At 40.0% G+C, this 1,047,156-nt stretch overlaps 45 protein-coding genes and 7 long non-coding RNA genes across 98 annotated transcripts; 29 read left to right on the plus strand and 23 right to left on the minus strand.

Moving 5' to 3' along the window:
- Positions 1-1,842: 1,842 nt before the first annotated feature.
- On the plus strand, positions 1,843-30,128 carry kmt2bb (lysine (K)-specific methyltransferase 2Bb). Of its 3 annotated transcripts, none has more exons than XM_042490498.2 (36): positions 1,843-2,228; positions 3,735-3,813; positions 3,982-7,581; positions 7,692-7,873; positions 8,057-8,176; positions 8,440-8,626; positions 9,170-9,401; positions 9,496-9,563; positions 9,650-9,907; positions 10,118-10,224; positions 11,786-11,911; positions 12,451-12,564; positions 12,784-12,930; positions 13,512-13,604; positions 13,701-13,818; positions 13,921-14,034; positions 14,404-14,588; positions 14,709-14,810; positions 15,247-15,357; positions 15,529-15,605; positions 15,819-16,042; positions 16,138-16,241; positions 16,384-16,521; positions 16,736-16,894; positions 16,995-17,112; positions 17,211-17,289; positions 17,390-17,550; positions 18,423-18,575; positions 18,707-21,854; positions 22,576-22,676; positions 22,791-22,928; positions 23,037-23,289; positions 23,497-23,604; positions 23,881-23,964; positions 27,129-27,258; positions 27,373-30,128. In XM_042490498.2, exons 1-36 carry the CDS (start codon positions 1,899-1,901, stop codon positions 27,646-27,648), a joined length of 11,724 nt encoding a protein of 3,907 aa, XP_042346432.1. In that variant the 5' UTR covers positions 1,843-1,898; the 3' UTR covers positions 27,649-30,128. The 3 variants fall into 3 exon arrangements, with proteins under 3 accessions (XP_042346432.1, XP_042346433.1, XP_087940224.1); XM_042490499.2 differs by having other exon boundaries at positions 1,843-2,204; XM_088084098.1 differs by lacking the exon at positions 1,843-2,228 and adding an exon at positions 2,878-3,000.
- Positions 30,120-35,745, minus strand: igflr1 (IGF-like family receptor 1). Of its 2 annotated transcripts, XM_042490547.2 has the most exons (8): positions 35,587-35,745; positions 35,178-35,373; positions 34,961-34,988; positions 34,827-34,874; positions 33,259-33,289; positions 33,098-33,187; positions 32,799-32,915; positions 30,120-32,275 (listed from the first exon to the last, which is right to left on the minus strand). In XM_042490547.2, the coding sequence occupies exons 1-8, from the start codon at positions 35,669-35,671 to the stop codon at positions 31,947-31,949; spliced, it is 924 nt and encodes a 307-aa protein (XP_042346481.1). In that variant the 5' UTR covers positions 35,672-35,745; the 3' UTR covers positions 30,120-31,946. The 2 variants fall into 2 exon arrangements, with proteins under 2 accessions (XP_042346481.1, XP_087940245.1); XM_088084119.1 differs by lacking the exon at positions 32,799-32,915.
- LOC121946121 (uncharacterized) lies at positions 32,435-55,090 on the plus strand. Its single transcript, XR_006105992.2, has 5 exons — positions 32,435-32,481; positions 42,717-42,844; positions 43,577-43,948; positions 44,963-45,099; positions 51,954-55,090. It is a non-coding gene; the product is annotated as an uncharacterized LOC121946121 (long non-coding RNA).
- zbtb32 (zinc finger and BTB domain containing 32) lies at positions 47,885-59,942 on the minus strand. The gene is made up of 5 exons (XM_042490529.2): positions 59,852-59,942; positions 55,961-57,019; positions 54,798-54,901; positions 51,851-52,018; positions 47,885-50,204 (listed from the first exon to the last, which is right to left on the minus strand). The coding sequence occupies exons 2-5, from the start codon at positions 56,986-56,988 to the stop codon at positions 49,975-49,977; spliced, it is 1,530 nt and encodes a 509-aa protein (XP_042346463.1). The 5' UTR covers positions 56,989-57,019; positions 59,852-59,942; the 3' UTR covers positions 47,885-49,974.
- A 7,477-nt stretch (positions 59,943-67,419) lies between these two features.
- Positions 67,420-107,991, minus strand: aplp1 (amyloid beta precursor like protein 1). Of its 2 annotated transcripts, none has more exons than XM_042490513.2 (17): positions 107,724-107,991; positions 82,503-82,682; positions 81,339-81,468; positions 79,326-79,438; positions 78,148-78,341; positions 77,745-78,052; positions 75,721-75,848; positions 74,351-74,425; positions 74,082-74,240; positions 73,823-73,951; positions 73,301-73,400; positions 73,030-73,197; positions 72,894-72,914; positions 72,703-72,761; positions 72,496-72,561; positions 72,235-72,378; positions 67,420-70,464 (listed from the first exon to the last, which is right to left on the minus strand). In XM_042490513.2, exons 1-17 carry the CDS (start codon positions 107,787-107,789, stop codon positions 70,366-70,368), a joined length of 2,139 nt encoding a protein of 712 aa, XP_042346447.1. In that variant the 5' UTR covers positions 107,790-107,991; the 3' UTR covers positions 67,420-70,365. The 2 variants fall into 2 exon arrangements, with proteins under 2 accessions (XP_042346447.1, XP_042346445.1); XM_042490511.2 differs by having other exon boundaries at positions 67,420-70,467.
- A 2,387-nt stretch (positions 107,992-110,378) lies between these two features.
- Positions 110,379-136,811, plus strand: st14 (ST14 transmembrane serine protease matriptase). The gene is made up of 19 exons (XM_042490507.2): positions 110,379-110,646; positions 119,846-119,993; positions 120,638-120,798; positions 122,000-122,070; positions 122,486-122,658; positions 123,364-123,399; positions 123,962-124,190; positions 125,867-126,006; positions 126,756-126,859; positions 127,318-127,427; positions 127,765-127,895; positions 128,383-128,487; positions 130,262-130,369; positions 130,702-130,815; positions 131,364-131,483; positions 131,978-132,158; positions 132,981-133,249; positions 133,813-133,949; positions 134,090-136,811. Exons 1-19 carry the CDS (start codon positions 110,620-110,622, stop codon positions 134,249-134,251), a joined length of 2,526 nt encoding a protein of 841 aa, XP_042346441.2. The 5' UTR covers positions 110,379-110,619; the 3' UTR covers positions 134,252-136,811.
- Positions 136,812-137,283: 472 nt separating this feature from the next.
- Positions 137,284-173,186, minus strand: kirrel2 (kirre like nephrin family adhesion molecule 2). 2 transcript variants are annotated; one of them, XM_042490510.2, is made up of 15 exons: positions 172,552-173,186; positions 151,353-151,508; positions 150,578-150,727; positions 148,482-148,639; positions 146,960-147,110; positions 146,689-146,794; positions 146,215-146,363; positions 145,980-146,107; positions 144,643-144,769; positions 144,375-144,475; positions 143,467-143,665; positions 140,276-140,383; positions 139,946-140,055; positions 139,700-139,789; positions 137,284-139,572 (listed from the first exon to the last, which is right to left on the minus strand). In XM_042490510.2, exons 1-15 carry the CDS (start codon positions 172,589-172,591, stop codon positions 139,081-139,083), a joined length of 2,265 nt encoding a protein of 754 aa, XP_042346444.1. In that variant the 5' UTR covers positions 172,592-173,186; the 3' UTR covers positions 137,284-139,080. The 2 variants fall into 2 exon arrangements, with proteins under 2 accessions (XP_042346444.1, XP_042346442.1); XM_042490508.2 differs by having other exon boundaries at positions 140,264-140,383.
- Positions 173,187-210,679: 37,493 nt separating this feature from the next.
- nphs1 (NPHS1 adhesion molecule, nephrin) lies at positions 210,680-292,056 on the plus strand. Its single transcript, XM_088084130.1, has 32 exons — positions 210,680-211,145; positions 213,580-213,684; positions 239,064-239,193; positions 243,527-243,620; positions 247,715-247,909; positions 253,824-253,946; positions 259,278-259,400; positions 261,658-261,739; positions 264,615-264,718; positions 266,484-266,605; positions 266,811-266,982; positions 268,233-268,390; positions 269,347-269,488; positions 272,035-272,159; positions 272,246-272,414; positions 272,603-272,732; positions 272,931-273,103; positions 273,811-273,951; positions 274,511-274,651; positions 276,643-276,764; positions 277,352-277,511; positions 278,165-278,321; positions 278,711-278,862; positions 282,146-282,257; positions 282,331-282,512; positions 282,628-282,678; positions 282,999-283,121; positions 283,698-283,746; positions 284,057-284,189; positions 286,106-286,184; positions 286,405-286,571; positions 286,736-292,056. Exons 4-32 carry the CDS (start codon positions 243,557-243,559, stop codon positions 286,826-286,828), a joined length of 3,744 nt encoding a protein of 1,247 aa, XP_087940256.1. The 5' UTR covers positions 210,680-211,145; positions 213,580-213,684; positions 239,064-239,193; positions 243,527-243,556; the 3' UTR covers positions 286,829-292,056.
- Positions 292,057-294,405: 2,349 nt separating this feature from the next.
- Positions 294,406-302,983, plus strand: fxyd5 (FXYD domain containing ion transport regulator 5). Its single transcript, XM_042489424.2, has 10 exons — positions 294,406-294,614; positions 295,827-295,872; positions 298,680-298,778; positions 299,065-299,193; positions 299,281-299,331; positions 299,913-299,975; positions 300,398-300,427; positions 302,063-302,137; positions 302,234-302,279; positions 302,796-302,983. The coding sequence occupies exons 1-10, from the start codon at positions 294,558-294,560 to the stop codon at positions 302,818-302,820; spliced, it is 621 nt and encodes a 206-aa protein (XP_042345358.2). The 5' UTR covers positions 294,406-294,557; the 3' UTR covers positions 302,821-302,983.
- Positions 302,984-303,543: 560 nt separating this feature from the next.
- LOC121945765 (uncharacterized) lies at positions 303,544-319,947 on the minus strand. 3 transcript variants are annotated; one of them, XM_042490098.2, is made up of 8 exons: positions 319,808-319,947; positions 311,404-311,464; positions 310,922-310,957; positions 309,961-309,999; positions 308,912-308,971; positions 308,732-308,800; positions 308,478-308,520; positions 303,544-307,302 (listed from the first exon to the last, which is right to left on the minus strand). In XM_042490098.2, the coding sequence occupies exons 2-8, from the start codon at positions 311,453-311,455 to the stop codon at positions 307,257-307,259; spliced, it is 345 nt and encodes a 114-aa protein (XP_042346032.1). In that variant the 5' UTR covers positions 311,456-311,464; positions 319,808-319,947; the 3' UTR covers positions 303,544-307,256. The 3 variants fall into 3 exon arrangements, with proteins under 3 accessions (XP_042346032.1, XP_042346031.1, XP_042346029.1); XM_042490097.2 differs by lacking the exon at positions 319,808-319,947 and adding an exon at positions 316,467-316,631; XM_042490095.2 differs by lacking the exon at positions 319,808-319,947 and adding an exon at positions 314,647-314,805.
- On the plus strand, positions 318,971-344,405 carry LOC121945399 (IgGFc-binding protein). 2 transcript variants are annotated; one of them, XM_088084128.1, is made up of 28 exons: positions 318,971-319,206; positions 321,356-322,516; positions 322,600-322,934; positions 323,021-323,615; positions 324,100-324,695; positions 324,779-325,325; positions 325,408-325,958; positions 326,035-326,590; positions 326,797-326,993; positions 327,438-327,576; positions 328,170-328,477; positions 329,246-329,822; positions 330,521-331,104; positions 331,282-331,849; positions 332,306-332,874; positions 333,010-333,571; positions 333,684-333,883; positions 334,072-334,207; positions 334,315-334,640; positions 334,725-335,277; positions 335,369-335,967; positions 336,669-337,236; positions 338,012-338,562; positions 338,647-339,205; positions 340,603-340,802; positions 340,932-341,309; positions 342,271-342,542; positions 344,387-344,405. In XM_088084128.1, coding segments are annotated over exons 1-28 (12,231 nt in total). In that variant the 5' UTR covers positions 318,971-319,163; the 3' UTR covers positions 344,388-344,405. The 2 variants fall into 2 exon arrangements, with proteins under 2 accessions (XP_087940254.1, XP_087940253.1); XM_088084127.1 differs by lacking the exon at positions 344,387-344,405 and adding an exon at positions 342,628-342,709.
- fcgbp (Fc gamma binding protein) lies at positions 342,473-361,116 on the plus strand. The gene is made up of 24 exons (XM_088084129.1): positions 342,473-342,542; positions 344,387-344,439; positions 344,557-344,604; positions 345,693-346,934; positions 347,804-348,171; positions 348,346-348,925; positions 349,022-349,620; positions 349,707-350,274; positions 351,042-351,307; positions 351,418-351,759; positions 351,932-352,505; positions 352,643-352,842; positions 353,521-353,662; positions 353,799-354,127; positions 354,216-354,807; positions 354,907-355,505; positions 355,902-356,469; positions 356,560-357,158; positions 357,415-357,982; positions 358,086-358,285; positions 358,456-358,836; positions 359,460-359,746; positions 360,618-360,668; positions 360,773-361,116. Exons 2-23 carry the CDS (start codon positions 344,400-344,402, stop codon positions 360,625-360,627), a joined length of 9,102 nt encoding a protein of 3,033 aa, XP_087940255.1. The 5' UTR covers positions 342,473-342,542; positions 344,387-344,399; the 3' UTR covers positions 360,628-360,668; positions 360,773-361,116.
- Positions 361,117-362,766: 1,650 nt separating this feature from the next.
- Positions 362,767-375,827, plus strand: fxyd6l (FXYD domain containing ion transport regulator 6 like). 2 transcript variants are annotated; one of them, XM_042489632.2, is made up of 10 exons: positions 362,767-363,012; positions 366,764-366,820; positions 366,983-367,009; positions 369,804-369,827; positions 370,054-370,077; positions 371,804-371,878; positions 374,687-374,723; positions 374,868-374,905; positions 375,026-375,059; positions 375,581-375,827. In XM_042489632.2, exons 2-9 carry the CDS (start codon positions 366,769-366,771, stop codon positions 375,028-375,030), a joined length of 282 nt encoding a protein of 93 aa, XP_042345566.2. In that variant the 5' UTR covers positions 362,767-363,012; positions 366,764-366,768; the 3' UTR covers positions 375,031-375,059; positions 375,581-375,827. The 2 variants fall into 2 exon arrangements, with proteins under 2 accessions (XP_042345566.2, XP_042345567.2); XM_042489633.2 differs by lacking the exon at positions 366,983-367,009 and having other exon boundaries at positions 362,772-363,012.
- A 3,267-nt stretch (positions 375,828-379,094) lies between these two features.
- nfkbid (nuclear factor of kappa light polypeptide gene enhancer in B-cells inhibitor, delta) lies at positions 379,095-393,595 on the minus strand. 2 transcript variants are annotated; one of them, XM_042489629.2, is made up of 12 exons: positions 393,489-393,595; positions 387,078-387,214; positions 386,941-386,974; positions 385,526-385,713; positions 385,242-385,423; positions 384,654-384,759; positions 384,393-384,539; positions 384,231-384,282; positions 383,919-384,076; positions 382,418-382,534; positions 382,126-382,290; positions 379,095-382,012 (listed from the first exon to the last, which is right to left on the minus strand). In XM_042489629.2, exons 1-12 carry the CDS (start codon positions 393,502-393,504, stop codon positions 381,941-381,943), a joined length of 1,374 nt encoding a protein of 457 aa, XP_042345563.1. In that variant the 5' UTR covers positions 393,505-393,595; the 3' UTR covers positions 379,095-381,940. The 2 variants fall into 2 exon arrangements, with proteins under 2 accessions (XP_042345563.1, XP_042345562.1); XM_042489628.2 differs by having other exon boundaries at positions 385,242-385,426.
- On the plus strand, positions 390,134-402,020 carry hcst (hematopoietic cell signal transducer). Of its 2 annotated transcripts, XM_088084137.1 has the most exons (7): positions 390,134-390,273; positions 397,729-397,834; positions 398,341-398,417; positions 398,609-398,629; positions 398,828-398,962; positions 399,668-399,721; positions 401,881-402,020. In XM_088084137.1, exons 3-6 carry the CDS (start codon positions 398,372-398,374, stop codon positions 399,709-399,711), a joined length of 246 nt encoding a protein of 81 aa, XP_087940263.1. In that variant the 5' UTR covers positions 390,134-390,273; positions 397,729-397,834; positions 398,341-398,371; the 3' UTR covers positions 399,712-399,721; positions 401,881-402,020. The 2 variants fall into 2 exon arrangements, with proteins under 2 accessions (XP_087940263.1, XP_087940262.1); XM_088084136.1 differs by lacking the exon at positions 401,881-402,020 and having other exon boundaries at positions 399,668-399,835.
- On the plus strand, positions 402,000-403,060 carry tyrobp (transmembrane immune signaling adaptor TYROBP). The gene is made up of 5 exons (XM_088084135.1): positions 402,000-402,126; positions 402,214-402,234; positions 402,330-402,473; positions 402,555-402,622; positions 402,734-403,060. Exons 1-5 carry the CDS (start codon positions 402,000-402,002, stop codon positions 402,788-402,790), a joined length of 417 nt encoding a protein of 138 aa, XP_087940261.1. The 3' UTR covers positions 402,791-403,060.
- A 232-nt stretch (positions 403,061-403,292) lies between these two features.
- On the minus strand, positions 403,293-407,042 carry LOC121945400 (uncharacterized). 5 transcript variants are annotated; one of them, XM_042489553.2, is made up of 12 exons: positions 406,915-407,042; positions 406,529-406,564; positions 406,322-406,380; positions 406,161-406,193; positions 406,005-406,052; positions 405,682-405,729; positions 405,441-405,491; positions 405,318-405,356; positions 404,782-405,219; positions 403,879-403,917; positions 403,700-403,772; positions 403,293-403,482 (listed from the first exon to the last, which is right to left on the minus strand). In XM_042489553.2, exons 2-11 carry the CDS (start codon positions 406,534-406,536, stop codon positions 403,714-403,716), a joined length of 822 nt encoding a protein of 273 aa, XP_042345487.2. In that variant the 5' UTR covers positions 406,537-406,564; positions 406,915-407,042; the 3' UTR covers positions 403,293-403,482; positions 403,700-403,713. The 5 variants fall into 5 exon arrangements, with proteins under 5 accessions (XP_042345487.2, XP_087940258.1, XP_087940257.1 ...); XM_088084132.1 differs by having other exon boundaries at positions 405,441-405,506; XM_088084131.1 differs by having other exon boundaries at positions 405,441-405,509.
- A 3,215-nt stretch (positions 407,043-410,257) lies between these two features.
- LOC121945993 (casein kinase II subunit alpha-like) lies at positions 410,258-416,655 on the plus strand. The gene is made up of 12 exons (XM_042490384.2): positions 410,258-410,373; positions 410,473-410,584; positions 410,719-410,820; positions 410,929-410,979; positions 411,068-411,127; positions 411,287-411,370; positions 411,477-411,587; positions 411,778-411,879; positions 413,061-413,161; positions 413,848-413,996; positions 414,156-414,245; positions 415,809-416,655. The coding sequence occupies exons 1-12, from the start codon at positions 410,273-410,275 to the stop codon at positions 415,922-415,924; spliced, it is 1,179 nt and encodes a 392-aa protein (XP_042346318.1). The 5' UTR covers positions 410,258-410,272; the 3' UTR covers positions 415,925-416,655.
- A 1,899-nt stretch (positions 416,656-418,554) lies between these two features.
- LOC121945606 (serum paraoxonase/arylesterase 2-like) lies at positions 418,555-424,712 on the plus strand. The gene is made up of 9 exons (XM_042489872.2): positions 418,555-418,741; positions 418,914-418,984; positions 419,072-419,127; positions 420,150-420,312; positions 420,994-421,120; positions 422,616-422,816; positions 422,906-422,987; positions 423,720-423,848; positions 424,012-424,712. The coding sequence occupies exons 1-9, from the start codon at positions 418,665-418,667 to the stop codon at positions 424,171-424,173; spliced, it is 1,068 nt and encodes a 355-aa protein (XP_042345806.2). The 5' UTR covers positions 418,555-418,664; the 3' UTR covers positions 424,174-424,712.
- Positions 424,713-424,861: 149 nt separating this feature from the next.
- LOC121946211 (serum paraoxonase/arylesterase 2-like) lies at positions 424,862-432,616 on the plus strand. 2 transcript variants are annotated; one of them, XM_042490695.2, is made up of 9 exons: positions 424,862-426,377; positions 426,621-426,688; positions 426,926-426,981; positions 427,162-427,327; positions 429,247-429,370; positions 429,462-429,662; positions 429,769-429,850; positions 430,794-430,922; positions 432,357-432,616. In XM_042490695.2, the coding sequence occupies exons 1-9, from the start codon at positions 426,259-426,261 to the stop codon at positions 432,516-432,518; spliced, it is 1,107 nt and encodes a 368-aa protein (XP_042346629.2). In that variant the 5' UTR covers positions 424,862-426,258; the 3' UTR covers positions 432,519-432,616. The 2 variants fall into 2 exon arrangements, with proteins under 2 accessions (XP_042346629.2, XP_042346630.1); XM_042490696.2 differs by lacking the exon at positions 424,862-426,377 and adding an exon at positions 426,481-426,521.
- Positions 431,023-437,586, minus strand: kcnk5b (potassium channel, subfamily K, member 5b). Its single transcript, XM_042490694.2, has 5 exons — positions 437,196-437,586; positions 436,418-436,529; positions 434,880-435,046; positions 434,598-434,766; positions 431,023-433,602 (listed from the first exon to the last, which is right to left on the minus strand). The coding sequence occupies exons 1-5, from the start codon at positions 437,379-437,381 to the stop codon at positions 432,824-432,826; spliced, it is 1,413 nt and encodes a 470-aa protein (XP_042346628.1). The 5' UTR covers positions 437,382-437,586; the 3' UTR covers positions 431,023-432,823.
- A 4,431-nt stretch (positions 437,587-442,017) lies between these two features.
- LOC121945189 (uncharacterized) lies at positions 442,018-481,805 on the plus strand. Of its 16 annotated transcripts, none has more exons than XM_088084141.1 (33): positions 442,018-442,416; positions 452,846-454,131; positions 456,272-456,613; positions 456,739-456,843; positions 456,951-457,069; positions 457,905-458,123; positions 458,741-458,828; positions 459,201-459,353; positions 460,000-460,097; positions 461,408-461,580; positions 461,662-461,778; positions 462,375-462,626; positions 462,922-463,053; positions 463,193-464,068; positions 464,202-464,435; positions 464,577-464,801; positions 464,917-465,126; positions 465,261-465,497; positions 465,591-465,809; positions 466,186-466,419; positions 466,559-466,729; positions 466,884-467,090; positions 467,325-467,516; positions 468,167-468,372; positions 468,669-468,737; positions 468,855-468,899; positions 469,608-469,670; positions 472,030-472,209; positions 477,411-477,800; positions 478,320-478,442; positions 478,642-478,761; positions 478,851-478,931; positions 480,083-481,805. In XM_088084141.1, the coding sequence occupies exons 2-33, from the start codon at positions 452,854-452,856 to the stop codon at positions 480,110-480,112; spliced, it is 7,188 nt and encodes a 2,395-aa protein (XP_087940267.1). In that variant the 5' UTR covers positions 442,018-442,416; positions 452,846-452,853; the 3' UTR covers positions 480,113-481,805. The 16 variants fall into 16 exon arrangements, with proteins under 16 accessions (XP_087940267.1, XP_087940266.1, XP_042345171.2 ...); XM_088084140.1 differs by lacking the exon at positions 442,018-442,416 and adding an exon at positions 444,883-444,995; XM_042489237.2 differs by lacking the exon at positions 442,018-442,416 and adding an exon at positions 445,838-445,994.
- A 48-nt stretch (positions 481,806-481,853) lies between these two features.
- LOC121945190 (casein kinase II subunit beta) lies at positions 481,854-486,359 on the minus strand. Its single transcript, XM_042489243.2, has 7 exons — positions 486,224-486,359; positions 485,720-485,795; positions 484,376-484,478; positions 484,172-484,287; positions 484,011-484,086; positions 483,060-483,249; positions 481,854-482,793 (listed from the first exon to the last, which is right to left on the minus strand). Exons 2-7 carry the CDS (start codon positions 485,789-485,791, stop codon positions 482,703-482,705), a joined length of 648 nt encoding a protein of 215 aa, XP_042345177.1. The 5' UTR covers positions 485,792-485,795; positions 486,224-486,359; the 3' UTR covers positions 481,854-482,702.
- A 142-nt stretch (positions 486,360-486,501) lies between these two features.
- LOC121946369 (allograft inflammatory factor 1-like) lies at positions 486,502-488,344 on the minus strand. Its single transcript, XM_042490934.2, has 6 exons — positions 488,260-488,344; positions 488,116-488,177; positions 487,917-487,983; positions 487,773-487,814; positions 487,471-487,636; positions 486,502-487,075 (listed from the first exon to the last, which is right to left on the minus strand). The coding sequence occupies exons 1-6, from the start codon at positions 488,276-488,278 to the stop codon at positions 486,988-486,990; spliced, it is 444 nt and encodes a 147-aa protein (XP_042346868.2). The 5' UTR covers positions 488,279-488,344; the 3' UTR covers positions 486,502-486,987.
- Positions 488,345-489,424: 1,080 nt separating this feature from the next.
- LOC121946368 (uncharacterized) lies at positions 489,425-492,165 on the plus strand. Of its 3 annotated transcripts, XM_042490932.2 has the most exons (8): positions 489,431-489,862; positions 490,147-490,479; positions 490,565-490,840; positions 490,928-490,963; positions 491,075-491,254; positions 491,348-491,392; positions 491,500-491,559; positions 491,646-492,165. In XM_042490932.2, the coding sequence occupies exons 1-8, from the start codon at positions 489,796-489,798 to the stop codon at positions 491,654-491,656; spliced, it is 1,008 nt and encodes a 335-aa protein (XP_042346866.2). In that variant the 5' UTR covers positions 489,431-489,795; the 3' UTR covers positions 491,657-492,165. The 3 variants fall into 3 exon arrangements, 2 of the variants coding, with proteins under 2 accessions (XP_087940274.1, XP_042346866.2); XR_015777892.1 differs by lacking the exon at positions 491,348-491,392 and having other exon boundaries at positions 489,425-489,862; positions 491,499-491,559; XM_088084148.1 differs by lacking the exon at positions 491,348-491,392 and having other exon boundaries at positions 489,425-489,862; positions 491,499-492,165.
- Positions 492,012-497,140, minus strand: LOC148188239 (uncharacterized). The gene is made up of 8 exons (XM_088084147.1): positions 497,023-497,140; positions 494,794-495,075; positions 494,438-494,722; positions 494,068-494,352; positions 493,720-493,977; positions 492,489-492,593; positions 492,340-492,365; positions 492,012-492,252 (listed from the first exon to the last, which is right to left on the minus strand). Exons 1-8 carry the CDS (start codon positions 497,093-497,095, stop codon positions 492,130-492,132), a joined length of 1,437 nt encoding a protein of 478 aa, XP_087940273.1. The 5' UTR covers positions 497,096-497,140; the 3' UTR covers positions 492,012-492,129.
- LOC148188240 (uncharacterized) lies at positions 495,670-518,475 on the plus strand. The gene is made up of 4 exons (XR_015777893.1): positions 495,670-496,056; positions 501,724-501,888; positions 502,506-502,707; positions 516,908-518,475. It is a non-coding gene; the product is annotated as an uncharacterized LOC148188240 (long non-coding RNA).
- Positions 498,316-503,247, minus strand: cyp21a2 (cytochrome P450, family 21, subfamily A, polypeptide 2). The gene is made up of 12 exons (XM_042490788.2): positions 502,873-503,247; positions 502,487-502,675; positions 501,957-502,046; positions 501,715-501,869; positions 501,461-501,556; positions 501,085-501,195; positions 500,908-500,994; positions 500,537-500,620; positions 500,275-500,388; positions 500,017-500,183; positions 499,063-499,166; positions 498,316-498,971 (listed from the first exon to the last, which is right to left on the minus strand). The coding sequence occupies exons 1-12, from the start codon at positions 502,994-502,996 to the stop codon at positions 498,718-498,720; spliced, it is 1,575 nt and encodes a 524-aa protein (XP_042346722.1). The 5' UTR covers positions 502,997-503,247; the 3' UTR covers positions 498,316-498,717.
- tnxba (tenascin XBa) lies at positions 503,373-512,842 on the minus strand. Its single transcript, XM_088084146.1, has 15 exons — positions 512,707-512,842; positions 510,557-511,416; positions 510,337-510,468; positions 508,321-509,475; positions 508,082-508,204; positions 507,835-507,978; positions 507,612-507,731; positions 506,492-506,647; positions 506,270-506,382; positions 506,040-506,172; positions 505,790-505,941; positions 504,809-504,905; positions 504,550-504,711; positions 504,301-504,464; positions 503,373-503,876 (listed from the first exon to the last, which is right to left on the minus strand). Exons 2-15 carry the CDS (start codon positions 511,284-511,286, stop codon positions 503,778-503,780), a joined length of 3,480 nt encoding a protein of 1,159 aa, XP_087940272.1. The 5' UTR covers positions 511,287-511,416; positions 512,707-512,842; the 3' UTR covers positions 503,373-503,777.
- Positions 518,476-519,653: 1,178 nt separating the features above from the next.
- On the minus strand, positions 519,654-535,386 carry c4b (complement C4B (Chido/Rodgers blood group)). The gene is made up of 41 exons (XM_042489209.2): positions 535,233-535,386; positions 534,742-534,931; positions 534,485-534,659; positions 534,309-534,379; positions 534,118-534,206; positions 533,948-534,030; positions 533,776-533,863; positions 533,275-533,398; positions 533,016-533,145; positions 532,387-532,499; positions 532,144-532,302; positions 531,873-532,040; positions 531,587-531,778; positions 531,151-531,294; positions 530,918-531,041; positions 530,475-530,546; positions 530,168-530,380; positions 529,948-530,062; positions 529,651-529,721; positions 529,420-529,559; positions 529,113-529,328; positions 528,319-528,370; positions 528,137-528,226; positions 527,846-528,052; positions 527,382-527,457; positions 527,073-527,265; positions 526,888-526,983; positions 526,064-526,226; positions 524,752-524,945; positions 524,509-524,667; positions 524,358-524,417; positions 524,184-524,274; positions 523,919-524,099; positions 523,726-523,816; positions 522,210-522,284; positions 522,033-522,135; positions 521,849-521,938; positions 521,656-521,760; positions 521,475-521,558; positions 521,252-521,384; positions 519,654-521,154 (listed from the first exon to the last, which is right to left on the minus strand). The coding sequence occupies exons 1-41, from the start codon at positions 535,301-535,303 to the stop codon at positions 521,016-521,018; spliced, it is 5,130 nt and encodes a 1,709-aa protein (XP_042345143.2). The 5' UTR covers positions 535,304-535,386; the 3' UTR covers positions 519,654-521,015.
- Positions 535,387-538,846: 3,460 nt separating this feature from the next.
- On the minus strand, positions 538,847-542,892 carry LOC121945956 (uncharacterized). The gene is made up of 5 exons (XM_042490343.2): positions 542,635-542,892; positions 542,126-542,485; positions 541,675-542,013; positions 540,822-541,253; positions 538,847-540,741 (listed from the first exon to the last, which is right to left on the minus strand). Exons 1-5 carry the CDS (start codon positions 542,696-542,698, stop codon positions 540,380-540,382), a joined length of 1,557 nt encoding a protein of 518 aa, XP_042346277.2. The 5' UTR covers positions 542,699-542,892; the 3' UTR covers positions 538,847-540,379.
- Positions 542,893-544,300: 1,408 nt separating this feature from the next.
- Positions 544,301-554,017, plus strand: LOC121945389 (retinoic acid receptor RXR-beta-A). 2 transcript variants are annotated; one of them, XM_042489539.2, is made up of 12 exons: positions 544,301-544,472; positions 545,790-545,981; positions 546,233-546,386; positions 546,646-546,825; positions 547,236-547,289; positions 548,661-548,821; positions 549,013-549,142; positions 551,498-551,624; positions 551,739-551,780; positions 551,910-552,001; positions 552,101-552,206; positions 552,343-554,017. In XM_042489539.2, exons 2-12 carry the CDS (start codon positions 545,841-545,843, stop codon positions 552,488-552,490), a joined length of 1,335 nt encoding a protein of 444 aa, XP_042345473.1. In that variant the 5' UTR covers positions 544,301-544,472; positions 545,790-545,840; the 3' UTR covers positions 552,491-554,017. The 2 variants fall into 2 exon arrangements, with proteins under 2 accessions (XP_042345473.1, XP_042345476.1); XM_042489542.2 differs by lacking the exon at positions 547,236-547,289 and having other exon boundaries at positions 544,302-544,472.
- A 108-nt stretch (positions 554,018-554,125) lies between these two features.
- Positions 554,126-693,958, minus strand: fhod3b (formin homology 2 domain containing 3b). Of its 6 annotated transcripts, XM_088084150.1 has the most exons (29): positions 693,420-693,958; positions 685,930-686,036; positions 677,333-677,397; positions 632,152-632,219; positions 630,747-630,852; positions 615,929-616,023; positions 614,699-614,810; positions 613,720-613,814; positions 612,903-613,046; positions 612,481-612,728; positions 610,842-611,006; positions 610,539-610,709; positions 609,389-609,451; positions 608,015-608,125; positions 607,664-607,798; positions 607,231-607,281; positions 606,404-606,594; positions 604,632-605,186; positions 603,618-604,543; positions 602,997-603,155; positions 601,564-601,746; positions 595,294-595,413; positions 594,281-594,442; positions 592,982-593,172; positions 592,581-592,773; positions 590,685-590,708; positions 589,904-590,090; positions 556,833-556,994; positions 554,126-556,717 (listed from the first exon to the last, which is right to left on the minus strand). In XM_088084150.1, the coding sequence occupies exons 1-29, from the start codon at positions 693,582-693,584 to the stop codon at positions 556,635-556,637; spliced, it is 5,037 nt and encodes a 1,678-aa protein (XP_087940276.1). In that variant the 5' UTR covers positions 693,585-693,958; the 3' UTR covers positions 554,126-556,634. The 6 variants fall into 6 exon arrangements, with proteins under 6 accessions (XP_087940276.1, XP_087940278.1, XP_087940277.1 ...); XM_088084152.1 differs by lacking the exon at positions 610,539-610,709 and having other exon boundaries at positions 693,420-693,957; XM_088084151.1 differs by lacking the exon at positions 590,685-590,708 and having other exon boundaries at positions 693,420-693,957.
- Positions 693,959-695,972: 2,014 nt separating this feature from the next.
- slc6a19b (solute carrier family 6 member 19b) lies at positions 695,973-703,186 on the plus strand. Of its 2 annotated transcripts, XM_042489538.2 has the most exons (12): positions 695,978-696,254; positions 697,147-697,287; positions 698,202-698,339; positions 698,439-698,620; positions 698,699-698,809; positions 699,413-699,525; positions 699,724-699,852; positions 699,961-700,117; positions 700,265-700,469; positions 700,549-700,708; positions 701,392-701,554; positions 701,673-703,186. In XM_042489538.2, the coding sequence occupies exons 1-12, from the start codon at positions 696,056-696,058 to the stop codon at positions 701,874-701,876; spliced, it is 1,902 nt and encodes a 633-aa protein (XP_042345472.2). In that variant the 5' UTR covers positions 695,978-696,055; the 3' UTR covers positions 701,877-703,186. The 2 variants fall into 2 exon arrangements, with proteins under 2 accessions (XP_087940281.1, XP_042345472.2); XM_088084155.1 differs by lacking the exons at positions 701,392-701,554; positions 701,673-703,186 and having other exon boundaries at positions 695,973-696,254; positions 700,549-700,712.
- Positions 703,187-703,404: 218 nt separating this feature from the next.
- Positions 703,405-710,110, plus strand: LOC121945402 (sodium-dependent neutral amino acid transporter B(0)AT3-like). Its single transcript, XM_042489555.2, has 12 exons — positions 703,405-703,668; positions 704,806-704,946; positions 705,059-705,196; positions 705,300-705,481; positions 706,732-706,842; positions 706,939-707,051; positions 707,144-707,272; positions 707,620-707,776; positions 707,885-708,089; positions 708,945-709,104; positions 709,191-709,353; positions 709,452-710,110. The coding sequence occupies exons 1-12, from the start codon at positions 703,500-703,502 to the stop codon at positions 709,644-709,646; spliced, it is 1,863 nt and encodes a 620-aa protein (XP_042345489.1). The 5' UTR covers positions 703,405-703,499; the 3' UTR covers positions 709,647-710,110.
- Positions 710,111-711,341: 1,231 nt separating this feature from the next.
- LOC121946245 (ferroportin) lies at positions 711,342-718,573 on the plus strand. Its single transcript, XM_042490742.2, has 9 exons — positions 711,342-711,378; positions 711,998-712,103; positions 712,195-712,262; positions 712,410-712,569; positions 712,858-712,973; positions 713,189-713,315; positions 713,474-713,728; positions 715,187-715,867; positions 716,983-718,573. Exons 2-9 carry the CDS (start codon positions 712,001-712,003, stop codon positions 717,240-717,242), a joined length of 1,770 nt encoding a protein of 589 aa, XP_042346676.1. The 5' UTR covers positions 711,342-711,378; positions 711,998-712,000; the 3' UTR covers positions 717,243-718,573.
- On the minus strand, positions 713,211-722,620 carry LOC148188241 (uncharacterized). Its single transcript, XR_015777894.1, has 3 exons — positions 722,485-722,620; positions 720,994-721,118; positions 713,211-713,697 (listed from the first exon to the last, which is right to left on the minus strand). It is a non-coding gene; the product is annotated as an uncharacterized LOC148188241 (long non-coding RNA).
- A 3,354-nt stretch (positions 722,621-725,974) lies between these two features.
- Positions 725,975-754,786, plus strand: rapgef5b (Rap guanine nucleotide exchange factor (GEF) 5b). Its single transcript, XM_042489892.2, has 18 exons — positions 725,975-726,432; positions 732,203-732,342; positions 733,032-733,129; positions 738,381-738,459; positions 738,773-738,917; positions 739,008-739,105; positions 743,819-743,849; positions 744,564-744,642; positions 746,165-746,314; positions 747,082-747,179; positions 748,649-748,771; positions 749,024-749,202; positions 749,454-749,544; positions 749,644-749,694; positions 749,991-750,078; positions 750,229-750,293; positions 750,390-750,444; positions 751,586-754,786. Exons 1-18 carry the CDS (start codon positions 726,253-726,255, stop codon positions 751,702-751,704), a joined length of 1,869 nt encoding a protein of 622 aa, XP_042345826.2. The 5' UTR covers positions 725,975-726,252; the 3' UTR covers positions 751,705-754,786.
- A 124-nt stretch (positions 754,787-754,910) lies between these two features.
- Positions 754,911-810,059, minus strand: si:dkey-233k19.3 (dynein axonemal heavy chain 11). Its single transcript, XM_042489723.2, has 82 exons — positions 809,683-810,059; positions 809,322-809,465; positions 808,989-809,182; positions 808,706-808,895; positions 808,515-808,614; positions 808,150-808,361; positions 807,722-807,943; positions 807,466-807,633; positions 807,216-807,332; positions 806,985-807,122; positions 806,777-806,892; positions 806,421-806,616; positions 805,894-805,998; positions 804,661-805,056; positions 802,882-803,214; positions 802,492-802,746; positions 802,239-802,408; positions 801,933-802,155; positions 801,726-801,842; positions 801,552-801,638; positions 801,271-801,429; positions 800,972-801,055; positions 800,685-800,843; positions 800,459-800,581; positions 799,149-799,271; positions 798,353-798,577; positions 798,187-798,278; positions 797,977-798,103; positions 797,713-797,865; positions 797,391-797,624; positions 795,758-795,889; positions 794,576-794,736; positions 794,296-794,452; positions 794,047-794,192; positions 793,853-793,969; positions 793,629-793,767; positions 792,178-792,270; positions 791,898-792,092; positions 791,742-791,819; positions 791,516-791,648; positions 791,254-791,381; positions 790,794-790,942; positions 789,733-789,883; positions 789,509-789,640; positions 788,821-788,994; positions 788,041-788,245; positions 787,586-787,751; positions 787,344-787,446; positions 785,824-786,063; positions 785,577-785,738; positions 785,269-785,462; positions 784,775-784,937; positions 784,194-784,317; positions 783,893-784,035; positions 781,539-781,700; positions 779,050-779,283; positions 778,768-778,914; positions 778,182-778,295; positions 777,941-778,084; positions 776,259-776,441; positions 776,030-776,131; positions 775,790-775,924; positions 774,330-774,503; positions 773,943-774,178; positions 772,466-772,588; positions 768,561-768,765; positions 768,277-768,441; positions 767,928-768,068; positions 767,503-767,673; positions 766,954-767,076; positions 765,897-766,090; positions 765,672-765,820; positions 765,464-765,591; positions 764,857-765,084; positions 764,034-764,225; positions 762,897-763,025; positions 761,237-761,479; positions 760,969-761,151; positions 760,757-760,872; positions 759,689-759,801; positions 759,449-759,589; positions 754,911-759,297 (listed from the first exon to the last, which is right to left on the minus strand). Exons 1-82 carry the CDS (start codon positions 809,896-809,898, stop codon positions 759,050-759,052), a joined length of 13,386 nt encoding a protein of 4,461 aa, XP_042345657.2. The 5' UTR covers positions 809,899-810,059; the 3' UTR covers positions 754,911-759,049.
- Positions 810,060-823,476: 13,417 nt separating this feature from the next.
- LOC148188242 (uncharacterized) lies at positions 823,477-824,668 on the minus strand. Its single transcript, XR_015778043.1, has 3 exons — positions 824,555-824,668; positions 823,861-823,929; positions 823,477-823,623 (listed from the first exon to the last, which is right to left on the minus strand). It is a non-coding gene; the product is annotated as an uncharacterized LOC148188242 (long non-coding RNA).
- A 1,635-nt stretch (positions 824,669-826,303) lies between these two features.
- Positions 826,304-899,976, minus strand: LOC148188243 (uncharacterized). 4 transcript variants are annotated; one of them, XR_015777898.1, is made up of 9 exons: positions 899,914-899,976; positions 894,727-894,880; positions 882,268-882,341; positions 876,920-877,076; positions 876,607-876,787; positions 875,575-875,679; positions 875,401-875,483; positions 875,229-875,286; positions 866,508-867,192 (listed from the first exon to the last, which is right to left on the minus strand). It is a non-coding gene; the product is annotated as an uncharacterized LOC148188243 (long non-coding RNA). The 4 variants fall into 4 exon arrangements; XR_015777896.1 differs by lacking the exons at positions 866,508-867,192; positions 876,920-877,076 and adding an exon at positions 826,304-826,451; XR_015777895.1 differs by lacking the exon at positions 876,920-877,076.
- sp8b (sp8 transcription factor b) lies at positions 870,607-873,568 on the plus strand. Its single transcript, XM_042490295.2, has 2 exons — positions 870,607-870,742; positions 871,183-873,568. Exons 1-2 carry the CDS (start codon positions 870,722-870,724, stop codon positions 872,518-872,520), a joined length of 1,359 nt encoding a protein of 452 aa, XP_042346229.1. The 5' UTR covers positions 870,607-870,721; the 3' UTR covers positions 872,521-873,568.
- On the plus strand, positions 881,045-889,447 carry macc1 (MET transcriptional regulator MACC1). Of its 2 annotated transcripts, none has more exons than XM_042490843.2 (5): positions 881,045-881,183; positions 883,062-883,181; positions 883,275-885,310; positions 887,019-887,207; positions 887,345-889,447. In XM_042490843.2, the coding sequence occupies exons 2-5, from the start codon at positions 883,070-883,072 to the stop codon at positions 887,546-887,548; spliced, it is 2,541 nt and encodes an 846-aa protein (XP_042346777.2). In that variant the 5' UTR covers positions 881,045-881,183; positions 883,062-883,069; the 3' UTR covers positions 887,549-889,447. The 2 variants fall into 2 exon arrangements, with proteins under 2 accessions (XP_042346777.2, XP_042346775.2); XM_042490841.2 differs by having other exon boundaries at positions 881,111-881,248.
- Positions 899,977-910,316: 10,340 nt separating the features above from the next.
- twist1b (twist family bHLH transcription factor 1b) lies at positions 910,317-911,681 on the plus strand. Its single transcript, XM_042490587.2, has 2 exons — positions 910,317-911,008; positions 911,165-911,681. The coding sequence occupies exon 1, from the start codon at positions 910,476-910,478 to the stop codon at positions 910,980-910,982; it is 507 nt and encodes a 168-aa protein (XP_042346521.1). The 5' UTR covers positions 910,317-910,475; the 3' UTR covers positions 910,983-911,008; positions 911,165-911,681.
- Positions 911,682-913,066: 1,385 nt separating this feature from the next.
- On the plus strand, positions 913,067-920,349 carry LOC121945128 (uncharacterized). The gene is made up of 3 exons (XR_006105945.2): positions 913,067-913,259; positions 918,685-918,762; positions 919,327-920,349. It is a non-coding gene; the product is annotated as an uncharacterized LOC121945128 (long non-coding RNA).
- A 5,604-nt stretch (positions 920,350-925,953) lies between these two features.
- Positions 925,954-935,711, minus strand: LOC148188244 (uncharacterized). Its single transcript, XR_015777899.1, has 3 exons — positions 935,608-935,711; positions 931,736-931,870; positions 925,954-926,930 (listed from the first exon to the last, which is right to left on the minus strand). It is a non-coding gene; the product is annotated as an uncharacterized LOC148188244 (long non-coding RNA).
- A 2,471-nt stretch (positions 935,712-938,182) lies between these two features.
- On the minus strand, positions 938,183-967,776 carry hdac9b (histone deacetylase 9b). The gene is made up of 11 exons (XM_042490277.2): positions 967,230-967,776; positions 959,661-959,902; positions 959,133-959,298; positions 956,294-956,417; positions 956,050-956,171; positions 948,434-948,565; positions 947,980-948,095; positions 946,377-946,499; positions 944,262-944,439; positions 943,906-944,120; positions 938,183-940,184 (listed from the first exon to the last, which is right to left on the minus strand). The coding sequence occupies exons 1-11, from the start codon at positions 967,336-967,338 to the stop codon at positions 939,849-939,851; spliced, it is 1,863 nt and encodes a 620-aa protein (XP_042346211.1). The 5' UTR covers positions 967,339-967,776; the 3' UTR covers positions 938,183-939,848.
- A 21,900-nt stretch (positions 967,777-989,676) lies between these two features.
- ankrd28b (ankyrin repeat domain 28b) lies at positions 989,677-1,008,850 on the plus strand. 2 transcript variants are annotated; one of them, XM_042489780.2, is made up of 28 exons: positions 989,677-989,911; positions 994,850-994,933; positions 995,446-995,524; positions 996,478-996,548; positions 996,656-996,856; positions 998,019-998,106; positions 998,762-998,904; positions 999,105-999,317; positions 999,742-999,820; positions 999,939-1,000,053; positions 1,000,263-1,000,345; positions 1,001,414-1,001,477; positions 1,001,596-1,001,664; positions 1,001,763-1,001,903; positions 1,002,085-1,002,196; positions 1,002,309-1,002,335; positions 1,003,082-1,003,156; positions 1,003,253-1,003,454; positions 1,003,651-1,003,738; positions 1,003,825-1,003,942; positions 1,004,244-1,004,463; positions 1,004,777-1,004,864; positions 1,004,956-1,005,039; positions 1,005,943-1,006,088; positions 1,006,169-1,006,251; positions 1,006,418-1,006,500; positions 1,006,669-1,006,760; positions 1,007,246-1,008,850. In XM_042489780.2, exons 1-28 carry the CDS (start codon positions 989,885-989,887, stop codon positions 1,007,527-1,007,529), a joined length of 3,159 nt encoding a protein of 1,052 aa, XP_042345714.2. In that variant the 5' UTR covers positions 989,677-989,884; the 3' UTR covers positions 1,007,530-1,008,850. The 2 variants fall into 2 exon arrangements, with proteins under 2 accessions (XP_042345714.2, XP_087940284.1); XM_088084158.1 differs by lacking the exon at positions 989,677-989,911 and adding an exon at positions 994,076-994,672.
- Positions 1,008,851-1,009,844: 994 nt separating this feature from the next.
- hacl1 (2-hydroxyacyl-CoA lyase 1) lies at positions 1,009,845-1,018,118 on the plus strand. The gene is made up of 17 exons (XM_042490089.2): positions 1,009,845-1,010,086; positions 1,010,354-1,010,458; positions 1,010,573-1,010,613; positions 1,011,159-1,011,239; positions 1,011,327-1,011,399; positions 1,011,475-1,011,552; positions 1,011,675-1,011,769; positions 1,011,851-1,011,963; positions 1,012,076-1,012,211; positions 1,012,571-1,012,676; positions 1,012,882-1,012,965; positions 1,014,916-1,015,017; positions 1,015,257-1,015,411; positions 1,015,928-1,016,086; positions 1,016,184-1,016,291; positions 1,016,393-1,016,579; positions 1,017,859-1,018,118. Exons 1-17 carry the CDS (start codon positions 1,010,036-1,010,038, stop codon positions 1,017,889-1,017,891), a joined length of 1,707 nt encoding a protein of 568 aa, XP_042346023.1. The 5' UTR covers positions 1,009,845-1,010,035; the 3' UTR covers positions 1,017,892-1,018,118.
- A 995-nt stretch (positions 1,018,119-1,019,113) lies between these two features.
- colq (collagen-like tail subunit (single strand of homotrimer) of asymmetric acetylcholinesterase) lies at positions 1,019,114-1,031,561 on the plus strand. Of its 2 annotated transcripts, none has more exons than XM_042489158.2 (17): positions 1,019,114-1,019,692; positions 1,020,303-1,020,412; positions 1,020,716-1,020,823; positions 1,021,626-1,021,670; positions 1,021,840-1,021,866; positions 1,022,699-1,022,770; positions 1,023,076-1,023,138; positions 1,023,231-1,023,257; positions 1,023,373-1,023,417; positions 1,023,508-1,023,543; positions 1,023,630-1,023,710; positions 1,024,586-1,024,682; positions 1,025,214-1,025,344; positions 1,025,754-1,025,873; positions 1,026,373-1,026,514; positions 1,026,625-1,026,727; positions 1,027,529-1,031,561. In XM_042489158.2, the coding sequence occupies exons 1-17, from the start codon at positions 1,019,596-1,019,598 to the stop codon at positions 1,027,596-1,027,598; spliced, it is 1,374 nt and encodes a 457-aa protein (XP_042345092.1). In that variant the 5' UTR covers positions 1,019,114-1,019,595; the 3' UTR covers positions 1,027,599-1,031,561. The 2 variants fall into 2 exon arrangements, with proteins under 2 accessions (XP_042345092.1, XP_087940286.1); XM_088084160.1 differs by having other exon boundaries at positions 1,026,388-1,026,514.
- Positions 1,031,562-1,031,685: 124 nt separating this feature from the next.
- plekha8 (pleckstrin homology domain containing A8) lies at positions 1,031,686-1,042,829 on the minus strand. The gene is made up of 13 exons (XM_042490609.2): positions 1,042,613-1,042,829; positions 1,041,490-1,041,606; positions 1,041,210-1,041,365; positions 1,040,980-1,041,101; positions 1,040,533-1,040,691; positions 1,040,373-1,040,413; positions 1,039,993-1,040,111; positions 1,037,857-1,038,208; positions 1,036,948-1,037,033; positions 1,034,438-1,034,496; positions 1,033,837-1,034,038; positions 1,033,692-1,033,753; positions 1,031,686-1,033,599 (listed from the first exon to the last, which is right to left on the minus strand). The coding sequence occupies exons 1-13, from the start codon at positions 1,042,650-1,042,652 to the stop codon at positions 1,033,402-1,033,404; spliced, it is 1,713 nt and encodes a 570-aa protein (XP_042346543.2). The 5' UTR covers positions 1,042,653-1,042,829; the 3' UTR covers positions 1,031,686-1,033,401.
- Positions 1,042,830-1,042,991: 162 nt separating this feature from the next.
- Positions 1,042,992-1,045,957, plus strand: fkbp14 (FKBP prolyl isomerase 14). Its single transcript, XM_042490388.2, has 4 exons — positions 1,042,992-1,043,349; positions 1,044,412-1,044,563; positions 1,044,659-1,044,786; positions 1,044,891-1,045,957. The coding sequence occupies exons 1-4, from the start codon at positions 1,043,153-1,043,155 to the stop codon at positions 1,045,047-1,045,049; spliced, it is 636 nt and encodes a 211-aa protein (XP_042346322.1). The 5' UTR covers positions 1,042,992-1,043,152; the 3' UTR covers positions 1,045,050-1,045,957.
- Positions 1,045,958-1,047,156: the final 1,199 nt, after the last annotated feature.

Consider the following 1,047,156-nt stretch of genomic DNA (forward strand, 5'->3'; position numbering starts at 1 on the left):
TTGTAAACTCTGTTTTTAAAGGTGCTATATAAGTAATGTTATTATTATTAATATAAGTAGTAGTAGTAGTAGTAGTATCATTATTAGTATTATTACTATTATATCCAGTGTGGAAAATCATCTCTCTTAAAATGTTCACCTAATAGTGTTTTTCTTTTTCTTTTCTTTTTTTTTTTTTTGTTTGTTTTGTTTCTGAAAGCTTTAGATAAATTTGATTTAGAAATAGATTTAGAGATAAGAGTTTAGAGATTATTTTGTCACATATTCTGTTCCCACTCACTTGGTTTCTTACACTTAAAAGGAATTATGTTCTGTCAATTAATAATATCTTCCTCTTTTTCATCATCAGCTTCCTCTGGTGTCATTAAGGAGGCATACTGCCATCTACTGTACTGCAGTCTGTATAGCCAAGGCACTAATCAAAACAGACAGCTGAAACTGTTTTTTCTTTATTTTTGCTCCATGTTCTATAATCACTATAACTGTGTTGATTCATGATTGAGACTTTCTCACCATAGGCTTGTTCACTTGTATTATTAAAATAGCATTTAATTTCAGAGCCATCTTAGTTTTCAAGTTTATTATCATGGGAAAGGTTTTAAATAATTAGGACAAATTTCCAACTCCTTTCCCATTATCCTGTATGGTTTAATTCTCCACTCATAGAAACTGGTTTGATGCTTAGGCTAACGTAGCCTATCTGATCGTCATTAGGTGGTTATGTAGGCTACTGTATGTTGTTTACAGGAATCTGCAAGATATAGCAACTCTCCTATTCCCAGTTCTGACTGTTGAACAGGATAATAAAGGCCTGCACTCAGTTGCCGAGTCTGTGATGAATCTTACAAGCCTACTTTCATGAAGGTTAAAATGATCATCTTTGTCTGTGATTTAACATTCTTGCAAGCACATGTTGGACTCGTATCTATTAAGCATTTATAGTGTTTGGCAGAAGTTTGCCTGGAGGACTTTTTGCAGAAAGGGATTTCTCAGTTCAAGTTACAGGAGGAAAAAATTGTGGTTTGAGTGAAAATGAATAGAACTGATAAAAGACATAGGTGTTGATTTAAGAGGGGACACAGGGAACAAGCCCCCCTCAATATTTTGAAGATGTGTATTTGTCTCCCCAAATTAAAAAATATTTTCCCCCCCCCCCCCAAGTAATTAAAGTAAAAAACAAAAGGTAACATAAATAATAAAAAGTCATACAAATTCAAAATATTGCCTCTTCAGTTCATGCGAATTTTAAATTTTATTTTATTTTTTTAAGTTCGTCTTGACTAACTTTTTACTTTTAAGACCTCTTAATGGTGCTGAAATATTGTCTAAACTCTTGTTTTAAAAAAAAAAAAACACAAAGATCAAAGTCTGATCTGGAGTCTGCCCATCTGTTATTGTGGATATGAATTTTTCCATAAAATAAAAGCAATTGCAAAAAAAAGTAATATCTCTAAAGACATTAAAAAAATGTCTTTATTCTGCATTTGAGTTGTTTGTCCAGTTTTCCTAATCATATAAAGATGAACATCCACCCAAAATATACAGTTATAAAACAAATGGCAAACTGTGTCTTCTTCTAATTCACAGAAAGTGCAAGAAAAGTCTAAATCTAAATCTCTCCAATGTCTTTTTGCTGGATATATTTGATGCAATATTGTTAGGGAAACCTCTTTAACTTTATTATTAGACAATGATATATAGTAGTAGTCATACATTTTTAAAAGGAGATATGAGGTACATTCACCACCAGAGGTCGACCCACTTTCTCCTCCCATTGTAGCCTTATCGAAAAAAACTCACTTTCCCTGGCTGCATTGCGTCTCCCCCCTCCCATCTCGCGCCTTCCCTCTTGTCTCTCCTCGAAGTGCTAGCCGTCGGTGTGTGTTGTTGTTGAAGCAATGATGGCGGCAGCGGGATGCGGATCAGCAACCGCGGCTGCCGTAGGAGGCCAAGGTGGAACCGCTACGGCCAGAGGTCGTTTCCCCGGTCGGCCTTGGTCGTCCCGCAGTCGTTTGCGCTCCGAGAAGCGATGGCAACTCGGACGATCAGGCTTAGAAGCTGATGATGTGACTAACGGAGGGCCAAGGCCCGCAAACCTGGTCCTATCGTTAAACGAAGACCAGTCTCACTTGCGCTTACTCGGGATAGAGGCGAGCCACCAGACCCTTGGCCAGGCTGGATACAGCTCTAGTGGGAGTGAAGAGGTGAGGTCCCAAACCGACCCAGGAGTTAGTATCTTTATTTCATCTCTTCACATTTTGTGTGATTGTTCAGTGTGCGAGAATGAGTGCTGTCCAGAGCAGTGTGACTGGCTAGTACCATGGAGAAATGTCAACATCCCTTCGCTAGGCTAACTTTAGCTTCATTTGTAGCAACATTTCATGCTAACTACTGTTAGCATAGTGTAGCTTCCCATGACATTTAACGAACAGCCGCAACACAAAACACCACTTCAACATAGCAGCAGGGAAGTAACGTTAGCACTGCTCCCTCAATTGAGTTTGTGTAACGTCTGGTTAAAAGAATGGAGTTTAAAAATATCACTAATGTATTTTTTGAAATGCTAGTGAGTGACTTCGCCAATTTGTAAACAGGGATCGTAATTATTTCATCTATGGCCCGCTCGTTATCGGGCCAGAGTAGCAACTCGCTAATAGTAGCGAACACAAAGAACGGGAGGGCTAGCGCCTCGGCTAACGGCTAACTGCTCTGTTTTCATACGCTGTCCAGATGCGGGCAGAGTAGTCTGCTTAACTTGTTTAGATAAGACAGCACACACAAACCTCATAGGACTTTCCCTGTCGGTCTAAGTTTTAATTCTGCCCGCTTTTTTTGCAGACGGAACAGACGATAATTTAAATGCTTTCGAGTGGAGGAGGTTGCTAACTGCTAGCTAATGTTACTAAACACGACATGTTTAAATGGTGGTGCAGAAGTGTACCAAAGCTAGTTGCACCCCTGTTGTTAGATCTGAATTCTCCCAACTATTACATTACACATGTAAGTTCACATCGCCCGTTACTATGCACATGAGATGTTAATGTGTAACCCTGATTCATAAGAGTGGAGCGGTTTGCAGGCGTTCAGGTCACATCTGCAGACATGTGGGAGATGTACAGTAGTTGGAGGGAATCGTAATTACAAACCTAACTTCTCCTGCAGTGTTTTGTAGGTAGTGTAGGTGTCCTAACTGTTCGAGTGTGATTCATATTAAGGTTACAAATTTCTGAACTTGCATGAGGTGGTATGTGATCTAGTAATTGCATGTAACTGCATCACGAAAAGTTCAGGAAGAGTCCCCCCCAGCAGTCAGGCCCTGCTCATGTTTAATGCATTGTAGCTGAGATGTATGAAAAGATTTAGTTTGAATGTAAAGAAACTGTCCATTGTCTGTCATTGCTATTATTGCTGTGAAGTTTTAACCAAACAAGTAATTTATTATTATTTGACATAGCTGTTGGTCCACCATGCTAAGATGAATGTGTGTGTGTGTTTTGATAAAATCATTGTGCTTGACATTTGTCAATTCTTCATAATGAACTTTCAGAGGCATTTTCAGTGTTCCTCCATCTTTATTGTTGTGGATACAGTTAATGCTGTGCTCTGCAATACAAAATTGATACTGTAAACTAAAACATTTTAGTGTTTTGATTTTTTTTTTAGAATGGTTTGGTGGCCTCCAGCAGAGGTGTGACTTTACCTCAAGTGTTAAATATCTGTTTTTATTTTTCAAGGGAGATGACTTCAGAGGATTTGAAGCTGAGAGAAAAGGCTCCAAAGGTTCTGTATGGTCACGACAAAACCCTTCCAAAGGTAAAGAAAAATGTATCACTGCACCATATATTGTAATTCTAAACAATACACACATTTGGACTAAGCACGTAACATGACATAAAAGAGGGTATTTTTCTATTCCCATTTTTGCACTCATTAGAGGAGCTGTGGATTTTTTGTAATATTTAAAATCTTTTTGTTTTGTAGGTGAAGCTGTCAACACAAAATCTAAACGACAAATTGAGAAGCTACCGTTTAAAACGCCAGCAGTGGATCCAGATATTACTCCACCCGATCCTGTAAAGGATGTAAAATCTTTGGAGGAAACACATGGCTTATATCCTGAAGCAGAGCCCGCAAAGGACAGCAGAAAAGGTTCAAAACGAAAAAACACTATGGATCGACAGTCCACCAAAAGCGGAGCCTCATCAGCAGCACCAAGGATTACCATAAAGTTGGTGGCCAAAAAGAAAGTGAAAACTGTAAAGGAGCCTCATAAAAAATCTGCAAAGAAGTTGAAGGTAAAAGGAATTCAGGATCAGCCCAAAGCCAAGGACATTCAGGGTGACCAGATTTCCAGTGCTCATGTCAAATTAAAAACTGAACCTCATGAGGATAAACATGGCACAGAAGATAAGGGAGGGGGGGCTGCACCTGCAAGGAGGCGTGGGAGATCTGCTTCAAAGACAACAGAGCCAGTTGGCCAGACTGGCGCCAAAATTGTGGTTGATGACCAAAAATCAAAAGAGACAAAATCAGCCGACAGACTTAACACTGTAAAAGAGAGCGAGACTGTGGAGCCGAAAACGAGTGCAAAGAAATTAAAGCATAAGGAAGTTGTAACAGAGCAATGTTCTGAAGTTAAACAACAAGTCATTCGTAGGAGCAATAGAGTTACTAACCCACTCACTAAAAAAGTCTCAGGCAGTGCAGCTGAACCAGAAAGTCTGAGTAAAAGTGACGCCAATCTGGTGACGTCAAAGCCAGAAGTTTCTCAAACGGTGGAGACCAAGCCATCAGTGAGAAAGGACAGACGAAGGCAAAGCAGGAGGCTGAATAAAGATGCTACAGTGCCAGAGAACCATGGTCCATCACCCACAGAGACTGATCATTTAGCTGTGCAATCCAAGGACAGTTTGCCTTTGATAAATGAGGAAATGCGAGTCCCAAGTTTAAAGTTGATAAAGATCAGAAACCCAAAATATGATGCACAGGCCAGTGGGAAGAACTCAACACGGAAGAAAAAACATCGAAAAAAATTTATCTGGACTTTAACATTAGTGAAAGGAGAAAGCCAGAAGCAGGGTGCTGAAAACACTGTCAAAGTAACAGAGATGAATGTGAGTGAAGCGGACCGGTCCACTTTGTGTGACACCAGTGCCAACAAGAATTTAGAGGCAATGGATAAAACATCTAAACCCGATAACTCAGCCCCACAAGAGAGTAAAAGCTTGGACAATAATGAGAAGGGTTTCCAAAACACGGATGACGTGTCAGTTGAGGACAAGTCCACGTCACAGGTTGAAGTTGAACAGGAACAAGAAAATGAGACACCTCCTCAAGAAACGACAAAAACGGATTGTGGCAAAGTTCCACCTCTTCAGATCAAGAAGGTCTCCTCTCCTGGGAAACACAAAAGCTCAAAGCCGTCCTTTTTAATTCAGCAAGTTAGTCCTCTGTCTGAAAAGAAAGAGGATGTTTTGAAAGAGCTTAGTGAAGTTAATGAGGATAAATCATCATGTGTGGATACTGAAGTCACACCAACAAGGAGACTAAGGAGGAGGACATTAAGCTGTGATTCCCCACAACCAAAATCTGTTGGTCATAAGCCTGTAACCACTCCGAAACGGAGGCTTAGAACGAGTCCACAGGATGAAGATACGCCGCAGGTGCACGTTGAAGAGTCTGTTCAGGTTTCAACTGAAGATTCCCACTCACATGGTCTTCCTGAAAATCCCATTCAGGATTTGGCTGAGGAGCCCTCACAAGTGACCAGTGTAATCTCCACTGAAGTTTCTGTTGAGGATTCCTCAAAAATTGCTGACGACCCCTCAACGGTGCCAGTTGAAGTTTCTCCACAGAAGGTGGACAATGAGGTAGAACCACAGATTGAAGAGGTCCAACCGTTGCCTGTGCCTTCCAAACCTAAAAGATGTAGAAATAATAAGCTCGGGAAAAAGAGGTCTGTTCAGAGGAAGAAGGCTGGTGTCGCTCCAGAAACTGCTGTCATCACAGAGTTGGCTACAGTCAACACAGAGTTGGCTACAGTCAACACAGAGTTGGCTACAGTCAACACAGAGTTGGCTATGGTTGAAGCTACAATTGCAGATGTGCTAAAGGAAAATACGCAGCCTTTAGTAACAGAAGTCGGTCAATCAGAAACAAAAGATTGCACCCTGCCTGAGGCAAAGCAGGACAATGTGTCAGTGGAACAGGAGCTGATACAGCCACCGGTAAAAGAGGAAGCTGAAATTCAGTTAATAGATAGTCAACCTCCTTTGGTAGAAGAAAATCAAGCAAGCGATCCAAAACCATTGTGCCTACAAAAGAAATCCCTCAAGAAAGTAAAAAAGAGGCGTAAAAGTTTGATTGGGCAGCGTCAGAAACACAGGCACAGGGGCAGAGATGGGAAGTTTGCTCCACTTAAATCATCCGAAAGTCAGAAAATTGTTGAGGAAGAAAGTGACATTTCCACCCCATTGGCAGCTATTACACCAACCCCAAAACTTATTGGAGTACAAAAAAAGTGCAAAAAAAGACCTCCAGGCTTGCATTTTATTGGGTCGAAAAGGCCAAAACCACAGTCTAAAATAATTTCTAAGCTGATGGAAATAGGGCTTGACAGTGATAGTTTGAAGCAGGAAGAAACAGACACATTAGTGGATGGGGGACGAGCAGATGTTGTAGATGCCCAGCCCGGTAAATCAAAGTTTGTGAAAAACATCAAGCACTTCATTATGCCTGTTGTAAGTGCCAGATCCTCACGAGTGATCAAGACCCCGCAAAGGTTTATGGATGATGTTGGAATGTCGGTATTGCCTCGAAGAAACTCACCAAAGAAGGGTTTACAAATGGGCTTGCAAATGCGCCCTGGAAAGAGGCGAGATGATGGGATGGGCAGAGCAATATCCCCTATCCTGCCGGTTGATGAGGAGGATATATTAAGTGAAGCTCAATTGGATGTTGATCTGTTTTCAGCTCAGGACCTAAATGATGACATTGATATAGCTGACAGCCTGTTTTGTGAGAAAAAAGGTGGCAAAATTGAAAAGAAGAAATCTGTTAAGAATTCTGCTTTCAAGTGGCCGTTGCCAGAAGAGTCAAGCGAGGAAATGTATACACTGGACAAAACTTCAGAGGACAAATATGAGGATCAGTTTTTAACTTCACCAGTTGATAAGCCCACAGAAGTATCTACTGACCTCCCAGATGCCCAGAAAAAGAAAAGTTCCCCGAAGTTTAATAAACAAGCAGCTCACCTCAAGATTTATCAAAGGTTAAAAAAGGCGCAGATGGGACTTCCCAAAAGTAAAAACACAACAGAGACAGACTGTGTGAGCAAACCTCCTCAGCCTCCTGTCGATTTAGCAGAAGGACTCGATGATGAGGCCATGAGCATCAGTCTCAGGCAACGGAATACAAATGCAGAGAAGAGCAAGTCCAAGCTCAAGATAGAGGACCTTGATTCTCCTGGAGTAGTGAGAAAAGTGTCTGTGTGTGTTCGAACTATGAACTCCAAGTCCCATACATTTCAGCACGGGAAAGAAGAGGGTTTAACAGGGGAAGACACTGCCCAACTTCACTCAGGTAAGCAACATTTTTTAAAAAGCATTAAATTGTTTGATGATCAGCAAACAGTATTAGCTTCATCACTTAAAACGGACCACATTTTGGCATATACTGCTTTATATCCACAGGAGAGCTGCAGTCACAACAGAACTCAGGCACAGGTGAAAGCGATTATCCTGGAGCCGTGGAGAAGGGAGCTTCACAAAGAGCGCGCCTCACTGGTGCAAATAAAAGAATGTTCAATCTCCTCAGGAAAGCCAAGGTCCAGCTCATTAAGATTGACCAGCAGAAACAGCTCAAGTCATCTGGGGTAAATCATGATCACCACAAGCACATGATCTCAGTCACTGTACGCCTTAACTGTTCATTATTAGATAAAGTCTATGTAATAGTACCTGTCATAGACGGAGCAAAGCTCCTGAAGTCTTTTGAATGACTTGAAATGAGTTTTCTGAGGCTTGGATTGATGCCTTGTTTTTTTTTAACCCTATAGCTGTTGTCTGGCTCGACTGGTGCCAGGTCCCGGGACATGACCTCTAAGAGACAAAGGAGGAAGCAGAGGGTTAAGCTTGATGCTGAAGTTCCAGTGAAGACAGAGCCACCTCAAGGACAAGTAAGTGTTTAAATCAATAGACCCGAGGCAGAAGTCGATCTAATTACAAATCTTGTTTCCGTCTGGTTTTACTGGTTTATTGTTATTAATTAACCCTTTGCTATAATTGCAAACCTAGCAAGAGCAAACATGTTCTGTTCAGTATACTTAAGTGAAACGTATGGCCAATGATTCAGATTTTTAAAAGATATGTGAATTCTTGGTCAATGCCAGCCTATTAAGATCATTGCCTCCATCTTGATCTGATGTTTATTTTTCTCCAGCCGCAGCTCATCTCTCCGCTGTGCCAGGAGTTTCGAAGAGCAGGAGGTCCACGTATCAAGCATGTGTGCCGTGCTGCATCGGTGGTGTTGGGGCAGCCTCGAGCCTTGGTACCAGATGACATTCCCAGACTGAGCGCTTTGCCTCTGCATGAGAGAACTGGCATTTCCCCTTCAGCTATCCCTAAAGGTAAGTGTAAACCGATTGGCAGACTGATTTGTTTTCATTAGTAGTATTAGACATTGTGGTAGTACTAGTTTCAGCTTCTCAGTCCTGGCAGAAAACACAGTTGTAGAGAGATTTATTTCTTTAGCAGACAGATGCGCTGAAAAATAATAATTTATGATACATGTGTCTGTATAATATATGAGTCATTACAATCCTATGCTTGTTCATTATTTTTATTGTTTTCAATTTCCATTTTGACCCATTTATCTGTAGAGTGCAAACAAATGCACAGTAAATCAAGCCCTATATCACTGATGGTGATATGAAAAAAATGGCTTATTCCTAAAATATTCTTCCTTTAAATGCTACTATTGTAGAGATTTGATTATCATTAGCTATTGTGATTCTGTTTGATTTGTATACATACAGGAACACTTTTGGTTAATAAGATGTTAATTACTATGTGTGAGACAATATCCAAACCCAAAGTAGTGCAACCAAATGATCAGAAACCAAAGATACCAAGATACTTAAGTGACTGATGAATGTCCATTTTTGTTGCAGACATTGGGTCCCCTTCTGAATCAGACAGTCCAGGGCTGTCAGATCCAAAGGTCACCAAGGTCAAGAAGCCGACAAATTTTGTGAAGCGGAAAGGACTAGGGCCGTTTGGGTATCGTTCACGGAGGTGTGGAGTATGCAAAGGCTGCAACCACGAGGACGACTGTGGCAGGTGCATGAACTGCCTTGACAAACCAAAGTTCGGTGGTCCCAATACCAAGCGGCAGTGTTGTGTGTAAGTTGGCCTTTATTTAATTTTTTTGTAGTTTATCTGACTGGTGTTTCATAATCATTAAGAATCTGTTTTTTGTTTCTTTTTTCACCACAAGTTATAAGAGGTGTGATCAAATAGAGGAGAGAAAAGCACGCAGACTAAGCGGAAGAACAGCGCCCAAAGGTAATTTTGCACTTGAGCATGGAAGCTTCATGTTGCTGTAATACTGTCATTCAGTGTGTCAGCTATATGCCACCTCTTTTTTTAAGGTGCCTCCAAGCGACGGCGATCCTCTCTCAGTGGGGGTCATTCAAGTAATGACGAAGGGAATGAGGGTGCTGCAGACTCGCCATCTGGTCTCCAGGGTGACAGTCATAGTCCAACAGTAAGGAAGCAGCCAAAGCGCGTTGTGAAACCTCGCGTTTACTTTGACCTGGTGGACTACGACTCCGATCTAGACGACAAAGCTTTTTCAAGCTCTGCCTCACCAGCCAGGAGAAGGGGCACTGGATCCCGTTTCAGTCAAGGTGATTAACACTCAGAAACAAGGCAACATAAGTAGATGTTTACTAAATGTTTTAGTTGATTATTTTTTATTCTTAAAACCACAGATAGAATCCGCTTACATATGAGTCTTTGCAAACATTTCTATAAACTAAAATATTTTTGCTTGTAAGAGTATCAATCTTTTTGACGTGCCTCTTACTAATAGATTTTGTTTTTCTTGCCCCCTAAAGACTTTGTGTCACTGGATGGATTTCTTGGAGACATTTCAGATGAAGAAGTCAGACATCGAAAGTCCAGTTCACACCGTGTACCGCCCGTTCGACGTAAACCTGAGAAGGTGGGTAATTCTGAGTTTAATCAGTGCGTATACCCTGGTTGGCCAACACAACTTGCATCTGTTGCAGTTTATGTAGGATTTGCTCTATCACTTAATGTGTGTCAACACTGTGCAAAAAGGTGTGCTGGCCAGTAGGGGCACACTGATTTGTCATTGAATAACATATTTTCACATTATTATGACATCAAGCTGCCATATTTGTCTCTGAGAACATGCCAGACACTGTTTGTTAACTGCCAGCTTTTGGCATGGTGTAGCTGAGAAACCCTCTTATTCCGCATTTAAATTTGCCGCCCCTTTTACTTGGAATAACTAACAGAAGGACCTAAAACTGTCTGAGCTGATCATTATGAGGGAATGTAAGTCACTTTTAAAAGGTAGAGAAAATAGCACATGGTCAGTGTGACTGCTATTCCAATGTTAACTGAAATTGATGAGTGCACATTCAGTAGTTAGCTAAACGTACACTTGTCAGGCTTTGATTTTGGAACAGGGCTGAAACGTATATCTCCTTCCAACCTCTCCAGGTAATCAGTACCACTATTACACTTGCCCCAGGCACGTTTAACCATGACTAGCTAAAAATCCACAATACCAGCCTGAAAATGAAGGAAATCTGAACAACTGCACGAGAGTCAATAGAGCATAGCTCTATGGTTGTCAGATGCTGGTTGAGTGTAGGCACCAGCTAATATTGTTTTAAGGTTTGTTGCCATGGTTACATACAGGGTGGTGGGTCACGTGGTGGTGCATCAGCTGAGTATTGAAATCACCTATTCACCTGGTGAATGTGGGAACTGAGAGGGTGAAGGGGGAAGTCGTACTTTTGCTGACCGCATGATCTTAGGACATTTTGGCTGTTTTTATGGACTATGGGAACATTCACCGATTGTTTTTTAGCAGCAATAAATACACATAAATCAGCACCCGAGAGATGTTTTTATTGGACAGCCAGCGCGTCCGGCAGGTAAAGTTTTCCCCTGTTTAGCCTCTCACCGACTATTGTTTGTTTGTTTGATAGTCGCCTAATATTGAGGTTGGCCAACGCAATGCTCATTCGAGGGGCCAGACTTAGCGAAGGGTCAGAGGGTCAGCATGGGCAGTTTGTATTTCCTCCTATAAATTTCTGATGCCTGTGGAGATTATTGATAGTGAAGACAACATCCAAAGACTCAGTTGTTGTCGTCTTCTTGTAACAGACATCTAGTAAAGCAGTCTCCACTGTACCACAAACCCCATCATGACTCAATAAAAACAATGTGATTGAACATAAACACAGAAATTGCACTGCAGTTATCACCAGTTCAGTAATGAAATAAGGCATTTACTGCATGTAAATACAGTTCTGTACGTACGCCATAGCCCAAGGTTTCTGTGTATCACAAAGTGCATGAAAGAATGTAAAAACAGTTACTGTGGGTGATCTTATTAATCCCAATGTGGCCTAATCATATACTGAGGGTATATATGGTGTCCATTAGGATGCATTGTGAAAAGCAAGTATGTTAGAGCTTTAAGTGTGCCCATTTATGCCCACATTCATGTTATGGTTGTCTCTCAGGGTCTCTCATCTCAGGGTCCTTTGGAGCAGACTCCTCCCAGTGTCCTGGCTGCCCTGGCCCATGGGTTTGAGCAGAGAGAGGCTGAGTCTTCAAAACCTACTCACAAAATCAGGGTTGACTTCAAGGTAGGTCACTTTTTGTAACACAAGACAAGCATTATGATGTGATTACATTTCTGAAATGAAGCTGTTAAGTGGTTACAAAACTATAGATTTCTTATTTGGTGCCACAGCTATGCAATGCACAATAATTCTGTTAGCATATAACAATATTTTAACATATTTGATGTGTTCATTATTTTTCATTCCACAGAAAGTTAATGCATGTCAGTGTTTAATAGAAAGTCACACATAGAGCCATTGTGATTTACTTGTTCACGTAATGTGATTGTTTTGTCCACTAGAGGTCACTGTTTAATTGTTATTTATGTGTTTCAAGCGATCTCTTCAATGAGGCTTTATGACATGAGAACAGCATTTTAACACACACAACCATGTATAAAAAAACAGTTTACACAGTTTACCTCACCACTTCCTCCAGAACTTAACATGTAAAGTCACTCATAATATATTGGTCAGCAGACAAAGTATTATCCTGGTAACTACTTTGAGCAGTCTTTTGTCAGCTGTAAATCATGTTGTCTTCCCAATTTCGTCATTTTCAGGAGGACTGTACTTTGGAAAACGTCTGGAATATGGGTGGTTTAAGTATACTGACCTCTGCACCGCTCATGCCACCCTATGTCTGTTTTCTCTGTGCCAGTAAAGGGCAACATGAGGTAACTACTTCAAACAATTTGCTCTATTATGATAGAAATCTTTCTTTCTTAAATGTGTATTAAGCTAGAGACTGACAAGGTTCTTACAGTTGTCATTTAGTAAAACATAACACAAAATAATGCAGATTTAAAAAAAGCACGAATCTCATCAGAGCAGAGGATTTTTATAATTTTAGGGCAATTTTGAACTGAAATGTTTTCATGAATTGTTTTTTACAGATGCTGTATTGCCAAGTATGCTGTGAGCCCTTCCACCAGTTTTGCCTTGAATTAGCAGACCGCCCCTCTGAGGAGAACAAGGAAAACTGGTGCTGTCGTCGCTGCAAGTTTTGCCACGTGTGCGGCAGGAAAAACAAGCACTCAAAGGTACGGCCTGTTATTTTAACTTTTTTTGCTATATTTTACATCCCAGTGTTAATTTCATTCGGACATTAAGCATGACTTTGAGTTCGATCTGGATGTGGAAGCGCACCGATTTTCTGTGGAGTGTTTCCCGCTTCCTTTCGGTGTCCATGTTAAGCAATTGGACGTGCCATGGCCCAGAGCTTTGCAGTTGGCTTTCAATCTATAGCAATAGGTTTCAGCATCTGGTCTATTTTTTCCGCAACACGCAAGCAAATCTGGCTAGAAAGCACTCTGATAATCTATTATGAAGGATATAAATGATATATTATAAGTAATGAATGATCTGACTATTATAAATGAAATATGCATCCCATGCTGACTTATTCCACATATGTATCAGTTGTGAATAGACAAGCAGACACACACACAAACACACACACAAGTAGACATACGTGTGATTAGAAAAGAGCAGAGGAGTAGAGTCGCTTGCTGACCAGTACAGAGAAACGCTCTTCCAGTATGAAAGGCCAGATAACTGCTGGTCCCCCATACTTGCTGCGCCCAGTTTGAACATGGCGTTAAAATTTTCTTGTCTCCCTCAGACATTGTTGGAGTGTGAACGATGTCAGAACTGTTATCATCCTTCCTGTCTGGGACCCAACTATCCAAAGCAAAACAAGAAGAGGAAAGCTTGGGTAGGCTCATGTTTCAAGTTCATGGATGTTTACTTCAAGCCTGCAGAGGTTGAAATGCACTTGGTGCTGGTCCATAATATGCTGGTTTCTGTGCAGGTTTGTATGACATGCATCAGGTGTAAAAGTTGTGGCGTCACACCGGGAAAGAGTTGGGACACTGACTGGAACCATGACAAAGGACTTTGTCCAGACTGTTCAAAACTCTATGAGCTAGGTGAGGGGAGAAGTAATGATCGATCTGTCAGCTAATTTTTTACCTTCCAACATTGCCACGCTTTATTGACACTAATCTTTTCTTAATGCCTCTTTCTCCAAGGTAACTACTGTCCAATCTGCTTCAAGTGCTATGAGGACAATGACTATGACAGTCAGATGATGCAGTGTGGCACATGTAACCACTGGGTACATGCCAAGTGTGAAGATCTAACAGGTGATTTTGATTATTTATCTTCATGAGAATAAAAAATACCCTAAGTGATGGCATCAAAGCTTTGTGCTCATTAACACTGTTGAAGACATGTCAAACCTCATTACATTATGAATTTTTTGTTCCTAGGTGTTTTGGTGTTTTTTGTTAGGTTTTAATAACAAAGGGCATCAGAATATCAGAGTGTAGTGAGCAGGGAGAAGAAAAAGGGGAATATCTGAAACCTATTATTACTTATTACTTAGTATTGCTGACCATGCTTCACACATGCAGCAGCTGCACAAGATCTGCTGAAAAATGTCATAGATGTGTTAACATAGTTAGGTTAGAAATGCATGAGCTAAATTACTTTCTTCTTTAAATTAATTTCAGATGAGCTATATGAGATCCTGTCCAGCTTGCCAGAGAGTGTCGTGTATTCATGTCGGCCATGCAGTGTGACCCAGCCCAGTGCTTGGAGAGAGCTGCTCTACATAGAGCTCAGGGCTGGGGTGGAAAAGGTGCTGGCTTGCTTGCTCTCCTCCACCCTCACTCAGCACCTGGTTACCTGCTCACAGGTAAGAGATTCAGAAAAAGAAGTTGGTCACATGATGTGTTTATGTGGGAGTACTTGTATTTATGCAACACTGACTCTTGTAAAATGCAATGTGTCAAATATGCTCTGGTTTCTGCTGCAGTGTGAAAAGCTGGTTGATCCGGACAGTGGGATTGAAGGACAGCCAGCCTGCGACCTCCGAGCTGTAGGCAAGAAGTTTGACAAAGGTCTTTATACCACGCTGGTGAGTACACAGCTGCTTAGTCAGTGTTTGAGCCACACTTCAGTTAAAAGGAAAAACGGTCAGCCTTAGTTTTATGAGGCTTCCAGAACTTATAAATGTCAGTAAGAACTGAAAGGCATTGTTGAGGCAAGAAGGCCTCAGCAAAAACATCGTCAAAGTCAGAAACTTTTGACACTATGCATCTAACAGTAGGTGCGTTTCCATCCACGTCTTTGCAATTTGTGCATAAAACAGAGTGTAAATACCAAAAAGGGTAAGGTTCCACTGTAGCTCCTCTCCTGACATAACAGTAGTGGATGGGGAATTAAATAAATACATTTTAATTGTCTTTTTCTTATTTCTGAAAATTCTGTTATGATTTGTGCTACATTAGGATAGAAACCCAACTAATCAGACTTACTTAATAAATACCAATGAAATGTTTGTTTGTTTTCAGAAAATGTTCCATGAAGATGTGGTTCAAGTGGTGCGAAAGAGGCTTGAGCAAGAGGAGGATCTTCCAGAGGAGCAGCGACCCACTGCCTTAGCACGCTCTTACTACCTAAAGGTGCTGAATGATCAGAAAAAAAATTGTGCAGAAATTACTGAATTGTTTATAAACGTATTTATTTTGAAATGGGAGTGTGAAAAACTGCAAAGTGAAGCTAGTGAAGTCATAGTTTTATAAATGCTGGTGAGTTAGTATTTATAATTTACTTGATTCGATATTTGTCTTTAGCTCCTTGAGGAGGTATTTAACTGGTTCAACAGCCAAGACCCAAAGGTGTGGAACCCATGTACCAAAGACTTGCCAATGTGAGTAATATTTTTTTTTACTTGTTTCGATGATAATAATATTTGTTTTTCTTTTTTTGTGATTTTTTTAAAAGTAATTTTGGGAGATAGTCCATCATTACTATGTATTTGATGTTCTTGTATACACATGAAAGCCACAAGCACTGCTTTCTTTTCTATGGCATGAAAAGAAATATTCATCATCTTTTGAACTATCTCTCTCTTTTTTTTTAGGGGGATGCTGTCCCATGCTGTTCATCCTCCAACAACAGAGCATGTTTATGCCCAGTGGCAGGAGAGGGAGAGGCTCTCTTCCAGGGCCCCACTGGGGCTCCTGCAGGAGGACAATGGACAAAGCTTAGAAGTAAAGGAGGAAGAGGCAGTTTCTCCATTGTCTGGGGAGCCAATAAGCCGAAACCATTTCAAAACCAGCAGGGCTGTCAGGCTCAAATTCAAGGGTAATGCTGTCAGATCATGAGAACCAATAATAGAATTGGCAACTTGTAATTTCTTAAAATCGTGTGAAGTGTTAACCTCTGTATATTTTATATAGGGAAAAGGGGCCGCCTTTCAAAAGCTGATTTGGACACCGGATGGTCTAAGGATGATGAGAGACAGTGCTCTTTGTGCCAAAAATATGGAGACCTCAAGCCTAATGTAAGTGATGCATTAACCACAAAAATGTATAGAGTATTTTAAAAAAACAAACTTGTAGAATAAACTGCTTGTAAATACTATACATATTGTGTTGACTGGTTAGTCAAGGGGTTTAACCACTTGTTTCTGTGTTGTTCCACAGGAAGCTGGCAGGTTGCTGTACCTGGGCCAGAATGAGTGGGCTCACGTCAACTGCTGTCTGTGGTCAGCTGAGGTGTTTGAAGAGGACAACGGCTCGCTACTACATGTACACAGTGCTGTCACAAGGGGCCGCCTGATGGTTGGTTATTAATCTGACTCATAAATCAATTTATCTGTTAGTTTACAAATGTGTATTCCTACAGAATATTAATCTGAGTTTGATTACTTGTAAATTGTAATGTTTGAGAATTTATAGAAGTCTAATAACAATAGAGTAATCTGCTCATGAACAAATATGCATTCTTTTAAGTAATGATTGTTTCTTTATTCCATCAATCCTCACCCCCTCTTAGCGATGTGAACGCTGCAACCAGACCGGTGCGACTGTAGGCTGCTGTCTGACATCGTGTCAAAGCAACTATCACTTCATGTGCGCTCGCTCTCGTCACTGTGTGTTCCAGGACGATAAGAAGGTCTACTGCTACAAACACCGACATCTCATCAGTGGCAGGGTAAAATCTGCTCCTCCGACTTGTCCCTGAATGTATCACTTGGAAGGTTTTTAATTTGATTCTAGGTTGTATTATCACTTGTTTTTCTTTTTTTGTGCAGATGATAACTGGTCAAGAATTTGAAGTGAACCGCAGAGTATATGTGGACTTTGAGGGTATCAGCCCCCGCAGAAAGTTCTTGACTGGTCTGGAACCAGAATTAATAAACTTGATGATTGGTAAGTACTCATATTTTAGTTTCCTTTTTACTCCTTGGCATTTACTGAGATGTTGATATGTTTAACTAATACTTGTTATTCACATTGTCACTGCACAGGTTCCTTACAGATTGACCAACTGGGTGTGCTGACAGAACTTTCAGCTAGCAAAGGAAAACTGTTTCCTGTGGGTTTTCAGTAAGTTGCAGTTTTTCTTTTGAAGCGTAAATACATAAATAACTCATAGTTACAACATGGAATGAATAGCGCTGTTAAAACTGTGTTCTTCCTTCCTAAGATGTACTCGTTGGTACTGGAGCACAGTTAATCCCATGCGCCGGTGCAAGTACACATGCACAGTGCGGGAGGTACGGCCCGTTGTCCTTGAGAAGCCTGTTGAGGAGATGCCTGACCAGGGAGACAATCACACCATTGCTCACAGCCCCTGCCCACTACCTGGTGTGTAATTTGCTACTGAAAAACTGCTGTGCTGTAGGAAGTGATTAACTAAATTAAGGGCTCTTGCCTTTGAACAAAATGATAACATATGCGACCAATTTTTTTTGTGAGTGCAAGTTAAAATTTCATGTGGTTGCATAAATGTGAGTGCATGATTTAGTCTGAAGTCTCAAAGGTGACAAATAGTGACAGCTGACTCATAAATGGATCTAACAAAGGTTAAATGCGCATCAGCAGGTCCATGTTACATACATCTATTGTGTGAGATTTTTATAAACTGTGGTTATTGAGTCACATCTCTTCTAGGCACTATCTCCCTCCTTCTCTCATCACAGTTCTTGTATTCATACAACAGAAGTTACAGATATTAACTGCTCTTACTAATGAGAGAACACTGCAGCAAAATTGTGTGTTTTTGCAACCTGAGTGTAGAGGATTGTAATATTTATTACAACCTCAGTAATATCTTGTGACTTATTTTTGACACACAGCTCTGCTCATTGACTAGAGTAGCAACTCCAATCTTTTGGCCTGTCTGTGGCATGACAGCCTTCAGTGTTGACAGGCTAATACTTGTGATGTATAACCAATCAGATAGTGCTGTCAGTGGGGAACATGGAGCAAGGCTAAAGGGTGGTGACTGTGGACAGAGAGAGGCAGCTACTTTTTTAAGTACTTTAGTTTTGGTAAATATTGGATTTATATGATTGAGATAACAATAATGAAGAAAGGGAAGAAAGGGTGTGATCAAACACCCTTTCTTCATTATGCTGGTGTTTGTTAGTAATAGTGCCACCACTGAAAAGGTTTGTCTGGATCGCTGATAAATGAGAGTATCTATCTAAACTGTATCTGTCTCTATGAATCCTCAGAATCTGAAGCCCAAGAGACTGATATAACAGAATCCATACCCCCAACGGAAGAAGCCTTTATCCCAGGACCTACCCCCAAGTCAGACCACGGTGCAAGGCCAAAGATTCCCAGGAGACCAGCTGGAGGACTGTCCCGACCTCTGCCATCCCCAGGTAAAATATAAATTTTCTTCATTTTTATTTATTTTTCTCATAATTATTTAAGCTCACTAACAAATAACTCAGTTGATCTGATCAAAAGCAGTCAAGTCACATGCTGTTGTTTCATTTTTATTTCTTCTCAGGAGCCCTCCAGTTGAAACCCCACCACATATTGACCATAAGTGATCTGGAGGATACTCGAAGGGTTCGTCGCCACAGCCCACACCCACAGACAACAGGCCTCCGCAATCACATGCCGCCCCCTCCTCTGGGCCCTCTGACAGGACCTATCACCCTCCGTGCCGGAAAGTCTTCCCTTTCCCCTTCCCCACTCTTTCCACTTGGTGCTTCAGACAACTTGATAAATTCTCCATCACCCCGCTCAGTCGGAGGTAGAAGTGCTTCCTCAGCCCGGTGTCCTGGAAACACAATGACCCATTGTACCTCATCTTTCTTTCCCCAGTCTCCCTGGCAGGAAAGTGCAGCAAACTTTCCCTCTCCAAGTCTTTCGTTCTCTCCATCCATACCACATCTACCCAGAAATCGATTTTCATTTGATCTGAACCAGTCAGACTCAGTTGAGGTACCACACAACTTCTTAGCTTCACCAGAACCTGAAGATGTCTCTCCAGCAAATGGTGCGTCACCCCAGGGAGATTTAGACCAGCAGAAGGATGAAGAGGAATTTCCCTACAGTTCATTTCACAAGGATCCCAACGTGAGTCTGGGCCAAGAAATGAGAACTGAACTGGAGATTGAAGAGACACTCCTGAATGAAGGCGTGGCAATGAACTGTGGGGGACAAATAGTGGTGGAAGGCGATGATCAGGAGGAATTTTGGGGAAGAGCCCAAGAGGTACACAAGAGGAAGACCCTTGTTGCCAACCTGCCACTGTCTGCAGCCTCAGCCAGGGATGACTTGGGGAACACTTCCTCAGATGATGATATGGAGCACTATTTTGACTTCTCACGGACAATAGTCAGCTGTCCTGCTTCAAAAGATCATTCCAAGTCTCCCTCCTCCCCTTCCTCCCGGCCCCTGGCTCAGCTGGATGGTGTTGATGATGGTACAGAGAGTGATGCAAGTATAGTGACCAATGATGATGCCCAGAAAGTTGAGGGTTCTAGTCAAGCTCAGTTGCAAGCCAAAAGCTTAAATAATAAAAGTACCCCTCAATCAGAAACTGCAAACTGCACACAGGCTGTTCAGAGCCTGTTTCCCAAAGCGTCATCCAATGAAAAGCACAGCAATCCTTCATCCGTCACCATCTCAGTTGCCAGCAAAAGTCCTACAGAGAGTTCACATCAAGAATCAACAAAATCCCACAATCCCAGTCATTCGAAGGAGGACAACATGATATTTGTTTCTCAACAAATTGCAGGAAACTCTCCCCTCAAAGAGCAAAGCTCTGGCACTCCTTTAGTAAATCAGGAGACTGTGCTTCCTACTCCAGTTTGTGATTCTCTGCCTAACTTACTCACAAAGGTGCCTGAGACCTCCTTTCCTGAGGAGTTATTCCAGGGTTCCACTTTAGGATTTGCCTCTGGAACACCTCTTGTGCTTGAGAGATGTGAAACTAGTGCACATTTAACTGAGATGGTTCCTTTGCTAGAAGGCACAGCGCTCGAGGCCCAACAGTCTGAGGCTTGTAAACCCCTGAACTCCGAGCCCGACAGCAACCACTCTGCCGTGTTGAACAACTTATCAACAAATTCAATGGCACAGTCATTAGCAAACTCTGCTGATAACAGTCAGGGCGCCTTGCTGGATCTTCTTCAGCCTCCGCCTGTAATGTCTGCAGATGTACAAACCCCCTCTCAAGGCCTTGTAGACTCTCTACAGATGTATTCCTGTTTGCCAAGTTTCAACCAGCCTCCTCTAACAAGTATTACACTTCAGCCGGTAACATCTTCACAAGAAGCAACAACCTTCCAATCCATGGGACCTTTGTCCAGTAAACTAACCACCCTCAGTACTGTTGGAGACATGACACAAACACTGCTAAACGTTGCCCCTCAAAATGATCCAGTGCTGTCAGCTACATCAGGCATTTGTCCCCCAGCAGGAACATGTGCAACTGTCTCTCTTCCTATCTACTCCACACAAACACAGCCATTGGGTTCCACAGCTGTCACCATCGTTTCTTCTTCTGCGTCAATATCATCTCTTTCTGGACTGTCAACACAGTGTTCAGCAGCTCCAACACTGGCCCAAACCACCTCAGCCCCTGTGATCTTGAACGGTTACAGTTCTTCATCTGTGCAGAAGGAAGCTACATCAGGTCACACAATCTCCATCAACTTTTCCACACCCAGGCCAGCTTTAGAGCCTCAGCAGCCAGTGGTTCCCCAGGCTTTACCTGGACATGCTATTCTTACTGTGAAGGAGGTGGGAGGTCCAAATGTGGATCCGACACCACATGTCCTGCTGGTAAACCGCCTAGGGCAGATCTTCGTCAAGAACCCAGAAAGCAACACGTTCCAGCTGCCCACTCCCAGCTCGCCCTCCTTTAACTGTGTCACACAGATTGCCAGCCTTTTGCAAAGCAATGCACTGTCAGCCACACTAGCAGCAGCTGGTAATATGACTGCTCCACCCCCCGGGGCTACTATTGCAACAGCAGTTCCTGCATCAGTTACACCCGCAGTTCAGAATCCAACCACAATCACACAGCTGCTCACTCACAATAGCAACGGTGCAGTGGCATCAGTTAATGCAAAGAAGCCCAGGAAGAGTGCAAAAACACCAAAAGATGAAACCAATCCAGAGAAAAAATCAAAGAAGAAGAAGGATTCTAGTGCAACCAAAAAATCGAAGTCATCCAAGGCCTCCGGGCAGCCTGCTCCGTCTACCGAAAATCCTCCCATGACTCCTGCTGAAAGTGCTCAAGCAATTATTAATCAAGCGATGGCGAGTAACTACACCCCCAAGTGGAGTGGGCTCCGAAACCTAAGCCCCTCCTCACTGGTTTTGCCACCTGGCTTATTAATTGAACCGGAACCTCCAGAGCCTCCACCAGTAACACCAGCACCAGCTCCCGCAGCCCGGCCTCGCACCCACGTCCGCATGAAGAGAGTGTCTTCACTTTCAGACCGTATTGTCACAAAGAAATCTAAAGTTGACTTCCTAAAACCAGAGCCCCTCAGTGAGGAGGAGGAGCGCCGCAGACCTGCTTTCCCAAGCATCTCCAGCAGAGCCTCAGGAGTCCGCATCAAGACCCCAACAGTGAAAGGAGTGCTGAACCTAGACCAGTTAAAGGAGGAGCATATAAGTGATTCTGACAGCTCAGGGTAAGATTTTATTCATCTAAAATAGGGCTGCAAATAATGCAAATTTTCAGTGTGAATTTAAGGTCCAGTGTGTAGGATTAAAAGGGATATATTGGCAGAAATAAAATATAATATGCCTAACTATGTTTTCATTTGGCGGAGTTCGCCATGTTGTTTATTACCAAACACTGGCTCTAGATACCATTCATGTGTTTGTGCCAGCCACTGTAGTTCTCTCACTGGCTTGGCACACTGGTCAGTTTAATTTTGTTGCAATGTTGCAACCTTACCACTAGATGTCACTAAATCCTACACACTAGACCTTTGATGGATAAAGACAAGCTGAAAATTCTCACAATGTACAAGCTCAATCCAGCAAATGGTTGGCACTGTTTAATGGCAATGTTCTTCTTTGAAATGGAGCAAAGACAAGAAATGGGGAAAAAAAAGACCCACTTGATATATAACACAAGTAAAAGCTGAGGTTGTGCAAGAAGAGCCTATCATAGTTCGCCAAGAATTGATAAACAATGCTGTTTTTTTTTCAGTAATGTCAGTTAAGCTTCCATATTCAACTTGCATTTATTTGCTTTCTGAATGGCATGTTTTTGGATTTGCTAGAACAATATAGCATCAATGTTCCATTGCAGGATCTGGAACCAGTATATTACAGTATATTGACTATATTGCATTGAGTGCATTTGTTACAGTTTTGTGTTTGAGAATCTTGTATCTTTCGCAGATCGGAGCCGTTGGATTACATGTCTCGGGGCGAACAAGGCAAACAGCATGCATGGGAACCAGTGGGACACAGCACCCTGACTGACTGGAAAAAATACTCTGGTACTGTTTAGTTTTGATCATGTCCAACGTCCACTAATGGACTTTGCCAAAATTGTGGCCACAACATTCAAAACCAGTTTGAAATACAGACTGTATTTATTTATACTTTTTTAGGCGCTGCTTGTACCTCAGATGATGAATCACCACTGTCTGGTGAGGATGAGGAATTTCCCGTTAACAAAGACCAGCCACACTTAAGATTTGAGATAACCAGTGATGATGGTTTCAGTGCAGAGGCAGACAGTATTGAAGGTGAGGCCAATGCTGTGAAAGAAATAATTCCTTAAACACTGTTTAGATTATCTGATGTAATAACTCTATAGTATTTGCTTTACACATAATTCTCAACTCTCATTACAGTGGCTTGGAAAGCAGTGATAGATGGGGTGCAGGAGGCGCGAGCTATTGCAAGGTTGAGACCTCTGACCTTTCAGAGGATTACCGGTGCCCGTATGCTCGGTCTGGTTCATGATGCAGTGGTGTTCTTGCTGGAGCAACTTCAAGGAGCCCACCGCTGTCAACGCCATGCCTTCCGCTTCTTCAAACAGTGCACGCAGGATGATGACCTCCCTGTTAATCCCAGTGGTTGCGCACGCTCTGAGCTGTACCTTAGGTATGTGTACCATTATAGCTCAGATCACTCCTGTTTATTGATCTTGTGTCTTTATTGAATCCACTATCTTGTCCTTTTGTTTAAATGTAGGTGGAAAAAGCCCAGGTGGTATAGCATTACAAGTGATGAAAAAAGTGCGATGTTTTGTGGTATTTTACTTTATTTACTCATCTAAACCTGATATCATTTTCTCTTTTCTGTCAACAGGAAGTCCACATTTGACATGTTTAACTTCCTGGCTTCTCAGCATAGACAACTTCCTGACATTGGGCCTTACGATGATGAGGAAGATGAGGTTCTTTTGAAGTCCACAAGGTCAGAATTCATTTTTTTAGTTGTATATTTTTCCTTGTTTTACATGCAATAAAACTTGAAGTAGCATTTTGCTTTTTCATTCATTAAAAAGAGAAGAGTGTCTCAAACATTTTGCTTTTGACTAATATGTCTTCAGTGTGGTATTGAAACTGGAATGGTAATCATTGAGATAGAAGGGTAACTACTGTGTATTTTTAAGAGACAATTTTACCTTAAAAATGTCAAAATAATCTTTTTGGATGTTTCATGTGAGTTATTATCTGGTCTTTCTCTTAGACGGGCTACTAGTTTGGAGTTGCCCATGGCCATGCGCTTCAGACACCTGGAAAGGACGTCCAAGGAGGCTGTAGGCGTGTACAGGTCAGCACAGAACTACTTTTGCAAAATAATCAGAATTATATGTAATTCTCAAAAAATATTTTAATTAAGGTAATGAGGAGGGCCAGCTGGCAACAACAAAGTCTGTTGGGTTTTAACATTTTGGGTGGGAACAATGAAATCGTAAAGCAAAATCTGAATTTTCTAAACATCCCCAAGTGCTAAAGGGTGACTCAAAAAAGAAGTTGCAGTCACTGTCAGTCACAGATACTGTAAAATGTTTAGGGTCACTATTAAGTCAGTGTATAAAAAAATTAATATACACAATATCAGTATCTACAAGACTAAATTACAAATGAATAAAATAGAAATAACAAGTTAAGTGCAGTGTTGCAGCATACAGGTCACTTTCATGAATTTCACATTTTTAGGACCAAGTTACAATAAGTTTTGTCACTTTGTATTCTGGGTAAATGTACAAAAGAAACTGAACATCATAACAGGCCATGCCATCAATGTGTCTGAACCAGAAGAGAGCCAAAACATTACAAACATGGTCCAAGAAAATGCTGAGTTATAATCAGCATCCAACAGCACAAGACAATATTCATGCTGATGAGAAGCAAGATTTTTGAAGACTACCTAACTCCTTTCAAGGAAAATGAGAGTTTTGTGGTAGGATGACTACTAGATTACAGAGAGTTATGCCAATTGAAATGTGTAAGGTTGCTTGTGGTGCTTTTAACTTCTACAGGATCGACTGCATCATGGAAATTGAATTGCAATTGCAGTTCTTTCAAAATTTACTGCTGTTCATGCCAAATAAGCAACTTCTGCAATAATTCATGAAGAACATTTTGGGAGGATATCCACAAGTGTTACAAAATAACTGTGGGCAGGATTGGAAAACATTTGTAGGTGGAGTGGCAGAGGAAACTGAGTCAGTTAAAGATGAATCGCTGTGTAATGTTTTTTGTGAAAGCACCAAAAGTCAACCTTACATTATTGTCGCAATTCTTTCTCCATATTGCCCAGCCCTATTACAATGCTAGCATTTTCTGATAAGCACAGAGCACAAACTACAGCTGAGGGTGATGGGAATGTGATTAGTATTGCAGGTATTTGGTCAGAAACCAAAGTATTGTACAAATAAAATTTCTGACATGAACTCAGATTTTTGACCAGAGTCAAAAACTAATTGTTGCATGTCACTTTTATTTTTCCACCCTGGTGTGCTCAAAAGTCACAACTTCATACTCATATTGTATTAGATCCCATTTATACCTTAATTAGAAAAAAATACACAGGCTTCTCACAGTCATGGAAAAAACTTGAAAAGTCTGGGAAATTCACAGTCACATTTTCAAGGCCTGAAAAGATGTTGGGTTTAATTAAAATCACTGAAAGTTTTGGAAGTCAGGGAATGTTTTGTGTATAATGAAACTGTGACAGTAGTCCTCTGTAGATAGCCTACCACAGAAGGCAGGGGTTGGCAAGTAAGTTTTTCTAAACAATTAAATGGAGGGCCAGAACATAATCAAAAGCTAATTTAAGAACTGATTAAAAAAAAATGCAACTGATCTGTGCGACAGACCAACACAGGCCACGCATGTGTAGGATATGCAGAGAATGGATGAAAATAACTCAAGAAATAACAGAGGACAAGGATAGGCCCGTTATGAAATCCAATCATGGATTTCGTATATAGAATTAAGTCATGAAATGCTCTAAATGAGCTTGGTTTTATTTCCCCTTATCATAATAGAATACTAAACATGTAGCCTATCATTTTAATTTTGAAAATGCTTCTTTTTTACACACAAAACATCACCACTTGGACTGACCATGTAGCAGAGCCTAATTTATTCCAATAACTATCTGATAAGGTTTACTCTCAGAATTATTTCTTGGTATTGGTGACCCCACTCCGCATGTAGAACGTAGCGTTTTTTAAAAATTGTTTGCATGCTGGAGGTACGATATTACGTTGTGTGCAGAGGGAAGTTAGCTAAACATTTAACATGCTACCTAGCAAGACAAAATGTCACTATCAAAAAGTCTAAAGAGGAAAGTTGACAGCGAAAAGAGGGCATTCACTGAAGAATGGAAAGACAAGAATGCGTTCATCTTACCTGGTTTCATGAAAGGAAAGACTGTGTCTTATCTGCAGTGCAGCGGTCGGTACGTGCAAAGATTATAATATTAGACGGAAGTCAATGGATGCTATCATTACCGCCGAGTAGCAGACCTTTCTGCAAGGTCTGCTACTTGCAGAAAGGAAATGCTGTGCATGGAGTTTGTATCAGTGGTCTCCGTCAGGCATATGGATTTTCCATAGCTGGTGCATAACTCAGGGTAATCTGTGCAGTCTGTGTTTGAACAATAATGAGCTGTCCGTCAGATAGTTGCATCACTGCGTCATTTATGTCACATTCTGCTTTTTTGCGCTGATTTTGGTGTCAGTGTTTTTCATAAAATGAAACTAAATGACCTTTGTTCCTGTTCACACGTGTGTGGCCCACAGTCACAGTCAGTAAAGTAACGTTTGAACGATTTACTGAACTGGTGTGACTTTTTTCATACCACACATTGCATGTCGCTAATTCAGCACCAGGCGCTGTTCACTACAGTGCAGCCCGCCGTGTCCGCCTCGGTCATTCACACTCACTTTCAACATGGATAAAAGTATAATCAGCATTCTTCAGACGGGGGTAGATTCTCTATTTGGACATTATAGCCTATTTGTGGGACTGTCTATAAAAATCAGATAATCAAAATAATCTGGCGGGCCAGATACTATTGCTGGAGGGCCAATGTTGGCCCGCGGGCCGGACATTGCCGACCACTGACATAAGGTAGCTGTCAACATAATGTCGCTCCAATATATGTGGACGTGTGATGCTTTGTTTACTATCATATACGTTTCTTTATTTTCTTCCTGCGCTCTATTTCTCCTTCCATGTATGCCAGCTGAAATTATAAATAGAGTTTGAATCCTAGTATGTCTGAACAATGTCGGGCGAGTAGGTAGCTTTAAAAAAAAACTATTATGGGTTGTTGAAAAGTCATGGAAAAGCTTTTGATGACAAAAAATCTGATTCAGAAATTGGTTTGAGTCTGCACCCTGACAGACTCCATGGCACAGTTTACACATCATAACAGCTGGCGTCAGAGCAAATGAATTTTTCTGACCCAAACTGTCGCAGGTCTGCTATCCATGGCCGTGGTCTTTTCTGCAAGAGGAACATCGAGGCAGGGGAGATGGTTATTGAATACGCAGGCATCGTCATCCGCTCAGTGCTCACTGACAAAAGGGAGAAGTACTACGATGGCAAGGTGGGTTTCCATTTCTTTGATCATTTTGATTGTAATGGAGTCTACAAAAACAGAGGATAAAAGTTAAAGAAAGGTAAGAAAATGAATCAACAGGTCACATTTTTGCCTTTGCAGGGTATCGGCTGTTACATGTTCCGCATCGATGACTTTGATGTGGTGGATGCAACCATGCACGGCAACGCAGCGAGATTCATCAACCACTCCTGTGAACCTAACTGCTACTCTCGAGTGATCAATGTGGAAGGCCGGAAGCATATCGTCATCTTTGCTCTTCGGAAGATCTACAGGGGGGAGGAGCTCACCTATGACTACAAGTTCCCCATTGAAGACGCCAGCAGCAAACTCAACTGTAACTGTGGGGCCCGGCGATGTCGGCGTTTCCTCAACTGAGACATCTCTCGTATGAAAAGGGGAGGATCCTGTTTACTTGTAAGCCTTAAATTAAGGTGGATTGGGCTCGGGGAGGCAGCAGGCTGTCTGCACAGAAGGGGAATTAGCCACTATGAGACCGGTCGGGAATATTCGGCCGGTGAGAAGTGATATGTGGACATTTTTATAGATTGTAGAAGAGGAGCCTTGGATCTGCGCAGGAAGGTCAAATCTGGCAAGTTTCTGCTTTTGCCTGTGAAAGAGTTCAGACGTGCAGCTAACACAGCACCAGAACAGTAAATACTGCGGAGGAAGTGTTTTTGGTTTCCATTGCTGCAAAACATTTACCCAGATGTTATCTGAAAGGGGGGTTCCTGGATCAGTATGGACGACACCAACAGAATTTCTTTGAAACACACATCAAGCCTTATCTGTTTGAATCATTGCTGAAAACCTATAGCTAGGCTCTGAGAGATTCCTTATACGTTTTATTCATTTCTTGGGGGGGGAGGGTACGTCTGTCTGTTGTACACTTGTAATCATGATCGCTCCATCCTCCAGTGATGGGAATATTATAGCCCCATCCATGCAGTGGTGAAGTCAGTTCTTGAGCCATACATTCACCCAAACCTTTGTCTGTTTTACCTGACATTGAACATGTTAATACTTTTTCTTTTTAGATTCGTTTTTCCTGGGAATAACAAAACAACCATGGTGCTAAGCTTTGTAAGGTCTTTAACGTCTTTAGTTGGACAAAGATGTCCCGCAAATCAGGAATAGTTTTGCTGTTTATTCACCCTGCTGAGACCATTAATCTTAAATTTATGCACTCAAGCAGTACTCTTATCTTTATTGGAGTGTTAAGTGTCTGCTACGTTTCACACTTTAGATCATCGGTGTATGTGTGTCACATGTTGTCTTCCTGTGTTGACTTAAAAATAGATGTTTTCAGTGTCATATCCATAATGTGTCATTAAGACGTGTTTTTCTCTCTTGATGTACAGTGTATGTAGCAAACACTACCCAAGCCAAAAGTGAAGAGTTGTGGTGAATATCAGTTTTTTAATATATATTTTTATTACTCTCATGGCAGATGCTCATTACCTATTGCAATAAGACGTTGCTGCCCTACAGTTGCACATAAATAACCATCAAACGTAAAAAAAACTATTTTCATCTTTGTGACACCTGCTACAGTTTATCTCTTAATCAGGGAGATTGTGGTATAAAGCATTGCCACTGCGTGTGTGTGCATTCAGTTCCTGCACCAGGCCAAGAACAAGATGCACAGACTTTGCAGAAGAAGTTGCAGAAAACAGAGAGTCTGAAATGGAGCTGAGGGAACGCACTCAGCACCTTAAAATGATGTTTAATGTTGTTCTTAGTCGATGATCAGTGCCGTCACTGATGAGGGTAATCTAATTCACACACTGTTCAAATTGGTAGTTCTATTTATTCATGTTTTGATTTATATTTTTATTGGTAAAAGGTTGTGCTTTGTGTAAACGGTGGCGGTCTAGTGTATTAGGAGATCTCCCCCATTTGTATCTTTTGTTGTGTTTACAGCTGATGTCCTTTGTTTCACTAATTTACTTGAATTTTCTTTTGGGGCAGTTGTGTCATGCATTTAAGCCTTCATGACAGAAATTGTTCTAAAGCAGGTATTTTTAAAGAATCATTTTTATTTTATCTTTTTGTTATGGTAGATTACTGACGGTCTTAGAATCAGCCACAAGAGTAAAATGAGCACTGTTTGCCTCCCTAAGTCCATGATCATCTTTTTTTTTCTTTTACCCCTCACCCTTTTCAAACTTCTTAGAGCAAATGTCCATTATGTTTTTGACTTTTTATCTTAAATCCCCTTTCCCTCTTGCATGTCCAATCACTGGGATGGAGCCCAGATTAACTTGTGTCAATCACCTAGCTGACAACAAGAGCAGAGTCACTCCCAACTCCTTGCAAGGATTCTACCTCAGCTGTTTACACAGATGTTTGGGAATACTGATGCAAAAAGAGAGGATGATAATTTAAAGAGAAGCTTGGTTTTAATGTCCTGCGGAGCTGGTGAGTGTGAGTGTGTCTGCGTGTGTGTATGTGGGTGCGTCTGTGTCGTTTTGTGTGTGTGTGTGTGTGTGTGTGTGTCTGTCTGTGTGTGTGTCTGTGTGTGTGTTTGCAATGAAGGATGGAAAGCACTAGTCAAAACCTGAAGTTATCATGACCATCTCTCCCAGAATCTGTTAAGAAAGCTGTATGTTATATATACACACATATATAAAATATATATATATATAGTATATATAGTAGGGTTATTTTAAAGTAAGTGTAAAAGACAAAAATGAGAAAATATGTGATCTTTAAATTTACGTCTTTGTTACCATGTACAAATAAACCCTGGGTTTGTAAATATTTGTATACATATTTCTAAACCTGTTTAATTTTTCTATGCACTTTTTTATTTATAATGTTATTTGCTTAATAAAGATGTTAAGATGTTTGAACAATTCCATCTTTTATTATAAAAAGTCAAAGTAGAAAAAGAATAATGCCGCTGCAAGAATTGAGCCACAATAGTATGAGTATAAAGTCATGACATGCAGAGATTTAAATCATAATAAATTAGGTTGATTTGGTTCATATGTCATGCTGACATGATATGGGTTAATTGCATTACATGTGCATGTTTTAGCATTTCCCAACGGTCCATTGGCTCCTGTAGCGTCCGGTTATTTCAGCTTGTGAAAAAGCATGTGTTTGGACTACAGTGTAATGTCTCCCCTATTTAAATTTTGATTTCCCAGCTCTTTTGAAAAGCAGCACAAATAAGCTTCCTTAAATATCTTTCTCAGAGACAATCCCAGGCAGGGCTACGTGTCTGTCAGACAGTCTGAGGGGGATGCTGTCATTTCACAGTGCAGTATTATCATGCACAGCCGACCATAGCACAGATCATTTCTGTTTTTTTATTTCATTCACATAAAGCCCACTGAGCTTTAATCATCTTGCAATGCCCTGACTGTGCTCGTCTCTGCATGGGTCTAATTAATCCCCAGATGAACTCCAGCTGCTGCTTCAAAGCACATCTTGGTATTTACTCAGTGGTCAGTGGGTGAAGATAATGCAAATAACATGTTCAAGCTGTCTGGATTTGGTTGCACAAAGAAAAAATAAGAACGAGGAGCAGTTCAGGGCAGACAAATTAGAACATCATCAATTCAATTTGTGCAAAAATGCAGGTACGAGAAGGCACAAAAAGGGTTATACTGGCAGCCAGTCTTGTCCTGTAGAGACATGCTTGTCTGAACATCTTGATTCTTACCGGAGAATTGAGCATCAAGCTTGCAAGGGGTCGTAATACAAAGTAGTTGCCAGTTTAAATATTTTTTCGTGTGTTTCTCTAGTTATTTTGCGTAACATTTGGTTACTCACAAAAGGCAAATTAACCTTTTAAAAACCCCAGCAAACTGGCTTGACTTCTTTTTAAAAAACATGGGAAGAAGACAATGAGCAACAAAAGAAGAAACAATTCAAATATTACAAGAAAATTACATAAAAATTAGTTTTAATAGTTTTTTTTAAGAAAATGACCTGAAAAAAAAACCAAAAGTAATAATTTTGTAACATAATTTTAGATATGTAATTATGATAATTATTAGATACAGTATAGGTTTCCCTCGCCCTTTAAAAAGCTATTTTCTATTTTCTATTATCTTATTATTTCTTGCAATTTGTTAAATATTTCTTTTCTACAAAGCTTTTAAAAGAAAAATGCAACAATTTGCTCCGGGCTTAAATGGTTAAGTACTCGTGAAAGGCATCTGAAAGCAGCACAAGGAAAGTGATGTGACTCCAGGTTTCAAATAGTTAAGAAAAGAATGGTCAAAACTGAAGCAGTGGAGGCTGAGACAACCTGACATTAAGTCTCAAGGATGTCTCAAGCACCAAGAATACTGGGACTGCACATCCCATAATGCAGCAGGATGATATCTTTCATAAGACCACTGTCTTGAATACATGCTCTATATGGTGCCATGAAAATTCCTAAAATGTAACCAAATATCGAGCCACAGATTATATTCTAAAGCTGTTTTTATAAACTGAGTTCTTAACTGAAAACGATGTTAACAATTGATAGGGTATCCCTTTAATTTTTTTTTCTCATCTGCATCAAACTACTCTGCCCATATTTTTTGTTGATGTTAACATTGATATGTTCAATACTGATTTTCCATCAATTCTTTATGGAACTGGCTGAACATCTATGATTTAAATATCACAGCAATGATCAGAAATACAAACATCTGTCACAGGTTGAAGGAATGTTACACCTGCAGCATCACATTCACTTCTAGTTTGGCGAGAGCAGCGATGGCGTCGTTGCGCTCCATGTGTCGGAGCAGCTTCACCAGGTGTCCTACTGTCCAATCAGGTTGCCTGCTGGTGACCCCCTCCAGCACGGCTTTCAAAGGACTCTTACTGTCTTTCATGGAGTAGGCGTAGGTAATCCAGGTGGCAGGGAAGGAGCAAAGAGACGCCAGGTGTTTGGTGTTCTTGACTCCATGAATTTCTGGATCCAGCAAAATTACAAGCTCTTCCAAAACATCCAGGTTGTCCAACACTGACTGCAAAGGTGATGACAGGATGTTGGGACCTACAGAGGAAAATTGAGGGGGATTAAAACGTAATATTTTACCAATTTATCACATCAGTGTGTTTATATAAACACACTGATGCACTCGGACCCAGGGGAGGAGCCTATTCTGTAAAAGGGCAGGAGGCTCACCTGGACCTTATTACCACACTGAGACACCTGGAAGCGAGCAGCAGAGGCCAGCCTTTGTTTGATCTATGATTTTGGTAGGTTCCTTTTTTAAAAATACATTTTTTACCACATCATTTTAAGTTAAATTGTGAAGCCAAAGTATTTCTTTTAGCAGATAGTGTTAAAGATACATTGTTAAAAATGTGTTAGGTAGATTCTTCATGTTTGGTGACTGACTAAACCTTGGAGTGATTGCTCACACATATCAGCCAAGAAACAAGGTATGCCCACACATATCTTATTGGTTTTATTATTGATACAAAGCTGGTTAAAAATTGGTAAAGTATCCCTTTAATGTTACAGAATGACTCAGCTACAGTACAATTAAAACAGCAATAAAATTTCCACTCACTCAAAATTTCCACCAGTTCATTGTTAGCAGATGGAGCAGGCAGAGAGGAGAACCCTGCACTGATGTATGAAGCTCTTCTGCAGTAACTCAACACTGTGTGCTGACCTCTGTTAAACACTAGAATGAAAAATAAACCGTTATAATTAAGACCAGAACCACCCCAGTATAATTATATAACAGGAGGGTGATAGGCAGCTATTTTGCAGTTTCCCAGTCTGTGATTTGACCAAAGAAGACTATCTTTTCTACTTTAGTGCTTATTTATCTGTGTTTAAAACTTAAAGTTTCAATGTACAAACCTCTTTTCCGCTTCATGTAGATTACACAAGCAAACATCACAATGAGTATGACAGAAATCAGGATCACCAATGGTACTACCCCTGTAACAACTGAAAAAGATCAAGGTTAAATTTAAAGTTTGAATAAATCTGCTCCGTTGTCAAGTGTGTTTTTAACTTACATGTTGCACTTGGACCAGATACTGGGACTGTCTGAAATGAAAACAGAGTGAACCGTCCTGACTGTGTGCTTTTAAAGCCAGCTCAAACAATGAAACCATCTGTCATGTTCGGCCAAAAACAATGTTTGTGTTTGGGTTAAAACTGGCATTAGAAGAAAACTTAGAAGAAATACTTTAGAAATCTCTGACAGAGTATTTAATTTTTTCACTTAGTTAGTACATGTAACATAAACACAGGCCCGAAATACACACACGCACAGGACCTCTACACATGCATTAAACAGCGAGATGTCAGAGTTAGGGGGGTTCCCATCGACAGCTGCCCTGAGCAGTTGGAGGTTAGGTACCTTGCTCAAAAGCACCTTGGCAGTGCCCAGGAGGTTCACTTGCACCTCTCCAACTACCAGTCCTCCCTTCATAAGAGGTGCGAACAGGGACTTGAAGTGGCGACCCTCTTGTTCCCAAGTCAAGTCCCTATCAGCTGCTGCTACTGACTTAAAAAAATACTAGAATAATTTAGATTCTGTTTTTTTCTTTGACTTTTATACACCAAACAATAAATGCACAACAGTTTCTAAGATAGTAAAAAAAAGAAAAAACACTGGTGCCAATACAGTCAAATAGTCTTGTAGATTTGTATGATCATATCTTAAAGTGAGTGTCAAGTGTGAGTCCTAAACCTAGATTCACATACAACTGGGGCTTTTTAAAAAACACAAAAAAACACAAACACAATTGTGAATCTGTTTTTTGAAACTGTAAAGCTTTTGTGCAAAAACCTCCTTCGTGCACTCACTAATCCTCTGGTAATTAAATCACACACAGCAACAGATGTCTTCCAGATTTAAAAGTTAAAGCTATTTGTTCTGCTATTTTGTACACATGGAAAAAATTTGATTAATCCTATGACACCTGGATTGACATCTCTTTTCTTGTGCAGCATTCAGAGGGCTTTCACAAGAACTTCAACCTTTGGACCCTGGGCAAACTGGTTTGATTTGTCTATACACACACAGACACATACAGACAGACAGACAGACAGACACACACACACACACACCCACACACACACACATATATAGTTACATAACTATAATTCTTTTTGAATTACTTCTTCCAGGAAATTTTCTTGTATTTTTAACTCAAATTCTTGCAAGTTGGGTAATTTGGGTAGTTTGGGTAATTTCTCCAGTTGCACATTGCATTCTTCCAGTGTTTTTGAAATCAACCCAAATCGCTCAGGTTTCAAAGGGTTAATTTGATTCAAACGTTTTAACATATTTGAATGTTTCCAGATGTTCTCACACATTACTATATTGCCACATACAGCCATAGTTTAACCCTCGTGTGACTCCACATAGGCTCGACTAAATACCACACACCGGGGCTTTAAATGATTCAAACCATGAAACCGGGGGGTTTCTTCATGTGGGTTCATTTCCATCTAAAAAGTATGCCATGACGTTGTCTAATAGGCAAATTTCCTGCGTTAATCACTAACAGCACACAGCTCTGCTAATAGACTTGTTCTGCTGGCTATAAAAGGTTAGTAAGGCTATATGAATTACCTTTGCTATAGGGCTGGAGAAAGTAGAAACATGCTGCGATGTTGGTTCCTGCAGACAAAGACAATGACATCATGCACTGAAAACAACATAAATATACATCATGTCTACCTGATGTTTGCGGTCAGCACACTCACTGTGGTAAAAGCTCCTGACGTCCCGCTTCTATAGAAATTCAGAGTAAATTGTAGTAGTATTTACTTGGAAATGAAAAAAAAAAATGGAAAATTTACATGACTTTTCTATAGACTAACGGAGGTAAGTACATGCAAACTAAGGGCTTTTGTGGGCTATAACTTAAACTTTTTTTTCATCTGACATATCGACGGCTGCAGTTTACTTTTGTTTGCTTACCGTGGTTCCTGGCACCGGGTGTCAGTAGTGACATTGCACGTGTGTGTGATAATGTACCCGGGCGAACAAGACGAACAGGTTTGACAAAAGGCACTGCTGCCATCGTTAAAGGTAACATTGGCAATGCACTCTGTGTGGGGGAGGTCGTGCAACCCTCCGTCGTCATCTCTGCCACAGTTTGGCGTGATCTCATACCCTGAAAACAGCAATACAATATTAATGTAGTAAGATGTTAATTGCCCATTAGAATAGGACAGAGATCGAATAATAATAATGGTCTATTTGTTTTAACAACACAGGGTATACGGGCTACATGTATGCTGTATTGTTAAAAAATAATATTAAACCGACTTATTCTAATATCATTAATAGAATAGAACAGAACAAAATAATAATTATGATGACCTACCTGGCTGTACAGGACACAACACACATTTTGATTTTTCCCTGTCCCAGTAGGTTTTCAGATCATGGCAGTTCTCAGAGTAACCCATGGTCAGTTTCTTGAAAGTGCATGAGCGCAAGAGAAAAGCATTCAATAGACTAAGCTAGACTAAGCTACCGCCCACTGTGTCAGAGCAGGGACAGCATACAGGGGAACAAGGATTACTTAGTCAGACCGTTTGATATTTATTGCGGGGGACTTCAAATAATTTTCCAAGTACTGGTGGGGAGTTTTGCTATTTTAACTTTAGCAACTTCACACTTTGAATAATAATTCACAATTTTAAATGTCCTCAGAACCCTAAACCATCAAGCTGGATTGAAAAGCACGTTTTCTTTATAAATGTCCAAAACTGCATAATTTATCATAACCAGAAATTGAGAAATATGGTTATTAATATGGTTATTCATGGTGGATGGATGGTAACATAAATCCATAAAGTAATTTGTAACTAAATCTGTCAAATAAATGCAGCAGCATTTTAAAAAACAAACAAACACTAAATTATTGTACAAGTACCTTAAAACTCTACTTCAGTACAGTAAAAAGTAAATGTTTTTCATTGCTTTCCACCACTGGAGATGAGTAGGTCTGGCTGCAGCTGCAGACACTTGATAGTTCCAGACAGGTTCCATAAATTTGACACTAAAAATTTGACATGCATTGTTTTTGATTGGCTCTCATTTGAATTTGCACTGCTTTTATCTCATCAGGAACACAGCACATGTCAGGAGATCACTGATGTCAGGAGATGCAGCTGTGCGCTCGTCCTCCCTATTTCTCTGTTTCTGTCACCCAAATAGAGCCGCCTATTTTGTTGGAGAGTTGCAGCATGTAGCGTTTGTCTCTGCTTGCTCAAAGTAGTACACTTTAAATCTTGTTCCCTCAGCGTGTCAGGCAATGACACTGCTGTGTTGCTGCTGTGCTGTGCCACTGGGGCACATCTGCGGCATTATGTGATGCGGCATTGTGCAGCAGATGGGCATGGAACATTATTATTTGGTCCCTTAAAGTGGGTATAAACCCACAAACATAGGAAAGGTCTTGAAAAAAAAAAGAAAAGAAAAAAAGAAAGTAAATATAACTATCAATCTAAATTTCATAAAAACTTTATATCTAATTGTTAGGTTTACTTAAAATTTAGCTGTATGTACTTTATTTTGTAAAGTTGTTGCAAGTTATAAATTACAAGTGAAATTGGAATAAATAGAATAAACAGTTTATTTATGACAGTAAGAGATTCACGGTTTAAGTAATACTAGAAATTTGGTCTATTGTCCATCCTCCCTGAGCTACCACTTATCGTGGTGGAGGGGTTTGCGTGTCCCAGTGATCCTAGGAGCTCAGTTGTCGGGGGCTTCATGGCCCTGGTAGGGTCACCCATGGCAAACAGGTCCTAGGGGAGGGACCAGACAAAGTGTAGCTCACAAGACCCTTATGATGATGACAACCAATGGTCCGGAGTTCCCCTCACCCAGACGCGGGTCACCGGGGCCCCCCCCCTGGAGCCAGGCCTGGGGGAGGGGCTCGATGGCGAGCACCTGGTGGCCGGGCCTTTACCCATGGGGCCCGACGCATGGCTTGGGCTCTGGAACCAGTCTTCTCGAGAGGGGATGGACTCTCTTCCACTCTGGAGTTGCCACTGGTGAGAGGCGCCGGGCAGGGGTGGCAATACTTATTGCCCCCTGGTTTGGTGCCTGTACGTTGGAGTTTACCCCAGTGAATGAGAGGGTAGCCTCCCTCTGCCTTCGGGTTGGGGGACGGATCCTGACTGTTGTTTGTACCTATGGTCCAAACAGCAGTTCAGAGTATCCACCCTTTTTGGAGTCCTTAGAGGAGGTGCTGGAGAGTGCTCCTTCTGGGGACTCCCTCGTTCTGCTGGGGGACTTCAATGCTCACATTGGCAACGACAGTGAGACCTGGAGGGGCGTGATCGGGAGGAATGGCCCCCCCGATCTGAACCCGAGTGGTGTTTTGTTATTGGACTTCTGTGCTCACCACAGATTGTCCATAATGAACACCATGTTCAAGCATAAGGGTGTCCACATGTGCACTTGGCAGCAGGACACCCTAGGCCACAGTTCAATGATCGACTTTGTAGTCGTATCGTTGGACTTGCAGCCGTATGTCTTCGACACTCGGGTGAAGAGAGGGGCGGAGCTGTCAACCGATCACCACCTGGTGGTGAGTTGGCTCCGATGGTGGGGGAGGACGCCGGTCAGACCTGGCAGACCCAAACGCATTGTGAGGGTCTGCTGGGAACGTCTGGCAGAGTCTCCCGTCAGAAGGAGCTTCAACTCCCACCTCCGGGAGAGCTTCGACCATGTCCCGGGGGAGGACGGGGACATTGAGTGGGCCGTGTTCCGTGTCTCCATTGCTGAGGCGGCCGACCAGTGCTGTGGCCGTAAGGTGGTCGGTGCCTGTCGGGGCGGCAACAGCCGAACCCGCTGGTGGACACCGGCGGTAAGGGGTGCCGTCAAGCTGAAGAAGGAGTCCTATCGGGCCTTCCAGATGGCTTCGAAGAGGTTCTGGACCACCATCCGGCGTCTCAGGACCTCGACTCGGGACGTTGTGGATCGGTGGAAGGAATACTTCGAAGACCTCCTCAATCCCACCGACACGCCTTCCGTTGGGGAAGCAGGGCCTGGTGACTCGGGGGTGGGCTCCTCTATCTCTGGGGCTGAGATTACCGAGGTGGTCAAAAAGCTCCTCGGTGGCAGGGCCCCGGGGGGGGAAAAGGTCCGCCCGGAGTTCCTCAAGGCCCTGGATGTTGTGGGGCTGTCGTGGCTGACGCGACTCTGCAACATTGCGTGGACATCGGGGGCAGTGCCCTTGGACTGGCAGACTGGGGTGGTGGTCCCTCTTTTTAAGAAGGGGGACCGGAGGGTGTGTTCCAACTACAAGGGGGATCACACTCCTCAGCCTCCCTGGTAAGGTCTATTCGGGGGTACTAGAGAGGAGGGTCCGCCGGATAGTCGAACCCCGGATTCAGGAGGAGCAATGCGGTTTTCGCCCCAGTCGTGGAACTGTGGACCAGCTCTGGACCCTTGGCAGGATCCTTGAGGGTGCGTGGGAGTTTGCCCAACCGGTCCACATGTGCTTTGTGGACTTGGAGAAGGCATTCGACCGTGTCCCTCGGGGAGTCCTGTGGGGGGTTCTCCGGGAATATGGGGTTTCGGACTCCCTGATACAGGCTGTCCGTTCCCTGTATGACCGGTGCCAGAGCTTGGTCCGCATTCCGAGAGCATAGTTCTCAGCCGGAAAAGGGTGGCGTGCCCCCTCCGAATCGGGGACAAAGTCCTGCCCCAAGTGGAGGAGTTTAAGTACCTCGGGGTCTTGTTCACGAGTGAGGGAAGGACGGAACGGGAGATCGACAGGCGGATCGGTGCGGGGTCTGCAGTAATGCGGACTCTGCATTACTGACCGGTCTGTCGTGGTGAAGAGGGAGCTGAGCCGAAAGGCGAAGCTCTCGATTTACCAGTCGATCTTCGTTCCTACCCTCACCTATGGTCACGAGCTTTGGGTAGTGACCGAAAGAACAAGATCGCGGGTACAAGCAGCCAAAATGAGCTTCCTCTGTAGGGTGGCTGGGCTCTCCCTTAGAGATAGGGTGAGAAGCTCGGTCATCCGGGAGGAGCTCGGAGTAGAGCCACTGCTCCTCCGTGTTGAGAAGAGCCAGATGAGGTGGCTCAGGCATCTAATTAGGATGCCTCCAGGACGCCTCCCTGGTGAGGTGTTCAGGGCACGTCCCACCGGTAGGAGGCCCCGGGGAAGACCCAGGACACGCTGGAGACTATGTCTCACAGCTGGCCTGGGAACGCCTCGGGGTTCCCCGGGAAGAGCTGGATGAAGTGGCAGGGGAGAGGGAAGTCTGGGTTTCCCTGCTTAGGCTGCTGCCCCCGCGACCCGACCCCGGGTAAGCGGAAGAAAATGGATGGATGGATGGATGGATGGATGTCCATCCTTACTTTAACCCTCCACCTGACAAATGATGCATATAAACCAGCTAGACTTGTTACATTGTTTGTGGGCTATACACGGAGCCAAAAAGTGATAATAAGACTGCTTTAAGCGCAGAAGTACTGTAAGTGCTTTGCCCCTTGCAACACTTAAAGCACTGAATTTTCCGTCTTCCCTTTTTAAGTTACCTCATTCTGTCCCTGTTGTCAGTGTGTCCTAGTAACTGGTTTAAATGTTACCAAATGCACTTACTGTGAGCAAAAATCCTAGAGTATGTAGTCCAAATATCAAAGTTAGTTTAAAAAAAAAAGAGAAGTGAATCATATTTTTCTGATACAGATCTAAACAAACATGACCAACCAAAGTGTCTTAATACCAATTTGGAAATGAAAGCAGAGATGCAGTCACAAGGATTTAGTCTGATATTGTCATTTTGCTGTTGCAGCATGACTATTGAATGTCAGTGTGTCAGATATCTGCTTAGGAACCAATTTTTTTAATACTGCTCGATATGGATAATAGTAACTCTAAAACTAAAAATGAATGATGCAAATGATAGCTTTGTCCCGAAGGATCATTGGGAAGTTGAATTTCTGGTATTTATGATACTAAGAGGATATGTGAATCATGTTGCAAAGACTGCAAGACAATTACTGTAAATGGTGATTACGTTTTTTAAGCATTTGTTATCCACAGACCTTTTTTTAAGGCATCTAACCAAAAATTTAATTAATCATTTAAGGACGAGGGAACTGGGATTGCTAATATGCTAACTCATTTCTGGGTTTTAGGACCTGCACTACTCTACAACTCTGCACATTCAGTTTATAGGCCTAAAACAGCCTTTATTCAAAAAACAAAAACAGTGTAAAAAGATCTGATGACATCATCAGTTTAATCTTAGCCAAGCTACAGCAGCATGGGACTGGGGATGGCGATGCTGGTCAGTGAGTGAATGCACCACTTGGGTCTGGACTGAAATATCTATATAACTATCAAATGAACAGTCACATAATTTTCTATGAACAATCATATTTCCCAGAGGATGAATCCCGCTGACTTTTGTGATCCTCTGACGTTTCTTCTAGCATCATCAGCAGCTCAAAGTTGTAATTTGTCCATCAGCTTCTACTCTACTCTGTGTTTATTTATGATTTGCAAATGTTAGCGTACTAATGTGTACCAAGATGGTGCACATGGCATAAACATCATACCTGCATTACCACCACCTTACCACCTCACTGTGCAGCTAGCATGGCTTAGTCTTGTTTAACCTTTGGAAAGCTCTTGCAAGAGGACAGCTGTTGTAACAGGCTGATTCATACACCCCATAATAAGTAAACTGACCTTCTCTTAACATAAATTTACTCCCACTTGTCTGCTCACATAGTGAATTATCTACAAACATTCCTTTTAATAATGTGTAAATGTATTCCCACATGCTTACAGTATTTCCTTTTTTCAGGGTGTAGTGATTATCCTAGCCATGTTCAGGTGCTTTCTTTGACATGTTATTTGTAAAATCAGGAGGAATTACAATATTGTGTGAGTAACTTATTAATCAAAATGTTATTGGATAGGCCAATTGGAAAAAAAAGTCTGGAATATGCTATTGGAATTATTATAGACTTATAAATAAATCTGGTGTTGTGAACTAAATGCACTCAGATTGAAACTGTGAGAGAGGGGAAAGTAATTGTCACTCTATTTGTTTGTTTTTCCTTTTTTTAAAAAATGAACTGTTGTTTGTGTTGTCTGTTGTTTACACAGCTAACCGGAACATGGCAGTTTCTGGTGCTACACTGGTTGTATAAGTTGGCTGATAGACACAATTGTCAACTTGTTACACTGGGTGAAGTGGGCAGATTCCAAGATCTGGACCTCAGGCGACTGTGTTTGACCAGTAATGTACGCTTGTATGTCAGAACCAATCGCTGTACACTTTTGTCACTCACAGTTCCCATTATGCTGGGAGAGTACACTCTACAGTAGGAGCTTATAAAGTCGCATAAAACGGCCTTCTAATAAATTTTATTGTTCCTGGTTGTTGTGGCGCAGACACCACAAAAAAAGCTGTTCTTTAAACTATGAGAAAGTTCCTCCAGTTTGATCAGTTCTCTGGCCAGATGCTCCCACAACTTGTATTTGTTTTTATTTTATTGCAGAGAACACAGCATTGAAATGATGAGTCAGTCATTTTAAGTTTAATTTTCTTTAGTGTTTAGCTTAACTGAACACTGGTCACTGAGAAGCCTTTTTGTATGTAATTTTATGGCCTTGGAGCACCATGGCTTCGGAGTCAAATCCAGTCACTCTCATTGGTTTGACTAGAGACAGGAATCTCAAACAGTCTGGCTAAAAATCACAAGGGTAAAGTGGAAAAAATATGACCTTTTTGTAATTTATTGTGAAAGTACCACTTTAAAGTTCGTATTTACTTTTGTTAATTATTAATTTTATAATAATTGACAGGGTCGTGGTCAACATCCAATCATATGCCACCTATGCTGCTCATCTATTGCCTATTTGCATATACCCAACATTTGAAGATACATTGATATTTTGTACAGTCAAGATAGTTTGTATTGTGTTGGGGCATGTTATATTCGTAGCATTATTCCTTGAAGTAACTATGATCAAGGCTGAAGGCAGAAATCTCGCCAAAAAAGCAGGGATTTTTTTTTTTTTGAAAAGCAGGAAATTAAATATCTTTCACTCAGTTGTCAGGAAAAGCCCTTTTCCTGTTATGTTACTGACTGTTCTAGACAGTCCATGAATGATAGTAACCCTGAGGAGCATCTTTGGTAAAATAGTTTCACATATAAAGTGTGGCCATTCAGTGGCATCATTTCTCTGAGATAAACAAGTTAAGAAGAAGAGGCACCGATCAGACCAGGTTTGTCAATGCTGAAATAGGTTGTTTTTAGTACTAGCTACTAGCATCTTGTTTTTGTTTCATTATTTGGTTGCATATTCTTTCACCAATTATTTTCGCCTCCAGCTGGCTTTGTTTTCAGAGTATGATGCTTGTGCTCTGTCTCTATTTCTTTTAAAGGTCTAGTGAGTAGGATTTAACAGCATCTAGTGATTAAGTTGCAGATTGCAACTTACTGATACTTTTCCCATGTGCTAAGTGTGCAGGAGAATGGTGGCCGATGCGATAATGCGAATGGACCTATCTAGAGCCAGTTTTTGGGTTTGTCTGTTCTGGGCTACAGTACAACAATATGGTGGACTCCAAGAAAGAGGATTTGCTCCAAATGTAGGTATAAACAGTTCACTCTGAGATTACAAGAATACAACAATTCTTATTTTCAGGTTATTATACTAATGAACACAGTTATGAATATTATATATCATTTCTGTCAACAGATGCCATGGAGCAGTGACTTTATGTAGTGACTGCTCCTGGTCAAGAAAAAGTTTGGCACATAATTCACCTGCAGGGAATTTTTGTTTACAGTTGCAGTTTTCATCAATTATTTACATGTTTTCTAAGCAAACACTTCGATGAAACACATCAAACTGTCAGCTGACAATTTTGTTAATAAACTGCTGCAAAAAGAGCTGGCATTTATGTTTTACATAAAGCTGTTCAGTCCCAAATTGAAATAAGCTGTGTGTTGTCATGGAATCGACAATTTACTTGATATGGCTGGTATTGCTGACATAGTAGTATAGTAGTATTACACACCATTACTGTGCCTAGTTTGTCATGTCAAAATTTGGAAAAGTGAAACCATTTGTCATTTTGAAACTCACTTTGAGTCAAACATTCACAAGATTTTTTTTTCTCAAAATTTTCCACAAGTGGTGGACTTATTAGACCGTGGGAGCACAGCCTTCCCTTTTTCATTCTTTCATCCATCCATTACTGTTTCGACGATGGAGATCACACAGTGACATCTTGTGGCAAATAATGTGTACTTCAACTTTAAAACAGATTAGGCATTTCACATTTTTGGCAGAAAACTAACAGCCACTTCCGTCTCAGTTTTACACACAGGAATGATGTGCCAAGCCAAAACGTCCTACATTGACACTGAGATTGAGTGGGGCGCTCGCTTTGAGTCCCGCATGAGTCCGGAGAAAGGCTCCTTCAGAGCGGACCTGCGCCGGTTTCACACCGCCCACCAGGTCCCACTGACCCGCTGCAGCGCCAGCCAGGCCCACCGGTTAATGACTCTGGCACAAGACTCCAGAGCCACTAAAGACTGGGGGACCTGGACTAAGACAAGCAACCGTCTCACGGTGGATTCAGTTTTGATAATATCCCGGAGGAGAGAGCGTCTGAGGACAATGAAAGTGAAGGGAGTTCAGGAAAACACGCACCGCTGTCTTAATTAGTTGCACCTCACCTGCATCGGTAAGCTAGCTCTCAGTTGTTTTGCTAGATTTGATTAGCAACGAAGTTACCTTTAGTTAGCTTTATGTAAAGCCCATTCCTGCATTTTACAGCAGTTGGTCAATATCAAGTGTCAAACATTTCTCAAAATTCATAGTCATTTTAACCAGTTAGCTGAAAGAAAACTGTGGGAATTTCTTCTAATGTCCAGTTCGTAATCAATTTCTCCTCATGCTGCTAATTTTCGAGCTATTCTTTTAACATTGAAAACTTGAAATTTGTGTTCACAGTTAATGAGCATTTGGCCAAATGTGTTTACGCAATTGATAAAACTGGTATTAGGGACTGTGCTTTATTTATCAGAGTGGTGGTGTGACTTGTTTTTTTGTATCTTTACTCTCCCAGGTAATATAAATATTCAAAAAGCCACCATAAATAACACTATTTAACAGTTTCTGGCCATAATAAATGCTGTGATTTTAAAGATTAAAAGAAAATGTGGCTTTCAAAACTTTAAACACTTGAGGGTTTGGGGGATCTAATTATATCTAATATGGCCTGCTACCCTTTGAAGTTGAATGTCCTTACCCTAGGCCAAATAAAAACACACAACCCCCTACCCAAGGCTTAAAAAGTATTTGGATTCCCCTCCAAGTTTTCCACACACCCCTCTCCTCTTTTAAATAATGAACTACAGGAAACACAAGTTTGCTTCACTGAAAAAGTTTTGTAGCTTCATTTTTAGATATATTGTGTTTTATTACTTACTCAAATGTTGGCTAAGCTGAAAATGTGAAACTAATAATTTCATGCCTGATATTCTTTATTTTGTTAGAGCAAAAATAATTATAATATAATTTGAGAATTTGGAAATTAGACTAAAAAAAATAGTTTTCAACCTGATAAGTATTTGTATTCAGTCAGAGCTTACTTTTATGTTTGTTACGATCTGGTATGATGTACAATATAAAAGAAACCCAAGGTGTAAAATAAAGTAAATCAGAATAAAGACTATAAGTCTGTTTGTAAATGCAGGTCAGATATTTTATTGAGCGAGGAGATCCAGTGAAGAAGATCCAATGAGTCCAGTAAACGGTGAACTTCCCAGCTTGAATCCCAGGAATCTGGATCTGCAGCGCCACTGGAATACCCGGATGAACTATCTGCTTTTGGTAGGATCGTGTCAGTCACCTTGATTTGAACACATATTTTATTTAAAGAGTGCACTCTGACATTAGGTTGACTCTCACCACTTCTTCTCCAACCTAGCTACCAAAATAAATGTTGGTATTTTACATTTCTGCATACCATGGATATATAACATATAACTGGTATTAAGTTGGGGATATATTTAAGCCTTATGTTTCAACAATGCTGTGGTAATCAGTGGTTAGATTTTGGAAGAAAAATATAAAATCCACGTAGTTATGGTAAGGAAAATATATGTTTTGGCAAAAAATGCCCACAAATTGGGTGGCACAATCCCAATTGGAAATGCAACCATGTCTTGATAAAGAACCATTTTTTTGTGTAACTGTCCTCAGTGGAAACAGTGATGGGGAGCTGAAAAACAGCTACATTTGGTGGCTTTTCATTTGGCGTTTTATTGTTTGTTGGTCTTGTGCAGTGGTCTTTAGGTTGACAGGCTTCTCGCCTCAGGATCACACCATCCACCATCCCTTCCACCTTCCAGTGACAAAATCAGCTCGTATACTATGTCACTTTAGAAACTTTAGAAATTGCTATGATTTGTATGAAATGTACAAATGTATTAGTGGATTGCAGAAATGTATAATGCCATCAATTTCTTCTGGCAAAAGAACTGTTTTCCTCTTTGGTCATCAAATACTTAATTGGTTGTTACTTAAAACTGAAATCCCACATAAGGAAAACTGATACAACTAAAGAGAATTTTCTTTGGTTTAAAGTTGGGATGCACGATAATATCAGCACATCATCAATTTCAGCAGATATTGGCTTTAAATGAAATATTGAATTAGGCCAATGTGCTGATTATTGCAGTTATCACAAACTGATACGTAAATGTTTTTAAATTGACAAAGTCAACATGTGCAAAACATAAACCCTAACTTGAAGTATTTTCCATATTTTCCACAATGAAAGAGTATGACATACACAGCAAAGCATTGTGTTTTATGTCTCCATCTGCTGGTGGCCCATTTGGATAACAGCTTGTATAATATGACGTTAATTCCACTACAAATGAGACTTGCTGATCACTGAAATTGGGTGGGCAAAAGTGGATATGTCTATCTGCATATCTTGTATCAACAAAAAATCAATATTGTGCATCCCTTTTATTTTTCATATTTCTGTAAATGTGATGCACTTTGCCTTGGCTTGCTATTCATGAGCAAACTAGAGCTGTGGTTTAATGAATTCACTGCCGTTTTGTTGTTGTTTGTTGTACCCAAAACGTATCTTTTCTGAACCTAGGAGTTGTACTGACCCGGGAATGGGTTGCACTAACAAAAGTAAGAGGATAGATGTTCTTTTAGACTGCATTCTTGGTCTGCCACAAAATATAACCCCTCTCCATAATGCAGTGTCTCTCTGCCCCGCTATCCAGTATTTTATGTTGGGTAGGCTACACACTCCCTTCCTTACGCTTTTGCTCTTGTGATTTTGGTCGTGGAAAGGCTAAAAACAGACACACATCTTAAAACTTTCTAGATGCTTGGTATAGCTCTCACTAAAGCCCTGTATGAGCACTGTGGTAGTATGTAGTATCCCATGAAGCGCTCATTGGATTTCAAATGAGAAAGTGCTGTTTCATGTCATGATGCCAGACCAACTACTCAGCAGATTAAAAAGGCCTGGACCAAGGCAAGCCTAAACTTAGAAAACATCTGCTATGCCTAGTAAGGGGTTGCTAAACTATGATTGGACAACTTCTGTTCAGAGTAGGAGTTAAGCTAAGGGCTGATTCCATTTTATCTGTGCCAGTTTCAGGTTCCAGGTATTTGTGCAGTTTCATTGACTAAAGTGGGGCACTTAAATATAACAGAGTCTGAGTTATTGTTATTAGTGACACCTGTGCTTTTCCTACAATGACAAGGTGAAATGGCTGCTGCAAAATGGGCTCTTTAAATCATCAAATGTGCTGCATTAATGCCTAAATGTATTCTCAGTTAAAGTGGATTATCAGTCTCCGCGATTTCACGTGCTGTACATGTCATGTGTAGACACAGGGACCCCAACACAGACTGCTGAACAACAAACACTGATCACAGTATTGCATTTGCTACTGGACCAATGCAATGATAAAAAGCAGTTTTGGGGGGAAATCAGTACCTTAATCTGCATGAGAAAAAAAAAAGTTTTTTTATATAAATTTCAAAATGTAAAACACCCTTTATCTTGTCATAAGTAAGGTATACAGTTTCTTTGCATAGTTTAATGATCATTAATCGTATCCTGTAAAGACAGGAACATTTGGAGTATGAAAATTAGTTAGAAATTGTTTAAAGCATGTACTTGACATGTATATGTATGTGTACGATATAGAGCCCCCCACTGCAAACTCAGTTGTTTTAAAACCTCTTTTGTTCCTTCCTCTGTAAAACCTTTAAACAATGCTGCCTGAGAAATTGTGTGTTATATAGTCTCATGGTGTTTTTATTTGTGGGTGAGTGCAGTAGGTGTCGTGTGCAATGTGTGCACAATTTGTATTAAGTGAAACTGGGACTATGTGCAGTTGCGTATCTGGTGTTGTTTTTGTTCAGGCCATTGGGTTTGACTGTTGTTTTTGTTGTAAGTGTGAAGGCATTATCTGTGCAGCACTGAGTCCAAGTCAAATTTCCGCTATGGGGACAATAACGTGTATTGTATGGTATCATATCATATCTTATCTTATCGTATCTTATCATAAACTTTAACTTCTACATGTATTTTTTGTTCATTTGTACAAACTACAAGTAATTTCCAAAAAAGCTCTTGCATGTAAGCTTTTTTATTCAATGCATTAGTAGTTTAAAATAAGGCATATGATCATTAAAGCCTACTAATGAAAAACATGTTAAAGTTTTCTCTAAACTATCATACACATTAAGATAATACTGAACAAATTAACAAATAGCTTTCAGTGGAAACAGGCTTGAAAGCTTTATTGAAAGCTCCCTCCGGGAAGCACTGTGCGTGGTTACATACTGTTGCATATGATATGAGGATTCTGGCATAGCTTTGCAGTCATATAACTTGTGGCCTGGTATTGCAGGTAAACACCACTTGACATTTACTTAGTATATCTATGCATTTGAGCTGCAACTAGTGAGTTAGGCAGCTCTGCATCAGTGACTGACAATGTAAAAGATCTACTAATGAAAGAAGAAAGAAATGCTGGACTGTTTGTCACTGTGTGGAGAGACATAGCTGCCTGCAGTCAGTTAAATGAATCAGAGCACTTAAACTATCCACGACATTCCAGATTGTCAATGTTACATAAATACAATCTCGCTAACGTTTTAATGATGCCACGATTGGGACTCGGGTGAGTTTTGTCACATAAGCAGTGCCAAGCCTCAAGGTCCATGCACTGGAAAAACTCTCCAAACCTTCTCTTCCTGCTTTTCTCTGAGTATCATAACACAGGGTCATAACAAAGTAAATATTTTAAAGGTTCAGTGTGTAGGATTTAGGGGCACAAATGAAATATTTTGAAAGTGTTTTTTCTGTGTATAATCACCTTGAAATAAGAATAGTTGTTTCTTGAATACCTTAGAATGAACCTCTTATATCTACATAGGGAGCAGGTCCTTATCCATGGAGATAGCCATGTTGTACTGCCATGTTACTACAGTAACCAAGAGCAGACAAATCAAACACTCGCTCTAAATAGGGCCTATCACGTTTGGCGTTGACACCATCAAAGAGTAGCAACTGTGTGATGAGCTAAAAAACGTCAATATAACACTAATTTTTGATGAGAAACTGATTTATGCTGTGTTTTTGGGGTATTTTAAATCAACATTTTCATTTGTTTTTGAGAAGAAGAGACCTCTACGGATAATTCGGCTCTCGTTAAAAATCTGCTAAACTTTGGATCTTTCGCAGGTGCTAGTCTTGCAACCTGTCTGTGACAAGCTGTACAACATCAGAGAAACACTCATTTGAAACTCTTTTTCTCTGTGTTTCTACTGGTTTTATTCACCTGTTTGGTGTGCTTTGGAGAAGAAAACAGCTTCCCTTAGGCTCCTGGTAAAAACCTCTTGAACAATTAACACTGACACTATGCACATGGGAGAAGTTTTAGCTGGTTGCAATCTGCAATCCTCACTGCAAGATGCCAAAAAATCCCACACACTGCTTCTTTAAAATGGTATAGATACAATTGAATTTTAATGAGAGAAGTAAAGCATACCGACAGAAACAGCTAAATCTGGATCAGTGAATGTAGACCTGTTTGTATCTAACAGGACTTAAAAAAAAACATTCCTTTTTCCAACTGCAAACATTACACCTTAGTCCTGTTTTAACATGGTGATACATTTTTGAGCTTTTCTACAGAAAGACAAAGTGATTGTTACAGTGGTTGCCCTCATGAGGGTGCTATAAACCTAAGTCAAACTTACAAAGTTTACAAAAGTGGTCCAATAATTATGAAAGTAAGAGGGAAGGTGTCTGCGTCATTTGACGAGGAGGAGCTGCTTATGTGGCTTTAATGCGCGTACATGACCTAATGTGAAATGATAAACACTTTCAGTACCTTTTCTGACATGTCATTGGAAATAAGTGCCACATTTTTCTTTTCTAGAGCAGTGTGTTGTGTCGTGAATAAGAATAGATCAGTTTCAGTTTGTATAGAGGTTAATGTGACACCTGCGTCGGCTCTAGTTTGTGCCTCTCATATATTGTTATAGCTTTAAAACAGTGGTAATTGTGAAAGGACCATCTTGGTATTTTCTCCTTCTCCTTCAGAAAAACAAATGCTCTGCTCTGTGTGTCAAATGTAATGATAGTACATGAGAGGCACAAACTAAAGCTACATTTATGAGAACTTTGTGTAGACAGCAGTGTCTGTGTGCGGCTCAGATGTGTGAGATGTACAGATAGGTGCTGTTGATGCTCCAGTCAGGAGGGAAGTCCTGCACTGAGTGGCTCTTCAAATGCCTCTGCATGGCGACCAGGCTGTTGCAGAACTCCAGGCACACTGTGCACTGGTAGGGTGTCGCTCCGCCGTGAGTCCGCAAGTGCTTGATCATGGCCGAGTAGTCCCGTGAGCGCTGACCACAGAGACGGCACTCGAAGGGTTTCTCTCCTTAAAACAAAGAGAGAATAGGAAGGAAGTCAATATAGGATGAAGAGACGTGTGCTCACATGAGAGAGGGCCTCGTGACTTCAGGATGTGTAGACGTGTATTCCTCGCCAGTTTTCAACCATCTTTTCATCATCATCATTTTTACATCCTGCTATATAACCCAACTACAATTTATGCAGTATATTTTTTCCTATTGCTTGATTTGGAGTGAAATCAACTAAACTTGGTCACTTTTAAACAAATCATCTCAGATCCCCATCGAAACAGTTATGCACCACTTACGTGTTGGTATATCCATGACTGCATGTTGATGTAGCAAAAACTAAAATCAATAATTATGTATCAGCTGTAATTCTGTACAAAAAGTACAAGTAACATTTAAAACTCAACAGAAAATCCTATTACAGCAGATTTTGAAAATTGTGCATGAGAGAAAGTCTTAAAAATGTTGTATAAGATACAATATATGTGCTGTTTTCATTTTTCAGCTTCAGGACAAATTAATATATGTTTTAAATGACATGTTACATTAAATGTTTTAGGATGACATTTCAACTTGAATGCTGGCCCTTTTACTCTGAAAAAAGTGACCTATTTTAATGTCGAGCACCATTCCTGTGGTTTGATAGCATGTTTCAACCAATTTACAACCAGTTATCTCCTAGAATTTAAGTTGTTGCTAATTATTTCTTTTTCATTTTGTATAAGCGCATGCTGTTTGGCAAGTGCTTCATTACTTAAACTTTGCACACTGTCCAATTTACAGAGAAAATTGCCTAACACAGGTAATGTATCACATGGAATATTCTGCCTGTCTGATGTCAAAGCTATCATTGCATGATAATACAGTTGTAAGTGCACACTTTGAATTGCATTACACTACAGAAATAGTCATAATAGCCTCTAAAGCACTTAAAGCAGACATGAAATTTTTCATTGATTGAAGGATTTTCTATCTCACGCAAGTTTCAAGTCTGTGAGTTTCAAGTTCCTGTAAAGTGTGTTTCATAGTACTAAAATGAGTGGAAACCAGCACACGCCTGCAGTTTGTCAAAAAATCTAAAACACAACAATCTGCTTCGGAAGATGTTAATCGGTAATGCCTTGTAGTAAATTGTCTAAAACATGCAGAAGTACTGGCATGGTCGTGTAAGCTCAAAAACATGCTATGCTAACAACAAACTTTAGGGACTTTAGAGAATCCCACTGACTTAAGCAGCCTCAGCCTTACTCTACTGTTGTTGCTTTTCAGTTGTTTCATGCCATTGGCTTTTTAAAATCAAAGTATACAAATACTTTTGTATTTATTTGGCTCCTCTGACCTGATGACCCAGTTTATCTGTATTCACTTTGTCTCTAGATTTTGGACAAGAACAAATATGTTGAATAATAAAATTCCCCTGGTGATTATTTGTAGTTTTTGCTCGATTGTGCCACAAAATATACAAAGATTATTATCTATCATTGTAGGTAGGCATAATCTCAGATCTTAACATTTAAGTATACTCAGCTGAATGGTAACTGAGACGGAGTTTAAAAGTTCCCTTCAGAAAAAGAATCTCCTTATAAACCTTAAAAGTTATTTTTGCCAAGCTATCAGAAAAAGCACTTTTGGCTTTGCACTGCCGATTAAATAGTTTGCTTACCGGTGTGAACTCGGTGGTGTGTGTCCAGTTGGTGTTTCAGACTGAACTTTTTAGGACAGTGTTGGCACTGATAGGGTTTTTCTCCTCTGTTCTCTTGTCGAAGGGACTGCGGTTCACGCTGCACCTCATCTCCTCTTCCACAGAACCGACACCCTGCACAGGCGTCACCTTTGCAAACAACAAAATGAGGGAAAATAGGTGTGAATATTTCGGTGGACAGTAAGGGGCCCTGTTCACAAAAACATGTTGCAATTTAGAGGTACTGTGGTTCAGTTCCAGCTCCAGCTAACAGTCCCGTGAAAGTGTTTTGGAGTATGATGTGGAACTTCCATGTGTACATCTATTAAACACTGTAACAAATGTGAGCTTATCAAAACTGCATTGTTTTCTGAATATATGCCTTTTCTTTAGCACTTATTTCTTAATTGTTACTTTTATGTATAATTTAGTGCTTAACGGAGAAGGACATTAAAGCTGTAATTGAAAACTTTTATCAAAATAATTGTCATGTTCACTGAAACTGTACATGTACATGACACAGATCGTCTGTGAAAAAAAAAACCCCTCTGCCTCCTCGTAGGACTTCTAATGGCATTTGTAAGAATGCATGAATGAAAATAACCAGCAGCCTGTAACGCAGCTGTAAATCATTGCTCATGAACTGAGGTCAAACCGTAAAACTATCAGCCCTGATCAAATATGAATCGAGGTTCTTTTACTGGATTGCCTGTTTCTCGCCTCAGATGTTTTCGAGTCATATTTTTGTGTACTTTTTAGCTCTTGAGCATTGATTGACAGCTGCGTTATAAACTGCGTCGACATGTGGTAATGTCATTAGAAGAACTATGAGTAACTGCCTGAGAAGGGGGAACTTTTTTTTCATAGCTTATCAGTCTCATGTACTACTATGTGGATAAAGAGGCAGTTTTAGTGAAACTGACAAAAGGTATTTTTTAAAATAGAAGTTCCCAGCTGAGAGCAAAGGGACATGCAAGTAAACAATGTAACTGACTACTTTTAAAAAGATTAACTCATTTCATTTTAGAGCTGCATGAATAGAGGACTAATGGAGAAAATTCATTATTTGATTAATTATTGGATTTATTTGAATAATCATGAATTCCCAGTAGTTCCAGCTTTTTTTTTTTTTTTTTAAAGCACATTTTATCTTTGGGGGTTGGACTGTTAGTTGAAGAAAACAAAATATCTGATGATGTCACCTTGAACTTGGCTTTTCACTATTGCTGCCTTCCAAATTTACTTTGAGTAGGTACAGCAGCTGCCCTTAAAAAGTCCACCATTGCAGCTTCTAACAACTGTCAATGACCTGTCAAGCTGTCATCTGTCTATGGCTCAGTCAATGTGACGAATCTTCTGCTGTGCAGAGAATTGTGGGTCAAGAGAGCCAGAAAAGCATGCTGGCTTGCATACTGCAAAATATGACCAGATGTAGTAGGACATCCTGGTATTTTTCCAACTTACTGCATTTGACAAACTATGCACTGGGACATACTAAATATGTTTCTGCCATAGTAAATAGTATGGTAGTAACACATTATAAATCAAACCATTAATGGATTTATTGAATAAAAAACATTCATCAGATCAATCGACAATACAGCACCACTTTATAAAGAAAATCCTGCTTGAATTAACAGTAGCAGTCAAAGTCTGGATTATAAGATTCCCTGACTTAATTGACATAATAATAATTAATCTTAATGGTAATCAATAAATATTTATTGCACAAGCATTAGAACACCATATCAGTCGATACACAGTATTTTTTTATCATCTTTTAGAGGCACAAGTCTATTTTTGATCAGCATCCTGTTGCAAGACAATATATTCAGTTTGTATGAGCTTACTTTCCTGTCTCTGTGCACACGTCTCTTCTGCAGTCACGTATGTCAGTGAGTCTTTTAAGGTTAGAAAGGTGTGATTTTGAGGTTAAAGGAGCAACTCTGAAGCATTTCAGTCCCTTATATTTTTTCAGGTTACTCAAGTGAAAACTTGGGCCTCATAGTATAGACAGGATGCTGAAATAAGCAGGGGGTGTACTGTAGTAGGGGAAATCAAGAGACTAAACCACAACAATTGAACACTCACCACTCTAAACAAAAGCTACTGAGACCTGCTGTCATTAGCATGTTTCCTGTCCAATATGTCTTTGTAGTTCTCACTTTTAAATATCTTACATCTTATATAGATAATTTTTTAATTTACACTGCAGTAATATAATTTTGAAAATTAAAAAAAGGACAGTGAGACATAACATAAAAACACTAAACACAGGTGCTTAAATGCTTCATTTTTCCCACACATTTTATATATTAGACTGATTTTCAATAAGTGCCGAGTAGTATTATCTTTAGCACTTTTGCTCAGTTATGACACTGCAGACACTACAGCACAGTTTTAACGTCGCCTGATCTCTTCAAGTATGAACATAATGTTCCATCAGATAAAACATGTTAATCAGCTTGATTGTACAAGACAAACTATCAAACTCGCGCATGTACACACACTCACTCACACTTTAATTTTTTTGTGGTATTGCAGAGACTTACATTCCTATTACAGTAATAATTATAATGAATTAATAGGTTTGATTTTTGTTTGGTATAGGAAAAACCACTGTTGCGATGCAGTGCATACTGTACTGCATATATCTAGCTGTATCTAGTAACCACACTCCTGCTCCTGCTGCACCATGCTCTCAAAACCACAACTCTCTTTATCACTTTCCATTGCGTAGCTATGTAGCTGGAGTCTGCCGAGGTTAGGGGTCATGGCAAGAACTGTCTTACTGTCGCGTTAAATTTATTGGTTCTACACTAGATAAGCACCGGTACAGCTTTGATCGTATTGTGCAGTCATACTAGTACGTTTTTTGTGCTGTAATTATTCAAAAACAGTATGTTCTCTGTTATAATGATGCCATTACCTGGTGGTGTTGAGTCCCGCAGCACTGGATCACCACGGGCGCTTGTGTTACAGTGTTGGCAGTCTTTGATTCTCTCTCTGCTGGCTTTGGGCCCCTCATGGTAACTGCGAAAAATACATTTTCTGATGCAAGGCTTGAAAATACCATTGTAAAGACACTGCTTGTATTTGCACTCCAAAGAGATACTGTACTGTAATATACTGCAAGTAAAAGTCTTGTGTGGAAAAAACTGTCAGTATGCAAATATTTTTTAACATTATGCGTTATCACAGATTACATCCTTTAACACCCTTTCCTTCCTCTCCATGTACAACCACAAGATATTTATAGTGCTCATTCTGGGTAGAAGTGCATATAACTTTAGTATAATGTGACAGTAGAAAGAACGGGATAATGAGGAGATGCTGGAAAAATACCCCCCACAAAAAAAACCAAAAAAAAAACCCAAAAAAAAAACCCAAACAAAACACACACACACACACACACACACACACACACACACACACACACACACATACATTAATGTTTTGAACAATTTCTTGTGGTATAGACACAGCCAGTCTAAACACTGAAACCTTGTTTCAGTGGGTGGAAAATCTTGAATTCTGCAAAGCAGGGGAGAAATTTAGGGGGCTCCCCTTTACACACTGTGTGATTAGACTGTGTGGAACACTGTACATGATCACAAAAGGAGGAAAATTACCCAAAAACAAAGTCAAGTCAGTTTCACTCTGTCTAGTAGTACCACAAAACGGCAGTGGTAAATTCATTCAGAATTAGAACAAGTATTGTTTGTTTTAATCCAACAAAAAAAACCCAAAACTTAAATGTGTCTTTTTTTGGAAAAATCACTCGTGTGTCTCTTTGCTCTTTTGTGATGTAGTTAGTCTGAAAATTAGAATTATGATTTATCAAAAAAAAAAAACAAAAAAAAAAAACGGACTGACTAGGTCTGGCAGGGAAGGGTTAACAGGTGAAACTGCTCTAGTTGGAAAGTGCAGGAGGCTTGATCTCAGACAAACAGCAGTGAGTCAGGTACCAAAGCTGTCGTAAGGGAACAATTGAGCAAATAAGGGGATTCGAGATGACTGTGAGAGGAAAAATAAGGAGACTGACAGAAAATAAAAAAAAGTTTCCGAATTCATGTCCGAGTGCTGACTTACCTCGGCTCACTGGTTTGTGCGGCCCCAGTAAACGCTCTCTGGCTGACTTTTTTTCTTTTTAACAGGCCTTGCTTGATTAGGCTCCCCATCCCTGTCGACCCAGTGTAAAGGTTTTGTGTATAACGTGGATAAAAGCCAGAGTAGCCCATTACGGAGCTGTGAACAGGGGTTTGAAAACGAGAGCCTAGCAGGGGGAACATGTGGGGGGTGGAGAGGGAGAATGGGTATGCTACAGAGGACTGGTTTGGAGACTGTAGGGGGTGAGTTGCAATTAAGCTTGAATAGTTCTCTGCTATCCGCTGCAGGGTGCTCACAGAGCTCCACATGTTTGGAGGGAAAGTCCAGGGAGAGGAGAAAGAGTTACTGCTGCTGGCCGGCCTCACGGTAACACTGTCTCTGTTATAGGATGGTGCTGACACAGGGGGCAGTTTGGGCTTCTTTCTTGGGAATGGTGGACTGTCGGGGTTCTTAGCAGGATCAGAGGGTGAAAGGTTTTCCATGATAATGCAGTCGCTTGCCTGCTCTACTGGGGACAAAGTCTCTTGGAGCTTCTCCTCTTGAAGTGGACTTCCTTTTTGCTTTTGATCATTCTCCTCTGCACTTCCCTCCTCTTCTTTGACACTTGTGATGTCCCTTTTTTCGTCATCATCTCTGGCTCTGTAGTCGAGATTGTCCAGCTGCTTTCGGCACTGGTGCTCCAGCAGCTGCATTTCCAGCAGCTGAGCAGCTCTCAGCAGCAAGTGCAGGTCATCTTCAGACACCTCAAGAGTCTGTGCGTAGGTGAAGTCCAGAACTTGCTGGAAGGTGCGGGGTGAGAAATACTCCAGAGTGCAGTGGACTGGGCTGTCTGTGTCTCCCTGGGCTAGCTGCTGCGCTAGTCTTTTACTAGCACAAGCCAATACTAGCCGATGAGCCCTGAAAGTTTTACTCTTTACCGAGATGATGGCATCACAGAGCGTCCCCGAGCGACGTAAGACATCTGCCTGCTGCAGAAAGTGGAAGTATTGGGTGTTGTCGATTCTGATCATTTCTGAAGTTTGTAGAAATATTATCAAAAGTCTGAAAAGAAAAAGTCAAAGGAACAAAAATAATCTGAGATCAGATAGTGCCCACACTGTGTCAGAATTAGTTCCACCTGTTTGTCAGGTCGTTATCAGGTATGCGGCATTTCTAGAAATGCTAAATTGTAAGTTGGAAAATCACTTTGCAAATCAACGGCAGGGATTGGTTATTGATTCACAGATAATAGGTTTCTCTGTGGTTTGGACAGTTTTTTTTTCCATCCTCTCCAGAAAGCATTACTTGCAGTGAGAGTTGAGGGGGCAGAATGTAGGTGATTTCATTACTTGTTTATATTGCAACGAGTGCAACAGTGAATTTGATTTTCAACTAGTTTGTAGAAGAGTCTGTAAGTTGTTACGGTTTTTTATTTTACTGCAAGTAACCCACATATGTATTTACATGTTTACAATCAGTAGAATTCACACAAAGACTATGAAATATGGAGAAAAACTTTCATCAATCACAACTGTGTCTCATATCATGTCTGAAATATATGGTTGATGTGTGGAAAAGTACTGTGTTTAGTGAAAGCTTTGATATTTGGTGCTCACATACACACTCTAAAGCCACAAAGCCCTAACAGTATATGAAACCATGACTAATGACTGTACACATGAGTAAACATGAGTAAAGTTTAAGCATCAAGAACAATAACTATATTTGGCTGACTGTATTTGGATGTGATAAACATCAAATGCAAAGGGTGCGGAGGGTTGGAATATGCAAATATGTTAGTATGACTGAAATATTTGGAATTTTACACCTGCAATTGAGAATGCATGGATGAAAACACTGTGGCTGTATGTTGAAACTACCGGATGCCCGAGAGGTTGTCATCTTCACACACTCTGAAGTCTATAATGAACTTTTATGATTATACAGTGTGTGGTTGGTTTCTGCAGCAGAGGTCACAAGTACTGTGAGCTATTACAGACTTTTTTTTTTGCACAATTGCAACCCCAATCGGTCCTGCAATCTGATGTTGACTGTAAATGGAAAGTAGATGTGAAACGAAATGACATTTAGTTTTCTAGTTACTGGAATTGTATGCATTTTTGCATGCACGCTCTCCAAAACTTGCTCTCTCTGCTCTTAATCACATAAATTAATGAATATTATTGGAAAATGTTAAACCAAAAATTTAAAAATTTAAAATTCAACTTTATTTCATTTATAATTTAATCACAACAACACATAGCGCTGAGAGTGAAACTGACAGTGACGCAGCTCCAGTATCAGAAGTAGAAAGTCAGTTTGATTACTGTATTTGATAAGAATCGGCCAGTATTTTTTTAATTAAAAAAAAAAAATCTCTTAGATACTCAGTTTGAAAATTTTGAGTGCAGAGCACGCAGGGAAATTATCATGCAAATCAAGCATGCATCAGTTCAGTGCAGCCGATTGTATCGTCTGCGTACATGGATATAAAGCAGTACACAATTTATGGCCGTCAAAGTCATGTGCTGCCTGATCAGAATTGTACCATATTGCTTATATATGACATCATACAACTTTGTTTACAGTCACAAATGTATTAAATAAATTATATTATTATATTAATTTATAACATAAATTATAGGGGTGGCTCAGTGGATAGAGCGGCACCCAATATACAGAGGTTGTATCCTTGCCGCAGCGTCCGCGCGTTCAGTTCCGGCCTCGACCCTTTGCTGCATGTCGCCCCCTCTCTCTCTCCCCCTTTCACACTTAAACTGTCCTGTCCATTAAAGGCAATAAAAGCCCCAAAAAATGATCTTTAAAATAAATAAATAAATAAATAGTGGCATAGATTATTTATTTCATGCTCAATGAAAATTTCCTTTTTACAATGTGCAGTCATGCATTTTTTATAGTAGTCATTTTTATTCATATAAATGTCCTCGCAAATAATAATTAAAAAAAAAAATAATGATGATAATGATAATAATATATAATACATAGTGGGATAATTGTATCACTGTTGTTGTCATAGTAGCGGCACTGTGACAATAGTTATTTTGTGAGAGGATTCATACGGTGTTTAACAATGTATTTTCGGATAAATTACTTGAAAGCAACGTCAGTAAACATGTTTTATGCGCAAGGAGATTTTGCACAAACTTTAAAAGCAATCCCTATGTTGTATAAGATGCAAACCTTTAATTCTTATAGCAACGTTCTCTGTGCCAGTCCATAAACTTCAGTGTCAACAGTTTGTTATATTGTACTTTCAGATATTGTGGCTTTCCTCCTCCTCACATCAATTTGATATAGCTGATGCATAATTTTCAATTATGCGTTGAAGTAGTACATGCAGTTGTGTTCTTTCGAGGCCGCTTGGTATTAAATCAATTATTTTACTGTATTGTATTCTGTTTTACTTTTGCTTCAAGTCCTTGTAATCCTTGCCTCAGTCTTTAATATTTCCAGAATATACTTGATTTTGTAATAAACTGGCTTGTGCAATAATTAAATTCCCCCAATGCGGCTCAAATCTGCAATGCACTTTTGCAGAGTTGTGACATAGTTAGCAGGTCTTTGAGCTCTTTGCAGTCAAAGTACTATCTCAATGCTTACACGGGGGAAAACCTCAGATTTACACATCCTTTGACAGGACATGAAGTTAACAGCAGCCTCCCCACAGCTCACATGTAAAGGTCTGGAGTTACAAAAGTGAAGCTAGAACTTAAAGCCTGTACGGCCAATAGGATCAATAGCGGCACACAAGGTTGTGTTTACAGTAGAGCATAGAAAACATCAGACCAAAGATGAGCAGCGCTAAAGTTTTCTGTTGTGGTTTTGTGTCTTGGAAACTTAAGAAGCAGCAAGCTGTGTGAATGAGCCACTTACCCGGCGTTTAGTAAATGTTCTCGCTGGAGAATGATGAGCTACCTCGCATCATGACTGTGAAGTGACTTGCAAAGTGACATGTCTGTCTGGGTACAGGTTTTGGTGAGGGACAGGGTGGTTTCCTCCTTTGTCTTTACAGTCCCTCCTCTTCAACTTGTCTCTTTCCCTTATTGGTTCATTGATTATGGTGCTAAATGTTTTTTTTTGTAATATAAGAGCTTGACTTATTTTAAAGTAAACACGTTCTTTTAATAATTTTGTTATAGTAGTTTGCTTCAAGTATGGAGGCAGTTTTACTATTTAATGCTCTTTAATTGTTGTAGATTGTAGACAACATATATTGATATATATGTATATAGATGTAATAAAGGTAACACATTTTCAGAAACTGAGAAAAGACTGTGTGTGTGTGTGTGTGTGTGTGTGTGTGTGTGTGTGTGAGAGAGAGAGAGAGAGAGAGAGAGATTGAGAAAGAGGGAGAGAAACAGGGTCAGTGGTTCAAAGGATAGTTGCGTGCCTTACTGATGGCCTACTGATGTATGCTGTACACAATTTTCTTTCACTCCAGCCTCACTTGTTGGTCACTACATTAATAGGCTGTTCTGTGCTGAGACAAAAACCACTTGAAAGGCACTGATCTGTGACAGGAAACATACAGACAAAAGCCCGATGGTACCACTACACAGGGCTGTAGGCCTGACTGAACCCTGCACCCTCTAAATAGAAATATCTGCTTTGTCCTTCCGATATGTCAGATGTCAGTGTGAAAACCTGTAAATAGGTCAACTGTAGAGAACTGGTCAGTTAAGCAGACCTCGGTGGTCATGTACATTGTGACTTCTTTGTTTGCCTTTAATAATCGTTAATAATCAAGCAGTGAGAACTTTATACAGTATTTGAAATTAGCTTTGATTAGCAGCCTAGGTTCATACACATTTTAGAGGCACTTCCTTTTTTGTTAATTATATCATATTTCATCTACTTTTGCTATGTTAAATGCAAAAACATATATATTATTTGATATAATATGTGGATATTTATGTAATTATATCAAAACTTGCAAGATGCTTTTGTTTAATCCAGCTGACATACAAAGTAAGCACATAACTGATGAACACAGTGGAGTATTAAGGAGAGACCAAAACAGAGCTGAAAGAGAGTAAATGTTGGCTGTGGTGTTTGTTAGAGTCTGTGTTATGCAGGTAGTTGTGAAGTTCTTGCACCCTAAGAGGTAAAAATGTCAACCCACAGTAAATGAAAGGAGTAGCAGACTGAACTTTTGAGCAACTGAGAAACTCGGAAGACCTCATAATAGGAGATCCAGGTATTGTAGCACCATCAGACATGCTGTAAGTGCAAACATTAAAATGTTGATTACAAACTGAAACAAAAACCTAAATAACAAGCACAGTTAGTGCTCTCCAATCTTTCCTTTAACAGCTGCAGGAGATTGTTGCCTGTAAATTGCATTTGGGGAGCAGATGGCAGTTTTTCTGATGCAATGAAATCTGATTAATAGGAGTGTAAGCCCATGTAATATCACATGGCAAACGCCCTTTGAAGTCACATCTGGTATGAACCGGGGAGCAGCAGAAGGATGATAGTATGGTGTGAAGTGCTTAAATTGTATTGTTCATGGCAGGGATGTCAAGGGTTACTGACTCTGAGAGTATTATTGACCAGTTATGCATGTTGGTGAATAGGTTTATTTGCATACACATGTACGTGTACACACACACACTCACACACATACACACACTATGCTAACAGCTTAAGAGAGACCTGCTGCCGCAGTGAGAGGGGACTTCCACAACCCAGCACATCCTTGCCACTCGCCTGTCACTTGCCAATAGCCAAACTCACCATTTTGCCCTTTTCCATTGTGCACTTTATTACTTGGCACACAGTCAGAAACTCATCCTCTGTCAACAAGTGAGGAATACTGCCCCTGATTGGTTTACAGACTAAACAAGGCAATTTGGACAGCTAGTAGATGGTTAACCAACACCAACTGTTTTTATTTGTGTCGGATTGATCATTATGGATTTTTGTTGCAAAGCTTCCAAAAAGCTTTAAGGGTGGATTATAACGCTTCTGAGAGGACAACGATCGCACTGTCTGGACAGCTAACTTCTAACCGAAAAAAAAGAAAGTCTCTCGCATGCAGTTCAATATTTAATATTATCAATGCTATGTTGGACATGAGTTAACCTTTATAGTGTCTAGAATGTCAGGTTTTTCTCATCAGTCCTGTTCAATGCTTGTTGGTGAAACAGACTCGTGCACGTAGCTCAGCTGGAAAAGCTCTGCTTTAGGGATGTAGAACTTAGTTTATGCTGGTAAAATTACTTTGAACTTAACATTTATTTTTCACTTGCACAATTGGACAACTGCATCAGGTATTGCACTTGACGCAACACAGTTTAATGTCCCCTGGAAGAGACCTTTGATAAACTGAGATGGCCCACTTTATATTAATTTCCTGTATTTGTGTGACATGGGTTTCACTGTTACCCTGCCCCTTTAGGAGACTAGCGGCAGCCCTGAGTCTATTCATTTCAATGAAAAACGCGAACAAGAGTTCAGGTTATGACCTTTCCCTAAGTCCCATAGTCACTCAAGTAAATATTGGATCCATTTGTCCCAAGCCCCGACCCTTCTAAACATTCTGACACTGAAACGGCATTTTTTCACACACAAATCAGGAGAAAATAAACTTAGTTTGAGACATGTCTCTGTTTTTGCAACAGACTCATTGTGAGATTTGGCAACAACTGATGTCGGTTGGTATCAGAAATTAACAAGTAAAAGCTGCAAAATTATGAAAAAACTTTAAATTTGTACTGTATATAGTGTGATGTTGTTTTAAATAATATTTTTTACATCCACACAATGTTAACTAGACCTCAAATTGTAGTTTGGGTATGTGAGGGAGAGAGGAAACAGTTGGTGAATACTATTTAATTTCATTGGCGCAGCTTCTATCGAGGTATCATGAGTAATCGAGTATCTTCGCCCCGGGTAAATGTTAATGTGGAGCCAAGGCACCTTGTATAATTCACATAATTTTGCATTTTCTTCTTAAATTTAACTTGTTAGTTACTGGTTGATTGTTGTCAGGCTATTGGAAGAAAAAATAGTCAAAGCTAGTTCACAGACAAGATTCTGAAAGTAGCTTTTCCAGCTGAATAATCACTCAATTTGCAAAAAAACAAAGCAAAATCTCAGTTTTGTGATTTGGTGATGGGACATTTTTTTTGATGCCTATTGTTTAATTTTAAGTGCTTAATCATTCAGGTAAAGAATGCGTAGAGATGTGTATCATCAGCACAACACAAAATAATTCTAATCAAGTTGGTATTTAATCATCAAAATTCAGACATTACAGTTAAATACAGTCAACACAGCTAGCTTATAACATACTTAGACAGCAATGCCCTTATGACAGAATTTATCAGGAGGCTCTAATATTTTAAGATTCACAGTTCTCACCAACTGTATGCTTATCAGCTCAACATTATGCTCTTTAATCAGGCCACTAAGTAGTAGTTGTAGTTGTAGTATTTTGTCATTGTAAATAGTTAGCTAATATTGAGAGGGGTCATCCTTTAAAGCGGTCTGAGTTATGTTCTAGTTCTATAGCATTATGTGTAGGTCTCACTATAGTTACTCTTGTTTTTTTTTTTTACAATGACTAGATGTATGTGAGTGAGCTGCGGAAGAGGCAGCCGTAAGTCAGTTTGATTTTATCTAACACCACACACACACGAGCACTCAGTAAAGAAGTTTGCTGGTGAGGTGAACGAAAGCTCTTGGAGGCTGACAGTATCCATGACAATACGCTGTCCCTTGGACCTTCATTTTAAAGCAAATGCACATCTTTATCACTTAGTTATAATAAGTGCCTAAAAATCTAAGGGAACAATGTTGTGTGCCTATTTGTTGATAATAAGATCATTTTGAAATGAAACTACATCAGATTTATGAAGTGAAGCAGAAGTCGTCCCTCCATCTTCCCTTAAATGTCCAGATTTTTGCCCTGTTTATGGTCATATTTTACCAGTAGTTATGGAAAAGGTACCCAGCAGTTCTGTAAAATTTACAGGATAAATTCTCTACAGATTCCCTTCAGGCTTTCGTATGCTTGTTCTGTAGGTCATACATACCTTTAGAAAAAGTATTTATAAAACTAGGTAGCCTATCAAGTAGTTAAAATATAACTACAGCTTAAGTGCTTTGTAATATCCAGAATTTCATAACTTCATATCCTGTTTACCAGTACCTACATATATACGTACGTATTGGTATGTACTGTACAGGTACAGATCATAGCATAGCTGCGGAGATATTGCGCAGTACATTGTGGCTTCTATTCTAAAGCATTACTGCCTAATGTTACTTATAGTAGCTTTTTTTTTTTACAATTTCACATTTGTGGATTAAATTTGATATACTCTCCTCCATTTTTCCTGTGCAGTGATGTTTCTGCATCTTGAGTAAAGTGAGCAAAGATACTGATTAGTTTGACATTTGTCTTGTGTGCTGAACCTTACACAAACGGATGGGAAAATATTTAACAGCCACAAACTTCCCCCCCAAGTTGCATCTCCCCCAACTGAGAACTAAATTCCAAAATATGTTGCAGTTAAACACACTTTGCATCACTTGTCACTTATGTGGTCATGGAACATGCATGAAGTGTTAAACACAAGGCAGTTTCCTTGTAATTGTTGTGATCACAGGTTTGACCTGTTGACATTAGGTGCCATTTGTTGCACTTTCTTTATTTCCTCTGAAGTTATAATTCCATTTTCAGTTAGTATTCTGTTTTTTAATAGCTATATGTTACTTAAACATCCATGATAACTTAATCTCTCTCTGTGTGTGTGTGTGTGTGTGTGTGTGTGTGTGTGTGTGTGTGTATTAGATTGTATATCAACATGTTCCCACTGTTATGAACTGTTTTGTTAACTTTTTGATAACGCCCTCAATCTCAAGACTTTTTTAATTAAAAAAAATTAATAATTTGAGAAATATGGCTAGATTTACAGTACATATATGAATAATCTGAATAATCTAGGATTATTAAATCTGTCATTACATTGTAATATCCTTTTTCCATGCCTTAAGGCCCTGGCACACCATACTGACAATTATTTGTCGGTCCATGTCGGGCAGTCAGTCCGTTATCCTTGCCTCTGTGGTGTGTTGCGCACCACTGGCCCTCGTCAGTCCTTGTCTGCTTTTTAACAGCCAATGCAACATGCGATAAACAAACGATAACATTTAAGCACTTTATACCATACTATCATGCATGCATGCATACTGCGCTGGCAGTGAGTGAAATCACTCTGATGGAGAAGGGAGAAGAGAAACAGAAGCAAGGAAGTGAACAAAAAGCTCAGGCTTGCTGTATGTTTTTTTTCTTAATTTTTTCTGTACTTATTCCATTTGTTCATTCCTCGTCATCTGTTCTTTTATGTGTTTATGTTGTTAATATCTGCTGTCTGTGAATTTGTATTTGATAGTTTCCTGCTTTCTTTTATTTGTCCTTGTGTGCGAGGCAGTTAGTAACCGTTAGTGCATGCTGACATTTGGGGGGCTGTTATGCATACCTTTGTCTGTGTTAACAGTTACCATCAAGTATTGCTCAAACCGCCGGACAGTCTGATCTCATCTATTCCGCTCAGAGAAATAAGCATTATACCAACACGTAAATGTCATCTTATGCTATATGGGCAGGAGATAGTTACGGCTGATGCAAAGGGCTTCACCTTCCAGTAATATGAAGACTGTTAGTCCCCCACACCACACTCCTTGACACCTGCTATCCCCCCACTGTCAGTTTAACAATCACCATCAGACCCGGCATCAATGCTGAGTCACTGAGGTGTCTAACTGTGTGGGGTATTTGAGGTAAGAGCTCATCTACACAGGCTCTGAATTCATGCGTTCCCCAGGGCCAACACATCTCATATGATGTTCATAAATGTTATCTTTTAATTCAATTAAGCAACCTCACCTTTGATCTACCTACCAAGCTTTTTAATCTCCGCATACTAAGGGGTTTCATATTGTTGTTTTGTTGAATGAATCAAAGTGTTACTGAACTAAACAAAACGCACACTCAGACTGCGATGTGATAAAAGACAGGGTTAATATGAGTCGTCTTACATTACCACAGTGGCGGTATGCAAGCAGTCGACTTCAGAGGAACCACTACCAAGATGACTGATGTGCACTGGAGGCATCAATGGCAAACTGTCACTGTACAGCCACAGAGCCTTTTCACAGTAATCTGGGTAAGCAGGACTACCCGTCAATGTTGTGGTTTGGAAGAACTGAACCTGTGCAGGGCGAGGGGCTGGGGCTTTGACGCTTCTTAGTAATTTGTGGGTGAAGGAAGTGTGAGGCCTGCCCACGCTAGTGACTGTCAGGTGAATCTGTGCTTGGGAACTGTGTCAAGGCAGCTAATCAGTGACTTTTTACCAAGGGTCTGATGTTTATTGATGCTTATCACAGGATACAGTACAAGAATGTATTTGATTAAAGCAGTCATTTGCTTAGAAATGGCAGGAAATTAACCCCCACAGCTACAGTATATCATTACTCATTGCACTACATCGAAAGCAAATGCTCATCAGTTACTAACAATGTTACAACAATTTGGAGATTACCATGAATAATTAGAAGGGCTGTAATTTATCTGGTTGTTGATAATGAGTGTATGTTAATGACAGGATATGCATCACATGTAGCTTTTCCTGTGGAAATGAGCTGCAATTTTGGGCTCACAGAAAAAAGACGCTGTGGCTTAAGGAGTCACTGAAACTCCATACTGAGAACTGAGAAAATAAATTATTTTACACCTGATAATAATCTTAAGATTTTTATCTCTCAAGTTTTAGTATCAAATGTTTTTGACATTGCGTCAACATCTGACACCTGACTGAGAAACTCTTGAGACTTCAACATCATTATTGCCGTCAAATTACACCTCGTGCACTGAAGTGAACTCATTTGGAAATTTAGTATTGAAAACAAGTGCAATTTATGAAAATCCATCTCTGCTCATAGTATTTTTCGATACTAACTTGTATTTTTAGATACTAACTCATTATTTTGAGGTACACACTTTTGAGTTATTTTGAGATAAACTCATTCATCTGAGAAAGTTTCTCATTATTTTTTTTAGATTTTCTCATTATATTGGGAAAGTGTTTCATTATAAGGACTTTTTTTTAATAGGCTTTCATACTGTAATGTATAAAAAACAGGCATCTTCAAAGTGTGCTTTAGGTTTCTTTTTCTGAAGAATTCAACTGAGGAGATGTAAGAAAAAAACAGCTAATTTTCCAGTATGAGTTAGTCAGACAGTTTTCCCCCTCTTGATTGTGGCTTTGACATCACAGGGTTCATTATACAGGTTACATCATAATCAAAATTTTCTAGCATGTTGCCACTGTGGGATAGATGACTGAATTAAGCTTCTCTGTCAGATGACCACAGTGTCAGTCTTCTTAAAATCAAGCACATCTGCATGTTATTGAATAAGCACACGCACAGTATTTTATGGGTCATTCATTTTTTATTACACTATTAGTTAGCTTGATCAGTTTTAATTTCTCAGATTGCTTGCAAATACAGTTACACAACAGAGAACATTTTGCCAAATAGGAATATCTGTCTGCTTATTTGTGGAGCATGTCTTTGGTTAAAGGTCTGAATGAAAATGAAGAACAGCTCTCTCAATGATGCTTTGAACATCCCTAAAATCAATGCAGTATTATTGAAATCAGACAGACAGAATCAATGTCTAACATTTAGCAACCTGTACACAAATTGAGCAATTTGATTCTACTTGTGCTTAGTGCCACACCTTGTCAATTAGGCAGCGGCAATATGTCTGTCTACATTTCACATTTCTGAACGTTGTAAACCTGTCAATGTTTTCTCATACAAGCTTCTAAATTTACCTTACAGGTGAAAAGCATGACCCTTGATCCAACTGATTATTACATAGAAATAAAAAATACAGAATAATTACATCCAAAACACAGCATTGTAAAAGGCAATAATGCAGCAATTAAAATCTCAATAACATTGTTTATATTTTGTTGGGAAGTAAGGGGACAGACCAACAAAGAAGTCTAGAATTTGACAGAGGACGTACGTACAAATGTGATTTGAGTAACTACAGTATACACCATTCTAAGTCTGCTAAATGCTGGTAAGAAACCTTCAGTGGTTTGGGAAACACAGGCAAGCTTATTCTCATCTATGGTTTCAGAAGTATCATTACAAGATCAACTGACTTAAACTGTGAACATACAACGTTTTCATTCACTAACGTAGCTGTACAAATTATACAAGGGCTATGACTTCTCTTCACCTGTCATAACACAACCGCAACCTGCAATAAACCTGCCTAACGAGAGAAACTGAAGATTAATGCTAAGTCATACCTCTGATAGTCAAACTCTTTACAGACACGAAAACAACAAATTATAAGTAAACAACTTCTCCACCGAATGGACAAATGCAGGTTTTTTTTTTAAAAAAAAAAAAAAAAAAAAAAAAAAACTTCCACCATAAAGAAATCAAATATGAACAGATTTTGGTATGGATTATCTCCACTATAGCATCTAGTTAAAGACTGATGAACAAAAAAGCAACATCCCACAACGTGACCTTCCTAACCAAGATGGTCTGATGGAATTAAGTGGCTAAAGGAAATTCAACCTGACGCACAAAGCATTTAACAATCAGCCAGAAAAAAAAGGGGCAATCCCTTTTTACTTACCTATACAGGGTACTATGTTGATCATAAATATGACAAACTACAATGAGTCATTAAGTGAAAAGCTATTTAACAGGAGATTAACTTAAATATAGCATCTATAGAGTACTAACATTCAAAGTGTTTTGAGTCCAAATTTGTCAAACTGGGAGATTTTAAAGACATACAGTATGTTTTACTGCTATCATGCCTGAGTGTGTTCTGTTTTTACTGCACACACTGACACTTCACATTACGCTGTAGCCTCTTTACCCTCCGCTGCTCTGTACGGTACAACACACCTAAGCTTTAAGTTCCTCTGCTCTGTTACACACCTGCCAAATGTGAAAATGAACAGGCTGCTACAGGAAGTGATGACAAGGGCACCAGGCATGTTAGTCTGTCTGTTGAACTTCACTACTCTTATTAAGGTCTACTAGGGGGATGATGCATTACTGAAAAGAAGATGGAATCTCAACGTCTACCTTAAATACATTCAGAAAGAAGTTACTGTGTCGTTGTCTTGTGCTGGTTTTTACAACAGTCCGTTTTCAATCAGCCATGTTAGGAAAATGTTTTTCCCTCTCGTAACAGCACAATGTACTATTTTTATGTATTATTCCATTACATCGATGCAAATTAATCATAGAAATGTCTACACCTATTAGTATGTATTTCTTACGTTATTTACAGTGTCCATTTTGAACAGTGACATTTCCAACTTTTCAAAAGCAATGACAAGAACAACACAAATAAATACAGCAGTATCATACACCAAGTTGTCATGCTTTCATTAAAATAACGGACTTCGGATTATTCTGTTGTACAGTTCTTTAGGTAGCAGTACGGATAAAGTAAACTCATTCACTGACTAGATTAGCTAAGTGGAATATTTGGTATATTTTGCCAAATAATCAATAATAATATTGAGGGTAGATCCTCAGAATTAAAAAAACATGACGTTCTTTTTTTGTACCACCAGCACACAGTTCTGTATCGACTAGTGTGGTCTTTTTGGCCTTCTATGTTTTGAAATTAAAGCCTTAATGTCTCACACATTTAAAGAAAACACCCCCACATCCTCACGTGATGTTCATGTCTTAAAATTAGAGGTATTGTCCAATGTTACTGTAGCTCATGGAGGTAACAATAGATTGAGCTTAGTAATTGCCCTTCTGTCACTGAGTAGGTTTCAATTTGAGAATTACACCATAATTGAATTAACTAGGCTGTCACTCACACTCATCTACACAGATACATCATACCTAACTGTGGTACAATTTGAACAAAAGAGACCACCACTGAAAAATAAATACTATAAAGCATTATGCACCATTCAACTTCAGTTTCTAGTGAGGAGCAAAAGGTCAAGTCATGCCACTGGGATGGTTGTCCTGTCTATGAGGTGAATGTTTTCAGGATTATGAAACGCTGTGGCACCGCTAATGGAAAGAACAACCCTCAGACTCTAACCCAGAGGAGTATTAGATTACAGTAGGTGATGTGAGTTTGTATCATATTTCATTATTCACATTCTGGTAATGATGATAGGTTGTTGTCGATCATTTACAATGGGTTTGGGACGTACCCCATACTTATTCAGTTACAGTATGTTTGCAACACATAAATCCGTCAAAGGGAGTGTAGCTTGGACACCACTGTAAGGAAGAATGGGGGGAGGGGGGAGGGGGGACAAACAAGTGGTCAGGCATGACTTGTTGGCAGCACAAGTACCTCAGTTCATCTGTTCAAAGAATTTGTAGGTCGGGTTTTCATAGCCGTGGTTTTGCATTTTGTTGAGCTGTCGTTCTTCTGGTGTCAACATGGGGTCAACCTGCTGTGAGACACACAAAAGCTCTAATTATTACACACTAAAGACAAATGTACACGCAAGGACCACAGTGTCAGCTGAGATGTGAATGTATATAGTATATTTATATCATTTTGAATAGAAGAGTTAGATGGAAGCAAAAATCAATACCGCTCTCATATTTGTACAGTAAGCATGAAGCTGGAGCCAACTTAAGCTACCTACCACCCGAAAGGATCATACCAATGTTTTTTACATGTTTAAGCACATTTAATCTTTGATACCTGAGCATATTAGCTTGATTTTTCAAAAACATGGGAAGGGGGCAAGCAACTTGACAAGAAATGGCCCAAAAAATAGTAAGAAATTAGTAAAAAGTTACAAGAAAAATGGGGCAATTTTTTTTTAAATTTAAGAGAATTACAAATATAGTTTTCAAGTTCTCCCTGTTTTTTTCTAAATATTCCCCCTAGCTAATTTTCAGATCATTTCCATGTTACTATTTTTTTGCAGTTTGCAGGACATGTCTTGCCAAGTTGCTCAGTATGTTTTTTCCTGTGTTTTTGGAAGACATCAAACCAATTTTCTCATGTTTTAGAGGTTAGAATTCTAGTGAAAGGCATCTAAATGCAATACAAGAAAACTAATGGCAATCCAGTTGTTAAAGGCTTTATATACTTTAGTATCATACTTCAATAATAGCCAATAAACTTCATATTTTTACTGATAATAAAGCATAGCACAAGTCTGTTTTTCAGGCCAAGGGCCCCTTAGCTGGAAGAGAGATGGAGCAGAAACTCACTACTACATATATCGTTTAAAACTGAGTTGCATATTAAACTGGGCCCACAATAAGTGTAAGGTGGCTCAAAGTATAAACATACCCTTTTATGGTGCATAAAGTACTCAGCTGTTAAATAATTCTTAACAGATTTAGATATCTATGCATCATGGTTTTAATGTTAAAATTACATGTGGAAGACATACTGAAACCCTAAGTTTGTATTTGCAGACGGCTACCTCAGTCAGTCGTCTGGCCCAAGTGAGTGGGGTTAGGCTGCTCTCATCTCTTTTTCTTGCATGTAGCTGCTAAGTCAGCAGCAGTTGCAGCATAGCCAGATCTGTTAGCCTCACTCCTCTGTGTTTTTTTTTTTTTTGGTTTCTGAGGTGGATGGTTTGTCAGAGTCTCTTGCTTTAAAAGTTGCAAAACAATCCATTGTGTCACTTGTAATAATAATAGCCTACAGCTAATCTGCCAACACACTTCAATAGTAGCTTAGCTAACTATTTTGCCTTGCTGTTGTGGAGTGATACAGTGTTCGCCTGCTTACATGATCGCACAAGGATTCATATGTAACAGCTAGCCTATCATCAAGGTTGTGTGCTGTAAACTCTTTTTTTTTTTTAAATTGATCAATCAGTTTTTCTTTGCTCATGATATTTTGGATTTATATTCATGAATATATAAACTTAAATTAATAAACAATAATTTGGCAGTACCCCTGCAGTAACTGAGGATCCCCTGAGGGTCATGGACTGATATCCATCCATCTAACAAGCTACTGTTTTTTTTTATTTTTTACTTCAACACAATATGAAATAAATGGAAGCCGATGGATACCTTAAGGGCAGGAAATAACTCTAAAAAACCATGCTATGCTTTAGATAGTGTGACTGCAGACAATAATGTGATATATACATCATTTTTTAGTTAAACTATGAGAAGTGTGAGATCACAGGTTGGTCCTCAAAGACTGCATTTGACTTAATTTAAAGGCCTATCATGGATCGTACCTCTACGATGCCATGACTGATTGTGCCGTATGGCTTCCTGCGCACCAGCAGCAGGCTGATAACCATCACCATGGCAATCGCCACGGCCACCACAAGCAACCCCACCATGGCGCCACGGTTAAATGTCTCCAAGGCATCAGGTTGCTAAAGAAAGAGAGAAATGTGCAGTGAGATGTCAAACAAGGGAGACATGTAGGGACAAAATGAAATAGGTTATTTAAATTTGAACACAAGAACATTATGATGCTTATTCTCCCTTACCAGTTCATCTCTCTCGATCTCTGGAGGCTTGTTTACGACCTGCTTGAGCTCCACAGAGGTGTTAATCTAAGAGGAGAGGGAATGTGTGAGAATTAGGGAAATATTGAGACATTGAAAATATAGCATACATGTGTCTAAGCATACTGCTTACTGAACTGCGATGGAGTCTATTTGAAACATTGCCACCCTCTTAGATGATCATCTTACCTTTTCTTCATATTCATAAGTAGGACCTCTCTCAGATGTGGTATAATCATACTCATCAACTGCAGATACAGAGGACGGAGACAAAAATGGAGTAAGACATTTTGCAGTGAGCAAAAGTAAGAAATACAAAACACTGCAATTATGTAAACATAAAGAAATCCATGCTTTAATGATACTGAATATCAGCTTACCTTTCTTATTAGACTGCAGTTCTTTAGAGAAAATCAGAGAAAAATTATAATTAACAAGCAGCCTGTGAGAAGTAGATGATCGTTACAGATGTTGAATTTGTGGGTGTCTGTATGAGTGATATGTGGATGTATATACCAATGCGGGGAGGATAAGGCCTGTTCTGGAAGGCTCTCTCCTCTTCCTCCTCATCATCCTTTTCCTCCTCGCTCTCAGCTGGCAGAAGCTCCTCAGTGGTGCGGGTCTCCGAGAAGGAGGTGGTCATGAGCTCACTGATGTCTCCTCTTTCTGCCTTGATCAGCTCCTCTACAGGAGACACATAAAGAAAAGACACATAAGTCATCAAGACGTTTTCCCATGGGGGTCTGCAGATATAAAAACTGATTAAATGATGGTAGTTAAAGCTTACGGATGTCGTTGTGCAGCTCCTCAGCCAAGGTAGAATCTTTGTACAGCAATGCTAGACTCTGGTTCATCCTCTCCTCAATGACATGTAGATGTGTGTACACCTGCAAAATATAAAAACCCACTCTTCTTAGGCTTTTTACAAAAAAAATAAATAAAAAAGCCAACAGTGCTCAAACAATGAGTCTTTGCTGTGAAAAGAGAAGCAGTGAATTGCTTCCTTAAATGAATTAAAAAATGAAATCCCAGATAGATTTTCTACGCAGTCGTGTGTCTGAATCTGCGATTGAAGTCAGCAAAGACCGGCTTTGATCTAAGATTAATCAAAAGAAGATTTGGAGCTGGTTCACTTCTTTGAGTTCAGTATTTATTAACTCCTCTGCGTCATGCACTTACTCGTGGGCACACAATTTTCTGTACGTTTCATGGTCAGCAGAAAGAAACCTTGCATCTCAAAAGCACAGCTGTGTGCGAGGGCTCCCTGAGTTAACACCTCACACACTCTGAAACATACACACACACACACCTGGAATTTCATTTGCTCAGCTTTTTGGGGGTCGACTGCCACAATATGCTGGTAATGCCTGAGTGTGTGTCTGCGGTCCTTCTGCTCTGCAGCCATGTATCTCTTCAGCGCCTGCAGGACACGCTCCGGCTGGAGTTGAAGAGAGGACAAAGTCGGGAAGTTCCAGGCAGTGACAAAAGTGAACCACAGAGAAAGAATCTAATACAGATCTGTGACTGCTGCTTTTTCCCCCCTACAATGCGCTCCACATTGGACTCACCTGAGGGGGTTCAGACTCTACGGCATTAAGGTAGTTCTCCAGGGCCAGGCGGCGGTTGTTGTTGAGGATGGCCTCCACTCTGGCAAGATGAGTCTCCACCAGCCTCTGTCTCTCTCCAGCGACCTGTTCCTCCAGTGTTTGTAGCACGGATTGGAAGTGCTGGTAGAGCAAAGAAGAGGGAGTGGATACAAGGATGAGTAAAGCTGCTGCTGCATTGTCACAAGAGGATGTCGGCTATGGAATAAAGCCGATATAGAGGGTTGACAAACCTCATTCAGGGCCTGTCGCTCTGACTTTGGAAGATTCTTTGACTGGTTGTCGGCCTCTGCCCATTCCTTCATGATCTGAGGAATTTCAAGAGACATATCAGTTTATTTTCAAGTTTCACATACATGAAATTGGGAATAACCTGTATAAACAGCAGCACACTGACAGAGGCACACAACATTAATTTGGCCGCACCATTTGTTTAACCTTTAATAGTCTTAAGTTTTCACATGTTAATTAAATTCACCAGGAGCCACAGTGCAACTCTGTTAACTGGTGCACTTGATAACACAGTGTCACCAATCTTCTAAGACATGGTTCGATTTTAAAAACCTTGGACGTCTAGCTTAAAAGCAAAGTTCGACATTTGGGGAAGACACTTATTATGTTGTGTAAGGTTAGATAAGAACATTTATACTGCTGTATCTCACACAGCTCATATCAACACCCGCCTGGCACACTTGAAGGATATAACATGTTGTATCTATATCACGTATATTTAATCTGTACAAAATGTGAAGAGTCAAAATGACATATTAAGTGTTTCACAGATATGATCTCTTCACTGGGAAAAGTCAAAGTCACAGAACAAAATCAGCAAGAAAAAAACAAGGATATTTCCAAAAATGTTGAACTGTTCCTTTAGACAAGAGTTATTATGATAACATATTTTATCATCTGAAAAAGATGCTGGAAGTTAAAAGAAACATTTGACTTAAAAAGAAAAACCATCACTGACTGACTAAGAAGGCTAGTTACGGAAGAACAGTAAACACATCCTAACTGTGCATCTAAAGACATGGTGATTATCGAAACTGTTGAGCGAGATGGCTTGACTGCAGCCATGAAAACATGGTATTTGTGGTAAAACCACAAATCAAAAAGACGATCTTGAAGTTGTACAGCTGCTGTCTTGTGTAACATACACACACATGCATGCAAACTCCGATGTGCAGTGTGATAAGTTGTTAACTTCCATCACATGCTGTATGAAACTTTGCAAGTATATGAATAGTTTGTCAATAATAACTTGAACTAAATTTTTTGTATTTCAGAGTCCTGTGCTGCACAGATATAACATTAAAGGGGTTAATTATACATGGGAATATATACTGTCCATGATATCAATTCAAGGCCATACAACCCAGCTCCTTTTTGTAGGGGCATATGTGAAATTTATATATATATATATATTTTTTTTTATCTGCTTCCCTAAATGCACAAAATACATTATAATACATAATACATGTGCAAACTGGTGGCCTGTTGTTTGGCGTATTAGATTAGAAAATGAAAGCAATGTAACAGCAGGTCTCAGGGCGACTGCCCAGCCAACAAACTATTAGCCTGTTTTTAGCCCTGTGACAGTCACCTCATTGATGCGCTTCATTCTGCGCTCCTCCAGGTCTGTTTTGGCACGCAGGAAGTTGGCATGCTCAGTGTCATCCACTGGCTTCTCAAAGTAAACATCAACGCCATCTGTGGGCCGAGGTGTAATCACTGGATTGGAGGGACAGAAAACAGAGGTTATTACTGTAACGCAGACTACTGGAGCCAGAGAGCAATCATCCTGTAATTAAAAGAACAGCCCAGGTCAAAATGTGACACGGAGGAAGCAGAGCGAGGGATGGACGGCAATTTTACACTGCAGTTTGAGGAAGGGTCAAAATTAAGCCACCAACAATGGAGAAATAGCTTTTTTTTCTGAACAGAATTTAGATAGAGGATCTTATATTTTCCATAATCCCTGCAGAATACCAGGCAAATATAAAACACTTCGCGCAACCTACAAGATTAATCATTACTATGGAGTCTCCGGCTTTCAACTAATCCCAAATTTGGTGATAAAAGTAGAAACGTTTTTAAAAAGTGCTGAAATCACAGTCCCATTTTGATGTACGAAGTATCTGAGTTTTTAAAATAAGCATGTGTTAAATATTATTCTAAATGTAAGTACAAGTCGTATTACCAATACAAGATCAAATCAAAGATTCCAGTGGTTGAGCGTTAGTTCAGTGGACTCCTTATATACTCATTATATTTTTGTGATCAAGAAACATTTGTTTTCATACTTAGGACGAGTAAATAAAGTAAGTAGTAAAGTAAAGTTGCTGGAAGGCCTGGACTGTGACACCATTTTAATCTGACTTCAAGTTAAACGAATTAGTTATAGTACATACATTGAAATAAATTATATTATCTGTTATGTGACATTATTACTCAATAAGTGGATATGTGTGTGCAGCAGTCTTTCCTTATCGCATTACTTTTTTGTGTGTAGGATTTAGGGGAATATACTTCATAAATAGCATATGTTAGATATGACTATGTTTTCATTAGTTTTTAATCACCTGAAAATAAAAATCAATGTGTTTTTGTTATCTTACAGTGAGCGGTTTATATCTAGATACAAAGCAGGTCCTCTTCCTTCCAACATATTGTACCTACAGAAGCTTACAATGGAAAATCCAAACACTGAGTCAATATGGGGCCATTTGTTTATTCACATCGGCCACCGTGGTTTTCCTACTCGCTTGGCAAGCTTGAGAAGTTTCAGTTTGTTGCAATATGCAACCTTGCCACTAGATGCTACAAGTTCGTACACACTCGACCTTTAATTGAAGTGAAAATATGTAAAGTGATTTAAATAAAAATTACCTGCTGTATTACATGTGTACATTTAATAATTGTCCAAACAAAAAAGAAATTAGCTAAAAACAGAAAGTTGAAGAGGGTTTTGATGTATACCATTCAAATTAATTATACCTCATAAACCTCATAAAACACCCCACGACCCAAAAATTATTGACAGGCACTGGCTTTTCTTTTAAATGCTTACACAGTTTCCTACACAAACAGTGAGCACTGTCTCGGTTTACAATTCTGAGTTTGTTATTAGTCAAGTTCATGACTAAAGTGGTCAGCTGCTCCATTTACCGTGCACACTTGCACGGGGCCTGCTGCTTAAGCATGGGGGTTGCTGTGGGTGAGGAGGTGTGATATGCACCACGTCTTAATTACACATATACAGGTCATGATGTCTGCGGACAGTTGAGCCTGATGAGAGACTGAGGCTGGAAATGAAAAGAGCAGTGAATACAGCTTCCAAAAATACTTACATAGGGAGACCTATTTGTCTGTCTGTGGCATGCAACACTACATGAGGCGCTTGGGTGAATATGGGCATATGTGTTAGAGGAAAATTAAGCTTACAGGCTGATACAGTGCAAGAGATGTGCACTGAACATTATATTTATACCTAAGACATGACACTGTCAGCACGTAGTTAGTCCTTTGACTTTTTGTGTTGTTAACCACAGCTAGTACACACTAACTGCAGGCCAACACACTTTACAAACAATGCAAGGATTAGTAGAACAAATTAGGGACACTCACAGCTGTCTTCCTTCATCAGAGGTGCAGAGGTGGTGGGTTTGTGGCTTTTCTCATAGTAAAATGAGTCCAGATAGTCTGATGTCTGGTATGGACCTGAGTCAATAGGGTATTCATACTCCTCTGGATCTTTCACTGCAATGGCCTCTTCTTCCTCCTCCTCTTCCGCCTCCTCCTCATCAACTTCCTCCTCCTCCTCTTCTTCCTCCTCTTCTTCTTCCTCTACCACTTCGTCATCCTCCTCTTCCATGTCGGCCTCGTCCACATCTGTGTCAGGAGAGGGGCTCGGAGTCGGGGCTGTCACTTTGGTGCTGTGGAGAAGCGGAACAGTCATTACTCTGATGACCACTAACATACACGCTCTCATCCTCCGACATCTCTGTGTTGTCAAGCTGAATCATCTTACAAAGTGTTGAGTTTTCCACTGGGTTGGGTTGAGATTGTCTGAGGACCAGCGGGAATTTCCCTTTCCTCCGTCTCTCCTTTCCCGCTGGAACTCCCTCGGCCTGGGCAGCACACATACTCGACCCCCCGGAAATGGTCTCCACATGGCAACAGCATCCCGTAGCTGTGGAGCTCCAGATTGTCTGCAGTGCATTCCTGAGGGAGAGGCAATTGATTCCAAACAGTAAAAAACACAATGCATAGTGGTAAAATGTTAAAAGTTGCATAAAATACTGCAAAGTCTGAATATAACAACACCTAATTCTGAGTTTCTTCTCACTGAACATAAAAAGTTGGCAAGAGGTGATAAGAGGGAGTATTACTGCTTGAAGTCATTCTGCTCTTTAAAAAACACCTCAGGTAGGCGTATTGATAAAGTATGACGTTATACACACACCACTGTGTAGACTTGTCTGGTCTTGTCTGCTGTTGCTGTTAAGGTTGGCTACAGGAGAGGTTGTGAATCTCAAATGGAAAGTTCATTGTTTACACAAAAATGCCCCCAGTGGAAAGTCTCATAAAAATCACCCTCCAGCTTTAACGTGGCTTGAAAACCTTCCTTCTCCTTATTTAAGAACTTTAATGGAGCCAAAAAAATTGGGCCTGACCCTACATAAACCCATGAGTCTGAACCACAGAAGCAGTTTTGGACCGAGCCTGAATAAAAAGAACGATTTTCCCATGCAAAAGAATCTTTTTGAAAATAAAAAAGCCTTTATGATATGCCAAAGTCAACTGAAGTCTTTTAGGTGTTGTAACAGACATTTGTGACACAAGCTACGTTAATAAATAGGCACCCATAGTGCCATAGTGGCACTAACTAGACCATTCATAAATTTGTGGCACTGTTGGCTTACAGCATTTGCTTCAGAGTATACTCTGGAGATGTAGCCGGAAGGCTGTGCAGTGAAAGTGAAACTTAACTGTTCATTATTTCACATGTGAAAAAAAAGCTCTAACACTGGTAAGTTGGCAAGACGAAATACAGGCTTGGGGGTATTTTGAGAAATTGTGGCCCAGCCTGGCCTGAGCCCAGCAGGTCCAGTTAGACCCAATTGAGTTCGGGCAGATAAACAAAGCTCTGGTCGGTCTTCAACTATCTAAAATTGCAAAAAACTGACATTTATCTGCCCCTCTCACCTCCTTAGCGATGTTGTGCCAGTAAACGTAACTCTCACAAACATCCATCTGCTCCTGGTGGAGGAAGCGGCATCGGTCAGGCACCAGCAGGGCTTCGCTCACATATTCACCCTCTGCCGCAGGAATGAGGAAAAGGTCAGTGTGAGATGAGTTCAGGAAGTAGGAGAGTATAGAGAGGACAGAAAATGAGTGTATGAATGAACACAAGCTGAGTGATACAAAGAATACGTGAAACAAGTATATGATAGTGAAGTAGAATAGTTAAATGGGGATGGGGTGCATAAATTATGACTGGCAGAAAGTGTAAATGTGTAATGCTCTAGCACTTTGAGCAGAAAAACTGCAGCTACTGTAGCAAGTCAAGGACATAAAGTAAAAATGTGCTTTGCTTAGAAAGAATATAAAACATTTATTATGGAGAACATAAATGCAAACAACTACTTTGTTTTCTACAATGAGCCATACAGAAATAAAGAAGAGGTTTTAGTCTATATTTTATATGCATTTTAAACCTGAAGTGCTGGTCTTTGGGGCTCGTGCATAAAGGGGAGTATTCACCCAAACATCAGGCAGTACAGCGGGACTCAAACAAGCTACAGCCAGTTCTACAGCGCTTGCATATGACTCAAAAGGCTTGAGGGTGACTCACTGTTTATTACTCACTCATTCATTCACTCATCCATTGTTAGCCTATCTGCCCCCCTAGTGGCTAATAGCAGGTGTTAAACTACACATCCTACTTTGTTTCACTGCCTATCTATCATTCTTACAGTAACACAATTAGAAAGCTGTGGCACTGAGAGAGACGTAAAAGAATTTTTTCAAATGAATGAAAATTTGTATCTGGTGCTAAAACTATGCTTATTGCATAGACATGAACAAGTACAGGTTGAGGACTGTGAAGTGCTTAAAAAGAATCTCAAACATCTCAAAACGATGTGTTGATGATACACATAAAATGGATCCTGTAGTTCAAATGTAAATGTGTGGCCTGGCCTTCTCTATATCATGCAGTAAACCAAGAAAAAGAACAGCTCAGCATCTTGTGAAATATGATCATTGACTTTTTTTTTTCAAAGAGTTAAATAAAAATATCAATACCTCAAAACAGAAGCTGTCATATGTTATTGTTTATAGGTTTGACTTGAAGTCTTCAAATCTTTGCCATGGTAATCGACAATAAAATCAGAATTCGAATGCTCCATTTTTAAAAACATACCCAAAAAATCCCATACATTAAGAAAAAGTTATCCAACAGTTCTAATAATACATAAATGTTAATGATTCTTAATTATTCTCATACAAGGACAAACTTAATGATACTTTTGTGACTCACTGTCATTTGACGCCAGTCATTAACAGTCCAGCACTACTGAAGCTGAGACGGGTTGAACATACTTGACAGGTTTAACGGTACGCTAGCAGGATATCAAAAAGGTCAAATGTCTGGAATTCAAATTTTTCAAGGATGATCCCCAAAAGTCAAGGGCCAGATACGCCAGAGAAAAGTTTTATAAGTCACCTAAAGAACGGAAAGTAACAGCTAAGTCATCTTGAAAAGTATTCTTTTTTTCATGCTATTACAGCTAATATGACGGCTAATACGACTAGTGGGCAAACAAAGTAACTAAGTGTCATGTTATTTTAGGTGCATGGGAGGCAATCCTCCCCGCAGCATTGACATTTTTCATCGAACTCTCAGCAAGAAAGTGAATATGTGTCTTTTCCAAAATATTTAGCTATTCCAAAGGTGTGTCCTGTAGGTCTGGTGGTAACTGCAATGTTCTTAGTTTGTCTGGTTAGGGATCTTTGTTGTGCTTCATCCCCCTATTTCTCCTCCCATTTTTCTCTTCTGTTTCCACAATCAAATAAAGGCCAAACACTCAAAAAGAAAAAAACAAAGAAAAAAGCAACTTAATCTCACAAAACAGATGGCATGACCTCAAGCACACAGTCAAATCTATGTATTCTTGTCAGTGTAGCTATTTAATGGCAGTGTGTTGTTGTGCTTACCTAGACAGCGGTAGGGCAGGACTATGAAGGGGTGTGTCTGGCAATGGCCCCAACCTTTCTTACACCAGGCAGGGATGGTGACGGGTCTTATTGACTCCTCTATATGGGAGATTGGAAGTGCTGGGTACATCTGGGACGTACAGGTACGTGCAGAGACAACGAGAGACACAGAAACAGGTAGATGGATGGACAGAACACAGGGATTGAAGACAAGAGGAACAGTGGACAGGGGAAAAATTGGTTAGAGATGAGGGTCGGGATTGGTTTGGAGGGAGAGGTAGAATATAAGTTGCAGGATCCGGGGAGAGGAGATGGGAGAGCACAGTCAGTGGGGAGGACACTAACAGGGACGAGAGTCATGCAACATATTCCACTAACTAGCTGTGTAAGGCCTTTGTCTGAAGCCACATTAGGCATGGCATACTGAAATGATCATTTCACTGAATATTCTTGTCTTTCAGTTTTTCCAATTTCACATCTGACTACTTTCACTTAAAATTGAGGCCAAACATTTGAAACTCATAATGGGGGTTAATAGTGAGAGAAATGTAGCTGGCGCAGAGTCTGAATGCGCAATAAAATGCTTTCATCACAAATGTCAAGGAAAACAGGGAGGCCTTTGTGTAAAAGCCATCACAGATGCATAATGTGTCTGCTAATCGCATTACAGGCCATTCAGACTCATGGCTGCTGCTGTCTGTAACTGCTATGTCTATTCTGGCCTCCAGATGGCGCTTGGTTGCCGTTTCTGTTGCACTTTAAATGAGTATTTCTGAAGAGGAGTGTTTGGACAGCATGTATACCATTGATTACCTTACAGGTGATGGTAAAGAGTACACATATCAGGTAACAAGAGGAGGAGAAGCGGATGGTGCTACAAGTGAAATATTGAAATATTCCAACTGGTGACCATCACTCTACTATATATGATTAAATATATAGATTTAAAGGACAGGTGTCAGACAGACCAGATTAGATAATAAGAATATGCAGTTTCGTAAGTGCTACATTGCTACATGCTACATTCTTTCAAAACCAGCTCTTTGCCATAAAGTCTGATTCTGGTTTTGATAATGCTGCTGTAAGAAGTATTGATTCATACTGGTGTTCATTACAGTGTTGTTTAGGTTCATGTTATTTCCCTTGAAAGATTCAGAGCCCTACCTCCTGACAGTAGGACAGGATTTCGCCTGGCTCTTTGAAGCAGCCCTGGCGGCCCTGAGGATCCGGCTCCCACTGGCCAGTCTGTAGGTTCATGTGCAGGAGCTGACGGCCACAGAACATGGCAATCTGCGGCTCCGCCACCTGGGGGCCTGGCCCGTTCACCTCGGTCATGGCCAGAGCCTAGAGAGCACAGAGAGAAAGACAGATAGAAGGGAGGTGAGGAGGAGTGCATACAAACAAACTGACAGATAATATTGTGTTTGAAGCCCATCCAGGGCGGGTAGACCACAGATAATTCCTAGATGCACTCCAGCACTACCCCACATTAGACCAAGACTGTAAGCAAGGGTGAAGACTTGAGTGAGTGAAAGATCGAAGCGGAGAGACTAGAATGTAGAGGAAGGAAGGGGAAGCTAATGCACATGAGAATTGAGTGCACGCTGCATGCTTCAAGAGAATATCGGGAAAACTAAAAATTGAGCAAGATCCATAGAAGACTCCCTGTTGAAATAACCATGAAATGAGCAACAAGGAGAGCCAATGAAAGGCCGCTGTTATCGGCTGATGGCCAATGCTCCTTGTTGGCTGACTGCAGTTGACAGCTGAGAATAGACAGAACGGGTGGTGGATAAAAAGGAAGGTGCAGAGTGAAAAAATATACAAGAGTATGTAAAAGACTGTCTCCTTCCCCTCCTCCAGCGGCCTTCTAGGATGTTGTTATTGATCGTGGGATATGTTGCCTCCGCCTGGTGGAGGGCCCAGGGGACCCCACGTAGAGGAAGAAACAGCAGCTAGGGCTTGGAGTCAGGTGTTAATACAAGCTCATTGACCGATGGGCCACTTCACTACATTAACACACAGCACAGAGACAGAGAGAGTCCAGGGAGGAATAAAAGAGGAGAGGGGGTTAGATAGGTAGGGGGAGGAAAAAGCTCTATAAACAGCACAAACAAGGACTTCCTCTCACTGAACAGACAAAAAAGACTTTTCAGAAAATCTGACGGCAGCGAGGCCTCAAAGAATCATGAGAAATAGCAAAAGCATATCATGTTCCACTGAATGTCTGAGTCATCTCTGGTGCAAAAATGAGTTGTTTACAGAGCACATGCACACAGTCTCCTGCAGGTCACTTAGCTGAAGTAACAGACGTGGGTTTCTCGGTGCATCATTTGACAGTAACACTCATGTTCGAGGACGTGCGATAATGTTTACTGTCCAACCCTGAAACTCCTCAAACAAGCATCCCACACCCCGCAGCCTATGTATAGCTCATATTCTTTCATCTGCGCTGACAGACAGAGAGATAGACCTACTGATGACAGACAAGACGAGCGACGCTGAGCCAATTAGAAGGAAGTTGCCCAAAGGGAAGAAATGGAGGAGATAAAATATGGGAGAGTGACGCCTGATCAAAGGGAAGCCCTGCTTTGGCCGACCGAAGCTCAAGTGTTTGAAGTCCTAATTAAAATTCATACAGAATAAAATAAATATATAAAACCCTTTGAGTAAATGTACAATAAATATAAAAGGCCCTCAGCAGCCTATGCATTATAATTATGCTAAAAGGAGTTTGTGTTTCTGCATGTCCTAGCAGATTTCTTACAAATTACGGATCTACTTTTCATTACTGCTGACCATTTCCCAAAGCATGGCAGGGTATTTTAGATTTATGAATGCATTTTGCTACCTTATAGGCCATAGTTTTTTCAATTAATTTCAGTATTGTTTGAATATAATTTACCAGAGGATTACAAAGTTGCTTAAGACGTGTAATCCTATCACAGTCATTATGCTACAGAATTTCATTGTGGCATTTTTTTCTGCTTTTTACACAACTTTTTTTTTCTCTACTGACTTTTTCTTTCTACTGACTAAAACTGACTTTTTCCTTTTCTTGCTTTGCACATCTTTCCATTGTTTGTCTTGTGGATTTTCTTGACAATATTCCTCTCTAAAATGATGCTGTTCGCAGCCAATTCTAAAGCTCTGGCTGTCAGCACTTGCTGCCAATGTCAGAGTGATGGATTAACCATCGTAAGCAAGTTTCAAGTCCTTGCAAGTAAATGAATCACCTCACAGTTAAATGAATGGAACAAGCAGCGCAGAAGTGCCCAAAACTGCAGTTCCTTAAATGGCCACTTGAGGCTGGCTTCAGAGGCCAGTCAAGCTCTATAAACCCCTCTGTTTCTGCTTTACAGCGGAAATAAAGATGTTTACAACCTGGTACAAAAAAATGCTTTTGGTATTCATAGCTAATTTCATAATACATTATAACTGTGCATAGGGTGTCATTTTACATAATGCACTGTTTACATTTTAGTACGGCTGAAAGCTATGCTTATTTGCTTATTTATAGTATATATATATATAGTTATATTGATAGTGACCATGGGCTCTTAGTCAGATCCACCCCTCGCTGTTCCACTGCTCCACTGCTCCACCCTCTTTTCCAAATATGGGCACCTCAGGCTCCAAAAAGCCAAAATACCAAAAACCAATGAATTAACAAACCACTGGGAGACATCACAGTAGCTACGTTCATGATATTTTTACAGTCTATACAATGAAAACAAAGGGAGCTTGAGGTATGAAAAACATTAAAAATCTAATATAACTTTAGCGTGCTTTGTAAAGTTGTTTATTTGTAGCAAGTCAACACCCATGTGGAATTTCATATTCTCCTATAAAACTGAATGACTGTTTGTTATTGACAGTGCTGAATTGGAGCTTCTTATTGGTTAAGTGTATTGTTGGATGAGTGCAACGGCACACTGCTGAAGCTGCTGAAACAGTCCGTCTAGTGTAGCTGCTGAGCTAATGTCTAAATAGATATATCTCTTTGACTCAGGGAAGGTCAGTGCCACAAAGAAAAAAAAATACTTCCGGATATTTGAGAAGATAACCTGGCAGCTCCCCCTGGTCCAGCTCTCTCATTCTGCCTGCTCTTCACTACTGCACTTGCAGAAAATCAATGCTGAGCGACTGCAACTGTATCGCCACGTTCCCCCCAATCAATAGCAGTCCATCAGGAGCCTGAGGCCCTGACCTCCAGCACGGCAAGGCCGCACACCCAGCCTCCAGCCTGATCTGGGACCAGATTAGATCTCTCTCTTGTGATAACCCTTAATAAGAAATACATTTCAAAGATGTACACTGCTATGATCTCCACACACCGCATCACATAAACATCACTGAGGGGTTGACGTCACACAGACCCACTCTGCTCTGCTGTGTGAATGCCACACAGCCTCTGTAGCTGCTTCATTATGCTCTCACACAGCAGTGACAGAAACTGTCAACCACGTGCGTCAGTCCTTTTTATTCTTGCCAAAAAATGGTGAGAATACTTTTAAGGAAGCACCAAATGCTGGATGTATTTGACATATTTGGTGCTTCACAAAGATTGGTTAGATTGTGGATCTCTTTTTCAGAAAAAATAAACACTGGCTTGGGAAATCAGTCAAGTGCTTTACTAAGGAGTCCGGGAAACATCTGGCAAGACTGTGCCTTAACCAGGGCATGACGATAGAAGCCCAATTTCATTCCAGTGAATGTTGACTTTACTTGTTACAAGAATGTACTGTTTTCATTCACTTTTTTATTTTATTACGTTTAATCACATGGAAACCTAATTACTGTATTATACTAAAAAATATAGCCTCATTTCAACTCCCAGTTCATTTAATTGCTTAAATGTCTATCATATCATATATTAGTACAGGGTGGGACAGTGGTGCAGTGCACTGTGGCCTCACAGCCAGGGTTCAAACTCACGGGCCAGCTGAGGCCCATCTGTGTGCATGTTCTCCCTTTGTCAGTGTAGGTTTTTCACTTGGTACTCCCGCTTCCTATCATAGTCCAAAGACATGCAGGTTAGGTTAGGTTATCTGGTGACTCGAAATTGTCCATAGGTGTGAATGTGAGGATGAATGGTTGTCTGTCTCTACATGTCAGCCCTGTGATAGTCTGGTGACCTGTCCAGGGCGTGTTTTGCCCAGTGTCAGCTGTGATAGGCCCCGCGACCATGAATAGGATAATCAGTTACAGATAATGGATATTGTTAAGCCCCAAATCACATATAATTGGTCTTTCTGTAAAATCAACTCTAATATTCAACTTGCGGACAGAGCACCACAAACATTTATGTGCCAGAGTGCAGCTGTCTGTGCAACAGGATAGTGGAGAGGATCTGCCAAGTTGCTAATCTTGTTAAAATGGCAAATTGGTCGGTCGACCAAGAGCAGAGTCAAATTGATAACAGGCAATTTGAGAACAAGGTCCAGAGAGGTTGTGGAAGAGAGAGGAGAGCAGGGATGTTAGTGTGTATCGAGGTATGGCCCTGTTTATAATAGCAAAAAAATCTAATTGTTTCACCCACTTTTTTTTTTGCACACACCTACTTTATTTTTGACGCTATAGATCAAACAAACCAAATGACAAATTGTCTTCCATATAATTTACTAATTAGTGTCAGTAGTTGAAATGTAATGACTTTATTGATGTAATGACTTTTCCTTTAGCCTATATAATTATCCTTTATCTTTCTTTGGTCCTGTCCTTTGGTTGATTGCCAAATATCTGCAAAATATATGACATTTCCATCACCTCCAGCTGCCCTTTGTGGTAGGGCTGGGCGATTATACCTCAAAACAATATCATGATTAATTGAACAGTTTACCTGGATTATGATTAATGAACAATTATTTAGTTTTTTTTGCTTTTTCTTGTTTGTTTAATTTTTGCCCTCATAGCTCACTGACACTGTTTCATTTGACCATGGTGTGTTGGAGTGTAATAAACATATGATGCATTATTATTCATCAAACTATCCAGCATTATATAAAAATTAAAAGCTCCATCTTAACTTCAGGCAAATTTAAGTACATTGTCATGGTAATAGGCCAACCTCTCCTGACTGCAAGACTGTGACTTAAACTTCTGCTGTGCTTGATCATTTTTCTAGGGAAAAAAAAACAAAAAACATTTTGAGTAGGCCTACTTATTCTATAGTTGCCAACAACCTTCCAACATTCCTAGTTAGAGAAAGGTTGAAAATAAGGCAATTTGCTTGTGGCCCCAGGCCCCCAAATCACTACATCTGGTAATAACAATGAGAGCTCAGCATGAGCGGCTGGATGAGACACAGAGCGATGCGTCCTGGTGTTTCAAAATAATTCCATCCAAAATCTGACTAAACTTGAAACTAAAACAAAGTAGTCTGTAGAAATCTAAAGAAGTCACTTTCCACTGCTGAACATTTGGCTTTTTGTTCATTCAGACACTTTGATGCTGTGAGGAGAAGCTCCGCTCTACTTGTCTGACTCCCTCACTGCACATCTGTCGGACAATAAGCTATTTTATCCGCCATAATGAAATGCTGTGAAAGCACATATGACACAGACGTCAAACACGCAGCTGTATTCTAGAGTCAAAGTCGCTCACTGCATTACAAGATTGTTCGATACCTCTGTAGTGGCAGTGTTTTGGTATGAGATTTTCCTTGGTGTCGTAAGAGTGTAAAACAGAGCCCACAACTGTGAGACTCACGTCAGATGTGTGAAAGTTGGAAACCCAGTGGTGAAAGGTCTAACAGAATTTTTAAATAACCGAAATAACCGACATGGGCAAAATTACGTCGGGTAGAAGTTCTGAATGTCAGTTTCGATTACTTTTCAATTAATTGCCCAGCCCTACTTTTTGTTTTGTATTAATTAGTAAATGTTGGCATGCTAACATGCTAAATTAAGATGTTGGACATGGTAAACATTGAACCTCTAAGATCAGCATTAGGAATTAGCTTAAAGCAATGCTGTGCCTAAGGACAGTCTCACAGACCTGCTAGCATCGTTTCAGTGTAGATGATTAACATCATATATTCAGTATTACTGAGCATTATTTGATGAAATGCTTTATAAAAGTTTTTAATTGAACCAAATCAGGAAGGTTATGTTTACAAAAATTTAAAGAGTAAAACATGCTTTTCTCACAATGCTTTGAGATCTTTAGTAGACACACTGCTGTATTCACTAGATTAAACAGACACAGTCATCCTCTGTGGTGACAGATTAAGCTTTCATTCACAGCTAAAAATAGCTTTGGGTACAGTGAATGAAACACATTCTCATTCCTTGATTTGGCTGTTTCTTCCATACTCCATCTGTAATTGCTTTTGGAATGACAAACAAGCAGACAAAGATTTTCACTTTCTTGGTGGTACACAATTTCCATTTTGTTGCCAACTTGACTTTAGTGTTAAGACTACTGTGGTATGAGCACGGCAGTGAAACTCTGCCTGAACATCCCCAGTTTCCATCAGGAGCAGAGGCACACTGATCCAGTTGGCTTCACAATAATGCTTCACAATCTGTCAACAATTATACTTCTCTAGTTAAAGGCAGGCTGCGGAGCCGCTCTCCATGTCTCAGTGAGAAAATACTGTAGTGTACTGAAGCATCTCTGTGTGGTACAAGCATGAAAGGAGGTGGGAGGGGGGTTCAGAGGTTGGTAAGGCAGCACTGTTCAACCAGTCCCACATATCATGTCCTGGTGCTGATGAGGCTGAACAGGCAGACAGCCCAGAAGCCTGACAGCTCTGCACTGCAGAGAATGCTGCATCATTAATAACGACCTGGTGATATAAAGCATCGATTGGCTTGCTGCCTTTCCACCAGGTTCCCCGTTCACTCCATTGAAATTCTATTTTTCTCTGATCTGCTTCTCCATATCTGCTGCATACTGACTGTGCTGCTTCACTTTGTAATCACACGTGTACCTCCACAAAGAAAGCATCACAAGGAAACTAAGTGATCCCACAGAGACGAGGACACAATGTGCCAGTAGTTGTGCAAACGCTAGTCAGTGTAATAATGGTTAATTATATTTCCATAGAGACATCTCACTAGTAAACGATGCTGCAGTATTGAGCAGCCAAGAAAAAGAGCTTAAAACAGATATGATCTCGCAACATAAATTCTTCTGTCAGTCAGGGCTGGGTTTGGGCCAGGGCAGTACATTTACATGTTCCTCCAGCATCTACCACCCTGTTCTAATTAAATTTTCAGCACCTGTTCCACCCTTATGTTGTAGGATGACTTCATCCTTTGTAATGATGCAATCTCCTGGGCCTGGCAGGCAAGCCAGAGCAGTAGAGGCAGAGGGGAGGAGCCCACCCGTCATTTGTCACCTTTTATAAGTCGCTTCCAGACTGTACACTGGAGAACCATGCCATAAATGCATCAGAGGCTTCAAGTAGATGCAGAGTTGTTTAGCTCTCGGAGCATGAGGCTGTAAAACCACAGTCATTTTGACAATAGATCTATAATTCATTTGTGCTATACTTCCTTTGTGATCTTACATGCTGTAAACTGTCTGACACATGTTTCCGGTGTGTATACTTTTCTTTTAATACAAGGTACGTGTGTGTATCAGTGTAAAACACTTTGTTCCTAAACTTCGAACTACAGTAGCTGCTATATAAATACATACTCTCCGGTCAGAGATATTTTGTAGGGAGCTTGCTTGACACCTGATAATTAACTAGAGACATCAGACCCCTGAGGAGCTAATCCCTATTTAGCAACAGGGATCTGGGATATCCCATCCAACTGAAAAACACCATGTAGTGACAACGTAATCAAACAGCCATACATCACAAAGACAAAATAACTGATCTGTTTGTTTATCTAATCTACCTGTGCCTTGAACATAGAGAAGAAATTATACCAGGCACCATCTGGATGGTTAAGAAATTACAATAGGGGTTATGGTGCACCTTCACCTACTTGCAAGGTGCATGAGGAAGCAAAGTGGTCTTAAAGATACTTGTATATGGGGTTGCACAATATGAAGAAAATATCCCATATGCGATAACGTCATTGAATATTACAATAATGCTATTACTTGTGGTATATAAACATACATATTGTATACTCTAGGCTTGGGCAGTATCTATTTTTCACACCATCACACCTTCCTAAATTCTCACCAGTGTATACAGTATATGACGGTATTTTTGAGGAGCGCGACCCCTCCCAAACGATTAATTCGCTGCATTCCACAAGCTCTAGCTTTTTTAGTCTGACAAATAAACAATATGCTCTCACAAAATGTCAACAAAGGTAATGTTCTTACTCCTATTTCACTTATTAAACAGAGAAATGCAACTGCACTGCTTTTGAATACAAGTTTCTCTATTTCACCAAACTAATTTAAAAAATTTTATATTGTGCGGCCCCTCCTTTACAGTATACATTTGCTCTCAATACAACACGTGTTGCAGTACATAATTCCAAGTCATTTTATATATCCAAAGAAATACCATTATGTTTTTGCTAGTGATATGTACACTTAAAAACAATTGAGTCACTATTAAATCTATCTGCTGCACAAATTATAAGCTTCGTCATCCCTGGTAAGAAAAGCCTGGATTGCTCCTGAACAGTATAACATTGTGCACTGGCCACCTTCCATTGCTCATGTAGAGAACACACCCACGTACAAATAGGCCTCATCAATGCATAACCCATGCATCTATGAAACACAAACACACACACACACAGACACACACACACACACACACACACACACACACACACACACACAAAAAGGCCTTCCTGTGCACGTCTCAATGCTTCTCTGCAGCACAGATGGCTGAATAGTGGGTGTCTTCCTGCTCTCCGGGCCCCTCCTTCACTCTTTTTATATATTCTCCTCCTCTCAAGGCTGAGCTCGATCCACCCCGGCCACCCTATCCTTCATATCTCTCTTGTCTCCCTTCTCCCTCCCCAACAGCTTTCACACAATGCCTGACACTCTGCTGTTTGGCCTCCCTCCCTAGGCCAGTGCTAAATGGCCAGAGAGATTTGGGAGCATTCATCATTGTAATCATGTTGGTTAATTATTCATAGGCTCCATCAGGCCTCTTCCTGGTGTGGCATGTAGTTATTAGGGAATAGCAACATTAGTCTGCCAGACTCTCATGGTGCAGAGGGGACAAAGGAGGTTAGAGCAGGTTAGCTCAGCACATTGACACTCATTATTATACATCTCTGACTAATGGCTAATTGAAGCCATTAATTTTCTATTCAGAAGACACTGATGGGCAGAGTGGAAAATATTGCATTGTGTTTTATGTCTTCCTACTATAAACCACATATAGTATGGCTGTAAAATTAGTTACTGAATACTAAACTGAATACCTAATTTCAATACTTGGTTACCAACCATGACGACAGAGGCTTTTTGGTTGCAGGGATATGCATACATCATGGCCCTCTCTAAGTCAGGCATCATCAGTCCAGATTACAGTGGTCCAGCCTCCAGCTGGGCACACTGGGAGCAGATGGCCCCATAATCACTAGGGTTCATCTAGGTCTGAAACAGCAGCCAAAAGCAGCTCCCAATATTTGATTTAATTTCAAATATAGCTTAAAGTACAGTGTATGTCAGATGGCATCACTGCAAGAGACTCCATAGATCTGGAGGGTGGCAGTGCCAACCATTTCATAAAGACCATGTTTACTCAGAGCTGTGCCTGCTGGGGCCTCTAGATATATTCTTTCTCAAGGTTTCAGCCTGTATCTTTTCAACTAGGCTGCTGCAGCTGAAGGTAAGAGACTGATTTCTCTCCTCTGTAAAGGTTGCTAACTCCTCCTAGAATCACATGACCTTAGTTCGATACAGATTTCCCTGAGGTATGATAGCAACATGGGACTCAACAGAGGCTCCATACCAACAGGAACAGACACTTCACCTTTCCCAGCTGGGACTCGCATGACTCATGATAAATATCATGTTCACACTAGGGTTGAGCGGTGTGACTGTATACCCCGGTATTTAGAAATCCTGATGGCATGATTTTCAATGCCGTCAAAAACACAGATGCTGCTCTTTCATTAAAAGTGACACGGAGATGCTGTACTGAGGCGATGTAGTGCACGCTATGAACCACCAGAGGTCAGTGTACTGGTGGAGCAGGCGGCTGCGCCAACAGACATGGTGACTGCAGGTGGCGGGAAAATGGTTACAGGACTGTAAACGGCCGAGAGAGACCGCGGGAAGTACAGCATATTTTCATATCTACCTTGCTGAATTAAGAGTTTATTGTGACCATGCCAGAGGTGATGATTGTTGGAACAGTGGATTTTCTATTTAGATGACTAACAAGACTTCTGAAGATGGTTTCGGTGATTTTATTTTATGTTGAGTTTGAATGAAGTGGGTTTTACAAGAGTTGTCAGGTAATTAAGTTAGTCTTAGTTTGTTGAAAGCAAGAAACTTGAATAAGGTGTTTAATAAGGAAAATATATTAAATACTGCCTTTTTTGACATTTTGTACGGGAGGTGGGGGTAGCACACGCACAAATACAGTCATATACCGCACACTGGTGAAATTTCAGGAAGGTACGAAATAGCAGATTCTGCTCGAGCCTAGTTCACATGCATCCTGCTTCTCTCTTAACCTTTTTCTCTTTATAACACACTCCATAATACACACACCTGGATTTATTATTGTGCTGGCAGTATTGTTACAGATATGTGTCCTGTGAGCTCTGTCTTTTTAATATCCTGCCTTTCAGAAGCGTCCGTGGCAAAACTTGTCAGAAATGTCCAGTGCAATCAGAAGAACTAAACAGGAAACTCCCACAGATTCATTTCATGCGTGATGTTCCCAGTTCTGTGGAAAGGCTGTAATCAACAATATTCCAGTGAAACGAGTGATTGTGAAACTTGTGCTGCTTAGAGTTGGCTGAACTTGTACGTAGTGTCTTCCTCTCCGTTCCACCCACATTTCAGCAAATGCCTCTTCTGAGTCACACCACATAATGACGCCACACTGTGCATGTTTTCACTCCAGAAAGGACAAAGACACAAAGCGTAGTTTGTCTTTTTACCGATCCTGTCTTTGCCGTCACCTTCTGCAGAAATGTGGGAGACAAACAATTTCGTAACTTTCATGTTTCATAAATAAATCACGCCAGAAAAACACCAATTCCAGAAAGCTTCTTCCACACAGCCGAACTGAAGTGATTTTGTCTTCTGGTAGTATTGTTGATGAATTTCTGCTGTTACATAACACTGCTGAACCTCCTTCACAGTTAAGCAACACAACATGGGGATGCCAACATGTTAATGCCAAACACTGTGAGCCTGCAGATATGATTTCAAGCTGAAGAGCTACCTCAGGGGATTGAAGGAATCAAAGGCTTAGCGGAGATTTGAGCACTGCAGGTCCATCGGAAACATCCTAATGTCAACACAATTGCCACTGAATCAGGGATTTTCTGCAAGGCAGATTTGAGATTGACACAATGCAAACAAGCTCTCCAAATCTGTATTTATATGGTAAATACATTCAAAAGGCTTTAGTCATATCTGAGATTCAAAGGTTCAAATTTCTATTAGCAAGTCCATGTCATATTAAACATGATTATTTTCTCAAAACTATTATTGCCTTTTCTCCCACATAATTCAAAACCTCTCCTTTGAATCAAAACAGCATTTTTAATAATAAAAATGCATTATATATCAAATCATCATTATCCTAAAACAGAAAAAGGGCTGCATTTCATTTTAGCTTCCTTTGAATGTTATAAAAAAGCGCCCCTTCATTTAAACAAATGACAGCCTGGCTTTGAGCTGGATCTCTGGAAATGCTAATCCACCCTAGAACCTAATCCTGAATTTAGCAGGTTAATGGAGATTGGGATGTTTCATGTTTTTTCAGTGTCAGACCATGGACATATATGCAGATGATAGCTTCATTCATACTAGAACAAGGTGTTTGACATGTGTGTGTTTTGTGAGGGGGGAGAGGAGACTGGAGCTCTTAAAGCAATAACATAATGCCCTTGAGCATGTTTTAAGTAGATTAAGGGAATCTCAAAGCCTAACTGAGGGCATGTTTAGGTTAAAAGACGGTAATAATTGATCCACTTTAAGACAGACTGCCTTTCTACGGTGTCTCTGACAAACAGCAGGCGGCCAGCATCAATAAGATCTGATGTTTCTTCTTGCTTCCTTCTTATCTCACACTCTGGGCCTTTGCTGCCTATCAAGCCGCTCACTCTGCCTTTGACTGTCTCTGCAGCCCGTTTCTACCTAAGTCTGTCTTCTCGGGTATTCTCCTTTGGATCGGCTCATCTCACCCCCAGTTTTACTTTCCCGTCCCTTCATGCACTTTGTGAGTTTTGTACATAGATGGTAAGATCGAGTGAAAAGTTGACTGATCAGTTTTAACAGTTTGGAGTGCATCTTGCAGTATGGCAAATTACTTGAAAAACAATAAATTGCTTTGGAACTTGAATCTCTTGGTACAAGTTTACATAAAGGCTGTGAGGTTCATAAATTATGAGCTCTTTTGGATATGGCAACATGGTCTCACTCGCATCTCGTTAAATACCTACGTGGTCCTACACATCAAACTATGACCCGTTACTCTTTTTTGGACACTCTGGGACGGCATGTCAATTTATGCTCCAGACATGCATTGTGTCTTTTCAAAATAAACTTAGAACGTAGGTAAAAAAAAACCTACTGTGGTTTGGCTTAAAATAGTACATTCGTTACTATCGTAATGTACATCACCTATGTAACGTAACATGCACCACTAGCTTAGTGTGCTACACATTCTAGCATACTACTATGTTGTTATTTAAATAACCCAATTGACTTTTGGTTTCACACAGGAAATGAAAAGACAGTCTCCTGAGAGTTAGTCTGGAGTTTGTCTGAAGTATAAATTAGTTAGTGCTGCCCCAATGTGATGATTCAAATAAGCAATGAGATTCTTCACGTTTAGCAATTATCTTTTTTGTTTTCTGGTTGTTTGTTTTTTTTTACTGTCAATTAGTGCAGAGTACTTCTGGGAATTTTTCAGTCCCCAGAATTAGCTGCAGAGTGAGGGTTTAATTTACAGCTTACAGCAGCTTAATACAGTGCAGTCTCTGGCTTTTGTTGGATATCTAGTGTCAGCAAAAATGTTTGGACATTTCTGATGCATTGTTACTGCAGTTGGCGTGCGTTAGCTCAGAGGGTTAACTTGTTTACTGTGTTATGTGCGTCACTTTCATCACTGTCACCCTGAACGTCCCGTAGAACCCAGTTCAAACTCTAAAACTATATATATATATAAAAAGTAACAGTTAATTATTTGTATTAAACAGCCAAATCCAATTCAATGGACACAATTCTGAATCAGGTACAGCCCCAACATTTTAGGCATTAATCAGTCTTGTTTCTGTGGTATGAGTATTCTGTATCTTATTTTTAATGGCTGAGTCTTTTATATGGAAATAAAATAAAACTATGCTGAATGGAATATACATATTAAAACAAACAGACTTTCGGAAGATGTAGTAACTGTAGAGGGGGAGAGGTGGCAACAGTAAGGGGAGAATGGAGAGGGGGTTAAAACATTCATATGTCTCTTTCCTTCTGTCTCTGATTTATGCACATACATAATTCTGATCACATCGTGCCAACTCCCCTGGGAGCCTGTCTAGCAGATGTATCTTATGGAAATGAGGCTCTGAGGTTATATATATACTATAGGCTGTGTGAGGCTTGTGAAGCAAATGTGAATTAGAGGCAGAGTGGTGTGTGTGGCTGTGTGTATTTATCATCATTATTATATGTATTTGTTGAAGTGGGGGAGTGACCAGACAGCTAAAAGCAATAGTTGATCTTTTTAGTAATGGTAGAGACCCCAGATCCATAGCACATACAGTACATTATACACCGCATCAAGTCTAATGAAATATATGTGACATGTTACTCATTTCATAACATGTTGGTTCATGGCTTTATTTCAGAGGCATGTTGTGTCGCCACAGTGGGAACAAACTGGTCTTTAATTCCCAGTGAGAGGTCAGAGTATACAGCATTGCTGATAAAAGAGCCCAGCATGGCCAGCCCAACAAACTGCAAAGACATATTGAGTGGATAACCTCTTCCCAGGTCTCTCAGAGAGTGTGTCTCGCTGCTCAGGGTCTCTGGCCTACTGTTCACGTTAATGAGGTTCTCTGTTATTGAGCAACAGGAAATGCCGGGGCCCACTGGGACCAGCTTGTGCAAAGCAAAGAAAGAATCAAGTTTCTGCCAAAGACAAACTTGATGGACATGCGCGCGGCATGGAGCGGCTGGCGTCTCCCACAACAAACATCAGCTACTGCTCACTCGCCGTCCTCTTCTTCTGTCTCTCTTGTTCCCATTGAACCCGTAAACACTTTTTTTTTATTTTAGCCCTCTCCTCTACGTTCTCCCTCTCAGCATCACTTGGCCACTGAGGGTGGTTGCCATGGTAACACCACCCACAGGAGCCGGCTACCTTCCCTGTTACCGTAGCAACTGGTTCCCTACAGAATTTCAAGCATGTCACTCAGTCTCTCTCTCTCTCTCTTGCTTGTTATCAGTCTGCCTCGCTCTCTCTTTCTTCCTCACATGAAAGAGTCCCCATATGTTTGCCTTGACTTTCTATCCTCGGCAGGTCGCTGATCATTGCTTTAACGGTTGGTTAGCTTTCCTTATCACTGTCTGTTGGTTGTTTACATGCCACTTAAATTACTTACGCAATACTGGGCCCTACTGAGTTGGGCTTATTGACTCTCTTAAGAGCGAGCAAAAATATAAATCTTTCCCCTGTTATATTGTAGAAATGTTTCAACTAAGCTTATAATATGTAATTGTATAGCAGTGCAAATGACAATAATTTCATCCAAACAACAATGGCAACAACAATACTCTGGTGCCATCTTTGGTCAGACAACATGACTTTAATGAATGAATGCAATGCATAGTATGTTTCTGTAATAATCAAAGTAGTCACTTTTTTTCTCTAATGGATTTATTATTTATTATTCATACATTAAATGAAATCACCAGAAGTGTCCTGATTGCCATTTTGGGGGTTTTGAAGCTTCAGTGAGAATTATCTGTGAATATTTGAAGCTTTGCCGCAAAAGACAACACAAGGTATCGTCCTTTTCCTAAAACTTATTGTCATAATTTATATTGGCAACTTTGCTGTTATTGCTACTATAAAATCAAAACTTCAAGAATTTTCTTTTTTATATTGAAGCAAAAACAGCAACCAAATGTGCAATAATCATATCAAATTACAGCTATACCCCATTAAACAAATTAAGAAATAAACAGACATGCCAGCCCATGCCAGTGTTAAATAGTGTTGGATAACTATTCAGTAATAGTGTGATACGATATAATATAATGCATCAATGTATACCATATTTATCATTCTAATCTTGCCCACTACAACAGTACTATCAGGGACAGCATGATATTGTACTGTTTTTGATCATCCCCGTCTTGGTAAATCTCAGTGTGGTGACTCAGTAGCTGACTAAACGATTCGTCACATGTTCCGCTGTTTTTTCCGCTTCAGGGCCGCACAGCCTGCATGTTGCAACACAGCTGATTATCTTTCCATTTTGCTCAATCAACTTCACCAACTGTTTCTCCTTCTGAGACCTCCTTAAAGTATGCTAACATGCACTATTACAAAAGATGGGATGTTTGAATTGGAATCATCTGATTATCATCAGTCAATGGAGACACGCATGTCTGTATGCCTCAAATTGAAAACAGGCATTTTACCATTTCAGTAGCACTAGAAAGCGTAGTTTGACAAATCCACCAAAACTAATAATGATAACTGAGATCATGTCAAGCTGACATGTCCTGTCTTGCTTTAGCCCTCTCAGTGTTATTCTAGACCGGGCCACTCTGGTGAGATAATGCGTGCTGGCTGTGCAGTCTGCCAGTCTGTGCTGCAGAATCACTCAGTAGATTAAATATTAGTGTTATCTCATTTCCTCAGGCCATAAAGTCTCCACAGAGTGTCCAACTGAAGGGAAAATGGTTTAATCATTGAGACAATCTGCACAAAAGACCCCTCACCGGGGCCTGGAACCTCCGTTTGTGCTTTGTGCTTTTATTACACTTTTTTTCCGAAATTGCGGCAGGATTCATGCGAAGTACCCAATTTGTCAGACGAGCTTGGGTGAGTATTGGCTGTTAACTGGCACAGCTTGGCCTCGGCGAGCACAATGACCCTGAGCTGAGACAAGGATGGAATACTATTTGTCTCTCCCCATCACTGGCTGACTCTTATTGTTTATGATTCGCAGCAGCCACAGCAGCACCTGAGTCTTTCTATCATCTATAGCTGTTTTATAGCAGCGGGCTGGTTGTTTATGGTAGGCAAGCCATCTATGTACACTGTATAAAATAGAGTGAAAAGCTGGCAGCCTTTGGAGAATCTTTGCTGGGTTTGCTGAATTCTGAGCATTGAGTCAAATGCTGTGGGAACATTTTGTCTCCGGGGAACAGATGGTATGTTTGAGACTCCTTTGCTTGAAGTACACACTCCTGTACAAAGCATTTCATCCGAAAACACACACCCTGGTAAATAAACAACTTCTGGTAATGCATTTGTTTGCCATATTTGTGAAAATATCAAATTTCAGTTTTAAATATAGAAAAAGTTTCTAATTGAAGTACTCATTGAATACACAATACTCAGTATTAAAGGTCCAGTGTGTAGGATTTAGGGGAACATATTTTGAAGAAATTGATAATGATTTATTAAGTGTTTTCTTTATTGTATAATTATCTGAAAATAAGAATTATTGTGATTTTGTTATGAGCCGTTTATATCTAGGAGTGGATCCTCATTCACAGAGTCTGCTGTGTTACACTGCCATTAAGTAGCTTGAAACAGATAACACAAAAACAGACAAGGACATTCATGGTTTTTTATTTTAAGTGAAACTAAAGTAACTTAAAAAGTAAAAACCATATGAACAATGAACACATTCTAACTGTGAGAAGTTTCAGCTGGTTGCAATCTGCAGTCCTTACCATTTGATGTCACTAAATCCCCCTAAAAATCTTACACACTGCTCCTTTAATTTTACTGCTCACAAACACATCTCACAGCTGAACACGACAGGTTCATACGAGGATTTTGGTGATTGTTAAAAAGCATTTCACATTGCCTGCCAGCCATGCCACCACAGCAGAAACAAAGAGTATAACAGTGGATCAGGAGGCAGACCCATCCCTTTCTCTCTTTGAAACCAGGACCGATATCCAATCAAACAGTAAAACTAAGCAGTGCTGATCGGATATATATCAGAATTATGTTACTGTACTTCCTATTCCAAGCCTTAAATGTTTTTAGAAACAAATTTTTGTGCCATGCTAAACTGTAAGAGCAGGCATTTATAAGCAGGAAGTGGGCGCCATAATGCTTCCTGCACAGTGAAAACGAAGGCCGGAAAAACTTAGATCAAAAGGTAAAACTAGCACTGATGAATTATAAACAAAGATTCTGTTACTGTGTTGCATATTTCTTGCCTCAGTAGTTTTGAACACCATGTATTAGCTTACCGTCTAAGTGTAATTTGAACTTGTTTCTTGCCAGCCGGCCACCGTTAGTTCAAAGGGAGGGGGGACTCATTATGTCATCCACCAGCGAGAGTATTTATCTGTCGCATGCGGTGCATTGCATTCTGGTAGTTGTAGGTTTCTACCTTGTGAACAAAAATGTCTTTTGTCTCTGTTTCCTCTGGTCATGTAGCACCAACTTCAAAAGTCATCTCTCTACTGCATAGACCTAGTTTTATGTGAGGACTATCTTTATATCTGTTGGCATTTACAATACAACGATACATTTTTAACAGAAAATGGGAGCAACTGACAAGCAAAGTACAGCACAAACCTCCAAAAATAACGGTTCATATTGTAAGAGTATCTGATGGCAAAAGTTTTAACTGTATTAGTAAAGTGTAGTGTTGAGCTGCAACAATTAATCGATTAATTTTGTAATTATTATTAGGCTATTTCTAAGTCAACTGGCAACTAGTTAGTCAACTTAATCATTTATTAATTGGTTTGAGTATTTTTTAAGAAAAGGGTAAAAAAAAGAAAAATATCTCTGTTTCCAGCTCCTTAAATGTGGATATTTTTTGTTTTTGTTACTCTTCTATGACAGTAGATGGAATATCTTTGAGTTGTGGACAAAACAAGACATCTGAGAACATCATCTTTAGTTTTGAGAAACACTGATTGACATTTTTGTCCATTTTCTGACATTTTAAGGATCAAACAACTAATCCATTAGTAGAGAAAAAATAGACAGACTTATTGAAAATGAAAATAGTCGTTGTAGTCCGTGTGTACTGACAGCAGAGAACCAGCATAAGCAAATAAAGACAGGCAGAGTCAAATGTCTGAAAATATCAAGAATGAAGAAAAAAATGAGAGAGCAGCAAAGGGCAGAAAAAGAATAAAACGAAGGGTGAGTTTGAAGCATGAATTATTCAAGAACAATCACAGTATACACAAGGAAAAGGGAAAGATGTCACTGGCCACTGAAAGCTGCTGAGGCAGATGGGGGAGCAGTGTCTGGGAGGGTGGGTAGGGGAGGGGTAAGGAGTGCCTTTGGGATGTGGCAGGAGAGGCTGGGGCAGAGGCGGGGTGGAGGGATGGGGGGCAAGGAGGAGACAGGCGTGGGGATTTTCTTTTGTGTTCTGCAGAGCGAGGCTGGGGAGTGGACCTGGAGGGCGGGGAAAGGAGGGGTAACAAAAAAAAAGCAGGTAGCATGAAGAGAGAGGACTGGCATCGGAGCGTTGAAAGAGTGCGTGACAAGTGCCAAAACCCCGTCGACAAGCGAGAGCCCAGACCTTTCCACGGCCTTCAATAATTGATGCAGCTTCTGCAGCGTGCCATCTTTTTAAAGCAGCAAGTGTGTGGTGAATCTGTGTGTATTTCTGAGCTATCTGTGTAACTGTGTGACCTAATTGTGTGTATTTTATTGTTTTTTGACCATCAGTACCACTCTACCTTTGTTACATTTGGCTTAATGTCTTGGAAATGAGCTTTTAGTCCTTCTGATAAAGCTGTGCACTTTGTAGCCAAAGCTGTGCAAATGATGGCGGAGTGAAAACGACCAGCCAAAAACTACATCCATTTCCCTCCAAAGCAGCCCGTGTTCTCCTGTAGAATGTTAATACTGGTCTGATCAGTCTGAGTGGACCCAAGAACCCCACACTCTTTTAAACCCTGCAGCCACGGCCGTTAAGGAAATTAGATTTTTTTGCAGTCCCACTTTCATACAACCCACTCTGGCCACCGGGTTTTTCTTGCCTCTGTCCCCCCACCCGCCCCTCGTCTCATTTCAAGGCCACCTGTGAATACATGTACATGACAGAGACGGATCTCTCTGCTCTCCCAGATGCTCGGCTTGAGCAGCAATAGGGCTGGGTTCCTCCATTAGCATGCACTCCACCCTGCAACCCACATAACATTCTACATGCTCTACATCACTTACACTCTCTATCCTCCCTCACCCTCTCTGTCTCTCAAATCATCCGCTGTGCCAGGGCAATCCCCCTCTCTCTCTCTCTCTCTCTCTCTCCCTCCACCAGCCCTCAATCTGTTTCTCTCTCTTTTTTCCTCCTTAACATGGAGGACAAGTGTTATCACCACACTGCAGATGTTTTCGTGGGGGGGCTCCTCCGAAACCTCCCACTGGCTGCGACAGTACTAAACATCTCTCTTCGCCTTGGCATTAAACTTTCCGCAGAAATCCAACCCGTTAGGCTTACAGAGGCAGTTATGCTGGGTGTGAAGACGTTGGGCTGCAGTGATATCTCTGCCCTGCAAGACTCTGGAGAGGAGCCACAGCTGGATGTGATCAGGATGCTTGTATCTCAATCCCTCTAGGTGACACTGAGCAAACTCATGACATGTGCAACCATACACACAGAAGACACCTGTACACATCCAAACCACACAGTCCCATCCGGGCTCCAGCTTTTACAGACATATGCAAGCAATCAGATCAGATCTGTAAGTAGGCTTGAAATTGCCCCATGAATCTACATATATGATATATGTGGCATTCAGGAAGAGGATGATGAAAGGGAACGTAACTTTTAGTAAACTGGAAGTTTAGGTGACTCCTATATCATGTGTAACCTAGAAACTGAAGTGCAGTCTACAAAGAAAAGAAATTAACTCATCAAATGCAGTGCATGAGGTTATACATGACAGGCTATAGAGATGACACAAAGTGATGAGCCTTGCAAGCAAACATTATTAAATGCTAAATTGGGAATTACTCCCTTTCCAGCTGAGACACATAATTTGAAATATTTCAAAGAAGACAAGATTGAATCATCTAAACCAAGATTTGGCAGAGCCTCCCTGAACCTATCTGGAGGATGCCGTGCAAACGTGCAATTAATGTCAATTTCATTTCAGCTGAAAAGCTGGATGAACTCCACGCCTGAAGACAGAAATGTACACGTTCTTCATTTACACTCTAAACAACTAGAAGTGATCATGGAAATTAAAACCGCCCAATAACCCTCTGAACCACACAGCACAAGGCACTGTTTCAATGTGTTTGACTGCAAGATGGCCAACAGGCACATTAATATCGTTCACACCTCTAGTAACAGCTCAACTGCTCGAGCTCTTTTTCAGCGCTCCCTTCCTTGGGTACAGTGTAGCTCTCATTTCACAATGACTCTGCAGGATTTAATCCAGGTCCTGCTCCTGTGAGTGTGCTGCACTTCAAAAAACCTTGGAAAGGAAGTCAGATACAGAGAACAAGGGGGAAAAACGTGATACAACAAAATGGTCCGTTTTATGCCCACTGGCACACGGATATAGTAGAGAATAGCAAGCGCACGGGAATCCATTAGTGGAACCCGATTATCTCTTGGCTCTAAAATTAATTAAGTGAGTGTAGGGCAGAGTGTGTGTGTGTGTGTGTGTGTGTGTGTGTGTGTGTGTATTTATGTGCATGTGTGGTGTGTGTGTGTGTGTGTGTGTGTGTGTGTGTGTGTGTGTGTGTGTATCTGGCTGTCCTTATCTTTTTTTCTTGTTTTTTCCCCAACAAATCCTCTTTTGTTTCTGCACTGAGAGGCAGATGGGGGTGGGAGGTGCATGGATCTGTGTGGCTCTATTCCAGCACAAGGCCTGAAATTGCTGTTGGTGGGGCTGTAGTGGTGGAAGAGCAGGGTGAGAGGGGGTTACACAGAGACTTTATGACTCACCGTTTTTATTTTAATCTTCAGCCACACTAAAACCCACTTCCTACCCTTCTGCTCTTTCCTTCCATTTACTCTCCCTCCCATTCCTGCCTTTATGCTTCGTGCTTTCCCAGGCTTTTTTTTTTTTTTTTACTTCCTGAAACCTGTTGTAGATACAGTGGGGTTGTTTCTGGGTCTACTTTTCTTCTGGACTGGACTGCTCAGGCTCAGGTTCACACTGCTGCAGTCATTTATCTTGATAAATACAGAGCTGGTTGACTAAAGCTGAGCATACCTATAGTCCCTAGCCTCCCTTTTTTATCCAATATCGCGACACACAAACACAATCTTTGTGTGATTGCTTTCATAAATCAGATTTTCCTGTGTGAAGGTTGTGTTGTAGCAGAAACTGAGCTCTCTAGCTCCAATCTGGCTTTCTGTTTTATTGGTAAGTGAGTATTCACAATGTCATTGTGACTCCCTAAAGTTTGTGATCTTAAAGAGTAGGCCTGGGTGCTATGAGGATATACGTATATGCCGCAGAATGTTGTGGATTTGTCAACTTTTAAGAGATTTTGGCAAACAATTTCTGCAGCAGTAAGCAGTTTCTTTATTTGTATCAGACCGTTACATACTAGTGTTGTCAAAAATAAATTTACACTTTTGCAGTACTAGGGTAAGAGCTGTGCTCCCCCACTCTCTCTTGTTGTTGTTCATACAGTCATTCTGCTGTTCTCTGCTGCTAAACAAGAAAATAACAATTATCATTGGCACGGTATAACCTTTTTATATTCATCCTTAAATAAAAATCTTTAATTGTGTACCCTCATTGTCAGTTTTCCCCGAGGAATCAAAAAATTGTATCACATGTCGGTATTTTTCAAGGTATTTTATCAAAGTTGGAAATTCCAGTATCTTGACAAAACTGTTGCACACAACTTTGCAAATTAATGACCAGAACTGCTAAAAGACGATTTCAGATTTGTAAAAGTACATTTTGCATCAATGTGATGAGCTAGTGGGATTTGTGAGATTATTTAAATTCTTGGATTAGCCAAAACAAGACATTATTGTACCCATAACCAGTTTGTCTATCGATTTCCCAGAAAATGAATCACATCGTGATTGGGCTGCCTGATATTGTGATATCCTCTTTAATGGTATATGTAATTTCATATCACAATAAAGCTGAAAGATTTAGTTGATTAATCATTTAGTTGACTGACATGGAAATAATCAAGGATACCTGTGGGGTTTGGAGTGTTGGCAAAACAAGATGCCTGAATATGTCAAGTTGAGTTTTTTGGGAATTCTTATGGACTAATTGTTAGTTTCACCGGTGATCACAATATCGACTGTATATGCAGTTAAGGAATGCTAAAGGATAAAATATCTAGTTAGGAATGTCTGTTTTTTGTTCAGCGGATAAATGATATGACAAAATCTCTGAAAAATGTATATTCAAAGTCAGGTAACAGTTCATTTGGACAGTCTGCTTATATATTGTTTGTAGATCATTTGTAACTTTCATCAAACCTATTAGTTGAGATTAAACAATTCAACCAATTTAATTTGTCTGTATTTGTTAAATATAGTATCTATCAGGAATGGGCGATATAACCATATTATATTGATAATGTGATATGAGTCTAGAGTTTGGTTAAACTGTTGGCACTGGCTGCATTACAGTGATGTAATTTCCTGAACTTTCCAGACTGTTCTAGGTGTTCTTTTCTTTGCCTTTACCCACTTAGTCATTATATCCACATAACTGATTATTTATCAAAAATCTCATTGTGTAAATATTTTGTGAAAGCACCAATGGTCAACCCATCAATATTGCTGCAATATCAACGTATTTGGTCATAAATATTATAATATTTGATTTCTATATAACCCAAAACTATTCTCTATAGAGGATATGTAACAATTCACAAATATATCTGAATATTCTCAAAATAATTTAATAGAACAGTTCAAGTTAAACTAAATTATTCTGAGAATATGTACGTATGTTTGTGAATTGTCACATATACTATACTATATATATATATATATATATATATATATATATAATCTGTTAAACACAGACAAAGCAAGAGTTTACATTGTTACATCTCAGCTAATCAGCTGTTAAAATACTCTATAAACTATCTGCAGGCAAACTACCCAAATATATTTACCCCAAATCATGCTGTGATTTACTGTGATGTTATCCACATCTTATTAAAGATGAAAGATGAAAGCGCTCATGTAACCCATGTTAAGGCTGCAAAACCCAACACCTTTAATCCAATTCAAATTTCTCCAAGCTCCATGTATGTCAGACTCCATGATGTAGAAGTTTACATGCTGCCCATAGAGGTGGACGTTTGTCGTCTTTTCATGAATCACAGTTTGTATGAGAACTGTTAAATTAGCTAAATGCTGTGGGTGCTGCGACAGGTACAGTGAGTGCTATTGCAGCTGAGTCACCTGGGAAGGCCTCACTGGACCCGACATGTATATGACAACCTGGCATCAATGTGTCTGTCCAGTCAGAACACAGGAAGAAGTTGAATTTCTGCTAAAAGGGTCTTTAATAATCCAGGACACAATCTAGAAGTGTAATTTGATTACACTGCGATTATCCCAGTGCACTGATAAATATGAATACCACACTATAAAAGAGAGATCAAAACAAAATTATCCAATTTCCACATTTCAGCTGAATGAAAGTTGAGTAAATTAAGGGAAGCTGACAGTTTATTAGGACTAATACCACAGTGTAATCCAGCCAGCCAACCCTCTCACAGCATAATCTTCAGTGTAAACCTTCATGGGCAGGTCTCCTTGTATGGAGCTAAAGCCTGTTCCTCAGCATAGCAGTAATCCCGCTAAGGCTCTTAGAGAAGTGAAATTATTTCAGAGTGAAAGGAGAGGCTTTATGACTGTTACAGACTCACTGTGGAAGATGGCTAATAAATAAACATCTCTCAAATCCTCTTAGGAACTTCTCAGAACCAACAGTGCTCCATATTTCAACATCTCAGACACTGCAGCTTGGTTCGCTCCTCGCTTCCAGGTGGAAAAGTACGTTTGACCTGGCTCTGGCTGGGACATCATGACTCATCCTCCCTCCTCCCCTCTACGCTCACCTCCAAACACCACCCTACACACAAACGCTCCATCCAGCACGCCTCGGGGTTTATTACAGAGATGATGGGTGCCTGAAGAGTTATTGAGAAATAAAGGCAGAGTCCATCAAACTGTGTGTCTGCTGTGAGTCGTGATGAGACAGGCGGGAGGCGGGAGCAGCTGGCGGCCCATTGATCTGTCCCTTCCTACAAGAGACTTTCACTCTCTCCTCTCTGGCTATTGATAGAGACAGATGCCAATAGGATGACCCCATATCTCTCATTAGTATGTTGCACTCTGTGTCCAATGATAAGTCAAAGTCACCCCCTCTTGCACGCATCTTCAAGGCAACATATGCAGAAATAGATGCAAAAGATCTACTGCAAATCTAGCTGATACTCACTGGTTATTTTACATTTTCCTAATCTATTCAGTGCTATCCAGTCATGAAGACCAAATGTAACAACATCAGTTGAATATGCATGACTCCATCCTGCTCAAAAGCTGCACCACTCATCTAAAACGCAGGGATGCAGGCTGATTTCTCCCTCTGACAGGGCCAGATGGGACGCAATGAGATGGGATTTGATCTCCATCCCTCCACAGAGCAAAAAGGCCTGAGTGACAGTTTTCCATGTCCGATACAGGCCCAGACTTGACGCAACGAGCCGAATACACTGTAAACCACCTCTCCACGAAGCCTCTGATATGTACGTCCCTGAATGGCAGCTTCCAGTCATATGTTACTGCAGCATTTGCATTTAAAATCCCCTCACTGTGACTGCGTTTTCGCGGGACATTTGTGTGTCATTACTCTTGTTGACACACCGGTCGGAGCTCGAGGATGCATTTGCAAATTAAACCTGCCCTAGATAAGGGTGCGTGTCAGCAATATGGAGATAGGGGCAGCTGTATGCGTGGCGTATCGACATGAACTATAATAACATAATGTTCAAAAGTCACATCGATATTCAGATAAAAACAGACAGCCAAATTACAATGCGCCATTTGTACAGATGATTGCAGGTTGTCTGGCTCTTACCTCGACGTTTTCCCACACGCAGTAGGACAATACAGCCATCAATATAGGTATTGCGGTATGTCCCATTTTCTCGCCTCCTTTTGTCTCTTTTTTTTTAAATAACGAAGTTGCTTTTCTTAAATGACTGCCTCCAACATGCGCTGTCTGGTTACATCAGATGAAGTGATGGACACTGCGTTCGTCGGGATATCTCCTGCGTCTGCGTCCTGTTCGCTCTTGCCAACGGGCTCTCCAATGGCAGCCTGGGATTTTATGTGGATGAAGGCTGACAGAACCAAGCCCTGTTTCTGCGGGTATTTATCACAGACTTTACTCACGGAGTCCTCACCGTGGCTTGGTGAAGAGAGACATCTGGTGGTGATGGATGGAGAATGCACGGCTCGGATCGCCTGCTGATTTCCTGCGTCAGTTTATGTTAAGGGAGAATCTACCCGAAAATACCGTTAACGTTACTTAGCAGTTTTCATTTGAGAGTTTAAATGAATTTACCCTTAACTGGCCGACTGTGTGATGACGTCGTCCGGGGAAAATATATTTTAGAAATGAACATCAACGATAAAGATCATATTGTTTATTTTGAAAGCAGTTTTAATTTATTGAATTTGATGATACATTTCATTATCCTGCTTGGTGAATTGCATAAAAGGCCTATAAAAATCGACATTTGCCAAGTCGTCCGTCTGTTTATGCTACACGTTTTTTGTTTGTGTGTGTGTTTGTTTGTTTGATAGATGTTATTTTTAATGTAGTCTTTGGAGCATGTAAATAATAAGAGGTTTTACATCCATGCCTCATTATAACCAATTATTTGTTGATCTGTCTTATACATAATGTTCAACTAATCTCCTTTAATCTCCTTAACTCTTTGAAACCCGAGAAAATTTGCTTGATTTCATCTAAAAACACAAGAAGAAGGCAATGAAGAATGTAAAAAGAAATTACTAAAACATTTGAAATAAATTGGTGTAAAAAAAAAAGTAAAAGAAAATTATTTGTAAATTAGCACAAAAAAAGAAAAGGAAACAAAATATATAATATATCAATATTATAATTATGATTATTGCATACATACATACATATACATGTATGTATGTATGTATGTATATAGCCTAGTTTTCTGGACATTTTTACCAAGTTTTTTTTTTGTTTTTTTTTTACAATATGCAGTCTGGGATGCTTGACCTTGTACCATTCACTTTTTACATATATTTAAATATAGAGCTCTGTTTTGGGATATGATATATGGATATGATTTTCTCTAAATAATAATAATAATAATAAAAGAAAGTTCAATTACCTAATTAGACATTCTTAAAAGGATACCTACTCCTCACAGAGTTATGAATATACAAGCAGTTTTAATTGCAAAAGTTGTACTGCTTGAATCTGAATTTCAAATTTGAGGGGTCACAAGGTGATAAATGCAGGTATAGTAAAAAACTTGACACACAAAATGACACTTAGTTGCCATTTTATTAGGCACAGCTGGGTAAAACTAATACAGTATACATCAGTGCTGCAGTAAACTGTATTGCATTATACACAGTAAACTATAATTCAACAGCATCATAACTTCTAAATATGATCAGAAAGTTGAATCAACACAAACCTTATGAAGGTTGAACTGTCATAGGCTATAAGAATACATTGGTTTTAGATATGCATACCAGATAAACTGGCTTTGTAATGTAGGCCTATAAGTATTTATTTTGACTTCTCTCAAACTTTGGTTCTTTTCTTGTGCAATCCTAGACACTTCAATCCTTTAATATTTCTTCTATGAAACAATGTGAGGAGGAAAAGTCATTTTAAGGTTCAACCACTCACAACTCATGGCCACAACTTGTGATGAGGAGTTTTGAGATGGTTCTCACAAGTCAAAAAGATACCACTGGAATGGCAAATAAACAAATACACAAATGTTGGTTTATAAATAGCAACTTTTGTTGTTCTGCAATCTGATGAAACAATAAATACAACCTCTATAAAATATTGAAGAGAGAGATATTGACTCAGTTATGTTAATTGTTGAAACTGCAGTTTAAGGCATTTCTGAGTAACACTGCATTATTTTACATTATGTTCATTATATTTATCCATATATATAGAGAGAGAGACAGATGATAACATGTATATTTAATATGTTAATTGAGTTGAGCAGCTTACACAACTTAAAATAAACTCACTGTGTTTGTACTGTAAGATATCGGGAGATTGACTTCATTATGTTGATGAATTGTATAGTAGGCCTATATACACTACACAAACTATAAATCTATATTTGGCACGTTTTTGTAAACTAATTTTATTCTTGAGATATTTTCTAAAGACTCCGCACAATTAAAGGCAAAATAACACATTGTAATTCGTGTATTTTTTTTGTCCCCCTTCACTATTCCTACATACTACAATGTGTGTTTTTCCCCCTCGGGGTTCTTGGCAGTAACATCCACAAATGGTCAGCAGGGGGAACACACGGTATGAAAATACAGAAAAAATGTCCTCTTTTTGCTTTTGAAAGTCCCCAAACGGAAACTCAGCAGGTGTTTTGAGTAAAAGTTGCTGCAGTCATGTGAATAATGAGATGCCATGGCAGGTTGGTATTGCAGTTCATGTCAGGACAGTGTAAAGCATGGTATCACCCACAGGCTGCCGTGCAGCGTCTGCAGGTATTCTGGGCGGGGTTTCTGCATAGGTGTGTGAGGAAGAGGTCGGTTTCAGCATTCCACGCTCGCGACGATACAGGAAGACCCACTGACGTTTGGATTAAACTTTGACGACGTGCAAATATACTTTTCCTGAACACTTGCTTACAATTTCAGCATTGTTAACTGAGCAACACTTTAGGCAGGGTGCACCCGAGCCTGTTGGACTTGAGTCGGGGCGCTTTTGGAAGATGTATAACGCCAGATATGAATACGACGTAAGTTTGTTTAAATTTCACATTATCCTTTGTATCAACGAACATATGCGTGGTATTCTAAAAAAAAAAGAGATATACGGTTTTACTACTATTTGTGTACTATGGGCGTGCACCTGCTACGGATAGTATGTTTTCTGTTAAAGCTGTGTGTGTGTGTGTGTGTGTGTGTGTGTGTGTCTGTCTGTGTGCGCGCGCGCGCTCAGGAGAAGGCCTACCGTGTGTCAAACCCTAATACTTTGGCGTTTGACAGCATTTTTATAAACGGTCATCGTTATGTTTCAGGGCCTTCTCTTATTCCAGAATCAACAGTGATACTAGGATGGAGTTTTCCCTCTGAATGGAGATGACTAAATCTGGGTCACTTGACTTGTGTTAAAAATGAGTCATGGTGTTGTGGCCACTGTGGTCTCATACAAAGAAAAGTTTGGCAAGTGAATATTGCAATGCACAAAGGAAACAATAGACGACACTAGCTTGAATTTTAAGCAATTGTTTGAAATGTGGGTAATTAAGTTATCTATTACATTCTTTAACATGTCTTTTTTGCAGTACAAAGTTATTAAATAACTTTAAGATGCAAAGACACCAATGTGAAGTCCTGCAGACTTGCTTTTTAGAAGCTACTTGATGAGTTTTATGTAAGGCTGCATAACATGAAGAAAATATGTGATTAAATTGAATATCCCGATAACAATATTAAGCTGCTTGCGATAAATAATCAGATATTAAATTGTACTCAGTTCTGCCTTTCTGCTGCTTTTAGTATACTGCTAAAATACAACAAATTGCTTGATAATTTTTTTAAAAAAGGATTTTTTTCACATTCTTTTATTGATTAAAGTTAAGTATGACTTGGCCTTGGATAAGTGGACTAAAATGGATGAATGGTTGAACATTGATTGGGAACATAAAAGCCACTAATAAAAAAGAATGATAGTTACATTTTAACGTGTGGTTTTCTACTGAAACGCTCCTTCAACTAACTCTTAAAAAAACCCTTAGTGCAATATTGCAGTCTTTCATTATGTTACTGTTGCACTAGTTGACAACACAATGATGATTAAAAATATATCATATTGTGCAGCCCTAGTTTTAGGTGGGTTTCTTCATATATAGAGACAAGTTCTCAAAGTTGTGTGACCTATTTTTGTATCCTGCCACTCTTTATTTCATTGCCTGGTCAGAATCTGGTGAGATGCTGTAGTAAGAAGAGTTGATCTGTGCAGAAAGAGGGATAGAGGCCAAGAAACCTCAGCCTGGCACAATGAGTCAGTATTAAAGCTGTAGCTGGTAAATGTAAATGTACAAGCTGTAAATGTATTTTAAAAATCATAATTGCTGAAACTCTCTATTTTCATGTAGCATTTATTGAGGCAAATAATCTGTGAAACACATCATATTCCTGTGCTGATTACCTTTTAGTGCTTCTAAAGGCGGTACTGCATGTGAACAAAAACAACCGATCAGAACCGAGGACTCTGTAACCCAACTGTCAATCAGCGCTCATGAACTGCAGTTAAACTTAAAAGAAAAAAAAAGAAGAATCAAGATTCTCTGAGAAAGTTGGCCTGGGCGGTGGGCGGGGCTTTGCTTGACTGTTTCCAACACGGCAGCCACATACATTACTTTCTCATTTTACAACTAAACAGTACACTAAATTATGTTTCTGAAAACATTTGAGGTGAGAAAAACGCAATGCAGTAACAGAACCTTTATTCATAATGGATCCCAGGTGCAGTTTTCCGACAATTCACAAGGAGTGATTTACATGACTGACAGCTGCGTTAGAGACTCCTCAGCTCTAATTCATTGCTTTCAGTGTCCAACTATCTGTCGATCTTGGCGTATGCCATTAAAAGCAGTAGGAGGAGAATTGACAGTTCACAATCTGCCTCATGTACGTCTCAAAACATACTGACAGTTTCAGCAAATATGACAGTTATTTTTATAAAAGTTACTAACTGTAGCTTTAATTGTTAATATTCACATAACTCTTTTTTTCACACTTTTTGATCGAGTTAAAGGAAGACATCTGTTTCCTTTTAAATTTGGTTAAATGTCAGTTAATTAAATGTAAAGTTTTGCAGCCAAACTGAGGAACAGGACAGTCTCAATGTTGTGTGCATCCACAACGACTACTTATGTAATTATTGACTGAAAAAACAAATTTCATGAGTATAATGGTATTCAAGTGCTTTCAGGCAATAGAGGCCATAAACCAGTTGCCATGTGATTTACAGTGATTTTAGATCAACCAAACTGTTAACTGTTTTTAAATGGCAGTAAAAAAAGGGGGGCTTTTGTAGTGTAATATTTAAACAGGCTTTTTAAAATGATAATAGGATGTGAAAACCGCCAAAAGCTTATTTTGCCTAACCCATAGGTCGAATTCTCCTAGAACAAGCATACATTATGTAAATATCCATACAGTTACTGTTACTACATAACTCAGTCTTGTTTGAGACGAATGGATTACCAGAGGAGGATGTGGGCAGAAAATAGTGTCAGCTGGCTAAAGGTGAATTTCGCTCTGCAGGGACTCATTAATGGTTACAAGGCTTTGGTCAGTGCTGCTGAAACTCACCAGCTCTCCGCCACCTTTATTTGACAGCTTCATGAAAACAGTCCAAACCCCCGGGGAAATTCTCACTGCAGTGTGCCACTATGTGTGCTGCTGAGAAATTGGGCAAACAGTAACAGGATTCAGGCAAAGGAAATGTATTTCCTTTCTTAATTTAGTGTGACAGCAACAAAGACTTCAAAAACAGTAGTTTGTATCAAACTTATCCATATCTATAAGGGCCATCTCTAAGCTTTGTGACAACAGGGTGATCACAGTGTAAGGTACTTGACACAAGAGAATTACCGAGCGTGTCCTTACTTGAACCCTCCCAGCTTTAGTGGAGACAGAAAAACAAGCAAAACAAGTTATAGTTATAAGTTATACTTTGTAAATGTGTCTCAGATTTCTTGCGTATTGGCATGAACTAATATCCAGTTTTGTTTAAAAACTTGTTGGTTAAATTTAATTTCATACAAATGAATTGTCAGTGCTAAGGTTGTCATGCCACACCTCTGCTTTCTTGATTCTGAAATCTGGGAAAGATACTGGTTTCATATTACATAAGATCCGTGAGTGAAACTGCTGGGAAATGAATGTTCTTCCTTTGTTAATATTTGATTACTCACAGACAATGAGGTCAGTCTTGGATCTAGGATCAAATGGGAATACTGTGATTATTGCATTCAGTGTGTTCATTGTTTTTGTGGTGGCTCAGCGGAGTTGTCAGTAAATACTTCTTCAGGCAAAGCCACCCTGCTTTTACGCTTGCATTTCGAGGCCGCGCTTCAATGGCAGTCATGTTGAATCTGTGCAACAGAAGTGAAGTGAATGCGGTGTCAGTGTCACGTCTCTTTGTATTGACTCCACTGAGTGAAACATTCAGATGAAAAACTGGGGAGTTTCGTAAATAATGAATTATATTAAGTTATATTCAGTTTTAAAGGCTTTGTTTGCACTTTGTCAGGGCTTCCCAGCTTTGGTCACCATTTGCATCTTTGTGTAAAATAACACAATCTGTGTGCACAACCTGATGGAGACTTCTCCCATATAAGAGCAGCATTGTTCTTCATTCATTCTTCCTCAGCTCTGTAATGGCTAACTGCTAAATGTCTGCTCAGAGCTACTGTAAAATCAAAGGTGTGTAGGTGTTTGTTCACAAAAGTAAATATGAGGCCACTGGAGCCTAAATTGAATTGGTTGGTTGTCATATTTGTTAGTTTGGATCACAGGACACATTAGTGCTTGTGGGTGCGGAGAAGGCTTAAAAGCTCTTTAAAGAGGAACTCCACTGATTTTACACATGAAAATCTGTTTATAGGTCTTGGGGGCGTACCTCTGTATATGTGGAAAAAAGTTCTGTAAAGCCTTTGTGTATCCAGGGGGAGCTGTGCAAAATCTGATGAACTGCCTCAAGTGATGTCACTTGAGGCAACGTCGCTTGCGGTGAAGATGTCAAGTCTGAAAGTGAAAAAAATCAGGAGGTGTGGAGTATCAGAACTCCGTGGCTCGCTCCCCGTCTCTGCTTGAGGTTACATTAACTGCTTCTAGCATAATTTGCCCAAATCTTTAACTGAACTGTCAGCAGCTTAGTTGCATCATGGGTAATGTAGGTGCCAGGTTTTGACAAGGAAAAATAATGTGTGAAATAAATGAGATGATTTTTCTGGTTCTGCTGCATCAGTTTTGATCATTTAACTAAAAAAGTTAGTTGTGACTGACAGTTTTATGGGGTTACAATTCTAAATGGGTGGTGTGCTGCTTTGAGCTCTATCCCAGAGCTGACTGTTTGGCTGGTTTCAGCAGGTTGTACTGTTTGTCCCTGTGAAACTGTACTACTAATTAGCCCCCGTAAAATGTCCAAGTATGCTGACAAACCACTTGAGCAGGGGCAGCACCAAGAAATATACTGTGGGTCCACAAACGAGGAATTAATGTTGTCATGAAACCAGAATTTTAAATTTCACTGTAATACTTGAATAAATAAAACAATATTCATTTCCTCCTTTTGAGACCAGGACAAAAAAAAAGTTTTTATTATTAATAACAACCTGCATATGCTGCTGGTAAAGAGTCCAATTGCATTTGATCTCTTGTTTTTTTTAACCTTAATTTTTGTATTGCCTCTATTTTTTTTATTTTTTATTTTTGTATAGTTAAGCAGTATTGCTTAGCTTCTGTTGTTATATTGCCTCTGGGTTATTTTGCTTCTGCACAGCTTTATTTTTCAAAGCACTCGATACACTCAGTTTTAAAGGTGTCATATAAATAAAATTATTACTGTGATTATTATTATGAAAAATTACTGAACACTCTCCTCGAGTCACATGGTGGGCTCGTTGTTTGAGAGAATGCTCTAACACTCACAGGTTCATCATCAGTGAATTTCCCTTGCCGTTTTTTTTGTCTGTGCAGCCTTTGGTTGAAAATTTAAGTGTAGATCTTATTTTTAATTTATAAATAGCTCCTGTAGTTTTCGATACTGCCAAGTTTTCAAAGATACCTTTGATAACCTAAAGGGAAAATCTGTAATTTTCAACCATTACCTTACACTGCACTGTTCCTTGGCCTTAAATGATTTTTTTTGCAGTGTCACTGACATGCTTTAGTGTTTTTTTTAACTGATATAAAATTCGTATAGTCAGCTTTTTTACACCACTCATTTTAATTTTTCATAGTAGGAAAAGCACAGGTGTTACTAATAACATTATAATCACTCTCTCCTGTTCAAGTGTCCCAGTAAACCATGACAGTGTGACAGTGAGCCAGCATGCCATGAAACTGAAGCAGCTAAATGGAATTCATCGTTGATCCATTATTAATTTTATCATTTATACCTGTGCTTTTCCTGCTGTGACATGTCATAATAATCTCTTGTAACTCTAGTTACCATGTGTACAATTTCACCTGCTCACTTTGACTGTTGGTAAATTGTCGGCTGCTTCTGTAATGCTTAGGGTTGACACTATAGAGATAAGATATGGCAGATTTCCTTAAAAAAATGAGAGAGGAGACAGTTAAAACATGAAATTAGAGGTTGGCTAAAGCAAGACCCTCTCAAGTCTGTGTGCATCGGAGGAGGCTCTTGGGAATCTCTAGCAACCCTACGTCAACAGAAGAGGACAGTTTAGGAGATAATTAGGGAAAGGTAAAAAAAGGGTTATGATAACTCACAAATGGATACAGTTCTGGCTCTGTGATAGAACTAACTTAAAAAACAGTGTCACACAGTGTGTACAATGTTTCATTCACTGTAGTGTAGACAAATCTAGCTGACAGTCAAATGCCATGTATAGAGTCTTGTAGATGAGAAAAAATAATTACTTCACTCTCTTTAAGGATTAAGGACACTTACACAGCACTTCATAATGTCCAATATTGCATGACTAAAGTGCAGAATATAAAATAACTGTTTATGCATTGGCCCAAATAAGATGTTTTAATCACTTTGATTTAAATTTCAATTTAATGTCATTTCACTCCGCTCTCAGTTCATCTTTATTACTTCCAGTCTCACCCTCTATTTATGTGTCAACTGAGAACTGAAGCAAAATAATCCACATGACCAATGTTGTTTAGGCTCCAGGCATTGAGGTTTTTTCAGCAGGTTGCTCTGTAGCATTACATATTGATGTTTGATTTATTGAGCATTGAAACTTAACGTCAACATGGCCGGATCAGTGGCAGAAAAGGTCACTCAATCTATGACCTGAGTTAATGTGAAACCAAGGCCCTAATGGTCTTACATTTAGAATACTAGCTTAAATGAGCTGTATGAAACATTATATAGCAGTAAACCACTATTTGCTGTGTAAAGATATAGCTGAGTAATGGTGTCCTGAGCAGAGAATAAAGTCACACCCCCTCTATGTGTGTTGTTATCTGAGCTTTGCCTGTGCATGTCCGTGTATGTGCATAACCTACTAGGCATTGGCCATCTACTGGCCTCTGCTCTATGCTGCATTCATACAGCGGTTGCCGTTGATTTGTCGTCTCTGAATCGTATCGCCCACCCTCTGATTATACTCCCAGTTCTGTCATCACTATGGCTGGTTTAGCACTGTTTATGGAGTTAACACAGTTAATTGTCAGTCGCATGGAGACCTGGTTACAGCATTAGCAAAGAGGCCCTTCACTGGTGTAGCGTATAAGGACACTTAACTTATACTTAGCGTATAAGGACACATAAAACAGTCCCATATTTTGTAAAAAGGTTCAGGTGACATGAGTTCTAACTACTCCTATAGTTTTTGTATTCTGTTGTGTGTGAACAAGTAAATGCAGTCATTAAATGAATGTAATTTAGCAAAAAAGCTAAGGTGTATACATAAATAATAAGTGCCAAAACCTCAAAGATAGCCTTTAGAGTAGCTAAGTACCATACATTAAAATATATCCCATCCCTGATTTGTACGCTTGAAAGACATCTGGATTGGTATGAAAAATTATTTTTTAATAAGGACCTGTGTTGACACGACATACTTGTAACTCTGTTTGAGGGTTGTTGTTTTTTTCCTTAAACCACACCTCACAGCACAGTTACCTTGTTTTCCACTTGTCAAACTGGTTAGACTACCTAAAATACTATGTAGCAACTGACTGCAGTATGTTCACCAGCAAGTCTGCTTATTTTCTTGTCAAACATTAACTTTATTTGTTGTTTGCATCAGCATTTTGTGGCTTTTCCTCATAAGCCAGTGTTAAGAGACAGATGGCACTAATTCCTGTCTGATAATGGCATAGCACACTGAGCTGGTGTTAGAAAAAATGTTACACACAGTTCAAAAATGGGATAGTATCTCTTTCTAGGAGTGAAGAATGGGATATGATGAAGAGCATGTAATGGTTTTATTAGGCTGTGATCAGGGTGACTGATAGAGAGAGACCCCGGAGCACTTGCTGACCCCATCTCTAATGATTTCCCTCATTCTGGCCCATGATTGCTGTTAGAGATTCCAATTAGAAAGCATGTGTGGAAGCCCAAGCCGGGTAAGAATAGGCCTTAATTGCCATGAGTTATCATCCAGACTCATGTAATTGAGCCCCCATCTTAAGGGGCAGCACATCTGACAAATTGATTTAATACCAAAGTGATTCTCCATCCCTAATGGCACTTGGGCTTCTTCACTCATGGGCTACAGGCACTGAATTCATTGTGTGTTGATTACTAACCGGCCCGAAACCTTTCTCTCAGTCCACCCACTTGAGAGAGCTCAACAACACACACACAGTATCGACAGACACGCACACACACAGCCTCAAGCAGCAAGCCTGTAATCTCTACAAGGTCTCCTTTAGTTGCAATTTCTTAATGCATGTACTGTATGTGTACATGCCAGAATGAGTGTGGGAGCGTTGTCACATTTACTTAACAGGTTTGCCAACTAATGCCTAGCTGCCTGTTTAAACTTGTCACTCTCGGAAAGCAGTTCAAGGCGTTTTTCAATACTGTGTCATAGTTCAGCAGTTTAAAGGTCCAGTGAGTAGGATTTAAGGGCATCTATTGGCAGAAATGTAATATAATATCCATTACTTTGCTTTTTCCCCATGCATAACCGCCTGAAACTTAAAATTGATGTATTTTCGCAAGCTCAGAATGAGCTGTTTATATCTTCATATGGAGCAGGTCCTCCTTCACAAATTCAGCCATGTTGTTTCTGTTGTGGCCCAGAACAGAAAAACCAAACGCTGGCTCTAGATAGGACCATTCATGTTTTCGTGTTTCGTTCATTTCCCTCGCAGCACTCAGAAAAATCTCTCATCATGTGGTCCCCAACCTGGTCCAAATCGTCTCTCTTAATGACTGTGGCACGCCCTCCTTTAAAACGAACACAGGCTCTATACCTAAGCAAGCCCAACCCACCTAGCCTGACAGCCATGCAGGATCGCCAGTAGGACAGTGTGCTGTGACACCTGCACACCAGGAGAAGTTTCAGTTGGTTGCAATTAGGCTAGGGAAGTATCTATGTTTTTATATCTTCACACCTTCCTGAAATTTTACCAGGGTATACAATATTTGACTAAATGCGACACTACCATTCGTCTAGTCATCTAGTAAGTTTGTGCACTATTCAAATAATCACCACCAACAACAACAACTCTGGTTTGGTCAAAGTAAATCTTTAATTCGCCAAGATGTGAAAATACGCTGTTTTCTTCTTTTCTTTCTCTGCTATTAAAGGCCAGCTGTTTTCAGTCCTGTAATGTTATCCCCATCACTCGCAGTCGCCATGTTTGCCAGCTCAGCTGCCTGTCCTATGAGTGGAGACTGACCCCTGGTGGAGCACTACATTGCCTCAATACAGCATCATCATATGAGAAAGATGAGCATCTATATCTTTTAAGGTTTTGAGAGTCATACTGTCAGGATTTACCGGAATATACCATGATACCACCCAAGCCTAGTCACAATATGTAACTTTGCCAGTGTATACCACTAAATCCTACTGACTCAACCTTTAAATATTGAGCAGCAAAACTATTCTTGTTTGTTTTACACCATTTTGTAAACTATCTGTTGTTGAATCCAAACTCTTCTTGACGCTGATTGATTTCTTTGCCAGCCTGATATGGCAACAGGTCAAAGATATTTCCTCTCTCTCTCTTTGCTGACTGTGATTTGCTCTTTTTCTGCATCAGGGCCGCAATGGACACCACGAGCGGATCGACTTCTTAACCAGCAAAGAGAAGGTGTCATCCAAACGGAAGATCTGCATCGTGGTTGGGGTCCTTTTGGGGCTTCTCATCCTTGCAGCTATTGCAGCATTTCTCATTTGGCTGTTTGTCTGTGAGTATAGCTGAAAGCTTTCCTCCTTTATATCATTCACAGCAGAGACTTAAAGTACAGCACTTGTTTTTATATGTATGGATAAATTAGAAATAAGGAAAATAAGGAGATGTTGGACATCCTCTGGACATGTTTGTACATAAATCAAAGTTATTCATAATAGAATTAAATGAGAGATTGTGAATATTCATTCAAGACAGGCACAGCATCAGAAACTGCAGAGTGAATCATCCCCACTTACTGTGAAGGCTCAGCTCTTTGATATAAGAGTGTAAGATGGGCTTGTTTGGACTTTGTAATTTCCCATTAGTGTTAGACTATTTGACAGCTCTGACTTTCCCCTTTAATAATGCAAAGGAGAAAAATGTCACAGAGTCTATGGCATGGCTTCCTTGTCATTTACACATACAGCGTCTGATGAAAAGGCCTCTGAAGTCCTGATAAACAGTCTCTTGATTCAACTGGCTTTTTTAATTGCTCTGAGAGCCAAACTGTCTGCTCAGTAAGAAATCGCACTGTACAATTTTAAAATAGCGCTTCAGGGCCTGTTTAAAACCCCTAAGTCTCCTCTTTCATCAGAGGCAGCTATCTTATAGCATTTTGTTGATCAAACACTTAACTCTCATCTGCCTCTCTCCTCCAAGTCAAAGATGCTGATTCAGAAGGCACTCTCAGTAAGCAGGTTCGCGAAACAACGGTGGTCTTCAGTGGGCACATGGGGTTGGCCAGTGTACCATATAACCAGAAGCTGGAGGATACCAAAAGCAAGGAATTTGAGGATTTGGCGACCAAACTGGAGACAGTTGTGAGTTTGACACCAGAAGAAGATTACTTTTCTATCTTTGTTTCCTTTATATCTTCTACAATATTTATTGTTAACTATTTTGAGAACAGTTTTGCTCCTCTCTCTCACTGAGGATTAGTTGTTTGGCATTGTGGAGATTCTTTCTAAAAAATGCCCCTCCCAATGCACAGAAAGTGCTGAAGGCACAGTTACGTGGGTGGGATAAAACGCTGTACGTTCCCTTAGTAATTCCCTCAACAGCATCTCCTATGATTGGAGGCAGTGGAGATGTTGGTAGCACCACTTTGGAGTATGTTGATAGCAAAAAAAAACCTTGTTCAAACTCCATCAAGTCTAAATTTTCTCATTGAAAAGCTGCAGAAGCAAGGGTTAGTTGAGGATTAGAGTGGAGCTGGAATATTAGATGACAGCATGATTCGGGGGGATAAGTGCCATGATGTACTTGGTTTGCACTTCCATATAACAAAAAGGAATACTTTCAGATCTAGGTTAGTGTTGACATGACAGGTACAACCTGTGGCTTCAAGTTAAGTATGCGGAGCTAAAGCACCTTGGAGGTAAAGGTATCATGTTTAACCAGTTGTCCCACATCTTTACTGCCACTCGGCACCACCTGTCTGGAGAGTCCTCAAAAACCTGCATTTTATCTCCTCTGTGTCTCTTAAATGGGTTTAGCAGAATGGCAATGGGTTCATATTCAATGTTGCTAACTTTAACTTTATAAATGGCCGTTTCTAAACTTAATATATTATTTTATACTGAGCTTGTTGTCCTGTGAACAACCCCCTTTCCTCACCCTCCATGACATTTTCTGTCCTCATCACCAACCATGCAAATTAAATAATAATAATAATTAAATAATTATTTGTATAGTGCTTTTTTAAAGTTACAATGTGCTCATCCTCCCACTGCTCATTCTTATCCCTTTTTTTGGGCCTTTTCACAGCAAGTGCGAACACCTTACATGCGTAATACTTGGTCCCACATTTAAGACCACAAAGTATGTCTGCAGCCGTGTCGGATACAGCTCGCAGCTCACTGCAGCTGAAGGCAAAACAGTTAATTGAGAATCCCATTGTTGTGTGCTTTTCATGGAAGGCGCTTTTTATGTTAACATGCTAATTTGTACTTTTGTCTTTAGGCAGACAAGCAGAAATCTTGTACGCGTTCTTTTCAGTAAAAATACATCCTCTCTCTACAGCTAAAGGAAAACTACATGACAGATGAACTGCTTGGAAAATACCATGCTAAGTCTGTGGTGACTGCATTCAGGTAGTGTGAGATCTTGAGCTTCTTAAATTATTTTACTCTGCTGAACAGATTATGAAAACTTAATGTAAAAAAGAAACTTCATACTAAATCTTGTATGAGGGCAAAGCTTTGTTGCACGGACCTTTGTGGGTTCAAAGTTTCAAGTTTGTTGCATTTCTTAGAACAACAGAAATTAAGGTTAGATGAGGTCTGTTGAATTGCGACCACACCGGGTTATGTGTGCACTATTGCACTGTAGTGGACCATGAAGCAGTAGCATGCAGCTACTGCTAAATGTAACTTTTCTGATTTACAGTTACAGAAATCACCTGTTCCCCTAAACGATCTATCTTCTTGAATGTCGTTACCAAACCATCTGTTTCTTTTCTTACTTCCCATCGTTGATCCATTTCTCTCTTATCCATGCTTGGACCAGTGAGGGTGTGAAAGCCTACTTTTGGTCCCAGTTTGATATTCCAGTCGAAGACCAGGAGATTGTGCCGGAGTTCTCAGAGGAGCGGGTGTTGGATGCACTTGAGAATGGCATAGCGGCGAGGCGCAGAACAGAAAACCACAAGGATATCCAGATCACTGAAGTCACAGCCTCATGTAAGCACCACCGGGGACGTGTGGAATGTGGGGATGTTACACCGAGGGGCAGAAAGATGGGAGTTTGCGACAGCCAGCTCTTGATTATGACATTTAACAATCAGCCAAGATAAAGCTCTTTGAATACAGCTCTAAATAAGGTCATTGTCATCTCCTATCAGCATTGGTATTCTGTATGCTTTCTATTTAGATTAAAGGAGCTCGCTCTGAGTTGTGCTGATAAGATGATAACAGATAAGCCAGACCTCTCTGCTTGTGCTGCATCTGAGATTGCACATTTTATGCTGTTTGGATCCTCTAATGATATTAACTGGGCTCTGGCCTGGCTTGAGACAGCCATTTTTCTTCCTTCTGTCCTCTCAGCATTCACATTGCATTTGTCCACATCCTGGCCACCAGCCAAGCGCTGGCCCTGTGACTCAGTGGTTTTGGTCCTCTTTAAAATGATTTCTGTGGGTATGATTTGATGTTGCTGTCCCAGATAGTTAGACAGAGATGTATGGGTTGCTGCTGTAGGGCAAGGTGAGATGGAGCAGAAAGAGCTACACACCATCACCAGTTCCCTTAACCGCAGGGAAATTGAACAGAAAATGTGCAACCCAAATATTTTAGGCTCATGCATCAAATTCTATCAGCCTCCCAACATTAGCGACCCATTCTTACCTTTCCTCCTGTTTCCCTGCCACTCTCTCTCTCTGTCTCCAGTCACAGATTATCGCATGGCCAGGAACCCCAAAGCCAGTGAGTACAGCGTGTCCCATTTCAATCACTCGCAGTTGTAATTTTCCAGCTGGCTAGATGCTCACCCTCCTGCCAGTCTGTAACGAATGGCTGGCCTGGCCGAAACTGTGCATGTGCTGCCCTAGTCAGAGATTGAGAACCCTGTATCAGGCCAGAGCAAGTCAGTCACTATGCCCGCAGACACTTTTCTTTGACACTGTGTGCTGATTTATTACCTCGGGATGACTAGACTACATTACATTACCATAGTAGCTGTGCTATCCTCATACGAGTCTGTCTTTACATACATTTAACATAAAGGATGGAAGCACGTTAAATTGATTATATTGTGTTCCACTGTGTAATCTGTAATGCAAAGTCAGTGCTTTGTATGATTAGAATTTGATTTGAAGGAAAAACAGAAAAGATACAGTCTTTGCTGTCAATAGTTTTTAAGAAAATGGTCACAAAATGAGCAGTAGAATAACATGATCAGATTTTAATTCAAAAGTTGTAAACTACTTTTGTCAAGTTACTCCTGTCTGTACTCACTGTATGGTATAACCAGTGTTGTTGTTCCCAGAGGAGTGCTTCTACCGTCTGGAGGCTGAAGAAAAAACAAAAGAATTTTCATCACCGGGATACCCCAAAGGATACCCCGCCAAGTCACGGTGTCAGTGGCAAATCCGCACTTCGGAGAACCATGTCATCTCAGTGGCTTTCCCTTTTTTCTACGTTGAGGATGACTGCTCTGATGACTTTGTCTCCATTTATGACTCTTTGAGTCCTGATGAGTCTCAGGCCATCACAGAGTAAGTTGGAGAGCTGTGAATGTCCAGAGGGTTTGGACACATTATGCTATGAGGTCGTACTGGTGTTTTGTTTTGTTTTGTTTTGTTTTGTTTTGTTTTTGTTTTTTTAAAGTAAAGTCTTATGGATGGATCAGGTTTTATTATCATGCTATTTACTTGCAGTATTCCATACAGCAGGGATACTCAACTTGTTCTGCTTGGGGGCCACTTTTGCAAAATGACACAATTTCTAGGATTTTAGGACGTTTCTTGGATTTTCTTGGAGGTGCGGGGGATGCTCCACTGGCACTTTCTTTGATAAACAAGCTCTATTTTGATGCTGTTTTATGCACTCTGACACCTTATGTATACTAAAAGTACACAGATAGTGTAAAAATAGTGTGAAACACTTTATTTTTACTGTGAATTAGAAAATGCTTAAGGGGGCCACTCAGCACCCTACTGAGGGCCAGATTTAGCCAGTGGGTGCTCAATTTAGTATCACTGCAGCACACTGCCCCATGCACTAATGCCCCTGAGAGTAAAAGAAAACCAGTAAATTTACTTATTTTTGCTTCCAAAGTACATCTTGTGGTGACACAAATCATCTTCTTATTTTGCCGCAAACATTGGTAGCAGGGTTTGTTTAATAGGGCTCAACCAACATTTGTCTCATTTATTTATCCTTGACGATCTGAGAGAGAGACGGGAAATATAGTTCTGCACCATTCCCACAGGAAAACCAAAAGGAATCACTTGACTGAAATATTGCAGAGGGATTTAGGAGTAAAAGCTGTTTTGATGTGGGTGAAAAACATGTTCCACTTCATTCCTTTCACTGGATTTGTGATAACAACTTTTTTGGCCCTGAAGCCTTTAGCTCTGCATGTCTCATTTTATTGTTAACTTTCGAGACCTCGGTGAGATTGAGTTGGCTCAAAAAGACCTCTGCTTTCAAATCTGTGAAGGGTGCCAACCTGAATCCTGCTACACCACTGTGTGTAATTGCACTTTGTCTGTGGGGGAGGGCTGTGATTCTGAGACTATAGGCTCCTGAATGCAACATCGGTTGCGGCTGCAGGCAATTTCAAACTCAGAAATCATTGCCAAACAAATATGCGTTACCAAGTGATGCATAAAATTTTTATAAAGCTATTGAGCGATCAGCTTTATCCAAGGTGATAGGAGGTTTATGAGAGCCATAATATAATACTCTATAATGACATTATTCTAGTAGGAGGTAGATGTATTGGTGCTCTTGCAGTGTCATTCACACCTCCATTGCTCTGCCGCCAGCAGTGCTGAAACTTTTTGCTAATGTACCTAATGTTTGACTTTGAAACTCTGCCTAAGCAATTTCTATCTAGTGCTGGCACATCTCTCCTTATTTATCTCTTTCTCTACCTCTCTCTGCTTATCTATTGATTTCTTTTCAAATTATTTTTTTCTTTAAGCATCTTAAACGTGTTTGCTGAATTGATGTTTTAGTGCTTCTGACTAGAAACAATTACAGCTGAATTTGTGTTCTCTAAGTGTTGCACATCCCAAAGAAAACTTCATTCAGTAAATGCTTCAGACATCCAGCGCAGGCTTTGTGGTTGTGTTTTCTACAATATGTTGCAAACACCTCTTTTTGATTCTGTAATCATACTTGATTGGTAAACCAATTCGCTTAACTCTTCATTCTTCTCTTGCAGGAAATGTGGTCATAGGCCCCCCAGCAATCCTCTGGAGGTGGTGTCATCAGGCAACATCATGCTGATTAATTTGATTACTGACACTAATGTCCAGAGACCTGGCTTCCATGCCAATTACAAAGCCATCCCCAGGTCTCAAGGTAATTCAGACATACACGACACACAACATTTGCCTTGATTTGAACAACTGAAACCTCTCCATGAACTCTCAGTTAGAATTCCTTCAATGTTAATTGTTCAGGAGGTTTTTCATGGGGAGCCGAATTATCAGCACAAGGGTCTTCATCTCCAAAACAAATGGACTGGGTGGTGAAAAACTGTAAAAAAAAATAAAAAAAAAAAAAAAAACATTGAATGAAGCAGTTTCACATTACAAATCATTTTTTTCCCCAGTGCTGTTTGGCTCAGCGCATGTGCGCTCATCTTTATCTCTAGTAAATTAAGATATAGTAGTTTCGGAGGGTTTTTACCAGGCACCAAATTATTCACAGAGGTCTCTTCCTCTCAAAAACAATTGATGATCGGAGATTTAAAACATTAAAAACACTGAACAAAGCAGTTTCACCTTTAAAATTAGTGTTTTTAAGTTGCTGTTAGGCCTGTAGTGGTGGGTTTGCGAATTACAGCCACTATGAAAATGTGAGTCCTATTTATGTGAGTGTGAGTCCTATTTATGTGAGTGTGAGTTCCTATTTAGATACGAACGGCTCAATCTAGGGTAACTAAAACATGGCGATTCTTATTTTCACGTGATTACACACAAAAGAAAACATTCTTATACTCCATTTCTGTCAATATATCCCCCTAAATCCTACACACTGTTCCTTTAAACCCATTAAATTTATAATGTATTATGTAGTAAAGTGAATATATGACATGCTCTTTTCAGTCAAAGCTTGTGGTGGCGTCCACGCTGATAACAAAGGAGTCTTCACCTCCCCACTTCACCCCAGCTTCTATCCTCCTGCCATGGACTGCAAGTGGACCATCAAGGTTTGCAACACTGCTCCTTTCCTTGGCCCCCCTCCTCTACCTGAAACCCCTCCACCCACCTCTTCCTCCTCCTCCATCCTTAGCCTGCCATGAGAGGAATGCTGAGGCAGCACTGTAGAAGCCAAGCTGTTCAGTACCTCTTCTATCTTCATCTGTCAGACTGCTGTTGCTGCCGCATCTCTAGCTGAGCTGCAGTGCCCTGTGTGTTGATTTTGTTTGCTGGTGTGTAGCCTTTGTAGTGCGTGTGTGTGCGTGCATGCATGCATGCATGCGTGTGTGCGTGCGTGCGTGCGTGTGTGTGTGTGTATGCGTGTCCATTGCGTGTTAGGGTATGTTGCAAACTTGTCAGCTTGCATTTACATGGGATACAGATACATGTCTTGGTGTGTAGGTAGAGGAGTGACATGCATGCTAAATAAGGTTGTGATGAACCAATCACCTCTTCCTCTGCACTGTAGGTCCCTGCTGGGAAGAAAGTGCGGGTGAAGTTCACCATTTTCCGCATGAAAGAGCCTGGGGTGGACACCCGTGTGTGTAACAAGGACTTTGTGGAGGTTATGGGCCAAAAGTAAGATTAACTCATTTAAATTACACAAGAAATGATTCCCTAAACCATCTGTCGTAAACATCCATCACAATTCACAGGCACTGTACTTGCTGTATTTGTGCAGTAACTCACATTTAAGTTGCTCTCACTTGCACTTTTACCTCAAAATTAAATCTTTCAGATGATTTAACTAATTTAATGGTTCGTTTACAACTTGTCTGACTGCTCATGTTTCTTGCCCCGTTGGATGTCGTTGTGGCAGCTTGGCCCTATTCTCATAACTATTAGGACTGCAAAAATAAAACCCAAGTTGTAATAAACCTAACCTTTTCCATGAAACTTTGGTCTCGTTTGGCAGGTATTGCGGAGAAATGTCCTCTTTGGCTTTGACCAGCACCACCAACACCCTAGATGTGCGCTTCCACTCTGATGAGTCCTACACGGACAAAGGCTTCAGTGTGGAGTACAGTGCTTACGATCCTTCAAACCGTGAGTTAAAAGTCTTGTCCCTTTCCCCAACACTTGGCAAGATGGGTGAAATGTTGTGACGTGACAGTGACACTCATAGCCTGCCATTACAGAGCAAGGCAGGGGGAGTAACTGCATAGTCTGAGAGACTACGAGATGGTAGCTGACTGACAGTCAAATGAAGCTGTTTAGTGGTGAAGGCTTAGAAACTGCAGCAGGGAAACTCGAGAGTTAGACTAATCACCAGAGAGCTTGTTTATTGGGTCCATTTTATTTGCCACTGTCAGTCAGGAGCACTCCACTTTCAATACCCTCCGCTCTTTATGTTGTCTCCCAGTTGGACCAAAATGGATTTATAATTGCTCTGATCAACAGGGACAAGCATTGGCAACATGATGGATGTTGCGAACATACACTGTCACTCCCTCTCGCTCAATTTGTCATCATCGTCTTTCTCTCCTTTTTTCCCTCTGCTCCCTCCCTCTGTTCTCTGTTTTTTTGAGAGCAGCTTGCCCCAACCAGTTCGCCTGCAGCACTGGAACCTGCATTGCAAAAGAACTAAAGTGTGATGGCTGGAACGACTGTGGTGATATGAGTGACGAGATGAAGTGCCGTAAGTTCTCCCTCGACCCAGCTGCACTTTTTCCACCTTTCCTACCCTCTGCATTTCTTATCCTCTTTCCTATATCTTCCTCTCAGCTTCTTAAATGAATAGTTCCACATTTTGGCAAATACCTTTACCCAAGATCAATACTACTCTCATGACTGCCCATTAAATGTATGGCTTCAGCCAGCAGCCAGTTAGCTTAGCATAAAGATTGGAATCAGGGGAAAATGACTAGCCTCGCTCTGTCCAGAGGCAACAAAATCTGAAGAGTAAAAAAAATGGCATCGGGTTTTTTGGGGATTATGTACGAGACTACTTGGCCAGGCACAGTGATTTCCTTGAGTATTATCTACATTGTGAGGTTGCCAGGCTCCAGGAAGTTGCTCAAGAAGTAGTTTCGCTCACTACCCTCCTATAAAAACCATAACTTGTCATTTTTGAATTTCAGCTTTACTACAATTAAGTTAGTCAGCTTTAAAAGTGCTGGAGGACAGATTTTATTACCTTAACACGCAGCCAAGCTAGGCGTTTTCAATCTTTGTGCAAAGGTAAGCTAAAAATATGAATTTTTTTAAAAAATGTTACGCTACAAAGTATAAAAAATGATTATACAGCTATCTTGACGTCACCCATTGTTTTGTGGAAACAATGGAGTTCGGCGTTCCAACCCGTGGAACCAGAAGCGACCGTATTTGGACAAGAGGTTGGAGCTGTGAAGGAGCAAGAGATGGATCAGACTCACAGACTGTAGCAAAGCCTCGCAGACAGCCAGTCACTTGAGTGGCCCCGCCCTAATTATGTGTAACTTTGAGCCTTAAAAAATGTAAACGGGTGAGATGTAAAAAAAAATTCACCCTCGTATAGTTGTCTTGATTGTTGAAATTAGCTCTAGAGACCAAAACCATTGTAAAACAGTTGACAGGACACGTCCAACTGCAAACAAGGTCAATTACAATTTTTTTTGATTGATTTTTGAGCCATGTTGGTTTTACATTTGTAAAGCTTTCCCCCAAAAAATCTATGACGTCATCATGATATAAAGTCTATGAGCTGAGCAAGAACTCGCAGATGGAGCCAGTGTGAGCAACACTACTGCGTATATTCAGTGGTTCCCATGCCATGGAAGTAAACCAGGAAGCCAGAAACTTTATTCAGCATATGCACCAGGCGAAACAACTTCATCAGAATGAGTAGGTACCATTTTGACATCTGGTATCCAAGTATTATTACAGATCTATGGTAGGTATTCCTAATATCAAATACTGCAATGTCTCTTTATTTCACTACTTTCAAATATTATCTGAGTGTATTGTAGGCTATATCTGTCATAGTTGTGATCGTTTTTGTAGTGTTATGGGAATGATAGTTTCATAAATGTTTGTCTTGTTTGCAATGTTATGCGTAATTCCTGTCAGAGCATTAGCTAGCATACATTCTTTACAGTAGCTATATTCTGATACATTCTGAGCACATTCCACTTGCATAAAGTCAAGGATCCATTAATGTTGTCATCATGATTGCATTGATGAGAATTTTTTTTAATGTAAAATTGTACAGTAACACTAACGGAAGTTGGGATATGCACAAAAAGGTAACAATAATGTTAAGATTTGTATTTTTGCTGGAATTGTACTTGTGGAAATGATTGAATAATATTTTGGCAGATTTGGTCACCAATCTTGACTCTATGGCTATGGCCTTGGCCCTTGGTATATAGAATATTAAATAACATGTACATCTGCCTCAGTTGCATTAATACATGGCATTTCAATTCCCTCAGAGTGCGAGAAGGACCAGTTTGCTTGCGCCAATGGCTTGTGCAAACCGAAACTCTGGGTGTGCGATCGCGTCAACGACTGCGGAGACGGGAGCGATGAGGAAAGCTGCAGTAAGTATTGCTAAAGCGCACAAAACTCTATCTCTAATCTAATGCTATGCTAATTGTGCTAACATTAAAGGCACATCACTGCTAATGCTCTGGTCACTGACTCCTGGGCTGTGTGCAGTCATTATTTTATCGGTAATGGAGTTTGTTTGAAGCCTTGCTCAATTTGCTCAGCATCCCTCCAGACCACTTAATCATGTGTAATGCACGCAAGAAGAATGGAGACAGATGCTAATGTCCACCGTGGCTGATCCGCTGATGTCCTTCTGATTCTGTTTGAGTTTTCTTTTTTATTTTATTATGATATTCTCATCATTGTGTTTTGTTGCCTCCAGGTTGTGAGGAGAATGAGTGGCGCTGTGGTGACGGGGTTTGTATGCCGCAGGATGTTGTATGTGACATGAAGAAGGACTGTGAAGATGGAAGCGATGAGGCCTCTTGTAAAACCTGTAAGTGGCAGAACTTTTTTTTCTTTCCCTGCCTGTGACATATTTGAAAAAAATCCCCAGCAGAGCAATTTATAAGTATGTTAAACAAACCATTAAGCAATTAACCTTCACCAGTACAGCAAGAGGTTTTCAAAGATGCTACACTGAAGACTTCATTCTTAATTCAAACTATTTTTCACTGTTCATTTTCTTTCAGCTCTTTCTCTCATTTCCTTCTACTCTCTACTTCACTCTTTATCAATTTCCCTTTCAGTCACTCACTTGGTCAAACACACACACACACACACACACACACACACACAGCGCTCTTGCATTTCCTTTTGATTTTCACTTCTGTGAATAAAGAGGGATATTAGACCTCAACCCCAATCAATACCCCCAATCAATGCAATCTGCTCCTCAATCACTATGCATTGTGCATTCAAGCCTCACTTTGAAGCCTCGCTGATTGCATAGTCTTTTACTGGTTAAACTTAGCAATGCTCTAACACTTTGATTGAAATACGTTATGTGTTTTGATTTTTGGACCTGTCTCCTCCCTTCTGTAGCTCCGGGCATCTGCTCTGACTTCAGCTTCAAGTGTAAGAATGAAGAATGTGTCAACAAGGTGAATGCCGAATGTGACCGTGTCAACGACTGCTCTGATAACTCCGACGAGGTCGGCTGCAGTAAGACATGTTTTAATCTCTATACGCATTACAAAAATTAGCTTTTTTTAAACAATTTTTCAAACAGCTGAAAGTGGATTTAATCTCTTCACTGTCATTCAAACTAGATTATAGAAGAGCTGGGTTGAGCTGTGCGTTGGGCTGTCTGTTAGAAAAGAGCCCCAGGCCTTGACTGCTTTATTTATTTCATTCATCTTTGAAAGCAGCTCTTGTCATCTCTGAAGTTTTTTGTTTTTTCCTCTATTTAAGCCTCAGGGTGTGTCTGTATTTTTTTTTCTCACTTTTTTTGATCAGCTAATATGCCAGTGTGCCTTATTAGGATTCCAAACAGTCATAGTAGCATTCATAGCCAAGGCCAGCGTAATGACAGCTTCCAGTCAACTTAATCTTCTTTTCTGATTTCTCCCTCTGATGACGCATGCTAGTCTCACCTAGTATTTTCAGTCACCACCCAACACCCCTCCTCTCTCATTATATTCTCTGTTAAATGTCAGATTGTGGCACCAGGCCCTATAAGCTGAACCGCATCGTAGGAGGGCAGAACGCAGAGCTGGGGGAGTGGCCCTGGCAGGTCAGCCTTCACTTCAAGAACTTTGGACATGTTTGTGGTGCCTCAATCATAAATGAGAGGTGGCTCCTTTCAGCCTCCCACTGCTTTGTGACCAGCGACCCCCAGTGAGTCACATCTTAAACTTGCATAGCACACGTACACACGCACAGAGCAGGACTGTACTATATAAATAATATGTTACACATTCCCTCTCATATATTTTGGAGTCATTGTTTTATATTTTATTATTCATCACATTATTCAACATTTTATTACATCTCTTTATGCAATCTTCTCAGACACACTCTGTTGGAAAAAGAAAGCTGTGCACAACAGAGGACCATTTATATACAAATTGCAAAGTCTGAAAATTAGCCCCTGATGATACAGTTAATTCAGAAAAACCTTGGGGGTGCTAAATTTACATCTCATCCATGAAAGCATGGAGCTGTATACATCAGCGTGCCCTGTAGGTGGAGCACTAACCATGCTGTTCGACCTGAGACTCCTCTATTGATGTTTAGAAGGGAGAAGGTCTGTTCATTTTTACAGACCTAAAGTTGGTGTTGATATTTGCTCCAAAAAATTGATGTTGAATTTGCACTTTACTGTGTGAAAGTCACAACCGTTTCCGTTACAGTCACCTATCATTATGAGTAATATTTGATTCTGCATATTTTTGTGCAGGGGTGTTATATCATGAAAATTGAATGCAATCCAATATAATCATCTGATCAAATCCTACCTTTGTAGCTTATAATATTCCACTTTTTTGAGACTGTTGTATTGAAAGCTGTTTTTATCATTCTGTCTCAATAAAAACTATAACCTTACTATAGCACGTGTTGCAGCTACTGTGTTGACTTGTACCGGATTGCACACATGATACTGCATCCACCCGTCCTGGCTCACAGATGCATAACCTTTGTCCCATGATGCTGCCACAGGAACCATATTCCATCCAACTGGCAAACCTACAGTGGCATGCAGGACCAGTACAAGCACGATGGCGTACAACGACGCACACTGAAGAGGATCATCTCCCACCCGGATTACAACCAGATGACCTTTGACTATGACATTGCACTGCTTGAACTCAGCGAACCGCTGGAGTTCACCAACACCATCCAACCCATCTGCCTACCCGCTCCCTCCCACGTCTTCCCTGCGGGCATGTCCTGCTGGGTCACAGGCTGGGGCGCGCTCAGAGAAGGAGGTATTATGCATGAATTGGTGATTCTGGGCAGAACTGTCGTCATTTGTTGTTTTCTCTGGAACTGATTATTATACTAATTTTGAATATTTATGCTGTTATTATCCCTCAATCACGGGTGACCCACTCTACAGTTGTGTTTTTCCTTTTTGCATATCCAACTCGCATCAAAATTAAGACATCCCACTCCTCCCCCATCCCTTTCACAATGCACTATTCATCTCTGTCCTTCATCCTCCTTCTCTGCCTGCTTCCTTCTTCTTCCCTTCATCTCTTTCTCATTTCATCCTTTATTCTTTCTCTCCTTTAATGTCCCTCCCATTTCTTTATCTTTCCCATCATGACATACTTCTCTTCTGCTCAACCCTCCCTCCCTTTTCTCTCATCTTTTTCTAATCTGCTCGCTTCCATTAAGCCTTCTTCCATATCCATATATCAAGACAGATGTCGGCTCTTCTGGGAAGCCTCTTAAACCTTCATTAGCTAACACTAATCCAGCCCATTACCACCTTTGATGTTAGCGACGAACACAGAGGTCACCTGACCCCTTTGTCCTGGTCTTGCAGGTACAAAAGCACAGATACTGCAGAAAGCATCGGTAAAAATCATCAACGACACGGTGTGTAACGTGGTCACGGAGGGCCAAGTCACCTCCAGAATGCTCTGCAGCGGATTCTTGGCTGGAGGAATTGATGCATGCCAGGTGAGACAGAGCAACATGTTTTTCAGAGTAGAATAAAAGGACAAAGGACTGGTACAGATAGGTTTTCACACCCATGCAGTTGTCATGATCTCACATCTGAACCCAATCTAATAACTGCTCTCCCTCACTGTACTCACCAGGGAGACTCCGGAGGCCCCCTGGTGTGTTTCGAGGAGAGTGGGAAGTGGTTCCAGGTTGGCATCGTGAGCTGGGGTGAAGGCTGCGCTCGTCGAAACCATCCGGGTGTGTACTCACGCGTCACCAAGCTGAGAGAGTGGGTCAGGAAAGAGACAGGGGTTTGATGATGTCGGTAGGAACAGGGAGGGATGCAGAGCGAGGAACAACATCACAGTGCTAAAAATAATGGAGACGGAACACTTGAGTCTTGATCCGGGACGAGTCTTTCCAAGATTATTTCATTTAGCTGCAGACTGAGGATACTTTTGCATGGACCACTCGCATAAATGACTTAAAGCAACTTTATTTGGTTGCCAACCTCCATCTTCCCACTCCCCCCACACGCACACACACACACACACACACACACACACACACACACACACACACACACACACACACACACACACACACTTACACTTACACTTACACTTACAGGTAAACTACCCTAACTCATATTTTGTATAGTTTTTAAAGGCGTAAATCAGCACAGTGAATTTTACCCCCCATCAATAATGTTATGTTTCTTTAGTCAATATACACTGAATGCAAATATTTAAATATATGCATTTTTTTCCCAAAAGGTATAACTTTTGAAGGTGGATGCAGATTCTGAATATCTTAAATATTTTAAAAAATCTAATTGTGCTTTTAAGCCTCAGCATTGTACATTTCTAAACACATGAGATGCCTTCATCCTCTAGAGCTGCAGTCAGTGTTGCACTTTGCCAGTGGGCTCATGCTGTAGATCGCTATAAATTTGGGGTTTTATTTACAGGGTATCTTTAAAGACAATATATCGCCTATGTTTTACAAAACACTCATGCATAGCTGATGATTATTTCCTAAGCATAGCACTGGTTTTTAGATGGATTAAAGCGTTTTTATCAACCTATTTGCGAGGCAGCCATTAGTCGTAATTTTTATCAGGAAAGTGTAAACATTAAATTGCAGAGACATCCGCATTACCGTGTGATGATAACAAAAGTTAATAGAATAAACAAAAGATTCAACATGTTGCTCATATCTATGCAGGGGCATTTACATATCATGCTAAAATGAATGAACACCAGAAGTGGAGAAAATCAACCTAAAAGCCCATAATAGTATTGCTTCAATTACAGTTGGTAACTTTTATGAAACTACCTTTTTGTCAATTTTGCCGAAAAGGTTCTCCTCACAGTAGAACATGAGACAATCTGTTAAAGATATCATGTCCCTCCTCCTACTGCTTCTAATGGCATTTGCTAAGATTTGCTGCAGCTGAAGAAAGACAACCAGTCAGAGCCAAGGAATCTCTATCAGCTATTGATCATGTCAGTCCCTGCAGTCAAACTTTTGAACTAGGCAGCACTTATCAAATATAAATCCAGCTTTTGTTACAGCATTGCCTATGTCTCGCTTTAAATGTTTTCAGAAATATGTTTTAGTGAACCGTTAAGCTGTAAGATGAGAAACTTGGTCCCGACGGTGGGCCGTGCTTTGCTTGACAGTTTATAACTTGGTGGCCAGGTCACAAACTTTCACATTTTCCAGATAAACAGTGCATTACAATATGTTTCGTAAAACATTTGAGATGAGAATTTGGCAATGCACAAACAGAATATTGATTCATGTTTGATCGATGCTGCCTAGTTTGACATTTTGACTGCAGTTAATGAGCAGTGATTGACATGATTGACAGCTGGGTTAGGGACTCTTCGGCTCTGATTGGTTATTTTCACTGAGATTTAGTTTTGCAAATTCCAGTACAAGCACTAAAAGGAGACAGAGGAGTATGCTGTTTATTTACAGTTTATGTGCTTCATGTACTACTGTGTGCATATAGTGGCAGTATGACAAAAAGTTAGCAACTACAGCTTTGAGTATACAAGATTTGTAGTCAGTGGGCTAAAACTGGCAAAAAAAAAAAAAAACATTAGCGTGCAGAATGTTGGTCTTTGTGGAGTGAAGCTTGAGTTGTTACTCTGAGCAGGGGGTCCTGGATCAGTATTTTTATTACATATTTACAGATGCTAACTGGCCTTGCCTGGTCTGTAAATTATTTGCCAAAATGTGATATTCCTCGGGGGAGCAGGAGGATGAGGATTAGATCCAGTTGGCTTTTGCACAGGTCTCTAGTCAAGCTCAGGGTGATTGGGTCTACAGTCACACACACACACACCTGAGAGCCAAAGCAAACCAGTGGGGTTTTCACCAGTTTGCCAGAGCAGTACGATGAGTCCTCATCCCTATGAGTATTTTCTCTCTCTGGTCACGGCCAACCCAGTCGACTTTTAAATCTAAGATTTGACTGGATGGTTTCTTTTACTCTATTTGCCTTCATCTCTGACTTATCCTGGAAATATTATATCCTGGATAAGCAAACCAAAGATTAGCATAAGTATTATTTATTGAAGGGGAAAAAAAATTAAGAAGAAAAATTTGTTGAGGATATTGCTCGGCGGACCTCTTTTATTAATTCCTCAGAGTCTTACAGTGAAACTATGCAAGCGCAAATGTGTGTTTTTCAGAATGTAAGTAGAAGCCACAACTTTTAGATATATGTTTTAAGATATTTTCATGAATATTGTACAGTGTAATTTGGAATGTGGTCTTTATAACCTTTCTTTGATGTGTGTGCTTGTCTGTGTTTTTATACGAAAGAGTCGTAGCAATAAACATCTTTTATCCGATTCCTCAGTACCTAATTGCATTACCTGTATTATTTGTCTTTGACGAGGTCTGGTTTTGTATTATGTTGTGCATAATAAATGCATGTCTTTTGAGACCTTGTCCCTTCTCACAGTAGAATTGTAATGAGCATGTACCGCTCCTCCCCGTCGTGAGCAGCGTGCCTACCTGGGGAACAGAGGTGACAAGACGAACTCATATAGTCAAATAATACCTGCCTTTGTCACAGCTCTATCCTATTACCCTACGAGACGGGCATGTCAGCTTCAGGAGGTGGATACACATACAGTGGGGGTTCCACTATCTCATCTGTCTTCATTAAAAGCAGCGCACCACTGGGGGAATAGGAAAATCAACATAGACAGTGCTGCTAATTTATGTATTCATCATTGTTGCTACATGGGAAGCTTTGTTTGTTGCTGTTCCCCATGCCCAATGAAGCTACTCACCAGGCTGATTAACTCTCAGAATTCACACCAGCCACTTCTTTATCTGAAATGGTTTTATTTAAATATAAATATGTGTACAAAGGTACAAGCAACGATAGCTCATTTTTAGCAAATAAAATCCTTAATACATTATTAAAAGAATGAACAAACGAATGGCAATTAGTCGTGTTCCAAAAAAAGCATAGTAACTGCATTCAATGATTGATGAACAACTTAGAGAAGAAAATCTGTGGACCCAAATAAATCAACCAATATAGATACATATGTATATAAAGATACTTTACAGTAGAGCAGCTTACAAGCTGTACATTAAGGCTTATATAAAATATAAAAATAAAGACAAGCGATGATGTTTGCCTCCTCACTTTAAGTGACATTTGTTCTCTCATCAGGCTGCCTGGTAACAGCTTTTTAGACAAATGGCAGTACAGGCGTCCATACTGAAACATCCAGGTTGTGGAATGCAACTGGGCCAGGTGCAGAAACCAATGTCTCAAACATGAAATGGACATGAATATAAACGCTGAAGATTTTCACTAGACACATCATTTGCATGCAACAGAGAGAGAAAGTATGGGCTCAGCCATTTGTACAGATACTTAGTGTTTCAGGGTAGTACTGTTTCTTGTAAACATATTGAGACAATTTGATTGAGTTGTAAAACTTGAGAGTGTATGGTCCGCATTTAGGACTGCCTCGCATGTCTTTTCCCCACCTGAGCCTGCTGAAGATGACGCTGTATTCAAGTTTATTTTAGTTCAAGATTGCCACCATTTTTCCAAACTGCCACCATTGATTGTTCTTGTAAATAGCTTCCTCTTCATTTTACAATCAGAAAACAGTACCAGGGGCAGGACAGCAGTATTCAGCCTCAGCCCCTGTTTCCCCCTATATAATTACAACCATCTTTGGGTTTTTTAATGGCCTTTACTTGTCCATCTTGGTACAACACATAGTTAATATATAGCCCTCCATTAGAATGATGGCTAAAATACACATTCTCCTCGAATCTCCTGCTTTTATCGACCAGTAAACAACACTGCTAAGTCCAACGTGTTAGGGTTATTATCAGAAGAAGCTCCAGGAATACAGCTCAGGCCAGAAGTATTCCACCACTGTTAAAACTTTCCATACAGTACAGTGCCTGCAGCACTTGTTGGTCAGTAGAGCTAGCCTGTTGTGCAGAAAAGTTTGTCTGTCTCTGTGGATAGCTCAGTCTTTTGTGGATGATAGAGACACAAATGTGCTTAGAATTCCTTTCGCATGCCAACAAAACACCAAATGACAGACAACAACAGGTTGTTCATATCTGTTTTTTTCCTCAAATATGTCTTCTTTCAAAGTATTTTAGAGGTCATGATTGACATTTAGTGTTGACACAAAGTAAACTCTGAAAGGCAGGTAAACAGCTACCCCAGTCATTTTGGCCACCCAAATTCAGGAGATGCTTTTGATTTGATTTTCTAGTTGGCCCTTGCACTGACAGAATATCTCCACAGGTTTGGGTGGTCATCATGTAGAGATAACCTGGTGAGGTATCGCACTGTAATCATAAGTTTGACTTGAACATCACAATCTGCTGAATTCTCCAGCTCGGGAGCTCTACAGTTAGCGTTATTGTAGATCCCGCCATCCATCTCAACAAATAAAGGTTGGTAATCCCCTAACCTCTGTAAATCACAAGACTCCGTCCGAATACTGTCCAAGCATGTCCATGAAGGACCGTCCAAGTAAAGTAAGTCTCTGTTCATGTTAGTCCAGCCACACGTTTGTGTGGAGGTGACAATGGTTATCTACTCGCAGCTCCTTTACTTTTCTGTTATTTTGTCCAATCAGACATGCGTCTGCATACGTTGTGAAGGCCGGCCATAGTCAGACTGCTGGGAGGATACTTGTGAAGAGGCGTAAGAGAAGCGAGATGAGCTGGACACCTTGCTGGCCTGATCTGATTGGTCATATGCATCCACCTTCTCATAGGAAGCGGGCTTAACATAGCTGGTGAAGGCGCGACCGTAGGTGGCGGGTAGGTAAGCAGAGCCACTGTAGAGGGGATCAGTGGGATAAATGCTTGCTGGCTGGGCAGGCTGCTGCTGGGCAGCCTGCTGCTGTTCATACGCGGTTCTGCCCGCTGTGGTGGTTGCATATCGGTGGGAGAAGTCATAGACGCGAGGCTGGGTGCCATGCTGCCCGTACATGGGGCTGGGGGAGGGCAGCTGTGATGGAGTGTAGACTGGCCGAGAGTTGGGCACATATTCTGAGAATCCGCTGCTGCGAATATGTCGATCTTCATGGCCACGGACATTGTAGTAGCCGTTGGTGGGGTCCTGTGAGAGGGACATAGACAAATAAATAATGAACTTTCCATGATTCAGTGTTATGTATAATGGATGAGAATAATGCACTCTTGTTTTTTTCCAGAATCTTTCTTCAAGGAAGTATTTTCAGTTTTACCTTGATGTCCGATCTCTCGTCCTCCTCCTCTTCCAGGAGGTCGCTGTGTTCTGTGCGCGATGTCCCAGGAGACTCGCTGCTGTTGGGTGCCTGAGGGAAGACCAAGCATTTTTAAAGAATTACTAGGATGAACAAGACCTTGCTTCAATAAGAACAAAACAAAGTCTGAGCATTACATTGCAGTGTTAATGTGAAATTTCCCCAACCATCAATAGAGATATCTACATGGCATACAAAGAAATTTACCATCGGCTCTTTGACATCCTCCTCATCATCATTGCCACGTGTAGCATTGTGATCACTGTGAACAATCTGCACTCTGATGTCACTCTTGGAAAGACGAGTGCATCTTTTACCTGCCGGGATTGGAAAAAAGAGGAGCTTTTACTTGACATCGGCGGGCGAATTTGTACATCAAAAATTGACATAAAAATTCAATTTAATCACAGGGTGAGACGGCACAAAAATTGAACAAAAACTGTTCAATTTTCAGCTCACAAATGAAAAAGACTTTAATCTGTTTGATTTGAAGAATTGGCTGTTGACCCTCTTGCCCATACTAACCATTGAGCTCACCTTTGCCTGTGTGCCTGCAGCAGAGGGAGACCAGAGTGATGACACAGATGAGCAGGACACAGCCACCACCTACAGCTCCACCAACAATTATCAACATAGGCAGGGCTTCTGTAACAAGAACAGTAATAGGAGAAAAGTGCGGCATAGTGGGGGTGGAGGGGGTAGATGGTTGTCAAGAGAAGGGGAGGGATGAGATGAGAGATAGTAGAACATAAGTGTCAGTGTCAAGAACGTGCAGATCAGAGACAAAGAAAGAAAGAGATCCATTCATTTGTCTTGCTAATCCCAGAAACGTCAGCGCCTATATAAATTCATCTGCTGTAAGCCTTGGCCTGCTCACAGCTAGCGTATGCTCACGCGGGCAATCCGGCATCCCACTGCCTGGCTATTGTCTCTAATCTCTCTGAAAGAAGGGTAACAAGGCCTGACATGCAATGAAGCAACAGACAGTAATCTAATTAGAGATTCCAGGAGATACCGCTGCCCATTTCTCTGGAGACCTCACTCTGCTACGTTGATGTAAATTACTGGCGAGGACCTTATTTTTGGTGTCTGCTGCAACAGTGGCTTCCACAAGCATCAGTGTAGTAGTACTACTGCCTGATTTTAGGATCACTTAAAGGGGCTGCAGCCAGAGATGCTGAACTTGGCTATGGGACAGTGATAGAGAATATGAGTCTAACCACAAACGCATGTGGCTTCCTCTAATTGACTTTTGTCCCCAATCAATATCTATGTTATGGGGCAAACATATTCATTAAAGCAACCATCTGCTGATTAAATCATATCGATTAGAGGAGTATAATTAAGATAAGCACAAGACAGGAGCGCTGCTTTCACCTAATCTGGCCAGCTTCACAGGAAGGATTGAGAGGATCACTATAACTTCTGCAGAAGGCTCTGGTGGGGTTTTGTTACTCCTGTCAGTATCCCCTTTTACACTTCCTGTTAAAGGCGGGAATGTCACTCTGTTATTCCACCTCGTCACTCTTTATTAAAGGTATCGTCGCGATTAGGGGTACAGATGTGTCTTGCCTGTGAGTTGGCAGCGGAGGTGGTAACAGCACTAGATCAACATCTGTGTAAAAGGGACAGCTGGCAGGACATGACCATGGATGGGATGGGCGTGACGTTTTAACAAGGTGTTATGTGTGGCATCCAACACGCCCCTACAACACGCCCCTACAAACCACGCCCATGGTCGGCCTGCTAAAATGCCACTTGTAGTGACTTAATTTGAGGCCAAATGTAGCAATAATCTACATGAATCAAGGAAATTAAAGGTTACAGCACACACCCATGGATGTATTATAAGGAAGTCACACACCTCAATGCTCAGGTTACTTTACTGAGAGTTTCTACGAGTTTTTGATATTTATTATGAGAGTATTTATGAGTTCCGTGCTTTATATTTGTGGTATCCTTATAGAAATGTTCTTTGTTGTACATTAATTGTATATTTTTAACTAATTAAATGTAATAATTATACCAAGATTAATTTTGGATTGAAACATTATATATGATATGACTTTCATTGTTGAAATGCACCTGTTTCATTCTTTGCTAATGAACACGTGATGATTTGAAACTGGGGTGGAGGGCCTCCGACCATTTGATCCGTACCGCCACTTCCATTCAATGCTAAAAATAAATGTAAACTAAAAATGTCGACAGCAATTACTTTTCTGAGATAACACCGAAGGCTACGCATGTCCGAGTCAGGTTCAGGGTCAGTGAACACAACACGTGAGGTTACGTGCCGTCGCGCGATAACATTGGGGTTTGATTGACAAGTGATATGCATCATGGCGAGTGCCAAGACCAGGAAGGTGGATGCTGAATGCCGCTTTTTTTTTCAGGAGAAATGGACAAACGACTATTTTTTCGATTAAGGATAAGGCAAACTTTGGCTAGTTTGTGGCGTGGCGCTGGCAGAGACGAAAAAGGCCAATCTCGAGCGTCGTTACAGCGGGAAACCTGCTAAACTGGAGGAGTTGAGGACAAATGCGTTTTGATAAAATTAACGCTCTTTGTGGGAGTTGGGTTTCCCAACATTCAGCTGTCAGAAGACCACAGACCGACAGAGACAATGTTAGGAGGACAAGTTTTGTGGTGAGTCAATTAATAGAAGCTGAAACCTCATGTTTGTGAAGCATTGCCTCGAGAGTTTGTGAATGTTTTTGAGTGTAATTTACTTATAATGAAACTGTGGGTTTTTAATACTAAATGTATAATTGTTGCATTATATATGTTCATAAATTGAACGGAGGACTTCATAAAAATTGAATTGGTCTTTGATATGGAAAAGGTTCACCATCCCCGATTTAAAACAAACAACTGATAAAGTGTTGAGCGAAACGCGTTGTTTGCTCCTTTTTTTTAAAAAAAAAGTAAAAATAAAATAAAAAAAGTAAATAAAATAAGCTTCAACTTGAACATCCTGGTGAGTGCCTGAACTTTAATTTCCTTGATTCATGTGACCCTGCACCCAAGGAGAGAAGCACTTCTGTGCATGCGGTTTCTTTGTTTTTTTGATGTAATAATCCAGTTTATTTGTCTTTAGTCATATACATGAACACGTGATTTACCTTATAAGTAACAAGATTTAACACTTATCCTTATCCTAACCTCAGCTACCTCTCTTTAACCTAAAACTTCGAGGCTACCTATACACAAACTTAGAGTTTTCTTTAGGGCTTACATTTCCAGAGCAGTTAGCAAATGGGTCTGATTGTAGACTGATGATAGGCGAGTCAGGTAGCTGCTCCAGCTGCAGCTACCTACTCAGATTTATGACGCTGCTAACAACAGTTAGCAGCTAACTCAAGGAAGAACCAATGCAGCTGAAAATGTCTAAAAAATTGGGAAAACAGTAAGGTCCAGGAGCTCCTTACCCTCCGAGCAGAGGGTAAGATCAGCCTCTCTATAACAGAGACAGCAAATGGCTGTTATTTTCATCTTATGCCATTGTTATTGTTTAGAAAGTGCTGTCGACTTGCATGTTATATTTGGCTGGCACACTCAAGGCTGAAATTATGCCTCTTTTGATTCCTTTTGATGCTGGCTAGCAACCTAAAATCACATACTTGGGCAGCGTGATGCTGGCGTTGTTTGATTCTGTGCACAAGAGCCTAGGCAGCTTAGCTGCCCTATTTCATAATATCTGTTAAAAAAAAAGGGCTAGAGCGTACCTTGCTCCTTCAGCGTCACCAGGGCGGTGCCGGTGCCAAAGCGGTTCCAAGCAGTGCAGTTGTAGCGCAGCTGGAAATCCTGCGCCAGAGTCTCGGACAGCACCAGGGAGGAAAGGACGCCATGGTCACTTGTCACTGTTTGCACTGAGTAACGACCGGTGGAGCCGGAGGACAGTGTCATGTCTCCAAAGGTCCAAACCTGTTGAGAGGAGCAGGAGAAAAGACATCAGGGAGTAAGTCACTTTTTTTTTTGAAGAATTCCTCACCAACGAACAAAGCGGAGGCCTGCCTGGCTGTTTATCCTTAGATCCCGGCCTACCGCTGACTGAACACCAGTTTCTCTCTCTGTTCTGCTTTCCTCTCTGCCGACCTCTGAGGTGCTCCGTGGCTGACACAGCTCACAGGCTCATGTTTAAGCTGCCTCCCACGTCTGCCCTGCAGGTGAGGCCTAAGGAGGGTTAGGTAGCTGCGCTATGAAATAAGGCTCCTCTCTGCCATCTGTAGTGCAGGGCCAGCAGGGCACCTGTCTCTCACTCCTCTTCATACCCTAATTATCCTCTCTCAGCCCAGCATACGTTCAGCAGTTCAACAGGGTCAGCCGAGTGATGCCTCTTGGGCTGCTAATTGAATGCGGTTTGGCTGAAACCTGCAGGAAGCCGGCCTCCCACAGCTCCCCCAACTCGACTGTCTCTCCAGTCAATGTCGATGCAATTACAGTTGTGAATGTGTGCGTATTTGTTAGTGTGCGAGGCGGAGATGTGTTGGTGCAAAAGGTGTGAAGGTGAGGTCAGGGGTAAAGCTACACCGACTGATCGCTCTCATGCGGGTGTGGCTCAGAGGAACGGGGGAGTATATAAGTTCCCAAACATAAGTGAGTGACGCGGAACACAAATAAGAGGTGCACTTACAATCTTATCAGGCGGGGGGCTGCTTCCCACCCGGCACTCCAACTTGCCCTTGGAGTGCTTAACAGCGTGCTGCGTGGCGTCCGCTGTGATGATAGGTGGGCCTGGTGAGAGGAAGAAAGAAATGGAGTGAGCGTAGGAGAGAATCGGAATAAAAAAAGTGGAATATTGACCAATGCAAAATTGTCATATCAATTTTGAAGCTACTTGTTCAATTCACGAGTGCAAACAATACAAGCAACCCTGCGTCCTCTGAAAAGAAGCCGCTCACCGTTTACAGTTAGAGTGACATCTCTTTCTGCAACACCAATCCGGGGTACGATGGCCTTGCAGGTGTATGTTCCAGCATCCTCCTGGGTAACAGCCTTCAGCTGCAAGGTGTTGCCATTACTGAGCACCTGGTGAGAAATCCAGAGAGACAAGTGAGAAGTGTGTTAGGGAGGGAAGGAGACAGAAAGCAAGAGAAAGAGGGAGGCAGTGGGGAGAAGAGGCAGACAAAGGAAACCAGGACCTTTATCAGTGGCCCACTCATTGTGGAGGCAGCACAGAGGTGGGCTGACCATTGTAACAAATGCTGGTGGTTTGAGTTTAATTTCATTGTGAAGAGCTTTAATCACAGCATTAAGCACTCCAGCCACTGCTGAGTGACCGTGCTGCTGGGGAGATTGTTGTAATTAAACAGTGGGGACAGAGCGGAGCGCACTATGGTGTGAGTGGGCCCTAGCCTTTGGAGCAGCTACACTCACTCACTCCTTAGCTCATTGATCCTGTCATTCCATCAAGCTGTGATTAATCCATTTACCCCCACTCTGTCCCCCCCCTTCCCTACCCCGCTAACCCCCCCCCACTGCTCTCACTCTCTCCGATTTTTTATTTCAACACACTTATGGAATAACCCAATTAATCCATTACTCGTGGCTGTGTGAGGGACAGTGGCAGTGGGTGGATTAGAAAAATGCCTGCACTTTTCCCTCAGAGGGGCTGAAAGTGTTCACTCTTTGAGATGACAGCATCGCTTACGCCGTCCCGCAGCATTCTTTACTGGGGGTGTTTTTTCTCCAGCATCGCCTAAGAAATTATATTAGTTGCCAGGAGAGAGGCTCCTATGGGATGCCCCCACTGATGGTGTGTGCGCTGAAAGACTTTTACCAGGATGATGTAAAGTGAAGGTGGAAATGTCCCATTTGTTCCACCTACAAAATTGACTTTGAGGAAATGGATACTCATGTGCAACGGGGCCTTTTTTAATGTCTAAGAGGCAGGAATGCTGCAGTAATTCTGCAACCGCAGCTTAGCTTGCCGGTTGACTGTCTGATTGATTGATTGATCAATTGATTAGAGTTATGACAGCATGTCATGTGCTCTTATGATGCTGTATGAATGTGTCAGTGGACAGACAGTTTTCTGCCAGAGGCTTTAGCCCTCAGGGAGCACGGAGAGAGGAGGTGTTGAAGATTCAGCCTGAAAAAGAATGTGTGGGGGGGAAAGTGTGAGAGATTCATGCCTCAAGGCCATGTGTGAATGTTTCTCTCCAGAGGGATGGTGTTGATGGGTGGTGTTGAAGCTTTACAGCCAAAATAAGGTGGTGACTAGTGTTTTTTGCCTTACCACGCTGGAGCCCTGCTTGGTCCAGGCCAGGGTCAGCGGAGGGTTTCCAGTCCACGCACAAGTAAAGGCTGCATCCATGCCTATATCCACTGTCATTGGCTTCGGCTCCGACAGCAGTCTGGGGCCAACTAGAGTGAAGCAACGCAGTTACAATCAATAAGAGGCTGCTTTTACAATAGCATACACCTCGTGAAAAGCTCAAAATACATAGCCACTCTGTATATATTAAACTCACACTGGACATCGACCAGGGTGCTGACATTGGTGCTGCCCACAGAGTTGGACACCTCACAGGAGACGGGGTCTGTGAAGTAAGAGTAGTCCACCGTCACCTCAAGGCTGTCCCCATTTGCTTCAGAGATGGGGACTCCTCCTTTCGACCACCTGGGACGGATGAATAATCACATTATACAGTTGCATTAGTTCAGGGAAGGTGCTTAGCCAGGCGTATCAAAGTGGCTATTAGCCGTTTCAGGGCTTGTGCCAATCACAATCAAACGCTGCCAATCAAGCAGTCCACAATGAATCTACGAAACACTTGTAATGCTTTTTTTGGATGACATCTTTACTCTGGTTGGCATGTTGGCACGATATAATGTCTTGAGGTTGTTTTGTGATAGCGCTGCACCATAATTTTTGCCTGCTGGATCTGCATGCATGGTGGCAGGATCAGAGTGAAATATTGAGATTAAAATGCATGGATGGATACCTGTATCCAGTGATTTCAGGATTGGCCGAGGCAGAGCAGATGAAGAGAACTTTGGCTCCCTCGGTTACAGTCTGAGGCTGGACTGATAGAGTCACTGAAGGAGGGTCTGTGAGGAGAAGAACCTTTATGTTACTGACACAAATTGGATTTAGTAATCTTATTTGTAGCATTCACCTTTTAACAGTGCAAGAGAATCAAATGTGCTTTATAGATTACTGCACGTAGCATGCACTCTGTTTCAGCACAGGAAAGCTGATGCGGGGACACTCACGCTGGACGTTGATAGTGACCGATGTCTGTCGTCCAGCTGGGGCAGCTGGGTTAAGAACCCTGCAGGTGTAGGTGCGTCCAGAGTCACTATCCTCAGGGACGATTGGAAGCATACTGACAGCCGACTCCCTCTTTCCATCCTCCATCCGTGCCTGCAGGGTTGCACAACTGTTAGGTGCTGCTGGACGTCCAAGCAACAGTTTACAAACTATGCTTTTAAAAGAGACTCGGTTACAATAGAACAGACTGAGCACCAGCTCGTTGGCGCAGAGGCGAGTCACTTCACATCACTTAGGAATATCTCTATGACACTGCAGTCTTATTTTTTCATGTGTGAGGCATTAAAATTGCCATCCCGTTCTTTGGCATGGCAGTTAAATCATATATTTTATGATGCAGCAGGGGATATTGTGCTGTTCCCACATTTCTGAGAGTGTTCCCCGTCAGCGCTCCTTGTTTGTCATCATCTTTTAAATCTATTTACTGCTCACAGAAATCAATACGCCTAAGTGAGGAAAGGTGTAGATTCTGAGGATATGGCTCACTGCGCTCTCACTTTCTCCCTCTCTTCCTCATACACACACGCATAAAGAAAAAAACTGTGATGGCCGAGGTGCCTGAGTGTCTGTTTTTTTGGGTGGTGACAGTGAGGAAGAAGTGCCACACATCTTAGCAAGGGCAAGCTAAGCCTTTTCCCTGGACAGCCAAATCAATGGACGTAGGTTTTCACTTCCTCAGCCAGACACACAAAAAGCACTTTTATGCTAGATCAAATCACATCACTGGCTGTCACCACCCCTCACCAGGACAAAGCTTTCTCTGCCCCCAGTCCCATATCTTAATGTTGTAAAATGTTCTGTTTTTCACAAAGCTATCTCACTAGTTAACTCTATATTTTTTTCCCCCTGTATTCTTCTTTTCCTCTCCTCCCTCCCCTCTCCAATACTCTTCCCTCCCTTCTCACTGCAGGCTCTCGCCTCCTTAAATGTGGCGTTTAGCGTCGTTTAGCGTGGTCAGAGAGCATGAAAAATGTGACACTTTCCCAGCCGTGGCTGGCTTACGCTCTGGCGCATCCCCATTGTGTTTCTGCATTGTTGTGGGTGATTTCTCTGCAGAAACTCTACTGTATGAAACACTCATGCCTGTCTGAGCTTTGGCATGCTCCAGTTATGCTGTAGTGTCGCTGCATTAGTGAGCAAAGGGGGGTGGAGGGGTTAGGAGTGAGGTGGGGAGGCGGAGGAGGTGGGGTGGGAGGGGGGGTCAGGCATGAGTGAAAATGGGAGGGGGACTGCAGAGAGTGAGCGAACAAATTGTGCGAGAGAAGGGTGGTGATAGAAAGAAAAAAAAATGAGACCATGTAAGAAAGATGAGAAAAACAAAAAGAGGAGTATCATACCCTGAGAGAAAATATTTCTGTTTTGAATAGCTTTGCATTTATTTCTGCCTGCTGTTACGTGTTGTAATATTGTGTGGGTGTTAATGATTGAATGATAATGCCGGGCATAGATGTGTTCTCACCGCACCTTGGAATAAATTGCAGTCTCCATGACCTCCCCATCTCTGTACCAGGTGATCTCAGCAGCAGGTTTGGCTCCCGAGGCCCTGCAGGTGAGATTGTGCGGTGTGTGGGCCTTAAGACGTACAACAGGGCCACCCTCCACCACAGGGTCTGAAGGAGGAACTGTAAAACAGAACAAACATACCACTCAAAACAAATCACAAAAAAACTCATTACAGCTCCAGGCCAGCACAGAGCCACAAACAAGTCATACTGTTATTGAGCTCGCTGTTGCTCTTAGCTCAGCATCAATATATCGCAACAGCAAAAGAGGCAAACACTATCTTCTTATGGCCATGTGTCTGTTTAACAAGGTGTAGTTTGAGACAGGAGAAACGAGCAAGAACAGTTGTCATTTGGAGGAAAAACAGACTCAACCATATTTATTTCCTTTCTTGGGACTAGCATTATTACTCTATTTGCTCTTACTGTTGCAGAGTGATGTTTCAACTGAATTGCTTATTTGTTCATTTATTTGCATGGTTTCGCACGCACCACTGGCAAGCCAAGCGTGCCACCCCTGATGAAGGCGTCTATCTCCCCAACCAATATGAGAAGGCGTAAACATGGGGTTTGTGCTGGCCTTTCTCGCTCCCTCCACCGAACCAATTTCACTGTGTGTATCTGAATTGTCAGAGGTCCTTCCGCTGCCGCGGCACGGACACTAATGGAATCCGAGTGCTAGGTGATTTTAATTTCCATGCCGATTCCCCTGACTGCACTCCCGCCGTTGACTCCTTTGACTGTTCAGGATTGCTTTGGTCTCATCTGGCCACATTGATTTACACACACACACACACACACACACACACATACAGGCATGTGCACACACATGCACAGTAAAAGCCGCCTTCTCTCTCTGACGCTCTTACATCCACACATAAACATAAAGTGCAGGCTCCTGAGTGATGCACCTGATTTCCTTTATATATTTATGAAATGCAGATCATGTTCATAAACCACTAGCCTTGCTCTTTCAAAGAACATTAAATGTAAAGGTGGCAATTTCATCAACTTTTTTTTGCAGCCTCCACATGGATATCTGTGTGTGGGCATGTGGTGAGGGCAGTGCTTTGTGCCGCTCTGCGTGGCTTTGACAGTGACACCACACACAAAAAGGTGGGCCGATGAACACGGGTGAGCTTTTTGAATCTATTCATTTAGTTGAAATGTTCCTTCGTAGCGCTTGTGATCTCAGTCTGCTTGCCTTTCTGTGGCAGCTCTGTCTGTGCCACTCGTCACCCTGCCTCAGTGAGCTCAGAATGCACATCAAATGGCAACAGATAGATTCAAGGACAACAGGCTATGTGGTGAAAGCTCTGCATTGCTGCCATAAGTTGCCTCTAATTTCCCTTCTGTCTGTATAACACTTGCATGCAGCTGAATATATGGACAGTTGACAGGACTAATTAATAGAGTGATATCCCTCTGCATGCCACCAGATGCCAGCAGTGCTTTGCTGAATCCAATTCCCATAAGACCTGGCCCTCCTCTTCACCCCCACCTCTGAACGTCTGTGTGAAGAAGTAGATCACTCACATCATGTTAATGTAAAAACCGCCTTGCGGTTGACAAATGTTGTGGCTCACTGTAAAATGTGCTAACTGTGCAAACCCTGACTTTCAAGCGAGTACGCAACTCATTTGTGACTGCAGCAATCACATTATCCTCGACGTCCACAGTCTTGATTATGGCTACTGAGAGCAAAGGGGTTTCCTTTTTTTTTCTCTAGATAAATCTCTTGGCTGAGCCTTTCTTGATTTGAATCAGACTTTTAGGACATGATTGAAACCAGGAAACTAGATTTGCAACGGGGTTATCTTTGAGTGGTGATAAGAGATTGTTTCATGAATTGCATGTTGATGTATTTTTTATTCGCCTATGTTAAGTTTTAAATGTGATTATCTTTTGTGTCTTATACACGTGTTCTTTGTAGATTTGTCTCCATGTTTCTGTGCTTTGTGATGAAGACACTCCCCTGATTGTTCCCGAGCATTGCCAGCCTGCAGGCCTTGGCACGAGGGCTGGCTGTGAGGATCATGCCTGAGCTGTGTATCTTACCTAGTACAGTGAGCTTGGCACGGTGGGAGCGCAGTGCCGCCTGTGTAGCCTGACACTCATACACCGCGTCATCCTCCAACTCTGCCGAATCGATCAGCAAGCTGTGCTCGCCTGATAGCGGGTCGCCCATTAAGGAATAGCGCGTCCAGCCTGCGTGAAGCCAGCACAGAGAATAGAGTCAGAGACAAACAAACCACCCAACAACAAACACGTAATGAAAGGACTATAAAATGAACAGACTTGTGCTTTGAACAAAGGCAAGAGAAACGTGGCAAGGCTCTTTAAGACACAAATGAAAGCAAGCAGCACCTCACTGAGCCAGGCATTGAGCCGTTGTGTTAACAGAGCAGCGTGATGCTGGAAATGCAACACGTGAGAAGGCTGCTGCATGAGGAGTCTGTCCTTTAAAGACAGACACAATAAAGATGGGGTGGCTAAGGTCAAGAGGAAGCCTCTCCACCTTCTCTCTAGTCCGACACACATTTTAAATGTCAGTTCGTGACAAAAGCCAATTGATTATCTACCTTCCTACAAGACCCTTAAAATGCTAAACAACAAATTAAAGTTCGGTGTGTGCAGCAGTAGCCGACCTGTCTGCAGTACATTGTTCTCTAAGCATTCATTTGCGTAAAACTTCAGCGGTTGACATAGAGAGACTTGGTTTCTAATGAGACCTGGCATTGATCGTGGAAGACAGACAGAGACAGAGAGAGCAATAAACACCCGGAAAGCAGCAGAGAAAAGAGAGACAGAAATAAGAGGTCAGGGATAATACCTGGTAGGTCTCTCTCTCCACCCAGTGCAAGGCCATCTTTGGTCCATTGTACCATTCCTCGATAACCCACGATGACGCAGGGTAGAGTCACCGACTGACCAGATACAACCACTTGGTCCTGGGGCTGCTGGGAGAAGTAGGCTGCTTGGGTGGCTGCTGCAAGAAAACAGGAAAGACTTGAATAAAACGTCCATATTTTCATGGTGATAGATGGACCACTCATACTGAACCTCACAAAATAGCTATAAAGTATATAGGTGCGCAGAATACTGCTAATGGCGTTTCAGAGAATGTAATGGCGGTAGGTTTCTGCAGCGCCAGCAAAGATGTAGCATGAAAAAAGTGAAACTTGCACTGTAAGGGGTGTGGAAAAAGTGAGCCTGAAAGAGGGCAGACTTCCCTGAAGTGGTCTGCTCACTCTCTTGTTTTCATGACACTTGCTGAGAGAAAGGACAAGGCCGGCATGTGTGAAAATATTATTTTTTTTCCCCCTCCATAAATGTGGCTTCTAAGAGGAAGAGTCAGCTGCACCTCATAACTTATTTAACTCTTTCTCAAGACCATATGGTTATGTGCTCGCTGACATGAAGCAAACACACTTCTGGGGAGAAAAATCTGCCACTCTTTCAGTGCGCTTTTTGTAAAAATGGATGTTAAACAATCAAAACTCCATTAAAGTTCCCAGGGGACCCATCCGTTTGAGCCTGCTGAAAGTCAGCGGAGACACCTGCCGTCGTTCTGCTGCTGTGTTTAAGCATGGCACACGGTCTCACCGGATTGGCTGGCCTGCCTTCACACGCAAACAGAAACGCAGCGTGAATATGGATCCGTGCTTCCAACTGTTTGTGCCACTATGCTAAAGATTGAGTATTACAAACCCTACTGGCAGGGGAAGATGGCAAGACTCCAGAGGTAACTAATCCGTAGGGGAAGGTAGGAGGAGAGGGAGAGAGGCAGTTGCTTGGTTATCTAAGTGGGGTGTCTGTTTGAGTCGGGGAAGAGGACTTAAAAAAACCTTGCCTCATTCTCCTTCTCTCTTTCTTTGTTGCTCAGTGGAGAATGGAAGGGAAGGGGGACAGAGGAAGATAAAGAGCGTTCTATTCAGGCAGTGCTAAGCCCCCCCTGAACTGCTTCTCTTGGTGGGAGCGCTTAAACAGACAGGGTTGCTTACCCCCCCCCCCCAGCCAAGAAAGCCGCTGAAAGGAGGGCAACATACGGTGGCCAGAGACGTGCTATTGTCCCCTTGTCCCTCTCTTTTAATAGGCCTCTTCATTTCCAATCAATCCTGCTAAATGCAAGTTTAATAGCTTTTCAATAGCAGCTTTTCCCCCCAGAGGGTAGCTGGGATTTTCTCTCTCTCTCACCCCTTTTCTCTTTCCCGTCTCTCCCCCCCTCTTTCTAGCTCCATTCTCTCTAGTTTTTCTTTCTTTTTGAAAGATTGGTGGGGGCTTCCAGGTTGTTGGCAGTGTTTATTCCGCACTCAATTATCCACTTCATCTCAGGGTGCACCACAGACTGAACCCTGCCCCTCGCCTCCCCTCTCCCTTTGCACCCTCCTGTCTCTGTCACCCAACAGCACAATTAGAGCCGCCAAACAGTGAGTTCATCAGGAACGTGAGTCCGCCACGGCTCAGACCGCTGTGCGTCTCAACAACTGCCTCCTAAAAAAACCCGATTTTCACATGTGCCCATTCTTTTTCTCCATCTGGGCCAAAGGAGATGTTAATAGATAGGCAAACAGAAAAAAGATCAGAGAACAAAGCATGTTAGTTCACCACTAACGTCTTCCCTGTACATCATTTTACCAAAGTGTCTGAAAAGCCTATTGAGCTGTGGGTGCAAACAGGTAGGCTGTATGTGTGTCACGCACCGTGGATCAAAAGAGGCCAATTTGAGAGCGTCAATGAGAAGTGAAACGTCTTCTAGCTCAGGCTATTAGGCGTTTAGCAAAGGCTGGCATTTTCCCATCATACCTTCAAAAAATGCTGTTTTCACAGTTTGCCCGCCTGTCCCTAACATTCTGCCTTTATGAGCTATTGAGCGTTTTCATATGCCTCCTCTTGCAGAGCGAGTTTGACGTTTTGCTCTTTGTACTTGCAACAGTACACACATTGATTGCAATTAAGTATCTTGCCCTGAGTATCTAAATGTTTACAATTGGTAATAATTCTCTGCATTGGCTGATTGTTTGGATGGATTACATGCATTCAATTGTTTCCCTTTACCTCACCCACATGCAATTTCTCACGCTTACATATGGCAATTAAAGTCACGCGCTAACTCACATACAAACGCAGGCGTACAAATATAGAGTACGGAGACATGTGCTGTAGCGAATGTCTTCACACCATATGAGTGATTCATTGCTCTCCAGATCCCTTATTGAAAATGCTCAACAGAACATCTCGACTGGCTAATGACTCATGCCAGATTCCTTTAATTCCTCCTTGCTGAATTAGACAATTCTTTGACGGTGTATTAGCAGCTTAATTACATGAATACATTTCTGACGGGGAGAGAGGGAGGAACAGAACCAGACAAAGAAACGGTGGTGGAGAGGCAGTCAGAAGAAGTAGGGAGCTGTGGGTGTGAGCAGGCTTGTTCTTGGTGTGCTGCTGCAGCGCCACATACGCACATACACACACAAAAAAAAGCGCCATCGCTTTCAGTGTTTTCACCAGACTCAAAATGAGGAGCCCGTTTGTTGGCTGCAATTGAATTGCGTTTGAAAAGAAAGATTTGAATCCCCCTTGAAATCCAAACATTTCTGCAGTAGATGTGAGTTTATTTACCATGTCGCCTTGAATGTTACGCAGGTAAATATGTGCAGTGTAGATTAGTTGTACCACATGCAGCGTGCTTAATGTTACTTTAAAAGGCAGTTAAATTTTAGATTTATGAGGCCTCGTTGTAAAAAAAATGCAACATTTACACAATTTCTCACCTTTCCTGTGTGTGTATGGGTGTGTGTGTGCTTTTCCATCCCCCAGTAACAAGGTCAAAACACATTTGGCCTGATACATTTTAATCCGGATTTCTCAAAATGGAATATCATTTCACGCTGCTGGATGCACATGGGGCTAAGTTTATGTGTGTGTGCTTTTCTGCCCGACAGTGTGAGCCCAGAGTGTGTTTGTGTCTAAAAATTGTACTATGTATGTTTATGTCTGTGTGTGTGTGTGTGTGTGCATCAGAATGTGTGTATGAGTGTGGAGGGTGGGGCAGTGTTAATGGGGAAAGCGACTTGTCAGGCACTGGAGGGCACATTTAGCAGTTACTTTGACACAGTGACTTTGCTGTCGCCGTCACATGGTCGGAGTTAAGTGCAAAACAGCCTCTCCGACTTGGACACAACCTATTAAAGAGCTTTGCGTCGACCATGGCGCTGCCTGCACTCTCTCTCCCACATCTGAGCTGATAGGGATACACTGACATCAGGAAGGATCAGGAAGAGATGGACAGATGTCAGCAATGATCCGTCCACCACTGGACATCTGCCTTGATAGAATTAGATAGAACCAGTCAGTGTGTATGCGTGTGTGTGTGTGTGTGTGTGTGTGTGTGTGTGTGTGTGTGTGTGTGTGTGTGTGTGTGTGTGTGCGCTGAAAATGGGTGTTTGTAAGCGCCAGCCATGATGCTAAAGACTGAGAAAGATAATGGCACTGCAGATGACCTTTAGATAAAATGAGGATCTAACACACACAATGCAGAGCATTTACTACCAAGTCACCACACTCATAATCTTTTACGCCATTTTTGTAATCTGACAAAAAAAAAAAAAAAAAGACGATGGCCATAAATCAATTTAACCCAGCTTCAAAAAAGTAATCTCCTTCAAATAAACCATAAAATAGCGCCAGACTCTTGTTTGTAACAGCTCAGGCAATGCACTCTGTCCATTTCCCCGTGTTGCTACAATGACACTCCACTGCATATGTTCGTTCCCTCTAAGAGGCTCCAAGCTGCGTTCGCAGAGAGTCACTATTTTAGTCCTGATTTTATTCCATGTCCTCATTCCCATCCAGTGCAAAGAGTGCAACATCCAGTCCTGTGGGGTCTATAAATATAAGTGCTCTCAACTTGACTGGACAATTTGCTCTGTGCAGTAATAATTCAAAATGTTAAAAAATAGCGCCTGATATCTACTTTTTTTGCCCCGGTGGTAGAAGCAGAATCCTGTGCCCAGCTGGTGTTGAGTTTTCCACAATAAGAGCCAGAGAGGAGAAAATGAGGAGGAAAAACAGCCCTAAAAAAAAAAAAAAACGGCACAAAACAAGGCAATTGGCAAAAAAGTGTCAAGCTTGGAATAAACAACCCCTTTCCCCAAATGCCATCCATTGTGCCTTGTCTAGATAAGGCTTCTAAATCGGGCTGGAAAATGCAAGCTCCATTTCTCTCTGTATGGAATTATTATCCCTTTGTTTTGAGTCAGGCTCTTTTGTCTTCCCCTTCCTGTGCATGTGTGTGCTTGTGTGTGTGTGTGTGTGTGTGTACAAACAGATAGTAATGCTGAGGTAGCTGAACCAAAGAGTATGTCCCAAAGGGGACCCTGCACCCATCTCATGTTTGATCTGGCTCCTAAGCTCATTACCATGACTCTGACAGAACTTCTGAGGGCTTGAAGGGGACTAATACCACCCACCAACTTGTGGCGGAGTGACGACCAACACATGCACTGCGTGTGTGTGGAACCTCTGTTTTTCTTTGACTTGGACCGTTGCAAACTGCTCTGCAGATGGCCTCTTCTCTCATACCTCAGTGTGTCCCGGCCTCTCTTCAATCCTTTCTCTCCCACGTTGCATTCCAGCTGCACTCCCACCCACCCACTCTCGCTATCTTTTCTCCCACTCTGCGTTTTTGTGCCCAAATTGCAGTCTAACAGCTTTTTAAGAGCTGTTTTGCTAGAGTTTAATCCTCCTAGCCTCCTCTTTCAGCCTTTATTCCATTGTGAAAATCTTGGCTCAGACCTAGACCCTTTTTAGAGAGTGGACCCGCTCATCCACCCAGCCCCCCCTGCTGCTCGGCTGATACCCCCACCCAGGGCATTCTCCTCCATTCCTCTACAATCCAGACCCATCCTCTCATTCCTCTGTTTATCACTCATACGTCTACAGTCAGTGAGCTGTGATCCTTGAAATCAATGCCTAGCGAGGCCCCCCTTTGAGAGTTATGTAAGGTGTTACTAATTGTTGATTTGCTTTCTTCATGGCTCTTTCTGCCATCACTCTGCTTTTCCAGACTCCGTGTCAGCTGTCGTCTCTTGCCAGCCTCTCCCTTGCACTTTCTCTCCCCATCTCTTCCTCTCCCTTCCGTCCTGTATCCCCTGTCCCTTTCTCTCACTCTCTGCATCCCCGGTGTGAAAATCACAGGGGTTTGTGTCAGCTTGTCAACACAACGCTCAAGACAGCAGGGTAAGGGAAACAACAGGAAGAGAAAAAAAGAGAGCCACTACATGTTAGAAAGACCGGAAAAAACTGAGGTAAGGTAAAAATGGAAAAAGTGGGCTCCTGTCAGCTTCCAATTGCAAAGGAGCGGGCCATGAGAGGGGATTGATGGAACGCTGTAATCAGTCTGTCTCCGAGGCTGTCACCACGAGGTTTTTCTCTGCTGGAATAGGGCACTGCACACATCAGGGCAGCAGTGAGGCTGATCGCATGGGCGAACAGCAGCAGAGTTTCTCCCCGGGTACCTGCTACAGCAGATGCAGTGGATAGAGTAATAGAGTGGTATGCATACAAGGAGGAGGGGAAAAAAGGAGGAGGCTGTGAGAGGGGGGGGGGACCAAGAGTGCTGATGTGACATAGTCAGTGTGTGAGCGCATGTGAATGGTTCAGTGTGCTGCAGTGCCCGACAATGTGCCATAAATACACTCATTCTTATAGTGTCTCCTCACACTTGCCGCACACACACATGCACACTCACTGTCACAGTCCCATATCTTTGGGGTTTCTAGTGGGCACAAGCATCTCTCTGAGTATAATTCTAGCACAGCTTTTAAACAGCTCCCCCACTCTGAAGCCAACAGCCAAAGAGCTGAGAGCTGACTCCATGTAGACAGATAGCAAGTGACTGGCTGGCTGGCAGGAGGACAGGAAATAAAAAGCCATATAAAAAAAGAGAGAAAAGGGGAGGGAGCCAGTGGTGGCGGTATGAAATTGTCTGTACACATCAGCCAGCCGTGTTGACAAGATGTTGATTGAGCTGGTCTTGTCATTTCGTGTCATTCCTGCTTACCCCCTGGTGTTTTCACTGCAAGACAGCTGCTGGCTGGATCTGTGTCACAGTTCCAGCCCTTTTCTGTCCCCCCTCTGCTTCTTTCTCTCAGTTCCTCACTATTCCTCTCTCTGTCTGTATCCCAATTTCCCTCTCTGGCTCCCTCCCCCCTTCGCTTTCCCCTGTGTTTGGATGGAAGGGCTTTCAGTATAATTCACTGTGCTTTTAAATCATTAACTTCTTGTGCTGTTTGCAAAAGCCCCGGTTTAGTGTGTGCACAACAGCTGACATGGTGGATAAAACAGCAATGGTGCGCAACATGTGACGGAAAGGCTTCTCAAAGATGGGACGGGAATGAAAATTTAAAAAAATCATTTCATTTCTAGCTGCTGTCATGACAAGTAAACAAACAAATATAAATAAATAATAGATTAAAAATCCATAAAACAATGAAGAGATCATGTTAAAATTGCCTCCATCTCTTGCTTTTTCTAAAAGGCGTTGGAAATGAAAACAAAGGAATTCTCTACATAGATTCTGTACTGGGACTCTGGGCCTAATGCCCTGGGGTGTCAATTAATTTAGTCTAGGGATTTGCGGCCTACTCTTCCTAATTGAGCCCAGTGGAGACCCCCTTGGCTCTTCACGATAGGAAGTAGTGCGTTTCATAATTAATACTTTTTTTTCCCTTTATTATTATTATTTTTTAATGAGGGTGGTAATGTTGTAAATGTATGCATCTCATTAGAGTAAAAGGGCCATCTACGCTATTGTTCACTTCTGCAGTGTTTGCTGCTGGTGAGATGAATAAGAGAGACAACCTCATTCAGAAGCAGCAATGGCACATTGAAGTCAAAGCCGTGCTTTTGTGTGTGTTTGAATATAAAACACAGCCAGCTCAATGAGAGTCTCATTAGTGTTGCTTAATATGTGTGCTTTTTAAAGCTTAGAGGTTAATGCCCGACTTGCCTCCATTTCACTGGAGCCCTCTTTAATTTGATGCATAATTCTTTTTTGTCAGCAGCTGACAAGAGCCCCTTCAGAGAAAGCAGCTGAGCTGTGTTGTGAACTCTGCATCCAACAGGAACACAAAGGCACAAAAACACTTCTAATTAAACCTGTTTAAAATGTTTCCCTTCTCCTGCTCACTCCACATATCAGAACATATTTCTGAGCTATCCTATCTTCCCATCTCTCCGTCCAGAGAACATAACTCCTGGCGATTAAACAAATTACCTCCTCTCCCAGGAGAGCTATGGATCCTGTGAAAACAATAAGTGTGTGATTCACAATGCTGCCGCCTCTCTGTTCTTACAAACGGCCTTCAAATTGCCATTTATTAATCAATGTCTGTGGTTAGTCTGTGACCAGAATTTCTCTCTCCCGTTTCATCTGGAGGTTGGGAAAAGCGAGTTTTTAATTTAACATCAAATTTTTATTCCGCTCATCAGATTGCCCGTAACTTGAATCATTCCTTTAAAATTACTGATGACTAAGAGCTTCCAGAACACAAGAAAGGGAGGGAAAGAACGTTACCTGCCGACCTCAATACATCCTGCTTTGTGTTGAGAAAAAGAAGGGAAGGGAGAAACTAATTTCCTGAAACTCCATTTCTTAAGCGTTGATTAGCAAAGGAGCATAATTAGAGTGAAATGTGAAGTCAGGGTTTTTTTCAGATTGCGCCGCTTCCTCTAGAAAAATCAGGCCATGATTAATGAATAAATGATTAATGAGTGAACTAATTAATCAATTAATTATTAAGCAAGCACTCTGAACAAGAAACGGGTAGGATGACGGTGAACAGTGGATATAAGAGACGGTTAGGTTGTGTGTTAGAGAAAAAATGATTTAGGATAATCTGCCTGTTTGTTCTGTCAGTTTGTTTTGTCTTGCGTTACGGGGAGGATGAGGGAGAGGGCGGATGGGAGGAGAGGGAAGGCTCAGCCCTCCGTCTTGAGCTTCCTGAGTCAGCCGGTGTCTCGTGTGAGAGCGCTGACCTCAAAAGGCTGCATTTAAGTTCTCCCCATATATCTCAGGCTGAGGTCTTTATGCCACGCAGTCGTGAAGCCTGGCACAACATTTGCCAACTTCAGTGATGATGTTTGCATTGGGCTCTACGAGGCCACGCGACCCCTAGTCACCACCTGTGAGAAGGCGCAGGGTGACGCAAGGTTCCCTTCTTTAACCAGTCGTCTCTCCTCCCCCCCCGTCTCTAACTAGGACACCCCATCAATCTTTGATAATGTGCGGTGTGGGTCTCTCCTGTGTGACCAGGCTGATGAGACATCACAGCAGGGATTGATGTATGAAATGCAGGATCCCAATGTAACTGTGATATACTGGACCGTTTCAAGTCAAGTTTGACCTTTTTTTCCCGGATATTAATCGCTGCAGTGAAAGAATATATGTGTGATATATCCCTCCCCCAGGAGCTCCACACACTTTATTCTTTGGCATGGGCTTCTTCTATACCTTTAGCTTAGCGGAGGTGGGGGCTTATTTTTCTGCCAAAAGTCCCCAGAGCTGCAACACAACAGGATATGGGACACAAAATATGATTTTATAAGCGGATGGGTTTATTGTTTCTATTAAAATGCAGCCTTACCCTATAAAGCTGCATCCCTCCCCCCTTGACACCCGGAAACACATCCTCAAAGCGAGAACATGAGAGAAGGATCTTTCATCCCTGCATATCTTTCCTGGCGTTTACTGCTGGCCTTATTAACAGAGTTGTGAGTGACGGAGGCAGAATGTGCTGGGAGAATCTCAAGGGGCTTTGATGGAGGCAAGCGATGGAGCTGCAGCAAGCTGAGGGCAAGATCATGCACGCATTTATCCGCTCAAAACGCTTTGTAAAGTTCTTTGTCTTCGCACCCTTTCCTCTAACGCCGCTTTTACTCCTCCATACGTTCCGCTGTATTGTTTTTCTCAAACGACCACTGGTTGGACCAGTGCTGCATTCTGTCCTAATCATACCATCACATTGCAGATTGCCTCAGAGTCAACTGGGTGTGAATAGCTCTTTGTCATGCTGGGTGGGTTAGCTCATTGACTGTGAAACCCTGGACATATGGTGGCAGTGTGTTGAGATGTAGAAAGCCGTGGGTTGGTCTCTTGACCCTTGCGTGGCCTTTAACACCTTACTGGTTGCATTGAAGTCTGTGGTTTGATGAACTTAAACACTTCATTGTGCACTTGGTTTTCGGGGTGTGTTTTCTTTGGGGTTTTACCCTGGATGAAGAATGTACGCTTTGCTGGAGGGGCAGATGTGTGATATGTGACTGTTTTACCAAGAAGGTAGCACGCGCCTTTTCTGGGGGCTGCAGTGACACACACACACTGATGGACACACACGTTGCCTGTAACACAATGTTTGCGCGATAAAGTCAAGCTGGACTATAACAATGCGTGTATCTTTGATGGCCAGACTCCTACAGAGAAATCTCCTTTTGTCCTGGTGCGATAAGCCTGTTAATTAAGGGAACGTCTAGCGCCTCCGCTATGCTGACATTACCACCCAAATAGAACCACATCACACAGGGAAATGACTTCAGCTTCTATCTACATGTCTGGTCACACTACAAAGGCAACAAAAGCAAAACTTTAAACTTTTGAAATGCGACTCTGAGCTCTTTTCTCTCTTTTGCGCATGCTATCTGTCTGTCTGCAAAACAAGACTTTCTTTGCAGGTCACATCTACGGAGAGGCCTCAGGTTTGGGACTGTGATAAACAAGTGGAGCGTTACAGGCTCTTAAGCCCATCTGGTGAGATGATCGATCATTAGACAGAGTGTGGAGATAACTCCCTCAGCTTGCCTGCTGGCTACCACTGATCCCATATCACCCTCGCAGGATATGGTATGAATCACAGGAAGTTGAGATCAATCTATATAGATTGTGCCGCTTGATTACAAATGGAAAAAAAAATCCCATTTGGCTTAGCCACTCGAATGCCTCAGAGTCTGGCTGCGTTTGTGCGAGTGTGTGGGTGTGTGCAACGCGCACATCTACGTGTGTAAAATAATAGCTTTTTAACTTTCTCCTTTTTAGCGATTTCTGATATTTGTGGAGCCCCCTCAACAATCTGTCCTACCTTCATTCATTTACTTTGCTCGGTCCATCCTGCTCTTAAATCTGCCTTCTTGAGGGAGTCGTCTTTTAAATCTTAATTAAAACAGACTCCAAAACCCCCCACCCTCCCAGGGGCTGGCTGAAAGCAGCTTAGAACAATCAAGAGGACGGATTAGAAGTGAGAAGAAAAGAAGAGAAGAGGAGACGCAAGAGGGAGGGAGGAGGGGTAAAAAACAACAACTAGAATGGAAACAGCAGAGGAAAATATTGAGAGGAGAGAGGGAGAGAAATGACCCCTCTCCTTCATCCCCCTGATCCTCTCTCCTTCCCCCTTCGCCCCGTCTCTCTCTCTCTCTCTCTCGCTCTATCTCAGGGCTCTGGAGTCTTGGCCTGACCTATTGACATTCAGCTTCTCGGCAGATTAAGCAGCGAATGGAGCCTCTGGAAAGGGTAAACACACTGGAGGAACAATGACCAACAGGCGGCAACCTTATTGGATTCTAATTAACTGCCAGGAGAGACGGCTAGGGGCATGTTAAGTGCTGTGGGACACAAGTTAGAGCCCCAGACCTTAAGTACCACAACTCACATCACCTACGCTACAATCTTTTTTTTGGTAGATTGTCTCCGTCTTCCTTTATCTTCCTCTGTATGTCTCTATCCTTATTGTTCGTCTCTGTTTCAATCTATTTGGCGGCTGTTTCACATATGGCCCATGAGAGCGGCAAACAGAGGCTTTTTAAAAGCACTCCTTGGAGAGCTATTTGCCTTCCCTCTTTCCTGGGCTACCCCCCCCCCACCTCTTTTTTTAACAAGGTGGAACGAGGCTCATCCCCCAGAGGTAGCTGTTTGAGCGATAAGGTTAAAATAGGCTGAAAAATTGGGAGAGATTATTTGATATTGAACAGATTGAATTATCTGGAGTGAGGGAGAGGGATGACGGAGAGCAAAATCATTTTTCTGCATCGCCCTCCGGGAGGAGTGCTACCGGAGGGAGTGAGGGAGGTAAACGGGAAGCAGCTGAACCTCAGTGGTCATATATCGGAAAATGCAGTTCTTTTTGTACTCCTTTCCCAATTAACCAGGAAACTAATTTGAGTGTGAGCCCAAGCAGGTCTCCTCTATATGTGTGAACTTTCTCACTGGCGCAGTGGGTCCTCTGTGTCTTGAGTGGTCCCCTGATAAGGCCAACTCACAATGGAGCTGTGGTTTCTGGGCATCCCCTATATGGAACCACAAGCACTAATTAGACTGGTCTCATTAATATGTTAGAACCCTGGCCATCATGTGTGGAAGCTGACACAAAAGGAGAAAAAAGCGATGCCCTGATAGAGACAGGCCATCGTCACCTCAGCAGGCATATAAAGGAATTAATTAATTGGTGTGAAAACACACATGAAGCCACACGTGTAAACACACACACACACACTCACACCTTGGTGCGAATACACATATTAATGTTATGGGTATTCCATGAACCCGTTGCTTGTTAACACATTACCTGGGATCAAAGAGGCAAAGGCTGCAAGGAGAGAGGACTAGAGGAGTCATTATTTGTCGAGGAAAATTGCAGCCCAGTGTTATGCTTGTCCCTCGGCAAACCTGGCAGAATGAGGGTTTCATCCGCTTCACAAAACGGATGGATCTCTTCTCTCGTCACCATCATGTGAGAGTCTTTGAAATCCTCAGAGTACTTTTTTTAATCAAAGCTGGGGAGGAAATGAATCGCAGCCTCAGTTGTGATCCGAGCCTGGAGGTATAAAAGGGATCCACATGACCACTGTCCATTTCCACACCATTACAGCAACAGTCATGGCTGTAATAGGTTGAATTGGGCCATTGATTTCTCTCATGCACCCTCTCTTTCACCCAAAAAAGCTGGTCTGTGCCAGTTCTGAGATACGCCCAGTTCTTTTTAACAAAACATCACATGCTCAAAGACAGCTCACACAAAACTTAAACCTTGGCCCAATAAAAGACAGACACACACACACACACACACACACACACTGCCAACACAATATGTCCCAGCTTGAGTTCCTGGGGAGTTAAACAAAGGACTGAGTTTAAATTGGCTTTTAAAGAACTCCCCAACACAATCAGGGAGTTGACTCCAGCTATACTATAGTGTGTCAGAGGACTGTTAAGAGAAAGAAGAGTAGTTAGGCCAGAGGTCTGTACTGCAGTGAATGGCTTATCTAAAGTGTGACTGCTCAAGAGCTTCCCTCTGCCGGCTTCAATAGGCCTCCAATCAGGCCTGACTGCCCCTCAATCTTTGGTCAGCTGTTTTAACTGGCTTGTGATTGAGTGGCTTCATTAAGGGCCTATTTATCTTCCTGTGTATCACAGTCCTGAAAGACTGGTGACAGGCTCAACACACCCACGCACCGCCTACATTTGGACGTGAGCAGATGCACAACTGCATTAGCACAGTCAGAATATTCAGCAACTAAACATTAAACATGACGGCTTTCAGTTATATGACAAGATGTACATTCACTGTACTGGTTTTAATCTCTCTCTCTCTCTCTCTCTCTTTTAGGCTGTCACACACTAAGCTGTCTGCCCATGTTGGCCCAATGGCGAGCACCCGCCGCCCATGTCGCTGCGGTGTATCCTGCTGGTCCAGGACTATCCAGTCGGCCCTTGTTAACCCGTGTCGAAACTAAAGGACTGAGGTTGAAAACAAACTCGGTATATAAGGTAAGATTGTTTTTCTTTACCCATTAAGCTTTTAACATTAATGTTTCCTGATGAGTTGTGTTGTTGTTCACTGGCACACAGTCAATATGGTTTGTTCTTTCAGTATTGGGTTGTGTTGTTAAAGTGCTAACTGGCTAACTAGTGTCCCCTGGCTACCTGGCGGTCTTCCGGTTTCCTGTTTTGAATGACTGATACAGACGACCGCTGTCTGCTGGTATGAAAGTGTTTCTTCTTTCATGCAGGTGCAGAACATTCGTGCTGGTTTGTCATCAGTTTGGTGTGTTCCTGTGAAATCTTTTGGCCGAGACATGTTGGTGTAGGGTAAAGGGTAAAGCAGCAGAGGGCTTTTGTCGCTGCTAGGTTGGGATGTCAGCCTTGTGTTTATACCATTTCTCCTCCCAAATCACCGCATATATGCAGGTTTTTTAAACACTGGAAAACCCACTTAAAATAGTGAATAGATTCTCTTCCCATTGACAGTAGACCACAATTGTGTACACAGCTCTGCAGCAGACAAGTATGCCTTTCGTTGTGTTTTTTTTCTTCTTGTGTGTCATTTTTGACATTATGGACAGGCCACAAAACAGGTATGTAAACAGTAGAAAGCAATATGGAGGCCAGAGAAAATTTTGTGGTGGACATTTATCTCGTACTTATTCAGTCTCTCTCAAACTTGGAGCCGGCTAGACGATTGTCAAGTACTTCTTGGATGAAGGCAGATATTATTTTGTGGTGGCCTATTATGTGTCGCGCTGGCAAAGGGGCTAGAACTGACACATACCCGTGACTACTGCAGAGTCATTTAACCCAGGAGTGAAGGCCAATTGTAACCTTTCTCATTAACTCTTAAATAAAAAAGGCAGATGTTAGCGGGTGTTTGTGGGTTTATGTTCAGTGGGAAGGGGGGTTAAGAGGACAGCCTATATCTTCTTGTCAGCTTTTCGCAGCTTTGCCGCCCCACAGCGTCACCAGCTCTCTCGAGAAAGATCGTCCCGGGCCCCTGTAGGATGTGATACCTTCGAGGGTTCGGCATGTGGCTTGTGTTGAAGTGCAGCACCGCCTGAACAAAATAGCAGGCCAGGTCAAACCATGACCCCAAACAGACAGAGACCCTCCCAAACAAGCCACAACAAACAGCTTTCTGTAGCCACTCTGCCTTTGATCTGAAGAAGCAGAGATGAGATCTGTCTCCTCTTTCCTCTCTTCTCTTTTGCCCTTTTCTCTTTTTCTTTACGACATCTCCTCATATCTCTCTATCCCCTCCCGCTGAGCAGGTGTATTAAATGAGGTGACTATTCCAGCAGCATTGGGCCGCACCTCAAAGTGCAGCCTGTGAAGAGGGCTTTTCTCTCCTTCCCTCTTATCTTTTATCCCTTCCATCAGCCCATCTCCTTTACTCTCCCTTTTCCCTTCCCTTTATCTTCTCCATCCCCTTTACTTCTTTTAACGTGTTCCCTCGCACTCTTGAATGTGAAATAGAGAAGGCCATGCCTCTCATCTATTTGAATTCATGTACACCTCCCTGTCTATCTCCCCCTGTGCATCTCTCTCAGCCTATTGTCTATTTAGCTATACGTCTAATTATGCTGTCTCACTTATGTAATTAGCACAAAAATAAATGGCTGCCGTAGCTTTGTCTCTCCCCTTCACCCCTCCCGGTTGCAGGCTCCAAGAAAACAAATTATGGAGAACAATAGGTACAAATGGCTTCTGCACCAAACCACATGATGGATGCAGCCTGGGTTCCCTGCATCTCATCCCTTCCTTTTTTCCCCTTCCTCACTTACTCTCTTTACTCTCCCTCCCTTCTCCATTATCTCCAGCGCTATATGTCTCTGTTTGGAAACAGCGGAGGACTTGAGCACTCTCTCGCCCAACTACCCTATCATTGTATGGCTGTATCATCTGTCTTCCCTTCTTGGCACTGACACTATATTCACACTGGCATCATATTAGGCAAGGTCCTTTTTCTATCCCTTTCTTTCTCTTTCCCTTCCCCTGCTGTTGTCTCCACTGGCACTCTCCTCTCCTCTATCCCCCAGAGCATTCTATACACCGCCACTGCAAAGCAAACGCCTGGGACTTTCTAAAGCAAACAGCCAGCATCCTGTGCCGTAGCCCCATCTGTGGATAGTCTGAGCAGGGAACAATCAGTCCCTCTCCTCCGCTGCCTCGTTCTCTTTCCAGCCCCCTGGGATCTGCACAGCACTAGGATGCCTCAGTCAGACGGGTGCAATGTGCTGGAACAATGGTTGGGCTGCTTCCTCTAGGAGGGGTGTTAGGCTCACCTCAGCCAGCTTGGGAAGCACTTAGCCATGTGCTTTTGCCCTCTTTGCTGCAGTTTCACAGGAATGTGGCAGAAGCAGAAAAGCCTCCCACTGTACACCTTGCTTACCTCACCCTGATACATGCCCCCCTTTCTATCTGCAACTCTACACTCACACAATGACACAAGCACGCACACAACCACTTTCTGCGTGTCCAAGTGTACACCTGAGATCTAATGTGTAGCCTGAGGTGTTGAAATATAAACTTTCTATTAATCCCCCTCAGACTTGCAGTCAGTTACACCTTTGTTGTTTTTTCACCTCAGCCACGCTGGAAGAAAAACAGCAGGTTTGGTTTACACCAATACAAGCATATCCATTACCTGAGATGCTAGGCTCCTGGCAGTAAATCCCTTTGACCCCTCTGCCTTCCTTTCCTTTCTTTTCCTCGCTCCCTCCCCCTATTCTCATGCTGAGCCTGTTGTCGTTTCCACATCGGCTTTCTTTGGCCAAGCAGGAGAGGCACACCTTACCCAACTGGTCCAACCGCCCACCCGCCTCAACCACCCACGTTCTTCGCTGTTCCTCACGTCTCCACACAGCTCAATAACATTAACATGTTTTGCCATTGAGGGAGCCGCAGTTAAAAGCTCGATCAATATGCTTTGACTGACACCCCTCAGTTGATAGCAAATTGGCTGCTTTCTATAACAGACCTCCTAGGATGAGCTTCTCAGCCCCATCCGAATGGAAAAATGGAAATGAAAGCCATTCCTCCAGCCCTTCACCCAGCCTCCTACAACAACACAGAGCAAGTATTTCATTGTGCAGAGGAAGAAGAGAGACAGACAACCCACTATTTTGGTTAATGGTTGAGTCACTAACACAATATTAGCCCAGGCGTTCCAGGCAGTTTGAACTGTCAGGAAGGAGAGATGAAAAGAAGAATAAGAACTGGGGGGGCTGGACTTCAAGTAACGAGTAGTTGGCGCACTTACTCCCACAAGTGTACGCACTGCTTCCATCACTAATAAAGTGAGCAGCAGGCAAGCAAGCTCTTGTTTCCTTGAATGTGTTTTTTAGCCCTAGTTGGTTAAGGAGATGACATGTCCTGATTGCTGGAGCATCATTAATTAGACAGTTGGACTTTGACTAATCGCTCCAGAAAGGGCACACAGCCCTGAAGATGCCAAACACTCATCTCAGCTTAGCATCCTCTGCCCCAGTGTGTGCCCTTGACCTCGGTGTGTGTGTGTGTGTGTGTGCATTAAGGATGCTGCATCCGTGAGCTCCTTGTGAGTCATTTCTGGATGATGTGCACATGCCACAAGCCAGCTAGAGATTTCAGATCGTTTATTTAGTAAGTGCCACTGACAATCAAATTTCATATAAGGAGAGGAAAAAAAGAGGAGTTAAATAAATCAGAATCTATTGTTAAATAAACGTCGTCTGATGGTAACTGAACTTTTCTTTTTCCTGAGCCCCTTCTCAGCTGCCAGAATGCTTCTCCAACAGAGCTATCTTTAATACAAGGTTAAGGAACATGGCTGGTGAAGATAACACAGGAACAGATATTGCTGCAACGCAGAAGATAAATTTCAATTTGCTGTTGGTTTCTGTGTCTCGGCAGGAGATATGAAATTCTTGTCTTGCAGGGCAGGAATTGATTGGAAAATAAAAATGAATGTGTGGTCTAGTATGTCTGCAATTTTTTTCTGTTGGTATGTTGGTTTCTGGGCTTAGGGTCTTTTGAAATGGTGATACATCTCTCTAGAAGGAAGTGACACTTGCATTTTAGGGGGAGATAAATGCAATCCAAGTCTTTTTTAAAATAGCTGCTACTGTATAAATGTGACTGTTTCCCTTTGGGGGCTGTTTTAATGACATGCACAAAATCCCTGTTTCTCCCTCTTTCTCTATTCTTTCCATTACTGTGTTTGTATAGAAAAATAAACAACTTTGTGCTGTCCCCCCACCAGTCTGAATGCTGGTGATACAGCCTGAAGTGCTGCAACTGGGGAAGAAGACTCCAGGCGATGACAGGAAGCTGACACGGCCCCTCCATTGTCCCATTCCCTGTCATTTCCTCCCCGGATTCTCCGAGTGCCCCAGAGGAAGACAAGGTGAGGATGTGCAGAGACAGACACAAGGAGAAAGCAAAGACAAAAAGAGGATGGGCGGGTAGAGGTAAAAATAATACTAGAAGAGGCCAAGTGCCATCCACAGTTTACTACCTGGCTACTTTGGCTTCCTGTGTTGAGCCATACCAGCGAACACATCCAGTTAAGTTGCTAGCAGCTGATAACAAAGCCTCAGGACACACTGCCAAGTTCTTTATCTGTGTTTACCCGCATGGCAAAGCTGATTAGACACAGGCAACATTATGAAGCCCCATTGTTTCCTTTCTCCTTCCAGTTTCTCCTTCCGTACACGTAGCAAGTGCGTGTGCGGGAAGGGGGAATGGGAGGATATCTGTTTATGAAGAAGGGCAGAAAGACAATGGCATGTGTGCAAGACACGTTTCCAGGATGAGGAGAAACAGCAGGCCATTGTTTAAGATCTCGATCATTCATTACAGCCTGTTTGTGTGTGTGTGTGTGTGTGTGTGTGTGTATGTCTGCAAATGAAAGGCGAGGCTTTGTTCAAGAAACAAATATAAACTTTTAAGTTTGATTAAAACGCTTAAAGGAACTAAAATACATATCTTGGATATAGATTGAAATACAGCTTCATAGATCTTAAAATTCACATACAAAGTTCAATACAACACCCAAGCAGCAAAACCATTGCACAGCTCACATAGACAGGAAATCAAAGTAGGCCAAAATTCATCTATATCTTTGCCATGACTATGTCTCCTAAATAATGCAAGACACTTCTGTTCAAGACTCAGCTGTGTTCAGATTCTGCTGTGTCTGCACATTCGTGCACCTCGTATCTCACACTCCTCATGGGCTGGCTGGGGTGCTCGCCCTCAAACTTCTACAGCTTACCTACTTTATCCTCAATCTCTTTGTATCACAGCGGATTGAAATTGACAGGGGGAGAGAAATGGAAAACTAAAAGGAGAGTTTCGAGAGCATGTTTGCGTGCGTGCGCGTGCGTGTGTGTGTGTGTCTGTGTGTTTGTGTGACAGAGAGAGACAAGAGAAGCAAGATGGAGAAAAGGTGAACGATGCTCAGCAGTCTTCCTCAGTGTTTCCCCGCTGCTTGTCAGCTTAATCATCAAGCCACTGGTGACACATCCGAGTCTTATCCCTGCAACAAGACTCCCCTCGCTCCCGCTTCTCATCTTAAACTCTGTTTCCCTCTGCCCAATCCTGACTCCCTCCACAAGAACTCAAACAGCGGCAGTTCATAAAATATGCACAGTTCCCTAAAACCAACCTCTTGGGCCGTGCTGCCACTGCGTCCACAAACATATCAGCACTGCATGAGGAAAAGACAAATCTCTGGTAATGGAAAAGGGAAGGATGATGGGGTTGGGGAGGGGAGGAGAGGAGAGGGCTTGGTCAGGGCTTATCATTCCCCTAGCTAGATATCAGTTCTCTGTATGTGCCTGTGTGTGCTTACATTGAATATGTGTGTGAACAGGCTTTCAACCTTTGGTGAAAGTCTGCTAACTGCCTCCAGCCCATTAAGTGGATACGCTCTCATGTCCTCCTGTCACATAGTCGCACATTCTGCAGCCGGGCAAAAGAGTTGTGAGAAGAAGCAAGGTGGAAAATTTCCACGGCGTTACACTATAGTGAGACGCGAGTGGCGACACGACTTAAGAGGAAGGGAGAGAAACTTGTAATCTCGGCTCACAGCCTTTGAACTTGGCCCGATGAGACGCGAGCGACCCAAAGCAAAAGGTTCCAAAGAAGAGCTCACTGAAGATTACTCAGAATACTGATGCAGTGTGGAATCCAATTCCTCTGAGAGCCCAGGGGACTTCTAGAGAAAGTAAATTATCTGTGTTGTACAAGACTACATACATACAAATGTATGCCATATACGCAGATTTCAAAGTGGAGTCATGTGCTGTGGCCAAATTTTGACTGTGTAAGAGAGGCTCAATAAATGAGGTCTAGGGTCTCTTAGGTTCTAATTAGGGCAGCTGTTACCATTTTCATTATTTGTGTGTGTGTGTGTGTGTGTGAGTGAGAGAGAGGGAGGGGAAGAGGAGTTTTGTGAGCATGTGTGTGTGTGTGTGTGTGTGTGTGTGTGTGTGTGTGTGTGTGTGTGTGTGTGTGTGTGTTGAGGTCAGGGGGAAATATGCCACTGTCTGGCTACCGCCCCTTCTCATCCAGCTGTTGCTTGTCTGTCAGGGAGCAGAGGTCTACTGGTGTCATGTCCCTCCCCCGAGCTTTGAATAATGACAAAACCATGCGGAACCGGGGCTGAAGGTAAAGATGTACTCACAACAAATGGCTATTGAGCATGCTTTGCCATTTGTGATCTTGAAAGCTTGTGAAACTGCCTGGGAGCTGCTTCTGGTCAAGTCAGAGAAGTTTAAAGAAGGGGAATTTGATTTCATTATTTCATCCTTTGTCCCTGCCGGAGATGATCTGTGTCAGTGTGATGCTGTTGCATGTTCCCTTGCATTTTAATGTAATCAGTTTCACTTAAAGTGTTAATACCATGAACTAGTTTATCAGCTGTTCTAAAAAATGCTGAGAAGTCAACAGTTGCTATGTGTTAATTGCATCAAGACATTTACCAGCTGCTCAGGGAGCATAATGATGATATTTATGCTGTAAAAGCATAGATGTTCAAGATCTGTTATAAAAGTTATAATAAAACTATCTTGACAAGCCAGAAATGCATCAAATGAAACACTAATTGAATATTTTTTTTTAAAAAACCATTGGTGATTTTTTTGTCATTTATCCAAAAACGCATGATAGTCTGATTTACAGATACTGATATAGGTACTCTGAGTCTAAGCATGCGGTGTTTTTTTTTAATTTATTGTAATGATTCATAAACAAACTACTGAAGGCAACTCGGTTCTGCAAACAAAAAGCAGCAGGGGGTGATCGTGGCAGACAGGTGCGTTATGCCTCTGCCGAAAAACAAATGCCCCCCCCCCCCGCTCTCCCTCTCCATCTTTCCCTTTCTCACTCACCCTCTCTATCTGCCTTGATCCATCACAAACGCATAGACCCGGGAGACTGTGCTCCCCCTCATGATAGACCATGCAGCCTTTTATCTGTTTACGCACCGCTCATAGTGACCACGATTGTGATGGATTACGAGCCGAAGAGGAAAAAAACTTCAGAGCCAATCATAACGGCCCGGTAGAAAAACATCATCTCCACATCGCTGCATCGCTGGCAACCTCTTTTCGTTTAATGGGGATCAATCTAGGGGCCACTGACTAACTTAGGGGCTAAAAGGGGGACTCAGAGCTCTGCACGGCGCTGTCTCATCTCTCGGCGCTTTAGTGCTGATATCCTCACACGCGTTCATCTACGAGCATTTCATCCTCGTTTTAAAAAATAATTTATTGCGACTGGACACGCGGAGGTCGTACGCACACACGTCGCAGTCCGGATCAAGGGATCCCTTAGGTCGTATAAAAAAATCTCATAAGTTCAACTTTCCGTTCGTGCGCCCTGTATCCGCAGCCTCATCCCTCCCCACTACAACACAGTCTCCAAAATCTGAACCAGAACAGAAACAATCACCCCGAAATTACGCAGTGCCATAATTCACAGGTGCTCCGGCTCGGCTTACAGACAGCGAAACTTCCTCTTGTAATCACTCTCTCAAAACTAATTAAACATTTAGCGGCAATTAACAGCAGTGAATTGTAGCACTGCAGCATTATCAGTTGCCTCTCCGTAGCGGCACAGTGGATGGCTTGACGCAGCGCGCCAGAGTGGAGCGCGGTCTCTCTTCTCCATCAATCAAAACATGCATGCTTAACGATAACAGACAAAAAAAACCACGTCTTACCTGTGACCATAAGGCAAAAGATGAGGTATAACGCCGTCATTTTAGCAGCTCTGGCCGCTGATTGTGTTGCGTGGAAAGATTCACTTGCTCCGTCTATGCGACTGAGCTGGTAATGGTCCACCGCGGCACCGGGGTATCACCGGACGGACAAGCTCACTGAGATTCGTCTATAATAGCATCCAGTTTAAAGAAATCACTCTGAACGGTCCGATCAGTTTGTAAACTCTCAGTTAACAAAGCATCTCCATAGTTGGTAACTTTCCCCGCTGCATCAGTTTCTTCTCCGGTGTCCGCTCACCGTCGCGCTGGCACAGCTGTTACCTCTCACTGCGCTCTCTTACAGTCTATTAGTGAATCTCGGGGTTTCAATCAGTAGCTCCGTCCACAGTCACTTTTTAACCTGCTTGAGCATGCTGCGCTCCAAAGCGATCTGTCCTCCTCGACAGTGCGCAGTGATAAACCCCGGTGAAGTTGCCTCTCGCCCCCTCCGCTGGAGTCTCTCACCCTGTTCCCACTGTAACACACTCACTCCTTCTCTCTCTCACACACACTCTCTCTTCCCCTGTTGGTCTCCTCTGTTTACTTCTCACTCCCTCTTGCCAATAGGAAATGCGCACTGACAGTCATCTGGTAGGGAGGGGGGGGTACACCAAATCTGGCAGGAGCTGAGTCGGAGGAGCCCCTCTGCCTCAGATGCTTGCCAGGGGGGTCCAGCGGCCCCCGCCTCCAGGGCCCCGCTATTGGCTGAGCGGGCGTCACTGGGAGGGTATTTAAAACACTTATTGTCAGTTAAATGACTGCCCTAGCATTTTTTGGGTGGAGTAGCCCTTATGGAGATTTCCATCATATTAATAATGGGCATTGAATCTGGTTCATGTTTTGCAAGAAAAAGCACTGCTGTAATTTAGAGAGTAATTTTTAAAAATGCCACTCCAAATCACCTATAATATCCTATAGGGATATTACAGTGTGTATTGCCATTTATTAACTAGCTTTATTTAAATCTTCATTTTCAGAATATATCGTCCTTAACTCAAGCCCACGTATCTTAATTTCACCATATAATTGCAGCTTTGTGATTTAATTGTGTTGAGACTTAATTTGAGTTGAAGTAATGTTCACTCATTAAACTTCATGCTGAGTCTTAAAGACCCAGACACACCGAACTGGCTTCAAATAATTTGTGGCGCAGAAGGCCTACTGCTGCATTGCCTTACTTCGCCTGTGTCTGGGCCAAAAATTAGCACATGAACACCTCAGAGAGACTAGCCAACGTCCAACTAATACATAAATTCTGTGCCTGCATGAAAGGAAATAACACTCCATACCAGCAGGGGGGAGTAGTCTGTATTCATAATCAAAAATGCAAACCAGAAGTCTGAAAGGATTCAAGATATGAGTTAGCCAGGTCCACAGGAACTGCCTGGGCTTTGAAGCCAATTTTTTCAGTGGCCAAACAGTGTAGTTACACTGGTCCATGATGCTCTGCACCCTGAATTACTTTTTGCCATTGACTTACATGACTAAAAAGACATCTATAAATCAGTGGATAACTTTTTTGAGCATCACAACCCTCACAAAATGACTCATTTCACTGTCAGGATTTGATCTATTCCATCCAATTCTAAAGCGGCATGATCAATTCATTTTCTCCGCATTCAAGTTAGTGGAGCACCAAACTGGAAGTTAGGCGCTTGGCTGCGATCGGCCATGCATGGCCACCATTAGTCTCTAGTGCATATGCTCAAGGGGTTGCACATTGCTGAGGTATAGTGCCGATCATCCAGGTAATTTTATACATGCCAACTGAGCCATTTTGGCTTCATGTGCCACAAAGCAAATCTTATAGGAATGAACGGGGCCCCACAGTCAAAGCTGTACCCAGTTCTGTTAATACATCTGTGAAGTTTGCAAGTCAGCACATTTAAAACACAACCCGATTTTGAAAGAACAAAGGATATTTACCGTGTGCTAGCATACAAAAACACAAACAATTATGAACCATTTTTGCTAAAGAGCTAATGTGGAAGTGCCAAAAACTGCAGTTCCTTGAATGGTCACTCGAGGCTGGCTCCAAAGCAGAATCAATTCAATCAATACCTAATTTATAGCAAAATAAATAATGTATACAGACTGGTACAGAAAACAGTTTGGTCTCTGTAGCTGATTTCAACACTTATGATAGACAGGCTGTCTGCCCAAAGTGCCCTCAGTCTCAGTCAGATAACATCCCTCGCTTCTCCACAGCTCCAACCTCTCTTCTAAATATGGTCACTTCTGGCCCAGAAAAAAACAAGATGGAAACAGCAATAATTCCAAACTTGAGGCTTCAAAAGCAGCAGTCCACAACCCATTGGGATGATGTCATGGTAGCCACATTGATAATTTATACAGCTTATGTTAAGGGCCCTAAGGCACATCATAAAGAGACTTCCCTGTATGCATTACTTTGTCGAAACTCTTCAGAAACGTGTTCTTCTTCTTTATGAGGTTACAGATTGAGCCTTTGCTTTTGTCAATCATGGGTCAATTTCTGATTAAAAAGACATTTAACTGTTGAAAATTAGTATCCAGTTCAATCCCTTCCCTTTATTACCCAACAGATTCAAAAATCAATTAAGGTGAATTATGTGTAAGTAGTTGCATTTGAGCAGAATCGGCTGCAGATGTTTTTGCCAAATGGCAAAACGATCACTCGACTCTAAAACCTCAAACACTTGAGAGAATAAATCGTCAATTACTGGAGTAAAACTGTGAGCAGCAACTACATTTGCTGTTGTCTTTTGTTTACTCAGCTTTCCCTCGAGCAACAAATGTTATTTAACCTAACTATGTATTGTTTTTTCAGTTAGGCTAACTCCCAAATGTTTTTTAAATTTAAGTACCTTGATAGTTTATGCAGTGTAAGTTCATAGGCTTACCGGGTATTTTAACGAATTATTTTCTTTGAAGTTGACTCAAAACATACTTTTTTTCAGGTGCAGTTTGATCTAAAATGAGCCCACTGTTCATTGTCATACAGTGGGCGCTAAAATGAACAGAAGAGAACGGAATCATTATCATATCTCAACAAAAGCTAGGGCTTTTATAAAGAGATGAAAACAGTGCAGTCTATCACTTGCCCGTGGCTGTTTATAGGCTTGTTCTTTGATGTGGTTCATTAGTTATTCAAGGATCTATTGATTAACCAAAATAATAGGCCTTGCAGTCATCTGGTTAATCAGTCTTTCCCCTGTATGTGTATTGTACCAGGCAACGACTTAATTCAATGTTAACACACCCCACCCCCTTCACACACACACACAAACACGCACACATGTACCCTGTTAACTCAACCAGGTGGTTAGCGCTCCATAAGACTGTGAAAAATTCATCAAAGTGTGTCGATTTGGACACTGAGGACTTGAGCATGTGTGAATTCCACAAAACATCATCCACCAAAATAAGAGTCTCTCTTTTTGACAATTTGCGCTGCATTTAATTAAAGGCTGAGCCGCACAATGATTAGGGCTCACTCCTCATGAGGGTCCCCCCTCCCCAAACAGTAGTTTTCAAACCCCAGGGCTGGCCTTTCTGTTTATTGCCTCCCTGTAATGCAAACATAAGGGTCCCCTGCCAGTAAACACATGTTGATGGGAGAAACAGCTTGCACAGCTGGGAAGCCAACCCAGGTTAGTGTGAGTGAGCACATGAGCAAATGAGCGTGTCTGAATGCGTGTGTGTTTGTGTGCAGGAATAGTCTTGTTTGTTGTTTTTACATATGTCAGAGAGCGATTTAGGTTGTGAAGAGGCGCTTGAATGTGAGAGATAGAGCGCAGTAAAGGGAAATTGTGCTTTTTGTTGTTTGCGTGTGTGTGTGTGTAGGCTGCAGTGTGCGCGTGTGAAACCGTCAATGAGTGACTGACGGCGAAGGCCTGGGTGAGCAGTAAAACGGCGGGGTGCCTCCACCAGTTGTGCTTGTGATAACAAAATCAACATCCATTGTGCAAAGTCTGTCACCTGGCATGATGCAGTGATTGAAATGCATGATCTCCTATGGCTTGCACAGATGGACAGATAGATGGGGGAAAAACAGACGATACATCCACAAGCATCAGTTTGAGCCAATAGTCTTAATTATGCTGGCCTCCGTGGCATCAAATGGAGAGCGCCCATACTCCCCGAGCTTTTGAGTGCGTGAATAATTTATAAATAAAAAGGGGGTTTTCAGCTGTGGGTTTATTAATAATAAATATGGTTTGATATTTACTAAACTGTTCAGAGGGAGAAAGGGGTGACAGTTAAGACGTCGTTTGCATGGTAATTGTAAGGAGGTAATAAATAAGGCATGAAGTGGAGATATATGGAAATGCGATTCATAGGGAAATGAGAATAATTTAACAAAATATTATCCCATTCCCTATTTGACCCGGGGGTCAATTAAAAAAGAGATGTCAGTCGTGGTGAACTGCATGCTGGGCCTAAAAATTACAATCGCTTGCTTTCTCTTTTGTCTAGCTGGAAAGCAGATCTAACGTTCAAGTGGAAGAAAATGTATTCGTACTGACACAAACCATGTGTTTAGTTTGAATGAATATTAAACTGAATAAAATCAACCTCATTATCCACCACAGGAAAAGAAGACATTTCTCTCTCAAAAGCTAAACTCAGTAGAACATGAGCTCGAAGTTGAGGGATATGAGCTATGTTTGGTTTCAAAACCTTCCACTGCTATGAGAAACTCCACATAGTTTTTAATGAAAATACACATTGTACATGCATTATAAAACATTTTATATAAGCATATGAAATAATAATGCCATCATCATGTATTGTTAAAACACACACAAATCATTTCCCCTAATTGAATCTGTGACATAATTAATAAGCGTTGTCTTGGGATTTGAAATATAGCCTGCTAGATTGATGAATATTAACATCCTGCACTATATACTGTAGTGTGAGTCCATGTTGCAGTGTTTGGGTTCCTCTAGGGGTCTAAGGTTTATGCATCTATCCATATGAGAAACATTACACCAGCTTTTACTGTAATTGTGATATTGAATGTTGAGCTGATCTGTGTCAACCATAACTCTAAATGCCGCTACATGCTCATAACTCATAAGGATATACCTTTGCTCAGCGGTGGTATCCATCTGCCCAGCTCGCGAGCAATTCAAAACCTGTCTCCTCTCCCCTGTTCCAATAATATGACGTCAGTCCACTGCGCTGGTTTAAAATTTGCAATTAAGCATTTTCTTTATGTGTGATTGACGAGCAGGAGGAGGGCCATTAAAGCTGAACATGGACCCGGGGCTCTTGCTGCAGTCTATAGGACTATTTCCAGCCTCATATCAAATCCATGTCCTCTGCCCTAATATCAGAATATGACTCTGGCCACCCATGGATTTTGTTTTTGTCTGTAATGAAAGTCTCTCTGGGGATCGGGTTGAGGGATTCTTTTCCTCAGGGGTCAAGGAGAGGTTGAGGCTTCTGGTTCAAGCTGCGCTGAGAAAAAGGGTGTGGATTACAGGAATGTGGCTGTTGAACTCCATTTCTACAGATATATAGAAAAGATCTGCAGTCTGACATCACAGTAGTCATGAGTACAGTGACTCCGAGGTATAAAGGCTCACATGGTGATAAAGTTGTCGGCACAAACAGGAGGTGAAGCTGCTTACTCTGTAGCTCAGATGCATATTTATCAGGGTAAAGACGTTTTTGAGGATTTGAGCCCAGGTGAAAATAGTTTTGCCATCATTTAATAAAAAAGGATATGAAAAAAGACCCGCTTCTTCAATGAAGTGATTACAACACCCCCCAAAATTTAAGATCAGAGTGATTGGGTCCTTGGCCAGCCTAGTCGTGTCTTCGCTGATAAGTACAGCAGTAAGCTGTCTGAAATATTCATGCACTGATGCAGAGTTGTTGTCCCTTGATGGGCCTCACCATGTGCAACATCTGTTCCTGATGTTATGCGCGTTCCTGTGTGCCAGAAATGCCCTGATGGTGTCCGTCCGTGGCATCTCTGCTGTACTAAGCCATGTCCAGACACACACCACTTCGCTCAGCCACGATAAATATCTGAGACAACGATAGTGATCCAGTCGCCTGGACAGAACTATTGAACACTTCTGCTAATCCATACACATAGATTAGCCACTGCAGTCACGCTCTGAGATCAGCAGTTCTGCCACTCACTGATGGATGTGTCAGTTGATTGTTGGCTCTATCAACAGTTCATGATTATATGGTGAATATTCCACTATGACTCCTCACACCATGTAGCTCACTCTTATGTTATGCTACAAAATAATTAGGAAGCTGCCAAAATATTCAACTGCCAACTCATTAATGCTCAATAACAATGTGATGAATATAATTATATTCTGACATTGCACTTTTATCAATGCAGCAGACAGAACATAATCATTCTATTAAAAATGCAAATGTAAGGAGACCTATTATGCTCATTTTAGGTTTATACTTTTATTTAGGGTTCCTAAATGTGCTTCAAAGGTCCAGTGTGTAGGATTTAGGGTCATTTATTGGCGGAAATGGTATGTCAGATATAGGTTAAATATGTTTTAATTAATTTATAATTTTTGATTGACAATTGTTTTTTTTCATGTGAAAGGATAGAGCCGCTCACGCTTTTGCATCATTGTGTCGGCCACTGTAGTTCTCCTACATGCTTGGCACAGGAAAGAAGTTTAAATTCTGCAACCTCACAGCTAGATGCCACTATGCTCTACACCTTAGACCTTTAATAGTCAGAAAATTCTTTATTTTCTTTACATTGTCTGTGCTGAAACACCTGTATTCATCTGCTGTCTGAGCATTCCCTTTTAGCGTTGTTTAACTATAGTTGGTCTTCCACATTTCTGTGTCTCTGTGTAGTCATGGCAGCGGGGGTAATACCTGTAACGGAGAATAGCGGCATTTTCTACCATGAAAAATCACCAATATAAACTCCTAAACCAACTGGACATGTTCCAGCAGAAATATGATCCGAAATCAGGGAAAAATTAGCAACATCTACAACCAAGATTATACGTTTTCCTGATGGTAGCATGCACCATATGTAGCAGTGTCCTTGCAACCAGTAATGACTGTGTGTTTCTCCCATTAAAAATCACCAATAAAAGCTTCTTAACACAACCACACATGTTCCAGCAGAAATATCATCTGACACTGAGGGGAAATTAACATTATCTGCAACCAATGTTTTCCTGGTTGTTAGCATGAAGCTACATGTAGTAGTCTTCTTGCAGCCAGTAATGACTGTGTACAAATAGGTGAGACATAAACAACACCTCAAACCACGATTACAGACGTTAGCATGTTGCTGTATGGAGCAGAGTAGGTTACATAATGTAAACACTTGCTATAGCATGCCTGTAATTGCTGACTATATAAAGTAATCCATCATGATCTGACGTCATCTTATGGCAAAAGTGGAGAAAAACGTTGGAAACAGAGTACTATGAACAGTCTGAAGTCTGAGCTTTTTTTTGTTTTTTGCTCACAGGGATTACTTTTAAAGACGTTCATGTCATTATTTGAAACTTTAATATGAACAGCCAACATTGTAACATTATATATATGACCGAAAAGAGGGAAAACCATAATAGGTCCTCTTCAAAGGAAAGCAGTCACATTGTTTTGACCAATCCACAGCTGACACTGACCTCTCATGTCTGTAACATGAAAGAGAGACACTGAGGGGGACAGAGACAGAGTCAGCAGCAGTCAAGGTGAATCCTGTCCTGGGTGCAGTGTCCATACTAGGTCTCAGCTACAGTCACAGCCTCCTTCACCACTGGGCTTGCCTCGCTGTCTGCTGACAATCACATGAATAGGCCACGACTGGCTGCTTGTTTTGTGCCATGATCCCTTGCTGCTCATGCTGCTGAAAAAATAAATAACCCAGCTCTGCACTGCTATAAATAATGGATGACTCGTCCACTGTCACTTTTCATAGCATGTCAAGCCACGGCCTGGCCATTATTAGGGTCTGTCCTCTTCCCCTTTCTGCCTCTGACTCCAGTTTTGTTATTGTTCTGGTCGACTTGTCTGCACACCTCCTCAGTGGGTCGGCTGTCAGTCTTTCTCTGGGTTAGTACAGTTGATAGTTGCCACAGAGAAGAAAGAGATGCTTTGGGGGTTTAAAACAAGATGGGTGATACAGCAAGCCTCTGCTGGAAAAGTAGCAGCAGGAAATCTGCCTTGACCTGGAACAGGTAGCCAAGCACTTTCAGCTAAGATGTCATCCGTCTGCTTGCGTTAGATAACTTGTGTTAAGGTGCTGCCAGGGCTGTAGATAGGGATTGACCTCATCATCTTGAGACAGACTCTCTGTCGCCCTCGGACCCCGTGAAAAACTAACAGCATTGCTTTAAAGTCAAAAGCAGGTCTACACCCCTGGCGCTAAAAGAGGAGACTGCTTACTTAAACAGACACACAATATGCCCTGATCCACCCATCAAGCAGGAGAAATCATGGAATATTTACATATGCAGCTGTGTCTAAGAAAAATGAATGAGGAACATCTGGCTGAAGGGGAGGAAAGAAAGATATGAGAGAGATTTAGTCATCTGGCCTCTGTAACACAAACACAAGGGTGTGTTGAGGAATCAGAGGAGGATGTTGTTTTAGGGGGAGACACTAAGAAACCGTTTTCAGCCCTTATCGGTTTCAGCTCTCTGTTTGTTCAAAATGCTCTTCGGTGCCACCAGGCCAGGCCCGAGGCAAGTGTTGTCCACCAGCAGCTCTCGGTTCCCGCAGACTGAGCCAGTCTCTCCATCTGCAGAGTAATAGCATCAAATCAAGGCCTGCAGCAAACAAACCCTGACAGATACTCTCATTTGGGATTCACTTTGGGACAGCTGTGGTGCCATCCAAAAGGGGGGACGGAGAGGGGGAAGCCAGCAGTCAGTAATGTATGCAGAGTGTCTGCACGTCCTGGATGACAGCAACACGAGCGCTTGTCACAGGAGACATCAGTTCTACTTAGTCACAGCGCTGCGGGGCAATCCATATGACTGCAGTGCTGTGCGAACTCTATTAATAGTTATCTACCTTTCAGGAGTTATTATGCTGAGTAGGGAATGACAGAGGAATATAATGGAGGAAGTCCCAAATGAGGGAAGGAAACAGGGTCTGTGGAGCATCTTTTGTGCCACTTGGCCCTTTGCAACTTAAGAATCCTCCTCCAATCTCCTCTCTCACCCTGCTCCTGTTAGCCTATGTGGCCGGGCAGTCTGGTGCCAGACCCACAGTTTATGTGAGAGGCATAATAAGGATTAGTTATGGGGCAGGAAGAGGGGAGGGAGGAATGGAGGGAAAGACCAGCAGAGGTGGGGTGCAGAGGAAGAACTGAGCGTGAGCGAGTGAGATAGATGGTACAGAGAGGCAAAGGAGGGTGGGAAAGATGGGCATGCTGCCGCAGACTTGTTTAAAAATCAAGGTCCTGAGTTGGCCGCGGTTAATTTTTCATCACACTCCTAAATTAAAAATGTGAGCGGTCATCACTTATTTGTCAAATTGTCTTAGCTCAAAAGGTGGATGTCACATTGGGTTTGCAAAAGGTCAGGGGAGCCAAGCGGCAGGGAGAAAGAGAGTGGATCAAAGACTGCTGATCCCACCAGATGCCCTGCAAAACTACCTTGTTTAAGGGGCATTTACTCCAAATGGAGTTCCTGGACTGTTACACTAAGTGGAGATGACATGATTTAAAATGCAACATCTGGAATGGCTTTGGCATACTTATTCGACATACCTTCATGGTCCTACATGAATATAGCAAAGATATAAACAAAATATACCGCAGCGTACTTATATCCCCTACTTAAGCCTAAAAAGCCTGTAAGTTAATACCCATATGCTCTAAATCAATACCACATTCCTTTTAGCATAAGCATAAATATGTATCTTACTTTTCCTGTGACTATCATAGCCACTCACATTCCTGGTAATCATCTCATGATGCTCCCCCATAAGCATGAATATTTAGACATATGATAATGTAAAGTGAATCCATTAGATTTCTGCAGATTATTTGACTGACTATTATAGTCCGTCATTCCGCGACTTTCAGTCTCCTTGTTATTTCGGTGCTCTTTGGAAAGGAAAAGCAGCATGTCTGGAAGGAAAAACCATGCAAATACACAGCTAGAATAATCAACCTCCCCTGGCGGTGCTCAGTGTGCCTCATTTCCAAGATTTCCAAGATTAGAAAGAAGGAGAAGGGAAAAAAATGATAGGCTGGTGTTGCTCCTGCCTCTTCAAAATTGCAAATGTGTAGATCTATGGATGAGTGCTTAGCCCACAGCTGCCAGCCAAAGGAGAGAGAGACACAAAGGTCCCTTGTGTTCAGGGCTAAAGACTGGCCAAGAAAGGGAGCTAGAGATCTGCTAGTGTACCTCAGCTGTCTTTAGGGTCAATAGATTCTTTCCATCCCATTAAATGAGCCTACAGGCCCCACCGTTCAGCCATAGACAGGTCAGCATTGGTAAATCAATGTTATGAAAGACAACACAGTAAAAAAATTAAATTGGATTCCAGCTCCTTCTCTTTGAAATTGTAACCATTCAGCAACAGACACCAGATTTTGTGGTTTCCTGTTTGAGAAGGAAACACTTAAAAAAAGACACAGGCTAGGGAGAGAACCAGCATTGAAAATATGGCCCTTGTTTTGTTTTTGCTCATCTGGAGAACCGGTTCCTTTCGCCTCATTCCCTCATCTCTTCTCGATAGGCTCAGGATAAACATCTGTTACCGGGGACATCTTGGGAGATAGGGCAGCCTGACAGATTGTGTTTGAGGATGAGGAAAAGGTTGTTTTGATTCAAAAGGGAGGTGTGATTTACCACATAGGCTTCCTGTTAGTCTCCTGACCTCGCCAAGTGGAGGAGATAACAAATGATGATTTTCAGTGGGGATTGCATCTGAGGATTGTATTTCGGATTGGAGAACTCTAAAATGCCAATTTGTTATTCAGTTCCAAAAATATGTTGTTTTTTTTGCAGTATTTAAATTACCCAACTGGCATTTAATGTGTCTAATATTTTTTATGATGTAAAACTGAATGAGTTGTTATGTGAAACTTCTAATCTTGTAGGCTATTCAAATTATGGGGCACAAATCTACAAAATGTAATAATACTGGTAATATTTCACCCGCATCTGCACATCCAGCACATGGGGACTGTTGGAGTCGTGCAAAATGATGAACTCATTTTCCTGCGAGACCAGATTTAAAGCAGTTAGTCTGCGTATTGTTTGGGTTACACTGCTCCCTTATCAGCTGTTATTAGCTGGCCACTCGCTCTCTGCAGTTGCCTTCCTTCCAATATTTCCTGATTGCATTTTTCATCCCTGTCTCGACTGCGTCCCCAGTTCTAGTGCGCTGTGTACTTTCTCTGGCAGTTCCTGTATGAGGCCACGTCCTCACCATGATTAGAACTGTTTTTAGAAAACAGGATCTGAGAGGAAGTTTATCATGCCCTTGCCAAACCAAAGCAACATGCCCCGAATATCCGCCGTGACACGCCCCAATTACTTCGGTGACTTAATTATATTTTACACTGGAGGTTGTTAAGCTAAGGTTGTGCCCTGTTGTCTGTCAAACAACACGTGGATTACATGATTCATCGATCAGTGTTCCCAAACCATTATAGAATATGAAAGAGGTAGGAGGAATTGAGACCTTATGTAAATATTAGTGTTATTATTTCATGGCTTGGCACAGACTTTCATCCCAAGTGACTCACAAATTCTGGAACCCATTTGCAAAGCTGAGCTTTGCACCAGAGAAATGCAGGTAAAGTACATTGCTCAAGGGTACAACCGTTCCACATAATACGTGTTGTATTAAAGCAGGTTGTGCTCAAATTAAGTGGACCCATGAATTGAAATGAAAAAGGGCCCCTTTTGAGAGGAAAATAGATTAGCTTTGCTGATAGATGATCGCTTGAAAGTTCTGTGATGTGAATAAGTCCATTTTGACCAGTTGCAGTAAAGCTGATTTATATCAGTTAAGATGTTGTCCTGAGGGCCGCTGCAGGGGGGAGGGGTGGGGGGATATGGCAATTTACCCATGAATACATCAAAGCCTTGTAAAGGGGCTTATTGCTACAGATATGCTTTTTCATTGTTTACATTGTATAACCTAATTTACTTTCCTGAGAGGAATTCCTAAATAGAGTTAAAGCTTTACATTCTTAAGACACTTAATGTCAAGTTAGTAACATAAAGTGTTGTGTGCATTTGCCAAACACTTTTCCCTGTGTAAGTCTGGCGCAGTACTGACCTTTTAATAAGGCTATATTTAACAGAGATCCCTGTGGTACTATTCATTACTGTTGTAACACTCGCTCAAGTACCTTGGTGGAAACTAGAAATTGTGGTTCCCCTCAACCAAAACCTGCTCATTATTGTCCATGTGAACAGCTTGTCTGATTCATTAAGTGTTTCCCGCACTATGTGCTCGGGAGACACAGAGAAAGCAAAGGAAGGAGGAACTGTAGGAGGGAGGGATGATGATGATGGTAGGTTGTGGTTTAGCCTGAGCGTGCTCCAAGTGAAATATGATTGATTAGTGCATTCTTGGGTTGACATGCCCTCACTGCAGCTGAAACCTGTTAACTCAATGTGCACAGACTGGGCCCGAATGAAGAGTCAAACCTGTTGTGACTGCCACATGGCAGATACTATGGCTGGCTGGCCAGGCCACGGCTCAAGTAGGGTAAGAGAGATATATACAAACTGTCTATTGTGGGATTAAGGGTGTGTGTGACACTGCATGTCCATGTTTGGCATAGTATGCATAGAGTGCGTGTGTTTGTATTCGTATGGATGTATGCGTGAAATGACGGGCTGTATTTTTCCCTAGCTGACATGAAACATAATACAACATGACAGAAGCCGAGTGTTCTCTAACATCTGTTTGCACGTTTTATACAAACATGGCATTGTGGAAATCGGACCAGAGACAGACACAGCTACGTCCTGTGGATTACTGGAGGAAGTGAACCAAGAGGGAATGTAATAGTACATTGAGAGCTAATGTCACCAGCTTGAGTCATCTTTGTTGGATCACTTTAACAAATAGCTTCTTTTCTACTCTCTTCATTAATCCTAGACAGGTTAATGTGGATTTAACACGACTCTGGCAAAGGTCAGATTAAATCAATTCTTGGTAAAGCCCAAGCTTGGTCCTAGTGAGGCTGGGGGGAAATACAATAAGGAGCAGCGTGATGAGCGGGGTGTGAGCCTATCTGTCAGCAGCCATTAGCGGTCACATCAAAGCCTCAATGAAATCAGAGTCTTGCTGAGAGACGTCATTATAGGGCTGTTTTAGAGTCTGCAGGGCCAGGTTGCAGATCTCCCTCGATCCCACAGTACTCTATGGGGACCGGTGACTCTGCAGCAGCAACTGCCGCTCAGTATTCATTCAACTGGGCCAAGTTCACACCGGCTTCTGCCACTAATTAGCGAACAATGAGGTGAGGAAGGGAGGCATTTTGAATTCACGATGGTATCAAAGAGGTTATTTAAATCACTGCTCCACAGGTGTCTTTATCTCTATAATGAAACCGGCATTAGCACATTTCATCTCCTCAGCATGACAGCGGAATTATTTCTCACACAAGTAAAATATACCTCTCCCATAAAGGTGTTGGTTGAAGTTTTCATACTGAAGTGGATGATTTCCAGTGAACTATCGCTCTTCGCATTCCCAAAACCCTGAGCACGGTTGAACAGGCTTGAAATGTTAATTCATAAATACATGCTTGCATAAGTCACCACAGGAGAGTCAGGTGTCACACAGCTTCACATTCTGATTTCAGAGAGTTCCTGTCCACATTATTCCTCCATGGACACGGGAATTTCAGCCATGCCCGGCCAGTCTGTCTTAACATCTGTGTCTGCGGCTTTATGGGTGGCCTGTGCAGCGAGGACAATCATTGTAATCTTGACCATGGTAGGGGAAATAGTAGCTCACCAGGAGTTCAGTGTGGCTGTGACAGGAGTCCATGCTTGACAGGCTTGCACTTGAAAAGTCCCTGTGCTGTGAGCGACTGTCCTCTCTCTCCTGTCTACCCCTTATCTGCTCCCCTCAGCCCCTGCCACACGCACACACGCACACACACACACACACACACACACACACACACACACACACACACACACACACACACACACACTACTTTTCTTCACCCATCACACAATAGTGTGCTGCAACAACTGTCTCCCTCGGCCACCTCTGTTCCCTGCCCACTCAGGGAAGATGACATGTGTTTGATGGCCAAAATCACTGCACTGTCTACCTTCTCTGTCTCCTCAGCAGCAAGCACACCACAGCCTAAGGGTGGGTGGATGCGGGGAGGTTGAGTGAGTGGCATGTTTGTACTGCTCAGCGCCTTCAGAAGAGATTTAATGTAGCTGATACGTTGTTTTGTTTGTTGCTTTGTATGTCTCTTTTAATTAGCTCCGTGGACAAACAGTTAGAATGTGCCCCCTCAAAGCCACTACATCTAATCAGGAATGCTGAGGAGCCAGAGATGAAGAGCAGAATGACGTTGACCTCAAAATGTCAGCTGGTGTTGCATTTCTTATTGTTTACTCTCACTATTCCACGCACTGGTGTGCATGATCACGCTTTAGGCCCTTTGCATATTTGAACTCTGCTTTTTGTCCATAGTTATTTCTTCTAGAATTAGATGGGAAGGGGAAGGAATTATAAAGGCTAAAAAAGCCTTGTGGCTTTTTTGTTGAAAGGACGGAAGCTCATTATGGGGAAACAGACTGAACCTTGGCTGCCCACGCCATTCATTTGGGGAGCCATGAGGCTCATTATCCTTTTGGAGAGACTACAGGTCAGGGCACCACAACCTGCCCTCTGCAATCGCCACAGCAACAAGACTCGCAGAACTCGGAGGTGACGTTAGACAGCACATTACGGTCTTTTGCTGTTATCTTATTAGCCAGTCAACCAGCGGGCCAATACGAGTCGAGAAGGATGGGATGAGAAGAGGCGACAGCCGCCAGTCACTACGAGCTCAGGTGATTGATGGTGGTAATGCAGTCTGTTTAGGGACATCAGCATCACTAGTGCTGTTGTTATTCAAGGTGTTGCCCTTGCAGGTCCTTACTTGATGCAATGTTGTGGACAAGGGTTAGAAATGTTATTTACTGAAAATTGGGCTCACGAATTGGGATTGATAAATGACAGTATGTCCTAATTTTGTATCTACAGACTGTATAAAAGTAATGGACGTATAATCATCATGATGTCACCCATTGATTTGTGGATTCCCATTCTGAAGCCTTAAGTTTGGTGTTTTGGCCGTCGCCATCCTGGCTTTTTGGAGCCGGATGTGAAAACATTTGGACGAAAGGGTGGATCTGACTCATAAGCTGTTTTCACAAAAAGATTGCGCTATAGGGCCACTACAGATTCCCTTCACTATGCTGTCTTTGCATTTTTACGCAGAACGCAGAACGATAGCAGAATCATGCGGTCACATGATGATGGCATTGCAGGAGCAAAAGAGGCATGGCATGTAACACAAAAGCGTCTGCCTCTGGTGTAATGTATTCACGTCGGCACCCTTCTCTAAACAATAGCAATGACATTATATCATGTTAACAATAATTTACTGTCCCTGTTACATGGTGACTGATCTCACCTTCTGCTCAAAGGATAAGGAACTCTCGAACCATGTTGTTTTTACAATTAGCGTACATTTTCGGTCGCTGTTTACTTTAATACAGAATGTTGAGGTGATACTCCCACCTTGAACAAGTAGTGGAAAATGGGCTACAGACTATGGTGACAGCCTGCGTCTGTGGGGATTGACTACCTTCGGGAGCCAGCCTCAAGTTGCCACTAGAAAAACTGCAGTTTTTGTTGTTGGCTTAATTTTTCAGCTCTGGAGGTTGCCACTTGTTTACCACACATTCAGCTGTATTCAGTGTGCTATTACTGTACATGATGGTGGGTGTGTGGGTGAGCCTAAACCTGACACAGCTAATAAAGGGCTTGGCTCAAGCCATATTAAGTCATTTTATTCTCTGGAGCACACAGACGAGCCTGCTATGGTTGACAGAAGACATTTCCTATTGATTGTACTCAGACTGCATTGTTTACTTCAACTCTTCTGAAAAAACAAAATGAAATCAATGCGAAAAAAAGCCAAAACAGCTCTATGGTCCTCATGTTTTACTTAATTTGTGAGTGCAGACATTCCCTAAAAACCCTTCTAGATGTGGGGTTAGAAATGATTCCTATTTACATGATCCTTTTTAGTCAGATAGCCTATGCACTGAGTATGAACCAAAGAGCCCAAGCAGAGTAACTTACAAGAGGCACATAAAAGGGCCCAGATTCCAGCCTACTTCAGGGTTCTTGCCTCTGTGGAGCTCTACTTTGTGAGCATGTTTATGACTGTAATGGGTGTGAGAGGCCTGATAATGCTCCCGAGAGTCTCGCCCACTCGCTGAAGAACTTAATATTATGGCCATACAGACGATGAAGAGAAAGGATGTAATGGAGAGGCTGCAAGGTCTTTATAATCCACCTGCCGGAGCACATTCTGAGTCTAGCCTTCAACATCACCCTGCACCTTCCTCTGTCCATGTGCCCCCTCATGCCATACAGTCAGAGTTGATTCTCTGGTGGAAACGCTACATGCCATGTGTCATGCCATGTGAGGAGAAAGCAGCCAGCTTGCATGCTCCTCTCATGTCCAGCATCTCCTTGCTGCTAAACTGACAGCTGACTCTTGACAACTTTGCCCGTTAATCACGTTCTGTCCGCCCAGAAGCACGACACTCTTGAATGGTTCTTTGGTCCTCATATTTTCAGAGATATGCTAATGCTCAGGCTGTTTTGAACACCAGCAGATTCTCTGTTTAATTTTGCAATTCCAGTTTTTAACATACAATTAACACTGACGCTGCATTTTACAGCCTTGAGCAGCTTCATTTGCAACTTACTCATCCATGTCTCCTACCACAATGTTACCACAATCTTTACTAACACAGAGAAAAATGTATTTTCAATGATAAAAAGTGAGCACCGTATTAGCTGTTACTCTGGCAACAAGGCTTTTTTTTGTAGTTCACCTGTCTTCTGTCCTTGGGTTAAACAAATCAGTAGCAGAGTTCTGCCACAGGCACCAGCTGTTTTTATCTGTTGTTGCTATTGGAAATGATGGCACTTAGACTCAAGGGCCCTTTCTTCGCCTTGATAGAACCAGCTATCTATTCTGAGCCTCTTGGCTTTTTCTATACTCTTGGTAACAGTATGGCCACAATCTGCCCTTATCACTAACCCCAACATGGTGCCCTCTCTGGGTCTGGCTCAAGGGAAAAGGGAGGGAGGGAAATGGTGGTTTGGATAATGTTTATGATTCCCGCTCTTGCTGCCCTTTCCTGCTCCTCACCCTCCCGCTCCCTGAATCCCATGGCTGACTGATAATGGAACAAAGCTGCTGTCCACTCATCTGTGTGTGTGTCACATGTCCTGCTCAAAGCCCCCTCCCAGTTATGGTGAATCATCTGCGACAGAGTAACTGGAGCACATGGTCACTCTGCCCCCTGGCTCTGCCTTGCCAGTGCCAGTGCTGAATCCATCGCCTGCCCAGGGAGAGTGAAGAGAGGGCAGGCGAGACTTTGCTGAGATCTCCCCTCCCTCTCCCCTGCAGCTCGCGGAGATCAAGCCTGCATGGGCGGCCCTGTCTGAGGCAGTTTGCTCTTAATTGAGTTGCTCACTCAGCCACTGGCCCTGGGGGACACCTCCGTGTCACTTCCTATGATTAACCTAAATTTCATCCATCGTCCAAGACCGCTGCCAGATCTGGTAAGGCCAAGAAGTATGTGTTGAGACATCCACAATAAAAGAGCAAGGAGAGTAAAAAGGAACGGGCTGAGCACAGGGCCAAGGTAAGATTTGATGATGGTGGCAGAATAAATCCAGCCCATTAATGCGCACGTCTATACATAAAACAGAGAAGTGGGGATGAAGATAATTAGGATACCAGGTAAAAGGTCCAACTTTCCTGCCTCAGCGAAAGAGATACCGCATTGATGTCGCACAGTCTGTATTGAGCTGGTCAAGTGGATTTAAAAATGGCCTCTTGTCATACCCAGTTCCATTAAACAGCATTGGTGTGGACCAATTTGGGCTTTTTAGCTCTGGCCTAGCTCCAGGGGATAGGATCATAATGTATGGGGCTTTCTGTGAGTTTGTCTTAGGCTAGGTTCCTCATTTCCTCAAGTAAGTAGCAGGAGATCAAAGCCAGTGAGTGAAGAGCCTTTCTGTCCAGATCTACACTGGGCCAATCAGACGTTTCATTTATTGGCACACCAAGAAGCTGTATAAATCACGTCAACCAGCATCGACCAGAGCCTTAGTCATGAACAGTAGCTCACAACAACACATGGATTTGCTGCTGTCTTTGATAAATGTGAACTTATTTAACAGCTTTGATGGGCGACCATCGGCGAGTGCCGTTGTTTTCCTTTTTTCGGTTTTCACAGCTTTCTCTGCTCACACTTGTTTTCTTTCTCACTTGCTTCCTTTTTCATGCCTATTTTGTTTTCCAAACACTTGTGTGCGTCGGCAGCCCTCTCGCTGCCAAGGCACTCATGGAGAAGTGATAGGCATGGGGAGTCTGTGGGCCAGCAACCATGAAATAAATATGGATGGTCATGAGTGAGATGAGCGAGGATCATCTGTTTTGCCATCTGCTTGTGCGAGAGCGTGGATGTAATGACTGTAGTCCTGCCTAGTCCAGTGAGCCCTCCATTGCTGGGAAGGCGCTCGACAGAAATGCACACTTACTGGGACCGCAAAGTCACACAAACACACACACACACACACACCATGCATGTGCACGTACAGTCATGCATGCACACACATTTGCACAACATAACACCATTTATACTATACAGTCAGTTGTTCTTCCATACAGTGCACACCAACACAGAGCCACATAGACACATCACAGCAATGGCGTCCCTGCTAGGCTCAGGTACAAAGCCTGGGCTGCTGCATGTGCTCAACTGTCCTGCCTATTCTGTAAGCATCTGGCCCACCGTGGCCATTAGAAATGACAGGTTGACAATTGCCAGGCAGGATTGGTGTTGGTGATTGTTCAGCTGGCAGTGTCCTACCATGAGACAGTCTGTTAGTGTCTCTGCATGAGGAACAACATGGGACTTGTGTTCGCAGCGCTCTGGGCATTGAGGGGAATAAAAAGCTGCAACACCACCAACACCAGCAACTCCCCCACCACCACCCCTCCGCTCTGTCCCCCAAGCAGACAATCCTCTTTTTTCCTTGGATGGCTTCGTTGCTGAGGCCTGGTAATAGTATGAGTGTATGTTTATAAAAAAAAGAAAGGAAAAAAAACAGGCTGTTGAATTATACATATTCCTTATGGAGGGTGACACAGTAGGAGCTCTCAGAATCAATCTTGACGCTTGGATGGAATCATAGAGCGCAGAGAAAATGGCAAACATTGCTGTGGCTCAATGGCCTGATGCTCTCATAAATATGTTTTTATGGCCCTGAATGAGTTGGGGCACAGAGATGTTTGGTGCTCATAAAGGTGTGTGTGTGTGTGTGTGTGTGTGTGTGTGTGTGTGTGTGTGTGTGTGTGTGTGTGTGTGTTTGTTAGACTGTACAGTGTAATGCCCCGTGCTGGAGGTTATAAAACATTCCTAATTTAATTAGCTTATACAATATGAAAATCAATAGCACGCCAATCATAGTTTAGCACGTTTTACATCATAAATCAGGAGTTCAGCTTAAGAAAAGGGCTCGATCGCTGATACTATCTTGCTTCCGAGTGTGTCTTGCAGAGGATGCTATTACTGCACACTGTATTGACCATTTGCACAATAACGTTACAAATGCATCTAATGCAACGCAACACTCTCAAATCAAATCCCAGCTCATTTACTGGATCCTCTGTGGAGAAATTGAACATTCTGCTGCCTCTGATTTTTCATCCATCCTTTGGGTTAAGCGTTGTCTTGGGAACTCGGAGAAAAGCAGGCGGCTGGGGGTGGAGTGGGGTGAGGGAGACTGTTAAGAGGCTCTTGAACTATAGTCTACTGTCAGTGGAGAGTGCTGAATGAGAAAACTGTCCAAGAGGAGAAAAGAGAAGCAGAAGAAGCAACAGATTCATGGCTAGAATGATTTGTTTTGCTTGTCTACACCCCCTCAAGCTACCAGCCTCCACTATCAATGAAATACACTTGAGCAAAACTGAGCATAGCTCTGTGCCATGCACAAAGTCATGGGATGGGAGAGTTAAAGCTGCTTCACTACTAGCGATGTAGCTTTTTTCTCACTCTCTGTGTTGTTTACAGTCTCTGTTCCAAAGTTCCCTGTTTCTTTTTGTCTGATTAGGAATTTCACAATGTTCTCTTTGGTGTAAAAAAAAAAAACACAAAAAAACTCTGTGCACAGAGAAACAACGAAGCAGCCATCCCTATTGAGCTGTGATGTTTTTCTCCCTCATTCAGTTTGAAGCTTCACCAACTGGCACACACTACTGTTTTTTTTCATGTTGCCCTGGCATTTAAGCTACAGCAAAAGCACTCTTTGAAATCTGTGGCTAAAAAAAAAGTTATATCCGTCCCCACTGATGTGTGGCGGCCACAGGACACACCACTATGTTTTGAACCTGTGTAATTTGGTGATTAATGTTGACCCTGTCTGTCCTATACCTTATTTATCTCCTGTTTTATTGAACCGTGGGGAATCGCAAAGACTGCAGAAACTCCAACTCTGGATTCCAGTAGTGCGTGAGCATGATGCAAAGGGAGTCCCACACCTCCTCCCCGGCCGTTCTTTTGTGCCCTTTCTCTCTCTGATGATTCACCTGCCAATAATCAAACGCTCCTCACTTTCATCTCTCGTACGCGCCAATAAAGGCTAATAACAAGTTGTGGATTTTAAATAGCGCCGGCCAAACTCTGGCACAAGCTCTATCCCTTTATCCACATAGGGCTAGAAATAGCTGAGATCTGGCCCAAAACGTCACAGGGAAATTGGGATTAAGTTCAGCTTGATGTCGCCCGTCTCTCCACTGCCCAGATTTCCACAAGCACTTTCCCAGCAGCACTCTCACATCTTTGTGGGTCACATCACAGAATTCCTGTCATCAAGGGCGGCGGGTTTTAACGTCAGGGACTGTGATATCTCCTCCCCAAACCCTTCCCTCTCCCTCTTCCCTTCCACCGATAACAGCTAATCCTTGCCTCACATTAAACTGTGACCAAGATCAATTAAAACCCTGCCTCACCCCGATAGCAATCTCCCTCCGCAGCAGCCAGTGGAGATCAGTTTGTGTGTGTGTGTGTGTGTGTGTGTGTGTGTACAGTATGTGAGTACACATGTGTGTTTGCCCAACTGTGTGTGTGTGTGTGTGTGTGTGTGTGTTGAAGGAGAGAGCTATAACAGAGAGCCATCTCCATCCTCTTCAATGGGTTGCCAAGCCGCAGGGAGAGCCTGCCATTGATTTTCATCGCCTCTTAACAGAGATGAAAGACAATAAAAAACAATAACAGTGATGATCACAACACTGCTGGCCATGTATGCATATAATGATTATCCATATCGTAATTAGTATTCTTTCCTTTGTTGTAATTATTTTTTATTTGGCGCCAGCCTTATCATTGTTATTAATTCTGTAATGAAAATGAATAATGTTTAGTGTGTCCGTATGTGTGTTTGTGCGCAGCTGTGCTAATACAATACTGCCGAATGTGGGTCTGCACCCTACATTGTTCCTCCTCTCATTTCTCATTTTTTGGATCAGTGCAATGGAGATCTCTCACACAAAGAGGATTCTCCCCGCCTATCATTTTTATTTATAAAGTTGAGTGTAAGTGGGCAGTATTTTCTGTTGTGTACAGCGTGCCAGTTTCATGGTGTGGAGTCTGTTTCCAAAACCATTGGCATCATAGTGAGACTGGTTGGCATAAATGGAAGGCTCGGTCCTGGGGTGCCAAATGTGCTTTGGCATGTGAGATGGAGGGTTGGTTAGTGGGAAGTGGGGTGCGCCATGAAGGTAGAGGATGAGGAGAGGATGGGAGTGAGCTCAGCAGGACAGGGCGGGAATAGAGGCGGAGTGGAGTCTCGAGCGTGCATAGTGGCTGCCAAGCCGACTGTCATGTTAGCCACTGGGATTGGCTGCTGTGGGCCTCAGGTTGTTTTGGTGTGTACATCAAAAGGACAGGCTGTGAACATGAAAACACAACTCATTTTTCCCCTATCTATCCCATCTTTCACCTCTCCTACACTACTTTTTTTCCCCTCTTGCTCTTAGGCTCTCTTTTCGTCTTCTTTCCCACGAGATCCACATCCAAGGTGCTGCAGAATCTTTGAGCTCAGGAGGAGAGACAGCATGCCTGCAGGGTTGCCACGACAAAGTGCAGGAAAGACCCGGGAGAGGAGAGGAAGCAGATAGAAGTTGGGAAGAGAGGTGGCCAGTAGTTTGAAAGAGCCTAACTATGGTGTTATCAGAGATGACAGAGGAAATGTGTCCACCATATTATTTCAACACAACAGATGACCCAAGAAAACTAAAGACAAGCTTCTCACTGCATCACAAACCACAAGGAAAGTACCATCTGCTGCCATTTTCACCCTCCTTCCATCGTGTGTTTCTTCTTTTGCACTGCTGTCAGCACTGTTACAATTACATCCTGCAGCTTATGTCTATAGCAGATTACACCAGCTTGGTGTTCATGTAGAAGGCAGCAGGTTGAGTTGTGTTTGTAGGCTATGCAGAGCTTTCTTCTTTTATTGTCTCATCCAAAGACAATGGCGTACTTGGCCTGCGAGCAGTTTTCCACCCCTTCGCACCACAGCACGAGAATTAAATTGTGAATGATCCAAATTCAGAGCAAAAGAGATCCAATTCTGATCCCATAATGTTGTTGTTTTTGTTGTCTTCCCTTTTTGTACCGCACTCTTTATTTTTAGTTGATGGGGGTTTTTCTTCTCCTAGATTGGCTCTGCTTAGTTGTGACCTAGTTTATTAAAAGAGGGGAGTTTGGCCAAGCCATGGGAATCAGGGGCAGATTAACTTTCTCTTACTGAAGTTCTCACTAGCACAGCTCCATATGTCAGAACTGCTGTGAAGAAAAAAACACGCAAAAAAAACGGAAGTCACTAAAAGAGTGAAATAACCTGTACGGGCAAAATGCCCACTGTCAACTGCATCCCAACATGAACAAACTAAAGGCTGAATTATGCTCTGTTGAATGAATGCTCACACTCACGTATTGATAGAGAACAACAAATACAGCGAGGAGCAGGTTTGAGCTGAAATTGGCTTTCCGAGATAAGAATATACAAATTTTTTCTAGCATTACTGCAAAAGTGTAAATTACTTAGCCTCTCTTCAACTCGCTGCATGTTGTCTCCACTGTCAACTGAGGTTACACCAACACTAATATGTTTTCATTTTTTAGGATTATTTTTAGGTTTTTTTATGCCTTTATTATTTGACTGCAGCTGGAGAGTGGCAGAAAAGAGGGTAGAGAGAGAAGGAATGACATGCAGCAGTTTTCTTCATCACCAAGGGTCAAAATCAAGTCCCAGCCACTGCCAAAGACTCAGCCTACATGGGGCACACGCTCTACCAGAGGGGCTAGAGGCATCCCTTGTTTTTCTTCTAAAATTCATAACTTATGCTATGTTTTTACCCGGCGTCCATACTAATCCTGTATTTTCAAACCCCTAAAAGTGAAACTTTTTCTAATTCTAAACTGATCCCGTTTTAGTTTGAAAACACTGGGATTCCCTTTTAGTCTGAACATGCATAAATTGAGACTTTTGACAGCAATGAGGCAGACACCTGTATTTGCCTCAGTTGACTCCCAATCTATGCTTCCTGCAGCTTCGACCACCTTATTCTCATGTGTTTCTTTCAGTAACAGGTCCACCTCTTCATCAGTCAAAGCAAAGAAATCTCTCTGGTTTCACTTTTCACCATTGCTCTTCCTCTGTAGTATTTTCTGCAACCAAAACCCCATTTGTACCAAAATTAGTGCTTGTACTTGTAGGCCATAGACTGAAGGGACTCTAGTGGTTTTAGTTTTAGTTTAATTTCATGACTATACACTGAATAAAATTGAAGATACTCAGTATTATTTCCAATAATTTCCCCAAATTACACAAAAGCATTGAATTTGTTTTGTTAAGTAAAAGTCATGACACTCCACTGCACGACAGTAAGGTTGTTGAATGTAATTACCTATAAAAATTCCCTGTATACATACGTAGGCACATTTTCCCTGACTAAGTGCTGTAGCGTAGACCATTGATGTGTGAGGTAAATCTGGTGCTAATACACCGAATAAAAATTGATTCATTGAATATTTTTGCCCTACAATGTTGCACTTTGTAGACGGTCCCTAAGCACTGCCTGCTGTGCGTTAAGACAAGTGTAAATTGTCCAGCTTTGAGGACGACTATTTTGGATGAAAATGAAAGTGTAGCTAGTTCTCATTCCAACTGGGATTAGAGCGAGGCATCGTTTGTGTTTTGAGAACATTTCGTTCATGAGTTATTGATCCCCGAATATCAAATCTGTCAATATCTTTCCAACTTTACCCAAGCTCAATGCTTCTAGAGGGCTGGAGCTCTTCTGTTGTGTGAGTGGATATGCAGCTTTTTTTTTGCCTGGGTTTTTGTATATGCAACACATTTCTGTATTTGCAGCGGTTTCCTTTTACATTTGTTTTTGTATATGCAGCGCGTTTCTCTATATGCGGCATGTCTACCCTTGACACAGCCATTGTGTTTCTGGCTTAAGGGGCGCCTAGTTGCTTAGCGGGTAGAGCAGGTGCCCATGTAGAAAGGGAAAGCGGCTGCAGGTTCGCTTCCATCTGGTGGCCCTTTGCTGTATGCCATCTCCACACTTTCCCCCTTTCATGCTTATACACTGTCCTGTGAAGGACAAAAAAGCCGTTTTAAAAATTAAACCTTATTAGTGTGGATGTAACCTAACACAACTAGCAGTGAGCAGGGGAAAACACATAGCAGTTCAAGGGGGTCAGTGCCAGTTCTTCTGGCCTCCACACACCCCTGTAGCCCTGATGTATACTGTAATTGCATTTCTTAGGAGGTGCACACCACATCACGTATGAACTCCAACACCTCAGTGCAGAAACATCCTTCAGCCCTGAGAGTTTGTTTTTGCTGCTTAGTTTCGAGGTGAGTGGTGAGCAGAAGGAAACGAAAATGGCTTATATTGCTTTATTAGTATTTCCAGATGGAAGTCTTTTTCTGGACAGTTATATCCAGTTTCCAATTACAGTAGCTATCAAACACAAACCATGTTTGCCAACAAACACATCACGAGTGAAAGACGAGGTTGATTACTTTGTTATTGGGAAGAATAATATGCATTAGTGAGGTTTGCAAAAACAGTGATGAGCTGAAAACATCTTAAGAACATCTCCAGTCATCTGTTATTTGCCCTACATCTTCATTGTTTATCTGTCCTTGTGTTTTGTTTTTTTTCCAGATTTAGCGCAAACATATCAATGTTATCCACAGCCTTGCTTGTAATTAAGCATATTCAGGAGTGATAACCTCATTGAAGCTCAAAGCATTTACAGGGTTATCCAGCTGAAGGCGGCTTACAAAAGAAATCAGGGATCAGGAGTAAATGACAAGAGGATAAAGGGATAGGAGATAGTGGGAGAGCTGCTGGGGAAGGGTGTTCTGCTTCTTGTCTTACTTTACTGCAGTCAGAGGGAGGAGGCTAGTGATTATTTAGATGCCAAAGACATACAAAAGATCTTGAGGGTGTTAGTTTGAAGTCTTTCTTTCTTCCATTGCTGTGTGGTTTCTATACACTACGTCAGTACATGTTGCCTCTTGCTTTTTGTATCACATGCTCACACTCATGACTCAGTAATACTTGAGCATCTTGATCTAGGCCCATCCCGAATAAGGCCAAATCCTTCTGAGCCATACACACTAGACCCAGGGGCAAACCAAACCCAGTTGAGGGGGTGTGACAATTCCACTGGAGTCAAAGCAGTATTAAAAGGACAACAAAATGGCATACACAACAAGCGCCCATTTTTTCACACACTATTATTCTCATGTAAAACAGCTACAATAACACCCAGAGGCTGGATAATAAAACTTCCACTGGATGTCTGAAAGAATAAATACAGGAACCCCACCTCCGCTGATATGCTCAGTGGTAGTGTGGTGTTACATTCAAAGAACATCCACATTAGTTTCCTGATTATGCAAACACGTGTACACATTTGCATGGTGACACAGGATGCATAAGTGGTCACATCATGCGTGTAATATGCAAAATAATCCCGAACAACATGGTCAGTGTGGAGGAACATTTTGAGCAAATGCTTTGAATGCTGTGTAGAGTCAGCATTTTAATGACCGCAGAAACAAATGGCAGACTCGCAGTCAGAGCACACACAGAAGCACACAAGCACTCAAGTCCTGCAGGAAGATCACTCATCTATGTCATCTGCCTTTCATTACCTGCCCTGCTTCATGCGAGGGCAGCCAGATAGAGCTGCCTACTCCCTCTGCAGAGCATCTCCGCAGGGCCCCCTCATGGTGGTCCCTCCTCCCCAACACTGAGTAACTACCCGTGGCTACTTTTAAACTTGTATCGGATGATTAGACTTGGGTTGCATCCCAGAACACCGCTCAGCCCCAGCAGGGATTCAGCAGGGAGCATCGCAGCCAATGCATAATTTCTCAAGATGGGGGGACTCACACTGAGACAGTGAGTCCCAATCCTGCAACGTCAGACATGTGAAAAGCTTATTGAAGAACTAAATAAGACAGTATTGAGCAGATGAGGGAAAAACAAGATTGGACCTTTCCTCTGACACCTTCAGATGGAGTGGCCAGTTTAGTAAAATTCCAAGTTATTGCTCATTATTGGAGAAAGAAGAGCTGCATATTTCCTTTTTCCTTTTTATCTGAGGGGATGAAGCTCACCTTTTTACTTCCATCTCCTGTTTCACCTGCTTTCTACACCCTGCTGTCTTCTCCTTCATCTCCTTCACTCTCCTAAAGTGAAGTTCAAGAATACAGTATGCAAAACTCTCTTCTCAAACTTATCCTCATCTTAATTAAAGGTTTTACGGCTTTCCTAAGTTTCATTTTGTATTCCTATTCGGTTATCTTATCTAAATGGTATAATGGAAAGGCAATTTTCTAAATCTGAAGAAAAAATGCATTTTTTTGGAGCAACAACAGCAACAGCATAATGTTATGAAGATATTCGTGGGCCTCTCTATCTGCCAAATGAGGAGATTGCAGTCTCTTTCATCCAGTTCTAATCAACGCTGAACATGTGGGAAACTAATGGTGTTTTTCTGTTTGCAAAACAGCGCTCGCTTCACCTCTGAGTGGGACAGTATACCGGATTGAACAGATTATAGACCGTGCTGTACATAACAACGGGTCAAACGTACAAAATGTGCATCTTTTATTTTTAATGGCTTATGAATATTTAACTGCTGGGGTCACTCTGCAAAAAAATTCCACAGTGAAAATCAATAAATTGGTTTTTTAAATGGAAACCTGGGTAAAGCATTTAGTCTCACCAAAAGTATATATGAATTACCCTGAGCTTAATCTCTGGAGCACTCTGCCAGGGAGAAAAAGCAGCAGTTTCTGACAGCACTGAGTGTGTGTGAGTTTGTATGCATGTGTGCATGGCTGCATATGCGTATTCTTGATTTTCTGTTGCGAGCCCTTTGTTGTGCCTTTTAAACGGCCGACTGTACTTTCTGGGTGTCTGTGTGTACAGTGTATGACTTTATTCCAGCAGGATTTATGTGTACAGTATGTGTTTCTGCAACTATAAAGGCATCTTTCATTCTGTCATGCTCATAAATTTAATTTCTAAGTCAAGAAACATGAAACAGGAATTAAAAAACAGACTTCCACTGTGGCTGGATGTGCGCCAGCGTACTTTCAGCCAATTTTTTCTTCTTCTCTCCTAAGCTTTTTTCTTTATCCAACAGTAAAACGTTTTAACTGGGGGTGATTGTGCAGACCTATCTGCCAAGGGTTTTAGGGAGAGCAATGGTGTTACCATGGTGCTTGCACCCCTCTCGGGGTTGTAAACAGGAGCCAGTGCTTCCCCATTGGGATGATTTTGCATGCAGGTTGGAGAGAGAAAGCTGCTGGACCCCCAAATGCATTCCATCACCATCGCCCTGAGGGTCCACTGCTGGAGCCTTATTTCGACACATGGGGGAAGGAGGGACAGAGTGGTTTAGGGGCATAGAAAGGAATGGGGATATTAGAGAGGGGGAAAGAGGGTTTTCAGAAGGTGCTGAGGTGGATGACAGGTAGGAATGTTGCAAAGAGAAGAGATACAGAAGAAAACAGATGCAGAGAATGGAGAGGAAGGGAAACAGAGTGTATGGGAACAGTAAAAATTGGGGCAGAAAAAAAGGTATAGTGGGATTAAATGCTTTGAAGGTATAGCTGTCTGAATTTACATACCAGTAAAATGTTAGCCAGGATGATTGCTCCACTGTAGCCTTGGGGGGAAAACTCTTTAGCATGAGACTTCAAAAATCAGCCCAAGACAACTGTAAGCGGCACAATCTAACATCAGTGGCTTCTCAGGGAAAATGTTATCAGAAGCGTCTGCTGCGGTCTTAGTGAGGCCCCATACGGAGTCCTGGGTTAGTGATAGGGGCCATACTGATGAGCGTCACGATGCAGTGTGAGTCCGAAGCAAGCTGGTACAGCTCAGAAGCTGGGTGTCTTATCTGCAGCTTGATTTTTTTTTTTATTTACTTTTTGGAGTCCAATCCTTTTATCTGTGATCTAACCTGCAATGACGAGATAAAGCTGTGCTGACTTTTCCATAAATGCACTTATCAGAGCCGTACAAGCTCTCCAATGCCAATGAGATGGGCAGGGTGATCACTTAGCATTCAGTATGCATACCTTCACCTGTACTGCCCACCAGGTACACATGCACACAAACAAGCGCACACATACACCGACAGTACATGCGCTCTTACACAAAGCAGCGTCTACAGGCTATTCACGGTAATAGCTTGGGCTTTCAGCCCTAAGTGTGTTTTTTTTCTCTGTTCCAATCATACAATAGTGCCTGCTGAGCTGGCAAGTAAGAATATCAAACAGCAAATGAAATTCCTGAGAGCCGTCTGCACCAACATCAACTTGTAACATGAATTTTTCATCATTTGTGTGGTAATATTACCTCATTAGAGTACTCAAACAGCCATTCAATAAGTGTCGTCATTCTCCCTGCCAAGACTGGATCAGTGGTCACATCAAAACAGCTCAATTCATTTGCCCCCCCTGCACACACTGATATCTATACACGACCGCTCATAGTATTTTGTTGTGCATGCATTACACTGATGTGTAATGAGGGTCATGTGTGACACAGAACACAGATGTGGAGGAGAAAGTCACTGAGAACATATCAGGTATATGCTGTGTCTCATGCACAATCAAATATGTAAAATAAATGCATAATACCCACGCAAACACTCAGTCTTTTTCCCTTCACACACACTGTCGTTCCATCTATTTCTATCTTCTTCCCTGTCTCACCCTGTCTCTTTAACTCATCCATCTACTCCTACAGGGATCAAAAGGTATCAGACACAGAGCGAGGTGGGTGAGGGTTGTGGGGGTAGACTGACTAAGAATTACCGGCACAATTGTGACTTCTATACAAATATTCCAAGCAGGTCTTAGAAAGTCTAAGTCACTGTGATATGGTGTATTCATTACTCCACTGGCTCTTCAGCCTTATGCTCACCAGCAGCCGACAGCTGCTAGCTCTTTTGGTGGGTTGAGTCGGGTCTCCTGGTGGAGCTTTCACCTGGCTGCTATTTATTTGTGGGATGAAAACATCAGAGGTTGGGACACTGCAGATCTTCCGCATCTAGCAGGAGTTCAACACATGTGGTAAGGAAGGGCTAGCTAGTTATTTATTCTTTTTTTTTTTGGCTAGAAAATACATTTAAAAAGAGAAGAAATGGCTGTTTGACAGCAAGACTCTGTGAGTCATGGAGTAGCTGCATCTTTTTTTTTATTGGTGGGCTAAAAAGAAGAGGATTTAGTGGCATGTTGGGAAAAGCTTTCCCCTAATGGACAGTGGATGACGCAGGCTGCACAGAACGAGGATTAAGTGGCATTGTTTGTGTGTGTGTGTGTGTGTGTGTGACACAAGTCTTTACTACATGGTCAGACTGTTTCTTTACCTTTAATTGCAGTAAATTAGGGGTAGGCAATATGGATGCATTTCATTATCATGGTATGTGTACAGCAATTGCCATTTAATTAGTTTTATGGAAAATCAATTGAGAAAGTCAATAGGACAAAAAATTACCCATCTTGAATTTCTCTGTTGACTAATCTAGCAAAGTCATGACAATGACAAATTGCAGTATCTTACCATGTTGATGAAAAAAATCATATAAAAATCCAGTATTGGAAGAAAGAAAAAAAGCCCCAAAGAAACAATTGGAAAAAATCATTTGTTCTGCAAAATGGCTAAAACCCCTGCAGATGCTAAAGAGATAGTTACTAAAATTGTGGAATGGTGGAAAAATTTTGACACCATGCCTAAAAGCTGCTGCATATGCCTCTGCATTATGAACATCACATAATAATAAAAAAACTGTTAACAGTTTTTTTTACTTCCCCAAAGGGCGAGGGACAGTGAAAAATTGGATCCACGTTTTTACGCCATCCGCAGAGGGTATGAAGATGGTTTGGCCTTCTGTGACATACACTTCATCACAGGTTAGTTCATTATGTTAAAGTCAAGAGTTATAATAGTAAAAGTGAACGTAGTGAATGTAAAAGCTACATTTTAACCTAAAAATACCTTACAGCTAGTTATCTTTAGTGACTCCAATCATAGAGTTGCACATGAATGTGTCCTACAAAACCCAAAAAAGACTTACCATTTCAGCACCCCCAGAGTTCTCGTCTTGATGTAAGTGGGTTTTTTGGATGGGTTTTTGTGTGACGCCTGAATTAAGATCTTTGGTGTTAACATAAGCTTAGGAGACTTTAACATTTTGTTCTACAAATTAAAATATGTCAGTAAATACCCATCTCATGTATTTTTAATCCTGTATGTGTCTTAAAAAAGGCTTTTACAAGTTGCTAAATGAGACCTTAGAGCAGGCATGTCAAACCGGTCCACAGGGGGGCCGGTGTGGCTGCAGGTTTTGTTTCCAACCAAGTAGCAGCACACCAGACTTAACTCATTTAATCAACTGATCTCCGTCTTCAGACAGTTGATTGGTCAAACTGTGTGCTCTTGGTTGGTTGGCACAAAAACCTGCAGCCACACCGGCCCCCCTGTGGACCAGTTTGACATGCCTGCCTTAGAGTATCATCATACTGGATTCAGCTTTCACGCTTGTTGTGCTGTTGACGCTGAACTCGTGCAATTGTAGTGTAGTATGTTTATAGCCAAACTTTAGCTTTTAACTTCTGGCGATTGCATAAATGCTTAAAAAATCATAAAAGTGGTAGTCATTTGTGAAGATTTTGTTGCTGAACAGAATGTGTAAATATCATAAACATTTTTTTTCCCCAGCAAAAAACCCAAAATCCAATGATAAATTCCCTCTGGCTTTTTGTGGAGGGTACTAACTAACTAACTAACTAACTAACTAACTAACTAACTTCCGGGGTGGCCTACAGAAAATTGTAATCGCTGCAGCACTCTATTGATCGTTAACAACATGACACACTGGACAGAGGGTCTGAACTCCTAATAGCTCAAAAGCAACATGGTATTCTTATTTTATGCTATTTAATTGGGAGAGACCTCAGATATGTTGTTGAACCACAAGTCAAAATTGGACAGGCTGCTTTCTCCCAAAAAGGAGCTGGATCATGACCCAAGGGGAACAATACCCGGACGTCCTGCACTCGCCTATAGTATGTATCATAATCTTTACCTACAGCCCATCCGTATCAGCAGTTACCTTTTTTTCAAGGACAAACAAGTATGGATTCCTCAGTAAGAAGTCCACCCCAATCTGTTCCTGTGATATAGAACTATATATATATGTTTCAACAGGTCTTAATCCACATTACACGGATTTAACATGAGATACACAGGGATTTATGAAGATCAGCGTCTGCTCAGAGACAGAGAAAGAGAAAAAAATCTCTCTTTTCGTCATCCCTATATCAAGTGTGTGTGTGTGTGAAGGGGTGCTTCAGACATTTTTTCATTCTCATAATCTTTTTTTGCATGTTCATGTCAAATATATTGTGGTAACAAGTCCCATATCTTTCTGTTCTCCTAAGCCCCAAATCCTTTATCACTGTTGTTGTCATGTATGCTTTGCGCAGTGATGTTTCTTGCCCAGCCCCCCAGCCCACATTATGTTCGCCAGTGTAATCATCTTATTTGCAGGTTATGGTCCCATAAAAACTGCCTGTGATGATCTCAGTCACAAGAATTCATCGTGATGAGGCATGACGTTCATGATGGAATCAGGATCACTCCCTGACTTGGCTCCACCGGCTGCCTCTGCGTCTGGTGGAGCCTGGTACATTCTGCCGTCTCTGACTTCCCCCGACCTTCATCGCGCCGAGCCCTACAGCATGCTGCACGGCTTCTGTTTGCCTCATGCTAAGAACCAAATCTGGCACAAGGCCGCTTAACAACAAGAGGCTTCCGCGCTGTATGGCTTTGCATTGAGAAACACAATTAGGTTGAAATCTGAGCGTATAGAGAGCCAGTAAGACTTCCCCTCTTTTATTTTCACCAAATCCAATGGTGGAACAGCTCTGTGGTGAAACTTTGTTTCCTAGCAGCAACCACATTTTATGTTTTCAGTACGAAATGAAATGAGAGAAGCGGAGAAAGAAAAATGACTGGTTGTATAATGAAGCCTTCGTGCAAATCCAGTGGTGATTAATATCTGACAGAGAATAATATTTGAGACAGTGTATGCTTCATGCCTATGAAGAGTGATCATTTCTGCTGCCACAACATATGAAAAATCAAGCTCTCTCCGCAACCAAAGAATAAAATCTACAGTAAGTCACAAAAGGAAATAGGAAGATTTGTTTGAGGGAAGAATTGTGTTCAGCAACCATGGCTGCCTGCGTCTTGGCCTCTGCCGACCTTATTGCTTTGGTCCCGTTTCCCAGCTCCTCTCTCTGCTCCAATATGATAAGATTTACTGGCATGTCCAAATGGGTAATCTTGTTTATTCACTGTAGCTGTTTGGATCCCAACATCACCAGGAGAATTAAAGCCTCTGAATCTCAGCAGGAGGTCAAGCAGAAAAAAAACGGAAATGTAGTTTTCTATCTCTATTCTGCCTCTGTGTTGGTGTTCATTAGTGCTGTAACAGCTGATATTATTTTCACTGCAGCTTACTCTTATATTCCCTCCCCTGTTGTTGATCTCACTCTATATATTTTTCTCTTGCTTGAGCTCTTCAACCCTGCATCCCTTTGCGTGTGCCTAAGTGTTGGTGTGTGTCTGAGTAAAAGAGAGACAGAAAGACTCCTTCAGGAGTGCAAGCACTGTATGCTGGATGTTGCTGCTGCTTCTAAATGGCTCTGGTTCGACAGCCCCGTATCAGATGCAACTCTGACTTCTGGAATCCATACCATTGATCCAACATCTAACCGGCGAATTTCTAAATTGCCACTAAATTATTTAATTGATCAGTTGGAAAAGCCCAGCAGTATTTGGGCCAGAAGGGGCAATAGAGCTGACAGCCTGCAGGTTAAGCAGGGAGGCGCGGTCTGTCACATGAGCATGCTCTCTCTCTACAACAGATCTTCAATTATAAGAGGCTTGTACTGCTTTTGCATCCTCCCTGCCCCTCCCACCAACCCTCCATTCAGATAAGCCCAGGCCTTTACCGCCTGGTCTTATGAGTGAAGTCTACACTGTGAGTTGATCTCATGCTTTTTCTACACAAATCCTCTTTGCAGATCTTTCTTTTTAAAGGCATTTCACATACTGCATTACAATCTGTGTTACTTTATGAGAACTGTCCTGCTCTCACCCCCCGAGACCTTAGAAGGTAAAGATCGACCCACATCTTAGCTCATCGCTGGCCGGAGAGTTGTGAAATAGGTTGAGCTTAATCTGTGATACAATTTCGCCATCCTTCCATGAGAGCAGTGTGAAAACAATCCCAGCTGAGCAGATGTAATCTTGGGATTCAGATAGCAGCAATATGTAGCGGCCGCAACACTGGCACAACATAGCCCTGACATGGCAATGTGCGCGTCACGCTGCAAAACAGAGTGGGCCTCTGTCCTCTTGGGGCTGACAATCTCTCCATCAGTGAAGCGGTTGACTCACCAAATCAATTCAGCAGCAAGGAAGAAACAAGCGGCATGGACAAGACATCTTAGGTGACAGAGAGCTTTTATTTGCTCTCTTTCTCACTTTCACTTCCTAATAGATAAGACATCAAGATACCCGCGGGGAATTGTTGGTGGTGGTGTGCGTGCGTACGTGCGTGTGTGTGTGTGTGTGTGTGTGTGTGTGTGTGTGTGTGTGTGTGTGTGTGTGTGTGTGTGTGTGTGTTTGTGTGTGTGTGTGTGTGTGTGGGTGAATTGGTTGAGATGGAAGGGTGGGAGGGAGGATGCAGGTTGTATGTGATTGCATCAGCCATAGTGCTGAATGTGGATTCCTGGATTTCACTCACGTATAGTGGGGCCATTGAAAGGAAACAGGTGGCGGAGTACAGCGGGGGTGAGGGAGGGGGGGCTATTGTAATTAATGCTGCAGATGCTGCTTTCTGCAGCGCATCTGGGCAGTGCTCTCATTTCCAGAAATCTCCTCCAAATTCTCTGCAAATCCCCACAGGCCGTCAGAATCCTTTTAAATCTCTCTGCAACTTCTTCTATTTCCCCTTGTTTCTTGACCATCACCTCCATCGAACTCCCGAAACATTTTTTTTCCTGCTGCATCAAACACAAAATTATTTCCTCTTCTCTCATTTGCTTTCTTTATCTTTTTTTTTGCTGCCTCCCTCAAAATGTCCTTCAATTCCTCAGATCCCTCGTTCTTCCTCTTCCTCACAACTCCTAACTCCGCCCACACCCAACCACCTTAGCATTGTTCGGCAGACCATTGGCATGTGTTTGTGCAGTCACAGTGGTAGGAAGCCTAGTCTGCTCTGATTACAGTGTGCTCAGGATTAGAGGGAATATGCTCTAACATATTCACTCTGGTATTATGCTGATATCCCCTGATGCTGCATCACAGGAGCACCACAGCCAGGCCAGGACGCTGCCTCGCCCCACACGACACGCAGAGCACCAGGAGGAGTGTGGCATCAAAACTGGCCAAATGGGACAACAGGGGGTTCAGTTCTGAGACAAAGAGGAATGAAGGAAATACACAAAGTTTGTATGGATTAAAGTGAAACTGTTGGAACCTTTTAAATAAAACATAGGGCAATTTAGAGGGCCAGAGAAATAACTGAAATGATATACTGCATGCAATATCATCTGCTCTTTTCCTCTCCACTGTCATTTTGTAAAATTGCAACATGCGATACTTTCAGCAGAAAAAAAAAAAGTAGACATATTTTGATTTGCATTCATTCACACATCAAGGGCACATTAAAATAAGGGCAAAGAATTCAACAATCTTCTGAATTTTCTCCCCTCTTATCTCCCTCAGCTCTGCAAGCGCTTTGCCAACGGAGGGCTGGGGGAAAAAAAAAGCATCTTTGCATAAAATAGCAAGCGAGCAAAATCTAAAACAGTTGGTGAGGAACTCTAAATAATCACGGTGCTTTTGGAAATGAATGCATTAGCATAACTTAGTCCCAGCGAAGTAATCACTCGTCTCAGGGTGAGAAGATCCCCTCCAGGCTCATCTCGCTCCTGCTGCTTCTATCCCCCTGAGTTCAGCCTCGGCAGAATGACTGACCCCCTGAGACTGAGGGGTAGATAGGACACGTGGCAGAGAGGAACAAGTTCGAGACCCCCGTTGGTTTGCAGCAAAGTGCCTTCGGCAAGTGATAAAATCATACACAAAAAAGGATAACGTGGCTACAAAGCATCGTTTGGTCTGTCTTTATCCCCATATCACTGTGGGAGTGACCACATGTACAGAAGAGACAGAGTGTGCGAATGAAGCTACGGCCAAGTCAGCATGTGTTCATTGTAGGGAGTCTAAAAATGAAGCGAGCAGCATCCAGATAAAAGTCGAGGAAACTTCATATCTAAATTAAAGGCATAGCTGAGTTCAATTTATGATTTGTGCGATTGTGGACAGATCCTAGTGGTGGCATAACTAATGGAAATGGTTTGGATGTTTTTATCCTTTATCTTCCATTTTAACATGTCAGGAAAATTCAAAATATGTATCAAAAAAAGTTTAGCTTAGTTTACTACATGTGATAAAATATTAAGGCACAATCAGAAAAGACACCCCTGTCCTGTAACCCAATTTCCTACAAATACATTGCTCTGTTTTTTTTCCATTTGCAAGGCAAAATTCTCTGGCAGAGAAGATAGCATGCTAATAGTGACAGACTACGAAATGGCATGGGGATCAGAATATAGGAATCTCGGTGAATATTGTCTTGTATTAACAATTGAAAACCAGATGGAATTTGATTGCATGCGGACAAACGTTTTATTCAAAGTATATACTGTGTGTACTCTCTGTAGCGACTGCAGGAAACAAACTAAAAGTCGCTGACAGGCTGAGGCAGGGTGTATTGTGTGACAAAAGAGATTTGCTGAGGTCCAAAAAATATGTTTATACATACATACATTTTTTGATGAAAAGGAATCACATGCACAAACTTGTAATCAAAATAATTACAGTGATCAAAGAATGTGCAATCAAAAAAATAATACGACGACCCACTAACCTTCTCTCCTATTGACCCAACACAGGTGTGAAGCAGATGCTCATACAGCCGATGGACTGCAGATGCAAATTAGCGCTATAATGTAATCGGGTATGGTGAATCAAATAGTAACATTTTGATTTAAACTGTGCATGGTCCTTTTAAATAAATAAGTAAATAAATAAAGACTATGAGTGTCAACACCCATATCCATGTGGCCCAACTCTCCCAATATCTGCAATCATAAAACATAGATAATATCCCAAAACAGTGAAAAAAAACATGTAGCAGTACCAAAATATAAACCAATAACTCAAATTTTATTAATCTACCACAAATCACTCCTTTCTTAACTTATTCATGGCTTCTACACTATCAAAATCTATAAATAAAGGTTATATTCAAGATTGTCATAATATCTACATTTGCAAGCTTTTAAATTTTACAACTAAAAACATAAAAGTTGCAAAGAATGAAATCCTTAGTATTGGATAATGTGCTCAGACATATACATACGCTTGATTTGAGCTGAGTTAAGCTATGCACACTGTTTAATAGGCCTACCTTGAAAATAGGGCTAGGCAATATATTTGATATTATATTGACATCGTGATATGAAGCCAGGCTGAAAAATGAAGCCAATGCGAAACAGCCAAAACCACCCATGTTATAATAATCTGACTTTACACATGTTCACAGCCTGGTACAAGAAACGGTTTTGGTCTCTCTTGCTAATATCAACTTAATGACAGCAACCTCTACAAGAAATGATTTTTTATGTGACTCTGCTGTTTAAATTTTATTAAAGCTTAAAGTTTCACATAATTATAGGCTACTTTGAGTTAAAAGGCCATCTGTGAAGCGTCACCACAGTTAATGAGTTAGATCCACCCCTCGCTTAACCTCTTGTCCAAATATGGTCAAATCTGGCTCCAAAAATCCAGGATAGCGATGGCTAAAATGCGGTATTCAAACGTCAAAACAGTAGTCCACAGTAGAGGATATCAGATGTCAATTATTTTAAACAGTCTATATGAGACTAGATAGAAGGTTTTATCTGAATATCGTACGTGTTGTCTTTTCCTGGTGTTGGAGTCTGGATTACAGTAAAGTGATGTGGTCATTCCACACTGAATATTTATCAAAAACCTCATTATGTAAACATTTTGTTAAAGGACTAATAGTCAACCCTATGATAAAATAAGATGAGATAAAATAAGATAATCCCTTAAAATATTCCTAAATCCCACAATGGGGAGATTAACATTGTTACAGCAGCAAGGTGTGTGCAGGATAAGCAAGCATAAGAACAATATAAATAGTATAATACAAGGTGCACTAGTAAAAAAAACAACAAAAAAAAACAAGGTACAACAGTAAGAAACAAGGTGCAAACTCAGCTGTAAAGAAAAGATTGTTTATATATTGTATTTTATATTACATTTATTTAATAATCTTTGAATGATTATCATCCAAAGGCAAACATTCATTTATCAAATACATGTCTTACAGAACAATATTTCCGATTGGCATACAAAAGACAAAATTACTCTAGTTCTGCAAAGCCTTATGCGCATGCGCATTTATGCAACAGGCGACTTAACGGACCAATAAACGCAAAGTTGAGGGAGACTCAAATCATTCATCACACTGCAGGTGATGTCCCCACAGCTACAAAAGCATCAGAATGTCCAGGGAAACAAGGTACAGTATGTAATATAACCTCAACGAGACACACAGTGAGACACACAGTGAGACACACAGTGAGACACACAGTGAGACACACACTGACACGCACAGACAGCAACAAAGACGCCTAACTATCAGACGAAAACTACAGCAAGCACATACATAAACAGAGAAGACACATAGACACAAAGTGCATTTAACAGACGTTATTTGATGTCTACATCGATCATTCTCTCTGTCATGTGGATTAAGTGTCCTTGTCTTTCCAACTGCACTGTTGTCTGAGTTTTCAGGAGTCCTCTTTCATCTGTCCATCGCTGCTAAGCTAACGAGCTTTACATATTAGCAAAGCATCATTAGCAGTAATATGAAACAAGCTAACACTCCCAGTTTGTTCCTCGAAGTGATTAAGTGTCTTTTGCTTGTCATTAGGCTAGAGCATGATTGGTCTACCTTCACAGTTCATTTAAGTTTATTTTGTCCACGGGCCTGTCCATTTCGCAGAGTTATGACAGTAACAGCTCCTTTCACCTGTCATTCAGCATTAAGGGTGCAATACCGGCTTTGACCACACAGAACGGCTTACATCTCAGGGGGGGTGCTGTTTCGCTCATTTTAGAAAAGTTAATGAAGACTGGGGAAGTCATGGCAGAAACAACGGTATAACAGTGTCTGATAAGTGACAGAAAATTAGGATATATTTTTATTAATATGTAAAATGATAGCTATTTTTGGTATTGAGGAGTCCTGACCTGCCTTGGTTCATTAGAGGGAAGGTCACTGCATTTTAGGGAAGCCAAAGGCTGGCTGCTGGTAGACTGCACTGTAAAAAATATCGGTAAAATTAACAGCAAAGTGCTGTAAAATCATGACATCATAAAACTGTAAATAGAAAAACAATGAAACAGTGTTCAATTTACAGAAATATTTTGTAAAGAAACAACCTACAATTATAACTGGCCTATTGCTTTTTTACAGTGGAGACTATTTTATTATGTATAAAAGTGTAAAGTAAATTGTGCTGGGCTACATTAATATCCACACAAACAAAAGTGTATTTGTGAATACAGTAACACAGTTGCTAAGTTTGATGAATTGTGATGAACAAAACGTGCTGTGGCTCTAATTGGATACTATTGTACTTAAACTTGCTATTTTGAGCGCATGAGTGCGTTCACAGAAAGAAGTATGGCAGAATGCAATGAGCCATTTATACCTGGATGATGCACCTACAAGTCAAAAAGTTGAGTGTGGAACAGGCCATAGGCTGTTTTTTGATGACCTTGCACCCACATGTGCATATAATTCTCTCCCTCTCTCAACTTGTGGCCCCCAAGAAGTGCACCTGGCTTTGAAGCCAATTTTCATGGTGGCCAAACAGTAGAATTGCTGGGTCTGTCACATGATGCCTCTGTCATCTTTAAATCAGTGGATAGACCTACATTATTTTGAGTGTCACAAGCTCTGTGAAATGACTTGATACCCTATCAGGATTTGATTCAGGCTAGCAAAGCTGTAGGATTAAATCATTTTTTTCTCATTCATGTTAGTAAGATGCTAAACTGGAAGTAGCTGGCTCAGCCGGTCTAAGTCTCTAGTGCGCTTGCTCTATGGGCCTAATAATGTGGAAGCAGCACAGATCATCCTGGTCACTTCAAACTGCAGAAATTGAGTTTTTTTTGGCTTCATGAGCCACTGAGCAGCTTTTGTAGGAATGAATGGAGCCCCGCTGCGAATGCTGTATCCAGGTCTCATAATACATCCATGGTGTGGAACGTTGGACCGTGGAAGCCATGTTGACTGGGACTGGATCACAAACACATTTGAAACTTGTGAAATTTCAGGCCAACTCCACCAAAGCATTGCGCAAATATACATGTGTATTTTTCATCACAGAAAATGCAAACAATAACTCAAATGCTAACTTCAGCTTGCTAGAGGTGCATTTCATTATCATTTATTTGTAATCTATATTATTATTTACATGTTACATGTGTTGTTGCGCAGACTGTATGGTCTATGAGCATGAGGTATGTTTAGCGTATATGCATGTTAGATTGTAGTCTTCGAGATTTAAGTGTTAGATTTGTGGTCAGATGCTTGACAAGCTGCAACCATTTGCAAAAGGCAGCTGCTATCATTAACTTCATAGATCAGCTGGTAATAGAGCCAGCCAGTATCAACCATAGACATTCATAGGAATACAAATATGTCGTGCATATGAAATTTTTGATGTAATAAATAAATGATTACAGAATACACAAAGAGAGCAAGCAAGCAGATGTGTTGAGCATATATTTTGGCGAGTCAATATATCATTTGTCAAATGGTGGCAATGATGCCCCCCCAGTTGCAATTTGCAGACCAGAGGAAGAAAGAAATCAAACATGTTCATTTTGACAGACGTATTATTGACATTAAAAGGGCTAATTATTACTCCTTTTTACAGATGTTGGTGATAATGCTCCACCCCAGTTGCAAATCCCAGAGCAGACGAAGAGAGGCTGCCAGATTCCACAAATGTCATTTCTGTCAAAATTTGGACACATCGCAAGTAAGTACAGAGTGTAGAAATTGTATTGACACAGCAATGGTATTGTTTCATGAGCTGGCAGATCAAACCAGAGCAATCGTTCTAAAAGCAAGGCCATTTATTCACTTACTTTACATTCAACATTTCAGGAGTAAGGCTTCAGTATAGCATATCAAGGATCATGTGTTTTTCAGTGTCTTTCATTTGTCTGGGGGTCAAAAATAAAAGCAGCTTTGAATGAGTAACATAGTTGAAGGTGACTTCATTTTAAAATTTTTGTCTTCTAAATGTAATTGTTGGCACTTTGCTACAAGCTAAAGTGTATTTGTGAATACAGTAACACAGTTGCTCATTATAACCAACAGACCTTGTTATTGAAAGTTTTGTCATACTGCATGGACATGAACAGTTGGAGGAAAGAGTTTGAGGTCTGAATTATTATTTTTATTTTATGTATTTATTTGAGAAATGTTGCTGTATAGCCTTTTATATTTCCTTCGCACTTTGAGCACCAAAGACCAAATGCCACTGAGTGCACTTTACTGGGGTGATCTACAGGAAACATAGATAGTACTCTGAGAAGAGGAAAAGTTTTGTTCTCATGTTGGCAGAACTGTATTTTTATACTTCTGTGTTCATGTGGGTAATGCTAACAAAGAGTATCCCCATTGAAGTTGCCGTCATTTAAATTCAGAAGAATCAGAAAGAGGCTAAAAGTGAACATTTCCACCGGAGCTCCAGTCTAAGGGAAAACAAAGCTCATTCACAACTGACAGAGAGGCTTGTATTCTCTCAGAGAATAGTGTTCATTAGCATACGCTTACTGAACGCTCCCTAAAGTGGCACATATGGATGTATCTCATGAAATGCCACTTCTTTCAGCATTGTGGCGAGTGTTGCATGACTTGCATTGTGGCATATTGTGATGCATTTCCTCCTCTTTCACTGCCTCTTGTGGGTTGTATGCTAACTGATCCATTAGGGAGGAAAAACGCTGCATGTTTACTGTAAAAGCGGCAGTATGTTGTGCTCAAGCTTATCTTTTATACCCACATCACATCAGTCATTTCCTTCTTACCTCTATTTCCTTGCTTGTATTTGCTGATACGGCTGCCTGTTGTCTCCTTTAATCAGAAATAGACAGTGTTTGAACAGCTTTTGATAAAACACAAAAGTGTTTTTGACTTACTGTGGGTTCTCAAGCGTCACAGGCTTTTTCAGCATACGGAGATCTTCTGTGTTGACCTGATGATGGATCCGAAACCTTTACACCCTGGATAGCTTTGCATGCACACAGCGACATGCTTGCACGAGCATTCAAGCATGCACACACACATACCAAGAGACAAGTGATATAAAGGAATCCGCTCAATAGCTTTTATCCTGGGTCAACTTTTCCTGTGCTGAAATGTGAAACAAAAGCTCTTTAACTGTGTTCACTACAATCTCTGGCAAAGTTTTCTAGTATTGACTGCAGAACTTGTTGGCATCATTGGTAGTTGGCCTCCCAGTAGGCTGGCCATAGTTTTGCATGTGTGTGTTTGTGTCTGTTAGCTCGTTGTCTGTGCCTTGGTTGTGTGCTTGAGTTTGGCAGTGAATATGATTAGGATGGAAATATGTGTTGGCTTACTGACTTGCTGGCAAGATCTAAATGACAGCAAAAAAAAAAAATAAGGCCAGGAATAGAAGTTAGGGATGAATGGACACTAAGAAGAAGATAAAAGGTTTAGATAAAGACAGTGGCAGCCAATTCTCCATGAGTGTGTCAACCCTCTGATGTTACAGGTGTTATCGTTTAATCCATCCACTTTCTGCAACCGCCGGTTGCTAATGCGTAGCCTTTCACTGTTCTCGCTGAATGTGTGTGTACGTCTGTGTGTTTCTCCCCTCTATCGTCTCTGTTTCCTCCAGCCTGAGTAAATGTCAGAGCAAGCTGCTGCTCTTCCCAGACCACGCCGTGGGAGACAGACCAACCTCATCGCCGTGGCAACCCTCTGTTCTGGCTCAAAGAAAGAGGCAAGGGCGGAGAAGAAAGAAACTTTTATGCCTCTGAACCCCCACTAGTTTCCTCATCCCCCCTCGTCCTTGTGCATTGTAGCCCAGCCCTGAACCATGTGGCCAAGCTCCCAGGCTTTACTGTGACTAGAGAGGAGGAAGAGAGAAGGGCTGCAATTACTAAGTAGGCGATGAGGGATTTCTAAAAGTCAGCTAGAAAATAAGAGGTTGTAGAAATATTGGCAGGGAGTCTTTGGGGCATTGTACTTTGATAGAGTCTTTATAAATTAATTGAATTAAAGATCTCAATTTTGAAATAAAAAAAACTGCCAAAGACATTTCTCATACGAGGTAAAGAAAGCTTAAAATTACCAGCAGGCAAAGGAAATGGCCACATTAGATTTCCCAGAATACTTCCTTGGCTCAAAGCCATTGTATTTGGTTTCAATTTACACCAGCAGGAGGCTGCTTGATACCTTTCTTCTCTGGTAATGGCTTTCTCCTCCAAGCTGACTTGTCACCTCTAACAAGAAGTGTACCTTAAGGGATTTCAGTGGTCATAGGGAGCAGTTGTAGGAGCCTGGCCAGAGACCGTCACTCATATCCAGAGTAAAGACTGTTTTTTTGTGACAGCACAATTGGTTGTGGCACTAAGTTGAGTTGCTGAAATGACAGCATTTAGCTATTACCCTCCCTGGGGGAGAGGCAGAAGACTGTTGGAGAGACAAAAATTGAGAGAGGGAGGGGGATGGAAGTGTGGCGGTCAGAAGTGAGGAACCATCTGGTTGTAGGTGAGGGACCATATTTAACACTGGCTGAAGCTCAATATTGTGTCTCTGTTGCATCCAGGTTTCTGCCTGTAAATTTGCCCATTTCCCACTGTAAATCTGTCCATTCTGCATCTGCAAATGTTCTCTAAATGAATTTGCACTATTCACTATTCTTTCATTCCCTGTGTTATCGACAAGCAGACATTCGCACTGATTATAAGCTTTAGCTTGTTTGTCTGTTGCATCCTGTCTGCTCTTATAATTGATGAAGTCCTCTATCTCATATTCTTGCAACCTGTCTTTGACACAAACATATACTCACCTTTGTCCTTTTGTGAGACTCATCTCATCTCACCCACTCCTTCATTGCAGGCTGCTGTATCACAGCGAGGCTGTAACTATGGAAAGAAAACACTACAGTTCTCCTTCACCTTTACGATGCTTACAGCTGAACTGTTTCATATTCTGTCAATGTATATATGCTTGTATGACCAGGATAAATGTCATGATCGCAAAGCTGCAGTATGCACAGAAATGCACAGGTGTGGATGAAGGCACTATTGGTGTGTAAATGTGAATATTAATGTGAAGAAAAAGGCTCTTTTTCCAATAACGACCAGTGATTACACACATGTGATTGCATGTTCCCTCATTAGAGCTAATATGCATGTGCATGGAGGGGGGAAGGAGCAGGTCTGTCGTGAGAGCTGTGGCAGGTGTGTCTGACAGAATTTCCATGCCCTGTTTTGGGTGATCTTGGTCATGTGAATTATTTTGAGAATGTGTGTGCATGCATGCACTTTTCTTTTGCAAGCATATGTGCTACGTGTGTCTGCATGGACACTGTATATGCATAATAGTGTTTTCTGCTCGGCTGGCTGTACCGGTGTGCGCCTGTGTTCAGGTTGCACATGACCCCGGCTCCGCTGGGAGGTCCGTGTCTTTCATGTCCCCTGTTCAGTACTCCCTCAAATCTGGGTCAAAGGATAAAAGAATAACCCCTATCTGCAATGATTCACACACACTGACACAAACCGGCCTCTCTGAAAAATGACTTCCTGGAGATTTGAGTGGTAACAAGGTGGCATTGTGGAGGACATTGAAGCGGACAATTTTTAAAATTCACCTTATGTAGCAGCAGACACACTGTCCTAAATCTAGACCCTGTCACCTCTCTCTATTAACAACAGTTATGCACTGCACCGGTTACTCATCCAGTCCTTCCCCATCTTACGTCTCCCACTGTCTCACTCAGTTTGTTTCAGTACATCTCACAGTTGACCTTGCATACACCAGATGAGAATGCTGGATTTGCAAGTCGGCAGCAAGTCGATTAGGAATGCGTCGTGGCTCAGTGTCTCCTGGCATCTTTCTGTCTGTCTCTCCATTTCTCTCTCTCCATCTTTTCTGCTCTTACTCTTGAAGGCTTTCCTTCTCCCCCTCACTAAGCCTCTCCAACAATGCTGATGCTCTGGACCAGCTTCAACCCTCTGAGGAGGTAGAAGCCATGCTGGGGCATTTGTGCGTGTCAATGTGTGCGAAGGCATTCATGGGGTATGTGTGTGTGTTTGTGTGTGGCAGTTAGGGAAGATAGACCTTGCCAAAGAACAGAGTGAGCATCCTCAGTCCCCTGCGCATCTGAGCGGTGGCTGTCATTGAGGTCTTTTCTTTTTCTGGTTAAAAAAAAGACTGAGGGGAAGCAGGGAATTGTTCCTGCGCTGGGACACCCTGCCTCTCATAACTTGAGCTCTGTGGGCCTCAGGCTTGGAGCAGGGCAGTGTGTGTGGAGGATGTTAAGACCTACTGCCTGTCATAGATAAAAGCTGCAGACCTCCTACTAACAGTGGGACACAGCCATCTGGGAGGACCACTTGCAGTGCCTTATATCCATGCAACCCCCTGCTGCGCGGCCTTGTATTCACCCACACACAGCATGCTTAGAAATCCATGCTTGCCAAAGTTGGACCCTGTCAGATTGATGAAGAAGTCCCCTTGGCACACTTTTTGTCTCCAACATTTTTTTAAAAACATTATTCACACAGACCCTCCCCATCACAGTCCGTGCATTCTTTCTCTATCACCTCCTTGTCTCTGTCCTGCACAGCCAGAGAGGCACATTGTTGCTAGACCTTTCTCTGTTAATGGAAAAGCGGTGTAACTTATGTGTCATTGTGTGAGCACTCATCAGTGCCTGACAGGGGTCTATAATGACAGAAGGTGGTTTTCTCTGTCAGCTTACAGCACGATGTGAAGGCCACTGTATGCCTCTTGCGCTGGTTGATATGCTAGTGTGCATCAGTGTGAGCATCTATAGTACAACATTGCAGCTTGTGCAAACATTGTGTGTAGCTTCTTGGCTTACAGTCTCTGCAGTTCTATAGGAAAGCAAGGTATTTTTTTCTCCTCTGTTCACCATCATGTGTTTTTTCCTGTTATATAATGATCAAAACTGTGCAGATATGTAAATTTCAATATAAAGACTCTCTGTAGTGAACTTAAGCTTGATTATTTAAACAGCACCAAACTATCAACAAAGAATCGTCGCTATGCAATCCTTAAGAGACCATTCCCCGTTTCAACAAGAATGTACAGTATCTCTATTGCCCCAAACCACCCACATTAGCTGAAAATATGATTATTAAATTCACATTTTCAATTATTAAGTAGCTGCATAGGCTCTCTCTCACATGCTGTGATGTCTGTGTTTTAAGCAGAAAGATGTTCTTAATTATGTAGGTTTCTCACTCACATTATATGATATATATGGTATAACAGTGACTGTAAAAAAATGTGGCTTCGGCATAGTTATGGTTAATGAGTGACAGTCAAATGTTCAGTATGTAGTATTCAGGGAGATATATCGGCAGAAATAGAATATAGTATTATTAGTTTGTAATCAACTGAAAATAAGAATATTTTTGTTTTTGTTATTTCAGAATGAGCCATTTATATCTACATAGGGAGTGGGTCCTCATCTACGGAGAACCCCATAGTGCGCCGCCATGTTTCTACAGTAGCCCAGAATGGAAAACGCCAAACCCTGGCTCCAGATAGAGTCATTCGCGTTTTCACACGCCAGCTTAGTCGGAAGTCCCCCTGCAGTCAAAACGTTGAATAAACAGTGATTTTTTAAATTTATTATTTTTTTTCATGTTTTTGACAGTTTAATTTAACGTGTCCATTCGTTTTGGACAGGAAGAGACCAGAAAATTCTACTCAGTTAAAATCTTGGTGACCACACATTAGCCGGTTCTGGGTGAGTGGCTCATTTGCGGCGTGCCAAACAGCATAGAAGAAACACTGATTTTTAATGTAAAACAACTCTAGTCAGTGTCTTTACCAATTTAATGACATGGTCCATTGGTTTTGGAGAAGAAAAGACCTCGAGGGATAATTCGTCTCCTGGTAAAAATCTCCTGCACAATGAACACTCTAGGAATTTGAAGTGGTAGAAGTTTCAGCTGGTTGCACTCTGGAATCCTCATTGCTAGATGCCATGAAATCTTCAGAAACACTTTTCTTTAAATGAGAACTTGCTGGACTCTTTTAAGATCCACTGTATAGGATTTAGGTGAGTCGACTGGTAGAAATGGTGTATAATATTCATAACTGTTTCATTAGTTTTTGATACTTTTGAATGAGCCGTTTATATCTACACGCTGAGCAGGTTGTCTTCCACGGTGTCCACTATGTTGTTCCACAGTAGCCCAGAACTGACAAAGCAAACACTGGCTCTAGACAGGGCCATCTGCAATTGTGTGTTGGCCATTGTAATTTCACTACACGCCTGGTACACGGAGAAGTTTCTGTTCTGCCGCTTCACCGCTAGATGATACTAAATCCTACATACTGAACCTTTAAAAGATGCACGCACATATAACTTACCACCTGGAGACAGTCAAACACGTTTATTTTATTTTTTTGGACTTGTAAAGAAGTGTATGTATGGGTCGACCTCAACTTTCAGTGTGACGATAGGTATGCTGAGACCTTGGGGAGGAGAGTGGTTGGAGTCTCTACCCATTTGGTTTCTCCTCTCCAGTGACTCAGGTGCTGATCTTCTTCTATCTTTACCAGCAGAACCATAAGAAGTGAGAACACAGAGCTATCCTGGGAAATTACCCTGTCGACAGACGGTACATTGAGACTTCGTTAGCACAACCACCCAACCTAGTGCCTCTCCAGCCTGATCGAACGGAGCAACTCTCCATGACAGGGTAAACAAGGCAGAATCACAGGCATGATGAGGAAAAGAAGGCTTTTTTCATGTGATTCAATTGCTGCAAATCCCTGAATACCCAGGTGGCTGTGTGTGTTCATGTGTTTGCACCTATGAGCGTGTGCCAGTGTGTTTCTCTTTGTTTTAATTATGTATGTTTATTCTCTGAGGGTGTGTGTGTCTTAATGAGGGTAATTCATATGTAAATTTTGACTGTATGTGTACAATGTCTCCATATCCATATATACCATTTAATATATCTTTGTGGTTTGGTATTTGTGTTGCAAATATTTGTGTTTATATGTGTGTGTGTGTGTGTGTGTGTGTGTGTGTGTGTGTGTGTGTGTGTGTGTGTGTGTGTGTGTGTGTGTGCGTGTGCCTTTCTGTCTCTCACCCTGTGTGTTTCTTTGTGCGCTTCAGGCAGTGAGGAATATCTGTGTTGAGGAGAAAGAGGAGGCAGAGGAGAGGTGTAAGTCGGAGTCTGCAAGTAAACAACCTGCAGTAGCTACGGCAAGTGTCAGTCTTCCTGCCTCTCTTCCACTGCTTCCATGCCTTCCTCCTTTACTTTTCACTCCTGCGCTTAAACAAACACACACACACAGCAATTGTGCTGCCAAGTTACTGAGGAACTCGTTCAGCAAACTTCCGGGCATTGCATCTCTGCACAGCTTTTTGTGCCTAAATTGATAATTGAATCGACTATCGCCATGTAATCAATTAGGGTATTCATCCCCGGCTCCGAATCAAACAGTTAATTGGCTTGTGCCACAGAGAGGCTGAGACGGAGAGCAGACTGGTGCAGGAGGGACTGTTGGATTACTACAGATGGGCTCTCAGACCTATTTGCATTGTGTCTGACTTTAAGTCCTTGATTGCCTTTCTGGTGCAGAAATTGCTTGGGTGCGAGCAGCACACAGGTTGGGATTGGACCTCAGTGACAAATCCTGTCTGTTGTGGTGAAGAGGGCAGTGATACATGCGGTATAGAGCACACACAGCGGGTTGTCTCTCTGCTTTGATCACAATCTTTCAGACAGATGCATGCAGGTTTCTCTTCCATTAAACAGCCTTTGTTACTTTTTACCCAATGTCCGGAAAAATTCTTTGCCACCTGCAGTCAGCGCTGCTTTGTCTGAGCACACAGAGAGCAAAGCATTTCAAGTCCAAACAACCCTGCAGTATTGATCCACCCCACACCTTATTCCATTTTGTCCTCTAAAACATGCCTTTTCAGTCGGTTGACTTCTATTCAAAGCTATCCAGTGAGACCTCTGTCAATGGGGAAGCTTGACTTCATTCCATAGCTCTGGAAGCCCCCTGGGGGCTAAGCATAGGCTGCTAGACCATGACAGGCAGGGGGCTAATAGGCCGGATAGGATTGGATAAAAGAAGGGGGGGGGGCGGTTGTTGCAAAAAAAAAAAGAAAACTTTAAAGACCAGGACACCACCATCTGCTTTTGTGGTGATGAGCATCAAAGCCTGAAGGAACCCTGTTGGGTCTCTCTTTCAGATGGCCGGCCTACATATGGGCTTCATATTTCACCGGGACAGACAGTCAGCAAGGCCCATTGGGCCACAGCCGAGGCCGCTATTCTGTCTCCCCGCATGGTTTCTAGCCTTTGAGAAGAGCAGCGAGATTACTTTTATTTCTCTTGAGAAATGTGGCTAATAAATGACCAGGGTTGACCCAAAGGATTTGGGCCTGCACCCGCCCCCACCTCACTAAATGTAGGTATGGAAAAAGAGTGGCTCTGTGGGAATGTTACTGTTGAGAAAAAATGTTATAGAAATGGGTCAGTGCATGGCTGCAACGACATGCTCCCAGGGTGATTAATTATTAAAGTGACTAATACTACATTTGCCTGGCAGCACTGGGGGCTTCAGTCCACATTGGTGACACCATAACAATAATCAGGCCTGCTGTATCTTTTCTATCTTTTCCCTGTCTCCCCGACTTCCCCCTTAATTCCCACTCTTTCTGTTATTTTGCCCTTACAGACTTGTGTTTTCCTCCTCTGTCTCTCCCACTTGACGAACATAGACCTCATTATCTAATTATGCCTTTTCAGTCATTCTCCCTATCTATGTCCCTCCCTTCCTCTGTCTCTTTCAGCCCCTTCTCTTGTTTCCCCTCTGTCAGTGGCATAGCCTCTATCTATAAGTGTGCTCCTTGATGAGTAATGTGAAGGCCAGACACATATAATATCAGTGCTGATGGAAACCAGCCACTCTTGTCTAACTCTGCTTCTCCTTCCCCTTTTGCTAGACTTCGCCTGCCTCAAGGTAGCATATGGCATTCTCTCAGACTGCTGGACTCGTTGGCCTCCCACACAACACTGTGCATCCATCTCTCCCTCACTCACAGCTCCTTTATGGGCTCTCCAACAGTTATTTTCTCCCGTACCCCTCTCCCCTGATACTGTGCAGAGAGCCCCATCCCTCCACATTCTATTTCACACAGCCACACTTCAGTGACGTTCACTGCAGAGATGGCTCAGGTTCTGGCAGTTGGTGAGAGGAGGGCGGTCGAGTCTGGAAGGCACAGTCATTAGTTAAATATTAGCCAGACTGTGCTCTATTCCCCCAACATGCAGGGGAGGGGTGCAAGAGTCATACCCTTCCAAAACAATGGGCCATAAGGGGATGGCTTTGTGCCCTCATGCTCAGATATATGTGCGCACGCACAAACACACACATTTACACACACACACACAATATACTCCCTTCTTCCAAACCCATACAGATGGCGATCTCTTTGTTATATCTTGTACATAAGGTGCAGTACATCATACCCCTTGAGAGATGTGTTAACCTTACTAAGGTACAAGCAGAAGGTGTAACAGCAATGAAGGTGAGGTCACAAACAACAATAGACAAGACCCACAATTTCACAGTTGTACAAAAGAAAACATGGTCAGACATTGTGGATGATTGTTGTGCCTGCAGATAGAGAAATACAGAAGTGAGAACAAAAAGTTAGGTCCCACCACAAAGTTGAACAGATGGTTACACAACAGTGGAAGTTGTCGAAGCACATTTTTTTTAAATATATTGTGACAAGGAAAAAGTGAACAGTATTTTTCTGCCCATTAAATGTCACTGTGAATCAGCTAATGATTACATCCAGGTAGATATTGCTTGCTTTAGTATTTCTGACATTAAGCTGCAGCATCTGTAAATTACAGATGGGCAGCTGTTTTATGTTTCTGATTAGATGTTTCTGTGCAGAGCATAAGGAACAGTATCATCCTCAAAATCATCAGTCCGAACGGAAGAAGTTGTAAAGATAAAGAGGATTTTTGTGTGTAGTTTGTTTTGCCTCCGGATTGAGACAAATTCTTTGGTGATTATAATGAGAACACTGTGGACACCATGTCGGTCAGAGTTTGAGGTTGTGCTAGGAGCGATGCTTTGTGTGTGCGTTTGACTCTGTGTGTGAGTCTCTCCAAGGCATGGTGTATGGTCTGTGCGAGCCACAAGGCGCACGCATGCGGTGCACAGTACTCATGCTGTTTGTATGGTGAAGGGTGAGTAGAATTCATGCTGTGAGACTCAGAGATCATCTGTGCCTTGCCCAGGAAGCCTCTGGTCTGACAACAGGTATCAGCAGCACAGTCCCTTTCTTCTATTTTTTTCCTTCTCCTTCTCCTATTCACTTTGTGCTTATCTGCTGTCTGTTGTCTTCACTCTCAATGTGAAGACAACATTCAACATATGAAAACATTAAATGAACCAAAAGTTATGTGATTTACAAAAAACATGACAATAAATCTTTTAACATTTAAAAGTAATACTGGTATTAATCACAAGTCTCGCCACAAAACGATATTAAGATATATTGATTTTTTTAAACAATGATATGATATTTGCTGATATCATAAAGTCTGACATGATACAATTTTCAGCCCAATCAAGTCAGGCACCTGCGATAGATATGAGACAAGTAGGGCAGTAGTCAGCCAAAGTTTAATTTGCCTAACTTTCCAATGAGATCCCTGGTGTGATCATGTCCTTTTCAGAAGCTTCGTGATCCAGCCTTGAACGGCGTTGTCTTTTTAGAGACTTAGTAAAGTAAATCCATAATGATAACTACAACACTGAATTCATCTGTAATTATTAATCAGTTTTTCTGATTAAAAATTACAGTTGAAAAGTGTTTAAATTTGAGTCAAACGCTGTCCTTGTCACTGTCACCAACTCTCCAATCTCAGTGGAGAAGCTGCAGGGTAAATGCTGCAAAGAACAACCGTCACAGAGGACAAATACAAGTGCTGAACCACTTGTGTTTTTTAACTGGGGAAAAAAAGGCAAAAACAAATTGACCAACCAGAAGTTTAAAGTCCTAGACACAATATCAGTAAATATCCTCATTGTCTATTTCTTAGCTGGCTGCCGTTTTCTGCCTGCTGCTAGGCCACGGGGACTGTATTAATGTTTAAAGGCCCTGACACACCAAATGGACATCACCCCCATCAACCCCCTCAGCGGCATTGCCTCACGCCGCCGTGTCTTGGCCAAAAAGTTGCACGTGAACACACCAAACTAATGGCAAACCAACATGTTTACGATATGTATGTGTGTGAGAGAGAATCCCCCCTGATACCAGCGGACAGCGATTGTCTGTAATCGTCATTCAAAGGGGTAAACTGGAAGACCACCGTAATGTTAGTTAAACAGTTAGCACATTTATAATACATTTCAGTGCTGACAGAACAAAGCATATTTACCTTGTTCCACAGAACGACAACACAAGCCAAAAAAAAAAAGTTACTTCTATAGAGCTCAGTGGCTAAATAACATCAGTCTTACTTATTTAACAAGTTTGTTTCAACCTCACTCCCTGTTGACTTTAGCCTTTTGATTACTTTCCTCACTTTTGTTTCTCTCTCTTCTGCTGAGCTGAATTGTCAGTCAGAGCGATTTCATTCGCTGCCTGGCTCCTCTGTCGCCACTGCAGATTCAACATGCTGAATCAACAAAAAAAAAAGGCCAGTGAGGGCCAACAATGGCCAATTATGCATGACTCACACGGCAGCGATGAGGGCTCTGCATGCTCACCTATGGCCCAGCATTGACTGGTAGCTGACCGATGGCTTGGTGTGTCAGGGCGTTGAGAAGGAAGTGTAGTTGGACAGAAATGGTGACAGACATGCCATGGGAACTTCCAAAATAAAGGTGTATCTCTAGTTTTCACTTTGCATTGATGATGTTTGAGTGTTGGTCATGAATCAATACATCGATCCATATTTATGTATCGTTACACCCGTAAAAGGTAGCTGTTGTCTCTTTGTGGGAAAGGTATGTCAGCCTTGACTTATGGAACCCATTTCCAAAGGGATTTCCTTCTAACCTGCTCTTTTATTTATGTACTGTAACTTCCATATAATGCCCATCATGTGCTACTCCACTCTTCAGGTAACTTAAAGCAGATGGCGCTGAAATTGGAAACAGTCTGATTCATAACTTAGTAGTCCAAAGTCAATGCTTTCCTTCTGGCTGCACCTCAGCAATCACCTCGTGTGTCTTTGAGTCTTTTTGTTTTCTTTTTTGACAACAGAGAGGTGGTTGAGGTTGGGTATTTGAGCTGGTGACAAAACAGGCCACTTACATTTGTGAGCTTTCAGAAGCCTCGTGAACTATACACTTCTGATGGCAAAAATTCACCCACCTCCTGGTCTACTGTACAACACTATCATCAGCTCAAAACACCCCTTGACCAATTCACATCAATATAAATATACAGATAGATGGAAAGATCATGATCTGTAAACTTTAACTCCTGTTGCCACACCCATATGTTTCCAGCTTTGCTCTTTATCGTTCCCTCTAATCCCCACCAGAGTCAACTGGGCAGGCACAGGTGTGAGCAATTAGTTGGATTCAGTAATGTACTCGCCTGCTCTCAGCTCTTTGCTCTCCTGAGTCCCAGACGGGGCCCATTGGGCAGGCAACAGTGCAATTAGTTCAATTTGGTAGCGTCAATTCATCCAGCAGCAGCCCCCAGTGCACATTGTCACTACAATAAAACACAGCGCTATGAAATAGGCCTAATCCTCAATTTGGCATGGAAGTTTTGCAAAGCACTGAATGAATCCACAGTGTTAGCCTAAAATACACTCTTAATATGCAGCCCTGAACTGTGTTTTTTGTTTCAAGACCACTACTAATCACTACAAGTGCAGAGAGATTTCTCTGATAGAGTTTACCTGAGTGCAAAATGACCTGATGGAGAATGCCCTATTCCAACATATGGATTACTAAATAATCATTAACTAGTTTTCTGTTCATTAACAAATGAATGAATCAACCATTGTTTATATCATGCCTGCAGTCAAACTTCCTTTTGTTGTCATGGGAGTTAGGATGTTTTAATTCAGGAAATTGCAGTCAACTCTTTTTGTTAAAAGTAAAGATTTGCATTCAAAGGAGCAGTTGACATTTGGGGAAATGCACTGATTTGCTTTAAGGCTATAGTTGGTTACTTTTTTGAAAATAACTTTTTGTCATATTTGCGGAAACTATCACAGTATTCTGAATGAATTACATACATCTGACAGTGTGTGAAAGAAATCCCTTCCCATCCTCCTGCTGCCTCTCATGGCACAGAAAACAACAAATCAGAGCAGAGGAGTCTCTAAAACAGCTGTCAGTCATGTCAATCACTGCTTGTGAACTACGGTCAAACTGTCAAACTAGGTGTATTGATCAAATATGAATCAAGATTTTGTAACAGCATTACCTATTGCTTAAGTAACTTTTTTTCCAGAAACTTAATACAATAAGCTGTAAAATAGGAAAGTTTTCATCCCAGCCACCATGTTGGATATAGCTAAGCTGAGAGCTCAGCACCACCCACCAGCCAAAAGAACTTTCTCATTTTACAGCTATACAGTACACTAATATATGTTTCTGAAAACATTGCAGGTGAGAAATTGTCAATGCAGTAACAGAATCTTGATTCATATTTGATCAGCACTGCCTAGTTTGACAGTTTGACCGCACAAGCATGAGCATGGGCACAAGTTCGAGCAGTGATTGACAGCTGCATTAAAGATTCCTCAGCTCTGATTGGTCATTTTCGTTCACATGCAGTACAGCCATTAGAAGTGCTTATAGAGTAGGCAGATGAATGTATTTTTTTAAGAGATTATCTGTCTTATTATCTTTTTCTTAGTTAAAATTTATAACATTGATGATGAAAATTAAATGAGAAGATCAATGCCATTCTGATATCTGTCAGAAATAGGATGAAAAAAACAGCCTAGCTTTGTATAAAGAAAAAAAAACTCAGCCAGGCAGCTTTTCTAATGCTAATAATTAACACTCTACATCTCAATTGTTATATCTGTACAAAAACCAAGTGTGAAAGAATGACAGGGGGTTATGTGCCATGTTATTTCTGGACCGATGACTTCCAGTGACTCCCTTTAGTCTGTTGGTTGTCTCATAACCTCACATTGACAACAAGACTTTTTTTTTAACACTTAAATTTTTGTACAGATTAAATCAGCAAGATGAAACGTGATAATGAGTAAGCCTCAGACGTGCCAGAATGCAAAACTTTCAGCATATTCCCAAAATGTCAAACTGTTCTGTAAAACTTCTATTTACAGCCTGTAATTGTCGTTGTGCCTGCTTATCTGCCCGTTACTAACAACATACCCACATACCCTACATACCCTTTATGCTTGGCTTGCTAATAGATTACTCGAAAGTCAATAGCCATCTTTTTTATTAGCCAGTTTATAGTTTATGTACATTTCTATGGTAACATGATTTACAGCAATGAGTGTAAAATAATTATGTAACAGTTGGTAAATAAAAGTCAGAGTTTTCACATCAGTACTCAGGTCAGTGGCCTCCATTATTGTGTGCAGTATGTTGAAATGTTTAGCATGACTGTTTGGGAGTCTACATTATCCCAAGCCTGACTGTGAAGATTTAAGCATATAGCATGAGAGCCAAAGAGGCGGGAGCTGATACATAGTACACTTACCCCATTCACAGTAATTGAGGTGCAATCCCTCGCCCATATGGCGCATATTTGCCATGCACACATGCACACCCAATAGCATCTCCATACACACATGCTCATAACCCTTTAATCAATTAGTCTTTGGATTGCATGGGAATGTCAGCTGGTAGCACTCAGGAACCCCTCCAGCTCCTCTCTCACACACATACACAGCCAGATCACATAAAACCTCCAATCCTGCCCCCGACATACACTGACACTCTGTCTATGAGTAATATTTAAATTGGTCCTAACTCGGGTGGCAAAAAAATATAAAATGAAATATTGCAAAGAATAAGCAGATTAATCTTAACACATGTAAGGCATGTAGTTGTTTATTTTGTAAAAATCTGCATATTTCTTGCAGCGTGTGGTCTTGTAACAAACACTTCAGTTGAGGTCACAACTGTCTGTAAATGGGCCAAAACCACCCACCAAGCAACCCCCCACCACCACCACCACCACCACCTTGAGAGATCAGAAATGCATAGCCTGTAATGTTCTTTACAGTTTGCACTGTTTATGCAGCCTGCACACTCATTTAAATAACCTTGATTACTTTATTTCAATGTGTATGTGTGTGTAAGTGGGCGCCTGTGTTTGTGTGTGGGAGAGAAGAGAGAGAGGGAGACAGATTACAGTGGTCATATAGTGTTCCTTGGCACTTTTAATATATGTCGATTATGACAGCATGTGCAGCCTGGCTTATTTGTTATTATATCATCAAGTCTGTGTTTATTTTAATAAGGCTTATAATGAATGGTACTATTAGAGTGCTCGATTGAGGAATGTGCACAGGCAGAACAGCACTGATTGCCCATTCAGGTTTTCCACCCTGTTTTCTTAAAGGGGGGGCGAGTGGTTGAGGGGGTCTTAGAACTGACTCACATTATAATTAAAAAAGTCCAACCATCCATGTGCAGTTTATTTCTTTATATGTTTGGCGCTAGAAGGGAACCGTTGCATGTCCTTGCTTGTTATTCTAACTTCATAGCGCTGTGCCTCAACAGTTCACAGCAGCGAAGCAACAAAACAAAACGTTGATCAAAAGTTATTCAGTCTAGAAACTGTTTATCTTTAGTCAATTTTCAGCATCGGCAGAATTCATGCTCCATTTTTAGGACCCGTCAAGATGCAATCAGGAATGGGAAAGTAGACTTTTAATCAAATTATATCTTATCCATCACTCATCTCCTGAGGATATTCATTGTACTTTTAAACACAAATGTATATATGATTGCAATGCATTGCAACTTTAATCAGCACATTCTTCTTTGTCTTTGCTGCTTTTCTCACACATTTGCAATTAAGCAGGAATTTCTTTTGAAGTTGATTGCCCCCTTCTTTCTCATTGCTGTTGTCTGTAGTTATTCAAATGAGAGCATAGCGACCTGGCATACCACCCTGTATTGTGCCTGCTGACTTTATACCACTGCTATAGAGCATAAACAAAGACTGTTTAATTAGGTGCCTTGCACTTTATTAGTCCTTAACTCATACTTAACACACATGCATGCATACACACAACCGCATGCACACCGGCATCCCTCTTGAATACACACAACACTGCCTGCGTTACAGTCTTAACTTATTGAATAATGAGGCTCTTGCTTGGCTTGAACAAAGAATAGTTAAACTGCAATGAGGGCCAACTTGTGTGTGTGCGTGTGTGTGCACGCACTTGTGTTTGTGTGTATTTTGGATGCTGACAAGGGGGAAGAGCTTGTTAAGAAAAATGTTTTCTTGGCCAGAAAACAGCAGCTTTTTGCTAACTGGCCTTTTTTTTGTCAGGGTAACAAAGAGAAGCGGAAATATGCAACATTTAAAATCGTAAACTGATGAAACCACCTCCATCTTTAAACATATGCAGGCACATGTGCTGACGTCCTTTGTCTTAACTGCTCGCTTTTCTCTAACTTGGCTCCCTTCTTTGTCCCTTTGACAACTTTGGCCCGGTGGACTCTTTAGGCTGGTCACCATGGATACCCACCCTCAAGTGGCGTGGGAGTGGTGCGGGTCAGAGGAGGTCAAGCCGAGGGACTGTTTTGGCAAACGGAGCACGCTTCATTAGGCCTTTTGGCTTGGGGTTCATTAAAACTGCAGGAGAGGACATTCCAGGAGACTCTATTAACCAAGCAGTCTTGTGACATGCTGTCAGGCCAACAGATTTCAAACATCTTGTGTTAAACCGCCGTGCTCCCCCCGACCCCCTCCTTACCACAGCCCCCCTCATAAACACAAAGGCACAAACACACAAAACATACTTGCACGCACACAAAAACAAGTGTAGACCTCATGCACACACACGCGCGCACGCTCTCACGCCTCCCTGCGTCTTCTGCAGCACTGCTGCCACACTCTACCCCACACACACCCTCCTTAGCACAATAGCCTCCATCTGTTGGCCCGTTCAACTTTCCCTGGCAGTCCTCTGGGGGTTGTGAGTCTGCAGGTGGAGGAAACTACAGTCACCCTGCCATTGCTCCTGTGACACCTTCAGATCAAAATAGATACTCTGAAGGAGGGCAGGAGAAGTAGGGAGTGTTAAAATGTTTTGGGAGGAAAGGAAGGAACATAAATATATTTTATGAAGGATGAAGTGTTATAGAGGTGGGTTAAGGGTTGGGTGATTAGGACAGTGACAGGGTGGGAGGAAGTTTTTTGGGTGGGAATAAAGTGAAAGAAGGCACAAGGGAAGAATAAAAGAAATGCATGTGCTCTGCAACCTTCCAGCAGTACATATTTTTAATCTTGTTTTTCAAGTGGAGCACATGCCAGATAATGCGGATAAAATGACTTGGAGAATCCTATCAGATCAAGCCACATGGTATAAGTAAATCAAAACACTTTGGTTAGATCAAAATGCAAGCTATAGCACTTCAGAGGGAGCCTGTCAGATCAGTGCTTTTAGCTGTCCACTGGATAAGCAGGTATAACTGGATTATCCTTGTGTTTCGGTTGGCAAGCCTTATCATGTAGGCTCTATGGTTGGTCAGTTCAAACTGGGCAGATTACAGTTTGCAGAGAAGAGGTTTAGCCTCGTTTGGAGCCCTGATATGTTAATTAAAGTGGATTTTCCGAAAATGGGACGGGCAGGATGGCAAACTCCACCTCAACAAAGCCATAAGCCCATCTGTTGGCAGAGGTGTATTTGGGCTTGATTGGGTGTGTTTTTTAATGTCTGTGTGCTCTTGTACTTCTATCCCTGTGAGAACCAGTTTGAGCCTTTCAGAATGAGGACATGTTTGTGAAGTGAGGTCATTTCTGGCCTCTGATCAGTTTTGCAAGAGGCCAGTTTCGGATCCACCGTTAAAAAGTGATGTGATAGTGTTATGATTTAAGATTTTTGCTGTGACACAAAAAACCCCAAACGAAATAGAGGTGTTTCATTAAGCAATATAACACTTGTGCCGAGGTCGGCAAGCATCACTGAAGTGCTCAAATGGCGTTAAAGTACACTCTCTCGTGTAATATTGCAATTGTACAACTATTACCAACAAAATAAACGTGTAATCAAAATGTGTTCATGTTTTGGGGCAGTTAGCTCTCTAAATAAAAAGCTTTTTGCAACTGTTATCTCTGTTTCCATGGAAATACACGGAGTCTGACTAATTACTGGAAAACAATCAAGTCAGTCGAATCCTATATGAAATGAAACATGGTTTACTACTCCAGCAAGTAGGTCGGATCTTGGTAATGACTGAGCAGTGGACACATTTTCTCGTCCGTCTTAAGTCTGCTGGCCATCTTGTGCATATACTTTCAACAGATCATGGGCTTTCCCAACCGAAATAAACACACCCGAGATAAACACAGAAATGCTTAGCTTGCTCAGTTTGGTTACGACTAAGATATCTGCGGACAAAAAATCCTTTTCCATATTTAGCGATTACATCTACAATCTTTACCTGTATTTTGAAGCTAGTTGCTCTGTGTCATGGCACAGCTGATGGAGGATGCCAGAGGATGACAAACGTTTAATAACTCAAGAGCAAAATTATTGAAAAGGGAAAGAGTTATCATCATTTCCAAAATTCACAACATGTTATCTAACGAAATATTCTTTTTCTTGATGCCGTTTAGCCTTTCACGTTTCACTGTGGTCCCAATCACTCTATATTTCCCATCATGCCTAGATCTGGACTGAGTGGTTTTTAGTTAACTGATAAGTTTGCTGTTTTCTGGTCATACACACACACACACACACGTCACTTTTTGTCAGTGTTTCTAATGTATCTGTTCAGAACATGGTGGTTTATGCGGATTAATGTCGTCTTTGTTTTAGTTTACAGTTTACACCATTAATGAGTTGGCTGTTACTTTGCATTTGGTCAGCTGTATTTACAACTACATAGTTTTAATTATCATTATTGTGGCAGTGATATTACACATGTGCTTGACCCCTACTGGCATTGATGTGGTAATAATATCATGATTCCTGGAGCCATGATTCAGAGATGGTGGAGTAATCTTCTGCTGAGGCAGGTGTGCTGTTATGCAGATTTGAGCATGTTCTTAATGTTTTGTGAACCAATCAGATTGCTTGGTCGGAACTACTTGTTGTATGATAAACATTTGAGACTGAAATAGATCATTAGAGTTTAAATGGGCATTTCTGTGGCTTATAACGCAACATTGTTATGTAGTCTGCAACAGGTAATATGTAGGTCAATCTGTATTAGCATATTGACTTTTATGCTAAAAGTTGGTCAGTTTAGTGTGACGATTAGTCAACAAAGTTTGTTTTCTCTCACAGCTACGGGGAAATAGATGGACCATTTCTTTAAGGAATACTTTACCCACAAAATGACAATTTGTATATCAGTAAGTCATGTCCTGTTACCTTTAAGCCCTGAAGAAAACTTTTTGTCCTCCTGTGCCTCCATTGAAGATGGGTAACATATAATACAGAACTAAACTATAATACTAAGTAATCAAAGTCTAATTTATCCAGACGTATGCTCAGTACTTCTCAAGAAAATGCATTTTCGCAAAAAAATTACTACTTAAAACTGAACTGAAAGTGAAACTTACTTATACCTAGTCAGACTCCAATACTGAGGTTTTTTTATTGTAAATGTATGTGTTTGGGAAGTACTGAGCATACGGCAGGATAGATTGGACTTTGATTATACTGCATGAGTTTTGTGAAGGTTTGGAAATGGATGTGTTGATATAGTTTTGCTGTTAAACCCAGTCAATCAGTGAATCAGTATGTTGGGCATTTACTGTGGAATCGTGACAAAAAGTTTCTTCACAAATTCAAGGTCACAGAGCATAACTACTTGATTTACAAATGGTCATTTTGTGGGTGTTGTATTCCTTTAAATATTGAAGTAATGTGGTTCTTTTGGTAAATTCAGCCATTTAAGCAATAAATCAAGTTTAGTTTGTTTCAAATTCTTGCTTTTTTGCTACAGTCCACTCCGGAAGCTTCACACTACACAAAGCAGAAGCATTTACAGTAACAAACACAGTGACACTTTATAATAAAACAGCAAATATCATCTCACCTCAACAACCACAGCATTTTTAAGAAAATACCTGGCTAAGTGTTAGAAGATCTGATCCCTAGATGAAAATTCTGAGTTGTGGCTCTCAATTTAAGACATATTGTCTATTCAATACATTATGTGTACTGAACTGAAAGTGTGTCTTCAAAGAAGCTTTGCCTTGGGTGTCAGGTTGAAGTGACAGTACTCCAGCAGGAATCCTTGCTTGGTAATTATCACAATAATAATCTAAACTGAATCATTGAATCACTGCAGTGAAAACCTCACTGCGTGACCTTCTTCAGTAATAAGAAAGAATCTCATTCTCCTGAGGTGGAAATTGCAAAATCTTCACCTCTCTGGTAATACCAATACTTTGAGGTAGAGGTGAAGAGGAACATTTCCACTGACCTCTGTTCACTATTCTTACAGTTATAGTGGTGAGGGTTATTGTTAATGGTTGGGAGAAAAAAATGACTCCAGTCATGGATATTATTTCATAGAAGATGTAGAAGTGTGATGATGTTTGTAGGGGGTGTACACATTTGTGTGTGCGGTGTATGTGGGTGTGTTTCTGGACAGCAGAACATAAATAATGGAACACAAGGGTTTTGTTATTAAAGTGGCCTTTTATTGCTTAATAGCTTTTGTTAAAGGCTTGCCTTGGATCCATTCAGTATAGCTTCTTTCCATGCCTTGTTTTTGCCCCCATTTTTAGCTCGGCCAGATTTAGCTCAGTTTCATCCTCTAATCCTTCTGTTTTGTTACTGACACTGGGAGAACAGCCTGGGCTGTGTGGCTCAGCCCCGCCTGTCAAAGCCTATAACATCTCTCACCAGGATCAGGTTATTGCCTGAGCTCTGTGTATCTTTATATTGAATTGCTTGTGATAGGATGCTCTGGTGTGTGTGTGTGTGTGTGTGTGTGTGTGTGTGTCTGTGTGTCTGTGTGTCTGTGTGTGTGTGTGTGTGTGTGTGTGTGTGTGTGGGTTTATCAGTGTGTGTGCGTCCATGCACATATGTTTGCGCATCTATTATTGTACATGGATGAGGTGGCTCTGAATGAGCGAATGGGACACACAAGAGTGGATACAACAATTGTCTTTTCTGACCTCAAATTTCAATATTGTCCCCTCATGTCTGTTCCACCCTCCCTTCACACCCACCGCCGTGTTCCCTGCTTTGCTCCCCATTCGTCCATCACCACAGCTGGGGTGATAGATGGGGCGGCAGAGACGGCGAACGTTAAAGTTTGTGGCCCGTGGACAGACAGCTCGGCATGAATATCAGCGGCACAGAGTAAAGCGCTGGGAATTGGATGAGCGAGAGTGAGAGAGGCGTCAGCACTTTCCCTCCCGTGCATTTTCACTCAGCCGGATTGAGTCTTATTATCTGACCCGGCTCCTCTTCTCCTCAGTGACCTAATAATATTGTTTCAGCGATCCTGTCCAGCCTCTGACCTCATGACTTCACACAGATATCTGTTAGATAAAGAGTTTCCCGAAAAAGTCTGGTACCCTCTTAGCTTGTGCTTCTTCCTTAGCCCAGGTGTGAAGCAACTTAGTGATATTTATTTTTACTGTCTATCTAAATGTTACTGCAATTAAATTAGCGTCATACAGTCATCAGTTACATAGCCGTATCTAATGCTGTTTATTAGTCTGATGAAGATTTTATCTAATACACTCGCTCAGTAAGCCTCCTAATGTTGTGCTTCACCTAGACAAAGATCTGCATAAAACCTCATCAACGAGATCTCACTTGATTGGTCGACAGTGTTTGTTTGTTATTAACAGCGGAATCAGAGTCGCAATATCAGTGAATTAACATGGTTATGTAGGAGCTTGTTAGGCAGCTGAGGTAAATGGGGGAGATTTGGGAAATAATCCCTCCCCAATCTGGACACCACAGCTGGTTGTCTCAAGCCTTTCCATCCATCCTGACAAACACACACGCACACACACACACACACACACACACATTTGCACACATATAGCTCTGAACTCCATGATGCTGCCAACATGCATAGGGACACAAGTATGGGGATTGAAAGGGAACAGCAAAGAGTGTGTCGGTGTTTTTAATTGGGTTTTTCCAAATCCGTCTTAACCCCGATACATGTCCGTCCACATGCTCCGGCATCACTCGGTCTACAGGTCACCCAAAGCACTGCAAGTTGAGAATCTTTCCTTGCAAAAGTTGCCAGCAGTGGGACGAGGTTCACGTCCCCATTCAGACCTCATCACTATAGCAGACTTTTGAAGAAAGAAAGTGCTCGTGAAGGGGATTAGGCAACTATCTATGCTGTCAGACTTTTGAAAGTTCTCTTATCTTTGTTTGCTACTGTTATTTTAAGCGATGCCTTTAATTGTTGTTGCTGGTTTCTGATGATGCAAGTTCTCAGTCTGCGGCTGCCTGTTAAATCTTCTCCTCCTGTGGTCGACTGGGAGCCAGATTGGCCAGGGGAAAAAAAAAACATGTTGACCTTGTCTACAGATTTAGAACACAGAAGCATCACTGATATGGCAGCTGTACTGTGGCAGGCAACAGAAGCCGGGGCTCCAATCAGATCATCAGGTCAGATGGCTGCGGTTAATGTTGAGGCTCACAGTGTGGATGTAATACCCTCCAGCTCAACGCGCAAAGATAATTTTGCAGGCTTTTGTCAAGAGCCCTTAGAAGTCTTGAAGGGTTACGAAGGCCCTTTTTTCATTAAATTAACAACTCTGTCGAACTAGTTAAATCCTCCTCATCTTGGTGTGGATTGCATATGGGGTGTTGAATATCTCTGCCTGTGTGAACTGTTAGCTACTGACTCCAAGCTGTCAAATTCATTTCATAATTAAGTTTTTTTTTTTTTTTTTTCTTAATTTGACAAGTGACAGCATCTGAGCTGCCACATTGCTAATGGCTATCTGAATGATTTAAGCACGCCTCTTATACCATGCACATTCCACACAAGTGCTGCACACACCCACAGGCACACACAGGAACTCAAACACACACACAAAAAAATATTGCATGCAGTCTCACTCCTACTCCACTTTTCTGAATCAATCTCCCGGACATGACCCTATCTTTCCCTCTTCCACATATTGTGTTGCTTTCCACCGTAGTGCTTATTGCTTTCTTTGATTAATCTTCCTCCTTGCTTTCCCTGCTGCACTGGTCTGAGTCAGTAGACTTCCTGTTGGTTTTCAAAACAACTCTTCATGTCAGCCCCCCCCCCTTCCCCTGCCCCTCCCTCGTCTTTCTATTCATCACTCCACAGCCCATTTTACAGTATCTTTCTGTCTCCTTCCTCCATCCGTTTCTTGCGCTCCATTACCTTGCTCGTTCGTGTCCCCTTCATCTCACCCTCTGCCTGTCCAACCTCCTGACATGAATTCTTTTTACCCTCTTACTGTATTTCCCTCCTCTTCCCTGCTTTTCCCCTCTCGCCATTCATCTTCAGGTCCTCTGTCCATCTCCCTCCCTCCCTCACCACCTCTCTGTCAGGCCCCAGCTCTCTCCCTCCTCTTCCTTCGTCTGGCAGTGGAGCGGCTCCACTCTTGCTGACAGTGCTGTTTGTGTGAACTGAGTGCTGAGCTTCACAGCCCCCTCGCCTCCCATTGCTCTCCCCTCCCCTCCCCACCCGCCGCCTCTCCTCCTCATCCTCTACCTCCCTCCCTCCCTCCTTTCCTCCTGCCTCCCACCTACATACCCCTCCAGGCGGGGGAATTAACCTTCCAGCCCTGGGCTGCTGGGCTTAATGACTGTCTGTGGGGCCGGCTCCGACTACACAGCCCAGCTGCTAACATCTGGGCCACACACACCCACTCACCGCCTATACGCAAAGACAATCACGCAGAATTACACCGGACACTGGCACTGTGCAGCATGCACAACATACGGTCACAGTCCTTGAATTTGTGCCACTATGCTGTGTCATTATCATTTTTTCTTTATTGCCTGCTGTGCAAATGTGGGAGTTTCTTAGCGTCCTCTCCCAGACAGCGATCGGTGTATCATTACTGCATGGCTGACCCATAGTGGAACAACAGATGCAGCAGTATAACTGCCTTTGTTTATACAGAGCAAATAGCTTGTCCATATAGTCAACACCGAGCCACAGCACAAGCGTGGACTATCAGCAAATCAAATGAAAAATACATGTACGTGGAAAATAAACATGACCTTTAAGTTGTCTTGCTAGAGGAGCTTTCAGTATGTTCCACTGAGCAAATGGCGGTATTCTCCAGCCACCATTCAGTTGGAAGTATATAATTGACAAGGGGGGGGGGGGCAATATTCAGAAAGAAAAAAATCAAATATCCCACTGTTGAAAGTGAATTCTTTGGCCTGTCTCCATCTCTGCAGCCGTGCAGATCACCCCAGGAGTGTTCACTATAGGAAATACAGTTATGTGGATACTCTCTATTCCATTCATTATGTATGAGCATAAATGTTACAAACTAGCAGCTGTGAAGACATCCATGTTGCATCTGTATCTTTGAGGGCTGCACTGCTCCTTCCAACCCAGTACAGTGAAATGCTAAATTATGGGATCCATGAATACTCCGCAGAGAGGCTGAATAGAAAGAAACTACAGGCATGTTCCTCTGCTCTTATTGCTGGCTCGCTGCAACTTTATTACGCTTTTATAGTTATTTATTCAATTCTGCTGAAACAAGAGGTCCAACAACTTTTTAAATGGTCATTTTGTTACTCCGTGGCCTTAGAAGTATTAAAGACTGCTCTGAAGCCTTGCTGGAGCCATGACATTGTTATTATTTCTTGACATTTATTCTCCCGTTTGGATGACCCCCCTGTAACCGCTGCCACCAACACTCCTCATATGCACACCTTCATTCATTCTTCAGTCTCTGCTACTGCCTCTCTCCCTCTCTTTATCTGTGTGCCTCTGTCTTAGACTAAGGAGCGAGAGAAGGGGGAGTCCCATTGGCATTCTTTAACATCTCCGTTGCTCACTCGTGTTCAGAGAGCCATCTGTAGATCAGGAAGACAAAAAGACGCTCCTGAGCCTCGGCGTCACTCAACAGGTAAGCACAGCTCTCTTTCTCTCATGCAAATCCACACACCTATTCAAAGATTCTTGGCTTTTTTTTTTTTTTTTAAGAAGGAGGTACCCCCTCTCTGTGTGTCTGCCTGCCTGCCTCGCTCTCTTTCTCTCTGTGCACCCTAGGCAGACAGATGTGCTTGAGTTAGTGGAGGTTGAAAGAAGGTTTTGCCTCTCTGTCTCTCAACTTTTTTCCTGGGGAGAGCAGGTGTGTGAGTGTGTGTAGCGAAGTCAGAGTAATCCAGTAAACTTGGAACACTTTGAGCTGAAGGGAGTGGAGACAAAGCAGCCAAACACCTATCTTGGGTTTCTTTGAGTGCCTTGAATTTGCACTGGACACGTCAAGCTGCTGGACCAAGATGCAGCCTGTCTGTCCTTGAGGCTGACGTCTAATCTGTCTGTGTTTAGCACATCCAGTTAGGTCTTTATCACACTGCTTTAAGAATGCTGTGTTTTATGCACAATCAATGATTCGGTTGCGATTACAATCTGCTGATAATCTAATCTGTATCTTTTAGAAACATCTATCAGCAGTTCAGTGTTAAAGCAGTGATGGTTCACAACGCAGCCTCTATAAGCTACAGTAATTGGAGCCACAGGCAGCTTGTGAGATTGGTAAGAAGTTAGGTTGGTATTAAGATGTAGGACCACATCTGAATTGGATGGCTGCACGGGGGTTGAAACTTCATTTTCTGCACATTGACTGATTTCATGGGGTTTCACGTTAAATTGGTCTAGGATTGAGTGTATTGAGTCGTTTGATGATGTTATGAAAGACGCCATTAAAAATCTACCTGTCGGGGTCACGCTGAATGGTTCAGCTACTTCTAATGCCCTTGCGGGGAGAGTGGCAGTCCTGTCTCTGAAAGCGAATCAAATTTCAAATCAAACTTTCTAATTTGCATTTGTAAGAAGCTGGTGAAGAACAAGGTCAGAAAAAACTGTGGCAATGAGTGCTGCTGTAGTAAAAAAAAAATATGGGTCCTTTCTTATATTTGAAGACAGATTAAATTGCCATTCAGCCTGGTATTTATCTAATGTTACATTTTAAGCAACCGTTAAATGCCATATCAGAGGTATTCCACAAGTGCTACAACATCCCAGATTTTTCATGCAAAGAAAACAGACGTGTATCAGGGAATTAATATTCTCTTGACTGGCTGCATTTTTAAAGCAATTAAGGAGGTTGTTTGACTAGGTAATGGGAATGTGCGGGTGTCAGGCAGGCGGTGGGTGAGTCCCAATGAAAATGATGACTCATGAGGCCAGTGGTAACCTTTCTGTATTGGACAAACACTTCTCCTCACAGGGAAAACCTGCTGTACCTGAGCTCTGAAACCCAACGGAGGAGATGAAGTTCTGTCTGTTTCCATTGTACTGCAGACAAATGAAAGAAATCCTGTGCTTGTTATCAAGAGATGGGTAACTTTAAATTGCCATGCATATGAGAAGAAATGTCTGCATTAGGCAGGAGATAATGATTGTCATTTTGTTTACCTCCATGAGGCGTTAAAAAAAACAGAGAAATAGAGAAGATGGGCACTTTTAACCTCCGAAAAGAATTTCTATTCATTGAAGAGGGAAGTAATTGCCCTTGTGTGTTCAAAGAGTATACTGGGGGCTCTGAAATACACAAATGTTTTGAGAACGAAAAAAATAATTGAGTGTGAGTTAATTCTTATCAAAGCCTGTTGAAGTGCAACTAATCGACTGAGGGGAGATGCGTCAAAGAGCTGTTGCCTTCAATTCATTTTGTCTATTCAGATGAGAAAATATTTAGTTTTCAATTAAGTAAATCACTATTATTTGTTCCACTCCTGCAGCAGATAAATTGAAGTGATTACAAACTGACTTAAAATCCACAGAGGGCTCTTCCAGGTCAAATAAGAAAGAGTATTGGATGCAATGGGCACAGTCCCACAGCACGGCCTACAGACCTAATTCCAAACTGTCCCTGGGATCCATTCACAACAATGGCATTATCCTGACATCTGTTTGCATGTTCCCATGGGAAATGACCTGCAAAAACCAAATGCACAGTTGATATTGACAGAAGTTTTGACATGACATTGTTAAAGGACCATGACAGACGCATACAAGTTGTCATGCCGAAACAACAAAATATTACTCATCTAATGTTAAGGTATAGTTTATCAAACTAGCAGATATTATTGCAACTGTTCATAAGATATGCTGCTCTCATAATATTGTCAAGCCCCTAAAACTCTTGACAAATGTTTGGGAAGTGTTCATAGTTATTATGTGGGTTTTAAAAGTGTTATTTGTATAAAGCATATTCGGAACATGCATCTGACACATGATGACACATTGACACATTGTCTGTTGCCTGTTTACAGTCTGTATGTTGTCATGGATACACAATAAACAGTTTGCAAGACTTAGCGGAGGCCCCCAGGAAGTGTACCAGGCTTTGAAGCCAGTTTTCTTAGTGGCCCAACAGTGAAATTACAACCGCTTTGTGGCCGAAAAGGACTTTTTCCCGCAGACTTACATGGAAATGACAGGAGTCAGAGTTCTCCTGAGCAAATGAGCATCATCCAAGTAATTTGCCATGGCAGTGGAACTTTTTGAACAACTGTCATGGAATAATGGGGCCCTGCCTTCAATGCTGTATCCAGTTGTTTATACACATACATGAACTGTGGTATAGAAACACATCCAAAAGAAAAATCTGCATTTCTGGTCTGAGGGAGAAACATAAGTACTTATAAATATTGTGAAAGAGTTAGATACAAACAGTTGTTTGTATATGTGCAAATATCACAATGCCGAACTTTTCAAGAAGATGGTAGGAATGAATAAGTGAGGCTGTGTTCACACGGTTGAACACTTGAACGAGTATGCATGGCTTCATCTAAAAGCGGATAGGGCCTGTTAGTGGAATATTTTTACATTTTAACTTAATTTAAGTTAACAATGATCATTTCTAACTATTCATAATATAGTTATAAATATAATTAATTCATATAGAGAATTTTTAAAAAATTATTTTTATTACCTATATAAACGAGGAATGAGGAGTAGGAATGTTGTCTTTTTGGAACAAGTAGAAAATTTAGAATGTGTCACTCATGTAAACGTAGTGAGGGTCACTTACACCATATTTTGTGATAAGCAACATGTTAGGGTACCTTGTATGTATGGCTGCAAGTAAACAGAAATAGGGCCTACTAGTGATTTTTTTTTTTTATTTTAACTCAATATGAGTTTATAATCATAGTTCATAACTATAATAATTTAATAATTAAACTATTTATCATAAAAAATATAATTAATTAATAAATTGGAATGTTGTTTCTTTTTCATTTCTCTTAGCCATGTAAACAGCTTAGTAGTTATGATGTCTGCAATATTCTGTGCAAGTAAATGTGGTCAGTGTCTCTTCCAACATTAACACTACTTGTAAACAGAGGTTAATTTAAGCTTCTTTTTTTTTTTAAACCCACAATGCTATGTTTCAGGACAGGACACTTTGTATTTACCACACATTTTATCATTTACATTAGTGATGTAGTGTTGTTGTTTTTTTTAGTGATGTTATATAGCAATTTCTATGCCTATGCCTTTGAAGACATTTCATGATTTCCATTTAGCCATTGCTTTCCATTAATTTAAGTGCTGTGCAAAAATCAACTTGCAGAGACTTGAAAGGTTTTGTTTGCGCCGTATCAGGACAAGAGATCATATCTGCTTTGTTCTTCACTCTCTCAGCTGATCCTGAATTACTGTGCTAAGAGACGCAATGAAAAATGCCAAAAGCAGCCACAGAGGTCTTCATAGCAGCTAATCACAAATTCAAATGTTAAAATGTCCTTGTGACTCATCACAAGACTAAAACTAGCTGAACAAACTAAACCACTCAAACACAAACTTCTATAAAATACACAAATTAACGACACCATGCTTGTGAAACTGATTCCGTATGTACCACTGAAATTGTGATTAGACCATTATAAAAACCTTTAACTTGCCTTTTGTCTTTTTAAAGTTTTTCATGTTGTTAGTGAATGCTGATGCCGGATTAATGGACTAATTGGTTGAGAAACTGATTGGTTTTAAGAGTCTGCTGCAGTGGTGTTATAGTCATGTGTTTAGCATCAAGTCTCAATAGCTTCTGACAAAGTAAACAGTAAACTGATAACACACTGTCGATTTTGTTTACTTAGAGGCAAACCTTGAAAATGAACTTAATGCACATGTCTTTTAAAAACATACGCCTACTTAATCAGTCTTGTATGGTACATGGAGTTTATGTTTTGTATATTTCATGTCATTCTTCTTTTCATTGGTTCCAGGACTGTGGAAGGTCAGGTGTCAGTGGTGAAATGGACTTCTTGTCAGCATGGATTGTGTCTTCCTCGGCTCTACCCTTTCTCTGCTTCATCTGGGGTAAGAGAATCAAATGTCACCATGGAGCTATCATTACAGTAACTGTGGCCTTTTCAAGTCCCATCCGTGTTCAGGCCATTCAGCTGAGCAGAGAAAACCTTGACTTTACTGAAGCCTTAAATGAATTTTCACGGCAATATAATAGCCACTGTGTGTCCATGTGTATGAGTTGCCTTCTGGAGTCGCATAGGTTTGCAGTGAGGCATTTGCTGTGAATGTAAGTCAGTTAGACTAACCAGGTTAATCTTATACTTACCCATTAATGTGTGAAAATCTTGTCTAGGTTACCACGTTTACTGCAGAACTAATGGGCTTACTATACATGCTTTTCCTTTCACAGTTTTTTTTCAGCATCTGAGCAAATCAGGCATCAGCTGGCAAATTAAAGTGGTGAACAGGATGGACTATTAATATAATCTTTGTTACCCTCCTCTGTTGTTATTGCTTAGTCAAATAGAAAACTAGCAGCTTCATCTTTTTCACTCTCTTTTGCTAGGGGATCATTCTTCCTATAAACTGGTAGAAAAAAAAAACATTTTATTGACCAATTTATTTCTGGTAACAGAGGGAACTCTCAGGGTATTATTGTTTCATGCAAATAGCTTAATCTGAATACTGCCTAAACTTTAGTATGTCCAATTGGGTTACTCCATGTGACCACAGTGACTTTTCTTCCAGGGTTGATGTTTAGCACAGTTTAGCTCAAAGCAAATCTGTCCGATGCGAGCAGTATGGTGCTGTGCGTGTTATCCGAGGCAGGTTTTATACACAGCATGTCCCTCCTAATCTCACCTCCAGCATTGACTAGTCTAAGCAGAAAATAAATAAAACCAACGTAATTTCACTTTTGCTACTGGGTGTTATGTACATAATATCTCCTGACTAGTTTCCATGGTGATTACCACAATGGCCTTTAGTTCAAGGACTAAACATAACCTTAAGTGATGTGGTAATATAATGGACAACATGGTCTAATATATATATACTGCTATCTTATGATGGAGGAGGAAAAGTATAGCTGTAAATAAAAAATCTGCATTAAAAGAAACCTTTAGTACTATATGTGTATGTATGGTATAAGAGGTCCATGCTGTAGCAAGAGAAGAACTTGCTGTTCCTAAACAAAATAAAGAAAATATCTCTACATTTAAAAGTAAAACTGAACATAGAAATCAGGTTTGAGAAACTGCATGCATATGTAATTGTAGACATCTGCTCTTGAATAAAGAATGGAAATTAATATTTCACGACAAGTTTTGACAGGTCATAGCAGGAAAGCACAGGTGTAATTAATAACATTAATTAATGATGGCTGCATTCCATTTAGGTGCTGCAGCTTTGGCACCCTGTGTACCGGCACGGCTTACTGGTACACTCAAATCAAATACCTGTGCACATGTGCATCAGCCAGTTCATTCAACGGGTCCACTTGTAGTAATAAATATTTCTAAATCAACAATGCGTCATATACTTGTAATGTAAAAGGGGACAGTCTAAGTGAGCAACAAACAGAGAATTAGAAAGAAAAGAATAATTAACACCCAAACCTTAGCTCAACTCTGGTCACAAGTGACAAAATGCAGGATAATGGCCACTGATGATATTGGCACATTAAATTCCCCCCCTAATTTCAACTGACTCAGTTAGTTTAAAGAGACAGACATCATCATTAGGCAGCCTGAATGAGAGAGGAGTAAGTGGCGGAGGGGGACCACAGGCAGGAAACAACAAACATGGTGAGGAATTAACTTGTGCTAAAATATAGCATACCAGTAAAAAGTAGAGAAGAGCCTTCTGTCAGTGAAATAGCAGCTATACAGCAAGTATCTAAAGCTTACATTGGCTAAAACTAGCTACCATGAGTTAGCTAACTAAAACACTGAAACTAGTTTGTTGTGTTGTATTACTTCCGATAAAAATAAAAATGTTCCTCAGCTCTTGGTTCACTTTTCTTCTGTTAAACAACAGAAAACCATGGGAGTGAAGAAAAGTATTTATGGAACTTACTGTAACATAAATACAACTTGACAGGATCATGCTGATCTCATGCACTGTTTGTACATATACACACGTAAAATAATAGACCAGAATTCATGCATAACCCACGTAATCGTGAAGGCTGCGATCATTTGACCAATGTTCTGATGGTCGTTAAGAATGAGGTAGTATGAAGAATAAAATTAAGTACATAACGTACCGTGAATTTCATAACCTGACAAAGCTATTCATCCTATTGTATGGTTATTTTTCTTAAAGTATCATATGAACGGTTGTTCATATCATACGTCCGTTTCCATACATTGCATGGATGTTTAAATAGAACTGGATACAGTGTTTGAGGCGGAGCCTTGTCTTTCTATAAAAGTTGCTCAGTGGAGCATAAAGCCAAAAGCAAAGCTAGTCTTCGGGTATAAACTTACACTGAGTTGATTAAAAAAAAAAAAGAACAAAAAAGCTGCTGATTTACAGATGTCTTTTTCAGAATCTAAGGGAACATGTTTTTTAAGGGGCCTGATGTTATCATAGCCTGTTAGGACCATCCTGATGGTGTGAGCTTAACATTTGTACTACCGCCCACTGAAAGTGTTAGGGGCCGCAGAGAGTCCAGACTGATACAGAGAGTGAAACAGTGTTTAGCTCAGGTCATCAGGATGGTTTTTTACCAGGCTAATGTTATCATGTGACAGACCCAGAAGTTGTACTTGCACCTTTTGGCCACTATGAAAAAAAACATAATCTTATCTTCAAATACAGGTGCTCTTCCTGTACCCAGTCCTCTTTATACATCCAACAACAGCACCAACATTTTTCCTCACAAAAAACTCCTTTTCTCCACCTTTTAGAACTCTTAATTCAATCCCTCATCTATGGCACGTGACTGACAGGTCACTATTATAGAAAACACATCCCACAATATTATTTCCTATTTACTGTCTTACACTATTAAATACTTTAGGCTAAAGCTTAAGTGGCAAAACCTCTAAATTCATCTTGTAAAGGCAAGATTGTGCTACTTTTACATTTAAAAGTTACATGCTCTGACTGTAGCACTTGAGAAGTCTTATCGCTACATTTTGATGTGGTATTTGGTATTTCTTTGTCTCAGAATAATTCAGTAAAACTATTGGAGAAGGTGCTGTTGAGTATTCATTTATGTAAACTGTATGCAAATGTGCTCCTGTGTTTGGTTGTTTGTATGCATCCTCTGTAATGGCCAATCTTGCCCTTCATATTTGACGTGAGGTGACTGGTTCAGCCTTGATCTGAGAGCTCTGCCTCTCACTCATGTTGTCAGACGCAACAGAGCATGCACTTCACAAACAACTTGGTCATTGCTTCAATGAAGGTCAAGATTCAAACAGCCCAGCGGAATCGGGCTGGCTTCTCTGTGGGGCATTGTTTAAACGAGAGTCACGCTTAGATATTAGGCATTAATTGGAGTTTGCGTTTGGCTCCTTGAACTGAATTTATTCAAACATCCTTATGCATTATAATAATATAATCCTAGCCCCAGTGTTAGAGGCTCATGGGTGGCCTGTTTTAAGGTTACCTTCCTGACTCAAGTGCACTGCACCACAGAATGTCACCTAAGAGCCTGGCTGAAGGATGGCCAACCCCACCCATGACAAACAAGGGGGATTAAAGTGATAATCATTACTCTTCCCAGGAGGAATTAGCTGGTGGGACATCGACATTGAAGAAAAACCGCAGGTGAACGAGGTCTCTGATACCCCATGCTTTTTCCCTCCACCCAATACCCTATCTGCATGGCCGAGGGGGGATTTAATTCGCAGTAATTACTTTATTGACTCATTTTCAGGGCCGTATCACTGTGCAGTTTCCCATCAATAAAACATATGCCAGGATGAATAATGTGGCCAGGCACAATAGGGTGCCTTCTCAGACAAAAGACCATAAGACTGCATCCCTGCGGTGTATGTTTATGCCATGCTCCCTCTATTCTTTTTACTTCCTCACACATACACAGCCCTTGTTCTTCTCCACCTCTTTACATTAAATCCCATCACACCCCTACCCTGCTCTTCCACCCCACCCCCCCAACTCCTTTTCTCCTCCTCTTTTCATGTCCCCAGGCACACAGGCCCAGCAGGCCTTCAGGTCGGAGCCCAGGAACCTCACTGTGCGGATGGGAGCCACAGCTGTGTTGAGGTGTGAGGTGCTGCGGGCCTCGGGGACTGTGCAGTGGGTGAAAGATGGACTCCTCCTGGGACCACAGAGGAGCCTGCCAGGCTTTCCACGCTACAGCATGATTGGAAACCCCCAGAGAGGTAAACAGAGATACTCACGGAAAAAGGTCTATGGCCTGTTGGGCTTTGATGGACTTATTCAAGCTAAATAAATGAACTTGGGTGATAAAAGCACCACTAAAAAGGCATCAGAATTAGTCAGCATGAATTGCCCATGGTTGAACGAGGCTTGCATTTTATGGGTTTGGCAAAGAATAAAAACTCTCAAGACTATCCAGATGAGTTGAATAAGACGAAATAACACCGGTCAAGGTAAAGCTAAGCCACTGTGTTGACTAGAACATGATGTCAGATGTGGAGAGGGTACATGGAGACGCACTAAAGAAAGTAACACAATAACATGCTGTCAGCATTAGATTGATCCTGCGTACTTCTTTATGTTCTCGTGACACATAGTTCAGGAACCAGTGCAGCTCGATGTTGGTTACTCTTAAAGTAAATGAGATGATGTTGTTGCTATGGCTTCAAAGCTGTAATAAAGCAACACAGACATTACAGGAGCCTTATGGCGCATTGGCTCTCTATACAGGGAGCATCTGGGACCGAGGTGATGTTATTGTCAACAGCCTCTCACACATCCCCCTCACTGTCACTCACATGTTAAGACCAAAAAAAATTAAAACAGCAGAGTGTCAGCAAATCAGTGAAATGTGGCAGGGAATAAAGTGCATTGCAGAATCTGCAACACAGTCTATAAAAAGTAATAGCCAATTAGAAGGCAATCCCGTGTAAGAGAAGAGCATCTGTTCCTGATCAGCCCGCAACTAGACAAGCCGCACTTCACTGTTGCACAGTGTGGGAGACCGCCAACGATACATAAACACTGCATAGATGCCCATCCATACGTTGTCAATGCTTATTAACACCAAGACTTTATAACACTATAATGTTGTGTGTTCATTGAGTGGTTGTCAGGGAGCAAACAGTAGGCATGACAGCAAGTACAGGGTTAGGAGCAAAAAAAATTGCACCTCTTTACCTCAACAACTACAAAATAAATATGTATACACATAAACACATGGGCCACAAACACAAGCTGTCCAACATACACTCACACTTTACCAGGAAAAGAAACTGCAGACTGATGTATGCAATCACTTTACACTGCACCGAAAGAGCGAAAATCATTTAAGATGGCACTTGACTGCACTTGATACTCCACCAGTTTTCACTGATTGTCACCATCAGTGATGTTTATTGATGCTTAAAAAAGCCTGAAATCACACGTTCACTGAAAGAGGAGAGGCCAGCGTTGATTTCAACATACACTTACAGTAGATGTAGCACCCTTAGTTCACCAAGCGGAAGCAATAATGTTAATGTGTATGGACACGAGCCTAGATCTAGGATTTCATGCATCTGTGCGCAACAATGTGCATTGTAAAGACAAACACACAGAAGAACAGATAAAACAGCTTGTTCAAGGCACCAAAGCATTAAGTTAGTTTTATTTTCAGTGATTGGTCCACAAGGTGTAATTTGATTATAGTGCATGGCATGCAGCCAGCCAATCAGGCAAAATTTAATTACAAACATTTGTGTTCACATGACATCACATGTACTGCAAGTGTCTTATATTTTTCTTATCTAATTACCTAACTAACATCAAGCATTTATGAAGTTATGAACCGAAATCACACGTGAATATTAATAGTTTGCGATATATTGGTGATATGAGTGCTTTTTAATCAAGTTATATTATATATATATCATATATTCTAGGCATGTTAGCATGCAAAAATACTCTTTATTCCTTAGACAGTCATGCTGAACAGCGCCAGAAACAGATGTGATTAAGACCCTTCAGTTAGTTCACACCTGTCACACATAAACACTGCATAGACACCTGTCACATACAGCAGTAGCACTAAACACATAAAGATATATAACCTTTCTGAAAGGATGAGTGGCGCTTTGAAGCTGGGCATGTTTTCTGAAACATGCTGTGTGATTTTCAAATAACAAAACTAACAAAACTTTATTGCTTATTATGTTCAGCTGACTGAACGATGTAAAAAGATTGTCAGAGATCAATAATTGATACTAGTTTCCTTTTTCTCATTCCACATCAGTTGGGACTAACTTTTTCAAATTATGTAAAAATATGTATTTCGAGCAAGTGACAACATATGATGTTAAAAAATGAATGCAGTGCAGACTTGACAAAAACTGCAATGGTTTTAATGGCCGCTTGAGGCTGCCTGTCAAAAGCCAGTCAGTCCCCATAGACCCCCATGTTAAAACACATAACTTTACAGCGTTTCCATCAGGGGACAACTTCCCAAAAAAAAACTGTATTTCATCAAATGGCCACTGGAGGCTGGCTCTGAAAATGGAGAATAAATAATAATGAATTCCTATAGGCCCCCCCCCCCCCCGCTAAAATTGCCCAACTTTACAGCAGAAATAAACATGTAAATCCTGGTACAAAAAAGGTTTTGGTCTCTATAGCTTATTTTATTATCTATGACAACTGTCTAAATTTTTTTTATGACTCATTTACATTTTCTTAAGGCTTGAAGTTCAGCATATTTAAGGGTAGTGCCACTTGAGTGACAGGCTGTCTGTGAGGCAGATCCTCTCCTCGCTACTGCACAACTCCAAAAACAATGGCCGTAATGCCAAAGTCAAGGCGTCCAAAACAGCAGAACACAAACCAACTGGTGATGTCACTAAAGCTACATCAATTATTTATACAGTCTATGGTTCCCACCCACCTTTTTTTTTTTTTTAATGTTTTTTCAATTTGCACACAAAAAGTGATTGAAAATGCCAAAATTTTGAAAAAAATCTCAAATGAATGATGGCATGAAGCCATGACATGCCTTCATTGCATAAGCTGCTATAAGATCTCTTCCTCAACTCTGTATGGCTTTTTAAACTCTTGTTTTTATGCAATAGGGCTGTTACCAGAACTCCTCCAAGAGCATGGATAGAGTTGTAGTAGTTGTAGTTAATATTTTTTTTCCATTGTCCGATGTGCTCTCCATTATTATACATTCATTTGAAGTGTGACTGGCGCTCTTCCTTCTTCAATAATGGCTCCTGACTGGAGAATTAGCGGCACCTACCGCTTATCCTGATGAACCAACTCACAGTATTTTATAATAGTAGAGGATGGAAAAGCACAAAAATTGGCTTTTTTGCAGATTTGTTTGCTATTTAGTTAAAATATTACAAAACTCCGATGGAACCCCAGCTTATAAGTCAGAGATGTCCCCCACTCCTCCACCGCTCCACTCTCATGTCCTGAGACGGTCACTTCTGGACCAAAAAATCCAAGATGGCAATGGCCTAAATGCCAAACTCGAGGCTTCAGGCGGTAGTCCATAAACCACCGGGTGACGTCATGCTTGCTACATTATTTTTATACAATCTATGGTTTTGAGCTTTAGGGCCAAAACACAAATGTAGATTTGCATAGGGGAGAATACTCCTACCCTTGCATAATGGCTATATAGATATACTGTATCCCCCAATTTTAAAGGCCCGAGCTGAAATAAATACAGAGTAATGGACAAATAAGCAAATCGCATTGCAGCCAACAGCCATCTCCCCAGCCATAAATACACATTCTCTGCAACTTGATTGCAATATTTGTGAGTAATTCCAGGAAAGAGGAATACGATTAATAACTTCAATGTCTCTCTCTCTCTCTGCACTCAATGATAAGTTAGGTGTGAAAATTGCTTCTGGTTGGTGTTAATTATCTTGCCAGCTTACTTGACACATGCATTTTTAGGCCTGGGTGGTTGTCAGACCAAGATACTATTTTGCACGTTAGTAGGCTGTGAGCCAGAGAATCAGGAGCTGGAAAACCAACACTGAACATCATCTAATCCCCACAGGTTATGGCAATGCATCAAACAAATCAAGCCCCGCTGGCATGCCAGACTATCAGAAGAGAGATACAGAAAGAAGGACTCTGCCTGGCATCAATTAATAGACAGTTTATTCGGTCGGCGTTGTGAATCTGGGATTGGATTTCATTTACCATGCTGGAAAGTCATTCTGAAACAAAATGCCTCTGCTATGAGTTTAGACAACCACTTGCATGTCAATGGAAATGCCTGCAGCGGGAGGTTCTCAGCAAGTGAGATGTTTCCATTTTACAGCAATACAAAAATAGTCTATTTATAATCAAATCAAATACCCAAACGTCAGTAGTGGAGCATATTACCATACTGAATTGAAATGCCAGACTGTCATTGTACAAATTGCTTTTATTGTTAATTTTCCCATTTCCCAAGTTGAAAATTGCCTATAATTCAGACACTCTGAAATCAACACAGAAGAAATTGGGCCTGCAGGAGATACTTATCGATATACATGCAACAACTCTGAACAGCGAGTGTGATATTCAGTAGAGATTGAACAAGAAAACCAAATTAGCTCTTATTCTTTGTGATTATTAGCACATCCTGATGTTATCTATCCTCCTTTGCATGGAAAGGGGCCAGCTGAGGTGGTTCGGGCAGCTGATCAGGGTGCCTCCTGGGTGCCTCCTCTTACAGGTTTTCCAGGCACGTCCATCTGGTAGGCGGCCCCTGGTAGACCCAGAACACACTGGAGGGATAATATAGCTCATCTGGCCTGGGAACGCCTCAGGGTCCTGCATAAGGTCCTGGAAAATGCTGCTGGTGAGAAGGGCGTTTGGAATGCCTCACTGACCTCGCAGCCTGGCTCCGTATAGGCAGAAGATAATGGATAGATGGACATCAGTATTCCTATATAAAGGGCAGGAGGCAATATACAGACAAATTTTCTCTTATTTTTGTTAAGTTTTATAAATTGTCAAGAGCACTGTTACCATTGATCCAACGGTAACAAGGAAATTTAATTTTTAAATTGGGAGAACATAAAAAAAGAATATTAGCATACATATATTGGCCTATTAATAAAAAAAAAACAACAACACCCATGAATGCTTGTGAAATCATGTGAGCTAGCTAGTGCTAAATCACTGTGAAGCACTCAGCTAACATTTATGTACTATTGAAACATTTTGGCCAGTTTGCTGTATTATTATGCCAGGTGTACGGACATTCTTGTGAGCTGATGACTCAACAACCACAGGCAAGCACAAATGAGAGAAGACCAAAAAATATTCAGAGAATTTCTCTACGGCACAATGAAAAAGTAAGACGGCTGGATTATTAGTTTAGAGTATTTTGATTTTCCTGTGAGTCATTTTTCATGCAAAAACATTTTATGGTTCCAGCTTCTTAAATGTGAGGACATGCTGCTTCTCCTTTACTTATTTTAATTGTTTTTATTCATGAACTTGATTTAATTTTTTCTCCATTTAGTACTTTTGCTTTAAATATTTAAAAACATTTTCCTGATTGTACTTGAATATCTTCACTTATGGAATATTTTCAGTGCAGTACTTTTACAAACACAGTATTTTCAGAATGTGGTTTTGTACTTTTACTTAAGTAAAGGACCTGAATAATTCCTCCACCACTGCTGCTGACACGATATTTACAGCATGACAAATGTTTCTCCATTACTAGGTTTTTTATTTTCCTGTAATGCCAGTACCAACTCTGTCTGTCTGTGAAAAACACGTTTATTTTCAGGTTAATAACATTTATTTCACATCTGCAGAACTTCTTCTTCTTCTTACACTCCTTTTTGCTGGCATCTCTCCAATTCTTGAGCATGTGCCAGAATATTTGCACACACAAAATTTGTGCTTATATAGTGTTTAGGGGACGTTACCTGTGCTAAAAGGTAATTTAGGATTAAATGGGATATATAATTGAGCACACCTGGGTAAAAGTAGATTTGAGTGGTTAGCACGATTTTGTGCATCTAGAGATGACTTCTCTTACTTAAAATTAAGAGAGAATATGATTGAAATTTAAGAGAATGTTTCTGCATTAGGCCCAGTGTGTCACACAGATAATTAATCTTTTCCTCTCTTTTCCAGCACAGTATCATCTTCAGATTGAGAAAGCCCAACTGGAAGATGATGCCTTCTATGAATGCCAAGTGGGCCGGTCTGAGAGCAGTGGAGCAATCATTTCCAGAGCAGCCTGGGTCAACATGCTAAGTGAGCACAACCATGGAGAGTGTGAACATCGGGGATGTGGGAGCTTATAAACATGTATTTTTCCAAGGTAACAAAATGATGTATGTCATCAGGCACAGTGAGCATCTTCAGGACTGCAGTAACATACACAACCTCTTGACCAGTAATCAGCATATAAAGAGCTGTTAAATATTCATTTCTATTGATAAAGAGCTTTAATTTGCCTAAGATAAGACATTTGAAGCAGCACACACTTGAACTTAGAGACCACATTTAAAGCATCCTTGGTAGAATACAGTAGAACTCAGCAGTTTCCTTCATACACAAATCATGTTTGAAGCATGTATGAACCATGAAGAAAGTCGTGATTTTTCTAACTTTTCTGACAGTATTTATTTCTTTAACAAGCACTATGCCATCCCCACATGTTCCAGTAGGTTTATGAGTTTAACCAGCAGCTACACAATATAAAGCATCAGAACAGCCTGGATTCCCTGGCAAGCCTCGGGGCGATCCATGTCTCTCCCTTGCACAGGAATAAATTATAACAGAAGTGATTGAAAAGTTCCTACTCAGACATGCGCTGGAATAGATGTAATTGTGCGACTACATTAGACCACCTGTTGTCACTCTATAACAACCGGTATCTCTCTCTCTCCCTTTCCCTCTTGCGTGTGGGAGCAAGCCCATATGTGGCAAGGAAAGGACTCTAAAAGAACCTTTCTTCTCCAGGCGCGGTTCATTTACTTACATCCCCCTCCCCATTCTGCACAATTTCTCCCTCTCTCCCTCGCTTTCCGGCTTTCTCTTTGGTGACCATGGAGAGGGGGGTTTTGTCAGAGAAGGGGGGGTTGCCGTGGCGATTCTAGCAGCCTCACTCTCCTCTGGGAAGAAAGCAGGTTTTTCTGACATCAGTGGTGATGGTGGGAGGGATGGCGGGTGGTGTGGGGTAGGAAGGGACATAGACCGCAGACGTCTCCTTTGAATGGCTACGTTCTGCTCCACACTGCAGCAGTCTTGTGTCCTACAGCAGGCCTACACCTGCAGCCACAGCAGGCCTGACTCCCACATTTATTACCTCGGCGTTGCCTATTGCACATGCGCCCACATGCACAAAGTCAACACGATTGCCTCAGGCTTTGTTGAAAAGGTCAAAATGTGTGGGAATTATGTTCGTGTTGCATCAGGGATCACTGGTAGTCGTATTTTACCATGACTGAAACCTACTGCTGGCCAGTGTGCCTTGACATGCTCTGATCTGAGTCCCAGCTGGTGTTTCTGTACAGCATCTTGGGAACACTTTCCAGCTGTTGACTGTTTAAGATGGACAGTTGCAGCTGCACTGTTGCAAAGGGCAAAGAGTAAAGTAATGGACTTAAAAAGCACTCTGCAGCCTTGCTCCTAAAGGGTCATTTGTTCCACCCCACCAACTCAACTGATTCAAAATACGTGACTAATCTGAGGCTTGATAATGAGCTGATGAATTCAATCTCCTGTTACTGCTGAAGTGGGACTGGAACCGTGCATCCTTTTGAAGAGCACTGTCTGATGAGTTCCCCACGGACTTCTCCATCACTGAACTACAGCTCCCAAGGCCCCACACCCCTGGCCAGTCAACCATGGCCATATCCCATCAAGCTCTACATCAAATCAAAACACTATAAACTCTTTATGAGGAGATACAGTGGCGGAGAGGGGAGGAATGTGAAAACAAAACAGAGATTGCTGGTCGTATAATTGGATTCTTGGGTCAGAGGGAGTGCTATCATGACTGGCTAATTCAAGATGGATCACCACAGGCAGTGAATAGCAAGGACAGAGGCAAAAATGTCAATAAGCCCCATCCATGAGCTTACAAAGAGATGTTTTCAAGACATTTCCATTGGTGCAACATAACTCCTGTGTGTTTTTGCCTTCCTGCAGAGCTTAGATAGGGGATTACTGCAATAGGCAGATCAAGTGGCAGTGAGTAATCCATGACAATAACAACCTCTACCCCCACTGCCGAACCCCCCTCCTCTTCTAAAACTTACCCCGCACTGTGCCCGTCACATACCTGACACATCCTGTGTCTCGGTTTATACCATTAGCCTTAGCATTTAATCCTATTAATGAACAACTCTCTCCCTCACCGCATTGCATGCCTGTACAGATGCCTCCTGCAAATGTTCAAAACAGTTATTTGATGTGTTCTGGTTTTAGACTCTGTTACTCATTCAGTTGCCATAGTTGGGTCTTACAGAGATGTTGGTGTGTGTGTGTGTGTGTGAGAGAGAGAGAGAGAGAGTGTGCCCATGTGTGTAAGCTTATTATCAGTGTTGGTTGGAGGTTAGAGGACATTTTAGGAACCAGGGCTATGGTGAGGTTTTTGCGGTAGCTAATGAGTTTAGCACTTGAAGACTATATAATGAGCCTTCATTTTATGATTCCCTGTTATGAATAATGGAACAACTTATAAATGGGGGCACAAGCAACGTAGAACATGGTGACTTTATTCATCTTCGTTCACGAAAAGTTCTGACAGTTGCCCAAGATATAACCCCATCAGAGGACGGTGTGTTATACACTGGTGTGGTGGTGTGCATATTACAGTGCCAGACTGATGTTACAGTGTTGGGGTCTTTACAGTTAGCAAAGGAAAATCTGCCAAATAATAAGACACTAAAGAGACAACTGAAATGTTGTAGTTACCCTCTAGGGTAGTTTTTCTATCCTTACACATGTGTGTAATGTTTTCTGTAAATAGTCATGGATTTGGACAAATTTAGCTGTTACGTAATGGATCCAAAACAAAACCGCAGTAGTGGGTCAGAAAGGAGCAGTGTGACGATGGGCTGCTGCTCCACCTCTCCCCCAAAACAGCAAAAAGGAAGGGGGAGAAAGGGAAAGCTAAAAAAGAGCACTGTTTCAGAGGCTTTCATTGCCAGAGATCACACACCTGAGACCTACAATGTGTGTGTATGTGTGTGTTTTTATGCATATGCAAGTATAGAAATACATCCTTTTGCACGGATGTGTGGCTTCAGCCAATCTTTGTCTCCCAGAGATAAAAGCTGATGAGTTGTGTCTGTGTGGTATTGAGAAGTCTGATTTGGTCTCCATTATTTTCTTAATTCAGCATAATAAGCTTTTTAGAGACTGTTTTATCCTCTGGGCCTTCTCCAATATTTTCTAGAGAATCAGCTTGGTATCACATGTTAGACTGTGCACGCACTGGCGCCTGTTTTTAGATTGAAGTGAGATGAATGTAGCTTGTCTGCACACACTCGCTTGCCTGTGTCAGTGTGTTTGTGCATGCAAATCCGCATGCACTGTAGACTTGAGTTTATCTTTGGGTGTTTGTGTGCAAAGGAGCAAAGAGAGTGTGCGCATCTGTATGTGAATGAGCGGGAAAGATAGGTGGATATGCATATTGATGTGTGTCTGCTAATCTGCTTCTTATCTGCCTTATCCATCCATCCGTCTGTATTTGTCTAATGAATCGAATTTTGCGGCTCACTGTCTCTCGTCTGAACGGCAGGAGCAAGTCTTTGCGTGCTTATCTATTATTGTCTTCATATGTGTACCTTAATAAGAGAGATAGGGCTGAAAATCAGGAAGGGAAAATAACAAAGCCAACAGGCAAGCAGACAAAGAAGGGGCAGAAAGAGTTAATTAAGAGAACAGCTTGTTTGCTGTCTGTTCTTTGCTCTGAGTGCATGTCTGGTAAATTGAATAGAGTGTGTTTTGTTGTTGTCCACATGTGCTATTACATTTGTACAAATGTTCATCCTGAATGAGCTGATTGGGTCACGTGGTTTGCAGATGTGATGGATGGCAGCCTTTCATTCCCAGTGCGAGCTGGAACACACCTTCCCCCGCACTTCTGCAGTTTAACTGCAGTGGTCAAGAAGGATGGTGTGGGGATAGGGTGGGGGGTGGGCTCAGGCTGCTACAGAGGGATGATGGAGTGAATGAGAGATAAGAGGACTGGGGCCAGCATGAGCGAGCGAGGAAAAAATTAGATACCTGCCTGCCTCATTTGCGAACATATCATTATTCTTATTTTAGGATTTGTTAGGCTGCCAGACGCTCCTCGAGCACAACAAGTGATGTGCCTATGTTGAATCGTACAGGCCTGAGTAGATTGAGAGTGCAGGGGCTGTCAATAGATGCATGGCCCAGTCATCTTCTCAGGGAAGAGGGGGGAAAAAACAAACAAATGCATCTCATTATTGCAGCGCGCGCCTCTGCAGTGCTCTGGGTAACCCATCACAGTCCACACAGATTCAATTGCTTCTTTTAAATCAGTTTGAAGCTGCAGCCACATCTCATCTGTCTCAATAGCAGACTGGAGCCAATGGGCGACTCTGCACACAGCAACAGCTCCTCCTAGTGGCCAGTGATGAACTGTATGTTCCAAAGAGATGGAGAGGAGCTGTATGGCTGGCTGGTTTGGTTGCTTGTGGTCCAGCTGTTTACCTGCACATTAGCAGTGGATTTATCTCTGAATTCAGCAGCAGCAGCCATCCTCCTGCCCCTGCTCTCCTCTGCAGCTTGTCTTACACTCTCTTTTCATTCTCATACTCGCCTGCCAGAGTCTTTCATGTCTCTCTAACACACATGTATCCTTCCTGTACTTTCCAACTCTGCGTTCGGTCTCTGAACTCAGGCAGCCTTTGCACTTGATCTCTGATGAAAGAGAAGCAACCTAAACAGTAAGCATAGTTTGCAATTCTACAGGCTCACCCACTTGCTAAAAGCTGGCACAATAGACGATCAGGTTTCTGTAGCGTGTACATGATTGAACTGATAGTCTTGGTAAAGAGTGGCTCACAGATCTGCAGAAATCTCTTTGATGGTTAGTTGGTGACAGATTTCTCAATTTACTGCCAAGCAATTTCCGGTCCCTTGTGTTAAAAGCTATGTTTTTTTTCTGGAATTCCTATTTATGGTCAGATAAAAGGATTGTGGAGTAGAACAGTGGAGAAGTGAAGACTGCTTTGATCAATCCAGAAAGCACATATTTAGCTTGGGGGTGATCTGAGACGAGAAGTGTTTGGTGTTTGCTATGATAGATTAGCACTGGATCGGTTTCATCACTATTTCATCTCTGCATTCTCTTCTTGTCCACAATTTGTATTCTAACTCAACAGAACATCAAACCTCGCTGTAGTAAATCACTCAAAAGCTGACAGCATGACATTCCAGTCACTCCCAAATGTTGCGAGTGCTTATTATCATATCATTGCATAAGCTAATATCCATCTGTGATAGCGCCTGCTTCCTCTAACCAAAAATGAGTCGGATGAATATCAGGTTAATGATGTGATAAATATGAAACTTGAGCTGTTGCTTTCTCTCATTATTCAGTTCCTCCTTCCAAGCCATACTTTGAGGTGGACATGGCAACACCTTGGGTAGCAGGGAAGAAGTATGCTGTCACCTGTATCGCCCCTGATGCAAAGCCTGTGGCTGAAATCACACTTTATAAGGGTGAGTCACCCCTTTCAACTGCATTAAATGTGACAGAGATGGTCAGCCTGACAGGTTAGAACAAAAGGCAACATTCTCTCCGATGCTTTCCGTTCTTGGATCTCTGTGGGTCGTGACCTGAATGTTTAAACATGAAAACATTGCAGAGGATAAAATGCAGGTTCAGTAAAGATCTCTTATTTCATAGCCTTGGAATAGCAGAGTTGAGAGGAGCAGACTCTGTGTGGGAGGAAATAGCCTGAACATTTGAATTTCCAATTTCCACTGACTTTACAATCTCATGTACAGTGAATGTATCACAAGTTTGTGGTTGTTTACAAAACCAACTGCAATTTTTCCATTTTCTGTTTTTGCCTTTTGCTCCCCCGTCACACCTATTACACCGTGTATTGCTGAAACAGAGAGGGATAGATGTTCTATTGTTTTCTCTGGGTGTGAATTTGTCTACAGGGCTGTGTTCCTTCTTTCTTGTTAAAATGCACATCTTTATTGTGTTCAATACAAAGTAATTTTGTTTTGATTATGTTGTAATCTCAACACTGATTTGATTTCTTTAAGAGAGACAGAGGTATATGCTGTTTCTGTACCACTCACAGATACAAACTCCACACACAGATACACATGTGTATCATACTCCATCTAAACAAGAGTTTACTCACTGACAAAGACTTGATTCTGAAACATGTCTGAGTTTATTTTTAAGTTGAACGTGGATCTGCCATGACAATAAGGGCATTTTATTTTGTTTGTTTTTTTTAAATAGAGAGTGCCATTGAGTTTTCTTGTGATTTTTGAGTCTGCATGTATTCTTATCCAAAGAGCACCTCAACGATGTATCATCATACATGATGTTCACATGATATCTAATGAACTAGTGCCCCATGAATGATATTGCCCTCTTAATGTATGTTACATACTTATGGGGATGAGTGAGTACGCCATTATCTATATCTGTATCTGTATTTGTATCTGTATCTGTAGTGGTTCAAACACCTAAATTATTTGTAGTCATACCTGTACCCGGATGGGTGGCAAGAAGTTGTTATTTTAAGCCTGAAATTGATTTGCTTTGATCAGAAGTTGCAATATTTATTATTTATTAGAGAACTGTTCACAGAGCAGCCTCGGGATTGGGCTTCAAATCATTTTGGATAACAACACAAGAGTAAGAGATTGAACACACCTACCCAAATAAGGATTTTCCTTCATTGCAACCACGGATATTGACCTGTTTTACTCAGATGATATTTGTATTCATAAAAGTACATTATCCCTACAGGACACTCATTTCATTTAAGTTTCAACTCAACCCTAGTACTTCATGTAAAGTTGCTGTGGTAAGGTTTAGGAAAAGAAGCATGGTGATGATGTACCTTAATATAAAATCACTTGGCTTAACACAGTTCCAAATACCAGTGTCCTGGGGGATGGTCTTGTGTTGTTTGAGCTATACCTCCCAACCTGCCACCTCATGCAGACTTTAAGTCTTTATGATCCTCCTTTATTACTCCTGTTAGTGTAATGGTTATATAATCACAGCCTTCCTGATTACATGGGTTATATAGGATTTGTGGTGCATTATAGGGGGTGACAAATTATCGTCAGCCGATTATTGGTACCAATATTTGGCATTTTGCCAATTGTCTATATCAGTATTTTATTTTAATGATCGCAGATAAAGTTAATTAATCAAAAATTGAAGTGTTAGCATGGGAGGATCTTTTTACATTGTAAAATTTCTGAGCTATTTTTTTTAAAATTTATTCATTGTTTAGATTTTCACTTGACTTTATGAAAATAAAGTTGGTGCGAACTTGTTGGATATTATGTTAAATGTTTCAGTTTCGATTAAACATTTGCTAAAGGCAGGTTTGTTATATTCCAAATTCTAATTATTGTCAGAAAGATTTTCTTTTTGAAATTGTAAATGCATATCGGTTCCAAATATTGGTTATCGGTCACATTAACTACCAGTAATCGGTATCGGTACTAGCCCTGAAAAAACAATATCGGTCGACCCCTAGTGCATTACTTTTCGTAGGCGTACTAAGAAAAAAAGTGCACAAGAACAGCCTGATCTCACTCAAAGTCTAAGTCCAGGAAGCACTCCTACCCAAACCTTTTTTGAAACATGTTTATCATATTTTAGTGTTTACCATGCCACACAAGAATAACACAGATGTTTTTGTTTCACATGAGCAAATTTACACGCAGTCCTCTCCCTTTTTGTGTTCCTTCCCCCCATTGTGTCTTTTAGATGGAGTCGAGCTGACAGGTGCAGAGTCTTTCACCATGTCTGGCTCAAAGGATAAGCTCCTCAACACGCATGCTGAAGTAACGTATGTGTTCGCCCGACTGCCAGACACATTCTCCTCACCAACCTGCTCAATCTCTCCAAGTCTGTCTTTGTTTCTTGTTTCCCATGTTTTCACCCCGCTCTTATTTTCTCCCTCTGTCTTAGTGAGTACAATGAATTTCTGCACACAGCGAACGGTTACTTGGCACTGTGCGATTGAATTAGCTTCTGTCAAATGCACAAAATTACATTCTAGCAGCGAGACAGATCCGATCCTTGCCGGTTCGCCAGGTGCCTATACATTAAACAGGGCCATAGATTACTTTAATCCTGCTTGTCTCCTCTGTGTCAAAGATAATAACCTCTTGTCATATCCTGAGATAACATTGGTACTGAGGAGCTGCAACGCTGTTCAGCTCTATTGCAGAGCAGCCAAGGTCTTAAGCAATATTGATGCTCCTTCCCCATATTCACACTGAGCGTACGCAGCAGTGGGCCATGTGTGATTGTTACGGTTGACATTGTACTGTAATTTGATATAGAAGACATAAACTGAGAAAGTAAACTAGGCTCAGAATAAATCCACTGCACTGGAGGGACTAGGGGATCTTTCAGTGTACATCACAAAGTGCAATTTTGAAATTGAACAAGAGTGGGAAGTACGTGTACTCAAGTACAGAGAAAAATATAGTACTTGTTACTTCACTACACTATCTGACAGCCACAGATTAAGAGATTAAGAAACATATGATAAGATGTATGATATGAAATATGATAATAAAATATGACACATTGTTAAAGATTAAAAAGTGGTTCCCAGAATTTTGGGGGTTTGATCCCAAGTGAAGCCAAAGCATCTTGATAGCCATGTGGTGGCAGCCTTCAGTATAGGTCATAAACTATAAACTCAAACTACACAAATTTTTCCCAAAGATGGTTTCTGTCAATTTAGGTAGTTTTCATCATGCTTATGTATGTTCAAGTGTTAATTAAGTTTGATTTTAATTTGTTTTTTGATGCTTTAAAAGGGGGTGTGATGTCATGATTGACAGCTGTGCGAGCGCCACTCCGCCTGACAGAATGTCCTTCTCCACATTTAATTGCATTTATAAAAGTAGTAGTTCAATCTGATAAATATTTGTACCTGACAAAATGACCTACTCCACCTCAAAGAATGACTTACTCCCCATTTAACTACATTTGTACAGGTTGTGGTCTGTTCTGATAGACAGAATGACCCTCTCCACCTGACAGAAGGACCTCCTCCACATTTAATTACATTTACACAGGAAATAGTCCATTCTGATACATATTTGTAACTGACAGAATTACCTACTCCACCTAACAAGATAAGCTACTTCACATTGAACTACATTTATACAAGTTGTGGTTTATCCTGGTAGATATCTTCACGGGGGACTGGGGATCACATCCGCCCCAATATACAAAAGAGGGAATTTTGATCCTCCCAAACAATTGTCATTCTGTGTGTGTCCTGTGTTTTACTGAACATCCAACATGCAGCAGCTGGTTGGAAAGTTAATACTGAAAATGCACAGAAGTAGTTATTAGTAGTGAGTAGTTTAATTTTATGAATTCCTGTCTGTCTGAACCAAAGTAACTGAGGCAAAGAGATTAATTTTTACTATTTTCAACTGCTAATGAAAACAAGTAGTAATGAAAACAAACAACACACCTGGCTGATCACACAGCTGATCGATAGATTGCAGCAGACTGACAGTGCAGCACAGCACAGTGAAAGAGACAGGCAAACAGCAGAGATCTCAGCGTCAGAGTGCCTAAACAGTAAAAATGTTCAGCGGTGGGAGGTGACATTTTCAGACTTTACTGAAGTTTTTGTTTTAGTCACAGTTTTATTCAGATTGAATTCTTTATAAACACAACGAGTCATCGCTCCATTTCTCATCCAGCTGCCCTCTGCTGCTAGTGCTGTTATCGGGGGTGGATTTAGTGATTTGGGGGCCTGGTGCCCCAGCCCATCTGCCTTGCTTTGAGTTCACTTACTCTTTAACTGGGAATGGTGGTGGGCTGTTGGCAGCTGTAGAAGAAGTTATGCTTTTGAGTTCCAGGTGACCATAACTCGATACAGTGAAGTGCATTGCTTTGATTTCGTTATAGCTTTAAGAATTGTGAAGTGACCACTAGTGGCATCTCTAGTGGGTATAACAACAGTAATGACAATATACTTAAAGAACATTTTACTGATGGCACTGCTGTATTTTTACTAAGTGGAATTAGGCAAGTTTTTGGTTCATTTTATCATTATTAAGTAAATGTTAATTGTACAATGTAATGGCTCTGGAATTACGACATCACCTGTATTTAGATTGGTTCACTATGCAATTCTGTCTGCTGCTGGTTCCAATTCTCTGCTAAAATGCAGGTTTAATTTATGGCACAAAGTACGTCGGCTATTACACAACCAAAACAAGACGTGGATAGCACTTTGTTTTGACTGGTAGCTATCAGTAGCCATCCCCAGCTACCAGAGTATCAGTGTCAGGTTTAGCAGTTACTATCCCCAGTAGCAGAAATGGTGGACAGTAGCACAACCAAAGTAGCTGAGGAAACTCTACTCAGTAAAAGACAGAGCCCCACTGAACAGTTCTGAGGAAAACAGAATATGATTGATTTCTTTACAAAAGTTGTGCCAACAATAATGCACTTGAAAACGCCACTGGGGAAAAAAATGAGAAATTGTCTATTTCCTCGGTAAGTGTGACTGCAAGACTTTTCCTTGTAATAGATACATTAGATTAATGTATTGGTCCTTTTACTGCTACTGGTGGTGCATAACCATGATGTTATGTTTTGAGTGTTATCACTTTGTATGGTTCAATATAAACTTTCTTCTTTTATCCTTCTCGTTTTGTCCGTCTTTGTGTTACCTCTCAAAGGGTCACCGCTCTGAGCTCTGATAATGGGAGGCAGCTTGCATGTCATGCCAAGAACCCCGCCCTTTTCCGGCCTGTGGAGACCACAATGACCATGAGTGTGTACTGTGAGTGTCTCAACCTGTCTCTAATCTGACAGTCAACACCCCCTCGCTTTTGAAATACACACTCAACCACACAACCTCGGGGAGGCCCAAGGGTATCCGGCCTTGCGCACTCAGTCTTTGTTAGCGGTCCAAGGAGAAACATTCAACCCGAAGGCAAACTCACACCTACTTCCATACAGCACGGGTGTGACTGCCTCCAGTTCACAAGGCTGACCCTGGTGGGCTGAAATGAATACGAATACGTTTTCTTACTTAAAGCCACGTAACCGTGTCCACAGAGGCGGTTAGAAGCGTTAAATCATACACCAACTCTGCAATTAGCGTTGAATTCCTTTAAATTTACTGTTTTATTCAATAAGCTTAAAATCATCTACACCCTTAGTCTTATTTCCCCAATGCTAACCAAAACACATAAACTAATTATTAGACCAACTGAGATGGATTATATCAGTGACGCTTCAAGTACTGAATTTTGTAAAAATTATAATAACTAATATGGGAAGCTAAGGCCACCACAGTTAATAATAATGAATCCTGCAAAACTAACCCAGCAACTTTTGTGCTCATCAGCTCGAATTAAATTTAGAATCCACTGAGGCAGGAGGGGCGGCACTCTCTGTTGCTTTTTTCTTTCATGTTATTATCACAAACCGTGTGACAGTATATAATAAAATTGCTACCGCATCACACAAAGGTGAGATGACACACATGCTGTCTCTGGCTCTCATTGCATTTGGCGTTTCTTTTTTCCCCTTATTTGGCGAGGCAACAATGAAAGCCATTGTTGCTGAATGCACAAACAGTGCGACACCGCAGCCACTGTTTACTACAGTTGGTTTAGTATTTTCCACTCTGTTGATCAGTTGAAGTAATTGATTGTTTAGGCCTGAGAGTCTACCCACCTGCTTCTCCCAGGCCTAAATCATGTTGTTGATTAAAGTGGAGCGGGGCTGCTGACACCTTCAGCAGCGAGCGCTCCCTCCAGCTCAGCTGCCGTATTATCCACAGGCTGACTAGACGCCTTAATGTTGTCTCTATCTATACTCCTCCACATTAGAAGCCGCTGCTGCTGATTTAACAACCACCAATAACCGTGAGCACTCCTCCCTTCCTTTCTGGCTCTCTGCTCTGTATTAAACAACATGGGCTCTATGCTAAGTGCTAATGTTGCAGAACTTGGGACCACCGCTGCAGTCTTACTCAGCATGCCAGCCCATCAAAGCCAGCGCGGTGGCCATTTTAAGCCAGCCAGATTGTTAGCAAGGTGGCAATTTGTCACACTGGCCCAGGGTCTGCAGGCTGCTCTCTGAAACTGATTGCAGCAATAACAAAGGCCCGTCCTCCTCTATTTACTGCATATATTTTATTCAAGGGAGCTGTAATTTATTCATTTTTCACGTTGCCTTATTACTGTTTGAACATCTGTTATTTTGCTTTATGGACTGGATCCAGCTGACTGCTCCCTTAATACTTAATGCTTTCATCAGATCTGGACTTCTTATCCCACAGTCATGTTAAATGTGCCCAATTTATTGGCCCTGTCTCAACAAATAGGGATGCTCCCTACTCAATTGCCAAGAGTGCTCTCATCGCAGTGCAGTTTCTTTTATATGTCATCCTATTGATGGTCACTCTATCCCCCCCGTTCCCCTGAGTTACCACATCCCTTCTCTTCCCTCACCTTTTTCTCTTCCGTTTTCTATCGTCCTCTATGCCTATCCCCTTTGTCAAGTGCATTTTATTTTTGTCTCTCATTTCCTGGCAGTCCCGCCTCAGCCTCCAGTTATTGTAGGTCTGGAGAGAGAGGAAGTCAAAGCGGGGCGAATGCTCGTGTTGGAGTGTGTGTCTCATGATGGAAACCCCCTAGCTGCTCTCCACTGGACCAAGGTAAATCTTTAGCACCATCTGTTAAGGAGGCTTTGTAACACACTGTCACACTGGCAAAATGAGCTATTTTAGTTTAACAACTTGCAGTGTAAGTATCCCAGCGTCCACAGCTTCTGTACTTTATTGACTGCACCATATGGGACTATGCAATTATTTAAACGTATTCTTGACCTTTTGAATCTCATGGGTTCATTTTGTGTGTCAGAATGGAGAAGTTTTGTCAACGACTTGGGAAGTGGACAATGCAGCGCAAAAGTCCAGCAGCATTCTCAACCTGAGGATCAGCCCCGAAGACAACCAGGCAGTGTTGTGCTGTGAGAGCGTCAATCTGGTGTCCCTGTCACCTCTGTCTGTCAGCCGCAAAATCGCTGTCCTCTGTGAGTGAAAATATTGCTCGATATAGTGCACAGAGCTGCAACACACACACATACACACTCACTTTTACGCAAAAAAAGCACTGGCAGAACTCGCAGCAATGGATTATTTAGGATATGGACACGAGGCAGAGGAATATAATAAGAGTCTTACCTCCAAAACCAATTCTTTTGCTGCCCCAGCATAAATTCTAATGCTAATATCATTAATGAAACTAATGGTTATTATGGCTGCAGCCCATATTTCCCGGCTGCCTCCAGATTAGTATCACTGCATGCTCTTTCATAGCTGCTACACTAATTCAGCTGAATTGCTTCAATGCACAATCCTGAGGCAGTAAAGCCTACACTTTGTGCGATAGTAACGCCCATGGTTAATAGATTATACTTTTCTCTCTGAATATAAAATGTTTGTTTCAGCAACAATAAAACAAATACAGAATTAATATTCAGCAGCCTTGGTGCGCTGAGTCTAACAATAGCCTGATTTCCACTACAGAGCCAGACAATGTAAGTCAGAGCTTTAAATGCTGTGTGATTGATCCACCTGTTTTATGTAAATATGCTTTGAATTAGGAAAAAAAAAAATACTTTGCTCGTGCTGTGTAAAGGTGGCTGAAGTTACTCCTCCTTTTCCTCTCAAAGCCCCTAGCAGACCCTGGTGCCATGCCTCACAGTCATCCATTCAGGGATGTTGAAAATGAGCTGCTGACTGCCTGACTGCGCTCTAGGCACTGGCAGAAGCTGGAGGGCACAGAATATGTCTCTCTGGTGTAATATGAATATGGCTCTTTTACCTAACGGCACCTGCTTAATTTCAACAGTCTTTGTGTGTGGCATGCACAAATGCATCCCGTTCTGCGTCTCATGTGAGATAGACGCAAATACAAATAAAGATTTACATACATGACCCCTCCTTCCCCATGTCTGCCAGCTCAGTACCCCAGTCTTTGTATTCCCCCGAAGGCTTTATGCAGCTGCATCACTTTGCCTGCAGCTATTGTACCCTGTCTCCCCCTGTGGTTAAAACGAAGCAGACTTGAGAAACCACATTGAAAACCTCCTGAGAAAACAAGTTGCCACTCAAAGTGATTTTCCTTCTCACCCTTGATTCCGCTCCATGTTTCTCATCCAAAAATAGTTGCGCTGCTACTGTGATCAGAATAGGTAGCTGTTGAATGTACTATTCATGGGCGATATTTTTACTGACTTGTCTTTGTATGCCAATGTACGTGTGTGTGTGTGCGCGACAGTTGAGCCGGCAGAGGTGACGCTGGTGGGTTCGTCCACAGCCATCGAGGGGCAGGACTTGACTCTGAGCTGCTACGCCGCCTCCAGTAATCCGCCTGTCCAGATTCGATGGTGGCTGGGCTACAAGGAGCTCAACACCACTGTTGTGACTATGGAAGAGGTGGGTCTACACAGCACACAATGGGTTAGTCGAAGCAGGTAGACAAGAGCGATGTTGGCACGAGTACACAATGAGTTGTAATTGGTGATCGTGCTGATCAGTGTAAAGAGGATACTGAAAAAGGATGTGTTTTTTTTTTCTTTTTTTTGTGGTGAACGTAAGACATAAAAGGCAAAGTGCAAAAGCATTGCCCTTCAGTCAAGCTCGCCTTTAGGGTACCAACAAAAAACTTCTAAAATGCCTCCCACCGAATTAAAAGAATCTTAAAAATGAAATGTGACCTCGTGAACCTTTTATAGATGAAAGAAAACGGTGTGACCATGAGCAGTGCGTCTGAATAGACCCGCTGCAGCTTTGCAAATGAATCAGCAGCCGGTTCCAAAAAGAGTATTCTGCTGCTCTTCTCCTCTTTTGTGTATGTTAATAAGATCAAAGTGAATAAAAGCTGACACAGAAGATGAGCATTATTAAACAAGCTCTTTATTCATCTGGCAGCAGCATTTTCATTTGATCTTACACAAGGCACTCAGTGTGCTGTGTGTGAGCTTTAATGCATCTGAAACAGTGTGAGGTTAATGAAGACTGACGCTCCTGTCCAGGGTCTTTGTTAGTCTTTCTGACTGTGGCTTTTACAGTAATCACCACAATAATGGCTTTAATAACCAGATGTGCTGCACAGGCATGACCACTATCAGGCAGGTGCAAAATGACGCTTTGCTCAATTTATAACAGTGTGCAAAGCAGGAGAGTCAGATGAATATGCTTATTTATCACAGACTATGCACAACATCAGTCATTACAGCAGCTAATTTGCCATCTGTATTCGCCAAGACAAACCAGTGTGGGTTGTTTTTCTCTCAGATTTTTTTCCACCTCTCTCTCCGAAGACTGAGAATGCCAGAGACCAAGGCTGTCTGTCCCCAGACTGAACTGTCATGTGTGCATTGTGTCTGCAGGGAGACAATGGTGGGATGACAACCATGTCCAACATGACCCACAGGGTCTCCCGGGAGGAGGATGGGCTGAAACTCACCTGTGAGGCTTTCAACAAGGGCACACACTTCTCCATGACCCAGTTCACAACACTCAGTGTCTACCGTGAGTGAGCTTAAGTGTAGCTGCTTTAAAAACGTTTAGAATAAATGATTGTTTGTTACATTCAAGTCATTGTCAAACTAGTTCACACGATGCTGATTAAGCCTATCAGCACCAGGGAAAGCTCTCTGTATTTCTCACAACGCACAGGGTGTTGGTGTCTGTGGCCACACTCTTGCACAGTTGTACCAAAAGTGATGCGTTTTACGTCAGTCAGATCAAAAAGAGGGAGGGATTCATTTAATGTATTATACTTATGGTTTGTTTTGTTTTTGCTATCTTTTTGCAGTTTTTTTCCCTCTATGCTTTATCTGTATCTGTGCGATCTGATATTTTGATGGAATATATGTTGACATTTAAAAAAAATATATTTTAAAAACCCAGCAACCTCCAAGGCTGAAAAATTAAGCCAACACGGAAGTGCCAAAAAAAAAAAAAAAAAAAGAAAAAAGAAAAAAAGGAAGATCATTGAATGGCCTCTTGAGGCTGGCTCCAAAACTGAGTCAAGTCAAGTCAAGTCAGTTTTATTTATATAGCCCATTATCACAAAACAAGGATTGCCTCAGAGGGCTTTACAGTGTACGACATCCCTCTGCCCTTAGACCCTCACATCACCCAAGGAAAAACTCCCCAAAAAGAACCCCTGTAACGGGGAAAAAAAAGAGGAAGAAACCTCAGGAAGAGCGGTAGAGGATAGTGAGGGATCCCTCTTCCAGGACGGACAGACGAGCAATAGATGTCGTAAATAGCAAGTGAAATACAATCATGGCAAAAAGGAAAGAGAAAGAGAGGGGGAGAGGGGAGAGAGGAGGGGGGCACAGAACAATAGAAACAGATGCATGTCATATTACAATAATGGTAGGTGTGAAATTAGTAATTGCTCTCTATGATGATGTTGATAGAGATGATAACAGTCTCATGCATATGTGAAAGGGAGTTGTCCAAAGGCAAGATCACGGCATCGGCGCAACCAGGACCAGACCACGATCAGGGCGAGCGGGGGGCACAGAATCAGTACAGCCACAGCACGAGCACAACCAAAGGCAGGGTCGCAGCATCAGCACAGCTATCACCACGGTCAGGCACAGTCAAGGTTACAGCCAGGATCCAGGGAAACTAGGAAACAAGGGAGCAGGAACGCTCCCGAGAGGCAACGGGATTAGCGTAGTGCAGTTCAACAGACCCAGGCTCTGTAATCGCGAGCCCCAGGTAGTGAGAGTACCACATGGCTATCACAGAGCTAAGTTAAGCTTGCACATGGCAATGCAGTAAACAGACATGCATGATTTCTGATGGCAGCATTGAGAGAAGGAAAGGAGCTCAGCATATCAGAGGAAGTCCCCCGGCAGGTTAAACCTATGTCAGCCTAACTATGGGCTGGACCAGGCAACCTGAGCCAGCCCTAATTATAAGCTTTATTAAAGAGGAAGGTCTTAAGTCTACCCTTAAAAGTTGAAACGGTGTCTGCCTCCCTGACCGAAAATGGAAGATGGTTCCATAGGAGAGGAGCGTGGTAGCTGAAGGCTCTGGTTCCTAACCTACTTTTGGAAATTTTGGGAACCACAAGTAACCCTGCGTTTTCAGAGCGCAGTGATCTCAGTCAATCCTCATAGACACCCATGTTAAAATGCCCAACTTTACAGCAGAATTAAACATGTTTATAGTCTCTGTACACGATTTCAACACTAATGAACATTTTATGGGGGTGAATTTTTATTTAATCCTATTTAAATTGTATTAAAATTAGGCATATTTAAGGGAGGGGCTGCTTGAGTGACAGGGTGTCTGCTGATAGTGTCTTCGGCTTCCAGTTAGACCTAGCCCTCATTCTTCCACAGCTTTAACCTCTCTTTCAAATATGAACACTTCTGGCTCCAAAAAAATAAGACAACTGGCTGATATGCTGAACTTGAGTCTTCAAAATGGCAAAACATTTCTGGAGTGGGTGCTTCAGATGGAAAAGAAACTTGATGTTTTGTGGAAGGATTTAAGTCAAAAAAGTACTTGAAGACAGCATTTCTGGGGGTGGTGGAGATGTGACGAGCTCACTCACAAGCATATATCATAAGCATGCATCAACAGTGTTTATATAATTATTCTCTCTGGCAGATGGGGGAGACAAAAGTTTAGCATTTCAGCTTTAAACAGTTTTATACATAACCAACATAAAAAAATCACCATAAAGGTTCAAAATAAAGTTTTAATTTAGTACCACTTTTTAAATCTTATCAAAAACACATCCATCATGGTTCAGGAGGGGTCAGTTGTAATTACAGCTCTGAATGTCATGAAATGCAAAATGGCGAATTTATCTCTTGACAAATATAACTCTCAACTTTGAATGTGCAGTTATTTTCCAGGCCTGTCTTTTATATGTGTTTGAGGAAATGTTTTCTGTACAGATATTCAAATTAAAAATATTCTGAATAACTGGTCTCTATATACAGTTATAAAAAACTGGTCTGCTAAACATGTATGGCCAAAAAAAATAACCTAAAGCTTAGTTTTCCACTAACTTTCAGACTCTTGTTGACCCTTTTTTCTAACAGACCCCCCTCAAAAGGTATGGCTCGATGCTCCCCCGCAAGATGTCCCCCTTCGGTCAGGGACCACGGTCCGTCTCACTTGCTTCTCCACTGGAGGGAATCCCACAGGGACTCTGACCTGGTTCAAGGTTAGCGTGTGCTGTATTTGCAGGCCTGTCTGTGTGATGCAGAGCATATACACTTCTCTGTGTAATACTCTTCCTTCCTGTTTTAGAATGGAAGGACTGTGGCTGATGCACTGAAGCAGACGTCTTTTGATCGAGGGGTCGCTCGAGAACTGGTTCTTGCCCTGGCAGCAAGTGACAACATGGCCACGTACCGCTGTGATGCCACAAACAAGGCGAGGAAGACCATCTCTGCAGAGACTAAGCTCATGGTTCACTGTGAGTTAGTTTGGAGCTCCAACACAAACACGGCTTTACTTCAGTCAAACTCAGCTGAGAGAAAAGTTCAATGTCAGAGAAATGGATTTGATATAAACCTGTTGACACAGATTTTTGCTGCATCCTTTTGCACTCTTCATCTTGATACTGTCAGTGAGTGTTTTCTTGTTTACTCCTTGGTTTTCCAGTTCCGGCAATAAGTATGAAGATCTCAACCAAACAGAAGGAGCTACGTCGAGGCCAGGTGCTAACTTTGGAGTGCCAGTCTGGAAGCAGTAATCCAAAGGCCAGCATCTCCTGGAGCTTGGGTGCACTCAGGTTTGGCAAAGCAGTGGGTGGAAAAGCCGACAGCACACAGTGATATCAACACGGGCCTTTTCCTACAAAATGATACAGCTAATTCAGTGTCAGAATGAGTCTCTGAATGACTGATGTTTATCCTGTTAAATAATATTCATGATTGTTTGGTGAACTCCCCTGTTGATTGGATTTGCTGGAAGCAGTTTGTTTTCTTAGATTCCAGGGAGTGGAGCAGCCATCCAGGAGAGCTCAGTTTGGCGGTGTGTCAGTGCACAGTTCTCTGTCCCTGAATCTGAGTTCACAGCATCACAACCAGAGGGTCATTTGCCAGGCCTACAGTCCTGTGCTAGCAGAGGGGGCTAACACATTCTTCAAACTCAATGTGCTTTGTAAGTCGAGGGTGAATCGTTTGTTTCGTTCTTTCTTGTTTCCTTTCTTCTTTGCGAGTGACCATGTGATGTGTTTCGCACAAATCTTTAAACGATGCATAATGATGATGGTGCAGATGTAAGCTGCTTTGCTGGTGTACTTTTGCACAGAAATGTCAGCGTATAGCATGTGTTTTTTTTTTGTTTTTTTTGTTTGTTTACTGGAAACCTTTGTTGCGATTTGTGGGTCTGTTGAGCTCTGCGGCAGTGTGTCCTAATTGTGCATTTGCTTTGCTGCATGGCCATGTTTGTCTTTGATGCCATTTCACAGGCAGCAGCCAGCCGCTGCTTCAAAGCTTGGTGCTGTGTATGAGCATGAAGGAATGTCACTGTGTGTTTGTGCGGAGCTGCCGTTGGACAACAGTACTGTCACTCGTCGTTTTAATGCCTGTCCCTCTCCCTCCCGCATTGCCTTACTCCCCCGTCGTCTAAGTATGTGAAGTTGGTTAGATCTGGAATTATTGGTGGGATGTCGACTTTCTACTGGTTTGACTCTCATTAGTGTCTCTTCCTGCTTTCATGCTCAACATGTTCTGTGTGTCTTTGTGTTCACTCTTGCTTGGTCTTGTCGTTCCGTGAGCCGAAGTTTGTATTTATGCCTCAGCTCATGTACTTTTGGTGTAAATCCAACTTACTGTAGCTGAATTTGTGTGCCTTTTCTGTGTCAGACCCACCAGAGTTCAGCCCCGAGCAGCCAACGCAGGTCCAAGTGGTGGAGGATGACATGGCAACCATCCCACTGCTGGTCTCAGCTAACCCAGAGGAGGTCTCCTGCATCTGGCTGCACCGCAGGGAGAAGCTGGTCAAAGGTGATCCAGGGCTGTGTGATGGCTCTATAAACCAGGTCCTAGTTGAGCTGAGCCAGCAAGTAAGCACTCAGCTCTGCCATTCAGGGTCTGAATAAAACATGGCAGGTTAGCCAGCATGGGACCCTGCCAAATGTGATTCTCATTATGGCTCTAATGTATGCAGTCTAAATGAGGTTTGCTGTCTCCCTGAATACAACACAACGGTTCTAAACCTGGCTTCTCCTCCAGGCCGGTGTCATCAGGGCCCTGCTGCACCCACTCTCTTTCTCTGTTAACTCTGTTAGCTCCATCAGACGCGGCCCCCGCCATAAAATGACTGTATCCTGAATGTGGAAACCCACCTATTACATTTTGACTGCTGTGGTACAGGAGGTGTCTCTCACACAGCCTATTGTTGGCTTGCTGTGGGAATCAAGCCAGGCCAATCAATAATGCAGGATTAGATGTCACTTAGAGACTAGTGGCCAGAGGACACACGGTTGATGAGCGTGTAATGAATACTTAATTTACCATTGTTTTGCGTGTGCATTTGTGTCTCTGTGTGTGTGATTTTGAAAAGAGGGGGATCTGCGCTACCACTGGTCAGACGATAACACGCTGGAGATCAAGAATGTGACGAGGAAAGATGCTGGAGTTTACACTATCAAGTGTGCAAATGATGAGGGCGTCAACCAGCTCTCCATCATGCTGGACGTTCAATGTAAGGACCTACATGCATGGGTGGCAGCGGCACCATGAATGTAATTTTTCCTCATGTGTTCTGATATTTATTTTACCTTTGAAAGCAAGTTTAATTATTTAAAATAACTCCTATAGGTTAATTAAAGTACCCATAGCTCTTACCAGAGGAAAGATTGACAAAACAGAAAAATATATAAAAATGGCAAGGAGAGGATAGGTGAGAAAATATAGAACTGGCACATTTTCTGAGAGCCATTCATAATTAATCACTCTTTTTTTCCCTTTCTGGCATGCCGTTACACCTGTGGACCCTGTGGGTCACAAGTCAACCACATCATTTACCTCTGCTGAATAGCGTCCTCCCTTTCAATACAGAGAATCAGCACAATTTTTGTTGCGTATAAATGTCAATTTTGTGCATTGGATGTGAATCTGTAGGCTGTTTTTTGAACTTGTCTAGATCTGCTCAGAATCAGAACCGTTAGTGCATCAGCACACACAGACACACTCCGTCATCAATTTTGACTTTCAGCACCTAACCAGCAAACATGCCACATTCATTAGGCCTCCATGCAAGGCCACGCATCTCCACTGCTGCCCCAGGCCCAGCCTCGAGCTGCAGGCCCTCTGCCCCGATACTGATGATTAAATAATGGAAGTGTTGAAAATGTAGGTCTGCCTGTTTCACCAAAGCCCATGGTACATGCCTAATGGATTCCTCCATCCTGATCTGACTGGGCTTGACAGTTGTAGATATTCATAATGTATGTAGGATTGTAGTAGCTTTTATGGGTGGCAGTGTAGCCCACTTAACAATGTCGGCCTTGGTTAGCGGGCCAACATTGGTGGATGCCGCCAACCCTGAGGTCTACGTCTCTGTAGTGTTTCCAACCACTGTTCCTAAAGTGTGAACATAGGTTTAGACATGTAGGCACTAATGGCCTTATTGTTGAGTACTTGGCACCCATGGGAAGTATAAAAAGCTTGTGAGGTAGCAGCAAATAAAGACAAGCAGAGGAGCCGTGCAGTCAGGAAGGAGAGACGACTTAATGAAAAGAGAGGAACTGGTCAGTCTGTCATAGTCCATAATCCGGTATAATTAAAGGATGCTAGAAAAAGGCAAATTTTTTGTGTCTGTCCAACCAAGACTGGACTTCTAAAACACGTTAATATGTTAGACTGATGGAAATCGTACTGAGTTGACTTTCTCAAAGTTGGATGAACACATCTAGATAATGTGATTGGTGATTGTTTGTTATTTATGTGGGGCGGATGCAAAATGGACAAGGCTTTTTTTTTTTATTAGGCACTGAGGAGGAACTTGTGTTTTTTAATTTTGGCTTACCTAAGAGACATCAGACTTAAAATGGTAGTATTTTGTATTTATTGTAAATAAAAGTCACACCCCAGCCACCTCCCTCCTTTGAAAAGTAAAGTACAGTCCCTTAGAGGGTTTGGGTCACGTTTAGGTAAGAGTAACACATATCGACGGGGAAAGGGTCTTCAACAAAACACCAGCACAGAGGCCATGCAATATCCTGCTGTGGACAGGGCCGCAGCTAAACATATTTTAGCCACCTAAAAAATCAATATCAGTTCAAGTGTACATTATATTTGAATATTTGCGTCGCTTTACTCGAGGCAGCTGTAGACCAACAACTCTGCCATTTGGTGGACTAAAATGATTAAAATGTTTTTCTCAGTGGAGTCTGGGATTTTTGATGTAAAAGCTTCAAATGGTCATCCCTGTGGAGGGCCTTCTGGGTCAAATGACCAATTCTTAGTTTGCCTGCAGAAGCATCTGTAATCCTCCAACTTAAATAGAAGTTAATGGCATTGTATGTGAAACAAAGAGGCCAATTAGGACAGGGTTATGAACCAGTGCAAAGGCAAACGACTGTAAGAGTAATTATAGCAATGCTGGTTTAATTGCTTGGCAAATGATTTGTCCCAAGTTGGCATGTTAACCTTTGGTCCTGCCTTGGCCTTGTCCCTTTTTCTTACTCTCAGATGCTCCCAGTGTCAAGGCAGAGAAAGACCCCGTGTTAGTAAACGTAGGGGATACAGCAGACCTGATATGTGTGGCAGATGCCAACCCCATTATACCTGACATGTTCTCTTGGAAATGGCTGGTGAGAACACGACACTCACATGTATACATACACAGGAAGACGGTCTTCCCTTGAATTATATTACCCTTATCTGGCTTGCTTTCTATTATTTTATCCGTTCTTCCCGTTTATCACTGGCCTTTCTAAATGCACAGATGCACCATATTTCACTGGCTCTAACTATCCTTCCACCCCACCTCTTCCTACTCCACACACAGCCCAAATCCAGAAAAATAGCTTTCATTACTGCTGCGTGACTAAAGGGCACATTCGTCAATGTGGCGTGGTCTCTGTATCTACTGATGCCTTCTCCGGTCTAACCCACCCCCTGGCAATACTGTGTGTCCCGCTTTCAACCTGCACAGCCCCTCCTTTTCTCTTTCCCTGTGGCTCTCCAACCCTTGGCATTATCTTTCTCTGTCCTCTGAGCTTGTTCCCCTGACGCCCTTCCCGTCCCCACCTCAAGCCCTGATGGTTTCAACTCTCCCTCACTGTCTACCTGCCTCGCTCTCACACAGCCCCCTCCTACTCCAGCCGAGAGGAGGGGAGTGTGTTTTGAGGGATAGCTGCTGTCCGCCGCTCATTCCCCCTCACTTTGTCTTCCGCAGGGAGAAGGGGAGGTGGAGATGGGACAGGAGACCCAGGAAGACGAATCTGGCCTCCTGACTATCTATGATGTGACTCGGGCTCATGCTGGTCTTTACCAGTGCAGAGCCCATAATGGCTTAGCACCCCCTGCCACTGTAGATGTGCAGCTGGTAGTACAATGTAAGTTTGTAGTATTTATTCTGTGCCAGAGGGGAACAAAATAAACATGGACACCTATTTGGTGAAACATGCATGTGTTTTATGCCTCCGCACCGACAATAGCTGAGGTCAGGGGCATTATGTTTTTGCATTGTCCGAGTGGCCGGCTGCAACATTCTTGTGATTGTTATATCCCCTCAAATGCTTCAAGGGAATTTCATCAAATTTGTTTGGACTCAACGATGAGCTGATTTGAATTTGGTATTCAAAGGTCAAGGTAACTGTGACCTTGCATCCGTCTTATTTTTGTGAACACAATATCTGAAGCTTACCTTTAGGGAGTTTCCTCAAATTTGGCACAAACGTCCATTTGGACTCGAGAATGAACTGATTAGAATCAGGTGGTCAAAGGTCATTGTCACAGTGATCTCATACAATATGTTTTTGGCCATAACTCAAGACCCACCTTGAAACTGTTCTGCTTGTATAGATCTTCTGTGTGTGAAGCATCCATGTTTCACACACATGAATGTAAACAATAAGTGCAACTTGACTGGTGTGCGGAGGTATACAACCATGTGGCGGTATATCTAGTTGTATTTGTCGACATATACACGTGTTAGTTAAAGCTTGTATTGTGCCTGGATAAATAATCTCCATCTCGTCTCGTGCAGTCAAACCAGAGCTTCAGAAAGGGGCCCAATGGAGGAAGGTAGCAAGTAGAGGGGATGGCACCGCTACAGCTGAGGTAGTGTGTCAGGCAGAGGGTTTTCCTCGTGTCGACTTCTCTTGGGAAAAAAATGGTGTATGCATGGACTTTGCAAACCCCAGGTCAGAAATTAGGGATTATTCCTTTTTCAAATCCTTTTCTTGAAATTCTTTTCACTATTAACTTTGGTGCTGCAGTCAGCATTTGGTTACATACTGATGAATCCTAAAAATTAAATTAGGTTTTACCCTAATATAATATATTCTTTTGCTATTTCTTGCTATTTCACCACTAAATCCAGATTAAGTGCATTTTATACTTTGCTTTTCACTATGCAAATACCTGTTTAATGCTTCTTTGATGTGTGAAATTGGGTGACTTAGTGCAATCTGCAGGACATCACAATCCCTGCTGTCTTCCTGCTCAGGATTTATCTCTCTTACTGTGTGTATGTGTGTGTGTGTGTGTGTGTGTGTGTGTGTGTGCCTGTGTACATATGTGCGTGCTGCAGGTATGAGGAGCGGACCGTGAGGGAGGGCTTCCTCCACACCAGCACAGTCAGAGTTGTAAATGTGAGCGCAGCCCTGGACTATGCTGTCTTCAGCTGCACTGCTCGCAACTCACTTGGGGAAGACAAGCTAGACATTCAGCTCGTCAGCACAAGTACAGTATCTGTGGTTATTTGTGGTTCCTGTGTGTATGGGTATGTTTCTTCGGGTGACTGAGGTTGTCCTGTGGAAACCATTTATTGCTAAATCGTCATTTTTTCATGAGCTAAGTAAAAGAGCCCTGTTTCAGTGTAGTAATGCATTATCTCAGATCATTTAATGGGTCGTTCAGAGCTTTATTTGGCTGCATTTGTGGAAGAATTTTCTCATTTCATAGAGGAACATCTGATCCTTCAGAACGATTAAATAAATATTTTTCCTTGGACAGCAACAATAGTTAAAGGAATACTGAGCCCCTCCAAATGACTGTTTGTATAAATAACTCACCCTGTGTTACACTGAATTTGTGAACAAAACTTGTGAATGAAGAATACAGAAAAGGTCAGAATTATTGATGAACTTAAGTTATAGGGGTCCACGTTCAATATCAGAAAAACTGTATCAAAATATTTGTTTATAAACTTTCACACAACTCGTGCAGTACAATCCAAGTCTCATTTATCCTGTCATATGCTCAGTACTTTCCAAACACATGTATTTTCACTAAAACCTTACTGTGTAAAACATAAATGCATCAACAGCTCTGTTGCGCTATTCATTGGTACATGAGACCAAATGATTTAAATATTGCGGTTGAATTGAAACTGCATGTGCTGGGGAAGTACTGTGATGTATGATGAATATATGAGATTATGCTGTACGAGTTTTGTCACAGTTTGTTTTTAGAGGTTTTGATATAGTTTTGTTATTATTACATATGGTCTTCACTTAAAGTCATCGTAATTTTTCTCTATTTTCTGTTTCTTCACTATGGAGGCATGCAAGAATTCACCCAACGCGGGGTGAGTTATTCAAATACAAATGATCATTGGGGGTTTCCTTTTAAAATGCATCAAACTTTTTTAATCCAACTGAATGAAATAATGTGTATGTAATATGTTGAATGAAAGAGTAACTAGTAATATCCAGCTACTGAGTTTGAACACTTAACTGCAGTTCCACAAAGCTTCAGCTGCTTTTAGCCTCTTTCTACTCATTGTTTTGGTAATCTGACCAGTACATAGACTGTATAGTAGAATCTTAGTGCTCTCATCAGCACACTCTCCACAATCTAAAAATCATTAGCAGCTATATTCACCAAGTAAGCAAGTATAAGCTACCTGCAGAGGACCTAATTCAGGGAGTGGATTATGAAGAAAGCAAAGTGATGAAAAGACTCAGATAGACAGTTAGGGTCTAAACCAGAGCTACATGGCATGTACATTTTAGATAGTGTAGATGCGTGAGTGATAAAGCAACCTGCTAAACCTGCAGTATTGAATGTCAAGCCTGTGTTACTATTGGCTTGTTAGAGACTTTCTGCTCCCCGATGGTCAAAAATCACCTACTGCATCTTTAAATGAATGGCAAATGATCAAAGTCAGTGGTTAGGGCGCACAACATGTAGGGATTATGCATAGCACGTACTTGGCAGTAGAGCACAAACTATTCCTTTGGTTCTAATTTGGCAGCATCTCAAAATAATTGTGTCTGTGCTGCTTTTGTCCAAGCTTTATCAGCCTTTTCCAGCAACATTACAATAGTGTGGGAGGGCCATTGAGCGTGCAGAATTCTGTAAACCGGAGAGAGCTGTTGCTCCTGAGTGTCAGCCCTTTAAGGAACTTATTCCATTGCTCTATCTCTACCTTATCATTTAGCCCATAGCAGTACTTCACTTCTCCCTCAGATAATGCTGCAGTGATATGCTTTGCTCTCCCGGCGTGCTTAGACTTTCTGCCTTCCAGCTACCAGTGTATCCTTGCACCACCGCCATTATCAACACAGTCCTGCTCTCAGCGAAGGCCCACAGCCATCATTGGACACATTTAATGTTTACTATAAAAACCATAAAATACAATCCAATATTGGCCCTGTTTTTCCCCTGTCATTTTTTTAGTGCTGTGAATATTCATAATTAATCTGACGCAGTGATAATAAATTTTATATGCTTCCTTATCAATTTAGAGCTCCAAAGGAAGAGAGAGGCGCTTTTTTTTCGTAGCATGGCGCTCTTTGGATTTGAAGGAGAAGAGATCCAAATAAGGCTGACCTCTTTGCCCTGGAATCTTATGAGCAGAGCTGATAGTGGGAATTATTTACTCTGCAAACTGGGCTGCAGCCTGGAGCCAGAGACGAGTGGAGCATCCCCTTCTTATGTTGCTACTCGACTATCTCTCCTCCTTCTCTCCTTGACTATCTCTCCCTCTGCCCCCAAAACCACCCTTCTTTTTTCTCCATGCTCCAAATGCAAAATAATCCACTTTTCCTTCACTACCCTGACTGGAGCAGTGCCTCATGTCAGACTGAAGGCCTGGTTAGCCTCCTTTGATCTTTGTTCACCATATTGATCATAATCAAGAGGCTTCATCCGTCATTGCATGACTTTGGTTGGATAAATTGGACAAATCAGCCACTTTGTTCTGAGAGGGATCAGCCACGGATCTGCCTGTGTCTCCTGATCATTCATACAACAAAGCACAACCTTAAGAAAAAGCAGAAAAGGAGTGGTGGGCTGTTAGAAAATCCAAAGCTGTTGCTGTCAAAAAAAGCCTGTGGAATAAACTGTGACTAAGAAGAGAAACATTTTATAAAAAACAAAGAGGCTCACTGACAAGTTTTGACCATGGATATCATCTCTTCTCCTCCCTGATTTCATTATATTCACTCATATTTATCATGAGTGCTTATTATCAGTTTTCTTCATTAAATCATCCAGACTTAAAATGCTGTAGTACCTAAAAATATGTGTCACAGCCCAATTACACAACGTCCACCCCCAAATCAACACTTTTCTCTCAAGTAAACAGTTATTACTGTTACTTCTCCTACTTGCATCTAATAGTAAGAATAATTGTGTTTTCAAACACAACTGTATGACCAATGGGAAAAGTGAGAATAGCTCAGATCATTTTTCCTTCCTCTTCTATTTCAATCAAGATGAACATCTGCTCTGCACTCTCTTTTAGTAATATCAATTTGTCTGTTTATAACTGCTCCAAAGCAGAGCAGGAGGCCGTAGGGGAAGCATGCTCCTAAAGGCCAGCAGGGCCTCAGGTGTCATTTCACAGTCTGCAGGTATAATCACTTGACTATCTTATCGCACACATCTCCATTTCCGGGCACCTAAAGCCTTTTCAAAAAAACACCTGTCAAGTGAGGATGTTCTGCTCTTCAGTATTCTTACAAATCTGAGCGCATGTTTGCTTTTTATCACATTTCTTCCTTTCTTTTGCCCCCAGGTCACCCAGATCCTCCTTCGTCATTTCGTCAAGTCAGCGTCTCCCACGACTCGGTCACTCTGGAGTGGATCCCTGGTTTCAACGGCGGTTTGCGGCAAAGATTTCGAGTGAGGTGAGATATCAAGGGAAGATGTTGGTTTAAGAATGACAGCCTTTCATAATAACACAGAGCCTTTGGTTGGCAGATACCGCTGGGATCAGTCAGCCAGTTTCCTCTACATGGACGTCTTTCCTCCCAGAGCAACAACCTTCACTGTCACTGGCCTGCAGCCTGTCACCACCTACAACTTCTCTGTCAATGCACTCAATGCAATGGGAGAGAGTGACTATGCTGACAACAATGCAATACTGACCATCACCACCAAGGGTCAGTTTGGAGTAACCCCCAGCTTGACACTGAAGGGACTCTACTGCACAACCATCTGATAACATATCATGCTTACATGTGTTGCATGTAAGTTTCTCCCTTTCTTTCTCTACAGAGAGGCCTGAAGAAGAAAAAGTCCCAACAGATGATGACTCAGTCCCTTTGAGTGAGTCTTTTATGACAACTCCCTGAAAAAAGCTCTTAAGGGCAGTTGGAAATTGCTGTTTGCATAGCAGCTAGCTTCATTTGGCTAAATCATGTTAATGTATGCACCTCCAAGGATGTTAATGTTTGCTCTACGAGAGTAGTGGTTGTCATGGTGCCCACCCATGCCTTATCCCCTCTGCTAGTCTTTAATCAATAAAGACAATTCAGAGAGTTAGGTCTGTCCCAGTCAATCTTTATCTCTGCAGATTTCCATATTACTCCCTTTTTAACTTTGAGCGTTATGCTCTGAGCTAATGTTTCTGGTGTTATGTGAACTAGGTGCTCGTGGATTGCCGACCTATTTAATAGTCGTGTTCAGTGTGGTGTTTGGAGTCCTGCTGGTGTTAAATTCACTCGGTTGCTTCTTTGGATTGAAATGGAAAAAATGGCGAGGCCAGACAGGTAACTATAATGATCTTTTCATCTGTGGATGTGAAACTGTTTCCTCCGTTGTCACTTTCTGGCATTATAATGTCCCCATTCCTCACCAGAACTCTAAAGAGATTACTCCAGAACCATGATGCAATTGTCAGCTCAGCTTCTCACTCTCTTCTCATCTCTCTGTGTCCCTCTTTCTATCCGTCTATCCTGTCTCCTCTCCTTCTGCTTATTCTCTAAGCCTCTACCTCCTGCCACATTCATCCTTCAAAGCTGTCACTTCTGTGTTGCGTCCATATCTTTTATCTCATTTGCTAGCGTTATGTCCTCTCTCGATCTCTCCTTCTGTCTCTTCCTATTTGTTCTTCACTTTAACCATCAGGTCTTCCCCTCTCCATCTTTTATTTTTCTACTCCTCACCTTCCTCTGCCCTCTGGTTTTTACAGAGATTTTGACACTGACGTGTCTTTCACTCACTCTCACTTTATGGCCCCTCCATTGCTCTGATCATTTTTGGTGCTTATGAGATGATGCTCCTCTCTTTAGGTTCTTATTTCCTAACACTAAGCCTCTTTCCTCCTGTTTGTGTTCCCACTGCAGGAGGTAGAGGAGGCAGTGTGTTGGATGGAAAGAAGAGTGAAGAGGAGGGGTAAGTTAAGGCCCTGCAGTAGAAGTAATAAAGACACGCACATACAATCCACTCTAAGAAGTCTAAGGCCTGATCCATTGGCTGACCTAGCTACTAAAACAGCCAGGCGGGCAAAACAACAAGCCTCTGTCAATATCTTTTCATATTAGTATAATCAAACTTGCACCACAGTCCTGCAATAAAAGTGTATTTAAAGCTTAATGTATGCATTAAAAAAGTGCTATATGTGCAAAGAGTTTAGCATGTCTGGGGATTAAGAGTTGAATCCAGAAAGTAAAATTAGATGACACAATCTGATTTCTCTGTGCAGGTCCAGTCAGTCAACTGTAAGCAACTCCAATAAGTATGAGAGCAGAGAAAAGATCAACGCCGCAGCCCAGCGCACCCTCCTCATCGACTCTGGATCTGAAACAGACAGCAATGTCTACGAGAGCTATGCAGCGGTGAGAACAACAGAGAGAGGAGGGAGAAAGGGAAGAGCAGGATGAGAGAAAGAGAAAAGGGCAGTAGAGAGGGTACACAGGGAGTAAACAGATGAGGGGAGGAAAGAGGTTAGGCAGGGGGTGATGGTATCTGGCAGAGGAGGAAGTGGAGAATTCAGCCATAACAAGGAAAATGGATAGATAAACTAATGAAACCTTTAGCTGTGCATAGAGATGGAACAAAGATCAATACCTCACAATTAGCATTCAAAATGCACATCGATCTCTGAGAAATTATCATTTTGTACTTTAAAAAGGCCAACGAGGATTTGAACCTTGAGGAAAACTGTTGAGTGAGGTAGAAGAAAACAGATAGCTTCGTGCTGTCAGGATGGGGTATAATGAAACCCCAAATCCCCACAGAGGAAGGCTTTATCTTTTACCTAATTTAAAAGAGTACATACCTGTAAGGGTCAGCTCAGCCAAAAAACACATTTTCCTCTCTCCCTGTAGTGGGATCTGGCCTCGAGTGCAGATAGTTTTGGTTTTATTTGCACAGGTTTTGAGATATCTACCCCTGAGATTTCTGCATACACCCCAAAATAATGGAGGTGGTCCTCACAGTTCTGAAAACAGCACATCTCTTTCTATAAATCACCATTAGTCTGGATGTTCCTCTTCACTGTCAACCATTTTCAAAGGGACTATATTTTCTTCAGGAGCTCCAATTAAAACTTCACAGCAACTATGTCCACCTATGTTGTGCTGGAGAGGAGCCAGACACCCACTACAAAATCTCAGAGAAGGATGCACAGTATAAAGACCTGTCTAAACCTATACAGATATTTAAAAATTAATATTTCCCGGTGTTTAATAAAGGTTTCTGACCACACAACCTTAGTTTTAGAAAATGTATTTTTCCACACTAGAATACAAAAAACATCTTTAAATGCTCACCAGCATTTCTGCTGTCTCCCTTCATTGCAAAGGTAGTAAAGTGCATAGGCTACCTTTTTCCAAACACATAGTGATGATCTCATCACTGTTAATTCTGTGGATGTATAGAAAAGTGGATACAGCACTGGAAGCTAAGCCCCCTTCTTTCCTATCAAAGTTGTTCAGTGGCGCATCAACCGAAAAAGGTTCAACTGCATTATATAGAGTTGCCACATTTTTTTAATTTGGCAACTACAAAAATTGGCTTCAAAGCCTGGCACACTTTCTGGCAGCACTCACCTAAAGATGTGAGTGATGCTCATGACATGTAAAAGTTTGCTTTCCACTTCTTATCCACTCACTCGAAATTGTTCCACCATCTGCTGGTTCGACCAGGTCTGATCGAAAACTGCAGTAGCAGAGTTTAAAATGCAGATGCTGAGGTGGACCAGATAACATTGGGGGCAGCGGATGCCTCTGCTTGTCTGTGAAGGGACCACTACTAAGTCTAAGTGTAGAGTTGTTATTCGACCAAGCATTGCTAACAAAACCTAAACAAACTGGTAGTCGGCCATTGTTGTTATTGTATCTAGTCATGCTCATGACATAAAGCAGCAGTGGACATTTGTCAGTTAAGGAGACTATAAGGTTTCCCAAACGCTCCCTTTTCCATGTCAACACAGATAGAAAGTAACTGGAGTTTTCAAATATCTGCACCAAAGAACGCTTTTTCAAAAGCAGTGACCTAAAGCTCTGTTTGGGTGTGAACATGAGGCCAAAATGTAGAAGGAAATATCTGTTTACACAAATATCTGTGTAAGTGTAGGCAGGTCCTGAAGGAAGGCGAATTTTTCAAGAGGCTGTTGACAAAATAATGTAGGCCAAAGGACCCTCCAAGAATTTCCCCCTGCACTGATGTAACACGTGGCTTTGCCATTTACCTGAAGTCACTTGAGGTCAAAGTTGGCCTGATGCTATCTCTTCTGTTTCACTATTTTCAGGGAAGTTCCCATTATTATTACCCCACTGGTGACTACATGCCACCCCTCCGCCCACTCTCTGAGGAAAACGTTAGGCTTGGTGAGACACAAATAAACCCTAGAGTAAACAAGGTAACAAACAATGAACACCTCATATTCAAAATACAAAGCAGTATCTGAGCCAATGGGGAGCTAAATTTGTCATTGTTTGAACTTGCACCAAACAGCTTGGGCCAACTGGAGTACTCTGTGATTTATTTTAATATTCGCCACTAGCAATTATTCATGTCTTTCTTATGTATTTCCATTTGCTGTTCAAGATGTCACCCACCTCCCCGTGGACTCTAACAGCCATCTGTATGAAGATGTAAGAGAATGGGGACCATACCAGGACATCCTGGCTTCCCCTCTTACTTCCCCTGCATCCTTGTTTGACCACAAACTGCCTCATCAAAGGAGTGAATGGAGGCCACCGACCTCCCCTCAGGTCTGTAAACAAAACTCCAACCTATGATGAGAGCTCCCATTTGATATGTGATCTACATTCTTTATCACAATTCCACTGAAAATAAATCGTCTATAAAGGTGCTGATGTGCTGTAGCTTTATCACATGGTATATAACACTAACTGAGATGCAATCTGTCTCTCAGCAGGGTTCTGGGAGAGTGGGAGAATTCATGGATGTTCGACAGCAGCAGAAGGATTCGGATCTTCCCTTTGAACTACGAGGCGAGTTAGTCTAGAATGAGAAGGTCAGAACAAACAGATACACTACAGCAGGGCTTTTGACTGAGCTGTTGTCATTGAGTGCAGTATTGTATAGCAGATATTGAATACAATTTCTTTCTTTTTAATTCTTTTTGAATGATATTGCACTTTGTCACCTTGAATGTACCCGTCACAAGATTAGAATGTAGCTGCAGTGCTCAGATGTGGTATAACACGGTATTTCATTTCCAATTTTTCTGTGTAAATTGTTAACATTGAGTGTTTCCCTCGGACTGAGTTGACCTGCAGTAGGGGAAGACAAAAAGTGAGCAGAACTATGCAATCTAGACATGCTTTTTTCCCTCCACCGGCTTATTTTCTTCCCCCTCTGTAATCTTGGTCGTCCCTTGACCACATTTTGTTCTTTCACCTCTACCCTCTGTCTTGGAGCCAAGTCACGGTCACTACCCACAGTCCCCCCTCCTCTCCTTTGGCCTGCAGGTAGACATGAATCAGTCAGTTAGAGACAAAAATGGACTGACAACACTGTGGTTGGCACTGAGACACAAGCAGCACAGACTCACAGTGCCTCCTAAGCAGACAACATTCTTTTTGACCCATCTGATGTCGACATTTTCAAACATGTATCTGAACGGGACCTGGTGACAGTGGCCTGTCCCTCCCCTCTCTGATACAAAGAGTTTCACAGTTTGTCTGTGGGAATCCTGACAATGGGATAGTACTGAGTGGTATTTAGCATGGTTATGTCTTTTGGAGGCAAAGCCATATCTAGGGCCGGACTCTAATCCTGTTTTCTCTCGGATTGAAGTTGAGCTCACAGCATCAGTGAGAGAGAGAAACCGTGCAGGGAATTTGTCTTGCTGAGAGTGGACAGTCAAAGACAGATAGAGTCAGGAGGAGAGGCTAAACTGCTACTGTGGCTACTGGTACAAAAACATACTTCCCTCTTCGTGTGGGTTTCATTATTGTTCAAATTATAGTTCAAAGAAAAGGAGTTCAGTATAGCATTACACTGTAGCCAATAATTCTAATGTTTATTTATAGGGCATTTTAAAAACCAGAGTCATTTCACACGAGACAGCAAATTAAAATTGACAGTAAAATCCAATATAAAATCGAATAAAAGAATTATTCATTTTTACAACAAGATAAAACCAATTCTAACATAAAAGAATTTTTTTTAAAAAAGGCTATAAAAATCATGAACCTCGTACCATGGTGTTGCCCATAGTTTGTGGAGTCCATTTTGAAGCCTCGAGTATGGTATTTTAACCATTGGTATATTGGGGGGGGGGGGTTTAGAGCCGCGAATGAGTTAGGGGTGGATCCCCCCTGTACAGTTATCATGAATAGGAAAAATTAGCTGTTGAGACCAAAACTGTGTTTTGTACCAGGCTGCAAACATGCTTTTTTTCTGCTGTAAAGTTAGCCGTTTTAACATAAGGGTCTATGGGGATTGGCTTGCTTCAGGAGCCAGCCTCAAGTGGCTATTACAAGAACTGCAGTTTCTTCTTCTTGTTTCACTTCTTGTTGTCTTCATGTTTCATCCCTGGAGGTTGCCGTATGGTTACCATGCTCATGACAGGTGCTAATACACGGATGTCAGGAAGGTATCACGCAGGCCCCTAGGAAGTGCACCAGGCTTTGATGCCATTTTTTCATAGTGACTGAAGTTTAACATCAACTTCTGCATCCTTCACACGATGCCATAGGGTCAAAAGATGCTTTTTCACATGGACTTACATTGTGAGGGATGTTTGTAAATAAGTGGATAGATTTTTTTTTTTAGCATCACAACCCTCACAAAATGACTTGTTTTACCATCAGATCAAGTCTGATACCACTTGGAAAGTCTGTAAGAGCAAGATTAAGTCATTATATGTACCCATGGTATAGTGTTTGTCCGATTCAGCGTCTTTGTTTGTGCCTGTTAGGAAGCCAACATTTGCTATTTAACACTAAAGTACAGCTGAGGCTGATGGGAATGTCTTTAGTTTTGCAGATATCTTATATAAACTAAAGTATTGGGCATTTTAGATTTTGACCTGCTGGTGCTGGATGAAGTCAGGGAAACACCAAAGTTGGTAGGATTTATCTTGAGGGGAACATAAATGTTTGAACCATCTTTCATGGTCATCAATCAAAAAGTTATGCCATTGCCATCCATTGAGCCCTACTGCTAGTGTGGTTAGAGATCTATAACACATGCAGCATGGATTTAAAGGCACTTACCAATATTAATGTCTTTAGTTTTGAGTCATTTTGCAACATAATCCATGCAGAGGATGCAGAATACATAAATGCCCCTTTTCCAATGTCTGTTCGGGGTATGGAATAGAGACCATAAAGAGGTCTTGAGATCTTCCAGAGTATTGGCCAGCACTTTTTTGCATGAGTAAGACACATTGGTAGTATGGGAGCTTGAGTACACAGTATATCTGATCATTATACATTACTGATGATGTGCATTTTTAAGAAACTGTGTGTAGGATTTACTGGGATTTAGTTGCATATATCGGTGAGGATTGCAGATTGCAACCAGCTGAAAACTCTACTGGTTACAATTTCTTTGGGGGTTATTGTTCTGGAGGCTTTTACCAGAAGCTGGTGTCTTCCTCTCCAAAAGAAACAGACCAGATGATTTAAACAGGTAAAAACACTGAATAAAGTAGTTTTACGTTACAAATCAGTGTTTCTCTGATGCTGGCATTTCGGAGATGGTCTGCTAATATGTGCTATACTTTTTTTCTCAGATAACTTTAGATCCAGATATTAAGGAGTTTTTTTTGCTGACATTCTTGTGGTGGAGAGGCAGCAAACTATAGTTGCTAATGCAAAATTTAAAAAACACAAATCTATAGCCAGTGTCTGGTTTGTCCGTTCTGGGCTACTGTAGAAATATGGCCATTCAACATGGGAAGATCCATAGCCAATAACCGGCTAGCTATAAACAGCTCATTTGAATGTAAAGAAAACACAACAACTGATTATACACCAAAGACATACATATTACATTAAATTACATTTTTTCCAATATATCCCCTAAATCCTACACACTGGGCCTTTAAGCTGCAGACTGATGCTGTCATTGGCACACCAGCCTGAGAACCTAAAGAACACATGCAAAAAAAATAGATGGTGTCTTCCTGGATTACAATAACGAGGCTGCTCTGTATATTTGTGTAACTTCGTCTTTTAATGTTCACTGTGCAGAGATCAGAAACTTCCTCAAAGTTTCCATGGCTCTTTTAGGTTCCTGCTGCCTTGTAAAATACACAAATAGTGACTTGGCTCTTGTTATATTCATACACAGAGCCGTTATGCATGCATCCTGTTTCTGCTTCCAACTTCTGCTTTTCCCTCGAGCACGATTCGTCACATCAGTCTCATGAGTACACACACGAAACACACAAATACAGCACAAGAAAATCTTGACTTATTGTTCCTTAATAGAAATGTCCACTTTTCTTTTTTGATAAAGATGATGTGTTCTGGTTCATAACTTGTTATAACTTGTCATCGTGGGACTGAGCTTTACACTGCATCACTTGTTTTTAGTGGTATAACTGTAGGATACAATGGAAATATTTACTGAGAGAGGTGATAGTTAAATCCTGGTGAGGCTGTTGTTGTCCACACATTTGTATAAACCTGCAACATTCTGTTTTCTCAATGGGGCCTGACTGCCTTGAGATAAATCTCAGTGCTTCACAGATCTGCGTTCCCTCAATTAGGTTCACTATTCTCCATCATGAGCTGTCAAGGTATGTTTGTCTCATTACTGAACAATTGTTTAAGTTCCTGTCAAGATGACTGCTGTGTTCATACCAAAGCCTGTTCATGATGCATCATTTCGGCTCAGGCAGGAACGGGTAATCTGCTAAACTGAAGGCTTGACAGCTCAATACTGTACGTCAACTTCTATTTTTCCTCATTTGCCTCGTGAACGTTTTGATATGATGCGTTCAGAAGAATCTCGAGGGAGCTCCAAACATTCAGGCTGCACAAGTGCACAATTAAGTCAAAAAAGAAACAAATAAGAGACTTTAATTACCTCGGCTCTGGCAGTGTTTCCGCGTCCTTTTTACCCCACTCCCGAATGTTGTTGTGGAAAAACAAACACGGGATTGAATAATATCCTTTTATCACTTTAACAGGTTGTGCTACCAGTGGGGAGCTAACTCAAATTTAACTCAGATTTCCGCAAACCCCTGTCATTGCTCTCATTATTCAGATTTTTCAATTTGAACTAAATAGAAATCAAATCAAAAGCAACCACAGGTTTTACAAATTAGAACATGATTTTACTGGCAGTTATTATGACTCACTTTGTGGCTGTGCGCTTCTGTTGTCAGTAATGAGGATGTAATTTGCCCTCCAAGGTGGATGAAAGAATACAACTGAATAAATATAACAGTAGTCCATGAGAGATAACCAGAAAGTAAAAACAATCAATTGTTGATATTGATAAGGGCACATCTGAAAGCATGTTGAAACTAAAAGAGCATCTTTAATTATAGATTACTTTTATAATTGTCCGCAGTGTATGCAGTGCACCATCCCATGTGAAAAGACAAGAGACATAACAAAACAATTGACTGCTATATGTCTATAAGCAGACATGCTTACAGAGCTCAGATAGGCTGCAAGCAAAACAACATGAAGCCGAGCTTTGGATTTTTATCGTTGTTAAAACGCTGCACTCTTACAGTGCACATTTTCCTCCTTTGATATAGTGTAGGCTCCATTAAACAAAATTCACATCCAGACAAGCATTACTCTCCTGGTATTTATCCCCAAAGGTATACAGTATATTCAACAAAAGAAAAATATCTTTCTTTTTCAAGTCTCATTTAAATGTGCGTGTATTTGTTTTTCATATGTAAGCACATTTAAATCCACATTTCCCTCTCTGCATCTCACTCATTTAAATGCACTTACTCCCACTCAAACACAAGGATAAACAGATGACAAAAGGACAAATAATAGAGAATAACAACCGGTTATTATTAACTCAGTCTAAGAGGATATGCTGTACAAATACATTTTGTGAATGTTTACTTTTTTGCATTCATAATTCATGTCATATACTGCGGTTTGTATTTACATAGACAGGTCACTGCTTTTAGAGGACCCCTTTATATGTACCTGTGTCTGAAATGCATTTTCAAATGTTTCTCTACACATACTCTATATGTAAACCTGCATGCATACAATAAAAAAGAAAAGTTTGAGAGCTAAATCCTGTAAACTTGTAAGTAAACAAAATGCCCAGCAAAAGTAATATAAAAAAGAATGGACAAAAAGATCAAATTGAGTGTTCAACTCAAAGTGTTCAATTAAACCAACTACAAATAACTTTAATTTTGTGTTGATTTTGATAGCCCCTACAGACAAAAGTGGTAGTGTTTCCCAAAATGAAGACTGCGTTTCCCAAGAGCACCACTGCCTTCTGTCATAAAGATTTTGAACTGGCTAGCGTGTGCATTTGTTTTGGAATTGATTGAACAAAAAATTTAACAACTTATCATCTCACACTGGTGCAAGCCTGAAGGGGGTCATGCATTTGGATATATGTACGCGGGTGAGAGAGTGATTGTGTGTCTGCTGCTGATCTCACATACTACTGGACCAATCAGCCTAATATTTTGTGTACTCAAGTGTGCCTGTACGGCCAAGGATCTCTCTCCGTTTTACTGACGGTTTTTTATCTTTTATTGACAGCTGACTCCTCATTCCTCATAAACAACCACAAAATCTGCTAAGAACAAGACACATTACCAAGTCTGTTGGCCGGCCACATCTTGGCCTTCATTATCACTCAAAAAATAAAATCCATAGTTTGATCTCACTTTTAATCAGAGCACCTGCAGCTCAATTCCCCACACAATATGTTGTGATCCACCAAACTTAGACACGATACGAGGTGAAAAGGGACTATTCCACAAGGCACAGCTGGGTCATGTGTATTTTTTAGAATGACTGCGATCAGCCCCTGGTGACTTCCTGGTAGAAATCTACACCCAACAGAGTGTACTTCTCCAGTTTTTAATACTAGTTTGTTTTTTTCAAAACACAACAGTTTGCAGGATGCATAGCTTTGAGATAATGTATCTAATTGTGGCTATGTATGATTTGTAAATGTAATATGACGATGGTGAAACAAAGTCAACTTTTTTTTAGTATTGTTTTTACACCTAGGTTTCATGTCAAGTTAGGCATATGTCATAGCTGTCAAGGAGGAAGGGCACCAATTCAAGATCAGTTTTGATTCTTTTAACTTCAGCTTCAGTATCAGCCATAACTACAAAATAACAAAATTTCCTTCTGCTTCTTTTAAACTGGCTAAAACACTATAGAATGCAAAACTTTGCCCCATAAAATGTAAACATAGGCCTCTCTGGTCTGTGATGTAAATAGTTTTGTTGGATTTCGCAAGGAATGTGACCTGGGGACAAGCATTAGCAATAACCAAATAGAACTAGCTAATCTTCTTGCTGATGTTCTCATTTGCTTATGTACCTTAACATAAAGGCATCAGTATTAAACTAAGACTGTTTCATAACCAGTTGAAAACTCCTTGCAGCTACTTTAAAAGATTGACATTCTTGTCATATTTGCGTACAAGCTAATTGATTGGCCACTGATTGGCTGGAAGCATAAAATGGGCGGATCAACAGTTTATATATGCAAATAAGCTGTTTTTTGTATATATGTGTAAAAAAAAAACATGAGATAATAGAGCACTTTTAGAAGCAAGGTCATGATGAAAACTGTTTTAAAGAAAGATTGAACAATTTCTTTAGTGAAACCATAAAAATGTGACGGAGGCCAAACTAAGCCGAAAGCATCCCGAGCACTCTGAACAAAGAGTGTCCTCTGCTAGCGTGGATGAATTGCAGGCTTTGTCTGCTGTAACAGTCTAGGTTTGTGTAGCTCAGTTGGGTAACGCTGTTGGGTCACAATCAGATGCAGCAATTCTGCAGCCTTGAAGAAATAGTTGAAACACCTGACAAAAGCCCACGCATTAATTGAGGTATGTGTGTCTACAATAGAGACATAGACTTTTCAATGAGTTTTCAGTAAGTTAAGATGTATTAAAGTATTTTCAAACAGATTTGCTACTTTGAATACCTCTTTAACAAGTTGGCTGTTAAAGTCAAGTGTATATTCAAAACATCGCCAATGTCTTTCTGTACCAGTGAGGATATTTAACAAAAACTCGTCCACATTGAAAGGAAGCTGTATGATTTAAGATGCCAATAATATGTAGAGCTTTTCTGACTTAATCATCAGTTTGTCATTACAGCAAGGTCATTCATTTATTGTTTGGGAGACAGCAACATGGACACAGGATGACAGATGGACCTGTGGACAGAAAAGATTGTTCAAACATGGAAAAAGACAGCACGCCAGACAGGATGATAGACAGGCAAACACACAGGTATAATAAAAGACTGTACTGTAGGGAAATGAGAGATAAAGTAGGAAGACAAGCCGCAGCGCTGAGAGACTGCTGAACTACGACAGAGATCACAGCGGAGTGAGTGAGAGTGAAAGACTAGAAGCCAAAGAACAAGAAGGAGGAGGCCATGTCATGAGAAAGAGTGGGTGCGCGAGAGACTGAAAGACTGAGTTCAGACAATTGAATGAGGAAGTAGTGATGGCGAGTGCATGGGTGTGGTTGGTTAGCAGTTAGCCCATCAGCCTTTCAGAAGTGACACACGGAGGAAAGCAGCGTGGATGATGAGGATGCGGATGAATCTGTGGACTGGGGCACCTCGCAGGATGGATACTAAGGTAAGCATAATAGCCTGGATGGATGACTAAATATCAGAGGGCTGTGGGGCGTTTTTTGGCGAGGCGTACTGAAGGGAGATTGATGGAGGATGACAGACAAACGGATGAACAGACAGACGGAGAGTGAGTGAGGGTGCTAGATGTGACAAACGGGCAGGCAGGTCAGGCTAGGGGAAGGGAAAGACGCCTGTACAGCCCAGGGGAAACAGGCCTCATCTTGACATATGCTCTGGAGTGAAATGAAGATTGGCATGACCTGCTAATCTGAGCTGTCACAGCTCATGACGGCCACGGACGCTCACCTGTCACACTGTTCCAAGCCCTGAGGACGAGCTGCCACCAGGATAGGTCAAAGATCGAGATTCATTTTCTGCTAGGGGTGGATTCAAACTGAGCCACTGGCCTAGACTTCATCCGTCACTCCACCTGCTTCTGCTGTTCTCTGCATTGCTATAAAATCATGTAATATTGGAGAGCTTTTTGCCTCTCTTTCTGTAGTGTTTTCTTTCAAGCTAGGGGTGATATGTTGTGAGGGGGAGGAGGGAGCATGTGTTCCCACTGATTCAGAGAATGCAGCTCACCAGTACAGGATTCCCATTATGTTAAAAGTGGTTGTTTTGACACATCCTCCAAAGTCTTTTTTTTTTAATTGGTGACAGCAGCGACCTTAGAAAAATGTTATGAAGTTTGATCAATAGTGCCACAAAGTTCAACGCAGACATGTGTGGGAGGATCGCATCCACAATGTGCAGCCAGCTCGGTCACTTTTTTTTTGACAAATGAATAGAAAAATCGTGGTTGTGATATGTGTGTTTTATAAAGTTTGACATTCAAAGTATGAATCTGTTTTTTGTCATGCTTCGTGAGGCGTGTGGGAGACGTTGTCTGTGTGCTTTAGGAGGAAGGAGAGGAGGCCATGTGGTGGGTGCTAAACCTCAGTGAGAACGATTTCCTGTCTTGTAGATTTTAACTGTACAAAATGTTCCATAATGAATGCTCTCTTGTTTCAATCCTTTAATTTACCATGTAGTGTACTTTGTACTTGTGCTCTTGTTAAACAGTCGTAACATAGTCTTAGATAAAGTGGTTGAGGTCATTTCAATTTTACAAACACAGGTTGTTGTGACACCACTACAGTATGTAAAGACACCACTTAACATACAGCCTGTTTTTACCTTCTCTTCCTATAACGTGTATTTTTTCTTCTTTCAGATGTATTTGACTTCCTTGACCTTTTTCCTGTTTGTGTTATTAAGAGGTGAGTAGAAAAAAAACTCTGCTTGCAATGATTTAGCTCACTGAGAGCACACATGTGACTTGAGTTTAAAGCAGGGGTGTGAAACATATGGCCTCTGGAAAGGGTCCAATTAGTTAAGTTAAGTTTTTTTTTGTTTTTTTTTTTTTAAGTGAAAGCACTGTGCAGGAGAGCTCAGAAGCCAAAAATGGATTTTAGAGATACCTTCCCTATTGAATAACTATAATCAAAATCAAAATTTAAAGATTAAGCAGTAATCCATTTTTTTAAATGTACTAACGACAAAAAGTTTGTATTTACAAAGTGTAAAGCTTTACAAATGAATAAACCAGCCCACTTCATATATTGGCTAAGAGGTGCCAGGTTTCAGAAGCAAGTTAAACAGGGAGTAGCCTCCTTCATGGAAAATTCTCTGAAATAATGAAACTTATGAATATGAATACTTAATGTGGTCATAGTTTAAGATACTGAATATATTGCAAAATATTTTGACAGCAGCTTCAGTGCTTACCTCTATCTTAAAATAATATTGCGAAACCTGATTGCTAAACAACGGAAATGTACATGTGATGACAGTGACTAATATACTGACTAAATGTGGAAAATCTAATGTTTAAATTGCACTTATTTTATTACCAATCTCAGGCTGTTCATCATCTGTTTTGTAAATTGATGAATGTTTTTAGAATGTACATTTGCCTCTAAAAGAAAGGAAAAGAAATGAGGTGTTTTTATAGGTTATTATGCAATGGTTTCACTTGGTCTGGCCCACTTAAGGTCAAATTGGGCTGTCTGAACTAAAATTAGTTTGACACACCTGGTTAAAGCAACTTTTTCTGAACAGCAGGCAGTTTGGTTGCAAATTGCTGTAATACCATGCTAAAATGAAAACAGTTGAGAGTCATAAAGTCAGAAAACTGACACTTATGTGATGAAGTTTAGTCAAATTATGATACTGGTCATATCAGACGAGGTAAAACTGTCACGGCAGAGCCTTTAAACGTTTTAGATTTGGCTAAGGTGTTATTAATTGCTCATGAGTTCAACATATTGTTAGTAAGAGGAAGAATGGGTTATTTCTTCTTTCAGCATTGTGTCACTTTAAGCTGCAGCTTGTTAATTTGCATCATAAAGGGTGCAACAGTACTGTAGTATGTCACCTCTATAACAGTGGGAGACTTGTTAAAGGCAGATTTTAAACAGTGGTATGAACTGATGCAGCAGAAGCCAGACCATTAGTTTTTTCTCCTCCCCAGTTAGAACTGTGGACTCTACCTGCTGGGTAAATACAACCCGGTTACATTCCCACCTAGACAAATACCAGCCATTGGACAGTGGCTCTCGCCGTCAGACACCAAACATTAACCATGGCAGCCTTTAGCAGTGGTATGAGATGCATCAGGCACTGGCATTTTTTGATGCTCTAAACTGCTTTAGTATAAAGAATGAGAATATCTGCATAGGGAGGGTTGGAGGAGAGGTTAATGAGTCAAAAAAACTCCAGACTTTTACCCAGGAGGCTGGTGTTTTTATCACGTGAGAAACCAAAAGTCGATCGAGTTAGTTTAATAACAAGGCAGTGTGCTTTTATGTGTAGCATAATATGTTAGTGACTGTGTCACATTTCAAATTAAATGTTTGTCACGAGACGCTGCATTATGTCAGTGACAGTTGTGCTTATTTTATTCAAAACCATGTGTGGGTTTTTTTCTTAACAAAACCATGGCGCTTTATTGTCTTAACCAAAGGAAGTAAACCTCAAAAGGGTTTTTTCAACCAGTGTTGTAAGTTTTCTTGCGTTTACCAGTGAAAGCTGTGCATTTCCTGACATTTATTATGAAAATATAGAATGCAGAGTAAATTGATATGCCGTCCCCAAGCATCAAAAACTGATGCTGGAAGGGTACCCAGAGCATCATAGTTTGACAATGAGGGCCACTGACCAAACACTGGTATTTAGTAGGTTTAGAGTTAGGATGTGTTGATAAATGCCCATATGCATGACATCACCATCTCAGAGGAGTATTCCTCTTTATGAGTAAACCGATAACCGAGTTCCCCTTTGAATGTTGAAAAATTTACATAAAGTCTTGTCACAAATATTATATATTATGTATTAATTATGTAAAAAAGTAGGATACTGTAATTTAAGAATACTAAGTATACATTATGTGGATTTAATGTGGGCTTGGAAGACAGAAGGTCCAATTTAACTGTAAGCTCAGAGTAAGCTCACATTAAACATTGTAGAACAGATGACTGTAATATAAAAGGTTTACTACAAAAAATTAAGGTTGTCATGCACACACAATATATCTGGCACATCGAAAATTAGCATCAGCTGTAAATCATTAGTCAAGTATGGGTTCATTAAAGTAGTTGGGATCACAGCATTAGCTCAAGAAAGTAGAGGTTTTGTAGAGCTTCAGCACTAATTGGAAGGTGCTGAGTGAGTAAACAGACAACGGCCTCACTGTCCCGCGCTCTCACACAACAATCCAGCTCTGTTGTGGCCAGAGGTTTTGTGAGAGCCACTTCTTTGTAACTGTGCCGCACTGCCCCACTCACAGGACTATTACTGTGACATACTCAGTGCATCTGCAGGCCTCTCTCTCCCCGGCATGGTCAGACGCATTCTCAAGTCTGGCTTCTGCCAGGAATACATCACAGCATTGTTTAAGAAAGTCGCTCGGGTAAACAACACTGCACTTTGTTCCTCCTGTAAAGTTTACTGTATCGAGGCCATGCTGCGAGGCCTCATCTGACTTGTGCTCTTGGTGACTAAAATGTGTCCTTTTTTTCCCCCACAGTTTCGAGAGCTCAGACTTCCACACCCGCAGATCAAATGGTGTCTGTGAGCAACAATAGGACAAACTCAACAGCAATGCCCGCTGCTCCGACTCCCCCTGGTACGGTACTTGTGGCTACGCTGAGAAATGCCACTTTGCAGCTTCTTCACTCTCCAGGCTTTTTTCATTTTGCACAGTTACTATCCATAATCCAAAATGTTAGTCATAAAAGTTATTTTTCCTATCTATCTATCATCTATCTATCAGTCTGTCTGTCTATTTGTCTGTCTGTCTGTCTGTCTGTCTGTCTGTCTGTCTGTCTATCTGCCTACATACCCACCCACCCATTAATTCCTTCCATCTATCTACATTTTCATGTAATTCAGTTGTTTTCTTGATGCAACAGGAAAAAGAGTCACTAGAAATGTTGACTCCACCATGGAAACTCCTGCTGCTGAAGGAACCACAAGGCAGCCGCAACCTAGCAACCCAGTCAATGTCAGCACAGCCACATCAGACACTATGATGTCAACAGGTAGCCACGAGTGTTGTCAGTGCTGTATATGTGACATCTATAATTCCAATAAGACCTGATGTGATTTTTATGTTTCTGTCCCTTTAGCTCCCACAGGGGGGACAACAAAACCACAAACAATGTCCATAGCCCCTCCAGGTAACAATCTGCACCCTCTCCTTCACATGTTCGAACACCCAGTTGGTGGAGGCGTTAAGTTCAGCCAGTAGATATACCACGAGCACTCCAATAGGCTCTAACTTCTCCTCACACCAATAGCAAAGGCTTACAGTAAAGACTTCTCTCTTCAAAACTAATTATGAGGTAATTAGAAAATGTTAAACTCCCTGTCCTTGTTGAGATATACAGAGGGGTATTTCTGCTGTATTTTACAGCACCAGGGAAAGGCAGGGAACTCGAGTGAGCGCAACAGAGAGAGCGCTGATATGCTTTAAAAAGTGTCAGCCTAAATTTCCTAAGAGAGTCATTCCACTGAAATATTCAGAAATTCAATTAAAAATGGAGTTAAACATAGGACTGCACCTGGAATTTAATGAGAAGTAATTAAGTGTGGACTTGCATGGCAAAGATAAGGAGTCAATATGTCCCGGAAAAAAATATTTTTTCAATACATGAAATTATGTTTTGCATTATAAACCTGTGCATTATAAATATTAGACTTTAGAGATAAAAATACAAAAAAAGTCAAGGAAACTAATGTTTTTACTGTCTTTTTTCAGCATCCACAGTGACATCCTCCCCATCCAAAACTCCGAACCCCACCAAAGAAGCTTTCACCCCGGGTGACTAAAATTTTTACTACTCCATAGTTACCTTAAATGCCACAGGCGTTGCAGTTTTATTGTTATCTCATGGCAGACTGACAGTATCACAATTCCCTGTCTTCCAAACAAAACCCATAGCAGAGAGGTAGAATAGAGCACCTCACTTCCTCTCTTGCCAACAGATTAATGCTTGATTGTACCTTATGCAAGAAGAGATAAGATATGTGTGTTCTCATACTGTGCTGGTTTAGCATAGATAGCGGTTTGATACACCATCAATAGCATGTCAGCAGGACCAGTACATCTGTCATGCTATCTCTGACTGTTGTTCCCCCGTGATCGTCTCTCTGCTCTTTTTTTTTTCTCTTCCTGTAGAGGCTTTCTGTGTTCAACAGTCAAACTTAATTCAATACTTTTCTTTTTGCTTTGACTGCTTATAGATAAGAATTCTGATGACAATTTCACCTATGGTAAGAAGCTACATTTGACTGTGTTTATTGTGTTATTATCAGTGTTAGGGAAGCGGCTTTGACAGTGTAGCTTTACTTTACACTGGAAGAAGTTGAGCTACAGCAAAGCTACTCTATGGAGAAATCTGTTCGGTTAACTAAAGCTACTTAGAAAAAGTATCTCAAACTACTTTGTATTTAAAAAAAAAAAAATTAAAAATCAGATTGACAATGTACAGCAGAAAAAATATAACAAAATCTAAATTTAAAAAATTGCATGCCAGCAATAAAATGCCAATCAGTTTAATGAATTTGCAAAATGTGCCAAAAGATAAATGTGTCAGTAATGTAAGCTTTGGTTAAATAAACAATGTCCATCAGCCAGACACCTAACATCAGAAACTTTTTTCCAGGTGGCAGTATTACACCATCTCAGTTTCTAAAGTAGCAGGCAACAACTTCTCCTGCATGTGTTAATAAAAAGCAATAAGAAACAGAACACTGCCACTCAAAGATAAAATGTACTTAAAGTGGGCAAAATAAATAGAAACCGGTGCATTTTGGCTACAAAGCCATCATCAGCTTGATAAAACAAGCAGGGATGTCAGTTCATATGAACAGGTGAGGTTCAAACAACAATCAGGACAGAGAATATATAATTGCGTGGTATGATCCATCTTTGAATGAATGAACCGCCCAACAATGGCCTCTCCCAAGTAGGAGGAGTGTCAGTAACAGTCAGAAACAACAACAACAACAGCTGGTGTCACAGCCTGAAAGGTAACGAAAACACGTACTCAGGGCCAGAAACATTTAGCAAGAGACTATAAATGATGACCTTTAGAATCAAGATCAATGGAAAAATGAAGACGCACATAAACTACAAATATCACATAACCCAATGCAATGTATACAATGCATGCATTTTTAGAATCATTTTAAGGGAAAATTAGAGATAACAAGGGTTCATGCTTGAGACTGTCCAAAATGCACCAGTAAAGTCATCTTTGCAAGCAAAGGGCTCCAACTACACATTTTTATAGATAAATATCTGAAAAAGAAGAAAAGTGACGCATAGCTTTTGTAAGAAAAATCATTAAGGAGCTATAAGACTCCAATAAACCATATAGTTTGAATTATTCACAAGAACTTAGAAAAATTAGATAATGTCCAGAATAAATACATCAACAGAAGACTTTCTAAACTTTATAAAATAGCATGCAACAACTTGTCAGAACAGTTGTAAATAAACTGAAAAAATCAATACTTCTGACTAAGTGACACCTAATAAACTGAAGTTTGTTTTTATAAATTCTGCTCGGATGAATGAATTTCTTTTCTGTCAAAGTTATCAGCATGAATTAAAGGGGCCTCAATTACACTCAAGAAGCAATGGTAAAATGTATTTATTTATTTTTTTTAAACATCTTGTTTGATGGCCCAATAGTTTTTGTAGTTTTAATAGTTAACTGTGCAAAAACATGGAAAATGTAATGTAACTACTTGATTCACGATGCAAATATTATTATAGTTGATGTACCAGCAAGCCACTGCAAAACTACTGGTTTGATTCTATGTAGTTCACTTCTCCCTGTCACTGGTTTATTACCTGTCATGTCTGTGGTTGAGTGCCTGATTCGTGTTTTATGTGTCCAGATTATGAGTCCCTGCGCAAAATTGGACTTTCCATCGCAGCAGTACTTTTCATCGTGGGCATCATGGTCATTGGCTGTAAGTTTGAGTCTGAATGCCACTTCAGTCTTTTGTAAACCACTGTAATTATATTCAGCTTTCCTTTCTCACTCTTTTGCATATATCTAACTGTAGGTGGCAGGGTCTGCCGGCTGCCCAGCTGTCGAAAGAGGTCATCTAAGTAAGTACTTATGATTTTCTTTATTTAATTATTTCTAGTGAATGTGAATTTGGGTTTTTTTTCTGCATTTGAGAGGTGCCTGATTAGCACAAGTGCTGAATAATTTAAGACAATGAAAGCTGACAGACAAAAGTGATGTTTGACTAAATTACAGTCCATGTGCATTAAAGGTAGCAGTGCTTATATCAAGCTGCTGTTGGGGAAACTGCAGTTGAATGAGTTAAGTAATTTATATCACGGGCCACTGGATGATATATGGCAAACAATCAGTCACTTCAGACACATAATATCTCAACAGAATGCTGACTAAAATCTATGTGATGAATGAATTAATAGATCAAAAAGATTATGATTAAGCTATTTGTTGGGTGAAAAGGTAACAGACCAACTGCAGCAACTGCAAACCACATTGTTATCCTTACTGTGGTATATTTGGTTTTGATAGATATAATTGATTGCTTCAGTAGTGCTTGATTCTTTAAATGTTAAATGTGTTTTGTTTTTGTTTTTTTCCAGATCATATCGAGTGGTCCAAGGATAAGGACAGAGAACATGTATATTTAAGTGTGGCATTGCAAGAAATCAACCAGAAGTCCATGAAGAAAAAAAAAAACTCAACCAAAAGCTGGCAGCATGAGTGTGAATGTGGATCGACTGACAGTATTTTGCTCAGAAAATCACTGAATAAACATAGCAAATGTGAATCATGTTGACAAGTGGAAAAAATGGAATAATTCCAAACTTAATTTTTGTCGAATGTCACTACTATACTTGGGAACACTGCTCTAAAAAAGTAAAAAAAAAATAATAATAATAATTAAAAAAAAGCAATTCCTTATCTCTGCAAATAAGGAAGAGATGATTCATATTTTAATCACAACTTCAGCCTGAAGCAGGCTTGTTTTAATGACCTTTGTATCTTTTAACTTATAACACAGCCATAGGCAGCGTCTCACAGCCAGGATTATTATTAAAGGTTATGAAGAATAACCCATAACATCCCCTACCTGACAATCTTGCACGCTTATGTTCAGTCAGGATCTAAAACTGAAGCTGGGTCACTTCTTCCTGATAGATGCTGCACGCTCTTTAAACTTTCAATCTCAACAAAAACGTGATGTTTAGTAAGGGGTGTCTAAGCCTCTTAGTGACTCTGTGCTTGTAAGTGAGTAAAGCCCGAGATTAAACAAGAATCCACTGGGGCATTATCTTTGCATCCATATGGCATCTTAATGATGCAGACAACAAACTGGGAGAAACCAAGCACATTTTATAACAGATTTAATGTCAAAATCAACACAGGGCTTTACATAATAAACAGTAGTATTCACTGTTCTAAATGTATCAGAACAAAATTAGAGAGAGCAGATGTGCAAAAAGATTTGATTCATGATATACAATCACTGGCTGCAATTGTTTTCTTGTGAGATAGAGGGTTTTGTATTTTATACTTTGTAAATAATTATACAATGAAAAAAATGTCAATGCCCCTGGCACAAATATTACATACAGTATGGGTTAATCTGGATATGACTGAGTTCAAATTTAAACTCTTTTGCTACAATATGACACTAAAATACAAATATTTTACATAAAAGTTTTTGGCAAATAACTGAATCCTACACTACAGCTTTTTTCTTTTTCACACAAAATGTATAAATGAACAATATAGATAAGAATTGCCCCTCAAAAACAAGAATATAAAAAGACCATTTAGCCAAATACAATATTTTTTCCAAAAAGAGACATATATAAGTCAGTAAATCTGTAAATACATACAATATATTATATATATATATATATCAAAAGCTAGTATAACTGCATTAGGTGAGAAAATGCTTTTAGCACATGGTCCCTGAAAGCTCAAGTTACTGCAGCTCTAGAAAAAGTATGCAACTAGACAAAACAAGTAAACGGAGAAAACATCTTGTACATTTAAAAGAAAAAAAAAGAAAAGAACATGGCAAAGTGAGAAAACAACCAAATAACTTAGCACACTACGCACACAGAAAGCACAAACAAGTACAGGAATGCTGCAAATCTTAGAGAACTTGCATGTATTTGTAGCACATTTTTTGTATTTGGCTCTGTTGTGTGCATTTGGTTGTTTTTCCAGTATTTGGAGCTTTTTTCCAAAATGCTGCTCATGTGTTGTCACATTGAGAATTTCATCATTTGCTTGTTATGTCTCTTTGCAACTTCACCCAAAAAGTAAAATTACATATTTTTTCCTCTGACCTTGGGTGCTGTTTGTTATTTTAGATTGTTTTGGTGTGAGTTGCCGAGTGTTTGGGAAATGAGCTTTAGAGATGTCTGCCTTCTCTTGAATATGATTGAACTAGATGGCACTTGATGTTTGGTGCTCAAAGCACCAAAAATACAAAGCTCATAAGTGATCTCTTTCCAGAGATCATGACCTGGTTGCTCAAGATAATCCATGGACCGTGTTGTGAGTAGTTTCATGTTGGAACTATTTCTTTCTATCCAGCTACACCTGCAAACCTCATCACTGCACAGAACGAGGTGTGGACTGCTCATGGATGAAAGGCTTGTGCTGGTGACAGCGTGACATATAAACATTAATGGCGTTGTAATCGGCTGGACTGTAACGGTGCTTGGTGAGCTAGCAGTAGACGAACACTTCCCTCTGTGCCGTGATGTGGTTGGCGGGTGTATTCTGGCAGAGAGAAAATAGTTCCTTCATAAACGAGTTCACAACAAGGTCTGTGAATTATCTTGAGTGATTGGCTTATGATCCCTAAAAAAACAGACAAAAATTCCCATCGATGTTGAGTTTTTCAATTTTTTTTTTTAAACTGAGGGGGGCTGTCTAGTTCCATTATATTTGACATCTCTACAGCCAATATCTCCAACACTGAGCAACACACGCCAAAACAATCTAGACTGATAAAGAGCAGTATAGGTCAAAAGAAAAAAATGTATTCTTTGATTTTGGGATGAACTTTCTCTTTAAGTTGTAGTGCACTGAGTTCTCAGGGACACTTTACGTTGGCCTGCGCACACCAAAAATACCTTTTTTTTAACACACCTTTTTTTTTTTTTATAGTTTAAAAAGCGTAACCTTTTCCACATATATCCCGCTGAGTGAGAAACAAAAGCTCAGTATCTGCATTACATTTGCATGAGTAGTGTCACAGCAGAGAGGCTTTATAAGAGGGAATAACTGAGCAGAGTTTGGACACATCATGCGTGGAGCAGGCTGGACCAAATACTGCATTTCTCTTTGAGTTTTTGCACAAGTCTGTTTGCTTTATACATTCAAACATTCAAAGAGAATCCTCTGCTCAAATGTTGTCATTGTGGTTTGTTTGTCCAACAAAAATAGTGAATGTGAGTAAATATGACAACAAAGACATAAAAAAAAAAACTGAAATGTTTTGTACTGCAATTTTCGTCCAATTGTCCTCCCTTTGAAATGCTGACAGATATTGAAGGCTTATTGGGCAATGCTACGCTTTCGAGAAACGACACAAACTGTGCACACAGCGCTCAAATACGAAGACTAAAACAAATGCACAAACAATTATCACATCGGCCAATTCGTTTGTTAAATAAAAACTGGGATGCGTCATTTTTAAGACGGTGCTTCAGCACAGACCTTTAGCCACCGTTCACCCTGCAGAGGACATGACTCCACAATTGTTTTTGCTCAAGTCTGAGTGGACTGCAGCTGAGCCCTGTCCCCAGTGGTGAGATTAGCTGCAAGATTTAGTAGAAGAGCAAAGAGAGATCCTGCTTTGACAAATCCAGTGTTTAACCCTGTGTAGTCATTCTCAGTGTTGCTTACTTAAAGCCAAAACTGAAATACTGTCATGTCGAACAGGAGGACGTCCCATTCCCCTTTAACCTTTGCCACAGAAATTTCCTTTCTTTATATTGGAACAAATAAGGCAACCAGTGCCTCGGGTTCTTGGATAGAAAGCTTTCATTCACCGAGCATGATTGATTTCCATTTAAATGAAAACAGAGAAGCCATCACTCTATCCTATGAATGAAACAAAAGCATTGTTGGTATTTTCCCCAATCATCCCCAACACTTTATTTGATTCGTGAGATTTTATCCCTCCCTCACACCCAGTTTCTTTCTACCAGTGTGAGGCATTAATCTAACTCTCTGCAGCATTCAGAGAGCCACTGTATTTACAATCTGCAGGACTAAAGTGAAAGCCTTTCAAAACGAAACAGAGAGGGGGGGAAAGAAAACATCATTCATGGCGGTCGATTAATGTGCTGCCTTGTAAGAAGACGTTCACACTGGCTGTTTTCACTTCTGTTTTTTTCTGTTTTGTTTTTGTTTTTTTTAAACTGAGGTTGAGAAGAGGGGTGGGGGGCAGGTTTTTATCTTCCTATTGCACTGCCTCCTGTCATTCCTAATGGGCCAGGAACAGAAGGTGTCAGACATGTGAATGGGAGAATGAAGTGAGCACTGGGCTGGCTTAGTGTGGATTAGCATGGCTTGTCTCACTCATCGACCATTTCACACAGACAGGTCTGTTCCACATGCACCAATCAAACGCAAATACAGTTTCACTGCATAGCTGGTGGGAATAATTTCTTGTTTCAGGTAGTAAAAAAAAAAAGGGGGGGGGGGGCTCTGGCTGTGCTAAATCATTCCTTTTAACAAAAGAAGCTTTAAGCCACATTCACTGGCTTTGATTTGGATTCCTCAAATAGAATCCAATTAGAAGGTTTGAATGTGCTCCAAATGTCCCTGGCTAAATTGCGTGTATGTGGAGTTTAAACGGCTGGGACAAAGACAAAAGTGTACAACATGAAAGAGCCACATATTGCATATGTATTGATAGGAGTTTATGTAGGAGCGAGCAATGAACTGACGAGTGAGAAGCAGGCTGTTGTGCAAAGTAACTGTCCTGAGTCAAAGAGTAGGAGATGACATAGCCACGTGCATTGCTCCTCTCTCGTCTGATTGTTACAAGACTGCTACTCCACCAGGAACTAGACGGCTCCTTTCTTGTCCTGCTCTGTCGGCACGGAGTAGATCCTGAAGAGAGAGAGAGAGAGGGAGGACAGGCCACAGGAAGGGAATAATACAGGGAAAGTGGGGGTGGAGGAAGGGGGTTGAGGGGAGACAGGGCAAGAGCAAAAGTATGTCATCTTCAAGATATTTTTAGCTTCTTTTCTCAGTTTGTTAGCAGAAAGACACAAGAAACATCCCCGCATGTCTGAATTCAGGAAATGACACGTCTGCCTCATGCTGCAGGGCTCTGACAGGTGCACGGTGACTGCACCACCTCAAAACACAGCTCATCCCCAGGTGGGACTTATAAACCTGGCAAGGCACTGTTGATCCAACAAGCCAGAGGTTGCTGTGTGATTAAGCCTCTTTTCAGCAGAGCGATCAGTCAGCACCAAACACTGCCAGAGCTGACTGCAGCCCCAGGAGGCAGCCAGTAATCCGGCGGAGGAATTTAACCCTTGCAGATTGTCTTGGGTCTTTGCTCCACAATGATAGTTCTCCTGCTACTTGGAGATCTGTGGAGACTAACTCGAACTCCGCTACCTCTCTGACCCGACCTGCAGGTCATGTATTACTGCACCCCAGAACAAAAGAAACTGATTACTCTGCAGAGTGCCTTCCTAGAGCTCCCTGCGATTAAATAAGCAAAGTATAGACAGGAAGCGAATAGTGAAGACAGCGTGTCTCTCTGTATAACTGGTTTAGGCTGTTCTGCTGTCCAAGTGTTGTTGGCAGATTGTTGTCATGACACTGAGATCATGTTTACGGGATTGTTCTATATCTGTGTAGTTGTCTAACTCAGAAGTTCATGAGGTAAGCTTTGGAACAGGTTAGGTCCTGCCCCATTCGGTCATACAGACCCAGCAGCACTGTCTTAAGGCTATTATTTGAAGGCTAATATGGGAAGGGTTAAAGGTGGGGAGTGTTCAGTGGTGGCAGCCGAGGGCCTCAGGCTGTGACACTAATTGCTGTACAAGTCCAGACGGGCTCAGATGGGTGGATGCTGGTTATGTTTCACCACCCAAGTGCTTTTCTCCGGTTTTGATGCTGATGAATCAGATGAAGTAGGGTTCATTGGCAAGGCAGCAGAGAAGCTGTTACCCACCAGACTGGTTCTGTCACCTGCAGGCCAACTTAGCGTAAAGTGGAACATGCAACTCTCAAATATCAACTTTGAAAGTGGAGAAATTTGACCTTACCCTTGCTGCCGATTGTGCATGTGGCGTCTTACTAACATTACGGCTGCAAGAAAGAAAAATGGAAAAGGTCATGGCTACGCAAGAGAAAAGTTCATATTTGCTAAGGTATTAACAGCTTTACAGGGCGCACTGGGACTACAGAGATTCCACTGAAGGGCTCTACAGCAGCGCATTTGTCAACTGTGGGAATGAAACAGGCCCTATTTCACATTTCACTTCATTATATGTCAGAAAAAAAAAACCAGGATACTTACTCACTATCGCAGCAATGGAAAGAGCTAACACGGCCACAGCTACGACAATGACAATCAGGGTGAACTGATCTAAAAGAGAAAAAGAAAGTTGGTTATTAATAAGCTGCATGAATCCCTCATATTAAACACTTTAATACATTTATGGTATGTCACTAATTATAATTCAAATACTTTTCTCACCTTCTGTTTTTTCTACACCTGTAGTTTTATCTGCAGCTGAGTTCCCAAGCTCTGGACTCACTGTAGGTGGCAAAGAGAAGAAGCGAACAGTTAACAATTACCAGAATATACTGCGACACACTGGACGATAAACAGTATGTTGGCTGTCTAGTAACAAACAGTACTGAACTGAAGTTAAACAATAACCTAAAATATGATTCTGAAAACATTTGAGGTGACAAATAAATTCTAAAGACATTTTAGGCAAGAGACAGTCAATGCATTAACAGATTCTTCAGCCCTGTTTTACTGTTTTTGATCTGAGTTTGAGTGAGAGAGAAGGGCAGGTTTCTCTCTAACTGCTTTCATACTTTTTGTGTCCGCGCTGAATGCGAAAATACAGTCTTTAGTTCGAGCAACAGACCCAGAGCCAGCTCAAATCTCTCTCAGTTTGATCTGAGAGATTAGCGGGGAGATCTGGGCGCCCGTAAGATGGAGGGAAGTTTACCGCAGTTTGTTTACTACCCACATTGTTATGATGCAAAGGTGGCTGAAAATCAGCGCAGTAGCCTGTTACGTATATGTGCAGCTTCTTTTTTTTTTTTCGCAGAGTGGTTGCACTCCAAGATCTGGCTGCCCCGTTCTAAGCAGATCTGTAATTCCATCAAATGTCCATCAAAGCGAAGATGAGGAGTGATGGAAAGAGGCATAGAGAGAGAATGAGAATGCCAATGTTGATTAGCTGACCAGCAGGATGGCGGAGATGTCGACGTTTTCGTTGGCCTTTCGGCAGAATCCACAGGGCCCCTCCAGGGAGCTAATTGATTCCATTCAAGGCTTAATGGTTGGGAGGAGGGAAAGCCAACAGGGGCAACAGCCCCACACGTTTCACTGGAATAGAGCACCCTATACACAATGCTGACTTACTGACAATAATCACAGAGGCCATAACCTTCACACACTCTCCTCTGGGCGGCTGCCATCACAGTGTTTGCGAGTGTGATGCAGGAGAAACCAAAAAAGCTTACTGCCCTCCAATCCAGTCTTGGGTACTGAAGTAATAAACTCACCGTCTTGTGAATGTAAGTCCTCATCATCATCCTCCAGACCTGTGAAGTGAAGAGAAATCAGATACTTGTACAGACAGTTCAGAAATGCAAGCTTCTCAGTGTGAGTACTTTCAAATAATAAAGGTTTTTCCACTTTGCAGTCGTCAGGATATAGACAACACTTTTAATCTTTTAGTAACACTATTGATTGATGGTTTTATGATGTCAGTTTAGGACCAAAAGGTCTGAGAGAGAGAAGGGAAAAAAATGAAAACTAAAAGCAAGAATCAATATTGTGCAGAGAAAACCAAAACCCATCTAAATTGTGGAGTGAAAAAAAAGAAACCACACCCATAAACAAGTGGCCTAAACTGTGGGGTTAGATAACAGCACTGTAAATGAGGAAGCAAAACCATCAAGTGACAGATGGGACTTTTGAGTTAGTCACACAAAACCATGTAGCTCTGTTGTTTACTTGTGTAAAGTGAGTAGAAATGTGGAGATTGTTGAGAATTTCAAGATTTTTTCCCTGTTGTCCTGCACATTGCATTATGCATATGATTTTTAGTTATTCTGTTTGACATGAAACTAATTCATGTGACCCTTGACCCCTTAGCTAATTTCTTCATACATGACCTAAAGGACCCACTAAGCTTACCTGAAGTCAAACAAGGACTCGCGACAGTACAATGAAACATGTAAAAACATGCAAAAAAGAGCTGAGAATGCAATTAGAGTATGATAATTCCTTTCAAAACAAATTAACAAAACATTTTCCACGTTATTGCATATGAGTGTGATCACTCAATGCTTTATTTAAATCAAATGTATCTATTTGTTTCTCTAAACTGATTTCAAGCAAGAACTTACATTTTTTTCATAACTAATTGGATGGCACAACAGCAACTATGCCCAGCTGATTAAAAGACTCATAAGTGTCCCTGCTTTTTTTTTATTTTACAGATAAAGATGGATCACATACCGTCATCAGTCGATCCTTCAAGGTCATCTGAAACAGCTGCAAAAACAGTAAGAGTTAGACTACTTTATAGTACTCACTATAATTTTTTAATGAAATTAAATGTTAATATACATTGCAGAATACTGCTACATTCATAGGACTGTATCTCACAGAAAGTATTTGGGTTTCAGTGAGTTTAATGAGATACTTGTTTTACTGTGGAGTCAAGCTGCTGTTCTTTTTTGGCATCTTCTATTCCAAGAAAGTAAAGCATGAAGAATATTGTGGCTAATTTCACTGAGCATGTTTTCTTTAAAGTTATTCTTATATGTGCATATGTGCAGCACCTTTAGGTGGCTGTATAATTCAAAAGTAAGTGCATACATTAATCTGCACAGACAGTGCACATACAAAGGTAGGTGAGGAAAACATGCCGGCGCAGGGATGCATAGACCCTGATTAGATGTTTATCACCTGCAAGCGTCACAGAGATGAGAACGTACCAGTAGCAGCTGGCAGCAGCAGCAGCAGACACAGGAACAGCAATCGCATCATCTTCAAATGCTGCAGGGGGGAAAAGAAACCCAGATAAAAATATCTGCTATTAATATTCAGCCATTGATGTGCGTGGAATCTTGGTGTTTTGGTTGAGAGATAGGATGAGATGGAAAGCAGCAGTGCTGTCTATTATTGGGGTCTTGTGCGGTACTTTGAGTTTCAGGATCACATACTGCTAGTCAGTGGAAAACTACGAATTTCCGAGCCAACAAGTCCTTGCACTGTTTTAACTGTTTTTTAAAGTATGCATGCAAATCCAGATTGTAATCTGAGGTGGAGGCAGTGAGAGGGTTACTGAATGAGAGCCTTATTTCCCATAGTGCTCAGCGAAAAAAAACCTGCTCTGAGATTTCTGTCACAGTCAGCTGTCAACAAGTGTCTATTCAACATTTTCCCCTCCCTTTGCAAAGCCCGGGTGCTGAGCCAGGTGTTGAGCAACAAAAAAGTGTCCGATGACGTCCCCTGACAAGACAAAAATGATTTTTTTTTTATTGTTTATTATATCCCACTAAGCAATATTCTTGTCATTCTTACTGGAAAAGAGCTCAGTTTCACTCAAACACATACTTATTCGTCAGCTTTATTTTATCACAGAAATAGACTATGATCTCTTTTTTGGTGTATTGTTGTTCTTAAGGAAAAATCACACAGCTTCCTCCTGGCAAAGGGCCCAAAACAAACTCTACCTCCGCTTGCCATCACCACTGCGTAGATGTGAAACGCAGATGTTGTTAGCCCTCCAAACAAAGCCTCCAGCTGTAGTCAACACAATATGAATGGTTTTATTTTTAAAATGGGAAAAACATGGGAATGACCTCTCTTCCAGTTGAGCTCCCGGATGAAGCCTTATTGGTCAGATTTAGCCGTGGAGGCTGGCATGGGATCAGGAACTAAAAGTCATGCAATGTTTGATACTGTGCACAGAGCGAACTCTCCCACTGACCTTTGTGCCAAATGTTATACTGTAGGTGCCTCTTTCATTGTTAGCCATACCCATTGTGTCCTTGTTTCCTCCATAGTTAATGACTATGAGGAAAGAACGGAGGTGACCTGAATTGTTAAGGTTTAGATTATTAAACTGGGCTCTGAGGGACAGCAGCAAACACCAGCTTACTGCTTCCTACTCCTTACTACAATATAAGGAAGTGGATTATGCTCACCATATGGCGAGTACATTCGGTTTACCATATTTGGTGAATGGAAGTGTAAAGGAAAGAGGCATGGGCCTTAACCCTTTGGAACCTGGATGGACATGGCTTTTTTTGTGCTGCATTCAGATGTACTTCACAAATATTTAAGCCTTTGAACCCTGTGCAGATTGGTTTGCTTTATCTCGAAAACATGTGGGGACAAGGCGTTGAGCAACTTGGCAACTTAAAAAGCTTGGGAAAAATGTCTAGAAAATGTTCTTATTTCTTATTTTTCTTATTTCTAATTATTGTTATTGTATAATTAAAATTATTTTACAGATTGTTTAAGCCACTTTCAAGTAATTGCCTTGTTTCTTTTTCTACTTTTTCAGCAAGTTTTCTTTCTTTCTCATTGTAAATAATTTCTTTTTAATTTTTGCGTCATTGCTTCTTAAGCTGCTCACTGCCTTCTTCCCATATTACTGAAAGAAATCCTGCCCCTTTCCTCAGGTTTGAAAGGGTTAAGACTGGAGACATCATTTCTTTCTCTCAGTATTGTTTTTGACAGTTTTATGAAAACCTTGGCATCAGGAATATGGCCATGAACTGTAATCTCATCTATAAATGCTGCCATGGTAGTTGATGTCTAGAAACTTTCATGTGAGACAAATGTCCACCCTGTAGGGCCCAGGACAGCCAAGTCTGCAACAAGATTATCTTCATGCTAAATTAGCAGAACAGCATTAAGGACTATTTTGGTTGACTATATAGGAAAAAGATGTTAATCACACGACTGAGGCTGATTGCAGGGGAGCGTAGTGGGGGCTGTTCTGGCCTCTTGAATAGCTGCAGTAAATCTCCAAACGCAAACAACCTAAGAAGCTGCAAATAAAATCCCCCTCTGTATCCAATTTGCTTTTCAGAGTCGCTTTGGGTGAAATAATAAGCTGATCCAATTTGGAAATATTTATCAACCCAGTCCACTGCCTCTGTATCAAAATGGCTCCTGACGCCTGTATTATTTTTCAAATTGGGTAATATATTCTTGTACATTTGAATGCTGATTGAATTTGCTCTTTAATACCAGACCCAATTTGCAACATATAATAACCAGTGGCTTGTTTACAAAGCAGACATACCATCTGACTGCTGGCTAGAGATGCCAAGATCATAGAGGGTAAATGCTGAAATCACAAAACTGAAGTGAAGTACTGCAAAAAAGGTATGTACTTTACTGCTACTGAAGGGTGAATTTGTCTTGTTTTTGTTCCATTCTCGCCGATGCGGTTCTTCACTGACAGGATTAACCCCAAACCTCATACCTGTCTGTCCAGCCCAGCCCACAGAACACCTAAATCTTGTTTACCAGGTTTAATTTTGAATGATGAACACTTTCCACTCCTCCCAACCCACCCAGTACACACTAAATCAACAACATACACACAGAAACACAAGTTTACCACCTGCACATACACAGAACTACATGCAGAGACACAAACTATCTCTTTCTTATCTGCTGGCACTGATAACAGCCCTCTGCTCAAACACTGTGCATCACTGACAAGACTTTGACACCAGTGATAGCAATCGTTAACGTGCAAAGATATTAGAATTGCTGTGGCCCGGAGAGTTCATAGAAAAACAAATACAACTAAAAAGAAAATATGAGGAAAGAAGACAGAAGATGGCGAAGAAAAACTTTGATTATGTGAAGATGTGTCAACACTAAAACAGACTTGCTCTAAAAAAAACCCAATAAGCCCACAACAAGAAAAAAGAGTGAGCGAGAAAGAGGGAAAAAAGCACCCATATCACTTGTTATTCATTGCCATTCAATTTTACAAAAGCAGTAGCTTACTCTGGTTCAGTGAAGAGAGAAAATATTCTTATTGAAATGTTTACTCAACTCTGCCATCTCTACAGGAGCTGTTTATATAAGTGAGGTTGATGCAAATTCCTTTTTTTCGCTATAACATAACACAACTCCTGCTATGCCACTGGACCGCAAACAACAAGGAAACTAATGACAAAATAAAAATAAAGCAAAACTCACAATACCTCAAGTGGTGCCATGCAAACCATTGAGCAATCCAACCCCGAAAAAAAAAATGAGTCTGGCAACTAAGTAGTCACTTCCAATACAAATGGCTTGTGGGTGACTTGTTGAGCATTAGGCCGACAGTAAAACAACTGAGAGGATATGAGAGTGTGTGTGACAAGGACAGCCGACTCTGAGACACATATCCTGTATTTGCCTTCCTCTCTCTCGCTCTCTCTCTCTCTCTCTCTCTCTCTCTCAGGTTGTGTGTGTACTAAAATAGAAAACCTGTGAACAACACACACAAGAATGAGCTGATATAATTCTACCGTTACACCAAAATATTGGCATTTTCCACCTCTACCGTGACCAAAACGGCATCAACCCGACTCAGGGCAAACAGGATTCTGGGCACGTACACCTCAGGTTTATTTTATCAGATGGAGACAAAGCTGTTTTGTCTTTGTTTTGTTAACAACACTATCACAAGACCTAGCTATCCCAGTCACATTGAGGGTTTGTTCACAGCCCGATCTCTTCTGAGGTGCAGCCTCATCACTCCTCCAAGAAGCACAAAATGCACTAAAAAATGCTCTGAAAAGAGGAGATGCAAAGGGTTCAACAAATATTTGTTGCCCCTGCTTCACCTCTGACACTCCCTGGGCAAGCAGCTTGATTAACAACAGCAGAACAACACATGTTATTTGTTTGCAGACTAATACAGCCGGTCAAAACGTTTGCTCATGAGCACACTGTGTGAATGGCATTACAATCTTATACACACAGGAAGTGAGAAAAAGGGTGAAGCAGTGTGCCAAGTCAGTTTTCTTAAATTTATAATACCCTCACCTTCTGTTACCTGCTTCCTTAATGGAAGGAACATTTGAATGGGTGAAGTTGTTTTCACACTGACTCACTGTAACAAACAGAAGTGCTGTTGTTTGGAGCTCTCTGTGAGTTGCAGTCAGAAATATACAAGTGAGGTGATAAACAACTTGAACTTGGGAAAACTTATGGAGGAAAAAAAAAGTTACAGTATTTGTGCACGTTGGTCCAGCACTTTTGACAAAAAAAACATACTTTTACACATTATTTGATGAACCATAAATGAAATATATATTTATTATTATTGTGGTCACAAGGGGCATTTTATTGCAAAAGCAGTTCACTGACCTGTGATACTTTAATTACAACGTAGTGACAATACTTCTTACTTTTACTTAAGTAGGGTTTTGAATGCACATATTGTTTAACCCTTTAAAATCTGGAGCAACGTCACTTTTCTTGTGGTGCTCTCAGATGCCTTTTACAAGTTTTAAAACATTCATTCAAAAACATGGGAAAAAGGCAATTAGCAACATGGCAGGAAATGTTCCACAAATTGCAAAACTGAAAATTGAAAAACTATATTATATTTTCATATTCACATTACATATTTAAAATGGTGTTACAAAATTATTACAATCTTTTAGCACTTTTTCAAAGGTCTTTTCTTTGTTTTTGTTTTTAGTGTCTTTCTTTGATTTAAAATAGTTTTCAGGAAAAATTTCTTGTACTTGTGTACTTGTGCTCATTTCTTGCTCATTTTGGGGTAATTTCTTTTGTTGCTCGTGGTCTTCTTGTCTTCTTCTGGAGTTTCAGCACTCCAACTCCCTGATCAGTATTTATATATTATTACATTACAGCATACTGAAAACATTTACAACGAGCACTGACCTATGAGAACTAGAGAAGGATAGTTCTATTGCAAAACTTGCACATCATTTGTGGAAATTAAGTTTTTAAAATCCTATCTATCTGTGACTTTTCTCGTCACTGCTGTGAAATTTGATGCACTCACCATAGCTGTTACATCAGCCGATGAGATGAGCCACTGCAGTGCCAGCCGACTCGACGGGAAAAGTTTCTGTCTGCTGCTGTGTGGGCTTTAAGTTTACATACAAGGGGATTCACAGCCACCTCATATATCACCAAAATGGCCCTCAACGTTTGTCTCTCAGTCAAGTTTTTACATCAGTGGAAAATACCTCAGCGAGCCTGTGTCTCTGGACTGCTGTCATGAGCAGTTTCCTGAGAACTGACAGTTGAGGTTAACATGCAGCGAAGCGTTCAGCATGTTCACAGCACAGAAACAACTCTGAGGTAAGATACTGCCGTACGCCAGACAGCCGAGGTGGTTCCAAGTTAGTGTTGTGCAGATCTCAAGTCTTTGCACCCAAGTCCCAAGTCAAGACTGACGAGTGCAAGCCAAGTCCCAATCAAAGTTCAGAGTTAAGTTCCCAGTCAAAACAGGCAAATCCCAAGTCAAGTCCTAGGTAAAGTTCAAGGTCAAGTTCCAAGTCAATAAAGGCATGCCCCAAGTCCCAAGACAAGATGGGAAAGTTCCAAGTCAAGAAGGCAAGTCCCAAGTCATGTCTTAAGTCAAGTTTCAAGTCAAGACTGACAAGCACAAGTGAAGTCCCAAGTCAAGTTCCAAATCAAGTCAGGCAAGTGCTAAGTCAATACCTGAGTCAAGACTATCAAGTCTTAAGTCACATCCCAAGTCCTAAACTTGAGTTTCAAGTCTTAAACAAGTCACAACACACTCTTCCCCAAATTTAGAGAATCAATGTATCAAATTTACAAAACTTGTGACTTTACAAAGTCTGTGACTTTTGACCAGCAAACAATCAAGCATTTTCATGTCAAAAGGCTCATGTTCAAGTAAAGTCTTTTTGATTTTGTCAAGTCAAAACTAAAGTTTTGAAATTTGTTACACATGTCTGACTCAGGTCCAAGTTTCACTTCTGTGATTACACTATTGAAACAGCTGCATCACTTCTAGACGTACATTTTAACAGGGACACTGGTAATCTGTAACCTTTTACATTTCAACATTTGCCTTTTCAAACCTGATGCAAAATAAGTAGTGGTGAAATATGCCTAAGTGCATTTGCTTTATTACTGTACTGGCTACTTTTTTAAAGTTTTTTTTCACCTCTTTTATTTTTATAGGATAGCTTAATCGTGAAAGGGGCAGAGAGAGAGGATGACATGCAGCAAAGGGCTGCAGGTTGGGGTCAGACCTGCAGCAGCTGCGGTGAGGACGCCTCTGTACACAGGGTGCCCGCTCTATCAGCTGAGTCATTTGGTGCTGCGCTGCATTGGCTACTAAAAATTAGAGAAACCACTACTCTATTTGAGTATTTCCATTTTTGTGATATTTTATGCATCTACTGTACTGTATCTTAGAGACAAATTGTATTTGTATTGTACTTTTTGCTCAGCTACCTTTGTCTTACAGCTTTAGTAACTTTTTGATGACAATGTTTCATCCCCTTCCTGTCCAACTAAAACCATGCATCTCCAAATGTGCAGATTTTGAGTTTTAGTGATAAAATGAAGGATAAAGTGTTTCTTTAGGTGTTAAGAAAATTATCCATCTTCAAAACCCTCTGGCATCAGCTAGAAGATGTATCATCACAACACTGAAAACAGACTTTTTAGATATAGCCTATGCTAGTCAGCAATTGTAATATATATTGAGGGGACACTTTACCCAATATTTGTTATAAAAGTGATAGTTTAACATAAAAGCACCATAAAAAAGGTCATAAAATGAGTGCAGTAGCACAGTAAAAAGGCATTAAAAAATATCCCCCTACAACATGTTGTAAAACAAACAAATAAATAAATAAATAAAGCATAGTGTGTGCACTTTTTGTCTGTGCATCCCTCAATCATGTGCTGCCACCCTAAAATGGGACTCAGTCATCAAAACTTCCAAATCCCCTGATCTGAGATTTTTGTTTGTAGGACACACACACACACACACACACACACTACAAACATATGGTAATCTTATATTATATGATGCATTTTTATAGATTAAAATATCAACCAGTGTAAAGGAGTTAAAGCTGACACAAACTTAAGCATTTAAATGCCACATACACATTAGTAACATTAATTAAAAAACATCAGATATAGTATATCATCTTAAAACACTGACTGTTAACATTTCAATGCACAACTAGTACTTTAAGTACATTTCTCAGATATACTCTTACTTGAGTAAGATTTTGAATACCGGACTTTAAGTATTTAACAGTGTGGTAGACCTAATTGTAGCCTACTTTTAAGGAACCGAAAACTTCCTACACCACTACAAATAAGGTCACAATTTCTAATAAAATTGAGCTATGATTGGTGATTATTTTTATTTGAACTGCACATGCAAAAATGGCATCCGAACTTTTAAGTGAAACACATCAGGAAACGCCTGGAGTAATGATAATGCGGTTCACCTGGCGGTTGCAGCCTAATTAACTGACAAATAATGACGCCCACGCGTTTTGACTGACAGGCTCAGCCAGCACAGGTGTGCTAATAGGCCCCGTTCACCGTCTTTCCCTCGTTGCTGCTGGCGGTGTGTTGCTAGCTCATCATTCCATGTTTGCTGTTTTCCCTGCCATGCAAAAAGCCTAAAACTATCCGTTGCCAAACATAATCAATATAGTTGCTCCATTAATGCACGTTTTCTGGTTTCAGTGCAGTAATGCAGTTTGTGCAGCTGCTCCAGGTGTGCCTCTTGGGACTTGGTAAGTAAGATGGTTTTACAAGCTGTTGTTTGTGATTATGCTAGTTTCAACCGTCATTTGCACAAACAGTATAACCTAACTAGTTTTTCCAGCGTGTTTGTGCTTTCTTCGCTCAGCTGAATGTCCGTTTTTACCCTAATCCCTTGTCTCAATATTTGCAGCAGGTTTGCTTTATGGTTAGTCATTTTTAACTTGCAGCACTCAAGTCTCAACAGTTCTGCTGTCTTCCTACTGTTTGTCTAGTTTTGAGTGATGACTTGGGTATGGCTGTGTCTCAGCCCTTGCAACAACAAAAGATAGTAATCTGTGCACTGCTAAAGGGAATTAGGGTCTTGAGAAATCTTCAGTTGTAGTTGATTATAAGGTTTTGTATGTAAAAATGGATCACACCACAGCGGCAATTTGTCCAAATGCTTTTGCTATGAGTTAAAATATGATCCCTTTGCTTTAGTTTTATATTAACTTTTACTACTATTTGCAATGACAACCCCCACAGTATTGTATACACTTGTGCTAAGAGAAAATCAACGTGGAGGGAATAATACAGTAGTTTTAAGTAAGCTCACACTCATTTAGAATATTAACTGAAAAGTAAACTTACATTAAAAGGAGCTGTTGTTCAGAGTTGTCTCTATACACTGCTGGTATGTTGTTGCTCCCACACCAAGATCCTTGTTATCATGGAAACTGCCTGAGTGAGTGTGCACGTTAATACAGGTGTACCCAGTCAGGAACTAGAAACTATGTTCTTCATTGGCTGCTGAGCTTGCTGAAACCTGACACCACCGGTCTTATCTCTTAGAAAAGTAGGCTTACTGTGCATACTGGGAAACTTGCTCAATGTGCTCCATAGTCAACAGATGCAATCACTAAAGTGCAAGTCTGTTAACCATATAAAATCAACTGCTGTCAGAGCTGTCCATCTTCATAAATCTTTTTTTTCTATGCACATTTCCTGCATTTATGTGGTAACTTAACTTAATAATAATAATAATACTGAAACAGTCACTCTGCTGTGAAAGCACTGCTGCTGAAATGTTTTTTAATTGTACCAGCAAATTCAAGTTCCAGTGTCATAGAATAAGGCTTTTTGACTTTGATGTTAAACATCTTGTGTCATCATTGATACAGCATCATATTGATTATGCATGTTGTGCTTCGTACAGTGATTTCAAATGTGTACGGACGCATTTGGCACAAATCCTCTGATCCTCCCCCTGTCAATATCAAATGGATTAATTACTAAAATTACCAGCATAGTAAATAAACATAAGCAAGTAAATATAACTATCGGCATGTGAAACGGCTAATGCACAAGTAGGCCTGTCTTTTTCAAACATTTTATAGGGTACATTTTAATTTATAATATTTAAAAATAAAAATACAAAATACAAAAATATTTAAAATAATTCATAAGTAACAAATAAATTCCAAAAAATATTTCAGCAGAGATGCTCATTACATAAAATAGAATTCTTAATTACACAATGTTTTTTTTTAAATGTATTACTTTCTTTTTAATAATGAAATAAATACATTTTTATATATTTAAAATAAAAATACGGGTTAGGGTTAGTATTCTCAAATAAAAATGTACAAATTTAATTTATTCTGTTTGTTTAAATAATATAAATAAAATAATTTTAAAAAATAAAATAAATGGATAAACAAAAATAAAAAAATATACATTCAACCGAGATTTTCAGTACAGAAAATGGTATTGATAATAACGCCCATGTCTTAACAGGTACTATATTCAGTGATTTGGCCCATCAATTTCACTGTCGATTCTGATGCGAATTATCATTGATAGTGCATCTTAATTTTATTTTTTGCATTTTGTTTATTATCCACAGTCACAGCCTTGAAAGGTTTAGAATGAAATTTGAAAGTTAGTTCAGCTGTCCTCCTGATGTGGGGGTTTGATTTCTTTTGTTGTGTTTTTGTTTTTGGATTTCAGGATTGTGTGTTGGGTTTTCATAGTGAATGTGTTCTGTGAATGTTTTCTTTGTCTGACATCTTGGTGCCATGTTAGAAATACAGTTTCACATTAACATATCATCCTTTCCATTAATGATTCTGTATTTGAGCCATTAATTATTTAAAAAAATAAATAAAAATCAATCAAATGTTTTGTTCTCTCTTGCAGGCCTTACCATGGCCAGTCCTGGAAGGACGTTTCTGATGATGTTTCCCCCCCATAATGACCCAACAGCAAATGTTAGCCATGAAGTGACTATCACGGCCACTGGTGTTTGGACCTCAGTCACTGTGAAGGTTCTGGAGAGCAGCTTCGTACAACACATTTTCCTCTCTTCCCGCCAGTCAAAGACAATCCACCTGCCACTGACTGTGGGAATAAGCAGCGACCGCTCCTTCTACCTCCTCAGTGTGCAGTCTGTATGGCCCGTTACAGTCCTTGCCTCATTCTGTACCCAGACCGGTTGTGACCACAGCCTCCTTCATGAAGTGTCTTCTTGGGGGAGCCACTATTATCCCGTTACTCCTAACTTCCCTAATCAGACTGCCGTCAGCCAGATGGTGATCACCAGCTCAGACCAAGCAACATCAGCAGATCTCTTCCTCTCAGGGGACGTGCTCTTTGAAGGCAATATACACCCCAGGGGTAGTGTCCTTAAGCTGCATATAGGGGTGCTGCAGAGTGTTTACCTCCAGAGCAACTCCAGTCTCTCTGGCTCAGAGTTAATCTCCAAAGAAGCTGTAGGTGTAGTGGTTGGTTTTACCTGCTCCAAACACACACCCGGGGATTGCTTGTATGGATTTTCCGAGCTGAAACCAGTTACACAGTGGAGTTTTGATTACGTTGTCCCTCCTTTGGTAAACACAGAAATGAGTTCCAGTTTCTTGTTGGCACTGGCGACAATCAACTCTGACCTGGACATCACCACCAGCACAGAGAGAAAGACTGAGTCTTTGTTTGGCGGCGTTATGAAGGTCATCCCAGTTGTGACTTCAGATAAAATCCACATCACCAGTGACAGTCCTCTTCAACTTGTTTACTTTAGACTTGACAATGCACAGCAGAGACCTTCAACGCTAATAGTACTGCCATCTGTTGATGATATCTGCCAGACTGTACCTATGTTTGATTCAGGTGATGTGAGCGAGCAGCAAGATAACAGAAACCGCTCAGGAGATTTAAAGTCTGGTGTTAAATTCTCCCCAAAGCACAACTTTGCTCAGCTGCCTCATCATAATGCAGAGCCCAATTCTCTTTATGCAGACACAGATGTGGGAAAATATCTGAGTACCATGAACAGACAACAATATCCAGCAGTGTGTGAGAAAAGTATGCATTAACACAATTTGAGTGACTTTGCAATACATGTTGTTAAAAGGTTGTAGATACTGACCTTCTTTATTTCATTTCAGCTGCAGCTTCTTGTGAAGATATACACTGTGGTCACAAAAGGAAGTGCTCTATCAAAGATAAAAAGCCACTCTGTTCTTTGAGAGCTAAGATATGCTCTGCATGGGGTGACTCTTATTACCGCACATTTGATGGAAGAGATTTTGCCCTACGGGGAAACTGCAACTACACTTTAGTTCAGACAACATGTCCAGGCTTTAACGCTTCTGTTCAACTACAGATTAATATAGCACAAGCATATTTGAACAGTGCCACTGTCTCCACCATCCACACAGTGCAGATAAGCATCCAGGGCTTTGATATCTCCATAGTTAAAGAAGACAAAAATCATGTTAGGGTGAGTGTTCTAAACTGAGTCAAACATACACTTTTTGTAGCAAGTATATTTATTCACACTGTCTGTTCTTGCTTTTTAACTCATAGATAAATGGACAGAGAAGGAACTTGCCCCTCACTTTTGGAAATGGGACCCTGAACTTTTATCCAAGTGGCTCCAGCGTCGTCTTTGACACTGCCTTCGGCCTGACTCTGCAGTACGACTGGAAACACCATCTCCAGGTTGAAGTCGGCCCTGAGCTGTATGGACTCCTGTGCGGCTTGTGTGGAAATGCTAATGACAGCTCCTCAGATGACGTCAGTTCCTCTAATGGCATTGAAAAGAGCCAGACGGTGGATTTTACCCTTCCGTGGGTGTTGAACGGTGACGCAGGCTCCTGTATTGAAGATTGCGGTGGTGGTGTCTCATGTTCAGTGTGCACTGAAAGCCAAACCAAATCATTTCCTGGCATTAGAGGCAATTCCCTTGGGATTGGGTGCACTCTGCTGCAGAGGAGCAATGGACCTTTTGCAGATTGTCATTCGCATGTTGATCCTGAGCCATTTGTTCGTAGCTGTGTGAACACCCTTTGTGTCATGAATGAAGATGCCTCTGCTATGTGCAAGATATTGACGGCTTATGCCAACATCTGCCAAAGGCTCTTGGCCAGAGTCCAAAATTGGAGAACCATCGCCAAGTGCTGTGAGTTTTAAGAATTTTATTTTATTTTAATATTTAATATAATAAGTGTTTCTTTCAGTTTGTAATCAACTGAAAAAATCAATCATGTTTTTGTTACCTTAGAATGAGCTGTTATATCTATTAGGCAGCGGCTCCTCGTCTGAGATCGCCATGTTTCTACAGTAATCCAGAACAGACAAACCAAACACTGGCTCTAGATGGAGCCATTCATGTTTTAATGCTCCTATGAGATGATGTCAGAGGAAAAACAGATGCTTTATTCAGTGTTTTTCCCGGTTTTGTTAACTTGGTTCATTAGTTTTAGAGACAGACCTCTGTGGATAATCTGCTTCGAGTAAAAACCTTAACAAAGGAAAAAAAGTTTCAGTTGTTTGCAATCTGCAATCCTTACTCCTTGATGCTACTAAATTCTACCCACTGCTTCTTTTGATAGCATAGTTTGCTGGAAAAAAAAAATGCTAAGACTATGTTGTTCCTTTTGCAGCTATGGTGTGCCCTCTGAACAGCCACTATGAGATCTGTGGTTCTGCTTGCCCTGCTACCTGTGCTGACCCAGAGGCCCATAGTAATTGCACTCTGCCCTGTGTGGAGTCGTGCCAGTGCAACAGGGGATATCTGCTGAGTGGTGGGAAGTGTGTACCAGATAGCAAGTGTGGTTGTCTTCACCAAGGTGCCTACTATCACCCCAAGGAGAACTTCTGGATTGACGAACACTGCCAGGAGAAATGTGTCTGCCAGCCTAGCTCCAAAACAGTCATGTGCACTCAGTCTCATTGCCAGGATGGAAAAGTGTGCAAGCTTCTGAATGGAGTTGTGGGCTGTTACGCGGATGGGCCTGGGGTGTGCATAGCCAAAGGAGATCCTCATTATACCACCTTTGATGGGCGTAAGTTTGATGTGTATGGCAACTGCACTTATCTACTCACTTCTCACTGTCCCACCTGGGGCGGCCTGGAAGACTTCGGCGTGGAGGTCCAGAACCACAAGGCAGATGCTACAAATGTTTCCTTCAAAATGGTAAAAATGGTGACGTCCGGTTATTCCATAGAGATGTCAAATGACTGGAGCAACAGAGTTATGGTAGGTTCCTTTATTTTCACAGTATATCTAGACAAAAAAAAATCTCTCCACATGCAGTGTTAACATTACTCTTCTTGTTTCAGGTAAATGGTCTGCTGCTGCGCCTTCCATCTGTGTTGAGCCAAGGCAAAGTAAAGCTCTACATGACTGGACTCTCAAAGTGCATAGAGACTGACTTTGGTGTTGTCATAACCTACAGCTCTGATGTCCTGACTGTTCAAATGCCAAGAATCTTTTCTGGAAATCTCTGTGGCCTGTGTGGAAACTTTAATGAGGATCCAGAAGATGATGTGATGCCTGATGATGAATCGGATATGACTCAGGCTGTTAGACACTGGCAAATCAGCAGTGAACATGAATGTGTGGATGTACCTATGAACAACTGGGGTTGCAGTTCACATGATCGGACTCTTTATGAGGGGAAAGATTTCTGTGCAAGGTTACTGGATACAGAGGGAGCATTCCAGAGCTGCCATAAAACAGTCGACCCACAAGATTTCTACGATAACTGTCTTCATGACCTCTGTGTTAGTAACCAGACTACCCTGTGTCAGATTCTGTCCAGCTATGTTGCTGTATGTCAAGAAATGGGAGCTATTGTGGATGAATGGAGGGCTTCCAACTTTTGTAGTGAGTAACCATGATGAAATCTCACTTTTGTTAAATGTACAAAACATTTTAAAGGAAACTGAATTTTCTCTTTCCTCTTCAGATCTCTCCTGCCCTCCTAACAGTGAATATCGCCTGTGCTCCAGGCACAAGTCTGACTGTGTTGAAACCCCAAGTCTTCTAGCAGTGAAATGCAAAGAGGGCTGTTTCTGCAAAGCAGGGTTTTTCCACAGTAGTGGGGAATGTGTACCAAACTCTGAGTGTGGCTGCATCTACAATGATGTTTACTATGAAATCCATGAGAACTTCTACCCCGATGAGCACTGTCAGCTGCACTGCGTCTGTGTGGGCAACAATCAGGTGCAGTGCACCAACCACACATGTCCAAACGGGACAAAATGTGCCATTCAAGATGGCCACAGGGCATGTCATGCATCACAACCTGTTAAATGTGCAGTCATGGGTGGCAGACACTTCAGGAGCTATGATGGACAAAGCTTTGACTTCAATATGGGAAGCTGCCGTTATGTTCTATCGCAGGTTTGTGACCAGCTGGAGTCTGACCTGTCTGCTGTTATCCAGCAAGGACAGCTGCACCTCAGGGTCCATGGGGTGAACATGACTTTGGAGATGGAGCATTTGGGAAAAGTGAAGGTAAGCAGCTGCACATTTACAAGGGCAAACTACATGTTATGCCTCAATAGTAACTCTTAACATTTAAATTTTCCAGATTGATGGTGTTTTGAGGGGTCTTCCTGTCAAGCTGAATCACACAGCAATACTACACGCCGGCTCGCTCACTCGTGTTGTTGTGGACACAGGAGTTGTTGTCACATATGGAGGGCCTAGTCTGATACAAATAGTGATTCCTGCCTCCCAAAGAAAAATGTGTGGCTTGTGTGGAAACTTCAGTGCCATTATTACAGATGACAAACAGAGCCTGAATGGCAGCCTTGCAAGTGATGCTTCCAGCTTTGCATCATCCTGGTCACTTTCACCACCTGGAACAAACTGCTCTGCAGAATGCGGCCTCTGTTCAGAGTGCAACTCTACCATAGCAGCTGAATTTGCATCTGACAACCTCTGTGGCATGCTGCTCACTCCTTCAGGACCATTTAGTGGATGCCACTTCACTGTTGACCCAAAGCCCTTCTTTCACAACTGTGTGAATGATGTGTGTATGTCTAATGGGAGTGAAGAATTGTTTTGCAGCAGTTTGAGTGCATACACTTTTGCATGCCAAGAGGCAGGAGCGAAGGTCAAACCATGGAGGGGTGAGAAGTGCTGTGAGTATCATTAATCTTGGCTCTTGTACATGTGTTGTTTCATCACTCTGTTCTGGTGTGCCAGTACATGTAAATCATACAGGTCTGCACAAATGCTTCTCTTGTACTTTTAGAACACTGGCAAGCTCTATACAGTGTGGCTGCCAGACTGATGTAAGGCTGGCTGGACTCTGTACAGTATATGAATCCTTTTTTCCCTCCCGCAGCACTCTCATGCCCTGAAAAATCTCACTATAATATATGTGTCAGTGCGTGCCCCGAGTCCTGTGGTATTTCATCCGATATCCCCTGCCCGTGGGCTTGTTATGAGGGATGTCAGTGTGAGTCTGGATACATGCAGAGTGGGAATGGCTGCGTCAAAGCTGAGAAATGTGGTTGCTTCTACCATGGGCACTACTATGAGGTGAGTAGCCGCACATTTAGCTTAAACCAGCTATACATTTCCCCTTTATCCTGGCAATTCATTTGATTTTTCTTAAATCGGTGAAACTGTCTTGAAAGAAAGTTGATCTGAACATTGCAGCTTTGTTTGCTTCTGAAAAACCTCTTGGTTTCCTGAATAACTAAGGTGTGTTGTCGTGACAAATTAACATGTGACCCTGCTGTACTGGCGGTTAAACATGTTGCCACAGTTGAGCTAATCAAGTGACATGCCCTAGTTATTCAATGCACTGTTAAAAACATGACCCATTAATGTCTTAGTCAATTGTACATATGCGTCACCTGTGTATGACATGACTAATCACAAAATCTCAGGCCTTTGTGTTTTCCTGGCTTGTTTGTTTGTGCTGTGTTTTAGAGAACAGTTGGGTAATGCACACTAACAGTGACTCACTGTTCTCTGTAGATCGGGGAGATATCGTGGGCTGAGGGATGCTCAGAGCGGTGTAACTGCTTTGCCGCTGCCACCATGTGCTGCGAGCCAGACTCGTGCCCCGAGGGAGAGAGCTGCACCCTTAACAATACCTGGGGCTGTGCAAGGAAAGGTAGGCCCAGCTGGTTCTGCTGGGTTGGGTGATATTTCGTCATAGGCTGACTGTTATTCCCTCAGCTGCACCATGCAAAACTCACTTGTCTTGTATTATCAATTTTTAATATGTGACTGTTTTTCTGCCAGGTCTGTTTTGCAACCTCACACATAGCACGCAGTGTTTTTTTCTCCGTGTCCTGTCATTTTACCTAAAATGAGGTTAAACGTCACCTCTTTGAATAGTCTATTATGAACAAAAATCTGCTCTCTGCCTGGGGGCTCGAACATGATTGCAGTGCTTGTCAATCATCAGCAATAATGCACCTCTTATTTTACTCACAGAAGCCTGTGACTGAAATTTTAATGTGCATGAGCAAATGATTTAATGTTTTACATTTGATGCCTTCCAAATAAGACTGTTTGTATACTTCTGTGACTGCAGAATATTTAAGTCAAAACTCTGCAGATTTGATTATCATTACATTTAATTTCATTATTTGTTCATTTTACAGTTTTCAGGACTGATCTTGTCTGCAGATATTGCTAGTTGCATGTATCTTCTCCCTGAGCTTCCATTAATGTGATCCTTTTTCACCTTATTGTTTTCAGATGATAGTGATTCTAAAATCTGTAACAATGGAGAGACTTGTGGTGTCCAGAGCCAACCTCTGCAAACCCAGTGTTGGGTTCTGGGAGGTGCCCACTTTCATACTTTTGATGGACAGGTGTTTCAATTCATGGGAAACTGTACCTACACTCTGGTCCAGATATTGAATGACACCAGTGAGAATATTACATTTTGGGTCGGGGCACAGAAAGACAGGACCCCCGACGAGGCGTCCTCTCTTAAAGCTATTCATGTTAAAGTAGCTAAAGACAATATAACCATCTACAGAGGGGGGAGAGGCTTTGCTTGGGTAAGTTTGAATCAGGACATACATTCACATCACCATTCTAGCCTTACTGTCAGTTTGTGATTTTTACATTATGTTTTAATGAGATGCCTGTCAACCATATGGATATTTTCAGTAGTTTGGGTTTTTAAAAATAAGGTTCGGCACGAGTTTTCATAATATAGATGCACTGAAAGGGACAGTTGGATCAAATTACAAATGTTTCCTCTTAGTGTTGTTTTTCAATATTTTTTGGTGTGAGTTGCCAAGGGTTGCATTCATCAGCGGTAGAGATGTCTGCCTTCTCTCACATATATAATGGATCTAGATAACACTTGGCATGTGATGCTTCAAGCACCAAATAATACACTAGTTTAGAAAAAAGAAAATAGCTCCTACATGAAACTGCTCAGTGTATGTAGTAACCTGAAAAACTCAAAAAGTATGTTGTTGTTTTTCGTTGTGGGTTCTTTTTCTCAGAAATATACAAAATTATATTTCTTTTCTTTTTTTTTCCTGTGGCGTTTTGACATCATAAGCTGTGTGCCATCTAGTTAGATTTACATTTGAGAGAAAGCAGAGATCTTGAGGGCCACTTATCTGCAACACTCAGCAACTCACACCAAAACAATCTAGATTGAAAAATAGCTTTACAGGTAAGAGGGAAATAACTGTCCCTCAAGATTTCACCAAAAAATTGCAAGAAAAAGAATTTTATATTTTATAAATGTGTGTGTGCGTGTTTGTATGTGTATATATATTTATATTTGTGTGGTCATACTTTCTCCACAGATAAATGGCGAGAAAAGGCTACTGCCCGTGTCCCTGCAGTTTCAAAATGTTACGATTTATCAGAGTGGCATGTTTGTTGTTGTGGATACTAGCCTGGGAATCAAAATTAAGTATGATTGCTCTCATATTGCCACTATCCTCCTCTCCAATACAAAAGAAGTACATGGCATGTGTGGGAATAATAATGGCATCAAAGAAGATGACCTCAGGACCCCGCAGGGCGAGGCTGTTGATGTTAACACCTTTGGCTGGAGCTGGAGAGTTCCTGATCAGGAAGCTCGGTGCACAGCAGACTGTGGAGATGCATGCCCACGCTGCTCTGCTGAGCAGCTACGAGAGAAGAATGTAGCTAGTCAATGGATTTCCATGCAGGAGTACATTTGGTCGCCGCAAAATCCATTTTATATGTGCCGGGAAGTTGTTAACCACACCAAAATCTCTGCAGCTGTGAGCATGTTTGACCTGTGCTCTAGTAATGACACTCAGAAGGTCCTCTGCCCGATCTTAGAGGCCTTTTCTGCTGCCTGCCAAAATGCCCAGATCCAGATCGGAGAGTGGAGGAATAGTTCTTTCTGCTGTAAGCAAATTTGCCTTACTATGAAAGTAATGTTTTGTAATTAAGTGTTTCTGAGAAACAACACAATTTACCGGTGACACGCAGTAGGTGATTTGATGGATGCCATCCCCCTTTTTAGAAAAATAACCAAAATGCGTCCTCCTTGCTAACCTGCCAGCCATCTACATACCCCATGTTCTGACCCAGAAGCTGTCCTATCCAGACCCAGACCTATAACCGATAAAAAACTGTGAATTCTTAAATTTTGGCAGTTTTTCCATTTTTAAGTGGCACATTATTTGTAGCACTGGTTTAGCAGACCAGTAAACTCACAGACCATTGCATGCGTTTAATCATCTGCCATTACTCAGCCAATCAGATTTGTGCATCCCAATAAGCATTGTGACTTGAGTTAGAGACATACATACAAACACAAAGAAAAGGCAAAAGTTGGAGTAAAGTAATTTCACAAGGTGCGTTTTAAAGAGAAACATGAAAAGTAGGCAGTGAAAACAAAGGCTTTTAATATGGGTTAGACAGAATCTTATGTTCATTTTTTGTCTTCTTTGTCATTTCAGAACCAGTAAGTGCTTCTCTAAGTGTCCCCTGTTGTTAAAATTTAACACCGCCTACTGGTTACAGGTGTTGTCATTCTTTGTGTGTGTTTTTTTTTTTTTTTCCCTTACACGTTGCTCATCCTTCTTCCTTTCTCCTATCAGCCATTTCCTGCCAGCCAAATAGCCTTTATAACTCCTGTGGCTCAGCCTGCCCTGCCACTTGTGAAGACCCATTCAGTACAAGACCCTGCACACTGGCATGTGTGGAGACCTGCCAGTGCGACCCAGGGTTCGTCCTGGAAGGCGACATCTGTGTGCCTTTGTCCCAGTGTGGCTGCACTCACAACGGCCACCATTACCACAGCAACCAGACCTTCTGGGCCGATGAGGGATGCACTGAGCGGTGCATTTGTGACCCCCACACCAACCAGACACAGTGCCATTTGGATTCTTGTGGCCCAGATAAATACTGCGGCCTTCAAAATGGAGTCAGAAGCTGTGTGCCGCACCCCCAGCAGACATGCATCTACACTGGTCATCACATACTCACCTTTGACCAACATGAATATGATTTGCACGGCACCTGTCAGTACCAGTTACTGGGCATGTGTGGACTGGAAGGAGGCCTTGATGTCATTCAGGTTCACATACAGACGGATGGACACCTGGAGTCAGACGTTCATGTCCTGGTCAATGTGAGTGGTGTACTTGTGGAGCTAAACAACAAAAACACTGAGAGCATAGAGGTGAGTACTAATATCCTCTTGTTTCTGTTTTATCTTTTTTTTTAAATGTTCCACTGCATTTTTTTGACACTGAAATTGGCTGTAAGTAAATGATCTAATAATTAAACCAGACTTCAGAAAGATTATTTTTTAAAATGGGTTGCTGATTTTCAAATGCAATTTTGGCCCCCCCTACAGGTCGATGGTGTCAAGAAGAACATGCCCTATCACCTTAGCCACTCTGCACTGGTTTTCTCCTTGGGGCTAATAACTTACATCTACACAGACTGGGGCTTTGAATTTAGTCTCTGCAAAGAGGGCATAGTCAACATTCGTCTCTCCAGTAAATATGCAAACGCTACTTGCGGCTTGTGTGGCAACTTCAACTCTGATCCTGCTGATGACCTCACAGCAAACGGCCTACCCGGGCATCTCAGTCCGGAGCACTTTGGAAAAGCTTGGAGGAGTGGTCAGAGTCCTTGGTGTGTGGAGGGCTGTCTAGGAGGAAGTTGTCCGAAATGTTCATCTGAGCGTCTGGCCCGCTTCTCTGACCCGGAGGCCTGCGGGAGGATTCTGGAAGTTAATGGACCATTCAGGCACTGTCATGGCAAAGTGGACCCCTCCAGCTTTTACAAGCGCTGCGTCAGTGACCTGTGTCTTCATGGAGGTCTCCAGCCTGCACTGTGTCACTCGTTGGCAGAGTATACTGCTGTCTGCCTTTCCCACAAGGCTACAGTTTTTGCCTGGAGGAGTCCTGGATTCTGCTGTGAGTGTTAATGTGCTCCCAGCTCTGTTGTGCGAGTGAATTAAATTAATATCCTCTACAGTTGTAACGGTGCTGTTTGGAGTTCAGCATCATTGCACACCAAATGAAATATGGAGAGTTTGCAGATGCCTGTTCAAGCACACAACGTTTCATCATGTTTAGATTGTTGATATTGATCACGCAACATGGCACGAAGAGAATGGAGATTATTTGCATACAAATCAAATATAACTGCCTGTAGGTGCTTAATGTAAAGTTTGTTCCTGTGTGTATTTATTGAAAATGTTAGTATAAGTTAGGCAGTGTGCTGTGACTCATATTGGTATTGAGGCCACAACCTTCCAGGTGCTATTGGACCACTAGATGGTACTAATGCATCACTGGTCAACCCTAACCTTTACAACATTTTTCTGTCTTCCTGTCCTAAGTGACTGATGTCTCGCCGTTTCTCTACAGACGTGTCCTGTCCCTCCAGTACCAGTTACAACATGAGTTCTGCCCCTGTTCACCTCTGCCTCGGCTGGCAGAACAACACAGTAGAGATGCCTCCAAACATTGGGGAAAACTGCCTCTGTGAAGCAGGTTTGGTTCGCAGCGGCACCCTGTGCGTCCCTCCAGAAAACTGCGGCTGTCTTCACCACAGAGAATACCTAAGGGCAGGACAGGAGGTGTCAACCTGCGAGCAGAGCTGTTTATGTCATGCTGGGGGACAAGTGACTTGTCGTAATGTCTCCTGTGGAGAGGATGAGGAGTGTAAGCCTATTAAGGGTGTTCAAGGTTGCCACCCCAAACCTAAAGTGGCACGCTGCTCTGTTGATGGATCCCAATATACCACGTTTGATGGACAGGCATTTGAATTTCATGGTTCATGTAACTACACCCTGGTGCAGACGTGCCTCAGTAAACTAGATGTGGAGCCTGTTTTGATAGCCGCACAGGGCAACCGCAGCGAAGGCAGGCAGATCTACTTGAAAGTTGATAAAATGCATTTTAAGATGTCAACAGCTTTTCCTGGAAAAATTCAGGTAATTCATGTAATGATTTCACAGCCTTCAGTATGATTTGTTGTTCATCTCTTTGCATGCACTCTAAAGTAGTTTTTTACTGCATACACAAATTGTAATGTATTTTATATTTTAAACATGAATTATTTTCCCTAGGTGAATGGAGTTTTCGAGAACTTGCCATTTTCCCAGAGCAACGTCACTGTACATCAGAAAAATGGACAGATAACCATCAAGACGCCACAGTCGGTTGAGCTTATTTCAGACCTGCAAAGCCACATTTTTGTAAAGATCCCCAACAGTTACCACAACATAACCTGTGGTCTTTGTGGAAACTACAATGATAACCCCTCAGATGACCTGCAGCTGCCTAATGGCACCGTGACCTCTGACCCTGACGTCTTTGGGCCGTCGTGGAAATTGTTTAATGCGGAGTCATCCTGCAGCGACACATATGACAGTACCCATCGACTCTGCCACTCCCCCATCCCTGAATACACCTCTGACCTGTACTGTGGTCTTCTCACCAATCCCAGCGGACCATTCTCCTCTTGTCACCATATAGTTTGCCCAAACAAATACTTCGCACTCTGCATGGAAAGCCTTTGCATTGCAGAGGGACAGCACTGGGCCCTGTGTGATGCACTGTGGTCCTATGTGGCAGCATGTAAGGAGGCAGGAGGAGGAGTTCACCTCTGGATGAACTCCACAGACTGTGGTGAGTCTTGGCACAGTGTTTAGTGATGTTGAAATGAAACATAGAAATTTCAAATGATTAAATGCAGTAAAATATCATACTAATTAAAACTGTCTTGTGTTTCATTTTACAGCTTATGAATGTCCTCAATACAGCCACTACAGCCAGTGTGCCAATGCTTGCTCCTCAGTGTGTCCTGAGAGTAGCCAGGCGGTGCATTGCCCCAGAGACTGTGAGGAAGGTTGCCAGTGTAATACTGGACACCTTTATGATGGTCATGCCTGTGTACCAGCGGAGCAATGTGGCTGCCTACAGGACGGGAGGAGATTTGAGGTCAGAATTAAACACAGTTTTGAAACGTGTTCATTTAGCTAATCCTACACAGTTTTTCCAACACATGTTTCTTAAATTAGACGATTGCATTATTTCTTTGCAGTATTTTAGAGTCTTCTTTAAATTAATATCTTACCTCTTTAGCGAACACATTCGGATCGTTTTTTATTCTCTCCCTTTATTTGCAGGCCTCTGAGAGCAGACTCCTACAAAACTGTACCGTTAACTGCACCTGTGGGCCCCCTCTCGTCTGTGAGCGGTACTCATGTCCTGCACAGCACAGTTGTATAGTTTCTGGTGGACTCATCGGGTGCCACAAAGATGGTGAGCTTTTAAATTTAAGGACTATAATTTTGGATACTGATTTGCTTTTGCATTTATTGCTTTTCATGCTGTTGTAACTAAAAATGCTGTTCTGTTCTTTATTTCAGTGAAAAACCCAGATCCATGTGAGGGAAAATGTGGTGAAAGTGAGAAATGTCACCTGAACAATGGTGTGCCTGTCTGTGAGAGTCGTCAGGGTCTGTGCTGGAGCTGGGGAGGCCGGCACTACCACACCTTTGATGGCCTCGACTATGACTTTGAGGGCACCTGCACCTACATGTTCGCAGCCAGCAAGGGGGCAATTTCTGGTCTGACCCCCTTTAGTGTGTCCAAGAAGAACTGCTATGATGGCACTGTAACCTCCGCACAGGAGGTCACTGTGAAAGTTTATGGGTTCATCATCAAGCTCAGTAGTGAAAAAAACAGCATACATGTAAGTAAATGTCAGTTTCTTAATGACAAAACTGCTCAAAACTGCTTAAATTTTATCACTAATGAGTCATCTCTTTATTTCCAGGTTAATGGTCAAGTGACTAATATTCCTGTTAATCTAATGCCGGGTAAGATCCAGATTTCTTCCAGGGACAGCAAAGTTAAACTGACAACTGACTTTATACAGGTGGTCTTGGTTGGGAACTCCACTGTTGTTGTTATACTGGACCCACACTTCAAGGGTGAAGTCTATGGACTGTGTGGCAATTTTAACAGTTATTCTCAAGATGAGTATCCTGTAACTACACCTGGTTCCCCTCCCAGTAACACAAGTGCAGCACTCGCCCAGGCTTACCAGCTCTTTGAAGAGGACCAAAACTGTTGTAGTAACTGTAAGCAGAAGCCAGATCCTGTTTATGATGTTGTCTCCAGAGGCAAAAGTCAGTGTGCAGTGCTGGTGGATCAGGACAGTCTGTTGGCCCACTGTCACAGTCGAGTCGATCCACATTCCTTCTATGAAAGTTGTGTGGTCAGCGTGCAGAATGGAGGGTCAAAAGATGCTCTTGACCAGGCCATTTATTCATATACCGCAGTTTGTGAAGAAGCCAGTGGCAGCTACCACAGTGGAGTCACAGCTGGTAAGGAGTCATGTTCAGGAGTGCAATATAATTCATTTTCTCGTAGATATTGTAATAACATCTTTAAAATGACACCAATAAATCATTTCAGACACAACTATGGACTGTCCACCAAACAGCCACTACAAGACCTGTGGCTCAGCCTGTCCCCCATCCTGTGAGTTTAACTCCACTTTCTGTAACAAGATCTGTGTTCAGGGCTGTTTCTGTGACGCCGGCTTCGTTAGGAGTCAGGCTGGCTGTGTTCGTCCACATCAGTGTGGCTGCATGGACTCCAGAGGCAAATACCACAGCCTCAACTCAACTTTCTGGACGCCAGACGACTGTGGGCAGCTCTGTCTCTGTGGACCATCCAGTGGAGAGATCCACTGCCGCCCAGCCCAGTGCCCCAGAGGAACAGTCTGCAAGCAGCTGCGGCATAAGAGGGTGTGTCAAGCTGAAAAGCCCCAGAACTGTACCATCGTTACTGGACTGCATTTTACGACCTTTGATGGACTTCATTTTGACTTTAGAGACAGTTGTGCATATTCTCTGGTTCAAACCAAGACCAACATAACAGGACTGACACCATTTAATATCACTGTCTCCAATGCAAGTTGCCACAAAAGACTTTTCCACAGCCTCGATTTGACACTCGTCATCTATGGTTTGGAGGTGGAGGTGAGAAAGGAGGACCCAGCAAAGGTTTTGGTGAGTATACTTTTTCTCTTTTCTCGTTTGTATTATCAGTTTGCAGCCCTAGATCCTCAGGTTGGGGCCCTTCTGGTCGTTTCAGGTTTAAAACTAAAACTTTAAAACCTTTTGACATAAGGGCCCCTCAGCTTTGGAACGTCCTGCCTGAGATGAGGCTCACACAATCTCCTTATAAATTGCTTCCTAAAATCCATTTTTATAGACTTTTATTTGATGTAGTCTTTTGTTTATTTTTTTTTTATTTTGCTTATTTTGTTTGTTTTATTTATTTTATTCCATTTATTTTGGTTTTCATTTTATTTGTTATTATTTTTATTGCTTTTGTTGTTTTTGATCCATTTGTTTATTATTTTTAATATTGACATTTTATGCCCTGCATCTTGCATTATTTCTCCTCTTGTTTTAATTTTTCCAAACTCTACCCTAGTTTTGTCTGGCTTGTGGTTCAGTAGGACTATTTGGCTTTCTTTTGTTGTGTTGCCTTCTTTGTATCCCATTTCAGTTTTTGGTTTGTTTGTCAAAGCATTTTGTAAATTCTGTTTTAATGGTGCTGTATAAAGTGGTGTTGTTGTTAATTATTATTATTATTATTATTATTATTATTATTATTATTATTATTATTGCGACTTTGCAAGGTCTTAACAGTTTTCAGAATGAACCACTGCATGTAACCTTAATGTGTTTCTTTTCATTGTCAGGTTCATGGACTGTATAAGCCCTTGCCATACTCTCACCTGACCGGCCGTGTGAATGCCTACCGCACACCTTCGTCTATCATCATTCACACCGATGTGGGATTACAGCTGATCGTCTACAACTCCGGCACGTTAATGGTGATCCTCCCTGGCAGTTACAGTTCATCTGTCTCTGGTCTCTGTGGGAATGCCAACACTGACCCTCATGATGACCAAATGATGCCCAATAATGAGCTCGCCCAAAATAGTCTAGAGTTTGCCCACAGCTGGAAGTCTCTGGGATCAGAAGCCTGCAGGTCCAACTGTTCCTCCAGACCAAAGCATTGTCCTGCTGAGGCACAGAAGCTGTTTGAAGGCAGTGATTTTTGTGGGGTGTTGTTGAATGAGCTTGGGCCGTTTGCAGACTGTGCCTCAGTGTTAAGTCCCAAGATTTACTTCCACAGCTGTGTGACAGATTTGTGCTCTTATGGCGGACACAACTCAGCACTCTGCAATTCCATTGCTGCTTATGCTGCTGCCTGCCAAGCAGCTCAGCTGCCTGTCAGGCATTGGAGGAGTGACACTTTCTGTGGTGAGTCGACGGTTCAGTCTTTTTCTTATGGTTTATATTATATTTTAATTAAAACATTACAGCTGATCAATGACTCCAGCCAGAAATGTTTGACTCTTTATAAAGTCTGTCCTCGTCTAAAACTGTGAAACTGGTTGGTACTTGAGGGCTTACTCGTTGACTTTCAGGCTTTTATAAATACATGTCAACAATCATGCAAACTTTGTGAGGGGAAATACGCACCATCTGCCATGATCCATAGCACTTTAACAGTAGGAATGGAAATGGTATTTTCCTAAATCACAGTGTGTGTGTTCAGGCCACAGACGCCCAGCCAAACTGGTATTGATTGCTTTGATAAGATGTCTAAAAGTTTTTATATTTTCATATATCGGGTTCTTTTTGTGTGTACTTAAAGAAATATAACTCATGGACTAGCAGCACACACACACACACACACACCAAAATAAGTTACAAAACAAGTTTATGTAACATGTATATGTTTATCTTTTTAATAGATGGTGAGCAACTGATGTTTAAACCGCCTTAAATGACCACAGAAATTATACATTTTAACAAAGTTTTCTCTGTCCTGCATTAACATTTTGTTCTCGTCTGTACTCTTGCACCCAGATATTTACATGAGTAAGTTGAGTGTTAAGAGCATGGGGCAAATTTAAATGGGCTTATGTGTGTGCGAAACAAACAAAATGTTGTAGGATGTTTTGTGCTTAGGTAGAATGAGATCTGCATCTAGAAGTTGAAGACTAACAGTATTCAGCCTCTCTCCCTCCAGGTATGTCATGCCCCAAGAATAGCCATTACGAGCTGTGTGGACCTCGATGTCCTGTCGTGTGCCTCGGACTGTCCTCCCCAGCCAACTGCAGTGGAGGTTGTGAGGAGGGCTGCCAGTGTGACCCTGGCTACGTCCTGAGTGATAGCCAGTGTGTGCTGGTTTCTGACTGTGGTTGCATGCATGAGGGACAGTATCACCCTGCTGGCATCTTCTACTCTGAGAAAAACTGCCAAAAGTGTAACTGTAAAGGGGGAGAAGTGGCCTGCAGCCCCATGGACAGCTGTACGATAAAGGATGGCCTTGCCTTGCAGCATGGGGTGTGCCAAGTGTTTGCTGGCTTTGGCTACATCACTTTTGATGGTGTTGTTCTGCCTCACCACGGAGCTTGCACCTATGTTGTGTCAGCCCTCTCCTCTAAAGTCATGCATGACTATACTCTTCTCCTTAGCTTTAGAAAGGAAGGCAATGGCATTTTCTCTATCAGCAGATTGGTATTTCGTTTACATTCAGTCGAGGTGTCCATTGACCCAGAAGCTCTATGGAAAATACAAGTAAGTGCTAGATTCTGTGTTTGTTTAATTAAAGGTATGTTTCAGAAAAATACTTGCAGCCTTAACTTGTCTCTGTGCTTTCAGGTAAACAAAGAGGAATGCAGAGTGCCTTTTAACAGTGGAGAACTACAAGCATACCAAGATGGCAACAGGCTGATTATCATCACACCATCCGGGGTGGGGATTGACTTATCTTCTACTCAATACCTCAGGTTAACTGTACCGCAGGTACATGATGCCACAGCTTCGGGCCTCTGTGGGAACTTCAACGGGGATAAGTACGATGACATGGAACTGAAAAATGGCCACCTTACCAAAAGCTTTGCAGAGCTCCTGCACAGCTGGGCAGCAGTAGCTCCTGGTGGACAGCACTGCACTGACACTTGTGGGACGGAGTGTGATGAGTGTAGGCTGTCCCTCAATGACAGCATGGTCTGTGACATCCTGTTGATTAATAGTATTGACTTCCACCGTTGCTGGAGCAGTGATGTGCAGCGCGATATTTACACACTTATGTGCAACAGGGCAGTTTGTGCCGGGGCAGCAGGGCAAGAGGCTGCATGTCTCGCACTGGAAGCATATTCTGCAGCCTGCCAGGCTAGAGGAATACCAGTAGGACCATGGAGAGAGAATACTCCATGTGGTAAGTGAGTCATTTTGATCAGTTTAAACAAAGTCACTGATTTATTTAAAAATATAGCTTTTCCAGTGTGTTTTGGCCTTTTGTTTGCATGTAATCTGCATTTTTGGTAACTGATTTTTTTTTCTTTCTGCAAAACTCCATCCATGGTGAGGATCAGGGTTTCCACATGTTTTCACAGAAAAAAAAAATCAAAACTTTTTCATAACTTCAAGGACTAATTTATATTTCTTGGCCCCACTTGCCAGTCTTCTTTTCAAATATCAGATTTAAATTCTATTCAAACATAATTCATTAAGCTGGCAAATAAAAAACAGTGAGACAGAATGTTGGGAGAAAATGGAGAAATGTCTGTGAGGGTGACCAAAACATCACACCAAAGTACGTTAGAGCAACATCACATTGCCAGCTACAGAAAATAAATGTACCATTATGGAAATAAATATCATGGAAGACCACAGTACCAATATTATTACAGACAACAACATTTCCTGACTCTTTCAGGCCTGAAAAATGTGATTGTGGAATTTCATGACTCTCCCAGGTTTTTCATGACTGTGGTAACCCTGTATGTTTTTCAGAAACTCAGTTTTCCCTTTGTCAACACTGGAAAAAAGTTTTTTGCTTGTAAAGGCAGAGTATGTGCCCTTTTCTCTTGTGAGACGTCACAAATGAAACATTATTTCATGCAATGGCAGATGTAACCTAAAAAAAAAAAAGTGTTGGCTCTAACTTTTCGAACATGACTTCTTACATGTTTGCATATTAGGACAGCTACTCTTTCACTACATTAAGAAACAGGTGTCAGAATCATAGATGCATAACAAATAACTAGTTACTAGACTCAAACATTGTGCCCATTTATTTCAATAGAGTTGCTTTCCTGGGGCAAAAGGTTTTTTGCTTCCGGTTTCACTTCTGCAGTATACGGCCCATTGAATACACCCGCTGGCCCTGCCTGCTAATTCCCAAATGTCTCATAGACTTTATATTGTAATGAAGTTATGGATTTTGAAATCACTTTTTTTCTGCTCAAGGAAAGTTTACCAAATGTGAAACAATTATAGTTCAAAGATTCATTGTAGACATTATTTGCCATGTTTGTAGTTCAAGGTGTGTCCTGTCCACAGTATTGTAGACGTCTCTTTTACAGTGGCGTCCTACAGGGGAAAAGCTTTTTTTGGCCACAGGGGATTCTTTTTTATGCAATACTGCAAGTAGCCACTGGAAAAACTGTGAAGCAAAGCTGAACAGATTTACTGGGAATCGGTCAGAAGAGGTCGATGCTCTGGGTGGCCTGCCAGTAATGTTTTTTTTTCTTTCCAAGCCAACATCATTTTCTTTGCAAAATTCCTCATGTGTGGACTTGGCTCAACTGATTTGCATTTTTCTACCACCAGCTCTTCAGTGCCCTGACCGCAGCAGCCCAAGGAAGTGTGTTGACTCCAGCTCCAACTCTTGCCCTGCTCTGCTGCGGCCTGGTTCCTCAGCAACTGGCTGTTCAGAAGGATGCGAGTGCCACAATGGAAAAGTGTTCGATGAGGGCGAGTGCATACCCTACAGTCAGTGTGGGTGTGTTCATCATGATATATATATCAAGGTAAATATATCAGCAAAATACAGACAGTAAATGCTATGCACATTCTCAAGTATGCTATTATCAGTAATTAAAGCTCACATGGAGGATTTCAGCAGCTATATAATTAGTTTTCTCTCCTCCTCTTCTCAGATGGATGAGCAATTGTACACTGAGGACTGCACCCAGAGATGCTGGTGCCATCCTTTGGGTGGGGCGTTATGTGAGGAGGCAGGCTGCGGTGCAGGGCAGCAGTGTGCTCTGAGGAATGGTTCCTGGGGTTGTCGTGACAGACCTAAAGTTTGTGAGCTTAAGGGCAGCCTTCAAGTCTCCACACTTAGTGGGCAGCAGCTGAGTTTGGAGCCTGGGTTATCTTACAGTCTGATGTCCCTCTGTGACGAGGCCAGTGTGCACTGGTTCAGCCTGATCTCTTACCGTGGACCTTGTGATGGCAGCTCTTCCAGGCCAATCACTGTGTTTCAGATCCTCCTGCAGGGATCATCGTTAACCATACATGAAGGCAAAGTGAAGGTATAAATCCACTGAAGGTTTTTATTAGCCTGGGAAGGCCATCCTCATGACGCTCAACATACTGTTTGTCTCTCTGTATCCGTCTTCACTCGCTGCCACCCAAACACTTTCAATGGGCGGGAGCACTCACCTTGACAAAGTCCCTCAGCCAATCCTAACGTACGCACTTACCTCTACATCACAAATACATTGTTACATCAGACAGTAAAAGTACATTTAAAAAAAATTAGCATTGATATTTAATAATTTTGTGTGTGACGTGTACCTTGTCGACAGCAATCCCCATGAGGTTTTTGCAATTGCCGGCATATTTCACTATTTCCCATTCAGCAACCAGCTGCCTCTGGACTGCAGAATAGCAGCTGGTAGCGTCCTTGTCTGTCCGAAGCGTTGTGAATACCAATCTGCATGACTGTGATCCTCAGCTGTATCTACTCCTCCATTTGCACAATAAATGGCAGAACAACAGTGAACACTGGTTTTCTACTGGGGAAACTTCACCAACAGAGACAGTTGATCAATCAAGCTTTTGCCAAATCAAGTCAGAAGAACACAAAAACGTCTTTTTCCCTGAGAAACTCTCAGTGCATGTTCTTGTTTAGTTGTAATTTATTTTATTTCTGCAATTACTTCACTAATTGCTGTATTTTCTCACATTAGAGTATAAAGTTGGCGCTTGTTGCTTTGACAGCTGCCGTTACTGTTCTGCCTGCATTTTATATCATCAACTACAACGCAGTCCCTGATTGGCTGCTTACATTATCAACTACACTGTGCATCCCTGATTGGCTGAGATTGACCCAATTAGATTTTAATTTCTGGAAATAGTTTGGGGTGGCAGCAAGTCCAGACTGATACAGAGAGTGAAACAGAAAGTTATCAGGATGGTCTTAGCAGGCTAGATTTTCATGACCAGAAACAAAAACTTAATCCTCCCTTAACTCACTGTTGCACCCCACAGGTGAATGGACATTTGGTGTCCCTCCCTCACATCTTGCCATTTGGGGTGTCCCTGTCATCTGGGATGAGCCAGGACAAGTCAGAGGTGTCAGTGATACTGAGAAGAGACACTGGCTTGGAGTCAGAGCTGGAGATGGAGATTGGTGTTAACATGTTGACGGTCAAGGTCCCCCTGTGGTACTCAGGCAAACTGTGTGGCCTCTGTGGAAACCTGAATGACCTCCACTCACACAGTTCAGTCAGGTCATGGATTCTGTCTGACTTTCCTGGCTGGTAAGTGATGTTATCCGCAGCAATAATACTGTATGTGACTAATTTTTTTAATCAGTTCAATAATGAATATTTTTTCTTTCCACAGTGGCTTTACTGCACGATGACGACCATTTTAATGTTTAAAAAAAAGTGTTGTATGTTTGAATACAAAAACTATTTAAACAACATTGCAAAGTGTGTCATTTAAACTCTGGCTTGCCCTCCTCCTGCATAACACTGGCAGCATGCTTATCAGTCAGACCCACACACCTTTTTTAAATAAGGTCATCTCTGGCCAGTTTTGATAAGGATCCAATGAAAACAAAAAAAGCAATGAGGGCACACCTTTATCTAAATCCACAACATTGTACAGTAACTAAACCAAGCATATTGTTACCCTGCCCAAGAACTTCTGACCAAATGAGCAGTAATTAAATATTTGAGGGTTTTCCTCATAATCTAATGCAAACTTTCTATTGGGTTCTATTTACTTTCTTTGTATCGCGTGTGATTGTAGCACCCGACACGATGTGCTGTTATGCCTCGGGTGACACACAAAATCAACAGAAACCGCCCGTTAAACCCAGCTACTGCCACCCTGCAGAAATGTTAGTTTAGTTAAGATTTGATCTATCAGTTTCATAGGATTATCCACCCATTTTGCAAGCATTACAAGGGACACTTTTTTGTTTACAAGCATACACTGGCTGAAAGGACACAATATAAACATGGGCAGATATTGTGATTTGTGTATAGAGTAGGGCTTATGCTAGCAATGAGACTCACAGGTGTTGTGATTACACAGCTTGCTTTTTCTCAAAATGATAAATGACATAAAACACAAAGTGGCAGGAGAGTATTTGGGAAAAGCTAATTGAGGGTAGGAAGAGGAAACGAACAAGTCACATTTACAAAAAGCCAGCATGTAAGATTCATTTAGCACTTAATGTTATTGCACCACTGCTGATTATGTGTTTATGTGAAAATCTGAGAAAATGTGTGTCCTTATTGAAAGCCAACACAATTTTGAGTTTCACATACTCTGTGATGTGAAACATCAATATTCAAGTTAAGTCCTCTTATATACAGCACATTTCATATAATGTAAGCTCAATGTGCTTCACACAAAACAAATATAAACAAAAAAAGATATGAATACATATTTAAATGCATATAAAAAATAGAAGAAAAAACAGAAAAAATTATACATTCACTTTTTTGTATTCTTCAAACCTAGTTTTTTTTTTTTTTTTATCAGACAGTTGGATCTCAGCTCAGACTCTTGGGTAACTATGCAGATAAGTTGTGATTTTGGTCTTATCACATTCTGGCCTTGCCCACTCTAAAATGGATAATATTATTTGGTTACACCAGAATATACAGAACAGCTGAATGTGGGCAAGTAAGCAAATTGACCTATTTCTACCTGATGTTACACACGGAGTAAATTTCTGCTTATTTAAAAGTGGAATAAAGTTGACTAAAAACACTAAAAATAACATGATAGTATAATGACATATTATCTAAATGCATTTCAATGTTTTGTAAATTTTGCACTCCAGAGAAAAGGATAAAAGTTTCTAAAGAAGGTTGACCCGGTTGATATATTTATTTTCCCTTAAATAGTGTTTAGTGTAACCAGTAGCTTCAAATGTTTGTTTTCTACAGCTATACAAGTTATTTAGGACATCATGCAGAAATTGTTGTTAAATTCCTACGTGTGGTTGTTATTGGACCTCACACCCTATGTCAATATACAACGTTGCCAAGTTCAGCCTTAATTTGTTTTAGAGGAAGGGTATTGTTTTTCAAAGTTGTAGCTGTTGAGCTTAAACATCTTTCATTGGTTGTGTTTTGTCCATCAGAGTATATAAAAGGATGGAACTGCAAAAATTTCGTCATACGTGCCGCTCAGCAGGTAAGCACTGTTCATTCTGAGATTATTTATGTTTGGTCAAATTATTGCATTTATATTATTCAAATAATGTACATTTTAAAAAGTTCTGTAACTAAAACAAGGATTTCTTTCCTTTAGCCATGGGCACCCTGTTGCTGCTTTGTGCTTTGGGGGCTTTACTCAGCAGTAAGTCACTCTGATTTTTCTTATTTATTAACTGTGGCAGGAACCACTTGAATTTCAATTTCAGTATAATATATCTGTGCTTGTCTTTTTGCCAGTTTGTCATGATTTTAAGCTGTGTTAAACTGACTAAACACAGTAGTAGCGATGTAAATTTTAATTTTTTTTTTTCCCCTTTAATATCTGTCAAAAGTCCTGCCTGCCATTAACAACTATTAAATCTGACTAAATGTGGCTTCGCTCAATTAATCAATCACAGCAGCATTCCACAAACCTTGGCTCAGAATTTTCCAGCAGGACATTGTAGCCAAGTGATCGCTCAATTTGAAGCAATTTATCCACGTTGTCAACCCCATCAGTCGAGAGCATTGTTATGCGGCCGCACCAGGTGCTTGTGTGAATGAAGCAGAATGTTAAACAGGTGAAGAATTCGGAGAGAGCGGCACATAAAGGATAGCCATCTAAATTGAAATTTGCTTTTGTTGGGAATAGCATTTACCTTCAGCTGCTATTGAGTTGGAACTATTATACTGAATGGGTGAAACAGGAGTGTAATCTAAATCCCCCAGGCCCTGACTGAGCCCAGAAAATGTTCTTTTCACAGCAAAGGCACAGATATTGATAATATTTCCATTATGCAATTATATTGTCTGCGCAAGTGACTTATTGAGTGCTGCTGAGAAGCAGTCAAGTGACTATTCCTCAGTCTAAATCTCCCACAATGGTTATCAAGGAAAAAAGGCAATCCATCCATTATAGACTACCATTCATCCTGGCTTTTTAATGTTGAAATGAAGGTATTTTTCAGTCACTTTCTCTTTGGTGTCATATTATTTCTTTGTACTGTGTATGCGATCCAAGAAGTCTCAAGCCAAGTTTTGTATTGCCAGCCTGCGAATCCTTTGATTGCCTCTGCACAAATAGTCTCATTCATTTCCTAATGCTTTTTTTGACATGTTTTCCTCATACACGAGATTTGAGAAGCACAGATTTGTAGCTGACTGCTTCATTTTAAGAAACTTGAAAAGAAGTCTTCTTTTGACATGTGTTTTTCTGTCTGTTACTTTGCTCTTCCCCTCTCCGTCTGTCAGGTCCATCTAGCGCTGGATGGGCAGGGAGGGAGTTTGCCCTGTCATTCATGGAGAATTATGCTCCCAACTACGACAGTCCTCGCTTTCAGCTATACATCACCGCTGTTCAGGCCAAGACTAAAGTGACAGTGCAAGTGCCTCCCTTAAACTTCAAGCAGGAGAAAACTCTAAATGCCGGAGAAGGGGTCACCATCAGTCTACCGAAGAGTGTTGAGATGTATGGCAGCAAGAGGTCTCCCAACACGGTGCGCATTGAAGCCTCAGCAGATGTGACGGTAACCTCCTTCAACTCCAAGCTGTATACAGCAGACATCTCTGTGGTGTATCCCAAAACTGAATGGGGTACTGAATATTTCATCCTTACGCCCACTGGGTCCCCCTATGGCTCTCATAAAGAGTTTGCTGTGACAAATGGTAAAGAGAGCAACAAAGTGGAAATTTTCCCACACGGATCCATCAAGTTCCAGGGCCGTGTCTATGGGATTGGCAGCCGGATGGTGATCGATCTCCAGCCTTATGAGAGCATCCAGCTCCAGTCAGTGAACAACCTCTCTGGCACCAGAGTTTCCTCCCAGCGCCCTGTTGCTGTTGTCACGGGTCACACATGCACCTGGCGCTTCTCCAAATGCAACCATGTATATGAGCAGCTGCTGCCAGTCAGCAAGTGGGGAACCAGCTTCATTGTGCCTCCGCTGAGCTTCCAGGAGAGATATGACAGCGTCTTCCTCCAGGCCTCCCAGCTCACCCGAGCCACCGTCCAATACGGCAACCGTGAAGATGTTTTTACTCTGTCCAGGGGGCAGGTAATGGAGGTCCGCTACCACAATCCCGAAACGCTGTCCATTCAGGCTGATCACGGCATCCAGGTCCTCCTACTCTTCAACGGTGTCACACTAAGCTGGCAACAATTCTATGACCCTTTCATAATGACCATCCTGCCCACAGAACGCTTCTGCTCCTCTTACTCACTAGAGGCCCTGGAGGGCTTTGACAACCAAGTCCTGATTGTGGCGAAGACCAGTGCAATGGCAGAGCTGAGTTTTGATGGTACAAACATGCTCCGTGATGCCAAGTGGAAAAAGGTTTTAGGGACAGAGTACTCTTGGACACAGATGCCCTACAAACAAAACCCCAGCAACAATAGACACACTGTGTCCAGCTCTGGCTCCCTCTTTGCTCTCTACAGTTTAGGAGTCAGCCAGATGAATGGTTATGGTTCCCTAGGACAATGTATACAGCAAGGTAAGGTGCAAAGTCAGTTTCAAGCAGATATTGTTATGATATACAGCACGTTAAATGGAAAGTTTGAATCGTTTGAAGTGCAGCTGTATGAGGCGCTTATCCATAATCAGTGAATTATTTACAGTAGATGGTGGTCTGCATGCCTCCTTTTTGAAGAAACAGGCAGAAGTACTGCAATGGAAACTACAAAATATAGGGTAGGGGGTAGGATAGGGGGCAGCAGCAAAACTTATTTTAGACACCTAAAAAAAATCTGTTGTAGTTAAATATTAAGATTAATATTACTTTAAGTGTATGCTATATTTAAAATATTTTCACTGCTTGACATTGCTGTCAGAAATTTCCGACGGGGAACTAGAGCTGTTATATTGCTCTCTTTTGCCTTGATTAGTTGGTTAACATTATTGTGTGACGTTGGCGTTCAAAAGGGTTAGTTTGGATTTACCAGTCACAATAACACAAACGTCCTAAGTGATGACGTCAGCAGTAGACTAGCAGGTCTCGTGTTCTGTCGATATAGTCTGGTGGCTTTAAAGAGACGATAGATGGAGAACTGAAGCTGTTAGCTGCTTTCCTGTCAGAAAAGGGCTGTCTGCGGCAAGCTAAAGCTGTGAAAATGTCCTCAGTATAGTGTGCACTTAAACTGATATCTATCTTTTTAGATGGCCCTTTTTCAGTGTCTAAAAAACATTTTATTGCCAGCCCAACGTTAACAGCCGCACATTGCTTAACTTCTGTGGGCTTAGTCCTGCCATCTTCCCAAAACTGCAGGCATGCTGACCACCTTCTACAGTATGTAATACACTGACTATCCCTTTAAGAGAGACTAATTTTATAATAATGTGGGCATTAATCACACATTCTTTAAGGTTTTCCAGGTGGTGGATCTGGAACATTGTCCTGCAGCAGTATCACCTGCAGTGCCAATGAGGTGTGTGAAGAAAAGGGTGGGTATCCTTCCTGTGTCCCCAAACCAGTGGACAAGAAGCCTGGCATCTGCTGGGCCATGGGAGATCCCCACTACCGCACCTTTGACGGGCGTCACTATAACTTCATGGGTACCTGCACATACGTCATTGCTAAAAACTGTGGGAAAGATGATCATCTCCCTGCGTTTGAGGTCCTCGCCAAAAATGAGAACAGGGGAAGCCTCAGGGTGTCGTATGTCAGCTTGGTCACAGTGAAGGTGTATGGCTTCACCATAACAGTAGTTCGGTCTGAGACGGGCCGTGTGAGGGTAAGTAAAACATTATAATCTGAAGTAACCATATTTTCAATATTATCTTAAAGTCAGTTTCTTATGAATATTAGTTATAATTAGTTTGTGGTGTGGCAAATTAAAACTGATACATTTAATCAATACATTATGATGCTAATATCCTCATGACATTTTCTATTTTCTTATGTGCAGATTGACAATGGTTTGTGGAGTTTGCCTGTGACCTTGAACAACGGAAAGCTGACCATGTTTCAGAGCGGTCGCTCTGTGGTCATTGAGACTGATTTTGGCCTGACTGTCCGTTACGACTGGGAACACTATCTCGAGGTCACTCTGTCCGGAAGTTACGCTGGTAAGACTTGTGGTCTGTGTGGCAACTTCAACAACAACCCCAATGATGACTTCACCACACCCTCTGGCACACAGGTGGGTGGGGCTGTGGCCTTTGGGAGCAGCTGGAAGGTGCCGGGGCTGGTTAAAGACGCTCTGTGCAAAGATGACTGTGTGGGTGGGTGTGAGCGCTGTGAACACAGCATGATAAAGATGTGGGAGGGTGACCTGTTTTGTGGGCTCATCACACTTATAGTAAATGGGCCATTCAGCAAATGCCATGCAGTCATTGACCCACAAGCATACTTTGAGAACTGTAAATATGATGTGTGCATGGGAGGCGGCCTTCGACATTTCCTCTGCAGGGCACTGGAGGCATACACTGAAGCCTGCCAGCTTGCTGGAATCCAGGTTCAAGATTGGAGGAAGATGGCAAAATGCCGTAAGTCATGTTAACTAAACAAATCCTCAACATACTGTTATTTCTGTGTTGTTGTGTGTTGTTCTTAATACTTACCACTCTCTCTTCTCCCTACAGCTGCTAAATGTCCAGCCAACAGTCACTATGAGCTCTGCGGCAATGCCTGTCCTGCCACTTGTGTGGACGGTAATGCTCCTTCCAAATGCAAACGTCCCTGTGTGCAGACCTGCACCTGTAACACAGGCTTTGTTCTTAGCGGAGGTCACTGTGTGCCTGCCTCCAAGTGTGGTTGTGTGTATGAGGGTCGAAGCATCTCTGCTGGAGAGACATTCTGGCCTGATGAGGGCTGTCGGCGGAGGTGTAAGTGCACTGCTGGAAGCGGACGCGTTGAGTGCCAGGATAAAGGCTGTGGGGCAGGGCACCTGTGCAAAGTGATTGACGGCATTAGAAAGTGCCAGGCAGTTTCACACAGCACCTGCCAGGCCACAGGTGACCCCCATTATAAGACCTTTGACAACAGGAGGTTTAATTTCCAGGGCACATGTGTGTACCAACTGGTTGCACTCTGCTCCAAGGACCCAGAGTTAGTACCCTTTGAAGTTCTGGTGCAGAATGATCACCGGGGCAACAAGGTGGTCTCTTACACCAAGTTAGTGGAGATCAAGATAGACTCCATCAGCATTGTGATTACAAAGACTCACAAGGGCCAGATTATGGTAAGAACTACATAATATTTCATGTATGAAGTTTAATCTCTCTAATAAGTCTCTGTGTATAAATGTAATTGTATGTTATTTTCTAGGTGAATAATGAGCTTGTCAACCTGCCCATCACCCTGGATGAAGGAAAGATATCTGTGTTTAAGAGTGGCTGGTCAGCCGTGGTCACTACAAACTTCGGCCTGAAAGTCACCTTCAACTGGGAAAGTGCCGTTTACGTAACACTGCCAAGCAATTACATGGGAGCCGTTTGTGGCCTCTGTGGTAACTACAATGGCAAACCCGGGGATGACCTGATTCCAAGGAATGGCAACAAACCCGTCTCACCCGACAATTTCGGCACCAGCTGGCGAGTAGCAGAGATCCCAGGGTGTGTGGAGGGCTGTAAAGGGGTGTGTCCTGATTGCGACGTTAACCAGAAGGTTCAGTATGAAAAAAAAGATTTCTGCGGTATGATCACAGACCCCAAAGGGCCGTTCCGTGACTGCCATGCCAAGGTGGACCCAGCTTCCTTCTTTGAAGACTGTGTTTATGATGTATGCCTGTATAAGGGCAGAAAGGATGTGCTGTGTCAAGGTATTACATCATACACATCTGCCTGTCAAGCTGTGGGGGCCAAGGTGTACAGCTGGAGAACCAAACAGTTTTGTGGTAAGAAATGCATTTATTTTGAAAGACATTTAAACAAAAGGCAAAGTGAGCATCATTTACTGTAGCAGTGTAAAACAGTGGTTCTCAACCTGGTGGTCTGGACCCCTCTGCAGGTTGCCAAGCATGACAGGGAGTTATGAGGGGTTATGCTTTTTAATTTTGACACTCTTTAAACTTAAAACAAACCATCATGTGATAAAGGCATGGTAACGACTAAAGAGCTAACAGAACAATTGCCAAGTGCCAGGGAAAAGAAAAGACAGTATTTGTCAAATTTATGAGTGTTAAAATAATTAAAAATGATAATAATAATAATATGGACAGGAAATCATTTGAAAAATCCTAAAAATAAAAAAAAATGAAATATTCACTGTAAATAATCTCAAAATTCATGTACATCACTCATTTTACACAAATCTCCTGCAATTATGGCATTCACTATTTGGGTTAATTGTATGGTTCATTGGTTGCTCTGTACTGTTATTGATATGCAGTAAATATAAGACAAAATATCCATAAAATATGTGATTTATTCAGGTTTTGCCGTTTAACTCTATGGCGGGAAAGGGGTCCCTTAAGGAAAAAGGTTGGGAAATGCTGGTGTAAAAAATATAACTATAATATTGCAAATGGCACAAAAAGCTTCTTTTGTTTCTTTATTGCTCTGTTTCTAACTTTTGAGATTTTATGTTGCTTTGTAATCACTGCTTACCTTTGAAATCTGCTCTATAAAAATTCACATTGTACTTTTTGTCCCTTGTGTACAGCGGTGAAATGTTCCATCCACAGCCACTATGAAATTTGTGCGATGGGCTGTCCTGCTACTTGCCAGAGTCTGACCCCTCCTCAAGGTTGCCAAGCTGAGTGTGAGGAGGGCTGTGCCTGTGATGAGGGATACATCCTCAGTGGAGATCACTGCGTTCCCTTCTCACAGTGCGGCTGCATCCACAATGACCGCTACTATCGCATCGGCCAGGTGTTTTATCCCAATGGGAAGTGTCAGGAGGAGTGCAAGTGCTCACAAGATGGAGAGGTAATGGATACTATAGCAGACAATGATGACTTGATAGTGATCAGTCTGCACTTGCAGGATGTAAATTCATTCTTTATGTTTAATGCTTTTGTTTCAACTGTTTTTCTCAGGTTGTGTGCAAGAAGTTCACATGTGGTCCTAATGAGAAGTGTAAAGTGGAGAATGGCATCAAAAAATGTCACCCTGTTGGTAAGGGTGTTTGCCACGCCTCTGGTGACCCCCATTACCGCTCCTATGATGGACGGACATTTGATTTCCAAGGCACCTGCACCTACACACTCTCCAAGAGCTGTAGACTGGAAGGGACCCACCTGGTGGCCTTCTCTGTTCAGGTGCAGAACGTGCAGTGGAACCAGATGATGAACAACAAAGTGGTGTCTGTCACCAAGCTGGTCGCTGTGGACGTCTTTGGCTTCACGCTCATCATGAGGAACAACATGTTTGGAGTCCTGGTAAGCAAAACCACTTGGTCTTTATTTAAACCACAGTGAAAACTTGCAGTGTATTGCTTGTATCATGCAGTGGCAGATGGTAGAGAGATGTAAAACTATCTTGACAAAAGTGTTTTAACATTCTTGTCATCAGTAGTTCTTTCCTTAAATATGAATGTGCTTCTCCCTTTAGATAAATGGAGTGTTTAACTACCTTCCTGTGAATCTCAATGATGGAGCTGTGCAGATCTTTCAAGAAGGCAGGCATTATGTGATTTTAACCGATTTTGGGCTGCATGTGACTTATGACCTGGTCTATCATGTGACGGTCACAGTACCTGGTAATTACCGTGATAAGGTCTGTGGCCTGTGTGGAAACTTCAACGGAAACCCAAAAGATGACTTCCAAATGCCTAATCGTCAGCTCACCAACAATGTAAATGCGTTTGGAACATCATGGAAGGTCACCATCCCAAATGTGGTGTGTGCAAATGGCTGTGAAGGGAATAACTGTCCTACATGTGACCCAGCTCGCAAGGCTTTGTTTTCAAAGACCACTTACTGCGGTATTGTTACAGCACCCAGCGGTCCTTTTGCAGCCTGCCACAGTAAACTGGACCCACAGCCATACTTCCTAGACTGTGTGTTTGATGTGTGTGCTTCTGACGGTGATGGGAAGGTGCTGTGTAACAGCATAGCAGCCTATGCCTTCAACTGTCATATGGCAGGAGTGGACGTCAAAAACTGGAGGACGCCTTCATTCTGTCGTAAGTGACAAATTCACCTTTTTCCCCCCTCAAAATCAACCTCTCATTCTCATCTACTATACTGTATCAAAATTTTAATAAATTTAAAAACAGTCTCTTTGCTGATCCATGTTTTCCCTTTAATGTGTTTATTTTAGCCATGAAATGCCCAGCCAACAGTCACTACGAGGTGTGTGCAGACCCCTGCTCTGCATCCTGCGCCGGCCTCTCAAAGATTGTCCCGTGCTCCACCAGCTGTACAGAAGGCTGTGAATGTAATGATGGCTTCCTATTCAATGGACATGGGTGTGTTCAAGAGACTCAGTGTGGCTGCTATGATAACGGCAGAACATACAAGGTACACTTCAACACCTCTGTCTGTATAAAAAAAACACTTCATACACAGTCACACAAAAATGATAGAAATTGGCTTAAAGGGACAAAAAAAATCCAAAATACATATTTTTTCTCTTACCTGCAGCATTTTTTAAATCAGTCTACATTGTTTGGTGTGAGTTGCTGAGTGTTGGAGATATGTCTGCCCTCTCTCAAATATAATGGCACTAGATGGCACTCAGCTTGTGGTGCTCAACGCGACAAATAATACATTTAAAAAACTCAACAGTAATGTCTCTCTCCAGAAATCATGACCCAGTTACTCACGATTAACTCACACCAAAACAATCTAGATTGATTAATAGCACTATAGGTAAGAGGAAAACTTATGTTTTGTTTCTATCTTCTTTTTTTTTTTAATTTTCAAGTGAACTGCCCCTTTTAAGCAGATGCCCACAACAAAATTCATGCTGACATAGCAGTTAAGTTGCCTTTGCTTTTCTAGTTTTGGACATGAGCCAATATGATCTTAGATATGTGCACAGAGGATTTCTCCTGAGACTTAATTAGCAGATTGCCGACATTTGTGGGGTTATTTTAAAAGATGGAATAGAATGAAAAAATGTGGACTTTAATTTGACTTGATGCTTTTTCTGTGTATTAATTCCCCTTGCATTATGAACCCTCTTTATGTCCCCAGCCTGGTGAGGTGGTGTATGAGGACGACTGTAACACAAAGTGCACCTGCAATCCAGAGGCAGGCCTCACCTGTGGGAAGCATTCTTGCCCTAAAAGTACCAAATGCATGGTCAAGAAAGGAATCAGGGCATGCTACAACACAGGCAAGACACAAATAGCCTACTGTATATTTATATAAACAAGCTTTAACCTTTCTTATTTGGTAAATACTCTTTCAAATAAATATAGAGTACATTTTTAATCTGTTTTAATTAAATTGCAATATTTTATTTCCCGTAGATCCCTGCAAAGATGCAAAGTGTCGGGTCAAAGAGAAGTGCCGTATTGAGAAGGGTGAAGCCGTGTGCGTCCCTGAGTACACGGGTATATGCTGGGCCTGGGGCGACCCCCACTACCACACGTTTGATGGTTACAACTTTAACTTCCAGGGCACCTGCAAGTATGTCATCTCCAAGACCTGCGGGAATCTGGATGGCCTGGTGCCGTTCTCAATCACTGAGAGGAACGATAACCGCGGAAACACGGCAGTTTCTTATGTCAGGGAGGTGGATGTGTCTGTGTATGGGTACACCATCACCATCCACAAGAGCCAAGTTGGCCGAGTCATGGTAAGACTTCGTTTACTTGTGTGATGTCTTTGACCTGTAGTATTTCGTTGTCTACATTACATATTTTGTCGTATTCCTTTCCTTTCAGGTGAACGGGCAGTTGCTGAATCTTCCGGTACACCTGTTAGCATATGAGGGTGAGGGTGAGGTATCAGTGTTTCAGCGCGGTCTCTATGCAGTGGTGGAGACAAGTTTTGGCCTGGTCATCTCCTACGACTGGAACTGGGAGCTGGTCATCAGGCTTCCCAGCAGCTACTACGGCAGTGTCTGTGGTCTGTGCGGCAACTTCAACGGCAACAACCGTGACGAGCTCCAGAATCCAGCTGGCAAAGCTGTCTCCTCAGTGATAGAGTGGGGCAAGAGCTGGCAAACACCTGACCAGGACAAGGACCATCCTTGCTGGGACACGTGTAAGGAAAAGTGCCCCACGTGTGATGGCAATCTGCGTAAGCTCTATGAGACCGAGGCTTTCTGTGGCGGCCTCGTAGCCAAAACCAACAATGTGTTCAAGAAATGTCATGCAAAACTGGACCCCCAGGCCTTCATGAACAGCTGTGTGTATGATATGTGTTTGAATAAGGGAGACAAAAAGATGCTGTGCCAGGCGCTGGCCTCCTACAGTCAGCATTGTCGTGAGGAGGGGATAATAATCAAGGACTGGCGGAAAAAGTTCAGCTGCCGTGAGTATTTAAGAGAATCTCATTTGCTCATTTTAATCAAAGATTTCAATGAAATATTAAAAGTTTTGGTTAATGTCTTAAAATTTAATCTCTATCCAGCAATGAGCTGTCAGCGTCACAGCCACTATGAAGACTGTGCTAGCCCATGCCAGCCATCCTGCCCATTCCCTGAGAAAAAGAGGCCCTGCTCCGGTACTTGTGTGGAGACCTGTGTGTGCGACAAGGGTTATGTCCTCAGCGCTGGCTCCTGTGTGCCTGCCAAGACATGTGGCTGCTCCTATGAGGGCCGTTACTACAAGCCAGGCCAGCACTTCTGGGATGATGAGTATTGCCACCGCCTATGTGAATGCGATACGACCATGGGCATGGTGAAATGCCGTGAGGCTTCCTGCTCTGCCAAGGAGACATGCACCGTGGTTGACGGAGAGCGAGCCTGCCGACCCATCAGTCACGCCACGTGCACAGCCTCAGGTGACCCGCACTACCGCAGCTTTGATGGCCGCAGGTTTGACTTCCAGGGCACATGTGTGTATCAGCTGGTGGGACTGTGCTCGGAGCAGCCTGGGTTAGTGCCGTTCAAGGTGACTGTGCAGAACGACCACCGGGGAAGCATGGCCGTGTCCTACACAAGAACTGTCACGTTTTCCATATATGGCATCACCCTCACTATCAGCAGAGAATACCCCTACAAGGTTCTGGTAAGTATGGATGTGGAGGTATGGATAATGTGAGGCATGTGGGTGATTTGATGACAGATTAAATGAGTAATCTTGACATTTGTTTTCATGTGGATCTTTGGAGAGAGAAAAACGGGGCACATAGTTACAGTATTAAAAATAAAAACAGCATAGATACTCTGAGCCGCATTCAAATGATTGGAGGATAATGCCTTCTGTCATTGTGCTAATTCTGACATCCCTCATGCTCTTCTGCATATATATTTAATTGCATATTAAAATTTTGATCCAGGCAGACTTAATTAAACTAAGATTTAACTGCACATTAGAATGGATTAGCATGGACCGCAGCATTATTAAATCTATAATCTCCTAAAAATATTTCTCCCTCCCTCTCCCCCACTTTCTGCTCTTCAGCTCAATGGGCAGCTCGCTTCGTTACCGCTGGATTACAATAATGAGCTGATCGTGTTTCTCAGCGGCTGGACAGCTGTAGTGGAGACAGTTGCTGGTATCACCGTGACCTTTGACTGGCGGAGCACGGTGAGCGTTACTCTGCCCAGCAACTACGAGGGTGCTGTCTGCGGTCTGTGCGGCAACTACAATGGCAAAGCTCAGGATGACCTGACCATGCGGAACGGCCAGACCGCCAAAAATGGAGACATGTTTGGGGAGAGCTGGCAGGTGGCCCTCGTACCCGGCTGCTCATCAGTCTGCCAGGGGGCAGGGTGCCAGGCCTGTACAGACTCCCAGAGGAAAGTGTACCGAGCTCAGAAGTACTGTGGTATTATCGCTGACAAAGCAGGGCCTTTCAGAGATTGTCACAAACGAGTGGACCCCACTCCTTACCTGGAAGACTGCGTGTATGATGCCTGTCACTATCATGGTCACCATGGGTCAGTCTGTGATGCTGTGGGAATCTATGTCTCTGCCTGTCAGAGCCAAGGAATCGCCATCCGCTCTTGGAGAACAGATACCTTCTGTCGTGAGTTTGAGATTGTGGTTTTAATTTTTTAAAATCTTATTTCAAATTATGTCTCATCTTTCACCTTGTCCTTCTCATCCTGTCCTGCAGCGATCGTGTGTCCAGCTAACAGCCATTATGCCCTGTGTGCCACGGGCTGCCCAGCCACCTGCGCCAGCTTACCCTCCTTTACAACCTGCCGCAGGCCCTGCGCAGAGGCCTGCGTGTGTGATGAGGGCTACCTGCTCAGCGGGGATACCTGTGTGCCCGTCAAAGACTGCGGCTGCTCCTATGATGGCCACTACTATAGGAGAGGAGATGTTTTCTTCCCCGAAACCAAGTGTGTGGAGGAATGCGTCTGTGGAGAGAACGGTGCTGTGTCTTGCCAAAAAGCAAAGTGCCGTGCAGGGGAGATCTGTAAGATTGTAAACGGAGTGAAAGGCTGCCACCCTGAGGGGCAGGGCAAGTGTGTGGCCTCTGGTGACCCTCATTATATTTCTTTTGATGGACGGAGGTTTGATTTCCAGGGTACGTGTGTCTATGTGTTGGCCAAGGTTTGTGATGATGACAAAGGCCAGCTGACGCCATTCACTGTAACTCAGGGGAACGAGAAGTATGGAAATGGTAAAGTGGCTGTCACCAAGTCGGTTGCAGTGGAGGTCTACGGTTATGTCATTTACATCCAGCAGAAAGTGCCCTGGAAAGTCATTGTGAGTTTAACAACTTAATTCACGTGTTGTTTAATTTTGTGCATGTTTATTTCCTCACAATCATCAATCAAAATGTTTTTATAAAGCACCTTCAACAAATCAAATACAATTCAAAGTGATTTATAGTTTGATTGAAGAGACAAAAACAAGAACAACATATGAAATGAGCACAAAAAAAGGATCCTAAAAAAAATAGAACAAGTAAAAACCATAAAATGGTGACTCACAATGACTGTGCTCTTCCTCATCTGTCCAGGTGGATGATGAACTTCTAAACCTTCCTCTCTCCCTGGACAATGGGCGTGTCAGAGTCACCCAGGAAGGTCGCAACGTAATTGTCCGCACAGACTTTGGCCTGACGGTCCTGTACGACACTGTGTATTATGTGGAGGTGATCGTGCCATCTACTTATGAGGGCAAGATGTGTGGCCTTTGTGGCAACTACAACAAGAACGGCGGTGATGACTTCAGACTTCCCAATGGCAAAAAGGCAAACAACGTCGATGACTTTGGGAAGGCGTGGGTGGTGGACCTGCCTGGCAATGTGTGTGGTGGCTGCGGAGGCCAGTGTCCTGTATGTGAGCAGGCCAAGGCCACTCTGTACGGGAAAGCCGACTCCTGTGGCATCATGAGTGCACCGAATGGGCCTTTCAAAGCCTGCCACAGTAAAATTGACCCGGCGGTGTTTGTGTCTCACTGCGTGTTTGATGTTTGTGCGGTTGGTGGCAACAAAGGCACTCTGTGTGACAGTGTCCAGGCATATGCTTTGGCCTGCCAAAGCGAAGGAGTGAAAATTCAGCCATGGAGGAGCAGCTCCTTCTGCCGTAAGTTACACACAACAATATTTTAACTGAAGAACTGTCAGTATTTTTTGTGTCTTGTATTTCATGTGCAAATACAAAGTCTTCTAAATGTCTTCTCTTGCAGCTGCTTCCTGCCCAGCACACAGTCACTATGAGGTGTGCGCCAACACCTGTGGTGGGACCTGTGCCAGCTTTATTTATCCGTTCACTTGTTCTGAAAGCTGCTTTGAGGGATGTGAATGTGATGCCGGCTTTGTTTTCGATGGCATCCAATGTGTTCCCTTGGACAACTGTGGATGTGTGCACAATGGCAGATATCTGACGGTACGACTGAGATTTTACTTTGTTGTCACAAATTGTAACTGTGCCACAGTTGCTAATAAAACACATTACACATTACACATTACATGAACAGTAATGTAAAACATTCTTTTTGCCTAAACGGAAGATGAATGATGGTTGATTTTAACTTTATACACAATGTTTGTTTCCAGGTGGGTCAAGCAGTGGTGGACAAAGCCTGTAAGTCCAAGTGTGTGTGTCAGGCCTCTGGGCTGATTAAGTGTGAGAAGCTGTCTTGTGCCAGTGGGGAGGTTTGTGGCGTCAGAGATGGGGTGAGAGGTTGCCATGCCAAACAGGGCCATTGCGGCATCAGCCAAGTTGGCCACATCACCTCCTTTGATGGCATGTCTGGAGCGATAGGAGCTCAAGGGGCATTTGAAGTGGCGTCTCTGTGCGATGAAGCCACCAAGCTGTGGTTCCGTGTGGTTGTGGATGTTAGGATCTGCAGTAAAGGTAGATCTCCCACTGTCGCCACCGTGCATGTGTTCTTCAAGGAAACAGTTGTCGCAGTGAACAGCCAACACGTGACGTGGGTAAGAAGAGAGATAAAGGAGAGTTAAAGGAGCAGTGTGTAGGATTCAGTGGCATATAGCAATGCGGATTGCAGATTGCAACCAACTAAACTTCTCCCGTGTGCCAAGCATGAACTCCCAGTTAGGATTCCTTCAGTTTTCATTATTCAGGAGGTTTTTTGCAGGGAGCCAAATTATTTGCAAAGATCTCTGTCTTTACAAAATGAACAAATCAGGTCATTAAAACCAGTAAAAACACTGAATAAAGTGGTTTTTACGTCACAAACCAGTCTTCATCTGACGCTGTTTGACTCATCACAGATGGCCCAATAGCTGAGCACCAGCTGAACTTTTTTCTCTGATAACTCAAGATCCAGATGTTGAGAGGGTGAACATGGCAGTGTACCATGGCGATTTCTGTAGATGAGGACTAGCTCTATATGTTGATATATACTGCTCAATCTGAGGTGATGAAAAACACGAATTCTTGTTTCTAGTGATTACACACTTAAGAAAATGTTACTTATATTCCATTTCTGCAGACATATCCCCCTAAATCCTGCACACACTAACCATAAAAATAATCATTTTGATGTGGAAACTTTTTAATCTGTTTGTTTTTTCCCAATTTTCATTTCATCCAGGTAAATGGCAGGAAAGTGTCTCTTCCCAGCAAAGTGACGAGTGACATCTCAGTCCGCATCTCAGAGAGGACTGTGATCGTCGAGCACGCATCTGCCGTGCGGGTCACCTACTCAATTTCCCAAGAGGTCACCGTCATTGTAGACAGCAGCCTGTCTGGTAAAATGTGCGGAGCCTGCGGCAACTACAACAGCAACTCCAAAGATGATATGAGGACGGCAGATGGGAAAATCACCACCGATGTGACTGTGGTTGTTGGCTCCTGGAGTGCTGGGGACTTCTCTAGATGGTGAGTATTTAAAAGGCATACTGTAACAGTTCCTCTGTATAAATGTAATCAGCTAAGATACTTTGCCACTGTTATGATAATGGTCTTCTTCACGCCGTGCTCTCATCGCATTGTCCCCAAACTCCTGATGTTAACTTTAATTGTTTTAATAACATTACAACTTTGCCTCCTTGTCTCTGCTTTTAACCTTCAATTCTAGTTAGAGTGGAAGTTTCAATCTTGAACTCTGTCTTGGCCTTTATTATGCAAACAGCAAACTTAATTTGACCACTGAAATAATCAAGTACAGATCAGCGAGAGATGGTACGGTGCTATGACCATTCAACCGCTTATTCTCTTAACAGCAAGAACTAAACAGGGACTCCACAGAGCCCTTTTAAAGGAATGAGAGTGTGGTTTTTAATTGCATTTGGTCCAATTTAATTAAGAAATGCCAGAGAAACCCCTATGGTAATTACTGATTAAAAAGCAGGTGAGGCTGACAGGCATGGCCATCAAAAGCTACCAAGCTTGCAATCCAATCACTGCTTGTCATCCAAGGACACTTAAGACTCATCTGGGTGCAATATTAATTTGAGCCCTCATCTTTAGTTCTGTGTTCTCGCCTTAAGTCAGTCCCTTAGAGAATTGAGTTTTGTGCGTCCCCCTTCCTCTCTTCATTCAACATGGTTGTCTTTTTACGGGTATTTTCTCATCACCAGACCCTAAACAACACAAGGAAATGCATCAGTGCAGCTTCTGAGTGTTTGCATATGCCTTTTAGAAATACAATTTTCAGAAGCGCTGCTTGTAATCTCTGTTGTGCCCGAGTGAACATGACTTTACTTTGCTCCAGTGCCCTTTGACTGCAATTTTTTCTCTCTCATTTCAGCGGCCTGTAGAGATGTTGGTTCTGCTGTGATGGAAAGCATCTGGTATACAGGTAAAAAAACAGAAGTTGTTTCCTCTCATGAACCAATGTTTCCTCCTGAACGAAACCGCCATACAGTGTGGCTCACATCCCTGCTTTTTACCCCCATTAAACAGGATGAAGAATGTGAAGTCGTTCGGGGAAAGTTGCTTGTTTACAGCCATTCTTACTCATCATACTTCAATACTTCCTCTTGATTCATGAAATGGTTTTTGGTTGTTTACTGGGTATCTGGTCCTCTATTGTTCACTTTGGAGTGGTACTAAAATCTGGCTCATTTTTGACCAACACCTCCATCTAGTGGAGGAGGAAATTATACCATGTCTTCTGCTCGGACGACCAAAAGTAACTCATCCTTTACCTGTTTAATTATACTGTACTTGCCTAGTTATATTTTAAAAATTATGTTTTACCAAATGTTCTGCTTACTGTTCTGACCAATAAACACATTTTCATCACACTGCATGAGCAGCTTTGATTGAAAATACTATTTGTCTGCAGGTGATGATTTGCAGATGTACATAGAGTAATACTGCAAAATAAAAACTGAACAAATAATTTTTTTAAAAAATGCAAAAATAAACTGTACAATTTTATTCTTCATGACATGAGATTGATAATAATAGTGCAGTAAAAATAAGGCGTGAACTTGAGTCACGTGGCTTGGACTCAAGTCAGACTCAGTCACAAATTTTATGTGTTTTCAGACTCAACCAAATCAAAAGAAGACTTTCAGCTTTAAGCTGACTTAAACACCAGTGATATATGACTTCACCTTGACTTGAGCCTTTTGACTTATATACTCGATACTTTAACACAAATGTATTGATTTCCTGAATCAACTAACGTTATCATGAATCTTTTATTTTGTTTTGACATGAAATATACAACAACATACAGTATCGCTTTAAAGGAAGAATAATCTTCCAGAAAATGTCTTACAAATTTGTAATGAGAAAGTTATATACATTTTTCTAACATGAGATGAGCTAAATACAACAAAGGACAGAAACATATAAAATGAATTCTTTTATACAGGTTAATGGTGCTATATGCTATGTAATGCAATTTCATCACTTCATTTTTAGGATTTTAAGTTCAGTTGCACTTGTTTCAACAAATACACATTTTAAAAGGCCTTCATTTTTTTTTTTAATTTAATGTACTGTTATTCAGTGATTAAAATGACATATTTGGTTAAGAGCGCATTATGACTTGTTAAGACTCGGACTTTAGCGCTTTAGACTTGACTTGGGGCTTTGGTGTCTTGTCACTTGCACAAAACTGACTCAGTCCCACCTCTGATAAAAGTATAATGCAGTATTCCCAGAGATTTCACTTCTATAAACACATAAAGCACTCTCTGTATACCAGTCGTAATTAAAAATACATAACTCTTATGGCTTTATGTGATGTGTGTGCATCCTCTGCTGCATCTGTCACAGCTGGTGACAGGAGAAATCCTCTGTTAACCTGACAATTTAATGAGAAAGATATCTGCTCTGATGGTCCCCCAGTGTGGGAGTGATAAGAAATAACAAAATCCCAGAAATGTCTACAGCTAACCACAACAGTAGACTGACAACACCCTGCATATTATAGTGTGAACTCACTAGATTGAGGCAGAACCTGCCATAGTCCACCCAGCTCTGTATTTGCTACCAGAGGAGGGAATCTGGCAGTTTGGTGTGGGAGAGACCTTGGGGAGACAGTTTTCATATATAGCTGAGAGAAAACTTTATCTCGCTGACAAACTGCACCGGCCATGAAAGCGCACTAGTGTTTATGCTTTCACTTCACTGCGCTGAGCCCCTCTCTAAAGCCTGTAAATTACACCACGGTGCAACAAGCTCACTGCTTGATGCTGCTTGTGTCTTTTTATATTTTGCTGTGGGGGGAAATGAGCATGATTTACAGTTCATTATGAGTCATGTTTTACTATCAATGCTGACATCAAACCGCATCAGGGTAATGTTGATTGTTCAGTAACAGGATGTACTGGAGAGCTCTCCGTGTGCAGTTTACCACTGCACAGGGTGGTTTACGGTTGTTTACAGGAGTTAAGGTTAACTGACTGACTGAGGTCTAACAGCAGTACCACGCCCCCTTCTCCCTCTCCCCCTCTCCCTCTCATTCCTGAGGCAAATCCACAGAAGAACAGACTCCACTTGGTGCAGCCGAGTTCTGAGGAACCTCCACAAAAAAACTCTTTTCATTTTATTTGCATGCTGTAAAAAAAGGTCCATATTTCCCTCTCGCCCGAAGTAACACGTAGAAAACTTGTTTTGCAAAGTTCGGCTCACTGGGCGGAGAGAAAGTGTAACTCTTGTTAGAGTTTATAGAAGGCTGAAACACGGTAAGTTTATTTAACTTCCCATATGCGTGCTCTGTAATGAATGCGTTTCTTTGAATGCATACCTTAAAATAATTTGAACAGCTTAATGTGCGACTCTCATAAACACATTTGTGACCTCGCGTTGCTGTCTTGCAGAACTTTTCCATATCTTTTTGTTTTCGCCGGTTATCCTGAACACAACTTCCAACCCCCAGCTTCCGACTAAATGCATGTGACCTTTTCTTACATCCAGCTCATGTGCTCTCATATTTTTGAATTCATATAGCTAATGTGTTTTTTTTTTTTCCATTCACGGTGTATAATGTTCATTGTCTCCAAGTTGTAGTTTTTTTCCCACTTGGATTAAGTTGGCGCGGTTGCATCCTGCCCTGAAATGCCACGCCGTCTGAGAAGTTAAAAGGAGTTCAGTGTCACGCTTTCTACCCTGAGGGCTGCCAGAAACACTGTAGCCAACATTTTCCAAAATGTTCTTTGATCTTTATCGCGATAATCGGCGAGAACAACAACAACGTGACTTCAAAAATAAGTCACTATTTAAACACTTACTTTTAATGTCTGCAGCAGGAATCATTAAGAAGTCTTTATTAGCCTATGAAAGGGCGTGTGAAGCATAGGCAGATTAGGAGCCATTGGGCCCCTGGGCACACATAAGCAAAGGGTCCCACAACCTTTCTTTACATAAAAGCAAGACACACAGACTACCTTAATTTCTGTGGTTGTTATACATCTTTTTCTGGTTTTGTGTCTTTTTGTAGCCATTTGGGTCACTTTGAAGTTTTTTGTCTCATTGAGGTACTTTGTGTCATCTTGTAGTCATTTTCTAGCTCTTTGCAAATGCCCTCTCTTAGTAGTAATGTTTTGTCGCTGATTGTATTGTGTCGCCTTGTAGTCATTTTGTGGCTCGTTGTGGTTGTTTTTTCTCTCATAGTAGTTGTTTTGTAGCCATTTGGGTCACTTTGACGTAATTGATTTGTGGTAATAAGGTATGTCAGTGTTGCCTTGTAGTCATTTTGTGTTTTTCTGTGGTTGTTTGATATCTTTTTGTTATTTGTGTGTATTTGCAGTTCCTTTGCATATCGTTGTTGTCCTTTGTGTCTCTCTGTGGTCATTCTGACTCTCCTGCTCGTTACATGTTTGTCTGAGAGGCATCTTAGAAGTGAAGGCCACTTTTTGCCCCTGGCCTGTGCCCAGTTGGTCCAGTCAGTAGTGCAACTATGGTCAAAGGGTTGATATTTGTATTTAAAGTCTCAGAGCACTCATATGGGCATGCCTATAAGGGTTAATGTAAGCAATACCCCCTTTTTTAATTACAAATGTACTACGTTAATCCCCTTTATTATAATCCATGGTAATTAATTTTTTTAAGTGCTGCTTTAAAGGCATCTTTCCTGACTCCCCATTCTCCTCCTCAACATCACTCAGAAGGCTAACAAACAAGATTATTGGATTGGTTCTTGTTAGAATAACTCACCCTGTATTTGTTTGATAAAACCTGATTGGCAGCCCTTTGTTGTTAATCCTGCTCCCGGGGTTGAAGTGTTCATCTCTCTCCACTCCAGCTCCATGTTCACACCCCCACTCTAGTCATGCATGAATCCCCAGCAGTGCTCTGGGCCAGGGAGGGAAACCTTGGCTCTGCTAACGTAGGCTTTGATCTTTGCAATGCAAAACATTTTATTCCACGGCTTAGATGCATTTATTTTCAAGCGTGCAGCTAAAGCTGCTTGTACCTGCATTACATTTTGTTGTGCTGTCTTGGTATTTTATAAGTATAATGTGACTGAAGTTAACAAAACTGTAGCAAGCATGCCCTTTGGTCATGCAGTGTCCTTAAAGGTCCAGTGTATAAGAGTTAGCAGGATTTAGTGACATCTAGTGGTGAGGATTGAGGATTGCAACCAGCTGAATCTTCTCCCTGTTAGAATTCCCTGTCCTTTGTTCAGGAGGTGCTTACCTCTCCATAACAAACAGACCAGGTGATTTAAACCAGTGAAAACACTGAAACAAGCAGTTTCACATCACAATGTTTGACATGTCGGAGAGGGGCCACTAGCCCGCCACATGCTAATGTGTGCTCACCCGTTTTCTCTGATAACTTAAGGTCCAGACGTTCTGGAAATTTTTACTTGGCCAAATTATCCGCAGAGGTCTCTTCCTCTCCAAAACAGATGGACTGGGTAATTTAGACTGATAGAAACACTGAGTTTTGCATTAAAACAATAAATAATATTTTTCTGACGCTGTTGTTGCGGAGGGGCTTCTAACTACAGCTGCCAACATTAAAAACACGAATGGCCAGTGTTTGGTTTCTCTGTTCTGGGTTAGAAACATGGGCATCTCTGTGGATGAGGACCCACTCCCTATGTATATATAAACGATTCATTCAAAGATAATTGAAAACACTATGGCTCTTATTTTCAGGCTATTATAGATTAAAGTAGTTATTATATTATATTATATTATATTATATTATATTATATTATATTATTATTATATTATTATTATATTATTATTATATGATATTTCTACAAGTACATTCCCTTAAATTTCACAGAAGGTTCTAGAGACTATATAGATTAAAAAAACAACCCTAGGAGGTTGGTCTCCATGTGAGGACTAGAGGACTAGATGACGCGGGAAAATAGAACCTAACCCACTGACCAAATATCAGATGCAACACAACACCAGCCTGGCCATGTACCCCTCAAATGCCAAGCCCGTGCATCGAGGAGCTTCGCCTTAAATAGCACCTCTTCACTTTCGCAGAGTCAGGAGACCGTATCAGTAAGACACATTTCCTGATAACATAGTGTCTAGCCAAGATGGAGCTTTATGTCCCTGCCAGGCAGGGTTTCATTAAAGGGGCACTAATGAAAACCTTTATTGAGTTGCATTATGGGAATTGTCAGACCCAGTGTTTTTGAAGCTTGACCTGTAGAAGAGGGGCAGCAACTGATGTGTTTTCATTTTCGGTTAATCTGTCACTTATTTTCTTGATGAATCGATTAATTGTTTGGACTATAAAATGTCAGAAAATAATGAATAATGTGGGAGTGTTTCCCAGAGCTCAAGATGACATAATCAAATGTCTTGTTTTGCCCGCAACACAAACATACTCAGTTTACCATCACAGAGGAATAAAGAAACTATAAAATACTCCCATTTAAGATGCTGGAGTCAGAGACTTTTAACTTTTTTTTCCCCTTAAAAAAACTCAAATTGAAAAATCGATTAATAAATAGGTTGGTGATTAATTTAAATCAACAACTAACAAACTGATAATAATCGTTACAGCTCTATGTAGAAGGTGCTTGAAGTCAGATTATCTCCAGCCTTGATTTTGAGTACTTGTGCTTTAAAAGTATCATTTTAGCTGTAGTTTATTGCACAAAAACAAGTTGGTTAATAAAGCATGTCCTCTATTTCTGATCCCTCACTGTTTTGGAAAACAACTCGCCCTCACTAACCATAACTGGCTCTTTGAGGTATTAGAGGGGAGCTGCTAGAGATTTTGAAAACAAGCACCTCTCTGTTCTCAGCAGGGCGGTTTAAGTTGCCGAGTTATTTTAGTCTGAAGGGAGTCAGTGAGTTACAAAGTTTATCTGTAAATCACATTTTTTTAAAAAAAAGCTTCAGCTTCCGGTCACCCCAGCACATTACCCACATAAAAAAAGCAACCGCCACAAAATGTGTGCACATCTATGACTGCTCTGTATTATGTATCTTTTTCCTGTTTGTGTCTTATCCGCAGGTGCAATGGATCTTGTGGCGTTGGTGGCGTTCAGCTCCTGGCTGGCTCCTGCACTTGGTGAGCATCCGTTTCGTTAAACGTTCAACGGCTTTATGTTGTTCCTTCTTTAATACCGACCGATATGAGCGTGGTGTACTTAAGGTGCTTCCCCCGATCTGTAGGTTTAGTTGTGTTTTTAAGTTCCTCGACACTAAATGAACTGATGTGTCTGTATAACAGGATCAGCGTTTGGCAGGGAGGTGTTTGGTAAGTTTTCTGCATTAGAGTGGTACCTGGCAATGCATGGCCATTGATTTCTGCTCACTTATGTGAAATGGCTGCTTGCCATGTGCTCCTTTTGTATATAAAATGTCATGTCTTAATGTTAGCATTGCAGTCATACTTTTCAGTTCATTTGATATTTTCCATTTTAAATCACATGTCTGTGTGATGCAGTGAGAGAAGGCCATGTCAGAGTAGTGTAAATGTTTCCGTACACTGCAGTTTGAATAATTACTTATTCACACTACTTCCAAGTTTTTCACTGTTAATGCGGGTCCTGGTCTTTGATTCATTTCTCTGTGCGCCCTGCATGCCATCAGTTGAGCTTGATGTTAAGCAGATTTACCTACACTTAAGCTTTTTTTATTCTCTCTGACTCTCAGGTCTGTTGGAGTCTGACCTTATTTTCAAAGGCTCATCAGCACCAATATGATAAAATGTGTTTTTGCAGAGACTGACAGTATTTACTGCCCGATAATGAGGTCAAAGTTGACTCCAGCACTTTGCCCTTACTGTGCAGTGAATGGGATGTGCAGTGTATAAAATATTCAATATTATTCATGTATCATGCTCATTTGTAACAGCTAGTGTCAGACTTCATTGAATAATGTACATCAAGGATGTGATTCTTATACTGGGTGTCAACTTTTAGCATCTAAACTTATGTTGATGAGCTGTTGGAACAAGCTGCAACAGCCAAACTTATACTTCAAGTCAACTTATACTTACAGATCATCATTTAACTGGATTCAACATCACCTGTCTAAGTTTTCTGGGACTGACTGACATTTAAAATGCTGCACACAGTCTGTTAAACATTTTAATGAGAGCTGTAAAAACAGTAACACATTAATGATGGGAAATGTTGCCGAGTACAAGTAGGAAAGTGTTTTATGTAACATTCAGTGTGCTACTCCAAGGTTAAATTTTTCTTGCTCCAAACACCGATGCTCATGTAAACAATGTCTGCTTTGTGTCTTTATTATTATGCCAAGTGAAGCCGTCTGTTTTAATTATTGTGGTTGTTCTCTTGTTGAACATGTGGCAGGAATTGTGATTTAGCTCATTACCAAGTACAGTATGTTTTCCGGCGGGATTTAAAAGACTGGAGCATAACATGAATGTGGCCAACATGTGTTTCCACATGGGAGAAGAGATGCGAAGGAGCAGAGGGGTCTGAACTTTCCCACATCCCTGACGGCACGCAGATTGACAAAGATCAGGGCAAAACAGTAAATACACAGTAGGCAATAGATCTGAGCAGTATCTATTCTTTTCATACTTTCTAGACATCTCAGCGGGGTACGCGGTATATGACGTTACGTGTGCATATAAAGGCTTTGTTTGATGTATGATCATTGCTATGTTTAAATGCTCACTAATATTTCATTATTGTTCCAAATATGACAATGCTCAGAATTTGATACAGGTTTAAAGCAATTTTTTATTCTAGATTATTCTCGTTTTAATAGCATTATTTGGACACATATACAGGTCAGTCATAATATTTGTCTCATTTGGGCGTTTTACTGCAGTTTAAGACGCTGCAGAGTCTTGTCTGTTTACCATTAGCTCTGTGCATTGTTATGGATGCGTTGTTCACAAACCAACTTGCCAGCAGTCTGCAAGGCTTGTGTAGAGATGCATGCTCAAAAGAAAATACCGCATTCATAGTGGAATGAAGAAAGAAGACTTTTACACATAATTAAAGGTTTTTATAGGCGCAAATAACGCCACACCGACCTCTTCAAGAAGGGGGCTGAAGGAATGAAAGAGTGAGGCTGTGATCTTACGATCCAACAAGTCCACCACCAGTGGAAAAAAATTTGATGCAAAAAAAAAAAGAAGCGGCTCCACCTGTTCCATTTTTTTTATATTTAGACGCTATAAAGGACATGTTAGGGCATGATAATCAGGGTATGCAGGGCTGCTTGTAAATGGGAATATTAATGGAATATTTTTTTCATTAGACATGTAAACAGCTAAGTAGGAATATTGTCTTTTTCAGAAAAAGGGCAAAAACTGGACTATTTTGTGTTTGAAATTATTGTCTCTGTCTAGCCTGTGCTTCTATGTTTCTAATATGCATTTTGTGAACTTAGGCAAGTCTTGTAGGGCCTAAATAGTTCAAATGGCTCACAGAATAATAAATAAATAGGAAAATAAGCTCTCCTCTTGCTGGAAAACCCGGTGGCACATCACGCGGCTGTACCGAGATGATGTGTGTAATGAAATCATGTGGCTATTCAATTGTTTTTGTAGTTGGAAAGCATCATTTCAAGATAAAATCATGTGTGGCATACTCCCAAACGGGGGCAGAGGCAATTCTCTTTTTATCAATTCTGTAATGTTACCCCCACCACCAGTTCCACCAATCGAGACTGACCTCCTGTGGTACATGCTGTGCACTACCCTGCCTTAGTACAGCATCTCAGTTTATCGGTTCAATAGAAAGAGGAGCAGTGTATTTTTGATGGTGTTGAAAATCATACATTAAGGATATCTTAAATCCCCAGTATACTGTAATACTTTGATACCGCCCAAACCAGGGTAAACTAAGGGATTTAGAGTGAAGTCTCTTATTTTACAATTTGGTCTTGTATAATTTTTATCATAAAACTGATACGAAAATACAAGTTTGGGCTTGATACTAACCTTTTGGGCCTCTCTGCACAGTGAATTTGCCCCACTACCATCAATTTTGCCACTTGCTGACATGCACTCACACCACCGTGTAAATGTATTATAAAGACTAATGATTTTTGCTTTTTTTTCACAGCCTCAGCGGCAGATGAGGACAAAGGTGGGTATTATTTGAACAGAAGCTTAGAAAAGTCAAATTAAGATAAGCTGCACACTCATTTTAGCTGGCATATAAATTGGCACTGGCACCAAACTGGCTAATGACTAGATGGATGACTGAGGCGCTGAAAGTGCTGAATAGCTGTCATATCATGAGTGCTCTCTGAAGTGTGTCAGTGGGTAAATCTGCTTCTCATTTGTTTCCTCTCTCTTTTCTCTCCTACCAGACTCCGACAGTGCTTTTCATTACGGTGAGTGTTAAGCAGATGAACGTGGCGTTCTAAGGCTGACCTTCTACACAGGAAACATCTGAGAGGTCCAGATGAGTTTGCATTTTCCATTTGTTTTTCCAGAAGGGATGGAAAACTGTCACCCTCAAAGGCCGAGCTTCATGAGAAGTCCCTCTGCAAATATTTCTTATCCTGCGTCCACTGTGTCACAGGCCTGATTCTGGTCCGTCTTAGGCACCAGAGTGTATAAAATTCTGCGCTGATATCTTATGAATACCTACCATTTCAATGGGAAACAGGCAATTTTAGTAGTGCTCTCCATACTCATACTGTGCCATTAGTATATGCCCTTTTAGAAAACTACCAAAGCAATGTTTCCCAACCTGTGGGTCAGGACTCCTCGGGGGGTCCCAAGAAAAATCTGAGGGGTCACAAGACATTAACAAAGATCGGTTGTATCTTTGCTCTAGCTTTCATCTGTTTTGTCTTTGTCCTTATAAAGTTTTGGCTGTTTTAATCTCCTCTGACGTTCCATAGAATTAAAGGAGCTCTATACGACATTCAGGACATTAATATAGTGCATGTTTTTGCATGGTTATATCCCAGTGGTTAACTAATCGCGCTACTCTGCACTATGGTCATATAGCAGTTATCGCTGATATACAGACAGCATCTGCGCAGAAGTGTTGCACCCACCTTCGTTATCTCCCTGGTAACAATGTTTGCTTTGCCAGCGCTATTGCTGTTCTAAGTGCTACTTATTGAGTTAGCACTTTTAGCTGTCGGCTCAGCCACCTCCACGTTGAGAGCCACGTGCAGACAATCCCACCTCAGGCTCGAAATTACAAATATGCTCTGAATGTCACATAGAGCTCCTTTCAACAACCTTTTGTCAAAGTTAAAGCTGCACAATATGAGGAGAATATGCTATAATGTTGACACTAATGATAGTTTCGCCCATGTGCTGCTTAAATACAAAAATGGAAGGAAAATTCTTTGCAATTTGCAATGCATTTATACTTTTTTTTAAAAAAATTTGAACTGAGCACAAAAGGGGCCAATTAAAAAAGAATAATACTAACATTACGTATACAGTGCAGTGTCCTACTGATACTCTCTCTTTGTACTGGTACTCATGGTGTGTTTATAGCAGAGGTTAACCTCATGATGACAGTTATACATACATATATATATATATATATATATATATATATATATATATACACATACATGCAAAAAAATCTTTTGTGGCATGTTTTTTTTTTCGCAATAAACATGCTAATGCTTGCATTTAGTTGTGATATTGCTGGTTAATTAGCTAACTAGGCAAGGCAATTTTTGATGAACGCAAACTAAGCTGTAATCCTCTCTGTTTTGGTAACAACATAAACAGTAGATGATGTTAGCATTGCAAGGCTACAGTATTATCTTATAATAACTCAACAGATCAAAATCGTGTCCTGTGCCACATTAACTGCTGTTTTGATTCTGTTGCTACTGATGAAAACACAGACTTGTCCTGTTTGTGCGCAATGTATCCAGCCTTATTTTGAAAGCCAGCAACAGAGTTTAAGTTGACCATAGTGTTTACAGTTTTGATGACTGTAGCTCACAGGAATTTGTGGTGTCCCATGACCATTTGGGGGCTGCGGAATATTTCTGCAATGCTGCTCATGAATCAAAGTGTGGTATTTTCACGTTACCGTGCATTTCTGCAGGCAATCTTAAGTACTTTTCTTCATTTCAGATTATGAATCTCTGAGAATCGGTGGCCTGGTTTTCGCAGTGGTGCTTTTCCTCATGGGTATCGCCCTCGTTGTCAGTAAGTGTTCAACCACCTTAAATACACGGATATACTCGGATGTGTATTGCTGAGTGTCAGTGTAACCACACTGTGATCCCTGTATGTGTGAGCTGACCTCTCAGTCTACAAAAACAAGCAGGCCTCTGTTTCTGCCAGAGGTCTGGGAGGGAGTCACTGATGCATTTGCACAATCTCAGCACTCGACACTCTCATGATCTGTGCATCACAGCAATTTGCCCTTTATACCTTCTCCCTTTCCTCACTCACAGTGTCCTTCCAAGGTTCCCTTTCCACAATTGCCAGCACATGCTGTCACTGCCAGTAGTAGCCCTGAAACCAAAACCACACAATAAATAATTTATTTGGACCCACACAATCTGCCAGTCTGATTCAAGATCGCTGTGGATTCCTAACTGCCCTCTGTGGAGTGGTTGCATTGAACTAAAATGATAAGAACCAGAGAATCAATGTGTATTTGAAAAACAATTGCTTTGAAAGGTGTAATGTGACATCTAAATACTAACAGGCCATCAGAGCGCCACAGCTAAAAAGACGAATAAATACACAGATTCAATGTAGACGGTTTAATGGAGGCTATTATTGTTTTCTTGCTGAAACATGTTTGTTTAATTCTGTTATCTGTTCTCACAACTGTATGCTTGAGCAATACAGAATATTCAAGGTTCCTGTGGACCTTAAGTCATAAGTATGGATTTCATTCCATCTAAAAATAAGGCTTTAATTGGTATTAAAATGTCCAAAATCAGGCTTCTGAAAGTCTTAGGTGTGATTATATTAATTATTATTTGCATTGTAAAATCTCAAAATATTCATAACATCTATTTTTTTAAAGTAATTTATTGAATGCTTCTTGCATTAACGTCATGCTGATCAGGATAGCGGGACAAGCAGCTCTCATATTTTGTTTCCAGCCGGGAATGCTCAGAGCAGAGGATCTACTGGCTGCTAGCGAGGTGTTTGGACGACATTGGGAAATGCAAATTGAACAAAAATTTCAACAAAAGGTTTTTTCAAACTCAGCATGATGAAAATCACATCAGTGGAATTCCACATGCAGAGTGAACAATACAAAATTGCCCAGAAAACCCGCCAACAAACACCATGTATTTCTCAGAAAAAGTCATTTTTTTACATCACAGTAAATATTTGGGCAAATCTGTCCCTAACTCCAAGTTATTTATCTCAACTCATATTATTTTTCTTCTACTTTGGTTATTGTACAATTAGTCTTAAATTTCATGTCATGTGGAACTTAAAAAGGCCCCAAAAAGTCTTAAATCTAACTTTCCCTTAAGCTGTAGGAACCCTAATACTGATTTTCCATTTTAACTCAAAAATAACCTTTAAGTAACGTGTGAATATACTTCAACTTTGTACGGTTGTAAAAGTTACAGCTAAATTTTTCTTTAGCGCCAACAGGTTGTGTAAAATACTGCTCAAGTGATAGAAGTAGAGTATCTGTTTGATTGAAGAAAGATCTTGATTTAATCTGCACTTGTGAAAGTGTGACATTAAATGCTACAAAGGTCTTACAGGCACAGCATAAAACAGAACATAAAGAGGGCAAACCCTGGAAGTTTATCGTCTGGCATTTAAAATACTGCATTTAAACCATCATTGACAGCAACAGGCACCCTTTGGCGCCTCCCAGTGTCAGAGTGAGTGAGTAAAGGATGAGTGTTTTCTTTCAAGATGCTCACAGCTTTATTCTTAGTCCTGAGAGTATGTAGGTCACCAGACTGGTCTAGGATTTCTCAGCTTTTTGCGGGTCACAACTAGTCTAGTAAGTACACATCTTAGTTGACACTTGAGACTACAAGAGCATGTTGCTGTTTGTGAGTCCATTCTAAATCAAAGTTGTGTACAACATTCCTAATACAGGCTGTAGATACATTCCTTCAAAAAGTATATTCAGTTTTCAGAGAAGTACACATTAGAGAGTACATGGATATTTTGAAGCTGTTTCAACAGTTTGTCCATGAAGTTTTATCAAGAAATCCCGCACGGTGCAGATAATACTGTCTGTAGTTTTACAACATTAACCTACATGAAACTGCTCACGTGTTTAAAGAGCCTGTCTGTCGTACAAATTGGCTGCTACACTTTAGGTTCCATCTTGCAGACCAAATAAGTCAGTGTCAGTGAAATATTTGTAAAGATAACATCTCTACTGTTGATCACATTTTAACTTGTTTAACTTATAGAACAATTCAGCGCAGTATGAAGCCTTGCAGGTCCTCTGTAGTAAGACTAGACAGATCAGACATCGTTTCATTGGCAAAGACACTGCTGTTGACTCGAAAGACAGAGAAAGGAGATGTTTTGTAAAATGTGTTCAGCAGTGTGCTTCTATGATGTTTATAGACAAACTGAAGTAGGTCTAAATGAGGTTAAAACTCCTCTGCAGACTTTCACACATAAAAATGTTCCTAGCTGGACATTATTCAACACACTGGCTCCTGTATTTTGAGCAAAGTTAAACAACAGAATGTTGTTATGATTCAGATACATGAATAAAGTCTTGTGCTCGGGCCAGTAAGCTGAAGGCTTATAAGGCCTCCAAAGGCTTGGAGCCCAGATGGGCTTATTGGCACAAGCTCAAAACTGTAATCATGTACCTATCAAGGCCTGGAACAACCTCTTCCTCTTTTAGTACTAAAGGGGGCTGGAGGTGGGGTTAGGGGTACACCGCAAACTGATACAGCTGCGTACATTCTATTTAGGTCTCATTACACTTGTGCAACAAAAAGTTGCAGTTTTAAATGTGTTTAATTATTTTTTCTTGTGATTTTCTGTCAAAAACAGCCAAGAAGTGTAGCTGTTCAAACAGTGACAAGTCAAGGTAAGTGAGTAAGATTGGTTTAAACCAGACCCTTATCTGTAAAGAAAAAAAAAGTGTTTTCTGTTAAATAGAACCAACATTGAAATATTTTGTTATATATGCTGTTGTAAGATCGCAGTGTTTCATTATGTAACGGTTTCTCAGGTCCAGAGGTCCTGACACGGAATCAGGTGTTCCAAGGGGTAAATATTTTTCCTTCCTCTATAATAATTACTAGGAATGTTAAATGCCTGTTAAGTAAATGTATTGCCATTTTATTTATTTATTTATTCTAAAACAGTTATCTAAAACTCTTTCTACAGCTTAGGCATGGAGACAAAGAGCAGTGGAGATCCGGTAAGTGTCTTTTAAACATCTGTGAATTTATTTCCTATGAAAGAAAACAGAAGAGATTAGCTGTGTTCAAAATTGCATACTTTTTCTTTTTTACTTTTAGTATGTTCTGCAGCTACCCTTACAAGGTACACACTGTTGTACGGAGTATGCATACAGAGAATGCCTTAAATTGTTCATATATCTGTTGCAGTCTGTGTCTCCAAATTTGAAATATAAAGAAAATGTATGTAAATCAGAATGCAGCGAGTGAGCAGTCATCTGTCGGTATCTCAGTCAATGTGACATATTTTCTGCTTCAAAGAGGATTGTGGGTCAGAATAGCCAGAAAAGCATGCTGGTTCACATGCTGCAAAATGCCACCAGATGCAGTTGGACATCCTCTAATTTTTTTTGACACTTGATATATTATGTATTGGAACATGCAAAATATTTTTGGTATACTAAATGGTGTGGAAAATCGGTTATTGGAACACAGATGGTTTCAAAATAAATGAAACATATCCTCTCCCTCTTGTCCACAGTGTTGCTGACTGCCATTAGGTGGCAGCAAATACCTTGATCACAGCTGAGGACAATCTTTCCATGAACACGAGAAGCTTTCTTCAATTTTCATAATGTTACTGTGCTCCTTTTTTTCCCCCCTTTTTTAAAATGTTTTTATCATCAATAAGTGCCAACTTTATATGGTAGCAATAGTGTGATTATCATTTGTATATTTGTGTGACTTTCAAATTAATGCAAAAAAAATTAAACTCATGTATGAAAAGATTTCTTTCATTTTTTTTAAATGTATCATTATTACAATTCTCTGCCTTAGAAGTTGAGCAAACAGCCTTCTGTTATGCTGCGCTCCTTCTGCTGATGCTGCAAACAGTTCAGTTACACATGCAGTAGTAACTACCAGCAGTAAGTGTGAATGATTTATGTGCTGCATTGTGCAGCACTTGGAAAGGGCTGTCTTAAAAAAAACTCTTAATTTTACTTATCTCTGTGTTCAGTGCTGTTTTATTGGCAGCTTTTCAACAGTAGTCAGCCTGGCAGCCTCTGTGTATGTTAAAGATGCATATGCAGGCTGTTTTCTCCCTGGTGTTGCAGGAACGGGCTGACTGCACTGCACAAAAGACCATGCGTGGCACATAAACTGGTGCATTTTGAGCATGCAAGCAGTGTTTCTATTGTCTATATAGCATTATTAGTAAAAAAAAAAAATAATAATTAAAAAAACTCACAACGCACAAGACTGAATGATACTAAGTGGATTGTTGAAGATATTTTATTCATCTACTTTGCAGTAAGATTACAATCATTGCCTACCATGTAATCTAATTTTGGGCCACTGTTGCGACCCACTACACTATAGTCAACAATGTCTTTATTGGGAGCACTTTGGATGCAATGTTTCACTGTGGCCAGCAGAGGGTCCCTGCTGAGTTTACAGAGAGGCATCTGCATGCTGTCCTGTCCAGCTACCTTGCTCCATATCCAGTCTGAAACTGCAACCCAACAAGCTGCTAAATATCTGGGAGACAGAGCTCTTGTGCTTCTCTACTGTGCAGCCATGGCCACCACAGGTTTGACAGCTTTTTCTTCTTTTATGGGCTTTTAAAGGGTGTAAAATGCATGAGACAGTTGTCAGCTCTGCATATTATCTAAGCAGAAAAAGAATGATTTCTTTAGTTATCATATATGTTACCGTTTTGTGATTTGTCATTTGGATGAATAAAATGGATTGTTATATTTTCATGCTCATTTTAGTGTCCTTGATTACACTGCTGCATTGTTGCTTCTATGCCAAGAGCCAATTTACTGCTGATGCATTCATCAGTGTCATTAAAAAAAAGGAGTTCGTCCCACTGGGATGAACAAATAAAAAGTACCAACAATGTCTAGGGGTTATTTCTGTCAAACTGAGCAGCCTTTGTAGCAGAGAGAAAACTGTAAAGAAATATAAAACTGACGACTCAGCCACTTGGGAGTGAAGGTTCAGCAGCATGCAAGCCGCAATATTGACGCCCAGATACTCTGACAATCTGACACAGGCTGCAGCCTGAGTACAGCTGTATTGGCAACACAAATCACTGTGTAGGTTAAGAATGGAAATCTGTATTAACAATGTTGCATTAAATTTTTAACAGCTGTAGATTCTTAAACTCTAAATCATCTTTGAAAAGCTACTATTCAAGCTCTTGTTTTCTCTCTGCTGCTGTGGTGGTGGTACTCCTGTGCTGCATCCTGCAGCTGGCTTGTAACCCACTTTTCTCATGGTGCATCTTTTTCTGCTGAGCCAAGATGCTGCATTGGGCTTCTTTCAGTGGAAAAAAAAAAATACTCCTGAGGAGTTGTGGAGCCAAGCCTGCAGATCTGGAGGGCTGCAAACCTTGCTATCCATTATGCTGGACTGAACACACCATTAAAGCTTATTGCTCTTGTTGGTGCTGCATTTAACACCTGGATTATGTTTTATGCAACTGACTGAATTATTTTTTTCATGCAGAAACAATGTTTCCAGACAGAAGTGACTTTGATTACGGTAAGTTATTCATCGTCTACTTCTTTCAAAAATCAAAAGCACCATGTTAAACATGATATTTAGTATGACTGTTTTGAGTTCATCGTAAAGTCACATTCGATTTTGTCCCTTATAGATTATGAGACATTGCGGACCACCGGGGTTGTCCTCGCTGTAGTCATGTTTTTCTCTGGCATTTTTATAGCCCTCAGTAAGTTTAGACCTTCTCTCCCGTATCACTTGAATAAAGAGGCTTCATCACATAAATATATAACTTTGTAACTAATCTATCATTCCTCAAACAGGTAAAAAATTCACAAAATGTGTAAAATCCTCCTCCAAGTAAGAGTTGTGCAAGGCTTAGTGGATGATCCGCCTGTGCATGCTGTATGATTTGAAGGGGGTACCCCACCAGTGTGCAAATCTGTTTCAGTATTGTTTTTTGACTAAAACTGAGTTTCCCACAGCCTTTCCTCCCCCTGCCCCTGGATGCCTCTTCTCTGAATAATCCCTTCCTTGTTCTGCATACTCAACCCAAAAAACACTCCCAACACATTAAAGAGTTTTAAATGTGTGACGAATCACTTGTGGGCAGCACTTTGATGTTTTCTTTATCTCAGTGCTTGCTCAAAAAAATGTATACATCCCACTTCATGTGTTGGTAGTGAGTGGGCAGTGATATGATGATTATCGCATGCCGCTTGTATGGCAAGACAAGAAGAGAGGCGAGAGCTGCTGAGACACAAAATTGCATATTGGTATATAGTTGCACCTCAGATCGCTGTGGCTTCAACTGTTTTTGGAGCCTGATAATGGGTACTTTAGATCAAATCAAGTTCCAAGGTGTAGTTGTGGCCACAGTTTTCTAACTATATTTTATAATCAGTCATTTTTAATTAATTGAAAATATGTAAATATTTACTAATTTTCTTATTTCTGTTTGCAGTTCAAGCTCATCTGGTACCCAAATCCCAAAGACAGATGGTGAGTTCGCTTTACTGTTTAGGATCATTATATTGTTTACTTTCTCTCTGCAATTCCCTCTGATTTGTGTCTTTTTTTTTCCCCAGTGCCCCCTCAAACTGTATAGAAAATATAGTACTTGAAAGGGAAGGAGGTCTTCACGGGAACCACGACAACAACTACACACACATACACTGGTTGTTTATGGCCATCCCTGTTATGGCTAATATACCTCTGCCAGCTGGATGATCGATAAACAGGGTTTTCCAACACATCCTGACCTGCTTTCATTGAGCCTCCCACTGAATTCTGTAGTAAGTCTTACAATATGTGAGCAAAATCTATATCTACAGATTGCTCAGAATTGTGTGAGTTGGGAATAAAAGAAGAGAAAAAAACACTAAAAAAAAGAAACAATAAATACTCCCAACCATGCAACTTGACAAGGTACTTTTAATCAAACCTTCTTTTAATTGTACTCCTGTAGAGCAATACAATTAATAGCATGATTAAATATTTATAATCCAAATCTCCAGGTTGGAACAAAAGACAGCATGCATTAATCAATTGTAACAATTACCTTTATTTTTCTTTTTTTTGTTGACATCTGCTTTTTTAGCTTGACAATATAATGAAGAAACAGATAAATACAATAGATCAAATATAACATGATTTAGGAAAATAGCTAGCACAGTATCTTAATAAAGATTGAAAGACAGTTGCGTTGAACAATATTATTGTGGATGAATTGTGTATTTGTTTATTAGTTGTTACTTCTTTTGTTTAAATCAAAGGCAAAAGGTATAACACATTGTACTGTATTACCAGTAAAACTGAAAAATGAGACCACTGTTCCAAATAAAGGTCTTATCTACTGAATATGATTTTATCATTTTTTGTAATAAACTTGCTGCTTGAGATTACCTCAAGTGACATAAATGTAAAGTAGAAATTAGATGATGTTGAGTCATGAAGCTGATTTTTGCTTCGTACTTTAAAGGAATGTAAAAGAGATGACACATGAGTGACAGACAGCTCTAACCTTATTCATCACTCATATTACAGTCAAGGTGGCAGCAAACCTTGGTAGAATTGGGCTAAAAAAACAAAAATTCTTCACATCATCTCTTTCTAGTGGGATGTGGTATTTTCCATTGTGCTCATTTCTGTGGCTACTTGTCAGTGGGACTGCTCAAAGGGTGCCCCAAACATCAAAACATTCAGATGGAACTTTAAATACAGTGTTATTGTACTTTTATTGATGACTCATGACTAAAATGTACAGTTAGTCAGACAATTTGTCACCGCACTTACTCACATAATGTCTCTGTGATATGAACATTCTTTGTCACAATTAAGTTTCAAGTACATAACAGCTTTAAACACAATCAAGTTTCTTTTTCCACAAAGAAAAATTGTACTTGATGTTACTCACACGTAAGTATGATGCATACAGAAAGAAAGTTAAATTATGTGATGGGTTCTTCTTATTTTTTGAACACATGCATTCTTAACATAAGCACATATGTTGACTGAAATCAAAACCATCACTCAGTGTAACAATATGATAACTTATCATGATGGGGGGTTTTGGCAAGAGGAGTAGAGGGGTTTCAGGGACATTGTCCTGGAGGTCATTCAAACGATTTCACAGAAATCAACATTAAACTGGGAGCGTAGCCTTATAGGAAGATGAATACCACTGCATCTTCCACAACAGTTTTTTTACCTTCTGTTGAAGTAATCTGCTAAGATTACTAATACTCTTTATTTCTGTTAGTTTAAAGCTTTATTTGCTATAGTTAGTTTTCATAAAAATAACCCTTTACCATATTTGAAGCTCTCACACAAAATGGTTAATAAAACAGGTCTGTGAATAAATCAAATTCTTTTGCCTCTTCGTAGTGCTTATAATGGCAAGAATACACCAAACTTAAACTTTAAAAAACCAATCAGAGCCAAGGAGTCTTTAACGCAGCTGTCAATCATGTCAGTCACTGCTTGTGAACTGCAGTCAAACAATCTAGGCAGTGCTGATCAAATATGAGCAAGATTCTGTCAGTGTGTTGACAGTTTCTTGCTTTAAATGTTTTCAGAAACATATTTTAGTGTACTGTTTAACTATAAAATGAGAAAGTTTGCTATGCTGCCATGTTGAGCCAACAGTTGAGCAAAAACCAGTCACCACCCCTCATGGGCGGATTAAGAGAGAATGGGCCTCTGGGCATAGATATAAAAAAGGGGCCCCACCACTTTCTCTACAGGAACAAGACACACAGACTTTGTGTTAGTTAGGACTCTTTTTTTTGTCCTTGTTTTGTTCTTTCTTTAGTTATTATGCACCTTTTTGTGGTTTTGTGTTTCTTTCAGGTGATTTTGAGTCCTTTTTGGTCTGTGTCTCTTTGCAGATGTTTTACCCCTTTTGTTGCAGTTATTTTTGGTCCCTTGCAGTTCCTTTGCAGGGATCTGTGGGCATTTTATGTCTCTTTGTAGTATTTTTAAGTCTCTTCCTGGTCTGTAATTTGAGCGACATTTTGCAAAGGAAGGCCAGGGGGCCTCTGACACTTTGGACACCTGGGCCTGTGCCCAGTAGTTCAATTCAGTTATCCTTCCATGTCGCCCATGCACTGGCCAAGCCGACTTTCTCATTTTACAGTCAAACAAACACTAAAATATGTTTCAGAAAACATTTGAGGTGAGAAATAGACAATACAGTAACATAATCTTGTTCATATTTGATCAGCACTGCCCAGTTTGCCTGCAGTTCACAGGACATGATTGATGCTTTCGAGCCTCCTCAGCTCTGCATAGTTGTTTTAATGTGCCTTGGTAGTTTTAAGCAAATGCCATTAGAAGCACTGCGAGGAGAAGCAAGAAAATGATCCTTTCACAGATCATCTGTTTTAGGTACTACTGTGCAGATATAGTGATTGTTTCAGCAAATATGACAAAAAGTTATTCTCATTTAAGTTACCAACTGCAGTCTTAAAGGCTTTCATTTCAAAATGTTAACTAAACATTTAGACAAAAACAAAAATATAAATTAAAATACCTCTAATAATCAGAATTTTAGACACAAATGCCAATTTGTGAAAAGGCTTAGTGAAGGTCATCACATATGAATGAAATGCTTCTACACTCAATACTTCACCCTGTGTGTAGAAAAATAAAGCATTTTTAACAGACACTAAATCACAGGTAATTTAAGCTTTATGCATTAAAGCATCATTTGTCTAATCCAATGTGAATTATATCTAGAGATTAATAACCCAAAGTAGTTTGTTAACAATATATAGGCCAGAGACTCCCAAAGCAACATAACAATAAACCATAAATCCCCTTCTTAACAGAGGCAACATCTTAAAGACTCATTCCCTCCAAATGGGGATTACAAGTGGGGATTTACAAATTACTCCTGGTCCTGCAAGGACACGATACGTCGACGAGAGGAAGCACTCCTTTTCTTCAGCATGAGCTTGAGCTAGAATATGGAACATAAATTAAGGTGATAATGAATTACCCTTGATAAAAAACAGAAACAGCAGGGCTAAACATTTTGGTTTTGGCTGACTGTTAAAATGCTGTGTAGCTCACCTGCTCTCCCTGGAGGCCGCTCTGCAGCAGGTGAGCGGGTTGGTCGTTTTCCAGGTTGCGGATGCTGGGATCAGCGCCTCTGCGCAGCAGCAACTGCAGGATCTCCTCCTGGTGGGGGTTACCATGGAGACCAGCTGCCATGTGTAAAGCTGTGTGACCATGCGCCTAAAAGGGGAAAATGCTGCATGACTCAGACTGTTTATACTCATATGCTGTTTATATATGTACATACATTCTTTAACACATGCATGTTAAAAATCCAGTTCTGAGTTTGTGTCAGTGTGAGACTCACTTTCAAGTTGACAAAGTCTTTCATGTTTGGCAGGGGAATCCTCAACAGATAGGTCACCAGCTCAATGTTACCCTCTTTCACAGCCAAGTGCAGCACAGTCTTGTTACTTTTGATTTCCTGGAAATGGGGAATTGAACATGATGTTAAATAAACAAACACAATGAAGCCACGAGTCAGACTGACACATTTAAGTGTCAAACGAGGAAGAAGAAACAAATGAGAGAGTTTTGGGGGAAATGGCTGGTGCTGTGACATCATCATGGTGAAATCAAACTTGGGCACTTCCCTTATCAACTGAATATTCTGACTTAAAGGTTAAGTGCATGGGCGGATTATGACACAATGGGCCCCTGGGCACAGACATGCAGAAGGCCCCACCACCTTTCCTATGTAAGCACAAGACACACAGACTTTATAGTTGTTTAGCCTCTTTTTGTTGTTGTTTTCAATCTCTTCATAATCCTCACGCATTTGTCTGTGGTTTTGGATCTCTCTGTAGTCATTTTGTGTCCCTTTGTGGTCTTTTTGAGTTTCTTTTTAGTTGCCTTGTGTCACTTTGTGGTCATTTTGTGTTCCTTTCTATAGTTGTTGTGAGCCTCTGTGTGTCTCTGCAGCTGTTTATAATTTCTTTGTGGCTTTTGTGTCTCTATAGTGGCCTTGGGTCGCCAATTTTTGTGTTCCCCTTTGATTGTTTTGCCCCTTTTTGTAATCATTGTAATTATCTGTGTCTGTTGCAGCTGATTTGCATCTCTTTTACCCCTTTTCCACCAACATTGAGCCTGCACTGGTGCACCTAATTTTGAACCGTTCAGAGCATTTCCACCAGTTCAGAACACGAAATGTTGGTTCCCAGCTGGAACCAAAAAATAGCGTAGTTCTAATTATGACAGCAACAGGGGATGTGCCTAATTCTACAGGCTGGAAAGAGAAAATGGAGTCTTGCAAGTAATAACATTTTATATCTTCCTGTCATTCATAGTTGGTTAGCCTTGTTTTTTTGGACAAAAATGAATATTTGTAATAACATTACAAAAGCTTGCAGGTTACCTACCTTTCATTAATGACACATCCTTGATTTCAATGGTTCTTACCAAAAAAAGTGAAAATGCAGGCTGGTTTGCAAGATTGCACCAAGTTTCCAAGAGTCCTGAAAGAAACCACTTACAGAACCTGAGCTAATATGGTGGAAAAGGGGTATTTTTATTTTGTGTGTGTCTTTGCTCTCCTTTTTTGTGTCTTTCAGGTCATATTGAGTCTCTTCCTGGTTTGTATGTGCCTCTTCGAGTGACAGTTTGCAGGTGAAGGCCAGGGAGGGCCTAACACTTTGGACCCCTGGGTCTGTGCTGCATGCATCAGGGTTTCACATATTAGACTTTGATGCTTCACTATCTGATTGTGGCTGCTAATCTGTCCATTTATTCACCTATTGTGACACATCAATGGATTTGGCCTTTTTTTTTAACAAATTGTAACATTTAGAAAAGGGAGAGCTGCACTGCACCTGGCTGAGAAGGGATGCCCCTGTGTTGAGAAGCATCTGCACACAGGAGAGCTTCTCTGTTGCTTTGGTCTGGAGATTGACATCTGCCAGCCCGCTGCTAGACAGCGCCTTCATGGTGACACTGTGAGAAATGGCTGCACAGTGCAGAGGAGTCATTCCTGAGGTAAGGAAGAAGAAACATTTGAATTAAGGTTCTCATGATGCAATATTTTGGAACTGCTGCAGAAAATATTGTCCAAATAAGAATGCATGTCTAATTTAACACAACTTCTCAGTTGGTTAATCATTTGGATTGTAATAAAATTAAATTACCCTCGAAATTGCGGGCTTCTAGGTTGACAGCCGGCCTGTTCGACAGAATTGCCTGCAAAAAAAAAAAAGAATCATTGTTAAGGTCTGCTTGATATAGCTAACTTTGCTGACCTGCTATAATAGTCATGTCAAAGTAATCCAGTAGCATTACTGCTGCTTTACCTGCAGAACCCCTGGCAAGCCATAGTGAGCAGCCAGATGAAGGGCAGTTTGTCCCTTAACATCACAGGCATTGATGTCAGCTCCAAACGAAAGCAGATCTTGCACAATCTCCGGCTGGTTTGCTGTCACCGCCACCAGTAAAGCAGTCTGCGCAGGCACATTTATTATACAGCTTTATTTTGAGAAATTATAATCCTTTGGTAATGTTTATGATATAAAAAGAGCAATTTTCACACTTTGGCAGATTTCTTTTGTTCATACCTTTCCCTTGTGTTCTTTGGCATCAAGCCTGCCAACATCCCTCAGCCTCTCTGCAGCAGCAAAGGCACACTCCCTGAGCCCCTTGGCAGTGTAGATGTGCAGGATGCTGACAGAACAAGAGCACATGATAAATCAGTTTTAAACGAGGCTGGAAAATCGTGGTAATCCCCGCAACCAATTTCACACTATTCCCTTTTCCCAGTTGAATTTGTCTCTTCGTTTTATCTGACTTTCTAATCATCGAGCATGATGATCAGCTGACTCATTGATATCTTTTGGTTTTCTTAATCTTTCTAGGATTAACAAGCTGCATATGCGGCTCTCACTTTTAGCTGGTGACTGAAAACGAAACTCATACGGAAGTAAATAAATTGTGAACTCACATATGAGCATTCACACAAGATGGTAATGTCAGAAGTGTGTGTGTGTCTATTATCAGTGTAATCTAGCAATCAAAGAAAAATGAGAGTTTTGTTTTGGCAGCTATTTATACTCTTTTTCTCTTGAGCCTTGCTTATAGTTATACTGAAACCCATATAGACCACACTCCACATTTTCATGTACCTGCACTCATTTAGAAGTACTCACGTGTCTCCATCTTCATCCTGCCCAGTGGCCCTGCTGTAGTCCATCCCGCTGAGCAGCATCCTGGCCTCCTCCAGCTTGGTGGCGTCCATCGAGGAACCAAAACTCAGCTGTGTGGCCTGACCAGGAGCCAGAAGTGACCAAGACGGTGCCATGTTGGGGTCTGCAACTGTCATCGGGCACTCCTGCTGAGAAGGATAAAGGTCACAAAGGTCAAACCATCATGATGGTATGATGCAGATACATACATTTTATTTCAAAGTCCATAACAAATGGGCTTGTCTTACATATGGCTGAGATATTGTGTCTCCAAATGTTGGGACCTGCTGCTGTGTGCTGTAATCAGGTGTCATTGGGTGGCTGTAGGCTGCGTAGCTGGATCCTGGATGGTTGGTGTAGTAACTAAGTGCGGACTCTGGTGCTTGGGGCCACTGCTCAAAGCTCACTGCCATGTCTGAGTAGCTGCTTGATGCCCCTAGAATGGAGAGCACAGACTGTTGTTCGTTACTGATGACTCAGTCAGTAACATTTAAACTCTGTTTCACAATGTGGTCAAGATAAAATTAAAATCATAAAGCTGGTTATGTTCAATCTACATTTTTGTTAACATCAGCAAATCACATTTAAATACAAAAAAAACCAATAATGAGATAGTCAATACTTGAGTGACTTTCTCCTGTGTGAGGCATTCAGCCCCAAGCCATAAACATAAATCTTAATTATGGACAAGTGGCCACTAAAGAAGTAGTATTTCCCGGAATGAGCACATGTATTTCCCATGAGTACCACCATCTTGTGTTGTAAGGATTTGATCTTTTATGAATTTGTTTTGAAAGCAAGTGAAAAAAGGACGCACCCCCTTTTGAATATTATTTTGATTTATTTACACCAGTTTGCACCATGCATAATAATGAGGTAATTTATCGATTTGTGGCTATGTTAGAAGAACTGTACAGATTGTTCTCGTACCTTGTTCACAATAAAAAGTACCTGCATAAAACCAACTGAAATTTTAAAGTATGTCATCACCATGTTTCTTTTCTAAGCCTAAACTACTTAACTTTATGTTAAATATATTTATTATTTTTATTTTTTTATTATTTATTATTATTTATAACCTAAGGCTGCTTCCTCTTAACTGGCTGTGAAACTTAACTGAGAAATTAAAACAAAGGCTTGTCCAGTCTGTGTCACATAAAGAATTTCGGGGGAATAAGACCTGGGGACAGGCATTAAGAAAAACTGTATAGAAATATCTTCTTACAGATTATATTGTTTACCTTTTTAGTACATATGGTGGCATAAGTATTAAATTGAGAGTACAGCATAACCAGTTAAAAACTCCTTGTAGCTGCTTTAAAAGGCCAAAGCTGTTGATATTAAGTCAATATTTTTGCAGTAATTGTTAGTCTTTCTATATACTTTCTGACCCCCTTACCAAGTCTGTAGCCCCAAGCCATAACTCATAATAATAAACAGGTCTCAAAAATATATTTAATAATAAAATGTAATAAAAAAGGCTGAATAATCTTCTCAATTAGGAGTAAAGAGTGTGTTTTTTTCTGGGGAAACAGTGTATGTAGAATTTCCTTAGAAATAAACTATAGTGCCACAATGGAGCTCTAAAGTGTAGTGGAATAAGCTACATCATGCTGTATATCACCAAATTTATCCTCTAAAAGTTATGCAGAAGTTGACTCACCTGTACAGGTAAATGGTTCTGCTGAGGACAATTGCTGGGAGAAAGAAAGAAAAACATTTTTTTAAAAATCATAAACAATCACATCTTTATGATATGAAACTTAGTAAGATGCTGATCCCATCTGTGTGCTGCCTTACTGTAACAGTAGTGGGAGGGGCAGGACTTGTACTGGCTGTGGAGCAGGAAGGTTGCACAGACGATGTCTCACGCCTTCTTTTCTGCTCCAAGAGTTTCTTCACTGTGGGCAGAGTGCAACACGGCTTCTCTTTTGGTGCTGAAAAAGAAGAAAAATGTCAAAATGAATGACTATTTCATCATCATCAACTTTGTTTATTCAGGGACAATTGAGTGAGCATTAAGCTCTTTTACAACAATGCCCTAAAATCGCATTCAGTGGGCCAAAGGGATATACAACATACAATAGCAACAAATTAAACAAAAACAAAAACAACTAGAAGCAATGGCTATCAAATGTCACACATTGCAATAAAATCAGTAAATGGATGAAACAGATTAAATAGCAAACAAATCTGCAACCAGTGAAGAAATGCATTACAACACAACAGAAGAAAAGACAGTATCAATAAATAGCGATTAGTACGTGAATTAACCAAAGCGGGAGCACTGGACAATAGGTATATTATTTAGCAAACACTTAAAATGATTTACAGATACGTACCTATCTAATTTTAATATCTCTTGTAACTTGTTCCATTTATTTGGTGCAAAAAAACTAAAGGTTATTTACCAAGCTCAGTACTGATCTGAGGAGTTTCAAGGGATAAAAATTCCTGTGAGCGTGTGTAATTAGAAGAGGGTTTAATTTTTAAAAGAGGTGAGGTAGGGGGGTAACTATCTGAGTAATGATTGATGAACAAAAAGGAGGCGTTTCTCCTGTTTTTCGGTGAGAGAAGACCAGCCCAAATTCCGATAAATCTAAAAACATCGCCAGTAATAAAATGTAGGGAACTGTGAAAAACTGTATCAAGTGACCTCAGTGTGGATTGGGATGCATGCATATACACAATATCCCCATAATCCACAACTGCCATTATGGTTGATTGAACAATTGTTTTCATATTTTCTTAAGAGAAACATGAACAAATTTTGTACAGTGCACCTAGTTTAATTCTTACCTTTTTGGTAAGTTCAAGTACATGTGTTTTAAATGAAAGCTTTTCATCTAGCCTGATATGAATATTTGTATTGAATTTGTATTCTGTCACATGTTTAATTTGGGCCCCCATTCTGGGTACGACTGGCGAATGCATCTTGATCACAGCTCTTTCACCTTGTAAATAACATCAATTTAGTTTTAGATTTTTTTAGGGATTTCTGCACATTGTTCAATGCACATTGGAGGCTTGATACAGCTTCTTCCATAGATTGCACACAAGCATTAAGAACTGTGTCATCAGCATAAAAATGGCACGGATATATTTTATATACAGTGTAAACAACAATGGGCCTAAATTGAACCCTGTGGCACACCATTTTTTAATCCTAAAAACTCTGAATTTAGACCTGCAACATTAACACACTGGCTTAAGGGATGCCTTATCAAAACCTAGCAAGGCCACTATATTCAGAAGCAGGCTGTGATTAACACTGAAGTGCTTGGTCTGCATCTGGGATGAGATTTATAAGAGATAGATCACTGACATACAGTATATCATGTAAAAAAAGCAGAAGTGGGAGGCATCCAATCAAGATTAAAATCTCCTAAAATTATTGCTTCAGAGGTTTAATTAGAGAAATTAAAAGCTCAGATGAATTATTTGGGACATCTGGACAAGCAGAGGACGGAAAAATATGAGCCTACAATAAGCAGAGGGCAACAACGCTGACCCAGCCTAATGCTGTTGGCTAATAGCTCAAACTGACCAGGGACAGAGGTGGAGATTTTTACGGAAGTACTTAAATTGTTCCTGACATAAATAGCCACTCCACCACCTTGTTTAACTCTATCCGCTCTAAAAATGCAGTAATCAGAAAGATTAACATCTGAGTCAGAAACATCATTATTTAACCAGGACTCTGATATTACAATAATGTCTGGGCCCGTGTTTCTAACCCAGATTCTCAAGAGATCTATCTTTGGTAAAAGGCTCCTGGCATTTATGTTAACTATCCTCAGACCATTACAGGCTTTAAAGTTCAGAACAAGAGTGAGACCATCAGTACCCAGCTCAGCAGACTGAATACTAGCACACTGATGCAACTTGACCTCAGGATGTGTGACAAGCAAGGGCTGTATAGGGGCAGTCTCCTCCTCATGCTAATCTAGAGGCTGCTTTTTCATCTGAATTTCATTTACATTATATAAACTCTTAGGACATGAGCCAGTGTTATCAGTAATTTAAATGGGGGGGGGGGGCTAAAGTAGCGGGTCCTTGCCTGCTATAAGAAGAGGACAAATAGGTTTAATTGATCTTATAAGGGTTCGGACCATGGACCACATCCAAGTACCGGACTGGTAACCTGCGAGGGCGTGGTCTGGCCGGAAATGGTGAGTGAGCGGTGGAGCATGTGAGTGTTGTAGACAGTGACAAGTTTGCTCTTAAAATGCGGGAGCCAGCTGTGCTTGGGTAAAGGCCATCCCTTCAGTCGAGCTGTCTTTGCTCCCAAAACAAGTTAAAATTGTCAATGAAAGTCACACCATGTTCCCTGCAGGCAGAGGACAGCCAGGTTTGTAAAAATAACATGCGAGAGAGAAACGACGCGACCCTCGGCCAAGAGTGGGGACGGGCCAGGGACGGGCCAGAGACGCGCGGCACTTCTGCGCCTGCGGGACTTCAACAGGTGGATGAAATCCACTTTTAGTAACTCAGACTGTTGTTTTGAGATGTCGTTTGTTCCCACATGGAGCTTCTTCAGCTCTGGGTGGTGAGGCAGAATCTCGGGGATTTTGTTGATTATGTCCTGAACTGTTGCACCAGGAAAAACAGTAGGTCTTCACCGAGAACATCCTGAAATTTCGGACTATGGAATCTCCCACGATCAGAGTCGCGCGGTGGGGTTGCGTTGCAGGTGAACAGCTGCTTTGCCGTGGGCCGGCCTCACGAGGGAATTACCGAACACCAACGTCAACGGAATTGACATGCGAGTCACCGGCCGTGGATGGTGGTTCTTTGCCGGGGACGGCTGCAGCGAGGCGGCGGCTCACACAGCGGAGGAGTTCCCTGACTCCGGACGAGTGGGACCTCCGGAGCTTCTCCTGACGGCCTCCTTCAGCAACCCGCGGAGAGCGGAGGACTTCATGGAGGACTTGGCCTTTCTTTCTGCTTGAGCTCAGCTTCCAGACCAGAGGTGCTTTATTTCAGCCTTTAAACGGTAAGGTGGCATGACCGACACTCGGGTCCACACTCTGCCATCAGACTGGCAGTTTGTCTGTAGAAGTTTAAAAGCTTAAATGAAAGCGACCGGCTCGCCTAGCCACCAGGCTAAAAACAAACCGTCCAGAGGGTCCAGTAGGCCAAATAAAATGAAGAGCCAAACGTTGGAGAGTGAAAGAAACTACGACCTCGTCCAAATGTGATTGTGAAACAGACAGGGTCTAAAAGTGTAGTATAAGGAAAGGCTTTAAAACTGGATAAAAACGTCAATTCATGACAGAGTAGCTGGCGGTGCACACAAAACGTATATTTGGTAATATATTTTGTTTAGATGTGATAGATATCTAAGATCAACAGTTTAGACATGAATCACTTTGGGTGATGAATATTTTTTTATATTGATCTTACATTGATCTGCTCAAGTCCGTAGCCTTTGAGTCAACATTTGGGTCTGACCAAATCAGATGGGAGGTCTAGGGTTTGGATTTTAGGAGGCAATCCATGATTATTTCATTGTTGCTGATTCTTTTAGCAATTATTGAAATAACTGATTGTTTATTGGCCTATTGGCCTATATTTGATGAACCAAAAGTGAAAAACTCATATATTAAATTAGCAATTCTATAAAACAGAGCAGAGCTGCAAATTCTTACATTGGAGAGGCTGAACCAAGACAATGTTTAGTGTTTAGTATTTTTTACATTACTAAACTCATTAATTGATCATCAGAATAGTTGCCTTATTTATAAAAACACTGTTTGTTTCAGCTCTGAAAACACCTTTATCCCTCATTCAAAAAACCTACCAAACTTATCAATCCTTTCAGAACACCAAATGTCTACAAACTGGTTTAATCAATAGGGAGGAAAAGCCTTTTAATTATGTTGACAACCTCTCTCTCTTTGTGGTTATTAATCACATCATATATCAAGTAGAAAATGAATGATAGAATAGATAATAATGTAGATTATAGATAGCCTCTCTGTGTCCGCAAGAGATAGTTTTCTGTTCACTCACAGTGAGGAACAACTACGATTCAACTTTCTATCTCATTAACAATGATTTGGCTTTATTAAAACAGTGACTTATTCAAACTAAATACAACAAATGTAGACTGTTAGACCATAGAAATAAGATTTAAATCCGGTTTCAAGCTAAGACTTTAAGTAAAGCAAGGCTGAGCAAATGCTCAGAGTTAGATAATAACATCAGGATAATACTACCTGCTCACTTTCTCCATGGTATCATTTTTCTGCTGCTCTTCCGACAACATTACATCATTATCAAATCAATTATACTATGAGTATATTTTCCCCCTAACTGATAAAAAAAAAGTATCATTTCCATTGAACAGGTGAGAAAAATAACAAAGGATATTACAAAACAGAATTCAGATGTTTCCAACTGATGATATGACCACACAGGTTGTTTCCTCAAAAACTTCACCCCACACATGAAAGATAAAGTGATATTTCCACCCCATGTGTGTGGAACCGGCGCACAGAGATAAAGCTCTGAGAAACCTCCTCCATTAGGAACACAGATTGTGCGGCCGTGTAAAACCAGACAGATTCATCAGAAAACCTTTAGCATGGGATTGCCACTGCTTATTTTCTATGACATCTTCCTGTCTCGCTCCGTTACGCTGACACAAACCACATCTTCCTGCCTTTGGTGTGATACAGGCACGTCACCTTGACACGTGTAGTCGTCTTGTGCTTTCTATTGCACTTACATGTCTGGGAGGCAGAGCAGAAGAAGAAGAGACATGTTCTTTTTGTCATTTTCTTTTAAACCGCTGTGGTGTGCCGCACAGGGACAAGACAGCTCTATTCTCCAGAGCAAACACAAAGAGGGTGTACTTTCGGAAACAAAATATGCAAATTCCACCCGTGAGAGCGAGAAGAGAGCTCACAGAGTTTAGATTTTAGTTGACTTTTCTGTCTCTCGAATACAACACTTCCACTTCCAACTGAAAAACCTGTTCCTAAACAATGAGGCCTTGTGCCACTGTGTGCCCCCACCAGATAATAAAGGTCACCTTATCAGTCCGTACATTTTAGTGACTCCAACTTTCATTTTCAGGATCAGAAGGTGTCACTATAAGTTACTCAATCCTGACTCATTTGATCTTTACAACAAAAGGCCACCTTTTTCTTTTTTACAGATGATGTAATGCTGCAACATATTAAACAGTAAATCACCAGATGATTAAAGTAACAGTTTACAGTGAGAGAAACTCTGAGTGAGGGAATGGTTTAAAATGGGTTCTCTGAGATACAGGATAGCTTAGCCCACATATGCTGTATATATATTTGGGGTTTGCACAGACTGCCCCCGCACTGCCCTGGGCTATTCTCTGTGCTTTATTCAAATAGGAGTTGTGGAAACCCCTGGACATTGAGTCATGTGCGTGGGAGGTTGGGGATTCCGACGACCTTTCTCTTTTAGCGCCACAGAAAAAGAAAGAAGCAGCATAGAGCCAATTTCCTCATTTTGTGGTTTAACAGAAGCTAGCGAGCACGACAAAACATGCAATCGCTCAGGCCCGTGGTGAAGAGAGGCACAAACAAAGAAAGTTATGTTGTCACGTCATGCTGTTTGCTTGTCTGGCATTAATCAAAAAGGGGAAATGAAAACAAGTGCGCAGGGGTGGAGGTGCATCAGGGTTTCCCCAAATGATGTCCTGAGTCTTGGATTCGCCAGAACTATGTCGTCATTCAGTGAAAACCGAGAGAAAGGATAGTGCTTGAAATTATCACTCAGCTCAAGCAGAGATGTGGTTAATCTAAAATACATGTTGCCCTGTTGGCTAGAAAACATAGACTAACTGTCTAAACTCAAGTTTACAGTTTAAGGAGGCTTACTTTAGGTAGATACAGGATCCAAGCAATAAAAATAAAGTCAAAACGAAATCTAAATGTGTTTAGGATGGAGGTATATATGTCTGTCATGTTGTAGGCTCATAAACACAAAGTTTAAATCATCACAATGTATCCGCAATCACAATAACACATAAATGAAGGTTGAAAACAAGTATGTTGCCCAGTGACAGTCACTTAAAAAGTAAAAGTTGTCCAAATTACTATCAAACCATTCAACCATATCCAACTATTCACCATTCAATAATTCAAGTTGCATTCAATAAAAATACAGAAACGCCTGTGATAACACCTGTAATCTGTTAATAAATAACAAATTAAAAGTACTCACATTTATCAAAGTGCATGTCAGAAACTGTTTTGCTATGAAATCTTCAACAGGTCGTCCTCTCAGTCGCCGGTCTGTTCAAAACGTCTGTGGTGTTGTGTTCTCCTGAAGTCTGTCTGGCTTGTTGTCTTATCACTTGTACACACAGAGCACGTTGTTCCCCATCACCGCCCCCAGCTGTGCTCCACGCCCTCTGTAGCATAGAGGGGAAGCCACACAGTCACCAGAACGGCAAACCACCACATGAAATGTGATGTGATAAACACTTATTCGCTCTCTAAACAAGAACTAGTATGAGTATATAAATTACAGACGTGTTTGAATGACCTCATTAGAATTATCATAATGTAACTAAAAATCAAAATGTTATCTATTGGAAAGCGCGCAAGAATTTATCAGCAAATTGTGTTTAAGTATTAAATGTTATTATGCAGAATGGCTCCCATCTGTACATTATTACTATATTAAATGTTACACTGATGCAAGTTTTAATGATGTAGCTGGTCCAGGCTACAAACTATAACTAACATTATAAACTAAACTATAAATTAAACGCATGAATTGTTTGGTTTAATCTACAATAATGTATCATATTTTATAAAAATGATCACGTTTATGTTAATATTAGTCTGTAAGTAAAAAGTTCATTAAAGTAACTTGTAACTTTAGTCGTCAGGTAAATGTGACAGAGTGCAAAGTACACTTTATACTTCTGAAATCTAAAGATGTAAGTAATAGAAGTGAACAAATAGGGTGCCTCGAAATGACTCGAATAATTGTGATTGACTTTGTGGCGTGACACAAAGTGAATACATCTCTAGCTTCAATATTTCTGTTTCTTTATAAAAGAAACACCACTAATAAAACAACACAAAACTAAACACAATAGTTTAATAGATACATGTATTTATTTATTAATTGGGAAATGGTCCAAATAGCCTTTTTATATTCATTCCAAAGGGAAGATTTTCGTACATATTATTAATGAAAACTTTGACTTACTCAGTGAAAAGTCAACATTTTGTGAAAATATATTTCATCCCATGCTATCACAAATGTTCACACAGCCTAAACTATGTATTTTCCATTTTTGGAATATACCTGTCAATCAATGTGATATCAGTAGGTTCCACTCCTGTTTTTTTTTATTTTGATAGATTATAGCTTTGTGTCGTTCATTTGGTTCACAGATTGTGTTTAGTGAAATGTTTTTTTTCTTTCAGGAACTCATAAAGACACAGCCTTACAGGAAGCTCTGTGTCACCCATAAAAAAACATCAACATCAAAATATCATATTGGAACACAATGATTAATTTCTTTTTACCAAATGACTAAACATTTTACTGTCTAACAGCTCCATAGAGCATTTCCAAATAACATAACAACATAGATATGTGAAGAAATGTAATGGCATAATAGTAAAAATAACACATTGGCAAAATGTAAAATAAAAGGCAGCCAAGAGTAAAGACTTATAAGTAAATTGAAGAAAGTTGTATAGCCAGATAAGAAATTCTAAACTGTTATTTAAAAGGTGAAAGTAATTGTCCTGGGATTTACTTTTCGAAAATCTTGAAACTTTGACAAGTTCTGACAGCCACAGGTTCTCAGTTTGTTTCAAAGTTTAACATCAGAAACTTAAAGCTGCTTTCCTTTAAGTCTTAGACAAATTCCAAAAAACAGACAAATGGCCAGAGGACCACAGACATCTAAAGGAGACATAACTTAAAAACATCATAGGTGAAAAACATATTCACATCTTTTACTTAAGTAAAAGTAGAACTACAGAGGAACAGGAACTGCATTCATAATCTTACTTAAGTAAAACTACAAAAGTCTTAGCATTAAAATATACTTTAAGTGCCAACAGTAAAGTGCACATTATGAAAAATACCCCATTGTAGTAATTATATTACTCCGTTGTAATTATTGGTGCATTAATGAGTTCAAAGCTTTAATATTGCACCTGATAACAGTGGAGCTCTTTTAAACTCTTTTGTTTACTGCTAGATAACTTCAAATCAAAATAATATACCTTAATTAATTCACCTTGGTAACACTTTATTTAGTCCGCCAGTCCACTTAATTTGTAACATTTAACAGCTTATTAATTAAGATTCAGCCGTTCAGTTGTTTCATTTATTCTGTAGCCGAGATGTTTCTCCATAGAGGATACTCATGACTAAACCTACATATTTTCTGAATAAATTAGTTGAACTTAAACTATATATTCAACCTATGTTGCAAAGGGTGAGTATGTGTGCAGTTAATCATTAATCATTAGTCAACTGACACATCTGTTGGTGTGCTATGCCGATTAAGTTTTCCTTTTTTTTTATTAACTATCTGAATCTGTAAAGTGACTGCTATTTTAAGCTTTTAAATAAATGTAGTAGAAAAAAGTACAATATTTGCTTCCACAATGTAGCAGAGCAGAAGTAGAAAGTAGCATAAGATAAAATAAAACTTGAGTAAGTGCCTCAAAATTGTACTTAAGTGTCGTACTTGAGTAAATGCATATTCCACCACTATCTGACATGTTAAGGAGGTTAGTCTAGTGACTTCTAAATGAATAACACAATCTTAAATCCTCATCTCTTCTCATTACCTTGTGGTTATCTTTAATATAGGTAATAGAAACAGATTAAAGGAAGGAAGACAAACACAGGAATAATAAAAGAAAAAAATGACTTTGCAGCACAGTGTAGTGATCAATTATATATATACTTTATAGAACAAAATTGCTGTTGGCTACTATGATTTACGAGCCATTTTTACTGTACCTGGCCCATATGGTTGAGAATAAAATTGTGTAGCTACTTTTCAAAGAATTTTGAAAGTTTTACTCTCTTCATTTGAACTCAGTATCTCACTGGATTCCTGGATATATTTATTTATGCATGTACTAGGGTCGTTTGTATCCCTGGGTGGATGTGACGTATATATTTTGTTCTAAAGACATTGACAATACTAACAGGGAAACAATCCAGGAATAAGGTTTTTTAGCTGTTATATGTTTTTTTATAGCGCCCCCATCTGGGCCCAGTTTAGTCTGCAGTATTTACATGGCACTGACCCAGAGATATGAAGAACAAAAGAGAATGAAACTTCTTTTTGCATTTCAATCCGCAGTGATGCACTCTGTCTGTTGAAGCCTTACAGCTCCACCTGCTGTCACAACGTGTCAGGATCAGTCTTATTTCAAGACTGCCAATCTAAAAATGAAATTGAGGAGGACTCACACAAATAAAGTGATCTGTGTTGTCCCAAAGTTGCAACCACCTGATGATTAAAAACACAAGTTAACTGCCCTGTTGAGGATTGACAAACTGACAGGTTGACCGTCTGGATGAAGGAATTAAGGCAAAATGCTTGTGTCTGATAAAAGCATAAATCCTTGAGTGTATCTGATAATAAGCATCCTGTTTCATAATGATAACACAATCTCCTGACAATAGTGTTTTGTTCGTTTGTTTGTTTGTTTGTTTGTTGCAGAAAAAAAAAAGGGGGGGGGGTAGCCATTCCCAGGCCAGTAGATACAAGGGTCCCTATACTTTTTTTTTGTTCCTAGATTTGTTGGTATTCCTAACTTACAAAGGTAGAAGATGCAGCTGTGTGACAACCATGTACTGTGTGGTTGTGTGTTTGTCTGAATGAGTGTGCAACAATTTGCTTTAATTGTTCACAGTCTTTTAATTGTTAATGTCTGTAACTTGCAGTGGTGGAATGTAACTAAGTACATTTACTCAAGTACTGTACTTAAGCACAGTTTCGAAGATATTTGTACGATACTTGTGTTTTTCCATTTTATGCTACTTTCTACTACTTCTTCTCCATTACTTTATTTTAACTTCTGCATTTTAGAGGCAAATATTGTACTTTTTACTTAACTACATTTATTTAACAGCTTTAGTTACTTTTCAGATTTAGAATATTAATACAAAATATAATACATAATATATACTTTTATTCTGATAAAATGAAGGACATTTACATCATAAAGTGATGCAGAAAAGGAAGAAAATGTTGCATAAAAGTAGAGAGTATTTATACACTGTGGTATTGTCACTTTTACAAAAAATGTCATTATGTGTAGTTATCTGGATCACAAAGTGCAAAACAAATATTTTGGGTACTTTTAAGTGCATTCTATAATCATTTTTCCTCTCTCCTTTATCACCAATTAACAAAATCTGCTAACCGCTTAAACAAAAACAAACAGGCAGTGTTTCTGCCCAGCAGAGGCAGGAAGAAAATGTGACGTCAGCCCTCAAAAGTGACGACCAATGGGAAACTAGAGTCACATCATCTTTTGTACTCCAGACAGCAGATCAGCAGCAGAGAGCAGGTAAGAGGATCCTTATCCATACTGACTTTCTCTTCCTCATCCCAATTTTTAACCATTTAATGTCTGTCAAGTTACATCCAGGTAGTTTTGTATGTAGTGTCGGAATAAAGATATACATCAGAAAATCTAGTTTGTTTTACACAAATGTGGATACAGATTTTTAGACATAAAATACAGTTGACAGAGCTTATTCTTTTTTTATGACATTTTTGTGATTATGGAGCGCTCATTTAAAAGTTTGTCTTTTCTATTTTATTTTTCTTATGTCTTTTTGTCAAACGCAGAAGCTTGTGACTCATTGTGATACAGGAGTTGTTATGCAGTACTGCAAATAACAAGGTCAAACCAACGGACTCAAACACTTTTTTTTTTTAACTTTGATACCGAACTCAAATACAATGACGTGAAGGATATGAAATTATAACACAATGTGTCTGTGTATTGAAAGTATTTCTACATTTTAGAGCATGTAGCACACGGTAAAGTTTGTTCTCTATGTCTTTCAGAAAGCTCACGACTGAGGTGACAAGCTTGACGATGGCTTACAACAGAAGCTTTATCGTTGTCCTTTGTTTTCTGTGCAGTAAGTACTTTTTCATAGCTTTCCCCTCCTTTCACACACACGCAGATATTAAGGTGGTCTTAAACAGGAAGCTGACGCCGCAAACATTTTGCACAACGGAAACATAACTGACAGAGGTGTTGATGCATGGCATCAATAGCAAAAAAATCTGAATTTCATGTTTGCATGTTTGTTTCTCTCCTTTCTCTAAGACCTGAGTGTGGCGCTCACAGGTACGTAGAAAAAAAGAAGATCCACACAACCTTGAAATGCAATTTTATTCATGTCTTTATTAAGAAAACAAGCAACACAAATGCAGAGCAAAGCATCTGATGAATCATTTTTTCCAGTCAGGCTCCAGTCAGTTCACATCCTGCATCCCACTCTTTTCTGTCTGCCTGCCTCATTTACTTTCTGTTTGTGTTTGCCAGAGAGCACTGTGTCTTGCTACAGGATTGAGCCAGGGACAATAGCAGGCATCATCTGTGCCGATGTGCTGCTGACCCTCGTCATTGTTGTTATCACCTACCGATGTGCCAGCTTTCGCCGTCAGAAGATAGAAAATGGTGAGGAGAGGAGTCATTTTTTCATTGTGCATATATCTGCAATGTTGTGTGTTACAGTAAATGATAAAGTTTATTGGCATTTCACATCTGCGCATGCCTGTTTATATTGTGACAGCTTTTCTTTTTGAGGACAAGATTTTATTATTATTATTATTATCATAATAATAATTATTATTATTAGTTTTTTGCATTTACATTTACATTTGTGAAACTTTTTAGCTTTTTTTTTCTTTTATATAAAGGTCCAGTGTGTAGGATTTGGAGGCATCTATTGGCAGAAATTGAATAAATATTCATAATCCTGTTTTCATTAGTTTCTAATCACCTAAAAATAAGAACTGTTTTGTTTTTGTTGCCTTGTATCTACGTACAGAGTGGGTACTCTTCCACAGAGTCTGTCATGTTCAAAAGTATCCCAGAGCGGACAAATCCAACGCTGGCCGTAGAAAGGGCCATTCGAGTTTTCCCATTGGCCTCTTTAGCTCTCCTACATGCTTTGCACATGGGAGAAGTTTTAAGTCTGCAATCTCACTGCTAGATGCCACTAAATTTTACACACTAGACCTAAAGTTAGTGTGCCAAGAGTCCGTGCAGTCTACAATATCACTATGTTCATCTCACGTACTGATTATGTTATGTGAATTTGGTAGTGCGCTGTTGTCAAATACTAAATTCTCTCTTTATTCATGTCTCATCTCTTCACAGCTAACAAAGTGTATATGAATGTCCGCGCCAACTGCAAGAGCTAATCCAAAGATGGTGCAGTACAATATGAGATGATGTTACATTTTTTAAATCTGTTTTTTTTCAAAAAACTATATTAAAAGCTGTTCTTATATTAAACTCATTTGCAATAAACACGAGTAGAATGTCTACATTTCAAATGCCCGTGAATGCATTAGTTGTTCAATGTCCCGTATAAAAGCTTTCGAAAACTTTACAAAGAGCCCTTCACATCACATCAGTGTGTGCTCTCCAGCAAACTGCTTGGAGTTATTTTTGCGATGCCTAATAAATGGAAGTTGTGTCAGTCAGTTAAAACAAAACTCAACTCAACTCATGTTGACTGTAAAAACACCGTGCAGCACCCCCTGCAGTTCAATTTTGGTAGCACTGTATTGTATTTAAACAGACCGTGGAGATTTTATGTAAATATTTCCATTATCGAAGGCTTTTATGTTGTAGAATCTGACAAACCTCTCAGCTGACAATGCATTGAGTGAAATGTTTCTGAAATAAAAATTTAATCTTAAGCACATTAATAAAATAAGTTTTTAAAAAAAACAACGGTAGTAGAATTATATTAGTACTATTTTTGTGCAATTCTGTGTATTTTGTTGGTTCATGAATGCTTTTGGAAGTTTTTTTTTCAAAAGTACTTCTTTTCATCTTTTAGCCTCACTGTACTGAAGAGACGTCTAAACTGTGTGACTAACACAGGAGACCTGATTAAATTCGAGGCAGATGATGTCGAGTCTCGCTGTGTGCTGAGGTGATACTGTGGTTAATCTGCTGTCTGGCATTTCAGTGACATATAAAGTTGCTGTTGACCAAAGCCAATTAAATATCTCTGTAATATCTGTCTGATCTCTACACATGCACCGTGTTGTCTCAGTTTCTGCAGTGGTAATTTTTAAAGAGGCCTGCCAACGGATTGGATTGGAAAGTGTCTGTTCTTACTTTCACACATTTGGGAAGTTGTTACAGGGTGGTTGTGCATGAGGAATTCCCCTTGAGCTTGTAATTGCACAGAAGCAACTGATCTATTCTTTACTATTGGACTTACAAGCAGCTTTTGAAATGCACTATATGTAGATGCCAGCTGTTGGTTGAGACAGGAAAAATCTCTTTAATCTCGTCTAGCTCATAATCTGTGAAGTGTCTCACTGTTAAATTCTAGTGTGACCAATTTCATTGTTTATCCATTTCTTTTACTGTTTAGTGGATGATACCAACTCCTACAAATTGTCTCTATCAGCAATTACATCTCACCTTTTTGTTTTCTAAAACATACTAAACAAATTTCATTCAATTTTCACCTAGGGGCATGCTGCTGGCCTTTGGGTTGTTAAAAAGGCTTAACTATGCCTTAGTAATGCAGGACATTTATATGTAAAAAGAAAAAACATAATGTAGCTCTTTTTCTAATATATATTCATTCTAACATTTTACAAATTATTATGGGTATTTTGACTTTTCTCATAAAGTTTGATAACGAGAGGGGATAATTCTCTGTTATTGAGGCACTTAGCTTTTGCAGCAACATGTTTGAGAAACTCAGGTTTGCACAAAAGTGGTCTTTTCTTACATTGCCTTAAATCATATCTTAATTGAATGAATTTACAGGTGGCTCTGTTTAGTTAATGTTTACTTTTATTAACCATCTTTTTAGTTTAACAATGTGCAGCACTTTGCTATATTAATAAACAATTTTATTACGGTTGTTGTTGTGTATGTTAAGTACGCATGACATACACATAGATTTTTTAAATCATCTGAAGTAATTACTTTGTCTCCTTGACAGAAACAAAAGTGAAATGAAGGTGTGCTTTCATTTTGCTGACAGGACATCATCATTAAAGATAAACTTGTGCTTAAGCCATGGTTCACGGACTAGTAAACAGTCACTGTGGCCAACCGCCTGCTCTAAACCACAGGTCATGAGGAAATGCTCCCTTTGTAGATTCGATCGCATGCATTTCAGCAGAAACTGCAGGTGTAATGAAACTGACCTAACTGTATACAGATCCTTATATGCATCATGTGGACATGCTTATTTGAAGAATGAACATACTGTTAAAAAGCCCCCCAAAATGAGGCCTGAATCCTCATGATGAAATGTGACAGAGTGGAAGTTTTCTGTTTTTATGCATGCAATCCTCACATGAATGTGACATTACTGCTTCCTCTTCTCGCAGTGGACTCCCTCCTCCTTTACACAGTCACATGCTGACAGCCCTCACACCGCTGCCAGTATCGCCTGTGGACAGTTCTTCATCTGTGAACCCTCCCACGTCTGGCTTTCAACCACTTGTTTATGGGTGCGACAACGCAGACATTTGAAAGAGCACAGAAGGACCCTCAACCTGTCTCATTTCCTCCTTCATCAGAAAACAACATAAAGAAGATGTCTGACGCTCTCTGTATTGTGGGTTCAATGTTTGGTGAGTATTTAGAATTATTGTAGTGGAGAGTTTGCAGTCTCTCACCTGTTGTTTTGGTCTGAGGTTTTATTACTCTCTGTCTTTCAGGATCTACAGAGGGACAGCAAGGTAAGTAGCTGCCCTCCAATCGTCTCCTCTTATGGGATGTTGGAATATGATGTTGTGTGTTTGTGTCATGACACTGTATCTTCACTCTCTCACAGACTGTGGCTCATGCTACCTGATAAATATGGGCTCTGTAATCGGCATCATTGCCTCTGATATCCTCTTGACCATCTTCATTGCTGTTTCTGTGTTCTGCTTTGCGACTCACCACAAGAGGAGGAGGGAATGGGATTCTCATGATGGTGAGCTCAAACTTTGTGTGTATTGCTGCTGACATTTGTGCATGGGTGGTTGGGTAGTAACTTTTTGACCCCAATTTACAGGTAAAAGAAGTCTGCCATCATCAGTATCAAAGAAAATGGCAACAGAGGTCACAGAATCTCCCTACCAGGTAATGCAGGACTTTATTTAAACCTCGAATATGCTAAATATGAAATTTGTTGAGGCTATATCTAAATACTATTTGTGTTTCCACTATGAATTGTTTTGAATTTTTTTGTAGGAGTTGCATGGAGTCCAGTCAGATGTGTACAGTGAACTTCGGCACTTTCGGAAATGAAACAATAGAACTATAAAAACGCAAGCTATATCTGGATAAAACCACACGCTCTTCTACACACATCCTGTTTTTCCACTTACAGCATATTCCCACAGAATTATAGATAATAACGCACAGTGTATTTTGCATGTAACTAATATAACATTTATGCTGGATGTGATGTTCATTGTATCACATTATTGTTTTCTTGTAAATCTTAAGCTGTTTTCAAGTATGTATTCGTATTTAACTGATTGTAAATTAAACTATTTAAAACCAAGGACATAAAAATATGCATTCTTTACATTTCATTTCTTTATTTATTTTATTTTAGGAGATTAGTTACACATTTTCCCATTACCGCGGAACACAAAGACTTCAGATATTTAGATAAGAGCATCACATTTTCAGGCTCAGCAAGATTTTGCTCTAGGTCATCAAAAAAGGTTGTGCTCATTTCTAAATCCATTTTCTGACACTCATTTACGCAGCAATCATACCAAATATCACACTGCAGCAGCTCTGTTTAACCAGTGTCCAAAACATCTTTACTTCTTATATTTGTTCACATGATCACACACAAAAAAAGTACATGTAAAAATCTAATTATGGATGAAAAAGTCCCAAAAGCAATTGAAATTGGAAGCAGCCGGCCTGCCTCCTATGACTCAACAGATGACGGCCCCTGACTCATTATGAGGAAGAAATAGAATCTGGGAAAAAAAAGAGAGAAAAACAATTGCTATTCAACATTACATTTATACCAGATGAATAACAAAAACAAGGTCTAGGAAACTGTTTCTCATAATTAGACAAAGATGAAACATGATTTTTGATGTGCATTATGTGGTGCAGACTTGATGGACAAAACTTGACGGACAGAGATATAAACCAAGATCTTTATCTGGTTTGAATGTGTTGGAAACAAACCCTTCGTATGACCATCAGGAGGCTCGGCTCTCTGCTGGGACAGAGAGGCTCCTGGGCATGTGCTCTGGAGGTGCTGCATGAGAAATGACAGATCTTTCAGGAGAGCAGTTGCTGTATGATGAGTTATTGAACAATGTTGTTACAATATTCACTAGTGGAAGAAAAAAACGTGTTCTTACCTATTAAATAACTTTCAGAGCTGATAAATTCTCTGGTTTCTGTGGGAATATCAAAACCAAGTATTCACCTTTTGATTGTTCAGAGAATAATTATTGGAAAACGCTAGGCAGTAATTATAATATATATTTTAAAAAAAAACATTGAAATATGCTTAAAATGCCCCCTCCCCAATATATAGATTTTTTTTTTTAATGCTGCGAAAAAAAAGCTTAAATATAAAAGGCAACTATGCATTGCAGTCCAAATATATATGTGTATATATATTCATATATATACATACATATAGAATGCCATTATTGTTGCTACCATTCTTAGTATTACGGTGTGCTGCAGCTCTGTATTTGGTTTGATGCTGTGTGGTATCGCCGCACCCCAGCAGAAGGCATTGTTTGACTGCTGTGAGTACAATCAGTGTCAAACGCTGTACTGTCTCTATATTGCTGTCTTTATTACTTTCAAATGTATTAGTGGAAAACTAGACTGTAAACTGAGTGATATGTATCCATTCATGTTGATTGTTTTTGTAGAGTGTTGGTATGTCATTACAAAATGTCATAAAAAGTCATTGTATGTCAAAAGTCATTCGCGATATCCCAAAATATATCATAGGAAAAAAATTCATTTAGAAAATATAGTCATAGTGTGTGTGCACGTTTCCAGTGTAGAGCTCAATCATACACTGGCTCTCAAACATGGCACTCAGTCATAAAAACCTCAAGAACTCCAGATCTAAGATTTTTGTTTCAAAATGCTCTAAAGTGTTATAGTTTAACTGTTAAAATTCAATTTTTTATTCTGGGTGGAATTTCCCAATGTTCTCTCTGCAGGGTCCACCCCGATGATAAAAAAGGTAATTATGGCCCTGTAAAAAGTGCATTTTCTTTAATAGAATCTGATCTTACCATCGTAGTCTGTATCTCCTCTGTTGCCCACTGGAGCAGGTCTGCCATTGTTTCCCTCCAAACTATCCTGATCCAGCAGCTCTCTGCTCCTGCCTGGCACCTGCATACCGTTCAACCCATGAGCTCCTCCTGGTGTTCCCTTCCTTTGTAGACTGCCAGACATTTGGTCTCTACTCGAGTGGATAACTTGTTTTCCTGACACATTTTCAGCCCCCTGAGCATTCACCATCACTCCTTCTTCACTGTTTAGATCAGTCAGCTCTCTGCTTGCTTGCTGTTCCCTGTGTGGTCCACTGTGCTCCCTGCTCCCCCGGTCCTGAACCAGCCTACTGCTCATATCCTTCGGCCCCACATTGGTTTTCCTCCTTGACTGTGTCTTATCTTTCTCCACAACTTCAGGAGTCATGATCTCATCACTGTCAGGGCCTTTGATCGCATCTGGGGAGAGTAAAAGTCATTAGCTACAATATCTGCATCAGTAAGTCGCAACTGTTATATTTGGATGTTAGTTTTAACTTGAATCGGGGGTACTGCACCTTTGCTTTCACCACCATTTTTATCTGATACTTCAGGTCCTGAAATATTCAGAAAATTTAGATTTTGTCGATATGAAATGAAATATTTTTCCTTCGTTCATACATAAATATAAAGCCCCATACCTGTTAATCCATTGGTGTTAAAACTCTCCATAGAATTTGCCTCTGACACATCTGTAAATGAGTTTGCTGCTATTTAAAACAAAAATAAATAAATAACAGCTGCTTTCTTATTAGATCTGAGACATGTATTGCATCAAATGAAAGTACAGTCTAGAAATCAAAGTGATAATTTATACATACTGTACTGTACAGTATAATCCACCATACTATGTGTAACAGGGAAAAAAACACAAAAACATACCTTCGGACTCTTGCTCTTTCTCTGGTTTATTTGGAGGTTTCCGATACACTGCAGACATGAGAAAACATTGATGATCATCACTGGGGTGGTTTTTTACATTGTAACGATCAGATAATGTCGGTGCTTGCTACCGTACAACCTGAAGATTAAGCAACACAAATACCAAGAATGTCTCTGTTCTGTCCTTTGTCTCTTTTTGACCTGGTTTCACGTTTATATTCTTGGGGAACAAAAAGTACTTTGAGGATCTGGTGAGGTGAGATCTTCCTGTGTTAAAATAGAATCTCTCTCAATGTCTGAAAGTTACATTTTGAATGACAGACCTGTTGTGTTTGCAGGTGTGGTCTTTTCAGTAGTTGTGCCAAGTGCATCTATAACAAAAGTAATTAACAAGTTATGTGATAAAAATTCACAGAAGTTGATCAGTCAGCTCATTTCAAAAGGTAGTGTGATATTTTGCAAAAATGACAAAATCTCACCATTTAGGAAGCTTAACACATTTTCTCTTTGCACTTGGAAAGAAAGAAAGAAAGAAAAGCAGTATTATCCCTACTGTCCTATTTAATAAATCTTAAACATACATTACAAAAGTTAATCTCAAAACATTCGATTATTATTTCTTCTCTTCGGGTTGATTTACCTCTGACTGGGGCTGTCACCACCATAGTTGCAAACAGGAGATGTAGACAACATGTGAAGCTGAAACAAATAAACAATTAATCAAAGGTTAAAATGCATGTTTATATTGAATTTTGTGGCATTGTCTTTTGCAGCTCTGGGGTGAATGATATAACAGTGACAGGTTTTCTTTTTAATGAAATATGTAAGAGACAATATAAAAACTTACAGCTTCATTGTTGACTCTGGTCCTCAGCAATGCCTACTGTGTGTAGAAAGAGTGCTGTTAGGCTTGTATGTGCTGCTTTATCCTGATTTTCACCTTTAATAGGTCTCACCTCAGTTAATTATAGATTTGGACAAGATGTAACCGATTGAGCAGTCAAAGCCTTTTTCTGTGTGTTTAACAGTGCATGACTTATAGGCAGAGGAGCAACAATTAGGCTACAGAATGAGTTTACAAGAGTCTATTCATTATATCACTTCAACATTTAATCTCACAGTCATTCTTTCTCTCTGTTGTGGGTTTTTACAGGTGCTTGGTTACTTCACGAAAATGCCTCTGGCTTTTTCTGTGACAGAGGTAAATGATGCCACAGAACATGTATTGTTTACCTCTCTATTTTGCCATTGTCCATTTACCCAGTGAGCCCTATATTTTGCCTGAACAAAGACCCTTTTAAAGCAGGCAGGCTCTGTGCTGAGCATTCGTCTGTAGAAATGCCACCGGGTACAAATATCCTGAAATGGAGAGCACAGTAATGCTGTTAATGGGTGATGCAAAGCAATGAGTTTGGGTCTGTTCTTTATTTATCAGAAGACAAGGGTGTGTGACTTTGTGACTTAAGTTTTTTTTCTTTTGTTTTGTTTGTTTGTTTTTTATTCACCCCAAAGCTACAAATATGTTTACTTTACCCTTCCTGAGTGACTTGGGGAAAATGCATCCCCCATATTTTGATGAAATATGACTATTTGAAGCAGAGCTGGTAATGTTTTTTTCTGATGGAAGCATTCATCCCACCTTATGTGTTCAAGGACTGTTGGATATTTGAAAAACTAATCATAAATCCTGTCTTTACAGTTTCTGGCTATGATAAATGGTGCCATTTTTGCGATTTTTAATGAAACATTATTTTTTTTGTTTAACCAGAAAAAACAACTCCTGAGCTTAAAATCTTCTTTTCAAGAGTGCCATGGCCAAAATAGAAAGCTACATAAGTTACTGACAGACAGCACTGAACCAAAATACAAAATCAAAATACACAACTCCAAAACAAACCATATAAAACAAAAAAAAAGAACGCAAAATGAAGTTACTACAAGGAGGAACTAAAAAGTATGTTGATATATGCCCTAAGTAAACCATAAAAGCAAGAGAAAAATAAAACACCAGCTAAGATACACCCTTATATTGACATGTAGAAGCTGACATACAAAAGTCCTGCAACATGCCTTCCATACAGTGGAAGACATATTTTGTTTAAAATAAATATGGTGGTTAAATGAATACAAAATGCAGCCATTTAAAGTTGTATGTTCCTCCCCTAAGTCCAAATGAAAAAACATAAGTCCTTCACTAAGTGTTAAAAAATATTTGACATGTCTCCCTCTATTCCCCTCTCATATATGCCTATTGCAAACAGTCCCTTAGGGAATTTTGTGAATTGCAGTCTCATGTATCTGCCTCTATTATATGAAAAATGAACTTATTTAAGCCTGCTGATTCATATCAGCCCCCAACAATCAGAGCCTGTGATAGTTAAACGTGCATGCTGCTTGTGAAAATTAACAGTCACTTTATGATTTCTACAAATGTGATTCACAAACAAAACATAACACTTGTGACTGAATACGTACACATGCAGATAAAAGTTTCTGCTTCTGTCAGACCTGTTGGTGGCAAAAGGAGCAACAATCCCCCCCCATGAAAAAGAAAAAGGGAGAGCGCCCTCTGCGGGAGAGGCTGTTCGCACTAAGCTCTTGATCCCAAGCATCGCCATATTGACGTCCCAACAACGCTGAGAGGTAATCGTGTTATTTAACCACAAATCGTCGTAGGTTTGGAGCTACCATTGGGTGTTTTATATATGCGGAAAAGATGAGAACAAGTAACACAGCCAAGGAGCCTTTCTACTGCTCGATCACAGTGTTTGTAGGATGTTTTTTCAAGGCGTTGTCAGTCAGTTGCCTCGCCAGCCAGCAGGCTATTCACTCCCCTAGCCTGCTAGCTTAGCACTTTCTAGCTTTAGGAAATATATTTTTCGAAGCCAGTTGTTTAGCTCTATTATAAATTATAATCGCTGTAGTGATCATTTGTCCATTTCGACGCGGGGTGTTTATTTATTTACGTTCCAGTCCCATAATGTGGTCGAAAGCTAGTTGTGACTTTCCAGCCGGCTTTTCCCTCTGCTGTTGACGAGCTAATGCTAACAGCTAGCAGCCCGGCCAGCTGCCCGGCTGCCTTACAGCTAGCTGTTAGCCATTAGCTCCACTGCACTTGTGCAGGCCTTGAGCCACAGAGGGTTTGTGCGTACACTCACCTTTTCATTAAAGTATTTAGCGGGCAAACTGGTTATAACTGAACGAGTTTTAACAGAGATACCGTTTGTCGATTGGGCGCGTATTACAAACCCGTTAATTTACTATAGCCTTACTAGCTGTATCGGCTCACATAGTTTGCTCATGTTTGCCTAATTGACAGCATTGATTTTATTCAACCTACTTTGTGCCTTTTTTTCCGACAGGAGATACTGCCTTGGTGTAGCCCCCAGTGATGACTGTATTGAGCCCTGTACCTCCCGATTAGACTGGTTGGATGCCCCCATTTAACATTCAGGTTTATAATTTCACAATCACACGCCAGCACATTTAACACAAATTATTGAATTTAATTAGATTTTTTTTTTGTTAGTTTCCGTGTAATTTAAATGACATGCGGCTTATTTATGTTACTATGTGTGTTGCCTTCTGCATGAAAGGGCTGTGTAATTTTTTGTCTATACATTTTTCTTTCATAAATAAATGAGAAAACAAACAAACTATAAACCCATATTTATTTGATTTTCATTTCGAAATTCAATAATGTAAAACAAGCCATTTTTTAGTTTTCAGGGTCAGAAATGGAATCTACAGAATAGAACTGCCGCTTAATTTATTTACTCTTATTCAAAAAGGGCAAAATATGCAATGTTTGGGGGTTTAAAAAAAAAAACCTTGTAAATTGTTGTTATTTACCCAAGACACCTTCCACTTTCCAAAAATGAAAAAACACTAGTTTTTTTCTTTGTTTTCTTGGTATTTGTTTTAATAGGAGGAAAAGAAAATTGAACGGCACTTCTATTCCGTACACTCAATTTCTGACCCGGAAAACGAAAAATTACTTGTTTTTTATTTTTGGAATTGAAATGAATATCGAAAAGCTGTTCGTTGGTTGTTGTTGGGGTTTTTTTTCCATTTCTATTTCTAAAAAGAAAATCCAAAAAGGACACTTACTATGAAACATCTGCAGTTTCATTTTAAACTGTCTCATTCAGATCAACATCCTGTGTAACTGGGGAAAACATTTTCAAGTTAAAATGTCTTTTAAGTTTGGATTAGCATTTCTCAGTTCTGCATATCGTGTTGAGCCAATATGAGATATTTGACTTGAATAGGCTAACTGTGTATTTTATGTCTGTATACCCATGTAGCTTTCTTACCATAAAGGCATCTCAACTGCTCCAGTTCAATTCATCCATCACCATCATCCTGGAGGGAACCTCCCAGGTATTGTGTTGCCTCATAAATATATTACCTTATTCACCTTTTTAATTATATGATGTCCTACCTTGAAACCATTTTACATTAACACACAAAATGCTTTTGATTTGAGTCGTTACTCTGCAATGTGCATTTATTTTTGCTGCAGTCGTAAGTAAATCAGTGTTTTCCGATGATTTGTTCTAGGAGATTTAGAGAAGATCCCGTGTAGAATATGTCTGGCCCTGTCCCAAGCCGCTCTCGAGTTTACCCTGATGTAAACACACAGAGACCTCGGGAATACTGGGACTATGAGTCCCATGTTGTTGAATGGGGGTACGGCAAAATTGAATTGTTGGTGCTTTAGCTGTATGTGTTTTGTTTTGCTTTGTTAGGTCTCAGCTTTTTTTTTAACCTGGCTTTTTGTGTTTTTAGGAACCAAGATGACTATCAGCTAGTCAGAAAACTAGGGAGAGGCAAATATAGTGAAGTGTTTGAAGCCATAAACATCACAAACAATGAAAAAGTGGTCGTCAAAATACTGAAGGTATGGAGATAATCAACTCATCATACTAATAATCTGTACATTTTTGCAAATGACTTCTCAGTGGAATGTTTTCGTAATATTTTGCCACCTCAGTGGAGATTTCGTGGGCCTCACAAGACTATCTCTGTTCACAGCCGGTAAAGAAAAAGAAAATCAAGAGAGAAATAAAGATCCTGGAGAATCTTAGGGGTGGCCCAAATATCATCTCACTGTTAGATATCGTCAAGGATCCTGTGGTAATTTTGTTCTCCTTTTCTGCACCGTAAAAATTTAGAACTTAAGGATGTACAAGTTTTCATGTATAAACACACATCTGCATTATTTCTCTCTTTTTCCCCTTTCAGTCCCGAACCCCTGCTCTGGTCTTTGAACATGTGAACAACACAGATTTCAAGGTAAAAAAGCAGCTATTTGTTGTTGTTAAAATAAAATCCTGTCAAATGGCTCATACATGTATTTTATTTTATTTTTATTTTTTTACAGCAATTGTATCAAACCCTATCTGACTTTGACATACGGTCCTACATGTACGAAATCTTAAAGGTAAAAAGCGTCCCTTGGTACATTGAATTTGTTACACTCAGTTTCATAGTCTGCATTGTTTGTTTAATAACTGTCAAAAACACTATATCAAGCCTGGTCTAAATACATGACATACTCAATCTACGATCTTAAGTGTATTTTCTCTTTTTTACCTTATAGGCTCTGGATTACTGCCACAGTATGGGGATTATGCACAGAGATGTCAAGCCACACAACGTAATGATTGATCATGAACACAGAAAGGTATTGTCGCACATGCTGACCATTTTCCACATTTTTTGTCTTCCTTGCAGTGACACCACTTAATCACATTATGAAACATAATCAACTCTATTGTCTTTACTTACAGCTCCGCCTAATCGATTGGGGTTTGGCAGAATTCTACCACCCAAACCAGGAATACAACGTGAGAGTGGCATCCAGGTACTTCAAAGGACCTGAACTGCTGGTAGACTACCAGGTGAGCCTCTCATACACTTTTAACGTAAGTTTAGTGATGCCAGGTTTACACAAGTTGGTCAAAATGGCACTTTGGATATATTGGATATATAGTGTGGAAGATGAGAGAATTGTTTATTTTTCAAATGCAGCTGCGAAGCGGTTCAAGCTTTTTCACCTTTCTATATATATATTTATTTATATATTTATAGATGTATGACTACAGCCTGGACATGTGGAGTTTGGGTTGCATGCTCGCTAGCATGATCTTCAGAAAGGAGCCTTTCTTTCACGGTCATGACAACTACGATCAGGTATGAACCGTCATGTATTCTCAGTGAAGTCTTTTGTGTATGTGGTCAGAAAGCCATGGCCTAAAGAGAACAGTCACCAGGGATGTGTGATTTTTAGCATAGCGTAATACAAAGTATTGTCAGTGTTGCACAGTCAAACCACATTCTTGTCACACTGGACACAGCAGCTCTGCTGGAGCTTTGTGGATTTTGTGTCTTTCTCTCGGCAGTTATTGGGGGAGGGTAGACATTTATTATCAACTTTTGGGGAGTGTGGTGCACTGAAAAGACAATTGTAGGACTGTACCAGTAGGTCGTAACACATTTTGCTACCATGGATGGTGTCATTGGTTTTGTGGGCTCGCCATTCGTACACTTGAACACCAACATAGCATTTCCAATATATTCAATGGTTTTTTTTTGGGCTTGTATTTTTTTAAGCTAATGTTACTCTATAGTTGAAATGGTGTTTCAGTTCAGTTGGTACTACAGTTGCAAGAATTGGTCATTTAGTTTTCAATTATTGAATTAATCATCAACTTATTTTATTGGTTTTGTTTTGGTGTTAATCATTTTGAAAGTAGAAAAAGTGAATTTGAAAGTTTCCTGATTTCTTTACTCTATCACAATAAACTGAATTTCTTTGGATTGTGGACAAAAAAAGACATTTGAGGATGCCATGTTGCACTTGGGAGAGCACTGACTGACTTTTTACCCCCTTACACTTACTCACTGTGCTCACTGATTGAATTAACTATTCCTCTAGTAATCAAGACAAATGGCAGATCATTTTTGAAATCAGTTAAATGTAAGGTTTGCTTAGTAAATTTAGAAAGGTTTGCTATTAACAAAATGTCAAATTTATACTTGTCTAGCTGAAAATTCTAATGTTCAGAAGCGTATGAGGCAATGAAACCTACCATTTACAGGGCAAAATCCACTGGTACAGTTAGGTTTGATAATGAAAAAAAAATATTTTCAGTCCGTTCAAAGACTTAATTTAGCATGCACATTGTTTATTGTGTATTCCTATATCACTAATCTCCCATAATTACAATATGTATATAATCCATACAAGGCCCCTCCCTAATGAGTATACTACTGTTAACTGAATCCATGTCCCTACTCACCCTTCATATGCTTAAAAAAAATGCCCAACAGTACTTTTTTAATGATTAAGTTGTGCGTCTTCTAACTTTCAGCTTGTGCGAATCGCTAAAGTACTCGGCACCGAGGACCTCTACGACTACATTGACAAGTACAACATTGAGTTGGATCCACGGTTCAATGACATTCTCGGAAGGTAACATTTTGTAGCCATTTAACCAGGATAAAGTATCATGGACTAATTTCACCAAGATTTTGGCCAATGAATGCCTCACATTACAGGAACAATTCACCTACAAAAACGACCATTGAAAATCAGTTTGTCATACCACGGAGAAAATTCTTTTTTCTTGCAGGCCTCCATGGAAAATAATCAACATATTGCTTTTTTGATTGATCAGGGACCATGTTTAACGACAGCAACATCTATTTACAAACTCTCACACAACTTTTGCATTATAAACTAAGTTTCATTATCCAGTCGTGGGCTCAGTACTTTGCAAACATGCATTTTTGATAAAACCTTACTGTTAAAAACTGAACAGAAAATGGAATTTGTCTGTGCTCACTTCAAAATCTCTTTAAAGCCAAACTGCAGTACTGCGGTGTTTTAGCATGTGTTTGGGAAGTACTGAGCATACGACTGGATAAAACCCAGATTATACTGTGTGCAAGAGTTTGCAAACAGATGTTTTGATATAGTTATGCTGTTGTGTGGTCCTCAAAAAATCAATATGTTTGCCCGTTTCCATGGAGGTGTGTGACAAAAACAAGGCTTTCTTCAAATTCAGCTTCACACGCCAAAGCTGGTCGATATACAGATGGTCATTTTGTCAGTTAAGTACTCCTTTAATACCGTGTCCCCTGGTTGTTTGTCTATAGACACTCCCGTAAAAGGTGGGAGAGGTTTGTGCACAGTGAGAACCAGCACCTGGTCAGCACAGAGGCTCTAGACTTTCTGGACAAACTGCTGCGTTATGACCATCAAGCCCGCCTCACGGCCAGAGAGGCCATGGATCATCCCTACTTCTGTAAGTTTGTTTCTCCCCATTTTTACCACCCTGTCTGCATCTATTACTTATTGCTTAAGTAAATTGCCTCAAACCAAAATTTAAGCACACTATGTTAAGTGGCTGGATTGTGTCAACACATTTGATTTATGAGGCACTCACGTCCACTTTTTTTTGCAGATCCCATTGTTAAAGATCAGGGAAGAGGGGCCACTCCTGGTGGGATGGCTGCCAGCTCCACACCAGTCAGCTCCTCAAGTATGATGGCCGGTAAGTAATCCTGCTCAGAATTAGACGTTCCTCTAATAATGTGACTATTCAAAGGTTCTGTATGTGACAGTCCGAGCAGAGAATGAAGTAGCCCTTCCTCTGTGTGTGTTGTAAATGTAGCTTCTCTGTGGTTGGTTGTGGTAGCTGTTCCTGCTGTGTGTGCATGTTAGTGCATGTTTGTATTACGGATGTTAACCGTTTACTGTTAATTGGTTACCTGATTTTTGACCGGTTATGCATGGTGGTTATACTGTAGGTTGATTTTGCTAAAGTGACTCTTCAGTTCACTGCATTGTGCACCAGCTAGACTTGATGGGAGGCAGACAGACAGCTAGCCGTGTTGATATACAGAACCATAGTGCCCTTTGCCCACACTCCAGTCTCCATTGGTTACCAGGCCTTGGCCTCTCCGCACTGTGTACCATCCTGGTTGTGCAGGAGCTAGTTAGCTGCGCCCCTCATTGGGCGATTATTGCTAGTAACTGCCTAACCCAACAGTGTTGCTGTGGAAACATGGTTCCCACGTCCCGGTTTTCTTCCAGCTCGCCCCAGTGAGTAAGCGGCTTAATTTTGAGCCACGAAACCCCTTAAGCGTTGTAAACTACATCATCACTGTTAGCTTTGTTAGAAATGTCAGCACGGCTTGTGGTGCTAACATAGATAACAATGATTGAGGGGTTCTGCGGCTCTAAATAAAGACTCTTACTAAATGGGGTGACCTGCTGCGAGACTGGAGGGTGGCCATCATGTTTCTGCGGCAATGTCATCCCGACACTGGGACGACATACCAGAAGTAACTGCAAATGAGTGGTGCCATTAGCCAGCTTCCACATGGCCCGTCTGATAAAGTGCGGAGCAGCCAAGGCCAGCTAAGCCTTAGAGTGGCCAGAGGGCACTATCTTTCAGCATGTTACTGTAGCTCGCTGGCTGCCTTTCAGCAAAGCAAACAGAAAATAAAATAAAAGGGAAGACATTTATCACAAAACATTGCATTTCACCACAGAAAGGATAGCGCTTTGAGATGCAGAGGCAAGGTCACACTGAGTCAATAGAGCTCTGTAATAAAAGGAAGGACCTCTTGTATTGCATGTTATATTGCACTTTTTCTTAAAAATTAAGCAGTTAAAATGAACTGAAACTGAAACCTGTAGTGTATATACCACTGTCTGGTTCTCTCCTGGTTAACACTATAAACTCTGTCAGCATTGTTACGGTTATTAAGCACTGTTGATGGAGTTAGCACTGTTAGCCGCCAGCTCAGCTGCCTCTATGTCAAAAACTGTGTCCAGACAACCCACATCCAATTTTGCATGTAGCCCTTTTACGAAAGTCAGATATCTTACAAGCAGGTGAAGTAAGGTGACAGGCTGCATGTAAAATTTACATCTTCTGTCTGACTTTTTTCGGACTGGGCTACAAATTAGAGATGAAACTTCATTAGAAAATTGTATCAGTCTGTTTTTACTGGCTGCAGTCAGTGTTAAAACATTAGTTTTACATTGTGATGATATGTAAGTAATGACACATTTCAAAATGATTAATAATGAGCCCCGTCTCTCCTAGGCATCACCTCAATGTCCTCCTCACAGCCACTGGCTAACATTGCTGGATCACCCGTCATCTCTGCTCCCAACACCCTGGCCACACAAGTCCCTGCAGCCACCGGGGCTCAACCCTGAAGCCACTTCCTCACCCGTGTTTATGTGTGCTCATGGCCATGTCCTGCCTAGCTCTCACTGCGACCCAGGGCCATGGCTCCCCTTTTTATGTTGAAAATAACAAAGAAGAAGATTTAAATTGCTTTTCACATTCAGTTATATTTTGACACCTGGACTTGACAGAAATGTATTGTTGCACCTGTCAGGATTATTAGAATTAATTTGGGTGTGTTATTTGACAATGCCATTGTCTAGAAACTCTAATAAGATGTAGACATGAAGAGAATGGATAATAAAATTTATTTTGTATGTTCCAAATATACAGTCTTGCTTGAAACTGTTTGATGGGGATCCTGCTGTATTACACTGTGAACCTTGACAAGACTTCACAAAGAGTCAGGAATCTGGTGTGCCCCACCTAACAGTGCTTGCCGGTTGCACACGATGTAATGTGCAGGAGTTGTTGGTGTTTTGAAGTTGTTAGATGCTATAATTCTTTAATTGGACTTTTGTAGATATTCTACAGTTACTGTCAGGTTGCATGCACCCAATGCTGAGTATCACAGGGTCAATAGTTTGCCAATTTTATGTTACTTTCACTTCTATATGTGTATGTATGTGTTCATGTTTGTTTTTTATGAAGTCTCTTACACATGATTTTGATTACATAGACAATTTTGTAACTTTTTGTTTTATGTTGGGAGGAGTCATCACCTACAAAAACAACTTCAAAAATAAACAATTTAAACAGGTTTTGCAGGCGCGACATGTTATTGAGTATACCGTCTGTTGACTCGTCGAATTGGCAAGATTTGAGTGAATTTATAACAGGGGTGTAGTCAGCATATCCCAGAGGACAATTTGTCTTTTTATACTGAATTAATTTTGGCACCAAATGATTTAATGTGTGATCAAAACAAAGTGGATTCCCCGGCTTTCTAGCTGTGTGTTCATTCACAGCTGAACAAAGTGCAACACATTAAATCAATTTTTGCATAGTGTTTTTTAATCTTTTGGATTATGGAGGTATCAAATGTGTTTGTGTATATATTTCTAAAGAGCATCAAAAGAATAAAAGCTGAATGTGTGAGAAGGAGCACTCAACCACATTCAGAGCAAACTTTTTTCTGTAGTGCTGGCCAAAACGGGGCATGCACGCCTCAGACTATATTACACTCCGACTAATTTCAATAAAGTGGAGGATGAGTCTGCATGAGTCACACATGTTCTTTGTTGGAAAAAAAAACAATCAAGGCTAAAAAAACAGACTGCACTGGTTGTTTTCAGATATTAAAGTTTAAGATTACACACGGATGACTCCTGCCATTATGCAAAGGTCCGTTATCAGTTAATGTACAACTCAGTTAAAGTCCATTTAAATGTGCAGTATCTGACAGACACTCATTGACAAGCACTGACCCTCGACTGAGGTCAACATAATTACTTATCTAGCTACTCTCAGCCATGGAAGCATGATGCATTCAGGTGCCTCTCTTAAGTTGGAAATCACAAACGTCTCATCTTCAAGGGTTTTAATTTCCGACAACAAACATTAATGTCTTTGTCCAACATAAATGTCAATTTTATCTCATGAATCGAGACGTACCTATACAGAGCTAATACACAGGGAGGCTACAATACTGGAATTTTTTTTAACTTTGACAATATCTTGAAAAATATCGATTTTTGATACCAAAGGAAAAACTTGACATTAAGGGCACACAATTTTTTTTTTTATTAAAAAATAAATATAACAAAGCTATGACATGACATTAACGACTTTCCTTCTCTTGGTTAGTAGCAGAGAATAGCAGAATGACTGTTGTAAACACCAACAATAAGAGAGTGTGCAGCTGGTATAGATACTGCAGAGAATGTGGAATAAAATCTCTCAAATATTCATAACTGATATGTATGTATGTATATATCAATATTTTTGACAAAACTAGTACTGCAAATGCAAGGTGAAGAAAGGTGGAATGTGCATACCACTTTTCAGGTCAGATGCCAATGATTAAAACTGTAAGATGCCATAACTCACTGAAATATTTGAATATGTACCTAATACAAGATAGAGATGTTAATAAGTGACAACAAAAGCAAACTGTTAAGGGGATAGTTTGGATTTTTTTTGAAGTGAAGTTATATGAGGTACCAACTCACAGTCAATATATAAGGCTACATACAGCAGACACACAATGACACAAACAAATTCTGTAATTGGTACACCCAAAAACAGTGGTAGACCAGAAGCTCTAGTGTTCAGCAAGTTAAAATGACCATTTTTGTCTATGGAGTCTGGTGGCTTTGAAGAGAGTATATGTGGAGCTGAGGTCAGTAACTGTTCCTGCATTGGGGATAAGATAAAACAGTGAAAATACTCCCAATAAAATGTACACTTGATCTGTTGTAGAAGTTTTTAGGTGGGATTTTCTCGGTGGCTATAAAAAACATTTTGCTGCTGGCCCCTATTTACAGCAGTTCATTATTTAGCTTCTGTTGCAGCACTCCTCCAACACACTCCTCCAAACTGGGGGCGTGCTGACATTAACTGTAGATAACACACTGACTATAGATAAGTAGGCTACCTCGTACAACCCCACAAAAATCTGGACTATCCCTTTAAGGAGAGATATGTTTACATATTTCCGACAGTCTTGAAGGCAGCATTACGTTGTGGCACGCCTCGGCTGGAGACAGTAGTCGCGCAGCAGTCAGTCACTAAAGCTGTTTATTCAACTTTGTCTATCACGACTCCAAAATGGGAAAAGTAGTCTTCATCTCAGTTGTAATTGCTGCCTTATCGGCGCTTCTTGGAGAGAGGATTGTTACTTTCAGGTAAAACAGAGAGCAACTCTGCTAGAAACGATAGCCTGCAACTATGTTCCCGCGTTTGATCCCGATTTTTTCTTCTGGAGAACAAAGTTGTTGTTGTTGTTGTTGTTGTTGTTGTTGTTGTTGTTGTTGTTGTAGAAAACACAATGTGACATCTGTGTTGCAAACATTGCAGGAAAAGGTGCCTCGCCTCAAGAGAGCTGGAGCAGAATCACCTCCCCAACTGTGTTGAGCTCAAAAATCTGAGTGAGTAACACCAGAGGAAAATGCCGTCAAGTTTTAGATTCATTTAGCGAATATAAAATTAACTGCGCAACGTTGTCCTGCTTTCAGATCAGGGCTCTGAAGATATAACGATCCTTGGAAACGGGCTTGCCTTTATCAGCACTGTAAGTATTTGAGTTGCAGAGCAGCCAAATTTTCGCCTGTGTGGTCAACAGCAACTAAGAAAAGTGAGCTTTTTACCTGTCGATAAAACCCTCTCTTATCTGATCAGTTTCTTCCAATTTGTCAGTCAGGGACGTTAGTTTTTTATTTTTTTACATTAGTTGTATTGTTATTAATTAGGGCTGCAATTTAAGATTATTTTTATTATCTGCCAATTATTTCCTTCATTAATTAATAAATTGTTTGCTCTACAAATCTATGAAAAAGTCCCATTCAGTTTCTTGGAGTTTGTCTGATAAACAGTCTAAAATCTAAAAGAAATCTAATTCACAGTGACAAAAAACAACAACAGAGAAAAGCAGAAATTTTCCAGAATTAAGAGGCTATTTTGGCATGAGGTTTACATAAAAGATTAATCAGTCATTATTCATTTCTGTCAATTGACCTAAAAATATTTTAATATTTTTTGCAGCTTTATTATTATCATGCAATGTAGCTTACCTAGAACCAGGGATGCAAGTAATGTTGCTGATGTTGCCTTAATGTTGCTGCCTTCTCTTATCAGCAACAGAAATTCTAGTCAGATAAAGATATTATTAAAATTTGTATTATTCTGTGCAAACAAGTTCACACAGTGAAAATGCCATTGTAATAATCAGGCATGTTTCCTAAAGAATACTGTTTAAAGTAAATGTTATTTGTTAAATTTTATTCATTGAGTTGTTGTCATGGAGGATAATGTGTAATGTTCATAACTCACAGTGCTCTTATAAAATACACAATATTTATAAGGACAATGTTTATACCTATAGATTAAATTGTGATAAATTTATATTTAAATGTACTTAGCTGACATGTCTTAAAATGTAAAAAAAAAAAAAAAAAAAAATCAAATAAAAAGTGATTATATAAGGGCACTGGGGAGAAAAAAACTCTTATACAAAGATTATGCCATTCTGACCCCAGGCCTGATCTTTTCTGACCCACTTTGTATTTTTATTATTTATTTATTTTTCATTTGAAGGGTCTGAGGTATCCTGGAATGCCAGTCTCAGATGCGAAAGGAAGGATCTTCACCCTTGATATGACAGATCCTCGGATGAAACCAGTGGAGTTGCGGATGCCAAGAAACTTTGATCTGGAAACTTTCAACCCTCATGGCATCAGTGTATACACCGATCCAAGTGGTAACAGCACCCAGCTCTTATCACACACACACACACACACAAGTCTCAAAAGGATAACACCTTCAGGGCAAACAAATTAGTTGGGTGACTTTCTACTGCTTTTTAAATTTGTAATAATGTTTACATTTATCAACAGATATGCATACAATTGCAACATTTATGTACATTTTACAACAGAAAAAAAAAATCATTGTCAGTTCAGCTGACTGTTTAACTACTGAAGGCAGTTTGTATGGTATTTTTGAATATGTACATGTAGAGCATCCAGAGAAACCTGTTGTTATCGCCTGCTGCTTTATTAACAATAGGTGCCTTTAGGTGTAATGGTTCAAGCTAAGATTCTTGCACCATCTTGGATGTGTCAGTACATTTCAAATGAAATCTACTTCGAATTATGCACAATCAGTACATTTCTCCTTTGCTTGTCAGCACTAAAAAAGTAACAAATATTTATTTCTATGAAACATGCTTTGGCTTCTTTTTTGAGAAAAAATCAAATACAGATGTGATTCTGATGTATTCTTAACCAGAGGAATACTCTTAAGTGTTAGTGTCTATATCTATGGTAGCTTTGATAATCCCTTCTTGTATTTGAAGTCATCCACACCCCTCTACTTTTACACACACACACTTCTTAGTTTGGTTGCCAGTATTTACAATGCCTTCCCTGTTTCTTGTCAGATGACACAATATACCTGTTTGTTGTCAATCATCCTGAACACAAAAGCCAAATAGAGCTGTTCAAATTTGTTGAGGATGACAACTCCCTGGAACATCTGAAAACCATAAAACACGAACTTCTCCACAGGTACAGTATGTTGATATATTTAAATTGCACCTACCATGAACTGCACTTGAGATGTAGCCAGTTTGCAGAAATGTTTGCTGTGGTGCCCTCAGGTAGCCCTCCCTCTGCGCATTTTTTTAACTACCTTTGGGGAAACTCTGCAACATAAGGCATTTATTGCTACCCACAATGTGGACATTGCTTGACAGGAAAGGGTCTAAACAAAGCTCCAAATTTAGGCAACATTTTGGCATGGGAACAACTTGAATGGCAACTTTCAAATGGGTCCCTTGAGCTCTCACCTCAAGATATCTCAAGATACCCATCTCCTCAGCGATGTCTCAGCACATGAGAAAGTTCTGGAATCACTATATTACTACTCTGCGACGGGGGAAGGAACGCTTTGGCTTGTTTTAGTTTCTTTCAACCAATCACAATTGCCCTGGGCGGCACTAAGCACAGAATCCAGTGACAATGCCCTTGCAAAATAGTGTCGGGGGGCAAACACACATTGACAGGGCTAACTGTCAACATCACACAGCTAACATTACCAAATTATTATTAATGGGTTTAACAATAGAGTCTGCTCTTTCAGTATCGGTGTGTGGGAGGTGAGCTGCTTCCTTGACAGCAGCAGTTTAACTGGAGACATTTTGAAAGAGAGGTTCTGACTGGCCACATCAGAAAACAGATCAACATCGAACATTAGGATCCTGCGAGACAGAGTCTGGGTTTTTTCCGTGGTCTGTTCACGAGTTCTTTTACTCATTGTACATCTTTACAATCCACTGACAGAACAAAGCAGGCATGTCTTCCTGCAGGATCCAAGTCTTTGTTAAAGCTTGCCATGTTCAGTGTTTAAGTTGTTAACTTGGAGGTTGCTGTTCTCCATGGCAAAGGTGATATTGAAAATTGCAACACATAAAAAATAGCAGACGGGAACAAGAATGCCAGCCAAAGTATTCGGCCAATGGTAGGGTTATAGCCAAAGTCTTAATCCGGTGAGTCGGTTCCCAGCACATGTTTTGTTCCTCCAATCAATGGGCTCCTTCAAATAAAACTTGTGCATTCATTGTTTTACTGAAATGAATAACCAGCCTATTTTAAGAAGAAGGATCTGCCTAACACACGTATAGATACATAGCACTTTAAAACAGGATTGTTGTGGAGCTCAAAGTGTTAACTGCGCTGGTATTAGTCTACGCACATCAGATAATTAGTAATATTAACCCTGAAATATGGACCAAAGTATAACAGTACGTGATTCCTTAACTCTCCATATTGACATAGTTTTCAACGAGCCTATAAACCTCAACAGCATAACAGACCCCATGATTTTCTTTGGACCCATCAGGCCGTCTCTATGAAACATTTTTGGGGGCATCACTGAATATTTGTTAAACTATCCCATGTTGTTATAATATAGTTATTGAGAAACATATGCATTTTGTGATCGAATATATAATCATTGAAGAAATAACGAAAGTATTTTTTCAATTCTGATTTATCTTTGCAGTGTAAATGACGTTCTTGCAACAGGAGTGGACAGCTTCTATGCAACTAATGATCACTACGTTACCCATGAACACCTAAAAAGTTTGGAGATGCTTCTGGGCCAGGCTTGGACTAATGTAGTGTACTACAGTCCTGAGGAAGTAAAAGTTGTCTCTGAGGGATATTACTTCGCAAATGGCATTAATATCTCACCAGACAAAAGGTGAGGATGTTATACAGGGCTATGCATTTGGTTATTAATATTTCAAATGACTAATTTGTTTCCTTTTTAATATTCTTCTTCCTTTACAGGCATGTATATATGGCAGATTTGTTTGACCACAAAGTACATGTGTTGGAGCGCAAAGAAGACAATACGCTGGTCTCTGTGAAGGTAAATAAATTGAAATAACAGCAATATGATATGCATATTTGATGATCAGTTTTTCCACTGATGAAATTATATGCTTCATCAGCTTTAAACTGTTTATACTTTTGTTTTTATTATACTAATATTATACAATACACCACTAGTGTATACATTTATTCATCTGGGTACATTAGGGCGAGAAAATATGGATAAGATGAATATCATGATATTAATCATCATGATGTTAGTAATATTATGTCCATTATTGTTTGATATGACAGTATGGCTAATGTATGAAGAATTACAGAGACATTTGATCCAAATACATATTTTCCTCTTTCCTGCTATATATTAATCTAGATTTTTTTGGTGATGTGATGCAGTTGTCAACCATAGAGCGCTCCAGCACACAAAAAAAATAATATGAGGAATATTTTATATAGACGTGTGGTTAACTACATTAAATCGTCTAGTTTCAAATCTAAAACAGCCCCGTACTAGAATCCTGGCAAAGTGCCCGAGAACTTTACACCCTGCTTCCTCGTCCAATATATTTGAGAGAAGGCAGACATCTCTGTGGCCGATATCTTCAACATTTTTATTTTGGGGTGAACTGTCCCTTTAAATTTATTTTAAAAAAGTATTAACATCAGTCAATTCAAGTATAAAATCAGATCATGTTAGAATTGTCATTTAACTTAATCAAGACACAAAGATGAATGTCTAATCATAACCTTGTCTGTGACTCCTCCTCAGTCTGTGTCTGTGGGTTCACTCTGTGACAACATTGAAGTGGAACCAGAAACTGGAGACCTGTGGATGGGCTGTCATCCTAATGCATGGAAACTTCTCAGGTTTGACCCTGAGACCCCTGCTGGATCTGAGGTTTGTTTGTTCACTCTGAGATGACAGTAAAATTGTGAAAAACCTGACAGCATAACAAGAACAAATAAAATATAAAATTTTATTTTTGCTTCATCTGCCATATTCTGCTTATCTAATCATTCACCCTGTTATAGTTTTTATCTCATGGTTTTGTTTTCATCAGGTCATCAAAATCCAGAACATTCATTCTGATCAGCCAGTGGTGACTCAGGTTTACGCTGACGACGGCAAAGTGCTCATCGGTTCCTCTGTAGCAGCTCCCTATGAGGGAAAGTTGCTCATTGGCACTGTGTTCCATAAAGCTCTGTGCTGTGATTTGCAGTAAGCAATGACCTGTTAACACATGACTTACCTCTAAGCAAAAGTTCTCACTCAGAAACAGCAATGATGATTTGAATGAAGATAAGCATGAATACTATAGCAGCACTGGTTGTAGAGGAAAAGGCTTGACACTGTTTTACTAGACAGGATCTGATAATAAACCAAGAAATGAGTGCCTGAAGCTCCACTAGGAGGGGCTGGAGAAAGATAGATGGACTTTGTTTACCTGATTTTATAGCAATGAGCCCTGGGTATAAAGGCATATATGAAAGTGGTCTCAGACACCGAAGTTACTAAACTGCCAAGATACTTTAACCACTGTGAAATAAATATGTGGATACAGTATATTCAATCAAATGTATGTATGAACGTATGTATATATGTTTGATTAAATATACTGTATCCACATATTTATTGATATAAATTGAGACAGAATAATTTTATGTTACATTTTTACTTTGTTTAATTGCTTGTTCCATTGCTTCCATGCATTTGAGTGTAAAAAAAAAGCAATAAAGGAGAGATGTGCTGGTTATCATGAAAGGAATATTTTTCACTGGTCACCTGGAGATTTGAGGTCTGAAGAAATGCATTGTTGTCATTGCTTGTCCTATCGCTGTCATGCAGTTTAGTTTAAATAAATCGACAAAGGAGAGTCAGGCTGCAACTAGTTCAATAAATGTGCAATAACAAAAGTTGTGCAAGACAGGTGACTGCACACAAAATGACTGTATAAAAAATTGGGGTGGTTTTATAAATTAAATTTTGTTGCGTAACTCATGTTCTCTCACCCACAAGAAATTCAGGTTGGTCTACTTTCCTCCCTATTGTTGTTAACCCTCTTTGCTGCAGACTGTATAAACATAACAGTACTCAAATTGCACTCAAAACATCTGAAATTACTTTTTATTAACCTTTATTCATTTTATTTGCTTTTATGCATTGTTTGCATTAATGGGTTTTTTATCTTTGTGCACAAATATTTTCTTCAGACACATGATTAAGTCAATACTGACTGGTCCATATCTGTTGCCAGGTGAGAAGATTTTTTATTGTAATAATTGTGATGTAAACTGTTTTCTCAGTCACTTTGGTACATTTCTCTAATCATCCTTAACATTTGTAAAATATTAGGCCTGACTGCCTTTATCAAAACAATTAGTATATTCATTATACATCGTATCAATACACTGATACATCTACATATGTATCAATGTCAACAGTACAGAGATAATCTTTCCTAAATGTGGGAGATTGATTGCAAGAGATTAGACTGGATTCCCCTGTACGCTTTCACTGTTATAACTAATTTATTAACAGACCATGTTATTGCAGTACAGAAAAGAAAATACTGTTTAACAGCACTGCATAGAACAAAGGGAAAGAAATAAAAAAGAGAAATGTAAACACAGAAAACATCCCTGAGGCAGAACTGTACATGCAGCGCTGTATGGAGGAATTACACAGTGCAGGCTTTCTGAACCTCCTGACCTGTGAGCTGTTCTAGAGAAATGGTTGAGCTAAAGCTTCATATATTTCCAAGATTCACCTGAGAGCAATTCATCAGCTAATGACACATTCACAGAAACGTGTAAAAAATATAGTTGACAGATTACAAAGAACTAATGCCTATATGTTATTGTCAGACAATCCAGCAGAGAACCAGTACAGTGTGTTTTCATTGACATGATGTAAACAACTGATAATGCAGGAAACAGCAGACAGTTGTACATAATCATTTGCATAAATTTGCAATAAAAAAGAGTATTTGCAAGTATTTGCTTAAAAAAGAGAGAGAAGCAGCTTTTATGATGTGCACAAGGGACAAGAAGATGTGGAAGTTTAAAAAGTATTTTTAGTCTAGTCTAGATCATACTTTTGTCAAGGTCAAGAGCACAGTTTTGATGTTTTAGAGTGACAAGATCTGGGTGAAATGCATTACTGCTATCCTAGTTTGCCAATTTTATTTTGGGAATTTCAGTTCTGTTCTGAGAAACATACCAAAGCAACTCAGAGTAACTGACAGGCCTCTTGAGTGCAGCAATGTCTTTGGTAAGCACTCTGGCTCCATCTTTGGTGCAGCTTAATAATGCACTCTGAAAGTCCATGTAAGACATTTTCAAACATGGCTGCCATGAAGAAAGTGCTGCTTGCTGCTGCTGTTGCTGCCTTTGCAGCTTTCATTGGATACCGCATAATGAAACTCAAGTAAGTATTTCATAGAGTAACTTTAGAGACCATACATGGAGATATAGTAGATGTGCAGTTGTACTTTTTCTATATGTTGACTGTTGTTTACTATGAAGATAAAGAACTGAGTGCAGGAATGGAAGAAGTCCTCCAAGTTTTTAAGTAAACAACCTTCTACAAGTAAAACATTACTAATAGCAGACTTTAAGTTTCTGTTATGTTGTCCTGTGAAGGCTCTGTCATGTTTTATTTTCTTTGCAGGGAAATGGTCCTTGCGTCTAGAGACATGCCTGTGAAACACCTCAGCTGCCAATATCTACAGAATATTGGTAGGTATTTTTTTAATGTAATGTCTGTGTCCTTAATTTTGGGATGAACAGAAATGTTTGAAAATGTTCTGTGACTGAAACATGTTTCTGGGACATGGGGCATGTCTGTGTCACGTGATCACACATGAGGAGTTTGAAGTCCACCTTACTGCCAGTAGGTCAAGGGTCAGCACTGCAGTAAGGGTGTGGTGGTAGAATTCAATAACTGAAATGTTTAGTCATTTTTGTTTTGTGCAGAATATGGAGCAGAGGATATCACAATACTAAAAGATGGACTGGCCTTCATGAGCACAGTATGTCAACATTTTAGCATAGTTGTATGAATCTTAATAACGACATCAATGCAGTTTCCTTAAATAATCCATAAAGTCAAATTGTGGTATAACAGTTTAAAACGAGAGTTATGATGTCCAGTTAGTTGACATAAATCAGCATCTGCAGCAACATCTAACATGCAGTGTCTCCAACTTCAGGGGTTGCACTATCCTGGATTGCCTTCATTCTCCGATGGACCAGGGAAAATGTACATTGTGGATCTGCTGCACCCAAAACCAACTCCAGTTGAATTGGAAATCAAAGGAGAGCTGGACCTCAGCTCTTTCAACCCACATGGCATCAGTGTTTACACCGATGAAGCAGGTAACATAAAAATCACCTGCAAAACAGAGAAACTGCATGAAACCATCACACTTGATTCATTTAATGAAAATGATTCATGATTGTTAAAACCTCTAAATCAAACATTAGACATCTTACATCCTTTCATAGGTTGTTGTGAATTTAATCAAATGCCTCTCATGTGCTTCTCCCTTTTGATTTCTATCTTTTTCTTGATAAAGTATCATTTTGAATAATTTGATAGCATAACAAAAAATGCAAGTTTAGCAAAATGTCTTATTTTTCAATCAAGCTGTTACACAAGTAATTTGACAAGTAAGATATAAAATAGGCTGAAGTGAATATACAGCATAATGATCTAAATCTCCTTTTTTAAATGAATGGTTGTAACTGTTGTGGTTTTCAAGTATTAAACAATTATGATCAATCAATAGCCAGTTCTTAGTGTATAAAAATTGACACTCGAAACACAAGTCTTTGTCCAAATGGTGCCAAAAAAGACTTCAGAACACAGAAAAAAACATAATGGCAAAAAGAAAAAATACAAGAGAAGTTCCAGTGCCTTCACATCAAAAGATGTTATGCACTATAGTTATGACCAGTGCTCATCTGATGCACAGCAAATAGACAGGAAGTTATTCTGTGGCGCTTGTTGTGTTCTGTTGAGGAACAATACAAGCAAAATGTAACATAATATGCTAAAATGCATTATGTATAATAAGTTAATTAGAGAGCACGGAACATTATGTGAAACCAGTAGTTACTGTACAACCACAAGTACCTAGAATTTGTTGACTCATGCAACAAAGTCCTGCAGTATAAAGTAATGCTGCCCTTTTGTGGTAAAGCAGATTGGTGAGCAAAACTGATGTGCTTACTAGTTTCTAATTTACTGGTGATGAGGTAACCAAACATACTTATATAGAATACAAAACAGATAAAAATAGATGTAGGAATACTGCGTTCATATATACAAGTTAGAATTTGGTTTCTTATTACTTACCAGACACATTACTTTAAAATGTTATATATGTTAATGCAATTTTGAGATTTAAATTTTAAAAAGTGGGCCATTGTAAAAACTTTTATTTCTGTTTTTTAAGCTCTTCTTGAGTAGTTTTTGACCATTGACTGATTTTTTTTTTAAATAAAAAAGCACAATAAGAAACCATTTTTTCTATAGTTAAGATCCTTAAGATTTTCATGAAATCAAACCAGATTTGTGCTATTATTAATGGTCTTCTGCGGTTCTGTATTTACTGATTATCTCTTTTAAAGTAGTTTTATTGGTCACAAAGGGTTAAAATAGTCTTCACACATACAGGGTATTTGAATCACAGGAATGCAGTATGCTTTCTTAGAATAGCCTCCTAATTCTCACCCAACGTTTCCTTGTTTCTGCTTTTACTGTGAAGCAGCTACAGGAAACGCAATGTGCATGTCTCATAGGTTAGCGCTGACCACAATCGTTCATCAAACAGGGGTCTACAAAAAGAAAAAAAACAAACCAAAACAGTCACTTTCTGGTAGTGTTAAACCACACTTGTTGTTGCCATAGTAACCACACAAGTCGCAAATTCAACCAGAACCGAAAACTTACAACTTTAACGGTGCTGTATGTAAGTCTGGAAAAAGATAGTCGATTGTTTGAGTCTCACTCCCAGGTTGTCATAAAGCGATGTTTTGGGTCGGTGGTTAAGTCCAATATCAACTCTGAGAATGAGACTCAACAATCAGCAGTTTTTCTCTAGAGTTACGTATAGCACCTTTAAGTAAAAAATGAAATTGCAATGGTGTGATAGTAGTACCAGAACAGAATTTTTGTCAATCAAGTCTAACCATGCTGTGAAGTCTGGAGAGAAATGTGCATTATTCTTATTTTTCTAAAGGTAGAAGAGGAGAATAATGACAACACAGAACTTATTGCTGTTTGTTTGCAGATGACTCTGTGTACCTGTTTGTTGTCAATCACCCTCAGCACAAAAGCCAGGTAGAGATTTTTCATTTTGTTCCGGACAACACACTTGTGCACCTAAAAACCATCACCCACCCCTTACTCCATAAGTAAGTACTGTATCATAACCCTTCACAGTATCACACATTTTACATTACACAGTTTCCATATGCTTTTAACTTCATTCATCGTGTCTTTCAGTGTAAATGACGTTGTTGCTGTCGGAGTAGAGAGCTTCTACGCCACACTTGATCACTCCTTTCAAAATGACGCACTCCATTTTTTGACTTTACTGCTGGGTCTCCCCTGGTGTGAGGTGGTGTACTACAGTCCACAGGAAGTGAGGGTGGCAGCCAGTGGCATTCTGTCTGCAAATGGCATTAATATATCACCAGATAAACGGTATTCTCGATTAATTTTAGCAGTCACTGCATATACCGAATGTATTTACACTGCAATATGTCCTTTGTAATGACTAAATAATAAAACAGGATTATTTTTTTTACAGGTATATTTATGTTGCAGATATCCCTGAACATGAGATTGAGGTTTATGAGAGAAAAGAAGGAGAACAATTAATGCATGTTAAGGTAATACAGTGTTTTCCTGTTTTCTACCTTCAACCAAAAAATTCAGTTCAATTCAATTCAATTAAGGAATTGTTTATTTTTTGGAAATACACATATTAGCTTTCTTATCAAAGGCTAGATGAGATGACCAGTTCTACTATGAAACTGAAGCCAGCAGCCAATTAGCTTAGCTTATCATAAAGACTGGAAACCCCTCAGTAAAACTTGAAATAGTTGTTTTTATTCTCCAGATACATACAGGTAAAAAAAAAACACTGGACATAAGATATGTTAGGGTGGCAGTAGCTCAGTCCATAGGGACTTGACTCGGAAATCGGAGGGTTTTCAGTTCAAGTCCCTGTCTGGATCAAGTATGGAACGTGGACTGGTAGAGGTGCCAGTTCACCTCCTGGGCACTGCAGAGGTGCCTTTGAGCAAGACACCAAGCACTGTTCATGGGGAGCCCCCTTACTCTGATGTCTTTAGTGCATGTATAGCTCCCGTTTGAGCATGCATGTGTGTTTCAGTTGAGAATATATATATATATATATATATATATATATATATATATATATACACACACACATATATGTATATATGTGTATATATATATATATCTATAGTGTTGATTAATGGGGTTTGGTGGTGCTAGTATGTGGGTTTTGTTACATTTGAACACAGCCAGGTGACCTGTTCCCTGTTTTTATGTTAAGCTATGTTAACCATAGCTTCATATTTAACATACAGATATGAGATCTCTTAATCAAACCCTACTCAAAAATGCAAATTAAGCATATTTTCCCAAACTGTTAAACTTTGTTTTTAACATCACCATTACCGTGTTGTTATTTTTGTTTGTTGTTGTTGTTGTTGTTGTTTTTGTTATTGTTGCTGCATAATCCTAAAATTACTATTCATATACGCTTAAGTCTAAACTTTCACTGTATGTATTGTTTCTTATCAGTCTGTAGCTGTTGGGTCACTCTGTGATAACATCGAGGTGGACCACAGGACAGGTGACTTATGGCTGGGTTGTCATCCAAATGGCATGAAATTATCTCCATATAACCCTGAAGATCCACCCGGCTCAGAGGTTAGTGGGTGTTTTTTTCTCTTCTTTTTTAATAGAATTTATATCAACATTGAGTCACAAACTGTTTGGGAATGTAACAAGGAGAGAGTCCAGGCAAGGGTATACTTGAAACATAATTTATTAAACTATAGCTTAACAGGAATGAACAATTGCGTATCAGCATTAACAACAATGTGAGTAATGCATAAAAATTTGGCGTGTGTGCTGTGGAGGTGTTAAAGGTGCAAAAGCAAAAGAAGATGCTGCAGGGTGGATGTCAGCTGTCGGAAGAGAGAGAGACAGAATGAACACATGCACTGCAGTCGAATAATATTTTTCTGCTTATGAGGGTTTCTAACAGACCTAAATGACCTGAATGTATCTAAGTGGCTGCTGTAGTTGCTGGTGGAATTGAATCTGAATGCAAAGTATAGTTGCTTTAGTACCTCCTTTCTTATGTCTTTTAGCAAAGGATAAACTCTGCCATCCTTTACCAAAGGAAAGGAGTTAATGCCATCCCACAATATGCCTATCTTGTATAAATTCAGCATTGTTTTTATACAGTCAAACTAATTGGGATTCATGTTAATAAATATGAGTTGATAGGAAGGTGAGGTTAAGCAACCTTTCTCAATGTGGCAACCATTTCATTTCACTTTTGTGTCTCTTATCCTACTGTTTATTCCATTTTTTGTCCAATTCCAACCTTAGTAATAAAGTAATATTTTCACCAGGTTATCCATGTTTATATAGTCTGAGTAAAATGATGTGGTAGGAATGCACAGAGCAAAGTCTATTTTCAGATCACTGTTTCACCACACGAGACCAACACCAACCATCCCCTAATTACGTAGCCAAGTGTAGGTGCAGTGGATTTCTCTTGGCACCATGATGTTCTTTTCCTATATCCTATTCACCACCAAGACTTACTGTATTTCCAATCCAAAAACTATAGGACGCATTTGACCACAAATATTTTATAGTATAAATGTTACCACTGTCCTGATGTGTCTCCAAGAAGAACGTCATCAGTGCACGGCGTGCTGGTTGTTTTGGTGACAGTGTGCTAATGCTCTGTAACTTACCCATTTGATGTCCTGTTGGATGATTTGTTGCATTACTGTCCCTCATTTTGCTCTATGGAAGGAGACAAGTTCAATTCTGCTGACAGCAAGATCTCCAGCTGCACTGACACAACTAACCTGAGTAGCAAGCATGCTACAGAACAGCTAGCAGAAGTGTGGACGCAATAAATGTGTGTCAGGTAGTAACGAAATCTGAACAGATGTGCTCAGTTGCAGGTGCATGATAGGCACTGGAGTAAACGCTGATGTGTCTTGGCTGTCCATTTGCTTTCAGATCAGTGAAATGCATACGAATACCTGGTCTAAACAGGCTTTAAGACCGTAAGGGTTATTTGAATTTGTCTGAGCATTTTATTGCTGTTTCCTTCAGGTCATCCGGATTAAGAACATACATTCAGAGCAGCCAGTGGTGAGCCTGGAGTACGCCGATGATGGCCACATGCTCATGGCCTCCACTGTAGCAGCTCCCTATGAGGGAAAGCTGCTGATTGGCACTGTGTTCCACAAAGCCCTGTATTGTGATCTGAAATAATCTGTGTGCTATGTATCAATGATCATTAAGAATAGAAATGTTTTAAGAAAAGATTTGAATGGATATGGGATGAAAAATAAATGAAATCCTGATTCACAGTTTGCAGTCATTTTACCTGATACACACACAGGCTCACTGTGTGAATGTTATCTTAAAGCAGGAAACTGTAAAACATTCATTTTGTTTTTGATTTTTGATACATAACAGTTTTATTATAATATTTTCATCTAGAACTCCTTGACACAACACAGCCTGACTATTTCCACAGTTTGGGGAAAGGTATTGGACATTTTAGATTTTTTTTTTTATCCTTTTTCATCTTTATCCATTAACAAATCTTCCTCTACAACCTTAGATATTGTAAACCTAGTTCCACCACCATCAGGATGTGGTACACTTTCCCTCTGCTCCTCCTTGTGCACCTCCTCCTGCTTGTCCTCAGCTTGCTCCTCCTGCACCTCCTGCTCCTCCTGCTCCTCCCCATCTTTGGTAGGTACACTGAAGATGATGCCAGTAGTCTCTGAATCAGATGCAGGTCTGTCCTTGTTCTCTTCATTGTCTATCTTCAAACATTCTGCAGGTTCAGTATCTTTGCTACATTCTTTGATTAGAGGATGCATCTTGTGTTCACCTTTGTGCACAACAGGCTCTGCGTTCACAAACACTTCGCTGATGCTGATCATGCGTCTGTGCTTTGGCGAGTGCTCCAGTGTCTTGATGTTCGTGGCCAAGATGTCGCTGCAGCTCTTTGAGCGATTTATGTTTTCTGTGGGTTTTCTGTTGCTTGCTGTGGTTCCGATCTCCTTGATGACAGTGCTGTAGTCGTCGTCCTTGTCTGATAGGAAGTTGAAAATGTCGATAACCGTCGGCCTTATTTCTGGGGTCAGCTTCTCGTCTACAGGCTGGTGTTCCTCATTGTAGAAGCGTCTGTGCCTGTGTCTTCTTTTCTTCAGCACCTTGTGAGCTTCTACTACCATGTGGACGTTCCAGCTGAAGAACAGAGACAGCCAGGCCAGGCCCATGTAGATCCACAACTCTGCAAACACTCTGTAGAGTCTGGGGTATTCCATGTTTGGATTTACACCTTAATTGAAATTTGATGCACCGGTGTTACATTTATAACAAAGGACTTGCCAAACAAAAAGTTCAGACCCATAAATAAGATCAGAGAACTATTAAAAGTATGGTTTAGATCTTTTGAAGTGGGGTTGTATGAGCTACTTATCCATGGTCAATATATTTCATAGATTAGCTGGAGGTCTGTATGCCCCCAGTTTGGAGAAGCAGGTGGAGTACCACCACAGAAGCTTAGCAATATACTGCTGTGAACAGGGCTGTCGGCAAAACACATATTAGCCACCTAAAAAAGTAACACCTAGTGAAATCAGAATCAGTTCAAGTGTATGGTGTATTTAGAATATTTTCACTGCTTAACTTTACCGTCAGACACTGAGTTCCTGTAAGGAAAAGAAGCTGTTACACCTCTCTCTTCATAGCCAGACTCCATTGAGAAAAACAGTGATTTAATGTCACTAAACACAAGAGGTGCTTGTCTACTGCTGCTTCCAGTAGTCAGTTTGTTTTCGTTATTGTGACTTTGGTGTTTTAAAGGGTTAATTCAGATTCACCAGTCACACAATGACACAAACTAACTGACTGATCGAGCAGTGGTAGACCAGCAGCTGCTGCGTTCAAGGAGCCAAAATTACTATTTTCCTCAAAGGAGTTTGGTGGCTTTGATGAGAGCATAGATTGGAAACTGAAGCCAATTTCTGGGCTCCCCGCTGGTAAGGGCTGTCTGACAGAAAGGTTAAGTGGTGAAAATACTCTCAGTATAGCGTACACTTAAATTGATAAAAAAAATTTTTTAACTGGGACTTTTTTAGGGGTCTAAAATACATTCTGCTGCTATCCCCATCCGCAGCCGTACATCGCTTAGCTTCCATGTCAGCACTCCTGCTACTATATGTAATCCACTGACTCTGGATAAGTAGCCCATACAGTCCCACTTAAAAAAAACGGAACTATGGCTTTAACTTTAAATGGAATGAGTTGCAATATGCAAAAAAATAGACATACCTGCCACATAATCTCCAAACCCAACTGTTGTGAGTGTAATGAAAGAGAAGTAGAGGCCTTCCAGGTAGCTCCATCCCTCCAGAGACATGAAAACTAATGGAGGGATCAACAGGTGCACGATCAGCCCCCATAACAGGAATAAGGCTGTACAGGTTAGCTGGACCTTTTTCTGACAAAAGGAAAAAAGAAACACATCTTAAGATAACAGAAAAATTACTTTGAGATGCCTTTTAATTCAGTCTTTACACAAATACTGATTCCAGCTTTCATTCAGATTCTTACCACTGAAACACCTTTACGGATCATAACCTGAGACAGACGTTTGGCCCGGTCTCCAAAGAATGAACCAAGCGTGCTTATCCATACCAGACACAGGGGGATCCCACACAGACCGTATAGGATGCAGAACACACGGCCACCTTTAGTCTTGGGAGCAACATTACCATAACCTGTAGATTGCATGATAAAGTATTAAGTCCCAACAATGAGAGATATAGGGAATAAAGTATTGTACTATTTGCTTACTTGTAGTTTATAAGTCATTGAAAATAGAGTACAAGGCCTGTATTGTCATAACGAAATTAAAATTGCTTCTTGCCTGTAGATGCATGACAGACAACCTCATTCGCTCAGTAAAACACGCAAAAGTGCAAATAGCATTGGTATACAATTAGATTGTAAAAAAGAATTTTAAAAAAATCTTATGGAAGAATAAGTTGTAATAAGTGGAAGAATACATTGCAATTATTGCAAAAGAAAAAAATAGCGGAAAATAGAAACGCTTTAACCCTTTATAGATGGGATATAAGGCAATAAGGATAACATTTGGATTGACGGATTTTAAAAGACTGATTTTTTTTTTTTAAACTGGCCTGAGTCTTCATTTTTTGGACAAACCTCACCAACATACAGTTTGATCACCTTCATAGAATTCATTTATAAAACCATTCATTACAAACAGATATTTACAACTGCAGAATTATTCTTGTTATTTAAGAAATATGTTTATTTTACTGCTGTGAACTGTCAAAATTGCAGTTATTGATGATAGTTATTCATTTATGAGTGTTGTGACTTTGCCCATTTCTAATAAATCTTAAAAAGGATTTCAAGAGCCAACAAAAGCTGTTTTTTGTTAATTATAGCCAATGTATAAAGCATTGACAAAATATTTACTTACGACAAAACAGTATTGACTTTTTTTGTCTTAACAAAACTGTTTCAAGAAGTGGCAAGCAGTGGACAAGGTACTCAATGCTTTTACTGCAGAAAAAGTAGCAATACAACTCAATAAAAATTGTCTGTTACAAGTAAAATATTTCACGTAGGACTAAGTAAAAGTACAAAAGTACTAACAGCAAAATGTACTTAAAGAATTAAAGTAAAAGTACTTGAATCAAAAGGTCCCTTTCATAGAGTTACATTATTATACATATCATGTCATAGAAACAGCTAATGCTTTACATCTAAGGAGAAGTTGACTGTTACAGCAGGAGGTGAAGCACATGTTAACTACTTTATATACTTTTGGATAGTATAATATACAGCACACTATTATATTTTACAAATTGATCATGTTTTGTTTGCAAAATCTTAGTCTGTAGCCCAAAGTAACTAGCATCTCAAGTATCGGATATATTAAGTAAAAAGTAAAATATTTCCCACTGAAATATATTGGAGTACAAAAATTGAAAACTCATGCAAAGCATAAAAAAATGTACTAAAACACTCCAAAATTGTTCAGTACATAGGCACTCCACTACTGATGGCTTACAAATAACTTTTGCGAATGAAATCGACCGACTAGATGTCATACAAACCTATAGTGGTGACAATAGTTGCAGCAAAGATGACAGAGTTGCCCCAGTCCCACGTGTTAAGGTGTTTTTCCCCAGTGATGGTCACACCTTGGCCCGCAGCCTCTGACACTATCTGGGCGAGCAAACACAATAAAGTCACAATAAAAACCCATTCACAAAGTACTGTCACTTCTGCCACTACCGTCCTTTTACAACAGCGATAACAATTTGAATCAAAACGTTTATTGTGGCCTATTTAAAAGAGCATCGTTACTCATACAGCCATAAAAGCGGACACACCTTGCGCAAATATTCAAATATTTGAGGTGGAGACATGCACCTTCATGCTCAGCACACCACCGTGTGTTGCATGAATGCTCAAAACTTTCCTGAGCGATAATAAACATAAACATTGCAACCAAATAACATTTTGTTGCTTTCTTGTCACCTGATCTTCTTCACCCAGATTGTGTTTGTTTATTCCTAACCAGGAAAAACAGGTTCTGGGGTGCCCTGACAGGCAAAGGCGACGAGCTTCCCTTTTACTATTTCATCATGTGTGCTCTAATACACCGTGGCTATAGAAATACAGTCAAAGAACGACTACCTGTAGTTTGTTTTACTTGTTAGCTTTCATCTAATAACTTTATGAGAGTTGGTGGCAGTTTTTTGGTACGTCACTCACCGCAAAGTTACTCACACAATGCGAATAGTTACCTTCCTTAGGATAAACAATCAATAAATGGTCTGAGAGTCGTGTTTTTAATTGACTGTCATACAATTAAAATTAGATTCATACCTGTATAATCTCATCCAGACTTTCTTTAGTTAAGCAGGTATATTTCTTTAAGACCTTTTCCTTCTGTAGGATATATTCCTCCTTGGCTGATATCCAGTTTGGCTCCTCGAGAATTTGGAAAATCGCGGCCCCGATCGACAAGTAGAAAATAATACATGACGTTAAAAACGGACCCTTATCAGCCATATTAAAGTCATAACTTCAGTAAATGCGTCGCCGAGTATAATAGCTCTTATTCCCTCTGAGGTCTGACGTTATCCTACCCGCTCTGCTTTCTTCCTGGTCAAATATAATGGGGGAGCATTACGTTGCTCTCAGTGAGGAGTGACACTATCTCAGCTCTATTGTTTACATAGATCAGTTCAATCAACTTTATGTATAAATTATGTTGTTATTAACTTTTTGAGAATAACTTTCAAAAATTCAAAAAACGCATTTATATTGTCACAAATTTATGGAAATACCCTATTTGGTTTCAACATGTCTTTATTTAGATGACATTTAATCGTCTTTATTGATGCTATTCTTTCCTTATTTTCATTGTAAAATCGGTACAAGTTTATCCATGTGTGTAATCCATGTGTTTATTCTTTCTTCCCCGGTTGCTGAATATACCTGCTCGAAACAATAATGGGGACATTCAACAGGGGGCATCAAATTGTCTTCTGTTGTCAAAGTTTCACATCCTTGTGTTGTGCATGTGTATAAACTGCTGTGTGTTGTTGATGACGGTTGCTCTTATCTCCATCCAGAAGTCTGGAGTCTGGTGTGTTAAGTTCATCACACTGCTGGGTGGATCCTGGCTGCTCAGCCTGATAAAGGATGAGTGGTGCAGTGTGAGAACATACTGTGAAAGTTGAAAGGCAGTATTTTTGTTCTATCTGTCAAACTATGATAATAAATGAAGTACTATTCAGCTTGCGAAAGACGCCACTGAATTGCCTAGGGGACATGTAGGAGCTTGGCTCACATAGGAACTACTGGACCTTTCCCATTGGTACATTTGGCTGTACTGAGTCAAACCATGCTGATTTGAGCGTCCTTTGTCAGTTTTAACCTGCCGAACTGTGCCAAGCTGTGGTAGAAAAAGCCCTTTCCTGTAGCAGGGCCAAAAGGGTGCCCAGCAGCCTCAAAGCAGGCAGCTGTGATGTTTCGCCGACTGCTGCCAACCCCTACCAACCCCCCTTCTCCCCTATAACAAGCGTGTGTGTTGCCAGACTCCACTCACCTCTGTCTCAGGTCTCAGTGCTTTTTTAGCTTCTACCTGAATCTTTCTGGTTTTGATTTTAGTTTATCTCCTGCATCCCCTTTGTACTTCAAGTTATCTGCTTTATTGTTTTATGTTTGCTTTCAGCCATACAGGAGTCTGTTAGGTCACTACTGATGAAAACACAACATTTCCTTATTTTGCTGCTTTACAATAATCAGAATACCTTAAACTTCTTGTAAGTTCTCCAAATTTATGAAAATGCAATCCAAAATCATTTGAGTATACCTTTAAAGCCAGATATATTTGGCTAACCTACTGGGACGGTGCCAAAAATGGCCAGTGTGTTTTTAGGTAACAATGAGACAGATGTTCCAGCTGCAGCAGATGCTAGACAGAGCTGCACCTTCTGGGAATTAATGTTGCTTTTACTGGAGATATTCAAGGTCACTAAAGAGAGCCATAGTTAGGATTTGTGTCTGCCTTGAACACTTGATGCACCACTTTGATTTAGGGCGCACACAAGTGAGAGGTTAAGGCCACAAGGAATGTAAAGAGTATATAAAATGTTAACATGTTTTTTAAAAAAACTTTTTTGTGTCTGATATCGATTTTAAACAAAGAAAAAATGTGTTAAAATTCTTGACATTATTCCTCTAATCATCTCTTTATTCCTCATTCAAAAATCCAGAATCCATAAATATGCAGATGTTTCTAATATTTTCTCACATTTCCAACATCCAAGTGTAGTATCAATGAGCAATATATATTTATATATATATATGTGTGTGTGTGTGTGTGTGTGTTTTATTTTGTTTTGTTTTGTTTTCTGTAAAGAGAGTAGCTTTAAGGATACATCACTTTATTTTAGGTGGCCACAAAAATAGTAACAATACTTGTATATGTATTCAAAAGGAAGTAATGATTAGTCACTTACTCTTTACTGACATGACATCAACCAGGAGCATGAAGAAGATAAACATCTATGAACCAACCAGTAACACAAAATTACTAAGAATTCATTTTTACCCACAAACTACTTGCTACAGTACCTATTTAATTAGGTCATGTTTTGTTCCTTGGTGATTATAGAAATATACTTTGTGACAAAGAGTTTCCTAAAAAAAAATAAAGTCACATTTTCTATCTCCAAATCAACTTCCACACATGCATACTCACAACAGCACCCCCCTGTGGAGCCACCAATATAATTTGCAGAAATGGCCCCACAGACCGGGGGTTGACTTTGCTGATATCAGACTGATTATGACTGTTTACTTTAGAACTAACAAATGGTTGGCAGCAGCTGAACAGAAGCTTAATCTCTACCCACACATTCCTCTGATGCTAAGGACCCTGATACTGAGACTATTCAGTCAAACACATAGAGCAGGAGAGCTGCACCTGTTCTGCATTGAGCACATTTTGTTAAGGAATCCTTTGTGACAACATGATCACCATTCTCTTGACGCCTCCTTCAGTGCGTCCCATCTGTTAAAAGGCAGTTTGGATTACTTCACCCAATAACAACCACTGTGATACAGGAACTATACTGCACCTGACTCATCTGTAAGCTAATGGCAAACAGAGATGCATTGGCATGTGTATGGGTAATGTTGTATCACGTTTTCTAAGAGACAACCAGTATATCATTACTTTATAAAATAACAAGTAGTGAGTAATCTTTGAGGTTTTTAACAGTGCTGGAAAGTAACTAAATACATTTACGTTAGTACTCTACTCATTGGCGAATTATGAGACAATGGCACCGCCTTGTACATAGGAGCAAGACATGGATTTTGTGATGGTGTTTCTCTTTTGCAGTTTTGCATCTGTTTGTCATTGTTATGCATGTTTTTGTGGCTTTTTGTCTTTTTTTAGGTCGATTTGTATCTCTCTGTGGTTGATTTGTGCATTTTTTGTCTTTGCTGTATCTTTACATCTCTTTGGGGTCACTTTCAGGTCTGTTTCTGGTTGTGTTAATTTGGGTGGCATTTTTCAAATGAAGGCCCTAATCACTTTGTGCCCCTGGGCTTGTGCCCAGTAGGTCTGTTCACTAATCCATCCATGACTGTACATAAGTACAATTTTAAGGGAGGCCTACTTGTAATTTACATGAATAATTCATTTTCCCCCTCCTTTATAGGCTATTTTTTACTGTGGAGAGGCAAGTATTGTACTTTTATTCCACTAGGCAACATTTATTTGAAAGACTTACTTTCTAGCTCCTTTATTTGTTCATATTATTAATACAAAATATAATCAACTTTTATATGATTATGTCTTACTACAGATTAAACTACCCAGCAGCAATTATGGGAAATAACTAATTACATTTACTCAACTACATAACTACTGAATTGCAATTTTGAGGTACTTGTGCTTTACGTAAGTATTTCCATTTTATGCTATTTTATACTTTTACTCATTTACATTTTTGGAAAAATATTGTACTTTTTTCTCCATTGCATTCATTTGATGACTTAAGTTACTAGTGACTTAGTAGATTTACATATGTTGTTAATGCAAAACATTAATCAGCTAATAAATTATATTAACATGGGTTAACATACGCAGCAGTAGCCTAAGGTAATTACAACGAGGTCCACTTTTACCAAAAGAGTATTTTGACGTGGTGATACTGCAAATTTTCCTTAGCCTAAGTAAATAGTCTGGATACTTCTTCCACCACTACATAGCAGTAGGCTATCATATATGAAGTTGTCAAAATCAACTCCTCCTTTACAAGCTGCAACACTGAGCCACTGTAGCCTTCACATTGATGCAGCAGTGACTATAATCAAAGTACAAAGCCTAATATTAATATAAACATTATTGTGAAATGGGCCTTTCTGCACACTCAGGAGACCTACTTTTACTTTAGATAATTATATTTTGATGCTTACACTATTGAGGGATATTTTTACTTCAGTAAATATTTGAATGCAGGGCTGTTATTTGTGGAGTATTTGCTACTTTTACTTCTCCCACCTCTGGTTTTTAAGTAACTCTCCCACCTCTGATCTCCACCCATCACTACTTACTGCTTCGTCATTGTAACTGCGACACCGCCTCTCTGTGGAAACCTCACAGAGAGTCTCCAACTTGTTCCGGAGGGAAACACCGGGATTATGGCAACAAACTAAAGGTGGAGGAGACACCCAGGAAGAGACATCCGTCTGCTCAGGTATGACTCGCCTACTGAGACGCCGTTTACATTTACACACCTTTTATTGCGAGCTTTTTCATTTCCCGTGAGCTCGCGACGGCGGCGGTTCGTCTGGAGTTCAGTGCTCCGTATTTAGAGGGATTATGTCAAACGAGACGAGGTCAGCCGTGTTTGTGCTGTTAGCCTACCTGAAAAATATAAAACATGGCACGTAGTTTACTGGTCTGACGAGTACGTGTTTAAAATGATTAGAAATGTCTACCAAAGGTTTTTTATGAGGTTGCTGTCGCGAGCCCAGAGATAAAGGGCCCTAAATATTTTATAAACACAGACACCTAGCTTAATTAACATAAACAAGACAATATTATCAAAGCTAAACAGGTACGTTATCCTACAGAAAATATGTAAATTATGCAGCTGTCTCTATTATGTTGATAACAGATGTATACATTTAGAGTAAAACATGAATTATTTTGACTTTAGCGACTTATTTGGGTAACCTGTTTAGCTCTGTTTTTCTGTTGAGCAGATGCTAACTCTAGCTTAAATGCTACACTTTTAAAGAGCTATTCATGCTCTGATTCAGGCTAATGTGAAAAATTAGTATTTGTTTATGTGCAACAGCCTTTTGATAAGCACTCTGTTCTGTAAAACAGAGGTTACCTGAGTGCTTTGCATCTCATTTTCTGTATGTGCTGCCACCTTTTTGCTTGAATTGTATAAACTCAGTTATGTTACATGGATAAAATAAGTATTTTGCTAAACTGACACACTCCTTTTTCCCCCTCTTTGACATGGTCTGGGATGTCCTCGCCCACTACAATGACCCTCTACGTGGGTGCAATGTGAGTATCAATCACCATTTAAGTTTTATGAAAACAACTTCACAGGTGGAGTTATGATCTGATTCAGCCTTGTTTGAAGGGTGTTGCATATATGTTTTACATACACTACATTCAGAGTAAGATTTATTGTACCTCATCAAATATATATGTAAATGAGTCCCCCTTAACATAGGAGAATGTGATCATGCAGAGCATAATTAAACAACGCTGTTCTCAGCTGCAAGGAAGCATTTCATTTATATTTATGCAATGATTCTATGAAGTCATCAGTCTTTAAAGAGACTGTTAAATATTAATACTCAATGATTTATATTTGACATGTCACTCCTCCTGGGATCTTAGTGCAGGCTCCCTCTGTATCTTCTACATCCTTGTTTTTGCAGTCTAAAATGCTTTTCTATCACGATTGTTTCTCTACTTGTTTCGAAAAAGTGGCTGCTATTTCTCAACCATGAGCATTTTTTTGTATCTCTAGAAAAAGTTTGTACATTATTTTGTGAATGACTCATACAAATGCATGGCATCCTTAGTAACAATCACCATCAAACAGATCTGAAGAACAGATTGTGAAGGAATCTCGATGAGCACTTTAGTAGCTGAATTTATGGCGCACTACTTTTGCTGACCTGCTGGCGCCCATGCTTAACTACTTGTGGGAGTGGTAGTCTGACCAAGTCACCCTGAGGCATCTGGACGCAAACACGTCTTTATCTCTCATGAACACATGCTCCCAGCATGTCTCACAGATCTGGGTTGACGTAGATTAGTATTGGCGGGGATTCCCTCTTATTTAACAACATATAAATAACGTTTAAGATGTTATTCGATTTTTCACAATGGAGTTTTTTTTATTACAAGACTGAAAGTGCATGTGTGCCCAGATTGCACTTTCTATTGGGAAAGTGTCAGTGCGGAGTAGGTACAAGAATTGTTATTACAGTCCAATATTTAATGTGTGCACAGCAGTTTAGTCCAATTAACATTCTGCCAGTTTTTACTACAGACCCATCACAATGACTGCTCAGAAAATTGAACTGCATGCATGTGAGAAGTTGGTTCATTTACTGTCTCTCCTCCAGGGGGCAGTGTAAACTAAGAAAACATGACTGTGTACAGTAGCACCAGAGGATCAAACACAATGTAGCATATACTAAGGTGGCCTAGAATGTCTGCCACAATCTGTTTAACACACTCTGAGCCTCAGGGCTTGGTACGAGTGTCTTTTTAAGAGATCGCTGATAACATCCAGGCGCACGCATGTTAATTTAAGCTTTTCATTTGCGATATGACTCACCTTTTAGCATTATTTCTGGATGCAAATGTTTACAGTAGATTTAGTAGCTTCAGAAAATTCATGATTCATATTTTTTTTTAAAGTTGTCCTGCCCTGTTTGTGTATTAGCACTGGGTGGACTTAATCTACAAAATAATGTCCTGACCTTTCCCTTTGAAGGAACAGCATGCAATTGAAATTCTCCAAAGTGTACAAGAAGGTGAGAATTCAAATTTGGCCTCAAACAAAAAGGATGGGCAACATGTCTGCTGGCGGAAAAGGGCAGAAACATGGAACATTCCTGGTTCATGAATTCTTCATAACATAATGGTGCACTATGAATATTGATGCGCTGTTACCATCAATCCCGTTAGTGCTCTTGAGAGCTCAGATCCGGAGCACAAATAAAACCCCTGCAACCATGCCTCCATCACATGCACTCCAAATTCACATTTAAAGCAATTTCAAAGCTGCACAAGTTGTTTTACATAAGATGCGGGAGGCACGGCAGCATGGTCTGTGTGTGTGTTTGTGATGCGTACCCAGATGCAGTATTGAAAGTCAAAGAGCAATGAATTGGGTGGAAGGGGGTATGGGACATTATGTAATCACTGAGTGATGGAGCCAGGGAGGGATAAAGATGTACCAAACAAACATAACCTCCCATGCACTCAGCTGGAATAATGCACTGCAACATCGCATGTGCGTGTTTGCCCGTGCTTTTGAACAAATGAGGAAGATTGATGGGGGAAACAGAGAGTGTGCGTCAGTCTTTTTGGGTGTGTCTACTGTGCGAGTGAGTCGTCTCAAAGTCTATGGTTCCAGTCTGTCACTGTCTCGAGGGACTGTGGGTCTGTGAGTGCTGCTCCTCTTCTCCTCCCCTCTCCGTTGCGTCTCTCCTCCCTCTCCTGGGTCCAGCTCAACACCTGCTCCTTGCAGTAGGCACAGGGCAGGGCAGGGGTTCCTAAGCAACTGAAGGCAACACGAGGAGCTCATGCAGTCTTTGTTTCGCTCTTCTGCTGTTTTCTCTCTGACTTGCTCATTCCATCCCAAACTAAAACTGTGACTGCTGTATCCAAAATAGCTCGCTTTCTGTTTGAACCCAGCTCAGATTCTTCCTGTTAATGTGCTGTCTTCCTGTTAATGTTTAACACCACCAGTTCAGTGCTGCCTGTGTGTCATCACTGTGTTCAGTGATCAAAGTCTAAAGAAAAACACTCTGACTGTTACTGTGCAAGAGAGACATTCTCTCGCTTGCTTCTTGCTACCTCTTTTGGACTCGATGAGATTTGCAGGATCCACTTTGGTAAGAGTTTTGAATTTGAAATAAATTGCACAGGAACGAGTGTTGTGCACGCCTCATGAACTTGTCTCTGTGAGACAAAGGTGCATGGTGGGCTTCTCTGTGTAGCTGTGAGAATAATGAACCCCTTTACTCACCGACCCCCCTTTTTGCCTATGAACCGTATGGCCCTAATGGGGTCAGGCATATGGGTGGGGACCATGCTGGAGTCCATAAAGACGGCTTGTGGGATGTACATGTGTGTGCTGGTTAGTTTGTTTTTGAATTTTTAGATAAGGTGGTTAAGGGTGTGTCTGTTGTTGGACTTTACATTTTCAATTGATACCCTTTTCCCTGAAGCTGTGTCTCTTTTAAAATCTCCCCATTTGGCTCAGGGTTGTAGTTCTGACAGCCTCATACTGTGCACATGAATGCACCACGCTGGTGCCTGAAAAGACTGGGCAGGACTCTGAGGGGTATTCCTGTTGCCCCTCTGCCTCCCTCCTGTTTCTGGACATTGTACTGTGTTAATGATTGCACTCTTTGGCTGGCCTTTCTCCATGCCTGTGTGGGACTTCTGTAACGAGGCTTAATATGTTGTGCCAACATTGTGATGAGTTCTGAATGTTCTTAAAAATATATACTGATACTAGTAGAAATCTGTTGTTTTTCCACAGATTTTTAACACTTTTTGATTACTGCAACGTATTTTAGCGTTGTATTGCTGAAGCACCTTCACACTTTTTAACACGGCGTGATATTTAGCGCAGCTCTTTACATGAAACTTGTGTCCATCTCCTCCACCTCGGCATGCGGTTGTGAGGCGTGCTGCTCGGTGCTCAGTTGGTCAACTCAAGTCCAAGCCTCAGTGTGAGACTCCACCCCTTTACGAGCATCGGACACCTTCAGCACAACAAAGCATGTGTCGCTCCGCAACATTGTTTCTCCTCTGAACGTGCGGAATATAGGATTTTGTCGGATTTTGTGCTGTTTGCTTTCCCATCGATGCTAATCCTAGAGTAGGTAAGCCAAATTTAAGATTTACGCTGCTCGGGCGGTGGGGATGAGTTAGTGTTTATTTGTTTTGTTGTACATTCGGCGCCATTTTCATACACAGATTGTTTAAATACCCTGGTACTTTGGCCCGATGCTGCCGATAACTGTTCGTGCGATTTAATAGAAAAAAGTTGGAAAATTAAGTCGTGATATGCTCTATTATCATGCGATTTAAAACGATTATTAATAAGAGCAAATAGGAATTATTTCGCCTTTATATCGCATATATATAATAGCCCTATATCTGTTTTACAACATCCCCATAAATCAGAAGTGCTCCGTGTCAGCGCAGGCTGCAGTGTCGTTTTTGATTGTGTGAGTTGTTATTGTAAAATGAATGGACACGCTAAACGAGGAGAAATCACACTTTACTCAAGTGTTTGTTTTTGTATTAAGACTAAATGAATTGTGCATTATGAGCTAATGAATATTATAAAATATGATGATAAATGTTGATTTATATGGGAGAAAAATATATTTTCAGTTTCCTTTTTCAGGCTCATCTTTACATTAAGTCTGATGATCAAGGATAATATAATACTGGGCTGCAATATATGAATTATTTGAGAAAAAATCATGAGCCCACTAAAGGTGACATTAATGTCATAATTTATACCCAAACTCATTCTTATGTTAAGCAGTTATTGTTCCACATGATTTACTTCATGCCAGGCTATTCTTGGGCTTCTCTTTGTGGTGTGTTACAGCTATTTTCCAAGAACGTGTCTGCTCAGTTGCTCAGATGTTGTTTTTTCATGCTGTTTCAGAGACAGCATTGCTTTTGGATTTCATTTTCCGCTTGACATGACTTGCTTTTACCCCAAGAGGAGGTTAAAAATATCCATCTTCGCTGGAGGGCGGCATATGTGAACGTGTGTATGCACATGCCTGCACTACCCTTAACGCACTTAAGAGAAACTCATCCAATAAGCCTCATCTCCATTGATGATACCGCTGGATATATATAGTCAGATAATCTTTTATGAAGCGCTGCAGATATGACGTAGGAAGGATGAGGGAGAGACAGAGGCAGCATTAGTGCAGAAGGACTGGCAAGTGCAACAGAGGTAAACACAGAGGTTAAAAAATGACAACAGATAAGACCCGAGTGTACGGGGTCTCCTGCGCTGCTGAATCAGCAGTGTTGTAAAACACAGAGCTGCTGAAGTGATGCTGAAGGATGTTTTTGGCTCTGCTGTGTGAGAGCGAGGTCACCGAGGTCCCAGAAGAGCTTGCTGGTGTTAATCCTCTTTTGGGAGTTATGATGCATTCGTGCAGTTAGACTACTACTCTGTTGTGTGTGCATTACTAAAGAGGGAACAGACTCCACATACAGAGATGTTTGCCCTCTCTTCATGAATGAGGGAGACTGTGGGTTTTTCCAAGCTCAAACAACATGCTAAAAAACTCTACATAACACTGACACAAATAATTCTAAAATCATCAAGAGGATTGCAGGATTATTTTATTCAAATATAAATTGAGCTCACAGTACAGTACCCTTTCTAAGTCCCTTAATGATGTACTGCTACATAGAGAGGCAGATCTGTCTTTTGCACGTGTCCAACGTATAAAAAGACCTAACATGTCTGTTGTAATGTGCACTAATGTACACATATGCTGTTCCTTCAAAGGGCTTTGGCTGAGGTGATGTGGGAGATGGATTCAGGATTGCTTTCAGGGCAACCGCAGTAAATCAATCAAGCCACTTCATTCTTTTCCCATGTCGGTTCATGTTACAGCATCATGCTCACAGACCATCTGTGTGTATCGATCAGGCAAGAACCGGGTTTGGGATAGGTTTACACAAAAGACTTGACTAAAATAAACCCCTTGTAGTCCAGTACCTTTCTGTTGACTACAGTTGAACACACAGGAGATAAATAGTCACAGACTCCACGATTAAAGCACTTAATTCAAAATTTGAGCACGTTTTTAAATTGTTGAATTGTCACTTGTCATACGTCTCATGAAAGCATCTAAAGATGTACATGTGTTCACTATATAAATGAAGGTATTTTCGTGTGTATTTCCGATGTTGCTGGGCAGGCTTGTGTGCATGATCTGAACATACGAACAGTTTATCCGGGCACGTGTTAGCGTGTATGTTGGCATGTGTGCCTGTGTTTACTTGCAGAGGTTAATAGGAGCCACCATGTGGTCAGAGGACTGATATCTTGGCTTTCAGTTCATTTCTGTTGATTTTCAGCCAGGTAGGCGGGGCTCCACATAAAACCATGAATCAGCACAGCTGATGGCCACTGTGCTTCTGCCAGCTCTTCTCTCTCTCCCACACACACAGATGCACGCACACCCAGAGAGGCAGACCCGAGATACAGAGAGAGAGAGACAGAGAGACAGAGTGGAGGCAGACAGATTGATACAGAGAGAGAGAGATACTGTAGGCAGGTAGATAGATGGAGATAATCTCACTTGGTCACTTGGGGGGATGATTAACTCTAAACTCCTTCTAATTCCTTAAGCCTACTCTCAGTGCCCAGGAAACATGCTTTCTTTTTGTCCTAGTATTCCTACAGGATCATGTTACTGTACAACTCATGTTACTTGTCAGTCAGTGACCAATGTTTGACGAATTCACACAAAACAAATCTTTTTTCTCTCCTCCATCTCAAAGACTTCTTTTATCCAGCTGTGTGTGCATTTAAGACACACATGTATGCACGTGTGCATATGCGTGTTGTGTGCAGCACACTGTGAACAGAAATAGATATGAGCTTGTCTGTTAAAAGCTAATGAGTCTCTGCATCCTGAGCACATGTAGCTATTTATACACTATACCTCCTCCTCTTCCCTCTCTGCAAGCTCTTCCCCATTCAGCCCTCTTGTCTCATTTCATCACAAACACACACACACACACACACACAGAGTAACACGCACAGCAGCACTGCAGCATCACTGGCAAATAATATGGAGGAATCTACAAATTCCTGAAAATTTCTTTTTCAAACTGGAGACTTCCATTAATAACCAATTAAAGTCAGTTAATAGCAGTTAAGCTACCGAGGTAGCATTGTTTCAAACTGTTTTGCATAATTTTAATGAGAATAATTAATACATTTTAGCTCACGTTGTTTAAGCATTTGGAATAATGAATTTCCACAAAATGCCAGCCATTTCATTCCAGTTAATCAACTAAAGTCAAGTAAAATGCGACTTTTCCTTTAAGTGAAGCTCACTGAGCCTAATCAGATCTCAAATTATCTTCCTGTGGGAACATTAAAATCAATTTAAAGTCACAGAAACTCTAAATCAAATCCTGTTTGAACTGTAACCCTGGTGTTTGCACCTGATCCAGTAGCTCTTTGAGAGCTCTGTCTTGCTCGAGGGTGGCCTACTTCATCTATAATTTAGCTCATTAGAGAGACTAATTATGTAGGATCGAGGGCATTTTTTTTGCAGCACTGCAGCAATATTTCCTCCACATGAAAAAAAAAAAGAAATCTGCATCATATTATGAGAGATTGATGCTGCTTTTTTTAGAGATCCTGTGGTGTGACTGCCGCTATCTCAATCGGTCATGATGCAGGTTAGTCCTGCTCAGCTGGCTGATAGCAGAGATGTTAGATAGGCAACACAAAATGGAGGAGGCAGCAGACACAAGCTCAGCTGGTCCATTAGGAGCATGTCTGTGTCCTGACAATCACAATTGAGATGACAGAGCATTAAAAGACCCAGAGGAGCCCATGAGCATTGAGGCATACCGGTGTGTGTGTGTGTGTGTGTGTGTGTGTGTGTGTGTGTGTGTGTGTGTGTGTGTGTGTGTGTGTGTGTGTGTGTATGTGTGTGGTGACCTAGGGAATAGGCCTATGGGGGGTCTCGTGGGGGGAAGGGTAGGCAGGATTAGTTATAGTGTGCAGCACAGTTATTGGTCACTGGACACAAACAATGGGAGGGCTAAAGAGGATTTGGTCTGTGTGCATACCCCCTCCTCCCCTCCTCCCCTCCTGCTGTCCTGTAGTGCCAGTGGGAAGTGTATGGTATAGCGGGCCAGGCTGCACCCTTTGGGACGGCCCTGTACATCTGGAAGATTGGGCTGCCTGCCTGTCTGCCTGTCTAGCATTCCCCCTCCCCCACTTCATACAGGGCAGGGTGGGACTTGAACTACATATGGAGAAGACAAACACAGCTTCACTGGTCAGCAATTAGACAATGCCTGGTAGAGACAGGATGCAAATCGTTCTCATTGAAGACCAGCATTGATTGTGATGTGAGCCAGTGTAGCTGTCTGATATATCTCACTTAGGAGAGGGGTAGCGTGATTGCATAATACCTGCGGTGTATTTCAGGCAGTTGTGTGATTTAATCAGCTGGTTAGAAGTTTCTAAATATATCAGATCTGTCCTGTCGTTGCCAAACGAGTGAATCAAAGTCGTGTGCATTAAACTCCAAAGCTTGTGTATTGTGACTGTGAATTACATCTTTGTATAGGCAAGTGTGATTGCATCAGGGATGTTCCTAATGACTAATTTCCTTGATGTTTAAATGGGGGTTTAAATTTAGACTAATTTAGTGTTGTTTTTAAAAGGAAGAAAACTTAAGAAAAAAGTCAAAATTGATCTCGGTTTAGGCTCAAACATTATCTGAAAATTAAGAGCAGTTTCAAATTGTTTAACACATTTTTCTCTGACTAAGTCGTGTTTTAAATGCTGCTGAAATGGGTGGCACTGCATAGTTCATTATGAACATTGCATGTTATCATACAAACATGACAACAACTCACTTAATAATAGTTTATTTATAATTTTTGTTAAAAACAGTCTATAGGAAAAAATATTTAGGAAACATTTATAGCACAACATTTTTATTGGGTTAATGCAATCATAAAACATTTATTTGTTCTTGCAACATTAAAAATGTATGTACAATTTAAAAAAGAAAAGATACTTGGGATCCATCTGCCAATACAATATTTGCCTACAATCTTGGTATTTTCCGTTGTAACTGTACAGTCAGGTTGAAATGGACAGGAGGTAACGCATTTGCTTCTATTTTCAATATTATTGAGTCACTGATAAAGTAGTCCTGCTCATTGGTTTACAGTGTTGCCTGATTAATTGACTGTATCATCTCATGGTATACATGGTCCTATAGCCTGATCCTCATGTTTCAGATGACCTGTGAAGGGTGGTTTTGTGTGTGTGTGTGTGTGTGTGTGTGTGTGTGTGTGTGTGTGTGTGTGTGTGTGTGTGTGTGTGTGTGAGAGCCATGCATGCTTGGCGAGGATGATGATGCAGGCGGTGCTCATATGCAGCTCCAGAGCAGAATGCCTCCTTTGTGCCAATGAGATTTAATGAGTCTGATAGGAAGCGTTGTGAGCCTATCCTCAGATCTCCATGTAGACACACAGACACACTCATCAACAAGGACGGCTATTGTGTGATGAAGTGGTGTTTGTGTGTGTGTGTGTGTGTGTGTGTGTGTGTGTGTGTGTGTGTGTGTGTGGTGTGTGTGTTTGTGTTAGAATATAATCTGTGGTTGGCGGTTGGCTTCATGTTTATGGAATAAGTCTCATTCATGCAAATAACAAAAACTTTAAGTGGCTATTTAAATTACTAATTGTACAAATGGCTCTTGATTGGAGCATCGGCTATAACTGAGAATAATGAAGCACGCATATAGAGCACCCTATTTGCATGATGGATTTCTTTTTCTTTTACATCATCACCATGTATTGAGTTAAGTGATTAAAAAAATAGAAGGCCATTTTGGGATTTAACACATTAAATAGTTTTTTGTTTGTTTTTGAACTGCAACAAAAAATTGTAATTTTTAATATTGATTAATCTGCTGATTATTTTCAGGAAGAATCTATTCATTGTTTAACCCATTAAACATCAGAATATTCTAAAATAAATAAATGAATAAATAAATATTTCTCTTAAAGTAATGACCAAAAAAATTCAGAGCCCAGCATCATTAAATGACTTGTTTTATTTGATCAAAAGCCATTAAATAAAAGATTAAGAAAGACAAATGCAAATTTAAGAATTTCTAGCCAGTAATTTATTGATTTATTTTTGGCTTGAATAATTCATTCATTCATTCATTCATTGTCTGTAACCGTCTATACACTTAAAAATTCACTATTTTTTTCTGCTCTTGATGTTCATCATAGTGCTTGACATTAGTGATTTAATGATAAACAACACTACACATTATATGTAACAATCCATGTAGGGCTGGACAATAAAGAGAAAATAAAATATTGAATTATTGACCAAATACCTCAACCACGATATTGTGCCAATATTGTGAGGATGACTAATGGTGCTTTCAAAAAATGATCAATGATTTGATTTTTGTTCACTGACTGGTAACATCTTCACTGACTGGACATATTTTTGATCTTTTACTAACTGGATTTTATACAGTGTTATTTGTGTGCAAATAAAATTAAAAATAAATAAATATATAAATAAATCTTCCAAACTGATAAATTATCATCTATCATGGATATAATGATTGAGTTGTTAAAGGAAATTACATCACATTACTGTAATGCAGCTTTTAAAACCAGGAGAAGACAACACTTACAATATTACGATATCCAAAATATGATGATATCTGGTCTCATTTCTATATGGATATAATACTGTTATGTTGCCCATTGCTACAACGTATACAGTTTGCCATTCACAGCAAAGTGAAGTGTAATGTTTTTCTACACACAGGCAAATAGTCCACTGCTCCTAATCTTGTTTGTTGCGTTCCAAGTATAGCCATGCTGTGCACTGTCACACTCTGCACAGCACCGTGACCTTTCTCCATCTCTGACTCTCCTCTGTTCTCCTTTCCAGTGGCTACCATGACAACAGAGGCAAGTGCAGTGAGCGAGGCGGACACAGAGGGCAAGCAGAAGGCCAGCAGCGCCGAGCCCGAACCCGAACCAGAGGACAAGCAGAAGCCAGAGGCAGCAGCGTCCGAGCCAGAGGGGGAGCAGTCGAGCAAGAAGGCCCAGGAGCAGACCTCTGAGCCTGGGCCTGCCGATGCAGCTACCTCCCCTGAGGAGGAGCAGCTGAAGCCTCGTACCCGCACCTCTGCTGGCAAAGGCCTGTCTCGTCTCTTCTCCAACTTCCTCAAACGCCGCTCACAGTGCTCCGAGGGAGAGGGGTTTGAGGCAGAAAAAGCCAAAGAGGAAAAGGCAGACAAAGAGGAAAAGGCTGAAAAGGAAGAAGAGGAGAAGGAGGCAGTGGTGAAAAGTGGAGAGGAGGCAGCTAAGTCAGAGGAAAAAGAAGTAAAAAAGGAGGAAGAAAAAGAACAAAAAGAGGAGAAAGCGAAAGAGGAAGAAAAGGTTGAGAAGAGGGGCAGTAAAAAGAAAAAGAAAGACGCCAAGAAGAAAGGAGAGAAGAAGGATGAGGAGAAAGTGAAAAGTGACGAGGAGAAAAAGGAAGAGGAAAAGGCAAAAAAGAAAGAGGAGCCAAAGGAGGAGGAGAAAGCACAGCAGAGTGTAGAAAAAGACGAAAAATTGGAGACAAAAGTAGAAGAAAAGAAAGAGACTGCTGAAGTTAAAGAAAAGGAGGCGGAGGAGGAAAAGAAAGAGAGTAAAGAGGAGGAAAAAGTTGACAAGAAGGTTGCAAAGAAAAAAGAAAAGGAGGAAAAGTTAAAGAAGAAGGAAGAGGAAAAAGCAAAGAGGAAAGCAGAGGAAGAAGAAAAGGCGAAGAAGAGAGAAGAAGAGAAAGCAAAGAAGAAACAGGAAGAAAAGGCGAGAGAGGCTGAAAAATTAAAGAAGAGAGAAGAGGAGAAGGCCAAGAAAAAGGAGGAGGAGAAAATAAAAGACGAGAAGGCGAAAAAGAAAGACGAGGAGAAACCACAAGAGGAGTTAAAAAAGAAAGAAGAGGATAAGGTGAAAGAAGAGGTAAAGAAGGAGGAGGAAAAGACAGAACAGAAGCAGAAGAAGGAAGAGGAAAAGGGGAAGAAAAAGGAGAAGGGGAAGAACAAAGGAAAGAAGGAGGATAAGGAGGTGAAAGGGGCAAGTGAGGAGCAGGTGAAAGCACCGATTGCAGCTCCAGAGCCTGAGCTGAAAACTGAGCCAGACACTGAACAGGCTCCTGATCAGCACTCGATAAGCAGCGGAGAGACACAGGTGAGAGTGACACCGACAGATTTCACACTCCTACCGAGCTCATTCGCCTTCCCGCCGAAAGTCATTTCTTACAACCCTGTTTAAAATGTAATAAGTTATTTAACTATTTAATCACTATATCAAAGTAATGTAACTTTTTACATTTGATAACTCTCTAACAATTTTTTCAAATTTGGCAATAAAGCTAAAAGTCCTAAACGCATAAGTGCGTAAAAGTTGCACTCAAATTCATCCCAAAGGCTTTGCTTACCTGCATTGTCCAAAAATATGCCAAAAGAAAGTATTTGTTCACAGAAAAAGATGCAAAGCAGAATAATACATCTTTTATTCCACTTACTGTATGTACTTTTTATCAAAAAGATGATATCCATATGTAAAGTTGTTTGTAATCAGCAACATGTTGCTTAGTAACTGTAATTGAATTACATATTTTTTCTCAGTAACTGTAACTGATTACATTTACATTTATTTTGGAATTTAATTACATGACTGTTACATGTAATTAGTTACTCCCCGACACTTGAGGTCAGTCTGTTAAATGTAAGGCTGCAGCCAGTGAGCTTAGCTTCGGACAAAGACTGGAAACATGGAAAAGCAGCTTTACTGACTTTGTCCAAAGGTAACAAAATCAAGCATCTTTAAAGCACAATAATCAACATATTATATTGTCTGTTAAATCACACAAAATCCAAAGCATAAAAATAACAAATTTCTGGGTGCGTGTTGTGCCTGTGAGACTTCTGAGAGTCTCCTCTGGTTGCCACTGTGATAACAAGATTCCAGGAGGTTGCTGCTCCAGGCCAAGAAATAGTCACGCACATTCATTCACCCCCCGTCGTTTTACACTTTGGTTTTGTACTGATTAAACAAAGGAGATAAAGCATGTTAAAGCAATTAGTGAGCTTCCGCAGCGCAGGTAGGCAGTATCTTAGGACACCGCCAGGCGAGCTATTTTCACCTGCTTCCAGTTTTTATGCTAAGCTAACTGGCCGTTCGCTGCAGCATCATATTTGACAGACAGAAATAAGAGTGGTGTCAGTTTTATCATTTCACACTAGGGAAGAAAAACAAGTGCAAACTTTTCCTTTAATCCTAAATGTGTGAGAATTGAGGAGAGAATGGAGCTCTCGTGTACAAATTCATGCAGCAGATTGGATTATAGTAGAGGAACACATGTTTTTTCTTTCTTTCTACTGAATATTTTATGATGTGGGCAGCTTGCTCAGCAGAAGTAGCCATGCTGGTGTGAGCTGAAAGCTTGGTCTGAAACAAAAATGATCCATGCGGGTCTGACACCACACTAGGTTACTGCAGATCGTTGAAGATTCTTAAAAGTCATCTAATTCATAAAAAAAATAAGGCTTTAATTGGTATTAAAGTGTCATAAATCAAAATTTCAAAAGTCTTAAATATGCCTAGACATGGGAAGTAGGATTTTTTTCAATTGATTTTTTTTCTGACATTGCATTGTGAAATCTCAAAATAATTGGTCCCTGGTCGGGATGTTTAGAGCAGAGGATCCAATGTCTGCTGGCTAGCTGTCAGTGGACAGAAAGTGGGAAAGTGCTAATTCAATGAAAACTGGCTACTTAACTGAGATTTCGCAGCATGGCTGGAACTGGTACAAGACAGTGCATATGAGGCTCTGTTTATTTTATGCAAAAAGTTTTTCAAACTTGGTACGATGGGAATCAAGGCAGTTGAATGTCCCACGTGCAAGTGAGGTACAAAAAAATGTCAAAACAACCTAAAAACAAATGCAAGTTCTGTTCTACCCTTTTCTCAGCACCAGCATTGTGTTATGTTTTATAGATTAAATAACTTATCATTTCACCAAAAGTTAGGTTTTATTTTAAATATTTGGGCAAAATTGTCCAAAACCCTAAGTAAATAATGGTTATTGTAAAATTAGTCTTAAATTTCATTCTGAGTGGCATTAAAAAGTCTTAATAAGTATTAAATGTAACTAACTTGTAACCCTGGTACATCTAGTATCAACAGCACTATATTTGCTGTTTACTAAGATCTGTAGTTATATTAATTACAGGGGTGTCGCTTATAAAGAAAAAAAATAGTCCTCCCACATATTTTTCTGTATCTGACAAACTTTGCAAATGTCTTGTGTTTACTCTACCTGCAGCCTCAAGAGGAGCACAAGGAGGAAGCTGCGATAAAGAAGGAGCCCGAGGTTGTAGAAGAAGCAAAGGAGGAGGACACAGAGAAAAAAGAGGAAGAACCAGCAGAACAGGAGAAAGAAGCCAAAGGAGAGGAGGAGGCGAAGAAGGTGGAAAAGAAGGAGGAAAAGAAGGAAGAAAAGAAGGAAGAAAAGAAGGAGGCAAAGAAGGAGGCAAAGAAGGAGAAGCCTGTTAAAGACAAGAAGACAGAGAAGAAGGCAGAAGAGGCTAAAGGCTCTAAACGTCAGAAAACCATGCAATGCAAAGTCACCTTACTGGACGACACTCAGTTTGAGTGTGAGCTTGATGTAAGAAACCTCCCAGATTTGCAGTATGGTGCCTTGTGTTTATGTAATGGCCATCACCACTGTGAAAGATTGACATAGTTATGGTCTGAAGAATATCCCTGTCTGTCTTTCTTTCTCCGCTATAGAAACATGCTAAAGCCCAAGAACTTCTAACAAAGGTGTGCGACCATGTCAACCTGCTGGAGAGGGATTACTTTGGCCTCGCCATCTGGGAAAGCCCAACCAGCAAGGTAGGCTACTCTTGTAGTTTTAGTTACTGTGCAAAAGATATTTAATACGTGACACAGAAATTTGCTGTGAGCAGTTGGTTATTTTTTCTTTCTCTCATTTTCCACAGACATGGTTGGAATCCACCAAAGAGATCCGGAAACAGGTTTCAGGTGCTGTGTACGAGTTTACATTCAGCGTCAAGTTCTACCCTCCTGATCCAGCACAGCTCACTGAAGACCTCACCAGGTGAGTATCTTGAATAGTTTGACCTAATAAAGAATCTGCTTATCACCGAAATTTGTTCTCAGACAGTCACATGCCTGAATAAACAACTAGTTACTGATATGTTAATTTTAGGGCATGGTAGCATGTGTTTCCTCCATTTCTGAATTTGCACAATTCTCTTGCAACAGATTGTTTTGGAGAAAACTATTTTAACCTTGAAAATAAAAGTGAGTGCTTGCAAAAGTACTTTAACTTGCCTGTGTCTGTACAAAGCCTGTAAATAACCTGTCATAACAACGTTAGCGCCTCACAGGCAGGCGTAGCAGATTTTTTCTTTGATTAGGAAAACCTAAACGAAAAAAAATATATACAACATACAACAGATATTCTCTCATTTCAGCTACACTGTGTTCAAATAAGATGTAATACAACAGTTGGGCTGATGCTGAAAACCAGTGTAGGCCTGCTTTTTTCCACACAGAAAAATAATAAGGAATAAGGGGAACTGATGAAGATTCGGACTGATAATCAGAATTGATAATGGAATCAGTATCAATAAAATCTTGTCAATATCCATCCCTAGCTGGTATTTGGATTTTTTACATTTTGGACAGAGCCAGGCTAGCCATTATCCCTATGGGTTCAAGCCTTTATGCTTGTCTAAGCTGTCGGCTTCAGCTTCAGCTTCATATATAGAGTGCATACATTAGAGAGGTCTCCACAGTCTTAGCATCCTCTCAAGAATTTTATTTTGTTCTTTTTCAATAAATAACATCTGCTATCTCATAAAAAGCAGTACAAAATGTTTACGTCCTCACGAGTGAGCTTGTTTTTTTTCCATTCATAACTTTTTCAGGTACTTTCTATGCCTCCAGCTGAGGAAGGACATTATACGTGGTGTTCTCCCCTGTTCCTTTGTCACACTGTCCCTGCTGGGCTCCTACACAGCCCAGTCAGAGCTCGGGGAGTATGACCCAGAGCTCCATGGAACAGATTATGTTAAGGATCTGAGCCTGGCCCCGGGACAGAGCAAGGAGCTGGAGGAGAAGGTGATGGAGCTGCACCGCACATACAGGTAATGAAAGAGGATGGGCATTGATGGGAGCAACACAGTGATGGCTATCTTTAGTTAAAACATAATATTCATTAAGAGGACAGTTTGCCCCAAAATCTATATTTTTCCTCTTTCTTGTAGTGCTATTTAAAAATCTAGATTGTTTAGGTGTGACTTGATGTCTGTTGGAGTTATCAGCTGTAGAGATTTAAATGATTCTGTCATGAATATGCTCACAACAAGGTCTGTGGATTATTTTAAGGAAAGGAGGTCATAACTTCTGGAAATAGACATTGCTGTTGAGTTTTTTTTGTGGTTTTTTTTGGCGCTCTGAGCACCACAAGTGCCTTTTAATTCCATTATATTTAAAAGAAGGCAAACATCTCTTCGGCTGATATCCTCAACATATAGCAACTCACATCAAAACAATCTAGACTGATAAATCACACTACAGATAAGAGGCAAATCTGACTTTGCAATAAAATGTCCCTTTAAGCACAATTCAGTAAACACTAGCTGTGAGGGAATGCTGCATCTTCAGTGTTTATATATCTGTTATGATGTGTGATTTAAATCCTTCAAATAATCCTGACAATAATAAAAACTCTGAAGCACCCTTATAATGTGTCTTTTTCCAGGTCAATGAGTCCAGCCCAAGCAGACATGTTATTTCTGGAAAATGCCAAGAAACTTGCCATGTATGGAGTTGACCTGCACCAAGCTAAGGTAGTTTTTTTTTCTTCTCAATTTTTACCTGTTATTACGATGTGTGGTTTAATTGATGCTGCACGTTTTCATAGGAATTCTAAAATGTCAAAATGTTTACAATTTTCATTTATAAAATGCATGTCCGTTTTTTGCAACAGCATGCTTGTGTTGCATCAGTAGCATCCAGATTTTAATTACAAAATTGATGTCAACCCGGGTTCAGAAAAAAAGAAGAGATTAATATAATTTCATACCCCATGACCTCAAACTCCATGTCCTCCATAGTGTGAGGAAGTCTGCCTCCCAGTGACTGTCTTTTGTAAGTGCAGGGTCAGGGTGATGGCATTCAGTGATACATATTTTTTCTTTTTTTTTTTTTTGTGCACGCAGGATCTTGATGGTGTCGACATTACGCTGGGGGTTTGCTCTAGTGGCCTGATGGTTTACAAGGACAAGCTGAGGATCAACCGTTTCCCTTGGCCTAAAGTGCTAAAGATCTCTTACAAACGCAGCAGCTTCTTTATCAAAATCAGGCCATCAGAGGTAAATATTCATGTCCAGTCATTTTTTTAAGTATAATTGTGATGATAACAGCATGACCACAATACCACAGCCATGTAATGTTCTGGGAATGTGTATGGTGTGTGATATGAAATGTGAGAAACACAATAATCATTCCTTAGTTACAGTCATTGATCACCAAACCAGGGGGATAAGTCGCTTTTTCACCGCAGGAAGAAAAAATCCATACAGCCCCAAATGCAAACCACCACAATTTTCTCCTAAATTCTACTCAAACTTTCTGGTGCCATTGTCCTTGAATAATGGAGCCTTTGAGCCTTTTCTGGAGACTTATTTTATGTTCTGATGTAGAGTTAAGTACATTACTATATGATATTCAATGTTGTTGTTGGATTATAAGCCCATTGTTGTATTTCACATTTTTGATGAGTAAAAAAATTGATGAGTAAATTTGTGTCTATAGCGGTCTTTTATAAATATTTCATAAGTATGATCTCAAATACTTAAAGAAGTTGTCTTTTAGAATTGACAGGATTTCTAATATGTTACTTCAGCCAAGCCCCGGGATATTTGTCATGTATCATTCTGAACACACAGCAGAATAATGCCATCAACATAAGGTCTTTCTATTTGACTTAGATTTTTTATATTTGTTTTTCTCATACAGCAAGAGCAGTATGAAAGCACCATTGGCTTTAAACTGCCCAACTACAAAGCCTCAAAGAAGCTGTGGAAAGTTTGCGTTGAACATCATACCTTCTTCAGGTAAGACCAGATCACTCTTGCCTTATTCTGAATGACACTTCCCTGCCCGGCAGCAGAGGTCGTTCTGAGGTTCTGCCTGTCCCCTAGATAATTGGCTAACTGGTCCTTGCAGCTTAAGCCTTATATTGGCTCTCTGACAGTTTAACCACAGAGGAAACACTACATACCCATGGTCTTGACCTGAGAATTAAACCCCAAAGGTTTTGTCTGCTTAATAAGATGAAGGTTGAAGTTGTTGCTAACCTTGTTACATAACAATGACAATTTTCAAGGGAATGCAAAATCCTTGGATGTGAAATTATGTAATTTATATTTGAACTGCTGATATGTGTATCTGTCACTGAAAGGAAATTGTCAAATGTATTTAAGAGCAAGATCTGTATTTTTTTTTAAAACTGGACCCCAATTTCCCATGTTTTTGTGTCCAAGTAACAAATGGGAACAGCAAGTTTTTAGACTGGTTCAGAATTGAGCGAGAGCACTGCAGCCAGCAGCAGTGAAACAGGCTGTTATGTAATCATTTGGGGCTTGTGCGCACCACCAATGTACATCCACTAAAGGAGCTTGTTTTCTGCCACTGACATGTCCAAATTGTTACTATGGGTGTGTGATAGCATTATGTTGAGGATTCCTAAAGAAAAAGCCCTTCTTGTTAAAGAGTAAGATCTTTTTTGTTTAACTAGAAACAGCCTGGAAATCACCAATAGCTAAACTCATCAGGCTCCATTAAAAAAAAAAAAATCATTTGTGCATATATAGAGCCAGCATATTTTCACATCCTAAGGGATGAATAACAGGTTTATTTCAACCAAACCAGAGCTGGTTATTGTTGGAACAGTGGAAAGTTGAAACAGGAGGTTTTTTGTGAGTTTTATTTTGTTTCTTTCAACTTTGAATGAAGTGTGTTTTACAAAGATAAAATTGCTGTTTATTTAAATGGAATCTGGGGGGGTTGGCGAAAGCAATTTTGAGGCTGTTTCTGGTTAAACACAGAAGATCTTTAAAACAAAAAACTGTATATCTGTAGGGATCCTTTCCATAAGTTGTTCGACATCTGAAATCATAATCAGACGTGGTCAGTAGGAAAAACAGAACACCCTTAGTGCGACCGTGCCCTATATGATTACTTTGCAGCCTGTTTTGCTGTTATTGCTTTCTGAACTGGCAATCTAAAATGCTTTTGTTCTCATTAGTCACTTAGACACATAAACATGGAAAAATAGGATCTAGGTTGAAAAATACCAAATTTACCCTTTAATGGTGAATGGGTGAAAATTGAATGAATGATTTTTTTGTTTTTTTTCCCTCAGAGTTCCAACAGTAGAGCCGCCGTCATCACGTCGCTTCCTCGTCTTGGGCTCCAAGTTCCGATACAGCGGACGTACTCAGGCCCAGACCCGTCAGGCCAGTTCCTTGATTGACCGCCCAGCCCCTCGTTTCACACGCTCTGCAAGCAAGAGGCTTTCACGTAACCTAGATGGAGGTAGATACAAGTGTGTGAGCCCGTGTTGCAATCATTGTACATAAGGCACAGGTTACTCTCTGACTTGTTTTGCTCTTGCAGCTGGAGATGACACTCTCCAGTTCCTGCAGCAACTCTCAGCATCAACCAGGTCTGAGGTTGATGATTGGTTGCTGCTGCTGACATCTGACAAACCTCAGCCTTCTTCTGAATTCTCAGGTACCAGGAACTGTGTGGAGCCACATCAGCGCTTTTGGCATATATGCAGAATTTTATTCTCCCTTACAAACATCATTTAACTTGCTTATCCATTCTGGCTCGTTTGCTTTTATGCCTGTGATCCTTTTGAAAACATTGTTGGCTGCGGCACAGATGGTTTACTTCAGTCAGAGCGTTGATCTACCCTGACATGGGGGGTAATGTCACCCACCTAATACTTTCCCTGGCATGATCCCAGGGTATCTTTGGTCACTAAAGGAAAACAAGGAGCTTCCTCACACACTTAAGAACATTGCCAGTCTTGAGGCTGCCATTCCTCATTTTTTTGTGGCTTTTTCAGAAATTGCTTCTTTTTGTGTGTTGCACAATTGCTTTCATTTGTCCTTTTCATCCGTTCTTGTTGCAAAGGATGAGAGTCATCTTTCATTCAGCTTTGTACTAACCTCAGCTTACTGAACTCACAATAGTCTGGTTCAAATGCTTGGCGTCTGGCTTGGTCAAAAACACGCTTGAAGCACTGTGAAGCCTTCACAGTGGCCGTCATCTCTCCAGCAGAACCATTACATAACTGCCGTCACCTCGTCATCTCTTCACAGCCAGAGGGGAGCAGACTTTCATTCAGTCCAGGGAGGAAGGGCAGTCTGTTCACACACTCACAGCAACCTGGCAGGACACTGAGACTGGGCAGACTGGCTCTCAAACCATCACCCAGTCAGTCAGTCAGCCGTGGCAGGAGCCGGCGTCTGATGAGCAACAGCAGAGGAGAAAGGAGGACGAGTGGTTTGCCATGTTCCATCGTCAACCTTCTTTTCCTCTTCTCCCAGCTTTTGATTTTGTGAAACAGCCAGGTATTTGTACTTTTAAATCTGAAGGAAACCTCAACCCAGTGTCCCTTTACCTTTCATTTGGCATTTTGGATTTGCATAGATCTTTAAAAAAACATGCATCTATTTTTTATTTTAATGTGGCCGGCGTGCATTTTATGAATGACGCAAATACATATACACTGCTTTATCTTCAAAGGCTTCTGTAGAAATTGAGTATGGGATGCCCGGTCTGCCCCGTATTCAAGCATTTTGAGATTTGTATATGTGTGCTCATCTGGTATCAAAGTGTTCAATATTGTTTCTCTGATGTTGTCAGCTAAGATCAGCTTGGCAAAAATTAGCTCTATGGACCGGCTCTTGCAGCCAAAACTGAAGCAGCAAGATGACTGGTTCCTTTACTTTGACCGAATCTTCAGCCTATCCTCGCTTGAGCGTGTTGACAAACCAAGTAAGTTCCTTTGTGACTTTGTGTAAAAATATGACCCTCAGAATTTGAATACTGATCGTACAAAAACATTTTAACAGCCTGCGATACGAATCACAATTGAGTTCCTTTCATTCTTCATGGTTTTGCTTTTCCCCTTCAGCCTCTCCTCGAGTTCACTTCCAGCTCCAGGATGAGGATGAGCAGAGCATGCGTGTGTCAGAGCAGGAACTGACCAGGGAGGAGGTCATTGAGATGTTGCAGGAAACTGTGACCTTGGTAGACAAGATGAAAGAGGTGGTTGTTCTGGAAAAGAAGCTAAAAGAAGTGAAGGATTTAGAGGAAAGGCTCCAAGAGGTGGATGAAATGGCAGAGAGACTTCAAGGAGTAATAGAAGAGGAGTTAGGTAAAGAAGAAGTAGAGAAATTAAGAAAGGAAGAGATGGAATTTGAGCAGAAAGAACACGCTGAACGTATAACAGAAAAAGTCATGATGGAATCTTTAAGGACAGTAGAGATAAAAGAAGATGAGGTGGATGAATTGGAAGAGCAGATAAAGCAGGTGTTTTTGAAAGGCTTGCTGCCTGAAGATGAAGAGGCCGAGATGAAGAGGGAGAGTAAAGAAGAAGTGACAGATGACAGTCTGTCAGATGATAGCTTGAGAGAGAAGCTATGTCAGATAGAGAGGGAATGGAAAGAGGATGTAGAGGAGAACTTCGAGTCTGGATCTTCAGATGTCACCACTTCCACATCTGTAGTAACATCCCAGAAGGTGGAGAGTAGCACTAAGAGGACAGTGACTATTGTAGAAGAGACAGGGCAGAGGCAGGAAGATGTTCAGGTACAGAGCAGTGTAATTAGGTCAGAGGAGAGGCTAGAAAATGTGGGTACATGGCGTAAGACAGAAACGCAAGAGACGATAACTGAGAGAGAAGTTAAAGAGAGGCTTCACACTCAGGATCGATCTGAGGTGGCAGAGGAGGATGTCTGGTTCATACTTTTTGATCGGCCTCCATTCAAAGCTGTTTTCAAACCACCAGGTACATTAATTCGTTGTACAAACAGCTTTACACCTTTACTAATATCTCTAATATCATTACCAGCTATGAGCCTTTTGGCATTGTGTATTAGCTCTCATGTTCAAAGATTCTGTGTCTTTCCTGTCATCATTAGTTGCCATCAGGGAACGTGCTCAAGTGGTGGATGAAGGCGAGTATTTCTCAACACAGAGTAAGATTAAAACAGTTGAAGAGAAAACGGAGATAATAGTAGAGGAAAGACAAATAAAAGAAGAGGAAGTACGGCGTATACTTCAGATCCCACCACCACAGACCATCATTGAAAGAGTTGATGACTGGTTTTTGTTGCTGGATGTTGTTCCCATTGAATCATCATATGTACCACCAGGTACTGATTTAAAAAAAACAACTAGTGCTTCTTTTCAACACTTTCGCTATCGTGTTTTTTTTTGCGCTTTCTTGCTAATATACAGTAATTCTTTATTACTATTTGTGCTAAAAGACTTTCTCCTGACTTTACTCATATCAGTTACCTGGAAGGAGAAAGACCAAATCGGAGCAGAGAGTTTTGTCTCTGTGACTCAAACTGCAGTCAAGGAGGAGATTAAAGAAGTAGTAACTGAAGAGAGAAAGACAGTGGAAGAGGTACCAAGACTTCTACAAGAAATCCCACAACAGCCAGTGACAAACAGAGATGATGACTGGTTTGTGTTGCTGGATGTTGTTCCCAGAGAAACGACATATGTACCACCAGGTATTGCTAAAATATTGGCTCTCTTGTGCTTTATTTTGCGCCTGCTTGCTAATACACAGAAAGTGTTTATTACTTGTGGTCTTAAAAGACTTTCTCCCAATTTTACTCACATCAGTTACCTTGAAGGAAAGAGACCAGCTGGATGCACAAAGTTTTGTCTCTGAGGCTCAAAGTGCAGCCAAGGAGGAGATTAGACAAGTAGAAGCTATAGAAGAGGCACCAAGACTCCTACAAGAAATCCCACAGCAGCCAGTGACAGTGAGAGATGATGATTGGTTTATATTGCTGGATGTTGTTCCCAGAGAAGCATCATATGTACCACCAGGTACTGCAAAAATCCCCCCGTACTTCGTGACAGTTTTATGAAAGCAAGCAATTATCCTGAGCTCTACAGACTCTTATCCTTAATCCTCCTGTACTGTCCATAGTGTCTGAGGACTTTTATCTCTTTTGTCTTAGTTGCTGCTGCAGAGCGTGTTGAAGTGTCCCCAGGAGAACATGTCTCTGTGGTTGAAATTACAGCTCTTGAGCGGAGAGAAAAAAGGGGGAAGATTGTGGAAGAAGAAACACAAATGAAAGTGCTGAGTGTGAAGCAGGTAGTATCTCTGCCTCTGCCACAGGCTGCGAGAGAGATAGAAGATGACTGGTTTGTGCTGCTGGATGTTCCCACTAGAGAACCATCATATGTGCCACCAGGTATTGTCGACTTTTCCTTCAGGCCCACCATGAAGACTTGCAAGCTTATTTTCATATCTAAAAATACTCATGCATCCCTCTGTTTGTCATTAGTTACCATGGCTGACTACGTTCAGGTTTATCGTGAAGAGAGCATTTCTACTGTGGCTGAAACTACAACAGAGTCCAGGAAGGAGGTTGTAGTTGAAAAGATCGTGGTGCAGAAAGAGGACAGGGCACAGCAGAAAATATCCCAGCCAGTCAGAGAAAGAGATGATGACTGGTTTCTTCTGCTGGATGTTGTTTCCAAAGAAACTGCCTATGTACCTCCAGGTACCCACAGCCTTCATTATTTATATATATTTTTCCACACATATTATCACACCAAAGAAGATTAACTGGGTGTCACACAAGATAATTTCCATTAAACTATAAAATATTAGTTATTTCTTAAGTGTTCGCTGAAGCTTTAGTATGAATTCTGTTTACTTTCAGTTTCTGTGGCAGTACTGAGCCAAATGAATCCAAGTGTTCAACCTCGAGTTGAAACGATAAGGATAGAGCAGAAGCTACAGCAGGTTGATCTTGAACAGATTAGACCGCAATTTAAAGATATTTACTCTGAAAATTTCTGCAGCTCTTAATTTTCTTTTTGTGGTGGCTATACTTCTTTGAAGTCTGAGTCTTGAACTCTGTCTGTTTGTGCCAGTTATTCCTGTTGAGATTGTTCCGGATATGAGGAAGACATTTGAAGTTAAGGTGACAACCACAGAGTCTACAACATGGAAGAAGATGATAATTGGTGTGGACAGCAGGCAAGATGAGACACGTCTGACTGAAATTAGACCTAGACAAATGGCACCACCGTCAGAGAGAGAGGGAGGAGATGATTGGTTTGTCCTGTTCGACATCATCCGCGAAAAGCCAGTTGTCATACCGCCAGGTACCTTTCAATGCCAAAGTGTCTGCTTACACTGTGCTAAAAAAATGAGTGGTACACCTGACGCTTTGAACCGAATATGGCTTTAGCAAAAATAAAACATGAAATCACAGGATAATTTACCCTTATTTCTTTGTGTTAGTTGCTGTGGTTGAGCGTATTGTGAATGTGGTAGCAGCCACTGAACCAAAACCAAAACTGATGATGGAAGATGTGAGGCCCCCTGTGAAGTTAGTGGAGATTAAACCACCACAGCCGAGACAGGTGGATGATGACTGGTTTGTGCTGCTAGATGTTGCAGCGAAAGTTCCAGGTATTCTGTTTTTTTATTTGCGGCTGCTACTGTGAGATGGAATCAGATAATAATGTGTCTGCGTGTGTCTTACAGCCCTATTACATGTCTTGTTTATTATGTTGAAGTTAAATTGTGATATGGCTAAGAGGACTTTGTGTGTATTCTGCATTAGTGGCTGTGGACGAACGTATCCGTGTGTATCCCGAAGTAAGACCAACTAAAGAGTTTGCAGCCTTAGAGCAGAGAGCACAGCTGAGAGTTACTACGGTGGAGGAGACATGGCAGCAGGTGAAGGTAGTACAGGAGAAGCCGCGTCCAGCAGTGAGAGAAGTGGAAGATGATTGGTTTATTCTTCTGGATGTGGCCACTAAGAAATCAGGTATAATAAAAATGATTTTGTCCAGCTTATATGTACAAACATTTCTGCTTGATTTAAAAGTGCACAGTTGTTCTATCTGCACCTACTGTCTATCAAGACCAAACATTTATTTATTTATTTAATTTAACAATTTTACATAGATTTAGCAGAGCAGTCTATTTCACGATAAATCAAAGTGTCCTAATATTATGTGCTTTATTTCCACAATAATACCTGGTTGTGTAATTGTATTAGTTGCCGTCCCTGAGCACACCCAGTTCCCAGCAGAAGTGAGAGTTCCAGCTGCTGTGGCCAAAACAAGGATCGCTATTTCCGAGAGGAGACCCCAGTTTGAGAAACGAATCCTGGAAGAAAGACGTCCACTCACACAAACACATGTCAACGATGATTGGTTTGTTCTGCTAGATGTTGGCCTCAAAGAGACAGGTATTTCCTACCTGTTTGGGTCTGGCGTTTTTTGTTTTTTTTTTGCAGATGAGCCTCTTACACATGCGGTTATGCTTTCCTCGCTCCATGAAACGCTTGGCACATTTGTAGCCTGTTCACAGGATGCAGTGACTTCTCTTCAAAAGAGAATGTGTCCACAGATGCTCTTTCACCCTCATTGAAGGACCTCTCGCTGAACTGTGCTTTACAGATATAAGGAAAAATGCTTTCTTAATCTCGGCGGCTCAACCACATTGAGCTTTTCAGCTGTTTGCAGCCTTATGTCATCTGCCTTTGCATTCATCAACTGATCGCGACAAGAACTAATCCACGCTTTTGCTCTCATCCCTCGTGGATATCCGCTTCTGGCCCACCTCAGGTTCTGACGTGTGCTTGTCCTTTTTAAAGTGACTAAACAAAGCATATGAGGTATAGTATAACCTTCAGTGTGTGCACTTTTCTCGAGACTTGAAACTGTAAGTATGATGCTGCGTAGATGTGCGTTTGTGTGTTACTTTATATGTTTACCTGTTTCACTGTGCATTTTACATACTTCTGGGATTTGATTCTGTGCTTACAGTCTTATCCCTACATTGTGCTAAAACATTTTTACTTTTATTCACATTTCTCTTTTTTCTGTATTTATCTAGTAGTGAGCACACAGAGGGGCACCCGTCCTGTCAGTGCTCCGGTCTTCTCCCAGGCCGCCCTGGCCGAGGCGGGGATCCCCATGGCGCCTCTGGATCAGCCCCAGACCTCCACTCCAATCAAGACCAGCCGCCAGGAGGAAAGAAAGCTGGAGGTCACTGTAGAAGCTGTGGAGCCTTCAAAAATCGAGGCTGTGGCTGAGATCAAGGTATTCAGTTTCTGTCTGATCAATATTTTACATATTTGTGATGTAATTTATGTTTATGTGTGGGAAAAATGTGGCATCATACATACGTGTAAGCCATATTATTCCTGACAGGATAACTGGCACCAGTGTCTTTATAGAGAATGCCGGGGTACTTTGATTTTAGATAATGATAAAATATGAAGATTTATTGTTTATTGTAGTCGCTTCATAGTCTTTAATAGTAAAAGATGTTGAAGTAGCGAGCACAGATTGTTCTTGGTGTCTGAGTGTGAACTGTGTCTCTCTTGCTGCTGTAGCCAGCAGTGTGGAGGGACCAGAGAGAAGTAGACTCTTCACTGATATCCACCATCAATGGGGACATTCAGGTTAGTGTCAGACACTGGCCTCTTGCATGTGGCCCCTTTGAGAAGACTTGTTTCCACTATGGCTGAGGTTTAAAGCGGAGGATGCTAACAAGTGTCCCTCTCTCCTCCCTTGGTTAGCACGAGTCTGAGGTGACGGTCACGGAGGTGGTGCGAATGCGAAAGGTCAGATTCTTTAGCCTGGTCTCCGTAGCCATTTCTCTTCCTCCATTCTGATGATTTCGAGCTTCTCATCCAAAAGACTAATCTCACCCTCTTCTCATGTTGTGCTTCCATACGACTAGGTCTTAAATGAAATCCACATCAGGTTCGATGCATATACAGTGTATTTTAAGCGGTAGAAAAATGTAAGAATACATGGAATATGTAAACAATGAGTACCTGTTGTTAATAGAATGATATGTTAATATGGAGGGACTATGCTTGCCTCAGAAAATACTATTTTATATATGCAAGCTGTTGGAAAGGCATTCATTTCCTCTCATTGCTTGCTGTTGTTGTAAACCCTGGAATGCACACATGCATGACTATAGATTTGTGCACTTTACTAAAAAAGTGGCATGACATCTGGTGTTTTATCACATTTCTATCACTCCACAGTTCTTTATTTTGTTTTTCATTGTGAAAGTAGAAATATTAAGTCAGTCCTCTGTAGTTTTAGGTTACTTGGTTTTGCCGTTACATTGCAGTTTAGACCTTATGGCCACCAAGCTCCACATTGTTTTGCATGCGGACTCCTCACGGCTCTGTTTGTCTTGTAATAACACTGTAGTGAATTTTGTAGTATGCATGTCCAACATGTGGCAGTTTAATGCCAACACACAGGGAAACTGAAACAAACCCACACTTTTTTGTTCTTTTCATTTTTCACAGAAAAGAGCTAAGAAAATTGAGGGTGACTCAATTTATATAAGACATAGCCTTTTAATGTTGGAGGTTTGTATCCCATCCGGAGACGTCAGTCTCTGTCTGTATTTTCTTGCTCTTTGGCACAGTGGCTGTTGTTTAATATCACGCTTGCATGTGGCATGTCACACTTTTTGCATCAGTGTAAATGTCTGGCTATAGACTACAAGATAAATGTGTGTGCGTGTGTGTGTGTTGCAACATAACTCTAATCTGGTTGTTTCAGGAGAGTGCTGTTGAATTTATAGAGTATTTGGTTGTGGTCAGGGATTTTTAAAATTGTATTGGAATACATGAACTTGTCAAGAATGCTGCAGTCCATAGCATCCTTAAACTGTCACTACTCACATTAGGGCTGCATAATATATTGTTTTTTATCATCATCGTGACGTCAACTTACCCAATGAACACATTGCGAAAGACTGTGATATTACACTGAGGGATTTTTTGAGTTAGTTTTGAGTTAGTATCAGTCGAAAACCACAATTTATAATGAAAAAATATTCTTTTTCTATTGGAGCCTTTTGTGTTCAGTTTAATTTGCTCAATAAAATAATGTAAATTATTCCCTTTGATTTTTAAAAAGTCAATAAGCAGTACTTTTGTATTTTAGCTGTATAATAAACGTAGCTCAAAGGCAGAACTGAGTACACTCTAATGTCTTTTTATCATAAGCAATATTATTAACACTATATTCAGTGTTACTGCTTATTTTCCTCATATCATGCAGCCCTAGTTCATAAGCAACTCCATTTTTATATATTTTTTTTTCCACATCATCAGTATTCTCCTGTTCCTGCTTTTGCTCTTTTACCCCCATCTCATTTCTAACTGCCAGTACTGCATTGCACTTTCTCAGCAGTTATGCAAATACATCTTCTGACAAAATAATTTCAAACCAGAATAATTATTGCGTATGTAAAAGGAATGACATTTGGATGAACAATTACCATTAAGTTGCTCTTTAGCACCACAGTTAGTCACAATTGATAGTTAATACTAATGTTCATCATCTAGAATCATTGTATGTTTGGTAAAATGAGAGTGAGTATCTTGCAGATCTCAGTAAAGATCAACTTGGTGCTAAATGTTGCCAAATGAGTGCTGCTACTGTTGCTTTTTGTTCATTTGTGATAAATGAACAGGTCTCATTTCTTCTGAGGCTTCATCTTTGAGAACTTGTTTCATGTCTGCTGTTGTCATCTCTATTGCTGTTTGATTTGCAGCCTGTTTCCACGACATGTTTCACTGTGAGCCTAATGCTATCAAATAATGGATCATTAATGCTGTGCTGTGTAGCTTTCAGCTTCCTCTCATCCAAACTTAAAATAATGATCGACTTTAATCAATCACGGCACTGGGTGCTCTGAATCTTCCCTTTATAATACCAAAGTCTGATCTCTTGAATCATTCCTAGACTTGAGTTTCATTTTGAGAATGAGTTGCTGATAATGTATCAAGAATCCAAATAATATGATCATCTAAATTAATGGTCCCTTCTAATTTATGTTTTTTCAGGCTATGGTCAGACTGCAGGCATATTAGATTTTTTCTTTTTTTTTCTTTTTCAAATCAGATCTTGAAGACAGATTGTCCGGACTTTAATTTGCAAGTGATTAGATCAGATTTTATTTTCTAGACATCACCAACCTATCTGCTTTGGCACAGACGTAGGCGTCAGTAACTACTCAGCAACGCTAGTGACGCAGTTTTCCAATGCAGAAGCGTGAGCAAGGGAGGTCCAACATTTCACCCTCCTAACAATTTCAATTTGGTGTCCGTCCACGTTCTGCTGTTCTTCATTCTGTCCATTTTAGCACTCTGCTAGTAGCAGCATGGATCTGCTCACCACTTCTTTAGATTTGACGTTGACTCTTTAAGACCCTTTACAATTCAATTTGACGCATCTCGTCAAGACTGAGATGCATCTGTAGAAATCCATTTGGAATCTTGTTTCATACCACCTCCAAATGTGGTATGGATCAGATTTCATGTTTTTTTGGGGGGGTTTTTTGGGGGTTTTTTTTGCTGTCCAAACTTCCTAAAATCAATCTGGCTTTGCCCAGAAATCGATTTTGACTGGCAGTCTGCACAAGGCCTTAGAATCACCAATTAACCTTGCTTCTGCTTGTTTATTTAATCAGCAGTAAGTCAACACATATTTTACAGCATCAACAGAAAACATGATCTGACTTTTTTTTCTTTGTCCTCTCCTGTTTGTTAATCTCTCCCAACTACGAACATATCCTTCATCTTTCTCTCCCCATCCAACTTTCACCATCTGCCTTCGCCTCTTATTTTTTCTCCCTTTATTGTTTTCTTGCTCCGATTTCTTGGTGCCCTCCCCGTCTCCACATGGTCTTTCCCCTCTCACCTTTCCTCCATATAGGAGTTCGATAAGCCTCAGGAGGACCTGCTCAGGCACCATGCCAGTATCAGCGAGCTGAAGAGGAACTTCATGGAAGCCGCCCCGGAGAGCAGACCCAGTGAGTGGGACAAGCGCCTCTCCACACACTCTCCGTTCCGCACCCTGGGTATAAATGGTCAGCCGCTGCCCAGTGCAGATGGGGTAAGTCTCACAGAAACCATTCGCCACCAAATCCTTTTTACTTCATTTAACCTAAGTCTGCCTGTTCAGGAATTGGAGCAAACAAAGCAAAATGTTTCATTTAAACTGAATAAGGAAATCGTCATGAAGAATTTCCATTCCTGAACTGACTTGGTTAAGGCTGTTTTGATTTTTGCGTCATCACATTTGTTTTTTTATGGTTCAGAAATGATTGTACTTCATTGGAAAACATCATTACACTAGTGTGAGCAGTGTGCATGGATTTATACTGGAAAAGAAGAACCTGAAATTCTTGCTAACGTTTGGTTTTTAAGTAATTTGTAAAAAACTGTGAATTGCTTCATTGGATTCTTTTTTTACATGGTGAATATAGTCGAGTGAAAGAAATTGGTATAAGAAGGAATCAAGTTGCTTCCAGTGGTTCCTGGTTCTCTTACAGTCTGAGTGTAATGAATTATGTTTGCATGTGCGGACCTATTCAAGGAGGTGGCATGTGGTATGTTGCACATGCATGTGTATGAAGAATGCAGCTGGACTTGTTGAATAGGGTCTGTACTTTTGTTCTGGCACTTCAAAGACTGATGTGGGCGAGGCATCTTTGGGACAGGTTGTCCACTCGTTAAGAACTCACTTTAGTTAATCTTTTCTGCCTCAGATGCCTCTGAACCCTGACATGTTTGTGATGCATGACTGACAGACCTGACGATGAAAATTTACCGCATGACTTTGAGATTAATTTTTGCACGTTCTGCTGACTGAGCAGAATTTACCTTTTCCCCTCTCCTCTGTCTGTCTATCACTGATGAGCTTCCCTTCTGCGTTTTGCTTTGCACACCTTTCTATTCACACAGCTTTTATCCTTTCTTTGGCTGCTACTTTCTCCAAGTCATGTTTGTTTTTCCATGAATAGACATTCACAGTTGTATGAGCAGTTTTTTCCCCACTCTCGTTATTTTAAATAACAATGTAGCTATCACAGGATTCCATAAAACTAATACAGTTTCTAAGTGGTAATAATAGCTATGTTGCAGTTAAAAAGATTAAATGAAAGTTATTCAGTGGACTAGAAATAGACCCCCAATCTGAGCTGCTGTCACACAGTCACACAAGTCTAATCTGCTGAGTTTCATTTTGCATGCCTTTTGGCAAGAGATTAACTCAACTGTTTGAACAGCATAACTGTTTGGACACAAAGCATTTTTACAGTTGGAGATAAATGCCTCTGAGTAAATCATATTGTCAGAACGCATTAGAGTTGAAATCAAAGCGAAGCAAATCTGACAGCGTAGTGTCTGTAGTGAGGAGATGAATCAGAACAAATGTACAACATGCTTGATGTAAGAAGTCAACAATATGACACTGGTCAAATGTTGCTTGCCTCGCGGAGCTGGCACGATACAGTTTGTGCTGACTTTTACAAGCCAGTTTGTCATTGAACTTCTTCTTCAGTTGTGTATTGACAACAGACTAACGCCCCAACTGTGAGAGGAGTAAACATTGATATTAATGTTGGTTTGCTGGTTTGACACACAGCAGCTGAACTGGTCCTGCTGCTTCTGACCTGTTACTCAAGATTATTAAAGTTTTCAGTTCAAAGCTTTGTTGCCTCCAAACAGATCAAATTCATTTATCACTCAAACACTATACTGCAGTGAGTCATTAAAGATATACTGTGTGCGAATTATTGGTCACTGTTTAAAAAAAACACTCGGCAGTGAAAATAAAAATGAAAGCCAACTCCATATTCACTGTCACTCTCGAGGAACGAGCGTTGTCTGCCTGGTGTTTGCAACAGCAGTTGCTGGAGGCATTATGTGTTTGGGTTGTCGTATGGCGGTACATTCATCTGTCCGTACATACACATATACAGGTACATCCCATTCTTGTGAATATAATGTTTCAGGAAGGCCTTGAGGGAATTTCCTCAAATCTGGCACAAATGTCTGTTTGGACTCAACGATGGACTGATGAGAATTTGGTGGTCAAAGGTCACTTTGACCTCACAAAAGATGTTTTTTGTCCATGAATCAATCATTCATACACTACAATTTCACAAAAAATTCTGATAGGAAAAAATTATGAAATTACATTTCAAATGCAAAAGGTCAAAGGTCAGCTTCACTGTGACATCATAGTGTTCTGTGTAAAACACTTTCTGGCCTTAACCCACCATCAGGAACAGAAGGGGAGACATTTAGTCAGATACTGAAGTAATAATACCAATGTCAGGTGCCCAATTGAAGCTGTGCTGATTGTATAGATCTTTTGTTCTGCGGGGTTAAAGATGTGCGTGAAGCATCCACATTTTAGAATATGCAGCATTTTTGAAGAAACGTCCGTATTTGTCTGCTGTCATGGCACCATATGAGTCTGGACAGACATAAATGTAAACAGTAACTGCAACTTGACTGGTTTGCAGAGATAATAATCGCAAGGTGGCAATTCTAATTTTTGCCTCAGTGTGTCTGCGATTTTTGAAGCTTCCTCTTGAATACATCTTGCTGACAGTATGGCACTTGGTCGCTAGTGTTTCATAAAGCCCAACCTCACCTACAACCTCACCTGCGCGCTGTGCCCAGAAATGTCCCAAACACAGCAAAATAAGAAAAAAAATACAGAAAAAGGGCAGAATCTCTGTAGATAAAAACCCCCACTGTACACTTCTAATGGGTCATAAGTGATGACTGAGAGGAATTACTTCTGAGAATAAACTAAAAATAAATTATTTTCGAGGAAAGTCTTGCATTTTATATCTTTAACAGGCCATCTGCGCCAATTTAACACCCTCAAGCTAGAGGCCCAAGATTACTCAGTTGACCTCAACTTACTGAGGTACAATTGTTCCATTGCAAAAAATGCATGAAATACATCCCTTTTTTAATTAGACACTACAAGTGTGGATGACTTTCTGTCTTTTAAAACAAAAATGTTATGGACATGGAAAAATAAAGCATGTTAAAATGCATGTACAAGTAACATTTCCATGCTCTGAACAACAAAAATTCCTGTCAAAATCACATTTTATATTTTCAGTAATAAATTATTGCGCAACTGTGGCTTTTTACAAGTTTCAGTTAAGTTTCGGTCATGCAAACATTTCAAAATTCCTTCCTCTCATCTCTCTCCCCCCTTCCTCCTCCTCCCCCTCAGTTTGTCATCCGCCTCCCACGCGGCCCCCTGCTAGACTTCTACTCCAAACGCAGCTGAGGGGCCGTCTCGATCCTGCGGAAATCCCACACAGGTGTGAGTGTGACCCACGGAGACCGCACCTAGTCCATCTACCCATCAACCTCTAGCTTTCTCTTCTCCTCCTCTCCTTCCTTTGCCTCCTCTTCGACATCACCGTAGCATTCTTCATCTCATCCTCTGCTCCACTTGAGAAGCTGCCCCTTTTTTTTCTGGCCTCTGTGGGATGAGACTTTCATTCCTTCTGTTTCCGACTGCAGCACAATTGACCTGGTTTCTCCAGCCAGAAACAGACTTGTTCTCCAAAGACTCGTTGATTAGGACTGGAAATGACAATCAAGCCAATACTCTTTTGCATTTTGTGTGTCTTTTGGACTTAAAATCAACAAATATTACCTAACAACTGACTTTTATCTGGAGGCTTATAATGTCTGACCATATCACTTTGAGCCCAATTTTATACACAGTTTGAGGTACATTTATATTGTCAGTAATCTAAGGATATTGTCTGAGCTGATCACTGTGATATGACCTTTGGATTTACAAACTTTTCCCCTGAACTCACAGTAAGCACTAGAAGACGGCGGTCATGTTACTGGGAAATTTCTGAACATTCTTTGTCACAGTTTGGTATTTCCTATGATGGGAGACCTTGAGGCAGCTTAATTGTAGTACTTATTAACCTCTTTGTCCTTCACCAGTATTTGGCGAGGCAGTCTGTAGCAACTGCAAGAGATTCCTTTTTTGCATGACTTTTTTGACAATCAACTTTGACCAAAGAATAAAAGGCATTCCATATACAGTTCATATGATCGATTGTTCCTTGTATGTGTTACTTAAGTTTATTATTTTCTTTATATAAAACAGTATTACTTTTAGTTGATGACTGTCCGGCAAAAGCAAGTGTGAGTGGCATGCCATTTTTGCAGTCCCTCCTGATTGACAGAATATTTAAGCGAAAAAGAAAATCTATTTTATTCTAACACATACTGAATTCTACACACGGATGAAATAAACAATATGGAGCAGCACCTACGTTCAGTATCCATCTTATTGGGTGATCAACCAGCATGCATCTTATGGAACCCAGTTAGGAAAAGGGTACATTTTGGCTATGAAGGAATGTGTACATTGTCTGCAAAACAGTAACTTCTTGATTTTTTTTTACCCTGGATCCTGTTTTCTCATGTTTTTGTGTCAAAATCACAAATCAGAACAACAATTTTTGAAATTAATCCAGTATTGAGTAAATGTGCACAGCCAGATACTCAAAAATGTGCTTATTTTTGTTACTGACAGGATTAGGTGTTATTCTAAGTGTCTGACAACATCGTGGAAAGGATCCCTACAGTGAATTACCCTCTTTGTGAAAGCTGAAGATCCTTTTTTTCTCAACCAGAAACAGCCCCAGAATTGATTTTGCCAAACCTACCAGACTTCTGTTTACATAAGCAGTCATATCATTGTTAATCACACTTCATTTAAAGTCGACAAAAGCAGAATAAAACTCTCAAAACACGTCCTTAATACCTTATTATACACAGTTATATGTGACAATATGCAGACTCTATACACACTAAAATTACCATTTATTTAAATGGAGTCCGGTGATTGTGATTTCAACGCTGGTTAAACACAAACAAAATTTCACAGTGCTCTGTTGTTTGCAGAGATCACATTGCAGCTGTTTTTGCCTCACTTAATACTGGACCAATTTCAAAAGTTGTACCCCTGTAGACAGTAGACAAAAAAACATGGTAAAATAGGATCCATGTAAGACAAAACAAAGTTATCCTTTAAGCTGTGGCATTAAATGTGCTGTTTTTGTCATATAAATTCTAAAATACGCCAATTAAAATCATCCTCCAACAGAAGCACTGTAGCACCTTATGAAATGGATACTGCACTGTACATACCATATAATTGTATAATATTAAACATGCATGCATTTTAATCAGTGTAAATAATACTTTACCTGCCCCATGATCACATGGTGACTGTTGTGTCTTTTTTAGAGTGTTTGCATTAGCCCCCTTTGCAATGGTTCAGAGACAAAGACAGAACACGAGGAAACCAGCAGCAATGTGGGCTTTTCGGGCATACCAAGTCCTGCTTTGAGCCACAAGAGTGAGCCTGATTGTGTTGAAGCTCCTGGTGCTCCAGCTGAGGAAGAATCATGTGATCAGGACGAGGTTGTAGTTTTTGAGACCTCTTTGGTGCCCATCGTAGAGGTGGAGATGGCGCAGCTGCCTCCCTCTCCCGGCCTATCCCCTAAAGTTTTAGATGGGATCCAGGAGGAAGAAGGATCGTGTCCCGAATTGTCGGAGCACTCCGGAAAGATATTTGGATCCTCCCCAGCTTCCTATTTCAGGAGTGATGGTCCACAGGTCGTACGCTGCTTCCAGGTAGCCTCCCGACCCCCTCAGGGTGACGCTGATTCCGTCTCTGCTTGGCCTCTGTGATTTTAAGGCTGCCACACTTGCTCACTCCTTTGCAGCACCATTGCAAAACATTTGAAACTGTATGAAGTGCTGTGTAAATTATGCTCATCATACAGTTGTAACTGGTTGCTGCAGAGGTGTTGCATGGCGATGTGTTTTCAGCTATGGTGATGGGTTTCTGTAACACTCTTCTCCGCCACAAAATCTACACACTGACTTACTTTCCTAAACTTTCCAACCAACTTATGGCTCTCCGCCTCCCTGTTTCTTTTGTACAAGTTGGTGACGGGAAAGGGAAATAACCAGGTGATTCTGTTCTTTGCAAAAATCCTAAACAAATCTGTTGAGAAAAATGGGCTGTTGCAGTGAAAATCACTCCACACAGGCTTATAAGGGTTTGCATGTTGTGAAACAAACTGGCTGCGGTGAGGTGTCAAGTGTCTGGTTAAACAGCCACTCATGGGGCTATGCTCCCGTCCACAGCCCCCTCTGGTGCAGACCCAGACAGTCACCATCACAGCAGTCTCCAACTCCTTACCCAGTGGCATCTCCACCACAGAGGTCCCTATCGTCCCGACCAAGACCTTCATCTATGAGTCTTCAAAGGTAGGGGCTCCAGCACCTGCTCAGCCCAGATCTGTCTCAGCTGCAGGCAATCTCTTTGCATGGAGGAGACATCAGCGCTATAGAGCAAGCAGGTCTGGGAGGACCAGGCCAGGGGCTCCAGAGCGAGCTGAAGCTCAGAGTTGCTGTATCTAACAATGATTACTCACTATACCTGTTTTGGTCTTTTTCTTTTTCTCAGGTGGCAGTTGATGGGACAGACGAGGACAAAGACAACACTACTGTGTCCAGCTCCAAGACTGTTTCTTCAGAGACCACCAGTGGCACCTCAGTCACCACGACTACCACTCACATCTCAAAGGTCAGCAGTACAAGTTCTGCTCTTTGTTGTATTGTTTTTATTTTATTTTATTTGCATCTCAAATAAAAAAAATGTCTTCCCTTTACTAGGTGGTGAAAAGCGGATCTACAGAGACTCGTGTGGAGAAGAGAATCGTCATAACTGCAGATTCTGACATTGACCAAGATAAGGTACAAACCCTCCGCTCATGACACAAAACAGTAATTGTGTATTAAAGAACTAGTTGAACATTTTGAGAGATGCGAGACAGTTAGTTAGTTAGGTGATGCACCTGTATTAGCCATAGTAATAATTACGCAAGTAAAGGGAATGCATCACATGAATACAGGACTTTCATCCACTATTTTTTTTCTAAACCTAACCAGGCAGTTTTGGTGCAACTGGGACCATTTCACTAGATTAATTATGTGTTTAAAAATGTGACCATTAATGGACATTCACAAACTGTTCTGTTGTCCACCAGGGTTGCAACTTTAGGAAACGCCCCTGTGGGTCTTTTTCAGTGGGTAGAAACATACAACCTATGTGGTGGCATGGGTTAAAGGGATACAGCGTCGGGGTTTAAAGCAAATTTTTCATAGTGGCCAAAAGTGGAATTATATTGACTGAGTATGTTACATGATCCATTGACTTCAAAACACTTTCCCCCATAGACTTACATTGGGAAAGAGAGAGACATCTTTTGAGTGTCACAGCCCCTGTCAAATGTCCCATTTCACTATCAAGACTTGATCCATTTGATCTGATAACATTTGAAAAGTGTAGAAGAGCAGCAAGGTTAAATCATTTTATCCCCATTTAAGATGGGGATAAAATGATTTAGCTGCTCAACCTCAAATTGGAGGTTGAGCAGCTAACCTCCAATTTCACCCTTTGAGATAGCAAAGGGTGAAATTGGAGGTTAGCTGCTCAACCGGCAGAAGTTGGCTGCTTGGCCGCTGTGTACCCGCTCCATGGGCCCCACAATGCAAAAGAGCTGCGTTATTAAATCTCTGGTTATTTCATACTGTGGAAACTGAGCATCTTCGGCTTCATGTGCCACTGAGTGCCGTTCATAGTAATAATTGGGGCCCCCTTCAACCCTGTATCCAGCTCGCTTTATACATTCATAGGAACCTTTGTTTGCTTTCTTGCTAAGAGTTAGATGAGAAGATCAATACCATGCTTATATCTCTCCAGCAAATATGAAACTACAGCCAGGAGACAGTTAGCTTAGCTTACAGGGGGGAAACAGCTTGCCTGGTTGTGTCCAATTTTTCCATTAGGCGCCATCTAATAAAGATTAAGAGTAATACATGTGCACATAATGTCTGTCTTGCAGGAGAAAGGCGGCGGAGCATCAGCATTGTAACTGAATCACCACCTGCATTTATTCCTTTGACTCTCCACCTCTGACACACACTTGACCAGCTGATCTGCGCACACACATCCAAAAGAAATATCTCATAAATCTACACCTAACTTGCTGAGTAGATAAATCTTTGTAGATCCTCTTTGTTTTTTTTGTTTTTCAGTTGTAGTTAGAGGAGGGCTGCACAATACTTATCCCACCTAGGTTTTAAAAAAGCTTAGTGATCACATTTTCATTGTTTAAAAAACAACATTTTCAGTTGAGTGATCTCAGTTACGTTTGCTTTTAAATGCTTTTATTTTCCTAGTGGTTTTTACATTGTTGATTTTATACAATGCACTGTTTCCATTCTTGTTTAGAAACCATCATCAGCATTTATTCCCTTGGTGCTGCTCGGGGAACGTTAAGACTTCATTCAAGGGAATTCTCTTTGTCATTGTTTACTTGTCTATTAAATTCAGGAGAGACATCTTTTTTAAAACATCAAATGACATACCTCGCATCAATATGTGAATTAAGATATTCTGTGCTCAAATTTGGACAGTTTTTTGGCTTAGTTCACGGCTCAGGTACAAAAACAAAAACCTAAAAAAAATCTTTTCTTCCCTTACCAGCCAGGAACCAGTAGCCTACACATTATTGTAAAGTTTGAACTAAATATGGATCTATTTTGAAATATTTCTCTATTTTATAGAAATGATGCTTTTATAGTATTTGTACAAATTTGAGGTTTTTAAGTTATTCATCCATCTGCTCATTAAGTTGTAGGTTACCATTGTGCTGTTTACTGAATTTTGAGGTCTCTACTTAAGCTTACCTGTCTTGCCTGACACCCTGAATCATTCTTATTCGTTTCCTCTTGTAGTCCACCAAGTTTATCAAACCTTTCATGATTTCAATGGAGTGCTTCCCTCAGCCCCGTTTTGTTCAGTAGCATAGAAGTCATAACTGCTTTGAATATATTTGGTTGATAAGAAATGTTTCACAAGCTTCGGTCTGTCTATCTCAGGTTTTGATATTCTTTGTAAGACTACAGACCTCCATATGATTGTACGAGGAATGTCCATATATGTATATCCATCCCTACTTTAAATGTACATTTATGTTCAGCCAAGTGAGGTCAATAAATGCAAAGCTTGTCTGTCACAGTAACCACACATGTAAGAGGTGAAGGCAGCTGTCCCACTATATGTGGCTTTTCTCTCATAGGAGCACAAGTTGTCTTTTTTACATGTTCTACTATACAGTAATTTATTTGTAAAGTAGGAACTGTCTCGTGTGATTTGATGTACTGTGATGTTTCAACACAAGCTGGTTTCCAGGCTTCCACTAGAAATGTCACAATGTTAAATATTGCATTAATTATCAACCAAGTTTGTAAAGCCTTTTTACCACATAGTCTATGTAGGTTGCTCTCTCACTTGCTGTTTCCTGTGCTTTTTCATAGAAGAGAAAATGCTTAAAATATATACAAATCCCTTTTTAGATAGCGTGTTTGTTAGCAAACGTTTTTAACCCAAAAGAAGCCATTGGTATCGTAGCTACAAGGACAACAACAGAAACCTCTCCTCAAAGAAAAAATGTAGAATTTCACATGAAGAAAATAGTTTTTAGACAATGGAAAATATTGTTGCTTTGTCACTTATCCCTGTCTTTTTATGAAAAAATAAAATATGCATTATTTTGCATTTTACTGGGCCGTCTATGTGTGAAGCTAAAACTTAAAAAGTATGAAAGAGACTTTGTTGAGAAATAAATATTTAATGGCATTCACTTGCTCCATGCGAGATGTTGCTGCATGTTCAATCAACTCTTAAAAGGAAAAAAATGTAACATCGGTCAAGATTGTAATACCGTAATAATGTAAACATGATGAAACCACAAACACAGGATTATCAGGAAAACACTAATACAGTTGCCTAAAGAAAGTACATCCAAAGCCACTGAATTCAAGGAAAATAAACAGCGTAATAATAAAATCTAAATTAAGGGTAGGTCCTTTTTTAAGATAACTTCTCACCTTTAATTTGGTATTCATTGTTTCATTTAAGTAGCACCTGATCACATTTGAACATATTGCTGTTTTCAAATAAAATCCTTTATCTCAACATAATAAAATCTTATGCAGATTCCAAAATATGTTCCGCAGCACAAGCTCATATGATTGGATGTGACTTAATGCTAACTCGACTCTTATCGCTGATAAGGCAAACCTGTCGGGCTGGTGGCAAGATTTTCTCTTACATTCATTCAATCACCTGCGATTCAGCTACAAAGCACATTGTAGGTCTCATTATCACAAAGTTAAAGCCACTTTTCTGTTTCTAAGAAACAACCCTAAAATGTGAAAAGATGGATTGACATCAATTAAAGTCAAACACTGAAGTTCATGTTTAATGCAGAAAAACTAACCTGCTCAACTGTAACTGTGTTTCACTAAATAAGAGAACGTCTGATTCTGAGGGTCTATTGAGACAGAGGGGAGTTTGGGAAACTGTACAGGCATTCATTGGAAATATTTAATCCATTCCTTCAAACCAGTAGTAAACAACAAAGTCTTTAAGTCCACTGTGTGCATCAAAGTGGATTTCTAGCGAATTGTCTTGACTGGGCTTTTGAAACTTGATGCAGCCTGAAGTTGAAGTTGATAAGCCATCGGGTGAATTTTGAAACCGTATAGCCTGGAAAAAAAAAAAAACATGAAAAAAATCACTTGCTGGACAGAAGGAAATTTCCTTTTAGTCCTAAGGTCAAGGGCTGAGGACTGTATGATACCAGTCCCAATATAAGTTTCAATACAGATACAAAAACAAACAGTTTCATGATGAAAATTTAAATTATTAAACAAACATGACTGCCAATCAATTAAAACATACTCAAGTTGCATGTTCATGCAAGTTTAAGTTAATGCTAACAATAAATTAAATGAGAGTCCGATCAAACCCACCTTGGCACAAACTGGTTGGCTGGGCGCTTTGGGCGATACTCTGGGTGCACCATGAACAGCATGTGGGGGAACCCCGTCCCAAAATAGGCTCCATCTGTGTGGTGGTGTCTGGAGGATTTGGGGGTATAGACATCCATGCACTTTGGGCAATAAAGCTTCACCATTGCTTCTCCAGGGATGTCAGACAAACCTGCATCAGAAAGAGACTGGTGAGTATCTGCGCATCTTATTTCTCAAGTCCCTTTCACACGGCCTGTTCAAGGCGGGAATGTCACACGGTTCTTAAAGGAGTTTTCTCGCCTTTAAGCAGGTAGCAGAGGTAGTAACAGCGCTGAATCCACGTCTGTGTAAAAGGGACAGCCGTAAGGAGGTGACCATGGAGCTGATGGCTGTGATGTTACAATGATGTGTTATACAGGTATGTGCGACCCGCCTCCCTGAGATTTAAAAAGCTGTTATAGTGGGATCTCTGTGTAAAAAGGGCTTCAGTTTGTGCATCGAGCAGGTGAAGCAAGGAAGAAACACGGGGGGAGAGGAGTTGAGGCAGAAGCGTTTAATAAACCCAGACACCCATACTTCAGAGCCGTTGTTTTCAAAGTGACATCAATTAAATATGACGTGCTGCACAGCTGCATCATCAGCTGTGTGTCACGCCTCCTTACACATCACAGATGCCGAAAGACTTCTGCAAGAATACACCTCTGCATCCTTATAGCATCACCAGAACGCCTACTCTCTCCTGATGATGCATTTTAGGAATTGAGGCATCTATAGTGGGATCAATTTTCGGGTCATAGGTGGGAAGACGGAGGAGACGAGGAGGCACAAATAGAGAAACGAGAACAGCTCTATGTCTTCATAGTCACTGACAAAGGTCAAATGTGTAGCTTGGGTTTTGTGTCAGGGAGAATTTGTTAAATTTGAATGTAAAAAAATGAAAGTCAGACTTACCAATAGGAAGCATTGGCTGATTCTCACAATAGACTCTGGGGCAATAGCCAAAATCCCCTTGTTGGTACTTTTCCAACTAAGGAGAACACCACATTTAGAAATCACTGACGTTTCATGTCATGAAGCAAGTAAAAATGTGAAATGATGAAGTAATGGCCTACCATCTGTGCAATGCCTCTGTTTGTGAGGATGTAACGTGCATGTATGAGCCCATAGAGCATCTCTGCCGCCTGCTCTATCAAGTCACTCTGATTGGGGTTATCTTCAAGTTCCTCATCTGTCAGATTAAAATGATTTAGTCAGTTACGGAGTTCACCCTTTATTTTATTTCATATCAGAATGGCTAACTTCCTTTATATTCCTACCTGGCTCCAGGTCAAGAATCATATCCAAAGCCTGGCGATAGTGAGGCACCTGCTCGTTCAAACCTGTCAGGTTAAACTTGTCCTGTATGTAGTCTTCATCAACCTATAACACACGATTGGAGACAATGAAAGGCTATTAATGGCATTAATTACTCTTGCGAGCAACAGCACATTGCCACAGCACACTGGTACGGAAGCATTACGTAAGAGCTTAACAGGATTACTTAGATGCTGCCAATGAAGAAAGCAAGGGGTTAAAATTAGAACTGGACTGTGTGAGTGCTAATCAGACAAACCAGTGTGTTAGACATCGATGCCTATGCTTACCACATAATTCCTAGTGTTTTTATTTTAAGTGTTTTTCCTTTTCACATGTCTCCCTCAGGTGCTTTTAGAGTGAGAGGGCCCCATGTGCTTTAGTGGACCCGATTAGCAGTAAACAGCAGAGGGAAGCGGCTCTGACAAGTGTGTTGACTTAGCTGTTGTTTGAAATGAACTCAATTGTTTAGCTTTGCAATTAGCTTTGACCTCACGGCAGCATTTGATCCTGCAAATTTAAATTATTTATCACAAAGCAAAAGCAACAACATAAAAAAAAGAAATAAAATGCACGTATAGTTTTTAGTCCAAGTGCTTTGTGTAACCCGTTTTCCAACCAGACATGAAACTGATATCACACACCTGTTTCATGCTCCACTTAAATATAGGTCTCAACGTGAAACCACATTGTGAAACCAAACGGCACACATTACTATTAGTGTGAAACTTAGTTTACATCTGCAATTACGTGTTTGTGGCTATGAAAATTTGAGATGCACTCCTATACATTCAAGTGCACAACAACAACTACAGTCATAAAAATAATATGACCATAGATAAACTGAGATGAAACAGTTTATTCTGGAGCAAGGGTGAAAAACAAACAAACATGAGGCTAAAAACATTGAAAGTTCATGGCCATTAGTGCACTCTGACTTCAAAAACCTGAAGAACTTTTACATTATACAAGCATAACAAAATTGCAACCTCAGTGGTGCATATTAGTTAAAAGAAAAACAAATGTATTTCACATTTGAATAAGGACACAAATGTAAGCAACGATAAATAATAATTAAACTAAAATCCTCTGCCTGGGGCTGTCAGACTGCTGCACATCTGCTGCACATCTGGTGATGTTCGACGTGATGCTTCTGGATGTGGTAAAAGATGTGTGTACCTGTGCTAGTGTGCCTGTGAAATTGGGATCATTTTTACTTTATCAGATGCAAATCAGTGGTAATCTCTCAAATCTAGGCTCCAATCTAAAATCCCAGTTTAGGAATAATATGGGGAATCTGGACAAACCTCACAAAAGAACTCATTCCCCCTGAGTCCACAAAACCAGGATATCCAGGACACCTCCTCTGAGCTGCTCATCCTCCTGACAAAACAAAACAGAGCTGTGATGATGCACCAACATCCATGTAATACTCTCACTGTGAGGCTAACAGCTAAAACCCGGCAGATCATTTTCATGAGATCTAAACTTTACAAGCACAGATTCAACATTTTACTCCGCCATAGGCGCAACACATTGAATCTGTTATGTCAATGACTTTGAACAAAAAAAAAAAAAATATTTTATGTGTTTATTCTCCAACTACCTCTGAGTTTTTGTCTCTAACCTGCTAACATCGCTGCGTTATTGACTCCTGGTTACAAGCTAACGTTAGCTGCTAGCGCTCGATGGCGTTAACATGATTAGTACAGATAGATTATGTGGAAATTAATTATTTAAACTGCAATGTGTATTTGGAGGTACTGTCTCCTGCGTGTGTACAACTGTTAACAAAAGCCACCTTTACTCACCCTTCTCTATTTTAGTTAACACATCAACTGCAGGCTTCGCTGCCTTATCGCCGCTTCCTGGATGACAAATACGTCTTCCGGTCAGGGAGAGTTTTCGAAATAAAGTTCCTCATTACGAATAAATAAATAAATAAACAAATGTTATGAAATAAAGAATAATAAAATAATAAAATAAATTATAATAAAAACAAAAATTAATAACAAGCAATCAAAAGGGAATTTGAAGGCTATAAAGTGTTGATGTATTTAAACCCATTTAAGTAAAAACAGACAAAAAATACAATTTTATGTCCATTCACATTTTAATGAATTTCCAGCAAAACTATGACAACATGACTGTTTTGTTGTGTAGCATATGTGTTTTTAATGTTAAAACAGTGAATCCATATGTTTCAAAAAGTGGGTCTATACATAGCATTATTAGGGTATTTTGAGTGGCATGATAGTGCCTATCCCCTGCGGAGTCCATGTCATTTGACTATGTGCTGTATTTAACTAAGCAGCTAAAGTTACATCTTATGTATTCAATTGACTATGATAAGCGTGTAATAGCACCAACAAAGCATTTATCTTTCTATTATGTGGGAAATCTGTCCTGTGGGCACAGTCACACAAAAACATTTGATATTGATTCCGCTACTTCAAAGAAGTCGAATATTTTGCAATAAGTCTTATATTTGGTTTTCCCCTCTCATTACATTAGTTACGCAGCATTTTGGTGATGTTTCAATCTGAGTCATTCCCTGCTGGGATAGAGAGATACATCATGGCAGGTCTGAAAAGGTTTTGCGAGGAGGTGGATCATTTTCTGTCTGTTCTTGCTCCTTTCCCATGCCTTCGAACATCAGGATCCTAAAATTAAGAAATTAAGAAAATGACATATAAGCTGCTATACGCTGTTACTGTGAACTTGTAAAATTTGGACAGGGGGGAGTACTTTTTATCAGACATCTTGTTTCCTGAAGGCTACTTGAAGTACTTTTATCACTGAGACAGTATTTGCATTTCTATTTTTTTAAGTTTTAATTTATGGATTAGAATTTAAACACAGTTGTTGTTTTTTTTTTTTTTATATCAAGCTATTAGTTTTATCAGCTAGATTTAAAGTTAAGACCATAGACATCAATTCCAGCTTCATACAAATGTATTTCTATTCAATAATTTTGGGACTTAATCTCCCCTTAACCCTCCTCATGTGACTCAATTCTGGATCCCCCCGTCCTCTGAATTACCCAGTATATACTCACAGTTTTAGAATTGCATTTCTCTTTCCCAACATCATATTCAGGAAGTCGTTGTAGCTGATGGTGTCTTTTGATGTCCCTCCAACAACCTCTGACATCATCTTTTTCAGTTCTAAGTGAGTCTTGGCCAATCCGAGTTTTTCCAGCATTCGTTTTAACCCCATCATATCTATAAAGTCAATAGTCCAGAGAGACAAATAAGTAAAAAGTGCTCATATCTTTAATCTGTAAAGCTAAGACACTACTGAAATCAGTTGCAAACTGTAGCTAAACATATTTGAGTTTTTAGACCAGTGCATTTTTACCAATATCTCCTTTGTCATTTAGATCGAATTCCATGTACTTCTCTGTAATACAAGCAAAGATAATATCATTCCAAAATGTATAACTGTGCACTTAATAACCAAACAATTCACTATGCAGTTATTGATAAACACTTGAATACTCACTTTTAAACATTTCAAGCTTTGAGCACAGGTCTTCCTCTTCTGCATATTTTGGATCTGAGAGAAAAGCCTATAGGGGAGTGATAAATAAAAATCAAAAAAATACCAAGATAACCAACATATTATTATTGGTATCACACAGGTGTCATGTTTTTGTAGAGCCTCTGTGCTGTCTTTATTGTAACTTGATGAGTAAAAATACCTCATTAATAGAGTTCAGTTTTTCTTCCTGTTGAGACTTGAGAAAACCATATGCTTTACCTCCTGTGAGATAATAGACAAGACAATATAAAAAATATATATTCAGATCACCAACAGACTTATAGCAGAAGAAAAGCAAACTGACCTTGAGCCGAGCTGTCCATTTCTGTGCTCAGAGCCTGTGAACACTTAGAGTGTGAAAAGCGATGATGGCGTTTCACTAAATTAAGCTACAAGAGGAAGTGGAGTTACAAAGTTTCAGTTAGCATTAGTGAGGTTCCTCTGTAGTATTTAAGGCTGCAGTAAAACTGAGGTCAACAGCAGAATGCACACCATAACATTCACACAGACTAAATTTGACCAGAAAGAAAAGGCACTGTTGTTTTGCTCACTAAAAGAAAATTGTATATAGCGTACCTGCTGTGTAATGGCCAAGATGGGATCATTCAAATGTATAACTTCTAACTTCTTATACAGTCTATCCAGAAAAGTGGTTCATCACCATCACTTTATAAATAGGTTGACATATTTGTAATTAAGGAAGTAAGAGTGATTTTGCAAGAAGAAATGTGTATGGAAACAGAGTGCAATGCACATAGTCTGCAGAAATAATCTGCCTATGAGGTATGTTTTGAATTATGTAACACATATTGGTAAGTTTTTTTTTTTATCCAGGAAACTTTCACTGATAGTGTTGTTCCCTTTTACAAGAATTCACTATGCACACTCACACAGTTAGACACATCCACACTTAAAGGCCAGCCGCAGCTCCAGTGGAGCAGCAGGGGGTTGAATGACTTGCTCAAAGGCACCTCTGTAATAATGTAGGAGCAAACTTTCCCTACTAACATTCAAATGTGAGCACAATATATACTACCCTGTTTACAAAAAAGTTGGGACACTGCAAAACATACATTGATATAGAATGTAATGATTTACAAATGCTTTTCAACATACAGTGGGGAAATGAGAATTCAACACTTCAATGTTCTTTCTAATGCAAGTATTTACATGTAGTTTCTGTCAGACTTTGGTATTTACTAAGTAATACTACTCTGATAAAGAAACTGTTACAGTTCTATCCATTAAAAATATGTGCAATAACATGAAAACAATATTTAACATAATAACTTAAATATATTTTGTAATACTTTGAGAAGATTTTTTTTTTTTTGCAATGCCAGCTTTAGGGTGCCTCCTGTGTTCAGGTTGGATCCAGATGATTCAGACCTATTTTTTCACATAGGAAGTCTTTAAATCTTGAAAGTTGACTTTATTTAAAAAAAACAAAAAACATTTTTTTTCCACTTTTGTGGGATGTGTTGCAGACATCAACTCAGAACGAGTGTGTACAAGAAATAGATAAAAAACTAGAAAAGGATTTCCGAAAAGTGGCAGTGTTTTTATTTACACAGCATCTTAACTTTTTTAGAATTGTGGTTGCAACTTGTCAAGATTTGCTCTTCTGTTCCATTTATCAGCTTGATGTAATGTCTTATTCTGGCCACAAGGCGGCTCTGTTGGCCACATAATCGGATAAACAGAACAAAAACTAATGTTTGACTGTGCAGGTAGTTTCATGTTGAGACTTCTGTGTGACTTACAGAACTGAAAATGTGCAGCGACCAAAAGACCCTAGAAGACAATAACTGTCGCTCCACTCGGCTATGTCACACAGATTATGGCACAATTTAATCCACAGGGCCTCCTGCTATTAGTTGTGTTAGTTGTCAAATCAGAGTGCATAGGTGAGTAGGTTGAGTTTTTTCTTTCTAAATGTTTTTATTTTTTAATAAAGTCAGTAGACATGAGAAGTGCTCAGTGTATACTGAGTGTGACTGGTTGAACTTAAAAGGTGGCAGACATACCTGTTTGATATTTGATATGAGAGCCTGCCATTTATAGTGAATTCTTGAATGATTTGCCATTATTTACGCAGGTCAGTGTACGCTGTCTAAAGCCCCTATACATGTTATTAACTCGGGTTATATTCTTAAACTAATTCTAATCTTTATTTCTTATCATTTTAAAGATAACTCACCAGTCACTGAGTATGTGTCTGCCTCGCAAGAAGAAAATGTGGTTCTCCCTTGTTTTGATTCATATGTGATGGATCCAAAAAATTGCCAAAGAGTCAAACTGATTAAGTATGCCACAGATGCGAGTCAGGAGAAGGTTATCTTTGCCAGGCCGAAAACACCCAAATTCCAGGATGCTAAACGTGTGAAACTGGAAGCTGACAGAAATGGACAAATGTCTCTTATTCTGACAAAATCCCAAAAATCTGATGAGGGACTGTACAGATGTGAAATCTGGCAAGGGTGGATCTGTGTTCTTGTCAGAAACATATCTGTTAAAGTAAAAGGTAAGATTCTGCATTATATTCTACTTACTCTTGCTGTTTTAAAAATAAATCCTACTCATTTTAACATAAATCTCCCCTCTCTCAGACTGCAGTAAACATCCACCAGTGAAGGCAGTGCCTGGCACTCCTGTTACCCTGAACTGTCCAGTAAACATAACATCAGGACAACAAGGACCTCAAAACATCACCTGGGCATTGGAGAAAGGAGGAAACCCTGTATCTGTCAGCTCTAACAGGGTTGTAATCAATGGAACGTCATTAGCTGTCCAGTCTGTGGATTACAGTGACAGTGGTTGGTACAGGTGTACATACAAGCTCGGACAAACTCAGCGCTGCTTTATCATTAACCTACTGCTCCAAGGTAAGGTTTTAAACTATCTCATAATATCATTGACAGCAAAAATGCCAATATGTATAACTCTAATGTAGCTTTTCTATTTCCTGTAAGAGGAGGAAAATGTTGTTATGACCACAGCGGCTCCAGGTATTGCAACACATGCACATGTTAAATTTACTTTTTAATTAAATTGCATCTGTAATTGTCCTGTAAAATGTGATGTTTTAATTGCTGAGATCTGCTTCCTGTCTTCACCAGCACTAACAACCAGTGAGATTATTTCAGAAGCCCCGGAGGAGAGGCGCAGCGGCACATTCACTGCAGTTGTGGCTTCAGTCATCACTGGGACTGTCATAATGGCTGCACTGATAGGACTGTTCATTTACCGCAGATGTAACAACCACAGAGTCACACAGCACACCCAGAGAAGCCCTGCAGGTTTGATCTGTCACTTCATTAATTGTGATAGCAATGCAGTAACATGAAGTGTTGTCACAGTTCATGCTCTCTTGTTGTTGATCACTCTTTCAGTGTCTGCTCCTGGTTATGAGTTTGTGAATCTTACACTTTCACAGGGTGAGCACCATCCTATATTTTCACTACCTTCTATAAGTTCAGACACTGTGACCTTTCCTCCTTTTGTTTACCTCTTCACTGACAACTTTTTTATCTCTATCTCACAGATGACACAACCCGAGTCAACAGCATATACCAACACATCCCAGATGAAGGCCTGTGTACTTGTAAGGAGTAGTCCTATCATAAAATCAAATTTATATGATAATTATGTCAAAATAACCACATAACAAATGTCTCTCTTCCATTGCAGTCCAGTGTTAATCATTGTCAGTCTGCTCAAGACAAAGAAGATTTTCCTCATAAAATGTACTGGCTAATTTGGATACCCTGCTTAGATTTATGCATCATGTAAAAACATATAACATCTAACGTGAAGTTTTGCAAGAAGAGTCACTTACATGGAGGACCATGGAAAATGTGTACACTAGCGCAACATGGAAAATGTTACCTCTGTTTTAAGTTAAAGACTCCTCCTCATTACCGTTTTTGTCTAGATATCTAATCATCTGTATTATCTTAAATGAAATTGAGATATGTTAACAATCTAATCTTTCAGTAAAATCTATCCAATATGTAAATATCTGTAGGAAGATGAATGATCATGAGGAAGGAGTCATGAACACTGACCAACTATTCTGTCTGCTTCAGGCAAATATTCCCCTTTAAAACAGTTTTTACTGAAAATATATTTTAGTGGATTGATGGTTGAAATCAATGTTAAGAAACATGTTTGTTTAGTTTACAGCCTGTAATAAATCATAGAAACTCTCTGCAGTGGTGGCAGCTCGTGTTTTGGTTTGTCGTCGCTTGTGTAGTTCCTCAGTATTTGCATCCAGAATATCCTCATAAACATGAGTCTGTAAAGAGAAACACTGGAGTTATTACATCAGGATTTGTCAGCTTGACAAAAGTTAATTTTAGCGTGATTGTGTTTTGTCTTTTACCATTCCAATGCTTGACTGTTCATTTCCTGGAGTCAGAAAAGTATGAAAATAACAGCTATTCAGATGATGTCTCATTTTCAGCAAAGCTCTCAGAACATTCTCATAGAATAGTTGAAATGTAAACTGTGTGGCTTCACCACATTCACTACCTGCATCCTTGTTGTGCTTCTTCTTCGTATACATGTAGAGTCCTCCAGCACTTCCACAGATCAGGAGGGCTAGAGGGAGGGCTACCCATGCATGTGTTTGCAGAGCTGTGGACATTAAATATCAATCATTTTTTCTGTGTGTATGCTGCATTTACATGGAATCAGGGAGGAGGCAGACAGCAAACCGACTATCATTTTAGTGGACAAGAGCAGTACAGTAAACTTACTCAAGGCCAACAGGGAATACCAGCAATTGTATTGACAGATGGCGTTGCTGTTCAAAGTTAAAATATTTTAACGTCAATGGCAAAATTTACAACTGGATGTTGCACCTTCTTACAAGGAGAAAACATTCGTGATCAGGTAATTACTTCAAAAAATACAGACAATAATACTAACAACCAGAATTTTATTTCATTCATTTTGTTCCATTCTTTGCCTATAATACAGCACCAGCATCACAACATATCGTCATGCATGGTTTGGTTTACCTTTCACCTCTCCTCCAGGGAGGAGATTTCTTGTAGGCTGATGCGTAAGTAAGCATTGCACTGGTTCCCTCATGCAAAAGCCTCTAGGATTTCCCCATTGGATTTTGGATTATTGGAGAAAGTAAGCACAGAGGCAAACAAATATTTATTATAGGCCTATGTACAAATTTTGTTCAGCAAGATAATCTTTATGAATTGACATCATTTTTACATTTTTGTAAGCCTGATTGCAATTGCCAGAAATAAAAAACAAATGTTTGGCTATAAACAAACTACACCATGGTTGACTTAACATCACCAACACAACAAGACTGTAAAGTCGTATTTGGTGTAAAGATGTTCAGTAGTTTCGTTTAGCCACTTGATTACAACTGCCCTTTTTAAGACACGTAAAAGCTTCAGAGTTCACGAGTGGGGTATTTACTGACATATCTTGTATTGGAACAAAATGTGTAAGTTCACAGACATTATTTCAGGCATCTAACCAAAAACCCATACAAAAACCCTATTGACTTAGAAATGTGGGAACCAGGAGTGCTCATTTCTGGGTTTCAAAACTCATTGTTGAAGCATTCTTTTCTGTTTGACTATTTGTTTTTTTAGGTGCCACCTGAAAGGTGTTTTTGCATTTGCCCTCTCTTGTTTGATTCCATGTTAATGCATCATTACTCATTACTACTTTGGCTTATGTGTGGGTTTTATTTAGGAGAAAAATCAACAATGGCATGATGCATACTTACGGTTAACAGAGCGCCACTTCTTTAATGCCGTCACACCACCCTCTCTATGCACAAAGCAAATGAATTCATCAGTTGCTGAAAAAACTGGGAGGAATAGCCTTTTTATAAGGGTGTTATTGGCATTCATTAAGGTACTCTGCCAGCTACTCTGGCTACCTCCAGTCCAAGTTAAATTCAAGTCTTTTCCACATTCTGTAGAGCAGGTAAGCACACAAGTCAGAGTGAGATTATCATCTCCTGGCCCGCGCTCTGAAGTAACTGTAAAGAGATGAGAGGAAATGCTTTAATAGAAAATATAGAAGCAGAACTCACACTCTGTTTTGGCACTTATAGAGTTTTAACACTCACCATCGAGGGTGTACAGCCTGATTTTGTTAAACACAGTTTGTTGACCAGCAGACTCAGAACACTGGTAGTCCCCAGCATGCACAGCACTCACTTTGCTAATAACCAGTGATGAGTCTTTATGGACATGAAATGGCCCTGTTTGGCCATTATAAGGTGACACACTGTCTGTCAGCGTCCTTTCACCCACAGCCCACTTCACGTGGCCACCAACACCGAGAGAGGAAGTGTTGCTACAAGAGAGTGACACTGACTCACTCACTGCAGCGAACACTTCCTCTACACCATCTAAAGGGAAAGGAAACTCTGGTTACACTTTGAGCATCTCAAACCACATTTTTCATTTACAGTACACTGAAGTGGAGTTTATTACCTTTTACTGTTGTTGTATAAGTGATGGCGGCTTTAACCGTGTCACTCTGAGTTAGCTGGCATTTCCATTTTCTGTGGTGGTCTGTCAGTTTTTTAGTGATGATCAGTTTAGAGAAGCATTCAGAGGGATTTTTAATGCTAAATCTATTCCCATTTAATGTTGTATTATCTTCAGTGCTCCACTTGATATGTATCCCTTCGTTGTTGCAGTGGACATGCCCTTTAAACATGTTGAGGAAACAGTGGAGCTCTATTGTGCCGTCTGCTGGAGTTGAGCTCTCAGTGACTGGTGAATGAAAATAAAGGTATTATTGTGATACTGACATGAACTTGTTCAGGAATTTTTAAGTGACTTACGTTCAAGAATCTGAAGCGAAACACTTGAATTGAGCGCTCCACTCTCACATGAGTACAGTCGTGCATCATTTAGCTCCACGTGATTAATCTGCAGAGAGCAGTCCTTCAGCAGACCCAGCCTGACGGCATCCAGAGCTGTCACCCTTCCAGCAGACACCACCTCAGTGACTGATCCAAACTCTCCAGCTTTGTTCCAGTTAACAGATGAGCAGGATTTTATAGAGGGTATGCCACATGGCAAAGTAATGCCATCACCTACCAAAGCAAACATCATCAAATGATCTGTTGGAAAAGAAACAAAAAAAGCACTTTTTATTCCAGGTCGCAGTTTTGTCAAAAATCTCATTTACTTAATCGGAACAATGTTCACCACTGAAAACTAAAGGCATAGTTGGTGACCCTCCGTCCCTCCATTAGGACTGAACATATTCATAATCGGGAAAGTAACCCTATTGATATAGTCTTGAATATTGCGTACTAAAATCAGTAATTTTATTTGTAGGCCTACCTAAGTTAAGCAGCAATTTTATAGGCCTGGGAATCACATGGCATTAATTAGGTCAATATACAAAATCATGTAAATGTTTTGGAACATGCTTAGTTTTTTTTCTACCTTTTATCAACTGCAAATTAAAACCAACATATGTTTTTATCTAAAGGGTTTTCAGCTTGATTATCCCACTGTTTATTGCATCAAAATGTGGGGCCTATATTACTGAAAAAAGTTGATTTTATTATCCTAGTTGGTTACCAAAAGTCGTATTTGTATTTGTATTACCACCCAGTGTGTATATTAGGTGACAGTAGGTGGCGGTAATGCAACTTTATGGATGCCAACCGCCATTTTTTAAAAAAAAGAAAGAAAGAAGAAGAAGAAGCACGTGACGTGATTCAAACTAACAGCCAAGACGTTATGGCGTGTAAAGGTGCACACTGGGTGTGGTCGGTTAACATCATAGACTGTATCTTTATTCTCAGTCTATGATTAAAATAAGTCATTATGTTAAAGGCTAAAATGCTCACCTGCAGTGACTTGCAGTGAAGTATGTGAGGCCTTATGTAAAATAAGCGGCAGTGACTGCAGAGCCTGGTTCAGCTGGAAATGTTTGAAAACACTGAGGGGCGCACTGAGTGTTTATCTGCTGACACCAGGACAGCCAAAGAGTGGGTTTTCTTCCAAATAAACGAGCTGAGATGTTCAACCTGGTGCGACCTGTGGAGGATTTCACGGTGCACAGAACTGGCAAAAAGCTATCCGGACAGGTGGGTGCAACAAACATTTGTTGTAGGCTAACTTTAGCAATGCAAGGTAACTTTAAGCTCCCTTTTGCAAAAACTGCGACTGCAGCTTTCTTTTCACTTTGGTGTGTATGTGGCTGCAGCCGTGACGATAGATTCATCTGCCCCTGAGAAAACACCCGGCCAAACCTCACACCGGTCTAAAGTAGGCTAAACCGAAAATTGTGTTAGTAGCATAGCTGTGTAGCTCATACTTTATACGCATGTCCGCGTTGTCTGCCTTGGTGGTGTTATTCATAACATTGTTATTCCAGTTGTAAGTGTGAGTTTTGTCGCTCCTTGTTAGGCCCACACAGAGGATTGTGTTATTGTGTTGTGTAATTGATAAACACTACATCAGTTGTATGCGCAGTCTGCAAACTGTTGCCTATGGTATAAAAAGGTTACTGTTTTGTTTTTGACATAAGGTGTCATCTCTGGTGTGAGGTAGGCTACATGTTATCATGTCAGTGACGTATAGGCTACTTTTTAGCCCAAATGTTTTTTTTACTTTAATAGATCTGTCATATCTAATACGATATTTTCTTATACCCCCTTTGCCCTTTAAAAAGTGTAACGCAGTGACATTGTAATGGACCTACTTTTACCAGCAGCCTACATTTTTTACAAAAATTTTTTTTTACTTATACTCGTGTAAATCTTCTTAAAAGTAACAGTACGTTTACTTGGATCTAATTCTAATACTTTTTCCAACCCATTTTATAACCACAGTATTCATGCATTATTTCAACATGTTTGATCATCACAAGTTTATCTTGAATCTACTGTAAACATGTAGTTTAATTCAATTATGTATGGAAAACTGAGTCTTTAGACCTATTACCTCAAAATTTGCCAATAAGGTCAGAGAGCTTAGAGATATTAAACCATATTCTAAAACAAATACACAACAGATTACCATGAGAATATTAGCTATTTTTGAATAATCACCAAACGCCCGAAGTCCAGCTGCTGCCTGCGTGAGAGAGAGAAGACAGAGTCTTAACAAAGAAAAGAAAACCATCCTTCTCTCAGAAGATGTCTCTTTGCAGATTTTCTTGCTTATTGCTAAATCCTCTGATAGCAGAAGTTTTCTAAAAACACATGTTCAGGAAATGACATCAAGCTAACTTATTTTAAGTTTAAGACCAGCCCATGAGAGGCCCATGTTCAACCCTTCAACTCCAAACAAAACTGTGGCCACTATATAAGTGAAAGCTTTATGTGTACTGTCCATGTTCTGCATTTTCCCTTTTTGTCACATGTGCAAATAATACTACCTTATAATAATACCCATTATCACTGTGATCTGCCATCAGATGGTTAATGTGTGAAAACAAACACTTTACAAGACGTTTCTCCGACCTGCTGATGAGGAGTGATAACCTGTAGGTCAGCTGAATACTTTGCATGGATGGGAAGTTATTTCACTTTCTGTTGCATGCTCAGTGTTTGTCCACTGGGTGGTGCTGTCAGACCCTCTGACAGATATGCTGCTTCTTGTAAGCTGACAAATGTTTGACCAGCTTCAGTGTGCAGTAACTTGTACAAACCTGTGTTGTTATCCAGGTTTTGATGCAGCTCTACCTGAACAGTGCCTTTGGTTTCTGACGGCTTTTTCACTTGCTGTTTCCATTCTGGAGAAATCTGATCACCTGACCCCTCCACTGCTGATGTTTAGCCTGGTTATTTTCATATAAATTTTGTGCAGTTTGCTTTGCCTGATCGTGGTTTTGTCTGTCCGTCCAGGAAGAGGGATCCCTCCTCAGCCGCTCTTCCTGAGGTGTTTCCCATTATTTTTCCCCTTTGCAGGGTTTTTTTGGGGGGAGTGTTTTTTTTTAGGCGATATGAGGGTCTAAGGACAGAGGGATGTCGAATGCTGTAAAGCCTTCTCAGGCAAAGTGTGTTTTGTGATAATCGGCTTTATAAATAAAATTGACTTGACTTGACTTGACTTTTAAACAAGAGATGAAATCACTTTAAAAGTCTGGCCAGGATTTAGACTTTACATATAGAGTAGGGGGCGACTGATATCATTTTTTCAGGAGTGATACCAATAATTTTTAGTAGTTAATGAGACCGATAACCAATATTTGAAACTGATATGCATTTACAATAAAAAGGAAAACATTTTTTGTCAATATTTAGAATTGGGAATATCAAAAACTCCAACACAAAACTTTGTTTAAATGCCTTCAACAAATGTTTAATCAAAACTGTAACGTTCAGCATCATATACAGCAATTTCCCAGCAACTTTTTTTCATAAAGCTGAGTGAAAATTTAAATAAAAAAAGAGAAAATAAAAATAGCTCCCTGAAGTTTTGCAAAGTAAAAGTTCCTACCATGCTGACAGTTTCTTTGCAATTTTTAATTAATTAATTTAATTGGCAAAATGCCAAATATCTGCTCTGATAATCGGCCAGGCCGATAATCTGTCGACCCCTAATTAAGAGATGATCAAATAAATAATTGTAATAATTATGAACCCATTAACAGCTCATTTTAATTTTTAAAACACCACAGGAAAATAGAAGTATGGATGAAAAGCATATGCATGAATGTTTTGTTATTATAATTTTAACATGTAAAAGTTAAAAATAAACACATTGTCTAAGCTGCAAGTAAGCAGTATACCCTCTGTAGCTCAGGGATTGGTCGCAGGTCTCGGATGTGCTATAACTGTGTAGGACTTGACCTTGAGCACAACACTGGCAACTCCTCTCAGGTCGGGCAGAGAGGCCTCGCTCTCGGGAGAGATGAACTGGAAATCTCTCAGCAAATAGGCAGTGAACAGAAAGAGCTCCATTTTGGCGACAGACTCTCCCAGGCAGAGGCGAGCCCCCCCTCCGAAAGGGATCAGGGCGTGTGTGGAGCCCCCGCCTCCTTCCAGAAAGCGCTCTGAAAGAGAGAGAGAGAGTAGCTACTTTATTTGACTTCTGCTGAGCCAAGTGAAAGGAATGCACCTCCCCTCACAGTTAGAGCAGTATACCTGGTTTGAAGCTGTATGGGTCAGACCAGACTGCAGGGTCGTGGTGAGCTCCAAAAAGATTAGGAATGATGACTGTGTTCTTTGGGATGAAGTAACCTGCAATACTAAACATGCAAAGGGGTTATACATTTGCTGTAATGCAAAGCAAAAGCAGAGTTAGCATCAATACAAGTGACCTTTTTGCATACCTGCTGACTGACAGGACATAAGAGTATAAATGTAGCAACTGGCTTTATATATAAAGAACCATTGTATAGTATTTTGTTGCAGAGCTAGATACAGATGTAATTAAAAAATTCTGAAAACTAAACATTTAGACACTTGTGGTGCTTTCTAGTTTATTTTCTTATTCGTGATGACGTTGTTGGTTTGCAGGAAGCAAACACTTTTTTATACAAAGGCTCATTATGCAGAGCTACAGTTCAGCCCAGGTCTCATGCTGTTTACTTGTTTCCTTTTCCAGTGTTTGCATAATTGCTTTTTGCATATATTGTTTTGTGCAAAAGTAAAATGTAAACATTTTGAATGAAATACTGGAGAAATGTGGGTCTGTGCCAGATATGTAAACTGGTCTGAATTGTACCAAACAGTAACAATGCCTCAACCTCTAACGCAGTTGCTCTCAAGCTTTTTCTGTGTCAAGGACCCTTAAATTCATAATATTTCATATTAGCGACTTCCATCTGAAAATATTTGGGTTTTAAGATACGACATTTCATAACAGTGTGGAAAGTGAAACCTATCACCAGAATAGTCACTCTTATGACTGTTACTCACAGTGGACTCACTTTTATAGTGCATTATGGAATAATGGAAAGAAAAGCTATTCCTGTTTTTCTTGTGTCCTCCAGGAGCTCCTTGAAGGATGCCAGGTTGTCCTTGAACCCGTGGTGTGAACCACTGTTGTTTTTCTTAATTGTAACTTCATATTGTGCATATTGTCGTTCAGCTGACCTGCTGTCTCTGACGGCTCTGTGTGGCACTGCGAGCGGGGCAACTGGCCTGAGTCTGAGCACCTCATTAATCACAGAGCACAGGACAGGAAGTCTGTGCCTGTCACTGTACTTGGGGTATCGCCCCTCTAGCACTGTGCACAACTCCTCATACACTTTGTTCTGCACCTGAAAATGAAAGATAGAGAGGAGAGACACATGGAGATAATGTTTTGGTGTGTAAATAATAGTTTGTGTCATGGTCAGTGTTGTTGCCTGCCTCTGGTCTGTGTAAGAGGAACGCCACAGTCCAGTTCAGCCAGGCTGCTGTGGTCTCTGTTCCCCCGATGAGAAGGTCCACAGTGGCCATGTGAACGTGAATATCTGTCAGGAGCTGGATACGTGAAAACAAGTAAATTAGTGCTCTACTACTATTTACTGTAGACTGCATTTTAATTACAGTTTTAGTCTTCATTGAAGTTAGATTGACTCCCGGCACATGTCAAATTGATCCCCTTGGCATCCACTGTTTGTGTACTTGCCACTTCATGTTCTGTGGTTTGATGTTTGTCAATGCCCTGGAGGAGGGACCCTGTGATGGCATTCTCAGTTTTTTGGGCTTGTGACTGCAAGGATGATGAACATAAACATAGTGGTAAATTACATAGGATTCATATCGACTGTTCTGGATGCATAGACACAGAAAAATAACTTCCTCATAGTTGCTTTCGATTTGGCTCTATAATCCAAGCTGACTTTAAAAAAAGTCTATTTTCAAATTAGGCTTCCACAGATAACATGTCTCCTTTTATGATCCAGTCATTTGGACATTTTGATTTTGGTTGAATTTATTTCACACATTTTTTTAACCTTTAAGTCTTTGGCTTTTATTTATTTATTTTTTTTTACTTACCTTGTAATTGTTGAGATGTTCTCTTATAATTTCATCTCTCTTGGCCACCTCTTTGAGGAGACTTGCAAACACAGGATTAGGTAATTTCTATGAGAGAACAAATGACATAAATCTCATTGGGAAGTGTTTGTTAGTCAGCCCTGTGATCCACAGTCGGGAGAGAGAGTATTTACTGACTCTGAGCAGTGGGAATGAGTCCAGAACAGAAATCCAGGAGGAGCCCCACAGAGCAACGATCTCATTCAAACAGCTGTGCAGCTGCTGCAGCTCCAAAGAACTCTTATTGTACTAGAAAACACAGAGATTCATATTTTTAAAATTTCCTGCCAATAAAATGCACTGGCCAGTGACAGAATGGCACATTATGAATGCACTCGTGTAATGCCAGTTTCCAGAGAGGGCAACATAAACATGTTTTGCCCAGTTTTTTTGCCCAGTTCCGTACTAAACAGGCAACCATATACTGGTCTGCCGCAACCTCAACTGTTCATTGATCACAAATTCATCTGATAGTCACATGTACAAACTGTACTTAGGTGCGTAAAATACTTACTTCTTTTCCAAAAGCCAAAGTGGTGATGACATTACTGGCTGCCACTGTGAAATCCTCCGAGAGATCAACTGCACTGCCTCGATAGTCCATCAAAACCTAAACAGTGAATGAACCACATTTATCTCTTTATGTGACCACTATGGAAATACCCCAAACATTTGCACTGATCTCTATCACACTGCAGGTCATTATGTTTTTAGATGAAGCACTTTATTGTCCACTGATGTACAGTTTGTTCCTCTTGTCTCCTGTACCTCTTTCAGATGCAGCGCCTGTCTCTCTATAACATCGTGCAACGACTGCTGGCAGCAGCGCTGCAAAGCACTGTGGACGAGACGACGATGTGCCCTCCACTCCTCATTATAGTCCCCCAGAGAGATGGTGTGCCCTCCCCCAGACACAATATCACCTGATACGAGTCAGGGGAGGTAAATAAGGACATATGATAATAAAACAATACATGCTATTACAGCAAAACAAGTTTTGAGTTGTTTACCTGTGTATGAAACTGGCCTCCCTGCAAAGTCTGACCATTTTTTTACCAGCGCTTCTCTTATGACTTCAGTACTATTAAGTACCACCATGGCTGGAAAAAAAAACATTAGGGTTTTTGCCATCTACAGAAAAAGTTTTTGCTTTTTATATCAACGTGTTTTATAATCAGGGTGTCTGTAGGTCCTTGAAGTCTTAAAATCAATTTTATAAATATTAGACTTTAAAAGTCATTGTCCTAAATTATGATTTGAGGGGGCTTTAATGCCATAAACATTTTATTTAATTTAATAATCTTTTAATTTTTAATTTAATCTTTTAAAGTGTAGATTAATTTAACTCAGTCTAATAAAAATATTCCTACATAAAGGACAAGGACCGCAAGGACAACATACAGTATATACCCTTATTCTAACCTGCAATGCTTGAATCACAAAATTTTAATTTTGTCCAAAAATCTGCTTTACCTTTAACTATGGGCAACCTGTCTAGAGGAACTGTGCAAAATCTGTAAATTTGAAATGAGATGATTACTTGTGTTTCCACATTTCAGGCGATAGATGTTTCCATACCGCAGCGCCAGATTGGTCAGGTGAATTGGCAGGTGGTCGTGTGTGAGCTCCATCATGTTGCCTATGAGGAAGAGACTGGGAGGACCTGGGAGGGAAGGAGACGAGGAGCAGGGAAGGAGCTGATAGAAAGACTGCAGCAGTCCCCATTCAACTACAGGATGACAAGGAGTCAAGAAGACAAAGGTAAAAAAGAGACCGAATGAACACTAATCTTAGAAATCCATGAGATAACCTTCAATGGCATAATAATTTTTCATGTGTTGGCAAAATGTCCCATTAATATCTCATTGTTTATTCATTATAACCAACCTAGTCAAATATACACATACAAAGGCAGCAAATAATTACCTGTGGATTTACCTCCCTTGCGATCATCCTTTACAAATTTGTCTCTCTGACCACAAATGCAAATCAACAGCAGCATAACTAGCAGCACAGCTCCCACAGTGATCACTGATATCTCTAATGCCATTTTGTGTCTTCTCGCCGGTATCCTCCCTCAGAAAAGTGGTCAGCACGTTGCCTGCTGCATTTATAGTCTCCTCATCAGTCTCTTAGCCTGTCAGCTTGATGCAATGTTGTTGTTTTCACTAAAATCAAGGACGTCTAAATATTTTTTAGGTCAACATATCTGACGGTGAGACGAATGTATCACATGTAACAAGAAACAGAGTGATAAGCATGGTTGGGACACACAGAAGGGCACGATAACATGTCAGGCATTCTGGGATTTGTTTATCTTGTAGCGCAGGGAGTGGAGACGCCGTTTTGTTTTGTTTTTTGTCAGAGGATTTCTTTGTTTTAAGTCACTGTTACAAAGCAAAAAAACAATAGACAGACACTTCAGACCCACATTAGCCACATTTATTCCAATGGAGTGAGACAGTGCATATTCAATTACAGTAGTAGTGGGTGTGGCAAACCGTGATGATGCACAAGAAAGTATTTGAGTTTAAACAATACTGTGTTGAAATGGACGGGTCAGGCAGAACAAGAAGATACAAAAAGTTGCAATAAAACATTTCTCCACTGTATTGGTATATTTCCAGAAAAAAAAAACAGATCAGAAAAAAAAAATCGTACACATTTTGCACAATATTGAATGAAATGTACTGTTAGCTGTTGTTATAGCTATCAAACCCCCATACATGCATCATCAGTTGGTAAGTGACATGCTGCAGCTGTGAGATCCACTGTCTTGTGGATTTCTGGAGCTTTGATTCTCTGCCAGATGTGTTACGACTGGTGTATCCTTAGCCATGAGTTGCAGGAGAGAACCTGGACGGTCTGAACTTCATCTCGGTGAAGGGAATGGAGGAGTCTTTACCTTTCCAGTCTATCCAGACTATTCCCTGTATCAGAGCAGAAGTGAAGATATTTGGTTACTGTGCTCTATCTTAGAAGACAAGGTGTTTTAAAAGGATAGTTAGGATTTTTCAGGTGGGGTTGTGTGGGGTAGTTATCCATAGTCAGTATGTCAGTCGGCATGCCCCTCGTTTGGAGAAGGAGGCAGGAGTCCGATATGGAAGCTAAGCAAAGTACTGCTGTGGATGAGGGCAGCAACAAAATTCATTTTAGCCGCTTAAAATAATGTCCCACCTAAAAAAGTTAATATCAGTTTAAGTGTACACTGTATTAGAAGTGTTTTCTCTGCTCCTGCCCTCTGACATGAAGAGTATATAATACACTCACTATGTATAAGTACCCCACTACAACCCCACTTCAAAAAATCTGAACTATCTCTTTAAGTCCATTTGGTAGATAGAGGAACTGTACCTGGTTGTTACTGTTGATGCCATAAAGACCGTTGAGGTTGGTCTTGTAGCAGTTCTTGTACCACCAGCCTCCCATGTAGGCCCTGGCACAGTGGATCCCCAGAGGATCAGTGTCCTTGTCCCGGGTTGAGAATGGACGTCCAGTATGGTACCTCATAGAATCACCTGACAGAGAAATAGGGATGTTGAGGTATGAATTGTCAGGCTTTTACTGTATAATAACACTGCACATGTTCAGTAAAGTCTTCACCTGCAGTTCCGGTGTAGCCAGACACTGTCAGAGTATAGTGCCTCTCCTCTGAGTCAATGGAGAAGTCGGCGTAGTGAGCGTAAGCTGTCTCGTTACCAGATCGCAAATCCACTCTGAGACTCACAGGGCCGACACTGGTCAGGTTGTGAAGAAGCTCATTTCCTAATAGTGGTAGAAATTAAAGGTGAGAGTAATTTATTTTAAGATATCAAAGGTTTTATGCAGATGAGATGATAATTAGATCTTTCTTCATTTCTACCAATCCAGAAGTCTTCGCTGAGGTTTCCAAAGCCAGCTCTGTATTCACTCCAGGTTCTGTAGAAATCGATCTTTCCATTCGTCCTCCTCTGGAACACCTAAAGCACAAACATCCAGTTGTTGTCTATCAGAGGTGGGACCAAGTTATTGTTTCGCAGGTCATATATAGGTTTCTACACTCTGGTGTAAGTTTTTACACTCTAGTCTAGAGTTCTGAGTCCTAGACAAGTTGCTCTTCACCAAATGTAATGCCTTTTTAACAAAGGAGTAATAATATTTTAAATTCACAAAAATTATGAATGCTGTTTAAAATTTGTATTTATTTGTTAAATCAAGCTTTTTTTTAAAGTTACTTATCTTTTAAGCTAACATTAGTGAAGCATTATCTTGTTAGCTACGTTAATATTTGCCTTGACTTAACAGCTCTTTGTTAAGCTTAAAATGTCACATGAAGCTAAAAGGTGTTACGTGTCCGTCTGTAATTTTCAGCCCGCATGTTTTTGTTTTCTTTTTTGTTGACTATTGCATACTTTATGAAAATGAACAAAATTATCTTTTGTAGAATTTTTTCTACCTGCTGCTCAGTAACGAAACGCTGAAACTTGACTGGATACTGTCTGACTGGTTCAAACAAAGTGGGTCTGAAAATGAGGTTTCAACTTGCTGGGAATCAATAGTGTAAACATCAGTGGCTTCAGCAAATGGTGGCAAATGGACTGATTCATGGCACACTTCTAAATGAAATACTTTTAAAATCTTTTTTAATCTCTTGGGGGAAGCTATCAAATATTTGTAAGTCAAAGGGCTCAAGTCCAAGTGGACCGATGTTTAAGTCCTCGAGTTGCAAGTTTTTTTTTTTGTCAAGTCATGTCTAAAGTCATCAAACTTGTGAATCAAATCCACACCACTGTTGCAGATTATTTAAATCCATACTGCCATCTCTTCAGTGCAATTTTTTTTGGATAAAAGCAGTTTCTCTCACTGTCCAGCCGCCTCCATCAGTCTCCATGTCACAGTAGACTCTGAATGCTTGTCCGTCTTTTCCTTGTGGGTAGATATCCACCTCTCCTGACTCCAGAGCTCCGTTCAGTAGCTCCTGAGAGCACTCAGTGGGGAAGGGGAAACGCAGTTTGCCTAAAAGTAAAAAAAAAATACAAATAAAAAACTGAGTTGTGATGAGGTGCTAGTAGGCAGATGAATAAGCAGGGAGTGTGTTACATGAAATACAACACCTGTGATGAATTCTGTGGTGACAATAGATGTGTAGTGTCCATCTCTCTCGCCTTGTACCAGAACAATATAACGTGACATTGGCAACAGCCCTGTCAGCTTATACTCTGTGATAGACTGGTCCAGGATCAGCTCCTAATGTACACATAGAAAAACTCATGAAGTTGGGCTACTCTGCATTTGGATACTCTCTTTGTAGTGTATGTACCAATGATGAAGGGATAGTATTCACCTTTGCCTCCTCTCCTACCACCTGATAGATCAGCCTGTAGCTGTAATAAACAACAGTGGAAGTTCTCCATGTGATCACTGCGGAGCGAGCACCCACTTCATTGGCTTTAACCACTGAGAGACACAAAAAAGGAATTTAGATCACACGCTTTACACACAAACTATGTAGACTTCAGCAAGTGATAAGCCTGATGTCCCTTGTTGTATTCCCCTCTTTTCTCACCTTGAGCTGTAGTAAAAGTAGTTGAGATGGCCATGCTCTGCAGGCTGTCCTTCTGGCTCAGGACTTTGACTGTGTACAGCGTGCCTCTCTGCAGGCCTCTCAGCTGGTGCTCCACTGAGTTTCCAGACAGCATCACTGTCACTGTCACATTAGGAGCTGTGGTAAGAAGGAGAGAAGGCTTAGCTTTGTCCCGAGCAACAGTCACGATAACAACTTTGTGTAGACAGTATATTGTCCCTGGCAAAACTGTGAAATTTATGTTGTTTTAAAAAAGAAATACAGATAATATACAAGCATAATAATGCAAGTTCATCCTTTCAAAAATAAATTATTTTTGTATTAAATTAATTAATTGATTTTTTTTTTTTTTAACTTTAAATTAAGACATTGGAATTGGAATGTGAAAGTGACTAGTCACAAGTGACTTTAAAAAAAAAGATGATTTGCTGGTGGTATTTCATCTTAATTTTATTTTCAGGTTCAGTTCGAGGTGAAAAAAATTAGTCAGATTGTGGGTGTTTGATCATATATATATTAGAATAAAATGAGATTAATAATAATTTCATTTCAATGTTTTAATCTTCTGACTGGTGACTTTGCGTATTGACTCTTTTTTTATGTGCCAGCAGGTATTTGAGAGCTGCTTCTAGTTTTAGAATATAATATTTTAGTTTTATATGCAGAAAATCTCCCCAAATTATCACTTTAAATGTGCTGCCTAACCAAATAATAGCGCTTGGCTAGTATAGGATTTACAGTTTCGGTTATAGCTGCGGATCATGTGTTGGTAGGGTTGTAGAACTAACTGGTCATATTTTCGGATGGCAGGGCGGGTGCAGCATTGTGCATCATAGTTCTGGTTCAGCAGTGGTTTTTGAAAATCAGACCTGTGCAGGACTCAGATAGAGCCTCGTTCCATTGGCAATAATGCTAGCAAACCCTGCTTTTTATTCTGGCATCATGTTGACTAAAATGTTGGTGACACTTTAATGTAAACACATGATATATGGACGTGAACTCAGTAATTTTTGCTGACATTGATATTTCAATAACGTTATCATCATGACAGGCCTAATGAGCACTTTGTCATGAGTCGTTAGGGTAAAGTTGCCACACTCACTCTTAGAGGATTCATAGCTGATGATGAAGCGGTCAACTTTCCCCAGACTCGGTGTCCATTGCAGCACAGCTCTGGTATCCGTCACATTGACAACTTGGAGATGTGTTGGAGGGGCAGGTACTGCGGCAGAAAAGATATGATACATAATGTGTTTATTGGTGTTTTCACATGTTAAGACAGAAAAAGCAGCTGTACAAAACAGTGAGTTTATCCAACTTTGTACCTGTTGTCATAACTGAAGTTATAGCATCACTCTGGGCTCTGCTGTGTGTAGTAGTTACAGTGATAATGTAGGAGGTTCCAGCAGACAGCTTGGACAGAACCACATACGAATGCTGTGACTCCAAGGTCACAAAGCGGCTCTCCCCTAGCAGAACGATACAACAAAACTATCACACTGAAACAATTAACAATGCAAAAAAAATCCACACTGACTGATATATAGATACTCAATCTCGAGGCAGGCAAACCTGTGATGATGTTGGTGTATGTGACCCTAAAGCCTGAGAATGTGGTCTTTGGTTTGGACCAGGAAACAGTGAGGGAGGACTCTGTCACATTGCTGAAAACCATCTCTGTGGCTGGCTCAGGACCTGATGAGAGAAAATAAAGAGATTTCTATTCACATTTTCCTGCTCCCAGTACTGATCCTGTCCCTGGAGTGATTAAACAATTTTACTAAATTAAACTTTAGTCCAACTTTAGTCACCTGTAATTGCAGTTACTCTGTGAATCTTTGATCTCCTGTCAGCTGTTGTACCATACATATACAGGACATAGCCTGTGTTTGCTCGGAGGTTACTGAACTCCACAGAGCGCACACTGCCAGGTACCACCATAGAGATCCTCTTTGTTTCGGCTTTGCCTCTAGATCCCGCAGCTTTAACGGAGGCCCCAGTTGTGTTTGTGCTCTCAACCTGTACGTGCACTTCGGTTGCGTTCTTAGATGTGAAGATCTTGTCTCCCTCAAGGACTTCTTCTTCAAACTCCTCATGGTCCTCTTCGTCGCCCTCTGTCCGTGGCTCTCTCCTGATCACGGTGAAGTTCTTGAACATCCCTTGAGGTGCCGACCATGTGACGGTGAAGCTGTAAGAGGAGATGTTTACAACCTTTACAGAACCTAATCCACTTCCTCCCATCCTCCTCGAGCTCCCAGAGCCATGAATAGTTGTTTTATCCTGAACTCGACCCTCACTTGACGTCGCTGCAATGGTTGTGTTAACTAGATACTGACTCTTCTGTGTGACCTTTCCAGTTTTGCTAGTGTCAGTGTTTCTATTATCAACTGTTTGCACATTTGCCGTGTCAACTTTGACCTTCTTGGTGTGTTTATGTCCAGATGATTGAGTAATGTTCTTCTCAGCCAGTGTGGACTGCTCCAAGTTCTCCTTCCCTGTTCTGGTTTTGTTTGTTCCCACAGCCTTGGTCAGAATGGTCACAATTTTAGCCGTGCCATTGGATTTCTTTAAATTACTCTGGGTTACATTGGTTTGAGGTTCGTCTTTTAGTTGGTTTGATTTAGGATGAGTTTTACCAGCAGTTCCTTCCTTAACAAGCTTGAGGTCAGTTTTTTGGAGGACCTTTTTAGAGGTCAGGATTGTTGTTTTGCCTTTGCGGGCCTCTTCTTGCTTCCTTTCCTCATGTTTCAGGAGAACTTGACCTACAGTTGGGCGGCTGGTCTTTGTGGCACTTGAGGTCGTTATTTTCTTTACAGATTCTTGTTTTGTTTGTGTTTTAACGAGTCCTGCTTTAGTATTAGTAGCCACTTTGGGTTTAGTGTCAGTGTCTTTCTTCTGCTCCCTCCTCTGGAAGAGTGTGTGCTCTACTGTTTCCACAGTTACCTTGACCTTTCCTTTGGCGGCTTCTGAAATTGCAGAATAGAGGTTACAAGCAATGTGTGAATTAAATAATAGTCAAGTAAAAATAAGTTTCTCTCACTTAAAGGAACATTCTTTAAAATTTAGGAGGATTTAGGGGGATTTAGTGGCATCTAGCACTGAGGATTACAGGTTGTAACCAGCTAAAACTTCTCCCGATTAGTACTCCCTCAGTGTTCATTATTCAGGAGATTTTCATTGGGAGCAGAATAATCCACAGAGGTCCCTTCCTCTCCAAAACTAACAGACCAGGTAATTTAAAGCAGTAAACACTGTACAAAGCAGTTTCAAGTTACAAATCAGTGTTTCTCCAATGCTGTTCAGTAAGTCAGAGAGAGGCCATTAGCCCAGCAGCAGCTAATGTGCTCACCTTTTTTCTCTGATAACTTCAGATCCAGACGTTCAGCTTTTTTTTGTATCAGGAGCAAAATTATCTGCAGAGGCTTATTCCTCAGTGATGTAAACAGTTAACACTGAATTAAGCAATGTCACTTTGAAAAATCTGTGTTTTTATGATGCTCTCGTTGTGAAGTTGCCGCTAAGTACCATGACTGACACATAAACGTGAATGGCTGCATCAAGAGCCAGTGTATGATTTGTCTGTTCTGGGCCACTGTAGAAACATGGTGGTGCATCATGACAATCTCTGTAGACAAGGACCCACTCGGCTCATTTTAAGGTAACAAAAATTCGGTTCTTTTTTTTGATCATACACTGAAGACAACTTATTATATGATATACCATTTCTGCCTATATATCCCCCGAAATCCCCCGAAATCCTACACACTAAACCCTTTAATGTACGTCTCTAATGCTACCGTATTCAAATAGTGTAGACTCAAACTTACTTCTGTTACAGTCAGCTCCTTGTGCACACTTACTGCAGTCTGGACCTGTGAATCCCTGTTGGCAAATACATTTCCCCTTCTCACATTCTCCATTGCCACTACAGTCATTTGGACAATTTGCAGAACATGGACCTGAGCAGCAACAAATACAACCAAAATTACTAAATTCACATCCTTAATGAGATCGTTAATATAATAATCTGGTGAATATGAGTCATACATTTATCTTTGAGGGCTGACATCTCTCTTTCCAGTCGCGCCACGCGTCCTTTCAGTGCAGACATCTCGGCCTCGCACCCCCCGCTGCAGCCACCAGTCAACAAGCTGATCTTATGCGTCATTACCAGAGGAGCGCCAGGCTTCAGCGTCAGCTCCTGCTCCTTGGCGTTGTTTGAGTCGCAGCCATCGCTGATGACCACCTTGAGTGGCTGATCAGGGGCAGGCTTTTCTTTGGTGGTGGTAGCAGTAGGAGCTTTGATTACTGCGCTCTGATTGGCCTTTGTTGAAAGAGCAGTTTGAACTACTGTGGGGGCAGACTTTTCTTTGATGAAGGGAGACTTGGCTACAACAGTCTGATTGGTGGAGGCTGTGGGTTTGTTTTTGGTGGTTTTAGTGCTACTGGCGGGAGCAGACTTTGTAGCTGGTGACTGAACATTTTGGACTACAGTGGGGGCAGGCTTGTCTTTGGTAACCTTCACTTCACTGACTGTAGAGGCCTTTACCGCTGCTGTGGTTGGAGTGGATAAAACTGTCTGATTGACTGTGTTTGGTTTTGGGGTTGGGCGAACGGTCTGTTTGGTGAGTGCAGCAGTGGGTTTTGGTTTTGACAGTGTGAAAACGGCATTTGGTCTGATCGCGTCGCTTCCTGTGGAGTTTCTCCTCTCATTGGTCGGGGATTGAAAGGAGGGAAATGGGGTGAGAAGGAGGAGAAGTCCTACAGTAAACAGCATTTTGAGCCAGCAGAAGTAGCCAGAGATGGTATTGCCTTTGGTGGATCTGTATGTATGTTACTGTAAAATTATGAACTCCTTCCTCTATATTTCTGAGACCACTTGTAAAGAGGAATATGCCAGGTCTCTCCTAGAAATGAAAAAAAAAATATGAAAGAGCTGAGTTATAACTGAGTTTAATGCATGAAATTGTTTTTGCCAAATCATTTTTTATCCAAAGTAAGGCTTTGCTGAGCATACTTGCTCTTTATTTGCCAGCTTCACATTCACAGAGTTCCTATTCACACTTTGATGCCCCCTTATACAATCCCCTACTGGCATCGAGGATGCAGTTTCTGGTTTCATGTCTTGCTCAAAAGTGACCTGACAGCAATGGCAAAGGATGCCATTATATCCTTTTAAAGATTCAATTTGAAAAATAAAAACTTGTTTTAGAAATCTTTCAGTCTCAGTAGATTGCTGTCTGCAAGACATGGAAAACAGAGCAAAAAATGACTCAGCTTACTCATCAAATTGAGCAAAGTTTTCATAAAAAATTATATCAAACTTTTTTCTGTTTTTAATTGTGTGTACTGATATACTTAAAAGGGAAAAAAAAACAAATCTAAGTTGAATTGCAGCAGTGTTGGAATCAGTCATAATAGTTAATTCAATAGCTTGCCAAACCAAGTAAAAATCTAAATTAGCTGATTTTCAACAGGAAGGAAGAAGGTGACTTGAGCGGGAGAGCCTGCTGGAGAGACTATGCAGAGAGGCAACAGAGCGTTACTGTATAGAACTGTGGGACACTGTACGTCTTTCACTATACAGAAGGTTACATAATCCGCTGCACCCACAACTCATAAAACCACTAAAAGAAATATGTCCAGCCTTGGCTTTAAATCTGCATAAAATCAAATAAATCGTGCGGCATGTAAACACATTAGGATGCTTTGCTAGACAGGAAGCCAATTTTTTTTAAATATAGCAATGGAGTGCATGGATTAACTGCCTAATTGGCTGCAGTATTAACTGGGCTGCAGTATTAACTGAATTAGTGTCTTTTTATTTGTAAAATGTAAACTGTACTAACATTTCATTCAATCGCATCAAATGGAAAATAATGAAAGATAAAGGTTATTGATAGTATAACCATGCCAAATTATGTGTGCACACTTAAAAATGTCATGTCATGTTCACAACTTACTGCAGTTTATGCACTTTACTGTTTAAGGTTTTTTCATTAACTAAAACACAACGACATGACATTGTCCAACATTTTTTTACTCAAAATCCTGACAATAAATTTAGACATGCAATATGAAAGCATTATGTTGTGAAGTGAATATCTACAGACACCAAAATCAAGGATATAAATCCATGTGTTCAAAAAATTTCTGCAGTTACAACTCTGACATTCCAATGAAAAAAATGAACTTACCAGAATAATATTGTAGTTGTTGGCTTTATCTCTGTCTTTGTGTTGCTGCCTCCATCTGAGTGGAAAAGCTCACACAGACTTGCTAGATATGATCTGGGAGGAAAGAGGTGAGAGAAAGGACCACCACTAGAAAGGAGGAGAGTGATAAAGTCTGCTCCTACTTAAGGACCCCCCCTCTTCCTCCACGCCTAGTGGTCCCACTCTCTTAACCACCATGGAAAATATTTGTATTGGACTTACAAAAAGAGTGGCATTTTTAAACAGATTGGTGCATCAAATTTCATCAAATACTCTCTTGTATCCTGTTTTTATGTTTGTTTCTCTTTTTATGTAATGTTTCTATAATTTTTTTCTGGTAGATTAGACCATTTAATATAATAATTCAACGATTTTTGGTATAGTAAATCACGTTTGCTGCAACTTTTTGCATGTAATGTAACATATAATGTTGTGAACATATAGAAATTGCAGTTTTGTTTAAAACTGTTACACAACACATGCAATGAGATCTTTTGTGTTCTTTCATGTACAGTAACACAAAAACAGGCTGCATGTTTCAGCTTTGCATGACTGATGACAGTTATTCCAGTGTCTGCTAAATGTAACTTGACTTATACCAGACATCGCTTACACCTAGACACAGCTCTGATTGAATAAAGCCCTCGTCTGAGAATCATGATTCAGCTGGAATACATAGCATAACACTGCAGGTATTCAGTGTGCACTCTGGGGGACAGGAACCTCTCGCTATATGAATTGGGCGTTTGTTGGGAGTAATGAGATGTAACTACGTGGGAGTTATGTAAGTGACCAAGTATCCACCAGATTTAAGGGATGCTCTGTGAAGGCTCTGAATCTCTGACCAAATGGCCACCCACCATCCCACCTTTTGTAAACCACATGAAGACAAGTATATCAAGGGTCTAGAGCAAACAGGGCATAAGTGACATTTTCCTAATTTTACTGGAGTTTAAAAACTTATGGTTATATCATTGGAGCTTTTATGTATAACCAAAGATAATGTAAGTTGCTGTTTGTAGATCAAAAATTGGTTGATTTTTTTTTTTTGTATGAGCTGTTCCTATGAAGTCATACTACAACAGACTACCCAATAATATAAGCCATACTTTTTTCATCTCTAATAAACCGGCAAACACCAAAACAAATTTAATATAATATATATAAAACCTGATTAGTTGTGTGAAATGTAAATAAAAACAGAATACAATAATTTTCAAGTCCTTTTTGACATGTATGCAATTGAATACAGTAAAAAGACAGGATATGTATTGTTCAAATTGATGAACTTGATTGTTTTTTGGAAATACACACTCATTCTGAATTTAATGTCAGCAAATGTTCCAAAAATTGGGATATGAGCATGTTTACCACTGTGTCTCATCACCTTTTTTATTTTAGTTAATTCATTTATATTTTAAAGATTAATTTTTGGGCTTTTTGCCTTTATTTGAGGGGTTTAAATCAAACCTGCAGCTGCTGCGGTGAGAACATAGCCTCTGTACATGGAGCTACTGGGCGCCCCATCACCTTTTCTTTTAACAGCACTTACTAAGTGTTTGGGAAATGAGGACACTAATTGTTTAAGCTTTGAAAGTGAAATGTCTTTCTCATTCTTACTTAATATTCAACTTCAGCTTGAATAACAGTCTGGGGTCTCCTTTGTGGTATTTTGCGCCCCATCATATGCCATATTTTATCAGTGTAAATTGGGTAGGAACTGTAGACAGGCCATCTAGTACCCCCACTCATTTTACTACAAAGCCACACTGTTGCAAAATTTGCAGAATTTGGCTTAGCGTTGTCTTGCTAGAATATGCAGGAACATCCTTGAAAAAGACATCACTGGGATGGCAGCATGTGTTGCTCCATAGCATATATGTATCTATTAGTATTCACGGTGCCTTAACAAATGTGCAAGTAACCGATGATGCCATGGGTACTAACACATCTCCATTGCATCACAGATGCTGGCTTTGAACTTAACGCTGGTAACAATTTTGATGGTACTCTCCCTCCTTACTCCAGAGGACACAACATCCATGATTCCTAAAAACCATTTAAATGTGAACTTGTCAGACCACAGCACACTTTCTCACTTTTTGTCAGTCCATCTCAGATGAGCTCAGGCCCAGAGAAGTCAGCCGTGTTTCTTGATGTTGTGGATATATGGCTCTCACTTTGAATTTTAGAAGGTAGAAGGTAGCAGGTAGATTTATTAGTCATTTTTTAAACAAAGTTTAAAAAACAAAATCTAATTTGTCTTTGATCCTGCTACATATTTGGAGTTGAAGGATAAGTTGATTAAAATCAGCAGCTACTATGAAAATTCCATTTAGTTCTGGACATGTTCAATTCCTGCAGTGCATTTTTCGATTTTGCATCAGAGTCTTGTGTCCTTATGGCTCCAAACAAGGTCCCCCCATTCAGTGCAATAGCTTGATCCGGCATTTTAGGAGTTAACCATGTCTCTGTGAAGACATGCACAGAGCAGTCTCTGATTCTCTGTTGCTGAGTGAGTCTCAGTCACATCTCATCCACTTTATTATCTTTTGACCGGACATTAGCCAGAAGATGGCTTGGTAGAGGAACAGTTCTCGGTCCAAGTCAGGTCAGCCTTACCCTGATGCCGGCTCTCCTCCCTCTCTTTGTCCGGCGTTTTTGGTTTCGGTTAGAATCTGAACTTGCAATTGTGCTTTGAGAAATGTTGTTCTTAAACTGTTGGACAATTTGCCCACACATATTTTCGTAAAGTGGTTAACCTTGTGCCAACCTTATGCCGGTTAGTGTATTTTTGAATCTATACATGATCAGATATATTTTTGCCATCAATGTTTTTAGTCACTAAGATGATGAGCATGCAAAACCACTTTGTGAAACAGCTGTGAGTCTTTGGCTGAAGCTGAAGAAACCACAGTCTCATTTTCTATTACTGTTGCATGTACTCACTCTATATATGTTACAGTGTGGGTATGTAAATGCTCACAGTGAAAATGTATATTTACCTTTAGATATTTTAGCTGAGCTAACATGCTTTCCTTGGCAAGTACACCATGTTCTGATATTAAAAGACGACTAAACTACACTGCTTTACCGCAGCATCCTATGTAGAAGACAACAAATTGGTGATTAATGTAGTTGTTATGATTATTTCAGTAATCTGCAAATGTCATATGAACAGCTGATGTTGCACATTGAGCCAGGCAGCACCATGAGACTGTACAGCAAAGGAGTTGGTTGCCGCTTGCTTTTAAAGTGAATGTTGCTCAAGGTTGACTGTATGAGAATGTTCTCTCACACGTAATGTCTAATTAAGACCTTTAGCTGCATGTGCACTGTGTGTGTTGGTGGATTTATCAGTTTGTGGATGCAGTTAGAAGAGAAGGGTAACAAAGAAGAGAGACAAATTTCCATTATGTCAGACTACGTTTACATTCACAAAATATTCTGTTTTCTGCCCTTATTCCAAGAATGACAATATTCTTACTAAGCTTGTTACATGTTTCCTGGGTCCATACCTTTAAATCTGCCCACTCAAAAGAGTTTGAGGTGACTGAGTGTGAAGATGGAAATGGAGTGTAACAAGTTGACAGTTTTGTTTGATATCAGGCAAGTTTTTGGATTTTTGGCCTTTATTTGATAGGAAAGCTATGGTGTGAAAGGGGGAGAGAGAAGGGATGACATGCGGCATAGGGCCGTGGGCTGGAATTGAACCGGCAGCTGCTGTGACGAGGACATAGCCTACATGGGGCACCCGCTCTGCCAGGTGAGCTGCAGTGCTCCTGTGATATCAGGCAAGTTTACATGGCTAATGAAAATAAATGTTCCACTAGGATTCCTTTTTATATGCAGTCATGCCTACTCTGTGCCCTGAAATGTCGATTATCACATCAAAATATGGAAAATTTGATCAGCTGGAGCTGCTTATACCATTTTGAGTCTTTGTGTCGAAATAGGATTTTTCCATAGTTTTCCACGTGTCAGACTTAGGTCTTTTTAACAGCAGGCATTTCGACTGGTCATAGTTGGAAAAGCACAGATGTTGCTGATTAAATAAATGGAGACTTATTTTCAAGTGTCCCATTAAGTGATGATAGTGTGACAGTGAGCCAGCATGCACCTGAAACTTAAGCAAATAAATGGTATTCAGCCATCATTAATGTTATACATTTTTGCTTTTCAGACTTTGACGTCTTGAAATGTCTCCTGTGAAAAAGGGCTATCCTCAAGACACCTTGGTATCGAGATGAAAAACACAGACTAATTGTCAGTTTAGTGTGGACTCCTGAGTGGGTGGTCCCACTCCATCATTGCCTCCATCTGCTGGCAGCCTCCAGGAACAGCTCCGCCCTCACTTTAGTCCTTTTTGCACCATAGACCACCCTCAAACCGCTGACCCTGTCATGGCCTTTGGAAAAAATTGCTGGAGACACACCTTCACACACACCTAACAAAATACACCTGGTCGTACAAGCACATCTCACAATTCCCCAGATTTTTTCACAGTTGATGCTCAAGCATATTTGATGGGTCAGAGAAGGTTATTCTGCACTTGCTGACTGTGTATTTATGATAAATCTGTTGTAGCAATTTACATATCAAAAATATCAAACACAATATAAATCTTACCCCGTCGCCACTAGCAGTCTGTTCTTTTTTTAATGTAATATTTGTATTTTATTGTGTTGCAGTAACAGCTACTAATGTTGATTGATAGTGAGTCTAATCATGAGCGCGGGTCTACACTGCTTAGTCATGACGAGCCATTGATTACCTTGAGAGGGCTTCAGTAAAAAAAATGACTGCGTTTTTGAGTGTGCTGTTGCTGTTGGCTACTGACGGTGCACTGAAGTAATCCCAAGATGAAAATGTGTGATGCCGAAGTCTGCGTATTTATTTACCCTTTATTGATTCAAATTTAATGAAATGTCTAATGGCAAAGGCTGAAACAGTGCAGGCATTGATCTGGCTGTGATTGAAGTGATGGTCAGTACTCCCATGTTGCTTACATTGGACTGGGCCTCAGAGATTAGAATAATATAAGCACATAAGCCCTCGCTTGTTCCTCACCTTTCCACCCATGCCTCCCTCCTACTCCTGCTGCACGGCTCCCTCCCAATACCCCCTGCTTTCACCCATTACCTCTCTCTGCATCACCCGCAACTCAACATGCATTATATAATTGCACTGAGTAACTTCTGCAGCATGTTTTTAAGTGAAGCATGTTTGAGAAGAGGCTCTCTAGAGCTAATAAAAAGCTATTATCTTTATGAGGTGATGATTGATCCAAATGTCTATCACTGTGTAACTCCGCTAGGGGCAAGCAAGCGGATCTTATGTGCAGACTGTTGTGCCACTTTATGTGTATGCACTGTGCTAACCCCAAACTACTCCCACTCTTCCTTCTCCCTTACCTTGCAGATTTAAGTAAGCAGCGGGGTAACTTTGAGGGGGGTTGCGTTGAGTACAGAGACCCCTCTCAGATCCTTTGCTGCCAGTAAAAGAAAAAAAAAAGCATATGAAAATAAATATGGAAAACAAAGTAGACCACCGCACACTGAATGACTTTACTGTGATTTATTCAGAGTGAGCGACGCGTTTCGCCTGTGGCTTCTTCAGGTTCGCTCAGTGAAATAACATGAGCATTCACAGCTGTGCTAAACAGCTACGCATGAGTCACATGACATTCTCATTATTTTGCAATATATAAATAACATTTTGAAAAGTGAACAATACAAAAGCATGGCAGTATTTACAAAGGCCCATAAAGTAGCAAAGATCTCTATCTCTTCATACTATCTTGTAAATATTTTTATATTTATTGTGAATCATGATATCGTTGCTAATCTATGTTGTGATCGGGCTGAACACCTGAAGGCATCGACATGTCAATTAACTGTCATACTCACTGCGCCACCTACTGGCAACAAAAAGTAAGCCTTGCAAGACGATTATCTTTTAATTTACATGAAATTTTCATGGTTTGGTCTACAAATGATGTACACCAAGAATAAGTGGAATTTATGTCCCCTCCAATGCCACCTGATGGGCGCTAGAAGTACTACCCCATGAGAAATATCTCACTTCAGGTTCAAAACTCTCTGCATGCATTAACAGAATTTAACAGAAATGAATGACCGCTTTAACTAGAGTCCCACCAGTAAACCCGAAGTACGTGGGGGTGGGAGGGCCCTGTCATCGCTGATTGCAGCTTTAATTGCTTGTGTGATCACTCTGCTGATGGAAAATTGAGACAAGTCATCACTGCTGCACCATTTTTACAGTTGCCAAATATATTTGTGTCATGATTACTTTATTTGTGGTGTTATATTGTTATTGCGTTGGGTGGATGATGTGAGCAAATCTCTAATGAGATCAATCAAAAAATTATCCTTGCAACATCTAATCTGTAGCGTTTCATTTACTCACTCACTCTCATTTAGTGTTTGGAAATATGTGTCCTACCTCTTTGTTTTTCCACCATTTTATTCTCTGCTTTAGAAACTCTTAAGCCTCTTTAAAGTCCTCCTCTCTACTGAATAACTGTTATCATTACTAGGACTTTGTCTTAACTCCAAGGGAAAATTCGTAGAAAATGTCAGAACTCTCAGAATTTTCATGGATTTTTGTCAATAAGAGACACTTTTTGTACTAGGAGGCTTTATGAATACACCCCAGTTTTATATCCCTGCTTGGCTTGCAGAAGGGAAAGTGTTTTTGTTTCATAATGTGTAACCATTCCCTGATTGGTTGCTGCATGTTAGCCAGATTTCCACCAAATCATGTGATTTACAAGAAGTTGGGCTTTACAAGTTTGGGCTCTTTGACTATGGGATGGAGAGAGTACTAGTTACTGGTGCAGGAATAATTTAGAGTGAAGTGATGTAGAGCTATATCTGTAAACTTCCTAATTACAACCATTTCTACAGTTTGGTGGTTCAGATCTTTAATATATCTTATCAGAAGTTACTGAAGCTTCTTATTTAACAGATCATACATTTCCTATACAGTTTTCTTGTAACTCTATAACCTTTTTCATGTTTATTCATCAGTGAGATGATTGTTGACGAATGAAATTTAAACAGCTGCCAAACTTTGTCCCGAACCAGTAAAATGGAACAGATGTAAGATTTATGACAGACTATTGGCACATGTGGATAACAGTAGCAAATATATTCAAAAAGAGGGTCAGCTACTATTTTCTACATGAAAAGCATTGTGTAAAGTACACTTAACAAGATGCCAATATTACATCAGGATACATTATGCAATTCAACATGAAACACTGTTTGGAAAGAAAATGAATGTTTGTTTTCTTTAGTTTACATTTCAAATGTTACTGTAAACACCCTGAACATCCTTTTCAAGAGTTTTGGAAGAATTTAACACCAAAATCCCTAAAGTTTTTTAAATTTTGCCTCAAGATTTCTAGCTTGCTGGGTCTTTCTCTAATTGGTTGATACAGATTGTTTGTGTTTCAGTACAAACTTTTTCAGGTCAGGTTATCCCATTGTATTCATTTATAAGTTTTCTTGTATTTTTGAAACAACATGCATAGCTTTAACATTAACAATGAGTTTAAAATATCTTCAAAGAACTGAAAAATTTTGGTACATGTAAAGCTGCAATCAGGCTAACATTTACATGTAAATTATCCACAGTATACACATTACACACATACTAAAATGGGCCAGTCACAGCCCTGTACAATCAAAAGACACATTTGGCACATGGAAGAAACATGTTGGCCCGTTACCCTGTCATCTCCCCACCCATTATAATCTGATTCTCCTCACACAGCATGAGATCCATGTTGAGTTTACTTGTTTTTTCAAGATGATATATTAACACCTCAATGATTTTCAGCTTTTCAAACTTAAATGTAAATTAAAAAATGTCAGTGCACTGTTGCAGCCTCCTCCTACCAGAGAGAACTGAAAAGAGATTTTAATTGAGACACCAAAAGTCAAATTTGTTAAATGTCACAAGTTTTGAAATGTTTTATATGTAAAATTCTTCTGTGTAGATGCCATTATTAATGATTTTCAACAAGTAATTAATATACAGTACGGGCCCTGAAAGTCAAACTTTTTGCAACAATTAAAATTCAGTCTCTTCTTTGCACACATCTACATGATATTTAATGAATTCCCCATTTAATCTATGTATGGTTCTAATACTGTACTTTAAAGACTAAGTATAAACAGTGAGAAAAAGAGTTGTAAACACCCATGCTGATCATAAATCTCATGGGAAGCTACTATAACTCACACTAAACTGATCATTTTGTTTTACTGCCTGCAGCCATCTATCTTGTACTGCACTGTAAATGCATTAAACCCTGTGCAGGCAGCTCTATGTGCAGATTTTTTGCATCCCTCCTCTGGCTTTCTTTCAACCCAGGTGTTTGACTCCAGCAGATACTGCATCCTACAGAAAGAAACAGAGAGTGATGTAGTGACAGAATGTGAATGAATCAGTGTAAAATTCTACTTTATATTAACTTTATATTATCGACTATACTTACTTTCCATTTGAGTCGGTTGTGATGCCATCTTTGCCCATGATGAGATACTGTTTTCCTAGGTCTAGCTGTCCCTTACAATGGCGCCTCTTAGCAAACACTCGAACAGAATTCTCATCAACAAGGATATCTCCATCTGGCAGACAGATGATTGTCATTATATTTAAGATAGATTGTCCAAGCATAAATATTTGAAGGTCAGTGTTGCAGCTTCTGCTTTACTTACGTGATCTGAGAACCTCGTTTATAGTCATTTTGTAAAGTTCAAAGTTACTCTTCATGGTAACATTTCGGACTTCAACAATGTATGCTGAAATAAAACATAGTGTCAGTATATGGAAGTATGTAGTAGTATTTTTATAGTCAAGGTATTAGATTTTACAGCATGTCTTGTTTGCATAACTCACCATAATCTACCGTAGGGAAGAAGCAAGCATGTTGTAAACGATGATTCTTTGTGATTCTTTGGCCTCTTTCTAGTTGGAATGTATTTTGTACTTTATGGCAGGGTCCTAAAGAAGAAATTAAAACACTGCAACTATAATAAAGGTCCATTTTTCACAGGTGTTTGTCAGTATGGGTTTTAGAGGAATGGCTTACTTTCTGCGCATTGGCAAACATCCTCTGAACATAGTTTGGAAACCATCTTGCTTCTTTGGGGGGCAGAGTAGAAAACAGTACACTTTGTGTCTGCAAGGAGAGCATAAATAGGTCATAAATTCCTGGTGAATTAAACAAAGATGTCTTGACAAAAGATGCAGAAAATTTAGAATAAAAAGCTTACTTGGTTCATAATAATCATAGAACACCGCTGGAGCAGGCTGTAGAAGGCCAATAGGTACTCTCTGTATAGCATCAAAACTAATACATTCCTCTGATTCCAAAAGCTAGAGTGAAAGAAGAAAAATTTTAGTACTGGAAATGTAAAATCTGTGTGTTTGTAAAATGATTTTAGCCTCACCTCATTAAAGTAGAGCAGCACTCTTCCATAGGAGACTTCATAATGGGAAATGTATCTCTCAGGTTCCTCTGTTAGCTACAAGGAGACAAGAAAATAACCTTTTGGAAACTATATTTTCACTAAGTTTTGCTTTTTATGATGTCCTCAATGTGCATTCACAACGAAATTTGATTTTACCAGATAATTTAATTTGTCAAAGATTCATATCAAAGCCCCAGTTGAAAATGAACTGCTTAGGGTTAGGGACAATTTTGCCAAAATACACTTAGTAATATTTTTGGGTTAAATTCATGTGATAGAAATTTGATAAATTATATGTTGCTGTTGTTGTTGTTTTTAAAAGTTGTCAACAATTATTTTGAAATTTTACAATGTAGTGAAAAAAAAACATCAAATCCGACCTCTCGCACTTTTAAAAGTGATTTTAGACATTTTAATAAATATATGTAAAAAGACAGTTTTGCTATTTACATGCAGGTGTACATATATTCCTGGGTGTCCTGGCAACATTGACATATGATGCGAACACGAATGAGTCTATTCAGCTATACTGCTAAAGTTTATCTACACAATGTGCGTTCGACTGTTTTAGGTTTCTTAAAAACTGAAAATAAAAAATCAACTAAGTCTTTTTAAACCTAATTTATGTTGGCTTGTTAAGTAAATATCAAGCCAACATTAATTCACGCAAAATACAAACCCCAGTCACCTAAATGAAAAGTTCTGTGCTTGACCAATTCATCCACCTCATCTTATTCACATCTCATCCCCCCCCAGACTGTGTAGTTTTTATACGTCACCTGACTTTCTGACAATACATTTGTGATTTTATTTTCTTGTAAATTAGGAAACTCTAATTTTAGAATATCCAAGATTTGACCATGATCTCCTTGCCTCAGTCCTAACCACCCGACCTCTGCATCAGCAAGCAGTTGCATCCATAATAACGTGTCCAACAAATGGATGTAAACAGCCAAAAAGCTGAATTGTGACTGCTTAAACTTAGATTGGTAAATTAGTTTTCTCAACACTCATCTTTAAAGGGAAATTAGGACATTTTGGGGATGCTCATTGATGCTCTTGCTCAGAGTCATCTCTGTAGGCCAAATATAAAGGCTAATTTAGCTTTGAATTAACGCTGGAAACAGGTAGAAAAAAACAGCTAGCTAAGCTCTGTCCAAAGGTAATAAAATCTGCCTTTTAACATCTCTAAAGATGACTAGTTAATATGTAGGGCCTATCTTTTACATTTAGGATTTTACACAGGGTTTTATGTCACACTCTTTCTTGGCCAGGAGCAGTAACTCCTGGAGTCTTTGTTTGCCAGGTTACAAGTGGTAGTTAACTTTTCTTGTTTAATTTACACACTTGTATTTTTTACTTGATATCCAACTGTCAAAAACCCTCAGCTTTTCTATTGAGAAATGAGTGGGATATGACAGCAGGTGCCAGAAATGGTTGCTCCCACAATGCCGAGGATAACCCTGATGAAAAGGCGATAGTAAGAGCTACTAACCCTGTCCAGGTCCTGAGTTACAGCCTCAAATCCACTAAGAAGTGTGATGTCAGCAATGGCCATTCCTGTGAGATTGCTGCTCAGGCTATGACTATAAACAGGAAAACAATGAAAAATGTAGGCTGTGTGACTTTCCATGCAAAGCTCATTGTCTCATTAATACTTAAAGAGCAAATAGTCTCATTCAACAAACCTGACACAGATTCTGTAGGTGAGCATCTCATCTGAATTTAAGTTGTTATCAAGATCCCTCCTGTTTCTGGTGTGAGCATCAAACCGCTCAACTGCAGATTGTGGCACTCGTACCTCCTTCTCCACCCACTCCTCATTGTTTTCGTAGTCATCATAGTATTCATAATTTTCTTTGACCTTAGCTAGGGAGACAGAGGTTATTGTAACTGTGTAACTTTTATCAGCAATACATGATTGTGACTTGTCATTGATGGCAAAAAGCTCACCAGTGTACTTCACTGTCCCCTCCACTGTGACTCTGATAGACACTTTATCACAATCGTCCTTTGGATCCATTAGTTGGTACGCTTTTACAATCTGCCCAAGAGATTGATTATTTACTTTAATTTATGCAGTATTTCATCATATACTGTAGATGTACTGTCATTTATTAAACTTACTTTTATCTTGGTATCACCTTTTCCTGTTAATAGTACAACAATGTCGTTCCCTGCAAATTTCTGGGACAAAAGACACAAAAACAAGTAATCCAAGAATGGGGTTAAAGATTAATGTGTGTATTTAACTGTAATGGTGACAATGCTCTTTTACCTGAAGGTCTGTTTCCACCTTCTCCTTCTTATTTTTCAGTGCAAGTTTTATAATGTCTTTTTTTCCTTGGGCCGTAAACTCGGCTATTAGATTTGCTTCAGGACTGACAGACCTCTTTAGCTCATACTCTGCAAGAGCCTCCAATGCCATAATGGTATCCTGGGCACAGTAATAAAATATTAATAACATGTTCAACATCTCAAGTCTGAGGGTTAATTTGGTCTTTATGCACAGCCCAGTCACCTGTGATGATTTATAGCCTCCAAAGTAGTTTTCTTGGGTGGTTAACCAGCAGGCTGTTTTGTCTGCCCACTTGGTATGTCCAAGTTCCACTACAGCTAGGAGGGCATAGGCTGTAGTCTCTACCGTGATGCCATCTGCCTGAGCTTGATTCTTTGGGCTGGCATCAGCTGTCCACAAATAACAGCCATTCTTCCCTGCCATAAGAAGTAGATGGTAAGTAAAACATTATAACAACTTCAGGCAATAGCATATTCTGATACACTCTTTTGTTGAACTTTATAAATGTGGTTGCTCTTAGGTTTGGGCAATATAAGATAAGGTAAACTGGTCAACTGACAAATGTCTGCCACATATTGTTTGGAGACATTATGATTTTGGGATTTCCGTCTGTCCTTTGGTCCGCCCATCCCATTCTTGTGAACTTAATAGTTTAACACCTTGAGAGAATTTCTTCAAATTTGGCAAAAACATCCCCTTGGATTCAACCATAAACTGATTAGACTTTTGGTAGTCGAAGGTCGAGGTCACTTCGACTAATCTGGTCTATCTCATTCTCATGGACATGCACCTGCAGGATTTTTTTTTTCAAATTTGGCGCAAACGTTCACTTGGACTCAATGATGGACTGATTCGAGTTTGACAGTCCAAGGTCAAGGTTACTGTGACCTCAATAAACATGATTTTGGCCTAACTCAAATTATTTTTGTGACAAGAATGTCACACAAATATCTAATAGGAAAAAAAATGATCATGATCATGTTTACATTTTACATCCAAGGTCAGCTTCACTGTGACATAATTTTCAGCAAAAACACTTATCTGACCATTACAGAACACCATGACTCAGCAAGGGAGGACATTTGGTCAGATATTGATTTGGTGATACTAATTTTGGATATCCACCTTGAAACTGTGCTGATTGAATTGATCTTCCCTGGGCTGAATATGTGGGTGAAGCATCCAGGTCTTAGATTTGTAGCTTCTTTGCACCAACATCAATACCTGAAGCATTGTCAAATCTGATGGCTTCTTATGAATCTGGACAGACATGGATTTAAAATGTAACTGCAACTTGACTAGTTCACAAAAGCATGCAACCGCAAGGCCATATTTGTAATTAAATATATTTTTACAATAATATAATGAAATACATTGTTCTGTCAGATAATTTACTGGATTTGCTTAAAACAGACATGTCTGTCTAATTATTTTATCCATAATCAGTTGCTCAATCGACTGTATGGATAACGCAGTATGTAAATGACATATTTTATCTATATTGCCCACACCTATTAGTTTTGATTTGACATGCCTTCAGTGGCCAGTGCTCTAAGTTTTGTCCAGGCAGATGAATGATCTGTTCCCTGTGGCAGGCAGACTGCGAGGCAGTAGGCTGTGATGGCAACAGCATAGGGATGCTGAAGCTCCTCAAGGTGTGACAGAAGATATGATGTTGATCTTGAAATTCTTGCTTCCTGGCAGAAAGTAGCAGGAAGGCAGTCAATTCGCTTTTTTGCACCTAATCTTTCCAAATTATTCATAGATTAGTGTGTTAAAATACATTAAATTTAAAACAATAAACAGAAACGAGGCTTAGTTTTAACAGCCATGTTAGCGCCTCTGTGAAGCATGTATAATGTCACCATCTTATTTTAGCTTGCTAGCATGCTGATATTTGCTAATCAGCCCAAAATACAAAGTATAGCTGAGGCTGAGGGAATGTCACTGGTTTTGCAGGTATTTAGTCATAAACAAGAGCACTGAATACATTAGAATTTTGACCTGAAAACTGCATTATATGAAAAGTCAAGGGATCACCAAAGCTGTTTCAACTGATCCTGAGGGGGGCATAGCCTAGGACCTATTAATGTCTGTACAATTCCCCTTGTAGATGCTGAGATATTTCACTTGAAAGGTGAGAACTTTGACCTGCTAATGGCACTAGAGGGAAAGTCAGGTAATCACTAGTTATCAGAATTTATCCTCAGCAACATAAATGTCTGTATAAAACTGCATGACAATCTATTCATTGCTGAGATACTTAAGTCTAGACCAATATGGTGGATTGACTAACATCGCATCCCAACCACTAGCATAGCTTTAAACAGATACCCAGTACAGTTTCTATTATCTCACCGCATTATTTCTCAATTCAGGTTGCAGGAATTGAAGGGACCGTTGCAGGGCAAGAGTTATAAAGGCCGTCATGGATGCGTCTTGGTCTTTGCCTTTCTACATTAAACACAGAGACAGTATTGTATTCAAAGCACTGCTATTGAGTTTGTTGCCACATTGAATTATATGTATGCAGTAAAGATTACCAGAATTCCTCTGTGTATCACTGGATTTGGGTCACTGAATGACCCGTCATTCTTCTGTACTGAGAGCAAATAACTGACTGGTTGCCTGATCTCTTCGTCTGGCACAACCCGAGCCTTCCTGGCCTGCTGTCCGAAAGCCTCTGTCTGACGCTGCGCCACTAACGATAATACTTTCACAACAAGAGCAGTCACCCTGAGGACAAGAGAAAGAAAAATAATTACAGAAAATGTGGAAACTTGATTTATTATGTGAGATTTTATAAGTAAGCACCTTATATCAAAAGACATTAGGGCAGTATTTATACTCACCAGTTGCTAGATGGTACTGAACCCCATGGCCCATAAGATCCGTTGCGTTTCTTGTATGTTAAAATCCTCATATAACCTGACAAAGAAAGTGTTTACTGTGTTAAGAGCAGACATTTCTTTAGCCTTGTTAATAACTAGTGAGGGTGCAAAGCTCATTTTATTACATTATTTAGATATTCAATGCCCCATTTATTTATTTTAGGATTTATTTAATAGACATACTTTGATTAGTATTAATTTGTACTCAGTGTCTGCTTAAAATACATTTCATAGCTGTGAAGTTCTGAACCAAAATGTGACATAGACAGATGGGCTAACATTTCCATCTTTAGGCTCTGTTAATGGGCAAGAGGAGCAATCACCATTAGCTTTTTATGGCGTCCTTAGAAATTATGTAAGAATTTATGAAACTTTATTCTTCTACTGCAAATTTGTGTGCAGTTCACTGCTCTGTGTGTTCCTACCCTTTTCAATTTTATCCAGAGCATCATCTCTGGAACCAGCAGGCAGGTCAAACCATTGTTCACTCAGGTCGAGGTAGCGGAGGGCTGAAGCTGTTGGGGCCAATTTTACCATTGTCTGTTCTAAACATCCTGTAGGCAATACGATGAGGTCAGCAACCTTCTGAGGAGAAAGAAGGTTCTTTGCATGTGAACTGCCAAATCCATCCCCTGTCAGAGGAGAACATTGAAAGGGTAAAACACTATCATTTACAAAGGTAAATTAATTACATGTCTTTGTCTAACAGCACATACCTTCCACGGAAACGAAAATATTGGACCTGGAGTCGGGGACTATGTCCTCTGGTAAAATTCCACTTATATTGAAATCTATTGTGCTCCTCCCTATCAAGATAGAGAGAAGTAAATTTATTAAAGTAAGAGTAAACATAATGATTGCCGGACATGTGTCATTAAGAAATACTGGAAGAACTCACCATCTAATTTTATCACTCTGGTTTCTTGCACTCTCTTTTCTAGTCCTTCTGTCTACAACAAAATAGTGAGCTGATTACTGTGTGTAATTGACTTACACAAGAAAATACACAAGTGGAAAATGCATTTTGGTTTATCTACTACACAAACTTGACCACCAGTTAACCTATGCTAAATAACTATGCCTTCCATATGTTTGATAGACAGAAAACATGATCCCTAGATATATGAATGTGTCAACAATTATTTTAATAGCTTTGTATTCTGTGCCCTTGTTTGTTTGTCTTGGCACTTAAGGCTGCCTTATATTTTATTTTAGCTTAATAAGCAGCTCAATTTTATAGAATATTTGTAGTAGGGAGTCCCTGCTCTGTCTGTCTTTCAGCCAAGGGGTCCATGGCCTGAAAAGCATTTAAAAAAAAAAAAAAAACAACTGTTTTAATGCATACTTAATGACAATAACGTCTAAAACACACAAGCACAGATATTACAGTTTATAACTGTTAATAACACTTTCATCAGTTTGCAAAGACTGACTGATCATTAGCATAGATATAAATAACTCAAAGAACATTTAAAAAACACCTGACAATGTTATCAGAGTTTTTGGTTAAAAGACTGAAATTAACATGTTAAGGAGTAGTAAGCAGTTACTGATATGACACACATGGCGGTTCAACAAAGGCGAGTCATTTTTGCTGAACCTTAGGTCCAAAATGACTACCAGCATGTCACATATGTTACCATATTTATTTTGTAAGGTTCTGCAAAGAGATAAAATATCTTATTCACTCACCAACACTTTCAAAGGCTTCTCAATTGCATCGATTCCCATCTCATTCTCCATATCAAAGAGACGTATTTTGATGGGTATTGAACCAGTTACCATGGGGACAGCACTGAAGGAGACAAACTGGGAAGACTCTCGCTCCACAGTAATGTTGACAAATGCTGAAGTGGTGGCCGAGCCAGGGGAGCAAAGTCCTTCAGTTTGTTCCATATGAACTGCCAGCTATAAAAGTGCAAGTGTCCACACAGAAAAATAACATTAAGTATTAAATTTCAGTTTGTGCCACTTAACGTCAGCATTAGGTTATATTTACCTGTAGAGGATCTGAGCCATAGTTGTAGATAACAGGTGAAATGGAGAGTTGCTCAAATTTCTTCACAGAATAAGGCAGTCTCAGAGACACAAATGTCCTCTTAAAAGCTCTGACCTCAGATGGCTTAACAACACAGAGACCTGAATGAAACATAGTAAATTGCATTTACTAACAAAAAGTTCCTCAGTCATATACCCACAATGTTTTTGTGAAGTGGGAAGCTGTTATTACCAGTGGCAGCAGACATAGTGACGACCTGAACCTCCCATGTGGTGATGGAATCCGGTAGAGTCAAAGAATACCTAAAGGTTTTCAATGAAGATAAAATGCTTTGTCAACAAATAGTTAATGTTATAGATGTACTTTCAGATTTACTTACACTAAAAATTATTAAATGCTGAAATTCTCACATTCACATTATTAGAAGTGAGAAATTGAGACAAATCTAAAGGACATAAACAAAACAATGGTGTAGCAAAAGCTTTAAGGGCTGTAACTAGAAACTGTATGTGTCCATCCACCACTTACCTCCCTTTGTCATTTACATCAAATTCAGTGAATGCAAAGCTTGGCGGGAAAAAGCGGCGAATGTACTGAGCAGCAGTGTCCAAGAAGAACTGTTCAATGTCATCTGTGGTTGCAGCTGAAAATTAAGGATTTGTAATTAGATTATCTTGCCACAGTTATTTAATGCTATCCTAGGAAGGTATGTTAATCATTAAATGATCACATAAAAATTTCATCTCACTCCTGCCAAGTCCTCTCTGGGCATCCTCTTGGAGCTTTTTTTGTCTTAGACGCTCTCCTTCAAGGCAGCATTTTAAGAAGACGTCTGCACAGTCAGAATTTACTTCCACCAGAGAGACTCGCTTCGCTCTATCATGACATGTCCGTATCATCGGGATGAGGGAAAACCCGCGAGCACAACATTCTTGCAGCTTTTCTTCGGAAAAGTTTGATTCTGAAATAGACATTAAAAACATTTACGTTTAACATGTTCTTACCAGAAGTATCTTACATCAACACTGAGTTGTGATGGCAGAATGTTGTCTTACTTAAGGTCCTCATTTCCTGTTGAAGGTCCACAGCGCGTCTTTGTCGTGCAGATTGTGCATCACAGGCAAGCTCTGAAAAAGTAGTATGAAATCACTGAAGCTTAGTATGGGATAAGCAAACAGATAGCTGCTTGAGTTTTGATGGTTGTTGGCATTATGAAAGCTTACTTAGTTTTGGATAAAATAGAAATTATCTGAATGGCGAGGTACCATATCAGTACTCCCACTGCAATAGGCTTTGTCCCATTTTTTCAAACTTGGGCTACACTAAAGTAGGCCTGTGTGTGTTGATTTGATGTACATTTGAAACCATTTCTAATGCATCTAGACAGGTAAAATTACTGAATAACAAAACTTATAGAGGATGAATAATCTATCTGTCCTGCTCTCAGTTAACATTTTAGAGAATTTAAATGGAAAAAAATGTTGTGATTTTGTCATACTTTCTTTCGACATTGACTGGGATTGAGATACAAAAGACAGGCCAGCATTTGTTAGTACAGACGCTGGATCAGCCCCACCACCGTATGAGCAACCACGGTCATATGACTGCAATGTGGAAAACACCTGTAAAGTAAGAAGAAGAGCTTGGATTTACTTTATTATAATATATGGATTAAATTAAATAACCCCAGTAAGAGAGCATAAGTGTGAAAGGTGTGTGTGAAAAGGTTACCTGCTTGGCTGTGAGTTTATTATCAGCATTGAGAGCGTAGATGGCTTTATCCACAGCCAGCAAAGCCACTCTGGCTTTCTGACCATGTAGATCAATTTCAAGCTTTGACTGTCTTCCAGGTATGAACGGTCCTTTTTGTTCCACCTAAATTAAAGTTAAAATAATACAATGTAATTCACTCAAGTCAATGTTAATTCAGTCAATACATACAAACAAAACATCCAAATATATACATGTAAACTTCGAGGTTGTGCTCAGTAGTTAGAACTAACTTAAATTTAACAGAATAAATCCCCAGTGTATGAAAAATGCAAAAAATACAATAAGTGTCCAACTTATACATAATTAATCTGTTCACACTGTCAACAGAGGTAAATTTCTGTTTTTCTACTGTCACTCTGCTCTGAGTGCACTCTTATCTGTTATATTTACTCACCTTGACCTTTATCTCACATTCATCCCTGACATCTACCCATGCCGAATCAGCAATGATGTCACCACGCTTGCTGTAGTAGTAGCCAATCAGCCGAAAGGATGGAATCATATCAGACGTTATCTGCAGGTTGTGTTTAACTGCAGTGCCAAATCCAAGAGAGCCCTCTTGTATTAGCATCCCACGTCTTAAAACCTACAACATAATCAATTGAAAAAGTTAAGGTATAAAAACTGTTGCTTCTGTTTGTCATAACAACCCATGTTGTATTCTCTCAGATTTGCCTCACCATGTAGTATATAAACCCCTTTCCTGGGCCATTGATGGTGTTGAAATTCACAGTTAATAACTCGCCCACAGAATACATCTTGTGGGTAAAGCTCAGGTAAAGGTAGCTGCCGCTTGGTGATGAAGCACGCTGAATTATTTTCCTCTGCTGAAGACCATCTGCCACCACCTAAGGAATTCAGGGTGTAAACATTTAAACTTAACTAAAAGAAAATCAGTGTTTTATCAACTCAAGAACATCTTTAACTCATTAGGTGTTTGGGGATACTGACTTCAACAGTAATCTGAGCCACATTGGGTATGTTAAACACAGGATACGCTGCCCCCTCCTGGTCTGTTGTGCCTTGCCACGATCCCTCTGTAGATGGTAATACATCAATATTTACAGGCACACCAGCAGCTGGGGAGCCATCTGGCAGACGTATGACCACCTATAATACAACAAATCTTTTTATATTCAAAGTCACGACAGTCATGTACTTAGCTGTGTACCCAGTTGTTAGTTTCATGCATACCGCAACGTCTAGTGGATATCCAGGGAGAAAATGCGAGCGAGTTCGAGAGAGATCCACAGTGTATTTATGGGAAATGATAGGAAGGTAAACTTCTGTTTCTTGTATTTCACCACCTGAGCAAAAAATGGCAGATATTAGATTCAGTGAAAAATCACTTTAACATTCCAAATGTCTGCCTATTATAGCAATAATTGAATAGTTGTTCTTAGTTATTTTCAGAATATCAGAAAAAAAAATTCAGTATTAACCTTGGAGGGACAATACAAACATTTTCTTGGATCTTTGGGCATTTTCATGGCACATTGAACCAACTACTCCTACACTCTATTGCAGTATTCATTATAATGACAACCTTATACTTTACAAGCAGTCTTTTGTAATGTGGGTCAAATTGTTGTATTTCAATCATTGACTATATAATAAAGACCATTTTGCACCCTCCGGAGTCATCCGGTCCCCTGGATGTGCATAACAGGAAACTGAAGCAGCTGTCTGGCATTTTACCCACATGAGGAAACATCATGCAGCTGTGTACAAAACATCAAGTATTTTACATGTTATGAAATATATTTTTTCTCTTTATGCCATACGGTTGCTCACTTAAACATTAATAACAGAGAATCCTTTACTTTGTATGTTGGTGACAAATACTCCCAAATACAGTTGTGCTCCACTTTGCTGTAATTCGGCAAGGGTTTTGTTATGTCGCTCACGAAAGTCCGCTATCTGAAGAGAAGCTGATGCACTTCCATCCTGGACCTGTAAGAAATTGCTTAAATTGTTGATAATCAAGTACCAAAAGACTTGAGAGATGCAATATGTTACCAGATTGTCTGATCTCAGGTCTTGAAATGTGCTGCATTAAGTTTTAGAAAGATAATTTCTTACCGAACCAGTCAACTCCAGTCCCCTGATAATGGTAGGCCTCAATTTTTGACCCGGGGTTGTACCCTTTTCTACCACTCCAAATTGGCAGTGGTAGGCCCCCTTAACTCTCTCACCATGTGAATACCTAGAGGAAATCATTGGACAATTGTGACTGTTATGATTAAAAAGACAATCTAAAATTATATTTTTGGAGTTTTGTCAAGCTGCCTAATGTCAAATTGTGAAATAGCATTACAGTAAGCAATAACTTTGAATGGGGTATGAGGCCTATCCTGGGGTGTAATAAGCAGGTTCTTTTCTGAAATGTGTTTTGGAAAATGTCATGTTTTGTGAAATGTGTTTATGTAATGTTGTGTTTTCTGAAATCTCATGTTTTCTAAAATGTTATGTTTTGACTCTCAGGGCCACCACATTCTATGCATATATAGTGACCAAAATTGCAGTTTTAACTGGAAACTTTAGCAGTAAAGTAAGATAAATCAGAAAGTAATCAACACTTACTTTGCTACGATCGAGAAGTCAAACTGTTCAGCATTCTGCAAAATATAGCTCTCCTCCATTGCAATGTTCACTTCAAAACTTGGTAAAACTAGGGAGTGTGATAAAAAATATTTTACAAGGCAATATCTGTTAATGCAATACATGATGAAATACTTAAAATAAATTAGCGTACCAAATTTTTGGACTTTGAATTCTCGGGAGGCAGCATTTGCTTCATCCCCTTCATAATGTGCTGTAATCTTCCATGTGCCCATTCTATATAAACAAAACATGCGTGTGTTTTAATGATATATCAGTTATTTTTGCTGTTAGATACAGATCATGGTAAATCTGTCAACATACTTAGAGATATCAGGTATGGAGAATGTGTCTTGCAGAATTCCTCCCTTTGCAACCCTGAGGGTCCTCATTACTCTGTTTCCAGCAGCATTCTTTCATAAAATAATAAAAGCATTAATCACGAAATACACAGAAAGCATTAATGCAGATCTGTCAAAGTCCTCTTTGTTCTCAGAGAAAATGTATATACTTACAAACACTGATATCTGGAAGACCTCCTCAGTAGGCCTGAATGAGTGGTTAAGAGTGAATATCCTGTATCTCACTAGAAGAGAGATAATCAACATAAAATGACTATTAATTATTTTATGAGTGGAGAATTATTGCACATTGTTTTACAGTTCTTCATATTTGTTGACTATCCTTTTACCTTTTTGTGTTGGGTTGTAGATTGGCTGATCGGTCTGAATGAAGATATAGCCCCTGTGTTTTGAAAATAGGACACGCGTCTCCTTTGTGCCACTAAAGGAGGGGCTCTCTGCCACCAGTGCAAGGGTGGAACGTCTATAATGTGGAGGCAATCTTGACATAATGTCTGTGTCTATCTGTAAAGATGCAAATTAGATTTTTAAGTTAATGACATTTCAGTCTCGTCTAAAATTGTTTGCGTGGGAAGGTTTCTCATACCATGAGCTCAACTGTTTTGACACTCCCAGCAGCAGTGCACTGAGTAGTTTTCTTCTCAGACACGATTGTACCAGTACTCTCATGCTTCAGGTAGAGAGTAACAGGATTGTTGAGATGATTCTTTCCCATCTGGACAAACACTTTCTCTTTAACACCAACATGAAGCAATCCGGGGGCTGAGATAAAAAATCTGCATGCAAACGTGAAAACTAACTCTTACTGTGTCCTTTAATTCAGTGCACATAGATAGACACATGAAATAGGTATTTTATCGTATCTACATTATATATTTTATCGTATCTACATTATAAAAAAGAAGTGATAATTGTTTATCATTACATATTTGTTTAATATGTTTAAACACATATGTAATGATATCAAATCTTAGAAGACGGAGACCCTATTTTAACCCTTTTTACACTTCACACAAAGGTTGGCTTTACGTTAAATTAGTACATAATGTAGATTCATGCAGCTTTTTCTCCATTTACCCGTCATCAGTTGAAGAGGCTGAACCCACAGTCCAGATCAGGAGAAGCATTGAAAAGATGTAGCACTCCATTGTGCATCTCCTGTTGCTTTGCCTGCTCTCACACAGGCTTTTGACTAACTGTGGTTTTGTGATTCATCCACCCCTGTATTTCTCAATCGCTGAATCTCTCAGTGCCCTCCCTCTGTTTTTCTTTCTCTCTAAAATAACTATTGAGTATCAAAGGTGATAGATCACGTGTTAACTGACAATACATAAACTGAGAAACCCTTTCTACTATTAGATAAAACATATGCACTGATGTGTGCGGATGTGTTGTACACTCCTTGGTTCAACAGTGTGTACATTTCTATATAATTGAAATAATGAGATGTAGACATTTTTCTGAAAAATTAGGTCAACACCACTGATCAGATCATTCTGGACTGACAGATGCATTTTAGACTACATGTTTGATTTTTATAACAGTCAGTTTTATATCCCAGCTTGGCTTGCAGCAAGGACACTGTTTGTTTCTGTTTCCCAATGTGTAACCATTCCCCCATTGGTCATATACTCAGCCAGATTTCCCCAAAATCACATGACTTACAAGAAGTCAAGTTTGCACTCTTTCGGTAGGGGGTGGAGTGAGTACTCTTTATTTAAAACATAAATGTCCTGTGCAGTTTTCTTGTAACTTTATAATAATGGAACAGACTTAAGATTTGTGACACAGACACAAACTATTATCAGTGTGTGTATGATAGTAACAAATATACCCAGAAACAGGATCAGAAACTTTATTTATTTTAGTAGTAGTAGTAGTCAGGATACAATGTGCAATGCAATATTAAACAGACTGTTAAGAGAACAGCATTTTTTAACTTTACAAAATAATAAACCAAAATTGCAGTGAATGAATTAGAAGTGTATGTCTTTATTGATGACTGTACTGTCGCTTGTGTAAATGTGAACACCCATTAACATGATTGTCAGGTTTTTCAAAGAATTTAAGCACTAACATGGTCCAGATTGAGTGCTTAAAAATGCTCCACATTGATCCCTAGAGTCTGACTCATTTTTTGTCAGTACACAATCAGCTCTTTTCAAAGCCTTTTTCCTGTCATTAATTTAAAAGTTTTGAATTCTGTTGTTAAAATAACCTCCATAAATTCCAGATTAAATAATACATAGCTGTAACATCAACATTAAGCTTATAACAGTTTAAGTTAAAGTTACAATAAAGTTAACATCTACACACAATTATAAACAAAATAAAATGGTAATGTCGTGGCCCTGTACGATCCAAAGACAGATTCGGCACATGGAAGAAACATCTGTCAGTTTACCAGCCACAAACCATGTGGCCTGTTGCCATATCATCTCCTCACCCATTAATAATTGGATTCTCCACACATAGTAAGAGAGATTAATAAGTTTAAAATTCATCCTTAGATAGGCATTATCCACAAGTTTGGTTTGCTTCTTTCTTCAAGATAATATGGCACAAATGAAACAATTTCAGCTTTTGAGGACTTCACAGACAGTTGAAAAATGTCAATTCACTGACGCAGCTTCTTCCCATAAGAGAGAGCTCAGGGACATGAAAAGCCAAAGTCCAGGGTCTGGAAGCTCAATGTGAATACAAAAATCAGCCAAATATATTTTTCTTTTTTTAATAATCACACTTTTTCAATTGTATTTAATGTTCACATGTTCCTTATAGATGCCTATAATGATCAAACAGTAGTTTAAAATCCAGTATGGACCCTGCAAAGTCAAACTTTTTGGCAACGATTAAAATTCAGTCCCTTGTTTTTACACAGCTTCATGACATTAAATAAATATCCAAGTTGGTCTCTGTAGTGAGTGCAGTGAGAAGTAAGAGGGAGTAAGCGAGAGTCTGGGGCATGATGTCCATCCACAACTCCTGGATATGGAGAAGTTACTCAAGAATTGCGTTTGGACAATCAACATCAGACTCCCTGTCAAACTTCAGATGAACAGCACTAGCATTTCTTAGCCCTGGGAGTAAATCCTGTGGAGATGATGGTTTAATAAAATATCAGAGGACACTAATTAAAACACATGAAGAAATATCTATTAAAAAACACTGACATGTTTAAAGTATTTGTTCAAGCTCTTGCTGTTAGGAGACTTAAGTATTATTAAACTGCCAAAAGAAAGCATATTGCACACTTAAAAATGTAATTCAAATGTAGCTATTAAAACAATTAAATATAGGTTTGTACCACTAAATGTTTTTTATAATACATCTAACTTGTCCCTTCAATTCCTTTATAGAAAACTGAGATATTAGTAAATTAACTTCTACTAACAGACGAAAAAAAAAATTGTAATACTCACACCATGTACCATCAGTAATTCAGTGATAATAGTCCCAAATAAGCAGAAGTTAATCATTATCCCTATGCATATGAAATATCAAAGTTTCTCATTCTTTTTCAAATATTGTAAAGTTCACTCTCCTCTGCATCCGTCTTCAACCGCTGCTTGTTCAGTTTGTCTGTCCATGTCCCCTCTCTATCTCCTCTCCTCTATCCATCTCATTTCATGCAGGAGTGGGGTTACCTAAGAGACCCAGCCTGAATGGAGAAAATCTCTTTTTCTACAATTAACTGTGAAAGTGACAGAAGGAAAAGAAGGGAGGGATCCACGGAGGGGTGCATGCTCAAAGAAGAAAAGAAGAGAGGTAAGGGCACAAGTGCGCATGGCAGGTAGAGAGATGTAAAGTTAAAAACTAATATTTGTGCTCATTCTTGAAGTTTCAACTTCAGAAATTTTGGAGTAAATTCACATTATGACCACAGCTTTGGTTGTATGTTTGCACCCTCAGACAGTAGAACTTAGTCATTGTATTTAAGATTTTGATTTTGTAAATGTATTCTGTATTGAATTCAGTAAATAATGTTTATGATAGAATGAGATGTATATTGAAGGATATATTTAATGTCCCACGGCGGAAAAATTTTCACGCACACTCTTAATAAATATATAAGTTTACATTTTGTAGCACCTCACACTTGAATTGGGATTAGGGCAAATTAGGCTGCATTACACTTATCCCAGTGAAAGTGAATTATGTCCATCACCATAATCTCTAAAAATGCAGAGGGAGTGACCGCTGGGTTTCCATGGAGAGATGTACACAAAAGGGTGTGGCGTGGGAATGTCCTCAGGGGTCAGGAGTGAGGGTGAAAGGGTCAGAGGTCAGAGCCAGCTGGACAGCACACAAGAGGAGACGAGGGTGAGAAAAAGAGGTGAGGGGGTAGTCCACAGACTGACTGACTGGACCCAACGGGACATTAACATTGAACTGATTGGAGGCTCACTGACCAATGCCTATTCAGGGAGAAACTAAGCTATGACACACTCATGTGTAATGGTCCATGGTAATTGACAAGTGACAAGACCCTCATTGTGGATGCAAAAGCAGTTTTCAAAATGCAGCGGTGGATTACAAGCTATACGCACTGATATTCACTCGTTATATGGAGTAATTTAATTAAATTATGCAAACACACTCAAATACTGATCATAAGTATTAACACAGGATAATGACCATGTATAAAAATACGAAGGTCACTTCTTTCCAAAAAGAGGCCTAAAGGCGTATTAGGATATGTTTTACTTTATTATCAGTTTGTGGTATAAGGACTCCCTTCAGTATGCACCAGTTATCACCATTTGTTTTTCAAGAGTTTTAACTGACAGAAGTTGTAATAGTTTAAAGTAGTAAGCACAGTATGTTTTTGAGTTGTATCAGTCTTTACATAATCAACATAAACTTTAAAGGTATACTTAAACCACAAAATGACTATTTTTATGTCAAGCAGTGTTACCTCGAACTCATGAAGAAATCTTTCTCACATGCCTCCAAAGAGAATGGCAAAGATATTGATTTATTGACTTATTAAGAACTACATTTATCAACAGTAACACTTAATCTCACACAACTCGTGCAGTACAATCCAAGTCTCATTAACTAGTCATATGCTCAGTACTTCTCAAACACATGCATTTTTGATAAAAATCTTTGTATTGGAATATGAAATAAAAAAGTTTCATTTTCAGTTCAGTTTTTAAGAGGGAGGTTTTAGAAAAAATGCATGGGTTTGGGAAGTACTGAGCATATGTCTGGATAACTGACACATGGATTACCCTGCACAAATTGTGTGGGGGGTTTGTAAACAGATGTTTTGATATAGTTTTGCTTTTGTTAAACATGGTCCCCAATCAGTTAATTGATATGTTTGTCATTTACTGTAAAGGTGTATGAAAAACCCCCAATGTTTTCTTCACAGAGTGTAAGAAACATAGCAGGACTAATTGATTTACAAATAGTCATTTTGTGGTTGAAGCACTCCTTTAACATGCCAGTAAAGCCCATTGAAACAAGTATCTGGAGCCATTAAATCCAAATAAGTATGTTTTGTGTAGTGAAAAGTTAAAACATGAAAAATAAAAGTACACAGGTTGCACATTATGTTTATCCAAAAAGCTGTATGATAGCAGTGAAAGATACCACTGTTGCATTCTGCCATGCAGTTTGAGACTCAATGAAAATGTATCATTTATAGTTCCCATGGTTGTAGATGGTCCGTGTACCTCAAGGGTGCAGACAGGAAGGTGAGTGTCTGTGGCTCTGTCTTCCATGTGGCTGCTAGTGAAGGTCAGGTCAGTGAGGGCAGCAGGCAGTCTGGATCGGGGCCACACTCTGGTGGTCTGAAAAAGACAATGTTGGGGCCCAACCCAGGGGGTCAACATGCAAATAGTAACCCCTGAGTGAAAGGCAAAGAGCAGATCAATGTTCTCACATTACTCTTGCTGCCCATGACTGTGAATGTGCACGCCTACACACCACATGAGGTTTTCATATCTAATGACATTCAAGCTTAACAATAGAGAGGGCAGCTGTGTTTTAACAAAGGTGGAAGTATGACATCATCAGTGAGCATTAGAATAAGCATCACATCTCTGTTAGTCCATCAATTGTGAAAAATATTATATTGAATTAATAACTGTTAAAAAAATAATAATTTTGAAACAGCAAAGTATGCATCAGCAGAACAAATGGGTTGTTTGTCCATACAGCATTAAGTGAGCTGCAACAACATTGTTATCTGAAGTGACTCTGGCCGGCCACACTCACTCAGTGCATGTGTAGCAGATGAAATTCAGTTTTTCTGTCTCAGGCAAGCCTACCCACTGCTGCCTCCCAGTGGCCTCAATGGCACCTGTAACACCACACTCATATTTCCCTTCAGGCCCTTGTCCAGGGGCCCAGTTTTGATAACAGCCTGCAGTTTGTTTAGTCCAGAACCAAAAGTTAAATTTACAAGTGTAGCGTAAACCTAACCAAACATGGAGTGATGTAGCGTTCTTTGCCTTTTCAGCCACCTTTCCTTGAATGTCTTTGTTGGTAATGTGGACAAGATCAACATGGTGCTCCTTGCAGTAACCCATAGCTTCAATCCATGTCATATTTTCCTGGATTAGTATCAGGTTTCCTTCAAACGGATGAAAACAGAGTGTCATTTATCATGCAAATGTATGCAAAATGGACACAATGTGATAATTCGAAACATACCTGTAGCCACACTTTGAATGTTTTCAGTGGGTGTTAGGGTTGAGTACTGTGCAGTGGTCTGGGCTGAAGTCCCCATCAGTGTTGTTAAAGTAGAAACACCGTCTGTAGTAACTGTTGCAGTGGTTGTGGGAGGTTGCTGTGTTTCTGTCACAGTTGACATTTCTGTTGTCGAATTGTGGACCTCAGTGTTTGACATACTTGACACAAGATCTGTGGTATTTGGTGTTGTCATTCCATTGGAAGTTGTTGCTTCTTCTGTGGTAACATTAATAGCCTGTGAGTTATTGGTGGTATCCACAGTCAAATGTAGGCCTAACGTCGTCATGACTTCTGACATGTTTGGAAGAGTTGTCAGATCCACTGTTGGCTGATCTGTTGTAAGCGTCTCCTGTGTACTTGCTTGATTGGTGGTTGTTGGAATTGATTTCCTTGCTGTAAAAGTAAGTCATGAATGAATAGACATGAGTTATAGATGCAGTTATGTTGTTGTTATGGTGCAAGGTTCAGTAAATTTACAGAAATCATGAATGCATTTAAAAATGTATATTTATTTGTTAAAACAGGTAATGTAATATAAGCTTTGCAACTTGATTGGACTGGTTTAAATAAGTGGATCTGGGTAATTAAAGGTCCAGTGTGTTTGATTTAGTGGCGTCATTGCCGTTAAACTTCAAGTTTAGTTGCAGGTCCTTTTTGATTTTGTCAAGTCGAGTCTAAATTCATCAAGTTTGTGAGTCGGGTCTGACTCAAGTCTAAGTTATGTGACTGAGTCCATATGTCTGATAATATTACAAAATATTACATACACAAGACCACTTTTCTGACAGAGAGAGCATGTAATACAGCAACTTACCACCACGACAAACAAATTTGCGCTTGGTGCTGCATTTCAGGTCATTCCACTTCCCTTCATCTCTGAACACAGCAACAGTACAAGCCTGACCTTCATTGTAGTTTGGCTGATTGGCTCTCCAGTATCTGAATGATGTTTCGCTCCCATCAGACCACTTCCAGGGATCTTTGAAGAGGCCAATCCACACATTTTGTGACAAAGACACATTACGTACTGCCTCATTCTCCTCTGCTGAGTGTATGCTGATGAGATCAGACGACAAGCCCCTGCAGTGATTCTGAGCGTCCCTCCATGATTTGGTCTCATCAACAAAAATTAGACCACTGGTATCACTGTTGCCTGAAAATCCAAAGGTTTGACATTTTATACAAAGAGATAATACTGATGTTGTGCATTTAAACATTTATGCCATCTGAAATAACTCTGACCATAATATTGCTATCTCGCTTACCATGACAAACAAAACTTTTTCTAGTTCTACAGTCGCTTTCAATCCACTCCCCGCGTTGATCCATTTCTACACACGTATCTTCATTCTTTATTTGAGGTTCTCCTGCCTTCCAGTTAACAAAATCCACTTTCTGATCAGGCCAGGACCAATGCCATGTCGACTCGTCTCCAGCCTCCAGTCCTATCCAGGCTCTGATAACGTCACTTGGAACTAAAGCGATCAAATTATCAGTATCTGTTGAGTTGTGAATTGTAGCTAAATCTGTGTACATCTCCCGGCAATAGTGCTTTGCCTCTGTGTAGTTCTTAGAAATACTTATAAGGTGAAAATCCGAAGATCCCGCTGTGAAGGAGCAAAACCCTGTGAAATTACAGGAGGCATATTACAGCAATTTAAATAGCAACAATAATAAAAGGCTAATTCTTTTCTTCACAAATAGCCAACTACATTAATGCATGTGCATCATGCATTTAAGAATATGATGGACAACAAACATGAAAGGTTCAAACCTGAGATAAAAAGCAGATACAAAGTTTGAGTCTCTTTTGTTGCGCAGAATCTGTTTTCAGGCATGATCAACAGCAAAACAAAAAGCAGTTAAGTTAATAATCAGTTATGATCTGTTGCCGTCTTACTGACGGTGCTGTAAGCAGCACAGTCTAAAGTAAGAATGCCACTTGGCTTGTTCGGAAACTCCTCTTCAACAGGGGCTAATGACAGAGCAGTTTATCAGGATTCTCTCCCCTTCTGTCTTGTACATGCTGTACAGCACATGGCTTCCTGGTCTGTTTAGATGGAAACAGATACTTCAAATACAGTGATAAAAAGGGGGACAGCCTTGTCAATCTGCGGATATATGTGTGATCTATGATTTTGTCATTGTCTGGCAACAGGTTGCGTCAAATAATTACACATAATTACATTAAGTTCCCAGGACACAACTTGGACAGGGTATATTAAAATTACCCCACCTCCCTTGGACAAATAACATCCAATCCAAATGGGGCTTTTTATATCTTGTCCAGCAGTGACGTGGTTGGTCAAGAATGAAGGTGGGCATGTTGTTTTGCAAACTGGGAAAATTGCAAACCTCTTTCCCATGTCTCCCTTCCATATCCTATATTGCAGACAAATACTGACAATGAATTAGCGCATACATAACACATAATTTATCATGTAAAATATCTTTATATCACCCACCTTTTCGTGTGTGTGTGTGTGTGTGTGTGTGTGTGTGTGTGTGTGTTAGATATTGAAAAGTCAACATAAGTCCATCTGAAAAGTAAAGACTATCTGTTGAATCTTGTATAAAATGTTACTTTTGGGGGGTCTGCATCTTACTTAGAGCAGTACTTGTGACAAGGCGGTCTAGTTTCCTTAAGACAAAGAGTTTTCCTTGAGAAAGTTTGTTGTCAAAGTGTCAAAAAACGTAAATGCTACATTAGTTTGTATCCATGGGTTAAAAAAAGTTTTCAAACTAATTAACAGCTCTGTTCTAAAAGTAGCCTACATCTCATTTTTAACTTTAAAACAAAGAAGTGAACTGAAGAACTCAAAAAATTACAAAAACAAAGCACTTAAATATTTTAGATGGTGAAAGATGATACTGCAGGACACCACTGGAGCATAAAAAAGTTGTGCAATACAGAATGTTCCTCTCCTGTCAAAGGGAAAAGCATTCCAGCACTTCTTGTAGGTGTGGCTGACCAAGAGTTGGCTCAGATTAGATGTGTTGTGCCAGAATTAGGCTTCCCAAAAAAACACAGCATTACTGTTTGAATGTACTGCGATTTTCCATCTTGATTGTTAGTGCATCAATACATCATGGTAAACGTGATTCCTGTTTTTCCATGAAAGGTGTCCAAGAAGGAGTCTTTTGTCCATTATATGCACATTTTCAGTCATTTTACACGACACACAGAATGCATCAGTGATATACCTTATTAAACCTTTTTTGAAGGTCATTTACTCAGTTTAAAAACGATAAATTATGCGAAATGTGTATATAAAAACCGTATTGTAATCTATTATAATTATGTAACAAACGCTGCTCAACATTGCTAAACATGGAACACGCAGTTAAAATGAATTTATATCAGTCTGATTAAATAATAAGTCAAGCGGAACACAAACTGCAGGAGTGTCATATGACAGCGCTGTTATGGGTGGTCCCATGAGACATTTTGGCTCTAGGGATACTGGCACCGAGCCACTATGGCCTGTAAACAACAACAGCGGCGTCAAGTTGAAGTAAACTGGATCTGAGTGTCGGTCCGTAGTCTGGCGTTGATCTGATTACAACAAGTACAGTGAAGCTGTTTTCAACAATGCGTCGAAGGTGTGTCTGGTGAGTAATTTCAACCTTCAAACGACCATGAGCTATTTTGTCAGCAACTGCTTCTTCAGACTGAACCGTGCATGAAGCTAATGTTAGCCACAATAGCTACGTTATTGCTGCTAACAAGCTAACCCTAGCTCGCTAGAAAACACCGCTATTTTTGCGATTTTGTTGAAGTGTTTTGATTTCCGTCGTGTTGTCAAACTTCACATTTCTCGTTGATAAACGGGGTATGTTTTTATTGTAGTTTTACTAAAGGTTGTGCAATGCAATATAAACCAGACATGTAAGTCAAAGCTAATGTTAGCATTCGTCAGGGGCTTTCGAGCTTTTATGGATTTGTAGCTAGCTAGCTAGCTAGTTAACGTTTAAAGAAAACATAGTGTACTACTTATGTGTTGCGATCGGTAAAACATTATACAAATACTCATTTATGAAGAGACCCGTGGGCACAGGCCCTTTTGTTTGGCTTTAGCTGTTTACATTTCCTGAATATTGTTTTCCACGGATTAAGGTTAATGTCAACGTTACTGCGTATCGTTAGCAGCATTTAGCAAACGTGTAACGTTACAGCGATGCCAACAGGGGCTAGCTAACAACACTGACTAACGTAAGCAAATGTTTGTGTACTTTATGAATTTTATAGTTTAAATCAAGATTCGCATACTAAAAATAAAAAGTGTTGCTTAATCTCAGTGTTCCTCCTTTTAATGCGATTAAGTTGATGAAGGCGACACATGCAAAACAATTCGGATTTTGGGCGTCTGTTTGGTACATAAATGTTTTCAATAACATCCTTCCACCACACCACTCTGTTTTGCATGTAGATTAGTACATGTCTTAGTTATTTTAGAGCTTGAATTTGATAGATTGCTTGATGAATATTTTAGTTGGGGAAATGTGGAGCTTAACGTCATTGTGTCCTCAAACAAGGGTCACCACACAACATTTATTATTTAACGTTTATTTTCTCAGGTATATATTTGTGTACTATTCATCAGTAAACGAAGAAATGCCATCACATTTACTTAAATCCATGATGTCTTCAAATTTCATTATTTAGTCTAGCTGTTATTCCAAATAACAAAGATATAAAGATTTTTTTATTGCATTAAACAGAGATAAAGTAGCAAATTGTGCCACAGACAGGACAGCTGGGACAGCTTTGAAACATGACTAAAATGTTTAGCAGATTCAAATTCTGTTGATTGACTTATCAAGTAAATGTTTTCAGCTCAGTATGCAATCCAGACCGATTACTACATGGACAGATGATTGTTCAAGTTTGACCAAAAAACTAATAATTTTCTTTTGTGTCACCCACAGATTGATATCCTTCTGACGGGACCTTATCCTCTCCTGGGTAGCTTACTAGCCATGTCCTCACAGCAGCCCAACAGCTCAGCCTCCAACAGCCCCACCAACGTCTTGGGTTCTCCTTTCTCAGTCATCAGTCCCTCACTCAATCCTCAGGTGGTCTCACCTTCTCTGGGATTTGGACCCATCAGCAACAGTCAGGTAAGTGAAAGCCATTAGAAAGTTCGTGAATACATATTTTTTATTTAAGGGATTAATCTGCTGTAGTTTAAGGGCATTGATGTTTGTTTACATGCGTTAGAGGCTAAACATGTTAGTTTTGGCTACTGCGGTGCAGTCTTTTACAGTGTGTTCAGTACAGTCAGTTTTCAAAAAAGGAGATTTTAGGTGACGCAAAAAGAAGTATTGACAGTATTTTAATTATTGTCATTTTTGCTGTTTCATGTGTCCAGATCTCTTCTTCAGCACCCATATCAGGGATGCATTCAATCAGCAGCTCAGAGGATATCAAGCCTCCATTTGGCCTGAGGCCCATGCCAGCTCACAGCCCTGGAATAATGTTGTCTCAGAAACGCATGTGTGTCATCTGTGGAGACCGCTCTTCAGGTGAGTGAGTGTGCTAAGAGCAAGATTAGCAGAAGTGAAACATCAGCTGGAGACTGTTTAATTTCATTCTAGTGTCGATAATCCCCTGCTCTCCTATGTTTCTGCCTGTTTTTCCTCAACATTTTAACAAAATGGATCACAGTCACTATTGCTTATAAAAATACAAAATGTTTGCTGGACTGTCTCCGTCACTTTGTTCGATTGTACCATTAGCCTCTAACTTAACGTTTTTTTGTGTGTGTGTGTGTGTAATTTACAGGCAAGCACTATGGAGTGTACAGCTGTGAGGGCTGCAAAGGTTTCTTCAAAAGAACTGTGCGCAAAGACCTTAGCTATACCTGCAGAGATAACAAAGAGTGCCTGGTTGACAAACGCCAGCGCAATCGCTGCCAGTACTGCCGCTACCAGAAGTGCCTGGCCATGGGCATGAAGAGGGAAGGTATGCAAGGAACAGAATTGCCTTAGAGGTTTAGGTTCATTTTGAGAGCCTCTTTGGTTACTGAAGGTTTAGGAACATGTTTTGTTGTTCCATGCAACAATACAAAGGTGACTTACATTGAAGTTTCCTGCAACATTGAGTTAAATATGCATTTTTATGATGATTTCAAAATTGGCAGTGAATTCGATTTCTCAGAATATCTAATTATACCAAAGGAAGGCCATTTAAATTGATTAAGTTATATTGGATTAGTACTATTTCTGGAGTAGGTGAGGGTGGATGCTAGATTAGACAGATTAGATAAAATAAAAGGTAGAGACGAGTGTATTGGGGCTGGTTTATATAACTAACCCCTCTCCATCTCTTCTCTTCATTTTCTCCTATTCTACCCTTTCTCCATCTTTCAATAGTGATCAAACATGTAAAGTGGATAAAAGAAGATGGAAAAGATGAGGGATGGATGAGTATGACATTAAAATATTAATTGGATATTGTATTTTTATGCTACTAAAGGAATTAGCCTGTTGTGTTAGACGTGCAAAATTGCTATCTGGGGGATAAATGTGCGAAAACATACCCAGAAATGATGGAGACTGAGGATAGACTGCTTATAATATCAGCAGTCCGAAAGCTGCAGTTATTTGTTGAATGTGTGTATTTAAAATCTGATGGAGCAGATTGGTGCTGAGGCAGCAAAATATAAAACGCTTTCGTAGGCCACAAAGTCAGGCTCTCAAATCTACATATATGATACATGTATTAAGAGAGCTGTTGCATTTTTATTAGGTCTGCACAGCTCTAGATTTAAGCATATCAAGTGTGTATGCTCTGCTTTGCCACCAGTTAAACCACCATGTCCGTTTGTTGTGGTTGCACTTTTATCTGAGTGTCTTATCTGTCAGTGAGGTGGATGGATTATCTGTTACAGAATCAGTATTTTCAAACAGGTTCTGTTTTTTTCCTCTCAGTTTGATTGAAGGAAGTCCAAATACTTTGGATCAGACAACAGCTTCTGTTCTACCAAGTCTCAGTCAGATCACAGTCTCCTTTTTTGGTTACTGTAGACTCCATAGAGACACTCACTCTCTTTCTGTCTCTCATTACATTTTTTATACTACCGTTAACTTTTAACAAACTTCACATGCTAGTCTCAGTTGTCCTCATGTTGCCCTGTGCTGGTAGGAAAGCACCACTCTGGTTTAGGGCTGCTGTGTCAGAAGGGGTGGGAAATTTATTTTTATTTTTAGATGCATTGTGATTTTGTCACAAACGATTTAGTATTTGATTGTGAAATATTAGGCTAATGCATATAAACTAACTGGAAGGCATGTTAATAACAAACTTATGCATGTAATTTCAATTTGCCAGCTACTATACTTCTGTTGAGATAATGGAAGTAAATTCATCTGACTTTTGTCATGATGGATATTAATAATGCTATCGCAAATGTGTTAAACAATAGAAAACATGGAAATGAAAAATCAGTATGTTCAAAGATGCATTGAGAAACATTTTATAATCGGTTCTTAACTCCTTGAATCAAAATCAGATCTTGAGGAATCTACTGTAGAGATTGTCAGGCCCACACTTCACACATAATTGACAATAATCTATTGGATGCCATGCTTTTGAAATTCAGCGCCGCTGTCACGATGACATTTGTGTCGAGACAGTATATAATTTGAAAAGGAATTTCTCAATGTAGCAAAAATCCTGCAAAGATGCAGAGCATTTTGCACAATATCACTCTCTAATGCATACATTCATCACTTTATGTTTGTCATTCTTAGTATTTACCATCATCTCACTCATTTTGTGCCCCCACCACTGTGCAGCGGTCCAGGAGGAGCGCCAGAGGAACCGTGAGCGTGAAGGAGAGCTGGAGTTCAGTGTCGGAGTGAATGAGGAGATGCCCGTGGAGAAGATTTTAGAGGCAGAGACGGCTGTGGAGCAGAAGACTGAGCTGCACTCTGATGGCGGTTCTGCAGGCAACTCCGTGAGTGCTCACAACATCGCAGTCAAGAGAATTCTCAGTCATCTGTTTTTTGCTGAAGTATGGTGGCTTGGGCCCCGTGTTTTTAGAATAACTTCATTAAAAACATGCTCTGAAATACATGCTTACATAATTTCTAGAAGTTTTTTGTTTTTGTGGTACATCTAAGAAACATGATGTTTGTTTTGCTTCAGCCCCATGATGCAGTCACCAACATCTGTCAGACTGCAGACAAACAGCTGTTTGCCCTGGTGGAGTGGGCAAAGAGAATCCCTCATTTCTCTGAACTGCCCCTCGATGACCAGGTCATCCTCCTGCGAGCAGGTATGATCGAACACCTGCAGTCATGAATGATCTGTGTGAAACTGCACCTTCAAAATCAACACAGAGAACAGATCAAACATGGTATGAAAGGGGCCCTGCAGCTAAATCATTAAACAGCATGGTAATGATAAGCTCCGACATTAACAGTTCTGCTCTCAGTGCAAGAGAAATGAAAACATTTTATATTTATTTAGGCTACATTAACACTTTACAGTTTTTTCCTCCCTCACTCCGTTTCTAATTTTCAATAAAGGTGAAGACATTCGTCTGTGATGCATCATTCGCTTCTCACAATCTCTCTCTCCCCAGACCTCAGCTCTTTATGTTCTCTCTCTCTCTCTCTCTCTCTCTCTCTCTCTCTCTCTCTCTCTCTCTCTCTCTCTCTCTCTCTCTCTCTCTCTCTCTCACACACACACACACACACAAACAGAAAAACAAATACAAACGCACACACACGCACGCACGCGCACACATGCACGCACGCACGCGCACACACACAGATCCTGCTCTTAGTAATAATGGTGGACAGGTTACACGACACTGGAGTCAGTGCTCACAGTGCTTTTGCAGTCGCTGCCTAGATTTGTAATTTATACACAGAATATAAAATGCATCTGAGAAAATAAAGCAACGCTAACTCTGTTCTTTAACTTTTTGTTTGACAAAAATGACAAAAAGAACCTATAGCAGAACTGTATTGATAAGCTGTATCGGTAAGAGTAGTTGCATCATCAAAATCTTGAGAATACCCAGGTTGCCTGGTGGCTCAGTGGATAGAGCGGCGCCCCGTGTGCAGAGATTGGGTCCTTGCTGCGCCGGCCGTGGGTTCGAATCCAGCCTCAGACATTACCTGTCCCAAAACTTTTTAAAACCCTTTTAAACTTAGATTACAAGGGCAACAGTAATCTTAACTTAAGACACAACAGTTGTTGCATATCAATCAAAGTTTTCAGTTTTCAGTTTTCAGCTTATTGTCCACAGTGCTTTCAGTAGCACCACAGCCGATTCCCCCTTTTTGGTCAGACAGTCAGCGAGATGAGATTTTGCATCTGACCAGAGCACCTCCTTGATTTTCTTAGTCTGTATGAACTCCTAAATGCTGCTTATTTCTAAACGAAGTCTCTTCTCTTTGACCTGTTTTGTTGACTTAAGAGCATCAAACAAAGTGAACGGGGGAGCTTTCAGTTCAGCATTTCCTGTAGTAAGCTCAGAAAGCTCTTGTGTTTTCTTCTACATGTAGGAGTGTCGGTGTTTATGTGTATTTGATACATAGGTATATCAATATATAGAGAGATGTTGGTTTTTATTTCTTAAAATATTTCATTTATTTTTCAATATTTAAAAATGAGAGCAAAAAAAACAACAAAAAGAGGAGTATTAATGAAATCCTGGTTTAAAATAGTCTTGGCTCTGTGGGGCATCAGTGGCTGAGTGGATAAAGCAGGTGCCTCATACTGCATCAGCCTCAGGTTCAACTCCCGCTCCAGGCTTTTTAGCTACATGTTGTCCCCACTCTCTCCCCCTTTTACGCTGCTGATCTGTCTGGTCTAATAAATAATCTAAAGAAAATAGTCTCAATTTTATCAAGATTGTGTCAGTGTGACTGTAATCAATACCAGAAAACTGGCTGTCATGATTGTATGCAATACAAAAAAGTATAGTACCATAAGTATAGTACCATAGTACCAAAAGTACCATGACAACAAAGAAACGTGAATGATAACATCCGTGAAAACCCGCAATTATGGCAATAATGTTGATGGTATGAATATTCGTGTTTGTTGATGAATAGATTAACATAGATTAAAAGGATATCTTACAAATGAATACACAGTGTAATTTATTTGAAGATGGCAGTCTGGAATTCTTTTTGAAGGTTTTTTTGTCCGGTTTTATTTTGAAACCCAACTGACCACTTAAGTGTATGCAGCTGTAGGGGAAGGAGCGCAGAAGAGAGTGAGGGGTCAATCGACTACCAGTTTGGGAAAACGGAGGCAGAGTTACCTGGTGTGAAGACATTATGTTGTAGTTGATGACCCAAGAAGTTTTACAGGCATTAATAAGTTAACTTAAGTTTGTAAGTGTGTTGCCCTGGCACACTATGGAAGTGACTCGCAAAGGTGGGGGGAGCTAGCAGCTGTTTGCGACAGCAGGAGTGTATCCTGATGTGTCAGGATACACAATGAACGGAGATCAAAACTTTTTTTTATAGCACTGGTTTGAAGCTTATAGAGGCAACTTTTGGACACACTTCAAAGATTTCCCTCTCAAAAACAGCCATTCATTTTGAGTGAAATTTCACCTTAAGCACTTCTGCAGTGTTTTTCACAGTTTTCACCGTTTTTAATTTGTCAGGTTGGAATGAGCTCCTCATCGCCTCGTTCTCCCATCGCTCCATTGCTTTAAAGGATGGCGTTCTTCTGGCTTCTGAGCTGCAGCGCGACAGTGTACACAGTGCAGGAGTCGGGGCCATTTTTGACAGGTACATCGATGAGACAAAAAACTGCCAGCATACTCAAAAATAAATTGCTATTATTGCTAATGCCTTTGTTAATGCTGTATGTGTCTGTGTGATTAATGATTTTATTTAACACAGGGAGAGTGTGCAGAGTGCAGAGGTCGGCGCCATATTTGACAGGTAATTTCACACGTTTGTAAGATTTATGAATGTCCTTGAGTCAGTATTGTTTGTGTAATTTTAACATTATGCTCTCTGTATTTCACACTCTAAAACCTTTTTAAAATAACAACAACATGTAAAATTTAGGGTTCTTACGGAGCTCGTCAACAAAATGAGAGATATGCAAATGGACAAAACAGAGCTGGGCTGCCTCCGAGCCATCGTCCTGTTCAATCCAGGTGCCTCCTCAATGCTGATATCCTCATGAAATTTTAAAGTGAAATGTGAATTTTTAAGAATCTCACCCTGATGAAAATATTTTCTTTATTTTGCTGCAGATGCTAAAGGGCTCTCCAACACTGGTGAGGTGGAGCTCCTTAGAGAAAAGGTCTATGCATCATTGGAAGCCTACTGCAAACAGAAATACCCAGAGCAGCAGGGAAGGTAAATGCCCGCTCCTATCACAAGCTTGTGTTTTAGTCTGCTGCATTTACTTTACATTGTAAAATGTCAGCGTTAAATATTGTTAGTGCACTGGTTATCTTATCCAACTAAAGGATGTCTTCTTTGCCCTGTGCAGGTTTGCAAAGCTCCTTCTTCGACTGCCGGCACTGCGATCCATTGGCTTGAAGTGCTTGGAGCATCTCTTCTTCTTTAAGCTGATCGGTGACACACCTATTGACACTTTCCTTATGGAAATGCTTGAAGCTCCCCATCAGTTGTCTTAGATAGGAAACGCGTACTGTGGTTAGGTTTAGATAGCTGAAGTCTGGGAAGCTGGAGTGGGACTGGAGTGGCACTTTAAGTTCTTTGAAGATTTGTCAATTTGTCTCACTGCTGTCTGGGTTACACTATTTTAGTGCAGCACAGATTTGCTCTTTAGACCAAACCCAAGGCTTGGCATGATCTACAAGCTGGTGCTATATGTTAAAATAACTTCATGAGTACCTATGGTTAAAAAAAAAGTATTTTTAAAAATGTAAACATTTACATATTTCCCTCACAGGAGCTATAATTTGGGTATACATTTTTATATAAGCTTTTTAAACACCTCAAACATCAAGTTTCAGTTGTTTCTCCAACTGAACTGATCTCCAAAACCTATTTTTAAAAGGAAGGCAACCTGAATCATGTATGCATCAAGGGCAAAGTCTCCTTTTTTTAATTTCTAATTCAAGCCAGCTCTAAAAGAATATAATTGTACCAAACAGTTACCGGTAACTGTGTCCAACAACAGCTCTGAGTCTACTTGAGTCCTTTGCAGAAGATAAAATCCTAACAGTGACCCTGCGATAGAAGACAAGTCAGCGGTTGCATCAGTCAGGTCCGACTTGTCCGTGTTGATTTAGGATCAGCTTTATGTGTCTGGTAATATACAGTTAGTGTTGTTTACTTCTTTGCCATTTTATAAAACTAATCACTTTGTGGTTAACGATTAAACTGCACTGCACACTTGCTATGTACTATTTCTAAAACACTTTTTTAAACGCCCAGCCTTTAAATAGTTGGGCGTTTGTATTTTGGTGCTATTTCAGTAATAATTTGACATCATTGGTGCAGATGCACACCAAAACCACAAACCTAAGAAAATATGCAAAACTGAAAATCCCTTTGTTAATCTTTGTTAAAATGTAGCAATATAAAATGTTAACAGCATAAAAGCTTTCTGCTTGTCAGTCATTGAGGGGTTTTACAAAGTAAATTGCGTCTGGTGGAAAGGGAATACTCCATTTTGTAATTTATCTATACAATTCAAAGGTACTGTGCAAAAGTAATCGTTCAGGGAAAATGTATATTGATAAATTTGAATTATGATCAGGATATACAAATTATATAATTCTTAATATGTGCCCTTTTTTAAGTTTTCAGCTAGTATAAAGCAGAACATGTCTTGGGTTGCACTGGATTTGCTGAGACTGTTTCAGCTGATTTTTATTTTTTGTGCTTTTTTTTTTTTTTGATGCTCAATTGTATTTTCCAACCCTCCCCTCCCCCCTTTTTGTAGGTAGCTGTCTTGTTCATAGTTTATGTCTCTGCAATTTATTAAAAGCAAACCATAATCACATTTAGATCCATAACACCTGTGGACATATAGGAATTTTAAACAAGACCAAATGAGGTCTGTATGACGGCCATGTGCAAACCCCAGATGAGCGATACTGGTTAAGCTTGTCATCGACCTCTATATGCTCTTGAACATAAAGTGACTTGAAGCATGGGTTGTGTGGACTGAAAATAAAAAGGCTTAAGTTTTACTGTTTGCTTTTTCTTTCCAAAATGTGTTAGATGTGACACTTATTTTTCTAAAACCCAATTTAAAGATACAGGAAAAAAATAACAACAAAAAAACAAAGCAGTCAAAAGACGTCTTAATGAGCCTTTTTATTGATCTTGTTACATAGTTTTTGGTGTGGGCACAGATGCAATCGAAGCCTTGGTTGTATAGCACTTGTGTCCAAGTTCCACAGTGATGTTATGGCACAGGCAGCAATGTTTGTGTGTGTGGTGGGCTTAAATTAAATTAAAAGAAAAAAATGTTGAGTGCAATGAAATCAAAAGGCTTTTAAGGGATTCCACAGGACTAGCTGGTGAATTTCATCACTGCACGTTTCACCACATTTTTTCAGCTACAGTCTGAAGTAAAAAGGTTTAATAACACAAACCTACAGCTCTGAGAACCAAAGTGAACCTCCTTTTGTATCAAGCAGAAGTGACACCTTTTAAACCATGCATGGCTTGGTTTGCTTAAATTATATTTAGAATAATACTGCTTTTAGTCTATTATACACTATTCTACACATGGAGCAAAAAAAAAAAGAAAAAATAACAACATAAAGACAGTCATGACATGTACATCATTTTACAGCATTCCCCCTATATTACTTAACACATCTCTTCTGTGTTGACAAATCAGTACAATCTGGGAAACACGATGAGTTTTTCCGCTCATAACTTCAGTTCTACTAAGTTGCATGCTACACATTGAGTCTAAGGTGCTGAATAGTTTTCAGTTAATCTAACAAAAGAAAACAAAAACATGTACTGCTGGTGTGGTTTTATGTAGCCTTATGATGATGTCGCGCTAGATTATTGTTTCTCTCAATGGCTGTGTTTCCATCACAGTGAAAATTTGCTATTGAAGTTACCATGCCATGATATGAATTGAAATTATGCATGTTATAAATTTAGCCAAGGCCATTCCAAATTAATAGCACAGTGAGCTCATCAATAGTCAAAAATAGACCTGCATAATAAAAAAAGTTAAACTGTGGGTTCCCCATTTACATGTTTTAAAATAGATAAATAATGGAGATTTCATGTGTGTCTGTTTTACTAATTATCATTTAACCCCTGATGTTCACATTCATAGTTAGAGAATGAAGCTCCACGTGTGCAAATCACTGAGACCTCCAGTGATGCCTGTTGAACTGTAAATTAATTTGGCCTGGTCTATTTTCAACATTTTAACCTAGATCTTGACTAAAGTAGAACAATGCAGGTCCTTATTCTACAGTAAGGCAACAGGATACAGCTAATGTGCATGACCAATCCCTAAGTTGTCATAAATACTTTAAAGCTATCTTCATAACATTATTTGATCTAAGACATAACATGGGGGTTTTTTGTCTTTTTTTTTTGCCAGGACAAGTTTAAAAACACTGGTTAAAAATAAATCACAGCTCGTGAACGATATACGTCGCAGTATTATCCTCTCGCCGCCCTCGCAGACTGCACATCTGTAGTAACAATTTCTTGATTATATGTCCCTGAAAACATCTTAATAAATAACTGTCTCTGAAAGGCACTCTGAGATGTGCAGCTCATAGTTTCTAGAAAATAAAACAACATAACTGTGAAGATTGCTCACCAGTAACACTGCGCCTGCCTTCCTTAAACCATCTCAAACTCTTCAATCAGTAAGAATAAGTCACATGATTTGTTTAAGCTAAAACTGTTGATGAGCATTTGTCAGAAACTAGTGGAATCACCAGTCTTAACATCAGTAACTGACTGTTATCTTTAAAAAAATGTTTCTCTGATCAATTCCTTCTTATCTAATCAACTAACAGACATTTGAGACAAAGCCTTCGATCCTCATCTGCCTTGAATGTGTCCACTTAAATTAGACTTTAAAAACTGTGCTACTGTTCTTTTGCTGGTTTAATTGTTGAGTATAGTTTCAGATGTCAGTGGTTCATCAGTGTCAAGGATTTCACATTCCATTGATACCCAACTTTTACATCCAGTGCAAATGTTCCTTATTTGAGCACCCTCTTGAGCAAAATAAAAAGAAACACAAAACTACCACAGTAGTATATAACAGAATAACCCTCAAAGCCATCTATTCAACAGATGAAATGTCTTTCAGTTTGTCACTAAAGCTGCAGCAATGACTTAAAACCCAAGCAGCGGACAGTTTAGTGTCTGTGCCACACCTCTTGCCCTTTGGATTCAGTCAAGGCCGCTGAGAGTGAAGCACACGCACTGCCAACTCTTTTGATGCCCTCCGCCTTAAAAAGCACATTTTTGCGCAGGTGTTTGTATGCAATGTCATGTTCTTAGGATGATTGTAATTAAGCCTTGTGAGTGCACGTCATCAATGTTTATCCAGCGAAATCAAAGCTTAGTGGTTTGAATGCAGCGCTCTGTTTATGCTCTCTTTTTCCATCAGTTCATGAATGAAACCTTTTTCCACTCTCTTGAGGAAGCACTTATGTCAAGCTTATGTGAACAAAACGCATTAAGATGAGGTCAACTCATCAAAGCTGGAGGCAGGGAATTTAGTGCTAAGCCAGAGTGGAGCGGGCTGCCAGGTTGAATGTGGGCACTGGAGGGGCAGTGAAAGGGCTTCCAGGCGTCCTCGTTTCCGGCTCACACCTGCATCTCTGAACCACTGGACAAGCCAAGAGCGTTTGCCTCCTCTGTTGTCAGACCGTTCTTCAGTGTCCTTCTTACTGTGCAGACAGGATAAAAAAGTGTATCATTGCAGTGTTTGCATGTGCAGCTGGTTAAATTTCTCTGTGTATAATAACAAACGATGACACTTTGCTAATAGTTGACAGGACTCACATGATTTCCGGTTAGCTCTGGATCGTCTCCTCTCCCGAGGTTGTGTCCGTTGGCTGGGCCCCTGAGTGGCTGACCTAACAATCCTCTCCATGATCTCATCAGCTGTATCATCTGTGCAGTTCATTGGGTCATCACTGACAGAGCACCATGGGGGAACACGCCCTAAAAAAGAAAGGTAAGAATCAGATCACATTACTGTTTTTTTTTTGTGGCATACATTATTTATGACATGCAGTGCAATTGCTATTTTTTGTTTTCAGTATGTCTTCATATGATGTCACATCGCTGCCGCCACACTTGGCAGGAGTTGCCTCTTGCACCTTTTGTGTTAGCTTGAATTATTCTCTTCAATCACCCTTTCATCATCCGAGGGCAGAGCCATGTGATTCAGACATTTTTGACTTCAGACATTTTTGATACGGTTTTCAAGTAGGCAACCCTGCCCTAACTGGTGTTTCATCGAAGGGGCTCAACAGTAGAACCAGCGTCCTGGAACCACCCCACCAGTCGCTCTGGGCTATATATCACTCTGCTCTGCCCGTCCTCTCCACTGCCAGCCTGATTGCGCAACTGATCACTCCTCTCCTGCCAAAGCCGTTGAAATCTGCCTCAGCCTACATGGTGATGTCTGTGGCCATTTTTTTGTGGGCTTGATCTCTAACCCAAGGAACTCCAAAGGCTCCCCAGACTGTCAGCCCTGGGAAGCCCCTACAGCCCACCTCCAACAGGAGGTTCCAGGCTCTCCATCCCCTCTGTTGGATTTTGAGGATGAGGGTCTGATATTTCCCAAGCTTGCTTTCATGTGCCTCAATCCTTTCCTAAACACCAGAAGTAAAAAAAACCCGTCTTAGGTCTCTTCACCAGACCATGGTGTTTTTGGCCGTTTTTACATCATCCTATGTTATGGTGTGTCTTGGCACGCTATTTTATTTGGTTTAATGTGGTTTGCAAAAGTTTTTTGGACATGTCATAGTCTGACATTTTTGCTGTACTATAGCCTTGCATTGTTGGTGGATTTATGGACTTGCGATTTTGTGGTGTTTTTGGCCATGTGTCTTGGCACGCTATTTTATGTGGTTTAATGTGGTTTTCAGCAATTTTTAGGACGTGTCATTTTTTGACATTTTTGCCATACTATAGCCTTGCATTTTTGGTGGATTTTTGGACATGCTATTTTGTGTTGTTTTTGGCTGTTTTTGCAACATAATTTCCTATGGCGTGTCTTGGAATGCTATTTCATGTGGTTTAACGTGGTTTTTAGCAGTTTTGGTGACATTTCATATTTTCACATTTTTACCATACTATAGCCTTGCACTTCTGGAGGATTTGTGGACATGCTATTTTGGGGTGTTTGCCGTTTTTTGAAAATCCTTTGCTATGGCGTGTGTTTGGACGCTATTTTATTTTGTTTAATGTGGTTTTCAGCACTTTTTAGGACGTGTCATTTTTTGACATTTTTGCCATACTATAGCCTTGCTTTTTTGGTGGATTTTTCGACATGCTATTTTGGGGTGTTTCTTACCCTTTTTAGAAATTCCTTTCCTATGGCGTGTCTTGGCACGCTATGTTATGTGGTTTAATGTGATTTTCAGCAGCTTTTTAGGGCGTGTCATTTTTCAACATTTTTGCCATACTATAGCCTTGCATTTTCGGTGGATTTTTCGACATGCCATTATGTGCTGTTTTTGACCGTTTTTGGAAAATCCTTTGTTATGGCGTGTCTTTGCACGCAACTTCATGTAGTTTGAAGTGGTTTCCAGCACTTTTTAGGACGTGTCATATTTTGACATTTTTGCCATACTATAGCCTTGCATTTTTGGTGGATTTTTCAACATGCTATTTTGGGGTGTTTTTTGCTGTTTTTGACAAATCCGTAGGTATGTTGTGTCTTTGCACGCTATTTTATGTAGTTTGAAGTGGTTTCCAGCACTTTTTAGGACGTGTCATATTTTGACAATTTTGCCATACTATAGCCTTGCATTTTGGGTGGATTTTTCATCATGCTATTTTGGCATGTTTTTGTCTGTTTTTGGAAAATCCTTTGTTATGGCGTGTCTTTGCATGCAATTTTATGTAGTTTGAAGTGGTTTCCAGCACTTTTTAGGACGTGTCATATTTTGACATTTTTGCCATACTATAGCCTTGCATTTTTGGTGGATTTTTCGACATGCTATTTTGTGTTGTTTTTGACTGTTTTTGGAAAATCCTTTGCTATGGCGTGTCTTTGTACACTATTTTATGTGGTTTAATGTGGTTTTTCAGCACTTTTTAAGATATGTCATATTTTGACATTTTTGCCATACTATAGCCTTGCATATTCGTGGATTTTTCAACATACAATTTTGTGTTGTTTTTGGCTGTTTATGCAACAGCCTTTGCTATAGAGTGTCATTGCACGCTATTTGACATAGTTTAAAGTAATTTTCAGCACTTTTTAGGACGTGTCATTTTTTGACATTTTTGCCATACTATAGCCTTGCATATTCGTGGATTTTTCGTCACGCTATTTTGGGATGTTTTTGGCTGTTTTTGGAAAATCCCTTGCTATGGCGTGACTTTGCACTGTATTTTATGTAGTTTGAAGTGGTTTCCAGCACTTTTTAGGATGTGTCACATTTTGACATTTTTGCCATACTATAGCCTTGCATTTTCGGTGGATTTTTCAACATGCTATTTTGGGGTGTTTTTTGCCGTTTTTGGAAAATCCTTTGCTATGGCGTGTCTTTGCACACTATTTTATGTAGTTTAAAGAGGTTTTCAGCACTTTTTAGGACGTGTCATTTTTTGACATTTTTGCCATACTATAGCCTTGCAATTTTGGTGGATTTTTCAACATGCCATTATGTGTTGTTTTTGACCATTTTTGCAACAGCATTTGTTATGGCGTGTCTTTGCACGTAATTTTATGTAGTTTGAAGTGGTTTCCGGCACTTTTTAGGACGTGTCATGTTTTGACAATTTTGCCATACTATAGCCTTGCATTTTCGGTGGATTTTTCGACATGCTATTATGTGTTGTTTTTGACTGTTTTTGGAAAATCCTTTGTTATGGCGTGTCTTTGCACGCAATTTTATGTAGTTTGAAGTGGTTTCCAGCACTTTTTAGGACGTGTCACATTTTGACAGTTTTGCCATACTATAGCCTTGCATTTTTGGTGGATTTTTCAACATGCTATTTTGTGTTGTTTTTGGCTGTTTTGGAAAATAATTTGCTATGGCGTGTCTTGGAATGCTATTGTATGTGGTTTAACGTGGTTTTTAGCACTTTTGGTGACATTTCATATTTTGACATTTTTGCCATACTATAGCCTTGCAGTTTTGGTGGATTTGTGGAATGCTATTTTGGGGTGTTTTTGACCGTTTTTGGAAAATCCTTTTCGATGGCGTGTCATTGCACGCTATTTTATGTAGTTTAAAGTAATTTCCAGCACTTTAAAGGACATGTCATATTTTGACATTTTTGCCATACTATAGCCTTGCATTTTCGGTGGATTTTTCATCATGCTATTTTGGCATGTTTTTATCTGTTTTAGAAATTCCTTTCCTATGGCGTGTCTTGGCACGCTATGTTATGTGGTTTAATGTGATTTTCAGCAGCTTTTTAGGACGTCATATTTTGACATTTTTGCCATACTATAGCCTTGCATTATCGGTGGATTTTTCGACATGCCATTATGTGCTGTTTTTGACCGTTTTTGGAAAATCCTTTGCTATGGCGTGTCTTTGCACGCTATTTGACGTAGTTTAAAGTAATTTCCAGCACATTTTAGGACGTGTCATTTTTTGACATTTTTGCCATACTATAGCCTTGCATTTTTGGTGGATTTTTCAACATGCTATTTTGTGTTGTTTTGGGGTGTTTTTGCAACAGGATTTGCTATGGCGAGACTTTGCACTCTATTTTATATGGTTTAATGTGGTTTTCAGCACCTTTTAAGACATGTCATATTTTGACATTTTTGCCATACTATAGCCTTGCAACCCCTCCTGAGCTACCACCTTATGTGGTGGAGGGGTTCACGTGTCCCAGTGATCCTAGGAGCTCAGTTGTCGGGCTTCATGCCCCTGGTAGGAGTCACCATGGCAAACAGGTCCTAGGGGAGGACCAGACAAAGCGTAGCTCACAAGACCCCTATGATGATGACATCAACCGATGGTCCAGAGTTCCCCTAGCCGGGCCCAGCTGGGTCACCGGGCCCCCTGGAGCCAGGCCTGGGGGTGGGGCTCGATGGCGCGCCTGGTGGCAACCTTTACCCATGGGCCCGGCCGGGCCACAGCCGAAGAGGTGACATGGGACCTCCTTCCGTGGGCTCACCACCCATAGGAGGGGCCGTGGGGTCCGGGTGCAATGTGAGCTGGGCGGCAGCCGAAGCGGGGGACCTTGGCGGTCCGATCTCGGCTGCAGAAGCTGGCTCTGGGGCGTGGAATGTCACCTCTCTCTGGTGGGGAAGGCCTGAGCTGGTGCGCGAGGTTGAAGTTCCGACTAGATATAGTCGCCTCACCTCGACGCTTGGCAGACTCGGAACCAGTCTTCTTGAGAGGGATGGACTCTCTTCCACTCTGGAGTTGCCACTGGTGAGAGGCGCCCGGGCAGGGGTGGCTTAACCATGCCCCCCGGCCTGCGGAATGCCTGCGATGGAGTTCACGCCCGGTGAATGAGAGGGTAGCCTCCCTCCACCTTGGGTTGGGGACGGATCCTGACTGTTGTTTGTGCCTATGGTCCAAACAGCAGTTCAAGTATCCACCCTTTGGAGTCCTTAGAGGGGTGCTGGAGGTGCTCCTTCTGGGGACTCCTCGTTCTGCTGGGGACTTCAACGCTCACGTTGGCAGCGACAGTGAGACCTGGAGGCGTGATCGGGAGGAATGGCCCCCGATCTGAACCTGAGTGGTGTTTTGTTATTGGACTGTGCTGCATACAGATTGTCCATAACGAACACCATGTTCAAACATAAGGGTGTCCATATGCGCACTTGGCATCAGGACACCCTAGGCGCGGAGTTCAATGATCGACTTTGTAGTCGATCGTTGGACTTATGACCGTATGTGGACACTTTCGGGTGAAGAGAGGCGGGCTGTCAACCGATCACCATCTGGTGGTGAGTTGGCTCGATGTGGTGGGGAGGGCGCGGTCAGACCTTGGCAGACCCAAGCGCATAGTGAGGGTCTGCTGGGAAACGTCTGGCAGAGTCTCCCGTCCAGAAGGAGCTTCAACTCCACCTCCGGAAGAGCTTCGACCATGTCCCGGGAGGCTGGGGACATTGAGTCCAGTGGGCCGTGTTCCGTGCACTCCATTGCTGAGGCGGCCGACCGTGCTGTGGCCGTGGGTGGTTGGTGCCTGTCGGGCAGCAACACCCGAACTCCGCTGGTGGACACCGGCGGTGAATGCCGTCAAGCTGAAGGAGTCCTATCGGGCCTTCTTGGCCTGTGGGGACTCGAGGCAGCAGAACAAAGTACCGACAGGCCAAGTGGAGTGCAGCGGCCGCGGCGAAAACCGGGCATGGGAGGTTGGCAAGGCCATGAAAAGGCGACTTCGACGGCGCGAAGAGGTTCTGGACCACCATCCGGCGTCTCAGGAGGGAAGCAGTGCTCCGTCAACACTGTGTATGGTGGCGGCAGGGCACTGCTGACCTCATTTCGGGGCACGTTAATGGATCGATGGAAGGAATACCTCGAAGTCCTCCTCAATCCCACCGACACGCCTTCCGTTGGGGAAGCAGGGCCTGGGGACCCGGGGGTGGGCTCCTCTATCTCTGGGGCTGAGGTTACCGAGGTGGTCAAAAGGCCCCGGGGGTGGACGAGGTCCGCCCAGAGTTCCTCAAGGCCCTGGATGTTGTGGGGCTGTCGTGGCTGACACGACTCTGCAACATTGCGTGGACATCGGGGCAGTGCCCTTGGACTGGCAGACTGGGGTGGTGGTCCCTCTTTTCAAGAAGGGGACCGGAGGGTGTGTTCAACCACAGGGGATCACTCCTCAGCCTCCTGGTAAGGTCTGTTCGGGGTACTAGAGAGAGGGTCCGCGGATAGTGAACCCCGGATTCAGGAGGAGCAATCGGGTTTCGCCCGGTCGTGGAACTGTGGACCAACTCTGGACCTTGGCAGGATCCTTGAGGGTGCTTGGGGTTTGCCCAACCAGTCCACATGTGCTTTGTGGACTTGGAGAAGGCGATCGACCGTGTCCCTCGGGAGTCCTGTGGGGGTTCTCGGGAATATGGGTTTCGGACTCCTGATACGGGTTGTCCGTTCCCTGTATGACCGTGCCGGAGCTTGGTCCGCATTGCGGCAGTAAGTCGAACTCGTTTCTCGGTGAGGGTTGGACTCCGCCAGGGCTGCCCTTTGTCACCGATTCTGTTCATAACTTTATGGACAGAATTTCTGGTGCAGCCAGGGTGTTGAGGGGGTCGGTTTGGTGACCTCAGGATTAGGTCTCTGCTCTTTGCAGATGATGTGGTCCTGTTGGCTTCATCAGACGCGACCTTCAGCTCTCACTGGATCGGTTCGCGGCCGAGTGTGAAGCGGCTGGAATGAAAATCAGCACCTCCAAATCCGAGACCATGGTTCTCAGCCGGAAAAGGGTGGCGTGCCCCCTCCGGATCGGGGATGAAGTCCTGCCCCAAGTGGAGGAGTTAAGTACCTCGGGGTCTTGTTCACGAGTGAGGGAAGGATGAACGGGAGATCGACAGGCGGATCGGTGCGGCGTCTGCAGTAATGCGGACTCTGCACCGGTCTGTCTTGGTGAAGAGGGAGCTGAGCCGAAAGGCCAAGCTCTCGATTACCAGTCGATCGCCGTTCCTACCCTCACCTATGGTCACGAGCTTTGGGTAGTGACGAAAAGAACTAGATCGCTGGTACAAGCGGCGAAATGAGTTTCCTCCGTGGAGGTGGCTGGGCTCTCCCTTAGAGATAGGGTGGCTTCGGTCATCGGGAGGAGCTCGAGAGCCGCTGCTCCTCCGCATTGAGAAGAGCCAGATGAGGTGGCTCGGGCATCTAATTAGGATGCCTCCAGGGCCGCCTCCCTGGTGAGGTGTTCAGAGAACACGTCCCACCGGTAGGAGGCCGGGAAGACCCAGGACACGCTGGAGAGACTACGTCTCAGCTGGCCTGGGAAACGCCTCGAGGTCCCCAGGAAAAACTGGATGAAGTGGCCGGGGAGAGGGAAGTCTGGGTTTCCCTGCTTAGGCTGCTGCCCCCGCGACCCGACCCCGGATAAGCGGAAGAAAATGGATGGATGGATGGATAGCCTTGCAATTTTGGTGGATTTTTCGACATGCCATTTTGGGGTGTTTTTTGCTGTTTTTGGAAAATCCTTTGCTATGGCGTGTCATTGCACGCTATTTCATGTAGTTTGAAGTGGTTTCCAGCACTTTTTAGGACGTGTCATTTTTTGACATTTTTGCCATACTATAGCCTTGCAATTTTGGTGGATTTATCGACATGCCATTATGTGTTGTTTTTGACCGTTTTTGCAACAGCATTTGCTATGGCGTGTCTTTGCACGCTATTTTATGTAGTTTAAAGTAGTTTTCCGCACTTTTTAGGACGTGTCATTTTTTGACATTTTTGCCATACTATAGCCTTGCATTTTTGGTGGATTTTTCGACATGCCATTGTGTGCTGTTTTTGACCGTTTTTGGAAAATCCCTTGCTATGGCATGTCTTTGCATTCTATTTTATGTAGTTCAAAGTGGTTTCCAGCACTTTTTAGGACGTGTCATTTTTTGACATTTTTGCCATACTATAGCCTTGCATTTTCGGTGGATTTTTCGACATGCCATTATGTCCTGTTTTTGACCGTCCTTGGAAAATCGCTTGCTATGGCGTGACTTTGCACTGTATTTTTTGTAATTTGAAGTGGTTTCCAGCACTTTTTAGGATGTGTCACATTTTGACAATTTTGCTATACTATAGCCTTGCATTTTTGTTGGATTTTTCGACATGCTATTTTGGGATGTTTTTGACCGTTTTTGGAAAATCCTTTGCTATAGCGTGCCTTTGCACGCTATTTTATGTAGTTTAAAGTAATTTTTAGCACTTTTTAGGACGTGTCATATTTTGACATTTTTGCCATACTATAGCCTTGCAATTTTGGTGGACTTTTCGACATGCCATTATGTGTTGTTTTTGACCGTTTTTGCAACAGCATTTGCTATGGCGTGTCTTTGCACGCTATTTTATGTAGTTTAAAGTAATTTCCAGCACTTTTAAGGACGTGTCATATTTTGACATTTTTGCCATACTATAGCCTTGCATTTTCGGTGGATTTTTCGACATGCCATTATGTGTTGTTTTTGACTGTTTTTGGAAAATCCTTTGTTATGGCGTGTCTTTGCATGCAATTTTATGTAGTTTGAAGTGGTTTCCAGCACTTTTTAGGACGTGTCATATTTTGACAATTTTGTCATACTATAGCCTTGCATTTTCTGTGGATTTTTCGACATGCCATTATGTGCTGTTTTTGACTGTTTTTGGAAAATCCTTTGCGATAGCGTGTCTTTGCACGCTATTTTATGTAGTTTAAAGTAATTTTCAGCAGTTTTTAGGGCGTGTCATTTTTTTACATTTTTGCCATACTATAGCCTTGCATTTTTGGTGGATTTTTCAACATACAATTTTGTGTTGTTTTTGGCTGTTTATGCAACAGCCTTTGCTATAGAGTGTCATTGCACGCTATTTGACATAGTTTAAAGTAATTTTCAGCACTTTTTAGGACGTGTCATTTTTTGACATTTTTGCCATACTATAGCCTTGCATTTTCTGTGGATTTTTCGACATGCCATTATGTGCTGTTTTTGACTGTTTTTGGAAAATCCTTTGTTATGGCGTGTCTTTGCATGCAATTTTATGTAGTTTGAAGTGGTTTCCAGCACTTTTTAGGACGTGTCATATTTTGACAATTTTGTCATACTATAGCCTTGCATTTTCTGTGGATTTTTCGACATGCCATTATGTGCTGTTTTTGACTGTTTTTGGAAAATCCTTTGCGATAGCGTGTCTTTGCACGCTATTTTATGTAGTTTAAAGTAATTTTCAGCAGTTTTTAGGGCGTGTCATTTTTTTACATTTTTGCCATACTATAGCCTTGCATTTTTGGTGGATTTTTCAACATACAATTTTGTGTTGTTTTTGGCTGTTTATGCAACAGCCTTTGCTATAGAGTGTCATTGCACGCTATTTGACATAGTTTAAAGTAATTTTCAGCACTTTTTAGGACGTGTCATTTTTTGACATTTTTGCCATACTATAGCCTTGCATATTCGTGGATTTTTCGTCATGCTATTTTGGGATGTTTTTGGCTGTTTTTGGAAAATCCTTTGTTATGGCGTGACTTTGCACTGTATTTTATGTAGTTTGAAGTGGTTTCCAGCACTTTTTAGGACGTGTCACATTTTGACATTTTTGCCATACTATAGCCTTGCATTTTTGTTGGATTTTTCAACATGCTATTTTGGGGTGTTTTTTGCCGTTTTTGGAAAATCCTTTGCTGTAGCGTGTCTTTGCACGCTATTTTATGTAGTTTAAAGTAATTTTTAGCACTTTTTAGGACGTGTCATATTTTGACATTTTTGCCATACTATAGCCTTGCAATTTTGGTGGACTTTTCGACATGCCATTATGTGTTGTTTTTGACCGTTTTTGCAACAGCATTTGCTATGGCGTGTCTTTGCACGCTATTTTATGTAGTTTAAAGTAATTTCCAGCACTTTTTAGGACGTGTCACATTTTTCGACATTTTTGCCATACTATAGCCTTGCATTTTCGGTGGATTTTTCGACATGCCATTATGTGTTGTTTTTGACTGTTTTTGGAAAATCCTTTGTTATGGCGTGTCTTTGCATGCAATTTTATGTAGTTTGAAGTGGTTTCCAGCACTTTTTAGGTCGTGTCACATTTTGACAGTTTTGCCATACTATAGCCTTGCATTTTCGGTGGATTTTTCAACATGCCATTATGTGCTGTTTTTGACCGTTTTTGGAAAATCCTTTGCTATGGCGTGTCTTTGCACGCAATTGTATGTAGTTTAAAGTGGTTTCCAGCACTTTTTAAGTCGTGTCATATTTTAACATTTTTGCCATACTATAGCCTTGCAGTTTTGGTGGATTTTTCGAAATGCTATTTTGGGGTGTTTTTGACCGTTTTTGGAAAATCCTTTTCGATGGCGTGTCTTTGCACGCTATTTTATGTAGTTTAAAGTAATTTTCAGCAGTTTTTAGGGCGTGTCATTTTTTGACATTTTTGCCATACTATAGCCTTGCATTTTTGGTGGATTTTTCAACATACAATTTTGTGTTGTTTTTGGCTGTTTATGCAACAGCCTTTGCTATAGAGTGTCATTGCACGCTATTTGACATAGTTTAAGGTAATTTTCAGCACTTTTTAGGACGTGTCATTTTTTGACATTTTTGCCATACTATAGCCTTGCATATTCGTGGATTTTTCGTCATGCTATTTTGGGATGTTTTTGGCTGTTTTTGGAAAATCCTTTGTTATGGCGTGACTTTGCACTGTATTTTATGTAGTTTGAAGTGGTTTCCAGCACTTTTTAGGACGTGTCACATTTTGACATTTTTGCCATACTATAGCCTTGCATTTTTGTTGGATTTTTCGACATGCCATTATGTGCTGTTTTTGACCGTTTTTGGAAAATCCTTTGCTATGGCGTGTCTTTGCACGCAATTGTATGTAGTTTAAAGTGGTTTCCAGCACTTTTTAGGACGTGTCATATTTTGACAATTTTGTCATACTATAGCCTTGCATTTTCTGTGGATTTTTCGACATGCCATTATGTGCTGTTTTTGACTGTTTTTGGAAAATCCTTTGCGATAGCGTGTCTTTGCAAGCTATTTTATGTAGTTTAAAGTAATTTTCAGCAGTTTTTAGGGCGTGTCATTTTTTTACATTTTTGCCATACTATAGCCTTGCATTTTTGGTGGATTTTTCAACATACAATTTTGTGTTGTTTTTGGCTGTTTATGCAACAGCCTTTGCTATAGAGTGTCATTGCACGCTATTTGACATAGTTTAAAGTAATTTTCAGCACTTTTTAGGACGTGTCATTTTTTGACATTTTTGCCATACTATAGCCTTGCATTTTTGGTGGATTTTTCAACATACAATTTTGTGTTGTTTTTGGCTGTTTATGCAACAGCCTTTGCTATAGAGTGTCATTGCACGCTATTTGACATAGTTTAAAGTAATTTTCAGCACTTTTTAGGACGTGTCATTTTTTGACATTTTTGCCATACTATAGCCTTGCATATTCCTGGATTTTTCGTCATGCTATTTTGGGATGTTTTTGGCTGTTTTTGGAAAATCCCTTGCTATGGCGTGACTTTGCACTGTCTTTTATGTAGTTTGAAGTGGTTTCCAGCACTTTTTAGGACGTGTCATTTTTTGACATTTTTGCCATACTATAGCCTTGCAATTTTGGTGGATTTTTCAACATGCTATTTTGGGGTGTTTTTTGCCGTTTTTGGAAAATCCTTTGCTGTAGCGTGTCTTTGCACGCTATTTGATGTAGTTTAAAGTAATTTTTAGCACTTTTTAGGACGTGTCATATTTTGACATTTTTGCCATACTATAGCCTTGCAATTTTGGTGGACTTTTCGACATGCCATTATGTGTTGTTTTTGACCGTTTTTGCAACAGCATTTGCTATGGCGTGTCTTTGCACGCTATTTTATGTAGTTTAAAGTAATTTCCAGCACTTTTTAGGACGTGTCATTTTTCGACATTTTTGCCATACTATAGCCTTGCATCTTCGGTGGATTTTTTGACATGCCATTATGTGTTGTTTTTGACTGTTTTTGGAAAATCCTTTGCTATGGCGTGTCTTTGCATGCAATTTTATGTAGTTTGAAGTGGTTTCCAGCACTTTTTAGGTCGTGTCACATTTTGACAGTTTTGCCATACTATAGCCTTGCATTTTCGGTGGATTTTTCAACATGCCATTATGTGCTGTTTTTGACCGTTTTTGGAAAATCCTTTGCTATGGCGTGTCTTTGCACGCAATTGTATGTAGTTTAAAGTGGTTTCCAGCACTTTTTAAGTCGTGTCATATTTTAACATTTTGCCATACTATAGCCTTGCAGTTTTGGTGGATTTTTGAAATGCTATTTTGGGGTGTTTTTGACCGTTTTTGGAAAATCCTTTTCGATGGCGTGTCTTTGCACGCTATTTTATGTAGTTTAAAGTAATTTTCAGCAGTTTTTAGGGCGTGTCATTTTTTGACATTTTTGCCATACTATAGCCTTGCATATTCGTGGATTTTTCGTCATGCTATTTTGGGATGTTTTTGGCTGTTTTTGGAAAATCCTTTGTTATGGCGTGACTTTGCACTGTATTTTATGTAGTTTGAAGTGGTTTCCAGCACTTTTTAGGACGTGTCACATTTTGACATTTTTGCCATACTATTGCCTTGCATTTTGTTGGGATTTTTCAACATGCTATTTTGGGGTGTTTTTTGCCGTTTTTGGAAAATCCTTTGCTGTAGCGTGTCTTTGCACGCTATTTTATGTAGTTTAAAGTAATTTTCAGCACTTTTTAGGACGTGTCATATTTTGACATTTTTGCCATACTATAGCCTTGCAATTTTGGTGGATTTTTCGACATGCCATTATGTGTTGTTTTTGACCGTTTTTGCAACAGCATTTGCTATGGCGTGTCTTTGCACTCTATTTTATATAGTTTAAAGTGGTTTCCAGCACTTTTTAGGACGTGTCACATTTTCGACATTTTGCCATACTATAGCCTTGCATTTTCGGTGGATTTTTCGACATGCCATTATGTGTTTGACTGTTTTGGACTTTGTTAAAATTTTGCTATGGATTGTCTTTCAACATGCTATGGTTTCCAGCACTTTTTGGGTCGTGTTTTGACAGTTTTGCCACATACTATAGCCTTGCATTTGGATTTTCACATGCCATTATGTTTTTGACCGTTTTGGAAAATCCTTTGCTATGCCTTTGCACATTTTTGATGCAAAATGTCAAAAATTTGACACGTCATAAAAAGTGCTGGAAACTTTTTAACTACATATCACATTTGAGGTAAAGACACGCCTTAGCAAAGGATTTTCCCAAAACGGTCAAAAACAGCACATAATGGCATGTGGAAAAATCCACCAAAATGCAAGGCTATAGTATGGCAAAAATGTCAAAATATGACACGCCCTAAAAAGTGCTGGAATTACTTCAAACTACATGAAGTTGGCAAAGACACACCATAACAAAGGATTTTCCAAAAACAGACAAAAACATCCCAAAATAGCATGATGAAAAATCCACCGAAAATGCAAGGCTATAGTATGGCAAAATTGTCAAAACGTGACACGTCCTAAAAAGTGCTGGAAACCACTTTAAACTACATGAATTATGCAAAGACACGCCATAACAAAGGATTTTCCAAAACAGTCAAAAACATCCCAAAATAGGCATGATGAAAATCCAATCAAAATGCAAGGCTATAGTATGGCAAAAATGTCAAAATATGACACGTCCTAAAAAGTATGGGAAACCACTTCAAACTACATAAAATAGCGTGCATGACACGCCCTCGCAAAGGATTTTCCAAAAACGGTCAAAAACAGCACATAATGGCATGTCGAAAAATCCAATCAAAATGCAAGGCTATAGTATGGCAAAAATGTCAAAAATGACACGCCTAAAAAGTGCTGGAAATTACTTTAAACTACATAAAATAGCGTGCAAAGACATCGCCATAGCAAAGGATTTTCCAAAACGGTCAAAAACACCCCAAAATAGCATGTGAAAAATCCACCAAAATGCAAGGCTATAGTATGGCAAAATGTCAAAATGACACGTCCTAAAAAGTGCTGAAAATTACTTTAAACTACATAAAATAGAGTGCAAAGACACACCATAGCAAGGGATTTTCCAAAAACGGTCAAAAACATCCCAAAATAGCATGTCGAAAAATCCACCAAAACTGCAAGGCTATAGTATGGCAAAAATGTCAAAAAATGACACGTCCTAAAAAGTGCTGGAAACCACTTTAAACTACATAAAATAGCGTGCAAAGACACGCCATAACAAAGGATTTTCCAAAAACAGACAAAAACATCCCAAAATAGCATGATGAAAAATCCACCCAAAATGCAAGGCTATAGTATGGCAAAAATGTCAAAAAATGACAGGTCCTAAAAAGTGCTGGAAAACCACATTAAACCACATAAAATAGTGTACAAAGACACGCCATAGCAAAGGATTTTCCAAAACGTCAAAAACATCCCAAAATAGCATGTCGAAAAATCCACCAAAACTGCAAGGCTATAGTATGGCAAAATGTCAAAAATCACACGTCCTAAAAAGTGCTGAAACCACTTTAAACTACATAAATGATGCAAAGACACCATAGCAAAGGATTTTCCAAAACGGTCAAAAACATCCCAAAATAGCATGTGAAAAATCCACCAAAATGCAAGGCTATAGTATGGCAAAAATGTCAAAATATGACACGTCCTAAAAAGTGCTGGAAACCACTTCAAACTACATAAAATAGCGTGCAAAGACACGCCATAGCAAAGGATTTTCCAAAAACGGTCAAAAACAGCACATAATGGCATGTCGAAAAATCCACCGAAAATGCAAGGCTATAGTATGGCAAAAATGTCAAAAAATGACACGTCCTAAAAAGTGCTGGAAACCACTTTAAACTACATAAAATAGAGTGCAAAGACACGCCATAGCAAAGGATTTTCCAAAAACGGTCAAAAACAGCACATAATGGCATGTCGAAAAATCCACCGAAAATGCAAGGCTATAGTATGGCAAAAATGTCAAAAAATGACACGTCCTAAAAAGTGCTGAAAATTACTTTAAACTACATAAAATAGCGTGCAAAGACACGCCATAGCAAAGGATTTTCCAAAAACGGTCAAAAACAACACAAAATAGCATGTCGAAAAATCCACCAAAAATGCAAGGCTATAGTATGGCAAAAATGTCAAAATATGACACGTCCTAAAAAGTGCTGAAAATTACTTTAAACTACATAAAATAGCGTGCAAAGACACGCCATAGCAAAGGATTTTCCAAAAACGGTCAAAAACAGCACATAATGGCATGTCGAAAAATCCACCAAAATTGCAAGGCTATAGTATGGCAAAAATGTCAAAAAATGACACGTCCTAAAAAGTGCTGGAAACCACTTCAAACTACATAAAATAGCGTGCAAAGACACGCCATAGCAAAGGATTTTCCAAAAACGGTCAAAAACAGCACATAATGGCATGTCGAAAAATCCACCGAAAATGCAAGGCTATAGTATGGCAAAAATGTCAAAAAATGACACGTCCTAAAAAGTGCTGGAAACCACTTTAAACTACATAAAATAGCGTGCAAAGACACGCCATAGCAAAGGATTTTCCAAAAACGGTCAAAAACACCCCAAAATAGCATGTCGAAAAATCCACCAAAACTGCAAGGCTATAGTATGGCAAAAATGTCAAAATATGACACGTCCTAAAAAGTGCTGGAAACCACTTTAAACTACATAAAATTGCATGCAAAGACACGCCATAACAAAGGATTTTCCAAAAACGGTCAAAAACACCCCAAAATAGCATTTTGAAAAATCCACCAAAACTGCAAGGCTATAGTATGGCAAAAATGTCAAAATATGACACGTCCTAAAAAGTGCTGGAAACCACTTCAAACTACATAAAATTGCGTGCAAAGACACGCCATAGCAAAGGATTTTCCAAAAACGGTCAAAAACAGCCCACATAGCATGATGAAAAATCCACCAAAATGCAAGGCTATAGTATGGCAAAATGTCAAATATGACACGTCCTAAAAAGTGCTGGAAACCACTTCAAACTACATAAAAATTGCGTGCAATGACACGCCATAGCAAAGGATTTTCCAAAAACGGCAAAAAACACCCCAAAATGGCATGTCGAAAAATCCACCAAAATTGCAAGGCTATAGTATGGCAAAAATGTCAAAATATGACACGTCCTAAAAAGTGCTGGAAACCACTTCAAACTACATAAAAGACAGTGCAAAGTCACGCCATAGCAAGGGATTTTCCAAAAACAGCCAAAAACATCCCAAAATAGCGTGACGAAAAATCCACCGAATATGCAAGGCAATAGTATGGCAAAAATGTCAAAATATGACATATCTTAAAAAGTGCTGAAAACCACATTAAACCACATAAAATAGCGTACAAAGACACGCCATAGCAAAGGATTTTCCAAAAACAGTCAAAAACATATCCCAAAATGGCATGTCGAAAATCCACCGAAAATGCAAGGCTATAGTATGGCAAAAATGTCAAAATATGACACGTCCTAAAAAGTGCTGAAACCACTTCAAACTACACATAAATGCGTGCAAAGACACGCCATAGCAAAGGATTTTCCAAAACGGTCAAAAACATCCCAAAATAGCATGAAAATCCACCAAAATGCAAGGCTATAGTATGGCAAAATTGTCAAAATATGACACGTCCTAAAAAGTGCTGGAAAACAATTCAAACCACATAAAATTGCGTGCAAAGACACGCCATAACAAAGGATTTTCCAAAACGGTCAAAACAGCACATAATGGCATGTGAAAAATCCACAAAATGCAAGGCTATAGTATGGCAAATTGTCAAAAATGACACGTCCTAAAAAGTGCTGAAAACCTCTTTAAACTACATAAAATAGTGTGCAAAGACACGCCATAGCAAAGGATTTTCCAAAACGGTCAAAAACATCCCAAAATAGCATGTCGAAAAATCCACAAAAATGCAAGGCTATAGTATGGCAAAATGTCAAAATGACACGTCCTAAAAAGTGCTGAAAATTACTTTAAACTACATGAAATAGCGAGCAAAGACACGCCATAGCAAAGGATTTTCCAAAAACGGTCAAAAACAACACATAATGGCACGTCGAAAAATCCACCAAAATTGCAAGGCTATAGTATGGCAAAAATGTCAAAAATGACACGTCCTAAAAGTGCTGGAAACCACTTCAAACTACATAAAATAAGCAAAGACACGCCATAGCAAAGGATTTTCAAAAAGCAGGTCAAAAACAGCACATAATAGCATGTCGAAAAATCCACCGAAAATGCAAGGCTATAGTATGGCAAAAATGTCAAAATGACACGTCCTAAAAAGTGCTGAAACCACTTTAAACTACATAAAATAGCGTGCAAAGACACGCCATAACAAAGGATTTTCCAAAAGCGGTCAAAAACATCCCAAAATGGCATGATGAAAAATCCACAGAAAATGCAAGGCTATAGTATGGCAAAAATGTCAAAAAATGACACGTCCTAAAAAGTGCTGGAAACCACTTCAAACTACATAAAATTGCGTGCAAAGACACGCCATAGCAAAGGATTTTCCAAAAACGGTCAAAAACATCCCAAAATAGCATGTTGAAAAATCCACCGAAAATGCAAGGCTATAGTATGGCAAAATTGTCAAAATGTGACACGTCCTAAAAAGTGCTGGAAAACAATTCAAACTACATGAAATTGCGTGCAAAGACACGCCATAACAAAGGATTTTCCAAAAACAGACAAAAACATCCCAAAATAGCATGAAAAATCCACCGAAAATGCAAGGCTATAGTATGGCAAAATTGTCAAAATATGACGTCCTAAAAAGTGCTGAAACCACTTCAAACTACATGAAGTGCAAAAGACACGCCATAACAAAGGATTTTCCAAAACAGACAAAAACATCCCAAAATAGCATGATGAAAAATCCACGAAAAATGCAAGGCTATAGTATGGCAAAATTGTCAAAATGTGACGTCCCTAAAAGTGCTGGAAACCACTTCAAACTACATAAAATTGCGTGCAAAGACACGCCATAACAAAGGATTTTCCAAAACGGTCAAAAAACAGCACATAATGGCATGATGAAAAATCCACCGAAAATGCAAGGCTATAGTATGGCAAAATTGTCAAAATGTGACACGTCCTAAAAAGTGCTGGAAACCACTTCAAACTACATAAAATAGCGTGCAAAGACACGCCATAGCAAAGGATTTTCCAAAAACGGTCAAAAACATCCCAATAATAGCATAATGAAAAATCCACGAAAATGCAAGGCTATAGTATGGCAAAATGTCAAAAATGACCGTCCTAAAAGTGCTGAAAATTACTTTAAACTACATAAAATAGCGTGCAAAGACACGCCATAGCAAAGGATTTTCCAAAAACGGTCAAAAACATCCCAAAATAGCATGTCGAAAAATCCACCGAAAATGCAAGGCTATAGTATGGCAAAAATGTCAAAAAATGACACGTCCTAAAAAGTGCTGGAAACCACTTTAAACTATATAAAATAGAGTGCAAAGACACGCCATAGCAAATCCTGTTGCAAAAACGGTCAAAAGCAACACAAAATAGCATGTTGAAAAATCCACCAAAAATGCAAGGCTATAGTATGGCAAAAATGTCAAAATATGACACGTCCTAAAAAGTGCTGGAAACCACTTCAAACTACATGAAATTGCGTGCAAAGACACGCCATAACAAAGGATTTTCCAAAAACAGACAAAAACATCCCAAAATAGCATGATGAAAAATCCACCGAAAATGCAAGGCTATAGTATGGCAAAATTGTCAAAATGTGACACGTCCTAAAAAGTGCTGGAAACCACTTCAAACTACATAAAATTGCGTGCAAAGACACGCCATAACAAAGGATTTTCCAAAAACAGACAAAAACATCCCAAAATAGCGTGACGAAAAATCCACGAATATGCAAGGCTATAGTATGGCAAAAATGTCAAAAAATTACACGACCTAAAAAGTGCTGGAAACCACTTTAAACTACATAAAATTGCATGCAAAGACACGCCATAGCAAAGGATTTTCCAAAAACAGACAAAAACATCCCAAAAAAGCATGATGAAAAATCCACCGAAAATGCAAGGCTATAGTAAGGCAAAATTGTCAAAATGTGACACGTCCTAAAAAGTGCTGGAAACCACTTCAAACTACATAAAATAGCGTGCAAAGACACGCCATAGCAAAGGATTTTCCAAAAACGGTCAAAAACAGCACATAATGGCATGTCGAAAAATCCACCGAAAATGCAAGGCTATAGTATGGCAAAAATGTCAAAAAATGACACGTCCTAAAAAGTGCTGGAAACCACTTTAAACTCCATAAAATAGTGTGCAAAGACACGCCATAGCAAAGGATTTTCCAAAAACGGTCAAAAACATCCCAAAATAGCATGTCGAAAAATCCACCGAAAATGCAAGGCTATAGTATGGCAAAAATGTCAAAAAATCACACGTCCTAAAAAGTGCTGAAAATTACTTTAAACTACATAAAATAGAGTGCAAAGACACACCATAGCAAGGGATTTTCCGAAAACAGACAAAAACAGCACATAATGGCATGTCGAAAAATCCACCAAAACTGCAAGGCTATAGTATGGCAAAAATGTCAAAATATGACAGGTCCTAAAAAGTGCTGAAAACCACTTCAAACTACATGAAACTGCGTGCAAAGACACGCCATAACAAAGGATTTTCCAAAAACGGTCAAAAACAGCACATAATGGCATGTCGAAAAATCCACCGAAAATGCAAGGCTATAGTATGGCAAAAATGTCAAAATATGACAGGTCCTAAAAAGTGCTGGAAACCACTTCAAACTACATGAAATTGCGTGCAAAGACACGCCATAACAAAGGATTTTCCAAAAACAGACAAAAACATCCCAAAATAGCATGATGAAAAATCCACCGAAAATGCAAGGCTATAGTATGGCAAAATTGTCAAAATATGACACGTCCTAAAAAGTGCTGGAAACCACTTCAAACTACATGAAGTTGCGTGCAAAGACACACCATAACAAAGGATTTTCCAAAAACAGACAAAAACATCCCAAAATAGCATGTCGAAAAATCCACCGAAAATGCAAGGCTATAGTATGGCAAAAATGTCAAAAAATCACACGTCCTAAAAAGTGCTGAAAATTACTTTAAACTACATAAAAAAGAGTGCAAAGACACACCATAGCAAGGGATTTTCCGAAAACGGTCAAAAACAGCACATAATGGCATGTCGAAAAATCCACCAAAACTGCAAGGCTATAGTATGGCAAAAATGTCAAAATATGACAGGTCCTAAAAAGTGCTGGAAACCACTTCAAACTACATGAAATAGCGTGCAAAGACACGCCATAGCAAAGGATTTTCCAAAAACGGTCAAAAACAGCACATAATGGCATGTCGAAAAATCCACCGAAAATGCAAGGCTATAGTATGGCAAAAATGTCAAAATATGACACGTCCTAAAAAGTGCTGGAAACCACTTCAAATTACATAAAATAGCGTGCAAAGACACGCCATAGCAAAGGCGTTTCCAAAAACGGTCAAAAACAGCACATAATGGCATGTCGAAAAATCCACCGAAAATGCAAGGCTATAGTATGGCAAAATTGTCAAAAAATGACACGTCCTAAAAAGTGCTGAAAATTACTTTAAACTACATAAAATAGCGTGCAAAGACACGCCATAGCAAAGGATTTTCCAAAAACGGTCAAAAACATCCCAAAATAGCATGTCGAAAAATCCACCGAAAATGCAAGGCTATAGTATGGCAAAATTGTCAAAATGTGACACGTCCTAAAAAGTGCTGAAAATTACTTTAAACTACATAAAATAGCGTGCAAAGACACGCCATAGTAAAGGATTTTCCAAAACAGACAAAACAGCACATAATGGCATGTCGAAAAATCCACCAAAACTGCAAGGCTATAGTATGGCAAAAATGTCAAAATATGACAGGTCCTAAAAAGTGCTGAAAACCACTTCAAACTACATGAAACTGCGTGCAAAGACACGCCATAACAAAGGATTTTCCAAAAACGGTCAAAAACAGCACATAATGGCATGTCGAAAAATCCACCGAAAATGCAAGGCTATAGTATGGCAAAAATGTCAAAATATGACAGGTCCTAAAAAGTGCTGGAAACCACTTCAAACTACATGAAACTGCGTGCAAAGACACGCCATAACAAAGGATTTTCCAAAAACAGACAAAAACATCCCAAAATAGCATGATGAAAAATCAACCGAAAATGCAAGGCTATAGTATGGCAAAATTGTCAAAATATGACACGTCCTAAAAAGTGCTGGAAACCACTTCAAACTACATGAAGTTGCGTGCAAAGACACACCATAACAAAGGATTTTCCAAAAACAGACAAAAACATCCCAAAATAGCGTGACGAAAAATCCACGAATATGCAAGGCTATAGTATGGCAAAAATGTCAAAATATGACATATCTTAAAAAGTGCTGAAAATTACTTTAAATTACATAAAATAGTGCAAAGACACACCATAGCAAAGGGATTTTCCAAAAACGGTCAAAAACAGCACATAATGGCATGTCGAAAAATCCACCAAAACTGCAAGGCTATAGTATGGCAAAAATGTCAAAATATGACAGGTCCTAAAAAGTGCTGGAAACCACTTCAAACTACATGAAACTGCGTGCAAAGACACGCCATAACAAAGGATTTTCCAAAAACGGTCAAAAACAGCACATAATGGCATGTCGAAAAATCCACCGAAAATGCAAGGCTATAGTATGGCAAAAATGTCAAAATATGACACGTCCTAAAAAGTGCTGGAAACCACTTCAAACTACATGAAACTGCGTGCAAAGACACGCCATAACAAAGGATTTTCCAAAAACAGACAAAAACATCCCAAAATAGCATGATGAAAAATCAACCGAAAATGCAAGGCTATAGTATGGCAAAAATGTCAAAAAATGACACGTCCTAAAAAGTGCTGAAAATTACTTTAAACTACATAAAATAGCGTGCAAAGACACGCCATAGCAAAGGATTTTCCAAAAACGGTCAAAAACACCCCAAAATAGCATTTCGAAAAATCCACCAAAACTGCAAGGCTATAGCATGGCAAAATTGTCAAAATGTGACACGTCCTAAAAAGTGCTGGAAAACAATTCAAACTACATACAATTGCGTGCAAAGACACGCCATAGCAAAGGATTTTCCAAAAACGGTCAAAAACAGCACATAATGGCATGTCAAAAAATCCACCAAAACTGCAAGGCTATAGTATGGCAAAAATGTCAAAATATGACAGGTCCTAAAAAGTGCTGGAAACCACTTAAAACTACATGAAACTGCGTGCAAAGACACGCCATAACAAAGGATTTTCCAAAAACGGTCAAAAACAGCACATAATGGCATGTCGAAAAATCCACCGAAAATGCAAGGCTATAGTATGGCAAAAATGTCAAAATATGACAGGTCCTAAAAAGTGCTGGAAACCACTTCAAACTACATGAAACTGCGTGCAAAGACACGCCATAACAAAGGATTTTCCAAAAACAGACAAAAACATCCCAAAATAGCATGATGAAAAATCCACCGAAAATGCAAGGCTATAGTATGGCAAAAATGTCAAAAAATGACACGTCCTAAAAAGTGCTGAAAATTACTTTAAACTACATAAAATAGCGTGCAAAGACACGCCATAGCAAAGGATTTTCCAAAAACGGTCAAAAACATCCCAAAATAGCATGTCGAAAAATCCACCGAAAATGCAAGGCTATAGTATGGCAAAAATGTCAAAAAATCACACGTCCTAAAAAGTGCTGAAAATTACTTTAAACTACATAAAATAGAGTGCAAAGACACACCATAGCAAGGGATTTTCCAAAAACGGTCAAAAACAGCACATAATGGCATGTCGAAAAATCCACCAAAACTGCAAGGCTATAGAACGGCAAAACTGTCAAAATATGACAAGCCCTAAAAAGAGCTGGAAACCACTTCAAACTACATGAAACTGCGTGCAAAGACACGCCATAACAAAGGATTTTCCAAAAACGGTCAAAAACAGCACATAATGGCATGTCGAAAAATCCACCGAAAATGCAAGGCTATAGTATGGCAAAAATGTCAAAATATGACACGTCCTAAAAAGTGCTGGAAACCACTTCAAACTACATAAAATTGCGTGCAAAGACACGCCATAACAAAGGATTTTCCAAAAACAGACAAAAACATCCCAAAATAGCATGATGAAAAATCCACCGAAAATGCAAGGCTATAGTATGGCAAAAATGTCAAAAAATGACACGTCCTAAAAAGTGCTGAAAATTACTTTAAACTACATAAAATTGCGTGCAAAGACACGCCATAGCAAAGGATTTTCCAAAAACGGTCAAAAACACCCCAAAATAGCATTTCGAAAAATCCACCAAAACTGCAAGGCTATAGTATGGCAAAAATGTCAAAAAATGACACGACCTAAAAAGTGCTGGAAACCACTTTAAACTACATACAATTGCGTGCAAAGACACGCCATAGCAAAGGATTTTCCAAAAACGGTCAAAAACAGCACATAATGGCATGTCAAAAAATCCACCAAAACTGCAAGGCTATAGTATGGCAAAAATGTCAAAATATGACAGGTCCTAAAAAGTGCTGGAAACCACTTAAAACTACATGAAACTGCGTGCAAAGACACGCCATAACAAAGGATTTTCCAAAAACGGTCAAAAACAGCACATAATGGCATGTCGAAAAATCCACCGAAAATGCAAGGCTATAGTATGGCAAAAATGTCAAAATATGACAGGTCCTAAAAAGTGCTGGAAACCACTTCAAACTACATGAAACTGCGTGCAAAGACACGCCATAACAAAGGATTTTCCAAAAACAGACAAAAACATTCCAAAATAGCATGATGAAAAATCCACCGAAAATGCAAGGCTATAGTATGGCAAAAATGTCAAAATATGACACGTCCTAAAAAGTGCTGAAAATTACTTTAAAATACATAAAATAGCGTGCAAAGACACGCCATAGCAAAGGATTTTCCAAAAACGGTCAAAAACATCCCAAAATAGCATGTCGAAAAATCCACCGAAAATGCAAGGCTATAGTATGGCAAAAATGTCAAAAAATCACACGTCCTAAAAAGTGCTGAAAATTACTTTAAACTACATAAAATAGAGTGCAAAGACACACCATAGCAAGGGATTTTCCAAAAACGGTCAAAAACAGCACATAATGGCATGTCGAAAAATCCACCAAAACTGCAAGGCTATAGTATGGCAAAAATGTCAAAATATGACAGGTCCTAAAAAGTGCTGGAAACCACTTCAAACTACATGAAATTGCGTGCAAAGACACGCCATAACAAAGGATTTTCCAAAAACAGACAAAAACATCCCAAAATAGCATGATGAAAAATCCACCGAAAATGCAAGGCTATAGTATGGCAAAATTGTCAAAATATGACACGTCCTAAAAAGTGCTGGAAACCACTTCAAACTACATGAAATTGCGTGCAAAGACACGCCATAACAAAGGATTTTCCAAAAACAGACAAAAACATCCCAAAATAGCATGATGAAAAATCCACCCAAAATGCAAGGCTATAGTATGGCAAAAATGTCAAAAAATGACACGTCCTAAAAAGTGTTGGAAACCACTTCAAACTACATAAAATTGCGTGCAAAGACACGCCATAACAAAGGATTTTCCAAAAACAGACAAAAACATCCCAAAATAGCATGATGAAAAATCCACCGAAAATGCAAGGCTATAGTATGGCAAAAATGTCAAAAAATCACACGTCCTAAAAAGTGCTGAAAATTACTTTAAACTACATAAAATAGAGTGCAAAGACACACCATAGCAAGGGATTTTCCAAAAACGGTCAAAAACAGCACATAATGGCATGTCGAAAAATCCACCAAAACTGCAAGGCTATAGTATGGCAAAAATGTCAAAATATGACAGGTCCTAAAAAGTGCTGGAAACCACTTCAAACTACATGAAATTGCGTGCAAAGACACGCCATAACAAAGGATTTTCCAAAAACAGACAAAAACATCCCAAAATAGCATGATGAAAAATCCACCGAAAATGCAAGGCTATAGTATGGCAAAATTGTCAAAATATGACACGTCCTAAAAAGTGCTGGAAACCACTTCAAACTACATGAAGTTGCGTGCAAAGACACGCCATAACAAAGGTTTTTCCAAAAACAGACAAAAACATCCCAAAAAAGCATGATGAAAAATCCACCCAAAATGCAAGGTTATAGTATGGCAAAAATGTCAAAAAATGACACGTTCTAAAAAGTGCTGAAAATTACTTTAAACTACATAAAATAGCGTGCAAAGACACGCCATAGCAAAGGATTTTCCAAAAACGGTCAAAAACATCCCAAAATAGCATTTCGAAAAATCCACCGAAAATGCAAGGCTATAGTATGGCAAAAATGTCAAAAAATGACACGTCCTAAAAAGTGCTGAAAATTACTTTAAACTACATAAAATAGAGTGCAAAGACACACCATAGCAAGGGATTTTCCAAAAACGGTCAAAAACAGCACATAATGGCATGTCGAAAAATCCACCAAAACTGCAAGGCTATAGTATGGCAAAAATGTCAAAATATGACAGGTCCTAAAACGTGCTGGAAATCACTTCAAACTACATGAAATTGCGTGCAAAGACACGCCATAACAAAAGATTTTCCAAAAACAGACAAAAACGTCCCAAAATAGCATGATGAAAAATCCACCGAAAATGCAAGGCTATAGTATGGCAAAAATGTCAAAATATGACAGGTCCTAAAAAGTGCTGGAAACCACTTAAAACTACATGAAACTGCGTGCAAAGACACGCCATAACAAAGGATTTTCCAAAAACGGTCAAAAACAGCACATAATGGCATGTCGAAAAATCCACCGAAAATGCAAGGCTATAGTATGGCAAAAATGTCAAAAAATGACACGTCCTAAAAAGTGCTGGAAACCACTTCAAACTACATGAAATTGCGTGCAAAGACACGCCATAACAAAGGATTTTCCAAAAACAGACAAAAACATCCCAAAATAGTATGATGAAAAATCCACCGAAAATGCAAGGCTATAGTATGGCAAAATTGTCAAAATATGACACGTCCTAAAAAGTGCTGGAAACCACTTCAAACTACATGAAGTTGCGTGCAAAGACACACCATAACAAAGGATTTTCCAAAAACAGACAAAAACATCCCAAAATAGCATGATGAAAAATCCACCGAAAATGCAAGGCTATAGTATGGCAAAAATGTCAAAAAATGACACGTCCTAAAAAGTGCTGAAAATTACTTTAAACTACATAAAATTGCGTGCAAAGACACGCCATAGCAAAGGCGTTTCCAAAAACGGTCAAAAACAGCACATAATGGCATGTCGAAAAATCCACCGAAACTGCAAGGCTATAGTATGGCAAAAATGTCAAAAAATGACACGACCTAAAAAGTGCTGGAAACCACTTTAAACTACATACAATTGCGTGCAAAGACACGCCATAGCAAAGGATTTTCCAAAAACGGTCAAAAACAGCACATAATGGCATGTCGAAAAATCCACCGAAAATGCAAGGCTATAGTATGGCAAAATTGTCAAAATGTGACACGTCCTAAAAAGTGCTGGAAACCACTTCAAACTACATAAAATTGCGTGCAAAGACACACCATAGCAAGGGATTTTCCAAAAACGGTCAAAAACAGCACATAATGGCATGTCGAAAAATCCACCGAAAATGCAAGGCTATAGTACGGCAAAATTGTCAAAATATGCCACGTCCTAAAAAGTGTTGGAAACCACTTTAAACTACAAGAAGTTGCGTGCAAAGACACACCATTACAAAGGATTTTCCAAAAACAGACAAAAACATCCCAAAAAAGCATGATGAAAAATCCACCGAAAATGCAAGGCTATAGTATGGCAAAAATGTCAAAAAATGACACGTCCTAAAAAGTGCTGAAAATTACTTTAAATTACATGAAATTGCGTGCAAAGACACGCCATAGCAAAGGATTTTCCAAAAACGGCAAAAAACACCCCAAAATAGCATGCTGAAAAATCCATCAAAAATGCAAGGCTATAGTATGGCAAAAATGTCAAGATATGACACGTCCTAAAAAGTGCTGAAAACCACATTAAACCATATAAAATAGAGTGCAAAGACACGCCATAGCAAATGCTGTTTCAAAAACAGACAAAAACAACACAAAATAGCACGTCAAAAAATCCACCAAAAATGCAAGGCTATAGTATGGCCAAAATGTCAAAATATGACACGTCCTAAAAAGTGCTGAAAAATTACTTTAAACCACATAAAATAGCGTACAAAGACACACCATAGCAAAGGTTTTTCCAAAAACGGTCAAAAACAACACATAATGGCATGTCGAAAAATCCACCGAAAATGCAAGGCTATAGTATGGCAAAATTGTCAAAATATGACACGTCCTAAAAAGTGCTGGAAACCACTTCAAACTACATGAAGTTGCGTGCAAAGACACACCATAACAAAGGATTTTCCAAAAACGGTCAAAAACAGCACATAATGGCATGTCGAAAAATCCACCGAAAATGCAAGGCTATAGTATGGCAAAAATGTCAAAATATGACATGTCCTAAAAACTGCTGAAAATTACTTTAAACTACATAAAATAGCGTGCAAAGACACGCCATAACAAAGGATTTTCCAAAAACGGTCAAAAACACCCCAAATAGCATTTCGAAAAATCCACCAAAACTGCAAGGCTATAGTATGGCAAAAATGTCAAAATGTGACACGTCCTAAAAAGTGCTGGAAACCACTTCAAACTACATAAAATTGCGTGCAAAGACACACCATAGCAAGGGATTTTCCAAAAACGGTCAAAAACAGCACATAATGGCATGTCGAAAAATCCACCAAAACTGCAAGGCTATAGTATGGCAAAAATGTCAAAATATGACACGTCCTAAAAAGTGCTGGAAACCACTTCAAACTACATAAAATTGCGTGCAAAGACACGCCATAACAAAGGATTTTCCAAAAACAGACAAAAACAGCACATAATGGCATGTCGAAAAATCCACCGAAAATGCAAGGCTATAGTATGGCAAAATTGTCAAAATATGACACGTCCTAAAAAGTGCTGGAAACCACTTCAAACTACATAAAATTGCGTGCAAAGACACACCATAACAAAGGATTTTCCAAAAACGGTCAAAAACAGCACATAATGGCATGTCGAAAAATCCACCGAAAATGCAAGGCTATAGTATGGCAAAAATGTCAAAAAATGACACGTCCTAAAAAGTGCTGAAAATTACTTTAAATTACATGAAATTGCGTGCAAAGACACGCCATAGCAAAGGATTTTCCAAAAACGGCAAAAAACACCCCAAAATAGCATGCTGAAAAATCCATCAAAAATGCAAGGCTATAGTATGGCAAAAATGTCAAGATATGACACGTCCTAAAAAGTGCTGAAAACCACATTAAACCATATAAAATAGAGTGCAAAGACACGCCATAGCAAATGCTGTTTCAAAAACAGACAAAAACAACACAAAATAGCATGTCAAAAAATCCACCAAAAATGCAAGGCTATAGTATGGCAAAAATGTCAAAATATGACACGTCCTAAAAAGTGCTGAAAAATTACTTTAAACCACATAAAATAGCGTACAAAGACACACCATAGCAAAGGTTTTTCCAAAAACGGTCAAAAACAACACATAATGGCATGTCGAAAAATCCACCGAAAATGCAAGGCTATAGTATGGCAAAATTGTCAAAATATGACACGTCCTAAAAAGTGCTGGAAACCACTTCAAATTACATGAAGTTGCATGCAAAGACACACCATAGCAAGGGATTATCCAAAAACGGTCAAAAACAGCACATAATGGCATGATGAAAAATCCACCAAAATGCAAGGCTATAGTATGGCAAAAATGTCAAAATATGACATGTCCTAAAAACTGCTGAAAATGACTTTAAACTACATAAAATTGCGTGCAAAGACACGCCATAGCAAAGGATTTTCCAAAAATGGTCAAAAACACCCCAAAATAGCATTTTGAAAAATCCACCAAAACTGCAAGGCTATAGTATGGCAAAAATTGTCAAAATGTGACACGTCCTAAAAAGTGCTGGAAACCACTTCAAACTACATAAAATTGCGTGCAAAGACACGCCATAGCAAAGGATTTTCCAAAAACGGTCAAAAACAGCACATAATGGCATGTCGAAAAATCCACCAAAATTGCAAGGCTATAGTATGGCAAAATTGTCAAAATATGACAGGTCCTAAAAAGTGCTGGAAACCACTTCAAACTACATAAAATTGCGTGCAAAGACACGCCATAGCAAAGGATTTTCCAAAAACGGTCAAAAACAGCACATAATGGCATGTCGAAAAATCCACCGAAAATGCAAGGCTATAGTATGGCAAAATTGTCAAAAAATGACACGTCCTAAAAAGTGCTGGAAACCACTTTAAACTACATAAAAAAGTGTGCAAAGACACACCATAGCAAAGGTTTTTCCAAAAACGGTCAAAAACAACACATAATGGCATGTCGAAAAATCCACCGAAAATGCAAGGCTATAGTATGGCAAAAATGTCAAAAAATGACACGTCCTAAAAAGTGCTGGAAACCACTTTAAACTACATAAAACAGAGCGTTAAGACACACCATAACAAAGGATTTTCCAAAAACGGTCAAAAACAGCACATAATGGCATGTCGAAAAATCCACCGAAAATGCAAGGCTATAGTATGGCAAAAATGTCAAAATATGACATGTCTTAAAAAGTGCTGAAAACCACATTAAACCACATAAAATAGCGTACAAAGACACGCCATAGCAAAGGATTTTCCAAAAACGGTCAAAAACAACACAAAATAGCATGTCGAAAAATCCACCAAAAATGCAAGGCAATGTACATGCACTTTTTGCCGTGGTGTAAGAAGTCCCAGACCATCATGAAACGAGCCGGCCACTCTAAAGCCCAGCTTGAAGTGGGTTTCCCTCCAGTGGTGGAGAGATACACGTCTATGATCACTTGTGTCCGGCCTCATCTAGTCAAAGCTGTGTGTACAGGTCAAACATTGCTTGTATTTTGCTTGTATGGCAAAAATGTCAAAATATGACACGTCCTGAAGAGTGCTGAAAATTACTTTAAACTACATAAAATAGCGTGCAATGACACGCCAAAGCCAAGGATTTTCCAAAAACGGTCAAAAACAGCACATAATGGCATGTTGAAAAATCCACCAAAAATGCAAGGCTATAGTATGGCAAAAATGTCAAAATATGACATGTCTTAAAAAGTGCTGAAAACCACATTAAACCACATAAAATAGAGTGCAAAGACACGCCATAGCAAATGCTGTTGCAAAAACGGTCAAAAACAACACAAAATAGCATGTCAAAAAATCCACCAAAAATGCAAGGCTTTAGTATGGCAAAAATGTCAAAAAATGACACGTCCTGAAGAGTGCTGAAAATTACTTTAAACTACATAAATCAGCGTGCAATTACACGCAAAGCCAAGGATTTTCCAAAAACGGTCAAAAACAACACAAAATTTTAGGTCGAAAAATCCACCGAAAATGCAAGGCTATAGTATGGCAAAAATGTCAAAAAATGACACGTCCTGAAAAGTGCTGGAAACCACTTTAAACTACATAAAATAGCGTGCAAAGATCTGCCATAGCAAAAGATTTTTCAAAAATAGCAAAAAACACCCTAAAATTGCATGTTGAAAAATCCACCAAAAATGTATGGCAAAAATGTCAAAATATGACATGTCTTAAAAAGTGCTGAAAACCAAATTAAACCACATAAAATAGCGTTCAAAGACACACCATAGCAATGGCTGTTGCAAAAACAGCCAAAAACACCCCAAAATTGTATGTCGAAAAATCCACCGAAATCGCAAGGCTATAGTATGGCAAAAATGTCAAAAAATGACACGTTCTAAAAAGTGCTGGAAACCACTTTAAACTACATAAAATAGCGTGCAAAGACACGTCATAGCAAAGGCTGTTGCAAAAACTGGCCAAAAACATCCCAAAACAGCATGTTGAAAAATCCACCAAAAATGCAACAAATGACACGTCCTAAAAAGTGCTGGAAACCACTTTAAACTACATAAATTAGCGTGCAATGACACGCCAAAGCAAAGGATTTTCCAAAAACGGTCAAAAACAACACAAAATTTTAGGTCGAAAAATCCACCGAAAATGCAAGGCTATAGTATGGCAAAAATGTCAAAAAATGACACGTCCTAAAAAGTGCTGGAAACCACTTTAAACTACATAAAATAGTATAGTACATAAAACTTTAAACTACATAAAATACATGGCTATAATCAACATTTACTGTCTCACAGCTTCTCCAACATGGCAGTGTTATAGACAAGTATTTGCTTTTAATCTGAGGGACACAAGGAATCGGATTACATTTTCCAACAGTGCTCTCTCCAAATACGTGAGGATGTTGTTGACTGTTGTGTTTTCCAAAAATGTAACTTTTTCTTTTGTAATAGTCACACCCAGTTCTTTTTCCCACACTTTAATATTCAATGTTGCATTTCCTGTTCTCTCAAATAGGTATTTATATAATGTAGATATTATCCTATATTTCTTTGAATTGTAAACTCCCCTTATAGTTCTAATAATCCAATTTTTATCCAAATTTACATCATTCTTTATTTCTCTAACTAAATAGTCCCTCAGTTGCAAATATCTGAAGCAGTCATGGCTGCTTCAAGTATAGTTTTGTTTCAACTCCTGGAAACTCATAACATTACAGTGCATAGTGCCGTTATACCATGTGGAATCCATTATTTGAACCTTAGATCAAAACTAGCTGTGGTAAAATGTTTATCATAGGCTATCCATTGAAGTAGTTTTCGTATTAAATTAAATCACAATTCTAATGTGAACCTAGTGGCACAACTACCTGCTGAAGTATATCCTTTGCATCATTTGTGTCTCCTTTGACCATTCCATATGAACCTTGAAATAATTTTGTCCCAGACTCGAAATTGATTTTCAGGGAAATCAATAGGTAGTGACTGAAATAAGTAGAGGAGTCTTGGTAGTGTAGTCTATTCGTGAGCTGAAATTCAGGGGAAGGGCAACCAACGTCTCAGTATCTCTCCTAATATCCTGATCCACTTTGATATAATTGACTTTATATAATTTATCTATTTCTTTTGTTAATGTTACCTCTAGGTATGTCTTTTTTCAGCACTCCAATTCAAATTATATTTTTGTCGTATTATTTTAGATGGTTGACAGTTTATTGTTAAAATTTGGGATGAAGACCACATCTTCAGGCTTTTTGCTGATGATGTGGTCTTCATCCCCTTGAGTTTATCCCCTTGAGTTCTTAATTCTGCCTGATAGCTTGCACCAGGGGCTCTATAAAAATTGCGAATAAGGTTGGGCGAAAGGCAACATCCCTGTCGGGTAGATCTCTCTAATGTTATACTATCAGTCAGACTGGGTCGGCAGTCTAAGCAGGTCTCACTGTTCTTTCCCTTGGGATTCACTGATATTACAGCTTTCTTCCATGATGGTGGGAGTTCACCATGTTCAAGTGTGTAATTGATTGATGATGATTCAAGTAGTGGAATAAGTTTTTCGCTGAGTTTTTTGTACCACTCAGGAGGAAGATCTGGTGACTTATTTGTTTTTAATCTACTTATTTCTTTCTCCATTTCTGCTCTTGTTATGGTTGAAGTCATTGGGTCATTCTGGTCTTTCACAGTTTACTGGTAAATCCAGTGTCTCCAGAGAAGCCCTTATTTGCTCAATATCAGCACACGGTGGTTGGCTATACAAATTACTGTAATAATTCCTGAAAATAGTTTCAGTCTCTTTGTATTCATAAGTCCTTTCAGTCTGTCAATTTTACAGTCTTCTTGCTAATAATCTGGTTGCTCTAGGCCCCACCTCACAGGAGGACTGTTACAAAAATCTTGTTTTCTTTTCTATCCCCGTGGTTAATAATTCATCTGAACTTTCCCTAATTTCTTCAATTTCTGGTAGTAATGATAGGTAATTGTAGGCTTAACATACCACACCTAGTGAAAGATCAGCTTTAAGGCTTCAGGTAGGATTACTTCAGTGAAATAGAAATGTTTATGCAGTGCACCTGGAGCTTTCATGGCCATAGAGGAAAATCACTGTGTACTGAATGGATGGTGGCAGTAAACATAGTAAAACATATTAATGAGACTGACCTCTGGTGCTGCTGGCTCTGGTGCGTGAACGGAGGCCTGGCACTGTGGACGTCACACTATCTCCACCCTGCAGGCTACTCCTAAGTACAGCCTTCATGTTCTCATGTTCAGCTGCATCTTCAGCATACTGGATACCCTGGGGCTGGTTCTCCTGTGCATCTGATGGGCCACTGCCAAATTTACCACTCTGAAGGGAGAGGGCACAGAATTAGGATATCTGACATTATGTTACTAGGAGAAAAAATAACTCAGTTCCATGCTCGGAAACTTTTAGTGTGTATGAAGAACCGCAAGAAAAAGCTTTAAATATCAAAGTTATCATACAGGTTAATATTTACAAGCAACACAGCACCTTCCAGTCTAAAATAAGAACAATTAGTCATTTCATACAGTCAAACGTTTCACATACATGTTTAAGGTGCTATTCATTTTGTTTCACAAACAAAACATAAAAAATTCCCTATGACTGTTACATGGCTGGCTCAAGAAGACAGCTTCTCAGTCTGAGGTCCATTAAAGTTGACCAGGAAGTAGCTCGTCCTAGTGAGATTTACTCAACACTTCGAATGACATCATACAAACTCTTTCTTTACTTGTCATCACCTTCAAGCTTCCTCATTCATGTAAGGTCAGACGCACACAAGGCCTGTCAGTCTAACTGATGACCTGTCCTCGTAAATACACCTGTTATTGTTCAAAGTTATGACAGCACAGTCTGGCTGAATGTTAGTCATAACGGAAAGGTTACATGCACTTGTTTACACACAAAGTCACCTCCTACCTCACTGTCATCGTCATCCTCACTCTACAGAGATAAAGAAAATGGAAGAAGAAAATGCCAAGAGGTGTGTTGTAAATACCTCTGCTGTCAAGTGAACACTTTCTGAGTACAAAGTTACAATTTTCCAGGAAAGACTCTTTGGGATTTCAGCTTAATGAGCATACACTGCTGAGATACATGGATTTAAAATAATAAAGAAGCACATTTGTAGTCCTTGATTTCTGTCATAAACTTTACAGGAATAGTTTAATATTTTAGGAAATATGTTTATTTGCTTTTTGCTGAGAGTTATAGTAAATATATAGCTGGACCCAGCAGTTGGTTAGCTTAGCTTAGTAGTTCAGACTGGAAACAGCGAGATACAGCTAACCTAGTTCTGTCCGGAGATAAAAAATTGGCCTACCACCACCTCTAAACTAGGATCAATAATAGGTACTGCCCAATCGCCCGAGCCAAGTAAAACTCCACGTTGGACTAGTAAATCTAGCAACTCACTTGCCTGATAAAAAAATAATTAAACACAGTTTTTCGTGGAACTGATGATGGAAGTACCTTAAGAGTGAGCCATCTTGCTTCTTTCTCATCTCTGTTGAGAGTTGCATATGCACTTAAGAGAAAATGGCAGCTAGTTAAGACAAAATTTTTGAGTTAAAGTGCAAGTGAGCGTTTCAATTATCCTGGAAAAAGGAGTTTAGTCCGGTAGGGTTAGTAGTGTAGGCCAAACTCCAACTATGTATTGCACAGTTTGACGTAAGTTTGAGAACAAAGCGAACAAAACTGGGACACTTTTCAAAGACATGGCATGTGTCTGAAAAAGGTCACTGGGGTTCCATAACAAGAGCTGACAGCATCTCGCTTGCATGGCAGCTTGGGATGCCAACAACCCCAAACTCCGGGCCTTGCTGGTGCTATGAAACATGACTCGTAATTTTAGTACATGTTGTTATTTGATAACTGTAAAAAAATAATTTGTTTAGGGGCAAGTAAAAACAGCCTTTGGGAAAGTAGACCCATTTGATCAATTGCGCAAGTGAAAAAAAAAAAAAATGAAAGCTCACTAATTAAGACGTTATTACTTTTTTGTGCCAAAAATTTTTTTTAAAAAATTGTGTTTTCACCTGCTTTTAATTGTACTCTGATTTTTTTCACCTTCAGACACAGCGAGGCCAGCTGTCTGCCTCTGCTTTCAGTCTTTAAGCAAGGCTAAGCTTATCTGGTTCCAGATGAGAGTTGCATTAATCTTCTCATCCAACTCGTGGTAAGAAAGTGAACAATGTCAAACTATTCCTTTAAACATCAAAATTGCAATGAGATTTTTACCCCCTATACTATAAAAAAAAAACATTGCACCTATATACAAGCTATGGAACAGGAGAGCATATTCGACTGAACATCTTTTTAAGAGTGCGGCTGAGGTGTGGGCGTTGTTATTTCTCCTTCAGGGATGTCCAAAGGTTTGAATTTTCACACAGTGATTGAATTAGGGTCCCTTTGAAGAGAGAGGGGCCCCTGCCAAGGCTCGCTGTGGAGTCCGCTCTGAGCAGCAAACTCCTCAGGGTTTAAGGGATTTTAATCATGCAGGGAGGTATTTGCTCTGGCCTTTCTTAGCCTGCTGCAGCTACAGAATGAGATACACTAAAAACAACTCACTGATTGTTGTTACAGTAACCTATACATGTGAATACAGGGGAACTATGCTGATGTCATTACAAATGTATGCTGCATCTGTTAGAAATTGCCACGTTTGGCACTTTAACTAGATTAAGGTTATAACCAGTGTCTAGGGATTGCTCTTACTGTCTCATAGAATTGAGAAAGTAAAAACTAAATAAAGACGAGGATCAGGAAATGGAGAAAGTGTATGTGTGACCTTTGCTCGTGGTGAGGAGCACTTACATCTGTTATCATTTTTCCCCTGGTCTTGTTCCTCTCTCTGTGGTTGGCCCTCTTCTGTTTCTGCTGGAGCACGCGCTCTCTTGTTGTACGATACTCCAGGGCAAATTCACTCAGGATCTTGCTAAAGCGATGAATGCTGACCTCACGTACCGCGTAAATCGGATGGCCCAGGAACAGCAGAAAGGCATGAAACCTGCAGATGTGTAAAGAAACATCAGAAATACTTTGGTGGAAACAGTTTATATATGCTTCAAAAGTAACCATGAATCTACAATAAAAATGGTTTTACATGCCATTAAAAATGTTAGAAATATTGGTAACAATATACACATTTTGGCAGAAAAATACAGGACATTTCTAATCTAATTCAGCATGGAGTCGTTTTCTACACCTGAGCATACCTGTTGAGTATTCTTCGATGTACAATCTTCAGAATAATGATTCTCTCTGCACAATCTTTGAGGAAGTCAGACATTTTTTGTTTCAATGCTGGTTTCATCTCATGTTTCGCAATAACCTTGAGGTGATCCCATGATGCTTTGCACCTTCGCTCCATCTGGGACAAATTGTCTTGAAGCTGGTCAAAGTCCACCTGACAACAATATCACAGACAAAAAGTCATCACCAACTGTTGAGGATTAACATCAATGGATATTAAATTTTGATTTACTACCACAGGGGAGCTAGTGATTACAGTTACAGTGGTCAACCGCTTATATGGATGAAAAAGCTTGGGACAAAATCTACAAAAAAGCAGTTTAAATAATGGGCTTATATTAATCAAGTAGTCTGCTTATAGTGTTCATTCTGGGGCTTTACTTTCATTTCTTTTACATTACTCCCATCATAATGTTTTGTCATGGGATACCTGAGGCTAGTGCTGAATGCACATGTGCTGGAAGAAGAAAGCCATATTCGATCAATGACAATCAATTTCCTCGAAACTTGTGTCTGCTTGTTAGTGATGCAAGTAATAGAGACAAAAAATGAATGTGCACTGGGAAGGCACCTGTGGTTGAATCTGCCCTTGCCAGGGGGTTTGACAATGTTCACTCATGCAATGTCCCCGTAATAAAACAGCTGTACTAAATTTTGAAACAGTTAATGAAATTCAGTAAATACAGCACTCCTACAGTCATGGAAAACCAGCAAAAGTAAGTTTTGTTCAGTGCCATGACACTGTTATAGTAATCTTCCATGGATAATCTTAAACATAATTCAACAAATTCATTTTCTGTAGCTGATGATATAACATAGCTCTAATATGTTTCGATGTGTGATGTTTTGTTTACTATCACATACTTGTCTTCTCCCCACGTTTTGTCTCTCCCCTCATGTCCTCCAGCTAGCTGACATTAAATCAGATATGTTTTAAAAATGCCAGGCAAGTGGGGAACGAAAATAAGTTATTATGAGCCCTTAAAAGTTATTAGAATTTTTTTGAAAAGTTTGTCCATTAAAATGTGTGGAAACCCTGTAAATAGCAAAATTGTCCATTCTTTTGCTTTATATGAATATAATAAAAATAAAAATGTCATTTAGAAGATAATGTGTGTGAGAAATGAAGAAAAAGACAGAAATTAGCTTAAAATTAGCATCGGCTTACAGCGATCAATCTGGACAGACGTGATCAATATAAGTGGTTTCCACTATAGTGACAAACTGATAATGTGGACACATTTTTTGAAAAAGTTAACCACCTTAGTCAAGCGGGTAATGGCTCCTATCTCAGAGTAGAGGTCAGTGCTGTCTGGAAACTTCTCCACCACAATGGTGCAGGCGTGGTGCAGCAGGGACTGCTTATGAACCGTGTCCTTCACCTCCGGGACTTTCTCCAAGTAATTCAGCTCAAAGCCTTTAGCCTGGAGATGCAAGCACACATACACAGCAACATGGTCAGAATGTGGGACAGAAACAACTGTCTGAAATTAAAAATCAAGACTCCGAGTCGACGACCAAATTGCAGTGAATTTCCTTTTTGGCATGGTTAGAAAAAGGGGCTCAATGGAGTGCGCCGAGTAGATATGTAGATTCATTTGGCTGGTGATTATCAGAGACCACAATCTACTTCAAACCCGACCGATTGTTCTGCTCTCCACAGCAGAGCTAAAAAGAGCCCGGACATATCATGAAAGATAAAATCCCAACAGGATCTCCCTTGTTCTGCTGCCAGGTTTAAATGGCTTACTGCAAAATATAATGCAGCCATTATTTACGGGAACTACTTGTTTTGATGTTGATGACTTATGTTTCCCTTTTGCATTTTTGGCTCTCATATCCCAGAGGTTCATTCATACATAGACATTTACACAGATGCACACAACAGCACATGCTAAGCCACAGTTATCGGCATCACAGAGTGAGACAAAAATATCCAAGACACAGATGCGTGTTTACACACAAGCAGCCAGACAAATACAAACGGTCAGAAAACCGCTATCATAGATCCTCGCTGCCTTTTTCCCCTCAGACAGACAGAGCCAGGTTCAGCAGAGGCCCTTATGAGCATTTTTACTATAGAAGGACAGTGTCTGGTGCAGTCAGGCAGCACATTCTTCTACACATAGGGTCCACTGTTAACCTTGCCAAATAAATATTTTGGTGGGAGGGTGGGGGGTGGGGGGGTGCGTGGGAGGAAATGGAGGAAATGCATAAAAGGCACAGAGGGAGAGACAGTGAAAAAAAGAGGAGCCTCTAAGCCAGGGTTACTCACATTAGTGCCGTTGAGGAAGTTGCCAATGGCCAACAATGTGGTCAAGATGTAGCGGAGCGTCTTGTTTTTTTCTAACTGGTCCATCCCCTCCTTCAGGTCCTGCAGAGGCTCTGCCACTTCCTAAAAGAGCATGAAAATGCAGTCACAACGCACTCCTTCTGTTCGTGTTTCTACCAATTAATTCTGCTTTTCTGTTTTCCTTGATGACACTGTACAGTAAATTGTCAGAATCATAAAATACATCAAGTTTGCCTCAGGTGACTTGAGGAAGCATTGGTTGAAGTTGACTACAAGTTTGAAAAGAAAGAATATCTGAGGTTGTGGAGTTAGATGAAACTTGTAGTCCACTCCTCATCTCTGCTTGAGGCTAGCATCTTGAGGCTACGGTAGCCACTTGTAGTTAAACACGCCCAAATGTCCGACTTAACTGTCTGCAATCAGGTTGGCATGAAGGTAATGAAGGCACCAGGTTTTGAAAAAGAAAAAAAAAAGTGTGCAACAACAAAATATGTTGTCTCTGGTTTTTCTGCAATTTTTTTGTCCTATTTAAAATAAACTATACATTGTGAATCTGTCAGTGGTACAAGTATGAAACTAAATCTGAAAAATATTTTAAAGACTTCAGTCAGCAATCGGTCGATAAGCATAATATAAAGACTGGAAACAAAGGGGGGGACAGCTAGCCTGGTTCTTTCTACAGTCACTGCAGCTGGCTAAGTAAGAGTCGGACCTAAAATCCCCCATGCAGATTTTGGTCAATATTTATTTCATTTTTTTATTGAAATAAATATTTAAGAGTGAGACTTTAAAAAAATATATACTAAAAATAAATTAAATTAAATTAATCACAGACACAACATTAGTAACGGTAGTGCAAGTACTGGCAAATAAAAATAAGCAGAAATAATGAAAAAAGGAAAAGAAAAAAGAAAAGAAAAGGTTGTCACTGATATCCAGGGTATAGAGCCCGACTATAGTCACAGCCTATACGGTACACAAATGCAAAGGCACACGCATCTTAATATATATTTCTTTCAAATTACTTTTTATTCATTGACAATATTGAATAAAACAGTAACTATTCAAAGATTTTTTCCCCAAACATTTACTTGCATCACAACACATCCATCCCATCAAAACACAACCAAGCATGGATACCCACAGCCGACCACAGAACACATTATCTATCATAAACTAAAAAAGAAAGGGAAAAAAAGTTTTAAAAATTAAATAATAATAATAAATAAATACACGTATAGATACCGCTACAGAAAAGACTATTACACCCCTTAGTACTGACAGAAAAAAATAAGAGAAGGAACAATGAATAAAGAAAATAAATGACACGTGAGGGGAAATGTTGGAGAAAGGGTAAGAAAGGAATGGAAAAGGGAAGAGAGAGAAAAGAAGAAGAAACATATTTTCTCCAAGTTCATACAGGTTGTCATATCAGCAGAGGTGGAGTGCCAAGACAAAAAAACAAAAACCTGACAAAAACTGGTGTGAGGTTGCCCCCAGACAGAGCCTTCATGGACGACCTGAAGGTCACCACAACATCAGTCCCTGGCAGCAGGTGGATATTATGAGTGCTTGAGAGGCTCATCACATGGGCAAGGATGAGTTTCAAACCATCAAAGTCGAGATCCCTGGAGATGAAGACAGAAAGACCAGTGGACAAGTTCCGCTGAACCATCTCTGGGACAACAATCCCAACACCGCCAGAACAACCAGTAAAGAGTCTGGGGAAACTCTTTGACTACAGCCTAAGAGACACAGCTGCCATCCTGAAGACTTGCAGAGACCTCGAGACCTGGCTAACCAAGGTTGACAAATCTGGGCTACCTGGCCATTTCAAGGCTTGGGTGTACCAGCATGCCATTCTTCCCAGGGTGTTGTGGCCCCTGTTGCTGTATGACATCTCACTGTCAACTGTGGAGCCCCTGGAGAAGAAGATCAGCAGCTATCTGCAAAGGTGGCTTGGGCCTGGGCTACATCCTGAGTTGACATATCAGCAAAGCCACAAGGAAAGAGAGGCAACATCTCCTTCAGGAAGAGGCAGGTTCAGCAGAATGGTGGGGCCTAGACAAGGTGGGAGAATTTGGTGCAGCGCAGGATCACTTGGTCATATTTCTGGCGGTCAGACTTCCATCACATCAGGTTCTTGGTCCAGGCAGTTTATGACACCTCACCAAGTCCCACTAACCTGCACACATGGGGCAACGTCAAATCACCTTTCTGTCCTCAGTGTGGTAGAGGAGGAACCCTGCAGTGCCTCCTCAGCAGCTTTCCTAAGGCCCTGGCTGACCAGGTGCTTAAGGCAGTTGCGGAAGTGGTCAACACAGCCATAAAGCCCAGCAAATTCCATCCTGAGAAGAGGTCCATCTCCTTCCACAAAGCTGTCGAGAATCCCCCACTGCTTCATTCAAGACCGTGCATGCTCTCCACAGCCCCAGACTGGCAGCTGAGAGTGAATCTTGGCAAACAGCTTAAGTTCCCAATGCACTTAACTCATACCATACCCCGCCCCGACGTGGTCATCTTCTCAGACTCCACCAAAAAAGTCATCATGTGGGAACTTACGGTGCCTTGGGAAGAACATATTGAGGAGGCCCATGAGAGGAAGCTGAGCAAGTAGCAGAAACTTGGCGAGCAATTTGATCTTTGATACATGGATACGATGGACAACTTCAAATGGCAAGACTACATGCTGAGTACACATGGAGAGGAATTTATCTGATAAAGGATTAAATTCCATGTGTCAACAGTGAAAGCAGAATTGAGGTCCTGTTCCCAAGTGGTTCTTATAGCTGCCAATGAGGGACAGTGCATTTTAAGATTATAAAGTTTGGACATGATACCTTTTGACACTGGGTTAACAGAGAGAAATACATTAACAGTATTAGCTGGAGGTTTATGGGGAAAATTGGGTATTAAATAATGTACACAATGCCTGACCTGTAAGAATCTAAAAAAATGAGTGGTGGCAATTTCAAAGTTTTTGGTCAGTTGAGAAAAACTTGCACAGTCATTGTCCAGGAATAGATCATCAAAACATTTACAGCATTTTTGTACCAGATTTGAAATGCACCATTAGCCATTGAAGGAGCAAATAAATGATTAGCTACTATAGGACTTCTAAGTAAAAAAGTCTGCTGTCCACATTTTTTCCTAAATTGAAAATAATGCGTAAAGATTGTTTCACAACTGTTACTGTTCGGAATCGAAGAAGCAAGTGGGAGCGCAGTGCCTAAGAGTGCAGGTAAAGAGACTGGACCACTAGAAGAGACCTCTGTTGTTTCCCAGACTGGACGTGAGGGTTCAAGGTGGAAATATATCCAATACATCAAACAACAAATATTTGCTGCCCAGTAATAATACTGAAAATTAGGCAGAGACATTCCCCCCATCTGTTTAGGTCTCTGAGGAAAGGCTTTCAGTTGCTGGGGATGTTTACCATTCCAGATATAAAATGAAATTAAAGAGTCAAGGGCTTTTAAAAATGATTTGAGAATCATAACAGGGAGGCACTCGAATAGATACAGGAATTTAGGAATCAATCCTGTCATTTTTAACTCAGTTTATTCAGCCAATAAGGGACAATTACAGAGAGGACCATTTAAAAACTCTCTTAAAAAACTTTCACTCTAAACAGCAACCTTACAACAAACCCCTCTGGTCTACTAACAAACATACCAAGAGTTTACTTCCAACCTGTACTAATTCCCACATATGCATTAAACAGTTAGATGGGCTGGCCAACTGTATTAGTCTCTGGCTACTCACAGGCTAAGGCTGTAGCAAATCATAGAAATAAGACTAGTGGAGAAAAACACAAAAGAAAACTCCAACAGCTTATTTGACAAGGGCATCAGTTAGTCCACAAGAACGGTGGAGATAGAGGGGACATTTGTCCACAATTATTTACTCACAAAGATCAGACTGAAAGTCTCAGAGGGCTAGAAAGTCCGCTGACGCGAATCATCATTTAGTGAATGGCGGCAGAAAGTCCAGATTTTCCCTCAGGCTCTGAACAAAGTTAGTGGCATCAGAAACGATAACCACCTCTTTTCGCCAATACGGAGGGAAAAGTAGAGAAGGTCTGAGTCCTCTTTTATAAAGAACAGCCATGGCATCCTTATACTCGGCCCGCTGCTTCAAAACATCTGCGGTGTAGTCCTCGTAGAACCGGAGTTTATGCCCATTATATTCCAGATCACCACGTTTGCGTGCCTCCCTCATCACCAAGTCCTTAATCTGGTATCGATGGAAGCGAATAATGAAGGGACGCGGTCGTTCCCGCGGGCCCGGCTTGGGTATGGGGCTGCGGGGGCTTTATCCAGCTCCTGGGGAGATGAGAGCACCTGATGGCCAAAAACATCTACGAGGAGCTGGGAGAAGAAGGAAGTGGGGCGTGCGCCCTCAACCGAGTCTGGTAGGCCCGCAATTTTGACATCGGTCTGTTTCTTCCCTTTAAATCGGAGAGTTTAGAGCCACTTGTCTTCCCGCAGGAGGAGCATGTAGCTTCAAGGTGCCTATAGGCGCTGGCTGACATCTTCTGCATTAGACTCGAGATCCGATATACGTTGTCCCTGGCCTGAAACTGATGTCTGGATCTTGTCCAACTTGGCATCCAAGTTTTCAAACCTTGAAGTCGGCGGCTAACGCTGCTCGGTGCTGTTCAAGCAAGTCTGAGATAAATGCTGCCGTTAAAGTCCCGCTAGCAGCACCGGCTATGCTAGCACGGCTTGTTTCGCGGATTTAGACATATTTCCCGTCGTAAGGCTGGCACTGTTATAATGGTTTTTTTTTAATCGAAGTGGAAAAAGAAAAGTAGCGTTTAAAATGTAAAATGAAACGGTCTTTGCGGGAGCTAGACACCTGCACGCCGACTCCATTTCTTGCAACCCGGAAGTTTTCTTTACACGCTCCGCCCCATGGATGGATGTATTATGATCCGCCCGCCCATGGATCGTGGTCAGCTACCTACGGCAGCCTCATTTGGACAAACAGGTGCGTCAGTACCTGATCCGTGCCTCCTAAACGCGAATATTTATGTGGAGAGAAATTATGCTTGAAAACCGGTGTCCATGCTAAGACAGCCTGTCTCAGGAATTAGAGAAAAGATGAGTACGAAAAGCAAAATGTGCATAGAATATAACTGATATAATTATTTTATAATTATTACTTTATTAATTATATATATTGACCGTACATCAGCAACTGATTAGCTAATTTTGACATTTTATTGGTGCTTTTGGAGGTTATTGAGGATGCTGAATTAATTTCTGATATCTTCCAAATGCATGTTTTAAACCATAAGTCTGCATATTCTAACTGCAGTTGGGATGATTTTTATTAATTTTTTTATTCAATTTAGACATTTTAGAGAACACAATGAATTGTCTGCATTAGACAGGTAGCTCACTCTGTATTATTTATTTGAAATAACTGAAATCACTTCAGATCAGTTATAAACTGTGCTATATTTATAAACACATAAATATAACATATATTTCAGTCTTCCTCTTCCTCTGTCTCTGTCTGTAGTTCTTTATTTTCAAAACTTTATTTACACCAAAGAGGCATAACAATAATGCAAAATATAGAAACAGTAGTACAATGTTTGAATAAGTCAGGGGTCGGATGTCCATAGTTCTTCCTCCGTCTCCGCAGGAGTAGCTAGTTTGACCACACATTTGTAGATCAGATCCGGCAGGGTATAAAATATGATAAAATACCTGTTTGTCCAAGTTAGGCTGCTGTAGTAGCTGTCCAAGATGGCGGACCGCTTGTGCATGCGAGGAAAGGATTGGGCAGGCGGAACGGATCGGTTACAGAACCTCCCTAACCTTATATAGGGGCTGGCTGTATGTGTGGCAGACTGGCAGCAAGACATATGGCTAATTTGTACATGCACCAGGCAAGCTACTATGGTGACACTTCATTAGGAGCAATCCAGAATTTGGCAAATCCTTGTTACTAAACTAACTGTTGCCCTCTATTTCCAGTCTTTACGTTAAGTTAAGCAGCCGCTAACTCCATATTTGACATACAGACATGATAGTGTTATTGATCTTCCCATCTAACTCTCGGCAAGAAAGCAAATAAGTGTATTTTCTAAAATTTACAACTATCACTTTAATGCTGGTGAAATAAAAGAAAAAGGCAAACAATTGTTACCAAAAAAGTTTTTCGATTGTTTTACTTCTGTACCCTCCCAAAGTATGATCGGTCTTTATGTGATAAAAGTGGACAGGAAATGTGCCTGACCTTCTCAATGAGCTCATAGTCCATCTTGAATGCCCACAGCTGCAGGCGAGCAGACAGCTCTGTGATGGAGGAGAGGGTAAGAAGGAACTGTTCAGCGCTGCCCAGGGGAATATCAGGGTTGACCAGCTGAGCTTCCTGGATCCTCTGCTTCTCCTCCTCTGTGGGGATCATTGTCAGGATTTTCTAGGAGGAAGGCAGACACAAGAGGAGGGGAAGGGGAAAGAAGAGGCTTAGAGGATAATTCATCAAGTCAACCTATCAAAAGTTTGTCAGCGCTTGAGTAACATTTTTACAATATATCAGGGAGTAAATCATAGCAGGAGAGAGGAAACAAACTGATTCTGACATTTCTCGCTTTGTTTGCTTAAGATGTTTCCAATTTTTCCCACAAACCTGTGTGACATCTGAACTTTCAACCTCACTTTTGTTGTCTGGCTGAAAATATCTCCAGAGACAATAGATGGGGAGGAATACTCCTTTTTTCGAGAATGACCTCAAGGTGGATCTCTGAAAACTGCAGGTTGTATAACACCAAAGGGATGCGACATTAATCATTATCTGCTGTGGTATGGTCTTTAAACAAGTTGAAAATATGCATGTGGAGCTAACCTTTAATCATTGCCGTGATTGATCACATAGGAACAGCCAAAAAGCCAGCTGTGCAGCCAGAAAATCACATGATATGTCAACATTATGGGCCATTTCATCAAGAAAAGTTAAATCTCTTGTTTGGGGAAATACACCAGTGTATTTCGGTGTGCTGACTAAATATCATTCAAGAAAACCATGTTTATTTTGGACCCAGTGATCTTGAATGGGTCGTATTTGATAGGCCAGACAGATCTTATAATATATAGTACCAATTTAGATACAAGCTTTGAAGCTCCATTTATAGCATTGACATTCGCATTCTAAATCAACATTTTAATGTGTGCAGTTTCTCTTTTTTTGCATGTCTTTTCGTTATGCTTAAACCAAGTATCTTGCAAATTTGCAGATATGATAGACATCAGGCTACACAAATATTATTAAGATTGTACGTCTTGTAGAATTAGATTGCAGAGGTGGTTGCTTAAGACTGTTTCCAAATCATGTGGTCCAAACATTTCCAATAATTCCATGAGCATTGCTAAGTCCATGAGTCAAAATTCATTGAATAAAGATAGATGCACTAATTTTCACAATTCAAGAGAAGCACGCATTACACTTATTCATTAAAGAAAGTTGATTCAGTAGAAAGTGACACTCATTTAATCCAAACAATCACTTTACTTAAATTGAGGATTTTGTTTGAAAATCTGTTCTTATCCTTTTTAAGGTGATGTCATAAAATATGATGACAGACATTCAAAGCTTCATTTGAAAACCTTTATAAAAGCTCTGAATGTAAAAAAAAAAAAACAACTGCAAAAAGATGGCACCACCTTACTTACCTCAATCCCTTCCTTGTTCAGTGCGTACTCATCAAAGTTGAGGATAGCTGTCTTGATAGTGCGAGGAGGAGGTAAGACAGTCAGGCCAATGTTGATGGCATTGCTGCGTTTTGAATCCAGGACTATGATTTCTTGTCGTTTGCCATCGACAGCCGCTTTCTATGAGAAATACAAAACATCATCATGTTAAATTCTGTCTTGAGTAGTAGGAGCAGCTCGTAATGGTTTAAAGACGTGCTACACAAAGTATGTGTGAAAACACACTCCACCTATCTATCAGCTATTATCATAAAATGAAGACAGAGAGCAGCTTGTATTCAGTTCCCCATTGTTGAGTTGCAATTCGGCATAGACAGGAGATGATAAACTGATGAAGTAATGGCATACAAGATTTTCGGTTCTTACTAATACTGAGAGGGTTTTTGCCCATTTTAAATGCTACACAGGGTGACGACAGTTTGGCCAAATTTATTACTGAAAATGATCCTTTTTAATATGGAACTGGATAGCAGGAGATCCTGAGCTAAGTGAGAGAGATTAAGACTGCAAAATAAACCTCCAAAATTTTAGTATAGTAATACTGCATGGCTCTACTGTAACAGCAGTACAACACAAAGTTACCTTTGTGACAGGCAGCTCCTTGGATTTGGACTCGAACAGCTGCTCCAGCTTGGATGTGTCCAGTTTAACTGGCTCCAGTTTGGACCAGAGGGACTCTTTACAGAATTTATGGCTCTTACACTGCCAGTCCACTGGACGCACTTCGTTCCAGAAGAGACGAATTGTCTTCTTCTTCTTTTGGAAGAGAGGCATCTCCCCTCGACTCAGCTGAGGGGAGGGCGGAGGGATAGGAGCCATGAATGGTGGGGGTGGGGGCATCATTTTGCCAAGGATGGGAGGAGGAGGGGGGCACCCAAACAGTGGCGGTGGTGGTGGCAGGGCAGCATTGCATGGCGGAGGAGGAGGAGGAGGTATGAGGTCACCTGACCCCATCACATTGTCCATATCTAAAATGTCCATGTCGTCCTCATCCCTCAGGTCCGTGAAGTCCATTTCTTTGATGCGCAGCTCCCTGGGTGAGGCCATCAGCTGATCCCAGATATAGTCTGACTCTTTCTTTGGCGGTAAGGCTGATGAGGCAGCAGTTGACGATTTGTCAGTCTGCTGCTGCTGCTGCTCCTTTGAGGCCTCGACCTCAGGAGGAGACGTTAGGCCTTTGACCAAATCTCCAAACTTCTCGGCCACTGCTCGGACGCTGCCCTGGTTATCCAGATGTCCCACTTCCAGTTTTTTCACATTTTCTTCTCTGGCCTGTCTGTGAGCCTCCAGTGTGGAGATTCTGCTGGCCAAGCTGGCCACAGAGGAGTCACTGACCTCTGCCTCCTTCTCACATTTACAGTTTTCTTTCTCAGTTTCTGCTACATTCCCTTCATCTTTGCTCGCTGTCGTCTGAGCATAGAGCATGTCCAGCATGAAGCGCTTGCTGTTGAGTATTTTGTTGCACTGGTCATTCACATCTGCATCTTTGATGCACTTGGTCCACTGCCCTGTTAATAAGGGGAAAAAAATGACACTGAGGGAAAAATACATAGTTGATCATCAAAATAAGTGAATAAAATTAACATCAAGTCATACCTGCTTCAATGTCATTGGTGAGTTTCTCCTCGCGCTCCTCCCTCTCCAGAGTGCTACTCGTGGAGGAGATGCTGGACGCAGAGCAATTGTCCTTTTCATTCACTTCCTCATTCTGTCTCTCCTTCTCACTCAGCAGTACACTGTCCTCTACATCCCTTTCCGTCGGCTGCTCCTTCTCAAACTCCTCCTCTAACTCGACATTCACTTCCACATCTGTCTCTGCCACCTCTGCTACATCTGCTGCCTCCTCTTCTTTTACCTGCTCCACTACCTCTACCTCATCCATGCATTGTGTCTGTACCTCAAGCTTCCCTTGCTCCTGCCTCTCTTCTTTCTCTATGCCTGACTGTTCATCTGACGCCGGCTCCGCCACTACATTCTGGTCAGACTGAGTCTCAGCAACATCCTCCATCTCTGCAGGCGACTCTGTCTCAGTCTGCTGCTTGTCTGGCTTGGATGGAGGCGTGGGGGAAGGTTCTGATGCTGTTAACTCTGGCGTTGGACTTTTAGTTCTGGTCTGTGGGTCAAGGTCTGGCTCTGAGATATGTTCTGTTCCTGGAAGAGAAATCAAAACAGCTTGAAAAAAACGTACTTTAGTTATGTGCCCTAATATTATCTGCTAGTCTTCAGAAACATTCTTTGTTTAGAATTAAAACAGTTTTAAATTGCTTCCTGACATAATCCTTAATTGCACTGAGAGACTCTATATTTTCAGACTGTAGAAATAATTCACAAAGCAATCACCAAATTCTGTTACCATAGCAAATGAACATACAACATGGCTGTAAAAAACAAAGGGAGTGCACTACAACTTCGGAGGAGAAAAAGTTGCTCAATTTGAATATCGGTTTAAAAGAATACTACACCTCTCTAAATGACCATTTGTTTATCAATTACCTACCTTGTGTTTTTCTTACATGCCTCTGTGGTGAACGGAGTGAAAACTTATTGATGCTCACTTTTCTGTTTTAAAGGGTTAGTTTGGATTCACCAACGTCACACAATAATACAAACAAACTATTTGATTGAGACAGTGGTAGACCAGCAGCTCCCATGTTCAGCGAGGTAAAATTACTGTTTTTGCCAATGGAGTCTGGCTTTGAGGAGAGCATAGATAAGTTTGACTTTCAGCTGCACAAGTTGTGTGAGAGTTTGTAAACACATCTTTTGGTGTAATTTTGCTGTTGTTAAAAGTGGTTGCCTATAACTTTAATTGAAGAATTTTCAGAATCAAGAATTTTCTGTTTCTGTTTTTGGATTCTTCTTTCACTGTGGAGGTATGTGAGGAAAACTAAAATCTACTTATGAATTCAACATAACACAGGGTGAGTAATTACATGTAATATAAAATGGTCATTGTGTGGGTGAAGTATTCCTTTAAGTTGTTCCCAAGTAGGTTATAGAAAAGTAAACTGCTGTAACACTAAAAGAAACATGTCCTTTAGACTGCAAACCATAGAAACAATGGCTGTTAAATCAGCCACATTCATACATCAAAATATCTGCATCTATTTTCCTCAACTATCACTGTTTCATATAAACATTTTGATAAGCATATCTAAAGTAAAGTAGATATTCCCAATAACCATAGCAGAATAGCAGCTAAATCAAATTTCTGTACGATAATTGCTCATCAAGTGTTAATGCCAAGCCGAGTTTGTGTAACAGCCAGTATTGTCTCTACCAGCTCTAAAAGCCAACATTACTGTCCATGCTCATTTCACTCGTGCTTATGGCTGATGATGAATAAATGGTTGGCAAACAGCAGTTACCTGACATCTGTTGTGCAGTGACGACCGTGTCTTCCTGTGAGACAATGGATGAGGGTGTGGCACAGCGGGACACAGAGCGGCTGGCAGGGTTGGAACTTAAACACAAAGTGATCTCTGTCCGTCCTCTTGTTGGCGCTCTGGGGCGCTCCCGCTCAAACTCCTCTGCAGCAAGCCTCTCAACGTTCTTGTACCTGCAATGACAAAATGCTTTCACTTGTCTTTAAAGAAATTAGAAGGAACAAGCCAAAAAGATCACGCTCACACAAAGTTGATGGCGTGTTCCAACAGTGAGGTTTTAGTAAATAACTACAATGATGTCATTATTTATGCTGTGAACACACCGGTGAAATATTTGTCTTATTCCTGGGTAATTATGGGAAATGGAGATGTAATCCAATTACTCAGAGAAGCAAATAGTGACAATGACATCCTTCTTTTGTTGTTGCCAAAGTGATGTATATCATTGTTGGCTGGAGTTTACTGATCTCAGTTCACATATTGTTTAAAATTCATTGAGATGCATGTTGCAGTTGACAGGGGTGAAATAAGTGAGGGCACTGAGGTATAAATTATATCAAGCACACAGACACTCAGAGGGAGATAACCGGACCAAATCCATACCAAAACACAATTACACACTTGTCTTGTCAACTTTGGGACATCTTAATGGTGAGCAGGCCTAAAAGAGCTCTGACACCTATAATTCAGACTGAGGCTTTACATCTGCTACCACTTTTAGAATAAGATTTAGAAGCAGTTTGATGTATCTTCAAAGCTGTAGCATAAAAGTGTGATCCATGTGAACCCAGGAACCCAAGTAAAGTCACCTTTCCTCTCTGGCTTGTCTCGCTTCTTCCCTCTTGTCAACAGAATCTCGACTGAAATACAGAAACAGAGACAGAATTTAGGACATGTATTCACAGTGAGTATGAATTAATATTTCAGTTGTCTAACTGTAAATGATATGGTGAGTGCAAAGAAAGCAAACAGGACATCATAAAAAGTTATGGCAAGACACCTATGCAGAACATATGCTTTTGCAGACTCCTCCTGCTAGTAATGATCTTCGTAAAGAAAGACAGCTCAACTTTTATTAGACTCATATGAGATTTGTGAATATCTCTCCAGAATCAAGACACCTGTTTCTAAAAATGCCAACATGTCTTTATTGGCTGCCCACGGTGCAAAGTAAAGAAATAATCTATTCTCTCTGACATTAACTCATGCAGTGTTTTACAGGATTCGTGAGGTGAGACTAACTTAAAGCGATTCCTCTCTTCTCTTTCGATTCTCTGCAGGCGCTCTTCTCTCTCCAGGCGTCTCCTTTCTCTCTCTGCAGCCAGAGACTCCTGATGCTGTCTGTATGATGAAGTCAACAAACCCCCTAGAGCAGGTCTACACCCCAAAGAGAAAATAACAAATGTGATAACAATAACAAAACTGGTGTCAGTTTTGGTGTAGTTCTTTGCACATGTTCAAATGGAAGCTCTATCAAAGGGGTAGGTTACATTTAAACCATTAAAGACACAGAATGTTCAGCATTAGCTGCGAAAAAAGTTGATATAGAAAAAAAATATTCTGCATTAGCTGTGGAAAAGTTGAGATGCCAACCTGTCAACTGGTTTGGATTCTGGTGTGGAGGTTGCTGAACTACTGAAGCGATGGATGGGTGATGTAGGAGCCTGGTGCCTGCCAGGGTATGGAGAGCCATTGGCACTGATTCTGATAAAACAAGGAAAAAATAAATGCTTTGTTCTCTCCAAGACATTTTCCCACTGAAATACAGAGAAGACGGATGGACAACACTTCAAGATCGTGCGATGTGAATTCCAGTCTTATATTGCTGGACAGTTTACACTGAGGCATGAATGTGTTAAGTGCTCTTAAGCACGTCTTCCTAAGACTTCTTTGATGTATCTTTTCAAGAGACCAACTGTTTTCTTCGGGGCCTTGTAACTGCAGATTGTTCTATTTTGTCCTTGATCAGCTGGATAACATATCGTTGTAAATAAGAATAGCTAAATGAAGATAACAGAATTAACCATGAGTGCTTCAATATCAAACTTTTAGGAAGGCTGCACTCTGTGCACATCTCCCTAAAACTATTAAGGTCCAGTGTGTAGGATGTAGGAGGATATATTAGCAGAAATGTAATTTAGTATAATAATTATGTTTTCTCGGGGGCCCTTCTGTGCGGAGTTTGCATTTTCTCCCCGTGTCTGCGTGGGTTCTCTCCAGGGTCTTCAGCTTCCTCCCACAGTCCAAAGACATGCAGCTCAGGTTGATTGGTGACTCTAAATTGCCCTTAGGTGTGACTGTGAGCATGTATGGTTGTCTGTCTATATGTGTCGGCCCTGCGATAGTCTGGCGACCTATCCAGGGTGTACCTTCCGCCCAATGACAGCTGGGATTGGCTCCAGCACCCCCTGAAAATAAAAATCATTGTTTTTTTGTTACTTTAGAATGAGCCGTTTATATCTTTACAGGAACCTGGTCCTCGTCCATGTTTCTTTTTGAGAGAAAGAGACCTCTGCGGATAATTTGGCTCACAGTAAAAACCTCATAAATGTCTGAATCTTAAGTTATCAGAGAAAAAAGATGAGCTCTCATTGGTAGGTGCTGGGCTGGCAGCCCAGCTGGGATGAGCCTACCAGAATTGGAGAAACACTCATTTGTAATGTGAAACTGCTTTATGCAGGGGGGGTTTAGTATCGATTTTAATCACCTTGTCTGTTTGATTTGGAGAGGAGGAGATGTCTGAAGATAATTCAGCTCCTGTTAAAAACCTCCTGAGCAATGAACACTGAAGGAATTCTTACCTGGAGAAGTTTCAGCTTGTTGCAGTCTGCATTTCTCACTGTTAGATGCCACAAAATCCCCATAAATCTTACACACTGGACCTTTAATGTAAATCACAAAACCCCACAGCCATTATATACCCTGTCCCTGCACAATCTATTTTGACCTGTTGACACCTGGCCTTACCTTTCAGCCCAGCAGGGCTTTCTAGCTGTGTAAGGTGTGGGAGAGTTGTTTATATCTGTCAGACTGAAGATGGAAGTGAGAAAAAAGAGAGTAAGAGTCAGTTCAGACACTCCAAAGATCAAAAAATGAAATGTTAGTTACATAAAAGATAGTGAGACAGCAGTTGAAGGTAGGACCAGCAAGACCACACAAGAACAACAGAACAAACAGGGGCGAGACAACATCTCTGTCTGTCTTACCGATTCAGTGTGATATTTAGCCTGCATTACAACTACAAATTAAAACTATTTTAGAGGCTTTTCACTGGATCACTTCTTTATGTCCCCTGCATTGACAAGCATTTATACTTATGGTAATCAGCTGAGGAACTGCTCTGCCAGTGCAGACTTAGTGGCTTATTCTATTTCTGTTGCTCTCTGAAGAAACATGAATAACTAAGGGACAGTGACTGTGACTCATGCTAATATTTTGAATTCCTTAATGATTTGAATTAATTTACTGACTTGTCTTGAATTAACTGTGGTGCACAGCCACAATGGAAGACAGATGAGTAGTAAATGTCTGCAAAAAATAATGCTTTCCAGCAACTGTGAAAAGGAAGCAATTATGTCTTTCCTTTTTCTGGTACAGCATGTCTTTGGAGATGACAGATGCAACGTAAATCACATCTGATGGGAAATAAAGGTGACTTTGATCAAGGACACATTTTTTAAGGATGAAGGAGGTAGAGAGGAACTAAGCTGCAGCATATCCAGCATAAATAACCTGGTAGGATGCAATTTAGAAGAGCAAATCAGCAACTATATCTGCTTTTATTTTCATGCGGCTTGCAGGTGTCTTTGCTGTGTGTACAGTGAGCTACAAAGAGACGCAGACACCAGTGATGGGGATGACGTTGTGATGCGTAACACAAGAAGATAAACTGTAGCTCCTGCCCTCTACCTGCAGTACCTTTCTCTGTCCTAGCCCTTCTCACTCTCCCGGGCCCTGATGGACACCTGCCTCTGTTTCAGGTTGGGACGGAGGGGGAATTTGACGGGGGAGGAAGGTGGGTGAGGCTGGGATAGAGTGACACTGAGGGTGTGCTGAACCAGGCAGACTACTCAGAGCAACATGGAAGACACATTCAGGTGTTTGGGGAGGAACACACCAAAGACTAAAGGCCCTCTTTTTAGGTGCGACGGACACAGGAGGAGCTGTCCTGGTCTTGGCGCTGAGATATTCTCTCTGCCCTGGTTGGTCACTGGATTTAGGGAGGATGTTGACCATACAGTTTAAGTTCAAACACATGTTAGGAGTGTCTGCTACAGCCGGAGCCACACTAGGATGACAAAATACAAGAGAGGAGTAGTCCAAAAGGGATGAAGAAAATACTTTCAAATGGAAGAAAAACTAGGGTACTGTATGAGTAAAACGGGGAATCAGGATCGGGAAACCAGTTGGCCTAAAATACCTGTGAGCGCCCTGTCTAGAGGACTCAGTGACCGGATGACTTTCATCATCTGCCTCGTCCTCGTCCTCCTCCTCCTCCTCATCATCATCATCATCCTCCTCCTCCTCCTCCTCCTCCTCTCCCTCCTCCTCTACTTCCTCCTCCTCTTCTTCCTCTTCCTCATCTCTGTGGCGAGAGGAGGGGCCGAGGGTTGAAAGGAGGAAAGGGGAGGATGTAAGCAGGCGAGAGGGAAGAGAAATTGGACAGAGACAATATGAAAACACACAGCGGAGGAAAGCCCGGGCAAGACAACACACAGAAATGACAAACACTAAAAACATGCTTGTCAAAAAGCATTGGAAGAGGAAGAGAGACAAGCACTGAAAGATGTACAAGATGGTTAGTAGGCTTTGACAACATCTTATAATGTTAAAAATGGCTATGCACAAGCAACAGTTACAACTACATTCAAGTGGCAGAATTAATGCAAACAACTGTTAAATACAAAACATCTCCCAGTGATTTTAATGTGGAGAAAAACATTCAATCCAATAACAAGAGCTGGGGATGTAAGAAGATATCTTTGGTTTTCGAACTGATAGTCTGGGATACACCGTCACACACGTGGCCACTTTGTTATTTGGATTCCTCTTGGTTGTCTGGATTTCATTAACAATATGGAAAATTGTGATCTTCAAAGGCGGCTTGGATTTCCTGTGCTGGACTGGAAGAAGCCAGTCTGGTATCATATGACCTGCTGGACTGAATTTGAGTATACCTGAGACCTGAGTGCTACCCGTATTATTACAGCATATGCTACTTACAAAGGCTTGTTATTAATGATAGGTGATTAAATTATGTGAAGCGAGGGAAGAAAGCAATCAATGGTGAGACAAAAAGCAATAATTTCCAGTTGAAAATTCAAGCCTAGTTTTTGCCTTCTGACGTACGATCTATAATAAAAGGTGGAATAAAAGGTTAACTTGACTTACATGAAAAGGAACTGGCTGACTAAGTTATTCTGGTGCTTTTATAGGGTATAGTTGAAGCTACTGTACAATTAAACAAGAATTTGCCTCTTTCCTGAATTACTGGTTGTGGTTTCCCTAGTTTTTGTAGTCACAAGGTTTGTTGTATATAAAACAGATGGCATTGTGGAGTTTGAGTTGAATGCACTCTCACTGAAGGAAGTATGAGTTGAGACAGAGCGCAGATACCTCATATCATGTGTTTACAGAAGCTTCCTATTTCCATCCGTGACAGGAGAACGTTTTTGACAGTGGGGAAATTAATTCAAATGTCACTTTGCAGCACTGGTCTCCTCTTTGCCGTTCTTTAAATTACTATATAATTAAATTCTCTGCTTTGGCTCTGGACGCATCTCTCCAAGGCTGAAATATAATACAACACTTGCAGTCAAGCTGTTTCCTGTGAAACAGAGTAAGTCTCCAGTGAGCGGGAATAATTTGTGATTCGTTTTTACTTGCAGCTATCTCTCAGGGTTTAAAATACAAAAGACCAAAACAAACCCTCCTGGATGAACCTTTTAAAACCAGGATCAGACTAAGTTCAAGCAAAAATGGAGGAAAGGATAAAGTTTCTTTTTTTCTCTTGAATATCTTCCACTTTTCCATTCCTCTCTGTCCTCCCCTTGCCTCACCTTTCACTGATGTCTTCAACACGTTGGCCACCAAACGGCAGAAAGCTGCTGGCGTGAGTGTGAGGACTGCTAGGTGATGCCGGGGCAGAAGCATGGCCTCTGCTATTCTGGAGCGAGTGTCTTCGGCTGCGTCTTCTCTCCAGGCCTCGCCTTTCGTTGGAACCACCAACACTGGCCCGCCGGCGCTCCTTGCGGACGCTGGGAGGCAGCTGGGTTTCGTCGTCTCCGTCCTCATGGCGGAGAGTCAGCTGCATCAAAGTATTTTAGAGAAAATTAGTAAATTAACAACAATATTGGCATACACTTCAGTTCTGGCTGCTGTATGAATGTGTGAGAAGTCAGGTGACCTGTTGTTAGACACTTATTAACATAACATTAAGGCCAGTTGTTATGTGATAATGTGGCAGCGCAGGCTTCCTGACCTCGTAAATGTTGAACTGTTCGACAAGGTCGAGGTCGGTGCCTTTCCTGCTCAAGTGTCTCTGGGCCACAGCCTCAACGCCCTGCTCCTCCAGACAGTCCACCATGTCGTAGTATGAGTCCTGATCTGGGAGGCCAGCCAGAGTCTACAACACAAAAACATTCAATGGAAAACAAGATAAGAGTCTTAACATTGTCTCTGCAATATTCAAGACTGACTGTGAAAGACAAAATAAATTGGAACAATAAAGATGGATCACCTGAGAGAAATAGAGGGAGTAACATTACTTCTGAGGCCATTTTGTTTGAACCTCATATTGAAATAAAATCTGTAGCCAGATATTCTAACAAAATAAACCTCAATCAGTACTATTTAATCCTCTTATATTGTCTGTGCTTTGACTCCAGTGTAATTGGAGCTCTATGCACTATGAAAAAACAGGCAGGTTCAGTATATACATGATACTGTACAATCCATTCTTGCTTTTAATGAATTTTTTAGAACTCTGTGTTGCTGCTGCTACAAACTACTGCAGTGACTCCTCCACTTTATAATAGAAAGCTCAGGGAGTGATAATTAGTCACTTGGTAAAGCTTCAGGCTTTACACTTTCATGCAGGTGACACTTTGTCACAAATACAATCACAACATACAGATTAACTTTGCAACTGATTCAATTGAGCTGACAAAATGGCCTTGCAGATCAGGTTAGGTTTTGGAAACAATTTAGATAAGAAACCCTGATTACATTTTACTATACTGGGGTAAGCAATTGGTAAGCTGTTAGCTGTGAGCCCTGGGTGCGGTTCTTTTACTGACCTTATTTATAAGTGTCATGGCATACACCAGCAGCTCTGTATCCACTCCATCCTTCTCATCCAGGATCTCCATGATGTTTGACCACAGTTTAGTGCCTGTAGCAGCAAAAGGCATACAACACATTGTATATCACAAGACAAACTCCAAACGCAAAGAAAGACGGAGCTGTACCTGTACTCTTTTTTTAGAAAGACAACAAAAAAGTCATAACAAATTCTTCTGCTCATCTTAAGGCATTAAAAAAAAACAGTTGCAACCTTGCAGCTCCACCAGGGTGCAGGAATCAAAACAAAAATTGTTTGTCATCTCATGGCTCCAGTAGAAGTAATGCAGTCATAGCAGTTTTCCTCTACAAAAAGTGTTGGTGGAAAAACAGCAGGGGCAGCTTGATCTTCAATGTAAAAGAAGCAGCTATGTGTCTCAGATACAAGGGTCAAGTCAGGCATCTCCTTCTCATCAGGAGACTGTGGATCAAGTTCATTCTTGTTATGCAACAGCAGAAGTGACGGGATAAGTTGGAGCTGAGACAGAGGGATACCCGACCCCTGCATGGCTGATGCTCAACCCCCTGTTGTACACCAAAGCACAATGTGGAGCCTTTATAGCGGCAGGTAACTGAACCCGGCTGTAGACAGGAGTTACAGTCTCTCTCGATAAGCTCTGCTCCATGCAAGCTGCTCAGGACAACAGATATGACTGCCATGTAACAAGAGACTTTGATCTTCAGCCACCATGGACTTGATTAGTGGAACTGAAGTAAATTAATCATAAATGGGAATTTACATTATTTTACATTTAAATAATAGTGTTAACGTGATATTTTACAGATATGTAAACAATACCTCATTAGCTGGAAGAAGCACATCCAAACAAAACATTTTGGGATGTAAAGCAGTGAATACAGGGAATCACAGTCTGTTAGTCCTTTAAGTCTGCAGGTATTGAATGTAACATTCCAAAAAATCACTGTAATGCTCACCTCTTTTGGCATCCACAGCGTTCACAGCCTTTATGAGCAGGGTGGCGTTAGACTCGGTGTATTCCACAAACACCAGAAGTAGCTTTAGGGCCGTCTTCACCACCAGACGGAACTACACAAACAAACAAACAAACAAAAAAAACACAGTTTACACTGAAATCACACTGTGGCATAAGCCCATAAATCCAAGCATATAACACAAAATTGACCTAATTTAAACTGTTACACTTGGTCTGATAAAGAGCTTGATGCTCTGAATGTCACTTCTATTGTAATTCAATAAACATTCATGGGAGCATTAACTAGTGTACAGACTCACATCTCTCTGTCTTCTATATATTCCTCAATCCAGCACCTAGTACTTATTGTCTGGATGTGTGTGCTTTTGTAACTTTTTTTATGTGCTTTTGTGCTTGAACACATGGATCGCTAACGTCCAATTATCAAATGGTAGTCTTTCCTGTCTGAAACGTCTTGCGAGGGTTGATAAGCAGCTTGGGTGACGTTGAGGGAACACTAAATAGACATAAAACATCTCAGGAGAACATACTGTTCTCTACTAAAACATTATGGGAATAGCACAAAAGTACAAACAACTGTAATCAGAATAAAATAAAGACTGGGTTATAGTAAACATTGAAAATAATCTTTAAATACTGAAGCAGCTGACTAAAAATCTAAATTTACCCTCCTACAAAAAATGAAAAAAGGAGAGAGAAAACTATTGGACAAGAGAGTCTTAGGCCTGATGCACTTCAACTTTGCAAATCTACTTGGTAAAAATCAACATCATGTCAGTGATAATAAAATCCATCAGATTTAATTGAACTCTTCTGAACAGCTGCCACATCAGCACTGTGACTGGACAAGCAACACCCCAATGATCACTGTCAAAATGACTAATTACAATGGACATTTGCCATACTAAATGATTGGGAAGACAGGGTTTTGATTAAAGAAAAATAAGATGGATGCCAAATGTTTCAACATTTATTCGGGAAGCCAGAAGAGTAATTAGTAAGAACAGAAAACAGAGGGGAAAGAGAGAAGAGTCAATCCTCATCTGCTGCAAATATGCTGCACATTATCAAATCTGGCCACTAGAGGGCCGGGGGGACCATGATGACAGAGGAGAGGGGTTTGTGATGATTTCTAATTTGTCAGTGCACAGATGGGACTGCTGAGTTATTTTACATTGTTTCACCTGTGTTTAATGTTCACATTCTGTACCTTAGATCCGACCAGCGTGTAAAGCCACTGGACCGTCTCACTGTGAGATATGAGGCCGTTCATCCCATCCACATACAGCATTATCTGACCGAGAGCTGGAGAGAGAAAGAGGGAGAGAAAGAAAGTAAAGGGGTTTGGTTAATCATTGTCATTTCTATTTTGTTTTTTCTTTTTTTAACTATAAACTGGCCACATTTTGTCCTCCACAGCACCCAAAATAACCAGAAAACAGTAAAGGGCTTGCTCTGGATGTTTGGTGTCTGTTTTGAACACTGATCATGACTCTTAGTGCAAGCTCTTTTCAATGCAAAGCGTGTGAATAATCCCAATAAACTTTTTTTATTGTGATTTTTGACAAGTTGTTCAATATTTTAAAATAGATTTAGTGACATATTATGTACACAAAAGACAAGGAAAATAAAACAAAATATAGTCACAATAAAAAAATCCTACAATGATAAAAGAAATAATCCTAATACTCAAAAATAATCCAATAAAAAACAAGATTAAAGAAAAGTGGGCTATCAGATATGTATTTGTAAAAAAAAAACCCAACAAAACAAAACAAAAAAACCCAATAATAATATTTTTTTATGCAGGGTAGAAAAGATCATATTGAATGAGCATGACAAATTCTGACTTTTTCCTGGCTGGTTTTAGATTCTTACAGAAGCCATAGAGATGCCCCTCTTTCTTTGTCTTTATCTAATTGTAAAGTGTTTCTGTCAATAATAATGTAATAAAGACAGAAAATTGACATGATCAGAAAGACCAGTTTACTCTGTCTGTAACTGTAACTGTCTGTAAACAGACCTTGCCATATGTAAAACAGCAAAAAAAAAAGTTGATTTTTTAAAATGATTTTCTGTTGGTGTCACGCATAAACAATCACACAGATGCAAAGAAGCAAAAAAGTGTAGTGTTAGTGAAAGGGGTTTAATGATATTCCTCTGCCCTATCACGATAAAATCTACAACCAAGTTGGAGCTGCTGTGGAGATAAACGTTTCAAAAATCACAACAACTGGGTGAAAACCTCAAAACGAAAACTTTTTTCTCATCCCTCAAGTCTGTGGACACAACTGGGAACGGAAAATATTTAAGCCGAGTGCCTCTCTGGATGCTGACATGACTTCCATCTGTAACAGGATACATAAATAAGAACATAATAAGAGCCAAGGGATCTCTACAGGGGGCAGTAAAAGTGTAAGGCTTCTGTTAAACAAGGAGAAGGGGGAAGGGGGACAAACACTGCTGGAAAGAAGTAAAACAGACAAAAGCTCCCTTTAAACACGTAGTCTTTTTTTTAACAGCATCTCAATGGCCATCCACAGGGAGTTAATGCATTCACAAAGACGACCACAGCAACAGGATGAGCTCAGCTTGAACCCACTGCCACTTTAGGTGATGCATTAGCTGACACAGGGAAAAAACAAAGTAGTATAAACACGAAAACACATTGAAAGTGGAACATTTTTGGAGAGCCTGTCTGACTATTTTTTGGCAGAAGCTCTATGTCCTTTTTGGGGTAATACTTCAGATAATCCTCTGATATTTTCTTTTTCAAACATGGGAAAAGGTGATAAGCTTTTGCTGATCAACCTCAGAAATGCATAGCTGGAGAAATCTTCATAGGCTGCAAAAGCTGAAACACCAGGTGTTTTTAAATGTTAAGAATCCAGGGACAAAATAGGGACAGTTTAAACTTTGACCAAATTTAGGGCAGCGTTTTCGCAATAATTTGATGATACGATATCTTATGATTTAATACAGTGTACTGCGATACATTGTTACACTGTATGCAAAGCAATGTATTCGGAATTTTTAAAATGTTCCCAAAATTACGCTCATTTTCAGGTTCATACGTGTATTTTGGGTTTCTTCTAGAGCATGTTTACAAGCTTTAATATCGAAGAAACACATTACACATCGTTCTTCTCATACTGTCTGCTTGAATATACCTGTATTCACCCTGTCTGAAATGTACCAACAGCTCGGTGGCGGCACTTTCTCTGTGGATGGGCGTCTTGACATGTCACAATTGTTGTATACCACCTTTATCTTAGTCATGATACAAATAAGACATGGAAATATGACATTTTACAATATGGGATTTTGGCTAAGCTTTGCTATGAGCCATTTCATGGCTGCTCGGGGCTCCATTGGCTAGTTGTTGTCACTGTTGCTTTCTTTTCCCTGTTAAATGTTTTTTTCTTATCTGCTGTGAGGGTCCAAGGACAGAGGGATGTCACGTGTTGTAAAGCCCTCTAGGGCTAATTATGATTTGTGTTGCCAACAAGTTGCCAAGTCGCCTTTGGGTATAAAATGTGCTTTGTAAATAAATTTGCCTTGCCATGCTGTGAGTATAACTGGACTCATAATTTGCTTGCTTACTGTATGTTAGTGGGAAGTGTAACAACTAGATAAAATACCTTTACTGACATACTGAGATCATCTTAAAAAGAGTACCGTCCATTATCCTTTTACCGCATTTAAAGCAGTTGGCTTTGTTATGATGAGAAACTGAGTAATATTTTTCCTCTCCTCTTCTCTTGAGGGGCCTGAAAATTGTGAATATGCTATAGATAAGCCAAAATTCCCAGGTGCAGCTGCTGTGTGTGCGAGTGTGTGGGTGGACGCATGAATGCATGTGCACATATGTGTGTATGTGCATGCTGAGGGCCCACTGCAGCAGTAGTAGCAGCAACAGGGGCAGTTCATCTTTTATCAATCAGGGTTAATTACTCACAACATGTCAGGCCAGAGAATTCCTGACAGTCCTCTCCTGCTGCGAGCTCAGAGCCGTGTGTCACAGCAGTCAGTGACTTGGACAACATGCCAAATCAAAGCAGACCACATCAGAGCGTGTTTATGAAAACATGATTAACCTCCTCTGTCAGTGCAGGCCAGAGTGTCACCCTCTGCTGAGACACCCCCCTCTTTGTATGGGACCACTGCTGACAGATGAGTGACAGCAGTAATGACATGACGCACAGCTGGAGTCCAAAAATGATTCCTATGGTTTGCAAAAAAGAAGATCTAACTAACATGTAAAATACAGTTAAACATCTACTCTGTCAATTTTTTTATAAACAGACACAAGCAGCTGTGACTTTTGCTGGATGAGTAATGAGCTCCACGCTTTTTTTCAAATTGCTAGCCGATGTCTGACCTGTAATATCATCACTGCACAGACTTTTATCTCTGGTGTGCACCTGTGTACAGTATCTGCTGAGGGTTTGAGGAATGCCAACTGAAAACAGGGGTGAAAAAGGATAGGTGGCTTTAATGAGGCTGTTTAAAGTGTCATTACGCAACATGAATGTACAGCTGCTGACAGATGAGACGTTACTGATTGTTCCCAAAAGTAAACCACAAAGTGAAATGACTTTTAGATCACTGACATGTTATCATAAGATATTATTTAAAGATATCACTGATAGGTTACAGTTGCCAAGCAAAATAAAATCTGAATGAATGTCTATATCATATGTGGATTTAATTTACTGCACAGTGATTTACAGAATTGATATAATGGTCACTTACAAACCATGCCAGAAACCGCACAATCATTACCTTTCCTCTCGGATTCATTAAAACTGCTGCTTCATGGAATTATTTCATGTCAGCTGCCATTTAGGTACAACTTCAACTCTGAGTACCAGAAAACCACATGGACTGCAGTTACCCTGTGAACAGTAAGGTAAAAGGATACTGTAACTGTTTAAAAAAAAAAATTACCTAACATTATGGGAAACTGCAACCTTAATAGTCTGGTCAGAAACCGTTTAAAGGAAACATCTAATTACTTTCAAAGAAATTACCTTTTGTGAACTTCAAATGGCACTGATTTCCACGCACTTTTGATTAAATTAGTCGTGAAAATGCCCTGGAAAATGGAAAGTTACCTGTGTGATGCAGTTCACGCTTTGAAAGTGAGATCAAATCTTTATACTGTAGTGTACTTTCCCAGCCTTGTCCCTTTGTGAAACGCTGTGGGTCCAGAACATGGAATTTGTTTTTAAACTTTAAAAGAGACAGTGATCAATAACTTTTGAAGACGGTTAATAAGAAGAGCATGTGAGTGCTGAGTCTGGACAGGACACCCTCCACTTCAAGCACTGATCGGGGGCCAAAAATGTGGGCCTCCATTCGAGTAATCATGAGCAGCTCTATAATACCTCACACAAAGTACAACAATAACATTGCTTAGTCCCTTTGCATGTATGTCACGTAATGAGATGTTGGCAGACAATGAGCTGCCTTCAAAGCACAGTGATTAGAATTTAAATGTAAGCCATTATGGGAAGCCGGAGAGGAGAGATTTAGCTAAAAAGAAACTTGGAAGTGTTCAATGAGGAGCCTGGCGTCTGTGCTGCACTCCCACACTCCATTTCTTTCAATACTTAACATACGTTTGCCTTAAGAGTAAAGAGAGCATTTGTTGGTATTGAGCTGCAGCAGGGAACCACAGACTGAATGTGTGGAAGAGACTCTGTTCCTGTGTCTGAACCAGAGAAGTAAAAACTAATGCAATTGAGGTCTGGTGGAAGTGTTTCTTCAGGGCCTCTCCCTCTCATAAACCACAGCAATTATCTTCCACAGCCTCAGGAATGTGCAGGAAGGGCTGCTCCCTGACCACTGCCGAGGTGAGAAGCACTCTGAGGTCTGGGTGGCAGCATCAACACGAGTCATTTGACACGAGATTAAATTTTTTTTTTTTTTTTAAAAAAGGACAACTTTACCTATGAGCATCACCTCAACAAAACTGTTCACTCCTCTTCCACTCACCACTCTACCCCTTTGGTTTCATTTACATTTTGGAATTTATCAAAACTGGGTCAGCCAAACTGTCTGTCAGCGTGCAACATTTATTTTACCAGGGCTTTGGGACAGGGGCCAAATCTCCATCCCCTACAGTGCAGCTTAGAGCCTCTTATCGTATTATTCTCTGCATTAGCAGGGAGCTGCACCCAGGTCTAAAGTGTGTCTCCCTGTACCCACGGATGTGGTTTACTGCAACGTCCGGAAAATACTTTTTGTACAATGCAGATTCTTGTTCCTTTGTGTCACCATAATTATAGTAAATTATGTTGATGTCAAGAGCTGAGTGTCCACAGTGGATTCTGGGAACACATGGGCAGGTACACAGAAAGCACTGACCTGTGATTTCACTATTTTTCATTTCCTCAGTGGTGGAATGTAACTAAGTACATTCACTCAAGTACTGTACTTCCGTATGAATTTGAGGTACCTGTACTTGACTCTTATTTTCATGCTACTTTATACTTTTACACTACTACATTTTAGAGGGAAATATTGCACTTTTTACTGCACTACATTTATCTGACAGCTTTAGTTACTTTACAAATTAAGATTTTTTGCATAAAAAACACAAGGCGGGTTTATAAACTCTCCTGTTTTTCCATGATGCTTGTAAAAAATTAAAATACCAAACAGTTTATACAAGTACGCCGGCAAGAATTAGTTGATTAATCAATCCGTCAAGTCAAAGAAAAATATTTGCCAACTATTTTGATAAACACTTTTCTTTTTCTATTTTTTTGTAATTTGAGTTTGGGTTTTTTTTTTAATTTTGTTTATAATTTTAAGTTTTTTATGTACTTACTTTTTAAAAGAATTTTTGTTTTAGGTGTTGTTTTTTAATTTTAAATCATTTTTGACTTTTTTGGATTTTTTTTTTCTTTTTGTTTAATAATTTTGAGTTTGGGGTTGCTGTTTTTGTCATTTTGAGATTTTGGGTGTTTTTTTTATTTTTGTATAATTTTAAGATTTTTGAGTGTGTTCTTTTTTTTTTTTTTAAAAAAAAAAAAAATTTTTCTGCAGGGCTAATACTTGTAATAGAGTAGGCTATTTTAGTGTACGAGTGATTAGGGTCCCCTCTCAATACACAGAGTTTGTACTTCTGGCGGTAGTAATGCACTACATATAAATTTGTCCCGTAGGTCTCAAGAGCTACCTTGGGTCCTCGTTGATATACCCTTCAAATGTAAAGTGGATCGAATGCACGGTTGTTGAGAAAATCAAAGGACAGATATTTAGAAGGACAGAGAATCTTCTCATGTTAGTTAGAAAAAAATTAAAAGCTAACAGATTTCCTTTTGGTACAGGCATTTACTGCATCAATGCCTTGAGCTCGCTTCTCATTGAGTCTGTCTACCATAAAAAAAAGACCAGTTTACTACTCATGCCAATTATGAACTGAATAAGACATGTTCATGCATCACGATCCATTTGTTATTCAGCTAATCACCCAGACCATTAGAGCCAGACAAACTGCCTCTGCCAGACCAATTCGAGTAACCGAGCCAACTGCCAGACTTACATTGAGCCCCATACAGTAAAACAACAGGGGGATGCTTCCATTTTCAGTCCTGAATACATCTGCCAGTATTCTACACAATTTACTGTGGGCCGAAGCCCAAACACATTCCCTAAAGACAAACAAACAAACCTCATGGAAATATAGCATGAAGTAAGGCAAGGGGGGCCTTTCCAGGATCTGGCTGAGCGAGCTCTACAGGCGCTACAGACCTAATGAACTACTGCAGTGCTGAGCAGGGCACAGCGAGCTGAGCAGACTACAACTGTGAGGAAAATGAAAAGGCTACTTCTCTGTTTCTTCAAAATAGGATAAAGCTGTTAGATTAGAGCTGCTGCAGTACAATATTTCAAAAAATCATTTTAGGTCAATGAACAACTAGGAAAAGGCCAACAGATGAGCTTTTCCCATCCCATCCAATTGGGGAAGACTTTGCAGAAAAGCTACTGCATGACATCCACCCACTTGTAGACTGAGCTGAAAGATGAGCTGCGGTAAATTCTTACTGCTCTTGAGAGAGTCGTGGTGTGATTCGCTTTGGTTCTGGCCAGCCATATGCTGAAATCAGTCCCAAAAAACAGTGAGCTCATAGGAATCAGCCGTAAAAACCCACTCGAGTGCTGAGGATTTCAGTTTATCTGCCCGCGTGCTACATTACTGCACAAGATTTATTATTTTCCCCCCCAAATGATAGTTTATGTATCTTAGACGGCAAGGTCAGAGATGATAAAATAAGAGCTTGAGAAATAAACCAAATCAAACATTCTTATAATATAATTGGCTTGTATACTGTACTCTGTTACAGTAAAACAGGCTGCAGCTCAGGGTTGTTACTCTGCTGCCAGTGGGTTCGCTAAGGCTGAAAACTTCTACAGATGCAGGAAGGCAGAATATAGGTCAGGCAGGTGGGGTTGAATTGGGTTCAGATGCAAGCTGTCTGCACGAGTCAGGGGGATCTGAAGGGGGCTGTAGGGGTCTGACACAGGGTGGGACGTATCCGGTAGAAACAAGGCTCTTTAAGCTTAACCAAAAACATGACAACAGATTATGTTTTTTTCAGTCAGTTAAAGGTTGCCTGGCCTTTTTTTTTATCCTAAACTTTTAAACATCTTCAAAAATTACAGGTGGTGTTACAGTATAAAAGTATACAGTAAAGAGTATACAGCAGTGTGTGTGTGTTTTAGTGCAGTGCTGAGTGTGTCAGTCAGTTTGAAAGCTGCTGATTTAATTTAATAAAGTAGGGGACAGGCTGGAGGCAAAGACATGTTACCAGTGAAGCAAAGAGGGATGGATGTTGTAGACTAAAACCATGTATGGCATTTTATTTCTTAAATTTCCTCCAAACATCTATTAACTATTAAAAACAAACAAACAAAAACTCTCCAACAGGTAAAGACACTAAAATATGTATGAAAATATCGGTGAAAAAACCTTGTAAGCTTTAAAAAAATCTTTTAAGGATTTTTTTTAGTGTTGATGTTTGGTTTGCAGGTTAACTCATGCGTTTCTAATGAAGTAAGCAAAACATATTAAACAAATGAAAAAATATCTCCATGTCATGTGACCTTCAGATTCTACCCTGCACTTTAAAAAAGGATGTGTAAATGAATTAACCTTTAAAAGCACTATCATGGATATGTGCGGTTTTGTCGGCTTTGCACAAATGGGGCAGCAGGAGCCAGCACTGAGAGTTGCAGGAGACTGGGTGGAAAACATGCTCGTGTTCCCATGGGATCTCATTACAAACCAGGAGTTCAAGTTTCGATTGGTACAACGAGGGCATTCCTGGAGATCTCCTTCTCACTCAAAACACAGCACTTGTCCACATATGTGTCAGCAGTTCCCGTGTTTTCCATCTCAAATTTCCTCTCTGTCCTGAAGGGTTTAATCATACTTGCGTGATCACTCAAACAAGGAAATGATCACACCTAAAATAACCTTCATATACACTGATGCATTTGCACGAAGCATCTCAAGCCTAGATAGAATGGAAATGTTTATCCAGACGATGGGCCATAGTAAAGGTCTCCCCCCTCTCAAACAGACGGCCTATAACACAGCCAGACAACACAATACACACTGTTTCCAACAAGAGCTTCCAGCAGCGCCGTTAACCCGACTGTGCCTGGGTTTTCACTTAATGCTCAGCAAAATGGTCAAACCAGCAATGAGAGATTTCAGTTACGCTCCATTAAATATTTTAAGAACTTTGGTCAGAGTAAAACACAAAAACAATGAGCCTGATTCTAAATTAAGAGAAATAAAACATCAATCCAGTGTTTAGGGCTTTACTGGAAATCCTTTGTAGTAGAGACTTAGCTGCATGTTTTCACTTCTATCTAAACACATATAAAGTCAGTCCAACTTTCAAATGTTATTATTATTTCACAAATTATCTATTTTATTATAAATCAATACTAATATAGATTTGAAGAAGCCAACTTGAAGTCCCCCTCCACTCAAAATATGTTTTTCTGATGTTTATGCCACCTAAAATGTCTGACCTTGACTATTCTGACTTATGTCTGTGCAAAGATTGTCACCAGAAAGGTGTTTTCACCTACCTTGACTGCAGGGGGCGACGTCTGTGCACTTCCCTAAAATCTGAGATTCAAATTTACCCCGGGGAAAGCTAGATCACAAACATCAAATGCTAATGAACAACATGATAAAATAAAAGATGATTAACACTTCTACTCTAATTTGCTGCTAGACACAGATTTTACGGGAGTCTGGGATTAACTGAGGCTCAAACATGCGTGGTTGAATCTCTCCGATGTTTCCTCTAATCCTACCCATCTTGCTGGGCACTGCTCTTTCACCAGTCAGCCTAGCGCAAGTCTTGCATAAACAGACCTATTTAAACTCTTAATTTTAAGTCAGCCGCAACCTCCAGAGCTGAAAAATGAAGCCAACGCATAAGTGCAAATAAACTGCAGTTACTCTAATGGCCACTTGAGGCTGGCTCCAGAAGCGGGTCAATCCCCATACCTCCTGTAAAAATGCCAGACTTTACTGCAGAAATAAAATGTTTACAGCCTGGGACAAAAAAACAGTTTTGGTCTCTGCAGCTAATTTCCTTATTCATGACAACTGTACAGTGATTCATTTTTCTATTACTTACACATTTAAATCTTATTACGGCTTATGTAGTCTATATTTAAGGGCAAAGCCGCTTGAGTGACTGCGAGGCGTCGCCACGGTCTATGTCAGATCCATCCCTTGCCTATTCATAGCTCAACTTTTTTTTAAAGTTGAGAAGAAAAAAATAATAATTGAAGAGTATTTTTTACATACTTTAAAACATGTCTGGAGGGTGAATTTAGTAATAGATAAAAATGTTGATTATCAATATTATCTGCCTTTGATTATACATTTAGTGTCTGAAAAGGAGGTCTAAAGGTTTGCAGGTTTCCCAGCAAACCATCCAGCAGAGCAGCTGGTTTCACTGAACTCCTTATACTACAAAGGCAGAGAGAATAAGAGTAATTAGCAGCTATTGTGTTTGCTTACAGTGACACACGTCTGGCACACACACTGCTGCACAGACAAGTCACTGGATGTTCTGCCTCACTTATCTGCCACATACAACATGTAATGCCACCACACTGAGAGACATTAAAGAGACCAACAACAATTCAAACAAAAGGGTCTTGTGTTTCAGGTGCACTTGTGAAAAAGCCTGCTGCCCACTAAAGTTACTGCTGTGTGTGACACTAAAAGCTGGACTGAGCGCTCGATTGGGAGCAGTGTTCCAGGCCCCAGACAGTTTAAGAGGTAATGAAACACTTGACTAGAACAAAATTCCCCTTCCCACCAAGGCCCTCTGAGCAGCTCCCCCTGGACAACCAGGAAGTCAACGTGCTTTAACGTATGGCATTATAACTGCCGTGTCATTAAAAACAGGAGATCTCAAAATGTTAGCAGGAAAGAGGGAGAGATGCACAGATAAAGAGAGAGGGGAAGAAAGGGTGAGATAAAAGCACAAGATGAAAAATGAGCATGAATTATTTGATACAGTAATACTTTCACAGCAACACAACTCCCATTTCTGTGTAAGCTATAAATTCACAAATATAACTTAGAGCATGTAAACCTATGTGCTTACAATATAATACAGCATGCGATGAGATATGGCCTTCTGGGTATGAGGATAATTTATGTAATGTGCAAGAATGTGTTTTCCAAAAATGTATCCAAGACTCCTCTGATAGGACAAACGAAAGACTGCTTCCCTGAATTCCTATAGATCAAAACCTAGGCTTCATTTCCAATTTGATTCCAGCAATGCTAAGAGATGGCTGGTGTTTTGTAGACAGCAGCTTGCAGACAGAAATGTCCTGGCCTTTAAGAAGTGCAAACAGAGAGAGTGTTACTAAAAACATCAGATTATGGCGATGGATGTCAACAGTGAACATTTCAAAGCAGGGAATAATTGCTTCAAGTCGACTGGAATTGGTTTGTCTTTAATCTGCCCGCTCTCTGCCGCTCCCATTTTACAATTACCAATTAAACACAGTTGTTACTTTTGCTAGCGTTCTTTCTGGAAATACTACAAGCAGAGCGACAATCCAGGAAAAAAAACATGTTATTTGTTCTGCCACCTCGTCTCCCAGTTTTGCTCATGATAATAAGTACCGTAGGGATCTTTTCTTACCACGGTAAAAAGTTTGAGCTGAGTGCAGAAGTTTCTTTGACCTCTCACAATCTGCCTTCATTTAAGGGCTGTTCTATGCTGTCAACAGGGATGTGTTACTGTGACAACCTATGTATTTATTTGTTTCTTTGCTGCTAGCATGGCTGAAAAGACATTTTCTTGATTTGTTTTTAAATGTTTTGACTTAAAGAAAAGGTTGCATCCATTTTCAAAACTTGAGTTGACAACTGAGGGCAAAAGAGCAGCTTAAAATGTATGAAAAAAAGGGTAACAAATACAAAGAGAATGACATTTTATCCCTTGAGACCTCTGTAGTTAGAAAAACAACTTTCTAAAGAGGCAGCTCAACCCCAAAACAAAAAATACACATTTTAACCTGTATAGCGCTAGCTATCAATCTAGATTGATTTGCTGTGTGTTGCTGAGTGTTGGTAATATCGTCTCTAGAGATGTCTGTCTTCCCTCCAATATGACGGAACTAGAGGGCACTTAGCTTGTGGGCTGCTCAAAGCTCCAAAATTCTTTTAAAAATTAATTAAAAAAAAAATTAGAAAAACTGTTTCCAGAAATAATGACCCTGTTATTTAAGATAATCCACAGACCTTGTTTTAGTGTATGAGCTATTTTCTTTTACTGAACTGCACTCACCAACTGTATCACTGTGCAGAAGGAAGCGTGCATCTGCTGCTCGCTCACATAGCACACCTAGGCTAGCCAACCTTACAGCTCAGCCAAGTAGGACACAAACAATGTTTACATGTCATGCTGTTAGAAGCACGGGCCTCTCGTCTATGAGTAGGTGCCCCTCCTGTTATGCGGTCTACTCAGCAACTCACACCAAAAGAATCTACATAAATAAATATCACTGCTAGCGAGAGGAACAACACGTATTTTGTATTTTGAGGTGAGCTGTCCCTTTAACTGCCAAAATATACAGAATGAAACCTTTGCTCAGCTTTTCACTTCATCAGCTTAAGATTTATGATTTCAGCAAGTATTTTAGAAAGATTATAAATGAGCCGAAGTGTTCTGTCTTGAGTTAAATATTACCTCTGTGTTCATTTCTGAAACAAACAACATGGGAATGCTTGTTTCAAGATGAAGAATGAGCCCTTCATGACTGTTTTGGCCCCTGTGTGTTCGCAGCCCTTTGCCAGGGCTGAGTGTAAGGCTTACAGGAGTACCAGATGGCACAGACACCTCTGAAAATGTGACCTCACACCCTTTCTCACTGATGGGGTGATAAAGGCGTACAAGCTTCCCCCTGGGCCAAAAATGAACGCCTCCAAGGAGCTAAGTCCAGGTCTGGAAGCCCTCCGAGCCTGGTGTGAGGGGCCCAAAATGGGGCCAGACCCCAGCCACAGCAAACCCAGAAAATACCCACAGGGAGCACTAACTGGCCACAGACACCTCCAGGGCTTCGAGAATACGGAATGAAAAAGTGAGGAAAATGAAAAAAGTGAGATGGTGTAGATTGCTGGGAGAGCTACAGGAACTACCATTTACAATGACGGCAAAGTTACAGAGAGTCAAAGCTGGGAACCTGTTCTTGTAAAATGCATGCAGACTGCACGTGTGACCAGGCTTATTCATCCACAAAAGAGCCATAAGATTGATTTTAATTCATGAAAGAGAGCAAGATTGTTTTGTAGAGAGGTTTTTAATGCACACCAGACAGATGGGTTCAAGGCTGCATTCCTACTTCTTCTTCTTTTTTTTTCTTTTACTGGCCTCAACTTGAAAGACATAACATTAAAAAAAGAACCCACAAAAGAAGTGATCAATGTTTGATACCAAAGCAATTTTGGTTGCTGGTTCTCTCTTGGTCTTTCTCTGCACGTGTGAAATATTCAGGCACCTAATTTACTGGCCTCCTGGGAATCCTTATGACATAGCTCCTCTTGGAAGTCATCAACGGTAAAGCAGCCAGATCTATATACATTTCTGACCTGTGCATCTGCGTTCCAGCACATGCTCGACTTGTGTTCTCCAACACATGGCTCACGAGGGAGTGTGATCTGCCTCACTCCACATTTCCTCAGCTGGTCAGGAGAAATTAGGTCAGGAGTTGAAACAGGTTAAAATGGCTTTTGGGAGAGTGGTAGTTTGGTTTAGCTTCTCATGGTGATGTAGAGATACAGGCGGGGAAAATGCAAAGTCTGCAGAGATGAAGCGATAAATTAGCACATGAAAGAATAAAGAGAGTCCTGCAGAAACTCTCTCTGACACAGATGTTTTATCTGAATTCTCTGGGAGGTAAAGGGAAAAAAAGGACAGCACAATAAGGAGGAGCGAAAAGATATGAGAAGCGGTCACATCATTCACAGCACAATGACACTAACAACTGTTACATGTGGTCATGTCTGAAGTTTCCAAAAGCCTGTCGTTCTCATCCTCTGCCTTGTTTTGGCCTTTTACTCTGTGTGATTTATCTGTCTGAGTCAGAGACCAGGCCAAGTTCAGAAGAAGCATCAAACATTAGACATAGGAGGTTGAAAAAGTAGTTGTGGCGAGGATCATATGCATGTTTGTAACCTGCCCAGTGGGCGTCATCAGTACTTAGTCACAGACATCTACCCTTCCGTTTCAACACCAAAAGAGATCAACAATGAGCAGGTTGAAAAATAAATAAGTTACAATCAGGCAGCTTCTAATTGAATAAATATGAAGGGGATAACATATGACAGAAATGTGCACCCCAAATTATGAGGGTGAAGTACACTGTGACTCCTTTTAGCAAGGCTGAATGACGAAAAAACCACCCAAAAAAAGTGTCTGAACTCTGAGGGCGTGGGCTTTCCAGCCACCTCTCAGTCAGCTCTGCTAAATTTGAATCCTGTAATACTGGACAGCAACCGACATTTGGGAGGAGAACGTGTGACCATCTTGTTGACGTTAAAATATAAATTCAAAATTCAAAGTACTTTATAATTTGTCAATCTACACAATTTTCGGAGAAGAGAAGAATCTTTTTACAAGTTCTCCCTTCACACATAGTACACACAGACAACAAGGGGGTCAGACATGAATGGGGGGTTCAGTGCCTTGTTCAAGGGCATCATCTCCAGCTGCCAGTCCACACTCCATACTTGGGATTTTAGCCAGCGACCTGCCCCAATATGGAAAACATATATAATGAACGTTGATTGACTGATTGAACCTTTGACCACAAAACTTTGTACAGTGCATGAATAATTAACTCTGACGTACTGGCTCAGGCTGATTAAATGAAGTGCAACACACTTACATTAAAGATGAGGGAGAACATGAAGAAAAACAAAAAAAAAGAAAGAAAGAAAAAAAGAGAGGAGGGGAAATTAGTTTTATGATCTGCAATATCCTGCCAGAATTTTATTAGACACTTAAGCATGTGTGACCTGCCCCCTCACAGCAGGCTGTTAAATGGCAATGACCTTGTAGCGAATGCTATGAATCCCTGGTCCTCTAGTATCCCCGAACGTGCCGCCCCTGCTCCTCCCCTACCTCAACACAAAAGATCTTTTACCTCACCGACATGGGACAGATAAATTAACCAGCTGCTAAACTTGGCCTAATTTTCACATTATTTGTGGCACACAGTTGAGTTTGTTTATACGCCTGAGGTGTGTGAGTGTGAGGAGGTCATCAAGCACGATCATCATTTACATGGTGTATGTAAACACATGTGGTTCTGGATAGGTTTATGGAAAGAAAAGTGTTACAGGATTGATTAATAACATCCTTGATTAGCACGTGTTGTAAATCGAGGTGTGAGGAAATAGAGAGGGGAAAAGTGTGCTGTAAGTTTGCTTGGGAAAAGCTGTTCTGCAGTGGACGTACCCCTGAGGATGTAATTCTGGTAGTTCTGGTCGGCTTCAGCGCCAACTTTAATCAAGCACGTAAGTCCTTCTGCCACCACAAACTCGTGCACCAGGTCCTTGTCATCCTGGAAAGAGGTCAAGGAGAAAGAGGGGAATGTTCAAGTGCCGTCATACATCATAGACACAGCCAAACACATTGCTGTTGTAATACTTGTAACAATTAATATTAAATTGACAGATTTATTTCTGCCTTCATAACTGTCCTCGGACAAACTTTTGAGTGCATAAACGCTGGTTGCAGAGAAGTGATGATCTGAAACCTGTTGTTTCATAGCTCACACAACTCTTTCCAATTACTTTAAACAGTTTTAGGTGATAAAGAAATAAATCAACTCCAAAACCAAACTGTTGAGATGATTCATGCTGACCTTAATGTTCAAAAATTACATGCATGTCTTGTGCACCAAGAGGACAAATTGCTTCAAGCAGGAAATGTATTGCAACAAGACAAAGTTTCTATTGCTTTAACTAAAAATAGAAAAGAAGAAACAATTAGCAGAAAGAACAGGTACAGGCAAATATATTTTTATACAATACAACATACGCACATTTCTTAATTCACATTTCTTAAATCCTCAACTTAATAAACTTATCTATCCTAGCTACTGCACATGCAACAAGCAATAAAATCTGCTCACAGTGTGTTCAAATTCCCATTGCTTTGGCATCCCAACTTCATTCCACATTTTATTCTCAATGACAAAACCACCTGCATCTCTCACATCTGTTGATAACTCTATTATTTAAGACTCATACATGCACCCTGCACTACTGCAATGTAGAAAAGCAATACTGATATCACGCCAAGTGAATATTTTATTCCACAACAAGAATAATCAATACTCTCTACAATGGAAACCGCACAAAGCCATTCATAGTACAAAAAGTGAGGTATTCTAATCTATTCTGGGCCTGCATCAATGTCTGCTGCTCTCTTTTCCATCTGACTGTCGGTTAACCCTCCCCCTCTATGGCCGACTGCCCGCCAGGCCGGCCCAGCCCAGCCCAGTGTGTGAAGTATGACCAGACCTGAACACTCCACAGCTGCCACGAAGGCAGACTCTCAGCAGCACAACTCTGCCTCAAGAAAACAATACAGCGTCCAAGTGTGAGTGTGCAGTGATGCATGTGTGCACACTGAATACAGTTTTTGCATGATTATGTGTGTGTGCACAGGAGCATTCAATGCCCTGCAGCAAGGCAGGAGATACTTCACATGCTGACAAAATGCTGCATCTTTGGAAAATTCATGAGATTGTGAAAAAAACATGTGCAGAGTGGAATTCTGTGTTCCATGTGAGCTGCAGATTAAAAAAATATGTTTATTAAGGATGTAGCAAAAGCTAAAAGGCAGAAATAATTACCTGAAAAATCTGCTTGAGGGAAAACAAGGCTCTCCGTAACTCCCGTCCATTTGAGTTGTAGAGTTTTTCTGTGTGGAGAGAGAAAACAAAAAAAAAAAGGAAAAATCAGCTGACAGTCACACACGTGGTATATTTCTCTTATGTTCTCATACAAAAAGTGGATAAAACAAATGGACAAGAGACTCAGTGTGACCTCTCTTGAATAACAAAGTACCTGTCTTCTAGTGTTTTAGTTATCACTTGCATCATACATAATGAACTACAAATTTCTTTTTCAAAATCACTTCCTTGTGTCTGCGTTATGCACACATCATTGGCAGCAATTATCCCAAGCAGCTAAATGTGAAAAATTTCCTGCAAGAGGAATAGTGAGAGTAACAGAACGGTAGGAGCAACTCAGAGCACATCTGTGGAGAGTTAGTGAACAGTGGATGTTTCCTGCTGACAAAGCCATATCTGTAGCTTACCATAATACAAAGTCAAAGGCAGAAACTTAAGCCAATAGCCGCCACAAATGGCGAGGAAACAATACACCCATTAATCAGTTATGGAAACACCACAGTGCATTAGAGGAGAGATATGATGGATGACAGATGCTTGTGATGGAGGCGAACATCTCCTGCAACTACTTTGACAATCCTTCACCCTGCATGCAGTCTGCAGATGCTGCCAGCGAGTGGCAGCGCTGAGCTCAGTCCTTGCAGCTCACTCATCACTGCTGTTTGAACTCTCTCTGACTCAGCAAAACCTGCCTCTTTTACTGCTGTGCAGATAAAGCAGCATACAGTACAGTACAGCATGCAGTGCTCTGCAGTACAGTTTAGTACTCACACTTGCTGCTTGTCTCTCAGTATTTTTTTTAAACGGATGCAAAATGTCCCTTTTGTCCACCTTTGATACTTGATTGCTTGAAGGCATGATATGACTTAGTCAGCAAAGATCTGACATGAGATTTGCGTGTACGCAAACATGCATGATGCAGTTTGTTTCTCTTTCTCTCTCTCACACACACCCATGCGACATAAAATAAAGTAGTTTGCAGTGTGTCTGTAGTCTGTCGTACCACTGCAGCTACTGCAGTCCTGACAGGATGGGCAGGATTTATCTGTGGAGTGTTTTTTACTTAGAATTGAATCCCCAAACATACAACTGAGAAATGCAAATAAGCAGACACGACGTTAGTATCCCCAATAAACACACATACACACACAAATGAGTTGTGCCCATGAGCTCCTCGTCCTTACAAACAGCTGCGACTAATTCTATTCAGAAGTGTGAGAAACACACACAGATGAGGGCATATGCTTAAGATGCAGAGCAACAAACCCCTATTCATTGTTGTCCCTTCAGCTGATGAACTGAGAGAGAGACAGAAACAGGGTGTGTGTAGCCTGTTCTGTGGGCAAAACAAGGGTTACTTACAGACACTGGACCAGACAGAGTGTGTATTTGTCTGATGCCTTTGGGTGCTTTTTCAGTGACTAACACCATTTTCACAACACACATAAAACTTCAAACACAGTGACAGTTTGAATATAGAGGCCCACTGAGACAACTATCATGCAACATCAGGAATTCCAACCTCTCTGTAAAAAGGACACTTTGGATGTCAACATGCTGGCTGTTTTATATCAACAAAACTCAATAATTAACATTTAAAAATCTCACAATCTATTTATCTATCTAATAATGCTAAATATGAGTCAAGTTTTGTTTGTATGGGTTTAAACTTGCTGCTATGTACCAGAAAGTTGTATCACAGGGTATGGTAACTCTACACATTATTACACACATAAATTATTGTGTGTAATCTACTACGAATTTGCACTGCCTATAACCTGGGACTGAGCTATATGTGGCTAAAAGGCTCCTGTTTGATGAGGTTGCACAGTGAAATCAAACACCTCACAGTCCAACACTAGCAGAGCTCCTTATCTCTGGAAGATGTCTTTTTTCTAATTTACGACTTGAATGGTATTTGGTACGAGTGCAGCTGAGCTTTGAATGTTTTGTACACTCTGTGCCGTACATGGCTCTGATGCATCATGAGTAGATGAGTATTGGTCTTTTACGGAAGAATCCCAGCCAGTTACTGGCAACAACATCCACAAGGAATAAATCTCTACAAGTCCAGAGGTATTAGAGAGGAAGCTGTGCGATGTTGGTGATTTGTGTCTTTATAAATAACAGGAAGGAACTGTGACCGGGCCTTTTCGGCGTGGGCCCCCCAGCTGTGGAACTCCCAGCCTGAGCATCTGAGGTTTGCCAAATTGGCATCATCTATTAAATCAACTCTCAGTACTGACACAATGTTGTGGTTGCATCTTTCTTTCATTTTATTCACCCCTTTATAAAAACTTCTGATGATATCTTTCCATCATCATCAGAGTTTTAGGCACTCTGTAACTCAACTGATAAAAGTGATGTGTTATGCTGTTAAATATAGAAGTAATAAAAAAAATACACCATGCACTTTTTGTGCTTTCAGTGCTTTTATGCAGACGTGTTATTGTTCTGTTCTTTCAATTGTAATGTATTTAAAATAAATTACTTTTTAAATATCTAATTCAGATTTGTTTATTTAGTCCTAGTTCATGTCTGTGGTTGATTCTACATCAGCTAAAAAGCATCTTCAGCTTTCAAACAACTGCACCCTCCTCTGCAGGTCAAGGTAGGGCCACATCCATTGCCCTGTACCTCAGGAAGATGACTCAGAGTTTAGATTAGGGAGCTCTAAACAGACAAGCTCTCTGATCACTGCAATGGAAAATGTTGGAGGAAGATACTCTGTGTTACTAATCACACCTTCACCATACAAAGCAAACTTGGTTTGTGGTCCTACTTCAAGTCAAGCCTTGAATCAGCAAGCTCGTTTTCTCCTTAAAGTTGCAACTGCACGTCTTCATGGACATTGACTGTTAATTAGTCAACCGATAAATTACACCCAGCACTGCTGAACACCCAGTGATGCCCAGATCACAGCACAGCACTACAGCAGTGATGCGTCAGCGCCCTGGCTGCCACTCAGCTTAAATAAATCCCAGGAGCATGTTTCATGTGTTTGTGTCAATCAGCAAAAGCACGGCAGAGAAAACTCTTCCATGCAGAGTTCCACTGCCATTCAATAAAACTGTCAGAAAGTTATTCCTGCCCAACGTTTAATGAAGCCCATCTGCAGGAACACAGTTTACTCCTTGTCCCTGTCCGCAGTCCACACACCGATGCACCTCCCAGAGGCCCGACTCTAATGAGAAATAGCTCAGTGGAGATTAGTTCCATACCATTTGGCACAGATATGCACCCAGACATATGGGCCCTCTGCATTTCCCTCTTTGGGAAAATAACGTAGGCACACATTTATTCAGAGGAAATGTTTGGGAACCCAAACTCTCACAGTCATATTCACCTGAAACCCTGAAACCTCCGACTCAATAGCTTATTACATATGCAATCTGTTATTGGGCCGAGGCAAACCTAGAGCGAGAGGAACAACCGAAGATATGACAGATAACATGTAGTTTGGGCACTGCAACACATTCTGGGCACTTGTAGCTTACCTGACCTTAAAGAAGTACTTCAGCAATATCAAGAGGGCCCCAACATAAAACTAAGTCGCAAATACTTTTGGAAATCAGTGCTACATGACCAGAGAAAACAGAGAAAAAGTTTATTTAGATTTAGAATACCAAGATTTTGCTGGGGGTCAGGTGGGATATCTGGGCACTGGTTAGAAGGAGGAAAATTTTCTACACATACTGCCCACATTGTTTTGATACAAAGCTGGTTGAAAATTGGCGAAATATCCATTTAAGATTGACAAAAAATACCCTTTTAATGTTAATAGGAGTGTACACTTCATAGTTATGTTGCCAATTGTTCTTCATACCACAAAACAAGACATGCTTAAATAAAAAATAATGCTTCAGTGCAGCTGAGGACAAGCAGCCCATTTTTTCCTGTCATCTTTACATTCCCCTCAGGCTTTTACTGACAAGAACCTGACAGGAAAATGACTCAACAGAGTGAAAGTGTTTTTGATGCCTCATATTTATGTACCACAGGGAGCAGATGTTTTCTCCTCTTAAATTGCAACACACAGTCACGTTTTCTTAGCTGGAATAGCTACAGGGATGTAATGGTCTCGTAATTATAACAATCATAAAGGTAGGAGTGGAATTTCTATAATCATCAGGAATGTGCTCAACTACCCGCAGTAGAGGACCTGCTGTGGGGCCTGGCATATTCAGACAGACCAGGACTTCATGGATGGTTGTGCTACTGACAAGAAGACAACTTTTAGAAGCAAATCTATCTTGTGCTGCTTCGGACACCTTCTGATTCTCTGTGTCAGTGCCAGCGCATTCCAGTAATACCACTTTGTGTGAGTCATGGGTCACTTTATTTATCTTCACGTGCCAATCTCAACCCAAGACCTGTCCCGGCCACTCATTGCTGGACAGCTTACAAATTATTTTATAAAGAAAAAAAAACATTGCCAATAAAGTCATTACCCTCATTTTCCATCTGCATCTGCACAGCTAACATGCTCAGTTACTCATCTGCTTGCATGCCTTTGTTTCCAAAAAATGCCATAAAATGAGAAGGATGACTACCATGGCTCATGCTCTGCACCGCAGGCGGAACACATAAACCACATCCAAAGCACAGCCAGGAAATCCACAAAGACCCCACTGGGCAGGACAACCCCACACACACCGCTGTAAATTAAACTGTGTTTGCTTTCAGGAGTGGAGCTGTCAGACAAGAAGCAGAAGGGGAGGATCTCTACTGTAGCATCGATTTGGTGACTGTCTATAAAACTGTCTTACAACGCGCAATCAAATGAGCAGCTTTTATGTGGGATGCAGGGGTGCTAAGGTCTAAAAGAATACATTAACTGTATGAGACCATAGATCATTTGTTACTAAGCTGGGCGGAAACAGCGAGAAACCCACAACCCCAACCATGACTAGAAAGCTGATATATGTAAAAAAAAAAAAAAAAAAAAAGATTATTAAGGGGCTAGTTCACAAAAGGATTGCATGGCATTTGTGGTGGCTACACCTGCAAAATTAGATAAACAGAAACTGTTTAACTCTCAAAGCACCCGCAAAGGATGAATGAGCCTCACTGCAAAAACAGACCAATTCACAAAGATCAGCACTAATAGCCATGCACAGTTGCAGTGACATTATTAGCATGTCAGAGAGCTGCTGTTAAATGAAGGGCCTGTATAAGTTGTGTCACGCCAATCTTCTTTTAAAGTCTGATGGCATACATTTGAAAACACCAGCAGCACTGAAAGACTGGCATATTCCCAGATACGGTTTCTTTCTATCACATTTAAATTCCTTGCCCAAAGGAATGCCTCTGCACGTCGTCATTTTGTAGCTCAACATCTCTGTTCTCAGCGTAAAGGCGACATTTATACTTGGCGTGAAAAATATAGTAGTCGTGCACATCCAGAAACCATTTAAGGCAAATGCTAGGCAAAAACAATAGCAATAAACAACACGAAAACAGTGTAACTGATCAGCACATTTACTGTGCTAATTGCACTTAAGGTAGCTACAGTGTGTGGACCTTTTTTTATGACATTTATACTTTCCCACATGGATAATTGCTATCAGATGCAAAAAGGGTCAAATTGCACTCAGCTGTAAAACTTCATAGCTGTGTTTGCGCTGTAATTTCATTTACGCAATATCTTGTCTGAATCAGTCTGAACTGATAGCAGTTGCCAGTGATACACTTTCATTGAGCTATCAGCGACCACAATGAGTGATCATACCCATGAGAGTTTCTTTGGAGGAGGATGGGAAGAGAAAACAACACATGGTGAAGTATTTGAACACACGACTTGCTTAATCCAAAGCTTTATTTTGGTCATGATATCGCCATATACCCACTTTCCTCTCACCTTGTCATCCCCACAAGCATGGGTGAAGCTCAGCTCAGAGCACAATGAATGATGATAATTAACTTGTCTTCCTGGAGAAAACTTTAGAAACTACAGTTGGTTTCTGGGTTGCATGTGTTTTGTGCAGGAATAAAGGTCAGCAAGCGCTACAAAGTCCTGATCTGGTCAAAGCTGGACTGTTAGAATGGACTTCAGTCCCAAGCCAGCGCCCTGCCCATGCCTGCATTTAGCCCTGTCTCAGAGAGCCCGTTTCACTGGTCAGTAAAGGCCACAGACTCTGTGAGAGGTGACGGTGGTCAGACTGAGCTCAGGCAAACTGTAGCCATCTGAGACACCACAGTCTTATGTGTGCCAGCACCGCCACATCACTGCCTGCCATGTGTAAGGATAAAGGGACCCATCTTTCATTTTTGTCCCCTGGCATTTTCATGAGAAACCATTGAGTTTACAGTATGCGTAATGGCCCTCTGCAGTCACGAAACACAGCAGCACAGCAACATCAACAACAGTGCTTCCTTCTTGTTTTTTTCCTTTTCTCCTTTTCTGTAAGGGAAACCTGCTGTTCCAACATTTATGAAGAGAAAACACAAGTAATTAAGATGGAAGACCTCCCAACATGTGCATCGACTTGTAATGTGCTACTTTGTGGACTGGGGTTTCTTCTGCACTTTTTATCCCTTTCTCCCTGAACAAAAACATCAGGTGAATGATGGGTCAATAAAAGTAGATTATAGCACTCGGGTGGAAATCATTAGGAGTGAATGCAGGTAAGTACGAGATCACTTTCAATGTGTTTGGGTTTTGAGCACAACCGAAAAAGTGGATCAAGAGAATTACTTGGACAATGTGTGTGTGTGTGTGTGTGTGTGTGTGTGTGTGTGTGTGTGTGTGTGTGTGTGTGTACAGGAACTGCACACAGGCAGTTTACAAACTGCACAGAAGAATAAGGACATTAATTAATTTGTTCCTGTTGCCTGGAGTTTATTCAAATGCTTTGGAAGTTGTGATGGAAGACATATGGAGATGATGGTTTAGATTAGAGAAAACTGAGTTGGGCCACACACACTACAGAAGCCTCTGTCATTGGGAGCAGGCCTCACAGGAAGGCCCGGATGGACCCACAGGGCGTGAAAATCTCCAAGCAGACACACAGCTATGGCATGGGACGATCAAAATCATCAAAATAACTAATAAATCTGGGCTTAATCCAGTGATGAGAAAAGAGTTAACATACGGTGCAGGGCTGTAAAAACAAGTTCAGTGAGTTGCCTTTGTGTGTTTTGCTCGCATTAATAAAGATTATCTCTATATAAAGTTCACAATCAAAATGTCTGCACACATGTCCTTTCACCTGTGTTAATGACAGTGTTAGGAAGTTGCAAATAAACCACACTAATCTACTTTGATTCAATTTCCTTCGTGGATGTTGTACCTGGACTTCCTATCCACACCGTGCAGAGAGCACGGTGTCTAAAATCTCACAGGGACAGTGAGGAGATCAGGTTTCTGGGCTGTGACATTCTATCCTGGCAGAGACATTTGATACCCAGCATACCACCGCTTAGTTCCAATAAACACAAAACCTGGCCCGCAGAGCTCAACGGCACTCATTGTCCCTCTGTGGAAATGGGGAAATTGGATTGTTTTGTTTATTGATGTGTTTACATAGGACTTTCAGTTAAAGTTTATGTTTTTGTCAATCACAATAATTCTTCTGGAGGGCAGAAGTGGCATTTGTCTTTTAGCTTGTAGTAGTTATTTTGGAGCACAATGCTACTGGTTAGCCTCAGAGATCTTTTCATTATTCTGTAGAGGTTGAAAATGTTCAGCAGAGCACTTAAAGGGCATCAGAGGCTAATTACCTCCTGGTAAGTCTCTTGAATAAACTGTACGCAAACCAGCCGTCAAGATGCTATCTGACGCTGTCAAAGAGAAACAGTAGAGAAAAGCGAGGGTGGAATCTGCAGAATTCCAGACGAGGAGAGATACATGACAGCAAGGCCAATGTGAGGACAGACAAATCTTTCATTAGTGCCTGCCTGTCTAATGAGTCATTCCTTAGCTACCAGGTGGGGTGACCCCCTCCAGTACATGCCCCCCTTTTCTTCCCTCTGCCTTTTTTTTTTATAGCCAACTGCCCCCCTTTCACCTTTTTAGCAGGGTTTCCCCACATTCACCACCACTGACACAGATAGTTAGTGGAGCGGAGAGCAGGGTAAAGGCATGTACTCATTCAAGAGACTGACAAAGGCCTGACACAGATATAAACTAGGGGATCAACCACTTATGTGGGGTCTGGTTGGGGGTGGTGACAAGGACAGCTGTAACACAGTTAAACAAGTCAACTTAAAGTTTTGGCAACTGCTGGTTGTTGGTATTATTCCTGTGACTGTGCAGGTGAATTCTACGCTAAAATTCTCTGTATACGAGTTTGGAAGGAGGTTGAGTCGAGGTCGTTCCCCATGTGTTGCTTGGCAGCTGCTTTAGCCCAACAGCTTTTTTTACTGAAGTAAAAACAGACATATACTTGCAGCACCAGATGCTTTATGAGTAATATTTTACATCTCAGTCCATTTATTCCTTGTATCACATGTGCACACACATTTTTTAAAATGGGGATTATTATGCTTTTTTTCTATAAACGACGGGTCCAAAAAGCCAAGTGTTTTTCTCTATTTAGACTGTATGATCCCTAAAATCAAAAACTTTTCACTTCATGTACTGTAATTAATTGAGAATTATTAAAGTTTTTTTCTTTGTGAAGTAGTAGAGTTGGAAATTATTCTCAAGAATGACCTCAGTGACTCTCCCCAAACCCACTTCATCCACCTCTTCCTCTCTTACTCCTCTTGGCTATCTCTCTGCCTTTGCTCCCTCCTATTCTTAACAACCTGACACGTGGGGAAATGCACCAGTGCAAACTCTGTCCAATAAACACAGTTGTGCTGAGACCACATCTATTTCAGAGTCTGCTCTAGGAATAGGAAGCAGACCAATGTGGAAGCACACACATCTGTGACAGTACACCATCTCATTTCAATACTGGCCGCACTGCGGCTATACTTAATGGAAAAGAGATGGAAAAAAGCTCTCAATCTTACAGTCTTTCTGTCAAAAACACCTGGTTTCTGCACAAGTAGGACCCATTTCAGTCTCCTTCAGCACAGAGACACAAACAAAGAAGCACCAGAAGTGCGGTGACATGCTTACCGCAGTAGGTCAGCGCGTCACCTTGTGTCCCCCATAATTACGAATCATCGACGCAAAGTGTAAACATATCATCCTTTTTCAGATGTGCCTTTATTTTGATATTCTCTCATCATCACAAAGTGTCAGGCAGATGATGGCAAGCAGACAAAAATGATGAGGACAATGTTATTTAATCGGGAGTAAATTAGCGTGGATAGATTTTGTTTTTGGAGAAACTGCGAGTCAACAGACTAAACAAAAGCCATTCTCAGGAAACATCCAGTCCCTGCCGGGGCCTCTGACTTTGCCAGCTTTAAACAGCAACATTAGCTGCTCAGTATCGAAAATGTTTGGCTGATAAGATGTGCATACAAACTGAAATTCATCCACGCTGTTCTGTTGGGAGATGTGGTGACATAAATCAGTGGTGAGTCAGAGAAAGCATAAATAATACATGTAAACTGGTAAAGGTATGAGCAGAGTAAAAATCTGCTAGCCACTAAGCTAATTTATGCAATGTAAAATGCCATAGGCTCATGCTAATAACATTAGCATGTTGTATATCTGGGGGAAACACTGTGATATAGGCAAATATTATATCGTTGTCCAAAGAATCTATTTACACCCCTATTATGCACATAACCACAATCTTGCAAAGGGAACATCCAAGTTTTCCAGAAATAAACTATTCATGATGAAAATTAAGCAGAGGATTATACAAGTATTGACAATCCTCACAGAGTTATAAGGACAAAAACAACAAAAAGGCCGAACTCTCTTACTGGGTATAATATCTTCAAACACTGCTCATTTCTTGGCTGTGTGAATTTTATGCCATTATCTTTGATCCAGATACACAATCAGACTGGCACACACGTTACCTACAGTACAATCATCAAACAAGCTAGCGCATGAGTTGACTTTTATAGGGTGTGTGTGTGTGTGTGTGTGTGTGTGTGTGTGTGTGTGTGAGAGCTTTCCCTTTTAGATCTGGCCTTCAAATTCTGTACAACAAAGTGATCTCTACTGAATCCATGGAGGATGACTGTGAGGAATGAACTGCATCAAACGCTGTCAAGCTTTACTCGATATGAGTGGACATAAAATGGGTTTCATATGATACTGTAGTGATCTCTGATCATAAACATCTGTTGTCTGATTATCCTTGGCTCACATGATAGCCCTGTCATGTCAGAAATTTGCACCTTAGCACTGGCGTTGCTATGCCAAGCTGGGTGTGAGGTGAGATCTGACTGCTGACAGGTGGCAGAGCCTAGAGAAAGGTCAAGTCAGCACTATTACTGACAACCCAAGAGGCGAGATACAGTGAACATATATGTAAAGCATACTGTAATTAGACAGACACGATGCTTGTGCTCATGTCAGACTGACATCTGACATTGTAAATATCAAGCATGAAATGTAAAATTCAATCCAAATTGTCGACTGACATTTCATGGATCAGAGGAGTTTCATCCTGAATTGTTTTTATCTCTGTTGTCGAGTAGGTGTTTTATTTGGATAAACTGAGGTGTCATTGAAATGAATATAATCCATGCTTGGCACAAATAGTCAAAGGACTGAAAGACATGTTTTGTCCTCTGAGGCCAACCTGTTTGCCCAACTGGAACAAATACACAATCAACATGACTGAATGCCCTCTCTACAAAATCCTACTTAACAATGCCAAATGACTGATGCGTTCGCTGTTTTATTCCTCATGGATCATAACAGAAATTTCTCACTCATGTTAGCACTGGCAGATAAGGTTTTAATATTTGCTTGGCAAGCCAAATGACTACAATCAACAACCGCCTTTTGGCATAATAAAAATGTTTTTTTTTCTCTCGTGGATCTGACTGACTTGTACGAACTGATGGTGGATATTAGACAAGCACTGTTGCTCAACATTTATTTCAACTCTTGGCATGAAAAAGTGATCTCTACAGCTACATTCTTACACCTAAACAACAGGAATGCAATGCATGTTTCTCTTGCGGTAAAGTGTTGAGATAAAACGAGCGATATCTCAAATATTCAAGCATGCCATCCTCCCTGTCACCTTATTGGGCAGGGTCAATTGTCATTTTTCTCCAGTGACACTGAGCCTCAAAGCACCCCTGACATATTTGGATTGGTTTTGAATAAATATGGTTGAACAGTACCCTGGAACTCTGTACCACACCGGGCCTGTCTCGGAGTGGAAAGCTCAAATCCATCAAACTCTGACACACTCACACACAGGAGACATTAATCCAAATCATGATGAAAGGAGATACAGAGCGACTCCACAAATTTGAGATAAAATGCAATAATACCCCTTTTGATAGATATGAGTGCCCTTTGTGATATCATGTTACCCAGTGAAAACCAACAAGAGATGGTCCAGTACATTTCAGTGGGCTCCCTGTCCACATTTTTCAGCAATACGCTGGGCCTCTTCCTCATCATTCATCTGTCACGTGTGAGTATATCTACTGCATTTTCCAAACGATTCTGTTGAGCTGTGTGGAAACCAAGACCTTACTATCATGTATAATCTTTGCAGGACCTACTAAGATCATTTTCAGGTTCATATCTGTATTTAAGGTTTCTACTAAAACATGTGTACATGCTTTAATTATCAAAAACATTTTATTTTCCTCATACTGTCTGTGCTAAAACACCTGCATTCACCCTCTCTCTAAGACATGTCAGTTTAGCTTCTATATTGAGCCCCACTTCCGAAAAAGCTTGGTCTGCTGTGATGAGTCATTGTTTCTGAGTCTACACTGTCATGACATCCAGGGAATTACTGAAAGAATGAAAGTCCGCAATAAAACACAACCATACATGTTACAGCAGGAACATGACACATAATATGGGAGAAATTAACATAATTGGAAAATAAGATTACACGTGTCCCTGACGTTAGCATGTAGCTATATGTAGCAGTGTCCTTGCACAGCCAGTAATGACTGTGTATAGCAGCACTTTCTCCCATTAAAAATTACTGATAAAAGCTTCTACACAAACAAAAATGTTCCACATGCCACAACTATTTACGTTATATATATATATATGACACAAAATACGAAATATCGTACCAGGTCCGCTTTAATGACATAATTTAACCATTACTGTTTGGTTAACTTTGCAATTACACTGATGAAAAACAGTTTAGAGTAAATGTCTTGAAAAGCAGTTTCCTGAGTCACAGAATATTTAGAACATATTTTCTACAACTCGCAAATCTTATTATTCTTGGTTATAAAGGGAAAACTGGGACTGAAAAAGAACAGCACAAACATCTGCTATTGCAGATCATAGTTACATTTAAAACAAGAGACAGAGCTCTGGTGCTTTAGTTATTTTTTTCTCAGTTTGACAACCTAACAAATGTCTTCCCAGAAGGACTATTTTGAAAAATTTGCCTGCTTGGAATATCAAACAAGGCCCATATCTTCAATACAAAACAAAGGGGAAAAGTACTGCCTCAATGAAAAGTGAGATGGAAGAAGGTCTGCTTTACTGCTGCCCACTTTGAAGAGAGACATACCTGGCTTTCAGAAAACATGCCCTGGCAGTATAAATCAAACGTAGAGATATTTTTTGAAAACCACCATTAAGAGCCAGTCATGCATCCCTATAGCATGACAGTGTCAAGGGGGAGAGGGATTGGCTGGCACACATAAAGCACCTTCAATTTCTGATAGGATAAAAAGGCGTTTTGGCTCGCAGCACTTCAGAGGATCAGCCGTCTTTTGGCAAGAAAGAATGCTAAGTGTTCTCTTACCTTATTTAGCCAAAGCCAACCATCATGTTACAGAGCGTGCAATGGAAAAAAGGCAGAGGCAAGAGCCAAGATTATGATCCAAAGCTATAAAAAACAATGTCAACAAAACATACCTTAAAGTAATGACATGATATTTGAGGTATGAGGATGACAAGAGGTGTGCCTGGCCTCAACACTCACATTATTTAGGGAGGAACCACATGCCGGTGGGATAAGCGAGTCTCCATAACATTTATTTTGTAAGAAAGGGATGAGGTGAATATATGGCACCTCTTGTTGCTCCAGTAAGTGGGAGGGTTATTCAAAGACTAATTCAAGATTAATATAATCTGCTACTAAGTGCATGAATCTGATTTTCAAACATGACAAGACACAGAATGAGAGGTTTAGCTTGGCCACTTTCTTATTTCCCAGCCAATGACAAATTACATTCCAACACTAATGGCTAAAACAGCCTTGCTCACACTACAGACACACTCTGATATCCACTGTTTATTATCTTATTACTGTATTTTATCTTCTGGCACTGTCTCCATTATTTTTCTCAGTAAGACTTCCAAGTATGTGTGTGTGAGAGTGTTTTATCATGTGAGTGTTTGTGTGTCTCCCAGGATGATAGAGGTAAGAGATTCCTGGCAGTCTTTACAAAGAAAAATATGGGGGGTACACATTATGGGAAAAAAGGAAAAGAAAGACAAATTATTCGACAAAACCTTGATGAAAAAGCAAATAAAATATATTCCAGCTTTTAAAGTAGTAGCAACTTAGTTATACTCTGGTTACAGTTCATGACTAGTTTGGTAAATTGGGTGTTCTTACCATGCTAACCCCTAGAGGTCTCTGTCTATTTTTTCTCTCCCCCAAAGCATTACTGTGCATGAGAAGTTGAGTTAACAGGTTTAACTATACCAACAAGACGGGAGGCCAGAGTAATAAAGCCAGAGAGAAAAAACTTAAAACTAACCCCCTGCTGCTCTCTGCGCAGCAGGGGGTTAGTTTTATGCATGGTTGAATCTATATCTATGGAGACACAAATGTGGAAAAAAAAAGCTCTTGCATAATTTTGGTCAATGTGATGACATTGTGGCGTTGGTATTTCACCTCCTGTCCCCCACAAAGTAAAACCTAAAATACTGACTGGCTTATATTGACTTGCATACAGTTTTCTACATATATACATTTTTTACTAAAGCAGATTCATGCTACATTCTGTCTATTCATCCAACTACTGATTTATGTTGCTTACTTCATGTTTGTTATATTTTATCCTTGTCTTAATTTGCACTATTTTATATCCTTACATGTGATACACACACACATGAATATGTGTATATATATATATATGTGTGTATATATATATATATATATATATATATATATATATATATATAATGTAAATAGTTGTGACATGTGGAACATTTTTGTTTGTGTAGAAGCTTTTATCAGTCATTTTTAATGGGAGAAAGTGCTGCTATACACAGTCATTACTGGCTGTGCAAGGACACTGCTACATATAGCTACATGCTATATATATATATATTTTGAAACTGCATTGTTGTAGGGGGTCTGTGATCCAAGTTTTTCTAATGGCAGCGACTGCTCTTGCAAGTGTTACCTCGACAATGAATAACTTCATATGTTGGCAGATGTGTAAATAAAAAAGCAGTACATGTTTTATATGCAGTACATGTTTTATTTTATTTTATTAATGTATTTGACCCTTATTTCTTTTAGTTTAGCTTAATAAAATATCTTAAGAGATTTAATTCATGGTTATCTCCAATAAGGTTTACTTTTGGAAAGTTACTGTTATATTTACTTTGATAATTATAAAGTTTATGGTCACAAAACCCTCCTATTTTCCCAAACTGGCTGCACTGTGTTGTTGTACATATTGTTAATACAAAATAACTTGGCTCAGATAAGCAACAAAAGCTGGCTGGTTTGGACTCTCTTACACGGTGCATGACCACACATACCTTTGCGGTATGGTTTGCATGAGACTGTGGGTGTACTGTAGGGTGTAGCCCTGATGTCTTTCAAAACAGTGGATTTCATAGATGGGAGATTTTTTTTGCCCCACTGGGCTTGTTGTGCAGAGACATATGATGGATAATAAATCTTAGAACTCACCTCATTTGTCTTTCATCTTGATTGACCTCAGCCTACCCATAAAATTGGCCAAATTTATGAGGCAAATCTAAAAAAAAAAATGTATGACTTCACACAACCCACACACACACCCCCTCATGCACCCTCCACCTCCTTAAAAAGGCAAAGAAAAAAAAGCAATAATGCCGAGTTTAGGGAGGGACTTTCTGGGTCTTCGTGAGACAAGATTTCAGCAGGCAACAGCCCTGCACGATCGCACCGTAACAAGTTCAGACACCTTAGCCCAACACTCTGGTACCACATTCAAGCCGTTTGATGTTTTCACATTAAGCAACTCCATTCCTCTGGTCCTCACCCCCCTCTTTCGCACCCCTCCAGCTTCCACCCTATCTCAACCCTGTGCCAGTTTCACCAAAATCTTTTCAAGCACACCTGGTAGTGGTTATGCTCAATCACAGTAGAAACCTCCTGAGCGCGGCTGCACAAGACAGGAAGAACTTGACAAAAAAGGGGCTCTCATTAACACATCTACACTTTATACTGTATTTCACAGTGGAGATGTATGTGTGCAAGGGAATACACTTGACATTGCATGTTTGTTTTTTTTCAAGTATCTCATGTTTTATCCAGCTACTTTGTGTGTTTGTCTATATCGTAGTTAGACCAAAGATAACTGCAGTAAAGGTTAATAAGCCTTAATGTTTCCAAAGCTAAGAGATGTTATGTATTGTAGGTATGCAGATCTATCATTTTTTAATTTTACAGAACTTCTGCTGGAAATAATGGTCCTAAAATAGATGTGACCCACATTCAGAAGGTAGTATTTTGTGACAGCGATGAACAGCAGTTTTTATTATAGAGCGAGGGCGAGGCTCTTGTAAATTTTGCCACACCTGCTGAGGAGTGTTTAGAGTTGAAGTACTTAACCATGGGTGGAGTCTGGATGGTGTGCGTGTGCTTGCCTGTGTGTGTATGTGTGGGTGTATGCACAGCGATTGGGGTCACATTTACCAGCTGCTGCATCAAAGCCTTAATGGATAGTGTAATTTCACAGATTTAGATCAAATTTCACTGTTTAGGAGATTTAAAATGAGCCTTTTTGCAGATTCCAGAAACCTCTCCCTACCATGTGAAACTATCAGCAGGTATACAATAGATACAGGAATGAAAACAACGTCATGATCCCTGTGTTTAATCTGTACAAATGTGTTCATGTTCTAGAAAAATCCTTGTTGCTCTCAAGGCTGCAGTGGGTGTCTGACTGGACTATGCTTGGCTCTGATCTGGTTCAGATAAATGTGGAACTTTGGAAATGCAGGACCAAGCCAGCTGGATTCCATAAAGGCCTCAAAGCGGCCTTTGCACTCTCTGTAAAAGCCACGGGATTTAACCAGCGGACAACGTAACCTCTATATATTCTAAATATTACATGATTAGAAAGAGGGGAGGTTAGATAAGCAGAGCAGAATATACCACACAATTACAGACTTACAAACACAAGCTGTGTTTGGACTGAGAACAATGGCGGCTTGTAAATGAATGCTATGATTTGCATACTATTGAAGTATGAAGAGGAAGAAAAAACACATTTTGTTCAATGACTAAAACAAACATTGAAACATTCCTAATGGCATCCAGAGGGGGAAACAGACATGTTTGTTTACAATGTCAGAGTAATGGCTGCGCCATTTCATTTGGTCTCCTTCAAGTGGACTGTTGTTGATATGTTTGATCATGGGTGGGGAGGATTAGATTTTTTTTCTTCTTTTATTATATTAGCGCTTTTCTACATTTTCCATGACTAGATGGAAAGGTTTGTTACCTGTATTATAAAACATCACATCACTGCTATATCACATATAGACTATGAATAACAAATATCCACTACTAAACAACTTATCATCTCAAGCCCACATAAAAATATTTATATTTTTATATCACATATTTTCTCCTCTGTTTCCTAGCCAAGCAAATATCTAAAGACTTCTAACAGATTCAAACAAACAGAAATCAAACTTGTTAAGAAAACTTAAACAACCAATTTACATTTTGGAGTCTGTGTGAAAACGTGATTGACACAAAACAAGGCCATATTTATTTTTAAGTATTTCGGACAAAAAAATGACTTAGTGTGCAAAGGCCTTTGGTTGAAGGCAAAAAAAAAACCAAAATAATCTTGATTATGTGTTATTTTTTTGCATATATGGGGGAAAAGAATGTCAAATCTAAAAAATACAATTTGTGAATACACAAAATAATAATCAAAATGATCTTCTCGCACTGAAACATGCACTAATTGTGTCATTAATATATTAACAATTAAAAACCTATCAGCATTTGTTACAGATTCAAATCAGCTCAACACAAAAATGAGAAAAAAGCTAGTAATGTATTTGCCACTGCAGGAGCAGGTCCATGCCACTGGCTTTCCTCTTCAAACAGTGACCTTTGACAGCCTGACATCAACAGCTCCTAGAGCTGAGGTGCCTCATCAAGAGCTAATTGTCTCTTTTAAGAAAATACACTATGTTTAAGGATCCACAGGGGAGGAGGCCCCCCTCTAGCCCTGAGCAACAGTAAGTCATTTGTTACCAGTCATGTCAGCAAGCTCTTGGCCTCCCACATCTTATTCTCAGCTCTTAAAAGGTTTGATTGAAATAGCTGTGACTGAGACAGCCGGAGCAAATCTCACTAAATGTTTCATCCAAAGACTGCCAGGTTTCTGCAATTCTGCTTTGATTTGGTGTACAGCATAACCCAGATCATCTGATCTATTACCGGCTCAATGTGCTCTGCAGCCACCAAATTGCAACATCATGTCAACCTCTGATTTAGAAACAATTCAGGTGTTAAGAATAGCCGTATTTACAAAGGTCACAGACTTAAAATCTGATCTGAAACTGGAGAACCTACAGAAGCATTCCTTACACTGCTGGATTTGAATTTCAGAGACTTTCTGACTTGCATGTGTCCCTCTTTCCTTGTGTTGTCTGAATGCAATCAACAGAAAGGTTGTAGACCATGAACTGTATTGAAACTCTATTTCAAACATACCACACATAAGATACATTACCATATCTCCATGGTTAACCCTTGTCCTGGATAATTTTTTTTTTTTTTTGCCTTTTCATCCTGATGTTAACACGGCTACTTGAAGCCGCAGAATGTGTCTACATCTTAGACTTTCCCTGAAACAAGCGTTTACATAAATATAAAGAAAACTGTCTCCCCTGCCGTCCATGTCAAAATGTGTATAATTGCAGCAGAGTGAACACTTTGTGTTTGCATTGCGGGAGAGCAAGCCTGTACTTAGCATGTTGTTTTTAGCCCATCTTAATGTCTTCCATGTCTGGGCCCATTTGTCTCTGGGCTGACTGGGCCACATCAGTGGGGAACGAGGAGGAGAAAAGTGAAGTCTGCATGTGTGTGGATGTGTGTGACAGCTGCAGGCCTGGTTCACAGCGCCACTGTGGCCCACTCTGTCACACCAGCCAGCAAACCCTCAACTGTAATTAGTAGATCCATGGTGAGATTTTTGTTTTAACGGCTGCGTGTTTGCTCCTTTGTCTTGTCTATGCATTTCGCTAACATAAATGTGCATACAAACGTATGGCAGGAAACAATACTTTGACATTGGTGCATGCTGCTGTTTATAGAATTATGTAGTAGGAAAATGTGAAGAAATATATCACTGCTTTGTGAGTAAAGAAAGGGCAAAACGATATAACCCTGAAAACATCAGCGGGATGGGGTGCAGTTGGGGTGTGGATGACAAAGTATAGGCTTGAAGTGCTCACTGGAGTTTGAGGTAACCCATGTCAGTGTGTTTGACAGTGAGTTCAAACTGAGTCCTCCACTGTTTATCCAAATTGCCATGCAGAGAGCTGGTACAGGTGAATGTCTGTCCCCTGGACCTTAAACTCCTCATTTGCCTGCTTCCTTCTCCACTGTTTACTGATACTGATGAAAAATATGCAAACCTTTCATTAAATTGGAGTATATCTGATAGCAGTTATAATGCAGATAGAGTATATTGTATCTAACACACTGTGCTTATCTAGAAGTAGAGTATTGTGTGATTAAAAACATGTTATCCATCCATTCCTTTATAGATTTGCTCATCTTGTTCAAGGCTGAAGTGGGCTAGAATCTATCCCAGAGTGAGAAGACTAGCCTGGACAGGTGGCTAGTACATCTTTAACACAGAGAGAGAAACACAGTTCCACCCACATTTACACCTGTGAGTAGTTTAGAGTTTCCCATTCATCTGACCCATATATCTGCTCCCAGAGGAGATCCACACGAACACAGGGAGGTCATGCAGACTCGACAGAGAAAGGAACTGCTCAGATTTTGGATCAAACATGGGAAGTTTTTTGCTGTAAGTCATCAAGCGCTGATGCCATGCACTCATTATAGAAGCTGCAATGTACCATTCATTTTATACAACTGATCTCAACATCCAAGTGGAAAAACCAACTGGAATTGAATTTGTTGAATTTTGTGTTCAGTAATTCCTGATATCAAAAAGGTCTGTTAGAATGATTACTTTTGTTGGACGATACATTTTCCAAGAAATAATTGCAATAAATGTAATCATTGTTATTTTGAGACCATTTTATGCCACTAAAATATGGATAATATATTAGCATAATAATGCAAATATACCCTTTCAAAGAACAATTAACTTTTAATTATTCAGACGTTGGAATATAAAAAATATTTAACATATTTTTAAAAAAGTTATTAACACTTGTTAATATACCTAAGAAAGCATGTATAAAACAATATAACCTTTATTGGAGTAGCCCAAAGTCATTAAGTTTGAGACATAATACAAAATTTGGCCAATAAAAACAAAACCTAATGATGCCGCCTGTGACTAACAGACAAGCTTAGCGAAGCTCCAGGAATACAATAGTTACCTCCATAATCTGGCTGGTGTGCTGTTGTTGGCCTACGGGGATGGACGTCCTTGGAGCCGGGCTTTTAACCAGTTAATTCACGGAGTGGGATGAAATAGGATGAAGTTGTTGGAAAGTAAAACTACAAACTATCAGGACTGCAGTGCAGTGCAGCTGCAGGCTAGCAGTAAGCTACATTGTGTCCTCTTTTAAGTAGTGATACATTTTTCAGGATGGAGTGAAAATCAGAGAATCGCTGTGTCCAAGTCTTATGACGATTGGGAAAACCCTGTTCTTTATTTTGGCATCATGATGGCTTAACATTAAGAAAAACACAAGCAAACATAACAAGCAATATCAAGGTCAGCAAAACAATTGAGGTAATGTTCACATTGTACGATAAGTCAGTAACGTACTAGTAATACTGCATATATGACATATATGACACCACTCTGGGCTTCAGTACAACACTCTGCAACTGGATACTGGACTTCCTCACATGCAGACCCCAGAGCGTTAGGACTGGCAGTCACACCTCCTCTGCATTAGTGCTCAACACCGAAGCCCCCCAGGGCTGTGTGCTCGGCCCCCTCCTGTTCACACTGTACACCCATGACTGCACTTCCAGACATCAGAAGAACTCTATTGTGAAGTATGGGGATGACACCGCCATCATTGGCCATATTACAAACAACAGTGAGAGTTCATATGGGGAGGAAATCAACAATCTTGCAGAGTGGTGCAAAGAGAACAACCTACTGCTCAAGGTCAGCAAAACCAAGGAGCTGACTGTTGATTTAAGAAGGAGGCAAAGACACACACCCTTGTCTACATCAGCGGAGCTGAGGTGGAGCAGGTGAACAGCTATAAGTTCCTTGAAATTATCCAAGAATTATCACAGAGAACCTATCTTGGTCATCACAGATTACCACCCAGGTTAAAAAAGCACAGAAAAGGCTCTGCTTCCTACAGAAACTTAGGAAGGATCCTGGTTAACTTCTACTGAGGAGAAATAGAAAGCATACTGACTGGAAACATCACCAACTAGCATGGTTGGTGCACGGCCCAGGACAGGAAGTCTCTACAGTGGGTGATTAAAAGCATCAGTGACCTCGGTGAAGTGAGATCTGCATAGAGCTCAAAGGACACTGAAAGACAGCAGCCACAGTCTGTTCACCCTGCTGCCATCTGGAAAAAGATACAGAAGTATCTGCTGCAGACCATCAGACTATGGAGCAGCTTCTTTCCCCAGGCTGTGAGACCCCTCAACTCTTCCTTCGACGCCAAAAAGCTGTAGCAGGATTTAGGGTCAGCTTTAATATAATTTCTTCTTAAACAACATTTAAGAAAAATTACAATAAATCTACCTTGTACCTTGCGTATTAACACTGATATCTCACATGTTATGGGATCTAAACCCAATGCAATGCCATCTTACAGATTATACAACCCTAGCAAAGTACTTCATACAACAATCTGTCTATACATAACATGGATGGAAATTACCATTTTGGGTTATTTAATAAGGTAAACACTTTTATTTTATAACCACTAGAATCTTTTCAATCTCTTCACTCAACATGATGTGAATACGGCCTAACCACTGAACCACTGCGCCAACCCTAAAAAAGCCAAAAACAACAACTACAAAGATACTCTGCCACATTTCTATGAGCTAAAATAGGAGTCCAGTCAATTTGTCTGTCTTGTTATATTGATGTGAATGCCCAGCACGGCAAAACACCAGAAAATTACACAATGACAGGGAAAATAAGAATATAATCATTAAAGAATGAGGATATTTGTTTGACAAGATTATAATGCTTGTAAGAATATCCAACAGAGATCAAGAGAAAATGACAGCCTCTTGTATTCTTCAGTGCATGGAAACATACCAAATATGTCCTCCCCAGCAATTTGTGACCACAACAGTATAACAAACAAACAATAAAATGAGTTAAAAGAAAACACTAACATCATATTCATTACTTCTTACTGACATGTTCAAAACCTCAGACAACAGCAATAAAGTCCCAGGGAGCTATGCAAACGAACATGTGAGTTCAGTTTGTGTGAAGTTTGCAGACTTTAATGGGCCTGTCAAGGAACCTCCGTGGTTTAGACCTTCATCCATAGACCCTGCTGCCTTCCCTCTCATGGACTTCTCTCACCAAAACCTCCGTCTGAAGATGACAAAACCGGACTGAAAACTTACCATGCTGAATCCACTGCAGCGGGCCCAATATCTGGGCCCTCCGTTGTAAGTTTCTCTAACAACTGCTGTACTGGATATTCTTCTACCCGTATTCCATCATTCCTCCACTTTTCACATCTACCACGGATCCACAACACTTCCACAACCACACAGACCTCCATTCCTATTGTCACAGAAGCTCCGGCCGTTTATTTAACTACAATATTTCGTCCCCAAACTCCATCAACATGTCTTTAACATCATCCCCATCACCATTTCTACTGCTTACTCATTCGAACACCGAGCCTTCAAACTCCCCACTCCAACCTCCCTGGTCACAGCTATTGTCCAACCCCCCCAAACCTAACCCCTCATTTCTATTTGACTTCTCCCACTTTGTCACCTAGTTATCTGCCATATCACCCTCTGTCCTCCTCCTTGGAGACTTTAACCTTCACATTGACAACACAAATTGTAAATCTGCCACTGTCAACTTCCCCATCCACAACTGTGGGCACATTCTGGATCTGGTCTGCTCCTCTGGTCTCTCAATCCAGCACTTATCCAGTCTCAATCTCCACATCTCAGATCACCGGGCAATAATTATGGACTCCACCGCCATGGCCTCCACCTCCACTGTTATGTTGATGATATACAACTCTACATCTCCACCAAAACCATCTCTACTCAAACCCATACCACTCTTACTGTCTGTCCGAAATCAAACTCTGGATGCAGACAAACTTTCTCAACCTTCTTCAGATTTGACAAATCTGAATTCATTAGTATTGGCTCCAAATCACTCACATAGTCCCCTCACTTCTCCGTCACCATTGATAACTAGACCCTGTCTTTCTCCGCTCACATCCGCAACCTTGGCACGATTTTCGGCAAAAATCTTGCTTTTGAACCCCACATTAATCAAATCACCAAAACCGCATTCTCCCATCTCTGTAACATCGCCCTTCTTTGCCCGTCTCTTTCCTTCTCTCACTGAAAACCTCATTCATGCCTTCGTCACTTCCCGTCTAGATTACTGTAATAGCATCCTCTTCAGTTCCACCTCCAAAGCTCTAAATACACTCTAATACATCCAAAACTCTGCTGCCCAACTCTTTACTCAAACCTCTTCCCACAACCAAATCACCCCCATCCCCCTGAACCTCCATTGGCTCCCCATCCCTCACCGCATTCAGTAAAAACTGCTCCTCCTTACCTTCACCTTCGTCTTTGAGCATTGTGAAAAGTGCAATTATTATTATTATTATTATTATTATTATTTTCATTTACTGCCAAAACTGGCCTTTGCACCGCAGTTCTTTTCCACAGTGGAGCTGCTTGTCCCTACAAATTTGCTTGGTAGCAGCTATTTGTTTGCTTTTCAAACTGTTATCTCTCACCAATAAACAATCGGTCAGTGTCCTAATTTAAGGATTTTCAGTGTTTAAAGCTGGGGTAGGCAGGTTTTTTGTTTGGGGTCATAGGGCATAAAGTCATAATAACCTTTCAGCCAGTTGTAATTCTGGTGATCTAAGAGAAAACTTGACTTTTCCATTTCCTCTTGGCTGTTTAAAAGTTTTAGAAAATCTAGCCCGTGATAGGAGACTTTGGTCAATCCCAGGTCATTTCAAAAAGAGAACATTCCAAGTGGCTGCTCTGAAATGTGGATGTACGTGCATGCTCCTTTAGATGGTGAAAGCCTGATTTAATGACAGAAACTCCTGCAGAAAAAGTTACTATTTCAGCATTGGCAACAACTGCCTATAGTGCAAAGCAACCACAAAAAAGGAAGATGGACTTTTAAAAAAGAAAGGTTAAAAGAGAGGCTGATAATTAAAAGACAAAATATGTGCCAATGGTGGCGAAGCGTTGCAGACATGAAGACGCAATGTTGCTTTGTTTAGACTTCTAACTGAAGCCAAGGCTTATGGTTGCAGCTTATTGAAGTTCATGTTTATGTAGCTAATGTTATCTAGAGGATCAAATTGCAGTGTGTCATCTCAAAGGGCTTTATAGGCTCACAGTCTGCAAAAAAAGGACAACAACTCTCATAGAATTGCTGCAATAATGTCAACGGGATCACAATCACGAACAAGATGATTGAAATGAATACAGTCGTACAGGTTGCTGTATTGAGTGAATGCATATGCTCATGTCCATCTGGTGGAAGGAGCTTAAGAATATGTGTATTTTCAAATTCTGTCTATTTTTGCCTTTTCCAAAAAACTGCCTACCCCAGCTTTAAGAGATTAGCTATTTGAAATCAGATTTTACGTAGCAATGCTGGGTGTGGAGTTTGAGTTTGTGTCCAATTGTCTCCCCTCTGGACACCACAGACTTTCCAAACAGCTGTAATAGTTCATATGACTAACGCAAAATAAAGGTCTCTTATAATGCTGTGAGCCATGGGACATAATCATCTGATTCCGCTGACCCATATTTTTGTGTTGTTGCATTGTTTTGTCCCAAAAGTGAAATGCAGGGGCGGGGGAATTATTTTCTGTCTGTTCATTTGTACGCATCATCATCTGTCCATCACAAACAAAACCTCAGACACCACTGATGAGATGTTAGAATGTTAGAGGGGGAATTTCTCCTCTTTGCAGTGCTACAAATTAAGGTGACACATTTGTGGACTGCATTATTCCTAGGTGATGACATGTTCACTTTTACCTTATGTTTTTTGCTGTAGTCAAGAGGATGACCTGATCATGGCCTGTGGGCATACCAAACTGGAATCACAACGTGGAGAGGACGTTAACTTTGAAGTGACTAAATTACAGTTATGAAGGCAGCTACAAAGAGTAGTCATGTGTTGAATGCCAAATATCAGTATGGGTTTGACAATTGCGTTTTCAAAGGAAACATTAGCAGAGAGGTGCGTCCAAAACGCAATTATAATCAGTCACCAATCATCCCAAACCCAAAAGAAAAAAAAATACTGATGTCATGATTCAAACATGTAAGCAACCTCAGTCAGAGAAATATAGATGAAATGTAGTAGCATTAAAGTATGGTCTAAAATTTGCAGTTTTCCAAACAAAAACTGTCATCAGCTTTGAAAAGATGATATTAACAGCTGTGCTGCCATTTGGAAATCACTTACTGTAGGCCCATATCCAAGGTTAACACGAAATGACATACACTCTGGCATCACAGAGTACTGGAAAAAGTAATATGGTGTGATAAGTTGTTTTCACCCTTTCCCTACATGTACAGCAGCATGGTGGATCTGTGGCCATCTCATGCCAGACATTAGGTCTGATGTTAGCTGGTGTAAACACCAAGAGATGTGAAGAGCTTTTACAAGACCAGGTTCACCTTTTGATGAATTGTTCCCTAAGTGTGTTAAGAGATGGCAAAGCCCCCATTCATGCAGCTAAACAAATTCAAGAGTGGTTTACAGAACATCAGGGTGAATTCCAACACCTTCACAGTCAAATCTCCTCATTTACACGGCTCAGGACTTGTATTACAGTATTTCTTTGAGAACTGAAGATGTCAGAAAGGCAGAAAATGGCTCCGGTCCCTCTTAGTTAATCCATATTTGTAGTTTTTCTGTTCTCTCTCTGTAGTCTCAATGTATAAAACAAAACATTCCTATATAGAGAGAAACACGTGTTTTCTTTTGCTTTCCTATAAAACAGCACAAAAACCTCATCTGGACTCTTTGGATGAAACACATAAGTGAAATAAAATAAGTGGTTCTTATTGAAAGGGTTAAAGCAATCAAAGACTTGTACACCACTGCCATATGTGGATATTATATGCTAAATTAAACACAGGTCTCAACTGCTTTTCCCTGCTTTCCACTTTTTCTGAGCTTTACCGAGAATGACCGAAATTCCTAGGACATCCTGTAAAGCCATCAACCTGATTTCCCCTCATGTCACAATTTAATGGGTGGTGGAATACTGTAGCATAGCACATCCAGGAGAAAACACTACCTCACTCAAGGCATGAATAGCAGTGTAAGCAACTTTGTGCCTCACCTTGGCTAAAGTAGGAGTGCACATGGTATGTTACATAATACTGAAATTGACAGAAAGGTTAAACTTTAATCAGTACTATGTGGTCCTGCACTGAAAAGCAATGGATTGGAGGAATTAATAAGCATTATTTCATGACATCACATCTTCTCTCTTTATAATATCTATGATATCTTAGAAATGTTATTGCGCAGCTCTCCATGATCTATTATTGGTTGAATCACCAAACATAGATCGTGTGACTAAACTTATCAGCAGGAGAGAGCTGATACAGTGTCGGTGTGCTCCATGTATGTGAGAGGAAAGTGAGACCTGTCTACACCCAGAATATATGTGGGTTAGATCAAAAAATAAATTAGCACCGTTGCAAACACTCTTAATGAGTCATCAGCTGAGCAGTTAGAACAGACTGGGGTTATGCTAAATATAAGCAAAAGTGCATGAGATTAAAATGCAGTATGTTGAATTAGACAAACGTGGCACATGACAAGCGGTGAACCACAGTTTCCCACTGCTGATGCTCAGCTTGACTCTAAACGACAAATAACAAATAACAAAGCCCCTCTGTTAATATCCAGGTCACTCTTTCATTACCACTCTTTATCTATCTGTGAATATCTGCTGTATTATGAGCACAGCTGATGTGATATTTTAGTCACGCAAGCAGATCAAGTGACACGGAGTGCTTGGTCTGGTGATGATAAGAATAATAGTCACATTTAATTGCCTGCGTCTGACATTTCAAATAATTCCTCCAGTAAAAGAGGAAACATAACTGTATTAAAGGACAGCGCTGCAAATAGAATTTGGCGTATTTATATATTTCTCAATGGCTTAAATTAAACACACAGTATAACATTACAAATAAGCTAATCCAAAGTAGGGTTGCGTACAGTTCACATTTAAACTGATAACCTGTACCAGTTCTGGCGTCTCCAATTCAGTGCCAGGACCCAATGGTACCTTTTAAAATAAAAAAATAGAAAATAGAATAGACCACATAAATGGCAGCTATCGATGATGTAGCAGTAGTTTTGGCTTGCTAGGAAGCCGATGGAGCTCCATGGCCGGCTTCCCTGCTTTGGGGCATCTCACGGTGCTTCTGCCTCCTTTCTGAATGGAGTGGCTTTGTGGATTTCTGCAGGTGGCTTTCCAGCTTAGGGGTGAACCCAGGTGTGCTATAAGGTACCAAATTTGGCAACACTTGATATAACCTGAATTGGTACTCTGTAGTACCAACATAATTCAGTCAGTACCTTTAAAAGTACACAGTTCAATACCCAACAATACCCTAAAATGATCTAAATTGAATACCTTTGAGGTTTTGCATCTAAATTTAAGATCAGCTAATTTGTAGTTTTACTGTACTTTGTATAAAATACATAAATCGGAGACTTGTTGTAGTCATTTTAAAAATATTTCTTCCTTTGCCCAATTGTGAATAAAAAGCAGGAGTATATTTGGTGTATATGTATTACATTACGTAATATCTTGAATTTATGGTAAGGTAATATATGATAATACTGATACACAATAAGATTAAGTTAAGAACACAATAAAATATTCAAGTATGTAGTGCCTGGGGAAGAAACTGATACTAGTAACTTCAGAGTTAAAAATAGAATTCAGCAGATAATGCAGTGTACTATGGCTTATTTAAATACACAGTGCACTTACATCTGCTTCCATACACAACCAGTTAAAAAACTATGAAATTGTGTAATAACAATGAGATAAACTCTTGCATCAAAAGCAAACAGTAGATCTGATGAGAAACTGTCCCTGTCTGAAAGTCTTATGAATGTTCCATTATACCAGAGCCTTCTGTTTGCCAAGTCAGGAAATGGCCATGCTGTTTTGATGAGACAAACATCCATAGAAATTCAGCATTTCCGCAGGGTGCTAATTTGTCATGCCCCGCCACAACATGCTCAATGTATAGGAGGCCATCCAATCTCCCGCTGGCTCTTGGGGGTCATTATGAAGGGAAAAAATCACAGCAATATAGACAGGGAGAATGAGATGGATTCCTGCATTAAGTGGATGAGGCCCTGCTCACTACAGGACTTGAGTTACACTACAGTCTACTACACATATGGAGCTCTTTGTCCCACATTCCCTCGGCTTATTCATGACAAAAAAATCCTAACTGTGTCAGTTAGATACAACGTCCACTCTTGGACCATCTTATCGGACCATATAGCTCTCAGTGTCATGAGAGCGCTCATGTTGCATCATCATGGCTGAGGTCTTTGTTGTTTGTGTCTTTCCAAAAATGTTCAATAAACTGTAACACTGATCCGTTCCCCTTAAATGCAGTCAAATAACCAGGCAGGGAAATGTTTTCTCTCTGTTTTAAAACTATAGATGGCACTTAATATTTTCTACTGCTTTGTTCAACTCATCTTTATTCTGCAGCACAAAATCTCCATCTTTCCTTAGTAATAGTAAGCCCAGGATGTCTAACTGACACTGGACTCCATGCTCCTGGGTTTCTGTGGACTCGACACTTTCCAAAGATAACACGGGCCAAAGATTTCCACTCACGGGCAGGCTGAGGCCCTGCTGAGGCAGCCTGCCTGATGGGGAACAGACGAAAAAGAGCTGGCTCAAGACCTCTACTGAGATCCATAGCGCTGCACTATGTGATATGGCTTCAAGGTCTATAGTTAGTCACTATAGATGAGAGAAACAGGGACCAGCCATGTGAGAGGAGAGTGTTTTTTAAAAGATTTCAGAAGATAAAGAACCAGACACACGATGTTCAGCTGGGCTTGACAACATGATACCAAAGGTGAAGAATAATAAGGATGTCATCAAGTACAAAAAGGTGAACAAATCAAATTAATTTGTAAGTGCATTTACTCGTCTCACTATAACTTTTCACTAATTGCTCTGGCTCCCCAGTAACTCCTTGTTTCATTTAGACGTGCATGCCTGTGATACATTGTCCCTTTTCTATCATTCAGAGGTAAATTGAGATTTCCAGGAAAGGCCTGTCCCTCTGAGAGGGCCTGGAAAGCCCGGCCTGGCGGTGTGCACAGTCACACACCACATGACGTCTTAGCAGGGGAACATTCCTCCTTGTCTTTTTCTCTCCCTCTAAAATCATCTTTCTCGATTTAGAAACGGGGGGCACGAAAAGCGGTTTTGAACAAAAATATGGGGCAGCAGATTAATGCAGAATTAAGCCATAAAAAACTGACATATGTGAAATGTCCCAGACTGGGAATGAAATATCATTCCTCCTATTCAGGAACTTTCCACAGGAAGAAATACATGAGACTGGATTTCACTTAACCTCTTTCTTCTGTGTGCCAATGAAAAATGAAATAAAAAAGGTTTTATAGTTTTATCTTTGTCAAACATTAGCATTACCAAACATAATCTCCTTAAGCAGGTATCTACTGTATGTCCAAACGGTAATGTCTTGGAAGGAAATCAGCCCAACTCATGCAAAATAAAAATAATATTTTCATTCCAACTATGCCCTCCAAAACACCACAGGAAGGCAGCAGACTAAAATGATATCATGGCTTCAAGTATGGCATCAGTGTTCAATGTAGCTTACAGGAGCTGGGGTTGTGTCTCGTCTCCATAAATCATTTAATGGTGACAGGAGGTGGTCCTCCAGTCACTCAGCCCGCCCTCGCCGGCTGACCTCAGGGGTGACAGCTTCCCTCAAGCGTCAACCCAAACAAAAAGGAGAGCAGCCAACTTCCATCGCTGAAGCTATAGAGGTCAAACAGGCCTGTGCCAAACCAGCCCTTTCATCCTATAGTATTTACAGGATCAGCATCCAAGAACATAGGCATCAAAGACACAGAGAGAGTGTATGTGTATGTGTGTGTGTGAGAGAGACACAGAGACAGAAATGACCTCCATGGCCCTCAATATGTGTGCAGCTCATGTGTAGCAGGGTGTGGGATAATCCTGGTGAGCTGTTCAGAGGGGGTCTCCAGGTGGCCCAGAGGGTTAGACAGGGTTAACCCTAGTTGACCCTGGCTTTCTGCTGTCAGAGGTAGGAGATCTACCCTTAGCTTGTCAAGGAAACCAGGACAATATGTCACGTCCCTCAAGAGCTGAAATGGGAGACGTCCCTTTTATGTCTTTTCATTATGCAAACCTGCATCAGGAACACATAAACCAGATGGCTGTACATCAAGAACACTCATCTGTTTCTGTAGGTATTAAATGTCACAATGGCAATATGCAGTCATGCCCAAACAAATTTTTTAAACCTAACTGTTATCACTGTATGCCAAGTTTGAAGAAAACACCAGTTGTATTTGTTCCAATAAAGTGAAATTATAGTGTCTGTCTCAGGACAAGCCTCGGCAGAAGCTCATGTCTGGTCGGCAGGTTGAGCTGTAACACTTCCTCTAAATGCTGAGACACAAAAGTCTCGGATGGCAGCATATGGCAGGGTGGGGGGGCTCATTCAGAGTCATTTTCGGAAGTCTGGGAGCTCCTACAGTCTGCAACAGCTGACTTTTAGGAGTTGGAGGTCATGGTCTAATTTTACTGATCAGTATGAAGTGGGGGAAGATTCTTGAAAGCATGTCAACACATTGCTTTCTTTTCAGTCATCCAGGAGAGGACTGAAGACAAGTTTTGACATTGAGGTATGTGAAGATGCATCCTGGAGTAGAAAAGCGCTTACATTTGTTCAAGGGAGGATGACAAAACAAGGGATTATGTATTAAGAATAGCTGAAGGTATCATGTAGCTGCAAGGACAATAAAAGTGTATTTTAACCTTTTTTGACCACCAGTACTACACATCTACTCTGCATTGTATGAGAGTTTGTCTCTTATGATTTGTTCTTTACTTAATGTCAGGACTCTAGAATTTGACTATTGTGAGAAAAAAATCTCCCATGTACTATAAACATTTCCAGTAGTCACTCATGTGACTGGAATCTAGCTGTTCTGCTCAAAATGTGATGAATGTGTTTGCGTATGCAAAGAGGTCTGACCTCTCTCCCGTGGCAGGGTCTCACAGGAACAAAGGGTTGCAGACAGCAGTTGTCAGAAAGCAGGTGTGTGCACAGACTTAGCATGCCTAGACAGCAGTGTTGAGTCACTCACTAAATTTTGGCCTACTGTAATGACTTTTTAATAAACTCACATGCCTAATGATCCATTCATTTTTTGTGCTGTGACTAATCAATAAATAATTGTGAGGATAAATAGCTAAGGTTAAGTATCTTTTCGTGTGGGACAATTTAACAAGTGCCATAAACACGTCAATGTCTCATAAAATCTGCTGTGTTGCAACAGATAGACACCACTCTCTAACCCTCAGTCTTGATGATCCTGACCTCAGTTCTGAAGTAAACACTGCACCTAGAGGTCTGATGTGTCTCCACACAGATCAGTTGCTAATTTTGGTAACCTAAACTATGACAAAAAATGTTCATCAATAACTTTTTTTTTCATGACTAAGACAAGACGTTGACGAGATAAATAAATCTTGACAACAACAACAGCAGGAAAAAAAACCCACAAAAAAACCTAGGAGTTAGTATATGTCGTTGACTAAAATGTTAGTGGTGGGCTATCAGACATTCAAAATGCATGTCATTTTCCCCAAGTACGCATCTAGTCTCACTGTCAAACTAAAAGTAATGCCATGGGTTGAATTAGTTGAGGTATCAAAATCACAGAATGTCAGCCATACAGGTGATGATGTCCCAAACTGAGAGCGAGATAATGTCAACAACACGATGGCCTCAACATAAAGAGGGTTTAGTCTGAGATAAACAATAGATTCATGGACACACTTTAATTTTTGACAGAAAGGAAAATACAATGCATTGTAATCTGACTAAGTCGAAGAAAAAAAAAAGACTTTTTTCAGAGAGTTGTCATTGATTAAGACTGGACAAAATGAAAACTATGAAGGCATAAAAAATGACTAAACTGGGACAAAAACTAATAAGCATTTTCATCAAAAGATAACAAATGGGACTAAATCTAGAATAGCTGCCAAAATACACAGACAGATGAACAGAAGAAACCATACTCGTCTTCCTTCATGACTTCCTTTCGACACAGCTGCTCCTGTTGCCTGCCACAGTAGTCTGTGCTGAGCTGCAGGAGTGGAAAGTTAGGAGGGAGTCTGGGGCTAATATGTGGTTCATGATGACACATAATATCGCACTCTATGCATGAAGTAGCCAAACTAAATTAAAATGACTGTATTTATAAAGTGCACCAAAAATTACTTGCCAGCTTTGCTACATAAGGTCAACAGTAGTCTATGCCATAAAATTGATGACTTGAATTCTTCACTCCCTCCCTCTGCCTCCGCCTCTGTTGAGAACAAAGTAAGAAGTTACCAATGAATATCTTCTACACCATTACAGATCCAGCATAATGTTTGAGGACTGCCGGCAGACACTGTCCCTTGGTTTGAGGCAGCTATGACTCAGGAGGCACAACACTTTGTCCTTTAACCACAAGGTTGCTGGTTTGATCCTCTGCTTTTCTGTTAGAGACTGTTGAATTGTCCTTGAGCAAGACAACTGAACCCCAAGCTCCACCCCATCAATTTGTTAATGTGTGTGTGTGTGTGTGTGTGTGTGTGTGTGTGAGTGGGTGAATGAAAGGCAAAGTGTAAAGCGCTTTTGTCCAGATTTAGGAATAGGGGTGATGGAGCACACATCCTATGTTCCTTTTTGTTTCACTGGTTCAGGCTCCAGTTTTTATATTTTATTTGTTTTATCTCAGATTGTTAGACTTGTGGCTTTGCTACTTGCCCATCTGTCATTGTCACTAAAACTTGACATATCTGCTTTTGGATGCAGACTATCTGATCTCGCTAGTAATATATAATACACACTATATAATATAGCTATTGGCACATGCCGTTGCATATGCAATGTAGTATTTCGAAGATAAAGCTACTTTTTATGTGTTATTTCCTATATATGTTTTTTTTATATAGGTACAGCGAGTGACAACAAGAACACCTGAACAATATGATTCTACTTTTGTAAAACCTCTGTGTATTTTTTGTTGTCAGAAAGCAGCTGATTAAGGCTTTAGATTGTGTTGGCATTTCAATGGATTGCATTATATTTTACTTCTGTTTTCTTCCTACCCCCCGACCTCTTAAAATAAAAACAAAAAAGTAATGTAAAACAGGATAATGCAATCCATTAAATTGAACAGATGTTTGCATGTTGTGTCCATCCCCTGTATTTAGTATTTGTGTGCGTGTGTGTATGAAGAGCAAATTCTGAATGAAACCCTATACGGCCTCTCTTAGCTTTGTGTTGAACCTCGCTAATACAAAAGGCATTCATCATAGAACAAGCAGAGAGAGCAGCCACTGATGTCATTGAATTCTGAGGTCCAGACACTGGGAGAGATTCAAACATTTTTCACATTTCCAAACACTGAGATTAAAGGCTTATATGTAGGCTTTTATCTTATAAACAAGAGGTCTAAGCAAAACATTTTAACGCTTTGTGTGTTCAATGATCCTTAAGTGACCACTGAGAAAACCACCATAGAACACATATGAATAGATCTGAATGGATCACAACAAAGTCTGACATATTCACTGAAAGATGAGACTTAACTTTACACAGCTTTAACCACAACAATGATGTAAACATGGCTCGCTTTTCCTCACAACTTCAGGACACATCACTTATGGTTCATACCAATAGAGATTTTCACTCCTCTTTATAATCCAGACTAAGCAAAAACAGACAATGTTTCTTTTACTCTCACCACAGAATAAGATTGAGTAAGCTGTTGGTTCAAATGAAATTAGTGCTAAAATGTGATGTGCTATTTTCCCACAAAATTTGACAATACATGCAAAACTTGACAACATTCTCCACGTTAATTTCCCTCCATCAGTACTGTATGTGATAAAAGCTTCACATGTTCATATGCTTTGCACGAGTGCTCTGCATTTGTAAGACACTTCAGGACCGTGTGCCACATGCATTTCAGACGGACACGCTGAATCCTCTTGTAACCTGCAGTTCACACAGAGCCATCCCAACTGCCTGACATGCCTGAACCGATTAAGTAGGCTCTTGGCCGACATTCACACAAGGCATTGAGGCCTCTTCTCTTTTTTTCTCTATCTACTGTATGGCTCTTTTCTTCTACTTCAAAGAACGTAACAAAGGTTTGCCAATCTTCTCCTGCTACAGCCACTCTGAGTGCTCCCCTTCAAAACTATGGGTGGGCTGCAAGAGCAGATTCTCCTGGTGCTTGAGCTCTTTTTTTTGACTAGGCTCTTCATTCACCCAAAAACGTCTGGAATGGAGGTGAGAGGATCGAGTATTTCAGCTTCAGTTTCGGCCTTATTTAAAAACCAAGGGAGAACACTGAGGTTGCTTTGGCATTTTCAGTTGCTTAAAATGTACTTTAAGTCTCATAAAAATATGCCTCAGTTGCCTCATAAAGACAGTAGGTGTGTTTCCATTGCAGTGTAGGACCACTGTAGGTCCCACTGGACTGTGGAGTTGACCTAATCATTCTTCTTCTGCTGGGTTTAATGCTGCGTTTACATGATGTTGGAAGACTGGGAAGTTGTTCTCCCAACTTTGTTGTGGTCATGTGCTTTAGCATTATAATGCTAAGAGTGTTTAAACAAGAGGCTGATAGCTGTTTCTATATGTGAATTAATAAAAACAAAATTCTTACCATTGATGAAACATTGACTTTTTGTTTATCTTGTTTGCTAGCTTTTTAGCTTGTAACTGGCTGACAAAGCGTTAGAGGTTGTTTACATCCAAAAGCTACCATATTTATATACGGTCTCTGTACTGACCACTCGGCTGTGCAGTGGTGGTGACATTTCCATATCATACAGCAATTGGCATTTAAATTTGTGATGTCCCTTATAAAGTGTGCCTGAGATACATTAAAATCTTAGATTTTATTAAAAAATATTTCTTATCTTCTCTGTTTCATCGGTATCAAATTCAAACCCTGTACTACTTTTTTTTCATGTTACTTCCCTCTATTACTTGAATGTATGTAAGAAGTGAATTGAAAATAAATTAATAACTTGTTGTGAGGTTGTCAGTGAGAAGCGAATCAGATTTCGATATAAATATTACTTATCCCATTTTTGCCCTAGACTTGAGCTTACATCAGCTCTTAAAATAATAACTATTGTTACTCCTTGGCCTTGAACATGTTTGAAGCTGATAAAGAGAAACAGATACCTGATGACCTAGCTAATATTTACAATGGATCATAATATGCTCTAAAATATCCTCCATCACTCCACAGCTGTGTATCATGCTTCCCCTCTGGGTGGCTACACTGTTATGAACCACAACACAAGTGGACAGCTCTCAAATCATTAACGTCACACATCACCACAAAGTGCCACACACTTTCTACCTTTGCCAAATGGCTCATGATGAATATGCCTGAAGTTTCTGTTGGCCCCCAACCAGCCACCACTGCACAATGTGAAACATAGGAAGCCACAGGTGTTCAAGAGCAACAGCACAGAGTGGAGCCATGGAGAGATTTAAAAAAGGATACTGTTTATCTGTATTACACCATAAATTGAAGCAGATACTTTTTATCTGATAACAGGGAAACATAAAATCAGCAAATATCCTTGGACTACATCATCGTATGTGGTGAGGGCACGAGAAGGTGGCAGGTCAGAGGGAGGATGCAGAATGAGGTGTAAGACAAGGAAAATACAGAGCCTGGGAGGTGCCCTGGAGAGAAAAAATGAATAAACTGAGGCCAGATTTTACTCAATCAAGATGCATTTTGATTAATTTGTTACCTCATTTTGGTCAATTTATTCCCTCATTTTGGTCAATTTATTCCCTCATTTTGGTCAATTTATTCCCTTTTTTGGTTTATTCTTTCCCTGATTTTGCTGAATTCATTCCATCATTTGGTTAATTCATGTATAAAGGTTTCACAAATTTGAAAGTGGGTTTCAGACAATGCTGAGACTTTACTTAAAATGTCTAACATTCTTTCACCGAAGTACGAGGTGCAAAAACCCGAGAATCAGTCGTTACACATTGCAAATTATGCTCCCCTTGACTGCTGAATCAGAAGCTGTGCATCAGAAGCTAACTTCAATGTTGTTTTCTTGAAGCGGGTACACTGCACTTCAGGCTTGGGGGAGAAAGGCTGGTCTGTTGTGCTGGCTCTCTGTAATGTTATATAACGTTACACTTAACTTAAGCCCACGAATTAACAAAAACAAGGGAATGAATTCATCAGAATCAGGAAACAAAATATACCTTCACGCAGCAGCATCTCATGCACTAAGTTCAGTAAAACGTAGCCTTGATATAACAAAATATAGGCTCATTTTTTTTCTCTCCATGGCACCTCCTGGGTTCCATAGGATACTATTGTCCCCATATTTTTCATTTAACCAAAGAGAAAGAGAAGGCGCAACGGGAGTATTACAGCTCCCACAATTGTGAGAGTTCTCTACACCAAAATAATGATAAGAAAAAAGTCTCTACACCAGTTTCAAGACTAAGTACAAGAATGCAATGTCCAATTTACACACTACAAGTGCGAAAATGACAGTCACGTCCCCCGAAACAGGTCATGTCAAACTTTATTTTTCCAGCTGATGTCACCCTAAAGACTAAATTGATCTCCATGCATGAACGTGACAAAAATCCAATAAATCCTCCTTCAAAGCCAAGCAGCAATGGTAACTGATTCAAAGCCAGCCAGCTGTGGCAACACTACTTGATCCAAGGTGAGAGAAGAAATAACAACGCTGGTTCATAGACCAGCGGATGAGTGACAGTTACTGTAACGGCAAACAGAGAATATATGAAGTGTTTTGGTTCTCTTTAGCATTTCTCATAATTCTCCTTATAGCTGCAGAGAGGGAAAGATACGTTTCCTTACAAAGACGCTGACATCAAAGATGAAGGAGAGAAAAGGAGCCTGCATGACATGTGAGGGAGGATGTGAGGTGGAATTCCACGGCACACTGAGATTTGGCTGAAGGCCAGTGGAGCACTGAGTTAAAGGTTAGCGTTTTTTAGTCAAAACTGGCACTCAAATTCATCCTGCCCATATAGTTAAACCACAAACCCCAAAGTCAAATATGACAAAGATGATGAATTACATACTGTCTGAAACTCTGCTAAAAGTGCAGAGACAGATGATGGTGGTGGCACTATGTGACATATTGTATAGAGGCACATTTAGAACATTACAGGCATAAAAAAACATAAAACATTTACCAGAGCAGCAGGTGAAATGTTGAAGTGATTGCTGGGTTTCCCACACATTCATTTGAGGAGGCAAGCCACAATATCAACATCTGGCGCCACAGTTTCATTTTCTATTTGGAGCTACCATGTTAATTAGGTACGCTGTTGGACTGTACATACTGCTTGGTTGTTCATTGCACCACACTCTCAGGGTGCAGAGGGCACTCTGGGCACAGACAGAACAACCAAACGCCAGCTGCACTTTTTATTGTGCTGGTTATAGAAATTTGCTTTCACTCATCTCTGCAGCAGCTGCTCCTCTCATCCTTTGATCTGATCTGCTCTGATGGTCATTTAATCCATTCAGACCTGATCTGATCTGATCAGGTTTGAATGGATTAAATGATCAATTATTAACCTAGCTTATCAATCTCCACAAAGTGCTGCTAAAGAAAAATAAACTAACAAAAAGCTCCCCTTGTGCTGTATTTACGGATCCACAAAAACCTCAGAATTTAAAGAGGGGACACAGAATGATATAAAGGGAGACATACACTCGCACACACACACACAAAACAAAGTTTGCTGACCCTGCTGATTCAAGAGGAAAACTATTTCCTGAAATAAATGTAATAATGGGCTTGAAGCTGAAAAATTATTCAATAACTCACTAATATGAGAAACTAAAAAAAATAATCAGCAGCTATTTTGATCGTCGATTAACCGTTAAAGTAATTTTCCAACAAAAATGCCAAACATTCGTGTCAGAATCTGCTCCTCTTATGTGTTATGTGGAAGAAAATAAGTTGTTTGAAAAAGAATAGCCCTACACTTCTTACATTAATCACACTGGCATTTAAATCGGTCAGTATTGAGTAAAATACTTCATGTGCATTTTTTTAATCTGCTCCTCTTTGTCCCTCCTCCGTTAAGGACACACAGAGAGGGCAAACACTGGCCGTGCAGAGGCACCTCAAACCTCAGCTCTAAACCATCTCAGACCCATGTGTAAATATACAATAAACAATTCTCTGCAGACATCAAATAAATGTTGGTTTGAGCAAAAACAAACTCAGATTCCTTCCAAATTGTCCTTCCTTTGGGCAGTCAGCTGTTTAAAGTCTGTGGCCACTGAGGTTACACACCTGTCCACTTCAACACGGGCTGCTCCAGTCTCACAGCAGTGGTAAACCCCAGCGTGGTATAGTTCACATGGCATCCACTCTTAGCAATCCAACTCATATGTCATGATGTGCCACTTCTAAAAACTCTATTTTGTTATGAGCTGACTGTAAAATATAAGTTAAACCAATTTTGAACCAATTATCTAATTTTTCTGATAGGAGTTTGGCTACTTGTCAGAAGTGAATGGAGAAGAATAAAAAGAACAGAATATTATTATTTACTGAACTGAAACTATAGAATGTCAAGTTATGCAAAGGAACACAGTTTTGTCCGCTGGTCAGGCTGCACGCTCACCCTTCTCTCTCTATCGTGTACACACAGCAAGAAAAAATACTCCCTCTTAGTTGAAAATGTAGACAGCTCCCCTCTTTTTTGGACGGGTGAGGAGCAGCACTGAGGGGCCTTACAACTGGAACCAGATGGCTTCTTAAAATGTGCATGCCTTTGCATAACTGTGTGCATCTGAACATGAGCATGTGAGTGTGCTCATGAGAATTAATGTCATAGTAGTCCACAACCATGAATAGTATGTGAAGAAAATTGCATATTAGCTCTAATCCTACAAAACATAAAGTTGTATTTTAGATGTGAAGGCGCAGAGACAAAATGAGGAGAAACATTGTCCTGTACTGCTGCCCATAAATGCTGCATTAACCTAAACTACGTTGTTATCTAGCTGCATGGGGTTAGAGGGCTCACAGCCAAAGAGAATATATAAAAACAGAGTGAGAGAAAGTGTGAGGTGAGTGATACCATCAAACCTTCCACTGATCTACTTTTGCTATCAGCTGTGATTGTAAAAGCACGACCCACTCCGCACGCTTCTCTTCCTGAGATGTTTGCTGCCTCCAATTTCTCCTCTTTGGCACAGTGTTGTTTAGGTTGGCCTCTTGGGGTGACTCTAAATCCATGATCCCATTTTGGGGTCTCTTTATGGGAAGTCAAAGAGGCCATTTGATCTTCCTCAGTGTCTCATGGGTGCCATGTGATATGCATGTTTTTAATTATTCCCTGCTTGCTTGGCACTCCAGTCACAAAGACATGACTAGATATTTGATTGCTTTAATCAGACTCAAAAGTGTGGTGCTGCACTGTGACAGAGATATATCAGAGATATTTTATTATCCAGACAAGAAGGTCAAATAAATGGATTCATATATTTTTCAGATTTTCTTAGAATTAATTTTACCTGAATCATTAAAAAACTGGATATGTGCCATAACCTTGGGCAACTGTCTTGGCTCGTTACATTTGAAGTTGATCTTTATAGAAGTATTTCACTGCTAGACCTTTATGCAAAACCCAGCTGTCTATGCAGTTGACACAAATACTTACTTACTTTTGAAAATGGTGCTACATGACCAGAGAAAACAGGAAAGGGACTGTAGCATTCACTTTAGCTCAAGAGGCAGAAAACCTACAACTACCTAAATGCACAGCACCACACTGGACCAATGCACGCTCCCGCTGGTGGGTGATGTCATGTGAGCAAATCTGCAATATCAGCAACAGCCCCAGAGCCAGTTAAAAATACACCGGTTTGCACGATTTGAGCTGAGAGATGAGCAGGGAGATCTGGGTTCTGGCAAGATGCAGGGAAGTATACTGCAGTTCATTGACACATACTGCACAAGTAATTATGGTATAAAACTGGTTGAAAATCGGCAAAGTACCCCTTTAGTAGGCAGGTTTCTACTCAAATTGTTTTTTATGTGTATTCATAAAACTGCAGATGGATTAGTACAGATCTGGCAGAGTGTGTGGAAAAGACAGACACTGTTTTGGAGCCCCACGATAACCCGCAGGTGATCTTATCATCTTGAGTCAATGTGCTGACATCCCACACACACATACATACAGTTAACACACACACACACTTAATAATACACTAATTAGATAAACAAATATTGAAAAGCACATGCTTAACACTGCATATTTTCATAGCAGCCAGGAAGTCATCCTCCAACAGAGTTTGCAGAGAAGATAATCTCAGAGAATTTACTGCTCATCCTCTTCCATCTTAACAACCACAGAGTCTTCAGTTGTCAACCTGAAGATCAAAACTACCAATTTGACAAAATTATAGCACCAAAAAGAAACACAAGTCAACAGCGGTCACAATGAATCATGTGCTGAGCCCGGATTATAAGAGGTTGTAAAAGACGAGGCAGATAATCCACTAAGAATGTGTCACCTCTTATTACAGCTGTCACTCCTCGGCTGAGATCAATGTGTTGACAGATGAACCTGCTCTTAAAGGGGAATACCAACTAATTTCAGCTTTAAATTGTATGATTTTTTACATTTGTGAATAACTACTTTTGTAAACTTTTAAAAGTTTGCACCACCCACTAATCTGTGATGTTTGATTGATGTAGAGCTGGCTCCATATAAAATTATTTGTATGTCTGTAACAGAGTTCAAGATGATTTTCTGCTCATCAAGGAGAATTTTCTGGATTGCTGTTGATAGACTAACCACATCAAATGTTAGGCCAGCATTGCACAAATGTCATTAATTACCAGAGGAGCAGCTTCTGACTGAACATCTGTATGAGCTCAAGTAAAGCTTGTTTGGAGTCTTAACTTTGCAAAAGCTGCTGATGATTACAGAACATATGTGACATTTGTTAATTCTTAACTTGGTATCCCCATTAAAACATCCAGTGGCCCTCACTTTAGTCTCTCTGTCTTTCTCCATGTCTTTATACCATCACATCACGGCAACTCGGACAGCCTCAGAACAAAATGGCACATAAAAAGGGAACCTAATGTGGTGTACTTGCAGACAATGCTAAAACAAGCACAGGATTGCTTTAATCAGGCTCTCGCTACCACATCTAGTCCACTGACAACAATAACAGCCCAACAATTTAAACAGGCTGTGGCCACCGCTAACACGCAGACAGGGATGAGTTGAGTTTATTCTTTAAATCCCAGCCTGGTCAAACAAATATAAACAAAGACCAAACCATCACCACTACTGCGCATCTTAAGAAAAACACTTTTATTTCAAAGCCATTTTCTTTTGTTGCCCACGAAAAAATGGATGCATACATCAAGTAATACTGTATAACGTGCATACAGACAAATATCGGAGTAGTTTTATACTAATGAGGCTACATTCTGCAAAACACCCAGACATAAATATTTGTATGGTGCCAGATAGGCATTTTTCGTAGAAACAGAGCACTGTGCCAGAGGTGGGTCGGTAAAAAGCAGTTTAATAAACCATTTACTCTTTGGGTGAGCACTTTCCTTCCAACACTGACTCTGATGCAAAGATTTCTGCCTCCATGCAGAGCCATACTGTATGTGTGTGAGAGCTAATGACAATGATTAAGCAAGCCTGGATTAGGTCTTGCTGTGGTTCATGACACATGTACACACACGTACACACACACACACACATGCACGCACAAACTGTAAGCTAGCACTGTGATGTGTACATTTGAGAAACCCAAAAAACCAAATAACATAAACAAAATTATGCACTTCTTAATTAAAACTTTAAATGCATCCTATGGCTTTTCAACAAAATGGTGCTACATGACACAGATTACATACATGACCGTAAACAACTCATCACTCATGTTAATGGAGGGGGCATAAACAAAACATCGTGACAACGTGGGTGTGCTAACGTGGCAGCCAGTCTTAAAGTCTGCGATGTTGGGGAAAGATTGTTGATGACTGCACTCTCAACTCTTACACAAATACACCCCTCCAATCATTGCTCCTTCAGAAGCTGTGGCAATATCGCAGATGTTATTTACGTTTCATTCATAGACTGTATAAATATTGGATGTTGCTACCACAGTGTCACCCACTGGCTTTTGAACTGCTGCTTTGAAGCTTCGAATTTCACTACAACCATCGCCATCTTGTTTTTTGGGAGCCAGAAGTGACCATATTTGGACAAGATGGTGGAGCTGTGGAGGAGCGAGGGGGATTGACTCTGTTTTGGAGCCAGTCTCATGTGGACATTCAATGAGCTGCAGTTTTTGGCACCTCTGCATTGGCGTCATTTTTCAGCCTCGGGGACTGCTACTTACTTTCATTACGGTATAACTCTATACCTCATGGGCGAGGATGTGGAGGAGGGACAGCAGCTAGCATATTGTCGTGTAGCTTGGTCCAAGATACATTTTTTGTTTCCTATTAACAGAACCATGATTGTGTATGAACAACAGATTTTTTTTCAGCGCACACCAACAGACCAAACACTTAGTGGACGGTGCAGATATTCACTGAATTTGACAAAAAGTGTATTTGCTTAGAATCGCAGACTCCACATTTAAGTAAGGGTACATTCAAAATGTTAAATTAAACAAATCACATCCAAACAGCACTGGCAATGTTTAATAAAAGTATCCTTTGACCTAAAGGCAACACAGGACTGGTGCTTTTAGTTCAAGCTTGTCAGACTTTAAAGGTCCAGTGTGCAGGATTCAACGGGATCTTGCAGTGAGGTTGCAGAACTGAAACTTCTCCCATGTGCGAAGAATGTAGGAGAACTACAATGGCTGACGCAAAAAGCTGTTTCTACAGCCAGTGTTTGATAGGCCCATTCTGGGCTACTGTAGAAGAATGGTGGAAGATGGCAGACTCTATGGATAAGGACCTGCACCATATGTAGATAGATGGCTCATCTGGCTAAGCAGGTTACGGAAATGCAATGATTCTTATTTTCAGGTAATTAAATATATATATATATAATAATATATATATTAAAACTAAATATTTTATTGCATTTTGGTCAGTTGTGCCCCTTAATCCCACATACTAGAACTTAAAACAAAGGAGCATTTCAAAAGGATTTCCAGAGTTTTGGTGTTAAGGCCATTCTGATGCCTCTGTACATTTAGCACTGTCTATTCTCCAAAGGCAGTTTTTTTGTCATTGCATAACATCTCTCCTTAAAGAAAGACGAAAGAGTACGGTCAGCGAAAAAATCCCTAACAATAACAGGGCTTCACTATAGCGACATTTAGGCTTTTATGAACTGACAGCAGGGAAATTCTCAATCCCTTAATACAGAGCAAGTGTACAGCCTAAAGAACACCATGCCATTTGTCTACGGAAGACTAACAAATTATCTCCTGTGTGGAGCGGGGAAATCACCCAGTAATTCTGTACTCATGGGGCTACGAGGTAAGCCCTCTAGTCAGATAAAATTAGGATCAAATGTCTGGACAAGTTACAGTAACAGTGACCACCTCGCCTAGAGGAAATAAATCAGCCAGCCACGCAGGCAGTCACTGAGGGAGACTAGAGAAGGGCAACAGGTGGCTGTCAACTTAGAGAGAAAGAGGGTCATCATCCACTTAGAGAAGAGCAGCAAGTCTGTCTGCCACTCCCCGGGCTCCACTAAGCTAAGCCAAGCACCAGCAGGAGGAGAGAATAAGGTAAAGCCAGTTCAGAGTAGTGTGTGGACAACGTTCAGCCAAATATTCACAAGTGCAGCCATGTTCAGCATGTGACCGGTTACACCAGACAAAGACTGGAAATGTTGTTTAGGTATCCAGTGTAACAAAAACAGGGAGTGTCTCCCAAAATATTATTAACAATATTTATTTAGCTAAGTTTGCAAATATAAGGAATGATAGGTTTACTGTATCAGTTACATAATTATAGTGTCAGAGCATCGAGGAGAAATCCTCTTTATGATCAGCATGTGCAAACTAGACTTCATCAAAAACAAGCAAGAGCTGTCTTTCTCATTCCTCTTGTGTCTCACCAATAGTTTAATGAGCTGTCATGACAGAGCAATCTCAGAAAAAGATCCGTTGGAGTTTCCAGATCTTTCCACTGCATGTCATGCATCAGCAGGTAGAATAAATAAACAGAGATGAATATCAGAGATAGCTCTCAGATCATAGTGACTTAATTCAAATGAAAAGTGTCTGGGTCATTGGTTAAATTCTGCTGCAATACGGCAAAGCTAAAAATCCGACAATTTACAGCCTAATAGCTTTACCAGGCATTGGGTTATTTTTATACTTGAAGCCTGTAGAGGAGGCACTTTGTGTCTTTGAATAAAAATGCACGCTCCTTCACATTCTGCTACTGACAACCACTGTGCTTTTTTGCTAACAACCTCTAAAATTCCCTGAAGAATTACTTCACAACGTGTATTTATTTTCTACATTATGTGTACATTTAACAAGGACTTAAAAGAATTAACACCCTCACAAAAAAGATGCAGGGAAAGGAACTCAAGCCAAAATCTGACAGAGAACACCATAGTTAGCATCCTCAGTTTAATCACAACACAACCTCTGATAAGCACATCGTGTGTGTATGTGTTTGCACGCATGCCACGTGCAAGCATGTTTGCATATGTTTTCACTCAGCTCTTTGTGCGAGTTCCCTCACATTACTCAAAGACACCAGGAGGCCCAATAAAACAAAGTGACAGAACACAGTAACTCCAAAAACATTAAATGTTTTCAGGCTGTGCTTCGTGCCAATGGTCTGTTTCTAAGAAAGTTGTTGAAGTGCTGTTAATTCTCGCTCAAATTAGGATTCTAGGCTATTTTCCCAAAATTGCCACTGTGCAATTTAAACAGGGACCTCAGTATAATGATCCACTAGTAATGAAGTTAATTAAAGCTCATACCTCACTGGTGATACAGACTGAGACAAATTGACCATCGTAAAGTGAGAAGTGACGAATGTACAGTTTAGATTACAGTGCAGTTTATCACTTACCAATGCAGGCATGAACCCTGACGGACAGCTGCGTTCGAAGAATAACGCTGTGTTTCTTGCCCCTCCTGTGAAGAAAAAACGACAAATGGAGAAAGAGAGAAAGAGAAAATTTACTTCAGCATAAAGCCATGAGCATAAATCCATATATATTTAAATATGTGTGTGTGTGTGTGTGTGTGTGTGTGTGTGTGTATAGAGCCATACACACACAACTGTTTTAAGATAAAGAAAGAAAATGTCTCTCTGAATCTATGCCAGTATGCCAGAAGCAGGCAAGTGCTGACAAGAAAATATAGCCCAATAGCTACTGTGCAAAAAATGCAAAATGATGACAAAATTATGCAGTTCAGTCTTTTACAGATTCTTCAGTATTTGCAGTTTGAGTGCAACAGGGAACAGGTCATGGATCAGAACAGAAGAAAGGTCTTCATAGGTGAAAAATGAAGGATGGGAGCAGCTAAGAGGTCAACTCCACCCCCTGTGTTAATGGAGATACGCCAAGACCCTATCACCATCCTGTCAACTGCTTACAATGTCTGAATGACAATCCAAAACAAAGGCGACAACAATGTACCCCGATTCTATTCAGTCGTGAGAGTGAATGTGAGAGCAGCATAGTTGTAGTTATTCAAAGGATAATTTGGCTACTTAGAAAAGTAAAATTGCCCTCTTAAATAATACCGCATTATTCTATATTTTTCCTAGAGGCAGCAAATAACATGAAAAGACCAAAACTAACAATGTGTTACAAATATGTACTTTCAGTTTTTTTTTCAAGGTTCACTAATTTCCTTTAACAGTTGAGGCAGAGGAGAGAATTTAATTCAGTGTCAGTTTAGTCACAAAAAACATTTAAAATACAAATACAGGTCATGAGACATAATGGAGATGTGAAATGGGACATCCTGATAAGCTATCTGAATCTTAGGAATACAGGCCCAGACACTAAGCAGATAGTGTTTGAAATTTGTTTACTAACACACTGTCTGGATTTAAAGGCAAAAAAGAACATGTATTATACAATTCAAAAAGTCTGTTGTCAAAAGGGGCTAACATCAGCTGCCGGGGTGCGCCGGCACTGCAGTTTTTACTAAAGATATGTTAGTGGGTATTTAGGTCAGTAGGACAGTGTGGCTTATTGATGTGTTTTATTAGTTTTTGGAAGTTGATGGAAGTTATGAAGTATATAGGGCTTTGGCAGTAGTCAAAACTTGACAGTAGGATTGTTGAGGATAAGAAAAATACAGATATTATCAGCCTTATGATCCAAAGAGTTTTTCAGTCAGACATAATTAAACATGTCTTTCTGTGTTTGCATGCCAAATGTAAAACAAACCTATAACAACGTTAAAAGACAATGGCTCAGATCTTGTTGTTGTGTCACAAAACATTTCAGTCTTGTGTTTTGAATTTAGGTGGTGGGGGCTACCCTTTTGTTTACATTTTGGATCACAGATTGTGCCTTTAACCTCCCAACTAGCTCAAGAAGCATACAAACAAACCCAGTAGACACAACTGTGGACAAGAACACAGCAGGTAGAGTTGCGCAACAACCCCCCTTCTAATTCGGCTCTCTGACAAATAGGCTTTTATGCCGCCCGCACAAAGGCTGTGTGATTGTTCAGACTGGCGCAGTGCCAGCGACAGACTGCTACTCTCAGTGACAATCAGGCAGCAGTGGGTCTGACAGTGAGAGAAAAGGCCCATCAGCACAGAAGGCAGATCATACTGCTGCCTTCACCATAAACCAGCAGCATTACTGCATAACTGCACTAGACAGAAGTTCTGACATCTTTCCTGCTCCATCCAGTCAGTGGGAGACTGCTGCACTGACATGCACACAAGCAGATTACATGGCAGCGGAAATCTGTATATGCTCACTATTTATCCAATATAATATCCAGCAACAAGCAGAGGTGACACAGGAGCAACATCTGTCAACATGGGCCTTCGCTGGTGAGATGGGACGGCAAACAGGAGCTTAATCCTCTGTGATGCTGTTGAGGCAAATGGGTAACCAGAGCCATTTTGTCACGAAAAGTCTGCCTTCTCTCCGCTTGGCTGCAACAGTATCCCTGCGCTTAACCAAGACCTGAGGCTACACAGGCCAACATGCTCATTATCAAATTAAACGAACGTGCATGGAATATAAGTGAGGTTTTCAGACCCCCATCCCCCTCCAAAATTTAACATGAAAACTGGACACTCCCATAGGCGATGCTGCAAAAAATAGTGGAACCCAAAGTTACAGACATAATTATAACTGTAAAGACTATCGGCCGAACAACAAATTGGCTACATGTTGGGATAGTACCTACTGAAATCCTTGGTCCTCTTTTGGTCTGATGTCCCTCTGTGCCAGAATGTTCTGGTTTCTTCCAGTGGTGGTACAGTATAATCATCCTAAGCTAAGCTCCTATTAAATCTGATTCATTATGTGCAACATCATGCTTCTGAAATACCTTTGTTGCTACCATCTGAATAACTATGACTTGTCTTAACAATCTCATGAACCGAATAAACTTGACCATTACCCAAAACAATTACTTCTTACTTACGTCTTACTTCCTGACCATTACCCAAAGCAATTGGTCTAAATTAGATGGCTTTATAAAAGATTAAATGAAAACATATGGCCATTTTTATTCATTCTGTACATGAAAAGAAGCGCTGCACTATAAATCTTTTTACTTAATAGCATGAATCTGTTATTCATCATCATCCCTTTGCCTATCAAGTGTTGTAAACCTGCCAATTAGATAGCCCGTTATTTTCTTTATTCGTCACTGCTGTTTCTAAAGCTCTGTCTTCCTGATACACAGAGCGGCAGCAATTGGATCAGTGGATACCTGCCAGCTCCTTGCTCTCTGGCTTAATCTAAGGGAGCATTACTGACACTGTTTATGAAACAACACAAATTGTGTACCCACAGAAGGTGAACACACATACTTGTATGCAGTAAAGCCAGTACTTTGCCTCAAAGACCAATTAATGACAGACAAGAAGGCCCCACAGACTGACTCAGCACTTCATGGTGAAGCCCTCTGATGGAGAGACTCCTTCAGCAATGTCTGCAGAGGGATTCACAATGCCTGAGTGAGCTGGGGGGGCAAAGAGGCTGAAGAAACAGGCTGAGAGACTATTGAGAGAGCTAATTTCCCTCACTAACCATTGACCAAGTCTAACACACAACCACATACACACTGAACAATCACCAAGCTGTTCTACTCTGTTAATAATACCCATAAACTGCTCTGCAAACATGGAAGGGGCAACTGGTGTTTTATTTCCCTCCTTGAAGTTTAAGCTGTGTTTTCCAATTCCTCTGGTTCTTTTCAAAAGTGCTTTTTTTCCCTCCTCAAATAAAAATCTTGTGTGCTGTGAGCGTCTACGAAACAATGTCCAAGTGGGTCAGAAAAAAACGAAAATACCGAAAGTGGAGCTGTCCTAAGAGAGATGAAAGGAGATGATCAGAAACTCTAAAATAGTTGAGGCAAGAATAGTTGGATTTTAATATGCTTGACTTCTGACTGGTTGTCGAACACATCAAGAACACTCAATAAAACCAAAAAAGGCATATTCAGCAAAAACCCATTGGCTTTCACATGTGCTTTATATGTACCGCGGCAGTTGAATGCTAAAAAGTGTCTTCTTTTTGTGCTGCATGTCAGCTACACATTTCACATGCCGAATCAATTATGCAGTCAATAACAGCCCTTCATGTTATCTTCGAAAGGCAAGCCAGGGAATATGTCCTTGAGGACTTACAGCTTTACAAATCATCTGCCAATCAATGTCACATATGTAAGCAAAAACAACACATAATACCACACAAGTTAAATGCATTGTTTTTCCTATAACATTAGACCCCTATAAGTTCCCCTGCAATGCTAGACAGAATCTCATCCTTAAATTCATGTAATCCACAAAAATATTCAAAGGCTATAAATGTCTGTAAGCTCATGTTAGGCCATCTTATCCTTACTACGTCTCTGTACTCACATCTCAGCTCAGCTGCAAATGCAGGAAATTGTGTGTATGCATGGGGTCAATCAATCTATCACAGCAAGAAATCTAAATGACACACTGACTACCTTAAACTGTGCAGATATGTCTGAGCACATGTCTGGGCTATAAGGTCACTTTATTATTAAGTAAGACTGTATCAGAGAAGTGACAGGGGATTTATGAGTCACAATCGCCTATAGCTGAGCTTCAAACACGGTGTGGAAGTGATTATGGCCCTTAAGCTCCCGTGACATGGATATCTCCTGGCTCTGCAGCGCTCTGTCAGAGGATCATACTTTAATCTGTTTGTAAAGACACTAGGTATGACACAGGCGCCTCAGGAATGTAACCTGTCATTAATATCAATTGCAGATGGATTCGATAGCCAATGATCAGGGGAGTTCAGGAACTCAGGCAGTATATGTAACAGCATTATTTTCTCTCCAAAGATAAGCAGCTGGGCTTAAAGCTATAGTTAGTAGCATTAGTAAAAATAACTGACATATTTGCAGACACTGTCATTAAATTTACATACTAGTATGGGAGACACATACGACTGTATGTGACTCAAAATTATGGCAGTTGAATCAGATTTGACTGTTCAATATGAATACTCAACAATTATATCATAGTAATGTAGTCCTATTGCTTAGCTCTAAAATGACAAAGTTGGTCCGGCCTGTGGGCGGTGCGTCACTTCAGTGTTTCCAACATGTTGGCTAGGTCACAAACATTCTCATTTTACAGCTAAACAGTACACTAAACTATGTTTCTGACAACATTTGAGGTGATAAATAAACAATGCAGTAACGTAATTTTGATTAATATCTGATCTGCCCTGCCTAATTTGACAGTTTGACAACAGTTTACAAAGTGGGCGACATGACTGACAGCTGTGTTAGAGACGTCTCGGCTCTGATTGGTTGTTTTTGGTGCACCGCAGTAGATTCTGGCCAGAGAGACTATCTGTCTTCAGTAATAGTTTGTGGTAGTGACAGTTTCAGCAAATATGACAAAAAATTATTTCCATAAAAGTTACCCACTGTACCTTTAAAGCAGAAATAGTTAAAGCATCACCTTGCTTGTTAGTGCAACGGTATAACTTTGATGTCAACTTGTAAAACTGGGAAATACTCAAACAGTTTTTTTTTTAGGTTAAATGTTTTGGAGTTGGAGACTGCTGCTGAAAGATCTGCAGTAAAATGAGTGTGAAAACAAAAATAAAATGGAACAAGTAAAGGTGAAATGCCTCATCAGACTTTTTATTAGCTCAATAATCATCAAATCAACAATGCTGAGCAGTGGGGGGTGTAATCCTGGGCACATCAGCACCATAAAAAGCCAGCAAGCAAAATTGCCCCATTTCTACGAAATAATTGGCTAACCACCTTCACCCCCAGCCTCCTCAGACAACACTGTGTGGGTTTAATGACACACATCCATACCAACCTGTGCCAGCTGGCACGAGACGGGGCCCTGGCAGACTCGGCCTTCAACGAGAGGAGAAGTGGCCCACTTTAACCTCACAGCTCTCAATAGCCTCCCATAAGCTCCTAACAATTTCGGATGGAACTGGGAACGGACGGCACTCTCAACGTCCAATAGAAACACCGAGCCAGAGAGCAGCTTATGAATTCCAAGTTAGACAAATAAATCCATACATGTTTGTGGTCCAGCCGACCAGGAGCTCTCATGCCAACCTTTGGTTTGCGATCATCTAAAGTGGGCAGCACATGAATGATATATCAACATACTTCACAGTACATGAAAAAACATATGGAGTCAATAAAGTAACACGCCAAAGAACTAGTATGAAACAGAAATGAAACTAACACAATTTTAAACCTTTCTCTTCCTTATCCATGTCTGGGATTTACGTCAAGACAAAGTCTCATTTAACTCTTCATATTACAGTGAAACAATGCAGCTAAATTAGAAGCTGAGAGTTGTATACTGATGGGTGTACTATTGTAGCTAAACTTCTAATAAGAGCGATGAGGTAACATTCAATAGAGATGAGGGCAATTACTCATGAGACGCGTCTGCACCTCATAAGTGGTTTAGATGACATCACTGCTGCCATTCGGCCAGGGAGGCCAGGTATTTTAAGGGACATGAATGGACCGATGCCATGGAAACTCTGAGACATGTAATCTGTTACAAAAAAGGGCACTAACACCACCTCAGAACTGATAAAATATATCAAGGGCTAATTTTCTACAACTAAGATCAGTATCACACATGTATAGAGGCTACTTTCACATAACAAGCAAATGTGGGTCAAGTATGATTGTTTTGCTCTCATGTGAAACAGATCTGATTTTTTCAGTGTGGACACAGAAATGTGATTTTTTTTAAATCAGATCTTAGCCACTTTCTTATTTGGTCCTAAATCCAAACTCCAGCAATGAGTCCCAAAACCTGGGTAAGCCTGAAAAAGGGTCTGTAGTTGAGACAAGCTTAAAAGACTTTCATGTTTTGTTCTACAACATCAAATATGTCAGTAAATACCTCAGTCGCAAACTTTGAAGCTTTTATGTTTTTTTTAATAAAAGACGGTTGATAACAAGTGGCTACATGAGACAACAGAACTTCATCTCACCAAACTGCACTGAACACGGCTTTACAGCCTTAGCAGCTGCAATGCAACCGTAGGGGAGTTCGTTTTAGCCAGGCAATAGCTTTTTACCTCTGGTGACTGCATTTAGGCTTCAAAAAAGTGGTGTTCATTTGTGAAGATTATCTTGCTGAATAAAACCTGTAACTATCATAAATGTTTACTTATCAGGGTTTATTTTCTGCAATGATCCAAAATCTAATGGAAAAATCCCATAGACTGTTCAATGAGTTAACCAGGGCGATGTTAGCTTCCAAATTGGCCTAGAAAAACGTCCTCACAGGCACCCTATTTGATCACAGGCTATGCAACCACTGTGAAAACAGTCAAATCCGAAACACATACAGTCTCACCATACAGTGTCAGAGCTACAAAAGCTCCAAAATTACAAAAGGTTGCATTGGCCATACCGCTGCTTCACTAGGCTGCACCAGTTGCCAGCCAGTAGAGCCAGAATTTTTCTGACAGCTTGCCTACATGCAGTGTCAGTGTTGTCTTGAGGCACCTACAGAGATGTTGTAATGTAGCCCAGGAGATCCTGAAGTTTTGGAGACACTGTTTCTCAGTGAAACCCTCCAAAAAGTGATTCTACTACTCCCTACGCCTCTCCCAGCCACACCCTAATCTCTCTCACTACAGAGCTAACAGCAATTTCTGCTAATAGAGCAAGTGGGCTGGGAGCCCATTTGTATGACAACCCCTTATCCCAAAAACAATTGTCCATTGCTCCAAAGGGCCTTTTCCACCAAAAATACGCTATAAACTCTCCCAAACAGAGGCATGTGGCTAATTATGATTCATAATAACATCATCGGACATTTCTACCATGGTAATCATTCAGGCGATGAAGTTTGCACCACTATGTCATTCATTTTTTCCCAAATGCCTGGTTCACATATGTGATGTTTTTTGTTTTTGTTCCAACGCACTTTTTATGTCACGTTATTTGTTGCATGTGAGAAGTCTAAGGGCAGAGATCTGTTAGCTATGGGTATATTCAAACACAGTTGTGAACAGTCTAGTTAGAAAGATCGGATCTAGGTAAAAAATAGGACTTAAGCACTAAGCCCTGTAATGTGAACATAGCCATGTTTTCTTAAATAGGACAAATATATCATTTATAAATGGCATATACCAAACCAGTGAGACTGTTGGAATATTGGTGACCTATTTACAAAAGAATTAGTGCAACTGCTGATACTGATGATATTTAGTTTAAACCTCTTTTTCGTTTAGAATCTTAGAGTGCTGAAAGACTTCTAAAACTGAGAGTCCCTCAGGTGGGATGAAGCCTGTCCCTCAGCTCTTAGACAGACCCAACCATCTCCTGACAGCAGCTTTTGAGCTGGAGAACTCAGTCAGCTCAGGCCCGGAAAAGGGATTATTTCACTAATTCATCCTGGAACAAAATGGGTATCATTATGATTCAAATCACCGTAATAGAATTACATTAGGACAAGGAATATAGAAAGCAGGATATTAATACATATCCCAATGTACTGTATCTTTTCCCTCTTATCTTGCCTACATTTTAATGTGCCTCTTTCTCGAAAAACATTCATCACATTTTACTGATTATGCCTGACTGTTAAGGCAGAAAAATATTTGGAGTGTTTTTAAAGGCCAGATTGTTGTAATCAAAAACTTCAAGTCAGTTACTCTTGAATAATACATTTTATTTCTGGTTCATAACAGTTCATTGCACCAGGACAACATCAAAAATCTATTCCTTTACAATCAGAGCCTGGAAAGTAACATACATTATCAACCTGCTAGGCAGTGCCAGAACCTCTCGTGTTTTCAATCTGAATCTTTTGAAGTGCAGAACATTTATGAAAAACAGTGCATTGATAGCGAGTGTTTTGCATTTCAGTACTTTGTGTACATGCAATTTTTTGCTTTTCAATTGTGGTGATAGGAAAGCAACAGCTAAGAGACAGACAGAGAAAGGGAGAGATGATCATTATCCTACCCTCCTTCCTCCTGAAATCCCTCCAGTTCATCTCTCTGCTCTGCCAGGGTAGACTCCAAGTCCAGATAGCTTCCATTATGGGACAGCTGAAGGGCACAGTCATCAGCCTAGACAGGAAGAAGACACAGTTAAACACTGATTTGTCTTTACTCCTCTAAAAATAATGTCATTTACACTTAATACATGTAAAGAATTATAGACATTCACGGAAAACTGTTATTTTTCAGCCTATTTTCCCATGTTTTCTTGTCTAAGTGATGAATGGAGACAACAATTTTTGACAGTGATCCAATACTGGGTAAGTGCACTGCAGCCAGGAGCCACGAAATAGGCTGCAATATTTGGGAAATAGTGCACTGCCAATGTATGCACACCGTCAATGTGCATGCACTAAAAGTGAGTTTTTACCAATGACAGGGTCAAATTTTTGTCTGTGTGTCTGACAAAGACATAAAATGTTTTTCTTTGCCTTTCACTTGATCCAGTCTGTACGTTATTGCGTTTAACCAAGGCTTGCTTAAGGAGAATTCTCATTCTGAAGTTGATTTGTTGCAGAAATACAATTAGCAGACCATATCAAGCGAAAGGTAAAGAAAAACACGTTATTTCTTTGTCAGACACTTAAAATAACAATCTGAGGCTGTCAGCTGAAAAAACAAGCACTTTTAGGGGACAGACACTGATGGTGCGCTATGGCCCTGTAAAATTACATTTGCAGCCTGTTTTGCGACTGTTAGCTGTGGCACACAAACTCAGTACTGGACCAATTTCAAAACTGTGTTCCCATTAGTCACTTAGACACAAAAAACATAAGAAAATGGGGTCCAGGTTGAAAAATAAAGAAGTTTCTCTTAGGTATGTAGAGGGCTTAGGAGTTTATGGTCAGTTGAAGCTGGAAGCCAATGGCCTGCTGTGCCAAAAACTTCTTGAATCCAACCAGACTGGCACCTTGTTACAACCATGACCATGTATGATATCAAAATTTGGCAAAGTCAACCCTTCCAAAGCTGTGAGGGAGACTATCTAGAGTTTTTTAATGGTGTACAGCTCTGGAGAGTTTGGTTTGTTGCTTCTGTGAAACAGAAGAATCACTGTGTTGAATGTCTATGTTTCAAGCTAAATATAGCTCATAACCGCATGCGTATTAATCATAATGTGGTGAGATTTTTATTCTTTAAATCACATCTTAAGTTGCAACAATAATACTGCTTACATCAAAAAAAATATTTTTAGCAATGGTCATACACCAAACATAATTTCCTGTCCTTTTTTTGGGTCAATAGGCAAATGCAGAGGGTATTTGAGGTTTATGTCTAGTTGGCAGCAGACCACAGAAAGTTATTTTATCAGCTCCTGTCAGCACTCTACAATGACAAGCAGGGCAAAGCTGGAGAGAAGACATGCAGATCTGGAGCAGTTTGGCAGTCTGGTGCCTCTTATCTCTCTACTTTCCCTGTCTGATAAACTATCATCACAAGAGATGATTTTGCAGAGAAGGTATGATTTGTCTGGTCTTGAATGGTTGTCATCAGCTGACTGTGGTCAAGGAGATGAGGAATGAGTCTGTGTCCGCTCACTTGTCTGGTTGACCTCCAAATTAGAGATATTAATCTATTTACATTCAGAGTCTGTCAGCTCCATAGGACAGTGGCTCCAGCAGCAAAGCAGTGGAGGAAAAGACAAATACCATTATGGGAGGGCAAACATATGACTTAAGTTTGGAGAGTAGCACTGCTCTGCTCAATTAACAGCCAGGGTGTCTCACACAACAACATACTGTACAATCCACACTCAACTCATTTGTCTTCTCTTGTCAGCTCACACTGAGTGGCTTTTTGAGCTTGCAAAAGCTATGACACAATTGCATAAACTACTAATCGCACATCCCAAATAAGCAGCCTGCAGAGAAGAGCAACACATGTATATAACAAATATGTAACATGTAAAACAATGTGTTTTTTCAATTAGACCGATTATTGCCAGTTCTGATGCAGTACAATTTCCTTCAACATATGACAGCAACTTAATTGAACGTGAAGGAAAAAAGGCTGGGAAAGACATTATGGGTCTGACTGCTTTGATCTGTTCAGCCATTCTGTTTCTGTTACTGCACTGCAGCACCCAAGGACTGTGTCATATTTGAGAAGTGAAACAAAACATGTGGTTGGTTAGGATAACTTACGCCCTTTCTCAAAATCTGTATCTTTGACTCTGAGCTGTCTTGTTTGGTTCCTGCTGGCGCAGTAAACATGCACCAAAAGTCTTCAGTCGCTCAGTAAACCTTATTGTATCTAAGACAGTGATAAGCCTTAGTTAGATTGTTGTTGATGTCCTTACAGTAAGGCGGACTGAGAGATGGAAGCAGACAGATCAAGAGAAAGGGAGGTGGGTAGGCAAACAAGTTATACACATGCAGAGGAGGGAAACAAGTGCTTCTCCAGATTACAGGACAGATTCTGGACAGACAGGAAATCCAGGCATAAGGGACAAAGTTAGCCCACTATTTTTATGCCTATGGACTAACATGCCTTTAAAAGTAACGGGTGTGACAGTAATATGAAATGTAGCATGAGGGAAAAGATACCAAATCATATATGTTGACCAGTGGCTGGGCCTTACATACACATGTGTAAGACACTGAACCACACAAAGGAAATCTTGTTTTTCTACTGAATGTCTTTTCTTTCCTGCCGGGAGTCGCTCTAATGTCTAAATCACAAGAATGGGGATATTTAATATCCTAAATGATCATGGAATAAGTTGTTTATCAATAAATATGTTATTAATCAGTTTCACTTGACTCAGTCTTTTCAAGCAGCAGCCTCCAGGGCTGAAAAATGAAGTCAACATGTAAATGCCAAGAACTACAGTTCCTCTAATGGCCACTTGAGGCTGGCTGCAGAAGCCAGTCAGTCCCCATAGACAGCCATGTTAAAATGCCAACTTTAAGGCAGAAATAAACAATTAAGGACTCGCTGCTTTGAGTGACAGGCTGTCAGCTGATAGTGTTCTCAGCTTCTCAGTCAGATCTACCCCTCGTTCCACAGTGCCAACCACTCACACGAATATGGTCAGCTCTGGCTCCAAAACAACAAGATACCAATGGTCAAGGCTTCAAAACAGCCTTGACCATTGGGTGACATCACGGTAGCTACATACATTACTTTATACTCTATTTTTTTAAATTTGTCATACCTCTTATGTTAATTAGTAATACATGTGATGTGCTGCACCTGTCACTGAGTTCTCTTCAATTTAACCATCTAGAAACATTTTCATTTGAAGAAGTCTGAGTTTCTGAGCTGCAGTTGTTGAGTTTGTTTCTATCAAGGTGTTTTCATGACTGTTAATTCTAACTATCCACTTCTTCTTCTTCTGTTAATTCCAAATAAAACATTGTTGCTGCTTTTTCAAGCAGAAAAATATCACTTAAAAATACAGGGAAAAAGAGAGAATGCTTTCATGAGCTGGGTACATATACTTTCACTTTACAAATAAAATCTTATTTATTATTACAGTATTCTCTGTATATATATATATATATATGTGTGTGTGTGTGTTTTTAAATGGTTCTTGCATTTTAAAGTTCTTTAAATGAGACCTTAAGTATTGTTGAAGTTTGTGGATAACAGGGAAAAATGTTTGCTCTCTTTCAGCTTTACGCTCTGTATCACAACCTGAAATAGACAAAACATTGGGCTGAATTTGCAGCCGTAACCAGTAATTAGCTAACTGTGGAACCAAGAAATGCATTTCCCCACACAAGGTTTTGACTCACAGACCTAAAATGGAAAAGCAAAGAGGTCAAAGTGAACTATGCAAGTCTGCTATTAATCAATCCCCATCTGTGCATCCATCTACTTATCCATGTAGTTTTTCAGATATCCATCCTCTAACTGGTGTCTCTCTAGGTTTTCATTACATAATCAATCTGGATTACCAATTACAAGTCTTGCAATGCATAACCATGCCAGGTTGATGCACCTAAATGGCCCTTAATCCAGTAGTATCAGATTATCAGTAACAGAGGCTTCCTTAGCTGTCCTCCGCCCAGGACTTGAACCCACGGTGGCCTATGAGGGCCAAGTCCAGAGAAGTAACCACAAGTGCTCTGCTCACACACTGAGGTCTGGCCTCTCCCTTCAACCACCATACTGTGGTCCACTGACCAGGGAGGCAGTTAAGGCAGAAAGGGCTAAAAATAAACACCTGCAATTTCCAATTTAAACCGCTATCTCACTCCAAATTTCTCTCGAATGAGATAGCACATACGGAGTGCAATTTGCACATTTGAAACTCTATAGCCGAACAGCATTGTCTTTCACATAGTTTTGTGCAAATGCTAACACCATGTTAGCCAACCTCACATATTTCTGTGTGTAAACTGCACTGTAGTCTAAATCAAACAAGGGGAATTACAGTAAGCCACTTTAAAACCTTAAAGTTTGTTTGATAAAGGTGAGTATGGTATTTGTGGTCTTTCTCCAAAGGCAAGTGATTTGAAAGACATTAAAACACACTTGATGCATGAAAAAGAAACCACAACAGTAATCTTAACTTTCTGTCAAGCATGCAGAGGATGAGTCTGTCCACGGATGCTGCATTCTTCTGAAAGGAGCCCTCTGCTGAGACAAACCTCCAAAGTGCAGAGACCAGCAAAACCTCAACTCTGCATAACAATGTGTAAAAGAATTCAAAGGAGCTCTGACAGGCATGAAGGAGGAACCTGTATTTTACAGCATTTAACATAACTTCTCATTATGGGACTCTGTAATTTCTTAGGGGGAAAAAATGCGGCCCAAAAATTGAAATTGGTAAAGTGAGAGTCCACTCTCCCAGACTTAGCCACATTTTCCCTCCCTTGAATACTGCTGTGCAATTCGATGCCAGGCCTCAAGGCCACCAAGCCACAAACTACAAAACATTGACGGAGAAGAAAGCATGTGAAGGACTATTGATCTACTGATTTACGATGACATTACAGGCAGATCTGGGATGACTCCAGCAAATTTTGAATCATGCCCACTTTGTCATCTGACAAGGACGATGTATTATTCATGGCAAAATAAAAAAGGCTGAGTCAGGTAATGGCTAGTCATACTTTCCATCCACAGACACAACAGAAAAGCTTGTATATAGATGAGATGCTACAGCTATACATGGTATGGATGAAGCAGCAGGGTCACTGCAATAACACAATACATTACAATGCATTATAACACCTGGTGGCATGACATCTCCCAAAAGGCCACAGAGTGAAAAACTGACTTCAGTTTGTCTGTTGTTGCTACACAACAATTCTTGTTGCTATAAATACAATCCTTTGTTATAATTGCTTTGGATGTTTAGACCTTACAAACTGTTACTTGTAACTGATGTTAGACTTTATACAGCAGCATGACCAGGGTACCATCCCCATGTACAAACCAATCAAAAACACACATATAAACAACAACCAACCAAACACACAGGTACAGATCACCCCTCTTGAGACCGCAGACTGAAACTGACAGGAACAGCCCAGAGACAGCATATGCTAGCTGTTTTGACTCCCTCGGCACCATGTGTTAGCAGCATGCTATTTATACCAGACTGACCTGCACCATAGAGACGGTGCTCAAAGACAGCAGATTTGCTGTCGAAGGCATTTAAAGGGTCACGCCAAAGTCGCTTCTTCAAACTTTTGATGTTGTGAATAACAGATCTCACTGCTCAGTGTCATGACACAGGGTTGTCATCCACCTGTTTTTTTTGTTTTTTTTATGAAAAGCACAATGGCTGCTCCTTGAAGTTACTGCTAACCACAAATGCCCAATTGACTAAATCACACTAACCAGGCGCTGCTGAGCCAATCGCCTGTACTCCCTCTCTGTCTAGTTTGTGCTCCAGCTGGCCTACTGCTAAACTGAGACCAGTCAACTGTGCAAAGCACATCAGCTCTTTGTTTGTGTTTTTAATTCTGCCCGCTTCCCTCTCTTCTCTCCAACAGTGGAGAGCGTTTCCAACCCATCCTGCCGGTCAGACTGAGTGGGCTGCAGAATGAGAGCCAGGCTTGTGGTGATCCACAGCATCCTGAGGCTTCCATGACTTATCTTACCAGCTCTACTCAAACAAGAAGGAGTACCACTGATCTGACAGAATGAAAAAAGACCCTAATTAACTTTCTATTTACACAACTTCCCAAACAGACTGAGATGAATGCTCAATAAAACACTCAATCTCAAACACTATGGCCCTTTTGCTTTGTTTAAATTTGAAGGTTGGTATAGATGAGGCCTATAGTGTCTGGATGCACATAGTCTAATCACAAGGCAAAAACACAGATTTCTAAGGAGTTACCGCTTTCAGAGCTCTTTAGGTTTACATTATTGGTCAATGGCTTTCTATGGGGAGCTCAAACTAGGCAGTTCACACCAAAACCAAAGGGAACATTCAGTCATTTTGAGCTGCTTAAAGCTGGCTGTGCAGTTGTGGATTTTGGGGAGGCCAACTTTTGCAACCAAAACAATGTGTACCGGTTTGCCTCCCCAGGCAGTTAAGACTAAATGAAGACTGACATGATGCAGCTGACCAAACACAACAATGTAAAAGTACAGCAATATGCATTCTCATTTTGACTGAGGAAACAGTATATACTACAAAAAAGTCAAATAACAAAAATGTGTTGTGTTGGATACATGGACTAAGAAGTTGTGTCAGATGGCTGCAAATTTAAATCCCCAGATCTAGGACAATCCCAGTGGGGAATTACCCTCTTCCATCCCTCATCAACTGACCAACTGGGCATCTGACACCCCGACACCCCTCCCTATTCTAATTGGAGCTGTGTAGTGACAATAGCAAGAATGGTTTCCTTTATCGATCTGCCCAGTCATGGTACCACTTATGAGAAAGTTGGCTCATATTCTTCAAAATACTTTTGAAAATTCTATCAGCTCATAGTTAAGGTAAGATGAACCAAACTACAAGTTGAGGGAAGATTAAAAGTATAATTTTTTTTATAAATATATTGAGTTAACCACCCATCTATTTCTGCATTTGAGTTTGTTACTTTCCTCTCACACAAAATGACTGTTACAAAACTTTTTTAACTCTTAAAAGATCCCCCAAAGTCTGGCTAGTGGATAGTGAGTAAAGCAGGTCAAACTGAGGAGATTAGTGTTGTGGTAAACATTAACAGATGCCTGTCCCTTAGTCAAATAATGGGTGTCTACATCTCTCCAACATCTCTTAAAGCCACCAAATACTCAATGTCATATCATAAGCCTATCCTATTGACAGTTTGGATGCATTTACTGTTTCTGCGCATGTTGACACTCCATCAGCATAACATAGCAGCAAACTGCTTGCAGGCTCAGGCCATCAGGTTTGTTGGTAGTAACCCCACCAACATGTTCAAGCTAATTATTAATGTAGCATTTTATAGGTGTTAACTTTTCACTAAGCTCATTTAGAAAGACATGCATAAACATTAGGAGGTTACTGCATACCTTATGCGGGGCTTTCAGCACCCTGTGGACTCCAGCAATCTGATTAATCAGAGGAATATCTTCCCTGAAGGTGAACAGAGGTGGTCTGGTGGGCTCGGGGAAATTGGTGCTGTTAAATGGATCAGTATCATCTAAGAACTGTACCCTGCATATAAAGCTAGCCATGATGCATCCATGCAAGGCGATTTCAAATCATGAAAATATTGGATGCGACACCACAGCCTCTGACGGACAGGCAGCCCCCCGGGCAGCGAACTACCGGCAGGTCTTCTGCAGTAGCAAAATCCTGCACCCTCTGTTATCCTTGGACGCTCTCCATTCGCGTCATGCAGCGCAGAGGACTCGGGACAGTGTACGCAACAGTCCAAAAGTAAAGATCCAGGAAACCTCGTCAATCAGTGCGCTGTGAAAATGAGCGCGGCGGCTGTATCCAAGGGCATTGCGGGCGTTAGAGGTGCTGAGGCAGACTGCGGACGGGACTGCTACACTTGGCGCCTGGTCTGTGAGAGCGATGGGAAGCGGCTCCCTCCTCCAGCATTAACTCTGCCAGGGGAAACAGCAGCCAGACCTCAGCCGGCCGGCTCAACTCATATTACAGGCGCGATGGCGGCCTCCAGTGGCGGAAATGAAAAGTACAAAAATCGCTCTGCAGTGAGGTTGGTAATGACTGACGCGCCTCAGCTTTTTCTTGCTACTCAGGCACTATGCTTGAAACTATGGGCTTTGACAAACAATGCATAAGCAGAAATGCGATACAAAGTCGGCAATACAACAGAAAGCCAAACAGTCCCACCGAATACAAGCGAGACAAAACTAGGGTAGAGGAAGGGTGAGAATGAAAACAAGAGGACAAATAACGCAAGCTGCAGGACACAGGAAACCAAAAACAACAAAAGCAATAAAACCACAAATAAAAGGAAATAAAAGAAATAAAACAGCACAAACATAACATGTAACATAAAAGCAAGTCTATAAGAGCTGTTGTTTTTTTTTCAAAGAAATTTAGAAGTTACTGATTCTGTGAGTCTCATCTCTGCAGACAGGTTGTTTCAAAGCTAAGGGGACCCTTATGGCAAAAGCAGGGTCACCTTATTTTAAGCCTCAACTTTGGAACGGCCAGAGGGGCCCCACTTGAGGAACTAAGGCTGAAAACCGGCTCAAATGGGGTCGACATCTCTGTTATGGAGCTTGATGTGATGTTGTCCATTAAAACCAGTGAGAAGCATCTCTTACAAAAGCAAACAACTCTTGCAAAACTCTTCAAACTCTTCTAAAAAAGTGTTTTTTGCTTTAGGGCAGTACACACAGCTATTATTTGAATAAGCACTTGAAACACCAACTAAGCACTAATGGTATAACTGAAAAACACTTGTGGCATTTGCTTTTTCAGTGTGCAGGGCATAGCAGTTTGCCATGAAGTTTTGCATACCTGTAATACACACATACACACAGGTATCCAAATGTGTAAAGTATGGATGTGTATTGAGAACACAACGCATGATTGAGCACAGTGAGGGAAAGAAGCTCTTTTTTCATAATGTTCTAACAGTTGTCCAAACCAAATGTTTACCTTTGGCCTATTTATAGTGCTCAAGCTCTGATTCGTAAGTGAACTCATTACAGGAAAGTGTTGCATGTGTCAATACGAAAAGGATATTGGCAAAATAGTGCAGCAATGTAGAGATCTATGTTTACAGGTTTGACACTTGGTAAATGCACTGACTACAAGTGCAATTGCTCCAGAGAAAGTGCTACAAGAATCACTGTTAGTATCTAAGCATTAAGAAAAAACAAAAACTAAATAGAGAAACATACTGTACCCAAATAGATAGTAGTATATGGCAAATAGAGCTACTGCAAATGGAGGAAGGACAGAAAGTATGACAGTTATTATTATTTTTGGCTCTACTCACTGGGCTAGAGGCCGCCCCACACTTTAAACACCACCAAACATTTGTAAGAAAGAAAGTGTGTAAGTGTTTATTCTAATGCTTCTTGCCTGTCACAGTTATGGCACTGTATAATGTGCTTTTAACCATTTATTAACTTTTTACACTAGTTACTGATGCTTCATACGATAAGTTATAATAATTGCCAAATCTTTAAGGTAACATAAATTAGATGGATAAATCAAAATTTGGGAAAATAACTATGGCAGGGTTATGTAGTGTATTGTTTTATTTTTTCAATGCTATTTTACATAATACCTGAGTTTCCATCTGTACCAATCTTAGTCTTTTTTATCCTAAAAAGAACTGAGGTTTGCTATCCAGCCCTTAGTGTAAATGACAACATAATTCAAACAAATGACCAATGACTCTTTAAGGTGTTACCATACAACAAACCCCATTAAAAAAGATGTTTTTTTTCCCTAGTAAACCTCACAAAATCAGTGATTTCTGTGAATTGACTACTCCCATCAGATAACACGCTAGTTAACTGTTGTGTGTTTTCGCTCAGCTTACGCTTCAAAGGTTGCACACCTCTTGCTGATGCTGTCTGACGCCACAGCCTAGTCAATCTGTTACAGAGGCGCAACATATTTGCGTATTTCACAGTGTGAGCCACCATTTACATAGCAGCGCTGCACTGTGCACTATTGTATCACTACAATACTACAGTGTTTGACAGATAAGATGAAGTTAAAACTCCCCAATCCAGGCCTGGAGGACAGGATATTGTCCCATGAGCAGCTGGACAAGCTGGAGGAAGAAGAGGCTGGAGACAGACCGAAATGGGACAACAAGGCCCAGTACATGCTGACCTGTGTGGGGTTTTGTGTGGGACTTGGAAATGTTTGGCGGTTCCCCTACCTGTGTCAGAGTCATGGGGGAGGTAAGTGATGCTTCCAAGGTGTAGTGCACTGATTTCATATTTGACTATTTTACATAATACTGTTTGGGGAGAAGAAAATTATTTCAACGTTATATCCAATTCAGGTCTACTGGAAGAGAGGTATACTCCCATGTGTCTATATTAAAATTTCATTTACACAAATCATTAATTTAGTCACAAAATTATATCTCTTCAGTACTTGTCTTCCTGCTGCTGCCATTAAAAATGCTTTTGAGACTGTTTGCAAAAACAAATATAATAAAGTTTGGTTTTACTTCTGAAACCAAAAGACATGACAGTCAGCATAAAAGGGGAAACAGTTTAACTTTGTGATCACATCCAAGCACATTTTGTATTTTTATATTGTTTCATGTGGGGGGTTTTAAATAAATTGTTTGCTGTGATTTTATTTTTGCAAACCAGTTTGCCTCAGTTTTCCATGTAGAGCAAATTATGCATTTTGATTTGCACTGAATTGAAATGCACTGCAAGGTCTGGATCAGAGGGTATGCTGATGAGGTCTATATAATACCCCTCTCCAAGTTAAGCAGTTAATGAACAGCATCACAAGACCATTCCAGTAATGAATATTTCCTTATAGCATCTGTAAAACAGTAATAGAAGTAACTTAAATCACCTTCCGCAGTGTGGACTGCGTGTGCTGATCTGCTCAGATAAGACACTTTATACCCTCTAACTGAGAAGAAATCCTTGTAAAGGGATGGATTGTGCGTTGCATAATGAACCTAACTGCATTTACTGTCAGACTTTATCTTTGCATGTGTTCACATGCATCCTGAATGATTAACATCAAGATGTTGCAATTTATTTGAATGAGTAATGATTTATTGTCTCCATGACACCATAAACAGTTCCTTTGTTTTTCCTCCAGGTGCATTTATGATCCCATTTCTGATCCTGCTGGTTCTGGAAGGAATCCCACTTCTACATCTTGAGTTTGCCATCGGCCAACGGTTGAGAAGAGGCAGTTTGGGAGTGTGGGCGACAGTTCATCCCTATCTGACTGGCATTGGTGAGTGATTATGTTTGGTGATAATGGTGTTAATAATGTTTGTTACAAGTAGTGGGAATGTGCCTTAAAGGGATAGGTCCCAAAATCATAAACACAGATTTTTCCACCTTACCTGTAGTGCTTTTCATCAATTTAGATTTTTTGGGTGTGAGTATTGGCGATTTTAGCCGTAGAGATGTCTGCCTTCTTTTGAATATATTTTAATTAAACGGTGCTTGGCTCGTGGTACTCAAAGCACCAAAAGTAAATGGATTTAAAACAAAGAAAAACTCTTGAAAAAACAAACGTCTCTTTTCAGGAATCATGACCAAGATCCTCAAAACAGCCCACAGACCCTGTTGTGACAGATTTATATAGGAACTATTTTTTTTATACCGAACTACACCAGCCAGCCATATCACTGCACAGAGGAAGTGGGCATCTACTGCTATCTCTGCTAGCACCACTGAGCTAGCTAACATTACAGCTCAGCTGAGGAGGACGCCGTTACTGTTTACATCTTACGCTGTCAAGAGTATGAGTTTCTTGTTCATTTGTAGATGCACACGACTTCTGTGAAGTGATACGATTGGCAGGTTCAGTGTGGTAGAGAGAAAATCGTTCCTGTATGAAACTGCTCAAAACAAGGCCTATAGATTTTAACTGGATCACGATTTCTGGACAAAGAAATTGCTGTTACATTCTTCACATATTTATATTTTTTGTTGTTCTGAGCACCACACGCCAAGTGCCATCTAGTTCCATTATATTGGAGAGAAGGCAGACATTTCTACGGCCAATATCTCCAACATTCGGCAACTTCCGCCAAAACAGTCTATTAATTTATAGCACTAAAGGTAGTATAAATATGTATTTTTCATTTTAAGAGTGAACCATTAATTTGAAAGAAACCCTTTAAAAACTTTCATTGGCAGGTATTGCATCCATGTGTGTATCTCTGACGATCAGTCTCTACTACAACACCATTATTGCCTGGATTCTGTGGTACTTCTTCAACTCATTTCAACAGCCCCTGCCTTGGAGTCAATGCCCCATAAATGCCAATTTAACAGGTAGTGCTACAACTGATGCTGCACTTTTACAGAATGGAAATGAAGTCAGAAAATCTTGATTTTGGCTTAGTGACGGATGCTGTTGTTAAATTCTGTCAGGCGTTGTCTCAGAGTGTGAGAGGAGCTCCCCTGTGGATTATTTCTGGTACAGGGAGACCCTGAACACAACTCCAACGATTGAAGATGATGGTGGCCTGCAGTGGTGGATACTGTTATGTCATATTTGTGCATGGGGTCTGCTCTACATCTGCATTATTCGTGGTATTGAGACCACTGGAAAGGTACAGACCATTCCTTAACGAAATAACAGAAGATTTACATTCAGCTAAAGAGTAATTTTATGAATTTTTTTTCTCAAGGCTGTGTATGTGACTTCAACCCTTCCATACGTGGTGCTGACAATATTTCTGATCAGAGGGTTGACCTTGAAGGGCTCTTTGAATGGAGTTAAGTTTCTCTTCACACCAGATGTAAGTTGCATTTTTTTTTAATTCACTTTAGTAATCACACATGTCTAACTACTGTTATGTCGCCGGCCTTGTTGTTGCAAGACTTTAACATTGTCCTGTTACAAAAAAGGTTCTGATAACGTCATGGCTGATGCTTTGTCTAGGTGTTGAATCACACATTTATTTGAGGGTAAATGTTTTGATTTTGAGTGGGGAGGTGTTATGACCCCTGGGGTCATCTTGATTTTTCTGTGTTTTCTGTGCTTATGTTTTTTCTCCTCCCCTCCACTATAACGTATACTCCCACATAACACTACAGATAACAAATTCAATGATTAAGTCATTGTAAAAATATGTTTACATGCTATTTGGCAAATACAGGAAACACATTTTATGCCGAGATAGTTTAAGCAGGGATTAACTGTTTTAATCTTTCCATAAAAAATCATTTAAATCTGTTGGGGCACCCCAAATGTTCCTATAGATGGGATCTTTTAACTGTGTCTTGCTATTTTAGTCCTCAGAACAGACATTAGCCATATTAGCCTCATTAGATGTACCGTATAACCCACGCTGAACAATAACCAACTGATCCATAATTATCTACTTCACTAATTCCTCCAGTTAACAGAGCTGGCAAAGCCAACGACATGGCTCGATGCGGGTGCTCAAGTTTTCTATTCCTTCTCGCTGGCTTTTGGTGGTCTTATTTCTTTCTCCAGCTACAACTCAGTGCAGTAAGTTTTTTTAAAGGAGCAGTGTGTAGGATGTAGTGGCCTCTCATGGTGAGGATTGCAGATTCCTCAACATAAATTTCCATTTCTGCCAAAACATGCCCCTAAATCCTACACACTGGACCTTTAACCTGTGTCATTTAAAGGTACAGTTTATCACACTGTATTGCAAATAAAAACACAATCTCATTTTCCCTTCAGTAACAACTGTGAACAGGATGCAGTGATCATCTCTTCCATCAACGGTATCACCTCTGTCTATGCTGCAACAGTCATTTACACCATTATTGGCTTCAGAGCAACAGAGAGATTTGACAGCTGTCTTTCTGGGTACATTATGGGTTTTTTCTGTAAACTTAATACATTTTAGCAGCTCAATTATTTGTTCTTCAACAATGCATTGACTGTATTTTAACCAAATATCTTTTTGGCTTTTAGAAACATCCTATCATTATTAAATAAGTTTGAGCTCCCTGAAGGCGCCATCACTGACAGCAACTATGATGAGGTTCTTCAACGTCTTAGTGAAACTAACCCTGGTGTTATTCAAGAGCTGGATTTAAGGGCCTGTGACTTAAATACTTTTCTCAGTGAGGTATGATTATTTATGCACCAGAACAGCGCCTTCCTTGTTGGTGTAAAATTAACTAAAGTTTATTTCTTAGTATAAAATTAAACAATGTTCAATGTTAATGATCCCTGCCATGCTTTGCTATAACACTATGCTCTGTTTGGGCCCCAGGGAGTTGAAGGAACTGGTTTGGCCTTCATTGTGTTCACTGAGGCCATCACCAAGATGCCTCTCTCACCGCTGTGGGCCGTCCTTTTCTTTATAATGCTCTTCTGTCTCGGCCTGTCTTCTATGTTTGGTAACATAGAAGGAGTTCTAGTGCCACTGCAAGACCTCAAAGTTTTCCCCAAGAAATGGCCAAAGGAGGCCATCACTGGTAACTCATACACTTCTTCTCTCGTTTTACATTAATAATGATTCCTAATATAACATATTAACTCTTTGCTCTCCTACAGGTGTGACATGCATATTCTGCTGTCTGGTGGGTCTGATTTTTATCCAAGGCTCAGGGAACTATTGGCTTTCACTCTTTGACACCTATGGAGGATCCATCCCTTTGCTAGTTGTTGCTTTTTGCGAGATGTTCTCTGTGGTTTACATATATGGGATAGACAGGTGACTATTTATATATATATATATATCCTTATATATATATATATATATATATATATATATATATATATATATATATATATATATATATATATATATATGTGTATACAACTATATTGATATCATTTAAAATAATTAATCTGTTGACTGTTAATCATTAATGTTTTGTGTTGTGTGGTAAGGTGAAGCCAAAGACAGTTTACCACGTTGTGAACTATTAACAAGTTAACTAAGTAAACTGTGGCCTTTAATAGATGAATACCAGTGTAGACATTCTGCTGTCATTCTCACATGCATAATGTAAACACACACACACACATATATAATTGTTTTGCACTGTTGATACTTGCGTTTTTAGATTTGTATGAAGATTTTCTGTGATGGTCAATGCTATTTATATTGCCTGCAACATTAATCACAGTGGTTTCATAGCATTATAATGATAATAGATAATAGAGATGAGGACCATATTTGATGTCTAAGCAAATGCAACTTTTCTACTATCCTAACATAAAATTACTTGTACATGATCATTGATTTAGCCAATTAAGAGATGAGGGGAACAAATTATAATGGCATCATAAGCATCCCCCACTAATGTTACTGCACCAACTTTATTAAGAGAAGCTTTTTTTCTTTTTTTTTTGTCTGCACAATCTTTACAATGTGCGTCACTGTCCTCCTAGGTTCAATGATGATATCAAGTTCATGATTGGACACAAACCCAACATCTTCTGGCAGGCAACATGGAGAGTCATCAGCCCAGTCATTATGCTTTTCATCTTGGTCTTTTACTTCATCACTAAAGTTTCTGAAAATATCTTTTATAAAGCCTGGAATCCTGAATCGGTAAACATTTTTTTATTTTGAAATGATCTCCCTAGAATTATGATTGTGGGTTTTTGGCTTATTTTTAAAACACTGTCATGTAGCACTGAAAATCTCTTTTTTTTCTATGTCTTTGCAGGATAATTTCCCTACACTTGAAGAAAAACCATATCCAGTCTGGATCTATGTGATCATCTTTATATTAGCAGGGATACCCAGTATTGCTGTGCCTTTTTTTGCTCTCTGGAATTTTTTAAAGGCAAAGAGGAGGGATAGGTCACAACCCGATAATATCTCTGACCAAATTCAAATGAACAACGAAAGCAAAAAATCCCTACACTAAAATTCTACAAAAATCCCAAATTTTCTCTTTTTTTCCCCAATAACAATAAAGTGATTACTTTGGGTTAACTGACACAATTTTAAAATAGGAGATTTACTGAACAGAAGTCCTTGTGTCCTCAGCCACCTGTGGCAGCACGTAAAGCTCTTACTTCTGAGCAATGACGAAGGAGACAATAAGAAGAGCTGGGAAAAAAAGTAACATAACAATCTGCTTTTGTAGGGGTGTTGCAAAAGACTGGTATTGATAATAACTATGATATTAAAAAAAATAATTTTAATATGATGTGAATGATAGACATATGATAGTATCTTGCAAATATTTGTTTACCTCTCCACCTCCCTACACTATTGATTTAAGTGGAATAAATCTAACATTATTTTTTTTAAAAAAGACAGAACGTAAAATAGACAAAGTTAAAGATTTATTTGAGTAATAGCATTAGTATTGTCTGTTTTTCAAATTTTCTATAAATATCACAATAATATCATCATTGGAAATTCTTTAGGCCACAATAATCATGTAGTGAAAACGTGATATCATGCCAAGCCTGTTTCCTGTTAACTCAAAGACTTCCACCACAGAATTTTATTCGTAAAAACAGTTCGCCATCCTTAAAATACCATAAACTATCTGCGACAAAACCCATTAAGTTTCCTATAAATCTGAGAGAGACTTTGCCGACATTTTGTTTTGTATTCTGTCTAATTACTGCAAAGAAATTAACAAAAGGCAAACGCAGGCTCTGAATATGAACCCGAAAAGATTTATATTCCAGGGCTGCAACGTCATACAATCCTTCTGTTGGGTTAAGACACTTCTAGTAACACTATAGATTAAACAATTAGATTTTGACACTGGGAGGAGGAACTAACCCAGAAGGAAACTGACTTTGAGCCATCTGTCCAGCTGGGGGCACTATTGTGGTGTGTTTGAGAAGTGTATTAAATATTGATAGATCAGCTGTATATTGTTATTTTTAATCCTGTAGTTTTTCCATATGCCTGTAATTTGTTAAATTAATTACACTACATGTGCTTTATGACTCTGCTGTGTTTTACAGTGAGGAATGACAGATTTCACTGATGGTGTCTGTATGAATATATGATAAAGAAGAGAAATTAGTAGATGGCATTTTGAATAGTGTTTTTGGTGACTAAGCCTGATATGGAACTACACACTACATGTTTTTTTTTCTAGTGTAAGGGATGTTTGGTAATTACAGCTGACTGAAATCATTTAGACTGTGTGCAGATAACAGTTATGTAAACTCTACCATGTAATGAATTAAAAAGGCATGTGTACAATCACTGTTTTTCTCCCTGGGCTCCTTATTTATTCTGCTTTGTGTTACAAGCAACCGTTATCGCCTCTGTTTTCAACATCATATCATGCCGCTTTACACAAGGGCTTTTTATTAAACACACAAACCAAATTGTTCCCACAGCTCCAAGAGCCAACAAAAAATAAGGCTGATAAAGCAAACGTCCCCCCTTCGTCTCCTGATACAAACAGGTAACAAGTCACCAGCTCCTCCCTTTCTCTTCAGACACACTGGACAAGGCAGACAAAAAATATTTTTCTTATGAAATATACTGAAATAACAAAAAAGACAAATAAGTGATGGAGACAGCTGGAAGTGCTGAGCAGACGCAGGATTTTGGAGCCAAGGACACCACTGAAAGGCCAAAATGGGACAACAAAGTTCAATACTTGCTTACCTGCATAGGTTTTGCTGTGGGACTTGGTAATGTGTGGAGATTTCCATATTTGTGTCAAATCTATGGTGGAGGTAAGAGCATTTCCTCTACCTTTTGTAATATTAACACAAAAAGCAAAATTGGACAGTCTCTCAAATATCTGGCTTTTCATTTGGTTTTCGGTGAGAAGAACCATTTTGCAGTCAGTAATACAAAATCTTTTTTGACAAAATGGGAAATGGCTTAAACGGCTCTTAAATGCTGTTTTTAAAAACTAAATTATTTCTTGATTTAATCATTTTCATTCCCTTAAGTTATGGAAATGCTAAAAGCTTTTATTACAACCTTCCTCTCCAGGATAATTGTCTTTCTAGTATCTCCTCACTATAAATAATCAGAGGCACATATAAACATGCACACTCACAGACAACACTTCTACCGCAAAGAGGCTAAATAACACAAAGGTAACACAAACTTTTAATCATCTTGAGTGATAATGTATTTCCAATTACTTCTTATTGTACACATTTGCAACTTATTGTTAATTACACCAAGGGACAAAGCTGACTAAAACTTAAACTTCACTCACACACACACTTTAAAAATGTTTGACTATCAACATGCCAACAAGTGAATTTGCTTCCTCTCCTTTTTTTGCCTTTGGTCCTTCGCTTTTTGCTACTAGAGTTCCTTAGATAATTTCGGTCTGCGTGTTTATTTTTCCAGTGAAGGTAAATCTAGAAACATGTCTGACTGGAGGGATTATAATATATTTCTTGGCTCCTACCAATGATTTAGGGCGAGATAGTACTTAAGTGATTATGTAACTATAGCAAAGTTGTATCTTCTTTATAACTATGACTGATCTACTTAAGACAATGCCTACTTTACAAACCGATGCTTAATGAACTGGTTAAAAAATGCTACAAAATGTTTTCACTGCTCCATACACTCATCTTACTCAAATAACAAGGGAGAACAGTTACATTATGATATGTCTGGTGCTAAGATCTATTGCTGGGAATGAATGAGACTGATAAAGTTGTGCGTTGATAATAAAATGTCCAGTAATCAGAAACTGAATGACCTTCAACTATGGAGGCCATGCCAAGGTTTAGTTTAAAGGAGAAGTCAATTGCTTAGTGAGAATTACATGTTTATGGTTTAATAGTCAGTTATCACAATAACTTTGGCCTTTAATGTCACTTACAACTCTGCTTTATTTCAAGGGGCGTTTCTGATTCCTTATGTTATTGCCCTGGTGTTTGAGGGACTTCCTCTGCTGCACATGGAACTGGCCATCGGACAGCGGCTCAGAATGGGCAGTGTCGGAGTATGGAACTCAATCTCCCCTTACCTGGGAGGTTTAGGTGAGAAGGTTTGCTATCTATGAACACTACTCAGAAAAGCAACATGCAAAAAAAAAAGGTTGGGGTGGAGGGGGCGTATTTACTAGTGAATAACGTCAATGTGTATTAACAGGTGTGGCTTCCTTGGTAGTATCCTTCCTAGTTGGTCTGTTCTACAACATGATTTTGGCCTGGATCCTCTGGTACTTCTTCCACTCCTTTCAAAGTCCACTTCCCTGGAGGGACTGCCCATTAAACTTGAATCATACTGGTGATTTTACATCATGATAATATAAATTAACAATAAATCTTGAATAGTAACAGACAGACAGTCCCATTAATTAATCATTATATGAATAATGTCTTTGATACAGGCTATATAACTGAATGTGACAAGAGCTCGCCAGTGAACTATTTTTGGTATCGTCAAACACTTAACATCACACCCAACATTGAGACCAGCGGGTCCCTGCAGTGGTGGCTTGTGCTGTGTCTCGCATCTGCTTGGTGCCTCGTGTACATCTGCTTCATACGTGGAATTGAGACAATTGGAAAGGTAAAATACCTGTTTGATGTAATACTAAAAATATGTTTTTGTTGCTTGTTATATCTTCCAGCCCAGATACCAGTAAACAACGGCAAAATATTGGAAAAATTAGAGTAATACTGGCTCTCCAAGTTAAAGAGACATGAATACGTAATGCATTATGCAAGCAGAAATACAGCTGCCTTACCAGCATTAGTCATGTCAGGCTGGAAGAGAGACACGCATCTCAATGCAGATCCCTGCAACATGCCCAAATTAAATTCCGGCTTCAACTTTCATCACTGGCAGAAATTCACCGTGTATACAAGTCACAAATCTAAATTTAACAGCTAAAAAATCTGTTGTCTCCAAAACAGCAGAATGACAATAACAGGGTCCAAAATCTACTTTTAATCATTATTATTTAACAGTTCATCAGTTTCAGTACAGCAGAAGTTCTTCTTCTTCTTACAGCTTTTTGGGTGTCATGCTTACAGTCTTGGGCATGTGCCAGAGTCTTTGCACACGGCACAAAATCTGCCCATATATAGTCTTTAGAGGGCGTTACCTACGCTAATAGGTGACTTACGATCAAGTGGGATTCAGCACTGAGCACATCTGGGTAAGAGCAGGATTGGGTGGTTTAGAACATTTGGTGCATCCAGAGTTGACTGTATTATGTTTTGTCTTACCAGAAAATTAAGAGTAAAATATAAGAGAAATTTAAGAGAATGTTGCTGCAATAATAATCATAGCAACAGCTGACAGCGAGAGTCAGTCAACAATTGTCAGACAATTCATATGTTGCATTTAATGCAAAACAAAATGTGGTCAATAATCTGTGTTGTAATGATAACAGTCTGTGGTAAAGTATGCCTGTTTTTAACAACCCAAAAATGACGGCTAAACTAATTTATATTACTTGCCAATCTAGATTTTTACGCACGTTTAGTGAGTGGCAGGTACTACATTTTGGCCCTGGACAATAAGGTCAACAAAAACAAAACTCACCAATGATACTGTTCAACATGTTTTTTCTAATGTATGACGCACTCTAGTAGCAGATACATTAAAGGCGATAAAGGGGGGGGTGATTGTTGTGTATTAATTTAACAAGTGACAGTAACTAAAGTTTAAAGTTTAACATTTGAGGCCCTTAAAAAGGCCTTACAAAACCACCTGCACATTAACATTTAGTTCTCATGAAGTTAAATTGGAGTGTTCATTCTGTTTGATGTGAAAGTGAAATATTTCATCAGCATCAAAACTTTTTCCAACAGGCTATTTACATCACAGCCACCTTTCCATATCTTGTTTTGACCATTTTCTTGGTCAGATCCTTGACTCTGTCCGGAGCCACAGATGGCCTAGTTTACCTCTTTACTCCAAATGTAAGTTTCACATTAGTTTTCTAATAAAATAATTTCATGATAAGATTTATTGAGTAAAACCTAATATCAAACTAACAAGAAATATTTTCATCACAGTGGGAAACCCTGAAAAATCCAAAGGTCTGGTTGGATGCTGCTACTCAAATCTTTTTCTCTCTGTCTTTGGCCTTTGGGGGACTTATTGCTTTTTCCAGTTATAATGCTCAGAAGTAAGAACTTTATGGACACATTTTCATTATGAAAGTAAGCATGATGCAGAAAATAAAAATGATGAACCTGAACCAATATTACATCTTTGCAGGAATAATTGTGAGAGAGACGCCCTAATTGTTGGATGTGTGAACAGTTTTACATCATTATATGCATCAATTCCTATTTTTGCCATTCTTGGATTTAAAGCGAATGAAAACTACAATGACTGCCAAAATTGGTACGTATCACATAGGTAATTATGGGATACCACAGAACAGTATATTCAGTGTGATAATTGCACAGTATTATTATAAGATGTGCAACTGACAATTATGTAATTACAAGTTGTCAGACCCCAAAGTGATGTGACTGCTGTGACTATACATGCCACTTTAATATGAATCAAAAATCCCACTTTCAACACTGTAACAGTTCGTTTTTTACTTAAATGACTTTTCAGTTTAAAAAAACCCAAATTTTCTATTGTCTTAGTTATTATTAAATAAACTTTCAGCCCTAGGTATAATTATTAGCAGTGATGCTTTTACCAGTAGTGTTAATTAATGAAATTTCTGTTGATCTTAGGAATATACTTACGTTGACAAATTCATTCAACATTGGGGATGAAAACATAACCCTTGAAAACTATGACGACTGGTTAAACTATCTCAACACAACCAATCCCAGCGAGGTTGAAAGCCTCGATCTAAAGACCTGCAACTTACAGACTTTCCTGGACCAGGTACAGTATCTCTCTTACTATTAAAGTAGTTTTGATTTTTAATTGTTTCCTCTATTAAGTTTTGTTTCGTGGTTGTGTATGAGATCACATATTACATCCTACCTGTAGAGCGCCTCTGGAACCGGACTAGCCTTCATTGTGTTCACTGAGGTGGTGATAAAAATGCCAGGCTCTCAGGTGTGGGCGGTGCTCTTCTTTGTCATGCTCTTCAGCCTGGGCCTGTCGTCCATGTTTGGAAATCTAGAAGGAGTCCTTACTCCTATGCTGGACCTGCACATGATTCCACCCTGGATTCCTAAGGAAATTTTCACAGGTAAAAGAAAGATCACATAACTTCATACAGTGTTTGCAATCATGGCATTTGGAGCACATTAGTTTGTGCTGTCACAGAATATTACAAACAAAATATCAAAATATGAAAACTTTCAAATATCCATAACTTTCTATACATAACAGTAATTATGGCTGCTTAAACAAAGTAACATGTAAATTAGAATTTCCGTCTTGAAGTTTTATGCCTCAACGGACCAGTCAAGTTTCAGTTACAGTTCACATTCACATTGTGCCAAATTTAAGGAGATTCCCTCAAGGCCTTTTTGGAGATATCGTGACAATCAGACAGACACAAGGTCACAGTGATGTTTGAACACCAAAGTCGAATCAGTTCAGCCTTGAGTCCAAGAGGACATTTGTGTCAAATCTGAAGAAATTCAATCAACCCATTCATGAGAATGGACAGACGACCTAGAAATATTATCAAGATGTGGAGAAATAAAAGCATACCTGCTGTTTCACACTAACTATGCCTTTCATATACAACAGCTTTGAGCTGCACCCTGTATTTCCCAATTCCTGTGTGAATTATATTTTAATGTGAAATTATGTCTTCATGTGTGAAACAAATAGTGTTGTAAGTATTCAAGGTAAAAATCCAAAATAAATTGTTTATATGTGCGAAAAACATGAACAGCTGCTGTAACATCTGCTATGTCAGCGCGTATGTTCTTGTAGGATGCAAACAGTATACTTTTCTTACAGATGTACACTGCCTTTCAAATTACTTTTGCACAAGTAGACAGTCGACAGGTGTCCACATTAGTTAATTGGACATATTAATTCTTATGGCATGAAGCTAAATCAATTTACAATGTTCTTTTTTTGCTTAAAGGTTTAATATGTCTCACCTCCTTCACTGCGGCCCTCATCTTTACTTTGGGCTCTGGAAACTACTGGCTGGGAATTTTCAACAGCTTCGTAGGCTCCATGCCTCTGCTCATCATTGCCTTCTTTGAGATCATCAGTGTGGTATATATCTATGGAATAAACAGGTGAAACTGTAATTAATTTCATTAGTACACTTGCGACATAAAAACATATTTGAATGATTTGGCAAAGGGTTTCCATTTGCCCGCAGGTTTAATGACGACATTGAATGGATGACGGGTCGCAGACCAAACATCTACTGGCAGGCCACTTGGCGCTTTATCAGTCCTTTCATGCTTCTGGTTGTTTTTGTGGCATATGTTGTAGTCGAGGCTGAAAAACGACCAACATACAACGCCTGGAACCCAGATTATGTGAGAAAGATTTTATGGTTGCTCTACAACACCACCCTGTAGAATTTGTTAAATGATGAAAAAAAAGACATTGACTTTCCACTCCATTACCCCTACAGGTGCACTTCCCCCTCGCTGATGTTCAACACTATCCTGAATGGGTTTATGTTATCTGTGTGCTCTTATCTGTCCTTCCTGTTGTATCCATTCCTCTTGTAGCTCTCTACAAATTTGTTGGCTTCCTGAAGAAGTACATCATGAGCAGACACAATCAAAATCCATATGCAAATGAATTCTGTAATGGAGAACTGTAAAGGAAAGCTTCTTTATCTGAATGGTGGTAAGGACTACCATGTAAAATATTTTGTCATTTAATAACAGTTTCTACTGATTATTTTCATACTTCTTTTTTGTACAGTATGGTATTGTAAGCTTCTAACTACATAACATAATTCAAATGACATCATCACTAGAATAACATATTGGCAGTAGCAGCTGTAATTTCAGTATATCTGCTAAATTAAAACACATTTTTTTCTTAATATACACAAGTGTATTTATATTGGTAAAGGAAATGCAACACTGTCTACCACTAGATCAAATCAATGCAGGATAATATCCCTCTGAAATATATTAACAACAGTGTACCAAGGTTTGTGTTAATATTTGATTAAAGGAAGACAACAGTTAATTTCCTGTGTTGATGTTTTGAATGGGAAGAAATGGAGAGTGATGGATAACCTTTCTGAATGGTTTGGGACAAGCACATTATTAATTCTTCCAAATAAAAAATTCAGCATGACGTTTGGCGCAAATGTGTACAAACAATGCTAAATTAGCTGTAGCAATCTCGTGGTTGTATGTTCAATTAAGATCATCTGTGTAATTTTTAATATAGTGCTGCAGGGATGACATGTTATTTTCTAGGCTGATGGGAAAGTTAGCAACGGCCTGGTTCTCTAGTCAAAAAGCCAATGGAATTTTTCCACTAGACTTTGGATTATAGAAGCTCTGTGGCAAACAAATGTTGAAAGGGCATCAACCTGCTTTTGTTCAGCTAAAAATCTTCATAAATAAACACCCTTTCAGAATTTTTGAAGCGCAAAATTCAATCGCCAGGAGTAAAAAGCGAACATTAGGTGCCACCACAACGAGGAGGTTAAGTCATGTTCTGTAGTTACATTTAGCCATTTCAGAATCAAAATCAGAAAAACTTTATTAACCCTCCGGGGGATATTTTGGTTCGTTACAGTCGCTCTGATGCAACATTTGTTAACAACCACCTTTTTTAACACATAAGCTTCAAAATTCACATGTTGTATGACAAGATGGAAAAATCTCGTAAGCTTAAGTTAACCACAGACCTTATTTCAGGCATCTAACCAAAAAAACCATTCAAAATGTATTCTGACTTTAAGGTAGGGGAACTAGGAGTGCTAAAATGTGAATTTATTTCAAGGTTTTACGACTCGTTCCTGCACCAGTCTTTATTATGCATCATCTTGTAAATCGCATTCTAATCAGACTAGAGAACATCTTTTGTTATGTAATGTATTATAGTTATCTGCTTTCTGCCCTCTGTCACCTGCAAGTGTGAGGAGTGATGTAGTGTTGCATGATGGTGTTCTTTATGTAACTTATTTTGCATGTCAACAGAGCATGTGGGTGTATTAGAGTAGTAGGACTGTGCTTGTGTGCGTGAGGGTGCATGCATACGCTCACTGACCATGCGCATGTGTGTATTTTAGAGCCATACGAGTTACACAGTTATCCTTTTTTGTGGTGTGGGTGGACAGTGATATTGTCCCCCCGGTGTCACGTGCTTTGGAATATGCTGGCTGCCTTTGTTGTCCCTCTGCCTGTTCTGCTTTTCTGGCACTTTCATACAATGGTGCACTTGAACACTGTGATGTTATTAAGCCTTTCAAACTACTACAGCTTGAATTCCAGCTCTCAGGAAAGACTAGCATCCCAATGTAGGATACATGGCACAAGATACACCACTGAGGAACAACAGCAAGGATTGAGTGTAACAGCAGAACAAAGGTAATGTCTGAACCTGCTTTCACTTATGAGCGCTTTCATTTTTTTCAGTTTAAGACTGCATTTATACAGCTATGCAAGGTGTGATGCTAATGCTATTGCTACTGTGAAATCTTACTGTTTGTCATTATTTTTCCAGGTTTTTTAAAATTCTGATTCAAAAATTGCACTTGTTGATCCATTGCAGCCATTATTTTTGTCTCTTGTATGTTTGAAAAAAAAAAATGAAATGAGTGATGTGAAGGACATTAGATGTACTTAATGATGATAATACCGTTGCAAACACGCCTAAGAGGTTACAACTGGTTACTTAGTTTAAAAGGACATTGTGTTTCAACTTTTGTTGCATAAAGTTGTTGTTAGTAAAAGTAAAGTGTATATTTAATTAGTGACTACAATACAGACACATGTTGATTTTTGGTGCTGTTTATAGAATTGCTTTCAATTACGTAAATAAGTAAATAACCAGTAATCCTAGACGTTGTAGCCATCAACAGTAAAGTGGTGTGTTTCAAAGCCTCCAAGTGATGCTGTGACCTACAGTTATCAAACACCGTACTAACAACAATGGGACAAGAGTGCGACAAGTTCAACAGCTTTTTGACCTGTGATCCTATACTAGGCAATGTCCCAGCGAGCAGATGCCTCCCAGTGTGGCGGGGTTGTGGTTGAGTTTGAGTCCGATGACATCAGGGATGCCAGAGCTAACAAAGCTAGGAGTATACCAGGTGAACTCAGCTTTAAATCCAGCTGGATTTGTGCAAATTTGTAACATATAAAACGTGTGCTTATTCAATTTTCATGCATCTCCTCGTGAAGGTTCAGCTCTTATCTACCTCAAGGGTCCCAAGTTTCTCATCTATGTCAGTGGAGCGTTGTCAATGTGGGTAAGAATCATTTCGTGAAGAAACAGATTCCTGGAGAAATAGATAAGACATTCACATTTAAATAACTGCAAGGTAATCTTCACTGTGTAAACTGTGTCACAGCGCCTTGCAAAAAATAATGATGCCCTTTTATGTTGTTTTAAACAGGGCGACCGCATGTGGCACTTTGCAATTTCTGTGTTCCTGATAGAGCTGTACGGCCGTAACCTGCTGTTGACTGCGGTGTTTGGGTTGGTAGTGGCTGGGTCAGTGCTCCTGCTAGGGGCTTTGATTGGAGACTGGGTTGATCGCAATCCCAGGAATAAAGGTATGCAACAATTTCAAACCTGCTATCATAGAACAGTGATACAGATCAGTATATCTAAATCACGGGCCCAGAAGTCTGGTGGTTTTGTGTCTCATCGGGTGTTGAATTACATTTCACCCCATGTCTCAAGTGTAAATCAGTGCCTGATTTGATAGCTTGACTTAACACCAGCAGGACTTGAGGCACACGGCTCACATCTGTCAAGGCTAGCATTCAGTTTCTACAGAATACAGAATATATCATCTATGTTGCGATACTCTAAAACAGTTTTTTTGTCCCCTCTTCTAGTTGCACATGCATCTCTTTTCATTCAGAACATCTCAGTGACAGTGTGTAGCATTGTGCTCATGTTGGTGTTCTCCTATAAGCAAAGGATTGAACAGATCTGGGATGGATGGCTTACTGTGAGTAGACTCAAACATGCATATTTGACTAATTACATTTCACAACGTGATAACATGTTGATCTGCAAACAGAATACTCACCATGATTATTACACGGAGGAGTTATTGCTGCTGTTGTTGTTCCCTCTGTCCTGTGTCCCTGTTGTCTCTGCTTCTGAGCTTGTGGCTACTCTGTGCTGTCATAGTAACATGTTGCATCGCAAAACTCACACAAGGTGGTTTGTTATACGGTGGTGATCGTCCTGGCAGATGTGGCAAACCTTGCAAGCACAGCACTGACCATTGCCATTCAGAGGGACTGGATTGTGGTTATCACGGGCTACAACCGAGGTCACCTTGCTGGTGAGGGGATTCATTCTCATATTTGTTTATCCTGCACGGGTTGTGCAGGATAAACACTTGAATTACAGAGATTTTCGGGTGTTGGTCTGTTTTCTGCTCTTGCTAACAGTCCTCCAGTGGAAGCACATTAACCTCTGTGTCTTTGATCCCAACAAAAGGAATGAATGCGACCATGAGGCGGATAGATCAGGTGACTAACATCCTGGCCCCACTAGCAGTGGGACAGGTCATGACCCTGGCCTCCAATGTAGTTGGCTGTGGCTTTATCCTGGGCTGGAACCTCGTCTCTCTCATTGTGGAGTTTTTCTTCTTGTCACGGGTGTACCGCATCGTTCCTGCTCTCTCAGTCAAACCACCAGCGGTGGAGGAGGATCAGGTGTATCTGCAGAGGGTGGAGAGGAGAATATCACAAGGTATGGACTTTTTTCATTTGTTAGTTTGTTCAAGGCAAATATTTTTTCAAGATTTCCAGCACCCTATGTATCCCTAGATTTTAACATGAAAATATGATGAGATTTACCAAAAATGTGCATTAAGGCCATCATAAAGTCCTATATTATGCTAAGTGGCCTTTTAGATATGAAAAAAAAAAAGTAATAATACCAATAAGATTTAGGGCTGTGCATTAGGCTAAAATACATTAAAAATGCTTGCTTGTAGTTAACAAAGTGACCCAACAATGAGACCTAAAACCTGTCAATCATTTAAAATTTCAGCACTTCTGGTTGCCTCATCTTAAAGTCAGTAGTTTTTTTTCACTTGGGCTTTGGCTTGATGCCTCAAATAAGGTCTTTGTCCATACAAGTTTAACAGACTTTCACGTTTTGTTCTCCAACATCAAATATGTTGATAAATACCCCACTCATTAATTTTTAAGCTTTTATGCGTCTAAAAGATGGCTGCTAATAACAGTATTGTTGTAGTGATGACGTTAGTCATGCAACTGTGGTGTAGTTAATTTATAGCTTAATATTAGCTTAAAAAAAAACAAAACATTAAAGTGTTGTATTGTGAAAAACATGCAAGTGTAGGACACAAGTATCATAAACTTTAATTTGCTCCAGAGCTTATATCCTACAATAATCAAAAAAACCCAATGTGAAGATCCCATTGACTTTTTGATGAGGGAACCAGGGCTACGCTAACAGAAAATCATGATCCCTGGCACACTGTATGTAGAAACAACACACAGTATGTACTATTAACTGCAGGTGATAAAGCAATACCTGGAACCACTATTATTGCACTACAGCATACATTAAAATTATTCAGCATCTATGACCACTCAATTCTAAAAGTTCGATCAACTCAAATTTGAACTTTTAAATTCAATTTGGATGTGGAAAACTATGCTTCTATGGCGGAAGATGTCATAGAGGGCACTGATATAGTGAGATTTGTGCCATTAAATTTTTAAATGGCTTAAGGGAAACAAAGGTTGAAAAATAGACCAGTTCAAACTAAACTTGGAACACTTTGCAATATGTAGAAATGACAAATAAATATCATTTAATAATTTTGACCTTACATTCCCCAGATTGGATCTTAATGTGTGCTGTAAATGCATTAATTTCGTTCTGTACAATAACAGGTAATCACATTAAAGGGGCTAAAGGCATAATAAAGTAAAAGTTATGAAGCTCTAAAGCTTCATTGAAGAAGCACACTTTATTTGAAGACATAATCTTCAGTTCATGTACAGCACCCGACTGCCAGAGTTCACATGGTCTACATTTGCAGCCCATGAAGTGTAGCTGGTCTGTATTTGACAGATGATGTGCACGTGATGGAGCAGAAATGGTGCAGAATACGAATAGGACCTTTAAAACTGATGAACACAAGTGATGGATGACATTCCTTTTTCTCATCAGGCGAAGGTAATGTTGCACAACCTCAACCTCTGACCGAAGGTAACTGCAACACAAGCCTGCACCTAAAAGAAATCACCAACCTGCCGCTGTGTTTCCGGAGGTTTCGCTGGCTGGTAAGCACCTGCAAGGACGGCTGGAGGGCCTACTATCGCCAGCCTGTCTTCCTGGCAGGAATGGGCCTGGCTTTCCTCTACACCACTGTGCTGGGCTTTGACTGCATCACCACTGGGTATGCCTACACTCAGGGCATAAGCGGCTCTCTCCTTAGTCTGCTGATGGGTGTATCGGCTATCACAGGGCTGATGGGCACTGTGATGTTCACTAGACTACGGAAGAGCTATGGCCTGGTTAACACAGGCATCATCTCAAGCTGCCTCCACCTAGGCTGCTTGCTGCTCTGTGTGTGCTCTGTGTTTGCCCCTGGCAGCCCTATGGATCTTAGCTTGCTGATGCCCTACATTACCTCCAATTCCTCCACTGAGCTTGGAGGTATGGCAAGCCAAAGGCAAAAACACACTTATCCTCTGAGGGGAGGCAGCAATCAGCCGCTGCTACCCGACCGCTCCTCCATCCACTGGACCAACAACACTGTGCTCTTTGACAACGTGCCCTCTGACACAGCGCCAGAATCGTACATCTCCATCATCCTCCTGTTCTTGGGTGTCATCACAGCACGCATTGGTGAGTAGGACATCCACAAGTGACTAGTTTTAATGGACTCCAAAATTTAAAATTAATAGAGTCCATGTACAATACATGGGAATACTGTCAACTGTAGAGCTTTGCCCATACATTGGTATGGTGGATACTACCAGCCAGTACAAAGAACCCCAGTAATGAGTCCTAAAACTCAGAAAGATGTTGCATTTTAGCACCTCCGCTTCCCTAATTGGTCTTAAAAAAGGTCTGTGGTTAACACAAGCTTAAGAGACTTTCACATTTTGTTCTACGACATAAAATATGTCAGTAAATACCCCACTCACAAACTTTGAAGCTCTTATATGTCTTACAGAGACAGTTGCTAACAAGTGGCTAAATGAGACAACAGAAGGTCATCAGGCCCAACCGTGTCAAACGTGGCTCTGTAGCCTCGTAGCTGTGGCGACGCAAACATAGTGTAGTTTGTTTTAGCCACGCAAGAGCTTTTTACTTTGTGAAAATTATCCTGCTGAATAAAATATGTATCATAGGATTTGTTCATCACAGATCGTCATGGGTCATCCCTGTGGCACTCTGTTGGCTTATCATGAATATATTGGTACCTGTGTTGGGCAATGACAAACTGCACTACAAAAATCAGGATCGCCACAAATATTTATGGACAAAATTTCCAAACTTTTCTATGACTTTTGAGGATTAAAGTTTTGGGGTTTTTTTTCTTGCCCCACTTGCCAAGCGTGTTCATACATAATTTCAAAATAGTAGACAAAACCTGTGTTAACTATGTTTGGTCAACAGCTACAAAGAATTAATCGCCTGTTATGTCATATTACATGGAAGGTTATCCACAGAAGTTTACTGCAACAATTTCATAAAACACAACAAAGTTCCATGACTTTTCCAAAACTTTCAATGATTTTGACCAATTCCATGGTTTTTCCAGGCCTGGCAAATATGCTAGTTAGTAAGTGATCCTTATAAAATGTCTTTTTCTGCACAAGATAAATCCTTACTATACAAAGGGCTCTTGTTAATTATTTCCATTAATTTAATAATTGTGTTAAGAGCTAAATAAATGCAGTCATTATATCTATTTCAGGTCCAGTTTTTAACCTCTATGGCATCTGTGTTTTTAGGTCTCTGGTCCTTCGACTTGACGGTGACCCAGCTCCTGCAGGAGAACATCTGTGAGTCAGAGAGAGGTGTGGTAAACGGGGTGCAAAGCTCTATGAATTATCTGATGGATCTGCTTCACTTCATAATGGTGATCTCCGCTCCACAGCCACAGCACTTTGGCATCCTAGTTATCATTTCTGTCTTATTCATCACCACCGGGCACACTATGTACTTCCTGTATGCACACAAAGCCAAGAGAAAACGCCGCCTCGACACATAAGGAGCAGACATGGCCCACACATCCAGGCATGAGATGCTTCCCAGCACTGACACCACTCTGCACCTGTGAAATGAATGTCTCCCTCCTGTTCCTACAGCAATCTTATTGCAACACTCCACTCCTGACTTCGCCATTCATTTCAGCACAACACAGCAAGTGCCTGTCCCACCTCGGTTGCTTTCTTCCTGCAGGGCCATGTGCCACAGCAGCAAACAAGAACTCAGGTGACATAGAGTGGGAGACACGCTCTCCCTTCGTGTACATACGTTGAGGTGGCTACAATAACTGCAGCAATGGCACCTCCAGGGTAAATGTCCTAATCTAATAAACAACAGGACACAAAGGTAGCGGCTAAGGCACCAGCACATGCCTTTGCACACCCTGTAGGATTACTGCAAGACTTTCATCAAACAAGCCTGTTAACTTACATAGCTTTTTGGATGGGAGGGTGGATGGATGGAGAGCTTTTTCTAACCTTCACTCAGTAAAGAACTGGTGTTGTGAGGAAAACTTAACAGTGACACATGATGACGCAAACACACAGTACTTCTACAAGTGGCATCGATGTTACTGATCCGTCCACTTGGAAATATTCCAGGATGTCCATAAAGGAACATAAAGGGAACTTGATGTGAGATTGTTTGATTAGAGAAAAAAAAATCAGAAAGGCAGCCCCCCCTTTTAATGGACAGACGTGGAAGGACAAAGTATTTCCTTCCCCTGGTTTGTTTCTCTGTGGATGAATCAAGCAAACATTTGCCTTTCTTTTTATGCATGTAAACCTGGCTTATAGATTACAACAACTAAAAAATATCACATCACGTCATGTACTTTAGTCAAACTTTAATACAAACTATTTTATTCTAACTGCTTGTGTATTTAGACAAATAAAAATAGTTTCCAAACTTTCTTTCCTTCCCATATAAAGAGTGATATTAATAGATTAATAGAAACCAAAGAGGAAAGCAATCTTCATTTTGTGACATGTTTGAAATCAGTGATAGCTATATGTTGACAGCAAATGTTGATCACTGCTATTGGCAGTGTTGTATTACATTTTGCTTTACTCTTTTGTAGTTCTGATGAACTAAACATTACCTTACCTCAACTAAGAACACTGTTGGGAATATGACTTGGGAATTACTCTCAGCTACTGTATGTTTTCATATCTCCTTCATGTACAGTGAAAATAACATCAAAGTTTAACCTTTTGTCATACAACCAGCAACACATCTCAATATATTTGTATAATTTTCCTGTGAAATTTCTGTATTGTATGTTGTCCTTATTTTTCAGACTGATAATTATGATAATAAAGAGGACTGAATATCTCTGGCCTCAAGTCTTCTGACCAGAATAATCAACAAATATATGTAATGTACAATACAGTGCTGCACGTTACAATAATGACTGGTTCCCAACCTGGGGGTTCTGACCCCCACTAGGGGTTGCCTAAGCTTCATAGGGGGTCATGAGGCTCTCTTCATTTTAACATGAAGTAAGAAAACTTTTTTGAAAAAAAAAAAACAACAACCAAAAACAGTAATGGCCTTTCTCCACATGGAGTTTTTCTTCTGCAGACAAGCAGTGGTGGGCGATGGGAAGCACTTTATAAAAGAAATCTCCCAGCATTTGTTGTGACAGTAGCTAAAGGGGGGCAGCAAGTGCTCAGACAGGCTGCACAAAAAGGCGGAGTGCTCAGAAAAAAGACGCCAGGTGAAGCGTTTTTTCTTTAGGTGGCCGTAGGCAGCCTCAGTTTCCCGCTCTTCATAAGTAACAATTGAAAAAAGACCCCGTTGCTGAGAAAAAATAATAGATGGACACAAGCACAAAGCCTATATCTCAGCATTTGAATAATATCTTTTAAGAAAACTAAATGAAGTTATTACTTCTACAGTTTAGATTATAATTTAAGATATAAGCTGGAAAAAAGGCACAGTGATGACCTGAACAAAAGCTATAGTCACAGAGCCTTCACTCTCAGCAAAACAGCCTCATCCTTCATGAAAAAAGTGTGAAGTCAAACAACCAAGTTTTTAAAAATATCAGGAAAACTCATCTGTGATGCAATATTCACCTGAAATCTCAGCAAAATTCATCCAATTTGCACATTTTACACAAACTTTCTGCCATAATTGCTCACTTTTTGGGTTAATTGTACAATTTATCAGTTGTTCTGTGCTGTTATTGTTATGCATCGTATATTCTACAAAATACCCGTGAAAAACACTTAGTCACTTAGTCCGATATCAATGATAGAAAAGGGGTCCCGTAAGTAAAAAGGTTGGGACCTACTGCATTAGATGAACTCCTACTAAGTCATCTTAATTCTCGACGCTGCAAAATTTCATTCAGGACTTTGTGAATCCATATGGCGCTATTCACAGCCTGACACTTGAATAAAGTCACAAATTCACCTTCAGAAGCTAATGCTAGTGCTGGAATCATTCCAATAAAACAGACAGCCACATGGTTTCACACTCTGCATATTTGATGTATACACTTCCACAACCCTGAGCACCCAAGGGTTGTCAGAGATTTTGCTGACAACCTTCTTTAATAGTCCCTGAACATGCAGTCCAGCTACCAAAGAGCGTATATAATCTGAGATAAGACCACAGGTGGATTTAATCCATTATCAATCAGAATTAAAATGGAGCAGCCACAAAACTATGGTTGCTGGCAGAAATAATGAATAATAGGGGAGATTGTAAAAGGAACACTTTTAAGGATAAAATATAAAACACTATAAGTGCTGAGGGCATAAATATGCCATATCCAGGGAAAGTAGACATAATGTAAATGTAATGGCTTTTTGGAGCCAGCAGAGGTCAATGTCACATTAAATGGTCATTACCATACCAGTATGCCTGAGTTAATCCTCAGATTTTCTAACAAATTGTCAGCGAAATCCAAGAGTCATAATGATACTGATGACGACCACCATCCAATGAAGGTGGGCAGAATAATGGAAACACCAGAGGGAAAGCATAAACAGTTGAAGACTATGGAAATCCAGTCATCAAACTAGATATTCTCATCACCATGATGTCACTTTATCGTAATTGAATTTTCAGTATCTAGATATACCAGTAGCATTGGACACTAATAACAAACATGAGTACGCGCAAGAAGGCAAGAACCTGTAAGTGCAATACTGCCACGATGCAAACCAAAAGTTACAATATCTACCTCCAGAAGTGTCAGCAGCACTCTACATCTGAGTCTGTATGGCTAATGTAAGCCTCTCATGTTATGATATCTTATTTCCATTAGGGGTGAGCGATATGACCCCAAAATGATATAAAATATTTTAGGGTATTTTTGCAATAACAATTTTCTGGATGATATGACAAAATACGGAAAGACATTCTACATACATACACTATACATTACAAATTATAAATAGTGGAACAAAATAAAATCAACCACAGATTACACATCTAAACAGTTGCCAAATACTAACCAAACTAGTGGCAATTTTGCTTTCAGCCACGGTTGCTGTTGCCATGCATAACAGTATGACATCAATATGCCAACAAGTCACAAGTACTGCTTTTATCATGATAAGAATTCTTCTCATATAAAAATAATAAAGGAATTAACATTACTGACACCCCTAAAGTCCATTTCATGATAATGATAACAACTGCCAGCATCTGTAACTATCATTAATCCCTATCCTGTTGCAGTCCTAACACTAAAGTAGGGTTATAATGCTTTCATGCAATCACTGGCTGTGTTTAGTTACCTTGGTAATGAACAGGAGCCATGAGTAGGATGGTATAGGCAACTTGCCAGGAAGAACTGTTGTTGGAGTGGGAGGCTCCTTTACTGGAAGCAGTACACACCACTGCAGACGTGATGAATATCGATCTTGAAAATGAATTGGTACAGTTCAGCAGTCAATTCTTTTTTGCCCTGTGCAACTTTGCAGGGATCTGGGTTCTGTGTTGCACTCTTTGTCAAACTCAGGTGACAAGCCAGAAGTTCCCAATTTAGGACACAGTGATGCTAACTAAGTCTTTAGAGGAATGATCAATGACAAATACAAAAATCTGAAAAGGTGTTGCCAGAATTACTTGGCATGAAAACAATGTCAAAACTACATATTTGTACATAAATATTCATCACAGAATAAGCAACTTGAATTTATTTCTGCATGATGTGACTGGCAGGGTAATATTTGTGACTAAGGACACTTTCTTAACCCTATTCTCAATTAGATATTTATGATAACACATTCCATACCTTTTCCAAATTTACCGTACATCATTTACTGATGCCATGCAATGTAGACATCTTTTTGAAACAGGGTGTGTATGACAGCTATCAGGCTATTTATCTATTTACTTATTTTATTTCTATTCATTTTTCATAACTCTCTCATCATCACCTACCTATTACCCATTTGCAATATATGTATTATTTTTATTATTCTTATTATTATGATTAGTATTTCTTTCATATTTCAGATCAAACTGATTTCCTATACAACAGTTGGTGATTATGTTAATTTAAGTGACAGTAACAACAAAAAATTAACATTAGAATTATCGTTATTTGGTTTGCTACGTTTTATATACAGCATATATACCTTTTCAGGTTCTGTATGGTATTTCCTTTTTCTGTCCTTGTGCTCCTGTGTGTGTATTTTTATATATTTATATATTTGTTTTGGGGTTTTTTATACCAGTAAAGTCTCCACTGTTTTAAAACGGTTAAAACAAACGAACTAACTAACTAACTAATGGGGCTTCCCTAATTTGAATCCTAAAAGTAATATCAAGGCTTTGCATCAGCTCAACGGCCCCACCGTATGGTAGAAGCACGAATACAAAACAAATACAAATACAATTTTTAAGGATTAAAAGCAAGAAAAGGGGTATTTTCTAGGTATAGGCATATTATCTCATAAACAGAGCATGTTTGTGTCTGTAGCTGGGGTGTACCTCTTGGTAGCTTTTTCATCAGTGTCAGCTGTCCAGGAGTTTCGCATAACATTATCGGCATTTCTACCACTAATTTCTGCTACGTAGGTAATTTATAGCTCAGAGAATCACAGCAAAACATCTTCTCGACTAACAGTAACTTTCCACGTAATGCTAACGTTAGCCAAACATTGCTGTGAGACATGACCGTGGATAAACCGAACTAGCTTTCAGTCGCAAAGCTAACGCTCTCACAAAAAGACAACAAAAAAGTTTTTTTCGTGATTTGCCAAAGTTTTGTAAACACGTACCGGTTCCTCAAATACTCATTTATCCGTGCTTGAGACGATAACCCGTGGGCTGAACTTAATATTTCACGCTTTTACCAAAATTTAGCTTTCTTGATCAAACACAGAATGGTAACCGGAAGTGACAGGCGTTCTTCGCCTTTCGTCGGGGGTTGGCACAATTCAGGTGCATGATGTTACCAAAATAATAGATCTCCCGAAACAACCTAGGCTACCTATTATGCCAATAAGAATATGTCACATCATGCAATTAAAAAGAGTCCCAATATTGGCTTTAGAAAATGTATTTAAATACTTTTTCATAGTGTAAAGGACTTTTCTTTTTTTTTTTTAAATTACAGCTGGATGGAGAAATCCTTGAAGAATTTACATAGAAAAGTCAGAAAACAACGGTGTTTTTAATACACCTGCTTTTTATTTATTTATTTTTTTAATTTTTTATCCTAGTAACAAATAATATCTCTGAGGTTAAAGGAGTAAACTGTGTCAGAGGATTAAAAGAAGTGAGATCCCAGATCTATCCAAAATCTTTTGGATATTTCACATTCAAAAATAAAGATGAGAAATAGTCTCTATATTATGTTGACAAAGGGAAGTGTCAATGTCTGTAAACTTTGCAATAAGACAATTAGCAAGGTATATTTTATGTAAACTTGAGATATTCTTCTTTTGCATTATTTGAGATACGATACTTATAAGGTAAAGACAAGTCCTTTTCCAGTTTATGTTCTCAATTTTTGACCACCAAAAAAACTTGCCACTGGGTATAGTTTTATTACATCTTTGGAAAGATCAGTGAATATGTTTGTTGTTTAATTGTATTTGTTTGCTTAATTTCGTCCAACTTCAGTAAAGGCTTTGTTATATCAGTCTCACCGAAAGTTAGGACCTGCTTTTTTTCAGTGTGTCTTTTCAGTTATGGCTTACTACCTCAAAAGAAACAGACATTCGGCCCTTACACAGATGTGAAGGAGACAGTATGCAGGGTTGGAAATTAACTTTTTTGTCCATTTGGCAGTGTGGCTGATGGATTATAACATCTACCAGCCAGCAAGCGTCAAGCGGCAGGTGGATGGTGCTGATTTCTAACCCCGCAGTATGCCGTTGTTATGGTTGTTTAGGTCACTCTTACTTTGACTCCTCCATGTCTGAAAGGACACCAACAGGGATCACATATCTCTTGTGTGTAATTCTGATCTGTGCTTGAAAATACAGAAATACAGAAAGCATTCATACACTATGTGGGGATGTTTTCTGTTTCTGTTTTGTGGTTCTTTCAGATTGTGCAGCTGTGTAATTGCTGTACTTGACAGAGTGTTATTTTGGGAAAGGGTATACTGTAACAAGCTTAACAGAGTTTCATCACTTTCTCCATGTTTTGCAGTGCCGCAGGCCTACAGTAACAGTGTACCTCCTGTGGTTGTCATGGTAGTCCCTGGTTAAAGACAGCGAGCTCGCTAACAAGTCTGACTTTAGGCATTCTCACTTTGCAATTCATTTACTTGAGAAACTGGGTCAGTGGTAGCAGCACATTAAAGCTGGGTTGTCCTCCTGGCTTTGTCTCACTGAGGAACGTTCACTCGTAAGGAGCAGGAAGGAAGACAAGGTTGTTTTTAGACATTCAAGGCCAACAATTTCCTTAGTTACCCTCCCATAGTGAAATAGTATAGAATGACCTACTGCTTAAAGACAGGGACATAATAGTGGCTGGGTTAACCATCTGAAAAAAAAAAACAGTTTTGCATAAATAAGGATTATTTTAAGAGCACTTGCTTATTTTATGAAGACCTCAGCAAATGATAAGTTTGTCAGTGCATTCTGAATATAAAGACCCCAGCGTTAATGAACAAGTGCCAATAAAGCATTGAGGGATGTAATAATTTAACTGAAGTTATGCAGAAATCCACATTTAAAGACATATATATGAGGGCAATGGGCATCTTCCCCATCAGTTACTTTGAAAGAACAAAAGAGCATAGTGAAATTATGGGTCTCAACCTCATATGAAAGAGAAACACCACCTAAAGATGGGGACCTTTTCTCATTCTGCAGTTTGCTATGTCAGCACTTTGGAGCAGCAGCACAATTGAATGGCTTTGGAAGGACCGGGTGAAGCATCACACTGCTGACAGAAGGGAAAAAGATATAACGCTAATAGATAAAGTGTTCATAGAAAGGATTAATGTCCTTGCTTTACCTTTGTCAATACACGTAGGATCATGCTGGTGCTTCTCTAACTACTTTAAACAACTGACAAGCTTTATTTAATTAGCAAGTCTTTGGCAAGTCTGTGATCTTTAATAAAAGCAGACAGTTTGTGCTCATAGAACGCAAGATACAACATTATGGGGACAGCTCGAATTAAGTTTTTTCTCAAGCATGGTCCAAAAGTAAGTCATGGGTCCATTCTGAATAGACCACAAGTGACCGGGGAACAGGTCAAGTGTGAATTTACAACACAGAGCTGTTTGCTGCTATAGAGTGACTTTTTTTTTTTTTTTGTAATTTGAGTACAGTAACTTCTTTATTGCTCTGTTATGGGTGTTATTTGGCCTACTAACATGCTGTGCCTTTGCAGTATTTTTGTCATTTGTCTTACAGCAATATTATGCACTTTTTTGGTTGCAATGTCATTTATTTACTAAGTTTTAAGTAACTGCACTTTATTCTTGCCATTTTATATTATTTCATTGTCATCTAAAAATTGACAAATTTTTCTCATGTGTGGACCTTATACTAATGAGGAGAAATCTGGACCCCATTACTGGACCAGCTGGGAACCAGTGCTCTAGAGCACCACTAGAGAATAACTCCATGGTATACTTTTAAGGCTTTTCTCTAGCATATTCAGGAAAAAAATATGGTATTAGGGTCACAACTAAGCTTACAGTTTGTGTATCAGTTCAGAGATTCTCAACCAGGGGTCTGAGGACACCACATAGGTGACTCATTTTAAGCTATCAAAAACACAATGATTATTAGTATTAGGTGATTATTAAAAACATAGATTTTATTACATTTCTGTCACTACATCCCTATCAATCCTTTACACTGGACCTTAAGCCCTAAATCTAGTCAATAAATCTGAAGAAGTTAAAAAAAACAAACATTTTTATTCAATATAAATATTCGGTTTAAATCTGATTTAAATCATTTACCAAAATTGACATTTGTTTGCATTTACTTGATAAGCTGCTTAATGTATTGTGTTAATTTAGACTGAAAACAGAGCAGTTGAGTATCAGTTTAGTACTGACTGACCTGTGTACCCGAATGACCTTAAACCCCCACATACGTAATAGGTTACATCTCCACCCTAACAAGTGTTTGACCTTCCAGTGTAATGTACCCTGCCCATTCCTGACTCTCTCCTGCTTTCGGGAGATTTTGAAACTTCCTTTTTGGGGCTTTCTGGCTCACCAGATGTTTCCTGACCACGCCATATTCCTAACTCACTCCCCTCCCCAGTGGTGAAAAGAAAGGGAAGGACAGAGAGGGAGAATCTGTCATTCACTCTGAGTAAAGCCAAAGACAGAGAGATACCTGGAGTCCAACTGGTGGAGAGTTTTCTGCGCGTGCCTGTCCGCTAGTGCTGACCAAGGCATCGTGCGACCGGGATTTACTTTGGCTGCAGTGACAGAGGACTCTGCAACTCACCTGAACAGCAGACACACACACTACACTCATTTTTTAAGCTGCTCACCTCGTGAGCTCAAAGGCAGGAGTCCAGCTGTTTTACCTGGTGGACAGCCTGTAGTTGGTGAGGCGGCGATGTCGTGGGACTGTGGCCTGAGGTACATGTTCTCTGTGTCCCCTGCACTGCAGTCGGGGAACATGTGTATCCTGCATGACAAGGAGGACTTGTCCAGACTGGAGATGGTCCAGAGACTGGCAAAGGATGGTTGCCGCTTCCTGCAGAACCACAGCAAGGGCCCAGAGAGGACAAGCGAGGTGAGATACACAACAACACTGCTGCAGCTGTAACATTTACTTTTCTAATATATATGTACGTTTTATTTTAATAGTCATATTTATAAATAGACAGAAGTGCGAAGTACTGCACGTTTTGATGCACAATGAAAACATCAGTCAGTCCTCTTATCAGATTGTCCTCTTTATGTCATTACGAACACAATTAGCATACTTCACCCCTAAATGTTCAGTTAGAGAACATGAGTCCATCATACCCGGGGCTACACTGTGGTGTTTTATACTGCTTCCCTGTGAGCATTGTGCCTAAGCATCATTTCTTGCACTCCCTGCAGTGCTCCATCCATCAAACTGCTTTTAATTTGTTGTCTGTTTTTATTGGCCTCCGTACATTCTATAGTGTCTCTGCTTTCTCTGGAGGTGAATGTTGTCACTAAGATTCTGTCCAGACGACAAAAAGCTTTCTTCAATTAAATATACCAAAAAGACTGCTGCAAAAGAGACGCAAGACATATATGACATATAAAGAAGAATTTATATATTGTAGAGTGCAGTGTGTTCATATGCATAAAAATGTAAATCATAAATGCACTTTATCCATTAAATTTAACTTCAGCTACAGTGCCAATGTTATTACAGAAACTTAAAATACTTTTAGAATCCAAACTGTCTGTATCACTATGGCAGCATCCTTGAAAACTTAAGTACAGTATGTTACTGTATGTTCAGTTTAGCCTGCACGCTTTTTCAAAAACATTACATCACCTGCCAGTTGGCTGCGTAGGAGACATCTGATTGGCTGACCTCTAGGTTGGCTCAGCTTCTCCCTTCCTGCCAGCTGTGTCTGTGTGCTGAAATGGACAACAATCGCAGGAAACGTTGACGCAAGTGGCTGGACCACCATGCCAAGACATTGTATGATTTAAGGGTGGATTTCAGAGCATTAGGTCTTTGACCTTTGCTACACAAGGCTAGATCGCCTTATCAGTGTTGTTATTCAATATCTTGACCTTTCATGTGCACTAAGCCACTGCCAATCTGTGAATTATCAAATGTTAGTGCTGCACAATACAACATGTTTTACCACTGTTGTTTTAGTAATAGCATTGTGCCAAATTTCTCATATTGTGAATTTTAAAAAAAGGAGTATAACAATAGCATGTGTTTATGTGTCATTTATGTAATCCTAGCAGTAATGTCCAGATATGCTGACCCTGTATGTAATACTTGACATTAAGTAAAAATATTAAGATTATGTGAGATTATCTAGCAGTGTTTCTGTGGTTTAAAGTAATCCAATGATGCCACAATGCATATATCGTATTACATGTGACTCATATAAATATCTAAGCCCAGACATCAAAGAGCTTAGAAACCAGCTAAATCCCAGCTGGTGGAAAAAGCTATGCTGTAGACTGCACGTCTGTGAAAATGTTTGCGAGATTGTGGTACAGGGACATCATGAATGTTGCACAATCTCCTTAAATTTTAAAGAAATTCATAATTCATTTTGTAAAAACCCATCAGGTTTATATGTAATAGTTTAGAGTTCTGACTCTGGGAATCACTTGTTCTTTTGTCCCATTACATCACCACTGCTTTGAATTATTCAGGGTATCAGATAGTTGTGCATGATCATCTGGTGTGTGTGACACTTTTCTTACACCTTATATAACATTATTTCATCAACTTTATTTTTCCTTTGCTCTGTCCATCTGATTAGCACACAGAGATTCTGCTCTCTGCCAATGTATGAAGCTAAAGAAAGCTCATGTGCAACAATTTTACACAACATGCACATATTGTTGTTTACTTTCAGAGCCTGACATAGGAATTTCAGCTAATTACTATGTGAGATAATGAAGCGCATCAGCATCAAAGGGTTTTCTTTGAAAACAACAATCTTATTTTTCCTCATCTTCCTGTTCTGTGTGATCTCACCAATGGTTCCCAACTGGTGGGCCACAGTCCAAAGTGGGTTGCAGATCCATTCTGAATGGACCGCAAGTGACTGATGAACGTGCCAAATTTGCTTTCTTTTAAGTACAGTGAATTTCCAGCACAGAGCTTTTATTTTGAAGTGGCATTTCTGTTTGATCTCGCAATGCGTTTTATTTCTTGTTCTAAGTCGTGTTGTTTACATTTCATGAAATAAAATTGAATATGTGGTGATTTCTCAAATGTGTGGACCTTGAACTAATAACTAAGGAGAAAAATAGACCCTGTGGCTGGACGAGTTGGGAACCACTGATGAACGCTATTACTTGAGAGAAATTTTATCCAAATAGCACCCTGTCAGGACTGACACCTTCCAGGTCCCTTTAAGTGTCCCATACCATGCGTGCCAGACCTGCCGCAGCAGCACAGGGACATGCAGACAGAAAGTGTCCCTCCAGCCAGCGGAATGCATCTGGAACCCTGAAAGACATAGCAAACCATTTTGCAAGACATGACTTGTGCAGCGGCCTGATAAGTTCTGTTTACTCTTCTGCTGATGGTGACCATGTTGGGAGGACGTCTGTGCTGGCTGGGAGTCGAGGTCACCCCCAAGCTGGAGTAGGAACTGTGTGGCCCTGGTGCTTTGTCTCACTACAAGCATCAACTCTAGAAGGCTGATTGTGTTTTTAGAAGGACACTGGTAACCACAAAGCCCAGTGCACACTGAGCAGTGCAGCAGCAGAGGCACAATCAATAATTCATTGCGAGGAAAGGTTTGTTTGCTGTTTGACCCATAAACAGTACACTGAGATACTCTGTTAATTATAGTCAAGAATTCAAGTTGCTGTTGCACTTTGGCAAAAACAGCGGACTTTGATGGAGCTAAGAGCACTCAGTGTGCGTCATGTCTCGATAAAGATAGAACCACCTTCCCAAGAACCAGGAAGCTAATCAGCGCAGTCTTCCCTTTCTGGAAATGTTCTAGTTCTATGCTTTTCGTCATACCCCTATCCAATCTGTGACAGGATAATATGCTCTGTTTTCACAAAGAACACACCCATAACTACATGAAAGCAGTTTTTGTAAGCATGTGTGTATGTTTATATTCAGATAAAGAAGAAGTCAATTATTAAGTTGTCACTTTAACAGACATGTAAACTTCACTCAGTCATGAATCACAGCACTGAAAGACCTACCAGCAAACATTGCCATTAATGGTCCTTTCTGAGGCTATGAAAACATCCCTGCTGTTTATAGATATCAAGCCAGACCGTTTAATGTTGATGCTGAAACTGTGGCCCACTCAGTTATTTTGTATTAGTTATTGTATGTGCGTGTTTGCATGCTGTGTTAATGCATTCGTTTGTGTATGTGCTATGCATTTCCAGTATGCCTGTTTATGTATGTATGTCCACAGATCACAGATAAGTGTTAATGTGCCAGGAAGTCATGCTTAACTGAAGGGCCCTGGATGCTACTCTCTGGAAAAGGCAATTAGGGCAGAAAACTGCAACCACTTCCAGTCTGTCTGCCTGGCTAATTGCATGCACAGAGGCTTGTGTTGCATTGACTGATGGATGAAGGGAGTGGGGTTGAAGGGGGGTTAGCTGATGCAGGATGCATGTGCGTGCACCATACAGTGAACTCCTCATTAAGACCAATATCTGTGATCCAGACCCTCCATTGTCAAGCAGCTACCCGCTGTTTTTATACTTCTTATAGATGCTACAACAAGCCATTTTTAAATGAAGGCTTAAAAACTTACATTTAAACACTTTAAAAAAAATTGTGAATGTCCAGGCAGACGAGTGGTGATGTTAAGCATCATATCCATTAAACTGCAGTATGCATTTAAGGGACAGTTCACCCCCAAATCAAAAATACATTTTCCTCTCTTATCTGCAGTACTTTTAATCAATCTAGATTTGTTTTTTTTGGTGTGAGTTTCCGAGTGTTAGAGATATTGGCTGTAAATATGTCTGCCTTCTCTTGGACATAATTGAATTAGATAGTACACAGCTTGCTGTGTTAAATATAAAAAAAAATAATAATAATAATTTGTGAAACTCAGCAGCAATGTCTCTTTCCAGAAATTATGAACCGGTTTCTTAAGATAACCCACAAATCTTGTTGTGCTCAGTTTCATGTGGGAACTGGTTTCTTTCACTGAACTATACTCCCTCCCAACTGTATCACCACGCAGAAGGAAGCATGCATCTACTCATGGACGAGACACCCATGCTCGTGACAGCACAGCACTAGCATTTTTCTTGGCTGAGCAGTAACATTAGCTAGCTGATACCCTTTTCACACCAAATTAGATCTTGTTCTTAAACTGGTTCTGTTCAGGTTTTTGGGACCTGGGTGCTATAGAGGAAACCAGCTCACATTTTCACCAGTTTTGAGATATGTCATCAACGGTTGCATGAACAACAGAGGTAAACAATAACAGCAAAGTGGTGGATTGCATAAATTACCTACAAGCATTGTTCTGTTATAACAGATATTTGTTTTTATGCTAAAAAAAAAACCAAAACAAGCATGGACTTAATTATTATGAGACCACTGCATGTCATTGTTGCCTTCTCCATCTTCTCTTTCCAATCAATAGAGTATAACAGGCCCGCTGATTACAGTTTACAGTTTGCAATCCAGGTTAAGAAAAACCTACTATTTCATCTGAAAACCAATTTTTCTGGTTCAGAACCAAATTATTTTTGGTCAAAATGCTCTGAATGGTTCAAAATTAGGTGTGGGGACTGGAACAGAACTAGTTTCATGTTGGTGGAAAAGGTGTATAAGTGGTGCTATAGGTGACCAAGCAGTAGATGCACTCTTCTTTCTGTGCCATGATGCAGTTGGCATGTAGAGTTCAGTAGAAAGAAAATAGTTCCTATGAATTTTCACAACAAGGTCTGTGGATGATCTTGAGTAACCTGGTTATAGTTTCTGGAGACACTGCTGTTAAATTTCGTAATGCTGTGGGCACAAGCTCAGTGCCATCTAGTTCCATTATATGAAAAAGAAAGCACATATCTCTACAGCTGATATCTCCAACAGTCTGTAACTAAAACTAAAGCATCTAGATTGATGTATAGCACAGGTTAGAGAAAAATGCGTATTTTTGATTCGGGATTAACTGTAACTTTTAGCTAAAAAAAATGATCTCTTGCTTTAAATTTCAAACAATAACAAATATGATGGGAAAATAATTTAAAAACAAATATCTAATATCTTAATCATATTCTTAGTAAAGTCTAGTTAATTACCTGATTTGTTGAAAAATAATTTATCATCAATTAATCATTAAAATTGAAATTTATTTTGGTCTGTATGGTCTGTATGGTGTGGCTGTGTGTCTTTTATTGCAGCTTTGATTGATCACATGGTGATTGGGTGACAATGTGTGACTGAAAGAGAAAGGGAGAAACAGAGTGAAGTGAGTGGGAGACAGCAGGCAACATGAGGATAAATTTATCATTCATAGCTGCTCACGGTGGTCACAATACAATGTGAGTTTAAACTCTGAGACACTAAACCATTATTGGTGTGCAGAGTTTAACCCTCTGACAGCTTGAAAGCACATTGTTTCTAGCCACCCATAATTTAATAGGCTCTACATAGGAATTGGTAATTAAAATTTGCACGGGTCTTTTATGTAAATCCCTGAATGGGCTCCACCGATAAGGACTGAATAATGATATATGGAAATTCTCTTTCATTTACAGTGCAGGGCTTTGACAGAGTATTATGATGGAAATCAGTGGTGATTTGTGTGAGTGGGAGAGAATACAGGGGAATCTCCTTGGTGATAACACACTCCCTCCCTCCCCCTCCCTCTCTCTCTGTCCAGCCCCAGAGTGACGAGGCAGTCCGCGTGTGTCTGAGGGAGAGGGGCCACGATGTGCTGGTTCTCCAGAGAATATCGTCAGAGCAACCAGCCCTCTCTGCGTCGGCAAGGGGAGGAGGGAGAGAGGAGGCGAGGAACAGGAGGTAAGCTTCTCCACTCCCCTCCTTCCTAGATTCCCTCCCTCCCTCCCTCTTTCACTATCTGTTTCTCTCCCTCAGCACTCTCCCTCTCATCATTCTCTCTCTCTGCTCTCTCTGGATCACACACTCACTCACATAGGCATGCTTACATCACAACTCCCAACACATAAATGACTGCATTAAATACATAGAAGTAAGCAGCATGGGACTGTGAGGCAGAGCTCTGCTGGCTGCCTCCCCATTCAGGAGCTTTTCTCAGCCGTGAACATACCTCAGTGTGCTTGAGGAATAGACAGCAGTGGACTCCGGGCTGTAGCAGCTGCAGGTGGATGGATGGATGGGTAAAAGTGGCATGCAGCAGTAACCACGGCAACGTTGCCAGTGTGAGGGCACAGGGACTCTCTAAGAATGGGATCTCAGTCACAGCCCCCGAACCTGCGGCAGGAGGAGGTCAGGCTGCAACATGCTGCCTTGGTGGAGCAGGAGGAGGACGAGGATGACGAGGAGGGCTCCGAGGAGAGCAGCAGTGACAGCACCAGCCGGGCAGAGCCGGTGACCATGCCCACCTTTGACGTCCCCTACTTTCGCTACATAGACGATGAGGGGACCGAGGGGGAGGAGGAATGGAGCAGCAGCCGCTCTCTGTCCTCTATTGAGGAGGACTCGTCCACTGACTCTGTTGTGTCCGACAGGTACATGGTGGTATCAGGGACCCCGGAGAAGATCCTGGAGCACTTGCTGAATGACCTGACACTGGATGATGACCAAGGGACACAGGCCAAAGAGTCAGGTCAGTGTGCATACTTTAAAGTCCTGAAAAATCATTCCTGTGGTCTTCGATCTGTTCTATCAGTGTGTGAATAAGCATTTTTTTGTATTTTGAAAAGAAAAGATGAAAAATAAGGGAATATTTAGTTAGATGGTTTCTTGACAACTTCATGACTAAAGCATCGTGAAGGTGGTGTGCTTATGCATGTCCACTGACATTTCTGTGTGTTTGTGAAAAATAGAAAGAAAAAGAGATAAAGAGCTCCATTTACTTTCCATTTCACTCCCTCCCCTCCCTCTCTAGCAGAGAAGCTGGGACAGCAGCCCCCTCTGGGCAGTATTACTGGGCTAATCATGTGCTATCGTTCCCAGAATGGCTCTAAGTTTGTGCCTGTTAATTTAAAAGCCTTTGACAGAGATAAACGTTGCTCATATCTTTTAGAGTGATGCTGTATCAGACTGCGTGACATGCAGTCCAGCCTCACAGCAGCGACAAATGAACACATTTCCTCTCATCCCAGCAGGTACATGATAATGTGACACTGTTGCCAAGGCAGAGGAGACTCTGTTTGATTGAGCTGGAAAGATGGTTTCGATGAGAGATGATGATTGAGAGCACAACCAGACGAGCAGAGGAAGAATACTAAAGAGAAAGGAGAAACGCTGAATGGCAGAGAAAAGGGGGAAACAAGGAGGGAAGAAAAATGAAATGCAGATTTTTTCCTTGGAGATGGTCACAGATGATCTCTCATTGGAAAGGGGGCAGGCTAACCCTATAAACCAGGCATCATTACTCATTCTGATGAGAAAGTGAATGAAATTGATCTAAATGTCCTCTCGGGAGATATGCCTGCAGTTAGAGGATGGTACATTTTACATGCATAGGAGAGTTATGTTTTATGTGGAATGGCTTATTTTATTGCAATAAATGGGTATTTAATATTGATGAAAAGTGAAACATGGAGCTAACTTTGCAGGCATGTGGGTAAGACATCTCTTAATTCCTTCAGTTAGGATAGTCACATTAAAACCCTTTCGCAATAGCTCATAGATTAGCTCACCTTGCAATGAGTGAATGGGAGTGAAAGGGAAGGCTTCAAAGGGAAGCTGTGTACAAGAGCAGGAATTTGAGCGATATCCCAGGGTCAAAGAGCAAAAGACCTGAGAAGGAAAAGAAATGAACCCAGTCCTGAACACCCATTGATCAGTACTCAGTGATGTTTAATAGTCTGACTCCTGCTGGCCTTGGCTCTCTCTGTGTGAATGCTGAGGCTCAGCATGCTCCAGCGCAACTGCAAAGTGTGCCCTTGGAGGTTCAGCTCAACAGAAACATGATAGCATGAGATCCTTGATTTCATCAAAAAGAGACTTGAACCATCCACCAGGCTGCCACGTTTGGTCTTCCTCTCAAGGCTAGTCCCTGAGAGACTGTGCAGCAACATGACTGATGGCTGCTGCAGGTTATTGACGTTGTGTTTATGACTTACATGCGGTACAGCACATTAGAAAGCCAATTTCATCTCATCATGGTAGCACTTGCTTCCATCTGTACACAGCATTAAGAATGCAGAGGAGCTTTCTGCAAGAGATGGCACTTTTCTGTAAGCACCACAGGCATGTTTGAAGGAGAAGCAAAACTGGAACCACTGCAGCAGTCTATATAGTGCAGAGCTCTTATATGCCAGCGTTTTCTGTGGGCTAGCATTGTGGGTAGCATTCACAAATATTCAGTGTTGCCTTCTTTCCTGTGCCTAATCTCTGAGTGCAGCTATTGATTCTTGCTCTGCACAGAATCTGCACACTGCCAGCTCTGAAAAACATGTAATGGGACATTTGTGTTCTTAATGGGAGGATGTTCCAGCTCTTTAACTGGTGCACCATGTGCAGAGATGTTGTTGCTTATTTGTAGTGAAGAAAACATCACATTAAGTGAATGGAGATGAAATTAAAGTGTCTAAATACAGACTATCATGATAATTTAAGGGCTTTTACACCAGGAGGATGTCTTCTTGTGCTTACCGAGCCAATAAGTGACACATTAACATGCTTATTTCAAAGGCTGCATGGGTCGATTTTTATGAGCACTTATTGAAATGGAAAAGGGATTGGCAGGTGGATTGATTTTACAGGAGATTGACAAGCTTGATCAATGAATCAATTCTGCATTTCTTCTGAGAAGGAAACTAAAGTTATTTTGGCTTGAGCATTAGAAAGCAGGATTCTGTACAGAAGAGTAAATAGCTTTATCTTCATCCTACATCCTCTGATCCAGGCCAGCTAGTGATGATCAGTTCAAATAAAAATTTTGTTGTGTGTAGGAGTCACAAATGGTCCCAACAGGCTGTTAAACATTATTTATACACCACATTTCATGCATAAATGTTTTTGGGTCAGTGAGGCAAACACATCTTCTGCCAAACTGTTTGGATTATATCTACTCTGCAGGACATTCCCTGCTTTCTTTTTTTTTTTTTTTGCTGTTACCAAGAAAAAAAAATGAGAATATGGCTTTGGGTTTTGAAATTAAATATTTATTCTGTTTTTCCAACTTCAAAAAACTTAAAAAAACAGTGTACAGCCTGTGGAGTGGTATGTAAGCTGTTACTCACGAGAAAGTGTTTCAGTTTGGATAGCTTGAAGGAAATATACAAACACACAGTAGTGTGAGTGAAGTGCATGGTTAATCTGTCTGTGGAGGTACAGTACAGTGCGTGGGTGGGTTAGGCGATCGTTTGCATGTTGTTCTTCTGGGTTTGTGTTCAGGTGTGTTTCTGTATTCTTTTATGGGAGCTACGTGTGTGAATGTGTAACCTCTCATAAGCAGTGAGTGATGCATCCACAGCTGCTCTGCACGGATTAACATAATGATGTCAGGGAGTCCCGTGGACCAGAACGCACACAAAAGGCCTGGGAAGCCAGTGTGAAATTAAAGGGGAGAATTTACAATTCTGGGTATGAGGCACACTTACAGAGGGGTTGAGAGGAGGTTGGCCCTAATAGGATTTGTAAAGCTTTTCGCTTGTGGCAGAGCATCATGTCTTGGAGTTACTATCCCTATCTCTCTTTAAGCCCTAGAACTTTATTTCAGTAGCTTTTATGCCAATTTATAAAATGCACTTTTTCACCTTGTTATAATTTCTGGAGAATAATTATTACTTCCATTTTAATAAGCAATTCTGCAAGAAAGTGACTTTGAATTTAAAAGGGCAGTATTGTCATTTATCATGGTGAAATATTAAGTGTACTGATTAGGGCTGGGCATCGGTACTCAATACACTGTAAGCCCCAAATTGCTCATTCATATTAAAAAAGTATTGGAAACAGCTTGTACTCAAAACTTTCAGTTTAGCAGAATACAGTAACATGAACATTATGCGTACACCAGATACAAAATAAATTTGTCACAACCTTTATGTTCATTAAACATAAACACATTTATACATTTTAGTTGAATGAACGAAAAACTGAAAAATTGTTGACTTATCATAAAAAATATAAGAGATTAATTGCATTTTTTTTTAAAATCCAATTGTGCATTCACAGTTGTGAAGTTCATATTGACAGGGTAAAGCATTTCTTACCAGACTGTCTTGATTAGGTATCAAATGACAGCAAAAAAAAAAAACTGCACAGGACTCTCATAAAGTGGGCATGTCTGTAAAGGGGAGACTCATGGGTGCCCACAGAACCCATTTTTATTCAGATGTCTGCAGATCAGAAGACAAGGGAGCCGTGTGAAATGGCCATGCTGCTTTCCCAATGCCAAAATTTTGTCTAACTTTGGAGTGTTATTTAGACTGACATGATTAGTACCACTGGATTCTTTAGGTCCTCTAGTTTGATATGATACCAGTATCATCTGTATCGGCCTGTGATTAATGCGATTAAAATAAATAAATAAATAATGTGTTATGTACAGACCTTCATCACTGCCAGCAATACTTTACAGGTATACTATGCAGGAGTTGTTGGTTACTGTTTGTAAAGAGTATCCTAGAGAAAGTGAAAGCCAACTGCAAATTGTCTTTGCTTGCTGTATTCTCTTATGATATTTGTATTATATGATATTTGTATATTTGTTGTAGTGTTTGGAGTTGGATGCCTGCTGCTCACAGTCTGGCACCTGTCATTACCTCTTTGTAAACTCCAAACTTTACCTGCGTGCTGTACCCAGGAACATCCCAAAAACAGCAAACATAATAAGAAAATCAGAAAATATAGGCAGAGAACTAAGTCTCTGCAGATTAATACACTGCCACACACTTCAGTGATGATTGAGAGGGATTACTTTTGTATGAGTTGATACATTTTTTTTGTTTTGTTCTGTTTTTAAAATGTTTTGCATAGTATACCTTTAAGGGTCCTGGTGTTGGTAAGTGCATTTCGTGTTAATGGAACCTGTCAATGTCAGCAGGTGATCTATTTGACCAGCTCTGATTTAATCCATTTTACAAAAACACTTACCCAGGTGTAACCTTGGGAAGAAATCACACAAGGATACAGCGCTGGCCTGTAAACACATTAAGATGATGGCTGAGCAATATCAGATTGCTTTTTTTCAGTTTGCAAGATAATCGCAATGAAAACACAGACTTCATCAAAGGTCAGTGAGTCAACTGACACATTATTGGCTTATCTTTGCATGCAATGTGTGAGACTGAAGATAAAGTCGGTAAAGGCTTGTTTGAACTTGTTGGAGGAGCCAAATGGAACAGAGGAAGTGGGGTTAGCGCAAGTGATTATCTGAGACTGACCATGAAGAATAATGTGCTATTGAAAGGTCTCTCTCAGTATGCTTGTCTCTGAAATGCCTCCTCTTAGTGCTTTTTAACTGATATATGACAGCAAAAAATCAGCTCCCCTTCTGGTATTAGTAAGATGGAATAGAAAAAGACTGATGTCTAGTCTTGGAGCTGCCATCTCAAAGAAAAATACAGGCCTACTGTATGTGCTTAGCACATATTAATCATACAGTAGTCAAGGTCACAGGTGTACCTGCCCTCCAGCATCATATATATATATATATATATATATATATATATATATATATATATATATATATATATATATATATATATAGTATAAACCTAATGAGTCTGTGAGGATCTATGATGATGCTCCACACAGATTTTAAGTTTCTCTCCTCAGTCAGATATCTTTCATATTTTATACATACATGGAACTAGAAGCAGTTGAAATACTAAATTTATAGTTATGTTACTAGCAAATGTACCATGTTTTTGTCCATTTTAATTATGTGTTTCTCTTTGCAGATACACTTCTGGATGACTTTCTGCTGACCTACCCAGTGTTCATGTCAACCAGTGATTTATGTCAAGCTCTGTTGGGACAATATCCTGAAACACAGTGGTTTTCACAGGGACATTATTACAAAGGTTCACACATAATAAACCTCTTTTGTGGATGCTACAGACAGACGTAGATGTTTTCTACAAAAACACAACTGCTTTATTGAGTCAGAGCTGCTTCACTTCACTCAACTGTGCTCATCCAACAGTATCTCTTGCCGCCTGTCCTTAAATCAACATTTCACACACACACAAACACACACACTGGCTTTATTCATGCTTCAGTTTATGCTGCATTTGATGTCAGCAAATAAATCTTGCTCTCCATCTGTGCTGACGCCTTGACTGAATCCCACCTATTGCACCAAGCGACACAGAGGGAAAGAGGACAGGAAGGAGGCTCTGGAGAGGAAACGAAAAGTCCTGCACCTGGTGACAGAGTGGATGGCCCTCTGCAGAGACTTCCTTAGGGAGGACGAGCATGTCAAACTCTTCATGAAGGTAGGAAATGAAAGTACAAGGGGAAGGGTGGACACTAGGTGTGAGGTAAACCTAATTTTGGGAGGAATAAAAACTGACATTTCCTTCCAGACTTTGTGTCGTTACGTGTTGGATGAGCTCTTTGAGCACCCAGCCCTGGAGAAGGATGTGAGGGAGCTGCAGAAACTGTACATGCTGCATCGCAGACAGTGAGTAAACATATGATATCTTAGTGTGCCAATATATGTGTTTGGACACAGTGTGATTTAATACATATATAGGTACACCCGGTGGTGGAATGTAACTGAGTACATGTACTCAAGTACTGTATTTAAATATGAATTTACTTGTACTTTACGTGAGTGTTTTCTTTTCATGCTACTCTATACTCCTATTCAACTACATTTCAGTGGGAATATTGTACTTTTTACTTCACTACCTTTATCTGACAGCTTTAGTTACTTTACAAATTAAGATTTTTTGCATAAAAATCATAAGAAGGGCATACAAAATATGATGTTTTTTTGTTAAACAAATTACACAAGAGATTATAGAGATTCAGTACAGCTGCAATGATTAGGCAATTATCACTACACATTTTGATAAACATTTAAGTTCTTTTCTATTTCTTTTTAATAATCTTGATATTTTTTCAGTATGTTGAGTGTTTGGGGTGTTTGCTTTTTTTCTTCTTTAAAAAAAATTGTTTTTTGAATGATTTGGTTTATTTTTTGTTTGTGTTTTTCTTCTTCCTTTTGGGAATTTAAAAATTTTGGGGTGTGCTTTTTCTTCTTCCCTTTTTTAAAAATAATTTTGAGTTTTTTGGGTGTGTGGGGGTTTTTTTTTTCTTTTTTTTTAAATATGCATTGGTACATTTAATTTTATACTTAGGGTATATTTTCCTGATTACACTTACTTTTACTGAATTACCATTTACTTAAATAAAGGATCTAAATACTTCTTCCACCACTGGGTATATCATCTATAAAATAGAACAGCTGATCTGGGTGTGTACAGCAGCAAGCATGAGTATAATTTTGGAGGTCTTAAAAGAAGAAGAGACACTCACTGGTCTCTGAGTGCAAAGAAAGAGCTGTTTCTCTGCTTGGTGCCTTTATTCAGCCTCTCATCAATGAATTCATTCAGAGACTGAGGAGTAATTGCAGTGCTCTGGGTTGTTATGCACAGAAATATGAAGGTCATGGAGTCCTTTATCCAAAATTGAGGAAATACAGGAATTTAGATGATTAATGAAAAGCTGTCAGAAATGTTTGTCTCTTGCCATAAGAAGAAAGAACGCTGCACTACTAGACACAATTTCAAAGTCATGACTATAATCCATAAACTGAATAAAAGAAGAGGCACAGCCTCCGGGTCTGAAAATTGAAGCCAACATGGACATGCCTTAAACTTGCATTATTTCCAATGGCCGGCAGGGGGGCGACTCCACTGGCTGCAAAAAGAAGTCAGATTATATAAAAGAAAATGACCTTACTTGTCACTTGATCTATTACCTCAGTAAATATTTTCCAAATGAGTTTATGGTGTTAATCAATAGTTTTAAGTCTTCTTATATTTAGCATGATGTTCCTTTTGTAAATGATGGTCCTATTTAGAGTAAAATAGACTGCTTTAGGGCACGGCTACCTTGTGATTGAAAAGTTGTTACCACGGCAACCTGTCAATCAGGATAGAAGTGGAGAAATGAACACCCACAGCTCCACCCTGTATTCGAATACAGTCACTCCTGGCTCTAAAACATTACTGTCGCCAGGATTTTTTCTTTCCCAGTGCAACAGAGGAGCTCGACCAATATGTGGGGTGGGGGCTAAGAAAATAGTTGATTTTGTGACCCCTTAGTTAATTCATAAGGATGTTTTTCAAAAGAAGCAGATATGGCACACAGCATGTTCGGCATAAATGTAGTTTCTTACTAAAATTGGCCGACGTATATTCAACAAAGTAGCTATAGGCCTAACAAAAGTAACCACAAAATAAAGACAAAATCCTTTTTCAGGTGTAAAAGTCAAAGACTTCAGCACTGGACAGCACTCATTCATTCGCATAGCAACACAATGCGCCCAAAATGCAACAACAACAAAAATGCATTTATGCACTAGGCAAAATATTCTGACCTGGTAATAATGCTTCACATGCAATGGCTATTACAACGTCAGTGTCTACAAAATTAAATTAAAAATATCGAAAGTGCAGCCACAATAAGAAATGCATTGCCTTCAGCCTAAACCTGTTAACCATGCACACACACACATGCTTGCACGTCATAGGCTAAACACGCAGAAAGAGCATAGAGCCAGGGATCTTTTACATAGTTCTATTTTTCTTTTCTTCTTTTTTTTAAATACTGAAATGCTTGAGTGGGCTCAACTGGAGCTAAGCAGATTTGTTAAATGGCTATAGCACCCCGTTGCCCAGGTGTAGCAACAAGTCTGTTCCAAAATACCAACATGATGTAGGCCAAAATGCCAGTGGATTCAAATCAGTAGCCCACAAACCAATGGTCACGGTGGCTTAGTCCACTTGTTTTGTGCAGCCTTTAGTATAATTCTACATCCATATATCATATAAACAGAACAGTGCACATCTTTATGTCTTTGAACTAGTATTTACGTAAGTTGGTCCATTGAAGTTGAAAGTACATACAGTAGGAGAGCACTAATCCAGAGCCACAGACTCGTATCTGCGGCGACACTGACCTCTTCAAGTGTATCAGCTGTAAAGCTACCAGACACATTTATTCAGTCATTATGGGCTGCAAGCTGAGTTTTTAGTGCCACGGAAATTTCTGGCCTCATTTCACCTTCTATAAAATTATTCTATCCAATAAGTTCCACCTGGCAATGTCTACAGATTTTCACTTTGGGAAAACAAACCCCTGGTATTGGCTTGATGCTTAGTATCAGCAGATACAGTGAGTTGAAGAACTGGGTAGAGAAAATGTTGAATGGATGCATCCCAAACGTTTGTACACATGGGCAATTTAGTAAATACCATTTGGCAGAATTTCTGTCATTGCAAGATGTCCCTTTGGATCCAGTGCTTTCTAGTGTTTCGTCTTTTTTTAAATCAGTAAATCTTTAAAATAAATAATCATAAACTGAAAATAGAATTGTGCTCAAATGCCACAAAATAATGATTAAATGTCAAAAAGAGATAATAGCAATGACCAATTGTTGGCTGAAGCCTTTTCCAGTAAATCATTATTTTTACCAGCTGCACAGTTCTGACTGGTGAATATTAGTCATGCATACACACACATGCATGCTCATTTATGCATGCAGACTATTTATGTTTAGACAAATAACTCTTGTACATAAAGTACTGTAGGCTATGTGTGCATAATGGACATACCATACATTAAACATATATATAAGTTTTAGTCAGATTTCTTGAACACTTCTTGAACAAATTGGTTTGATTTCTTCCAAACACATGGGAGGGCAACAAGCCTTCGACAAAAAAAAGCAAAAAATTAGAAAAAAGTTACTTGAACCTGTAGTAAAAAAGTAAAAAAAAAAAAAAAAAACAAAGAAAAAAAAAGTATGTAACCTCAAGAAAGTACTAAAGAATATAGCCTATTTTTTCTGTTTTTTTCTATTCTACAACATAATTTTAAACATTTTTTGACATTTTCCCCTCATTTTGAATAATACCTAATAATGCTAGCTGTCAGATCATTTCCTTTTCACCTGTTACTAATTTCAGAGGTTTAAATGCAGCACAAGACACCTAATATTGATCCAAGTGTTAAGGGTTAATAGACATCTGACTGAATCTTAAATATTTAGTCTTTTTTTGCAGTTGTTAAAGTGGATCTGTTGCTGAACTATTTCTTGGTTAAAAAAAAAGAAAATAATAAAATAAGTATCATATTATTATTTGACACTACGGCATAAACATCCCCACAGTCACAATACACACTGCCACACCCAGATCCCCATTCCCCTCCCTCAACCACAGCCTCCAATCAGAGCTTCTCCCTGGGGATGCACCAACCTGCCGCCCATTAGAAACCAGTGCAGATAATTCAACCTGACTCTGCTGCCATTATCTGCTTTATTCATGTTTTTAAATCCACAACACCCAATCCTTTAAAGCAGTGGACTTTGTCAGGGTGTTACTAGCTGACATACTCTACTATTTATGAGCTTTTTCCACAATCAGGCTCTCCCTGGGGGAAAACAGGGTTGACTGCTTTGTGGCAATCTGCTGCCGAGTGAAAAGCTAAAAGGTGTAATTTTCTTCTATAGAAGGTGAACTCATTTAGTCCTCTGGTCCTATGAACTTCCATCTGGCCTTTGTGCAAAAAGAAAGTCATATGATTCAAAAATCTCAGAAATGAAACACCTCTTGTTCTCTTGCACTCTCTAGTCATGTGGCATTATAATTCACTGCGCTCATGAGTCTGTTTTTTCAAGGAGTAAGACAGTGAATAAGCTCACAAGCTGTGTTTTGACAACACAGTGGGAATCAGGTTTTTCATTAGTGCAGGACTGCTGCTGGCCAGCGAGAGAGAGGGGGGATCCCTCAGGGCAGGCTTTGTGCCAACATGCCTATTGTGATGCAGAGCCCAGTAAAAGCTGAAGGATGATAATGGACACAGGGCGATCCATCATGCTAGCTGAGCTAACTGATGAGAATAGGGTGATTAAATGAAGGGATCACATTGGAAGGCCGACAATCTGCAAAGCACTTTAATCTTGCCTTGACACTTATCTCAAATAATGGACTGGACTCTGCAGAAGGGTATATATGTACATTCACTTTACCTTGATTATAGACTGGTGAAGTTGTTTTTGCACTTGAGCTGCAGCCCTGAGGAAAATCACAAAATTTTGTTTTTTTTTTCTTTGGACAGAATTCAGTTATATCCTGATTTATTTTTTTCTTCTTTTTTTCAGTACGGTGGATGAATATTCGCCTCAAAGAAAGGTGAGCAAAAACATATTGTGTGATATCTTTGCGAAGGCAAAAAGAATTTTATCATATAAAGCTGGCTGTCTACTTTGACACGGTTCAGAAAATTTAGGAAACCGACTGCCTTATGTGTACAGATAGATCGACAGATAGGAACTTGGATATATTTATATTTTATTTATATATATATGTATATTTATTCAGATTTACTTACACTATATCCAATTTTTAGCAACTTCAGTAAACTAAGTTTACTATGCTATATAACTGTATTCTGCTGGTTGCAAACTAGTCAGTCATGTATTTTCTTAAACATGTTTATAATAAAGAACTGGCAGAAGTCCTAATTTCCTCATTAAAAAAAACCTCAGACTAACTCGGTTTACTAAAGTTGCTAACACTTAGAAAGAAAACGTTAATTTCACTTGTCATTATTAAGCAACAACTTACAAATATAGATAAATTTTAAGTAAACTTAACAATAAGATATACAGTAAAGATAACTTAAGGACAATAGTTTTATTTAATTTCCTTTTTCAAGGCAATGGATTTCCTGAATATTTAAAAGTAAGAACAACTTGTCAAGTTTTATAGTATTGACTGGGTGTTGGAGTTATTGTCCTCACATTTCCTGCTAAAGACATTCTTCTATGCTTCTCGCGAAGTGCCCGCAGTGTTCCCAGGCAATATCAATGTGTGTCAAAACTCCACGCATTTCCCTTCTTTTAGAGCAAAGCACTTTTCCACCAATTGAGCCTGAAGGAGAATGGGCTCCAGTCCAGGGCCATGCAAAGGGAGACCAAGGAAGGTAGGTCGTAAAACATGACGCTTTTCACACATTCCTCCCATCATATGTAATTTCCAAAGCTGTCAAGGGAAGACATTTAGTCTGAACAGTAGAACAATAGGAATCTTTCCAAGACAGGAATGAGAAGGTTTGGAAATGAGAATTCCCGAGTCATGACTAATTTTGTCTTACTGGGATAAGTTTAGCTTCCTTTAAAGGGCAAGTATTCCAGAAGTTAGAAATTTAAAAAAATGAAAAAGTTCACCTCTCATGCTATTTAATCATGCAGAAAGTCCAGATTTCATGTGCTAAGGTTTTTAGATATCAGTCTTAAAGCTTTTACACGTAAGCAGTGTGACAAAAAAATGCGAAATACTCATCCGTATCAAACCATGCATACAACTGTACATATATAAAAAGACCAAATGACACATCTTCACTTGCTCCCACTGTACAAAAAGGAAGTTATCCTGAATGTGGCCGCTGCCATGTTGGACTGGTGACTTTATGCGCAGTAGCGGTTGCAAAGTGGAGCCATGGCATCGAGTTACCGCCTATACATCCGTCATTGTCGTGAGGTTGTGATGTCATGTCAGTTTGGCATAACTTGATTGGTTGATGCCTTTATTTGCGGTGCAAAAGCTCACAAAAATAATATTGCTGTGAGAAAACAATTATGTTGTTTTTTTTTTTTTGGTCATGTAATATCCACATTCTGTGTGAAAGTATTCATTATTAAAAAAAAAGGGCTTTAGTGTCCTTACTATGAATAGTTATTATTTGAACTACTTTGGATCAAAGAAACTGTCCCCACTGACCCTTTACATTCATCAAGACCAATCTATTGAGTGTGCTTGGTCCATCCCAGTAATGCCACACGACAGTCCTCTGCAGTTGATCATTGAGTGGTTACACCACTTTGTTGAAGGTCACCTTATCAATAAGGGGCAGTCCTGTTATATCTTTTCTTTCCTTCTGTTTCAGAGAAGGCAGTAGGTAAGTTAATTAATTGGTTTCTTTCTGGATGAAGGTGTGCTAAATGGCTAAATAACCTGCCATAGTCTACATCTGGAAAGAAACCTGCTAAAAGATTTTACACCAGCTCTCACTGAAAAATGGGCAACTCAACCAAGACACCCAAGGGCCTTAAAATCCCCAAGGTCAATGAAATATTTGTAAATTGTCCGAAAGAATGTGCACTAATAAATTACAAGATCTTTCAGGTGATTCTGGCATTACTAGTTACTCTTGCGCCTAAATCAGGTCACAGTCTAGTTTTAGTTCAGAAATTTTATATTTTATATTTAATAGGCTACTTAAGCATCTGGCTGCTGGTCTTTCTCTTGTCATATAATGAAGCTATCATGTGACAGCATACATAACACTTTGCACAGAGGGATTTGGGTGAGGCTGTGTGATCAGTGGGGACACAATTTGCCCTGGGGCTCCTTAACTGGTTCTGCCAGGAGCAGAGCTGCATTTTATATACGTGATGGTTATTCCACATTACACCTTACTAAAGCAATATTTTTCTCTGTTACAGTGCTGTGTCATGTCTATATCACCATGGACTCGTTCCTAAGTATGAGGGCCCATGGTGGGGTGGTGACCCAGGAGCTGCTGCAGGCAGTGGCAGAAAGGATGGATGTCCCACAGGGGGAACTGGTGCTAGTGGCTGTCACTTACAATGGAGGTAAAAAAACAAAAACAAAACTGTTGTAACTAAACTGCTACAGTAGGCCTCCATATTACCACCTAAGTGAAAGAAAATATTTCCTATGAAAAACTCCCCACTGGGCAATAGGCGTCATTGCCTCCAAGCTTTAGCCCTCTTATAGACCAGGACTTATCGGCTACATATAGCTTGATTTTTAGTAAAGTAAGAAAGTAATCATTATATATATTAAAAATACATTAAAAATAAAATTAACAAAATTACTGCATACTCCCATGTTTACATTATGAATGTTTGTCATATACACAGATTCTGTTAACTCTTTCATCCAGGCTAAGACTAGACGTCTGCTAGGATTTCACTTTTCAACCTTGAATAACCAAAATCTAAACATCTAAATACAAATAAATGTATAATAAACATGTATTAAACGTCTTTTCAATGTTAAATTGTTCTGTGGGTCACCATGTACTGTTTTAATTTCTTACAATATCATACTTTGAGGACCTTTTTACTATATTGAGTTATATATTGAGCCGTGATATTGAGATTGTAATCAAAGCTGACCTAAATATCTGCTCAGTGATAACACGTGAAAGGGAGAAGCATTTACAGTCCAGTAATATAAAGTCAGTATCTGTTATCAGTGACTGAAGTGACTGGCCATCTCAGAGTGGGGCCTGGCACAGCGAGTCTTATCTCTTGCTGCTGATAACTGCTTACACGCTGCCTGACAGATTTTTAATGGTATTCTGCTGTTTGTGATATGTTTTCTCCACCTGCAGGGAGGCTCCTCCTGCAGCCTCAGGACAGAGTTTTCTCTGATTCTCTACGGCCGGTAGGGAGGCTGCATGTGTGCAGGAAGGACCTGGGTGAAGTCCTGGTAAGAATATCACTGCACTGTGTCATTTTGACTTAAAGGAATATTTTACCGCCAAAATGAACATCTGTATATCAACTATTTCCCTTATGGTATGTTGAATAAGTGAAGAAAACTTTGATAATTTCGCAGGCCTGCACAGTAAATGTAGAATCATCTATTTACAAACTCTCACGTAACTCATGGAGTAAACAGACACCCTTTCTGATGGCAAACTGAACTACAAGTGAAACCTATTTATACACTCTTTAAAGCCGACTCCTTTGACAAAAACAGTAATTTTACCTTGCTACTGGTCCACCACTGCCACGATCAATAGTTTGTGTTATTGTGTTACTTTATTGAATCCAAACTAACGCTGACACCTAAGTCAAACAATAACAAAGTAGGCAGTAGTAGACCAGCAGCTCTCATGTTCAGGGAAATGGAGTGAATCTTCCATGTTTGGATTCTTTGCTCATTAGAGGCATATGAGGGAAAATAACATTTCTTCACAAATTTATTGGAACAAAAAAAAGGTCATTTGGGGAGTGAAGGGTTCCTTTAAAGTCGAGATGCAATGAAAAATGCCTTTTTAACCCTTTTAGCCCACATCCCTGGCCATATTGTGCACCTATTTCCCAATACATGCCAAAAAGTGAATACATACAAATTTGTATTTATATTCTCATAACAAAAAACAATTGTTTTCTTCCTGTAAAACAAAATATGACGTATGCTTCCGTAAGCTTGTACCAACCAGTTTCAAGCAATAACATCACCACATCCACCCATCAATCACTCTGCAACTTTTAGCAGCACAGAGCTAAGATTGAGTTAGCTTGCAAACAACAGCATACTATGTCAGTGAGTCTGTTCCCTCAAAATACCGTGTTCACAGGCCGCTGGCTAGAATTTATTTATTTTGAGGAAGGCAGAGCATTTCACAGTGGACTGCTTCAGAAACTAATGTTACATGAAGCATACAATGAACTCGTCTCTCTCACCATGATGGATATTACTATCCCGTCATGTTACACGTTGGGCTCTCACTGTTGTCATGCCCTCTTTTCAATGATCAAATCAAATTCCTCCCATGATTACATCCTACCTACTGTTTTACTTGAAATAAATAGCAAAACTGGAGCTGGAAACTCTTAAAACACTGTATCGCCTGGACTTTAAACATACTCGACATATAACATAGGTACTGTCAAAATAGTGTCTTCTCAGTTTGTACATTCACAATCATGCAGTAAATATGAATCAAGCCGTAAATAAGATAAAATGTAATATATTTGGGGTTAACAATATGAATCTTCAAAGGGCTGTTATTAGCCCAATTTATCAAAATCAGCAACTGTGAAAGAACATTTGCAAAAACTGTCTTTGAACATGTCAGTCTCTCAGGTGGTATGATGTCTAGTGAAAAACTGGCCCTGTTGTGGTCATGTGTACAGTGTCTGACATTGTTTTTTGTTCTCCCTCTTCAGAACCCGTTCACAGACAACTCAGAGATGCAGCAGAGGACCGCTCGCATGCTCAGTTTAAACACTTGGGACGTGGCTGTTGCTCTCACCAACTTTGACTGGACCATCTTTGACTCAATACACGAGGTTTTCCCAACATCCTAAATGCTTATGCAGAATTATTTGCCTTTCAAGGAGCAGTGTGTCAGATTTAGTGGCATCTAGTGTTGAGGACTGCAGATTAATACCAGCTGAAACTTCTCCCATGTGCCAAGTAATACGTTACGATATACACACTGGACCTCTAAAAAGAGTCTTAACTTTAACAAACATCAGACATTATGTGCCATTATCATGCCTGCTCCTCTAAACTCATGAGTGTATCTTGTTCTTTTACAGCAAGAACTCGTCTATTTCACCTTCAGCCGCCACAGTAGCAGCAGCCACACTGTGGCGTTAGAGCTGTTGCTGCAGCGCTGCAATGAAGTCCAGCTGTGGGTGACGACTGAGGTGCTGCTGTGCCCAACGCTCTGCAAAAGGGTCCAACTCATCAAGAAGTTCATCAAAATTGCTGCTCAGTTAGTAGCTTTACTTATATCCTCCTGCATTTTGATTAGCAATTTAATGATTGTCATCATACACACGCTGGCTTCTCACACTGTTTGCTGACACCATAGCAGTTTAGCCCCAAAATGACAAGGGAGGTATGTTTAGATTTGCACTGGGATGCTGCCCCCTCCAGTGGCAGATCAATAAACTGCATCTGCCTTTGTGCTGTTGAGTGCATCCCTTGAACTAACTGAATTGTCATTCCATTGATCTTTTGTAGCTGTAAAGCACAGAGGAACCTCAACTGTTTCTTTGCCATTATAATGGGTCTGAACACTGCAGCTGTGAGCCGCCTCAGTCAGACATGGGAGGTAAGGATGGGCTTTTCATCTTCTTCTTCTATCTGTGCCACCTTTTATGTGGAAGTACGTAGTATCTGAAAAGTAAAAATCATGTTTTTGTCTCTGCAGAAAATTCCTGGGAAATTCAAAAAGTTGTTTTCAGAGCTGGAGGCAGTTACAGTAAGTATAATTCATGGAAATCAGTGTATTCAATTCACTGCATATATCTGTTTTGATGTGGAAAAAACTACTACATTATTAATCCACTGGAATACAAGCCTCTGCTTTAGTGTGTAAGAGGTGAAACAAACAGATGTTTCTCATTTCGAAACATCGGTGCAAAACATCAGGTGTTTTAGATGATCATTAGTCCCTTATGCTGCCATAATGCAGCTAACAAAGCACACATGCACAGGCACACACACACACTCATCCCCAGAGGTTTACACTCATTCGTTCTGAAAATGTCATCACAGGATCCCTCACTGAACCACAAGGCCTACAGGGACTCCTTCAAGAAGATGAAGGCACCAAAGATCCTTTTCCCTCCTCTGCTACTGAAAGGTGCTCTCATTATTCTGTCACTTCAATACCTCACCCACACTTATTCATACTCTGCAAGATATTTCTATCATGCAGATTTGACATGTAGAAACAAACATTTTACCCCAAATACCTGTTCGTGTAAACTCACAAAATGTTTTTCTGTTTTAGATATTACGTTCATTCATGAAGGCAACAAGACATTTCATGATAACCTGGTGAATTTTGAAAAACTGGTGAGTTCATGAACTCTATTTGCTTCTGCACAGCAAACATACTGTAGTGCTGAATTTGTAAGGTATAATGGCGCCTTTGTCCATCTTTATTTCCAGCACATGATAGCAGACACAGTACGTCTTATACGGCAATGTCAGAAGGATCACATGGGTCAGTATTCACTCATTCCTAATGTTACGGTGTCAGATAAACCTATATTTGAAGTTTACTTTGTAATTCTACACTTTATCATTGATGTAGTATCAGTCTTTACAGGCAAATAATCAAAACTGTCAAATTTGAAATAAACTGCCTCCAAAAACTTTAAATCAGATTAATACTCCTTGCCATAATGTCAAAACACTTCACTTTTTTGTATAAAAATTACTTTGGCTGGGTTAATTGTAGTAGACAGAAAAGTTTGTTTTAATGGCCTTTATCAATATGATATTTTTACCAGGCCATCAATAACAGCATGTGCTGTGTTTGGATCATTACTCCAGTAAAGTAATTTAATGCATTTACTCAATTATTCCCTGTAGAAAGTTATTTGTTACACTATTGGTTACATTACTTTTGCACTACTCCACAACATCCCCTGAGACACATTGTCACGTAATTGACAATAATTTGACGTTAAACCTTACATATGCCCGCATATCAGCACAAAACAAGGATAAGGAGAATCAAGATGGCACTGCAGCAGCCTAGATCTGCCTCAAAATTAAACTATATTAATATATTTAAGAGGCTGGCCTTCCTAACACTGCCTAGTTCAAGATAAGAGATAAGCCTTGATTAATACCACACCGAGGACATTCACATATAACAGCCACTCAAGAGTCAGAAGCAAGAGAAAATGCAAAAAGTGAGTCAGTGCTTAAAACGAATAACATATTACAAAAAAAGTTAGATTACATAAAAAAAATATAAACTACACTATATATACCTTTCACTTAAACAGAAACTATATGCAAGTATTGTTTATTATTATTATTATTATTATTATTATAGGCCTTTATAAATTAATGTAAGAGATTAGGCTTGATAATGACACACTACAGGCAAAAAAAAAATCCATTTAATTGGTATATGAAGGGCATTTAAAGGCCCAAAGACACTCAGTCTAGTCGCTTGCACAGCAATCTATGGCTTCATAGCAGACTAGTCCAGGTTGTTTGACTTGTATCACTAAAGCAGTGGTTTTACCTCATAAAGTGGACTCTTTCAAATCATTTGTCAGACAACAACAGTAGGATTTGTCCTTGAAGCTGCTGTCATAGCTTGGAGGTAACATTTTCTTTCCCTCCAGGAAATGGCATCACACAGAAGAGCAGCTCAGAAGTGCGAGCCTACATTGATTACCTGCATATCATCGACAATCAGCAGACTCTGTTCGAGCTGTCACACAGGCTGGAGCCTCGTGCATAAGAGAGCAGCTCTTACTGCATTTCCCCGCTGTGTCAGACAGACTGTCGGATCGCCAAGGAACAATCTATCACTGTCTTATCTATCTCTCAGGACTCAGTGAGCAATCAGAGGACGCTGCGTGATCCTGGTCCTCAATCAGGAAACTCTACCCAGAGACATAATACGCAGAAAAATACACGTCTAAGGTTAAATGCATAAATGTTTGTAGATCCACACTGATCCAAATCACCTGAGAGCAGGCCGATCTGCAGTGCTCAGCAGTTTCAACTTGTGCTACCAGGTGGCAAGAGTAAATACAGTATGTATGCAAAGACCTGCGGGTGCAAACCTGTTGTTACTGTACTTTCTCACAGATTGCAGAGGTTGGCAGGTGTAGAGCATAGATCATCGATACTCAACTTATGGCCCATGGCCCAATCTGGCCCCAAATAGGGTGCATGGTGGCCCCTCAAGCATTTTCTAATTCCCATTAAAAATGAAATTATTCAAACTGGGAATTGTTTTGGCACTTTTAGTATAGATACATGAGGTCTAAGAGCTTGCTAATAAAAAAAAAGTGCCAGTGGAGGATCCCCCCGCAACCCCGACAGAGGTCCTAGCTAAGCCCCTAATGTCATTAAAATCCTAGAAAGGTCCTAAAAGCTGGGAAACATCCATAATCCTAGAAACATCCTAAAAACCTAGAAATGTGCTAAAATCCAAGAAATGTTCTAAAATCCCAGGAACATCCTAAAATCCTAGAAATGATCTAAAATCCTGAAAACATACTTAAATCCTAGAAATGTCCCAAAGTCCTAGAATCGTCATAAGATTCTAAAAACAAACTTAAATACAATAAACATCGTAAACTCCATGTATGGGGATGCTCCTGGCCTCCTGTCATTTTGCAAAAGTGCCCCCCAAGCAAAGTAAACTGAGTATACCTGGTGTAGACTATACAGTCTGAGGTGTAGGGCTGCTCTAATGACACAACAGCTCCCCCTTGTGGAGAATCAGCAGCTTGCACTAAGAGCTTGCAGGTGAAGTGCCTCCCATCTATCAACAAGACTTTGACAACATATTGTTGACAAAAAGTTCCTCTAATGAGCTTTTTCAGCGCTTTTAAACACATAAATCACATCACACAGAGTGACGGAGGTGCAGATTAACCCATGATACATAATTCTGTATTCTCAGCGTTTAAAGATCTGGCAGCAGTGGGTTGTTTCAACAGAGTTTACCAAAGAGTATGTCAGTCCTATATTGTACACACAATTGTTTTTTCCTCATACATGATCCACATTTCTCTCTGCCAGATGTGGGACATGCAGTCAGTAATAAATCAGTACAGTGTATGCACAACAAGCTAAATCAAGATGACAGAAATACTGCAAATGATTGTTAAATATTTATCATATATTATTTTCTTTATCTATTTTTACATTGCAGAATCTCGTACCATACTGTTTTTTTATTGTTTAACCATAAAGTGTATTAGATGAGGCAGTTCAGATGGTATTAGAGCAGAAAAATAGATCAGAGTACAAAATGTACTGTTATGTCTTTGATGTGTGGGGAAAGTTTTGTGTTCTGTGTGTGACTTATAATCACATATGTTAGTGCCAAATACCCATACACCCATTAAAATGCTAACTGCTCATCTTTTAAAAACATAAGGATCTCCATCTTGCTGAGCTGTGGACAATCAGTTAAATGAAGCAGCGGACCTGTACTGATACATCTGTATTGGTCTTTAAAGTTCAGGTTAGACACAATTCAGTGCATTTTGCAATCCAGGTTGTGTTTGACTTCTTGAGGTTTGGAGGTATTGGCTTCAGCTATTTGGTACTCGGACTACCATAAAGTAGCATCTGAAAAACTCAGCAACGACATCTTTCCAAAAGCAGACACATGATGACTAACGATAATCCAAGGTAACCTTTTTTTCTGAGCGGTCTCACTGAGGACTGCCTCCTTAACTCTAACCTGAGCAAATGGGCTTGAATTCTTTCAAAAACATGGGAGGCAGGCAGTTAGCAACAAAATAAGAAATAACTCAAAATTTGGCTAGAAATTTGCAAAAAAGTACAAGAAAATTAGCTGAAAATTAGTTAAAAACACACAAACAAACACACTGAAAGAAAGTAGAGAAAAAGAAAAGGAAATAACCTGGACAGAGTACTTAAAAATGATAGAATCCTGTAACATAATTTGGAATATGTTATTATGATAATTAGAAATATATTTCTTTTATTCCCAGACATTTACCTTATCTGTTTAAGAATAATTTTCTAAATCTGCTACTTTCTTGTAATTTGCGGGTCATGTCTTACCAGTGCCTTTCCCTCATCTTTTTGAAAGAAATCGCACCAGTTTGATCAGGGCTCAAAGGTTTAAATAATCGTGCAAGGCACCTGAAAGCAGCACAAAAAAGTGATGTCCCTGCAGGTTTTCAGGGCTTAAATCAAATGTCACAGAGCCACGGCTTCTTTCCGTTACCCTCAGTAAATGTAAGGATAGATACTGTAGAGGAAAAATAAGTTTGTGTTTTGGGGTAAACTGTCCCTACAGGTAAAGAGCAATAGCAAAAACAAGTACTACAGCACCTTTGAGACAAAGCAGAGAGAGACAAGTTGAAGCCATTTGCTGATGTACAGTGTGTATTAACACCACTGTACACAGTTGTATAGTGTATGGCTGTAGATGACTTTACAGTATTTAATCTCTAGACTGGTCAACTGAAAACTGTCACTTTTGCCCTGAGGCTCGACCATGTTAAGTAGTGAAATGTTGTTGATGGAAAATCACATCATATTCTTGATGTTTTATTTGTATATTTGGATTTTTAATTTCATTTGTATTATTAACAACATACAGTTGATTCTATTTATACTATATATGTATTATATGTTGACATTCTGGATAGCGATATTTATTTATTTTAGAATTATTTATTTGTTCTATAGATGTTACCTCTTTTTGTTCAGTTTCAGATTTCTTTTTTGTTTTTGTACGCACTGTTATTGGCTGGTCTGCATGATATGGCAAACCATGGATTGACCACCAGTGTCAACTGTGCATGCAATAAAAGATTTTTTTGTCATCATGAGTTTACTTATTATTCAAGACAAAGAGTAACATGTATCAGGCAATGGCATTGAAAATTAATTTAAACAGGCAATGGTCCTTTGTAACTCTTAAACCAGTGATTCTGTTGTTAACCCAGGTTTCAGGAAATATTAAAACTATAGTATCACAGACTAGTAAGACAAGAGTTTTAACATAGTTCTTGAATCAAACAGACTGGTCATGATAAAAAAGTGCATCTAGGACACCATAAACAACTGATTTGGTAATAACAGATTAAAAGGAAGCAGTCATTGAATGCAGTAAAGTGTTACAGATGAATAAAATCATGATATGCTCAAATACAGGCACTTAATAGCAGAAAGAGCACATACATAAAAGCCTGGAGCCAGTCTCCATTAATATGTGTTTCAAGTTTGGCACTGAGCATATTCATTTTTGTCATGTATTTTACTTCTTAAGAAATCTACAAGGCTGGATTAACAACTGGGCAAAGCAGGCAAATGTTGCTATCCAGACCCTCAAGGGGCCCAACGATTCCAGCTCACTCTATGGCAATGGATTTATTTAACTGTGTTTGTTAATAGTGTCTACACCACTGAAATATAATTTAAATGCCTTTATTTTCTTTTGCATATATTACATGGTATGTTTTACTAAATAATCTTGTGCTTAATCAAGTTATCATTAACAAATAACTAACACTTAGTACTTTAAGTATAAGTTATTTAATTAGTATTAGTAAGTATAGTAATACAACAGAGTGGGGAAAATGGGGTGGGTGGTCATTGTTGCTAAAGGGCCCCACAGTGGGTTAATCTGGCCCTGACAATCTTAAAATGTCTTTAAGTAGGAACACACTATTTTGCAATTGTACACTAATTTAATACTATTTTTCATTTATTTAAAGGCTAGGCTTTACATCTTCCTGTATGTTAGAATATGAAGCTGGAAACAATATTTGACTTCATGAGCACCTGCATCTTCACATAATCAGGGATTTAGAAATCCTAAAAATGTGGGGTCCTTGTTAAATTTTTTGAATATAACAAAACCATTAGTACAGAGTGTCTTTTTCGGGTGCTGTGAGGCGGAGGTGTGACCCAGATGCCCTTGCTGACTTTAACCAGGTGTCCTGCTTGGCCTTTAGCATGACTATCTGTGGCACGACCCCTGCTGCGCCGGGTCCTGTACCCTGCCATTTCCTCCCAAACACTGCCAAGCACTGTATCATTTCCCTGTCACCAAATGACTGGCTAGCTGCAGTGGTGTGCTAATGAGAGGAAGGGAGGGCAGATGAAGAGAAACTACAGGAAGACTGGTTCCTCATTTACCCCATGCAATACAATGCACCACATCAATCCTCCATCCTCCACATGACTGTCTGCAGCCACTTCGGCTGCAGGGAGAAATTAAGAGCAACACAGCAGTTATTAGCGTTGGAGAAAATCTCATTTGAGAAGATAAGAGTGTTGAAAAAAGTGAATGGCTGTAATTTGTACATAGTATGTCACTTGTTTATCTTAGCAGATAAATATGGCACACGCCCAGTCTCTTCCTTTACAAATTTCCGCTAATATCATGAAGTTGCAGCTCTGACACAGTATGTTTACAAATGTCAAGAATAATGAACACTACAAAACTGAGCAAAAAAGGCTTGCCTTGGATTATGTTAAATAAAGGTTAAACACATGATTTTATCTGTTCAGTCTCCTTTTCATGATTGCACAAAATTCTCTCTGGGCACTTTTTCTTTGATTTAAAAAAAAATATCTCAATGTCGTTCTGTGCTGTATGACCTCAACCTTGACTCTGGAAATCCCAAAATATTTTACTAAACCTCTGACATACAGGGGTCTTAATAGCATATGAATTATGCACGTCTTAAGTATGCATGCATAATCACAGTCAAACTTTAATCTAAACATCTTCTCCTTTTTCAATTAATCTCAATTAAATTAGTTTCAAAGAGATAACGTTTTAGATAAGAAGACTGTTTCTTCAGACTCATTCAAAGCTAAAGGTTTTATTTGGTTCTTATTAAGTTAATAGGATGCTAACAGAGAGCACGGACAGATAAAGGATGGGTAATCTAATGTGTTGCTTTCTCATAGAAAGCTATCAGTGTCTTTGAATAGGTTTCACCAACAGGCCCCGGCTGAATGAATTACACTCGTCTGTTAGTATTCTGCCTCTGCCGTACAAAAGGTCAATGTCAAATGCACCTCATTTAAAAGTCAATAGCAACCATGCACATCATCTCCTGGGAATTCTGTCCGGGAACCCTCCAGACGGCATTGTGTATCATTCAGTTAGTAGAGGGCAGCCGGAGAGCTTTTTTAATCTTGACCTTCCAATAAAATATGCTCCCTATCCAGAATTACATGGTCTCAAATGGAGACATAAGCTCCCAACAAATCACGGCCAGACTGAACCATCTCAGGGGAAAAGTTCAACAGTGTCAGACACAGACACAACAGGTTCAGCACTGGATAAATATGCATCTCCACCTCTTTATTTCCATTATCTTCAAATCTAAAACACACACGCATTCATACTCTAAAATGCCAGTATTGTCACGTATGAGCCAAATATGATATAACACTGTTAGAGCAACTACAAGGAACTTTCATTATGCCCTTTTGCACAAAAAAAATCGTGTTATCCAAATTGAAGAACACATTTCCCGCCACATGTTATAAACCAACCCCTTCAACAGAACAAATGTTGGTATTAGTTTGTTATTGGTATATTATATGGTATATTAGTTTGGATAAGTTTGTCTAAAACATGGACATTTAACATGGCCTGTTATTGTTTGGTATTATATTAAGACTTAATAATGCTGTACACTTCAACCATGCTGTGGTTGACATGGTCATATTTAGGCACAAAAAGCCACTTGGTTATGGTTAGGAAAAGATCATGTTCTGGCTAAAAATACCCGTTCAAAGGCGGCAGAAGGTCCAATGGAAACGCTGCGAATGTGTTGCTGAAAATCAACCAGATTTGTTGTTTGTTATGCTCATTTACATGTAATCTGAAATATGGCATTGTAGAAACGTTGACATATGTACTGATTGAAACCTACAAATGGAATGCAAGTGTGGTTTGCAGAAACTGGGTGACGTGAGGATCATGATCTGGCTAGCACATGCATTTGTTTTGGAAGCAAGTGGAAAAAAACGTAGCTTATTTTTAATACTATTTTTCTTTTTTTTTTGCAGATACATAGTGATGAAGTCATGTATCTATACATGGTTATGTAAGATTTACATCTAATATGATGTTTGTAAAAAAAAAAAAAAAAACTTGTTTAAGTACTGTTCATACTCCTAGGTTACATGTAAGCCTTTAACTAACCGATTCAGCTGCTCACTAAAACTAATTTTGTCAAGAAAGGTTTTCAATATGCCTGGGTAATCATCTGTCTTTATAACTATAATCCAACAAGATATAGCTCAGTAGCAAGGCCAGCACAAAATGTTCTGTTATAAGCCTTCCTCTGTTTCAGCCACCAATGTAACTTCACATTTGTAAAACCACTTCTCGTGTTGTATTTCATTAATGAAATAGGCATATTACATACCTGTCTGAGAGGAAGGGGGCAATAAAGGGATGGTTTTGAATCCTTTCAAATCCTGCAATTCTCTCCATCTGTTGAAGGACCAACCGAGACTCGTGTTTTTGCCTGTGCACTATTACTGCATCTTTTAGCTTTGTTTTTTGTTCTTCATTCAATTCTTTTCTTAATTGCTTTGCAGATCACATCCCAGTATCAGACAAAGCCAAAAAATATACAAATAAAAAAATCCATTTCTCTTAAGAGAAATCTTTTCCTGCTTCCATTTAACTGGCTAAAATCCTACTCACTGCAAAACTTTACCTTGGTCCGTGTGCCTTAAATTGTTTCATCTGATTTTGCTGGGAGTCAGACCTGAGCTAAGGCATAGCTAACTAGAAAGAAATCACTAAACGTCTGGCTGATGGTCTTGTTTGCTTACCGAGGTCACTTAGAAGCATCATTAAATTGAGACTGTTTCAAAACCAGTTAAAACTCTTTTTAGCTGCTTTAATGCAAGATTAAAAATTTGTATAATTGCTTATATTATATTAGTAGTTATTAAAAAGATGATAAAAGGCAAGATGAATGCAATACATTATTCAATACTGTCTTGATGGGAGAATATGCCTACTCTAAAAAATACTCTTTTAATAATGATTTCAGAATACTGATAGTAGATATTATAAAATACTTAACTGCTGCTCCCCTGATGACTCACACAGACAGCAGCAGTGCCACTCCAGCTACGATCCATTTGGCAGGAGGCTGTTTGGTTCGGAGGCGGAGGGTCCACACATACGTGGGCCCGCGCTGCTTGGTGCGGTATACTGGGCACTCGTATGTATTCTTCAGCTCCTGCTCTTCTGCAGGAACGGCTCTAACATACAACACCGGCATGGCTGGAGTCAGATCCCTCAAAACCGCCTCGGAGATGAGTCCTGAATGAATGTCCCAACGTGCTCCTAAGCGACACAGGGTGGATTTCATTGGCACTACTTGCAGATCTCCATATTTTACTAAGATATATGTTTAAAAATACTGTCAAACAATCAATGTCACTTCAAATTAAGTATAGCAAGATACATTGGAGGGATGTTTAATCTGAATTCTGACCTTCCATGAAGAGTCCGTGAATATAAGCCCCCTCCCGCGGTGGATGTCCAAAGTCGTCTTTCGTCTTCTTTGTTATATCCACAGTCAGAGTCATCTTGTCCAACGACCACTGATTCTTGCGAGCAATGCTCTGCAGCACAGCTGAAAAAAATGTGTCAATGTTAATATTCCTGGTGCCTCTGTCTGGTGCAGATGTATCCTAAATCATCTGCCTTGCCAATTTTGAGACTGTGATCTTACCAGTGAGGAAAGACTGTGGGTTGAAGAGTCCTGAGAGCCAAACAACTGCAGGAAGAACTAAGTCTTGAGTCCAGCTGTCCAGCTCGTGACAGCTACACATAACATTATTAAACCTATATTAAAAAAAAAAAAAGATTAATTAACAACATAGTATTTCATTGCTTAAAGCCTTCATAATGTGTCTGCAAGGGTCATCCAAATATTGGCTTCATTTTTAATATAGACAGAGTTTTAACTACAAAAAAAAAAACACTGCAGTGTGTCATGGAGCAACAAAAAAAACCCAAAACATTATATTAAAGGCTATGTTGAGCAAAAAATACAGTATTACAGGGTTTCCACACATTTTCATGGACAAAATTTCAAAACTTTTCTATTATTTTTCAAGGACACTAAATATTTTTCCCCATGCCAAATATTTTTTCCCTGCCCAACTTGCCCAACAGTTTTTAAACATATAAGATTTAAATTCTACTCAAAGATGATTTCAGCTTCCCCTATAATGTGTTAAAGGACCAGAAGAAATTTGAAAATGCAGCAATAAACTGTGTTTTTACAGTTTGCCAACCCTGTTTTCTTTTTATTTAAGGGCATTTTTTATTTGCCATAAAAATCACCCAAAAATTCAAAGAAAGAAAAAAAAAAATTAAAAAAAAGAAAAAAGAAGACGATGAAGAAAAAAAATCATATCAGCAGTGAAATAAATACAGCCATTTAAAGTTGTATGCCCCTCCCCTAAAGCCAGGAGTTATTTAACATGCTTAGTATGCATATATGAAGGGAGAGATAGAACTGGGGGCAAAAATTAACAAAAACAAAGTGCCACACGTTGACTCATATTAAAGCTACTTTATGGCGTCTGCTATAGAAAATAAATTCAACGTTATGTTAAATTATTGTAATTTAATTATAACACACCAAATTTCAATGGTCTTTCAAAAACTTCCAAAGATTTTTACTAGTTCTACAACTTTTCCAGTCCTGGAAAATGTGATTGTGAAATTCCATGACTTTTCCAGGTTTTCCATGACCATGGGAACCCTGGTATTATTAGAAAAGAGAAATTACCATTGTGCCAGGGTTTTAGTGGAGGGATAAGCCAGTCTGGCCCAGGAGTCTGGAACAGAGTCATTGAACAATGCTGACTGCAGACTCTCCATACTGGAGGAGATGGTGAGTTCTCCCTGTGGACAAAGGAATCCTCATTAATGCGACAAGATCTCAACTGTTGATCAAAAAGAGTGTTTTTTTCATGTAGTATATGTCACAGTAGACTGCACCTTCAGGCCAAGCTCCAGCTCATTAAGGGACTTTCTTATTTCTGCCAGCAGAAGATTCATGCGTTCACACTCCTGGAAGCAGACTAAAATGTAGGGGCTTCGCTCTGTTGTCTTTGTCATTATCTCTGCCATGTTGTACTCCTCAGGAAGCATGTCAAGGATATCGTCAATGACAGACTTAACCTGACAAATGTAATATACATACATTAGATTATTTATGCAGGTAGGTTTTTCTATTCTCAGCTGATGATTCTCTCTGCCTCCACACCTTCTCCTCTGAGCTCTGAGCCGTCCCCTCTCCCCTGGAGGAGTCCTGCGCCTGCAGCTCCAGCAGAATCTTGAGGAGGTTGTCTGAGGTGACAGCGAGGCACTCGAGCTCAGCATTTGGATGAAGACCATACAGAGTGGGGTTCTCAGACGGCAGATGTTCGTCAGTATAACTATGGTAACCACTGTAGTCCATGAACGGCGGAGCAAGGAACCCAGGACACAGAAAGAGCTCCCCTTCAAACTATGAATTGAAGTTTTTGGAAGATGAAAAAACATGTAGAACACTATTTAACATACGTCAAAAATAATGACAATTAAAATACAACCTAAACCACACTAATGAATCTTTCGAACAAAACGTACCCCATGTGTTTTAGAATTCAATACGACAGACTTAAGCTTGTTGCTGCACCAACAGCAAACCACCCTGATTGATGTCTGATTGTCCAAATTGCATTACTGAATAAACAGTTGCTGTTAGCTTGGTAGTATAGGTGAACTGACAGAGGACTAATCTATCATAGGGAATCCCATTTCTCCCATTAAAAAATAATAACATCAACAAGATGAAAACTTGCCTTGTGATTAAAAAATAAAGATCCTGTGAGTCATCATTATGAGAAGCTTTCTTAAAATAATGAGTTAATAACTTTAAAAATTAAATAAAAACTTTCTAAAATAATGAGTTACTATCTCAACATAATGATACATTCCTTTAAAAAAAAAAGTTAGTGACTGAAAATAATTAAAACAAACTTTCTCCAAATAAGAGAAACTTTCTCCAAATGAGTCCGTATCCCAAAGTAAACTCTCTCAAAATAATGACTTGGTATCTTAAACTGATACATTTTCTAAAAAAAGAGTTATCGTCTCATAAGTATCTCAAAAAATTGTAAACTTCCTCAAAACAAAATTGAACAAAAGTTGAAAATAGCATCTCAAAATAGTAAAAAAAGAAAAACTTGCTTAAATAAGTTCAGTATTTCAAAATAACAAGACAAATCCTAAAAAATGATTTAGTATCTCAAAATAATGAGAAAATTAGTCAAAACAATAACTGAGTATCCAAACGCTATTATTTTAAGAACATTTTGTTTTAATTTGGCAATACCAACTTATCATTTTCAGAAAAGTTGTCATGAATTACAGGATGATTTTTCTCATCACAAGGCAAGTTATTGTCTTTTTTTTTTTTACTTGCAGAAATAGGCTTCCATACTAATTAGTTCTCTGTGGGAGAAAAACAGATTAAGTCCAATTGAAGCGTCCATCAACTTAACACACGCTAAAGACCAAATAATCACCTTATAATGCTTACAGAGGAGTATCACGCAGCAGCTGGCAGAGAAATTTGGCACATAGAGAGGCAACATCACCAAAGAGAGGGAGTAAAAATCAGAAATGCCAAAGACTTGAAGTGTAACACTGCAGTTTAGGTTTACATCCCAAGAGGGCACCCTTTAGCTTAACACCAGGGTATTCAAAACAGCTTTGTAGATTATCTTCGCTGTTTGACTCGGTAAAATAGAGTCTACTCAGTCAATGACTTACCAGTTTTCAAATATTTAAAATTATATTGTTAAACTACTCAAAATGACTTCTACTGCAATAGTTCTGTTGAAACCAAACACAGGACAGCGATATGAGCGCTGACTTACCATTTTTGGATGCATGAACTCCTGCAGATAGGTCTTACACAGTCTTCTATCCCAGCCATCAGTTATGTGTCCTCCATACATGATCTCCCCAAAAAGATAACACAAGTCCTCCCAGGGTACCTGCATGGACTATAATAAAAGTAATCAGTAGAATGATATGGCAATGCAAATATATGAAAAAACGGTGGATTTAAATAATTAGGAGCATATTTAATTACATAGACAAATGTGAAAATTATTTCAAGGACATCGATATTTAAAGATAATTTCACAAATAGTTTCTAATTCATTCTTTCCGTGTTATTCCTTTCCTCTGCTGAAACTTCAAGCAGTAATCATGGGATCTATTCCTAAATGAGCTCTTTTAATAATGATAACGGTTGGAAAATGTAACAAAATTATGTTTCTTTACACACATTGATCTAATGTATGACAGGAGAGTCTTCTCCTCAGCGGGAGATTATGATCCGTGAGGGTGAAGGAGGAAGAAAAGAACCTGTGATTCATAACAAATTACAAAAGCTGGAGGTTCACAATCATTTGTACCTGTATTGTTTTGCAAATTGCTTCCTTCATCAGCTCTAATTGCAGTGATCACTTATGTAGCGTTGTGAACTGTCACATTGGCTGCATGTAATTACATTTAGGATAACGCTTCATTGCCCTCCTAATGAATTCTCTGTATACGCACATACAGGTTACTGTTTGGTTAACATAATGAAGGACATTCGTTTTTGGAGGGCAGAATACCTAGGAGACATAATTGGTTGTGACCAGAGTAATAGGAGCTCTAAGAGAAATGCATTAGGAGTTGTGAGGGGTGCAGCACCCCAAGAATGGATTTTTTGTCTTTATGAAATAAAGCTAAATTATAGGGTGCGTGTTCATAGTAATAAGAGAAGAAATGTGGGGAAAAAAAGACGCGACTGAACATTTTTCACAAATAACAGTGGAACAAAAGATTTCAATAAGTAATTGGATACACTGTACTGCAATTCAACATCCCTGTCTGACAATAATGCCACTGCAAACCCCATAATCATTATACATTTACACAGCTTAAGAAAGAAGTAGTAAAAAAACAAATTAAAAGTTTTATCAATAGCAATAAAAATATGAATATGAATTTAAAAGTACTTTAGTGTTGGCCTCTAAGTAGTTGTACAAGACACTGGCTGATATGGTGAGGTCTCCGGTGCTGAAGGGGTAGTTGTGGTTCCACCCCTGGGGACCAAATTTACGGCGCTCAGTCACACATGCATGAAAGAAGCAGAGGGAGAAGAGCATGGAGTTGAACTCCTGTTCTCTGGAGCACAAATCCAAAGTTTCCTGAGAAGGGTGTGTAAGAAAAATACATTACTATGGAAGCCGAGGACAGCTATGCTTTCAATTACCTTTTTAATGACATTATCTCAAGATTACAAGTCAATTCTTTTGTTATCTCGAGATTACAAAGTAAATTTCTCTCATGATTTAATTTATCTTGAATCTTGAAAAAACAAAAAGTAGATTTCTCGAGGTAGCAAGATAATAAATCACAAGAAAACAACTTGCTTTTTCAGGATCCCAATAATTATGGAGAACTTCAAAATTCGTGTTTGGTAAAATCACTGTTATGATGATTAACGTACAGTCTGATACGTTGATCAATAATAAGTACACCTTGATCTGACAGTTTCATCTTAAATCAGTTCCTCTAAGCTGTCGAGATGCCATCTATGCATGCTGACATGGCACTCCTGATTTTTGATAAACATGAGAAATTAGATGACGGAAGGAGCTTTTGTTTTACTGTGATAACAGGTTGATTACCTCATGATCTCGAGATAACAGAATTTAAAAAAAGAAATGGATGCATCGCCTGTCCCAGCTCCCGTACATTACAGTGATGCAACTTTTTTTTTTCAATTAAATGTAATTCAAAAAATTAAATTAAATTCTCTTAAAATTTTCAACATACTTGACTGAAGTTGTTGAGGGCTGCATGCAGACTGGCATTCATGCCAGTGGGGGGCTCATTGGTGATTTTAATGGCATTCTCCAGTATGCCTCTGGGGATAACATGCTGCTCAGGACTTGATGCAGGCTCCCCGGTGATGAACACCCTGTAGTTTGGGTGACTGTCGACTGCTGCTGTCTCCAGAAAAGCATCAAGAGAGGGCAGCCAGCGAGCCACTAGGTGCACATTCTGAACAGTGGACATTTAAAAAGATTACAAAAAGATTAGGTAGATTATGTTTTAGGCTGATAGAGAGAAATTTGTTTAGTTGTTTTTTTTTTAAGTAAAGTTGCATTTATGCTCATTTGTGAAAGATTCATGCTAAAAATGCCTTGCTATGATCTCAATTATTAAGAAAACCATCAGTGACTCACTTGGCTGCAGGTTTCTCCCTTTAAAATGAGGCATTTGTGGAGCTGATTTAGCCAATTATGGTTTTCATTGAACCAAATTGAGTTTATTTCCTTGCTCAGAGGGGGAGATAATATCATTAGGTGCATACAGGCTCACTAGAAGAGCAGCCTGAAGTCACTGCAGTAAACAGCCACTGTATGATTCTGCTTCCTACCTGCAGAATGACCCAGTGTCCAAGTTTAGAGGCATTCTTCATAACCTTTTCAGCTACTTCCTCCTGCCCCTGTCCCAGGGAGACGTTGTGCAAAGTGCCCTGGTCAATGGAAAATCCCAGCTTCAACCCTGCACAGAAAGGATATTTACATACATATCTCTACCAAATCATCAGGATGTATAAATAACAAACAATATATATACAGTACCTAGTTTTTCTACATCTTTGAGTGGATCCACTCCAGGTGAGAGGATGAAGAACACAGGGGTTGAGGGGCCACTGTCCTCATATAACTTTTCAAACTCTAGCCTGGCAGCGTCCACATATTTTGTTCCGATGTTCTCCTCCACAAAGTTTCTGCCAGGAAACATAGTCAAAAAGCTCTATAAAATAAAAACACATAAATAAAAATGCACTTTGGTCATTTACTTACCTTAGTGTATAGGTCATCCTATCAGGGCGAAGTGCTCTAAGGATGATGAGCTTCTGAAGGGAACTTTTATTCTTCCAGTCCTGGGGAAGTCTCTCTTTTTCAGGACAACTGGATTCAACGATCTTCCTCCAGCGCTTTGGTGAACTCTCTATGTCTTTGTCCAGTCCATTAAAATCTTCCATTGCAGAAATTGTCTGTATCCATATAACAGATAATACACAACATCTCTCAGCAGTGGAATAAGGTATGCATTAGGAATGAGCATGAATAACTGAGAACTTGATTTTGACGTCAGTATTTGTTGAACGTATAGGTCAAGCTTTGCCATGATTTTTTAAATATATTTGGATTCATTTTTATGAATACATTTTTTACTATTTAAAAAAGGTATATCTTCATTTATTGTTGTTTATTGATTCCCTCAGCGTCTTCATCATGATACTAATGCTGCGAGAGTGTGAGCTCCACACAGGGGTGGACAGATGGTAAAAGTCTGTCTGAGCACACACGCAAACATATAGACACACACACAGACACACACGCACACACACAAAAACAAACACAAACACACGCACACCGAGGGACACAATTTTAGCAACCCACGGCTAACTTGATCTAACAGTTATTAATAGGTTTAATGAGAGTTGAGCTGTTTCTGCATCAGTGTGAGTTTGTTGTGACCATTAAAAAGCTCTGTGTCCAATGTTAGCCACAGCTGTTGTGTTGAACTGACTGGGAGGAGAGCTGCTCCAGAGACAGTCCTTCAGTCTGCATCTAACCTGTGTAACGTCATGCAGCGACAAGATGTTTGCAGATTTTTCCTAACTTTCAGTGTATGGTGAAGTGGCCTACTTAAAGTGTGCTGTTCAATGACTGAATTTTCAAATTTCACTTGTCTAGGTTATTTTTTAAATATAAGTACTTTATAATAATTTAATGCAAGTACTCTAAAGTTTAAGTTACTTGAATGCCCATCCCTAGTATGTAGTAATGACCTGATAGCTAACAAGAAAGTGTGACCCTTTAACATGTTATATGTTAATAGTCTTGACTGTACCTTGATGGCTCCCCAGGCATGTGCAGAGAGGAAGGACACAGGACTAACTTTGCAAGCCTCCACACGGAAACGCAGTAGGAAGTCAAATTCCTGAGCATCAATCAGGCCCTGCTTGAGCAGAATCTGAGGGGAAGGACCAAGTGCAGTTTGTAATGATCTATGCTGTATTGATCTCTTTTAAATAATTTCCAAAACAAATGAAAACTGCGAGAAAACTCTGGCAAAGGGATTGTTTAAACTCATACAGGCTGTATAAGTGCTTCTGAATGTGAAATAGCCACATGAAGGACAGCCTTCAGAGCAGCACAATTTCTAAGATGAAAACAGTTGGCGCAATGACAGATAATTGCATTATACCATCAGAACCAACCCCCTTGTCAGAACCAACTGTCTGAGCAGCAGCCACGGAGCAAGGTGTGAGAGGTAATCAATAGCAGCGTATGGTCCTGCTGACTGCTTTTAATTGAAGTTAATGTGGGGGCAGAAAAGTACTTTGATTGATGAGGATGACAGGAGGCCCCACCTTTGAGGCGGCCCTGAGTCCCTCACCTGGAAGGCAGTGTGTGACAAGAAGGTTAACTTGTCTCTCTCAAAAAGGCCCTGGCTGGTGTACAGGAATACAGAGTAGGTGATGGCCTCAGTGAGGGTGTGCACTCTGGTCCTCACATCCTCATCCCATTCTGCACGCTCCATTGCTTTGTTAAACACTGAGTTAAAGGCCTGCAATACAACAAAAGGGAGGACAGTGTTCATATAGACAGGACCCCTGGCTTTGCACTGGACAGCTGAATACACAAAAAATGCTAGTTTTGGTACAGAAGCACAAATTTAAGCTGAAGAGTACAAACAGGGTTGTGTCTAAAATATTAAACGACAAAAACAAACTAATTTTAAAAGATGACTTTAATTACTGTTTAAATGCTGCAAAAAACAATATGTGTCCCCTGAGAGCACTTTGGGTGTGAAGGTTTCACCTTGAGAGAAAACTGGTACATGGGGTTAATCTTGCTGAGGTCATTGATGATGAAGAAGAGGAGTGATGCTCTCTCAGCTGCTGGGCGGTAAAGTTCTCGAGCCTCGTTGATCTTTGTCTCGTTCTCCCTGGCCTCCACCACCTGTGTGTTCCAATTGCACAAAAATGAGCTATTAGGCTCTCAGTCATGCTCCAAAACCCTCTCATTACACATATTCCTAACTACACATCATTTGCCCTTAATGCAATAAAATGAGGCTCGCTGTCGACATTTGAGTGGCAAAAAAAACCCCAAATGCACTCAGCTACAGTTGGACAACTGATGGATCCTGCTGGTGTAATGACCTCACCTTGTTCTGAATGTGAGCAGCTGTGTTCTTGGTGTTCTCCAGTTGCTCCACCAGAGAAATATCACCCAGGAAATTACCATGTGCCGCAGAGAGGCGACTCAACAGGTCGTCCTCCAACCTCTTAAGCTCAATCTTAAAGTGGTTCTGCTGTGTGGTCAGCTCCATCTTAGGGACCATACACAAAACAATTCAGACTTTTCTACCTTGTATTATGGCGCGATGTCTTGCATGTAAAATCTCTAGTTGAACAGTCTACATCTGTCATAAAATGATTAAGAATTCACCTTCAGGTCCTCCAGATCAGGCCTTTCCCGGGACACTACCTGTCCCAGCAGCTGTTCCTCCAGGCCTACAGGAGTCACTGTGAAGTTGATGAGGGTGGTTTGGGCCTGGAGCTCAGGGGGGAAATGGGGATTAGCCAACTTGGTGTGTATGATTAGTTGAAAGTTATTGTTGTATTCACACTCCTTGCCTCCAATTCGAATGTACCTGGATAATAGAAGAGTACAATTTTAAAAATTTACAAAAAGCTGATAACAGCTTAAAAGTTGTGTTGTTAAATTCCTTAAGGAAGGGTCACTAGTAATTAATGTAATGGAGATGAGAATACACAATCTGATTCTGTTATCAAGATAATATAATACAGGTAATGTGCTTTAAAAACAAGTGGGAAAAGACTGCTTTGTTGCTGCTGTAGATGGACACTGAATTAGAATCTTTATATATGTGTGTGTGTATATATATATATATATATAAATATATGTATATATATATATATATATATATTAAAAAAAATTTATATAATATATAAAAAAAAAAATTGAAAAAGGCACTATAAAACATACTAGAACAAATATTCAGAATATAACTGATTGAGAATTGGAGAGGTTTACAGTTTTGTGCAAAAATACTGATTGTTTTGACATAACAATTCTTCTCAAGGTCCAAATCCTAGCTTTCTTTTTGAGCTTTAAACCATGTTAACTGTTAAGGCAGCATGCACAAGAAGTCCTAAAAGCATTCAGGATAAGATTTTAGCTTGTACGTAAACAGATCCATCTGCATGACACATAAGCAAAGTAACTGGTTAAAAGCTTTGAAAAACGTTAGTCAAAGGCATTAGAGTTTGGACTGTTTTGTCAAACTACTACTTCCAATGTCAAGAGTAAACATATGTGATTAGAGTAATTGTTCAAAAATCAAACAGCACTTTAAGACTTCGTAGTAATTATTTTTTCTGCCTGACAAGAGCAAAGAGTCTAATTTCAAAAGCAAAGCAAAAGCAAAAGCAGTTACATTTCTCTTCCCATCACTGACTTTCAAAGTAAGAAAGTGAAACATTAATGATTAATAGAAATATGACCAGTGCTTTCCTTTAATAGACACTGCAGGTAACTTCTGTGATGATTGAATGATGATGACAATGATGATTGAACACTGATGATTCTACAAAATATCTGAGCTGTGGCAGTGCAAACCCTCTGTATCTTAAAAGCTATTTTTTCATCAAGCATTTGAGCCCATTGACCTCTCACTCAACCTCAACCACGTAGAGAACTTCTTTCTGGCTCTAAATGTCACTCATACTGTAGACAAATAATTTTGAAAAATCATGAAAGATTATCACCACAGTAGCCAATATTTATCTTTTCCTGCATTTCAATTAAATTAGCGATGGCCTGACGAACCTGGTGGCTTTTCATTTTTCTCTAATTACCCCTTGGATGTCAGGCAAGGCCCCAATTTTACGGCACAGGTTCCTCATGGCCTGGGTCTGGTTCAACTCTATATCTTCACAAGCCAGAATTAATGTACTATTGATAGAACCATTACTCCACCAAATTAAAGTCCTTGCTGATGGATTGGCTTGTAGTCTTCCGTCAGCCATGAAAGGAATAATTAGTATTCATTACTTCACACTCTACAACATTCCAATTATTAATGAACTTCAGCTGTGGATCCCCACCAGATCCATCATGGCTGCCCCAGCAGGTTGTATTAATCATCGACAGAAACAAGTGTGTGGGTCATCTACAAGGGATAAACTTATAATCAGATTTACTATGATAAATTGTTACGTCTGGACAGACAGGATTTCAGAAGAAGTTCAATGAACATGCGCCAAGATATTCAATATTCATGGTCATACATAGATCGGAGCAAGAAAGATAAAAGCATTTTTGAGGGGGCAAGTCAAAGCAGAATGTCAATATGTGGTATTTTCTATTCATTTGGATGTAGGCTGTCATGTTTAGGAAATTTGCTGGAAATTGTCTGTTGAGGGTAATTGGTAAGCAAACAAAGGTAATTACAGAGTAGCTGTTTTGATGGCACTGTTATATTTGATGAAGTGGATTACAGCAGGTAGCAGTAGTCATGTTTTAAGATCAGGTGTGACATCAGGTAGATTTAAACAAATACAGAGTGTTTCGCACAAGTGCCAGTTTCGATGGCATTTATAAATACTGATAATTTTAAAGGGACAGTTTGAATTTTTTTGGAGGTGGGGTTGTATGAGACACTTGTCCAGTCAGTCTATGACCTACAGAAAGTGTCAGTTGGCAAATTCCCAGTTTAGAGAAGCAGACAGGAAAGCCATGAAAGCTAAGCAATGTACTGCTGTGAATGGCACTAGCGGCAAACCATATTTTAGCCACCTTAAAAAAAAATACCAGTTTAAGTATATTTAGAATATTTTCATTGCTTTATTTTGCTGCCAGGCAACCCTTTTCGACGGAGCTGTAGCTGTTATATTGCTCTTTTAGATGCCACCAGAATCCCTTGACAATAACAGTAAATTGACCTCGCAGAACACAGGAGTTGCTGGTCTGCTGCTGCTTCAATCAGTTTGTTTGTGTTATTGTGTGACTTTCGTGAATTTTGCATGAACTCTTCCAAACACAGATCAAAGCAGCGTAGTGTATCACTGACAGTAATACACTGACTGTGGATAAGTACCTCATACGACTCCACTTCAAATAAAAATGATATCAAATACCTATATATGACCTCTCTGCTCACAATTAACATCACATTATTATTTAATATAATCCTAATCTGATGAGTCAACTCAGACCACCTTTAGATCTTGCATTAAAAAGCAATTTGGGTGACCAGTTTACATCGGATAGTGCTTGACCACGTAAAAAAACATATGTAAACGCACCCAAAACACACTAAGGAAGGATTGTGACCTGTGAGTCCTAACTGTAATGTCAACAAAAAATGAAACATTTAATTACACACAAATTTAAAAAATACATGAAACAGGGATACAGAAAAGCCAATGATAGTAACTGGCTGGGAACGCTTACTTGTCCCTTTCTTAATTATTATTATTTTTTGGACCTGTGCAAATGGGAGAAGTAACATCGGGTTGTTCGAGCTGGACAGAGCAATCAGATCTCACTATGGACGATGGTGAAGCATATAAATACCAGATGTAAATGTAATCACATTTAATCATCTCTAGATAAAATCTTAATGAGGCATTTTAATGCAAGGTGTAAAGTGGTTTTAATGAGTCTAAAGTTGATTTGGTAACGTTTCTGTCTCCAATGCAGACAAATGCCAGCAAATTACCTATAAGCTTTATGAAATTATTGAAGCTGAATTGAGTTTGCCATAATGATGGAGGACCACTGAATTTAGTGTGTTACAGGCCATCTTTTTGTGGGAGACAGGAGTCCTTATACATAACCATGACTGTCTTCAATTCAGCTTTTACACTGACGCTCAGCTGTTCAATATTCATCACACCTAAAGAATATGAACACACAAATATACATCTATCACCCATCTTGAGGGGCAAATCAATATGTTGGCCTCAGGGATTCAGCACACGTGCTGCAAATTCATTTATAATCTAAAGAGTGGGCAATAATAATGCATTCAGTCATGTCTTACTGGTGTTTCAATGCTCAGTGAGATTCAACCATCTGGCAAATCTGCTCCCATTGTCTAATGCCGCAGTCACATTAGGGCAAGTTGTGGGCTCATATCGACTTGTGTATCAACAGCGATACAAAATTCGGACATTGATTAAAATGTTTTTGGTGTGCAAAAGCCCCATGCTAAACAGCTTCAACGCAACATAGAGTTAACCATTGGTGAGCTGATTTAATATTTGGTATGTGTATTTTTTAATTCCTGAAGTACGGCAATGAAAATGTAATGTTTCAGTACTAACCTTCCCTTTTTAATAGTGTTTCTACCCAGCAGAGGCTCCAGGACTGGGTCCACCTTTTCTAGCAGATTCTCTATCAGGACTGTTTCACCACAGGCAAGGGCTTTCTCAATCACATCTAGATACCTATGGAAAAAAAGGAAACTGAATCAACACATGAAAACAAAATGTGGGTGGACATGCTACTATATCTTAGTAGCGACTAACATGAATCGATGACAAGACAGCACCTATATCACTAAACACTGTGATTATTTCAACATGCAATATTGTTGACAAAAAAGACAAGACTACAATTTAGTTTTTAGTTTCTTTTGCTGCATCTGCCCTATCAACACTACACTGGCAGCACACACTGAGCACAGTCAGGGGAATGCTGAGGAACTTACTTGAACTAAACGTATTCTATGCAAGATTTATGGTTACTGTCTGTAAACAGCCAACCCCAGATGTACCATTTTACATTTCACCTCAATATATATTTGTGTTTTTTTTTCTGAGTTGTGTCTCTTGGATGCCTGCCACATCCAGGTCAGTACTTTTTTATAAAGCCTTGACCTCACCAGAGAACTGTAGGGATACACGTCCATAAGCATCCCAAACACAGAAGTAAATACTGGTAGAGGGCAGATAACTTTGACTGAAATAACAAAATATCATCTAATGAAATTAAAGACTTAGACTACAATACAATTAAAATGCTCAGACTTTATGTCAACAAAAACATTACTAAAAAAAACAAAAAAAAAACAGGATGAGGCTAACTAAATATTAATAAAACCAACAAGGACATTTGGCACACAACCAATGCTGTGCTCACGCTGAGCAACACAGCAACAGACTACATGTTATTTTCAATGGAAGTGACAGTGACATGAAGCTACAAACGGATGTCCAACAGGCGTGACGCACTGGAAATCAAAGTTGAGCCAGCCTATACTTTTTTTCAGCACTCCGATGACTCAGTGAAACATCAACCAATCCTTTTTTTCTTTGTTTCTAGCTGTGGTACTGTGTTATTTAGCTTAGTTAGCTGACACTATGCTAGCTTTATGTGCATTGCGGTGCACATGGGGATGCATTCAGGTGGCAAAATGTAATGCTAACAAGAAGCTCTGAAACTGATCAAAAGCGCTGACATTTTTTGACCAAGTACAAACTTTAGACAACATTTAGTTGAGGTGTTTTGTGGCAAGTAGTGTTGCAATATGTTAATGACCACTTGAGAACATTATATCAGCGACTATTCGATACTGTTGCTGGTCACACTGTTGCGTTGTTGCTCATAGTTGCTCAACACAGCATAAGATTTAATAACCAAATAGCTGACAAATTACTCTGCATACCCTATGGATGTTTGTAGAGGGAAAGGTTTAAGCCTCTGAAAACATATAATTAACAGCAGAAACAACAACAAAGAACACAAACTGATACATTAAAAGATGATTGTAACTGCCATCAAAATACAGCCCCTTCTCACCCTTTCTGTCCCAGCTGCACCACCCTCAGCTCTGACCCTAGCCGGTTTCTGATCCACTTGATACCCTGCTGCTGAGGGTCAATGATGAGCGGCCAACGCTCACTGGTGGTCAGGATGGAAGCATTCTCTGTGGACATCCTATCATTTGGCAAGCCCTGGTTATGCCAGGCAGCCACAGTGGCATCGTCTGTAAGCATGAGGATCGGATCCAGGCCGTCTGTCAGCGGTACAGAGACCTGGAACAGAAACCGGGGAATGATGTCACTCTAGTTGGAGCGTTGGTAACAGTACGATGAGCTCCAGTTCACAGACTCTGCAGTGGATGTTTGTACAAAGAAAGATTTTAGACTCGAAACAACACAAAGTCTGTTGGAAAAGTGGCCTTACCTTCTGAGACTGAAGAAAAGGAATCCATGCATTGTTCAGGAGCTCCAAACGATACTGTCTGGTAAAGTAACCCATGTAAGAGACAAATGCTGAAGTGATGAGGACATCACCACACAGGGTTTGCTGTTGCTTTTCATACTCAACAATTGCTTGGGACCAGCGCTTCTTTTCTGACTGCAAGACACAAAGATCAAGCTTAAATATAATTTTAAAAACACACAGAACACAAAAAGAAAACTAATTTTCACAGAGAATGCCTCTAGCCTATCCGAAGACAGTTTAATCTGAAGAACTGAAGACGAATCTGCGCTGCAGGGAAATGTATGTTCTGGGTAACTTCCCACTCCATTTATATTGTACAAATTAAGAAGATGTAAGCAGTAAAGCATACAACTGCATTCCCTTAAAATAGCTTTGGAAGTTTGGCTGTAGATTCGCTCTGCATCAATTTAGCATTCATTTAAACCTTCAATACTATGACTGTGACAGCACTACAACAATAAATCATGCATGGCATTTTCTTACAAGGGGCTGTGGATCTAGAATATGTCACATAATAAATTCTCAGACAGTTAAAAATCACTATAATTTTACTCTAATGTATTATGGATTGCCTGTAATATCACTCAGTCTGGGGTGAGACATTGTTAATTTCCAACAGCTGTTGAGGCTTTGAGGTAAGTTAATGATTAAATATAGACGGCCTGATTTATTAGTCTGAACACTATTGCTTCCAGGTCAATGCCATAAAGACAAAACATTTATCTTGATATGCTTAAAAGCCAAGCTGTTCCATGCAAACCACATTTATTTTCTGCAATAAGAAAGTCAAACTTGCAAAATGGCCACTGAAATGGCCATCTTTTATTTCATATTCATTTCATGATTTATGTTCATATATTCATATTTATTCTTTATATTTAGATTCAATAACTCCCTCTAGTTTCAATTTGTTTAAAAATATTGACACTGAATTGTTATTACACTACAAACTGGTGACTGTGCAAGGACATGAACACAGAAATGTGCACACACACATATCCCAGTTTAGAAATACAGTAAAAACACAAGCATTTTGTAGATACACAACCTCTCTACTGCACTGACTGAAAGCATTGTTAGTGTAGCGTTCTTGCCATCTCTCTTCTTTTCTCCATTTGGAATCCGTTCAGCCAGCCAGTTGCCCAGTTCAGCCATGCGTTTTCTGTGGTCCAGCCCACTCTACCTGTCTCACAAGTCCCCAGTATGCTGCTGGGCCAGGCTGTAAAATCTCTCTCTGCCTGATCTACTCACACAACTGTCAGGGTAGCTTGCCAGGACATAACAACTTCAAGTCCAGATTACTGATGCAATTCGATTACCAGCGCCTCTCCATGCATGTGTCCGGCAAATTGACAGTTTACTTTATGCCAGGTCAGCCCCAGTGACACCAACAAACTCCTCTATCTCTCCTTGTTTACCTCTAAGCCCTTGACCAGTCGGTTGGCCAGCTCTATGGTCTGGTTGGTGCGCGTCACCTCCTCCTGACAACTGATTTTCTCAGCTGTCGCCCTTTCAACCTGAGCTGTCAGGCTCTGGAGGCTGGCATCAAGATCCTGGAGAAGCAAACCAAAAGAGGCCATTGAAATCAGACACCATTAAGAAAATCTAGCTTTTAGACTAAGTGACTTAATTAAGTATAATAATAACATTGCACTCACCGCCAATTTCTTTTGAACTGCTAACATTTTGGCTGTCGCTGTTTCTAGTTCTGCATTAGCTTGTGAAAGTGCATGTCTCTTTGGAATGACCTCACAATAAATCTGTGAAAAAGGAGGCACACATTAAGAAAAAAAGCTCTGTAATGAAGAACAAAGCTTCTTGCAGAAAATCAAAGATCATGTATTAACATTTATTACAACTACAACTTATCTGGAGGCACTGCCTGACCTCATAGTATCTGACAATGTTAATGGTCCAGGCACAGAGACCAGCCGCAGCTGTGGATTTGGTCCGAACTAAATCAGGGTGGAACTCTGGGTTTCTCAGATACTCTTGTTTCACCACAGTCAAACAGAGTTCGGGGATGTGCTCTTTATCATAGGACACCAGGGCCTGAAGGAAAACATCCACCTGAAAGATGCAGACAGAAATGCAGGTGACACATCAATAACTGCTTTACTTATTAACAAAACCTGAAAATGAGACATATACAGAACATGTCACAAATCAACTTAATTCTATGTTTACAAGAGACAGTCCCACAAAACAAGGATTACAATTTGATTTTTTTCTCTTTTAAACTCCACTCAACTTTTATAATCTCTGTTGTTTGTTTATAGATTACTTTGATTTATGAATGGTATTTAGATGGACCAGTACCAACAGATGCGTTATTGTAATAATGAAAAAGTTAAAGTGAAACTAACAACTAACAAAAAGCATAGTGGTGACACCGGATAAAGCCCTTTTCTCACAATACTGCCTTAACAAAGAAACTATATCATGCTGGCTTTGCTTTTTTACATAGAACCAAACAAGGCCTGCATAATGCTGCCCCAGTGTGTGATTTTAGATAGCATGCTGGCATTCCACAACCAAAAGAGGCAAGATGCCTGTGACATGTACAACAGCATCAGCTTCTTGTGTGAAATATAACAAACCCTTCGGGCAGCACTTTCTAAACAATAACAATGGCATAAAAAGGCAAAAACAATAATTTACTATCCCTACTTTATGGTGATCTCATCCTCTGTTCGGAAGATAGGGAACACTCTAACCTCATTGTCTCCCCACTTGGCAGACATTTTCAGTTCCTATTCTTCGAGTAAGCTGCTAACTGCTTTTTAAATCTTTCAGTGGTGGGTCGCACAAAAAAACACCTTTTATACATGTAATTTCCTCGCTGTTACTAGCTCCACAGCAAGCTTAAAGGTGAGACAAATCTGTACCCCCGAATCCGTTTCTTTATTTTTAATACAGAATATAGAGGCGACTATTGCGCAACATTTTAGCCTTGAAAATGTATAGTAAAAGGGATTTATCCAAATATATTTAGACAAGCATGTAAAATATAAAATGTATCATCCTCAATGTAGAAGAGTTTAAGTTTTAAAAAAAAGTATCTTTGAAATCATTGTAATTTTTCCACTAAATGGACTGGCCTTTTCCTTTTTTCACCTGTTGCCCACCTTCACAGACTCACCGTTAAGGATCACAGTGAAAATAAGCCTTTTAGCTTGACTTTCTCCTATGATTTTTGTAAAATCATGCATATGAGATGCATATACATTTTTTAACCTATCAGAATACATAAACAAAAAACAACTTAGTCTAAAATGCTGAAAATATGCTATTGGAAAAGAAAGAATGAACCTCCATTTCATGGTAACTTCCACAGGCGTTTTGAAAAACCAAATACAACATTTTATGACTACACTTGCATTAACAGCAGCTAGAGGTTGAGAAACAGGTCGACACGCTTGCTCCCCTACTGAGTGAGCATATTCATAGAGCCATCCAGCTGTAATGTGAGCATTGGAGAGATGCTGGGCAGGGCCAGGGTCAAGGCCCACACACAAATTAAATTGGCATTCATCAGGCAGATGTGATTGATATGATGACAGCTTAACCTTGCCCATGAAGGCCCGTGCCGCCTTCCAGCTCCGATCCTTAGGCACTCGACCGCGGGGAGCTAGCAGAACCATCACAGCTGCTGCTACGTTGATCACTGCTGCTGGAGGGTTTGGAAAGGCCTTCAGCTCAGTAAGATTCACCTAAGAAAGAATTACAATCAATCATAAAACAATTATGTGGTTTTTAGTTTGACTGAAGATTTGATAAAATGCAGTTTTGTTTGATAAAATGAAGCACCTTGTTGAGGGTGTCCAGTGCTGCTGTGGCAGCAGTCAAAGATGGCTCTGCCTTGGCTAGGTCATTTTCACAGTCCCTCTGTTTGACCAGCACTTCTGCCTGGATGACAGCAACCTGTATAAAAGCATCCATAATAAACTAAAATCAAAAAATGCAGATGATTCATTTAACAAGTATACAATTCCTTTTCTCTCGTATCCTTCATTTTTAATATTTTACTGTAAAGTTTATTTAATTTTTATTTAGAATTAAATTATACTCATATTTCTGTATATGTATATATATATTTATATATTAATTTTAATGATTTTTTTTATTTTAATGATTTAATGATTAATTTTTATTGTCACTATTAATATCTCTCTATCAATCAATGTATAGAGGTATTCACCTATGTATCTTGTCTGGCAATAGGCATTAAAACTTGAAAAGTCACTTAACTACTGATTCATGTATGCCAAGAAAATTTGAATACTCAAAACTGTAAAAAAAAAAAAAAGGAACTGTATGAAGTGATTGCCATAGTGCTATGAAAAGTACATAGCTTAAAAGTGAATGGAAACCAATATGCAACAGGATATCTTACCTTTTGTGCCTCAACATCCGCAGCCTCTCTCTTGCTGCTAACTTTTTCAGTCTGCAGCCCAATTTTTGTAATCAGAGCCTCAATATTCTGGTTTTTAAAGGTCAGTTCAGCTTCTTGGGATGCCAATTTAGTTTTTAGATCTTCAACCTGAAACAGAGAAAAAGTGATTGCACATACTTCAGTGTGTAATACACGTTATGTCAAAGGACTATTTCTACTACCTCAACCTTGTATCTCAAACCCTAATTTTAACCCCTTGCAGTGTATAATAAAGATGTTTACCTGAGCAGCGGTGGTTTGGAGTTTTTGAAGGCCGCTGTCAAGCCGGTTCATCTTATGCTGCAGCTGAGCCCGGCTCTTCTCCAGAAGGTTCCTGTACAGGGTGATTTGCTGGAGAAAGCTCTTGGGGGTGGTGTAATTGTACCTCTTCTCATTGCGCTGGTATTTTTCACTTGCCTGGTTGACACTGGTGTGAACGTAGGCCATGAAAAGACTGATGGATTCCTGGACGGCAGGCTGTAAAAATAAGCAGACAAGGGGGGAGAGGGGAGTACAGGGTGAGCTGAATTGAGTAGAGTTTAACATCCCCAACCTGATGGGGACTGAAATATTATCTTCATAAATTCTGAATTCATCTACAAGTTTTGCCATCTTACTTGGCCAGCCCTGACTTACTCAATCTGAAATTTAGGTGCAGCTAGCAGGAATGATTAGGCTTTGAAACCTCTGTGAAAATAATGTGTTTAGACCACTGACATGCAGCTAGTAAAACATGCACACTGTTTACATTATCTTCGATGTCCTCCAACTTTCTACACACTGTGCACAGCGGCTGTTGTACTACATTCCCACCAGGTATTCATCATATGGTGCTCAATGACACAGAGCCTCAATTAATCATACAGTTAGCGATCAATTAAAGCAAAAACAAATGAGCAGACAATGCAAGGATCAAACCCAACCATAACTCACAAAAAGCCATTGTTAATGATCATGGAGCCACTAGGAAAAAATCATTATTAATTAAGATCTGACATAATGCTTTTTGACAAAGAATGCTATGTTCAGTTGAGATGCGAAAGAAGTTCTCATTGATTGGCCACGTGTACCAACTATTTGTGGGTTGTGCATTTCTAACTTAAAATAAATGATAATTTCTTGTGTCCCAGGCTCTTAGAAGATAAATAATCATTAATGACTTTAAATATACAGTAATTTATAACATATTGTTTTTTTTAACTTTTCAGAATGTTTTGTTATTAATGAACATTAAGTTAAACAAACACAAAGACCTTTCTGCATCCACAAAACGGGAATTAATATGTCCTCTTTGAAAAACATTTCTTCTACTTCAACTTTACAAAAACTATGGCTGCAAATAACAACTATTTTCTTTATTAACTTATCTGCTGATTATTTTCTCAACTAATTGTTTAGTCTATAATGTGAAAATCCCCAATATAGTGTATTCATATCTTGTTTAGACTCACTAACAATCCCAAAACCCAAATATATTCAGTTTACAAATGTGAATGACAGAAAACATAATCACACTCTATTTGAGAAGCTGGAACCAGCAGATGCATTTTGTTTTAAAAAAAATACATATATTACATTAACTTTTGTGGTCTTGAGTGGTATCAATATTGTGTTGTTGTGACATGGGTGTTGTACTGACTATTAGAGTCTATTGCGAACACAGTTTGTTAGCTGACTAATGGCTTTTTCCCTTTTTTTATCTGGTTATGGTTGCAATTAGTTTTCTTAGTGTTTGTGAGCTGTTTAGTGGTAAGAAATACGTCATTTGTCATTTTTTATAATATCTTTGTAATGTGATGAGGTAATATATACCTCTGTACTTTTTATAAATGCTCTGAAGACACTGCTGTATGTTCATGCAAAACCAAAAACACAAAGTTTAAAAAAAATGCCTACAACAATTAGCAGATTATCAAAATTGTCGACAAATGGATTAATTGTTGCAGCTGTAACTACTATTCACATGCTCGAATACTATTTTACCACAGCCGCCACTACAATCATAACATAACTTCACCTCTAGCCACTAATAATATTAGTGCTGAAGTTGACTCTACAGTCTCTGCCCTACCATCAAGTATTCTTCAGATCATGCCTAACAACCTTAGTGATAATGCTCTAATCATACCATAACTTCTTAAGTAATACAGCTACTATTACAACACAATTTTTGCTGCGCATGAACTTCCCCACATGGACAGATGTACACGCACACACACAAACAGTGGAAAGAAATAGTCTGGCACATGTTCACATATGTGATGACACTTCCTGGTTGTGACAGCTGTGCCTCCTTAGAGGGTCGTTATGTGCTTAATCACTCTTCTCTCATTAACATAAATGATCCTGGGTTGTGATCATTCTACTGCTATGATGGAAAACAATGATATGGCTGCACTCACTGTGAGTCTCCAGGCATGTGTTCGGCAATTTGTCAGTACCTCAGTAGAGAACTAATGATGAGGGATCTATGGAAAAGTTAATCCAGCTGCACTGTAGTAATTACAAGGTGTTCATTAGAGTCTAACTCACTCTGGGATCAGAGGGTACATAGCAAACCTAGCGATAATACTGTACTGTATGTTACATCAATAGATGCATCTCTTTACAGGAAATACTACTATGTGCAATAATGTACAGTAGAAAGAAGGAAGCCACAAAATAACAATTTTGTTCTGAATTATAGGGGGAGAGACATGGTGAGATAAAGCATGTGGGTTAAAAGGCCTGACCTCAATGTCTTTAATCTCTTGGATGAACCTGTAGCTGACTGACTGCAGAGCTTCTGAGGTCCAAGGATGGAACCAGTCAATGGTGGTGCACTGAACGAGAGCAGGGAATCGACGGGCCCTAACACGAAGAGCGCTGCCCACAGGAGACAAACACAGTATCACCTACAAAGAAGGAAGCAGAAAGACAAAGTCACCCAAGCAGACATACACAAACAAGGTCTGTACAAACATGCATCCCTGTACTTGAGAATGACCAGATATAGAGCCAAATGCACATAGGAAAACCAACACGGGTCATAGATATTTCAGATGCATCCAAAAGGGAAACCCATAACTGGCAGCCTTCTGTGCCCCCACTTCCATCCCCTTGGCATGTACCAGGCAGCCACATTCCCAGTTGGCTGGAGCAGACGGTGACGCCACCAGAGGCCCTGGCGCAAAGATTAGCTGGATGGCGTACGTGTGTACTGAGACAAGAATTTCCTTCCTTTTAACCCCCCAGTTTGTCTGGCTGTTATTCCAAACCGTCAAACATATTTAATAACACTACACAACAGCTGTGCTTTTAATTTTGTAAACAAGCTTGAGTATGTGTAAAATTTTCATTAATTTCCTCTTGTCAATGTCAGTTGTGAAGGCATATTCAAGTGCAATTAAAGTCATCACGTAAAATAGTGATATGATTTGTGTTTTCAATTTGTGGTGGTCATTTTTTGTGTCCTCCACTTCAACAGCTAACTAAATCTGAATTATTCTTGCTTGTAGGGAAGTAAAATCCAACCAGTCAACAGACCAGCTTAAAAATTAACCAAGCGGCAACCTCCAGAGCTGAAAGGACTGCAGGTCCTTTAATGGCCACTTCAGGCTGGTTCCAAGAGCAAGGTAATCCCCATAGACACCAATGTTAAAATTCTCAATCTCAAAAAAAAAGTTTTATAAATAAATAAATAAATAATATTAAAAAGTGAGCATTCTGTGCTTAATTTATTTAATTATTATTTATTTAAAATGTATATCCAACATTAACCGATAGATATTATATACTGATTGACTGATTTACTGATTGATTGATATCATCTCCTATCTCAGCACCGGACAGTAGCTCCCTCTCCTCCTTGCTTTGCAAGCAGATAAGCAAGGGGAGCAGCCAAGCTCCGTGTGGGGCTCTCTGTCCTTCCTCCAAACCAAAGCAGGGAGTTTCTCTGCTGGAGAAACAGAGTGTGGAGAGTCAGTGATCCACCAAGGTGGTCCATTTTCCACTGAAGGCACGCATTGCTTGCACCGCCACACAACCGGTGTGTTCTGAGCATTAAAAGACGACTTGCACTTACTTCACAGCAGTAATATGTTTATGGCCCAGTGCAAAATGGTTTCTCTTCCAATAGCTATTTTTTCTGTATGGGGGATGGATTTTTGTATAACTAATCTGTTAACATTTTGTTGAGGTTTAAAGTTATTCATAATTAACAGCGTGGCCACTTCGAATGACAGATTGTCGAAATCCACAAACCAAGGGGTGACATCACAGTAGCTAGGTCCATTATTTTTAAACAGTCTACGGTATTCAGGGCTGCTGGATGTGATTTGACAGGAGGTTTTGGCCAATCACAGATCACAGGTCACAGATCACAAATGCAGATGCGCATGCACATCCTTTGGTGACATCCTGATTCAATGGCGGAAAATTACACAAAGGAAGCTGCTATTCCGGCATTAGTAACAACTACCTCCACTGCAAAGTAACCCAAAATAGAAAGATGAACTAATCAAAAAGAGAGTCTAAAGGAAAGTCTGATATTGAATGAAATAAAACACATTTCAATATGAGTGAAGTGTTTCAGAAATGGAGGCAAAATGTGGCTAATAACTTAGCCTTCTGCTAACCGAAGCCAAAGGCTCACAGTTGCTGCTAATTCAAGTTCATGCTGACATTGTTTGCCAGAGCCTCGGATCACACTGTGTCCACTCAAAGGGCTTTACAAAGCCCAAAAGAAAAATGGACAGTAATTCTCAAAGAACTGCTGCTATATTACTGCATTAGGATCACAATCTTGGATTGATAATTCAAATGAATGATTAGTGTTTTTACAGGTTACTGTATGAAGCTTGAGCATACAGGAGGACATAGCTATTTCCAGAAAACTGCCTACCCCAGCTTTAAGCAGTAACAATAAGATGTTGACAGAAATCATCTTACACAGAGTAGCAATGACTGATAATTGAATGCATTATCATGACAAAATCTGCTCCAGTGAAAGAGCAATTATACATGAGTAACTTTCATTCTTCAGACTGATAAGGCTAGAAGCACAGCTGAATAATGATGTCTTTAGAGGGAAAATCTTAGACTAAACTGTAAGCTGTAGTCGAACTCGATCAGTGAAGAACCTCCAGCAGTTCTCCCTGTTGTCCAGCAGTCCGAGGGCTCGGACCTCAGCTCTCACACTCGACACAATACCTTCAACCTCATCTTCACTGAAGAGCTCGGGAATTTCTCCTAGAGGGAGAGGCACAGTCATAATCACACATTGAAAAATATTCACTTTTAATACAATTTCAGAATGATTTCAAAGGCTGGATAAATTAAATAATTGATTGCGTAAATTTATGACGTAGATGCAGCTAAAACACAAGAATGTGGAGTTTTAATCCGACCTGATGAAAGTAAGTCATTAATAATGACCAGAAACCGCTCATCAGGTATCTGTGCATCAGTCAGGAGCAGAGCCACACGCTGGTTCTGCACGCCAGTCTTCAGGAACAAGCCTGCCAGATCCATCTAAATAAAATCACACATGCTATGAATTGACAATGACTGTATAATGCTCACACTGATGTGTCCAGAAGAGAACATCATATCAACAATAATCAATGAGATAACCCAAGTCCCATGAAAACGCCTTGGATTTTTATGAGGCTATTAAATGATTAAATTGACAAACTTGCCTCATCAATGAAATATTGAAACATTTCCCACTGGCTTTTAAATAGTATCTGACAAGTATTTCCTGCATCACTGGGGAAGCTGAATAAATGTGAATAACATCAATATCATGCATGTGGCTAGAAGGAAAATACTCTAGAGTTGTTTTTTTAAAGAAACCCTGACTTAAGTGTATTGTGAATAATTGTTAGTACAGACAGGTCACTTAAAGGCTATACATTTTCATAAAACCATATCTGATGACTGTGTTTGATGCTCTGTTTGGCTGTAAATTTTTAACATCAATATTTACCTTGAGGTCCTGAATGCTATAACCCTTACTCAGAGTGATCTGGAAGACTTCCACAGAGGATATGTACGCAGCCAGACGAGTCAGGCTCTGCTTCCCACTGCCCCCGACCCCAACCAGTAAGCCATGACCCCTTGGAGACTCCAGGATACGACTGATGCGACAGCTGGTAACAACACCATCTCTGTTATGCCATGAAAAATCTCTACTCCAACAAATATCATAAATCTATACAGACTGTCTTCAAAAGTCTTTATATGTAGTCTCCTTAACAGCTGCAAAGAACAACATTTTAACGTTTAACATGTCTTTATATTTCATAAAATCGTTCTGTACTTTTCCTACTACTTGTATGTTGTTTAATGGCTCTTTCTTCAGTTGATGTGTGTTTAGTGTCTTTAAAAACCTTTCAGGAACATTATTAAAGGAAAACATTTTATTACGTACACTACAGAAATTATCATTATCATAATTACATGCAAACCAGCTATACTTACACATGCTGCATGGCATCTTCAAACAGCACCAGATTCATGGCTGCATTGAGCTCATTGTAGCTCTCCAGGGCATCTGCAAGGATGGACCTGAGCACAGCCCAGTCTGTGATAGGAGCATAGGAGGCTTCATCACCCATTTGGGCAAAGTGGCAATAGAGGAGGGGCTGCTTTGTCACCTTTTTGTCCTCCAGTCCCTGGAAGAAGACAAGCATGATAAATCATTGAAATCTTTCAGTCAATGTTGTAAGCTGAAGGTGAAGAGCAGCAATTCATACTGTTTACACCGTTTATCAGAATCTGTATTGCACCTCAAAGCATTCATGCACGGTCTCCATCTGGAGCCTCCGGAAGAGCTGCAGGTCCTTGACATCTTCCAGTCTGTCTGAGTACACTCTGCAGGACTCGTGGAGCCACAGCAGTGCCAGGTCAGTGCTCTCTACCACATTGTCAGGCCCAGCAAAGAGGATGCCCTGAAAACCACAAATAATCATGTGAATGTTTACCTTTTTATTAAGAAGTCAAAGTGCAAAAAAAATTGCTCACTATGAGTACTACCTGAAAGACATTGGACAAGTCACGCAAATTAAATGTGTGGTGAAATTTGATGGCAGTGGGCAGAAAGCTGTGAGCTATCTTGTGATGAAGCATTATGGCAGCTTGGACCACAGCTGCAGCACTCCTCTGAACCAGCGGATTGAAGGGCTGCTGCCTCAGGTGGCCACATAGGATCTGACTGAAGATTGACATCTGAGCCTCAGACGAAGGAAAGTTCACCGCAAACACTGAGAAGTGTCTCTGTAGAAAGCAAAGGCACAACTACATGTCAGAAAATATACTGCTGTGTATAAATTTAATTATTAAAAAATGCAGGTTAAGCAAACAATTCTACCCCCAAAATCTTCAAATACACCACTGGAATTTTGAATTAAAAGTAACTGGTCTAGAAGTAAAATGCTTTTTGGTAGTAGCAGTTCCCACATCATTAAAATACATCCTCATCATGCTGCCACTCGAGTATAAAACATTATGTTGAAATCTTTTACATGTTTTAGATTGTGTTCCAAACCACACAGGAGATTTTAAGAGATTTTCTTGTGGGATCGTAATTGCTGCTTCTTCTCCATGCTAATCCCTTTCTCTGCGAACAAGTAAGTGAAATGAGGTTTTGCAGATAAAGGCTCACTACAAAATACATCAAGTCAAAATTCTTGACAGCATTTTGAATGGATAAACTCTGCCGCTGTCATAGACAGCTTTAAAATAATGTGAACCCTAATTCACACGTATTTTAATCCTCTGAATCCTGAGCAAATAAGCTTGATTTCTTCCAAAGAATAGGTAGGCACACTAGTAAATGCTCATATGAACGTTTATTCGATTACCTGCAGGAGGTTTTGATATTAAAGATATCACAGACATTATCTATTCTTTGACATCTGTTTTTGCTTTGTCCAGCTTTAGTCTTTATTACTTTTGTATGTGTGCGCTGCTTGAACTTTTCTCCTTGATTTCTTTCAAAAACACGTGAAGAAGGCAATGAGCAACCATAGAAAAAATTAACCAAAAGCTAGCTAAAAAAATAATAGAAAGTACTAGAAAATAATAAAAGAGAAAAAAGAAAGTAAAAAGGAAATAATTGGCCTAGAGTAAGTGCTTAAAAAATTATAATTCTATAACATCATTTTAAATATGCAATTATAATTATTATAAAATTAATTTCCCCCCAGACATTTTTCCCTCGCTTTAAAAAAAAAAATCTAAATCTACTAATTACACACAATTTGTGAAAAATTTCTTACCAAGTTGCTCATTGCCTTTTCCCCCATATTTTTAAAAGAAATCAAACCAAATTGCTTGGAGTTCAAAGGTTTAAAGACCTGCAAAAGGTGTCTGAAAGCAGCATGAGAAAAGTGGTGTTCATCCAGGTTTTAAAGTGTTAATCTATTCTTACTTAAAACTGTCCTCTTAAAACCTTTAAAGTTTATAGAATAGCAAAAATAATTATGCTAATGGGTATGCCTGTTTTAATCAAACATCAGAAAATAACATTAAGAGCAATTTACTGGGAAACATACTTGAAGTCTGGGATTGATAGTGAAGCTCCCAGCAGTTGGATTCATACAGGCAACATACTGAGTTTTGTGTATTTCTTTCAGGCTTAGTTTCTGTCTGTCGTACCTATGGAGAGCAAGAAGGGACAGCCTGGTTTAATAAGCAGAACACACCATTGTTTGGCAAAACGTTTCATGTGGTGGCATGAGACACAACACACAACGGAGCAAAAAAAACTGGTACTAAGTGTACGGTTTCATCTCACCAGTGCCCATAATCCAGATGCTGACGTATGAGTGTGTGAGGTTGAACTGTTCCATAACTGTCGACAGCTGGCATGTTGATATCGTCTATAAAGTAGACCATCCTCCTGTTGCCTACAGGGGAGTAGCTTCTGCCTGCTCTTTTCTCTAACTGTCGCTCAAGAATCACTACAAGAGAGAGCAAACAACAACAATAAAAAATATCAACAAAGCAACAGTTACCTTTGAATACATAAAAAAATACTTTTTTAAAGAGATAGAATAATCTTTCACTTGTAAATCTACATTTGGAAAGGTGGGGATGTCATGTGAAAAAGATAATGACCTCAATAATTCGTGTGGGTGAAGATTTCTCCCCCTCCACTCTTCCTGAATCTGAGCATTACCAGCAGATGGTGCTACAGTTTACTTGTTGTGCTCCACAGTGCTAAAAAAACAATCACAAAAACCCACTCACCCTGCAGCATGAGGGAGGTAGTGTAGTAGTTGAAGGGTACTTTTGTAGTCATGTAACTCTCTGGCAGACAGTCAAACTTGTTCTTGACAAGTGCAGTCTTTCCCACTCCAGCATTCCCCACAAGCATCACTGGCTGTCTCCTCTCTAGCAATAAGTCCATGAAGTAGCGAAGACGCACAGTCTCTGCTGTGTGTACCAGAACAGCCTGCAATCATAGAAGCAGCAGGAAGACAGAGAGCAGAAACATACATAGTTATTATGGCTTTCTTTGAGTGTGATTTATTGACAGACATGTGTTCAGTGAATTGTATGTGATTTATAATTTCTTGTATTTCCCCAGTACACCACAACTATTCTGTCATAATAGCATCATTTGCTCAGAACAAAACCCCACTAATTATGGCTCAGCAAGAGCCTTTGGAGCATTCACAGCTGTACGCAGGAGAATAAAGAAAGACAATAGAGCGTGGGTGATAGCTCAAGCCTTGTTGCTCATGCCTTCACCCCCACACAGTCTAGCATGGGGTGTAGTAGATGGTAATCAAACACAGTGGAAAGCCTATCATCCATTCTAGCACCCCTGCCATAACCTCGTGACTGGACTTTACCCTCTCTTATTATGTTCACTGAGGCATACACACATTTTTAATATGACTGTATTGTTCATTTTTGGTTATTTTTCTTTAAGAAGGTTGCTTGTGATCATATATGTGATTATTTGTCAAACTGCTTTGAAAAATCTCTCTCTCTCCTACATTTATAGCAGCTTAATGTTCTTACCTGCAATGGTGTACAAGTTTCCATTTCAAACTGAGGCACGGTATCACTCCAGGGCAGGAACCGTCTGGTGTTAGGATCAAGGTAGTAGTCAAACACTGTCCCCTGTGCTGGTAGCTTCACTGTTTTCATTTCTTTGGTCCACCACTGACTAAACTCCACCCGGTAATCACAGACCTGGACAAATCATTGAAGATATAATATCATGCATTAATACATGTCATTAAATGGGCAACCCACCATTAGTCCAAATCATTGACAGTTAAGCTTAAATTATTCTCAGGCACATGACACTCTTGACATGTGTATCAGCAAAAGGCACTATGTTGTACCTCAGCCTATATTTATACCTTCATGATAGAAATACAAAGGCAAATCAAGGAGTATGCGGTGTGAAAAATGAGTTTACTTTTACCAGGAGTATTAACAATCAATCCTATAACATTGTCAAAGAGTCCTTGATGTTGCATGCATATTTTTCTATGAAAATGCATAATTTCTGTCGAGGAACAAATTAGTTTTGGGCACCCAAGAAATAAAACCAAAGCTTTATTAGGACACAAACACTTCTGCAGAGTATGTCACTGTCATGGCAAAACTCATGCACCAAAATGGTCCTTACAGTGGATATGGAATCAAAATTGTTATACCATGCACAATTCTATCCCCTTGAATTTAACCAAAGTCATACCTGATCTTGGTACAGGGCCCCACCAAAAGCCCAGATGCAGGCGAAGGTGAAGTAGGTTTCATAGAGCTCACGTGGAGAGTCAGGTGGAATATTCTCTGGTGTTAGAAGGCAGTCAAGCAAAGCGCATAGTGTCTAAGCAAGAAGAAAGTAATTGTTTTACTGCAATTTGCTGACTGTATAGGCATACAAAAGAAAGTCACTGTACATGCTTGTGTGTTGTGTACCTGCACCATAGAGTTTTCTGGGATAGGAGTGATGGTCTTGAAGGTGTTCCTCATTTGTTCTAGACAACGAGGAACATATTTTTCAAACAGTATAGTGAGGTGGGCCCTTTCTGTCTGGCGTTCTCGTTGGTCAATCCAGCTGGCAACATACCTGAGCAGGAAGAAATTGTTTTATTTTGCTGATCAGGATTAGATCCTTAAGATCCTTAAATCTCCCATTGTCTTTTGAGTGCAATACATTTTCACTGATTTAGGCTGGGAACAGGATTTCCGTTACATAGTAATTAACATTTTTTAAATGGGGGAAATCTGTTGAAGTCCAATATATTTAAATCTCTCAATTCATGATTTCCGGTCAAAATAATTCACTTTACTCTGCACCTTTGATTTTAAGTCAGCAGCTTCACTGCTGCAAAAAAGCACAAGAAGCAGAATAATATGAGCCATCAATAAATTACAGCCATTATTTTGGTTGTTTTTAAAGAGTTTTTAATGTTTTAAATCTTATTTAAGAAACGCCTACAGTGAACGGAGACTATTTGATTTCAACAGCAATATGCCATAATTAAGATGTTATGAGCTACTCAGATCTACATCTATTTTTCTGTTTGTTTGTGAATAGCTTTTATTCTGTTTTATTTTATCTGAGAAAATGTAGGCCGAAAGCTGAAGGAAATTCTTTGTGTTTACTTACCAAACGACATAAGTAAGCATATTTATTTTTTTAGATATAAAAAAGTGTTGTTATGTGCGAGACTCTATTGACGGGACTTGTATTCTGAATATGTTTTAAAGCAATCATGCACATTTTACTAATAAATTTCAATAAAGCCTGCCTATCAATCGCTTTTAAGAACATAAACATGTATAATATTTGACCGCAATGTCTCCCATTTGAAACCCTGAGTGTGAACAATGTTATGGAGCCTTAAAGAGTTTAAATATGGTTATTTCTGTGCAAAAAAACAAAACACATAATGCAAAAGATAATACAAAACAGAATTCTATGGTAAAACTTAAAAATGTGTTTATATGATGTGAATACAAACTGTGCGACTCACGGGTTCCAGCCCAGGTCCTGCTGGTTAACATAAAGAATTCCTGCTCTGGACACAGTAGCCGGAGTGGCTGTTCTTAGGTGACTGATTTCAAACACCAGTCTCATGGATGGAGTGAGTGGCACACGTTCATTACTGGCCAGAGTCAGGACCTGAAATATGTTAGAAACAACATGGTTCCAAACGTCACAACATTTGCATGGTCAATATGATGGACAAGTATCCACCCAAACGATAGGGAAAACAACTTCATATCTCATCAGGTTTGACAGACTTGCTTTAGAATATTTCAAATACACAAGATCACTGTGACATGATTCATCGCTCTGGAAAAAGACCTCCAAGTACTCACACTCCAGGAAGTGATTGCTGAAGGAGGGGGAAAGGAACATCTTTTTCTATCTATACCACCTCTGTTGCTATGTGTTGTACAATAGTGTATGAGTGAACAGGAGGGAGGTACCTTGTTGTCATCCATCACTGTGTTGAGTGATTCAATCCACATCGGATCAATGTCTCCATCCAACACAATCCACTTAGGTCCTATGTGGAGGATGTTTGCTTGCTCTCGCATCAGTGATGAAAGCAAACCTTACATGGAGATTGAAGAACACAAATAACAACTCTGTTTACAAAGTATACACACTGTCTGCACCTAATAAGAGTTAGCACTGGTTCATGAGTTTTAGAATGTGTTATTCTCATTTAAAACCAGCTCCGTTTACCATCTTTCCACTCTCGAGTTGCATGATGGATAAAGCCGAACAATTCATCTCTGTCTACTGCCTTTGGATTGAGGTCATTCCACACAGGCTTCCTTTTCAAGTTTACATAGGTTTTATGGAGAACTGTCAATATCTGTTGAAAGGATATATACCTGACATTCAAAATACTTTACAAAAAACAAACTGAGCATTTACTTCCACATTTTTTAAAGCAGTAAAGTCTAACCTGGCTTTTTCCAGTCCCAGCATTTCCAACAACAAAGACAGAATGACGTACTGCCATGAGTTCCTCCAACTGAACCACCTGAAAAAGTTAATATTTAGAAAAAGAATCTTTCGTTCTCTTTTTTTAACTACTGACCGGGTATAAATCATGTCAAACCTTAAGAATGAATGTCTCCTCAGGCTGGAGTCGGAGCTCCAGTGTGGTCTTTCGGACGGCCTTCTCAAAGTCACAGTCCCTCTCTCTCTCCACCTCCAGGCCTGGGAACAGATCTTCCAGCAGACCCAAGAAAATAGTCACATCCTCTGTGACAATTTTAGGCATATTGAAGTCCCTCAGTGCACGCATCAGCACCTGGAAAGTAAATTGCACTTACATATTATATAAGATAATAAGTCATCATCTTGTGGCTGTGAGATGACATACACATGTAAGTTACCTGATCCTCTGGTCTACTCTTGTCTCTTCTTTTCAACGCTCCTGCCACAACTAGAACAGATTTGACTGCACGCAAACCCCAATCATAGTGGTCCTAATGGACAGGAGAAATAGTCAGAAAAGATGTGTATTCCTGTCTTTATACTTGCCATAAATCACATCATACAATGTAGTAAAATGTATTGAAAGGTTTAATGCATCACTTTGCTCATATATCTAAAAAGATTTATTATTGATTATCACTGTTCTGATTCAACATTATGAAATGTAACAGTGCTCTTAAGGGCATTAAAGGGATAGTCAGGATTTTTTGGTGGGTTTGTATGACGTACTTAGCCGTAGTCAGTATATTACTCACAGTGGATGGTAGTTGGCATGCCCCAAGTTTGGAGAAACAGACAGGTATACCTGCACAGAAGCTAAGCAATGTACTGCTGTGGAAGGGGGCAGCAACAAAATGTATTTTAGCCACCTAAAGAAGTCCCAACTAAAAAAAATCAATATCATTTTAAATGTGCGCTATATTTAGAATATTTTTACCGCTTCAGCTGGCTGTCAGACAGTTCTTTCGGACGGGGAACTGAGGCCATTATATCCATCTAAGCTCTCTTCACAGCCGCTAGACTCCACTGGCAAAAACAGTAACTTTAACTTGCAGAACATGGAGTTGCTGGTTTAACAACAGTGAGCCACTGTAGCCTCTAGTGTGCCGCAAGAGAGGATGAAGAAGTTGAGCCAGCCAGAGCATAGAGTAAATAGATACAGCATAGAAGTTACATTCAAAGTGAATTAGTTAGTGTGTATGAAACATGGCGATGGCAGAAGCTCCAGGAACACAACCGTTATCCCCATCACAAGCAGCTCCTGGAAAGAGGCAACGTTCCACAGCAAAGAAAAGAAGCGATGCAAGAAAAAGCCGAGGAAGATGGGGTTTGATACTGAACTCACATTTCTTTTGGACTGGTAAGTAACATCTAACATCAGCTATTTACCGAAACATATCTTTAGTGTACAGTAACTAATAATGACACAAACTATAGGCTTACAGTTCTCAATAAACTTTTCAAATGGTGTGATTTGATTGTTTTCTTGTTACAGTGGCATTGCTAAAACTGAGTGAGTAAGCTATAAAGTAAACTATACACAAACGCCACACATGAAGATCATAAGATAGCAGCCTAATTTTGACCAACTGTATTCTTGCTCTACTTTCAGTTACAAGTTGCCCTTATTTATGACTGATGACTGTAAATTGTGGTTGTATGGACACAGTAGTAGACCGGCATTTAAAGGGTGAAATACTGCCCCCCATACAGTTGGACTGGGTGGCTGGAACTTACATAATGAATCTTTAAATCAAGTAACATTTATTGTAAAGTCTGTCGTCTATTGTAGGAAATACAACCCCACTTCTAAAAATCCAAACTATCCCTTGAGGTGTCTTTTTCCTACCTGCTTAGAGAGTAGTTCTTTGCAGAGAGTGTACAGAGTGATAAACTTCCTGGCTAAGAGCTTAGCACCACGGAAGCCCTCTGCCACCAACATGATCTCACAAATAAGCTCCGTGTCAGGCACAACCATGGCACAGGGTCTACAGCAGGACACAGACAGTGCAAACAATAAACTTCATGCTGAGGAAAAGCACTCTATAACTAAAGTTACTTTATTACTCTCACCTGAAAAGAGCCTTGAGGTTCTCAGGTAGCTCCGTCCTGCCGGCATAGCCCGGGTTCATAGTGATGAAAATCCCCACAGAGGGCTTCAAGACAATGTCTTTATCCAGGAACAGGAACCTGAGATGTTGCATAGAGTTAACTCATTTTCACTGTTACAGTGTGACGGCTTAATGTATTCAGCTTTAACTGGTTACCTTTTCTTTTTAGAGCGAATGGCGTCCTGTATAGTTTTGACCTGCACTGCTACAACTGATAGGACATCCACAGCAATACGATTGAACTCATCAAAGCAGCCCCATGCTCCAGTCTGGGCCAGACCCTTGTAGATATTTCCAATTGACTGAACATAAACAAAAATTACATTTTGCATTTAAACATACATCATCACTGAAACACCTCATTAGGACATACACTGACCAGAGGGAATAATTATGCGGGCTGACCTTGTAGTCCATCTGTTCAGAACAGTTGAAGATGTATACCATGACGCCCATGGCTCTGCCAAGATCCTTTGTGGTCTCAGTCTTCCCTGTTCCAGCGGGACCTGCTGGAGCTCCACTCATGGTCAGGTGGAGTGACTGAGTTAAGGTGATGTAGCATCTTAACATGTCCATAGCAACAGCACAAAGAGAGACATGAACGTGTTGTTTAACAAATGTGGAATGCAACAATGTGTTAAAACGTTACATGCACAGAATAATAACTGATAAGCGGCAGAGTTACCGGTCTGTAAGGGGAGTGATGACTAGACGTGGTGTATTTCCAAGATACTCGTATGAGTAAAGGAACTGAGCATCACAGATGTTAACGAAGCAATGGTGCTGCTGCTCATGCCAGCAATGTCGGAGCTGGGAAAGCCACTGGAAGGCCTGCGAGGTGGTGACCTGTGAACACGCTGCTGCTATTAAACTTTGTCAGACATCTTATGACACAAGAGATATGGACAGCAGGTAATATGTTGATGATAGCTAGTTCAAATATTGTCTGGTTTAAGTTTAACGATACAATTTATTCCACAATCAAAAATACAATACAATTTTTCTTTTACTTGTAGTGATATTTATCAACTGGGCAACTATATCACTTTGCAAAAGTAAGAATGGATCTACTCATAGACAAGAGGCTTGTGCTTATGACAGCGTGAATTGTAAACATTAATGGTATCCTTCTCAGCTGAGCTGTAACATTAACCAGCTCAGTGGTGCACGGTGAGCTAGCAGTAGTTACACGCATCCTTAGGTGGTGATATGGTTTGTGCGTGTAGTTCAGTAGAAAGAAAATACTCCAACATGAAACTGCTCACAACAAGATTGGTTGGATTATCTTGAGTGACGGGGTCATGATTTCTGGAAAGAGACTTTGCTGCTGAGTTTTTGAAATTGATTTTTTTAGCACTTTCAGTGCCACAAACTAAGTGCCATCTAGTTCCATTTCATTCAATAGAAGGCAGACATCTCTACAGCTGAACGACAACTACAACTCAAAACAAAGCAATCTGGATTGATAAACAGCACTACAGGTAAGAGGAAAAACATGTATTGTTTTATTTTGAGTGAACCTTAAGAAATCTTTAATTTAGTCTGTCAATTTGGTGAAATGGAGGGGGTTGCATCGTGCAACAAAAATTATAAAAAGATAGGAACTGTACTGGTCTTATCTAGGTTTGTCATGCTATCTTAATTCTTAATTCAAATCTTAACTGCGAATACGGATTGCAAATGGGCTGTCACCATATGGGTTGTGATTTTCTGTAAATTATATTCTACTCTTAGAAACGCAAAATTAAAACAACAACGATATGCTCTTATACACACCTACATGATGTGAAAACATATTATACTGTCAATAATATATTATTTGTACTAAAGGGTAAAACTGATTATTGGATGATTCAGTTGTGATTACCTTTTGGGCAATGAGGCTGGCAACAATGTCTCTGGCATGGACATCAATAGTGCATAAAGTCATGATCTTCTGTCTGTCACCTGAGCTTAGCTCTCCCAGCAGCATGCCGATCAACAAGTTGAGTTGAGAAATCTGGAGGAGTAAAAAAAAAAAAAACCAGTGCAATGCTGAGAAAATTGGACAGAAGTTAAGACAAGAACGCCAATTCAAATTTACACATGAGACTGAATTGGTAACAATCTGATCTGAAACTGCATGGTTCAAATTTCTTGTTCACTATTATTAAGTATTCAAAATCATTAAAACTTTAGTCCATACAGAACAACATACACATTAGATATATGAATGTGATTTGATGGAAATACACACAATCAAAAGTCTTCTTTTGTTCTTGTTTTGACCAAAATATCACTGGATGTCTTGCATTTGTCACTGATCCTGTATGACAGCAGATCCAATCAGTGCAGTGCCGTGTGTTGAAGGGAGTGAGAGATTATTCAAACAGCAACCAAGGACAGGCTAACCTTAAATAGTGCTGATGAAACTGACAAGAGTGATAGTACAACAGTGAGCACAGCCCACAGCAAGGCTCTACAAACTCAGCTCAGGTCACTGACTCTGGTGTGATTATGACAACATTATGGTAAACGTGTCAATCATCTTTAGCAACTGCCACTTCACTGACAGGTATCAGTATAATGTAATACTATCTTTACATTTAAATATATACACTCACATATAATATGGTGTAGACATAAAATTAAATCAAGATGGTAACTATTTCCTTAAATAAAATTTTATCACAACAATGTACCTTTACAACTATTGTCAATTACTACATGAACTGATCTTGTAATAAGATTGACAGTAATCCAAAAAGGTTTTGATGTATGTTAGTTTTCCAGGCCATGGTTTGTGAAGTTGTAGTAGATCCTAATTTTGTAAGGAATTGTTCTTATTTTAAAATATTGGGTATGCCGTGCAAATTAATAGTCAAATTCAACACATCACAAATCATGTGATTAGCAAAATTTGATTACTGAGCTATTGATACCTTTCTTCCAATTAACAGGATATGAAAAAGACAAGATCTCTGAAACACTATGCCTACTTCCCCATCAAGAAAATACTTACAAATATTGTTAAATGTCCGACATTGTGACATTGTCTGATTTGCGTATCTTGTTTTATTAGTAGGTATAGGTAATTCATAAATACTGTGAAAGTACAAAAATGCTCAGTTATTCAGAGACCATGCCTTTAAAACAGGCTGTCAGGACTTGCATGAAGTTGTGATGTTACAACTATACTATAAAAAGGCAGACATTGCCTCTACAGTGCCATTACAGTAACTACCTGGCTGCACTGTTAATGCAGAGACACCATGTGGCAGATGTGGAAGGCCGAGAAACGCTAATTAATTGGAGTAAACTGGGCTTGTTTGGAAGGGGGCCGGAAAGAGACAGGCACTAAAACGGACTGTTTCAGACAGAGGGGGAGAGCAGCTTTAATCAGACAGACAGTATGAGAAAAGTAGCTTTTTTTATAACACTAAAGCATGTAAACATGTTCAAGCAGAAACCCCAAATACAAACGTCAACCTTAAAGCTTAAAACCTTAAAATAAACTCTACCTGTTTCTTGTTGTAGTCTTTAAGTGCAGACTCAAATCCTTCCTCCAGTCTTTTAAACACAAGCTCCATATCACTGCTCCACCAGATTTGAGATCCAGTGAGAGCCACTTGGGCAGGATAGTCGAGGATCCATTGCTCTCTGGGCCTGTCCTCGTACACAGACACAGCCTCAGACAGGTGACCCCTGACACATTCCTTCATAGACCCCTCCAGAGTAGTAAGCCATGCTTCCACCTAATGAAAAATGTTTTTACTATTAGTTAACTTATCTTGTAAAATATGATAGCTAATTTAGATTTTTTGATATTGGATGTAATCTTACCGGCCCGTAACAGCAACACTCAGTCTGGAATGGGACATATTCCCTTTCTTTGCTGTACATGCCCACTGCAAGTTTAGGATTATCCAACTGTTCATTTTTGGCAAACTCAAGGTCTGACATGTTGTCAAATAATTTTGAGAGGTGGACAGTCACCTGCAAAAGACACTGAGTCAATGTTTTTTTTATGACAGATACAGTAGTGAAATAGTGACACTGGACAAATATTAAAGACAAACACAAAGGGAGGTGTTTACATAAATCTACCTCTCTGGGGCGACTTCCTTTAGAGAGGATGTCCAACAAGTCTGCTGATGATATAAAGTAGAATCGCGGAAAGGCGAGTCTCTTTGTCTCCAGGTACTCAGCAAGAGCTTTTTCACACAAAGCCAGCCTGTTAAAAGAGAGTATAGGAACTATAAGAACAAAACACCAAACTGTGAGAACTATAAAAAGTGTAAGTAAATAAAAATTAACCTTCTTTGTAGATTCTCTAACTTCTCAAACAGAAGAGGTTTGTTGGTGGCCTCGATTACATTTTTAGTCTTTGCACTGTCCAACATTAACTCCTGAAAGAGCCAAAATCCACATGATTACAATGACCAGAACAATGGACTACATGACTGGCATATGAAGTGCAGACCTGAAATTCTGCATCTATAACTTGAAATCTGTGTGCATCTGCAGGAAGCTTTTGGCAGATGTCGTCACAGCCTTTGAAGATGCTTTCCAGGTAGGCCCATGTTTTTTGTACCTCCATCCAGACCATCAGCACAGAATCAGCCACAGTGAGCTGTTTCTGAAGTTCCACTACCTGGAGCAGGAAGTGATGTACATGCTTGCTCTGAAAGATGCCCTGAAGCTGAACCTTGAGGATAAAGACATGGAGACAAAAGGGTTTGGTCCGATGCAAAACTAAAATACACTAAACTATCACCGGATCCGAAGCAAGAAAAAGTAATATCTTAAAAACATCAACCTCCTAATGTGTCAGTTTAATTTAAATGCATATTCAACTTCAACAGCATGCAATGCCATAAAAAATGGGGGAGGGAAACAGTCTGTTTACACAAAGATCTAGGCACTAAAGTGGTAAGACTTCTAATTGCTGGCTATAACCCCCCAATACATCTGGTGGCTACGTACAAAGACCGCCACGGTGCCACAATGCCCTGTTTCCTACAGCAGCTATAAATCTAAGGACTCAATAGGGACCTCTCTACTCTCAGCTGTGCTGTTAGACAGTCAGACAGGGCGGCCCCTTTCTGCAATCTCATCTCTATTCAGCACTTAACTATCAGTGCTTCTCACAGACAACTGATCTAGAGAACTTGTTGTTTGGCTTTACAGCCATTGTGCATCCTGCGCCATGAAGTCACTCATAAAATCTTATTATAAATATCATTATAACAGTATATCAATGTCAGTAACTTAGTTACCTGATGATCCTCAAGAATTTCGATAAGTTCCTCGTCACATTTAAGCAGTGGCACAGAGGTCTCGTAATGATCTTCGTATGACAGCTCCACTGATGCCCATGTTTTAGTTATTTCTGTCACAACCTGAGATGAAAAAAAATGGACAGCGTACTGATAGCAAGAAGTTACTTCAAAACCAAATACAGTAACTAAACGTTTCCAATGAAAACCATGTATCTATGATTTTAGGTGTAGTTACTTTACATTAAGTGTTCCTTCAAGAATTAAGAAAATTCTCTTTCTTCCTCTGATAAATAAATCTTTTAACATCCACTGGATTATCTGTCAAATACACTGTTGAGAACAAGCTGAGAACAAACAAATGAAAAGTTGATGTTCTGAAGATGGTTTTTGCAGGACAGCAGTGTAATGGACCATGTTCACGATGGCTCCTTGTTCGATGTCATTACTGTCTTCATGTGCTAAATGACTCTTCATGCTGATGTGTTTCAACCATAGAGGTAGAATCACAGTAGAACGGATATTTCTATTCAAATCGACATAGCGGAATGGTCAGAGTGGCAGTGTACTGTTGCCATTGCAACCCTTGTAGAGGGCTAACATCCGCATAAACTTCCACATCGATAAACCAGCGACTGACACTCACTGATGTGAGATTTGAAGTAACAACCAAACAAGCTGTGGAGAAGTACATTTTCAAGCTAGCAATCCATTACTTTTAAATATGATCAAAACGGTTTATTTTGTTCCCATAATATGCATGTTTGTTGAAACATGACATGCTGTAGCTACCTCCAAAGAACGAGTGAGGGCCGCTGCTCAATGTGCAACGGAGAGACATAGAGGCTGCAGAGATAAGCAGCATACAGATTGGCATATTCTCACATCTAATTTGGTGAATTATGGATTTATTTTCGACCAAACCAGAATTTTTGATTAGTGGAACAGTTAACCATCTAGATGACTAACAATACAAACTAAGATGATTTGGGTAAAATTTATTTCTGCTGAGTTTGGTAGTTGAGCTAACTTTGTGTTACTAAAGCGAAAGAGGGAAAGTTTGATCGGTGCACGGTTGTATTTTTATGTTTAAGTAAAACAGGTTTAAGAATAGACCAAAGCGGAGTTATCAGATTAGTTAGTGTGATGCACTTCACGGCCCCACTGACATGTGTTGTCACCACAACAACTAACAACAATCCCCATTTACTTTTGCATTTATGACCACTGCAAACAGTTTGATGTCCTTTCCATTCATTCTAATTCTATGGTTTAACCAGGATCCATGTATCTTTTAATGGAAGAAGAACCTTTTCTATGGCCATTTCTTTGACCGCCTTATCCACAATGTTGCGAACTTCATCTTCCAACAAATGGAGCTGCAGAGCCAAGAGGTTCTCCAAGGTGGTCCTGTCAGTCACGGTGAAGTCCATCTATTTCAAAAGAATTATTGTCATAATGCAAGTCTCAGATTTCTATAATGCAAGAAAAAAAAAACATATCTCTATATGACCTCTGCTGTGTGTATTTATGCACCTTTGTTGTTCTAATTAGCTGCGCCCAGTGGCGCTCTCGTATTGCCAGGTTCTGTAGCTGACTCACGACCCGCAGTGACGTCAACAGGTTCTTTACATAAAGGTCTAACCCACAATACACATCCCACACGCGAGCCTCTTTGTCAAGCCTCCGTATGTCCTACACAAACAGAAGGTAGGTAAACATAATTAGTTATTAGAGGCATCTGTTACAAATAGCAATGGTGCATGACGGCAAGACAGCAGGAGAGATGCGCTGGTGTGATGTAGCACTGTTGGTGACCTCACCTTGGCAAACCTCCTCAATTCTGCATCCATCTGGTCCACGTTTATCTGCCTCCATTTGGTCATTGTCCAGTTTTCCACACTGGTCTGTATAGATAAAGACGCATGCAGAGGGGTCAATGGGCTGAGGGAACTTAATGGGGACATTTAGAGGCTACAGGGTATTCAAAGAATCAATGACAGCCTCCAAGAGGACAGGCTAGTCAAGGTATTAAGTTATTGGGGTATTGTAGTGACGTGATGAGGCCTTCAGCTGTATTTGTCTTTACTCCAGATTAGTAAGCATACAGTAAACTACTTACCTGTACAAATACAACAATGTCCCACAATTCTTTGAGGACAGTAATCTCTCTTCTGCAAAGCCTGATGTCTCTGTAGTCAGGAATAGTAACGTCAAACAGATTTGCTGACTCCTGTAGTTCTGCAACCTCCTTTTCCATGTCACGGATAGCTTTTTCAGACTAGAAAACAACAGATGATAATTGTTATCCAAAGTGTACAATATAAAAATAATAATACAACATTTTATTTGTAAATACAATTGTATTTCAACAATATAATCAAGTATTGGTTAAACTCCTACTTTCTCCAGACTGATGTAGGGACGCACTGCATTGTAAGTAAAGGGCGCCGTTGCTCTGAACATCTCTCTAAATTTGCTTTGTTTCACCTGAAAAACAAGAAGTATTACTTTAATGGTTTCCACAATAAGATAAAACATACTCTCTGGAAAAAAGAGCTTAAAGTGATTTGTCACCTCAAATGTCACGCATAGTCTCCGAATGACCATCACTTCTGCATTCTGCATGGGTGCCACTTCATGCCTCACTTTTTGGGCCAGTTTTTTTGCCCCACTCCACTTCTCAGGAAGTTCCTATGGAGAGAATTCATTTGATTTGAGGTTAAATGGCCAAAAACAAGAGCCCAGAAGGTGGCAAGAAAATAGGTGCATTCCTTTCCTTACCTCCAGCTGAGAATAGACCTGGTCTGGTATGGTCACTCCATATTGTTCCAGCAGCATTATTGTGCCTCTAAAAGGCTCAAACATCTCATCTGTGGCTGCTTGTCTGTCTCTGACAGCCAACAGGTGACTCATCACTCCCAAGAAGCCACAGTGGTTTCCTTTAGCCACAGGCTGGCTGAGCCCTTCAACTGTGGCTCGAATAAACTTCTGTAGCTCATCAAGACTGAGTGGGAAAGCATGCACAGTGAGAACAATTCATGTTATAGTTTGGCTTGCATTCAACGGCCATGGAGACATTAATTTTACCTGTTGATGACATATGTCAAGAGATGTTCTTTAAAAAGCCAACTCCACTTTTGTATTGTGTTGAGAAGGCTCACTTTAAAGAACTTGATGTCCACCCGAAACCATCCATTGAACACTTTGAAGTCTTCAAGCTTGGAAACTTCAGCATACAGATCCTCATAATGATCTATCTAAAATTAAGACTCCAACAAAGATTACAATTGAGACATATATCAGAAATATGTTGAAAATGCGATTTAAAGAAGGCATTTACCTGTTCTTTGAAGTTATCGATTGTGGGCAGGCTCTCAAGGAGTGCATCTGCTCCACAAGCCTCCCTCTCTTCAGCTGTAAGAACACGTCCATACAGGAGAAACTGGCTGAGAAACTCTGCTCTGTCCTCTTGCCAGAGGTGGGTGTAGCAGTCAAACTTTGTCTGGTAATTTATCGCTTTCTTGAGGACATTCTCCACTCGCTTCATTATTTCTTGTCTCAGGTCCAACAAATCTAGCACGTCATCCATTACATCCTGTAAGAGTTATATTGCATGACATTTAACATGAGGGGAACTGCTATTTGTAGAAGAATCCACTATAATCACTCTTCCATAATGATTTTATAAAGAGTAGCAGAGTGCATTTTTTAACATTTAAATCTACAGCACCTGGTAACTCTCTGTGCAAAGATGAGCAGCCACTCTGATGACATTTACTGAAGTCTTGAATATGTCTCCAACCAGTCCTTCTACCAGCTCATAGAGGCCGTCCCCAGTGTCTTGTTCCAACGAGGGCAGGAAAACCATTCCTGAGCTATTCAGCTTCAACTGAGCCTCAAACAGAGGCGTCTGGTTTGGCCATGATTCCATGTTGTCCGCAAAGAATTGAAGAGAGTGGCTGATGTAGCTGAAGAGTCCCTCCACCACCATATCATCCACATACTCCAGGTAGGATTGCCATGCTACTGATGCAGGGTCAGCATGGAAAAGGACCAGATTTTCCTGATAAAATTGTAAGAAATTGGAGAGATGGTGAGCACAAAAACTGCAAGTGTTTTGGCTCTGTAGTTGCATCACTTTGGATTTCTAGGGAAAATGCTGGTTTACACATTTATAGCAACTAAAAGGAACTTTAATTTTGTTGTGATTGTGGTGGCCCCTGTGGACAAACGCGGCCACCACCCTGTGAAGTTAAGATCTTGTCATTGATAGCCTGTGCTTTGGTTTTGGAAGTAAGTGAAAGACAGATGCAGCTTATTTTTAATACTTTTTCTATTTAAACACAGCTGTTTACAGGATGTATGGCGATGAAGTGATGTCCATGTGTGGCTATGTTAGATTAGTAACTGTAATATGAATATGTTGAAACAAAGTAAACTTTGTAAATTCAGTTAGTGATGTAAAACCCTGTCTTGCACTGCACTTTTTAAGTAAAATACACACATTACATACCTGTCTAGGTGGAAAAAGGCCAATTTAGGACATTTGAATCCTTTTAAATCCTGTAATTCTCTGCATTTGACTCGTGTTTTCACTGATGTGCTATAACTGTCCCTTTAAGCTGTTCTGCATTCTTCTTTTCTTTTTCTCTAGCTTATCATGTCCTTGTATCAGCCCTAAACATAACAGTATAACATCAAAAATAAAATTGTCCAAAAAAATCTCCCCCTGCTTCCTTTTAACTGGCCATTATACTACTCACTGCAAAACTTTGCCGAGGGAAAATGTAAACATTGGCTTTACCTGTCTGGGTGACGTAAATGAATTTGTCTGATTTCGTGTGGAATAAGCCCTGGGGACAGGTATAAAGAATTACTGCATACAAACAGACAATCTTCTCGCTGATGGTCTGATTTGCTTATGACGTTGAAATAGAGGGATCAATATCAAATTGAGACTGTTTTATAACCAGCTAAAAACTCCTACTAGATTTAATTTGTTTTGTTTTTTTAACTCTTTCAGAATAACTATTGCACTTTTATTTACTTGCCTTTTTGAGTTTTGGGACATGTTAAAATATATCTTAAAATATATTTTTTTTATTTCAGTCAAATCGGTCAAAAAAAGTGATTAGAAATAGAGGGTCCGAAACGGGAACAAAAACCTATAAGACAGATTAGGCTTGGATTTTGATTTATGTTATCATCTCTGTTTTATCTTATCATAGGAAAACTGGATCCAAACAAAAACACAAGTGCACAATATAAAATTAATAAATGTAAATAAACCAGGTTTTAAAATGCCACTGAACAGACTTTCCTTTCAATGTGATGTAAATTGATGAAAAAAAAATATCACCACAACATGTTAAAAGGTTTTGGAACCATGCCAACAATTTCATTTTTTATGGAGATGTTTTTATGTCCTACAGTACAGCAACATTAGTATTCATAAAAAAAATCTATAATGTATATGAGTGAATATATCCATAGATCTAGCCACACGCACCTGCACCAGCTTGTGGATAGATTCTCCATCCTTCCTCATGCAGCTGTACTTCCTGTTGACACGGTCACTCCTGTCTTCCAGCTGTATGAGAGAGCCTTTCTTGTTGTCCTTTCTGCAAAACATGGCCTGTTTGCTCCATCCCTTCATCATTGACTGGATGGCTTCGCAGTTTTCCTTGGCTCTACTGACTCGACATACAAGGTCATGGACCAGGTCTTTGGTGGTGCTGATGAAGCTCCAACAGTCTGGATCCTGCCAGGTCAGGTCACGCTCTGCTCTTGTCAACTGCATGTCGATGGACTTCAGCTCAGCTCTGATGAGAGGAAGTTCCACTTCTAGCACTGTCTGCTTTAGCTTGTTGTACCACTGTACTAACAGCTGCAGACTGCTCACATACTGGAAAATACAAGCGTTGAGAAAAGTTTTTTTCTGAGGCAGAGAGTAGGATTTTTAATAGGATAGATAGGGAATATGTATTGTTTAAACCTTTGAAACCTGAAACATCACCTTTCTTGTGCTGCTTTAATATGCCTTTCAGTATTTTAAAACTTGTTGCAATGACATGGGAAAAGGGCAATGAGAAACTTAGTAGATTTAGAAAAAAAAAGCTTTAAAAGGAACAAAAAAGATAGGGAAAAATGCCTACGAAAATGTCTAGAGATTAATCTGCATTTATTATTATAATTATACATTTGAAATTATGTTACATAAATATAATTGTCCTTAAGCACTTGTTACAAGTTTTTTGTTAACATTATTTTTTGGCATTTTTACCTTTATTAAACAGGACAGGAGATTGCTAGCGTGAAAGAGGGAGAGAGAGGGGATGACATACAGCAAAGTGCTACAAGCTAGCATCGAACCTGCGGCCGCTGCAGTAAGGACACTGCCTTCATATATGGGGCGCCTGCTTTATCCACTTTGCCACCCGACGCCCTGCACTTGTTCCAAGTCTTGTTTGACTTTTTTTTTTTAATTTTTGCTGTTTTTAAATTATTTTTCATTTTGTGTGTGTGTGTTTTTTTTTTTTTTTAAACAATGTCAGGTCATTTTCTTGTACGTTCTACTAATTTCTTGCTAATTTGGGGTCATTTCTTCTTTCCTTGCTCATTGCCTTCTTCCCATGTTTTTGAAAGAAATCAAGTCACTTTGCTCCCGTTTCAAATGGTTACATTAAACAGGTGTGCATGAGTGTAGGTGAGCTAGTAAAGTATTGTTTGTAATGTTTCTTACCTTTGTGAGCATGTCACGCTTCTCAAAAACTGCCAGTGCAGCTGCAGGGATCTTGATCTGACTGAGAGTCTGAATATACTTCACATCTTTCAAGACTTCAGTCAGCTTTGGAGTGAAAGGAAATTAACTCATATACATAGTCACAGTGGGGTAGTGGTAAAAATGTTTTGTCTCAACTAACAGAAACCCTTGGAGAATATAATAACTAAAATTAAATAACTGTAGAAAACAACTATTCCCTCTGTTAGAACATGTTTTAATTAAAGGAGCAATACAGCTTGAACCAAGGAATAATTGACCCAAATTAATTGGGGACCTGCATCTAGGTTTTGCAACATGAGGAATACGTTATTCTTTAGCCATACTTACAAAGAGCCCAATTTTGAGGGATCTAGACGGCATGCAAGCAGCGCGATGGAGGCACTTCAACTTATTTTTTTAAGAGACAGGTATTTCTACATAAGTCTAACAGTTAGTTGCTTGCACAATGACTGCTTTCTAGTTTTCATAGACATTGCATTTATTACCTTTGAATTGAAGTTGAGTGAGATCAGGTTAGACGACATATTTCTGGTGATAAGGGGCTGGTTCAGGTTGATCGGGCACACCTCTTCCAAACCATGACACCATTCAGAGTAAATGTTCTTCTCATATTGGTCAAGGAGACTCAACATCTCCAAGTACATGTTGTACTCCTTCACCATCTTCACACCTCCTGCAGGCCTGAAAATAATGCATAATAGTGCAACAATTGGCATTTTAAAGCCTGGCACCAAAAGTCATCAAATGTCTGTTCTATGTAAGTATCTCTGAATTGTTCTGACAAGCTATTGTTTGTGAGTAATTTATTCATTCAAAGGAATAGTGAGGGATTTTAACTGACATCTCAAGCAATAATCTGATTTTTTCCCATGGTGTGTGGATGCGTTCTCTGAGCATTTTTGCCCACTTCAAAGCTCCAGATGTGTGAGTCATGTTCGTGATCAGACCGCTCTCCATCTGCACACAAAAAAAGAATGAAACGAATATGTTGCATTTAAATTATTGTGCCTTGAGTACATTTTGCTATTATTTTATTTAGCCTCCAGTACCTGAGTGAGCTGGGATTTAAACAGACATTTACATCTCTCCATCTCTTCTCTGAAATGCTGCTGCAGCAGAAGGAGGTTGGGACTGAATATCTGTCTGATTTGTTTCCTCTCCAGGAAAGGTCCAACAATAGTTAGCAACTAAAGGACAATAAAACCAAAAGATAGCTGTCACTCACAATTTACTTTGTCAGTACTATCATCACCATCATCTTGTTATCCAGTCTTGCTTACTTTAAATGCTGATTCCAGTCCTGAGCAATCCTTAAAGGCTGAGCATAGAAGGCTGGCAAGGCGACATTCAAAGTCCACAATCTTCACCTTCAAATCTTTATACTCATTTTCAAAATCCTGATGACAAAGTGAATAGTTCAACAGTATTTAATGATAGACATCAGTGTAAAACAGTGCATTTTGAATCTATGCAGTAGCCTTTCACAGAAATCTTATTTACAAATATAAATGTTAATAACCATGACTTCACCTGAGAGTTGAAGTCAAGCGGGCTGTTTTCACTGTGCTTCAACGCCTGGCAGTGGTACGTGAACTCTCTATACATCTGAGCAGCATGCTCACTGTACAGCTTGCCATTAAGTCCACCAAATTCTAGTTTTTCCATCCTCTGAAAGTCCAGCATAATTTCAAACAAGTCCTGCAAAGGTAACATTGTGACAGGAAACAAAAGCACTTAAGAATACATCCTATGTCACCTGAACATACAAGCATAAATCTGCTCTTACCTCCAGCTGCAGCATACGATTAAAGAACTGGTTGAAACGTGCAAAAATCACAGCAGATGGGAAATCCCAGGGTGCATGTTTCACATGGTTGGCCAACCTCTCCCTCCGAGTCTGGTAACTGTCTCTGAAACATCTGAAGACTTTTATCACACTCTTTACCATTTGTTGACTTTCCTCTGTATCCTCTCTGAGTAACAGATCTGCAGAGAGGTATGTAGAAGCCTAAAAAGTGACAGATTTTATCAGTTTGAATCTGTTCACACAGACAGCAAATAACTTAAGTCAGAAAAATGCTGATTGGCAAAAATCAGCAAAACATAATTGACAAAATTGCATGCACTGTGTCTAACTATATTTGCAGCAATTTCACATGTATGCATCACTCGGTGTAATCGCTTCCTACAGGTGTTTCAAATGAGGATTCCTACCTGCTCAATGAACAGATTGCATAGCTCCTGCAGTAACACCACGATGCGTGCCGGTTTTTGATAAGATTGGCAGTTGGTCCAGATAAGACAGAGTGTGTGAAACAGTACAGGGATGACTGTTTCCAAGTGAGGAAATTCCTCCTTCTCCAGTTTAGTCAGTTGTGCGTGTAGTGGCTGTAGATGGAGGTCAATGTCTTGGGCTTCTTGAAGCGCTTTTGATTAAGGGAAAAAAGGGTTTTAAATTAAAACAACATAATCTGCTATAAGATAATTTGGAAATCACTTTATGCTGTGCATCATAAAAGTGACTAGGTGCAAACTACAATATGTCTTCTTTGAATTAAAAAGGGGCCAGCCAGTCTTACCATCAAACACATTTCCAATCAGACTCTTGATTGTTGGATGATAGCTGCTATCCATCATCTCTAACATCTTTGCCATTTTCTGAACAACTGGACTCTGAAGCTTCAAGAGGTACCAAAAACGTTAAACAGTGTGTGGAATGTCATTAGATAAAAAAAACATTTTAGTGAAAGTCAGGGAGAAGAGAGCAAACCTGATGATAAATGTTCTGTATATTGCTCTTCCTGGAGGCCCAAAATGTCAGCTCTGCACTGGGCCCTGGATTGCAGCCTGTCACAAGTAGGTCTGATGAATCCTCCTTTAAGATTTTCTGGATCAAATTGGTCCAGTTGATGACCTGGGTCTCTATGGCATGGGCCAGTGCCCTGTCATAGTTATTATACCTGAGTGTGAAAATACATGTTGAGTGTGTTTATTATTAATTACAGAAAAAGAAGAAAATGAACAGCCCCCAAAACAAAGGTGTGCTTTCTTACATTTTGAAGTTCCTGTATGAATTTTCCATCCAGTTGGCTGCAGTTGGGATAGGGAGGACACATTTCCCTAAAGCCTGTCCTTGGACAACTGATGTCTTACTGCACATGTTCTCAACATGTTGAATGATGTCTTCAGACATCAGATTTGGCCACATCTGATGATTTTTGTAGTTTGACAGCAGTGGAACACATACCTTGTGAAGAGACACAGAATAAATTCACCCAGCACTTATACAAGCAATCTACATATATGCATAACAAAATAACTGACAGCACATACAACAAAATGCTTCTTTAATAAGATGGGTGTATGATGGAGGGTATAATAATCACCTGCTCAACTGTGCTCGACAGCTGCAGTAGTGGTGATGGAGACAGGAGACCAAAAAGCAGAAGATCCCTGTAGTTTTCAGAGCTGGAGGGAACAGCTCTCTTCTTGATTATATAAATGTGCTTGTTTTGAGCAACATGTGGGACCTGCATTTGAAATAATATCACAAGATTATAGCACAAACAGACTTGACACTTTCAAGTGATTAAATCGAATTCTTCCTGCTAAATCCATCAATTTCATCATTTTACAAGCGTCCTAAACTTAGCTAGCTTAATAGTCTAGTGTACACAAGTTAACGTTAAGCTAGTTATCTACGAATGTAGTGTTTCAGCTAACTACTAGCTTCTGTAACAGCCATACCTCATGAGAAGCAACCAGGCCGGCCTTTTTCGATGAAGAGAAAAATATAACAGACTCTTTGTCAAAGAAGTTTTTCAAACATGTTTGAAACTCTTCGTTGACAGCACACTTGTCCCATGTTTGGCGATGCAGTCTCAGTAGCCCACAAACTTTTTCCTCAACAAACTTTACTCTGACGTCCTCAAGAAAAGAAGGCACACTTTCGTCGTCGGACATGATTTCTCTACGACCACAGCATGCTTTCGCCCCCTTTCACTTCCTTCTACAAAACGGAGAAAAAGACGTCAACTTCGTCTAAGAATAGTTTGAAGTTGATGTTCGTGGCGTTACATACAGCACGTCTGTCTGCAGAAGAAGATTGGCACGAGCTGTACAGTCCTGGGGGCGGTTCAGCATTCCGTTGCTACGCAACAGCCACCGTCCTCAATCACTGCCAGGTTGCTCCAATGGGTGAAGTAAGAAAAACTTTCTGACCTTTTCCCCAGTGTAACTCGCGATTTTAAGTACAACTTAATGACGGCGCATTAGTTTTAGTAGCCTAATGCTCTATCTACTATAGGAACTACCATTTTTACAGTATTTTAGAAGACCAGAATATCAATCACGTGGGGGGAAACCGTAAATTGCAAAGAATGCTCTTAATTGTATCCCACAATGCATATGTAGTTTTTCTAATGCAATGCCTGATGGCCTGTGGCTGTACCTTTCCGTGGTTTGGACTCTGTCCCATTCTTTGTGTTTTCATTTGTTGCACACTCCATGCCCATGATATAATTTTACGTTGTTTAAAAAAATGACTGATACATCTACTTCGTACTTTGTACCATGTATCTTGTATAACTTTGCCTTGCAATTGAATGTTAACTAGTTAAATCTAGGTAGGCTTATAATTCGTAAATTCTCGTAGACATGTTTGGTATGCAGGGCCACACCTAGCCTTTCAGGGCCCCTAAGCAGATTCCCCCCAAATTCCCCCCATTTTAATATAAAATATGATTTATGCTATGGCTGTGCAAATCACTTGATGGTGATTATTTACAGGGAAATATGCATCCATATTGCCCAGTAGGCTACACCCTGCTGATCAAAATTTTAAGTTCAATATTTAATCAAGAGTCAATGTTAATCATTTGCTTTCCATTCTGCATTAGTCTAAAGTTATAAGAAATGAATAGTCACTGTTGTTGTTTAAATTTGTTTTGATAATATGTATTTTATGTTTGTATAACACTGATACCCCTTTTGACCCGGAGGGGAGGCAGGGCCCTAGCATCATTTGCGGGGCCCTATGCACCTTTTATAAGGAGCTTAGCGGCCGAAATACATCGGGCACAATACATCACATAAGCTGAGTTGAGCAGAGTTTTTTACCTGCTGCACAGTTGTGCAAGGTTTGTACACATCGTCCCTATTAACTATTTAATTAATTGGATAGATTTAACAACAGGATACATTTTTTTGATTTTATTTGATTGATTTTTAGGATGTAAAATGTAAAACACATACAAGGTTGCTCTGCGGATTTGCATTGCCTCTAGTAGCCTACATGGAGGTATTCATTTTTATCACTTTTATTTTATTTGTTTTAAACATAGTTCTTTTTAGATTTTTCCTGTTGGAGAACTGCAGAGCGGCACATTGAGAAAAAAAGAAAGACTAGTAGCGTAAAAATGACGTTGAGCAGCGTGGTGCCAACATGGGCAAGCATGGTTTCTGTGGTCCATGTAGCAGCTTGAGTTGTTTAAAGCAAACACTCTGCTGTGGGCATGCTGCAGTCGATATGCTGTGCCGTGACTATGTCTTGCCCGACTCTGCTTTCGGGCCAATTTAAGTGCTCTTGAGTGCCCTCTAGTGGCCACATGAGCCTAAGCAGGGCTGTAGTTAACAATACTTGTCAGGTCAGGCTGACATGAATTAGATGGAGGAAGTATAAGTTTTATTTTAGTTTAGTTTCAGTTTTGAATAAAAATTGAACTTAAAGTGATGCATAGCCTGGAAGAAATGACCATGCTTTATTTAAGAGACATTACACAACATGTCTATTTTAGGGTTCTACTATGGCATGTGTGTATCATGACCTATGGTTTAGTCTATATGGGTATACAGAAATTCAAACATTCCCGGTTTAAAGAGGCACAAATCAGTGGCCCCTTTTATGAAACATATAGCCCCTTTGTGACAGGACGGGGCATATAAGTTGCTACGTACTGAAGCCACACTCTGTAGTAAAATGTATGCGATGTATGTGTGCGTGTGTGTGCGCGCGCGCGCGTGCGTGCGTGTGCTACTAGTTTGACCGTTGTCTTAGCAGCAGAGCACTGTACCCAGCAACTGCCGTTTACAAGGCATTTTACTACACCCCATTTCAGGCCAGCCTAGGGGTCTGACTGCCTCAAATAAAGAACAAAACGCTTCTTTGGAGTAGCTTGAAGATTTAAATAGCTGAGTGGTACTCTGATTTAGTGGAGAATGCTTAAAGTTAAGTATTGGAGGTAGAGGATGTTACACAGGATTTGGCTAAGGCATTGTCAGAGAGTGTACAGTTTCTGGAAAATGCACACAATTTTTCTACTTTCTTTTTTAAAGAAACTTATCCCCAGAAAAAAAGGAAAGGAGAGTAAGACAAACTCCTCAGGTTTGCAGGTGGCACTACCGTTGTGGACCTCATCACAAACAATGACAAGACCACCTACGGGGAAGAGATTGCATGCCTGTTGCTATGGTGCTAATAACAAGTTGGAGGCAATGCATTCAAGCAGTTAAGATGAAGATGGCTCCTGATGTAATCCACACGCTCATTTTACTCTGGAAATCAGCACAGATGTTAACATGGTTGAGAAGATGAGTCATTCAATTTACTAAAGACCAGAAAACGCTTACAGCCTCAAATAGAGTGAGATCATTACAACTATCATCACAGCATGGGAAGAGAAAGGTCATCTTCCTCGCAATCCACTCCATGTAAAGATATAGTTATACATACACATCTCTCTGTGGTGCGTCTTCCTTAAAAAAAATAGCAAAATAAAAACTCAAAAAATGCTAATGGTCAGTTTGTTAATGCGTTCATAAGTGAGTGGTCATTACAGTCTGAACAGAGAGCATTTGAGGAACAGAAAATGAAAAGGCAAAAGCCACCCAAACTGCAGTACAAAACAAACAAAACAAAAAAAAACAAGACAAGGAAATTTTCAAACTTACACTTATCGTATTGTTTTACCGTTTGTCTTTTATGATTGTTGTTTAGTAGCTAAGTTGTTTGGTATGGTAAATGTTATTTCTCTTTAGCTCTTGTTCTTCCTGTTAATGCTGTCTTAAAATGCATTTTTATTCTCTAGCTTTTAACTCTCAATGAGTGAAGCCTTTCTATATTATTGTCATTTTGTCTTTTAACCTTTCAAAACCTGGAGCAACATCACTTTTCTTGTGCTGTTTACAGATGCCTTTCACAAGTACTTGAAACTCTGAACCTTGAGCAAATTTGTGCAATTTCTTTCAAAAACATGGAGGAAAACGCAGTGAGAAACTTCGTGAGAAATGTTTCACAAATCGCAAGAAAGTATTAGATTTGGGGTTGTTTTTTTTTTATTTAAAAAAAAGTTAGGGAAAATGTATCGGGAAAAACTATATTTATAATTATCATAATTACATATTTAAAATTATGTTACAGAATTACTTACTATCATTTTTATTTATCCAAGTCTTGTTTGGGTATTCTTTCTTTCTTTTTCTTTCTTTCAACTAATTTCCAGGTCTGTTTTTTTTTTAATTTTATTGTTCTGGTACTGGTGGTGGGGGGTTCTTTCTGTTCCTTTATTGTTGTTTGGCTCCCCTCTCAGTGACGGGGAAAAAAAAAGGTAAAGAAATATATTTTTCTGTATCACTTCCTGCCAGCTGATTCTGATCCAGAAGCTGTAACATCACAAACGTGTGCAAGACAGACTGCACCACCCAAGCAACCAAAAACTATTTCTTAGGAAACAATGCTGTTTAAACCTGGCACTATACCTGCCATCTCGACCATTTTCCTGCCAAAGCTTGTTTCACTGCTGAGCTAGCCTTCCTAATATCCCCATGCACTGCTTGTTGTGCAGTCTGCCACAACAAAGAATGTGCTGCAACCTGACTGGAAATATTTAAGTCCATTAATCACTTGCAGTCATTGCCATTTATATTAAAATTAGTGTTCTGCCTGATCTGTTTGCTTGGTTTAATCTGTTAATTAATAACACTGCAGTTAAGACACTTGCATTTGAAACTATGTATGTATAATGGTCTGTACTCATATTGTACATGTTGCACTTTGTCTTTTGGTCTTCAAAACTGCACATAGGTACATTTGTAATAGGAAGCAGCTCATCAATGACTGGCAGTGTCAACAGACTTTTGTTGATGATGCTGTATTGATTCCCAAACTGAATCACAAAACAACACTCCATCATGACAGCCCAGTCAATCCAACAAGCAGCGGTAAGCAAGCAAAGTGTTATATGAGTCTAAAATCTATTTTTGTCTCAAATCCTGAACCTATTTCGGTGAACTGAAACCACGAAGGTGAGCTATATATAAATATAAGTTCATTACTGTCTGGGTTTTCTTCCTGTGTTGCTTCTAATTATGAGAGAGGTAAAATAATGGTTTGTTAAATTATTGCTGATTATGACTACCTTTATCAGCAGCGAAGCAATTAGGTTTCACTTCAAAGTGACACGATTATTGCATCTAAGTACAACACAACATGACAAGCATTTTAACTGATATTACTAAATTGTTTTGGGGGATAATGTGGGAGTCTTAGTTATAGATAGGTATAGTACTCAATTATTCCCAATGGAGAATGGCAAAGTGGTGGCAGAACAGTAATCGCCCCGGTGCACCTCGTCTAGTTTAAATTCACATTTCAGATTTCTGATTAGATTGGCATTTGTACGCTATTTCCTGTATTTACTACTCTGCTATTGCTGTTATCTTCTGTTTTACACATTTAAAAATAGCAATCATATCATGTATTTTACCATTAGAAAGTATGGCAATAAAATTGATGAAACCAAAAAGATCATGATGAAAATAAAATCGGAAGTTCACATTCTGAGTTTGTCTTTTGGGGTTAAGATTTTGAAAATTATGATGCATTGAAGAATTGTCCAGTCAGTCCACCCCTTTACTAAATCACAATAACTAACACTAATCACTGCCATAACGTTTAATAAGCTATTTTTTCTGAAAATGTAGTTTTCGTCAGCTCAGTTTATGTTGAAGGTATAGGTGTGATTAAATCTTGTAGCAAACATTAGGTAAGTTAAAGTGCTATATTTTATTATGCTTTATACCAACAGCCACCTGCTGCATGCACATCAGCCCAGGGTGTCAGAGGGTCCACACCAGAAGGATGCCCTCTATAGGACTAGGCTGAGTGAGGGCTACTCTCTAGATCAGTTTTACCCAATGGGTAGCCTGTGGGCCAAATCTGACCTGCAAAAGGGTGCCGTGTTGATCTGCTGATCATTTTTTAATTCACAATGAAAAGATATTGATCGACCTCGAAGGAAACGAGATGCCAGACTGCTTAAAAAAACAAACAAAATAGAGATTGTTTATCAAAATAAAGTGCCATAGGTGGATCCCCTGGACCCCCTGACAGCTCTTGGCTAAGCCCAAATGTCCTCAAATCCGAGAAGCGCGCCTGCATACATCTGACCTGCATGGTGCTGCTTCGACTGGCTTTACCTCCTGGTTATGATAAGTGAACACAGCAAAGGTCTCTGGAAAAGCCTGGGATCTTATAATCTCTCATTCAGTTCATGCTTGGACTTGAATAAATTTACTTTCTTACATTCCACCATTGTTAGCATAAAAACATACATTTTACTATTTTTCCAACTCTAATCTATCCATCTTTAATGTTTAGCAATTGTAAAATAAACAGTACTTGATTCTATTTACAAACAACTAATATTTTTTTCATCATAATTCATAATTAATCTGGAAAGTAAAAAATAAGGGTAAGTCAGGTGCCAAAGTGCATTAAAAAAAAAACAAAATAGTCATTGTTCATCAAAAAACAAACAAACAAAAACAAAAGCTGGGGTCTGGGCTAAAACTCCAATGTCTTCAAATCCTAGAAACGCCCCTGCTGCTCTGGATCATTATTGCCTCTGTAAAGAATATCAATTTTATCTATAGGCTAGAGCATAATCACAAATACTTGTCAGGGTACTTTACCATGTGAACAAGGTGCAACACCCTGTCACCCTGTCCTCAGACCTCACACCTTTGGATGCTGTCTTAGTCGTCAGGGAAGGGAAATCATTATAAGCATTTTTTCTTACTCCTTCTTGATTGTTTGCTGAAGATAAAATAAAGTGAAGTTATGTGGAAACGCTAAAGTAATTGTATTTGGGATTAAAAATCATGATTTATAAAGTTGACGATGCGCCTCTCAGTGCGTGTCAGTGGCGTCCTGTAGAGGGCACTGGCTTTTCTCTTTTGACAGATCTTGAAACAGGCCTAGGTGTAGGGGATTGGAGATCCAGGGAGGAAACAGGACAGTTTGTCAAGTTAAACCTGTTGTAGATCTACATCTAAGCCAGCCTTCATCCCCGTTTTATTATGATGATTATTATAGGCCTAAAAGCGAACAAACGGCGAGCAGCTGATTGACACAAGTCCACAAATCAACGTGTAAGCCATATTTAAAAACACAGACGCGCGGAGGGGAGCGCGCTGCGTGCGTCTGTTGTTTGGTGACCTCCCGTCCATACAGTAATTGATCACATTGACTAAAAAATAATACATTGTCAGTCACTCCGTCATAAGTCATTGCTCCTCTGTATTCCTCTGTGTCCGTGCCAAATTACAGCCTGGACCTACATGTGGGAAATTTTGCCCTTTAGTGAATTAACGCCCCTGTAATGAAATGTTAAAAAACAGGGCCGCTGTGACTGTGAGATCTCTGTTGGCAGACCGCACCAAATCCGACCAGATAGTGCTAAAGCTCTCGGGGTGTTATGTAAGCCCCAGGTTGAACAAATTTGTTAGCCAACACCCGAGGGTATCTGGTGATGGATATGTGGTCCTGGGGGAGCGGGGAAGCCGCAGCACAACAGCCGGCCGCTTATCTTGAAAGGCTTGTTTTAAGTGCTCCTCTGCTGGAAAACAAAAGCTTTAAGGGCACCCATTACCCTACAATTGTTGTACAATCCCCATTGTTGAGTTAGTTCACACACATATTAGAGCATATGTCATGTATTAGGCTTACGTTTAAATCCACTGGTTTAAATGGCGTATATAGATGAAATGTGAGAATATAAAATCCTTAAAAATCCAAATTATTAGGTCTCTGGTGTGAGCATCGTACTCTAAAAATGTGAATTTTTGATTTAGTTCCTCTGTGCTAAATAAAGGACACATAAACAGTGGTGGAATGCAACAAAGTATATTTCCTCAAGTAGTGCACAAATTTGCGGTACTTGAGCCTGTTCTTTAAGTGCCACTTTATACTTCTACTCCACTACATTCCAGAGGAAAATATTGTATTTTTTACTTTACTGTATTTATCTCAAAGCTTTAGTCCAATTTAATTTATAAATTTTAATTTTTGCATTGAAAGAAAAAGGGTTTACAAAATATGCTATTTTGTTACAAATTAAACCACACAAGTTTATACAAGCTGAAACAATTAGTTCTTTAATCAGTTTAGCTGTTTAACAATTTAGCTGTTTATTTTTGATGAACATTTTATTTGTTTTCTGATTTGTATTAAATAAATTAAATAAAATAAATTTTGAGTTTTTTGGAGTGTTTTTTCTGTATTGGGTACTTTTACTTCAATACATATGATTCTGATTATGCTTGCTTACTTTTACTTAATTATGCAGAGTATGCAGAACTTTCACTTGTAACTGAGTATTTTTACAGTGAGATAATAGTACTGTAGTACTTTAACTTAAGTAAAGGATCTACACACTTCTCTCACCACTGCACATAATGTCATCTTACTTTTCTGTCTTTTTTTTTTTATATAGGGCTGGTGTCCGTCTGTGCATCTACAAGGCAGGGTGGGGTGAGTGTTGTGGAGGAAGCTGGGTCCAGCCGGTTTAGGTAGGACTCCCCTGAGGACGGCGAGGCCACTTGTGTCTGAGGGGCTGGTTTATCCCACTTAATCAGCATCCTGAGAGACTGGCACTGCCCCCATGGTCATAATGCCTGGGGTCACTGCGGGCTCCTCAAAATGAAGAGAAGCCCCAGCAGACAATGGTGCTGTCAATCAGCCTTAACCTGAGCTGGGCCCTTTATTCCTCATATAGTGTACTTGTGTAATCATTCACTCCATAAATGCAAATCATCTCATCAATGTTTTGACTAACACAGGGCAAGGATACATAGAGAGCATTTTTGCATATCAAATACTTGAATTTCTCACAGTACAGTTTCCCTTCCTGCAGACTGCATAATGGACTATAGAGAAGGGCAAATCATGGATGTCCTCTGTGCAATGTTAATCACACTTAGATTTCCTAAATACGCCCTTAAAGTATTATTTAAACCACCTATCTGTGTTTAAGTTCATTGTGTTATAACAGTCAGATAAGCCAAAAGTTATCTGTAAACTAGGTGATTTTTTTGACGAATTTCCTTCCCTTCCTCCACTTGCACTAACTAGCCATGCTGTGTGCCACTGTTCTTTTTTATGTAATGTTTGTGCTTCATACCATGTAATTTAGTCTGGAGCTAAATGAATAAATGAACTTACAGTACACCTGCTAAGATAGCCTTTCTTATATGACAATCAAACAGATTCTCTGAAAGATTTTGCATCATGTTGGCAAATTCTCCCTGTGTGGAAAATAACTCTTCTCAGGCTGATCATCAGAGCCAGATGCTGCTGGAAACACATTCATCTAAAAAACTAACAAGATAATGAAGACACAGGAAGATGCTTCCTGCAATTTGTTGTAGCTCTTCCGCTTCGTTTAGACCATAATTTGTACTTGTTTGGATGACATATACAGTCAGTGGTTTGGGGTTTGTAGCGGTAATGTCCCAGGGGCTTCTGTCCCATTATAAATGACAGAGCTGAGTGAGCCTCCTTGGCTGTTTCTCAACACGCTGGCTTCCTTGGGGCCTTGTGTCGCATTTGCAGAGCGCGTGTGCCCTTTTGATTTCCTAATCCCAGCACGAGCAGAGGAATGCTGGCTCGCCGTGAGATATTCCGCTCACAGGCCGTGATTTATGTTCTTGTGGCACAAGGCTCAGTGGTGAGAGGATCACAGGTGTTGTGGAGCCTCAGTAAAAACTTTTAATATGCACACCTCGTGGTCTCTGCCAGGGCCCGGCACAAGGATTACTGCCATTCAGCGTGGGGGGGTGTGGGTCAATAAATGTTTAAAATTCATCTGAGGCCTTACAGTCTGATAGATATTATACAAACATCCATGTATGTTTTTCCAGCAGAGGTACTGTATTATGCACGGATCATCAACCTATGAGCAGATTTGTCTGGTTTAATTCCAACAATGTTAGTTTAACTTAAACAGATTAAACAGATATAGAGGAAATAGCTAGTATTTATTTTAAAATGTTTTTTTTTCTAATTTCATAAAATTTCCTATTCTTTTAAGATATTTTTTTTGTCATTTTCATGTTTTAATTAAGTGACAGAGATATAAAAGGGGGAGAGAGAGGAGAAGATATGCAACAAAGGACCCTGGGAATGTGGGGAGCATATCCCCCTAAATATTTGTGCATTTGCCCCCACCCAAAAAACAACTTTTGCTTTAATGAAATAGACATTTACACCATAAATTGATCCTGAAAAGGCACAAATTAGTGCATAAAAAAAAACAAAAACAGGATGCAGGAAACTGAGGGTTTAATGCTCAAAATTATCTATCGGATGACCCCAACCTCTCTGCTTCATGTGTCTACCCCCAATTTTGAAAATCTGCACCCTTAAAAATAAATAAGTAAAATGCAGAAAAATAAATAATGCATTGAGCCCATAAATAAAATAAACCAGCAAAGTCATTGGCAGCAGTTACACAGGCTGTTAATTACTGCATTGTTGACCGTGTACTTAATGCCCACTTCAAAGTAAAGAGGTCAACCTTTGCTCGTGTCCCAGTAAAAGTCTCAGCATAAAATCAAGAGTGCAAACACTCGGAACTCAAGTGTTTGTCCTCTCAGCCGTCACATTATTGGGCATCCTCTTGATAGATTAATTAAAGCTTTTGGAAGAGCATCCTTTCATCATGCAGAGTGAATTGAAATTTGTTTTAAGTTACTAGGTTATAATGTTTGAGAAATACAGAAGGAAAAAAGTGTTTTACTCCCCACTGGCTTTGCTGCCAGACTAATGATTGTGTGAATGAACATGTGACAATTTGCACTGCAGTGGTCCAGATATGCTACATTTCATTCACATGTGTCTTTTAGACTTTTGGCATGTGCTATGAAAATAAACTTACAATCACTGCCAATCTCCATATAGGCTCAGGCAGCTATCGTTTAACTCTCTATAATCTAGCATATTTTTCGGAATATGGTTATAATGCTGACAAGAAAAACAGATGTAGTTCATCATTAAATGTGATGACACTAATTATGCCGTATCTCCCCATCAAAAAAATTTCCATTTGGAGATTTATTTGGGTTCTTCCTGCCAGTGAGCTGGATTTTGTCGTGACATGTCACAGACAACTTCATGTGCACTAACAACCTTCCTGCATGATTTAATAACAGTGATCTGTGTTAATCACCCACCCTCCCTTTTCCGCTTTTCATTCTTTGCCAGAGGGATTGCTGTAAACTGCACCAACTTACCTGACTGCAACTATCTTGTCTCGTAATGGCTGCATTAGACCCCACCCCCTCTCTTACTTTTGGCTTGTTATCTAGGTACAGAGGTCAGAAAGGCCTTTTAGTCGTGTTGCTGAGTGTGTGCTGGAAGTGGAGTGACCTTTTCAACTCTCTTTATTCCGAGTCCCTGAAGCCGTTGTGGTTTGAGCTGTTGCTCACTCCTGTTAGTCTTCGTACACTATGTTGTATACTTCAATTAGAAATGAAAGGAATGAGCATTCAAATGAGCTTTATCATACTAATTTGTGTTACAGACTGAATTTCTATAGAATTATTGAATTTAACCGTTGTCATGTTTTCAAAAAAGGTCAGTGTTAGTTCACTCTCTGCAATTTAAGGGCACATTTTACCTTTGAAAACAATGAACTGTGAATTGATCACATAAAAATCCAAATAACATTTCAATCACAGTTGCTCTGAATATCATAAAATTAAAAACAAAAATGCAACTCTTGTTAGTTAATGTATTTATTATGTGGTATTTTACCTAAAATATTTGAGAAATTAATTTATCATAGCTTGCCAGAACAATGCAAGTTTTAGATGAGGAGGACAGCTGGGGTATGACTTAGTTTTTTTGTTTTGTTTTGTTTTGTTTTGTTTTGTTTTGTTTTGTTTTGTTGTTTTGTTTTGTTTTGTTTTGTTTTGTTTTGTTTTGTTTTGTTTTGATATCATGACCCTCTCCAGGACTACAAATATTTTTCCTTGAGCCTCCCTGGGTAACCTGGGGGAATGTGCATGACAATCCCTCCACCATAAATAACCATATTTCACCATCTCTGGCTATGAATCATATTATTTTGGAGATCTTTAAAGAAAACGTGCCTTTCAAACCCACTTGCGGGTTTTGGGGTTCAGAAAATATTTTAAATAAATACCAAACACAACCATTTTAAGTTGAAGGTGCCTCCTCTATTTTAGTCCTTTCCCTCTCATAAATAAGGAATAGTCTGATTATTTTTTTAATTTAATTGCACTTATTTATTTATTTTGTGCCTTTTATGTCTAGTTTATTTTATTTTATATGGACACCACAGTAGCATCAGAATTGTACATTTATGCACAAGAACCAGATGTGCATTTGTAGCAAAACGCTAATTTTCAACACCTGTCCACGGGAGGCTTTTAAAAGTTAAAATAGGAAACTGCTAAACTATCACTAAAACTAAACATTTGTTTCCTTGTTATTTTGGCTTTTTAAACTGCTGCCTCTCTTACAGCCCCCGAATGTCTGTAACACTGTCACAATTTTACCTCTGAATTTATGCTAAAAAATGTTCCTCCCCAAGGTTACATAGCAGATTCATTTAGTTCTTACTGTGCCACCCCCCACCTCCCTCTCCCTCCTTCACGTCCCCCTCCTCCTCTTCTTTCTTTCCCATGTCCATTAGACCTTGCAGACTAATCGAGCAGCACCAATTGCTCCCGTGGTGAGATCATTAAGTAAATTATTTTAAGATCAAACGGTCAGCAGCCACAATGAAGTCCTGTGTAATGGTAAAAGCCTCAGAAGCTGCCACCCACCCCTCTCTCAAATTAAAGCCCAGTGGGGAGAGCTCTGCACCTCTCAGGTGGATGCCCCCACCATTAGGCCTTTTAGCTGCAGGCGAAGGTAGGACCCACTAATTGGTCCTTTGAACAAAGCTAACCCACTGACAGGATCTGACTTGTATGCAGCTTAAAGAGTGCAAAATTGTTCCTGGCCAGAGATGGCAGTTTTAAACCACTGTAATAGTCCACCTACAGAGAGAGTTAACATGTACAACATATGGGTGATCATATTCAGAAATATTATTTAAAGGGGAGGGGGTTCCTTTTACTGCTTCTTTTTAATTTGACAATAATTGCAACAGGAAGTGCTGCTGTTCACATTACACATAATAACTGGTTTCTATCAGACTTGAGCTGAAATGTTTATTGATGATCTGATGTAAGATATGCTCTGTTTAAATAGAGGTATTATTGTTATAGAGGTATTATTTATACTACTATTTTTCTCAGTTAAGCACTAAATTGAAAATCAGCGTTCCAACGCAAGTATATTTTTAAAAATTCATAAAAACAAGAGTAACAACTAGATGGTTTTAAGTGGTAAAATTTGAAACTAGAAAATTAAGTACCCAAACAAAATGATAATGTATGTTTTGCATCATTGGGGCAGTTTAGGGCATCCTCTGCCAGAAAATTTGGAGTGCAAAAAATGTAATTATACCTGCATTCTGGTGATTTTTTTTTTTTTTTTGTGGGGGGGGGGGGCAATTTGCCCGTGTTCTAAATATTGAGGGAGATGTGTACCTTGCATGGTCCCCAAAATCTACACATACACTCAGACATTTAAAGAGGAACTATGTCCATTTTCAAAACTGATATGAATTTGTCATGATCTAAGACAGTCCAAAAACATTAGTAAACATGAACAACTCTCTGGGAACATTTCCTGATTTTCTATTTCAAAATTGAGTACACTACAATATAATACAGCTTATTTGTTTATAAAATATATATATATATATATATTTAGTGGTTCCACAAAACCAGTCTCCCATTTAGGTCCAGACTTTATACTCTATGACAGGGGTGTCAAAATTTTTTTGAACAGGGGTGAGATTAGATCATATGAAAATACCTGGGGGCCAGCTGCTTCTCACATCATACAGGATATTACAAAAGTCACATGCAAATGACACAAATGCAACTGTTTCATCTTTAAGTGAAAAAGTATTCAACTTCCCACCATTCCTGAAAGCTGCAGCCCTTGCTGTCATCTTAATGCAATTTTGCCGTGGCTATGCCTGCTACCTTGCAGAAAATATCTGGTTTACCGTTGGTTTATGGAAACATATTAGTTTTGCCTACGTAGCTCCGACTTGGTGCATGTCAGCAAACTGTATGATTGCCATCATGAGGTAAATGAAAATAAATGCAAAGTGATCTTGCTTGATTAATCAACATTGTGCTAATCATAAAATATATTTTGAAAGACAAGCAGAGGGCCATTTAAAATCTGTCTCAGGGCAACAACTGGCTGGACTTCAAATATGGCTGCTCAATGACATTGCAGGTTTGAGAGTTCCTGGTTTCTGTCTTTGAGAGAGAAAGAGAGAGAGCGAAAGAGAGAAAGAGAGAGAGAGACTAGCATGTGTTCATAAATATCTATTGAACTTTCCTAAGCCATGGAAATAATATATTGGAATTCTTAATTTAGCTTTTACCCTGCCTTTACTCAAGAAATTATTTTCCACATTTTCCTCAGATTGCCTCTCCTTTTTAAAAAAAAATACAAGACACTTGTTATTATATAAATAAGGGGAATCACCTTACCTTGCTGTTTAACATTGAAGACACTTCTGCATGACTATGGTCTCTTCAGATAAACTTGCTTTTGTTAACCTATAGGGTAAAAAAAAAAACGAAACCCTGTTCAGGATTAAGACTACAAGATGAAGAGAACAGAAGCTTTGGCAATGTGTATATAAGTAAGCGCATGTAGGTTTCTGTGTATAATACACTGACTCAGTATAAATGCCATTAGACAGCGATTACTCACAAAGTGCTGTCTGAGGATGGATAGGCTGACAGCTTCCCTTTTAGAAGGTCAAAGTTTCTCTAAGCTAAACATAATGAAGAGCATCAACTGTATGCTCATAGGACAAATTCATATACATTAGACAGAGATTCATACACCGGTGTTGGCCTTCACAAGTGACATTGTTTCCTGAGATTATTTTCCATTTGTGACTAAGAAGCTCCAGTCTTAAGGACATAATACACAACAAAACATTAAAAACAAAGCAGCCGCAACAATGCTGTGTTGTTTATTCCCCTCAGCTGAGGAAGTGTTGAACTTACAGTAGCTTTACGGTGTGGAGACAGGAACCAATGCAGCAAAGTGACTGTGAGAGTGATTTATCCTCCTTTGGCATGAAGCGTCAGTGTCATCAATCACATGGTTTTAATTAGTGATGGCTCCCCTTTGTGGCTGAGAAATGTGCATGTAATTCAATTTGGGACTCACTGCTGCCTCAAGAACCCCACACAGAGATTTGTCAATCCACTGGAAGTTCATACACAGTTGGAGCAGTTGATGAAGCTGACCACACTGAGCAGCTGCAGAATACACTGCATCTGAAAAACAAACAAACAAAAAAAACAACAATTACAATACAGATTACAAGATTTCTTTGCTGGGTCACATTAATTTGACTTCTTTATTGTATCTCCAATATGAGATAAAAGATTTGCTGTTTTAAGATGATAAAGAATTGCTTGACATTTGTCTGTGCCTAAATTCAATAATAATTTTACACCTATCATATGGCTTGGCTGCCTGATCCCAGGCCAGTCTGTGATTAAATCAGTAGGGCATCTTTACAATCAGCCTAGACAACCTTGGATACAATTAGAGCTTAAAATATGCAAAAAAGATCATATTGCGATTTTTTGACAGAAACTGCGATATGTGTCGTGATATTAGTGAAAATGCTAACTCTTGCATTTCATTTTCACTGGAAAATGTAAACACTGATGTCTGTGTGACTACATCAGTGTCATATTGCATCTCTTACCCCTAGTACAATAGGTTTGGGACAGAAAATTTTGTGATTTTTGCTGCTGTCTGAACCAAACAAGCATGTTCCCTTAACGTCTGGGATATGATTTGTAGGCCGGGGCATAGCACCACAATGCTTCATTTATGATGGTATGCTGTTACGTTTTAAGTAAATACAACATTTTAGATTTAGCAAACTTTATGGATTTTCATTATATAAAGCTCAAATGTGATAAAGGTGTAGTATATAATTCTGGAGTAAGATAGTTGATTGAGTCTCATTCCTAAGCTGTCAAATACGGTCTCATTCCTACCAGCCCAAAGGTCCACATTTGACAACCTGGGAATGAGACTGAACACTCAACTATCTCTCTCAAGAATGGCACATTGAACCTTTATATGTTTAAATGGATCTGCTCCTCAAACTATCTGCTACTTTATCAAGAAAGTCTTAGCAGGTCCACCAGAGCAGCTTACATTCTGCAAAACATCTTTTGCTCTTACAGTTTTTTCTGTTCAGCTGGAACTCGCTACCTGATCACTTGAAATGTAATAAAAAAATTTCCACTAGAGAGCCACTAATTTCTGGTTAAATCAGGGACAAAACTGAACTCATGTCTAGTTTTTTTTTAAATTAGGTTTTTAATGTTTGCTTTGTTGTATCTTGCTGCATTTCATGTTTCTTCTTTTCCTCTTACTGTTCTAAACTTAGTTTCATAAAAGCCATTCTGAGAACGAGTGCTCCAAACTTGCATCCACTACATACACCATGATAATTGCATCAAATTTCTGTTTTCAGTTTGTCAATACATACTTTATCTGTACCTATCCAATTAACCATAGATAAATGATTACAAAATAATTAAACTACAAACATCTTATTTTGATACAATGAGTAGGAAAATTACTGTCTTCTATTAAGCAGAGTGATTCAACATAATCAAGACGAAACTTTGACCTACAATGACCCCACGTGAATTGTATGTTTGAATCTTTGATATAACCACACATTTCAAAACTGTTAGTTACTGTTGTTATTAAAAAAAAACCAAAACAAACATGAGCATGTTTCATTATCAAGTATCAGTCAACCAGGGACTGATATCAGTTATGCTGACATAAATTGAGAGGTATGTTCCTTTAATGAGAAAAGAATATTCACTAAGTGCACAATGTGATTGCTGTAACTATTTGTTTACCCTTGAAGTAAGTCATTGAAATTACAATACAGTGATGCAAGACAAAAACAGCTTTTCTTAGTTCTTGACTCACAGAGGCCTCTTATCCCTCATTTAAAGGTTGGTTTCTTCTGATTTCCTCTTCAATGGGAAACTTAACTGATACCAACAGCAAAGGCCGGGACCTTAAATAAAAACAATGACAGCTTTGAGTGTTAAGGTGGCTATTGAAATGCTAAAATATCAATAGCAGTTATTTAGTTCTCTAAAGACACTTGAAAGTCTCTTATCTGACACATGGTAATGCCAGCCACTGTAGAGATGTTTATTTCACAGCAGTCATTCACTTTTTTGTGAAATAAAAGACCGATTTTGCATCTGAAATCTCATCTCTTATTGTGAATTTGACCCTTGACCTCATTACAATCATAAAAAGACAATATTTTTGTTCTCATTGTGCTATTGAGCGACATTATTTGACTAAATTGAAAGAAAAATTCAATAGAGCGCGACAGGGATGACGTTTATTTCTAGGTCAACACTAAAGTTAGCATCGGCATAGTTCCTTTGACAAAAAACCAATAGGATTTTTCCACTGGATTTTAGATTATAACAAAAAATAAGCTCGGTGGCAAATAAAACTTTATGATATTTACAGGTTTTGCTTGGCAAGATCATCCTCACAAAGGAGCACCACTTTTATTATATTTGAAGGGTACATGCAATCGCTAGAGGTAAAAAGGCTATTAACTGCACTACGGTTGTATGACTTCAACGTCGCTACCTAAATGAAGCCATGTCCGGCATGATGACATTCTGTATTCCCATTTATTTATTTATTTTACCAAGAAAAGTCCCACTGAGATTCATTCTCTTTTCCAAGGGAGTCCTGGCTAAGACAGCAGCACAAACAATTTCACATAAAAGAAAAAGTAGACTATATAAGCATAACAGCAAAAGTAAAAAAAAAGAAGCATAAAAATTCACACACAAGCAAGAGACAAATTAAAAACAGCCAGTTAGCAGCATTCAATAACCAAACATGTGCATTCAGTGTACCACTTGTTAGTAGCTGGGTTTTAAGACAAGGCTTCAAAATTCATGGGTGATGTAGAATAAAATGCAAAAAAAAACCCACTGATTTTAAGACAAGGAAAGTGCTAACATGCTAACTCATTTGTGGGTTTTTACGACTCAATCCTGCACCACTCTATATCCTTGGTTTAAGGAAAGATGACCTGAAATTAAAGAGTGTTCAGTACAATACAAATGACATTAAATTTAATTGTTAGTTATATGTAAAACTTACTCTGTACATGTGTATTCTAAAAATAGTATTTGGAACTACTCATGGAATAGAGAGACACTTGGTCTTGCCCAGACGACGCACGCCAACAACCACCTCATTACGGTTGCTACAGTGTTAGAAAATCACTGGTCTTCACACTTCCTATGACAGCCTAATTTGTCCTGTTATCAAAATACATTTTGCATGATCCGATGCTCTGCTGAATGTATTGAATGTTATATTCTAAGTATTTAGACAGTTGGAGATGTGTAGCATGAGTTTCTTTGACAGAAAGTCATTTTTATGGAATTTTAAGCTTCAGGAACATTTCTTTTGTGTGCTTACCCTGTGTTTTCTGCAAGACTGCTGCCCTAAAAGAGACTGAGTTCCCTACCTGCACTTGGCATAATCAAATCTGAATATCATATCAATGTTTCAAATTCATACAATGATCATACAAACAGTTGTTGATTCAACACTTTGATTGTGCTCCTGCAACAGGATGTCAGGTTTAGGGCTGATTTGTTCTTGGGATATATCGGCTCGCTTACAGCATCTTCCCCAATCAATTTCTTTGATGCTGCCGTTCTGTTTAACTTTTAAAGGTGCTGATTATATTCTGCATTTTTCTTGCTCTCGGGATCATCTCTAACAGCACCAAATCAGCGTCCCAATTCCACATGAGCATGCTGCTCACAATCAAGCTGTCATTTGGTCTATGAAAATTTGGCTGCGCTATTAGCTGATGTACTGTGAGGACAAATTCCAGACCTCTGTCTGTGTGGTTGTTTTGAAGGAAATGTTGGTTTCACCCCCCGCTGATTGACTCTAATCAGCCTCACCATGCCAACATCGCTCTGTCCTGAAGCCCATATACACTGGTGGCTGATTAGGTGGGAAGACTGGGAAATTGAAAAATACATAAATATTTAGCATGCCTTGATGCTCCATAAACACCACGAAGGATGTTTTGATGCATACATGTAACAGTCATATGTCCGCAGGGACAATGGTGACTGAACTTGGATATTGTTTTGAAATGATGAACTCTATTGAAAGTGTTTCCACTCTGTCACCAACACTATACTGAAACCTAAACAGTAAGATTTTGCCGCCAGCAGCAGTGGTGTTGCTGCTTTCAAAAAGCTTGTTGTCAGAAAGAGCCACAGCCATCATCACAGCCACATCACAAGTATTGGCTTGTGTCTGCGTTTGTGCAGAACAGGTCTGACAAAGAAAAAAACATTGACGCCAGGCGCACGCTGCACTGTCTGGGTGCACAACAGGTTAAAACACCACACTGCTGCCGCTGCAGGCTATTCTCATGCTACATGCATATTGTAACCCATCATGAATTGTGAAATCACCACTTTTTACAGCTAGGCAATGCACGTATAAGTCACGATGTATCTACACAGGGGTCTTGAACACTGACTAACATGCTGACTTTAGGAAAGCTAGTTCAGGGGCAATGTCCAGGGGCAATATGAGACAGGTACTTCCTATATCCTGTGGTTGATGGCAAGGGGCCTCACCTGGGCTGTAATCTGGGAGGGACTGATCACAAAGAACCAGAGTGAAGCGAATTCCGCCTGTCCTACTTCAAACGGAGCAGGACAGTAAATCAGACAGGTAGACGACACTAGGCGGCTCACTCATGCCTTGTCTTCACTGCTTCTGTCCCTTAGGGCACAGGAAACAAATATGCCAACTATGTCATGTGACAACACCGTGGGGCCATTTTACCACAAAACCATTTTAGAGAGCTGCGGTGAGGAGGGGTGTTGTGGAGTTTTGTGCAATTCTCCAAAACACAGTGAAGAGTGAATTTTCACACAAAAGTCATGCGTGATAATGGAAAATCTGTATGAGACAAGTGTTTGATGGATAAAATACTGTAAATTACTGTAAATTATAGCTGGAAATTCTGACTGTAAAGTTGTCAGCAGTGGTAATTTCAGGGGGGAGATTTCATAAATGTTTTGCTTTTAAGATTTATTTACATATGTGCCACCAAAATCTTCACATCAGCAGCTAGTACAATAGATTTAATCATACTGGTCTAACTTGGCTATCTTTAAATATGATTTTATTCTAACAGATATGCATTATCATTCAGATTAAAGAATAACACAAATGCTAATGAATGACTTCACCTTAGGAGAACAAGTAGTGTATGACACTGCAAACTCTATGTGCAATATAATAGAATCATCCATCAGCGTAATGCGCAAAATAAAAGGTGGACAACTGTGCAATGCTTTGTTTTATATGTTTATATTTCCTTTAAATAGTTATATTTTATTTATCCTGTTTTGTAATCACACTTCTCACTGGCAAGAATTTCATTGTACTTGTGCAATGACACTAAAGGTCTATCCCACAAACAGGACAATAAACTAAAGGCTGACTAAATTCTGTGAGTAAAACCTTAAATTATGTCACAAGACATAAAAACAATCCCCAGTATGTATCACATTATAGAAATCATGCTGATATGTACCTTACAAAAAAGAATGTATTTGACAATATTTCACAGCAACACAAACAAAATTACACATTTACAACTTCACAGTATTTCATTGCTTAATTACATTTTAGAGTTACGGGAAGAGCTACAGTGAAAGTATATCAGTCGAACGTCTAACTATTGAGAAATCCTATCTGAGGACAGGGTGTCAGGGAAAAATGAATCAGAAAGGAACACCAAGGTCAGTGTGATATTTCAAGGCTTCTGCTTTACATGGCCGCATAGCAAATGAAGGCCTTCAATCAAGTCAGATTGGGTGGATGGACTATAGGTGCACCAACACAGCACTGAGAGTAATGACAAAGAAATAAATCCATCAAATAAAAGAAAAAAAGGGGGGAAACTTTCAGGGTCAACAAAATACCGTCTCTAGAGAGACAATATGATACTGTGTTTGGATTCATTTTTTAATGAAAGGAATGGGATCGCTTTTGTTTCCAAACAGCCCCCATTTTAAAAAACCTAAGGAGGTTCAAATATGACTAGAAGGGAGTGAAAAAACAATAAATGGCTGAACAGAGTCCCCAACAAATCTGGAATTTTTAAAGAAATTCAGGAATTTCAGGAAAATTATGTTATGGGAGAAAACTGACCTTTTCTTTGAGACATGCCACTAAAAATGTGAAATATTGAAAAAAAATTTAATCTTATCTGCATTTTAAATCATTGTTTTATTTTATATTTATGTTTTTTTTCCCCTCTGTGCTTTGATAAACAGAACTGACTTAAGTTCATAAGTGGAAGATCCCGCATTACTTAAAAATACTCTGGCTTTGCATGAATCAAAGTCATGGATCATAAACCACAGATGTCATTACTGCAATGTGACCCTGCTTCTTAATATTTAATGCTTTACTTGATGTCAAGCATTTCACTTTACCTATGATGACACTGTCTGATGTCCCTTGTTTTGTCTGTTCTTGTCAAAAACAATAAAAACAAAGTATACTTCAAAAAATGTAAAGAATTACAGTATGTGGCTACGTTGTGGCACAAATATGCCTCCTTTTATGGACTCAAATTGATCCACTTAAAACAAAACAAGCCTCAGCTGCCTAAGTGCTGCTGTTTGCGTGCTTTCGCTTTATTTTCCCAGTAGATGCCTCACCCTGAATACTTCTTCTCGTATTGAGAATTTTTCTTGCATGTGCCTGAGGACAACGATGCGTATCTGACTAATACTGCCATACATTACTACTTTGTCATTACTGCAAAATGTTACACAAACTCTGTCTGTTTCCTTGTCTCTTCATGTAACCTATTTGAATTTACACTGAGGGGATTTTACAAATTACACATATTAAGACCAACCCCTGATGTTTCATATCTTTGCTGCCAAAATGGAATATATCCAGGATATTAATAATATAGGGATTGATCCATCTCCCAAGAACCATTTATCTAAAGTTTGTGCTATCTAAATATAAGCCAGAAACCCAATGCACCAGTGCTTTAAGAATCAATACATTATCTTATGTGCAAAGTCTAAATGTTCAAGGGTTTTTTTTCCCGGAGTGTGTGGAACAAATTAAAAGCCCGGCCAGTCAGTAAAAGACCAATTCATAAAGGTGAAAAAGTGAGGCTGCAGCTGTGACGGGGAGGACCAGTGAAAAATCTCTGCTGACCCTCTCATCCCTCTGCTCATCTATCTCTCACTACTGTCCACTGATAGATTTCCCCTCGCTGATTTATGGGAGAAAAAAAATGTCACAGTGGAATGGGCTTTTGATAAAATTGTTTGAGAGATTCTGGGCAATAAATCCTGATCTTTACATCCAGGTTGCTAGCTACTTTCACATTCTTGTGCCATCAATAAGAGCCGCCAAACATGACAACTAATCAATAACTTTACAATATTCTGGGCAGTTTGGGAAAACAGTAACATTTATATTTAACAGAAAAGAGCAAGTCACTCTTTTATACCCAACAAACTGACTGTAACTTAGGCTGAAAATAAGTCACACTCTGTTTGCGCTGCCTGTTGGAGAGAAATTGTTGTCTTTCACAATAACTTTTGAAAAAAATAATTTCTGAGAAAATCATTTTTTCAACTGGAAATGCTCTCTATTCTATTTTTTTGTATGCATTCAAATTGTGTGCACTGACAATCTGTTAAATTCACATTTACCAAAATATTCAATAAATAGATAAATCATTTGTGTTTCGCCACAAAACCCATTGAGTAATGAAAAAAATGGTAATGCAGCAATCATCAATCAATGTGACTTTATATCGTAATGCTTCCCGAAGATGAGCTTATGTTTTCTGTGCAGCAAACAGCCCAATATAATAGTTCTAACAAGCTACAGATCTCTAGTTCGACATCACTCATGATGGAGTGTTTCTGACAGGAACTCCTCAGTCAGCCGAGTGGCGCCAGGAAGGATGAGTGATTCAGCAAACCTGCCTGGTGTTGTCTCGCTGCTCTCTCAATCTTTACGATGTAGCTGAGAGAAAAACAATGAGCCTGTTGCTCAGTACAGGTGTTTCTCAGAGGAGATGACTTGTAAAAACAGGTAGATTTCCACTGAAACGCAAATTGACTCACATAAAAGGCTTCTGCTGCTGCAATAACTCACAATTGAGTCCTGGCTGCCTGCCCAGAGACGCTGAAATCATGGCAGTGTTTAATTTGCACAAATATCCTCACAGGAGGGAGTATATAAAAAAAGTCCCTGTGTGACTGAAGGCATCTGACAGCGCTTGTGGTAATGTAATCCACTGTTGACCGGGAGATAAACATCAGCACTGTAACCTCAGACTGACAAAGAGACAAACAGTGAGCCACTTAAAAGGACATATTTCAGAGGACCTTTGCACTCTGAATAAAGGGCAAGAAATACTGGAACATGAACTCAAGTCGCTCTAAAGACAAGGTTGTCACAAGAGATGAGAGAGGAGGAAGCTGAGAGACAAATAGAAAGCGGGAGGTGGTGGAGGGGGCTATCTGGCTGACTTTGTCTTTCAGATTAAAGCTGGAGCAACAAGCAGCAGCAACAAAGACATTTCTGACAGCGTGAGGAAATGAAATGTTTACAGTAAGGGGGCTGATAAGTGAGGCCACATGAGAGCACTTGTTCGGACTGTCACTTTTTGCTACAGATGAGGAGCGGTCGTTCTAAAACAGGTGTCATTACAGGGGCAGTGAAAAATGGCAAGTTGCGCGCGTCCCCCCCATTTAATTCACCCCATCTGTATGTCAACTAACCTCCTACAATTTCAAATGAATACGGCACTCAGATCAGCAATTTGTTTTGTCTTTGCAGTAAAATTGGAATACTTTCCCACAGCATGCCAATGATTCTTCTCCTCACTATTAAAAAGATTGAAAATACATTCGAATTGCTGAAATAGTTCACCTATATACTGATTTGGAGCCACATAAGATGCTATATTGCTTCTAGACTCCAAATGTGAGAGGACATTTGAATTATTTACATCAGCTGTCAAAGACTGGCATGATTTCTAAGAACATGTTCCCAGAGGCCCATTATCCTGCTCTTGTTTGTAGGGGGTGATGAGACATTTTCTAACTGATAGGCTGCTTTTCCTGATTCCTGCTGCGAGAAAAACACCATGTTAATTTAATGTGTCCTAGCTCAACGCGATACCCCGAGCACGGAAAAAGATGCTTGTTCTCATCTTTGTAATCACAGCAGCGAGAGCAGAGGGCACATGTCCCCCGTGCCTCATTTCAGGGGCTAGTCTTTCATTTCATAGCCCATCTCTCCATATCAAACAACACAAATGGCTCAATTTGCATGACAGGATTTGTAACATGGCGAATCAGGTGTCAGACTCGATTAAACATTACACCGGCACACTATCATAATCAGCCAGCTAATGAGTGTGGCCGCTGGTGTGAGAGGCTTGGATGGATCAGGGAGAAGGGCTTCTCCACGCTGCCCAGCGGGGGGTGAGTAACTGAAGGATTAAATCAGAGTTGCGGTCCCTCTGGTCCTGACAGAGGGGCTCCTCTGGGTGGCAAGGCTGCAAGTCCTGTGATGGTGACGAGACAAGGCGACACAGGCCACACACACACACACACAAACACACACACACACATACACACACACACAGACACATCAGGACTGGAAGGGAGAGCGGCTCTTATGGCTGAAACACACAGACAGCCAAGAGGCAGCATCTGAGGACTGCTTACTCCTGTGTATCCTCAGCTTTGAATACTAATGTGTGGGGCCATTACAGAGGAGAGAAGCCCCAGCAGAGTGACCCCAGCCCGAGATCACATCAGGCTATCATCGAAATGAGGAATCATTAAGATGCAACGAGACTGTGGAGCATCATTTGTGTGAGAGGGAGCTTTGACAATGCTTTCTGAAGGTGCTTTTTTTTCTTTTCTGTCCAGTATACATTTACATACAAATTGTCAGGCTCATTACCCTGGACTGCTGAATGATTACTTCAATAAAAGCACAAAACAAAACAAAACAAAAATTACTTTTCAAGGGTGAATATTTAAATAGTGATAAGGTTTTTAAAATGATTCTTTAGTTGTTTTGTATGCCTTGAAAATCTTGGAAGGAAAATGAGTGATAATTAACTGCTTTTTTTTTCATGTAAACATCAAATAACATGATGTGTTGATGTCAGCCTCCACAGAGCCAACCCCCCGCCTCATCTTTACCCCCCCCCCCCACTCCCCTCCGTGTGTACAGTTTGCCCCTCCCATTGTCCAGCCCTTATTGTTATCTGCTGAATATACACTGATGCTAATTCTACTGTTGGCTGTGTTGATGTGCAGCTTTTGGTCCCTGGTCCACAGAGACTTCCCCATTGCCACCATCCTACCACCCTCAGCATCAAGGTCCCCCTCCCCCTTACTCCTTCCCCCACCCTCTGCCCTGCTCCCCATTTGGGGTGACCCGGGTGCTGTTCTGTGGGTTCCTCACACCCCAGAAGCTGTCAGCAGCCCCCTTCCTTCCCATGAGCGGAACACACAATAGAGAAAGGGCTCCGGCTGAGAGGTTCAGTAGCCATTAACCCCTACCAGCTGTTCCTGCCGAGGGTATTCTGTGCCACAATACGTGCCCCCGAGGGGGCCCTCACGTCCACTAATCTAGCCATTGTTGGCCAGGAATGCTGACAGAAGAAAAGAAATTTTTCTTGTGTCCATGCAAGCGTGTGTATCCATGTGTGAGAGCCGAGAAACGTAGGGCTAATTTCTATAGTTGCTTGTGAAGAAGGGAGACCATGAAGAATACCCTATTTAGCTGCTTGACAAAATTCTTTTGCCTAAAAATGGAAAAACAATGGCAATTGTTTTCAAGTGGACTCCTTTACACTGTCCAAGTCTCTGAATTTAACTGGAAACAAATTCTATTAATGTGCCATGCTAAAAAGTTAAAATAACTTTATGAGTCTTGAATTATTTTGTTATCTGCGATTCATTTTTAACGCATGGCCAGGCAAACATTCTGAAACCATGATCAGTTCCAAAGCCATTTCTAAATGGATTAAATTTTGGGAAAATTATTCCGTTTTGGTACTTTGCTCTCAGAATATATTAACAATTAGTCCATTTCAATTAACATGGAAATTAAAACGGCATTTTCCAGTCAATTTAACCATGATGCAGCCATTAGGGGCTTCTGGTGTGCTGAGCATGTTTGTTACTCTGGTCTCCAGTCTATAAATGAAACAAAAAGAGAGAGATTCCTGCAGCATATCAGGAAAGTGATTTTGATATTCTAGTAGATGCATTTTAGTTATTTCATCCTTTTACTTTTGCATCTTGAGTAAGCAACAACATCACTAATGTTCACACTTCTTGTTGTAAAACCAGGTCTCTACTGACCAACACAATCTTCACAATTATTTTATCTTTTCCATAACATAATAGTAATATGGGTTAAATTAAATTATAATAAAATGTAAAAAAAAAAAAAAAAAAAAAGAAAAAAATGCAGTCAATCTTCTAGCACTCTACAAACAGAAACACGGGTTGTGATATCTGTTTTTCTCTTCCCACTGAGTAAAGTCAATAGATGTGATATCAACAGTGCTGACAGCAACAGGAAGCGGTGCTCCATAGCTGTCAGTAGGCTGCAGGATGCAACATTTGCATGAAGGAAGTAAACACAGCAGCACCTAAAGGCAGAGGGGGGAGGGCTGCTCTAATGTAAACTGTTAGGTGAGTTTTTGAAGAGGAAAGGTGTTTTTTTCAGTATGTGCTCTGGTCCCACAGCCTGTGCTGTGTTGTGACAGGCGGGGGATCTGCATCAGTCAATTATATGTCCCAACAGACTTTTGTGCTAATGAGCTGGTCCAGCCATCGGCAGACTTCCCCTGTCGTCCAGAAAAGATCACTTTCATTGCTTGCAGAACTAATTCAGGGCACAAAAGTGGGAGCTTCACCATTGCAGCCTCTTTTACTGCTCCTTTTGTGGAAGCTTTAGAAGTGCGCTGAAGAGAGGGCCTAGCGCTCAGGCCTCTTCATCTCCAGTCCATTGCCTGTCATTAACATACATATCCATATGAAAAGTGGGGTAAGGCCGGAACAGCTGTCCAGTTAAGAGGCAGTGATTCCCTCTCCCAAATGCTGACAGAAGCCTTTAGCCTTCCTTGGGCAATAATAAACCAAACCATTTAAACAGTCTTTCAGGGAGTGAGAAAGAGATTGGACCATAATGCTACATTCACAGGCATCGGTGGCCCTCATTGGCTTGCAACAGTCTCTTGTAGATTCACAAAAAAGTTAAGGGACAAACCAGGGGATGAAACACAAAACTAAGATAATGCAAATATCATAAGATGACCACAGCACTTGAGTCTCTTCTTGTTGCAAGAGGAGAGGACATGCATTAACTTGAACATTTTGGTTCAAAAGATTAACCAAAGCAGGAGCACATTTCGCATATTTTTAAGAGGTTAAGATAGATTAGAAACAGCATTCATGATGCAAAAACAAAGCGATTTCAGCAATGTTATTTACATTTTAGATATGACCCCTGAGTGTAGTCAAAGGTTACACATTGTAATAAAAACTGTATATTTGTTTATGCTGAGAGCTCTGTGTTTGAGGACTTTTCACCCTGAGCAAAATGATTTGGTCTAAGGGGACTCGAGGAGTGTATGGGGAAGGAACTGAGCAATCCTCTTGTTCAAACTTGGGTGGTGGGCATGAAGACAGAGGTTAAGTGACTTGCCCCAGGTCACATGGGAAGTCGTTTACTTAGGGTGGATTTTCTCATCTAAACCCTCATCCACTTAGGCCAAACATGTTTCTATAACATTCCAAAAAGATTGCTTATTCAGCTCTTACTATGGTTCACTTTAAAATGTAAAATCAGTTTGCTGTTTGCTGATGTTTTTTCTACCTTCATCTGAAGCCTAAAGGTGACTGTTCGCTTGCAAAAAAATAGGAAATAACAATTTTAAGTTTTGCAAAAATCACATCTTTTGAATAATTATAGGGATGGTTTGTGCTTTCATTTGCACCGGTTTGGGATAACTTGGGCTTTGATTTCCCTAAAACATGAATGAATAAACACTGGTATTGGACTTTTAACATCATGACAAAAAATCAGAGGAATAGATAACGGTGCTGGCAGAGTGCATTTAACTGCTCAAAAATATATTTAATTTGTTTTGTTTTTTGTTAATAAAGACTGGCATTATTAAATTATGAGGACAGAGGAGATTTTATGCAGGTTGCAGTTGTACTAGACTTTTTTGAAAGCTTGTTATACTGTATCTTCTATATTCATTGGGGGAGGGGGAAATTGACAGCATATATCACAATATTTTTGTAAGGCAATATTGTACATTACATGGACGCCAACTATCTAATTTTTATTATTTAAATTATCAATTTCACAAATACAAATTAAACTTTGGGTAGCCTACTAGAATAATATGATCACTTGCTTTTTCAGCCCACTAGATACAACTTGCTGCAATAAAACTGAGAGAATATAGTAATAATAACTGTAATAACTGGAATGAAAACTTTATCTTATTAGTGTTTCTTTGGCGACATAATTTGCAGTTAAAAAAGGTGTTTTGTCACAAAACAAAGCATATAGCAACATGTTTAAAATGGCAATATTACGTTGTGACTTAAGTATCGTGATAACATCATATGGTGAAGCCTTTGGTGACTCCCATGCCTTTTTAAAAACATTTCTAGAGTTTTTCCCTTTTTTGAATATTCCTTATGTCAGTCAGAATCTATACAGTAGCACAGTGATTGACAGAAAAAAAATAAAATAACGAACAGCAAATGATGACATGTGATTTTCTATTTGCGTTTTGTAACTTTTCTTCTGTGAATTCTTGGATATCTGCAGTGGCCACATTTTTTAATTATAAATGTTATAAATGTCTAACAATAATAATAATTATTACTACTTTTCACTCAGTCAGTCATAGAGAACGACCTATGACGTTATCCTAAACCTTAGATCAGGGATCTTTTTGAATTTTGCCTCCTTCCACTGAGTGGTTTTCTATGCTTGAGATGCCTCGTTCTCTAGAAAAGGAGGTAGAGGGAGAAGCCAGAATCCGGATCTAATGAATAAGAAAAGCCTTTGGTTAAAAGGGGACTGGTTTGTCTCTTCATGGGTCTCTTTTTATTCAGCTTTAGAAAGACGAGGAGTCCTGATTGATAAATCCCCTCCCTTGCCCCCCTGGCGCCTGTGACCCCGAAGTCATCAAGTACAATGCACAGCACCTTAAGTTTCTAAATCTGCGATTGAAAAATAGAAGAAGCGAATTTGTGTCCATTGAGGGAGCTTTGACATGCTTTTACAGAAATGATTACTCTGAGGTTGCATGCCCAGCGGGCTACCAGCAGCTAGCTGCATGCAGGATTTATTTTCCATCTGATCCTCCTACCTCCCCACCTCCTGTGCATCAGCAGCATCCAAAACTACTGTAATGGCACTTGTTGCAAGCGTTTAAATCCAGCGGAAGTGTTTTTGTTTTTTTTCTTCATAGATAAGCAGCCAATACCTCGGGCCCTTACCTATCCCACTCCCCCTCTGCTCTATCCTTTATTTATCACGGTGGTGCTGTTTGTTGTCTCTGTAAAGTTCCACAACTCATTAAAAAAGGAAAAGGGGGTGGGGAGCAGCAGAGAGGGACAGAGTATGGAGGAGCAAAGCCGGGGCTGTTTTGAGGGAGCAGGGGGTAAAGGGGAGGGATTAGGATGACTTCTTGAACACATTTTCTCCCTTTTGCTGCAATTAAACAAAGTAGGCCTGTGATTAGTGCAGCGCAGGGAGCAGAGAAAAAGACACCCTTGAATCCCAATGGAGGGACCTGACTGAGCATTATTGCCTGACAATGCCTGAGTTTATTGCTGAAACCTGCTTACCCTCCTGCATGGCAAACCATGGGAACTCCAGTCAGGTGGAAACTTTTTCTCCTTTTCTTTTCCCGCTCCTTGTTTGTCTCCCCCCTCTGACCACGGAAGCCCTCCAGGAGCTCACAGTGTGGTTGAAGCCACACAACTCCCCCCTGGTAACTGAGATGTTTAGGATAAGCTCTGCCTGGTTTTTGTGCATGAGCTCACACTTGTCTGCTGTTGTTCGAACACAGTTAATGATGAGCTTCCTCTGTTTTTTCCACACCCCTTCCCTCTCTCCTGTCCTCCTCCTCCACCTCCTCTCTCCGCTCCTTTTCTCCTTTCTTATTTGAAGCTAAGCGGCTGTTTAAGTGGAGTGCCTCCTCCCTCTGGCTCTTGGGAATGCTCTCAAGGGGCCCTTGCCTGGCACTGTGTGCATGACACATAATGAAAACAATTTTACGCTGCAGAGGGAAGTATGAGGCAATTACTGATGTGACAGCCACCTGCAGACTCACCCCCCTACAGTCTCCAACTGCACTCTCCCAACCACTGCACCATTGCCACAACCACCGCACAGTGTCACCGCACTGGTAACCCCCCCAGACGCCACCACCGCCACCCATCCCTCACAAACACACACTCCACCAGCCCACAGCTTCATGAATATGTGATGGCTTGATGATGTTGTGAATGGCAGGGGCAGGTGAGGAGGGGGTGAGAAAGACTAGGGCTGTAATAAGTTGCCCAGCTGGAGGTGGTGTTGTGGCCCTGTCTCCCTGTGGCAGTCCATAGAGGCATCTCTCCACAAGCACTGACCCTGGGATCGGCCTCCTGAGGGGAGCCAAGAGATGACGTGACAGGGGCGTGCAAAGCGCTCCCCCAAATCTCTTGTTGGCCAATTTTACACATGAAGCCGGGCCCAAAAGCGCAAGTGGCAGGCCTAACAGAGCCCTGATTTAATTTGATAACCTGCTTAGTGAATGTGAATTAAATGAGTATTTCACATACAAATTATCTCCTTTCAGCACTGTGGTTTAAAGAATTACTCTTTTGGTTTGCAAAACACAGATGTCTCTGAACCTCCTGGGCATTTCTTATTTGCTTTGTTTTACGCATCCAGATAAATCTGGTCTAGTTAGTGTTGCTCCTCTCAAGCCAAGAGAGATATGAAACTCAGAGCAAACACTACATATTGTCTGTCCACAAGGTCACGCCTTTAAAAATCCCCAAGGTCCGTAAACCGAAAAAGTTGACCCACACATATGATGTGTGACTCTTTAAGTCTTCAATCTGTCAGGTTTCTGTCCCACAGCGCTTGTTCTAAAGCCCCCAGCTAAACACAAAGCCCCTCTGACCTGAAGATTATTCAGAGTGAGGCCAAAGGGTGTATTTTATGCCTGCCAGTCCCCGAGAGCTGCCTCCTGATAGCTTGATGCGTCCTTAATGGCCCCGCTGAACAGCAGAGACAGCGGGGTGATGAGTGGATCCTCAGCAACAACTGACACATTAGAGACCAGCTGATAAAAGCCACTGGGCAGGTACACACACGCACACACACACACACCGCTCACACATCTGCCGCCTCAGACAATGATGTCCTACATGACACAAAGCACAAGGGTATAAACAAAGACACAAGCTGGAGATGTGAGCATGAAGCGAATCATGAGCGCTGATCAAATGAAACATAGGGGGGCACACAGTGAAAAATGGCCCACTGAAAGTTGATATTATGCAATGGTTTCTGTAACCATCAATCCAATAAGGCCATGAGGACTATATTCTCTCAGTGCTCGGAAGAAGTGTAATATAATAGATGAGAAGATCAAGGTGAAACAGGAATGAATAAGTGAAAACAGCATATCTAAGCATGAAAAATATCACAGGAGACATTGCAGACAGTAAACTGAGGAGCTAAGAGATGAGAGGTAGTAAATTAATCTTCCTGCAATATCTGGCGGAAGAGAAAAGTGCACCAGTCTTTATTTCTTATAACAACTCAAGACAAATGACCACAGCCGGTACATTAGTTCTGATAAGGGACATGCAAGAGAGACAATGGCTTTCAATTCCTGATTTAATCAACCCCTGGCATGATGGACTTCTGAAAATAACAAAATAGATTAATCAGAAATCAAGACATGGAGGGGGTGCAAGGGCAAGTGTCTGATTTCTCTGCATGAAATATACATAGTATAATAAAGGGCCTGCTACTGCCGGCACAGCCTGCCACGGCGAGGCACCTGTGAGATTGAAGCGGTGGACACAACGTTACCAAAATACCTGACTGCACTGAATTAATGAGACCAAAGACTCAGTGTGTGCACATCCAGCACGATCTGGGGAGTCTTAATTTATTTTCTCTTTCCAACTCATCCTTTACAAAAATGACAGTGTCTTCTTATCGATTTTACACTCTGAGATCAATCAGCTTTGCCCTGACTCAGAGAAAATTTACAGCCCCCTCCCCAACCTCCACATTCACTGAGCTCAGGTCTGCTAAAATGGTAGCAGGGGTTGTATGACCCCCTCCCTCTCCTCTCACCCACACCCACATATACACACACTGTCAGTGTAAAAGCCTGACCGCAGGTAAAATAAGCTAATCTACAAGAGAGGAGGAGACCGCTTCCTTGTTCAGACTGATTTGAGTCCTCTTTCTCATCCCCCACCACCCTCCTGCATTACACTCCCTCACCCAAAGACAAGAGCACAAAAGAACTGAGGATGAGAGCTGTTTATATACGACAGCGACTACACGCAGGGAGCTGCCAGAGCAGAATATGACTGGACTAAAGGAAAGCCTGTCATAGCCGCAAAAAGTGCCAGTTTTCTGTTTTAGATGATTGACTAGAATGTCTCAAAGTCCTGTATGTGTTGAATCAATCTGAGATATAAATGACAAACTGTTTGTGTTTGCAGCACATAATCTTTCTCAAGTGTGTGTGAAGATATCTGTGAACCAGATGACGAGGGGGGAAAAAAAGCCCATGTTCTCCTAAAGGATGCTTTCCCATATTTGTCAAAATGGAGACAAGGCCAGAGAGCAGCACTCCTTATGATCCTAGCTGGATGGCACGGCTGAGTATTATAGCAGCCTGGCAGTGGCACTCGGACGACCAGCTGTACAGAGATGGCCATGCTGTTGTACTGCCCCTCAGATGGAGCAAACTGTGCCAGCGAGAGTCAATGGTACCTGGCATTGGACACACACAGCCATTAGCTGAGGCCATTACCTTGCACTAGGGCCTGGAGGGTTAATCCAGGGTTAATTCTATTGGCCTGTCTGGCAGAGGAGATGTGAGCAGACTGACAGCACTTGAGTACATTCAATACAGGAATACTAAGTCTGTCTGGGGAGCGAGGCGCTCTCTCATCATCATGCTTTTGAGACAGTAATGAATGAAAATGGAATTTTGTAGCAGACAACGCGACAGATGAAAGATGTGTTGATTGAAGCAGAATAAAAATTAATTTTGTCAGTATTCAGAAGAAAGTTCTGAGTGTGGTGCTGACTTTGTGTGGACAGTGTTTTCTAAACCATCAGACACTGCATGAGTAGAAACAGAGGCACCCCAAAGGGGGGAACGGGGGGGCCATGGCCTTCCTGATACAATAGCTCATTTATACTGCCTGTTCAAGGCGGGAATATTACGCCATTATGCCGCCTCGCTGTTTTGTATAACATCTGATCGCGGAAAGGGGGAGCAGAGTGGTCTTGCCTCTGAGCCGGGACAGGAGGTAGTCACAGTATCGTTAAATATCTGTGAAAAGCATAAAGCCGGAAAGACATGACCATGAGCGGTACGAGTGTGACATCATCAGTGTATAATCGCATACTGGAGCGGCCACCATCGTTTGACTCTGTGTAAAAATGAAGGGGTGGTATAAAGAGGGGACTTTGTTGTAGCCCAGTCTCTGTGTAAGAGAAGCTAATAATTGTTGGCCAACATCATCCTCTTTAAACGGCTGAGGAGCGCTCAGTTTTTAAGCTAGCACGAAGAAAGCAACTTAAGGCATGCCTTTGTTCCATGTTGGCTTAGCTTGTCTGGGATGGGGGCTAAATAACGCGACAAAGTCAGGCTAAATTTTGGCAGCGGAGGAAGCAACTGGCATTATCTTTTTCAAAGGGGTCCACTGAACTGTCATCTCACAGCATATTCTAACTCCCAACACGTCAAATACAGACGCTTGGTCAGTGGTCCATCATGTCAAAATATGACTTGCTAGGTACCTTGCATATATTTTAGATGTTCAGGGATGGTCTGTCAGTTTATGCTTGGTACATGCATCATCTCTTTTCAAAATAAATGAAATGTACTGTTTCTGCTTGTTAAATGCGCAGTATTTTTTTTAAAATAAACTTGCAACATTGGTAGGCAACAAAAACATACGGTTAGGTGTAGAAAAATCGTTCATGGTTCGGCTTAAAGTTGTTATTAATGTAAAGTAACATCATGTGACATACTTCATATCACATACATCACATCACATACACAGAGGACACTATGTCATTGTTAAAATACCTCAGTTTACTTTTGGTTTTACACAAGAAACGAACAGCAGGGTCCCAGGTATACGTAAGTCTGCAATTTGTTTGACCCATTCACCTCCACTCCCACTCCCCAAATGCAGACTTTCTTGCTCTTTTTACCACAGTAGTTACCCAGAGTGTCAACAAAAGCCACTGCCCAGGTCACTTCATGCCCCACATGGGAGTGAGACTGGGTTGCACCTTAAGATGTCTAAATGAAAAAGGTTTTCATTCGCCCCATCTAGCCACCCCTTGAAAAATGTCTGACATTACCAATTGGTAGAAATAACTGTAGTAAATTAAAAAAAAAAAACCAACAAAATATTAGAGTGTATCGCAGCATGAGGAACCTTAGGTGAAATTCTGTGTGTCAAATGTCATCATCCACAGCCGACTGCTATAAAGGCCCAGATACTGCCACAAATGTTCAAATCTAAATGGCCACATCCAAAGCTTTATAAAGCCTAAGCAGTAGGTAAATGCTCATGATTGATAGTGTGAGCAAATATTTCTATATTTAACAAGTCTCTCACATGGACAAGGTTATTATAGGCTTATTACTGTCACACATGGACAGGGTATTACTAAAGCAGTCTGTCATTTCAAAAAAAAAAAAGCTTAACAACATCATATCAAACAAATGACACTTTATTCCCTGAAACCAGAAAGTTCATTTACAAAGGACTAGCTGTTGCAATCACAGCTCTAATGTAGTAGTGAGGAGGAAAAAAAGGGTAATTGGTTTGGTAAAGATTGTTTTCCGTCGCACCATAAAGCACTACACAATAGAAAAGGTCGTCAATTAAGCAATCATGAATACCAAGTACCATAGCTGATGAAAATAGGCCAGTGGTTTAAATAGATTTGCAAGCAATTTACCTTTTCACAATGTTGGCAATCTGATGCAATTTGCTTGCAATTTTGTCTGCTTTCAGTAGCACTCTGAGCTGACACTACACGGTGCAAATGGCAAAGAGGACCACATAGAAAATGTAAAACTATCTTGGCCACATCAAGGTATCAGAATGGCGCTTCATCAGGAAAATTACAACAATTAGCATAAGTGCTCCAAAATCAACACTTTAAATGTCAGCGCCAAAGGTTGGGCCACAGATGAGCAAGGGTGCGCAATGTCCTCCAGGATGGACTTGCCATGGAACGCAAAGCAATCACCCATCATCTCTTGCCAGTGATGGCCCCACAATTGCTGTGACATTCTCTCAGGCCTGTCATTCTTGGTCACAAACTGTTTTTTTCTCTCTGCCTTGATTTGCTCGCAGCAGAATTGTGACAGCCTCGCGTCTATACCTCAGAGACTAATTTGTTTTCCTCTAACTTTTTTCCCTCATCATTTTTTCTCCACTCGACTATTATGTATCTCAGGGTCAGGTCCCAGTTTAGATATTTTTCCTGTTTCAATTCATGTGGCTTCAAATGTGATTATGTGATTTCTCACAAAGTGATGTGGGGATGAAATAAAGGACTGATGGGAGCAGCAAAGATAGGGGATCTAGGATGACCTGACATTTTTAGCTTAATATAAATAATATTCTCACAACAGTGGACCAAACTGCTTTTTAAAAAAGTTATCAAAAGCATTTCTTTTATATCAATATACGGTCAATACTCACTACCATGGGTGTAGATTTTGGGGAGGACACATCCCCCTGAACATTTATTTTTGTATTTGAACATTTATTGGTCCCCCCACCGCCACAAAAACAGCAGAGGACTTTTATTTTGACAGAATCAGACATTTATACCAGAAATTGATGCAGAAAAGTCACAAATCAGCGCATCATCTCCTGAATCTCCTGAATTTTGCTGTAACAAACTGTCTCATCATTGACAGAAAGTTGAGCAGTCAAGTGCCTTGTTTAAGAGCTCATCTGATGACATCTGCAAGAACACGAGTTACTAATACAAAACATGACATGTCGAACCTGTCAGCTTTCAATTGAAACACATCTCACAGATACGGTTAAGTGTCTACAATAACAACTCTACATTATCTACATGTCTCATCTGATGCCTTAAGGCACTACTCAAGCAGAACTTCTGGCTTTGGCTATAGCAGCTCCTCCCTTCGTCTCGCAGGCTCTCCAGTTGAACTTGTCAGAGATTGCCAAAGGGGACAGATGTGTATGCTGTCTGACTATGTCATGACAAAGCAAGAGGGCCAGACTAAGAGGTTAAGAAATGGAAAAAGGAAGTTTTACTGTGTGCCAGCTATTTGAAAACATGCAAGAGTTTAAAGACTCAGTTGCATGCTAGCGATTCCTCTCTTTGGGCATTTGTCCTGTAAGAGTAATTCTCTATAACTCTATATCTGCAGCTGAAGCATGACTGTTTTTATATAACGTGAAGAAAACTGTTAATGTTGATTGATAGTGTTGTTTTTTTACAGATATTTTTGCAAAACCCTACACAATAACCACAAAACCTTCCACCAAACCAGAGAAACATTACACATCTCTTGCAAAACCTTTCAAACTCTTTTTTGGAAAGTGAGTATTTGACTCAACACAGTACACATCAGCCATCATTTCAATAAGCACATACGCACATAAAGCGCTGCTATAACAATAATACTATAGGTTTAGTTTCAAGACGGGTGAGGTGGGGGCAGACATGAAATGGGGGGATTGGGGGTCCTCTGCCACAGAAATGTAAGCATCAAAAACTTAATGTCCCGTACCCTGGTGATTTTTTAAGTGTTTTCTGTATCAATTTATGATGTAAATGTCTTTAATTTTTTCAAAATAAGCTACTTTCATGTTTTTATTGAGAGGAACAAATGCTTTCGAAGACTGGTTGGTGAATTCAAGTCAGTTTTATAGCACTTGGTCAATGTGTTTGCCTCTAAATTCATTATTTTGTTATTTATTTGAGATAGTTTTGGAAACTAATATTTGTTTATGCATTTTAAATTGATATTTTGACTGTTTTGTTATATGTAAGGTCTATCTTGGCCTGTGTATGTGGTTTGCACTGATTGTTCTCAACACTGTTTTAATGCTGCTCTCTTTGCCAGGTCTCTCTTGAAAAGTATTTTTAAATTAAAAAACATTTACCAGGTTCAATAAAGGAGCTATGTAAATTAAAAAATAAAGTCCCAAAGAATTTGATGGATAAAACACAATAAGAAAGAAACAGTGTTGGCCCTTGCTGTTTTTTCATTCGCAAACAACAATTATTGATTAGCTGCTGAAATGAATTACCTGACAGATACTGTGATGACTAGTACCAGAGTTGACCTATAGCGATGGCATATTGTGTGCATGGTTAGTAATGAATGAGATGAAACTGATCCAGTTTAGAAGGTCACCAGGATATTAAACAGAAAGTAAATCCTTTAATATTCTGCTAAAAAAATAAACAATCTGAGATTTAAGGATTTTGATGATAAATCTTAAAGATATATGGTATTAAAACAACAAGGCACAATGTGTGTGAATGAAAACACCATCAGTTGTGAGTGTCTCTTTGAGGCTCCTGTGTTTGTTAATTTGTCCATATAGATTTCAGCTCATTCCATCCCTCTAATGCTGCATCCTGTCAATAGCTGGTCACAGTGTTGTCTGTTCCTTGCTGTGGTGTATTTAATATTTACCAGCGTCCAAACCTTATTAAAGCAAGATGAATTAGCCCGGTGCGATAGATTTCCTTTCAGCGCAGAGTGAAAGAGAGCAAAGTGAAGAAGAAAGATAAAGGCAGGGAGGAGGGAGGCAAAGGAAGAAAGTTTGTGTGCTGCTAAGATGATCAGCATGCGGGGGCCCGGCTCGGGAGCGGCCCCCAGCGTTGGAGGAGCTGTGAGCTCGCTGATGATGGGGTTGCACAGATGGGCTCGAGCCTGGCTCCCAGCTCGCTCCTTTGTATGGACCCTGCTCTCTAATTACAGCTGATGAGTGTGTGTGTGTGAGGGAGAGCAAGGGGAGAGGGGGAGGGAAAGGGGAACTAGAGGAGGGGAGGGGAGGGGGGGACACAAGCAGGTGACAGTACGAGGAGAGGAACCTGTGGCAGATCCTCGGCACCATCAGGCACAACGTAGCCGCAGCCTGACAGCTAATTAGAAACGACACGGATTTCTCCCAATGTAACAGATGTTGCCTAATCAGTCCAGCTCGGGAGAACCCTGCGCCAGCAACATTTCATGCACAATTTAACCATCTAAAAGGGATGAAATACTTAATGCATTGTAAGGCCAGCACAGCTGTTTCTCTCGTCAGAAAATTTCCCAGTCAAAAATATGCATGTTTTATGTAACTCTAACCGAGTGTTTATAATGCTATAATAGCTGAGAAAAAATTGCTGCCACACATCTGCCAAAGATTTCAGCTCTATTGGTTACCATAACATCGATGGAGCAAATGATCAAATGCAGTTTTGACTTTTTTGGGAATAGGTAGTCTCTCCCTGACAAAATATCAATAACCTTTCAAATAATAGAAAAGATCTTTGCAAAAATTCCTTTGCCAAATATATTTGAAAATGTTTGTGTGGATTAGGGAAACATTTATATATTGCTATATATTAGTTAAAAACAGGATGTCTACGAGTATCAGACTATTAAATTGAATGCTTTTAAAGACTTTTTGAAGATCATTTTTTAACAACATTTAAGACATTTTTTTTTTTTAACAAATCATCTTTTTCTTATTAAAGCATTGCAGGTTAAGTATAAAGGCAAGCAGGTCACGTATGTGGTCCTGAGTTAGTTTTTATGCAGGAGCGTGGTTATAAGACTGAATTAGGATAAGCTAAATTTTGCCAGCATATAGAGGATCAAATAAAAAGATAGTATTAGGTTCAGTGGTGGATTCAAACATTTGTAACATTACAAATGTGGACTTTGACACAGAAGAACTTGACTCATTTTGGATTAATGAAATTAAATTAAACTGTTGTTGCAATTAGGACCTCAAATTTAAATTTAAGGCTAATGAATTTTAAGGCTGAACACCTTGTAAAAAATAAACTTGAGTATAACATCTTTTAAATAGTTGTTTTAAACCTTGCAGTTGCACTGTATTTTGTACTTTGGTGCCAGTGGAAATTGTGTCTTAGAGACAAACCAGGCCAATTCAGGCAGCAACCTGTTTTTCCCCCTGCAAACTGCTAAATTATATGCATATGTAGCATGCACACCATTTAAACCGCATAATATAAATCACAAATCTCCATGCCAAGAGGAAACCGTCTGCAATTGTGATGGTAATAATATGTTCTATTTGCCTCACTATCAGATAAATGTAAATTTGTGTCCTCACTGTTCCTTTTACATCCAACATTCCCCATCCAGATCTTTTTCTTCCTATCTGCTCCAGTATTGGCTATATCTCCTCAACTCTGCATTTTTATCTGATGCACTGGATGACAGGTAATCTAGCTGAAAGTTCCAACAATTGCACACAAAGAAAAAAAAAAGCCCCGGCTGATGAAATCTGAGCAGTTATCACACTAACCATTACCTGTCAAGCCCTCTGCTTCAATCTAAGGGTGCATCAATTTTCTGAAGAGGAAATCAAGGGCGAGGAAGAAAAGCAGTCCAGATAAACAGTGACAAAGGCCTCTTTTCTGCTGCTTTTATTTATGATGGGATGTTGCTGTGCGGGGACCAGGGCAAGGGCTTTATCAGACCAACTGATACATCTTTGATAGCCAGGGAGTCTTCACCCTTGATGAAGTGTTGCACTTGCCAAAGAAGATTTCGAACTCAAATGACTTTCCCTCGAAAAAACCCGTGGAGATAGGGGAGTCCCTGAACGGCCACATGCGGCTGAGTGAAGTGACAGACTGAACAAACAAAGACACAGACCTGTGTGTGTGTGTGTGTGTGTGTGTGTGTGTGTGTGTGTGTGTGTAGTCATGTCTGTGGATGACGTTTAAAACTTGTTTTGTTATATGTGTGAGAAAGCTTGAAAATAAATAATCCTTGAAAACAGAGCACTGTATGCTTGTGAAACACGTAGGTGGCCAGCTGGCTGTCTCTCATGTAATGCATTTTCAGAGGGGCATAGTCTTGGTGTTACTCAAAAATTAAAAAATAAGCTACCGAGCTACCGAAAAAACATACTAATTCATTTTAACATTGTACAAAGAATGCATTGCACTCCTTTGAGACTAAACAAGCTAAATGGCGGTTTCTCTTCAATGTGTCAAAGATGTAGAATGTCTACCAGGACTTTTCTGCACATGTTCTGGAGCTGTTCAGTCCCAAAGGCTATTTGAAAATACCTCATCGCAACAAGTCCTGAAATCTCAAAATCTTATATTGACTTTGATCCTAAAGTTTGGATACAGGTTGATGTCAGCTCATTTGACATGACTCATCAAGAGAAGTATTTTATTCCGCTTACCATCACTGCATCTAAAAACTTAGAAACTGGAAATCTGAAAACTTCTGAAAAAAGTGCTCCTGAGAAAAAACTGTTTTCTCTCAGAAAAAAGGCCTCATCGCAACAAGCCATAAGACCTTATTTTGATATCTTACCACCAAATCCACATAGTTTGATTTATTTTTTCAGGTGATTATCATTTTTAATTATCATATAATGTTGCACTTATACCTTTTTTAATACCACATGATTTTGAGTGGTGTACCAAATGAACCATACAGGGGGAGGGCGATGTTATTTTAATATGCTGTGTTTTTGTTTCTTATTTTGTTAACTGTTGTGATAAAAAGGGGGAGGGGTGTGCTGATACTTCTAGTGCACTGGCATGTATTATAAAAAAATATTCAGTATCTGTATACTCTGGTCTGCAACACCTCTCAGACAGACATTTAATCAGTGCGAATAATTTGCATATTATCTTTCAGGGGGGATACAGACTTCACCTCTACACCTCGGTTTACTGAATGTGTTAAATCTACAGGTTCCCAACATCCTGTTGACACAACCTGAGCTGTAAGTCTCACAGTAAATGGATCTTTAGAGCATTGGTGAAGTGTAAATAGGGTTGGTTTCAGATCAAACTGTGAATAAACAGATCATGATGATTCTGTCACTCTAAAAAAAAGTACAAATAATGGAACATATTAAATGCTCCACTGAAGTCTCTGCAAATGATTCTCAGAAGAAATCCAGAATCATCAATGCAGCTCAATGAAAGAAAATTTCAGTATGTAATTCCTCCAGACAAATCAACTACTGACAAGTATCACAAACCACCATAGCTGCTTTTGCTTTAGCACCACTATTAAGACTTTATGGTAGGATGCTAAGGAAGGAGGTGGGACTCTAAGCCAGCTGTCCTAATGTTGTGATAGTAGTGTGTGTGTGTGTGTGTGTGTGTGTGTGTGTGTGTGTGTGTGTGTGTGTGTGTGTGCATACTGAATGCACAGACTAAGGGCTCCCATGCTGACAGTTAACTGAGTAGACGGAGAGGAACCATAATTAGATTCATCTACTGGTATTGACAGACACGACAAGACTCCAGTCTGATCAATACACACACTCACCATATTGTTCCAAATACCAATAACTGTGAATATCCATCTTAACTGCATTAGTTACAGTCAAATAATTAAATGTGCCCTTTCAAACACGGACGATCCGACGTGTCAAATGTTTGTTAATAAATGTATGTTTGGTTCGCATAAAGAAAAGATAATTTTCTGTGAAAAATGTTACTTAGTGGTGAAAAGTAACTAAGTACATTTACTCAAGTGCTGTATTTAAGTACAATTTTGAGGTACTGGTGTTTTACTTGAGTTATTCCATTTTATGCTACTTTAAAATTACACTACTTGGTACTTCATTTTACAAAATAAGTTACTATTTACTTTGCAGAATCTGATTAATTCAAAATAGTAATCAACCGATAATTTATGAAATAATCGTATGGTTATCAAGCTACCAAGAAGAATATAGCGTGGTTGAAATTAGCCCTAACTTTGCCATCTGCAACATTAAAGTGATGAACCCATTAATGCATCAATAATTATAATCCAATATTATATTATGTATTATTCTGAAAAGAGCCATTCTGCATAATGAGTACTTTTACTTTTGATACCTACTTTGATGCTAATGCTTTTGTACTTTTACTGAAGTAAGATTTTGAATGCAGGACATTTACTTGTAGTGGAGTATTTTTATACTATAGTATTGTTACTTTTACTTAAGTAAATGACCTTGTGATGACTGTGCCTGGTCGATCAGTATTCTTGAAGTGATTTGGACCTGTGTACTTGATGGGTATTTTAAAACACAGAAATTATTAAACAAAAACAATTAATTGAAATCAAACAAAACCCAAGATAGTTAATTTTTGTAAAGAAATAGACAGAAGCTCATATTTTCCTTCTGCATCACCTGACCTCACAGAGGGAAGAAAGACGCCATATCTTCGATCTTAATCATGTGTTTGCTCTTCTTTATCAGTATGTACATGATATAGTGTTCTTGCATGAATGACTTTGGCCCACCACATCCCGCCCACCAAAAGCTTTTCCCCATGAACATCCCACCCTCGAACAGAGAATCCATTATTGACAATACCAAACACTCTCCTACTCCCTGCCATTGACGTCTGACCCCCTCAGTATTTTTTTCTCTATTCAGAATCGCTGATAGCTTTTTGTTTGCCATAACTACCCCACTTATATTTCAACAGGCGTAGTCCTGCATTGACTGGCTGCCTGGGAGCAAATGCAGATAGCCTATAGCAGTGTATAGCACATAATGGCCACCATCTTTCAGCCTTTAACAATGCAGTTAAAATGAGCTCAATGACGACATCATCGCTGCTGTCAAGGACGTCAATACATATTTTTGTGCATGTCGAGCTAATTGTCACACACCAAAATTAGAGACACATGATAATTAAACCAATTAACCAATGATACGCATTGTCCTCACAAGCAAGAGATGTCGGACATGTTGCTAATTTCTCAGTGATTATTTTCACCTCAACTAAAGACTGGGATGTGAACCACCACATGAAAGTGACAAACTTGAATCTGCTGCTCTCGCTTCCCTGCACACTGACTGAGCTACTCTTACTTTAAACTGTCAAACAACAAGCCGTTTGAAATTACTGCTTCAAAAAGAAATATATTCTTTAATACATGACATGGGAGAGGCTGTCACAAACAATTATGGGCTTATTAGCGATGAAATAAAGGCTGAAAGATCACTGAGAAGAAAACACATTAAAAGTAAGATATTAAACAAGCTGGTGGTTCGAGAGAAAAGATGAGAGAATGTGGTCATCGCCAAAAAACTTGGGAGCTTTGATGGTTCGCGAGTTGCATGACAGGTAATTACTCACACTGAGCAGCCGCTGAGAACAAGAGAGACGCTCATATTTGATGAATGATTCACGTATATTTTAATTTTGTCTGTCCTTTGACCTCCAGGGCAGGCTAATGCCTTTTGGGTTGCCCCCTGCACACTCACAGACAGACACTGTCTCTTTCGTTCTCTCACTGAAACACACACACACACACACACACACACACACACACACACACACACACACACACACACACACACACACACACACACACACACACACACACACACACACACACACACACACACACACAGGGGGAGAGGGCTACAGGAGTCACAGTTAATGGGATTACCCCAGCAGTCCTGAGCCATCCCTAACCTCACCTCCAGGTCCCACTGTGGCAATCAGAGGCATCAGCATCCTTAACGCATCATGGAGAGTGCTTGTGATACCACGCTGTGGGGACCTCTGCTCTCTAACCTCTTAACACAGCAGCACTTTAACTGAAGTGACCTCTGCAGCTTTATAGAGCTACCCCCAGAGGAGACCTAAACGCAGCATCCATCGGGTCACAGTATAAGACACCATTAACCCGAAACCTCCAGGCTAAGCTCGGTGTGTTTAAAAATCTCTCCTCCGGCAATCACAGCAGCATCAACACCTTGTAGGTTGACCCTGTCACACAGCGGTCCACATACTTGATCTTTAATGTGAGGGTCACATCTCTAATGGATCTGTACTCGCGCGTCTACGATATGTGTAGCTGACAATAAAAAGACATGCTAATTTTTATGCTGCTTTGATACTGAAAACACAGGAGCGGGTACACATTCCTTCCCATCCACACTCCCAACACGATTACTTAGAAATGAAGCGGAAAATGGAAGCGATTTATTAACGAGACATTAGAGGCACTTTTAATAACCTTCCCATCCTGCTCAGCAGGGAGCTGCGGATTACACCACACAGGTTTCGGTGACACCAGAAAGGAAGTCCCCCGCCGGGTGTGTGAAGAGCGCAAAGGGACACAATGCCCGGCCTGGGGTTCTCACATCCCGCTCTGGGCCCTCACCCCAGGGGGAAGGACAATGGGTTAAAAAGGCATGAATGTCCTGCCTATCCAGGATATAATGTAGGTGGCTGCCACTGGGTCTGAATGGCCTGACAGAGCAGCGGAGGGAGAGGCACAAAGAGCCCATAATAAAAGAGATTCCTCGGGTCAGTAAAGCATTGCATTCACGTTGGCCTCCACAGCTCACAGCCTCTCCTCACACATTCACCTTTAGTCTAAACTGCAACAGCTATTGGATATATTTAAAACAGCAGATATATGAAATGATGGGCAAGTGTTGTTCTATTGTCTAGAAATAAATCTTACCCATTATTTAACACTTTTTTTAAATGAAGAAAAGAGAAACATAGAAAATGTAGAATGAGGAATCTGTTCAGAAAAAAAGCAAAAATGTATGTTGTTGCTGTTACTTGGCTGTACTAGCAGCCGTGGCATAGGTTGTACTGGTACAAATTGTACATGGTGTACTTAAGAGGAAATGTAAGGTGTTCCATTGCAGCTTGTTTGAGTGCACTTAAGAAAAAAGGGATCCAGTTTAAAAGGAAAAGCGTCACTCCCACTAAAAGTAGGGGAAGGATTAGAGGAATTCCACAGTATCAGGTGACATATGTTCGTGCAGAAGTGTGAGAAATCAACAGCTTGATTATGTCCCACAATTTGTCCAAGATAACATTGGCAATGCTCAGGTTAACTTAAAATACTCCTACAAGCATGCCAATAATCAAAAAGTGCATAGATTGATATTTTATGCAGCAAAAAAGGGGAAAAAAAACACTTATCTAATATATGCAAGTGTCTCCATTGACTGTGTGGTGTGAACAATCATTAAAATGCGTAACAATTGTCCAATTCACTGGCTGGGACAATCAGATAATGCAAGGAGACAAGGGATGATGCCCACACAGACACATGCCTTTACTGCACCCTTAATCTAATTAAAGTAAATAAACTTATAACTGATCTCTTCGGTGACAAAACGCTGCTGAGGAAGCTAATTTGCTTCCTTGTTGTGGTTCCAGAAACAGATAATACTGTTTTATTACACAAAGGTCACCGGGGAAATTAACTTCTGGGCCAGCAAATAAAAGAAAAGGCCCGGCACTCAGAATAACAAGTACACACTGATTACATTCAATCATGAGAGTCCCAGTTGGATAGGACGCTGACCTTTCTGCCGTGTTGTCAGGAAATAAGATATGTAAACGCAGGACACAGGACCATCTCTATGTTGTATTGTGGAAACAATCTAGCAAGGCAGCCACTACAAGGCAGATTGCACAAGTTATCCGTTTGAGAGAAGTTTAATTTTAACAGCTGAATGGAGATTCATGGCTTTTTTCAGACTCGAAGAGCACTAAATTGGATTAAGAGCACACCACTGAATTCACAATGAGTGAACAAAAAAGTTTCAGTTTCTTTGTCTCCTCTTTAATGCAGCCAAAGTCTCAGGGTATTATTAGTCACCCTCCATTAAACTGATAAGACAATTCAAGTTTTTCTACTCTGATGAGATGATTTACCATAAATCGGCAAACTAGCAATCATTTGATGATTATCCAACTTCACTTGTGGTATTATTTATCTCACTTTCTCCAACAAACACCAAGCTGGATGTTTCTTTTATTGTACACTTTCATTTCATTTTGTCCCCCCTCCTGCTGGTGCAGTTAGTCACTGTCTCCCTCTTTCTCCATGATTGATGTTTACAGGTCATAGCAATACTCTTAACTCATTAGTTAGAAAGGGAAAGATGGGAGCACTTGCTGGAGTGAGATATTGCAGAGGAACAGAGGGAGCTATTTCAATGGGGAGACAGAGAAACTTAGCGTCAGTGTGATAATAGCCCCTGAACTATTGCATGTTTCAATCAATGGAGACAGAAGTAAATAAAAACCAGAGGGGAAGATTCACCGGCATCGATCCCAGCTCAACACAGACCTTGCTGACAATCTATGGTCTGGGCCAGTAATGCTCCCAGTCATCCACAAAATCAATGAAACTCATCCTTTCAATAGCATCCAATTATTAGCACAAAGTAAAGGCAGCCTTCTGCGATAAATCAGAAAACTTTATCGAAACGCAACACAGACAAGATAAATGCTAATTGGAATGCGAATAAGGGCAATACTAAAAACAATACTATTAAAACAGTCTCAGAGAAGGTAACTAGGATGTTTCCACGTTGTGCGGCAAGCTACAAACACACTGTAAAATAAGTTATTATGAACTTTAATTATGAACTTTTTGCAAAAATACACAAGTGACAGTACCTGTGATGCATAATGACCCGTTAGTGTTCTATCATTATATCAAGGGACCCAACTCCCAGAATAAATGTTTGCGCTGTACGTTTGTACAAATCATGGTCATGTCAAAATCAAAAATATACATTTTTCCTCGTGAGTTGAGTTTCATGTAGGAACTGTTTTCTTTCTATTAAAACTACATTTGCCAACTGTGTCACCATGCAGGAAGCGTACATCTACTGCTAACTCATCTAGCAACAGTGAGCTAGCTACATTACAGCTCAGCTAAGGAAAACGTCTTTCATGTTTACATCTCGTGCTGTCACAAGAACCAGCCTCTCATTTGTGAGTAGATGCACGCCTCCTTCTTTGCTGTGATGTAGCTGCAGGTGTAGTTTGGTTGAAAGAAAACAGTTCCTACATGTTACTGCTCACAACAAGTCTGTGATTACTTTGAGTAACTGGGTCGTGATTTCTGGAAAGACATATTGCTGTTGAGTTTTTTTAATATATATATTTTTTTGGCACTTTGTGCACCACAAGCCGAGGGGCATCTAGTTCCATTATATTATAAAGTCAGATGTGTCTACAGTTGATATTTCCAACTTTTGACAACTCACACCAAAACAATCTAGACTGATAAAATCGCACCACAAGCTAAAGAAAAAATATGTATTTGTGTGAACTGGGGGTGAACTGGGGGTGAACTGTCTCTTTAAGTTTGTGTTTTTTATATGTAGTTGACAGTGTGACACTTAAAATTTCAAATTTCAACTTTATGTTGTGACAACACTGTGGTTAACCTGTTATCAGGATTAGACACAAAAAATGCTTTGTTCAGGTTAGGAAAACATCATGTTTTGGCCTATAATACCCAGTTAGGTTGCCACAAACACAGCTGGAAATGTTACTGGTCTTGAACACTGGTCTGTTGCTTTGCAGCTTGTTTGGCTCAACAGTCATATTGTCCTAGTCTCACGCCATCCACCGTCCCCTCCTCCTGATGAGACACGCAGCTCATATACATGTAACCTGAACTACATGACTTTAGAAATACTGATATGCTACATATGAAGTGTACAAATGTTGCATATCTGTGGTTTGTAGAAATGTACAGTGTTCACATTTTATTTTGGCAACTGGGCTGACAAAGGAGATCAACTGAATCTTATTTGTGGCGCTCTTAGTAAAGGACTTTAAAAACAAACAGAAAAAAAATATCTTGTATCTACAAAAACAATGTCCCTTTTAACCAAGGCACAGAACACTCAGTTTAAATGGCCCTACAAAAAAACTCCCCTCCCTATTCAAACTGTTGACAGTGCGCTCTGGGGGTTATCTGGAGTACCAGAGGCATTCTTTGGAGAAAGAGAGGTTTCTGTTTAATCTTTAACCACATTTATTTAATTCTGTGAGCACCATGAGTGGAATTCCATCCAATACCATCATGTTTAAATGGCTGCAGAAATCTCAGGTGGATATCTTATGAATCTGAACAAATAAAGCCAAAGCTGTCAACATGGAAAGAGACTTCTAATGGTTGTCAGCGATAGAATGTGTTTTGGTAATTTGGATTAACTGATCCTTTAATAATGAATCCCTCCATCATGTGAAACTGCATGACTCTTGTGTGATTAAATAATCTATGATTTTTCTTTGTCATTTGTACCGAAGCGTACAAGTTGAGATATACAGTATACTGTGATAAATCTATACAACTAAGTAATCATCATGATCAGCTGTATGGTAACCTCTCAGGACAGTTTGTATTTTTTTTTCACAGTAGCTCAGTGTGGTTTACATTAGGTGAGGGAGTATCTAATGTTCCCCTCTGCTGGGGCCCCCGAGTAATAACCATTAATTTCTCATCATAGTTTGTGTTAATTAAAAAAGCTACAGGTTTAATTGCCGTTAAATGTAATGATGTTAGATCTCATGTTCATGTGTTCAGCTCCACCCATCACCAGCTCGTTACTCAGACTTGTTGGATTTAATCAGATAGAGAAGGAAGACTTGTCTCTAATTATCTGCTCGGCTTCATCATTTAATCTTACTAAAACAAGCTCCTCGCATGTGCTATAGCCTCAACTTCAAATGTGTCTTCACTGAGATGAGCGTTGATGATGAAACATGACATGAAGTGTACATACACTTTATTACGTGTTTACTCAGAGCCACAGCTGATGCCTTTTCCATCCCCAAAACATTACATGGTCCTAATTGCATTTTGAAGATCGATCATGAAAAAAAAAAAATACCAAGAGTGCTGAAAAATAGGACTTTAGCCCACACTCTATAAGACTACACTTCACCATAAAATATATGATTAGAATCCTTTAGAAATCTTTTTTTTTTGTATACTGTGTGACTTTTTCATATTTAGACAGAACAAATTTTCTCATCGGAAATTCATAATATGTAAATTAAAATACACTTACTCCTGTTATCCTGACACATTTGGGACATCGCAGAAGACACATAATTACCAGGAAGGAGAATTCTGAAGATGGATGTATAAAAAGAACTGGATACAAATATGGAAGCAGGGCCCTGCTCATTTCTATGAAAGTTGCTCAGTGGTGCATGAAGCCAAAAAGGCTGATTTCTGTGTTATGAAATTATCCAGATCTTACGCATTCTGGGGCCTATAGAGCAAGTGTACAAGAGACTTACAGTGGCGAGAATGGCAGAGCATGGCAGGGCATGGCCATGCAGGCCAAGCAGCTAAGTTACAGTTAAGCGCTCTGCTAACTTAAATGGGAATAAAATGATTTCAATGTGCAGCTCTTCAAGACTTTCAAAATGTTTCAAATGAAACGCACCAAATCCTGATTTTGAAACAAGTCAGTTTGTGGTGGTTGTGAAGTTAAAAAAAAATGTCATCTCTGACATCTCTTTCACAATGGAAGTCTTTAGGAAAAAGTCCTTTTGGATCCCACAGCATAACGTGAAGGACCCGTTCACAGTAATTCCACATTTGACCACTATGTAGAATTGGCCTAAATATCATGGGAACAGGCCACAAGGAAGTGCACCCGGCTTTAAAGCCAATTTTTGTAGTAGCCAAACAGTGGAATTCCATCCATCACGTGATGCCATCCAGCCCACAAAGACTTTTTCCTGTAGACTTATATTGTGAAAAAGAAGTCTGTAAATCAGTGGTTTCACTTTTTGAGCCAACTAACATCAGGATTTGACACTGACAGTCTCCTGTGCACTTGCTGTATGGGAACCACTGAAAAGACCTCTGTTCCTGTTGCTGTCTACTGTTTACCTGTTCTCCTGCCTGTCCGTGAGGTTTCACAGACGCACCAACAAAACAACCCACACACACTAGCCAGCTGACAGAAGGCAGGCTCGTGCGGTGTGTTCGCTGCCAGTGGGAATATAGTCAATTGCCCGCATTTAGCGGATTCCCCTTGCTTGAAAAACCTGTGTGCATGCACTAATTTTGTTGGAAAAGGGGTATTGAAGTCTTGTTATTTATATGAACCACTTTCAATTTAGAAGCCTATTTTAAAAAATGGCTTGGGACTGACCATTACACATTTGACTTTAGTCATTAAATTTTTTGCTGAAAAAATATTAAAAAAAAAAAAAAAGAAGTTGGAGTTTGAAAAGTTATGGCATGCAAATGGCACTGATTTGGTGGAATATTCCTTGTCCCTTGTGTTTGATAATCAGATTCAGGGCAGAGCATAGCAGCATTGAATTAACTTAGCATACATAAAAACATGATTTGTGTTTTATCGTAAAATCAACCACATTTGGGGCGCAGACAGGACAGTATCGTGTAAAATGAGTGAGTGCTCACTTGGATTTTAGGAGATGAATTCACACCAAAAGAACAGCAGCCTCAGTGGTGTCAGCTTACTTCCAAATTTTTATGTCAGAGCGTTTATGTGAGTATGGCCTTACTCCAATGGTCGCTTGAATCACAATAAACAACATCATGATCAGGGACTACAAAAAAACAGCTCCAGTGTAAGAGCTATCATCTTATTGTTACACTTTTTGGTAAATGAGCCATACAATTTTTTATGGCTTTGATGTTGACCCATGCTCAAAGTATTACAGGTATTAAAAAACAATTATCTGCCATTCTTCCAAATTGGCCTCCCAGTGCAATGCTCTGCAGAGTAATTTAGTCGGTGCTGCGACAGAGTGCAAATCCAGCTGTTGTGTAATCGTACGCTAAACGAGACAGTTTCTGTAGTGCGGTGGGAGGATCCTGGGTATTACTGTGCTAATTTATGAGCCTTCTCCAAATGTCATAAATCTGCTCTGTTCAACAACACAGTACCTGGTAACTGTGTGCAGAAGATCAATCAACTGCACTTCAACCAAAATAAGTTTTGGGTGATGTCACCATCCATAACAAAAAGCTATTAGAGCTGTCAGTCATGTATCTTGTTTGCTAAAATAGTTCATATCAATAACTAGGGCTGGGCAAAACATCAATATTATATTTGTATCGTGATATGAGACTAGATATCATCTTAATGCTCATTTATTCTCTATTTACGTATGAAGATACATTCAGTTCAAACATTTCACAGTTCAGCCCACATACTGCCGTGCGCCATTTATGCTGCCATAGATACATCCACTGGAGGCAGTAGAGAGCAGAGTCAAAGGTTTCTGACAACAACAAACGTGTCAATGGTTGAGGAGACCATAATAATGTACCCTTCAATGGAGGCAGAACATCGACACTATGGTACAAATTCCTACATGAAGGGACAAAACAAAAAATCTGTTGCTGGCCAAAGCAGTGCATCCTGGGTATTTATCCAAGTGATTTTATTACTACGAAGAATGCCTGTGCACTAATACACTTGTGTTACTTAAAAGGTAAAAAAACAATAGCAAAGGGATGGAAGGATGTAAACAAACAAAGTACGAATATATTGTCAACATATATTAACAAAGAAAAACTGTAAGCTTTTGAAAATATCTGGGGGGGCTTCTGGAGTTCCTGAAACAAAACGCTGGTAATGATCAATACAGCCAAAGACTGGTGTGTCTGTGTGTGTGTGTGTGTGTGTGTGTGTGTGTGTGTGTGTGTGTGTGTGTGTGTATAGCGTAGTAGCCCATGAGATTAATTTCTGTAACTGTTTATTCACCTCTGTTTTAATTATGTTTTTTCTTTTCACATTTGACTTCAAAATTGAGTACTTTTTTTTAGTATGTAACATTTGTTAAAATTGAGGTCCCCTAAAATATTGTTAAAAATCTTATCTGAAGGGTCAAATGATACATAAAGGCAAGTACCATATGCAAAACTAACTAAAATGCACGTATAAGTGCTTTACATGTAGTTACTGGGGGCATGCAACTAAACATGCCAGTCCTGCAGTATTTGAGAAGATGTCATAAATAGACGTCTAGATTTCCAACCGTTGCCATCCCCCTCAAGAACCTCATATCAAGAGCTTCTTTCACTGCATTGTTGGACGAGGTGCTGGTAGAGAGCACACTTGCATGCAGTATGGAGGGGAAGAAAATCTGATTAAACAATTAGTGTCAATTAGCCCCGACCAAATCATTCTGCAAACAATTGGTCTCTAGTGCCCGGCTTAATTACAGGCGACTTTCAGCTCCTTATCATGAGCCATGTCGCCCGTGATTCATGTCCGACTCACGCCTGTCCCTCAAGCACCATCAATTATCCACCAGTAAACAAATCCACCAGGCAAAAAAAAAAAAAAACCCACAGCTCCAGGTCCCAGGCCTGATTAGCATACCTCTATGTATGCTTGTCAGCTGCTGTGCAACTACAAGTGATCAAAGCAGGCGTGTGATGAGATGAACATTACACTGATAAAAGCATACGAAGAGATGATCAGGATAAAAAAACATGCTCTTGTTAAAGTCTGATTTGAGTTAAAATCACAACATTTTTTGGATGACAGTGTCCTGATTCTGCAGGAGCTCCCCTCCAGACTGATTGAATACTGACACATGGATTACAATATATCAGCCAGTGTTTATACTAAGCCCTCACACAACATAAGTGTTTCATTTGATAACAGCCTCTGGAGAGAAATGCTGTGTGTTAACAGGAGGGATTCTGAAGTTTCGACCGTGTAAACACAAAGGCTTACAGGCACAATCACGTCTCGAAGTGTGAGGTCAGAGGTCCTGATTTCAACACGCAAACACTCACACATATACAGCGAACATACACAACGCACAGAGTGTGTGAAGGGGAGCGACAGCAGGCGCGATGACATGTTAAATTACCCTGGTGATGTATAGCTTAATGAACCCCTTGTGTTGATCACGCTCCACATTAATCAACAGCCATGAACAGATTCCCTTATTTTCTCAATGCTGCCTTGATAAACTGCAATTTCATTTAACCTTGGACAGCAACTTTAATAGCTTCCACAGGACAACTGTCAATACTTCCCTGGGTATACAGTGATTAAATTGCAAGGCGAGAAGTGTGTCCCTGCTTCCTCCTCGTGCTCATCCTGCCTCTCCCTCTCTTCACCCCCACCTCGACCACCACCCCCTCACTTCAAATCACAATTTGTACTTTCACACTTCACACAGTCCGCACTTAAAAACCAAAGTCGAAACAGACATTTTTGACCGTACAATCACCGGAATAATCAGTTGCTGTGTGTTGTGGTATCCCTTTGACACAGAAAGTGGTGTGTCAGTAACAATTCACTTTTACATGATATTATTAGTTTTTGTTTGCAGAATAACCTGTTGATTATTTTGCTTTCTGATTTTACTTATTTACTTTTGTAAAATATTTTTCAGTTTTAACTTTCTCTGTTTGTGTTTTTTACTCTGTGAACAGAGTTGGTAAGATAATCTCTGAAATGTAATAGGTTTACAGCAAAGGACTTGTTTCACCCCAGGGGCCACTTTTGCAAAATGACAGGAGCCCAGGATGAACAAATTAATAAATGAGGCAAATCCAGTCACAGCGGCCTCACACAGGTCATGTGAACACACACGTGGGACTTAGCCCAAACCTCTTTTGGGGGATTTTTTTGATAAACAAGCTATAATTGATGCATTTTAGTCCACTATGGCACATTATTTACGAAAGTACAAAAAATCCCAGAAGGAATATATTTATTTTCATGTGAAATTAGAAAATTGTCAGCGGGCACCCTTGAACATATTATGGACCAGATTTGGCCCACAGGCCGTCTGTTGAGTATAACTAGGTTACAGATTACTAGTAATCCTGTTAAAAATGTAATAAGTAATGTAACTATTTTAATAACTTCATCAAAGTCATGCAGCTTAATACATTTGATTACTTTTCTACCAAATGTTTAAACTGCCAATAAAGCTCTTTTAGGCTTTGCCAAAATAAGGCTTTTCTACACTGTAAAAAAAATCTGCAAAGCACAGTGTCTTTTTTAAAAATCTGAAAATAATAGATTCAGATGTAACCCCTTTTATGTTTATCAATATTTTGATAAGTAACTGTAATTTAATTACATATTTTTTTCTCAGTAAAATAGACTATAATGTCAATGTCTGCTATAACTATAACTGTGCCCAAACTTCTTCAAATGATGCAGAATTATGTGTATATATTTAAATATATATTTATAGTAGAATTATTTTTAAGATATGAGGTGAGCGGTCTCTCCAGCTAATATTTCCATCGGATTTAATCCTGAATTTTGTTGTTGTCCGTGAGCTTCATGGACGGGATAAAACAAGATGGTGACAGGCAGTGACCTGAGCCCTGTCATAATGATTTTCTGTGATATCCTCCACCCTTGTCAATTTAGCATAAATTATCAGCCACGAAAGGCCTGCTGGCTGATTAAAACCAATTGTCTGGGTAGAGAAGGACAAGGCAACCTCTTTATTATATGATAAACTAAGTTAATGGAAGAAGACAATCTCCCCTCTGGGAAATCGGACTGACTCTTAATTAAAGCATTGTGTTTCTTCTGCTGAATAAAAGTGCCTTTCTATTATTCCAATATGCACTTGAATGAAACTTTAAGGATAATGTGATAAATAAACTGAAGCAACACATCAGGAGCAGAGAAAAAAATACAGAGTTATTCTTCCTGTGTGAATATCTGACAGGAGAGGGAGAAAAAAGGATTGCATATTTGTGCAGTTTGCAAACGTAATCAATGCCAATCAGATGATACTCACTGTCAACAAATAATGTGACTGTGTGTTTTAACAGATATGTTTATGAAAAACACACGCCTGACACTAAGTAATTACACTTGATCTCAGAGCACATTATCACCTTTGGAGAACATGTTTCATTATCACATCCACAGCCGAAAAGATTCCATGTTGTGTGTCTCACATGTTAAGCAGAAGAGGAATCAGTGTGTGCTCAGGGGAACATTACAACAAAACAACAATACTCTTGTGCTCCTCGGATGACATAACAGAAAAAGCAAACATTTCTCTGTCCTGCGCCTCTCGTTGGCTTCCTCCACCCACACTTGAGAGGTGACAGGCGTACACCCGGACTTCCATTATTATCCAACACAGCAAGAATGCCTCCAGGAGGATAATTACTGAAACTTGAAGAGCCAGGGCTAATCCTAAGTACTTCACTTTGTATGACTGCCTCGCCCGCCTGTCTCTTAGACTGCCGCTCACACTGACAAAGTGCAATGTTGGGCTCAGTGAAAGTCAATAAGAAGACCTCATGGCCCACAGATGTAGCAGTCAAGCCAAATGGCGGCAAAATACACTGTTATCTCTGTTTATCATAAACAGCCTGTGTTTGAAACACTGCAATCTGTCAATTCAGCCAGGCAAACAAGTGGCCTGCACGTCACATCATAACATCCAACGAGGCTACCCAACAAACGCCTAAATTAAATATTTAACCAAGTTTATTCTGACATAAGTAGACCAAAATGTCTGCAGGTATGAAACACGTAAATTAAATGCTTTTTAAGACCTTTTAAAAATAACCACATTTAAGACCGATTTTTGGACAAATCATCTTTTTCTTATTTAAGCATTTCTTTCATAAGTGTAATTGTAAATAGTATACAGTATATAGTCCTATGCAATGGTAGGTTTTATGTAGGAACATGGTTATTAGAGTGAATTAGATAAGGCTACATTTTACAAAAAGGCAAGTGCAAATGTAATGTAAAATTACCGTATAAGGTTAGGATGTAGGTTTAAAAAATTCAGAAATATGGACTTTCACACAGAAGACCTTAACTTATTTTGACAAAAAGACATAAAAAAATAAAACCTTACATATTCAAATTTAAGGCTATCTAATGACATCTAAGGCCTAATATTTATACATTTAAATTTAAGAAATTTAAAGACTTAATGACCTGCAGACACCCTGGTAGACAGACTTTTGCTGTGAGAAGACAGACTGCGGTGGGCTTTAACAGTAGCAGGAGGGCAGCACTGGCAGCCATATAACCCAGACTATAAAGTCCTGGTCAGAGAATGTCTTTGTTGCTGCCGTCAGCCGTGCTCTGACTGACAGGTGCTGAGACGGATCATTAGCACCCTGTCTTGACATATTTGCGTGACAAGACCCATCACATGACACCCACTGCAAATCTGAGGATGTTCGTTATTTAACATACAATTATCTTAATATAGAGAGACAAATTATGTCCATCCAAATTACCATTTACATGGTTTCCATGTAAACCAACAACATGGCAACTGTGAACAAAGAAGCCAGTGCTGGGGTTGTTAAAAATAACACTTAAAATTAAAGCTTTGGAAGTGCCTGAAGCGCCTGGCAAGCTCACTTTATGATTCTATTTTACGAGAATGTAATAAATATATAATTTCTTGACCTAGGGGAGGTGATGAACGGCTTCTTGTTTTGATTTTTCTCCCAACAGACACAACTTGAAAAGCGGAAGAAAAAGTTTTTTGGCGGCTCTCTCCATTCATCCCAGGAGGAACCAGATGCTCCTGTCCTGCCAGACAAAGCCGAGAACAGCTGCCTGATCGATACCCGACAAAGGCTCAGAGGTTAGAGCAGTCAAAAGATTGTTAACTAGCCATTTTATTTGCCAGACATTTATATCATTGTTTATGGTTCAGTGCACCCCTTCACTGCAGGCCATGCTGCACACCTGTGCTTGGAACACTTTCAGGCCACAACTCATGACCTCAAAGGAAAAATGGCACCAATCTCCAAGTGAGATACTGACATAGATAGATGGATAGATATTTATGTTTGTTTACAATTTTCCTGCTATATTTACTTCATTAATATTTATGCCACCACATTTTGCATCATTGACAGCAGCTCATTTGAAAGATAAAAGTGACCCTGAAAATAGCTGACTAGCTCTCTATATGAAGAAAACAGCATTAATGTATGTTTCAGGCTGAGTGCAACGTGCAGGTGTGAGCATGCATTGACGGCGGAGGAGCATGGGATTGGCCTGCATTTGCACATTCCTGCATATGCATGTGTATTTATGTTTGTGTGAATATGAGTGTTGGTTGTACCATGCATCCCAGCCGGCAACACATGGCTCTGCTGCCACCACTCTGGCTCGTGTTGTGCAGTGTCCCTGCAGGCTGGCAGAGAAGGGGAGACCCTCTCTGTGGCTCACCCAGGCGGAGAGGGGCTTCCTGCACATCTTTTGTCACACCATTTGGGCCCTTGTGTCTGTGGCTGCCCCGCTCCGGACCCACTTGGCAGCTCACAGTGCAGACGGACATCTGCTCTTTGCAACCTCCTGGTGAACAGAGAAAACAACAAGCAACAGAGCTTGCTCTCTCTCTGCTCTACATACTTTACTGCATACAATGTCTGATAGGACAGTAGCACTGTTTTCATGCAGCAACAAGAATATCTATCCATATATCCATCTATGTATCATCACTCTACTAAATTATCTCAAGGATTATCCACTTAATTTTTATTGGTTAATAACAGTTTTGACAATGCACCCTTTAAGTTTTTTTGTTTTGTTTTTTTAAATAACTGCAGAAAAAAACGAGTTACAAATACCTATGACTATATGCACCCTGAGCAACAGCGGTCTAATTGCTGGTGAAAGCCACAAGTGATTACCTTCTGTTTTCTTCAAGAAAAAAAAAAACTATTGAAAAGGAAGGCCCTCCGATTACCGACTTGCTTTGTAAACCTCCACATTAAAGTATATTTCTGCATCTCTGCCTTGACTCCTTTCTCCCGGTTCTCTAAACGCAGTGATTCTGGAGCACGCAATATTGAACACACTTTGTTCGTGCTCAGCGGCCCAGAATAACTCGGTCATTATGGTGGCGAAAGGGACAGGTTTTGAGTTTGATTTCATGATGGTAATATAGCCCATGTGTGTAGGAGAAGAAAGCCTTCAATGGGGACATCTGTTCAATGCGGCTTACAGTTACAGCCGCGCGATAAGAACAACCTGTGCGCACCATATGAACCAGGAGCGACCCTCTGAACGCTGCTGAACGCAACAGTCAACAAAAGATTTTCTTTTTTTTTTTTTTTTTTTTGGAGAGGTGGTGCGCCAAGAATAACTTAGACAATCACATTTTGAATTGCACGCGGATTAAATATCTCGCGAAGCTTCTGCAGCAAGACGTTTCCTGTCGAGCAGTTATCACACTGACCTCTGACATCAGTCTTGCTGGTATGATCGCTTGGTAATTTGTCACTAGAGGCCAACATGTCCCCTGTAGCTGCAGCCCCATGCCCCGCTCTCCAAAAATCACTATTGCGCATAATATTGTGAATGATCCTCACGGAGGAAGAGGAAAGGGGAAAACCAGTTTGATCACAGGTGCATGCTGATTTTAACGTGAAATATAAACTTGAATTATATATGTACAAATAATATCTTTGTGTACCTGTGAGGAGTTTTTGTAAAGGAAAAGGGGGTCGGAGGATAATTTTCCAAGTTATTCCTAATTGAATTGCCAGTGAAACATTTATCTGGCATGGTCCACAGTCACACCGGCAGCAGGAGATGTTGTGTTTTACTCTGCTGAGAGCAAACGTCGAGGGTCAATCAATGCACTGCGGAGCGGAGGAGCACGGTATGTAGGTTTTATTCTCCGTCATTACTTTGTCACATTTTATTTGCCTTTTAAACGCGGTTACATAATGTCCACAGCTTGCTATGATTTTCGATAGTTTGTGTGATTGGGTAGTTTAAGATAAAATAATGAATGAGCAGAAAACAGATCGATACAAGTCCTTTCTTATCTCCAACGTCAATAAGACAAGTGAATGGGTGTGTTTTGTTTTTTGTTTATTTTTGATTATCTAAAATCTGCCCTTGTTTTTATATAAATATCAGGCTGATCGTGATTTCTCGCTTTTCCTTAAAATAATTAAATCAAGATTTTACGCGTTAGTTTGAGAACAAGCGCACACATCAACAAAATAACTTAAATTATATACATCTCGAATTACGCATTTATATAAATATGAGAAATTTGTTAAAAATGTCTCTAAATACTGGTAAATATTTGCAATTAAATAACACATGCGCTACGAAAATAATAATTAAGATAACTGCATATGTAATGCTTCATCTGTTTCGGGGTGTTTTTTTATTATTTATTTATTTATTTAACTGTTTAATAATAATTTGGGCTTTTGGTTTTTTAGAGGCTAGATTTTTTACACGTGAAGGTAAAGCGCTGTAAATTAATCCAAAAAGCTGATGTCCAATCCTAGAAACACAAGAATTAATCAGATAGTCCATCTATCACGCTGTGTAATAAAGGAAGCGACATGGGTTAGGCAGATGATGTGATGAATAATCCCTGGTCGTTTTAATTAACTTTTCCCTGTCCTGTAATGACCAAGCTGGTCAACAGACCCGGTCAATAAGCATGTTAATATCAAACAAATAAAACTGCGGATGATTAAAAACCTCCTGCGTTATTAAATTTGAAATTCAAATGAAATTTATGCTCCCAGTGCGCACTGCATGCTAATAGCGCCCACAGAGAGTCCCAGGGTTCAACACACGTTTTGCCCACAAGTTCTTATTATGTAACAGCAGCATCCTCCGTAGATTTAACTAAATGTCAGCGGGCAAAGTGATGAGCCTATTCAATATAACCAGCTTATCATTTTATTTTCAGTCTGACACACAGTGCAATCACTTACTTTAATAGATAATCTCAGTAACCTGCTGCACCAACAGTCTCTATAGTGCCAATAAACCACCTTGAGATTTTTTTTTGTTAATGTTTATCATTTTTGAGGTATAAAATGCTCCAAAGTCAACTGCATCGACCCCTTCATCATCATCTTCACCATCTGATGTTTTAGACTAATATCATAAAATGAATAATCCTCCACCGGAATGCACCAGTTTTAATCAAAACTGTTAAGATAATTGAACGCAATTACAGTAATGTGAAAGTTTGAGATAATATAGGTCTGCCGGCAGAACAATGCAGCCTTTATGTCTTGAGTAATAGTTTGTGTATATTAAGTCTTAAGAAGTCAAAACGTGCAAAATCCCGCGGGGTGATTTATGTCACAGACAGAATAAGTTTTTAATGAGAAGAAAAACGAGAGAGAGAGAAAAAAACACGGGGAGGCTTTTATAGAATAAAACACTTGAGTAGCTTTTAAGTGAAGTAAACAGGCTACACACGTATGCGCAGGTTGAGTTGACCCACTTAAAGTTTGAACAATGTTTATATCTGTGGAGAAGAGTTTGCGTAAAACCTTTGGGGTTGAGATCATTTGTGCACAGTAAGGAGCATTAGGCTACATGTTTTGAAAATGAACTTAAATTGGAGTTCACTTTTATTTACAATATTGTTTTGGCTATTTGGTGGTTGTATGGTGATAGTTTAAAAATATAGGGTATTTACCACCAGCCTCATCACCCAGCGCAGGTCATCATCCCGCTTTCTTTAAATTTATGGAACGTGATGTTCTGTAAAATTTCAATAAGTGGCCCCCTAATTCCTCCTTCCTAATTCACTCTCATTTAACTTTACCTTCCTTCCGCTGTCTTTTATTATGGAGGGGGCGGTGGGGGGTGGAGGAGGGTGGAGAGCTGTCTGAGGCGCTCTATTGATGACCTCACGGTAGTATGTGGCGGTGCGGCGGGACGGAGCCGCTGATTGGTCGCCCGTGTCACAGCGGCACTTCAAAGCCGGAGAGGAGCCTACAATTGTGGAAGAATGGGCGGAACACATCATTGTATTGCACACCTCTAAAAAAACAGTGCTCTGATTCATAAATATAAAAAGATCCTCTGAGGAGGGCAGTGTTTTTGTGTGATGGCAACTTCACTTCTAGGGGTGAGTCGAAAGGACTTTCTTACTGGTTTAATTAGTTCTTGTCATTGTCCGGCGGAGGGGGATTAAACTTGCAGCGGCCGCAAAGTAGCAGCAAAGGCAGTGCGTTGGTTAGATTTTCAGCAAGCGGTTCGTGTGAGAAAAGCTCTGCGAGAAGTTTTGTCAAAAACAGCGCATGTTTTCCTTGGTGTTGTGTTTGGCATGCATTTGTAAGCGCTGTGTGTCGCGTTGCAGTTGTCTACTTTCTGTTCGTCCAGGTAGGAAGTAATAATCATGATTTCCAAACTTAAAAAAAGTAAAACACCAGCTCAGATATTTGAAAAAAATGTGTTAACTAACTTGTCATTCAGTTACGAGCTGAAATTCTGCATAGAAATGTATGAAATGAACTTGCTAAACTTGTTAGACTGAGCATCACTCACAGCTTTTCTTGTTTCTTTCAGGAGGAGCCGAGATTAGGATCGACTCCTTTAGCCATGTTAGCTGCAACATGCAACAAAATAGGGAGTCCGAGCCCTTCACCGTCCACCATTTCGGATAATTCCTCGTCATTTGGAAAAGGCTTCCACCCGTGGAAAAGAGCCGCCGCGAGCAGCTGCAGCCTCGGATCCGGCCTGTCCGGCTTCGGGGTGTCCCGCAATGGATCCGGCATCTCGGACTCTTTCGGCACCAACACCTCCTCCGGATCCAGTGCTTTTTCCCTCACGTCTGGCGCCTCGCCCGGCTCTCACTTTGGAAACGATTATTCTGTTTTCCAAGCGTCGGTTTCCAGCAGCTCCCAAGAATCCAGCCACCAGCCGGTTTTCATCTCCAAGGTGCACACCTCAGTGGACAGCTTGCAGGGTATCTATCCGAGGATGAGCGTGGCGCATCCCTACGAGTCCTGGTTCAAGTCGTCTCATCCTGGTATCCCCACTGGAGAAGTCGGAACCACCGGAGCCTCTGCGTGGTGGGATGTGGGAGCGGGATGGATTGATGTTCAAAACCCTAATGGAGCAGCACTACAAACGTCTTTACATTCCGGTGGACTCCAAACCTCCTTGCACTCTCCTCTGGGCGGATATAATTCTGATTACTCGAGTTTAAGTCACTCTGCTTTCAGTACGAGTCCCTCTCCACACCTGTTGACAACCGGCCAGCACCTGATGGACGGCTTCAAGCCGGTGTTGTCCTCTTATCCGGACACGAGCCCCTCTCCATTAGCCGGGGCAGGGGGGACTATGCTCTCCGGGGGTCCACCTGCGTCTTTAGCGGGGTCTCCGAGGTCATCTGCCCGGCGGTACTCGGGCAGAGCCACCTGCGACTGTCCAAACTGCCAGGAGGCGGAGAGACTGGGACCGGCGGGCGCCAGCCTCCGGAGAAAAGGTCTCCACAGCTGTCACATCCCCGGCTGTGGGAAGGTTTACGGGAAAACGTCGCACCTAAAGGCGCATTTGAGGTGGCACACCGGCGAGAGGCCGTTTGTGTGCAACTGGCTCTTTTGCGGGAAGAGGTTCACGCGCTCCGACGAGCTCCAGCGACATTTACGCACACACACCGGGGAGAAAAGATTCGCCTGTCCGGTGTGCAACAAGAGATTTATGCGTAGCGATCACCTGAGTAAACATGTAAAAACTCACAGCGCCGGAGGATCCGCCGGCTCTGGCTCCGGGGGCAGCGGAGGGAAGAGGGGGAGCGATACCGACAGCGAGCACAGCGCGCCGGGAAGCCCTCCGTGCCATTCCCCCGACCTGTTGCACCAATCTGAGTCAACCCAGGGAGTAGGCATGAACGGCCTCTAAAGCTCCCCTCAGTGAAGTAAAAACTGTAAAACAACAAAGTGTTGTGATGGGATTGTCCGAGAGGACACGGGAGTGGACATACTTTTGCTGTATGCGCAATGCTTCATAACGAGTATCGTCATTTAATGAGAAAATAGGCCTATACGTTTCTTTGACCTTTTCCAAGTGTTTAAGACTACTAATTATATAATTTCATAGCTGTACCATCAGAAACTTCTCATTAATACATCTGCGGTGTGAACGTGTAATCAAGTCATTGTGGGCACACTGGAACCGGGCACAAGTTTTTATTTGCATCTGAATTCTTCCTCGATGTTTTATTTCCCTGCATAGGAGACGCAAAAGATAAAAACCCTGCTGTGAAAATTTAGGCCTGCAAAGTTGTGCTACTGCTGTCATACATATTGTTCAAAACCAAACTCTGGCACTTTATTATCGAGCAAATTGTTCATGTTTGTCCCTGTGGACGGACTGCTCGATAGGAACAAATACCTGTAGAGTATGGTCAGATACAGGATGGGTTTGTTTTATCTGCCTGATCCCATCAAGCGTTTAATAATGGAGGAGCAGTTTATATCACATATTGCTATTCACTCCACAGCCTACAGTATGTGCGCCAAGCCAAGTTTGTAAGTAGTCGAGGTTACTTACACTTCGCTGCAAAATGTGTTGTAAATACTGAGAAATGTAGGTTAGAATAATTACAGCCCGATGTAAAGGTGAGTAATGTATTTGTCCAGGAGACGATTTTGTATAGGTATTTCTAGTTGTATATGGACTCTAGTAAATATTTGAAAATATACGGAAATGTACTTGGATTTTTCTTTGACATGATATGAAATGTATTGTGGGGAGTTATATTTAACCACGAGTTTTCTTGTATTTAGGGGTCTATCATTAGGCGCACTTTGAATTTATTTGTTAAGGTTTTGAAATCATTTACTGTTTACCCGCTCATTTAATTTAAGTAAGCATGTTGTAAAGTGATTTTAATTTTACAATGGTATTTCCCCCCTCTCCGAGAATGGCTTTTTATGTAAGCCACTCAATAAAGTCAGTATGAATTCAGAAGCGGTTGATCGAGGTTTGTTTGATTGTTGAGTTGATAAAGTCCGTTTTTGAACGACAGACCAGGGAGTATGAAATCATTAGATTGCACCGAATTTATTATTTTATATTATAACATGACGTATTTTTTCTATCATTAATTTAATAACACAGGTGTTGCATTTCATGACCTCCGTGTACAGCTGCTGGTTTTTACACGTTTTTCAGGCCAGGGTGAGAAAAGGGGCCTGCAGCAATACACGCGGCCTCACGCAAAAAATATTTTATATTTTAACAAAAATAAATAAATAATTACATTGAGAGCATGCTGTTTAAAAAGAAAAGTATAAAGTCGATTTATTCAGACCTAATTACCGGTCTATATTAGTTTTTCTGTTCAACGTGAAAATAACATTTTCTCCGAGGAAAGTCATCACAGGTCAAACACGCCTAATTATGTCAACCCACCACTTTATTGGTATTTGGTAACTGTATGATAAACAGCACGTAATTTAATGCAATTCTTAAGGTACGTACTGTCAATTAGTCTGTCTCTTTTGGTCAATTATTTGTCCTTTCCCTAAATTCCGAAAATATTAATTTAGATTTTTTTTTTTGTAAAACAAAACCAAAAAAACTTTCTGGCCCAGCGGACATTTCTTAAACCAGGCACACCTCCTGCTCAATACGTTTAGTGTTTACAGATAAACGCCTACATTAAGGACGATAAATATTTAATTAGTGTAATACAATTAATGGATAATTCTGTGGCGAGAAGTCTTGTTTAAAGGTTGAGTTTATTTTTGACTTAATGTACAGTTAGACTAAATCGGTTTACCATTACAAAAAATTAAAATGATCAGTAGACGTTTTTAGAAACTACAACATATTTATAAGTTTATATTACCAATTTATTTATATCAATTTGCTGTTTGTTTTCACATTTTGTTATGTGTATTTGGGCTTAAATATCAGTTTGAGGTCTCACAACTACGTCTTACATTCCGCCAAAGCTGACAGTTTGTATTTTGTATTCTCTGTCAGTTATAACTGCTTATTGAGATAACGACATTTTCCCTATATTTACATTGTTCTGTGTCTTGTTTCTAGAGGATTTACGCATCAAATTTATGCACGTATATCCACACAGCGGTAGTGATAGTGTGCGCACGTGCGTCAAGACCATCCTCCAAAATGTGCTACAAAAATGACAGGCAGCATGAAAAACATCAGCCCTACTGATTATTATATTTTTCTGAGTATTGTGTTTTCTGTTTCTTGAGCGTATCCTTAAAGGTTAAACTAAAGCCAGTATTATCAAACTTCAGGTACACTGCTCTCTGTTCACAGCTCTGTAGCGCCATCTAGCGCTTTAATGTTCAACCAACAGTAATTCAAAGTCCAGCCTGAATCCACCAGCAGTTTATAGTTAGGAGTTCTGGAGTTTTTCCAGGCGGCTGGGAAAATGTATTCTGGGTTAAGCAAGTTCTCTTTCAGTCTCCCCACTTTACCCATCTACACTTTTGACTTTTCACCGCTGCACAACAAATTCAACTGTAGAGACGAATACTTGGACCATCCAAGTAACCATTTCTTCCACATTAAGAGACGTGCACTTATAAGAACAATATTTAAAAAATCACAAGACCCAGATCCCCTACCTGACCTCCTTTAATCATGTGCGGCACAAATGGGCATCAGGCTGGGATGAAGCACAACCTGAAAACAGAGACTCATTAGAATTTAATGACGGTGTCTATGATAATGCTTTCCAATTGTGGCAAATTGTGAAGTTAAAACAAAAGTACTTAAATTTAAGGTAAAAGTACTCACAGGTCTCTGGGGAATTCATTAGGACACCTTATCAGAGCGATGAATATACTCTCTCCAAATGTGTTGGAATTTCTGAAAAAGGCCTATAATGACATAGAATATTTAGTTTTCCTTTCTCAATTTTATTTTCTCACATACAGCAAAGTGTACAGGTGCTGACACACACATACATACTCAAAGGGATGACGTTGCAGCTGGTTTCACCTTTGCATCCTCTTGTCCTGTCTCCTCTGCTCTGTTCTTACTTTCTCTGACGATGGTGCAGTCAAGCAGAAAATGCTGCAGGGACATATAGCCAAATTTAAAAAATAAACCAAGACTGAGGGAACCAAGAAACTGAAATAATAGTACAGATGAGCTTTGACTGCAGCAATTCTGCCTGTAATCTGGTATTTAGGACTCGGATATGAAGACATTTATGGCCTTCAGCACAGTTACATGCTACACTGAATTACCTGTGTTTTGAATTTATCAAAATAATAAGTAATCAAAGCCAGAGATTAAATGTAATGGTATAGCTGTTAGTTGTTATGTGGCTTACATGCTTTATTCTGTCATTTTTGTAACTCAGGTTGCAACAAGATATAGTTCAAGCTTTTGTGTTGCTGCTTGTGTTTCGGTAAAGTCAGAGACAAGAGAAATACGCTGTTCACCACTAAAGGCAGAAAATATATTCACATAAAAAGGACCATGGGTAAAATATCAATACTTGGTTATGTAGTCCAGTTTTCTCTTTTGCATAAGGTTTGATAAATTAAGTTTATCTGTTTACCTCCTATAGGTTTATTAGAAAAAATGCCTAACAAAAAACATTCAAAATTCCAGGCAAGACTGCATTATTGGCAAAGTTGGTAGTTTAAGAAATGGAAAATATGTTTCATATGCATTAACCTGGATTGGAAGGCATTAAATTAATTTAATAATGTACTACTAGACATACTGTATATTACCACAAACTGCTATCAAAATGTGGAAAGTTATATATCTTTTACTGATATGTTTGACTGTCACTTGAGCATCTGAGAGAAGAAATCTTCTCTTAAAAAAAACTGTCTTGAAGTTTTCAACTTCCTCAACATGACTAAAATATAAGCACTCAAAAAGTAATTACGAGATATAAACAGAGTCGTTTCCGCCTGATGTCTCAGAGTGCACGGCTCTGTGTTGTCATGTTATTAACACCTCCCCAGACTTTTGCAGCATCACCTGGTCCTCACAGGAGTGTCCCACCGCTGCTCTCATTTGAATCAAGTTGGCCTCAGAGAGGAAGGGCACACATGCCGCGATGAGGGAGGGTGAGCTGCCAACTGTGGATGAAGGCTACATTAACGGCCATGGTCAGAGCACGCAGCATGTTGGCAGCCAAAGCCAGCTTAAATCCAGTCACCTAGAAAACACAAGACAAATAATATTAACCTCCACTGAATAATAAAGATTTGGATGTATAAGTGATTCTGAAGTTGATTTTTGCTTAATAAAATGGTTGATCACAATCATGATCGAGCCTTCGTGCACACACCAGTTGCTCTTGGTATGATGAAATATATTGAGGTTTTCTAGCTCCACCAGCAAATCACAGTGTTGTGGTGACACCTCTCAACGATGATGCATCTGTGGCCAATTTTGTGGTTAAAACCACCAACCGCACCGTCGTTGTCATCAAACCAACCAATCTCCTGGGAAAGGCAATTTGACGAGGCAAAGAGGTTAGTCAAAATAATTAACAGTAATTGCTGCAACAGTGACAGTGGTGCCCTTATACAATGCTTTCAGAAATTTGGATTCATTGAAGTCACAGGTGGTGTTTCACCTGTCTGTGCTGATAAGTGGACTACCTGCAGACCGAACCTCACCGAGGGAGGCTCGGCTGGTTTTACAGAGTCAGATATAACGACTTCAGAACATCAGTGTCTATTAAATGAATACATGAATAAATGAATACTTTGCTACCTGAAAACAAACGTCTGAGGGAACTCTGACAATGAAAGAGAGATAAAAACACAAATTTTCTCCTCTGATATCAAGGCGAATCACTTGAAAATACTACTGAAACTTAAAAGTATGACATTGAAATGCATGATCACATTACATTCAGTCATGGTCATCTATTAAATCCATCCCAATATTTTATATCTACAAAGATTATGACAGCTGACACTCAAGACAAAGGCTCCTACAGCAGGTAAGGCCTGAGCCGGTGTCTTAGTGAAGGTGATACGAGCATGTTTAAAGCTTTCCCCTCTCCGTGACACTGACAGAGACCACTATTCTGAAAAATATACTGGAAAATCTGAAGGTGCATTAGTCAATTTCTACACTGACAGAAAATTTGACAGCAACTTTTGATAGTTTATTGTCAAGTTAAAATAATAAACATTTGATGGCTTTTTATGTTTGTGAATTTGCTGCTTTTCTAGGTCCAATACTACAGTTAACTGAATATCTTTGAGTTTTAACACACAAAATGACATCTGAAGACATCAGCGTGGACTATGGAAAACTGTGATGGACATTTTCACTGTTTTCCAGTGTTTTATGTTGAAAATTAATTAGCAAGTAAATCAAGAACCAAAATAATAATAATCCTAAATCACAGCCCTAATCAGGATTACAGTGTAATGTTACTGCTGCATGATAAGAACGCAGATTAACTGCGGGTTTGGGTACCTTTTAATACCTGTTGTTGTATTAGTATCATCAGCTGGTAGTAACAGTGTACACCGAGTTTTACACAGTTTTATTTCGGCCTTTTGAAAGAATCACAGTCATGTTTGTCACCAGATTTTTCCGAATCAATTTCTGCTTTGGATGAGGCAGATAGTTTGTTACTTGTTTGAAAACCTAAAACAAACAGGATATCTGCTCTCTGGTTTTGGAATAAAATACAATGAAAATCTGACCAAATGAACGGTAGAGAAATGGCTCCACCCAGTGGTACAAACATGTAAGTTTCACCATTTCTAAATTTGAGTCGTAAATTCTTAACCTGATGAAAATGCATTTCATTATTCAGGGGGTAAAAAATGTTTTACACAGCAGGTTGAACATCTTATGTAACTTCAGTGAAATGTGAAAATTACTCAGATTTCAGGCATTCAAAACTGTAAATATGTTTCCATGCAAAACTGATATTAGCAGGCTTTGTTGAAATCCTTTCATGCATTGCAAATTATAGAGGAAGTTCCACAGTCTTGAATTAAACATTTTAGTTGCATGGATTTGAAAAATAACAGAATTATCATTTTTTCCTAAACCTAGACACAAAATGATCTTCAAATATAATTTCCTGTTTAATGTTTTTCAGGTTAATGTATTAACAGTATAAGAAACAGCCATTCTTTTAAGATGAAATAAATTACAATAACTCATTGCTAAAGTATTAAGACACTGAACTCATTAATGTATACTCAATGAATTAAAATGTGCTGCTGTGTAAAATACTGTGAAAACACAATTTTGTTTAAATCGAGATCAATCATATTTACAGGCTGCATACATGCAAGTTTAAGTTACTCCAACTTTCAAGCACGGGCCTACAAATGTTTCAGGCTGTAAATGTGTACAGCTCATAGAGTATTTTCATTAATAACTGCACATAATATATACATCTTACCATTAGTAACCAGTCCTTTCCAAAGCCAACATTTTTAACCTGTCACAGTAGTAAAAGCACAGGTTTTACTTATCACAGTGGTTAACAATGGCGAGCTTTTCCTCCTGTGACATGCCAAAATGTCTTCTGTGATCATCATCTGGACGAGTGTGGAGTTATTCTGGTTTACTTGTTGTCACTGATCCTCATGAAACCAAAAAACAAAATCAACAATGTGTTGTCTGTTTTTCAATGCTTCCTGACTCTCCACTCCATTGCAATAAAGGTTCAATTATTCTGGGCACAGAAGTTTTTCGCAAACATTAAGACAAGAGTAAATAGCAACATCTATGTGTTTCTCATAGTTTTTGGAGAACAATGGAGGTCTAGGGCACAGAGGAATAAGCTATATCATGCCTTGGATACAAAAGTAATACTATCCATGGGAAAATTAAAATTAAAAAAAGAGAAAAATAGAGTATGCCACTGCCCTTGTGTTCTCAAAACAGCCACAAGGGAGCAGAACTTGCTCACACATCCATCCTCTGTTTAAGATAAGCCTACCTGATATCAATTTATCTGACTCAGTGCTTATACTGATATTATTGCAGCTGTGAGGAATGTGTGTGCATCTGTTTTGTTTCATATTCAAACAGTTTACACCAACATCCTGCAAGCACAGCTTGCGGTCATAAAAGGTGGAAAATAGAGGGACATTTTACAAAAATGGACACATTTCAATACTCAGACACATACAGTATTTCACAAAACACTTTCATACGTTCTGTAGCAGGGCAATGATAATCAGTCATGCTAAAGTCCAGGCTGCTGCAGGCATATTTGTTACATGAAAATTCATAATCTACTCAAGACTACTTAGCTGCATTCCTTGAACTGCCTTTGGATGCCAGGGCCTGCATCCAAAGACCACAACAGCTCTGACAGAACATTTAAACTTCAGCAAAGATAACAGCTGAAATATAAACAGTAAGCTCCTCCAAAAGGGGTATCTGGAATATTACTTTTCATTCACTTTGGCATGCAACTGCAAAGCTGTGAACAGCTCAAACACTGGCTTCCTTTTGTATTATTTCTAAAGACTAAATATGATGTAACAGTTTAAAATAGCGATCTATCAAGGTATTCATCACAGGACATGTGCATAACATGTTAAGTGAGATAACATGGCTTGAGTCCTTGATGAGATTAACCTTTCACTTCATTTTGGCTTTGAGTCACTCAGAACAGCAGTGATAATGACACTCTGTAAAATCAATAATACCAACTGTTACAAAAAATAAGTAAGGCATGAATAACAATGCAAGAAGAAACACTATTATGACACAATACTGTGCAAAAGTCTTAAGCCACCACTGATTTTTTGTTGTAATAAAGTTGTAATGACAATATATATAAATTGTCTCTATTAAGATACAAAGAAATAATACAAAGAACACACATGATGCATTAAAACACCAAATTTGCATTTTTTAAACACTGCATACATATTTTCTGTATGCTCTGGTTGTGTTTCAGTGAATAGATTACTGAGAAATAAATATTTATTATTATAATGTTTATCAAATAACAAAGTTTAAGGTGGCTTAAGACTTTTGATCTTCACAGATCTGTATTTATGCCTTATTAATATAGCCTACTGCAACAAGCATATTTAGCACCTGCTTTTATTGCCAAATTCCCAGTGCTGTGTTGGCTGCACAAGCCGCATCAGTGTAAATATATTTGAATAATAATTATCTTGAAGCTAAATGCTCACTGAGTGATTAACCTTGTTTATTGTGTCTCCTCGTCGCATTAGTCACCTCCAACCTGTGTAATAACGTGTTTCAGTAGCCTTGTTAGCATGCTTATCTCTAACCTCAGCCTCCTGTCGAAACTACAGGTATCGCTCGGTTTCAGGTGTTGCAAGTCTCGTGCGTAAATAGAGCGGTGCATTACGGGTATTGTAGTCACTAACCGCGAGAGGCCACTCCTTTGCCGTGGTTCGGGCATTATATTAAACTTCCATTCCCAAAATGCTCCCCGCCCGAGAGCAAACAGAGTACAGAGCTGTAACGTGAGGAGGTGAACATCACAGATACGCCCCAGAAAAAGAGTGTAAATGATAGTGGGTTGCTCTCTTTTTCCTGCCAGCGCTCCGAAGCTAAACTACAATCATCTCATGCCGACGGTGAGATCAAACTTTGTTTGGTTTTCTCGTATTTGATGGTTTTTCGCGTCTCTTTTTTCATAAAAGTGAGTGTCCTAAATAGAGAAATTCATTTTATTAATGTGTAACTACTGAGTGTATACGCACACCTGTTGGGGCGCTGATACTTGTCAATGTTGGCTGTTGAAGCTGTGCTTGGTGAAGCTGGAGCTTTTAATATGTGAATCTGTGTTGCTTACTCTGGGTTATTAAGAAATGCTAGATTTGTTTCAGGACATTTTCATCTGATTTAATAATAATAAAAAAAAAAAGCAACTATGAAACATGCACAAGATTTCAGCTTAGGTAATACTGAGTAACTGCACTACTTGAATCACAGCACAGTGCAAATAATCAGATTATACATATTTACTGTCAGTAGTACAGTGGCCCTGCAGTAGAAGTGCTTAGAGAACCGACTACTGTGTCATCTGCTTGACAAGAACAACCTGTTTTTGTGCACTGGTGTAAGAAACCACATTATTAATGACTGACTCACTGTGACAAGTCTTGAATGGGTAGTGTCCTTTTACGCAAACAAGTGACAGACAGAGTTCAGGCTTTATTCCTCGCTTTGGAACAGTTTCTGTAACAGACTGCAGAGAGCCCGAGGCTCACTGTGCTCAAGGAAACATAGTTGTGACACAACAATGACTTTACTTTCACGTCTTTCATCGTGTAGGTGTTGGTGGTTGTGTCATGGCATTTCAAAATATATGTCTGCTAATGTTTAGGCCTGCATACTTTAACAATATTGCTGCCTATTATTTATTGAATAATCTTTTGTAAAATGTCTGTAAAATGTAGACAGAATGTAATAAAAAATGTACATGGCAACCTCTAAGAATCCAATATAACCTGTCCAAACTGCTTGTTTTGTCCAAATAACAGTCCCAAAGATATTCAGTTTAGTATGCCTGATACAAGACTAAGAAAATCAGCAAATATTCATATTTGTGAAACCGTAGCCAGTAGACATCTGGCATTTTTGTTTTAAGAATGACTTATGACTTAATGAATTATCAAAGCGATACCACCAAAAACTATTTGTCTATCAAATACTCACCACATGTTCTGCTGAATTCTGGAAGAAAACATTTTCTTGCATGCCTCCACGATTAACGGGATCAGGAACAGAATCTAGACACAAAGAGAATTCTGGATGGATTGGAGTAAAAAGAAAAAGCGTTTAACAGCAAACCTATATCAAAACATCTGTTAACAAACTCTCACAAAGCTCGTGAAGCATAACCTAAGTCATATTTATCCAGACATATGCTGAGCACATTCCAAACATACATTTTCACCACACATAATAAACAGCACAGGTGCGCTACTCGTCCATGCGTGAGATTGTTTATGCAGAAGTGTCTTAGTAAAAGTATAGTTTTGGTGAAAGTGTATGTGTTGTGTTGGGAAGTACTGAGCATATAGGATAAATGAGACTTAGATTATACTGCACAAGCTGTGTGAGTTTGTAAACAGAAGTGTTGATACAGTTTTGCTGTTTTTGGACACAGACTGCTGACCTCAATTCATTGAGAATATGGTTTCTTGATTCTTATGAAGAATGTGAAAAAACTCCACAAATTCTTTTCTGCACAAATTAAACTTACCATGTGGTGTGTAAATGATATACAAATGCTTATTGGGGAGGGGGTATATTTCTTCAATACTGTTTAAGATTCATTTTCTGTTGACAGCCAATCAGTTATCTGACTAACTGTTTCAGCCCTAGATAAGTTATTCTGAGTAATGCATATTCATTATGCTCAACTTCAGGCTGCCTGGTTGCTTTTTTAGAAGTAAAAGCTGCAAGTAAATTAGGATATTAACACAATATAATTTTTGTGTTTACAGATGAAAATATGGCAGCTGGAAGAGCAAGGTCCTTCCATCGTGCTGGGAGTCTCATGCGGAGTAAATCTGAGGGGACACTGATTGATCTGGATGACGTCTCTACCAGCAACAACCTGAGTGGTAAAACTTCCCACTTTGCAACAGAGACAGCCTTTGCTCAAAATCAGAAAACCCTCTGACAACGTTCTAACAAAACTTTAAATATTTTCACAGGTGGGTACAGGACAAAGAACTCTGAGTGGCCACTTTTACAGCCTGAAGTCGCACGTACATCTCAGTCAAAAAATCCCTTTTGGAACAAACTGTCTGGATCAAACCCTTTCTTAGAGGACATCGTAGACAGCAGCGTAGAAAAAAACATTTCCAACACATCAAATATAAAACAAGACGATGAAAAACATCTGGACACAAATAATGATGATGCCATTAGTACGTCTTCAGATGAAGGCAATGTCGGGAAGTTTTTGGAAAAAAAACACAAAGCCAGTAACAGATCTGGGAGATGGAGAAGTGCTTCAGACATCCTAGATGATCTGGAGAGAAAAGTGCCAAAACGGCAGAACAGCTTCAAACCGCCTGGGCCAGTGCTTAATCCGGATTTTGAGTGGCTAAAGAATGACAGAGAGGCCTATAAGATGGCCTGGCTGAGCCACAGGCAGCTAACACGCTCATGTCTGGACTTAAATCTAATGAGCCAGAGTCCAGGGTGGGCTCAGACGCAGGCCACTGACTTTCAGGTCATCTGCAAGATCGGCCATGCTGGAGGCTCAGTACAGTTGCCAGAATCAGAAATTAGCATCCATATCCCAGAAGGCCATGTTCCTCCTGGAGAAGTCCAGGAAGTTACACTGAAAGCACTGCTAGACCCTCCTCCTGGACTCAATAACAACTATGTGACAACCATGAGTCCGCTTCTCGAGGTGGTTCTCAGCAACATCAACATAAAGGAGTGCATCTCTCTGGAGGTGAAACTGGCTGGAGAGGTGAAGAACGACCCGTTGAGTCAGGTGATGACTACTGTGTTCGGGCTGGTGTCCAACAAAAGAGAGGGACCTTACCTTAAAGTGGACGACTGTTACATTTACAAGAACATGATACAGATGAAGCTGCAGGAACTGAAGACACATTTTTATGTAATTGCAGTCGCAGAGGCCTCTGCAATCCAGGCTCCCGCTACATCAGTGTGGGATTACCTTGACCGCCAAATCACAGTAGCAGTTTATGGTCCCAGGTTCATCCATCCATCATTCAAGGCTGTAATAGTGGTTTGCTGTCATGAGGACGTTCCGCCAAAGCTTCCGTTTTCAGTGACAGGAAACAAAAATCTGCCTCCACTTGTGCTGCAGCTTTGGGGGAAACATCAGTTTAAACCAGACAAACTGCACAACCTGCATGTCGGGATAAACCTCACAGGCTCAATATTCAAAATCAAACCTGGGGACGAGCTGAAAGAAGTGAGACAAAGTCAGCTCAAAATAGGGACAGTTTTGCAACTGCCAGTTGCGCTATCTTGTGCTAGTAATACAGAAATGAGTCCTTTTAAATTGGATCTACAAGTGAAGGAAACAAATGCTGCAACTGTTGCACATTTCCAGGTTCCTTCCCCTCCCACAGCCCCCATCAGATCAGAAAAGCGAGTGCCAAGGCAGGTAGAAAAGCGGGTTGAAATGTCAAGAAGCTTACCTATTCCCGAGGAAAGGGTTCCAGATTTCCCCAAATTCACAAACAGACCTGTGAACCTACAGTGGTACGGCGTAGCCTTAAAGTCAGTTCTCCGCCAGCCACGCGTAGACTACCTTCTGGAGTATTTCAAGGGGGACACTGTGGCTCTCTTATCCCGAGAGACCGTCAGGTCCGTGGGTAACTCAAAAGTAAAGGAGTGGTATATCGGATTCCTCCGAGGCAGGACTGGTTTAATTCACTGCAAGAACATCAAGCTCATAACCAGAGACCAGGTGATCGACTTCACCGGCATTCAAATCACCACAGAGGTCCTGTTGGACAACATGACGCTGCCCTTCAAGAAACTTACTTATATGTACTCTGCCATCCAGACATTGGTCACTGAGCACATAACCAGCTGGAGAGGTTTTGCTGATGCTTTAGGGTATAGCAATCTGATGCTGGACACCATCACACGGAGGCATGCTGAAACTGAAGCTGATAAAGTTGCCTGCGTACTGGAGAAGCTGAAGGAGGACTGCCATGCTGAGAAGAGCAGGAAGAAGTTTCTACATGAGCTCCTGGTGGTAAGTGGAGAAAAACAATGTATTTAATAAGTGGCTCGAATATTTCCGTCCAGATCGATTTGGCGATGCCTGCAGTTACTGGTGGTAACAGCAAATGCAGGTTAATTCTAGAGGTCAGAGTTCTGGGGGCAGCAAACTATTGTTGTTTAATAAAGAAATAAGGTAATAATTTGCTTTTTTCACCACTCTGTGGGCAACCGTAATCTGATTTTATGCTGCACATGGCATGAGTCGACAGACAGCAGGGCACATTGAAAGGACCTCGCTAAGTTGGAGGCATGTAGCTTGTTGCCTGCAGCTCTTCATCTAACAGCTCACTGTGGCTGCTCCTTCTTGTTCCATTACTCTCTGTAGTATTTCAGCCTGATCTGCTATCAGAATATGCAGAAAATGGTTGTTTTGTTTTGTAGACGCATTTTTGAAAGCAGTAGCAGTTAAATGTTATTTATGTGAAACTGCAGCCACAGGTATTGTTCTGTTTGCATGGGCCCTAATTCAAAGCAGTATTTTTGACTTTTTCAAGTGGGGTTGTATGGCATACTTATCCATAGTCAGTGTATTACATACAGTAGATGTTAGTTAGCATGTCCCCAGAGGGATGTCAGCAAAAACATGTATTGAAATCACGTAAAAAAAAGTCCCACCTAAGAGAAAAAACAGTAACAGTTTAAGTGTATACAACATTGTATTTTAAATGCTATAACTTTACATCAGACAACCCATTGCGAAGGCTAAGTCCTTAATGGCTTCAGTTCCCCATCTATGTGCTCGTCTACGCCACAAGACAAAAACATTAATTTTGGCTCATTGAACACAGGAGCTAATGGCTTACTGTGATAAGATCAGTTAGTTTTTTCTATTGTGTGACTCTGATGTATCTAAACTAACCCTCTTAAACACAAAAGTCACACAACAACACAAACTAACTGATCAAGGCAGCAGTAAACCAGCAGCTCCTCTGTTCAGCGATGTTAAATCGCTTCTTTCTTTTTTTTTTCCAATGGAGTCTGGCTTTAACGAGAGCAATATTCCTTTCCCACTGAAAATCCTTGTCTGACATTAAGGTAAGGCAGTGACATAACTCTCAATATAGTATACAAACTGATATTGGTGTTTTTAGGTGGGATTTTTTTTGTAGGTGGCTGAAAATGTTTTGTGCTGACCCCTTTTCAGCAGTAGATTGCTTAGCTTCCCTGTCGGACTCCAGTCTGCTTCTCCAAACCGGGGTTTCCCGACATCTACTGTCTATAATATACTAACTATAGATAAGTACCCCATGAAACCCCATTTCAAAAAATCTCAACTCTCTCTTTAATGCTACATTTTTTTTTTCGCAAATGTCAGCCCTCAACGCCCAGTACATAATACTGCAAATATATATAAATATTGCAGTACTTTCAATGGTGGGCCAAAGGCTCGGTCACATTTGTGTGGCCTCATTGGGCAAAAGATAGTTATCTAAATGAAAATCCTTAAGATTAGTACTTTAAAATTTTCTGATGAATTCACACTGTGAACTGAGAGTATTTCTTATTTAATACCAAAATCTTTGTGTGTATTACATACAAGAAAAATAAATCTTGGGAAAATACAGCAAATTTGGAAAACAATGGACATGCCCACTATTGTGATTTCACAGCCTGTACGCTGGTTTGTTCTGTGCTCTTCATGGTTCTGTGACAGTTTATCACTATGTTTACCGCCGCAGGGTCTGTTGAAGATGGACTCTGTGAATCTCGTCGCCCAGCTGATTCAGAACACTGTCATTTTGTCCACCGCTGTGGAGCTAGGAGCTCGATGGCGGGAGCTTGCTGATAAAATGGGAAAACTCTCCAGTGCTCAGATAGCAGGCTATGAGGCGCCGCACCGAGGGAAGAGCGGAGAAGTCAGTGTCCAGGTTGGTTAAACAGTAAACACTAATGCAGCAAGCAATGGTAATAACGTAGATAACACTGATTTTGTGGCATTTCTGCAGTGAATATGACGTCAATTTAATTCTCGAAGTTGATTTCTGTATTTCTTGTTCGGTTTCAGTCAATGTGGAAGCCCGCCTATGACTTCCTGTACTCCTGGAGTCTGCGGTACGGAGACAGCTACAGAGACATGATTCAGGATCTGCACCTGGTCCTGGACAAAATGAAAAACCCTGCCACCAGACAGTGGAGGCAGCTGACTGGTGCCCTCATGACAGTGAACTGTCTCGATATCTTTAGAGCCTCTGCACACCCAAAATCCTAAACTTCATGCAAGCACACTCTAGTGACGACGGCAACATCCACGCACTTGAGAGACACAAAGGTTTTGTTCCACAGGAATAAGGTTTTGATGTTGCCTTTGATGTTACTTTGCCCTTTTCTGTAAAGTTTTGCTCACTCATTTTTAAACAAAGGTACTTAATTGAAATTTAATGAGGTACTTGCACTAAAAGCTTGGATCTCACTAAGTGAATTTAAAATATGTTTTCACAATTTTTTAACTGTGAAGAAATCTCACTGCATACCACCAAGAGAAGAAAATGAAGTCCCGTTTGTCACCTTTCTCTAAATATATCTGTGCAAATGTGATGAAGCCTTAATATGAAAGTTCATTTTGGTAGATCATTTTCAGTCAAACATATGAGGTCAGTAGTTCACGACTGACATCAACTGTCCTGTATATCAATTATCTCAATGCTTCTTGTCATCCCTTGCCTTTGCATAGAAGGGAAATGTTACTCAAGACATTTACTGACATTTACATTTACTTTCTGCAAATATGCATCACCTGTAGAGCAGGTTGAATTATTACTTCAATTTCTATTTGATTTCTTCCACTGCATTCCTTAAATCACTGACTACAATAAGTTTTTAAATTAAGGATTCTCATAATTAGAATCTGCTTCATCTTTGTGGATCCTGTGAAACTTTGTATCTGAGGGGTTTTTTTTTATGCATCTGTGCTGGCAATAGCCATGGGCGGATGTATTATCTTTTGGGGTTGTCAGTCCATGTCACCTTACATCCATCTATTTCTCATGAATCCGATATCTCACGAAAGCCTTGAGGGAACTTGGATGCAAGTCTAGTTAGGTTTCCATTTTCTGTAACATGTTTTAGAGTTGTTCTGATTCTGATACTAATATCAGAAATACTCACATACTGCCTAAAATGCTTGCTCTGGCAGGTATTGACGAGCACATAAGTCTATGCAGTTTTCTATGTAGTTTCACACCTGGATAAATTGTCAGGTTTCCCAGATATCAATTCTTCGCAGCTCTAAAATAGTAGCTTACACAGCAAGTTATGCTGTGCAGCCACTGGCAACTACTGTTACACAGTGGCAATGGAGAACTGATTACTGTTCAAAAGTGTAACATTAGCCATTAAAAAAAATGTCAAACTAGATAATAAAGAAAGTTCTATGGCAGTTATTCTCAGGATGTATATGTTTATATTTTACATAGGGTTAATCTGAGCAATGTGATACCACATTGATAGCAATTATTTCACATCTGTACAGGGTTACTAGTATACAGATGTTTTTGTTTTGTTTTGGGGTTTTTTGGGGGGGGTTGTATAATGGTATCGGATCAGAACTCAGCTGTATCAGCTGATACACAAGTTCAGGAACGGGAATTGCTATTGGGAAGGAAAAAATAGTATTGACCATCTCTAATATGTACAACATCTGTTTATTCTGTAATATACTGTAAGTAGCCAATAATAATGTGAAAACTGTTGCTAACTAACAATCTCAAGGGTCGCAGTACTGACAGTACATTCATCTGTATTGAAGTGTGTGTGCTAAAAATGAGAATGTGCTACCAAAGTGAAAGTTTTCTGATGCCAGTAAACAAACCATAGCGATGCTACTATAGAAGTGATATAAACTATTGTCTTAAATGTAAGTAATTATAGTGTATTTGCTATTTTTTATACTGTAGTGTATAGATATGTACAAAGATCCATTTCATTAAGGTATACAATGTTACTGTTGTGTTTGTATCATCATGTTTTCATTGCCAAATGGAAACCTCATTGTGTAGAGTAGTGCCAGTGAAGTATAGTAAGCAGTGCCCTCAGTCACAGAAATATTAAATAAGGGAGATGTGTTGCAAGAAATATGAATAAAACGTAAAATAAAGCTGCAGAAAACTGATCTCAAATCTGATCTCTTTACTAATAAATAAGACAATTAAATAATAGACCATTCGACAGACAGTGGCTAAACTGTTACTGTTAACAAACTACGTGTTGTTTAAATAGTATTTCAGTAACTAAAAACTTGAGACATTGAGACTTGAGACATGAGACATTTGTAATTTTCCCAGTTAAGTCATGTTAAATCACACCATTGAAGCAAATGACTTCTCCCTGCAGTGTTTTCCACTTTTCTCTGTCTGTTTGCTTTTCCCAACACTGTTTGTTTAAGCAAGTTTCAGCTGAGAGCATTGTGTGCCAATTCCCTATCAAACAGAGAGCACAGAACGCTGCACCGACTTTACTTTGGCTCACTGAAAGCACCGCGGGAAAAGTAAATCAAATGAGGAAAATGGTATCAGACAACAGAGGGAACTGATTAAATCTGCAAGCTGAGAGTGATTGTAAGATTGTATTTTTATTTGTAATGGTCGATGATAAACAGAGTGGGAGTTTAGAGGGAACATCAAGGACAAAATCAGAGATATGAAACGATTTGATGTTTAGAGACACAAAGTAAGAAATGATGTGCAAATTACTCCTGAGTTTTTTCTCACTGAAATAACTACTTTTGTAGTAAACATCCATCAGACAGAGTGGTCATATCAGCCTCCCTTTTATTACCACAAGGAAGCCAGAATTATGTCCTTCTCTGGCAGCGAGTAAAGAAATATCAGGGAACTGCACCTTATAATTCAGTGTTCAGCTCGGTGTGTAATTTTTCTGATCATTGCTAAAAATTTTAAGATTAATTTGGCATGGCATTTCTCCTAAAACATAATTTGCAATTTGAAACAAAGTTATATATAAGTTTAAAGCATTTAATAGCAGACTCCCTTGAACACAGAGGACAAAGGTTTACTGTTTGAGTGAGAGTCAAACATGAGTGAGGGTCAGTTCAGGGGAAGGATTAAGTTGCCAGTTTATCTAGCTGAAGCTCAAATGTATAATTCGTCATAGATAAAAAGTTAACAATCAGTTACTGAAGCAAACACTGAAGAGGAACACCACCTAAATTTAGAATCCCAGCATGTTATTTCCATGACCTAGGAAAAGGTAATCAATATTGTGAACATGAGCTTCTCTCTCTCAAAGCCACAAACCAGAGAAGTAAGCCTCCAACTCGTGATGTCATCAAGAATGAAGTCTACAGCTGTGTACAGACGATAAATGAGAGCCTGATTTTGTGGACTCAGAGAATGTTTGTTTTCCTTTTAAGACCCAAATGAGCTTTATTCTACTGTAGTTCTTTCAGTTTAGACACAGAAAATGTAAACATGTACTCATTCAACATTCACTGGGTGCTCTCAGTGTCATCTACAACATCTTTCACCATTCATTATCTATGAGGCAGCTTGTGACTTTATACCCAATGACATCACAAATTTGAGTTTTGTCACTCTAGTTTGGGGATTTGGGATAGTTGTTTATGTTTTACCTAAATTTTGGACTGTTTTGACCACAGGAATAACATTTATGAATTTTGGAAATGGGCCTAGTTCCCATTTAAAAGATACTTTGCAGGATGTTCCTAAAAACTTTGTATAGACTCATTGGTAGTTTCTAAATCATTATGTATGACAAACTGCCAAGTATCTGGCAGTATATTTATCTGCAGAGACTCTGCCTGCGTTTTCTTCTTCTTTTGCTGTATTCAGGACGCTCCTGAGCACGGCGCACAGTAGAGGTAGAGACTTGATGAAAGAGTGGCAACCAGGTTCAAGATAGTATGCAGCATGCATCCAAGAGGGGGCTACAAATAAGTCTTCCTTTAGAAAAGAGAATTTAATTTCAAGGGACAAAGCTGGGGTTGGCTTTTACTGGGTTTGCACCATTGCCATGCTGGCAAAAGCCTCTGGTGTGCCAATAGGCATAGTATGCATACTATTTTATTGGTATCACAGCCAACAGATCTGGCTATTTCAGCAGTGAGAGCATCATATACGTCACACTGACCACATGGCCGATACAAACACAAACAAGTCAATGGAGACTGATAAGAAAGAGAACTGATGAATGTCCTTCAGACTTACATAAAGTCAGTGTGTGAACATTACTGTCTATGCAGGTAATTATCTGACAACAAGGAAAGCTACCTTGGTTTTTGCCCTGTAGGCCGACATTGTTGTTTGTTTTGTCAGCTGACAGTTACACGGTTGCTGCTGCTGACAGATTACACTCCAATCCAACAACCTTTCCAGGCCTTTGCCATAACATGCACTGGCACGCTGAAATGGAGTAAACATAGTTTCTATGGTGATATCGTTAACAAACAGGAGCAAACAATTGCTGCATAGTATACCGATATTAATTAAATATCACTACTGAATGTTTTTGCTGTAGCTGTGCACATAAAAGAGTATGACTACAGCGTTATGTTGCAGTATAAAGCATCAAAGGTTACCAAAAGGAAAGACTGCAATGTTCAGGCTTTATAATAAAAATGTATGAATGTGTAGTGTACTTATGCATATGGTATATACAGTGTTGGAACCAATTACAGATAAGCCATTCAGAAGTCTAAACCTATATGATAAATGGCTCAAAAATGCACAAAATGATAGAAATGCTGAGGTCAGTTTCTATACATACTGAAGGATGTAGCTTTTGCTCTCACAACATGATACACAGTGAAGCATTGACAGTATTACAGTGAGGGACACATATGAAAACTGTCTGAGGCATCCAATTTAAAAAAGGACACTGCCTTTTTAGGTCCCTATTTTTCAGATGCAGTGAGGCGTTTAACTTTGAGACTAATGAAATGTGACCACCTTTGTTTTGGCAGCCTTTTATAGCAGCACTGTGAGAATGCAGATAACAGTTAATTATTATGAAAATCACTGCCTGTCTGAGGCTTTATATTTTTGTGAGAAAATATTTCGCCTCCTGATGTCATTTATGTTATTGTGACTATACATTGCGGTGCAGAACGATGACATCTTTAATACCGATTTTTCTGTGAAAGGATAAGCAAAACTGTTAAGAAATATATCCAACCCAGACAGCCTTTCACATGTCTGTGACGGTGCTGCAAGATGGACTTAGTATTAGAGACTGCATGCCATTCACCTCGCTCATCTGTCCACATGCCACTACTAAACAGCAGATGATGCGAACATAAAATGAGTGAAAGAGAAAATAACTAAAACGAGTGGGGAACATCACAAAATATCAGCAATGGGAGAAGTAATCAATGTGCAAGTCCCAAGAAAGTCTCAAGTCTTAATCTTAAAGTCTCAAGAAAGTCACTTGTGAAAATTGAGCAAGTCAAGCCAAGTTATAAGCTATATAAGCTTATAAGCTACAAGTCATGCAAGTCAAGTCATAATCACAAAGGCATAAATTTAAAATAATATGAGCTGCGCCCAGGGGTGTAACGCAACTAAATGCCTTTACTGTAAGGCTCTCACTTTCTACTTCTATTCCACTACATTAATCTGACAGCTTTAGTTTCTAGTTATTTAAAAAATAGTCAATGAATAACTTGACAGAAAATTAATTTGCAGTGACTGCAAATCGTTTAAGTCCTTTTTTTTTAAATGCAAGAACATTTCATGGTTCATTTTTAACAAATGTGAGTGATTTTTTTTTTGTTGCTGTTTTTGCTTTTGTTTTAATTTAAGAATTTTAATGTTATTTTTAATCATCAAGAGGGCATCACTTTGAGCTTTGGGCAGATATGACACAATTTCTCACTATCCCCAGATTTTTTTACAAGACAATCAATTAATCAAATAACAGAGAAAATAATAAGCAGATTAATCTAATATGAAAATAGTCAGTAGTTAATAGTTCAAAATGAGCTCCTGCTTTTACATTAATGCACAGGTCAGATTCATCTAACAACATCATAAACATTTTAGATAATCAGTGTTAGTCAAGCAAGTCTCATGTGAATCAAGTCTCTGCAAAATGTAGCCTATATAAAAACCCTAAAAGAATCTGCTGACAATCAAACAACAAACATCTTTCTATGTATTACAGTCTTTAAGAGACACTTTTAGGTATAACACCTGTATTCTGCTTGGATGACATGAACATGAAGTGGAAAACATAGACAATAACTATCTGGATATAATTTAGCAGAACAGAGGCCTGTACTATGAAAAGACAGAGACAGCACAGGTTTCACACTGTGTATAGCAAAACAAAACACTACGTTGCTGGAAATTTAGCAGAAAGTTTGCAGCCTTTTGCACTCCTAACCTTCGTTCCTGCTTTTTGAGGTCAAAACTGGGCATCCAAATTAAATGATTTGTTGATGTAATGTCACAAAACTAACTTAAGCTTAAAGTAAAGTTGTCCTCATTCATTCACAACAACAAAACATCAGTATATATAGAATTCTTGCACAATAATGCTCAAGTGTTTTGCTGATAGTGGTATAAAATTGCTCAGAATCTTTTAGCCAATTAGTCAACAGTTTTTTGTTTGTTTTACCATTAAGTGAGCCTTTGTTCATCATAATTATTGCTGGCTTTGTTACTCCGAATGACTCAGTTCCTATTACGATAGAACGATTTGCTTGGTTTTAGTTTTCTGGCACTATCCCAGTCTTTGGAGCAGGAAATGTACACCAGGAAAATGAATACCACAACAGAGCCACCACAACACTTTGTCTGTAGCAAGTGGCTTTTTTTTTCTTTCTTTTTTTTTTTTTTTTTTTTTACATACCACATATACTCATCCACTTGACAGTAGACTGCTGTCTGTATTATTTTTACTGCTTCACATACAAAAGAGCATTTTTAGTTATGAGAAGGGCTGACTATATAACAGCTCTCCTCTGAACTCTGGACAGACTGTTCTCAGTGAAATTATATCATCAAAAGAAGATCATATATCACAGAGTTTATGTCCACAGCTTCTTCCAGACTGCTGTTGTGTTTCACTCAAAGCTCCCTGCCAACATGAGCCACTGCTCCTCCTCATAACACATCAACAAATTAACACATTAAGTAGTCCCTGTCACCAACACTCCTGCTAAACCTGTGCCAACACCGAGTCCTGCCTGTTAGTGTGAGAATATTTAACAAGAATTAATTTAAAAAAAATACATTTGCAATATTTGCAGAGCAAACTGAGACACTGAAAATGTTCTCTCACGCCCTGAAGTGCAGCCCTTTACTGCAACATTTATACAATTCCAGTAATGTAATAAACTAGGGCACATCACAAATATGTTTGTTCAGCATACTTCATGTATATTATACTGTTTCTTGGCAATATACTCACCACAGCTTGCATTTCGACAAGTGTCCCACATGGACCCTATTCTTCATTGGGACAATGGACAAGGTGAGACCTCACAAACAAAGCCCATCTTGGCTGCTCAATCTGCTGCAGTGATCCAAGAGGGATTAAGGAGAGGCTGGCAGGATTTTATTTTCTTTAAGAGGAGAAAAAAAGCAGAAATTACTGTTTCATCTGGCTCTTATCCCAGCTAACTGCCAAGAAAAACTTAGTCCATTAGTGCATCTTTTTTCACAGAGATTTGGATGATGCATTAACTGAGAAGATGTTGACTAAAACTCATATTTTAGGCTTCCTCTCCTCAAATTGTTTAATGTTTTCAGAAACACAACTTTCTCAGAGTTCATTTGGGCCCTACTCTCAGTTATTTAATCTTTGATGCACTCTTATTGAGGTGAATATTGAAAACAATCTTTACAATAGAGAAGCTTGCAAGTTATATCTGCAATTTGTGTTTTCATGGAGGACCCAGAGCGCCTTTAAGCATCACTGAACCTGGCAGTTTCCATCCAGTGGGTGGCGCCATTGTACCGATATTGAGTGAGTTTTAATCATTTCCACAGTTGCTCATTTCTGTTTGGTCTGAAGAGTGTTTGCTGACAAACACATATTTAAAAACACAGAAATGAAAACATGATAATGGTATTATCATGTTTTTATCAGATAAGGATCACAGCTAAAAAAAAACACTCACGGATGGATTACTGAATGCACCTACCAGGCTCAGGAGCCGAAATGTTAGCGGCCTCCGGCCTTCAACTTTAAATTTCACAGAAATGAACACATACCAACAAGGAAGAGACTCAAAATGACCTCAAAGAGATACAAAGCAACTGCGAAGAAGCATAAAATAACTACAAAAAGGGGCAAAACTGCAAAGAGACACAAAATGACTCCCCACCCCCCCAAAAAAGAAAAACATCAAAGTGACAAAAATGACTACAAAAGAGATACAAAACAACAACAACAACAACAACAACAACAACAAAGCCAAAACTACCATAAAGTTTGCATGTGTTGCTCCTGTGTGGGACAGGTGTGAGGCCTTTTGAACACTGAGTTTCCTGAACTTCTCAGCATGTCATAAATAATAATAAATAAAGATCTAGTGCACATTTATACTTTTCTTTATGTCTGCACAATATGCAAAAACAATTGTATTGCAATTATTTGTGACAGACATTGCATTACAAGTCACGGTATTAGTGGGAATGGTAATTTCATTTTCATTAATACAAAAGTATGTGAGATGTATAAAGATGTTTTTTGCTAGAGTCTGCATCAAACAAGCATGCTCTTTTACATCTGGAATATGATTTGTAGCACAGAGCACCTCTGGAGCACCACAATGCTTCATTTAAAATTTTATGTTGTTACAAAAACTTGCAGCTCCTGCGATTTGGATATTGGCCTTACTATGATTTTGGTATCACTGATATGATTTGTTCTTTTGCAAGAATTGCAGTTGTATAGAGAATTTGATAGCTATTTGAGGGAGAGATGCAATCAGACTTTCACAGTACAATAACCATCTCAGAAAATATCGAGATATCACTGTATCACAGTATTACAGAATATTTTTAAATAATGATTACAATGACACTTAAAGAAATGAAAACAGAGGGGTTTTTTGGTGTCACACATTTCACTAATATAACTGAAACTTGAAACCATTACTTAAAATGACAGTATGTGTAAAAAGTGTCCCTTTTGACAATAACTATAATAAAAGTGAGATTTTCCATCCTGTTCTACTTTTTTCAATACTGTTGTTAAGCAAATGTAACCATCAATTTTCATACTATGAAACCAGTACACTGCTGCAACTCAGTTTTTTTTAATGGACAATGTAAAACAGAGGATAGAAATTATTTGATTTTGGAAATTGTTTGTATTCTTTCCTAATAAACTTATTTCTAACAATGCTGCTATAAATGAACATGCATGAGTCCAAATAGTTTGACTCTGATTTCTAAAGCCAACAGCCATGTGGGCCATCCACAAATCACTGTTATGAACAGAAGCATTCCTCTGTCCTCTGGGGTATATAAGGCTTCATTTGGTTTGCCTCCATGATATATGTGGAGGGCAAGAAGTCATTTAGCTTTCAATTTATTAGCCTGGTGATTTATGCATGCTGCAAAGGTAGTGGTGGTGTCTCCTACACCCCTCCACCGTTTCCCCCACCCTCCTTCCCTTTCTCATAGCCTCATAATAGTTTGGTAATAGATGATGTGAAAGAGGAGAAAGTTCAGCAATTACAAAAGTCAGAAAAAGGTTTATGGTTGCACTTCATTTATCACTGGTGTTTTAGTCACTCAGTGAAGGATCAAACAGTGAGATCACAGCATCCTTCACTACAGTTGGAGTCCATACATTAAGACAAGGAAACTCTACCCCAAGACAACACCTACAGTTAAATTCTTGCAGAAAATTTAAAATGGGAAATACAACTGTGTGTGTATATAGATGCACAACATGCCTGAAAACAAAGGCTTTTTTTTATTCAAACAATAAAATCTAGGATGCAAGTTGTTCTTATCACAAAAATACAGACACTGTTGTAGTTTCGTAAACCTGTGACAGTTTGTATGTTTCCAGTTTTAGCAGAAAATGTTTGTGGTGTATGTTACAAGGTGTCGATTGTTGCCCAGAGTTCAATGCCTTTCTGCTGACTAACAGCCTGCTTGGAGCCTCTTCCCATGACCACCGCTGGGAAGGAGGAAGCTCTGTTACCAAATGACTCACAGGGAAAAAAAACAACCTGAAGTGTTTGGCAGCGTTCAGAGCGGCTTTGTGAGTAATCACCATCCACATCCTTGGACACCTCACTTGACTCTCACTCTCACTTTTTCCATCAACCAACCTCACAGAAACCAAGTTTCGTCATTGCAGAACACCGTGATAAAGATTAAGGAAAATTAGAAGACACAAATAAGCCCCGATATTTTTGATAAACATCCGAGAAAAGCATCTGCACCTCAGACCACAACAAAGTCCCTGATTTACTGTGATTACTTTGCTGTCAGTGGAATGATGGCAAAGCCTCTCTCCAGTTTCCCCTGTTAGAAGGCACGTTTATTTTTGTTGATGTGATCACATCCTATCTTGCAGTAAGAAGTTTTGTCAGGTGTACCACAATGGCATGGGGGAGGTGCAAAGAGCACGTCTGCTGACAGGCCTGATGTACCAACCGTGACACTACCAGTTCACCAATAATCTAAAAAACAGATGGAGGAATGCCAGAATGGGACGTGGGAATGCAGCACAACATTTTGATGATTAGCGCTTCACTAGCGGGTCGCTTTGTTCTTAAAATGTGCACAACTCTTACAACACAACCTATATTAACAGACTGCATCCAATCCTCAAATCTCAGGCCTTCTTACCAAATGAGCAATTAAAGTACTGGCTTCTAAAGAGTTGCACTGGAAACCTTCACAGTGCCAGTACAGGTAGTCACATCCTTTACATAAATAAAAGTCCATGTAGAACAGTGTAAGAAGACGAATCCATTACAGGTAAAAGTCCTGCATTCAAACTCCTAGAACATAAGTATTACAAGCAAAATGTAGAGCCACAACTGCAATGATAAATTGATTAGTTGTCAACTAATAAAACAATTGTCAACTAATTTAAACATTTATTAATCAGTTTGAGTAGAAAAAAAAAGGTAAAAATTGTTTGATTTTAGCCTCTTAAATGTCATTATTTTCTGATTACTATGACAGTAGACTGAACATCTTTGGGTTGTGTACAAAACAAGAAATTTCAGGACGTCATCTTGGGGTTTGGGAAACACTAATTGACATTTGTCGCATGTTTCTGACATTTTAAAAACCAAAAAACTAACAGTGGATACATACTAAGAGCTAAGACTAAAAACGTGTTTAACCTAACACAATGACAGGTTCTGATAGGGTGTAACGGGTAAGCACAGTTAACTTCAGTGGTGGAAGAAGTATTCAGTTCCTTTACTTAATCAGAGGTACTAATACCACACTGAGAAAATTCTCTGTTACAAGTTAAGTCCTGCATTAATAATGTTACTTAAGTAAAAGTAAGTAAGTATACTCTAGAAGAAGTACTTAAAACTTTAAAGGTAAAAGTACACAATGCAGAGAAATTTAAAAAAAACAAAAAGGAAAGAAAATCGTACTTTTTATTAAATGAGAAAAAATACCCCCAAAACCTCAAAATTACTGAAAAGAAAATAGAGAAAATACACAAAAAACACACAAAAGAAAAATTATAAAACTAAAAAAAATTCAGAAAACACTAAATTTAAAACACGCCTAAACACAAAATTAAATTGCTGACAATCAGCTCATTGATTAATCAATGAAAATACTCAAGTTAAGTACAAGTACAAGTAAGATTTGTAGCCTACTTCAGTACAATACTTGAGTAAACATACTTAATTACATTCCACCACTGTTTAACTTAAAATGAAATGATTTAGCACTTTTTTAAAATCTAAAATCACATATAAAACGTAACAAACACTGTCACTGAGAATAAAACACATAAAATGCCAATTTAAGCATGCTTGCGTCATAGAGCCTACAGTAGCTCCTGTAACACATGCCTCCATACTACAGCATTTCACCAGACTAGGCTACCTGCAGCAAAACCAAGGAAGAGCTACTAACTGTTAGACTGAAATTACAGTAAGTGACATTGTGCGGTCAGCTTGAGAGCTCAGCGCACTGTAAACTGAGAAAACACATGCAAACAAACAAAACATCTTCACTAATTTGACAAAAACACAGCTCCAAATAGAAAAACAAACAACCAAGTAGCACACACGACAACCAAAGTCGTTTCTAGGGGACCCCAAAAGAGATATGCACACGGCTAAAATCAACCGGTGTTAGCCTTTTGCTTATTATTAGCCTGCATTAAACTGAAGAAAAACGCACACTTAATCGTGAAACAGGCTAATGTTATGCTAGCTGACCATTAGCTGGAAAATGCCGCGAGTAACGTTAGAGGACGAAAATAAATTGTTTGGCTACATGTTAGCCAAAATTAGCCCAATTAAAACATGTGAAACTAAGTGGCACAATAAGCCATTTGTAAATGTAGGCCTATACCGACTAAAACAACTTTATGCACATCATGATGTCACTCAACATTACATGGAAAACACTGGAAATATTGACAAACCTTGTGCTCTTTTCGGCCATGCGCTAAACAAACAAAAGGTACCACACACCTGCGCCCTCTTCTCCTACCGGTATTACTCTTCCAAAATAAAAGCACCTACCTTTTTAGGCTACTGTAACCTAACGACACAAAAACAAGACATCTAGGCCCCAACGAATCTTTGGCCTAAACAGATATTTCAATATAAACCAACTGGAATCGAAAAAATAAACCTCATTAATTAATCAGTCCAACTTTATTTGTAGCACTTTACATGTTAGTTCCCTCTGAAAACTCAACACTTTTTATTTTGTTATGGGTCATGATCACAAGCAAAAAAGATGAAAAAGATCTGTTAGTGAATAATTTATTGAATTTTTAAATAATTACAATCTGAGCAAATTGGCTTGATTTCTTAAAAAAAAAAAAAAAACATGTGAAGAAGGCATTGAGCAACCTAAGAAGAAATTACATCAAAAATGAAAAATAGTTTGGTTTCTTAAAAAAATAAAATAAAATAAAAATAAAATAAAAAAGGAGATAAAACAATAAACAAGGAAAGAAAGAATGGAAGAAATAAATAAACAAGGAAATTACTTGAAATGTTAAATATTCAATAATGACAATTATAAATATAGTATTCCCTAGCTTTAAAAAAAAAAAGTTTTCAAACTACTAATTCCTTGCAATATGCAAAACATTTCTTAAGTTGCTCTTTGCCTTTATCCCCCATGTTTTTGAGATAAAGCACACCAGTTTGCACAAGGTACAGAGAAGTAAATGTGTTCCACTACTGTAAACATCAAGAAAACATTCAAGCTAGGCTACAGGTGGCATCACAATCACTGCTGCTTATGACTGTAGCCTACACATTCCTGTTACCTGCTATTACTTAAAGTATGTCCAGCAGATGGTGAGAATTGCCAGAAGCTGCAGGTGTCTATGCCTTACAACAGAAAGTAATGTCTTTAACAGATGTCAGCCCTCAGTCCATCCTCCTTCATCCAGAGAGAGAAGGCATCTAATGCTGGTTATACTGATGAAGAAATGTATTTTGTGAACATGTAATTAAAACCTTAGCTGTGTGCATAGTCTTATTTAGACTTTTAACTGGAAATGTTGAGTGTGTTAATCAAGCAAAATGACTTCACATCTTGAAGAGATCCCCAGCTGGGTGGCCATGATCACACAACTTCCACACTGATGAGTGAAAGTAAACAACACCCCAAGAGCAAAAAAAAAAAATCTACAGTCAGCCGAGATAAACCCCTCAAAGAAGAGTGTCCTCTTGACTAATTTCTATCAACCACGAGGGAGAACAAGCGGTGCTGAAGGGTTCCCATTCCAAAAACAACATAGCTGGAGAGGTAGCCTATTGTGTCCTGACAGATTGGTCTGACTGAAGGAGGAGGAGGAGGAGGTCGCCTTTAACTGACACACAGGGAGTAGCAGAGGTGAGCAGAAATCTGGGGGAGATGGGAACACAGCTGCGGTTCAGAGGAGAGTTAGTGTCATTACTACCTCACATAATTTAGACTTGACTGCCTGCAAAGGGTTGTTTAAGTGTTTTTGAATTTATTATGCTCTATTTATCTATCTATCTATCTATACAGTCAAATCTGACAAGTTGATTTTACTTTTTACCTTGAAAGATGTAAGTAAATACAACTATTTCTCTGATTTATGTTAACTTTATATCTAATTCTTAAGTTTACTTAAAACTTTGTTATATTTTCTTGATTTTGTGAAGTTGTTGCAACTTAAATATGACAAGCTTGATTAAATCAGCCATTCTAAGTTTTAGCAACTTCAGTAAACCAAGTATACTTTGATATTTATCTGGATTTATCTTGTTGCAAACTAGTCAGTCAAATTTGTATTTTCAACATGTTAACAAAACAGATCTCACAGATCTTTTAATTTCTTCACTGGCAAAATCATCCGTGTGATAATGAAGTTAAGATCAACTCAGATTTTACAGTGTATCTATCTATCTATCTATCTATCTATCTATCTGTCTATCTATCTATCTGTCTATCTATCTATCTATCTGTAGATAAGCAGCCGGCTTGATCCTCCTTACTCCTCCTCTGTGTTTTTTGGCAAAGGATGGGAGACCCTCCTCTGTCCTGATCACTCCCCAGGTCCTCGCGTCCCCCCGCCCCCACACCTCTGCCCATCATCCCCTTGTACACTATTCATCCTCATCTGCAGCTGGAGCACTCTGTTTGACCTCCTCTCTCTATACAGAGCCCTTATTAACAGGGACTGTGGTGGGACTCCTCACAGCACTTGCGGTAAGAGTGAAGAACCACACTGGACTACTGACATTATGCTCATCACTTACATAAGTTAATGTGACATGGCATGTTGACGCTGCTTTTCAACACATGCTCTTCTGCCAAGGTTATTTTGTTGGGCTTTGAGCCACAAATTGGGAGAAAGACGTTGCTGTTGCATTCACAACAATCTTTCATTATTTCATATTGGGAGTGTGACTGATGACATTCCAACCAGGTAGTCTCTGCCAAGTCATCTTGTCAGTTATGCTCGATATATGAAACAATAAAAGAAGAACTAGCTTGTGGGAACATGACAGCAGAGACTAATTTATTTTTTCCTGTTTTTTTTTTGTGGTTGTTTCCAAGCATGCACCTGCAAAGCACTTTTGGATGTGGGTGCGCTCTCATGAACAGACTCCATTCCACAGATGCCATCATTTACTGCAAAAGTTTTATGAGGAGGAATAACTTTAGAGCAGCAGCAAGAGTTGTCTGTGCTACTGTATTTCAGGAGTTATATAGCATTGTTTATTTGAATGCATGTTATTTAATATTGTGATTTTTATACCATTAAAGGGCTAAAAGCAGCAATAGATGGAATGCAACAAAAGATGGATAGCTGACGCTGTTGGTTTAATTTTTTTCTTTTAAGTGTGTTAGTGTTGTATATTGTGTAATGCATAACATGCATACATTGTTGTTTGTAAGTGTATTTGTAAATGTGTATGTATGAGTATGAATGTATGGGTGCATGTGTCTTTCTAGATATATGTATATTTTATGATGTAAAAACATATCAACATGTATTTCTAATTAATGTAAATCCTGCTTCTATTTACTTGTTATCTGTGAGCATGAATATTAATAAACTCACAGTTAACACATATTCAAGCTTATTTATCTTTTATATAGTGCAGTCAGAAATGCGACACATTTTTTTCAGTTGGTTCTTTTCTTCAACACATTTGATCTGATACTTAAAGTAGTATAAATAAGGCTTAATTGCCGAAATGTAATTTCTAACCGAGGGTATTTGACACCCATATCAGATTAATCGTGTAGGATTTGTGACCTGTTTCTCTATATTTCTCAATACATTTCATCTGGACTTTTTGATATACAGAAAATATGTCAAATAAGAACAGTTGACAGCGAGGTCTGTGGATTATCAAGGCTAACTGTATAGGGCATTGTTTCTGGAACGAAATGCTGCTTTTGAGTTTCATAAATGTTATTTTTCAATGTTATGAGCACCACAAACAAAATTCCACTGAAATAACAGAAACAGATGCCTCAAATTGCAGCACTTAAAACCAAAACTATCTGCATAGATACCGCCAGTTTGTGATTTGGATGAAATGAACCACTAACACTGACAGTACAGCAGTGTGTACTCAGCAGCACTGACTACTCTTCACTGTTTTACTATCTAAAATGACTTTTAGCATATGTAGATTTCTTAATTACACAAATACATTTCTGCTATATAGACTGCTGTATTTGGTATTTTTCTGATATGTACTGGAACTCTGTTAAGTCTACCCTCATTTATATAAAAAGGGTGGACAACACATTAGAAACACCTCTAAGTGTAACACTGAGTTTGTATTTATACAAAATACCTACAAGCTTAGATCCAATAATTGTCTATACTTGAAGGTGCCACCTGTGAGGACTGAGGCTGGAAAAAAATAGTCAGCTTTAATATAGCTGTTGGTCTTGAAATGACCTGGCCAGACTTAATAGACTCCCTCATCTCTTTAATCACACCCTAAAAACAAAATATTTGGCTCAGTAAATAAATAAATAACACAATGGTTTGCATCCATCTTTTTGAGTTATAATAGCTTCCAATAAAATCACGTGTAACAAGCATTCTACATTGAGTTGGGAGAAAGTTTCTCTTCTACAATCAAAGGCATTTTAAAATAGCGCTTACATAATAAGTGATTACAAAACATAAGTTTTTAAGTAAGAAAATGTCCTTTGTGTTGTACTTGTTTGGCCTGCAGGTCCCAACACAGTCTTGACTGTCTGAATTGTCTGAAACATGGAGTTTAATTATCAAGCCTTACTTTGAACAGCAATTTCATCCACTGTTGCTTGTATTCTCTGCTGGCCTCACCCAATGTCACAATGTACAATTTTTCACTGTCCTGTTCTTGTCTGCTAAAATGATATCTGGTTTGCCATTTCTCCCTGATTCCATGTAAACACAGGGGCATTTATGTTATAATGTCATAATTGGTTGACTCGTGAGACCCAGTGGTGAAGGACAGCATGGCCATCTTGTCCTTGAAGACTCCCCGGCTGTATCGCTTCTCTTTAGAGTAGGCATAGCCCAGCGTGCGCACCCGGTCAATCCAGCCCTTCATGATTACAGGAACAGTGAACCACAGTGAACCATATATTAATATTCATAACTACGTTTCATTTGTGTATAATCACCTGAAACTAAATATCACGATGTTTTCCCTACCTTAGAATGAGCCATTTATATCTTCCATGGAATCTGCCATGTTGTTTCTGCAGTAGCCCAGAATGGACAAACCAAACACTGGCTACAGTTCAGGGACATTTGCATTTTCTTGCAATTTTGTATTTTTGCATCTGCCACTAGTTCTTTGGCACACAGAAGAAGTTTCAGTTGTGCAACCTCACTGCTAGATGCCACTAAATCCTGCACATTACCCCTTTAAACAAATCAAATACAGCGCAGCCAAACCAAAGCCTCCAAAATAATCAAGACTGTTGTATTAGACTGCATCAATTTATAAACTAGCAACTGAGAGTATTTCTCATCTATGTAACACTGACAAATAAATCCCATATCTTCATGAACTGTGCAGACAGAGTATTTCTAAACTCTCAATAGCAGCACCTGTCAAGCTCTTATAGTTCCATCACACGTGGTAAAGCTACTGTAACTCTGTGAACAGATATTTTCATTGCATGGGTCAGTGCACTGGTCTCCATGCTGCAGCAGCCTGGGTGAATGTGTGTGTGGTCTGCTGGGTGGCAGCAGGCTTTATAGGCAGCAGAAGGCATGCCTCAGTGGTCTTGGGGTTTAAGTTTTAGCAGTGGCAGGGGCACAAAATATATGAGCTGATGGTTATGATAGAGTGAGGTCATGTGGGTTAAATGCAGAATTTAGTGATTCTACAAACTTTTGTTTTCACCAAGTATATGTTGTGTTTTTGTCAGTGAAACACTTTCTCAGACCCTGGGAGGAAGGCCCTGTGTTTGTTTTGTAAGTGTGTGTGAGTGTGTGTGTGTGTGTGTCTGTGTGTGTGGGTGTGTGTGTGTGTGTGTGTTTGCGTGTGTGTGAGTGTGTGAGTGAGTGAGAGAGAGAGAGAGAGACAGAGACTATACTGCTGGGATGCCAGTCCTTCCGCACAGACCCCACATCACCCCGAGCGTCCAAGCTGTGAAAACATACCGGAGGTTTGTTGGTTCTTAGTGGCTAATAAGGTGTCATTGTGCGGTAGAGCTGTCTGATGTCCCACAGAGTCATTAGGACAGCGTGAATAGATTAAACAGAACATCTTTCACGCTCACACATATGCACATGTGCACTTCTGCATGCACAAAATGAGCCTTTCTCTCTACAAAAATCAATACTTTTTATGAGATAAGGTTCCAGGAATGAAAGGGCTTTGCTGCTCAGTTTTCTCTGACAAGGTTAAATTGTGCTCTGCTGCAGGAATACAGGATCCACGACTAGGACCTGCAACATCAAAGCAGTGAGCTTTCAAAGGCTTTCTTTTACAGCTAACTTCAGGAGTCCTGGCTCCTATGTGTCCAGACAGCTTATAAAGGCCTGTTTTCATCCTCACCTCCCAATTCAACACCCCAGATCCTCTCTCACCACCACCGGACCACTGTTATCAGAAATCCCCCTGACACGATGTCTGGGTTTCTCTACAGAATGGGACATTTTGAGGCGATTGCTGAGGAAACATGCTGTCATCCAACTCTGCTGTTTGACCTTGTTAGTCCCGAGGGTTGATTAGAGGCTATCTGGGACTTGCTCTTTGAAGAACGCACCCCTGTCTTTTCTCATCCCATGCAGTTGATCCATCTCAGCAAGCTGGCACTGCACTCATTGCGGTTAGAGTTTAATGGAGTGAACATGAATATCACTGTCAATTGTGGGAGCCTCGTGCATGTGGAGGACTGTGGTTTGTTATTTCAATAGATATGAGTAGGCTGATAGAGAAACACTGCCTTCCAAGGCTGGAGCAGAGAAAATAGACAGGTCTCTGTGGATCTGGCTGTGGCTCAGGACTTAGTGAGTGAGAGCCTGAGTTGTGTCTGCCTTGATGTGACCTCGGGGAGGGGTGGTTAATGACGCTCTGGAGTCACTCATGACTGGTGTGTCAGGTTGCATGAGTCAGAAATATATACACTTGACTTTATCATAACGCCCACTCACTGCTCATTGATAAGGACAAAGGCTTTCTTCATCAGTTATTCGCCACTGATTCAGGCCGAGCAGGCGGCAGCGTACAGTAAATCACACTGACAAACAATCACTGCTGTTTATCTCCTCTTGCGTGTAATTGTTCGGCCCTGACAGTCTGTGACTGACTGATGAAGGTTTCGTCTTTATTAAAGATCAACACTGGTGGAGTTGTCCTGTGATGACATCATATTCTCGAGAAGCAGCTGTGTTTTCTCAGAGTCACTTCAGCAGCAAAGAGCTGAACTCTGCAGAGCAATCTGCCAGGAAATGTAAATGTGGAGTGGGAGTGAACACTAGCGTTTGCATTATTATTATTATTATTATTATTACAACAAGGGATGATGGGGTGTCCTTATGGCCAAGGGTTCTAAGATGTTGACTGGGCAATCAAAATATTCTTGGATGGAGTGAGGAATGTTTCATTGCTTTTACTTGCTCAATTAAAATATCATTACAAGAGATAATGATGAAGCTCGGTTGATAAGTGAAGGGAAAGGAAGGAAGCCAATCTGTGATTTAAAAAAGTGTAATCATAAATATCAACAAACAAGAGCAGGTAAAAGAAACATAATAAGGAAGCAACAGACCTTTGGTGCACATCATCTCTCATTTCCTCTCAGCTCTCGACTGTGTACTACCTAATAAAGGCACAGTGGTAGAAGAAGCATTCAGATAACTTTACTTACTTAATGTTACTTTAAGGAAAAGTAACACTGTCAAAATACTACTGCATTCAAACGGTTATTGAAGTGGAAGAAGAAGTAAAAAAACTTAAAATATCAAAAGTACTCATTATGCCCAGTGACTCCTGTATTATAATATTATGTTATTGGATTATTGTTATTGATATATTAACAAGTAGGCATTAATGTTGTAGTTGGTCAAGATGAAGCCGATTGAACTGCCTCACATTTAGATATTCTATAAAAATGCAAAATGATTAATAAACTAATTGTGTGTTATGAAAAATCTTAATCAAAAAAGTAAATATGGTTAATGTAATATAATTTAGTACATGGCATGCAGCAGTATCAAGAAGCATTGAAATGAAATACTCAAGCAAAGTACAAGTAACTCAAATTTGTACTTAAGTACAGGACTCAAGAAAATATACTAAGTTACTTTTTACCACTGTAAAGACAAAAATACTTAAAAGCATTTGGATTCACATATTTTATTAAGGGAAGTTAGTCCTTTGTTTACACGCTGTATGAAATATCCAACACATCCATGCGCCCTGGCCACTGAACATCTGTGAGGACCAAGACACAAAAACTTTGTGGTGGTTTTAATTTTTTTTCTTGTTGTGTTGCATCTCGTTGTAGTCTTAATGCATGTCATTTCTTGGTTTTGTATCTCTTTTTAAGTCTTAATGGGGCTGTCCTGTGTCTCTTTGATTTCGTTAGTCATTAGTAGTCATTTTGTGTCTCTCTGAAGTCCTTGTGCCATTTTATATATCTTGGAGGTCATTTTGTCATCATTTGTTGTGCGTTTGTAGTCAATTTGTGACTCTTTGAGATCATTTTGGTTTTCTTGATGGTAATTTTGTGTCTTATTTGGTCATTTTGTCTCTTTGTCATTATTTGGTGTCTCTTTGCAGTCCCTTTGCATCTCTTTGTGGTCTTTTTAGGTCTCTTCTTGCTCAGAACCTGTAAATTTTTGCAGGTAAAGTCGGAGGGGGCAGACACCTTGAGCACCTAGGCGAGGGCCCATTAGGCCTGTTCAGTAGACTAATCCATCCATGAAAACATCTATTTTTTATTTTAAGAAACAGGGAATCAAGCTATCAAGATAAGATCAATACTCACTGCAAATTCTGTTAAGAGATACAGCAGGAAAAATGGTGGCAAAGGGATTCAGATATGATGACGGAGAGCTTACCTGTGAGGTACAGCAGGTAGAGAGTTGTGTGTGTACATGTTGAGATCAGCACCATGGACAGAGCCAGCAGACAGGTACACTCACCTTGAAAAGGCTCAACCAGCTACTTTGAAAAGGCTCAATCAGCATCATCTGCACACACAGATATATGCAAGTTACAAATTTAAGGTATGAAATGTTGCAATTACTTTGCAGTACAGTGATGGGAATGAATGAAGATGCATTTCTGAGCCAGAAAATGTAACAGATGTGACATTTTCCTTAGTTCACATGTAAAATGTGTCACTTAAACAAGCCTGTGTTTCCCTTGGAACAATACTTCACTCTCAGGCCTCCATAAGGATGTAAATAGATGTTCGCTGGTGTTGTGACCTCTGACCCTGACTGCCCCCCTGTTTCCTGAACCAGATGCTGCTCCTGTGGACCACAGCCATCTCAACCTAAACAAAGTAATCCTCCACCAAACAAGATGGATATTGTATCACCAACCTAGTAAATACCAGAAGGTCTTAAACACAGAGCCGCCCTTTTTTTCTCATTCCTGACTGGAATCTACAAGGAACAATCACTTCTTGTATTGTTTTACGGATGAACAAAGAAACATTATTTTACCACAGTTTTACATACATTTTAAGGTATATTAAAGCATACAAAAAATGCCCTCTTGTGGGGAATATAATTAGAGCATGCAGCTGTCTTCCAAGGAAAAGTTTGAGAATCTGCAGCACTGGCTGCATGTCAAAAATGCAAGATTGGTATCATATGTTGCCTATATGAAAGTCTTTTGATCTCACTTGGTTTAAGAAAGACTAGATGAACATAAATCCAAAAATCCTTGTGGGCTTGGTCTACACAGATGTGCCAAGGTAGAATAATGCTTGATTTTTAAAAAAGATGTGTCAACTCAGCTCATAATTAATGGAAATTATAGCAAACATATAGCAGCAGTGATTTGATGGGATAAAAATACACATTGTTTGCCCTCAGACCTGCAGGACAAACAAGGGTGTCACAGTGTGTTGATTTATGGCATATTTGTGTGTTTTTAAATGTTTTGTTTTAGCATGTGCATAATAGTTCACTAGTTCTGATAAGTTTATCTTACTTGGAAAGCAATAGCCTTGGAAAAGGAAAGTAACTATAAATCTTATCTGTAACCTATTTACCTAATTTTGTGAATTTGTTGCAACTTAAATATGACAAGTGAGATTATCTTGTTCTTTCTAAGTGTCAGCAACTTTAGTAAACCAGGTTAGTCTGACTTAACTTGATCATGACAAAGAGAATTTTGCCAAAGTTAGGAGATCTGCGAGTTCTTTTTTTAACATGTTTAAAAATATACAATATGACTGACTAGTTTGCCACTGACAGACTACAGCACAATAAACTTGGTTTTCTGAAGGTGCTAAAACTTAGAAAGATTGATTAGGTTAAACTTGCCATTTTTAAGCTGCAACAACGTCATAAAATTAAAAAAAAAAAAAACTACATTTTTTTGTTAACAATTATATATAAAGTAAACATAAATTAAGATCAGTGGTTATATTTATTTACTTTTCATTTCTCAAGGAAAGTGGTTACCAAGTTTTTTTTTAAGTAAAATCAACTTGTCAGATTTTACAGTGTGTAACGATGTGAAATTGTAGTTATCTTTTCCAACTCTGACTTTATATTAGGATCGTTTCTGATAGCTCCTTGGCTGCCTCCACCCCTCGTTTCACGTAATCCATCTTCTCGGCCAATCCCGTCCCTCCCCAAAAAGTTTACGCCATGCAGCCTATAAGAACAGCCTAAGTTTCTCAAGTATCAGAAAAGACTTGTCCTCCCAGGAACCCATCTATGGATACTTTGGTGTCTTCGAAGCCAGTCGGACCTACAGGTGGACCAATTCTGTGACTTCATGAGAGGGGAATCATTTTTGGGACACTTTGTGGCCGCCATCTACCCAAGTGGAGATGTCTGAGGAAAATCTGGGGGAAGAATCCGGCAGCTCCCCTGTTTCTCCTGTGGACAGCCTGAGCAACAGCGAGGGGGAGCTGGACAGACAACCGAAGAGGTGTGGGAGGAAGAGAAGACCTAGCAGGAAAAACGGGGAGGACTCAGATAGCCCGACCCCTGGGAAAAGAGGGAAGAAGTCCAGCAGCAGCAGCCCCCAGTCTTTCGAGGAGCTCCAGTCGCAGCGGGTCATGGCCAACGTCCGGGAGCGCCAGAGGACCCAATCTCTCAACGAGGCGTTCGCGGCTTTGCGTAAAATTATCCCCACTTTGCCCTCGGACAAACTTAGCAAAATACAGACCCTAAAACTTGCGGCCAGATACATCGACTTCTTGTATCAGGTGCTGCAGAGCGACGAGCTGGACTCCAAAATGTCAAGTTGTAGTTATGTGGCTCACGAGAGGCTGAGCTACGCCTTCTCTGTATGGAGGATGGAGGGCGCTTGGTCCATGTCAACATCTCACTAGCATCTGGAGAAGTTATGCTCTAAATGGTACGCTCGATTCTCAGCTAAAAAGCATGATCCAAGCCTGAAACCGTGGCAAAAAACCCAACCCAGAACATCTTCTTTAATGCCTGTATACTGCAACGTTATTTTGTTTACTTCTCTGCACAATTTAGTGATAATAATGCCTTGTCTAATTTACAGGTGACTGCTGAATCTACTTATCATATTCTGACGGGACAAATCTGGAGTCCAATGCTGGATACATGGGATCACTCTATTTAAACCATAGACGACAGAAGCTCTGGGGGATCTTTTTTTGCAGGAGGCCTGTTGGGGACCTGCAGCCGTGCGATAGCTCCACACACTCCCACTCTGATGCTTTTTCATGTTGTTGACGACGAATGTTGAAAATATCATGTGGTTTTTATTTTTTAAAAAAGAAAGACATTTTTTAAATGCATGTCTTTGGACTTATTTCTGTGGAAGTGCATTATAGAAGCAGTTGTGAGACTGTCAACTGGTGGTGTAGCTCACATTATAGGCTGACTGTGTGGATCTAACCTGTGCAAAAATAAAATTCAGAATACATTTATTTATTTATTGGTGAAACGCGTTACATGGAGGAATTGATCCTGTGTCTGAAATACATTCCTATTTTTTATTATCGTTTTTTGTAAATGTCTGTATATTTTTTGCATTAAAGAAATTGAAGATTAAAGTGTTTGACTTTCTTTTTTGTGTAATTTAGCTAATTATTACGACGGCTGAGACGAAGATTTAGATAAAACACACCGGAATTTGACTACGTAAATTAGGCCTATCTATGAAATAGCTTTCATGCATGTTTCACGTGGGCTGCACTTCGCATCATATTTAATGACAAAAGCTTCCACTATATCGCCGGTCACTTGGGAAAACAGATGGAGTTATTATTGGCTCAAGTGAAAGCGTTGGAGAAACACTCAGCCATATTTTTAAAAATACATATATTGTTACACATAGAAAAGGAAGACAGGAAAAATAAATTTGCTTGTTATTTATAACGAAAACTATTTAAGTCACAATTTAAAAGTGAAGAAAGTTTTATTAAAGAAAAACGCTGTCCTAAAAAGTCAGAAGTTAAAAGTCCATTTTGATTGAAATTTGAAAGGCCTCGTGTAGCAGTCTCCAGTTTCTCCCTCACTCTCTCTTTTCCTGGATTTGTTTACAGTTGGATTAAGGACTGGACCTGAGACTTGCCATTATAAGTAAATAAGTTACACTGGGGTCATGTCAACCTGCTGTTGGGCTACAGTCTCTCTTCTGCCTGCAGCTGAACATAAACAGCAAAGCAGTTAGGCTAAGTGTTTTAGACATTTTGTCAATGTCTTTCTATATAGTCTTTTGTTTGTTTGGGGGGGGTTCAGCATAGCAATGCCTGGCCTAAATAAATTCATACTTGAAAAAAAAAATCAAACTGTTGAATGAAATAATTTTATGTATTTGTTTGTGTTTTTGCAAATCTGTAACATATTAACCAACAAAACTTTATGCGTCTTTGCGCATGATAGGTATTCCGGATTATTGTCCCTAGATAAATCTTTCCTACTGTTATCGTGCTGTGATTGATCTTAGTGATCTGGGAATGTGTTACTCACTGTCCAAATCAAAGTGTGTGCCCGTTTGAAGGTGTGTAATTGGCTTGCGAGGCATGTATGGAATTCCCAGATGTCTATGAAATTTAAGGAGACCGTGAAAGTAACGCTGTAGGTCTGTACATACAGAGGCTATTCTCACTGAAATGATTGAGAAAAAAAAATGCTCCACACATAGCCCACATACAAAATCAACTTTAGAGACCTTTTACACTTTAAGAGTTTTCACTCAATAGCAGATAAATAAACAGGGCCTATTATAAATGGCATATATCATAAAAATCTTTGTTCTTTTTGAAAATTCCAATTTAGCCCTTACGCAAAGGGCTTAAATAAGTTTCCTCTCCCATTTTTTCAGGAGAGAGGAGTTGGCAATTGACACGATGCAGAGGCACAGAATGAAACCTATTTAGAACAGATGTTAGTATTTTTAAAAAAAGTCACGTGAAGCGAGCAGATGTTCAGACTGTGTGGAGACTCGCCGTGCAGCGCATTACTCTGCAGAGAGGGAGCTCGGAGGAGCTTTGCCTCCGCACAGACACAAACTGAGACTTTTAGTCCTACATTCACATCATCCAGTGGGTTTGATTCAAATGGATTTATAAAAAGGGCCACCACCTGCAAGAAGTAACGTGGAGGTGACGGCGCGCGCTCAGGCGAAGGTAGGCTCCAAGAAAAGGTAGAAACAGTCTGCAACACTTGTGATTGCGTGAGATGTTGACTTGCTGATTATTTGGCTGTAAGATGATCTGTGAAGATCAGGATGTTTTTCTAAAGCTTCCAGCACAAACGGGCCTACTGCCGACGAAGTTTCAGGCTACTTTGAAGCGCGCGCGTATGTGTGTGTCTCTGTGTGTGTGTGTGTGTGTGTGTGTGTGTGTGTGTGTGTGTGTGTGTGTGGTGAGGGAGGGGGCTTAAAGGAGGGGAGTAACTGAGAAACGGACGAGAATTTATCATCCAACTTTTGGGAGAAAAAGAGAAATGTATGACACACAGAAACCTCTGACTAATCCTATAGACAGGAACTGTTGTGTCAGACATGGACTCGAAGTTGGACAATAATAAATACACTAGACTGACTGCACTATCAAATTACATTTTAATATTTTCTTTGCTTCTTTATTGTCGGAGAAATAACTTTAAGTTTCCAAATGGTTAATTTGCTTAGAATATTTTCGTGCATCTTATTCTAAAAACTATAAAACTTCTTGACAACATAAACCCACGATTTTATTTCAAAGTTATTAAACAATTATTATTATTATTATTATTATTATTATTATTATTATTATTATTGAGTTAAACTAATCAATGCACTTGGTTCTTGACATTATGTAGGGCTGTAGTCGTGGGCGCACGGTGCAAAAATCATGATACATTTTTAGATTGGGTTTTTTTTTTTTTTTTTTTGGTTTTTTTTCTTTTTACAGTTAAAGCTCTCGCTTTTGTGACCAGATATCGCGGTTCATTGACGTGCATCAGAAACTGACATGCAAGTGATCTGTAACATTAGACAGGTTATTAAAATAAATAAAAATAATAATATAAATAATAACATGTCTATTATTTCTCTTATGGCCTCCATATTTTCCCACCTTTTAAGTAGGTTATTTTAAATTTCAATTTATCTATCACTTTTTGCATTTATAAAGACATTTTTGAAGTACAGCTTTCTTGAGTATGGTGTAAGTGATAATTAGTATAAAAGGAGATTAGAGTACCTTCAACAATACATGCCCTTAAGACAACAAAAGTTTGTTTCATGTTGTTGCATTAAAAAAGTTCATTTTTGGCTGACAGAGCAGGTGCAGACTTTACAGCTAGTTTCACAATTTTAAGTGAAATTCCAGATTTTCCTTTTTGAGCCTCAGTGAGATTTGAAAAGTCTTCTGGTTGGCAATTAAACTTTTTCTGTCCCAAACACAGTCTCATCCACACCTTAACAATACCTCAGAAGGTGAATATTAAAGCCAGGAGTTGGTTGAAGTGTGTGCAGATAAGATCAGAGTACAGGACTGCACTTAAGGCAAGGAAACAGAGGAGAGGCTAAACAGAAACAGACAGCTACAGTGCATACCTCCTGCATCTGGAGTCTGCTGATTATCGAATACATTAGCATCTAGAATTCAGCTCTTTGTTGAGAGGGCGTTTTATTTGAAAAGTCAAGGCAGTTGTTGTCCACAAAGTTAAAGTTAAAAGAAATCATATAGTGTCCCACAGACTCCAAATCTGAATTTCTGGTGTAAAATGGAAAATCAATGATTAGTATTTGATTGTCTTTATTATACCAACACTGGCCTTGCTGTCTGTAAAGCTGAAAAAAAGTTACGGCAAACAAAATAGCAGAGGAAATTAATTCGAAGAATTATTTGGTTGGAAATATGATACAAATATATTAAAAATAGATATCCATCCATAATATCTAATCCATAATCTTTGTGCATCTCTGTGAAAATGGCAGCTATTAGTACATGTTAACAGTCCACTGACCTTTACTGCTGTTGAAAAAAAACAGCTACCTGCAGCTGTGTATACATGTTCAGATGACAGCATCATGAGCTCAGACATCAAGTTATAAAGAACTGCGTGTCGAAGAATAAAGAATGGGATTTCATATTTCTACTCCTTTTCGTCTGTTCACTGCAGGAGAATGATTATAGATCTTATAGATTGTTATCGAATGTTAATGAAGGTTAAAAATAGGATAGCTGAAGCATATTAAATATTAAAAACTGAAAAGGACAGCCAAACGGTTTAATAAAATGCAGATTCAGAATATATGAGTTTCTTTGTCACCAGATGTGTGTATCAAGATCAGTTTGTTTTACTGTGATAAAAGCTGAAATGTAGCTGTAGATATGAATGCATACTTTAAGCTTCATTTGATAATTCTCTCATAAATCATAATCATGAAGACGTGGACCCTTAAATTTCTTTTTTTTGTGTGTGTGCAAGCACAGGTGTGTTTCTGGGAATTCACTGCGCTGGGGACCCACTTTAGCAAATGCAACAGGACCAAATGCACTATAGTCCCTGCTTCTGAGCTCTCATTTCTGCAATGAAATGAAGCTAATTTAAGTTCAAACTTAAAACTTTAATTTTGAAAGTTCAGAAGGATTCACTGGGTCCATTATTATGTCATTATTAAAAATTATCTCCTGAAATACATGCTAAATAATCAACTGTTGGTTTGAACGTGTTATAAACTGATCAAAATCACTGTCAAATTATGTGGGAATCGAACTTTCGAGAATGTTTCCCAATGAATATAAAAAATTGTCCTTATATGAATCCTTTTTATCAACTTTTTATCAACCAACTCTAATTTCTCTAACCTGGCACTGAGAAGTGAAAATACTTCATGTCCCAAAATATTTCTGTGCAGGTTCAGCAGCATTTGATGTTAAAGTGGCACAGACACCTGTGCTGCACTTGCTTGATTTATGTATGAGAACAAAACAACAAGAGGAGTGATTTGACTTCAGAATTATTTGGCAAAATTATTGACTGAAACTTTTGAAATTTTACTACTCATGTTTTCAGATAAGGTCAAACTGCATTTTTCTTTTTTGAATCTCTCATCTTCCAAAAGAAAAAGATGTTTTGATCATATATTTTTGCATTTAAGAGTTCACGTAAACTTACAGGAAGAAAACCAAAAAAAAAAAAAACAACTATCGAATGTAATGTCTTATTTTTTCAGGGAAACATTCATTTGCAAAGGGTCTTTTGTGAGATCATAAATCATCATGAAGCTATTTTTCTGAAAACCTGTCTGGCCTTTTTAGGTAAATAATCTATGCCAATGTTGAAACATTATTTCTTGAGATATTTGGATAAAAGTGGACACAATGGGAGGAACTGTGTGCCTCTGGCTGTTTGAGAAAATGCTAAATAGATGCTTATTTAAATCTGGTCGATGGCTTGGGAGCACACACAATGTTTAATTTGGCAAATAAGAGTTTTCAATTTGAAATGTGAAGCCATAACAGGTCAGCATTTCATCACAGTGAAGGGGTCACAGAGAATGACGCCATGATTTATGCATCTGATTGTATGCAGGACCAAAGATGTCCTTTGACACATTTCCAGAGGACACAGTCAAAATGTGTGCACCTTGTGTCTAACCTTTATTTGCGTGTGATGTGTGCCACCCAGGCTGCAGACAAGACACGGATCAGTGTGTTTTAGGGGAATACACAATGATGTCACAGACAGGAAAAGGGCTGGAAAAGGCTTGGCACCTTTTGGAATTGGCCGGATCCCCATTGGCTCAGCAGAAACGTTGGAATAATAAACAGGCAATCAGAAGGCAGCATGAGTGTACACAAAGGCATTGCAAAACTTTGCAGATAATAAAAGCAGATTTTTCACTGGAGGGGAATGATTATTTGTGTTCTTCAGTTGTCCATAAATAGAGGGCCTCTCACAGGAAGTATAAACATACAGATGGAGTGGAGGGCCGTCGCAGTCCAGCACAGTGATTTCAAACATTCCTGTTTATGTTCAATCAAGACGGAGTATATATATAACTGTAGCCCCAGTTTGAGCATGAAATACAAAGGATTATTTTCTGAGGGGAGAGGAAAAAGAATACCTCACTATAGAATGTAAACTGTGTGATGAGTGTTTCACTCACTGTGGAAACTGAGACACACATTAAGAAAAGCACATGTTTGGGTAAATGCAACACACTGTAAAAACTATAGATTCAGTATCACTCTCTTATAATACATTTGTGATGTGTAAAAAAAAAAAAGAAAGTTTCTCCTGATTCAAAGGAACTTCCTCCTGGATGGGAATGGAGGCAGGGGACAATTTGTCTCTTATTGAGTTTCTGAGTGAAGCATGCAGTCCTTGTGTGGTGCCTGGGGGGTTAATAGGGCTCTAATGATGCAGCGTCCCTGCTCCTGTCCCTGAAGGCGCTCCACCACTCCCCGGGTATTAATCCCATTGCCTTCATTAACCTGCTGGCCCACCAGTCCCACCAACACTGAATACCAGGACTAATGTCACACTTATAATTGATGTGTTGTTACCTCCAGTTACAATGATCTCCTTATTCCTACTGAAACATCTTAAATGCTTTATTCTTGTCCAGTCTTTGCAGGTATGCAAGGAGAATCTAATGAGAGTCACTGCAAAAATTTGTTTTGGTGCAGACTTGAATGATTTTAATTGGATAAAAGTAAAACTAACTTTTTTACAATTAGAAATGGATATTTAGTGATGGATAAAAATAAAATGTAAAAATAAATGTAAAAAAATTAATGAAATCAAGACTTGTACTTTATCAGTGGTCTTTTGACACTACATCCTGATGACAATAATGGAAATAATCTCATGGGCTTTATTATGTTTTATCCTTTTGACATAATTGTATAAGGACATTATGTTTATATTCATATATATAATACTGTTTATATATGATGTCAATATGAGATTTTAATTTTTAATTAAGAAGAATCCATTAAAATTAAGAATCAATTGAAATGCCCCCCCCCCCCTGCCTGTCCATGAAATTGAAGAAGAAATTTGTTTCTTAAATCTTTACTCTTCAGTGGCTTTAAAAAAGCTACCATAACTGAGAAATTGTGCCAAAATCAAATATAGCAGCAATGTACTGATTTATAGAACTGGCAACTGAGAGAAAAAGGAAACTATGTGGTTGAACTGGTTTAACTGGAGAAAAACAAAGGTGTAGTAGAGGGTATACAGAGGTATACGGGGTATACCCATTTTTTTTCTAACTCTTAACAGCACCTGTCTGTCAAACGGTTATTGTAATACACTGGAGAGTAAACCCACTTCCTCATCTGTAACCCACCCACTGACCTCGAGTACGCCCACCTGAACAAGGGCATCAAATCTGTATTCCAAACAACCAGCTGTGACTTACAGTGTAAAGAGTGAATGTGAAGTTTTATTTCATGATTTAAGAGCCTTAATCATCTTTTCAACTGTTGCCATGACATCACTGAGTAGTAAACACGGATTAATTTTAATATGTGTTGCTTTAGGCGAGTTCTCACCTGGCTTTAAAGTTCTATAAAGTTATGACTCATCATGTGTTTCCTCACATCCCAGCAGGAGCGTTGGTGCAGGACGCTGACTCTTCACACATGGCGTCAGGATACTTCAGTCCACCAGCAGAGGAGACACCTGGTCAGCAACACCAACATGAAACAAGTTGTTATTAAGCAGCTATGATTCGTTTTATGATTGATTAAATACGCTATAAAGAGTAACTAAACCTCCAAACCACTTTGTTCAATTGAAAACCAATATATACGGGCATTTAGTAGTCGATAGATTCAGGTCCAAATCTTAACATTTAAATGCAAAGTATATTTAAAACATTTCATCTGTTTTTTGTATTTTACTGACAACTTGTACAGTAATTCTGATGCAATAATATATCAACTGCATAGACATGACTTTTAAAAACAACCAGAAAGTATTAATTTTAAAACGTGTTACGATGACATTTAAAAGTAACACATATTCAAAATGCTCATATTTACACATATGAAAAGGATTTTTCCCTTATATACGCCCTCAAGACGACACATAGAAGTGAAAACCTGCAAGTTTAATAACCTGAGCTGTTATAATAAACCAACTATTATAATAAAGAAGTCCGTGTGAGACCCCATTGAGAAGCCAGTGAAAATCTTAGTGTAAGACAACATAAACCTCATCTTATCTCCTCTATCTTCATGTCATCAGGGTGCTGACTTCATCCTCCACAACAGAGGGCCGGCCGTTTGTGACCTTAGTGCTAAATCAAGTTCAAAGAGGACCACTGGTGTTTGGCAGATAGTTTTACATAAGGGCAGAGGGAGAACAGTGTGTTTGGTCAACCTCTGGCTCCCCCTTTGATTCGCAGCTCTCTGTGACCCCTGGCAGAGCGACACCACTTAAGGCCCTTCATTCAGCCACACTGGTCGGTCTGATAAGAAATGGGGGTAACAAGTGATCTGATGTTGTACCACTTTGAATTTTTATGGTCTGGCAGTTTTACATAAAATGTCGTGCTTTTTATATGCACGAGAAAATCCTCCACACAGAAAAGTCCCACTCAAGTAAAAGGCTGAAATTAGATTGGAGAATTGGTATGTAAAACAGTGAATGAGACATAAAGCTGGCTTTTGTTAATTTTAACACTACCTGTCTGGATTTGAAGTATAGGAATGATAAAAGTCACAGACAGTATAACAAAATATATTTTATTTGGTTCCAGATGTTGGGTTGATTTGAGTTACACCTGCAACCTTAATGATTGTATGAAATGTGCATGACGTCAGTGGTTGGCATGGGTTTCTTTTGCATTCATCCAAAGTATATAAAACAGGAAATAAAGATTAAATTGCTCGTGCAATGAATTTAATCCCTGTTTATCATTTTAAAAAGTGCTTCTTTGATGCAGGTGATTGGCAGTCTTTCACTTTTCCCTTTTCAAAATATATGAACAAGATGTCTTAAAGCAGCAGTTCAGTCTGGGCCATGTTCTGCTGTTTTTGAACCAAATAGTCTGGTACACATACATGCAAAGAAATACATGTGGCACATTAACTTTCCACAGACGACGTCTGCACACAACTGGAAACCCATCAGGAAAAACAGCACTATGTTTATTTTGTATTACAAGTGTATTATCACATTATAAGCATGAATAATGTATTGTGATTAGACTGCTGTTTATTTAGGACCAAACTCAAAGCGTTAATAAAATAATTCTGTGAAGCAGGAGAGCGGCTCATTATTTCTCAACGCACGCTGTTTCCTGTGCTTTTTATTGGACGAAGGATATGTAGGATTTTAGAGGAAGCAGAGTTTTTAATGGCGCACAGTGAGTTAGCAACATCTAATGGCACGAAGAGGTTCTTTGTCTTCACTGTAACCTTAAGAAAATACTGCAGAAAGTTGAAGTTTCAAATGTCCTTGGGAACACATGTTTAAGCAGGTTCAATGAATGTTTAACAAAAGAAATGCCTGCCAAGGCATCGCTTGTGAGTCACCTTTTCTCACACACGCATAAGTTTGCTCTGCTGTATTCGTGTTATGTGTTATTTTGGTTCATTTCCCTGACCTTTAACACTTGCCCCAGAGAGATGCAAATGCCCAAAGAACATAATGGCTCCCTTCCTGTGTAAAAACTAGGCCGTAAAGGAAGATAATTAGGGTTGTCATGACAACGGGGTCCAGCAGGCTGACGGTGCCGTGTTCGCTCGCAAGAACTTCAAACGGTATCAAAGCTCCACCACGGCTGGTACAGGAGCTCTGGTTTGAATTAGGGAGCGACTTCCACGGTCTCCCTTCAAATTCAAGATCAATATGGAACACCCCCTTCAACAAAAAAAAAAAGAAAAGGAGGAAAGGGCCCGGCTAGTACTCGTCCAGACAGACCTAGAGATCTGGATTTCATTAGAGACAATCATCTTATCTGTTTCATCTCAATGCTGCCCCAAGGGTTGGCAGGCAGACCAGTGGGCTCTTTGCAGTTTGAGAAAGCCTGCAGCCAGCCAGAGGCCTGTGGATCAGGTCATTAAAACACTCCTGCCCCTGCTGCTAGTGATAAAATATTTTCATGCTTTTGTAAATAGATTTTCTTCTTTCAACCCCACAGGACACAAAAAACACAACTTTTCTTCTCTGGGTATCCCAGGATAAGGGTGTCCTAAAATTTTGAGAGGAGTCAGCCAAAACATTGTTAGTTTTGCTCTCAGGTGAAGCTCGCATGAGCATGTCTGTACTTTCTTTACAATCTGTGGCTGTTCGTCATCACCAACGTGGAGCCCAGTTGCTCAAGTGCCCAGTCGGCTTGTTAAGGCTGGTTTCTCGGCATATGGCACGGACACCTGTCAAAGCAACATGGACAGTACAATTATAGCCATGACAATCCTACTCTTTGCTTAAAGATAGGAAAACACTTCTTCAGAAATAATATCAGGTAGTCTACTGGTCACTACTTAAGGAATAGTTCGACATTTTGGGAAATACATTTATTGGCTTTCTTACTGAGAATTCAATGAGACTGATGCCACGCTCATGTCCCTCATTTCGATATGTAGTTAGAGCCTGAAGACAATTAGCTTAACATAGCATAAAGACTGGTAACAGGGAGAAAAAGCACCCGTAAAGCCAACTCTGTCCCCTAGAATAAACATTTGATTAATTTGCAACAGCAAATTAGATTTTAAAGGAATATTATGCCGCATGATTATTTTGCAAATTAAGATTTTTATGTTTTGGGTATACTATGCATGGATTGTTGGTTACTGCTTGTAAACACAACAGTCATACTTAGCCCCCGTACACTGCAAGTTTAAGCGGACAAATGAGTTCCCAACTGGGACAATTCATGTACATGAACGCACCCTCAAGTAAGATGAATTACTCAGGAAGTCAGCAAAAATTACGGTACACAGTTGTCAAGTTGAAGTCATACATACAGAAATATGGTGGACGAAAATAAATATAAAGTTGATAGCAGTACATTTTCAATGAATTCCCATATTGCATGTCAATGTTTTCGCTCACACCTAATTTGTAGTTTGGTATTAGGTTGTAACCATTAGTTGATGCCCATGTAGAGCGACAGATGATCGGTTAGAAAAGTTTTTTAATAAGATCAGTCAGCTAACATAATAATTTAGTAGTTTTAGGGGATGTACTGGTGAAACTAAGTGTAGGATAACATTCATCATATAAAGCTTTAAACTGTTAACATGTTAAGATGTTGTTGTAATGGAAAAGCTGATACTTAATCGAGCTAACCGCCTGCATCCATTTTTCCAACCGAAGGCATGCAAACTCTTCATCATTATTTGTCCCAATCTTCTCTTTAAAGATCTAAACCTCTGAGACCTGAGAGTATTGGTTAAATTCATTTTGAAAACATAGGGAAAAAAGGCAATAGCCAACTTGACAAGAAATGTCCCACAAATTGAAAAAGAAATGCCAAAAGTCAACAAGTAAATGATCTGAAAATTAGCAGAGGGAGATGATATTATATAAGGGGAAAATGTCCAAAAAATATATATTTATAAATTGTACCATCATATAATTAAAATTACAAAATAACAAAATTGTAAAAAGAAAATTAACATTTTTTCAATTAGTTTTTTTTCTTCTTTTTCTTGTTTGTCTTTGGTTTTTACTTTCCTTTTTATTGCTTATTTTCAGGTTATTTTCTTCCTTAGACTTCCTTATAGATCCCTCTTTGCCACATCTTCTTTGCTCATTGCTTTTTTTTAAAACTTTTTTTTTACTACTCATAATTATAGAGCAAAACATGAGAGTGGTATCAATCTTATCATCAAACTGGCTCTTTTAGATAGAGAATAAGCCAAATGTCCGACTATTACTGTAAACAAAATGTCAAGCATGCTCAGGATCTGGTGACCAGCACCACTCTTTGCGAGGTGGTTTAGATAATCTGCTACAGTTTGGCTCTGGAAATAGCTGCTTATTCAAGAAAGGGATGCCCTTTGTGGTTTAATGAGGGGGGTGAAACGGTGGTGGCAAAGGAGCAGAGAGGGATGTGAGGCCCACGCAGGACCTGGAGCTGAAATTGAGAACCCTCCTCATCAGGGGTTAGGGATCATGGGCAGAGACTTCCCTTCATCACAGCCAAGCTGGGAAATGCAGAGGACAGCATGGGTCAGCCCAGACAGCCCGCTGTGTGCTGTTACCATGGCAAACATCCCAAGGGCCAAAGAAAATAGATGACAAGTACAATAATATGAGGTGTAATCATGAAGGTCAGATGCCTGCAATGCGCTGCCTCCACGCTCAAGGCCCCATATTCTCCAAAAGTGAAAAAAAAGTCAGTGTACTTTCAGGGAAAATTACTCAGTAATGTGGTCATTTTTCCTCCATGCCTCTAGAAATCAGGAAACCTTGAGGGACATGCTCTAGAGACTCTCCATGAGCAGCCACTGAGAGATATTTACTTTCCGGCTCTTTGTACTGGGTGCCCTGCAGATGGAATCTAGCATCCTCTTTAAGGGGAAATTTTATGACTTATTAACTGTCAACAGTTCATAACCTCCAAGGAGCTATTAAACTTCCTCCTGTGGTCACACCAGAGATGGCAGTGTTTGATTTAGACTGGGAAGATATTTGAATGTTTTTACTCCTCTCCACCCTGCGTGCAAGTGCAACAAAATAGTGGAATTGGCTTCGACATCAGATCATTTTGTCAAGATAAGGATAATAATGTGTTTGCTTTGTTTTGAAAATTACAGAAGGCATAGCGTAGATTGAATGTCTACAGTTGAATACAAGAGAGAAAAAAACAGACAAACAAAACAACAGAAAATGCCTTGTGATGATACAACCCTGCAAATATTTAATTACCAATAAACCCAAATAATATTTTTCATATAATTAAATAACTCGTCTAACAGCTGCAGGCAAATAACTGCAACATTCCCCTCATCTAAGTATCAAAATTGCTTTTCCACCTTTTTTTCTTTCCTTGAGCTATATCATAGTTATATTTGTACTTGAGAAATGGTGTCAGCGGTGCGGCTAAATCATTTATCACCAGCCAAAAACAACCAGGATGAATAATTGAGTCCAGATGTAGCTGATTCTAGCTTGATACCAGGGTTCATTTCCTGTCTGTGCTTTGTAAGACAACCTATTACACCTCCCAGGCAGCTGCCGGGTATACTGGCTCAGCCTGAATATCAACACTCCTCAGGTGTCAGCGAAAGAATCACACAACACACACCAACATCTCCTATTTTTAAATCATATACTGAAGAATAAGGAGGGATTATGCTACATTTTTCTGCAACTATTTTATTCATTCTTTAATTATATAACCCTGATTAGTAAGCAGTGTAAGTAAGTACTTGTACTCAAGAACAAATGTTTATTTTTGAGAGTTTCTGTTGTGTTTACTTTACTTGTATTTCTGTTTACTTTACTTGTTTTTCTGCTTAAGTATTACTTGAAGGTTTCACATACAAAATGTATGCTCAGTTTACGATGCACTGATACAAATTAAACAATCCAATATTGTATCAAGTAGTTCAAATTAGCCACTCACATCTTAATGCATAAGTGATAGGAAGTCAGCAGAGGTGTGGCCTACAGTCAGATGTGAAACACGAATTTGATGACTTAAGACTCCGCAAAATCAAAAAAGACTTGCAATTCAACTTAGACTTTAAAAGCAATGACTCATGACTTCACTTGGACTTGAGCCTTTTGACTTGAAAATTCTTTTAGTCCTAAGGTTAAAAAGTATGTTATTTAAAAAGTGTGCCATAAATCAATTAATTTCCTGAATCCACTAATGTTAATGCTATTCATTCCCAGCAAGTCGATGCTCAATTCCTCACATCCTCCAGTCAAGCATCCAGTCAAGTTGCAGGACAGAGCCATGAAGAGCTAACGTCACGTTACTGAGCACCCGATAAAAAAAAGATACCATAGATAATTTTGTTTATGTACAAAAACTACCGGGTAGTCAGCAAAAAAAAAAACAATGAAAAAAAAACAGATTGCAGTATGAAAAACTTATGGGTCAAAAATGTCACAAGAAGATGCAACACATTTCATCTTTGTTCAGCATCTATGAACAAAGTCGAGGCAAATACTAACATAGTTAGCGAGATAATGCTTAGATAACATTAGCTTAACTACTTAACTTTTTCAGAGAGATGTAACAAATAAGTGAAAATTTTAAAAAGCACTCACGATTTATGTAAATTTGACATACCATCACTCAGTTGTTGGTTAAGAGGGCATTATTACATACTTCGGACTCAAAACTCAAGGTTTAGGACTTGGCACTTGACCTGGGTATTGCCAGTCTTGACTTGGGATTTGAGTGCAAAGACTTGAGATGTTCTTGTGACTTGCAAAACACCAACTTGGTTCCAGCTCTATAAGTCAATAATGTGACACTGATGAAGGTTAACCTGTTGCCTAATGTTGACGATATTAAAAGTAAATTTAAAAAAAAGTTTGTACAAACTTTCATGTTATAATTGCAAGACTTACTTTTAATGGTGTAGTATTTTCTCCTTTTCCTCAAGTAAAACATCTCAGTTTTTCTTTTTACACCACTGTTGTCACTAACTTTCTGTATCAGCAAATAAGAAGGTAGGGTCGGGTATTCTACAGCTATCATATAATGTAAAATTAAAACACAAAGGTTACAAACAGTGACGCATGCACATACACTTGCACGCAGTAGCAGTTCCCTTGTTTATTTTATATGCTAAAAGATCTGGGGGGCCATAACTCTCTGGCTGCCTTAAAAGCATTCTCTTCCGGCCCTTTGGCTGTCATGTGGTAGTAATTACGCTCTCTGGCTCGGCCATGCAGGTGACTGACACTGAGTGACCACTCCTCAGCGCCCATGTATGTGCTAATGAAGCAGTTTCCTGGTTGTCTTTTTTTTTTTCTTAATAAAGAGTGAGATATTCAGTGTTATGTTCAGTGTTCGTGAGTGTTGGACCACTTTGACAATCACCAGTTATATAATGCACTGTATCTGTAGAATGTTTTGGCAATTTAAACATGGATTTTTTTTTCCTTTGGAGAACCTGGTTAAGCTCAGGGTGAGTTGCATTTTGCAGGTGGGACCAACTCTGCTGCCTTTCAAACTGAGCTGTGTCATTCGTGCTTCTTGCTGAAATCTGTATCCATCCACTCCAGCATGAATTGCATGCAAGTTTCAAAACAAATAAACACCAGCAGAGGAGGTTTCTATGGAAAAAATCAATCTGCGGAGGGATGTCAGGATTGTTAGGAAGAAAAGGTAAATAGTGAAGTGGAGTGGCCTACAGGCTTTAATGTAGTGTTTACACTGTAATTAGTCTTTGCAGAATGAGATTCCTGACAGAGGGTCTGAGACGGCATGGCATGATAAAATAAACTCCAAACAGTGCTGTTTCAAGACATCCTCCATGGACCATAAACCAAGACGGCCTCCACAGACTACAACCACCCCTCTCTAATTTTCAAAATGGGTGGTCGGATTTTTTTTTTCCACATCTCATTCTTGCTCATTCTTTGTCTTTCTTTTCCTCCTTTTCGCCCCCACTTCTTCTCCTCTTTTGTCTGTTCTCCCTCTGTTTATACCACTCACTTCTTTGCATTTTCCCTCCATTTTTGTTGAGTGTTTGTCCCTCGACTTCCTGCTCCCTCCCATCCAGAGTGAACCCGGGTTGGAGCTTCAACTTCCAGCTCTCCACAGGCCCCTCCGGACTCTGACTCGATGACACAGTCTACAGCCATGCGTGCAGATGGGGGGACGACTGGGGCTCATTGAGAACTGTGTCACTGTCCACCTGAGCAAACAGAGTCTCGGGGAAGCAGAGAGAGAGAGAGAGAGGGAGGCGGGGGAGAAACTGGTAAGGAGACCAGGAACCAATTGGTGAGGGAGGGCTGGCAGAGTGACAGCCAATGTACAATAACATTAGTCTTCCGCTTTGGCCCAAGTGAGCGCTCCTTCTGGACACAACTGCCTTAACGTTTCTTCTTATTCTTTTTTTTTAACTCTCTTTTTCTTGCATGGAGCTCACTCCAATGGAAACACATTCCTGTCATGCCTCACTGCTGCTCCCTGTTTAGATTTCTCATTACAAACAGCATTACACGCATGGGCTGGAGCTGGCCGGAGCTCAAGCCAGGGAGAGGCCGGGGACCTCAGTCCTCCACCGCCTCCAGGAGAGAGATGGGTCGATCACACAAAAACCCAGAACCACAAATACCAACTTTTTTTATATCCGTTTGTTCTCAAGATAGGTGAAAATGAGCTGTAATCTGTGTCTGTCATGAGAAGAAAATGTTTCTCTGCAAACTGAACTCGCACTGAACTCCAAGCATTCTGTAGCTGCCTTCTCTCGCTCGCAAAACTTCAAATAAAACCGAACAGAAACCTTGGGAAATTTCAAAATCTTTCCATTGATATTAAACTGTCACGAGAACCGCCAGTCCATCTTTTGATTTTGAAACTTCCCTGTTATGTTGGGATATGACGAACCCCCAATTTCCATCTAGACGATTTATGATTATGAAGTGGAGCTGCCTCACAGGATACCAGAACTTTATGGAAAGCAGGCCTCCTTCTTTCTCCCCGCGCTCTCTCATCTCCATCCAAGTGCAGCACCAGAGGGCTAGAGCTGCCATGGCTCCCCAGGCTGTCTGCGTATTATTGACTGACACCTGACTTTGTCTATTAGCGTGACAAACTGGTGTTACACCATACTACCTGTGCAGAAACGATGCTGAAAGGGAAGAGTGTATGGCAGTAATCGCTCAAGAGCTGCTTGGTTTCAGTAATCACCAGTGACTTTCTGTACTTCTCAGGGATAAAACTGATTTTCCCCATATAGCAGCCAATCAAAGAAGCCGCAACCTAAACCTGCAACTCACAGTGGGTTCCACCCAATCTAGGGCCAAAATATCCTTTCCTGTTTTCATCAAGTTTCCACCTGAAACTTTTCCAAAACCCCACACAGCAGTGGGCCGTCATCTTCCTCTAGTCACAAAGTCAATGAGCTTTCTGATTTTTTTTACCACTTTGTCAAGAAAACAGACAGTCATGATGTGTTACTACCCGTTCTCTCGTGCCAGAAGAAGTCTCACAGACAATCTGCTATCAATTTCTTCAAATCCGTGGAATTACACTGAGTGCTGCGGCCAAGATATAAGTGATAACAGTGGACAAAGTCTTTTGAAGATGAGATGAGACATTCTTTCTAAAGAGACTGTCTGTTGTCTTTTATGTATAGATGGAGTAATTTATATACAGTAGAATTTATGTTCTCTTTTTATCTCAGGTATAACAATAGTAGTTTTACTTATGGAGCTATTGTAGAAGTTTTCAGAGGACAAAAAGAAAACACTATGTGTTTAAAACATAAAAACTGCATTTCTAAACACATTAAACAAATGAGAGTAAGGTAGGTATGACTGGCGATGGGCAATTTAAAAAATTTATATATTAAAGTACATGCATGAATTTAATATTGAGTTAGGGTTAGTCTACATCTGTGCTGCACAGACTGTAGAGAGTAGCAATGACACACAAGTTTAATGTTACAGAGCTTGCACTGCGCATTCACTTTGTTTATTTTTCAAAATACTTCCAAACATCTCTGTTATGCCATGTTGGCATAATGCTAGATATTGAGTGATGTCTAACTAAAAGTGCTGAAAGTTATCTGCGGCCGAGTAGATCTATTGTTTTTGCAATATGGATCTGTGCTAATATCATTAGAAAGCAGTAACATCAATGTGTCCCATCCAAAAGAGTTGTTTTTTTTAATATATAGAACAGGATCGATTCATTTTACAAAGCAAAAAAATAAGTAAAATCAACTGATGTCCAAATCAAGTACGTGAATACTCATGCCCATCCCCACTTACAACGGGGCTCCAGTGCACATTATGTACTAATTATGAAGTGCATACACACCATACACACATACCATTTAGTGGAACATCTTGTCAGATGATTAAATAGAGACTTGACATTAGAAAAGATTCATATACATATCACCCAGCAATCATCATTGCATATGTGTATATGATGAAAATACCCAAGAAAATAACAAGTTATTAATTTAATTGGATAATCTTTATAGTTTATTTACAGGTTTTAAAGTTTATGTAGAGTACGCATGTAAGTGTTTTAGAGATTGCGACTTAATATTTTGTCAAAAAAGAGAAGAAATGGAAAAAAAATAGCGTAGATGGGCTTGCCTTTTTCAAAGGCATGTAGCCAATGGCTCAGCTTTTCATTTAATATGAGTTCTCCGTAAAGCTGTACTCAATTCAGAAATAGAGTCTTAGTATGAAAGTTTGAATGGGGTTCAGCGCGACATTCAGACCGACAGCAACATCCACTTAATATTGTAAACCGTCATAGCTAATGCTTGCTAACAACACTGATGACAGATCAGAAATGTGCAGCAACATTTTTTGCCAACACTAGATTTCAAACAAAAGCCAGAGCTAGTATCATTTGTAGTTGATATTAGCTTTAAGTTCACCACCTCTAAGCAGAGGGCAGAAGATAACATTATCTTAGAGCCTGGCAAAGCAAAGCCTCTCTTCCTGCGGACAGCAGTCTCTGTCTCGCTCATAGTCACTGCAGGTCTGTGCTGGCAGCTGCCTGTACTGGAGAGCCGCGTGAAAGAAACGAGCGCTCGCTCACTCACTAAAACTGGGGATTTAAACATCCCCAGAGTGCACTACAAGCTGACTGACAAAAACAAAGAACTGCTGGACTTGAAGAATCTCTGTCAGCTGAGGAGTCTCTGAGAAACGATTTGAATCTTTGACCTTCAGGTGGCAGCCCCAGATCTTTGGAAACAGGCATATTTCTGAGGAGGCAATTTGAATAATTGCAAGGGTCCACTCTCTGCCCAACACATTGTTAGAGGACCACTCCCTTTCTCTGCAGGCCCCACCACTGCACAGGTCCCAATGCAACCACACTGCACTGTCAATATTTACACCCCTGAAGCTATGACAGATTAATTAGTCAGCTTTACAGGTGCTGCTAGGCAGATGTTGTTATCTTTGGAAAGCGTCAAGCTAGGTGTTTCCTCTTATTTCCAGTGTTTGTGCTGAGCTAAGCTAATCTTCTAGCCATATCCTCATATTTAACGTACAAACATGAGAATGGTATCAATCATCTCACATATCTCTGGGCAAGAAAGCAAATAAACACATTTACCAAAATGATGAACTTGTCCTTTAAACCCAGTCACTAAATTTGAGTCTGTATTGCATAAATCCACATATGTAAACACTTGAGTAATATTTGAGGTTTATTTTCACTCACTAATAAAGTGGCCTGGGAGGAAATTCCCTCCAGAAGAACGCAGGCTGTCCAACTTTGCGTCCAGAAGCCAGTGCTCAGACCAGGAATGAGGGAAAGTCGAGGCCACCTGTTTCCCACTCACTTCTACTCCACTCTTGGCATAATGCAGGCTTGTTCATGGCAGATTAACACCAGGCCATATGAGGTGGCAGTGCCAGCTGAACTTCAAAACACGAGGGGAACTGCCATTAACTTCAGTGTACCACAATTTGTGGCATCCTATGCATTTAAATCACATGATCCCCTCATATAGAGGGTGATTTCCCACTTTGTCAAGAGAAATGCTCTGTCACGACTCTTAGCACCAGCGTGGGCACACATTCCCGTCTGGTCGGGTAACACATTCTTACATTACATTAGTGGTGCGTTATGTTCAGTCAACAATGTGCCTACACTGTGGCTGTTCTGTTAAAACTGTGATGTAGCACCGTGGATCTGTCACAGTGCTGTTTCACAGTCTGGCCTTCACCCAATCCCAGTCACACAACATGAAACTGTGTCGTTCATTCCTCATTATGAATTATGTGATTTATACAGTGACTCTCCAGGGCACATCATGACCATAGGCTACCGACTGCTTAAACTTCTCAGAGCTCATATGTTGTCCAGAAACATTTATTTCAAACTTTTCATGCTCCCTCTGGATCTCACTGTGGTTTCACACAGCAAAGATAAACAACTTTTACCAAAGTGAGGCATAATTTAAATACATGGCCACCTTAATTTGATTTGTCTCCTGGAAGAACGGATCCATAATTAACTCCATACAACAAGATATCCTTTCATTTACAACATTAAACAAAAAACTACCAAGAATTGTCCGATTTGACAAAAGATATCTCAACACATGGTTTAACTTGTTGTTGTTTCCTACAAAGGCCTAGGTTTCATTACAATACCCACCAGAAAAGCTTGTGCATCAAACACTTAATTTCCTGCATCCTTCTCAGTTTTTCATGCAACAGTTTATGGTGTAAATATCAAGCATCAACCTCTGGGGCGAAAGTGTCAAAAACTGTAGTTCCTCTAATGACCACTTGAGGCTAGCTCCAGAGGTCAGCCAATCCCCATAGATCCCCATGTATGTCGATATAACTGACTCATACACGTTTTATAAAGACCATAAACCACCATGATGCTTGTTAGCTGGTTAGCACATTAATAATACAGCCCAGTGTTTAAAGAACAATTTATATTTACCGTGCACCACTGAACAACAACACATCAGGAAACAATTCTGTTAAGAGCTCAATGGTTAAAGAAAAACAATCTTACCTCATGTAGCAAGTTAAATTATTCCATCTCACTTTTTGTGCACTGAGCTTAACTGCCAGTCATAGTGATTCGCCAACGTGCTCCACTGTTGCCGATGCCGATTCAACACGCTGAATCAGAGTCCATGGATAAAAGCTGCGAAGAATAAGTGAGTCACGTTGAGAATTTTTCATCAACCTGCTGTTTCCAAAGTCAATGAACTCTCAAGCTCCACTGTTAAAATCCTTGAACACTGAATCCGCCTCAGAGGGAGAAAATTAACTTGTCGCCATGAATTAATGTTGCGGCTGTACATTTCTGCAAACTGTAGATTAACCATATGTCAAATTTGTACGCGTAATATTTAGTTTATGTGTAAAAACGTAACGATTTTCTATGTTTCAATTTTAATTTTATGTATTGACAACACTGGGGTTAATGTGTAGCTAGATTTAGGCACAAAACCTCTTGTATATAGTTAGCAAAATATCACTCACGTTTTAGTTTAAATTTCCTGATTTGGGCACCACAAATATGGCTGGAAAGGTCCAGACGTGTAGTTGAAAAGACTCACACTTTTTGTTTGTTGGTCTTGAGCAATGGTCAGCTGCTATCTGCTTTTTGGCAGCTGTCTCCTCTAGGTGTCATGCCATCCACCCGCCCGCTAATGGAAGACTCATTTTATATACATGTAATCTCATGTAATCTCAACTACATCATATGTATGAAATGTACAAATGTAACGTATTTGTGGCTTGCTGAAATGTACAATGCCAACATTTTATTCTGGCGACTGGGCTGAGAAAATTGTGACCTACATTTTAGCTAAATATGATAATACATTTGGATTTTTTTTTCACTCAAACTACAGATTATATCTATGACTACCTTGGACTATGAAATCTTACATAGTAGCAGTAAATTTAACACGAGACAGCCCTCAAACATCAGGCGTATCCTCCAGTGTATTTGAGTGATGACGTTATTTGGAAATTGCACAGATGAGCAAACATGGCAGCAGCAACTTTAATGGAGCTTGGAGCCCTGCTTTTCCCACTGTCTCCGACCTGCTACTCCACCAACACGTGCCTCATGTATCAACACACACATGATTCCCTCAGAGATTAGCCTGTGATATAGTGTGTGGCGTGAACTCCCTTGCATGCAGATGCCTTGGGGACCTTTTCAGGGGCCCCCATTTTATTCTCTCAATATATAGTGATAATGAGAGAGCCCTTAAACCCTCCTTGAAAAATATTTCCCCGGAGCAATGCTCCCTCCGGCTGCATTCCTTAGACCTCACTATCTTGTGTTATAAATCTCCTGGAATATCCTAAAATGTAGAAATAAACCACAAAATAAGAAATTTGTCATGCTTTCCATAAAGGTGTTGAACATATGTTTGTTGAATGATAATTTATTTGAATGATTATATTATTGTTATTCGGAGGTTAGAATGAATATTTTTTTAGTAACAATTTTTCCTTTGAAGAGTGAGGTTATTATGTGGTGTTTCATTCAGGCCATTATTACTGGCTTTCGGTGTTTCCCTTATGATTATGTCTCTAGTCAATACATTGCATTACCATGCCATATAGATCATGAGACAAACCCCAGCGGTCCATGGTCACAAGCCACAAATGGCAAAACGTTAGGAGAACTGAGCCAGAGCTCAAAAGAGGCCCCTCGGCACAAGCTTGGAGAAGAAATCACGAGTCTTACGAGCCCTCTGGGTGTCATTTTGCCTTGTGGTGCGTTCAGGCAACACTTACAAACACGTCCTGCCCAACTAGCTGGAGAGTAGCAGACTTGCTTTATGGGCTCAGGATTGGACGATGTAAGGGAGGTGGGCACGTAAAAGTGCCTGCTCGCAGGAATCAAAGGGAGGAGACGGCATCCCAGGGACGCCAGAGCCCCACTGGGATTCTCTCAGACAGCAGAGGCCAAGTTTGCCAGTCCTCATCTCCTCAGTGGAGAGGCCACTTCCCTCAACCACTGTGGTTCCTCAGTATCACCTATCAGCCGGGTCAATCAATGGCTGAGATAAAGCAGTTCCTCGGGCCGGATGGTCTTTGAACACAGCAGGGGGAGAACTCCCCCAGGTCTCTTATCTCATTAAACTTGAAAAGGTATATTAATCCTTGAAAGGCTAAGATAACAGCACGGATGACACCAGTCAGGGAGACTGACAGTAATGTAAACGCTATCTATGGTGGGTCATCAATGTTTCATTTCAGGAGACAAGAAAAGGATGTAAAGTTCTTCTTCTGCTCTTGAAAGAAAAAAAGTCCCTTGTTAATTCACATGCAGTGCAAAACAACACATATTCCAATCATACATACACAACTCTTTGAAAAGCTTACCAAACAAATCAAGCTTTACTTTTGAAATATGGTTTATGGTATTAATCTCATAAAGTATATGATTTAATGTGAAACGACAGGCACACAAGCCATCAAAGAAAGAAATCTTGGCCTCACAGACATCCCAGGCCACAACGAATCCAACAGAAATGAGTCGACTGCACACCCATCTGACATCAGTCCTCTTTCTTTATATCCCTTCTGTTTTTGTGGTACACGTTTTCACACCAGCACACAAAACAGTCTCCTCCGTTCTCTGCCAGCGCTGCACTGTCCTGCACCCTAAGCACGGTTAACAGCACATGGAAAGAAAAACACCACGTTGTACGACTAGATGCCAGATTCATACAAATCTTGACATGCACACAAGAAAGCTGGAAAATTTCCTTCATGTGCTGTTTTAGCCCTCTGTCATCTTCAACTCCGGTGGGCAGAGTCTGAAGTCGTGGAGGTTCCTCTAACAAATGACTTCCTCATTCACCCCGACTTACGAGGCAAACATATTTATACACACTGTGTCAAACTCTAACAGAACAAAAATGATGAAAACACGAACTGATTTAATTTGTTAACAGCTAACAAACACATTCTTCATCATAGATTCATGGCATAAATTTCATTCAGCTCCCTCAACATGAACTATACAGGAGCAGGGGTGTAGCACCAAATTCTGGGCCCCACACAGAAATGTTCACTGTGATCCCCCACACACCTTCTCTGCTGATCCACATCTCTCTCACACACCTTTTGAAAATGTTTGTGCTTTAACTTAACCTTGTCACAACATGACAGAAAACTGAAATATAATGTTTCAAGACATGTAACATATCCGTGGTCTGCAGAAACGTACAATGCCTACATTTACTCCAGCGATTGAGTGTTACAGAAGCAAGGCCTCACAACTACCTGTCAATCGTCTGCTTATCCCTGTTCAAGGTCAACAAAACCGATACACACCTGTTAGCAGAAGAAGAAAAAGAAGAAAAAGAAAAAGAAAAAGAAAAAGAAAAAGAAAAAGAAAAAGAAAAAGAAAAAGAAGAAGAAGAAGGTCATTTGACATGGATTCCATAAAACCAAACAAACTTCATCCTTAACCGACTGGACTATGTGTTCTCTATATCTGCCTACTCTTATTCAGGGTCCATATTTTATGGATGGAAATACTGACGCAATGAGCGTCCTGTTGCAGAGTAACTAGTTTCTGCAACAAACGTTAGATTTCTGCATGTCCTCATTTACTATATAAAAATCCCAAAGCAGTCCACTTTAACAGAATGTCATAGGATTGTATAGAGCCATGTCATCTGCAATGTGAACAAATTTGCTTTCAGTGTAGAAATGTTCAAAATATTTGTCCTGTTTGTTAGGTTCAAGTAGTTTCATTGGATTTTTACAAACGCATGTTTGGATGCCACCACTGGATGCAGAACTTTGTTGTCAGTTTTGTGATTTGCTGAGTTGAGTCTTGAGGAATTGGCTGCAGAAAATAAAAAAAAAAGGCATCAACAAAGGTGTGTGTGCTAAACTCACCAACTGAAGGGTTCCTAGCCAAATCCAGAGGGTACCTACACGTATTTGGATGCATGTGCTGACCTGGGAGCAGCATGAGTTAACATGTATTAGTCAGAAACCACAGACAAAGGAACATTTCCACAGCTGTTCTGAGTTAACTGTGATAATCAAGGCTGCCAGGTGAAGGCAAGGCCTCTCATTAAGCAATTTTATTCTATTATCATATGTGATTTCATCTGCACATTTATTCTGGGGATTCTCTTTTCAATTTTTGTATTTCTCAAAAAAAATCAGAACTTTAAACTGTGCATATATTACTCACAGTTGGGAGAAACTGCAACTGAAAACCTCTTGCACCTGTTTAGAAACTGTCTCTGAGCACTGTGACAACCCATCACACTAACCTAATTTTTTTATGTCCTATACGTCCCATCATAGCATTATATACACACTGAACATATGAGAATCCAACTGGAGTCTGGACTCTTGTCAGATTGTATCTAGTAGTGACATTATGGAAGTACAGGATACATGTTGTTTGAGAGGTTTTCTGGAATGTGTGTTAATATTTCTGCCTGTGGTGGTCAGGTGAGTAGTTTTGGCAATTCAGTCAAAACAAACAGTGACTCATGACAGTGATTATAAGGTGAGCTGTAATTGTCACTGTGGAGCTGACCAGCTCTAAGGTCATAATGTAAATTAAAAAAAAAAGAAAATAGCAGGTTTTCCTTGATCTGAATTGCAGATTGTGAAGGCTTCAGCTGGCATGTCATTCAACAGGTTGGAAAGAGAACCTTGCATGCAGTACTTTTCTACATCTCCCTATCATTAATATTTGCTTGTTTTTTGGTAAAAATCTAATCTATAATTACAGAACAAAAGTTTGCAGGTAAACAATGTTATCCGTAATTTTGCTGTTATTGTTTACTTCTGTTGTGCATTGCCCAGCACCCTCTGTGGATGAGACATGCCTGATTACATTGGTTCACTGCAAAACTGGCGGAAACGTGGGCTAGTTCGGTACATAGTACCAAGATTCCAAGAATCCTAAACAGAAAAACCAGAGCTCTTTTTTAAATCAATAGCTAGCAGTTGTCGCCGGCAGTTAATTACATTCACCGTGGATCTCTGATGTAAAGCTGATGGCCACAGAAGGATAAACATTTCAAGAACAGCATATGGTACAATAGTTGCAGGAATACTAAAAACAAATGATAGAATTTTGAAAAAGAGACAATTTATCAAACTCACTTAAATATTATATTTATTTCATTTGCAATGACCTACTTTCTTGTCATTTTCAACATGCAAAGATCTTGAAAAGTCTGTGATGTATCACATAAAGAAAGCTGACACAACACACTAAACTTAATTTACGAGGAATGCACTATTAGGTTGAGTTCATGTGGTGCGAATATATGTAGGCCTGTGGGTTTTAAGTGTTGAAAGCAATGCAGTGCTTAGAGAGCATTTTATTCTTAATGTGCTTCTTTACATTGAGATTTTATTTCATGATTTGGTTTGCTGAGTGTTGTATGTTTTCTTATTGATCCTCCTGCATTAGAAATAAAGCCATTTGAGTTTACACCTTGAGATCTTTTAAAGTCCTCATTAACATAGTCTATAACACATTTTAACATGTATGTGCACCCTGCATCCAAAAACCTGTTTTTTACAGCACTGTAGGTGCTAAAAATTCGGGCCTCAGTCTAATCCATTTAGAGGAAATAGGTAGGCTTATGTCGTCCTTACTTCCTTACACCTTTAAAAATGCTTGTTTGCTTTTACAACTGGCTCTGTGGGCAGCTGGGGAGGGGCAGCACAGATGGATTTGGGCTTCGTTATTTTTTCTGCCTTTGTAACAGCTCATTTAAAATCACAAGGGCCTGAAGCCCAAGACAGATGGAGTCTACTTAAGAAAGAGTCAGTGTCTCATTTAACTCAAATACTTCCTAATGTGAAGTAACTCTTCACCTTTGTGAATATACTTTAGGAGCTCTCATGAAAGTTTGTATGAATTGTATTGTTTTATATGGTATACTATAAAAAGTTTAGCCATAGTGCACAAAGTGTAGCAGAAAGCAGGCAGTCGTGTGAAAGACAGTTTTGCAGAGAGCAACATTAGACTATGAGTGAACTTTTCCAGGCTCATCATTGCGTGTATAGCATATCAGGCCAGTCCCATGAACTAAGCTTGCTGTGAAATTGCTTAAGCTTGGTTTGAAAGAATCTGCGCAAGTAATATATCACCCTTTCGCAGCTCACCTTATCTTGACTGCTCTAATACTGCCACAAGAAGCCTTGCTTGCTAACATCAAAGACATGTTTTGAAAGCCTCTTAAGCTCCCTATAAAGGGTTACAAAGATCCCCTGAAAATAAGGAGCTGGGTTATAGTGTGGGAAAAGCAAGCTGGCCTAATGATTTAGGCAGTCCATTTGAGATGGTGATGTGGAAAATTATTGGGAATATAATTTGTGATTTGAAATGTAGAACAGAAAGTTTTACAAAGTTTTTCAAAGACTGAATGCAGTGTTTTTGTTTTCTTTCCTATGCATGCAATGGACATATGTAGAAATTATCTACAACAGAGCATCAGAGGTAAATGAACTTTTATTTAAAAAAAGAAAGGTTTATCACACAAGGCAAGAAAGAGAAGAAATGCAAACTGCTATGAACAGACCACAGGATTCCCCAACCCCCCTTCCACGCCCCCCCAACTGGCAGCAAAGGGGTTCTCGTTACAAACAAATCAAAGGAGCAAGACAACAAGACTCACATTGTTCTGATTGTGTTTACTTACACTAAAAACATTAAAACCGGACAGTCTGAATGTACAGTATAAGACAGACAGTTTTGATTTTCACATGAATCCAAACACAGAACCTCATACTAGCATTTTTTTGTTTTACATTTAGTTGACGGTACAAATGAAACAGGAAGGTTTACGGCTATGCATTACATTTGATTGATCACTTTAAGACAGACTATACATGTCGCAATGGGCACTTTTAGGGGAAAACAGGCTTGAAAAAAGAAAAATAAAGAAGCAAGGTCCCGTCCGGGCTTTTTTTTTTTTATTGAAGTAATATCAGACCTGCATGTTGAGGTAAGCATGCCACAAGGGAATATGAAGGAAGCGATTCCCTTTTAAAGGGACTCCCTTAACCATATCCCCACTCACTTTGTAATTCGCCTTGACAGTAAATCAATTCTCAAGCCTGGCCCCTTGGACTCCTCCAACCCTAGGTCCTCCTCTCTCAACATTCCTGCACACATGAATCACTCCAACTCCTGGCTTCTAGAAGGCATTTCCTGCCCGGCCCTCTCTCTCTTTCTCTCTGTCTGACTCCTCTGCTGAAAGCTGGGCAGGAACCCGCCGAGCTTTGATTTGGACCCAGAGGGAGAGAGGGAGGAGAGCTCGGCTTAACACAGGGCCCTGGCTCTGGGACCGCTCCGAAAGAGAGACATGGAGACTTCGGGGTGTGTTGGGAGATGCCTGCACACCCAAGCAGGGATTTAGTGCTTTATCCTTCAAATTGCAATATGAGCAGCGGACCATATTCCAATGGCAATATCACTCCTGGCGCAAAAGTCTGCCCTAAGGGAGCGTCCTCGGTTAGGATTTAAGTATACATTCTCTCTAAGACAGATGTTCGTTATTATTTCAGTTCTGACACCACTTAACGTGGCGCATCATCACAGATTTTTGAGAACAGCGGAGCATGTAGTGTTTTAAATTCTTTAACAAACTTCATGATAATTCTCAAAGTGGATAGAAGAGCTTTCAAATATTTTATGGCAAAAAAATGTACACAACGGAAACACAAGTCAGCTCTTCAAAGCTGTACACCTGTTCAACCTTCCCCTCTAGAAATCATCTTTAATGCTAAATCCAAAGTTTATGTACATACAACTTTTTTTGTCAGCTGAGAGGACTCCAGACGGCCAAAGCAGCTCTCAAAAAGAAGGGTCTAAATTGTCTTCTTATTATATACACAAAAGTGAAACGTACATATTTTACAGAGATCACTACACAAAGAGCACAAACAGAGAGTCTTAGAGTGCGGCTGCAGCTGAGTGAAAAGGGGTCATATGTCATGACAGAGAGAGCTGGCCTACTGTGCAATGGCTGCTGTGTGTGTGTGTGTGTGTGTGTGTGTGTGTGTGTGTGTGTGTGTAAACTGAAGGGATGTAGATGTTTGTAGAGACTTGTTTATCTGCGAATGTTGTGAGTGTGTGATCTCATCTTCTTCCCTTCTCAGATCATGGCTCTTATCACCAGTCGTCCTTTGACCTGGTGGAGATAGGTGCTCTGCTCTGACTCTAAGCTCTGATTGGTCAGGCCCTCATCTTCGCTATCGGCCGGCTCCTCCTTGACCTTGATGACCCCGTAGTGGGCGTCGGGGAGCTCGCCACTCGAGCCACTGCTGCTGCTACTGCTTAGCGTGTGCTTCCGGATGACTCCTCCAGGGGGCAGCCTATCCTCCTGCATGCTCTCTGTCAGCTCTCTGTGCTGCTGCTCCTCCTGCTCCTCCTCCGACTCCTGCAGGTGTGCACTGGGCTGACGTAACTGCTCAATGGACTTGGACAGCAGCTGCAAAACACATCGGATCCACATTAATGATGATATCCTGAAACTAATGATCTTTAATATCAAAACTTTATCAGAGCAAAAAAAGAACATCCATTTTTTAGTTTCTGCCACATAAAAATCCATACAATTCCTTCTTTATGGATTAGATTTATTTTTGACTATTGAGTTACATTTCATTATTCTTGATGTTTCACTGCTCTGTTTTAAGTTTTATTTTACCCATTGTTTTTACATTTTTACCTTGGAGTTATATTTATGGTTTGAATCATACGTGGCTTTTTGTTTATTCCTCCTTTATCCTCATCCTTGTCTGCTTATTCAAACATTACTATGTATTTCATTGTGATTTATGTGCTCATTGTAAAACACACTGTAGGTGATTTTGATTAGTGAGACACAAATAATCTTTAATATTATAAAGAATAAGTAGGCAAATATAGCCAAAGAATAGCAGACTGATTTGTTTTACTTTTTAGGAACAAAGGAAGTCTTCACCTGTTGCCATAGAAATGTATGATTCACAAATCTTACTGGTTTAAATATTTTTGAGGACCTTAGAGTGCTTCACTGTCTCCAGGGTGTCTGAATGCAAGAGCAAGACCATGAAGATGTTTCAACTACACTGATAGACACAGCTGTGTGACATGTGAAAGGATGAATGATTCTTCTGTTACTTTAAGTTTTTGGTATGTCTCAGTCCATGTACGTGTGTTGTGCCAAAAGCTTCTCTGATCCAATTTGTGTGATAAATATATATTCAGGCATGGACAACTGAGGCTCATCAACCATCGAGTTTATCTTAATTATTTATCAAGTTTGTATTATAATTCATCGAGTTTACTTTATCATTCATCAGAGTGAAGAATGACCTAGAGTGAAAGATTTCTTTCTGGGTGTCAAAAAACAAAAACACTAAATCATATCCTTGTTTGCCAAATCTCTCAATAAAACAACACAATCAAACTTTCTCTTTGTATGTTATATAACCCACACCTGTGTCATATCCATATTAACATCTAAGCTTATATTTGGCGGCTATATATTTAGAAAGTTTATGAATGTAAACAGATTAGTTCTGGCCTTTTAGTTCACACAGTTCAATAATAGTGGTAGCTGCAGGTAAGTGGATTAGTGTCACTCGCTTGATTTTTTTAAGGTACAGTTCAGAATGCACAATGTCTTGCCTTTAGTAAATCACATGTTTTCTCCTGTAAATTGTAGTTATTTTTTGCAAAAAGTGGCACCAAGATTCAAGGGTGGATGTTTGGTTCAACACTGAGGGGAACTTGTATGAAATGGAATGGATTGGTGTATGGTATAAAAGTCCTCTGCGGGAGGACATGTTCTAAATATTGAGGGAGACGTGTCTCCTGCACCCCACCCCCATAAATCTACACCTATACCAAGCTACAAGGTGTAGGGCGCGTGGTATTGTGTAGGTTTATGTTACAAAGTCATTTACGTGTATCATTATAATTACACAAAATCTGTGTAAATAGTAACAACCTGACATGTTAGGCCTCCAGAGTCATTATATGGGACTTCTGAGACTCAACTGATGTACTTTCAGGATCCTCCCTACATGTGTGTCTCCCGCCTTAACCTCTGCCCTTTTGCTGTTGTTCTCCATGGGAGAGGTAAGTGACGTTGTGGTCACACAAATGTCTGCGTTTTGGCCTTTTTGTTAAACTACATTAACCACATTTACCTGTGATCTTACAATTACTGCGGAGCACGTTAACACTATGTTGCTGTGTCATTTAATTTCTGTAGGGGCGCAAGTCAAATAATGACAATTGACGTAGGATTGTGTTATTTATGTCTTTTGTCATGTATGTTGTTTGTGTTTTATAGTTTTGAATGTATGCCCTTTTTTACTGTTGTTCTCCATGAAAAAGGGACTCAGTTAACATAAATGACATTTGGAGGATTCTGTTATTTACGTTGTTTGTCAAAATAAACAAAGACTGCCTCCAAAGATAACCTAATCTGAACCTCTTCGGTGAACACAATGCTATACACTACCGTTACACTTACTAAAGATGATATCAAGACAGCATTTGACGCTCCGCTGCATGAAAAGTAAACTCTGAAGGTACCAAATTTATGAAAATGTCTATCGAAATCAATGTGTGTTTCATCATACATCAAAGATTTACTTAATTTAAGAGTAATAATTCTCCATCTTGATGCAGATTTTCACCTGAAGTGTCAGAGAAATCAAAATGCAAAAAAAGACTTTTGTTGCATTCAGAAAAGTCGGTTCAAAAACTGTAGAAGCTAGATTTTTCAGAGGGTAATAGTGCAAAAATTGTTCTTAAATATTTGTTATTAGAAACAGAGGTATGTGAGTTCAGATTCAGCCTGACAGAGGAATAGAGGGATGTTTTACTTATTAGTTCATTTGAGATTTTAGTGTCTCGCAGCTCTGCTCAATCAGAACTATTGTAATGGCGTCATGATTTGATTAGTCTGCCACAAGAGGGCTCCAAGAGCAGGACTGTGAAGCGCCTACCCCAGCTGGTAACCAACAACATTACTGTCTACAGAATATAGGCCTTATATAAATATCCTTTCAGCTATAAGAATTAGCCTCCTTAGTTTGGCATTCGTAAACACTGCTCATACTGCTTCCTAAAATCCCTAAGCTCTTGTAAATTTCCATCAGTGCCCCCTACTGTTGCAGGCAATGAAGGACGTTTAAAAACAACCGCAGACAAGCCTCTGCTAGGAAATTAATTAGGGCAATGTTTCGGAGATCCCTCTCAATAAACACTGAGGGCTCATCCCTGATTAGTGGCCATTTATAACCTCTACTTAAAGAGGCTTTACTTGCGATCTCATTGGCCTGAGTGATCAGAGCAGGGCCTGTTCACGTGTTCCTAGATAAGATGTCACAATTATTCCAAAGCTCTTTTCAAATCAAATCAACTTCACGGGGTACTTTTCAATAATTACAGCTGATATTAAGACTAATTTCAGCTGCCTGGCGGTGACATGTGTTGGCTATTTTTAATATTACACAGGAATTCAGACAGAACATGTTGCAGTTGTACATGTGAACTGTACAACTCAAAAAGTGCTTGTGGTGCTTTGTGCTTTTTATTACTTGTAGGTAAGAGTTACTCTATGGTTCCCATGGCTCTTTCAGGGCCCAGCGTTGGGACACATCAGTATGTGAGCTCACACAATGCTGCCTTTCACAGTGTCTGCCACCTCACACACGTCCCTCACCAGAATAATTACACTCTGTGTATAGCGAGGTCACCTCGGCCAGCTAACAGAAACACAAATATTGCCACAGAGGAACAAAATGTATTCTGGGCACTTTTCCTTCATTTGAACTTAGCTGAATTGAATTTCACAGAGTTAGCATGTGAACAGCACTGATGCCTTAAGCTATGATAACAGAATTAGTGCAGGGGAAGCATTTCTTCCCCATTTGAAGTCAGGCAGAAGTTCTTTGCTTCGCAGAAATAACACCAGGATTCCAGGGAAGAACAGACAACAGCTTGGGTCTGTAAACCCGAGCTACCACAGATGCTTTTACAAAATGCTAAAAATAGATCAGCGTTTGTGTGCTTAAAATGATTAAATCAGACTCCCTGCAGTAAAATAAGACCTTGCAAGACCTAAAAAAAGGAATCGGGAATGCTGCGAAAAGCAATCTAAAAGTCAAAATCCTCCCCTGTGATTTGAATATTGATGAACAGCACAATACCTTATTTATATGGATCTGCTGCTGGTACTGTTTCTGTTTCTCCAGGAAGTGCTGGTGTTGCTGCTGGATGACAAGTTGGGCCAGTGTGTTCTGAGGCAGCGGTGCAGACTGGGTCCTGTTTAAGGGCCGGTGTTTTGGTAGTTTGGGCCGACTGCTGGAGGGCCGATCCTTCATGGCCAGAGGGGACTGAGGGTGGGAGGACATGGTGCCTTGGCCTTGACAAAAAAAAAATTAAATAAAACTCATATTAGGTTTCCTCTGTCAGTCAAACCATAACTAACCTTAATTTAAAGAAGAAAAATGTGTTGTGCATGGCAACATAATGTAATGTTTAACATCATGTAACACAGTCTAACCAGAGGAGAGCATCTTCTGCTGCCGCATCTGCTCCTTCTGGAGGAGGTGCTGGAGGAGGGCCTGGTGACTGGGGCTCACTTTAGACTCCAGGCCTGTCTGAAGGGGCACAGGGCCCAGCAGGTGCCCAGGCAGCCCATGCTTGATTTCTGTCGATCTGTCCTTCAACCCCATGGCGGCCTGAGAGAAGAGACAAAGTTGTGGTTATTCTTTAATTCACACTACACATGCTGCGCTCTGGGACTGGTAGTCTATTATAAGCATTTGTAGGAAACACAGTGTTCCCACACATTCTTATAGACAAAATTTCAGTACTTCTATGACTTTTCAAGGACCCATAATAACTTTGACAGATTACAATGTATAACACAAAAAGACCTGTACAGTACCATTTACTACAAATGCTAATTATACAATTGTCTGTAGTCTGCTGAAAAGGAGTAGTAAAACACCCTGAGTGGGGAGTGACGGCCAACAGTTTTATTGGCCGAACGGCTGGTTTGTTTGTAAATACAAAACTGAGGAAAATGAAAAAATGTTTGTGGTGGTAAACAAAACATTACGCATTGATGCATATATATATATATATATATATATATATATATATGTGTGTGTGTGTGTGTGTGTGTGTGTGTGTGTGTGTGTGTATGTGTGTGTGTGTGTGTGTGTTACATCAACAGAGAAAAAAAATTGCAATTAAATTCAAAATTCAAAATTACTTGGACAACTTTTCCAAAATTTTTTCTGATTCCATGACTTTTCCAGGCCTGGAAAATAGGATTATGGAATTCCATGGCTGTGGGAACCCTGACTGTAACAATTTAATAACACACAACAAAACTCCATGACTTTCTTCAAAACTTTTAACAATTTGTACCAATCCCATGACTTTTACAGGACTGGAAAATGTGATTGTGAAATTTCATGACTTTTCCAGGTTTTCAATAACCCTGGGAACCCTGGAAACAAGTACACTGCAGGTCAAAAAATGTGCCTGTACAGAGCAGGCTGATTTTTTGGCCTCTAATATTGCTGCTTGTTTTTTTTCTGGAGAGCTGCTCATCCAAACAACCTCACACTTGATGCTGCGCTTCCTTGATTTGTGAGCAATACACCTAACATTGTTGCGTTCCGTAGAAATGCTTGAACATATGCGTCATTTAGGTGAAAAAAGCTCACAGTGAAAATTTTAATGGCCTCATTGAAGCCTGGCTATTTCCAGGAACAATTGCATTAATTCAGAAAGTTACGTCGCTGATGCTTAAAATGTTTGAGTTTGCTACAGTGTTACATCTCCAATCTCTCTTTCCTCATCTGTCCTTGAATGTACTGTAGCGAGCGAGGAACAGCAAGCTGTACTCAGCATGTCCTTTGACGGTGTAACAGTAAATGGGATCCCCTCACTATACAGTACATAGTGTTTACTTCTGCCAGTAGTGATGAACTGTGGATAAATCTGTCTAAATATGTCTGATCTCAAGAGCTTGCACTCGACACTGCACTTCCTTGGGTTTTCAGCAATACACTTGCCACATGTAAATCAGTTGAACGGTTGTCAAGGAAATCAGAGGACAAACCCACAGACTCTTTTTTAGTAGTTTTAGTAGTTGAAAACAGATTAATTTTAATAAGCCAAATTTATTAGTATCAACTGTTTTTTGTCAATGAAAAATGATTCTTGTAGCTACAAATGAGGCAATGATGAAATCAGAGACCATCAATGGTGAGCAGTCTCTGATGAACAGGCCTCTGTGGAATGTGCCTGAGAGCTAAAAGATGATATATCATGTGCTGTGTTATCAGGAGTTGCACTTGAGTGGACTTGGCCTTTTAAAAAGCTGTGATAAATGAGGTAATAGGGGAAGATAAGAGCATGCCTGACACAAGACACTGCAGAACAATATTTATCTAAGGACGATAAAACCATCTGGGGCCACAGGTCAGTGACCTGTGGTCGTACAGAGAACCCAGACAGCCACTGATGGCTGGTTTTCCAACTCATAGACTGAGCAGAAAAACCTGCCATCACCAAACCACTTAACTTATGTATAAGGCGAGATTTTATTTCATGTAAAACACACAGGTTATCTAAGAATATCTGCAAAATTTGTACTCACACTAATGGGTGAGGATGCAGTGGAGAGCCCCAAGGAGATGTTGGGTAAGGAAGGAGATGTGTATAGGCTCAGCATTGACACAGAGCCCTCGGGTCGGAATAATCTCGGCTGTGAAGGCCATCTCTACATCAAACACACAGGACAGAGAGAAGACAGAGAGATTTAGTAGGAGGCGACAGATTTAGAAATCCCACCATGGACAATTTCAAAAGGCAGCATGAGCAGTGACATAAATGTTAATGCACTATGACGAACAACAGCCCTCCTTGCTGCAAAGGAAAGGTGTGGGTATTCATGGAAGATGATATAAAACAAGTAGAAGAGAGCAACAGTTTCCTGGAGCTCCACAGAATGGCACCAGTGAGGATGATATGCTATTATAAAGCATTGCAAACCTCTAAATCTACCGCTCCACCCTCAGTTCTTCAGTCCCCTATCGGCCTGCTGCCTGTTCTTACTCCCCGATCCCCACCCTCAGGATACTCTCTCAGAGAACATCAGCACTGGGGCATACTTCCTGTACCCAGCAGAGCAGCAGACCAGCATGTGGTTTTGGAACAACCATGTTTATCCTTCCAACCCCTACCAGTACTCAGTGACCTGTATGTGAATATCCGGCCCATATTTGACCCAGGGGACCCGTTCCCTCTGAAAAAGGATACCTAATGTAACGGTGCACAAACAGGCCTTGCTTTTGCAACAGGCATGAGGTCTACGGGCAGCCCCACAGTCCACCAATGACTTTCATGAGAGCCTCAGCTTGGCCTGATACAATAGCAATCCTGTGTGTTTATGTTGTTAGCATGTGGGTGTCTTTGGCTACCAGTGCCTGGGATATCAATTAAACTCCACAGTTTGTCTGTCTCCCTAAGCGCCAACCTTCAGCCCAATGTCAGGGCGTCACCCCCTTCTCTGTGTCGCTGGACATCCCTGGGAGAGTAAACAGCGGCGCTTAAGGAAAACACAGCTGTTCTGTTAAGATTGTTCAGAGATGTGTCATATCTGCCACCCTCTATAATGGTCTGCTTTGTGAGCTCAGTCCAAGGGGAGCTCTGGTCAGTAACTCAGCCATGAATCTATTGCAAAATGCCTCCACAGAACTCAGAAGAGGCATGCCGCCAAGCCAGTGACAGAAATACAATGACAAGCCAACAGCAACCTCACAGCCAAACTAAAGATTTTTTTTTTTTTTTTTTGCAAAACATAAAACTGATTGTACAGCACATCTGGACAAAAAATGTTGGATAGCAAAATGTGCAGCAAAATGTGCAGCATTAATGTGCAGCAATGATTTCTACTGTTGTTTTTGCACTGCATAATGTTTCATCTTTACGAAAGCAAACTTGAGGTAATCAGACATGTGGGTCAAGCTGTGCCTCTTTAATGTCAGTGTGGGGAGCCATTTTCACTAGAGTGTAACAGACAGAGGACAACTGGCTGTTTTTATAGCTGTGAGCAGAAGGGCAGACAGGCCCTTAGTGCCCTGACTTAAAGGTATAGTTTTGATAATTAAATGATTTGCATTCATAATAACAACCACTGTACGACTTTTGCTTCATTTTTTTGGCAAATCAGCAGCAAGGCGGATAATTTATAAACATACCTCAGTTTTTGTAGTAGTAGGCAGAGAAGAGGGTCCATTTTCAGCCCCCAAGGCACTGGAGGCCCCTATGGGAGAGCTGGGGCCGGAGCCAGGGGCACTGTTAGTGGGCGTAGAGTCTACGAAACATCAAGGAGTTTAGACACAGCATGCATGCTCACACTCTACACACAACACACATAGCATAACAGCTGCAGCCTCACAACAGTTCAATGTGTATGGTCATGGCTGCCCGATTACGATGGTCTTTCTTACATGAAAGTGCAACGACCATAATGTGCTACTGCATTGCAAAATGGGTGATTATTATGCAGATTTGCAATAATAACCTTATGATACAGGCTTGTATTGTTTTCAGAGAACATTTCAAAACACCAGACAAGTTGTGGACAATTTTACACACATGTTGCAACAGCAAGAAAAGAAAAATCAACACATAGCCAGCAATAATACATACCCATTAGCTCCAGAGCCCTCTTCTTATAAGGAGTCATTATGTTTCCATCTCTTCTCTTGAGCATCGGGCTGCTCCTCCTCTCAGCTACCTTTTGCTTCAGTCTGGATCGTACCTTCAGGTTGGGCTCGGAGGCTTAAAAAAAGAGAATGAAACAGGCTGTAAGAATCAATTCACAATATTTGAACAATAAAGAAATACAATAATAAATGAAACAATAAATTATACGATCACGTGAAGAGACTGTATTTTTCTAGAGTCAAACAGTGTGTTTTGATATACTCTGAGTGAAATGACCATTACCAAAGAAAAATGTAAGATGGTAAAATAAGAGGAAACTTAAAGAGAAATAAAGAGACTATAACTCAGTTAAAATATAAGCAATGTTGTCACACTTCAAAGTGTAACAATTTCAGCTTCAGTAAAATTCAGAGCAGGTTTCAGATAAATTAAATGAGTCAGGATTGGGCCCATTTCCACCTCATCTGGACTAAATTAGGTTGAGCAACACACAGGCTGTAAGTGAAATAGTCCGCTACCTGCCGCCCTGGTGACCACAGTCTGATACAGTAGCAACAGTTAAACTAACACAAAAACATGGCAGATGTTTCAGGCTCTCCCCACGCCCCCTCCTCCTAATGCAAAACAGAGATACCCAAATACACAGTTCGAACACACTCCAAAATCTCACTCACTCTCTCACTCTCACACACACACACACACACACACACACACACACACACACACACACACACACACACACACACACACACACACACACACACACACACACACACACACACACACACACACACAGCTTGGTCTGAAATGATCCAGGCTTACAAATCTAGTCCATCAGCGTTGACAGAAATGCTGATGTAATATTCTTCACAATAGACATAATGCTTTCAAACTTTTCAACTGGCATTAATGATGGATTTAAGGACATTTGTCAAAAATTGGCATTGTGTTTCACTTTACATAATTAAATCATGTTTAAACCTCTCTGTGACCACGGAACATTTAGTGAACAAAAATGCTCTTTTCCAGTAACGCCCTACTCCACAATAACACTATTACACACAACTGCCGACTTTCATCCCTGAAGGACCAAAACAAAGCCAAGTTTGATGATATTGAATTGAAAAGTTGAGCAAAGGGGGGAATGTAGTCATTGCACAATAAAGTCCATGTTTTTTTCCTATGCCATTATTAAAAATATAAAAGACTTATACAAAAGTTTAACTACTAAGCAGAAGCAGAACCAGGAACGTAGGAAATACTAAGGTTATGGGTATTTATTGTCCTTTTAGTTTGGATGATAAATGTTGATAACCAAGGCTGTGACCTATAGAGTAGGCTTGACTTGTAATATCATAATATTACAGACCAATAAGTCACTTGCTGAATACTGCTTTTGGGCAATACGCTTTTTCTGTAAAAGCTACAAATCAGTGGAACACTCTGCCTGACGATCGGAGGAGATGCAGCTCTATCAGGACTTTCAAAGCCAACTTGAAAAGATGGTTGAAAGCTGCTCAGCACTTCAATCACTGACCTTGAACTCTAGACTTTATAACTTGTTTTTTTTGTTTTAATTTGACAAGCATTCACTTGTGATTCCCTGTTGTATGTAGCTTTTTATTGTGCATTTGTGTAGTTTTACGTTGCATTGTCTGTCTTCTTTTTTGTATCATTTTACCCCATGTGCAATGGTGTGTGTTATTTGTCTTGCATGTGTCTTTTTTTCTTCACTTCCTCTTGTACAACTTATGACTATAATCTGGTAAGGTGCATCAAATGGTAACATTTATGTTTTAAACTGTACATGGTCCCTTTTAAATAAATAAATAAAAAATGGGGAATCATTTTAGACCAAAAAAACAGAAAAGATTATTTAAACAGGCACAGATTTGAAAAAGCTGCAACTACACCCATGCATCCACACATTCATGTAGTCACACACACAGTCTCACAAGTCATAAGTCAAATGATGCCTCTCTTCAACATCCAGTACATGAGTTATGAACGTGTGGGTTTTCGATAAATATTGGTCATGTTACGCAAGTCTGTCTCTGTGTTATGTGCTGTTTTGTTATAGGCAGAGTCTCATAACCAGCACCCCCCGAAACCTGCAATGCATGAACAGTTAATCAGCAGTCCTTTGGCTTATGGCCAGTCTTCCACAAAATCTTGTCCCCCTTTCAAATTACCATGAACACAAACACACCCATTTAAACACACACATTTGATACCCATGCCAAATTTCAGCCTTCATTGGATAAAAACTGCAGCCGCCAAAAAGTGGGAAAATTTTTGTGGACCAATCAACCGGCCATCTGACAGAGCAACCTACAGAGCTGCTAGTTGGAGCTAAAATCATGACCTCTGAGGCCTTAATAGTAATTGCATGTTCAGCCCTGCCAACCCCTGATACAACAACACATTATCAGTAATTAGTGAATTCTGAAAAATGTGTGTGGCACAGTAAAGATTATGTAATGTAAAATAATGGTAAAAAAAGGCAAGAAGGAAACAATCTTTAATAATGAAAGCAATGGTTATGTGAGCACAAGTAAATGGTTTTATGTCTGACTGTGGAGTTGTGCTTCTGTCTTGTCACAGTGACAGTGACCCACTAGGTCAACACATCTCACATGGACTTCCCATCAACCCTTTGGACATGGAATCCCACGGCTAGCCTTACACACTCAAATAAACAAACAGAATAGATAAGCTGGTCTTCTAACTGAAAGCCAGCGCACAAAGCTGTATTGAAGTTATGTAAACCTGTTACACAATAACCAACCTGTTTCAATTATTTAGCTCAGATCAATAATTAAAAAGGTATTTTGCAACGTGTACAACATACAGCTATACATGGGGAAGTGAGGCAGTGACTGCAGGGAGGAGGAGAGGGAGCATTGATGGGGGCACAGCTAGGAGAGTGGGCCAGATGCTGCTATTTCTGGCTTTTGTCAAAAGCAGCAAAACCCTCTTCCCTAATACGTGGCACAGACCTCTAATCCTGTGGGTGTGAGGTAGAATGAAAGAGAGCGAGGGAGGAAGAAAGGAGGCAGCAGAGATAAATGGAGAGAAAATGCTGCTGGGAGTCGTATGAATCTGCTTCACGCCCTGCTGCCTTGATTGCTTTCTATTTTTACACACTGCTGCCACCAAGCTACGCATCCCAATTGGTCGCCACGGGAACGCCAGACAGCACCTCAGGAACAAACACTTTCTCACTAGTCTCCATGGAAAAAAAAATACCCTGATGCACAGTGCAACAGGAGGCAATGATGGCAGCTGCAAAGCACATACACTGAACACCTGGGTCACTTCTGCTCCGGCTTTTCAGTTAACGGAAACCTACAGTAATGGCTGCAATATACCAGAGTCATAAATCAATCACCTTATTGCATTTGTAAGTGGTGCTGCAGGGCTAGTGGCTGTGCAAGTGAATGTGTTATGTTATCTCCGCTTAATCAGAATTTTAACTCTGCTGTCACTGTGAGTGTCTGCGTCCATTAGAGCCTGGATTTGGACAGATGGCTGTGTGGAAAGCTGAGGTGTGTGTTCTGTAAATAAAGAGGCCTGCTATGCATTTTGCCTGACATTCTGGTTTAAAGTGATGCTGAAGATGATGAATTAATGTTCAGTGTTTGCTGATCCAGTGTCCCAAAGGTAACAGGCACTTAAATTTAATGCTTTTTAAGACATTTTCAAGGCCATTTTTCACCAAATTTTGGACAAATCATCATTTTCTTATTAAAACATTGCAGTGAAGTATAAAGGTAAGGAACTTATATTTCGGTTTCGTGTAGATGTAGTCTTCATGTAAGAATATTTTCTTTCGAATTTGTGAGGTTAAAATTAATTTGGCAAACAGGTAAGTGCAAGTAGAAAGTAGAAAGACAGAATTAGGTTCAGTGGTAGGTTTAAAAATGTGTTACATCAGAAATGTGCACCCAGGAGGGCTTCACTCATTTTAACAAAAAGCAATACTGTGCTTCAGGGATGATGTTTTTCTGTAGGCTGACACAAAATGGATGTGTCGCCCTGGTTTTCTCATCAAAAAGCGAATGGGATTTTTCCATTGGACTTTGGATTATTGCAGAAAATAAGCTCTGTGGTGAACAAACATTTATGATGCATACTCGTTTTGTTCAGCAAAATAATAATAATCACAAATGAACACCACATTTATGATTTTTGAAGCCTAAATACAATCACTACAAGTAAAAAGCTAACCTTAGACTATAAATGAAACACTGTGGTCGCATTTAACCTCCCTTCTAAAACAAGACTGTAAAGCCATGTTTGGCATGCTAATGTTATATAACATAAAAGTTTCAAAATTCACAAGTGGGGTATTTACTCACATATTTAATGTCGTAGAACAAAATGTAAAAGTCTCTTAAGCTTGTGTTAACCACAGACCTTATTTCTGGCATCTAATCAAAAACCCATCAGCTCCCACTTCCCTTGTCTTGACTTTAAGACAGGGGAACTGGAAGTGCTAAAATGCTAACTGATTTCCAGGTTTTAGGAGTCATTTCTGGGATGCCCTATTAAAAGATGGACAAATGTATTTAGATAAAAACAATTCTGACAATTAGTACCTTACAAATTTAAAATTAAGACCTTCACTAAATGTAATGAATTTTAAGGACTGATATCTATAAAATTGAATTTTAACACATTTTAAGAATTATTAAGAACCTGCAAACACCTTGTGTTCCTTTAACAACACAAACACTTAAACCAAAGCTAACTACAGTAACTGACCCTCAGAATTTAGATATTCTGTGCCATAAAATCAGCAAGTTAAAGTTTCATTATTGTTTTTCATATCCAAGATCTGATAACTATTACCCACAAACTTTATTTTGGTATGATTTTAGCTTTAAAGTTTTGCCTTTGTGGGATTATCTTGAAAATCTTTCCTGCACCTGCTGAATGCACACATTTGGTAACTGGGTCAAGACCAGAGAGGGTGTTGCACTTCTTACTGCTAAGCTGCAACTATTCTTGCCACAGACTATCGCGTGCCCTCTGTCCAGTCTATTCTAGGCCCTGGAAGTGAAACAAAGAGGACATATACCAAGTAAACAAGCTAATTACGAGTTCTTTACACTAGTTTTTGAACGTATGAAATAAAGCCAAGGGCATTACAGCTCTGTTGTTGTTTTTAAGGATGATAGAACTATTAATGGAACAGCTATTAATGGAGATCAAAGCAAAGATTGTTTTTTTAAGGGGATATTTACAGGACGTAGTGATTCATAGTTGAGACAGTTGTCTCTACAGATTGTGTATTTTTATTTTTTGGAGAGGTTCTACTATAATGTATGCACTAAACAGTGTGCTTAAAAATTGATTGGAGCTAAATTTTAAATAAATTTCAAAAGAGATTTATTGACCACCAAGCTGTATATTACATGCATATCATAAACCTCATTGTGAACCTCAAGCAGAAAAAGATGGCGCTTAGCCCTCTGGCCGAATAAAGCAATGGGGAGTCTTAAACATAGCGCATTCGAGTCATCTCCACTTTGTTTTGAGAGAGCTATCTTTGCTTAAACAAACAGTCCTGTTGACGTTCATCCTGCCTGTGCCCGTCTTAACTCGGCAACACCTGCCAATCAGCTATCAGTGACAGCCAGTGGCTCAGGGAACAACACTACCTTTGTGTGTCCCCCTCGGGTGCCAAGCTCTCAGAGGACTTTAATAAAGATAGACAGGAAGTGGGGGAGGAAGGCCTAAGCAGGAAATGACCACATATAGATTCAGGAATCCAAAGAGCAAGAAATAGTTTTATCAGTGCGAGAGAGGCAGGAACGGCAATGGGGAGACGATTTAAGCATGAATAAAGAGATGAAAATGTTGAGACTGAAATTCTATCTGCACAGTTATTTGTTTAAACATGCCTTTTTGTCTTCACAGTGAAAGACAAACAATGCTACCATAAACAGTCTCTCTGTTATTTCAGAAAACTGTCCTCAGCTAGTTATTATACTTGTGAGCCAACTCCTTACCTTTATGGATCTGAAGGCATACCCAAAAGATGTAAATATATATTTACAAAAGGCATTTCTCTTTTCTGAAGATGGTATGATTAAAAAGATTACAATAAATAAAAGCTTTCAAAGCTTTCATTTACCGTCCTAATATTTATTCTTGCCATACAGTGACTTTATTTTACAAGATATAATTCCTTTGCCTGATCTCTAAATTGTGTATACACGCAACATGACAGGCCTGCAGTTAAATAACTCAACAAGTATAATTGTTTTCCCATGTAATTAAAAGAGACACAGAAGGGAAAAGAACATAATGTAATTTGGTGACCTCATTGCAGAATTATGAAGTTTTAAGGCGAGCTTGTGCTTGTGCAAACCAAGAGGCAAGAATTATTCTTATTTATACAACCATCCCCAAAGGATTCCTCAACCTTTAAACCAACAAACCTGAGCTGCTTTTTGGTGGGAACCTGTCTTTTCAAAACTGCTTTTAAAGCCCATAACTTAGGAGAAATTAATCTGCTTTAATTCTCCCATTTACCACTAAACAGCTCAAAGAGGCCTTGGAACAGTGTTTATTATTGCAACATAGGGACAAATGTAGTTCCTTTTAAATAATGGCAAGGTAATTTTCATACAAATAACTCTATTAAAATTTTAACTCGTGAAGTGAAAACACACAGTTGAGCTGTGTCATTTTATGTGTGTTTTAGAATAAGCCAAATAGGAATAAGGAAGGTTTAAGTTACTTTTCTGGCATGCGTCACCACTTATGAAAGTTTGGAGCCCTGGAGGGATGAGGCAGGGGGCTGGGATGCATAATGAGCCTAACTGATGTTATTAGCAGGTCATCAGTATCCTCAGGAAATACTCCATGGGTACACCGACCTCTTGACTGACAAGGGTCAAAAAGGCACTCACTGTATTTATAACCTAGCATAGTATAAGAAAAATTGATCATACAAAGCAACATCTGAACTCTCACACTGAATTATTTTTAGCAACAATATTTTAAGAGTCCTCATTAAATGAAGAATGCAGTTTTAATTTTTTGTTCCTGTGTTAATTAATCATTTATCTCTCGCCAAATAATTAAAAAAAAGAAGAAAAATTAGTACTAGAGTACTTTTTGCATCAAAATCCCCATCTTTTCTATTCCTGTAAAATGGATTCAAATGTTTGATGACTCATCCTGCTCAGAGATGCCCATAAAAGTTCATAAAATCAAATGAGACTTCAGGTGACTAGCTATCCACACCGTTCATATAAAATCGCACTTAGCTATTTGTGCATTTTATGCTAGTCAAGAGAAGCTAGTAATAGCAAGGTAACGGACTCAGCTATAGCTCCATATCATGCTTAACTCTAAACTCACCGACTTTTAGCTCTCCAATCAAATGCAAAAGATTTTAATCCCTCTTGTAACTGTATACTGTTCAAATACTTTGGTTCACTGGTAAATATGTCACAGTACAGAAGCTAAAGAAGCTCTAAATTCAGTTTCACAGGGATTTTCACTAATGTGGGTCTATGCTGATTTATGTATACATGCGTGTATTTGCATTTTGAAGTCTGTGTGTGTGCAAATTAACAAACCTGTCTTCCTCAAGGGGAAGTCGTCCTTGCTCTCTACGGGTGATGGCAGAGTGTACTGGCAGGTGGGGGATGTGCCGCCCAGAGGTGGAGAGCTTTGGTCCAGTGATGTGTGATGAGAGGACCTGATCACAAACAAATATATCAAATTTATGAGAGGGTGTTGTGACAATAAAGATTATGTTGCTAAGTGATTTAAATAGAGTAACTGTATTACACTCTCTCAATAGGAAACAAAAATACTCACGTGTACCAGAGTTTTGGGTGGTGGATAAATGAATGATTGACTCCATTGCTGGCAGTGTCTTTTGCTGATTTGCTCAGCAGAAACTCTTGGAGTTTCTGCTTTACCTCTGTACTTGCCACTGCACCTGTGAGACCAAAAGACGGAAACAACGGGATTGGGGTTACCCTAGGGCTCTGACTCATGATAAACTATTGCATAGATAATGCTACAAATCAAAGTTTAACCCTTTAAAACCTGGAACAAAATCAGTTTTCTTGAGCTGCGTTCAGATGTCTTTTACATGTATTCAAACCTTTGCAGATTGGTTTGTTTTCTTTTGAAAACATGACTAAAAAGGCAATGAGCAACTTGAAGAGTTGCCCCACAAATAGCAAGAAATTAGAAGAAGAAAATGGCCTGAAAATTAGTTTTAAAAGAGGGAGAGAAAATTATTTGTGGCTGATTTGTTTGTTTTGTTTTGTTATTTAACCTTTTTCTGTTACATCTTTTTTTGTGTGATAAATTTAAGGTATTTTTCTTGTAACTCAAAACTTGTAACTTCTTGCCATGTCGTTAAAAGAAAACAAGCAAATTGGCTCAGGTTTCAAAGGGTTAACCCAACAACGACAAGTAACAAAATGCATTTCGTCAAGTACTGAAGGTAAGGTACTCAAGGAATTTGTACTTTGCTTGAGTTTTTCCATTTAATGCTTCTTTATATTTATACTCCACTACATCTTAGATTAAAATATTGAACTTTTTCTCCACTACATTTGTCTGACAGTTTTAGTTGCTTAACAGATTACAATGTTTCGTTCCCTTCCTGTTCACTGAAAACCACCTATCGCCAGATATGTTGTGAGTATTTGCGAAAAATGAAAGGATGAAATTTTCTACTTCAAAGCCCTCTTGGATCAGTTGGATGCATTGTCACAAAGTTGAAAACAGGGCTGCGACATGGTTCTCACAGCCACACAACATATGATGATCTTATTGAATATGATGCATTGCTGTAGATTAAACTGCTTCACAGTATATTAAGGACTTAAAATGATCACAACCATAAACATCTACAGCAGTAAAATGCATTATACACAATCATGCAGCAGTAATATCAATCCAAAAACTTCATATTTAACAGGAAAAAAATGACAGGGAACATTTGATATCATCATTTTACAATGTCTACTTTTACTTTTCATACCTTAGGGGACATTTTGCAAATTTATATCATTTTTTTAAAACAAAAAAAGGGTTGGAATGCAGGATTTACTTGTAGTGCAGTATTTTAACAGTGTGGCATTAGTATTTTAGTAAAGGATTCGAATACTTCCTCCATCACTGCTTTAACTCTATTGTAAAAGATTCCCTAAAATGTATCACATGCAACTTACTGCTGGAATTTAAAACGGTAGATACATTCTGTTGTTTTTTTCTTCTACATCTTCAGATTGAGTTTACACTGTCTTCCCAAGCAGCCACAACTTATGTAGGAAGATCTCCCCCTAGTGGTGTAAGAGCACTGTATTAGTTTCAAGCTGCTAAAGTGATACTGCAGAGAGATGTTCTTTCCCTTTGGAGGGTTACAGTTGCAGGCCACAGTTTCAAATTACATGACCTGACAAAGTCATAAATCATGTCTATTATTAGCTATAAGGTAAAAACAGAAATGAAATACTATATCTGAAGCTATTTTCATCGTGCTATTGAGAGATATTTTCTCCTAAATTCTAAGCTTAAATGTCACCAGCCAACATCATGTCATCATCGGTTGCGTGTACTGGTTAAGTACCATGTCATTATCATCTTCATATTGCTGGATATTTCTCTTCAGCTAATTCAAAGGCATTCTGCAGGACAGTTAGATCTTAAACTGAGAAATCATTTCGTCAGTAGCCAAAGACATGCAATCAGAAAATTTTGTTCTACTTAAAAATAGCAATCACATTGTCCCATGCAGTGATAACAATATTCTTTACATGAATGTTTAACCTTACTGCCACACTGCTGAATATGATCCCACAGAAAGTGCTGTTAGTAAGTAAGATGAGGTTGTCTTAAAGGGTCACTTCACTGAACAAACAAAAACATATTTTCCTATTAACTTACAGTACATACAGGTAGTTCTGGTTTAATAAACATCAGCTTTTGAGATATTTGCAATTGCTATCAGGGCTGGAACAATGAAACAATATTTTACCTCACTGAAAACAAATGACATCTTAAAATCTGCACAGCTAAATAAAACAAATGGAAAGAAGGACCATATTTTATCTTTTTTTGTTGTAAGTTTGAAGTATTGTTTCTTTAACCAGTTAATTGTGTTATTTTGATCTCAGCAGCTTGCTGTCAGTTTTGTCAAATATTATTGCGTGGGTGTTTCATTAAAGTATAGTAAACACATCAACCTCAGAATGAGCAGCAATTGGTGTTACAGCAGCTAATGGAGATCCAGATAAACACTCAGGCTACTCAAAAACCCCTTTAATAAAAATATTAGAGATTTTTAAGGCTAAATTATAGCAAACGTGCCTACAAAGGCTAGATTGAACCTCTATTGTAATCCTGCCACATGATTTTAAGGCTGTTATCCTATTAATAATGATGATAACAGAACATGAACTTGACTTAATGCAAATACGCAAGTGGAGCATTCAGCTATAGTAAAGCATTTCTATCCAGCTGTTATATTAATATTTTTCTTAGGCCCCACTCTAAGATAATGCATTAAAGAAATACACTAGAAATGCAAGGGTTATGATTTGAAGCCCCATGCTCCCTCTTGCCTCAGGCCCTCAAAATAACTAATTCAACCCCTGATGGTGAGGGGATGGTGATGATGACGGTGTCAAGCTCTTACTCTCCCGGGAGCGCTCCTTGCCCCTGAGGATCAAGCTGGAAACATGCTGCTCCCTCCGATGCCTCTCCTGCTCCTTCTCCTGCTGGTTCTGCTGCTGCTGCTCCAGACGACGCTCCTTCTCTGCAAGTTCCTGCTGCTGTTTCATGGCCTGGAGCTCGTGCTGGAGCTGAAAAACATGCTGGCCTTAAGTTAGCATGAAGACAGCACACTGACAAATAAGGTTTTGAAATGAAAATGGCTTATGAGAGCTTCTGCAGTTTCTCTCTTGATGTGATGACTATTCTATAGTCGTCTGTAAAAACAAAACTCACGCTGTTCTGTAATGTATTGCTCAACACCCTGTCTTGCTGTGCTGAGTTTTTTATTTTCTGTACTCTGTAATGTTGTCCTGAGCTGTAATGTTTTCTACTGATCTGCAGTATGCCATGCTGTGTTGTGCTCTGCTGTTTTGTGCACTGTGGTGCTGTGCTGGGCCACTGTGTACATTGCTGTGCTGTCCTCCACACAACTGTTCAGTGCAATGCTGACCTTGAGGTGCTCCTGGAGCTGAGCCTGGTGCTGACGGGTCAACTTCTCATGCTGCTTCTGGAACTCGCTGATTAGTAGCTGCTTCTGGATCTGCTGCTGCTTTTGAATGAGGAGCAGCTCCTGCTGCAACTGCCTCTCCCACAGTCCCGGGTCCGAGCCCGACCCTAGCATCCTTAGATCTGTACGCAGGTCCAACGGAGATAAGGGCTCCACAGCCAATGGCACATCTGACTTAATGTCCACTGTGGCCCGCAGAGGGGAGAGCAGAGAGAGTAAAAGAGAAAAACAGATTTGTCAGTCCCTTAATTGTACTTTTATCTGTATCTATTCAAATCAGGCAACTACAGATAGCTTTGTATAATGTATCTGTATATTGCTGCAGAGCAATATAGTGTTAAGAAGAAGGAAAAATTTGGATTCTAAAAAAGAGACCTTTAATTTTAAAAATAAAAAAAATAAAGAAAAGGGGAGGAAAAGAAGGGTCAAAAATGAGCACGGCTTTCTCTCTCGTGCCCATCACAAACATGCAATTATGATAGTTTCTATAAACAAACATGGGATCACATCCGTCAGCATACTCTACGTCTACTGGGAGCAGCTGTATAACAGACTCAATGGACAATTGGCACGAAATGTTCAAGTGGTCATTTAAAGTATTTACATAAATCCTAACTTCCCACTGTTTGATAAATAAATAAAGGGAGTCCTTCTCTCTATCTCTACCAGAACATCATGCAGATATATCCCTTGTTTGCATAAAAGATTTAAAGCAAAGCAGTTTGTGAGCCTGAAACCCACATATGTTTATAAATTCATGTTCCTGTGATATTTCCATCTTTGTTCTTGCGTGCAGATGCTGCAAAGTGTGCATCCGTAAGAACTGCCTTTGTCTTCGACAACTAGCTCCATTATAAGTAATTGCCAGATACAAAGTGAGAGGGCATCCCTTTGGTCTCCAAGCTCTATATATAGGTTGTTCCACAGAGAAAATCGATTGCCAGTTAAGAACATAGGAGACAGGGCTACTTCATCTCTCTATTCCACAGAGGATGATTAGTGATTGTATAATCATTTTCTTTCTATCATTTATGCCTTTTTTCATCCACACTTCTATATCTAATTGAGTCCTTGCTACACATTCTTTCAACAGAATTACATCTTTGCACAGCTATTAAATATTGTATTTAAGCCTATGTTTGATCAGTAATTAAATAAAAATGTCAAAATCACATGTTGGTTATGCCGATCATGATGTGACATTCAAGGACGAGTACGCATCGTCCAGACTCTATAATGACTCTTCCATTTTGAGACTAGAGAAATATTCAAACCTACTTAAAATTCCAGTGGCTGGGGGGAGATTTATTGAGCGCATTCATTGCTGTAATCTTCTCAAGGGTCACATTTGAGGGAACAAATACAAGCAATGTTACTATACCACCTGTTCTTTGGAAGCATGAGAAAAAAACCAACACATTCCGATTTATATGTTCACATAAATAACATTGTGGTAGTCACGTCACGGATTTATCCCCATAAACTATAATGAAATGCCAATAAAAAGGAGTTTAAACCTGCCAAAAGAAGCAGCGTCAGTCTACAGTAGCCATCAATTAGGAAGCAGTGCCCTCCTGTTCACTGATGCTGTGAGGCTCACTGGCGCCCATTTGTTTTGCCATGTAGCCTGTTTTTCATTGCCACCATTCCATGTGTATGCGGCGGTGATGATTATAAATAGAAACATAAAAGCAAGTGGCGCAATCCTGGTCTGTGACAACCCCCACACCCTAGTATCCACCACCCTAACTTGCCGCTGCCATGGCAACGCTGGCGACGTAATTATGTCTCCCCATCCTGCAGATATCGAGTCTCACTGCATGTCATCTCCTGCCTACAGTGGCAATGTGACATGTTGACTATTATATCAGCTTTTCAGCTCTTATATAAGAAAGGAGTCCCCAGCAGAGAGAGACAGAGAGAAAGCATTACAAAACCCTCCAACACACACACACAGACACACACATACACAGACACTGTAGAGATTGGGTGGCTAAGTGATAACTTGTCTTAAAACACGTTCAAAGAGTGAAGACAGCTAGAGGGGACTCCCATACTGTAATTTTTCTTCCTGTGTTCTAAAAACAGCTCCCATGAAATGACAGAGGAGGGCAGCGGCTCAGCAGGCGCAGAGAACAGGCACCTGTAGAACAGACCCTTCTCTCCTGACAGGGAATATTAATCTTAACTTGTAAGTACTTGACAAAGGACTCTTCTGTCGTGGGCACTGTTCCAGGGGCAGATGAGAACCTGTGAACCACTGAAGGGCTCAGAGAGTCAGACAGCCCTAGTGCTACTTTTGCCTAATGGACCTAAATATAGTAACAAAAAACACCTGCTGCCTGGGAGAATTCACCACTGAGATATTTAATTAATCTCATATTTTATTCTGTACCCTCACTGTGACTGGCATTAAGGATCTCCACTTTGATCAGCACATCAAGCTGAGCCTCCATCAGAAAATCTCAGACAGCGGTTTAACAGGATGGGAAGGGGGAGGAGGAGGAGGAGTGTGAAAGCTTAAGCCACCTTTGATATCCAAGGCTGTATGAAATAGCCCTTGAGGAAACCACAACAAAATCATGTTCCTATTCTGCTCTTGTCCACTCTCTGTCCACTGTGTCTGCAAGAATAACAGTGGATGGGATGACAATGTTGAGGGAGCATAATAAGGTCTTGAAGGTAGGTAGGCACCGTTCGAGCGCTGCTGAAGCTTCTACGATGCATAATATACAATTTCTCATGATTGGCATTATTCTATGTGCTGACTGAAACAGACAAAAGGTCATAATATGCCTCTTTCTATGCACTTCACTCAACCACAGAATACATTAGATCTTTGTCACTACTGCCGCAAATTTATAGTTATCAAATGCATCCTGAACCTACCAAACACTGAAATCTTCTGTTTCTATAATACAGAAATACTCCTTAGGCAGAGGAGAATATGGAACCACCAGTAACTAGGGCTAAATATAAATGCTTTTCTGAGTAGGGTCTTAATATAGACAATGTGCGAAAGACTGTCACAGTTGCGAGGCCGCCTGCTCAATTTAACACGGGCAAAAATAAAAAGCGCAGTGTTGCATTTATGTAACTTTCGGGTCACTTTTGAAATGATCACTCACAAAGAAGAGCATGCCTCTTCTGGCTCAGCGGTCCTATAGTGCCACTGGCGATCATGACCCTTGATATGAAACCTTTTTTTTTTTTCGGTTGAAAGTGCGGTGCTTCCTGATTGGTAGAAAGTGCACAGATGTGTCTCAAGGCACTGGTAAACAAGAGATTTATGAATGACAGGTCCCAAATTTGTTTTTAGCACAAGGGAGCGACAAGCACCCGGCCCCATGCCCAAATTCCTCCCTGTGGAGGGCCTGCCAAGGGGGGATAGGGTGACTCATGGCCTGTGACCACACTCCCACTGCAGCGTCGCACCGCCAGTGTCCCCAAAGTGTTTATTTCTATAACCGATCTGCCTCTCATTAGCCGTGGTGGTGGTTAGAGTGACAATCACAGCCTTAATTTGAGATGTTGGATGGCTGTCTTTTTTTGCTTCAGGCCACATTAGCAGTCTTCCCACCCCGGAGAGAGAATAGACACACATCACCAGTGACATTACTATCACATGTGACGAGTCTGAAATACATAGATAGATGTAGTAAAACATTATCGTCATAAGTCAGGCTCATGTTGGACTTCATCACTTTAAAAAAAAAAGAAAAAGAAGCAACACCTTGACGTTTCAATGTAATCTTTTTCCAACACCAGCACAGAAACTGACAACTAACTTTAGAAAGTTATTTATATTGCAAACATTACCCACTGAATATAAATGGCACAGCTATTCTTACACCTTAATATGTTAGTTTGCACCTAGAGGTTCCTTTAGGTGTTACTGAATAAGTCAAACATTGTGTTTAGCAGCTATAGCTAAGTGTTGACAAGACAAAGAAATGATCCACTTGATATTAAAGAGGTCCTTGGGAGGTTTAAGAAAAGTTACAGAAGTTATGATTAAATTAATAAAAATCTATTTAGCAGTTTAGGTTATTTGAGTTTGTTTTCTGCAATAATAATGCACTTGTACCATGAAAGCAAATAAGCAAATATATATCTGGAATTATCCATAATTATTCATTAATGCTAATATTAATACAAATATTGCCGTTAAAGTTTTGCAATAGCTATGTTTGCAAGAAGTTAAAAAAACAACATTTGAATCATAAACATTGAGAATTATTTAGAAATGAGCTTATTTACCTTGTCTAAAATCTTTCAAATCAAATCAAAAGTAAAACTATGTACATAAACACTATGTTACAAATGATTACAGGTTGTCACAGTTAGGTAACCTGCTTTTCAGAGATTTTTCTCATAACTACTTTTTGGCTTGAATAAATTAAGCCTAGCACAACCACCGAAACATTGCCACAATTTAGGTGTAGTTCACCATTAGTGCACATCGCTTCATATTTTTTCCATTCATTCCAGCAATATAAACTTCTTATAGCAATTACGTTATCAATGAAAAACTTGTTTCAGCAATACACACAATGGTAAACCCTATTCTCTGTTTACACATTAGACATGTTGCATGTTGCATGTATTCAGTGTGCACCAGAGACGGTTGCTGATCTAAATTCCCTGTCTGACAGTATAAATAGAACCAGAGATACAGAAGATGTTTGAGGGCAAAAATAAGCTGATGCTTGGGACTGCAATGTGGCGCTGGATCTCTCATTAAGTGCCTTGTTATTTTGAGCAGCTGGCATGTCTAAAGCAAGAAACAGGTCTTTATTTTTAAGACTCAGGCTCGTCCTTGCAGCTGAGCCAGAGCTAAGACTTGCAGGCTATCTGCTAACAAAGAGGGCTAAGCTGAACCAACACGGGCCTTTCGCTGAGGGGAGCCAGGAGTCCAGTCGTCTCCTGTCCTACCATCATGCCAGACTGTTTCACAAAACAACAACACACACAGTGATTTACACTAAATCCATCTATCCAAGCAAAGATGAGGAGAAAACCCAGGAAACTGAAGGTGATAATTGGCAGGTCCCTCTGTCAAGACTTTATTTAATCATTATCTTATCCTCTGCGGACAACATTGGCACCATATCCTACAGTCAAAAGCATTCCTAATTAATCAATCAGTCAATTGCCTTAATGCCTTGAACCACAGTAAACACACAGGAAAAGCATCCCATGTCATTATTGACAAATCACAAGCCGTAAGCTGTGTTTTTCTATAACATCTATATTAAGGAAAACTGAAAAAAAAATGCAATACTACTGCTTTTTCAGTTGGACCTTTTGTCTTGACAGCTCTTCGCATCACTATCACTGATGATTTAAAATAAGTTACAAAATTATCAATTAATGAGCAACTGTTAAACAACACTGAGAGAAAATCTTATATTCCTTTGTGTTACTTTGCACGACCTCTTTAGTGATGAGCATGTCCAAAACAGAGGCAACCTGAATGCATACGGGATACAGGCAATAGGACTAAAGGGTGCAGCACTGTTATTGTCTGAAAGGTCCCTATTGAAAGGAGCTTGCGTGATATTTTTCATAATATTTTGCACTCAGGGGAAACTAATTAGTTTCCCCTTGTTGTAGAGCCCATCTGAGGACTGTTTTTGTCAGAGCTTTGGTGTTACTGAAACTAATCAGAATAAAAATTAGATTATTAACTTTATTTTCATGTTCCACTTGAAATCTAACAATGCGGGAGAAAAGCATCACATAAAATGTCATGAGGTTTGCTTTAAAAAACAATTCACAAATAAACTATTTAGCTGAGAAAAGGATCACTTCACCAATAATAATCATGACAAATAAATTAATACGCTTCAACGTTAATACACGGCACATAAAAAAACCCACCCCCAGTCTGTTTTAAAGGGACTGTGTCTGCTCTGACAACAACACTCACATGACATCCAGTAAACTCATACAAAGGCATACTGGAGCAACATTTTAAGACAGATAATGTTAGTCACTGTCAAGTGATTTACTGTAAAGTGGAAAGAACAAATTAAACAAGCAAATGACAGAATTCTCTATAAATATCAGTTCCAAACTACTGTTATATCAGCAGCATGCCGAGATGGAATGATAACGCACAGACGCCTAATCTTAGCAGGCTAATGCCATAAGCTGAAAATAACTCACCTAAGAATAGCTGACCCACAGAATAAGCAAGGAGCCCGATTTCAGGCGCTCGGCGTATCTGTTGTTTAGCTCACAGGCTGCTAAGACAGAAGAAGAAAGCCCTGCTCCTGTAGCCTAATAGTCAAATAACCTGCTCTATTGACAGACATGGAATGTGTCATCTCCCTGTCATCCCCCCATTTTATTTTTAAATCTCCTCACGTTTAGCCCACTGCCTGTGGAGGTTTTCAGTCACCCGCTTTGCTTGCCTGAAGACAGACTTGGGGTTGTATTTTTTATTTTTTTGAGTTTTTGACTTATTTTTTTACAGCAAAAATACTGGTTCAGTGTACAGTATCTAAATGCACATTTAACTGTTAGTTTGGATTATTTGAGATCATGTTGTCCCCTATTGCTGTTGACTAGTTTTTGGTAATGCAGTTAAAACTCAAAGGTCTATATATATTTTTCAGGAAATTAGGCACTCACATGACTCAGTCCGTACTTTTTCATCACACATGCTTCTCAGCAATCCTCATCACAATAATTTCACAGAGCACAATACTTCAACCCTGAACTAATTTCCAGAGACAATTTTAACATTTTATCAATAGCTACATGCTAAAAAAAAACAAACAAAAGCAAATTAGGTCTGACTCATCTTGAGTCAATACAGTGAATAGACGTTAGTCATACTGATGTCAGCCATGTCCTCTTCAATTCAATTCTCAGGTCAAAAATAGAACAGTCAATGTCTGTGGTAAATATCCTGAGAGAAACCTTTCAGTTGTCCCCTCAGTATTTCTGTCACAGTTTTTCCTGTTCCCTAAAAAGTGCACGCTGACATGAAACTCGCAAAACACAACATCCCTTTCATGTTCACAGTGACTCATTTCAGAGCATGGGAATACTGCGAACACATTTCCTCATTTAAGTAGAAAAACAACACCCTGTGCCATGTTAATATATTAACATCAACAGCACTTTTTAACTCTTTTTAAATCTTTTAACACAGATTAAGGTATCAATCCAACTGAGAAAGACAAATCATAAAGCAGCGACTATCACAAGAGCAAATACCTTGATTCAGGAAGAAGTGCCTGATCCTACCACGTTGCTGTGCTGAGAAGCTTTGAGTTCTCTTTTCACACAGAATGAGAGACAGGCTGAGCGCAAAGAGTTGAGAGTATGTGAGAGAGGGAGAGAGAGGCAGAGTGAATGCATGCGAGAGAGGCACAGACGATGTAAAATACCGGAGAAGTAGGAACAGATTTCAGAGATAGAGGAAAGGCAGAGAGGGGAAAAAAAGAGGATAAAAACTGAGATTCCTCAAAAGGAGTAGAAAACCCAGACTGTTATCACCTGAGTTGTTCACGTTGTGCATCTTGCTCTGGTTGGGGGGCTGCTGGTGTCCAACGCGCCCTTCTGTTGTGGAGAAACTTGACTCGCCCTCGTAAATCGTCTGCAGCATACTCCACTCAGCGCTCAGGTCTCATTGCAAGCCTTGCGTTTCCTGTCACCAAGAGCCACCCCTCAGCCACTCAGGGGAGAGACCACGACAACAGGCAACTCTCTCCCTTCCTCTGCCTCCTCCTCTGATAAACCACTCTCACTGAAGAGCAATAACACAAACTGCACACTCTCTCTGCAGGGCTGCCACTCTCCCAGTGCCTGTTTCAATCTGGTCCAAACACTAACACAGTTTTAGAGTAGATGGTAAGTCCAGGTTTTTTTCCTTTCTATCAGCCTCTCTCCCTATTCCTTTCAAGTCTGTGGCTTTTTTCTCTTCTCAACAAACTGAGCAGAGACTGAGAAAAATGTAAAGCTGAGTTGCGAAGAAAGCCGTGTACTGTGCACTGAGCACCTCGCCGAGGCAGTAATGCAAGCCAGGGAGGGAGCAAGCTTCATTTGCATGTGAATCAACAACTGCGTGGCCCACAGGTGACAGAAATAGAACAATGGCCAGCCCTGGCTAAAAATAGGTCAGGCGAGGCGCGGGGATTGGAGCAGCATTGATGCGTTTAAAAATACCACACCAAACACAGCTGTCTTCTTCTGCTCCTGCCAGAAGGCATGTCTCCTGACTCCCTCTCTGCAGATGGAGGCTTGAATGCTCTCTCTCTCTCTCTTTTATTATTTGTTGAACCAGTCTCTCTCACTCACTCTATTTATGTCTTCATTTTGTTCTCTCAGGTACATGGGAGGAATGATCCATTTCTGCCTTGATGTACTAACAGAGGCACATGTAAAGTTCACCTCTGTTCAATATATGTTGTGTCAAAGGTTTTGTAAAACAGCTGCCTCCCTTTTATATGATTCAGAAAACATAAAAAATAGCGTATTGACATTTTGGGGGGAAATAGTACAAAAAGATATGATGGTATTTTTCAACACACAACCAAACACAAGTGCAGTGGCATTTAGGTAAAAATTCTGCATGTGACAAAAAAAAAAAACAACCCAACAAGACGTGTTAAGTCAAGCCTGACACCAAATGAACACTGCGTTCATTTAAGACTCAGACTGTTACCTCACCACATTAGCTAAGTGTATGTGTGGGGTTCAGTGTGTATCCAGGGCAGTACTGCTACTCAGGAAGCATGCTTTCAGCTAGCCAAGGAAGCCAAATGTAAGATGCCATAACAGCATGATCGCAATTACATAAACCTCTCAAACTGTGTCAAGAACACTCTTGATACTGTATGAAGCAGGGATTAAAAAACACTACATTACACATAAACATCTCAAGAATCTGAACACTGAATTTGAGCATCAAGTAGCAATATAGCAGGATTTTTTAAATTAATATGACATTCCAAACTGGCAAAGATCTGTAGTTAATATAATCTGACTCCAGCCCATAAAAGTCAAGTCAAATGTTCTATCTGACCACTGATGCAGGGCTGGGTTTGTGGCCAAGCAGCCTGTGCCTTTAAATTTTTCATCTTCCTTCATAATTTGACCTGTCCCCCAGCCAGGGGCGTGGAGCCAGCACGGCTATTTTTAGGTCCTGAGCTCTGACGACTCGACTACAGAGACACAGAGAAGGAGTTTTACTGTGTTGTTTCAGCTGGACAAACATTTAACCCCTCGGTCCTTTTATCAAAACACAACCAAGAAGCCAAGAAGGAAATGCACAGCTTGCAGGCTCACCCCAGACATAAAACAACTCTGAAACGAATGTATGATATTGCGCTACTTAATTATTCATAAACAACAAGATTATTCATACATTTGTTTTGATCCCTTACTTGTTCTCTGTAATCTCACAACTCATAGTCATTACCTAAAAAATATTTTTCATCTTTGTTTACTTTCTAGCTGAGAGAACGATTTTCACAAACATGGAGCACTGTGGCAAATTTATCAAGAAATTAATACTCCAATCTCCCCCTTAGTGACACATTTTAGTTGAGCAGATTTAGCAAACTCTTGGTCTTCGTGAATTAGTTTTGGCAGTCAAGTTGGATAAGATGGTGTGAGAGATAACAAGCCTTCAAGTCCAAGGTAATGATGGCTAAAGACCCAGAGCTCCATCTGTCACAGTATCTGTCAGAGCAGGCAAGTTCTGACCCTGCAGGCTGACCTGGACATAGGCTGAGGCATAATTGATCAAAAGAGGAAGTAAGGCTGTCACATGACTGATAATTATCATGACAATTGAATCCCTATTTATGTGACATGACAGTGGGATTTATTTCCTGAAATTAAAAGGTTGTGTTTTGCAATGTTCCTGTTCCTGTAATTTCCAATATTACACAATAAAAATACAGCTAATAATGCTACCAAGTAAAGGACAGTTTGAAATGTTAAAATCAGATCATTCATAGATTAGTTTTATCTATTTATTAAGTGATTGTTTACCAACTGATCTGCACAATATAGATTTGTACTTTGTCTTACAAAAGTATAAGAAATCAAAGTAATTTCTCTGTACTTGTAAGGGAATAATGAGTTCCAAGAAAATAAACCGTCAACCTGACCTACTGCTCCTTAAAAAAAACAGAGACATTTCACTGGGACACGTTAGCGGCGATTAACCTACACTTTTTATTTATAACTAGCTTCCTGAGGCTGATGAGGGATTGTGGGATTGGAAATAGCTCTGTCCAATAGGCAGGGTCCAGTAAACCTGCAATGTGGCAAGCCCATTATAGCTCCTACTGCGTCACTGGCGGCCTTTGTCTACTTTAGTCCTATTAAAGCATTTAAGTGTGAACGTCAGCGTCCCTGCTGGAGAGCCACTCCGCTCTGCTCTCCAGGGCATGGGCTCGACTGTCTGTCACCTCCCTCATATCAAACACAAACTCTGTGTGTGAGTGTGTACGTGTATGTGTGTCCATTTTGACATCAGTGCACTGACATGAAGTGGGGGGAATATTAGAGATGAGGGAACAAGTGGGCCAGACCAATGAAGTGCCCCTAGTACTTTCCAAATTTAAACCACAGGATAATATAGATGTTAGTAAACACACAAATACACATGAATCCACACACACATCACACACAACATGTTATTTACTTCAACTTAACCGATTTAAATTATCTATATCCGGATAGAAATACAACAAAGGGATACTTCCCACCATGGTACCTAAGCTGTTTCCGTTCTATTTCGAGAAACTGTGGTCATAACCTGGAGACTTGTTTTTTTCTACTAAATAAGCCTACTCACATTACCACAATTACTGTACCAGCTCCAAACTCAACTCCCAAGTTCTATGGCTTAATCACCATAGCACTGCTGCCTTGTGACACACTGTGCATGATGAAACCCAGCAGGGAGGCAGACTGGAGAAGGACAGGAGCTGGACTTAAGTGTTGCAACAGATATGAGGGGTGGACAAACACTGCTGCTTACAACTAATTTGATCCGGCTCGAAAATGTTTTGTTCCCCTTAATAGCAGATGATCCATATGTGGGAGGGAATGAGTCAGCCATGTTTTGTTGTTCCTTGTTCTCTGAACTTCAAAGCCCCCGTGTATCTCAGGGGGGGTTGTGTATTGTAACGCAAACTCATCACAGAGTGACTCTGATCGCCCTCTTAAACGATCTTGATCAATTAATGTTTATTAGAATCTTTTCAAATCAAATTCATTCCTCCACCTCTCTGACTTCCTACTTATTGCTTGTCTTCCTGCCTGTGTGCAGAGTTTCATCATGCCACCCTGGGAGGACTGTGGCGGATGTGATCATTGTCAGGTGCCGAGTTCTCCAGTCAGAGGGGATGTTCCTCCCAAGAGAGGGGCTGCATACTAACAGCAACTTCTGACGTAACTATGCTGCCCCCTGTCCCTTAGTTTCTTCTCTCTAGTGGCTCCCTGACAGCTCAAGGGGCAGCCCCAGTACAGGAGGAAAATTACCTCTCCACACCAATTACCTCGATGCCTGCCATGTTACTTACATCAGCCCCTGATGAGTCACAATTGCTAACTGTAGAAGAGTTCCTGGATCAATTTAAGGAGCAAGACCATGGCACATTGCTGCCCATGTGTCTGCATGTGGAGTACAGCATGCTCTATTTGCAACCAAGCCCCGCCATTCTACCTGCTAAAAGCCGCGTAAAGTTTTGTCACTTAAAACAGCCTATTTTCCCTTTACCTTGTGGTCAGGCTCATAAAAGCACAAAGGCACTATGAATGTTGATTTGATGGTAAAATCCAATTAGCCTGTACATCTGGATGTGTTATGTGAGCGTGTTTCCCCACTAATGATATGGGTGCTTTTGTTTTTATTGGGTTACTCTGTCTGGCGTCCTGTGGTATTTCCTGTTGGACTTTCAGGGTGATATAGAATGCACTTAACAGGTTGGATCAAATAACATGAAAAAGCATTTAAAGGCAGTCATGTTTGGTACTTAATCTTGAATCACTGCCAACAAAGTTTTGCAATGCAGCTAATACCACAGTTAGATGGAGCCCATGCAGCTTTATACGGCTCTCCTGTGAAAGAGGCCGAACATAAAAAAGACAGAGGTGGTGCTATTCAAAGAGCGAGATGAATCAACATGTATTCTAAAAATTTTTTTTTTAAAAAAGCTCTCAGAAAAATGTGTTCATTCATTTGCAGCAAAACTTCTATCTGAGGTGTGAGAGATAGACTGAACCATAACAGAGTTTCAAAAGGCACAAACACAATTTCAGAGCATCCACTTATTGTGCACTGACCTTGAGGTCAGTTTACTTTCTAACTTTGAATAGATCCCTGATGCTGTGCCTTCATCTGCTGCCATAGGCTTTCTAAAAATAGATGTGGAGAGCAAAGGCCCACTGGAAACAGAGGACCGCTCTCAGTATTTTTACTGATCAATGTGCTCATCTCTGCTGGAAACCATTGATCCACTGTTTGTATCAAATTGACATTGTTGTTGCTGTGCAACTTCCACCCTACATTCAATCATGACAAGCCCACTTTATGTTCCACTTTGTCCCCCTTGACCAGCACCTTCTCTCAAAGCAACACACAACTATTGATCCTCTAACGATATTCTAACACCGAAAGGTTTAGCATTGATTACAACCTTTGAAAGATCATTCTTAATGTCAGATGGAATTTCAGTGAGCTATTAGCCAATGAACATGACGTAGGATTCACAGGAAACTTTTCTGCCTGAAACCACAGTGTGCAGAATCATTGCATCAGCGGCTCTCAGACCTACATCATTGAAATGCCTGCAGGAGTCAAATGCCTCATCTGTGTCATAAAAACACACAGGCCCAAACAGACACATGTGACTTTGATGGAATCCAGCCAAACTTAGCTGACCTTAAAAAATCCCGGAGGGATTAATAAAAACAAAGGTTCTCTGTTCAAAGGCATCCTTCCAATCCACATCCTGCTAGTTGAGCCCATTTATGAGAGGATAATCATAGCATCATCCCTCCCAAGTCCCTTGGAGCTATTATCTTAATATGATAACAAAATATACATTTTTGGTATTACTAATATGGCATTACCAGAGAACACATTTTATTGGGCTTGTATATCTTTTAAAAATACCAGCATTGTTAGTAGAGTCACAGGAAAATTACAAGCAGTTTTCCAGATTTTCTTTGAAACTGACACATCTCACTTCAGTGACCTAAATATGTCAAGTACAAGAAGTAACCCTACAACATAACAAAATGAAAACTGTAGATGTTTAGTAGATTATGCCTACTGTCTGACTGTTATTCTGGATTTGTCAATGACCTTTAAAGTCTCAAGAAAAACTCCATTCATGGATTTTAAAGGTCCAAACGACTAAAAACAGTGCAACAGGAAATCAAGTTTACTATGGGAAGGGTGGGCTGACGCTTATTGTCCCAGCCACTTCCACCTACGCCACTACTTCTTTACTTGACCACAGCACAGTCACAGCACTCGCCTCCTGTGGTGTCTCAAAGGTCTCAGACACAACAATACCTCTGAAAAATAGCTCTTCCTCTGATTATTAAGGTAGCGCTATGCAAACCGGGAAATGTCCCACAGTGCACCCGCCACCTCTGTTACAATGTTAATGTCGGGCTGCTCCATATGCATAAACCTTGAGGGGCTCCAGATGTATTTTTAAACACTTTGCTGGGGTGACCTTGAGTTTCTGGATCTTATTATAGCATCATATATATTTTTCCACCACAGTTACAAATTCACCATGGTGAGCTACCATATCCTTCATGCAGTGAAAGTTACAAGCTTATGTTATACAAACTCCCAAGTATTTTGTAAATACAGTGTTCTACTTTTGCAATTCCTATGAGAGTGCCTAAACAACCCAAACAGCTCCCTATTTTTTATATTCCCAAAGAGGCAAAGAAATGATTCCAGGGTCATCTAATTTCTTTGCTGGGAAAAATAGTAGTACTTCAGTTGTGTCAACCACTGATGAATTTGTTGTTCGGTTGAAGTATTCAGTCTCATGCTGTTTTACCACTAAATCTTCCAGTCTCTCTAAATTTAAGATTTGTCCTAACACTTTAACACTATACTGCACAATAAAGTTATACAGTGGTCTGTGTCATTGCATCGGTTATTATAATGCAGACCTGACAAATTCCTTCTTTTATTCTCAGTAGTCTTGTATGAGTCTCACCAGCTTGACTGAGACCGGAAAGCGTAGAATTAACTAAGGCAGCAGGACTTGTAGTTGTGGGACACTGTCCAAGCGGGGTAAAGCCCTTGGTGGATCCTTCAGCAACAGTGCACCCTGCAGGTTGATTCAAACAGGAACGCAAAATGAGGAATGGCAAGAAATCCAAGAGATATTACTGTGAACTTTGCAGCCAACTCCAAGGACCAGGAAGACAAATACTCTGACACACAACAAACACTGTGCTAAAGCAACTGGACACCACATGGGTCCAAGGAGCACAGAAATACAAATCAAGATACTCACTCTGCAAATAAATAGACATGCACAGACAAACTAAAACACACGTGCATGCAGTTCCACATAGCGATGCCACCATTCTGTGCTTGGGAGTGGCTGCAGCGCTCCTGACCTCCGCCTTTCATCTCGGATCCAGTAACGAGACTGACTTTTTAACCCAGCCCCTTGCATAACACAGCGCCTAACAAGCATTGGCTGTCTCTTTGATGACATATGTAAAAATTAACAGCACAAAAACTGTTTCAATTGTGCAGTCTCTTCAAAACTGTGTGTGAAAAATCAAAAGATGAAATGAAGCTAAGAGGGTGGAGGCTTCCTTTTGAACTACAAAGTTGGGAGATTCCTACCTTTAATGGACCTAAAAAATTAGAGAGAAAAAAATACTCCAGGCATCCATAGCATCTTTATTCTTTTTTTTTGTCTGCTCACTGATAAAAGATGCCTATCACTGATTGTTATTCTGTGCTTTTGAGTACACCTAAAGACCACACTCCTAACATTTTGTCAGCAGCTTTGCTGCGATAATGCCACTCAAAGCTAAAAGCGAGAATCTAAAGAATGCTCTTAGGTTGTCACCTCAAAGGGGGTACATTTTTCTGTTTTGGTAACAGATGGGCTGGTAACCCTTTCACACCTATCTGGCCACTGAGACCTTTACGAGAGCTCTGCTCTTAGATATCCAGCGAGTGTGTCCAATCTCTGTGTAATTCCTGGATCCGTTTGTTCTGCACATTTCACGCCAAGTGGGGAGGGGGTTGTGGCCATGACCTCCTGCAGTCCCATAACTCACAAGATGGGCTGAGAGAGGTGGCAGGTACCCACAGATAAAAGGAAACAACAAAGAGATGTTTAGCATGACGCATGGCAGTGCAGTGAGAGCCCCAAAGGATGCTTGTGATCCGTGTTGTGATGGGATGGAGTGACAAGTAATGGGCCCGTGAAGCCTGAAGTTTGTCTGTTTCTGCCATCAAGGAAAACAGCCCCACCCCTGTGATAGCAAAGTGACAATCTGCCCATCAGGCTGGGTATACCAAGAACTCTCAAGCACGGCTCATTAATCACCTTCACTGACTTCACCATGCAGCTGTGACAGACCAGGATCGAGGGCAGGGGTAGTCCACATGGCGCCTGTCAATGGGCACGATGACAGACAGATAAGCAGATGGGTATATGTAGACCGTCAAGACACATATTTTAGGTAAAAATAAACAGAAAAATACTCTGGCATTTAAAACAATGTCAGCTAAAGAATTAACTAGAGAATAAAAAAGCACAAATGGAGGTAATAAATATGTTGCTCTAACAAAAAGCATATTAATCTATCTTGAATACTCGAAGCGGGAGCCTTAAATCTCTCCATTTTTCATCCACACAAGAGGCCTCTCAAAGACATGAATGATTCATCTTTCCAACTCCATTTGGACAGGAAGTGAAAACAAATGGAGGCAGGTCCCCCAGAGAGCCCTGGGGTCTACAGTGGGGCTGAATGAACAATACTGAGAGCACCAGGCTAAACCCACCACACTCTGTGTCTCAGCTGCAACAGGAGTCAGACCCCCCCTCTGGGCCGCTGCTCTCCTCCTACTGTCTCTATACAGAGAGAAATATTCCTCACACATACACCACTACCTACTCCTTTTTTCACTCACAGTTCAAGCCCCAACTCTGCACTGTGAGTGCACCTCTAACTTTTTCACCCAGCAGAAGAGCTAGAGGATATACATCATCATATTGGTTCAAGGATTGATTGAAATAGTCTGTGCTTTCATTGCAACTGCCTTAAACAGGGTTGCTGTTAATAATGTGCAACTGCAAAGACAAAAAGAACAGAAAAAACAAACATTACAAGTCTCAGTGAGAAAAAAACGTATTTAAGTCAAAATAGTTTCATGGCACATGGGCTACACACTCAGATTGTCTGCACAATGTCTGCTGTACAGCCGAACTCTTGCTTGCACTGGAGCAGCAGCGGCCAAGAACAGCAAAATAAATAAAGGTGTGAACATGACTCTCCATCTCTTTTTCACGACAACACACTGAGATAAAGCCCAGGACTGCACTCTGCATGCTTCTGTTTAACCTCAAAACACATACAACACACGCACAGGAGGCTAACGAAAAACAGAACTCTGGGGTAATATAAAGTACAAGGTTTTATTACTTACATTGCTGTGGAAAAAAAAAATGCTTGTTTGCTAAAAATGCATATGATATGTGAGTTTAAAGGGGTTCAATTGGAATAAGATCCCAGCCTCATGAAGTAGGTGTGCTGCTCAGCAATGATTCCTAGGCAGATGAACTAATCTTACCTTACCGATTTCTAACATAGCTTGTGAATATGTTGTGCCTCTGCCAGGTCAACAAGGTTCACAGCTCCAGGCCACTCCAGACTGACACCAAGCTGCTATTTTACAATCCTGTCTCGTGCAATCTGAAGCTGGTATCTCCGACACACCACCTTTTCAATAACTAAGAAAAAAGTCTTGTTTTCAGTTGCTGACAAAGTATTTCACTTAAAAATACAAAATTTACATGGGTTATATGAGCCTAAGCAGATAGAGAATTTCCAGAGAGCAGAGCTGGTAGCTGGTGCTAATTTCCAACCCTGATGCATGTACAAAGCTTCAACCTGATGCCGACAATTTGCCCTGGTCTCATAGGTGTATCTTGTGTGAAACAATAGTAATCTGTTGACAAAAAGCCTTGATGGCCTTACATGAAATAAAGACAGTGTTATATTTCAGCACATATAATTGCTAGTTTTATCCTGTCATTTAAGCTTCCTGTGCCACACCGATGAGAAGAATATAACAATGAGCCACTGCAGAACAGAGACCAGCACCTTCCTCTGGGCATCAACAACACCCCTCCTCTCACAAAAACTCACTGACCCAAACCCATTTTTTCCAGTCTAAGAGAAATGTCAAGTCCAGACCTAGAACTCGTCTCTTTGAAGGGAACATAGCAGCCAAATATAGCCTGCTAGACTCTACGCCTCCTGACATACATCAGGCTCTACGGGTTCTGCTAACAGTGGTTAATTTTGGCCGACTGCCATGTAGTCACTTACTATTAAGCATCATAACTATACAAAGAAAATTATAACCAAGCAGTGAAGTGTACACTGTTGCCTGGTAACCTAATGCCATGTTGGGGATTCATCTTGTTATGGAACAGAAAACACTTACAGCCAGAGCCAATAATAGATCCTGGACCACACAAAAAATAGTTTAAAGGTGTCAACAAGCAAGAACATGAAGCTGAGAAACATATCATGAGAGATATACCGTTAAGAAACAAATCTCACTTTTAAATGCATGTTTTTCAAAATTTCAGAAGTGTTTCTGTGATTGCAACCTCTGCCGAAATTACATAATTATTATTCATCTGTCATTTTGCAAGTGAAATGATGGATAGAATGAGAGCTTATTTCCAAGTGTGAAATCCAGCTAAAGAACACATTATGCAGACTGGCACTGGGTGCTGGGTACTAATTGCCGAAGCTGTTTTTAAGTATTTTGGATCATAGAGAATTACACAAAATGCCCCCTCTCAAGAAATATTTGGATCACAACAGAATTGAAAGCTAACATACAGATTTTTAACTCGGCATCACAAAGGCATACACCTAACTCAGTATTTTTGCAATGCTCCATGCTCATAGCTTGTTTTAATTCTGCTTTTATGCATGCAACATGAAAACATTACAATAAGACTAAACAATCTAACTTTATCAGAAAAATCACAGTAAGCTACAATACATTATGTGTTTGGTATTATGAGCCTTTTGGGCATCATATATTTACTTGTAATTGCTTTGTTTATACACAGTATATCATCATCATACTATATGCTGTCTTTTATGAGTTTTGGGACTCTTATTAATGTCCCATAATGTCTCACAGTATGACTGTCTTGGGCTCCACATGCTCATTAAATTATAAAGCAACACCAGATAATTTATTGTAAAAGAGTTCTAACATGAAACAAGAGGCATCCACTGTGGGTTGTACAGGTCTAGTTGGTACTGTGCAACATACACAACTTATTCAGAATAATCATTGCACTATATAATAAATCATCTGCTTAATACATTACTTATAACACCTAAAACCTGGTCACCCCAAACTCATTACAAGTTATTGATGTATACCGAGGCTAATGTTATGAAACTGCTGCGATTATTTGTACTTTTAAAGTGTTATAAACAAATAAACAAACAGATGTGTTAAAACACCCTGTCGGTGTGACACTCATTATGCACTATTAATGTCTTATGACGTTTTCTCTCATACATGTCAAAGAAAATTAACTCAGTTTTATTTTGGAAACACATCATTCCATTTATGGAGGTTCCTCCTCTAAATAAGAACATACCACACAACATCATTTGGCTCAGTGGTTCTCAATCAGGGGTCTGGAGACCCCCAGGGGTCCTTCAGGAAGTTCCAGGGGGGTCCCCAGGAATTGTTTATTTTTCACTAATTACTTTCTCATAGAAGTGAGTACAATGTGAGTAAATTTTGTAAGAGTGACTGTTCTGATCATATGTTTCACTTCCTCCATGGTTACCTCCCCAACTATCATATTCTGGTCTTAATCATATCAAACAACCAAAAATATTTTCTGATGGAGGTACCTGAAGTCAAATCTTTCTTTTTTTAAAGTTATTTTTGGTTGTTTTTTTCTGCTTTTATTTGATAGGACAGTTGTAGCATGAAAGGCAGAGAGAGGGGGGATAAAATGCAGCAAAGGGCCATGGGTTGGAATCAAACTCGCCGCCACCGCAGCAAGGACATAGCCTTTTGTACATGGGGCGCCCACTCTCCCAGGTGAACTACTGGGCGCCCCATGAAATCTTATGAAATAGGGGTGCGTGACCTAATGTGTATCAGTTAATGACACAAAAAAGGTTGAGAGGTATTGATTAAGCTAAGACACAAGGAGTAAAAACACTCATCTATGAGCTTCATACAAGCTAGGAAGGCAGGTGTCCTGAGGAGAATTTAATACGAACTTTGATTCAAATACTCCTAACACACATAGCTTCCTCACAAAGCATATCATTTTATTGCTACATTACCATACAACTATTAATTTTCTATGTGTGTTTGTCATGTTACGTTGGCACACCTGTACACAGACACCCTTGCACTGTACACAGGCACACACACAAACACATAGGCTTGCAATTGTGTTTTCCCTATGATTCCTTTGTGCCCATTTCAGGCAGAAAATTGGCTCAATCATTCTGTCATGTCATACTTTACGTCACCCGGCACAAAACACCACAGCATTCTTCTTCTCTATTGGAACTGCAATTTCTGCTGCGTGACATGAAGGCTGCCTTCACACTGTCACGGTCAGTCAAGGATGGCACACAAACACAGGAAATAAATCCACAGTGACAAAGCGTAATTCATCACTTCCATCACTTTAGTTGTGAAAAAAAGAAAAGGCATTGTATTCTCTTCACTTTGATAAACAAGCTCAGTCTCACTTCTTATGTCATCTCTGACTGATTATTCTGGGGGTGCTTTAGAATATTTTTATAGGCACAAATCTGCCAGATGCCAACTTTAGGACAATAATAATCAACTATAGCTCACATGCATTACACAGCAAGGATATCATGCAACATGCTGCTTCTGTGAATACTGCTTGCCAATTGTATAGCTCAACATGCCAACTTATCAGGTCCAGTGAATAATTCACAGATGCCTGCCAAGATTTGTTCTATCGAAAACATTTTGTCTCATTAACACATTCATTGGTACTATGAAATTATGTGTTAGGCTAAGTGTAAGGTGCTGTTAAAATGACTTTCTCTCTCTGACACAGCTCAGATGGTACCTGCCCCCTCAAGCCATCTGAGCAGTGCAGACATCTGTGAGCATTAACCTGCCAAGAACAAGTCCAATGTAAAAATATTATAAATATTCTGAAATGGAAAACTGGCTGAAGGGTCATTTTGACTGACTGTGAAAAGCTTTCATGTCGAGTATGAGCTGTGTTCTCTTGTGTTGCTGTCTAAGTGAAAATGTCATGTGTACACTGTAGGGTCTGTCACTCTTGTTGTTTTCTCTATAACATTGTTCGGTGAAGATTGAAATGCTGTCACCATATGACACCTGTGGAAAGAGCACTGGTCACCAATGTCATCATACTTGAGCCATTTCAAAAGCAACACATCTGCTAAAAGTTTTTGTTGGAATGGCTGCGTGTCCAACATAACAACTGAGAACCAAACTAACTTCATCATATAGATCACATTAGAACAGCTGCACTGTCAATTAACGTTGATTACACACATCTAAATACATATTCAAGAGAAAAAAGGTCCTTACTTTTGACTCTAACCAGGCATGTTCATGTCTTGCTTGTGTGTACAGGCTTGGTTCTCTTGAGTCTGTAAACACAAAATATGCAGGAAAGTAGCTGTAGATTCAAACAAGCATTTGTCACACACACAACAGTACACAAAACAGTGTGCAGATAAATGCTTATCACCATAGAGTGTGCATATCTAAGTGTTGAATTTGATAAAATCAATTAAGAAAAACAAAGAAGCAAAACACAAAAATATGTACAATGCAGTAGAATATTAAGAAAATAATTAAAAATGGATATGGAACATGGGATATGAAATATTCAGCATTAAGGGACATAATGCAGAGCAATGTGATATAGATACTGTAAAGGATAGAAATACAGAAGTAAAGTATAAGATGTAATAATTGGTAGAAAGTAACTAAGCACATATATTTAAGTGCTGAAACAAAGTACAATTTTGAAGCACCACTTTGTGCACTCCCATTTTTTGCTACTATACACTTCTATTTTACTACATTTCATGAGGGAATATTGTGCTATAGTTAAGTTCAGACTGAGATTTTACATGCAAAACATATGTTCCTTATGGGGTTGAGCAACATAATGATATTATATGGACATCAAGATATGAGACTAGTTATGTTTGGATATTTTATATCGCAAGTTCTTTCCTGGTCTTAAAGGCTGCATTACACTAAAATGAAGTTTCTTACAAGACTGCTCTAGTTTTTACCCACTTAGTCATTATATCCACATATCTGTTGATTATTTTTCAAAATTCATCATGTAATTATATTGTGAAAGCAGCAAAAGTTAACCCTTCCATATCGTCTCAATATTGACACCAGGGTTTTGGGTAAAAACTGTTATAATATTTGACTGTTTCATATCACCCAGCCTTAGCTCAGTATGTAAAACATGATGCACTGTACTAGATTAAACTACCTTTAAATAATATAGCAAGAAGCAATTTAAATAGGCAACACCTTGCTCAACTACAACATTATGGTACTGCCTTTATGTTAATTAATAATAATAATCTGATAGTATACCAATGTAATTCTCTGTACATTTACTTTTTATACTTACATTTCATCGCTTACTTTTACATGATTAAACACAGGACTTTTACTTGTAGCCTGATGGATAACTTACAATATATAATGCAGTGCTAAGTGATCTAAATACTTCATCATCCACTGAATATAGTGTGATATAAAGAAGAATAATGTAAGTAGAGGGTGGTAGTGTGCTGAGATATTTTTCACAAGTATTTATGGCTATAATTAGTGTACTCTATTGTTCAAATGTAAGCCTGCCACACTGCTCATAATCCAAAGAGATTGTTATATCTCATTCAGTTATTTATGTAAAAGATTTTAGTCAGATCAAGTCACGTGTAGCCTGCCACAAGGGGTGATAAAGCCTGGTTAATTAATGGGTTGTTGAAAAAGGACTTTCGCACTTCAACCACGTTTGGTGTGATCATACATTCATAAGAAAGTCTATTTATAGATCACAGTCTGCACTATTATACCCTTCATGTTGGAAATGCAGTAAATAGTCTCAGAAAGCAACAATGATTTGATCCATCAGAAGTTTAGCAAAAACAAACAAACAAAAAAATCTGTAGTGTGGTTGAGTGGGGGGTGTCACAGCTTGTCAGTGATGGGCACAACTCAAGTGCACAACTCTATTACTTGAGTCAAACAGATACTAATAGTATAGATACTCCTGGTCAAGTATTACCCCAATACATGTTAAAGTTGCTCAGTCAAAATAGTACTTTAGTTAAAGTACTTGCTTTTAAAAATACATTAGTATTGAAAGTACTCTTCCATTTAAGCTGAATGATTTCTGTATATTGCCACAATACATTACAGAATCAAATGACTGTAAAACAACCTACTAAATGCATTTACTTTCTTGCAGAAGCTGTTGCATAAAAAGCTTGTTGAATATGTTGCAAACATATAGAAATGCCCAGAAACACTAGCAGACAAAATGACCAATATTGGGGTTTTTTAAATTCAACTGCAGCTCTTGTTTGTCTCTCCGTTTTATGGCCCCATACTGTTTCAACTAACTGCTAGCTCAAAACAAGTCTTGTCATCCTCCGGCCAATGCCTCATCTGTCAAACAGTGAAATTGCTGTAAATGCAGCTTCTTCCAAAAATAATACATAAAATAACATAAATAAATAAACAATCTACCTTAACATGCCAGTTAAACACCTTATTACTGTTCAACAGCAACTTGGCTAAATAGCAAAATCTTACTGATAATTAAATGAATTCAAAACTAAAAATAACTCAATGTTTAATTTTGAGCTAACAACCAAAGTCCAAAACGGAACTTCTGTTTCCAGTGCAAACAATCTGCTGTGGATTTATGGACCTTTGCATTTAGAAAAGAAAAAAAAATCAGCTGACTTCAAAGCAAATGTAACGAGTAACGTGAGCCCTCATAATCGTGGTGTCAAAACTACAATAGGCCTATATGTCTTTCAAAATGTAGTGGAGTTAACTTACTAAGTTTCCGAAATAGTACTCAAGTAAAGTACAGACACATTAAAAACTGTACTAAAGTGGGCCTACAGTTCTTAAGTAAATGTACTTTGTTACTGTCCACCACTGCAGCTTGTTCTTTACATCCATGGTTATAAAACATTTTTATCGGCGGACTTACAGTAAAACTCAAAGTAATTTACAGACGGCCACCTGTGACCACAGAACCAACCATTAATTCACATGTTAATGCGCCGATTTTATAATGTTTTGCTTTCCAGCTAAAACATATGATGGAAAACAATATTGTAAGTCAATTATTATTAAACAATAACCTTAATATAAATTAACTCTATGCCTCCACTGTTTAGGACATAACTGCTGTCTTATAAAAACAACTTTTAGTGATAGTCATATAGGTTAAAATAATTCATAACTTAAAGCACTAAGGTTAGCTAGCACTCATTAGCTTAAACAAACATATATATTTTAAAAACAGCAACTGCATTTTACTTCGGCTACATTTCACGTCGAATTTGTTCAACTCACACACTTGAATGTAAAATTAGACACGTTGTTTATCTACCTTGAGGACAGTTCAGGGTTTGACGTGTGTGCTGCTGTTTAGACAGGAGGACATGCGGGGTGCGGTCAGGGTCTGACTGTGGCGCTGTGACGACGGAGCTATTAATAGTCTAACTTGTTCGAAAGAGGGGACGATATAAAATCCTCGCCGAGAGTTGTACACTCCGTCTTCTCCGCTGTACTCCAATAATAATGTATGTGATGGAGAGACGAGGGTAGCTCGGGCCACAGTCTGTCCTCAGCAGGTTCACGAGTCCCTCAATCAATCATCTGCACGTGCGTAGTTTACAAGAAATGGACACTGTAACTTTAACTGGTGCTGCATACCATTATCAGTGGTGCAGTGTAACCAAGTACATTTACACAAGTACTGTACTTAAGTGCAAATTTCGGGTATTTGTACTTGTACGTCTACTCCTTTCATGACACTTTATACTTTTACTTCAAAAGAGGGGAATATTGTATTACAATAACAATACAATAATATTGCATTATGGATACCTGACAGCTTAAATTTCCAGTTACTTTTATATAATATTAACAATTATAATAATTAGTAGATCAATCAGTTAGCTGATTAAAAAAATTAAGTGGCAACTATTTTGAGATACATTAAAGTCAATTTCTTTTTTTTTCTTTTTTTTTTTTTTTTTAGAGTTTTGGGGGTGGGTTGTTTTTTTGTTTTTGTTTTAGTTTAAGATCTTTTTAGATATTGTAATTTGGCAGCTATTTTGATAAACATTTGTGTCATTGTCTATTTTTCTTTTTCTGAATAGGTTTGAGTTTTTGTGTGTTTTTCATGTTTCCTCTTTTTTAATAGTTTTGAGCTTTTGTGTTTGTAGTTTAATACATTTTCTTGAGTATACTTACTTACTTTTACTAAAGTAACATTTTTAATGCAGTATTTTTACTTTTAGCAGAGTATTTTCAGTGTAGCATTAGTACTTTTACTTAAGTAAAGGAACTGAATACTTCCTCCACCACTGCCTATTGTGGAAGCTTCTATAATGCTCAGATGTTAAAATCGAGTTTGAATATTTTTTAAAAATGTGTATTTTACTTAATTCTCACGGTATTGTTTCTTTTAATTGTTTTGAGTTGTGTTAAATTCCTCTCTCTATTATAGCCCAATATCAACACAGAGGGAATTATGATAATAGGGGCATAAGACACTGGAGTAGCTCTCTGCTCGTAAAGAGGCTATTATTTGCTCTTTATTGCATAACATGTGAATGCCACGACAGCTGCATACAGACTACAGTTTGCAGTGATGCACCTCCTAAAAATAACACCTGTAGCGTCTACAAGTGCGCACAGAGATCATTGAAATGGAAACAGTGCCATCTACTGGAAATATTACATTGTCATCATCTGGGACTCAGCTAGGGCTATGACTGGGACAGTGTTTGGCCTTGTTACATCAGATGCTGTTGTGCAACAAAAACAATCCATGAATTACAATGCATTAATACATCTACTTTTATATTTCCAGTGGCTTAACATGTGCTCCAACAAGGTTTGTATTTTTAGATAATCAACAAATCTGTCATCACGCAGCACAAGGTCCATCACCTCAAACCTGAGAGGGAACAGTAATCTGTGAACCTACCAACTGAGAACTTACACATTCTTCTGGCTGTATATGTACCCATTGGCAGGAAAATTGGTAAAACAAGGAGATGCTTTTATCTCAAGCAGGAGCAAGGTCTTGGTTAGCACAGATTATATGTAGATTTGTCATCGTCATAAATCTACAGCTGTCCACGGTCTCACATTTTTATTTGTCACTTCAAAGCATTCTTCAGTGCCTCTACTTAGTTTACTGTTTGGCTCAGAGGACAAATATCTTCCCTTTAGAAGAAGAACAAAGTACCTAATGTGATCGCTGTTCACCTGTTCCCCACATCACTGCTCAATGTGTTTGGATGTTTGACTACATCTTCATCCATTTCGATTACGTTCCCCATAGATATTAATGTTCCTTGGAATATTTTGAGCATTGACTTATTTCTGTTTGCTATACTCCTAAAGACTTTTAGGTGACAGTGTTTGGGGATTTTTCTGCTGATTATGTGGCCTCTGGCTGTCCATCAGCACTGCAGGAACAACAGTGGGAAGCGATAAGCTGAAATCCTCTCTCCTTCCATTTTGCCACTGTCCTACAGCAGCTGGGAATGACCCAGTGAGTGACACCACTTTCATCCCAGGACCGCAACTGTCCAGCTGTCTGCTATCCCTCATCCTGACGGCTGGACAGACAGGGGCACAGTCCAGCATCAGTGAATCTTAGGCGTGATCCTGCATGCATGTCACTGTGGCTGTTTCATCGCTGTGCAGGACCCTACAGCTGGCAACTAGACGCTAAGGACCATATCATTTCTCAGCAAAATGAATCTTCCTGGTGATTTTTTTTATCATCTCTCTCTCTATTAATATTACAACATTATCCTATTATGGTGGGAGGTAGGAGGACCTAGAAAGTGGTGCTCTTGATTTTTAGTCTACCAATGACTCAAAATGTTTTAATTATATAAAATATTTGAGTAAAAAACAAAAATTAAAGTTTTAAAAAGCTCTAGTAGAAAGTAGAGTCATATTCATTTTGTTTTAACTCCCTCCCTCTCTCTTTCCCTCCCAACCACACAAAGGGTCCAGTAAACAAGAAGGGTGGAAACACAGGGTCAGAGTGCACTTTTTGAGAGGGGTGGAGATTGGGGAGGTATTTGAGTATGCATCTGTTTTCTCCATTTATGCATGCATTTACTTCTTTTGTGTCTCATTTCTCCTCTTCCCAATTTAGTTTGTGGGAACCCCTCTCCCCCTCAGCCTCCCCAGTGAGAAAGTATTCCTGCTTTGGTTACTGTGACTTTCAGGGGGGCTTAGGGACAGATCCAGAAGGATTACCCCCAGCGAAGGCGACCAACCTACACCCAAAATCATCAACATAGTTGCCGAAACCTTTTCCCTCTCCCTTCTCTTTGTATCCAGTGCCTTGAAATGTGAGACTACCCTGGAAAGTTGCCTGGTGAGCATAACCCACATTCTTTCACAAGAGCCCCACAACCTCCCTCCCTTACAAAGCTGTACTACTTTGCCATACTGCTTTTTATTTATTTCAGAATGGCACAGATGCCTCTTGGTGGAGAGTATCATCACTGTGCCCTGCCCAACAGCTTGAGACACATATTGAATAAGTTGCAAATGTTGCTTATTTCAAGTATGTTTCTGGAAGAGGCATAAAGATGTATTGTCATTTATCATTTAAGTGGTTTCAGCAGAAAGAGAATCTACTCAAGCTTTACTGCTCTTAGTGTTTCAATAATGTAGCAGTTACATATTAACCCTTTAACACCTGGATTGACATCAGTTTTCTTGTGCGTATACAGACAACTTTTACCAGCAATTGAATCTTTGAAACCTGAGAAAATTGGTTTGATTTTTGAAAGCTATATCTATAATCTATATCCATAAGTCTTGATATTATATATTTTAAATTATGTTACAGAAAAAAATGTTTTTTGTTTTACACTTTCTTCATTAGTTAATTTTCTCATTTCATGATTTTTTTTTGTTTAGTTTAGTTTAGTTTTGTTTTGTTTTGTTTTGTTTTGGTTTGGTTTTTGTTTTTGTTTTTTTCTTATTGTCATGTAATTTTCTTGTAACATATGGCTAATTTATTGCTATTTTTTGGCCACTTCTTGTTAAGTTTCTCATTGCCCTCTTCCCACATTTTTTATTTTTTCATTTTTTAAAGAGATCAAGCCAATCCCCTCAGATTTCAACAGGTTAATGCTGCATTTGCATTTCGTTGTTGTTTTATTTCTGTACTGAACTGCAGAGTATCTGTACTGCAAAAATCAAATAACGTGCCACGTTACATTACAGTAGCTTATATGCATTTCCTCCACATATAATATATGACACTAGCACTGTTAGTCCTGAAATGCTGCACTGTGAAGTTGGACAGACTCTGTCTGTGACAGATACAGCCAGTTTTGTGTCTAAGCCTTTTGGCACTTGTCCATAATGTAGTCCCTGCCAGTCCAATCTGTGGTATTTTCACTATACAGAGGAAATTATTGTACCACATCATCAGCTGTTGCGGTTGTACAATTCCATGAGTGATAACAGACACCGTTATTCTGAGAAGCATTTAGGCATGGGCTTTTTTCATTACATTTTTTTGAAAGCCTTTGGAATGACCTAGCTGAAGTGATCGGTTGCAAATTAAGTCTTTTAATCAATTAAAAATAAATAAATAAATAAAACTTTTTTTTTTTAGAATTGCTTTTCATTGATTTCTCCATTTAGGGTTTTTTGCTCTCTGTGTTTTATTATGTGTGTAGTTTTTGGCTTTTGGTCCATTCCATTCTCTTTGTTTCTTTGTTGTTTGTGTTCTTTTTTTAACGTAATGCAAATCGTAACTGTGTTTTAAAAGGTTCTACATACATTTTTATACAATCTGAATTACAAAAAAGTCGCATAATATCTTGAAAACTAAATAATGCATTGCTATAAAATAACTCATGGATTGTTCAGAAATATTTTGTTTATGTTTTCCATATGTTTTGTGTTGTCATTTTGCAAATTGTAATTTTAAAATGCACGATTTTTGTATTATTTTTTGTTAATGACACAATTTAAATATGCTTATCAATTATTATGATCATTGCACAAGTCACAAAAGTCTACAGTGCACTCAAATTCACACTGAGTCAATTAAATATCCCTAAATTACCAGTAATAAGTACAGCCTTGGGCTTTAAACTCACAAGAGTCTATTTATATTTGTCATTAAGGCCTTGGTTCAATTTGATGCACATCAGCTTTCCCAGCCTGCTTGTAGTTAAAGGGTAAGTCACTAGAGGGCCGCATTTCACCATATTTTGGTGTTAGCTTAAAGGACCTGAAAACAAAGTGGATTTAAAACCCATAAACCTGTGGGTTTTTCAGAACTCGCTTTTTGTTACAATAAATGGCATTATATGCTCTAATTCTCTTATATCTTATCTCTAATAAACCCATAAGATATGTTCAATAGTGCAATAGCATATAGAAGTATAATTAAAAGTGTAGTAGGGGCATACAGTCTGATTTGTGCATGTCCATTGCTTTCCTGTAAACTGCTTGTTCAGCAAGTATTTTGTATCCAAACTATGCAATCTGCTTTAAGAAAAAAAAAGACCTTACCCATCAGCTCTCATATTTAATATGATAGGGAAAAGGACAAAGTGTGTTTATAAGCGTTTGAGCATTTAGAACAGCTGCTAATTTGTGTGTGTGTGTGTGTGTGTGTGTGTGTGTGTGTGTGTGTGTGTGTGTGTGTGTGTGTGTGTATGCATATTACCTCTTTAGCGAATGGTTGCACACAATTTGGAAACAGATTTCCAGGCTTTAATGGAGCTAATGAATCATACAGCATGGTGTTTGTCTTAGCTTGGGTACGTTTCCTCTCCTGTCCTCTGTCCAGATAACTCCTCTGGAAACCTGGAGGCAAACATGTCAGACACTGTTAATGTTGGGATTATTTTGGGTGACTGTCTTGTTCTGTACATTTTCTTGTATAAAATTAAGTTTTATTAATAATTTTGTTTTTTATACAGCTGTTAATATATAATTTTATTCCCAGTAGCTTAACTAGAGTTGCTTTGCAGCCAAGGGTTGAATGGTTCTCGCTTTTTGTGCAACTTCCAGATGAGTCACTGTGTGTAAATAGAATAATAAGCAGCTGTTAGTGAACAGCCGAGCAAACGGAGCCAAATAACTCGATATATTTATTCAAAGGATGGCAGTATAGTTGTATCGTCATGTGTATTACCTAAATTGCATGGAAAGCTTAGTTTAAATCGTTTGTTACAAAACATGAGTATGTATTGTGACACGAGCGTAGACTGCAAATGCAATATTCAACACAGTGCGTCTGTCACACGGCGCTGTTAGCAACAACCAACCACGAAGTCTCTTACTAGAACTTACAGCCGGTTTGACCAATTGAATCGCATCTTCTTGGGAGGCGAAGTATGGTGGCGGCAATGCTATGGAGTTTCCGCTACTCCTCTGCTTTCATGCCATCAGGTTAGGAAGCTAGCAAGAGAGCTAAGCTAGCGTCACGCTAGGCCTCCAGTAGAACAGCGGGAGAGCTACCGAGATCAAACACCGCTATTCGGAAGGAGACAAATACCCCTTTATGAATCTGCATGAGAACAATTAAAATCCCAGAAATATGGTGGTTCTCAAAATTCGAGACCAGGTAAGCGATCATTGTGTCAAAAGCTGAGCTAAGTTAAAGCTACTGTCGTCTAGCTAACGTTAGCTAGCTGCCCCGATTTCAACATTCGCCAGTGGATTGTAATACGAGTTTCTCCAGCTAATCTCCGAAACGGAAGCATTTCCCCAAACGTTTCACGTGAGGCTAAATGATGAATTGTCACTTAAGGTGTGAAAGCTAAGTGTATATCTCCCGGATAAACCACATTTGGAGTGTTTTGGGCGATTTTAAAAGGCATCACATTTACACCGAGACACATGTTCAAGCGATTGTTGAGTTGCACCCAGCAAATGATACTGTGTTTATCTCAGCAATTAGCCAGAGCCTGCGTGAAATGCTACTAGCTACTGTGAAGTGACCAGTTAGCATGTTCTGACCAAACAATACAACACTAAGCTTCAGTTGTTGCTTCCCAGTGATCCTGTGATTTAATAATAGCAATCAAATCTCTGTACTATGTGTGAGATGAAAAGCATAACAACCAAAGCGATCTGTTGATTGTTAGCTACGTTACTGTGACAACTGGACGTTTGTGACATTTGTTAGCCACCTCAGCTTGTGAGGTTTTAAAGCTATGAGAATGGATAACATGTAAACACATAAATAATAATGGAGCTTTTATGCACCCTGACTAAATGTTTAATCTGGTTTGAATACCTCCTCTGTGCAGTGGGGATCTGTGAGAGGCTTTGTTTAGTGATTTTTTCTTAATTTTAATTACTAAAGAGGGTTTATAACAGTGTTATATATAAGTTAAGCCTTTGAACATGAGTCTTGAGTGTTAAACCCCTTGTAAATGCTGCAAATAATCGAACCGTTTGTGTAACCTATATAGGAAGTAACTTGATACCTAAATGTATTTATTTTGTCTATATAAAATGTATACCTGCATCAGGCAGCTAAGCTGCTTTGTAATGGTTATAATAAATGTATGAAGGGACCAGCAATGTGACAGTATTGGGCATGCATCCTCTAACTAGATTAAATACTTGCCACCTACTTGTGCAAACGAGAATAGCTTCCCGTTATCATTAAAGGGCTGTGTTTTGGACAAGCCTGCTATTCTTGTAGCATATGTACGTGCATGTGTCTATCACTGTGTGTGTGTGTGCTTGAATGATCGTGTACCTGGGCTCATGTGAGCCAGTGGAGTTGCCAAAGAGCTGTCTCCATGGTGATGGTATTAACTAGGCTGGCTTGTATGAGGAGAGGAGGTGCACAGTCGTGCAGCCAGAGAAGCATAGAAAATCTCCTACACCAGTCGTGCAGGACTGGAGCACTGAAAACAACAAAATGCAGATTTGTCCTTCCTTTTCACTGTGCGGATAAACAGAAATCTTCCAAATGGAACAGTGTGAGAAGCACAAGTGCCTGTTTGTTACTCTGAATTTATCCCAAGTAACTCTAAGCACTGTTGTACCCTGCAGATATTCATGGGCATTATAGTAAGTGAATGAGAGGATTGTTGTATGTTTGTGTTTTTTTTAAGGGACTGTAAGCTACTTGGTTCTTAGATGGCAATGGTTGTTTTTGTCTTGCTTCTGCTAAATACTTACTGAGCATGAATTCGTCTGTTGAAATGCATCATGTGGCTTACATTTATGAGGGCATAACTATCTTGTCCTGTTGGTTTCAATATACTTCAAAGGGAATAATCTTACCCATGCTGTTACGTATACTTTGAATTATCCATACTAAAGTGCACAGTAGATTTATATTCATTAAACAGTAATAGTGCTTACAAGGTTTGACTTGTGAGACATCATGCAGCAGAAAAGTTAAGTTTATTGCACATAGCACAAATTATGTACAGCTGCTAAAGGTGAAGGTGCTTGATTTCATGCTCGACTTTCATAAAGCTCAGAGTGAACACTGGATAACAATGCGGTTGTGAGTCAATGAGACATATTGGGAGGCTGTTTAGACTGACCAGTTGGATCAAGACACAGGTAGTTCTGCTGGATAAAGTTTGTAAAGTATATGTCTCAAATAAACTGGAGGTCTTTTGTACATGCAGTCTACATGGCTGCACATTAGCTAATTAGCTAGCTGGGTAGCCTGGTCTCTGACTGCATGCTACATCATTCTGTATGCAGAAAAATATTCAGCACATGGAAATTATTCAGAGAAATTGACTGTTCAAAGAAAAGATTTGATCAGTGTTGATTTCTTTTGAACATTAGGCTTATTTACTATTTCCCACCAAAGATGTATTTGGGGCAGACAAAGGCAATACAATATAATAAAGGTTTTCATTCCAGCCAATCATTACAGCAAGTGATAAAACCTACTGACTCTTGGCACCTTTTGTAACCAGCGTGTATTCTTTAAAAGTCTTAAAAGGCATTGACTTTATTAATCGAAAAATAAGACCTTAATTGGTATTAAAATGACTAAAATCAGTCTGTCAAAAGTCTTCAACATTTTTTAATAGGATTTTCTTTTTTTAAAAAATCTGATCTTGCCTTGTAAAATCTTGAAGTAATTGGTGATAAACAACTTTAAAACAATTAATGGGATGCCTCTCGCATTGCCATCACGCGGATAAGTATAGAGGAACCAACAACACATTAACCAAATCCAATTAAATGAGAAATTTTTTTACTTGAGAAAAAAGTTTCGTTTTATGTTACAATAAACATTAGGACAAAATTGTTCTTAGCCCTAAGTAATTGATGTGGGTTCATGGTTTTTTTTGTTTGTTTGTTTTTTTTTTTTTTTACTTAATATGGTTATTGTAAAATTTTCTTCAATGTAATTCCAAGTGGCATTAAAAATTCTCAAAAAGTCTGAATTCTACATGTCTTAGTCTGTAGGAACCCTGTGTGATATGACCCTCCTGCTTCGTTATCTTATGCTTTGTTTTGGATACATGGGTGCACATTGCTCATTTAGAAACTGTAACTGCTCACTTGTAAAGGGAAGTGTTTGATAATAGCTTACCCCACACATATCTATTATCACCAAATTTCACAGCCAGTAATTGTAGAAAAAAACATTTTTAACTGTGGCTATTGCTGCAGTACACCCACATTCATTTGTTTTTAAAACATGCCTAAAGTCAGGGAAGAGTTAAGTTTGAGTGGATGCCAGGAATGTTTTATCTCAGTCTTTCATGGGTAACCAGTTTTGCAGCCTCTGGAGGGGATCCCCTGCCCTCCATGTTCTCCCCATCCATGCCAGCCTCCTCCCACAGGCAGTGGAAAACTGCCTGATCAAAGACTGCTGGTGTTATGGTGGATCAGATATTGTTGTGTGCAGCAGTGTTGAGCAGGCTACCATGACACATGGAGGTCTATTAGCACACTTAATTATACAGTTTGGGCCTGTTGATAGGGGCATTGATCCCAGCATTGTTTCCAAATCAATTTGCAAATCATAGAGTTGTAACACTGGTTAGTAACCTTAAAAATCACAAGCAGACACTTGATTAAATGAACTGTAGCTTGGTGCCTTCTGGACCAGGCCATTCAACAAAAACAAGGAAGCGATATTGCTAAATTGCCTTTTGGGGGGGGGGTTAAACCTCTTATTCATGGTGTGGCAACATTATGCTTTACTAACAAGAGAGCAATTTATATTAGCTGTTGCTTAAAAGTATAAACTTTTACGATTGCAGCTGCAGTCTATTGAAGCTGACTATTGCTTAATGTTGTCATAATGCAGACATTTGTGAAAATATTGGCAAACACACGGACCATATGTTGAAAACGCTCTGACAGGTTTTATGTCGGCTGTGTTGGAGCTTTGGGTTCTAAGTTCGGACTCACTATTTAGAGACATTTTTCAGACAAGTTTTATAAGAGAGCCTTGTCTTACAGGAAGTGTTGACAAAAATGCTGCAACAGTGTCACAATGATTATCTTTAGCTACCCGCACATGGGTAAATATTGCAATAAATCTTAAATATGGTTTCAGTTACATGTCTCAAAAGTGTTTTTTAAGGCACCAATATGAATATTTGCACAAAATAGAAATAAGGAAAAATATCATGTTGTATATATAGCATGTTGCTTATAGCACAGCTGAAGATGTAAAAAATCCACAGTAGTACATTTCCCTTTGGATACACCCCTCAGAAGGGTGGGGCTAATGTAGCTACTATATAAGAAACTAGGGCAGGAATGGCATGATCCATAAGAGTCAAGAACTCCAACATTTTTGCTTTCAGCTTTACCTTGGAAACTTTGTTTGACGTTTATCATCTTTGCTACCTGTTGTCATGTTGGATGCGATAAAACACATCTGCTGTGGATGTTTTCTTTTTTCCGTCTCGGTCTCAGTTGACGATGCAGTCACATGTCTGGACAAAAAGTGAAGATGGACAGCATATCAGACATTTCAAGCATGGTTATGGACTTGAATTTGCTCAGGGATTGTGATATTTGTCTTTGTATAATGGGATAGATGTGGTTTTGCTTGCCAACAGACTGTCAGCAGAGAACAGAATTAGAAAGTGGCTACTCAGTATTTTGTCAGTGTCAATCCTGACAGTCTGCCTCCATCATCCTCTGATTGTTGGAGTCATCCTTTTGTACATTTGAATTCCTGTACCTACGTGCCCAAATGTCTTTTTATATCTTTTGCTATGTTTCAGTTTGTGCATTTTAAAAAGACAACAACATATAGGGACATTTTAGCAGCTTAAACATGATTGTGTAAACTGAGCAAATGAGCCGCGTGTGTATTGTGGTGCTTGACGATGACGATCTTGAAGTCTCTCCGAGGTCTAAAGTTTTCAAGGTCTGAATGGTTATTGTTTTCTCAAATTTGACATATACTGTCAGTGTTTCTAGTCTGTCAAACACTATTTTCACTGAGAGCTTGTTGATCTTGCATTCCGTTTTTTTACTTAAATAATGAATGTCTCAGTTAGTGTTGCATTTTAGTCGATTTTGACACAGTCTCTTTCTTTTACAGCCTGCTTTGCTGAAAGCTATTTTCAATGTGGACCCAGATGAAGTACGCTCACTTATATTCAAAAAGGAGGATGTGAATGCACAGGTAATCCCAACCGACTCTCAATCTCTAATCTCTGCATCTGTTTCCTCATATTATTGATATATTTTAAAAAATTCCCAGTGACGCAGAATTTAAAACCTCTGAAGTATAATTGTCCTTGAAAGGCCCCATGTAACTCTTTCAGATGATAGTATTTTGAGTACAAAAAGCACATACTTTGTTTTTACAGTTCCCACGGCATGATCTGGCTCTGCTTTTTTTATTGCATTCCTCAACATTACTGCCTTGGTGGGGGGGGGTTTATTTCAAAATAAAGCTGGTTTGTATTTGCTTGTGTTTAACCTACTTTTTCACTATGAATGGTGACTGTAATGGTTATTATTCCTTTCTAGCGTTGTAATGTTATAAATCGAAAAGTGTGGTTTTAATGTCACAACAGATCAGGGTCATATTAACCTGTAGAAAACAGTGAAGGAGTACAGGGTTTAGATGTAAATGCAAACTGATTTGTTCCTATCTAGTCCAAGTAATGTCTTTCTGCTGTCTTCTTACAGGACAATGAGAAGCGAACTCCATTGCATGCTGCTGCTTATCTCGGAGATGCAGAAATCATAGAGCTGCTGATTCTTTCAGGTAGGTTCTTCAAATGAGAAGTTATGTGCTGAACCTTTTTTAAGTAAAACAAAACTTTATGAACTCAACAGGCATGACAGAAGTCATGCCTGTTGAGTTGAGCTTTTAGAAGTCTACATCAAAGGAATACTATGCAGGATTGTTGCTCGTAAAAACACCAGTGGAAGTAAAGGCCAACTACAGACTTACCCTCATTTGGTGCTTTTCCTTGAGGGTTTTTTTTGGCGCTGTCTCTCCAGGACACCTGCCTCTTACAGTCTAGCACCTTGTTGCTACCTTTTTAGAAAGCCCCGACCTCGGCAGAGCACCATTGGGGTACACATTCATCAACGTCCCGAGAAAATAAGTCAATTCAGGCATAGAGAAATTGGCATATTCAGGCATAAGGCAGAGTCTCTGCCGAAACACATTTCTATTGGGTCATAAATGATGATTGAAAGGGATTACTTCTGTATAAATTTATACATTGTTTTTTCAGGAAAGTCCCTCATAGAATACTTTAACTAACATTAAAAATATGGCCAAATTCATTATAACAATTTTGGAAATATGTTTCTTCTCAATGTTTAAACTTTTGACAATCACTTTAGGAAAAAATATCATCACCTTTCTTCTCCCTGCCATACATGGAGTTCCTGACGTACTGCTTTTTCTTTTCTCGGTATTGGAGGGAGTGATAAGTGATCAGTGATGTTAAACAGTCTGAGAGCATAAATACATATTTCAAATGCCAGTGTGGCCAGATGGTGCATCTGCATTCAATATTGAGAAATACTTCTACATGCACCCTTTGCAGTCAGCGCTTTTCTTCTGATTATGCAGCAGGAAATATTATAAAACTGGATTCCTAACTGTCATTAAGGCTTCAGTCATTTTGTTGAAATGTTGCATCAGATGTGATCTAACTGTATGACCTTAAACAGTCTTAACAGCTGGTGTCCTTTGACTTTTAGGTGCCAGAGTAAATGCCAAAGATAACAAGTGGCTCACTCCTCTGCACCGGGCTGTGGCCTCCTGCAGCGAGGTATGTGAAGGTCCCTCTGATTCTGTATAACACTCACTGGACTCGCACAATGTTATACAAATCTTAACAGCGCAGAACTTAAACCTGTATGTGATGACTTCTTGCAGGAGGCTGTCCAGGTGTTGCTGAAACACTCGGCAGACGTTAACGCCCGAGACAAGAACTGGCAGACACCGCTTCACATCGCTGCAGCAAATAAGGCAGTCCGCTGCGCTGAAGCCCTCGTCCCCCTGCTCAGCAATGTGAATGTGTCAGATAGAGCAGGCCGGACTGCGCTGCACCATGCAGCCTTCAGCGGTCATCTGGAGGTAACATTTGATTCAGCTGTGAGCTGTGCTCAAAGTGCTTTAATGCCTTCAGTATTGATTGAGTTGTTCCTTAATAGATAAAAATGGCAGCACATTTGATTATCACTTGTTATGAGAAACAAAATGTGTTCCAACTTAAAGAGTGTGTTTGCCTGGCTGTTAGTATAAGCTCTCAGTCTTCCCCCTTTTACCAAGAGGAAGTGTTTCTGCTTGCCTCATAAATGAGTTAACACAATGGGCATTGCAATACAGAACAACTGAACAATGGCTACATTATTGCCTGTTTAAGAAGTGTAAAGTGGAGCATCCCTTTAAAGCTCTGTTGACTACGCAGTGTCAGGAGCTCTGCCAGCCATAACTATAGCCATATTTGTCGTACAGCAAATCATGTAGTGTTAAAGCTGCAATGATTAGTCAATTAATAGATTTTTTTTGATTGACAGAAAATTAATCTGTGACTATTCTGACAACCACTTAATTGTTTAAGCATTTTTTCCAGCAAAAATGCAAAGAATGTGACTTAAATGTGACTTACATTTTAATATTGTTGATGAAAATAGTTTGGGAAAAAGTTTTAAAATGTTGGTTGGGCAGTTGATGACACCACTATAGGCTGTAGGGTATTGTAACAGGATTGTCTCAAAATTTTCTAAAGTTTTGTAGACCAGTCAACTGATTAATGGAGGAGTCAATAATATAATAGTTACAGACCTAATTATTATATAGATGTTACATACACAAATTGCACTAGACAGAGAAACATGTAGTCAGTTGTGTGTCTTCCTTTTAGTATTTTTTTAAACCTTTGACAAGTTTGGATTTTTTTTAGTGCTGCACATAGTAAAAAATATGAGCAAATTACAGCAGGTATTTCAAATGTCTTTCAATACCCATTCATTCAGAAAATAAAATAATAATTTATATCCTTGTGGAAGCTCATCTAATTAACAAGATTAAATCAAAGTAAACTGTATGCACAAACTTGGTGTAGACCAGAGGATCAGTTGGTTAGCCCTGGCATTAAGGCATTAAACACCATGTGTACACAGTGTTTTTTTAAGTTGCCTCACTGACTGAAAGTCAGCAGAATCGGCAGTGTTCAGGTTGTAACTTCCCCTGACGGTTTTCTTGACTGCTCTTTTTTCTCTGTTGCTGCTGTAAGATGGTAAGGATCCTGCTCTCCAGGGGAGCAAACATCAATGCCTTTGACAAGAGGGACCGCCGTGCAATCCACTGGGCAGCCTATATGGGTAAAAAAAAATTTTTGCTTCACATTATTAATTTTCTGAGTTCCTCTCCTCTTGTGGCCAATGAAAGTCTCCAGGACCTTTTTGAAAATACTTTTTAAATTTATTTTTAAATGAGCTGTTTGCGTCATTCAGAGTCTCAATACTGCAACAAACAACTATTTGCTATGCAAAGATAAAGTGATGTAATGGTATTCTGAGCAGAGAATTAAGTCATGCTACTGCTTTGTGTGTTGTAATCCAAGCGTCTTTGTTGTTTCTTGTGGTAACCTGGTCCAGCTGGGCATGCATTTTAGTAAATGTATAAATCCAACTGGCTAGCTCATCAATGCTGCTTTGCATTTCGTTTATACAGCGCTTACCACTGATATTGGGACTATATTGTTGTGCAAGTGTAGTGCCCGCTTTCCGGTACCCCAAGGTTATCTCTGTCAGCACTGTTGCTGTTGTTTAGCACTATTAGCTGCTAGCTGCCAGGTCAACCACCTCCATGTTAAGAACCATGTCCAGTTAAATCACACAAAGGCCAATTAAAGGTGTCAAAATTATTAAAAGGTTTTTATTTGTAAATACTCATGTTCTAATGTGATCATATAAAATAGTTGACCATGTTTTCATGGCACATTTATGTAATTAAATATAATTTTTTTGTCTTCAGGACACATAGAAGTGGTGAAGCTGCTGGCATCTCATGGAGCCGAGGTGGCCTGCAAAGATAAGAAATCTTACACCCCCCTACATGCAGCAGCCTCCAGTGGCATGATCAGCGTTGTCAAATACCTTCTGGATTTGGGGGTGGATGTAAGTTCCACCCACAAGCTTATTGTCACCATACTGCTAGATCTTCTGATATTATCAGGACAGAAATGTAATAACATGTTTTGGATAATGCCTCGACATATTTTTATATTGTGTGTTAAAAAGAGTGACAGTACAATACCAGTTTGTCTTAATGAGAAACAGTGGTGTCATTAATGCTTCCTGTTTATCTTGCTGTCTAGATCAATGAGCCCAATGCGTATGGCAACACACCCCTCCACGTGGCCTGCTACAACGGGCAGGACGTGGTGGTGAACGAGCTTATAGAGTGCGGAGCTAACGTCAATCAGGTGAATGAGAAGGGCTTCGCACCTCTACATTTTACCGCCGCGTCACGCCACGGAGCGCTCTGTCTGGAGCTCCTAGTGTGCAATGGGGCTGATGTCAACATCAAGGTGAGTGAAAACAAAAATGTTGCCTCTCACTATTTCAGCACTGATTAGTTGGAGAAGATTGTTCATCATGATTTGGGAAAGCATTTACTTAATAATTTGCACTCCTTTTCCAGATGCCGCTCTGTCATTGAGAAATAATTAAACCAGTGTTACTATTAACAGTAAATAACAAAGACTGAATATTTGTGGTTAAGAGTCAGAGTTTAAACAGTCACACTTGTGTGTTACTCCAAGTGGTTTTTTGTGTTGTTTATGTAATTCCACTCAAACTTTTTCGTTCAGCTTTTTTCCTACAGTAGACAGATGTCAGCAATGCATTTTATATCTTGTCATAATTTTTTATTTCATGTTATTTTGGGGAATGTACTTTCTAGCTGAAAGCTATAGTAAAGATATACCACCATGTTTTTATTTCACTCCACAGAGTAAAGATGGTAAGACTCCCCTCCACATGACAGCCATCCACGGGAGGTTCTCTAGGTCTCAAGCAATCATTGAGAATGGTGAGCTCCTCTGAAAATTTAGCCTTACTGACTTTATTTCTCACACTGGACTGTAAAACCAAAACTGCCTCTCAGCGTAACACCTGCCAAGTACTTAGTTTATTTCCCTTTTTTTAAGGTGCTGAGATTGACTGTGAAGATAAGAACGGAAATACACCACTGCACATCGCAGCTCGATATGGACACGAGCTGCTCATCAACACCCTCATTACCAACAGAGCAGACACAGCAAAGTAAGTGAGCCTGGTCGCCCTTTTTCAGCAACTGTTACAACTTTATACATCGTAGAAGAGCTGCAGGTTAAAACGTTTCCAAAGCGTAATGTAATGTCTGTTTTCTGATAACTGATAAAGATGTTTCTATTGTATTAAAAGTAAATTTCTACTCTTTTGAACCATTAATGTTTTGGTGATACTAAATAACATGATTGTGTATTTTTCAGACGAGGGGTTCATGGTATGTTCCCACTGCATTTGGCTGCTCTTAGCGGATTCTCTGACTGCTGTCGAAAGCTCCTGTCTTCAGGTGAGCAACTCTTTATTCAATGTTACCAACATGAATAGTCACACTTCAAAGTGATGTAAGTCTGGTATTTGAATGGTTCAGTGCATTTCAATAGGTCAAAATTCTTGACAATGTCTGTACTGTAAAACATCAACATCTTATATAAAAGGGCTATGATATGTTAAATTTTTTCAACCAGCCTCTTTCAGCCCAACAACTGGTAATTATCAATATATTCTCGCCTGTGTGTGTGCATACATTTGTACACCTTCTGACTTTAGGTGTGTCTCTTTCTCTGAACTGAGACTAGCTTAACTGCCGCAGAGATGTGTGGCTCGGCAGGAATTATCATATATTTCTGCGGGCGAGAGGCATGCTCATGTGTTTTGGACAGAAAAGAAGTCTTTGACACTGGTCAACATGTCACAGAGTCAAAAGACTGCTGATTGGCTGCAGGTATTTTCGGGCTGCAATTCTCTGCCAAAACATTAAAACTATCCCCAACTTTTAGTTAGGCTGCACTTTGCTGCCGAATAAAACGGTAGCAGCTTATAGTGTCCACAACAGCTTTTCATAGCCATTGCATGGCAGCTCGCTGTGGGCAGCACTTTACTGCTGCTTAGAGTGTTTTCAACATCTCAAAATGCACTACATCCACACTTAAAAGTCTTTCCACTGGTTCAGTAACTCTGGTTTAGTCCAAATAAACCCTTTATTCAGGAGCTAAGATGTGAAAATATGCTGACTTTACATGCTGTCTTTCCCTGCTGCCTCTTTGAGCAGATGCCTGCTGAAGAGCGACTCTCACTCCTCCATTCTTCAGAGGCAGACCAATTAAAAACAGCTGATCAAAATGACAAAAATTGCCACAAAATAACAACTGGCAATGTACTAAGCTAATTACTGATAGGTGATATTATTCGTCCAAATGAAACAAAAAAACAGCTAATCAAAATGACAAAAATTGCCACAAAATAACAACTGGCAATGTACTAAGCTAATTACTGATAGCTGATATTATTCGTCCAAACGCCCAGTCTTAATATACAGTATGCAGGATCTCGTTCATAATCCTTTCCTCTGATTCAGGATTTGATATTGATACTCCTGATGACTTTGGAAGGACCTGTTTACATGCTGCAGCTGCTGGAGGGTGAGCATCAGACAGTAGAATAAGATGTTCAGTATTAACTGTGAGGGATAACATGTTCATGACCTATAGCAAAATTACTATCATCATATTTATCATATATTATATTATAACCCCTCAGAAACCTGGAATGTCTCAATCTTCTCCTCAACACGGGGGCAGACTTTAATAGAAAGGACAGCTTTGGCAGGTTTGTGGCATTTAATAATGGTTTTGGATCAGTAGCTTGTGCTCTCCTAGTTCTTTGTTAACTTTGAAGAGAGAACTGAGCTATGTTTGCTTTTCCAGGACCCCTCTGCACTATGCAGCTGCCAACTGTAACTACCAATGCCTGTTTGCTCTGGTGGGCTCTGGGGCCAGCGTCAATGACCTAGACGAGCGGGGCTGCACTCCTCTCCACTACGCCGCTGCCTCTGACACAGATGGAAAGTCAGTAATACTTTGAAAATTCAGTTTGATAACGGAGCGGGTGGCTGTGTGGGAGGCGGGTTATTTTTGAAGGGATTCATGGATAAAAGCTCAGTTGAGTTATTGGTTATGCTGAGTAATGGTTAAAAACTTGAAAGATGATGTTGTTTCCATGACTACAGCCTCTTTGTTGTGTCTGCAGGTGCCTGGAATATTTACTGCGAAATGATGCAAATCCAGGGATCCGGGACAATCAGGGCTACAATGCTGTGCACTACGCCTCGGCATATGGACATCGCCTCTGTCTGGAGCTGGTGAGAACTTCACTGCAGATTCCACAATACATAACAATTAACATCTCTGTAGCTCTGCATTTCTATATTGTAACAGTTTAATGCATTGCTGTTTTTCTCACCCTCTTGTCAGATTGCAAGTGAAACACCTCTAGATGTGGTGAGTTCGATTTGTTCTTCTTTTCCTTCTTCCTAATTTACAGCTTCTTTCACATGAAAAATAATCTTTTGTTTCTTCTTTTGTTTTTACTCCTTCAAAAGCCTTTGTACTATATATCATAATTCCGTCTCTATTATCAATTTTATGGTGTGATAACATCAACAAATTTCTCCTTCAAACAACTGCCTTTATTCAACTTTCTCACCAAAGCTAAATTTTACAAGATTAAATTTCAACACATCAAGAGAACATTATAATTTATCTTCACCTAACAATCATTTTTGCTTATTAGAGCCTGAGCGCATCATAAAGTAAGCCAATGCAACCTCTGAGCTGTTAGCTCCGGCCACCAGCTGCTCACAGCTCACGTAACTAGCTCTCCTCCTGCAAGTGTAAACACAGATTTGTTGGTAACAATGTAGCAATATCAGGGAAACAATAGGGTGTGTCCTCTGCTGCATCAGTAGTGAGTTTACTACATCCTTTCATCCTAAGCACTTTCCATGGAAGATTCTCTATTGTATGTTTTCTGTTGTCCCTAGGACGATGGGACAAAGTCAGTCTTGAGCCCTACTTCTTAGCCTGCCCAAAATTGATGTAATGCATCAGAAATACATCGGTTACTGCCATCACTAAATGTCTTCTTATTTGCTGATCGACAAGGCGAACATGGGCCAATAAATTGGTGCATCCCTAAAGTAATAATATCTGAAGTAGGTTCTAACTTGTTGACCTGGTTTGTTCAGCTAATGGAAACCTCAGGGACAGACATCCTGAATGACTCCGATGTCAGAGCCCCCGTCAGCCCCCTGCACCTTGCTGTGAGTAATGAACATTATCCTTATCCTGCTGTCCTTATTGTGGCATTATTCTCAGCTTCTGCTTATTAATGTTAACATGGTTAATCAATTATTCAGGCATACCATGGTCACCACCATGCTATGGAGGTTTTGGTGCAGTCTCTGCTGGATCTGGATGTGAGAAACAGCCAAGGAAGCACACCCCTAGACCTGGCTGCCTTTAAGGGCCATGTCGAGTGTGTGGACGTCCTTATCAACCAGGGAGCCTCCATCCTGGTCAAAGACTTCACCTTAAAGCAAACCCCCATCCATGCTGCAGGTATGGACCTGGAGTTGCCTACAGTTGAATTTTCAAACCTGTATACATCATGAGATATTGTATTTGATATTTTATTCACTGTACTTTTATTAGCTGTTTTTGTTTTTTGTGGTGCAGATTTGTTTTTAAATTTTCCTGGTTTCAATTGCTATTATTATTATTTTATACTAATAGAGTGTTTATTGTTTTCCTGCAGCTACTAATGGTCATTCAGAGTGTTTGCGTTTGCTGATTGGAAATGCTGATCTTCAAAGTGCAGTAGACATTCAAGATGGGAATGGACAGTAAGTAAAGTGTGTTTATGCCCCCCCCCCTAAAAAAAAATCACATACTAAAGTAATTGCTGACATCATTGTCTGTTGTTTCTTAGAACACCTCTGATGCTGTCGGTCCTGAGTGGACACACTGACTGTGTGTATTCTCTGCTAAATAAGGGAGCCAATGTAGAAGCCAAAGATAAGTGGGGCAGGACAGCCCTACATAGAGGAGTAAGGAGATCTTACCATTCTTACATAGACACAAACTGTATATGTACTGTGGAGGACAGTTTGTTTTTTTCATACATCCTGATTTTGATTGCCTGCTTTTGTGTTTTTAGTCATGAGCTTTTATCTTCCAAACTTCATTTTTTCCCCCTTTACCAGTCACATTTTTTACAATGATTATTTGCATGTTTGAGATGTTGCTAGGCATTGGTCAGCTCTCATAAAATCATCCGACACGCATAGTGATTCGTGATATGATCAGTTAACAGTATTAACACCAACATTTACTGTTTTCTGGACGCAGGCGGTGACCGGTCACGAGGAATGTGTGGAGGCCTTGCTTCAGCACAGCGCCAACTTCCTGGTGCGAGACTGTAAAGGGCGCACACCAGTCCACCTGTCAGCAGCATGTGGACACATTGGGGTACTGGGAGGCCTTCTGCATGCTGCCCAATCAGTGGACACACTCCCTGTCTTAACAGACAACCAAGGCTACACCCCACTGCACTGGGCCTGCTACAATGGTACAGAGATTAGGCTTTGAGGACCTCCTTAAAAAAGCAATCAATATAGTAATGTGAATGTACATCTGATGTCTAGTGATGTATGCTCTTAAATACAGACAAAACTGCCAAGAAAATAAAATGCAGAACTTAAGCAAGTGTAGATGTAAAGTAGGCACGGCTGAATTCATTTTTCATGCTTGTTCTTGATTCAGTTCTTTCATGACTTTTCCTTATGCACCTGCAGGCTGAATTTTGACGCACGTTGATATGGAAAAATAGAGCTGTGATTGGCAGATGAAGGCTGATCTGTGTAATTTTCTCTCTCCTGCAGGTCACGATACATGTGTGGAGGTTTTGCTGGAACAAGAGGTTTTTCATAAGGCCGAAGGCAATTCTTTCAGCCCCCTGCACTGCGCTGTGTAAGATCTTGAGTCATCTATTGTTTTGATCAATGAGCCTGAGGACAGGACCTCTGACGGATGAAATAATGTGCACTTTTCGTTTCTTTAGAATCCATGACAACGAAGGTGCTGCTGAGATGCTGATAGACACTCTGGGCCCTGCTATTGTCAATGCCAAAGACAGTAAAAACAGGTACATGCACATCATAGTCACAAGTGCCAAGCCTCAAGGTTACGGTAACTAAAGCTGGAGCTATTGATTATCTGGTTGAATAACTGATTATTTATCAGATAAAAAAAAAAAAAAAGCTAAATATTATTTCCAGCATTTTATACAAAAACAAAACTTATCCCTTCTCTTTTTGTACAAATTTAAACATGCCAAGTTTTGCAAATTTAAAAAAAAAAAGAGATCAAGAATAAGTGCAGACAAGGCCACTACAATAAAAAATGAAGTTAAATAAATGGACATGAGGGATGCAGCCATGCGCTGATAATAAAAGTTTTATAACTAGTTATTTCATCAGATGTTGCTCAGGTTTTTGTTGTGAAGAAATAAAGAATTCACTTTAGATTGTCTCTGACCATTGGCATGAAGTATTGTAAAAGCTGCATAATGACATATTATACTCCAGCGTCTCTCTAGCCTCAAGTGCACAATTATAAAGTAATGTTGTGTGAGCGTCAGCAACAAAATCAGCTCTCGATTGGTATGTCCTAACTCCTGTCACTCACTTTGAAAGTGCCACAAAGTATGCATACACACAGTGGTGTGAGTACACAGCTGATGGGCTCATGTTTGTTTACTCCTATGACCTAATAGGAGTGCATATTTAATAGATTTGGTTTGGAAAGAGAGCACTGATGTTTCGTGATGTGATGCGCTCACTTGCTGGACATGGTGGAGACATTACCATAGTGTGTGCCGTACATAATAACATAGACCCAACTAATCTATAATGAAACTCAACCTTTTTTGTAGTGGATTTTAATAAATTCAATTGATTAGTTGCTACAGTCCCATTTGTAATTGTAATCAAAACCTCATTATGACTATATGATAGAAATGAGCCTTGTACTGTTATTAATTTTGCAGGACTCCACTACATGCAGCAGCCTTCACTGACCATGTAGAGTGTCTCCAGCTGCTGCTGAGCCACAACGCTCAAGTCAACAGTGTCGACGCCGCAGGGAAGACCCCGCTGATGATGGCTGCTGAAAATGGCCAGACCAACGCTGTTGGTATGAATGCTCCACTAATATCTCTGTGGGATGTAATAATCAGTGCTGTATTGAATTAACATCAATTTTTTTCCTGTTAGAACTCCTAGTGAGCAGTGCAAAAGCAGATCTCACTCTGCAGGATGCTGTGAAGAACACTGCACTTCATCTCGCCTGCAGTAAGGTTTGTATTGCCATATGGTGGCACTGTTCTGACATTCTACAGCAGCAATATATAGCATGTTCTTGCAAGCATGTGTTGAAAGTGCTATAAACAGTATGCACTGCCATAAGAAGCTATTCTGTGTGGTTGTTTGTGATGTTCATCGCACCATACCTGTTTTCTGCAGGGACATGAAACCAGTGCCTTGTTGATATTGGAGAAGATTACAGACAGAAACCTCATAAATGCCACTAATGCCGCCTTACAGACGTATGTATCACTTGTATTACATTTGTGTCTCGTCTGTTGCCACAACTGATGAAATTGAGAGGTGGTGTGGGTGGATTACTGTGAAGATTTGAATTATTAATGTAGAGATGCAAACTGTAAAATATCAACTTCCCTGTCAGCGCATTCATGATGTATCTTTCTTTAAAGGCCTCTACACGTGGCTGCAAGAAATGGCTTAACTGTGGTGGTGCAAGAGCTGCTTGCAAAGGGAGCCAGTGTACTTGCAGTCGATGAAAACGGTAAATTCACTTTCTTATTTTTCTTTTACACCATCACCTTTCATATATTTTGGGCTTTTACAATATATCAGGGGGAGCCACCTAAATATACATCCTTATGGAAACAACACAGTCAGACATGCTTGCTTACCTACAGCAAAAATATCTTTACAAATGGCTATTTGGCTGCTTTTATTTTCCAGTTTCAATTCATTCTCTACGTGAGGCATTTTAGCAATGTGTTAACCTTTTGAAACATGTGCCAAATGTTGTGAGTAAACTTAATTTAGGAAACAGATAACAAGACAATTCACAACGATGTAAAAACAGGATCAGAATTTGATCAGGTGATAACCAAGCAAAAGAAACTTGCCTTGCTTACTGCTAGATGCCAGTAAATCCTACACACTTGACTTTCTTGAACAGATGAACCACCAATGCCAGAAACTGAAACTGTGTATTACGTTTATAAAGTATGTAACACTGGTCCACTGTTTTTGTTTCAGGTTACACACCTGCCTTGGCTTGTGCCCCCAACAAAGATGTGGCAGACTGCCTAGCCCTCATCCTGGCCACCATGATGCCTGTGTCCCCCTGCACCCCGGCACCCACCCTCCCTTTCAGTGCCATTAACCACTACACCACCAGCCCCTCCAAGAGTGTCACCTTCGACAGCCTGCCGGCACTGCGCGATGAACACAGCTCCTACTGCAGCTTCAACAACATCAGCCATCATGACGGCCTCTACAAAGACGAGGAGCTCAATGACTCGGACTCAGAGACGTACTGAGGGATGGGAGCGAGCGATAAATGCATAAACACACACTGTGTCTTAAAAATCACCCACCGCCAGCTTGGGAGGGCAGAAGAAGAAAGAAAAGCCCCCACAGGAGCCTTAAGAGTTCCCTCCCCACCAGAGAGCAAGAGAGGGAGGAGGTGCAGCAGGCTGGCCCACACTCATCCCGACCTCATCCAGCACCAGGTGTCCTTCAGCTGATACTGGACCTCAGTAACCGCTGCTTAACCAACACTGACTTCTTGAGTGCTAAAAACTGTACTCGTTGGGCAGACAGCGATTTTTGTATGGCAATAATTTGCTAAAGAGGGATGGTAGCACTTCACAGAGAGCTAAACCGACAGGGACCAAAAGACATGTATGCATTTTAAGCCAGTTTTAACTGTGTAAATGCAACTGGGAATTTGTGGGTTTATTGGTTAATTGGGGGGTGGAGCCAGTTTTAATTTTTGAAACGTCTTGATGAGTTACAGAAGGTTGATATCCGCACACCACATCCGTCAGAATGCACTTGTCATCAACTGTAAATCGTACAGGCAGGAAATCATTTATTTTTTGAGATCAAAATTTTAATATACCCATGTTCATGTCTTAAACTCTTTATCCTCTGGGGGTAAAAAAAAATAATCTGATTTACTGACCTAAGTCATTTAAAAACATTTGATATGTGCACCAGGTTAGTTTTAAGTTGATCAACCTTACCTTTGTATATTGACCTGTCCATTGCGGTTTAGTCTTTCAAGAATAAATTATTTGTGTAATTTCGGTTCCTATTTATGTGTTCATTTTGTGCCTTCATTAGTTACTAATAAAGATGAGTTTGTTGAGGCAGCTGTAAAAGTACAGTGATGCGCACTAGGTAAGTAATGAGACACTTCTAAGAAGCACTGATCCTGTACTGAGGTATCTGAGGCTCAGCTTTGTGACAAGAAACACTGTAAACCAATGATAGGACAGCGTTTGATTTTCTTCTGTTTGAATATTTTTTGCTCTTCTATTAGTCAATGTTTGTTGACAGGTTTTGCTTGCTTTAACTTCAGAAAAAAAGAAACCACTTGATCCTACCATAATTCAAAACTTCCCTTTTCTGTCTGTTAAAAAATCCTTTTAACTGGAAATATGTACAATACATTTGCTAGCTTCTTTAGAACGGAAAAGATGTTTTTTTCTTTTCCTTGCTTTTTCTTGAAGAGGGATGAAACTAGCATGTACATAGAAATTATGACTGTGAATTCAACGCTCCAATGAATTCTTTCAGTACTGAGATTGCTGTATATTTTATGAGTAATAAAGAAATGAGTTATTTAATAATGAACATGAGTATGAGTATTGTCTTTTCATTCTAATAAATACATGGCATGTTTAAGAGGTAGGAAAATCACAGGTGTAAATAAAATGAATGATGACTGAGTTCCATTTAGCTGCTTCAGTTGCAGGCTGATCGTAGTGTTCATGCTATCTGTCATGGTTTACAGGGACACCCTGGATACAGCAGTCTTTGTTAATTCTGTAAGAACATCCGTGCTTTAACTTGTCTGATCATTCAGTAAAGTAAAATATAGCACCCGAACGCCCATATATATATATATATATATATATATATATATATATATATATATATATATATATATATATATATATATATATATATACTTTTTTCAAATACTGCTCAAATTTATCAGTTTTACTTTATCCTTCAGATTACAAGTGTGTCATCTGTGTTTTTGAAATTTTATGTTTATGTTATGTCTGTGTAGCCTTGGCCAGGGCACTCCTGTAGAAGTTGAGTTATTATTATTACTATTAAGTAAGTAGTACAGTTTGCAGAGTGACAACCAAAGAGACAGCAAGATCCATTGAGATGTTTTAGTGCATTCGACTTATTCTTATTCCAAAACATTAATAATGTAAACAATATAATGATCTAGGCCTTAAACCCTCTCCCAATAAAGAATCATATGCACAATGTATCTCTAGCTTGCTATGATCAGTTATGTAATATTTCAAATACTAATACATGACATTTAAATTCGATATAATCAGCTGAGAGAAGTCTGTGGTAGCAGTTCAAGTCAGAGCTCCACAATGAAAACAAAGGCAATTCAACACATATTGTTAAAATCTTTTTAAGTGTCAGATTATTTTAGATTTTGACATTTTGACTGGAAATCCCTTGTAAACAGTACGTGTGAAGTACAGTTGTCTATGCATTGTATTTGATTTTTCAGCTCTACCTGAAAGACGTGTCGTGTGAGGTCACGCGTTCATATAGACTCCCGTGATTGGCTTGCAACCCGGAAGCGATTGATTCGGGGCGGGTTCAGAGCCGTTTACAGGCAGATAGAGGGTTATAACCCAGATCCATGGTTACAACAAGCAAGAATTAGTAATTTATTTACGTAGCTGGTAGCTGGAACAGTTTATGACAGCGTGGCCTTACTTGAGCCTCTGTGGGTACACAACAGTGTAACAGTTTGTGGCTAACAGCCAGCGGACAGCCATGGACGAAGTGACAGGAGCTCAGCTGATTGCAGAGTCGCTAAAGGCTCAGGTAAGACCGTTTACAAACACAAATACTGCGAAGATTTATTAAGTTATTAAGTTAATAAATTCCGACTCGATCCTGTAAGTTAACTCATTGTCTGTGCTGAACTGCTACAATCTAACCACGCTTGCGTGTCATGCTAAAAGTGTGTCAAAGTTCAAAGTTAAGTTGAAACTTTGAATACACAAAAATACAGTTAATTGCTATGTGCAATCGCACTTCTTATTAAAACGCGTAAACTGCTGTATCAAGAAGCATATTCTTCCCCTGCAGAAAGTGGAGTACATGTTTGGGATAGTTGGTGTTCCTGTCATAGAAGTGGCCATGGCTGCTCAGGCTGCAGGGATCAAGTATGTGGGAATGCGCAACGAACAAGCGGTAAAACACGTATTATTATCCTGCTACACCCTGCTACACGGCCGTTAACCTGCACTTACAATCCTTAACTACACAGTGGTATTTTGATATAAACGAAACTATGTCACACAACAGGCATGTTATGCAGCATCTGCCATTGGATACCTCACTGGGAGGTAAGACTTTTAATAACTGGACAGAATAATTGTAGCTGGTTTGTCAGTTTGTATCTTACAAGTTAGGGGTGGCCTGGCAGATTATTGGGGCCAATAATATTTGGCATTTTGCAGACTATCTGTATCTGCGTTTTAATTTAATGATCGCAGATAAAATTAATTAATTAAAAAAATGCAAAGAAAGTGTCAGCATGGGAGGAACTTTTACTTTGTAAAACCTCAGGGAGCTTTAAATTATTCATTTTGATTTTAATTTTCACTTTATAAAAAACTTGCTGCAGGCTATATGATGTTGAAAGTTTCAGTTTTGATTAAAGATTTGCTGAAGGCATTTAAACAAAGTTTTGTGTGGGAGTTTGTTATATTCAAAATTCTTTATATAGACAGAAACATTTTCATTTTTATTTTAAATGCATATTGCTTCCAAATATTGGTTATAGGTCTCATTAACTACTGATAATCAGTATCAGTATCAGCCCAGAAAAAACAATATCAGTCAACCCCTGTTACATGTGTTGCTGTCTCCTGTGGTTGTCTGTATGCAGACCAGGTGCCTGCCTGGTGGTGTCTGGTCCTGGACTCATTCATGCTTTGGGTGGAATGGCCAATGCTAACATGAACTGCTGGTATGATTTTTATGCAGCTGGCAGCTTAACATGACTCCTGTGGGCCCAGGTCACATCATTTATAATGTGTATGTTGCCTCTGTACAGGCCGGTGGTTGTTATTGGAGGCTCCTCGGATCGAAACCAGGAAACAGCTGGAGCCTTTCAGGAGTTTCCCCAAGTAATGCAAACCTTCATGTGGATTTTTGCTCACTAATGCTTCATTAAATTGACACTATTTTTCATTTGCTGATAGGTGGAAGCATGTCGCCTTTACAGCAAGTTCTCTGCCAGACCCAGCAGCCTGGAAGCCATCCCTTCAGTGATAGAGAAGGTGACATATCCCAGCTTATTGTTACACTGTCTGATCTTGTATTGTGTCCTTTATCACAGCAGATTAATAAGATATTTTACATAGTTGGATGGAATCAAGTTTATTTGTGTTTGTTTTCATAGGCAGTTCGCACAAGCATGTATGGGCGTTCGGGTGCTTGTTATGTGGACATTGCTGGGGACATGGTCAATGCCAAAGTGGACAGGAGCAAAGTCAGGTTTGCTGTCTTTTTTTTTCTCTGCACAGTGTCACTTATTCGAGGTGTGTTGACTTTTATATAAGTATGCTTCTCCTGCAGAGTTGTGCCCTGCTGTGCAGCTCCACCAGTGAGTTTGGCTCCCCATGGTGCAATCACTGAAGCCATCTCTGTCTTGAAAGCAGCTAAAAGGCCGCTTGTCATCATTGGCAAAGGTAACTCTATTACGCTGAATAAGCTAGAAACTCTACATTTCCTCTATCACAGGTGAATCAGAGTTGTTCATTACATATGTCACAATGATGTGAGGATTGTTGTGCCCAACAGGAGCAGCTTATGGTCGAGCAGAAACTGCTCTGAGGGAGTTTGTGGAAATGAGTGGTCTGCCATTTCTGCCCACCCCCATGGGGAAAGGGGTTCTACCTGATGATCACACAAACTGTGTGGCTGCTGCCCGCTCAAGGTCAGCCTCCCTACCACTATAAACATGTACAGCTATTAAAAAAAAATCTAAAGTCCAGTTCATTTAGTCAGTGCCATTATTATAATCCTTGGGGTTCACACAGGTCCTTGAAATTCTTAAAAGTTTCTGAATTTGAGGGGGAAGTATCAAGACCTTGAAGGTTTTTGAAAATAGACATAAATGGACAGGGGTCATTGAAAGGGCTTGAATTTAAAATTCTTTAAAAAAAATTTAAAGTTCTTTTGATATATATATTTTTTACTAAACATTTGTAAATAGGCTATTCTCTGCTTCTTTTTGTTTTGTTTCTTCAAGTTTTTGACTGAACCTAATGTTACTCCATTTTTTCTATTATGCAGAGCTCTTCTCCAGACGGATGTTGTGCTTCTGCTAGGAGCCAGGTTAAATTGGATCCTGCATTTTGGTCTGCCACCTAGATTTGACCCCAACGTCAAGATTATTCAGGTATGTCAATGAATAAGCAAAGTGTCTTTGATTTGTGAATAATTAATGTTGTGTAAAACTAATGTAAGCATTACTGTAAATACTTAAATACTGTTGTGTCGGTGCAGTATGTGTGTTTCATGGGACATATCTCCTGCTCCATTTTTTAACTGTTGCTAGAAATCTTATGGAATAATAACAAAACACAACTGCTCTCTATATGCAGGTTGACCTTTGTGCTGAGGAGATGGGGAACAATGTGAAACCTGCTGTTGCTCTCCTGGGAGACATAAACGCTATCGTCACTCAGGTAACTCTACTTCAGTCAGCACTCAAACTCTCTTTTTAAAAAAAATAAATAAAATAAAATAAATCCATATATATTTAAGCAATATCACACAAGAGGGAGTGCTGTTGTATCATCACAACCAAGAGTGGTGTGCGCCTGATGCACGTTCTCATCAGCTTGAGAGCCTTTCGTCCCTTGTCAGTTAAGCTAGCAAATCCGTAACCTAAAAAGTTGTTTATTAAGCTTATATTTGTCTCAACCCCATAATTAAACTTGCAGGGAACCTCATGCCCAACTGTAACTTCAAACAGAGATGATTTTGTAATTTTTATGATCTATCTATTTTATGATCTATCTATTTACAAAGAAACACTTAAATTTGCTGCTGGCACGATGGAGGGGTCTGTGTATTCGGAGTTGTGTCTGGCATCATGCTCAGCCCAAACACAACAGACAATCAGTTTTCATGTATACAGGTCTGAGATCAAATGTACAAGTTATGAGGAAAGAAAGTATTTAAAATAAAAAAGGTCATTATTCAATAGCCTTATAATATTGTTTGCAAAAGTACCTTCGCTGTAGAGGGTGCTCTATAAGGTACTGTTACCATGCTAACAGGCCAGAATCACTCTAAACTGTCATACACTCATTTGTAAATTGGACATGTATTGATGAGGTGAGATTCACTTAAAATTGGTTACAAACTTACGTTGGAGTTTTATAGTATAACGTTAGGGTTAACCAATTTAACGGAAAAGCTACCAAGCGTTTGTTTCCAAAGGAAACTTGTCAGTGTAAAGTTAGCTTCTTGATAATGTTAGCTCATTTTTCATCCAATGTATTCATGGCACTTGATATGAAACACCTACTAGCACATTCTACGGTCGGCATGACTGGATAATGAAAATAAAAATTTGTAACCTGAATTACTTGTACTATTATAACCTAACTTTCCCTCCATAAGGAGAAACTCATGAGCGTGCGCCGCGATCAGAGCACGAGCTGAGCAGGGCTGAGACGGTCACGGAGCTCTCCGTCGCGTTCACTGCTACAAAACCACGCCCGAAACAACCCGAGTCCCTCCGCCGACACAAATAGTTCCGCATCCGCTGGATGTGATAACTATTGCTTAGCAACACAAAACTTTTCCCTACAAACTAGCCTTGTGTTCGTTAGGTCTACAAGTTATGCGCAGGGTAGTTGTTAAGTATCATGTACAATTATCTGCGTGTTTCCAGTGAAATAAGACTGTAAACTGTAGCAGACTATTGTATATTGTGTGTCAGGAAGAATCCTTACCGGCTCATAGCTGCAGTCTCCGCCGCCTCCAGCTGCCTCACCCATCTGAAGAAACTCTGGGTCCTGTCGCCAGTGAAGGGAGAGGACAGGTTGAGTCCTAGTCAGCGTCTGTCAAACATCTCGCGCCACTTGTTCGTAGCGTAGTTGTTCACGGTCTTGAAGCACCCCGCGGGAGTTAGCCACCTAGCTATACTGGGGCAGCTAAGCTAAAAACAACCGCGCAGGTAACGGCTCCACACGTCCACAGAAACGCCCTCACAGCCGCTTGTTGAAGAACACTGCTGCCACCAGTGTAACCGAGCGTCCAGGGTTCGCCTAACTGGATAACTAATGAAACAATAAACGGGACGGAAGACGGTGTGACAGCTCCAACAGCAACTGCTGCCCTTTTAATTTCCTTAACCCAAACTCCAACACACGCATGAGCCCCGAAAAAAGTGGAAGTTCCCCCCAACTGTTTTTGCTTCCGGGCTAATTAAAGATTTAAAACAGCTGGAAAGCGGAGTGATACATGGAGTTATAAGTCCCCGTGATGTTGTACTGTATATCAATACAACACTCATGGAAGGCCTTTTATATGCCTAATCTTACATTATAGCCTACAGGTTGCTTAGATAACAGCTCTTGTGTGTTTGTGGAAGGTGATTTGTTGTTTGTTTGTTTGTTTTTTAGCTCCTTGAGGGTGTCCATAAAATTGGCTGGAAATATCCCTCTGATACAGAGTGGTGGAGCACACTCAAGGACAAAATAGCTGCTAATGCAAAAATATCAAAGGTGGGTTCAGAGTCACTTTTAAAAAGCCCATGAAATATTTTTCATTTATTTCATTTTTTGTTCACGTCATGTAAAGTAACACAATGGTGCAGAATACAGTGCAAAAAATATAAGCGACGTTAGGGACACCCTGAGTAAGCTACCTAAAGCTTTTAGGAAGGGGCCCTATCATTTTGTGTAGGTGGTTACTCAAACAGTTCCTCATTTTTTTTTAGATTTTTGCTCATTTCTATCCACAGGCGCTCGCTTTTCAGTCAACGATGCCCATGAACTACTACACAGTATTTCATCATGTTTCCCAGCTGCTGCCACATGACTGTATCATTGTCAGCGAGGGTGCAAACACTATGGACATAGGACGCACCATGTTGAACAACTACTTACCTCGACACAGGCAAGGCAGTCTTATCAACCTTAAAGACACGTTTCTCTGTTGTGTTTTGCATTTTTCCCAGTTCAGTGTTTATACATACAAATGTTCTCCTGAATTTGGCTAGAGTAAAAGGGCATTATATTAGGTGTTCTTTTTTGCTAATAGTAATTTTGTCAGAATCCTTTCCATCTAAATTTTCAAAGGATGCAAGAATTTGTGTCTTTTAGACATAGAGGATCTCAGAGCCTGAGGTGCAATCAAGCTGAGGTTTGAACTGCAAAATTATCTTTGTTGACATTAAGTAATATAATATCAGGCAGTTGTGTCATCTGCTGCAAAAATAGTAATCCACCCATTAGAAAATGTGAACTTTTGTAAACCATGCTGCTAAAGAGATTGAGCACTTCATTCAAAGAGCTCAGCAAATATGCATTTGACATTAAAACATGTTGTAAAGATCCGCTTTTGACTAAAGTAAGCTTTCCGATCTGTGTTCATTTAAGTAGACTGTTGTTAGCTAATCCTGCTGATGTTTAGGCTGGATGCTGGGACATTTGGAACAATGGGAGTCGGCCTTGGCTTTGCTATAGCAGCAGCTGCTGTGGAAAGGAGCAAGAATGGAAACCAAAGGATAGTCTGTGTGGAAGGAGACAGTGCCTTTGGTTTTTCTGGCATGGAGGTTGAAACCATGTGCAGGTGGGTTGATTGACTCACTTTCTGTATAACATATACAGTACATACCACCACCCCAACTGCTATTTAATTGCACTTTTCTCTGTGTTACTTGTAACAGGTATAATCTACCTGTGGTCATCATCGTCGTCAATAATAATGGCATTTACAGTGGAGTGGATACTGAGATGTGGAAAGAAATGTCAAAAATGGGAGATCTTACATCTATGTGAGTCACACATAATTGGGCAAATGATTGAAACATTCACTATACATGTTACATGCTGTGATGTAATGAAACATATCTCTCAAAATCATGTTGACTGTCAGAGCCCCTCCTGTCACCCTGCTACCTGAGGCACGCTATGATGAGGTCATGACAGCATTTGGAGGTCGAGGGTTCCTGGTGAGAACGGTGGAGGAGCTGCGCAGTGCTTTGCAGCTTAGTCTGAACGACTGGGAGAGACCAAGCCTCCTAAATGTGCTCATCGACCCCTCCTCAGACAGAAAACAGCAGGTAACTGCCACCTGTCAGGAATACATGTAGCAGGGTCTTCCCATTAGTCATTAGTCCTGAGAAGTGCTGATTAAAATGAAAGACTCCCCTGGAGTTTGGTTAATTGCTCTTTTGAGTGGCTGCTTAGACTGTTATGACAGGCAGGAGATCCTCAATATCAATCCTGTGAAAATGAAACGCCCCCTGGTGGTTGAGGATCTAATCGATGCTGCTTTTCTGCTGCTTTAAAGGGGTGTGGGTTGCTTTTTCTCCAACATTTACAATGCCCCATGGCAGGGAGCCGGGACTCCATCTGGCAAAGGTGAAACGATTAATTAGGTCCTCATTCATAAGCAGGCCCAGAACTGCCGTCAAATAAATGTTAAGGGGTTTCCTGTCCATCATTAGGACAGAATTAAACACCTATAGCTTCACAATAAATGTAAAAGGCTAAATCCAAATGCCCAAACTGCTGTGCATTTGCAGATTGCCCGACCTTATGGGCGTGCACAAGGTCTAAAGCTGCCCAAATCTTCAACTTATGCACACTTTTTGCAGACTGCCAGAGTGCAGGTTAGAAGGTCAAGAACTTGGCAATGGTCACAACAATTGAGATCTTAAGTCTCATCTCTTAATACGCTCTATCCTCTCAGCCCTTGCAGACATGATGTGATGACAGTGAGCCCTTCTGACACATGATGATATATATGACCAAAGGCTGCCCCTGGTTCATTTTCACCTGGTGCCACCCAGGATGTAGAACAGAGAGGAGATGGACAATGACTCGAATGACATTGACAGCCACAGCAGCAAAGTCAGGCGCGATTAAAAGCAGCAGCATCTCGGTTCATGAGCAGTGTAGAGCAACAAACAGCTTGGTGTTTACTTGGCTCTCGTCTCATCCTTGTAGGGCTGCGTGCCTTACTCAACAGTAATCCACACACTCCAGGTGCATCGCAGAACTGTTGTATTCCGCGCACAATCCCTCCACCTCACACCAACCTGACCTTTCTATTTTAGGGTCCCCATAATTAGAAAGCACGGCCCTCTGTGTTTATGTTGAATGTATCCACGCAACCCCTTGCCGACATGTTTGAAGGTTGTATTGAGGACTGTATCCATGGTGCTGAGCTCTCTGTGACCACCAGAAAGACGTGTCCTCTTATTAGAGGCGTTTGCCTCCTGACTGTCATCCACACAGGTTTAAAGTTCAATCTCAAGACAATGGATAAAGATGAACTATTTCTTTTGTCTGTCAAAACTCAGGTCTAATATAAAACTGTGTTGTCTGCATTTGCAGGAGTTTCCTTGGCTCACACGCTCCAACTTATAGACTGAAAGAAGGATCTGCCCCCTCCTCCTCCGTCAAGAACATAGTCAGAACCGCAGTGACCGTTTTCCTCAGGAAATTCAAATGGGGAAAATATAAAGCTGCTTTTGTTTTTTTGTGATTGTTTCCATGAAATAACTGATTTGTATTATCAATTCTTACTTCACAGTAGTATTAAAAATTTAAAAAAGAATTAATACAAAAATAAAACATTTTACACATACACTGAACATTATTTTTGTCGTTATTCCTTTATATCAAATCATGTTTTTTTTCCTAATATTATAAATCTAATCGGTAATGTTAGTAACATATAACTCACAGTAATTCACTACGCCATGGTTTTACCCCCTAGTCAACACAATCAATTCCAATTGTTACATTTGATTTTATTGTCTTTATTAAGGAATTCACTTTTTTGTTTAAATACATATATTGTACTCAATGTGAAACATCTTAGAGGACTTTTCTTTAAACCATTAAAATGCAGAGAAAGTAAAAATGTAATTTTGTGTTCAGCTCAGTGCTGAAAAACAGTCCGTCAATCCAGATTTGTCAAATTTGCATATTTTACACCTCATCATCTTAAAGAATGTGGATAAAGCATTTCTAACACTGTGACAGTCTTATGCAATGTCTACATATTTTTGAGTGCACAATGTTTACGGTTTAGTTTATATGAAGTTGCATCCTTTCTCACAATTGCCTGCAGACTTGAATAATACATGTGGTCTACTTGTGCATGAGTAGTTTATGCAAAATTTAAGACTTTCTAGTGTTTCTAACTTTGATACATTATCATGAAAAATATTGGTTTATGATACCACAGGAAAAAAATAACATTGAGGGCATAAAATTAAAAACTTTAATTAAAGATAAATATAACAAGGCATGGCGATGATGACTTTCTGTTCTTGGTTAAAAGCAGAGAACAGCAGACTATGACTAATAAACATTATATATAAGAGAAAACACAACTAGTGCAGCTGTACTAATATAGTCAAAAATCTGTATAAAAAAATATTCAAATTTGATATGTAACAATAAATCTTAATTTGGGAAACCCTATAATTTGCATATTACCACAGTTAAAATGTTAATTAATGTTGCTTCTACTTCCTGTTTTTTATAGCTCCCATATCCCCTAAAGAGCCTTCTTGGAAATGCAGATGCTTAATTTTGTGGACCAGACTGGGCAATAAAACCAATCTGGTCTGGACTAAATGGACACCACAATGCACTGGGGGGGGGGGCTGGACAGTGGACTGCATACAAAAAGACACACTAATAAATACAAACAAGCAGACAGACTTTGAAAGTTGTCTCAAAAGACACCTTCCTGCACAATCCTATTTGCAGTAAAGCACAGTGTGGGTTAGTCATGATAAGTCTCCCTGTGAGAGGAGTGGAGACAACAAAAGGCACCCCCTGCAGTAGTAGAGATCTAATATTGGCACTCGAGGCAGCTGGCGGGCTGTCTCCTGTAATTTTAGCGCACACTGATGCAGAGGAAAGATTTAATGGGCATTGGTCAGCGTACCTTCTTGTGAGGGCGTAAAGGAGACAGAGCAGAGCGAGCAGAGAGGGAGGGGAGCAGAGGAGGGTGAGGACAGTGAGGAGAGAGGGAGAGAGAGAGAGAGAGAGAAAGGCAGCGTGTTAGGGGCTGCTGTGGCTCAGAAATAAAGTCAGGCAACTATCTGGAGCAGCATGACTCTTCTAACACTTGGACTGTATCTGCCACTGTGGTTTTGCTATGGCCTGGCTCAATCCTCTATTCTGGACAGCTTTATTTCATTCCCAGCGGGTAAGAATATTGTGAGTCTATATGTGTGTTTGTGTGTGTGCGTGCGTGCGTGTGCGTGCTGTACTGTACATACAGTACTATTTATGCACAGGTGGTGAGAGAGTTTGGCTGTTAACAGCAAGTATACTAAAAGTCTAGATTTCATTTTGAGCTCATTATTTTTGCCAAATACACTTGTTTTTATTTTCTTGTTGCTCATGAGGTAGACTGGAAATGCCTCTATAAATAGCGAGAGCAGCTCCAGTGCTTCAGTGAGAAGCACAGGCACTTCATATCTGTGTCCAGCTCTAGGAACTCTGCTGGATGGGTGTCATGATTTGATAGTTTGCACCTGTTTCCCTGTCGCTCGTGCTGCTCCTGCATAATCTAACCTCTTTGACTTGCCTACTTTTTACTGTATGTGTGGGATATTTGCAAAATCATATGTACCTAAATTGCATGCCCATGTGTCATGAGTTAAGCATTAGTCCTCTTATTCTGATGACGAGCTTTCACATTCAGTTGTTGCATAAGTTCATACAACATAAACATGACCTCCTCTCACCCTCTTCTTCCAATTTTGACTGCTGGCATCATTGTGTGTGCGCCTCTGCATGCAAACCTTGCACAGCTCTCAGATCCCAGGAGCAGCAAAGGAGATTCAGCCCATGCTGTTTACTGAGTCCGCCTCCACCCCCACTGTTTCCTCCACCCCCTTCACTTTGGCGCCGCCACGCTCATGTGAGTCAAAGTCATGTGACTTTCTATTGTGGAATATCTGACTGTTGATATGTCCTTGGGTGATACTCACACCACCCCATGCTTACAGTCTTTCAACCCATGAATGATACCGTTAAAACACTCAGATGGTGGAACAAAAATGTTGTAACATATCTTTTACTTTGGGCTGTTTCAGAGACAAACTTCTCTAAAAAAAAAAACTTTATCAACATGAACATTTTTAAAAGTGTAATTCTGCTAAATCTCTTCTAAGCATTTGTAAAAGCTGTAAAATAAACGCAGAATTTTATTTTTATTTTACAGAACGAAGACAATTCATATGATGATGGTGAGTCAGAATCGGGCAATGGGGAAAAAAGTTCTACCTGCATTCAAGGCCCCCGTGGACCTGCTGGTCTCCCTGGACCTCAGGTAGGAGGATTCAGACTCTTCTGACACATCATTGTTATCACAGCATTAATTATATACTGTAGATCTGGCATTAGCTTCATCACACCGTTCTAACACACCTCCCACAATTTGACTTATGTAGAATTCACTGTCAGAGTGGGTGAGGCACAGACTGTCTCTGGTGCTTCAAGGTGTTAGGAATTAGTACTCCAACATCATATTACCCCAAAATCCTCTTCAACTTGAGAGTTCCTGCAAAGCAGGAGATGGGGATTTCTCTGGCCCCTGCAACACAGCAGCCCATTAACGCTCTACATTTAGCTCAGACACAAATAGCCTTTTTCCACTGGCTGCCAGTGCCCCACACATCATTCTCAGAAACTGTCCGAAGAGCTGTGAGCCTGGAAAGGCAGACTGGGTCGCGTAAATTCCAGGGATTACCATCCCAAGCATGTGTCCATGTGTTTGTGTAGTCTAGTGATGAAAGATATGAAGACGTTTTGGTTCAATAAGTGCTGTTAGTCCAGCATTTCATGAGCAAAAAGCAGATTCACTGAATGATTGTTAAAGCTTTGCCCATCTCAGGCTGTTGCAGCACCAGCTGGACTGCAGCAGCGTTTCAGTTTCTCAAAAGAGACCCACAAGGCACTTTTTAAATCAATAGTGGCCACTCAGCCTTTAACTAATTGAAACTGCAGCTGTGGGCTCCCAGAAGCAGACATGACTTTGTGGTGGGAGGTTGTGGACTATAAAACTAATTTAGATTAGTATCTCTGAGATTTATGAGCATGTGACATATATTTATTGTTTTTATGTTTATCAGGGTCCACCTGGATTACCAGGGATAGCAGGGCCGAAAGGAGAAAAAGTAAGCAGTTAACTTCCCCATGCTCGTGTCAGTTATGTAGCTCATTATACAGTTCATGAGCATTATTCAATGTTTGACTGACCTGTTGCGCATGACTGAAAGATGCATGATGCATGAAGTGTACTAAATAACCGCTGTCCTTGTCTCCTCCTCTGTATCCTGTTGCCAGGGAGAAATCGGAAGACCTGGGCAAAAGGTGAGAGTCTCCATTAATCACTCCATATTCTCCACTAAGTGGATTTACTCAAATATGAGATACAGAGCCTCTGCCTGCTCACTAGCTGTAACTCAGAGCGCTGCCAGTGCCTGGTTGTGTACATCAAGGAATTGTGAGCGAATACAACCTTGACAGGAGACAGACACACTGACAGGATGCAAGGGATGCAGAGCTGCTGAGACAGTCTGTTTTGATGGCAGTGGGATGGTCTCCTCACTATTGACCCCTCAAAGACATCCAGCATCCAGCATCCTGCCTCCCTGTCAAGTGGCCCTCCCTTTCTATTACAACAGGAGCTCACACAGCTTTATTTAAAGCTCAGGACAACAGTGTTTGATTAGGGCAGGCGGAAGAGAAGTGACCTCCTTAAATGATTCGTCGCTGTAGACGAGCAGCGAAAGTGGCCCACAGGGAGAGCCTCGCTTGCTTGTGGCCTGACTGAGCAGCTTTGAAGCACTGCAGTGCAATTTAGCTTAGTGCTTCAGCCAGGTCATAAATCATTTTATTTCCCACAAGCACGGGCTCCGGTTCTATATACAGCCCATCATTTAATTAAAGAGAGCAAAGTGACAGGGCTCGTTAAAGTCATTCTCCCCTACATGTGCAGCAGCGTCTGATAAATACTGTAGCAAGCAGACTGTCAGCTTATGTAGCAAACACTGCACTTAGATTTCTCCTGCAAAGCAAACAGACATAAGAGGTTGTGATTTTATAATTGGATAACTGCTCCTTCAGCTGTGGCAGCAACTGTTTTTATTAGACTTTTATAAAGTATCTCTACGTCTGTGTTAAAATTGATGTCTCCTGTTAGGGTCGGACAGGTCCTCCCGGACTTCCTGGGAAGCAGGGACCAGCTGGATGGCCTGGACCAAGTGGGCCCAAAGTGAGTAAGTCAGACCTCATAATGTAGATGAAGTAATATATGACATGAGATGAGAGCAGTAAGTGCCAGTACAAGGTCGGGTAGATGACTGATTTGTGTTCAGTCCCATTTGCACATGAAATACGCTGTTACATAACAATCTTTGCTATATGAATGCTTGATTGAAATAGTACAAAAAAACCTTCAATTTTAAGTTTTCACCGATCACTTCTTCTTTGGGCTTTGGGTAATATTTTAGGAGGTGTGTCTAGATATATGAAGCTGATTCACATTTGTCTTATTCCTAATGTTTTCCTGTGTGTCAGGGGGAGAAAGGTGATGCGGGGCTGATGGGATTGCCAGGAGCCAGAGGACAAATTGGGCCAAGGGTATGAGATACATGTGAACTGCAGTGACCCGGCATGATGTCACGTTCACACTACTTCATTTCATCTTGGATGTGTTTTTTCTTCAATTGTAGGGTTTACCTGGGTATAAAGGGGAAAAGGTATGTGACTGTTATAGAAATTATAATTCAGGAGAAAACGCAACATTGATAACATCTTCTCTGTTTCATCTTGATTAAAAAATGTGATGTAACACGCAGTAATCTGCTCCATCAGGGTTCTCGAGGTGATCGCGGTGAGAACGGAGTCAAAGGCGACAAGGTGGGCAGAGTTTATCAGCGTTGTTATGAATGTAGCAGCACTATAGTGCATACATGCAGTGTGTCATCTATCACTGTTTTCTCTCCCCAGGGTGCAATGGGTTTCCCAGGAATGCTTGGACAGAAAGTGAGACACCCATTCTAAATAATAAGGAGTTTTTCAGTTGTTGTTTCGCAGAATTACAAATTAAGTTGATATTATTTGTCGTGCAGGGTGAAATGGGTCCAAAAGGAGAACCTGGGATCTCTGGAAACAGAGGACCCACTGGCCGACCAGGGAAGAGAGGCAAGCAGGTGACAAGAGTGTTTGGCTAACACTTATGTTCTATTGAAACATTTTGGCCAGTTAGATGAAACTGCTATTTCAAGTGTATTTACATTCTTGTGAACCACAATACATTGTTTTATAACTTTCCAAGCAAGAGACACTAACACAACATAACTGTTATTAAAATATCTTAGTATCATATGCACCATAAATGAGTATGTTCATATGTGAACTTAAGACCGCCCTATTCCCTGTTGTAGGTCCAGTTTAATATGCAACTCAAATTTTCTACGATAAATGTGGTGGTGTATCACTGCTCCGCCTCCGTTTCAGCCAAGTTGTCCTTGGCCTGAAAAAGATTAAAGACCCCTCTTTTAAGTCATCATGACGAACTGAGCAAGGCACTCCTAACAACCAGTCAGCAAAGATAAAGGTTAAACAGAGCTGCATCAAGGTGGTGACTATCAAGAGGCATTTCACCAGTAACAAATTCAACAGCAGATCAAATAAAGTTCAGGCGTGGCTGATGCAGGCACTCAGGAGGGCTGTGGTGGACCTACAATGCAGCGAGAGAGACAGCTCTCCTCCAGAAAAATAACAGAAGAAAGTCAGTGGATATTACAGTGTGCAATGAGATATTTTGAGCACTTAATTTTTTACAAGCATGCATTGTACAAAAAATCTGTCAAACATGCAGACAAACTTGAATGCGAAGAAAGGAGAGACAAAAGAGATACTGAGCAAGTTTTCTCTCCAGAATGTAATTTATGTCCAATGCTTAAAATGTTCTATTGCAAACTCAGGACTGAGCATTTGTATTTAAAAAAATGATCTCTGCAACATTATATAAAGACATTTTTAAAATCTAATTACACTGTGTGTTGTTTTGATTGCATTTCAGGGAGTAAAAGGAGACACAGGCAGTGTTGGCCCAATGGGACCTGCAGGCCCACAGGGAACTCCAGGTCACCCTGGTCCTCCTGGTTCACCTGCCACAGGTGAGAACTTTAACCTTTTCCAGATATCTCCAACAAGTGATTGTTGGGGTTTATTTGTGTGTGTGGCTCTGCACTTCCTCTGAGAATGTGTGAAAAGCAGGTGTAAAAAGCAGCAAATGGCCCCGTCAGCAAAAGGAAGCACACTTAAGACCCATGTTAGAGGTAACACCGGTAGTCTTATTTAGCACCAGAGAAACTGTATCTCCCAAGGTGAAACAAGACGCTGTCGTCATGACATCATGTGGCTAAAATTGATTTACAGATGGCGAGCCTCCCTGCAGTTTTACAAATGTTATGTCACCAGATAATTAAAGTGAGAATTGTTATCTTGATCAGGTTTCTGAATGTATCAAGTTGATTGAGTTTCCTTCTTGATAGATGAATCGGAGATACCACATTTCATGACTTACAGTATTTATATCAGTTTCTGTAGACTGTACTCTCAGCAACACTCACACTACTTGAGCTACTCACTCTTTTTGTGCTTTGTTTCTTTTTATATCATATTTTCTTCTCCCTGTCTATGTTTAGGACTCTACATGGTTGGAGCAAAGGGTGCACGTGGTCTACCAGGGCCTCCTGGAAAGTGTAGCTGTGGTTCTCTCAGTAATTCTCCATTTGATGATTATCCTTCGAGAGGAAACTATCCCAAAGTGCCAGCGGTGAGGAATTAATAGTCTTCTTGAATGCAAACAGTTATGTACAGTATTTCATGATGTATTGAAGCATTCAACACACACATTTAAAGAAAATCAAAATACATAAAAGGTTTGTATTTAAAATTTACTATTTTATGCAGCTACTATAGATGTTACTTTGATTTGTGTTTTTTTTTTAGAAACCTGGGGGTTATTTGGTTTCAATACTTCTGAGTAAATTATTTAAAGATAAAAAAGTTTTGAGAGATAAAAGTATGCCTTCTGGGGAAATGGATATTGCTGAGCAGAGATATTAAATTTTGATGCTCAATATCTCAAAATTGCATTCCAGCAGGACGCCAACCATATAATTCAAAATGAACTAAATATTGAAAAGATGACAGTAAATATCTTCACTTTGCCTTTCATTCAGATATTCGTCGTGAGCAACGAGGAAGAACTGGAGCGCCTTCACACAGATAACGCTCTTGCATTCCGCAAAGACCAGAGATCTCTCTATTTCAAAGACATTGATGGCTGGCTGCCAATCCAGGTATCATTGTGTGCAGGAAAATCAGATTGTCTTTGTTACACCAAAATATGTCACCTAACAGATTTTGCCTTAAATTTTATTATGCTTGTTCACATACTTAATTATGAGAGGTCACACAATCTTAAGGGTCATCATTTCTGTTTTATTTATTTATTGTTTTATCATATGTAACTGCATTTATTTTGATGCTGTTAACACATATGGTGTTAACAGTGTATTTACATATGTTCACACATTTTGATAGTTGTGTTTTGTGGAATTTGTCAGATTTTGTGGTGCTAGAATATGAATTATATGAAAAGGTGTTGACCAAATATCGTCAGGTGAAGTGTCACAATTTGTCTTTAGTATCTGAATATTAAAGGCCACAATTTTTGGCTAACAGCTAGAAATACAACAGAAATTCTCATGTTGGTCGCAGATTTTGGTGTAACAATCTTGTTTCATACATCGTAACTTTTCTTTTTCCTTTGGTTTAACTTTTTAAACTCTTTAAAAGACTTTTCCATTCCAGCTGACGCCGTTCCAGTCCATGGAAAACGCACCTGATGATGAAGGTTACTGCGGTGATGGGATAGTGCAGATTTCCAACGGGGAAGAGTGTGATGACAGGAACAGAGTCGTCACTGACGGCTGCGTCAGTAAGTCACAAGTCCATGTTTGTTGTTCTATAATAGCTCCTTAGTTGTACCTTAGTTGCTATGCACATTCAGCATGGACCCTCCACCACTGCTGTCTCATCTTACTACAGAGTGTAAACATGCCTACTGTGGGGATGGATACCGCTATGAGGGGGCTGAGGAGTGTGATGGAAAGGACTTCGGTTACCAGACGTGTAATTCATATCTTCCAGGGTAAGCTCAGAATACAATTATATGTTGACATCAGTATTTGATGTATGAGAGTTGTTGTGATGACATGTTAAAGGAGAAGTGAGTAAGATTTAGGAAATTTAGTGGCATCTAATGGTGATGATTACAGATCGCAGCCAGCTGAAACTTCTCCTGGTTAGAATTTCCCTCAGTGTTCATTGTTGAGGAGTTTTTAACCAGGAGACAAATTATGCATAGAGGTCTCCTCCAGTGTTTCTCAGATGCTGTTTGGGTTATTGGAGACTGTCTGCTAGCCCAGCACCCGCTAATGTGTGCTCAGATCAAGATGGTCTGGAGGTTTTTACTGGGAGCTTAATTATCTGCAGAAGTCTTTGTCAGTCTTGCAGAAGTCAAGTCTTCGTCTCTAAAACAAACAGATGTGGTAATATAAATTGGTAAAAAGACTGAATATATCAGTTTCACGTAAAAATAAATCAGCATTTTTCTAATGCAGCTTGTGGCAGAGCTACTGCTTACTACTGTGGCCAATGTAAAAAAAAAAAAAAAGTGAATGACACTGTCTATAGCCAGTAGTTGGCTGTTTGTTTATGGGCTACTGTAGAAAATTTTCAGTGCAACATTTGTAGTGGACAAGGACCCACTCCCTATGGAAATATAAACAACTCATACTAAGTGACAAAAGCACCAAAAACACAACAATTCTTATTTTCCAGTGATTACATACTTAAACATACTTATTGTATTATATTCCATTTGTGCCACTATATCCCTCTAAATCCTACACACTGGACCTTTAAAAGTTGTTTCTCCTGTTATTCACAGGTCATATGGTCACCTCAAGTGCACACCCTATTGTGTGATTGACTCCACAAACTGCAAGTACTTCACTTGAGGAGGAAGCTGGACAGTGCAGTGGGATCCTCTGTGTGTTATTTGGAATATTTTCATGCAAAAAAGAACAATAATGCTCGAAGCAAGAAACTCTGAAGGTAGAGGCAGCCAATGATTCTATGATGAAAGAAAAAAACAAAACGTATATACAGTATATACACATATATATATATATATAACTCCTCTGTATTGCTGCTGAGATGCCACGTAGCTCCCCGGAGTTATAGTGGAGGTGAAAAGCCTTCACCCACACATAGGAAATGCACAGGACAACTGCACTCAGTCTTAACAAGCAGGACTTAAGACTGGCCCCTCTCACCATGAATCAGCCTCTGGATGCAACAGTTGTGACAGCCATGCAGAGACTTAATTAAGTGCCAGTGGGAGATGTTGCAGGAGAGCAGAATTGGGGCCAGAGGCGTATTAATCTTGACCCAGTTACTGTTGAGAAAGAGAGGCAGTAGGACATCCAAGGCCATGGCCTCAGGTATTCTGCTGCAGCATCAATGACAGCTCACAGCATTTGCATGAGGCTGGGACTACTGAGACCATGACAGCAGCCGTCACTATACAAGCATGTAACCCATCACTTTACTTGTTAATGCCACAACAAGGCTCTCAATATCACATCAAGATCTTCAGTTAAAAAACAGGCATATAGCAAGATCAATATGGATGGAGATAAAGGTGCGAGAATTATGCACTTGTAAAATGTCAGTGAGACTGTTATATCAGGAGGCCGACTTGGCTTCATTAACTTGTGGTGGTGCTTGACAGGGACATTCAGTCAGGGCAAAGTTTCATAAATCCAAAAAACTTCTCAGGAACCAACAGGTCATGTAGCTCCACACAGCACCGTTCACAGGCATCCCCCTTGCTACTCTCTTTGTAAATGAAATGGCAGTGACTGTACGCTGAAGCACACAGATAACTAAAAAGCTTTAACATATCGACAATGCGCAATTGTCAAGGTACAATCTTCCCTGTGCTTCAGTGACAAATGAAATCTACCGTGTACGAAGGCTTAAAACTGTTCTTAATGTTCTCACTGCACAGGAAAACCTGGGGTCGTCTGTAGCTGCTAAAGGGAGGGACGAATTTCAATTCCAGTCTGTTCTGTGGTCATTACTGTATTTACTCTAATACCTCTTTATCCAGTCTTTCTGTCTTACAGCATATACAGCAACAGAGAAACTCAACAGTAAACTTAACAGTGTAGATGTAGTCTACTGTGTGTTGGGTGCCGATGGCGAACTTTGCCGGTATAAGCTGACATTTTCCATAAGCTACTGTATGAGTCGCAGTGCCAAGGGAGACTTGTTCTCAGTCATACTTAGATGTAGTCAGGTGTTTATGAAGTGTTTCTTCTGTAAAAAGCAATTGAAAGATACTGACTGTTATTATATTGTCTCCGCATGCTTGTGATATACCGTGCTAACGAGTGTGAAATGCTTCCACTTTATTTTGTAAATTCATTGCATTCATCAGCATAGCAGGTGTCTTAAGAAGTCTTGCTCTGCCCAGAGTGTAGCTAAGTACTGTATGTGTGACACCCCGTATGATAGAGATGAGCTGTGCCATGCACAAAGCTGAAATACCCTCTGGAAACTACACTGAATAAAAATTTAAATGCAACACTTTTGTTTTTGCTTCTATTTTTCACAGGTATATCTCTCAAATTTTGGTCAAGATTTGTTAAAATATGTATTAATGAGTACTTCTAAGATAATCCATCCACCTGACGGGTGTGGCATATCAAGATGCTGATTAAACAGCATCATTAGTACACAGGTGTACCTTGTAGGTCACAATCAAAGGTCTCTCTGAAATGTGCAGTTTGACGATCACACACCAATACTTACTGGTGTTGCAAGTTTTTAAGGAGCATGTCTTTGGCTTTGCTGATGGCAGGAATGTCCACCAAAGCTGTTGCTGTTGAACTTATTGTTCATTTCACAACTGTATGACATCTCCAGTGTTGGTTCCCTGAATTTGGCAGCACATCCACCCAACCTCGATGACAAACTGCAATCCGGCCTAGTGAGGATGATGAGCATGCTGATAAATTTCCCTGACGGTTTTTGACAGTTTGTGCAGAAATTCTTCAGTTGTGCAAGACACAGCATGCAGAGGTCGTGAGCTGGTATGACTACATGTGGTCTTCAGTTGGTTGGTTGGATGTACTGCCAATTTAACATAAATGACACTGGAGACAGCTTATGGTCAAGAAATGAACATTCGGTTCACAGGAAACATCTGTGTGTCGTGTGATCAAACATTTTAAAGTGGCATTTTGTTTTGACCGCCAAGGCACACCTGTGTAGTAATGATCCTTTTAATTAGCATTTTGATTTGTAACACTTGTCAGGTGGATGGATTATCTTGGAAAAGAAATGCTCACTAACATCCATTTTTCTCAAATTTCCAACCAAAATTTGAGGAAAATATATCTTTGAGTGTTAGATCTTCCGATTAAACCTGTGAAAAATGGCAGCAAAAACAAAAGTGTTGCATTTAAAATGTTGTTTAGTATATGTTGAATGTCCTGTCTGTGCTGCTGTGTTGTGTCCTGTACTGTGTATGTACAACAGTGCTAAAACGTAACATGCATGTGGTAACGTACTGTAAGATTTTGCTAAATATAGTATGCAATGTGACTAAAATAGTGAAAGGTAATTTTGTTTTCATTATTGTATGATTTATACTGTAGTTGTGAATAATTTAAAAAAAGAACTGAAAATAAAACAGGACTTTAAATAATTCTAAGCTCTCTGCTCTGTCTTACACACATGCATCTTTAAATTTCAGTCAGGGATTTGTCTGTAGCTTTGCTGCCTGTGTGTTCTGAGCAATTGGTGACAGCGATTGGGAGCAGTGAAAAAAGCAGACAGACAGTGATAGAGATGCTATTGATGTTCTTTCAGAGCACTCGAAAAAAAAAGCAGATATCTATCAAGTGGGAAAAGATGCTGTCAGCAGCTCCTTGAAAAGTGCTGCGTTAGACTAAATAGTTAACAGACCACACAGTGAACTCTTTTCTCAGACATGGCAATGGGTTTTTTCCAGCTTTTCATCCTGTCTCGACAAAGCCCCTCGCAGAGCTGAGTCTGTGCCTGGAGATGAGGCACAGTGATAAAAGTTGGGCGCGGGCAGCCGGCCAGTGTTGCAGCAGAGATGTTCGAGCCTGGACACAGCCATTTAACTCTATTAGCATGCCGTATTTCTTCTCTAAATCACATCAGGACAATTTGTCTGCTGAGATGCCTGAGTAAAAGCTTACCTTGGCATATTCATCCCATCATGTGCATTCCCCCTGACCAGCCCAATCAGATTTGTACCACAGATGTCTCAGTGCAGCACTAAGTGTCGCTAGAGATGCAGAGACCAACCTCATTCTGTTGCTCTGTAACGAAAAGATCCACTGTGCTCTCAGAAGAATCCCCCAAAGAGAAGTGTACTATTTTTGGCATTTGGGAACCTTGCACAGTTCTCTTAGCTACAAATTAATTAAAGAATTAATAGTGGTTGATTGTTTTGTTTTTTTGATTGATTTCCCTGATCTCAAAGACACTGGCCATGATTTTACACGTGTCTCAAGCAGGGTGTATTTTGAGCCCTCACAGGTATTAAGTTGAAATCAAACACTTTTTCCAACAAAAGGGTTATTTTAGTGAACGCCGGGCAGTGTAGAATTACAGCTGCGGCAGAAGGGGTGATGCAAAGGAGGACACGGGAACAGGAAGCCGGCAGCCGTTGGCCCAAGCCAAGTGAAAATCTCTGACCTATAAGCAAGAATGGCTGGCATGTGGTCCTGGCAGAGGGCACACTACTGCTGCACATGCAAACAATCACGACAAGGTATGCAAAGGTGTTATCTGAGTTCAGCACCACTATTGTGCAGACAAAACACAACACCTGTGCAGATTTACTGTCTACTCCTTATGCATTGATTTGTCAACACGCAAAAGGTCGCAGATTTGTGTTCGGTACCATCAGTAAAATTGCCACGCTCGACAGAAAATTGTCTAATAAATAACATAAATATAACACAACATATTTGACTACAGCAGGACTGAGCACACACTAAGACAACTTAATTATTTATTATGTAAAAATCAAATCGCATCTTATATACAGTTGTAGAAAAACCCAAATCAAACGTTTGCAATATTACAATGGAATATTTTCAGGATTAAGATTGGAATTGAGCTGCAGAAGGGAATCAGCCCATTGCACATCTGTGATGTAAACCTGCTGCAAATGAGTTACTTCAAGAATTATTACTTTGTGCATTCAATACACAAAAGTAAGAATAAAGTTAAAAATACTATGTGGTATGTCTTAAAAAAGCCCTGTGAGGATGTTCCTGCTTCGCTTGAATGGCTCAGTGGACAAACTTTAACCTGGCCAGGAGGTGGAGTGTCACCACTCAATTTTTTCATTTTTGAATCGACATCATAAATATCACGTACGGCTGTTAACAACACTCAAGTATGTAGAACAGTGCATGGACGAGATGATGGAAAAACGCGTAAATCTGTAGAGTAGCTGAATGTTGAGTGTTCATTGTCAGTACAGAGATGAAGGAAAAGCAACACATTTTAACTTTCTAACTATATGTTCACTTGGTTAATTTAAATCCTTGGCCTATATTCATTTTTCCATTGGCACCTATGTTACTTAATACATAAAACCATGCAATCAGTAAACATGCTCTATGACTACAAATGTTCATACATTCACACAAAAGCTGGACTGAACTGATCTCTGTGACATTAATGTGAACTTTATAACTTAATATGTAATAAATAGACATTATGAAAATGCATTTTATGCATAGGTTTGTGCAGAGGATGTCCACTAAAGTATTCAGCAGTTGTCAGTACTTTAACAGCTACACTGTATTATTTCACTCTTTTGTGTTGTGGTACTGTAGGCAGCAGAGGCAAAAGCCATTCACATGACAGCTCCTTTTTGGTCCCAAGGAAAGTCTTAAGAGCAATTTTTTTTTTTTTTATGTTAGCGACAAAACAATTCATTGTCAAACTGCAGGATTTATATTAAATATCTCAGGTAAAGAAACTAATAAAAATTAATATTGATCATAATTTCCACTAAACTTCAACTGTCAGTTTATGAAAAAGCGTTTCTCTAATAGTTAAAGTTAACCCAGTATGCAATTCCATCACATACTTAAGGCATATATTGGGCACTGGAACAATCGAACATTGTTTTTGTCAAAATAGTGCTTTGTGTTGGCTGTAAGTATCATCCTACTTCGTGAATCCAAGGAATTAGGACAATGTTGATTAAAAATTTCATTGCATTCTGTTTAGCTCATGGGGAATCACAAAGGATCTTCCAGGGAAGTCATGGAACCAAATACCTTGTGGGTATATACCTGTACATAAAAATCTACAACACAGCCAACATGTGCACCAGAAACAAATGTCACCATGAGTCATTATGGTGGGAGTCTGTATAGTAGAGGTTAAAGCTCCTACACTGTCAGTGGTCTTTTAAACAAGACCCAGAAACTACATTTCATCAGACCATAATGCCTTCATTGTTAATGCTTTCTCCTAAATACAGACATTGATACCTTTGTCAAACCTAGACCCTCTACTGTAGTAGAGTTCAACACCCAGCGGACACACCTCACACTGACACGGCACATGCTCACCCTGTTCTGTACACAAGATGCACTTGATGCATCTGGCACCCTCCTTCAACAGTTAGTCACTGCTCTGCCCCTGTGGTCATGTTCTGTCCTACCTTGAACTCACATCCTCTCTGTTCAAGTTTCACACCACTTCATCAGACTCGAGGTTGTATTCTTCATACAGGGCGTCTAGGATGGCCAGCTGCCTCTCCATGGCAGGCAGGTACACTCCCAGGTCCCTGTGCATACCGCTGGTAAACCCGTCCTTCAGCTCATCGCCTTCTCTTGACACTAAGGCAGCAGCGAAACTTTGATAAGACGGGGCAGCTCTCAGCGCCAACTGTGGAAATAGAAGCATGCACTAGTCATACCAGTACTAGACCAGATAAACCCCAGAGGAGAGGAACATCGGTGAGAGTAAGAAATACCTACAGCGAAAACACCTCGCACAACCCATCCATGGTACTGCCGAAGGGTCTTTCCATAGGCATTATCTGGGTGAGAGAACAGACTGAACATGATGAATCCTGAATTTAAACTTGTTTGTAGATTTGTGCATCGCAGAAGTAAGACTCACTCAGCGCTCCCTGGATGTCTTGTTCTCCTGCATTGACCTCTGACAGAAACTCCTTGAGGAACTTCAGGCCTCGCCTGAGCCACAGCAGAGCCTCAGTGGCTGAGTTGCGCACCTGGGCAACATCTGTCTGGACTTCATGCAGCACGATGGACTGTAGTGTGGGGAAGCTGTTGGTGTCTGACATCAGCTTCTGGTGAATTTTCTACAGGGTGAAGAGACAGAGGGAGATAAAGTGACATGAACTGAAAATAGATTCTGATTCTACTTTGCCGCCGTTCTTACTTAGATTTTAAACAACAAATGACAACCCTATAATACATTTTAACAGCGTATTAAGATATATTTTATAATGTACACTGACAGATCAAGAATGAGAGGAGTGATGAGTCATATGTCTGATCTGGAGCAGTACTGTGCATAACAAATGTCTCCCTATTAACATATTATGTAGTAGGTTGTTAAGAGATAATGCTGATTTATACTGTTTATCAAAAAATAAATACATTTTAGAGCCACTTCTGCAGAACTACTATGTCATCATTTCTTCTGCTGATCAAATAAATAAACATCGAGACAAAGTATCAGTGACACATGCACATACCTTGATGTTTCCAACAAAATCCATTTTAACTGGTGCAAACACTGTGGACCCCAGCTTGTCTGAGAAGAGAAAATCCATGATCATTTCTTCGTTGCTTATGGAGAAAAGATTCTCATGTATTAATATGATAATACCTTTAATAATAGTCAGTGATCAACAATCAGACGCCTTGTTTTTTAAAACTATGATATGGCGGGTAAGCTCAGTGAAAATTTCACCTTTTGACTGAAAAATTTTCTGGGTACCAGTACTCGATAGCTTATAGACAGTACCAAGTACTATCAAAACTTCTCCAGTAAAACAATACCTGCATTCAATCTTTTATATAGCCAGATCTAGAGAAAATGGCTATTTGTATGGTTTATATTCACAGCTAGTCACTGCAAGCATTCTTCAATGTAATGTGACATGTGATTGGTCCATTACTGTGGCAGCTACAACCCATACAGTCTGTGGTTTGCTGAAGTTGAGTGCAGTGCATTTGACAGAGTTGGTTGTCCAGCGTGCCGAGATGTCACTACAACATGCTGAAGTGCCATATTACACACCTGTGGCATTTTATGCAACTTATGCTTTCACTCACACTATGGGTACCAAATAATGTAGAAAAAAGTTAACAAATGAAGTACTGTATTGGTATCAATATTACTTTAAGGGTACAGGTATCGTCATTTCTTAAATGTTATACCTAAGGTTTTTAGCAATGCAGAAAGCATGTGGTGTGACTTAAAGGATATCAAACACAAATATCACAGGTATCTGGGTCTGTGTCAAGATTTGATGAGAGAGATGTTAAAATTTGAGCACATCTGAAGTTGAACAGACTTGATTAAAAGTTTACATTACTTCAGATATAAAGTTACAGAGGAACAATGTAATAGGCATATTGTTATGATGCTGATTAATACGAAATATAGGTTCATATCATCATGTGGCATTGGTACACCTGTTGTTATATTTTATCTGAAAATTGATCATACCATTGGGTTACTGTTGATACCAAAAATCCTAAACCAACTTCTCAGAAATATTGAGCCAAGTCTGAAAATGCTCTAAAAAGTTTTCTGAAAACCACCTGACAATTTCCTCCAAGACTGGCAAACAGGAAATGTTTTAATGTCTCCCGTGTTTATGTCATTCTTGTGACTGTGAGTGACAACTATAGACTGTATAAAAGAAGTCAACGTAGCCTCTGGGTCTCAAAACTGAAGCCACTGGTCCTTTCTCACAGCAAACATTTTGACTTGTCATAGCAGGAAAAGCACAGGTGTTGCAAATAACAGTAACGATGACGGTTCTATTCAAGTGCTTCAGTGAGAGAGACAGTGAGCCAGCATGCACAGAACCTGGATCCTGAAATCGAAGCAGCCAAATTCATTTCTGTTATTAATTTCATGAGTTACATGTGTGCTTTTCTTATTGCGACAAGTCAAAATGTCCTCTGTCAAAAAGGCCTGTGCAGAGGTGCCTTAAATGTGCTTTATCTCTAAAGCCAGCAGGGGTTGACTCCACTGGTTGCAAAAAAGTCTAATTGTATAGAAGTCTAAAAGAAAACAATTCTTCTTCTCACTTTATTTATTACCTCAGTGAACATTTGATGACCTTATGGTCTCAATCACTAGTTTAAAGTCTCTTTGATACAGTGATGTTTGTTTTTGTTTTTAATTATGGTCCCATTTAGAGTAAAATATACAAAGCAGGCTGTAATTTAGGGTAACGTTTACCAAACCTTTCCACAAGTACCACTTGTCCTGCATGTTTTAGAGCTCTCCCTGCTCCAACACAGCTGATTCAAATGATCAACTCGTTATGAACGCCTGAAGCTGCGGCCGGGTGAGATCTAAACATGCAAGACAAGTGGTACTTGAGGAGAGGTTTGGGAAACCTTGCTTTAGAGCATCGCTACCTTTTGACTGAGAAGTCACAAACCACAGCAGGCTGTCAATCAGGACAGATGCATAGCAATGTGTATCATCTGCAGCCCCACCCTCTTGTTCAAATATGGTCATTTTTGGCTCCAAAAAAAAAAAAGACCAAAAACACCAAAATGCCAAACTCAAGGCTTCAAAACAGTAGTCAACAAACCAAAGGGTGAAGTCACAATGTCTACATCCACTTCTTTTATACAGTCCATGGTGACTACCTTTGTCTATGTGTGGTGCACTGTGATGTGTAGATGTGTAGTGCACATGACACACAGCCACATTAACACGAATGAGCTAAAAACAAACATCAGGTTGACTACAAAGAATAAATAAAACCACTGGAAGACATACAGGCGCAGGAGGAAATAACGATGGTATTAAAGAAAAAGATGGATGATGAACCCAAGACAGAAAGATGCCACCTCACTGTTTCCAATCTAAATGACAGAGCATGCACAAATGACAAGAAAAACAGTAGGAAAATTTTCCCTTATAAAAGTTATAAAGGGTGAAATGACCACATCATGAGAAAGAGGATAAGAGAGGCAGAATAAGAGGAGAGGAGACTGAAAGTGACCGGCCTACCTAATACAGGTACTATTGCATAGCATGAGTCCAAAAACTCTTGTGTAGGGATACCATTGTCGTCGTCCAGTCTTATATCACTAAATCTAAAAAAAGTAGAACAGATTCAAACAGGAGAATATATTAGAGGTACGTATGCCATTTCAGTTTTTATTTGATCAACTCAAACAGAAAAAAGAAAAGGGTACAAACATCAAAACCAAGCCAGAGAAATGATTCACACAGTGTCATGCAGTTCTATGCCTGACAATACCTGAGACTATTCTGCTACTTTTTGACATCTTAACAGAGATGTTTTTTGCTAATATTAATGCTCTTAAACTTGTTTTAATCAGTTTTTAAGGACCAACTCCAAAATAGCCCCCCTCTTGCAGTTGAATACTTGTTAAGTGAGACATAATCTTCTCAGTTATGATAATGTTTGACTGAATATTACAGAAATTATTATAAACACTTTAGTCCATTTGTTCAATAACACTCCTCAAAGTCTTAAAAAGAGAAAGTAAAATATGTTTGAAATACAGAATGAAACAAAAAAAGCTTTACAAACCCAAATATCAGATGAGGGCCTCTCTGTGTCACGTGATCAAGAGAGAACACACTAATATAAAACACTCATCATGACATCTTGAAATGGATTCAGTAAAATTTTTCCAAACTTGTTATTGTCTTCTGTTCTGTACAACACTGTAATACAATTATTATATTTCCACAAACTAAGTAACTGTGCAGTTTAGTCAAAATATGCAGCAGAAGTGCAGTGCCTCAAAGACAAAATTACTACTTATAGCTTAGATTGGTTAACCCTAATACTGTCGTAGTGAAATATCACAGACATTCATACAGTAACTCCATACAGTAACGAGTGTGTCCTAAAGGATGTGACCTTCCTGAGTAGCGTTTTCATACCTGTGGCTCATTGTGCTGAAGAAAGTTTCCACCTGCTCTGTGTCCTCTGGCTCTGTGTTATCTCTGGAAGTCTCGCCTTCATGTTGAGCCTCTACTTGGTCTGGAACAGCTTCCTGTGAGTGCGGAGGCTGGACGGCACTCTCTTCCTTGTTGTTGTTGTCGTGCTCTTGACTTTGGTCCTCATTGTGCTTCTGCTCTTGTTTTGTCTCCTTTTGATCATCAGCTTCACTTTCCTCATGCCCCTCTGCTGGTAGGTCGTAGTGTTCCATCTCAGGGGTACTCAGGGTAGTGTGACAAGCAGGATCATCTTCCTCCTTGTGGACTGAGTTGTTGCCGTTGGCAGCATCAGCGTCTATGTGACACAGCAGAGAAACATATACAGTGTATGTTATCAGACAAAAAGAGATACAGAATATGGTTTCAGTCAAGACGTCTTGCAATAAGTCTGAAACCCAGTTTTCATCACACTGGGTGTTGTAGATTGTGAAAGCAGCACTTTGATGACTTGCACAACTATTATTTAACCGCTGGTACACTGATGCAAGCCTCATCTCTCATTTAGTGTTTAAGTAGCAGAGCTAAATTTTGCATTGACTCTATGTATTGCTGCACTTATCTCTACGAGCTGAAAGGTTTAATATGACACCCAACACCACAGTTAGATCTGGTAAGGTGTGACTGGTTTCAGTTATGACCACACTCGACTGTAATTTAACGCTGAGCTTCATGATATTCTTTTAATTTCTTTAAGACTGAAAGGTAATTCTGTAAGATTTAGCAGCATCTCACAGTGAGGAGCTAACAACTGCCTTTCCAAGCATGGAGTGGAACCCACGGTGGTCTTCAGGTGACACAGAAATGCAACAAGCCCTCTCTAGAGCCACTGTTTGGTTTGTCAGTTCTGACCTCTGCAGAAACATGGCAGTGCAACATGGCAGGCTTCATGGAAGAGGCCCCGCTCCATGTGTGGACATGAAAGGCTAATTCTAAGCTAACAAAAACACAATTTTCAATTTTAAATGATTATATACAAATGAAAACAAAATTATGAATAATTGATTGCATTGCAAAACTGTACTAAGACATGCGACGGGTCGACAGCTTAGTAGATGCAAAATGAACCGCTTGAAGTGTTCCTTACTCGCTATATCTATTGCATTACTGAACAATCAGTTAATCCCTCATTGTGGTAGCGTCTCACTGTGCTGAGGAGCAGGTCTTACAGTATGGTTAATTTATTATGACATATGTGCAATATTTAGCTTTCATTTTTGTGTCCAAGTTATTTGATACAATGCTGTCCGCTGTATAGAGTGTGCCCTGTGGTTAATGTATTATGTACTGAATGTCATGCATCACTTTTTTTATTTACCCATGACAAACAATCAAGTTGATCTTACCTTATGTTATTTATGCTAATACAGTGCCCTAAATCATATACACTGGTTCTTTAGCACCTTAATTACAATCCAACAAAATTCTCAGGAACTCTTTCATAACTCCTACAAGTGTGATTGTGTATTGTGTTGACATTATCTTTCTACATTTTCATTTTAGCAGTGTTAACTGTCACTATTTCATCACATCAAGTCTAAATCAAAGTTTGTGATATATTTTTATGCAACATAGTGTAAACCACAATATGTAACAAAAGAGAGGTTGTTTTTATATACCATACTATTTTTTAAAAGTTCCAATAAAAAGCTTCATTACATTAAAATACTTATATCCAATGAAGGGAAGTACTACAGGACACCTCATCAGTACACTTAGAAAACAACAGTGATTTCTCCTTAAAATTATGTTTTGAATAATGCTTTCCGGTAAGATTGTATGTATAACAGATAACCCAAAACAATAAATTGGAAAAGGCATATTTTCTATCACTGACAGTAGCTCCCTCTGTATAAAGGTTTTGTTTCTGCTAAGGGAAATGCAATAATGTAACTGGGGCATCCATCACTGTCTGCTCACTAAAAGGCAATAATCTATCCACATCAGTTCAGATGATGTACACACAACAGCCAGAACCCTTTTGTTGTGGTGTGTTGTCTTTTCTTCATGGAATGCAGTAATACTTTTCAGTTCAGGGAACGCTGCAGCACGTGAAATCATTGGTTGGGAAACCTGACTTACCTGGTGAGGAAGGATGTTGTTCTGGTCGGTCTGGCTCATCTGGTCCTTCTGCTCCAGAGTCAAGGCTCTGGTTATCATGTGCAATTGCTTCTCCTGAGGTTTCAGGCAAATCTCTCCATCTTGAATGAATATGATTGCACTTAATTAACTTTACAACTCAAGATGCTCTTCTTTTGGGGTAATAATATTGGATATTATGTCTAGTGTCACTAATATTCAACATTAATTACATAATATTACAGGATCAACAGAAAACATTTGTTATCTTATTAATTTTCTCAGCACTTTGCTGCTACTTTTAACATCTACATGACAATTAATGAGAAAGGGAGAATCAATGTAGGCAACATGAATACATAATGACAAATGAAGTGACCTACTTTTCTCCAAGGTTCTGATTTAAATGATTGATAGGTTTAATCTGTTGGAGAGACAAGACATATTTATATAAAAACATATAATTATCTTTGAGAACAATTATACTGTTTATAATAAATGTTATTTGGTTATCTTGTCACAGGTGTGGTGACATGAATGTACCTTCTGAGGTTTGATGGCTGCTACTGGAGGAGATCCTGGTGGACTCTGTGTTGCTATATCTGCACCAAAAGTACGATTTGCTATCTGCATGCATTCCTCTAGAGTCTTGAGGAAAGTAGTGCATGTAGACTTCACCATGTTTCCAGTGTCTATGCCTGTCTGAAAAGGGCACACAAACACAAACATTAGCTAAAATTACCCTAAATGTCCTGACAGGTAAGTTTGTTGTTGAGTAACAGCATGCTGACAAAGGTTATTCCAATCAAGAAATTACATTTTAAAGAAAATGTATTTATGATAACATTTGCTACCTGCCTGGTCTATCCATAAGCGTAAGCACATAACAATCTGCTGTGTTGCTAGTTGCAAATGGGCCACCCTATGCTGCAATTTCACCCCAACAGAAGCTTCTCTTATTTCATCAGCTCATCCAAACCTTAACCTTACCTCCGCTATGTCTCCTTGCTCATCATTCACCTTGATCTTGTTTACTTGTTGTAGAAGAAGGTCACAGTACAATCTGAGTTCTGACATCTTAGTTTTCAGCGCCTCTGTGTTCTCCTGGAGCTCTGTAATGATAACAGCAAATGAGGAACTATTGGCAATATTTTATGACACCACACTATTAAAGCAAAATCTGTACAATGTCAGATTAGGATGTTATGGCATCCAAATACCTTTTTCTTTCTTTGTTCGGTTGTCTGTAAGGCAAGCTTTGGCTGTTCCCAGTGCCACCAGCCATTTCTGCCTCTCTGCTGCATTGATGGCTCTGAGGTAAAAGTACTGCTCTCCCGGTATGGTCAGGTCAACTCGTGTGGAGTCAGAGGAATGAACTAACAGAACACAGCAGCAAACAAGGACACATGCTTGTCATGACCACATCATGAAGCAGCAGGAAGTTACTAAAACACACTGGCAAAAAACAGTAATGTCACACAGGAAGTGAGCCATACAAACCTTGGATTTCACAAACTGAAATTTTGATGCTGCCCTTGCAACCTTTCCAGGCATCCTCTTGAGAGTCATAGTAGGACAAAGTTCCTCCATCAAGCACAAACCAACGAGGTTGCCAACCTGAAAAAAGTACATTTATTATAAAATTATTGCTGAAATGTTGCTGTTTTTTTAACCCCCACAATATTTTGTATTTACATTTCCCATGCCATGAAAGGAGCTTTTTACATGTTTGTAATATTACATAAAATAATTGCATTAAGACAGAACAAATATGGAGACATAAAACAAGAATGTCCCTTCCGGTGTTAATGAATGGTTATCTACACAAACTGCAATATCTTAATTGCTATAAGTGAAAATGTGAGAAGTATTTAAAGAAAAGGAAAAACGACAAGCTCGGAAACTGCATTGTCCACAAAAATCCGTCATTCACTAATCATCGGACCAATAAAAATCTTTGACATAATGTATGAAGCGTCCCCATATATTCTGAAATGTACGCATGTAAATTAACTTTTTAACTGGCCTGGCCAATAACATTCGTCATATTCATTAAGTAGTTCTTGTGAATGTTTTTCTTTTTTTTTTAGTGTAAAGCAAGCTCTATAAATGCTCGCTCATTTTCACTAAAGTTGTGTTTCTCTGGATATAAGCCCAACAAAAAAGCTTAGGGTGAAACGTTGCTGTTTAATGAGTAAGGACATTTTCACTAATGAAAAACAATTACTAAAAGTCAGAATTAAAACTGCAGAATCTAGCTTCTTAAACTTGTAAAGAGTTAACCACTACGTTTTGTTAGCAATAGCTAATCAGTTGTTAAATCAGATTATACTGACAGATGGTGGCAACTACCAGCATTAGCTAGCACTACCTGTTAAGGATACATAAGTACGGTTAGCTTCTCATTCGGTAAACAGGTAATTTAGCGGCGCCAAAGAGAAGCTAGTTAATTTTACGTGGTTAGGGTTCCGACAGTTGAAGGTAGCTAACATTAGCTTACCCGTTGCCTGTTAACGTTATCTCCAACTCAACAGAAGTACGCTATGACGTTGTCATGCTAGCTAGCTGCTTTAAAACGAGCGCTAATAACCGAAAACACGCAACGACTGTGAGCTTAACTTACCACTTATGTAATTGGTCCATTTATACAGCATTCCCTCCATCGTTTAATTATGTGTCTTCGCCGTTCATTACTTGTTTATCATAACAAGATATGATGCACAGCTGATTGCAGCCACTCCATCGGGCCCCGAGTGTGATTTGTGGAGGAACGTCCAGGGCTTTACATTTCAGCTACGTAGATAAAAGTGCGTAAACTTTCTGTGAATCGGACTGTAAACTAGCCGGGCAGAGGCTAACGATGTTCCTCCCATTTACGTCAGATGGATTTAAGTAATGTGGGTGTGGATAGCGGTGATTGACATGAAGAAAAACCAATGAAATAAGCGTAAAGAGATAAAGGGCGGGGCTTCGGAGTAAATTTATCCAATTGAAGAAGGAGGAGGGTCAGCAGATGAACAGTGGTTGCGTTCATGCAGAAGTTGGCTGCCACGTAGTTAGCATTCCTGCCATGTATTTATTTTAGGTGTTGCATTTTATGGATAGGCATAATTTGTAAACTTTTTGTAAACTTTGCGAGCAAGGGAATTTCTCTCTATCAAAAATGATACTTTTTTCAATTTGTTCGATAGCGCCCTTACTGTTTGTGTTTGTCACCGGGGGGAAACTGCCTGAGCCAGAGGTAAAAATTGAAGTTATACATAAACCCTTCATGTGTCACCGTAAGTCAAAATATGGAGACATGCTTCTTGTTCATCACGAGGGATTCTTGGAGAGTAATGGCACCATGTTTTATTCCAGGTAATGTGTAATAATGCAGCATGTGTTACTGTGCAAGTTTCTGATAATCCTTGCAGGAAAGTGAATGCTTGTTGGGGACTAATCGTTATTTATGTGGAGGGAGGGGTGGTGCAAAACGGGGGAGGCATTTCAAATTATTTAAAGCGGGACTTCAGTTATTTATTTTGACTTGGGGTGGGACTTTCAACTTTAAATAGTTGTATTTTCCATTGAAATACCCTCTGAACTCCAAACCCTGCTGGCAACTTTGAAGGGCATGTTCTTTAAAAATCACATTAGCATCATTTATCATAGCTACAAACTGTAAAAACATAAATTAACGTCAGATTTTCAAATTTCCGTTTTCAATCATCATACCTGACAAAGGCCTCTGTCATTAAAATTACTTATTCTTCATGTCTTATTTAAAATTTCAGAAAAAAGGCAGTTGGCACAACTCCAAAATCTATTTGACAGCATCAAACATTTTCACAGTAGCGGTGAAATTCAAACAATAAGTCTGCTTATTGTAGAGTGCTGATGGTATTTCTCTTTTTTAATTTAAATTTTCACCAAAAATAAAAATTGAACAAACCAGATCTTGTAATAGTGCACACTAACATGAATTTGCATTTTGCACAAGAAATTTGCAATTTTTTTGAATGTGTGAGAAAACTTTCACTCCTGTGCTGTTTGCCCAATGCATTGCTCCCGATACCTACATTTGGCATTAATATTAAAAAAACATAATTGGTTATGTATGGCAGAGCGAGGTTCATGCGCTCTCTCAGTCACTCAGGGGGGCTCAAAGGTCGAGATAAAAATTTAAAAAAAACTTGGTTGCCACCCCCCTCCTCTGATAGATAAAGTACAGACCCTTATAGCTGTAAAAATCCCTATATGTATGTTATTGACCACATCAGCTGCAGCCCACCACTTGTCAGATTCTGAGCCATTAACAAAATTCAGACCTCAACATTAATTACTGGGGGCATCGACTGTATATATTAGTGATATCAATTCTGTGTACCTGACTTTTCTTTCACAAAGAAAACTGTGATGGATCTTTGTGACTCTTGGCAGCCGCAAACATGGGGACACAAATCCAGTATGGTTCACTCTTGGTATTCGAGAGGTGCTCAAGGGTTGGGATAAGGGTCTGCAGAGCATGTGCGCAGGAGAGCGCAGGAAGTTGACTGTCCCTCCATCACTGGGCTATGGCAAGGAAGGAAAAGGTAACACAAAAACATGTTAGAGAGGGTCTGTTGGCTCAAATCCTTTCTCATGTAACACCATAACACACCTGTGCTTCTTTTACATAAATCAACAGGCAAGATCCCTCCAAGCAGCACCTTAATTTTTGACATTGAGCTCATAGAGATCAGAAATGGTCCCAGGTCACACGAATCTTTCCGGGAGATGGATCTCAATGATGACTGGAAACTCTGCAGAGAGGAGGTGTGAAATTCCTTTAAACTTTGTTTATTTTGGCTTTAAGAGTCTGTATGTCTATACGACTGCCGCTATTGGTTACTGTCTTTATTAATCTGTCTGCACTACAGGTGAAAGCGTACATAAAGAAAGAGTTTGAGAAACATGGATACTCACCAAATGACACAGATCATGACCTGATGGTAGAGGACATCTTCAAAAATGAGGATGAAGATAAAGATGGTTTTATATCTGCGAGGGAGTTCACCTACCAACATGATGAGCTCTAATGGACTGATTTCATCTGTTTTTTAAACGAGTATTTAATTCATGAGTCTTTTTTTTTACACTGCAGTTACACAGTATTGTCTTACTTTGGCTGAACATATTTATGGAAAACGAGATCCATGGTTAATTTATGTCTCCATTCTGCACTGATAATGCCACCACAGATGGTTTAGGCTACAGTATTGGAATTGTTTTCATTCAGTTCATTAAATAAATGTTTTTGAATGAAACAGAAGTGATATTAATTTATGTTTATCATCTTAACATGTGCAAAAAAATTAACTGCTATGTGCAACCAGCCTTGGTGATGCGATACTGGATGATGGTCGTTTTTCTCTGTGCACATCTTCATTTATCACTAGAGGGCACTCTTGTCTAAGGCTTTTGAATCATACTTACAGATCTTGTTAAATCTCAAAACAAAACAGCAACAATGTATTGACAGAGGTCCATCTACTTCAGTGTATAGATTCTGAGTCTGGCAGACCAAAATGAGAGTACAGTCACATATGTTTCATCCCATCATAAGCGAATCATGAAAAAGTGTACAGTAGGCCTCTATAGAAATGTTTCATATCTTGCAGTGATGAATATTCTAAATTCTGTGTCATGCCTTAAAGGAATACCCTTGAATTTATTTTCATATTTTGTCAGTTCATGTATAAATGTACTGAGCCTTAAGCAACCATCGAATTCCCTAAGTGGCATCCAAAATGTAGTTTGCAGTGAATAACTTAAAAACAGAAATGCTGCCTGAAAGTCTCCAAATGCAAAATGGTCTTATTGAGCCCCGAGGAGGAAAAGGAGGCGCAAAACCCTTGTTACACTCATAGCTCTGTCAAGTTACACTCACTGAATGTCAAATATCATGTGAGTCCTCATGACCCATTAAAGATTTGTTTTCCATTGAGTGAGGGAAAGTGACTCTTGGTGGGATTGTAAATTACTAACATTGTTAAAATGTCATGATTACAGTAAAATATTTAGAGTATCTATACCAAAGGCAATTGCAGGTCAAATATGCAATGTGCATTATGTACCAATGTTTCTAAAATGAGGGTACTGGTAGCCCTAGAGGTGCTTTAGAGTACTGCAGGGGGTATGTGAGATTTAAAAAAAGGTTATTTAAAAAATACCAGTCATGCATGACTCTTAAAATATTTACATTATAATAACTGAAGTGAAAATGTAATTGTAAGTTTGATAAACCATACTGTATGTTTAATATTCCTAGTTTCGATGCAAACATTAATAGCCATAAATGTCAACTGCAGCAAAAACACAATAATGTTCATGTTTGTTCATTGTGGTTCTATTAAAAATGTTTTGTGCTGGTCAGGGGTACTTGGCTGAAAAAATATTTAAAAGGGATTAGTTTATTGAAAAATGTATCGGAACAAGTGCTATAAGCTATATAACAGAGCAGATGTAACCTGTGGCTCAGTGATCAATCAGTAGTCAGGGTGGAATCAGCTATCAACAGAAAACAGCACTGTCTCAAAGATTAAAGAAGCCAGTGAGATGTGTGATGGCTGTCAGCACTGCTCTCAGTCTTTTCTTTTGCTCAAACTATACAAATTAAAGCTTTGCAAGATTGTGGTTGAGTGAATCTTGACAGCGAACATAAGCCTTCCAAGTTCAATTGAGCAAAAATAAAAAAATATGTCTGATGATGCAGTTGAGATAGAAGAGGATGCAATCTCTCTTCCTCAACATGGCAAAAAGATTACAGTACTTCAAGCACTGAGTATTAAAGCCACTGTAAGACAAATCACAGTTGCTCAATTACATAAAGACACAAGAAAATTGTATAATGATAAATGAGAATTACTGTAGCATAGAAAAATACAGCATTTCAAGTTATTTTGGTCACTACCTACAGGGTCCAGTGTGTAGGAGGTAGGATCTTCTATTGGCAGAAATTGTATATAATTATGTTGTCATATGGTTTTAATCACCCGAAAATAAAAATGGTTTGTTTTTGTTACTTTACAGTAAGCCGCTTATATCTACATACAGAGTGAGTCTCTTCCACGAAGTGTTGTTTCAACAGTAGCCCAGAACGGACAAACCAAGCACTGGCCCTAGACAGGGCCTTTTGCGTTTACA

The sequence above is a fragment of the Plectropomus leopardus genome, chromosome 11 (assembly GCF_026936395.1).
Source record: "Plectropomus leopardus strain MGB_pleo_1.0 chromosome 11, ASM2693639v1, whole genome shotgun sequence".
Classification (NCBI taxonomy): domain Eukaryota; kingdom Metazoa; phylum Chordata; class Actinopteri; order Perciformes; family Serranidae; genus Plectropomus; species Plectropomus leopardus.

Bases quoted from the DNA above. Each gene is read 5' to 3' on its own strand.
- kirrel2 (XM_042490508.2), bottom strand. From the start codon at position 172,591: ATGACGGCGTTATACCTCATCTTTTGCCTTATGGTCACAG. The intron at 144,476-144,642 runs GTGAGCGGCTTC...TCCTCTCACCAG, and splicing joins TGTCACTCTAACTGTAAACG to GCCCACCTATCATCACAGCG. The intron at 139,573-139,699 runs GTAAAACTGAAA...TCCCTCTCACAG, and splicing joins ACGAGAGATCGGACATCAAG to GACCCCACCAACGGCTACTA.
- fxyd5 (XM_042489424.2), top strand. From the start codon at position 294,558: ATGATGAGGATGCGGATGAATCTGTGGACTGGGGCACCTCGCAGGATG. The intron at 295,873-298,679 runs GTGAGTAGAAAA...TTTCCCCCACAG, and splicing joins CCTGTTTGTGTTATTAAGAG to TTTCGAGAGCTCAGACTTCC. The intron at 302,138-302,233 runs GTAAGTTTGAGT...ATCTAACTGTAG, and splicing joins GGGCATCATGGTCATTGGCT to GTGGCAGGGTCTGCCGGCTG.
- LOC121945402 (XM_042489555.2), top strand. From the start codon at position 703,500: ATGGAGACAGCTGGAAGTGCTGAGCAGACGCAGGATTTTGGAGCCAAG. The intron at 707,777-707,884 runs GTACAGTATCTC...TCCTACCTGTAG, and splicing joins TACAGACTTTCCTGGACCAG to AGCGCCTCTGGAACCGGACT. The intron at 709,354-709,451 runs GTGAGAAAGATT...TTACCCCTACAG, and splicing joins ACGCCTGGAACCCAGATTAT to GTGCACTTCCCCCTCGCTGA.
- LOC121945956 (XM_042490343.2), bottom strand. From the start codon at position 542,698: ATGCCTGAAAACAGATTCTGCGCAACAAAAGAGACTCAAACTTTGTAT. The intron at 542,486-542,634 runs GTTTGAACCTTT...GTAATTTCACAG, and splicing joins GTATCTGCTTTTTATCTCAG to GGTTTTGCTCCTTCACAGCG. The intron at 542,014-542,125 runs GTAAGCGAGATA...TTGGATTTTCAG, and splicing joins AAAAAGTTTTGTTTGTCATG to GCAACAGTGATACCAGTGGT.
- kmt2bb (XM_042490498.2), top strand. From the start codon at position 1,899: ATGATGGCGGCAGCGGGATGCGGATCAGCAACCGCGGCTGCCGTAGGA. The intron at 3,814-3,981 runs GTAAAGAAAAAT...TTTGTTTTGTAG, and splicing joins ACGACAAAACCCTTCCAAAG to GTGAAGCTGTCAACACAAAA. The intron at 15,358-15,528 runs GTGCTGAATGAT...ATTTGTCTTTAG, and splicing joins CACGCTCTTACTACCTAAAG to CTCCTTGAGGAGGTATTTAA.
- colq (XM_042489158.2), top strand. From the start codon at position 1,019,596: ATGACTCTTCTAACACTTGGACTGTATCTGCCACTGTGGTTTTGCTAT. The intron at 1,019,693-1,020,302 runs GTAAGAATATTG...AACCTTGCACAG, and splicing joins CTTTATTTCATTCCCAGCGG to CTCTCAGATCCCAGGAGCAG. The intron at 1,023,418-1,023,507 runs GTGGGCAGAGTT...TTCTCTCCCCAG, and splicing joins ACGGAGTCAAAGGCGACAAG to GGTGCAATGGGTTTCCCAGG.
- si:dkey-233k19.3 (XM_042489723.2), bottom strand. From the start codon at position 809,898: ATGTCCGACGACGAAAGTGTGCCTTCTTTTCTTGAGGACGTCAGAGTA. The intron at 764,226-764,856 runs GTATGTTGAAAA...CACCCTTCTCAG, and splicing joins CCCTCAACAACTTCAGTCAA to GAAACTTTGGATTTGTGCTC. The intron at 759,802-760,756 runs GTAATTTCTCTT...TTTTTAATATAG, and splicing joins ACTAAAACCCTGGCACAATG to GTTTAATAATGTTATGTGTA.
- igflr1 (XM_042490547.2), bottom strand. From the start codon at position 35,671: ATGGGTTACTCTGAGAACTGCCATGATCTGAAAACCTACTGGGACAGG. The intron at 33,188-33,258 runs GTAAGTTAAAAA...GATCTTTTTCAG, and splicing joins ATCTGGTCCAAGTGCAACAT to TTGTTACAGGGGTAGTACCA. The intron at 32,276-32,798 runs GTGAGTGGAAAT...TTTCCTCTGTAG, and splicing joins TGAACTGGTGGAAATTTTGA to GTCCCAACATCCTGTCATCA.
- hdac9b (XM_042490277.2), bottom strand. From the start codon at position 967,338: ATGCTGCAGACGATTTACGAGGGCGAGTCAAGTTTCTCCACAACAGAA. The intron at 956,418-959,132 runs GTAAGAGCTTGA...TTGGTCTCACAG, and splicing joins CAAGGAGCGCTCCCGGGAGA to GTGCAGTGGCAAGTACAGAG. The intron at 940,185-943,905 runs GTATTGTGCTGT...TGTGTTTTGCAG, and splicing joins AGCAGATCCATATAAATAAG to CTGCTGTCCAAGTCCATTGA.
- LOC121945400 (XM_088084131.1), bottom strand. The intron at 405,357-405,440 runs GTATGGGGCTTT...TGAATATTTCAG, and splicing joins TAACACCAATGGATTAACAG to GACCTGAAGTATCAGATAAA. The intron at 403,773-403,878 runs GTAAGAACACGT...TTTCTCATGCAG, and splicing joins CTCTGAAAGTTATTTAATAG to CACCTCCAGAGCACATGCCC.
- fkbp14 (XM_042490388.2), top strand. From the start codon at position 1,043,153: ATGATACTTTTTTCAATTTGTTCGATAGCGCCCTTACTGTTTGTGTTT. The intron at 1,043,350-1,044,411 runs GTAATGTGTAAT...GACTCTTGGCAG, and splicing joins GGCACCATGTTTTATTCCAG to CCGCAAACATGGGGACACAA. The intron at 1,044,787-1,044,890 runs GTGTGAAATTCC...TCTGCACTACAG, and splicing joins GGAAACTCTGCAGAGAGGAG to GTGAAAGCGTACATAAAGAA.
- slc6a19b (XM_042489538.2), top strand. From the start codon at position 696,056: ATGAAGTTAAAACTCCCCAATCCAGGCCTGGAGGACAGGATATTGTCC. The intron at 696,255-697,146 runs GTAAGTGATGCT...TTTTTCCTCCAG, and splicing joins GTGTCAGAGTCATGGGGGAG to GTGCATTTATGATCCCATTT. The intron at 697,288-698,201 runs GTGAGTGATTAT...TTTCATTGGCAG, and splicing joins TCCCTATCTGACTGGCATTG to GTATTGCATCCATGTGTGTA.
- LOC121946368 (XM_042490932.2), top strand. From the start codon at position 489,796: ATGGCACAATTTAATCCACAGGGCCTCCTGCTATTAGTTGTGTTAGTT. The intron at 489,863-490,146 runs GTGAGTAGGTTG...ATCATTTTAAAG, and splicing joins TGTCAAATCAGAGTGCATAG to ATAACTCACCAGTCACTGAG. The intron at 490,964-491,074 runs GTATTGCAACAC...TGTCTTCACCAG, and splicing joins TATGACCACAGCGGCTCCAG to CACTAACAACCAGTGAGATT.
- nphs1 (XM_088084130.1), top strand. From the start codon at position 243,557: ATGGACTTCTTGTCAGCATGGATTGTGTCTTCCTCGGCTCTACCCTTT. The intron at 243,621-247,714 runs GTAAGAGAATCA...TCATGTCCCCAG, and splicing joins CTTTCTCTGCTTCATCTGGG to GCACACAGGCCCAGCAGGCC. The intron at 276,765-277,351 runs GTGAGAACACGA...TGTCTTCCGCAG, and splicing joins TGTTCTCTTGGAAATGGCTG to GGAGAAGGGGAGGTGGAGAT.
- LOC121945765 (XM_042490095.2), bottom strand. From the start codon at position 314,670: ATGGTTTGCATGGCACCACTTGAG. The intron at 308,972-309,960 runs GTGAGTTTATTA...TGCCACCTACAG, and splicing joins GGACTTACATTCACAAGACG to TGAGTCCAGAGCTTGGGAAC. The intron at 308,801-308,911 runs GTGAGAAAAGTA...TTTCTCTTTTAG, and splicing joins AGGTGTAGAAAAAACAGAAG to ATCAGTTCACCCTGATTGTC.
- ankrd28b (XM_088084158.1), top strand. From the start codon at position 994,601: ATGAGCCGCGTGTGTATTGTGGTGCTTGACGATGACGATCTTGAAGTC. The intron at 1,000,346-1,001,413 runs GTGAGCAACTCT...CCTCTGATTCAG, and splicing joins TCGAAAGCTCCTGTCTTCAG to GATTTGATATTGATACTCCT. The intron at 1,003,943-1,004,243 runs GTAAGGAGATCT...TTCTGGACGCAG, and splicing joins GGACAGCCCTACATAGAGGA to GCGGTGACCGGTCACGAGGA.
- rapgef5b (XM_042489892.2), top strand. From the start codon at position 726,253: ATGTCGTGGGACTGTGGCCTGAGGTACATGTTCTCTGTGTCCCCTGCA. The intron at 738,918-739,007 runs GTAGGAAATGAA...ATTTCCTTCCAG, and splicing joins ATGTCAAACTCTTCATGAAG to ACTTTGTGTCGTTACGTGTT. The intron at 743,850-744,563 runs GTGAGCAAAAAC...CCCTTCTTTTAG, and splicing joins AATATTCGCCTCAAAGAAAG to AGCAAAGCACTTTTCCACCA.
- LOC121946245 (XM_042490742.2), top strand. From the start codon at position 712,001: ATGTCCCAGCGAGCAGATGCCTCCCAGTGTGGCGGGGTTGTGGTTGAG. The intron at 712,974-713,188 runs GTGAGTAGACTC...AACTCACACAAG, and splicing joins TCTGGGATGGATGGCTTACT to GTGGTTTGTTATACGGTGGT. The intron at 715,868-716,982 runs GTGAGTAGGACA...CTGTGTTTTTAG, and splicing joins TGTCATCACAGCACGCATTG to GTCTCTGGTCCTTCGACTTG.
- macc1 (XM_042490843.2), top strand. From the start codon at position 883,070: ATGGCAGCTGGAAGAGCAAGGTCCTTCCATCGTGCTGGGAGTCTCATG. The intron at 883,182-883,274 runs GTAAAACTTCCC...ATATTTTCACAG, and splicing joins TACCAGCAACAACCTGAGTG to GTGGGTACAGGACAAAGAAC. The intron at 887,208-887,344 runs GTTGGTTAAACA...GTTCGGTTTCAG, and splicing joins GCGGAGAAGTCAGTGTCCAG to TCAATGTGGAAGCCCGCCTA.
- sp8b (XM_042490295.2), top strand. From the start codon at position 870,722: ATGGCAACTTCACTTCTAGGG. The intron at 870,743-871,182 runs GTGAGTCGAAAG...TGTTTCTTTCAG, and splicing joins TGGCAACTTCACTTCTAGGG to GAGGAGCCGAGATTAGGATC.
- LOC121945189 (XM_088084138.1), top strand. The intron at 460,098-461,407 runs GTAAGACCAGAT...TTTTTCCCTCAG, and splicing joins GAACATCATACCTTCTTCAG to AGTTCCAACAGTAGAGCCGC. The intron at 465,498-465,590 runs GTATTGTCGACT...GTTTGTCATTAG, and splicing joins ACCATCATATGTGCCACCAG to TTACCATGGCTGACTACGTT.
- LOC121945389 (XM_042489539.2), top strand. From the start codon at position 545,841: ATGTCCTCACAGCAGCCCAACAGCTCAGCCTCCAACAGCCCCACCAAC. The intron at 547,290-548,660 runs GTATGACATTAA...ACCACTGTGCAG, and splicing joins AAAAGATGAGGGATGGATGA to CGGTCCAGGAGGAGCGCCAG. The intron at 552,002-552,100 runs GTGCCTCCTCAA...ATTTTGCTGCAG, and splicing joins CATCGTCCTGTTCAATCCAG to ATGCTAAAGGGCTCTCCAAC.
- tnxba (XM_088084146.1), bottom strand. From the start codon at position 511,286: ATGCTGTTTACTGTAGGACTTCTCCTCCTTCTCACCCCATTTCCCTCC. The intron at 509,476-510,336 runs GTAAGTTTGAGT...CTGCAATTTCAG, and splicing joins AGGAGCTGACTGTAACAGAA to AAGCCGCCAAAGGAAAGGTC. The intron at 505,942-506,039 runs GTGTTGTATTTC...TTTTACTTTTAG, and splicing joins CACCACAGAATTCATCACAG to GCAAACTGCGTTTCCCCTTC.
- hacl1 (XM_042490089.2), top strand. From the start codon at position 1,010,036: ATGGACGAAGTGACAGGAGCTCAGCTGATTGCAGAGTCGCTAAAGGCT. The intron at 1,011,770-1,011,850 runs GTTTGCTGTCTT...CTTCTCCTGCAG, and splicing joins GTGGACAGGAGCAAAGTCAG to AGTTGTGCCCTGCTGTGCAG. The intron at 1,015,412-1,015,927 runs GCAAGGCAGTCT...GCTGATGTTTAG, and splicing joins AACTACTTACCTCGACACAG to GCTGGATGCTGGGACATTTG.
- c4b (XM_042489209.2), bottom strand. From the start codon at position 535,303: ATGGAGTGCTACATCTTTTCAATGCTTCTCCTGATCTGGACTGTGGGT. The intron at 534,660-534,741 runs GTATGAGAAACC...GCATCTTTACAG, and splicing joins TCAAAACAGTTGAGCTCATG to ATAGACACAGACATTATGTC. The intron at 522,136-522,209 runs GTGAGGCTAAAA...CTTTCACTCTAG, and splicing joins TGCTGCTCTACTTTAATGAG to CTTTTGGAATCAGAGGAATG.
- hcst (XM_088084137.1), top strand. From the start codon at position 398,372: ATGGCTTACAACAGAAGCTTTATCGTTGTCCTTTGTTTTCTGTGCA. The intron at 398,418-398,608 runs GTAAGTACTTTT...CCTTTCTCTAAG, and splicing joins TGTCCTTTGTTTTCTGTGCA to ACCTGAGTGTGGCGCTCACA. The intron at 398,630-398,827 runs GTACGTAGAAAA...TGTGTTTGCCAG, and splicing joins CCTGAGTGTGGCGCTCACAG to AGAGCACTGTGTCTTGCTAC.
- tyrobp (XM_088084135.1), top strand. From the start codon at position 402,000: ATGGGTGCGACAACGCAGACATTTGAAAGAGCACAGAAGGACCCTCAA. The intron at 402,235-402,329 runs GTAAGTAGCTGC...ACTCTCTCACAG, and splicing joins ATCTACAGAGGGACAGCAAG to ACTGTGGCTCATGCTACCTG. The intron at 402,474-402,554 runs GTGAGCTCAAAC...CCCAATTTACAG, and splicing joins GGAATGGGATTCTCATGATG to GTAAAAGAAGTCTGCCATCA.
- nfkbid (XM_042489628.2), bottom strand. The intron at 384,760-385,241 runs GTGAGTACTTCT...TTGTTCTGTCAG, and splicing joins CAGGATGAAGATGGAGACAC to CATCCTGCACATCTACACTG. The intron at 382,013-382,125 runs GTGAGCTACACA...TCCATATTCTAG, and splicing joins GCGGCCTCCAGGGAGAGCAG to CTCAAGCTCATGCTGAAGAA.
- fcgbp (XM_088084129.1), top strand. From the start codon at position 344,400: ATGGAACTGCAAAAATTTCGTCATACGTGCCGCTCAGCAG. The intron at 344,440-344,556 runs GTAAGCACTGTT...TCTTTCCTTTAG, and splicing joins TCATACGTGCCGCTCAGCAG to CCATGGGCACCCTGTTGCTG. The intron at 355,506-355,901 runs GTAAGTATGGAT...TCTGCTCTTCAG, and splicing joins AATACCCCTACAAGGTTCTG to CTCAATGGGCAGCTCGCTTC.
- LOC121946369 (XM_042490934.2), bottom strand. The intron at 487,815-487,916 runs GTGAGTATTCAA...CTTGTATTACAG, and splicing joins AAAGCTTGAAATGTTTAAAA to AGAAGTACATGGAATTCGAT. The intron at 487,076-487,470 runs GTGAGTATATAC...TCTTAATTTTAG, and splicing joins AGAAATGCAATTCTAAAACT to GATCCTGATGTTCGAAGGCA.
- zbtb32 (XM_042490529.2), bottom strand. From the start codon at position 56,988: ATGATCAGAATCGACAACACCCAATACTTCCACTTTCTGCAGCAGGCA. The intron at 52,019-54,797 runs GTAATGGCATCA...TTGTTTGCAAAG, and splicing joins GCGGGACTCAACACCACCAG to GTGACGCCTGTGCAGGGTGT. The intron at 50,205-51,850 runs GTAAGCAAACTA...CTTTGTTTTAAG, and splicing joins ACACCACCGAGTTCACACCG to GAGAGAAACCCTTCGAGTGC.
- LOC121945606 (XM_042489872.2), top strand. From the start codon at position 418,665: ATGGGAAAAGTAGTCTTCATCTCAGTTGTAATTGCTGCCTTATCGGCG. The intron at 418,985-419,071 runs GTGAGTAACACC...TCCTGCTTTCAG, and splicing joins TGTTGAGCTCAAAAATCTGA to ATCAGGGCTCTGAAGATATA. The intron at 419,128-420,149 runs GTAAGTATTTGA...TTTCATTTGAAG, and splicing joins GGCTTGCCTTTATCAGCACT to GGTCTGAGGTATCCTGGAAT.
- LOC148188239 (XM_088084147.1), bottom strand. From the start codon at position 497,095: ATGGTTTTCTTTTCTTTGTTAAGACTCTGTCTTCTCTCTCTCACGCAG. The intron at 494,723-494,793 runs GTAAGTCACTTA...TTCATTCACCAG, and splicing joins TTCGCTTCAGATTCTTGAAC to TCACTGAGAGCTCAACTCCA. The intron at 492,253-492,339 runs GTAAAAGACAAA...TTCTCTTTACAG, and splicing joins AACAGTCAAGCATTGGAATG to ACTCATGTTTATGAGGATAT.
- aplp1 (XM_042490511.2), bottom strand. From the start codon at position 107,789: ATGGGACATACCGCAATACCTATATTGATGGCTGTATTGTCCTACTGC. The intron at 73,952-74,081 runs GTGAGTCCAATG...CTTCAACTCCAG, and splicing joins TAGAGTCTGAACCCCCTCAG to CCGGAGCGTGTCCTGCAGGC. The intron at 73,401-73,822 runs GTGTGTGTGTGT...TATATTTTGCAG, and splicing joins CTGAGCAAATGAAATTCCAG to GTGTACACACATCTACATGT.
- cyp21a2 (XM_042490788.2), bottom strand. From the start codon at position 502,996: ATGGCATTAGAGATATCAGTGATCACTGTGGGAGCTGTGCTGCTAGTT. The intron at 502,047-502,486 runs GTAATCATCTCA...TTTTTTTTCCAG, and splicing joins CCTGAAATGTGGAAACACAA to CCATGGTGGTACTTAATAGT. The intron at 498,972-499,062 runs GTATACTGCTCT...TCTCTCTTTCAG, and splicing joins CCCATACAGCTTCAAACCAG to AGCGCTTTCTGGAAGGAGGC.
- fxyd6l (XM_042489632.2), top strand. From the start codon at position 366,769: ATGGATCTTGTGGCGTTGGTGGCGTTCAGCTCCTGGCTGGCTCCTGCA. The intron at 366,821-366,982 runs GTGAGCATCCGT...TCTGTATAACAG, and splicing joins CTGGCTGGCTCCTGCACTTG to GATCAGCGTTTGGCAGGGAG. The intron at 371,879-374,686 runs GTAAGTGTTCAA...TGTCAAAAACAG, and splicing joins GGGTATCGCCCTCGTTGTCA to CCAAGAAGTGTAGCTGTTCA.
- LOC121945190 (XM_042489243.2), bottom strand. From the start codon at position 485,791: ATGAGCAGCTCAGAGGAGGTGTCCTGGATATCCTGGTTTTGTGGACTC. The intron at 484,479-485,719 runs GTTTGTCCAGAT...CGTGTGTTATAG, and splicing joins GGAATGAGTTCTTTTGTGAG to GTTGATGAAGACTACATACA. The intron at 484,087-484,171 runs GTAGGCCATTAC...TGTTCTCCTTAG, and splicing joins ACAGAGGCATTGCACAGATG to TTGGAAAAGTACCAACAAGG.
- kcnk5b (XM_042490694.2), bottom strand. From the start codon at position 437,381: ATGGCTGATAAGGGTCCGTTTTTAACGTCATGTATTATTTTCTACTTG. The intron at 435,047-436,417 runs GTTTGTATGACA...TGCAATCTACAG, and splicing joins AACTATTGTCACCACTATAG to GTTATGGTAATGTTGCTCCC. The intron at 434,767-434,879 runs GTAAGAATCTGA...TCCTTTTGTCAG, and splicing joins TCCGTAAAGGTGTTTCAGTG to AAAAAGGTCCAGCTAACCTG.
- LOC121945993 (XM_042490384.2), top strand. From the start codon at position 410,273: ATGTCTGGCCCTGTCCCAAGCCGCTCTCGAGTTTACCCTGATGTAAAC. The intron at 411,128-411,286 runs GTAAAAAGCGTC...TTTACCTTATAG, and splicing joins ACATGTACGAAATCTTAAAG to GCTCTGGATTACTGCCACAG. The intron at 413,162-413,847 runs GTAACATTTTGT...GTTTGTCTATAG, and splicing joins TTCAATGACATTCTCGGAAG to ACACTCCCGTAAAAGGTGGG.
- st14 (XM_042490507.2), top strand. From the start codon at position 110,620: ATGTATAACGCCAGATATGAATACGAC. The intron at 110,647-119,845 runs GTAAGTTTGTTT...TTTCTGCATCAG, and splicing joins ACGCCAGATATGAATACGAC to GGCCGCAATGGACACCACGA. The intron at 124,191-125,866 runs GTAAGTTGGAGA...CTTCTCTTGCAG, and splicing joins GAGTCTCAGGCCATCACAGA to GAAATGTGGTCATAGGCCCC.
- plekha8 (XM_042490609.2), bottom strand. From the start codon at position 1,042,652: ATGGAGGGAATGCTGTATAAATGGACCAATTACATAAGTG. The intron at 1,041,102-1,041,209 runs GTATTTGGATGC...TTATCATTACAG, and splicing joins CCGAACAAAGAAAGAAAAAG to AGCTCCAGGAGAACACAGAG. The intron at 1,040,414-1,040,532 runs GTACATTCATGT...TCTCTCCAACAG, and splicing joins CAGCCATCAAACCTCAGAAG to ATTAAACCTATCAATCATTT.
- LOC121946211 (XM_042490695.2), top strand. From the start codon at position 426,259: ATGCACTCTGAAAGTCCATGTAAGACATTTTCAAACATGGCTGCCATG. The intron at 426,689-426,925 runs GTAGGTATTTTT...TGTTTTGTGCAG, and splicing joins CCAATATCTACAGAATATTG to AATATGGAGCAGAGGATATC. The intron at 430,923-432,356 runs GTTAGTGGGTGT...TGTTTCCTTCAG, and splicing joins AAGATCCACCCGGCTCAGAG to GTCATCCGGATTAAGAACAT.
- LOC121945399 (XM_088084127.1), top strand. From the start codon at position 319,164: ATGCAGTTTGTGCAGCTGCTCCAGGTGTGCCTCTTGGGACTTG. The intron at 325,326-325,407 runs GTGAGTAACCAT...TTTCCTCTTCAG, and splicing joins GAGGGCTTCCAACTTTTGTA to ATCTCTCCTGCCCTCCTAAC. The intron at 335,968-336,668 runs GTGAGTATACTT...TTTCATTGTCAG, and splicing joins AGGACCCAGCAAAGGTTTTG to GTTCATGGACTGTATAAGCC.
- fhod3b (XM_088084150.1), bottom strand. From the start codon at position 693,584: ATGGCTAGCTTTATATGCAGGGTACAGTTCTTAGATGATACTGATCCA. The intron at 607,799-608,014 runs GTTGGCATCTCA...TTTGGGGTGTAG, and splicing joins GAATCCAAACCAGTTGACAG to ACCTGCTCTAGGGGGTTTGT. The intron at 604,544-604,631 runs GTATGACTTGAT...CCTTATTAACAG, and splicing joins CACCAATGACATTGAAGCAG to GGCAGTGGACCAAGTGCATC.
- twist1b (XM_042490587.2), top strand. From the start codon at position 910,476: ATGTCTGAGGAAAATCTGGGGGAAGAATCCGGCAGCTCCCCTGTTTCT.